Source organism: Xylocopa sonorina, chromosome 8 (genome assembly GCF_050948175.1).
Source record: "Xylocopa sonorina isolate GNS202 chromosome 8, iyXylSono1_principal, whole genome shotgun sequence".
Taxonomy (NCBI): domain Eukaryota; kingdom Metazoa; phylum Arthropoda; class Insecta; order Hymenoptera; family Apidae; genus Xylocopa; species Xylocopa sonorina.
Window position 1 is genome coordinate 9,772,606 of NC_135200.1, and position 978,330 is coordinate 10,750,935.

The 978,330-nt window shown below is 45.7% G+C and overlaps 49 protein-coding genes and 2 long non-coding RNA genes across 93 annotated transcripts; 27 read left to right on the forward strand and 24 right to left on the reverse strand.

Moving 5' to 3' along the window:
- Positions 1-421: 421 nt before the first annotated feature.
- Positions 422-159,743, reverse strand: Nmo (serine/threonine-protein kinase nemo). Of its 3 annotated transcripts, none has more exons than XM_076900013.1 (10): positions 159,178-159,743; positions 62,818-62,947; positions 61,769-61,824; positions 38,498-38,604; positions 16,110-16,195; positions 15,736-15,945; positions 15,052-15,240; positions 12,256-12,457; positions 9,635-9,728; positions 422-1,758 (listed from the first exon to the last, which is right to left on the reverse strand). In XM_076900013.1, the coding sequence occupies exons 1-10, from the start codon at positions 159,453-159,455 to the stop codon at positions 1,704-1,706; spliced, it is 1,407 nt and encodes a 468-aa protein (XP_076756128.1). In that variant the 5' UTR covers positions 159,456-159,743; the 3' UTR covers positions 422-1,703. The 3 variants fall into 3 exon arrangements, with proteins under 3 accessions (XP_076756128.1, XP_076756129.1, XP_076756130.1); XM_076900014.1 differs by lacking the exon at positions 422-1,758 and adding an exon at positions 2,178-2,293; XM_076900015.1 differs by lacking the exon at positions 422-1,758 and adding an exon at positions 7,919-8,056.
- A 2,992-nt stretch (positions 159,744-162,735) lies between these two features.
- Positions 162,736-168,544, reverse strand: LOC143426490 (ubiquitin-protein ligase E3B). 3 transcript variants are annotated; one of them, XM_076899999.1, is made up of 16 exons: positions 168,020-168,544; positions 167,585-167,731; positions 167,144-167,471; positions 166,742-166,930; positions 166,476-166,667; positions 166,211-166,400; positions 165,900-166,139; positions 165,656-165,827; positions 165,453-165,571; positions 165,234-165,353; positions 164,964-165,162; positions 164,603-164,903; positions 164,134-164,526; positions 163,895-164,059; positions 163,708-163,819; positions 162,736-163,637 (listed from the first exon to the last, which is right to left on the reverse strand). In XM_076899999.1, the coding sequence occupies exons 1-16, from the start codon at positions 168,166-168,168 to the stop codon at positions 163,465-163,467; spliced, it is 3,189 nt and encodes a 1,062-aa protein (XP_076756114.1). In that variant the 5' UTR covers positions 168,169-168,544; the 3' UTR covers positions 162,736-163,464. The 3 variants fall into 3 exon arrangements, with proteins under 3 accessions (XP_076756114.1, XP_076756113.1, XP_076756112.1); XM_076899998.1 differs by having other exon boundaries at positions 165,234-165,362; XM_076899997.1 differs by having other exon boundaries at positions 165,234-165,368.
- An 80-nt stretch (positions 168,545-168,624) lies between these two features.
- Positions 168,625-171,665, reverse strand: Prp19 (pre-mRNA processing factor 19). The gene is made up of 8 exons (XM_076898933.1): positions 171,612-171,665; positions 171,250-171,399; positions 170,889-171,166; positions 170,618-170,809; positions 170,382-170,537; positions 170,073-170,303; positions 169,632-169,972; positions 168,625-169,547 (listed from the first exon to the last, which is right to left on the reverse strand). Exons 1-8 carry the CDS (start codon positions 171,628-171,630, stop codon positions 169,403-169,405), a joined length of 1,512 nt encoding a protein of 503 aa, XP_076755048.1. The 5' UTR covers positions 171,631-171,665; the 3' UTR covers positions 168,625-169,402.
- A 325-nt stretch (positions 171,666-171,990) lies between these two features.
- LOC143425879 (selenoprotein M-like) lies at positions 171,991-173,335 on the forward strand. The gene is made up of 4 exons (XM_076898934.1): positions 171,991-172,148; positions 172,255-172,325; positions 172,627-172,696; positions 172,756-173,335. The coding sequence occupies exons 1-4, from the start codon at positions 172,047-172,049 to the stop codon at positions 172,855-172,857; spliced, it is 345 nt and encodes a 114-aa protein (XP_076755049.1). The 5' UTR covers positions 171,991-172,046; the 3' UTR covers positions 172,858-173,335.
- Positions 173,336-175,337: 2,002 nt separating this feature from the next.
- LOC143426508 (E3 ubiquitin-protein ligase RNF185) lies at positions 175,338-177,447 on the reverse strand. The gene is made up of 5 exons (XM_076900028.1): positions 177,111-177,447; positions 176,314-176,473; positions 176,031-176,162; positions 175,619-175,788; positions 175,338-175,537 (listed from the first exon to the last, which is right to left on the reverse strand). Exons 2-5 carry the CDS (start codon positions 176,460-176,462, stop codon positions 175,440-175,442), a joined length of 549 nt encoding a protein of 182 aa, XP_076756143.1. The 5' UTR covers positions 176,463-176,473; positions 177,111-177,447; the 3' UTR covers positions 175,338-175,439.
- Positions 177,448-178,099: 652 nt separating this feature from the next.
- On the forward strand, positions 178,100-182,451 carry LOC143426496 (dynein axonemal intermediate chain 4). Of its 2 annotated transcripts, XR_013102157.1 has the most exons (4): positions 178,100-178,566; positions 178,770-179,163; positions 179,242-181,504; positions 182,440-182,451. XR_013102157.1 is itself a non-coding variant. In XM_076900010.1 (3 exons), exons 1-3 carry the CDS (start codon positions 178,100-178,102, stop codon positions 180,616-180,618), a joined length of 2,238 nt encoding a protein of 745 aa, XP_076756125.1. In that variant the 3' UTR covers positions 180,619-181,508. The 2 variants fall into 2 exon arrangements, 1 of the variants encoding a protein (XP_076756125.1); XM_076900010.1 differs by lacking the exon at positions 182,440-182,451 and having other exon boundaries at positions 179,242-181,508.
- On the forward strand, positions 181,945-250,568 carry LOC143426498 (uncharacterized). The gene is made up of 8 exons (XM_076900012.1): positions 181,945-182,911; positions 209,795-209,854; positions 238,075-238,205; positions 248,004-248,259; positions 248,728-248,912; positions 248,991-249,263; positions 249,548-249,821; positions 249,888-250,568. The coding sequence occupies exons 2-8, from the start codon at positions 209,821-209,823 to the stop codon at positions 250,238-250,240; spliced, it is 1,506 nt and encodes a 501-aa protein (XP_076756127.1). The 5' UTR covers positions 181,945-182,911; positions 209,795-209,820; the 3' UTR covers positions 250,241-250,568.
- On the reverse strand, positions 250,556-252,881 carry Thoc6 (THO complex subunit 6). The gene is made up of 5 exons (XM_076900022.1): positions 252,688-252,881; positions 252,243-252,470; positions 251,991-252,158; positions 251,591-251,753; positions 250,556-251,030 (listed from the first exon to the last, which is right to left on the reverse strand). The coding sequence occupies exons 1-5, from the start codon at positions 252,813-252,815 to the stop codon at positions 250,710-250,712; spliced, it is 1,008 nt and encodes a 335-aa protein (XP_076756137.1). The 5' UTR covers positions 252,816-252,881; the 3' UTR covers positions 250,556-250,709.
- A 242-nt stretch (positions 252,882-253,123) lies between these two features.
- Dnalig1 (DNA ligase 1) lies at positions 253,124-257,477 on the reverse strand. Its single transcript, XM_076900005.1, has 16 exons — positions 257,296-257,477; positions 257,132-257,185; positions 256,847-256,927; positions 256,700-256,782; positions 256,249-256,607; positions 256,008-256,176; positions 255,803-255,929; positions 255,561-255,733; positions 255,235-255,458; positions 254,986-255,114; positions 254,787-254,926; positions 254,511-254,712; positions 254,214-254,420; positions 253,938-254,154; positions 253,639-253,874; positions 253,124-253,555 (listed from the first exon to the last, which is right to left on the reverse strand). The coding sequence occupies exons 1-16, from the start codon at positions 257,313-257,315 to the stop codon at positions 253,184-253,186; spliced, it is 2,793 nt and encodes a 930-aa protein (XP_076756120.1). The 5' UTR covers positions 257,316-257,477; the 3' UTR covers positions 253,124-253,183.
- A 1,650-nt stretch (positions 257,478-259,127) lies between these two features.
- Uba1 (ubiquitin-like activating enzyme 1) lies at positions 259,128-264,014 on the reverse strand. Its single transcript, XM_076900004.1, has 2 exons — positions 263,528-264,014; positions 259,128-263,147 (listed from the first exon to the last, which is right to left on the reverse strand). The coding sequence occupies exons 1-2, from the start codon at positions 263,892-263,894 to the stop codon at positions 260,347-260,349; spliced, it is 3,168 nt and encodes a 1,055-aa protein (XP_076756119.1). The 5' UTR covers positions 263,895-264,014; the 3' UTR covers positions 259,128-260,346.
- Positions 264,015-265,586: 1,572 nt separating this feature from the next.
- On the reverse strand, positions 265,587-275,072 carry LOC143426495 (kinesin-like protein KIF12). 3 transcript variants are annotated; one of them, XM_076900006.1, is made up of 16 exons: positions 274,971-275,072; positions 273,271-273,481; positions 270,339-270,431; positions 270,079-270,157; positions 269,546-269,758; positions 268,907-269,044; positions 268,698-268,839; positions 268,421-268,515; positions 268,218-268,359; positions 267,754-267,872; positions 267,563-267,667; positions 267,255-267,384; positions 266,922-267,147; positions 266,721-266,871; positions 266,410-266,624; positions 265,587-266,094 (listed from the first exon to the last, which is right to left on the reverse strand). In XM_076900006.1, the coding sequence occupies exons 2-16, from the start codon at positions 273,471-273,473 to the stop codon at positions 265,746-265,748; spliced, it is 2,400 nt and encodes a 799-aa protein (XP_076756121.1). In that variant the 5' UTR covers positions 273,474-273,481; positions 274,971-275,072; the 3' UTR covers positions 265,587-265,745. The 3 variants fall into 3 exon arrangements, with proteins under 3 accessions (XP_076756121.1, XP_076756122.1, XP_076756124.1); XM_076900007.1 differs by having other exon boundaries at positions 265,588-266,094; positions 266,721-266,856; XM_076900009.1 differs by lacking the exon at positions 266,410-266,624 and having other exon boundaries at positions 265,932-266,094.
- Positions 275,073-275,117: 45 nt separating this feature from the next.
- Positions 275,118-278,667, reverse strand: LOC143426318 (uncharacterized). Its single transcript, XR_013102137.1, has 4 exons — positions 278,255-278,667; positions 277,603-277,782; positions 276,574-276,721; positions 275,118-276,298 (listed from the first exon to the last, which is right to left on the reverse strand). It is a non-coding gene; the product is annotated as an uncharacterized LOC143426318 (long non-coding RNA).
- Positions 278,668-279,009: 342 nt separating this feature from the next.
- Positions 279,010-300,738, forward strand: Myo61f (unconventional myosin 61F). 4 transcript variants are annotated; one of them, XM_076899649.1, is made up of 20 exons: positions 290,089-290,222; positions 292,340-292,366; positions 293,846-294,065; positions 294,596-294,711; positions 294,778-294,848; positions 295,032-295,240; positions 295,546-295,728; positions 295,817-296,023; positions 296,164-296,426; positions 296,514-296,683; positions 296,754-296,908; positions 296,981-297,109; positions 297,193-297,346; positions 297,435-297,666; positions 297,753-297,983; positions 298,974-299,133; positions 299,219-299,464; positions 299,549-299,764; positions 299,849-299,949; positions 300,036-300,738. In XM_076899649.1, exons 2-20 carry the CDS (start codon positions 292,362-292,364, stop codon positions 300,220-300,222), a joined length of 3,255 nt encoding a protein of 1,084 aa, XP_076755764.1. In that variant the 5' UTR covers positions 290,089-290,222; positions 292,340-292,361; the 3' UTR covers positions 300,223-300,738. The 4 variants fall into 4 exon arrangements, with proteins under 4 accessions (XP_076755765.1, XP_076755762.1, XP_076755764.1 ...); XM_076899650.1 differs by lacking the exons at positions 290,089-290,222; positions 292,340-292,366 and adding an exon at positions 279,010-279,145; XM_076899647.1 differs by lacking the exons at positions 290,089-290,222; positions 292,340-292,366 and adding an exon at positions 289,116-289,243.
- Positions 300,566-301,653, reverse strand: LOC143426313 (uncharacterized). The gene is made up of 3 exons (XM_076899690.1): positions 301,639-301,653; positions 301,466-301,567; positions 300,566-301,178 (listed from the first exon to the last, which is right to left on the reverse strand). The coding sequence occupies exons 2-3, from the start codon at positions 301,554-301,556 to the stop codon at positions 301,012-301,014; spliced, it is 258 nt and encodes an 85-aa protein (XP_076755805.1). The 5' UTR covers positions 301,557-301,567; positions 301,639-301,653; the 3' UTR covers positions 300,566-301,011.
- Positions 301,654-301,990: 337 nt separating this feature from the next.
- On the forward strand, positions 301,991-303,255 carry LOC143426311 (peroxisomal membrane protein 2). The gene is made up of 5 exons (XM_076899688.1): positions 301,991-302,225; positions 302,294-302,389; positions 302,481-302,628; positions 302,703-302,822; positions 302,897-303,255. The coding sequence occupies exons 1-5, from the start codon at positions 302,128-302,130 to the stop codon at positions 302,993-302,995; spliced, it is 561 nt and encodes a 186-aa protein (XP_076755803.1). The 5' UTR covers positions 301,991-302,127; the 3' UTR covers positions 302,996-303,255.
- On the reverse strand, positions 303,256-318,425 carry Srrm234 (Serine-arginine repetitive matrix 2/3/4). 5 transcript variants are annotated; one of them, XR_013102134.1, is made up of 11 exons: positions 318,273-318,425; positions 317,387-317,628; positions 316,988-317,092; positions 312,172-312,450; positions 310,085-310,210; positions 309,933-310,011; positions 309,120-309,175; positions 306,996-308,942; positions 306,756-306,926; positions 304,603-305,254; positions 303,256-304,557 (listed from the first exon to the last, which is right to left on the reverse strand). XR_013102134.1 is itself a non-coding variant. In XM_076899651.1 (10 exons), exons 2-10 carry the CDS (start codon positions 317,614-317,616, stop codon positions 305,104-305,106), a joined length of 3,144 nt encoding a protein of 1,047 aa, XP_076755766.1. In that variant the 5' UTR covers positions 317,617-317,628; positions 318,273-318,425; the 3' UTR covers positions 303,256-305,103. The 5 variants fall into 5 exon arrangements, 4 of the variants coding, with proteins under 4 accessions (XP_076755766.1, XP_076755767.1, XP_076755770.1 ...); XM_076899651.1 differs by having other exon boundaries at positions 303,256-305,254; XM_076899653.1 differs by lacking the exons at positions 303,256-304,557; positions 304,603-305,254 and adding an exon at positions 305,975-306,399 and having other exon boundaries at positions 318,273-318,424.
- On the forward strand, positions 317,995-320,800 carry Rrp40 (exosome complex component Rrp40). Of its 2 annotated transcripts, XM_076899684.1 has the most exons (3): positions 317,995-318,176; positions 318,778-319,140; positions 319,225-320,800. In XM_076899684.1, exons 2-3 carry the CDS (start codon positions 318,947-318,949, stop codon positions 319,766-319,768), a joined length of 738 nt encoding a protein of 245 aa, XP_076755799.1. In that variant the 5' UTR covers positions 317,995-318,176; positions 318,778-318,946; the 3' UTR covers positions 319,769-320,800. The 2 variants fall into 2 exon arrangements, with proteins under 2 accessions (XP_076755799.1, XP_076755798.1); XM_076899683.1 differs by lacking the exon at positions 317,995-318,176 and having other exon boundaries at positions 318,429-319,140.
- Positions 320,801-323,772: 2,972 nt separating this feature from the next.
- Positions 323,773-333,844, reverse strand: LOC143426302 (contactin-5). 4 transcript variants are annotated; one of them, XM_076899671.1, is made up of 7 exons: positions 333,722-333,844; positions 327,777-328,064; positions 326,698-326,988; positions 326,436-326,626; positions 326,237-326,366; positions 325,980-326,120; positions 323,773-324,924 (listed from the first exon to the last, which is right to left on the reverse strand). In XM_076899671.1, exons 2-7 carry the CDS (start codon positions 327,817-327,819, stop codon positions 324,761-324,763), a joined length of 960 nt encoding a protein of 319 aa, XP_076755786.1. In that variant the 5' UTR covers positions 327,820-328,064; positions 333,722-333,844; the 3' UTR covers positions 323,773-324,760. The 4 variants fall into 4 exon arrangements, with proteins under 4 accessions (XP_076755786.1, XP_076755788.1, XP_076755787.1 ...); XM_076899673.1 differs by having other exon boundaries at positions 327,777-328,031; positions 333,722-333,842; XM_076899672.1 differs by lacking the exon at positions 333,722-333,844 and adding an exon at positions 328,258-328,396.
- On the forward strand, positions 333,140-337,031 carry LOC143426300 (uncharacterized). Its single transcript, XM_076899669.1, has 5 exons — positions 333,140-334,253; positions 334,359-334,681; positions 335,278-335,820; positions 336,159-336,313; positions 336,767-337,031. Exons 2-5 carry the CDS (start codon positions 334,435-334,437, stop codon positions 336,887-336,889), a joined length of 1,068 nt encoding a protein of 355 aa, XP_076755784.1. The 5' UTR covers positions 333,140-334,253; positions 334,359-334,434; the 3' UTR covers positions 336,890-337,031.
- A 3,544-nt stretch (positions 337,032-340,575) lies between these two features.
- On the forward strand, positions 340,576-354,039 carry Rdgb (retinal degeneration B). The gene is made up of 21 exons (XM_076899692.1): positions 340,576-340,843; positions 342,353-342,537; positions 342,634-342,970; positions 343,101-343,237; positions 343,334-343,451; positions 343,788-344,169; positions 344,275-344,453; positions 344,815-344,844; positions 345,437-345,541; positions 345,625-345,810; positions 345,870-346,032; positions 346,153-346,542; positions 346,640-346,917; positions 347,004-347,156; positions 347,249-347,511; positions 347,573-347,681; positions 347,766-347,922; positions 348,602-348,751; positions 348,836-349,016; positions 349,089-349,363; positions 352,783-354,039. The coding sequence occupies exons 2-21, from the start codon at positions 342,460-342,462 to the stop codon at positions 352,925-352,927; spliced, it is 3,816 nt and encodes a 1,271-aa protein (XP_076755807.1). The 5' UTR covers positions 340,576-340,843; positions 342,353-342,459; the 3' UTR covers positions 352,928-354,039.
- A 1,863-nt stretch (positions 354,040-355,902) lies between these two features.
- LOC143426309 (RPA-interacting protein) lies at positions 355,903-356,799 on the forward strand. The gene is made up of 3 exons (XM_076899686.1): positions 355,903-356,043; positions 356,158-356,395; positions 356,465-356,799. The coding sequence occupies exons 1-3, from the start codon at positions 355,915-355,917 to the stop codon at positions 356,797-356,799; spliced, it is 702 nt and encodes a 233-aa protein (XP_076755801.1). The 5' UTR covers positions 355,903-355,914.
- Positions 356,800-357,226: 427 nt separating this feature from the next.
- Positions 357,227-379,892, reverse strand: Mondo (MLX interacting protein mondo). Of its 11 annotated transcripts, none has more exons than XR_013102136.1 (17): positions 379,528-379,890; positions 375,754-376,117; positions 367,336-367,442; positions 364,352-364,425; positions 363,493-363,618; positions 362,804-363,017; positions 362,494-362,589; positions 361,891-362,167; positions 361,190-361,715; positions 360,879-361,058; positions 360,645-360,789; positions 360,293-360,498; positions 359,626-360,089; positions 359,410-359,533; positions 359,181-359,310; positions 358,857-359,034; positions 357,227-358,751 (listed from the first exon to the last, which is right to left on the reverse strand). XR_013102136.1 is itself a non-coding variant. In XM_076899658.1 (17 exons), exons 2-16 carry the CDS (start codon positions 376,098-376,100, stop codon positions 358,913-358,915), a joined length of 3,138 nt encoding a protein of 1,045 aa, XP_076755773.1. In that variant the 5' UTR covers positions 376,101-376,117; positions 379,528-379,890; the 3' UTR covers positions 357,227-358,751; positions 358,879-358,912. The 11 variants fall into 11 exon arrangements, 9 of the variants coding, with proteins under 9 accessions (XP_076755773.1, XP_076755775.1, XP_076755772.1 ...); XR_013102135.1 differs by having other exon boundaries at positions 358,847-359,034; XM_076899658.1 differs by having other exon boundaries at positions 358,879-359,034.
- Positions 379,893-380,251: 359 nt separating this feature from the next.
- On the forward strand, positions 380,252-381,720 carry LOC143426304 (dehydrogenase/reductase SDR family protein 7-like). The gene is made up of 6 exons (XM_076899675.1): positions 380,252-380,476; positions 380,541-380,684; positions 380,752-380,971; positions 381,044-381,128; positions 381,219-381,379; positions 381,445-381,720. Exons 1-6 carry the CDS (start codon positions 380,333-380,335, stop codon positions 381,642-381,644), a joined length of 954 nt encoding a protein of 317 aa, XP_076755790.1. The 5' UTR covers positions 380,252-380,332; the 3' UTR covers positions 381,645-381,720.
- A 1,242-nt stretch (positions 381,721-382,962) lies between these two features.
- Positions 382,963-385,264, reverse strand: Pmi (Transmembrane protein Pmi). 2 transcript variants are annotated; one of them, XR_013102107.1, is made up of 4 exons: positions 385,128-385,264; positions 384,195-384,412; positions 383,779-384,115; positions 382,963-383,617 (listed from the first exon to the last, which is right to left on the reverse strand). XR_013102107.1 is itself a non-coding variant. In XM_076899128.1 (3 exons), the coding sequence occupies exons 1-3, from the start codon at positions 385,148-385,150 to the stop codon at positions 383,829-383,831; spliced, it is 528 nt and encodes a 175-aa protein (XP_076755243.1). In that variant the 5' UTR covers positions 385,151-385,264; the 3' UTR covers positions 382,963-383,828. The 2 variants fall into 2 exon arrangements, 1 of the variants encoding a protein (XP_076755243.1); XM_076899128.1 differs by having other exon boundaries at positions 382,963-384,115.
- Positions 385,265-386,915: 1,651 nt separating this feature from the next.
- Positions 386,916-559,346, forward strand: Osp (myosin phosphatase Rho interacting protein outspread). 4 transcript variants are annotated; one of them, XM_076899637.1, is made up of 17 exons: positions 386,916-387,488; positions 434,338-434,418; positions 480,810-480,875; positions 536,976-537,164; positions 541,787-541,859; positions 542,571-543,104; positions 547,217-547,389; positions 547,666-547,806; positions 547,906-548,067; positions 548,822-548,994; positions 549,099-550,057; positions 550,137-550,293; positions 550,379-553,237; positions 553,384-553,672; positions 554,382-554,802; positions 556,176-556,331; positions 556,841-559,346. In XM_076899637.1, the coding sequence occupies exons 1-17, from the start codon at positions 387,348-387,350 to the stop codon at positions 556,987-556,989; spliced, it is 6,723 nt and encodes a 2,240-aa protein (XP_076755752.1). In that variant the 5' UTR covers positions 386,916-387,347; the 3' UTR covers positions 556,990-559,346. The 4 variants fall into 4 exon arrangements, with proteins under 4 accessions (XP_076755752.1, XP_076755753.1, XP_076755754.1 ...); XM_076899638.1 differs by lacking the exon at positions 556,176-556,331; XM_076899639.1 differs by lacking the exon at positions 554,382-554,802 and having other exon boundaries at positions 556,841-556,983.
- A 212-nt stretch (positions 559,347-559,558) lies between these two features.
- LOC143426291 (uncharacterized) lies at positions 559,559-851,654 on the forward strand. Its single transcript, XM_076899644.1, has 26 exons — positions 559,559-559,651; positions 559,911-560,053; positions 560,131-560,307; positions 560,547-560,843; positions 561,128-561,245; positions 561,334-561,500; positions 562,079-562,321; positions 562,581-562,950; positions 563,024-563,174; positions 563,310-563,507; positions 563,613-563,755; positions 563,844-564,059; positions 564,897-565,238; positions 629,936-629,980; positions 766,908-767,195; positions 773,760-774,023; positions 774,286-774,339; positions 788,456-788,548; positions 802,460-802,514; positions 813,428-813,448; positions 837,014-837,167; positions 839,916-839,979; positions 840,852-840,878; positions 849,976-850,142; positions 850,813-850,876; positions 851,050-851,654. Exons 1-26 carry the CDS (start codon positions 559,559-559,561, stop codon positions 851,092-851,094), a joined length of 3,999 nt encoding a protein of 1,332 aa, XP_076755759.1. The 3' UTR covers positions 851,095-851,654.
- On the reverse strand, positions 565,383-567,480 carry LOC143425997 (uncharacterized). The gene is made up of 3 exons (XM_076899098.1): positions 567,300-567,480; positions 566,138-566,287; positions 565,383-565,915 (listed from the first exon to the last, which is right to left on the reverse strand). Exons 1-3 carry the CDS (start codon positions 567,423-567,425, stop codon positions 565,835-565,837), a joined length of 357 nt encoding a protein of 118 aa, XP_076755213.1. The 5' UTR covers positions 567,426-567,480; the 3' UTR covers positions 565,383-565,834.
- Positions 851,655-860,784: 9,130 nt separating the features above from the next.
- Sur (Sulfonylurea receptor) lies at positions 860,785-874,284 on the forward strand. Of its 2 annotated transcripts, XM_076899084.1 has the most exons (31): positions 860,786-860,940; positions 862,623-862,907; positions 865,571-865,831; positions 865,990-866,092; positions 867,300-867,527; positions 867,691-867,876; positions 867,957-868,103; positions 868,167-868,367; positions 868,448-868,585; positions 868,670-868,832; positions 868,923-869,101; positions 869,168-869,299; positions 869,361-869,598; positions 869,704-869,809; positions 869,885-870,146; positions 870,227-870,364; positions 870,445-870,687; positions 870,755-870,996; positions 871,069-871,134; positions 871,209-871,316; positions 871,388-871,482; positions 871,554-871,777; positions 871,838-872,062; positions 872,139-872,320; positions 872,479-872,650; positions 872,732-872,969; positions 873,037-873,164; positions 873,231-873,418; positions 873,496-873,599; positions 873,669-873,865; positions 873,975-874,284. In XM_076899084.1, the coding sequence occupies exons 2-31, from the start codon at positions 862,687-862,689 to the stop codon at positions 874,116-874,118; spliced, it is 5,259 nt and encodes a 1,752-aa protein (XP_076755199.1). In that variant the 5' UTR covers positions 860,786-860,940; positions 862,623-862,686; the 3' UTR covers positions 874,119-874,284. The 2 variants fall into 2 exon arrangements, with proteins under 2 accessions (XP_076755198.1, XP_076755199.1); XM_076899083.1 differs by having other exon boundaries at positions 860,785-860,940; positions 872,479-872,969.
- Positions 874,285-877,383: 3,099 nt separating this feature from the next.
- Positions 877,384-885,990, forward strand: LOC143425873 (cGMP-dependent protein kinase 1). The gene is made up of 14 exons (XM_076898926.1): positions 877,384-877,523; positions 881,872-882,029; positions 882,277-882,348; positions 882,610-882,857; positions 883,104-883,246; positions 883,318-883,455; positions 883,528-883,706; positions 883,912-884,159; positions 884,225-884,548; positions 884,636-884,867; positions 884,952-885,058; positions 885,166-885,405; positions 885,606-885,672; positions 885,754-885,990. The coding sequence occupies exons 2-14, from the start codon at positions 881,919-881,921 to the stop codon at positions 885,847-885,849; spliced, it is 2,205 nt and encodes a 734-aa protein (XP_076755041.1). The 5' UTR covers positions 877,384-877,523; positions 881,872-881,918; the 3' UTR covers positions 885,850-885,990.
- A 902-nt stretch (positions 885,991-886,892) lies between these two features.
- Positions 886,893-889,726, forward strand: LOC143426298 (cGMP-dependent protein kinase, isozyme 1). Its single transcript, XM_076899667.1, has 11 exons — positions 886,893-887,073; positions 887,158-887,300; positions 887,375-887,512; positions 887,611-887,780; positions 887,853-888,097; positions 888,166-888,477; positions 888,654-888,885; positions 888,959-889,065; positions 889,157-889,396; positions 889,473-889,539; positions 889,612-889,726. The coding sequence occupies exons 1-11, from the start codon at positions 886,898-886,900 to the stop codon at positions 889,705-889,707; spliced, it is 1,926 nt and encodes a 641-aa protein (XP_076755782.1). The 5' UTR covers positions 886,893-886,897; the 3' UTR covers positions 889,708-889,726.
- A 1,524-nt stretch (positions 889,727-891,250) lies between these two features.
- LOC143426297 (uncharacterized) lies at positions 891,251-895,156 on the forward strand. The gene has a single exon (XM_076899666.1). It carries the CDS (start codon positions 891,823-891,825, stop codon positions 894,610-894,612), a length of 2,790 nt encoding a protein of 929 aa, XP_076755781.1. The 5' UTR covers positions 891,251-891,822; the 3' UTR covers positions 894,613-895,156.
- A 145-nt stretch (positions 895,157-895,301) lies between these two features.
- Rpp25 (ribonuclease P protein subunit Rpp25) lies at positions 895,302-911,737 on the forward strand. The gene is made up of 5 exons (XM_076899687.1): positions 895,302-895,424; positions 909,682-909,792; positions 909,861-910,039; positions 910,111-910,230; positions 910,347-911,737. Exons 2-5 carry the CDS (start codon positions 909,682-909,684, stop codon positions 910,564-910,566), a joined length of 630 nt encoding a protein of 209 aa, XP_076755802.1. The 5' UTR covers positions 895,302-895,424; the 3' UTR covers positions 910,567-911,737.
- Positions 895,490-896,601, forward strand: LOC143426312 (peptidyl-prolyl cis-trans isomerase H). The gene has a single exon (XM_076899689.1). The coding sequence runs from the start codon at positions 895,960-895,962 to the stop codon at positions 896,512-896,514; it is 555 nt and encodes a 184-aa protein (XP_076755804.1). The 5' UTR covers positions 895,490-895,959; the 3' UTR covers positions 896,515-896,601.
- On the reverse strand, positions 897,044-899,892 carry LOC143426299 (tyrosine decarboxylase). Its single transcript, XM_076899668.1, has 3 exons — positions 899,678-899,892; positions 897,956-899,412; positions 897,044-897,857 (listed from the first exon to the last, which is right to left on the reverse strand). The coding sequence occupies exons 1-3, from the start codon at positions 899,876-899,878 to the stop codon at positions 897,851-897,853; spliced, it is 1,665 nt and encodes a 554-aa protein (XP_076755783.1). The 5' UTR covers positions 899,879-899,892; the 3' UTR covers positions 897,044-897,850.
- LOC143425984 (aromatic-L-amino-acid decarboxylase) lies at positions 902,740-907,074 on the reverse strand. The gene is made up of 14 exons (XM_076899085.1): positions 906,961-907,074; positions 906,254-906,475; positions 906,030-906,143; positions 905,819-905,870; positions 905,662-905,732; positions 905,336-905,578; positions 905,133-905,258; positions 904,835-905,073; positions 904,601-904,775; positions 904,359-904,524; positions 904,224-904,276; positions 903,935-904,134; positions 903,769-903,846; positions 902,740-903,335 (listed from the first exon to the last, which is right to left on the reverse strand). The coding sequence occupies exons 2-14, from the start codon at positions 906,452-906,454 to the stop codon at positions 903,197-903,199; spliced, it is 1,857 nt and encodes a 618-aa protein (XP_076755200.1). The 5' UTR covers positions 906,455-906,475; positions 906,961-907,074; the 3' UTR covers positions 902,740-903,196.
- A 346-nt stretch (positions 911,738-912,083) lies between the features above and the next one.
- Positions 912,084-913,824, reverse strand: Mob4 (MOB kinase activator 4). The gene is made up of 4 exons (XM_076898895.1): positions 913,687-913,824; positions 912,843-913,216; positions 912,626-912,760; positions 912,084-912,539 (listed from the first exon to the last, which is right to left on the reverse strand). The coding sequence occupies exons 1-4, from the start codon at positions 913,744-913,746 to the stop codon at positions 912,443-912,445; spliced, it is 666 nt and encodes a 221-aa protein (XP_076755010.1). The 5' UTR covers positions 913,747-913,824; the 3' UTR covers positions 912,084-912,442.
- A 202-nt stretch (positions 913,825-914,026) lies between these two features.
- Positions 914,027-915,528, reverse strand: Nd-acp (NADH dehydrogenase (ubiquinone) acyl carrier protein). 2 transcript variants are annotated; one of them, XM_076899210.1, is made up of 4 exons: positions 915,291-915,528; positions 914,744-914,857; positions 914,590-914,706; positions 914,027-914,345 (listed from the first exon to the last, which is right to left on the reverse strand). In XM_076899210.1, the coding sequence occupies exons 1-4, from the start codon at positions 915,447-915,449 to the stop codon at positions 914,166-914,168; spliced, it is 570 nt and encodes a 189-aa protein (XP_076755325.1). In that variant the 5' UTR covers positions 915,450-915,528; the 3' UTR covers positions 914,027-914,165. The 2 variants fall into 2 exon arrangements, with proteins under 2 accessions (XP_076755325.1, XP_076755324.1); XM_076899209.1 differs by lacking the exon at positions 914,744-914,857 and having other exon boundaries at positions 915,291-915,527.
- A 374-nt stretch (positions 915,529-915,902) lies between these two features.
- Positions 915,903-923,196, forward strand: Tbc1d8-9 (TBC1 domain family member 8/9). 2 transcript variants are annotated; one of them, XM_076899645.1, is made up of 19 exons: positions 915,903-916,101; positions 916,937-917,103; positions 917,214-917,387; positions 917,462-917,558; positions 917,695-917,884; positions 917,979-918,055; positions 918,133-918,189; positions 918,262-918,466; positions 918,533-918,738; positions 918,824-919,113; positions 919,182-919,385; positions 919,455-919,786; positions 919,947-920,102; positions 920,170-920,355; positions 920,439-920,627; positions 920,817-920,979; positions 921,080-921,415; positions 921,506-921,627; positions 921,693-923,196. In XM_076899645.1, exons 1-19 carry the CDS (start codon positions 916,058-916,060, stop codon positions 921,909-921,911), a joined length of 3,414 nt encoding a protein of 1,137 aa, XP_076755760.1. In that variant the 5' UTR covers positions 915,903-916,057; the 3' UTR covers positions 921,912-923,196. The 2 variants fall into 2 exon arrangements, with proteins under 2 accessions (XP_076755760.1, XP_076755761.1); XM_076899646.1 differs by having other exon boundaries at positions 917,465-917,558.
- Rps21 (ribosomal protein S21) lies at positions 921,629-923,940 on the reverse strand. Its single transcript, XM_076899691.1, has 5 exons — positions 923,839-923,940; positions 923,692-923,749; positions 923,454-923,589; positions 923,302-923,369; positions 921,629-921,847 (listed from the first exon to the last, which is right to left on the reverse strand). The coding sequence occupies exons 2-4, from the start codon at positions 923,739-923,741 to the stop codon at positions 923,304-923,306; spliced, it is 252 nt and encodes an 83-aa protein (XP_076755806.1). The 5' UTR covers positions 923,742-923,749; positions 923,839-923,940; the 3' UTR covers positions 921,629-921,847; positions 923,302-923,303.
- A 373-nt stretch (positions 923,941-924,313) lies between these two features.
- Positions 924,314-935,525, forward strand: LOC143426306 (uncharacterized). Of its 2 annotated transcripts, XM_076899679.1 has the most exons (8): positions 924,314-924,664; positions 926,036-926,146; positions 927,067-927,165; positions 933,284-933,382; positions 933,471-933,569; positions 933,883-934,080; positions 934,168-934,263; positions 934,425-935,525. In XM_076899679.1, exons 1-8 carry the CDS (start codon positions 924,653-924,655, stop codon positions 934,620-934,622), a joined length of 912 nt encoding a protein of 303 aa, XP_076755794.1. In that variant the 5' UTR covers positions 924,314-924,652; the 3' UTR covers positions 934,623-935,525. The 2 variants fall into 2 exon arrangements, with proteins under 2 accessions (XP_076755794.1, XP_076755795.1); XM_076899680.1 differs by lacking the exon at positions 926,036-926,146.
- A 375-nt stretch (positions 935,526-935,900) lies between these two features.
- Positions 935,901-943,612, forward strand: LOC143426307 (syntaxin). 2 transcript variants are annotated; one of them, XM_076899681.1, is made up of 11 exons: positions 935,901-936,145; positions 936,242-936,310; positions 936,593-936,688; positions 936,789-936,882; positions 936,942-937,016; positions 941,802-941,999; positions 942,072-942,145; positions 942,225-942,362; positions 942,448-942,558; positions 942,645-942,741; positions 943,487-943,612. In XM_076899681.1, exons 2-10 carry the CDS (start codon positions 936,278-936,280, stop codon positions 942,720-942,722), a joined length of 897 nt encoding a protein of 298 aa, XP_076755796.1. In that variant the 5' UTR covers positions 935,901-936,145; positions 936,242-936,277; the 3' UTR covers positions 942,723-942,741; positions 943,487-943,612. The 2 variants fall into 2 exon arrangements, with proteins under 2 accessions (XP_076755796.1, XP_076755797.1); XM_076899682.1 differs by lacking the exon at positions 936,242-936,310 and having other exon boundaries at positions 935,902-936,145.
- LOC143426290 (condensin-2 complex subunit D3) lies at positions 936,532-941,489 on the reverse strand. Of its 2 annotated transcripts, XM_076899643.1 has the most exons (3): positions 940,890-941,018; positions 937,612-940,542; positions 936,534-937,541 (listed from the first exon to the last, which is right to left on the reverse strand). In XM_076899643.1, exons 2-3 carry the CDS (start codon positions 940,530-940,532, stop codon positions 937,094-937,096), a joined length of 3,369 nt encoding a protein of 1,122 aa, XP_076755758.1. In that variant the 5' UTR covers positions 940,533-940,542; positions 940,890-941,018; the 3' UTR covers positions 936,534-937,093. The 2 variants fall into 2 exon arrangements, with proteins under 2 accessions (XP_076755757.1, XP_076755758.1); XM_076899642.1 differs by having other exon boundaries at positions 936,532-937,541; positions 937,612-941,489.
- Positions 942,421-944,300, reverse strand: LOC143426301 (lymphokine-activated killer T-cell-originated protein kinase). Its single transcript, XM_076899670.1, has 5 exons — positions 944,174-944,300; positions 943,864-944,100; positions 943,472-943,765; positions 943,088-943,306; positions 942,421-943,004 (listed from the first exon to the last, which is right to left on the reverse strand). Exons 1-5 carry the CDS (start codon positions 944,295-944,297, stop codon positions 942,847-942,849), a joined length of 1,032 nt encoding a protein of 343 aa, XP_076755785.1. The 5' UTR covers positions 944,298-944,300; the 3' UTR covers positions 942,421-942,846.
- A 2,196-nt stretch (positions 944,301-946,496) lies between these two features.
- Positions 946,497-948,729, forward strand: LOC143425783 (putative G-protein coupled receptor B0563.6). The gene is made up of 6 exons (XM_076898777.1): positions 946,497-946,909; positions 947,066-947,325; positions 947,424-947,650; positions 947,739-948,040; positions 948,164-948,398; positions 948,483-948,729. The coding sequence occupies exons 1-6, from the start codon at positions 946,887-946,889 to the stop codon at positions 948,678-948,680; spliced, it is 1,245 nt and encodes a 414-aa protein (XP_076754892.1). The 5' UTR covers positions 946,497-946,886; the 3' UTR covers positions 948,681-948,729.
- Positions 947,197-950,083, reverse strand: LOC143425785 (uncharacterized). 2 transcript variants are annotated; one of them, XR_013102075.1, is made up of 4 exons: positions 949,943-950,083; positions 948,430-948,579; positions 947,416-947,942; positions 947,224-947,319 (listed from the first exon to the last, which is right to left on the reverse strand). It is a non-coding gene; the product is annotated as an uncharacterized LOC143425785 (long non-coding RNA). The 2 variants fall into 2 exon arrangements; XR_013102074.1 differs by lacking the exon at positions 949,943-950,083 and having other exon boundaries at positions 947,197-947,319; positions 947,483-947,942; positions 948,430-948,535.
- On the forward strand, positions 949,987-955,426 carry Gry (trafficking protein particle complex subunit 11 gry). Of its 2 annotated transcripts, none has more exons than XM_076898775.1 (21): positions 949,987-950,119; positions 950,269-950,470; positions 950,636-950,805; positions 950,883-951,071; positions 951,139-951,324; positions 951,389-951,556; positions 951,632-951,836; positions 951,934-952,107; positions 952,182-952,260; positions 952,328-952,382; positions 952,539-952,746; positions 952,815-953,020; positions 953,100-953,405; positions 953,469-953,674; positions 953,743-953,883; positions 953,945-954,153; positions 954,235-954,395; positions 954,464-954,686; positions 954,752-954,860; positions 955,153-955,229; positions 955,310-955,426. In XM_076898775.1, exons 2-21 carry the CDS (start codon positions 950,282-950,284, stop codon positions 955,334-955,336), a joined length of 3,288 nt encoding a protein of 1,095 aa, XP_076754890.1. In that variant the 5' UTR covers positions 949,987-950,119; positions 950,269-950,281; the 3' UTR covers positions 955,337-955,426. The 2 variants fall into 2 exon arrangements, with proteins under 2 accessions (XP_076754890.1, XP_076754891.1); XM_076898776.1 differs by having other exon boundaries at positions 953,472-953,674.
- Positions 955,427-955,569: 143 nt separating this feature from the next.
- LOC143425784 (uncharacterized) lies at positions 955,570-956,592 on the forward strand. Its single transcript, XM_076898779.1, has 2 exons — positions 955,570-955,989; positions 956,185-956,592. The coding sequence occupies exons 1-2, from the start codon at positions 955,843-955,845 to the stop codon at positions 956,317-956,319; spliced, it is 282 nt and encodes a 93-aa protein (XP_076754894.1). The 5' UTR covers positions 955,570-955,842; the 3' UTR covers positions 956,320-956,592.
- Positions 956,593-958,072: 1,480 nt separating this feature from the next.
- Positions 958,073-961,213, reverse strand: LOC143426305 (putative serine hydrolase). 2 transcript variants are annotated; one of them, XM_076899678.1, is made up of 5 exons: positions 961,068-961,213; positions 960,943-960,987; positions 960,352-960,587; positions 958,767-959,114; positions 958,073-958,526 (listed from the first exon to the last, which is right to left on the reverse strand). In XM_076899678.1, exons 1-5 carry the CDS (start codon positions 961,126-961,128, stop codon positions 958,278-958,280), a joined length of 939 nt encoding a protein of 312 aa, XP_076755793.1. In that variant the 5' UTR covers positions 961,129-961,213; the 3' UTR covers positions 958,073-958,277. The 2 variants fall into 2 exon arrangements, with proteins under 2 accessions (XP_076755793.1, XP_076755792.1); XM_076899677.1 differs by lacking the exon at positions 960,352-960,587 and adding an exon at positions 959,681-959,916 and having other exon boundaries at positions 961,068-961,212.
- Positions 961,214-961,730: 517 nt separating this feature from the next.
- LOC143425868 (aryl-hydrocarbon-interacting protein-like 1) lies at positions 961,731-963,373 on the forward strand. Of its 2 annotated transcripts, none has more exons than XM_076898919.1 (6): positions 961,731-961,869; positions 962,052-962,231; positions 962,401-962,569; positions 962,636-962,822; positions 962,918-963,060; positions 963,147-963,373. In XM_076898919.1, exons 2-6 carry the CDS (start codon positions 962,118-962,120, stop codon positions 963,347-963,349), a joined length of 816 nt encoding a protein of 271 aa, XP_076755034.1. In that variant the 5' UTR covers positions 961,731-961,869; positions 962,052-962,117; the 3' UTR covers positions 963,350-963,373. The 2 variants fall into 2 exon arrangements, with proteins under 2 accessions (XP_076755034.1, XP_076755033.1); XM_076898918.1 differs by lacking the exon at positions 961,731-961,869 and adding an exon at positions 961,896-961,994.
- A 377-nt stretch (positions 963,374-963,750) lies between these two features.
- LOC143425811 (protein pelota-like) lies at positions 963,751-966,169 on the forward strand. Its single transcript, XM_076898840.1, has 10 exons — positions 963,751-964,000; positions 964,318-964,385; positions 964,466-964,558; positions 964,630-964,780; positions 964,847-964,960; positions 965,022-965,162; positions 965,240-965,462; positions 965,542-965,734; positions 965,851-965,957; positions 966,019-966,169. The coding sequence occupies exons 2-10, from the start codon at positions 964,345-964,347 to the stop codon at positions 966,117-966,119; spliced, it is 1,164 nt and encodes a 387-aa protein (XP_076754955.1). The 5' UTR covers positions 963,751-964,000; positions 964,318-964,344; the 3' UTR covers positions 966,120-966,169.
- Positions 966,170-966,293: 124 nt separating this feature from the next.
- On the forward strand, positions 966,294-970,110 carry LOC143425812 (pescadillo homolog). The gene is made up of 8 exons (XM_076898841.1): positions 966,294-966,436; positions 966,585-966,818; positions 966,904-967,411; positions 967,495-967,634; positions 967,705-967,964; positions 968,051-968,238; positions 968,400-968,587; positions 968,661-970,110. The coding sequence occupies exons 1-8, from the start codon at positions 966,413-966,415 to the stop codon at positions 968,916-968,918; spliced, it is 1,800 nt and encodes a 599-aa protein (XP_076754956.1). The 5' UTR covers positions 966,294-966,412; the 3' UTR covers positions 968,919-970,110.
- Positions 970,111-978,330: the final 8,220 nt, after the last annotated feature.

Consider the following 978,330-nt stretch of genomic DNA (forward strand, 5'->3'; position numbering starts at 1 on the left):
CAGCGTCCACCGCGCGGAAGAAAACGGAGGCGTGTCTCTCGTCCCTTTGCTGAAACACCGTTGCGTCCTCGTCGAGGAATCGTTGATGCGTCTGGAGATCGTAGATTGGCCTGGAGATCGTTCTCGATGGACGCGGTTGTTTCGTTGGTTCAACAGGACTGCGGTGGGTGGGTCCACAACTCGTTGGATCTGAAGTTCGTGATCGATGGTGACACCGATGGAATCGAACGTATCGAGGTCCTCCATCATGTCCACTGTTCGTAGCTTCCAGCCGTTGATGTCCTCTGCGAATTTTAAATTTCATTCGCGGTGGAGAACGATGTCCACTTCGTTGGAGGTTCGAATCCGTTTCTCCTTCGATCCTCGAAAGACCACCACGATCATTCACGATCGACGACTCTGTTTCTTCCGCGTTTGTCCTCGCGCGTGCCTCGTTCGACTCGTTTGCTCCTGTCCTCGAGGAATTAGCTCGTGAAACTCGTCGATGGGACACGCTAATTACGAACGACGCGTCCTAGGATGCGCGTTAAGCTTGCGATCGATCCTCCTTCGTACACGGTTCCCCTCATTGATCGTGGTTCACTCGAGATCCTGGGATATACTTTCTCTGGACCGAGAAGAACGGGCGCTTCTCTCTCTCTCTCTCGTTGTTCCGCTTCAGCAGGTACAAGGTAAACTGGAGTACTCGCGAAGTACTCTGAAACGCCTCCCCATCGACGGATGGAACCGCGTTTTAAGTATATTACACAACGGGCGATCCGTGCGAGCCGGTCGAAGACGCGCGTCCAACAACCTGGACCACTTTTCTCTCCCTCGATCGATCGTTTACGCGCCACAGCAGTTGTATCTTTCCTCCCTTACGCGTGTCCGTGTGTCTACGTGTCCGTGTGTATGCGTGTACGTATACATTATGCGAATAGAAGCGTATAAAATCTAAAATGAAAAGGAAATTAAAAGAAGACTGGCCCGTCTTTTCGACCCTCCCTTACGAACTACGTGTGCACGCCCTCCTCTCTCTCTCTCTCTCTCTGTTCTTCTCTCTCTTTCTCTCGTAGTGTCCCTCGATCGAATCCCTCGAAATTGTTTCACCTTCGTCCCCATCTCGGTCTTCTTCGTATACTCCACCCAGCCGTGGCTCTTCGTATCGTGCGCCGCACTTCTGCGTCAGCGTAATTTCTTCTCCCTAGGCTCCCTCTCTCTCTCTCTCTCTCTCCCACTCTCTCGTATGTATACAGCGGTATGTATAATATATATCCCTAGATATCTATATACACACACGTGGCTATGTATATATATATATCAGCTAGTCGAAAATTGAGGCTTCAGTGCTCGGCAGTCTATTGTCTCTCTTGGCTCATCTTCCCTTCTTCGTTCTTCTCCGTACTATTCCTCCGATCTCGCCCTTCTTCTTCCGTTCCATCCTACTTCTTTTATTTGAAAGTCGTGCCATTTCTTCCCATCCAGCCTGTATTCGTCCCTGTTTCTCCTTCCGCGTTCAACAACTCCCTTTGTCCCCGTACTTTTCAGTTTTTTTTGCTTCTTTTATCATCATCATCTTCTTCTTCTTCTTCTTCTTCTTCTTCCTCAACGTCCTCTTCGTCCCCATCTTCAGGCTGAAATTCTTCGATCTCTTTTCTTCGCGTGAAGCGAAGGATACTTGGCAGCACGTTCGTCATCCGTGTTCGCGATTTCGGAGGAGATTTTTATTCCCATTGGTGAGGAGAGGGTGGCAATTCCGAGGGGTGAGCCACCGTGGAGCTGCAAGTCGTACGAACAGATCATTAGTGCTTGCCATTTTAGAGAAAACGAGTCTTGTTTTTTTTTTTTTTTTTTGTTTATATACGTTTTTTTTTCGTTCGTTTCTTTTTTTTTCGTTCCTTCTCTTTTTTTTTGTCGCTTGTTCGTTTATTTATAGTTATTTATGTGTGTGTGTTTTTTTTATCGGTCGTTAACTCAAGGGTGAATGTTTTCTCGAGTGACTTGCGGGAGGTAAACAGAGGTGGTAGCTACTCTATCAAATCTCCGGTCTCTGTGCCGTGTTCCGTTCGAACACACCTGGGACTGGGGACTTGGTAAAATCACGGAAACAGCGTGTTTTTTTTTTTTTTTTGTTTTTTTTCTATCTTTAACTCTCTTTTCTCGCTTCTACTTTTTCCCTACACACGGTTCGTTATCACGGTCTTCTTCGTCCTCTTCGTCGTGTTTCTAGCAGCTTTACTAAGCCCCACAGTCGAGGGTATCTTCGAGCCAAGATCAACGAGACGACTCCACGAATTCTTTCTCTTTTCTGCAACTTTTCAACAGCACGAAAATACATTATTACACAATCCTACATGTTCTACGTACTACTTCAGTTTCTCTTTACGCGTGTGCGCGAAAAGCAGACTGGTGGCACCCATCCCCCCCGAGTTCTCGCCGCCTCATCCGCGTATCCACTCGTGGCTCGACGATACCATCCGCGCGGAGATTCGACACGCTAACGAAAACTGTACGCGCGACGAGAAACGCGAAGTGCCGCTCGACGTGGAGAAGGTTTCGCCGTCGCGAATCGTCGAAAGCATCGAACGGCACTTCGAGTCTCGTCGGCTGAACAAACGGGCAGAGGGATGATGTGCGATGATCGAAAACGTTCGGGGTTGGGTGGTCAAGGGTGGCTTCTCGTCAACGAGCGGCAACCAGCGCGTCCCCAAGGTCTCGAGACACAGTAAAAACTGACCTTCCAGAAAGCTGGGACCATAAAAATGGAATGTTTACCAGGTTCATGGGCTGTACTTTTAAATAGTTTTATCGTGTGCCTCGATTGTGCATGATTACTGAGTTATTTTCGTTAAACAAGGATTTATAAGTAGTATCAGAGGCGCTCTCTTTCTGTCTCGACCAAGGAAACGCTCTGCGTTCTCGTGACGATCGATTCGAAGAGTCGCGTGGACGATCGCGATTAGACGATCACGAAACACACTTTTACGTGTCGAAGGAAGTCTCTGCGACCGGATGAGAAACACACGCGTCTACGAGTGGTTCTTCGGACTCGACTCTTCAAATTCGACGATGCGGAGGCGCTGTTCACGATCATTTCGTTCGTAAATTCGATTTTTGTGTCATAATGTTATCGATAATATCGTCAGTGTTCGCCTTAAATTTTGTATTATAATAGCTGTGGATCGTATATCTTTATCATTTCTGCTTTTCCATTGTTGCAAAATGGCAGAAAACGCGAGGCATCAGGAACTGCCACCGCGACTTTTATCTAAACCACAAGGCATCGCGATGTCACGTTCTGTCAGGCTCTGGACTTCATCTAGACACGTATCTCAATTCTGGCATCGTCTGCCATCCGACTGCAGTTCGTTTCTCGGAATTAGCTGGCAGACCAGTAACCAGTTGCCAAGTACTCGAGATATTTTACAATAAAACTATTATTCCCTTCGCAGAGGCAATTTTTTTTAAGTTCGAACCTCCAAGCGAACGAAAATCAGATCACGCGGAGTGCAACGTTGCAGTTTACGTCGCATTCGTCACGCTCCTCTGTCATATCTTCACGATATAAACGATACATCAATAATTGTCAACAAGCTATCGATTGTTCGTCGATAATCGTTAACAACGCCTGCGCATCGCAAAAAACAAAAAAGACAAAAAAAAAAAAGGTGGGGATACGACCGACAGGTCTGGAGTTGAACAAAAGAACAAAAACGCTTCGTCTGATTTCCATGCAGCTGTCAGCATGCGTGACAGCCGGCCGTTAATCACGATTCTTTCTAAAAACGCCTTCTTTTTTCCAATTCGTTCTTTTTTCACAACCGAGCATCTTCTTTTTTACACCATTATTTCCCGACGTGTCTCTTTTTTAGCTCTCTTTCTCTCCGTTAACCTTGCCTGTTCCTATCAACGTCTCCCCATCCACGTTTCCACCGTTCTATCGCCACCCTCCGAGCCTACGATTTTCTTCTCTACCTCTCGCCTCTTGTCCCTGGTACGACCTTTGGCTTTGCCTTGCCAAGCTCGCGAAAATAACACGGACGTGGAACCAATAAAAAAAAAAAGAAGAAAAACGCGAAAGCAGGAATGTTATTTACTTTTCTTGGGCGCTAGCGGTCTTGGATTCGTAACCACCCACCCCTTTGGGTGCGCGTTCGTCGCTCCCGCGGTCCTCGGATCACCGACTGGCTTCGACCTCCCTCCAGAGTCCAAAGATTATTTTTGGACTTCGAAAAAGTGACTCTTCTCGCGTGCAGTCGCTTCTTTACCTCGTCTGCTGCGCGTTTAAAGTGGACGAGAGCGACGTCTCGCGATGAGTTGGCTAGAATTCCAAATTTCGCGGAGATGCGACCAACCCTCGTTTCTTTACCGTGGCGGAACGCGTTGTATTTAGTAGACTTCGACCGTTTTTTTGAGTATTATCGAAATTTTTTAAAACAACGATTTAATTAGATTAGATGCTAATGTAAAATTGGGGATGAATTGAGTTGTGAATCGAATTAACAGAGAATTGTCTAGGTTTTACGAAGTTTCCGGAAAGAGCAAGCGAATTAGCAAAGTTTCCTACGTTAATAGAGACCGCGGCACACGTACGGAACCCCCTCTTGGCAAAGCAAATCCGACGGTCAACAAAATTTCCAACGAAACCCGTACCGCGTCCCAGACTTGGCGGAATGACAGTAATTGCTTCGAGGAACACGTCCACGCAGTCTCGCGGTGGAAATTCCTCTTTCCATTTCGTAACGTCGTTTATTATCGCACGTACACGCACGGTACGATTTCCACAAAAAATACCATAGTGTATATACAGAAAAAAAACACAAAAACCGAAGGAAAAAATCTCTCTTACGAAAAACATCGTGGAAAAAAAAAGCGTAAAATATCTTCGTCACTTGGAACGAGAAAAAGTACGCGAGTTTGAGTAGATAAAAAATGTCTCGAAGATTACGGTCATTCTGCCAACAGCCAGATCACGTTGGTACCCAATCGAATGTTACTAAGGGTGCGCGTCCAGCTAAGAGACTTTGACTCGCTTTCCTGGGCTAATATTACCTCTGTCTACGATATGAGAAACGTATCAATATCAATTCATGTATCACGTACCAATATATGAATTCCTCGTATCGTGTACAACGATAAAATCAACCCTCGAAAGTGATTCAAGATAATTCTCGTTTCTAGTGAACACGCACCTCAATGAAGATAAAAAAAAAGCTATCAATTCGGAGAATTCAGGAGATCGAAAGGGTGTAGGATACTTCTGGAGAGGTTTGCGTTGTTCTACACCAAGGAGAAAGTATTCTGCTGGATATCTAGGACAGACTGGAGCATCCTAGTGCGGATAAAAGTGTTCGAGGGGGTTGATTCGAAGGATGGACTCGTTAGGCAAGGACCTCGCGATCTACCCAGGTACATAGACCACGAAAGAGAGTTTCGCATGGTATCGTACCGTATCTCTTCGTCTCGTTCATCTTGTTATCTCAATGAATCGCGACGCGATATGTCCAATCGCTTGATTGATTGATTTCTTTTCTCTCCTCTGGCCCGTTTCTCTCAACTGAAGGCTGCATGGTTGATCAGGCCTTCTTACACTCCTCGTGTCCAACAAAGCGCTCTTTTCAGCCGTTCTCTCTCAGCGTTATTTACAAGTACCACTTTCACAGCGACTCACGATCGGGACGTGAACGCGCCAGCGACCAGCCCTAACTGTTAACCGCTCACTGCAAACGGGGGATGCGACACGTTCCATCGAGCGATCGATCGAGAACGCTCGAGCAAACGCTACAAACTGTTACGTTGCTCATCAATAACTTCCCTTCGTAATTTAATAAATGGTAACAAAATTTTCATACAATCGTCTCCAGATTAAGGAAGTGACACGACTCGGTTGAAAGCGAGCCCAAAGACCTCGACAAAGTCAACGCCCAACCCCCTAATCCACCGTGTCATTGGTTAAATCCAAGCTCCTCGAAGATCCACCGGCTGTGCTCTGCGTCGACCGTTGAAATCTCGGCTGTTAATCGCTCGACGATCGCGCGGTACACGTGTAAGAGCCCAGGGTACGCGCGAGACGACTCTGCCCGGTTAAAGGTCGCGTTAATTGCGCGTACGCGAAACCGTCGCTAATTAGCGGCGTTCCGCGGACGAAACCGCGACGAAAGACAGCGGTTGAATAGCCTCGCGGGCATACGTCCCAGCATCCTTTATCTCTATCGCGTTCTCCACGCCGCGCGATGGCATTCAGCGGCGAAGGCGTCGAACGTCGCCACGCCGCGTGCTACCAGCCGCCTCGAGTCGGCCGCTTAAACATTCGGGGGAAAAAAGCTGACGCACGCGAGAGGACGCGAGGAATTCCTCAGGCGTGGAAGGAAAACGCGGTGCCATTTTCTCCTTCAACCGTTCGTTTTTCTTTTCCTTTCTTCTTTTACTCCCGCCTCTTTTATTAGCTCCTTTAATCCCCGTAATTCCCCTTGAACATCTCGCGCGCGGAATGTGCCAGGTGCGCCGGCACGAACGTCCGTTCCGGGAACTAGGAATGTCGCTCGCGCTCCCGGGAACGCTCGTAAATTTCGCGAATTAATAAATGTAAATTCACGCGCGCGGCGAGGTAAGAAAGTAATTGGACAGCCCCTCCACCGCGGTGGGATTCTGTTTTTAATTATCGAGCTGGCGGAACGGACGTTTCGAGGGGTGGCTGCGGTTCGTTTTCTCGAGCTGAGTCGCGAGAGGCGTCGACTGGTGGCAAATCTCGAAGGGGTGCGCGTGGAGTCTAAAATTTTATACTTAAACCTTTAACAGTGTCCGAGATATCAGTGAAAACCTGCCAATCGATCTGCTATCGTCAATACTAGTAGTCTTATGTTATAGAAAACACCCTCAAAATCTCTACAGAATTTCCAATGTGCAGTACTATACTTTGATATACAAATTTTGTTATTAATATCTCGAAAATTAGTAAATAGTCGCAGGCAAAATCGTAGATGCAAGAGCCACCCCCTCGAGTCTCGCGTGTAAACACGAGGAAAGCGGAAACGCGACGGAAGTGGCGAACGCGCGAGGGGTGTGCGGGCGTCGATCGATCGGGAAAAATTGGCAGACCTTCGAGGAGCAGACCGATGGAGAAAACGAGCAAACTCGATTATAGGAGATTTACGATTCCGAGTGTAGCCCGTGGAGGGCTTCTCGAACCGTGTCAGCCGCGGATCGGAAGTCGGTCGAGCGAGCTGGTCGCTGGCGTGCCATCCGGCAGACGTGTATCTCACGAGGACCCACCACACATATATATACACACGATCTACGTACACATCGAGCTTCTATTCAACTATACACATGTATATTCTCGTTAGCTACGCTTCGTCCAGTGTGTACATATATGTATATTTATATATATATATATATACAGTATCAATCATACTCTAAATCAGTCTCTAATGTAACTGAACCAACAAGGGAAAAAAAAGAGAAAAAAAAAACAGAAGAAGACAGGAAAAACGTAAGAAGCAAGGCTATGGAGTTGAACAGTACGACACGAAGGCGATCTATCGTAACGTAATAATAATAATAACAATAATAATAATAAAAATAATAATAACAGCAACGTGTCGATATCGAAACACGGGGGCGAAACTAAATGGCCAATGGGGTGGGCGAGAAACGTATAAAAAAAAAAGAAAGAAACGGTCGTAAGTATATATATATATATGTATGTATATATGGTAAACAAAAGACGGACAGATATATGTATGTATATAATACGAGAGAACAAGTATAAGAAACAGAAAAACGATAAAAAAGATATGGTTGGTAAAATGGTTTGTTCAAGTACCTCAGCGAGCGAGGTCGCGCCGGCTAGAGCTGGCTCTCTGTTCGTTCGGTTCGTTCAGGAGGAGGCGTAACACGATTGGTAGTAGTAGTGGTAGTAGTAGTGGTAGTAGCGGTAGTAGTAGTAGTGGTAGACGATAGCGGTAGTAGTCGATAGTAGCTGACAGTGGTAGATAGCTGATTCGGTACTGGTAGTGGTAGTAACGTGTACGTATACGCGGCGCAGGGCGCTGGGTCGGCGATCGGCTTGCTCTAACTTGACGGCAGTAAGCAACACGAGAAACAATGTTACACACTTCAAGATCACATATGAAAAGAAATAATGAATTTGTGTTTTTTTTTTTTATTCTATTTTTCTTTTTTTTTTTTTTTTAATTTTCTTAAAGGACTAGGGGGGGTTACAATTATCTATCGTAACTTCTAAATATATACGGTCTTTTCTATTCCGTCCTCGATTAAAAGCTCTCCCCTCTTTCCTCGCAGTGGAATCGTTTCACTATCGACCTTTCTCGTGGCACTGTTTTTTTTTTTTTTTTTTTATCCTCTAACATTTCGATCTTTTCTCTCGTCACGTGTATTTTTTGTACACATCGAAAAATCGCGCGCAGCGATCGGTGCACAACCGATAGCAGGGTCGACTCGTGCTATTTTCCCTTCTCCACGTTCAATTCTCTTTCCTTCTGCGTCCATTTTCGTTTCCGTGCACGTATCAGCGGGGAGACAAAAGGCGTGATCGCGTACTTCGCGGGACCACGGAGCGAACACACGTTCGCGCGTGCACCCGGGAATGAAAGACAACACGATACAGCGCGGGGGTTAAATTCTTAATCGGTTTCCTCGTCGAAAGGAACCGGGCAGAGAGTTTTCGGTTCGTTTCGAAGGGTCGAAACGGCGAAAGGACGTCGGCGGGAGGGTCGTCGAGGGACAAAAGATCGTTCTCTCCTGGCTCGTTTCGATCGTTCCGCCGCGACCCTCTCCTCGCCTCGTTCTCCGCCCCTTTCTCTATACATCGCCCATCAGCTTTCCCGCTTTATTTCTCTCTCTCTCTCTCTCTCTCTCTCTATCTCTACCTTTCTCCTCCTTTTTCTATCTGTATTTTCTCTTTCTCGTTCTCCACGGTTTTTAATTTCCGTCTACGATACGCTCTTGCCCGTTCCTCCGCCTTTTCTCCTCCCGTCTCGTTTTTACTACTCTTTTGTCCCCGTTCCTCTTTATTTCAATCCTGCTCACAGATCCTTACCGCATCGACTTTCGACGTGGAAAGAAAGGTACGCACCGTGTGCCCCTCTGCGAACCCTTTTCTCTCCCTCTTTCACGCGCACACGCCCTCCTACAACCCCCTGACCAAATACCCCCAATCCACCCCCTCCCCCACCCCGATGCATTTAATCGTTGCATCCGTAAATGTACATGTACATCCTCCCCTTTCTCTTTTTAAAATCCTCAGCACGAGATTCGAGTATATAAATTGGTTCTGGTTTCAATCTCGAAAGGTCTTTCAAGGAGAAAGGATCGGTGGACGCTGGTCATCGAGAGAGGAACGTTCAGTGAAAGGAGAGGCTCTTCGATTCTCGAGGACCCGGTCTCCCCGTTACTTTTAACTCGATTCTTTTTTTTCCTATGAACGGCCGTGGAAGCCGGTTCACTTCTCTTATCCTATCCTATATTATCAGAGAATGTATATATATATATATACACATACACTATATATATAGAACTCATTCTTCTTTACAATGTGTATATATATGTATATATATATCTATATAATCTATCTGCTTTGCAACAATCGATCGTTTCGTACATAAACCTGGATGATCCGCCACCTACGGCTTACCTTGCGAAGCTCTTGAACGCCGCGGACTGCGGATTTATGCAGAGCGGCACGCGCGACGTGTTCAGCTGTTCCGCTATAAATTTGTGCATTTCCTCTGAAACACAAAAAAAAAACGTCCGATCGTTGGATCAGTGTTTTGGCCAGCCGCGACGCCCGACCGCCGAGCGGATTTTGGGGGATGGTCGGAGACCCGCGCCTCCTCGAACTCGCGAACCCCTTCGCGGTGGTCGACGTCGATCGATCGCATCGCGTTCGACGTTTTTACGCGCGATTTAATAAATATCGACGCGAGAAATGGATTCCTTTTTAGCGTTGGAGGATGTGAAAATTTCTGATTTGGGGCGATCGATGGCTTTCACCCCTTTCTCGTCGTATTCGTGGTCCTACGTGACTGTTGACTCGATCGAAAGGATACGAGAAGATTTATGAATCGTTGAATTAATTTGTACGCGAGGCACGTGATTTATTTAGTCTGTCGTTCGCGATGAAATCTTTTGGAGGCTGCGAAATTCCCGAGTAAAATGAAAGATAAGGGACAGCGTTTTCGTTGCAGACAGGGTGATAAAAATCGACGGACTTTCCCCTGGGGAGGTCTCTTTGTTCGCGACCGCGCGAATCACGGCATTTCGTGTTACGACACCTTTCCTGGTGCACGCGCAGCCGTCCGCGGCGACGGTTCCACCCGAGACAACGTGATTACTCGTTACGAGCATCGCATACCACCGCTATGACAAACTCGAGTGCGAAATCGAACGCGTTAGACGCGATGTCTTTGATAATCGCGCGGCTCCATTATGCGTCGCGGGTCTGAATAGGCGTAATTTATGCGAATCGCGGCGTTGTAGGCCTTAATGAGTCGAGCGGAGGTTGCGTTTCGCGAAACGACTCGATCGCGATACTTTCTCGCGACAATTAAATCGAAGGAATATTTGCGAGAAGCTGGACTTCAAATGTCTTCGAACAGCTGCGAGAAAAGTCAGTCGAATGTGAATAAAGATGATTTACTAATCGATGCAACTTCTCCAGAAGAGGGTTGCAACCGCGCAACCCCTAAGACTAACGCACGGATGGCGTGCAATTTGAAAACACGATATTAGACCCAGTTTCGTGGCGATTAGCGGGGAAAGAAAGTCGACGGCGATAACTTCACGGTCTCCTGGTGATAAACGATGATTTATCGCGGCCATATTCGCGAACGCACGCGAAAGTTTATCGCATCGTTGTTCTGCGTACAGCCACGTGTCCAAGACGTTTACTATTAATAATCCGCGTGAGTCACACCGATGAATATTTTTCGCCGCCGTGAAACTCGGTGTGATTAATCTGGTGCCTTGTTTGCAACGCTGTTGGGAAATCCACCCTTTCGCTAATAATTCTCGACTCGCGCCGTGTTTGTCACCGCTCCTTAAAAACGCGCGAGAGTCTCGCGAGAAAGAACCGCCTCTATTGGACCACGAGTACGACTCGAAACGCGAGGTGAAAGCGAGATGAATCAACCCTTTCAGCGGTGCGATCAATTTCGCGCATCTGCCACGCGAAAATTTCAATCCATAGAGGAATTAAGATACGCGATAATGGCGAGTCTTCAGTCGCGATTACTCATCGCTGAGAGGGTTGAGGCTCCAGCTCGATTCGATTCGATGGACAGATGTGCGCTCTGAAAATTCACGAGCTCGATGGGGATTAGCACCCTTTAGGAAATCGAATTCAATTTGCGATACCCTGGGGTGAAAGGTGCCTTCGCTCGACGGGGTGCTTCGAGGGTTGATGAGGAGTATAAAAACGAATTTTTTTCTTTTTTCCACTCGCCAGGGTAAATCTGTTGATGGAGATGCTTAAATATCGCAAATTCATTTCAATTTCTTATTTTATTACGGAATATTTTTAGTTGTACGTTTGTGTTCTGTATTTTTGTGGTGGTCCACGCGATACGAGATGCACCCTTCCTATTTTACTTCGATAACCGCGAAGGAGGAGCTCGTCGAATCGACGAAACGAAACGTAAAACTATTCACGTCCACCTCGTCTGTTTTCTATACCAGAATCAAACAAATTCCAATTGGAGCAATTTTCCCCGCCGCGGTAGCCTTTCGACTGCATTCCCCCAGACACACCGTCGCGTAAATTCAATCCAACGAACCTCGCATCTAGGTCACCGCGTCTACTCTCTTACCTACTGAATTTCCCCCCCGCGAGCTACTTCAATTTCCCAGCAGCGCGATCCAAAATGCATCTTTTCTAAATCAATACTCCTCCAAGAGGAAACTTCACGGAAACGTTATGCTTCGAAAGGAAACACTATGTAACTTTATCAACAAATTTCAGCGTCTTTTGGTTCGTCAACTTTCCTTCGCGTTTAACAGAAATTAAACATAATCAAACGATTATACGAATTACAGTAACAGCTTATACACTTTCAATTCGTAAAGTTTTTAAAATCTGGCGCGTGAATGAGAAGCAATTAAAAGAGAAGTCGATCATCGTACCAGAAAACGTTCGCGCGGGTATCGTAAATCGCGAGGGAAAGAAAGATTCACCCCGTAGGCTGAGAGTTCCATTCGCTCCTGAAACTGGCTGAAGCTATTCGTCCGAACGCCGCGTCTCCCGCTCTCTTCCCTTACCTTTCACCTGCTGCACCGTGGTGAGCTTCCGTTCCCAGAGGTCGTCGAACGGATGTGACGTGGCTGGCTCGAAGTCCCCCGTGTACTGTCTCATGCCGCCGCTGGTCGTGTAACAGCACGTGCACATGCACGAGTGGTATCGCAGCCTCCCTTCGTCCAGGTAAGGATGCGCCAGTGCATCCACCACGGTGATCCTCTTGTCCTGCGGGAAGTTCGTCAATAGAGTCTCTACGAATCACCCCTTCTAAGATGAACGATCGACTTTTGGCGATTGGAACCAATTACAAACGCGTTTTATCGATAATCGTTACCATTTCTCTATCTAGTGACATTTTTCAGAATTATTGGGAATAATTGCAATTATTACGGGAGAAATTGGATTTGGTGGATTCATGAGGGTTTATGGGATTGATACTTTGAGAAATCATAAACGAATTATTGACTAGTTATTGCGAAATTGACGATTTTCTTCAGGTTTCCATTTGAGGTGCTTCTCATTAAGTTTTGCTAAAACATCGCCAAGCGATGGCGTATTAGAACGTCCTTCTGCCCAGAAAGAACCCCAAAGGAGAAAGAAACTTCGCAAAGAAGAAGCTGCGGAGCTTCCCAGTTTCGCGAACGATGAATCAACGCGTCTGTTCGCGGGGCAACGATTTTACGCGTCCCGACAGCCGCGATGGGACTTCATCCCGATTATTCATGCGACCGTTACGCCCCGTGTTTGTTGCCAGAAACGGCCACTCCGCTGGCCATTACTCAGCCAGTTCGGATCGTAAGCCCTCGATGTCTTAGTCGCGTTCGACGGAGCCGACGTACTCGAGAAAGTTGGCTGCGTTGGCGTGTTCTCGAGGTACACTCCATGAATCGCTAAAGCTGCGTCTCCATTGGTGCAACCACGAGCAGAACGATGGAAAAGTAAACGCTTATTGTTCGATGTTCCTTGAAATTTCTATCGTCGACAATAAATGGACCAAAGTGATCACGAAGTACTTACATTTCAGGTTTACAGTTTTATCAATTCTTTCTTGGATCATTTTGGTTATCACTCGAATGTTACTGTTTATCGCGTACCTTTATGCGAGGCATTGAAGATAAAACCACGCTAACGATCGAATCTAATTCCTATCTGTTAGAAATCTAAGACTTTACTGCTGTAACTGTAGCACCCTTCTCGACTTTCTCGTTACGGAGGCTCTCTTTCTATTTTCATTTACGTAAGCTCTCGTCCCGCGTGCATATAGTTTCGAAATCGAAACGAAACCCAACTGTTCCTCAAGCTGTGTATTATCTCGATACGAATAAAATATCGTCGATAGACGTTGTTCGTTGAGAATGCTTGGAGAAAGAATTTACTCGCGATCTGTCTGGTGGAGACGCGGCTTAAGGACAGCTCGATCGCGGTTCAAGCGAGGCCAATAACTGCCAGGACACTCCTGCGCGTCGGTTTCGCTGAAATTCTGACAAACGCGACGGGTAATAAAAAAAACGGGCCGCGAGACACGCACGCAGACACGAGTCACTCCCTTTTTGGATCGTTCCTTCTTTTTTTTTTCTTTTGACCTGGCGCACGGGACAGCGCGGGCAGTAAAGATTTTACTGCGACTTTTGTTACACGCGTGCGGTGTGCTCGCGAGAATTTTACGATGTCGCGACCATCGTCTCGAGTATTATTATTCTTTATGAACTGGCGCGTTCTTCAGTCGGTCCGTTTCGTGGTTCTCTCTTGCGGAGGGCCTTGAAATTCAGTCGAACGGACGCGGAGGACCGCGTTGGTCCCGCGAGCTATCGCGTCGCCACGGATGTCGATAAGGGTTGGTTAAAGGCTGATAGCGTCGCGCTTCCTCCGCGAGAACTCGCGCGAACTACTTCTGCGGTCCACTGTTGAAGCCAGTTAGCCATCGATGCGGGTTTTCGACGATGGGAACAGTCGGACAGCAGATAAACGCGTGGCGTTCGTTTCGTGAAATTGTATCGCGAGTCTGATTCGAAGTAACTCTCTGTAGCTGAAACGGGGGATGAAACGGAGGGAAGATTCTGCTGCGAGCGAAAGAAAAAGATCAATCGCGACGCAGTCTAAGTTTGTGCTTCCTTTTTCTGATGAGGCTCCGAGGAAATCTAAGGGGAATTACGTATTTCTTTGGGTCTACCGTCTATTTAAACTTCGTTTCTTTCGCCTCGGACATCGTTCGGATTCAAACACTGGAATACAATTTTTCATAAACCTTGAACTTCGATGTTAAACCTTTGATTTATCGTTCGCAAATTACGTCTTCAATTTTGACGCTTTCAAAAACTTTATAAATCTTTCTATTCAAATTAAAGATGAAAATTCTATTTATTCTATTTGATAATCTGAAAAATTTATTCTATTTCCATTTTCCTCTCGAATCACGAACAAACTTCTGACCCACGTCGAACAATTCGTCGACTCGAAACAACCCTATCTAGCAAAAATTGCGTTTTCGTAGCTTCCGTCTTTTTCTCGAGGCTCGCGTAGTAAAAATCACGTCTGTATTTTCTTTCAAAAGCTTTATAGATCTTTCTATTCAACTTAAAAATGAAAATTCCACTTATTCTACTTGCTAATCTGAAAAATTTATTCTATTTCCATTTTCCTCTCGAATCATCAACAAACTCCTGACCCACGTCGAACAATTCGTCGACTCGAAACAACCCTATCCAGCAAATTGCGTTTTCGTAGCTTCCATCCTTTTTTCTCGAGGCTCGCGTAGCAAAAATCACGTGCGTATTTTTGCCAGGCGTCGGTAAGGGAAAGATACGCGGGTCTAAACTTACGGGATCGAAGACTAGCATCTGGCAGAGCAAATGGACGGCCTCGTGCGTCGCCTGAGTGCTGAGGGTGTAGAGGGCCGTCAACGAGGGTGGCTTTGGCGCGCGCCTCAGCATATGGGATCTCGCACCCTCGCACGCGTACCTCATGTCCTCGAGGGTCGGCGTGCCCAGCAGTTCCGTGATCAAATCCAGCTGCAAAAGCGAAACGAGAACGTGCTCGATTTTAGAACGTGGCCCCGCCCTTCGTCGCGCTCCCCGCGGCCACGGATGCGAACGTTACGCTCGTTCTACGCGCTCGAAAACGGGAACGGATCTTGATTCACCGAGGCAGTGATATCATCCTCGATACTTTTTTTTACTCATCCGCGAAACTCTCTCTTGCAATCGTTATCGAGCGATTCGTTGATACTTTTACCTCGCGATTGGCTCCGTTCTCGTGGAATCGCTGCTTTAAAAGTACTGCTCGAAGAATTTAAAAAGAGAATCGTAATGGTATTTTACCATGCAGCTATTGTGAAATATATTTTAGAGAGACTGGAGTAGATGAAATTTGCCAAATTTCAAGATAAAGAGGAATATCAAAAATTCTTGGTACTTGTGGAGTGTAGAATTGGAATGTCCGTTCGATTTTCATGGGATTCCCACGGAAATAAATAAAATGCGCGGACGGTTAACGGCGGGACTAACCTGTTGCACAGGACTCTGCGCCTGGAAGAGGATCCGCCTGCGAAGTAGCTCGCCGAAAATGCAGCCGACGCTCCAGACGTCGACGGCTGCTGTGTAGTGTCGCGCTCCCATCAGGATTTCCGGCGCGCGATAATACTGCGTCACCACTTCCTGGGTCATGTGCTTGTTCTGGTCCGGCTCCTCCACTCGGGCCAAACCGAAGTCGCAGATCTATTCGCGGAGGAACACGTATAGTATTCTTCTTGGGAATCGCGCGCGCGCGCGTGAGGGGGAGAGACGCGATCGTTTCCCCTTCCTCTGTTTATTATGCTTCGCGGGCCATTTCGCGAATTCAGAGGTTCGTTGCGTACGTTTTCGGGGTGCGTTGCGCTTACCTTCAGCACGCAGTTGCTGTTCACCAGCAGGTTCCCCGGTTTGATGTCCCTGTGCAGGATTCTGGCGGAGTGAAGGTACTTGAGACCTGCGAACAGAGATGTAATTAGTATACAACCGTCTCAGAAGTGTCGAAGCCTTGGAAAGTTTCCACGTTGACCATTTCTGGGGCTTTCGAGTCGCGAGCGTTCCGTGCTTAATGAAACTCTGAAGCTTCGAAACGTCCGATTTCTGGAATTTTAACCACTCGAAACGCTTTCGATCCTTCCTCGAAATTCCTCGCGACTGCAACCAAGCCACGCTCCAAAACAATCAAACTTCCCGACGAGCCATTATCGCTCTAAAACCTGAAAAGGCACGGAGACGCGCGACCTCGATTTCCACAAAATTCCTGCCTCCTCTCCACGCTCGCCAAATGTGCATACGTTCACCAGAAAGAAAGGGAGTCACAGAGAGAAAGAGAAAGAGAGAGAGAGAGGGGGAAGGAGATATTATCTCGCGATTTGCCACGCGAAATATCAATCGAGGCGATTAATCTATTCGTTAGCTCGATCCCAACGCCTTGTTATCTATCGCGATATTAATCGTTACCAATCCATAATGGATTTAACGTCCACGGTTATTACCAGACGTTTTTAATCCGTCGAATAAACGACACCGATACGAATATAAATCTTCGCAGATGGCGCACGGGCGGTTATTAACATTTCATTGAACGGAACAAGTGGGACGGCGGATCGCGTCCCCTAAGTGCTCGTCATCGACGACAAATTGCATCGGATCGCGAAACGTCCTTCGCCGATGGTAATTTCACGCGGTACGCGCGCCGAAACCAGTTTTAAATTGAAACCCGGATCGAATAAGAAAACCTGTCCTTATTATTAGCTGGATGGGGGACACGGCTAAAAAAATACGAACAAACCAAGAGGAATCCTCCGCGGGTTGTTTCGTCGACCTTTTTCCATCGACTCTGCTCGTTGCCCTTTCCGGTCGCACCTCGAAACGGACGAGTTACTCTCGAACCCGATGGAATTAACACGTCCGCTGTCACGTTCAACGCGAAAAGAGCGCGCAGACTATTTCATTCATACCCCATCGCTCGACGGGACGCGAAATTCGATTAATTGATATCGATTGTCACAGATAAATTCGTCACTCTTTGCAACGTTAAGCAAGATCAAATATATCCGAGTGGAACAGAAAGAAATCGATCGTTAACGCGCGCAGCGAACGTCGCCAAGCTTCGCAGGCTGAAGCCACCCCTTCTGGAGGAGTCCGTTTCTCACCCTCGTTCACCGTTCCTGCTCACCCTCGCCGGGTGTAACCGCGAGGCGAAACGATACGCGTCCAAAGCAGCGAAGGGGCGAGATCGCTAGCAGAGGGGTGGTTGATTTGGGGCGCGAGTTGAATACAGAACGGATTACCACCCCTCGAGGCGCGATTCGGCTTAGGAAAAGGGGTGGCAGCTTGACTAACGGACGTCGCGACGCTACGGCTAAACGCTCGTGTAATCCCTTCCAACTGGACACGCGCGTCACTTCACCAAGATCCCATTTCGTGCAGGGCCTGTACAACCCCTTCGCAGCTAGCCGCGATAATTATTTCCTTTCAATTTCGCGCCATTCGTTCACGAGAGGCGCGCGGGGTTTTCGGATTTTCTAGCGGCAATAATTCTCAGTCGCTTGCCCTTGCACCTTTTCATCTTCCCGCCGGAATAATTGGCTAAAGGGATTTGTAAAACGCGTAATTACAGCTCGGACAGGCCGTAAGTGTTTCGTCCGCGGGAATTTTAATAATCGAACGTCGATCCACGGCCCCGAGGCGTAATTACGTGTAATTCTAAAATATGCACTTCGCTCGCGTCCGGTCGAAATTAATTGCTGAACCGGCGGGCAACCCAGTTATTACTATGTAACGCGGTCTTAATAAATCAGTCGTTAAATAAAACCATACAGTGTTAAACCTTCGCGCGGAATACACAATGATCCACTCGAGTCCAATTAATTAAAACGCCCTCCATTACCCTGACCGTGGCTACGAAATATCCCAAGTAAATTGCGAGAAATAAATTTCAAATTTAACTTATCCTTCCAACCGTATTAACGATACATAACATTCAACCGTAACCCTTTTTAAACACCCATATTAATGCCACACGAATCACTGCGTTACTACAAGATCACCACGAGAAAACGATTAGCATTCGAAACGGTAACGAACCTCGATCTCTTTCACCCCGTGAACGAAGGGGTGGATCGGTACCAGCGGCTTAATAATTCGCCTTCGCGGTCGTCTTCACCAGCCGCGCGCACTCTCGCGTGAAATGCGTTCCGCGTCGCGTTATCCGGCGCCGTAACAGCCGCGTCTCGACGTCGCAACCCTTTCTCAGTATAATTTATCCCGTCCCTCTTCTCGCGACGCGGACCGATCGCGCCCTTCATCGACGGCGAGCGCGCGAGAACGGGCAGAGGGTCTTTTCATTTTCGCGGTCGACGAGGAGGGACATGAGCCGCGTGGCCGACAAGGGGCTGAGAGGAACAGCGCGGAGAAACAGTGGAGGGACGACGGTGGTGAAACGAAGGAGGTCTGCGAACCGATGGCTGGGGCGAAAAGAGCGACGGTGGGGTTGCGACGCGCTGTTAGGGGTGGCGAATGAGTCGAGGTGAGAGAGAGACGGTCGCGAAGGGTAGCTACGATGAGGAGGGAAGCTGCGTGGAAAGGATGGAGAAGATCGAACGGAAAGAGAGAGGAGGAGACGAACGAGAAGGAACGAGGGTCGCGAAGAGCAGAAGGGGTGGTAAGACGAGAAAGATAGAGAAAGTACAAGAGTAGAGGATACAGAATGTGCGAGGGAAGGAAAAAGCCGATTAAAAGAATGGACAGAGACAACATAGAGGGTGGGACAGATGCAAACTGGTGGGGGTGATGAGGGAACAAGGGTAACGAAAATCGAACAGGGTGAGACGAGGCGAAAACGACGGAACAAGAGAGAAGAACGAAAAAAAAGGGGATTAAAAGGTTGAAGAGAGAGGATCCTGAGGAGGGTTCGAGCCGAAGGAAGAGGGTGGAAGTGAACGCGTGGAGGAGAAACAGGACTGACAGAGCGTGCTGGTGGAAGAGGACAGAGGGTGGTCAGGGGCTGCAATAAGAGCAGAAACATCGGTGCCAGATGAGTGTGCCGTGAGTCATGCCGCATTCAGACCTCGACTTTTCTCTCCCCGCAATAAAACTCGGTAATATTACCGGGGTAATCTGCCCCGTGGGTGCGTCCGGTTGCGAATTCACCCGCCGGTAATTAAAGTCCCGCGTCCCGTCTCTCTCTTTCCATCAGCGAGCGCCAACCCCCTTTCGAGACACGGTCACGCACTCCGTTCCTCCGACGCGTCTCCTCTCCTCTTCTCTCCTCTCTCTCTATTTTTCTCCTGGTTCGTTGGTTTACGACGCGGTATCGTGCCGCGTGAAAATGAATTTTTTCGATGACGGTCGACTGGGGGGTGTGCATCGAACGCCACGCGTCGCGAGAATTCCTGTCGCGTTTCGACGGCTTTTTTCTGAATCTTTTTTCACGTATCGCGGTGGTTTTTAGACTCTGTGGTCACTCTGTTCTGTTCTCGATTAAACGTGACTTTTTGTGGACCTTGCTCAACGAGATTTGCAGAGTTCAGTGAAGTGTGTAGTTGTTTTTTTTTTTTTTAGGAGAGTAAAATAATGAAACGATCATGAATGCGTAAGCAACGATTCGAAGGATGTAAAGTGGGACAGAAAGAGGAAATGAATAGGACTGTGTGTACATAGTAATGGGAGGAGAGGGCGTGGAAAAACGGGGCGTAAATTTGTCGACGCTGAGCGCAGGGAATCCTTGACGATCGTATAATTCAAATTGTCTTCTGCATTATGTAACGGGCAGGCTATCTTCTTCCACCGGGCGCATTCATCGCGCGTGTCTACGAAAATAAAACGTCCCAGGGTTTCTCTACGAATACACGGGGTGTCACCTGTCAGAAGCGACGTGGCCTTACCTTTGCGGCTCGAGGACGCGCTCGGCCATTGTTCGCGTGGAAGAAAAACTACCGATTCAAGGGGAGAACCCCGAGTGGCTCGATTAATTGTTCCGTAAATGCAACTGTTACGAGAAACTGCAACGCGGTTGCCTGCGTTTCTGCGGTTTTTAAATCAAATTTTTACGAGAAAGAAGGAACACGTTTGTGACTGTTTTTTTAAATTGCACGTTCCTCAGCCGCGGATCTTTTCTCCGAAACGTAGCCTTTTTAATGTTGCACTGGTTTTATGTTTGGATCGTTATGTAATCACGGTTTGTGACACTCTAGAAGACTGCATTCCTTCTATTTGCATTCTTTCCTACTATTTCACACTCTGTTTACTATCCGTTAAATTTAGAAACAAACTCCTTCAACTGTTTAATTGTAAACCGCTCGAGGGTTTCACTCGAGGAACAAAGAGTTTCAATCGTTGGTACATTCATTTGTGTCTGCAGTTTGTCGTGCCTTTAACTCGTTTCGAAACAATGCTATTGCTCTTACTAAAAATAAAGATAAACAAGTAAAACTAGAGCTTCTTTCCTTCACAAATATTATCAAATGATAAACAAAACGCTCACTTATAAAATAACTCATTAATAAGTATAAAAAAATATGAACCTCTTCGTCCCTAAATAAATCATTCGCAAATTCGTTCGCCACTTAGTCGAACATCGAGACTCAATTTACTCCAAAGTAACGCCTCCATTTAAAAAACCTAACTCCATCGTCACACTTCTTCCTCGCGAATTCACTTATTTCCCCTTCCGCGACAGCCTTCGCTTGCAACATACTCCGCTGCAAGCCCATCGAGACACCCGCAGTGCGATGCATCGCGTCGAATCGGTTACGTTTTAATTACCGATCCGCGTCGCGCTCGAAGGACGCTGGATCCCGGGCATTACGCGTGAAAGCCACGTCCTGCGAGATAAACGGCGCCGGATTAATGTAATAGAGTGATTAATCGCGCGAGCGTCGATCGAACGCGCGGGACACGTGCTCGCAGACAGGTCGAAGCGTCTCGCGCGCGGACGCGAGGCGACCGGATCTCCCGTGGAACCAGTTCTAATGGTCGCACGGAAATTCGCGACCCCTGAAGGATCGCCGCTGTGAAACGACGCTCTGCTCAGCGGCGGAGAATTAATCGACTCGCTTTGGCTCGAATTTTCGATCGAACCGTGAAGCAACGGTGGTTGCAGCGGTCTCTCTGTTGCGGATAATGGATAGAGTCTTCGTGTTTGAAACTACAAAGAACCGAAACGATAGAGATCCATTATTTTGCGAAACTCGGTCACTCTACATAACTTTACTCGAACTTCTCGAATACTTCATCTTTATTACGAGACTGCCATGTTATTTGTCAATGCGAACAAACGCCACGTAAGCCACGAACTCGCGTACTTCTTTCAAGAATTATGTACAAAATGATCTCTGCCTTTGTAATCGTTCGTTCTTTACACGAGCAAGAGAGAATCGAAGCTTTCTCGAGAGATGAGAAAAAAATATGCGAAACATCCTCCATTCTTTCGCGCGGATTTATTCCTCCCCCCAAAGCGCTATAATAAAATGTCCTCCCTGTTCGTGAGAGATCTAAATCTTCTCGATGGACGGCGCAAACTACGAGAGATCGCGTATTTTCGGAAAGGCGCAGCGCGATAAATTTTTTTCAAACGATCCCACCCGTCCCGCAGGAAAGTCCGCGCGTCGTCGTTGCGGGACGCGGTTCCGAGGAGAGGCGCGCGTTCGAAAAATTGCCCGACCCTCCGCGGGCCGCGTATTTATAGAGCGATATATCCGAACCGCGTCGAAAATAGCGCCTTATGAGAAGGTCGTCGACCTACTTGTTCCCGATCTGACGACTTTTAACGACGCCCCCGCCAAAGTGCTCTAATGAAACGGCTCCATTAAACCGCGAGGAAGACGCGAGCCGTGTCTGCGTCCCTGAAAAACAAACGCGTAACGAGCCAGCAGTCTGCTAATATTTACGCATTATTATTATCTTTCTCGAGACGAAACGGTTACCATTTCGATCTTCGAAACGTCTCGACTGGGTCTTCTTTGTGCTCGAAATCGAATGAGAAGAAAAATCGATCTGTTTGAAATTTTTCTTGTCGCAGGTGTTTAACAATTAAATTGATATATTTGATTTTTTGGGCGTCTTTTCTCGAGTCAAAGCAGCCTGAAGTTATGTCGCGAGAGTGGGAGACAGAGGTGGGACGAAAAAGAAATTCCACTCTCAGGTGGTTTCGCGAGGGTGATCGAAAATAACCGGCGAGCGGCGTTCTCTCTTTTCCGCGCGACGTAATTCTGGCGACGCGGCGAATTTGCCCGCGAGTTTCAAAATTAACCGCAAGGTCAACGGAATCGGCCATCCGAGCGACGATCCCGACGACACGGTCGAGGCCAGCCGATCTCGAACCGCGATCCTCGAGCCTTCCAACTCTCCAACGATTCTTTTCTCTCGAGCCTCGCCGCAACGCGTGTCGCCTTCGACCGTTTCGAATTCTCCAAGAATATTTGCTAAATTTTCCAGATTCTTCGCTACCTTTTTCCACGCTTTACTCGCCATTCTCTGTCGATGCGTGTCTCGATTACGATTTTCATTTATTGTATTTAAATCGCGCAAGGAAACACGATAATTAATTACATTGAAAGACGACGATACGAAGACTGAAACATCGATCAGCTGTATAGTAAATTTAAATGTTCGCCTCGTACATCGTCCGCCAAAGAAGCTCCAGTTTATTTTCCATCGACAATCGGGCTCCTCGATCGAACACACAGAAACAGAGGGTCGATCTCTTAGTCGCAGCCGGCAGGCTGCCCTAAATCAAGTTCCACGGGCCTGTTTCCCGCATCTTCGAGCAATCCGACAAAACGAAAACCTCCCCACGGGTATCGAGACGTTCCGGGCGACCGCAGTTCCAATCGGCAGGACGCGAGCCTCTTAACCCAGTCAGAGGCGCACAAAGACCGACCACCGTTCTCCGGGAACGTCCCACAAGTGTCTCGAAATAACGTCGCGGGGGCACGATCGAGCTCAATTTCGAGGACGACGCGTTCGCACGACCGTGGGATCGACGCTAGATGAAAACGCGAGGATATGGTTTTCTTCAGGGCACTTTGCTCTTCGAACGTTCGCAAGATATTAAAAATTAAACTCTCAAAATCGCTAGACGTAAAAATAATAAAATTTCTCTGACATCGCAGCAGTCACTCCTCTGTTAATCTATTAAACTCTTAGAAATAGCGCTCTAAGAGGTTAAATCGAACGGTCCACGTTCGAAAGCTCGTCGTGATGGCACGATAGAGTTCAATTTTGAGGACCACGCCTTCGAGCGACCATGGAATCGACGCTAGATGAAAACACTCGCATACGGTTTTCACCAGAGCACTTTGCTCTTCGAACATTCGCACGATATTAAAAATGAAACTCTCAGATCGTTAGAAATAAAAATAATAAAATTTCTCTGACGACGCTCTCCGAGTCACACCTCCCACAATCTATGAAACTCTTAGAAAGATCGCGCGAGGAGGTCAAAACGAACGGTTCACGCTCGAAAGCTGGTCGCAGGTAGGCGCGCCGCGGACAGGCTTAGGACACGCGTGGCCTGACCGATGGGACACGTCACGGCAGGCCGATTTCACGGGGAGAACGCGAGGCTGCGTTATCGGGTTCATCGCACCCGATGCGTGCCGCGTTCCCGCCAGCCGATTCCTCATTTCTTCTCCCCAGGGACGGAGGTCGTCGCGACTACCGCGGCGGGATATACCGCGCCGAAAGTCAAGGACGAAGGACCGTCCAGCCAGTGTATTAACGCCAAGGTCATCGCCGCCTTCGATCCTGCCTCCTCCTACTCGCGAGACCGCAACCGTCCTCCGCGTCGCACCTGTTGTCCACCGCCAGTCGAATCGATCGACATCGATTCGCCTCCGTCCCTTTTTTTCTGCTCCACGCGATCGACCAAATCGATTCTTGGGTCCTCGTGCAATCTTTCTGGGCCAGGCGGGACACGCTGATCTTCGATCTCTCTTTTTCTTTCATATTTGTGTGCGAAACGATCTTGCCAAGTTCGAGCGAGATATCAGAGATAGAATTTTTCGCTGATTGAGAGCAGGAGTTTGAGGAACGGTTCTTCGTTTAGGAAGTCGATGGAATTTGAACGTGATTGTCGTTTTTAACAATTGTGATTTTGAATCTTGTTAAAGTGATGTCTGCTGTAGCGTAGAAGAGTAGCGAATGGAGGTTGGTAATGTCTTTTGTTTAAGATGCTGAGTCTGGTTTGTGAATACGTATCGAATTTAAGTATTACACTGTGTGGAATAATTGTAACGCGCGCGGCAGAATTCGAATGACCAAAGCAGCAAAGTGTATTAAATTCTGCATGCTTAACCTGAATTATTGAAACGCTTCGCTGCAATTTCGCTAATGCCACTCATTAATAGGCATCTATCATCTCTATTATTCACCTACGATTCTGTGCATGCGATGAGCTCAATACCGTTACCAACCAATATTCAATACCGCCAACATAAAATACACACTCCGCCGTGCCAATTCGATTCGCGCGAAATTACTCTACCGCATAATAAAACAAACAAACTAAAAAAGAAAAACTTCATTAAGAATACAAACAGGAGAAACACAAGTATAACAATTATTCCAATTCATAGAGAAAAAAAGACCAGAGAAAAACTCAGCAAAGGTGTCGCGATAAAAAGATGATTCGTTTAGCGATCCAATTACAATAATACAAAATCGTTAAGCTCGAGACCTAAATACGGTTGACGGTAGCGGCGAGAAAGTTGACGAGCTTGCAAGCTCGTTAGCTCGACGCTGAGAGGCTTCCACGGCCGTTCGTGGCTGCTTCTTTTCCAGTTGTTAATTGCATTCTGCCACGGGAACGATATTTAATCGATCGCGGATCACCGACACGCTGCGAGGAGGAATATATAGGCCAGGAAGACCATAAATAGCGTCTGGTCGCAGCTGTCGACGCCAAGAACATAATGCGCGTCGCTGCACGCGTCCCAACCGCCCCCTCGCCTACGAGGAAAATTCAATTTTCAATCGTCCCGAACGGGGCTGCGAGAATCCACGAGGGACTCGATAACCGCAGATGCAACGCCGCGATTCTGCCACCCCGTTCGCCTTCGATTTACCCGGGGATCGGTCCCGTCGGTTAATGAGACGGGGACGCCTGTGCGGACTCCCGACGGTCGCGACTTTTATTGACATTTATCGAAGCAATTTGTATCGGGGCTCTTTGAGGAGTCGGCGCGTTTAAACATTTAAAGCTGGCGGAGATAGAAAACCAGCCGCAAAAGGTTACGTTAATTGGACGATCCTTCTTGTTCAGCAGGCATTGTTCACTGTCTAATCAATGATTCTTTCATTTTTCAAAAGGAACTTGGCGAACTTTGGGTTCAAAGGGAAGAGCGTGGAATGAAGTACTTTTTTCTTTTTCTTTCTTAAACTCAACGCATCGAATTAGAATGAAATGTTATCGTTCGTCGAAAACACTTGAGCAGACTACTCGATCGTTTCATCCCCCGTTTTCTGAAAACGCTTCGCGCACGCCTTCGCTATTTCGTTCCGTCCATTTCATCCGGCGAGGGGATTCCCGAAAACCATTGGTCGAGAATAAAAAGCTGGGAGCACGCGAGAAACGGGATTGAAAGTCGATTCGAACGCGTTATCGAGTGCACATCGAACTGTATTATTTGCGGGATACGAGTGTACACACATCAGATGATCGAGCGCGGGGCGGAATAAAGAGCAATCGCGGCGGAGAACGTGTCGAGCCTCGTAGAAGCTGCAACAGGGGGAGGGGGGCGCGAAAATAAAAAGAGAGAAAAATGAAACGGAGAGAGAGAGAGAAGAGAAAAAAGGGTAGGAAACCGGGTCGATCTATAAAAGTCGATCCGGATACGCGAACGGGGAATAATTCAATTCGAACGCGTCCACGCGCGCCACGCGTGAAAACCCGTTGCCCGTCCCATTTATAATCCTCGATATTTGTTTAATTCGACCGTTTAATTAACCGCTGGCTAATGAGAATTCGAGCCACCCTTGCTCGCGAGAAATATCTTCCCCTGGCGTTCTCCTGCGCGCGATTTAATCGTTTAAAAAGCGAACGACCGGTGGAAAAAAAAGGCGTCGTCGTTTAAAATCGCAAATGTTTGCCGATTACGCGCGCAAACGGTTCGATCGACCACGCGCTCGATTATTCCGTTTTAATCGTGTCCGTTTACGCGGTGCCGGATGATTGTAATTCGCGTGACGTTCCATGGGGCGCTCCAAGTTTTTTTGACGAGCGTAGACGCTCTGCTTTCGCTGGGTTACGAGGAAAAAATTAATTGCTCTACATTTATTAAACGCCAATACGTTCTAGAACTTTATTTTGCTCCGTCGAATCGATTAATACTCACTTTACGGTTTTAGCTGAAGGGTTCTTTGCGATTCGAGGCTCGCTCGATGTTTCACTTCATTCGGTTGATACTCAATCAGTTACGTTCACAAGCTGTTAATCGTTCAGCTAAATGCTCTATTCTTCCATTTACTTCTAACAGGTTAGGCTTTGATTAAGAGAAATGTGTTTCTCAAATTACTACGATTCATTAAAAATCACTCGAGCATCGATTAAACAATATCCAATAGAATTTAACCCTTTTCGCTCGAACGACGACTCTCACTCGCCACGATGTTTCGCGTGGCAACTCGAGCGGCTGTATTTGCGCTGATTTTCCTTATCTCCAGTTGATAGATGCGAAGTATTGGTTCGCGAATAGGTCCCTTAGGCTGTTTATGTTTTCGGTTGGAAAGCGACACTGTGACGTCAAATTCCTCTACGACTGTAGTCCTGAATACGATGTGTCTACCGTTAGTACGGTTTCGACGGTCGTAGCGAGCACATTTGTCGCGAAATTTTGCACCACTCGTTTGAAAGTTTTAAGGCGAGTTTCATTTTGAATTGATCATGATTAAATTGGTGGTAGAGCAAGTGTAAACAGTAATTACGTATCGGGTGTGGAGAAATAGAAAAATTAGTGTAACAGACAGTGACGTAAGATCCAAGCAACTCAGAATGCCCTGGTAAGTGTTTTCTATAATATCGCAAACACCACTACAGAACTTGAACTTCGATAATTATCTGTGTCAAAATGTAAACACGGATAATATATATCAAAATACAACACTTTCGTATGTTTATTCTTCTATAAATTCATTTACGCGCGAAATTGTCTCGAGTTGCAGCGTCGCGCGATCGAAAAAGTCGTCGAGCGCGAAGGGTTAAGCAACCCCACGAATTAGAAATAATGGAAATTACTCGATTCTTTGGATAAGATCGACGAAAACTCGCCCAGATTCCTCCGAGTGGGCGTCGATCGCGACCTCAACCACTGGCAAGTGGAATAGTCGCGTCGCGGATCAGACGACCAGCCGCCAGCAATTCCACGTGGGAAATCGAGCCTGGAGGCGGCGTTGAGAAATTCCTGGCAATAAAACCGCGATCAACTCTCCTTTCCTCCAGCTCGCGTCTCCTTTGCGCGTTCCGCGCGACTGAAATATTTTTTAATTAAACCAGCAGCCCGCGAACGCGAAGGGTTGGAGGGCGGGGGTTGAAGAAAGTCGCGGATCAGCGAGTACGAAAGAAAATCCGGCGCATTATTTCGCGGCTCTCTCGCTGGCGTCCGTTGAAAAGCTCGCGTTACTATTGCGAAACGCTCGTCGCGGTCCTTTTTCCCTCCCTCGCGACCCGTGGAGGGGGTGGAAAAAGAGGGTAGCGGCTGGCGAGCGTCGCGACGACGTGGCGGCGGTCTCAAAGGTTAACGCGGCGAGCGTTAATCCCGTTTTCTTGGCCGCTTTCGCGTGCACCAGGCGTGGGGACCGAGGGACAGATATCGCGATCCCGTTTCAAGGAGGAATATTCTGGGCCTTAATTAAAACGCGCGAGGGTGGCGCGAGCAGAGGACAACGGCTGGGATATCGCGGTTGAACGTTCGAGAAAACGGAATTGTTAAACGCTACGCTGATTCCAGAGGCTTTTCTGGTTCCTCTCCTCGATGGAAACGCTTTGACGAATGGCGGTTCCTTTAAGAACGAGCGATGAGCGATGGTGTTTGGGCATCGTCGGGCTCGAAACGAGCGAGAGCGGACGATGAATGGATAAGGGTGAGATATGGATAATTTGCTTGACCTCTGCCGCGCGATTAAAAAGATTGATGACCGTTGGAAGCTCTATCGGAATTGAATTATTCATAGAAAGATGTAATTATTAACGCATAGACTCTCTTTCCAATTAATCACTACTACGCCACTCGAAGCACCCTAGAAAAAAAGAAACCCGTGATCCTGCATCCTGTAACCGCGAACAGAGCTCGGTTGAACAGAAACACGCGAGGCCACATCCTCGAAAGAGGCCACGCACCAGACAATAGACTTCCGGTTCCCAAAAGGAAAGAAGACGAGGAAACGCGAGAGGGAAGGTGCTGAAAGGGGTGGTCGGTAGAAAAGGGAGCGCGACAGTCGCATCGAAGGCGAGTAGTGTAGTCGTCATAAAAATGGCGTGGAAAAAAATAAAACACGACAGAGGCGGATAGCGAGGAAGCGTGGAATCGCGTCTCTCGCAGGATAGGAAAGAGAGAGGTGGTTAAGAGGGAAGATGGAGAGAGAGAGAAGCCGCGGCGGGCAACCGACCGGATGACGGGGTCTGGGGTCACGGATGGGCGGTGGCAGGACTGGTTTCGGACCAGTCAAGAGGAGAAGAGCAGCTCCGCTCTATCTGTCCGGGGCTTTACGTGCCACCTTCTACCGGGTGGGAACGTTCGAACGCGCCGAAACGCGATCCCGTGCCCGTGAGAACCGCCGATTTCGCGGTGCGATCCTCCTCGAACAGAGATCAAAAGGATTATCATCCTCGATTCCCTCTCGCACCTCTCACTTCCATTTTCCGCTTTATGGTCTACGTGTTGTCCGGCTGGACGATCGCGATGGGCACCGCGTGTGGGAAGGTGTTAAGCCTTTCTTGTTCGCCACGAGAAAAATTCGGACGCTTATCCTGTTAGAGACGAGGTTGCTCTCGCGTTTCGGTATTCCGATTTGACACGGAGTTTTCTTGCAACATTGTGGATTTAAATTGCTTCAAAAGATATTTCTATGATTGTACCTCTTTAAATAGTAGATAGTTACAGGAAATTCGAAGAAATTTTGCTATAAAAAGATGTTATCGTGAAAGAACATTGACTTATTAAATAAATGGAAGTTTCTTAAGGATCGTCAAGAGATTGAATCAAAGAAACAATATCTGTTTTACTCGATAATACAGCATATATAGCATTTGAAAAATGTTGCGTATCGCAACGAAACCCTAATCAAACGAAACTATCCCAACTGCAGCGAAGTTTATTTCTCGTCGCACCTCATCTAAATTTAACAGCAGGGCACTCGGGACGGTTTTTAAACCCCGCGGGGTGTTTCCCGTTTCAAAAGTCGCTAATTCTCCTTGCAACCGCGTTGGGTAGAAATTCCCGCGAGATAAGGGAGGGAACCGTTGGCCGCGTCCTCTCCAAATTGGACGCGTTTCCCCGAATCTGGCCGATCTCATAACTCACCCTCACCACGCCGCGAACCCCCTCGCCAGCGGCCCGAGGGAAAACAAGAATCACGGAAGATGCTCGTCGCGAAAGAATGCCCGGGATCTTCCCTTATTTCCGACGCGACAGCTGCTCGATTCCGCGGAACTTTTACTCGAGGGTGACTGAAGGCATCCGTCAGACCATCCCCCCGTCGACTGGCCCCGTTTTCTCTAGACGAGCGTCGATGAAGCTGCGAAACGATCCGTGGATGTTGGATCGTCACGCGTTCACGTTCGACTTCTCTGAGAAATTTAAATAGTTTTAAACTGGATAGTTTGAATCTCGAGGAATTGATTGGTGATGGACGGTGGAAGGTATGAAAGGGATGAATGGGATAAGCGAGTTAAGCTTGATTAAAATTTCATCGAATTTTTATGGTCGACGTTGACTTTGATCGAACGATCGGCGATCGTTATTTGTTTCTTCGTAAGTGACAGATGATTGGCAATAAAATAATTATTATTTTTTAATGAAATACTCGCTTAACTTCAATTTAGTTTCGATGAAAGGTTCTTTGAGTGAGATTTAAGCGAAAATTGCTAAGCTTCCAGAACGTTATTTTATTCTAAACCTGCTGTGTATATGAATTATTACTGTTCTATTTCTTCGAAGCAGATTTATATAATGAAAAACTGTACGCAAGAGAAACTTACTCGATCAAACCTGAAGTTACGTTCGTAATTAGGAAATTATTCAAGCTGGAAGATAACAATTTAAAAGAACAACTACGATCCATCAGGGCGAAAGAACCGAGGACTTTTTAAGGAGCTCAAGGAATGGGTAACGCGGACTCGCAGTTTTCCGCGAGTAAACAGCTCCCACGGAACGGGAAGCTTAGAACTTACAGCGCGGAGGATCGCATTATAAGTGAAAATTAATGCAAATCTCCTAAGAGCACAGTTAGCACGTCGAGATCCGTCCCGTTCGCGATGTTCCCGTGTTCCAGCTTTATTATCTCCGCGATCTGCTCCCAAGTCTCGTCTCCTTCATCGCTGCGACTTTTCCGCGTGTCTCCTTTCAACCCGTCCGTCTCCAGCGCGTCCCAGATCCATCCAGTAGCCGCCACCTGCTTCTTCCATCGTCGTTGCCAACTCTCTGTCAAGCTCGACGAAATCTCGCTCGCTTTCCTCCTTCGTTTCGCTTCTCCTCGCCTTTTTCTTCAACCCAGCAGCCTCGCCAGTCACTGCTGATCGTTGGTAACGCGTTGAACGATACTTCGGACAGCTACCAAAGATTTTAGCGACCCAGCTGTTTACTCAGCTGTGGCTAAGCTTCTGACAGCTCGTTTGGGGTTGGGTTAAATTACCACTCTCGATGTTTGTGTATACAGTAATAATTGCATCTAGCTTGGACGCTGTGCTATCCTCAAAATGAAGAACGATGAAATTACTATTCGAAGAAGCATCGTCGATAATCATCCCCTGTGGCTCCTTCCAGTGTGGTTGGCACCCTCGGAGCTTCTTCGCATCCTGTCGCGACACGCGAACAACAGCCGCAGCAGTGACAAATTACCCTCGAAAACTAACGGTCGAAAGAGGAACCGCGAAACTATAGACACGCGCAGTGTCTGATGATGTATTAACGCGTCGACTTCCATACTTTCGAGCGTAACAACGGGGCGAGCTGAGGCGGTTTTATTACACGACCACGCTTCTGATCCGTTGTTCGACGAATTAATTTCCACGACGTCGTCGACGAGACGCCATCCAACGTTAACGACCCCTGCTGGTGGTTTTTTTTTCGGGAAGCGTCGCGGGTTTCGGGGCTGGGATCGCTGCAGATTCGACGGTGCTTGAAAACGACGAGGGCTTCTTGCGTGCCTTCCGCGGGAATTCGAGAGCCTCCCTTTGTTTTACTGCGGCCAGGCTCGTGAAAGGGATCGGGGCACGTGATTTTGTAGCCGCGCAGCTCGCGAGTCGAGCCTCTCCTTAAGCGTTCTTAATATTTTTATTTTTCGCGACGTTGCGCCGCTGTCTATTGTTCCACGTATTAATACTGTGGACGATATTCACGTTCGATTTAGAATTCGCTACTTTTTTCTTTCTATTCAAAGAAAAGTGTAATTGTAAATAGAAATTTGTATCGACTTTATAGGAGAAAAATATTGAACAATTGGAACGCCATCGCCTGTCAATTTTCTGGACGATGGTCGATCCTTTCTCATGGCGAGGACGCGCGATCGGTCGATGGAAACGGAAGGGTGACGAATTAACGCGGCTATCTCGCGTCCCACGTTCTGCTCCCTTCTCTCCCTCTCGCAACCCTTCCGTTGCTCGACGACGATTCCGTTTCATCCGCGTGCCACGGACAGCGCTCGTAAAGAGGATCGATCGCGCAAAACCCAGCCGCCCCCTTTTCGGTGTTTCCACCCTCCCGCGAAATGCTCGATCGATGCGCGGATAGTCGAGCATCGTCGATTCTCATCGACAGCCCAGCTGGATGTTTTGAATATTCCAAGGATTCGTCATCTGTTTCATTTTGTGTCGAAGGGTGGTTTTTTATTTTCGATGAAAAATTACGATCGTTCGTCGAACAGTTCAGCTTCGAACTGGAAGATTCTCAGTTACTTATTCGATGCTCGAAGTGGCTCGCGTTTCATTCGAAAAATATACAAAGCGCTGTTTGAATTTTCTGCGAAAAACGAGCCAGGCAACAGCGTCCAGAGAATTATCGGGTAATCTAAATTTTGCAATATAGTCGTAGGGGATCCTCGCCTCTTCGTTCTTCGTTGCGTTCTTCCTCGTTGAACGCCGCGTTAAATCTGCACGACCCACTTTCCAGCTCTTTGTTCAGAAAGCGTAACTACGTTCCCGAAAATGAGACCGTGAATCAGCTCGTGATGACACACGAAAAATCGTGAAGCGAGAACCGTGGCGCCAAAGTGCTCGACGAAGATATGGCAAGATTAACATTGTGGCCATATCGAGCGCTGGACGATATTAGTAGTACGAGTCAATAAATACACCCTCAATCAAAACCATCTGTCAATAATCTACATAACCCAAACGATCGCTATTAATCGTGACAATAAATCACTAACGAGTCGATAGAATTCACTCGCGCCATCTGCTTCCACAGACTCCATTATCATCCCCCAATTGCGAGTCTTCGAAAAAAAAAATTTCTCAACGCGTGCACCCCGTTATTTGCATATCCACGCGTGGATGAGAGCGCAGGCGAGATGAACAGAGGAGTAGAGGAAGAGATAGAGAGAAAAGCTCGATAAAGGGGTGGTGGAGAACGCGTCGCGACTCGACTCGCTGAAGAACAGCGCCGCGGGGGTGGAGAAAGAATCGCGACCGCTTTTAAAGTAAGATTCGCTTCGCAGCGATGCTTTCGAGCGGCCGCTTTCGAAAAAGCGACGGTCGGCGGTTTAATTAACTCCGGATTCTTCAACCACCGCGGCTGAACAATGTCGGGGTGGCTCGCACAGGGGGTGGCAGAGTTTTCCGAAATAATTACGCGCGACGATTCCGCTCGAGGAGACGAAGGGACGATGCGTCTGGTCTGTTTCGTGGACCAGATCGATTTTAGGAACTGCGAGACTGTTGCGAAGGGTGGGCCAGGGTTTCTGCGAACGTTGGGGTGGAAAATACAAGATATTTCAAGGATTTATTTCAAATATATTTGCTATTCATAAATAAATATTCTATATTGTAGAATTTCGTGTGTGAATTGAGTACGCGTTAATTTCAAGAGTAATATTAAAATCGTTATATTCGATCGAAGAATTCAGGGTGCAGGAGTGGAGATAAATTTGATGAGAATCACACGCGACGGAACATCGCGAGTAATTTTAACGGAGAGAAGATGGAATGGTTAAGGGATGGCGAAAGAGACACCGGCGCAAACAAATACCGGAGGGGTTGAGGGAAGAAAATATCTCGGCTCTGATCCACGCTGAGACGCGACTTTGATTCACTCCCCCACGAATAAAAGGGTTCTCCTCGAAGGACCGACACGAGTGGTGTCGTTACGCGTTCTACGCGACAGATTCCACCATCGTCCCCCCGTAGAATTTCGTTTAAAAGGGGTTGCGATCGGCGCTTCCTCGTCCCGTCTAGTGGAAGTTCTTCACGAAAATTTATTCACCGATCCACGTTTAATTGTCTATCGATCGGGACCGTCGTCTTTGTGCTCGTTCTCATCTTTTTCTTCGCGTTAATCGACTTGATTGCTGAGACAGAGAGGACTCTTCATCTCGTCGCGTTGTGTATTAAATGTTTAACTTCTTAGTGTCGACTGTTGATGGCCATTCTATTTATTATTCATCGCGCGAGCAAAAGATTTAACGATCACGAGTGTGATTTTCGAGAAATAAAACTGACTGCTTCGTGTTTAAAAATTATTTTCGATGGCGAAAGTAAAGTCTTTCTGGGTGTAAATTAAAAAAAATAGCATATGTGCTATAAAAAGGAGATAACGATAATTTGCAGCAAGCGTTCGGTGATAAATGGCTGCAGTCAATCTGTTGCGTCATCGAGTGGCGATCGCCAGGCGGAAAAGAAGCTCACGCTTGACTTGCAGATCGTTCCGACGATTTTCCAGCTCGATAGGGAACTGTGCCGCGCAAAGTTCACTTCGATGCTCAGCGAACAGATCGCGGATGGCGAAAACACATGACATACTTCTCGAATCATTTTATTTAAAAAAATCTAATTTAAAATCTAAAGTCGTTAAGAAATCAACCAAAACATTGACTCAGAGAAACTGATGACTCCAGCTAAGAGCTGAGTAACAATTGCTTGAAAAAAATAATTGTTCAACCAAAAAAAGCATCGATCTGCTCAACGAGCACGCTAATATATTATCACAGAAGCTAAAATCTTGATGAAACGCAACAGAATGGACGAAAAATGAACGCCTTGTTACGAAGAACACGCTGAGATCGAGGCGAAGAAAGAGAAAGAAGAAAGAGGCCGTTACGACGCGTCGAGGCAGCCTCATGAAAGATGACCGAGTAATTCGACGAGTCAGACGTAGCGAGACGCCACGTAAAGCCAGAGATGATCCCTGGGGATGAATAGAAACGATCCTGTTTACCCCTTTCCTGGTACCAGGCTCCAGGCAATACGGTATATAGATTTCTCCGGACCGCCAGAAGAACCTTCAACCATCGCGTTTATTCTTATTTCTCGCTTTTTCACCCCCGTTCCGTGATTCATTCGAATCACTCGGATTTACGCGCGCTCCCACCCCTTCCTTTCCACCCTCTCCTTCGACGAGCCGCTTCAGTTTCTTTCGCGCGGCTCTTACAAGAGAAAATCCACGCCTTTCCAGGTTTCGCGAGATCGATATCGCTCCAGGAAGTTCTCCGCTCTCGTCCTTTGTATCAACGCGGTAGAAAAGTTCGCCTTCTCCGCGAGCGCGGGGCTTAATTAACCCTCAGGATGCTCGATATCGCGCTAATCTCCTGGCAAGTTTCGAAACCAGCGGGGTCCATCGCATTTCGGGGATTTTCGACGGAAGGGTTCGTACTCGACTTCGTAATCTGGGGTTAGTCGATCGTTCGCGAGAGTTTCGCGACCTCTTACTGGGATTTTGGAAATTATTCGCATCTTTTCCTTCGAACTTCTTTTCGATGAGCGTCAGTAGAGTGTCGAGGGGTCTGTGAAAATTAATTGCAGATAAACACTAGTCGAAATTGACCGAGTTATTCTCCACGTACGAGTAATTCTCTCGATTACTCGTCACACGTTTCATTAATATCCCGTTATAGTAGCGAGCGAAAGCTGTGCTCGCGATTCGATTAAAACTTGACAATCTCTGTTCTTTACCGTGACACGTTCACCGCTAGAATTGCGATATAACGCGTAAATTAAGCCTCTGTGTAACTTGGATTCGGTTTGCTTAGGAGGAAAGAGGATTCCAACTGATTACAATTTCTGAGCCTTGGGTAGAAACTAGGAACTAATAATTAATACTGACAGCTCTGCGCCGATGCTATCGTAATGGCACAGCAATGAAGTGATTATACACGGTGAGAATCGAATTTTAATATACACATCCAAACTACAATATTTACTTTCATAACAGATACTCTCCATTTAAACTCTCGCCAGATAAAAAAAAACATAAAACAACTGAAAATTTCCATCAGCTCAGCTCTGCATGTAATCAATTCGAATAATCGTTGGTTGCGAAAAATTCAACAGCCCTTTCTCCTTAAATATAATTTCCGACATAGTCGCGGTGGCGCGATTAAATTTCGCTGCTGCAAACGTCGTTTGATCGCGCCCTTCCCTCGACAGGGCGGCTTTCAGAGCTGGGTAGCGATAATTGTTATCAAGAGGCCAGTGAGCGGCAGTCGTGAACCCCTTTGGAGCGCAGGGTGCGCACCCTGCGCTCGCCCAGCCGCGATACGTACCCTCGTTTGTTTCTGCTTCTTTGTTAACGGTAAACCCCTTCTCTCATTTGAAAGTCTAACCACCATCGGCACTCCTCGAGCTTCGCAAGGCGTTTCTTGCCCGCCACGCTGGGCAAAGCGATCCATCTCACTTTCCGTCCGCCCTGCCCCCACCCACTCGCTTGCTTTTTTACTTTCCACCTTGTCTGAATTATGATTTTCGCTCGTTCTTGCTGGCTCGTGCCTCGCCCTTCTACCCCTTTTCTTGCACACCCTTTGTCGATCGTTTCGCCCGATTCGCGAGCCAACGAACGAGTTTGGTGGTAGCGCGTGGTTTCTGACGGCGAGTCGCTCAAGGGTGGCTTTCGTGTCCTCGAGGCAACGTCGAGGCACTTTTCGCGAAGCTTCGCGGTTGGAAAATTTTTTAATCGATCAATTTAACGAACGAGGACAATATTTACGAGAATAGAAAGGAAGCTTTGATCTTTGCCTTCTGCTTCTCTGCGTTGCAAATAATATATTCGCGTCGGATAGTCGAGGTTCTGAAAGTTTCAGAATCGGCAGGCGCATCGCCGCGGAGGAATTTTAATAATTCAACTAGCGCGAATTACGAAACGATCGTTGAATAATTCATTACGAAAGCGATTCAATCTCTGGCCCTGTCCATCTTTAATTAACTCGGCTTAATTACCAGCGAAGACGATTAATCAAAACAAGCGTGAATTATATCCTCGTTCGTTCAGGATTTTCATCCACCAACGAGAGACTGTTATTCCCCGGGTTCATTTAGCGCACGTCGGTAGAAAACGAGCCGCGCCGCGATTTCCTCCCGAACCGGCGCTGTTTTCCGGGTTCCGCGCGGTCTAACGAACGAATCGCGTGGCTTGGGCTTTCTGTTCCTCTTTGTTCCCTCGACGGAGTCGCCGCTTTTGTAACAAGCCTCTCGAACCTGGCGACGGAAGGAGTCGAGACGCAAAAAAGAGACGAGACGCGGCGAATTAATACGTTTGTTCGATCTGAGGCGATCCTGCGCGCCACGATGCTTCGATCGTTCGATTTAATCTAAACGGAAACGCGCTACCATCGCGAAAACGAATCACAACGTGTCGCTTTCGATGCGAGTGGTTTCAGAAAGCGTTTTGTCTGTTCTAAATTTTGGTCAGTCGATAAAATGGTTGCCACGATGAATAAGAGGAATGAAACTATAATAGAAAGGGTTATATTGTATTTTCGTGCTTCGAATATAAAAAATGGCGGTAGCAGAGCAGGGATGAAAAGAAGTTTCAGCAGCGCGAGTGGTTAAATTGATGGCAGACGTCGTTCTTCTAAACGACGGTCGTCTGAACCGTCAGAGACACGTGGCATCGACATTAGAATAGGAACCGAAGAATAACAGCGGCCATTCGAACCGCCAAACCGCCCACGCCCCCTAATTTCGCGGCGTCCTGTGCAGAATCCAGCGCGAACTTCCAACTACGATTCTCAGCGTCCAGCCTGATCCGCCACTTCAAAGAGGGGCTCTCTCTGTTTCATTGGACCGAGCGATGTAATTGGATCGCCGGAAGTTCTACGGGACCGAGCCGCGCGTTGTTAACACCTCCTGCTAACTGGGAACCGGTACGAATCGAGAAGCTTGCGAACACCAAACGCGGGCCCGGCGAAACTGTTAGAAACCGATTTGTCCACTTTGCGACGGCCCAGCTCGTCCGCCAGCTTTGCTCTCGATTAATTAAGACGCCCTATCGTTATCCTATCGAATACCACCGCTGAAATATACGAGAGTGTGCTCAATGCTCGTCAAATATGGCTTCGAGTGACTCTTTCTTCTGTCTTCAAAAGTAAAGGGAACTTTGATGCGTTTAGATATTGCAATTTTCTGTGTTTCTTTTTTTTACAATTGAGTATTAATTTATGACTTGTTCAGCGATCGAAGTGACAGAATTTTCACGCAATCTTACCACGCTTCTAAGCGCACGTTTGACCACCACTCAGGATGCGAAAGACCGCGTCGATCCATTCGAAACGCGAATCCACACGGATTGAGACAAAATGCCTCCCTTAAGGTCTGGCCTGTCGATTAAGAACCTTCGAACCGTCTGGTTAAAGCCGCGACACTAACATCTCCTCGTAAGAGGTTTCGCTTCGAAATATACCGTGCAAGACTACTGAAACAGTCGACGATCTTCTCGAGACTCCTCAGAATTTAAATCGAACGAATAAAAAAAATCTGCGAAGCGATACAGAGACCGATCAGACGGCTGACTCGTAAACCGCAATTAATTTGAGAGCCTGACCAGCCGCCATAACAATTAGGAATCGATCGCGCGGAAACTAGAGGGGGGGAAAAAATGATACGTTTTGCACTTACCTCGTAGGATCTGGTACAGGAAGACCTTGATGTGGTCGGGGCTGAGATGCTGGGGGCTGACGATGATCTTGTGCAGGTCGCTCTGCAGCAGCTCTGTGATCACGTATCTGCACGGACGCTCGTTAAGGAATTTATTTAGCAATCAACGGACGTTAACTGAAAATTAAACCGTCCGCAGGAACGGCCGATCCGATTGCGCGGCCGCTGATTCTTTCACGGCGCCGTTTACACGTTTCTCGATGGCTCGCGATAAATCGAATCGGCGAATATTAAATTCTTACGCCCGATAAAACCAGCTCGAGTCATCGAGCTAATCGCCGGAACACACGCGCGCGAATCGAAGCTGACTGGCTCGCGACCGGTCCTCCCCTTTTTTACCCCTTCTGTTCCCTTTGCCGGTTTAATTCGAGTTTTATTAGAAACTCGCGCTCGAACAGCGCGCGTTAACGTGCTTTAATTGGTGCCCTCGGTTAATTTCGCGTTACAATCTCTTCGTTCTTCACAGCGCAGTCCAGCTATCTGCAGATTCGCCACTGCTGAGGAACGCAAACCCCTCTCACTTTCCATGCAATCCGTTCATTCAATGCAAAATCTGGTATCGACGAATATAGTAACAGACGCGTGAAAAAAAACAGATGTCGACGAATAAAAACACAATTTCCACCGCTGTCGCGGTAATCCATTACGACCTTGACACGATAATCCATTTCACGAGGAATCAAATTTTCCATGTCGAATTCCCATCCCCTGAAACGATCATCCTCGCGCTCAAAAAAAAAAAAATAAAATAAATAAAAACGGAAGCTAATCGTCCGCTGAGGGAAACAAAAATCACGGCGACGTCGACGAGGTATCGAAGCAGGGACGAGAGCCTTGGTAATCAGGTGGCTCTCGTTCCTGATCTGTCGGCTTAATGGATTCCTTCGCCGGCCTCGAACAAGTTAATCCGTCGAAATGAAGGGTGGTGAAAAAGGAAGGAAAGGGAGCGGAGGATCGAGAACTCGATGACGTCGACCCGTGACGAAAGTAGCTGGCCTTAATAAACCCGGCGGGGTAATTTACAACGCTTGGCCCGGCGCTAGACGGGGTGAAACTTCTTCAGAGAGTTAAGCCGCCGCGGACAATGGCGGACGGAAGCTCGCGTTACCGGCTGTGCACATCCACTTTTGTTAATGGAACCGTGGATAAAACTGGGTGACGGCGAACGCGCTCGTTTTGTTGCCCCGTTCGGTTCGATTAATCGTGTTCTGTGGGCTACTTCTCGCTTCGAGATCGAAAGGGTGAACCGTGTTGGGAGAGATGAGATCCGATCGACTCCGCCCAGTAGAAATTCGATACTTTAAACAGATTTTTCCTCGTCATTCTTCAGATCGATACGAACGTACGCGCAGTAAAAGTTAAACGTTGTTAGAGGACGCGTGGAAATACGTTTTCATTTAACGGAGAATACGTTGGCTTTCGCATGGGTGGGAATTTCGCGAAATTTTTTTTTTAATCCGTTCAATTTGCCGCTCTGATCAATTTTGCACGAGCGAATGAATTGAACGATACGATTGGCGAGACTAGAATGCCAGTGGAAATAAATAACTCGATTCGTTGGGAAATTGACGATAGAAATGTTGGAGCACCGCTGCTCGAAGCTGGTCGCGATTCTCACCCCTGGAATCGTCGCAGAAACCAACGAAAATCCAAACGATCGCGTCAATCAGTCGTGAGGTGATAATAAAATCGAGATCTCGATCGAGAACACGGGTCGCGAAGTTGGGCAATTACCATGGGCCGCGGTAATCGCGTGCGGCTTGGTTCTCGCAAGAAGTCCATCGACCCCCTTGTCTCTGGCGGTAATTTCGCGAGAGTACGGGAAAGAAAGGGCCGTTCGATCGACGTGCCCGCGCCACGAAGAAAAGGTGGGGCCGTCAGCGTGGCAAGTTTCGCGATAAAAAGCACTCGAGAAGTTTCCGAGCGACCTGAACGCCGGTCGAGCGTTCGACGACGCTGGAATTAGGGGTGGCGGAGGAGGGTGGCCGCGTCGAAACGCTCTGCTTCCCTCGGACGAGGGGATGGAAATGTTGGATTTCACCTTTTCGATGCGGATACCGCCTTTTGTCTCGTGCTACGTATTGTTCCTGCGTTCTGGCCAAGAAGGGGGTGAGTTTCGCGTCGCGAGGTTAGGTTCTCGCTTCAATTTAGCTGCCACGAAGCAGGGGGATCGGATGGAACGTAAACAGCGAGAAACGATTACAGTTTCGCGCGTTGGCGAGGGAAATTTTTGGGGCGCAGAAATTTTGGAAAATTCATAAGGCAGCATGATTTCTTAATTCGTGGAGAAGTAGGTCAGATTCGTACATAGGACACAGTGGCACTTGAACGTGCTCGTTTAAACATCCCGCTGTCTGCACGGGAAGCTTCAAAGGCATAAATAAGTATAATGAACGGGCACAGAGAATAAGAAATGTATGAATATAAGATACAGCGAGCTGGATGTTGAAAGAGCGCCAAAGGGGGACGAAGTTTGCGAGGATCCTACTGCGATTCTTCGTCTAAATGTCTGTCATACATTTCTGCGATACGAATGATAATAAATGATCGTGTAACAAGAATTTAGATTATTCCTTCCTTTGCGATCGATCGATCGATCCTGCCTACGAATACTAAAAATCTCTCTCGCGTATAAATCCATAGATATCCGCGGAGTCGTCTTACCACTCCAACGTCCAATTTAAATAGCCAATTATCGTAACGCTACTCGTACATTCCCGTTCGAACGATTTTCGAAACACTCAGAGCACTCCTGTAGCAACCCTCTGATACAAAAAACATCCTGCTCGAAGTGTATCCCGTTGATCATCGCCTGTAATCAGTCTCCTTTAATTCGCTGTACCATCGTCGCGTGTCGTTCGAGATATCGTTTTTTATTCTCACGATGACGAGGAACGAAGAGGGACGCGAAAAGGGACGCGAGGGGTGAAAGAGAGACAGAGAGGGTTAGAGGAGATAGAGAGAGAGAGGGGCAGATAGAGGCGAACGGAGGGAAAGAGAGAAGGCCAGAGGAGAATGAAATAGTATAATGGCGGAATGAGGTCGACTGGTAGGTTGGAATGCAGGTAGAGGCTGGCTGCGAACCTGGCTTGGTATGCAAGTCGACTGGTTCGGCTGGCTTCGGACTGGAAACACCTAAGCGCGGCCTTTGCCGCGACGTTCCACGCTTTCGAGAGCTGTCTCTCTTTTTCGAACACGATCGATGGCCCGTTTCGCGAGCCGCGACGCTTCCAACGAGCGTCGAAGACGATGTGGTCGCGCGGCTGACTATTTTCGCGGGAAACGAACCGCGTCCAGCCGATTCCCGACCCGTTTCCGGATTATCGGAGATGGAGATCGATGGTTCTTGTTCGTTACGCCCGCGACGGAGATGTTTGGACAGACGATGCTCTTCTCGTTTGTAATTAAAGGCTCGACAGCCTGTAAAACAGGATACATATGCTTGTCGATATTATTCGTGACGCTTCCAATGGATATTTAAATCTCAACGCGGAAGAAGTTTGTCTTTTAGAAACAGCATACGAATGTCTGCGATTTCATTTTACTTAACTTCGCTATTCTTTGGTTCATCTTAGTCCTGGCTGTCTATTAATTAAACGTGACGTTTAAAAATTAACGTAATCTTTGACAAATATTTTGAACAGTTGATAATTTCGTTAAGCAGCGATGGAGAAAAATTTCGAAGCTCGAGTCGATCGTAAAAGAGACACATATTCCTCTTCGTACTCGACACGCGATACTTAGGATTCGACACCAGCGTCAAACGCGATCGACCAATTGAATCAGCCTCTCTTTCTCTCCCTCCGTGTACTCTGCGTCGAAAAAAAAAAAGGTAAAGCGAAAATAAACCACGCAACCCTCCGCGCTCGACGCTTTTCACTCGGTTCCGTCGAAGAGAAAAGCGATCGAACGCGTCCACCGCGGCTAATCGCTCGTCAGCCGTATCTCCGGCCAATCACCGACCGTCCATTTCTCCTTTCCCAAACAATCCGCGCAGTTTTAACTACTCCCGCCTTTCCCTCTCGTCGATGTTATTTCGAAATAAAATGTTTTTTCAAAGCGATCCGTTACCAGATTTGTTTCGCGTTCGTTACCATGCAGATTCCATTTTTCTACTTCGAACTTGAGGAATTTCATTTCGTTCGCTCGTGCAAACTCGAGATCGCTTTATTTTCGATCGATATTTTTCGAGAGAACGCTGGCTATTTTTGTTGCCACTTGCACGACGAAAGTCGATCGTCGACACGTTGGAGAACCGCGAGAAAAGGTCGGGAAGAAGAATTTTAGACAGCTTTCATCGACCGCGAAGAGTCAGAGAAGCTTTCGACGCGTTATTTAGGAATCGTAGCGGAGAGTCGAGGATTTAATCGCGTTTGCGGGTCCATCGCGATTTCCCGGCTCGCTTTTCACCTGGCCGCGACGATCGAGTGCCATCGAAACACTTTTCACCGCGTCGATATCAGAGGCAAAATCGACAGGAAGAAACGAAAAATCCACAACGATCGTAGCTTTTCTCTCGACGGCTGTGTCTCGATAAGCGCGATCGTTTGTCCGATGAACGACGATTAGCTAGCGATGAGCCAGACGTGCGAAGTGGTCTTTTGAATACGACCAATCGACACTATTGCAACGCTCCGTCGAAATTCCTACTATTCTGACCGCGATTCTAACTATTTTCTTGTTTCGAAAATTTGGTACACGTGTTGTTAACGAGATGAATCTCTTTACTGAAAATTTGGCATTCTGAAAATTAATTCTTACTTTCCAGATAGCAATTAACTAAATCAAAGTGGACAAAAATGAACCTGAAGGTTTGAAGAACTAAAACATAAAAACTTATCGAAATTTCCAATAATTTATAATAAAACGTTAAAGTTTCCAATGTTATCAAACTCCGCAAACAACGCAACGTCTCAAGTGGTATCCAATCTTTTGTCTCGTGGCAAACGTTTAAATCCGTACGAACCAGCGCGATCGTTTAACAGCGCGGCCAATTATCGCGTTCGATCGCCGCCTTTGAGATCACCGTGTCATTATCGATGGTAAAAGGGCGTGCTTATCGATGCTGATGATCGAGTTTGCTTAACGTGGGTTAATAAAGCGATTCGCGGCCAATCATCCCCTGGATGGTAACGCCCACGCAACAAATCGTCGTAGTAATGGTAACGAGCGAGAGGCAGTAACGATGATCGATCGATCCGATCGACGAAACCGCGAACGCTTTCGATCCTTTCGCGAAAGGTTACGTTTTCCCCCCCTCTCTCTCTCTCTCTCTCTCTTTTTCCTCTGTCGTTGGTCCTCGAGGAAAGTTCGGTTAATGGTTTGTCCAACGATTTTATCTCTCGCCGCAAAAGATCCCATTGTTCCACTCGATGTAACGAATGGCACTTTCGGCTGGATCGCGTTTGCGATAGACAGTGTTTAATGGACGACACGTGTCGCGCGATACGAGGAATTCTTCGGCTGGTTGACGAAGCGGTTCGCCAGCGAGATTGGGCGAGTCTGTTTCAATCGAGGGACTTGACATTAAGGCGTCGTAGGCTGTCGATGAAATACTTCGCTCGAGCGTCGAGGGTAACTCTGGGCGAAAGTTTATCGCGATGCATTTTATTCAGAATAGTTTCGAAGCAATAAAAACAGACGTATCTTGTGATTAAAAAGAGAACTAGAATTTAGTATCCATTCGCAGCTCGTCGATAGAGACTCCGCGCGATTAATTAGCTACGCGTTCAGTTTCGCGATTTTAATTCGCAAAAGACGCGCTGGAATTCCTTGGTCGTAAACAGCTCGCGACAGGAGGACGCATTAAAGCTGGATATTAAATGAAACATCGAGGAGGCGCAAGGATACGTCCCCGCGTTACTCTTAATAACAGCGTGGCCGGGTAGTTAATCGATTAAGTACGAACAGCCGCGGGTACCAACGCTCTCCAATTAGCATAGATTATCAATATTAACAGACTGGACAAATATTTGCGTTATCCAGAGATCGCGCCGCGAAATAGCGCAATTATCTGGAGCAATAACACGACCACCCTCTTCCAGTGTCCCTGTTCCAATTTTCCATCGCTCCACCCCCAACGATTCTTTGGACTCTGTCGATTTCGACGCGCGAAACTGTCGATCGAAACTCTCTGAGTTTAATAAGGGAACTGTGCGTAGAAAACGTGCGAGTTTCGCGAAATTTCCCGAATATTCGCCAACATCAAGAAGCAGAGAGGAAGTTTTTAGTTTCGTCGTGTATAAGGTGTGTTGCAAAGTTTTTAGTTTCGTAGTATGCGAGGCGCTGCGAAAAGTTCTCAGCTCGGACAGCAGGTTTCAGTTTGCTTTTATATCGTCTCGCGATAGCTTCTGATAAAATTGTTTCGACAGAGGTTTCTTTGAAAATCCACCCAATGTTCCTTTATCGATCCGATGCGAAACCTCATTTATCTCATCGGATGATAGTATCAGGATTAAAAAAAATTAATAGCATTCGCAGCGGCTTCGACAAAGCGCACAGTCGCGAATTAAAGCCCAGTTGCTCTTTCAACCCCACCCGACCCTTTCACTGATTTCACTCGAAACGAACGTATACCCTGCAGTCCCAATTCTGTTCGCAGGCCTTTGATTCCGTAACCTTCAATCGCCATTCACCCCTTCGTTGCTGTTTTTTTTCTTTCTTTCAGCCGCTGGTCTCTATCCAGCTGCTCCAGCCGTGTTTCGATTTTCACCCTAACTGAGAGCACCTCGACAGATAAAACCCGACAGAACCGCAATATTTTTGCGCTCTCGCCATATTTCGCCTCCGTTTTTTCCTTTTTCTTTCGTTCTTTTTCTCTCTAAATTCTTTTTATCCTTGCCCGCTCGCGAAAGGGTCGATTCGACCCTCGAACCATTCTCAGCCACCGCGGCTCGCGCGTTTCCCGCTATTAATTTCCATCCGGTTATCGCGCGAAATGATCGGCAGGCCTTTTGATCAACGATTTCCCACGGTCCCTGCTACGAAAGATGGCTGATTCCACCGCGTAACTTCTGGCTCGTTACCTTTGATCTTACGTTAAAAAGACACGGCGGTTTACACGGCACGCCTTCAAACGCGAAACACACCGCGGATACTTTTCTTCCGCGCTTTTCGTCCCGCGTCTTTGACAAGAGTAAATTTAAATAGTCGCAGCTCGCGTCGGTGTTTCGCGTTCCCTCGTTTCAGTTCTTCTTGTCATACGATTTTGAACTACACTCTCGCGCTTTTTTATCGTTTTTCGACACGTAGAACGAAAATTCTTTAGATATTAGCTCGTTAGAGTGTGCGACTTCTTCTTAACCCTTGCGCTCGACTTTTTTCAGCGGATGACGCTGCAACTCGAGACGATTTCGCTAGTAAATGAATTTATAGAAAAATTAGCATACGGAAGTGTTATATTTTGATATATCATCTATGTTTATAACTTGAAAAACATAATTACCGGAGTTTAAGTTCTGTAGTTGCTTTTTGACACTTACCAAAGTACTCTGAATTGTCAGAATCTTCTGGGTCATCGCTACTTCCGGATTCACTCGTGTCTATTACTCGAATTCTTCTATACTTCGTACGCGATACTACATCACGCGAATATGCGTACAATTGAAAACCAAACACGCGTTAGAACTTTCGAAACGAGTAGTGGAACACTTGGCGATGCGTGTGCTTGCTACGATCGTCGAAACTGTACTGAAGCTAGACACATCGTATTCAAGACTAATCGTAGAGAAATTTCACGTCACAATGTCACTTTCCAACGAAAAACATAAACAGCCTAAGGGACCTATTCCCAGAACCAATACATCGCTTCTATCAACTGGAGATAACGAAATTCAGCGTAAATACAGTCGCTCGAGTCATCGCACGCGAAGCATCGTAGCGAGTGAGAGTCGCCATTCGACCACAAAGGTTAATAATCCACCAATTTACTTAATCACCACGTATCACAATTCATTATCCGCGTAATGGAATAAACTAACGTTTTCACAAAATAGCTTCAGTGAAACTCGAGCCACCGTATCCTGGCCAAAGATCGCCAAGAGTGAGAAAGCTCGAACCCTCTGAAAGATGCAGCAGAAAACCGCCCTCCTGTTCGAAGGTTCCACGCGTACATTCGAAACTTCTTCTCAACGTCTGAACTGTCGTTACATCCGAGCCTGCCTTTGACGCAACTTCGCGCAACTTTAAACGAACTCCTTAAAAACGGGGGTTGAGCGAGGCTTCGCCCTTTCTCTCGAGGAGTCAGAAGGAGTTAGAAGAGGGGGCTGGTGGAGTTCGAAGCGTGATCGATTCGAGAAAGGGCAACGTTTCGCGTATTAATCGGAAACGAGGCGAGGTCGAAGGTTTTTCGAGCACGGGATTAACGAGACGTCCGAGCTGGAGTGGGCGCTTTGAGCGGTGCTCCGCGTGCTCGAACGCGACCCCTTTGACGCGCTGACCTTTTCAACGGCGACGTGCCCCCGCGGGGGCGGATCCTTTAACTGGGAACCGCCGCTGAATTGCTACCGTTTCGCGCGATTTCCTTTTACCCGCTCGCAGCTCTCTCTCTCTCTGTCTCTCTAGAAATTTGCCACACGCTGAACCAAAACGGAAGTCTGCGTTTCCATTAGCCCGATCCTAAGAGCTCGAAGGGTCGCTCGCGAATTACCACCATCGGGAATTATTACACCCTTTGCGCGGGAAAGTTGTCTCTAAAATATCAACGCTGTAACTGCTAACACTCCTACTCTAAAATAATAGAATTTAATTAATTATACTACGATCCTTGCGCAAGTATTCGTGCGAGAATTGAAAATTTCTTCGAGGAAGAAAACTTGTAACTCGGCTAGAGAGAATGAGGTAGAATAAAAATCAGTTGGAACAATTGGAAACTCGCGAGAGTTACGCGAAAGAGAACCAGTCAGAGTCTAATTTACATTCGCGAGGAGGGAAAGAGAACCGCTAACCACTTCCCGGACCGTAGCCTCGTCAATCAGCCGGTACCGCGGATTTCCACTTCCGCGTCGCGTGCGTGCGATTTCCTTTCCACGGAGGGAAGCGTTTCGTGGAAGAGTTCGGCGCTGGATCGCCGGATCGATGCGTGTCCGCCTCCTGGTAGGCACGTCGACCGGTTCTCTCGGACAAAGCAACTTGCCCCTAGCGTCCTCCGCCGCGAAGGGAGCCGAGCATCCTGCCGTTTCGCCTGTCCTCCTCTCGCTGCGTCTTCTACGCGCGGCCATACCGGTCCGGGGAGGAAGAAGAACCTCGGAACAGTTCGGATTCTTCGTCCAACGCAGCCGTGAACATTTTTTCGAGCCCTATTCGGGACGATTTCGATTTCTCTCAGTCGATTTTTAATTTTAACCCTCTCATCATCCACGTTAAACTTCTTCTGCAAACTTTTTGTTACATCAGAGTTGCCATTTTTGTGTTTAATTGAAAGACAACAAAGTGATGCTCGCACGATTGAAGTAATAATTTATATATCCTTAAAAATGGAGTTTGCTCTGTTCGCGAAACGAGGATCCATGCGACAGGGATGAGTCTGGTCTCCGCTCTGGCCGCGAGCGCAGGGTAACAAAGAAGAAGAGAAAGAAGCAGAGGAAGGAGGAGGCAAGTTAAGGACGATGATGAAAACCGTGAACATTTTTCGTGCCCTGTTCAGGACGATTTCGATTTCTCTCAGTCGATTTTTAATTTTAACCCTCTCCTCATCCATATCAAAGTTCTTCAGCAAACATTTTGTTAGATAACAGTTGCTGTTCTGGGTTATAATCGAAGAACAACTAAAGTAATAATTTATACATCCTTAAAAATGGAGTTTGCTCTGTTCGCGAAACGAGGATCCATGCGACGGGGATGAGTCTGGTCTCAGCTCTGGCCGCGAGCGCAGGGTAACAAAGAAGAGGAGAAAGAAGCAGAAGAAGAAGGAGGAGACGGCGGAGGAGGAGGCAAGTTAAGGACGATGATGAAGGCTTAGAGCGCGAGGTGTTCGAGCAAGGCCAATCCGGCCCGTCCGACCGGTCAACCGAGTTCGAACTCGGCTGGCAAACAACCACGAGAACCCGACGAGTCCCGGGATTCTTCTGCGCCCGCCGATTCCTGTTGTCCCGTCCGAGGAGGAAAAAATACCGATCTGCACGAGGCACGCAAATTCTGCGTCCCGCGGCTCCTTCGTTCGAGGGACCATCGATCCTGCGTCAGGACCAGGATCGAGGATTCCGCTGTTTGCAGTAGTTTCGTTGGTCGAGAGCTGCTGGCGCGAGTCTTTGAACGATTCTAGAAAGATGGATGATCTTGCTTTCGTTCTTGTTACGTCTTTCTAAGAATGTGATTCTCTTTAGTTTCTTCTTCTGGCAATTTTTGAGTTTTCAGAAGTTTTTCTGACAAATGATTGTTCTATTGAACTCCAGCATTGGTTCAGAAGTACAGAAACGCGTGTGGATACAGTAGCTTTATGCTTGTATGAAAACAAGAGATACGAAATGAACGTATTGTTAGACGCACAGTGGTCTACTATAAGAACAAGATATCACTGTTCATTGAAATAGAAAAGCGATTGGAATAACGTGTGATTCATCAAACAGGCTACACGATAAAATCTGAAAACTAGAACGATCGAGAATCAAGCCATGTCTTTACCAAATCAACGATTAAAAAGGTCAAGTCTTATTAATAAAGTCGAACTAAAAAATGTATGAACTACGATCTATTCGTACACGTGCGACAAAATCTCGAGGGAATATTAAAATAGAAAACAAAAAAATGGCAGCTCCATCAGTCGCAGTGGAAAGACCTAAAGCGTTCGTTGAAAGATGCGCCACCAATCGAGGTACGCAAATAGAACGTGTGCAAGAGTCGTAGTCGGAATAAAACTAAAAAAAAAAGAGAAAAACGGAACGTCGAATCGCGTGGTCGGAACAGCGGGTGGGCCAGCGGTTTTTTAAATAACAGCAGAGAAATCTAGGCGGGAGGAACAAGCGACGGCGAAGCAAGCGAGGGGGTGTCTGCAGGGGTGAAACAAAGGACCGGCCTCTCGGCCCCGAAAACCGCGCGCGAGCGATCGATACGCGCCGCGATACTCGATATATTGCGGAGAAGCTGCCTGGAGAGGAAGTTGCAATCGATGCTTCCGGTTCGTGCCGCGTAAACGTCGCGAGCGCCGTTCTTCCTGTTGGATCGAACCCTGGCGAACGTCGACGCGCTCTCGTCTCGTTTCCACGATTAATTTCACTGCCCCAAAAGGCGAGCTGAATTTTATTTCATCGCCAGACACGGTTCTTCGATTCGATTTTGTAACTGCGAATTAAATAGTCTAACGAGAGTCCAGATAATTAATTATTTTTGTAACATCGAACAGAAATTTTGTTACAGTCTACTACGTTTTCATTTCCGTCTGAAAGCCACGGTTCTCGAAGCGCACCCTCTTCCCACCCCTCTCAGCAGCGTCGTTAGCAGCCGCGAAATTTATTCAGAGTCCCCGTATTTTCTTTTCTCATTTCCTCGTTCGACGTCGCGGCGGTGCGGTTGTTGCGAGATCCACCCTCTCGCCACCCCGTGGCAACCGCGGAGCAGAGAAATCTCAACGACGACGACGACGGGACTTTAACGAGGATTTTAATCGACGAACGACACCAGCCACGATTCGCGACCCTTAAAAATTTCGAGCCTACGTTCCTCGATTATCGCCACCACCATGTGGATTCTTAATACGCATCCGCTGAAACCCTGCATTCTCGTTGCGATCCGATCGTGCGGACGCTTTGGGAGGAAATAAAGGGGTGTCGCGAGTGAGACTTCGATTGTGCGAGGGAACGGAGATACGAAGGCGCTTTGAAGGCACTTGTGTAGAAACTACCTTTGCACACGATTGAAGAATTCTAATAGAACCCAGTGTATGTTAAATATAAAGATGCAGGGACGTTTTATTAGAATTACAATTTCAAGAAACACGATGCAAACGAAAATACGAATAACTCATCTAATTTCAATAAATCTGGAAGGTGTACGTAAACGTTATTTTTAACGAAGAGGAGAGTTAACGATCGTCGATTGGGTCTCCCAAATTCGGCCGCAGAATCGATCCAGCCTGACGGTATTTATACACGCTCGTCGCGCAGCAAAGTTCAAGGGATCGAGGAGAAGCCGGGGACACGTTCGACGCGCGCCTTATTAAGCCAGAATTCCCAATCGACTTTCTTCTCGGACGGGCGTCGCGTGACGTCATTCGAGGCTTTATTAAGAAACGCCGTCTCCCACGGGATTCGCCGGCGGATCCTTAAAACGTGATCCGGGTGTCGTCGACTGGCCATGAATAATCGATACAGAGAGATAGAGAGAGAGAGAGAGAGAGCCCTTTCGCCCCCTCGTCGCGATCTCCTTTCGCGTCCCAACCCCTCTGAACGCGCTCTGGAAAACGCGGGGATACGAATTTCCGCGGATGGAATAAATTGACCCAGACATCGACGAATCGCAGAGCCTCGTGGCTGACCACTGTTGCGTTATTCATTTCAGCTAGGGAATAATAGATAAGACGTGCTTCTGTGGGAGACTGCAGCGCGAGATCCTCGCGGATGCTGTTTAATCATTGCGGAGAGAAATTTTAGAGGATGAATCTATGGAACGAAGCAACAAATTTGCGTTTCGATACGAAAAGTGGCTTTGAAAACACGCGAGAGGGTCGATAATAAATCCTATCGGCGACGAGAAGACGGTCGTCGTCTCGCCGACTCACGTCAGGGATTTTCGAAGTAGTTTTTCTCAAAAGCACACTCCCAACCTTCGACCTTCGTCTGTCTCCGTGAAAACAGACGAAACAGATGGAAACAGATTCTTTTGCGCAGATTCGTAACATTGCGCAAAAGTAACAACGGAGTATCGATAAAGATAGCGAGAAACGAGGCAACGAGCAAAAGCGATTCATCACAGATTACATTGGAAAGCAGAGAGCACCGAGGTGGGCATCCGGTCGTTTCATTCGCGCATAATACGCTCCTCTGCTCTGCTCGTTTTACCTTTCGAGCTGATTCACTCGCGATGAAAAAGAGAGACGGATCACCGGGGCAATTTCGACGGGACGTGTCGATCGGCGAAAAATGACCCGGACTGGCGACAGGGGTGGATCGAAATTTCGCGAATAAAATTTCGCGGTTTCAGAGCGACAGGACATCGCGCGTGACGATTAAATCGTTGTATAGCTGATCAAATCTGATCGATCCCTTTTATTTTCTCTCGAGACGCATCAAAAAACATAACTTTCCAACCCTGTGTCTCACATAGTTCTCAATCATTCCTCTCCACATTTTACACATCAATTTTCATACCTTTCTATTCAATCTTTCCGATGCTAAACCTAACTACGCGACATAAGAACGACTAATACTTCTCAGCGATACGAAATCTACTCAAGAGAGAAGCAAAGGCGAGTAAAACCTTTCTATTCAATCTTCTCGATACTAAACTTAACTACGCGATATAAGAACGACTAACGCTTCCCAGCGATACGAAATCTACTCAAGAGAGAAGCAAAGGCGAGCAAAACCCAAAGATTTAGTAGTAGCGCGTAAGCGGCGCAAAAAAGAGTGAGAATCGGCGGTCACGATGGTCGACGAGGGCGGAAGGAGACGCGGTCCGGAAGGCTCGAGGGTGCAGTCGCTCGTTACTGGAGCTAAGCACGCGAGCACGCGTATCGGTCTGCGTGCGCGACTATCGACGATCGCGTAATAAGCCGACGAGAACTGGGCCCTGGTACACGGACACAACGGCCCTTCGCCGCTTAATGAGTGCTTTAATGAACGCGCACCACGTATTGCCGATGTCCGCGATCAATTAATAGACTGCTAACGGTTATCGCGAATTCACCAACCGATCCGAATATTCACGTTCGCGGCAGCAGGGTTGCGGATCGTCTTCTGCTGGTGTAATCGGGGTTGCTCACGCGATTCGCACCTACCCTTTTCGATGGGTTTGCAGGGAATTTTGGTGACTCAGTTTTTCTGCCAACGATCGTTGGAAGATCGTAGAATTTTCTTACAGCAAAGAATCGCTCTTTGCGCACTGTGTTTTTATTTTTTGTTTATTTTGTGTGGCTGAAGCACGAAATGGAGAAAGAAAAATGGCTTCTTGAATAGTGGGTGCTGAAGAGGCAGAAAGAATTACAAGATTTACATTAAAGAATCTCTGCGGTGCATGAAGTTTAAATTAAAGAACGAAAAATAAAGAAACGTTGAAGCAGTACCTTCTTCAAAGTAAAAAGCGAAGTTGTACGAAAAATGCTACCCCTAAGGCGACGTTTTACGTTGCCAAGAAATTAGCAACTTCCCTTAACTTTTAAATCTAACTCCATACTATAAAGCTAGGACAATGTAATAGGAAGATGCATCGATTAAACGAATTTCGTTACCCTCCAGAACTGTTCCTCGATAGTAAACGAACGAACCATCCCTAAGAAACCGTGCAACCACGAAGAAGCAAGCGTTACGTGGCAAATACGAGCAAAAGTAAACGGTGACAAGCAGAGAGGAGTATTTAACAAACACACGATCGTCTTGACGCAATAATTAACCGTAGAACCGGCGCACGCGCGCGAGAGCCTCGTACCTTACCGCGGCCAGGTAAGAGGAAGACAAAAAGCCTGATTCCGTGGAAATGGAAACCGGTTCGAGGTATCCCATGGGGGATACGCGTTGCTCGGATGAGAAAAAGGGGGAGAAACGAGAGGGGCGCGTGAAAATAATAGCAGCGAGGGTGGCGTCGGATACGCGCGACGCGTGGGCCCCGCCAGGGCGAAATCGAAGCGCGGGGAACCGTGAAACGCGGATGGTTGCGCGGTTCCGAGCGGAAACAGGCCTTTCGACGGCCACCTGCGCGCGCACTTACGCGCAGCTCGCTAATCCGCGATCAGAAGTGCGCGACGAGGCGTCTCGTCTTTCGCAATCGTCGGTTCTGCTCGATTCCGCCGCGTGGGAACCAGCGGGGCCACCCACGCGAGCCGCCCTCACCTTTTTTCACCTTCTTCGCGCTCAGACGATTTTTTCCACTTTTCATTTCACGATTCGGTAGATTCGTTGAGAATTGGTTCAGAGTCAGCGTGCGAGTAGCGCGAGAGAAGCGCTGAAAGTTAATTCAGTGGAACTATATCGACGCAGGTGAATTACTGGTTACAGAAATACGAGCGTCGAGTCGAATTATTAATGGTCTCTCGGCTAAGCGAATCAAAAGATCGATCGCGATAAAACATCGAACGTAGCTAATTGTCAGACCGCTGGCGGTGAATTAATAATAATCGGGGGAAAAATTGTCCGCGGTAGCGAATGAAATTTTGCAAGTATTCTTCGGGAACCCGCGAGCGCGGAATAACGCGATAATTAATAGCTTAGCCGGGATGAAAATTGCTGAAAATCGCAATCGGGGATGTTCGAACGGGGACACAATGCGACGCGTCTCTATGAAATTGCGTGAAAATCGATATCAATTAAAATTGCACGCGGTCGAAACTGCCGCGGTGTGTTTAATGCAACGCCTCAGACGCAACGTTACTAATTAATTACCGTTATTGATTAACCAAATTCCATGAACCGTTCCCCTGGTCGAATTCTATTAAAGTTGAACGCGAAACAGGCCATTCACGAATGCGAACGCTCGTCGAATGCTCGTCGCGAGATCGCGAAACAACACGATCGTTCTGTCGAGGCAACCCTTCTCCGACTTTCCCTTCTTCTTACCGCCGTAGATCATTCGAAAATCAAGCGACATCGAGGCACTCGTCGCGCGATATCGCGTAATCGATCAATCGTCTGAATCACGGCGACATTTAGACGTCGAGAAACAGAAACGTGAGCGGTCGTGGGCGCGCGGCGGAAACTCTTTTTTCCGCGCCGTAACGTTTCTAGGTCGAAACGGCGCTTTTTCTTCTGCCCACCGACCATCGTTCCCTCGATGTTCGATCTTCTCTTTTTTTCTCTTTCCCTCTCTCACTCTCTCGCTTTTTCCACCCGCGGATACCTTCGATCTTCGCGACACGTGTGGGTGGCCAACCGATGACGCGACGTGATGCAACCGCGACGTAACGTAATTCCTTGGATCAGCACGGAGATGGGTGGAGAGAAAAAGCTTGAGAAAGGGGAAAGGAATTCCGTGCGAATGGCGACAGTTGACCAACATTCTAATTTAATTTTTTGCACTGTGGACGAAAAACATATATTAATGTTGGTATTTAATCGAACTTTCCATCGTCACCATAATCCTGCACATCGTTCGTTTTTAAAATCAACCTCGCAGGGTAAAACTAATCGTAACAGCTTCATCTCAGCGAGGTCGCAAGACAAATCGCGAGTATCCATAAAGTAACGGCGCGTCGGAAGAATCCACGGGCGCCATTTGCAACGCGCTGGTTCCCTCCGTGCAAATCCTTCGTGACTAATCGAACAGCATCGCGGAAAGGTGTCTGGTCCGGCTGGTTCCCACCGAATCGAACCGGTGGAGCGGTTACGAACGACTCCGGGCGGCGTCGAGGCATCTCACCCGGATGCCTGCCCCGGGGCGAGACGCGACACGGAACGGAGTGAAACGAAACTGGAAAGTCAAAGTTCCAGCGGAGCCTCGAGGCGGCCGCTCGAATCGGCTCCAGAGAGGCCAGACGCGGAACTCGTTCTCGTGGGCGTGCGATACGCGCGCTAATACGCCAGACGCGCGCGATTTCCGTGTTCCAATTATAATATGTCTGCAGCCGCGAGGAGATCGCGCGCGTTTTCACTGGGTACTTCGCTCTCCTGCCTTTGGAAAATCGCCGCCTCTGACTTTGCTCAGCCTGGCGCGGGTTCGATACCGGGTCCGCGCTCGGCTATCGCACGGATTAGCCGACCGTTCGTCTTTTCCCTCTGTCATCATCGATCCCGGATTTATTTATAGAGAGAGGCTGTTTCGCGACGCGACGAGTTTCCGCGTGCGCTGGATTCTGGCTGAATTCACCCGAGGGAACTATTTTCGCCGCGAACGTCGTTCCTCGTCGCGGGTGCCACGGGGATTTCTAGACGAGTTCTCGAGATGGATTGTTATTGTCGGAGCAGTTTTTCAAGCTACGATGCTCTTGCTGGCTGATACTCGCGAGGATGATGTAATTGGTAGAAATCTACTTGAAATTTTATCTGAACTCACTTGCAGAGGCTATTTTGGTGGGTAATATTCCTCTCGATGATAGCAGGTTAATTGTTGCCTGTCAGAACCGTCAAAGACGATTTCACTCGTCTTCCAAATGTTCACTTTGAGGAATATGACAATTTTTAAGAATAGTTGGAGGTATTTAAAAATTCCAGTTGAGAATAAAGGAATTTTTTGAAGTTCTCTTGTATTGGCGAACGTAAAAATACCACCCGTACAGGGTGTTTGTTTTACCACCGTGTAGTTCCTAAACAATAACAAAAGACGAGCGAGACAAAGAGTGTATATACTAGCATCCCCGTAATCGATACCATTTCCCCCAATAATACGGGCAGACGCAGTGAAACCTCCCCATGCGGGTTCTTCAAGAAGCTATCCTGTATCACCATCGACCCAAGAGTCTCCCATATCATCGGACCCCAGCCATAGGTGCACAAAACATTAAACCACCTTTTCAAGCCCTCCACGACCTAACAACCCCCAGCCGCATGAATAGACACTCGAAACTTTCCAAACACGATTCAGACCCTCGATATTGCCCTGGCCAAACCCTTGCCACATCTTCTGCTACGATCATACAGAATATCAAACTGAACTACTCTGCTACGATCTCCGAAATCTAATCCGCGACAGTGTCAAATAGTATTCTTTGGTCTCTCGCGATACAACGAATCGTCCGTTCTCGACACTTCTTCGTGAGCAATTTGTAGTTTTCAATGTTGTTGAAGAATAAATCCTCAGATACAATTATACTTGAAACAGAATGAAATTGTACAGGAACGATGCGACAGAATAGACTTGTAGAAACAGTAGCGCGGAAAAATTTGAGAAGAAGAATCTAAGAATCTTTATCCACGATTCATCCTCTAAAACCACCCTCATTTCCACCCAACCAAGCCACCATTCCCAATCTGACCTCCGCAGAACCGAATCCTCCCTCAACGAGAATCGATCCACCTATCGATCGCCTCTCTCTCTCTCTCTCGAGGAAGCTACATTATCAGTCGCGCGACAGTGTAAACGTAGTCGAGCAAGCACCAGAGGCAGGGCGATGCGTGGCGTTAGTTGGCCGTAGGGTGGTAATGGCGCGATATCGAGCTATCAATAGCCGATGCGGTGTGCGCATTAATAATCCACGATTGCCATCGAGCAACTCGAATTGCGGGGTCCGCTGCGCGTCCTCTCGGACCAAAGGGTCCGCGTCTGGACTGAAAACGGGGGTGGTCGCGGACTCACCCCCGCGCGGCTCGCCCGGTGAAAGTGAACTAATCGAGCGGGGTGCTTAATTAGGAATTAGGCGGCGGCTTCCAGGGGAATCGCGACACCCCAACTGCACTCGCGAGACAGAACCGTTGGAGCGAGGTTGCTGGGCGGTTTCGTTCGAGGGGGTGGTGGTTGGGACGATGGGTGTTCCGGGGTGGAATTGCTATTTCGATTAACAGAGGACAACCTTGCGGTTGGAGATGGATTCGCGGTGGAATAAATCAATGATTTCTGAAGGATTTTAGGAAGCTTTTAGTTGGTACGACGAGTGATTATTATTGTTGGAGAAGTGGTTTCGTTGGTTTCTGGAAGAAGAGGGTTTCGACTGGCCAGATGTTTTCAGAAGACGATGAATTCCTGGATATATCGCTTCTGCAAAATCAGAGAAATTTTGAACGCTGAAGAATATTGGAATTATTATTGTCGAAGATACTGAGAATGTTGCAAAAGGCAAAAGAAGGCTGAACGAAAACGATTCGACAGGCATCGCCTTCGAGACGAGCAGAGTTGCGCAAACATCGTTAAATCTTCTGCAGGCTAGCGTGAAATCATTAATTCATATTTGTCTTTCGCAAACGACGGTCTTCCCCGGTATGTATTCATCCAATCAAGCCCGTCCTTAATCAGAAATTAGACGACGTCTTCGTGGCGCTGCCTCCCGCCAGGGACGCGCCATCGAGTTTTCGATTTATGCAGATGAGATCGAGCCCGTCCTAGGCTCGCGATAGGCCGATTTAGGCCATGGCTCCTCGGCTACAGCAAATCGTTCGCCTAATATACCCTGCTCGCTACGAACGATTCTCAGACGTTCTCAGACTTTGCGCTTGCCATTTAGCTTATTCATTCGCTTCGATGCATCGCAGTACAATTTCTACACGGTTAGAGAGTAAAGCAAGCAATTATAATTCCATGCAAATTTATTCGCAATCCACTGCACTATCTCGCACTCTTTTATAAACTTCTGAGGAACCTCTGAAAGACTCAGAACCGCTGTGAATACTGAAAATCGAATTCGAATCACCATTATGTCTCCGCATTTCTTCGAATCGACAACGCGATCTATATATACACGCAGACGTAAATCATGAAACGATAGATTAAAAAGCTCCTCGCATCGAACTCGCTAGATAATCGAACGTAACCCCGGATTCGCGTGGTTCCTCAGCGTCTGCTGATCGATGCAACCGCAGGAAGTCGATAGCGCGCACACGGGCCACTACATTAAACGGTAATCCCGTTAGCGTATCGTCTGCGAGACGGCGGTTAGTCCAGGCTCTTTAATTAGAAATTAGGTAGTCGCTCTCGGGCGAAGTTCGACTACGAAGTTTACCTGGGCCCCGGAGTCGATAGCGCGGGCCTGAATTTTCCATGCGCGCGGAATTAGAATCGACTCAGGCGGCTGATGGGGGGTTAATCGTGCCCCCGTCTTTCTTTCGCGACGTATGAATTAGTCGAACCGCATTTCGAGGAAATTGGATAACCTCTCGCGAGGCGCGCCGAAGTTGCGAGTAATTTCTACCGTTTCGATGGCTGAGGCGATTCCACGGGTTTCTGGCACTCTTCGAGTTATCGATCCGAGCCTTCGTCGTTACGCCAGGACGTATTTGTCTTTCGAAGGGTGGTTTTCCAGCGTCCTGAGTCGTGGCGAATCTTAAACCGGGTTTGTTGTCGAGAAAATCATAATTTAAGCAACGATAATTGCTATTTAAAAAAAAAGACATTGAAACCAGAATAAGGATAGAAGAAACTGATTTATCGAGTTGCCTTCGAGATTAAATCTCTTACTTCGTCCTCTTAAAGAGGTCACAGCGACTATCGATCGCGCGTCCATCGATCTACCATTTTGGAGAACGCCTGACTATTCCCCCCAACGATCCACTGCTTTCTCTGGTCAAATCGTAATTAAAAGATCTATCTGGTATCACGCATAAGACACACGTTCGCCGCGTAAACGGACCTTTTGTCACGCGTGGTCAGTCCACGGTCTCAGACTCGATCGTGAGTCACATTTGGCGCGCGGCTGCAAACGCGAGCGTCGGATTCCCACCGATACGATCGGCTGGCTCCGTCTCTAAAAGCGGCTGCGTCCGAGTGCGGACGGTCTCCCTGGACGCTCGTGTCAGCGAGGCTACAATGTTGCAAGAACGTAAGAATTGGAACTATGTTAAACGCTTTAAGAGAGTTGCACCGCGTCGCGAGCAAGAAACGGAGGTATCTTCGGAATTTTGCGGGAGAAAAACCGCTCGAGCACTCGCCGCGGACCGCCGGCTTTACCTTTCTCGAACGACGCTGCCGGTGAACTATTTACTCCATTAGAAGAGCCGCGCGTTTTTTTCCCACCGGAATTAACAACCGATCAATTGCAACTGTTGCACCGGGAATTGAAGAAATTCTACGAGCATCTCGCGAACACCCAACGTACATGCATCTCCCAGTAAAACTAAACTTCGAGCCTACCCTATTTCTCAATTAAACCCAAATAAATAACAATCGAAGCAAAAAAACCAAAAATATTTTTCACGTAAAACCACAGAATCAGAGAAAAATTATTTCTTAAACCATATATTTTTCACGCAAGACCAGAGAATCGATAGAAGAGATTTTCTATTCGATCATTCGAGAAATCTTTGGAATTTACAACGAAGAGGAGAGAAGTATCTCGTAGCGTCCCTTCTGGCGAGATCTAGATTGTTTCGAAGCATAAATTCGGTGTAAAGATAGCGTTAAACGACGCGAGAGATTGTCTCTCAGGTTGGTCAAACGGTATCGCGAGCGAATGGCAACGGTTCCCGCCAGATCTGTGGCACGTTCGTCCGGAAACCCCTTCCGGAGAACGCTGGAGAGTCTTCCTCCGCTGACAGCTATTCTTACGCAACCAGCCAGGCGGTTACGTGCAGGTTGCTGGCTGGTTACGGTGAAGCCAGCCGTTTGTTCTCGGTTCTGTGGGCCTCGGTTCTCGTTACGAGATCGTTACGAAACCGTGGAGGTCACGATCGTGGCGACGCGTCCACTGTTCGCTCGATTACGTCGAAAGAAATTTTTGGTTTCCGTATATAATATCGTTGGTAAAACTCTGATAGCTACATTGTTTAATTCTCTAAAGAATTAGATGCTTTTTAGAGTAGAAAAATTGTCGTTGATGGAATTGGAATTTTCACGACGCGTTGATTTATACATTGCGACAACTCTTTCATTGTTTCTCCTGTGTCATTGTTTCTGTTACCAATAAAAAGAAATGAACTATCTAATTAGTACAGGAAATGAACGACGCTTCGAATTGGATCGTGCACGCGATCCGCACACGTGCGAGCTAATTCTGGGTTGGTTTCTTTTCCTGGGGACTTAGACGGGGTCTGCTTGGAGTTTCGGAAAATGGGTGGAGCCAGCGGGTTCACCTTGAAATTATGCTTTTTCATCGACGCGAGCCGGGGCACGGCACCAGCCCCGTTATTGATCTTCCGGCGTTCGTAACGCGAGAACGGAGCCTCGAGATTTATTGGGTTACCTCCTCTTCTACACGTGTCCGTCCCTTCGTCTCGTATACGCCAAGTTTCGGCTTAATTTCGTTCCGAGGAGGGACGCGGAGCTCCTCGTCGAAGGGAAAATCGAGGGCTGTCGGAAAACGGACCGGTTCCCTCGTCGATCGATCGCGTTCTCTCTCGAAGCGATCGGTTTCGATCAAACGAGCGAAGCTGGCTAAATTTCTCTAATTTTCGTTGGACTTTTACGATAATAATTAAAAGTACCTAACTTTCGAATGAAACTGTCGATAATCAAAATTCAAATTCAACCTTAAAATCGAGCTTTCCAGTTTCTCCATAAAATTTAGAATATTTAAATCTACTCCGCCCAGGATGTGTCCAAACAAAGCCATCCATCGTATCTCCCAGCAAAATCGCAACGAAAGGCCGTCCATCTTCCGCCATCGTTACCAGACACCCCGTAATATCGCCACCCCTCGACCACCCCTCTGTTATTCCTCTCGTTTGTCCTCGTGGTTATCATCGTCCCCCCCGTTTCGCTCATCGCGAGCAAAACGAAGGAACAATTGAGGCGCTGCGAGGTTCCATCTCGCGAAATCAAAGGAAATAAACGAAACGAAGGATTTCGAGAAACTGTGAATAGAAGAAAGAGAGAGGGAGAGAGAGAGAGGAACGCTGATACGTTCGGAGCGATCAACCGGTTGGGATCAACGAGGATCACGGCGCACTCTCTCCGTCTCTCTTCCTACGCTTTAATTGCTGGTTGTCGAGGAGCTGGCTCGATTAAAAGTTTCCGCGTCGCTCCAGGCGAGCGTTGCGTGTGCCACGGTTCCGTCACGATTGAAAAATCGACGGGGAAAGGGGTTAAACGGCCAGAGATATTCTACCTGGTGGGCTAGCGCGGTCGAGCTCGCGTGATTCGATCGACGTCGATCTCTCGCGATCTCTGCGTCTTATCGATGGCGATTTTTGGGGTTGCGGTTTCTTTTCGCGTCGAAGCGAGAAGTGCCACGTGAACGATGCATCGTACGGTGTTTATATATTTCTTTTCTTCGTGCACGCTGTTTCAAATCCTTTTTTGCGCACTTTAAGTTGAAGAGAACTCGTAAATCGTGGTCTGATTCCATCTGACCAGGACGAGGCGCTTGAAATCGCGATGCTTCGGCGAAAAACCGTGAAGCTCGACAAAACTGCGAAGCGTGGCGGCGCGAGTAGGTTTGTCCGCTTTGGGGAAAGCTTTGGCGAGGCCCCGGAAATACGGCTGGGCTGTGTGAAAGAATCAGCGTTTTCGGGTTTCTCCGAAAGACAAACCTGTTCGAACGGCGTCGCCGACGGGTATAGAAAAGGATACATTTCTTGGAAGAAGTCCAGGTGCGGTGGCTGAAGGATGTCCAGGGCCGAGAGGACCTGAAAAATGAAGATTGTAGCGAATTCAGAACCGTCCGGCTCTTCAATTTAAAGGCGATTATGTAGACGAACTTTTAAAGGTAATTACTTAATGGCACGAAAAGGGGGACGAATTTTCGAGCCCCGAGTATCTATATCGATTTAAGCTTCTCGCTTTTTAGATCTAATTGGCCACTTATCATTGGCCAACCCAGGGCCGTTAAAAATTCTAGATAACACGTTACGAGAGTTTTAATCTACTCTTCCGCGTCTGCATTTTACTCTCTCGCGTTACAAATATGTCCAGCTTTGGTTCTCGAGCTGGTTCTTAATTCTAAAAAATGTACAGCTTTCAGAAATCGACGAATTTTCGTTCTGAAAGAAACAAGCGAGAATCGACACCTTCGAGGGTGAAAATACGACTGATTTCTAGCGGAGCGTGTCGAAAACGAGGAAAACTTCGACGCTCTTCCATCTTCCTGTTCTTTCCGTACACTTTTCATTCAACTTTGATGGGAGTTCGTGAATTTTAATAAGATCTTATTACCTCGGTTATTAAACGCGAAGAGTGTACTATATCTAGTAGAATACGGAAAATAAGGTGTAATAGAGCAAGGCGTGGGTGAAGCTTTTTACCAGCTAACGATTTCGTGGCTCATTAATTTTTGCGTTCCTTGTTTAATCGAATGTTTCATATTTAACAATCGCAAAGCTTCTCGATGGCATTCCAATGACAAAAAGCTTCTCTAAATTTATAGTGCAATCGCAAAATATTTTATAATTAGGCGCTCTTTAATTAAGCTTTGCATTTTATATCCGTAGTACTAAATTTTAGCAAACTAGCTAGCATGAAAGTATCTACAGTCGAATAACACGAAGCTTAAAACGTACGCGAAGCTGAATAGCCAAAAATCAGGAGAACGTAGCATCGATACTGCGATTTACAACCCCTAAAAGTTCGATCCCCTCTCTTCGACGGTTCTCCGACGATCTCTACGGAAACAAATACGTTACGTTCTCGTGTTTGAAGAAGCAGAGCATCTTCAGCTCCCTGAAGACCCGTTTGCTGCTCACGAGGCTCTGAAAGACGTTCGGCAGTTTCTTCAAGGCCACTCTTCTGCCGTCCCTCGGATCCGTCACCGCCCTGTGAATAATAAAACGAGACCGCTATCAATAATTACGATCCATGGACGTAGCTCGCAAGATTAAATCGAAACCGGCGAGCCGCGTGTTGCTTTAAAGTAGAGAGAGAAAAAAAAAAAAAAAGAAAATTTATTTCCACGCTCGTTGCTCGTTCGACCGTACATAATTCGCTTCCTCCTCGTGCTTTTCACAATTTTTAGCGCAACATAATGGCGTCGTTAAAAACGAACACCTTATAACGCGATACGATCGCTGGGTAAAATTTCCAACGCGATACTTTCAATCTGTCGAAAGAATTATCAGCGCAGGTATCCTCGTCTGGTTCGAAGTACTTCGACGAGCTTTCTCGTTACACTTTCGATTGCTCCAAGACAGATCCAACGTCTGTGAGAATTATTCGAAGTTCACGATCGTCCAGAATTGGCGGTCTTTGAGTTTTATACAAGATGTGATCAAAAGGCGTTGATTAAAAGTCTGAAAACATCAGCAACCCCCGAAAGCGCACCGGAAGCTTCGTCGAAGGACTCATTCGGTTCCCACGGAACACTTCCATTATCGATCAGCTTTGATATCCGATAATCAGTGTTTAAAACCGATTAATTATCGAAAACGAGTCGCGACTCTGCAACGGATACTCGTATTAATTCACGTATCGGTTGTTTCAAATAAAGCGCGAATGTTATGGACGAGGATGCGAACGCTATCTTTCTCTTTCTTCAATTAAATCGATTAAAGTCTGCGTCGAGGAAGAAAGAGGATAGCTGATGGTATTATTCAGTGTGCCACGGTAAATAAATTTTCATTCGATAGTGCGATTAATCTGTGTTTATATCCGTATTCAGAGAAGATCAAATCTGCGACGAGAAAGGAATTTTGAAAAATATTATTTTAGAAAAAGTTTCGTAAATTCAATGCCTTCTCAATCATTAGCAACTCAGAAATTTCTCAGACGTGAAATAATCACGCTCTTAACAGAGATGAAAATTAGAAAATTCTTAATTTTCTTAAACTTCACAAATCGCCCAGAGCAATGTTAAAAAAAAACACGAAAGAGTGAAAACTTTGATTTCTTGAATTTCACAACTCACGCGTAGAAAATCTCGCAGAGCAACGTTGAAATGCGAAGAAATCGCAAACAATCGTAGCGAAAACTTTGAGAATCTCTGAACAACCCCAACGCGCTGCACAGTCGAGCGAGAAAATCCTGGCAACGATCGATCCGCCGCGCTCGAAATCCCAGAAGAGTCAATATCCAGACGGAGGATCGCGCGGGGCTGGACGATAAATTTCGACGCTGTCCGTCGATCCGCGAACACGAGTACCAGCGAGAAGAGTAACGGCGGGGGTTGGCGCTGGGAGGGTTAATAAACGGCGGCCGCGATCGATTCGTAATCCGCGTGGGAGGGGCGGACGAGACGGGGACGCGGAATAATTATTGTGCCTGCAATTAGTTCGTTTACGGTGGCTCGATTTCATTGTCAGCCGGACGGCACCGCAAACCGACGATGCCAATCCCTCGTTTCCATTCGCCGGTCAATCTCGTTCCGCGACCACCCGCCCTTCGACGACGATGCTCGCGATTTTCAAATCTCGCTCGTTAAATCTAATCGCGAACGGAGATCGCGTTTCTTTGCGCAGCTTTGCGAGCATTCTTTTCAGCATCTGAACTATAGTTACTCTTTTTATATGGTGTCGTTGTGTCTTTTTCATCGATCGAAGGTGTTCAGTCGATCGGTAGTCGATTACAATCGTTCAGTTCAGTTTTACAGACAAATGGAATTTTGTACTCGTTGAAGTTAACGTGGGTTTATTAATGCAACCTCGGGTGGTGTTTGGATGATTTAGCAGTAAACGATGGGTTTTAGCACAAAGTACGCGTTTACGAGTTTCAGTGCTTGTATCCTCAATTGCAGGGAACGACAGTTGGACGGCGGCCAAGTCGATTGTTTCTTCTTGGGAAGTGAATCAGTAACGCGGCGATCTGCGGATCTTCTTTTGATACACGTTTATCGCTCGCCAGTAACATTCGTATGCTTCGATCCAACGGATCTATTATTGTATCCACGGAGTTTTATATCGTTCGATGAAATCGTAATATTTTTAAATATCGAGGAGAAGCGCGACGTTGACATCGAGAATAGGTGGAGGTGGTAGAGTTTGAAAAATCGAAAGAATAATAAGAAAATATGCGGAGAGAGGCGAGTTAGTCGAGGCAAGTGCGCGATGCGAGTCGCACGCGCGCTTTCAGGGTCGTTCTACTCGAAATCCGTGGCCTCACTTCCGTTATGCTTGGCAGGCCGAGTGCGTTGACCCTTTTCGAAGGTCGTCGTACCTTTCTTCGTTCGTGACTCGCTTCTGTGAATCGAGCTTAATCTCCGTACGAAACGATGGACCCTCCTGCGGCGACGGGCAGCGGAACGGCGGGGGCTGATAAGATAATTAACGCCTCCGAATTCGAGCGCGATAACCGGCCGAAAGTTCGGCTCCCGTTCGATTCGACCGTAAATTTCGAGCAACGACCTTCTCCTATCCTCTCTTTTCCTCGTCGAAACGCGCGCCGTTGGGTCTGACTGAATTTTTTATATCGCCAACGGAGGTTTCGAAATACGGAAAATTAGGAAAGTTGTAAATTTGAAATTTTAATAAAACGTACAATTCAAATACCTTCTGGTCTGGTATTTTAGAAATTTCAAAACGTGAAAATTGGAAGCGTAAGGTATTTAAAGGATAGTTCTATAAAATTACGAAAACGACGTTAAAGAAAAATTCTGAAATACGCAATGGAAGCTCAAGAAATCGAAGCACGCAAAAATCACGGTACCATTCGAGTCCATCCTAAGCTTTGAGGACGCCCAAAGGCACGAACCACCCTATCGTCGATCTCTTCTCATCCCTTCCGCAAACATCCATAAATCAAATCGCCGAAAACGCTTGGCACATAAACAAGCTAAGACGAAGTATTCCTCCCGAAGCAACAAGTAAGTCAGCCACCTTGTCCGCGGTCCCTTATTTCCAGCCGGTTAATTCGATCGGACGGTAATTAGCGGCCCGGCCGGAGGGTAATTTAATCGAGCTGAATTCGCGTCGGATCGATGCAGTAGTCGAGTCTCTCAGGCCATGCGTGCGATCCGCTCCAACTGGTTACTCTCTCCTCTCCTCTCGAGCCACGTGACACGTTTCCCTTCGCGTATTATACCGCAACATTGTTATCAACCGCGGTGGCGTGCATAAATTCGAGCGCGGGACGCGGAAAAAGGAAGAGCGAAGGGAGCAATGGTAGGGAGAGGAAAAACGGTGCTCGGGAAATAAAGCGAATAAGAGACGCGCGATTTAGCTAGCCAGTCGCGATTTTCCGCTAAAGTTACGACCTCTTCCACCCCCTACTCTTCTCATTCGACTTTTTTTTTTCCACTCTTTTTCCTGCTATGGCTTTTCGTTCCTGATAAAGCCACGGAGTCCACCTCGCTGCTGGGGATTTGTTTCGAAACGAGATTGCGAACGGTGATTTTGGAGTTGCGGTTTCTGTGTAATTGAAGTTTTTCGAGTGGCAGTCAGTGTGCTGTGCTAAGCGCGATCGTGTCGCAATATCCGAGCGTATACGATCATTGAACAATTTAAATTGTTCAACTGTACTACTCCACATTGTTGAAGGAAAGAATTGAACGATTACAATACACATGGCACAACAATTATCCTAATTTTTCCATTATCGACAACGACACGTTCTCCCTATAAATCGTACCCTCGATCAACGCCTACTTTCCATAAATAAGACTACCTCAAATAAAAAAACAGGCCACAAACGACCCCGTGGTATTCCGTAAGCGCAGAATCGCCTCGCGTCCATTCACAGGCGACGTCATTCGTCTGCAAATAGAACGAGAACTGTCATTGAAACACCCGATAGAATACCAGCCGCTGCAGCAACAGCAACGTGCCTCTATTTATTCCTAAACAATCCCAGCATTGATCGCACCCCCGTTCAGCCACCGCCGAACCAGCCACTTATTTCGATTCATCCCACGCTCCAATAACGTCCGGAACAGGTGGCGTTCGTTTGAAAAAAATATAACCAATTCCAGCAGGAAAACCACCCCCTGTCAAGGTGCGCGCCAGACAGAGAAAAGGAGAGAGAAAGAGAGCGCCCAGAGAAATTACCGTCGGTTATTAAATATTGTTAACGATACGAGCGCGAGTTTGAAAACCGAATCTGCCGGATATTTATAGGGGGGATCGTTTAGCCGGCCGTTTAACGGCGAACAATGCCCATTACCGTCCCTGCGGCGGGCAACGCCGGGGGTGAGCTTTTTGCGCCGCTTGTTTACCGCTCGCCCATTCAAAGTAGAATCCCATCAAATCCCCGTTCGCGTGGCCTCGCTTTAATTCCGGCCCACTCGGATGTAAAATTAAATCGAACCGACGGGGCACGCCCCGGCAATGCCGTCGTGATAAGCCGTTCCCAGCCGTTCCCTGGAAATCTGCGAAATCTTACGCGGATGTAGAGTTTCAACCCCCTTCGCGCGCTTACACGCGAGGATCCTCGCGGATATGCTAGATTTCGAATTATCCACTGAACTATTGGGTTTCGATGGAAAGATGAAGAGAGATAAATCTTGCAAATTCAATACGCAAATTTAAAAAATAAATTGTTATAGAAAAGGAGTCAATAAATTGGATAAATCTTCGATGAAACCGATGAAGGTTTCAATCAAATTTCTCTCATTTTCGCGCGATAGAATGTTTCTCAGAAACAGACGAGAACGTTGAGAAGCTAATAAATTCGAGATTGAAATTGAATTCTAAGTTTTTGTAGTATGGAGAGTTTCAACCCCCTTCGCGAGCTTACACGCGAGGATCCTCGCGGACATGCTAGATTTTGAATTATCCAGTGAACGATTGGGTTTCGATGGAAAGATAAAGAGAGATAAATCTTGCAAATTCAATATGCAAATTTAAAAAATAAATTGTTATAGAAAAGGAGCCAATAAATTGGATAAATCTTCCATGAAACCTTCATCGATTTCAATCAAATTTCTGTCATTTTCGCGCGATAGAATTTTTCTCAGAAACAGACGAGAACGTTGAGAAGCTAATAAATTCGAGATTGAAATTGAATTCGAAGTTTTTGTAGTATGGAGAGATCGTAAACATCTGGGAGGTATGTGGGGTGGTCGTATAGAACGGAACGAACGCGCGATACACGTTGGATTTCCCTGGCTGAGAGAAGTTGAGCGCAATTTCAACGGAGAGGAATCACTGCCTCCCAGAGAGCATCATCAGGCGTCGTTCAACGTTTCAGTTGGCCACACCGACGGTATAGTTGCTCGACGAACTATTTAACGCTCGTCAGACTTTCGACGCGGCAGAATCGTGGCCCCTAAACTCCTTTCGCCTACGCGGACGGCTAAAACGGCGACACGCAAAAACGAAGAGGAAGAAGAACCCTCGCGGACCGAGGAACGAGTTTTCGTAGGCTGCATTAATGTTATTATTATTTTTGTCCCGTGGCACGACAGCGTTTTAATAAAACGAACAAATATTGCGGTTCGCCGTGTACATTTTCAATTCTATTCTTGACTGAAAATTAATTAAAGTTCTGAAACAATCGATAAGGGTGCTTTTGTAAAGATTAACGAGTAAACCGTGTATTTATGGGTTTAAAAATTAAATTGATTAAACGTTACGCGTAATGGTGGTAGAAAAGATATTGATTCGTTATTGTATTTATTTGGGGATTTTCATATTCATTAATTATCGTATTAACCCTTTGCGCTCGATGACTTTTTCGGTCGGATGGTGTTGCGACTCGAGATGATTCCGCGCGTAAATGAATTTATATAAAAATTAATATACAAAAGAGTTACATTTTTCTATATTATCTGTGTTCACATTTTAAAACATAATTATCGCAGTTCAAGTTCTGTAGTTTGATGTGATATTTTACACAAACACTTAACCAAGTGTTTTATAATTCAATCGGTAGTCGCACGTGGCCGCAAGAGTTGAATGTTATAAAAATAAAATGTATCGCTGGAAATGCCAGCGAGATATTGCGTGTTGTTTGAAAACCTTGATCCTCTGTATTCGATTAATTAATTGAGGACGATCCTCGGGAATGTTTACGTTAAATTAGGCTGCGTGGAAAAGGTGGCGCGTGCAGTTCGATATTTAATTAAACGTCGAACGCGGGTTATTAATTCGAAAGCCGTTCTGTAAAAGAGAAAAAAATCGATGACCGGATAACAAAATAAAGGCGGGACCAGCGGCAGCAGCGTCCATTAGCGTCGCAGGTTCGATTTGATTAGCGTTTTTATCGAATAATTCGCTGCGTCGGTGTTAGAGAACGATGAATTGAAAATGGAAGAAAAAAAGGGACGACGAGATGATGATACGCGAGGAGGGGGTTGGTCGCGCTTGCAAGGGGGTTCGTTGTAACAATTACCGTTTAATTGGATATTCCACGCGATAATGACTCTAACTCCGCGCGAAAATCAACTGCACGATAACAAAATATGGAGATGAAACGATTTCCACGCGCGACATTATGCATCCGCGGGGGTTGATCGATGAACGTTATTAAACCCCGTTCGACGCAATTAGCGCGCGATGAAGTACTCCGGACGATAATGGCGCCGCTCTAATCGCGTCGAAAAATCGATGTGACGATAGAAAGATCAGAATTTAAATAATTCCCGTGAATTAATCGATCTCGCTCTTAATTCTCATCCTTGCAGACGTTTGATTAAACAAAACTAAAACCAGTGGCACAGAGTTAAATAATCGTAGCGACGATTCGTACTGAATTCATGCGAATTCATATTTACACGAACAGAACCACGGAAATGGAATCTGAAAATAAGTTCGTTTCACCCGTTTATCCGCATTCCGTATTTTTAATACAATTTCCGCAGAATTCACAAAACACGTCCCGCCAGTCGACGGACAAAACCCGCGAGGAGGCTCGCGGCGTGCGAGTGAGTTCAATTCAATTAATCCGACCCTCCGATTGCAAAAATGATCGCGCGCCCAGCACTTACGCGAAAAACGGACGCAACAATAAAATAATGTAATTAAACATCGACCAGCCCGGATTCAATTAATCCCCGCATCCCATCGAACGAGTATAATCCGCTCGCAATTACACGCGCGGGGGGAGAAACCTGTAACGCAACAAAAGGGGAAACGCGAACGAAGACTGCGCGGCGTCGCAGCGGAATAGAAATAGACGGACGTTCATAAACGTGATCGCGCACGGTTCCATTTAATTACCGTGCAATTAAACATTGTACGGATAAGAGCACCGTACGGGTTTCGATCGACACGCGGAGAAAAATGAACGAGAGAGAGAGAGAGAGCAGCGACCGCGAGCGGAGTCGAACGCCATCGACGCTCCTCCGCAACCCTCGCGCGGTTCTGCTGTGAAAACAGGGGTGGCAGGCGGGAGACCAGCGTTATCGCGGCTCGCTCTGGCTTAATCAGCGTTTAATTAAACGCAACGCGCGATGGTATTCGGTTGAACGCGGTGACTTGCGGTTTTATCTATTTATCGAGAAGTTGCCGCGGCATAATCTCGCGAACAAACGCGAGCCCGCGTTGTCGCTGCGCTTCGATCCCCGATGGTGAATGATTGATTCGATTGGAAACGATACAACCTCGCGGGATGATGCTCGTGCATTTTTAATTGGTCGATCCACTGGTGCCAGTTCCAATGAAATCTCGTTAATAATGGACGCGTCAATGCGAGGGATCGAATTGTGTAGGAGACTTATGGCGGTTTTGTTCTTAATTCTTAAGTCTCTCATCTATTATTTCCTTGGATATTGAGTAAGGAATGGAGGGTAAGATTGCTTTCTGGCAGTGCAATTTAAATCTCTGTCGCTGTTTTCTCTCTTAGCCATCTTCGATGGTTATTGCACGACTACACGATCGCTATCTACGATGTTTCAAGAGTCCACGAGTTATAGATGTCGTAATGCCCGACTACGACAAATATGAGACACAAATTGAACCGATGCTAGTTCGATAAAGTGAAAAAATAAAAAGTAAGAACGTTGAATGCGAAGACCAAGCGACACGTTCTCGACGAACGTTATCTGAACCGATTAGATAGCCTCGAACCGGTGTAACAGACGACCGATTCAGCTCTGAAACGCTCCATTCATCCGGCGGGAGTCCCTACCTGCGGCCAGGAGTCGCGATTTCGTGGAACGCGAGATGGTAAACGTTGCCAGGGCACATATGGGTGGGTAACGCGGTCGTCTTTATATCACGTCAAACAGAAACGACCGCGAGCGTTATCGTTGGTCCAAGGGGCGAGACACTATCGACGCTGCCACGTGGACGAGCATTGGTGCACGGCCCCAAAGTCCGAGAGCGCATAAATTTCGTACAGCTCGATGAATTGTTAACGCGTCGAGGCCTGGCATCGCGATCGTTTACCATCCAGACGGTTTAGGGGCTCTGCACTATGAAAACGCTGGGAATTAGTAAGTCTCGAATTGCTGATCGGGACTTTCCTGATTTATGGCAGACGCGTTCGTTGATTTCGCGTGTTGAAGGTCGGAAAGAGTGAAATGGTTCACCTGCTGATGGTGATCTCGTCAATTTTTGTATCGAAAATTAGATATCGAACTTTAAGGTGACTCCAATCACCAATGTAATGCAATTTATTTTTCATAGTTTTTTCTAATTGATAATATTCTTACAGTTACTCAGAGAAGCAATCGTTTTTTGTCTCTACGCTAACTATTTAACCGCAATTCGCTGGCGATACGCTACGTGATCGTTGGAGGCAGGAAATCGCCTGGCGTTTAAGGTAGCGAGAATAGCGGAAGGCGGAGAAAAAGTTATCGATCTCTCGCACGCATGTGCTTACACGCGAGCAGCCCTCGAGAGGAGCTTGGACGTGCGAAATTTATCGAAAAGAAAAAAACGAGGAGACTCAGTCTGAAGTCGCGACAATGGTGGAAGCGAGAGGAGGAAAGAAGGGTTGGGACGAGGAAGGGTTGAGGGTTGGCTGTGTTACGGAGGCTGTGCCGCAGCGCGGATATTGGCAAGGATCAAGACGAATTGGCGCACGAGCAAAAAGCTCCCTGACCTTGAGGTGCACCAGTGACCTTGGTGCTGACGGCACACGGCTTCCGCATTGCTGCGGATTGGTGGGAGGCCGTCGCAGGGCTTTCGACCGGTCCTCCGCCAATCCCGTTCGCGAACCAGCCTCTCGAATCGAACGAAATCTCAACGAACCGAAAGGAAAGACAACTGGCTTCGAATTAGCCAAAATTAAGATAGAATTTTCGAGTAACTAATCAAGGTAAGAATCGAGAAACAGATAATAAATTGAGAAAAATGGTAAAATCGGTAGAAACGAGGAAAAGAGAAGGAGGAAACTAACAAGAGCGATAGGGAAAGCATAAAGAATGGTAACAGCTGGTAAGAGGAGTAAGGAAATTGCAGTTCGCGGTTTTTGTTGGGGACGATGCACGCAGGGACACGATGAGGGGGTTCCCGGATAAAATTGCGATGCTCGATGGTACCAGCGGATGATTGTAGGAAGTAAGAAGGAGTCGGGTCCTGGGAATAAGAAGCTGGCTGGATTCGTGTTTGCGTTAGGCGTTTCTTGCTGCGCCTGTGGCGGTGGAACGGTTTTACGAGGACGAGCTGACCTGTTATCTGGCAATCAGCGGTGCCGCGTCGAAAGAATCGCCATCGCCGCGGTCGTCGCAGCTTTTTCGCGTCGCGTTCGTGATTTGAATGCGTCGGATCGTCTCCTCGCCTTCGTTCTCTTTCTCTCCACGAACGAATCGCGTTCAGAGAGAAAAATTAGCGTTCAAAGGTCGCCTCGAACGAACCATCCGACGTCAAAAGCCACGGCGTGACGTTCGCCATTCTGATTTGATTAATTTTTTTCCCCTCCTTCGCACACTTCCGTGGTGACTCGCGCGTTCTCGGATTTCTTACGGCAAAACAGAGCCGTGTCTGGCCCCGTCACGATGATCACTCGAAATTCACTTCTTCGAGCACTTTTTCCACTCGCGGAGTCAACAAAGCGCCGGGAAAAATGATTACTTTCACCTTGAGACCGTGTATCGTATCGTTAGTTCCCCTGGCAAAAAAGGAGAGAAAGGTTCGCGGGATGTGCGAGAGGGCTGGGACGAACCAAATTAAAACGCGATTTTCTGTCATCATAACGCGTTCGAGGAGCGCTAAAGCGTTTCACCAATTTTTCATACGCGTCGATCTAACGCAACGAGGACGACAAATCTTGCGCTGTTTCCACGACGTTTCTTTTATCGAATGAAATCAATCGAAAGTGGGAATATTTGAGAAACATGGATGCTTAAAAGTAAACCAGTTCGATTAATTTTCTTCGTCAACCATTGTCAACCTCTTCGACGGGTAAAAAATGCAAAAGAAAAGGCGCAACGAAGCACGAGTCACCGTGGCTTTGACAAATTTCTGGGAAAAACTAGAGTCCACTTGTCGTTCGTGGCGAAAAAGCGCTACCAGCCGTTCTCCACTGCCGGTGGCGTCGCGTCCCAGCGTTCTCCGCGACATTATTACCGCGATAGGATCAACGACGCGCTCTCAATTTAATTACCGAGGCGGAGGCGGCGGCGGGGGCGGCGCAAAAATGCTCTGATTAATTATGACCGCAATTAGAGCCGGCGATAACGGGCCGGTGTAATAAAGTCCAGAAATCGATCCGGTTTGCGCGGCGCGGCCGCGAGAAGTCCCGTACGAGGACGAGCCGATAATTTATTCGCGATCGGATTAAGCCGTTCGCCAGCCACGGTAATCGATAGAGAACGGAGTCTTCTGGTTTTCGCGATCGGCGCCCGTGCCCGCGACACGTCGATTACGAGCCTCCCCGCCATTAATAATCGATGTCGATCAGCCGCAGCGGTCCTCCGCCGCTGTTGAATATTAATTAGGGACGTGTTTCTCGAGAGAGGATCAGGGTTTGTCGAAGAGAGTCATCGATGAAGATGATTTTTCGTTTCTTAAGATGCTTCTCTTTTTTTGTGCGAGAAATTTTTTATTGTATTGCTCGATTGTATCTAAAATCAAGACACTTTTTCTGAACCCTCTAAGTTGTCAAGGGTATCGAAAAGAAGTAACGAATCGACACGTCGAACGCGGTTAACTGGTCAACGAGCGCAAACAACGAGAGTACCACCAACGACGAGGATTCATAAATCCGATGGGACGGAAGAAGGCAGGGGCGCGAAGACACGCGGTGATCGCGTAATTAACACGCGTCGATTACGCGTGCCAGGCGATAATTTCTAATTGGCAGGGAACGCGGTCGAAAGTTGCACGCCGGAGGAACGCGACGCGATCGATTACGGCTCGTTAGGTTGATTTACGCAACGGGAGCCACCGCTGTCGACTAGCTCGCTCCTTCAAGGATTCCTCGCCTCGCGAGCGCCCACGAGACCCCCCTTCTCGCGCTCTAAGACTCAACTCGAGAGCATCTGCCTCGAGAAAGTTATACTACAAATATTGTGTATATAGATCAGTTTAAATTTAATTAATCACTCTTCTACAATCGCAATTTTTATTTAAAAATTCTCCCATCTGTTGACGGTTGTTTCATACGAGAACGTGTCGAACGCGAGGCTCGAAAGATAGAAAGCGTGAAGAAAGAGGCGAACGAGAACGGAAGGAACACGTTCTCTTCCGTTCGAGCGTCGTTTCCCGGGGCGCTCGGGTAAGAGGAAGCCATTGTACGCGAGAAAGGGAAAGGACGCGCGACGGAAGATGGCCAGCCTGGTCCCAGCGTCGCGCATCGATCGCTCGAATTAGCCGCGGTGTAAGTGGCGGGTGTATTTACACGACTAAGCCGCGGCTTAACTTTCCTCTAACTAGTTTTGAACTTAACGCGCGGAGAAACTGCGGTTTCGGCCGGGAATGGCCGCAGCCAGCGACTGTTACCCGGGCGCGGAGCCGAGCTTCTTGAAACGGTCGCGCGATAATAGAGCGGTAAGCCGCCGGGAGAAAGTGAGACGTCAGTTGGCCGGTTCGCGCGGAAAAATTTCTCGACGACGATTAGCAACGCGGTTCGTTAGTCTCGGCTGGAATTTCTTTAAAAACTGCCGCTGCAATTGGTCCGCCTTGACTCGCGCTATTCTCGAGTTTTCCCATTAAACTCCATTTCTTTTTAGAATCAAGCGTTGCGTTGACATTTTGATCGCTCCTACCTCGAATTCTTTCAGATTGAGATTCCAAATTAGAAGTCAAATTGAATGTTGCGCTATTTTTCCATCATTGACCAACTCTTCCCTAATATGAAGAATTGTAAATACAAATATTTTCTAATGGTCTTCATTTTCTAAGTACATCGCGATACTTGAAAAAGCTTTCTCCCTCATCGGATACTTGGCTCACATCCTTTAAAGGAAATGTCGGTTCCCACGTGAAAGCTCCAAAAATACCATCCTAATGATCCCTAAGAATAATACTGGACACCCTCTCCGACAAGTCTGCGTGGCAAACTGGTCGTCTCGAGGTGTGCGAGGTCTTCCAAAGAGGGTGGTCAACGTCCCGTTTCACCCTCGGACAATCGCCAGTCGCGAGTCCACCCACGCGCGGTGCGTGACGCGTCGAAAAAGAAGGACGCCTGTTGCTGGCTGCTTGGGCCACCGCGGCGAGGAGGACGTTTTAAAGCGAGCCAATCGATACGATTCGAGGTCGACCCGATAACCTTTGCTAATAGAGCCACCCCTCCTTCTCCCTTTCGCGGCCGCCCTCGTCTGTCGCGAACTGGCTACGTCGAGGGGGGTCAACGACTCGCGACTACGAAATCCATATTTCAACGAGCGATTCTGACGTGTCGCGTGCGCGACTGCATTTTTTATTTCTCTATAAACAGTGGAAATTCTTTCATTAATGGTTCACTTGCTTCGTCTATGTTCGAGCGACGCTTGGTCCAATTTTAAGGGTTTAGAGAAGTGTCTAAAGTATAAATCTTGTATTTTATGGAGACGATCGTTCGATTTCAAGCTCCTCTCGATGGTTCGCAACGAAAAACCGCGGATAATGAAAATCCGGGAATAGATCGAAACGATGGAACAAAATGTTAATCGTACGCGCGCGCGTTGCGTTGCAGAAAAGTAATTAGCGTTTTCGCGCGGCCGTTTAATCATCATAAATCACGCGATAAAGAATACTTTGTGGAAAATGAACGCCGCGCGGGAGGGTGGCCACGTAAATACGTAAATCAAAATGGGTGCCGCGGAATAAATTGAAGTTGCGTGCGGCGTAGCGCGCATTTTAATGCCGCGCGTTCCAGCCCGCTCGGAAGACATAATCGGCCGGCTGGAACCGGCGCACAATGGCATCGACAGCCTCTCTCGCGGTAGGCATCGCGCCGCGGAAACTTATTAACTTCGCGCCGCGATGTTTCTATTTGCGAGATAAGGATCGATAAACGCCGGTGCGCGAGGAAGGCGCGACGCCTTCCCCTGGCGCGCGCTCGTTTAAACGGCACGCGAGAATCCGCCTGATAAGTTCTGGTCGCGAGCCTCCGCGCCATCGTCGAATCGCGCGTGGCACCAACGATACGTCTGCGTTTTTTCTCTATTTTTTTTTCTTTCTTTTTTCTTTTACATTCCCACCGTCGACAATTTCGTTTCTCGTAATTGGTCCACCATTTACGCTCGAGGTAAATACCTTGAGGTTCGAAGATTACAACTTTGTGTTTCGATGGAGAACGATCGGTGCGTTCTCGAGGATTTATCGATCCTCTTTTCACTTGGTCGATTAAACCTCAGGGACAATGGTTGAAGATAACTAATGGCTGCGACGAAGGTGTGCAGCGAAGAAATTATTCACAATTTACTGGTACTCTCGATCCTTTGATATAAAAAATGGAGGGGCGTATATCCTCATGAAAATTAATGCTTCCAAGCGCGAAAGTTACGCAATTTCAACGGCTAATGCATAACCCAATGAAAGTCACAATTATATTTCACACGATACAATTCGAAGTGCGAAACTCGCGACACAGCGAACGTCGCAAATAATCTGGTAATTAATGCGACAGAGAATGAAAAAGGAATCTTTTTTATGAAAGCAAGGTCAGTGGCGTCGGGTCCACGACACAGTTTGCAGTACCCGCGTCTTGTTTTCGGCGCAAAAGAGGCAAAGAAAGAAGAAGTGCGAGCCAGAGGCTCTGCTTTAATTCCAACAGCTCGTCTAGACGCTTTTGTCCGCGCAAGAACCGCGTCTTCCCTTTTGTCGTTTCGCGTACGCGTTCAATGCGCGAAGGTGCCGCGCGTCACGCGCCATTTTGGTTCCCAGTGCGCGAACTACGACCACCAGAGCAGAATTTTCCCACTCGAGGAGCACACATACCTATCACTGCGCGATTCACTCGCGTTCGAACAACGAACGTGAGGATAAAAACCATTAAACCTTAGGATACACTTTAAACAGCGCGTCGATCGTTCTCCAGCTCGCTGGCTGTTCGTTTCACTTTCTAATCCGCGAGGAAACAAGCGACTCGACCAATTAAAGCCCACTGTCTTTGGCTCTTCCACTGTCTCGTCATTCTTATTAACAATCGTCGAGTTTAGCGACTCTAAAAAGTTCGAGCAAGGTCCATAAGCTCAGATTCAAGGTGAAACGGAAACTGTGCCATTTAACCCTTGCAACATCGAATGAAGGGTGGTACATAAACACAGAATACATAGTGAGCAGCAAACCAGCTCGAAAGCTTTTAAACACTGCGCTCTTTCGACGAAGTACGTCCACTAAAAACGAATTTCTCCGGAATCTCGTTGCTCTTGGTGTTTTCGGGTCTTTCTGGGCGCGTCTCGACGCGACGGCTCCGCGATACCAAGGGGCGTGCGTGCCGGACGCCGCGTTTATTGTGCGTACGACGTGCGTCGCGTTGCGTGCCGTCGCGGCACCGGACGTGCCCGCATATGTTTTATGCGAGATACGACGACGAACACGCGAACCACAACGGCGATAAAGAGGAAGAGGAAAAACCGGACGCCACGAGTAGGGGACGCTCCTCGCTGGTTCGATCGTGGCCTGGCTGGTATCTGCGACGGATTCGTGGGCAAATTTAAACTCGACTTTCGAATCGTCTTCCGTCATTCAGTCTTCTGGTCTCATCGTTGATCGTGGAATCGTATCGAGAACTATTTCTATCCTCAATTTCGCACGTGCGAGTCAGCTTATGCTAAAATTTAAGGAAACGTAAGCCTCTGGACTGGCAGCAGCGCTATCTAAATTTTCGCGGCACGAAATCCTAACGTGGCGTAAAACTAAACCACGCTGAACCTTATCTACGTCCCGCAGCCGTGCGCGCCAGGCTAGGATTCCATCTAAACTTGTCCAAACCCAGCCTTAAACAACGTTATCACCGCTTAATCCCGATTTCGCGCGACAGTTAATATTCTGTTAATTCTGATGGATTTTAAATCGCGCCAGACCCTCTCGATTCAAGCGTACACTGGAGCCACGAGTCTTCGTCCGTCTAAAATTAAACGCAAATTGAGATAGCGCCAAACAACACTATCATAACTTGATCCAGGTTATACGCGAGATTTAATAAGGCTATCGGTTATAATCCCCGTAAAATCATCCGGCTATTATTCAATCGAACGCTAAATCTTCGCGCCACGTGTCCGGATATCTCACGCGAACACGCGATCGAACCAAGCGTTCGTTACGTGCTCTACATAAATATGAAAATCGTTATAAATAATCGGTTAAGTGTTTCAATATTCGTTTCTTCCCGCCAGATCCGTCAGCCTGGTTGTAATTCGAGAACAGACCGAAAGAGACGAGTCGACGCGAACTCTTCCACCCCCTAATTCGATTCCACGGAAACTCCGTCGGTTTGGAATCGAATTATATTCGCGGTAAAGTTTCCTCGCGCGATTCGATTATCCTGGTTTTCAGTTCGATGCAGAGGCATTTTTAATTGAACGATCGTGGCCAGGGGTGGGACAGAGAGGGTTGCGCAGCGTCGAAAAAGCTGGGGTGGTTCGATGGCCAGCGACCACCATCGTTTCTATCTATCCCGATTGCTCGCGACTGGTTCGAGTAACGGTTTCGTGATTTCGTAGTGAAAAAAATCGTGACGCGTTTCGAAAACGATCGCTCGAACGATTTCAGAGCGAAATGTTTATCCTGCGCCCCGTTAAGCGGTTCGGTGCTCCTTTGTGGCGCGAAATTATGGGAGAGAGTCGGAGATTAAAAAAATATTTGGCCAGGGTCAACAAAAAAGGAACGAGAAGGCGAGAGGGTATTTTCTATAATTAATTTCAGGGCAAATGTTTGCCCCGCCCCCGGTTAAGCAATTTTCATATTTGTTTGTAGTATAAAATTTCCGAGGACCGAGTTCGAGCTTAGAGAAATATTTGTAGAGCGTGGTACGCCATAGGCTGAGGTGAAAGTTTCGAATCGCTCACGAATCGAACGATTCCGTTGTTCCACTAATTTCAGAACAAATGTTTATTCAGCGATCCGTTGAGTAATTTGGGATTACCTTCACTGTGGACGATTGCGCGATGAAGTTCGAGGGTGAAAAAAAGGTACTTCGCATCGAACGTGAAAATTCGAAAGTAGAGAAAAAAGAGTGTGTAAGATCGCGTTCCTAATAAGCGCAATTAACGTTACCTTCGAATTGGCAAGAAGATGTAATAGCAGACAGAACAGTTAGAACTCTCGAAGTGCCAGCAAACTTAGAACCGCTGATGCACATCGAGTTTCAAAGTTCGCCAACTCATCCAGAAGCGCGTCACTTCGCGCGCCGCGATCTCCAGACAGGATCGCTCTTAATGTTGCACGCTGACTTCCATAAATAAGTAATAGGCAATTAGAAGCAGCAACCGCGGACGCAATCCCGTGTTTCCTTTCAAGAGTCGTACACGATCCTCTCTCCGCGAGTTTCAATCAAGAGTTTCGCGAAAGGACACGCGATGGGTAACCCGCACACGCGCGTGCCCAAAGGGAACGAACAGACGAATCCGCGCGCGCGCGTCCCACGCTTTCTGCTCTCAATTAATTCCCCCTCGAACGCGACGACAGTCGCGAGTCCATCCGCGGGGCCGTTTACAACGCGGCGAACTCGAGCCGCGCAAAAAGTGCGGGGCGGTTTCAGCGTTCAAACGAGCCTAAAAACCGCGGCGTATCGCGTCGAAAGAAGAAACACGCCATGGGCGTTGTTGCTCGACAGAATCAGAAGGTAACGCTCGCGGTTGCGAACCGCGCGCACAGACGAAGAAGGGAAGAAAGGGGTTGCGAGGGGGCAGAAAAACAGAGGTGGAACAATAGCGATGCACGCGCGTCCGAGGACGACGGGTGCGCGTGCACGGCGGATGGATTCCTTTGAAAGTGGACGAGGCGTCCCCCACGCGAGGCCACTTAAACGCGGTTGCAACGTGGTCGCGATGGGGCTGGTGCATCCTGGACATCTGCGCGGGAACAGCTGCATTCGGCGCCGGATACAACGCGTTTCTCCTGGCTGATCCACTTTCGACCTGGTTCTTTTTTCACCGCCTTTTTTTCGGTTACTCGCCCCCCTTTCTGCCTCGAGGGGTTGTGGATCGTGTGTTTCGACGGATGGGTCTGCTGCGTTCCACGAGGGAAAGATAAGAGCGGATGAATGGGTGGGACACACCCTCTTTGAAAGTTGACAAGACGGATCGAGCTATGTGAAATTATGAATTGTTCGTGGTGAACAATTGTTACTGAAGTTATTATCTACGTTTTTCATGGGGTAAAAAATAAAGAGAAAATTGTTAAGATCGTTGTTCGACATTCGAAGTTAAGTAATGATGGATGACTGGAGAAGAGAATGATTTTCAGTCATTCTATGTCCCTCGTTTGATCCTCAGCTTAAATTTCAACCGCGTTTATCACGCTCTTCTCGAGACCATCGAACAGTCTCCAGAGAACGAGAAAAAAAAAAGTGAAAGAGGGAAACAGAGAGAAAACGGGGGCGGAAAACGCTCGAAAGGAGTCCCGAAAGTAGCCGGGGGCTCGAAAGCGAGAATTAACGAGCGATCTCGAATCGACGAGGGTTGTCTTAATTAGATCGCGACTCCGTCTTCGTACGGTCGGCGTTCTTTTTCAAACTCGAGGGCGCGCGGCGTTCGAAATCGTTGGAACGACGCGGGTATAACGAGAACCGGACGGGGAGGGCGGCAGAGGAAGAGCGCGCGAGGGAGAGGAGAGAACTTTGAAGTGCAGACGCGAGGACCTTCGTCGATCAAAGTAGATTCGAAGACTTGTCTCGAAGAACAAGGAACACCGAGTGGCCCTCCTCGTCGAATGTATCAACGATCAAAGGGTTCGCGCCACGTGTTGAGAATTCGTTCCCCTCCTCTTCTCTTTTTTTTCCAGTAATTAAACTTTACCCTTTCCGCCGCCTGCACGGTTAAAGCCGTCCTCGACTCTCCGCCTCGTCGACGGAGGATTCGTTTCTTGCCACGATCGTACAAAGTAGCGAACGAACGACGACGCTTCTGAACAGCGTCGATGGCTGAAGGAGATTCAATCGAACGAATGGGATTCTAATAAGCGGGAGGATTGAATTTACGAGTGTTTTCATTGGATTATAGAAGGAACTCGTTGGAAACGTGGTACACGTGCAGCGAAATAAGCGGAGAAAATGATACGAGAGAAAGATACAGGTTTCTAACGAGACGAAGAAAAATGGCTCGTTTTCTTTACCCGTGCCATTGTGTACGAACGTTTTGAAAAAGCACACAGATTTCTTCTATCATTTAGAGCGTAACTACGCTCGCGGAGTTTTTCGAAACGAAACGTCTCATTGTTCGAGCTCTTCAACCAGCGCGAAGACAGAAATCGTGGCACTTCGAGAGAGTCGATTCAGCGAGAGACCACCCGTTCCAATTCCCCTGTCCAAAACACGGTAAAACCTGCGCACACTTGCGTGCGTAACTGGAATAAAGGGTAGCGGAAGATTCAGGGAGAAATAAGCAGCGCGAGAGACCATTTCCTACGTTTCCCTCAAACGGAATCCGCGAATACGTTCTCGTTTGCCCCAGTTCGCGGAATCCTCGCCTCGTCGCCGATCCGAGGGAACAAACAAGCGAATAAAAACCGGGAAACGATAATAACGCGTACCGCCTTCCATCGTTCTCCGCGAGGAACGCATTAGGCTTCATTGAAACCTTCTGCTTCCTCCACAGAAGATTTCCTACGAAAATCAGATTTATAGCAAAAAATATATCCCAGAAAATAAACAGATCTCATTTTAAATTTCTTGCAAAAAATTCAAAAGAGTCACGAACAATTAACTGTATTTAAATTAATGTAAAGAGTTAAGGGGGTTGCAATTTTGACGGTCGATTACGCGTTAATCCATAGGAACGAGCTTCCTCGAACGTTTCACACGCCAAGTTCATTAGTCGCAGTCGAAAACATCCCTCTGCACCCCTTACGCGGAGTTACGATCGCCATGGCGGCGGTATCGGTGCCGCGGCCTTAAACTCTCTTTATGGTACCGAGCGAGATTCCTACGGTGCGCTCCAACTTTTTAGTGGCTCGGTTTTACGGCTCGCCACGACTCCCGTAGCCCCCTCGCCAATTTTCCACCGTCGTTACACCGTCGACCCTGCGCGTCTTCTCGAAAACGAACGCCCCGGCGATAAACGCGCTCTGAACTCGATGCCAGAAGGTGGTGCGAGTTAACGATATATAGAGAGAGAGAGAGAAAGCTTTGGAAAATGGTCGAAACGAGGAAAAGGAGACGAAACTCAGCGTGCACTGTGCGAAAATATATTTTCTCTCCTCTCTTTTAATCGTGAAATCTTTCATATTCGCTTAGATAGAATTTTGTCGACACCCTGATGTCCCTCGCGAAGAAATCTCCTTCGTCGTCAACTCGATGCTTCGCTGTCGCATAGTTTTGGTGTTTGCGATGAAAACAAGTAGAAGAGAATAACTTGTTTATTAAATAGAAGCAAGTGATACAGTGGTATAAGAAAGTTTAGAGAAGCCAGTTCGATGCGCGAGTCCGCTTACTTCGAAAGGGGGATGAAGAAGACTGAAGACAGCGGAAGAACGCGGGCCAGAGGCCACTGGTGCCTGAGGCGCGCCTCGAAACCGCTAAAAAATCCACGCAACAGGTCGTTCTGTTTAGCGGAGGACCGCGGCTACGCATGTGTGTCTTCGCGTGCGTCCTCCCACGCCAGGAAGTAACCCGTTTCCTTCGTCGAGAAGTAACTAACAGCGACAGAAAAAGGCACTGCTGTTCGTACGTTTCCTGTTTCTCGTTGGATCGAGTGTCTTCTCAACGACTCGACTAATTAATTTATACATCATTTCGAACATTCCAGCTGAAATAATTTCTCTGAAAAGCAGTAGGATAATCAGAGATTGCGTGAAAATATTAAAAATATGAATATCGTTTCATGGAGATTTAGGAAGAATTAAAAGGATAGCGAGAGAATGAATGTAAAGGAAGGGGACGAAGGATCTGCCCAAAGAATAGGGGATGAAAATTGATTACCGTGCAGGAACAATAGAATGGTAATTATAATATGTAATACGTTGACGTAATTAGCTTGGAGCCGCACCTGCAGCGCATCAGACGCGCGAGATCAATTTAGCGTATGACGTAGCGATGATCGCAGTCCTGCGTAACAGTAGTTGATAGCAATCTGGGCTTCGTAACCGTGGACCGTGCGTCCCTTTGGATACGATGCTCCCTATGGTCTGCCGGTGTTTCGATCAGCTTTGTTAGAGATCCGATGACAAAGTGACGGTGTATCGGCGCTGCGTGGGACAAAAGCATCGGCGAAAGCTGCGGATGATGTATCAAGGACTGGCCAGTGTGCGAAGGGTAAAACCTGTCGCTTTCAGTTTCGCGTTTCCATAATTAAAATCACTGTTAAACGTTGCGATCACGGAACCAAGTTTCCTCGAACGAAAAAGTAACCCCAACGAAACTTTACTTGCCACGAAAACCACAAAATCCATTTAATTTCGCAACACTTCCTCTTACTCGATCACTCAGCTATCGACTCTTCAAGAAGTGTACATAAAAATGATCCGCCTACGAGAGAGATGAAAAGATTGGAGCAGTGACGAGTTTAATCGAAGTATGGAGAAGTACAAAGATATCTGAAGCTGATACGCTGGTTCTGGTCGGTTCCGGACGGGTCCAGCAGCCTGGAAGAGGCGAAGCTTCGCTGGTTCCAAACACCTGAACGTTGTCTCGCGGAGGATTCGCCAAGGTGTTCGAAAGGGACCATTATTCGAACCGTGCCCGTTTCGTTCACCGTCAGCCAGGCTGACGGAAGTGGAGCACGCCGCCAGGAGAAGTGGAACGCGTTCTCTCGGCTCTCTTACGTCAGGGAGTAAGATTGGAGCTCGGGGTGTGTAAATATTTAGCCGGCAGAGCGCGTTCGATGCCGGGCCTCGTGAAATTTCGATGCTTCTCACATCGTGGCTGCAATTTCGCTTTTTTATTTCTCTCATTTCGCACCGCGTTATGCAATCCCTTGCGTAACGCGTTTATACCTAGTTGCCCCGGCGTTACGCAAAAGTAATTTGCATGCGCTAGTTTCGTGGCCCACGTGAAATTCGACTGAGCGTCCGAGATTTTATGGATCCCCAGAAATTATCATACTTCCTATCTCCTCTGTCTGAGCCTCTTTTTATTTCAGATTAGTCAATCTTGTAAAACACTCGACGATCTTCAACTCTCTAAAATTTCAAAAAACTGCGCAAACAATTCTCCACGTCTCGAACGTTCATCGTTTCACCCTTGCCTCGAACGCGAAGCACCCACCAATCGAACGACGCCAACGGAAATCTTACAAACTCTCAAGCTCGTAACACAAACAGCGTTAACTAGGACAGACTTCACTGGACTTCCGCTTTGGCTCGCGTTACTTCAACACCCCTAACCTTAATCCACCTCAAGACCCATGCACCGACCAAAACCACTGCTCTACCCCTCTCCACCCTCGCCAAGACCCAAGAAGATCCAAACGCTACGAGGAACAACCCTTTTCCAAATCCCGTTCGCCCCCAAAATGAAAATCGAAATCAACGCGCGAGGGAGGTTCACCCTCGGTTATCCAATTACACGAACGGAAGCAGAGAGACGGTAATCGGCGGATCATAAGCGCCAGCGGGCAGAACGCGACAAAGGGGTCGCGGGAGGGTGGTTTCGCCGCGGCGATCGCGTATCACTGGCCTCCATAAAGGTTCCAATTAACGGTTACACGCGCGATACGCGTAGCCGGTGCCGCGACAACGGGGACAGGCGTCGTCGTCATTAGGCAGCGTAACGACGACGGAGCCAGAGGGTTGCGGGCTCGCGCGTTGAATGCGTCCAGGTCCCTGGCAAAGGGGGCGAGTTTGCCCAGGGCATACACAGACGATAAACAACCGGGCCACGGCCGCGTATAAGGCCTGTACAAACTTGTCAGCCCTGCTCCGGTACCTGACGATGATTTATGAGCGGACTTTCGAAAGAAAGAGGCGAGCCACCCCGCGTGCAACAGTCTCGCGTCGTTTCTGGTGGTCGCGCCGCGAGTGGCGATCGTTTCGAGAAAGAATTGCAAAGTCTCTGGGAGAAATCGTGTCGAACGATTGGTTTCGAGGGTTGACGAGAGTGTCTTTCGTCGACGTGGGGACGTGGCGACAAGGTTGACAGGTGGGAGACTGTAGGGCACGTAACGATCGACCGCGGCGTCCCTTCGAGCTGTCGATAACATTCGACTACGGAACGCTTAAGGGAGGGACAGTCGTGACAAGATGCTCGAGCCGTCCTGGACGTGTCCCGATGTATTTGATCGCTAAAATCCTATTACCGTCGACAGAACCGGAGACAATTGCCTTTGACCGCGCCCTGTCAACGTTTCCACTCGACTGTCTTTCTGTCTCTCTCTCTCTGTTTCTCTTTTGTGATGCGTTTTCGACACGCAACCTTCACCCCTTTCGATGTGACGAAAGAAATCGACGAGATCACGCGAACAGCTTCGAATTTATTAGTTTCCAAGCGGATGTAGCTCGCGATACGACGGTGATTTCTATGGAATATTCTTCGTAGTCGAAGGGAGAACGATCGCGATAGCAGAGGCGATGGCTGGGGTGGCTTAACTACGAAGCACTTCGTGATGGACTTAATTTAATTGGCGAGAGTACCGGTGGCTAACTCTCGAGGAAAGTTTTTCAATAAAGAACTCAGTTCGAAGAATAGACCAATCTTTCGGGATTCTTAGTTTCAAGGTTTTTATTTTCTCAGACGTTGTTGGTTTCTGTTTAAATCGGTGCCATCGTTTCATTCTCCAAGCTTCTTCTAACCTTAGACATTCTTTTCTTTTTATTTCAATAACTAGTAAAACAAGTAAGACTGTAAATTGCAAGCTAACAAATTCCAACGATACTACGATTTCACATGTCTATATTTTAGTTTCTCTCAACACGTCCCGTTCCATTTGAACCCCAGAACTGTTGTTACAACCGCGACGAACTTCAATTCCATTCTCGCGAGCGCGCGGAATTTAGAATCACGCGAAACGAGAGGAGCTTCTCTGAGTAACGCGTGAAAGAGCTTCTGAAAATGCGGAACACAGGGGCCAAACGAAACAAGGTTCGTTCACCCATGCTCGTTCAGCCCATTTGTCGCAAAAACACGTAAGTTCCCCGTGGGTAGGGGAGGAAAAAGGTAGGGGTGGAGCTGCAGCTTGGCAGCGTCTCGGACGAAATCGATAACGCGATGATAAGCCGCTTTGCGGCCGTTCTCGCGGCCGTGTTTTTTTGCCAAGCGGTTTCCACCGTCGACTCACCGCGTTGCGCTTTTCCTCGCGGCATTGTCCGCTTTGTCTCGCGCCCATCTGGGGAAGGGACCGTCCCCAGAAGCGCGTGCCTCGACTCGCGAAAGAAGCGCACGCGGATTAGACGCGAGCTTCATCGATTAGCCGGAAAAGACCTTCGTTCGAGCGTTACGAGGCGTCCTTTCAAGCTACGAGATCGATAATCTGTCACTCTAAGCTAAATTAACACGTTAAATAAATAACGTCGAGGACAAGATTTCTGGTACGATTAAAGTAATTCCAAAACTCAACAAACGACGCTTCGAAAATTAGCGACTGAATAAACCAGAGTGCCTCAAAGCTGGCAAAACCGTCTGCTACAAACCGATTCAACCCTCTCGACTAAACGCGCCAGCCACCATCAACAAGAAGCGGCCAATTAATTATTCACCGACGTCCAACGTCGCCCGCAAGAAATTCACGAAGAAAAACAGCTGGCTCGAGGTAGCTTCCCCGCTGCTCGCTCCTCGTGGCGAATTAAAAGGTAAACGGACCGCAAGAATTAACTGGAGGAAGCCTTTTCGAACGATCGATCGACCCTCCGCCCTTGCCGCACGCAACAATTTATTACGTCGCCCGCGACGGAGGATCGACGGACGCTCTGCCAGTGGCTGCTCCTTTGTTCGCCACCCCCGTCGTCCTTCAATCGATATCGAGCGGCTCCCTTTTTCCCAGGACCCGCTTGACCACGTAAACGCACCACTGATGTAATCGCGACACTCGAGGACGACGCGTCCGCGGGGGTGGTTCCTCCTACGAGGTTCAACGCGGATTCAGCGAGGAGGGACGTTTAATCGAACGTAGCTGACACGTGGACGGGTGGATGCTGGGTTTCAAGGTGATTTCAAGATCGTCTGCGTTCATTTCGAGCAGTTACACGAACGAGAGACTAAAAAGAGTGTTTTAAAGAAATGTCGAACGATCTTGGTGGTTATTGACCAATGGATCGCAGAGTTTTCATAAAAGTTGAGGTACAGTGCGGTACAGCTGTCGTGAAACCGACGATCGTTCTCAAAAATGAAATTCCCGTCGGATGGGCGAGCAAAAAATGCCGAGTCTCATCGAGGATCGTCCATCAAGCGCGCGCAACCGAGAACGGTCGACTCGCGGGATCGTCGAGGGGTGGTTTTCGATCAGCCACGCGGGCATTATCGCCAGGGCGTGCTAGCCGCGTATGGCGAACGCTGCGGCGTTGTAATCGTCGATGGATGGCCAGTCTCGAACGATATTTTCCTATTAATAACTTCGCCTCTCCGCGCCAGGCGCTCGACGATTTCCCGAAAAACCACGGGAAACGATTCGACGAATCGGAAATAAATCGACGCGCGGTTCGTTCGAAAATTTTTTAATTCCGTTATCGGTGCGCGCCTCTTCGTCTCTCTTTTTCTCTGGTATCGAGCAGAGGGTTCGTGGATCGACGAGGGGGAATTGAAAAACCGTAGAGGGCGAAGAGTGAAACGTATTGGTCGATAAGGCAGCTGGTGATCCACCCTTTGACCCTGTTTCGTTTTATTTAATCATTTATATTTCATTCCTCTCTTTTTTTTTCGTCTTTTTTTTCTCGTTTTCATTCATTCGACGATCAGTCGCGCACGGTCGAGAGGGTGAAATCAAATGGATACAAAGAGGAAATTAACCGGATTTCCGAATTTCGCGACGAGTGCTCGGACAGGGGTTTTGTAAAAAAATTCGATCCGCTCCGGACGGTCCGTCGATGGACGTTTGGTCTTTTGTTGCCGGAATTGTTATTCGCTGTCCATTTTCCGACCGAGTGTCGAGAATAAATGGATTATTCCGAGGCTTGATTTTACTGTTTATTATCGTAGAAGAGTTTGCAGTATTCACGATGCTTGCGATTCTACTCGCCGGTATTGAAACATCAATCACTCTGTTTGCTGTTTCTACTTGCCACGCGTCCGCGCGCGAATATTTGTAGGCCCGCTATTTACTGCGTTCCAAATGTCGAATAGAGCGAGAGAGAAATATGTACAAAGCTCTGAATATTTAATCTTCAAACGCTTTTCAAACTCTGAACGTTAAGATACATAAAATATTGCAACTTATCAAAATTCCCAATGATCGAGATTGAACACGAATTGCGCAAGAATTTCGCAAGAACGAGCGTATTAAACATTCATCTCTCCTCTACTGAGAAGCACGCGTAATACGTTCCGCCGCATCGTGCTCTGAAACAAAACGAGAATAAATCAGCTCGTAACCCGCTCGCAAATTCGCGGCGGACCATCCGTCTTCCCTCGCAGCTTCATCGAATCTTCGTTTCCCCGCGCGAGCTTCCCCCTCGAATAAATATTCGATCTCGAGACCGTCTCGAGACGAGCGAGGAAGATCGAGGGAGGCCCTGGGAACGCGCGTGGGCGAGGCTCGCGATCGAGAGATCCAGCTCGCGCAGGAATCCGAGGGGCGAAGCGATACACGCGAGGGTCGTTCGATACAGATTCGATCGATCGCGGCGTCTGACGTAAATTGCCGCAGACGCGCGGACGCTGCGACGCAAAAACCAATTAACCCATATACCGGGGGAATTCCGTTTCGAAACGCCCACGCGGCTGCTTCCGCCTCGCGAGGTCCCAGGAAAACCTTCGTCCGACCCTTGCGTCATGTAGACCGCGCGCACGTGGAGCTCAACGGGGTGGAACTACTTGGAAATGGCGCGAGCGACGGGGAAAGGGTTGACGTAGACTCTGGTTGGAACTTGAAATTCGACGTGACGCTGAAAGATACTAAACCGCTGGCCTTCGCTGGAAATATAAAGAGTGGCTTCTTGTAATTGAATTTTCACCCCTTCACGCAGGAATTAAAATACATGTTCAATATCGTACACATGTATCGATAGATTAATAAAGAAAATTTCTTTTCCTCTCTTCCTTCTCGAAAATGGAATTAAATTACAGTGCAAAATGTGACCATCGACCACACCCTTCCATCGATTCCCCCTCGTTTCTCAGAAATTCGAATTTCTTCGAAGGAAACGACGCGAGATGAAAATGGCGACGTGGAACGCGTAGCTTTGGCTCGATCGAGGTCAGCCGGTAGCAGAGTCTCGATCCTCGCGAGGCGATTGAAAAATCGAATCGCTAAATCGTCGCGTTAAACGAAACACCGAAGGGACGCGCGATTCGACGCAGTTCTTGTGCCCTAGAAAACAGAGCGCGTCTATCTGGGCCGCCATAAATAATTGCAACATTCTGCCCGCGCGTCGCTCGCATCGCGTATCACCCTTAATTAGTCCGTTCCGTTTTAACGAGCCATAATCTGTCGACGCGCGATTATTATTTTTCCTTCTCCTCGAGCTTTTTTCCCTGCCTCCCCTCCTACTTTTCGCCGCTTCGACGTTCGCGAGAAACTTATCGAGCCCGCGCAGCCATAAATAATAGGTTCGCGCGCGAAAGAGGGCGGACAATGAGAGTCTTTTTGCTCAGCCGCGCTCGAAGCGTCCAGCGGCGCGAGCGTTTTCGTTACCGAGTCACAAAGGGCGCGAGGAGAGGTTAATTATCGTCATGGAATTCTAATTTCAGCTGGCTTTTCGAGTTCCCAAAGAAACTCCCCCGTCGCGGCTTGCAATTTTTTTTGAAGCTTAACGAGTTGCGCGGTTTATAAAGCCGCGTTGCTCTTTGTATCGCAGATCGCTTGGGTATTGTGCGCGCTGATAAAGTTCAAAAATGGCAACTATTTGATTTCTGCTTACTTGGTGAAGATTTTCGTGATTTTCTACGCGACGATTATCTACTCGATTATTAACGCAGAGCGCACCCTTCAGATTGGTACCATTTCGATTATGTGTTCTTCAATAAATATTAGAGCGTTCAAAACTCTGGTTCTTTTTAGCGTTCTCGTTTCTGAACGACACCATATATCCGCGGAGATCGAATCGCGGCGATGAAAGCCCGCAGGAAACGTCGACTTCGAACTTCCTGCGAGGAGAAACCGGAGGATCCGTTTTCCTCGCTGGGAGACCGACTTTATGGCCACGCTGTCACGCTCGCTGGACGTAACCGGAGCATCGACGGTGACGCAAACGCAAATCCGAAGCCTGATGGGAACCAGCGGATTAATGTGGTTATACTACTATCCAGGTACACCGCGAGTCCCACTTTTCTCTTCCCGTGCCCTTCGATTCTCGATAAATTCGACACACGTCAACCCCTCTAATTGGAATCATCCTCGCTTACGTGTAATAAAATCTCCAAAAATAAAACAATAAATAATTATCGCGAATCGCGAACGAGAAATTGGTGTAAAACATTTTGTATCTTCGATAATGGTGAGTGGAGAAGTGAAACGAAGAAACCACCCCCAATGGCAGGTTGCGCGCGACGATCGTGGCGAGAAGGAGCGCGAAACGGCACAGGGGCGTCGCTGGAAAACTCGTTCGCCACGGAAAATATGGGGAAACGGGGGAACGATATTGTTAACGAAGTACAAACGCGAACCGCGCGCAGCAACAACGGCCGCTAAACCAACAAGATCGCCCCGGCCGTTCCGTTCCAGCACCGCTAAAAGTGAATAAAACGCGCGATACCGCCGGAAAACCGTGTTACATCGTATAAATCAGTTACGGTACGTCGACCGGTGGCGGGCCCAGTCCGACGCTGGAAAACGTCCACTTTTCGCTGTGCGCGCAGTCGAATTACGGGCCTTCCTTTTTTCTCTCTTCGTCTTCGATGCGTGCATCGTTCGCTTTGGTCGCGTCAACCGTGAAACATAAAATAAAAGGACGGACAGTGGACGAAATTTCGCGATAACTCTTCGAGCGCATCACGCGAGGGTGGATTAAAGATACGAAAAGGACGATGAGAATTCATTTCAGTGCGCAATCGAAGAATAATTTGAAAACCATTAAAACGACCAACGATTCGTCGCTGAAGGGCCTCGTAAAAACGCGACGATCCAAAAAGTTCGATCGAGCGGTTAGGAATTAATGAAATTCAACCCCTTCGCGCGGGAGTCTGGAAAAAAATCAACAATCCCCTCGGCGATTGAACAGGGTCGCGCACGCGTCGATGCGTCGAGGACTCCCGCGGTGCGTGGAAACGCGTGGTTACGCGCGCATCCGCGGCGTGCCATTAACCAGCGTGCAATTAGCATATCCTGGGAGCGTGCACGGTACATGAGCGCGTCGCTCGATCGAATCGACGAGGGGAGAGCGCGGCTGTACTGACGACGCCAGATGCCACGGTGTTTTGTTGGAAAAACCGGATGGATTTGCCTGTCGGTCGAAATTTCGCGTGAAACCGAGGGAAACGTAGACTGGACGAACTCTGAAAACTCTGGACAGAGAGAAGAAGGAAACGGGGCCCTCGCTGAAGGGTTCGCTGAAATCTGGGGTCGCAGAGGAATTTCGAAAGAAGGGATGAACCAGTTGAAAGAAACGTTCTCGAGGAAAAGTGAGGGAATTTCGAAAATGAAATTTTCCAAGAAGAGGTTTGACGCGCGAGAGATCGAGGGGGGCGCGTGTGAATCTTTCAAGGGTACGGAATGAAATTTTCCAAGGAAGTTCGAGGAGAGCGGGCTTTTTTGGCGGTTGGCTCGCTGCTTTACGCGGGACTGGAGATTGCCGGTTGGGCAAAAAAATTGAAACTCCGACTGCCAGAGGGAAGCAACTTTTTGCGGGGACTTCCTCCGCCGACAAGATTAAAAGAGTTAGCGGACTACCAGTTTAACTTGAAATCTCCGGGATTAACAAACAAGTACGGGAGAGGAGCGTCGTATCCCGTGTAAATAAATATCTGGCTGGTCTCGCGGAGACCCGATCGAGTTATATAACGCCAATCTCAAAGGAGAAAGAGAAAATATTTCCAGCAGCTCTCCTCGACGAAACGGCGCGCAGCTTGGGCTACGATCGCCGCGAGAGCTAGGCGAATTAGCCACTTTCACTGCCGAAACGGCAATTTCAAAAGGGAAAGAAAAACTATTTTCACCGATTTTCTTCGACGAAACGTTATAATCGCTCCAATTGCTAGGAGAGCCGAGCGAATTAACTACTTTCGCTCCTGGAGTTGAAACAGTGGCTGGATTCAAAGCGCGAATGGAAACAGCAATTCGAACAGAGAGGAAAATATATTTCCGACAATTTTCTTCGATTAAATCATACGATCGCTCCAATTGTTTTGGAGGCCGCACGAATTAATTACTTTCATTATCAAACTCAAACTAAACTACTTAAAATTAATATTTCTCTTTATTTCCATTTCGAGTTCCAGATAAATCTAAACCAGACAAATACGCGATAGAAACAAATTCACCAGAAATTAGAGCAACGATTTAGAAAAAAAAGGAGAGGAAGAAACACGTCCATCAATTTCCCACAACAAAACGCAATAATTCCTCCAATTCCCCAGGAAGCCGAACGAAACGGTCGCTCTCACCCCCGACGGCCGCAAACTCGCCCCCTTTTCCAATCGGCGGACAACGCGGATGGAAGAGACGAGCGCAAACCCGTCAGGTTCTTTCCTGGAAGGAACCAGTAAAAGGAAGAGCCGGGGAATCGCTCTTGGGATGAACGGCTCTCTCTTCCTTTCTCATCCGTCCCCCTTCCGTTTTCTGCGTTTCGCCGCCCTTGCTCGATCCTCGCCGCGTAATTAGTCGACCCACTTTGCAGCGCGGAATCGCCGCCACTTTTCTCTGCCACAGTTGCGTTCGCTTTCCACCGCGTCCCTCCATTCTTCGATCTATTCCGCGCCTTTTTCTTTCTTCGATTCGTCAACGAGAACCGTTGACTCTCCGCGGCGCTCCGCTCGCTCGCGAAAGGGGTTGTTCGCGGAGGAAGCGACTAATGGAATCGAGTTGGAGTGGTTGCTCGTGAATTAAGACCGTTTTCGGGCGAACCCAGCGATTGTTTTCAATTAACCACTGTTTTCAGAGAATGCGATGGTTCCATTCAGATCGCGCTGATTATATTCGCCTCGATGCGATCGTAAGTACAGTAGTCAGGTTTACAAAGTGAGATAAAAAAATTATTTCTTCGTGTTGTTCAAGATTCCAACGAAACGAAAGCACAGAGTAGACCAAGATCCTCCAAAATACAATCGCCGTGAATTAAGACCGTTTTTGGGCGAACCGAGCGATTGTTTTCAATTAACCACTGTTTTCAGAGAATGCGATGGTTCCATTTAGATCGCGCTGATTATATTCGCCTCGATGCGATTGTAAGTACAGTAGTCAGGTTTACAAAGTGAGATAAAAAAATTATTTCTTCGTGTTGTTCAAGATTCCAATGAAACCAAAGCACAGAGTAGACCAAGATCCTCCAAAATACAATCGTCGATCCTCTGAAAACAACCCCAGGAGACGTTCAACCCGATCGGAAGTTCGTTCTCCAGCGGAAAGTTTGCGGTGGTTGGATCAAGGACAGAGAGGGGTGGCGAAATCGTCGCCTGGTAGTCGCTAGATAGAATCGATTCTGCTAGCGTGTTGGCGACGACGTTGCGAAACCGTCCGTGAACGCTTGCGAAGCTGTCGAAGCATCCGCGAGAGAGTCGATACGCCAAAGGAACGCCGCGGCAGCTAATTATCGGTGGAAGATTAACGCCCCGCGTTCGGTTATCGATTGTCCGCGCTTCCAAGTGTCGGCCAGACGGATTCGAGATATCTCGACGGCTGCTCCCCGTCCGCGGATCGATATCCGGGAGATATCGCCGTCGCGATGGTCGCGCGTACGCGCGTTGGCGACGAGGTCGAGGCTGATTTATGGGGGCGACGAGGACACGGGGCCCCGTTTGCGAGTTTCGCACGCGTGACGCCCTCCCGTGGGAGACGGGGCGCTCGCGAGGGTCGATACGAATGGGTGTTTATTTTTTTCTCGCCTTGCAGATGGCTGGGGATGAAGGAGGACTTGGTTTTGTATTGATTCGTGGGGATTTCACTCGCCAAGGGTACAAAATTCGAACGCTGAATCAAAGCTAGGAGCGAGTTAGGAATAATATTTTTTTAGGGTGAGATTTTTGTTGAAATCGAGAAGAATTCTCGAACTGCGAAGTAAACCTCAGAACTAGTGCGAGAGAAAACAACGAACACGTTTTAACCGTCTCTCGATGTGTGTCAAAATAGCGAGCGCGCATTGATCGAATTTTTACACCTGTTGCGATTGATCGTCCGCGCGGAAGGTTCAAAACGAAACCAACGGGGTGGTGTTTTCGCGCGAACGAAGGCGCGAGTTCGGCTGGCGCACCCTCTTCCTCTCCCGCGATCCGGTCGCACAAAAGCGTCGGGGAGACAAAAGGAGCGGAGCGGAAAAGGGTGGCCGCGGAGGGGGAGAAAAAAGCCGGGCACGTGGAAAATGTCAGCAAGGCATTTGCTCCGAATTCCCCGCGAGTTTCGACTGCGTTTCCCTCCATTGACGAGCCGCCGAGCGGAAATGAAAACTTTGTTTACCGCGAGGCTCGCTAATTACTCGGTCGATCGTCGCGTCGGGCCTGCTGGAACCGCGATGGCCGTTCGCGTATTTATTTCGAGCCTCGACGTCCTTCCGGATGAAAGAGCGTCGACAATTTTTTCGCGCATTTCCTTGGAAACACAATTCCCATACGAACGAGCAAAAAAAAAAAAAAAAAAAAACGCGGTCCCAACTCGACACTGTCCATTAACCGACCCGTCACTCGCGACATTATCCAATAAACGAACAGAACAAACCGAGAAGAACATCTCCCTTAGCCCATCGAGCGTTAAAAACCAGCAGGAGCGCGTCGAATCTCTCGACGCGACCAAATCAGCCACCTAACGAGACTATCAACCTTTCCGTCTCTCTCCACTTCGACTCCTTACGCGGGTCCTCCAATCGTGGCCGTCGAAAATTTCCTCTGCCAGCGCAGGGGAACGAATCGCGCTCTCCAGGATACGCAGACGGTCGTCGCGACTAACAAGGAGCGCGAGGACGCGAGAGAAGCGAGAGAAGAGGAGAAGCCGCGCGCAAAAACCGCGGGAAGGAGTGATAGAACGGAGGAAAAAGCTGGACTTTGGCGGAGCGATTCGAAGGTTCGAGGGTACCAGCGATGAGAAACGCGTCGAGCCAGACCAAATTCGACTGCTCCCAACCATGATGACAAATGATGATGAGGACAACAGGGACGATGCTCCATCCGGCGCGCGTCCCTCCTCGACTCTCCCTGGGCTGCTCGCACACGGACTCGCCCTCGCGAAGGTTACCATGACGACAAGGACACCCCGTTTAGGCAGAGACGACATGCGCGGGGTGAAAGAACCGGCGGGTTCGATCGCGCCACCCTTCTCGATTCGTCCTCGATCCTTTTTTCCCGCCTCGTTTGCCCAAGCGCCGATCGACTCGCCTAGAAGGAAATTGCGCGATACGGGATTAGGAGATAACGGGGCCAGAGTCCCCTCTCTAGGTTTTTCGTTTCTTTCCGTCGCTCGTCTCTCCTCCTCCTGGCTGGTTGAACGCGGAAAATAGGGGGGAAGGTTAAAGGGGCTGGGCTCGTAACTACCTGTGTCGGTTGGAATTTCGCGCGCTCCTGAATCAGATACTTTTATGGGGCTGTCAACCCTGTTTCCTTCGAGATAAGGATTCTAGACTCTCGTTGATCCTATTAAATTATGGTGGATACATCAGCTGCAGTGGAATTGTTTCGAAATTCACTTCAGTCTCGTCGTAAAACATTCCCTTCTGCGAAGCGATGTATTTAGACGGCGAGTTCCAATTCTTTCCACGCGGCGTCCTCATTTTGTCGTCGCACCGTTAGAAACGAAACTGTTACGATTAAAAATTATAGGAGACACGTGGAATTACATAAATGCGACACACGTTGGCCCACTTCCACGAGAACCGCTGCGTTTAATTGATTTCCCTCGTACCGCCCCGTCCAGGTCGAAGTCGAACTGCACATGCATCTTGCTCACCGCGACAGACTTTCCACTCGTCCCTGGTACGTAACGCGAGCGTTTTCCTCGAGGCGGCCACGGAACGGCTGTAAATCTCCGGTGGGAACGCCGGGATTAATGAAATCGCAGCCTGTTTCTACGGGTCACGAGAGCTCCTCCGCCGCGATCCGCGCTGCGAACTATCTGGGGCTGGTCGACGGGGAAAATCGATCCCGCGGACGCACCAGCCGGCGCGATTCGAGAGGAAGATCCTCCACGATGATAAAAAATATATAACAGACGAGCGATCACATCGCGCGGGTTAAACGCCGTGCCATCGAGCGATCGATCGGTCCACGCGACCAACCCTTCCGCGTCTTTAAGAGGGCGCGATGGAATACTCGCGCGAGCGGAAATCGACGTCACTCGACGAGGAAATTTGTAACGCGTGTACGCTAAAGATCGTGACGGAAATATGCAGAAAATTGAAATAGAAATTGAAAGGGTTGGGAATATTCAAGGTTTTTATGTGGCGCTTCGAGTGCGAAGGGTTGCACGTTGCAGGGATATCTTGAATCGGAGAAATACGAAATGAAAAGGAAATATTTTGCATATAAAGAAGATTCTCTTAGCTGGAGTTAAAAATGCATGAAAACATAATGGAAGAAGCGAGTGGGGGGGATCTCTCTTTTTCTCTCTTGGAGTGTGTCTCGTTCCCAGCAAACACTCGAAATAGTTAATGCCGGGGTATCGATTATTTTCGCGTGCACGCGCTGCGCTGGGATAATATCGCGAGGGCAGACGCGGGGCATTCAATTGCGGTCGATTTAAAATCGAAACGCAACCCCTGCCCCGCCAGCGCAAACTCGCGTCGATCTCTGACGCGCTGATAATTATTCTAATTAATTATCGAAGCCCAGGGACGCGGCTGGTTAACTCGACAGGACTGAACGCGATAAATCTGTCTTATCCGCGAGTGTCGAATGGAAATTTAAATGTCCACCGGCTGACTCGAAACACGTGCGTTTCTAGAAATTCATGCTCTGCGCTCGCGTTTACACGCTCGCTGAAATAACGAACGCGTCGCTGGGATTTTGTTATTTATAATTGCTTTTCACGATACCTATGTTTCTCCTTTCGACGATGGATTTTGTGCCCGTGGAAAATGTTAGAAACTCGCTACATTTAATTTACTAAACGTAACTGGTAACGTTACCAATTTGGTGACTCAGAATTCATTTCTTAAAAATGGAATGGAGATCCTGACGCTTACCTGAAACAGAAAATAAAATTCCGTTAATTAAATATCTCCATCGATTCATATAGAAATTTTTCTAAAATCAAAACAATCATTAACAGAACTGAACCGTACGATAATATGGAAAAAACATATTATCATAAAACACGAATACGTGCCTCAAATTTCGACAGTCACTGTGCATTCAAATGAGACGTGTTCAAGAATGGCTAGATTTTTACCCAAGCGAATGACTCGTCGATTAAATAGCTGGACAATCGAACGAGTATTGCGCTGTTCTAAGCACTGTTGACTTGGGGAGCCAGTAATTAAACGCCTAAAGTAAGCAGCTAACAATGATCGTGATAAGGTAACGACGAAGGTGCGAAAAAGCTGGGAAATCGATTGAGAGAGACAGTTAAAGGGTTTTTCAAAGACGAATTGACAAATTTACTGTAAAGTGGCGATGATTAAGATTTAGGAAATGTGAAGTTGGAACACTGTGAGGGATGTTAAAGGAGCCAAGATTGTGTTTCTTGCTGGTTTCTAGCGGAAATCGCTTGTTCGAGAGGTAAAGACGTCTCGAGAACAGAGTGGAATGCGTGTTCGCGTTGAAAGTTTAAACAATGGCGCGAGCTAACGAACGCGATAAATCTCTTGAATTAGATATAGCGTAGGAATCAATCAAAGCGAAGCGTTTCGTGGAACTTTCGCACGATCTATCACTGTTGAACTTTCAACCATCGTGATACATGGAGTTCCTTCCTCGGAACGGGTCGCATTGTTCGTTTTCCTTGCCCAATTTCCACTGCGCTTCCGTGACGAGGCAGCTTCGGATCCATTTTGCAACAAACATCGCGCGAATCGCTCGGAAATATTATATTACCTGTGGAGTGCTCGCGTTGTGGGATTTCGCGTTGTGGAATCTCGCGTTATGGGATCCTGCGTTGTGGGAACTCGCGTTATGGAAACTCGCGTTGTGGAAACTCGCATTGCAAAAGCTCGCGTTGTGAGTACTCGCGTTGTGAAAATTGTAGGAACTCGCGTTGTGGAATCTCGCGTTGTGGGAGAACTCGCGTTATGGAAACTCGCGTTGTGAAAATTCGCATTGCAAAAGCTCGCGTTGTGAAAATAATAGGAACTCGCATCGTAGAAGCTCGCGTTGTGCGAACTCGCATTGTAGAAACTCGTATTATGGAAACTCACATTGTAGCAACTCGCGTTATGGAAACTCGTATCGCAGAAACTCACGTTGCAGTAATTTGCGTGGCAGAAACTCACGTTCTACCAATTCGCGTTACAGAAACTCACGTTAAAGCACAAATCTACTCTATTCAAATCTCTCACAACATTTGTTCCAACCTGATCAATTCACCGTCATCCAACAACCACCGCCAACCTACCAACTCGTACGAACAACCAACAGCCGTCACTTCCGTCAGAATCTCCAAGAACCAACAATCGAAAAATTGGGTTACGCCAGGCTAACAGGAATTCAGCGCGCGCGTAAACGCAGATACGCGATATGGATGCCGTTAACGGTTGAAGATGCTCGAGGATAACGGACTGGTTAGAAATTCCAGAGAGAAAGCCTGCCAGGGAAATTTGCATAAATCTCGCGGGGCACGGCGAATTCAGACGGTGCCCGACGAAATCTCTGCGATTCTCGCGCTGTTGAAATTTTCGCGACTTTCGAAACGCGATTCGTTTTGCCATTCTACAAGCGAAACGATTCCTCTCCCGTCGTTCTCCAGCTCGTTCTTGCGAGCCTCCACGTTCGTTTCGCGCGTCTCCTTTCCTGGTGAAAATTCAGCCATTGAATCTGCGATCTCGAGATAGATTTTCGAATCGGATCGCTGTGCTTCAACTCTCGCAGAACGGATGGCAGCGCGGGAAATCTACTACTTCATGAATTTCATCGCACGACTTGCTACTTATACTGCCACGAGATATCGAAATTAGCGGAACAAAAGGCGTAAAGGAGTCTATTATGTAAAAAAAAGCATGCGCTTATGATAATGAGAATGATACGTGCGCGTTCCATTGCCAGTCTCTTGGTTAAGAAACACGGCGGTACTAACTTACATAAGTCAAATTACGTAACTCTATCGTTGTGACACGTGTAACAATTACGAGAAATGAAAAGAATATTAACTTATTTTTTAATGTGTTATATTACGATCGATTTGCTTTTCAAATGACCGCATAGACACGTGCACGAGAATTGGATACTATTGAACGAGGAACGAAGCAAGGTTACACGCGATTTCTGAATGGTACAAACAAGAGTGTTGCCGAAAACGCATCGCAAACCCCCAGCAAAGATTTCCCAAGCTCGCACAAAGCAGCGCGCGACCCTTTCCCGGGGCTGAAAATTTGATTACTTCCGGCGCGAGAGCAGAAGCAACGCTAAATTTATCCGGGTTTCTTTCTAAAAGCGTGCGCGCTCACTTCGCCGGGGCTAATACCATTAATATTGCAGGCTGTTTGATGGCCCGGAGAGCAGACGAGGGCAGACAATTTCCCGCGATGCATCGCGCTGGCGAACACTTCGAACACCACTGGCGGAAGTTCGACGAGCGAGCAGCTACGGTTCGACGTCCGCTGCGGTCGATTCTTTCGCCCAGCGTCCACGAGCGATTTGTCCAGCCGCCCTCTCGAGCATTCGTACGTCGCGAACCTCCTTCGAAGCGAAGAGAAAACGCGCGCGAGCGACCGCAGAGCGGTCGAGAGGTTCCGCGCGAACCCTACCCCATTCCAGCAGGGGTTGCTCTATTAATTTCCAAGTCGAGGTGGAATTCTACGCACGCTCTTCAGGCATTCGTCAAACGTTCCTCGTTTTTAATTAATCTCCACGCTCAAGCGCTCCCTTTCGTGCCTTCTTCGAGGTTTCTCGGAGAAATTAGAAGCTTCGTGCCGATTTAATTTTGGTAAAGTGAAACGATTGTGGTTTTTATGAGACGAAATGAAAGAGGAGCGAGAAAGCTTGAGAGAAACGCAATTGTTCGAAAGGGGTAGATTATCCTAGACTTCTGTTGGCTATCTTTGTGAAGGAGGAGAAGAGGAGGATCCCCTGTTAATGTTTGCGAATGATTTTGGCCAAGTACGACACGGTTAATAAACGAATAAATGAATAAATTTGCTGGCAAGGTAACGGCTCGATTTTAGCCTGTTTGCATAAGGAACGACGGCGACGCGGCGCGGGGCGCCGTTATGCAACGAAGCTGAAATATTTCGCTGTCCATTAACCTTTATCACTGCAACGTCACCGGGCGCGCACGCGACGCGTTCAGCTATTAAAGTTGCATTCCTTCGCGACCGCAATGCGACCGAATTTTTCGCCGGCGAAAAATTATAAGCCGTTAAAATTCCTTCCTTACATTCCGCCCTCCCTCGTTCCCACCCCCGCGCGGTCGAGACTCGCATGAATTCGCGTATCAACGAAAATTAGCGACGATTCCGAGCGCACCAAAGTTTTCGCGGAATTTTTCCTATTTTTTTTTTCGATGCGCTTCTATCGCGAGGGGAAGACATTTTCGAACGCTCGTATTTTAGATTCACAGGGAGATAATTCGTGAACCGTGAATTTCTCCATCGCACAATTTTTCGCGAAACGTACGCGACGTTAACGTTCTCTTTTAATTGACAAACTTCACGTGGCAAACGCACGCGAAACGCGGCAGAGGGAATAAATGCAGAAGCGATGTACACGCGTTCTGTTTAAAAAGAGCGTGGAAATTAAAAGAGATAACACCGCGCGGAATAATACCTGTTCCAACTTACGAGAACTAATTACACTTGCATTACTCGTTAACACGTAATGGTACGCGCAACGCTGTCCCCTACCGCGAACCGCATTACAACTTCCCAACTTCGATGTAACAACGGCTAACCAACCGGAATAACAAACAAACATCCGCGAAATTTTCATCCCGCCAGAGTCCGTCTTGCAATTAATCCTCCAATTCCAGCGTCCCTCTGGCATGGCGACGAGGCAACATTCGGAACGAACGAGGAGAATAATCGCTGGCGATCGAAGTTGTACGCATTGAAAACAGACGCGAGCGCGTACGAACGAACGAAAACAGCCCCTCGAAGCGAGCAACGGGAGTGCGCAACAATCGCACCCCCGACGCGCCCCTGGCGGAGAGGGTAACGATGAACGAAAGGCCGGCTGTAGTCCAGACGGGTCGATGGGGCGGCGTCCTCTCGAAATGAAACTGAAACTCGCCAGCTTCTCGGCCATTTTGCCGGCGAAAGGGTCCCTGTCTCCCACGTTTCCTTCTCGTCCCGCCTCCTCCACGCTCGCGACCCACCCTCGTCTAAACGATATCTGCACCCCTTCGACGGCTGTCTTATCGTCATCGATCGTCGCGTACACGCGTGCACGCGGCCAATCTGAAGTGAATCTCGTATGGCAATGCGTATCGCTTATAGCAGTGACGAGTCTTCGATACTTGACGGTGGTATCGAGCAGGGATGATCGAAATTGAGGGTGATGGAGGGTTAAGGGTTGGTAGGTAAATAGAAATCGCGTTAGCGGACCATTTGGTTGAGGTTTGTTTGGAAGGTGTTGAAGAGGTAGATTAATCGATTCGAAGGCAAATTTGATAAGCAGAGTGGTATAGATGGTTAATTAAGGGAGAGCAGCATTGCATGGACTAACGTGACGTTTTGGATTTCACAAGCTAAGCTATAACTTGAACACTTTGATTTTGACTGAAATGTTGAAATATCACATTTTTCAAAGTCCAAGTTGACTATTGAAATTTCGAAATTCTTCAAAATTTGGGTGGATTCGCACGATTTACTATGTTCACCTACATCGTGGACTTCCACGCGGCAAGAGAAGCGAGCAACAGCGGTGTGCCAGATTTCTTCGAGCAGTCGTAGGATCTGGATCATCGAGCGGAGGCGATCGATCCCGCGGCGGACGCGTATCGCGGCCGGCCACGCGACGCTTGTCCGTTTCGTCGCCCGTATTTCGAAGTTTGTTCGCGCCAACTGGGGCGGAAATTCCGATAAGAGCGGGATTCCCGGGCTAATGCGTTTTCAATTTTTCCCCAGCCTCGTTGCTCGCGCGTTTCAACCTCGCCGCGCCTCCCTGATCGATGGCTCGCGTGTCGCCTCCTCCAGCCGCCGTGTAATATCTTCACCCTCCACGAAACGCTCTGCGAGACACGTACTTCTACGTGACCATCGTGGTTATTACTATCCTTCGATTATACCGCCTTTGCTATCTCTTCTCGATATACAAATTGCAATTGCGAATCGATATCGAGCAACGAGACTGTTCTTCCACCCCCAGAACAACCCTTAATCAGTTGTATAGCGAAAGTATGGTACAATTTGGTATTTTTTATATTTGAGAGAGCCAAGTGTTCGATGTATTAACCTTTGCTCTCTCCTCTCGATATACAAATTGCAATTGCGAATCGATATCGAGCAACGAAACTGTTCTTCCACCCCCAGAACAACCCTTAATCAGTTGTATAGCGAAAGTATGGTACAATTTGGTATTTTTTATATTTGAGAGAGCCAAGTGTTCGACGTATTAACCTTTGCTATCTTCTCTCGATATACAAATTGCAATTGCGAATCGATATCGAGCAACGAAACTGTTTTTCCACCCCCAAAACAATCCTTAATCGGTTGTATAGTGAAAGTATGGTACAATCTGGTATTTTTTATATTTGAGAGGCAAAAGTGTTCGACGTCTTATTGTTATCGTTGCTGTTGATGCCTCGGATGTTGCGAGGAAGAAAGAATTATAACTTCGTTTCGCAAGCATCGCAGCTAACGTCGTCAGAGGAGTCCAATGACACGCTGATAATGGTACGTGCCTTCGAGTGACTCATTTATACACAGTGATACCCGCTCGTGTTCCGGTTCATCGCTTGGCGATCAGAAGACTCGCTCTCGTACGAATTGCTCAACAATCGGCGGATTTAATTAGCCAGTTGGACGATTGAAAAATGTCTGCCTTTTTTCTCGCTGTCCCTGGTATTGTATTTATTTAATCGCGTTCAGTTGCTGCTTCATTGAAGTCGAGTTCACTGAATTTCTTACTATTTAAATTAGCTGAAATGCTAGAAATTTACATAAACAGCAAACAAATTCTACTTTTAACTTATATTGTACACTATCGTAGTGCTGCAGCGAACAACTCTCAGTCTAACCCCTTTCGAAGTCCTTCTAATTAATATTCTTCTAAATACAAACACACGCGTGCAAATAACTAAATAGAGCCGCGAGCAATTAATCGCCAAGACTCTTCTTCTCCTCGTTTCCCAGGTTCGCGTCATGGAATTCGAGTTTCCTTCGCCGGACCATTAACATCGCCGTATCGAGGCCATCCTTCCGGTTCTCGCGGGCTCTTTTCCACCGCTGCGTTCCCGTCTCCGTCTCCTGTGCACAGCCATAAATATTCATCCCAACAACCGTTGACAAACTTCTCGAGTCGCCGTCTAAAAATCGATATCGACTCGAACCCGCGAACTCGCCTTCAACCGTCTCTCGATTAGCCGCGCTACCGCGACTCTCGCCGCGTTCCCATCTTCCGTCGCGGATACCCGCGCGTCTTTTCCCTCGCTCGATCCCCTTTTTGCTCTTATTTTCGCTGGCTCCGTTCTGCTTTCAGCGATCGGTCGAGAAATCGGGACGACGACCTCGAATGATTCTGCGCGACGTCGCGCGTTGCTTTTAAGGAATTTCATTAAAACCCCGCGGTTCCGGAAGCGGGCCTCGCGTGCACGCGTTGCTCTTGGGACACGATCGAACCGCTTCAACTTCGAAATCGTTGTCCTTTCGCCAACTTTTTCGATCCCTTCGCGAGCTTCGACAAAAAATTCCAAGATCTCCTTTGAGATTTTGATAATCGACGTTCAAGATTGAAAATTAAAGATTGTATAATCGCGAGATTAATTGAGACACCTGAGAGTTAGTTGAGAAGCATCGATTTGATGCATAATGTCTTTTTTTGAATATTTCCAAGGAAAAGTGAATAACCCTGTAACCAGATTGATCATCCCCGACGAGCCAATGCGTTTTCCACTCCATTAAACGCGATTATCCAATTTTTCGAGCCTATTTAACACTCCGCGACCCCTATTCATCAAAACTGCCCCATCGATTCAACGTCGCCGCGGGAAAAAAAGTGGGGAAAAAAAGGAATAACATTCGAACTCGCGCGTGGAAGCGTCAGGAAGATCGAATCGCCGTTCCGTCATTCCCACGTCCTTCATCAATATTCCCGGGACTATCGACAGATTCCCCTTTTTGCTTTTTCCGTGCGCCGCCGTGTTTGAATTCCCGCGGCTTTTCAAACGCTGCGAAAGGATCGCGCGCGAATTCGAGTGCAACAGCTAAGATCGATGGAAAAAATGATCGCGAATTCTGTACAGTCAGGTTTGGAAAGCGATCCTCGTGGCAAATAAAATCGAACGTAACGAGCTGACTTCGTCGCGATATACTCACGTCGAAAAATCGACCAGACGCGGCAAGATTCGTTGGTTATCGCGCGTTTTGCGAAAACAACGCAGCTGACTCGAAAAATCGCCGATCGTCTGACGCGAATCCGTGCGTCCTCGAAGCGATCGACGCGAGCGAGTCGAAGCTGGAACCGTGAGAGTCTCGCGGGAAAATTTGTCGGGACGAACGTGCAGGCATTCGAGAAACGATTCCACGGAAACGGTGTGACGATCGTTCAGAACGAATCGATCGAGTCGATTTCGATGAATCCTTCAACGCAAATATCCTCGAACGTTCTGATTTATGACTCGCGATTCGTTCTCAGAAGTATTTTTGCGCGATGCTGAATTATATATTCGATTAAAAACGTATAATAGTCGAATGTTTCGATTTGAAAGATTTATGAACCGAAATTCTCAGTGTTTAAATTTGTATCTTATTTATTTCTGAATTCTTAAACGGAATATGCGGTTCATCGGTTACTTTTTTTGTGAAGATTCGTAAATTAAAACAGCTAAAATTAAACGGATATTTTATTTATCGAAACTGTTGAACACGTGGCAATCTTCATCCGAGAATAGAATTTTAATTCCCGGCGAGATCGTTCCTTAACGTAGTTGGAACGGAAGCCCAAGGACTCCCAGGTCAGTAGGGCAGTTTTACGACACTCCGGGTAGTCTGATTTATTAAGAACCTCCCCGGGGAATTCAAGGATTCCAGCTTCGCCAGGAAGACCGTTCGATCGAATTCAAACCAGTCGATCCGTCTCGATTCATTAAATCCAACGTCCATCAACGATTTACAAGATACCCTTGAAACTTCATTCTCTCCATCGAAAATCCCATCGAAGACCTTAATCCTTTCTCTGAAAATTTCAATCGAAACGAAGCTTCTAAACTTGTACTGCTACCAATAATGTTTGACTTCGACCAATTAATATTTAAAAGAAATAAAGTTGGAGAGGGATGAAACGAGGGGATGAAAGAAACACGAGAATTAACAACCCCTTTCCACGCAGCTGATTCAAGATACGCGAGGGCACGCTACGCAAGCGTTGGCGTCGCGACACGTATCAAATCGCCACTTACGATTAACATAAGTTACGCTGGGTATAACCCAGAGCTCAGCCAGGAGCTGGAGATTAGCGAGATGTATCGTTCATCGCAAGGGTTGCGCTTAAAGTGATCCGCAGTCGGCTTAATCTACGCTTAACGTGACCTGCTTTTTAAATAACCTGCTAGCAATGCGAGAGACTCGCGCACCCTTCGCAAGGGTGGCTCCACTCGCTCCAGTCGTCCATCAGGAATCGCAAAAAATATAAAACCCGTCAGCGATACAAGTCTCGTCGTTGGCAGACTCTTTGGCGCTCGCAGCGTGCGCGTCTCGAGAATAAATTCAGCTCGTCGAGAAACCTTCTGGCGTTGTTTGCAATAGCTTGAATATAACGAGATAACTTTCACAAGCAGAGCCCAGGATAATCAGCAGAGGGTGGTTGAACGACGAGTTGCGTCTGAGGTGTCTTGCTTTCGAGTGAACCCACGATTAACAGTGTTGTTTAGGTAAACCGTGCCAGACAGATTCCGCGCTCGTTACAATGCAATCTGCATCGGCGAAACCGTGGATGGTGTAGCGCGTTGTAACTACTAAAGCGAATGGTTCTATCCACGCTTGCAACGCTGAACTGTGCAACAACCAAAGCTAAGTGATAATAGCAACGTGGCTTCCAGACAGAGGAAAGAGGAGGCATCGTATAACCGTGCGCGAAGTCGACGCATTTTTCTCTGCACACTACAAACGGGATTTTTTCATTGAGAACGTCAAGCAAGATGCACCAGAGCGCAACCTTGTAACCGGATATCGAGACGCTCGGTTTTCTCCGCGAACACGAGAGACGGGATTACGCGATCTTCGAATCGACGACGTCCAGGGAAAACCAGGAACCGACTGGGACGATCAAACGATGGAATTCCACGGGTTTCAGTTACAATGTTGCGTTTAATATTTTCTTTTTTTTTTTCTCTACGGAATGAAACTCAAATCGAGAGAGTCGATGGTCATCGATTTCGCTGAATCACGCCCCTCGCGAATGAGAGTCGCAATCTACCATAATTCCGCGTGGGTTCAATTAAAACCTGGGATTATCGCTCGCGACTCGTGGTAAATACGCTCGCGTCGACGCGATATCGCGTCTTGCAGAAAGAGAACGCAGCAGTTAGACGCGGCCATGCTGGAAACGCGCTCGTCGAGCGCTGGGGTCATTCAGCGCGATTTCCATCGAGCCCCTTATCGCCGCTTCCGGTGCGTGCGGGGTCGCGCAATAAAGCGAGAAATATCGCGTCGACGATTCTCAAGTCACGGAGGGAACTTTTCTATCCGCAACGCGTCTGCGAAATTGTCGGAGGAATTATTGTGTCCCACAAAATTTTCAATCGATAACCAACAGTTGCAATGCTGTACTCTAGTAATTAATAATTGAAACCCTTGCTCGATCATCCCCAAACGAAATAACCAGGATGTAAACACCAAAAACGAAGATGAACCTAGGCTGAATCAAACTTCCTTTCGTCAGCAAAGCAATAATTTCGAGAACGCAACTTCGATCGAGGTGATCGCGAGTGATCCACGCATTTTGGTGCCATTAACACCGCGACCAGGCTGAATGAAACTTCCGCGAAGCAATAATCTCGAAAACGCAACTTCGATCGAGGTGATCGCGAGTGATCCACGCATTTTGGTGCCATTAACTTCGCGACCAGGCTGAATGAAACTTCCTTTCGTTCGCGATGGAATGATCTCGAGAACGCAACTTCGATCGAGGTGATCGCGAGTGATCCACGCATTTTGGTGCCATTAACACCGCGACCAGGCTGAATGAAACTTCCGCGAAGCAATAATCTCGAGAACGCAACTTCGATCGAGGTAATCGCGAGTGATCCACGCATTTTGGTGCCATTAACTTCGCGACCAGGCTGAATGAAACTTCCTTTCGTTCGCGATGGAATGATCTCGAGAACGCAACTTCGATCGAGGTAATCGCGAGTGATCCACGCATTTTAGTGTCATTAACACCGCGACCAGTCGCTACAGCGATCGTCGAGGATAGTGGCGAGGCACGGACGTCGAGGAGCACCCGGCGAGCCCCACCCATGGGTGATATCCGGCGCGCCGCGGCGAACGAGCCCCCATCCCGCAGACGTTCTCCAGGCGGCGTGATTCCGCGTCTCGGTGAGCGTAGCTCACGCGAACATTGTCCAGTAATTGACCCTGAACCTCGTACCGTTACGATCAGCTGCCAGCCGCGCACCTGCTCCGCTCGTGATTAGCTACGGATTCGAATCGATCCGCTCGATTCTACGCCGCGGATTCCCACGTGGACTAATCTGCACGCTCGACGGGACGCGTCGTGAAGGCTGTCAGATCGGTCGATTTCACGATTTCATCGATTGTGGCGATCGTGCAGCGACGACTGTTCGCAGTTCTGTCTGTGTTCGAAATGATTTTTCTTTAAACGATTGACTTTGTTCTTTGATCGCGATTCGACGCTATCTTGGTATCTTTTATCTTGCAGAGCAATGATCCTGGTCCCATTAACCCGAAACGCAGACGCGTGACAGAAGCGGTCCAGCGAGTCACGATAGCGGTAGATACAACCGCCTACAATTGGACAGCCGCGCAGCAGATAGAGCCAATTCCAATCGGTCGCGTCAGACGTAGCGAAACGTGCTGGACCAGGATCGTTACACGAGTTTCTCTGGCCATATCAACCGTTCCCGACCATCCACATCACTAGACGAGGTATGAACAGTTTCATTCGAACGAGAGGAAGATGAAGCAAAGTGGTGCAAGAAACTCGTCACTGCTGTCGATGAGCGACATCGAATTAAGGGTAAAAGGGACGTAAAACCGGACGCAGCGGATCGTTGCGCGATGCTAATCGATTTCATAGCGGTGTTCTCGCACAGACGAGGCGTTCACAGGCGACGTACAAGGGTGGTTAACTGATTCTCGTGTGTTTCTAATGCGACTCGCGTGCACGAGTTACAAGTGGCACAGCCGGAGCTGAGCCACGCTCCAGCAGCGGACTCCGGACGCGGAGGGAATCCTACGGCTGGGATAATTTATGGCTAGTATAATCTATGCATAGGGAATTCCGCGGCTAAAATAACTCACGCCCAGCAGATGCCGGTATAGGCCGCGTTCAGTAGTATACCAGCCTATGCAAAACGGGTCCTATGCGTAATGCATGGATGGAACTCGCGTTTACCAGATCCTCGGATAATTAATGTCCCTGGTAAACTCATCGATGGTAAATCCTGTCCAGTTTACGGGCTGCGCGTCCCATTCTTGATACCTGTTACCCTCTTTCATCGAGCAGAGAAACCGATCGCCAGTCTTTTTCCCTTGACAATCGAACGATGATGAATCGTGCGTGTGACACGTCTCTCGAAATCGAAGGATGCGCGTTTAATCTTTGAAATTTGGAATCTCAGAGTCGCTAAAGCTCCATTGTGAGATTCAAAGTGGATTGAAAATCGTGCAACATCGTTGGAGGTTCCATGGAGCAACGAGAAGATCCAAAGGTCCAAGGAGAGGAACACGCGTCCTCGAGGGTGAAGATAGAGCGTCTGACTCACAGATACACGTGGCGAGAAAGGTTCGTATCGTCGATAAACCTCGAAACACACGGCCCTTCGATGCTCCCTGTGTCCTGGATCCGCGAGATAACAGCGGGAATTCCTTTCGAAACGCCATCGAACCGGTAAAATGAGAACTCTCCTCGAACGATCGTTTCCGTGGCTCGAGGCTGGATCGCATCGCGAGGCACGGACCGTGGCGAGTGAAGTCTGACGCGAGCATTGCCACGAAGCGGAATTAAGTACCATCGCCTGGTCTAACGGATATCTAGGCTCGTCGCGGGGACACTGGTCGTATTGGCTAATCTAGCGGAACTTGGCGAGTCTGGCTTGGCACGTCGCGAGATCCAGATGCATCGTGGGCGGCTGCGATCAAGGAAATTCGGGTTTCGCCAGAGAAATTATAGATTTCTTCGTAAACGTTGGGTTCCTCGCGAAAATTTCAGTCGTCCGTCCGCTTAGATTCTGGTACAGGACTGATATAAGCTGATCCGGTGTAAACTGGCGAGTATGACTTAGCGTATCACGAGATTAGGGATGCGCTTCGGGTAGATCGTGTCTAGTGTGATCCATGTTCAGCAAATTTGGGATTTACGAGGGGATCGAATGGAGTATTAGCTGGTGATTTGCGTGTCAATTCAGAGCTGGATTCCCTTCTACCACCCTGCGAGCTAACTTTCTTGTCAAGCGCGTTATCCGTCTCTTCCAACAACCCCAAAGAGAAGTACTATTTGCTTAACTTTAAACTACAATTCTCGCCTAACTCTCGTCGATCTAAATGAAAGAAACAGACACAGAAACTTGACGCTCCAACTACTCAACGATATACCAAGGACACAATTTTTCCTGTTCACGGTGAAACGGAACGATCGCGTCTTCAAGAAGACTCGACACGCGCCGATAACTAATTTCAACCGTGGCTGTCTCCGCACGAGGAGGGTGCAGGGAGGCGAAAGAAGGGTGCAGGGAGTTTCCAGGGGGTTGCCAGCGCACGGGGTTCATTTCCATACCGTAATGTACGGCGCATCGTGGACCGTGGCGAGGGGTGGCACCCAGCAGGGGTTCTGAATGCACGCTAGGCGCGGCCTAACTAACGCCAGGGGAGCCAACGTCCTGAAACCTCTCTCTGTACTTTTCGCTGCGCTAACGAGTCAGATTAATCCTATCTCGACGCAACTTCGAGACCCTAACCTCTGTTCGATCGTAACTACCGCCAGTTCCCTGTGTTCCTCTTCCTTTCTTCCTCCTCCTTCGAAATCCGCTTCGCGCGATCCGCGATTCCATGGCGCCAGGACACTACTCGCATTGGCACTAGTTTGATTCTCATTCCTTTGTTTTTCTCTTTGTGGAGTCGACTACGAGTTCGAAGATCGCGAAACTCTGGTTGGCAAAGAATTTTGTACAGAGACGAGATTTTCTGATAGGCCAGAATATAACGAGCGATTAATCGCGCGCTGGAAAAGATGGGGATCGTGTTCTCCGAGGCGAATTTAATTATTCTCGACTGCAAAGGTCCGAGACACCAGGGACTGACCCGGACTGGTTCGCGGAGGCAACTTTTTAATTGCACGCGACAAGATTGATGGCCGCCTGTAGCGGGATTAAACACCTAACACGGTTCATTTAAAAAAAGCGATCGCAAAGTATCGATGAATTAAAAAATGGGGATGGAAATCGCCCAAATCCGACGTATCCGCTTTACATCTTGCGACATGAAAGATCAACCAGGTGCAAGTCGCTAACCCAGAAAGTTAAATCGACAAATTAACCTGAAGACTATGACAGAGTTGAACACACTCAACGCGTACTTAATTCACGAAACGCTTGTCGATCGCGAGACTCGACAAAGAGCAGAAAAAAAAAAGTAGACGACGCACAATGGCCTGGAAAATGTGATCCAGAGCAGCAGCGCACCGCTGTCCAAAGGATTTCCTTTCGCGGATGCGGGGTCGTCGTTTCGCGTGGACAATGACGGTGCACGGGGCGCCAGCAGAGGGATGCGCTTAGCAGCTGGCCATCGAAGGTTCTGTTTCCACCAGCTGTTCATCCTGCTGCGTGGCACAAAAGGGGCGATCGGTTCGAAAGGAAGAGGTTTTCGTGGTCGAACGTGGGAGGGCGAGGACTCGACAAAAGGGCCAGCTTGCTACCTGTGCACGGCTGCCAGGTGCTCCTCTCGCTCTCTGTGTCTCTCTTTCCACCCTCTCCCGCCTCTCTTCCGCTGTTTTCTCCGCTTACACAGCGGGGCCAGTTTCGTACGGTGAACCCTGCGCGCCAGGTGAAACGGGGACCCAACGCGTGTAACCTGCGCTGATACGACCCTGGAAATTCGACCCTCCGTGATTCCCGTCTCGACCTCCTTCGTTTTCGTATTTATTAAATTTCAAGTGTTCTCATTACCGACTAGTCGCGTAGAACGTGGATGACCATGTAAAGGCATAATTTTCTGAATTTTACTCGGGCCACGAACTTAATTGTTCGACGAAATAGCGAGCATTTCAGGAATAATGAGCATGGAGATGGGTAATAGGGGTGGATGCGTAGTTATAGAGTATTTAAATACGCAAAAAGTGTAGGGCGCACGTGGCGCGCAAAGATACACAGGGTATACCGGATAAAGTGCGCGTTATAATATTCAGAGGGTGGAACAAGCGTTCGTTTATGTTTCATTTCTTTAATTGTGTATACAGAGACGCGAATTTGCATAATCGTCTGCAGTTTAACTGCAACGTGTTTGGAGAGTGGCTGTACATTTCTGTTCGTAACCTCCGAAAGATACATATTTGAACGTCTGAAATAAGAATAAAGCACGTCGCGCGGGTGTCTATTAAAGTGGTATTACAAACGAGATTATATTCTCTCGCGAATATTTTTTTAATTTGCATAAAAGAAGTCGCGTGTGCGTTATTACTAAAGTACACGATATCGATAAGTACATTTTACTATCTCCAATTATCAAGCTGGACGTCGAAAGGAATATATTATCGAATCTTCGAACTAATTTGTCGAGCGATCGTAAAATTCGAAATGTAATGAGAAAGAAATGGAAATGTAAAAGAAGGCGAGCCGCTAACAATCTAAGAGCTAGAGACGCGAGGCTCGAAAGGTTGCATAATGGAGAACGGAGGAATAGTAAATAAAAGAGGACCGGATAGGATACCGCGGGGTTGTTCTCCACCTTTTCCCGAGCTTTCTCCTTTTCCTGACAGCCACTCGACCGGACTGCTAATAGGGAGCCCCTTAATAAGCGAGAGTACCCGCTCGCGCGACCCGATGTAATTTCTAATGAAGTCTGCCGGTTTTCGAGCGGGCGGGAACGGCCGTGGAAAAGAAACGCGGACGGGTTCGCTGAAAAGAGGGCCCGAAGAAAAGGGGATAGGGTGCGAATGCCGGTAAATAATAATCCCGTCCCCTCTAATTGCCACTCGAAACCGGCCGGATCGGCACCTACGCCCGAAAATCCGCCCTCCATCGCGCACCCCCGCGTTGCGAGCGCAAGGAGGAGCCTCATTAGCGGCGGACAAGCATAAAGGAGCAACTGGACTCGAAGCTTTTTCATCATTTCCGTCGAGCGACTATTTTTCGCTCCCCGATTCGCTTTGGCTCGCTTTGACTCGCCAGGTGGAAGGGACCGCCGTGAAACACGCGGCGGAATCGAACTCCCGATTACGTAACACTCGGAGAGCGTACGTTTAATTAATTTGCCCACTGATCGCCACGTTTTTAAATACGAAGATTATTCAGGTGTAAACATTTCGAGTTCGAGAATGTTTTCGCGCGAGAAGAGAGTCTGTATCGAAGGGGATGGAGTCTGGCGAACGAGCGGGGGAATAATGGAAATTAAAGGGTCGATGGACGGGACCGGTAGGGAAAGGGAGTTTGTAAATCCTTTAATGCCACCGGTGAATGTCAGGATAACGCGGTGAAAGTCCCGATCGGGAAGAACTCGGTGATATTTCATGGATTATTGAAATGAATCGACAAGGGATTCTACACCACTTTCCCCCAATGGACTCGGTTCGCGTTGAACGCGCGCAGGATGACCGTAAAATCGATCTAACCGCTGCCGTCAAACACACTGACTGATTCAAACTATATTATAATTTCAATTGAACATGCGAAATCATTTATCAGTACCAATTCTTTCAGGATTAATTAAAGTTAAAGTCGATACTGCAAGCTACTCAGAGTCCCTTGCAAATACTAAAATGCGCCAAAACTAAAACCTGCTGAGAATGCATCAAACCAGGGACTACCAAAAAAAGAGAAAAGGGATCTTGCCTCGCGAAACTGGCTCGAACGAGCGCGCGCAAAAAGCAAGAACTGCATTCACCCGACTGGCGTACAATCTCGGGAAGAATCAACACTCGATTAGCGGTGCGCCATTCACCGAAGACCGATATCTGCGGCCAGGCCTGGTCTCGCGGTCGCTTTTAAATAATTCCAGTGGAAAAACCAGATTCAGGAGCGCCTCTGGCGGGGGAGGCTGCGCCAAGGACACGTTTCGCCCTAAAACGGGCGAATTTCCGCTCAGCCAGCGGGATGAATGTTGCAGGCTCTTCCATAATGCAGCTCTGCTCGCCCCTACCCTCGAGTTTCGCTCGGTACGCGCGCGCCCACGGCGGAGCCGTGCCGCGATCTTCTGCCCGCGAGCTTTCACGAAACTACCCCCGCCGCTGGCTGAAACGAACGGCTGAGATTTCGACGCTGAAATCGAGCCGTCCGTCTCGTCGCGTGCAGTCATATCGGTAAGCATTTTAGAGGACGACGCCAGCCAACAGAGTTCGCGGAGAGCTTTTTATTTCGCGCTGTTTGCTTTTCGACGACGCGAGCTGACACTGCCGCTTTTCAACGCGGCTGCCTTCGAGAGCGATCGAAAATGGGGTAGAATATGGATGGTGGGTTTAATAGATCGCGAGATTTTCGCGTATGTATGGTTTATGCGGTATATAAATTTGCTTCGAGAGTTGTTCTTTAACTCTTCCCTTTCCACAGAAATTAATGCGCAACTGTTGCTTAAATTTTACATCCATTCAAACTCGAACGCAACTTCGCGAGAGAAAAAGCACCGTGCAAAAATCGATGCAACAAAGTCTTTCGTCATGACCAAGCCTCTCGCTGAGGTCCTGAAAAAGAAACCCCTTTCGAAACTCGGCTGCGAAGGGGTCGACGAACCGTGGTTGGCGATTCCTCGCGCGGAACGGCGTCGCTGTAGAAAAAAATGGCTGCTGGTACCGCGCGGACCAAGCTGGCTGCGTACACCACAGCTGCGGAGCAGGAAATTCAATGTAATATCTCAGTAAGGAATTGCGCGTGCCAGATATAAATAGCATCGCACGGTGGGCTTGCAAAGCATCGGGTGCTCGCTGTCAGAACGAGTGATACCGCGAAACGTGAACAAGCGAAAAGCTTCGAGGGACCACATCTCTCTCTATCTCTCTCTCTCTCTCTCTCTCTCTCTCTCTCTCTCTCTCTCTCTCTATCTCTCCCTTTGGCCTCTGACTTGGCCAATAAAGTCGGATCGCGGCGTTTTTCGGCGAGCTCGCGTAAGCCATCGCCACAGCTGTAATCCGTGTTCTTTGTTCGACGATAAATTAATACCGGGTGAAGGAGATTAAAACGCTGTCGCGAGATTGAGCCGGTTTTCGGCTCGCGTTTGTTTACGAGGAAATAACAGCCGGAGACCGCGGGCACTGCGTTTAATCCTCGCGCGTATCTCGCGCAATAAACATCAGGATTTTTAATAAACAGAAGAAGCGATGTACCTCGAATTTGAAAAGAAACCAGGGACTAGATTCGCAAGGAAATAGAGATGTTCGTGTTTATCGATCGCGCTGCAGTATTTCTAATGAGAAGTGTCCTTTCAACCCTTCCAGCCACGCTGGTTTCATCCGCTTTAAATCGTGTTACAACTCCAGGCATAATCCCTAGATAAGATCGCAAAAATAATTCATTCTAATAATTACAATTCCAAATATGTAACAAGAATGTACTGTTCGTATTTCAATTAAAAAATTGACGATAATGGTAACAAAAAATATATAGAATCTCTATCGAAAAGATTGCAGAAATCGACGAAAAAAGGAACCCAGAGAATTCAACTTTCCAACTCTCGCCTACGATAGATCCGCTTGAGCAGCCCGTGTGATCGTCCGGAATAAATGTAGCGCGCAAAGTCAGCTGGGTGATCCATCGGAATGGCACGGAAAGTCGGTGTAAAAGACACTCGGAGCCGGCTCGAGGAACGCGCGCGACACCTCGGCTACATTGTAACTCGGTCGCTCGTCGGATGGGAACCCGCGTCACCTCGCTAGATTTCCACTATTGAAAGGTGTTCACGGGACCGTGAGATAAGTATCGTCGCAGGGGGTTGCGCCGTTTCGCACCCAGGACTTTCCCACGAGCCGTTAGATTTATCGTCTCTGGATAAAGAGCCGCGATCGTCGTACGACAGAGACGCCAGGGGCGAGAGGGTGGTTCAGAGGGGATGATCGCGTCGAGTCAGGGTGAACGCGTCGCGTGGAAACGTTTTCATCGAATGTCGCTCAGGAAAAGCGCACGCACGCGTCGACGCCGTTAAACAGCTCTCGCTGTTTTCTCGATAATCGAGAGGAATCTTCGCGGGGGTTGTATCCGTGTCTGCGCGCTTTGATCTCGCTGCGCCGCTTGAAAAAGCGAACACTTTCGCCGTCGATTGGACACTTTCCATGGGATTCTTCTCCTCTTCCGTTCCTTTCTGAACGATTTCTTATTACAAACTTTACTATTCCACGATGTCGAAGAAAAATAAAATAATGCCACCTGTAACACCAATTAACCAAAGAGGGTAGTTTTCTACTTGGCGACAAAAATCGTAGCTCTATATAGCAAATGAAAAATTCCATGGAAACCCATCGCGTCGGATCGAACGTTCGTCCCACGAGAGCCTCGCTGACCCCTCGACGAGGCTCCGCACGCACCCCTGGACCTTCTGCCGCCGCCATAATTCACCAGAGCGGCCGTTTCTCTCCCTTACCGCCCCGCATGTAAATACGCGTGTACGCGCAGACAGGACCCCCGTCTCCCTGTACAATGAGTTTCTCGCTGGTAAGATCGGATGTTCGAAGGCGCAGCGCAGGGTCCCCGGAGGCTTTTGTCCGCGGTCCAGAGCCGAGGGGGTAATTTCGAGAGGCACCCAACGACGTCCCAGCGGCGGGACCACTGGCGTTCTCCTTCTCGAGCAACGGACCGCTATAAGGTTTCACGATCGCGCGTACGTACACTCGCGTGTACTCTTCTCTACCCTCGTCTCTTCTTTCCCTGCTTCTTTTTTCGTTGTCGAGCGCGCACGGTACACGCGTGTCCCGTTCGACCGGATATAAATTATATTTGGAAGGGAGGAGGACGAAAGGCTACGTGTCTGGGTACACGGGGCCGCTTTTGAGGCCACTTTGTAACGCTCGCTGGCCGAAAATAATTTCGCGACGGTTAAGTTGTTCCGCGAGTGGACAGGGGTGAGTGGACGTATTATTCGCGGAGGGTTGATTTGTTGCCGCGCGAGGGATGTTTTTCGTTCGCCGTTCGTTAGTGGACAACTTTTTAACGGTTAACATCCGTGGAAATCTTATCGCCCTAATTTTTACCCCTGCGAAACCGTCCACTCGAATGTGGAACGCATCTGCCGGCGACTTTATCTAGCGTTCGGTAAAACAGTAATGTAGCTGAGTGGTGCTCCGGGGTAATTGCTGCTGGATAACCAGCCTTCTGTTCTTGGTGAGTCACTAAAGTGTCCGCTCGATAAATCCACCATGGCAGTTGTTGCCCTTAATACCTTCCGCGGGCTTGCTCCTTTGACAATTAACCCTCGAACACCAGACCCAGCTAGGCTAACCCAATCTGTACGAGCAATTTGCCAAACCTTTGAACAATTATTTTTCATTATTTTCGTCTTCCCCAAACACGTCGTTCTCTGCACACCTAAAATCTCCACTGTGCAAATACCAATGAAAAATATTCGAAAGTTAAAAACCGGTTCGACTTCTAACTCGAATTTAAAATTAACTCGTTCGAACGTTCTTTGTTAAGCGATCGCAGCTCTCTCGCAAACTGGGCCGGGAATTATCATTTTCGAACGCAGATAATTGCCAAAATCTTCAAAGTTTTTCATGCGATCGATCTCGTTCGAGCAATTATCCGGACGAGAAAGGTCTCGACGGTTGGGAACCGGAAAGTTCGATTTCCCAACGATGGCGGAACCATTCTAAGCGGCGAGGGCTTATCCCAGGCCCTGGTGACCCGAAATATTTTATTAAAATCGTCGAATAAATTTCCATCGAAGAGGCGACGTTGGCCAGGTCGTAATCTGGCCGGATCTCAGCGAATCGATTCGAGTCCCGACCGATAAACATCCACGGCAAACGCGCCCTTACAAGTTACGGGCCTCGTTGCCGAAAATGACGGCCCCCTCGCGTGAATTTCGGCTGAAAATCGCGAACGGCGGCGCGCGAGACTCGGTGAAACAGCCTGGCGGCAGGGAAATTACGACCGCCACCGTTTTCGAGGGGAATCGGTGATTATTAATGCGGTACTGGGGCAGCGCGAGAATTTTCCCTCCATAATTTCAGACATTACTTCGAATCGCCTCAGAATCAGGAAAGAATTTATACGAAATTTTCATTGAAATCTAAATTTCAATCTGACGCGCGGTAAAGTACAAAATACAATGGAATTATTTGTCTGAACGGAGCGAGGTATCGAGGCAATAACTTTATCTAAAGTAACGATACCCACTTACAGAACTTGTTCTAGAGTAAATATTTTAGCTTTATCTAAATTGAAAGGGATTAGTAGTAATCGAGATAAAACAACTCGATGCGATTAGAAACTCTGCAATTTTATTCCACTGCATAACTCCATTTACAAAAAAGTTCCACAGACATTTTTTCACCTACTCTAAAAAAGCACCCTTAAAAAACACTTCCTAACTCAAACATCAAACAAAGTACAACTCACATCTGTCTCCTCGAACTCTGGAGGCTAAAAAAATTACAATACATCGTTCACGCACGAAAGGAAGCATTATCGAACAATGAGGATCGAAGAGGAGAGGAACGCGATTACCTCCGACAGCCCCCAAAGACAAGTCCCCATTCGCGTGGTTTCCGGAGCAGCGACCGCAGGCGGCCAAAGTCGAGAAGAGACGAACGTCGGATGCGTCCGCGCGAGGATCGCGCAGGATGCAAATAATAATAAGGCGGGAGATAAAAGGCGCTGAAAGAGCGGTGGCCGATCCTGAAGAGGCGGAGAACCGGGTCAACAACCGGAAGTGGAACCGCGACGGCCGTCTGTGCTCGAAGAAAGCGCGCGAGCGCCTCTTTATTTCCCTTCCTCCGCGTACTCACTCCTCTTCCTGTCCTCTCGCCCTCCCTCAAACCTCGCTCTTGCTTGCTCGACGCCAATTCTGGCCCCTGGTTGCACGCGCGATCTTACCTGCCGCCTCGTTTTTTACGGAACAACGTTACAGACGGGACGAGACACCGATTTTCTGGCTTGTCCTCCCGTGGCACCAGCCACCCCATCCGGCAGTGATTTATCGCCCCGCTTTCCGATTGGTTTCATTGATTCTTCTTCGCGACGATAATTGATCGTCGACGGGGAAATTGGATCGCTGAGGGAGCTCTGAGATATTGTTGCGCGGGAGATTTACTGTGTTGCGATTGTAAAAAATGTTAATATCTCGAGTAATCTACAAATGGGCTCGTAAAAAGCGGCCACGCGATCCAGCGAGGCTAAAAAGGGCAACGCGCGGAAGGGTTCTAAATCTTTAGGAATCTCGAGGAATAAAAAGGATCGAAAACGTAAAGGGGGAAATTGCAGACGGTGAAGGATGATATTAAGTCATCCCATAAGTCTGTTGCCTTTTACTGCGGTATTCAGAGGAATATTTCAAACGTATCTGTAAATACTGCGATATAAAAACACGTACTCCCACCGTCAAGTTTTATAACACGCTCGTCAAACTGGCGCAGTGCCTTTCATCCCTTATCGCAGTCTTAAAACGCACTTACAGGACGACTTAATACGCCGTAAACACTAGCTGCGAAAAAATGAATGAAAAAAAACTAGAAACACCTGGAAGAGAAAATGAAGAACATCCACGAAAAATGTAAGAAAAAAATAAAAAAGTGTCAGCAGAGTGGGGTAGCAAAAAACGCCGCTTCGAGCTGCACACCTTGGCGAGCCGCGAACCGTCGTGCACAGTGACAAGCAACGAACCGTCATAAATCTCTCGAGGAGACAGTTTCTGAAACGAGAAGAAATCGCCGGAAGCCACTGAAAAGGAAGAGATACGCGTCCTCCGCGAAGAAGAACGCGACGCGCGCAATTTGCCCTCTCTGGCCACGGATCCTTCCGTCGCGCGCCGCGGGCAGCTTCGTGCGGTCCCGATCGTCGATTAAATTAATTAGCGCGGGCCCATTTGTTTGGCATGAACGGCGAGCGGAACGACGAGCCTGCTAGGGGCGAGGAGGACCCGCGGCGCTTTGGTTACGCGCGACTTCGCCCCTCAATGGAATCGATCCCAATAACGTATCCTTAGGACGAATTAGCGTAAAACCTGTTCCGGCGCAACGTGCGTTTATGCAAATACGAGGGAGGCACTAATAACGCGACACGTACATCGCCTGGTCCCACGCTGCTCCCCCTTCTCCACCCTCGACCGTCTAATTCCACGCCCGCGGCTGGCGTCGCACGCAAATTTTACCCGCTCCCCGCTTTTGGGGGATTTCGCGGACGGTGAAGAGGGTTGTTTATTGTTGCTGCTACGGGGGATATTGGAATTCTTGAGTGCCTGCCGTGGCTCAAGTTTCAAGTGCGAGTTCCGTTCCAGGGGGAAGTCAGAGTGGAGAACGCGTTTCAGAAGTATCGAGAATGTGGGGTGGCTTTTTGGGATCATCGACGAAGGGTTGACGATAATCTCAGAGGAATAAAACAGGCAAAATTGCCAAGCAACCCCTTCCAACTTAGAATTGTCTTCGAATCGTTAAATAAAGTTTCGTTCCATCACTCGCGGTGGCTTGACGCGAGCAATTCGAACGGCATGACTTGCCAACCCCCCCAGAAGAAACGGTAATATAAACCAACCCTGCCAAAACATCTGTCGACCGCCCACTCGGAGTCTCGCGTTTCAAAAGAAAAACCGATTCAATAAGCTTGGCGAAAACTTGGCGGGGCGCGGGATTTAATATCGCGAGACAACATCGGCCGCGTAACAACCGGTCGCGTCCAGAACTGGGCCAGCAGAGGAAACTTCACGGTTGGGATCGGATCGTAAAAAGTCGCCAGGGACAGCGGACGATGCTTCGCATCGACTCTCTATCGACTGTTACGCCTGTTCGAGACTCGCGATTTCCATTAAGCCGGCGGGACGGCCGGGAAAAATCGGAAGGAGTATGATTTACGATAATCGCGGCCATCCGGCAGCGCGCGCGTGTTCTACGAACGCAAAAACGGCACCCCGATTGCGATCTCGTGATTGATAGCGGGTATACAGGGGAGAGGGATGTGCATGCTCCACAGGTGTGTCGGCGATCGTTAAGGCGCGTCTAATTGAATGTACGCTTCAATTAGGGCTCGACAATGGTCGCTGGTCAGGCAGCCCCCCTCGACTTTGTCGAACGCTGCTTGGGATTATCGACGATCAGAATTCGGGGAATCCCCTATTGTTGGATCCTGAGTTTCGAACGATTACTCGCTCGATCGCGAATGGAACTTCCCCTTCCGCGAGAATTGAACAGTGTTTTATGGAAATTTTTATAACTAGACGGATTTGCTCTGGTGAAAGAGCTGTGAAAAAAATAATGCGTGTGGATGCGATTCTAAAGATCGACGCTGGGATTGACGTAATTTTCGAAGAATATCCCCCAGAAGCAGAGAAGCATTTTTGCAATTTGTTCTGCTACGATCTGCAGATGTTGAGTCACTCGCTAAACGGCTGATGTATCGCGTGATTCACTTGCTGGATCATGAACCTCGAGTACGTTCAGAACTGAGGGAGTTATGTAACCGAGAATTCTAAAAGAAAATGGTATCCCAAATATCTGACAAAAAAATTCGACGAAACTATAGATTTCCACGATCGTAGTATTTGCGAATTATTTTCCGTGAAAATTCCGCGGCGTAAACCGAGTGATTCGAGGAAACGAGCGCACCGTGGATTACGAAACGCTGGAAATGTTCGCGCAAAGGTGGAGGAACGTTTCCCGGAACGCTCGAAAAGGTCTCGGGGAGCGTCACCGATGCCCGAAAAGTCAGTTTCTCAGGAACGTTTGGGAACAGCCATCAACGTCCGCGTGCACACGCGGCACTCGCGTTCCAACTGCGTTCGTGACCTCGTGCTTACGTCACGTGGATATCGCGCGTATTGCGCTTTCGCGATGGAAACAGCCCGCGTTCCGCGAAACGCTTTCGACTGCGCGTCGTCGTTTCCGCGGATTCTTCAAGCCTTCGAACGAAACTTTGACAGCCCCTCATTCGCGATATAACTCGTTTGCCATCGTTTTCAAATAATTCGAAGAAAGATCGAACACGACAGAGAACTATAGCAAGCTTAAAAACATTCGATCCACAGCTAAAAACAAATTAACCAGAAAAGAAAGAAGATGAAAACATCACTCTACAAAGAGCGTCCCAAAGCGTTCTAAGACTTGTTCGAAGACAGGTAGCTGAACATCCAACCGCGCGAGGGTCCCCAGGAACGCGCCGCAGGATACACAAGACGACGGGGCGCGTTAAAAATTCAGGTTTACAATCTGTCGACAAGGCGATGGTGGCAACGGGTCTACGGTCGTTAAGACGGGTCTAATTGAACGTAGGTTTCAATTAAGGTAGAAACCGCCGGCACGCGGTGGTCGAAGAGTCTCCCAGAGACCGATGCTTGACCAACCAGGGGGGCGCCCACGGGTTTCCCTCGCACGGACGACCATAAACAGCCGCGGCGGCGGCGGCGGGTGTACGCGCGCAACCCCTGCCCCAGCCCTCGACGGCCGATGCCCGCCATGGGTGCAATGCATCTCGGGTTGGCGCACGTGAAACAAGCCACCGCTCTGATATCGCTCTGATTTATACACGCATTAACATCCAGACTGGACTGGCGCATCCGTGACCCGCGTAGTTATTACATGCCAGCAGCGTGCTGCGTCGCATACGGGGTGCGTGAAAAACGTCAACGTTCGTGGAACGGGTCGATGAACGCGCCTAAACGGTAAGAGAGAAGGGAGGAGGAGAAAAAAGGTTCGATCGAGGTTGTGTTCTTTCTCTGGGACACACACAATGCGCCGCTGATTGAATTTTAATCAGACATAGAGAGAACAGAACATTTGGTGAGGCTCGTGCGTGGAAACCGTGGAAAAATGGCGGGACCACACCACTCTCTACTGGGAATCGAACCAGGGACCTTTCAGAGACAAAGGCTAGACTGTGCGATCGTGGCTGCACTGTCCCTACAGATTGCTTCGTTCTTATGGCTCCTTTCCCGGTGCACGCGAACGCTTCGACCTTTCGCTACGCGTGTATAAGGAAAGTTTTCGAGTTTAGGTCATTGGAAATCCACGGGCGCGTTTTTAGCGACGTGAATAGAGGTACAGTCGTTGGAATGACAATGGAGTGTCCGGAGGGTCTGGGCTTAATTGTCAGGGGCCATTTATGGGCCCTGGAGCTAGCGACGAACTGCAGACTTCTTCTTAAAATACTCGATACTCCTTGAAAGTAATATATATCCCAATATTTAGACGTTGCTCGAGAGTGGACGTTTCTAGTGTTTCTAATTTCCGATATAAACCACTTCATCTTTTAACACGTAACCCCTGATCTACATCTAGCACTTATCGTTGGTCCACACATAAATTTCTACAGAAACAACAGCTGCTCATTGAGCTTTTATACTGGAAACAGAAAAGTCTTTCGTCTGAACATCAATTAAAAATCTCTCGATCCACGGAAAGGATGCCATCGAGAAGCATTCGAATAACCGAGCTCGACTTTCTTCGGCGCAGAAAAAGGAGGATCATCGCCAATATCCTCGCGATCTTGCCCCGCCGCATACCGACGCGCGCGCTCGAAAAAGACGCTCGCGGAAAGGGAGCTCTGTTTATTCGCGCGCACGTACATGCAAATGAACGCTCATTCGATGTCTTTCATTTCGTAGGGATAGAAGAACGTAGCCGCGGGCAGGAGCAGAGGCGGATGGCTCGAGTCCTGACGCTTTAATGGCTGAATTTCTGCTCTCTCGACTGCTGCTTTTTTAATAACCCCGCGGTGGATTACCTTCGTGGAAACGATATTAAAGCGGCTGGCGGTCGGCTGAATTAACGGGCGTCCGTGTAAATAACGAATTAACAGGGTTGCGCGCAGCGACAGGGAACAAAAGTGGCACGAAATTAGGGGAACGGAAAACGGGGACGCGCGAACGGAAGACGCCCATCCGGGGCCAACGATCATCGCTCTTCGACCGTTTTCACGTCTTTCGACCGATCCGCGGAGAAGCGGAGGAGGGCTTCCCGTCGGGGCGAAAAAAAAGGGAAACGTCACTTTCCGGCTAATAAAAGATTAACCCTTCCGTGGCGGGCTGGAAAACCATTATACGCCGCGGCTGCTGCACGGATTAAACCCGACTAAACGGTCTTAATTAAGTTCCGCTTTTTCGAGGAAACAACCCCCGGACGCCGCTTTTGAAGTTTGCCCTATCCTGTATTGTTCGCGCCGCTTGTTTTGCGTCTGTTAAACGCGTTCGACTAATACGAGCTCCTCACAGTGGCTATCATTAATTTTTCCTCGATGAACCATTCGTTTGTAAACTATTTATCGATTACTTATTTATATCAAATATCGTTGCGAACACCAAGTGTAGAGAAACGCGAACCTTTGGAAATATACGTAACGCTGTTACCAGTTGTAATAAAATATAGGAAACCGCGTGGATTTCAGTGGAGATGCGATTTTTAACCGTTCACCCCGATCCAATTTGCCGGTTTGCACAGCGAAACGGAAAATCAAGCCAGGGGGATAATCACGGCAGTGAATAGACTAGCACTTCCGCACCGCGGCGTTCATCGCGGTAATAGCACGGACAATATTCGATACAGTCGATGGTTCGAGCGGGAATTAACCAGGAGGCTGTCCAAACAGCGTGAACCGAGGTTGGCCGAGGCCTAGGCAAACGGGCCTGGGAATTTACGCCGGTCCCAACGAGCCAATGACACCTCTGCTACCACCTAGGCCTCGGGAGTTGCTTACCGCGCGTGTATCGCCGATTTTTGGACCGCTGCCAGTCACATCGCGCTCGTACACCACCGTCCTGGGTTTCCACGTTCGCAGCGAACGTCGCGCGATTGACATTGGACGGAGGGGCTGCTGCTGGGAAACAAGCTCGATTCACGCGGTCAACTTCTCAACGCGCCTCTATAATTACCCGGTTCCTATGATTTATGCGCCGCGAATCGCACCAAGATGGAACGCGGTGGTATTCTCGGGCTCTCGTTGCGATCGAGCGGTCAGGACAAGCGGAAACGAACGGCCAAACGTTGCTGACCGAGCGTTTAACGCGTCTGTTTGAAACCTCGTTAGTAATCCAGCTGTCCGGATCGTTATTTTCAATAAATAACGCGTCCAAAAGTATATCCACGGTTCTCGAGAAACAGGTTTTCGCGGTAAAGTGTTGCTTGAAGATTAATGTTTCCGACGAATGATAATAGTTTTGGTGAACACGGAGATGAGAAGATTCATTGTAGACTAACAAAGATTCTGAAAAGCTGAGGTTTGATGGAAAGGATCGCAACGTCCCTAGAAATCGCTGCAACCCTCGATTCTATAACAAAATCGCACAATTTTCTCTACGAACTGCGATAAGATTTCCAAACGATCGATACCAACAAAAAGGCCTTCTCAATTGACACGTCGTTATATTCACAGGCTAATTACAGATTGCCAATGAAGCGGACGGCAGTCCCAGTCAGCGCAGCGATCTAATTGCCGTTCGTCACTGCTCTCCGAACTGGCGAACAATCGATCGAAAAGGGGTCTGAATCGGGCCCGACAGACACGACGTACGTACGTGTAATACCGTCGATATTGGGTTTGCATGGCGCTTCATGATCTCCCCCAAAGGTAGCGAGAACGGGGCGTGTTGGGGGATGCAGCGAGACGCAAACGGTGTGTACGCTACTGGCGAGACCTTTAATTACCAATTAGGCGCATTATGCACCTGCGATTATCGAGCCACGGGATCTGAGGCTCTGTCTATAGCCGTCGGAAGGAAATTGTCTTGTAATATAGCAACAAACATTGAATGGTGGCCGCGAGTCGATAACATTAACCCTCTGATTCGCTGACAATCGACTGACCGATTGCTGTTTTGCCGTTGCCCATTCAGCTTTGTTCCCTGCAGCAGATGGTGTCTTAATGGGCACTGCGATTCTGGTGCACGTCGATTAACGCGTATATCTGGAGGAATCGAAGATCGACGATAACGGGGTTGCGAAGAGAAATCATTTTCTCAGTCTCGACATAAGGGTTGATTTTAATAAGGCGCGATAGTAGTGCCTGTAAAGACATTTTTGTTAAACTCCTTCCGCGGTTTGTATCGGGACTGAAAACAGTGGATTTATTTTTCCAAACGTTCCTCCTCCTTTTTCAAACCGGTGGATGCGGCAACAAGAGGTGCTGCTACTAATTAAATTAGCGTCAGACTTCCAGAGCGGTCCTTGGCGGTCCACCGAGCCTCCCATGGCTGCAAACGAAGGTACAAGCACCGCAGACGACTGGAATCGTTGGACCAACGATTATCCAGCCGTGGAAAACCTTCGAATCGCCCAGCGATCTTTAATTTCCCTTTATCGCGCTTCAACGCGATTTTATCGCGAAGACAGTACACACCATCGATCGCTGGTTAACGATCGACGCTGTTAATGAATCCGAAAAACCACCCTCCTTTCACCCCCTTCCAAACCTTCCACAAAAGCAGAACTTTTCACTCGCAATTTCAGTTATTATCTAATTAAAAGTTCGCAACGATTTTCAATTTGCCGACAATTCATTCCTCCGTTTAAATAGGGAACGCGTACTCTCCAATTACAAGTAAGCACGTATTCACGCTGCGGAACGTGTCTCGAGCAATTTTCAGAAGCTGCGCGTAAAAAACATAATCAAATCTCGTCGACTCGATTAATTAACCTCTCGCAACGTCAAGTAAAAACAAAAAAGACACCCTTGTTTCCGCGAGGAGGAGAAGAAAAAAAGGGAAGAAGACCGCACACACGCGTCAAAGGGAGAATCAGAATTTGCCAGGCGACGAGTCGACGAACGCGGCCATCGAGCAGAGGTGCAAATCGAATTCCGGCGTTTCGAAGCGCCTACGGGGTCGCCTCGCGTACCTCGCCGCGCGTTTCCGCCCGCGACGACGCGGATCCGCGCCTGAAAATACACCCGTCGACGTCGACGTCGGGAGCGGCGGCTCGTTACACTCGTCGTCGACGTCGCCGCCCCCGGCGTCGCGACGCTCATCGATTCGAGGGGCCCCGCCCCTTCCGCGAACGTCCCAGTGACGTCACTGGAGCCACGGCACCCCCGGCTCGTTCCCCTGCTCGACGCTGTACTCTCGTTTTTCTCGTCCGCTCGCTGCGACAGCGTCTTTAACTCTTTTTCATCGTTAACGCTTAGTTGGATCTGACGTTCTTTTTGGATGTAGTCTTCGAATGTTGGAGAAGCTTGATTCGATAGAAGTACGCGAGAATGAACCGTGACAACCGAACACTTCACTCGTTTCTCGCGCGAAAACACACCCTCGTCGTCTTGAGACTCACGTGCGCGGTTCGCGGCCACGTTTCTTAATTTCTAGAAACGCGAGCACCCGTGTTGCTGTTAATTAACAACGTTCGTAGCTGCGGCAGGGACGGCTCAAGGTCTTCTCACCCTGAAAGCGTGGCGAGGAAGAATATTTACGCCGCGGCCGTCCGAATCGAGCTGCGGAAGCGCCTCGAACGACCCCAGTATCAGGCTGGGGGATGAAAACGAGGCCGTTGCGTCGTATATCAACGGATGAGTATAAACGATAGTTTAGAGGCTCGTAATTTTTCGTCCAACGATCCGTTAAAACGATTCCCTTGCTCTCGAGGGCTCTGCCTCATCTTATACGCCTCCGCGAAAGGTTCGTAAAGTACGTATCTTACGTTCACCGATTAACTCCTTCAGCCCCGAATGGCTTCCGTTGCGAAGATAGCGGGGCGAGCTGCGCCCGTTTCCTCGCGATATTCCTAATACCCAATTTACACTGAATTACTTCGAGATGTTTGCCTTGTATTATTTTTAATTAATCGATACGCGAACGTGGTAAGGCTAAAAGTCGATTTACACAGGCGGCGAGCACAACGGTTCGCGTTACTTTCGACGCGATTTAACTCGAAGCAGCCAGAATTCGTATCGCAGCCAGCTTACGCTAACCGTTGTACACGAAAGCGACGTAATGCCGTCTGAGGACTACTGGAACTCGAATAAGATAAGATATGTTAAGGCTAGGCAACATTAGGAGTCAGGAATTTCCGAGCCAGGCTAGTCTCTCTTTCTCTCTCTCTCTCTCTCTCTCTCTCTCTCTCTCTCTCTCTCTCTCTCTGTCTCTCTCTCTGGCCCCGGTGGCTGTATACGAAACACATTAGACCGGTCTTACGGCTAGGCTGGGCCACGCTGCGCCCCGAGTATATTAAGCCTGGGCCACGCTCGATCTAAACCGGGGTCGCAATATAGCTGCGCGACTTCGTGCGGCAAGAAAATTGGGACTCCAGGCACCAATCACGAAGGAAACGTGCCCCTGATTACGGTATATGAATCGCCCCTTCGATCAGTAATTCTCAACGAATTCATTCGTGAGAGACGCAACGAGCGTTCATCCATTAACAGTACTGGGGTTGAAAATTGAACTCTTAAGAAGATGTACCATTGCGTTTCACAGTTTCTGTCAAAATCCAAAAATCGATTAGAAGAGAACGCACAAATTCGAGGAACTTCACGGGGACATCGCCAGTGCTACACATCGAGAACGAGAGCTATACCAAAAGGCAGAGATCCATCCGACAATCCTCGACCCGTGGAACGGCATAAATCCAGCGCACAAGAGCGTCCAGTGACCGGACGTGTCACGAATTCAGCCACGCACCGTGGGATCCCGTTTTTCGCCGGGTTGCTGCAATCCTGACAATGCATCGCGTATGTGCATAATGCCGCCCAGCACGGTTGATGGACAGGGCGATGGTAGAGGCCCGGCTAATGGACAATGCTTACGCTTAATAATCTGTCGGTCGGTAAAGCAGGTTCAAAGTAGACGCGCGTGTGTCTGTGCGTGTAGTCGACGAGCTTGGAAGGACGGAGAACGTTTGGAGTGGCCCATGGGCACAGTTACGTGGCTTAACAGCTTGATTTAAGTCCAGCTTCATCTCGAGCAGGATCGACCCATTTTATTTCCTGCCCAGACTATTCGGTAGTCTCGAAGTTGGTTGTTCTAGCGAACTCGCGAGCAACTAGCGCGACGATCCATCGCGTTCTAAGGTCAAACACGCTCATCCCTCGCAACTTGGCAACGCTTCACCGTGAACCATCGCGGATAATCGCCCCGCCAGCGAGTCTACATTAAAAACACTCTCGCCCCATCCCTTGCCCTTAATCACCGCCAGATGGTGGATCCAACGGACCCCCAGACCGACTGCTCCGACTCCAGTCTCCTATCCCACGGAACGCTCCAAACTCCCAAACTGCTCTCAACGTATCCGTCCACGTTCTATATACAACCAGTTTCGTGCCAGTGAATTTCGCCATGGATGTATCCACGCTGTATCCCCGTGAAAAAGGGAAAACAGCCCTCGCGCACGTATATCTGTACGCACCTAAAAGGGGTAGAAAGGGGTAGTAGCAGAATCGCGGTCGATCGTGCGCGCGTCGGCATCGCGCAAGAAGAGGCGACCGGACGCGGATCGTGGATCGACTGAAAAGGCGTCGAGCGACGCTTACGCGTTCCCGCTCGGCACGCGGTCGCATTGTTGTACCCGCGGCGAGTGGCCGTTCGATGAATTGCAAATTGGAGCTGCCGGTGTAACAGTATTGCGTTACACTGTTACTCGCATCATAATGCGTATCCCAGAAGCTGGATTACCGTAACAATCGGTGCGTCCTCTACCGGTTCGAGCTCCGCTTGATTTAACTCGCTTCCTACCCCCCGCTGGTACCGCCACGGAGGCTCGCACCCCTCTCGTTGCGCGATCCCAATTCAAACCTCGCTCTTTCTCTATTAGAACGTCCTTTAGAGAACATCGAACGTTCCCTTCTTCTTCCCTCGCTCGTAGCTTCGCTTGCTTCGAAGCTTCGAGCGACGCCCGTGCGATCCTCCTCAGCGTCTGTTCTCTGTTCAGCCGCGGACGAGGCGGTTGCCGCGTTCGGGTGGAACGCGTTGCACGTGTGCGCGTGTACGACACGCCGTTTATCGATAGCAATCTCCACGGGGAAATAAAATATCGGCGACGCACAGTTGCAGCGTATCGATCGGTAATAAATTAACGGCGATAATCGCCGTTGCGATAAACGTCATTGTTACGGCCAGTGGCGGTGCTTTATCGGCTCGTTAACCGGCGCTGCGCGGTGCTAATAAACGAAAATCGCGGAAGAGTGTCAAGTGGCCGATGGCGGCGCGTTTATTGCAAGACGATGCAGGGGGTGGGTTGTTCGGATGTCCGTTGTTATTCGCACAAACGCGGGAAACGCTTTAAAAGTGGCGATAGATTACTCTCACAAAGGAATAGTAGTAGTTTGTAACAATTACTTTCAATTTAGTAATTGAACTCGTGCACCCTCGCCTCTTCGATCTTGTATCGCGCGTTCAATGAATTTTGAGCGAATCCTGCGTTTTTATCGATTTCTATGGAGAGCACTGGCTCGAGCGCCGCTCCGAAAATGGCGTTTTCAATGGAAATAATTCCGAATCATCGCGCATCTACCTTCAGAGCTATCCGCGTACCACTAACTCGCAAACTCCGTTTTGCTTGTCGCACAGCACGCATACATCAAGTCTACCACACCATAAGCTTGCTCATTACGTTATTCAATCACGATACAATTACCAATCTATTCATAGCAATTGCTCACTGCTATATCTCGGATCGAAGCTGAACCAACGATCGAACGTACCCATTTTTTCACTCCTAAAAGGACCGCATGCCGCGTTACAGAAAAGTTGATGTTCCAAACGAAGAACGTCCGCTGTTCGCTTCCACAATTATCCATTACTTTACATAGAGAGATCCTTTTTTTACGTCTTTATAGGAAGGTTGATCGCTGTGTACAGCATCTCGATTTTGTTTCGTGTTCGCGGAAAGTGGAAGCTTCCGTTTCCACGGAAAGTTGTATCCGTATCGATCGAGCACCGTCGAGTTTACGCGTCCAGTTAGCCGAATAATATTCGTAATATCGATGGTAGCTACTTGGCAGGTTACGCAGCTAATTAATGCGTCCACGGAGACACCTTATTGCGACCGTCGAGCTGTCCACGATGACAAGTCCGTCTGATTGGCGTGCGAATTAAGTGCGTTTGCAAGGACGAGCCACTGGTTGCCGACGAAAATAGTCGACACTGTTCGAAACCACTTTAGTGGTTCTTCGATTCGCCTCGATTTTAGAGATCAAAGTCCAAACATCAGCGTAGATTAATGATAAATACAAAAACCTAACCATTCCACCAAACAGAGAATTCGATTATCCATTCAAAGAAAGGAAGAGCACAGATTGATTCGAGCGATCCCGTGGTCGAGCATCGAAAACGGGATCGATTGGCATCAACGCGCGCGTAGTTACGGATTAATCTATCCGGCTCATTACGGATGGCTCGCGCGTGTAAGTTTTAATGCGAATTAGCATTGGGCGTATCTAGGAATCGGTAATTTCGCGGACGCGCGAGACCGGTATCATCTTCGACAGTGGGTATCGAAAACGGGAGCAAACAGCGCGCAATTAACCAGGCATTAACATAAATTGAGTTACGGCCAGCCGATAACGGGGGGGTTTCGTGGATGCCTTTCGCGCGAACCGATTAATTCGCGGCCCGCGAATTCATTCGTTGTTGCTCGGACCTGCGAGGGATTCGCCATTTCGATTCACGCGTCATCGCGATTAAACGTCCGTTGCGAGCCACCCTTGTTATGGAACCGAAAGCTTCGAACGTCAGTTGATTCGTAGACGATAATATTGAAATTGATCGATTTTAGCGATTTCTTTCTACATTGCATCGACTTTCACTTGGCACGACCAACTACGAACGACAGTGTACGCCATAACCAGACGAACAATAGCGTTTGCGTCGGGACAGAAGAATGCAGAGGCCAAAGAGTATTTCCTAGACAGCGGGGGAGAGAAAAAAAAGGAAAAGAAACTGGAGACTCTCGTCCGCGGTCTGTTCTTGCGACACGAAAGACCCGAAAGCGGCGGATCCTCCGGCGAGGCAAACGAAAACCGCGTCGACGAGTCACGGTTACAGGTAACAGCGACTGTAACCGAGAGCTAAGTACCCGCGCAGGCACTTCGTAATCAGGGTCATTGACTTCTGAAAAGTGCTTGGTGCACGGTTCTCTCGTCACGAGTCCCGCGATAGCTACCTCTCGTGCCACCGACTCTCTTTCCTCCCCTTCACTCGCCCCTTTATGTGCACCACCGCACGCGTCTCTTCTTCTACGCCAACGAATCGCGATCATCGAATGATAATCGACGCGAAACTCGCGCCACGATTCTATTCAGACAGATTTCAAGAAAAATCGAATTTCTCCAGTTAACAACGCGCAGCATCTCGTCATCCACTTGGAGTTTCAGTATTCAGAATGGAATTGCTCGTAGACAAAGACGCATTAAACTGGGGTGTTTCGTATCGAAGAACGCTTTGCGACAAATTCAGTCGCGATTTATTCATTTTCAAAGAAACAACGCGTTAGTTCTTCTGTTAAGAGCGTCGATTATCCAAGCGTTTCGCAAGTGTTACAACGAGCCTCGTCGGAGGGTCGAACGCCACGCTATACAGCGCAAAGTATCGACCCTTTGGCGATACGCAACCCCCTGCAATGCTTGCGAAACGTGGGACAATTTTTCTACGAGGGCACGAAATTCTAAGCGGTCCAAACGATCGTCTGAATTTCGTCACCACGGGACTCGATACTTATACAGCGAACAAAGGCGGCAGACACTCGGGGGTGTCGTAAATTAGACCCTCCTCGAGGCTGCGACTCGAAGGTCAGAAGAGTCGACCATTTTGCAACTCCAGCAGAAGCGAACAGAATTTTGATCAGCGCAATCGGAAAAGAAAATTGTTCCAGCTTGGTTCTGCCTTTGACCAGCAATCGTAATAGAGTTAATCGAGGTCGCACGATGCTTTGCGCAACCCTAATCGATTTTAATCTGATAATCTGTTAACATGTTTCTCGTTCCTCGTTACACCATACGAGACGTAAGACACATTCCTGCGACGAGCCTCCGAATGATGTTAATTTCCAGCACGCAACGAGCGTGCGCGGAGAGATCGCACGTTTCGAACGGCGTGATCTCTGGTCGTGAAAGTTTCGACTCCGCGGAATTTAAACGTGAAACGCTCGACGACCGGGACTATCCTTTGGAATTCTCCGGAGAGCCGTTCGGGAGAGGAAGCGAATGGAAAAGCGAACGGCGATGCAAATACGGCGAATTTTGCGTTATCCGTGACACGGATGCTAGGATAAATGGCGGCGGCCGGGCGTCCCGTTGGAAGAAAAAAAAACCGGGCGTCACGGATAGGAGAGTTTCGATCGCTGCACGGTCCTCGAACCGGTAAATCGGGATTTCGCAATGACGTTACTTACGGTTATTTTTAATTCGCTCGTGATCGATGACGTGGAATCTTGTCTCTCGATCTACCGAACCTGGCGGAGGATGTTGACACTTCTCGCGTACAAACTAAATTTACACATTTTTCTTTTATTAAGATCTCTCTTTTAATTTGCACGTACTTTTGTACTTCGTATTTCTGCTGTTGATTGCAGTTTAGAAATTTGAGAGGTGGAGGGTGAGATTAAGGGGTGGTTTCGATTGAAATCTAGAGAATCGGTTTACGAATACAGTTCCATTTATATAACGTATCTACCGTTTATATAATTGTTTATTTCTTTGAACAAGCGAGTAGGGAAAGAGAAGGAATACCTTTAGCGTTCTACCCTATGAGAAATTCACTGTACACGCGTTTAAGCTCGAGGAGCTCTCCAGTATAGAACGCTACAGGCTCGCGAGACTATAAATAAAGAAACTTAGCGCGTCAACGGCTGGCAACGTGAAAAGTTTTACAATTTTATGGACCAGGTATACACACCAGTCGAAAGATACACGCCGGCGAGTTGCACGACGCTAACGACTCAAATTTTTCGAATAAACAGCTGATGCGTCAAACTTTTGCACGGCATTAATATCCCCTCGAACGCCACGAACCAAACAATTGCGTAACACCGTATCAAAAAGTCACATAAAACTGACGTACGACGTTTTAATACAAATCGACGGATGTACGAGCGCCAATGCATCGATAATAAAAACTCAGATAAGGATGAGAGAGAGAGACAGGTGCTTGTGCGTCGCGTTCTAAGTACACATATGCAAATTGCTTCCTCGCGTAGCAAAGAAAAACGCCAAGTACTCGTTACGAGGTATCTCGAGAGAACGATCACCGCGTGGACGATTCTAACGCAAATTAAACAACGTATCGCGCTATTTTCCGTTCCCTCAATTAGTAAAACGACGAAAACCCAACTTGGAACTAGCGCGTCCTCCGGATCCGCGAACTTATCTCGCAGAGCCACGGATTAAGGCCAGAGCAGATAGATAATGCAGATAGCAAACCGTGGAATTCATTGTTTTATTGGTTTAATAATAAGCGACCTCCTCGCGGGGCTGCGTGCGTACAAATACTCGTGTGCTCTGCGCGAAAGCATTTGGTAGACTCGCAACACCAATATTTCCCGATATTTACAAACCGACGTACACGGTCGAACATCACGCTCGAGCCTGTCGACTGGAACCTATACCAACGCTCCTCGACTTCTCCAAATAAAGAGACCTAAAGCTCAACTTTTACGTCAAAGCCTCGCAACGGCCGGTGGCTTTCGATTTCATCGAGAGAACGTGCAACCGTTTCGACGTTGCAAAACCCGTCGTCGAGCATACCATCGAAAGAAGGTCCTCGTCGCGATGAAAAACGGCAGCTCGCGCGGCCAGGAGGATGGAACCGTTCGATATCCGGTACCGCGTTGCGCTTAAGCGCCAGTTACGCTTTTCGCTCTGCTTGCGAACAATTTTGTGAATTTGTCAGAAAATCTCTGTTCGCTTTACTCTCGCGTTGTTCAGCCACAGCGTACCGCGTTAATTTGCCTTTACCCTCGTTTCTCACGGTTTTCGAGGTTGAAAGCGGTGCGCGCGTGTGGAATAGAGAAACTGCAGGGAGTACGCGATGTGAACGCGACTGAAATGAACGAAACTATAGGCGAGAGACGAGGAAAAGAAAGAGAACTCGGGCAACGCAACGATCTTCCCTCTCGTTCGTCAAAATGAAGCCCACGCGCGCAAGGGATGGAAAAAGCAGAGTGCGAATTACGCTCGCGCTCTCCTGCAGCTTCTATCGGCATCTCCTTAATCCGGTTAGTCGATTCTCCCCGCGAGGAAACCGTGCCCTCCTTCCTTCGAGCGTTTTTCGCGGGACTTGGAATTGGGAGAATCGACGAGGCGCGAGGTATTGAATGGATTTAGCAAATTCGAAATAATGGAAATTCTAATCCAATAGAAACGGCGCGGTTCTTGCGCGAGCCAATGCTTCTAAGCTCGTTTCTCGATGCGAAATAAATTTCGCTTCTATTCGTTTCATTCCTTCGATTGGATTCGATCGGAGCTGAAAGGAATAATGGCTGAAATACTAATAGCTATTCTTTTTTCTTTAATATTCGAGATGTGCGAAGCGTAATAATTCTAGAATTCTTTACTATCGACAGAAAAGTCGACGATAGTTTTATGCGATACGAAAAGATAAAACAGAAACGCTACGAAATACGAAGTTGACAAAAAAAAAAAAAAAGAAAAACGTTCGCTTTTGAAAACTCGAAATTACACATTCGAGGTGCGCGTTCGAGGAAAGCGCGGGAATTACAAATTTCGTTTACGAACTCGCGGCGGGAGACCCGGAGGAGCCCCTTCCCGTTCGGCTGTTGCGAAATGCGCGGTTGAATAGGAAACAAGAGCCGGCGTTAATTCGTAGAAATAAATACACGTAGAAACGTAATTACGTCTGTTTCAGCGAGCGTGAAAATTGCGAAACGGATTACAATTCGCGCTGAATTGCGTACAATTGAATCGTGTCGAGGTTACAATATTTTCAACCCGTGGAACACGATCCTAGCGCGTGCGCTTGGAGAGAAAAAAAGGAGGAGACGGAAAAAAGGTACGAAAGTAAGAGCGAGCGGGGGGAGAGCAAAAAAAGGACGCAGAAAAGAGCGAAGAGCGAAACGTCTGGCGCGCGCGAAAAATTCCCCGTTTTCTCTCTTTCCACACCTTTGACTGGTCGGAAAGTTGCGCGGCAGCTTTTATCAGCCGGGCCGCGATCCGCGTTTTCACCTTCGTACGTCGGGTAATCGCTTATCTCGGGACACGGTTCCGTGTAATTAAACAGTCTATCGATAGCAATTTATCGGTACGACGGGCAGCTACGAAACGGGAAGAGTGGAAGAAAGGAAACGGCGCGCGCGTTCAACGCCTTCGATATCGAGACATAAAACGTTTCATCTGTGAACACCCGATCCCATTTACAGCTGGTACCGATCTCGAGCGTAAAATATGAGCCTCCGACGAGGATACCACCGAGACGCTGCTTCGAGTGGATTTATATGCCTATCGTTCCTGAGGAGAGATCACGAGAGGGAGAGGCGTCCGACAAAGTGGCGCTCGATCCGTTTAATAAAGCTCCACGTGGAACGAGCCACGGCCACCAGCCCTTCGCACCCTGGGGAAATAAAATACAAGTCCGCGGACGTGAGATCCTGGCGATGGCCAACGATAAACAGCCGCGAGGAGTAACTGACCCACGGAACCCTTCGACGTTTAGAACAGAAGGAAAAACTAGAAGCACCACGAGCGAGAGGAAGAACGCTCGTAGAGGGGGTTGAACGAGGGAGCCATCGAGGAAGCACAAAGAAGAAGGCCAGTGCCCGTCACGGTATCGTTCTTCGAATGCAACTCAGTTCACTGCTACTTTGTACGGCTGTTTCGCAATGCCAGAGCTATGGATTTGAAGCAGGTATCGGAGTTGGGTTAGGCTAGACCCATTCGAATTGGGGTCATCCCACGTGGAATGGATTAGTTTGCAGAAGGTAGCTGATATTTTCGATGTATTGGTAAGATTTATGCGGGTACAGTGGAAATATTCGTCGAATCTGGAAAGGTTGAAACGAGATCTCCGAAGCGTCGAGTAGCAAAATGCGACTCCGAAAACGGAATGTCTCTTCGACGACGCGAACGCACATTCTGGCAAGAATATTCGAAATATTTGCACATCGTGGCGAAGAAAAATAACCGAGGGACTCGAGACGGAGAAGAGACCTCGAAATCGAAGGATCTCTCGAGGGATGCGGAGTTACGGAGCGGTCGACTCTTCCCCCGTTTAGGTTGTTTGCCGCGAGAGGCGAAGCCCGGTGTCCTATGCGATTTTAATTACTTTCGCGAGCCGGCTGCGCCCTCCGGAGATTGCCCAACACTCGGAGCTCTCGCGTGCACCGCTAACTACCAACGCTGTCCGAAACTTCCCCTCGAACCCCAGGACACGCGTCCCCGGCGACGGTGAAAGCGTGAACCGGTCGAAATTCCGACTTCTTCGATAAAAACAGAGGAAAAAATAGATTTCTATATTCCGTACTTCGCGTTTAATGTTTCGCGTGTCGCGATATTTTGTTTCGTACGGAAAAATGGAATCTAGCGGTAGCGCCGTAGATCGTTCGACGATAGCGCAATGGTAGAACACGATGGCACCCGATAACAGAAGAAAGTAACGATTTATGAAACATCGATACACCGTTATCGCGACGCGCCTATATTTTCCAATGACCAGATTCCACATTGTATATCCACGTAATACCATTGAGTATTACGTATAATTTAAACACCTAAACCAACTGCTAACTCGTCAACTCTTTATTTCACTTCTACTTAAATTCGCGGCATCATTACGAATTCTAAATCGAATGGTAAAAGCCATTCTGCCATGCGATTTCGATTCGTCTCTAGAAGCTTTACTTCGCCAACAGTCTCGTCCAACAGTTTCCACGGTGAGAAAAAATGGGAGAAAAAGGAAGCGGGGAAAAATAGAAGCCGATGAGCGGTGTGATCGAGTGCGACCCTCTGCCAGGAGCAAGAAGCCGATTTCAGGGTAGGGGAAAATTGCATTCGACGACCGGTCGAACGCGGCGCATCTGCGCGGCGCGGTTCGTTGCAGTTGCACCTGCGGTCGCGGCGCGATGCGGGTGAACCGGGCGAAACCAAGAGCGAACGAACGACGAGGAGGAGACGACGCGCACCTGCCAGAGACGCGGACGAGTCGACGTGTCGCCGCGGACAGACTTGACACCATTGCTTTGTCCCTTTTACGGTCGAGATTATACGGAGGTACGTCGCGAGCATTATCGCAGAAACTGGTTGCGACGCGGTCTCCCGGCTTGCCCATTGAAACGCGTCAAGGTTGTCCGACCGGCAGGTAGGTCGCGACGAGAGTTAACAGCCGATCGGCTGTCGAACGTGAAACTAGGCGTTAGAAGGCCTGCGACAAGAGGCGCTCGTCGATCCAGTTTCCCTTGGTCGCCTCGATCTTCGAGCTTACCAATAAACGCACCACGGAGGGTGGTTTTGTTGGTAGGGTAGATTCAAAAAGCGAACGATTCTCCTAGCGATGGATCAGTGAAAAGTTTAGCAGCAAGTGGCAAGAGACTTGTTAAGATAGTACAACATAGACAGATCATCTGAGATCACCAAAATACTGAGCATAAATATATGGAAAATGCCTCAAAGACCCATAAACGAAATTAGCATAGACTCCCGCAAGACTGAGATCTCAGAGCAGCTCTGTGAACGCTGGTTTTTCTACGAATCGCAACAGGCTCGCCCGCGGCACCTTTTCACTTTCTTTCGACGGTGGCGATTTTCATTCCTCGTCGACTGGCCGGTCGAGACAGGTTGCCGCGGTGTCGCGGAAAGGACGATAATGGAACAACAGCGGGACGCGGCGTTTTCACCAGCGTTCGGGGCCGCTGATTTTCTTGGAAACGGAACCGGTCGGTGGTACCGGTCCGCGGGTAGATCCGTCCGCGGATAACGAGTGATTTAAGAAGGAGCCACCGCGAGGAGGGATGCAAATTTCGGAGCGGGTCGGAGACACGCGGGTCGCCGCCTCGTCTGAAATAGAATGCCGTTCGAATAATCGCCTCAAGGGCATCGTGATAGCGGGGATTCCAACGGCCGGTGGAAAATAATGGTCCAATTATGCGGGGGAGATACCAACGTCTGATTTCGTCGAGCAACGGACGGTCTCGAGGTTCGATTATAAAAGTTCGTCGAAACAGTTGCGAAGGGAACGACAGGGGCGAAGTAGTCGCGAGTCTGAGGATCATTCTACCCGGTCAAGTTCGCTGGGTTTATTATAATACACAGTTCGAGGGGTTCGTTTCGTTCACCAGTTATCGATTAAAAACGTGGTTTTAACTTGAAAACCTAATATCCATGCTCGTCAACGATTCGCGAACAAGTTAATCTAGTCCACTCCGCGTAAAAGCGAAAAAAAACAACGCGACAATTCGGATCGTCGGTTGATCTCGACGCGGCCGCGAATCCTATCACGGTACGCGGAGCGCGAAACGAAAAAGGCGAGGAGGAAAAACTGATAAGCGCGGCAGCGAAACGTATTTTCCGGGGCGTTACGTTTTTCGATACAGGACCGTGCATCGAATATTCCCCGCGGCGCAGCTTCGACTTTCGATCGTCGGATATCGAGCGTGGCCGTGGAAATTTATTCGAACGTGCTCCACGTTCGATGCGCGCGCCCGCTTTCTCTCCGTTCGACCCCTGGTTCTCTTAACCCCGATGGGGCGGAATTGTGTGCGCAGGGATGCAGTCTGTAACCCATGCAAACACTACACGCGCCGTCTCTAAAGCCGATTTCAGCCCCCTTCGAGTAAACCTCCGAATTCACCCTCCTCTCTCACTCTCTCTCTTTTGTCCTGGCGAACCGTGGCGGTCCTCCAGGACGAGGTATTTCCGCTGGTCCACGGCTGCTGTTGCTGCAGTTTCGCGTGCTACAGTCTGTATCTCGATAATCGTTGGCTGGCAATGAGTTTAAGCCTTCCACCCTCGACACAATTCTTTCTACGTGGATCGAAATTAAGGGGGTTGTTTAATACCAGTCGCTGAATTCTTAGAGAATTCTCGCGACAAGGATGGGGAAGTAGTAATAAATTCGTGGTGGTTATTGAAGATCGCAATTGTACGAAAAACGAAGCTGCAACTTCAATATTTGAGACTCGTTTTTTATCTCGTTTACGCAGGGAACATTGAAACAAATCGAAGTGTACATACATTCGGGTAAAATCAAATATCAGGGATCGAACGAAATATCAAATATCAGCGGATAATATTCACAGACGTGCCGGAGCAGGTGTAATTCGCATCGATCAACACGCATCGCTCGACTAATTGGAATTAAAGCGCGAATAAATTAAACCTGAACGCGAAGCGGAGATGGGCGACACCCAGTGTCGCTCGTGGCCTCGTCGGGACGAAAGAAGGGAGAACGAACGTAATAATTTAACCGATAAATATTTGGAGAGTCGTCGGTATTAGATATCGCCACGGTTCGGTTATCGATGTAAAAGCTAAACATTGCTCTTCGCACTTTTTCATCCCTAGCAGCCGTATTGGAAACGAAAACTGCCCCGTTTTTCGTCGGAATACGATCCCAACGAATTTCCCTCCGTGCAGCGCGGTGAAAAAGTGAAAAACTGTCGCGCGCCCTTATGAACGCCTCTATTAAAACCGTTTCAGCGCCAGGGGTTTTTATCTTTCGCCTAAAAAGGCTCGTGTGATTTTCTTAAACCGACGATTTAACCGTGTTCGATGAGAGGGGCGAAAAAAAGAGGAAAAAAAAATCGACGACCGTGAAATTGCATTTTTCCGATCATGAGAGATTAAAACACCGCGGTCACATTCGTCGCGTTATCCCGGTTGACGAATGAGAGAGACTAAAATCGAGCAGTGATTTTCGAACATCCCTCGCAGCCGCGTTGCACCCCTGTTCGATGCCGCTTTGTTTTCCTTTCGTTCGAAAAACCTTCGTACCGATTCGCGATCGGATAATCGAATTAAAGACTTGGTCGAATGTCAAGTTGAAATTATTCAAGGTGGAACAATTCGAACAGGATTTTTTTTTCGAAATGAACGAGCAATAAGCTTGCTCGAGCGAGAACAGTTGCGCGTTCTTAGTGGTACACAATCTTTGAGGAAACTATTCATTTGAAATCTACTATTCCAGAATTAGCAATTTAAATGTGGAATCTTAAGGTCAAGGATTTACCGCACGAAACAATGGATATTATGAGGAAAACCGTAGCTCCTCTGAATATAAGAAACTTTTTCCTCAACGAAAACACGTGCAACTTTTCCTCTTACATGGATCACGAATATTTTGCTTCTGCTATACAAGCACTGTGCTCGTCGCGGTCTCGTTCCAGTTAAAAAAAAAATTCCACATTAAAATTACAACAAGCCTCCACGGAAGCAAGTTCGTTCGATCGATCGAACCTCGAGGCGCGCGCGAACCACCCCTTTCTCTCCTTCCGCTTTCCACGATTGGAGCAACTTAAAGGCAGAAAGGAAGGAGCAAAGAAACGCGAAAAGTGGAGAACATCGAGGGATGATAACGCGTCGACAGTCGCGGGATGTATTTCCCTATGTACAAGGGCAATTACTCTCTTTCTCTCTTTCGAGGGGTGGTATGGGGAGGGAAAAAGAGAGCGCGAGGGCTAGGCAACATTTTTCTTCGTAGCAGCTGCAGCTGCGCGCGAACAAACGCGGCGAGTGAAAAGTCAGGAGGGGTGGGACGGGCGCAGGGGAGACGTCGCACCGGAAATACCCGCAACACATGCTCTGCCGGCTTCCTGTCATGTAGGTGGTTTAACTCCGGCCCCGGGGTGACGATAAAATATAATTTCCAGGCTGCACGCAGGAAACTCTCTCGCCGACACGAGCTTCGATTCGTTTTTTCTTCTTTCTCTTTTTTCTGCACGCGTGCAAGGACAAACAGACTTCTAACTTGAGATTGACGATTATTAGAGGAGTTAAGGAAAATGGTACGAAGAAGTTTTGTCTTTTTCTAATCTGCAAGGTAATTAATTTGATAGGATTATTTATTAATTGAATTCTAGTCTCTGACAAGACGCGTTCGATCTGGCGTGCATCAACTTTCTATGATTTCTATTATTGTAATAAAGCGCATTCAATGTAAATCTGTCGAGTAGACGTTGCGTGCGTTTATTAGGAGCGTAAGTTTCTATGTTAACCATTGCTCCATAAAACGGAGAAAAATGTTGTTAAACGAAGAAACGCTGACAAAAATTCGAACGCTCCTCCGTCCAGTTTGTCAAAGACGTTCGAGCGTTAGACTTTCAAGTTCTATTTACACCATTTTCGAGTAGCGAGGACGCGTTAGAAATGACTAATGAACCAAATGCACAGCGCACAGAGAATCCGATAGCAGCCTCTGTTCCGTTCCTTTTTTTCTGGCTCGAAGGAAATTTTCGAGAGGTCCCGCTGGGCCAGAACGGAGCAGGCGAATCCGCCACGCGAGATCAACGTTTCCCAACGACGTTCTGCATCTACGATGATAGCATCGATCCCTTTTGAAGTTTCCTTTGGTACATCTAACAAGAATCCTCTCAGACACCATACTGCTCTGCCATTTAAAGTCGCTGACGAAATGCGCAAGAATATTCAAGAATATCTACTTCCTCCTAGCACACAAACGAGATTTCTACAGGATTTTTACAAATTTACATTCCCCTCTTTCTCGTAGTGAAAACTGCCAGTTTGCGAAGTTTTTTCGAAGAAAATTGCGATCTTCGGATCGCGAAATAAATTTGTACGAGCGAAGTTTAATCGCCGTTCGTTCGCTTACTCCACTGAAAACGGGGGAAGGTAAAAATGCCCGCGAAAATATCCCGCGACGCAACGAATTTCCAGCGTCTCCAGTTTCGACCGAGGAGCAGCGCCGCGATATTGCTTTCATACACTCGGACTATCCAGTTTAGTAGGATGAAGGCGCGCGCGTATCTGGAGCGTGACAAGTTTCCAGAATGTGTGTATGCAAAAAGGTGGCTGGCTGTTCTACGCACTCGTCGAGCCGCCTCCGTAAACTAAATGGACTCGCGCAAAAGGATCGACGCCAGACGAGAGGAGGAAAAAAAAGAAAGGAAAAAAGGAAAGAGGAGAAAGAGACGGAAGGAGGGTGGACGGAGGCCGCAGACATTTTTCGTAACGATACCACGGGGCGATAACGAGTCGCGTGCCCCGCCGCGAACAGCTGCGATATCACCTGCCCATCTGGCGACTTTCTCGTAAATCCAAAGTTACGTCCGCGGCACGTAGACGCGAACGAATCGGGATCCTCGCTTCCACCAGCGGCTGTTCTCATTTCCCGCGGCCCGTTTCCACGGGAAATCGATTCGCTCGGGGGTGGAACGCGAGACGGGGCGCGCTTGGTACCCGGTGGACAATGGCGATCCCTGAGGCTGATTCGTCGAATAAACGGGAACGAAGAGGAGGCGTTCGACGATAAGAATTCGACTCTGTTAATAAATTCGATCGCAGGAGGGGAGGCGGAGTGTTGTGTTTATTGTTTGTACAGTTCGCCTGGAGAAGAGCTGACTAACAGTTTTGACGGAGCGGCTCGCGATATCGTGTAACACGCACGAGGGCTGCGCGTGCATTCCGATCCGATGAATATTGAGCCACCGCGTGTCAAGATGCACGTATGCCTTCGATGCACGGTGAATGCACGCTTTCGACCATTCGATCCGAAGTCAGACGTGTAAGGATGCGTTCACGACTTTACCAAACTATCAAAGCGACGTTACGTGTAACCTTCCAACATCTAAGAAGCTTGTAGAACTCGTTAAAAGAATATTCTTCGAACACGATTGAAATTCTTGTGCTAGAACGAGGAGTCTCGTCGAGAAGGGCAGCGAGTCGCGGCGTTTTCGTTCCTCGCAGCAGGAACCAGCGACGTCTGGGCTGAAATTCGTCCGCAGAGCCAGCCAAAGCACCAGCTGCCGGGCAGGTGATGGTGCAGCTGCCTTCGAGAGAGGCGCGTCCTCCTCTCGGTAGCCATCTCTCATCGGCGAATTCCCCCCTCGATCCTGGACCAGTCGTCGACGGGATCGATGCTGTTCACCGTCGTTCGCCCTCCCGAAAACGCGAGGAGAAACGCCTTTTCGCGGAGAACAGGAACCGTGGATCGGCCGTGTTCGACCCGTTCCCAGGGAGAACAGTTGGCGAGCAATGCCACACTCCCGTCAGCCAACCACTTCTTCTACTTCCTCGCTGTGGGAATTAGGCAGGCTTTTTCGTTCACTGTGCGCATGCAGATTCATTGGTTCAACCTGTCGTCGAGTGGTCCTCGAGTGGACTTGCTCGAAGAGGAGAAAGCGACGAACGCGAGTCTACGCGTATTCTAAGTTTTCACTCGTGAAAACTATTGCTCGATCAATCGTAGTAAAATCGATTATGAGACTACATCGAGGAACCTCAAGAAATTTACTGTATAATTAAGTAAAACAATCCTTTATCACATTTTACGATCGGATTTCAACCCCTACCAACCCCTATAGAATTGCTAATATTAAAGAGGTCCAAACCAGAGGAAGGAAGTAATAAAAATTCGCATTAGATAACCTCGTAAAGAGAAAAGAAGCTCGCTGCCCCAACAAGTTCACTTTTAAGTTCACCAGCAGATGAGGCCAGCCCTATTTATCGGTCCCGTCGTCTCGAAGGGCGTCAGGGAAGCCCGCGTCGCGGTTTTTTGCTCGAATCGTGTAGGCGCGTGGCTTGGTCCCCGAACAGCTGGTTTATTTATGCGCGAGGGACAGCCGGTTGGAATGGTCGTTTCATGGAAACGACGATTCCCGCGAACCTGCGGATACACCGACCGCGAGGCGAGCATCTGTCGCTTTGGGGGCGGAGGGGCATCGATTCTGGTGCAGTTTGAACCTTGCTCTTAGGCGATTCCGATCGCCTCGTTGACCCTCGTTCGATGCTATCGTCAACTATTTTAGGAACGATAACTACATTTTTCATTTTCCAATTTTATACGACAAAAGAAGAGGCAATTTGATAAATTGTTTTCGATGGTCGCGTTACTCGTTCGATTTTAAGTAATGACCGTTATTAAGAAAACACGGAGGTCCTGTAATCGTGGCTGCCGACCTCACAATGCAAGGCTTCATTTCTCAACCGGACACCTTTTAAATCACCGAAGCTTTCGGGCGATTTAATAAATTATACGTCGCGCGGCGCGAGCGCAGTTTGGAAACGCTACAAACGTGTCTCACCGTTACGCAACATCAGCCGCGATCTAATTAGCAGCTAATTTCCCTTTTAGATCAGCGACGCGATAACAATTTTATAAACTTGAACGGGTTCCACGTCTCTCCCGACCGAACGATCTCCGCGGCAGTTCAATATCAACTTAATTTACAAGTACGTCATTAATCATTGGAAAGCGCACGCAAGGTGTACGAATAAGAACGAAAAAAAAGGGGGAAAAAAATCGAACGGAGGAAAAGAAAAGGAAAAAGAAACGATAATCGTTGCTGTTTCCAAGTGACAACGAGTCGCACGGAGGAACAGGTTCGCGGGTCCGTTATTATCGATTATAAATTATTCGAAACTACTTTGTTATTCTTAAGTTCGGCCTTTTGCCGTGTAATGAGGAATAATAAATCATACCAGCCGTTGATAAAGTACACGGCTATCTCTATCGAGGGTGCTTCTTCCGAGAAAAGGCTACTTTTCTCAGGGGCCGACGTTAACATTACCTTAAAAACTCCGCGTATAATGCGCGACCGGCTGAATAATAATTACACAAATCACGCCGCTCTTTATCTCGATACGATCGTCCGACCAAAAAAAGAAGGAACGTTTCGGAGCACACGGCGCAGCGGCAAGCCTTTACACGAAAACGATGCGGAGAACGTTGAATAGGTGTTTATACGTAAGTATATTTATCGTAGGCACCGACGATAGTCGAATTTACGAGGAACCGACGACGCGCGGCGAGCCAGCGGAATTGCAGCCGCATTCGAAGCGAAATGATTCATCCGTCCATTTATTAACGGTAGCTGGGAACGTCGGCTCACGGAGGTATCGAGCAGACTATCGACATTGAGTCGAGAGTATCGCCGTTTAATGCGTCGCGTGATCGCGAAAGAGAGGCGACTCGTCTCGAATACGCGAGACCCTCGGGTGTCTGCTTTATTAATTAACCTGTGGATCTCTGACTGGCTCGTTTCGCGGGATTACGCTTCAGGAACGATTCCTTTGACACGTGCCGTTCTCCGTTTCTCGCTGCTTCTCTCCAACGAGTCCATCGCTTTTCACGTGCGCGCGCGGCTCTTCGATTCGAAAAATCTCTTTTCCTACGTTCTGAAACATTACCTCCTTTTTTCGCGTCCTCGCGAATAGGAAGTTCAACGATCCGTCAGGCTTCGGATAAAAATAAACGCGGCGAGGTATCGACGCTCAACTAAGTCTCGACGCGGGAACCGCAAAGGGTTAATAATACTCGACACTTCGAGTACAAAGAAACGTCTATTTTTGCCAACGTTTGCTCATTTTTTCGCGCCCGGAATAAATCGACGCAGGGACGCGGCCTCTGGAGTATCTCGAGGCGCGCGACAACCATCGCAACCCTTCGAGAACTTGTTACTATCCACCGGAAACTAGTGGCAGGGAATAACCAGTTGGACATCGTGGCGGTCTGTCTGAACGACGAGATGTCTGAACCCTTTGAAACGCGCGAGTACACCGTGAGATCATCCCTTTCATCCCCTATTTCAACTGCGAGTCTCTCACAGGAAATCTCTCCGCAACGAAAGCGTGAACGATCGAAATTCGAAAAGTCTGCGCGCGAAATACCCTGCGTTTAACGCAGACAGCGGAAGCTGGATAAATTCCGCGTCGTCGAAGATACACGTCTGCAAAGTAGCGGAAAGTTGCTAGAAGTAGCGCGCGATCGATATCGCGGATTCTGCGGCTCTCAGTGCGATCGACGCGTGGGCTATTCGTCGTCGAAACGCGAACGGATGAACGGCGGGCAGAAACGGAGTCGGTGAACGAGAGTGCCGGTTGTGCAATTCGCTTGGCGTGTCCGGAGTCAATGTTAGGACCTTGCACTCGGCGTGCACGCTTACGATATCGCGGGCTCGCGCGTGGCTGCGCGGAGCGGAAGTAGACGGAACGGAAGAGGCGACCTTAGCGAAGGGAGGACGCGTAGGAAAGGGGCGGATCGGGTTCCGAGCGTGAGCCGCGATTATTGCAGTGAAACGATCGAGCTGCGGTTGCAACGAAATAGAAGATGCACGCTTCCTCTTCACGCGCCAGCGATAGACATGCAAATCTGCCTTTTTACAGTAGGAAACGGGAATATTCTGTTTCTATTTTAATAATAAAGAGATACAAGCGTGGAGTAACGTTCTATCTTGCGCGTTTCGATGCGCGAACGTCTGTAATTTATCGAATAGCGAATAACTCGAAGATATCGACGAAACCACCCCTAAAACGATGAGACGCCCCTCGCGTTCAGAGGAAGCTCAGGACGATTTCAGATTAGGTTAACGAGGGCGTTATACGTGGACTTTATTTTCTCGCGTCTTGTACGCGGCGACGCGAGACAAGATCGAGACGTTCGATCGCATTCGCGATGTTATCGTCGGCGTCGTTGTCGGATGTTCCTGTCCACGCATGCTCGCTCGCGGAACAGCTGTCGTCGGACTGTTTGAGTTCGCGGTTAGCGTGCCACGCCGCGCGATTGACGTCTGTCAGATACGAATCTTCGTTCGGGTCTAGCGGAATGTTTGCTGTTACCTCGCTACTAAGCGACCTTAATTCGCCGTTTGAGTTAAGTATTAACTGGTAATTAACGGCCCTCGAAATGCCAGCCTAATGGGGACTCGCATTAGCGTGATAATAGATCGAAAAAGCGATTGAGAAATCCGCCAGACATCGAGCAAGACAAGCGGAGAGTAAGCGAAGGATGCGCGAGTAGGTGCAGACGAAAACAATGAATTTTGACTAATTAGACTGGTGACGAAAATTCGATCGATTCTCATCGATGCATCTGATACACGTGAAATACACTGTTCGCTTTTATTGGTGTTACGTAAAAGACGAGACCTCGAGGTTGCCTATTCGAACGATAAAAAATTTCCCAAGTTTTTCATTCCTCTTGATTTAATTTTCAATTTGCGTTTCTTCAGATACCGAGCGCGCATAGATCAAGCTATTCAAGGATCGCTGATACACGTGCACGTTGAAAGTCATCCGTATTATACACCTCAAAAGATCCCAAAAATATCCTACTCTAATTTAAATCCCCAACACAAAGAACCTAAAGATATCCAAGTTCTAAAATATTGAAAAGCCACGTCGCTCACGTTCTGCCATGTATTTATACGAGCGCACGCGCACGTAAGTACGCAGGCCACAAAATCGCGATTCATTCGAATGAATCGATGGTACAGAGAGAGAGAGAGAGAGAGGGAGAGGGAGAGCACGCCACGAAACAGGATCCACACGTGGCGCGTTTCGCAGTGATACGCGGAAACGTTCGGTCACGGTACACGTGCGAAGAAATGTGCATGCGTCATCAGCAACGAGACGCCTCGTTTTGGCATCAATTCGATCGAACGATCCACGTGGCAATTTTTCAGCGAGCAAACTCGAGGAACACCGCTGGAAGGCCATCCTTCCTCGCCAACCACCGCGCCGCCCCTTCTTCGTTCGCCAGGGGAGAAGAAAATTTTCGCGGAGCCACTTGGACCAACCACGGTTCGCAATTAAAACGTTACACTTCGTCGAGCGGCGAGGGATCTTTTCTTTTTTCTTTTTTTTTTGGCGATTAAGTCGGAGGGTTGGTCGAGCGGGCCAACTTTGGACGAAAGTCCCGCGAAGGGGAGGAAAGTTCGCGAGCAGTCGTCGACTGCTTAACGATCCTGCCCTCTACTCGAATGACCACTCGCGAAAAATTCTCCGTTTGAATGGCAAGAAAGTCGAGATGGAGGTGTTTCGATCATACGTAACGACTCTGTCGAAGTTGTACTGTAATTCGTGACCGATTTGGGGTGAACTTAAAACATCGATGAGAAGGATCAGCAACGACTCCGTTAAGTTTCCGATCGATATTCTAATGTGGATACATTGTGCAACATTTGATGTAGCATATCAATTGAATAGCCGATGTTACACAACAGAGATTAAGGAGAGGAAATCAGTATTACAAGCGTTTCGTCCGTTGAGCATAGATGCTAATCAGCGTTGCACAACGACGCTAATATAATAATCAATTGCTTTCGTCGTGATCTAAGGAGAAGCCACTCCTTCCCAGCTAGCAACGATTCTACACTTTTCCGTGAAACGTTACAGTATCCAATTAGTGATCAAATTTACATATAATTCTATCAATTTGCAGCACAATTTTTCTCGCGCAGACACACCGAGAGAATATTAATTAAAATGATCAAGTTAAGGGAAAAAGTGCCGACACGCACGGGAATTTTAATGAAAATATTAATTCACGAAGCTCGTTCAGAAAAAAAAAATATCTTCACCTGGCAACGTTTCCACGTTTCAAGCATCGCTCCCCGCGACATACGCTAATTATCGCAACGGTGCTTTAATGAAAGCATTACCGCCGAAATTCCCTCAGAAAACGAACGCATCGAGCATCAGGCGAGTAAAAATCCATCGCGAGAACCACCCCCGGGTAAAACGAAAGGCCATTTACCATCAGAGCTCGGTGAACCATCCATCTACAAGGTCCTTCACCCACCCCTCGGTCGCTCGTCATCCCCAGCGTCCCCGCCCACGTGAAAATTCCCAAGAACTCTGGCGGATCCCTCTCGCAAGAGCAAAATACAGCCTCGCGTCCGCTCGAAATCGCTCTCCTATGGAGTCCATCGGTGAAATTGAACGGGCGGAGCTCGCCACCCCGCGAAGATCTCGTTTCTATTAGCGATTCAACGAGACTGAAAAGGAGGAAGAAAGAGAACCAGTGGGCAGAGAGAGAGAGAGAGAGAGAGAGAGAGAGAGAGAGAGAGAGAAAGAGAAGGAGAGAGGGTGGCGGAGGGGTGCGTAAGGGGACCCCCTCGGTGTTCTCTGGTATAAGTTATTCCTTTTGTGCGAGCGACGTCCGACGCGACGCGCAGATGCCTTTCCCTTAGCGAAGGGTGCCAGAGAGAGGTTATGCACGCGCACGCGTGCACGTGCGCCGCGTGAATACGGGACCGGAGCAGACGGCGAAGCGGCGAGCTCTTTGTTCAGGGCCGTATCGCGGCGTCCAGAGGCTCTTTCAGCTGGAAAGCGAACCGATTCCAGACGACAATGCCAGTCTCGATCCTGCGTACTGCCCCGCATTTATCGATCGAGATACGCGTCCTCGTCGAGTTGGCCAGACGATTCCGTGGTACCCCTAAACTCTCGCCACCTGATAATTATCGTTGGTCCCCTGGTTAAAAAGTCTTCGTTTTGCTATTGGTGAGAGAGAAGAGTGTTGGGGAAGGTGTAGATCGGTATCAGTGGTAACAGTGGAAGTATTAGACTAAGTACTCGATATTGAATTCTCCTGCAGGAGTGCAACAGTCGTTTGTCGAGTATAATAATGAAAAACGATTCGAAAATGGCTTGAATTCTGTTTTTGTGCCAACGTTCGAACTCGATCGATTTTCGACCACCAAGAAAACACCATAACCGATCGAAAGCGCACGCGGATATCAGTCAACGTACACACGAGATTCCCGGGTCAACGAACTTCCTCGATATTGAGGTGGATAACGCGTTAATTGAGGGCAGCGATAGAGCTCGATGCGCTTCCTCGTTCGCATATCAAGAAACATTCCTTTTCCCCCCGAACCGCCGCGTGTTTCCACGATAAATGCAGTCACGGTTAGACGAACGAATAACCAAGCAGAAATCGTGATCAAAACCCTGTTCAAATTGAATTCAACGGTAAGGACAATGCACGACTGGGATGAAGAACGAAGCGCGACGCGTTCATTTTCTTGAAAGCCAGCCCGAAAAGATCGTCGACTGAAAAACAAGAGACAGCAACGATCTTGTTGCTCGAAGGGGACACGACGAGAAAGTCCGTCGATAAGGTCTTCTTCGCTCAGAAACGCGCAAGCCTCGCGTGGTTTCACGCCCAGTGATACTCGACGCCACCCTCTGCGAGGACAGTCAACCCCTTTCCTAAAAACCTTTGCCAGTCGCCAGAAATTATGAACGTACAACTAGTAGTTTCCATTTTGAGATTGTACGTGTACTTAACATACCATTTGAGAGAGGATTATCGAAATTCGACAATGAACACCTCGATAATGAAGAATCGATTCAGCTGCTTCGAAACAAAGCGCGAAAGCCTCGTCTAAAAGGTTGTAAAAGTCCAACGATTAAAGAGAACTCGATTTCGAGGGGAATAAATGAACGGAGAGCAAACTCCTACAGGTTGATCCAACCTTGCATTTGGATGTAGGAAACGCTGAACCGTGCGGCCTTGTTAACACCAGGGCACACCGTGAAAGATTGCCAATAGTACGCGAATTCAATTTACCGGTCGCTGGCAATCCAAACTTTTTGGACTTGTACCAAAGTTGAACGACACGCCGCGGATAGACGCTTGGCCGAAGTTCCCGCTGCGATTACTATTTCGCAAGAGCGGCGCGAAGTCGGTCCCCCAGGTTCCTCGACTGCTACGGAATCGACGACTAAGTCGGTCCAATTACGAGGCTCGCTCTTAAAACGCTCCTCGCTTCGTCCTTTCTTTTTCCCTTCTTTCGTTTCCCCGCTCGTTTCCTCGACTACACGACGAATCTCAACGGAGAAATCAAATTGGCGAGCAACTTATTACACGGTGACGTGTCAAGAGTTAGGCGCGTGGAAAAGTAGCTGGCAAACAGCTCTATTCGAAATGCACCGTCGTCTAATCGTCGATGTATCTGTCGACATGCGTGGCGAATAGATTGACGGTCGTTGAGTTTGATTAATTCGTAGACAGGTTTCACGAAATCGATCGTGGCTTCTCTGCACCCCCTGGTACCCCTTTTCTCTTTCCACGTGGAGAACGCTCGAGCCCTGACTGTTGGACCTGCCACGAATAATTACAGTCGAGTATATGGTAAAGAGTCGTATTTTTTACCACTTACTATTTAATTCGTACCTGCGATCCCTGAATACGAACGAGCAAAGAGAGAAGTAGCTCGTTCCGATTTAATCGGGAGTTCCACACGCGGAGTGGAGCGCCTTGAATCGACGACTTCGTCGATAAAGAGACGAAAAGATCGCCAAAGATCGTCGTGCCTTAAAGAGGCCTCCTATCAGGGAACGTCGAGCGCGAACATCGTTGAACCCCAATGGGCAACGTCGTGAGAAGAGCAACAATGCGATAGTACAATTTCCTCTCGAATCTTTCATGCCGTGCAACCCGCAATGTACGCGGCGGCGTTCCACGCCGTTCTAAAATAATAACAACGATAATAATGGTTCACGCACGACCATGAAAAGTCCATGCGAGGCACACCGTTGCAACGCGGCAGGAATAAAATCGGTATAATGCTCGTGGCCGTACACGCGATGTTTAAAAGGCGGTCGCGCGACAATAGGTGAAAATGTGCCTTTCACATTTTTCCCCGCGGATCGACCCTCTACCGCCCCGCCCCCCTCCACGCCGCCTTTCTGCCCTCTCTGTGTCGACATTAATAGCCCGTTTTCCGAATAAACACCGTCTTTGTCATTTAAATGCGGTTACTCGCCGTTTCCGGTCCCAGGCCATTGTCGCCGATTACACTTGCACCATTGTGGACGTCGAACGTTCAAATTGAAAGAGAAACGTGTAGTTTCTTTTGTTTCCCTTTTCCTTTCGTTCCTTTTCCTTCTTTTATTTTTTTTTTTTGTTTCCTTTTTTTTTGCATGCGAGGTACGCGACTGCGGGGGCAGAACAATCGAGAAATTCAGAGGATCGAAAGCGTGCAAAATTGGCGATATTCTTGGAAGTACTCGCGTACGTGTAAATGGGTTCTCGAATGAGAACGAGTACGAATGGCGCGGAAAATGGAAATATGGGTACCGACACCGACGAGAGGTATTGAAGCAATTCAAAGAACACAGTTTCACAACTAATGCCACTGTTGATAGAACTGGAATTGAAAAAAGGTTGCACTCGAACAACGCCTCGTTTTCGATTTCTCTTTTGATTCGTGTTATCGAATTAAACTCGCTGTCGAGAAGAACCACGAGCGAAATCTTTGTTGCGTTGATACGATGTTTGACTGTAATGAATCAAGAGGAGTAAACGAACTGAGACTGCAGAAGAAAAATCGAAATTTGTAACGTTCTAACAAACGGATACGCGAGTTAGACAAGAGCGTGGAGAATAATACGGCGGAGAGATGCGCGTATAGATTAAAATAATTACAAGTGGGTGTGTGTTAGAGGGAATAAATGAAACGCACGAAGATACAATTTTTCCCGGGTCATAAATTTTAATCGCGACAGCGGTCTTCGAATTAATCCTGCATCCATGAATGTTCGCTTATGAGATATCCCCCTGGTCGTGTCCTGCTCCCGTTTGTCATTGTCCCACCCTTTGAATTTTTAATCCCTACTTTCCCCCAGCTCGCTTGGTATCTCTCCCAAAAATCAAAAACCGACGCGTCACCGTTCCACCCGATGCATTGTCGCCTGGAAACAGTTTTAGAAATCTCGTTACGGGATCGAATAAATTCTTATCGAACGAACTTTCGAGCACGCGTTCACGAACGACTTACACCATTGCTAGCCTGGATCCTGATTAAATATCTGTGATTGTCAAAGGAAATGAGCACTTTCGAAAGCACCGTATCGCTCCTTATCAATCGCCACTTTTTCTTACTTTCTCACGATGAAAAAAATAAAAGATAATCGTGTACGCGGTTCAACCTGATTGTGAAAACAAATTTATCCTAAGTGTACCGTGCAAGTACGGTGATATAAAGTACATAGCAATGTACAAGTGCAACGTAACACACGATAACGTGTAATAACGTCTGAAGATACCAGTCGATAATTTGAGTATCGAAAATTGATCGCTGCTCGAAAGCTTTCCAGAAATTTACGACGCTGCGAATCCACCAACGGATTCCCCGCGAGTTCGAATAAAAATGAAATGATTGAAGTAGTCGGTCGCGAGGAGATCTCAGCTGGTGATACGTCGTGACGCGGCGTGTCATTTAAAAACCGAATATATTATGCAACGTGCACCACCGTACGCATCCTTCATTTAAACACGAAAGCTCGTATACGCAATCCGGTCACGATTCCTCCTTATCTCGAGATGCAGGAACGCTTTCAACCCTCTGAAAACCGCTGACGCGATGCGCGCACTTCCCGCGCTTTTCCACCGCGAAATTGCTTCTTTTACGATTACCAAATTTTTTTACACTAGAGGGCTTCAAAGAACGCTAATCTCGTTATTCCGCGACAAAGTTTGCAATCAGATTTTACATCGTTGTAATAATTTTTTTATTCCCTTGGATTACACTGATTCCCTCGATTCGTCGTCGAAGCACGTCGGAACCGGAAAACTGGTAAAATTTCAATCTCCGCGAATGCGTTCGTTGGATCCCAGACGATCGAATCCAGAGATACCAACTGCATTTAAGTAATTAAGTATTTAATCGCGCGATTACGTTGTTGACAATATTACTATCGGCGTATCGACGATTTCTATCGCATTACAAATCGTAGATAACAACGTAAATAAAGTATGATCGATACGATTCGATTTCGCGAGCAACGCTGGATTCGTTTCGAAGAGAAAAGCGCATTCGCGTAAATCCATTAAATAAAATGAACGAAACCAATTTAAGGAGATTACAGGGGCGACCGTAATCGTTCGAAAATCGAAACGAGGAGAGACACGCAACAAAAGTTACGCAGCACACTATCGGCTTATCGCGGTTGCCATCGCGATCCGTAGCGACCGAGCAGCAGGCATTCCACGGACTTTAGGCGGACCTTAAACCGAACTCGTTATTTCACCGTGTGTACAGTTACTCCACTGACACGGATGTTAAGAACGAACTCTGCGGCGCAGCGGTCGTCGATGCCCCTAAACGAGGATCATAAAACACCGCGAGCACCGCGGCGACTTTATGACCCCGGCCAGGTATCGGGAAATCGGCAATGAACCGAGCCGCGACTACGAAAATCCATCGCGAGCAACCAACAGCACATCCGGCTCAGCCGAACTAACGGTAATTATACCCAGCAACGGCAGGTGCCGCTCGAAATTATCGTCCCGTTTTTAAATTACCGTCGTTTTCCTTTCCGCGTCCCACATCGGTCCGAAAATCGCGTCTGGTCGTCGCGAGCCAGGTAGACGCGACGAAAAGGGAAGACAAAAGGGAACGAAGAGCTGCTTGCGCGCCAGCTAATCCCCCTTGTTCATTTTCCACCCTGACAAAGGCGGCGCTGGGGTAACCCAGGGAAAATATTTCCCGGTCGGGCACGTTTCTAAACGAATATACGATCCCTCCCCACGAAGGATTTTTTAGAACAATTCCGTGACGCACGTGTAGGTAGCCAGGAACGATTTTGGCGTACCTTGTGTCACTTTAAATCCCTGTATGTAAATGACGCGATGAAACGCCCGACCGTCGACGATATATCTCTCTCCCCGTGTAATCCTGGTTTTATCTTACGACTCCGCTGTAACTTTATTTTGTTTACGTACACGTTGGTAATTTATGGCCCGTTTCGGCACTGGCACGTAATTTCTCCCGGTTCCTCTGTTTCGCTGGTCGATCGATCGAGGCGCGTCGATGTCGACGGGAATCAGCCGTTTTTGGGACGAGCTGCGATCGGTAGAGACACGTTTATCGCGTTTGCGAGATTTCTATCGCGACGTAGGAAAAGGAAAGTGGGTGTTCAGAGTTTTCTGTCTATATTTTACTGTTTTGAGGGGCTTACAGTAATTTTTGAAGCTGATTTTAATTCTACCATGATCGTGAAAATTTGTTAGATGTTAATTAGTTGGAAATTGGCTCAATTTAAGTAACGATAGCAACTCTGTTATAGTGGGAAGTTTCCACGTGTACGTAGATCTTGATGTTCTTTTATAGTACTTTCTGGTGTTTCCTCGTTACACCATATCTATGAACGTGCACTTCAATAAATCACGAAGCTGCACACATACAGTGAACGTATAAGTTATCGTATAAACTTCAAGATACATATTTTTGAAATACCAATATTTACTTTGGACTTCTACGGAATACCCTTCACGTGGCTGTTCAGCGTTGTTCTATCGTTGCGGCAAAAGTGAATTTACACGTTTATGACTCGAAGCACGAAGAGGAGGGAGAAACGTTAATATAGTGAAAAATTAAACAGTCGAACAACCTTCTACGAACAGTCTACTCCACTTTATCTAGCTATTTAACAAACGGTTCTATCGATTTCTGTTAAACGTACCAATTAGGACGATAATTAAGCTGACAAGTGTCGCATACTGATATCGGGACAGCCAGATATGCATATGCACGGTGAAATTCGGCTGGATACACGTCTCACGTATCGCGATACCCATCTCACCCGTGTACGTGGCTCTTAACATTTGCACGCGAGACACGCGAACCCTCGAAACGTCGACGCGTTTCCTGTTTGCTTCGCCTCTTATCGGTAAACAAAGAAATCAAGCGCCACGCGACGCGTTGTTACCGGACATCGTTTATTTTCAAGCTTTTCCCCCATGTTAAATAAACGGGGGACGCGAGAGGACCCAGTCAAATGAATAACAAACGTCCGTCTACATGCGCTCTACGTGTACACGTACATACACGATTTTTCCAAGTGCCACCGCGTATCTTCGACGAAACAGGCGTTTGTTATTTCTCGTTGAAAACAAAAATAGTTGTATCCATTCGTTCGAACTGCCTTTACATGCCCTGGAGAGAGCTTTCTCTCGCTGGTACACACGTACGTGTACGCTGACCCTTATTTCTCCGAATCACACTGATTTCGATATTTATTTTGCTTCGCTTCTCGCTACGTGCTAGAAATTTCGTAGCGCTACGTTAAGACAAATTAATACAAATGCTCGACAGAAGTACGCGTCGATTTACCCTTTATCCGGAGCGAAGCGAAATTCGCTCGGTACTCGCAGTTGTAACCGCCAGTGGCTGGTTACCAAGTTCACTTATTTAGAAATAAACCCATTCGCGATTCAAGGCGAGCAACGTGCAAACTCCGACTGGGAACGTGTGGCAACTGAATTCAAACTCCCTTGGAGTAACTTGCCGTTTCAGCGACGACAAGACAGTACGGTCGCGTGATTTAACGGACGTTCGCTTAAGACGAATCGAAATGATCCGATAATTGCACGCCCGTTAAAACGTTCGGGGCATCGCGCGTCAGAGCGGAGGGTGCCCTCCACCGGCGAAGAGCAAACTCTTCGCGCGTAAACAGAGACTCTCCGCTATCGACATTATTTGCCGACGAATTAGCCGCTCCGAAACGCACGTTGACCGTTCGCCAGTCGATCGAAAGGAGACGACGAGTCCAACAGGCGCCTCGTTTCACGCCACGCATTAAACATTAGAACCATCCACGCTTAATCCCTTGCCTTATAATTAGACGCGCACTGCTCGTGTACTCGTGCCGCGAATTATGTATCGTGGTCTAGATACATAAAATTCGATCGAAACTCCAAGCACGAGACAAACAATTTCCAAAATGAATAAATAATCGTGACCCAGTCGTTTATAAATTATTTCGATAGCTTCACTGTTCCAAACATCATCTCTCGCAACACTGTTCGAAGTGTCAAGCGGACAACCAGTCGAAGATTAACGATCCAGCACGCGCGTCGACAGCCTCGCGCAGCGACATCGTACGACAGTACGAAATCGAATTCCAAACCGATTAGTCGGACGAGAAGGAAAACACGGCGAGGACGAAATACTCGATAAAGTTTCGCGAGCCGAGCGTTGGCCGCGGAAACGCGGAAAAGCGTCGGCAGGCGATACGAACGATAGACGTGTCCAGAAATAAAATTTAACGGGGCGCCACGTGCCGCTTAAAGGGAGATAAATCAAGCGAACAAGTTCGCGCGTCAATGCGTCGTTCTATTCGCGGCACGTTTGCGAGGGAACTGCCGCGTGCGGATGCACGGGGAAAGAATTTCAGAAAGGTAGGCGGCGGAGTGGAGATTTATATACGGCCGGTTATCGAAACTCGCAAATTACGCGCCGGCTAGCCGGGGAGAATGCAACGATTTATGCTCACGCTAAGATGAAAAGTGCGTTTACTCTCGAGCGGGACCGCGGAGTTCGCGTTCACCCGCCTAGCGGGCGTCGAAAGTCCCACTAATTAGTCGAACGCTCGTTCCGTGGGATTAAAATGTTTAGACAATTTGCGGGGGCCTCGGAACCTCGAGCTTAATTACACATTGCTGGGACATGGTGCGCGGCCAATTGATGCGCACAAGAATCCCCCTACGATATTCGATTAATCGTTGACGTAACCGAAGATTGTCGTATCTAAAGCATCGTTTCTTTCGTGTCTCGTAATCTCCAACGAACGAGTCGCTCAGCGAGTATTTACAAAACACTCGCGGTAAATAAATCGAACGCGGTACATTGCTAGGAGAAAGTTTTAAGAGTCATATTCCGCGTTCCATGTACGTAAAATTCTGCAGAAATTTCATCGTTTCAACGATAGTAGGAGCGAACGACCGAAGAACAATTCTGGAACGATTCTTCTTCTGAAACGTATGGAAATTAGCAGCGATTCCAGACGTTCGAACAGTGGTGAATAAAAGTGAAAAAGTGAATTACGTGGATCGACTCACCAAACAACGCCGAAGGCACCATATCCGATGGGTCTGTCGGGCTGAACGGGATCCTGGGCTGGCGGCGGTGGCGGGGGCGCAGGAGCGGCGGGGTGGTAGTAAGTGGGGGGTGCCTGGGCCGCAGCCGCGGCCGCGGCGGCCGCCGCGAGGACCGCTTGTCCCGGGTGGGCCCCCGTTGTCCCGCCGCCGCCTGTCGCCCCCGCCCCACCCCCCTGCATTAGCGACATGGACACGCTCATGGACACCCGCGAGTGCCGGCTGGGCCCAACTACTGCCATCAAAAAACTTCTCCTCTCTCCCTAGGGGCCACCCTCCTCAACCCTATCCCGGTTCACCGCCACCGCCACCGCCAAGGCCCCTGCCGCTTCAGGGAACCCGGGACACGCCTTTGCTCCTCTCGATCCTTCCGACCGTCTCTACTTTTCCCGATCACTTTTCTTTCACCTTCCCGGGGCGACACTGCTCTTCGTTCCTCGGATCTGGCGAATGCCCCGTCTCGCGGGACACGCACGTGACACTGACACACACCTCGTCGAGGTCGGTTTATTCTTTTATCTATTTCTCTCGATCGTTCCACGGCGATATCGATGCGAGCATTCGTCTCTGGATCGACAGGCACCGTTCTCTCGGACAGACGAGAGAGAGAGACTCGGACGATAAACGCGTCGTTCGAGGTGGAAGTGTGGTTATCGTTTTTTACATAGAAGTCAATGGGTCTCGGGTATTGGTGTTGGCTCCATGGCGGTGTTTCGATGCGCGTCTCTTGTTGACACGGGCGATTTAAAGGGGAGGTGGGAATTCGTTGGGACGTGCGATCGTGGACGAGGGATTTTAACGAGTTTCGTGAAAAGAAACGGATCGATCCTGCGCGGCGAAAGGTTCGAGGGCGTGATTTGCCTTTCGAACGCCGCGCGCTTTCAAAGTACGGCGGGAAGGGCTAAAAGTGGTGCGGGACACGAGGGGGCGGAGAATGCCCGTGACTCCACGCACGACGCACAACGGTCGTGGTCGCGTCCTTTTATCGCGACTACAACAGGAACGACGACGACGACAACACGCGAAGGGTAACGTTCAAAGAGAAGACAGAGTCGATGTCCTCGTGTACGTTTCGTTGGCAGCAGCTCCGTGGTAAACGGGGCGTTGCGTGTCGGACGTTTCTATTTAGAAGCGTCGCGAACGGAGTCGTACACTTTCGTGGTCCCACGGATTGTTTGACGTTCGATGCTCTCCTGCTGGAAGGGAAGTCCTCTTGCGTGCATGAATGTCACGAACGAACGGTGCGTAGAAAACTGAACGCGGCACGTTCTTTCCTCGGGCAGGGACTGCTCTCTCTCTCTCTCTCTCGCTACATCCACGGTAACGATTGTTAGGTTATGTTTGACACACGCACGCAAGCCGTTTCTCCCTCTTCACCGTCAGTTACGCTCAGCTGGCCTCATAACGTTGCGTTCGTAGAGTCGGAGGTGGAAAGGGGGCGGTGCTTGCCCGTAAAGAAACAGGGTAGCGCGAAACAGAGAAAGGAACGAGGGAACACTGAAAGGCTCGGTCGAGTCCTCGATGGCCACTGCGATTCCGGCTACGAGGGCCGAATTTGTTTCGCGGTTCGCGTTAAAGACCGTTCGATTCCTCACTGTCCGGGTCCTACGGCCGAGCCAGAAACACTGCCACTTCTCGTACAGATCAAGCACGCACACACAAACACGAGAACACGCGCGCGCGCACACATAACCGAGAGAGGGAGAGAAAGAGAAAAAGGAGTCTCTCGCGTAGCCGCGATAGAGGGATCGTCGCGGTACGAACGAAACGCACGTCTTCTCGCAGCCAAGGCTTGCTGGCCACTAACCGAAGGGGAGCTACGCCGCGCACAGCGCCAGCTGCTCACAAAGACGGTCACGTGACCCTGCGTACTGAATCGACGCGCAGCCCTCCCGACGACCTTTGCGGCCTCTTCGCAAATACGAACGCAAGATCGCACGTATCCGATTATACTTTTTCCCGTTCTATGCTTTTTCATTAATCAATCCTTATTTGGATTGCAACGTTACAATCGGAATTTGTATTAATTTGGACTTCGTACTCGTTTATTGGAATTATTGCCTCGCGTTGCGCGTCGATGCGTTGCATTGGAAAATGATTTAAAATGTAAGTGAACAAAGTCCAGATGATTTTACGACTTACAATATTTTTATAGGAACATCGGATATAGATTTTTATAGGGTAATAAAATAGGTGTTAAAAGGAACCGTATAATTGAGTGTGTATATTTACATGATTTTCGTGAATCATTATCGAATGTATTAAATTAACAAATCCATCCTTCTTCTCTCGATCGCGTCGTAACATGTACACACTTTTATAAAAAATGTTACAGAAGTACGAGTAACTTCAGCAAGCCATGTACAAAGCGCGCTCTCTGTCGCTGATACGATTGTAAGAAAAACTCGATTGTATTGCATTTTATACTATCGTTTTTTCTGTTCAATTTCAGTCACGTTTATAAAGTAGAAAATGGATCCGTTAACGTGAACAGACGTTAAAAAACTCGTCGATCTTATCTTACAACCGTAACAGTTTTACTTGACATTTTACTCCACGTGTATCTCATACTTGTATCGATATCCACATTTATCATGTACATGTATCGCAACGATAAATATACCCATAAAGGAGAGTATTATCTTTCACTTTGTTCAATTGTACATGTATTTGCGAGGCATGTATTCACAATTAACATCACGAGAGGATAGCAAGCCGTTGTATCAGTTCTAATGGAAAGAAACGAAAAGACCAAAATAATTCTCTATCGTTCATCTTTTCTCTGCATCGATAATCAAAATAATTTCTTCGCTAGTATTCGCGTGGTGCGTGTTAGTAAACTAGTTGGTACACAATTAAATCTAATTCATTCATAAACTTATAGTTCTAAACAATCGCCTGTTTTGTATCGCTCTTCTAGAGCGTAGGTACAATCTGTGAATACAGGCCTGAAATAACTTACATACGATCGTATAGGAAAATATGAAAAGATTACATCTCGAATTATTCTCTTCACGCTAAATAGGCTTCTATCTTTGGTCTGACCGAATTTCCATCGACAATATCGCGAGTTAATATCGCCGAAGTTGCGCGTATACCGCGAGAAAAATAAATTTCGCTCTAACATCGTATTCCTCGCTATATCGCGGATAACACAGTCCTCGTGCTCCCTCTTTTCCCCTCCTTTTCGCCCAGCATTCGCTCGTATAAAGACCACAGTCAAACATTAGTTGCAGGAAATTCAGCTCGAAACACTCAAACAAATATCTCAACTTCGTTCGATTAAGAAACTGATCTTAAACTCTCGAACGACTGTGGTTTCTCAACCCATAAGTACCCGTGCGGACACAATTATGTACACGTATATATTTCCAAACAGATCGTATGAATATTTTTATACATTTTGTCAAAAAATTTGTACAAAATCTTGCGAAAATAGTTTTCTCCAAAATGGATTCTCAACTTTCAAATGACTTGACATTTTTAGAAATTTATGGATTTTTTTTGTTCTTTTTTCCCATTTTTCTTTTTCACCGGGCACCGATGGGCTCGGACTCAACATTCACCTAGAGCGTTTCACCGATTTTAATAGCCTAACATTAATTCACGATACTATAAACTAACAAGCGCACAGTATTAGCAATATTAAGCTCATGAGGTACAGTGTGCTTTACACCATAAGTAATCTACCATTTGGCGACAGTTTGTATAGAATGAGACTTGAAAGCCCGCAATAAGTGCTACGGAAACCAACATGAAATGTACGGATCTAAATTAATCCAATACAGGGTTTCGTTCTATGAAAAAAAAAAGACGAATCACGTACAGATTTCCGGAACTGCGTAAAACTAGTTTATCCTTCGCTAGAACTAAAAATTAATATTGCGTAAAACTAATCGATTAGAATGTTAACGATCATTTCACATTGAAACAGAACAACAAAATGATAGCGAAAGTAATAACTTTGCCACTTTGTATAATGTCTCGTAAAATTTGTGCGACACTTCGATTTAGTTTCAACAGTTTTTTTCTTCCGAGTTTCTTTTACAGATAATATGTATATGTATATATATATATATTTATTTATTTATTTATTCGATTTAAGGTCCACGATATATAATTACTAAAAACATCTCGCCTCAGACAACTTGGATCGCGGCGGTCAGGCACCACTCAATCACTTTGTAGAAATTTTCGTTAGATATTTTTGAGCGACGTTGTACATCATGTTTACCGTAAATCAGTAGTAAATTACGAAAGTTCGAAGCCCGTGTTACTAGTGACAGCGTAACGCAGCTTCTCCCGTAAGGTACTTTTCTTTTGGTAATTTGGTAATTTAAGAAGATTAAAACATGTAGACGATGTAGGTAAGCGATTCTGCGGATCTTTCTTACGAATCGTAAAAAATCCCCTTATCACGCTACCTAATTCATAAAGAATTAATAGGGTAAATAGAAAATACATCAAATGTACATGGTATCTATAATTTCGTACCGATTGTATCACCCGTATCCTCGTCATCGCCAACCTCAACGCAACGAATCGAAAATGGTGGCTCTAAGTGTGCGAAACCCAACAGAGGCGATTTTGAGCAGCTTGTGACGAACTATGAGGCAAACGGAAGCATCAAAACAAAAATAACGATCGTTTGCGATTTTACAATGAACACCATGCAGTATACCTTCAAAAATAAACCTCTTTCTTCTTCAGAAAAATCTTTCTCCAAAATATCCCACAACCAACATACTACGCGATGACTATCATGGAAACCGCCATAGTATTGCGTGTGCCTTCGCAGGTCTCGTAAATCTAATGGAACATTATCACCCGAAATTAACCTTTGTAACTGAAAAAATAAAAGCATTCTACAAAACGATTTGCGAAGAAATATAAGAGAAATAAAATAAATGTTTATCTTACTTCTGGAGTTGAGAACAATGCCAACCATTCGGGATTAATTATAGAACGGAATCCTTTGATAAAAGCAGCCGTCTGATCTTTTATTTGCATGTGCATTCTGAAATGAGCCATTAAGTGTATGTAATTGATTTTATTTTCGTTGGTGACCGGCACCGCTCGTCCGCCAGGAATCAATTCGTGCGTAACTAATTTGCCTAAAACGTCTTCATCAAGAGAGAAAGTTAATTCTAATTGTCTAACATCACCTTTATAATGCTTTACGAGAGTAAGACTTCGATATAAGTCTCTATCTAAAGAAGCCAACTCGTCCAACCAACTATACAATGCACCTCCAGTTTGCCCAGAAAATTGGGAAACAAAGAACGATGCGAAAGGTACATCTACAACAATGCCCTGTAAAAAAATATTATTTAAATGATTCATTTTCTACCATAGCCTCGCATTTATAATTTACTTCCTCTTCACGTACTTCATATACCGCTTTACCCAACATGCGACCAACAAATTCAAAAAGTTGCAAGTGATTGTCTTGCATAGAAGATGTTGGAGATGGATAAAGTCGATTTTCGCTAGTGACTTTAAACAAATTTAACGATGGATCGAAAACTTTTTTTATTGTCTCCTCTAAAAATTCTTTAAATACTCCATCTTGGTCAATACCAGCTTCCGCTAGTCCTTGCTCGTTCACGAAACGAACTCTAATCACGCCTTTAAGCGCTTGAGAAGGCAACATCGCCAATTGCCGATATCCATCCTCCACTATACGTGTTCTGCAAAATATTTACATTATATAATATGTAATGTCTGTGGCATGGCAAACATCCGAATACCTGTGAACAACGATAAGCGTCGTCGGGGTACTATTGCAAGCGCTTTCCGTTAAACCCAAAACTGCTTTTTCGTTTGCGACATGTTTGCGAAATAGTACCACGCGTTCCGAATGTGGAATAACATGAGGCATTTTAGAAAGGAGAAGAGCTGCGCCTCGCCTGCCTTTCTCCAAATCTGCCAGAAACCCAGACACTCGAACTTCCTGTTTTAAAAGCTTTTTCATTTTGAAATCATTTTCTGTGACGCGAAAATAATTTAATTAGAAATACTTAACTTTGCCAACCAGTGCCTATCCGGACAGAAGGTCCGCCTACAGTCCCGTCGGTAGATTGCCATTAAAAGTGTATGGAGGGAGGTAAACAGAGGATTATTAGGAACCGATTTCACGTCTGGAACATCTAAAACTTCAGTATATAGCTAAACCTCTAATCTTTAATAAATATATAGAGAGAAAATGAATAATACTATGCAAAGGTTATAATACACACCAAACAAGTTATTAAGCACTGCTTTGTATAAAAATTGGTTTAAAAAATACGATATTGTTACAAAGTCGCTAAGTTTGAATGGATCTTGTTGTTCGTACATTTCCATATCATCTAAAATTCTGTATAAAAATACAGATAACAATGTTTATAGACTGCAAGCAGTTCATGTGTATTTAATTTTATGTATCATAACATACACTTACGTGACGTAGTGCGTCATACAATCAGAGAATAATATCAACATTTGAAATTCAGGTGCTGTACATTTTGTATTAGCAGCTAAATGGTCCAAAAATGCTTTCAAGCCACAATGTGGACCCAGTGTTCCCAGAAATAGATACATATGGTACAAAATTTTATCTTGATAACACAGACCTGTCAGATGATGAATATATAATTAGCAATATATCACCGAAATTAATTCTGTGCATATTCATCAATAATTACCAGTCAATATTTCCATCTTCATCTGTGTAAGCGTATGTAAAGCAATCTGATAAAGTGAACAAATTAAAGCTATCCTAGTAGTTTCTGGACTTCCCAATTTTCGATAAGTTTTGGTGCTATTATTTTTATTTGTACGGGCTTCCAAAAATGCTCTTCTAAAAATGTTTGTTCCAACAGATGTACTCTGTTGTTCTACTGGTGGTGGTATCTCCTTTTCAATAAGTTCTGTTAAAGGTTGACCTAATAAAAAATTATACTGCAGTATTTAATGCTGACTGATAATTAAATGCATTAATACAACATTTTGTTACCGATCAATTGTGAAACTATCCTTCCTGTCCACAGACAGGCTAACTGTGTTTTTACATATGGAATAGGTTCTTGTAAAGATGTATCAACCTTTTGTGCAAGCCATCCAAGAATGGGGTGCCAGTGTGTTAAATTACTTTGTTTGGCTACTACATATTGCTGACATGCTTCTAACATTTTGGTAACAACAAACTGGAAATATTTTACAATATAAAACCTGGTTTTTTATACATAGAAATTTTTATAAATTATAGGATAAATTTGTACCGTGAAGGATGGAAAATATAGCTCTTTTAAGACTTCATCTCTCTCAATATTAGCCAACTGTATTAAATTGGCTAACAAACACAATGCATAACTACCTTCCAGAGCATTAAAAACTATTCTTAAATTTTGTTCAGAGTTTAATAATTCCAGACTTCTTGCAAATAAATTGTTTGCAATAAATGATGAAATACACTGAAAATATAATATAAAAAATGTTGTATAGTGTAAACTAATATTTAGAACTAAATATATCAATGTTTACATACTACTGATGATATATTGTTCAGATGATAAACCAATGCAGGTACACTGAAAATATTAATTAAAAACAATGACACCAATTTATCCGACATCTGAGAGGAGATTAAAGGTCTTAGTGCTAATGTAACCGCAGCTGAAAGTGCGATTGGTTTTAAAGCAATGTCCACTCTACCCAATCCCTTCACTAGAAAAGTCTAAAAATAAAAGAGAGCAGATATAATGAAAATATTAACCAATTCTTAAAGGGGCATTTACTCAAATTGTCTGATCTCAAGTCAATATACAAAATAATTAAATAGACTTTTTAATAAAAATCGTTTAGTTTTCAGACTTCTGAGTGAATACCTGTTAAAAACATTGAAAACATAACGAATGATACAAGAATCAGTATTAATTAGGATAATCACTTTCATAATGGGATAGAACCCTTTGTTGACTAGGTGGCCCATTATATTGGCACAAAGCTGATTCATACCAGCTTTGAGCTTCTCCATTCCTTCCACTTTTTGAATCGCCCATGTTCCTGGTGATGTGAAACTAACTAACGTATGTAATCTTAAATGGATGGATTTGTGGTCAGTTACTCTTTCTGGTTTCAGATTTTCCAAACCAGTCAGACAATTCAATAATATCTTTTTCATCTGCGATATCCATGATATGTAGCGATCTTTGTTCAATACGAGTCCTACATAAGAAATTTCTGGGGACTCTGAATCTAAAGTCAATACTAAATACCTGTAACATTCATTCTTATCAACACATTTACAAACATTTCAAACGATCTTGTATCCTTGTTTTTTTTACAAATTATTCATTGAAACTTAGCTACACATTTTCAATATACATACCTACACAATTTTTCTATTCTTTCTTGAACTTTGTCTTTTTTATATACATACAAAAATTTAAAAATAATCTTGTATACATCCAGAGCAGGTTTTAACTTTATATTTGTATCATCACCATCATTGAGAAAATTCGTATCAAATTCTTCTCTGAAAATCGTATTTCTCGCTTAACTTGTTTGCATCTAATTTATCACCGCGAAGCAAACAATTTAAAGCAAGTAGTCGCCGCGTGTACATTAACATAAATATGCGATCCGACAGAGTAAAGACGAATGGAAGATTACCCGAGTGTGTACATAAATAATTATCGGCAATTAATTGACGCGGTACATAAATACTTTATTTCTAGTACGCGAAAAAAAAAAGTCGCATAACTTTCAGCAAGCAGTCAGTCACGTAGGCGATTCAAAGGCGATTCGATAAGAGGAAACTCACAATATTCTTTTACGGGTCAACCATCCCCTAACGTAAGCCTGTATTAGGATGACAGCAGCCTCTCTGTCTTTCTCGTGGGCCCTTTCTTCCCTAGCGGCCTTCATTTGCTGAAGGAAGCTGTCTTTGGACGGCTCCTCAGCTTTGAACATTCTCGATTTACCGCGAGCGCCCGCTAAACACTAAATTATGCTAATGAGAAAACATTGTCAGCTGGTCATCCGTGGTCACTCTAGTTGACACCGCGATTCAACCACCCACTAGAAAATCATCCTTAACAACAGTGATGCACAGGTGACGTAGATTTCATACGCGGCACGATCACTCCGACCGATCGGCAATGATTGCCACTCGCCACGCGTTTTTCACCATCACATAACCCGTGTACGGCTCGGAATGACAGCCAACTGCGACGGCCATTGTTATTAATTTGATTCGAGGCTGAATATTGAGGACAAAGGATATTAGGTTAGGTTACAAAGCACGTGACCAGTGGCGCCATGAGATCGTCCGAGTAAATTATCGAACTGTATACAAATCCGACCGCTTCTAAACGCGGTTTAGAGGCGGGACGAAATTAAGAAGACAGAAACCACTTATAATTCGTCTACTCGGAACAAATTGTATTTCATCGGTTTAAACGATACTCTGAGCGGTTCGATACATCGGACGAAAAATGTTGGCGTTGTACACGGTTTTCTTAATAAAAATAACGTTGATTTTACAATACCACGTACTACTATTCGATATTTTGTACTTTGTTTCAAAAAGTATTGAGAACAGGTTCGGTAATAATTCACAATATACACACGTCCCTTTTCCAAGTACAGAATAAATGCCATTGGCATTCGATAGAATTTCGAGCAAGATTTTTAACAAGACAAAGTTTCTAAAACATTATCACCTCACGCTATGGTTGATAGTATAATTATTATAATGTTTATATTAATTGTAGAACTTAGGTCAAGATTACAGTTTCTTAAAAATGAATATCAATTTTCATTTGTCAACGGTTCTCGGTTACAACTTAGGATTTAAGAATTAAGTGGTTTAAACGTATACAATTTTGAACAGCATACCGTTTAGATACTTTAATACCATTTAATTCTTCAACCAAAATAATAAATGTAAAAATATTAGCAATTACGAGTGCGTCAATCAAATGATAATTTAAAAAAATATCTACAATAGTCGCACTCCAATTCATTCAATGGAAAGTTTATCCTGTTCTTATAAACGTCCTTTCAAATAATTTGAAAGCGAACGTTAAATTAAAATCAAACGATGTTATGATTAAAATATCTTGTCACTGTCATACGTAATCAACTTATGCTACAAACTCTAATTTAAATTGTCCTTAATTAATGTATTTTTGTTACTAAATGTTTAAGGTAATCCATAAAGTTTTAACGTTCTGTCCATACTGGTCGACGCTATATACTGTGCATGTTTTCCGAAACGAACACCAGTCGCAGCTGCTGTATGGTCGTTAAGCACTTTCAGTTCTTGCCACTGTTTACATAAATACACTCTGAAAATAGAAAAAATATTAATAAACAATAAAATTGGGTTTAGCGTAATTTAAGTTGAACGCATTAAGCAGAATAGTCCTTACCTCACGTCCGTTCCAGCTACTGCCAAATAGGTTCCACTTTGATCGAAACAAATATCTTTAACTTCGTATGATTCTTCTAACTGAAGAGTTTTAAAGTTCTTTAGTTTACGCAAATCCCAGAGTTTCACGCAAGAATCTTCAGCAGCGGTAGCTAAGTAGTAACCATTCTCGGAGAAGCTAATCGCCGTAATTGGACCCGAGTGACCCGGGAAATTAGCTACATTCGATTGTTCCTTCAAGTCCCAAATTTTCACTTGGGAATCCTGAGTACCGGTGCCAAAGATTAACCCATCAGGATGGAATTGTGCCGTGGTCAAAGGTTGGCTCATTTCTCCAGCAACCTACGCCAAAGAAAAATGGGCAAATAAGTAACACCGAGATACTATTATTTCTACTGAGAATAACTATGTTAGTATCTGATATTCTTAAAATCTGGTATACCTTAGTTAACGATCTACCAGTGCGTATATCAGAGAATGCCCAATGTTGATCCAAGGACGAACTTAATAAATAATCGCCTGTTGGATGTAAGGACAATCCAGTCACGGGAGCATCGTGAACTTTCAATAATAAAGTTGTTTGACTAGTCCCAACATTCCATACACGTATCGTAGTATCAGGCGATGCAGTCATTACTATATCCTCCTCTGGATGATAAATTACTCTAGTAACCTAAGTAACAGTGTAATAGAAGTATATATCAAGCATATGAAGACGTTAGAAATAATGAAAAATATAAATTATTTATACCTTCTTTGTATGTCCTTTTAATATCGCAACAACTTGTTCTGTATCTTTATTAAATACTGTAGCATTTTTATCAGCACCACCAGTTAAGATTTTACTAGTATCTGCACTGTGTATATCAAGTGCGAGAATACCGGGTACACTGGCTGAATGGAGACCCTTGAAAAAAATAAATAAACGGTTGTAGCAATAAAAAACCATGGAAAAATATCCATACAAATAAAGGAATGCAGTATTACAGGATGTGATGCAAGTGTTTGAAATGCACGAATACTGTCTTGTGGAAGCAAGTCTTCAGGAACTGAACGTCCACGACGCTTCCTTTCTTGAGTGAGTACCGTTGCCCTTTCCTGCAGTTTCTGGATTACATCCTCAGTAATACCAGCTTCCATAGGCTGAGCTGCTGTACCACCGGCTTCCACTGCAAGTGCCTGCAATGATACATAATGTGATAATACATACATTCTTGATATATAAATATCAATGCAATCAGTATATTCATTCCCATACAGGTTGTGGAATGGTAGTAGCTTGAACAATTCCAGCTTGAGGCTTCAAGGTAGCCAACGCCTCTCTAGCTGCTGTTACTTCTTTAGTCAATCTAGCAATCACACGACATGCTGCGTCATGCTGATATAAAGCATGAGACAGTTCCTGCCTAGCTGTCTGAAGTTGTTGCCTAAGTGTAAATGAATGTAACATAACAGCATCCCATTCATCTTGTAATATTTTCAATATAGCTGGAATTGACGTAGCGCTGGGTGGCTTAGGTTTAACTATTGCTGTAGCTGTAAAAAGATGATATTCCTAATAATGTTGTATGCAATGATACATTTGGTAATGAGAGGTATAGATAACAAAAATAACGTACTTTTAATGTCGATAAGCTGATCTGCAGTTAATTCCTTTCCAGTTATGGGATCAACTCCATTTTCTGCTAAATATTTCTCGATTAATCGTTTCTCAAATATAGAGCCAGACACTGGCGATACAACCGGATGCTCCGGAACTTCGTTAGAAACTGAAAACAAATATTTATTTGTCTAATAGGATTGGCGGCAATAATTGATATTCTAGGTTATGTTTAAATCTCGCTGATACGAATCACAATGTTTATATTCAGAAACATTCAACTTCTTCGTTATTATTGTTATATTAAGTAAACTACATGATTTTCGTGTGAAACTTTTTATTTTCAAGTAAAGATAGCGGTATAAAGAAGAAAAAACTTACTCGCACAAGAAAGCGCCATTTTCACACACGCGAAACGTGTTTACTGCGCCCGCGTATGACATTTAAGTCGATTTTTATATTAACTACTTTAAAAAAAATTTTAATACAATACTCCTCTATTTACGAACCTTATACACTTATAATAAATAGAACATAAATTACAATGTATGTATTGGAAGATATTTAAATTATAATAGTTACTATTATTTATAAAATATCAGATATAAGGGATGAAATGGTAAAAATATGTATTTCGAAATAAGATATAGACATAAAAAATACATAATTTTATTAAATTATATACACATTTTTTGTACATATATGTACACGACGTTGCTTATTTTCAAGAATTTTCCACCAAAGTTCCGCAAGGGTATGTCACGTTGAAAAGATCCTGCGATGCACCAGTACGATTTCCGTTTTAGTTAAGTAAACATGGCCCCTATGATAGTTGTCATCTTTTTTGTTGCAGTCGCTCTTGCGACTTCTCGTGCTGATTCAACAACCACTAATCATTATTCATCCGCAAGGGTTGAGGTATTTTAAATATATTTAGTTTTGCTTGAAAAAGTTTGATTATACGAGTGCATTATCGTTTTAATTCAAAGCGGAATAGATCAATGCTCAATAAAACTTGTTTCAGAGCTGCAGTGGTTGCCGTTTAACCCAGCTGCCTGATGTTAAACAATTTATCTTCGAAGATTTACCCAACTAGTATCCTAAACATTTTTAAACCATCGTGTTTTCGTAAATTACACAATCGCGATCGAAATACCTTTCATTAACCAACAATTTTACCGTTCTCAGTTCTACACAAAAGTCTTTACTTTTTAATAAGGATAAGTAACTAAACTTACATATGATTTTGATCATAAGGTACATGATTTGTTCAAGCTTTTATTTTATTATCATGCATAAAGTTATAATTAACAATCTATATGAATTATCATACAATGTTATAACTATTTTTTGAAAGATAAGAATCATTTATATAAATCCTTATAAGGTATTCTAGCAATAATGTGGAATTCAAGCATATTCCAGGTGCAGTTCCGAAACTTCTTCTCTTCAATGAGAATGAAGAGGTACGATTTCTTTGATACAAACATAATGTGTAAGGTAATTGGATATTCTTAATTTACAGGAAGTGGAAAGATTACCTTTGTCAAGTTTAACTCGGGAAGAGTGCAATAATTTATTGATCTCCAAAGGGTTTACAAAAAAGACAGCTAAGGATGAAATATAAGAATGAACTAAGTGTATCTAAATATCTGTAAATTTGAAATATCGCTTTACGATATTTATTACAGTATAAGTTATTCCGATAAGCGTGTGTCTATTGTGAACCGAACTATTTATGTTCATTGTAGTATGTTTTTATGTTTTTTATTTGTAAATAGAAATAGGTACTACTCTTCTAAATCAAATTGAATGTTCTTTAATAAATACTAATTACAGTAAGTAATAAACCATACTCCAGGCCCAAAGTTGATGCATATGTGGCATAAAAAAGGGAGCATTATATATATACATGTATATATATTGCACTCTGTTAGATAGCTCATAGTTAAAATGTAATTGAAGCACAAGATAGTAAACAATGTAGGATCCTTTTGATGCACAAGTTGCTGTATTTGAGTACCTCATTTTCACATAGATGAGGGAGCATTATATTATCTCCCTGTGGAGCTGCAATCTGTGATACAACTACTAGATCCATAATGTGACAAAATTGATCATTATGGAATGCTTGGGCTCCCTTACTCAAAAGTTTTAGTTGATACACCTTGTTTAGCTTAAACCTTTCTAAGCTTTAAAGAGATGTATTCTAAGAGAAAACAAGAGAATTGTAGACAGATATGTGTGAGATCATCAATTTAAATGGTTTTTCTTGTATTTATAATCAATATTTGATTTAGTTTTATTATAAGAAACTAATTTATGTCATTAATCAATTTTTTCAGAAGTAAGGCTTTTGGTTAGTGGTTAACACATCTATATAAAACAGACAAAATAATAATAATAATAATTTTCTTTGCAATAATTTCTGATACAACTAAAACTTATGCAGTAGGGTACCCTGCGCATATTCATTTTATTCACATTCTGCACAATGTTGTTCTTTTTTATTGTAACAGGGATTCATTTGTGTAAGCACATTTGACATAAAAAGAGGGCAAACAAAACTTCAAAACGTGTAAAAGTGGAAAGACTGCAAAAACATTTAGAAACAATAACATCGCATTACAACAAAGTTATCAAACGTATATATATATAATAGGCAACTTAAATAGAATATTTTAAAAATTAAGTCCTTGACATGTATTTATCTCGTATGTTCAAAGTGCTATCACTCCAGTGCACTACAATTAAATTGTTTGTGTTACTGAATGTGTATACTTATGATCTCCAATAAATTATTCAAATCCATATTGAACAATATTATCTTTTTTAGTTATTGCTCTTTTGGGAATATAGATGGCAAAAATGATAGGAATATCATTAAAAGTATGTTATTTATACTTCTACTTTATTCTACCAACGATATATTAAATAAACGTGTAAGACAATTTACAATACTTGATCTTCAAAAAAATTACAAATCTTTTTTAATGAGTAACATCGATAATATATCTTTTTAATATGAAATATGTTCAGTTATAAACATTTCATTTGTAAAAGTCAATAACGCCCTAATATTCGATAGTACTATATATGGAATGTTAATTTTCAATCAGTATAACTGATAAAGTATTGAAGTACCATACTAGCAACGACACAACTTACTTTGTTTCAATTGTATAATCATAATTTGCTGGTTTGCAATTGTCTTTCCTTCTCTTATTTCCTCAACCACAATGCAAATAAAAACAAAAAATAAATAAGCTATACTTATGTCCTCAAATTTTCGTTTATAATAGCAATATATTACAGTAGTGTGTATCATATAATTATATATATTGCTTTCTATCTTGTTTCAATTGCATCTGGTATCAATTTGACTTAACAACTAGGTTATATACACTGTTTATATAAAAAATTAGTGAAGACCGCACAGGATCCAAGTTAATATAATAACACTACATTTTGTAGGTTTTTCTTTAAAACCAAACGTGTATACTTCGGATAGAGTAGATATCTTACGTGTCTAAAAATAATATATTTATATTTATATACATAAATATCATAGAATAGGCTTCAGAAATTCTGGAACCAAAAAAATGACCTGCTTGAATATACGTGTTCAGATAAAAGTGTAAATATTAGAAAAAATATACAATTATGTTCACAATATCAAACTTGACATCAGTGATGTGTTTAGATACAAAATTCATTATTTTTTTGTCTTTTCTTTATTATAATCAGAAAAGATTGAAAATAAAACGTATGTACATGTAGAAATATATGTATAACTATACCTACAAATGAAACTCGTGTTTGCACCACCAATATTTCAATCCAAAATGATATTGGTAAGCGCTTGATTATTAAGACACACTGTGCCTCTTCAATCTCTCCTCAATCGACCAACTGACCCTTACATAGTTCTAGCTTCTTACTTCCTTTGTTTCCTTTTCCCCACCTCGACGAGGTGGAGAAAGGCAAAGGGATTGTTGACATCTATCTATGAAGTCCATACCAAGTGGTGTTATACTTTTTTTCCGAACAACCCGTTTGTTTATTCAAGCAGGTATAGTTACTGCAGCGAGTAACAACGATTACACAAACGGGAAAAGATCGATATATTAATAAAAATGTAATAAATCAATCCAAGCAAGTGGTATAGGATTACAAGATACGAAGCAAGTAATATGGGTTAACAAAATGTTACGCCATCAGAAGCCAACAAACAAATATAAAAGCCACCCATAGAAATACCCTTGAAAGGAATTGTTCTTCTTCATTCTGCGGTGTTCCTCTGGCAGCTGTACAAAATCATACGAATTTCATTGTATTACATTTCATTTGACTCAGAAAGTGAAATTAATTTTTGCAGAATATTTTACCTGCACTTGGCCGTGTTTCACCAAAGTTAAAAGTCGATGTGAAAAATGCAAACGGAAATGTTCCAATACCAAATGACATGTAAGAACCATCACCAAATCCAAAACTGGAAAATCCCATATTATTTTCAGGTTCTGTCCTTTGTCCAGCAGGACGCGGTGGAACGTTATTCCTAGAAAAAGAAAATATTATTGTTTAGTATATTATATATATTCTTAGTTTCTTTTGCAAGATCCCTCTTGTTATTTTGTTCTTTTGCATTGTTCGAATACTCTCAACATAAATTTATTATGCACCTGTGTACTAAACAAGAATACATAACAGATTTGTGCATGACCATTAGCACTTTCCCTTTAATTTTAATCCTACTACAGTTTATATTAATATAATAGCAGAAATAGGAATGTGACCTACCTTGGATCTTCCTGCCTTGTATCTCCACGTCCATACAATGGAATGACTTTATCTTTGCTGATGGCAGCTTTACAGACTGGACACATTTGCCTTGTTGGGCGGGTCTCTAACCATTGGTGCAAGCAAGGCCAACTAAATACATAAATCAATATAAATATAAATGCCCAATTTTAAATTTACTTTCTAAAGATGATAAACATGTATTAGTTAATATTATATTACTTTAATGATAGTAAATGAACTTTTCATATGTTGCAGTATAATTTACAGAAAGGAATCTTACCAAAATAAATGACCACACATGCTAATAACTGCATTTTTTGCAGTATCAAGGCAAATGTTGCATTCAAATGTTCGATTATCTTTTTCTTTTTCATCTGCAGTAGAATCCCATGGCTTCGACGGCCCTGCTTGTTCCTTTGTCGTGCTCATCTTGACAAACTCTTTAAAGAACAATAATCAATCGTACTAAAAATTTATGAAATATTAAATACAGAAACTCGTTAATCGGTTCATTTGAAGAAACAGCAGAATTCTTAGGATGTGGTTTGCAAACTAAAAGCAGAAATCGTTCGTATTTCGTATTATCGTATGGCAACGCTAAGAAAAATGATATTGTAATAGTGTATGGTTCTATTATCACTTGACACCGATGACATTATCGTAACAATTCGCGTAAGTTGTTTTTCAAAATCATGTAAAACGCTACACGCTAATCGCGTATTTGTTTAGCGTAAGTGTGCAATTTTAAATTCACAGGCATTTTAACACGATTTCCTCTAAATTTATTGGCACTGCCTGACATACTATGTATCCATGAACAAAATCGGAAGTCATATGTCCGCGACAAAAACGCAGAAGTTGTTGAAATTACAAATAGCATTAATGTGCTCGGTGCATTTCTTGCTGAGAACAACGAACTGTCACATACGAAATGATGTTCGATGGAAATAACAGTAAAATATTGGTACGTCGAACGGAACTTTATCGGGTGATTCTGACAAGCAATGATCGCAGGGCTCGATCAAAATGCGAACAGAGCAGTATCTCTGCGTTGCTGACATAATTCACGTCACTTACTTTTGCCCTTTTAACTGCGAGGCCTTACTCAGCGATATATCCTTCCACAAAAATTAACGCTGGCTCTGAAATGATCCGATCTATCACGTACACCGACGTCGCAATTGCGCAAGTGCCATCAGATGATTTTCATGATTTTTCGTGAAACGGATGTTCGAAACAACACGTAAGGAACTCGTCGACGATGGTTACGCGGTTATTCACGGTAATGATATCGATGACGATCGGTCACACGAACTAGTCGCATTTTATTTTTACTCGACCTATCTTCAGCTATCGCTACAATTCCCGCGTTGGAATTTTAATACGGCTACTTAAATCTAACACTTGATCAACGCCGTATCTAAGTCGTACAATTGCCTTTTATCGACCGTGGTTGCGGTACGATTCGATCAAGTTCCACAGCACATCAACAGAGTACGTAGCCAGTGCTATTTGAAAATGGAGAGTCGTTGCGAAGACCTTATTTTATCCGTTTTCCGTTAAACAGACGTAACGCGTAGATACAGAAACTAATACTTTATTATCTATCTAATTTTCCATAGTATTACATAACAAAATAAAGAGGTAGAGCGAAACCAACAAACATCTAATCATCTATGATAATCGGTATGCAAATGTAAATGTTATTAGCATTTTCTGTCGCGACTACGATGAACAACGTATAAAGAAATGAATGAAAACAGGAAACTGTATGTTTGTATTATCGTGCATCTATAATACAATCATTTTTTTTAATGTTCTAAGGTTTCCATGAATTGGTGATTACCTTAAAATTGATTGATGCATCACCATGGAGTTGGAGACAACTGTGTTGTTTAATGTGTCTACCTTTGGAACGTTGCGACTCAGTTAGAAGGAAAGGAAAATAAATCAACGTGTACCATTCTTCCGCAGGTATTCGATTACACAGGTATTGATAAAACAATTTATTTCATTGAGCATATGGCAAAGGTATATGACATGAGAAAATTTGTCTTCTCGTTAGAATGAAGACAGACGAGATAGAGCCATCGAGGGCTCAAAGCTCTAGGTTCGAGAGTCCAGCCTCGTCGACGTTCAAGCTCAGCTTTGAACGAAAGACGCGCAAGATCGCGGGCAAAAACCTAACCTCAGCTATCTTGCAACAACGTCAAACACTTCGTATTATAAAAGACGACGTCGACGTCACGCCGAAGTTACTGACCCATCCAACCTACAGCTCGATCGACGAGAAGCAAATAACAGCGTTCGAAACGATTGGGATATCCCAGACGGGCAGCGTCGGCCAATTGTCCGTCATTTCCGGTTTGAGCAGTATAAAAAGAAGCTCGTCCATTGTTGTCAGAACATCCTCGCTTCCTATCACATCGGACGACGCGTTGTTCGAAAGCTTATTGTCCACACAAATAGACGATCCTATGGTTGCTCCGCTCGATGATGAGGATAAAGCACCTTCTCAATTTTATCTGCCTAGGTAACTTTGAGACTGGGCTTTAGAATTAGATGTCGTCAGTGTGAGTATATCAATTCTTTGCGAACGTGTTCGTGACTCTGAAACATTAGTTGAACGTTGTTTAAACATAGATGTACGCATTGCGTCCGTAAAGGATTGATACTAACAATATATTATAATTTTATATGATATTGGTACGTTAAAAACTGTTATCGCTCGTACAGTATCGATCCAAATATTTTTCCCACTCGCCCGGAAACCGTGACGATCATTTTGAAGGAGACGGAAACATTCTTCATTTTCGAGATGCAACCGCGAACGGGTGATTTGCGAACACCAGAAGGCATAGCAGTTAAAGAACAGAATGAGAGGTACGAATACAAAACGATCGGACCTGGCTCGAACAGGAAATTATTGGAAGCCGAAACTCAAACCATGCAAGTGCTCACGAGATCTCGAGGGACGTATCTCGGTAGAACTAAACGTAGAAATACAGGCGTGCTCGTGAATAATTGGGTTATGCACGATATTTACGCTGCGCCTGAATTAATGATCGAAAGAAACGGTTTGCTCGTAGTGCGCAGAAAAGAATCTATAGAGGAAATGTTGCAGGCGGAGGTTTGAATAATTTTTACTATTATAAACATCACATTCTTATCAGTAACGGTTTCTAAGTCAAAACTTTTTTCATCGTAGATTTTAAGATCCAGGTTGCCAAAGTCAGAGGCTCACAAGGAGAAAACACTCGAGGAGGAGCAGATATACATATTCAATCACACCAATTTCCGCAATGCCATGCGAATAATGGAGCGTATAATATCGAACAACATTTTCATCCATGCGCAGAAACGTTTCACCGGGTTAATCAAGCAGGATCCCTGTAGTCTTGATTTGGAGTTCACGTACAGCCTGGACATACTCTGGACCCACGAATCTGAAGAGACCTCCGGAAGAGCGGTGTCTTCCTTTCGTTGCAATTACGTTAATAGAAGCATCTTAGCTGTTGGATATGGAGCGCGGCCGAATTCGGAGATAAAAAATGGCCTAGTATTGCTTTGGTCTGCGAAGAATCCTGGTACACCGGCTCGATGGTATACTTTCGATAGTCCAGTAGCAGATCTCGATTGGAGCCGCGAGAAACCAAATCTACTCGCTATCGGTTTCTACGACGGTGATATCCAGGTGATCGACGTGAGCAGTATTGACATCAACGTAGTACGTCGCAGTCAGAAGATCACTTCCTGTTCTCCGCAATGGCAAGTTCAGTGGTGGGTGGGCGACGAGCAGTACGAGTACCAAGAGCAAATTTACACATGCAACCAGGACGGTTACGTGTTCTGCTATCGATACGTCGAGGACTTCACTTCGTCGACGATTATGAGAATTTTTAGGATAGAGGGAACGTTGCCAGGCGTCGATAGGACTGTCCAATGCAACCTTTACGATATATTTATCAATCGAAGTCCTGGAGCGCTGGTGCTTCGTAATCATCCTACTCTGAGCACAATTTACTACATCGGTTCGGACGAGGGCTGTCTCTACAAATGCTCCACGAATTATCTATATCAGCACATAGACAGCTTTCTGGCGCACGATGGACCAATTTATTCGATGATGTTCTCTCCATTTTGTTCGAAAATCTTCCTGACGTGCGGCGCCGATTGGTGCATACGAATATGGGTGGAAGGACTGACGGAACCATTGATCACGTTGTCAACAGTAATGGCTTGCGTTCGATACGCGGCTTGGTCTCCTGTACATTCAACGATCATCGTCAGTATCGTCAATAATGAGATTTGCATATGGGATATCAGACGGAAAACGCATAAACCCGCGTCGGTAACAGCGTCACCAAATAACGCCAGGTTCGTTATGGTCGATTTCACGGCGAATGGAAATCAGCTCGTGGTCGCGGATGTTGAAGGCGCAGTATACGTGTATAATCTCGAGGGAATGCCGTTTCCACCGTACAATAAGGAACAGGTGCTGGTCGAGTCGATCGAGAGAGCTTTAGTCACGAAACCGATACTTCTGAAGAACCTGAAGAAGCTCGGGCCGCCGTTTGCACGATAAAAAGTAACAAGGATCAAATTACGCTATCTTAAGCTAATCATAATCTCGTATTCTCGCCAGACTGTCGTGTATACATTGCCGCGTGGCATTCTATCGTAAAACGGGCATTCGAATTGCCCCCCGTCCCCCTGATTTTCAATAAGCCGCCGCGACGCGACGCTGCGAATCCTGCAGTTATCCCCGGCGGACCTTGACTCTCATTGTCAGCCACGTCGTTACGGTGGACAGATATGACATTTAAAACTTCTTTATCGACCGTGCAGCCGCGGGCGAAATCCAGCACGTGGGGACCCCTTACGGGCCCCTAAAGCGAAGCGTGCCCGTAGGGGCCTCGCGTGATTCGCGCGAAGCACGGAAAGCAAAGCAACCATTTCGATTCAGGATGGAACTCCGGTGCCGGGGCCCACTCTGAGGCCTGGTAGGCAGGCAAGTCGGCACGGATGGCTGGCTGGCTTGCTTGGAGGAGTTGCAGGAGAGTGCCATGGTAGAGGGGCTTCCCTGGCTGCTGCCGCTTGCGGGCACGAACCGCGCTACCGCCATCAGCAGGCAGTCTTATTACGCCCGCACTCAACTACGCGAACTAAGTACTCTTCTTAGGCCGGGCAAACATCGAACGGCTAATCGCGGCAGCTAGCTAAACGCGTGAATCCGGCCCGTATACATAACACGGTGTTCCTTTTCCGGTGGAGAGAACCACGAATCTCGTACATATCCCGAGGGTTACTACGCTTTTGCTTGCATGTTCGGTCCAACGTTCGGTACCAGCGACGACTCGCTTTTTCGAATCGACGAAATCGATCTCGAAATCAGTTAGCGAATCGAACCGGGAGGCGGTGAGGAGCCCTCGAGTTCGATTGGTCGGCGAGGACCTGCTGCCCGGTCAGAGGTAATTTTAGAACGTTTCTTTATTCGATTCCGTTGTATCGATAAAGCGTGTTTCTGCATGGAGGTACTACCCGAGTAGAATCTTTTTTTCTTTTATTCATCCTGTCGAAAGTGTAATATTTTTTTTCTTCACATTTCATCGATATACCGCACACTCGTGTAATCGTATAATTCAGTCGATGCTCGTAAAGTTCAAAACTCTTGATCGATATATTTTAGATCGTTTTAAACAGAGAAACGAATGAATTCGTTGGTAAATCAAACTTAACTGTTCTGCGGAATTTAAAGTAAAATTACGAGAAGAATTTCGGCGCGATTTTCGAAATTCGAATGTACTGTTCGAACGAGTGACATTGTCTCCCCCCCGCGTCAATTTGACGAATCAAAATTCGACAGGCACGCTTGACCTGGAATGCCAGTTTTACGCGTAACGTGTGAAGGAACGCGTGTGTCTCAAGTTCGGTGTGAAAAATGGAGAAGGACGGACGTCCTGTCGGCCGCGGCGGCGATTAGTTTTGTTTTCTCGGCCGTAGAGGCACGTCGCGTTAACATCGACGGTCATTACGTTGTTTGTCGCGCGCCAAGAATTCGCGTACGCGCATACCGAACTGTCACGATTACCACGCGTCACGGATTCATCGGTGTATTTTGATCGTCCGGAATGATCGCGCTTGGCTTCGCCGAACTCGCGTATAAATAATCGACTGTGCCACATCGTGGAACGTGATCGAAGCGCACGAAGAAGACGAAAACGTTGGATTCGTGAAAAAAAAAAAAAAAAAGAAAAGAAAGATGGATTTCGGGTCCCCATGCAAACACGCTTAAATGACCACTTTCGCTGGAAATCAGTCTCAGCTTGAAAAGGTCACTGCCAGCAAATCAGTGTTGATCGTGTTCGTCGTACGTGTCTCACTATTTGTCAACTGTTTGTCGAAGGTTACCGCGTCGTATCGAGTCGTGCATTACTTTGGTTCTACCGCTCTCTCGATCGTTGATGTGCACGGAGATGTGGTCAGTGTGAAGACTGCTTAATAGCGAGGAACATGTGCAACCAGGGAATAGTGGCGAAGCCGATGTTGCCGGGGCACGAGCTACACTGTGACCACTCTGTTCTCGACGAACCCTGACCGATTCCACCGGTTCGTTTCACCAGCTGACTGTCGATCAGGACGAGGTTGAAAACGCGTCGCGGTGAATGCTCCCGTCGGCCGCAAAATACGCAGCACAGTATACGTGGATCGCGCGCGGTACGGTGAAATTGATAAAAGTGTTGTCTCGAGTTAACGCGTACGGTGTATAGACCGAGTTTCATCGTGAAGAAGCGATGTGTTCGCGAAATTACACGTTTTCACGTACATTCGGTACGCTATGAACATCAACGTTCTTGGATGTAACGGGTGGTTCGCAAGTAAGTGCCCAAATATTTTCCCATACTACACTTCTAACATTTTATCGCCATTTTCGTTTCGATTGGAAAGCAGCGCGTTTTTTAAATGCGCGCGATTACGAAATTACGAAACACGAATCTGAACTTCTAACGCAGCTGCTTTCCAAACGAAACCTCGCAAGGTGTTTGTTAATTTCGATTAGCATTTTGGAATGTTCAGTGTTGCTTCATAAAAAGTAGCGTGGACGCAATTGTTTTGAAACTTCGTCCACTCGTATTTGATTTTCACGATTCTCGCTTCGAGCTCATTTTTTTCCTCGTAACCCAGCAGAGGTTACGGGTAAGAATCACGAAGGAACTCGACTAAAAATCGTCGCTGCTATTTAATCAACACAAAAGAATCTCGCTACATCCCCTTGTACTTAGGTATATAGGAAGGTTTGCATTGTTCACCGACCGTGGTCAACCCGCGCGTTTAATTAAAATTTTTCTCCCCTGGTAACGGGTCATTGTCACGTTGATACATGCAACAAAGAGCCTTATCTCGACCAGACGGTGGTGCGCGCTCGTGTAACCCAATTAACGTTTCCAATTATACGTTTTAGGGAAGATTAACGAGGCAGGGAAGTGTAACGAACTGTTCCCCCGATATTCGAGGGTCGCCGCGGCACGTTCCACAGCGTGAGATGTTCTCGTGGGCCTAATTGCGATCGCGGATCAATCTCGAATCGAGCTTCACGAATCGGCCATGGTGCATATAATGCACTTGTTATCTGCTCGATGTACGGATCCTCCCTACCCCTTATCCACCATTGCTCGTTCTTACCCTCGTAAAGGTTTATCTGTAATGGGCCCCCGCCTATTCGACTAATCGTGACCATGCATCACGTTCCTCTATCTTCATCTAATTCCTCGCCGCTCGATGCAACGGTGCAACCTGCACGCCGCGTAACCGCATTCTTTCCTCGCCGTTTCTGGATATCACGGGCCACGTGGATTTCCAACCTTATCTCGTTTTTCCCCTCACCGCCTCGTTGGGATACAAATTTCAGATGGTGGACGGGATGGCACCGATCCGAGCAAAGTTTCGGCGACTTTGTGTCGCACCTTCTCGATCACTCGATCAGTAGTATCGCTTATGGATGGAATATTGATACTCAAAGTAAATCGTACGCCATTGCGAACGTAATTTTCGATATTTGTTATACTTTTTGTTCGTCTCGAACGTCGTGTGTAACTTTAGTATACAGAGAGTAGTCGAGTCGAATGAAAAATGGTGAAGAACAAATTTTAGATAACGTAACTTTTTATCGAGGTCTCTGGTACATTAGGATTTTTACGTATTATTGAAAGTGTCGGCGTTAAGTGATTCATGCCGACGGCCGGGTAAGTTCTTCGTGGTCCTCTTGGCCGATACCCGTTCCTACGAAGGTCTTTATATCGAGCGCGTTGATAACGATTAATAACGATGTTCTCCTCGGCTTCATGGAATTGGAACTCCACGGAATTATTCATGAGTATAATTCAGCTCGTTATCAGTATTCTTTTTAGCTGGGCTGGAAGTGTGAAGAGACACTTTCCGGCGGGTTTATTCAGCCGTTCGAGGCAACGGCGTGTCGGCTACATGACATTGAACAGCCGAAGAAAAACAAGATCCGAAGAAAATGCGTGGGTTTCGTTATCATCGTTGGTAATATATGCACGCGCGACTAGAAGATTCTTGTTCTTAACGGGCCACCGCTAAGGGTCATATATCATCGAATGTACGCGATCGAGACTGAATAATCAATTAATAAGGAGAATAAATGATTGCTCCATCAGCGGTACACGTGCATAAATCTTGTCTGTCGAATGTCGCGTACGAGATTACCATTCTTAAAAGTTCGACGTCATCTTACTCCGTTAAACTGTCCCGCGACATTTCCTTTTAATGTTGCTGCAGGTACTCGAGAAATAAAATTACCATCTGGTTTGACTGGCAACCAATTACACGATCTCCTTCCCGTATTTGCTATCAAATAATTGGCAACTAAAATTGAGGAGGAAACAATTTTCCTCTATAATAGTAACATCATAGTATAATGATACAGGATATTCGCGGTCGTACAGTGCAAACATAGAAGACAGCTATAATATAGATACATTGTACGCTTAAATATCCATGAAAGAAGAGGGTGAGAAAAAAGCCAGGCACCAGCCAGGAAAAGGTCTAATTTACATTAATAACGCATGCATCAGGGATCTAAAAAGTGGATGCAGTTTTTGCCCCAATTTGTTTACCGTGGCCGACTACGGGGCAACAAAGTGATTTCGAAAGTGCCTACCGCAACACGGGCTCAAATATTAAATCCGTTTAATTTCCCGGTGAGCGCCCTGAGCGACAGCCCGGGTCTTAACAACCGGCGAAATTAACGAGCGAAGTCGAACCCGATCAAAGGCCACGATCATTTACATGCCATTTGACGCGTCTGAATAAAGGAGAACGAACGGGGCGGCGTAGAAAGGACCACGTAGAACGTAATATAGAAGCGATAATGCGCAGTCACGTCGCGGACTAAAGACGCGCGAGCTTCGAACCGTTGATCCGCGCGCGTGGGTGTAACGAGAGGAGGGTATAATGCGCGGAAAATTACCGCCAGCCCCTGGTGCCCACCTTCGAAATCACCACCTTCGTATACGTACCGGCGGCCCATTAACTGGAACACGGCGAAAAATAATATTCTATATTATTGCCGGATATGTCTGGAAATATTTCGCACTCGGATCTTATCGGGCGTAATGATAGATATTACGTGTCGGGTGTATTGAAAAGGTCGGTTAAAAATTCCCGCACGACCTCCGACGTGCGCCGTTTCTCGCTTTTCGCCGTTGCCCACCGAAAGGTGGAACGGAATAATTGTTTTAAATTATCCCCGCTCGTTTCATTATGCGACGTTCATACAGCGATATTTTGCGCTACAGATAAGATCTTGAACGTTTTCCTCGCGTTTCTTTCGATTGAATTGAATTATCTTTATAGGCAGCGTTCGTACGTCCCTACTGGATTTTCTTATTAATTTTCGAGTGCTCCAGAAGTTTCAATTACGTTTCAAATAACTTTTCTCTCTCCTTCTATCTCGTACAAGTCCAACTTTGACTCGAGACTCTGATCTAATCACTGAAATACATTTAATACGCCTGTACGAAACACAGTTCACCATCGGATAAGTTGGACAAAGTCCTTTAAGGCCAGGTTTGAGATCCGGCAGACGAAGATCCGGCTGACTGCAGCCGGAGTCGGAGATAACATTTTTTCCTCGGGACGAGTTACACGGATTGATATTGAAATCAGCCGTGTAACGGAGCGCGAAGTTAAGGGGCGTCTGTAAAACACGGCCGATAATAAAGGTACTTGTTTAAAGCCAACGTGTACCGTAATAGACGAGATTAAGGCGGGAAAAGAAGAAAAGGAAGGCGGTGTACGCGTTACGTGAAAGCCGCAACGTTGGTATAAATAAGATGATAAGACAGGGCCTCTCTTTCGCTCTTCCGTTACGTGCTAAAGATGTACTGGATCGACGACCCGCGAACAACCCATGGGCGTTCGTGTAGCTTCGATAATGTTACCAACTGCTCGCCTATTGTCTCGTACAGGCATTTGGGAGTGTCTGTCGCGGGGTCTGAAAAATCCCGCCGATAGATCCACATTTTTCTCGACCTTCGTGAGAGAAATCGCGATTAGCCTCGACTGGTACACTTGTTGCTAGAGAGATTAAATCTCGAGTTGGATGTCTGAATTCGTTCACATTTAGGATAACGGTATCTTAATTCTCTCTGTGTGGGACAGTGAAATCCGGTTATCAGATGTTCGAGTGTCTGTTATGAATTACACAGAATCTTCGATTCACACGAGCGGATAGAAGCGATCGTTACGTTTCCTCGAGCTTGCAAAGAAGTTGCCGACGTTGAAAACGTAGGTGAAATAAGTATCTCGAACGCGTCTCGAGCGACGTAGGTGGCACGGTGGAAGCAACAAGACGAGGAATCGCGAGAGAAACGGTTTAGGAGAGGCAAGAAGTCGGCCAGCGCAAGAAAGGAGTCGCGCGATAACACTGCATACATCTTTGCGTCGTGTCAGGACGAGATGAACCGCGCGATTAAAGATAAATGAACACGCGGCCCTTGCCACTTATTCGATCTCTCTATACGAACGTTTAACAACGCGATGCCTCTATGCCAATAAAACGCCTCGATTAACATTTGTTCAACATTTCGCGAACATCGATCGCGCGAATCTCATTCGAGGTGAAACGAAGGGAAAATTGGGGAGGTATCGCGGGACACGGATTATACGCAGTCACGCGTGTTGGATCGTTGATCACTTTCAACTGACCTTTTCCACGAACGAGCACAGTCATCGATTTCTCGTTAGATCCCCTCGAGATTAACCGAAGGTACGAATACTTTATACTACAGCACTGAGCGCAAGAAAGTTCACGATCCTGCAAGATCATCCTCTGCCATCACCACGGGGGACAACTTTTTCGTACGCTTGTACCTTTTCCTCGTAAATTGGCTTGGGAAAAAACGAATACAGAATTACAAATTTCTCGTTCGCCGGATTAAAAGAAAAGGAAAGAGACAGAGGCGGGGAAAAACGAGCGAAGATTAAAGCCCGTGCACTCCCCTAGCTCACGCGTAAATTAATTAAAGAGAGACGCGTACAAAACGTATAAAACGTAGGAAATTCCTCGTTCGTTAAATTACGAAAGAAAATGTAGATAGCGTAGAGTTTATGGCGCTACCGGTGTTCCCAGGGTTGAACGAAATCCATCGTGCGGTGTGGAACGGGGAGTAAGACATTTTTAAGAGGCCGGCCAGCGAGCTCCGCTTTACATACCCCTAAATTCCGGCGGTGCGTGTACGTACAAGCGGGCATTTACGCGGAACAAGGTGCGCACTTGAAGTGAGATATTGTTTAAAACTCGGCTGCCGAGTGTGGGTGGATGGTCGCCAGATAAAGGCGGTAAGTCATCAGCTGAGCCAGAATTTACGGGCGAGGTACCACCGAGGTGTTCGCAGATCCACCCGATACCAACCGCGAACTTTCACCGTGTAAGACGAGTTCAGAGTTCGCGATAGGACGACGTCGACGACGTACAGCAATAGAACGGAATCTCTCCCCTAGTCCCTCTGGTTTTCTCCTCGCAGTTGGGATACGTGGAACCGTCCCTGGAAGCGTAAACCGTAATTTCCTCGCGACTGCTTACGTCCAAAGAGATGGTATCTGATTTTTAAACGCGACAACCGAGTAAGACGTTGTTAATGTAATAGGCGGCCGTTCCGTTCTGCCTAGGCGACGGGAATCTGGGACGTGGCGTAGCAGAATTCCGAGGATCAGATTGGAAACCCGTTTTAAGGATTCAGAAGCGAGTCGTGACCGAGGCATTAGCGAAATTAACCGGCCTTCCCCTGGGTTCGATTCCGGCTGTTGCCGTTATCGAGATAGCATTTCCGAGGGAAACCGAACGGCTGTCGCGCCTCTTAATTTCGCGGTTGCTGTTACGAGGCCACTCGAGATCCAGGGTTGAGAGGTGACGAATGAAAAGGGCTGCGGTGATCGCGTACCCCGATGGTACCCGCGCGAGGGCACCCACGCCGGAACCAACGAACGTTATTCCAAGCGCACGGGACTTTTCTGCGTAAGAATTTTTTTCTGCGAGTTAAAATTCTTGTAGCACATGACGTGGAATTAGATTCATGGATTTTAAATTGGACGTGGAATGAGCGAGGACACGGAACGCTTGAAGGACCGCTTGACAAGCGGTTTGAATAAGATTTCGTGACGCGACTGGCATAATAAGACGGCTGATGCGCGAACACCGAACGTTCCACGAGAACGAGAACGTAGTTCCGATTTTCTGTATGAATCCTGCGTTTATCTGCGGACTTTTCGCAGCGCGACTTTTACGGCCCGTTACGAACGGGTCTGGCTATATTATAAACTAGCATCTGGTTGCGACGCTGATTCGAATGCAAAGCGTTCATCTAAGAATCGTTAGAATCGCCGCGACCGGAATGATCGTTCGGTGATCACGCGCAGGAGTTTAAAGGGAGCCTAATCCCCGATGTAGAACGAGCGATGCAAGTCCACGCGTCGTCCTGCTGCTCGTCCGCTATCTCGTACGGCGTGCCTCGTGCCTGCGTACTCGGCATTATTTCTTTGCTCACCCGGCTCGCACCTTCTTATCGTGCCGGTCGACTACTGGACTTCGAATCTGTAATACCAGACGTACGAGAGGAAAAAAAGAGAACGAAACCCGGGAGATGGTGGAATACGTCGATCCCGCTCGCGAGTTCACCGCGAAGGAATTGCGCCCCTGCGTTTCGATGTCTAGAAGGTTTTTAAACGATCGAAGGAATGCCTGCCCCGAGATATTTGGGGGAAATTAAATCTCCCGGCGAAGCTAATAAACGCTGATCAGCGAGATTCGAACGATCTACCGGGTGATCCGGTCGTTGCGAACTTTTAAATCGTTTCAGAAGCTAGAAAAACGTGGAATTGATATAGCTTAGAAAAGGGTGCTATTGAAACGCTAGAAATGGATTCAGGATAGGATAGGCTACTGATTATATGATCGATATTGAGTACGTTTTGCAAAGCTTATGAGATCGACTCTCTCTCTCTCGCGGTAATAAATAACTGGTATCTAGTAATGAATAAATACAAATTTAGAATCATCGCAATGATTCACAAGAATATATATTTGTACGTTACTTAAAAAATAAATCTCGAAATTAACAAGTCCAGAAAAAAAAAAATTGACCACCTAAAGGGTTAAATTGTGCTCGCACGTGGTGGAGTTTGAATCGAGAAATTTTTTGACAAGCAAGCTTGCTTAATGAACGACGATTTAGGCGGTTTGTTTCGCGCGATACGGTTCAGCAATTAGTATTCAGTCTGCTCGGGACACCCAGTGTAAGCGGGTATATATAAGACACCGGCTTCTCCAAGTAAACTTGTTTATCAAGTTATACACGCGGCACCGCGGCTGGCGAACCAGAGAATCTCGCGGACGACCGGTGTAGGATGAGAGGAAGGCGATTCTATGGCGTCCGTTTCCCTCTCCCTCGTTCTCGCGTCAGTACGAATTAGGATCGATGAAATTTGTAATAAATTTCGGTGCCAGCGGACGAGGGTGGATACAAATCGTTAAAAATGTAGGCGAGACCCGAAATAGACGATCGCGCACTTGAACGGGCATCGATTTTCGAACGTTTACAGTTAGTAGGTTTCTTTCTGACGGCCTGCTTTCACCTTGACGTTCCTCCTGGCCCATCGGTCTCTGAGTCACTCACGAAATTCTTGTCAGAGGCTCAATTTACGTTACGATCTCTTACCGAGAAGTTATCAACATAATCGTAAGATAAACGTCCCTCGTAAAATTAAAAAACTCGCACCCCGTGCACGGCCTCCCGCCGCCTCTCTCCTTTTTGCCCCGGTTCCACGGTGCCTTTCAAATCCTCGCGGATCCCGTCGAACGTGGTGCTTCTCACCGGTGTAAACGTGACCGCTGTGTGTATACATACGTGCAAATTAAGCTTCATTTGGACGGTGAAATAATAAAGAAGCCAATCTACGTCCACGGATTACCGTCTCTCGCGGATGTAACTATCGGTTCGAAGGTATCCGCGTGCGGATGGATCGTTGCTCTTCAAGAGCGAAGAAGAAGAAGAAGATCGAGGTAAATGGTAGCGATACACCGCTGCGATGACAAATATATACATGAAAATCGATCCTCCCGAAGAAGGCAAAATAACGAAAAAGATAATCGTGGATCGTCGTCGTTGGGACGAATCGTTGCACTTGGAGGAGGAGGAAGAAGAAGAAGGGAATCGAGGCAAATGATAGCGAGACACCGCTGCGAGGACAACTATATACATGAAAATCGACCCTCCTGGGGAAGGTAAAATGACGAAAAAGATAATCGTCGTCTGCTGGGATAAATCGTTGCTCTTCAAGAGCGAGGAGGAAGAAAATCGAAGCGAATGACAGCAACTCGAAGCCAAGAAGACGACCGTACGTGTAGGTTCGTAAATATCGAGGCACTTTGGTCGATTTTGGAGCAACAGTGGTACACGTGAATAGTACCAAAGTATGTAAATTAGTAATGTATTAGCGATTAAATCACAGTACTTGTCGCCCTCGTACAGAATCGACAGATTAAAAGATTAAATGGGTTGATCGGCAAGATCGCCAGTTGTATTTCTAAATTAAATGCACTAGATACCCGTTAGATTTACATGCTTATCACTAGTTGAATCACTTAAATAAGAAGTAACCAACCGGTAACTTGAAAATCAAACCCTGAGATGATAAACAGAGTGGACTGTAGACGTTAAATTTATTACCGCGTATTAACTCTTAACATTTGTAACATTCTATTAATATATAATTATGGCAGAGAACATTTATAACTTTCTAATGAAATTACATGTTGGAAATAAATAAATATCCGGATATTTATGAGGTAACGTGACAAAGAAGATAATCTTCATCCGTGGCTCGGCGTTTTTCGCGGATGAAACCATCAAAGGGAACGATTCGCGTCGAGGATAGACGAACGCTGCCGTTGGAGAACAGGGAGGAAGAAAATCAAAGGAAATGGTAGCGACACGCCGCGTTAACGTCCTCCTGACCCCCGTGCCCCGTCGTGCGTCGTCGTTACGGCGTCTAGAAGCGGAGAACACCGGGGTTACATCGGAATTACCGAAGAACTACTCTCTGGTGGCTCTTTGGTCTCGCGCCATTCTTCGTTTCTTGCTTCCATCCGGCTGTGGCGCGTGGAAAAAAGTCGGGTCGAAGCGTGGAGAAGCAGAAGAAGAAGGCAGCAGCTGAGAGAAAGAGCCGCAGAGAATGAGAGAGAGAGAGAGGGGGGAAGAAGAGAGAGGGAGAAAGAGAAAGAGAGAGGGAAGAGGAGCAGAGGGCTACTAAAAGTCGACCGGTTGGCGAAATAAGAAGAAGAGGAGCCGGGCCAGAGCAGAGGCGAAGGAGAATAACTCTCTCTTTCTTTCTCTTTCGCGGTGATCTCGGATATACCGACTGGGACGACCTTACGGAGTAGGACGGCCGCGACAACGACAGAGACAAAGAGTCGAATGTTAATGAGGGAGATCGACCGGAGCTAAGGCCCCGTGGAGGAACCTACGAGGAATCATCCGCGGGGATCCGCTTCGTTTCGTCGCGCGCGCGCCTCGACGCCACGGCCGTGGTTGCCAGATCTTGACTGGCGCCTCCTCTTCTTCTTTTCTATCGTTCATTTCGGGACGCGATCCCATTGCCTGACTCATGCCTGCCTCCTGGCGACTGCCCCCTAGCCTGGATGATACTACAGTCGATGGAACGAATCTGGCGAGCTTCGAGATTGAAACATGTTAAGCCGCTACGTATAAGCGGTACGTCATCCGATGCGCTGAGGTTCTACGGTCCCCACTACCAAGATAAAAATGAATATCACCGATTCCGCAAGAACATGATTATTAAAGCGGTCCTCTCCAGAAGAAGCAAGCGATGGTAATTAATGAAAGTATAATTAAAACCGATGCAGAGCGCCGGCAAAAAGGAAAAGAGATGCAGGAATTTAAAGACCGACAGATTTTGCGTGGGCGCGGCGGTCGTTACATCTATCGGAAGAAACGCTTCGGTCGTCGAGGATGAAGTAAGTCCGCGTTACACGCATACAGAAACAGTCGATGATCTATCTGAAATCGATTGACCACCTAAGGCTATCAAGAACCGTGTATGCGTTGCATTATTTATGACACAAACTCCGGAATATAAATCTACGCCTCGTGATTAATCGTTACAAACTATTCGCCATTGACCCACCGAAACGAAACATTTTACGCTTCGTTCGATGCACCTTGCGAACAATTGGAAACTTTTCTCTCGTGTACTCCAAAAATAGCGAAGAATGATCGTCTTGCATAAGAACGAAGCGAGTCACACTTTATCCAGTGGTTCGATCACAAACGAGCAATTGATTTCCACACGGCGCATCGTACGGTCCAAGCAGAATAAGACAACAGGGGTTAGACATCGGAGCCGTGCAGGATCTCGGTTTTTCAGCGTGCTTCCGAGTTCCCCCTGACATTGGTCGGTGGTGCACGGCGTCGTCTCTGAAACTTGAACGTAGCCGAGGGAACGTTTTGTGTTCTTGCTTCGTGGTTGGTCCGCGTTTAGCACGTGTACACTCTGGCGAGGAGCCCGCGGAGTTCGGCGGGCAGAGGCAAAAGGAGGAAGGCGAGTTGGATGCAACAATGTCGCGGTTAGACGAAGCGGGGGCTTGGACGAAGGGCGAGGTGACGGGGGTCGTGAATGCCGGCAGCATTCGTGATGACGTGAGCGTGACTCGCTTCCTCCTTCTCTCTTTCTCGTTTCTTTTACAGAGAAGAAAAGCACGAGCGTACGCACCGCGCCTACGGTCCATTGACACGTTCTGCCCACTCCTCCCATTTCGGATCCTTTGCACGCGATTCCATTCGAACGGACCCGGCCATTTTAGATCGGTTGAATCATTCGTTGAATCACGCGTCCGCGAGGGGTTCTCTCCTCGTCGAATTTGCATCATCTTCGTTCTTAATTTTCCTTCAAGTCGATTGGTATACGAATCTCTCGATTATTCCGATCCTGGCGGCTAATTCCAGACTTTCCTGAACAGCGTTTGCTGGCAATCTTACGCGCCTCAGGAAACTTAAGCTATCTCGATCTCGAGTTCGTCAATGTACAAATTCCCGCGAACTTTGAAGCATAAATTTCTCGACTAAAGACAGCCCAGGCAATAGCTGAAGTAACAAGAACCCAGCAAGTCTTCTTACCAGCGAATCAGTCGTCCGCAGCGATGCTTTTTCGCATGCAAATGCGGCTGTGCTGCGGGGGAGGAAAGAGGGAGAGTACTCTTCCTTTTCTTCGGCGCTCGAATCCGGTTCTTTGTTACGCGGACGAGGGCAGACCTCTCTCTTTCTCTCCGATTCTCACCCTCTCTCCCTCCTATCTCTCTCTCTCCCTTTCCCTCTTCCCTTCTCCCTTTCTTTCGCTGCTCCTCTCGAATTGATTGACTCGGTGTCTCCTGGCTGGTGGTCCTAATGAGATGCGACGCTCGAACTTGAAAATCCCGCCGACAATTAGCGGGATTGTTGTCCCCTACCACGGTGCCCTAAAGCGGACGTTCCGGCCAACGCGATCCTCCCGTGTAACTCGCCTTAATACCATATGCACACACGTGCCACGCGACCGTGCATTGACTCCGAAACGGTCTCCGATTCTAGAATATAATGCCTGCCTTCTCGTCGCCCCGGCGTTGTTCCGCGGACGTGCCCTCGTGGCGGCCACGTATCGCGGACGGGCGAAACGCCCGATAGAATCTTCATCGTTCCTCGTCTCCTCGAACTTTCCACTTGGATATTTATTTTCTCCGTTCTACGAACCGTGTCTATATGGATAGGATGCCTCTTCAAAGAACCAGAGGGGTCCGGTTTGCGGTTGAATTTCTAATTGTTATTAGTATTGTTCCCTCGTTATTATGCACAGCTCGTTTGGTAACGGTATACAAGAACGGTGGCGAGAAGAGAAGGGAATAAAATACAAAGGTTAATCGGGGGGGGCTGTGATAAAGAATCGATAAGCCGCGATGGAACGAAACGTCTAATGGCGGATGTTGGCTTGCTTTTGAATATTTATCAACGGAAAAGTGTAAGGTTCGCCGTTGAAAATGTGAGGAATACGTGAGAAGAAACGTGGAACAGCGAACTGGAGAACAAAAGGGACTCCTCTCGTAGCGACGCGAACGGCGACGCTCGGTTGGTTTACTCGCGGCGCATCCGAGCTTCAGCTCCGTTAACGTAACAGAGATGCCCCTTGAAAAGTATGGTAAACCGACGCCGCGTCGCTAACAGCTGAACTGTAAAATCATTGGCTGTTAGCCAGCGGAAAACCGTTGCGGGGCTAGCGAGATGACCGATATGTTGAATAGGTTTCTATTCCTAGCCTAACGGAGGAGGAACGGCTTAGTGTCACAGTCGGACGTGTTTATCGATTGGCCGGGCGAGCTTTTTGCTCGGATCAAGAAACGATAGCGCGCCACGTAGAGGAGACAACTCGATAAAAGAGGAACACCGAGTTAAAAGCTATCGAACGACGACGTGCCCCGAGACGCGGAGGAAGTATCGTTTCTCGCTACCTATCGCGATGCTCGATAATTTATACGCTCGCCAGGTTCGTTTTTTACCCGCGCGATTATTCGCCCCGATATCATTGCATAAATCGTTGATCAGCCGGGTGGAAATGTTGCCGCGCGTCTCTCGAAATCGAGCAGCTTTCGACGCGGATAAATTGATCGTGCTCGCGCGACGTCGATGAGAAAAGGGAAACGTAGAAACCGTAGGAGGAGTTTTACGCCTGCCGCCGTTCTCTTGCTCGTTTTAGTACCCGTCGACTAGGCCGTAAATTCCTTCGCCCCGGGTCGGAGATAATATTTGCACGAATCGACGGGCTATCTGACGGCGTCGATCTCGGATGGATGTAGCGCGCGAGATGGTCTAAAATCGTCCCTCGAACGCGGGATCGCCGCGCATCGTGAAACGGAGCTGGCCACCGACCGCTTTAATCTCGCTGATTCCACCTGTTGATTATAGCGCAGCCGAGTTTTCTCCCTGCTAAGCTTCCTGCCTCCGTCTTCGTCCTTTCTGCCCGTACGGTGCACGTATTTTTATGGAAATGTCATGATCGTGGATTGCCGTTGCGCGCGTAAGTGCCGTTCTTTTCATGCATACATTTTGCTGGGCCGACTCGCGCTCGCGTGGCCGGCCTGATGTGGGCCATTCCGAAGTGGTCCGACCTGTACGTAATCACCGGCGAATTAACGTCCTGAAAAATCAAGGCCAGCGTTGACACAACCGTCTCGTGGCACGCTCACCGGGTGTCCCCGATCGAACGGATCCGACAGGCTGATCCGCGGGGTTTCGAATCGTTCCCTTCCTTTTTTTCCTCCCTACGGGTAACTGTAGCCATCCGTCATCGTATGCTTCTTGTACTTCGCTCGAACGTATTCAGAGCAATGTCCATTAAATTCCTTCACTGAATTCTTCTCCTTTTTTTAATTTATTAGTCGACTAGTTGGGGAAAAGATTGAGTTGAAGTTTATTTAAATGATAGCCCACGATAGTTAGGCGTAGAGTATGATGTTAAGGTTGAAAATATTGTAGATCTATTTGTAATCGGGACCCTTAGTCCTTCGCTCAGATTTTCGTAGACGCGAAGGTATTCGTTCGAATTAATTCTCGTCGTTATTACGTCTAAACGATCTCGAGTTCAATATTTGCTTTAAATAATCACTTCTTAAACAGGTCTGTCCAACGTGGAAGTGGAAGTAACCGTGGGTAATTGCACTCCGCAGATATTGGCCGGGGTTAATTACAGCTCGGATATGTTTTCTGCTATCTTAATAATAACCCTTAAGTACACTCGCGGGGGGAGAAAGAGAGAGAGAGAGGCAGAAAGAGGCGAGATTCACGACGAGCGGAGCGTACAAACACATATACGTAATCGAGGGACGCGTACGCCCGAGCGGTCGATGGAATCGTAACGATTTCCTGTAATACCGCCGCTGATGAGATAACGATATACCGTTGGTCAGTGATAAGCCAACGAGGACTAGCCTTGATTACGGGCTCCTCCACTTTTCCGCCGCTATCTTTCCTACAATGGCAGCGCATAATCATACCTCTCCGGCTGGCATCGACACACGCGTCCCCGTCGCGTGTCCTCTCTTTCCTTCCTCGCGAAATCAAACGAAATTGCAGTTTTCTAACGGTGCCGGCGTGTCGTTCGACGACGCTCCCGGTATGCACGACGATCATGCATGCTGGTGCATGCGTGCACGTAACAAACGAGCCGGACTAGGACCGTTTTTGCTCAGGCCTGCCTCTCCTCTCTGTTTATTTTCACCGCCGCACGATAATGATGATTTCCGTGGAGTAATTGCGATATAATCGCGAGGTGACGTTCGCCGGACAAGGGAAACTCGTGGTTAAACTCCCCGCTATTAGACACGTCGTTCCATTGATTGCACCCTATAGAAGGTTACACGCGTCCTACTAGCGTAACCAACGGCAGGATTAATGGCCACTGATTCCGATTCCCGCGTTTCCTTGCTACGCGTTACGCAAATAATCGGGTAGAACGTCCCGAGCATCGGCACGGGGGAATCGTCCCGGGATATTCACGTGCTTCCGAGCATTCGCCGTTACAATGTTGCCATTAAGGGCGATGACAAGACGGCTTCGTTCCGTCCGCGAGAGGGAACGCTGTGGCGAATGAAAGACCTAAACGCTGGCCATGACCGGCAGAAATAACGGAGATGGGGGCCATTCCATTTTTTAACGACCGGGACCGCTTAATAAGGCGCTCTCGCTCTCTCCCTCGCCCCGTGAACGGGGGTACGTGCAAATTTCGCTACAACTAAAAGCCAATTAACGACAAGAAAAAGCGGCGCGTACAATGCTCCGGTCTGTTCACTTGTACACTCATCATCGACGTTAATCTGTAATAACGATCTCGCGATCGGCTCGCCGATGCTGTGATTGATGGTGATGCTGATCGACGCCGTCTACAATGCCTCCATCCGACTTAGGCGTTGAGTAATGAACGGGAACGATACCCTACTCGTCCTACATCCCTCTGCCTGCGTGGAGCTACCTTGTATAACCCTGTCCGGTAATGACGCGCGGGGGGGAAAATTGTTGCGTTAATCGCGGGATTACGAACGATCGGTGTACTTAACCGTCCGGTGAATTTTCCGCGTGACCTCGGACGAACGAACGATCGACGGAGGCCTCTCAACCCGGTCTTAACTCCCATTAACAGGCCGATTTATGCCTCATAGAAATTCATCCTCTGAAATAGGAAGCGGTAGACGCAACAACGGACGGGGCGAGCGGACAACCGTTAGACAGAGTCATTAAAGATTATCAGTCTGGCAGTGGTAGAGAGAAGCCAGCCGGTTCGACGACTACCTCGTTAATCCCTTTCACCAAAAACGAGCACCACGGCGAAGTTCGTCCAGCGGTGGTAGAACGGAAACAGAGGAAAGTACAGGTGGTTCGTTAACGCCGGCGGACTGGCTCCCGGTCGATCGAGAAACCCGAAGAACAATAGGGGACGTAGGAACGAGCGCGCCGCGATGGCGGATGCAATTAGACCGGGCGCTGGGCGATTTATAATCCTCGAACGGAGACACGGAGGACTGGGGGGCTGCGTTGCACCGTTCCACGACGGATAGGACCCGATCATATAACACCGGCTGGCTCACTTAGAGATATACCCCGTCCACGCGTCGCGGAATGAAAACGCGACGGAATAAAAGCCGGCACAATGGCAAGGATACGCAACAACGTCCCGTGGACCATGGCCGTGGCTCGCCGCGTTATTATACCGGCGTGCTGCTACGACCGGCTGAAAAAGCCTCTTGAATGTAATCAGCCGCATTCATCCTGCCACTCACTTCTTGCTAGCTTAGAGGGGGCCCACGGTGAACGCGTTCCGTGTTTACAAGGTGTACTGACCCGCCGCAATATCGCTATTGCCGGCGGATTCAATGGACAGAACACGGCAGCGATACTCTACCCACCACCGCCTTGGCCTTCGCCAAGGGCGTTAATGAGTTGATCGCGGTTACCGTTTCCTGGACCCGGCTAATAGGAGAAATCGGGAAAACGCCCCCATCTGCCGCGAAATTGTTCGTATTGAACGTATATATAGGGTGGTGGTTGTTCGCGCGAACGACCAGCGCGAAACCAGTGCAATTAAAGAAATCACTTATCGACGAGGAGGATCATAAATTACATTTTAATTACCGCTCGAATGCATTGCAATAACGGCTTATTGTTTTTCGAGTCATGCGGCGTAATACAAACCCCACGAACAAAGGGTTAACGATATAAGACGTTCATTATGAATGATTACTATAATGATCGTATACGATGCTGCTCCCGTGCAGCGTATACGAGGCACTCATCAACGCGTTATCGGAAGCGTTCAGTCGATACGCTCTCGTATCGAAATAGCGCGAACGATACAGGTGATCAGCACAGTCTGCACTTATTCGTTCGATTTAAATCGAATTGAACTCGTGGCCGATAAAAAAAAGTACGAAACGATTCGGAAACAGTTGGCTTGATTGGCTCCCACAGTAAAATCCAGCTCGCATCGACGTTGCTAATTGTAAGGACGGAAATATCGGGTCGAACATAAAGATTGGTAGCGATAGGAGGGAGAGGGCGAGCCGCGGTCCGCGACACACTACACGCTCGCAATTTATACTTGTACGGTATCGCGTTGAACATAAAGGTTGATCGTTAAACCGAGTAACGCGTGTCCGTGGCCTGCGTAGCTACGTTTTCGCGTCGCGTGAATACGTTCGCATGCTCGTAAATCCAGCCGCAGGTAACCCGGGCTGTGAGTTAGTACTCGGGGTCTGCTCGCGCCGGCCACGAAGACGGGCAGCGGAGGGTTGGCGAACGGGACGGGGAGTTCTCCTGCGGATCGAGTGAAATTCGACGTCCCCGAATCGTTCGCGAACGAAACGAATCGAAACGATCATCCGCGGACAGTATCCACTCGCAACCAAGCGATTCGTCGTGGTTCCCGCGGCGAGAAAAATGCGATGACACCAGCCCGTTAGGTGGTTATTAATGAGGGGGCATCATCGTTGGGGAGGCCAACACGGCGAGCGGAAATTTATTCGATGTCCTCCGATGTCGACGATAACGATATCCACCGTCCTGTCGGACGACTGGCTGGCTTATTCCTGTTTGATTAGAAATATCTCAATGGTTCGTACGGTAGGGGTGATGGGGGGAAGATTACAGATCATCGTACTCTCATCAAAGTTAACTGCCTGTCAAGAGGGAACTATAGACGCGGAAGAGAAGGTGGCCTGAACACGGACGAGTAGACGCCGCGTGCTCTTAAGAGACTAATGGTGATTTATAAGGGGGACATCGACGGCTTGTTTGTTTGTTTCCCACCCTGCACGACGCGTGATCATTGCGACATCACAATTAAACGATGCTATCGGGCCGATCGTGTCGACGCTACATACTCCTCCTTGGCTCTCGCGTCCCTTAATCGTCCGATACCGCATCTGTTTCAGCGAAGAGAGACGAGCGAGAAGCTCACAGCCTCGATGCGCTTCGATCGATGTCTTAAAAATGCTTTTCGAGCGATACTTTTCGAAAGTAGGTTACGCCGATTGCGCGTAACTCGCGCGTTCAACTGCTTGGAACAGCGAGGATCGATCGTGCCCGCGGTTCTCGTTCCGTAATCATTCGACGGTATGTCTCGTGGAACGGAAAAAGGAGAGACGAACGCGAAACTCAGTCTCGAAGCATCTTCGATCCGCCGATCGGAAAAATGAAAGTTCGCTGCCACTTTTCGAAAGTATGCCGATTGCGTGCGACCCGGCGCGATGAAGGACAGGGAGCGAAAGAGAAGGTAGCACCCGCTAGCGGTCTATTATTACCACCGCGTATATTGCAAAAGTGTGTACAATCATCGAGTTACTCTTGCCTCCGCGATGTAACGTACAGGCTGCGTTCCTCTCTTCCCCGTTCAATCGCCGATCGAGAGTGCCGACAAACGGAGGGAAATAACGTTCTCCCGGCGGCCTCTAACAGCCATTTAAAGTTCGTCGTCGGAAAAGGGGAAAGCAACAGACTTTCAGCGCGTGTAATGAAAGTTGTCGAAGCTGATTGAGGATTCTCGTAATCCTGCGCGGACGAGGAATGGGTCAGGCGACCTTTCGTTTATCGAAGGATCGGTCCGCCGCGGAAGGTGGCCAGAGCGATCGACTCGCAGAGATTCGCACGGGATGGCGTGTTGCCCTTCGCGGGCCGATCGGCAACCAGGATCTTTTTCGAGCACGTGTCTTCTCGCCCGTGGTGACGTGCGAGTGACGTGCAACGGATTGGAAACGGTCAACGGGTCGAGCACCACCGGTTAACAAGCACGCGCGGGCACACCGTCAGACCGGCTGACTGTTATCGACCGTTCCCATCCGATACGGTTGACAGTCCTAAGTACACCCATACTCGGCTACGTTTCTCCCTCACGGCGTCTACTGTACGCGCATTTGAATCGGGCCTACGGAATCGGGGTAACAAACGAGCCGGGTGAAACGAGCAAAGTGAAAGAAAGTTAATCGAGGCGAGGAGACGCGGAGGACCTGCCGCGGATTCCGCTGGTACCGTTTGTCAGGACGAGCGACGTTTCCTCTTTGGTGTCCCATCGAACACCTCCGCTCTTCCCACGTCCCTGTTGGCCGATCGTAAATTGGCCAGCGTCGTTTTCCTCCCGAAAGGCGTCAACCGCGAGATTTACGACGTCCACCGACCGTACAGATTCTGTCCCGACAACCTCACGCTTTTTTTTTTCTTCTCCGCTTTATTTAGTTTTATGTGTGTACATATGTGTTCTTGTTCTTTTTTATCGATTTATTTCGCGCACGGTTTTTTTTTTTTGCCATAACGCAGATATTCGCGAAGTTCGACGAGACAGAGAGCGCGCCTTTGACATCTCGGATGTCACACTCCTTAATTAGGACATCTAGTATCAAGATGGAGATACCGATCGGGCTATCGCGGTTAATTAACATATCTCCAAGATGTACGCGTGTTCTTTTTAATGTCCGCCGAAAACTCGTCCCGTTACTTGTTCGTTCAGCGTTCGCGCGTTCTTTTCCCGAGCCAGGCGAAATTTCTGCTTTAATTAAACCGGCCAATTCGTGCTTTCACCGGGATCTCCGCGGATTCTCATTATTGAATTCTTTCTGGCAAAAATTACACGAAAAATAGTAACTTTCTTATACTACTTTATACGCGAACAAGCCTCCGTCGGACTTAAGAGGCCAGGAAATGAATTTACGTTAAATAAATTCAACCCTTTACTCGGGAGAGATCCCTTTATGGAGCAATTAAATGTTGCATCCATGTCGCTAACGTCACTTTAAGGGGGCATCCCCGTTTATACGTATTAATTAGTTACGTACGTCACTTCCAGCTGATTCGAGTCCTGACGGATTAATTAAATAACGTAATTCGAATAAATATCCTCCTCGATTGGACACAATAGCGCACCCCGTTGCTTCGATACGGATCGAAGCTTCCGATAAAGTAGTCAACGTTTCATATTATTTCTCAATCGCGATTGCGCGAGGAATGTAAACGTAATTGATGGACGACTTCGAACGCGCTTTGTGATTTATGAAACGTGAGAAATGTCCGCACGTCGCATACCGAAACTAGTTTCTTCTAACGTTACATACGTAAACAGGGCGGCGGAGTCCCCAGAGGAGCATCGAGCGAGCGAGAAAAAGTTGGATGGCGAAACACAAATGGCCATCCGAGGGAGCCGTTCGTCCGTCGACGATCATTAACGGTGCCAGGCGGCGGAAAGTTCGCGGAGCACGTTTACCCCGGGAGCAAAGAACGATTTCCGGTTCGCGAGACGCGCGGCTAACAAACCGCGATATCCGGTGTCAGACATGCCCGTATCCGTTTACCAGGCCGAACACGGAGGGTGGCCGGTTGTTGCGCCTCCTCCGCTGTCGTGTAACACGTTCTCCTGCCCCAATCCTGCGTGTACGTACGCTCGAGGTATCGCTTTCTGGCAGGAGAACGATTCTCTTTGGACACGGTCCAGGAAACAAACTCGCGGACGCCTCGACGCCAGCTCGAGGACTGCTCGGTTCGAATCTCCTTGAAATCCTTGCATCGAACGAATACTTCGAGTTTGAAATCAGTCGAGTCGTATAATTCGCTTGTCAAGGGAGTCGCTGACGCGTAAGTGGAACGAGCTGGTGGATTTCCAGATAGGGAGAATCGTAGTTGGAGCATTACCGAGTTTCTTTCGAAGTTATCGATGTAATAAGTCATTGATAAAGCGATTCTATCGAGCATCCACGTTCGTATCGATTTCAGACGGTGTAGATCTCGACGTGGTCCGGATCGCGTCTTGTAACCATCCCCGCCGCGCAGATAGAGCCCCGATATTGGGTAGGCGCTGCATGGCGCGCGGTCGCATCGCGATCATCGTTCGATAAAACGTGACTCTACGCACGAAATGATTATGTTATCTACATCGCTGTGTATCGCATGCATTACCTTAATGACGCAATAAATTCTGCCATTGAGTTATACGCGCAGGCTGACCGTAAGTATCGCGGTGTAATGAACGAAGACGACGTTGCCCAATAAATTATAACGCGGGCCTATTAATTATCATTATCTACGCGGAAGTTCACGCGCGGACGGTCGCGTTTCTAATTTTTCACCTGTCCGCCGCGGGTTCGATTTAATTGAAAGAACCGCGACGCGAATATCGTTCGATTAGAACGATTTAGTCAGCCGAACAAGATTACACGCCATGTTCTCCCCGTGTCACGCGACGCATTCTAAGCGCATACGCGCATTCATCCTCGTCAGAGGGGACATTAAACGCGTTCGAAGGCGAAAGAAATTTTATTCTTTCTGCTCGTCCCGCCGGTTCGGTTCGTTTTCGATTCCCTTTTCGGACATTTAGATTTCAATCTGGTGCCATCAAGAACGACGTGGGACATCTCCGACTGACCGCTTCTTCTGTTTACCCGGGGGTATACCGTTAGAAGAACAGTTTTAATGCCTCGTAATAAATTCTCACTATCCGTTGTACACTCGTTTCCCGCGGTCGACAATTGCATCGCCTCTCTTTTTTTTTTTGTCCCTCGTATCTAGTTACCCAGATTTATTGTAGTCCGAACGACGATGCCTCCACTAACAAATGGCTTCGTCGAAGTTTGGGACAACCGCTGGCTCGTACCGACGGTATTGGCAATGAACGATGGAGACGTCGAGAACGTTTCCACCTAGACACTCTCGAATGCACTTTCACCTAAACGGGGCATTGTGTTCTGCTAGCCGGTTAAGCTACCGCTGGCTGGTATATCCTATTGTAGGTTTACCGATCCATTACGCAAGACCGTTGAAACTCACAATAGCTCATTGAAACACTTTCGAACTCGAACGTCAAAGCTGTGGTATCTCGAATGAAAAATGACCGTGTAAACATTTTTTTAAGATCGTTTACAACGAGTCGGAGGATTCCAATTCGGAAACCAGTACAATGGACGTGTAATTATATTCGATACGATGATCTTCCGTTGATCCAGAAATATTTCTCGAAAACGATCCTGAGAATTTCTAAAACGATCGACCTGTAAAAATCCCACTCCTTTGTACCCACGCCACAAGGGCAACGTGTCACGGTATTCTTTTCTTTTTTTCATCCCGCTTGAACACCGATTCCCGGATAACACGGCGGAACGGGCGTTGGTTAATTAAAACGATTTATCCGCGTTAAAATTTATTTCCGCCGCATCGGATGGACATCAGGCGCCAAGATGCATGACCGACGCATTCGCGATGCTGCCGCGGAGATTGCAACAGGAAAAGATAGACACGCAACGGGGGCCGCGCTCTTTCCTGTCCTACCGAGTAACAACGCCGACGGACGATTTAACGTGAAACAATCAGAAACCACGCAGTCGACCGCATTATGACCGCCATTATTCCACGGCCAAGCACCGTGGATCCGGATCCACACCACATCCTTGTTCCCTTGATCGATTCGACCCTCCGTACGTTTCGTTCGTTGCTCGACCGACCGTGCAAGTCCTTTCAAATTGCTTGCCGATGTTCCTCGAACGTTTCGCGTTTCTCATACTTCGAACAGCGGGTAGCGACTTTTGGAAAATGTTTTCGCTCTCCAGTGGGAATTTCTAACGTTCGTAGGAAAAGGTGGAACAACACCAATTGAAGTAATCGTGTGAAATCATAAAATAGCTACGTTTTTGTTGGCACAGTGTTTGCTGGCCGATCAATGTTTCTTGTTAGATATTTAAAGGTTAAATGATTGACGCACAACCCGAATCCATTTAAAACGCATTAGCGGGCAGGCAACGTTTATTTGGCAATGGGATAGCCGCGCTTAGGTCCCCATCGCGGAAGCTCCTTAACTGCAGTTAACAGGTTTACTCAGCTTGTTTTATTATCTTGCTAGCTTGTTGGATTATCGATCCTTGCATCGCATAATTTCATTACAGCCGATCAATCATAATTATTCAGAAATGCCAATGGATGTGCATTGCAATTAACAATCTTGAATTATCATCGAACTGAAACTCTTTTTTTACCCTGTCGTCACCTTTCCTTTAAAATCTTCATGCGCACTCAAGTTTCTTCTTGAGAAATGCAAAATTCACGTTCTTCATCCAATTACGTCCGCTATCCCTAGCTCTGTCTAACGATACGCACTTGTTCGTACAATAGACGAGAGATCCCTTATAAAACCCACTTTTTAACATCGATCGAAGCAGCGAAGAGTCGAGTCCCAGAGCGTCTCCCTAACAGATTCATCAAAAAGATTTCTGTCCCGTCGAAGCGAGGCAACGGATCGAATTTTTCTCGGCGCGGCCGCGGAAAGTTCCCCGAACGATTTCGCGGGCAAAAAGGGCCCACGGTGGGATCGTTCGAACCCCGCATGTATGTATCGTAAACGGTTGTTTTCTCATTGAGGCGAACTCGACGGACTCGACTGGCGAACAACAATCAACCGCAGGGACCCTGTTACGCTACGGATCCAGTTTTTCGTGGGGCTTACCTCCATCACGGTTTAACGATCGGGCACCAAGAGCGGCCGTGTAGACGAGAGCGATCTTCCGCGCGTGCGTATGCTGCGTACGGGCGCGCGCATCGTCCCGCGGAAAAACGCGGCTGCCACGGCGGAGATGCGTTTTCCTTCCCGCTCGGGACGAGGCGGCCCAGCAGGGTGATCGCTCAGGTAGATCTGACAGCCCGCAAAAAGGCACGCCTCTAAAGGGTTTCCAGCGCGCCTTATTGGCTTTATTTTAATTTCGTTCGGAATAATTGGTGGAGATCCGATCGAGGGGGTCTGTAAAAATCGTACGCGCAGCGGCCGACCTCTATCCCGCTCCTCCCTTCGTTACTTAATGTTCTGGAAAATTGAACATCCTCGTCCGTTGCGTGGCCGCCGACTTTTGCCCGCCGCGGCTCCGCTTTTTCCGTCCGCGGCGTCGTCCCGGGCAAAACTGGCCGAGATTTTCAATTCACCGCGTTCGCGTCTGATTGATCGCCGCAAAAATCCCCGGATCGCTTGGTATTCTATGATTTAATCGAGGAATTCGTTTTTCCGATTAGAAAATAGATCCTCGTCCAGTTTCTAGGAATTCCATCGCGGACTTTCTTAGACCTAACACCATCAATTGTACGTTGGATATCATTTCGCGTACGTGCCCGTCTCGAACGTTGCAAACGGTTCGCCACATCGGACGCGCCACGGAGTGATCGCGATAGCCGCAAGAAAACAGATCTAACAATAAGATTCCCAGGAACCAGTCACCCTGTCATACTGCCGTGTTTACAGCGTCGACAAGTACTAAACTGGCTCTGAACTACCCTCGTCACCTTGTACGTTTAATTACCTCCGTAACGCTCGACCCATAGTCATCCACGAAATCGGACTTCCATCTCGTTCCGCCGTTCCTCGACTCTCCTCCTCGCTCCGCAGTCCCAGACCTGGGAGGAAGATGCTCGATTTCTGAGTGGCATCGATCGATGGTGATGCATTGCGGTGGTCAGGAACGGCCGATTGTGTCCCAGGGGAGCGAGAGAGTGAGATATCAACGCAGGAGGACGACGGGACGAGAGCAAGAGAGAGGGAGAGAGGCAAGCGCGGCGTCCTTGCCCGCAGCTCCGAACTGGTTATGTCAAACAGCCGGTCGGTGTGTTGGCCTAACCTGCTTTCAGCCCTCCCATATCCACGGTGGACGAGGAGTTGGCAGGGTGCCCAGAGCTCGCCTCTAAATGCCAGTTTTTTAGCTACCCACTTCCGGCTTCTCGATCGAGCCGTCCATCAAGGCGTCGCATTACGTCTCCGGTGTCCCAGGCCTCCTGCTTTTTTGCCCCGTTAGAACCCCGCTCGATCGCTCGACGGAATCGTTCGCCAGGTCCCCGTGTACCCTTGGCCGCGGATTTGCTTACGAGTGTTACAACGTGTCGTTGATTTTAAGCGGATCAATGCGCTACGACGCACGCAGCGCGGATCCGGGGGCTGTTGAAACTCTATCGCGAAGGCGAACCAAGGGAAAGTTTAATACACGCGTTGCAGCCGCGAGTAATCCGCCGTCTATGCAAATTGTTTATTCAAGTCGAGTGAACAATGCAATTTTTTTCAAATATCTCCCAACGAAAAAGTTTGCCGATCGTTGCAACAAAGTTAATCGCTCCACCGTGTACCCGGTCGAAGTAAATCTCCGACCTGTGGATCGTATTCAATCCACTGATCGCGAGGCATTGACGATTAATTCTGAATTGAAAGCAGCACCTAATGGGAACTGTATTGTACAGCGAGTTGGTAATTACGCCGGGCAGTACGGTTATGAAACAGAGGGAAAACCGATCGATCGTGGTCAGAAGGCCTCTCTCTCTCTCTCTTTGATCGCGGACGTCGAGTTAGGCTCGATGGCCAACTGGCCTCGAGTCCGATGAATGGCGAAACGGGGACCACGCGCGCTCGCGCGCGCGCTTATTGCTCGACCGTACTGAATAATTTATTACACCTTGACCGTCGTGCTGGCAATACCTTACGATACGTTATTACGGCATCGCGTACAAAAGCTCGATGTAATTGGCGCACTGGCTGAGTCGTAGCCGTGGACGCGCAGGATTCCAGCCGAAATCGCTTTCGGGGGTCCCGCGTTTGGGTCGATTTAGAACGCGGGAAACCGGTCGCCAGCTGGGTTTATTAAGTCCGTGCCCGCTAATATGGTTAATTAAATGCTATAAACTTTGAACTCGCATTTGCATAAGCTACCCATATCTTTGCATTAATCTGTTATTTATGCGCGACAAATAGGATAAACCGAGCCGCCTCTCTTCGCGGACCGCTCCGTTCTTCCCGGTCTGTATTTGCTGCCGCTGTTCCACATAATTAGCGATACTAATTAATGGCTGTATCCCCGGGTAATTATGCTGAACAAAACACGGCTGGCCCGGTACGCGATCCTCGGTACCGTGTGCGCGTGGGTTGAACACCGTGGCGTTCGTCCTGTCTGTGTTTTCAATAGCACGGGCGTGAATTTCTCTCGCCGCGAAAAAGGAGCACCAGGTACTTCCGGAAGAGGATCTGATCGAAATCGAAGCCGGCGGTCTCTGCCTCGAGGCTTAAATAAACTGCGCGAAACTTTTCGAAATTTCGCATTTCCTCGACAGCTAAATTAATCGAGATTGCCTGTATTTTCCTATTCAACTTATCGCCGCGATATTCGATCCTCGAACGAAGATCGCAGCAGACTTTCAGCGAACTTCGAGACAGGTTCGCGTCGACAGCGACAGCGAAGATAAATCGGCGTCATCTTTTCCGCGTTTTCCCTCGAATACACTTGTTGCGAGCGTTCCGGTTTTCGCGTTACCTTTGGGGAATCAATCTTCCGAATGGTAAATTAACGATTGGTTAATCACAGCGGCGATCTTGCGTCAGGGATCGAAGAAGTTAACGAGCGATGCTGGCAGACTCGAATCGTTCCACTCGATGAAAGCATCGGGGGATTATTATCCACGGGCACGGGCAACGATGTAAATCATTTTTGCGCATTTATGCGCAACAACACGGGAACAAATGGTACACAGCGCAGCCCGTGTTTCCCCGTTCGGCCCGCGCGCGCGCACACGTGTCCGTGTGCGTTGCGCAATTATGTTGAGGCTCGACGACTTTCTCATCTTTCTCCTCCCTCGTCGCTTGTCGTATGGTAATAATCATTGTAAATGATAATTCCGCGGTGTCCACCGACATCGAGTCATCTGGCTCTTTCCACTTTTTGCGTGTACCACTGCTGTCGATATTCCATGGACACCTATTGGCCCCTTTGGTTAGCTTCGAGAGAACCATAGTCATCGATAAAATTATACAGCTATATAATAAGTATAAGATCAATGTAAGTCATGCTTAAATCTGTCTGTCGTATGTGTATAGTTAAATATCCTTAGTATGATGATCGCACGTGGTCTCTCTCGAAACAGTCTTCTAAACGATGGGCAACATCAGACTTTTTGTACACCATAACGAGCTCCTGCGAGCACTGATCGCGCCACGTAATAAGAATGGGCTAAAAATCTCCTTCGAGTAAGATATATCGAGCAAAAAGCGCCGAATGGTGGACTGTAAAAAAGCGATGAATTCAACGCATTTCAACGCGTGGATCACGGATCGTTTGTTTAGCGCTTTGGACAAACGACCTAGCGGGTGGAAGTGAGTCGTTTCGAATTGGAAGTTACGATTTCGTGCACCTCGGGTATGATTTAGAATCTGTGACCGGCGAGCCCCGAGGGCGGCTGCGTAAAATCAGTGGGAGATGGCTTGGTACGCGCCGGGAGGATCACCTGTCGTTGCCTATTAGTCAAGGAGAGCTCGTAATTATTAGCGAGCGACCGGTAGCCATTAGCGTTAAGGGAATATCCTGTTTGACGTGCGATGCCCCGAGCGTGCCGCGTTACGCTTCGCGCTGTTCAATCGCCTCGTGGGTCGCTATGAATTTTGATATTCGCTCCGCAGCCATTATCTCCTCGTTAGAGATTGCTCCTCTGTCGCGTCGGGGAAGCGCGAACCCGCGAAAATCTTCATTTATTTCGTAATCACCTGCCGGTAGATTAGTCCCACCGAGCGGTAGTGGAGTAGTCCTGCCAAGATTTATGTGGCGGAGATTAATTTCCCTCGAATGGGAAACGGATTGCTAATTCCCAGTGGATTCTTGTTCGCAGGTAGACGTTCAGCGACGAATTAGAAGATGTTCGCCAGGCTCTGCAGGCAGGCTCCGAATGGTGAGTGAACATTTCTACATAGCAGTTACATAAAGTGGATATAAAAAGAAATGTAACGTTGGTAGTCTCGCGACGATCCGACTGGCTGGATAACCCGATAAAGAGAAGTAGATACCCGTTGCTTTCGCTCTCGGGCATTGTAATTAATACGAGGAAGAGTCTCGTTCCTCGGTGGCCAGTCGCCTTGAACTTAGTCAGAGACAATGGCGGTAGTCGTACGATATATCACTGCCGCCTTCGCATCCCTCTTATAGGTTACGTATACCAGTCCTTAACGTAAAGGCGCGCGGTGAGACGCGATCCCTCGTGATTTACGGTCGTCTCCGGCTACCGATTGTTGACTTTACCCCGGCTTATAATAAATAGAAACACGCCGGTCGCTTGTCCCCTTACGGAAGAGCCTGGACGATGACGATTGCCCTCCCTTGGAACGATCCTCGTCCCCACCCTAAATGGTAGCCAGTTTCCTCGAGCGTCGAACGATAGTCCACTTTTTCCTCCGTGAGCCCATCCGCCAGTTTCAATATCTTCTTTCCTGGGCTGGCGGGACGGGCAGGATTTACATTTACCTGGATTCAAGCTGCCGCGGCTAAGGACGAGGATGAGGGATCAACGATACCGAAGTTAGACCGCGGCACTCTGAAACTAGCCACGGACGGATCTTGAGTTACAACGCACCGGTTGTACTTCCGGGTGGAGTGGCTGAGCCCTTTAGGTAGTAGTAGCCATGAACAGCTTGTTGAACACGCCTTAACCCCGGCGACCTTCGCTTTGCGGCCCGGCCTAGCCAGCCTCTCCGGTTATTAATACGAATGAAGCGGAATCTGCATAAGGCATCCTCGTTGCAGCGCCAAACAGCTTGCATCCTCATGAATCTCAACGACCGGCTGAACCTTCCGCGCCATCGATTTGACGTGTACGCATACTTTATACTTGGCCATCCGGCCGCTATCGTTGGATTGCCGTTTCCTTGTTCCACGTCCGCCTCTCGCTCTCGATGGAATTCGTAGATTCAGCCACCGGAAACGATTTTATCAGAGCGAAGTTCGGTATTTTAGCCGATTTTATGTACTCGCGCGGCGAATAGAATGCTTACCGTTAATAGGCACCTGAGGCCTCTGTCAGGTGTCCTCGTGAGGAATCCTCACAATTACGCCTCGAATTTCTGCTCGTTAATTTCGCCACCGTCCACCATCCATTGCGGTTCCGCGTAACAGCTTCGCTCCGTTCGGCCTCGAAACGCTGTTAACCCTCATCCGCGAGGAGCTCGGTTGGCCGCTCGCGGTATCTTCCCACCGGCTCGCGGAGAGTGGACCCGGATTTTAACGCCAGGGACACGTAACACACCCGGGGTTCCGTGAAGCGATTATACGGGAGGCCGATAAGCGGCGACACTTTCGTGGCCAGCGATACTCTGGACACATGGGTCCATGGAACGGTAGCCGGGACGGTCGCGCCATGAGGATGGAAATGAGACATTAAAACCACAGAAGGCTCGACCGGTCGTAATGGAGTTATTACGCCGATAGATGAGCAGGGAGAGAGAGAGAGAGAGAGAGAGAGAGAGAGAGAGAGAGAGGGTGAGTGGAGAGACCTCGCGACAAAAAGAAAAGGTAGCGAAAGAGAGAACAGGGGGCTGAAGCGGGGGGAAGGAGGAAGACTGGCATTCCTATGAAACACCGAAGCCTCGATAGTCGGAACCATGAACATTAATAGCTGGCCGTCGTATACCAAGTGAAACGACTTCGTTAATGGATCCAGGATCGGCTAGGAAGATGCCTTGTCCGTTTCCTCGGCTATTAGTATATACGAACGTACGGAGAGGTACTGAAACACCATTTTCCATTCCGACGCCGTGTCAGGGATCTGTTTGCCCTCCTAAATCGTATTAGAAACGGCGCCGTAGGCTCGCGGCTCTGTATGCACGTTGGGAGCGAATCGTTTATGCGATTCGCGCGGTGCATTAAACATTTTCGCGAGTGAGAGCCAACGTTGTAATCGTTCGTTATCCCTTGCTCTCGAATTCACGGTTCTTGGAAGGGAACGAGCCGAGTCCGAGCGATCGATGCTCGAATTTCGTCGTGAAAACGCGGAAACGCGAGGATAGAAAAGGTAGAAAGCTCTCTCTGCGTACGTGGAGAAGGCTAAGCAGATGAAGACTGCGACAATGAGAACGCGACAAGTAAGACATTCCGCGTGGAAGGATTTTAAAACTGTTCTTAGCGGTACGCTTTGATGAATGTTCCCATGGGTGCGAATCGGACACGTTCGAGGGAAGCAATCGCCGGGAATCTTGTCGACGCAAGAAGAGATTCACGGGCTGTTAAGAAGGTGGTCGCGCGGCCGCTTGTAGGTTGGCAGTTCTTCTATTAAGGCAGGTCGCGGTGCCGCTGTAAATCAAGGGTCCCCGCGTAAAAGTCCGCCGAGTTATTGCGCCACCTCGAGCAGCTGTAATACGGGTACCCCGTGTAACGCTCGCGCTGTTTTATTTCATAACTAGACGTCCCTACCGAAGATCGCGGCGGAATATAAAGAAGTGAAAGGTAGGTGCCTGCGTTCACGGTCTCGCGTGTGCCGTTTCCCCGCGTTTCTTCGCCGTGCATCCACCTGTATAATGTTTCCGTCGTTGTCCTCGCGTCGATCTCGCTAATTTACACGTCAGGGAGGATAAACGAGTCTGCGACCGGTGAAATCGATAATGCGGGTAATTAGGGCCGCCGCTTCCGCGGTGAATATTTCATAGGTTACCAATAGATCGAAGGAGGAAATTATTTGAAACGACCACGCTCGATTACCCTCTTTGCATTCGTTGTCGTGCATCGTCGCATAATTTCGACACGATAATAATTGCTATCCTGTAATAAATTTGAACTGTCTCTCAACTAGAAGCTGAGAAATTTAGCATAAAAGCTAAAGAAATGATCGAACAGCAACTCGAACAGCCTTTAGACGAGCGTGTACACCGTCGATGGGAATTGATAAGAGTCAGAGGCGTGCTCCATCGGTTCCGGTCCGGATATCTCGACATCGTACCGGTAATCGGCAAATTACAATGGCCGATCGGGTCGTCCGTGGGTTTCCGTCGATGCACGCCGCGATATGAGGAAGCGATTATGATTTTGAGGCGGTGGGCTCGCGTGCCGAGGTCGTGGTCCGGGAGGCGTGGGAACGGGAACGTCCCCGAGGTTTTAAAGCCACGAATTAACTCCTTTTTGTTTCTCGCCCGTGGAAAGAATTTCGACGCACAAATTGGCGTTGCCGGTCCGAACCCCTGAGAGCCGTTCTCCGGTTACGGCTGTGCGTAACGAGACCTTTTCGGTCACCCGTTAGCTGCCTCTTCCTCTCCTCCTTCTCCTCCCTCTTCTTCTTCTTGTTCTTCTTCCTCCTCGGCCCCCTTTCGACCCGTTCCTTCGAATCACGTGTGAAAGCGCTGCTTCGAGCTTTCGCCTCGCGTGCTCCTATCGAGCTTCGGGTTACTGCCCGAAAATGCGCGTGTATGCGAGCGGGGAATGTTCGAAAGGTACCAGAGGAACCATCGATCGAGGGGGTAATAAAGGATTGTGTGGGATTCGAGGGTTTTCGACGTCGATTCATTGCGCGCCGTTATTGTCGTGGAATGTTCCCTCGGGCAGGGACCCGGACGTTTACTCACTCGAAATACTACCGCGGGTATCTTATCGAGCTACGTTAGAAGTAACATTCTAGGTGAAAAGGACGCGGATAAATCCGTCCAAACGTCCGAATGACAAACTCAGTCTAATCTAATCTGGCGTAATAACTTTTCCGAGCGAATTTCTCGTTGTTCACTCTCTCCCGTGGAACGTTAACCTCGCATATCACGCTGGAACAATGTCCGATACCACTTAGGCAAATAATTTCCACGATTTTTCGCTGTCCGCTGCTTAAAATTCTCTTAGAAGAGAAAGTTCTAGGACGTTGGTCGCGCCCCGTAAACCTATCAACAACCCCGTTTCACGCGCGATCTATTCGCGAGCGTTCGACGAACAACGAGGAGAAAAATCATCGAACGTGAACGAACGTGAAAAGAGGGAACGCGAGTCGCGAAGCCACGGCATTCGAATGGCGTTGGAACGGAAGAAAAAGGGAGTCGAGGGAGTTTGATGCGGACAAATTGCGCGAGGGTAGTCGAGGGAAGCGCGCGATTCCTCCGAGCGGGGACGAACCTCCGCGCATTTAATTAATGAGCTTCGTTAAGGGAGGCATTGTCCCCTTAATCGCGAGGGATGCTCAGGAAGGAACCTACCGACGGTTAATCCCGTCCGCGGCGGCGTTCCGCGGTTCATGAATTAATGTACCAATTAATGGCTTCATCGTGTGGGCAGCCGGCGACCGGAAATTATGACGTTGTTACCCGGTCTCTTCCACGCGCGTTGCAAAGCAGCCTAAGCGAGTCGCCGCGCGGACGTTTATGGAGAAAGTCGCGGGATCGTGGCCGCGCGTGGAAAAATAAATTTCGTCCCTTGGGCCGAGGGCGAGTAACGTTAGCGCTAGAACTACCGGCGATTAAAACTCTTGTATTTACTGTTATCGGAGAAATTCAGGGGAAGGATATGTACAGAAGTATGCAAATGAAAGGGAAGGATACCTTTATTTACGCTTATTATAGACAATTATGTGGTGTTCTTTAAAAATTCGTATGAGAAATTGCCAATTAGTACCACTTTGGGAGTTCGCGAGGATTTACCGAGGAATCGAGGATTGTTCGTCTCGAACATCTCGAAGTTATCGCGTCCGTTCCGCGGCGGGAAAAAATCCGATGGTATACAAGGATGACGTTGCTGAAATCGTGACTGGCTTCGGTGTCAAGAGTCAATAAAGGGAGGAAAGCGTCCGAGGGAACGAGTGAACAGCTATGCAAATGTAGGATGTCATCTTCTGCTTTGATTTGATGGAGAGCTTAATGTATTTGCATTTTTATCAATTCTGTTGCCGTTGTTGCTGGCTGCTTCTTTCATTAACAATTTGTAGGATACCGAGAAGAGTCGAGTCCCAAAGAATTGTGAATAGTTGCGGGTATAAGACGCGCGCGACTTAAAACAAAGTGCTTGGGACGAAGAATCGCGATAAAGTGAGTCGAACGAAAGTGTCTTTCTCACGAAGTCGCGGAGTAAGGCGGAACGAGGATTTCAATGACTGGAGGGATTATTTTTATCCCAGAGCGAGAGGGAATCGTGTGTCGAGGAGCCACGAAGACAGTGGGAAGCTGACCTCCGAGCGTGCAGAGGGAGAGCGAGAAACTCCGTCCGACCCTTAAAAACGTCGGCGCCGCTTAATTATCATGCTAATTAGTCGCTGCGAGCCCCGCGGCGTGAACGACGAAAAACACCGAGTCACCTTTGCGCGAATGTTCCGTGATCGATTCGCAAAACCTCACAGCGTGATCCTCGTTAATTATTTTATTGTCGGTGCTCCGGGCTAGGACGTGATGGACTATCCTACGGGCTCGATTCGTTCCGTGAGGGGTGTGTTCACCCTTTGACGCCAACGGTGCACTCGATTGAATCGTAATTAACTTCGTTCGCCTCGCAATATCGCGGATGGAGCCTCGTTCAATTCGACTACCTCGAGTCGACGTTAATTTAGCTCAGCAGTGAGAAATATTTTTCAATTCTCTATCCGATTTGTTCTTTTTCAATGCACGCATTAAGAAGCACCCAGCGCGATGATAAAAATGGCGTTGACACGTGTACAATTAGCAGGTAAAACTTTCATCCTGAATTTAAATGAAACGGCGCATCCATGCACCTGGATTCCCGAAAGAATTAAGATAACCATCAGCACAGTGCATCACGGGGAACGCGTAAAGGAGAATTTCAAGCTGGGAGATTAATTCCCGCGTGGCATTCATACAAAAATTCCCCAGATGTTGCCCGCGTAAAAGGAGCTTTCCCGTGGAACGGGCGCAAACAGTCGCATAAGTTTCGCGAGCGGCGCAAAGGGAGACTCTCGTCCCGAAGAAAGGGGGCTGGGTCCTCGTAAAGAAGGAAAGTCACGGCGTGTCCTTGCGCACGCACGATCATTAAGGCCATTAAGCCTTATCTCGGCGAGGGAGACGCCACTTAAATACAGGCTTTAACGCCGCGTGGCGCGAGAACTAAGCGGAAACGGAGGGCCGTGTACGCGCGTGGCCTCGACAAGAAGCGTAACGTCACCGACGCGGCGAACGGTCCCGGGAAAAACCTGCCACGTCGAGTGTACTAAATTCTTATTAACCTACCCGTTAATTGCGACCGCTCTATCCTCGACGGTCCACAAACGGCGAACGATCCAGGCAGAAAAGTCGTTGCGAAATCGCGGCAACGAGTTTTCAGCGATGTTTCTCGACGATCGCCACCTCTCTCCTTTGAATTAACGCAGAATCTGTTATCCGATGACGTTCAGAATCGAGCGTCCCGCGGCGATTACGCGACGATAGCACGTCAGACGGCCAGCAGCGGACTTCTAATCTGGAGTCGACAAGGAACGAAACGATTGAAACGATGCAAAGCGGCGAGCCCGCGAGGCACGATCTAGGTGTTGGCTCATTAACTAACCCGTGGACGGCTCATTAATGAACTTTATACCGCTTAACCGAGTACCGTTGCGTGGCAAGTCGGGCTCTCTAATGCGCGGCAAAACGCGACGCTGCTTACCTACGGACCGACGAACCGGTCACTTCGGACAAGAGGAGGTGCTTTACGATCGATGCGTCGCTTCTATCTCCCCGCCGTGATTATTCCGCCGTGGAAAGTGGCGTTGATTGGCTCCAGGAATGTTTCGGGCTAATGAAATTTAATTGACGACGATTAAGCGCCGCGTCTCCTCTCTTCCTCGTCTATACCGGTCGACCCGTAAACTTCTGCTCGTCCGCTCGATTACGTGGGACGTTTAATTGCTTTCGGATACGCGTTGTAGCCGCGCTCCCATCCGCGCTCCCTCCGTGTTATCGTAATTAAATGCGGCGTCTACATCCGTGGACAGTGTTCGACTATTTTCGGTCGTATCTGGCTTGTTACTATGATTCTATCAGATCTCTGGATACTTTCGCTTCTCATCTGCTCTTGTAGGATCACAGAGATTTCAGGGTTCTGGTCTCAACGTTATCTACTATTATTCCTGTTAAGAATGCAATTTAAACGCTCCTCAGGGGTATAACGTTTAGAGTTGTGCGACAAAAACTTTTCTCGAAGAATGGAACATCCGTTTATTAGAGTGAACGTTTCCCAAGCGTGGTCCCAAGCAGCTAGGAAGAAAGGAACGACGCGGATAAAGGAGCAGAGACGTCTCGCACGGTCGTACCGTGCCACCGGATTGTCGCGTGGCTTCGCGACAAAGACCGGGGTCACGGAGGGCCGGTTCACGGCAGCGGGGTAAAGGAAATCCGTGGCCGCGGCGTCCGCTTCTGGCGCCGCGGGTCGCCTTGCACCGGGCGAGACAAAACATTGTCCGCCCAGCGGGACACGATGTTTCCAGGGGCGGCGGGACCAAGGTGTGCTTCAAATTGATTTGTTGTAAGTGATACGCCACCCTCGGTGAACGAATGGTACAATAATTGGGTACATAAACAATGACCGATGAAACAATTTCTCATGTCGGTACCCGAGCGTTGCGTGCCTCGGTTACTTGTGTGTCTGTGCCCGGCCACGGCCGTAATCTGTACGCCTTATCCGCTATAATTGAACCGCCTTGCTGGAAGATCGCCGTTCGATGAGATTCGACGTGCACGCGTTCGCGGACCCGTTCGTTCTTTGCACGGTTACGGAACGCGCTCGCGATTATATTTTCACTGCGACCAGTTCGACTCTCCACCCTGTATCTCGTCTATATTACAAAACGAAAATCGACGGAATCGACCCGAGTAGAAGCTGAACCCATGCGCGTAAGGGAAAAAAGTGAAATTTTACCATTTCTCCGCGTAATTGCTCCCGTACACGCGATCGAACGTTAAGCGTGCTCGTGGTGTACGTACGTACATAGAGAGAACGTACACGATTTCAATTGCAACGTAGCCCAGATCTACCGATAGTCAACAACCGTTTGATGACCCTCGAGCCATCACGAGAACAGATAGGATTAGAGCGGCATTGAATTTTCCTTTGGCTAACGAACGCTACAGTAGGCGCATGCAAGCTGACGTTTACGAGCGCTCGAACGGCACGTTACGACCGGAGACACGATCGAGTTTATGCAGGAAACATTAGCAGTGATACGCTCGGACATTTCTGCGACTGGTACTACGCTGATTGACCCTGTACAGTGACCAGACGGTACACGGTATTAGCGGCTCGCGTGGAATTATGATCGTCGAGAGACGGCGCGGGCCCACTCGTCGGATCTGTGTTTCTGTAACGAGGTCCACGACCCGGTGATTAGCGATCGCGGGCACACAAGAGCCGGAATAGATGGTATCGTGACGGTATCGGCGGTTGTCGGAGCCGCTATATATGGCTCGCACGATTCTCTCGCCGTCTTTGCCACCCACCAGGCCGAACGAGATACGTAGACACGTACATATATACAGGAGGACCAGGCATTAAACTCGTAATTTGACGTGCACGTCCGTTTTCGAGCATCCCGTTGGATCACCGTTCGACGGCCAGGGCAGCGCAACGCGACCGGACGTGTAAAGCATGATAAATAAATCGGCCGGGCCTCTCGTTTGTATAACAACGCTCGATTTGTATCGTAATAACCGCGGGGTTCGTTGGTGTTTGTGCTCGCGATCAAAGGAACCGTGTTACTTGTATCCTGACGGAGAAATATCGTGCGCGCACGTGAAGTATGGATCACACGGGCGTCCCTCCCTTTCCGGGCGTACGCTCGCGCGCTCCCTATCAGCTGGTCTTTCTCTCCACTCTGTTCTTTATAAGTAAGCACAGAGGCCCGCTACCCATATACCCAGAAAAGGTATGGCGGCGGGGCCGATTGATAAATTAACGGCGCGTCGAAGATTTCTGAATGTGGAGCAACGCACGGTGGAGGAACCTGTACCGGAGTTATCTGCGATCGATTAATTTGCGCTCCGCCGCTGGAAGACATTCCCTTACAGGGTGAAATTTACGAGCGGCCCGCGATCCAAGGTCAGCTCTCTAAGGATTTATTCGCGAATTCCATCAACCACGGGGCGAGGGAGTCGGAACCAGAGGTAGGGAAGGTACGAACAGTTATCGTTCGTGCGGTAGGGAACGATTTGCAAGTGCCGGGGGAGAACGCCCCGTCCGTGATCTATTGCATAATTGGACACCTCACCGCGGGGCCCTGCGACTGTGTGCGAGACGAAGATTACGGGGAAAGTCCCCCGTTCGTACACGCTGACCACCGCACTGTGATCCGACGATCACGTAAAGCCAACAAACTCTACTCGGCCCCTTCTGCCGGCAACATCAATTTTAATCGTTGCTCTCATTCGCTAATATCGGGTTTGCAACCACCGGAAAGAGCCGCAGCGTCGTTCACGTTGACGCATTCCGTTTCATTTCATTCCGTTCCATTGCGTTCCGTCTACGCGCGTACGTAGAATCGCGCAGGATCCGCCAATGAACGCGATTCAACTCTTTCCACGGCCAGGACCTCGCTCCCTCCTCTACTTCCTCCTCTTCTCCTTCGCTTTATTTATCCTCGTTCTTACCCCGTCGCAAGCCTGCGTACAGCCGAGTCTGCTTATTATCCCTGACAAATTAACCAGGGGATAGAATGTCGGATACTAGGAATATTTCTTTCGCGTCCTCCACGGATTCGTTTTGGAGCGAGCAAGCTGATAGATTAATTTGTGACCGGCTGGAGGGAACCTGTTAGCGGAGCCACGGTATTGAAGATACCAGCGTAGATTTGTCGGGACAGACTGGTGCGTTTAATGGAGGAGCCTGCGATGATAGTGGAACGCGAACGTTACGCGTGATTTGTTGGAGGAGGAAGCTGTAATTAGCTGGACTTTACTGTCGGTGGAGCAGACATATCGATGCTGGGGAATTGCTAGCATTTTTTATGATCAGAGGGAGCTTTTCTTTAGAGTGGAAGTATCCACCTAGACACGAACGCAGACAAGATTACCCTCTCTATGTACGGCGAACAGATACGCGAATGAATACGAATTCTCTACGAAGGTATTCAAATTATAATTAAAGCTTGCTATCTGAAATCCACGTTAACCAAGAAATCTGTTCCTTTGGGGACCGAGTGTCTCTTCGAACAGCTTTATTAAGAACTCGTCGACTCTCCGCGAGAATGGCGCTCGTAAAACGACGCAACTCTACATCCGAGCAACCCCGGAGGGTTCGCGAGTGTAGCGTTACCGGTAAGCCGATCGAATGGCGTTTAAGGGGCACGAAACACGACCGAATCACCTGTACACATGCACGCTAGGTTTTCCAACCGCGTAGACACGTTTACGCGAATTATACGCGAGCCAGTTTCGTTCGTTACGATTTAATTGGCACGCGAACAGCCGCGCTTAATCTCGACAACGATGTAAACAATATAATTTTTTCCGAGGGCGGAAGAGCGGCCTCCCCGCTCGTAGAACGGGCCCCGTTGCGCGCGACGACTCGTGGAGCCCGGGACCGAGGCAACGAGGCCAGGTGTAGAGGCAAATTGCGTGGCAGCCGTGCCTGTGGTATCTCGGATCTCGCAATTACTTTTCAGGCACGAAGCCAATCTGACCCGTTCCCTCGAAAATATGCGATGTACAGAGACGCGCGCGCGCTCACGCGGGCCCACGGGGGTAGGGAATGATGTTTCGGGGGGGGGGGGGGGGCCCTCGCTAAGACCGCGCGCGGTCTTCACTCGCGAGAGAGAACGAACGAGGCCCCGCGCCTCTGCCCTTCATTCAGCCGAGGCCCTCGATGTATCAGCCACTTCGTATCACGGTTTTTTAAGAATGAGAAGACGGAACACGTTCAGCTCGACCCGCGTAATTTGACTCCGATGAACGCTTTACGCCTTAAACGCTTGTCAGCAACGATATACGGGACGCGTCCTTATCGATGGCACCCGCTTTCGGGATGCCGGGGTTCAACGCATCGCGATCACGATGATGATGGTTTCCCCTGTTCCCCTTTGATAGACCGATACCAATCTGATCGCAACGTGTACCGCTCGTTAATTAAAACCGCCGGTGAAAACGTAACATTAATTTCGGATGTTTTATACTCGACCCCTTTGCCAGCGTTGCGAGAGTCGATCTCGGGGCTCGATATTTGATTCGCGATCCTGGTATCGATAATGTTGAGCAAATAGGGGTTCGAGCACACTGTAACAAGACGTCGACGTGTAACGTCCACAGTGCTGTCTTTTGATATTAGTTCGATACATATTTATATTACAATTTGTAAGAAATCTTTACTTTTGTTGACGTAAAAGGAAGAATTCCGTGTTTCTTCATTTTCCTCTCGACTTGACCAATAACGCGACGGAAAGTGGTTGTTTTGGTAATTATCGTTTATGCCCGCGTACGGCTGCGTCATATCGGGGAAGAATGTGTAAAAAAAATTGCTCGTTCGCGCGAGGATCGGCCGAAAACTGATATCCGGTAACGTGTAATTACAGGATAATTGATTCGCTCGCGAATATGGAATTTTCCAGGCGAGGGGATTAGCCGTGAAAGTAATCGGGACGATAGTGGGAACCGGTTTTCCCCGGCGACATCGAAACGATTCGGGATGCCTGCGGTTTTCGCGGATGGAAAGCCAAGCCAGCACGCGGGCCACCGATCGCGAGGAGTACCCCGGCCTGTTCAGCGACCCAGCCACCACAATGAACATGTATCAAATTTATGGTGCACGGTTGTGGTACCGTGCGGTTCCGCCCACTCACACTCACGCGCACGGCCGTGATTTATGCCGCTCGTAAAGCAGCCTCTCGAGGCAGCGGGGCCCCGCAGAAAAAATGATTTCGCATTTCCACCACGCGAAATCCACCTCGCGGTGCACCAAGCGCGCGCGACGTCTCCGTTGTCCTGCTTACGCGATCCTGACACGGCCTAATTTCTCCTCTCGCCTATGGCTAACCCGTTCAACATTTCGAACCAGCCAAGTCGAAGAAGAGAAGCGCGCACTCGCGATCGTCGAGAACGCGAGCGTTCCAACATTCTGCAACGAAGTGAAAGCCATCGTTTCGATAATTAATGCGCATTGTGGCTTCGCATCGATCTATCATCTCGCGGGACGTCTGGCTCCCTTAATCTCATACTATCGACGGTGCAGCCGGGTCCAGATCGGCCCCGAAAAGGCCCTGGGGGTTGGTTATGGGAACACTCCGCGAGCTCCCATGGCGAAACGCGTTTTCGTTCGGCGAGCACTCGGCCCGCGGCAACTCTCTCACGCGATCCTGATGCACCGAGCAACGCAACGACGGCCAGCCGGCCTCTTAACGTCGAAAGTATGATTTACCGTCGTCCCTAGCCACGATCTAGGTAATTTGTTTAACATGCCAGTTTGTCAAAGAACGCTCCCCGCGTTCGTAATGAATTATCCTGCCATCAGACAGCGAGGCATTATTGGTTTTGCATCAGAATAGCTCGGAGGCTTCTGCGACCGCTCTTCTAGTACCCACTCTAGTGAAGTCCTCACTGCTGTCGCGTTTGCCAATTCCGTACACGTAATTTCCCTTTCAGTTATCTCTCGAATTATCCAGGCAGAATTTTCTTGCGAAATATATTATGTAACGCGGGGATGCACGCATGCGTGTGCTGCAATTTTCTGCTTTTCATATGAACAGCTATAGAACAAATAGCTGTAGTGGTTCGTACATTGTTGTAGTGGGATAAGCGTCGTCTGTACGTTTCTATCATCAATTATTTGTTTGGTCTATTCGACCGTTCGATCGTTTGACCAATCGTTTCAGAAATACCTCCGAAAGGGGTGGTTCCATGTAGCTCGTCTCGTCGTTCGGCGGATCCGTCGGTCCTCGAACGACCTACAAACACGAACAACCTCGACAAATAGTTATTTGCTACTTAGTATTCCGCAGTCAGTCCGCGGTAAATCACACCGGCAGGTAGCTTTTATTCGAAACCGTGCTCGCTGTTCCGTGTGAGTTACGAATGAAGGGCCGTGCATTGGCGTGAAACAGCCGCGGAACAGCCGTTCATTACGGTAATTTTGCAACTAATGTAAAAATCGGGGGAACCGGCCGCGTTCGAGGCGCAGTTCGAGCGATCACGATTTACCAAGAATTTCTCCGGCCCGCCGATCCAGCCCACTGGGAAAACCGCGAACTTCGTCTCGAGACCAGGGAAAGAGTGAAAAAAATTGATCGCAGTCGCGATTGATTTATAGCAGGCGCGTTCCTGGTTGTCGGATGCTTGAAAGAAACTATCCAGCCATTTGCCTCGCGCTCGACGCTTGAAAAGTGCTAGAAAACACGGTCAACTTTCAATTATGTTCATCTGGACTATGCGAAACAGGTCGAAACGAGAGACAGTCGGTTCTAAGGCCCCTCGACGATCGGTTCGCTTCGCTTGACCTCGTACGCTGGCTAAATTGAAAGCAAATAAAGCGCACGATAACGAACAGTAATAAGAGGCTTCGCTCTTATCGTTTCATCCGCGATTTCGTCTACTTTCTCTGCCCCGAACGGAACTCATTGTTCGGCGAACGGCTTGGAAGATCGTACCGAAGCCTCGTCGCGTTCCATTTGTTCCGCTACGATCATTTTTCCGCTCCGTGACTGACAATGGAAGGTCGCGATCTAGATAGTCCAACGGAATTTAATTTCACGTTATTAATTTATGAACGAGAGATACGATCTATGCAAACGTACGAGGGGAGCATCAAGATCGAAACCTCCATCGCAACTGTCCCTCCCCCTCCGTTTCGCGCGCACGCATAAATTTGAAAATAATCGAGCGAGAATACGCGTCTAGAATTCGAAAGCGAGCGAGCCGTGCAACTCTCGACGTTAGACGTTACGTCGCGGTACCAATTTCACTCCCACGGGAAACAAAAGCGGGGAACGGGACCGTTCGCATTACACCAGGCAATAAACCCTTCGCCGTATGGTACCGCTCGCAAGCTTGTTTGCTCGTGTTCGCAATCAACGTCCGCTTATTGAAGTCGACAGAGATATCGAAACGATTTGCGAAATTCGTACGGTCGCCTATACGTTCTCGTTCCACGGGGATATCCCGCGAACCGTGGATTATACCACGGGGGACGATTTAAGATACGAGTGCCAGCGGGGACTCGCGATCTCTTCCTTCCTACGAGCCGTGGAAATTGCGGATCCAATTTTTGGACGCGAAGAAGCGACGGTGTTCGCCGCGAATTTATCGCAGGCGTCCTACGCGTGTCCGACAAGTGTTTCGAGAGATCGTCCGATCACGAGAGCGGTTCTTATGCAAATGCCGCCGATTTGCACCGGATGCGTCGTCTCGCTGTCCCGGTTTACCGATCCTGGCCCCATTGACGAAGCGTGTTTCCTGTCTTTGACCGACGCGGCTGCCTCGCGACACGTGTAAGAAGTTGAAACGACGCGATCCGCTCGATCCGAGCGCAATTAAAGACAGCGGATTTATCATGACGCGTCGATTCGCAGCTAACTCCATTAGCAGTGCCAGACGATCCGTAAAAGAACACGGTTTCTCGATCTATTAGCACGATCCGCTGATCCCAGGCTTGTTCGAGTAGTCCGAGTAATTACCAAGCAACCGATCTCTCTATTTATTTATCTCTACCTACACTAACCCATTTGTATACAGAGACAACACACGGACGAGCGATAAAAAAATTGATAGATCTCCTCTGCTAATAAACTGGTTAACAACGTCCTCCTTTGTGCGCGAAAGGTAGCTCGCCGGATGACTAAGTGAACACTTTGGAATAAAAAATGCGACTAAACAAATTCACGACGCGCGGAGTCGCCGGGCAATTTAATGGAGGCTGAAGCGGAGGCCGTCGCGGGATCAAGCTGTTCGCGTGCACACGCGTGGGGCGTCGTAAAATTAGCTGGCGCGAAAGAACGGCTCGAATTCGTGCCGTTTCTCTCCGCGCATAAACCGTGTCGCGATAATGCTTCTTTTGGACCGCGCCAGGATGATGCCTCATCCGGATACGAGGATTTACATCCGGCTGAACGACTCGAGGACGCTCCTTCCTGCCGCTTGAATTTTTCCGCGGCGAGATACGGAGCCCGTTTGAGCCGCGATGGTCCTTCGTGGCTACGGTGGTTACCACTTTCGAGCAATCTGCTTTATTGGCCGCGTGTAATGGCACCAGCTGCTCCCTCGACCACCGTGTCGATAGTCAGCGTCGACTACGAATTCGAGGAGGCGGGAAAAATTCGAGTCACAGGGGATTAAACGCGAGAATAGAACGGACCTTCGCCGATCCGCTGTCAGAGTCGGAGATCGGCGATGGACACGGGGCGAACGCGCGCAGAATAGTTAAATTAGCTCGGAATTTATGATACGCGTTCTTTGAGCCCGTGACAGGCTCATTACGCTGAGAAATTGCGGCGGCGAACAGGGGTACCGGACGATTGTGAGCTAATTGAAGTATGCGCCTCGTCGATAGGTTTCTTCTCGGGCGAGCTTGCTTGTTCAGCCGGATCGGGGGTAATTTTATCCGCAGAAAAGTGCGACTCTTGGGTAACGGTTCGCGAGAGCCTCGAATCAGTCGCGTGATCAATCATTCGTGGAAATTTCACGCGAAGCCGACTGACCCCGTGATCCTGAGAGGTTTAATTCGACGCCGAATTCCATCCTCGATCTTTTCGACACGGTTCCGAGTCCTCGAGCGATACGTCTTTATGGACGAGGCGGGAACCTCGACTCGGATGGATCCTACAATGGATCGTGCCGGGCATCGATGACGGGCCACGGTGTCGGGACGGTCAGAAATCGATACGGACGAAGAAATGACAGTAACGTTGACGGGACGCTGCAAATTCCTCATGAATAATTCATGGTGCCGCGGTGCGTCGACGCGAGCCGCTCTGCCACGTGGGTACCCTCGTGAAACCTAGTAACAATTTCTTGCGCCGAGCAAAATATCGCCGGCGGACAGGGTCGCTTATCAAGATCACCGGGCATGAGTGACATTTGTCGGGGTAATTGAAACATTTCTTCGATTCATTAGTCGTTGAAGATCGAGGACGCTGAAAGCACTGCTACTTTTACAGCGGTCGAAAATCTTTCTTCCGCGTCGCAGAGGGAACCTAACATTTATCAATGTTACAAATGTTTCTCGGTCGTTCAATCACTCGTTGGCATTCTATACTTTTAGAATTCGAACATTTTCAGTATCCCATCTGGAATTGAAATTTTAAAAAACCGCGGAAAATATTTCTTAAAGTTCAAATACGCAATTATATGGCTTGCGGGCCATTTGTCATTTGCAAATAACACTTATTTATTTCAAGGACCATCGAAATGCAGTACCGCGGTTAAAATCCTTTAAGTAGTTTCGGTACTGGCCGTGGACCATCGCGTTCGCTTAATCCCGAAAACAGAGTCGGAAAGACTCGAAGAGATCGGGTCCAGTAATTCAGGCTAAGAGGATACGGTCGTGCGTCGGTCACGGTATCAGCCGGGGCGAAGCGAAAAAGCCTCGAGCAGGCTGCCTACGTAGATTCCATATCAATGAACCCCTCTATCGCGACGCAAGGGCGTACCCTAATCCAGCCTCCGTAACGGAATCGGAATCGCGTGCACGTGGACTAGGAAACGGATCGCCGGACGGCAAAAAGTTGCTCCTTCATTAGGGCCATAAATATCAACGCGGAAAATTCTGGTCCCCGGACGCGAGCGCATTCAGGACATTAATCTGGATTCCGCTGACCGGTTTACGATCCCGGTGTTCTTGAATATCCTGGTCCCCGAGATGTTAGGATATCGGTCGATCATTCTTAGCGATACTACAGTGTCGTGCAAAAGTTAAGATCTCGTATTTTCTAAATGAAATTATATCAGACGACACGAGGCATTAAATCTTGCGCTCTGCCATTGGCGTTGATAAGGTTCTACTTAATTCCGTTAACGTCGAGTTGTTTCATTTGAACCGAAGTTAGTCGAATTCACCCCCTGAATGCAGTTTCATCTGTTCTTTGGTCAAAATTGTGCATCATCTTGGATCAATCTTCGAATAAGACCTTGTTTTCGAACAAATTTTGTTACACTCGCGCTTTGGCCGAATAACAACTTGTACAGCTTCGAGCTGTAAAACCGGACGACGGTAAACCGATTCGGCGTAAGCTTCCGTATCCGCGCGAGCACGATCGGCTTACATCCTCTTACAAGCGGACACGCGGTCGTCCGAGGGAATCGGGACACGGCGGAGGGCTCGAATCGCGCACATGCACGAGCGCGTGGATGTACGCCATATTAATTACAATGATTTCCTGCCACTTACGGCCGAGCGAGATTTAAATTATAGATATCCAGGCATGGCGTGCACGGGCGGGGGCCACGGACTCGCCACTCCTGATTACAGGGTGTGCGCGAGCATTTCAGGAATCAGACTACGCGTCATAACTCCGGGGTCGTGGGTCAATCTTTAGCCCCCATCCCCTCAACGTCTTCCACCCCTTCTCTCACCCTCCTGCGCGACCACGGCTGCGTTATCCTCGAAAATCTACCGACGAATCGATCCACGGCGATTCGTTTCCCTTCTTCGTCCTTTTGGACATCCCCATCGCCGTCGCGGACCATCGTGGAATTGGTCGTTTCGCGATTCCTTGCCTGTCGAACGTCGCTGAGGATCTGTTCGGGTATCGAATCGCTGATGCGTTGATTTCCACTTTCAGAGCGTAAAAGCTTTCGATTTCCCTGACTCAGTACCCACGTATTAAGTAGACATTTATCGACAAGTTATAGGAACGTAAGTGGCCATCTATAATGTTACTCGCTTAACACGATTAATGATCCGCGTTCCCCGCGAGAAGAGTCAATACCCAAGCGGGTACTATTGAATAACGTAATCGTATTAAGGAACATAATACAAATTATGTTGTATACCGGCGTTGTGGCGTGCACGGTTCGCGGCTGTTTTTACACGGGCCCCTCGAGCCAAAGAGATAGCGTTGCGATAGGATGAGTTAGCGAGATTCGCGCGTTTAGCCCCGGCCGGTTAGCTTAACGATCGGCCGCGACTGCCTTAGTTCCGTTTGAGTTTCTTCACCACCGTACTTAATCGATCGGCTTACACCCGTCATCGTTCTTGCCGCCTGTCTGAGGGCTTCTTCGGCCGACGGAAAATCTCCCGCGGTGTTCGTCGTTACACGGAAATTTGTCGACGCCTCTGGGAACGCCGCGGATAATCGCTCACCGGTGCTTTCCATCGGTAACGAGGCAGCTGTTCCCTTTCGCGTCGATCGACCGATCATCCGTAAAGTTCATTCAGGGAACCATCTAGTTGCGCGATCGCGGGTAACAGTTCAATCATTCCCATTCGCGGACTCGTAGGGGTAGTAGCCGGATCTGATTGATCAATCGCGGGGATAGTCGTCGACGTGATTAATCCAACTATTTACGCTAATAGCGATCCGGTTACCTTGACGGATGCTGGACGAACCGTGCGATAAGGACACGACCGTGATACGATATAGAATTTTAATAAAAAACGTGTAACAACAGTTCGAGACGGTCTGGTAATTGAACAACGGTTTAAGAGGAATAAATCGGCGCGCCGTGAGCGGACGTCGAGGCGTTAAAGAAGGGATCCTTGTCAAAGCGGACGTGGTTCGAGCGAGAAATAATTATGCCGCTCGCGAATCGCATAATTGTATGCAGTCGCGGGCGCACCGGGTTCTCGCGTGGGTGGATTCGCTAAATTTCAATCTGCCTCGGCCGGTGCGATGCACGTCAGCCGAATCGTCATGGGACGACGGGCCGCGTGACGTCGCGACGCGTGTGGTCCTTTTCGGTTTATTAAGTCCACCCTCGACGAGGCGGCCCCGCGGGCGCCACCGAGCCGCGCCTCTACAAAGAACAACACGGAGAAGGGTGAAACGGGATTAATGTATTAATAAAATTACCGTTCCACCTTCTCCCCTTCGTCCCTGGATAAATCACGCCGCGTTCTCTGCTTCGGGAATAGAGTATAAAAATTTCAACGTACGACCGTGAATCATTTGGCCACGAAAATTGAGGATTACATCGGGAAGGGTTCGAAAGGGGGATTAATATTACGATTCTTTACCGTGGCGATTTAAATAAAAAGAACAGGTTCCAGCAAAAAGGAAGGGGAGATTGGCTCCGTTTCCCTTTTCGTCGCTCTCTGCGCGCGGTGCACCACTAATTGCGCAAGAATATCTCCAGGGGTTGGGGGAAAGGGAGTCGTGAAGCGCGGACGGAATAGCCTCGGAGCGGTTAATCGGCTCGTAAAACGTCCTTTTTCGCGGGCGAGCCACATTCAATTACCATTTTTTCCCATTGCATCGGAATTTACGACGGCCCCCAATTAATACGACGATTATTCGTAAATTTTCTCGCGCTTACGCTATTCTTTATCCAACAGCGCCGGCCGTGCCGCGTACGTCGGCCGAGTTTATTATCTACGCACACCGAGGCACGCCGCTAATTTCGAAGCCACGCCGTGTCTAATTATTATTAATGCCCGGCGAGGGGTTTATCGACTACAATTTAATCGCGCTTCGACTATGCCCGTTTATCCCTCCGCTGCGCCGGTTCCCCGTTACGTCCTTCCTTCCTTTCGACCTTCCTTCCTACCTTCCATCGTCCCCTTTCTCCCATTCGTTACCTCGTGTCCGCGTCCTTCTTCGCCGGGGTGGAGAACCGTTTCGTCTGGCGAGCTTTGATTTATGGCGTCACGCTGCTTAGAACAATTTGTCATGGCGGTGTCGTCGAAGGAAGCCTTGTCGCCCTGCGCCCCGACAAGCCTCGCGACTCAAAAGCCCGGCTGTTCGTATCCTACGCTCGACCGCGCTCACAATCAGATCGTGCGCGAAAACCGATGGCAAATTGCCGGATTCTGACGTCTTCCTTGTACCGGCTGCGACCGAGCCGACTATTTCGAGCACGGGACTGCATCCTCGGGTACTTTGAATACGTGGGTGGGCACACGAGAGATATTACACCCGCCAGTTGCCTCTAATTGAGTTTAAACGCCCAGTATTTTTCATCGAAAGCCGCGAGACGTCCTCGCTTCTCCCTCGATATTATACACTGGATTAGGATTAGCTGGACAAATTGACTTGCTCGTTTTGCGACGCCAACACAGTCCAACCACGACACTTTGAAGAGCAACCCTCCTCGCGTTCGCCGGTAGAGATGGTAACATTTAAGAAAAGGTTTGCCCGCGCGTTATTAATTACTCCGTGCACCGTGGTAGGCGAAATAATTAGGTACGTAAATTCGCACCTCCGTTCCGAAAAGTATTAAAATAACCCGATCCACGATCGATCGACGAGATCATACGGAAAAATTATAGTTCCTGCCATTGAACGGGGCAATTTCATCGGTACCGAACGGTCGAACTCCGGGTATCGATGGTAGAAATTATCAAGGGGGGGTAAATTGTATCAGCAACCGTAAAGGTTCCTGGTCGCGGCTCTCTCCGTGGAAGGGCTCGTTTGTGGGGCTTTCGGAGTTTATGCGCGGCTGTTTACCACCCGGTAAATGTTATGCCCGAGTCATAACGTATATCTCGGAGGGCCCTGAGTCCCGTACGGGACGACCATTAGCCGCATTCAATCACCATTACACGCTCGCGCGCTTTCTGCGCCTGCTTGCCCCTTAAATTCTGGCCTCCGCCGACAAAAATATCGCCGAGGACGAGCCACGAGGACGACAAAAGAGGATGGCGCGGCTCGACTAACCACGTGCTTGCCTTTTACGCCTCGGAATCGAATGCTGTGAATCATCTGCCTCGAGCCTGCGCCTTTTTCCCACCCTCGTGTCGAGAAACGATGAAATCGCGTGATTCCTGTATTCCGTCTGCCTACGAGTATACAGGATAGAGAGTAAACCCACCCCTTCTACTCGAGGACCTTAGTCACGACTCGCAGCGCGACAGTGCTCGCCACCATACCTCACGCCATCTCCTCGAAGCAGCAATCGGAATTTAAGACCCGTTCAGCGGACAGTTTCCCGAAAAATGGCAACGAACACGACGCACCCCGCATCCGAGGGCCGCGCGAAAGCGAGGCACGCCGGAATCCAACGGCGCGTTTACACGCGCGCTTCTTCGCAGGAATTACGACGCGGAAGAGGGGGCCCGCGTGATCCCGCCTAAATGATGGTTCGGCTGGGATGTTTCACGGGTAAGGAGGATTTATCCGTCGGTCGAGTGGTTTACGCGTTGTCGCCGCGGCCGTGGGACGCGCTCGCACCCCCCGTGCATCCGGCTCGAGCCTTCGAGGACTCACCCCGCGGCGTTATCGAAAAGTTTCTCTTTGTGGCCCTCAGCCGGGCCCATTAGGCCGCCCCCTTCCGCCTTCTTGCTCGCACGACCGCCGATCCTGGCTTTCGTGGAATATCGACCTGGTAAAAAGACGAGACACTTTAACCGCGAGACGAACAGCCGTATACCGTTACTACATCAATCTTCCGTAATGATGCAAAGCAGGGGCCCCGGGTACCCATCCCGCGATCGTTAACGGCTGCGTTTCCATTCGCATCAGCCCCGGACTTGTTTACATCCGCGCTCGATTAGCTTGATTAGCTGGGTATCAACCCAGGGTCCCACTCGGTGTAGTATGATTGTTCTCGGTCGGTTGTTTCGTTTTGCGAATCGGTTCGGAGATTGTTGAACTTTACGCTGTGGTTCTTTTGCGACCTCGGTACGGTGATTGATGCGTGGAAGAAAGGGGACTCGTTTTATGCAGTCCTTCGCGGCCGTGAACTCTCCTTTCGCGAGTAATTACGTTTATCCCGGGGTTACTCTGTATTCTACCGGATCGCAATTAACCAATTCGACGATAAAGTTGGTTTCAATGGATTTCCAGTGACGATCGTTACGATTTCTTCGCCAGTCTTGGGACTTTGTTCGATTGTACCTGCGATTTTCAGACTGTCTCCTCGAAACACCCCATCGTACAGAGATTCTAGCATCGCGCAAAGCATTCCGCGGCAAGTTCAGAAAAAGTTCAACCTCGCCGAGGGGCAGACCGTGGAAGCTCGAATCTGTTTAATTTCCCCTATCGGCGAACGGCGAGGGCAGCGAAAAATCTCGTTAAGACGAAACGCGTGAACAAATAAATAACATTTGGAGAGAAAGAAAGAAAGGAAGAAAGAAAGAGAGGAAGAAGGGAAGAGACCTCGGAGTCGGACTGGGCGGACGTTCACGAGCGGCCTGGTGGCGGTGGTTCGAGGGCGTTCGTTCGGGTAGGGGGCGAGAAGGAATAAGGCGGAGGAGGGCCCAGCGACCTCTGACCTCCCTGGGAACCGCCAGGCCCTCGAGAAAGAAGCCCGGGAATCCGGCGCGGACCCACCCGGCCGAAATATTTCCACGAGAGCCGATTCGACGCGACGTCGACCCGGAATCGGCTCGAAATCGGACGCTCCTATAACCGTGGCGTCGTTCGCGAATTAATTTGTCCCGAGCCTGCGCCGCGATACCGTCTCTCCCTTGACTCGATTGATACCCGATTGGACCACGAGGAACAGAGGCGGCGGCGGATGTGGCGGGCGATCGCGTTCGTTAAACGTTTCGTGACTGCCCGGGATAACTTTTCGACTCGCACCGCCGTGCGGTTCCGTTTCGTTCGCCCCTTTGTTTCTTTTCTTTTTTCTCTTTTTTCTTTTGTTCTTTGCTTTTGTTTTCATCGTCTCTTTTCTGGATAGCTCGCAAACGATCACGTAGCGCACGGCGATTTTATTGAGCAGAAAGTGCGGCTGGAATAATCGATTCGTGCGAGAAGCCGCGAGTCGGTGTTAATGAGTATTTCGGAGATTGAATCTCGCGAAATAAATCGCTGGGGTGTTTGAGATTAGTTCCGTTTGAGACAACGAAGATTTGTTCTGTTTTTCAAAGTCTGCCTTCCCTTTTAGAAAAAAAGAAATCGTAACTGTGCTTTGGAGGAATTTTTACTTTCGAACAGGAACGTGCAATCATCGAATTATTGAATCGAAGTTAATTAAAAAGCAACGACTCGCGTTTCTATCTCTTATTCAGAGGCCAATTATGTCCGCGCCACTCGGAGGGTTAATTATAACGTATCTAGCTCGTAGAGGACTCGCAGCGAGAAACGGACGAGGGGGACCTTTCATCGAACGCATTAATAATGATACACCATCGAAATTTCCCTCGCGCGATAGGACACTATCGACGCAGACTTCGAAAATCGACCGTGGGACAAAGTGAGCCGACCAGCGTACCAAAGAAAAAAAAAGATGGGGTGGGGGGAGGTAGAGAGTGGAAAAAAAAAGAGGAAAGGAGGGAACCTCACCTCGGGGAATTTCGAAAGGGTATCCCTCCCCCGTTTTTGTGAATCGTGATACCCGGCAATTACGTGGCGCAGTCACGGTGATTGGCTGGGTCGTTTTCGCGGGAAGCATGGACCAATCGAAGCACCGGTATGCCTCCTCTTTCTCTCTCTTTCTCTGTTCTCCTAGAGTACTTGCCGGCAACGAGCACGCTCCCGCCTTTAGTCTAGTCAGAGAGCTGCACCTGTGAGCGAACCTGTAGCGTGCACCTGCGACCCCGAAATCTAGCCAGCCGCGCGGTGCCCGCCGCGACCGTCTACCGGAATCGAGCGATCGCGATCCCGCGGATCGGCCGTGGATCTCGAGCGAATCGCGTTTCGAGCCGGCTGGCCCGCGGTCGAGGGAAGAACAACGGAGAAAACATCCTGGCTACGTCCGGGGTAATAACATCGGCGGACGTACGTACACAGTCGTCGGTGATCTCGCACGTGTCAGTGAACGCGAAGAGGAGCACCGTGCCGGAGAACGCTTTGTCGGCCTGAGAGGATGATCGAGTGCGCGATACGAACCTTCGATGAACAATAACAGGGTCACGTACAGTGCTCTTTCCGGTGTGGACGAACGATACCCAGGTGTGCCCAGCTATACACCCTATTTAATATCATCGACGAGGGAATTTCGTCTGGACCTGGTGCGTCGATTATCATCTACGAGCGAAGATACACTGGACGCCTTGGGTGCGACTCGAACCTGTGCCGGATAACGCGGTAACGGAGATATCGGGCGACAAGGAGGACGCGTCGAGCCGAGTTAACGACGTTAATAGAGAAAATCGTGGATGACTGTGCGGGCTTGGGCCCCGGTTACGCTGGTTACGCTCGATAATCAGAAATAAGATGGAAATGTAAAGAAGCCGGATGCTCGCCGCTTGAGGAGGCAAGAAAACGATGACACGGATCGAGCGGCATGGATCACCGTCACTGGCTCGTGACGATCCGCATTCGTGGATCCCAGCTGGCTGTTAACGACTTCGGATCGTGAGATCGCCCGATGATAAGATCGTACGATTCCGTGTTCTGTTATCGGGCCACCGCGCGGCCGGTGCCTCGTTAATCACCCGGCTCTGATTACCGGTTAAATGTTAATGAGTTTCCGCGGCGATCGTCGCGGACGGACTGTCGTCTAGGATCGAACGAAAGAACTAGAACAGGTAACGTACTTTTTTTCGTGCGCCGTCATGTCGATTGAGACGTCGCACGTCAGACAGGACGCGGGGGGAGGTGTAAGAAATCGGAGCGATCGCCGCGTTGCGTATATTTCGCCCCGCGAGCTATGCGGATCGGAGTCCTGCTGCGCGGCTCGCAAGAAACGATTTTCCATCCGATCTCCAACGTTCCACGTTCGTCCCTCGAGATCCGTTTCTTTCGAATTAGGACTCCTCGCGATCGATTCCAGAAACGCGAAAGTCGATCGTTCGATTCCGAGAAAATCGAGCGCTCGTTAAATTTCAGAGACTTTACGGAAAGTTGATCGGTGACCGGAACACCGAGCGTCTGCTCTCTCCAATCGGTGGATTAATCTTGAATCCTAGTTTATTAACTCTGTAGTTAACTCTGTGCATCCGGAAAGAATGCGCTTCCTCGTTTTGGTATAAGCGCGGAGTAATTGACTTTAAAATAGCGGGAAATCCTAGTGTATCCCTCCTTGGAGGATTCTTTGTCGAAGCAGTAATTGGTAAATAAAGTAGTCAGAGTGAAGCACGAGTTGCCACGATTAGGAACGAATGTTACTCAATTAAAATATAAGAAAGCAATTATCTCTGAATGGAAGAACTCTGAGGGAATAATTGGAAATCTTCGGGAGCGAGAACAACTAGCGAAGCGGTATAGAAATAAAGTAGTCCCATTAGATTAAACATTTATTCGAGTGGAATGCGGCATAACTATCCGGTGACAATCTCCGGCTCACTAACTCGCTGTCCAACGATTAGCCTGGTCCATTTAAATTTCTTCCCCTCTCTGGCGGGCTCGTAACTTCGATTTCTTAGCGGCGCGCGGCCACGGCCGGCTAATTGCATCGCGTGTCGGTTCTCCTTTTCCGGTATCCGCGGCGTGTCCCCCGAGCGGGGAACGCGAGCGAAGTGTACAAAGCGCAATGATCATAGATCGTCGCGGGCAAGCAAAAGCAAGCGCGGTGAGATTACGCGCGCTCCCGGAAGCCACGTGCACGCGCGCCGCGGTGCACGTGCTTGTAAATTCACGGCCGTTGGCTGGCCGTTGGCTGGCCGTTGGCTGGCCGCGGCGTTTCGCCCCGTATCGTTCGTACGGCCCGCGAAACGGCAGGAAGTTTGAGCAGTTCGCGCTCGTAACTCTCCCGCGGAGCCCCTGTCAAATTGCCACCCATTACGTTTTATGGCGGCGCGAAACGAGGGCTGCGCCTCTTCGTCGGACGCGTTACGCGCGCTAGGAATGTCCTGCGTCGCTCGAGATGGCGGTGGGACGAGGAAGGGATCCGAAACGGAGAGGAATAATTTTCTGCTTCTTATTATTTACTCGCTTTCAATTGCCTTTACCTTTGCTGTAACTGACGGTAATGCTACCTTCTTGGTTTAACTACTTTAACCGATGCTTTTTTAAGATCGAAGTGAAATGGGTCTGAAAGACTGGGACGCGTGGAAAAAGATGTTCTGATATATATTTCGTTGGTAACCTCCTTTGTATTCAGTCGCGAGACAGCTGCGCGCGTTCAAATTGGCCGCGAAACCCGTGAGATACGGCCGGCGGGAAATAAGTGGGTAGGAATGAGCGCGGCGGCGGCCCCGGTGCACAAATGCGATGAAGCTTTAGGGAATATTTTATTGCCTCTCGCGCGGGAATCGACGTAATTCACACTTTGACCATCGAACCGATAAATTTCCCGGCCGTGATCGATTCTGCTCTCGCCTCTGCGCGCCGGCCCGATCCCGTGGGAGCCTTTGGCATTCCACGAAGCGAGTAAACGAGTAAATTTGTAGGTAGAATCCGCGCCTCCTCGGCCCGCGATCGAATCCCATAAGTCACGTCTCGAATACAGTGTTTAACCTGCGAGCTTATCGTCGATCGTTATCCCCGCTTCAGGTTCCCAGTGTGTATAGGTGTGCTCGCGCGTCCGCATCGGGCTTAAATGTTTCGCGAGCCCCAATGAAAACCCGTAAAAGCGTTTCAATGATCCACCGTGAACGGTACTTACGTTTCCCTTCGGTTACGTTAATCATTTTATTTCTCTTGATAGATTCAGCGTGATTCTAATCGGGCGGTTCATTTAGGGTAGTCGTGGGGATGAAACTGTTGCGCTGGATGCTTGCAGCGCGCGTTAATATGGCTTTCAAATTGAAAGTTCGTATAGTTGTCGAGTTCTGGTAATTAGATGAATATTACGTGTAGACGATAAAAAATTCAAAGTACCTTAAGAGCCTGGAAATGCTTGATATGGAGTGAGAAAAGATGATGGTGGGTTAATGAAACCTATTCAATTATGCCATACATTACACCAGTTTTTTTCCACGGCCAGCTCCTTGAAATCCATTTGCGGGTTAAATTGGATAACCTGCACTTTGGGCCTCTGACAAACTGTTTCAATTACGAGACACACAACAATGTCCGTGGGTAATATCAGCCTAAACCTTCATGCTCCTCACGCACGGTCACCATTACAGGGGAGACTTCCGGCAATTATAAGATACACCCGAACATTGTACAAGAACTCAACTTGTCTCTATCACATTTTTGCCCTTTTAAAATTTCCTGATACGCGTGACGTTCCCATCCAATCTCATTCAATCTTCTTGTACAAAATTGGAAAAAATTCTTCCGCAAGGTTCCGTCGAAATTAAAAGAAAATTCCAAAATGAACCGAAGGTTCGTCAAAAATCTTTAAACAGCCATTTAAAATTCAGATATAAAAGAATCACTCTGTAATCTATTTCTTCGTCGAATTTGTTCAAAAGCGAGCACTGTCTAAAATTTGACACCAATTTCTCGTGGACGTTTAAATGGCGATCCGAGTACGCATCGCTCTAGTTGTTCTAGTTATCCTTGGAACGCTGGAAAACGGTACCGAGTAGCGGAGCCGCGACACGCCGGGCGATTTTCTAGCTCGTCGGATCGAGTTGTTTCCGATCGTCGGTTCGTTAAAACTGTTGAAAAGGATCGTCGCCATAACTGGTCGCCGGTTTGTAACGTGATTTCGCGTCCGACTGGCCGCGCGTTTCAGGCCGTAGCCTGGAAAATTAATAACCGCCTGCTCGAAACAGGATTCCGCCGGTGATCCACGGCTCCTAGACGGGAAATCCGAAGTCCGTAAGAGGAGACGGGGATCGCGATCGTTGGGAACACGCCTGTTGGATTATACGCCGCGTCGAACGGCCGCGGTTGCAAAAAGTGGTAGCGGCCAGTTTTGTCAGCCACGCTTCGATTGGCAAGTTGACGTTAAACAGCCGCCGCCGAGATGAACGATAGTGACAATTCTAATTAACCGGCCGGCCGATTCACTCGGCCCGTATTAATTACCGGCGCGTGCCACCGCCTCTGTATCGAACCTTCGATTCCACCTCGACAGCCATTTTCACGCGATAAACGTTTCATTGTCCAGCGTTAATAGCGATCGACAGTTCAAAACACTGTTGACAACGTGGAATCTTCGAAGACTTTGCCACGAAGCTTGAAAATCCTGCGGTTCAAGCGTGAAATTTCTGACTTGTGTAGATTCAAAGTTCGCGAATTGCATATTTGTTCGTTTTCCAGGATCCTCAAGCTTTCAGTTGGCAAGTTCTCAAACATTTCTTCTTTCCGTGATAGGAAAGTAATGAAAAGTGAGAGCAGAAGTGAGAGTAGAACTAACATCTCGTTCGGTGTGATTTAAGGAGACCTGAAGAGGCGGCACTCTTGGAGCAGCGAGGTCGACTACCAGCCGGCGGAAACGGAAGCGGTAGCGACGCCGGGCGAAGATCCCGCCGCCCCATCCTCGGACGAGGAGGACAGAATCTCGTACAAGGTACGGCACACGAACGTTCTAATCGTCCCGGTGAAAATCGGCTCGCGGAACACGTGCACTCGTCCACCCATCCGGGGTCCAATCGGTACCTCGCGCGGCTGGAAACCACAATGCGCCCCTTTGTTCCGCGAAATCACGACTACCCGGTCCCGTTCCGCGGAGTAATTAAGTGGCTCGGGGCGTGTACTCGCTTCAAATGGAATTACCCACCGCCGAAGTGAAACTTCTTCGTGGCATTTTTGCGAACGATCCGCGGGAATCGTTGCCGATCGGAACCGGAGCACCGATAATTGGCTTTTATGCGGTTCGAAACGTGGATCGAATTAGCGATCCTTAAGCAGAGCACGATTTTTTTATTTCACGCACGATCGGGCACCGTGCGTAATTGATACGCGCTCGCGTACACGGAATAGCGATTTGACTGGCCAACTCGTTCCTCTTTTTTTTATTTTTCCTCTTTTTATCTTGCAATCGTAGAAATCGTTTCGCTCGGACATACAGAGCCGAGCCGTTTGAAATATACTTCATTTACTTGGTGGATCCGACGAGAAGAGTTGCAGGATGGCATGCGCTGACCACGTACAACCGTTTCAGCTAATACTTTGCTAGATCCGAAAATCTCTTCCAATCAAACCCGCATTCCTCCCGCGGGGCTCCTTATCGAACACGCACAGCACTCGTGCTCGCGGCCTCCAATATATTTCCAGCCTTTAAAATTGAACGTTAAGGAAAAGCACTAAATTCCAGAGATTTTAGAATTCGTTTCTTATCTCGTTATTGGATCTGCTAGCGAACCTACCACGGGTTTCTTGTTTTTTACTCGGCATCGGCAACCTATAATTAACATTTTTGCCTCTTCTTTGAAGTTATCATCGCTACGCTAATTAAACGTGGTCGTCGAATCGCGGGTATTTATAAATTTATTTTCGAAAAATTTCGCAGAATGCGCGTACGCGGCACATAGGAAGGGAAAATGTTTATTTGAGCCGCGTTTGCAAAGGTACGAATTTACATGAACGTCCGTAGTGCCGCGGTCGTAAATTTTCGTCGCGTCTGAAAAAAGAAGTTGCGAAGAATCGTCGCGTTTACTCGCGAGTAGCATCGCCCTTGGGACTCGGATGATGCACGAGGGATGCATTGTCTCTGGGTAAGTTCACCACGCGACTACCACGGCTGGTTCCTGCAGTTGCAGTTGTCGTTAAAGCGAGCCGCTCAGGTTTTACGGTGCGCGTTGTCTGGCCGCAGTAGTAAAAGGAAATGCACCGTTGCGCCGCGGCCGTTACGCATGGACCGTCTCGCGAGCAATGATCCGCTCGTATATATAAAACGTAATTTTGGTTAAACGCCCGGAGCTTGTTCCGTGAACCCTTCGTCGTTCCCACCATTTTCATGGGAAAAGTGCTCCGGCTGGCCAGCTTCTTGTCCCGCTGAATCCTCGTAAAAAGTCCACCCCTCGCTCTCATTTTGTACTCGAAAGTTAAATACAATAATCGAAGTTCGCGTTGATTTTTTTATGGTACAGCTATCATTAAACATTAGAGATAAAGAACAGTAGAATTACGTTTGAGGCTTACGAATTCTCAAGCCTCGAACGCAATTTCATCCTCCACAATCAGTGCCCTCCACGATCATACGTATTCATCTCCAGCAAGAAGCTTCAGCGGGTAAAATGGTGACGGACTCCGTCGATCACTTTCATCCCTCCTAACGCCAATTAGAATACTTGCGCAGGGTGGCCCGGTTTTTCAGCCGCGTCCTCCGGCCAGCTCGGCTCGTAACGGCGAGGGAAGGCGCGGAATGGCGCGCGACCAAGAAAACCCGAAGGGAAGACGTACGGTCGACATAAACGGCGAACGCCTCGCGCTCGTTACACCAGGCTCTGCTAAAAATATCGCCGCGGAACGGCTCCGTGTTTCTGAACCCGCTTGCGATTTCCTCCGGCGGCCGCGACTTCTCCTCTTCTTCTGCCCGTTCTTCCGGCGGGTGCTGGCTACCGCCACCGCTCTTCGCGGAGGAGCGACCGCTTCCGAGAAAACCGGCGGATTTCTCGCCGCGCGAAATACGACTAGACGCACGAAGGTTTATGTAGATGCTTTGTCGGTGCGCCGGTCGTTCTTGGAACCACGCGAGGCCCCACTGTGGGAGGATCGATCCGCGATTGATCGATTGTTTCGCGGTGTCTCGTTTTAAGGGTGCAGCGATCGCGGCGTCGATCGGAGTCTGCTTCTGCCGTTACGCTCCTCGGAGAACTTTTCCGTTTAATGCGAAACATTTTTGCGAGATTGAAGGGATTTCGGTCTGACCCTTCGATTCCCACGGTTGTCATTTATCAACGAAGACAAATTCGAGGAAATAAGCAGCGCTATCGATATTTAACGAGATTTTAATCGAGGTTTAGCCAAGCGGTTGTAAGATTTTATGGATATGAGTAATAGACGTGGGATCTCTGTTACATCCAAATAATGATACTTGAACCAAGCCTAAATCTTTAGCTTAGAGTTCCTCGTCGATAATTTATCAATTGACGCAAGGCAGCGAATCTTATGCGTCTAATGTCGACTGGAAGAAGTCGAGCTCCTCTTCGAGTGTTTCTGATGAAAAATAGAAACCCCGCGAGTCATCGTAGTCGAAGCTCCTCGAAGGCCCATCTTTATTGATAGCACATCAGAGCGGGACACGCGGAACAGGGAACGGTCCCGTGTCTTTCATTAACCATCCTGTCCTTTGAAAAGCGAAAGAGGAGGACGACGACACCGTCGTCGCTCGTGGAATATGACGTAATAAATGCGTCGCTGTTTGAATCCAGTCCCCGGGTTTCCCAGCTAGCCCCGGAATTACACGACAGATCGGTTGACAGCCGTTTTAAATCAACGCGGGCTTACGCGCGTTAATTGCTAGGCCACGCAGCGGCGTCGCCTGGAAAGGGACTTTATTGCACCGGAAAATCAAACACGGTACCGTTACCGGGCGTATTTACGCGACGCAGCCGTCTACGTGGCCACAGCAAAGAGCATAAACGTGTAAATGGCTGATAATAATCCGGACGGAGGAGCGCTGAAAGGGATAACCGGCGCGCGTTCCACCGGGAATAGTCGCGTGAACGCCAGTTTTACGAGCCCCGTGGACCACCTTTCTCCTGGCCACCTTCGTTCTGCCGGGTGAATAAAAGGAATTTCGCGGTTTTGTCGCCTGGATAAAAATAGAACTCGACGCTAAGGGGAATGGGTGCTCTTGGGTGGTTCGAGAGACGTTCCTCTGCGAATCGATACCCACAGGGGTTGTTCGTTTCTGTTAAATTTCAGATGAATATTTTCAGTATTTTAGTTTGGGACTTACAATTCCCGTCAGTAATATATTTCGTTGATAATTTGTCATTAAGTATACGGTAATTGTTAGTGCGAAAAGAAGAACGCATGGTTATGTCAGTGATTTAAACGACACCTGTAGAATATTTTACAAAGGTATTTAAGATAACTTCTTATAAAAAAAATTCGTTCAATGAGACGGTAAAATAGTGTCGTTTCTTATCTTTATTACATTCCTTATCATAGCAATAAAACACGAAAGGGTGTAAAAATTTGGAGAGCTGTACATATATAATCCTGACATAACACCTCCGATATCGTTCTATTCTATAGTCAACTCTAGATTTATTCCCTATAAATTCATCAAGACGGCCATAAATGACTAGAAACTACTCCCAGCCATCCTAATTAGTGTTCTCCATAATGGTCTCAATGGCGGACATTAACTACCTCCACGCTGTCGTTTAAAAATCAACGTTTCGTGCTGAACGTTCTGCGGTGAGTGCGAACAGTTCGGAAAAACTCGAAGTAGGAAATTAGAAAGTCGTTGAAAGCGTCTTGATCGACAAATTACGAAGATTGCAGAAACCGAGGAGAAAATGGAAAGACTGTTGTCCGTGCGACTCGAGCTACAGCTATTAATTGCCGCCTGCTGCCTCGAGGCAGCCCTCCCAAGCACGTGGTGAGTCTAAACGGATTATAATATTATTACTGTGAACAGCATCGTGGGATTCTGCGGGGAAATTACAGGGCTGGCGCATTGAAACAGCGCGCGGTTTTATAGACATCGAAATCGTGGTGCTCGCGAGTCTCGCGGACGGGGGAGGACAGAGCCCTCCGTCGTAATGTCGTAGACTCGCGTTCCTCGAGTAAACGAAGGTATAAAACGGCTTAACAGCCGCTCGTAGGAGCGCCTGGGGATCAAACTAGACGTTGTAATTATGTTTTACGAGAGTACCGAGGGATCCTTCAGCGTGAACGGGGTTGGACGCCATCGTTGGTCAAAGCAAACAACGTCGATGCGGCAAAGGGGTGGTAAAAAGTGGACTATCGACTCTAAACGTACTTGCGACTGAAATTGTTCGTTCGAAAAAGTTGATTTCAAATTCAATGTAACGTTAGTATTCGAGAGATCGTTGCCTCCATTGCTGATACATAATGCATACCCTTTTTAGCGTAGGAAGAGGGTAGTTTCATGCCATGCTCGAAATATGCGCGAGACGCGTTCAGAAAGAAATTGCTTAGGAAATTAGGAACAAGGTTCGAGTTGTTCGCATACCATTCCAAGGTTGCACAAAGGTCGAGTCATAGTCGTTGGAAGATCGTACAAGGTCAAGCCAAAGTTATGCAACGTCCGATCGAGATAGCCCGAAGGTCGCGAAAAGTGAATGCAAACCATCGTCGAGTTACGTCGCCCTTTGGTATCCCCTTGTTTGGCATACTTACGAATATATCTGCCTCCCGTGTATCCCCTAGATATCGTGGATTCCCTATTTCCGCTTTTATTGCCGCGAGGATAGGGAATACTGATTCAGCGAAAGGAATGAGAATGGATCGGGTAAACTACGGGGGATTCCTTTCCGTATCGATTACAGCGTTTCTCGATTGCGCGGAAGGAACCAAACGGTGTTCCCGACATTTCTCGCCGATGTTACCCCGTAACAGTCTTCCTGGATAACGCGACAAAGAGATTCTATTCGCCGTTGCCGGAAGCATCGTATCCAAGTTACAAATATCAATTCCACTTTACAACTCGAGCTGCGAGCGCAATTCCTTTGCCCTCGTACAGATTCGCGCTTGCGAGAGTTGGATCAACGCGAGTCCGATTTAATAGAATCCATAAAATGGAATCGAGAGCTTTTTTTTTCTGGTTGCAAAGGACCCGAGCGTCAGTGGAGCGAACGCGAATCCATCCTTCTGCAAAATGTATAATTATATATACATCATCCCGTGAAATAAAAAGAGACCGGCAAGACGTTCCCAGTTCGGCTTCCTGTACAGTTATGCTCTTATATAAATATATATTCTTACATTGTGCTAGAATAAGAAGAAACGCTGGGAGCTTCGTTATTATACACAAATTGAACCACTCCCTCTCATAATAAAAAACTGATACCCGGTAATTAAGGGGTCGCAACAAAGTTTCGCGTACCCGGCCGATCGCAACGAGGTTTCATAATTATCCGCGAAAATAGCAGGGGTGTCACTTACACCGTTGACAGGGACAAAGTTGCGCGATTACCAGGAACGGAGCGCGGCATCGGCGCGAGGGATCGTGGGGCAGAAACGAGCCACGCGAAAACGCTCGTGGTTCGAGCGCGGGACGGATGGCGAGAGTGGTGGCGTGCACGGTAATTCGAGCTAAGAGGTTGTAATTAACATCGCGCCAGTCGACGGAGAAAGGCGGACGGGAAACGGAAAGGGAGAACCCGGGGAGAGGGCCCGTGGGCCCACCTCGCCGGACGAACCAGGGTACGGGTGAAACTTCTGCCCCCGGAGGGGTCAACGGGGTTAAACATTCCGGCAGGCAAGAGCACCGCGACGGCCGGCGAACACGCGAGTAAAAACGTGGAAACGCGTGACCTTTGAATCAATCACCGGTTCGAGAACGAGCGGAGGATAACGCTCCATTCTCACGCTCCCGCGAAAGTTCTATTTCTTTGCTGTTCACCGCGCGTGATCCCCTTCGTACGCGCGGAGAAAGACACACCGGGGTTGCGCCGTGCGCAACTTGTAATTTGCCGGGTCGAGCTTCGATTCCCTCGTGAACCGCGTCAGCGTCTGACCTTTGCGTCGATCGAGGTCCCTCTCGAAGGAGAAGTTACCATTCTCTTAATGATCGATCGCATTAATCGAAGGGGTTGCAGAGTTTCGAGGTACTCTGCTTATGAAATGCAAATCGATTCCTTGCGATCGAATGGATGTTTTCCCGGGAGATTAAACTCGAAACGAGGGGAAACGCGGTGGTAATTAAAAGTTAATGGACGGTGTGAAACGATTCGGCGGCATCAAAGGATCTGAATGGCACGGGAAGTGCATAAGTCAGTGGCAACGTCTTCATGTTCATCTCTGTACCGTGACTCGTCGATTCCATTTTCTGCATCTTCAGCTTCGTTATTGTGGGAATACCGCGGCGCGTTCATTCAAAGATCATCGGCTGAGGCGCGGTGATAAATGGCCGTACGCGTTCTTTTTCTAGGAGAGGACGATTGATGCGACTCGCGATCGTAGATTAGGAAAGATACCGAATGTATCGTGGCACATCTATCTTTTATCGACTTTTTTCCCGCACATCTATCTTTAAAGTTGCGTAACATACATTTGATTTCACAGGTAGAATCTCGTCGACCTCAGGCCTCCTCGGTTTTTTAATTTAACACTATTTTGCGATACCGTACCAACCAAGTTCCAAGCGACACCAACGAGGTACGACGTCCAATGGGTCGAGGGTAGCTGACGCGAATCAGGTGACGAACCTCGTGGCCCGTACGTTTCACGTTCCACGGAAATTGATACCACGCGTCCGAAGGCGGACAGATAAGATCGTGGTGGCCGCGAGCAGGACGCTAAACTAATGCCCCGTGCACAGTGGCGCGCGAGATAGATATCTTGAGAATTTCATTAGCATGATCCGCGGAGAGCCGTGGCTCGGCTGGCTCGCGCCGCCGCCACCTCTGTGCCACCCTTTTTAACTTGTCACCCGAGGCTACCTTCGCGCGCGCGTTCTCCGCGCCGCCAACCTTTTCTGTCACTTGAACCGGGGGGACCATCCTTCCCCCCTTTCCACCCGGCAAATTTATTTCTTTCCTCGGCCACAGCCACGAGGAGTCCACGACCGCCTCGATTAATCGAACCTCTGGTAGATTCCTAATCACCACCGATGGGACCGTCCCGTCTGTCGCGTTTCGTTCACGATCGCGTTTATCGAAGTCGAAGTTAACGAGAACACGCCGCGGCGCTGATCCGGAGGTTCCACGCGCAGGATTTATGGGGTGCGTTCAGGCTCCGGTACATACACGGCTATTGTATCTGCCGAGTTATCTCCTGTCGCTCGGATAAGATCTGATGTTGGTATGTGTGTTCTGTTTGATTTGGGGTTGTTCCGATTCGCTCGAGATAAGCGGGGATTTAGTGCAATTATTTGAAACACGGCTTTTCAAATAAATTACTGCTTGGCCAGTTAGTCGGATTATATTCCCTCTAAGATAGTTCTTCAAAGAGGAGTTTAACGGAATTCGAAAGAATGTATCGAGAGAGAGAGAGGTATCGTTCGCGGGCGAGGATTCTTTAAAAACGCTGGCCCCGAAAGTTTCGTGGCAATCGGGCCCGGTGATCACCAAGGAGGAACCGTCACGCCGCGTAACACAAAAGGGGGCGACGTATAAATTATAGCAGCGTTCAAGCCATCAGAATGGCTACTTAGCCGGTTCATTCAGCGCGTAAAATCGAAAGCGGCCGGGTGAAACGTCTTCATTTTTCACGGCCACGAGTCGTGGCGGGGTTGCTCGCGCTGTTTTTTCCCCGGAGGGCTAGCCCGCTTCATTACCCCGTTCGCAAAAGAGAGAATATAAAATCCCCGACGTATTCGATCAGCCGTGAACAAATTACTATATAATTTTCCCGCCGGCGCGATTACTCACGTTAATGGTGCAATAATTCATAGGAACGCGTTTTGCACCCTGGGCCCGCGCCGCCGCGGAATGTCTCGGCGGAGGATCGGTCCCGCCGCGAAAGGTATACGAAACGCTGTTGAAAGATTGCACGGATAGTCGCGAGCCTCGAATCGTTTAATGGAAACCTGCTCGAGCTTCGACCCTGCCTGTAACGCGTACGAGAAAATAATTTCGCGTCCGTTTCCTTTACTCCACCGTTACTTTTTCTCTCGAACGTGTTCGTAAATAGAATTAGACTCGTTTCAGTTAACGCCGTCCTGTTGGAAATGGTTATGCTCGTAATCAAATTTAGATACGTCTTTCAACTGGTTTCAATTGAAACGTTACTTCAATTCAACCTACTATAATTCAATGTACTAGCCATACTAAATTTCTTCGCCTAGATTCATTGTGCCAACTATTTGGATGTTTAAAAAAAGTATCTAAACGCTTGGAAATCTTATGAAAAATTATCATTTCAGTTTCTTTAATTGCATATACAATCTTCAAACGTTTCACAGACATCCGTCAACGTTACCGCACCCATAATATCAAATAGTAAAATAAAATCAATTTCCTACGAACCGCAAATAACACATGCTTCTAAAACTACCCCTAACGGGAGCATTTTTCGCGCGACAGGCCATCCGTTCCGCGGGTGTCGACGAAAACGGACGGCGGCAAACCGGAAAAAGGAGGAGGCGATTCGCAGGCGTGGAAATTTTACGAGACGGCCGCGGGTACGTTCGTAAATTTCTCAGCGGCCGGGTCTCCGCTATTTATGCGAGGCGAGGGCCGTAAATATCCACGGCGCGGTAAAGCACACCGTGGCGGGAAACGGGCGCGCGTTCATCGACGAATAATTCATTTCCGCGAGCGGCTAATTGAACGCCTATGAGACGAATTAATAATCCACTTTGCAGAAGAAGCTACGCGCGCGGTGATTTACGCGCGGTCCGTCGCGACGCGCGCGTATTTCATTCGACGAGGCAGCGATTTTCCAAACAAGTGAATCGGAAGATGCGGGCGACGAGGGTGAAGTGTCGCGTCGTGGACGGTTTGATGTATGATTTAGACATGGTTTGATGAGAACGAGACTTCTAATTGTTGCTTCAAATGTATTTTCTTCATATTATATTTTTAAAGCTTTAAGAGCTTCGAAGTTTAACTTGAACAATTATAAAGCTAGACTTTCCATCAAACCGTAGAATCCAGGGCAAAAAAGGCTGGCAAGTAGAAAAAGAGGAAAGGGACGACTAGACTCGGAACTTGTTCTCGTAAAAACGAACCGACTTCGCTCATCCGCTTAATTAATACCCGATGCTCCATATAATGACATCGATGTAGCTCATAAATGTTTTATCTGGGAGCGTATAAAAGATTTCGCTGAACGTAGCCACTCCAAATTGCCTGGGTCGAGTTAACAATTCATCCACTTTACAAATCATCCAAATTACACCGGCAGTAACTCTTAACGAGCTCCCTATTTCAATTTCTGAATCGCTGCTCGCGTCCACCGCGCCGCGAAGAGCATCCTCTGATTATTCACGAGCCCCTTTCAGCCCGTGGTCATTCTATTTATCTCTTGTAAAAGGAAGTGCACTTGTGGAACGCAAACTAGTCACCTGAATAGCGCTCATTTCCCGTACCAGAGCCTCGTCTATTTACACTCGCGTTAAAAGTACTGCGGGGCCCTCGTCTTGGACTGCTTTATACTCCTCGCGTTTAACGCGACGCGCTTGCTCGTTATTCGAATTAAGAAACGTCCACTATTCGGTCGACAAGAGTGCACGTCTTCTCTAAATCGTCGAGAATGATCTTTATTCCTCTTTCCATCGCAGGAACATGGCTGTTCGGTGCAGACGGTGGACCTGGTGGCGGACTGTCCCTTGCAGGTGGTGACACCATCGTCGAGGTCGCCGTCACCGCCCAGAACGCCGACGCCCGCGACGCCCTCGACGCCCTTCGCGCCTCCAAGGAGCATGGGGCAACGGCCAAGCACCCTTTTGCGACCCAAGATCTCTCTGACCTGGGTCCTCCGCGGGCAACAGCAACCTGCCTCCAACAACAGCCACTCAGCCGCCAATGGGAACGCAGGTCCGTGGATACATGGGTGAAAAGATATTTCCAAATGTAGAAAGTAAAGGGGACGTAGTGCTCCCAATATGGAGAATCTAGGTCAAGTATAGATTGATTATAGAAAACTTGAATCGAATAATAGCTTATATGTAGAGAGAGAGAGAGAGAGAGAGCTAGGATCGAGTAATAGCGCGAATATCGAAAACTAAATCACAAGTATACCAGCACGTGGAGTCGTCTAGTAATCGAGGTACATATAAGAAAGTAGGTGTTAACCAATGGTTAAACCGTGGAAAGCTTGAATCTAACGATAGCCGAGAAGCAGAGATCTAAGGTCAAGCACTGACACCAAGTGTTTCTACGCCTGTGTACAGGCGTTGCGAAAGAACAGTTATTTATGAAAGTCCTCGACGAGCGAATATCGTAGATTGCACGTAATTTCGTTGCTTCGCGAGAGACTTAAGGAACAATGTTATCTGTGCGAAGGTGGGAACGGCGATCGAGAGGGTTTGTCGCGTGACAGCAAGGAAAGGTCCTCGAAGAGGAGCGTGAAAAGCGTGAAGGAGAAAGATGGCGGTAAGGAGAACGTCGAGGCGGAGAAGCGGGAAAAGAAGGCCCTGCACAGACTGGAGAAGATCGAGAGGACGGAAAAGGTGGAAGTTCAAGAAAAGGTTCGTCCGCTAATAACACCTTCGGCCGTAGGAACGTAACGCGTTAACATTTGCGTGAACAATTATCGTTTCTTTCAGCCTGTCGGCAAGGAGACGCTGGCCAACGAAAGATCATTGGAGAGCCCCATGGAGAAACAGTCTGAAAAGGAATTCTCAGGGCTGAAGGAGGCGAAGGAGAAGGAGAAAGTTAAAAGGGCAGTGTCCGAACCGTCCCTCGTGTCCCGCGAGTCAACGTCCACGCCTAGCGGCCGGGAAAAGCACAGACACCGGCGAACGAAACGGTCCCACAAGCCCAGACCACCCAGTAGATTTGGCTACGAAATCGCGGACCTCGACGCGTTCCTTACCAAGGTACACCCTTTCCGAAGCCTCGCGATAATTCGCTCCCATTGTAACCCGACACGTTGCGCTGTTTGAGGATCGTCCGTGTCCTTCGGCTTCAATTAGCTCTGTTGCGTTAAGTTTCTATTCTTCTAACTTTTTCTAAGAGCCTTGCGAGGTTCGAAGAACCGAAAATATGTAACTCGGCAAATGAAACAGGGAATTTATCCGGTAAAGGGTCTCTTAAGGGTCTACAAGAAACAATAAACGTGTTGGATAACGAATTACTTACTTAAAATGTTCAATATTTTCAGGCCTCGATAGAGAAGCCAGCGAATATCCCAGTGGTCCTCTCCTTTCCGTCCGTCCTCTACCAGACCCAAGGTGGTACTCAAGACGAGATGGCCCTACCACTTGGAACAGTCGTGAACGCCGTGTTCAAGAATCAGACCTGGTTGTACGTTCAAACGCCGCACGGTCAGGAAGGGTACGTCGGGTATGCAGCTTGTCTACCACTGGGAATATTACCACAACCAACGAGAGGACCCTGCTGGGAGGATTCTACGGACGTATTCCCTCGTCCCCTAGGTACCTTAAGAAATTCATTTTTTTCGTTATAATTAAATTATCTTCTAATTTGGGTAACTCTTTCAGGGAATATGACCGACACGGAGAAATTAAGGGATACCAGGTCGGAATGCGGAGCTCGAGGCAGAAATCCAAGGGTAAGACGAGGTTCTAGGGACGCGGTCTCAGCCTGTGGTGAACGCAGCGTCGACAGGCTCTACCTTAGGGCTGCAGCGAATGCTAGAACCAAAGGATCCCGGCACACGTTGCTCGTAATACGTAGCGACTACGAGGCCCAGGGTGGAAACGCTTTGAGCGTCTCCAAAGGGGACGTTGTCGCTTTACTCAGCGATCATATCAGCGATTGGTTCTGGGTTCGTTCGCGGGATGGCAGGGAGGGCTTCATACCCGCGGTGATCGCTGGTCATGGTTTCCTGTGACTATTGCGTTGCTACGGCTCGAGCAAAATTAATTGGCCACTCAAAACTATCGAGGAATAGATCATCGATGTATTATCGTTATCGCGTCTTTTATTTCCTTTGTTCCGTGCCATTTCTTTTGGCGTTTGTTTGAAGTAAGAAAACGCAAGGTGCTACGCTTGATACTGAATACGGTAATACGACCTCGAGCAGCCAATTGATTTTCGATAGACTTTAATTGTGTTTCATTATACTTTATGAGTGCACTGCTAGACGTGTCTACTGAAAACGGAGAACTATCGCCCTGAAGAGGAATCACGACTAACAAATAGATGCTTGTATATTTGTAAAAAGTTTTATATCATGTTTCATAAAATACACATTGTAATAATATATTTATTAAAAATATATGTATACTTAATGAGATCGTTTTCTCTTACAGATCATCGCTCGACAGGTGTTTCTAGTTTTTAATACATATGCTGCTTCTTTATGCAAACTTGAGCATCATCTCGCGGTAATTAAAGTTCGTACAGATGTCGAGATTGTTCGATGAACCGGCTATACTCAACACTTTCTGAGGTACCTCCTGATACACAATACTGTACACGGTGTTACTAGACGTTGGTACTTTAGCTAATGTTTCTCCTTGATAAGTTAAATGGTAGATATGGGGCGCTGCTCCGGCAGCTATCACCCGTTCTTCGTAGATGTTTGCCACGTGGATACCTTCGTCTGGAAGATCGAACACAGTGGCTGGTTCCATCGTACGCATATGCCACAAAGATAAGCTTGGACCACCGCCGCATAACTAAACAATTGGTTTTCCTTTCGTTATTATTTTAAACTGAATTACACGGAATGATCTATGAACGATTTGGCATGATATTTAACGTTTCAGGTACCGCTGAGTACCACCCACAATCATATTTTATCTACATTTTCTTAATATAATCTTCATAATAACCAGTGGCGGCTCGCGTATAAACAACTGCAGTATCCAGTTAAACTTAGTGTCAGTAGCCATCCTCCAATTTAAAAAAAGATTAAAAAATGTTTGTATAGAACTGTGCGCTTCACAGTTCCAGTAGTATGGTGTTTGGCTGTTGTGCGCATGCGCGTGTAAGAAGCTGTGCGGAACGCTGCGAGGGGGGGAGAATACTGTCGCTCCCGCAGTACCGATCTTGGCGTGCTTGTGGAAGGTCGTTTTTATTTTACTCCGCGTGTGTTGTGTATTATCAAGTTTCTAAATAAATTCGCTGGAGCAACACCACCACTAACTTTAGTTGCGAACCGCCACTGATAATAACACTTCAATTCAGAGACCATTTCCAATAAACTTTGTAGAAGACAAACGAAAAAAATAGGTACCAGCCAATCATCGGTGAAGTCTATAGCGCCAATCCACTTTCCCAGCATTGGCCTGGCAACTTTGTCTACTAAATGAGGCGTTAATATGTTGGTGTTTTCTTTTTTTCGTAAATCCCACAACCTTACTGTCCCATCTTCACTAGATGAAGCCAATTGATTGCCCCTAAGGAATATGAAAACATTTTATATAAAACTAACACAGTTTATTGTTAGGACATCTTGAAAACTTTCATAATTTTGAATAGTTAATTAGAAACTCTATCTTTACAATTAATAAGTCTTTACTAATGGGATGCAAATAAATTTAACTCTGTTGCATAGAAGTTGAAATCCTTTAAATCTAAGAAAAATAGTAATATAAGTAAGCTTATTCTAGATTAGGAAAATAGATAATACGTACATTAAGGAAAGACAATGAATGTAGTCTGTGTGTCCTTCTAAACTCCTTAATATCCTACCATCTTCTAGAGTGATTACATAAATATTGTTATCGCCACAACCGGCATAAAGAAGATTGTTCGACTTGGAATACACTAAATAATTTATGTCCGGCTTTTCATAGCTGTCCCTGGAAGTGTATGGACATAAATATTACCAAATATCATAAACGATTTAAATGCTATTTATGTAAAAGTTTACAGAGGGGCCTTACTTATTAACTGGGAGTTGTATGGTCCATGAAACTTTACTTTTTGGCGCTTTGCTTGAAGTAACTATTTTCCAATCCCATCCACATATTTCACCCGATACTCCTGTTATTAAAAAATTGTTTGTTGAAACCATACTTTCCACATGCTGATTGGGGTGAGCTGCAAAATGGTAGTTAGGGCCTTGCAACTCATTTTCTTCCACTTTATGAGGGCCCAAAGCTTTCGATAACCTATATATGAAAACAGTTGTATTAAACAAAATTCTGAATATTATATTTTAATTCGGACATTTTACTAAGAATTTAGGAATCCTACGATAAAATATCACCAAATTTTGCGTACCCTTTATCATACAAAAAATTATTTAGTTTTCCGTTTTACTCGTTGTCAACATAACCTGTATTTGAATGTTATTGAGTATCACGAAACGAACATGCATTTACTTACTCGAAAACTGACACGTCTCCGTAGATATTCCCAGCTAATAAATAATTCCCGTCCGGAGAAAACGTTTGTGATAACACAGTATTATAAAATAACTTTTGATTAATCGTTTCCGACATCATTTGTCGCATCTATTTTCATTGCAGTCGAAAAGGAACTTGTAGGTTAGAAACTCAATGCAGCGAAAGAGGTAAGCACATGCATTTCAATAGAAAAATAAACGGTATTGATTAAATTTTACAATTTCGTATGCACTTAAATATTTTTTTATCGAAAGGGAAAGAAAGAAAATTGGTATGTTAAATATTTTTCTTATCAAATATTGTATTTCTAAATGTCAAACGTCTTGTACACTTGTAAATAATTTCATTTCTATAACGAGAGTAGACGGAGATAATTATATACACATACAATGTGAATTATGACAAAAGTCGATAAAAACAATAGGCTAGTTCCATCTATTTAAAATTATGAAATAATTTCAATGAGACGATTAGTGTTAGTAAAAGTCTTCTTCAGTTGTTTTTGTTGATGTCGATTGATTTTTTATCTGCTCTTGGCTATTGTACATACTGGCCACTTGTTGTGCAGACGTAGCGTCCTCGCTGTTTTTATCGTCACGTATTCGCACAAACCGTGGGAATCGTAAAGATATACCTTTCTCTGGGTCGACAATACCAAGGGCTGCCTTATGAACAGGCGATAAAGACAGATCCGCGCATTTAATCTCCCACACTTGGACGGGTTCAAACCAATGATCAGGTTCAAGAGACGAATCATAACGATAGTACGATTTCGTTTGTGGTATTATATGTTCCTTAAAGAACTCACTGTGCTTTTGAAGATCTTCTTCGCTAAATCCAGTTCCAATCTAAATATGAAGAATGTGTCAATTATTTTCTGTGTAACTCCCATAATGAGCAGAAAGTTTATGAAATTATTAGTGATAGTTACCTTACAAATACTTTGATATTCTTCATTCTCTTGGTCATAACAAGCCAGAAGAAATCCTCCGTAAGTTCCAGTTCTTTTGCCTTTACCTATGTAGCCACCTATGACAACAACATCTAAAGTATCACCCACGCCATCCAAGTAATCTTTCTTCAACTTTAACCAGTTTCGAGAACGTTTAGCAATCTCATATGTTGCTTCTTGCTCTAAAGTCTTCACCATAAGACCCTCGCAGTTACCTGTTGAACATTATAGTATTATTTTAAGAAAGAAACAAATGGATGAAAAAGAAATAGGCCAACCTTTGACCGATTCATCCAAGAAATCTTGTACTTGTTCCATTGTCGTAGTATCTAAGCTAGTAGCGAATTTCCATTCCCCATCCACTTCTTTAAAATTTTCTCTCAGCAATTCTCGACGTTTTATGAACGGTTGTTGCACCAGCGGTTCTCCATTTAAATATAATAAATCAAAGATGAACACGCATACCTGGACTTTAATGTCTGCCTCGTTCGCATCCTGTGAAAACATGAATTATATAAAACTTTTAAAGCAACTTTTATAACATTTCGCATTACCTTACGCTTCCTGGTACTGAGTATTTGAAACGGTAAAATCTGTTTCTTGTCGTTATCCCACGCGACTGCTTCGCAATCGAGGATACAACTTTTAACTTCTTCACCTTGTGTATTTTTAAATCTTCCTATAATATCAGGATATTTGCTGGTATTATTTTCTTGATTTCTACTATAAATGCTTATTTCCCCTTTCTCAGAAAGGTGAATCTATAACATATTTGCAGGATATTTAGTGTACCTTCTCAAACAGAATCTCATTTTATTTTTCACTTTGTCCTTCTTTCATAAAAAACAAACCTGAGCTCTTTCTCCATCATATTTCCATTCACATGTAAACTTCAATCCCTCGAAACGTGTCAGCACTTCTTGCACGCCTTTAGTAGGATGTGCCAGCATGGGTTTCATAGGTATTCCAGGTGTAATTTTGCATTTCTTCGGTAACTCTTTAACTCCCTCTTTTAATAAAATAGGAATTATTTTGTCATAATTTGGACACTCGCTGAAATAAATATTACGTATAATAGTACAAATTAGAAAGCAGTTTGAATATTAAAGAAACAAATAAATCCATACCAATATGTCGTTTTGATAATAAGTGCGATCTCATCGTACTTCTGCTTAAAAGTGTCGCTTGATACTTTTTTACTGGCATCTAGAACTTTTGGTGGAAAACTCTGCTCCGGTGGAGTCATGGCACATGCTAATGCTAAAGCCTGTGGATATATGCTTTTTATCATATGATTGTGCCATTATGTAGCATAAGTATACTTACTTGTAACACAGATTGTTCTGCTAGACCAATGCGAAGTTTTCCGGCTAAAGATCGAATCAGATATCTGGCTTCGGTAAAACGGCATGCTACAAAAAGCGATTGAATTTTATCCAATTTCTTGCCTAAAGACTGTAAAAAAAATTACATGGTCGTAAAAGATTGTTTCGAGAAAGTAGAAATAATATTAATAAAAACAAAATAGTAGAACTTGGCTTGGACAGCACAAAATTTGATTAATAAATGTCGTACCGCAGAGCCAGTCATTTGCGCGATCTCTTTTAGTCTAGTATATACATTCGATACTGTTAAAGGAGCCGGTTGAAACATTGTTCTTTGATTGGATCGACTTCCTTCCGCCACAATGCCCAGGTCTCCAACTTGTTGAACGTCTGCTTTAATCTGTGCTAAAGTTCTGCCGGTACATTGCGCTATTGCTTTCATGAGATTCGTTTCTGCTACGCCCAATTCAATTCCTAGGACAGAATTGTGCATGATATATCTTTTTAAAGAAAAAAGTTATACTAGGACTGTGCTAAGGTCACGCATCATGCTAGAATCATTACATTAGTACTTACCTTCATAAGCAGGTGCTAATTGATTCAGACACAAGTACACGCTTGGAAGTAAATCATTTGGACTTAAAACAATAGCAGATCGAAAATAATTTGATAAAATCTCTACTATCTTTAACCGAGCACTAGTGTCCTCGATCAGTTCCAGTGTACGCGTTAATGCAATGTACGGAATTCTGCAAAAATTTGAAATTTTTTGTAACTAATAAGTAGTCGATAAAAGAAAGAGAAAACATAATCCATACTTTTCACCCTGTTTCCAACATGCATCATTAATTGGATCATAATTCGAAAGGCTAGGATTATAAGAATGGCTGACAGGTTTTTTCGTATCTCCATTAACATCCTTTGTACCTTCTTTCTGCTTTGGAGCTAAAAGATAACAATGCTTATCTATGTATTCCTTAACATATACATCTAGTAATTATATAGATGTCATAGATTAAGTACCAAAAAAATTATGGATCTTTTTAGCAGGTTTTTCTACATTTGTTTCCATTTCATTTTCTTTCTCAACAACTTTTGCATTTTCTGAAACTTCTTCATCAAACTTCTTTTTCCCATTAAGTGAACTTTCTTCTTTCTCATTGTTATCAGTTTCTTTTGGACTATCTGGCAACTATTAATTAATGCATATTAACAATAATATGGACATATAAATGAAGGACAATATGTACAAAGTTATACGTACAGGAATACATTCTTCTTCATCACTGGAATCATCAACAGGAGCAATTATTCTTGACCTCTTTTTAACAACTTTTTTCTTAGTTTTTATATTTGTTTTATTATTAGATTCATCCGAGGAAGACTTTTGAGATTTTACTTCAGGGCTGGATTCTTTTTTACTTTTTGTATTTAACTTGATATCCTCCTCTTCATTCTCATTTGACTTCCCTTTTTTCAGTTTCTTTTTTGCACTGCCCTTTTCAGAACCATCTTTTACTTCATCAAGTTTGTTCTTCTTAGAAGCATTACGTGGGGTCTTAGCTTTTTTCTTTTCATTTTCTTTGGATGTTTCAACAGGTGATAACTTAATTTTTGGTGTTCCTTAAATACAAGTGTTATAGAGGATATAAAGTTCCAAAAATAAAAAGCTATAATGATTACAGTACATGCAATTAATCATATATTCATTTTACCATTTGCCTTCTTCAATGACGATGGAGATTTTAATGTTGATTTCCGTTTTGAGGCATTTTCTTTTTTGTCAGTGGATGGAGAGCTAAAGAAATCATTTGGAGGTACATCTTAGTAATTATTATTATTATTAAACTTCATTTATTTACCTGGCAGTTTCACTGTCCCCGCTGTCATCCCTTTTACGTTTTGCATTTCCTGGACTGTCCTTATCTTCATTAACAACTTTGCTAGTATTGTATATCCAATTAATATTATTTACAGTTGGAAAGAAAATATTACTCATCAGTTGTAGTTGTTTAGTTACAAATACCACACGTGCATAATTGTTATTAGCCAAGTTTAATTTTGCACAAAATGTAATAGAATTGCGCAATACAAACATAATTCAAATCTGATTAAATATTTGAAAAAAACATAATACCACAACATACCTCACATTGTTAACATCAGCTTTATCTTTCAGAGCCGCTTTTGTAAAGAACGACCTGTTATTAGACAACGAAAAAACAAATTACAAACACAATGCAAAACACTGCATATCAGAATTATATTTAATTAAAAATTTCATTCTTAATATCTGATAATTTACACATACGTTATACTACGCTGCGCCATTTCAAGGTATTGCCACTAACCTTGTCATTCGTTTCCCTCCGAAATTCGTTACATAGTGCATCGATGCACCACATACATCAAGTTATATACTATATACAATAAAACGCATCGCAGGTCACTTAACGTAATATAAACTTGCTGTTTTATTTTCGTAAAATTTATAATCTTCAATTCTTTTACAGACATCCAAATCAATTTTTATTCCACTCGAGTTATAACCAAGTGTAGAACAGCTATATATCTCCTCTCCAGATTTCGATGATTTTAAAATATGTCATACATGCATTAGTTTCCAGGCTATTTGCAAAAGATTTACAGATCATTACAGTGAATTTAGTCTATATGTGAATCTGCGACAGCCTATATATATACCAACATTGGTTGCCGGCCGCTACACAATTTATATTTTATTTATAGTTGATACAAAAACAGAGTTACAGGCGAGCTTCGATTGGAAAACTACGCGCGTATCTGCGCCTGTTGACTGTAATATTTAGTTCGCGCTGCTATATAAATTTTTACAGCTAATAGTACATCTCAAAGGCAACAAAAAAGTTCAATAAAGAAATTCCTTAATTTTCATTGAATAGAAAGAGTCAGGTAAACTATATCTCCCTTTTTAAAGGCAAGAGAGAGAAAGATATATAAGAAAGCTATAAGAAAGAGTGAGATAGATACTACAGACTCTTCTTCAGGACCCGTGGCGCCATCTCTGTGAAAAGTGCTCAAACTGGTCGCACAGCGTTATCAACAGCGAAGTGAACTACTCAAACACTAGCGCCATCTCTTGGAGAAGCGCTCAAACTGGTCGATCATTAGTTTCACTAGCTTCCAAAAAGATGGCGCTAGTAGTTTTCAGTGTTCACTTCGCTATCGATAACGATGTGCGACCAGTTTGAGCACTTTTCACAGAGATGGCGCCATGGGTTCTCGAGTAGGGTCAGTAGCAGCTGTCTCACTCTTTCTTATAGCTTTCTTATATATCTTTCTCTCTCTTACCTCTAAAGCGGGAGATATAATTTATCCGACTCTTTCTATTCAATGAAAATTAAGGTACTTCTTTATTTAACTTTTTTGTTGCTTTTGAGGTGCAGTATCAGCTGTAAAAATTTGTCACACGAGTAGTTAATCACCCTGTATTTGCTGATTGTGCGAATCCACGAGCTGTATACTACTTTCTGCACGAGCACATTGATATCTGTTTCCGCGAATGATTTTGCCCAAGATGGACCCGATTTATTCAGATAACAAAGTTGGCACGATGTCGGCAGCGTACTGTCGCTGTTCCGTGAACGTCGGAAATACATCGACAGCAATCTATCATCGTATCTGAAAGCGGAAGTATTGATATTGGCACCACGATGCGATACGTCAATGCCAGCAGTGCAGCATACGTGTCGCAAATTATAATGAAACTTTTTAATCCATTTCCTCTTCTGTCCTTTCCCTTTGAATTTTGTATCGATCGACCGCTAGTTTCTTTCGGAAGAACATTCTAAAACTTGATCTATTTCATTTAAATAGAAACGAATGTCCAATTGGGTAGAACTGTAGCAAAGGGTTTATGCAAACGCAATTGTTTTTACAAAGTTTTATATTTCACAGTTTAATCTTTTTTTCCATTAAGAACCTAAAAATGAAGAAATGTATAGTTTTAGATTATTACTCATTTGAAAGAAAGTAAAGTTTAGTCAAAATGAAATCCATACCAATCGCAGGCTTTACGTTTGTTTCCATTTTATTTTGTTTTAACTTAGCCACTGAAAATATAGTAACAGAAAATGTAGGAATAGAAAAAACACAATTTCAAAATTTTATTTTCGTTACCATATTTCTCATGTTTCTGAAATCCAAACACATCTATTTATTATCTATTGATAAAATAATACAATAAATATCCGCATTATCCTAAAATTAACAAAATATCTTCCTTTTTTTTTCTTCTGGTATCCCTTGGTCTAAAGTGTGCAATTCTTTTTGAAGCTTCTTCCCAAATGTTTGTTTCTTACAAATTTAAATGCAGTTTCCCTTATAACAATAAACAGCCTTAGCCAATAATGTGTTCACGGTGTTCGAGAAGTAAAGCGGACAAATAAAAATCATCAATAACGTGTAGATATATAAAGTCTTAAAATATCGAGTTCAATAGTAAGAGCGTACTGAGGCAAACACGAAGGTCGAGGAAATTTTTTGTGATTTTTTTCATTACTTTCGCGTACCTCTGACCGTACAAACAGTAACAGTAAATAGAAAATGAAAAAGAAAGTAATACGACAAAGGCAAGATACATTTGCGTCCAGTTTTTAATTATTCACGTTTAATCTATGGTCTATATTAAATGTGCTAGCGTTATTCGTCTAAGGACCATTGAGTTATCATTCAGTAATTTACATTTCGATTCTCTATACATAAAGTTGTGAAGTGTGTGAGCCCTAAGAAAATTCTTACCATGACAATTCCCTTTATGACACAGTGCAGATTAAACTCTTTTGCAATTTTCTCAATCATATTTTTTTTTCCTTTTTTCTAGTAATTTTATAAACAGCAAAGACTGTAAATTCTCTTGTACAAATACTTCCGCGCTTATACCTCTTTTTTCATCAACGGTTCGAATTATTTTAGAGTCAGTTCATTTTTCTCCCTCTGATAATGTAGCTGCACGACAAAGGCAAAAGAAACATACGTAACGAATTTTATTACGATTACCATTTAAACGAATTGAGACAAAGATCACAGGAGGTGATAATGTAAAAGAAAACAAATTATCATTCGAGCCCTAAAGTTCAGCAAAAAGGGAGATCACAGTAAGACGAACTCAGTGGATCCCGCGATCGCTTGCTATTATAAATGCTACAAAGCATTGGGCGATAAAAATGAATCATTTTTTTTTTTTCCTTTACTTTGAGAGCCTTACTTAGATAAAGATTAATATTCTCCTGTATCGTATTGTAAAATAGAAATTTGTGGAAATTACTACGGCTAAGTCAGTTTAAGTAGACATCTCTCGTTATCCCAGTGACGTCAGTGTGTTTCACGGCAAGGTGTAACGAACGTATGGTACTACAACATCCATGCCATCCGCGGGATCGTTACAGCACAAATCGAAAACCAATGCCCGTACATGGCTTTCCAGCTTCTTCTTCGTCACCTTTCTCACTACTTCCGACATTAACAGGCCCATACGCTCCTGGATTTTAGGCTTCGCCATGAAGAATGAGTAAAGCATGCAAACATCGTAGGTCAGCATCGCCACTTCCAGATTGTAGTTATTTTTGAAGTAATCCAAGAACTCTTTCAGCGTCAATTCTCCCTTCACTTCGAACCGATCCCACAGCGTCCACTCTGTGTCGTAGAATTTATTTACCGGCGCTGCGATAGGCTCAGAGAAACCGAAGAATGGTAGGGCCAAGTTGACGAAACCGTTCTTGTAAACGGCCAGTTCCTTCACGCCGCGCGTAAGCTTAATCAATTCAAGACACACCAGACCGGCGACCACCGATGTAGTGGTTGCGATCGCTGGGATTATTTTACCGGCGATCAGTTTGCTCTTGTGTCTATCAGCAGGTGGAATTTTGTAATTTGTAGCGCGTAAGTTCGAGGCAGCCACGATAAAGTCTATGTGGAAATTGGTATCGTCGTCCTTCTCGAATTCCTGCGGGCAAATTACTAAACCATTAAGATCTTCGATTCTTGGTAGTTCTTCTTGCAATTGACTGAGCCTCTCGTTATCAGTGTCCCCGGGACTAATGGACTGTCCTGAACTGGACCAACGGATTCGAACCGGTGGATCAGTCTCCGCGATCTTCACACCAGATTTTGGTGTGAACTCCGGTACTTGCACGGTACTGACGATCCTAGCAATCTCTTCCCGGTTTCTGTTTGTGGTAATACCGTAGACTTTTGCCCTCAGGTTAGCAGCAGCCACAATGTAGTCTAAATGCAGCGGATCGTTTACGTCGAACGTAAGTGGCTCGGGACATCGTTTTGGGCCAGACCAAAATGGTTGACCACTGGATGTCACCTGATCCGGCGGGAAATTAAACAGAAGCTGCCTAATCTGGTTGTTGTATTGTTCCTGCCAGTGGCAACGGGCCCAAGCTATACAATCAGCAAAGTTCCTCGGTCTCTCGACCAAGGCTGTCCTAACGGATTCCAGTACCTCCTGCGGCTGAGCACCAGGCAGTTTTAGCGTTCTCTCCAAAAACTGTGAATCAGATATATATTGAGCTGCATTCTCCGCTGCCTGACGGAATAAGCCTTCGAAATTATCTCTGGCCCATTGCAAAGTGTGTTCTATAGCATTAGGGAAATTCTTCAACGTGCAGATCGGTATACTCTTCTCTGGTGGATCTTGCGAGGAGCTGTACGATTCGGTTAAGTATGGGACAACAACTTGAGTATTTCCCTTGGTACCAAGGGTACCGGATTCCAATAAAGGTTTCCTATAGTATATACAACGACGATCCATATAAATACGGGCGTCAACGTTATCCAACGCATTCGCAACACCGTCTAGGACCTCGAAGAAGTCGTCGTTATATATCTTCTCTGTTTCCGGGCATACTCTATTCTCATGAGCAATCACTTTCATATCCGGGTTCATACTTTTTATAACTCTAGCCGCCGTTGACGATTTAGACTGTTGAACATCGGAAGGTCTGAACAAGAATTGCCTGTTCAAATTTGACTTTTCTATCAAATCCATGTCAGTGACTGTCACGCTACCATTCTCAGCGCCAACTCCTAACATTGCGAAATTCTTGAGTAATTCGCAACCAATAGCTCCCGCGCCTACAACAAAGTATTTTAGGCTACCGATCTTTGCCTGGAACTTACGTCCAAAAACTGCTATCTGTGAATCGTAACGCGATCCAATGGGGCTGCAATCTTCCTCTGTGAGCTCAGTGCGATCAGCGGGTAAACATTCAATAGCGTCAAAGTACAACCATTGGAATATGGGATGGAACTTTCCAGAGCAAGCCTTCATTACTTCTTGGGCTACAATACCTCCAATGGTTGCGTTCATTGGATTTAAACTTCCGGCAGATATCTTTGCAAATATCTCGAATAGCTCTGTATTAATTTCAATGTCACTACCTAGTTGTTCTTTCATAGCTTTGGCTAGATCTACAAATTTGTTTGCGTCTTCTTGATTCCATGGCCTGGGCAATGCATCGTTATCCTCTACGTAATGCAATACCATGAAAGCCAAGTGCAGCTGTTCTGGATAATCAAATTTCCCAAAATCGGTAATCAGAAACTCTGGTTTCTTCAAAGCATCTTTCAACGGAGTAAAGTTTAGGATCTTTGGCATCTTTACTTGCGTCACTATACCACCCCGAATATATTCGGTGTACTTAGATGTATCGCCGATACTAAATGTATATGGACCAAGAACTTTTATCTTTATTGGTTCGCAACCATTCAGTTCTGTCATTCCTTGTACCTCAGAAAAGGTGACGTAATCACCATCCTCCATTCCATGACGTGTATCGTCCAAACAAGTTACAACACCTTCTGTATCCTTTGAGATACTGGCAACCATCGCAGTCGCAGGTGGTTCACCATTGGTATCGACCACTGTGAACTTTTCACCGAAGTCACAAAAAACTTGAGAAAATAGGCCTCTGGTATCGGCTATGATGAGTGCTATATCGTTCGCGTGAGTGATCTCAGAAATACGTAATTGTTCTTTCAATTGAGTTTCAGTCAAAACGACAACCTTGAAGTTCTTGATATAAGAATCTGTTAGGGGACCAGAGTGATGACGCGTGGGGACATAATTGTTCAACTCGGACAAACGCTGGCAACAGGCAGCTGCACGATTTTTACCTGAAATCAAACCGCAACAATTTAATCTTACCATTCGTATATACCTGTATTGCGTGTAATTGCACAACACTTAAAACGATTGTTATTAACAATCCCCTTGTAATCATTACGGTATCATCAACCGGTACACGATACACGTATAAATACGTCGAGCACAATAAGCTGTACCGTTCCCATTGGAAATCTGTACGAAACAATACGCGTCTATTTAAGGAGAATTTTTTTACAAGAATATCGATGAACAGATCGATACGTTATATCATCGTCCCTTAAAATCACAGGGCCGTGAACGATTACGAATTGATAGGTTAATTCCGGCGTAGAAATGATCGGTGCTAGGGTGATCATCACGTGTTTCGCGTTCGGATCAGGTCGCTCACCTATATCCGCCTCGGTAAGATAGAACTGCGAGCCGAGGTCCGACATCTTGCAGAGCTCGTTATCGTGCAAGGTAACGGACTTGACGCCGCCGAGGATGACGTTCTTGGCAATTTCCACGCCAAGTCCACCAAGACCACATATCAGGACATCGGAGGATGCCATGCGACGCATGGCGTCGTGACCGAGGACATAGAGCTGCCTGGAGTAGAGACCCTCGTCGATATCGGCGGTAGCCTGGGACGTCGAGCCATTTTTTGCCATGTCTGCGATCGTTGTCGTGTCGTCGGCTCCTCCCGTGGTGGTAGCAACGCGTCGCTTCTTGGCTGGGGGGTCAACGGAGCTCTCCACCACCTCAGCACTAGACATCGGACTTCACGGGGCGCCGTCGTATTATGTCCGTCGATTGTTTTTCAACCCGGCCGACTGCACTTTAATAAAGCACCGTAACTTCACCACACGCACCAACCTTGCCACACGCGCCCGCTCTCTCTCCTCTCTCTCTCTCTCTCTCACTCTCTTTCGCCCTCTCTTTCTCGCCGCGCCTCTCTTCCGTTCGCCCGTATTTCGTCGCTTCCAGTTTACACGCTTGAAACTGTGCCTGCACTTTACCGCGATACCACTGTCCATCCAACAATGATTCCCGTTCTTTCATCCGCTCTGTTGCTGCTCTCTCGCAGTGGCACCAGCAGCAATCGGAATGACGATGCTTCCCTGATAAAGTGGGGATAGGGACTAGTGCGATCGGTAAAACAGCGACACCGCCTTCACCTTCCCAGGACAAAGGCGTATCTCTTTTTCTCCTGTATTCTTGTCTGCGAATTGTTGGGACGACACTCGACGGAAATGGGAGAGCAAGCCGCGAATCGATCATGTCTGGAACGAGATTTTCCGCGGTATCGCTTCTCGCTTTTCTTGTTGCGACATCGTTGGTTAACGTTACATCATGAATTTCCCATTCGAATGTGACTTTCTGATTGGAGCGTGAAACAAGCGAATGGTAGCTCGGGTTTTGGCAAACAAACAAATACGATTCGTTGCTCGTGTTTTCTACCAGACAATTGCGGTTAGAACAACCCCGACCAACAGGTAATATTCCTCTCGAAAGTTCTCTATTCGATGCATTTGAACGAACGCCCTCTGCGCGCGTACGCGTTGTCGTCAGCGACAGTCGTGTCTAACCTAGCAATTTTCTCTTTCTGCATTTCTGACGTGGCAAGATGCTTATCTAATAAATTATGTATTCGTCATTGGCAAATTATGTACTGGCGTGCAATTGCACGATGTGCTTTGTTTCGTGTCGGTAACAAACATATCGGATCACGTGTCTTTCACTGGACGCTTTTTTAGCGGAAATAATAGCAATATTTTCTCTCTCAAGTTTATTTCCTCGAGATGCTTTCTCTTCCATCGAATATGGCACGATGTTACTATTTTTAACGGTACGCGATAACTGACTTGTAAATTCTAGAACAATTCTATGTGGGAGGAAAGATAGAGTAATCGAATCATTCGCATATGTGTATGGTTTTCCTAAAAATGTTTAGGTATAAAGTGATCATTACTCGTAAAACAGTCAAATACTTTATTCATTGCATATAACATGGTCCACACTTTTTACTATTACCGAATATCTGCTTTTACATTATTCAGAGGTAGAATTATTGATAACCTGAGTTACCTTTTTTGAAACTCAGAAAAATAATTATTGTTACTCACGCCTAAGTTTCACACACAATTATATATTTCTACACGGAAATAATACTCTCGACTAGAGATACTAAGTTTTTTGTTATTACTTCGAAACCACGACGTTACTGTATCTCTACCATTCAAAAAATCGATACATATCCGCCACCGTTAAGCCGTACATTGACCAAGAAATTTCACACGATTATCCTTTTAAAATGAGGTTCTCCTTCGATTGAAAAAGCAGCTAATTCCCGTGTATACCCTTTCAATCTATTTTACCACTACTACCAAGGCTCTTGGCCAATGCCCTTGTTCTGATCCAGATCATCACTGGATTAAGATCCGTTCGAGTACTCGCGATCTTTTCAAAATAATCCTTTCATGAAATTATTGACTAATTTCCACGCGTATTCCTTCAGTTTATTCGTATATCTTCTACAACCGATCCCGACTCTTTTGACTCGGTCCCCAGTGTCGTCACTGGGTTAAAATACAAAATCGACTATCGCATTGCATTGCTCCGAGCATTCAAAGTGGTTTATCTTCATCGACAGGAATAGGACTCCCGAACGCTCTTTGAGTGGTTTCGTCTTCTTTCTCCCCGTATTTTCTCGGCGTTCTCGCCGCGTGGTCCTCGAGTTCCGGTGTGCCAAAGGGCGACGAAGTGTGCGACGGCGCGAGCGGAAACTCGGCCTCTGACTCAGCCGTGCCCGGTGTCGAGTTCACCATCTCCAGAGGGCCACTTAGGATCGAGTCCGGGGATTCGTTGAACGAATGGTCGGTCGGATGAACCGGTTCGCCCAGGAGATCGTTGGTCTCCGAAGGTCTTCGCTCTTCATGGACGGTCGAGGTGCGGCGTATGCTAGTTTTCTTGTACCTGTTGCCACGCGTTCCTCCAATTAGTAGATAGAATGGTAGTGGTTATATCTTACACGATAGCACATTGTAGATAGAAGTTAGGTCAATGTCTTGGTAAACTTGACCAACGTTTGATTGAAATTTATTTCACGTTGATAATTGACGAGTTTAAAGGTCCAGTTTAATAGTTTGACAAAGCTTCTAATCTACAATGTGGATGATAATTGTTTGGGTAGGATGTGGAATTCCGTTTAAAGTCTGCCTTGTTGAAAAATATTCCGAGTCATCATTGTATTGGATGGAATGGTAGGATGGCTTTTTGGGTGCTACTTACTGATTTACGTCTATCGGTGACACTGCCTGATCCGGACTCATTCTCGTCGTGCCGTTTCCGTCGTCCCACGATTTGTGTCGACGATGCTGGCTTTTGTCTTTATATGCCTCTACAATACTAGTATAACTCCCTACGATTCTACGTTTGTCTAATTCCTTTTGTATCTTTTCTGGCATGCTACTTGCTGATCTGTATAATCCATGCCTGATCATATCCTGTAATTTTTTAGCGGAACCTTAGTTTCTTTTTCTTTGGCAAATACTTTATTATGGAAGTGAAATTCTATTTTTGTCGCAAGAGTTTCTACATACACTCGAAAGAGGAATAGGCTCTATGTTGGGATTGGTCCAAACGTTAGTCGCACCAGGTGCATCATCGTTATTGTCGTTCATCATTTCCGCCGAGTACGTAGGTCGAGCAGGTATAATCGGCGACCGACAGCAGACTCTGTGGTAACGAAACCTACTGGATTAATTGGATATCGAGGTCGTCTCAAATCCTAGTGTACTTACGAGTTAACATCCTCGAGCTTTTTCAGTAACCTCTCGTTCTCTCTGCAAACGAGTTCCTGATCTCGTATCACTTGCTCCCTGGTAGCGTACAACTCTGCATTTTCGCGACGAAGAGCTTCATTTTCGGTGATGTACGCATGAATTAGTTGGCTTAACTCTGGTCGCTCCATTTCGGACAATTTGTCCAAATCTACCACTGGAGGCGTTGCTATCATCTTCCTCTCGGCTTTGAAAATTTATTTGAAATAAATAAATCACCTAACTCTCATAGAATATCATTTCTCTCTGTTGTAATTATCATTAAATTCTAATTAATTAATATTTCTAAGCTACCTTTAGATTCACTACGAACTACGTTCGAGACATCGTCATTTAAATGAAGAGCCGCTCTCAGATGTTCGTTTTCTGTCTGTAGGGCGCCTACTTCTCGTTTCAAACTGAGAATCAGAGCCTCTCGAGGATCCTATAATGTCGAGCTTTACGTCTTTTATTTCCTCAGTGATTAAAGCTAGGGATACAAGTTTAGGCCGTTCGAGGCCACTCTCCATCTCATGTATGTAACGAATCAATTCGAGGGAAGTTGGCCTTGAGCAGCCCAAACTCGAGCCCCTTACCATAGCAATTAGTTTCTCTCCACTCACCATTACCACGATTGGTTTCGTCCGAATCTTCTTCACCCTTGCCGCGTACCTCAATGTATTCAACGTCTCACTCGCATTCGATCTAACTGGCGAAACACAGGCAATCTAGAATTCAACAAAATTATTCAGTTAGCCATATCTATCGAATGCATAGAACATTGGGTCGTTGTAATTAACATAACTCGATTTACCATTAATGTAACACCGTTTCCTGCTAAACTGTCAGCCAGAAGTTTGGTCAGCTTGCTATCTCGATATGGAATGTGACCACCTTTGCGCTTTCCGTCGCTCAAAGAGGATATGCAGTAGCCTGCGCAGAAAAAGTTGGAAAAACTTCTTTTAAGTAAAATCGATTACTTCACGGACACTAATGTTACGATCACAGTTTACACCCGTTCGTTCGTCGAAATTGGTTCTCACGATACAGCCACGCAATTAGTGTTATAATGTTGCTGCGAGATGTAATATCAAGCGTAATTCGATTTGCATAGCATCAATTTGGTATCATGTTCTCAGGAGGAAATTCTTGCTTCGAATAGAGCTGTAAAGTGTATAGTACGCTCGATGGCGATGGAGCATCTAAATTTCTCGTCCCCTCGGTATCTTTACTCGCGATGGAGCAAGAAAATTACTGTGATAGTGTTTTTGATTATACCTAAGACCATGAGACTTTTGTTGATATTATTTGCTTCCTCCAGAGTTTTCCCTTCGCTCTGGGTCTTTTTGGTCATCTCGCTTCCGGCCAGATCAACGAAATTAATCTTCCCCTGCCTGGAGATGAATACGCTGTTGTCCATCTACCAATATTAACGTTTGTGTAACTTTGAACTATTGTTTAACCACAATTGGGTTGCTCACCTGTTGCTCAGAGGTGATGCTGACGGTGAGGATAGTGTGACTTCTGCTGGAATGGTCGTTCATGTTATGCGAGCCAACTGCTCTATTCCTCATACCTGAAGAAAATTTTTTTCAATTTTTTATTTTCAAAGAATTTGCCTATCTCTTCTAAGGAAGTATCAGCTAAATTAGAGTTTTGTAAAATAGTAGTCGTAACGCGTATTGCATGCTGGGGTTTGGCTAAAAGGGGTTAAAGACCATCCCTCAGGGTGCAAAGGTGAAGATCGATAACAGCTACCTTCTTCGAGAACCGCCAGAAGGTCATCAAGCTCCTCGCACTCGACGGTAAAAAGGTTCTCGACGAAGAAACCTCGCGTCTTTTTGCTCCACCGGACCATTAAGGGTTTTCTCGACGTACCAGGATTTAACAGATCCATTACCTGTGTATTTTAAAGTTAAACTATGCGATCTGAGATTCTTCTTTAATTCCACGGGAGGCATACTGACCTTCTCGTTGTAGATCTCTAGAAAAGAGGCTCTCAACACGAAGTTACACTCTTGCTTCTCGTGCAGTAGTTTAAATAGGTAGACGAAAGACCGGAAGACCAGGCCGTGCTGCTCCGAGTAAGGGTTCAGCCTCTCAAACTAATACCAACAATTGTCTGTCAATAATTGATTCCACTTTATTAATATCATTTTATTGACTATGATATTGCTATTCGATTTTTATTTCTAGTATTGTACAAAAATGTTAAAATTTAAAGGAAGGTGTAAGTATTATAGGCGCATCGAAGCGCCATAGTTAATTGCTCAGACGCTTCCATTGACAATTTTGTTTGTTTTTCGTGGTCGCGTGGAATATTGTGCAAGCAGTAAACGAGACAAGCATCGTCTACTCCACCATTATCTTATCTACGCACGTCGATCAGCATTAACCTTTGTGTTACGTTTATACGTGGCCTTCAACTCGACCAGCTCCTTTATAATACATTGTTCTGTGATGTTCTTCGTTGTTGCTACATTTCTCGGTGAAAGTTACGAATAGTTTCTTCAATTCCACAAAGAGATCCGTGAAATCGACGAAGATAGCAAATTCCCGTCAGATAAGGTTCTCGGAGTTCACAAAAAAAAACCTTGTCCACTAACCAATCCCGGAGGTCCCGTGAGGGTGTGAGTTTTCCCGCTTCCGGTTTGCCCGTAGCAGAATGCGGTGCAGCTGAACCCCTCAACGGCCATCTCTATGAGTTTCTTCACGCCAGAGAATTGGAGAATATCCTCCTGAGTGGCCGTGGGCTCGAACACCACGTTGTACGAAAATAATTTGCCTTTCTTGTCCCCGCTGGTGGGAGATCCCTCGCACTGCACAGGGACAGGCGATAAAAGTCAGCGTGATTTATGCTAATTTCGTTCGTTTTTAATTAAACGCGAGAACAGAAAGACCATATCGGACGATCAACAAATTGTCCGCGCATGTAATTAGTAATTTAATCCTTTCAGCGTGGAAAGTAATCTGGAGAAATCAGAGCGATTAGTGATTTATTTTATGTATTATTTTCGTATGCCTTCTCGAATATACTCGAGACATACCGAGTATACGCCGAAAGGATTCTACTGAAGGACTTTACCGAAAGGATTCAAGTGATTCGCGTTACTGAAGGTAGATAAGGAAATGAACTTACGTATATCTGTCCGTCCCCGGGAAATTGCACGGCCATATCTTCACCAGCTTTAATTTCCTTGCTACTAAGTGGACGTACTCTGTAAAGTAAGCAATTCACCATAAAGATTGATATCATTGAGTCATTTTATATAAAATCTTTTATCGTTTCGATTCGAATAATTTTCTTTTTTTGGTTTTTTTAGTACATTTTTATTCTACGATCTAATGCTATTTTGGGGTAATAAATTTTGTGGCTGAGCTGCTTACTGCTCAAATTACCTGATGACTACATTTATGTTGTTCTCTGGAAGCAAATGCTTGGTTGCGATCACCCTTTTATCGCCATCCACCAATCTCTCGATGCTACCGGTCCTGGAATCGAAACGTACGGACGAGCTGATAAAAATTGCATAGCATTAAACAGATTAGAAGCTAAGAGTTTGGTATACGGAATTGTAGCATCGCTCTCTATCACGATCGGACGTTTCAACGGGAATGAGCCCCGTCTAGCAGGTTCATGATTGACCTCCTATCATGGCGGCTAAATAATTGAGGAGATTCAATCAAGCCGGCTAACTGAAACTGTCGAAGAAAAATCGCGTGATTGACCAGGCTCGTTTATGATTTCGTGTTTTTTTTTACGATTCCTGCGCCACGGGGCTTATCATTTATTGAAAAATCATTGCAACCTCGGTCAATGATTCACGAAGGCTTGATTACTAAACGGACAGTTCTCGATTGATTGCGCGGATGCACAATTCGTAAACTTCTTTTCGACTGCTGCTGATCGTGTGAGAGGCAACATATTGCTTTTTGTTAAATATTTTTCGATGATACCATGGGAAATGCAAAGCAGCACGCACTTCTTGTCAATTTTAACGACCGTATAGTTATTAGATATAGGCACCTTGCATAGAACGGTTCGAAGTGTGCTTCGACTTCTCCTAATATCCGCGTTCGAGAACTGCAATTACGTTAAAAGCATGATAAAAATTGTGGCTCGCGTAATCGAACGTTTATGTGTAGGTCAATCGATAAGCTTCTGTCTATTGCAATTGGAGCGATAAGTGCAGAAACGTGATTATAAGAGAACAATATTAAACGAGTGGATCGTATTGTTTCTTATTGTTAGAAATTGTAATAATTTCGAGTGGTTTCGTTTGTTAACTCGTTCCCTCATATTATCTAGATGACCTAAATAGCGTAGGTTACTTTTCCAATCACGCAACCGTAGCACGATCATGTTTGTTGATTCAAACCGTGTTAAACTGATCGACTTTCTGAATGAAGGGAGATCCGTTTAATTGTCCGGGTCCAAGGTTAGAATTTTTTGTTTGTTAACTCATCGCGAGAGTCTTGTTCACCTTGCTGATGGTCGTTGATGATTCCTCGATGGCCTAAAGAGATATTTATGATTCGACTCGCGATCTGAGTTGCATCGGTCGCTGATAAATTTGCCCGACAGTATTATATGATAATAGATCGTGTGTCGGTACACCCTTCATTGTCATTCTTCCTGTCGTTTCATTCGATAATGAGTTCCATTTTCGTGTACGTCATTTCTACAGAAAGTTCGTAAGTAATGTCTTAAAGCTATAAATCATTATCATAGGTGTTACATCATTACACAGAAACCTCTAATATAACACTTTACTGAAATGTACAATTTTCCCAAAAATAGAATAATTTGCATTACTCCATTTCATTTCCTAATATTTCAGTTACTGAACAAAGAATTTGGTACTTAAATGGGTAAAATACCTAGTAGATAAAATAGTTTGGAATATAGAAATAAATTATAAATTAGATTATTTGTCTAGTACATTAGGAAATAATACGTTCTCAAATGGCAATGTTGTGCATTTAATAGTTATTTTTAATCACAATCAATCCTCGACGTACCCTTCATAAAAAAAAAGAAAAAAAAATATGAATAATTGTTCTCTTCATTTCATATCAGTTTCTGTTCCCCCTTCCATGATATTAGTTATTTTCTGTCATAAAACTGCCAAGCCGAATACCCTCTCCCATGTAAAATACGCGTTTCACGTGTCTGAACGCGAAGATCTCTTTCCACTGTCCACGATCGCCGCGATATTGACCAACAGAAATGGACAGCCAGCCGAGGCCTTTGCAATCGATGCATGACATCGAAATGTGTCGCAACTACGACGTACGTGTCTATCAATGTCGTACGTATAGTTACGTGAAACGATTAGGGTGAGTTTACACAAGCCAGCCATCCCCATCGGAGAATTAAATCGAATGACTATTTCGAAGCTACTTCGCCGCTTGACGTCGAGCTATCAGCGGCCTGAATCTTTGGGGACAATTTCTAGAAAACAAATCGATCCGCTAATTACTCCGTCCGAGTCCTCTTTACGAATTATTTAAAGATTTTTCCTTGGCAGCCGTCTGACACGTCACTGAATCGGCTCGAATGGAAATAACTTTCCACTGGACGATATTCCGTTGTCTTCTGACATCGTCAAGATCGTCTAGTATCATTCGCGATAATTTCTTGCGGTAGTTTTCCACCGGTCAATACTCTTCCTCGCTGTCTTTCTTTCTATTCATAAGTGACTCGTGCTCTCCTCGTGATTTTTTTCTTCGTCACGTTGTTCCTTTCTTTTCAATTTCTTTGTTTAGTTTATTGTTTTGCAGCTCGAAAGACTCAAGTAAGCTGAAGGACTGACGTATTACTGCGTAAAGATCGAGAACGCGATAACTGATGGTTGTACAATTGTATCATATTGATTATTATCTGTTACGGTTACGTTATTGCATTTATACGTCGATGGTGAAGAAAAATATTGCTTTTGTTGATCGGTATGTTGACGATAATGTTAAAGGAATCAATGTATTTACGATTTGTGCAATATTCATGAATTAATCGATGATAAGACGTCACCGTCGAGAAATACCGATGTGCAATCTATTTCAGTAAAAAAAAGGAAAAGAAAATGCAGACATCGATTGTTTGGTAGAACGCGTCAGCGTCTCGCAGAAACGTCCAGTCAGATCGATAATTTCTATATAAACGTTTGCTTACACTGTCCACTTGCTCGAAATTGCTACGGAACCGTCCATGCGCCGTTAAACGTTACTCGAGAAAAGTTCCTCGTGCTCACCGAAGGTACGGAAATTATTCGGCTATTTTGTTTGCCACAAAAATTATTTCTAAACATAAAAAATGTGGACCAATACTCACTCACTGCCACGAGACCGTAGCAAATTATTTTTCCCAATTACTTTGACAACAGGATTGTTCTTTCCCGGGCTATTTCCTCTGGAAGTAATCGTATCCGCCGGACTGTTACCGCGGGATGCGCGACTCTTCCTCTTGTTATCCTTGTTCGTATCATTTTGGACACTCCCGCCTCGGGAAGGCGACGGATTTTTCAGAAGCACCATTCGTCAACCTTCGAACACGTATATACGAACGTATACATAATTCCTGGCTAGAATTCACATCGGACGTTCAATAAATTAGAATGAAGAAGAGTTTGTCCTAGTTACGAACTCTAACTACCATTTACTAATTATTTCACGTTTTGCAGAACGTTAAATCATGCTATCTAAATACGTAATCCAATGTGTATCTTAGTCAAACTTTATAAGTGGCAGATGATTTATGAACGAAAGCGCGCCTTCAATAATATCGTGAATCACCGATATTCATTGATGGATGTGATTATAACTCGGAGAAAGAGAAATTGTTTGACGTAAATGCGGACCAACCAGAATTCAATCCCGTTGATTATCAATCGTGCGATCCGCGGCGTTCCCACGGGGCACGTTTCGAGTCATTGCGAACAATCGGGGCCCATTCGAGGCTGGATCGCGGATCGTGAAGTGAAATGGCTCATTTTCCGGTATTCACAATAGTGAAAGCCTTTTTATCCGACTAAAATTTATACAACGACGGACCGGTTAATTGTACGTGTTTGCTTACATATGGGATGATAATTACACGCGTTGCCGCAATTGAAGCGAAAGTTTCGCCGCTAATTGTTAATTCCATTAGAAATTCCGCGGTTTGTCATCGATAAGCGAATCAAGGCTGCGAGTGAACCGTAAATGAAGGTAAACATTTATAAAATACCCGTTTTTACGGGCGTTCGAATAAATGAAAGCGCAATGAGACGAAAGTATAAACGTTTCAGCTGTATATTGTATTAATCAACGCTCATTTCTTGCCTTCGACGTATAAGGACCGGAGAAGACTGGAAAGACGACGTAAATCATGGGACTCGGTCGTTTCGCGACATCGTTCCGCTTGGGTCACTTTGCACCTTTCATTTTGCGCCTTTCCTTTTTGTAACAATTAACGTAAACGCGACGGTTTGCCGTGATTTTGAAAGTGAAAGCCAATAAGATCGACAGCAAAATAAATTCGTTCCGGCTCAGTCCACACGATCGGAACATTTCGAACAGGCTCCAATTTTTCTGCATAGACGAAACGGATTAATCGATAAGTAAAGTGGATCAAAATTCTTCGCGATTCTAATCATATCAGATAACGTTCACCAATTAGCGCACCCTTTCCTTTCAAATATTATATTTTTACAAATAATTAAAAAAATTAACACACAATTAAAAGAAAAAGTTATTCTTAATTCGAAGAACAAGATTTACTGCTACGACTTAATTGCAATTACTTTTTTGCATCGTTTAATAAGAGTTACAAACTTCTATGAAAGTGAACTGCGAGTGAAACCTTAAATTATTTGTATTTTCTAAAACTTATAGTAAAAAGTTTTACGTATCATAAATTTTAAGTAAAAGTCATGAAGTTTCAAAAGTGAAATTTGTTAATATCTACGAAAAATCGCAAACTCTTCGTCCAAAATTCATTCTATGTGTTCAACTGCTCCAAAGCAAACATCAATCAAATATAACGTCACTTACATTCGAAATTTCATGGATTGCTTAAAATTGTTGTTCCATTACTCGAACTTCATGATCGGTTCCTTCCTCTGGCCAATTTCCTATTATCACTTTTTGCTGTTCCCCTAATAATCTTGCGACCTTATGTACAGGAACGTGCCGTTAATTAATATGGACGTCCAACGAAGAACGGAAACTCGTGCAATAGCAACAACAGACAGCACGCTACTGACACTTGGCAGGGGTGGTTTCGCGGCTGGGTGGTGGTTTTTCCTATAGTCGATGTGCCTCCCGGGTGTCGATCGAAAGCCTCTGTCTATCTTGTCGTGCGTTCAGACGCATCGTTCCTACTTTCGTCCACGGTAGCGGTCATCGTCCACGTGGGTCGTGCCCATGCTACGTCGGAATGAACTTGACACGTTGCGTCGCGGTGCACGTCGTGGTGATCAATGAGCCAGGAGGGTTGCCTTAGACTTCCGATGTAAATGGCACGATGGAAATAAACTGACTGTCGAACGCTGATGGGCAGGCTTGAACACAGAACGACATAAGAGGATGAAATATTTAAGTAACTTCGATTACTGAAAGATTCATGTTTACAGGCGACCTTGACGGGAACGAAGGAACCATGAAATATAAAGAGGAAGAATATTGCGAGATTTTCGCTACCATAACCATGCCCAATTGTATTGCGCTTAGCTCGTCTTTAGTACTAAATGGATTGTAGACTTCCAAACCCTTCTATAACCCTTTCGAGCGAAGGTTATAGTGGGCGTCTTTTACCGTAGGCTGACTTATTTAGAGCACATCAGAGCTTCAGAAATAGCGATGTTGGAACGAGAGCGTCGTCCAGACTTTGCATGGTGCAAGAAAATAGAAATGATCGAGCTCATAAAAAATAGTCTGTTGGGGGTTGTCATTCCAGACTCATGACAAGAATATTTTATTAGAGCTCGAACTTTAAAGGCCCTGGTGCATCAAAGGATGATCCGTAAGGACAAGCTTCACACGGAGCGAAGGCGAGGAAGAAGCAAATGGGGAATCGTCGACGTGCAGAGTCGTTCGACTCGAAAATTACGGGAGGAACCCCGTGGAAATGGTCGGCTATAAATACACGGGAGTCAGCGGGGCCGCACTGTAAACTTTATTGCGGCTCGTTTTCCGTCGCGGGCTACTCGCGAAGAAGAAAACAGTCGCGTTCGAAAAATTCTCGCGGCTGCAGGCAACCCTCGTTCCCCGTCGCTGATATTTTTGCACTGGCCAATTTCATCCTTGGCTCTCAAGTTTCTTCGCACAGCAACGTCGTCTTTGAAACGTTGCTCGCCTTCTCGGTTCGTTGTTTTGCAAATCTTAAATCAAAAAACAGAGTACTTTTTTCGTTCCTCTTATGGGCAGTATGATTAATATCTAGACTGGGGACGTTTATGCATTTATCGCGTGACATTTAATTGTATAAAAATGCAAAAACATGCAACACGTCTAACGTGAAGTGAGTACTCATTACAATGTTTATGATATGGTAGGAAATTCTTAGTTACGTCCCACTTTTTACCTGACTTTATAAAAATACAAATTATCATAAACACGTCTACAATCTATTAATAACTATGTCAATTATAGTTACGTCTCAAACGTTGGCTAACGGCTACAAAACTATCGTAGCGGTATTTATCGTAAGACCATGATGGAACGTACGTGGAATGATAATCGTGTACCATATTCCTTACATTCAACCACGTTAGAACAGGAATGATGATGTTACCCGAGGTGGTCTGTAGACAAGTATGAATCATGTGTATAATACTTTCGAATTTTCAAGAGGCTACAAGGTCTGGTTAAAATTTTTCTACAAATATTACCTACAAATTGTGACTAACCTGAGGAGGAAGACAGAGAAACGCGGATATTGAGTTATTTTGTCTTATTACAGGATTCCTGCTGACCATGCTTGTCACTAGATTAATGATGGAAAGCCGAGTATCTGGGAAGTACTTTTTTTCCATTCCTTAAGAATTGCTAAGAATGTCAGGAAAACAGGAAATGGATTATTCAGTTAATATAAATAAGCATCTCTTCCTCGGTAAGTGATTTATAGAATAGGAAAAGAGTTTGCCGTTTATAGGATTTAATATTCGGCGGTGCGAATTATCATTGCAAACTAGGGGATACCCGAGAGCTATAGGTTATTCCAGGGCGAAAGTGGCATTTATCGTATTTCGTGCCAACTCGCGTGGCTGACATTAAGCCGAGTGCAGACGATGCCTGCACGCGTGCAGCCTTAATACCGGTTTAGCGCGAGGGGTCGCGTCTCGTGAGTTGCATGCTTTTCATAAATAAATAATTATTTGAAAATTAATCGCGACGTAACGTAGACTCGATTAGGCATTGCACGTTCATCGATGTCTTCCGAATATAAACGTCCGAATAAATTCGTTGCAATACTTATGCTGCACTTCAAGATTAAAACAAAATTTACTAACTTAACCATATTTAAGTGAGTACCTTTTATACGTAGCATGAAAGAAACTTAACGCGATGTACAGTAATGCTCTGCTAACCGTAAAATAGTGAATATAGATGTACACCGTAAGCAGTAGAATTGACTGTAAGTAAATTATAGCATGAGAGGGCGATGCACATTTTGGCTTCCTACTTCAAAGTTGCAGTTTTCCGGCCGATTATCATAGCCCTGCCATTGTTCAAACGGGGGAGAGCTTCTCGCACCTTCCTCGTCACGCTCGATCTCGTTTAATTGTAATTAGACACCAACTGTGCAGACACGTGTGTCTTAAAATAGATCTCTGTAATTGCTTCGAACACGCGTCTTCATCGTCTGCAATAATAGCACCTTGTTACTCCTCGTACAGATAGAAAATAGTTCATTTACTAATAATTTTCATTTTCCGTCCATCTTACCGAATATCTGCAATCAATTTCAATTTAGATTGCAATCCATCAACCGCTGAATCGGTTGGGTTCAACGGATTCGCGGAAGCGTAACAAAGTTAAGTGCACTCAATTATACAGGAAGTGCACTTAGGTCGTTAGGGAGTAACGTTTTATTCGAGACGAAAGGAAATACACGCGCCTTTCCATTCATCCAGATTACTCCGTGAAACGCTTCCTTTATGTATTATACGACGTTTAGATATTTTCCTAGGCCCATTCCAATAGATATCGATCAGTAATTTAAACAAAGTCACGGAAACCGCCGAATCTATCAATTCTTGTAACATTCACAATTTTATAATTCATCAAATTGTCTTACTAACCATAAAATGACGTACTCGAAACGAGGACATTACCATAATCACGATAAAATCTCGTACAAATAACGCCCAGCTCCGTTCAACTCGCTGGATGTTTCGAAACTCCTTTGTCGTCCTCCGTTTAAGAGGTCCAGCGATCATGATCGCCTATACACCTAACCTCGAACGCGCGTGACATATAAACAATCCCATAGGCTCTTTCGAGACATTTCTAATTCCGCCATCCATTCGAAACAGGCCGAAAAGTTCGCCCACTGTCGCCCTCTAGTCTAACGCGGGAACGGAGCCAGTTCGATCTCCTTTAAATTTCGAAATTTTTCGAAAAAAGAAAAGTAAAAAGATTATTCTCCCATGCATTGGCACTCGTGTATCGGCCGGTCACGCGCTTAAACGTGCACACGTATACATACAGAACGCATCGCTACGTACACAGAGAAAGACGACCACGCGGAACACACGGAGGGAATGGGCCGTTTCTCCGTCTCTGTTGTACCCTCGAACGCCTTCCTCGCTTCCTCCACCACCTTCTTTCTACGGCACAGAGAGTTCCTTTAAGCCGGCAGTTTCGTGTGTTACACCGTGGCGTGTGCACACAAGACCACATAAGTTTCACGCTCGTGGCGGGCACAAAAGGGGGCCTGAGAGATCGGCAGCGGCTTCCTGCGAGGAAACTAGTTTCCCAGGTGTCATCCAGGTGTACGAAAACGATCGTCAGTGGCTCGCGCACGGGCTCGCCTATGCGATAAAGAAAAGTAAAAGTCCCGTGGAATCGTTTCAAACACCGTTCGAACCGCCGCGGAGTTGCACGTTTCAAAAGAGCACGTCTTTGTTCGGACGTTGGCCGCTCGTGATCGCGACTCTCTGTGATGTGACAAGTTTCGCGGGTGAACGCTGAATGACGTTTACGACAAGCTGATCAGCTGAAACGTAAGTTCAACTCTACATTTCTTCCATCTTTTCGTAACGTATTTTAAATTTGTTGGTCACGTGATTACGAACAGGTGCAAAGTATACGCGCGTAAGGTATGCGATCAAATTTCTGGCCTTTTCGCCAAAGTTATGGTAATATTTTATAAGGAAAAGTGATAAACGCAGCGGCAACAAGGGATGAAGCAACGTAAAATTGCAATTAATGCATAGCTCTTATTCAGCCCCCTTTCTTATTTGGAGTAAGTGAAAAGTTGAGGGCACGCAAGCTGTGCTTTGTGTCATTGACATCTGGAATGTGAATCAGTGAAATGAAATTGCAAACATCTCGTGCTTTTATTAGATGATGCACGGATTGCTACAGATGCACCACGAGGTGGTCTGTAATATCGTTGCGAGGGTACGTTTTTTATCATGACCTAACCACACGGCGTTGTTTCGTGTGCATAATTTTACTTGTGACTAGTGCTTGCAACATTCGTAAGATTATTCTGTTGGAAAGCACGATGATTTCAATCGTGAACTATTGACATTTCAGAATAACTTTTTCTAGATGCTGGCTATAAAACGTGTTTGATGTTACGTTAGTCTTCACGAAAAATTTTGATATTTACTTTTCAACACGTTTATTGCAATACGTCCTGTACTTCTATGTTTTCCAAGTCGAGTTGATTTTAAATTGATCCGTATATTTAGCGATTTGGATTTGTAGCGAACTATAATTGACCACGTGCAAGTAGAAGTTCGGTAAAAGGGTCAAACGAATTTATTAAGGCGACGTTCTGAGAACCCGCTCAATCGTTGTCTGGATCGACGTATGGTTAACGGTTTAACTGCTTTGATAAAGATGTCATTGGTCAGTCAAGGTTGCTTCTAAACTGTCCTCGTATTGTATGTTGACGCATGTGAAAAAAATGATATTTTTTATCAAGGAAATCGTTCGTTTTATCGCACCATTTTGATTATCTGTTTTCGCAATTTCAACAGAAATCGCCTTAAAAGCAGTATTGATTTACAACATTCTCTTTATGAGTCAACTTTTTCCAAATAATCGTTTTAGCTGGTGATGTTATTGGAAAGTATTGTAGAAAATTCATGTCAGATGTGATCTGTTCTGTTACTACTTTTTGAGACAAGTAAAAAAATAACGTCTACGATCTGATGGTAAAGTTCTGTTGTTTTCTTGGGCCATTCATGTTTGAAATTTTGCGCGGGCGTCTTGTAAAAAGATTTCGAGATATCCTTGCGATTCCACGAACGTACCATCGAGCATCTTTCTAGGAAACATCGGAGAGAGAGAGAGAGAGACCAGAGGAAAAAACGGCGCATTGTTCCTCTGTCGATGTCAGGTTCATTCTACAATGTGGAATCTGTCTTCCACGTTTTTTCAGCTTCGTTTAAGGGGTTTCGTTCAAGAGGGAGGATGGAGATTGTAGGTCACTGTTTAACAAAGATTGTCGACCTTAAAACATTGAAACAGGTATAAGTAGCAGAGAAGGTCGAAGCCTTGCCTTTGTTGCTTCTTAATCCTCCAGCTAGCAAGGTGAAATCCTTGACTCGCTAATTGATCTAACTAGATATGCCACTTCTGTCATTGTAGCCGAGTAAAATACCGTATAGTATCTTAACGTCGTGGCGTAATTTCAGGGTCCCGAATATAAGTCATAATTCTAGTTTTGTCCTCTGTAAGAGGGGTTAAGTTACAAATACAGTGATCATTATTGGGATTCAGATAAGATATGAAGAGACGATCAAATAGGACCTGCCATGAAGCACAATGTGAGTTACGTTGACCGTGTGCTACCGTTCTAAAAAAAGAACAAGTGATTAAAATACGAACATTTGATTTAGTCGATTTGTTCTTCAAATGTGCGCACATAGTCTGGCCGCAGGTCAACGAAGGCAAGATAAAACAATTAAACGCGATGAGTCACGATAGAGGTTACATTGCTTCATTTTTATGGGGGCAACATTTACGGCCAGGTCTATTAGTCATGTCTGAAAAGATGTTTTCCCGTCAAACAACTTGTTCGATGCGTACAATATCTTCGATAGTCGTTACGCAACTCTCATTTTATTTTGCATAGCGGAACAATGAAAAGCTATTAGTATGGATCCCCCTAAGAAGATTGCAGAGATTTTTCACGTCATTTTTACAAGGAGGATTTAGATGTCTCCGAAGTAAAACTCATTGGTGATGTGTTCGTCGTATGGACGGGTAAAAGATGCGTGGCGGATTTTAGAATTTCTTCAGGCACAGAATAAAATCCACCTTGACGTGACGAGAAGTTGCAGCGACACTTTGGTATAGGAATTCCGACCGGTACCACGATAATACGCGCATCGAATGTCTCCCGCTTTATGGAAACCCGACGACCATACACTGTCGATGGCGCTGAAGAATCATTTTAGCACATTCCAATTTTGCATTCAGCTGACTCAGAAGTCATCGGATATTTTCTCTATAAGCCTCTAGGAATAGCTTGCATTTGTAATATTGTCGCATTAGTAAGAAATACCTGCGTAATTTACGATTTTCTTGAACCCATACTTGTCATCGTTCGTAGACACAGAAATTCAATTAATTTTTTTTCATTTATACGTTCGTGCGTAATTGATGAAACAGGTCATCGCGCGAGAATATTATAAATGTGACAGTTATCAGCGCGTAAATAACATTCACCTTTCATTGTGAAGTTGGACAACGAACTTTTCCGACCGGCTGTGATATTTTGCGGCTCGCGAATATCCGGTCCCCGATCGTAAGCTCTCGGGAACCTTTCGCGATAGTAAAGTTACATAACGACAAAGTTCTTTAAAACGATTTTTATCGCGGACGCCACGTAACCGGTGTAACCGAGCGTTTTGCATTTTTCAAACCACTTTTCGTTATCTATCGGCTTCCCTTTACCTCTTTTTTTCATTTACCCGCGACGTATAACCAGTTCCACGAACCGCGCGCTAAAACTTGATGACGTCAGTGGTGAATAGCGATTGAAATTGCTAAGGGGCTGTTCAATGTTAATCAGGACGTAGATTGATACCGATGCGTGCGTGTGTATTCGTGGATACGAAGTACTATAATTAAAACTTCACGCTTCTCTGTTTTCCGAGTTTGTTTGTTATACGAGCTGTTCATGGGTCAAACTGGCTAACTCCACTTGTTTAACTTTTTTAAACTACAGTTGGCGCCTTGGTACTCCAGTTTGTAGCTTCATCAGCTCTCTGTACTTTTTGCTTTGTGGAACAAATCATTTTGGTAAACGAACGGTTCACGTGTCCCGAAAAGTTTTGTTCAAAACGTTTTTCGAATTTCCACGGGTATGAAGGATAATTAGGGTGCAACGAATCCGCGTTTCCGGCGCACTTTCTAAATTCCACGTAAATCAGTGCTATGCAAATGTTAGATCGTAAAGCATTTTTTTTCCTTGGCCCATAAATTATGCGAGCATTCTTCAGCGTGGAGTTATTGTTGCGAACTTGATGCATTTGTTCCCGGAGGAACGAGGTAGAGCAACGGAAATGAAACTCGAGGTAAATTGGATAAAAATAGAATGCACGTTTCCGGTGGCTATAAAAAATATCAGTGCTCCAATTGTGGTTAGCTATAAAAGTTCAGTGTGGTGTCTGCCACGCGTCAGACACAACAAACTCTCAGGCTGGTTGCGCACTGGCCACTTTTGTCGGCCGACAAAAGTGGCGGATGGTGCCCAGACCTCTGGAACGTGAGAGTGGTAAGCGCGTCAAAGGTGAAATTGAAAATCGCCAATGTATACTTGCAAGAAACATACAAAGTCGAAGTTTCATCTAAACACAACCGTCTTTCAGATTATAATCTAAACTACCAGCATCTACCAAAACGTTTCAAGCATTTCGAAACATCTTCGTGAGACAACGAATACCGGAAACACAGACGGGGACTGTTTCCTCGCGAGGTGGCCATTTAATTAACAACGTTTGTAACGTAGAGAGTAATCGCGTCTGGCGAGGCGGATTTAAAGCTCTGCACAAGCGTAGCCCGTGGAGGCGTAATCGTACGTTTCTTCTCCGAATCTTCTCCGAAAAACCGGTTGGCCGGTTCTGATTCAGGCCGACCTTGAGTCAGTCAGCATCGGGCCTGAAGTTCAGGGCTTTCAAGGTGCACTCTCTGTCGCGCGAGCCTTTAATAAGCACCGCGAGGACGCGTAGTGAGAAGCGTATTAAACGGAGAGAAATGGGGAGAGAGAGAATGGGAAAGAGAACGTGTACGACGTTCGAGGTACATGAGAATACCATGTGTAATAATAAACCAAACTCTGGGTTGGGCGCGACGCTCGGAAGCGGTGCGGCCGGTGAAACGGCGGACGGCCAACGAAGACAATAAAAAAAAAGGCGGGAAAAAGGACGATTCGAGAGGCGGCGAGCGGCTCGTCCACCGAAAATAAGCGTCGATCTATTTTCGAGCCGGCTCTCGTACGCGAAGCGCCTGCAGGAAAAACACTGGCGAACGATCGATCAAATCGGTGGATCTCTCCGAGTTGCCATCGGATCGACATCTTCAGCGACGAATTTTTTAAAGCAGAAAGAGTATTTCGAAATTATCGATACTGCGGATAAATGATGTTATCTTCCAAGGAATGGTATAATAAGAATACCTGCTACGATGAATAGCACGTGGTCACTGAACGCGACCACTCTAAGAGTTATTAAAACGAAAGAATAATTGAATAAACTTCGTTCACGGTAGGAATATCGAAGGGGAGAGCTTGGTTGAATCACTGACGAGTTACACTACTCGGTACCGTGTAATTATATGCACTGAGTTGAATGGCTGGAAGTTTGGGTAGCAAGAGGTTGAGTAGCTGGGAGCTATGGGCTAATGAGGTTCACATGTTTTAACTCCTATCGAGCGAAGATAAGTTTCTCTGGTGCATCGAGGAGAAACTGCTTGCTTTCTTTTTTCTCGCAAGGGTACTCTTGAAACATCGAGTATTCATCCGGGGTTAATTATTACACGCAACAAAGTCCTTTCATCGTACGTCAAGTGTCATGTTTCTTTGTGCCTGATGAATGTAAGGTAAAATTAATGTTCTTAATGGACACCCAGTGTGTATCGTGTGACGCGTGGTCGTCTTGGCACTTTGTAACTTAAGTCCGTTGACTTCTTAGCGTTCGACATGTTTAAAGAGTACAAAATCGGGGTCCTCGCTTACTCACGGCCACATTGAGTAACACGATGCCTCATCGTCGTGTGTACTTAATTATTCCCGGCTGCTTTCGAGAGTTGTTTAACTTGTGACTCGTGTAACAAAAAAATTGACCTGCGGACAGCTAGAGTTGCAAATTGCCACGCCAAACAATGGCGAGCTGTACCTTTGTAGTCTCGTGAAAGCCGAAGTTGCTTGGGTCATTCTCGAAATGCACTTTCCCGAGGCGAACAAAACGATCCTGTCGAATAAACCGTAAATATCGACTTAATTCACCTTTTCACGAGCGGTTATTCGCGCCTGCGCTCGGAGAGGCGCCAAATCATCAATTTGCCCGAGGCGGCTGTATGCTTGGATCGAACCTAAGTCTTTCGCGAAACCCAGTTATTCATTCGTATAATAAATTGTCATATTCATGCGTCTCCAATGACGTAATAACAACGAGGAACAAGTTTCAGCTGATGCATGCATAGGACTTAAGAAGGGAGTACTCCAATGATTCGTGCCATCCAAATTGTACGATACGCTTTCCCACTGTGTTTTCCTCTCTTCTGAAAATAATGTAAATTAATATAGAAGTTCGAAATTATAATAGTCCAATAGAATATATATTCTTTATAGAAACAGTATCCGATCGCTTGAAACTCAGTACGTATATTACACTGAATTTCGCGCGGACTGGTCAGAACTTAACGCGACGACCAGCTCGGCAGCATCTCGAGAAAGTTGCAGCTGAATCGAACGTCCTATAATCGCGAAGAAACTAATTTCCAAAGAATCTGCATACAATAAAGCGTAGAAGAGCGCGGTGGTTCGAGAGCGTAAAAGTCTGCATTGCGCCTCAGGATCGATCACCAGGCGATTGTCCCGGCGAAGGGTTCGAACGCTAATTAAATCCTCTAATTGGCGATCTTCTCGCGTGCAATTAAACGACTCGCGCGACCACGACCCGGGAACTTTTACCGTTTCTGATCCCGGCGATTGTTCCTCGAGCGTGAAAGTCGTAAAACGATTCCGTTTCGTACGCGCATGCGTTCGCCGGGGCCGCGTGAAACTTCTCAGGTGCGGTTTAGCAGTAACCGACGAGGAGGAAAGGAAAAGGAACAGGGACCGGAAGTGTCGCGCGTAGCCCATGATGCGGGACTCGTGCCTTCCTTTTATCGCGAGATAAGGGGAACACCCGTTTTACCATGCGTCGCGAGTGCGCTAATGGACACGACCGGAAGTCCGTATGGGCACGATCGAATACGTGCCACGCGCCATCGCGAATGCGAAATGGTGTTTGAATTTAAACAAGTTCGTTATATTTGAATGGCAAGCAGCGCCATTTATACGACTCGAAGGAAGTCTATTTATTGTCGTCGATGATGGACCTATATTTGGTGTACGTCATAAGAGTGGAGCAGATCTGTGAATGACTGTCGGCTAAAAAGGACGAAACGGTTATTTAAGTGGATATCGGGAAGATGAGACGACTCGATAACCCCCGATACCTCGAGGATCTGTTCGTAAAGGAAGATTCTAGGATCGAATTTTCAAGCACGGTAAATTGCACGGTTCACGGTTATAACAGGCTAAAAGTAAAAGCTGTTCGAGCAAATTTTCAATTTAGAACCACTCGAGGGCATATGGGAACTTTCTATCGGCGTTTGCGCTTCTATTTACGGCTGGTACTTTTTAGTTCGAATGAAAACGTCGAGACACAAGGTCGAGACGCTCGTTCTTACATCGAGACAAGGGCAGGAGGGTAGTAAGATTATTATTAGAGAGATGTACATTTACGAGTACCGTACAGCAATTGCAGGATAGCCGTAGAAACTGAAAAGAAACCGAGCCGATGATTTCGCTTGTCCCAGTGAAACCACGTCTCTCTTCCGCGCCAAATCGGGCAGCCGACAAAAGGCTAACCGGTTTCCGGAAATGGGTAATTTCTTTATTATACCCATCAGTGCCCGCGATCTTTTTTGTGCCGCTACGGGTCTTCGCGTGACCTCGTAGCGCGTAAATATCGTCCTGGAATAAAAGAAAAAGAGCCAAGTTCAACCATTCTACTGCCCTTCCTCGTTGTTTTATCAATGTCCTCGCTGAGCAATTACAAAAAATCGTTGCAACCAGACGACGGATTTGTATGTTATTATTAACCCTTGATGATCGCAAAGGCTACAAATGAAATTTGCATGCTTCGCGTGCATTTTTCCTCTACCTTCTTGGTCAGCACAAAGAAACATTTGTCGTGGCGTAGATTAACATAGCTCGATCAAATCAACGTTCGGTTCTATTTATACGCAATTACATATCGTCGACCAATCACGTCCAGTACCATTTTAATGAATGCAATCGAACCGATGCCCAATCCCATATTAGTCGTCGGTTACGAACGATTAAACGTCGCGGCGAATATTTTCGGTGAGTGCGTCAGAGAACGTTACACGGCCTCTCTCGTTAAATCGACGTGGAATTTTTCAGAGCGAAGGTGATCGTAAACGAACGACAGAGGCCTCGAAGACCCTTTTTCCTTTGACTCATCGAGAGATGACGCGGTGAACGAACGCGACCCCGTTTCTCGCGATAAAAAACGCGGCAATAAACTGCTCGTTTAGACCGCTGAGACCGCTGTTCGATCGAATCGCGTGTCGAAGACAGTGCGAAATTGCCACCATCATGCCCTGAGATCAGCTTTTGCTTTCGATCCGCCACGCGAATGGAACGCTCGGCTCGAAACTGAGAGTAAATCGGGAAAAGGGGAACAGGGACATCGCGTTCAACTATGAATTGGAAAAAGTAAGGCAGTGGACTCCTCGTGTTCGAAATAATGGTCCGAAGGAATTAGTAAATTCCTGTGTCGCGGTTTTGCTGGCCATTTTCTATTAACAGATCAATTTTTCAATCGGTACTCCTTAATACGGCGTTTTCAGCTACAAAAGAAGCCAAAGTAGGTAGCTGAAGTTTAGTGTAATTGGTTACAGAATTACGTCAGTCCCCTTTCAACTGATAAATTTAGATGTTTCACAACTACTATGCAAAAAGAGTGAAGTAACACGCGAGAGAGACTGATAGTTGTTTGCCACGTATTGGGCTACCCACAGGTGGTGTTGCATTATTTTTATTCTTTATCACCATGCAGGTGTTTGCGTAATGTAACAGCGATCGAGCAATCACTGGTTGATCTGTCAGTAGAAAGTCCTTGCAGCAGTTACTTTCCTGCATTCGTGTTTTGACAGAAATTAAAATAAACTCTAAAATACAGCTATCGTCACTTTTAGTAAAAGCATTATGATAAATGGTTGAAGAAGAATTTACTCAGAAATAGCATCGCAAGAAAACAAGTCGTTCACAACAAGAAAGCTTCTTTCATATTGCTCCGTGTGTACACGTCAGTCAAATGTTTAATCGAACGAATCCTCGAGGAAGAAACAAATATTTTTCCTAGAACACTTAGAAGAGGATAGTCGAAGGTGTTCCTTCGTGTTCCTTTTTCACGACCACTTTGACGATGATGACGGCATCGTGCATGACTAGACGGAACAATGAAAACCGCCTTCGCAACGCGATTGTTCGTACCCCGAAGAGAATCTGGCCGCGCGTATCTGCGGTGGTTTAGCATAAGATCAGCCGAGAAATTAGTCATCGAGCGAAAGGTCGCGACCGAGACAGTGACTCAGATCGATTCCCCCTTCGTGGAGAAGAAACTCTGTTCGATAGACAGCTGCCACGATGGTCGAGGGGAATTTTAATATTTTAAAATTCATTCATGCGAATGTATCGCTCTAAAGTTCGGCTCGTTAAAGAACCGCCACACGTACATAATTCAAAATAAACCAAGGGGTCGGAAGGCGCTGTTCTCTCAGCACTTAGCTCGGTGACCTAAATCTTCGTATTACACATTTTTCAAGGGTATTCTCCTTCGAAATATCATAAAACGTGTCGACGAAGCCGGAGATTTGTTCAAATTATTCTCCCTGTATAAAGTATAGAACGATAATGAAGAAGAATATTGAAGTATTCGAGGAATTCGTTTTACGTGCAGACGTATGCGCGTTACGTGTATGCCATTTATCTTGTTCCTCTCTGACCTATTTCGTGCATTCTATTCTTATCCCCTGAACGAAATATTCCACGAAAAAAAAGAAAAAGAAGCGAACACCTTTTCAACGGAAGAGGGATGGGAAGCTTCATCCAGATGTAAATCAGCTCGTTTCCGCGGTGGCGAAAGAAAGCTCACGGACAATCTTGTATACAACGTTTCATCGAAAGTGGTAGCGACAGCATTATGACTTCCGATTCGCGGAAAGTGTCCCGAGATTTATAGGGTTATTGTGAGAGCGCTTAGCTCGAGTCGTTGACCCAGCAAAAAGGATTGATTAGATGCGAAGAACGAATCAGCCTCTGAATTGGCTATGCATCAACTTCCCTCTCTATTTACGAGTACATAAAAAGAATGATCCTCTAATTTAATCGCAAAATCGACCATCCGTCACGATTAAATTTAAAAGATCCACAAATGCATAATAGTTGCACACGTGATACTCAATTGAATATTTGAAAATAGAATTATATTAATAATATAATGTTTCTCTTCTTTTTCTTTTTAGTGAAATATACTCGTTATTTCGGGACGTGATTTGCGACTTAAATGAAAGTCTGTTTACGCGAAGGAAAGAAATAAAATTTGCATACTACCGTCGGAACGAGCGGTCATCGATTGACTCCCCGTATCGATAAGAACGAGGTCACGAAACGCGTTTGCCAGAACCTCTGTGTGTATTAGCATCTGTATTTTCTCGCCGCGGATTCGTTCCAGTATTCATGCGGCGTTCGTTACGATTCTGCTTAAATAGCCATTGTTATTTCCTCGCCGGAGTCCTCCGAAGTTATCCGTACCGCGTGACGATTTGGAAGCGATGAGACCAAGGTAAAGATCCGCGTAAAAATACTAAATCTGTTTATAAATACGAAACCAACGTCTTCAGAGGGTAATCTTTAAATTTTTTTGTCGAATCAACGCTGTCGCTCGAAATTATTTATTTTAGACGCGACCAGAGTGTATTTGGCGTTACCGATTGTCGTCCAGAATATTCGTTATCGCGATATCGAGGCTCTTTAAACTAATACAATCACGGATTACGAAGCGTTAAATAGAATGATAACACGTGGATGGGAACCGATAAAGTATGTGTACCGGTAGAAATACTGTTGTTACGCGTTTACAATTGCACGGGTCGTCTGCGAAAAATCTCGATGATTAGATTAGATTGCACGTATACAATTTTCCCGTTGCCTAATTAAATTCCTCTCCCGATTAGGGCCTTTTGTTCTTCCCTTCGTTGTACGAAACGTGCGTATCTCTGTCTTCTGTTTGATCCTGTAATTCGTGCAGATCCATATACTTAACAAGCAATCAGCAATAAATGATAAAAATGATTTTTAAAAACAGCGTTAACATACCAATAATCTCCTCTACTAACTACATTTCCAGTCAACTTCAGTTTTCGCATAAAACCGAGTACCAATTCGAGTGTCTTGACGCCAGAGATTTGGAGTCTTTTGAAATTCAAAATGTGGAGTAAACGGTTCGATTAACTCTTCGAAAGTGACGCAAAATCCCGGTGGAATCCAAAGAAAAGGGAAAACATCGGCTCGAAAAAATACAGAACAATCGACTCGAGTGTCGTATGTATTTTTCATTGAACATCGGCTGGATTTATTGGCGTATCGATGGCGTACGATGGAGCAGCGGTGGCGGAGGTAGGAGAAGAAGTTACGTACAGCCGATGATAAACCGAAGGTGGACACTGTCAAGTCGTTGTCGAGTAGCGGCCGTAGGTGAACCGATCCTCCGGCGTGTCTCGATCATCCCGGGTGTCAATCGCGGCCAGATCGGTGTGCAAACAGTACCGGATCCGCTGGGACTAAAATACGTAAAGGAATTAGAAGTGACGGTGGATCGGTCCAGCATCTGGTGGCTCGTTCATCTTCCAGTGACAATCGCCTTGTGACGTTCGCCAATTTATCAATCGACTCGATTAAACGGAACATTATCGATCGTTCCAGGAAGAGATCTTTAATCGTGACGATTATCTCGCTACTTCTTCTTTAGACGCGGCGAAGAACTGGACATACAAAATAGAAAAGAAATTAGTTTAACGTTCGACCAATCGTGGATTACGCGAATCTTACCGTTCTGACGAGGTTTTTTTTGTGAGTCATGCGAGTATTTTAAGTACGAGCATTCTTGCGGTTTTGTAACGTGTTTTCTAAGGTACCTGCAAAAGTCGACAATGCTTGACGTCTGATTAACTATTCATGTTTCGATAAGAAACAAGGCACCATTGCGAGGCGTTTCATATTCGCAACGACACGGTTGTTTTGCGTATCGTTCGCGATTATTTTCCGTTGGAAAACTCATAAGGGAATTACGAACGATCGCGAGCCAACGGGAGAGAACGATCGAAAATCGTTAAGCGAGGCAATGATTTCGAGTCGTTTCGAGTGCAATAAAGTGCGAAATTGTACGGCACTAAGACACGCACGGGAATGTAGAATAAACGGAATCGCGAGTATCATCTTTTTTTTAATTTTGTCTCATGATACTTCGATAACAAATAATCTTGCATCGATAACGAAGCAGCTTGCGAAACGGTTTTCACTAACAGATACGTAAACGTCCTATAAAATCAATATTGTCCCCTGAAATGTCTATTTTTCGAGATAACAAGACAAAAAATATATGAATTGTTTTAATATAGAATGATTTAAATTGTACCCTAGTAATCTTCTAGTTTTGATAAGAAAACCAATTTCTTATCAAATAATATCGTGGATAACTTTCGGATGTACAAAAGCTTCTTCCAATGCCACCAGATCTTTTTTAAATACACAGAACAGATTACGGTCTGAAATTCTTCAGCAAGAACGTACAAGGCATAGCGTCTTTGAGGAAAATTAGCTGCGAATAAAATAGTTCTCGATGCAAAACTTTTCCTTTCAACGACTACATCAGAACGTCCCGATTAATTGGCTAATTATTCCACGGTCACTTCGAAGTGACTACTTTCTCGATAATCGGTTTCCAAACGCTTCTTCGCTCGAACGCTCTGTGACGAAAGAATCTGTATTCCGAGAAGGCGTCGCAGAAACGGCAGTGACCGCGATTTGTAGCTTACATTTACGGAATGGTAACGAACCGGCGATTTAATCGGTGCAGTTTTCGAGCGGGTCACGTATGTTCGTCCTTGCCGCTTCCTTCGAAACGCATCGATCGGTCGTCTCGTTTCGCGCGAGCACGATCGCCGGGACTCTTTTTTAGGAACCAGCCGATAGAAATATGAAACGCGAATTACGAAAGAATGCAGCGCGGGAACGTGTCACGGGAGAATTCAAGGCAATTAGCCGCTCCTTTACCGTCGCGGTTTAATTGATTCGAAGGGTTGATCGTGACAGAAATCGGCGCGACGCTTGTGTAATCTATCGTTTCGCCAGCCGATAGTTATACTTGCCAGAGAAGAATCGCCGTGCAAACAGTAACATTAATCGGAGCGATACGTAAAAGTGTCACGGAGCATTGTTGACGATACTGGCGTTTCTTTTAATCAACGATTATACAACTCTTTTGTCTTTACTCTTTGAGCCAGAGTATACCAACAAAAAAAAGACCAACCAAGTCGTACAGAAATTTTTAATTGAATCTAGTTTCGACCCGTTTCGCAATCGGTCGAGATCGTCGGATCGTTCGTTACCGAATGCGGGTTTATTCCATCTTATTGGTAAGCAATTGAAAATAAAATGGAGACCTATCGATCCCTCGCGATCGATCGCGGATTATTATCGGGCGGAATCGAGATCGGCTTTCCACGTAGGCAGCGTATCTTATCGCGCGATCTAATGCTAGATTTCATAGGGAAGCAGAACGAGCATCAGTTGCGAGAGCACCACCGCCGGTTCCGCGCTCACGCGATCACGTTGACCCGCGATTGCTTAATCGTCTAATCTGTTTTTTGGTGTTGTGCAGGATTAGAGGATACCAGTGAGCCATGGGGTGAGTTGATCGAAATTCCATCACTAAAAGATATACATATCGCAAATCCAGAATTACTATTTTTAGTCTCTTTAATAACACATTCTCATTTTTTGTTGTTTCATGTGTTTGTCAATATGTATTCAGAAGAGTGTTTACTATAAGCTTTGTCTAAATGAAATTGTTAAAGAATTACTACAATTCTCCTTTCCCTACATTCTATCTCTTTTATCCCGTACGATCATTTATTTCGCGTTAACGATTTATATTGCCTACGTAAATTTGGAGCAAAAGGTAGACCTCGAGCATACGAATAAATGCAGGCAAAATTCGTAAGGAACGGAAAGGTATACGAGTTATTGTGGTGAATCTAAAGAAGGGTGGAAGACACCCTTCCTTGCACAATGCGAAGCAGCTAGTTTGATTTAACCCTGGGTCGGCAGGGAGGGGCAGAGGTGGCCTATGTTGTACCAGATTCGTCTACCTGAAACTTTCTGCAGCCTTTTAGTCTGTTGGTCGAAGTGTAGAAGTGACGTGCAGAGAGTTCGGTTATTCGTTGGCAGTTTATCGATTTTATAATACAGAATAAAACGTCTACTGGAAGTACGATTGTAACAATCCGTGAGAGTGCGTCAAAATTGGGAGCTCTGCTCGAACGTAATCTCTTCGATACATTTTTAATTCCCAGAAATATTCCTGTTTAATGGCATCCACTGTATTTCTCATCGAATCGAGACCGAACCTCTTCTACGGTCCGATTGAAGTAGCAAAATTACATTGTGCCTCCAACGTTACAACTCTTTATCGATTTCTTACCGTTTATCAACACTACTCAGTATCTAATCAGTAATTTTATCTTCGGTATTCTACTAATGACTATCTTGCTGCGCGGATTCGCGAATAACCTGTATACAAAAGAAACAGCACACTCCGTTACTCATTAAAAACGTAAACAACATCGGTTAATTGTATCGCAAAAGAAATTACGTACTCAGCGAGGACGTGGATGGGAATTGAAAGATTTGAGAGGAGGAAGAAATGGTAGAAACGCGGCAGCTTTTCCCAGTTTACCGATTTTTCCTTACCGCGTATCCGTGTCGATGGTCGATGCGACCACACGCCGGAAAATCGACACCGATCGCGTGAAGAGCCGTCGAAGTTCAGGGTGTTGATTTCGTTTCCGGCGGTCGAACGATACGAACGAGTCCGCACTTTCTCGCGATCGGTATCGCGTGACATCCACGAGAACTCGCTACTCAGTTTTAACCAGTTTCACGAATTTCCTCGTCGATCAATGATAATGTTCAACGTACAACTAATTATACCAAATTTCTACTTGAAGACTCGAACGCTTTGCTGATATTAAAGTTGTATTCTTAACAGTAGATTATCTCCTACTTGTCCAAGCGCATTGTCATGCCTTTTAAGTCCCATTCGAACCGAGGATACCTTTAAAAGGACAGCTGACACGAACGTAACGTGTTCCTTTGCCTGTTGCAGCGAGAGCAGCGCAGTATCCGACACTGGAGGTGGTGTGAGCGGTTCCGGTAACGCGCCGGAAGTCTCCAAGACAGGCCACGAGGTACGCAGGAACATGGAACGTGGTCTGCACGAGCGTGACCGCGTCGGTGTCCAAGACTTCGTTCTCCTCGAGAACTTCGAGAGCGAGGCGGCGTTCATCGATAATCTGCGAAAGCGTTTCAACGAGAACCTGATCTACGTGAGTATGAAAGATGTTCCTTATCGAGGTGCTGCTTCGCCGCGTTTACCCGGAAGTCGAGGTGTGTCCGTGTGCGTTTCCTGTACCAACAGCACGGTATATTTATCAGCCTGGGAAAGGCTCTCCGAGAAACATGATAATAAATGATAATTTAGTACAAATAAAATTGGCTGTTACATCTTTTGGTTTATTTTTGGAAGTTTTACTCTCAGTTAATCTGAGAAGCAAATTAAAGGATTTTTTTATTTTAAATGGACGCTAATGTGTTCTTGGAACATCGTTAAATTTTTGAAACATCGAAAATCCTTAAATATATATTGATCTCGAATAATTTTTTGGCCAGTTACGTGTATATGTATATAACTGGCGTACCATTTACTAATCCAATTAGCTGTACTCCAGACGCGCGTTCCAGGACACCACGATAATTCCATTAACAAATTACCTGACCTGTTTCTTACTTCTGAACAATCTTACGTCGTGTTAACGAACTGCCAATCGTTATCTTTCCCTTCAACTCCTTTTTATAGACGTACATCGGTCAAGTGCTGGTGTCTGTGAACCCGTACAAGAAATTACCAATCTACAACCCGGAAACCATCCAGTACTATCACGGAAGGAACTTTTTCGAGGCCCCACCTCACATGTAAGAATTAAACGCGAAGCGCGGTCGTCGTATGATTGCTAATTCAGAATCTTATTTTTTTTTCAGTTTCGCCCTTGCGGATACCGCTTATCAATCCCTGTTGAAAGAGAACCTGGATCAATGCATTCTTATCTCTGGTACGGAGAAAATTAAAGCGAATATTTCGATCTTATTAAAAATCTGATAATAAATTAGCATAAATTAGCTTCTTTTTCTCAATTTCTCAAAACGTAGAAGCATTCGAAGCTCTATTTCTGCAATAATTCAACATACCGACGCTGGAGATATAGAACTTAACTTTTCTGGAACTGATTGCGTAGGCGAATCCGGTTCAGGGAAAACGGAGGCCTCGAAGAAGGTGCTAGAGTTTATCGCGGCTGCCACGGGGCACAAAAAGCAAGTGGAGGAGGTGAATGATAAATTGATCGGTAGCAATCCGGTGCTTGAAGCTTTCGGGAATGCAAAAACTAATCGCAATGATAACTCGTCCCGTTTCGGCAAGTACATGGACATCCAATTTAACTTCCAGGTACTTACAAATGAAAGACCATCTCCATTATCTTTGTTTATAATATTAATCGGGTGTCTTCCGTTTAAATCGAATCGAATATTTAATTTTTTTCTCGAATATCTTTGAAATTCTCGACTATATAATCGACGAAAATTTTCATTTTTAGTCATTCTTCCTGTTAACCATTCAATTTTTACCTGAAACACTTCTCGGAATCGTTAACTTTCTCCTCAGTGTTCGATTTAAATGATTCACCTTGTACATATGTATAAAAATCTGAGAAACGCTTGCCATCAATTAAAACGTATCGACACCTGTTCCAGGGAGATCCAATCGGTGGAAACATCTTGAACTACCTGCTTGAGAAATCGCGCGTGGTGCATCAATTTTCAGGAGAGCGTAACTTCCACATTTTCTATCAATTACTAGCTGGGGCCAGCGAGGAGACATTGCGGAAGTTGTACTTAAAGAGAAATTTAGACACATACTATTACCTCACCAACGGGGTACGCTATTATTTTTGCTTTCTAACTGATTGATTTGTTGCACAACACGCGTACATTAGAAAGCATCGCTCGTATGATTAACTTTTAGACGAAAGGCACCGTGGATAGTATCGACGATGAATCCCACTACAAAGAAGTGATGAGAGCGATGAAAACCATGGAAATGACCGAACAGGAACAGGACGACCTGTTCGCGATAGTCGCGTCGGTATTGCACATGGGAAACGTTGGTTTCACAGAAGAGGACGGTGTGGCGCAAATTTTAAAGCCCGCTTCTGTCGAGGCTGTTGCCAATGTAAGTATATTGGATTCAGAAGATACGCGTACATGGATCAGAACTTAGCTGATGGGTCATTCGAGCTCTTTCTTTTTATTTGCCTCTCTGATGAACGAAACTTTGCTTCAAACGGTTCATCTAGTCGAATTCATTTGCAGTTACTGGGTTGCGACTTGAAGCAATTGGCGGAAGCTTTTACGAATCGCACGATAGACGCCCACGGCGATGTGGTTGTTTCCCCGTTGAACAGGGAATTCGCGATTTATGCGCGGGATGCGTTGGCGAAAGCCGTGTATGACAGACTGTTCACGTGGCTCGTGACCAGGTTGAATAAATCTTTGCAACCGGTTAACAGACCGACACGCAAGATGGTCATAGGAATTCTGGATATTTATGGTTTCGAAATCTTTCAGAAGAACAGGTACCGCGACCTTTAAAATTAAAGGTGTATGTTCTTAAGTGTCATTTGTCATTGACGATATTTCATTGGAGATATTATATTCAACAGCTTCGAACAGTTCTGTATAAATTACTGCAACGAGAAACTGCAACAACTGTTCATTCAGCTGACATTAAAGTCTGAGCAAGAGGAGTATTTGAGAGAGGGTATCGAATGGGAAAATGTTCAATACTTTAATAACAAAGTAATATGCGACTTAATTGAAGAAAAGTATAAAGGTATTATTTAGTATAAGTTGGTAGAAAATTGTAGACACGTACAAGCTTGTTACTCCACGTATATTCACAGGCATAATATCCTTAATGGATGAAGAATGTCTTCGTCCCGGGGAACCAACGGACTTGAGCTTCCTGGAAAAGTTAAACGTAAACTTAAACAACCATCCTCATTACATAAGCCACATGAAAGCAGATATAAAAACGCAAAAAGTTATGGGACGTGACGTAAGTGTTAACTCTTGATTTCTCGTGTATTTTTCTAACATAGTTTTCTTCAATCTAACCGTGCAATTCCAGGAGTTCAGATTAATACATTACGCTGGGGACGTGACGTACAATGTGCGTGGTTTTCTTGAAAAAAACAATGACTTGTTATACAGGGATTTACGTGAAGTAATGTCACATACGAAGAATTCAATTATTAAGGTACTTTCGCTAACTGACATGCAGGCATCTACATGCAGGCATTGTTTCCTCGGTTCGTTATATTAAAATTTATGATTTCGCAGACGGTGTTCGATGTGAAAGATTTGACCAGCAAGAAACGGCCAGATACCGCCATTACGCAGTTTAAAAACAGCTTGAATAATCTGGTGGAGATTCTTATGGGCAAAGAACCATCTTATATTCGTTGCATCAAACCCAACGACTACAAATTGCCTCGTTAGTTTCAGAACTACTTGTTCAAAGATTGCAGTGAGATTAAGAAAATGTCTCGTCTATTTGATAAGTAATTTTAATACTCTTTCAGACAAGTTCAACGATGAAATTATACTGCATCAAGTAAAGTACTTAGGTCTCATGGAAAATCTACGAGTAAGACGAGCTGGATTTGCCTATAGAAGACCGTATCAACAATTCTTGCAGCGTTACAAATCCTTATGCCCGCAAACGTGGCCCAATTATCATGGACCTGCTAAGGAAGGTGTACAAGTACTCGTCTGTCATCTTGGCTTCGAACAAGATGAATACAGGATGGGCAAGTAAGAACCATTAAGAGATGAAACAGTTTCCCAATTTTATGAATTAAAGACAGGCTTTTCTCATTCATATAACTTCTTTTATATAGCACAAAATTATTCATTCGATTCCCTAAGACATTGTTCGACACAGAAGATGCTTTCCAGTTGAAGAAACACGAAATAGCTGCTATTATTCAAAGCAGATGGAAATGTATATTGATACGACGAAGATATTTAAGATTGAGACAAGCAGCGATAGTTTTCCAAAAATACATTCGACGGTGGTTGGCAAAGCGTGAAGCCGACAGAAGACGAAAAGCTGTTATTACTATTCGCAGGTATGACGTATTTTTCAAGTACTTTAAAGATACCTCGACAACACAGCTTTGTCATAGTAACAGCACTGTGACGTTACTTGCACCGCGTGACATCACTTCCATAGTCAGCTATGTCCACACTTGTCGATTGTTGTGATGGCACGCGGTAACAGCATAACATTTGTTAACGGGGAAACTGCGTCTCTGTACAAATTAAAACCGTCAGATTTCAACAAATCGCCGTTTAAGCCAACAATTATAGTTACTGAAAGCCATATATATATTTTTATAAATCGTCATAAAAATGATATATAATATGATGATATACAATAGAGGTTTAAAAGCTCTTTTCATTATAAATATATAATGTCATATGGCGCAAGTGACATCACAGTGCTTTTACTGTGATAAAGTTGTATTCTCAGGATGTATATCTCAATAGTTTTATTGTAATTTATTTGATATTTCCCGCTTTAGAGGTAAGAGAGAGAAAGATATATAAGAAAGCTATAAGAAAGAGTGAGACAGATGCTACCGACTCTACTGGAGAACCCGTGGCGCCATCTCTGTGAAAAGTGCTCAAACTGGTCGCACAAAGTTATCGACAGCGAAGTGAACTACTCAAACACTAGCGCCATCTCTGATGAAGGTATTGAAACTAATTCCCGACTAGTTTCGACGCTTCTCCAAGAGATGGCGCTAGTAGTTTTTCAATGTTCCCTTCGCTGCCGATAACGATGTGCGACCAGTTTGAGCACTTTTCACAGAGATGGCGCCACGGGTTCTCAAGTAGAGTCGGTAGCATCTGTCTCACTCTTTCTTATAGCTTTCTTATATATCTTTCTCTCTCTTACCTCTAAAGCGGGAAATATCAAATAAATTACATTAATACTACTGAAATATACAATAAATTACAATAAAACTATTAAAATATACATTGTAGTATATATACTACAAATTTTGTTATTCAAGTTCAAACATATTACTACAAATTTAAATGATTTTGGGCAGATTTATCGAAGGATTCATCACACGAAATGGGCCGCCAACTGAGATTAATATCGCCTTTATCGAATTAGCAAAATCCCAATGGTTAATTAAGCTCTCTAAATCACTTCCAGTTGGTATATTGAACAATAGTTGGCCACCATGTCCATATTCTTGTCGAGAAGTAAGACAATATTCCCTATCATGTTTCTTTAAAGACTCAAATGGGTTTTTGTGCTTAATAAAAAAATAATTGTGGTTTGACTTAGGCCTCCGAACATCTGCGTATCTTACACAAAAGATGGAAGGCGCGCCAATATAGATTGGCTTTATCGAGAGAGGACAAGCGACAATTTGAATTAAAGATTTTAGCTGAATCTCTGTTCAGAGATAAAAAGAAATCATACGCGAAAAGTTTGGGGCCGAGATTCCAAAATGATCGACTTGGCGACGAATATAAAGCACTGAGACAGACCTTCATCAATAACAACCTTCCTAGAGATGAAACTATAAAAGTAACATGCTTTTTTATGTTAGAAATTTATATTTTTCTATATATAAAAAAATATGTTTTAATATGTAATTTATTTTCTTTTCAGTATGCTACCCCTGTTATTAAATATGACCGACACGGTTACAAACCGCGCGAGAGGGTACTAATTTTAACAGAAAATGCAGTATACATTTTAGATACCATAAAAACCTTCAAACTGAAGCACCGGCTACCTTATAAATCTATTGATGAATTAGTTGTTACCGGAGAATCAGATAATATATTGATTGTTAGGATACCACCTGAATTGAAGAAGGATAAGGTTTGCTATTATTATTGCATTCAAACAAATCAAATCAACATACTATGCAGTATCTATTGTTACACTTTTGTACTTTTCATTTAGGGTGACTTAATTTTGGAAGTACCACATATAATAGAGGCAGTAACAAAAGCAATTGATATTACTAATAACCCGAATATTCTTAAAATCGTCCACGCCGAATCGTAAGTATTTAAAAAAAGTAACTCGTTCTAATAATAAAAAGTATGCTTAAACTAATCACGAGTGGTTAACTTATATTATTTTCCAGGGTCTCACACAAACTAGTCAGTGGTAAAGAAGGTGTAATTGAATTCAGAACTGGCACAACACCAGCCATTAGTAAAAACAGACAGAGTGGACATTTACTAGTGGTAAATGCAACATTTGATAGTATATATGTGAATTATTTAGTACAAGATACAATTTTTAACTTATTTTTGCATTTGATATTATAGGTGGCTTCTCCGTAATGCCCCCTGCAACGTTTTAAGTGATTTTGTACTTAGAAGTGTTCAGCATGCAAACTACGATATGTAACGCAGCCTTATTCGATGTGATCTAGAGCGTGGAAGACTATTAAGAAGAGATAATATATATTAAAATTTAGTACATTTATCGAATGACACTCACAGTTTTGTACCTTGTTATATGAGTTGTGTAAAATATCTTGTGAAATAATGTTTATTTTTGTAATTAGCGCATTATCAACGAAGTGTTAAAAACTTTCACCACAACGATACTGGGCCGATTAAAAAGAAAAAGTGGAACCTTTGTGCCTTCCAAAAAATTGTTATTGAATATCGCACAAGATAGTAATTTATTGCGAGATGTGTTACAGGTGCACTGAAAGGAAATATTTTCTTTTTCTATATTTATATTATATAAGTCACTGTGCCATTGATTTCATGTTCAGAATTATTCTGTGGAATAACGATATAATGTTAAATTAAATTAACGATCCTTAATCTTAACAGATGAATGATTTTGTATTAACTCTCTCTGCTACTTGCATCCCTACTCTTTACCCATCTGTAAAACGATTAACTGAATATCTTCCTTTTTATTCTCATTGCGTACAAAAAGAGTGATCAAGCATCTACTAGTTTGTATTATATGTAACACTTAACGTAACATGATTAATTATATAATACAAAACATTACCTACATGATACACTAAATATTTGAGCATAAATAAAAAGAAACATTTTGTTTTTATGGTATCAATTTTCAAACAACATTATGTGCTATTTCTTTTGCGAAGTAGACGGTTCCTTTTTTGTAAGAGACTTTTTCCCATCTAAAGCCTTTTCTCTTAGTTCATTTTCCATTGCTCTATTAACGGTTCTTGTAATCATTTGTTTTAACTTATGTGTCTCTTCAAACTTCTTCTTTTTCGGTTGAATCGGTGCGTCTACGAATGAAACAATTTAAACGTATTATGCATAGAGAAAAATATAATTTCATGTCACGTTGTACTAACATTTGTACGTATTATACACATAGTAACTTAACCTATCTGAATTTAATACACTGTTCATAATTTCTACATAAATTATTTGTAACTTTTCATTAAAACATTACTCATCGTTTAGTCGATTTCATTAGAAAGTATCCTGTAATTATTTCCAAGTAAATATTCTTGGCAATTATTTTGTAAACATAACCTATTACTTAAATCATTAAGTAATTGTCGCTTACTATTTCGCCGCTGAATAGCCGGGCCCTTTTTATTGTTCTTTCCTTTTAAAGGTGGCACTTTAGCTTTCACTTTTAATTTCCCTTGAGCCATTGTTCAAACTTCTACCGAGAAATTATTTAATATTAAATAAAACTTGTTCAACACGTGCGTTTACAAGCATCCAAAGACTAACCTCGATTTTATAAAAGGTACATAATGTATGTGTACAGTTTAACATAGTATAGATAGATGTTATTCGATATAAAACATGATGTTATTCAATATAAATTATCGCTAGTATAAACACTAATTACAAATTTTTTATATTTTCCATTTGCATATTAAATATTCATATTACATGATTTTCAACTTATCAACTGTATTTATCATGTAATAGTTTCTAAATAAGTTAATTAATCATCAAACTATGTATGAAATATTTTATTTACTAGACTTTTCCTAATGGACTTAATTCATTGTAATTTTATTTTGTATTTAATTATCTGAAGATGATTATTAATGATTTTCAATAACGAATTCATACGCGTAACATGCAACCACTTTGTTACGTTCCGCATAATTGATGTTATCAAATTATTCAGTCTATACTTTACGAAATATCACGTTTAAGTCTCATTTTACATTTATCAGTTATTTAACGTAGAGTCATAGCACGATCAGGATGGCTCTCTCAAAACCCATGAATTTACTTCTTCACCTTACCAGTGCTTATTTCGAGCGTTTGTATACCAGTCCACTGAAAACCAAAGCAATCACTAGGTAATGTTACGTTAAACTGTTGCACACAATTTGTAAATTGTTTTTGTAAAAATCGTATTTCTTTTCAGTTGCATACTCGCCACCCTCGGAAATCTAATCTCGCAAAAAATTTCTGGTGCAAAGCACTTAAATGAAGACAGTTTAATTGCATTTGCTCTATTTGGGTAAATTTCAATAAATTATCGATTAGATTCTTTCTTATGGTAATTTCTCTTATTGTTATTACAAATATTGCCATTTAAATATTTTTTACAGGCTCTTCTTCGGAGGTCCAGTTCCACACTATTTTTATACGTATATAAGACCATTCGTAACTAATCCTCTCATTATTTTGTTAATAGAAAGATGTTTATATACACCATGTTATCAAGCATTAGCATTGTACATGTTGTCTCTGTTCGAGGTAGGATTTTTATACATTGAATTATCTTTTCTACTAGTGCACAGTTAGTTGAATGGAAGTTCATTTCATTGCAGGGTAATACGCATAAAGAGGCTGGCAAACAGCTGAAAAAATTGTATTGGCCTATACTTACAGCAAACTTGAAATACTTAACATTGCTTCAGTTCATTAATATAAAATATGTGCCGCCAATGGTAAGTCTGACCATATAAGTTAGTTATAGAAGAATCTGTAAAAGATTAACATTCATTTTATAATTAATTTTCAGTTACGAGTTCTTATGGTAAACTTTATCAGTTTCTTTTGGGCTATATACCTTGCACAACAGAGAGCTAAACAATCGAAGGCTGCTGGAGGAAAAATCTAATACATTCGCATGATATAAATATAAATTTTATATTGCTAGATGTAAGATTCGGGTAGTTTATGGGGTCTATATTTGTTAAAAATTGTATATTTTAGATACACATTATGTAATAGTTTCATTCCAGTGTTATTTTCTTTGCCTTGTATATTTTTACTAGTACATATTATGTATAATCTCAAACTAAAAACATTGGATTAATATTTAAACTATGGTATAAGGATGTATTTAAATAAATTTTGTAAGTATTTTGGAAGGAGAAATGGTTTTTAAGCTTTTTAATTTAATCACACAACAACAATACAGAGTATATTACAGATATAATCAGAATTTCTTCCATTTCAACGATGGTAACATTCGATGACTGTAAATTATGAATAATAAATAGTAAAGTCAAAAGCCATGGTGGGCAGAGTTCAACAAGTTTTTTGCATGTTTGCATAAACGATTTCGTCTGTATACTTCGTTATAGCTTTATAATATTGTGAAACGAACTAATCAAATGATAGAATGTTTTTTCAAATTTTATATACCAATTCCATAAAACACAAATATTTCATGATAAGTATATATATTTATGTTTCAGCTTGGTTTCGTAGATATGCATCAAGATAGAATCAATATTGCAACACCATAGCAATTGACAACTTTTTTTCTTTCCTTTCCTTTCAAATAAAACTGAATTAGTATCATTACGCAAGAACTAACTCTACGTAGTTTCCGCTCCTAGTTACAAACAATGTAGACTTTCCAAATATGACTTCTTTTAACCCTATACATACATTTTTTTTTTTCAAGACTTAACTTCGAATAATCGAGACTAGACTAATTATGTCTTTTGGTACGCTGCCTGGCTGTAGAGCCAAGAAAAAAACTTTCTAACTAGTATTCAGATAAATTGAGTATTGCGAGTGAACGAAAGTTCAAAGATTAACATCACTTTTATACATGCTTCTTATCTTGAACTTTGATAAATAAACGACTAGATGGACGTGATGTAAATAAATAAACAAAATGAATAAATATATATATATATATATATAAATAATAAAATAGACAAGTGTATAAATAAATATACCATTCTTCGAATGTTAAGTAAATCGAATAAAAGGCGAATGAGCAAAGTGCTAAATTTATGCACAATAATATCTATATACAAAAGGAACAGGTGTAGAACATTGCACTAAAATATCAATTATTAATTGCTCGAGAAATTAATAGATCGATCGAAGGATGTTCTAGTATCAATTTCTTAACCATTAATGGAATGTCTAAAATTTGACTAGCTTGTGTTTGTATAACAAACAATTACATGATTAAACAATCACGCGGACGTAGAACTACCATAGAGTAGTTTCAAATGAATCATTAAATAATAGAATACACCTATGGAATGATAATGCGAGATCTTAAGAAGCTGCAATCAACACAGTTCGTAATACTTATAATCATCATTGCCTTCTTATTGCTTAAATACTTAGACGTAAGTAAATCTGCGAGAGACATCATTTTACGAAGACTTAAAATTTTCAAAATTATGACGCAACATAATCCACGATGGCTATCTTCTTAAAAACGATCAGATCGTGAAACTTTTTTAACGTGCCGACGTTTCTTATTAAAATATCTTATCCAGTTACTCTTGCATCTTCATTGTTCGCAAACCTCATTCAAAAAAGTTGAATAATCAAGATCGTTCAGTACTCAATCGATCTAAGAAAGAAGCAATTGAACATTTCTTACTGCTATCCGATAAAGTGAAAGAAACGATACAAGTACTGACGCTGAAACTGGATGGTATTATGGAGAATCACCTTCGATGAGTATTATTAAGTCGTGAGATCAAACGTGTGAATGGCGTATTATGAATTTACAAAGACTTAAAGATCATGCACCAAACTTAGAATGGTGTACTCTCGTTGCATCTTTTGGACAGGAGAAAATATATACGAAATTCCTCGCCCTCCGTGACTACGTCGATATCCAACATTATAAACATCAGTCCGTATGCTGTGAAAAGCATCGATGGACCTTCATGATCCGCGTACCATTCCAAATCTGACGCACAAGAGGAACGACGTCGAATCTTTTTAGGGATCCGGTTGATCGCTTCAACGCGTGTACGACGGGCTCCGACTTGGGGAACAACTTGATCGATGACTTGGACTTGACCAATTACTATGTCTGCTGCTATCTGAACTACTCGGTGATGAAGGTGGTGTTGGAGTAGGTCGGTGATATGGAATTGGTCGTTTCCTGGCGCTAAAATTAACGTCTATCAATATTCTGTGATAATCATAGTACTTGCAAAAATGAAATTAGCATAGTTTGTTAAAGTTTCAATAAATGTATATCATGTATTGTATTATAGTCTGTTAACACTGTTATGGATTGCTTCTATTTTTTCAATTATTGGTGATACAGTGACTATAAGAAAGTATTAACAAATTTCTAATAAAGCACTCCTTGATATTTATATTCCACATTTTACTTAAAATGATAGGAAATAAATGAATATGTAAATGTTGAAACAAGTACAAAGGTGTGCCTGTATGGCTTTCTGTAGTCTCTGTATGCGCTAACAAAAAAAGAAAAAAAAGAATAACATGCAAAATAAATCAAGCAACGCAACAAAAGTACCATGCAAAAATAAAGATGTGTCACTTACCTCGTTGTAAAATTGTAGGAAGGCAGTGGATTTAAAATGATTCACAAAACACAACGAAGAAAAATTATATCCAGAACTAAAAGAAAAAGGCTTGCTTTTATAGCGGTAAATACATTTTATTTGTGACTCACATAAAATAAAAGAGAATCTCTACTGTAAATGTTTAATTTACAATAATTTATAAGGAGGATACACGCATGCTACATCTACGCGATATTTGTAGACCATTTCATAAGCGATTACAGATACAAATAAAAAGATTGGACAGGGGGGAGAAAAAAGAAAAAATCATACAAATGTAAGTGTACTTCAACTGATTTTTGAAATGAATTCGTATACCGGTCGGTGCGATAAAGTATATCGTTTACTCAATATAAAACGAGGCAAATGGAGTTCGCTGCTCGAACGCATTGCTTATACTATAGAAGTGTACGTAAGTGTCTAAAGTAGTTCCTTAGAAAATTATTTAAATTATACTGATAAAGTTATAGTGTATCGTAATATCCCACAGCTAATTATAATAAAACGACACGATTCATTAGCCATAATTGATCGTTAAACTAATTTCCACAGTATCATTTAAATCTGTTTCAACTGATTCATTTTCATTAACTTATTACGAAACTGAAATTCGATATGCATCGTATGTTTACTACTACATTGATAATTGTAGGAAAGTAATAGAAACGTCTGTGCGAAGCCGTAACTTTATCTTCTATGCCTGTCCATCGATCTGTCCCTGTAGGACACAATACAAAATGGAATTAGATTAATTAAAAAAAAAAAAAAAAAAAAGAAATCATTCGAGTGAATTTATCGGAAACTTATCGATATCGTCGCTTTGCAAATTGATTGTTCTAATTGGAACTTCTTGTATAACCGAGGCGTTTCATACGTGAGAAGAATACATTTCAACGATGAGAAAGTGAAATAAAAATGAAAACTTAAAATGAAAAAAAAAGAAGAAAAAAATAGACGTCAAAAGAAACATTTCTACGATCGATGCAACGTTGTGGGCTTACAAAATTTGGCATGGTGCGCTGTAAAAAAACCTGCTGCTACGATATCGAAACTACCGCGCTTCGCAATACCTACCTTGTAATACGACGTCTATCTAGAAAGCTAGGAGAACCGTGACGTCGAGGTATCGAGGGCGAACGAGACCTACTAGAAGCTGAACTGCTGGACGTTGAACGGGAGGACCTACTGAAGACGCTGCTTGATGACTGTGACGAGCTAGAGAAACTGCTGCGACTGTGCTTTGAACTGTACATAAAACAAATGCATATAGTTACAAATTTTCTTGTATAAAAAAGAAACACATTGTCCGTTTACCTTAAAGAAGAACGCGAGCTGCTCCTGCTGCAACTTCTCTTTTCCTTGTCCCGCGATATCCTTGATAGCGACCGCGTACGGCTCCTCGATTTCTTCGACAACGATCGACTTCTAGATTTTTTCGACAAAGACCGACTACGCGACTTCTTTGACAAAGACCTGCTCCTGGACTTTTTCGACAAGGACCGACTCCTGGACCGTTTCGACAACGATCTGGTCCTACTCCTAGACCTCGACTTCTCCGGTGAATGTGAGTGCTTCGATCTCGATGAAGATCTCGATCTGCTCAACCTCTTGGACCTCGCGGGCGACTTGGGTGACTTTTTGGACCTCGACGATGGCGATGCCGAAGGCCTGTGCCTGGGGGAGGCTGACTTCTTGCTTCTCGACGCGGAACGCGACTTCTTTTCTCTGGAGATGGATCTTGAACGACGCCTGGGCGATCTGGAAGATCTCTTTTCCACTGACACGGACCTCGTATACGATCTGGATCGCGATCTGGAGTAAGACTTTCCTCTTGGCGAATGCTTCCTAGAGACAGGTGAATTCTTCTTCGAGGTAGCTGGCGACGTAGACCTTTGCTTTGATTTGGTGGTAGGTATGGGTGGCGGGGATTCGCTTGGTGAGCGTATTTTTATGGTTGTATCTTTCTGAGAGATTAATACGGGCGGAGAGTGCGAACACGATTTGCTCTGTGACGAATGCTTTCTCAAAATGATCGGTGAATTCTTCTTAGAGGTACTCGGAGAGTTTGAAAGATGATTCGCTTTCGCTGCTACACTGGGTGACCAAGAATCTACTGCCACCACTTTATTCAAGACTTGTGGCAAAGGAGGTGGCGACTCACTGGGAGATCTTATCTTTATAGCTGCTTCTTCTCGAGTCAACGGTAACGCCGGTGAGGGTGATCTGCTGGACACTGGAGACTGAATTGCAGGCAGGTGAGGTATTGGTGATTTTGACTTAGACTTCTCCTGCATCGGACCAATAGTATTTTGTACCATCTTGGGCGGGTCATTTGGTAAAGCTATATCCAGCACGTTCTCCTCCTTCTTCTCAATTTTAATTTTCGTAGGACTAATCACCTTTTTCCCCAGGGATTCTCTAGCCTTTGCGGCTAATCCGCTTTGTAAACGTTTCAGAGTGTGCAATTCTTTCATCTTCTCCTCGTCTTCTTTCGGCTCGTCATCCGCCATATCAGTCTCGTCCTCGCTAGACGATCTTAGCCTAACTCTCGGGGTGATCGTACGAATTTTCCTAGCTCTAGAGGTTGATCGGGATTTTCGTTTATTATCCTGAGTCTTCTTCTGATCCCGTTTCTTCTTATCTTCTAATATGTGCTTGTACCGTTCCGGATTTTTCCTCACCGGTGAGTAGCTCAAGGTGGATCGCCTGGATCTACTTCTTGTCCTGCTGCGGCTTCTGTGACGATCTCTAGACCTTTCTCTTCTATCCCTTTGCCGTCTAGGTGACCTCGATCTCCGACCTCTGGAATCGGATCTCCTGCGTCTTGGTAGCGGCGATAATCTGCGCCGTGATCCATAACGATCGTACCTCGATCGACTTCTGCTCCTTGATACAGAGTATCTGTTGTATCTTCTTGGAGACCTCGAGATCCTTCTTCTTCTTGGCGAAGGACTGACCCGTCGAGATCTTGAGTATCTCCTGGGAGACCTCCCTCTCTCAACTCTACTTCTCGATGGTGATCTGTGCCTTCTTGGCGGAGGGCTTTTGTGCACGACCGGTGACTTGTCTCTTTTCTCTGGTACAACCTTTTTGACGGGGGATTCTTTCTTTTTAATGGGTGGAGTTTCGTTTCGACTCTTTTCTTGTTTTTTTGGAGAGCGATTCGATCGAGGTTCTTTCGTCGTGTTCTCGGCTTCATCGTTCTTAGATTTCTCCACGACTTTGTCATGTTTTATAGACTTCTTCGGCCTCTCCGGGGAACTAAGTATTCGATAAATTTATACATTATTCATAAAATTATTTTTTGTTAAAATAACTAACTTCAATGAGTTAACTACCGATAGAACTTTACTGTACTGGTACTAGTTTAAGTACTGTTCAAAATGAAAGTAGTTATTTTTAATTCTAATGATTATCTGTTGGTAATTTAAGACTTACCTATCTGACGAACTCTCGGATGACTGATGCTTCCTCTTGACAGCTACCTTTTTCTTCTAAAAGAAAAACAACACGAATTACTAAGTTAGACAGTGTTATCTACCGTACACCAATCATGCATATGTACTTGTCAGTAGTAGGATTAAAAAAAAGAGTTCGCAATTGTTCAAAGATTTTGGAGCCTGCTCATTCGTTCTAGTATAAATTTAATAGATTAAAACGTACAAGTGTTTCACGAATACTTTAATTATCGCGTTGTATCGTACTCAGGGCGAAGAACGAGCAGTATCCCATTTGTTATTTTCTCGTAAAATGTGATGGTGCTTGACACAAAACGAGTGAAAAGGCAACAACAATCGCAAAAGTTCGTACGTAATAGAAAAATCACAAAATTATTATTACATTGAGTAGCGGCATATCTGGTACTCACTCAGGGAATATATCCTGTCAAATGGCGCTGATAATTACAAACAATACTGAGATTTACACTTTTGAAATAATGACTGTTTAACTTGAAATCAGATAAAAATCTTTACAGAAACAAAAAGCAATGAATCATGCTTATTCAAAGTTAGGCGGCAACACAAAATCCCTTATAAAGTCCAATGTTTCAATTAACAACTAATGAGGGGAAATGAACGAAAAGTAGATGTCGCATGCTCCTGCTTCACGTGCTAGGGTATATATATATATGTGTGACTATTTATATATATATATATATACACACATTTATAAAGATGTATATGTATAGAAAGAGAGAGGAATATAGAATTTTTTCTTTGTATCTTGTTTCCGTCGCATTATTTGTCCTACCTCATGTTTTTCTTTTGCCTCTGCCTTAGACTTCTTCTTCTTCTTTTTCTTTTTCTTCTTTGATTCAGTTTCAGAAGAACTGTATATACAAACGCACGATTATGTTAGTAAACAGGAATTAAAAAAGCTACAAGTATTAGAAAATGAATTACCTGCTATCGTCTGAAGCCTCGCTAGAATCGCTATCAGAGGAACTAGCCTCAGTTTTCTTGTGTTTCTTTTCCTTTTTCTTCTTCTTTGATTTTTCTTTTTTCTTGCTAGCCTTTGGAGATTCCGACCTAGGAAATTCGTTTGTGGTTATTCTCAATTGTTTCGCTGGGAGCAAGTTTAATTTGTTTTTGTTCTCTTTTTTTGTTTTCTTTAATAATATTTAGTTCTTTATTTTTAAATTCTTGCAGTGGACGTCTTCCTGTCGACAAGTGCATACCTTGTGCTGACAATAAAGAAAGCTGTAGTACAATGTATCCGTGTGTGAAACAAATACTTTATTCTAATGATACAAGCTACCTGCCGCTCTCAACGAGTATTCGATCAGAAAGTAACGAGAACAAATTCGAGAAAAGTAACAGTTGAGAACGCGCGATACCGACGGAATCTTTGGTATTGATCTATCTCTCAGCATCTGGATAAGGTATTCAATTCAAAAAAGTGGAAACTAACTTATACAAATATATAATATGTATATGTATAGGAAATGCAGTGTGTGAACATTTTTATACGCAAATTACACTTACATTTATTATCACATTTATCATGTACAATGTACTATATATCAATGTTCATCGTATATCTTATTCTGATACACACTTTGATATCGATATAGAAAAGAAGCGAAAGTGTTATATGTATATATACATATATATATATTTTTGTTTCTCAGTCTTTCACTGCAATCCCAAGTGAATTAAGTAATAAAAAATATAAGTACAACGATACATATACAGGTGAAAGTCACAATATTGGGCTATAGCTAACAAACCGACTACATAATCACTCAATTTGAAAGATTTGGTTTATTCATAGGTTCCACCTGATTCTTTTCCTTCGCGTCCCTTGGACCAGTCACGATTCCGCCGCGCGACGTGCCAAACCAAATCTTTCAAAAGTTACAAAAGACAAGTATACAAAATATGAGGAGTATTGATATAATATGGGATTAGCATTACCTTGATAACCATCGATAGGGACGGACTTGTCAGAAAAAAATAGAGAGATGACATTAACAACAAGCTTTATCGATAACAACAACAAAGATAGAAATGCATGATTTACGCGTCAGATTACGTATTACGTTAAAATTTGTTAGAAAAAAATCCGAGTATATTTTGTATATATATCAAAGTAAATGTTTGCCCGACTGCTTTTCTTTTTTCTCTCACGTTAGGATTAACATTAATTATTTAGAGACACAGTATTGTTGCTGATTTACGATTCTTTCGTCGACGTTACGCACAAGTTCCAGCGACATAGCAAACATTTACCCTCTAAAATTGCGCCTATAAGAAAAACACCTAATAAATAAGGCAACGTATAGACTCGAGATCGTTTCTTTTCAGTTTTCTCAATACGAAGATCTTACATATCATTCTTTATTTTTTTGAGCGTTCTTATCTTTTTTTTCTTTTCTTTTGAAAGTAGACGCGACGACCACACTTACCTACTGAGCCTACTGGGTAGGCACTTAGTCCTCCTCAGTTCTGTTTGAAACAGAGAAAGGTGTATGGGACATGAAATAGTAGGTGAGTCATGAGTCAGTATCTGACAAGAGGTGTGTAGTAAGCAAATGAACGAGTGTGGAACTTGCGGTAAATGAATAATTAACCGGGGGGTTTTGGGGTGGGGAGGATAGGAGCAACTACAGGGGGATGTCCGTTCGGTCTTGAAGTCTGGATTCGTGTACGTTCCCTTTTTCTCTCGTACGACGCGACGACGAGAAATTTCTGTTTAACAATCAAGCTACGTATAGTACATATATAATTACATTGCACTATAATATAACAAATAATATCAGGCGCTATCTTATTACTACTATACTATAGTATATGCTGTAGTATACCGTTAATAGTACTACTGCTACGCTATAGTATACAGTGTGTCCGATTGTTCAATATACCATAGTACAATGCAGTGATATAAGTACTATAATTCTCATCTGTACATGATCAAGTGTCCTCCATTCTCTAGTTTATACATCGAATCCAGCCTTCACTGACCCGTGCACCATTACGTTGTCTTTTACCTTTCCTTCTTGTGCTTCTTCCCCTTTTTCTTTTTGATCGCGCTACTGGATCGTTTCCGTTTCTTCTTCTCCGGTGCGGATGTCGTGTCCGGGGCCGGGCTCGGTGTACGCACCAGCTCGTACACTTTGCTAGCGGCGGCTCTCGCCTCCGCCTCGCGAGCGTGCCTCTCGGGATCTAGGCTACTTCCTTCCACGAAGAACTCTGATATGCCAAACGCTTCGCGCAGCTTGGCATTTTTCTCTTGCTGCGCCTCAGCGATCTGGTGTGTCTCCCGTACACTGCAATTAAAGTGTTCACGTCAGAATTCGTTTAACATACCACAAAATTGTGGAAAGTTTCTTATTTAGAGTCACACTGATACTAGATAGTAGAAATGAATGGAAGATCTCAACTCATTCTAAGGAGAATGGATCTACCCATCGTGGCAAGTCGATTGTACAAGTTAACTGAATCGTGAAATTCGGTAATATGTAAATATTATCCATAGAACAGTAAAGTAAATATTATCCAACATGTACCACTAAAATGTATAATACGATCCCCCACCTAGCGTGCAGCCTGCGAATACTCTTTCTCCGTTTAAGCGCTAAACCGTATGCGAAACCAATGACCCCGTGCACAGACGTGTGCCGAGCATTCGCACAATCGTGGAAACACGTGCCACCACCGGAAGCGTTCCACGAGAACCATACGCGTACATCCCCCAATTAAAGCCGCTCTCTGACGAGCACACCTTTTTACATTCACAGGGGGCGAGAAGAAATTCAATAGACGTAACCGAGCTGCGCTTAAAAATAAACACACACCGCCGAGAGGGTGAACAGAGAGCACTGTTGACCTATTTCGATATTTCTGTCCCTTATTTTTACCGGGATCCGGTCGAAGCGGGTCGGAGGAACGAGAAATTCGTACCGCGTCGTGATTTTCACCGTCATCGTCGCACGGAACCGGTTGACGGCCGCCGTTTAATGCACGCTCAGCTCCGTCGAGTTCCGCAAGGATCTATAGACCGATGGCGAAGCGGCGGTTGCGACGGACGGCGTGTTCCTCGTTGTAGCCGCGGCGTGCGACGCTGGGACCGTCCGGGCGATGCGGCAAACTGGTGACATAACACCCGGGCCAGAGGAGCGGAGACTATAACACCGTGGCGAAATCGAGGCGGCCCCTCTTCAACCCCGCGAGTGAAAACCAGCGGCGGCAAACGAGAGAGGCCGGGGTCGGAGCTGAGCCACCCCTACGCCAACACTCGAGCGCGGATCAATACAATCCAGCTGTTCTCTTTTCTGCTGTCCCTTTCGCGCCACTATTCGCCCGCGCTGCACGCACGAAAATTCATCCACCCGTAGTGGCAACCCCCGTACCGGGGTCAAACGGCGGAGCAATTTTTATATACCGTTATTATTTCCATCGTCATTTAAATTCATTCTGATTTCGTCCGATTATCAGCGTGAGTCGCAAATATAAATTATGGATTATAATCAATAACCAGTTTTTTTCTTGCATGCAAATTAAAGTCTGGGCGGACTTTCTCTTGTAATTGAGAGAAATTGAAGAATGCTGAATTCAAGATTTCAATAAGACAAGATTTCTATGTATAAAGTAGCTAATTTTGATGTTTACGACGTGTTAAAGAGTAACAGTTGTTTACAGGGAAAGGTTCCCCTTTAGCGAGGGATTGGAGAGTCAACAATATGAGTCATCCCCAAACGCCACGCGGAGAATATTTGCCTTTTTAATCTTCTCCAACCCTGCAGTATTTGTCCAAGTTTTAGCTACAAGAGTACGTTAATAATAATGGTAAACTAAAGAGTGGAATAATAGAGAGACACGAAATGGTATTTCCTTACATTCTATCGAACTGGACGCCGTTCGAGGAATAGAATATCTACGATAACAAAAAGTGTGTTATACTAAAAAAAAGAACCAAGAACTAGTTGTAAAAGATTCACCTGACGACGGAGCGCATGTTGCTTCGCCGTCCGGCGAGGAGGTGGAGTTGTATGCGTTGACAACAGCAACAATGCTGCCGCATCTGCAACTGTCCACGCTTCTTTCCGTTCGCCGCTTGTAATTTTCGTTTCCGCGATCGTTTCATTACTTTCTGTCGGTCCAGAAAGAAGTTCCCTCTCCAGAGCGTCTCGAAGAAGGCGCGTCCATCGGCTGGGCCGCGTCCACGAGCCGGTTTCAAAGGAGTTACCGTCACGGACATAGTCATTCCTCGAATTTCAAATTTCGATGGGAATAAAATCCTCCTCTCCTTTATTCTCTTCTTAAAGTGATTGAAAATTTAATCTCCCTGTAAATTCTCTCCTCTATTTAATAAGCACATTTGTTGATCCCTTTATTCAAAATGTATTTCAAATGGTTCTTATAAATTTCCTTTAGACCTTTCGTTAAATAATCGTAAGTATACTCCTATTTACTTATCCCTTTTCATTAGATCGTTTAGTACCAGTAAATTTTCCCACGGATTTCTCTTAAACATTATCAAATCTGACAATTTAGCGTTTCCAATTACAATTCATATATTACGTAATTTTTCGATATTGTCGCGAGCAAATCGTTTTATCTCGTTCAGCATCCAATTTTCTTTGCCTCGAAGACACAGCTACAGGGTTGAATAATTAACGGTCGGGTAATTAGACGAGCATTAAGCACGATCGGCCGCTAATTTACGCTAAGGAGCTCTGCCAGTGGGCTGACGGGCGTGGGAGTAGTTCCGATGCAGCTTAATCCCCTTCTCGAGGCAGGCTTTGATAGTTTAGGCGGCCGGATGGGGGTGAGGGCTCGAGGCGAAGGTAATGGCTTCCTCCCCCGATTACACCAGCACCGTATTCAGAGATTCTGCTATCCTACCGAGAACAATCATCCGGCGGCGATGATGAAAACGTCACTCTCTGTCTCTGGATCCTTTTCTTCCCTTTTCTCTCTCTCTTTCTGCCTCTCCTCGTTCACAGATGAAAGTCTCTTGTCGTTTGATCGATTGTTTCTCCCAAAAGTAATCAGCGTCGAAACCAACTTTATCTCAAATATTCCTTGCCCCTTCTCCTTTAGAATCATTTAATTAGTAGTAATTGGATTTTTCCATCGACTTTTTCAGATTTCTTTGAATTTGTGTAATCAGCGGTACGCGTATATATCTTGGCGTCTCGTGTAAGAATATAGGAATATATCGTAATTTTTATTTTAGCTTAAACACTAAGGAAGACTTCGTATCAGGCACACTATATTCGCCAGACTTCGACCCGTACACTGGGTGCACCGAGCTCAAAGTAAGGACATCTTAATGTAATTATCGTCGATTCAACGACTTGGAGACACATGGATTTTATAGTAGAAAAATGTAGAAGATCCTCGAATTCTGTTCATCTCTATCTTGCGGTAATTGATTCGAGACACGTGGGGATTATTTTCTTCTTAAATCGTCGCGTGTATTTCCCTTTCTTTGGAGTATCTCGTACTTTTTCGATCTTCTCTACGGAGCTTCTTGATTTTTCCAAAATTAACAGATGCATGTACTCATACGAAATATACTCGTGAATTACAATTAGTATCGAGATTTCGATTTAGCTGTTACACGATCACGCGAAATTCTTCTTATTTCGAATCGAATCTACATACCTTGAACGTACACTTGACGCGACGACTTATCACTTACGATTATTTAAAACATTCTATAATATATCTGTATATAATCATCTACACGCTAATGGAAGACTTTTGTGATTTGTTCGCTTGCGAGCGTATCACTAAACTGTTACATGTTCCCCCCTTTTTTTTATTTTTTTTAGAATTTTTTCTGATTATTGGCCGACGATTCGTGTACTCGACGAGAGTCGTCGACGCGTAGCGTCGCAACGCCGGTCCATCCTCGCACTGAGACGGAAATAGTCGAGTACGAGAGATGCTGGAACAGAGAATTCTCCCTCTCTCCGCTCGTTCATTCGCGTATCTCTGTTTCTCTTTCTGTGCACCCCCGCCGTATCTCTCCCATTTCGTGGGTGGCGCCGGCGCTATGGGGTACGTCGATATCGGCCGCGTAATACCCCTGAAAAGCCGGCCCGAAAGAGTGAACGGCGGCTATGTCTCCGCCCTCCAATAATATTGGGTTTAGCGGGAATCCGAGCTACTGATCAGAAACCGTCGCTACTCCAACATTACGTTTGCTCGAGAGCCGGTCGCGTTTGCTATTAGGATCATTCCTCGGGCCTCTCTCGCAACTTCAAATCTTTCGATTTCCGGATAGGACGCAAACGAACATGTTTTTGAGTCGAACAGCTACATGGAAGTTTGTTATTTCGAACCTTGATTTGCGGTAGTACATTATTAGAAAGCTATTTGATTCATGACAGTACTGGCAATAATAGTATTACTAGCATACTACCAATCTAAAGAGAACTTAAGATTTTTGCAATTTATTATATGAGTCCTGAATTCATTTTAAAATGTAGAATACCCTAATAGTATTACAATTGTCATAGCTTATGTGATTTAAATGCCATGACAGTGCTACTATCATTAAACTCAAAATATGAATTTTGACGAAGACTTTGAAAAAATAGAAAAGAGATACTTTGGATGAATATCGTTTTTTAAGATTATATTGAAATTTTTTTACAGGGGAGACCAGTGATATTTCATCTCCTCCTCTGTATATATTATTTAGACGCTATTTAAACTGCAAGTATCCTCATACTTGCATCATATTAAAAATATAGTTGATTTTATTCATTTATAATTTTAGTCATATCATTTTAAACATAACACAGAGAGAAAAAAGTAATAGAAGACAATTAAGGAAAAAAAAGTACTCACTTTACACGGCCAAATTCATCTCTAGGTATTGCTGGCTTGGAGTCAGTTCCCATTAACATAGACCTATATGATTCTACTTTTTTTGTTATCTCTTCAGATGTAAATCTATAAAATACGATAAAAAACTAAATAAGAAACAATTCTAACATTAGATGTATCATAGTTAGCAAGCTAGCAAAGAAATACACTGTGCGTAAAGAATGGAAGCCAAAGGGAAGCTAAATCCAATTGAAGTTCAGAATCTCATTTAGTATTGGATTCAAGGAATCAATGAAGCTTTGCATCTCTTTTATATACACATACACTGTCCAAACATATTGCTAGGAAATATGTTCACTTTAGAAGCAATTATACCAGTATACGAGATGGATTATGTTACATTATCAAAATTGCGCTTACCCTTGTTCTTCCAGAATATCTGCTAGTTCCGCGCATTTCACTTCCACCTTTCTTTTCCTAACATGATCAAGAATTTCTTTATTAGGTTGCTTATTAAGTTGCTCTAATTTCCCTTCATCAGTTTTGTAGGCGACTTTGTCCTTTGTCTTGCGCACAATTGCCCAATTTCTTTGGACATGTCCGTTAGTTCCAGAACCACGTGGTGTTTGTAATCCAATTCCATTGTACATCTTGTATCACGCCTGCGGACATAAAGTATATAGAGAGCCGTTAAACTATAATTCATTAATTGTCAACGTATGCATAAAAATTTAGAAACGATATATAACAGTTCACTGTCTTGGTGATAAGGAATGTACATCAATGAAATTGTATGAGTATTTAAATAACATTCTAACTAAATTCGTGTAATTAAATAAGTTGAACTATACATGTTATCTGAAGATAAATTTCCAAAAATTAAATTGAACTGTGCAAAAAATGAATAAAATAAGGGACAGTATTATATCTGTTTGCTTATGTCGGATATATATCAACAAGAATCAAAGGAGTGTTTCTGTATATAACACATATGTATATTAATAAGTATCTTAACCATGAATGTGACAGTAAGTGCACAATAGTGATAATGGTTACGTTCGAAAATCTGACTAAAGATCATTTCCCATGCAACTGTAAACTGTACCCGTTAAGTTGTCTCGATCGTTCAACATCGAATCTTAGCTAAATAGCAACAAATCGATCGAGAATGTGACATAATTAAACTAATAACTAAAAAGGGAGCGGGAAGGTAGGTTAGAATAGAATACACGCAAATCAATTATCGATCCGGTGAATGCTGCGCAAATTTCACAATTATACACTGTACGTTGCCGGAGATAATTACCTTTTCATTAGTAACAACAGTGACGATCTTGCTGCGCCATCCACGGAAATGTCGATTTTCTAACTCGTCTAAGAACGAAACAGATTAATGAAAAACACAACGAGCACCGCGATTTTCGTCGCGTTACCGTTTCACGCGACAGCTTCGCGACACACCGCGTCGCGGCGCCACTGTTTTAATAAGCGTAGAACTGGGAAAAACGCATTGTGCCCTGTACAATTGGTTCAAACAAGGTTATTTTAAATATTCAACTATTCCGCATTAATTTCGATAGTTCGATATCAAGGATGAAATAACATTTATTTCCTCTTTTATTATATTCACAATGTGATAAGTATTGCATAATTGATTGCGTTCATTTATGTAAATTGCATTGCGCAGTAACACCTTGTACGAGTAAGCCCGCGAAACTAAATAGCGGAAAACGCGATGCTTATAATTTAACGCACGTGGTGTAATAAAATATAATCAAAGTTATATAATCTGTAAATTTGTATGTTTATAGTGCTTTCATTCAGAGGCAGCATATTTGTTTTCGAATCCTGTCATTGATAATCGTGTTGTAAAACAGCTGTAAAAATGTTAATAAATACCGTGTGTTTATAACCTCAAAAAACGAATTTATATTATTTATATTGCAAGAAAGCAAGGGGGATTATTTGTACTTAATAAATATGATGGAAGTTAGCGTGAAAGATGTTGTAATGCCTGGCGATATTTTAAAAGATATAACGACGATTAATAAAAAAGAGACAATTATTTTGGGACCTGGACTTCGTCGTGAAGCTGATACGGTATTTGCGTATAAAGCAGGTGTATTAAAGAAAACAGAGCCAGCCGTATACTATGTGGACAGTTATCAGAAGCGGTAATTACATTCCACTTGTTACTGAAATTTTTATCAAATTTTCGTACTATATTTCTACAAAGCTTCAATAATTGTTTCTTACAGCTACATACCAAACCGCGGTGAAAATGTAGTTGGCATAGTAACTCAAAAGGGCAGTGACATTTTTAAGGTAGATATTGGAGCTAATGAACAAGCATCGCTTTCGTATCTTGCATTCGAAGGTGCTACTAAGAAGAATCGTCCAGATATTCAAGTCGGAGATTTAGTGTTTGCTAAGCTTGTAGTTGCAAGTAAAGATATGGAACCAGAACTTGTGTGTGTGGATTCCCATGGCAAAGAAAAGAAACTGGGTCCCTTGAGTTCAGATGGCATGCTCTTCACTTGTTCTTTGAATCTAATTAGGAAAATATTGAATCGCAGTTCTTTATTGTTTAACATGCTTGCACGTAGTCAAGCATTCGAAGTCGCAGCTGGTATGAACGGTAGAGTTTGGGTTAAAGCAAGGACTATTCAAGAAACAATAGCAGTAGCAAATGCTATTTTAGCAGCAGAGTATGCTGCACCCAATGATATAAAGAAATTATGTTCAGATATTGATAAGACCTTACTCTTATATCAGCCTGACAATGTGAATGAGACGCAATAGAAGAAGCAACTAATGTTATGAATGATTATTTATTGTATGAATATTTTTAATGCATTTTATAAATAAATCTGTATGATTTCTTATGAAATATGATAATTATGACAACCATTGTGACAACCATTGTGATAAAAATGTAGAGTTAGAACTATGTGTAGTACATACATTATTAAGTATGCTGGTCGTTTATACTGCTATATTAATACAATGAAATTACGAATACAATAAACATTGTTAAAATAGAGTCTTTATACTACTATTTTTCATTCAATTGCAATTTAATAATGTACATTTGTTCGATGACTAAATTATGTCTTGATAAAACAATAGGATGAGTAAATAGAAATACCTTCATGAAATTAATGTTACCAAGCAGTCTCAACTAACTTTCTAACTACATCAAAAACTCTTTAAAAAATCATAATATACCAATCGGTACAGTTTTTGCTTAATAATCATAATCAGTATCTAGGTGGAAAAGTGAATTTTCTGATATGTAACCAATGTTTGTTTTGTTTTCACTATAGTATGAAAGCTAAACACTAACTAATGATAGTATTAGATATTCAAGCACAACCTTGACTTTCTTTATTTTTTTTTCCACAAAAATACTTAAACAATTTTAGAACCAAGCATGTTACATTTTTCATATCTTTTTCCTTTTAATACAGGATTTTTGTACGTAGTGGAATGTGCATTGTTCGTGGTTTAACATAAACCGTGAACTCGTCGATATTAGGAAATCCTTTCTCTAGACATTATAATCGCGCGAATAATAAGAACAGAATGCATTCGTACAATAGTTTAAAACTAGGATAACGCTGATTTGTAACGCGAACGCTTATACGTGCACATAAAATATAATGTGCGACATAATATATTTAGCATAAAGTAAATTAATATAATTAAAAGCGTGCATATTTAACAATTTATACAAAATATGGAAACAAAACAATAATATATATATGTGTGTATACTATGTACAAATTTCAATTGCATACATGTTCCTTCTCTTTTCTCCTCTCCTTTTTTTTTTATAAAACAAAGAATTGTAAAAATAAATCACCAAAAACGCTTTGGCTAATGCATAACACAATCAAATAATTTATCGCAGAATTATCAAGATTAATACTTATTTGCTATAACATTATTTATGGAGATATCATTATAAATTTCTTTCGCCATCACTTAATGTAAGGATGTTAAACTAATATTAGTAATCTAATAGATAATGACACGACAGATGTGTAGTTTTTACAAAAAGTAAAGAATTTAGAGGAACATTTGGTATTTACATTATAAGTAAATACATATGTTACATAAAATTCTATATATGGAAACTGAGCTTTTTGTAAAGCAAAAGCACAATTAACTTGAAGCTTTTTGTAAAAACCACATTGTATTTTCATTTTCGTTCTGGTATGTCATAGGCAAGCAATATGTATGTTAGGGACGATTTATGGTGCCACCAGCAACCATTATACTATTCTATGGTATTGTGCTTTACTTAATACGTATTTCATATGAGCATGTTATGTGCATGTAATCATATTAATGCGATACATTTAACTACAAAGGTAATAATGATCAATGCTATGCACATGCTGTGCTTCACAATTTTTGTATTTCAAAGATGTATGATTATCAATGCAAAAGAGCCAAATGCGGGAAACGTTTTGATAAGTAATCTATGTAATCTATAGTATGAACATAAAGTATCTGCCATTATCACTGGAGTCATAGATTTAATTTTATAACGCTGTGATCTACCTCATAAAAATATATCTATTTTACAGTGTTATAGAATCTGATAATTTTTTATTATAGGAAGATAAAAACATTATCTTGCACGATGAATTTTTAACATTAGTGATGTAATTAATGTTCAAAATATTTGATAAAAGAACGAAAGATATTTTGTGTATGATATCAAAAAAAATACTAGTTACCTTCTTATGAAAAAAAGAATATGATTATATTACTATTTATTCTCGATTTTAATGATATTTTATTCATTGTATCTCTAATATAATAAAAGTCATTTTTTACGAACATCCTATATTGCATAGGTAGATATGCAGGTCTTCTATAGTATGCAAATGGCAGAATTCTAAACCAAGAGGACTAAGCTTTATCGTTAGTTTTCACATAGCAGCTGGTAGTTACAATTATATAAGAATAATTTCTCATTTTTATATACCAAATAACATTTATACTTCTTTTTTTTCCATCAGGCTCCACTGTGTCATTAATGCCACTAAATGCAAAATCTATGATTTCGTCAGACAGCATTGATAGAGATAGTTAAATGTTAAAATTACAGTACACCTATTGTTATATATCATCAGCAGAAACAAGTGATTATAGTTCTATTTGAATGTGCATGACATGTGAAGAGTCATGTTTTAATGTATCTAGTAGGATATATTATTGCTGAATTAATTTTTAACTGGAAAGAACTATTTTTATAGGAAAAGGAAGCAGGTTATTAGTTATAAAGAGTGCATTCATTACAATTTGTAAAAACTGATGAAAACACGACTCTTCTAAAAGGAAAGCGAAACATGATACTCTACATGAAATATTCTTTATGAACCGACCTACTAGATCACTCTTGAAGCTCGATATCATAGCACAAAACTACCTATATGAATATGTAGATAAATATTCATCATTGCATATTTTTCAGCATTATTATTATTTATATAAAAAATTGTCTTTGCTTATAGCTAAAATATTATGATGCCTCGGCTATATAAATATATATATACTTTATATATATATTTATATCGTTATCATTATTGTTATTATCATATTATTTTTTTCATTAGCATGTATATATAATATATATACCATTCACAACACAGAGTGCATAGTACGAAGCCGAATTGAATCTGTTCACCCCTATAATATTATACTTGCTGCAGGGAGGAACAGATCATAAAGCTTCAATGTAACAACGCACAACCAATATTTATACAACCTGCGTGCACCGTAATTGCTTTTTGTCAGTATCTTACATTGACAAAAGCAATATATTTAACTTATATAATCGTATTAAGTAGAATCATTAAGGTATTATGTTTCTCACATTATGAGCTTCACTATTTAGTAACACATGAAAGACTAACACAGACGAGATTCAATTTCCACAACCATTTCCGTATTCATTGCTTTTAAGGTGCTCTAATGGAAAAATTAATAAAAAGAAAACGACAGGAATAAATGAATAGCATGTCTTGGTTTTTTTCCTGAGAAAAATTTCATTAAAAACATTCAAAAATTTAACATAAAAATAAATTTGTTTTTCTTTTCTTTCTTCTTTTTTTTACTAAGAAAAGCTTCAACATTAAGCATTCATTATTACAATTTTAATAAGAATGTATTTTACAAAACGATAAATTCTGATATGGTACTATGTGTAAATTGTGGAAAATAACTATGTATCTGTTTGTACAGGAAGAACATTTATCAAAATCATCAACCTTCATTGATTGACTATGTTGAATTTTGTATGCAATTTGAACAAGACGATAATATTTGTCATACAAAAAATGAATATTCCGGAAAAGATCTGTTTCAACGATCGATTATCAAACTTGATCCTATCAAAGGTGATATCCAAAATATTTTAACTTATTCCTACTTTTGCTCTATATTTATCGCTAGTTTCAATGGAATGAATTTAACCGAATTTATGGTGTCCGCGAATGATTCTTATTAGATGAATATCGTGGTGATCATTTTATGGATCTTCTTCTTTTTTTGACTTTCCTAAAAAGTTTACGGGCACTGAAACTTACTATTCATGGAATTGTGTCATTTCGTATTTGTTAAGTTTTCGGTTTTGGTGAAATTTGATTTTACAGCTTTGTATAATTCAGTAGCAGTGGACATTGCATTTGTTATTAAGGTGGTGCAAAAGCATGTTGAAGCATTAGACTTATTTGAATGATCACATGCAAAAGTTAAAACTATAAGATATAGAATGTTTACTAGAAACAACATTAACGTAGTAGAATCATTTTTATAATTAGAGTATTATAAGTTTTTTACACACTGTACACTCCCTGATTCACAGGATTTTTCCCGAAAGAGCATATGGTGCATTGAGATTCATAATATTAATTTCTTTGGAAGAAATGTTATCAAAATATCTTCTTAAAAAAAAAAAAGAAAAAAAAGAAAGAAAAAAGCAAGTGCATTCTTATGTAACAATAAATTAAAAAACAATAACTTTTACAAATACACAAAAAAGGAACTTTCTTACCAACGACTTCTGCACACCTTAAAACGGCAGTAAGCAAGCCTTTATCATACCTCGCGTCTGACAAACTTTGTTTTAAACGGATGATGTGTATTATTGGCAAAAGTCTTACATTCTGCACGATATTGTCCATTAAAATCTCATTTCCGTTTAGTGATAATGGTTAAAAATAATTGCGTAAAAAAGATGTGCTCGTGCAAGATGTAAGACAAAGATTTGCCTCTTAATATTAATTGTCATGTGACTTCAGAAATTTTGTCTTTTGTGTTCTTAGAATTACAGTCTTACTAAGAATATTCTTTTTTGGCTTACAGGAGTTCTCTTCTTTAAGCTCGATTACTGAGCAATAACATATTGAATTTTAATATTAGAACATCCTGGTAAACATTCTTCAAAAAATTGCTACTCCATTTTCGCAAAACCTAGCAGAGTCTTACATATGCATTTGAACACTTTACATTGTTTGTAAGTGAAAAACTTTACTTGCTTAGATTACTCGAAGTGTATGGATGCATCCTCTTAAATTTTCTGACTATAAACATAAAATTCTCGTTTCCGCGATGATCAATAACAAATTTCATCGCTTACCTGACTCTATTCAATTGTGACACTTGGCGGATTCGAGGCCTCTTGTTTACTCCAAGTTACTTACGTTTAAGGTGACACATAAATTGTGCTCAAGCCACTTTTTAAAAAAATTAGCCGACAGAAATCTAAATATTTAATCGCTAAAGTCGCATAGGTTGCACAACGCTGTTATTATTCAAGCGTGTTGTGGTTTGGTTGTTGAAATTTTCATCTTGCGGTATGTGTTCTGTTCTTTCGTCGAAAAATCCTGGATTCAGAATGATATTGGGTACAAGCTCAATCACTTCCTGCTCCTCCAGCTGCGCTGCAATTCGGGAACGGAGATTAATTTTCATTGGTCTGGGCCACGAGTTATATTAGCTTCTACCCTCTCCCTTTACCAGTGTTTGCTGGGCCATGAATATTTATAAAACATTTAATATTATCCTAAGCACAAACTGACATTTACTTTACACAAAGTATAAAGGCAACTGCTATAAAATATATATCGAAAAGTATCTTATTTGTATAAATACTTTTTGCTTACCCAGCAAAATATACATATGTGCTATCTTTGATCTAAATTTTTTTCAGTCAAAGATGTATCAATGTTCGCGCACATAATGTTATCTAGGCCATAATGCTCTATATTACTATCATAATACTTTCTATTCATGACACTAATCATTCTGCATAACAAATTTTATACAAACCACCAAAGCTTATTAATAGTAACAAAGTGGGGCAAAAAGTTCTTTGTATGGACAGAGTAAGTTTGGTGGTTGATAGAGTCCATTCATTATAAATTATAGGTTTCATTTCTATAAGGAGTATAAAAGGTGCTACTGACAGGCAAATTGTATATGGAAAGATAAAGATATGTTACAGATTAATTTTAGTGCCTTATGTTGTTTAGTGTTTATAGTGCAAAAGTTATATAAAAGTGTTATTGTTAAATTGTTATCGGTAAGAAGAATTGAATTAAATGCTAGTAAACTTTAAATGTTAAACACTAGAAAATCCGTTAAATGCTAATAAATTTGCAGAGGCGCTTGCAGTAGGGAAATATTAGTGAAAGATAATTGGCACTGTATTAGAATAGCACTAAATTGATTGGAAGGAGAATAGCTGATGTAAAGAAAGCTAGAGATCAGGGCCATAGATAAGTTAAGTGGTTAGTGATGCTATCGTTTCTGCTGCAGATCTCGTCCTCTAGATAATTGTGTTTCTATATTATTTTCAAAATCAAGTGATCTAGCATATTCTACTTTAAATTTATTTGCGTGGAAGGAAGGAAGTTTCATCAGCAGAAATAAATAGCATTGAAAGAGAAAGAGTAGAAGCGAAAGCTTTTAGATAAAGTTACCAGGAAATGCTTACAGGGTACTTTGCACTCACGATAGAGGAGGTAACAAGTACCTATACCAAGAATCATAAGTGTACCCATAACTATGCCTACTGCTGCCACCCAGACACGAGTGTCAAAATTTTCTACACCTGCTAAGAGATGTCTTGCAAGTTCTGAAATAATTGTCAATTATAATTAACAAGCATTATGGTATTTATTTTATATAAATATATTAATTTTTGTTTGCAGAATCACGTCCTGTTCAAATTACTTAGCTTAACTTATATACCTAATTCTTCGATACTATGGTGAGTATGACCTTCGACTTCAACAATTTCTCCTCTTCCCAGCTGATTTGTTGCCCACACTCGAAAAGAATACGTTGTGTTTGGCACCAAGTGATACACATCAATTTGCCTCTGAAAAATGATCAAGTTTAGACAACAATTATTGGCAAATGAAATTTTATTGAAAGAAACAGTATTTACAGAATTTGGAGGAATGTGCGTTGGAACAATAGGCTTCCAGTCTTCTGGCTCTTCACCCACATTCGGTTTAAGACGATATTCGGCAGTGAAGTCTATGATAGGGTAACCACCAGTGCCAGCTACTTCCCAAAGAATATTTGCCAATATTGTTGATGGTTTTACCCATACATTATGTAAAGCTGGAGGAGGAGCTAACCAAAGTAAAAAGGTGCGGTATTAATAGATGTAAATATTTTTAAATTGCTTAACTTATTTGACTTACTTCTAACTTGTACATTGATTCTAGTTTTGACAGCATCATGATCATCGTCTAAGGTGCACGAATAGTTTCCAGCATCGTCTGTACTAATGTTAATAAATTCCAAAGCTCCGTTAGGCTCAACTTTTATTCTTTCAATTTGTCCATCTTCCCGTCCCTCCCTTATCCACATCACTCCGACAGATTCTCCCGACTGTGGCAGAGCATCCTCTTCTGCGCATGCTAAGGTCAAGTTCTGACCTATGTCTACAGCCACAGACCTCATTGGCACTAGAGTAGCTACTCTGTGCCATGCTAAACATTATAAAAAATCATTTATTTAAATATATTCATATATAATATAATTTTATATACTTAACTATAATTACACTGTAATTCTGTACATTAAAATTCTAAATTGCATATTGTATATTATTTCAAAGATATACCTAATCAAAAATAGTATTTTAATGTAACTATTACAAACAATTCGTTATGTATATACGTATATAACGATATGTATATACAAGAACACACTTGAACAAAAACACGTGTATTAGTAAGTTTTATAGAATATTGAAATTATATAGAAATTTATGCCCGCGACAATCAAAGTTTCTCTTTTTTATGTATATATATATATGCTTGTAAAAAAAAAAAAGAGGCAAACAAAGGAACATCGAAAGTACGAATTCTGTATACTTAATTACGTTCAATGAATGTGTCCGAAACATGATATAATTCTATCGAGATAGAGGAAATCTTTTATGAAGAATTGTACATACTTTCTGAATGTTCACGTTAGCATATAATGTAAGTTTGAAAAGTGAACTAGAAAATTAGAAATTGTTGCGCCGTTCTGTTTGTTCGGTTTCGATCGGATCCCTGAAAGATGCAGGATTAAGAGTGGCATGAAACGCGGGCCCGACGGTCGGGAAATCGAGATTACTCGCTAAAATTTGCATAACTCGACCCTGAAACGTAACGATCGTGCACTTAGCCCGATTTATAACGGTACACGTATACAACCGCATAAAGACCGAACGTGTGGTATCACATTGATCCGCAGGTGCACTTACGGCTGAACGAATTTTACGTCTTACCTGCCAGAAAGAGTATCAGCGTGATGATTCTATGAACAACCATTCTCCCATATTAGACAGCCTCGCGTGGATGCATACGGAAACGTGTTAAGGATCTTTTCTCAACCGCATCTCTCGATCGATTTTTTACTTTTAAACAACGTTCAGTACGCGGGAGCTGTCAAACTCATCACGCTTCGCGAAACACCGCCCGTCCGGCGCTCTTTGGATTTTATTGAGTTGCTGTTGGCGCGCTCTTGCGGTGACGCCGCAAACCTCATTAAAAACAGGGTTGCAACTGCATCAAAACTGAAAGTATCAGCTAGCCGCCTGTACAAACCCGATTTAAGAATCGAAACGTACAAAATTAGATGTATCGATGAAGTAATTCGTATACGAAAATTCGATGGCCGTTAGTCAACAGCTGTTTTACATCATGCGCCGTTACGTTTCAAACTGCGTCACTCGAGGCGATCGGAAATGTCTAGAAATGACTAGTTACCTCGTTAAATTGGATCACTGCACGCGGGAACAAGTGCATCGATACCCGTATCAGAACTGGTTGAATCTGCTTTACTGATTGAGGAAGAGCTGTTCCATATTTTCCTCTATCTTTGTCGGGATTAACCAGACAAAAACGATAGACACCTCGCAATGGGATAATCACGGTAGTTGCCTGTGATTGCTCGCGTTCGTATGTGTGCGTACGTGAACACCGCTGTGCAACTGAGTCGAGGAAACAAGAGGACTGGATGAAATATCTCGCTGAATTGGTATGTACGTACATGCATGCCTCACGCGGCACAACGTAACCACGATCGATTAGTTTTTCAAAGAGTTTTACTGCCAGATCTATTGCCAACTACGTATTTTCGTTAATACGGAAACGTTTATTAGCGACGATATACCATTTATCTATTTTCATCCATTCAACATCCTGATTCTACGTGTACAATAACGTTAAGTAGATAGCTTTTCGTTGGTACCAGAATAAACGTTGCTTTGTAATTATATGATATTGTATCATAAATTTGGAGGTGGACAGTCTTTGTGAACGTGTTACTTGATTTGGTGCTGTTCTAGGCTACGCTCTTCTTGCTTCGAGAGATCATTTATTGACTGTAGCAAACGTGGGTTTTTGCGTATATTTGAATATCTTTTTATCTTGTTTACCTGTTCGGTATAATTTCGAAAGAACGCAATTAAAATCAGTCCGTGAAGTTTACTTTCATAAGCGCGCCTTGCAACCTGTTTACAAATTACATAGAAGAAATAAAGTTCTCAGAATATTATCATAATGGTAGCATAATCTAATTCCATGATAAAATTTACGCGCGTAGATCCTTTCCTAATTTGATGCAACTCGGTGAAATGTAAGTTCCAATCTTTCTCTTATTTAAGAATGTACTATGTAAAGAAATGTGCAAAAAAGTAATGGTGACAATTTGTGGTAATAGATAACACCAATTTGTATAGGCTCAGTTATTTATGCCTGCTATATCGCATCGATATTTAAAGGGTTAGAAAGTCCCGCTACGTCGTTGTATCTATATCGAACATTCTCCATCTTCGTTTATATGACGTAACTTGTGACGTCAACAAATTGGGAGATCGATTAAATTTAAACTTGTATTTCTACAGATTTTTAAAATGTAATCACCACTCATCTTCCACTTGTACTTTGATCCTATTGATTAAATTAACGACGCGGAATATTTTTACTATAATTCATTAGATTAAAATTAAAAATTGCGAAAACGTTGAATTTTGTTGAATATTTGAGACTTTTTCGAAAAATACATTCAAATTTTTTTTTCGTCTGTTCCAATAGGTATGTTCCACTTTTCATTCAAGATTCACTCTTGAACGGTACGCGTTGCGCACATTCTTGATTTAGAGTGACACGTAACTCCTAATTACCACAGATTGTAATTAGCAACGTGGACACGTGGTCTGTGGTCTATTCATTTGGACGGAAGTGCGAGATTAATTACGTCAGTCAACACAAATTACCTAGAGGTATCAGGATCATACTATTCGCGCGTGTTATTATTGTTCCATATAAAATCCTTTATCTAGTTGTTACTTGCTCAAACAATTTCTAACTAATTATCGATATAGTAATTAATGACGTGCATAATGGAATGCGGGAATCAATTCCAACGATTTCCGCTATTATTTTCATTTTGCATCTCGCATTTAATCACGTTCTCATAAAATATTAACGTGTGATTAATTTGCGGTAATTCGATTCGCTTTCACCGGTACAACAGTCATTAACTTTATATAAGACCCACTGTGCAAGAATGGTCTGTAAATGCGCCTCAATGCCAGCATAATGCACTTCGTTGTTAATAAACCACGAAGGGAGCTAATATAAACCAGTCGCACGGTACGCAACTCGTAACAAGAATAATGTAATCCTCTTATGAAATTTCTATTTAGGAGTCATCACGTTGAGAAGGTACAACGAACTCTTATGGCGGTTTTAATTAAGTGAAGAGGTGTGGACGAAAATAATTCTTCCATGTATCTTCCACGTGTCTCGATTCGGAAGGCTGGAACGTGTTAATTAATGGATCCATCGATCCTTAATTGAAGAAATCAGAGATTCAATTAAACCTCTGTGAACTATGACCTCTCGTGCCGTTATACCTGTTCTTACATCGAAATTGAATCGTTCCAATACCGAGGCATCGAATTACTCTTTCGCTCTGCTCGTTAATTGTAGGGTTCACCTCGTGGATGACATTTTGGTACGTATAGTTTGATGTTTTCACGCTGTGCGAATGCAATTTGCGCAGCCGTTGAAGCCACTGCGTTAATTAAGTCCTTCGAGTCTTGGCCTTTTGTACGCGTCGCCAGGATTAGACCGTTATTTTCGTATATCACGCTGAGAATAATTGAACGATCGAAGAATCTTAATGGTTTCTCGTCTCTCTCTGTACATATTTGCCTTCGCTGTACTTTTTATGGTTTCAGGTGTTTTACTAGACCTCATTTTCTGGGAAGCATTTCATAAAGTCCGCTTTAACTTTCGCATTCACGTTTTCTTGATATTAAGAATTTTTATGAACTTCCGTGGAATACTAGACTAGGTGAAACGAATTCCGAGGTAATTCGTTTGCGAGATTTGTTCAGAAATTAAAAGTAAACCATGCTAGATGCAGTATCGGTTTCCAAATTGAATAACCCGCAGAAAAAAAAACCAATTTTCCTTTACTCAACTATCGTTACGTATAGCAGAACATGCAACACGGTCATTACTTCCAGAAAAGAAGGAAAAAAGAATAAGGTCAGAGGTGATATTTCTTTCCTCTAGCATTCCGAGACACGGAAGCCGCATGCATCGCAATCCTGCAATTACCAGCGTATCAAGATCCGAACCGATCTCAGTTACAATCCACGTAAAGTTCGCAGCGTATCCTTTGGAATTAAAAACAAGACGGCGTATCGATGACATTTCAAGCAACTCTCGACTCCGCGTTTATCACGCAATTACGTGTTATAAAGAATCGTCGACAGGAAGAGCTTTTTCGTCGACCTAGTTTCGCTTTCCTCCCGAGTTACCTTCGCTACGTCCTTCGCTGCGAACTGAAAGGATTTTCGACTAACTTTCCCATCACGATTTATCCAACCGAACGATAAACGTTCGACCATTCGTAGATACACTTCCAATAATTTGTTCTATCTTTGCTTTTTTTTTTAGAGAAACATTTCACCTTAACAGGCTTCACCTTTTGCTCGCAATCTACATGCCTGCATATATAGAGATTCATGCGGCCGGATATGGTGCTGGTGGAAAACGGGCTGGCTCGTAGTTACCTACGGGCACCTAGGCCAGGAGGATGAAAACACTTCGACCCGTCCTCTCGAAATGTCAAAGGTTGCCGCGCAAGGCGCATCGATGTATCCCCGTTTTCCAGGAGCCACCAGACGAACGCGCTCCCATTGTTCCTGTTCTATCGTCGGGCAATAATTATCATCATTTCCATTCTGCGCCATTTCATGACTGAGCCCCCTCCTGTACACGGAGAACGAGAAATTCTTCTGTTTCAAAGATTGGACGCACACATATCATTTATTCGAAGAGGACATTCATTTAACACGCCCGTAAAATGTTGTTACGGACGTGAGGTAGCGATGGAGTAAATTTTTAAGTTGCTTCCATTTCCGTGGAAGAAGTTCATGTCGTAAACATCGATCTTAATTTGAATTTTCAGCTGGATTGATCGTTCGCCGCGGAACCTCATCGTTCATCATCAGTCGCCATTTTTCTTTTCACATGTTGAAGGAAATGTAACGAGGTAATGATACATGGTCTCATTCGCAGTCAACAAGTTTGCTATTTAAAGTGGATGGAAATGTTTTTAAGGAAAAATCATTAGTTCTGGAATACTTGGTAACAACCCTTTTATTTTATGTTGGAAGATTTACTTTGTTCAAGTTCGTAATTGATTTTATTGACGCTACTCTGGTTAAGATTCTGTACTAATTAATTTAAGAGGAATCCATTGAAGAGTTCTTTTAATTTGCTTCGTTTTACTTTTCCTGAACTCCATTTCCTGTTTAAATTTTCTTCTAAATTTCAATTTTTACATTTTTTATCTTCCTCATTGTTAATGTATTACTTTTTCCACGATAAAATTTGCTTCTGATTTGTTTGTTTATACGAGCACATGCCATATAATTAATCCAATAATTTCCCAAATATTTAGGATCCGTGATAATTGGAATTCGATTAATTGCGTCAAACAACGTCCGCCAAAAGTAATGTTTGCTTATAAGGAACGATTTGAGACGGTCGATTCGAAGGCGAGTTGTAAATTCCAGTTGCGTCATCGCGCAAAATCGATGCCACCAACGAAGTCCCCGTTGGGAGATTAATTATTTCGTTTTCATTCAACGTCGCGACGAGCAATTGAATTTTCCCGAGGCAGACCTTTTACCGGCCGGAAAATTACCAACGACACTGCCTTTCCAGGATCCAGATAATGAAAACACGAAATTATCTTGCCTCTTTCAGTTTTTTTCATTAACAGAATAATTATGCCGATCCACTTTGCATTCCACGAACTTTGGATGTACAATCTGAAATCGTAAAAATTATCTAGAGACTCCCCTGAAGATTGCTTGGGTAATGTCAAAGGTTTCAGGTTCCATTGAGAACTTGGAACGTTACGGGCTGTCTACAGGAATTTATTGAAAGAAATGAACCTCTCGAGGCCTTCTTGAGCCCTCAGCATTAAATTACCGTTATCTGTTCTTCTGTGTCATCCATCATTTGCATTCTATTTCGAACTTACCAAATTCAATGCAGCAGTGATGAAATGTTCAATCAAAGGTATTCGTATCGCCAAGTTAAAAATATTAAAACCTATTAGTGGAACATTCTGCGAGATCTTGATACTTTTCTTCCTCGTTAGAAGAATGGTGAAAATTTATCGTTCGCAGAAACCTTCAGATCGTTTCTCCTCGACATGCAGAGGAGGATAGTAAAAACTAATGACAAAATGATTTTTCCGATATTGCAGCGTTAGCAGGGGTTGTGATATATGAGGTCACTGTGTGTTTACTACTTTCTACTGACCCCAGACACTCTGGCGCTACGACAGACTGCATTTTGAGTGCTATTCCATTTATCTCATCGTGTGTTTCTCCGTGCGAGGTGTCCTCTGCTGTTATTAATCCAATGGCGCAAATTTATTTTAAAAACCACGCGTGTCCACGAGAACAACAGGAAATTGCCACAAGAATGGAACGCCCCAACAAATACTCCTATATATGTGCACAAAATATCGGACGAAGATATTTAAATATGGAAAACAAATTGAAGTTTGTTTACTCGATGTGGTATCACGCAGTTTGAAACGGCACGTTCGTCAACGGAAGTAAAGCAGATTTCAATGATGTGTTATTTGCGATGCAACGTGATACATAAAATTGTTTGTAAATGTTGCACGTACCTGGGTGATCGAATCGTGTCGTGTCGACCGCCTACCGCGAAATATTCCACGGAATAGAGATTGAAACTTCGCTGTGAGTTGTACAAACAGATGAGCGGAAGGACTGCTATAAATACGGTTGATTCGCAAACGTCATAGAAGCTGCACACTCGTCTGCCGGAAACGCGATGCTTGTCATGAAACGGAGATAAGCGCGGAGGAAATGCGTGTTCTCTTCTGTTCTGAAAACTCGTACGGTAAATCGGTTACGGGCACGAGAAACTTTCGCGAACTATCGAATTTACAGGTCAAATAGATGCGACGCGGGACGATGAAAAATCGTGTCGACGATAACATTTTAGCCATTCCTTATCGAATGCACGCGAAGGCATCTTCGATCGGTATTATAGAGAGCAGAATGTGGGACGAAAAGCAAATTCGAGGTCTTTATCGAGTTTCTCGGCAACTGCAGGAATTCGCCGCGGGAATGTCAAATGCACGGAATTCCTTAAACATGCATACACGTGAAAATATCCTCGAAGGAACAAAGGAGGTAAGTTCACGTGTATAAAAGACAAAAGACTCCGTGTGCGCGATCGAGACGCAAAATACACGTCTACGATACGCATGGCGGCGCGTGTACGCGTTTCTTTTTCAGGAAAATGTATCAAACCGGAGCCTGACCTTGCTCACGAGAATCACGAATAAACCATAGAACAATAAAACATGCGACAATGGCGCTTTCTTTTGTGTGCAGGTTGAAAATTTCATCGTTAGTCTCTGTGAATGGAGCAACGCGTTCTCCGTTGATCAAACCAAATATCGAGGTGTCTTTTCCAACGAGCGAGAGTATAATCACCCTTTTGGATGAGAAAAATAGAAATACGAACGTTGACTATCGCTGTAGAAGTCTAAACAATTGGCCAAAAAATATTTCGACATACGAATTGTCGAGGACAAGATTGCCCACTGTAAACGGAGGTATAAAATAGCTTTTTTGCTCATTTTCTCTTCTAGAAATATTGGAAACTCGTTATTAGACTAGAATCACAATGGAACGATCGAAATATCGACAGGGCAATGATACGTGATGTTTAATTTCCACTTAAAGCAGTCCAATATACAAAGGTCTCTGTATTTCGTTTAAAGGGAAAAGCTTTGTCGTTATTGGGCTGTAACATGCGATATGTTCGCTGGCAAATGGTTGAGTAGTAAAGATGTACTGCGTTTTCTACGGCAACTTTTGTCTATGCTCTATCCAGCAAATCGAATATTCTGCATGACAAAAGTGAACTACTCCAACTATGAAACTGTGCCATCTTCACCGTGTGCATTGTTGAAACGCACTTCCTTCTTTATTTTATTTAAGTAGACCTTCTGTAGTAGGAACTACATTCTTTAACGATGACGTTTTTGAAATGATTTGTTTAAAATTCACAAGTAAGAGGATTGTAAGAAGTTCACAACTTCTGAATTGCATGATCTTGCGTGACTCAGCGTAAATGACGAAGTTTCCATTTCGACGTACATAACAGAAATTGACGTCTCCATCGTTCTCCAGTTGAAGTTCTTTTCAGAAAAGAGCATATATTGTTGGACTGCCTCGAATAAGCGCATCGGGCAAAGGATTTTTTTGTTCGATTGTGGATCGTCGATCCTTTCCCAGTTTTTGGCGCCGATCGACCGTTCTTGGAAGTTCTCCAAGCGACTCTGTCCTTCGACTGGATACCACAGTTCGTCTACGAAGAAATTGTCGAATTGGTTGCTTAAATTTTATTCTTCCACAGACAATCCATCTTGCTGCAAGTTCTCGTGTGAAAAATTACAGTGGACAACAGATTTATACCAGAAAAAATTTGGCCTCAACATCATTCGTAATTATTCTTCGTATAAGGGGTCTCCTAACGATAAAACATCGAAATCAGGTGAATGCATCGAGGAGACGTTAAAAACGACAACCGTAAAACAAGAAGTTCCCAAGGACTGTTGTTCAAAGTTTGACGAAAAGGAAGAAGTATGTTCCGCGTCTGAAAGAACATGTCCGCCAGTTTTTCAGGAAGTTCCACCCGTGTGTAGACCAGCTCCTTGTCCGGACGTAGAAGATTATTGTCCCAGCAAAAGTAATATTTTAAGTTTCTGACACTCATTCTTCATATATTTTTAGGAATGTTCCACAATCGTAAAAAAATAGATAAGTAGATATCAGAAAATTTGATGTTGAAATATTTCCGCATTGCTCGATTACTTTGTATAGCTCAGAACGATAAAAGCATCTATATAGGGAAGACGCGTTATCATTAATGATCAATAATTGAACCGCGTTGTCATTTTTTAAGACAGCTTTTCTCTTTATCTATTATACGACCGTAACGCAATGTATAAAATAACATGTTGTTTCGAAAATAGCGTATGCTATTAATTATAGAGTAACTAAAAGCTGCTGATTTTGTGAATGCAGGCACCTATGAAGAAAAATTTTGGCGGCTGTTGTCTTTCCTTTCCATTCCCGTGATAATACTTATGTCGGGATACGTTTATTCAAGACAATTAGAAAAGCAGAACGAACCAAGACCTGAGTTCGTAGATGTCCCTTATTTACGGCGAATAGTAAAGGTATCCATTTTCCATCGAATCTCTCTAAACATATCAATAATTTAATATTATTCTCCGAGAATCTTAACTTTTTTCAATAAAATAGTTTTTGTATGCGTGTACACGATGGTGATTGTATCTGCTCTTCGTGTCTTAATTATTCGATTAAATACACTTAGTTTTACGTAACGCATAAGAGTTATACTGATTCGCTAACCAAACGAAGCTCTCCGCATCGTGCATTTCTGGAAGGTAATCCATTTGTGCGGTATTCTCCATAATTGATTAATGAAGTCTTACGAATCGTTTACCTTCGCCACAGAAATTTGATACTTTCTTATCTATCTTTTATTCTCCGCGGCCTTTCATGCCCCGAGTACGCTTTCACGTTTGATCATTTTCCATCGTCACAAACTTTATTACGAGACCCTTCCTATCCCTGGGAAATAATTTATAAATATTTCCTATCTACAGCCTTTCCCATGGGGCGATGGCAGGCATACCTTGTTCCACAACCCGAAGAAAAATCCGATATCTCCGCATGGCTACGAAGTAGAAGATCGAAATGCCACGAACAAAGGCGAGCGAAAGGATTGAAGATAAATATAAAAGGAGGAAAAAATAGGAGCGAGGAAACTTTGCGCTTACCTTCCGCAATGGTTTCTAGCTTAACGCTACTCATCTATAGATTTGGCTTCAGAAAGAGCGCACACCCAGAAATGTTAAACCTAAAATTAGAAAACAGACGTATCATAAAATTGTGTCGAGGGTGTTTAAAACGTTTTGTGAAACACAGTGTGGATCACGGATTAAAGAGACCACGGAGTCACGCTGAAATACATCAAACGAGTCGTAAAATTACGTTTTCTATACATTTCCTCCCGAAAGTTGGTTAAGGCATATTATTCCTGACCGCAGGCATATTGTTCAAAGGCCGGATGCGCCGCATCCGCCAAACGAATGAAAATAACACCGCTATTACTGCCTAACTGGATTTGATCCTCGTAGTTTCGTTTGCCACTTTAACGTCACGTTTTTCTGCCACTCTATAAACTTTAATTGCAACTAAACCGTAGCGTGCGTTACGCTCTCAAAACCATCTTGTGGAATATTTATAGCAGCCATCACACACACCTCTCCATTTGGAGCGGGCAAAATAAAATCCAAGACACGATTGGACCACTTCAGTAGGTAAGAGCATAACAACGCCACACACTTGCTGCTCGTTTTCTAACACCGCTACTTTCCTCTGTCTCTAATCACGTCTCTACAAGAGTTCTAGATGTTTGCGCTGCATACATAAAACAGTCGTAAAATCGCGTTGGAACACGTGGACGCTCAAGCGGAAGGTCGGCGTTGGATAAGTCTCTCTTGAATCACATTCTTGCCCCCTTTCCTCCCGGTGCCTGGAGATATCTTCTGCTTACGTCACTGTACATGTGCATATCGTCTCGGCTGTTCCTTCCAGTCTGTTTTGACGTCACTCGCGTGTACCCTGACCATTCGTGACTGGAACATACTGCCGTGACTCTGTGTATCGCCGCCAACTGACTCCAATCAGTAGAATAATATATCTTCGTCGGATTGGCAAGCTTCGAAAAGACTTCGATACAGTTCGCATAATAGATAGGATCGAATGTTCAACACGCTCCCGTTGAATTAACTGGGAAATTTAAATGGGTATATCTTTCGAGGAAAGTTTCAAATTTGTCAAGCACATATTCTAAACGAGAAAACAAAGTGTTTCTCTTCTAATTTCTGCGTAAACATGTTTTAGAAAGTTGTGATCATCAAAATTTCGTGGAAAGAACCGGAGGCTAGGACACTGATGATACTACTTTTCAAGGCCAGCCATTTTTCTACTTCTCAAACTCTTGTAACAAAGGTTGTGCGATTAAATGAAACTATTTCATCACTGTATCCAAGTTCTTCAGGCAAGTTCCGAGGAAAATTGAAGAGAGCATCCTCTTTATCCGTGGAAGACTGATCTCTGAAACCATCCAAAGGAAATCCAAAGGTCGTACGTTCATAATGAAATTATTTCTCCATTGTATCAAACTTCTTCAGTTGACTTTCAAGGGAGACTAAAGAGCATCTCTTTTATCCTCGGAAGATTGATCATTGAAACGATCCAAAGGTTACAATGAACATCAATCCGAGCGGCCTTTTCTCTCCCTTCCCGACATTTAAAGCTTCCACAAGAATTAAATCGTGCATGCCTATTCATAAAATATCTTTTATATATCACATCGTTCGTTGCACAAAAGAGGAACGATTTTTATCGTCCATCGAGCGTTCTGCCTTGCTTTTGTGCCAACTTGCACGGTGAAGGAGTCGTGCGCGTCGCAAACCATTTGCAATTTCTATTCCGTTGATAGACGAATATTTTATTTTCCCCCTTTCGTAAATAGGCCGTCTCATCTGCCGGTATACGCGAGTTTGCCCGGTAACATTGTTGATTTATAGTAAGGGACATTGGGAGAACGTTTCACCCCGCGGGCTCGTTCATGGCTAATGTCAAAGGTCAGTTCTCTTCATTGGACGCGCATAGAGAACGTCCGACGAACAAAGTATCAACTCGTTAGCTCTATAAATTTTAATGCAATCGTATGTACACTACCGGAACGTTCTGCTCTAACCGAATGCCTCTCTAATTACATTATATTCATACAGCCTTCTATTCATTTGCCTTTTGCCATTTGCCTATCCTATTCTATCTAATTATCTTGTCCAATCTTATTCTATTATTCAATAGTATCGTTTTAGTCCCTCTTTATCTACTACTTTTTGTATTCCTCATTGGTTTTTGCTATTCAGAGTTCAATGAGAAGATACTCATCTGTTTCGCAGCGTAACCATGACTTTAACTATCTATATGCTCCACTTATATACGTTGCGATAACAACATCTGATTGCAATTATCAGCAATGTTTTTAAGCCAGCGTGCATCAAACCATTATTTTTAATTTCCCTTTGCCAACTGTTGACAATTCCCAGCGTTTCTTAACGATCACCTGTTCTTTGTTCTATGGAGCAGGTAATTCCCTGAAACAGCCGCTTGAAAGAGGTGTCGCATCCAGAGTAAGCAAGCCTCGTCTCGTTCATCGCCCACCGTGAATAGAGAGAACGGCTTTCGGCTTTAACTATTCAGAGCGGGGCGAAAAAAAGGAGATCTCTGTCTCGACAAGTGACACGCTCCCGCTACCACGTTTTATGCCGTTTTTTAATAACAGCAAGCGCTCGGCAGGGGGTCGACATGGTGTCCAAATGATACGACCCCCGACGAAACGCGTACTACCCTACTGGCGAACGTGTCAGTCCGTCGTCTTCACGGGAGCCTACTTGGTGTTATGGCGCATCTGGTCTCGCGTTTTCTTGCCCGCTCGGGGGTCGATCAATAGGCCAGGGAGGCGGCGGAGGCGGCTAACGGCGGCTAACGGCGGCTATCCAGTCAGTGACGGATCCAGAGATTTGCATTTTAAATCGGTCATTAATGAATCTATAAGATACCGTTTGAAACAATACTTTCCTTTAATCGAACCGCCTTCTCGACTCTCTCTATCATTAGCCGTGAATTGCAATTACGTTCCTCTCTGTTACCTATTCAAATGCAAGGATACATTTAGTATTTTGAAATATTCTCCAACAATCATTGTATAAAATTCTATAAGTACCAATATGTAGTATAAGTTAAGCGTTAGAGTGTGTATTACTGGAGAATTTACTTCATCAAGGTTTTCATAGAAGTTTATACGAGTCGTAAGACCGTGCGCCTTTATTCTACAGCACTGCGTCCGGATGACCGGGTCGTGGTGGTAGCAGGGGGCGCTCCGATTGGTCCAGCTCGATTTCGCGGGTTTGAGAAGTCGCGCGTGTCAACGGGCCCGCCAATCGGAGCGATCTCCGCTCCGTCAGTCAGTGGCCGCGCGTTGCCTACGTAACATTGTGACGTTACTATCTCGCGATTATCTTCCACGATCTTGTGATAAATTCCTGATTGCCTCGTCTCCTCGTGTACACGCTTGGCGATTTTAGATGAAACGAGTACAGGTCGCTCCTCGCTCATCCAAGTCATCCGAATCGTCCAATACCGGACGAGTTTGCTTGCCGATTCATTAGTGGAAACAAGTGTCTTTCCGCACGCGTGTACCATGCCCATTGAACGAGGCCCGTGTGGTATTTAAACTGTGCGACAGTGGGTTTTACGTGTAAGAATGAATTTGTAGAGATACATGCCTATCTAAGAGAGACGAGTGGCACGTTCCGAAAAATTTTTCGCGTCAAACAGTATCGTACGTGACGCGTACGTCGTGTACGTTTCGATGGTCGTCGATTAGCGTTTTCATTGACACCGCTGATTACCGGTTTCACGAGAATCGCGCTCTGTCGTGGTGGATTCCTGCGATTCACTTGGCCGTGCAAAAGGTGTGGCGCGAAAACCACGGTGCACACCTCCCGATAAGTGGGAGCAGGACGTTGAGCATATCGTTCCGTTTCACTCACCATCTGCCCTATTTCTACGATGCTCAAGGTTAAGGAAACCCTTTATCTGTAAGTACGTCGATGCCGCGTCGAATGCGCGTTTACGTGTTTCCCTGTGTGCGACGATATCGCCCCGCGATGTAGAAGACGTGACCGATGTCAACCGTTTAGAGACCTGTCAGCTGAGCCCGTCGAAAACTATTGGACGGAACTGACAAGTTACGGCCCAATCGCGGCCGCTCGCAGCACACTGTCGGAAGTGATATCGTTTTCAAACCGTGCATGGGTAATTAAGCGAAATATTTCGGATAGCACAAGTTCAAACGAAGCAAACCTTCTGGTTGTTAAATTAGAGATAAGTGTTTATAATCTTCTGGTTAGCACTGTCTACAATTGCTTCCGAGTATAGAAATTCTCGCTGTACATTGCTCTTCTCACGAGCAACGAATTTCACTGCAAGTTAGTGCCGTGATTAATTTATGATTTTTAGTATCTAAATCTTCGTGATAACTATAGATTAGGTATATACGAAGGATATCTCCATTGACTAATGCTCGCTTTTTACATGATCGTCAAAGGAATGTATAATTCTTTCGTCCGCTGAAAGTAGTAATTTAGTACGCGTTTTGAATAACCGAGTACAGGTGGGTATAAATAAGTGTGTTACGCAATATTTTGTTTATTACTCTTCCGCGCTCCGGAAGTATTTGTAATTACCTCGAATATCAGCGTATGAAATATGCAAACCGGTTACAGTTGCGCGTGATGGCAATGTTTAAATAATGATTAGTTATTAACGTCGATGTTACGGAAAAGTCACTCATAAATAGATAAATCGATACGATCAAAACCACTCTTCTAATCGCGTTATTATTATACTTTATTCCTCGCATAAGTATTTCGAACAAAACATATGCGTACACTGTTTTTTCCTTTATCAATAATTAAAACAGTTGCGTACCGTAACTTCAGAGAATGATCAATCATTCAAACTTTACTTCAATCTTAAATTAACTGCAAAGGAGGAGAAGGACAAAAAGAGCGTGTACGTAACTTAAAAGAAGACAAAACCCATTGATATCGATGATGGTTATAGCGTCCACTGATTATTATTAATCCCCGCAAAACACCGTCGAACCCAGAATAGGTTTACGTGCAAACATAACGATTCGGCATTTGATGTGCTTCAATTACGGACTGAGGATGAACCGCCAGTCGATGCTGGCAGTGATCTTTACTGTTAACACACGGAAATAGATGAATAAACTTACGTGTTTATTCAGTTTCCCAATATATTTCCACATAACCAGATCGAAACGATAGGTAGATGGAAGGTTACGCCGTGAAGTACAGAAGCTACACGCGCGATAGTTGATAAAAAACAGCTTGAGCTCAGAACTGATCGGATCTGTTAGAAAGCAGGTCTCGAGAAGCATCGATCGATGGCATATACTCAGAGAAAAAAATCTCGATTGCAATGAGCGTCTTTTTTTGTAGTGTTCGAGCGGAAAATAGAACGGCTTTAAAGGGTTCGATACGGTTTAACATTTCCCTTGGTATTTTTATCTCCTTTTTAAGGTTCATCTTGATGTTATCATGAGGTTGAATGATAAAGAGGAAGCGACAGCCTTCGAGGGATCAGTGTCTATTGCGAGAGTGGACAGAGGGTAAACAACAGCGTTAAAATGTTGATAAAAGAGTATCGAATACCGCTGCCTCTCACCGTGGAGGAATATAGGATCGCTCAGCTTTATATGATAGCGGTAATTACCTTTCTCCCTCTCGTACAGGGATAGGCAAGTACATAATTAGGTGGTTTTAATTAAGCCTTTGTGTTCCTGTGTATCTGCTTGTTGTAGAAAAAATCTCGAGACGAAAGTCAAGGAGCAGGCAGCGGTGTGGAGATCATAGTGAACGAGCCTTACAGCAATGGCCCAGGTGGTAACGGACAATACACTCATAAAATTTATCACGTGGGAAGTCATCTGCCGGAATGGTTCAAGAGTCTATTGCCCAGATCGGCGTTAATCGCCAAGGAGGAAGCATGGAACGCTTATCCGTACACAAAAACGCGTTACACCTGTCCCTTCGTCGAGAAGTTCTCCATCGAAATAGAAACGTATTACTTTCCTGACAATGGTTACCAAGAAAATGTCTTCAAGCTGAGCGGTAGCGATTTAAGAAATAGGGTCGTAGGTGCGTATTTATAATTGCCACCTAACATGTCGCTGAAGGTAGAGATTTCCTTAAGCCTCGTCGTTTTCTATTACAACAGATCGGCATTGAGATCTATCGGCATAATTCGTCTCGCATAATCGAATTTCAGATTTAATTGACATAGTGAAGGATCAATACCCGGGCGACTATGTGAAAGAGGAGGACCCTAAACTGTACACGTCCCAGAAAACTGGTCGGGGACCGCTGACGGATTCATGGCTGGAGGAATACTGGACGGACGTAAAAGTATGAATTCAATGGTTCTACATATGTTTCTTTTGCTCGATGTAGTGTATAATACATACTTGGATCGATACTTTGGATCATTGTTTTGCCGTTTAGGGAAAGCAACAGCCGACGCCATCCGGGAAGTCGTTGATGTGCGCGTACAAATTATGCCGCGTAGAGTTCCGTTATTGGGGCGTGCAAACGAAATTAGAAAAGTTTATACACGACATAGGTCAGTACTGCGCGTAGCTATATTTGTCTGCTTCTCGTTTTTCAAAGAGTGTACACACTTTTACAGATATTGTCTGCAGATAGCCCACGGTATTCTGTAAATCGGGTATTCCGTGTCTTCCGTTGAAATGAAACAGATAGGACGCTGTATGCTTGAACAAAGTTCATTATTCGCGGCGTATACACCGCGAATAATGTACACAGACGGTTTGCAGACAATGTTTGTAAATGTATACGGGTTCAAGAGGTCAATGTCAAGCGTACAACACACATTTGTTCTCTTTGTAAGATGTCTAATATGAGACATTGAGATCTGACGGTGAAATTGAATTTTCAGCGTTGCGAAAAACCATGGTCAGAGCCCACAGGCAAGCATGGGCCTGGCAGGACGAATGGACTGGGTTGACTATGGAGGATATTCGAGAAATCGAACGACAAACGCAGCTAGCGCTACAGAAGAGGATGGCTAATACGGAGGGCAGCGAGGAATCTACGAATGACAATCAGGAAAATGCTACTTCTAACGCGACGATGACTCCTCAGGAGTCCGACGTTGCTATGACATTGGCTGCAACGTTGGGAAGTATCGAGAAGAACGAAGAACTTCAAAGTCCACCGAGTGTTAGAAAGTCAACCGACATGGCGATGACAAACACAGCCGTGAGTTCTGAAGGTGAAGTTAGCCCCGAAGATTCACCGACTGAAGTACCCGAGCTTAGGTAAAAATAGATGTAAAATCAGGATCCGATTTATTTATATTTTTAACCATAGAGTAACAAGTGCGATACGGTTCAGTTTATTTACCGTGATCGAACATGTTCCAGAAGCGCTCCGACTGATGAGAAGGAAGATACAAAGAGCAAGGTTTGGAAGAAGAACAAGCAGGCTATGAATTCACCGTGTTCGAATAAAAGTTTCGATATGCAGATAGCGAATTGGCGCATGGAAAGTATCGTGAGGGAATCGGAGTCGGGTAGCGAAGACGAATTCTTTGATTGTCAAGGTAAAACATCGAATTTTTTTTGTGCAAAGCATGTAAACAATATTTCCAAGAATTTACACGCGTAATACTAACAATTGGCTAACGTAACTCGATCGTAAGGCAGATGCTTCGCCGGATTTCCTAGACACTGTGTGTATTCTTGTTTCAATCCGAATTGGACGTCAAACAAACACGAGGAGAAGGAACCGAAATGGTTATTCGATACTGTCATCTTTGTCTAAAGATAAACGGAAACCGTGTCTAGTAGAAATTCGTAGATTGCAAAGTAGAAAATACAGCATGACGATTGGTAATTATTATGTTTTCCGTTTTTTTCATGTGTGTACCCTCTCTGTTTTTTCTGTCGCATTCCACACTGCAGCTGGGTTCGTTATACCTATTATACGCGAAGGTAGGACACGTAGATTGTGATGAAATTCTTAGAACTTACACACATTTTAATGTGTTTTGTCCGAAGACGTAGTTGAAGGATAAAACGATCAACATTGACACTAGTGTGTTAGTATTCTTTACATATAAGTTAAGGAACATTGTACAATTGCAGTCATGCCTTTGTAGACCGAAAACAAGACAAATTTGCTCACAGAATTTTACACTTACATGAAGACCTGATTATATTATGTACGGATCTTCGTGCAGAAACATCGAGCATGGAAGTTCAATCAGGAAACAATCTATAACAGCATGAAACAGCATGGCTACGTAGATTAAAGACGTAACGGCTTCTTTCTTCCTCTCATACATTAAAACTGTTACTAAAAGCAAATGTTAAAACGTGAGGTATTTTTATCAAATAAAATTACTACTATCGATCTTATATTTCTTTAACTTATATCTTTTAATATTCTCTACTTTCTGTGATGTCCAATCAAAAGGGGAAACTCCTTCAATTTATATTATTTCATTTTCCTGTCTTAATACGAGTCACGGATGTTCAGAAAAGGCACGATGCATAAGCAATGTTAAAATTTCTGATTATACAGAGGACTTTGGCGATAACTCTTCATTATCTAAATGGAGTTCTTTGGATCTTCTAGCTGAAGAGGACGACAATACGTTCACTTCGCCTACAACAGCAACCAGAGAAGGTAAATTGCGATTAGCGACTAAAATGTTCGTATTCTTTTTGTCTGTTATTACGACTTACTTTATTTAAAACGTATACTTGCAGACGACACGATATTTTCACCGTCGTATCTCCAACGAATGGCTAGTGAACGTAGCAGTAAAAGGTTGCAAATTTCCACTTCAGCCAGTATGGACGCATCGTGTCCAGGTTCACCTCAACATTCGCCAACCCATCAAATCTGTAAAACTACTGTTCTTCTCATCGTAATGCACGCTGGAAGTGTACTAGGTAATTATAAAAAAAATTTGCATCTTAAATAGCACATAATATAAAAAAAAATATTTCAGACGCCAATGTTGATCTAACGGCGAAGAAATCGGATATCACAACTTTTAAAGGAGCCTTCGAGTCAGTTATGCGACAACACTATCCTAGCATGGTCGGTCACGTTGCTATTAAGTTCGTTTCTTGTCCATCCATTTGTACCGAAGGTCTTGGTATTTTATCGAGGTAAAAGTGAAACGAGCAAATTGATTATATCTCTGTAATTAATCGTATTCGTATAAGTTATATTTTATCCTCGTGTAAAATATTGATCTACAAGCAAGTTTAAGATGTATTTTCCTTTAGTCTAAGTCCGTACAGTTTCGACGTGTCGCCTTCCTCTATGAATGCTCCTCAAGTGACGCACGATACCATCCCAATTGGTGCCATACCTCTGCTCGCTAGCTCTACTCCTGAATATCAGGACGCAGTTTCACGAGTTATAGCTGGAGCGAATCAAGTTTACCACGACTTCATCAAAAGCGAGGAGGGTCGTGGATTTATGGGGCAAATTTGTTTCGTTGGAGATTCAGTAGGAGCAATTTTAACGTACGATGCTTTATGTAAAACATCTTACTCTAGACATAACAGCGAGAGTAATATTTTGGATAATCAATGTATCGAGAACAACACAAACGCCGAGGACGGCAAACATTTGACTGCACCTTCGCCCAGAAGAAAGTCTTCTAGTTTAAGGTAAACAATTGTAATTCAATATATATTTACATATGTATAAATATGATGTGAAAGCAAAAGGTTGCATTATATAAAAAATACATTATTTTTCTTTCAGCGATAGCTCGCATTGTAAATTGGATTTCGAAGTGGGAGATTTTTTTATGTTCGGTAGTCCACTTGCTCTAGTATTAGCGTACAGAAAAATTTCCTCGGAAAAATCTAGTAATATAAGGAGGCCGTTGGTGAACCAGGTGTACAACTTATTCCATCCTACTGATCCTGTAGCTGCTAGATTAGAGCCACTGATCTCTGCAAAGTTTTCTCTTCTTGCGCCCGTCAACGTGGCTCGATACCAAAAATATCCACTTGGAAACGGTCAGCCTTATCACTTACGTATGTACCATCCTGAATTATACGTATAACAAGACTCAATTTCTATTATGGAGTAATTAACATTATGAATAATAAAATATTTTTAGTGGAAGCAATTCAGACGAATCCGCAATTATTTACTGATGGATTAAACATTCCAAATATGTCGATATCTCATTTGAGACGATTATCAGATATATCGATTCATAGTACAGTGTCTGGTATGGTTGAAAATGTTCCTTTACAAGTAGTATCTAATTGTGAGTAAGAAAGAGTAGAATTAATGATAAATTAGCATTAACAATACGAAGAACGTCGATGTATCGTTTTCATTTCGGATAATATATTGTAGTAACGCAAAAATGGTGGGGCACCAAGAGATTAGATTATGCTCTCTACTGTCCAGAGGGTTTAGCAAATTTCCCCACGAACGCTTTACCTCACGTTTTCCACGCTAGCTATTGGGAATCTTCTGACGTTATCGCATTTATTCTACGGCAGTTAGGCAGATTCGATTTGCCGTTACTCACGAACGAGGAGAAAGAGTTAACTTGTTTCCGTCCAGGTCAACCTAGAGAGAAATGGAATAAGAAACGTACTTCCGTTAAGCTTAAGGCAAGTTTACCAACAAATTACAGCGACGCCAATGATATTGACTTCTAATTTACTATTTCAGAATGTTGCTGCCAATCATAGAGCAAATGACGTTATCGTTCGGGAAGGAGCACCGCAAGTGTTGGTTGCTAGATTTATGTACAGTCCAATTGATGTTATTGCATTAACAGGTATGTTTGACATAGCATGTGAACTATATGTATCGTGTACATTATATACAGTGATTCTAACAAGTGCAACTATAATTTTCCCAGGTGAGAAAGTAGACATTCATATAATGAAAGATACTCCAGCAGGAGAATGGACGTATTTGTCAACCGAAATAACTGATAAAAATGGTAGAATAACGTACAAAATACCTGACGATAAAGCATTGGAATACGGACTATACCCGGTTAAGATGGTTGTTAGGTAATATTATTCCCCAATAACACAACTCTGTCACAGTAAGAGCACTGCGATGATACTTGAGCCGCGTGACATTACTTCCATAGTTATCTAGAGAAAGATACATAAGAAAGCTATAGGAAAGAGTGAGACAGATGCTACCGACCTTACTCTAGAACCCGTGGCGCCATCTCTGTGAAAAGTGCTCAAACTGGTCGCACATCGTTATCGATAGCGAAGTGAACACTGAAAACTACTAGCGCCATCTCTCGAAGAAGCGCTGAAACTGGCCGGACATTAGTTCCAGTACTTTTCACAGAGATGGCGCTAGTAGTTTTCAGTGTTCACTTTGCTATCGATAACGATGTGCGACCAGTTTGAGCACTTTTCACAGAGATGGCGCCACGGGTTCTAGAGTAAGGTCGGTAGCATCTGTCTCACTCTTTCCTATAGCTTTCTTATATATCTTTCTCTCTCTTATATCTAAAGCGGGACATATAAAATAAATTAGAATAAAACTAATGAGATATACATCCCGACAATACAAGTTTCTTACAGTAAAAGCACTATAATGTCACTTGCGCCGCGTAACACTATATATTTATAACGAAAAGAGTTTTTAAACCTCTATTGTATATCATCATATTATATATCATTATAATGGTAAATTATAATACGTCTAAAATGATATATCGATTTCCAGAGGTGATCATACTTCTGTAGACTTTTACTTGGCTGTGATTCCACCAAAGACAGAATGCGTGGTATTTAGTATAGATGGCTCGTTTACCGCGAGTATGTCTGTTAGCGGGAAAGATCCAAAAGTTAGAGCTGGAGCTGTTGACGTTGTCAGGTATGTACTTTGCCTACATTTTGCCTACATGCTGCTGGTGCATCTATTTCTTGTTACAATTCACGAATATGTGATTGCAATCAGGCACTGGCAAGAATTGGGATATTTAATTATTTATATTACTGCGAGGCCTGACATGCAGCAGCAAAAGGTTGTCTCCTGGTTGTCTCAACATAATTTCCCTCACGGTCTTCTGTCCTTTGCTGACGGTCTTTCGACAGATCCGCTTGGTCATAAAGCAGCGTACTTGAATAAACTTGTACAGGTGAACGTTTGACTGTATGCAGCTCATCTTGATCCCTATTTGCAATTGATATTCGAATGGTAATCTTTCCAGGAGCACGGCGTGATAATTCATCACGCGTACGGCAGTAGCAAAGATATTAGCGTTTATACTGCGATTGATCTTAAGCCAAATCAAATCTTCATCATTGGAAAAGTATCAAAGAAGCATCACTCTTTGGCAACGATCCTTCAGGATGGTTACGCTGCTCATTTAAGCACGCTACAGGCGCACGGTGGCTCGAGACCTGCTCAGGGTAATGCGCGTATGGTGATACCGAGAGGTCAGTTCGGTTTACCCGGACAAAATGCTTCTCTACGGCGAAGAAGGTGAGATATCTATTCCGTTACTGGAAATAATTTCATGTGGATATCATACTGTGTTCGATCGCTTACATCTCGACGTGATGTGGGAATTTTTAAGGTAATAATCCCTTCGATCCTTGTTGCTATCCTCGACGTTCAGATCTATTTTGGTTGCTGCAGAATGGTGGAAATGTGCATATGCGATAAATGTTGTCTCCCCTAGAGAGAAGATATGCTGAATGGGCGTAAGGCATAGTTCGGAGAGTAATAAAGAGCTCCTTCTACCTTGTACATAGATAATGCTGTATTTTTATAGCTCCGCATACTGTGACGATCAGTATGAGGTTCCAAGCAAAAAGTAGTTGTTTCAGAGACGATCGATGACGCGTGCGATCTTCGTTATTCGAGTCGCAACCATCAGTGTTTACTAAAACCCCCAATTGTTATGTTGAGAGATTTCTCTGTAAAACAATCGTAACTACGAAAACAAGGTACATAAAAACTGAATAATCTAAGTAGTCTTGGCACAGTGTAATCTATAAGAATCTCAACAAACGATATAGACCAATTGGCAACATTAAAAGTTCCACTTTTGTCTACCACTTTAGTCTATATCGTATGTTTGTATATAGGAATCGTAATTGAACCCCTTTTTCCTATATGCATATACGTGAGTAAAGGTGAGCTTTGGCTCTGTTTCAGCAGAAAATTCTCCTCTATTATTCATATTCATGAGTTGACCATAGTCGCACTTTGCGTACAATTGCGTGCACTACTTCCTCGCACATCAAGCTGTATTTATTTAGTTTCTTGTTTCAAATTGGTGTTGGTTTTGTAAATTGGAAGATTATCTCATTTTTCAGTTTCGAAACCAAATTAAACGTATTCTGATATCAATTGAAGCAACAAAAGTTCTTGTAATGGAGCGAAAGGCAACTTGTCTCTGTAACGATTAATGTATTCGCGAGGCTTCCTTTTCTAGCTGCTAACTGAAAGGTTTCAACGGTTGTGTAAGGCTTATCAGTTTCTTAATTACAGGTACCTGTTATGAAGATGCGTTACGCGGCATAGTCGATATCTCGTGCTCTCGTGCAAGAGCCGCCACCATTCTACGCTCAAACTTAATGTTTTATCTATCAGCCATACACATGTCCAGAAATTGTGGTTAATCAACTATGAGTGTCTAGATGTACAGAGAACTAAAAAAAAATGTTTTTTCGTTACCTCCTGAAAAACGGTCTGATCTCACTTTAGCGACCAAGGTAAACTAGAGCCCCTTACCGCTTGAAATCTGTTAGGTGAATGTTTGTGTCATTTGATGAATATTAAAGCTAGATCGACCATAAATGGCGCACGAGTTACATTGATTATAAAAATATTCGCAGTAATTTGTATTTAATTTGAATTGCCCGGAAAAATGTGTCAAGTATTCTTTCACATCATGGATACGTCTCTTGCGCATAGCATAACTTTTGCAAAATTGGTTTCCAGTTGGATCACTTGTTCAACTTGATTAATTATACTTAATGATTCTTACCATTTAAGTTTATAGTATATTATATTTGCTAACACTTAGATACATTTTTGAAATCGAATCGTGTGTCCATAGTGCTTCTCCATTTGATGGTAGATCAGGCTAATTCTTGCTTGTACAAGAGATGAACAGCACGATCGAACATGTGATAGAACAAGAGCTCTAACACAATGCACGATTATATATGTGAATGCAATTTGGGAAAAAAAGATACCACAACTCACGGACATACGGTGTATTATCAAGTATAGAGAATCATGCGTTTCACGAAGGTTGTTTAAATATGCTTTATGAAATACGATGTATTCTATTATCATTTCTAGCTGTGAAGCAGATTCTGCAACGTTTAAAAACCACTTCTTACGTGCTCGAAGTCGATCAGTTTTAATCCTGCTAATCCTTTTCGATCAGAGGATTGAACTGAACCGACTTTTTTTTTAATCTCATAATTTGTTCTACCATTTTTATATTAAAATAATTATCCCACTGTGTGCGTGTGCGTGAAACATCTATGTCGAAAGAATATCTGTAATAACTTGCAAGTATTATAGTTTTTACTTTCTTTGTACGAATGAAAGAATGGTGTCCACGATGGAAAATATGATTAGACACGTGTATTTGTCTGTTCATTTAAGGAATGAGCGATTAATCCACTCTCTGCATCGCTGTCATTACAGACGGGACAGCCGTTCCTCTTCATCGTCATTCGATCACTCACTGATGCTTCTTTGTTCATGGAAATGTTACATTTATATATCACGCTTTCAGTATGAATATCTAAACACACCGCTAGTTCTACTATGCTGCTAATCCATGTCCTCATCTGCTTCCACGACCAGCGATCTTGATCGATCGGTGCAGTATGTTTCTTACAATTGTGCTACGGTTCAAGAGATTCTTTTCACCATGACACCTATATGTGTATAGGGTATCTCATCTAAAACACTTTACATCCAATTTATTTTATTTATAATAAAAAAGCATGCGCGGATGTAACTTTGAAAATATTAAGAAAAAAGAGGAATGTATGAATATTTCTTGCATCGTATCGAAGAAAGTTGTATGATATGTTTTAGATGAGAGATTCTGTATGTTTTAGTTCTAGTTTCTTTATTGTTAGACGGTAGCGAAACCGTATATTTAATAATACGATTAGCACTGTTTTATAAGAAGAAATAGATAAGATAAGAGAATATAATTAATGGAACATAGAGTCAGTAAGAAGAGAGTTAATTAGAGAAATTATATTATAGATTGTTGACTAATTTTGTCCAACTTAACATTTAGAACGCGATTCCTTTGAGAAACTTTTCTCAATTGAAATTGGCCGTGTTGGCTCTTCAGGCATGATTCATTAACCCTGCAATTAACAGCGAGTTGAACTCGTTTTACGCTTATCATGTTTCTCACTTTTTGAACAATGTTTTTTTATATCGTTTTAAATTGTCGAGAGGTATCGGAGATGTTACACTGATCAAAACGTAGTTTTGATCGATGTACCAAATGAATGCCTCGGATTAATTATAATAGCGGGGATGTACTGCCTGATTGTTGAAAATCAAACTGTTGTAGGAATCACTGTTTTATTTAAATGCTTTATTTGTTTTCCTTCAACTTTATATGAACACCTTTTATTCACGATATCAATTGAAACATCGGTAATGTCCATTGCAAATAATTTCAGACAAACATCAATTTAATTTACTTTACTTTTATGTTGTAGATATATCCATGATAAACTCTGGAAGAGAATTGACGCATCTCTCTTAAACTGTTTTTTCTTCTCGTGGAAAAAAAACTGGTTTAGTGAATTTCACAACAATTTGCTTTTCAATTATCCTAATTATAAACCCCGTATTAGAAAGGGGCCCCTCCTGTTGTCCCTGTACTAATCAAGAATTAATTGCAGCTCATTTAGGATGGCGAAACGTGCGATATCGCAACCAGCCCCAGGGAAGGTGGTATGCCTTCTGGAGCGATCAACGAGCGTCGGGCCTCCGATCTCGTCGCAGGCCACGTCGCACGCCAGATCCACGGCACCAGAGAAACTCTGACGATTCGCACGCTGCCGGTCGTTCTTCGAGTCTCGGCAGTAGTTGCACGATCAACGCGAGGATAGCTTAGGAGCAGAAGAGGGGAACGGAGAGGAGGCAGCGTATCGAGGAAAGTCCTCGTATATTTCGACCGACACGTGCTCAACAATCTAAAGAAGATAATTCTACTTTATTACTCCGCCTTTTTATATCCCACTCTGTATACCTATATTGTAAATTTAAAGGGGAAAAGAACAAAAAAAAAAACGCTACTCGTGACGTCGAATCCATGTTATATTGTATAAAGCGCGAAAAAACTGTATAGACTTCCTTATCCGGGTATAATGAAGAAGAAGAATTCTAACTTAGAAGAACTATGGTGTGAACGTACGAGGACTTTATCTTCTGTCTCTTTTAATCTATATAGTTACCTACATACTGCGTCGATTACTATTTTAAACGAATGCGATTGGTTTCTGTTTCTTCTTCTTTTTTACTGTTCAAAGAAGCAGAGCTTTTCTTCCAGCGGTCCCTTCGCGTGAACGCGATGGAGGATCTTTTACGGTACGCGGTCGAGCACGATCAAAATTTTTGATAACGTAGTTCGAGACACGAAACGAGTCTAGTTCCTAAATGTAAATCGTCAGCTTGAACGAAAGGTTTTGCAGAAACAAAAAGAAAAACGCTGTCTGTTCTTTTACAACATTGGTTTCCACCGTCTGGTTTCAATCGGAGACCGTGCTCGCGAACTGTGTGTATGTACAATCATCTTTTACCTAGTCGAACTATGTTATTGCTCTGTTCGTAGTATTTAAGGTGTATAAACGAAGGGAAATAAGGGGAGGATAGATCGGTTAAAATTGTTACCTGAATCTCTTCGTTATTATCGAGAGAAAACTGATATTAACCGTGACAGTAATCGCTAGGGATGATTTAGCCTTAAGCGCCCTGTTATTATAGTGATTCTAATCATTGCCAAGAGCTGTCAGAGATATGATAATACACGCGTAATGTTGCGCCCAAGTTCCTTCGGTGCTAAGTATGTTATTTTCAACTGTTATTCATATCGATTTGTAACACACGAGAAGGGAAGGATGTGCGATCGACGCGAAGTAGAAAATAGAAGAAAAGAACAAAATGAAAAATACTAAGAAACACAAACATACGTTTTGTACGTTGTCTATCGCGAAGTATCGAGAGTACGATAGGATGTTTTCTGATAAACGTTGGTACAAAGACACTTCCCTCTTAATTGCTATAGTTCCATGTCGTGTAGGTCGACAGTAAATGTAAATACGACAAAATGTACATAAACTAAGTATCGCTGCAAAGCTGTTCATGGATAAAACTTTTAGATTGTGACGCAGATATTGAACGATTAAAACCTAGTTGGCTCCGCGAACTTCGTCGGCGAAGGTACTGTCCAGATAATAATTAAAGTAGCTCCTCCGACGCGGTAGACGTAAACTCGGTGACGAAGGGCGCCAACGTTAGCTGTCGAATTGCGTTCTCGACGATTGTGCGCTTAAATATTTGTGATTAGACGATTAATTATCGTGTCCGGTTCCGATCGTGGAAATATACACATCTAATTTTGTAATATGTAACAAGTCGAATTATTACGTCGCTTGATATATTGTTACAATCGATTATTATGATAGTTACCAGCGTAATAGAAGAAAACTGGTGGGTCGATCGTTGAGTCGAGGAAATGATGTCTAAAACGAATTGTAAATTGGGAGCGATGCGACTAGATTCCTCGAGACTTGTTTGATGATAAGCGATGGATCATTCTTTCTGTTCGTTTTCCTGCAAAAGAATGGTTTGATGTCAGGTGACAGTGGAAACTTAGATTAGCGGAAGAATAATTAACATTCATTGTTGTGCCATCATTGTTCCTTGACTATCTCAGTAACGCTAGTAGTCGGTCGAAGATCTGCCATTGATCTAGTCCTGACATTAACAAAAAGAATTCATGTATATTATTCAGTGCTGTCTTCGCCGTCACGTGAAGAGAAACGATTAATACTAAACTGAAATACTGACTGTTTGTATTATTGTAAAGGAGTACGAATGTAGTTCTGGTATACAATTATACGTCTTTAGTAACGTGGTCGTGTATACGTATACGTACGTATGTATATAATTGTGTATACGTACGTATAGGGTATTTCAGAGGCGAATAACTTTGTCGGGTCGTCGACGGATCGTTAGAGTAGCAGTTGTATCAGAGACCTTATAAAAATCTTTACCCTAGACTCATGAATACTGATAGTTTTCTGTATCGTTAGCTCAATACGGAAAAGTGTTTTAGAGATTATATGTTACGAATGTCGAGAATGTTAATTGTTTCTGCAGACGGAATTTATGTCATGTCCGACCGACTGATAAAGTTATTCGCTAAATGCCCCTTATATGTACGTATACGATAACGTAAATGTTTAAGATATACATATATGTATATTTATTCATAGACAAAATAAGTGACTGCAAAATGATATTTTACTTATATGGATGAATTATTATCGCTGGTAATAAGAGTTATATTTTTTTTAGCATAACTTAAATGACACGTTGTAATAACTAATCGAGACTCATTGTTTTATATTATGCGACTTTGCTCCAATTGTAATGATTGTTTCATATACCGTTGGCTCACGATTTTTTTTCTTTGTCAGCCTCAGCGAAAAACGATCTCAATTCTAGATAGAGTATGCCTGGCCGATAAAATTGTATTCTACTTTCGTCATTGGATATTACAATAACAAATAAATCATTGTCGTTTAAATAGCCGCCTCTTTCATTTATGATAACATCAATTTATTTTAATTGTTTCAAGAAACGCAAATCAACAGGTAGTACTGCGTAAAAGAAGTATGTATGGTGTCGCTACCGCGTTGGTTTCAAATTTAAATATCCGCGTGCGCAGTAACATGAGATGTGGGCTTTGGAGTTAACCGCTCTTATTTACCGCATTCATTATTTTTTGTTTTTGTAGAGTATTCTAAATGTGGAAGTGCACAAAAGACATGGAAAATGTATCTTTAAGCCCAACGATGACCTCAAAATTAAAAACTAGGAATAGTGTCAATAAAATTAGACACGGATCCCCGAAGTTGCAAGAGGTTTTAAGAGAGGTTAATCATTCGATGACACTTTTCAAAGAAATCGCATTCAGAAACGGCGAATTGACGCCAATTGCATTGCGTTTAACAAAATTTCGATGTCAACATTTTAAAATTCAATTTCAGAGGTGTCGAACAAGAATGCGGGAGAGACGAGAACAATTGTTCAACAGAGGTAGATTTGGTTTGAAAGTTAATACTTTAGGCGTTCAAGGCGCGTTATCTGATATCGTTCGTGAAGAACTATTGGAGTTCGTGAATACAAATAAAGATCCAGCTGTGAATCCTTTCTATTCTATCACAAATGAACCTCTTGAACTGGAAGAAGCACTTGAACTCGAGGCAGAGATAGTAAATGAAGAAGGTGAGCTAAAACATTCTTCATTGTACACCTGTAAAACAACGTGTAGTAAAATTAATCTTTCATTTAAAGAACAATGGATATTACGAGAATACGAAAGAATATCAGAAGAAGAAATTGAAATGCTAACATCGATTGCTGATCACCAAGACGACCAAGTTATCTGCCCCGTATGTAAGATATCTAATTTAATAGACGAAGAAGGAACAATAGGTTGTAAGTCTTGCAAGTTTAAAATCAAGGCTGATATTTCTTTACTGGAGTTGGGTTGCCTTATCAATAACTCTGTAGATCTTCATTCTGCAGAGTGCAAAGAAACACCTGCTTTTTTACCACTTGTCGAGGACGGTCGTTTATTCTTGTTCATAGTTTGTAGAAGCTGTTCTACTCTGAATCCTGTAATATAAAATCAGAATGAGAATATTGTATATTCCTCTGTTAAATTAAATTACACAACAGAGATTTGTGCACTTTGACAACTTGTCATTGCACATTTGTTATTACTAAGGCTTTTGGATGTAAATTACGTCTTTCTGAACAATTATCTTAACATTTAAAAAAAGTAGCAGTCAGCTTTGTTGGGGAAGATTGATACACTTATTAATATATTATTTAATTTTTTATGAAACTAACTGTAATGTTTTCAAAATGTTGAAATAATTCTTTTAAAACAGAAACACTCTACTTACACTTAAAAGCCTTATCAGTAATACCTGTGTGTTGTAACAATGAAAAATACTGATAAGAATATTAATTAAAATTTCTAATATTAAGGTACATAGACAGGAGAAATGTGAAGTTCAATTTTGTTTTTTATAAAAATAAACATCTGAGTAACAGTACATGAGTGTTTATGTGATTATATGATACATATTGTACAAAAAAACATCCCTTCGTTGATTTGTTTATATTATTTATCACTTGTACATACATAATGTAGAAGTTAAATAAAAGACGACTGTATATTGTAAAAATCAATTGAATAGATATCCAAGAATCACATAATTTATATTTTAGCGATCAGTGAAATAGCTTAAAAAAGTTCTTATGGATTGTTCATCGCTTAAAACATTGTTATGTACAATCGACATTTTTAAAGGCAACATTATTACAATATGCAGAAGTCTTTTGCAGCTTAAGCTCTAATATTTGAGTCCGTTTATAAATGATTTGTACATTATCACATGAAATTTCGTATTAAAAACTTCATATTTCATAACATTATTAGTATTCAATAAGTTTGTAACTCTTGTGAGCAACCCATTTTCTTTCGCCTCGTATGAAGCTCGATTATCAGCAGTATAAATCTTTCGTTTTTTCAAAATTATTACTATGCAAGTATCAACAGTTATATATTCTTCATATAGTGCAAACTCTAAATTGAAAATATTCTAAAGTATTCAATTATAAGTTGCATTTTTCGTATCAAAGGACACATTTAATGACACATGTCAAATATTTCTAACAATTTATGTTTCTGTCTCCAGTCTCCTGTTTGTAATTTCATGGCACTAGTTCTATCTAGATATAATTATTTTTACATAACATAACAAAAATTTAATTTAATCATTCGGCATGAACAATTTTTTACTCATTAATTTTAGCAAGAGAATTTCCAAAATTAAACGACTTCTCGAAGAAAATCTACATATATTTCAACTATTATAAAAATATACCGACAACGTAACATATAAGTGGATTTGCAATAAATTTCTTTACAAATATATTTGTCTTAAAAGTAAAATGAAACAAAATCGCTTCAAGAAACACTTGCAATTTCTTTCTTTATCATTGCCACCAAAACGTCGTACTTAAGTCAAAAACAAGCATAGTAAAAGTATAATGGAATGGTTTGCTCTACATATTCCTTTCTTCCTTTTTTTCAGTTTTACATATAAATGTAGGCAAGTAATACAACAAATGAGTCAAAAAAAAAAAAATATCGTGAACATTTGTTATCGCAATTCGTGAACAGAAAATTGAACATAATTTTCCTTAATGCTGAGTGAACTTAGACACGTGATGCGCATAATTATGTAATAAATATAAGTGTACTTCCTTTTTATTAATATTCAATGCGAACAATTGCGATAACCGCTATAAAAAAAGGATGTTCGAATCTCAGTGTGTTCCGAATTTGTAACAATCTATATATTACAATATATATATTCTTTTATTCAAACTTTACGAGTAAATTCATGCACATTTTTACGTACTCTTTTTTTTTTTTTTTAACGGTCCGTTACTATTAAAAATTTTATAATTATAATTTTTCGAGAAGGGTATAGGAGAAAATTGCACGTTTAAGTTCTTTCCATCCTCAATCGCGATCGTTGTGAAAGAAAACTTGAAGATCAACCTGCACAAAAAGGACCGTCTTATAGAATTTTCATGTAAGTTTCTCTCCTAAATTAGGCTTACGGCTACGGTAACTGCTTTTTTTTTTGCTCGTACGCGTCTAAACCTTAGCTTATAATGCGAATCACGTTTCAGGATGAATCCGCATAGTATTGTAATTGGTCACTGAGTTGATCGTCGTCGTTCCGTACGATTTACTGCCGCGAGCGCTTCTTCGGGTAGGCGACCAGGATCTGCTAGAATATCAGTGGCAGTGCACAGATATCGCAGGGAATTCAGAACAGCTGTAATTCAAAGGAAGATATAATTAATAATTCTACAGATTATATATATAATCTGAGGTTGGAAGTAAACTTCGAGTATAGGGACTGTTGCAAGAAATCGGAAATACTTTTCGGCCAGTCCACATCTTTTACTAAAAAACACGAACCTGGTCTGAGATCGACGAGCGAGCAATGCTTCTCAACCCACAATGTTGTACTTCTGTATAGATCTTCGATACTCGCGGTTGACACCGAGGAATTGAAGGAAATCATCAACGGCTCGAGTAATATACTGAACTAATTATCGTATAAAGAAATATAAAAAAATGTCAGCACGTCACGTGTGCAAAAGGTTCGTAGACGTCGACAAGATTCTGTTTAAAAAGAAAAGGATACAATCCAAAATTTCCAATTCTCCCGTGTACGCGTACGTACGTATTCGTCGAACATCTCCTTCATTTTGCTCGTTCTGTGTCTAGAAATTGGAGCACCCGTTGCAGGAAGCATAGATTGACAATTACTACAACAGAGAACATCCGATACGTGAACTCGATATAATGCTCTTAAAATAGAATTGATTTTTCGTTTCACTCCCTCGGCTATCCCCGTTACCTAATCGACATATTAAGGCACTCGATTTGATGTCTTAAAGTATCCATCTCCTCCTTCAATTGATTTCGCTCCGCCCTTAACTGTCTGATATAGTCCGCGCCTTTTTGCAGCATAGCTGCTTTACTCAGCTTCGTGTTCGGATTTTGACTCAGCTGCGGTATCAAGCTGTGCAGCATGTCAAATCCGTTCTTAATGTTATATCTACGCTTTTGTTCCGCGTGAATGTGTCCGACCCTCCTCTGTTCCTTGTATTGGCCCCGTTCCGTTTCACCCTTTATGTAGCCACGTGACGGTGACAACGGGCTTCCAATACTCATCGGACTGTGCAAAGGACTGAGGCTCAATCCTTGAGGACTGTGCGCGTTCGAACTATCCTTCGGTGACCCGGGACTATTTTGTGGCTGATGCACTTGAGTGTTTGTATTTAATAACATTTGTTGGCTGCAAGTAGACTGTTGCATTGCCTAATATGTAACACACAGAGTTGACAACACACTAGTTATATATTGCAGACGGTAATGGTTTATTATTATCGGTATTAATGTTATGCAATTTATGTCATGTATAAACTATGAATAACTAATAATTAGATAATAATTTTCTTTCTACATTTTAGTAGACCGTATTTAGTAGATGTACGGGAATAGAATGGAACATAAGAGAATACCTGCTGCTGCGGTTGCACTTGCACCGTAGAGGTTTGCATAGTTTGAACAGTGACCGGCGTTGTAATATGGTGGGTGGTCGTCACCTGCGTAGGCGAAGCTGAAGGTGGAAACATTGGTAAGGTGTGTTTCATAGTAGTGGTTGTTTGGTTCACTATCGGCATTATATTATCAGCCGGCATATTCATTGTGTATACACCAGATGTGTCTATGTAATGATATTGAAGCTCTCATAATATTCGTTATCGAGAAAAATCTCTCAATAATTCGCGCGCGCGCATCGTGCCGCCGTAAAAACGACTTATAGTAGAATATAGAGAAATGTTAGTTAACCGTTTCGTATATAATACATACTATTCGTGAGTAACTGTGCGAGCAAAACATTGTTATTTAGATTTAGAGCGGGATCGCTCGCCGCTGATACTAATGGTGGCGGGTGCATTCTTGGTGTGGTTAACGATGAACTACTTCGAGATCTATTCCTCGTTTTCATCTGATACTGAAACGTAAAAAGATACATTTCGTTAACATTCCCAAATAAAAATGGAACAAAGGTACAAGTTCGTCGCAATTACTATATATATCAACCTTGGGCACGGCAAAAATTTCCTCCTTTTCTGAATTCGAGGCCGGAGGTTGTGGTAACAATTTTGCGGGTTGCACAGCCGGCGTGGTAAGATCCAAACCGGAGGGTCTGCACTGTAACAGTATCGGCGATTGCGACGGTTGTTCCGAGGAAATCGATACGACCTGTTGCGTTGGGTGTGCCTGAAATGTATCAGACGATAATCTGACTCTCTTGTTAATCAATCTTTTTTGCCGCGTTTATGCATTATTCAAACAGAAGAAAAAAACCAGCACGTGTAACACAGGTTATCTACATTCGTATCTGTGAATACCTTGAAATTATTATTGTTGAATTTACATTGCTGCGCATTAAAGTTTTGCGGAAGAGCGGGGAATTTATAGCACTGTTGCGGTTGAACGACTTTGTACGGCTTCGTCGAGATCGGTGCAACTGGCGGTAAAGGCCTGATACTCCTGTGCTGACTCGACGACACCAAGGAGTTTGTTTGCCCGAAATTCTGTTGTACGCTCACCAGATTCTGAACGTGTTCGGCGATAGAAGACATTTGACTGGCGTGAACCGACTGGTCGTTCAACGTTGTCATCTGCACTTGGTTTTGAATCGCTGTCAACTGCACCGTTTGAATCCCCATCGCGTAAGACGACTGGGGAGATTGTTGAAACGCTGAATTTTGCTGCTGCGTTGTACGCTGATACGTGCTCTGTTGTTGTTGTTGTTGAATCACTCGATTACTCCTCGAAGAAATCCTGCTTGGCCGGCCCTTTTCCCTGACTGGCTGACTCGTTGGAGCGGGTTCGAATGTTTGTTGCATACCACTATAATTCTCACCCAGAGCTCTGTAAGGTACATGCAGTTATAGTTTAACTTAGTTATCAGTGCTCTGTGTTTTGGAGGAATTAATCTGCGAATACCTGACGCTTGAAGCTAATGTTAGTGTTAATGATTTTATAAAGGTTATGGTAAAATTGAATTGGGAAAAATGCGAAACGATCAGAACGATCCGAGGCTTACATGTTATTCCTGAACGTATTCGTTGGCTCCGGTTGAGGTTGGGTATATATTTTAGCGGTGTACTGAAGGTTCTGTATAGTACCGCTTTGCTCGTCCTGTGTTAACGTTGGCTGCTGTTGCGAAGTTTGTTCATTCTTCACAGCCGATTCTTGGCTCAGCTCGTTGATCTCAGTCATAGGAGTCATCAGGTCGAGATCGGGATAGTTTGCGTTTAGAGTGGTGTTTCGAAACATGTCGTCCTCCTCGGGGACGGGAGGCAACTTCGAATTTAAAAATTCTAAAATACGACCATTTTGCGTGTCTATAATTGTTACCGTTTATTGATTCATTGTTATCTATATTTACCACGATCAATAGTATGCGGATGCTTATGCAAATTCATACTTTTACAACCAGTGCCGAAGGATCTTTGCAAATGTGAGGAATAGAGTTGAAATAGAGATTTGTTCTAACCTGTTAATATTATAAGCGGTACTTCGCTTTAAATATTTTGAAGATTTTTTAGTATACAATAGCATTTCTTATACTGATTCGTACACTTGGATTCCTCATGAATGTATAAACATCCGCGGTCCAATAATAGATTTAATATCGATCTTGTACCTTGTAATGGTTCAAGAGTATCCATAAAATCATCTAAATTCGGTTGGAGCGGTCCCAGGCTGGGTTGTATAAAATCCGCTAGGCTAGCTCCACGCGCTGCAATGATAAGCAACTAATAAAGACCAGGCAACGCAAACATTTATCATATTTGTGCGTTACTGCGTATTCGCTAAGTCGTTTGTCACAACTTCTGTCGTCCTTGTTACTAGTCGTTACAGTACAGTAATCGTCGATACATTTATTCTACCATTATCAGTCGCGACGTTATCTTTCTTTCATTTTATGCAGCTACTTTGAATGAAAGAGTTACCAATTTCTCTCGGATCAGGAAAGTATATCGGTTGATTCGAACTGATTGTTGAAAATAACGTATCAGTCATAAGATCCATGTAATCTTCGTCAACCATCATACTCTCTCCTTCTGGAGTCCCACTGATCCCTCCGTGTGCGTTGCCTGTACCTGATCCGAAATTGCCCGAGGTTCCTAATCCGTTGCTCCAACCCAACGCGTCCATCGTATCCATCTGAAACGACGCGGTTTTCTGCTGATGATCAATGCGGTGGAGCAGTCCTCGTACACTCTATACAATTTTCTGAATTCTAAATAGAGTGTTACGAATATTATCAACTAAGTTAAGTTACAGTCTCCTTCTCTTTATATTCGGCTATATTTAAATTTATTAAAATAAATAAATTATAAAAATTAAAAAAAGAAAGAACCGAAACTTCGTCCTGTCTTTACAATGTTATAAAATGCTTATAAGGAACATATGATCAGAATTTATTTTGAATATTTCCTGTTAATAGTTTTTTTAAGGAAATAGATACGTGAAGTTGGCAAAATGATTGTTTTTTATCTCCTCCTAAGCAAAAGCGATATCATAGGAGCTCTATACATAGGAGCTCCGACCGGAATAATTTAGCTAATTTAATTTAACCGGATCGATCTTGAAAATAGATGCGACTCGAAATTGTAAAGTATAGATAGAGAGAGAGTACCATCTCGGTGCCATCCTTGTTCGTCCAGCCAAGGATCCTGTTCCGGTAGAACATGCGCCATTTCTTGTACTCCGCAGTAACGGCAGCAAGTTTTCGCTTCCAGTATTTACCCTCTAAGACCACCGCCTGATAAGAGGTACGACGTTGATTTGCGCTCAAATGTCGTTTTTATTTCTTTTCAATTTATTTATCGTTATCGAACCGTGCAAGCTTCGAGATTGAAATTGATCGACTTCTGTATTCAACACTGGAACCACCAGTTCCAGTGTTGAAACAAATTTTAATAATTGTGATCGGTAGTTCTAATGTTGAAGACGATATACAGGGTGTTTCAGAGATAGTATCGTATTGAATAAGAAATTCAAAAATCTTCTATATCTTATATTCGTATAAATTTCGCAATGTCATCTAGCTTTTCTTAACTCCAATGTCGTTCGTGTAATCAGCAGTAAAGTAAGACAAATCTAACTAACAGATGTGATTCAAACAATCTGTTACACCGTGTTTACAAAGCTACTTTAAAGTGCATATGTTACCGGCTTCTGCACTCAATTGTAGTCTATTTTAAGTGTGGATTGTTTGACAATTGCTATCCAAACAGACAAGAGCCACTTGGTTCACAGGCCACACGCAAGCTTCGTTCGCGTGGTGAGCTTTGTACAGCTTTTTACAATAACCAGAATATAATGATCTCATTTACGAACTTGAAGCTACAGAGGATGTCAATTGCTTTTATTTGCTTTTTTGTTAAAAAAAAATTAGCAGTTCTCATGTCGAAACACTCTGTATCCGTACACCGCAGCAAGGAAGCTCCTCGAGTAGCATCGAACACTTATCATTCGATGACGAGCAAACATACCTCGGGTTTATTATGAGTATCAACATCCAACGGGGACGCAAACTGGCACACCAGCGTGTTCTGCTTCAGTATAACTGAAATTATACAAAATTCATCTTATTTTACACGCTTCGCACACGGCGACCAACCGATGCGAAAAAAAAAAATATCGAATCTCCTTACGCCCTCGCGTTTCGTACTAATTTTAATAAATATAAATTCCAATCGCGATCGTGGTGTCGTTGACACACCAGTCAGTACGCATGCACCGGTTCAAACGAACCACAACGAGCTGCCTCTAAAAGCAGCAGCGACGCGATTTTTAGCTAACAAAAGCTTCTCGCGTCGCGTCGAAATTGTTGGCCGTCCTTTCCATTTTTAACATTAAATACTCGTTTCAGATGCGATCAAGAAATAGGCCCGTTCGAACATTCGTTTAAATGCATGTCATCTGCACTGAAACTTAATCAGGCTTACGTAGAACCTTTGTTAGCTGAAAATGAGGTATTTCGGATTAAATGAGAAACTGAACTGTGAATACGAACCACGATGCGTGCTTCTTCGACGAATTTATATTATTACGTGTAATCGTCGACGTTTGAACGCGGACGTTCCAAACGATTAGTTAGCTGCCCTCCGACCTAAGACCATGCTCGATATGCTCGGTGCAGCTAGGCAGAGACGCGAGCGTCCCGATACCAACTTTGCGGCGACGCATTTTGTGACGCGCTCGCGAAATATTCGTCGTAACCGCAGTCGAGAGGCACGAAGTCCTGCGACACGCTGTTCGTACACTCGGCTAAAATATTCGATCGTCGACTTCCCTCCGCACGCGACGCCTCTTACTTCGCCGTGCTCCCTCCGCAACGTTCTCTTCGCTACGTTGCAGCACTTGGTTTGGTCAAGAAAATCGAGGGGTGAGTTTCGATCGCAGTTATTGGTGAAACGTGCGCTGTCTGTGTTATGCGAGACGTTTGTGACCACAAATTGTTCTTGTTAAAGAGTGTTACGAGTTAGGGATGGAATTATAAGAATTTGGATTATCAGAAGGAAAAGATCAATGATTCATCGTTTCTCGAGTCGTGTAAAGTCGTAAACAAACGGTTATCGATCGAAACTGCGCGTTAAATCAATGAAAACGCACAAGATTTCTGCGACCACGTTCGCCAACACAAGGAACGATTCATGAAACCCTGCTGACGTGACTATTCATAGTGGCTAAAGTGTTAACGAATTAGAAATCGACAGATTGACAGATTGACTCGCAATGCTATTTTCAAGATGGACAAGTGGCGGGTTCAAGAATAGCGTTCTAATCAGGATCGAAACGTCAATGAACGAGGGACGATTTCAACTACACTTTTAAATGATACTTTTGAAGCTACAGAACTGTGTTTATTTACTTGTGTAAAGAAGGTACCATTGATTGGAGTCTCCCGCTTCAAATTGACTGATTGGATAATAAATGCTACAAGTAGATTAACTGATACTGCGATAAGCGGATAAAATAGAGATGTCTGTTCGTATGCTACTACGGAGAGTCAATTTACTTTCTCTATATATTAATCACAAGACTATCTCTCTTCCAAAGTATCACATTTTTAATAAATGATATTCTTTAAATATAACTCTCACATATGCTAAAATATCACGATAATCAACGCGAATGACCATTAATCAAGTTCGTAATTTTATTACGCTGATGAATATAAAAAATCTGTTGAAGTGAAAAAAAAAAGAAAGCGGTGGATTAAGAATTGTTCCCTGTTCGCATGATAACCGTTTCAAGTCACCGAATTCCAAAACCTTGACCGCGATTTGTCAAATCGCCTACTTGGGACGGCGTTACCTCGATTATCCCGTAGCGCACCGGTTTGAAACGAGACCTGAAACCCCGTACCGATTCGAGTTCGATCAGAACATGGAACGGAGGGACGAGTCGACGGGGTTTCGCGCGCGAGATTTTTTCGAAGTGCGGAACGACGATGGTGTACGCGAAACTGAGACCAGGACGGCAGTCTTCGCAGAAAATCGCAAGGAAACCGCCACGGTGGCCGATTGGCGGGGATTCTTTGTCACCGGCGCGTCACGTGCAAGATATTTCTTTATCTTCTTCAACACCGTGGCGTCTATCTACCGTATCAGCCTTATTTTCGCGCGTCAGAATATCTTGAATCAATTTAATTTGGCTTTAGATTACGCTTTATCTCGGCACCTTTGCGTTTTGTTCGTGGCCAGCGACGAGAAACGTAGCCGCGAAAAATTCGGCTGAAAAATGTTCGACTATTTCCTCGCGAGTTGTCCAACGACAACTCGATGGACAAACTTTTTACTGAATTGCCTTTACTGAATTGAACGTAAAAAACGAGATTAGAGTAAGATGGCACGATCGATCTTTCGAAAGATTTTCTGTATTACGACAAGAAGTTGTGCGGCATGAAGCCTTTCGTAATCCCGGATTTATCGTACTCTGAATAACACGCGAAAGAGTGTACGAACAAAGAATTACTACTTTTAAATCAAAAGTTTTAACAGTTAATCAAGATTTGCCAGATATTTCTGAAAGGGCGAAGAAATGAAATCGTATCGGTTTCTTTTGCAAGAGCGCCTTCTTTTCCGATCTGTGCGGTGCAGTTAATGTCGAGCATGACGAGTCACACGAACGGCTGAAGGAAACGGTCGCTGGCAGAAAAATAAAACGAACACGCCACCGTTATCACCGTGGCTACGGGTTATCATGCAAAACGATTCTTAAAGGTCAGCAAAATTAACCAGCCGACGTGCCTCAAGCTACATGTATTTCCGGTTACTTCACGCGCCCGTGGTGGCTTCTGCTCGCGCCGTTCCAAACGCGTTGCGTTCTTCCCTTTTGCTCTCATTTCTCTGCGATCTATAGCAATTTATTAACGTATTCGTAAATAACTGTTGCGATCTTTTAACTGCTTCGAAGCAACGCGTTTCGTGCCTAGCACGTCTCCACAGTGGTCGTCCCGCGTTTTTCTTACATTGCATATGCCAGCACCTCCATATCACGTTGTTCAGTCTGATCTTGTCCTTCCATCTCAGCCTGATCCCTTTGAACCGATTCCACTTGGGCGACGTCAATTTCTGTCTGGAACAAATTCAAGTGCCCATACGTCATACCCACTGTAAACGTCTACCAAAGCCTTAATCGTAAATTTTGGTGAAAGTTTCGTGAATAACAAGCATGAATAATGAGTAACGGCAATTTCGATATTTAAGTGTCTGCTTTAATCGCCGTGCATCGTCCAGGGAATCGTGCAAATTCTCTGCAAACAGCTTGAACCTAAATAACATGAGGAAATTCGAGAGTATTTAAATAGATTGGAATAATTCTGTCAACTTACTATTTACAACACGGCATAGTTCGCTCTGATCACGATGCATCATTCAGAAAAACATCGAATACACGCGAATACAAATTCTTAGCAAACAGACGGGGCTGAAGGCAGCCGTGCAGGAGGCAAACAAAGTTTTATCTGTCGCACGAAGTGGTTCGAGGAAGTTGTCGAACGTACGTTCGCGTAATTATAAAAGAGTCCGAGAGCTAATCAACAGAGCCCTGAAGCGTCCCGATAAACGTTCTAGACTCAACGAGAGCTAATCCATCATTATCGCGCCGTTTTCTCGAGTCTTAGCATTCCTTTTTTTTAACTGTCAACGATGCTCATCTAACGAGCCAATTAGCTCGATGCGTTTTACGCTAAACCCAGCGTGGATCATGTTATTTGTTCGACACTTCCCGAGCGTTCTGTTTACGCAAAACGTGAACGGATCTATTGTCGAAGGAGCCATGTTTGTTACGAGCACGGCAAACACTTTGCCGTGTTTATTCGGACCGGGGCGAACGGTTTCTAAATATAAGCCGGGTGCCGGGAGATTCGAGAACGGAGTAAGCCGAAATACTATGACTTTCCACGGATTCGTTTGGTGAACTGAGAAACAACGATGATTCATCCGTCGCAAAATTGACTAAACTCTCATATAAATAAAATTATTCAATTATAATTAATATCATTATTTGAAATGTAATCATTGCTACCGAAAAGTATTAAAATGGATATCCTCTGAGTTAAGCACGTATAGTCGAGTTGTAAAGCTATGAGAGTTATCTGTATTTCAACTAGACATTAATTAATTGCGAGTCGTCGGCGCAACGATGTAAAAACATTACTGGCAGCAGAACTATGCTGGAAAGAACTGAGAGATACGAATGATGAATTAACTTACTGACCCGTTTTCTTTGGGCAATTTATATGTTAAAGGTTTCTTGTTTTTTAATTGTACAACCAGATCGAATGGTCTATTAATTCTATCTGACTTTCTGCAAATGTAAAGTTACTGAAAATAAGTTTGAATTAGGAAATGGTCCGGTGAACGAACAGCTCTTCAGTATTTTACAAACATGTGTCTTAATTTCTACACGTATCTCCGAGATATTGCGCAACTTTATACAAAAGCAAAAACAAGACGATGACTCGGCTCTTTCATTAACATTTTCCATTAATACTTGTTTTTTGTATTCATTTATCACGTACTGCAAAAATCTGATGCGAAGAAAAATAAGAAATTTAGTTCATCTTCTAATAAAAGATTCAAAAATCTCGTTCAATGAACAAAAAGTCAATTAACGCGAGTCGTCGTTTCACTGAAAAAACGTTCGCAAACACGATCATGCCGTGATAATTAAGGTGTAAGGTTGATGCCAGATGATCAACGGCAGCATAGATCATCGTTTTTCATGCACACGGATTTACTAGAGGAAATGTCTCGTTATCTACGCCCGTACCAATGTAATATCATCGAAAAGTCAACAGTTAGGACCGATAAGAAGATTTCCACCAGTGAGCGTTCACGCTGCGACGAACGCCACGGTTCTACTCTCCTTGGCATTAGACCCTAGCCAGTGAATTCTCGATATTTTCATTTTTCTGAACGATTAGATAAGAGATCGAGGGGAACTATGGTAAAAATGCGAGGCCAGTTATGAATAATTCGTGATGGTTGCGTTTCGTTAAAAGATGGTAGCTCTTTCCCTCTCTGTCTTTGGAATTTATAGGACATTGTAGATGGATGACTGAAAGATCATTAGAAAGTTACCTTCTTTTTCACTTTTTATTTCTTTGCACTCTTCAAAGTCATACAATATATTGAAGTGCCGTTTTTCTTGGAAAAAAGTGTTTGCGTAACGAATCGTTTGACAATTTGTTATAAATTTCCAGCGGAGCTACGCTCGCGGCACGAAGATTTCGTTTAATCACGTACTAACCATACTTTTGGAGCAAATAAAAAGAATCGTTATCGATAATTTCGTGTTTCGAAGAACAATTTCACGGATCCTTATCGTTTTCGCTTTGACTCTTCGTCGAGAATAAAAGAAGACGATTCGAAGGCGAGACTTGGATCCGCGGAACGGATCGCTTGTTTATCGAACAGAGATCTCCGGGCTGGAATTATCAAAAGCCACAAGGACTCGTTCTCCCTCGACTCTTATAAATTCATCCTAAAAATATTCGTGAAATACAGAAAAAATTCAATCGAATATTAGAATTGTAGCACATATTGCGATGTCAACGGGCTATAAATTCCTGCTCTAACCAATCCGTCCCTACAGCTTCGTTATCCCTCATTAATAAACTAATAAAATCGTTATCGTGCACACGGTAAATTAATAGAGCGTTCCTATGAAAGTAAGGATGTTACGAAGAGAACAAAGGTACTTTCAAAAGAAAACCCGCTTATGTTTACGTCTAAGCTCGATGAATACTTTCGCGATTAATTAGCCTGCGTGTCTCGTTATCAGATAACGAGTTATTTGCTCGTCGCACACCCAAACAGCTCGATCTATCCGACTGAGAGGAGCGAAGACGATTATCATCGTCGTTTGTCGAGGAATTTGTTGTACGTTTCCCTCCTCGATCGTCTCGCTTCTTCTTTCTCAACTTTACGCCGTCGGTTGTTCCAATTGCACGCTTTCGAGCGTGGGATTACGCAAATGATCGCGATCGACGCAAGTAAGAAGCACGTCAAACAGCATCGATTAATAGAATTGTTTACGCCCGGCGCAGGTAAAAATGCCGCGGGTAACGAGTTCGACGCGAGAATAAAATTCGAATAAGCTGTAGAACGTTGGAAGAGGAGATCGGCTCTGGTAGGTGAGATGGTATTATCTTCCTCATAAATAATCACGTGTTTGCAACCACGCTCTGTTTGATTACGTACGCTTTAGCGAGGATTTGAAACTGCGAAACGCTTTCACCAACAAATTTATACTCCTCAACTTGCGTCATTATCGCTGTTATCGTGCGTGGAATACACGGCTGATTATCGATAATACAGAAACACGGGAACAAATATTTTCCAAGAATGCGTTAATAATTTTTTGCAGGCTTTTGCTCGCGCACAAGCTAAGTGAGCGAAAAGGCCAGGAGGGTTCTTCAAATGTTTGTGCATCGAATTGCACGAGTCATCGGTCGCGCTCACGTGACTTGTCAGAGGGACGCACAGCTGCGTTTCATTCAAAGGTACATATGCAACGACAACCAAGAACCGATATGAATTCCGACCGAAAAATGACCCTGTACTGGAGGACCGATAAGACGCGATACGTAAATACGAATAGAAATAGGCGATAATAGGAGGAAAATTGATAAAAAAAACTTCAGAATAAGTATACTACCTTGTAAACCGTAATTAGAAATAAAATAAAATGTCGTCGTGCGAAGAGCAACGATATAAGAGAGGAAAGGAAACATCAGTTGTGCGTGAATACCGCGCGTTTGCATACGGACGTATGTACGTACACTCACGAGAAACGCACGGTGCGTCTATGCTCGATGACGCAGTGGCCTTGCCTGATAAAAGACACGTCGTGACATACACACACGCGCGAGCCTTTGCGGCAATTTAGCTCGATTCACTTTTTCGAGTTACGCGTGTCGCGAGAGGATGGCTATCGTGCAACAGTTCGCGCGATCCCGTGCACGAGACCGTTTAGAAGCTCCTCCATTCTCTCTCTGCATTGCGGAAGTTCCTACTACCGCGTGAAACGCGGCAAATGACACTGCGAGTGTCTTTCGCTAGTCCTCGAATGTTTCAAAATGTGCGAGATGGTAAAGAAGCTGAACAATTTGGGAATTTAAAATGTTCGTTAATTTGGTAATACTATTTATAGAACAAGATTATCAGAAATCATTTATTCAACGCCTACCTCATAGATTGGTGCGACAAGTTGCGACAATGCCTGAGGAACACAATCTGCGAGTGTTCATTCAAGTGTCGAATCGAACAATCGCGACACTGGGAGCCCCTTCGTTGGTTTACTATCGACCTGAGCAACGGATCGAAGGATATCAAAGAGGAACATCGACGATCGTGTCGCATAACTCTTATCACCGACTCTTTCGCGGCGAATGAATTAAGGTTTGCGAGAACACGGAGTCGCAACATGAAACTATTGCTTTGACGTGTAAAGGAAATCGAACACGAGAATAGAGTCATTGAGCGCCTACCGAAGGCTAAAAAATAATTAGCAATACATTAAGAACACAGTCATTTCTGATGTCAATTGCGATTTACGTGGAATAAATTTCATTCGAACCTAGTCACGACTACGAGCGCTCGTCTATGATAATACGATCAATTAAATTACATGTTCAATTAATGAGGCTAAAAGCTCACGCTTGATTACTGTTTCCGTCTTTTTCGACGAATAAAAAGTTCTCCAAAGAAACAGCGTTTGAATGCTGAAACTACACGTTCAGATGTTATAAAACAAACAATGAGGACAGTAGAAAGAGGAGGGGCGGTGGTGGGAAAAAGAAGAGGGAGTAATTTGGCGCAACGATAACAAGGTCGTTAAACACAAAATTCTCTCAGATTAATATCGCTCGAGGAATGCAGCGACAACAATGACGTCATCGTGGGCAGGAGCGTGGACGTAACACGATGGACAAAAGCCACGAGCTTAATGAGATAAATATTTCTACTCGTCATCGTTTACTACAGACCGTTCGACTTCTGTTTTCTTCGTCGCTTGCATGCGCAGCGATGCATCATCACCGATGGATCGTGTTTCATTCTTTACTCTGTACGGTGGTAAAAAGGGAAAAAGGAGACACATCTGACATCTGTTTACGTGAGATGTTAAATCACCGAATCGTGAATGCTCTTCGTTGCCACGGTGAACAAAACTCGACTCTTCTGGACATTTCAATGAATTTGTGGGACGAGTATCGAGACGAATTATTAATCGAGTACACCGATAAGATACGCGTTTATCAGTCATCGTAGGCGCTCGCACAGCGAAAGAGTAGAGAGGCGTGTCTGAATTATTCCATCGATATGGCAGAAACACGCGTCATGTGAAACAGTATATTCGCCATCCATCATTCAACCAACAGGAATTTCCAGAAATCGCATTCTTATTTTTGTTCCCTTTTAATCTTTCACATAAGAAATACGTCACGGTAATCTACGATTTCTGCTGTGCATAATGGGCGTTCACGTTGCGTCATTATAATACAAATACATCTGTACTAGGCCAGATAAAAATATACATGCTTTTTCATTTCGCTTGTCCAATTGCAGTTCCGACATAAATCATCATCAATCGATTAACCCTTTCAACGGGAAGTCGGAACATTAATAGAAGAACGCTATCTGCGGAATTACGATATCAGGTTCATTTATTATCCAATCTCTAAAACGAGCTAAAACAACGATCCACCACCCGAATAAACTAACGCATTTACTCCGTTCGCCACTCAGCTACTTTACATTGTTAATCGCACAAAGTTCACTGTTCCCTGCGACAGACATCACTCTGTAATTGAATTTATCAACGATCTAAGGACTACTTCTCATTGTCGTTTCCAGTTAAGAATATTTCATAATTTTCGATAATCTTCAGAACGGTGGTGCTTAAAAAATTTCCATTATACGGATTTGTGGGAGTTAATAAATGGATTCTGATGAGTCAAGAAACGAGCTCTATTATGTAAACGATACCAATTTGCATGACAACTAAACCTGTGATTTGTACATATCAGTAATTGGACAAATAATATTAAACGCGATAACAAGGTAGCAAAATGCGGTTAATAGTTTTTCGTGGTGGTGTAAATAATTTGTACGCTCGTACTAATCGATTATGTCTATTTCGTTTGATTGTTTATCGTGCTTGTGATATTATTTACCAGTACGCTTATTATCTTGATCATGCTTATTTCGCGAGTAGGCGCGCTCCGTTTCTTAAAGTTCTCGCGAGTTGATCAAGTTTCGATGATCGCCACTTCCTAGTCAGTACACGAAAAGTATAAAAACCAATTTTTTCAACAGCCTCGCAGTGATCTGGAATTTGTTCACACGTGTCTTACTCGGGGGCAAAGGTAGTCACTCGATCGGCTAGATCGTTGCTAAACACTCAATATGAAATCTGATAAACAGCGCGGCACGCGATAAGATCGGTCTACCAGTTGTTGATCAGACGAAATTAATTTCAATATCGTCGCGAGTTCGTATCACCGTGAGAGTCTCGTGTTGATCATAAAAATATGAACGCCTCAAACAAATGTTTACCTTCTTCCCTATCTCTAACTAAAGCAGAAGTTAGGTTCCATGAATATCTGCAATTCTGACCGTATCCGCAAATGATTGATTCAATTGTAATGAAACTGGAAATGAAAATTCATGTTATAAATGTAGCGTATGATTGTTACATTTGTATGATAATTCGCATATGCCTACGTACATGTATGCCCCGTGGCCATAAACCAAAGTTCATGTAGTTTTAACATGAATCGTAGATACATGCACAATGCTCCGTGCTTTTTCCTTTTTCAAGCAGCACGATACCCGAAGATTGGGAATAAAAATTTAATTACGGACAAAGAGTCGACGAAATATTTATTTATATCCGTGGGGCAGCGGCATCCACCGTCCGGCCGATTCGATGTTAAAAATACTCGTACATCAAGAGCTGAGCCCCTGTTTCTGATTAACGCTATCGATACCGATTGTTCTCATCGTGGATGACGGTTTTAAGGCGATGTTCCTGGTAAATGTTAAAAAACCGAAAGACAAAGAAGCGCTTAGATAGGCGTTTCTTTTCTTGTCCTCGATAAGAAATTTAGCTGATTCGTGCGGTCGAAACGATTAAAAATATGTAACTTCAACTAATAATTGATCGATAACTTATGGCACTGTGAAATCATTTTTTAGAGGTTGAGGCGTTCGATCAACTTGTTAACGAGACACGTTCCACGATTAGAATTGGCAAGATATTATTTCATTATCGATGATGAATGAAGACAAATTACAATCCTCTACGGCTGAAGTTTTGTTTCTTTTTTTTGTATCAGACAAAATATTAATAATTATTAGCGTCGAACAATGTAGAAAGAAATGGGAACGTAGAATGAGCTTAAAAAATATAGATACAAGGTTTTATAGTCCCCAGAGCCCGCGTTAACAGGTATTAATAGAGGATTACTAATCTCTCAAATGCAAGTATAAAGATAAAAACAAAACGAGGGAAGTTTATCGAAATGGACGGATAAACAGTATACTTAGAAATGCATAACAAGAAAAACTTTGCTGTAAAGCAATTATATAACAATAGAAGAATAACTACAGAAGAATTTTTTAACAAAAGTACGTTTATACCTGTAACACGAAATTGATCATGAGGGCTCAAGAATAAAAATGATATACGATGTCCAGACATTTCTGTTACCGATTTCGCATGCATAGCTTTTGCCCTTAGAAGGGTTCGAAGTTCTGTCGGAACTCTACGACGGGGTAGAAGGGTCCCGTAAAAGGGAGAACGGAAATAGCAAAACATAGGCAACCCGCCGACTTCGCCGAGGCCGAGTTTAATTGCGATGTTGTCGTTTGGTTCTACGGCCTCTTGTTCATTAATTAAATTGTCCGTTATCAGCCGGAATGCCGGGGCGGCACGGCATTTGTCCGGTTGCCGTGGCTAGAAATACAACTCCACGATGGGATCCACGCTGGCCTACTGATCTTCCACGGGAGCCGATTGCGATATACTGGACCACGCGTCGACGCGCGGGTTCTTGCAAAACGGCTCCGGCACATTGTAATCGCGACACGCTGTTACGAGACGAGCGAGAGATTGTACCTCTTCCATTTCTGTTCACTGACATCACGGGATAAAGTTCGATCGCTGTCCGAGGAGTACACGACTTCTATAACGACTCTGATCGTTCCTTCTAATCGCCAGAGAGAAGTGGTCATGCACGTTGTATATAACGAGTTAGGAACTGAACGATATTGAAAAAGAGTCGAAGAGACGCGAAGATAACGTTGCTAATACTCGCATCGATGACTTTTACTCAAATCGCAGTACATTTTAAAACCGAGAGAAAAGAGAAACTCACCTGTAGGCAAGAGACATACACCGGAACAGCTTGTTCAAGGACGTTTCAATGCTGAGCTGCTGAGGAGTCTTGTCGTTCGAGAGGTTGTTGGCGAATTTCTCGTGCCATAGCCCGGGCGAGGCGATGATCGCCAGCTTGGCAGCTTCCTCGTCCGGTACAGGAACAGCGAGTTCGTCCTCATCGTCCTGGGCCTCCGCCTCGAAGTCCGACACCATGAAGTGACCGGAGTGGATGGTCTCGCGGGAGTCCCTGCCGCTGCTCTCCTTTCTACCTGCACCAGGACGATGAAAACTCTGGCTAGGCGTCGTCATCGTCAACGGCTTTCTGTACATCAGTTCGGCCTGCATCCCTCTTTGGCGCCACTCTACGGATTCGCACACGCATTTCTTTCTTTCCTATTTTTCCCTTTTCGATCGTCGTTCTTTTTTTTTCTTTTAGTAAAACAGTAAACATTCAATCGTAGTTTCAATTCAGATTCTCGATCGTCCGTGAAACTTATAAGAGCAGAGAAGTAGTTAATCAATTGATAATTATTAAGATGCGGCGTTTATACGTGCTTGCATAATTTGCAATTTATAAACAAGTAATAGTAGTAGTATCATCCTAATCTAAATCGTGTTATATTACTTTATATTATCAAGTTATACTAACATATAAATAGCATGTTTTGCGTAATGTTGTTACATGATATACCTTAACAAACAAAACACTGAATCTATTTGAAGAATAAAGAAACAACAATTCAACAATTGCGCTTTAATAGTTTCTTGGAAAGTTTTGTAGATGACAAGAAATAGACGTAAAACGAGGCTACACGGTTTTGCAAAATTGTTTGGCTGCAAAGACTGCGCGTTTAACTGTGATAGGAGTCCTTCCTACCAGACGCAACAATTGTTATTATCAAAGAGCGATAAACTATAATACTCTGTTCGAGGCTTGCCTATCTTTTTGTTTATTAACGTGAACTTTGTTTTCCCCAGTCTTTCCTCGTTTTTCCAAAACTCTGCACAGTACTTTGTTTCGCACACTGCTTTTTGTATCTAAAAATGTTCAGATATTAAATTTTCAGAGTTCCAGCTTTCTTTTAAATTTGTAAATCTTCAAATTTTAAAAATTGTATATTTTTCAAAGTATCTTATTTTTTTTAACAACTTTTGCGTTCGCGTGTATGCAATAGAGGCGCTTCCCACGAAACACTTTCTTCGCATGAATTAAGAGCATGTAAACAACCTTTGTGCTCGGTTGAACGACCGAGGGAGGCGTTAAAATTGCACTTTCGGCTGGTTCGTTTCCATGAAAATATGATTGCGTACAAAGATTCTTAGTGGTCAGCGTCTTCCTGTGAGAAAACCGTGGACATCCTATGTCTAAAATTAAATACAACACGGATTCCTCTCAATGGATTTTTATGACTTCTCTCGATACTCCTGCTATAGTTCAGAAAAACGCGGGAAAGCAAGGATTTGTAATTCGAACTCGTGAAAAAGTCACGCTCAATTTCTAATATAACTGCGTAAAGGCAAGTTAATTTTCGAGCATTTCATTCTACGTAACTGTAAGTTTTCTCTGCAGCCAAGATCCAATGAATATTAGAAAGTTCTTGACGTTGGTCTCCAATGACAGAATTAATTAACACGCAGAGTGATAACGCGAAATATGGACATACGTGTAAGTTACGGAGAAACGTGGTAAGTTTATACATACATCAGAACAACTGTACTTTCTCAATGTATGCCTTTCCTTTTGTGTATTAATGCATTGGGGATTTTTCTAAAAGTAGATTTGTCCAGATAATTTATCTAAAAAATTATGTGATTCGTAAAAGGTAAAGTTGAAGGTGTGCTCCATAGTTTGATCGAGTTTAATATGCAACGCGTGTTTAGATACTTCTAATAAAAGTACGTGGAAACCTTCACCGATAGGTACGTGTTACGAAAACGTCTAACGGAAATCGAAGTCTACTCTAATAAGCATCGAACAGTCGGTGTTCGGTATCGTAAATTATAGGTTAATCCGTTATAACCGGTTTTGAGAATCAAGGTTTTTTTTCACTTATTGCCCAAGTATTAACAGTTGATGGTGTATCTTTGTAAGTGCATTGGAATTTACCAACACTATTCATGATAACAAATTCAATTTACGCAATTGTAATTCCAGTTACATGATTATGAAATGTACATGTGTTACCAGGTTTCGTGGAAGAGAATGAAATATTCAGAACTGTTAATAATACGTTTTCAATCTAACCGAAACAGTGATCGTGATGTTATTAGAAATATTCATTGTGCCATATTTTTTTATATTACGCAAGCGTTCTTATCGAAGCGAACGGATCTTCTTTAAAACAATCCTATTTAATAAATAGTCTTGACATTTCACGACATTGTTATCTTAAAAGTGTTAATGCCCTTTCACCCCAGAGTCACTTCGTATCGGTAAGGTTAACCGTCTTATCCGTTCATGCATATATACGCGAAGGTTTTTTCCTTTCTTCGTAGTTTTAACAATTCTGTTGTGTTTGTATGAAACGAAATGCTACATTCGTTAATGCAGCTTGCGTTTTGTGTTCAATTGTTCGTTATATCGAGAATATACGTACGTTCTAAGAGCAACGACTCTATCGATAATCTAACTCTATCGATAAATTAGATGAGCAGGAAATACACGATCGTGTACAAGAATACACGCATCATATTGTGACGTAATCGTATAATACCATGCTAACTTCATCAGATGTTCCTGGTAATGTTATTATGTTTAAACACTTGTCTCTTGTGTTCTTTAAACGTGAGATCTTTCATTGAAAATGCAGCTCCGACCTAACTACGCATTTTTTCCTTTATAATCTATTTGTGCCAGTTATAGGCTGACAGTACCAAAGGCAGAAACGCGGTTAGGGTTTTTACGGCACTAAAACTCTTTTCAGATAGACACACCTCGATCTCTTGTGCAATCGTCGGTTGTATTTAGGAACTTGTCGCGGCACAAACAAAAACATTCTGTTTCGCCCACACGTGCGCGCGGCCACGAGAAACGTGTTTTTTAGTTGGGGAAAAAAACATGGCCGCCCTGATTACGCGATAACAACAGCATTCAAATAGCCTTTCGGAAAGCAACGGTATTAAAAAAATTTCCATAAAAGGTGATAAGAAGGTCTTTTAATCGTTGCAATTGATAATAAAAATGTATTCCCGCTTGTCGATACACGTATCTATTTAAATGTAACGAAACAATACACCGCGTACAAGCCTCTCGGAATTACGTCCAAAGAATAGGAATTTTTAATAGTTCGCGTCCATGAAAATATACACAGAACGATATAGGATTTTAAAGCGTAACGATAGATTTGGCAATGATACACGCATGGCACCTGTCACTGCGGGGTATACCTCGAGCCTAACGAGGAAACTCCTATGCGTACGTTTCACTCGTTCTACCTATTCTGCTCTGAATGTTGCTTAGAGATCGGCCCTGAAGTGTTGTCTCTATCTTATTACCACGGAGATCGTATCGCGCGCATCATATATTTTGGTAGCAGCTTGGAAAATGTTGGAGCGCGTTAAAAGCATCGCAAAGACCGAGGGACCGCAGAATATATAGATTGACCGTTCGTCGGGGAAAATATTTACGGACGATCGAGAATGTGAGTCTAAAGCGTACGCTGTATGGCCAGACGGATTTATTTCGCGATCTCTAATCACGTATGCGCAACGCGACACTTCTCGTAAGGGTAACAGTCCTCCTCGGCTGTTTTTCTATCTGGCACTCACCTACCTCTCTTTCTCACTGCGTGTCACCACTCGTCGTTGATATGTACACACTGTTGCGAACTGAATGGTGAAATTGAACGATTCCTTTGTATGAATTTCCCTTCGATCTCGATCAGTATCGTTGCACTCACGCTCGCCGTCAGGCTGGGCCGCGCGGCGCCGCGCCCGGACGAGGCCCGTACGCGTTATTAGACAGCATACGCTCGGTCATACTGGCAGTGACGCCATTTGCACGGATCCGCGTCTACGACGGACGACTGGTGGCTCTGTACCACACAGCTGACATGGGCGCGCTTACTTTAACCAATCGCGGACCAGCGCCGAAAGTAGCGCCGCTTCCCGGTATTCGAACGAACGTTCTAGCGATCTTCCTTCAACACTTCCACTTGTTTTGAAATTTCACGCCACTTTCACGCGATAACACCACTACTACATCCGGCAAAACGACGCGCGAGACTTTTGATTATGCGTACGATTACTAAATTATTCTTCCCATTGTGTGACGAGTACGGTACGAAGGGGAACGTCGGTATATCACTTGTCAAATTATCGGTACGAAAACAACGACGTAACGTCTCGACGCGCACTTACATACTGTTGAGCAACTAGTGTCGGTGTGACGTTTTCGCGTGGTTCTGCGCATGCGCGACACTGCCTTCAGTGGTACACGTTTGGTTGGAATGATTGTATGCTCTTGTTTGTATTTCCTGTATGATAATAATTTTGACTTTGTACATTTCACAGTCACTTCTATTGAATATTGATAGCTGCCAGTCTTTTAGAAAAATTATTAGTAAATATTTGAAAGTATGAAGGAAGAATCATTACCTGGTTGGCGCTTTATATGGTGGTTATTCCAATTATTTGGCTTTCCCATTACTATTCCATGGTTAATATATCATTTTGTTGATATCATGCAACAAAAACGAAGGAAACGTATGCTTAATGATAAGGTAATGATTTTTCTGTTTCGTAAATCTGAAGAATGTTTTTTCTATATTTCAATTTTAACTCTAGGTTGTGATAATAACTGGGGCCAGTTCTGGATTGGGAGAAGCATTGGCACACACTTTCTATGCTTGCGGTTGTAAAGTGATTTTAATTTCCAGAAGAAAAGAGGAACTGAAGAGAGTGAAAAATGACTTATTGAATATCCATGCTGTACGTTAGAATTCATTAACAACCATTTCTTTCAGATTTGTTACTGACTATCAAGTTTAATTTTTAGACAGTACCAACTCATCTTCCTGTAATTTTGCCATTGGATTTAACTGATATTAATTCCTTACAATCTGAGGTTGCAAAAATAATTGATATTCATGGAAAAATTGATATCTTGATTAATAATGCTGGTATTTCCTATAGAGGAGAAGTAATTAATACCAATGTAGATGTAGATATAAAAGTAATGCTCACAAATTATTTTGCTCAAATTGCTTTGGCAAAAGGTAATCTTTTATCGAAGAATGATATGTGAAATATCAAGTCAATTTTCCTTAAAAAAATTTCTGATTCTACAGCCGTTCTTCCACACATGATAAAGCAGCAGTCAGGTCATATAGTTTGTGTCAGTAGTATACAAGGCAGAATTTCAATTCCATATAGGTTAGAATATTTTATATCTAAATGGAGAGCTTTTTGTATTATTGTAGAATCAAAAAGAAAGGAAGAAACATTTTCCAATTGATGTTTCAGATCTGCATACGCAGCTTCTAAACATGCGTTGCAAGCCTGGTATGATAGTTGTAGAGCAGAATTAGCTGATCAGAATATAAAAGTTACAGTTATTAGTCCTGGCTATATAAAAACTTCTCTTTCTCTCAATGCGTTAACTGGCAATGGACAAGTTTATGGAGGTTGGTAAACAAGAGATTTACTTTTAGTAAAAAATAATTACTAATACAAAATAAATGTATTACAGTAATGGATAAAACAACAGAAGAGGGATATTCTCCAGAATATGTTGCAAATCGCATTTTAAAGGCAGTATTAAAACAAGAGAAAGATGTAATAATAACTCCACTTAGTCCAAAACTTGCGTTATATTTGCGAACATTATGTCCTTTATTATATTTTTGGGTAATGCAAAGACGAGCCAGAAAGACAGCAAAAGAAGAATAACATCTAGTGCATGATTACAGCAAATAACATACTACAATATATATGTAACTATTTTGCACTTGTTATATAGTATGAAAAGCACATCGGTTTTCACGTTTGTATATTGTTATTTATTGTTACTTACGTGTGGTGCTAGGGTATTATAAATAAACTAACATGTACATTTTATTAAATTGAGCCTCACAACAAAAATTAATAGTATTTTTTTTAAAGGTAAATATGTTTAAAGAATACAATATAAACGAAGTTATATTCAAACTATACTTTATTATTATGCCACTCAGTAGTGGAATATGTTTACATTATATACATTTTAATACTACAAACGTTTTAATGGAATTGAGACTGAAGCACATTCGAATACATGTGTCACTTAAAACTTAAAAAGTTATACAATAATAAGTAATTACTTTGAAATTTTGTTTCACAAATGCACAAAAACTGGAACTTTAAAATATATAAAAATGTATAAAATGAATGTAATAGAGTAAAAAATAAATGCTTGAAAATGCGGAGGAGGAAAGACCTTTTTAAGTTGTAAATGACACAGAACAATAAATTCATCTAACACACCATTCGTTAAAATGATATCTTTATCCATATGATACTTTATTGCATATCTTCTTATATACCTGTATAATCATTGTAGCATGAGAAATATTTGGCTGATCATTGAGACATTTAAAATATTAATGTACAGAAATTGATACGAAATTTGCTGTCATGGCAGGATTATTAACATTTATATTTGAACTTTCGTTATTTATCTCAGTAATATTTAGTATTTCTTTTTTTTTTAATTCAATTTGTTATATTATTAATATTTAAAAAATTAACTGATGTTAATGCAACTAAAAGGAAATGTACAAGCGCATACGTACTCATGTGAATATAACAAAGTATGTGTTTGTATTGTGCATAAGATATGAACAATATATAATAATGATATAGATAAATTTGATCTTGAATTTATTTAATAAAAGGTATTATGTAAAGACATCTTATGTGAAACATATCAAGCTGCTAATTTTATTTTCTTTCATTTCTTCTTTGTTATCTAGACTTTCTTAATATCAGAACTAAGTAGATGAATGTTAGAAAACACATTGGTTTAAATAAGTTGTATATTTTTGTATGTTAAAAAAAAGAAGATATACAGTACTTAATGTTTTTAAAGTAGTAGGATTACTTACTTATGTGTGTACATAACAATGTTTGTATGCCTGCTGTATAATTATACTGTAGTAAACCATGGGAGATGTTGCTTAGTTTTCACATTTCTATCTGTATATACAAGTAGATACAAGAATTTTTTGAGAAAAAAAAGAGAGATACGTTACGTAACTTAAAACAATAAATTTTTTACGTTACATTACATACTGTTTACCATTATTTACTTGTAGGAATGTTGATGTCAGAAATTTTTGACATCCCACGTGCTCGTATATTATGTGACAAGAGTTTTATATAATGAACAAAAGTTACATATATATATTTATATTTATTATAATAAAAATTTTGCCAAATAATAATAAAATTAAAATGAAGTATTCTTAATAGTGTGTTTTACGGGTTTGGTATCTTTTTTGAAAGATATCAATGGGTGAGAAAATCTAGGCAACATTCTCATTAATGTATCATATGCAGTGTATTCTATCTACTTTATTTACAATCTAAAAATATAGTTCTAAATCCAACTTTCCAGGTGTAAGATTGCAATTTTGCATAACTCTAAGAACACTTATATCAGTAGTTATATCACTTAAGACTTAAGCGATGACTGTGTGAATACGACTGTGTCTTTTTTTGCGTTAATATTAACTGTGACATAATCAACAAGATGGAGATCAAAGAGTAATAATATGGAGTCATAAGAAACATTGTGTTTTAGATCGAAAATGTTCTTAGAACAAGCTTCCTTTAGTCTGTCTTGTTATATGTATTTCCCCTTTTATTGTAAAATCAGCATCCACCTACGAGGTAGCGTCAAAACATAAAAGAAAGATAAACATCAAACAAAAAGAGATTCTCGCGACTCAACAATCCCCACGAATTATACATGAAAATTATAATTCATAGACTTCTATATGCTAGGCCTTATTACGATCACGTACAATACATCGTATTGGCCTACCTTACTGTGTTTTTTACAACTCAGATTCTTTCTTTCTGATAGTGAACATTTCATTTGAATGCCTGATAAACTCTCCAGGCACTGATGCTGAGTGCTACTAATGTAATGGTCGTGTGAAGAATTCTTCTTCTCGTATCATCTTTTCTGACGAGAAAGGTTGGCGACGATGGTCCTAACACAGCTAACAGTTCTACGTGCGGTAGCTTACTTGTATCTGTTTCAACTTGATATTGGCAACATGGATCAAACTGCCAAGAAACAGTATAAAGTCCACAGGATATTATAGATATAAAACCTAGTGGACCACAAATGTAGGGTCGGTCACCCCAAATCAGACCTGTAAAACAAATAGCACGATATTTTTAATAAATAATAACACTTAAATGTATGGAACATAAAATATAAGTTCTAGAAACCTGTGGTTATGGCAGCGAGGCCTGACAAAGCTGCAGTCTTATGAAGACAGTTTCCTACTGCTATCCATCTGGAGGTTTCATCACCTAGTTTGGATGGTTCGATGACGATTAAGCTGCATTCAGACTCTAAAGCTCTTTCTAATTCATACTCAAATGTTTCATGTGCATTTTCATTGTCATACACCTCTCTGATAATGGCAACATTTGAGGAATCATCCCTGTAAAAATTTGTATTTAATGTTTAACTTAATATTTTTCACTCGAAGCATCAATACATCAATTGTAGACAAACACGATTAACATGATCCCTATTAAAACAATATTATCATTTCAATCACTCGAATATATCCAAATTGTACACTTTTTTGAAAGGCTCGAATCTATTTTTACAGATCATTCGAACAATATAAATTGAACAGTATGATCTTTATCGCAAGTTAACTCTTTTATGTGTTATATAAGATCTTGATTAGAATTAATCTGTGTCTGGTTTGTTTGAATACAAACACAATTCTTACAGAGACAACAATTTTATTTTTAATGTTATATGCTCAAATAACATTTTATTAGATTGTTGCAGAATTTATCAAATATACATTTTTTAATTATTGAAAAGCATCACTGAAACTGACTGGAGATGCAAGAAATTTATAGTAATAATGAACGCAATGTATAAAAATAGTGAATCTTTATTATAAAAATCGCTTCCAGTTTCTTCTTAAAACGGAAATTTGCGGGTTAGTAAAATATTCATGGACATCTAGCAGAGATTATGAAAGATTAATCTCTTGAATTCCAGGGAATGGATGAGAGGTTAATCTTATTTCAAGGGAAATATTATCCCATTGTATATCGGTTCGTGTTAAGCTTATTGACGACAGTTAGATATATTTGATTTCGTGTAAAAAGCCGAAAATAATTTCGCCTACGAACCTGTCACCAGCTTCATCTACCATCTTTACAGTCAGTCTTCCAAACACTAGAACACTGGACTGGATGAACCGGAAAAGAAATCTCGAACATCGAACCGGATGCAAAAATCAGCTGATTCTATTTAAGCAGTTGCACGACTTAAGCCGTAGTTTGCATTTTGAGTTTGTTCAAACGTGCTTCTTCATAAAGTGGAATATCTGTTCTATACGTTTCCCTCGATATTTTATTAAATTCAGACATACAATCGCGAAGTGCCATACTTGTGTCCCGTAGGAGTAAGGTATTTAGCAAGCAATACTGAATAACAACCGAATTACCAATTTCTGCGATAAGTCATATCAAGGGAACATTATTTCAGGTACATCTCCAGAAATTTCTTTATCTCTACCCGTAGTCACGAATTTGACAGAATTTTAACCACGACTTCACGCTCGAACGTTCGTTACATTAATCGATACAAATTATCGTTCATGACACAACAATTTCTTAGAATTTATACTGTTTGCCAAAAGGCAATTGAAGTTTGTCAATCGATCGTGTTTAGCCCCGATGTTTTATTGCGAAATATTTATCCGATACATACACGCGATTCCTTAGAAAGAGCTCAAACAATTGTTTATCGTTTACTTCAAATATGTATCGAGTATTCGGTAAAGTTCGAACCCGAACAAATATGCTTATCGATACTTTTTCTTTAAAAGATTGTCGTGCGCCGTTTCGTGCATATCTAAACTACCGAAAAATCTGTATAGTAAAAGCGACAGAATAAACGATAACGAGCGTGTAAAAGAAAAACAGGCAGATAAAAGACAAACGCGAAATCGTTCGTTGAAATTATTACGCCGGCGCTATGCGCGTTCCAGCGGGCGAAGGAGGGTCCAGTTTCGCGCCGGCGTAGTAGAGGGCCGGACGAGGCGTGCTGCGGTCGATCGAGCGAGAGTGAGCGCTGCGGTCGGCATACGGGCCGAGTTAAACGGGCCAGATCGCAGATGGACGTCCGCGAGAGCGTTCTGTCATGGAGAGCACAACGGGACGTGTCGTAAGTGTGCTCGAGTGTCGTCGTCGCCGTGTCCGTTGTTACCGTAGTGGTCGCGTGTGCAGTATTTCGGGTCGTGTCGCGGTATCGTCGCAGTGACACTCGGCAAAGGTACGTAAGCGTACGTAAGGATCGTGGTGCCCACGGTGCTACCATCGGTAGATCGCGAACCGTGCCAGCCAAATAATTACATCGCGGCCACGTTTCAATATATCCGAGGCGAGCTCTCTCAGTGGTCGTAAGAAGTGGTCGTCCCCCGATCGACCAATCGGAGCACGCACGTGCGTTTTTAACGTTCGATTCACCTCGGATAAATCGAACAGGATCGGTGAACGGTGCTGTGACATGTTAACTTACGGTGCATGCCAGTGTGTCTATTAATAGATTCGTGTGATTCCGGAGTGCCGCGTATAATCCACGTGCTCGCGACGAACAGAGTACCGTGTTTAAAGGAACAATTGTCAACAACCCCGTTCGACCGTCAGAGTAAACGCCAATCGGGGAACAGTCACCTCGCCGTGTACCGTTCGGACGGATGTTTCATCGATTCGAGTCAATGTCGACGGCGGTATACGTGCGCACGTGTTATCGTGTGACATAAACGCACTGTAAACACAGAAGAGCGCGACGCACCCGTTTCTTCTGCGTTACGAAATTCGAGAGCCGTCGAGCACGTACAATTCCCCGCGGGGCGTAAACGTAAACAACGAGCAGGGAACCGTATCGGAGTTTTCTTCCGGTTACGAGCGACCGTCGCGAGAGTAACTTCGTTCGTACGTGGACGCGGATTCGCGCGCTACGCCCTGCGCAACCTGCGAGAGGTGAACGTTTTGACAGACGCTCGATTCCCGGTCGTGTCACGAACTTGGGCTCGCGGTGCAGATCGAAATCGGGGATATATCTTTTCTCCTGCGAAAACGAGAATACGAGGTTCTGTCAACTCCGACCCGTTAACGTAGCGGAGTGATCGGTGCGCGGGTGGTTCGCGCGGACCGAAAATCGCGCGTGAAGAAAACTGTTCCGCGTTCGGACCGCGAGGGAATACGGTGCGTTCTCGTGTGCCGCGGTGAACGGTGACGAGGAAAGCAAGAGGTGAAAAAAACAGAAGAAAAGAAAAGAAGGGGAGCAAGAGGACGAACGAGATGCTGCTGTCCGGTCGTCGCGGCTAATTCGCACGTGTCGCGATGTCGGGCGGCACGGCGGGCGTCCGTGGCACCGGCGCCGAGTGCAGGAAGTTCGCGCCGAACATATTCAACAAGAGCAAGTGCAGCAGCTGCTTCAAGCAGAAGGAGGAGCACAGCGCGGAGGCTCTGGAATGCAACAGGGTGAGTTTTGCTTGATGGACTCTCTTTCTCTCTTTCTCTCTGGTTACGCGCGTCTTGCTTGTTCACGCGTCCTCCCTCTTTCTCTTCGTCTCGTTCGTCCTTCCTCCTCTTCTCGTTCGTCTCTGTCCCTCGTCTGCCGCGTATCCGTCTCCGTCTCTGTCGGTCCCAAGCGTGCGTATATACGCTCGGCCCATCGCGAGCCGGCATATTTTCTCTTTCTTGCTCGCCCTCGAATTCCTTGCCCGTGATCGGGACCGGGCAGAAGGACGAAGGTCCTGCCGTGAGACGTCGATGTTATGTAAGATGAGCGTGCACGGTGAACGCGATTAGTCCGCGGAACGAACGGTTTTCAGCCGGCGGCCACCGTGCCGTAGCCTCCCTTTTCAACTTTCGTCGCGTCGATAGCGGCTCGCCCGTCGTGATTCAGTGTACGCGATTAATTATCCCGCGATTCGAGCCTTCGAGTCGAGCCGGCATTATGATCGGCCGGCTCGGCCGTGCGCGGCGTATTGAATTTTAAATTCCTCGATAAACCTCCGTAAACGAAATACTTAACGGTACGTTTAAGTTTCGCATCGGAGAGATAAATTGCCGACGAACTTATCGTCCGAGTAAATCTCGATGAATCACGAGGTCCATAGTTTTCGATCGACAGTTGGAAGCTTCCCCCTCGGTCGAGGGGTTAGTTAAATGAAGAACAGTTCTTCGGTTTATCCTTACCCTTGTTTCGTATCGCTCGACGAGCCTCCAGTTTCGATTGAATCGTAATAGTAATTTACAAAGGAACGCGCGCGAAATATAAGTAGGTATACATGTATAAATACGTGGCACGCGGTGCGAGATAGGGGACGCTAAAAGAAGAGGAACAAGAATCTTTATAGTACGGTTTTCTTCCTTCTGCCGTGGTTTTTATTTACAACGGGGCCCCGGCGTACTCGTCGATGAGCAAAATTGCCTCGTAAAAGCCTGGGCAAAACTCTCGGGGTTAGGGGTGGGGGTCTGCAAAATAAAAGCGTTAAAAATCAATTCACGCTGCAGATCGTACGGTACCGTCGAGATGGCAGCGCCAGAACACGTATGTAATATATATATATATATACATATATGTATTATGCTTGTATGTTAATATCGCGAAACGGTTCTCCGCTAAAGTTCGCCAGATAAGAGGACATTATTTTCCTCTTTGTTTCGTCTGGCTCTCGGGTTTTCGTTTTTACCTCGTTCTCCTTTTTTCCTTTTTTTTTGCATTCCTCCGCGCGATTATTCGTTTTCTATACCGTGGTTCGCGTATTTTTGTCCGCTTTTATCGATTCGGCGCAAAAAGGGGGGTTTCGAATAGGTAGACGCATTTTGCGGTTACGAGAAACGTATAGCCGGCGCGATGAATAACGAGCGGCGTTTCTGGTTTCCATTAATGACGCCGGGAAAATTGCACACCGCGTGAAACCCGGTGGATATTGATTTTCCTTCTCGATGTTTTCCGTTCGAAAACATTCGCTAATCCTTGTGTCTGCGTCGATCGAATAATTTATCCTATTTATTCTAATACACCAGTGACTTTTATCGTTACAAAGCGGTACACGATTTAAACTAATTTGCACCGTAAAAATTACAGCGTACTATGATATATTTAATTATTTCAAACCAATCATTATGTTATACCATCTAATTGCTTACAAGCAACGATCAGCCGACGGAAGTATCTAAATTTTCTCCCAGACAACATTAATATCCGTATCGCAGAAGAGAAGAGAAATATTGGACAATTCGTACGGCACGTACCACGTTTAATTTGGATAATCGAGGCTCTACCGTATCGTAAACTCCAATTTAGCCAACCGAGCTGTACAGGAGCCACCATTACGTAATTCCAATTTGTAGTAGCTCCTTCATTCCTTTAGAGTCGCGCCACACCGGGTCATTCATTGTGAGCACACACGGAAAGGTCTTGAAAATAAAATAGAAGGAGGGGGTGGTCACGAAGAAGTTGGCGTGAACCCTTGGTATATACGGGTTTCGTCGGAAGGGTGGGCAGAACGTATTCCCTGGTTCTCCCCTTCCTTTCCCCCGGTTTTCGGACAGAGACCAGGGCAATTTCGTACCGCGTACAATGGGACACGTTCCTCGGTTCGAGGCTGTTGCAAATTTCGGAATGTCGGCAGCCTTGCGACCTGTTCTCGGTGCATTCCAGCCATCTCTTCCACCGGCACCCCAACAACACAGGCCCTTTCGAGAGTCGTTGGCTCGTCGGCTTTCGCCTGGACCACGGGTATCTCTTCGTATCGGTTTATTCTCTGGCTCTCTTCCTCTTTCTGGCTGGCTGCCTTCCCCGTTGCGCCTTCCTCGCCGCCTCTCTCCCTTTCTCTTCCAGCCTCTGCGTCGTAATGTCCTCCGTATAACCGCAAATAACGAATGCATATACGCAATCCGGTCGCACGGTTCTTCGTCTCGCAGCTCTCGTAATTTGACGAGGAGAGCCTCGAATCGAAGGAATTTGACCTTTTACAGCGTTTCTCGCGGCCGCTCTCGCGAGATCGTTCCTACGAGCACCGAGTATCGCGGAAGTGCAGGTGAAATGCGTGGTTACACGCGAAACGCGTGTCCCAGGGCAATTCCATCGTTCTTAAAGGTTATCCCACCGGATTCAGGTTCGGGTATCGCGGAGGACGTTTTCAAATTGGTTTTCCAGATGGATCTCTGTCCCGCTCGAGCATGAAATTTGTACGTTTAACGGTTTCAGTTTTTACCCGAGACGCGTACGTATACGTCGATAAATTTGAGGTGAACACGTTCCTGAGTTACGTTACATAAAGCTAACATCGTGTCCGTTTATATACATTGTTCTGGTTAATTGGATCTTTGATAACGTTCCGATCGTTAATTATAATTCATAGCGTTTCAGCGTGTTGTCTTCACCGTGACGCGGTAGTTTGTCGAAGCTGGACAGTCATGCTTTCGACAAGGAAACGTTGCGACTCTGTTATCGATTCCCTTTCACGTTTAATTACGTTGTAACGAGGGAAACGCGCAATAAAGTGTCCCTCGAGTAACTCTCGAAAAATAAATTGCTTCCACTACCGAGCTCCGTTAGCTATTAAAGTTTAAGTGCAAGAATATCCTCTCAATCGAATGGTTAATTATACGTGTTTCAATCGCTGCTTAAACTTGTCGAGGGTTGGCTGTAATTTCCCAAAAACATAGCCGAATAAATTGCGGAGAATTCTCGGATCGTTGAATCGAGTAACGGACGCTTAATTATCATTTCCTCGCGCGATTCGGGCTTAGATCCGAGTAAGAACGCACACAAATTATCGCTTAAGCACCCGGTAAAAGAACACTGCGTGAAAATCGCCGAGCATTATCGATAATTTCCCAAAACACAGTCGAATGATCATAAGGAGAGCCCGCGTGAAATTCCATCGAATCGCGTGTAACGCGCGTTCGATTATCTTAGATTCGAGCTCCTCCACCCTAAATGCAAAAAAAAGGAATATCGCAGAATGCCACGAATTCTTTGGAACGCCGTATGGAAATGATGCCAAGCAATTCGGGTAATTTCCCCGAAACGCAGTCGAACGGATCGTGAAGCGATCCCCGGCGTTCGACTCCGTCGAATCGCGCGTAACGGGGTCCGAGCGCGGTTTAAAGCGCGTTTAATTATCATTTGCCTCGCGCGGTCCGAGGTTCGATTCGCGCTTTAATTCCTGTAATCAGCGGCTTCCCGTTCGGCTGGCATTCCGCCGGCCCCAACGTGAGAAAGTGATGAAAAGTAGCCGGGATCGAACGAGAGACGATCGATAGAGGTATTCGGAGCGGCGTGCACCCCGCGTTATTGTTTCTGGGGGCTCGACGGAGCCCGGCGTTGTACCCGACCGGCCATTATCGGTCCCGCGGCTCCGTATTTTCTCTTCGATTACTTCTTCGTGAGCGCCCCGGTAAGTGGTCTCTTCGAGAAATAATTTTCTCTCGTGCCCGCTCTCGGGGCCCCCTCCCCTCCTCAAATTTTGATCCGGTGAAACGATTTTGAGATGCCTTACGGTACCGTCCATCTCTTCCTCTTCCCTTCGAGATTCCTGTCTCTTCTTCGCTCTCGATGCGCCTGATTCGCGTCTACTCTAGTTTGCATTGGTTTTTAAACGCGTCTAAGTAGATGTTGCTATGTATGAACGTATCACTGTAACTCTCCTATTTTTTGAAATTCCTTCGCTGAAAGAGAAAAGTTTTTCGGGTCTCGTGGTGTTTCAATGGGAATTCTACGGATACGTTCGATCTTTGATACGTGTGCGAAAGTCGTGGTTCAATGTGGAAACGGTTCGTGAGAGATAGTGGTAAACTTGCCCCGTAGCATTGTTAATAGGGAAATAATCTGGAAGACTCCGCGAAGCACAATCGTGAGATAGTTGTTCGGGCAATGAAAGCACGTTATTATCGTAAGTTTATCGGTGCATTGATGCATTGTATTCTTATTGATTCAAAGCGGAGCCAGACAAGTCTGGGAACGTAAACTTCCTGTACAGAAGAGAAGTGTAACGATACTGTCCTGTCGCGGCTGTGCCCGATATGTTGTTTCCAATACGCACGCATCAACCCGTATCCAATTAATTAACGGTGCTCGCGATCAACCAGCGATTCATGATTCCTCCGTTCCTTGATAATTAACGTTTGCGTTATTGCACAACCGTATGTAATGATAGTCCTTTTTTTCGTCTCGCGATTAAATCTCTTTGCTGCGTCTGATAACGAGATTACGCAGTTTGAGGGAACTTGCGCGGTGAGAATTATTACGCTTCGAATTTTCGCTACAGACAATTCACTGGAATGATTATTTCTAGAAATACCGACTCTCTCGCGATTCGTTTCGAGAATTCACCATCCTCGGAATGTTCGCTAGAATTCGCGATTCCCTTAAAAAAAGTTAGCCACATAAGCTCCTGAAAGGTTAGGTTATCCGCGATCGAGCCGAAATCAAAGAAGGATCTAAACGCCTCATTAGAAGGAGTCCATCGCCGGGCAACTTCTCTCCGCTCCATTGTACCTTCTCGCGAGACAATTTATAATTCGATGATTATCTGTGAACCGAGCGCAGGAACGTACCAGGCATGGAACCGTGCGACGTCGATAACGCTGGCGATCTCTGCGTGCCAATCGGGCATAAATATAGCCGGTTTTAAAGATGGTCCGCCGTTTTCGCCGGAGTCACGACAAATTATTGATGATCTTATGGACAAGGCAATAGAGATCGTTATCGAGAGCGCTCGCCTCGCGGAAAAGGTCGTGTCGTGCAACACGACATCGCAAAAAAGCTTCGAGTACCTGTCCGCGTTGCGCACGCCGGGAAGAAACGGCCACGGTTTTCAAGCGGACACGGTGTCCCTCGCGGGGAAGATGGAACGGGGTGCTTTCTTGCGCGTCTCGCCGTTTCTCGAACGCACTACCCCCTTCGTTGCGTTTCGAGCCTGAATTCTATATCGATACCCGTTTCAGCACCGGTGTAACGTTTCGTTCACCGGACGAGAAGAAGTAGGCAAACAATTACCGTTCCCGCGATGGTTATACCTCTCTTGCGTGAGCTGTCGCGGGACTTTCTATTAGATTCTCCCCGCTCGACGTTGATTCCTCGGTGTTGATCATTTGTACGGGTATAATGGGAGGTTAACGTGATCGCGAGCTTTCCTTCGGTTCTTCAATTTCTCTTTGCAGATCAACGTAGCAAAGTTCATTCGTTGCGCATCCAATTCTATACGTACATGGAATTTTCTGATTACGTCGATTAATCGAAACCGATTCGATTCGTGGATAAACCAACCCCTTGAAATTAGAAACGTCGAAGGTGCGCCTCGATCTTGGAAGTTGAATCGCGGGGCTGCGAAACACTCGCGCGACGATCGCCGCGGTACACTGCGTCGCTTTAAAGGGCATCAGTATGCAGAAGGTCGCCGCGGGAAGAATTTTAGGCTCGCCTCTGTGTCCCGTCCACCGAGCAACTTTTGTCCCGTCCACCTTGCGCCCGTGTCCCCGGCTACGTGGACAACATTTCCGCGGACCGTTCGAGCGTAACCTGTCCATTGTTAGCCGCATATATTTACGTCGCTTACGAGAAGGCCTGGCTACGAGCGAAGTACTGTTACGTCCGGTGGTGCTCGTATGACGTATCGGCAATACCGATCTTGATGCTTCTTTCTCGCCTCGCGGAAACGAGGGCCCCGCTCGGTTTTCGGCGAACGGTCGTCCGTTTCGTTAAATCGCCGGTCGTAGCGGGCGCGCGCGCGCGCGCGCGCGAACGTTTCCATCCGCGATCACCTCGCCATTACACGCTCGCGAAATACCGTTGCTACCGGGTTGCAAGCACGAACCGGCTAACCACGGGTCAAGGAACAACAGCGTGGCAAGTTTCTGGTTACAGTTACGTAGCGAACGTTCGCTAAAGGGGTTTTTATCGCGTACAGCTGGATTGTCCGACGGGGTAAAAATCGCTACTCCGTGGGTGAGCCTGCTCGCCGGCCAACTTGGTTGCAGTTTACATTCGTCTGCAACCGGATAGTATAGCCTTGCTATTCGACCAAGGTAGCGCTTTCCTGCTTTCGTTTAATCATTTCGATTCTCAATCTTTCATGAGAACAAGGAATACGGTTACGTGTAGCTGCGTGTTATGTAAAACGGCAACGATTCTACAGAAGAAATTGTCAATTCGCGTGTGAAAAGTACACTGTCTCCTGCGGACGTCTTCCCGGATCTTAACAACGACTTTCAACTTCATTCACACGTACGAGTCGCAACTTTTATCGGTTACTTCTGCATACTTCTGAATTCGAAGACAACTCTCCTCGCGCTCTGATACTTCCTGTCCCCGTGATCATCATTATTATTATCATCATCACCATCATCGCCGTCGTCGTCGTCGTCTTCGTCATCATCATCATCATCATCATCATCATCATCATTACCATCATCATCATCATCATCATCATCATCATCATCAACGTCGCGAACTTGCACAGTTTCTCGATCGACTCGCTGGCTAAACAGACGCGGACAACAGTGGTCTACCCGTGCCACGATTAGAGTTAACGCGAACTCGTCCAGTTTTTCCGGGGACCACGGACGGGGCCCGACGGTCGTTATGAATCGAGCGTGTCGCGATCGTTGATCTCGATCCGCGGTTCTGCGCGGCAAAAAGGCCGGCGCAGAAAATCGTAAAGACATCCAGTTGTAACGGTATTACCGTACGCAGAGGGCCAGGGCCCCGACGGAAAGAGACGGGGAGAGAAAAAGAGAGAAGGAGGAGTACGATGGCCCCGCGCAGACGCGGCGACGACGCTGGAAACGCGAAAGCGTCCACCTTTTCCGCAGGCGGGTCGCGCCTAGTGAATGGAAGCCACCGTCGGTGGCCTCCCTTGCGGTGCATTCATCCCGGATCGATCGCCCCCAGGCGATTAATCGAATCTGGGAAGCCGCTGAGGCCACTCTCCTCCTTTCCTTCGAAACGTCGCGGTTTTTCCACGCTTCAACCTCCGCCGTGGTGCCTCGCCATAGAAGCCGCGTCGCACGCACACGCTCCTTTGCCTTTATAAGGACTTCATTGAAAACGCGCCTGTCGCTCGCCTCGAGGCTGCCCAGTCTTCGGCTACCGGGTTCTATCGCGTGTCCGTACCCTGTCTTTTCTCGATGAGCAGATTTGGTTATTCGGTTGCCGCGGTGTCAAGGGCGCTAATTTATTTCGGGTGGTTTCGGTTTGGGGTTGTGGATTACATGATATAAGGGATGTTTGCGGGTATGGGATTTCACATTGACAAATAGAAAGATAATAATTCGATTTGCAACAGAGGATTGATTAAGTTCTTCCATTTCTCGATCTATACTTTTTGCATACGGCGAAACGGTCGATTCTTAATGGAAAATAAAACTCTTGAATGGAGGACCGTTCGAAGCTGTACGCGTTGTTCCCAGGAAAATCCAGCTAGATCCACGTCAATGAGCGATCGGTACCGGGCGGCTTTACATTTACGGAGTTCCTTCTTAACGAGAAGTTCTCGTTCCTGGTAACGCGGTTTCCGCGTAGTTACGAAGCGGAGCAGCTTACCTGCCCTGCCCTGCAACTCGATTTCTTCTTGCTCAGCCCGGCGAACCTCCAGTTTATGATTTCTCCTCGAGCTCCCTTCGAACCGACCACTCGTCTGTAATTTATCATTTTTACTCGAGCCGATGGTCCATTGATATCGAGCGTGATTTGTAGTGTTTTCAAAACTCTTTTCCGTAATTTATCTAAACTTTTGCTAGTGTAACATTTCTATTTTGAATTTTAATAAGACGTTAATTCGCTCCGCGAAGTCGTCCCTGGATTGTCGAAGCTTCCTAGATCACTTGAGAAAAAAATCCACCCCGCCATGGGGCTGGCCGAGAGGAGGGACCATAGTTAAAAACTCGACGCAGCCGAGCCATCTATCTTTCCCATCCACGAGGCTTATAAGCGTGGCTTTCGACGTCCCTTTCGGAGGACCGGCGATGATGGATGGTGAAACGGGCGTGGAAAATAAAGCAAACTCCAGCGACCGTTCTTGGCGACATCCGCTCTCCCTCCAGCTCCGGGATCAACGCGATATTTTCGTCTTCCACCCGTGCGTCGCGTCACCGCCATCGTCGCTATTTATCCTCCGCCAGGCAGAGCTTTCGTCCTCCCGTTGACCACCGGCAATTAGCCTCACGGTCACGACAAGGACATCCAGTTCGTGATAGGCTAAACACAGGTCGGCTGCTCTATGAGATATTGCCGGACGATCGAAGGGGGCCCGCTCCTGCCGCAGGGCGGATAATTTCTGATCGTTGGGATCGCGCCCCACATCCGCGCACCCTTTCCGCTCTCGTCCCCCAGAAACTCCATTACCAGCCCCGTTGATTGAGTTCTACTTATTGATTAATGTTCACGGTGAATCCATCGGAGCGACGTCGATTCGTTACGTTCCTCTTCTACGCTTGCTTCCCGATGTTCGCGGGGCGTTGGAACATCGGCGCCACATGGAGGCTGGTGTCTCGTTAGGGTCTACGTGTAGGTACGTTACGCGTGGATTGCATGTTTGGTTGGATTCGAAACGCGAGAAAAGGAAGGGGGAACACTCGTGGGTGACGATGTCAAGAATAACCCTGCTCCAGATGTGGCTGCAGACGACCGGGGGAATGTAAACCGAGCTTTGGATACCAAACTTTGCCGTGGGTATCAAGAATTTTCTCGAGGAACGTAGAAGTCGAAGAATGTATTGTAGAATTCTGTCCATTACAACTGTTGGACATTTAATTGTGGTTACCATATGGTATCACCGCGATTTTTACGTCGCACGCACTTCCTACGCTCGCATGGCGAACGTAGGAACGTCTCGCGACGCGTCGACCGCGTGGCTCGTTTCAATTTAGAGCGCATTCTCGAGCACCGTTCGTTCGATCCGACTTCTCTCCCTTTTTCGGTGCACGCCACGAGTTCCGGGAACTACCAGACGCTCAACAGGGACAGGAAGCTTTGCTTTCTTTGAGGTTTCGCTGTCTGTTATACCTACACCGCCCCGAACGTTTCGGGTCCGGATTGTTCGGCTTCTCGATGACCTCGCGGAGGTCTGGCAGTCCTGAGATGTTTGGAGCACGATCATGGGATTTCTTTGTGGATTTTGGGAATTTTCTTTTGGCGTGTAACATTTTCTCTGGGAATATCTGGTCGTAAAGTAAATGTCCTTTGAAGCTTTCCGTTAATCCAACGCTAACTTTTATAAGGAACGAGAAATGTGATAAAAAATTCGAGGAATTTTCTATAAAAAGAGATCTATTTATAGCAGCATAGGTGCAACAATGAGTTTCTGACCTTGTTTCCCAGATATCGCGTTCAGCCGCTCGTCGTCGACAGGTCAGCGGTGGTATCACAAGGCGCGGCGGATCTGTATTTCTGTTTTCCGCGGGTCTTAGATCTTGTCCGGCCTTACGATCGGTGCATAAGCGATTTATAAATAATGTATAGGCGTTTATTTATACGCGCGAGCGCGCGCGTACGGCCTCGTAGTCCTGCGCGAAGTGGGCCGTGCGAGGAGCCTCGAACGGGCAAAAAGAAGGCGCACCGAAGGAACACGGGACCTGAAGAGGGGAAGGGGATGTACACGCGATTGCCCGTATTCGTTTTGGTTGGACGTGATTCATTCAGATGTTATTTACGTCCGTGCTCCCTTTAAACCGGTCAACCGATACCAGAACGGTCCCGAAGCCCGTGTAGTTCCTCGCGACAGGAAGCTGCGCGGTGTTCCAGCGTCTGCGTTTCAAGGGACCCCTTAATGGGGGACACTTGCAACGTTGTACCTCTAATTTTCCGTCTTGCTTTCGAGTTCGACTCTCAATGTTCGAGATGTGAGAGTCGTTGGAAAATTCTACCACCGTCTCAAATGTCAGACTTGAATTTGTTCGAGGCAATGTTACTTTTGAGAGTTTAGTGGGCGTAGAATGTACGACACGGATATTGTTGCGATTGGAAAATATTTCGAGGATAGAAAGTGTACCGGTGGAGGAGAATTCCTGTCGAAGTTTTCCGTTTCATTTTTGCCCCGGGGTAGTGGTACGAGACACGGTGCATAAACGAACGTAGTAGGCTTTCGGTGGCTAGACGGGAAGTAAAAGGAAAACTTGTCTTGCCAATCGGGTTGCACGCTTTCCAGTCGAAGAAACGATCTTGTCATAACACGTCGAACGTGCAACACTCGAGGAAATTTGTCGCCTTTACCCGGAATAACCATAGAACTACTCGGAACTGCGTAGAAGAAGCGAAGTTCACCGGTTACCGCGTAAAAATCGACGGATACAAGGAAAGGGAGGGATGTTGCTCGCGATTACGTACAGGGCGCAGAGATCGCGGCTCGATCGTATTCGAATTTCCGATGGTCAATCGTCCACGACGGAGGCAATTTTTACGGGCAAAAACGTTCACGGTCCGGCGCACCGGAGCAAGACGTCTTCCCTGGTTCGTCGGCGGTTTTTCGCGTCATTTGCGGTTCGATGTAAGCTACGCTACCCCGGCGTAATGACTCATCCGACCGGCGAAACGGCGATCCCCGTCTGCGTGGCACGGACGACAATCCGGCCGCCACGGTACCGTAATGCACGCAAGAAAGGGGACAGCCACGATTTTGCCTGGTCCCCGCCGGTTTACGACGGCCAAACCCGACCGAAATCATCAATGAGCCGCCTCTGGGATCGCGACGAGTCCCTTCGCGGCGACGACGAGGCCTGGAGACGCCGCGGAGCCGTGTTTTCGTCGGCTGGATATGGTCTGGCCGAGGTTCCAATATAGGATGATGAGTAATCGTACCGAGCAGATCGTTGACTCTGCTCGCGGGGTATCGGTGGTGGATTTTATTGATCAAGGGGACGTGATAGAATGGATAAACCGTGTTGGGGCTGGTTTTTGTTTTATTCAGACCGGCGGTGAACGGAGTCGTTCGAGGAACTCATTTCAATCTGCTGGTATGAGGAATTTTTGCTCTGGGTACACGGTGAATTTATGAAACGATTTTTAAGAAACTCTGTACACTTGAACGTAACAGTGATGTGTTACCAGTACGAGTTTGAGTACCAGTTGTATCATTAGAATTGACTCGTGCCTTGATTGTCTTCAATAACGATTGACAAATCTGTCTTTCTCCGCGTAACATAGCGTTCAATAAGTATACTTAGACGATGAAGAAAATGTTGCGAGTGTATTAACCGACTCGATATCCTTCTTTGTTCACGGTCCGCGAGCAGCCAATGAGATCACCGAATAGAAATCCGTGGCGACCTTCGCGGAGTCTAATGACGGTCATTAGGTCCCCGGGCGACGAAAGAATCAAACCTCGATCGATCATCCGGCTAAGCGACATGATTGATAATCCAATTAAACTCCGGGCATCGGTAAAGCACGGCGAACAATTCGCGAGCGAACGCGCCCGAACGAGACACGTAGGCGACGGATAAAAACGCTGATTGCATTCTTCATCGGCGTGGAACGGTGTAAAGACCGGCGGTTCTCCTTTTTTTTTCTCTCTCTCTCTCTCTCTCTCTCTCTCTCGTTTCCACGCCACCAGCGGTTGCGTGAAGCGAAAGCAAGAAGATAATGCCGTAACTGGTTCCCCTCGCCGGTTATTTCGTGCGCGCACCCCGGGTGGGTTCTCGATACTCCTTCGACATCGGCTCGACCCAGTTTCACCGCCGCCACGCTCGATCATTCTCACGTCCTTGTTCCCTCGACGCGTTCGAATAGCCGCGGGTATCACGGGTCGAGCGTGGTCGGACTCCGAATCCTAATCCCCGGGATGCTCGGTCCACGGGGCTGTCTCGAGCGCGTCGGTCAAACGCGGAGTCGCGTGGGAGCCGGGAACTTTCCACCTGTCCTCGATCTTATCTACGCGAAGTCTGCGCGGGCCTCGCGGTGCACGTGCATCGCTATGAATGGCGAGACGCGTGGCTGAAGGTACGCCGACTACGCGCTCGTTCTCGATCCGTTGATAAAAGGCACGGGGAAACTGGGACGAATCGGTGGGAGTCCGTTATTTGGGAGATGGAAGTTTCAATGAGAACACGAATTGCCTGTGATCGTCGAATTTCCTTGGATTCGTTCGGAAAGAGTTCGCTCTAATATCGTAAAATGATTCCAAGTACTTGTTACGGTAACGAGTGTAGCGACTGTATCGATCGTATGAAACAACCGAGCGAATCGGAGCCCCCGTCCATAAACCTCGAGGCGAAAATACGGATCCACTTGGATCGTGAGATTGCGGTCGACTGGACAAAATTGAATACAAAGTGAGCAGTGTAAATTACCATTGAAATTGTTCGATCGGTTGGTAATTTGCCTCGTCCACTTTGTCTCCGGTCCGATCGAATCAATCACATTGTTCGATCGAGCCGGCCCCCGTGTATTTCCAGGTTTAATCCGGCAGAACAGTAGACGGGACATCGAATGCATATGTATCCACGGCCGGTGCAATCAGCGCGATCGATGCCAGAAAAGGAGCAACGCGAGCGCCGCGGTCGCAAATTGTTGTCACCCGTGGCTGTCCTTCGGCGCAGGGTTAAAATTGCGCGGTTCAACAGGTTCGGACGGGTCCAGGGACGGCTAGAGGGACCGCGGCTGGGCACTCCACCTGCTCCGGATCTTATCGCGAAACGAGATGAAACGCGAGAGCGGTGCGTTGGTGCACGCGCGTGCACTCGCGGTACCTCGCGGGTGCATCCCGCGGCGTGAATGGAGGACGCGAACGTTTGCGCGCGCGCCACCTCGGAAGATTAATTAATATCGCAATATCGCCGTCTCCGTACGCGCGAATGACAAATTGGAGAAAGTGAGCGGGGGCCCTCGCTCGCGGTGGCCGTGGCTCCTCCGGCTAGGCACGTCATCGTGATAAAGGAACCATAAAGGGATTATGCTCCGTGGAAACCTTGGCTCGTACCTCTCGCAGCGGGTCCTCCGCGTCTCGCCTTCGATCTGAGGAGGCCGCCACGGACGACAGGGGACGGGACGGGTTGGAAAAGCCGCGCGCGAGCCGCGCGCAGGGAGGTCGTTCCCTTCGACCTTCCTCGACCGGCATTTTCTTAGGTAGTTTGTTACAGGCATGCGGTTAACTTGAAGTGTTTATTGAAAGCCAGAGGCGATGCTCCTCCCAAGGGTCACGTCGCCGCAAATTTATTCAAATTTCCTGTTCAAGCATCCGGTTTTTATAGAATCCCTATGAAACAGACGCGGCGCGAGATCTCTCGTTGAAGAAATTTGTATAGCACGAGGATTCTTCTTGAAAGGGAAAGAATTTTAACGGCACTTCCTATGGACCTCGCATACTGGGATATGCTGCAGGTACCGTCTAATCCTCGAGTGAGAACACCAGGGGAATCTTTATCGAGTAAAGCGTGTATTGTACGGATTATCTACTCTACCTGCGGATATATAAAAACAGGCTCATTGAACATCGCGTAGCCGTATAAAACTCGAGACGAAGTAACGCGTAACGCTCGCAATATTCCCCGATCGAATCACCGGTACTCGCAAGGCCGTCTCAATCCTCGCATGAGCTACGCAGCTAGCCTACCATCGCGTTCTCGGGGTCCAGCTTCAACAGGAAGCAATTGTGTTCCTGCCGCGCGCTCGTACAGCTCCAGAGGCCATTAGGTGGCGTCGTAAACGCGACAACGCGCGTTTACATATACGCCCAGTCATCGTTCCCTATTACGGAATTTCGTAGTACGAGTACGATATCGTAATTGAAGCGCTCGCGAGAGGAGTAGCGCGCGACAGGAACCGGGTCGCGATCTCTTCAGACGAGTTTCCCGATCTCCTTCTTTTGCAACGCCGATCCTCGCCTACGGCCGCGCGTTCCCACGTTAGATTCGACGCACACGCAGCTTGCGTAACGCGGACCTGAACACCAGCTCGATTGTTCGCGGTGCACCGCTGCTGGGCGTAGGAAGACGGGTACACGATGTTCATGGGGGATATCGAGGTTTTCATTCGTGTTAAACGTTTCGAGTGTTCTTCTGTATAACAGTAGGTCGCGATGCGTTCGATGATGGTTCGTATTTACCATTTTTTCTTCTTTTTTTGTGTAAAAATTGTACCGTTGCGGATAGGGAAGATACTTGGATGGCCTGGTTGACGAGGAACAATTCTGCGTATCGTTTGATTCGAGGCATATTTACCAACAAATTCCAATTTCTACAACCTAGTTCACACAGCGCATAATGCTTCTGAATTTCATGAAATCTAGATAACATTCAACGTTTTCTATTGCTCCTTGGTTTCGAAATATTTTGTTCTTTAAAATACAGTGGAACCTCGATTAGTCGAGCCAATTATAGTACGCACCGTTCGAGTAATTAAACATTTCTGATAATTGAATGGCTCTGTTATGCACGGAGGACGGTCGAATGTTAATCAGGATGCGAATCCAAAGAGCAACATTTCGACGTGATCCAGGTCATACTTCCTGCAACATTTTCGACATCGGGAGTATCGATAAAGGAACGAGAGGAATTCTTTAATACGCATTAGCTGATTTCTATGATACTCTATTTTTACGATCCCGGTGATTGGCATTATTTAATGCACGGCGATGTTTTAATAGCAGCGTGTCGCAGCCGTGAGTAATTAGTGTAGATTAGATACCGTTAGGCGTCAAAGTTCGATAACAAGATTGGTGCAACGACGAGTTATTTCGTATGAGGTGTTCGATGATCGCGGTGTAGGTACTGTTAGCCGTTAAATCGCGATACAATAAAGCATATGAGTCACCGGACGTGTAATCTTTAGCATCTGCCTGGACGTTGCCGGCTATTGAACCGCGAGATCGACTGGTTTGGCTATTAAACCGGGCAGATGATGTTTCTCAGAGGCGATTAGCTGAATACCATAACTAATATTCGATAATGGAGACTGGCTTTGTACCGTAACACAATCACGGTATGCAATGCGAATTTCCGACGAAGACGCCTGCGTAAAAACCCTAACGAGTCGAGACTGTTTCATCTCCTACGAAACCAATTATTCCGCTACCTTTTCTTTTCTCGTTGAATTATAGATTCCGCTGTATTTCTTATCTAACGTTGCGGAGTGGATACGCGGAAGTAGGCGAGTCCATTTTTATCTTTTTCTTTCGCTCTTTTTTTTTTTTTTGAAACCGAAAGAAATTTAGATCTGATATTCGCAACATCTGTTAGGTTGTCGAGTCATTGTGAAATTTGTTTCTTCGGAAAGCGATAAGAATCGCGGGCTCACCGGGACTCACCGCGGCGCGGAGAAAATTATTCGCAGTCCCAGGCAGGAAACTGTTGGGCAAAACGGTTCTCAGGCGGTCCGCGGCGGCACTTCCTGCTCCACTTCATCGGTCGGCACGACGCTCTCTTAAACGGAGAAACAAGAGAAAGGCGTGAGGATTTCTTTGGAAATTATTAGGACCGAGGTACTCGAGGGGAGCGAATCCGACGTGTACTTACTTAGCTGCTCGTTCTCGATCGCGGATAACAGCCGAGCGGTCGAAGATAACGTTACGAGTTGCTTTTTCAACAAACACTATCGTAGTCCATTCATTTCTCACTGTCTTTCACCTCATCTTTCTTTCCTGTTTCTTATAGCTTGCTGGTAATATAACAAAAAAACGAACAAAATTATTCTAGTTTATTTAGAAACAATAGAAACGTAAAATTTCGCCTGCGTCGTATAAGATCCTACCGTTAGTTCTGAGCAGACGCCGTTATATTTTTCCAAAATTCCCTTACCTGGACCACGGTTCCTAAGACAAAGGTTTTACTGTATCACAAGCTAATCGCACAGTATTCCAAGCTAATTCCCGTGGATCGCTTCGAGTTCTGAAGATTCCCAGACACCCTGGTACCTGACTCAGTCGGAGCCACTTAAAGGATCTCCGATTCCCTGCAGCGTACACGCTGTATCCATCAACTTTTACCGATCTCCGAACCACCTCTCGCAGGTAAACTCCCGTAACGACCTGTTCGATGATTGTCGTCGGTTCTGTTCGTTAGAGGGTTTGTCGAAAACACCGTTGGCGCGCACCGCCGCGGGGTAAGGTCTCTTTTTCCCTACCGTTTCGCCGGCCCTCGTTTACGAGTGAGTTTACGAGGCAGCACGCCTACGTCGGCTTCCTCGTCGCGGTGCAGTCGCGAGCAGGGGTTGCGCAACGCCGCTGTTTCGAGAGCAGGCGAATTAGCCTTGCCAGTCGGAACGACCGCGTAAATTAGCGACTCGGTGACTTTTATTGGACACCGTTCACCGTTGTCGCCGTCGTACTCGGAATGGATTAGGGATTAAGACGTTCGCCAAAGAATTGCCCCCGGTTCGGTCTCGAACGTAACGAACGCGACGCGACTGGCTAAGGGTGGTTTTAACGATCCAGCGGCTCGGTTTCAACGCATTAACGGGCAAAACTGTACAGGCATAAAAGAGGCAGGTACAAGGATTCGCGAGACCTTTCGAAGATTAACACGGCCGTCAGTTCTGCAGGGGGTTGCGTTAACCGTACCAACCGTTGCAAAAATCCTCTAACACGACTGGAATTGGCTCTCCGTTTAAAGGGAATTTGGCTACACTCTCGTTGAAGCTGTTTTCGTTACACTCCCAGTTTCCCCTCTCGTTCATCGCTAATTACAGTTTACCGCAATTTTCGATCAAGAAACGCGTGTCAGCGCTTCCGTTCGACGACGATTCGCTCAGAGCCGATCACGAAATGGAGCAGAGCTGTACGAGACCACGGCTAACCGGCCGTCTCGTTGTCGATTTTCAGAGCGGTGGAAGTCGCGAGATTGCCCGTCGTTTTTATTGCAGTCATTACCGAGAGCGGCGGTCGCTATCATCAGCGTCTGGCATTATTATCGAGCGAGCGATGCGCGTTGCGCTCTCTCTCGTTCCGGGCCCCTCTCGCGTATGTCGCCGCTGGTGGAAATTAATGATCATTTTCTGGCGCTCACCTCCGCGGCGGCGGTTCGGCACGCGTTTGATCCTGGTCTCGCTCGTCTGGATCGCGCCCTTCCCTCGTTCGCCCGTCCACGGTCATATTTCCTCGGAGACCTCGCGATGACAGCCGGACGATCGTTGTACGCGCGCGGTGACGTATATAGAGACCTCGATCAATTCACGTAGCTCCCTCGAACCACTCTCGTTGTTCCACAGACCTCGATCGCCGTGTTCTTCAGCGCACGGTCGATCCTCGAGACGTGCTTCTTGGGACTGGCGCGAGCAGGTTGTTTATGGAGGACGCGGTACCGGAGGGGTTACGAAGAAAGTGACGCACTCGGGATTTTTGCCAGTTGATGATCGAAAGAATATTCTTGGACGGAACGTAACCTGGATTTAAATTAGTTGATGTTGTTTCAGTAATGTTTTTTTTTTTTGTTGCAAAGGTAGCATTATTGGTATTCGTGTAAAAAAGTTCTTTTGTGAAAAACTACGTTTGATAGAAATATGTCAATAGTGGATACGTTATTGGGGTTAAAAGAACTTTGCGCAATTAATATGGGCGTTTGAGGATAGGATATTAACCACGAACTGTTCTAAACGGAATAAAATATCGAACATCTAATTTAGATCGTTACGTTACAAATTTCCATCTGGGGGAAAGTGGCTCGTAAAGAACGCTCTTCGGCCAGTAAGACGTCATTAAAACCGCGAATGCAAAGCGTTATGCAATTCCATTCGCGTAGAGCCGAGGTAATGGCGCGATTTTCAAACGGTGTCCAAGTGGACGCTAATGGTATCGCGGATTTCACCAGTTACAGGCAATGTTCGCCGCGATATCCCCGATCCTAAGCCAACCGGTCGTTTAAGAATCTCCTCGGTACTCGTTCCCCTTTTTTTTTTCCTTTTTCCTCTCCTTCCTCCTCCTTTTTTTCCCCTCCGCAGGGGGACTTTTCGTTCTTACTTTCTCGTCGTATCGGCGATGGTAGATATCAACCGCGCCGGTTTTATGGACAGAGCAGTCGGAATAGTAATAGTGCTTAAGCGAGTCCCGTAAATGCGGTTTCCCCGGCAAAAACGAGCCGCGCGTCGAATGTGAAACGAGAAGCCGGGAACGTTTATTTACGTTTCGGTGCGTTGCACCGTGTCGCTGGCAAGGATTATGAAAGAAATGGAAATAGTCGCGGTGGAACGGTTCTCCGCGCGGAAAAATCCGATTTAAATGCCAGCGCGCGAGGGGGCGGCCGGAGGGTTAGCGCGAGCCCTGCAAAAATTCTTAATCCCTCTTGATAGGGGATCGTTCACCTCGCGTACTTTTTATCGCTCTCTAACCGTACGGATGGCTCGTTTTATTGAAAACTCGAGGTAAATGAAAAAAGTACAAACTATTTCTCTCCTACACTGTGATTCACCTGCAAAAGTATAACACGCGAAAGATGTGGAAATCGTTTAGCAACACACGCATTTGCTATCGATGAGTCCCACATAAGTTTGCGTTGTAACTCTGTAAATAATCGCTTGGAAGCAAAAACAAAAAAGTAAAAAATTCGCTAGATCATTGGTCGTGCGAAATGATCGACAGATAGGAAGATTCTTGGCGAACGACGTCACGCTTTATCTATTTATCGGTACCGTGTTCCGAGAAAGACGGTCACCGTACCGAATTTCCCTCGCGATCGATTTCCACGCGCTATTTGAGGTGGCCATTTCTGGAGCGGCCTCTATTCGCCGGCCAGTGGGCCAAACGCGAGCCGGTTATTTTCGCTCGGTTTTTTCCCAGAACCGATTGTCACCGGGCAATAATGCCCCGTTCCACGGTGGAAGCGGCCGGATCGAGTATTTATCGGATGATTCAGACCCCGCCTCGGGGATCGGAATGTTCGGGGTAGAATTTTCGAGTCGTGACTTGAGAGCGTATCGTCGGCAATCGGCGTCGACGGAATACGGAATCTTTCGCGCGCTATAAATACGTTTTCCGCTGGCAACGCGCGCTAGGTCGAGAGACCTTAAAACGAACGTGGCACGGGCATTCGTAACGAAGGGATTCCTCGTATCGTTCGTGTCATTTGTAGAACGTTATTACGCGGTACGCTCCGCGAACGTAGAACCGCTGATTCGCCTCTTCCATTGAACGACCGGTCTCTCTACCAACGCTGCTGCCAGAGACTCCAATTTCGTTCCTACTCGACAGCGTCTCTAAATAATCGCCAACAGAGTGGACATAGAATTAATGCAACCCTTTGGTTGCTTTCTGTTTACCACTTCAGTTTGTATTATCAGCTACTAAGCAAGATAATGAGGAAATCGATAAGATTCGCGCTAAAGTAATATTGCAACAGGTGAGAGACGGTGTTTACGTACTCGAGGGCTTAGTAAAACGCAAATGGCGATCTTTGAGTTACATCTGGTATTCGTGGAGTCCATTTTAAACGAGATATCGAATAGAGGTTCGAACGATCGGTGCACATATGTACGATCTTAAATCGATTAACGTTGCCCACGTGTTTCGCAAGTGGTACAGCATTAATCCCTCGGCGTAATCGCGTTCGATTCGTTTTAGCGCGTCTACCGGCGATCGCGTTCCATCGGTTCTCCGTAAAGGAAAATGGTGGCACGATCGATCGTTTCTCTCGGCTCCGTCGAGGCATCGTCCATCTTTGCGCGCGACGACGCAACGTCTGAATCGATTAGCGAACGCGGGGATGCGATCACGAGTGCCGCGGCAACCAGTTGTAAGCAACGTGTTCTTTATGAGTTAATCCCCGCGCGATCCTGTCCCCGTGCCGGTAATACAATATTGGCATAGATACGGGATCTGATCGGTAATCGATAGGTCTGGCCCCGAGTCTGTCTACTGGTGACTGCATTTTAGTCGAACACGATTGCGTTTCTCGGCTATTTAAACGCCGCTAAGATTCGCACCACCTTCCGCGCCGTTTCGTCGACTGTTCTTCTTCTTCCTCTTTTCCGCAATAACTGTTATTATATTCTGAATCTTGTTGTTCTTCTCGGAGAACACGATCAAGACGTTTGTTCGCGCAATGTAGTCACTCTTACGTAACATTATGAAATCTAACTAAGCAGATAGTGTTACTTGCCATTTGATAATAGCTTTTTTCCATAACGCCTACCGAAAGGCAACGCAAAAGCTGAGATTGCGCTCGAAATGAGAAAGAAAATTTTTGTTTCCAGCATTCGTGAGTGATTCACAAGAGATACAGATCGAGTAGATTGCAAAACACAAGAAGAATCCCCTGTTAGTTTCGCCACAAAGGATTAGTTGACGTTCAGATAAGGTTCAGTTGACTAATTTCTTCTGGCTATTGTACCATAGAACAGACGGTGTTTCTATTTGCAATAACGAAGCGCACGAATGACTAGCTCGCGAAACGATCCGACAGCCTTAGTCACTCCTTGTACATCCCAACAGTTTAGAGGGAACTAGTCAACTTACTTAGTCAGAATCTGCGCGTCGGCCTCGAAATGCTCGTCCCGATCGTCGCGAGCAATTTTCACGGCGAAAAGAGCGGGGAGAGAAATTTCGCAAACATCGCCGACCGCTCACCTTCGATCCAGCCGCCGCGGAAGGATCAGGTGGTTCGTGATCTCGAGACATTCTTCCCTGCCGGCAGTTCCTTGCTCCCTCGGTGAATCGATGGGAATGAAGGAAGAGGGGCAGCGGTCGGGAGAAATAACCTTTGAGTAACACGAGGTAGCTGGCTGCCGCGACGTGTCTGCGCGGCCCGCACGGTGGGACGCGGCCGAGGAGAGCGAAGAAGGTGGATCACGGGAGGCTGAGGTGGAGCCAGTGAGATAGAAGGCGTCCTTGATAGACAGGATGCCCCTGCCCGCCGCCTTCGTACCGTGTAATCTTCTCTCTCATCTCATTCGGCCCCCTTGTACGGGGTGTCGGGGAACGATTTGCACCCATGCGCCGGGTTGGGGGCAGCGTTGCTCGAGACTCGCGCGCAGGGACACGCAGCGCCGATTCGCGGCCCCGTTTCGTCGTTCGTCTACCAAAACCCAATGATTCCGAGTAGGTTAACCCTTTCGTTCCGATATCCAACATCTAACGTTACAAAAGACACCTTTAAATGGTAATTCGTGTGATTATCGTAACAATATGGGATAGGGAAGTGCATAAATAAACGAATTTTGGGGGCTGTATAAAAAAATTGACGATAATCGGTGCTAGGACTGCTTAAGTAGTAGGTACACGTCTGAAACAATCGTCCGCAACAATCGCAAATCAGAGACGCAAGGATTAGAGCAATTACCCTGGTGCGAGTCCTACTGGAAGGCGCGGTCGGGGGATTAATTGACTGGTCCTATTTATGTACTGGCACGGTTGTTCAATGTGAACCGATCTCTCTTGTCGGGACTGGTCGCCGCGGCGCACTAATTCAGAGAAGCAGTTTTCGCATATAGGGAGGCGTTAAATAGGAAGCGCAACTAGTCTTCGACACTTTCGTTTGAATTAAGAGGCACTCGCGGCCGGGGTCCTCGTCGTCGGGGCACTAGTCACCGGGACGTATCTCTCCGCTCCCCCGGCGCAGCCTGTTTTTGCGAGGAAACAGGAATCGGTTACGACGTTGTTACCGTTATTAATGTTACCGACAGGAGACGCATTACGAGAAATCCCACTCGTACATCGCGATCGAAACCTGCTCTCGGCTCGTATCGCGGAATAATGAACCTTTATCAGCCACGCCCACGACTTCGATCGATCGGCTCTCCCGATATTTGAATTCCGCGTCGATGTGTTTACCCCGCGTTTTTTGCCCGGGGACGAGTTTCGCGTTTGTTAGATCACGCTCCGGTGATATTCAGCAACGGCGTCGAAGACGCCTGGAACATTAGAAAGCGCATTGTTGCCCGTCGATCCGGTCGAATCGATGGATAATCGATCGGTAGACGTCGCGTCGGGTCGCGTTCGAGGGCTCTCTCGGTTTTCTCCGCCTCCCGTGGAAACGCGCTCGCCGGCGGTAACGCGATCGGAGCGGCGAGTGCGCGAACACGGAAACGAGTTTCCTACATCGCTTCCTTCTTGTTAGCTGTTTCCGACTCAGCCGCACTCCGGTTATCCGCCAGATATCGTGGCGAGCAATTAAAAAAAAGAGGGCGAGACCGCAACGCGGCGCACAGTTAGGCGTTAATTACCGGTACAGTAAAGCTGTTCCCTTCCTCTTTTTTTCCTCATTCCACGTTACGGACCAGGAAATATGTAACGAATACGCGAGCTTCGGTTATAATCGCCGATCTCTTTTTTTATCATCGATAATTACGCGGAGGCAATTCTCAAAAGGCATGGAACCTCGAGCGTGTCCAATTCGTAAGTTAATATCGCGGCTGTAATCACGTTTGCCGCGATCATTTGGAATGCCGTTAAGAGTCGGATGGCGGATGTTGTCAGGTTGCCATTTACCTTTCTAAACACCTACTAAGTGCCTATTAATTTTCGCCCTTTAATATCGGAGGGATCGGATGACGTAGCATCTCGAATGATTAGTACCCGCGCGCACGCGGACGACGCGCAACGAAGAACACCGGAACCAGAAAAAGGACTGGGAATACCGCGGTACCGAGAAAAGGGAACCCTGGTCATCGCTGGTAAAAATGCCTCGTTTACACAGCAGTTTTCTACACCGCGCTCGTCGATTCTAAATCCCTAGGTAGTTCGCGCGCGAGCCACGACGAATTCCCAAAGTTCCCTCGTCCATTATCGACGTTACTGATCGATGACACTCGAGAAATATCCCCGTGGTCGGCGGGCTTCCACGCATACTTGCGCGACGAGCCCAGAACTCTATCTGGGAGCGCGGGGCCGGTTGATTATAATCTCTCGGGGCCGCTGCGCCGGCGTGCAATCTGAAACTTGGCGGAGGGAAGCATGTCACTCCGCTGTTCGCAGCTGCCAAGGCCTATGGTTATCCCGTCGGTTGGACATCCTGCTCGTTTTGCCGGGCCGCGGAATACCGATCCCCGTGGATCGTCAGCCACCCCGGCTCTAGCTGATCGCGACGATCGATAGATCCGAGCGGTGCCGCGTATCCCCTGTCGAGCGTCGCTCACCGGTAGCGCGGATCACTGTAATATCGTCTAGCGAGGGGTGGCTACGGAACTACGTGCCCGCGGGGTGCGTCGAATACGATCCCCTCTGATCGCTCGATGGATCGTTCGGTTCGAGCATCCGGATGTGCTATTCCGATATTTTCCGTGGATATTGTCCAGCTTTCTTTGGTGGATGAATTGAAAACGTTGCGTATGCTAATTAACTGGGTGTGCAGGGAATATGTATCGTATTACTCTCATTATGAAAAATTGAGGTACGTCCAGTTTTTAGTAAGTTCTATTTTCTGTAGGATCGTTTTAAAGATTTTGGAATATGGTTTTAGTAGGCGCAAATGTTAGTTTGTTTAATATTCCATCGATACCAAATATTTGTCGACTACACTCGTTCTATTTTAGTAGCTTCATCGAGTTTAAGCAGATTCTGAGCGACTCTGGACGAAGATAGACCAAGAGAGATCGTATCTCGCGCGCCATCGCCGTCGATCTTGTTTACAGAAGGCATAAAGCTCGAGTCTATTATCGTGCGAATGGTTTTCGGCGATGTTTCGCGTTTAATACCTGACCTATAAAGCGGTCCGTTTCGAGATGTTTACACTCGGTGATTTTCGCATGAGCAGCACGGGTCTGGTTGCGTTTTTGCGTGACTGAATTGGCAATAAACGGTGGCAAGGAGCCAGAAGCAATAGCTGTCGAGGGAAGAACAAAGGGGCCACGAGTGTGTATCGGTTCCTCGGCTCGAGGGGTGGCATTGTCGCGAGCATTTTTATGCGCGTGTCGTCCGGTTCCCGCGGCTCGTTGCATCGATCGTAACGATGTCTCCAGTAAGCAAAGTCCTTTTTAACTTTTTGCGATTAATGGAGCTTTGGTTTCTGTCTCGATGTTTTTTTTCTATTTTATTAGAGGGAAGAAATTACCTTTTGGTATTAATCGTGCAAACTAGTTTGGTTTAGTATCGAGATGCTCCATTTTTCGAAATTGAAGAAACTTTCGTAGAGCGTTTGCCATCGTCGAACCCAGCGGCAATTATTATTCAACGTTTCGCAGAGGGCAGAAAATTGGTAGGTTTCTATCGGGCACTCGTGCATTTCAAGATCGTTTCCCTAATCGAACCCGGCTGCGAAATACGGGGGCGAGCCGTGTTTGCGGTCGCCCGGTTTTCACGTGAAGACGGTTTTGTGCAATCGAAAAAGCGGCGGTCACGGAGCCGACGTACAGTGGTCCGCGGTCGTGCAAAAACAGCCGGGCCCCTCGGTTGGAACGCGTAACAGAGCCGTTGCAGAACGTTTCGCGAGGATTTCCAATCGCGGCCGTAGTCGCGTTCCACGGTGCTTTTAATCTCGCCATCAATCGCAATCAGTCGAGCCCACCGGGCGAAAGCAAAAGTATCGCCAGGCCCTTTCTCTGGATTCCCTTTCACGGATCGGTCTGCTCGTCGATTTTTATTCCACGTGCTCGAACAGGCCTCCGCCGGAACCTCGTAATGACTCGTGGGTTCGCGATGATCAAATGACTGGCTTGCGATGGAATTATCCGCTGATGGTGCGTTATTATTGCTCTGATTAGTATTTCGATGAAACGTGTATCTGCTATCATAATAGCGTATTATCTTCTAATTTGTTATTTTAATCTTCGGTAATTGCGGTCTTTAGTTGCCAGAGGAAAACTATCGATTGGTTGAGTTGCAGTCTTTTCATCTCGATAGAGATCCAGTTCGACTTAACATTTCATTTCGAGTAAATGTAACCGACGATAAACAGTTGTCGATAGAATAAAGAGTTAACGACTAAATTTTCCAAGTTTCTTAAGGAAAACAAAGGCGATGGAAGGATAACCGTAAAACTTGTGATAAGTCAGCGGAACAGCTGAGAACGGTCCAACGATGGTATAAACTACCGAATCGATAATCAGAGAAGATAAGACACCGAAAGCATACGTGTACAGCGTAGCAACTTTCAACTCTCGTAGCGCCAGGAGGCTTACCCTGTCCTCTACGTACATAGAGCTATCCAAGCCCGATTTTTTCCCCCGCAATAAAGAGATATCGTTAACAAATCACGATCATACTCGGGGCGCACGTGTTCGCCGTGTACCGACGACCAAGCCAGCGCCGCGAGAACCTACTTAGATCTATCCGATCGATGTAAAATCTCCTATTATAGCAGCAATAATGCCTGAGCCGGGTAAAAATGCTGGTAGAATCGCGGGCATGTACGCCGATAAAAGTAGATCTCTCCGCGTGACCCCGACATTGTCTTTGCTCGTACAGCGCCGATATGAATGCAGTTATTCTCTCGTCCGCGATACAGTTTTAATAGCCAACTCGACGTCGTCCTCGCTCGTGTAATAAAAGACCCTCTCTCTCTCTCTCTCTCTCTCTCTCTCTCTTTTAGCTATTCCATAATGCACGTTGCAAGGAACGCGAAGCCCGCGCGCTGCTGGTACTTACTTAGTGTGTCGCGCTCCGGCAGAGCAACACGTTAGCGCGGCGAGACGTTTACACTGGTATTAGAGGCGGATAAGATAGGCGCGGCGAGGAGGAACGTTCGCGTGCAATACGGTGCACGACGATTTTCATGCCAGTTGATCGTTACCGTCGATATCTAATCTCGGTTGGTACGCAGCGTCAGCCTGACGGGTACGAATACCTACGTAGAGCCAAGCTGCGCGCGATCGTCGTCGGTTGTCCTTCGCGGCTGTCAAGTGTCGTTCGATCATACACGCCCCGCCCGCGACTGGGTCCCAAGTACAGATACGCAGGATAGAGAGAGAGCTAGGCGAAATCGAATGGAAGGAATCGGAAGGTTGTGGCGGCGTGTACGCGAACCGTATCATCCGGGTATATCGTTATCGAGCGTTCGGTTTTTGCCCGCGACCACGCTAACGAGCTCCGCTCCGCGGATCGTCCCGTTCGCCTCTCTATCGTCGTTCCCTTCTACCCATTTTCCGTCCACCTCCCGGCGTCTGCGCGTGGATATTTGCACGCGCGTATATATTTTGATGCTCCGGCTCGTCTTATCGGGCCGATTTAATAGATCGTAAATGTTTATCGCCGGTCTAATCTCTTTGCCCGGGCGGAATCTCGTAAATACGCGGCGCGGCGGGAGATATCGCTGGACGAGATCAGAAGGGGGAGGAATTTCTCAGGCGAGGCCGTTTTTTCCCACGGATCCACCGGATAGAGGCGGCGGTCAGGGTGGGAGCGCTCGAGAGAAGGGTTGGCCGCGATAAGACACGGTTGATTTGTTAGTTTGGCCGTGGCGAGCATCGCGGGGACACGCAACCGCGAGACAACGTTACGGTTAAGCAGAGAGAGGGAGAGAGAGAGAGAAAGAGAGAGAGAGAGAGACGGGAGGCGTTGTTCGCGCGCGCGGATGCAACGACGACGAAGCGGTCCGCAACGTCTAAGCCGATGGCCAAGCCTGCTATTCCTGTACCTTCTATACTAGACGGCGTAGCACAGGGCAATGACACTCGCCCCGTCCCTAGCCCGACTGGCTTCTTCTTCTTCGCGCGCTCGCAGGTGCGCCTCCGCGCCGCGTCTCGCGTGCATAGGGCGACGCTAATTTAATCAATCCCCGAACGAATCTGTTGCGAGCCACGGGGGATACGCGAGCTGACCGAAGGGACGCGTGGACGCGCGGAACAACGCGCTGACCATCGGTTACCCATCTTCGAGTCTCCTCTCTACGGTTTCTCTCTTCGTCTTCGTATTCGCGAGTTACATTTTTCTCTTCTTCGAGCACTGTTATTCGTTTCAGTTCACATCTTTTATGGTGTGTATCACCCCTTCGCATTTGACGGTGGGGCTGAAAGAATTGGGGCAAGAAAGAATTATTACAGAGCAAACATACGACTCACGCGTCCCAAATAGTTGGAGAATTATTCACATCGAGAATCGGTAGGAGAAACGAGAGCCGAGCCGGCGTTTCAGCATCTTTGGCATCGTGCACCGAAGAAAGTTCGTTAACCGGAATAACGCGAAACAGAGGCCAATTAAAGGCAATTAACGCGGTACGGGAGCCGATAAAAACGCGGCTAACGATCGCCGCGATCACGCGCACGCAACGTTTACTTGCTGTTTCTAATTTCACGCGTTTGCCCGCGGCCGGATACTTTTCAAGCGGAGCCACGCATCGATTTCTGCGACGCCTCGATGCATGCACGCGTTCTGTCAACGCGACGAATCTTTAATTAAATGCCGTTGACCGGCTGCGCGTTATTAAATTTCCGCTCGTGCGCTGTTTTCGACTCGAAAGCGATGCTCGTTCTCGTCTCGTCGACAGCTGGGGAAACACCGCTTGGAGCGAGTCCAATTCCTCGGACTCTTTCCTGGCTGCTCGACTCGACTCGACTCGTCGATGAATCTCTTCGATCTTTCGAGCGCCGATCCACCGGCCGATTCCACGAACTCACTTTCGATCGGAGAAGTTCCGAAAGCATTTCCACGTTCGGATCAGAGATCTCGTACGCGATTTTGATTGCCGTGACGCGAGGAGTCGTCACGATTCTCGTCTTGGAAATTAGAAATCGCGACTGTCGCGACTTTTACGGTCGCATCGACGAATCCCTTCCCTCGTTTATGTTCGATCCATGAATGATCGATTCTCGCGACGGTTTAACTCGAGCAACGAAACGAAGTTGAGGCAAGCTACGATTTCGCGTAACTCTCAGTTGCCGAGTACAAGCTATTTTAACAAGATGCTAGATTGCTCGCTGTAATTTGAAGCTTACGATCAGAACCGAGGAGAAAAAAGGAGTGAAAAAAGTGCTGAGTTTTCTGCTAAAGATTAAATCAACGGAGTCAGACGCGCGCGAGCCGTTCACGTGGCTAAGAGATTACCTCTGAATAAACTTAAACGCGTATCAAGAATGCCACGGGTAAGTTTAACCGAAATCGAAAAGCGATTAAAAAGGGTGGAGTTAGTCACTTTAGTCAGAAACCGTTCTCGTATATCGGTACGATTCTCGAGCCCGTTAAGCGCCCGTCAGTATCTTCCAAGAGCTCGCAGAAAAAAAAAAGAAAAAATACCACCGAACAGCATCTTCCGACAATCTCGCGCGTGCAACATCTGCCGTGCAAAGTTGTTCGCGGAATCGGGACGGATTTCTTTTTACGAGGGTCCAAGAATACGTACGTCACGGGGAGGCCGCTCATCGGGGAAAACCGACGCGTCAGCCTCCCTTCTGGCCGTGCGCGCGGCCGTTTCTTTGCGTTTATACTTAGTTTCGTAATTTGGGTCGCGCGGAATCGCAACGGTGGCGGCGCGCGACCGTCGGGTGCAATAAACTTTGCATTCTTACGTCACCAGAACGCGGCCACCGCTCGTAATCGTTGCCAGTTTACCCCCTCGACGTACCGTCTGGTTCGACCATCGGCTGGACGCCGTTAACACGTTTTCGCTGCACGTACCACTCGATTATCGCGACGTCGACCTCCGCGCGTCGTTTAACAGCCGCGGATAAGATGTTGCGGAATGGCCAGGTGCGTCTGGTAACTTTGTGAGTGGAAGGCAATTAAAGGGAGGCGTGTGTTGCTTAACCCGTTCGCCAGACGCGAGTTATTAGAAATTGCGTCGGCGTTTGGTAATTGTACTGTTGGGCGCGAGGAGGGCCTTGGAACAGTTGGAGGTTTCGATTTATTGTTCGCCAGACGCGGGGAGAATTGGATTCTTCGTCAACTTCTTCTTCTTTGTTAGTCTGGTTTCATTAGAAAATTCTATTGAAATTCAATGTTTCGTAGTCCACTCGAAATCGATGCTAATTGTCAAACCTCTGATAGGATTAACTACTTCCAGATCATTAATTTTGCAGCCACTTTAGAACAGGGTGAATAAGAATCATCTGTAACGCGAAATTCACCGTGACATCGTTCGATTCACGTTTGAGAAGCATGTCCCGCAATAACCTCCTCGGCTACCGGAAATTAGTTTTTCATCGACGACAAGAGTAGCTGCATGCATTATCGGAGCCATCGTGCGAAACTGGTAGCAAATTGAGGGGTGGCCGAGAGCTCGCGTTCGGCGATGCATCGAGCCAGCCTGCCATTTAATCGTCACGCCGCTTGATCATCGATCTCTTTTGTCCCTCTCATTGTGAAACGTTTTCGTTCGCTGGATGTATCAACGTTATCATTCGCGATCTCTCTCTCTTGGCGCATTCGCGGATATTCTCGATTTTGGCCCGTTGCCAAGGATCGGTCTTGATATCAACATTTACGTTCGAGATGGTCTCTGGAAATAGCGGGATGGACGTTTAACTGGCAATTTCAGGAACTGCCGTTCCATCGGAGGTTCAAAGAGTCATCCAAGCTACCGGTTTCGTGTCTCTCGGTATAAATACTCGTTACATCTGCTCGAACGTGCGGGAATATTGTACACTCGTACCACTTGCTCTCCGTTCAATTCCATTACGCCAACTGCTATTTTTCATTGCTCGAGAGAAACGGCTAAAATTAATATAAAACCATCCGTGGAACAATTGAGCAATCCAACGGATCGTACTCTAACGAGTGTACGAATACCTCGGGATGGTACCGTGGAATGAAAAAATTGATCAAATTGGATTTTAGCTATATAAGATTACACGTGTTACCACACCAAGATAAATGGAAACAGTTATTAGCACACTCGCGCGTACAATAGAGAATCACTTTACATTTGCTAACCACCGAGGTCTTGTGTATATCAGCGAGCGAACATCGCGCGCATATATCCACGACGTACAACCTGTCATCAAACATCTTTCTCTCAGCCACCTCCGAACAAGTTATCTACGATCGTTCCTCCGCGTTACGCTTCCAACAGGAATCTAAAATAGATTTTATCCACGCAGCTACAAGCGTTTCGTAACAAAGCCCATCTCGGCCGAGATACAACCTCCCATGGAACGAGCCTCGAGCCGAAAGAGAAATAAGGGGGATCCAGTCAGGGAATTAGACAATCGCTTAATAAGACAGCGGCATGGATAATAAGGTTTCTCTCGGTGGATTTCGAGAATCTAATTCCGTGTTAAGAAAGCTTGGCTTGCGTAACCTCCCGGTTCGGCCCATGGGGAAGCCTCGCCGATGGGGTCGTCCTCCTCGCCTTCCCTGGAACGTCTCACGAGCGTCCCAACAATTGCGCCGCGTTGCTCAATACGAGATTTGTCGCAGAAACCAGCCGTCGTTTCGTCATCGTTCGCCATTTACGTTCCCGCGTGCCGGTTCGACGCTCGCGAGCATCGAGTACGTTGACACGGACCGGTCCGCGAAAAACAAGACACCTTTCTTTCTTTCTTTCTTTCTTTCTTTCGTTGGTTCCCCGTGCAATTACCATTTCGCGAGGTGTCATTACGCGGGCCGGTCGTCCGGTTTGGTGTAACTCGCGCGCGGCGCGACACGACGCGACCGAGGCGTGGTACCAGGCGCCCTCCGGCGAACGCGAGAGCCGCACAGGTGCTTTCGAGACTAGCGAGCCAGAGAGGTCGACTTAAGCGTGCCACTGTGTCAGTAACAGTACTCCTCGTAAAAGAGGCACGGCCGCGGAGGTCGCGACCCACGACCCGTCTACGTGATACCCCTTAACACGTAACGAGCCTCGAACAGCTCTCGAAACCACCTGCCAACCCGCCGCGGACCTTGTTAAGGCGAGCCTAATAAGCAGCGAGGATCAATCGGGGTGGCGTTAGAGATCGCGTCCCTTTTACAGCTGATCGGTTAAACTCGCGTTCGTTAAAGTATGAGTATAATGAGGTGGTCCGGTAACCGGCACAAATTATCTTCTTAAACTCGTAGCTCATCCCAAAACCCGTCGAGTGTGCGATCGAATTTATTTCCCTGAGATTCTTGCGACGATACAGGCAAATGACATTTATGACACGAAACGAGAGAAACTCCACTGTACGTAATATCTCCAGTTGAAACCAATCTCGGACATTAGTGTAATATCGTTGGTACGAAACAAGTTCCACGTGTTCCGACCGTGTTCCACATTTCTTTCGCCCGGTTATTGCTATTGGCTGGTCCCTGTTCATTCGATTCTTCGATAGCTGCCATTAAGAATCGATCGATGGAAAGCAAACGAAATCACGATGCGTCGTAATGCAACTCGAATCGATCTTTACCGTCGACACGCAATCGATCGCGCAAAAACGACTGCCACGGGAGCGCAAATTGCTTTCGACATTTTGGGTCAACCGAGGTATCCGATACCCATCGATCCTCCGATAGCACGCGGATTTTCATCGCTTCGATATGCGTCAATTTCCACGATCCGAGCGTGTCTCTCGCGAGCAACCACCGCGGGCCGTTGGATTTTTCCTTTCGCCCCTCCTCCGCTCGGGAGAGCCATTGATTTCCATCGCAGTTCCGAGCTTTAGCCTCGGCATCTCGGGTACGTTCAATGACGAAACCTGGATACCGTATTAGACAGGAATCCGTGCACAGGCCGTTTCGAGGTCCGCGTCTTTCGAGTGAAAGGCCGACGAGAGGAACACGGGACAAGACGGACGGCGGAGAGATTCGACGATCGACAGGAACGTTGCCCAACGGCGACGTTGGCTACGAACCGATACCGGGAATTGAAATTCGAGTGAGAACCCCGTGAGAAATTGGTCGGGGCGATAGTTGGATCGCTCGTCGACCGGATTAAAATCGATACGGGTAACGAGCCTCCGGCTCTTGTAACCCTTCTGGCCTAAGTCGCGGCGCAGTTGGCGAGCGCGCGAAATTGAATTCGACCCGATTCATTGACCCGACCGAACCGTCACGACCCGTCGCGACATTGTTAACCGGTTAACGGTCGACGCTAACTAGAATCAAAGCTTTAAACGATTCTATTCCCGTCGGCCGCGAGTATGCGATGGGTATTCGCGCGATGCCTTCGCCGCTCAGTGGGTCGACGAGACGTTGGCGTCGATGAGGCCAACCGTGCCAGGGCTGTCGGACGGCCGATTGTGGGAACGTCTATCCTCTTTTCGTTTCTACGAAGAACGCGCGAAAATTGCTAGCGTTTTATTATCTTGGACGTATCGCGATACTTTTGTAACACGCGTTCCTCGTAGTCGAAGGAAAATTGCCCCCATAACTGGGCGAACAGTCATCGCGCGACGATTCGATCCACTTTCGAGGGCCATTTTCGGCGTTGAAGTTTCGCGCGGCGTCTCCTTTCAAGGTTAACCTAATTTGATCCGTCTAATTACTATTTCTGTCCCGGTGACTCGTCGACCGGCGGGCCTCTCTCCTTTGGTTGCTCGTCGGAAACCGCCCACGTATGGGCGCGAACGTGACTGCATGCACGGGGCTGACGCGTTCGATCGAGCCGGGGATCGATATTAATTTCAGGTAACGGGATGGGACGTTCCATTGTGCTCGATACAAAAGCGTCCAAATATTTTTACGACGCGTGTCGTCCACGGTGAACACGTCGGCACGTCTGACGAGATCGTGTCCAATAAAATCGGACAAGATATTAAAGAGACGCCTGAAACCGTGGCTAACCTTATTATAACGGGGAATGAAGGTTACGGGTTAAAAGAGAGGTGTACTTTGGGAACATTTACTCGCGAAATGGTGCTGTAAAAGATTCTCATACCAAGCACAAAAATCGGGACATTTCCGTTGCAAATTATAAAAAAACATCACAGATAATTCCGCGTTTAAATTCTATACACGTTCAAAACAACGTATTAGAATTCTCGAATTCCTGCTCCTCTGTCGCTCGCAGCTACGTTTCTCTTTCCTCTTCTCTCAGAACCGGAAACCACGCGCGCGCTCGTTAAGGGAAGAACGCGGTGATCACTGATAAATCAGCTCGATAACTCGGCTCCTCCGTGGCACGTGGAAAAGACGCGTGCTTTGACAATTACTTATAATTGAAAGTATGAAACGCCCCTCGGTTCCGCGTCCGAGCGAGTTCAGGAAGACGGTGCTTAACGATCGGGCCGGTAAAGGGAAACCGAGGTAGCCGGTGCTCCCGGTTCAGCCGCGGAATCGCTCGCCGGCAGCTTCCGTGCGCGCGCTCCTTCCCGCCGTTTTCTAAAAGGGGAATATTCCGGCGTCGCATTACTCGTAATCCGGCCCGCTAACGAATTCAACTGTCGAGTTAAGGTGAAACGGGCATGTAACGCCGGTAACGGTACCGTTGGTTCACGCATATCGTACAGCGCCGCGATCTCCAGCCACCGGCCGCTCGATTGTTTCCGTATCGATTTCCATTCCTCTCTTATGGCGAACCCTTAGGCTAATGACAATGAAACGTATCGCCAGGTCCCGCTCGTACACCAGGCGGGGATTATATTGCGACATTTTAGGGCTCGTTACGCGGCCGTTGCACGATCCTGCCGATACCAACACGATAAACGAGGGGGTGTGATCGAAATCGGCAAATAAACGTCGTTGCGTTCGCGAACGTGTTCCATCGGACAATTTAGCTTTTTATTACTTTATCGTGCACGTCATGCGTCGAAGACTGTGTTTTTGCGCATCGATTCTGTGTAAAACTATGCAAAATCCTAACCACTGATTAGATATTACTTCGTTATATCTCATCGAAGAGTACCAAAGGAGTTAACTCTCTCTGCAACGCTGTTTCATTCGCGTGAACGTTTCATCGAACGTTCATCGAGCTACGGTCGAAAGTCGCGACTGTATCGTTGGTGCGAAGAACGCGGCGTAACCGGAAGCGTTCAGGAGCCGGAGGAAAGTGATACGCGGCCGGTGCGGCTTGCCGCGGATCGATGGAAAGTCCGCGAGAGAGCTCGCCCGGTTACGGATGGAACCGGTGTCGTTTCGTCGATTAAATTCTTCGTAGAATTCCAGCGACCGGGTGACCGTGAAATCGAAGTTGGTTCGCTGGCCGGGAGTCAAGGAAAGCGCGCACGCACACCGAGCGCCGATCGAACGTTCAATGAGGATTTGTTTTCACCCGATCGAGCGCCGCCGCCGCCGCCGCGGGAACGATATTGATATTCGCGGTTCGTACGACGAAAGCAAGAAAACGAGACGTTCTTTTGCATGTGCGCTGGTATATCCTCGGTTTTCTTCTTTTGCCCGGGGATCGAAGTCGGGACACGTTCTTCTCGGCGCCTCTTTTGTCCGTTTTGAAGTTTCTCAGGGAACTCGTTCCGTTCCACGCGGCTTGTACCCGGTTCGGGCGGAGTTTTGAAGTTCGCATCAAACGCTGTCGACTCTGTGTATGATCGTACGACAGGTTTACACTCGCGCCTTCGCTCGGGTGCTTTTTGCTCGCGAGGCAGCAGTCTTGTACTACGTGGTCGGAAAATGATCGTTCCAGTTGTGTTTAGCGATGTTCTTTTGCAACACTTCGTGCTCCCTCGACGAGGATAGTAATTTCGTATTAATCTTTCAATCATTTTTAAGTCAATTATTCTGTTCTCGATTCTTCGAAAAAAGAAGAATACCCCTCTTCTTCGAGACGAATACAGAAAAGTCAATGTCCGTAAATAAAATTCTTCTACGTTCTTCTGAACGCGAGGAATTTTTCCGATCTACAGTTCTCATTAGCATTCTTAGCCGCTAAATAAGAAAGAACCGCGTGGAATCATTAAGTCGGCGATGAAACGTGATTACCGCTAGCCACGGTTCGGTACCTACAATTAAAAATTTCAAGTCCACCACGCAAAGACGCGCCTACGTGCACAGAAATTTCCTCAAGTTCATCAGGGTTTAACAGCCGAATAAAAGAAACCGCTGGTACTGTTAGCGATTCCTAACGATCGTAACGTTGATAGTACGAGGGGTTGACCCGTGTCAGGATGGCAAGAAACAAAGAGAAAGAGAGAGAGAGAGAGAGAGAGAGAGAGAGAGAGAGAGGGAGCGCACACGGGACTCTACAGTTGCACGTTATACCTGCGCGATTGCCCGGGGCGACCACGAGCGGGAGGCTCGACCAGTCATTCTCGACAAGTGCGCATCACGACATCGGTCTACCTTATATCCACCTACGTTTACATCTACCCACGTTTTCCACCTTATTCACCTCGAGCCGCGTCTTGCTTTCGGGGTCTCTATCTTTCTCTCTCTCGCGCGACGACGCTATCGTTCGAGGTCAGTTAGCCGGGCGGTGCTTTGGGTCAGGTCAGGAAACCGACTGCCAGGCGATCGTTCGATAATACGCCATCGATCGTCGCGGCCTTGACACGATTTCGTTTCTACCTTGTTTGCTGATTTTTTCCCCTTTTTTTAACCTCTTGCTTCACGCATCTCATTATTATTATTATTGTGTTGCGTGTTTCAGAAAAGAGCGTACGGAATAAAAAATTTAAGAGAAGTAGGACGCGATATGTAGTTCTTGTCTTTGGTAATCTGTAACGTCCGAACGATTCGATACGAATGTTTAGAAGAGCGTGGAAATGGAATGGCGACTAGAAATTTGGTTATACGCGATTGATAATCGCGAAGGTTACGCTAATGGCATTCGGTGGTTGGTTAAAAATCTCGGGCGGAGAAATGAAAGTGTACGAGGAAAGGCAAGAGTTAGCCTCGATACGAGATCGTAGAAGGTTAATTCCAGCTCGTGGGAGCAGCTCGCTGGAAGGACGTTAATTTGTAGGCAAGGTGGTTCTCGATGAATAACAAGCCGTTCGAACACCTTCGACTGATACAGATCGTTTAAATTCACCTATCCGATCGTCGCATTCGTCTTCGATCCTGAACGATCATCGATGAAACGTAACCGCAATGGTTACGCGTCGAAATTCCCCAACACCTGTCGCGCACCGGACGAAAATCGAGAAACAAGACCGTGGCGATGGAATGTTCACGGTACGAACTGTTCACGTAACGTCGCCACGCAGCGGAGGCCCGTAATATCCGTGAAATGTCAATAACCGACACAGCCGCAGCGTTTTACATAACGATCCGCGTAGACGGCACCGCGAACGGTTCGTTCTCCACCGATGTCTTCCATTCTTGCCCTCTCCTTCCTGTTTTTTCTGCCGCCATTACTCCGCGTCGTCTCTGAAAAGTAGCATGATCTGGCTGAATCGTCTAGTAGAACAAGGTTAATCCCTTGACACACAAATCGAACGAATAATAAAAATCTCTTCGTCCAAATTAACAAGATAGAAAATTTCAGGTGAAAAGGGCGGAGTTGTACCCTCGATGGTGTTATCGAGCGTTCTCACCTCTCTTGGAACGGTGGCTGGTTAATGATTCCCGTGGTAACAATGGTCGACGGGAGTCTGCGGATAATTATTCCGTATACACAGGCGAACACGTATCTCCCCATCTGGTCTGCGTTACCATCGCGTTACCATCGCGTTACCACCGCGTTACCACCGTGTCTGGTCTCCGCTCGTCCTCCTCTCGCTCCGGGGACCACGAAGTACCACCATCGCGCGTCCGATCCCACGTCTACGACCTCCAACGCGTCTCTCTGTCTCTTGGGCAACTCTTTCGGGGGCCCGGTTCAGCCGGCCGGGTTATTTGTATGCATTTGTATGCACAGCTGTATTGTTGTTGCAAAACATGCGAGCCGGTAATCGACGTAACACGCCGCGCCGCGCGAAGAGGGACCGTGAATAGAGGCGGGTTAATCTTGCGTAACGTAATGATTCTCTCTCCGTACGAGAGCTGCTGCTGCCGCTGCTGCTTCCATCGAGGCTACCGAGAGTTGCCGCCGCTTTTCGATTTCTTGTCGTCCCGCGGTATGATCGATGATGGTAAATCGTACGAATGCCTTGCGCTGATAATGATACGTTACGATTCCTACGCTCTCTCGCATACGCTGCTTACAGTATAGCCTGCCCGGCTCCGCTCCAGCCCTCTGATTTCTCTGTTTCGACGGGGACACCGTGGAATAATCACCGCTCCGCCGATGGGCTACCCGCCATTCGATCTCCTCCTCGTACCCCTTTTTTGCCGCCGGAAATTCTTTCGCCCCTTTTTGCACGCTGGCTGCGTTTCTAGCGCAAAAACGCGCGGTATCGTTGTTGGACATTGTTGTACGCCGTTCATGTCGGGCTCGCGAGGAGAGGTTCCAGGGAGGGACTCGCGTGGTATGCATAGAGGCGACGGGTTAATGCGGTGCTAGCGATCCCGCTGGAATGGAATCGAACGGGGTTGCGAATTGCTATCCACCGATATTGTTGTACTTACGCGTCTATATAACAGGATGTTTATTGGTAATTTATTCGTCGAAGATACGGGCTAATTTAAGCGGAATGCGGTTACAGATTGAACGCTCCGTGTATATTGCCGATGGAAGGAAACTCGGTTCGATCTTGATGTAATTTCAGGCCTCCGTAACGAGCTGCGCTTCCTTACTACTTTGTGACAATCGTTAGCCTCCACGTTTACGGATTAAAGTACGAAACTCCGCGCGATTAAATGTAATTCGAATTTTTTGTGTTCGCGTGCGATACGATCGAAATGATATTTAATCGCGAGTAACTCGGTTACCGTACGAAGTTGAAACGAAATACGTAACATCCAGCAGTGGAAAGCGCCGAATCGTCGACCCGGTTAATAAATATCGTAGCACGTCGGCGATGTTTATGAATCGATTAGCCCCGCTTTCACTTTCCCGGGACCTCTTCGATCCGTTCCACGTAATCGTCGTTTAAAAACGAGACACGCAAGGTGGTCCCCGCGATCTTTTCACAACCTATGCTCGCCCGAGCAGGTGAACGATCATTAACAACTGGAAGTCGTTTCGTCGAACGACGTCGAACCTGTACTGTTTTTCGCTCTTTCCCCGTTTCTTGCCCGGGTACGCCGCCTCGGCACCCGACCGGCCCGTTCTTCCTCCGGCACTTTCGACACGTACGCGGGTTAACCGCTCGCGATGCCTCCTCTCTCGCCTGTTTAGTCAAGACGGCGCACCGGGTTCACTTTTCCCGGGGCGGAGGTTTAACGACCACTTAATTGTAGGACTCGCGTTACGAACGCTTCGTTAATTGCGCGGTTCGCGTGGAAACGAAGCGATACGGTGCCGCGGCTCGCGTTCGTGGGAATGAGACGCGTGTACCGGCTGTGTTGCTTCCGAGAACGATAGAACGGCTCGCGAATTAGGCGAGGCGCGTTTTTGCCGAATCGAACCTCGACGATTCCGATCGGCCGAGCGTTCGGCTCGTTCTTTTGTCGTACGGTTCGACTCGGTTGCTTTTTCTGTTGGCTCGCGCGGTCACTTCGACGCGGAGCCTCGTACCAAGGTAATGGCGGACGAATACGAGAGCGTAGTCGCGACGAGGTCGTGGCCCGTCGAGACGAAACGCCAGGCGACCAAACGTTCCTCGAGCTTTTCCACGGTTGTTACGCGCTCGCCCAGCTAATCGAGTAGAAAGCCATCTGAAACTGGAAATCGTTGCCGTTTAAATGTCTCCGGACACAGTGGCACCTGTAGTGGGAGCTAGTCGAGGAGTTTAGTCGACGAGGTTGCTCGGTGGAAACGAGGCTGTCGAGTTTTCGCGTCTCGCCCGGTCGCGGAAGAGAAAGGTTCGTATCTACGACTGTGACGTTCGTTTGCTGAATCGTCGAATCGAATTTGATAAAAACATAGAACTGGAAAAGGTTCTCGTCGAAGTTAAAACGACGCTGACATTACTATGTAGCGAGACTCCAAAATCGATCACAATATTTTGCGGCACAAGCTTAGCAACAAGTACCGATTACAAGGGCGACAAGTTAATCCCGAACCCAGACGACTGCTCGACTTGTTCCGCGGCGGTTGGCTAACGCAAATGGAAACGTTGAACCGCGCCATCAGCGGTCTCCGGGTGGCCAGAAAAATGTCACGGCTCGTCCGAACGCGTACGCGTATCTCTCTCGCGTCTTTAATCCTTTCGTCGATCGATTTCTCGACGCGATACCATCTTCCCGCGACGGCCAGGCCCCTGGTACAGGTTTCTCCCATCGGACGACCGATGGACGGGGGTGGTCGGCGGAGGTGGCTAGAGTGGACACCGGATGTGGGATATGCAGACGACGAGACGCGTGGGATTCCTCGTGCGATGCACGCGAGCGAGAACCCTCGTCGTGCGAGACGAGGGCAGCCTTCGACGAGAGCGGACTTCTCGGTGTACGGTTGCTCGGCGTAGAAATCTCCGCGGTGGCCGGACAAATCGTCGATCGTACCGCAAACACCGCTACGCTGGGTGAAGGGACCGGGGTGTGCGCGGATCGACGGGCGAAGGTAACCGTGGCAGACGTTGTCAGAACTGGACAGATTTAAGAGCTCTCGCGAACTTGGAGACGGCCCCTCGCGTTTCACTTTTACGCTCGATTACGTATCGCGCGCAAAAAGGGAATTCGTGCGCGATGGTTAATGGCCCGCGCGTTCTGGTACCGCCTCTCGATTCCATCCGATTGCGTAGGGACACGGTGTCCCGGTGAAACAGCCTCCTCGTTATTGAAGCTAAACGCTCATCCATCATGACTCTCTACGCTCTGACAGAGCGCGCATGTCGAACACGACGCGTATACGCGCACTTTGCTCTGTACGCGATTCAGTCCGATACTTAATCAATTATTCAGATTTAACACAGTTTTTGTTACAAGCATCTCTTGTACGCGATGCACGACTACAGAGTAAGACTTTATTTCCGAGAGGAGCGATTTCGAACGTTCCCTTTGCGTAGGTCTAATAGAATACCTGCTGAGAGTTCGTAAACCAACGTGGGTGCCATAGGATGCAGTTACCACATACGATTTCATCACACCTCTCGCTATCTCATTCATACCGCCGATACCTGTACACGCAATGGACTTTGACAGCCTGTTAGTTAATCGTACCATTTATTTCTTCGCACGCGCAACCCTTGAGAATCTCTCCCACGGGTGAGACACCCTCTGTACACGTACACACGCGAGACAGGGGATCGACGCGAACTCCAACGGGATCGTTGCGTCTTCGTATCGGACAGGCGTCGCCTACGACACGCTCTGATTGGCTAACGAGGTGGCGAACGAGGCATATCTTTAATTGCCTCCGTAAAGCGCGACTCGCCTCGTCGCAGCTCGTTATACAGCGTTCGCAGGTCGCCTTTTAGGCGTACCAGAGGCGGCCAGGCGCACCTACACCTCTCCATGATCGACCTTATTAGAGATTAGCTGCCGGTCGACGAGAGTGGGACCGCATCTGGGTCGCGTTTAGAGCTTAAGGACTTGGCAAGGACTCGGTCGAACCGTGTCAAGGACGGCCGCGAGGAAGCTGCCCAGGGAACGGCTGGGACCTCCCTTGTTACCACCGATCAACCTGTCGTCCAATTATTGCCAATTGCCCTCTCTCTTTCTCGCTCTCTCTCTCTCTCGCTGGCGATCGCGCGATCGACGTCTCAGCGGGTCGCTCGATCTTTCGGCGTTGAATTAGTCAATCGGAGTGGATCGATCGTTACTACGGCATTGGAGGTTCGAACGTTTAGCACCACGTGTCGTGGAAACATTTCTCACAGTGGCTGTCGTTCGGATGATTTATGGAGGCATCGATCGGGATCGCGATATTAATTAGTATCGGAGCCTCTTGTGGGAGTCGAGGATGGCGTTGGGTTGGACTAGGTGAACGTTGCTCTAGCTCTGTCGGGATCGTGTAGGTGATGAACGTGATGGATAACCCGCTGTGGCTACAATTTTCTACGCTTGTTAGAGGATTAATTATTAGATCGTGGGCGTTTATGGAAATTTTCCTATCTTTACCAGTCGAACGTTGCTTTGAATGTTTCGCAGTTTTTCGTGTAACCCGAAACCTTGGGATTAACAGTCGCATGCTCTTTCAACGAACATTTGTAATTCCTTTGTTTCTCCGGATATTTACGTGCGTACATATGTATAGTGGAGGTACGCTCGGTGCCTTTAAAATCAACAGCGATCAAACAAAGGCGACAGACATAGGAAACGATTAAAACTCCGCTAAAAAGGCAGCATCCCCATATACGACCGCCGGGTGGAAGAAAAAAACGAAAAAATATAGAAGAATTAAACGCACGTCCGTATTCTCGAGAAGGTTAACGAAGTGCTTCTCGATTCACGGTAGCGCAGAAGCATTTCCTGCGAGGCGTTTTTGTCCCCGCCATAAAATCGAACCCCAAGTCACGTCCCACATTCAATAACACGTTTTATGGCCCACTTAATCGTAACCGCGGGGAGACTCGCGATTCCGTCGCGGATTCCGCTGCCATTCCGCTCGGCTAAGGCGCGCAGCAAGGCTCGAAGAGGCTCGCGCGCGCGATGCCCGGTAGTTTTCCAGCTCGCTTTTGTCCGCCGGGATATTAGCGGCGCGGGGATGGCCGCCGGGGCCGGAAGTCAATTGTGAACGCGCGCCAGGCGACAGGAAATCAGCGGACCGCCGGACGGAAAGCGGTTAAACAGAGCGTAGATTCGATCGATTCGACCGGACAAAAAGCCGCGCGTCCACGCTGGCGAAAGATAGAAAGGCTTGGATTATCTCTGCGAGCAGATGGGCACAGCTGCGAGGCACGCTCGAAATAGGACAAAGGGAGTAGCGGAGATTGAATAATTCCATCGGTAGATACACCATTCGGAGATATGATTTTCTTTCAACGGCTCCTGTTAACGGTCCGTTAACCGCGCACGGGATCCGGTGGAAGTGAAATGTTTGCTTTACGTAAAACGATTTTTATTTCACGTCCCTGCTTCCTGTGCGGGTGTTATTTATAATAGCTCTCCTTTCACCCGTTTGCCTGGTTCACGCGTTCTCGGTTTGTTTTAGATTGAGAATGCTACTGTCTCGATAATAATATTCTATCGAGATACGCGCGCAACGCTCTTACACGTCTGAAAGCGGTATTTTAATAAGTGCTCCAAAGGGTGCTCGTTTATTTCACTGTGCAAACATCTCTGTCCGCTCGAGACGTCCGTTTGCCTCGGTTAAGCGGATCGGACGGAAGTATTATCGCGGTCGAGCCGCGGAGGAATCCGCGATTTTATTGACTCTCGTTCTCCGCTCGAATCGCGAGCTTAATCGTTGTTCCCTCGATAAACCAACTGGACTGTGAATCCGGAGTGGCGTGTTTCCGGGACACCGATGCGCGATTATGCATACTTTTCGCCCGTCGTTGCGAAAGCACGGACGGCGCGGCGCGGCGCGCGCGTAAAATAAACGTTCGACTGCGTTTTCGTAACAGCGCGCCGGTTTCCAACGACGGTTGCACGCGATAGCTTTCGATTAATCGAACCCGCCGTGTTCTCGATCAACCTTCGATCGGTAAGGCGAAATCCTTGATACGTAATTGGTTAAACGGGCTCCGTTTCAGGTCAATCGTATCCGATCGTGGATCGAGCCTTCCTAGCTCCGCTCCGCGCTCTAATTTCCAGTAGAACTTCATTTCGGTTCTCCGTCGTTCGCCGTATCAATCGCGTTTCACCGCGCGGCGAACGAACGTCCAATTTCTGGCTTAAACGTTACGCTTAATCTTATCTTGACGATATAATTATGTTCTACACGTCAGACATATGTAGGTAATGACACCAGTCGTCAGCTTAGCGTTTCTTAATATAATTGGACGGGTGGATACTTGGCGACAAGTGGATATCGCGGTCGAACACGGATTCGATTTTAAATTTATCTGCTGGACGGAACATTCGATAATCCACTTTTGCTTTCAAACGAAATCATCCACTCAATGAATAGAACGTTTATTCAAACGATCATCAATTCATCGCATTAGATATTTTAATGAAGGTATCGTAAGAGTACTCTCGCGGCCGTCCATCCACGCGTGGAAACAACGAAACGAGAAGCTATTATCACGCTGTCCGTTCGCGGAAGAACCGGGAGTCGCATCGACTCGAGCAAACCACAGGGGTGGATTCGACGCGTTTCGCGACTCGCAGCGCGCGCGTCCCTTCATTTATCTTTCGCGTAATTGCGCTCGCGGGCAGAGATCTCGCGGCGTAAATTAGTTTATCGCGTACGAGGTATCTGTTAAGGCTCCGCTCGCGATGGATCGAGCGCGCGTTTAGGCGTCGACCCTGCTGGCCGTTGCTGCCGGGACGCCGTAGAAGGGCGCGGCGTAATTTCCTTCGAAGAGAGACGCGCGCCGCCTGTACCTTTCTCGGGGGAAAACCGACGAGGAACGACCGAGCCGAGTGAATTCTCGTTCTTGCGCGAGCCAGCCGGACGATCGCCTCGTTTCGCGATTGCCACGCACTGGAAAATGATCACCAGGCCGCGGGAACGAAGACGTATCGCCTCTTCTTCTTGCTGGCCGGCCCACCGTTCTTTTTCGACCGCGTTCCCCGCGCGAAAGCTACCTGCTGTTCAAGTCTCGCTCGAGCCTTTTCCGTCACTCGCGTCTCGCGCGCTTACGCATTCGCTGGGTAAAAAGTTTCGCGCAAATGAAGCGTTCCCTGCGCAGATGAATTTTAGAATTTGAATCGTATTTTCATCGACGCGACACAGTTTCGTTCGCATCGACGATCTACTCGAGTTCAGCGCGCGCGATCGAACGCCTCAGCTCCGAAGTAGACTAATTGCCGCGGACAATTCCTATTATGAACTGGAACGGAATCACCATTATTATATACCGATCGCGTATCGATGCACGCGTGCACACACAGGAGCCCAGCTATTCGCGTCGTTCGAGGCATTCCAATTATCTCCGACGCGATGCACGCTCGCGGTATTAATCACGGGAAATCTGGGTCGCCGCGCGTCATTGCGGGTGAAATTTCCTCGACGGTCGAACCTGGTCGTCGTCGTCGCGCGGGAAGAAAAACTGCCCGCGTAGCTCGTTGCCCTTCTCGCAGCCAGCTTTCGTAACGAGCGAAAGTGACGCGTGTACAACGTCTCTCGCGGGAACGGCCTCCTGCTCTTCCCTTGTCCGCGTCCTCTTCTCGTTTTCACCGAGATATTTGGAAAGCGCGCGGAATGAATCCGCCAACGCCAGCCAGGCTGCCCCGACCCGTCGACGGAAGCGGTTTCCGTGGAATAATGCATCGTGAAACAGCCGGCGCGGGGTTCATTAACATATTTCCAAGGAAAACGATCTGTCGAAGGCGTTTCCTTCGTGGAAACACCGGGGAAATATGCTCGCGCGTCGAGCATGCCTCGAATCGTTGCTGTTTTTCAGATCGAACGGAATGTCGGACCGCTCGAACGCATTGCTGCCACGGGTTGATAAAATGCTCCGTGATTCGATGAAAACGAAGGTTAATCGTGTAACTGTGTTTTCTGAAATTTGGAAAAAGTTTTGCAAAGTTTCTACGTATCGAAAGTTTATTTACACGGTCGAGAGGCTTCGCGCGGCAGATTGGTGTATAGAAAGGTTTCGTTGTAAATGGAGCACGCGTGAGCGATCGATATGTACGCGGACGAAAGTCGAAACTTTCATCCCATATTAGGGCGGGCTTATTAATTTTAATACGGAGCCTGGCTCGGTTTCGTGCGTCAATGCCCAGACGGAGAACCGCGATTCTAATTAGCGGCGTAAGCGCGGACGAGAGTCATAGACGCGTTCGTTCCTATCCAGTCGTTCCGATCTTCTTTTCCCCTGAAAAAAACGCCAGATAACGTTGAATTCCCCAGATAACAGTTTCCAACCGAACACGGAGAAACGTTCCACGGCATCTATTCATTAAATCATAATCGTAAAATCGAATATTCCTTAATTGCTGTTCTTTCGCCAATCGTTTCAATTTTTAATCACCTCGGAAGTGGTGCTTCTGTTATTACACAATTTTTCGAAGGGAGTCATTACACTTTTTTGCACTCCTTAGCCGTCTGCAAGGGAGGTAATCATCGGGAATAGAATCGCTAGCGGATTTGCGGTATTCTCAAACCCTTTATGATACGATACCGAGGAAACGTGGTTTCGGTATGAAACGGTGAAAAAAATGTAATAGCTTAATAAGATTTTCGTACGTACAACAGGATATAATAAATTTGTACGAGTTGTACAAAAGCATTGGTTCCATTTCCTGTCTTATAGTTTTCACGAAAAAAGTACGCGATAAAATACAAGAAAAAAAAAAAAAAATAAAAGATACGTAGAACGCAATGCTCTCGATGATCGACCGATTTAAGATTCCTCGATGATAATGTACCCGCTCACGTGACTTTCCTTTCCACCTGAATGGCCGCCGCTTCAGTTTCCCTTTCTCTTTCCCGAGCGGAGCCCTTCGACTCGTTCCTCCCTTCCATCTTCTCCCCCCTTTTCGTCGTTTTTCTTATCCCCTAGACGGTAGCCCCTAAATCTTCCTCTAAACATAATAATAGAGTTTGAAGAGGATCTGGCGTGCAACGGCGGCGTTGTTGGGAAGTTTGATTAGCTCGTGCTCGACGCGGAGTCGCGATGGGAGATTGCTTCTCGTGGTTGATATCCTGGCTATGGTTTTCTCTGGAATGTCGACGTCGATGCGCGCCGCTTCCAACTTTTTTAATAATTACTCGTTGTTTTTTTTCTTTTTTTTTTTTTGGTCGCCTCCGTTTGAGAGGATCGACGCGTACGAACTTTCAATGGAGGGTTGTATATAGACGATAAGCTGTTTGGCTGAGGTATATCGAGCGCGAGAGAAGCAATTATTTTTATTTCTCGTGGTTTAAGCTGTAGATATTTATATTTGTCTCATTATATGGCCATATTTCTTTGGCCCTGATCTACGGTCACGAGATACTGAGTTAATAACAGTACCGAGTTAACGATACCGATATGAACAGAAAGAGAACGCATTTCGTTGGTGATTTTTTCCTCGATGTTTAATCTCTGTGGGTATTCGTAGCTCCTTTTGGTGTACGGTAACGAGTTAACGATGCTGGTATAAAATGGCAACGAATAAATTGTTCTTTACCGTCCCCTTTCTGGATCTGTTTCTACATTCGTCGCGGATCGCGGGCCGGGCTGCGCCGTCGATATTCATATTTCTCTGGTTGTCAGCGTGCACATATTTCCGAGGTGTCCGCCTACTGCAGTTGTACGCGACGTGAAACTACGTAGAAAGTCCTTGTACCCGATAGAAATAATAACGACGTCAGAAGTTCAATGCAACGTGACGAAACGCATAATGCACTCCGTGAAGTGTGACTCCTTCGAATTCATTCTGATTTCTCCAAACCGACTGGCTACCTTTTAGTAACCCCCCCCCCCCTCTCTCTCTCTCTCTCTCTCTGTTTCTCTATACGTGTGTACAATATTTACTAACGAAGAAAAGCTTACGAATGCATAACCGCAACGAGTCGTTCATAATTGATCCGCTGGAGTCCATATTCGATACCAGCCGATTTTTAAACAAACACTCATGTTTCTTCCAATCGATTTTCAGTTTCATTTAACACCAGCAGCCTCGTATTTGACGCTCAGCTGTTATTTACCCACCAGTCACCCGGAATCAAACGGTTAAAGTAACCGCGACGATCGTTTCTGTTGCAGGCAACGAGGAAGATTTCAAAATGCGGATACCTGTTCGTCGCCCCGGGCTGGGACTTCTCGAATCCGCTGAACCGGACGAAGGTAAGAGCGAAGAGGAGGCTTAATTGAAAATGGTTTACCTCCCCCCTCTCGTTTCCACGGCTCTGTTCGTGATCGAGCCGCGGAAGCTAGGTGAAACGATCCCCGGTGGAGATCGGAAATGCCCCGTCTGGCCCATCGATCACTTCCGTTCCGATGCCCCGCGAGGTACGTGCCGCGTTATCGACCGCCTATGATCGCGAGATCGTGTTACAAGATCGATCGAGCCGCGCAATTTTCTCATTATCGAGAAAGCAAGGATAACCGCGCGCAACACCTAGATGCGCTGAAACGATCGGTACCATTTTCTCCCCTATGCCCCACGATCTCGATCGTGGATACAGTTGGTGCTCCGTTTATGGGAAATTTTAGTTAACGCTCGATTTGCCCGCCGCACTTTCCCTCGGGCTTTATTATTCGAATCGTCGCGCTACGACGATCGGCTACGATCGTTCGTAGATCGATGCCAAAAGTCGGTCGACGTTTCTTCTGCTATTTTTTTTTTTTTTTCAAGTGCGATTAAAAGGCAGTAGGTTTTGTGTCAGTCGAATCAAGGGTGCGAGCAAATGGACGCTTTGATCTAGATATTCGAATCCGATTTGTTCGAGTGAAAAACAGAGCTGCGGAGAAACTCGTGCATCAGCGAGCTATTTAGGCTAACCCAAGTTCGCTTTCCTTCCTTTTCAGCGGAGCAAAAAATAACAGCGATTATACTCTCCTCGTAAAATTCCATTTACTGTCTTTTTGAAGAACAGTAGTTCACCTGAATTAAAATTTACTTATTCGCGAAGAAAAGAAGTCAGTTCGTCTAGCTTTCCACTAGAGAATCATCTTGTAAATTAAACGAGAGGCCAGTAAAACGATGTATGTTTGTAACGCAACGAACTCGCAGCTGAGGCGATTATAAAAACGATCCAGTTACCCGAATAAATCGACTTTTCGAGCTGGTCGTCTCCTCGAACACGTCCCGCCTCTCCCGTTTTACGGGAACTCGCCGGCGCCGGTACGTGACTGCGAAATGTAAACGTTTGCCGATCGTCCGGTTTTTTCCTCGTTTCGTATTTACGACCGCGAACCACGGATCAGACGTCCCTTTCTAAACTTTCACCCGCGAACGGCGACGCACGGATCCTTTAACGCTTCGTATCGGGCAATTTTTCCCGCGAGCTGATCGATAAGAGCACCGCGCGACCGATTTCGATCCTGGAGCCGCTGATCGAGATCGCCGTGACTCGTGCGGATCGCGAGCTGTCGTTCGACATGGATCACGATGGTATATTAATTTCCATCCTGTTCTCGACGCGATCCCTATTTTCCGCACCGCGAGAGAAATCTGTTCTCGCGTCGTCGAACAGGTGAAACAAGTAAATAGAAGATACGTGTGGGGTGAAATTGAAAATTGTGGGTCTTCGAGGCGTGCGATTGGAAAATCAGAAACTCTTTCTTCTCGTTTTTATCTATATAAAGTTGTACTACAACTCGAAAGCAGGGTTCGTATAATATGTGGCTGTCGATTTACATTGCAAACGTCGTAGTTACGGGTACAAATTATTTTAACGTGGCTTTTACGTTTTTTTTTTTTAGTGTAAATGGAATGTCTAGTGGCTATTAGCACGGACGATTACTATTCGCGCGACTATCCAGGCGAAATTTGCAATTTCTCTGGCTACCGCTGTTCGTTACGTGAAGCAGAATTTTTTTTCGAGCTTCGTTTCGCACGTTAGACTAGCCTTTTATCGGGACTAGTGGATATCTGCGGCAATTGTGAGCTTCCGTTTAGCAGCAAGTACAGGATGTATTAATTTCCACTCCGTTATCTGTACGACTTCTCTTTTCCACGGTATTATCGCTGGCTTGGCACTAGGAGAGAAATCTACAGGATTAATAGACGTCCTGGGAACACGTCGTGTAATAGTAAAAAGCTAAATGCTACAGAGTTGCAACGTTCTAAGTTTCAGGAAATAAGATCGTTTAAAATTCCATCGACATTTCATCCCACGCGACGATACGATGCAACGCGAGGGGTTGATTCCGCGCGAGGAAAGCTCGATTCGACTTTTATCGCGTACGCGCCCTTTAAATCGAGCAGCACTCCGCGAAACAATCGTTAGATCGAACGATCGTTTCACTCGAGAGAGTTATCGAGGGGCTCGAATCAATTTGGGCCGCGTGTGTCGTTATTATAGTGCACGGTCTGTGATTCGGTCGGCATCGAGCCGATGCGTGAAGAGCGAGTTTGAACGATCGATTATCGAATCGCGCGGCGTTCCACGGGGCCTGGTTGTCGAGAAACGCGGTGAGTAGAAAGCGGTTTAATGGACGGCCGTGTTTGGCCTCGATCAACGGACTCTCCCTTCATTTTCTATGACAGCTGCGACCGGTCTTCCGCCAGTTTTTCGCTCTTCCGCGGAGAACGGGCATTCCTCTTCCGGTTTCGAGTCCGTTCCTCCTTCCGTTCACCTTGAAAATCGCTTCGAAACGGAACGTATCTGACTGCGTCGTTCTCGTTCGAATGCATTTCGCGAAATGGAAACCTGAAATCTGTCGATCGATCGGATGGACAGGTTTCCCCGTTTCAGCGAAATCACGTGAGTGTAAACAAGAACGGAGAACGCGCGATGGTTAAATAAACCGGAGACGTGTACCAGCGTCATAAAGAGATAAGAAGAAACGTTACATAATTAAGAGAAGGAAAAAAGCCCTCGAGCCGTCGAATTATCTCGACGTCATAAACGTCCATATATCATTCGGAAAGGCAGACATCAGATTCCAACAGTTCGCGGCCCCGCTCTGCTACGTAAATCACCCTCATTAGATACCCCTATCGGGGCCCCTATAACGACCGCTCGAGTTAACGGTCCCAGCCAATTTTTAATGAATTCAATGTCGATCCTAATTTTAAATCCTAACTGTACACTCCTCTTACGAGTGCTTCTATATTTTCGACGCGAAACGAAGAATAACGTACAACTCAACGCTTTCGAGTTTCGCTATAATAATTCATCGATGTCAACTGAAATATTTGAGACTCTCAGCTTTCCGATTTACCTCGAATTTTTGGTGGTCGAACGTTGAGATTCTCCTCGAAGCGAATTGGAAAGAGCGACGGAGGCAGCGATCGAAGGAAAGGGTTTCGAAATCGGACGCGGGACGAGGACGGACAAGAAACGCCGGCGGGATCGATAAACGAGCGTCCCTCGTCGAGTTAACCAGGAAGCGTGGGGCGAATCGACGACAAGGGGCATTGTCGTTCCCGGCTGTTGGTACTATCGTCGAAATTACATCGAGCGGTACCGCGAGCCTGTAAATCGCGCTCGTTTCACCGCGAGACGTCGGAGAAAGTGAATAATTAGAAGGCGCCTCGAGGTCTTAAAGGCCTTTAAAGACTATGAGCGACGAGCGGTGCGTAACAGCCGACTTCTCTCCGCGCGTCACCGCCGCGAGACTCCTTTAATTAAAGCGGGCCTTGTTAATTCATGCGTTACCGTCACGGGGCCATTTTCACCGCGTTCGCCCTCCTCCTCCCTTCTAAATCGCCCGTTCTGTTCCTCTCAACGATTCTATTCACCCTGGATCTCCGACGACTGTCCATGGTATTCCAATTAGAAAGATCTTTCCTTGCAACTTATCACCTGTTACGAACGTACAGGTTAATTTGCATAATTACGATCAACAATAGCAATTTTCCACTATCCGTCTTGAAATTGTAGCGTCATTTGAGTAAACGAGGATACAATTAACCGGAGAACGAGCCGAAGGATTATCTACCGGTGTATCAACCTTGAACGCAACGTAGCAAGTCTTCGTAAAAGAACGTGTCTACTCGAACGTGTAACAGCGTAGCGTAAACCGCAGAAACGAATTCGTGGAGTCATCGAGTACATAGTGCCGCGCGTACACGCATTTTAATAAAGTAAACGAGCATTGTGCTCGAAGGTGGCCTCGACGATCGTCGTAACGTTCGTTCTTGGCTCTCGATAAGAGCCGACGCGGCCGATAACACGCGGCGAACGCGCGTTCTCCAATCGTGGGTCCGAGCACAATCGCGAGGAGAAACAATCGCGCGCGAGCAGGCTCGATCCTTCTTCGCGAACGTAATATACCTTCGTGGCGGGCATTTTTGCTCGTCACGAAACGCTCGTTCATGAAACCGTGCAACAAAGGACGCGTTCAGACCGATCGCCGGCCCGATTCTACCTGTCGTTTATCGACGTTTAGTTGCATAACAATAATGACACAGCGTATACGCGCCTCGAAACGGAGTACGTACCTGCTAAATCAGCGTGTCGACGCGTTGCCTGGCGTATCGATACCTGACGTCGCACACCACCAGAACCATCGACACGTGTCGATGTTTGTCAACCGATTTTCACTCGACTCCCACGGCTAGCGATGGGATCGAGCGCGCTTTACGCTCTCGAGTAATCCGATAAGACGATCTGATACTTGCAGAGGGCAAAACCGTGGCTGACTTCGCACGGAGCTCGTTCCCATCCCTGGCGATCGCGTCAGTTTCGACGAACTTTTAAACAATAACCGCAATCAGGATACGCAGAGGAACGAGGGCCGTGTTTCTTTTGAGAACGTTGCGTTACCAGGTAAATACGTACACGGTCGCTCGATTGCACAATCGACGTGTGCGGCCCACACGGACGCGTGTCTCATTGCGTAACCGACATACCTCATTGTTAGCCCAGGACTGTTCGTAGCCGAGAAAACGGTCTTATCAGGTGAAGAAAGAACGAGCGCTTTCCTTCTGTCGGGCTGACCTCATCCCACGCCAACGCCACCGACAGACGTCGCTGAATTCGTGTTTCATTAACTGAGAATCGCCAAACTGACGCTCGCGAGAACGGTAGAGCAACGATAACGCAAGATTCTTCGCGGACGATGTCGAGCACGAAGTGGAGAACACTTTACGCCGCGCTGGCCAGAGAAGATTATGAACGTGGGTTGCGCTAGATTGGGTAGGTCTAACGTCGCTGGACTTTGCTCTAATTGAACGATATTTAGGTCACGTTAAACGCGACTTGGATGGAGTTTAATTAGTTTAAGTCTCCGTTAAATTCGAGTGTCCTTATTCGCGGATTTATGGCTCGAGTTTTACTTCGCGCGTCAACCGTGCACGATCGTGATTAGAAATGCAGTTTCCTTCGTATCTTGGCTCGATTTATTTAATCGATTAAACTTTCGACAACACTCTTCTCTCCTTCGAATATATTGTCCTCGGATAGGGTAGATTTCGTTATCCCCGTTTCGATGTCAGCCAAACTCCACGAAGCGGTCCCAAAGCGGAGCCAAAGATTCATTAGGCCGTGGCGACGGTGGACGAGGCAAAGTCGAATCTAAATCAAGCGTAGGCCATTTCGGTTTAGGGCTATTTCCGATCTGGGTTACGACTCGCCTCGGTTCGTATTTAATCCACTCGGCGAGTCATCGTTTTCACCCCGTGTCTCATCGTGGAACGACATCGACGAGGCGGCCGATCGAACGCGAATCGAACGCGAACGAGACGCGAGACGGTCCCCGCGTTACGCCACGGCACCGTTTAATTAGCCAATTAACGCGTGCACGCCGCTCGACTCGTTCTCGCGGCTTGGCCTCGATAGGGGGGTACATATTCGCGGCCGGACGATATTTTCCCAGACGCAGAACCGCGATCAAATTGGCACACGCTCTAACGAACCTGCGACGCGCGGGAAAAAAATCGAGGACGACCGCGAAATTCCGCTGGTTACGTTCATTTGCATCATAATGGGCGCGCCTTCTTTCCGTCCCCTCGCGAGAACGTACACGACTTGCGTCTCTTCTTCCTTTCTACTCGTTTCGTCCTCGTTTCAACCGATTCCGCCGCTCTTTTTTTCCCTTCGATCGTCGTGGAAAACCAAGCGACGCGGTCTCTAATGGTATGCTTTCACTGACTGACTGCAATAGGGAGCATTTTAAAGGACGAAGGCAGGCACGCGCGCGGCTGATCATATTAATTTGTAGAAAATCCAGAGCGTCCTGCAAAGGTTTCCTTTTTTTTTCTTTCTTCTTGTTTCTTTTTTCCGAGCCACCGATTCGAGGACGTCGCTGTTCGACGCCTCGATAAACAGGCGCGTTCTGGACGGTGGTAAGAAAAACGTTCGCGGTGAACGGTCGAAATTTCGCAAGAAATGGGCTCAAGTCCAACGTACGCGTGCACGGTGACTGGGAAAGGTACCTGCGCGTTGCGAACTCTTTATTTCCGTTCTAAACAATCTTCCCTCGAACAACTACTTACAACGAGTCAGCGTTTTCTATCTGTCATACAAATATCGAATGGTTTTTTTTAACTCTCCGCGTGCATTTATAAACGATGTAGCTAGTCGAACGAGGTACGAAAGGAGGCATGAACCCCCGTCGAAGTCTTCCTTTATCATTTTTTCCCAAGACGCCGAAATTGCTGTATAATCCTCTCGAGAGGCATCCCCTTTCGGGTGGCGTCGTTCCAGCTGAAATTGCTCGCATCAGGTGAAATCGTCCCGTAATTCCACGGGAGATTATCCGGAGCACAAGGGCGGATCCACGGATCCTCAGGCCCGAATCGAGCGTACGCGCACGATATCAAACAGCTTTACGAGTTTTTAATTGAACAATATTGAATGAGGCCTCTCGCGAATTCTCGTTAACCCGTGCACACTGGAAACGATTACCCAACTCGTCACACGAGCTTGCCGATGTTTTCAACGCAACGTCTTATTATTTGTTATTTTCATTCGCTTCGGATCGAAACCGATTAACCTTCGCCCGCCGTTTCGCTTATAAATAATTATATTAATCAATCATTTCCGAAGAACTTTCAGAGTACTTTTAGTGGTCGCTCGACGCGAGTAGACGGGGATACACGTGTAATTCTCTGCTGTAAAGTTTCATGCGAGCTTTTAGCGAATGATTACTTAATTTCCCGATGGCGTGTACGATAGGGGTGAATTCGTAATTTCGTGGCTGAAAGTAGCTTTCCGTAAACGTGTCGGTTAACAGGTTAAACGTCCTCGCGCGTACGATGGTGTAACGAGCGTATTTCCACGGAGTAACGACGAGCAGGACGAGCAGGACGAACGGAGAGGAACACGGGCCACGTCGCGCATGGGCCATGCGAGGGCGACTTAAGGCCCGCTGCTGCAAAATGCATTTGCTTACGGCTCGCTCACGTACGCCCGTATAAAACGGCGCATTATTCGCGAGTTATGCCCCGTACGCACGTCGCTGCTCATTTTTTTTTCTCTCTCTCTCTCTTCCCTCCTCCCTTTGTGAGCAGCCTCTTAAAGCCTGAACGCGGCCCTTCCTGCACGCGTCGTTCCTTTCTGCCATCTCTTCTTTCCCTCCTCCTTCCTTTCTTCCTTTCGTCCTTTTTTTAGCATTTTTTTCTCGCTTTTTCTTCCTCCTCCTCCTCCTCCTCTTCTTCTTCTTCTTCTTCTTTTCTTTCTCCAACAGCTCTTTCTTCTTTTTAACTCTCTCTTTCTCTCTCCGTATTTTTATCTCCGCGCTCCTCGTCGTCGCCTCGGCGCCCAGGGAACGTGCGACACGTGCAAATGCGAGAGCCAACGACGGGTACACCTACGCACCGCCTAATCGATGCGTTCATTGTTTGCTGGGCGGCACTGCGGTGGGTTTTGTTTGCTTTGACGAATGATTGATTAGAGGAAGCAGTGGGAACGGGGTCTCGGAGAGATTATAGGAATTACACGGATGCTTGTCATGGGAAAAATCGCTGCGATCGATTCGAGATCTATGCCTTCGATGCCTTGGAGATCCACTTTTGAAAGTTTCGATTCGAGACGCGACAGGATTCCACCGGATCCAGATCGTTCTCCACGTTTTCGTGGACGCAGAGAAAATCGACTGGCGGCGGGCGTTCGTTTTCACCTGCGACCGTTTTCACTTGGCCAGCAGCCGTTCTCCATTTGGCAGCGGCGCGTTTCTCTCTCCATCGACGGAAGACGCGGTGAACCAGCCGCTGCGCAGGCAACTGGTAACTTCACCGGATCGTTGATAAATGGCGACGCCTCGTCTGAGGCACCGAAATCGCCAGGTGGCCAGGCTTACCAGAGCGAAATCCGCGGGAACGTTCGAAAAAACAATGGTTCGGAGTTCTCGCCTCGCCGTAGGAATTCCTATTCCTGGCGGTGGTCTTGGTTGAGGCGTGTTGCAGGGTCAGACGGCGAAACAAAGGTCCACGTTGGACGGTGCTCGTGCCAGGCTAATTATCGATAAGGCAATCAATCTCTGGAACCGGGGTACGGGCTGGTAATGCCAACCTCCGGGCCACGAGAGAAAGCAGTTTTGATTGGGACTACGTGTACAGTGGTACGCGATACGTTTCGCTTGTGTTGCCATTACCCTCGAGAACGTTTTCGACTGGTTTTTTTAGTCACGTTCGAGGAAAGCACTGTGCATCGTTACCTAATTTGGTACGTGCCACTGTTCGCGTACGTCGCGTGGTAACTCTTGTCAGTTTTCTGAAAGCATTCGGGAGGGACTCGAGTTCATTGTCTCACGAGTAACTCGATATTTCGCGTTCGATATTCGCGAGGTAGGTAATAGAGTGCGCAGGGTTTCAGGTAAACGATTGCCGTGACCATTCCGTGACGTTGCCTCATCCAGTCGCGAAAGGGTTAAGAGAGCTCACCGCCAGCGCGCTGGTACAAACGTACAAGTGTTATCGGGACCAGTATTGGCGTTATAATTCATCGTACATGTAACAATCTGCATTTCAAGCCGCGCAAAACAGTCTTCCATGATATATTTCAAAATCTATGGACAGGAACATTAAGTACTCGCGTTCGACGTGCGAAAAAATCAGACCGATCTCTCTCTCTCCTTTTCTCTGGCAAAGTACTAAAATCGCGACGATAATAGGTTCGTAATTGTCGGTGGTATGGATACATAAATCGGGTTGATTTACGAGCCGTGCAACGGAGAAACGATCGCGTTCCATTGTCTTGGAAAGCGGGAGGAAAAGCGCGAAAGAAATTCAGCCGCAATAAGCCGGGTAATAACCGCGGCCCGTTCAACGTCGATCGATAATTGGGAAATATTTCGAATAACTCGTAACGCGTTTTACTAGGTCGTCGAGTTCATTTTACGAGCGCGCGATTTTATGGCCAGCCAGGAACTATCGATCGTAGGTAAGATGTACACGTGTAGCAGGAATTAATACAATTAACGAGCACCATTTAATTCAGAAGGCGCAGCGGCGGTGGTCTACTTCTCTCTAGTCGACCCACCTGCCCCTTCGACGGACAGGTAACCGAGCCTCCGCGACGCCGTTCAGCTCGATTTTTGTCGGTTCCCCCCGTGTCACGAGTTATTGTACCTATTAACATAATTTTATGCGACATTAATCGCCTCTCGTTTAAAGGTGCCGGGTTTAATACCAGAATTACCGATGCTCGACCTGCACTTACATATATCTAACGAAGTCGTTAAAACGACGGGTTTTGCGCTACTCCGCGTTATTTATGAAAGGAAATGGTAACGCGTCGTTGCTTGAGAATGTAAGAAAAGCGATCTTTTCGCATTCCTTTCGAGCAATTTCTAAATAATCTAACTGAAAATGTTTTCATACTTTCGACTGAATTTTCTATCAGACTTTTCAGAGATTTCTCAGAGAGAGAGATTTATCAGAGAGATTTCTCAGTCTCTTTAATAAATTATGGAGAATCTGAGAAACGAATTGCTGCGAATCTACAGAATCTCAATAAAATAAAATTTCACCGCCGCTGGTTCGACGACGCGGATAAATTTCATTCGCAAAACACTCTCGTTCGCTTCTGCCAAGTCATAGTTCACCAGCTGTCAGCGAGGATGGCGATTAGCGGGGCAACGATCCCCGGAAAGCGAAAATGCCGGGTTCGGGCCGCGTTTCAGCCAATTACGCGGACTTTGCTCGTCCGGCACCTGCGCGGCTTCATCGTGGCACTGTTCGCGTACAATGGGATTACTCGAATCACCGATCCATCGACTACGATCGATTCTCTTCATACATTAACCATCGCAATCCCTGGATCTGGACTCCGTTTCCATTGAGATCCATTTAGCGACGAATTCGCCACAGGGGTGCACGTTTCATTCGCTGAGCTGGGGAGGGTTCGTTGCTCGAAAGTCGTGGATCAAGGGTATTCTGCTGTTCAAGTGCTTCTCGAGAAATCCCTCCGACTGGATCTGCTCAGTTTCGTAGTCCCCTTAAAAGATAAATTACTTCGTCAATCGAATGATTATCAACGCACACCCATAGAGGATCGCGCTACTATTTTGGAATTCGAAGCGGAAAAGAATCAAAGAGAACCTCTACGCTGGCGATCTCGACAAATTTCACAGAAATCACGTTGATTTCCGCGCACGCCACTCTCTCCAGCATTGTCCACGGCTATTCTTCTCGCGTCGAACGCGGGGAACGAGCAAGAGCACGCGAAGGTTCGTGTCGCGACGTTATTGGGACACGGTCCGTTTCCATACGTTTCCCAGGCCGTGTTCGGCCGATCCGCGACGCTTGTAACCCCGCCGGATGCCGGGGTGCACCGCGACGCCCCGTTTAAAACCGCCGCGGCGAAATGCCCAGAACGTTGGAACACGAGCGTGTCGTGACTTCATCGTCTGGTACCTCGATGCCGCCTCTATTGTTCTATGAATAGAGCTCGCCTATCTCTTCCCTTTTGGCTCCCTCGCCTCCTCTCCGTTCGCCGTTGTTCCACCTTTCACCGGGAACCGGGAAACGTATCCGAATTGGAGGGCTTGTTCTGGGGATTAGCCGTGGCGATCGCCACGGTCGTTTATCATCCGGACCTTTCTAAGCAACGTTGTCCTATTAGAGATAGATATCGAGGAATCTAATGGGAGTTTTCCTTCTTTCCTTCCTACCAAGTGTCACTGATCTTATCTTTTCTTACGATTGTTACGCATGCGTTCTGTAGTTTCGTGTGTCGAGATTTTTAGATGAAATTAACAATAATTGTATAGTGAAAAACTGGCGATTTTCGTTATTGAAGTTGAGCAAGGAGTAGGTAGGCTTGAAATTTTTCCACGAGGAGGATTCTCTCGGGTGTAGGACGAACTGGAGTGCACGCTCTCGAGTGTACGCGTATGAAATATCGTGACACGCGAGCTCTGACACCTACCGTGAGGAAAGAAGATCGAATCTGATCCGTGGTAATTCGATCGTGAAAAGAAGGAGGCAGAGGTCCGCGATGTTTTGTCTCTGCGTCGATATGCAAATTCTAATTTCGATATTGCAAAATCGAGCGAGAGCTACCTGTTTCGATACCATTTCGTAACGATTGCAGCTGGCGTGTGCTTTTAGAGCGAGAAGAATAAAAATTGTTGAATACGTATGACAATTTCTAGCCACTGCGACGCAGGGTAATTAAGCGGGGAAAGTCGAGACGACTCGACTTCGAACGCGAACGTCTTCTGTCACTCGAGTCGCGTAAACGGTCCGTTTCTAACTTCTTACTTCCCCGTTTCCCTTGGCAGAGACGATTCTCATGCCAGTCTTTGTCTGAAATGACCCGTGACCCTTCGCTCGAACCGGAAACGCGGAGTAGGAAGAACTGGAAGTTGCGTAAGTCCTCTGTGAACAGATGAGTCGCGGACGGAGTTCGTAGAAACGCGTTCTCAGACTCGTTGGTTCTTCTCTGGCTCGCCGCTCCTCTGCTTCTTCTTCAAGATTTTAGATTACGAATTTATATTATTTTATATGTATCAAAAGGCAAGTTCGCTGCAAGTAATCTACTCGGTGAATCTCGTAAAAATCGCGAAAAACGCAAGAAAAGCGAGTACGTGTCGCACTTCGAAGAAATCGGAATTCCAAACGCTTCTCGCGATAGATTCCGCGGGACTCGAATCGTTAGAGGCGTTGCTGGTCGTCTCGGAGCTCGCGTTTAACCGGTTAATCGAAGTACGAAACCATCGATAACCATCGACGGTGTTGGCTATCGATATTTCTCCACCTCCTCCGATCGGCGAGGCGCATAATCGTGCGGCGAAGGTGGCATTAAATCGAGAGGTAGAAATTTCGTTGCACAATCGAACGCTCGTCGGATTTCTCCGCGGGCAGGAGCCTCTCTTCGTTAATACGACACGATGCCGTCGGTCGCCGGTACCCGGTGACTAGTTCGATCGGTAATTCGACCCGGGAGAAGTGGCAAGAAGACCCGGAAGAGCGGACCGCGAGAAGAAAACCTTCGTGTAACAGGGCAACGAGGATCGGCCCCGCGGTGAACGGCGATCCTATCTCTTTGTTGCATCGCCGACTCCAGCTTCGGTTCTGCTTCGAAGCGTTTCCAGAAAATCTGATTCCTCCCTCCAGCTCCCGGTTTCTTGCGTCCAACGATCGGAAAAATCTCTCCCTAGCTACTCGTTGCTTCAACTTGCGTCTCAGAAATCTGCAATTCCATTTTTTCTGTGTGGAAATCTCTGTGGAATTAGAAAATTCCGCATCGATCGAGAAGATCTCTTTCTCTCTTTTGGCGTCCATTTGCTGCTCCAATTATGAAATTTGCCGGCGATTATATATCGGGTGGAATTCTGTGCTTTCGAATTGAAATTGGAAACTTCACGGAGTAATTAGAGTGGAGTAATTACGGTGACGTTGATCAGTGGCGATCGCGGTGCATTTTCTGTCTTATCCTCTAACAAGTGAAATTCCCCGAGCCCTCTTACTTCGCAATCAGAGTGTGACAATTGTATATTTGTATCAATGGTAATCGCGGCGAGTTTTGCGCTAGAATTTCGGTCCGGCATTTCGACTGCGATTTAGAGGCTTCTCACTTGGCAAGTAGAGTGCATCAACTGCGTCTGTATACGTCTATCGGTAATAATTGCAAAAAGTTTACAGTCTGATTGGAATTCGAAATGGCCTCGCGCGTATTATGCGTCGACTCGTAGTACGGTGCATTTGGAGCGAGCGAGCGAGCGAACGGATTTGCTTTTACATTTAGCCTATTATTTCGCATAATTGAAAGAAGAAGTGGACAGGGTGGATAGAACGAGTTGATACGAGGATAACTCCTTAATGGCTGTTGGACGTAAATCGATTTCCGCGGGAATATAACGTAACGGCGTTCGCGCAGCTCGCATGTCGATACTCGAAATCCCATCGACGAATCCCAAGTATTATTAGCCGGAACATACCGCATACCGGTATGCACTACTGTCGTTTGCTTATTATAGACAGGAAATAGACCCGTATGGGCCCCAATTAGAAGGCTATTGACCTGGGAAACTTCTCAATTCATATTCTATTTAAGAGGCCTGTTCGTGCTCCGAAATTTATGACGATGGTGTACAAATTAACTTCTCGTCAATTTCAAATATACTTAAAAAAAATATATAGCAATTTTCTTGATCGTTATAGATTTATATATCTCTATATTATTCTCTCTCTTCCATTCGTCACGTTTCGTAAACCAGAAGCCCAAAAAGTCGCGTGGTTCAAGGTACCACTCGTGCACCAATTTCACCACGAACCCGTCAATTGAAACGTCGCATGAAACGACTAAGTACACTCTCGCGGGCAATCTACGGAACGAAGCCTTAACGAGTGCTTAGTTCGAGGGCGAAGAAATCGCGCGGCCGCCGAAACGTTTCGCGAGCGTGCACTTGGCACACATTCGGCTGGCAAAAAAGCCTCGGCGTCCGGAGAAAGGGAGCGTGCGAAACCGTGGAAAACGATCGCGACGAGCCCCTGACTCCGCTCGTGGAGTTTACGCGTCGCTGAACGATCGCACGAAAACGATGCACGTCGATTGTAATTGTCCGTTTCTCCTTAAGTATCGACTCGATTCGATCTATGGCGAGAGAGAGAAAGAGAAAGAGAGAAGGAAAGGTTCTGATAACGCGAGACATCGCCGCGTAGCAGGACGATCCTCCGGTACCAAGCGTCTCCGTCGTCGATTTACGAAGCTGGTAGATGCAAACCGCAAGGATAAACCGTTCGAAAGCCTTTCCCGTGAGAGTGGTCCGAGTGGTGCACGCGGTGCACGTGCTATGGGAGCTGGGCTCGATGGAGATTCGCGCTCGCTGGGTGGTGCCTCTGTGGGAAATGAGTTTTAAGGCCGCGGAAAGGGAACACGAGATGTTTTATTGTGCGAGATCCGTCGTGGAGATTGCTACGGGTTTCCTTGCGTTTCGAGCATCGATAAACGTTCATCAGGAGGCCGTGCGGTTCATTCGTACCCGGAAAGTTCGCCAGAAATTTGTTTTACAGAGGAGGCATCGGAAGAGGCAACCTCCGTTCTCGATGGAAAACGTCGAATATCAAACGTGGCAGTGATGGCTCGACGAAATTTTTCCCCCGAGCCGCGCGATTACCCACGGGTTCGCCGATTTTTCCGCGGCTGCTAATGAGACGGTGAACTCGCGGTTAATGCCGATTTTTCTCGCGCGCGGGCAATCAATCACGCTTTGAACCGGGTATGGAAATTACATCTGTGATGTGATTAATGAAGCCCCAGCGATGAGAGTACAGGGTCCTCGAGTTCCACGCTCGAACATTCGTATAATATATTATGCGGCTAGAAAATGGTAGCCGGATAATTGAAACCCGCGTTTTCCATCGTCCTCGAGACGATTAACTGTCTTTTTTCTCCCCCTCACGAGCCTTATCAACGACGACGCGACCATTTGTAGTAATAATAATGGTTCGCGTTTATCGCGTCTTTATCGTCGTATCGCGAATGAACCATCGCGCGTCGCAGTTGCGTTTTTTTTTCCTTTTCCTTTACCTTTCGATCGCCAAGAATTCGCGAGCAAAGCTCCGCGATATTTGATTCGATTCGCTTCGTATCCAACACGAAGCACGTGTACGCTTCTACTGTTTTTTCGAGCACAATTACAAGAGCTTTCTAGCATTTAATTCGGTTCGCCTCTGCGCAGCGCGCTCGTGTATCGTGGACGCGTACGTGCGCTTTCTTGGTCATGGGACAGTGGCCGTATCCACGGACCGATCTCAGGGAGCAAACGGCATGCTAATTAGATTTCCACCTGCCCGAGGTTTAACGCGGGCAAAAGCCAGCCACGGAAAACCACCGCCCGGAACTGGCTGCTCGACTTCAGTCGTGCTCCAAATAGAACGAACGTTCGACGAGCCTCCCGCGGCCATTTTGGGGACGAAAGTGTCGCCGTCGCGTGCATATTAAATACGGAACACCTTGCCATCGCCGTTTGGTAATTAGTCGCACGCGAAAGTGGGTCGTGCGAAAGAGACTCGTAAGCGCGAGTAGTTTTTATCGAATCGTTTATGTGGACGATGCGGAGAGTTCGATATAAATTTAGCAACTCGAAGGCTTGACGCTTGGAGTTAATTTTAAAAGAAATTGGCGACTCCAAGGGAAGAAACGAGGCGGTGGGACAACGGAGCGCGGTTACGAGGTGGCAAAGCGAGTAAAGGTACGATCGGTGTTAGATCGAGCACCGTTGATAAGAGAGGATCGAGCCGTAACCTATTGCGCGCCACTCGTTGCTCTGTTCCTCCGTGGATCATAATTCGCGCTCGGCCATCGGCGGCACTTGAGAAACCGCGCGCGATATGCCGTGAGAACGCGAAAAAAGAACGTTTTGCCATTTCTAATGGAAGAAGGTAGGCAGACAACAATCGCGTCGTTAGCGGCGAGAATTAAGGCCGACGTCCTCCGCGGCACGGGCCCGGAGACCCTGATTTTAAAATTCACTTTCGTCACGAGCCGCCCCCGTTCGGTGGAGCGGTTGGCATAGTTCTGGGCCGTTGCCTTCCACGTAATTCATTTCGCCGGCTGCAAGTGCCTCAGCCATCGGGACAACTTCGAGCCACGCCAGACATGAATTATTTCCTCCAGGTATTGCTTCCCGTTTGCGAATTCTCATCAACCGTTCGATTAGAAACTCGCGCGTTGACATTCGACCAAGCCGGTCTGTAATTAATAAGATAATTATTATTTAATTCGATTAGCCTTAGTACAAGGTAAACTGCGAGACCGTCGATCGATCGTCAACTCTGAAAGCGAAATTATACGGTTCTCCGATCGAATGGTAATTCCCACTATTCACCGCGTTTTCAATTCTGCTTAATCAATGCCGCCATTCAACCGTGGTAACTATCTTTATCTCCCAGCGAAAAAACGACACACCGTCGTTCAATATTTTCCATCGCACAACAAACCAAGGAAAAATACCAATATTCCTACAATACCGCACCTGGACGCTCAATTATTCAATCAACAACTCCGTTCAACTCCTCGTCCCGCCAAAACGCTCGACCGCAACCGATCTATCGACGGAATATCGCAAATCGATGACCAAATGCCCCGGCAAAAACGTCTTCCGGCAACACTGAACGAGAGCAGTGGCAACGACTCGCTAATATTTCGATCGGCTCGACAAGTGTTTGCTTGCACAGTTGGCTCCAATGAACCGTGCGACGCAGAAATTAGATCGTCGAAGGCTCAATATTCCGATCGAAGCTCGAACGCGCGGGCTCGTTCTAAGCCCGTTTCAGCCATTGAACCGTCCGTTTCGCGGCTCGCAATTCATCGCGAGGTGGTCCCAAGGTGAACAGATTTTCGAGCCGTTCGATTTCCTGCCGGTTTCGTCCAGTCACCGTGGTCGTTCCGCCGCGGTAACGGGGCCTCTCGCTAATGACGAACACGCGGAGTTACGTACGCGGGGACTATCTGATCGAACGTCCTTATCGAGCCGTGTCGTTTGACGAGCGGACAGGTGGCCGCCGCGATGGCCACGCGTGTAGTAAGCGGAAATGGAACGTAATCGACGCGAGGCTCGCTCGCTGGAAGGCCTGAGAATGGCACGCGGAGTTTTTGCCTCGTCGAGTTAGAACGCGGATGATGGGGAAGATCGTTGGGCCACGGGTGGCTGTGCCGACCGGAATTTTTATGGTCCACGAAGAGGAGGTGATCGTTCGAGGGTAGTCGAGTCTGGGGTGACTTTGGTCGACAAACGCGACCAAGTGTGCTCCATTACTTTGTTGGGAGGATTGGCAAGTGGGGATCGAGTGAATGTCAAGCTGCGCTATGCCACTGTTTTTCTGCGCTTTACGGATCGTAATTAAGCAGCGCTGAGTTGGCAGTTTGATGTGGTTTTTTCCGTACGCAAGGCCTTTGTACATTTGGATTTTTAAATCGCAGTCTCGTGGACTGTAGCAACGTGCAATGATCGTAACTTTCTACTGCCTTGAGAAAAATAGTCTCGACAGGAGTTAAGAGTTCGCGATACATGGAGATACGTAGACTGGGAGTCTCGAGAATTTAGAATTCAACGACGAAATTAATTCTAAGCTTGCCTGAAAACTCTAACTAACCGTATCGCGCGTTCAATTAGAATCGAAATCCAGTTATAATTAATTCACGAAGCCTCCATAAAACTTGGAGGGAAGCTAATCTCGGACACATCTCCGATTAAAAACTTGTCTAAGCCTATAAAATACATCTGGTTCGGAAATAGACGAAAACGAATAGCATCGATTACCCATTGGGAAGCGAGTAAATAACCGCGCGAGCAAATAAGAAGTAAAATATCGAACGATCGTTATTGGGTCGAGGTTGACGTCCAATTAAATCGGCGAAGACGGGGACGCGAGAAAGAAAAAGGAGCAGGAGGCGGTAGCGCGGCGGAAGCCGATGGAAGGCGGCGGCGGTGGAGGACCGCAGGGTACGAATAATTGAAATATCGAAGGCTAATTGAGCCAGCGGCAGCTGGAACGGTCGGAATTAATTCGGATCGAGTAACGGTAGCGAGGAGGAGGAGGAGGAGGAGGAGGAGGAGGAGAAGCAGCAGCAGCAGACGGCTCGAAAGCGGCTAGCCGGTTAACGAAACGTTAACGAGTTTTAATTAATTCATATCGGCTCGCGAATGACATTTATTTGGGCCACTAACGGATTACGTCCGAGGGAAGCTACTTAAAAAGGAGGCGACACGGCCAAGTGATAACCGTTACATCTCGGTTTATGAAGCTCGAGTGTCTCGCGGGGATACGCGCGGCTTTTCGAACGCTTCGTTGCACGATCCCCGCGCATCTCGAGAGGAGGAGGATGCAACGAGATACTCGATACTAATCTTGTTATTAAAAGTGTTCTCAAGCGCGTGCTCGTTCCTGTTTCGTCGCACCTGATCCCTGCTGACGTACCTTTATAAATCGATGGAAGCTCGCGAGTATCAAAATCGAACTTGTCCAAAAGACAAACGCGGAAAACTCGCGATCGTATTCGACGACATCTATCGACAGATACAAATCACGGTGTGCTCGGTTATCGCGCAGCTGACTTCCTCGAGAAACCATTGCAAACCATAACTCGAGAGAGGGCGCACGAAAAGTTTCCCTCGATTTCGAATGAAATCGTGTACGCGGCAGCTTTATAGACTGGATAAATCGAGGCGTGCACACAGCCGGTCGTCTTGCACGTAGACGAGCCTCAGCCTGGTCGTGGTAGCTGGGATAGTCCATACCTAGAATGAGTTATATCGCATTGAATATCAACCGATAGGATCTTACTCGCGGCTGGCTCCTCTTCCTGGCTGGCTCTCAAAGCGGCCGCGTGCCGAGCCGTACCCTTTTACAATATTACACCGTTCCACCAGCCCGCTCCAATTCGTGCTTCCGAGGAGTGATCGCGCCACTTTGTTTCCGCCGCGTACCCTTCGTACGAGACTTGGTAACGTCGATCACGTCCTCCCCTGGACTCGTCCCTCGAAAAGGGAGAACGCTGAGAACATCGCGTCGCCTGGTGTAGGAAGTGCTCGTTGAAAGTTTGAAGGGCCCTATAGGACAGGACGTTATCCTGGCCGTCGTCGAAGAAATAACTAGGCGTAATTTCTGCGCGATGTAGGCGTGGAAAGTAGGAAGAGTGGAGTTCTGCAAAGTCCTATAGAATGGGACATTAGAAGGTGCCGCGGATGCGACTGGGAGTCGCGCGCGAGGGACAGATGGAATTCTTGCGCGCGTTGCCAATGCGAAAAGTGGGACGCGTGGAATTTTGAAAAGTCCTATACAATAGGATATCAGAGAAGCGACTAAAATTTATATTCGAGACTCGTGTGCGCGTGGCGTAGGCGTGGAGGGAGCGGGTAAACGTGGAATTTTGAAAAGTCCTGGAGAACGGAAGGCGCGCGCAAGAAATGGCGCGACGAAGCGCGCTGGGAGCAGACTGCAGTTGTCTCCGATCGAATATTACTTTTTCCATAGGGAAACCCCTCGTGTCACGGCAGCGTGGCTCGACTAATTCGTATAACGAGCCAGGCCCGTTTTTACGGACCGCGTCGCGGTCTTAACCTGGAATGCGAAGGATCTCGCGCGAATCCCCGCCGTTCTCGAATCGCTTTCGTCAAGGTGATTCGGATGACAGGCTGAGTCACGGCCCGATCCAGGGGGACTACATTCCGCGCTGCGCAGATACCACGATTTTCGCGGGAAAAATACAGATGAAAAGAGACTACCACAGCCGCGAGTCAGCCTCGCGCGAATTCTTTACGCGCCTGTTTGATTTTATTTCAATATCGAGGCTCGATCCGTAACCGAACATTACGCTCCCTCCCGACGATCGTTAATTTTAGTTTAACGATCGTTAGTTTCGCCAACTTCATTTTATCTCGACGCTGTTTTCCGTCATTTTATTCTTCTCTGCGTGTCCTTTTACTTTCGTTACGAATATTAACGAGCGAAACAAGTAGTACACGAATCTCGTCGAGGGGAAGATTTTCGATCGTCGAGCGTCATCGCGCGGCTTATCTACACGATACTACACTGCGTTCGACGAAAATACGTGTAAGATTTATTTTTACGACTCGTCGACTGTAATCCTGGCGTCAATATTTGGCCAGTTTATCGATCGTACGTAAAAGACGAGGAGTGGGAGGAGATAAGGTGTCGGTGATTAGAATAGTATCGTCGAGGTTTAGAAATGAACCGAGGCTCGATCGAGGAGTACCATAAGAGAACCAGCGGCTCGAGAGGAAGCTATGAAAAGGAGCGCGATGGTGTTGCACCGTCTCCACACGGACGTACACGAACTTTTCATGAATGACTCAACCCGAACCACGTAACCGCTCCACGCTGCTCTATGGTATTCCACTGCTGTTGTTACATCACAAAGAATCGAGCAGGAAGGTCGGTGTCTACGTCGTCTCCTCGAACGACTACGCGGTGAACAAGAAATTCGAGTGCTCGAACGACTCGGAAGGTGCGACGCGGGACCAAAGATCGTCGGCTGTAACTGCGCGCGCGCGCGCGCGCGTGGCGTTACGTGCGATCGTGGCCCATTCAAATGGTAAATGATGCCGGTGGTCGAGAAAAAATTCGCTCTAACAAGCGAACAATAACGGAGTTACGCAACGGAACGGTAGCGATGTAACCGTTGTTATCAGAAATGTTAACAAGCTCGATATCTGGGATCTCTATTACAGGCACTGGTTTATCTCGAATAGTTGGACGTATCGATACGCTTTTCAAGTTGCACCTAGTAACATCGTACACTTCTACCTTCTAGCTCGGTTAGCCTTGAAATCACGACTTTAGTAAACGTCGTTGAATACTAAAAAAAATTTCTTTAAATCGATGCACCGTAACGCAGAACGTAACCAGAGAATCGATCTTTCGAAAAAGCAATAGGAGCTCCGCGGTTGCGCGCCTCGTAACGCTAATGTACCCCCTCCGGTTTACGGTAATTACCTTTTGTCGCGGCCGCCGGCGTCCCTTCCTGAAACGTAAACGAGAGAGAAGTATGCGCCAAGCGTTCGCCTTGGAAAGGTCACGAGGAGGTGGCGCGGAAAGGTCGTGTCGGTTTCACCGGTCGACGCGGACGAGGGAGTAGAAGAAGAAGAAGAAGAAGACGACGACGACGACGACGAGGAGGTGGTGGAACACGGTAACTAAGAACACGCGACGAAGAGGACAGAGGCGGTCGGTTGCGAGAGCGGATGAAAGCGAATCTCCATTAATGTTTCTCTGGCCGGTGGAACGGTGCGACGCGTCGTCGCGCGGCGTGTGTACGCGCATATTTAAGCGCGGTGCCCCGGGAGACTTCCGGTCGGAGGTGGAGAAGACGCCCGGAGGAGCGTTTCAAGAAGCCAGTGATGGACTTTTGCTCTCCGTGGCGCGGTCGTTAAGGCGTATCGTGACCCCTGCACTTTCGAGCACGCCTCCTCGATCTCCGCAATTAGGCACGCGGGATTCCCGCGAAAATTTCCCGTCGTTGGAAAAATCGCTGGCCTCTCTGGTCGCTCGTGAGTTAGGATCAAAGGTATTTAACGTTCTACGACGCCGCGCAACTTGGAAACTATCCACCGGCAATGGCTGGAACAAATGTTCGCGCGTCCGCAAACTCTCGACCCTTGGCGAGGATACGCTTTTCAGATCTAACCGCCAAATTCAAATGTACTTCGAGGAGTCAGCTGAATTCTGTTTGCATCGACGTTCGAATAAATTACTCGACCATTTACTTGACCATTTTCTTCGGTCTAAATAAGAAATTACAATCGCTCGTAAATTTCTCCGCGCGCAAATAAAAGCATCCAATTATGGATGCTTAATGAAATCCGTAAAGGTACGCAGAGGTCACTCTTTATGCGAACAACGGTACGTACAATGAATGATTGTATGCAGATTTAGAAAGTATATAATTTCGTTTCTTCTATCATGAATATTCATCGACATCGATTATCGATCCATAAATAATTGAACCAAAAGTCCGAAGAATCCGACTACCTTGAAAAACCGAGTGACCAAGACAGTCAGTCACACAAGTGGGTAACCATCACCGTCGAAGGCCGTTCGAGACGCCACGCGGATGACCCGTTGGTCCCCGACCCTAACCCACAAAATTCACTTTTGAAGCGGCCATTACGCAACGTTGGATCCGTAATCACGGCCAGTTTGTAAACAGGATCCGGGATTAGGTGAAACGGTGTAACCGGGATACGTGGGATCCTGTTGAGCGATGGTATTCGCAATCGCGATCCTTCCAGGTGGCTCTTATCTCCTCTAACTGTACCACGTCCGCGAGGCTGTTATCAAACGAAATTCTACGGGCGTTCGTTCGAGCGAACTGTGCGCGACGAACGGCGCTAGTTTTCGGCGCGAATCGCTTGGCCACGTTATGCAAAACCAGCGGCGAAATTGATTATGCATTCAGTGAAACTGTTGCGCGCGAAGAAAGTGGTGGCGGAATCCCGGCTTCTGGTCTATTTGCTCGCTCGCGCTGGAATGCTGTTGCGCTTTGTTCGCGATCGCATGTCGGTTTCTTTTTAATCGGCCCATTTGTATCATTATTTTTACAGCCGCGTTGAAAGATTGGTAACGAATGGACGTGGTTTCCTATGGAATTATGCGAGGTGTTAAATTGAATTAAACCGGGAGAAGATGTAGATGGAAAGATTTTCTGGATCGTAAATTAGAACGAGTGGGTGTTGGGAAATATGTGGAGGCCGTTCCGAGGCGGCCGTAAAGAAAATAATTATCTCGCGCTCTGGTGGTAGTAAAAAACAGGAAGTGATCACGTAGTCGCTGAAAAAGGTAGCAATGAATAGTGGAATGATTATCTTGCTTGCTTTCAGAGATGCTCTATCTCGGTTTCGTACGTGGAAGCGCGACGAAGAGGAAACGCAGAGGTGAACAAAGTCGATTTGCAATTTTTCCATTTCAATGAACAATCGCGTGTAGATAATTCACGAGTAGCAAACAGCGCTGGGTTTAATAGAAATTTTCCGCAAAATTCTGGAACAACAGCGTTCGCGATGGCCAGGCTAATCGAGCATTAATCGTTGCGATCCCGTGGCGCCTGGCACGTATTTATCCTAACGGGAGAATCACTAATAGTCGTTGCGGTGAGCAATCGCGGACTGCCGTGGACAGGTACAGTTATACAGATAAGACCACCTCGAAGCATCGACTGCCGTGGCTCGTCTCGCGTATTGCGGAATTTCCGTAATTCGATTGGACGTTTTTTTTCCCTTTCGTTCTGCGAGGACCGTTGCCACGGAACGGCGAGGCCTGCGCGATTTAATGGAAGACGCGTACGCTTACGATCGTAGACAGAATCGTCAGTCTATTTCCAGTAGAACGGAAGAAATGTTCCATTAGATCGATAGTTAGCTCACGATTATGTAACTCGAGTTTTATCGTGCCAGAGATCGCGCGATTTAATATGCTTCTGATTAAAATTAAGTATCGATACGTGGATCGATTCGCGTGGCTATGAATAAGACGATGGCAGGTTTGCAACGATCCACAGATTGAAACAGAGTTAACATTGACGAAAATGGGAGAATAAAAATGAAATGGTCCCAAACGCCTACGAACCCTGGCGGTCAGCTCATAGAGCCCTTGGAAAGGACTTCGTCACGGTCTCGAAACGTGTCTCGAGCCGGAGATCATCCAGCGAACGAACAGTCGAGGACACGTTGCGCCGGAATGAGTCATCCGCGGTGGGCGAAGAAGAAGGACGGTGTTTATCGAGGGGGATCGAGAGAAGGGTTGGTTCGCAGGTGGTTCCCTCCTCGCGTGGACCGGTGGACGCGTCTGTGCCGTTGGTGGTGATACTGGTGGTGGTGTTACGGTAGGTTATGCCTCGCATTCCACCCGAGGTCGACGAACCGAGACGAACGCCTGTATGCACGCCGCGGCCACGTTGCCCGCTCCTGGCCACTGTCCGCCTGCCTTGCCCTTTCCTTTCCTTTCCTTTCCTTTCCTTTCCTTTCCTTTCCTTGCCTCGCCTTTCCCTTCCTGCGCCTCTCTTTTCCCTTTCTTTTCGTCCTTTCCTCGAGAGCCCTCTCCTCTCGAGAACCCCAGCCGCGCGTCCCTGCCAAGAGAAGTGTCCGCGACACTTCCTCGACCTTCCGCTTCTTTCTCGGCCACTTCTGCGTCGGAGGACTCCGTCCGTCCTTCTCCTCTCCCTCTGTTCTCCTCGTTCGGCGAAAGGAAGTTTAGCAACGGGCGTGGCGGTTTTTACCGCTGACTTTTTTCCCTCGAAAGGTGTGTATCGAGCGAATGATTGTGAGAAATGGGTTCTGAATGGGTTCTATGAAGATTTATTGCGATGTGGTATTAATGGTATCGTGCCCGCGGGCATTTCGAACGCGGTAGGTACTTAACCCGCGTTGGATATCGTTCGCCGTCTTCCGTCTCGCGATCTTTCGGAGCAGGTTCTCATTTTCAAGGCTAGCTCTTATCTTTGGAATCAGGGATGATTCAACGCGCAGACGATACCAGCTGGTTTCGGGTACGAATAGTTCGATATCAGGAAGTCTAGGTCCTTTCAGACTCGACCAAGTCTCCTTGGAATCTATGGAGTTCTCACTTTCCTTCCCAGAACTTTTTTCAGACCCAAGAAAGTGGATCGAAACGAAGGAAATCCGCGACAAGGTGCAACCTCGAAATCCTCAAAGGAATCTAGATCGCTGCTTCTGATTGCCACCTATATTTCACGGTCTAACCGCGACGCCTACGTCCTGTTCCTCGAATCGAAGGGAAAAGAACAAGATTCCCAACGAGCTAAGAAAGCCACACGACGCTTTCCCGTTTTTTTGCCACCGGGAAATTCTCGATACATCCGGTCGAGCCAGTTTTTTTCCCTCTTGCCACGCAGCCGTCATTACCGCGAATTAATGGCGCGGCCTTTCACCGTCAAACTTTTCCCTCTTCTTATTCACGTCCCATTGACGCCTGTCCGCGAACGACAGCCAGAGAAAGTCCTCGCCGCTTCCTTCTATCAATTATCGTAACTGTATACAATTGACAATGACGAGAAGTGTCGTAGATCCGACGATTCGTACGACTGTCCTCGCGATTTCTGCCCTCGTGTCCCCAGGACAAATCTCAGTCGACACGCGACACCTCGCGGCGCTTGATCCTTCGCTAGTCATCGTCCTTCATCGCATCTACGAGTTCTGTCGATCAATTTTCACGGAGAAAGCGTCGCGTTTTGACGATTTCGACGTCTCCACCGTGTTTTCGATAATTGGTTGACTCAATAATCGTAATTAGCTAGGAAAATCGGTGCAATTTGCGTGGATAGTACGTAAGTTGTTGGTTCGGTTTGGTTCGAGGGTCGCGCTGTACACGCGGAAGACCTTCGTGCTGGCTAAAACTAATATGATCGGGTCTATATATAACGGGTAATTGGCAGTGACGCGAGGGAGAGATTGATGACTCCTTCGAGCGCGGATGGAGAGGCTGTTACCTGCGCGATATCGACGCGACGAAGAAATTTTGTTAAATCGGAGTGGCGGGTCAGGGGTTAACCGTCAGGGACGCTGCTTGGCGTTTTGACGCTCGTGTCAGCTGTTTTACGTTCTCTTGTTAGTCGCGCGATGAAAACGACGCTGGTTTTTACGCGTGTAAAATTTGTACTTGAGCTAAGCGCACGGTACGACTCGATATTTTTACTGTCGCTAGAAAAATGATTGGAACGAGCTTGGATCGATCTCGCGCGAAGAAACGAATGACTAATGGATAATTTCACGGGACGTATCGGAAGATAAAGACGAACAGGTGGATTGGATCTTCGTAAAAAGCGCGCGAGCAGATATACGAGTACTTAATAATCTCGCGCGAGAGGTTAAGCCGGAGGACGGATGAACAGGTGGTTAATCCTGTTAAAAACAGGCCTGGGGGGCCTCCGATCGCGGGAGCTGGCGAACACTTTCGCCGACACGCGGCGAACGCGCCGCGACGATTGTCGATAATCTGTGAAAACGAGCAGCGAGAGAGGCGACCGGTCTCCGCGAGAATTGCGCAGCGATGGAAAAATGGGGAGAGTTCGCGGGGAATAATAAAAGCATTTCGAAGAGAAATTTCACGAAACGCGATTGAAAGTTTCTACGATTCCCCGCGCGGTAAGAGCGGTAATCGTTTCTAGAAAGTAATCGCGCTGGCTGACGCATGAAATTTTAATAAATCGTTCCAATTATGATTCGCCAACCCGATAGGCTACGTAGCGGCGGTCATCGGTTTTTAGAACGTGTATAATTCCATGCAATCACGATCTGCGCATATATCGTTAATTATCGGTTGAAATTGATTGGAAAAAAAGTAGGTAAACCGAGTCGTGTAATTGTTATCGGCGGTGCTGGCCTAGATTCGAAGTAGACGCCGTCGAAAACAGTTTCTAGATGTCCGATTCGCGGTTCGACCTAGCTCGCGCGCGGACCCGTAATTATCGCTTGGCTATTATTGCTCTTAATTAGCTTAATTGCCGGTGGATCCGAGGGCCCGGCGGCTGGAACCGTTCTGAGGCCGCGCGGTTCTGCCTGTGGCTTTCGACTGGCTACTTTCACGATTCCACCCTTTTGTCGGTGTCTGCCGCACGGTGCAATTAATTGGGTAGCCGTACGAACGATAAAACGAAATGCCATTCCCTTTCCAGGCGGTCAACGAAGTTTTATCTAATGGAGAGCCGGTCTGAATCGTGCTCGAGATAAATAATTCATTCCACCGCGATCTCCGCGTTTCATTCCCCCCTTCGCGGCGATCCAATTGAGGCGTTGCGGCTCGTAAGGGTGGATCGAACGCGATCCAGATATTTTGGGGGAAAACACGATCTAAACGATCTCTACAAGTGTGTCAAAACAATTAAACGACTCAGAGCACCCCAAAATAGGGGTTGCAAACCACCTGTCGTCGATCAGTTCAATAAAACACAAAATATGGAATTCTCTCTTATCTCGCGTCTTCTGAACGCAGAGGATACGCAAGCGGAAGTCGACTCGCGACTCGATCCGCTTCCGTCTCCGTTTCGCGGATGGTGCGCGCGATGTCGAATTACGGGTCGATTACGATCGGCAGACCGTTGCTTCCAACCACGCGGCGCATTTCACGCGCCGCTGCTTGTAATGAGCCTTTTATTTATTGGCGAACAATTTACTAGACGATAAATAAGCGGGCGAGCGGCCCCCAGGGGAAGCTGGGTTTCTTCGACGCGACGGGAAAAGGGTGCCCCCAGGCCCTCGCCCTCTCCGCAGCGTCAAATAATTTATCGATGAATAAATAATCGACGCGCGTAACACGGCCCAACGAGATGCCCGGCAGACGAGTACGGATGACTGCTCTTCTCTGTCGCTGATTATTAATCCCAGCGAATTGATTGGTCCGCGCTCGAATAGCGATCCGCGATAGACTTTCTGAAATTTATAGAAGTTGGTAGAAAACTGCTAAGCGGGAGCGTCGGATGTATAATGGCAATATTTTGTACAAATGGCGCAATTATTAGTATGGAAGATTCTGCGGTATGTACCAGAAATGAAGAAGCAAATATGGTTCGTGTGTACCGTGTACTTAGCTACTAGACTCGAACTATTTGTATCTAATTACGATTGCGTTCGATCCTTTGATCCACGAGTTAAATTCACGCAAGATAAACATGTAACCATAGGTTGAATATTCCAAATAATCCTATCGATCTATCAGTCGATTTCTGTCATAAATTAACAAATCGCAAAACGCTAAACACGCAACCCTCAGAAAATCACGAGCCTCGCCACGAAAGGGTCGAAACAAGATCGCGACGGAATTCCAGATATTGTCGTCACACAAAAGAGTCCGTGAAACGAGAGGACGGTCTCGTATCTGCCGCATTCGGAACAACGAGCACGTCTCGACGCGGTCCCCGTGCACGTGCTCGTTTTCGATCAATGGCACCCTCGCGTAAGAGAGCACTCGACATTCTCCTCGCACGTGCCGATGGCAGTAACCTCGGAGACAATGACATGCCGACGACGAGCGCGTCGCCGCATGTAAATGTAACCTTTCGCGAGGGCCCGCGGATGAGACGGGGCCCCGCTACGAGCGCCAGAGGGAGAACCGCGGCGAGTGAAAGGCGCGCGACGACGCGTCTCGGGACCGCCGCTCGCTTCTTCTTCTCGAGATTAGGAAATGTCAGCTGATGCCAGCCGAACCGGCGAGCATTCCGCCGTTCCTCGCTTCTGCATCGGGTATCGTCGATGGGGAACACTTTACCGAATGAGACCAGCTTTCTTTTTTGTTTTTTTTGGGGGGGGGATAGACCAGTGCAATCGTGGCCAGGGTGAACCTCGTGATCGAACGGAAAAATGTCGAGCCATCAGCCGCGGGAATTGATAGTCCTGCTCTTTTCTGGAAGAGTTCCAGAGTCGAGCTTTCGTCGTTTCGTTGTACTCCATTTTGGAGAGGTTTTCGATCGTTGAATGTTAGTCATTTCGTGAGATTGTATGGAAGCGTAGAATTGCTCGCGATTCTTGTCAACGTACTAGCATTCAGTTGTACGCGTAAAAATCAACGTATATTCATCTGGATTTCCATCAAATTCCTTTCGAACGTCTCGCATTTAACACGCCACTAATTGCACGGAAAGAAAACAGGTTGCGCTGTTCTCCACAATTAAGAAGATTCCTGAGGCCCACCTGAATCCACGGCCATTAAGCTCGCGCGTTCTCAGCAACGAGGTACAGATTCACGGCACGGATTCGGGAAGACGTTGCTCGGCTCGTTAACCCGGAAGTATTAATCGACTTAACGGCCAATAACCGCGTCGAGCATTAATTCAACGGGATTCGCGCGAGCCAGGGGAGCGTTCGCGGATTAAACGCCAAGGTGGACGAGGGAGCGCCGCTACGCTTCGACGCCACGCGCCGTAATTGGGATTAATTAAGTGGAAAGCGCGAATTAAATTAACGGTCCGTCGAATGGGATCGCGTTCCGCGACGAGTGGACCAGTCGTGGTGGAAAAGAGGATCGAAGGATGCGGGAGGATCGCCTTGTGAACAGTGACAGTAACGTGATGCACCTTTTGTTGCGACGTCTCGCGATTTCCTGCAAGATAATGCGCGGTGCGTGGGCGCTGAGATACGCGTTGGATAATGGTGGTTTGGTACCTTTGGTAACCCGTGTTTCGATGGATTCCAAGTGTTTCGCGTGAAAGTATGTTGCGCGTGCCTTGCGAGTGCGACTTGGATGACGTCGAGTGCTGTGGCGGGTTAACCTTTCAAGTGGGAAGTTGGTTAACTCGTTGGGCAAAAGTCTGATGGTTTGGAGAAATTGGTTGTTCGTTTTTATACACGGCTTATAGATGTATGAAAAAGAAATACTTATTGGGATAGGGATGGATTTAGAGTATTTTGGCGAGAAAGAATGGACGCAAGGTAAACGACGACAATTCACGCGGAGATTTTACACGAGCTTCGAGCAGTTCGTTTAAAAGTCAGCCGCGTCTGGTTTCCGCGCGAAACACGCTGCAATCGTAATTTCCACCTGCAACCGCGCGCTCGATTTGCATTCGCGTGCAACGGAGACTGGCGATCCTCTGCCGGGACAATTAATCGGCTCGTCCGTGAGCTTAAAGGACTGTTATTTCGCGGCGTGTAACGCATTTAAATGAGGTTACGCGTCAGAGCAGCGATGCTCCTTTTGCGTCGTTTCACACGATATGCCTGTCTCTCTGGTCAATTTTTCTCTTCCGTTCGAGGCTATTTTCTTTAAAACCGTCGCGTGTCCGTCTGTCCATCCGTCTCTTCAGACCATAAACCTAACCGTGCAATGGCATAACCGTTGAAACTCGCCTCAAGTTCATCAACGCGCAAGAATTTTAATTACGAACATCTTCCCCTCGAGAAATTTACAAATATATGGAGACTCGTCAGAGTTCGAAGTTACAAATACCATGTTACTCATAAAATATAACTTTGTTAGCACCCACGAACGTGTTAATTCAGTTCCATAAATGTAACATGACCATCGTGTCTAGACGTACTAATAATCGTACTAACAAGTATGCCCTTGCATGTTGCAACACGGGATGCAACAATCTTCCTAGCGGACTCCCAATAACGTTTTAAACGCAGCTCGTAATCGTGCCACGTGTTAATCGACGCGAACCAATTACCACTGGCGGAATCCGGCGTAATGTAATTTCCTACCGTCTCGTTTCCGACACGACTGGTTCGATTGTTGAAAATGCTCGCGGAAAGCCGCGTTAAACGAGGAGTCGAGTTCCCTTTGAAAGAAGGGCCGTAGAATTCGGTAAAAATCGCGCGAAATCCCGTTGCTGGAAAATTCCTGGACAATTTCCAACGATCTGAGTCGCGGCAGGGTGCAACCAGTAGAACGCGACCTTATTTAGCGCGGCAGGAATTCCAGCTACCTTTCGGCTGTGTTCTCGGCACGGCGATCAAGAATTCGCCCGCGAATTCCACGGGAATTCATTTGGCTTGAGTCGCGTTCGCACGCGGCACGCTTCCAGGGAAGTTGCACGGCGATTCGAGGGGTGCGTTTTTCCCAATTCGCGATCCATACATGGTGGCCTGTGACGTTCTTCTTGCTACTTCGCTCGTGGGAAGTTCGCGAAGCGCAGACTCGAGCCGGTTAATTCGTTTTTGCCAGCTGCCTCGGTTGGGTTAATTAAATTAGTCGAGCCGGTTCGGTCGATTTAGTAGGCTGTGTTAATTGAATCCGTTGAGTCGGCTGAATCAATTAAATCGGCCGCGGTGGTCGAGTTAATTGAGTTAGTCGGGGTTAACGGAGCCCACTGGAATCGATTAAATCGATGGGTTAAGTTAGTCGAGTCGACTGACTCGGCTCGAGTTGGCCAAGTCCGTCGAATCAGCTGGCGAATTCTCTTTCCACATACCGCTTGCGTTACGATTGCCGCTGGAACTTTCTCCAGTTGTTACCACACGCTTAGGAATGTCCAATTTTGATTGATTCCGCGCGGTACTTCGCGGTGATTCCCTGCGAAAGGTCGTCTCGTTAGGACTCCGTGGAGTAACTGCCCGGCTGTGCAACGTAATTCGTTGCGTAACCCCGGGCTGAAGGCGGTACCGCGTCGCTCGTGTGTCGCGGTCCCCGCATCCGGGATCTTCGCCAGTGTCCTTTGACCTCGCCAGCTTTACGTAACCACCCGAGGAGTCTTCTTCGCGATCGGCTACACCGTTCGTCACCTGATCGAACAACCTGCTCGCTCGGTCAACCGAGCTGATTTAAATCGAGCTCCTCGTGCACCCTGCTGCCACCGTCCAGCTTCCGTAATGTAAAATTATCGTTATCGCGACCAGGTGATCTCTCGAGGTTTCAGATCCTCGATGATCGTTCGACGATTTCCTCAGCGAGACGATAAACGCTCGAAGAACCATCCGTAAAGTAGCGGCTGGAAACCTCCCTTGCGACGAGCGAAAGGGGGAGCAGTCTACGGTCGTGGAATGTCCTCTCGTCGAAGTAGAAGAACGCGTTCCTTTAATCTGAATCGTTAAGTAGCGTTTTCCCCTGTATCCTCAATTAACGGTAGTACCGCGATATCGGCGGGCATTTTTCCGTTAGTTGTCCTTTTATCGTCGACCGTCCACCGGTTACGCGTATCGACCTTCCGTTGTCGACGATACGTCGGCCAATCGATAGTTCGACACGCCTTACACACTTTGCTACTTAGATCGCGTCCTCCCGCAGGACATCCCGCACGATAACGAGCCGTGCTCTCCGCGCTGTCTATGCGGACAGATAAGGGGCCACTTTTCACCGGGTCTGCCGGCGCGGCCGGTTCGAAACCCTCGCGTCGACACCGCAGCGCCGGCAATTCCGTCCCCGGATTTTTACCCCGTCCGCGTTCGATTTGCGAGCCACCACCGCGAGTCACTCTCTCGGATCCACCGCGTCCTTTAGAGAATACGTCGATTGTCCTCGATCGTCTCCTTTCTCTTCTGCACCTCGTTTCGAGTCTTCCACTGTGAATTTTGTGATTTCTTTTCTCTCTTCTTTTTCTGTTGAAATAGAGCTCGAAACGGTACTCGTCGAAACGGAATGTCGAGGACGGATTTAGAGGAAAATCGTTTCCAGGAACTGTTTACTCGAGACTCGGCTCAGGTGAAATCGACGTAGCTCGAACCCACTGCGAGCGGTTTCCGGGAAATCGACGAGTTCGCGGAGAGTGCCTTTTGGAATTCGTTCATGACGCTTTCTATTGGTATTTCGTGGTATATCCTGCTCGCGGCTATCTAGTTTCAATCTAGCCAATTGTTGCGTAGAATACTCAGAACCGTGCTCAATACCGATATCGAGTTTCCACGAGTGCGCCCATTTTTCTCCGTACTTATCCTCCATTACGTTTACACCCTTCTATATCTAGCCTCTCGTAAACGTTCGATCTCCACCACAGTCATATCTTCTAATCAACGATTCCAAGCAAGAAATGATAAAAATTGCAACCAGAAAATCCCAGAACTTTCGATTACTTTTCCATCGCGCATCCAGTCGATCAACGACGCACCCCTAACGACTCGCTCGTTCGCAGCGGCAACTCGTGCGCCTCGCGAGCGATTTCATTCACGTTCCACGCAGAACGAGCAGAGGAGGCTTAGCCGGGACGCGGTCGTTCCGTTTTCGTAATATTCCGTTGCGTAACGCCTCGTTTCGAGCAATGTTAGCCGAGTTACAGAGCAACAGCGAACAGCAGCCAGCCGAGTAATCCGACCGGTGGCATTTTATTAAAGCCCCGCGCGAGCGCGTATATACCTGCTCGCTTTGGAACGTGTCTTACGGCTAGCCTCGCCGGGACGTTGTGTTTACAGTTCTCTCGAAACGCGGCTTACGAGCAGGCGGTATCTGCATAAACCCGTGGCTGGATTTTATTCAATTAACGGTACACACGGTTTTTCAAACAGCGAACCCCTCCGCGTCGGGGTTTATTTCGCGGCGTTTCGAGGTTTACGCCGCGTTTTACGGCGAGTAACAGATGTTCTTGGTAATCTCGCCGGTTTTTATCGTAACGGCGCTCGCCGGAGTGTTTCTTACCTCCTGACGACCGGCCATGATAATTACCGTGATTGATTCATTAGGGATTTTTCTGTAACCGATGATCATTACCTTATTACCACGACCCGACGCGTTTCGTTGATTACAACTCGACTCTTCCTTGAAATCCAATACAGACGCGGTCGTAATCTACCTGTTAAACGGCAGATGTTAAACGATTAATCATCGCTCGAGCCTCCTAACAGCGCTAATTACCGATGTACCAAATTCGAGATTGAAATCCTTGCAAAAGTGTAACTACGATTACTCGATACCAGTCGATAATTAGTAAAGAACACGCGATACGTGTACGAGAAATAAAAAAATCGTATCGATGTCACGTATTACAACCCAAAGGTTACCAATAAGTCGATAAGGATCCGTCTCCTTCTTCCACCCCCGCGATTTCTTCTCCTAGCACCCGAGTCTATTTAATTAATTAATTCGCCTGCTAAATACGGTCATCCGAGGCGGGTTGCGATTTCAATTTCAAATCGACTGCCCGCCGTTGGCCGTGGAAAAGCGAGGTTACGCCACGACCAGCGTTACCACCCCCGCCCCCGCGCCCTGTTTGATGTATCGTCTCGATTTCTAATCTTCCTGGAGCAGCTTCCGGCCCCATAAAGTATCATCGACCGTACGTCACGGACGGACCGTGTCCGTTCGCCACGGTAATTGGTATTGGGATCGCGCTGCGGCTTCCTCCGTCGACGTCATCGGTCCACCAGCGAGCACGGAGGCGCGGAGCGGATCTGCATCGGTGATTATGCGAAAATGCCGGCTCAGCTTAGCCGGTGCCAGGGCAATACGGCCAGGATAAATGTGTCGCCGACTCGTGTTTTCTGTACGTCTGGCCTGGACGAAGGAATTATTGGTTCCGCGCGTGCTCTCGTGACGTCGCGGAACACGGCACGGATTAGCCGTGGCGAGGGTTTCTTGCTCAGGCTCGAAATGAATCGAGAACCGATGCCACGGCGGCTGTTCGCCAATTCATATTGCGCTCGAGTGGTGGTTCTCGCTGGTTTTTCAGTTGTGGCTCCTCGCGGAGACTACGAACTTTTTTCATTAACTCTTTGTCTCGCGAGCAATATCGAGGTGTACTTTGCGGTGTCTGCCTATTCGAGTCTCATCATTGTCCACGATTTTCTAGCGTTAATTTTCAGTGCGATTTACGATATCGAGCAGGGTCGAGGGTCGAGGCGCGCGTTATGAAAATCGTAATCCGCGATGGAGTTAAGGTCGACACATGGAATGCCAGTTACGACAGAGCGATCGAGAAATATCGTGGCGGAAGTGGTTCAACGACCTTCGCAGAGGCTAACATATTCTAACGTATTCAGCTACAGTTTCGTTTCATGCTCAATCACCGCGGAACATCGCGTATTAAAAATCATCCACCGTGGAGGATGGTAATTTCAAATCGAGCATCTAAATTATTTCCGCCGCCATTAATCGCGTGCGAGTGGTAACGAGGAAACAAATTCTACGAAGGCCACTCCGCCGTTGAAGCTTCTCAAGATCGCTGCATATCTTCGATATTAAAATCCATTTTTTGTAACCCCTACGATATCGAATTTGCATCGAGATTAGCTCAAAGATCCAAATGCCACAGCCTTGAAGCGACCTCGAGGACGAAGAACGAAGCCTGGTTGCGTGAGTGATCGCGTTCTCGCATAAATATTCTCGAACAGCCGGAAACGTCGAGATCGAGGTGGTTCAAGTTAGAATAAAAATAGCTGGTGCACGGATGATACCTTGAGAAAGTCGGTGGCCCCCGCCCCCAGGAGAGGAGCCAAGGAAAAAGCGTTTAAAGGCCCTTGTCTTGGTTCGTCCGGCGCGTTCTCCGTGCCCCGTGGCCGCTCACGGCTCGCTTCGTCGTCTTGTTTCTATTCCGCTGCTGGCATTGTCCTCCCGGCGCGAGGAGTAATGTAATGGGGCCCCGTACGAACCGGCTACGCCATTGTGTCGGGATTTATTGGACGCGGGCCGGGACAAAGGTTTGTCACTGCAAATTATGATTCGTGCACCGGTACACCCTCTCGCGCCGCGAGAAACTCACCGACCAATTACCGCCTCTCCACTTTACGACCGCCGGATTTCACCTCGCGATCGATCCAGCCAGTCGATCGAATTTTTCGCGCGCCCTCGATCTCGCGGATTAATAAAAAGAATCTAATTTCGAGCACGTTCTTCTCGCGAGAAGAACGTCTCAATTCGATGAGAACGCGAGCACTCTCGGAATCGAGCCGACGACGCATCGAAAATCGTCGACTCAACGAAGGAAACTGCGTGGCGCGTGTTTATGGGACCCTAAGGTGTCAGACTTTCTTATATTCCCGCGTGAGAAGTTTTAATTACCGTGACGTAACAAGTTCGTAAATCCACGGGTAGTTGTCCTGGGCGCGAGACCTTTAGATTTCTCCGCGGAGGAACGAGCCGCGGTGTTGATAGAAATTGTTATTTCACTTTACGACCCGAGGCGGAGTAAGCGAAAGTTTCATCTCCCGTAGATACGTATTACCCGTGTTCGTCCTTAAGTTATCGCCGTTAAGATTCGTTGGATTTCCGCGGAAGATCGCGACAGGTTCGGGGAACGTTATTACCACCGCCGCCTCTCGTCGATCAAGATCGATAATTCAGCCGAGCGGCGGCTGTTATTGTTGGAATTTCAGAGTATCAATGCTCGGCGGATTCAGCTGAAGATACGAGCGATGTCAAGTGTGTTCCAGCGTTCTCTCTTGTTCTACGATAACGGTACAACGTGTATTCGCTTATGGGGAACGTGGCGGGGCAGAAAATTACGAGGCCTTCCGCGTCACCTTCGTTCCGACTGCGTAAATCGCGCGGCGTATCCCAGCCGCGGATAAATTACACGGTGGCCTAGCGGAGGTTAGGCCCGCGTGGGCGTACCGGCGGCGGCGAAATTCGAATTTGCATCCGCGAGCGGGAACTCAAAAGCGGCCGGAAAAGGAAATCGGGGTGAAAGGTCACTGGCGTTCCTCACCGGCCGTATTAAACGGAACAACGCGGTGCGTTCGTTCGGTGTTTCAACGTGTACCCGTGTACTCGAGGCGCATCCGGTCCCTGCGCTTTCTACGGTTCAAAATATGAAAATGTTTTACCGTCTGACAGTTTCACTTTTTATGTGCTCTCTCTCTCTCTCTGCCTCTCTCTGTCTTTCTTGTAGACTTAAAAATCGAAGTCGACGAGCATCGTGCGTTCGTTCTTTTCGCGCGCGCTCATTGGGGAACAAGTGTTCGAGGTGTCGCATTTGCTTCACGACAGATACGAATATTTAATGCAGTGAAATATTCGATTGAACGAAGAACAACGTCGTGGTTTGAATATTAACGATCGAGTTCTCGTTGCTCGTAGAATTCATCATCCTCGACGAGAGCAAGTATAGAAACTTCATCCTCGACCCTGTCCTCAAAATCGCCTCGATCTCCGTTTACTCTTATTTCTAGCAAACGTTGCGTATTCGGCCGGCAACTAGAAAGTTCCCTGAAAGAAAACGGGAACGCGAGTGGCTCGAAAATGACGCGCGCTCTTGTACCTGCATACGTTACTTTGTATCCGACATTCCGCGCGGGCTGATTAACGAGCGGGCAGTACCGTTACATCAATTCCACTTTTATCATCCGGCTCGGTTTCTTGCTGTTCCCTCGTTTCGCGGCGCGAGCCGAGGGTATGCTCGCGAGCGAGAGGAACCAGCGGAAGACGACGACGACGACGACGACGACGACGAGTTATACACGGCTGGTCGCGAATCGACGCACTTGACCTTTCGCGCAGGTGTGGCCGGTGGAATAATCGGCGAAACGAGGAACGACCGCGGCGCACGCGGTACCAGCCGGTGCGTGAAGGGAAAAATCGAGCGGGATGTCGACGCGTTGATCATCGTCCCGCCTGCGGTGGATTCGCGCGGGAACGAGCGAGCTGCGCCAAGGAACGCGGTGACCCGCGACACGGCTGCCGGTTTCTGGCCAGCCAGATCCGTATCGTTTCGCAGCGTTTCGCGAGGCTCGTTCGCAACCCGCCTCAGAATTCCACCGGCGATTACCCGCCGGTCTGGAAACCGTTCGCGGATAACGAACAATGATTGACGGCCGTTGTTGTTACTTCGTTCACAAAAGGCCCTTTTATCGTCCCGGATGCCATTCTCGGGCTCGTTCGGTTTACGATCCGCGCGTAATTATCCCGTGCCTCGAGTTTTGCCATTGTTCTCTTTGGTCCCGCGATCATCGATTTCTGATGATCGACGAGGGATTTAGAAACAGTGGAATTTCAGACTCTCCTCTTTCCTTTTAGCTGTTTAAGTATCGCGATACGCGTGTGCACGCTTCGTATTCGAAACGCGATCTTTATTTTCTGGTTTGTCTTGGTGTTCAAGTTATAATTCCCTCGTTTAGATCCTCCAGGTTCAAGTTGAAACTTCAGACTGCACATAAATCGGTTGGATCATCTCCGTCCAGTCTACTGTTGCAGCCTCGTTTATCTTGGCTATCTGCTTCAACTTTTCCAATGTTTCCTCGGGTCTTATCTTTATCTTTAATCGCATGCTCGTACGTATACCCGAGCCTGGACGTTCATCTTCACGTAGATTCGCTTAAACCCGGCTCTCGTAACGATCATCTTTACATAAACTCTTTAACCCACATCATCCACTGTTTTCCTCATTTAGATCCTTCAGATTTGACTCGAAACTTCAGCCCTGAGACCTATCCGATCATCTCCGTCCACTCCTACTTTCCGCCTGCTATTTACTTACTGCAAGTTTTCCAATATTTCCACCGCGAGGGTCTCTAAAACTTTCCTACGTAATGGAAGTCTTATCTTCGTATTTAATCGCATCCTCGTACAGCCTATAAATCCGACCGTTCATTTTCACGTGGATTCACTTCAGTTTGTATCCCGCGACGCGTCTTCCGTGCATCTCAACGGACACTTGAATCTTCATTAACCAACAAGTTTATGTTTTCCGCGTTTCGATTCTTCGATACTCACTTCGAACGTCAGATTATAGATCCGCGCGAGCCAATTATCCTCACCTGTTCTATTTTTAATGCTTCACTCATCGCCGCCACTTCCTTAAACATTCTCCAACTTCGACGCAGATTCGCTTCAAGTGGAATTCGCGCGTTTGCGTTCCTCGTTTCCACATTTTCCGCAATGCCTCTCTTCAAATCGATCCTCATCTTCGATCACGCGCCTCGACCCTCGTCCATCCGCGTTCGCTCGAATTCCGCGATCGTGTTCGCTCGAGGACTCCCTGAGGACTCCGCCAGGACGCAGCACAGCCCTCGAATGTTCATCATCGACGCACGAACGACCAACGCGACCTTCTCTACGATGATTTATCGCGTCGCTTTAATTGGCTCTCGGCGCCGCGGCGGCCACCGATGCGTTCCGTTTAACAAACGGTTTAATTAGAACCGGGACCGGTGATTTTCCCCGCGGTGAGAAACCGCGACGCCGCCCCACCCGCCCTTCGCTCGTACCCAGCCAGACATTTTGTAACCAGTTGGTCACGCCGCTTTCATCAAGGTCGAGGATTTCTCTCTTCGACTCTCGGACGCTGATAACGTCGGACCAAGCTCCCAACCGTGCTTCCAGATTCCCATGTTTTTTCTTTTCCTTTTTTTGTTCGACCAACCTCGGAGGATTTCTCCCCTCCGGGGACTCGCGTTTCTCTTCTCCTCGACCCGTCGAAATGGGAACCGAGCGGTCTCTCGCGTCCTTCGATACGTTGTCGATGAATTTATGGTTGAGTGCGAAGTGCGAGTCGATCGTGTTGCGTATAAGGAACCTTCGAGGAAGCTTCTTCCTTGGTTCTTTAATAATGTTTTAGTTGAGGGTTGATTGTAGGTTGCAGAGTGAAGAATATACAATTTTCTTGTTTGAGAAGACTTCGTTTCGGATGGAAATGTTTATTCGTAAGAGGAATAGTGGGTGTGCTCTAGTTGTCGATGTGAAAATCTTTCTGTTTATATAAGCAGGTTTTAGAAATGGAAAAAGATAAAAATGTTCGACGGTGGGACATGGTTCTGGTTTCACGAATAAAAGCAATGGAAATTATTTACGATCAGGAAAAGTCGAGTATCTGGTTCAGAGGATGAAAGAATTGCCATCTGGGTTGATGAAAAAGATCGAGCGAAATTCTTTGCTAGTAGAAACGGTTAAGAGGAAGTTGTAATTTACTGTTTAAGAAATCGACGGATACTAATGCTCCATTCTTCTTTTATTCTTCTTTTATATCCCTCAGGGTTATGTTCGCAGGTGAGAGGCACCAACGATGCTAATTATAGGTTTCACAATACTGGAGCGATCTTTAGTGCACTTTGTATCGGTTTGTTGTTATAAGCCAGGCAATTAAACACCTATGAATCTAATTTTGCATCGAATATAAACTCTCGCGATGCAAGGATCATTTTCAAAAACATTTGTTATTCCTACTCTAAAAGACTCGAGCGAGTAATTCGCTCGCTAAACCACCCCGCCATTTTCTAAGCAAAGATCAGCAAGCTGAACCGCACGTATCTATAACTCTCAGCTACATCGTGTAAACGATCGGCACGATTAAATCCAACGGATGCCCACCGATTAGCCGGACACCGGCTAAACAACCGAGCATTACCATTCGCAGCGTTCCGCGCGTTCGTCGCCGGCTGCTTAACGCGACTTTCACTCGGCTCTCCTCGGGTGCTTTCTCCGGTGCACCTGTCCAGCTTTAATTAAAAGCGGCTGGACGACGTCCACTCGATTGGCTCTTTGGTTTTCGGATCGATCGCGCTCCGATCGTGACCGCTCGCACCTGTGCGCCGCGCATCGACGTAGATCGAGATCGATCCCGCGTCGAACACGAGTGTAACGGTAGCTGTCCGCTCGTACGCGCGTTGGATACGCTCCGCGTCGACGAGGACGAATGGCGAACAGCTGCCTTCGACGTCGTGTTTTATTCTCATAGATTTGCAAGTTCATTCTTTTCACTCTAAAATATTCTTCAGGCGAGGGACATTTTTAAATGCACTTTTCTTCAGAGATGAAAGTATCGTACGAAATCATAGGTGTCTATAGTTTCTGTCGATTTAATAGATTGCAAGTTTGTCTTGAGATTAATACACATTCGACTTGTATCTTCTCTCCTTTCGAGTCATCACTGTCAAAGCGTTCGAGCGCGGTCCTGAAAGAATGGCCCCATAACTGTAGGAAGCTTCTTCAACGCTTTCGATAACCGCTTAGGCAAAGTCGTAAAACCCCGGTGTACCTGGGATTTCAGTGTGCGAGGAACCGAAAGCAATGTTTCGCGCGCTGGATAATCGCCTATCTGGTTACACTATCTATCCCGGGACACCGTGTGTCCATCGTTAGCGCGACTACTTTGTATTCCCGCGGAGGCATCGCTCCACCCCGGGACCATTTCACGGCGGGGCTAATCAACCGGCTGGAACGATTTATTATCACCGTATAGCCGCTGTTATACGGTATCATCGCGTCGATGGCCAATAAACGGACGGTCGATCGTTCGATCTCTGGTCGCGCGATCGCTGTTACCCCGGTGGAAACCATCATCGCTGCCTCTGCTGTCGTGTTGCGAACGATTCGCGATATCGGCCCGTATCATGACTGGAAGCAGCCTCGATCTAAGGGAGAATAGGGGCCACGAGAGAGAGAGAGAGAGAGAGAGAGAGAGAGAGAGAGAGAGAGAGAGAGAGAGAGAGAGAGAGAGAGAGAGAGAGAGAGAGAGAGAGCGATCAGCCACCAGGAAGTCTCGCAGCGGCCGTAAAGATCGATCCCGTCGTAGATTATCCCATCAAGGGGTACCAGGAGACGCGCGCGGATGGGAAAACCTGGTAATGATTAATTAATGGATCGTCGCTACTCTCGCGATGGATCCTTGGCCAGATAGACGCGTGCTACGAGGAGAGGATAGACGATGGAACAGTAGGAAGGTGTTCGAGGGGTAGGGGGTAGGTGTTTCTCGCGGATCGATCGATTTCCGACGCGCACGATGACGGTGGGTGTTTCCAGGCACCAACGATGGGCCGGGTAGATCGAGCCGCGTGATACATACGGTAAATTGATATATTCGCGCAACAGGAAAAGCAAGCCGGTAGCCTACATTCTTGATAAGGCACCGTGACTAAACGTTGGCCTCGGTGCGCGTACGACGCGAGTCGTTACGGACGGTTAAGTGGTCGAAGATAATCGATAACCAGGAAGCGCGCGGTGAAATTGGAACGTTTCCAGTCGACCACCGTGGATGATGGCAGATTTGGCTGGCAAGGTCGACGGGTAAGCTCGTTTCGGTCGCGGGTCAAGTCCCCCTGCAAGCGGCGATATCTCTTCCCACCAGACAAAAAAGGAACTGTGGAGGTTAATTAAAATTGCCATCGATAGTTTCGAATCCTGCAACCTTGCTTAAACGAAATAGCTGACGCTGCGTTTGTAGAGATGTAAAGAAAAACACAGCCCCCAGCAATGGAACCGTTAACGTTGAAATTTTCGCGTCCGATGAATCTTACGAGCCGCGCGCGTCGTAAAGAGCGTAAACCGCGTGCCTGCGGTTTGGGGCGGTTAGACTCGCGTGTAAGAGGCTCCCTCGGAATTCCCGCGGCGCGACTGTCCCCGTGGAACGCCGGGAAATAGGATGGGCTTGAATCGTGGCCGGTCGATCGGCGGGAATCGCCGGCAGAATCGCCGGGTCACGTTACCGTTGAGGTCAGATTGGTCCCTTCAGCAACCTCGCCCATTCTATACGCCGTTGGACACGGGCTGCAGGAGCGGGGGGGAGGCTTAAGTGATAGCGGCGGCCTGTGCATGGTAGCACGCCACGGTATGACCACGCCACGCGAGAATCGTGAGGTAAACACGGACCACGGACCCGAAGAAGATACAAGCTGATCGGTGACCAGGAAGTCGCACGGGAAGTCGGGACGTTCGAGTGCCGAGTTACCATGTCACGAACACCTTCGATCCCTATTCGTAAAGATTTACTCTCTACGTTCGATGTAACGTCGGGTATTAATAACTCGATGCTGGTTTTAGAGGTGTAGAAGGATGTCTGGTGATTCAATGGAAATTGAAAAAGATATTTAGAAATTTTGTTGGGAGTTGGGCTAGCCAAAGTTGAGGTTCGTAGGTTTGATTGAAGAAAGCTCAGTAGTTCATTCGATAAAATAAGGCAAGAGAGCAATAAGACGTATGTAACTGAATTAGAAAAGCAGAAAATAGATTTGGATTAGTCAGACGGTCGAGTATAAATTTCCATGCAGATCCATGTTATGCTTATAAAGATAGACTTAAACGCGGACTTGCTCTGGAAACGACATTTCCAATCAAAGTCCAGAGCGTAAGAGTGGACACTATTTTTAGTCCCCGTATAATCCATATTGCACGGAGATAATTATATATAAAGCAACGCTCATCGACATTCTGCAGCGGAGGGGAGGCAGCCAGCAGCGAATTGCAAATTGCCACGATCACACGCAAGACCGCATTAATTACCGTCCCTCTTTACGTAACCGTAGATGTTGCGATTACACCGTGACATTTCCACATTCCAACAGGAACAGTTTTTCCGCGCCTAAGAATTGTTGCGCAACGATTCACCAATTAACGCTATCATTAGCGAGCCCGCCAGGACAGCGGTCGTCGAATTCGTTAACGACGTTACTTTTGCGCTAGCCCGACTTTCGCCGCTCTTCCCCCCTCAGAATTTATTCCCCAGAGTACGCACGTTTTAACAGGCTTATCCACGGGGATCGGCTCGGTTGCACGCGGCTCGGTTTTCGCGCGAGCCGTCGTTGCTCTAAATCGCGATGGTATCGCGGCGCGTTACGTGCATCACCGCGGCGAACATCACGGCGTATCAACGCGTGCTACGGCGATAATAAATTCGTCCGTGTTTCATTCTTACCGCGGCTGGTCCCCGGCTGACTGGACCGCTTTCTAACTTCCGTAATCGATGGATCTGCGGAGGGAACGATCGCGGCGCGATAACCGCGCGGCGAACGGACGGGAACCGGTGATTTCAACGCTCGCACAGGAAACGTTCCCCGTGAATAGTAAGCGAGCGAGCGAGGCGTCGATCAGTTTATGGTCACCGCTCTGTATCGCCGTTCGATAACGATGTAATCGATGCTTCTTTCTAATTCGTTCCACGCTCTTTTCTCATTTTTCTTCGAAATTTTAAGAAAGGGTTTCCATGCTTTAACACGGTTGCACGTATTTCGTGTACCAGCGGAGGTAACCGCACGGTCGACGTAGAAACGGCGTCACGTCGTGCTCGTGGTACTTTATGCGAAATTGTTCTGCAGAGATAAACGCAGTTTAAACGCCGCTATAATTGGCTCGTCTTATTTGTGGCCCCAGCAGAGGTGGTTTCCGATTTATGGTTTCGAGTGTTGTATGCAAAGTATACAATGCGTGAGGTTTCTCAAGAAAATGGTGTCTTCGGTTTTGTCTTAGTCATACTATTTGCATGCGGGAACGTAACGAGATACATGAATCATACCGAACGCTCTATTGTCTTTCCCCTCTGTTGTTTTTACCTCACCATATTTCTCTTATCTGTGCATCGTTGGTACACGCCGCGCAGTGTCCGCCAAGTCGAAGCTTCGATCCTAATTGCGCCACGTTTAAACCCTCGTTTTATCATCTCGGCTAATTCGTTCACGAGCTAAATTACTCCCTCTTTCTTTATCCAAATCTGCTTAAACTATCCACCCCAAATTCATCTAGTTAGATATCAATAGCAACTGCTTTCATATGGGAGTCATATGGGATAGAGTCGCGATCGTGAGGAATAGAGAGACGACAGGAATTAGAGAAGTATCTGAAAGGGTGTCTCTGCGTCGTGGCGACGCGAAATTCCCCGCGTCACCGGTGACAAAGTGGTATGCTCACCTTTTTGCCTACCTTCCTGTCGAGGAAGCATCCCGTCCCGGATGATCGACGCGACGCTCGTGCGCCGACGAAACCAGAAGTCCTTGATCCGTGGGCGATGCAAAACGATCGTCCCTATACCCGGAAGAAGGTGCGGTAGGTCAGCGTTCCGATCTTGCCTCTGTTCGTCTCTTGTTCACGGTCAACTCGGTGCGGACCCTCAGAAATTTTGTCTCACCGATTCCCTTTCTCTAGCTTCGACCAACTAGAAATGAAAAAAAAAACTATTTTATACAAATTCATTTAATTTAGCGCGCTCGCAAAGAAAATACGAATAGCGATTTAGTATCTGGTTTCTTAGTGTCTCAGGCATCTGGTTCTGCAAAGTTACGCAGCGTACCGTAGCAGAACTGGAGGATCGGCTACGATCGAGGAATCCAAAGAACCGATGATTGTTTCCCGTCGTTCTTTATCGCGTTACGCCCATAGGAAAGCGCGGTAGGCTAGGTACAAGTGTTGAAAGAATGGGTCAGGTCGTTATCGCGGTCGTAACCGTTGGAACCTCGGTGATTTTACTCATCGATGATCGGAACGGGTTGAACCAGAAACAGCCCGGCTTGGTGGGCGGTGTTAACGACCGGCTGTTCGAACCAGGAAGATGTGGTAGGTCGGGAGCACGCGGGTCCCTCGATGCACGAAATCACGGCACCTATTTCTCGACGAATGTTGGCCAATTTCAATTAGTACGCGCTCTCTTGCTTTCTCGAACTTTTCCTCCCACAAATCGGACCAACCGCTCTTTAATCTGCTCGCTGTTTAGCGTATCTTATCTTAATTTACGTTATTAGAGCTGAACCGTGCATTTCATTGGTTCGCGATAATTCACGAAATTTCTCCACTTTCTCCTGAACGCAATCAGCTATCTCCAAGGAGTGCTAATTCTACTGAAGCTTTCGTCTCGCAAATAGCCATCGTTCTCCTGGCTTTTGTTCACGCCGCGACATGTGAAAACGCAAAACAATTCTTAATATCCCTTTGGACGACAAAAATGTCATCGTACACCAGGCGTCGTGCCTTGGAAGCCTCGAAGGGGCAGCATCGATCGTAAGAATCCAGCTCCACGGTAGCCGCGGAGAGTAACCACTCTCGAGTGGTGGATCGCGAGAGGGCCTCGGGATTTTCGCACGTTCCCCGCGCGTTCTATTCAGGCGGGGAGCTCGCTAGCCGGCCGGCGCGGCACGAGGAAGAGATTACGGGCCCGTTCCGTGCTTTCTCTCGCGCCGTCTCAATCCCGCGGCATTGTTCGCGTCCGCTTCTTCTTCTTCCTCTTCCTCCGCGAGCAGATCTTCCCACGCACGTGCCGCGGCTCTCTCGCGCGAGGCCCGCTGAATAATTACCAGATGAAGATACCGCCGCCTCGCGTAGGCTGAAATCCTCCGCCGCCTCTCCATCTAGCCGCGCGAAGCGGCCTCCTCCTTCGCCCGGTGCGCCCGCAGAGGAGGATTTCGCAACGGTACCACGGAGGTACCACGACGTTGCGTCCTCCTCAGCGGACGATCGAGGGGTTCGTTCGACCACTCGCGAACTGTGACCACGCTTCTTCATGGTCCACCATGGATTCTTTCGTTGCGTTACTCTGCGAATGATCGACAGCTTCGAATAAGACATTTTTTGTTTGGCGTTCATTTGTCAGGGTAAGAGAGAAGGATTAGAGTAAGTATTTGTGGTTTGGCTCGTTGAAGTGGATCGCGGTTTGCTCATCAACGATGTAGAGGCAAACGCGAGGGGCAGATGCCAGAGCGGATGGAAAGATATGGGTGATCGGTGGGTAATTGGAGTGGGTCGTTAGGGTGCGATATCGATAGGGAGATAGTAGTGAATTATGGAGTGGGTGCATTGTTCGACGCGGGGATTTTCGCGTAAGTCGGTGAAGTGCAGTTTAGATTTAATGAAGCGAGATTGGTTTGCTTTCGATGTGCTCGGTAGTCGCGTTACGGGTATCGTTAACGAATCTAAGAGATGGGCGTAGAAATAATTGAATAAATATCGAGGATCAATGGCGCGTTTGAATAATGAATAAAGGGCTTTCTATTTGCGATTTTTATCGTTTCCGCGAATGTCGTGGTAGCGGATGCGTATAAAAATTGGCGGACGACTCGAGAAGACAACTTGATCCGTTGTCAGCAGGTAATGAAAGAGAAATCGCGACAGACTAGCGCTACGGCTTCTTCTTTCCTTAAGTCTCGTTTCTAATTAACGACAGCCACCGTGCTAATTGTCCAGCTGCCGCGTCGCGTCGGGAGGCCTTAGAGATTCCTGCATGTGGGTTGGACAGGTTCAGCCTCGGGTTCACCGGAATTCTTTTCGCTTAATGCAATAAGTGCTTCCACGAATACAAACTGGTGTCATCGAAAGTGGATTCTTTGCGTTCTCTAACCCCCCCCCCCCCCCCCTGTTCTTCTGGACTAATCTCGCTTTTTAAAATCCTTTCAAGCTTCCAGAACTATTCGAGCATTATCTGCGTGGAACGATCTTCCACGTTAGAAAGTTGCAACAAGTTATCGCGAGTCTTTTAAACGAACATCAACATTTTCATTTTTTATTATTATTCGCGATCCCTGCTTTCTTTCTCCGAGTTAATCGTCTATTCAATAGATTTTCAAGTTTCTAAAACCATTAAAGATATCTCCGCACGCGAAGTAACTCGCGAAAGATTTCGCACGATTAAAAATTGTATTTTTCTATTTTCCAGAGGTGGCAGAGAAGATGGTTCGTCCTGTACGACGACGGGGAGCTGACATACTCGGTGGACGAGCACGTGAGTCTCATTTCAAATACCGTTCGACTTCCTGTTCGATCCGTTGGTTGCGCGCGAGCAAAATCGAATCCTCTTAGCTTGTCTTCCCCGGCGGAACGGAACGCGTTGTCGAAATCCACTTTGCCGTTGACAAATCCGTTTACCGGTCGCGATACGGTTTCGCTCGGCAAAAACGCGCTGGTACGACGCGTAGACCGTTCGTTTTTTTCTTTTTCCTCTTTTTTTTAATAAACGCTCGAGCCATTATTACCAGAGTCAACGGTGTTTAAGTTGCTTTACGACCGCCACGATGGCTCTTTGTGCTCGATACTCGAAGGACATCGAGGTACGTGTCATTCGAAAAGGAAATCTATATTGCGGAGGCAGATCGAGAGTGAAAGGCCGCTGATTTATCCTCTTTGAATATTCTTTACTGCGCATTAAACCAGCCGGTTGAAACTTTTATCGCCGTGATAATTTTCATAAATCGCTTCGAGTAGCGAAAATTGATTGCCGTTGAGAAATTTCCCATTGGGAGTGTCGTCGCCGTCTCTGTCGCAGAATTCGAACCAGGTGTTGCGATATCAACCCCCTCTAAAATTGAAAACAGAACGCGGATCTCGAAGTGCAATTAAAAATGAAAAAACCGCAATAAAACTGAAATATACGGTACGAAATTAAATTAGATAAAATCGCGAAGATGAAGGTGGAGTTCGAGGAACCGATTAAGCAATATCGTCGCGGGCTGAAAAGCGTGCGAGGAGGCAGCGCGAACGTCCGACGCGGTTATCACCGTCGAGGAATCGTGAACTGTCAGCCGGGGAACGTTATGGCAGGCAGTGAATCAAAAGATGCCCCTCGAAGCGGCTCCCTCGGAGTCTAGAAGCGGCAGAGGTCGGAGTCAATTGTAGTTAGCGGCCGGGCACGGGCATCGTCAGCACCATCAATACCATCGACGGTCGTCTAGGCAGAACCGCGGCTGGTGGAAGTCGCTCTGACGTCGATGGCCGCGCTTACGCCGGAAACCGTCAGAATTGATTTAAACCCGGAGTGATGGCCGGGTAAAAGCCGTAAACCGCGTCTTCCGCGGTCTTCTTTAAGCGGCCGCAGCTGGCTCGGTTCGACAATAGCGAAAATCGTGGTGGTTGTCGTCCCTCGAATCGAACGTCGTTTATGGTGCACCAGATGATCGGAATTTGAATCGCGAGACGGAGATTTGCTTGCCGTTACGAGACTCGAGAACGGTATTCGAGCAGATCGTCCTTAAATCGAACTTCCTCGCTGTGCAAGTTGACGAACAATTTCGCTCGGAAACGGCGATTTCGATTCACAAGTAACGCTCGACAAAAGCAGAATGGTCCCCGGAGGATGATCGTTCGATCGGTCGATCAAAGGCTTGCACGCAAGTTCTACATACAGAAAGTGACTCCGTCTCGATCTAAATGAAACGATCGCGTCTCGCGCGTACCGTGTACCACCCGCGTATCATCGATCTCGAGAGGGGAAGATTTCCCAAACGACTGGCATCAAGTATCGGTTATATTCATACGGCGAGGCTCGTCCACGTTCCATCGTATCGTGAATAACGTCCAGCCGTGCGAGGATTGTCACTCCGCGGCGTCCGTGGCGCGAGGGGGCGCGACTCGAACCGGATACGGGCCCGACGTCTATTATCGGCGGCGGACACGCGAAAACGAAATTAAAATAATGACGTTCGATGGGGCTCGCGATACGGCGCTAAAGGATTCGCGGCGGACGACGGTCCATTTGTGCTCGCGCTCCGACGACTCCGGCCATCTTCGAACCCAGATTAATGATCCGGTCGCGAGGCTTAAGAGGGCCATTCGTTTCGAGAATAATCTCGGCCGAAAGAAACGCGAAAAGATGAGGAATAAGCCGATGTAACGGGCGGACGCGACGCGACTCTCTGTCCCTCTTTCGCGTGTACCACGGCGAGCTGGTCCATGGCGGGCGTCCTTGGGACGCGGGATGAGAAATTGGGCTAACGGGTCGGGATCGGTCCAGTCGCGGATCGCTGCTCTGCTACATTGTTCGCGACACGCCGGCCAGGCCAGCTCTTTGTTCGTACGCGATTGTGCGTCCCTCGGAGGGAAAGTTGTTGCGTTTTCTACAGGATGCACTCGCAACGACCTATCATCAGACGCTGCTACGCTGCTGTTTATTTTCCTCCAGAATCTCTCTCTCTCTCTGGAGTTGCGCGTAATCTAGTGCGCGATTTGTTATATTATCATAGCACGGGTAGATCCTTTGAAAATTCGCATCGTGCCGAGAGTGACTCGCAGAGAAAACCGCGTCTCGTTCAAAGCATCCTGCAGGTCGTCGTTGAAGTCTCGTTTACAGAACGCGCGTCCCCCCGAGGGCTTTGGTACCAAAAAGGCGAGGCGAAGCGAAACGAAGCGTCCCGCCGCGTGCATTTATCACGGTCCCCCGAACGGGACAGGCGTAATCGTTCGATAGGGCCCGCCGCGAGCCCAATAATCGATAGTTAATTGGAAATGGCATTTCTCAGGGGAGCCACCGCTCTCGCTACCGCGCGTCTACGCGAAACGGCGAACGGTGGCCAATTATGCAAATCCTCTTACGGGGAAAAGGTGGGGCCCCGAAGGCGCCGTGGGATTAATCGTTCGAATTGGAAACGATTAACCGGGCTTTCGCCCCGGCCGACTCTTTTTCAATTATCGCCCGGGCATTTTCTACGCCCGCCGACGATCCGCCGCGAATTGGATCGCGCCGATCCCCCCCATTAATTACGCGCGCCGCGTAGACGCTCGCGATAAAACCGCGAACGGTTTCGCTCGATTTCTTTCGCCGCGATGAGGATGGCTTACGCCGTGCCGATCACTCGCGGCGATTACCAACGGCCGAACGCGCCACGGACCAGTTGATTTACGCGCGCCTAATTAAATGAATTAGCCGCTCGACACTCGGTGTAAATTACCAGCGGATCGCGGCTCGGTGTGTTTTACGCGTTTCGATGGGACCCGCGATTTATCGTTAAGTTCGAGAAGGGAAGAAACCGCGACGAACGCTCTCGTATCCCGCGCGCGATTTTCACGGAAGTTGACCAGCGTCGTTTACGGTTACCCGCAATTAAACTGTACTCTAATTGGCGCTTGGGCACCGTTACGATATTAACGCGACCTATGGAAGAATAATCGAGGGTATTCGTAGGTGGAACAAAAGGCCGGTTTAATGGCCGCGCGTTTCACCCCGGTTATTATTACCCGCGCTATTACGTGCACGGTTCATTAACATTTATATCGGCGACGCAACCGTTCCGTCTCGCCTCGCCTGGCCGATGGCTATCGTTTAATTGGGGTCAGCTGATTAACTCGCGTTTAGGCGAACGATGCACGCGGACAGCCTTACGAGGAAGTGGCCGAAGGAGGAGAAGAAGAAGAGGAACAAGAAGAAGAAGAAGAAGGCTCGTTCGCATTGTTTGTCGACGTCCCTATCGGCCTCGTCATCTAGACGTCGTCGGCGTTCTGCAACGTTACTTCGCCGATTGACGACACGTTTCCTATTAGTCTCGCGACCCCGCCGGCTCGATCACGTTAACGACACCGTGAAAACGATCCGCTCGATGGGACTCTTGCTGGTTGCCTATTTGCTGAACCCCTCCATGTTGCGCGAACCTAGTTTTCTTCTTCTATTCAATCAGTTTCATTATCGCGATCACGAGAAGATTTTTTAAAAGTTTCAAACATAATTACGTATCTTGGAATTTCTATTTCATGTTCCTCGAGAAGAGGAATATCTTTGCTGACTCTGAACATTTGTATGAAATGGCAGAAATTGTTTGGTTAACTTTGCAAATCTTGAAACATTCGCTCAGCAGCTAGTAAAACGGACTCATTAGCCGCTAGCAAGGCTTCCGAGCGTGCCACGCCTCGCCCTCGAACCTGCTACCACCTTTGCACTCGCGGTCGATGAGGAGCAAGGTCGCGGCGGCCACGTGCTCGACGGACAGACGCGGAGGACGCGTCTCCACGAGCGTACCCGCGATGAAGATAGCTCCGTATGGAGGCTCTTCAGCGTCCCCCAAGTCCGAGTGTAACGTCGATCCACGGTCTCGGAGCGGCCAGGTGTAAACGGCACCGGATCGTTAATTCCCCGATACTGTCGCCCGAGCGCGTCGACCCGTCGATTCCCCGTGCTCGTTTCGGAGCAGATAAAGCGCCGCCACGGCGATCGTATTTTTAGTACACGCGTTATCGCGTTGGAATGCAGTGGTAACGTGGTATTTTTCGGGAAACAGTACCGTTACCACGATCTTAGAAGGTCGGGGAAGGTTGAGGAGTGGACGCGAATGGACAGGTGTAAGCGTTGTCTCCGATTCTCTCGATTCGATCGTCAATCCCTCTTTATCGCGTAAAAATTCATGATTTGAAAAATCAAGATTTGAATCATCACCTTGCACTCCTGTCAACTTCTCCCAATTTTTACATTGCCAACTCTCAGCAAGATTAGTTCATCGCACACATTTGACTGTGAAACAATGGCAACTTCCTCATCGCGAAGTATCTCACCCTCGAGCGAGCGAGCCGCACCCTCAACCGCTTCCTCAGCGCGCTCGTTACCGTTCTCCAGCTCGGTTGACACCGGACGAGCATTACGCAAGGGCCAGGCGGCGGTTCAAACGCGGATGTACGAGCGTGAAACGCGCGAGGAGTCAGCGTACGCGAATGCAAATCCGTATCGGTATTAATATCGACGCGGTAGCAGCCAACGGGCGAACAAAAGGAGAAGCCGAGCGGATAAACGGGACGGGCGTACAGATCGTTGCGATATCTGCTGATTGGAGCCTCTGGGGTGCAGCAGGAGCGGTGCTGGACTATCCTGGAAAAATTCTGGGGATTAGGGTGGAAGATCGAGCGCGTTGTTCGGTGAAATCGACGACAAGATTGATAAAGCTTTGGAGGATCCCTTTTTACATCGATACGTTACAGAATCCCCATCTTTCAAGCACGGTTGGAGGAATTTGGAAATGCGTGTTCTGCGAGCAAGCGATTTCGGTCGATGAGTCATCCTAGGAAGCCTGACAGAGGCGATCCGAGATACGAAGCTTTGTTAAATCCAATTGATTCGCGATACGAATCTGTAATCGAAGTCTCTGGCTTGCCTATATAGAGGAACATCAATTTCTCAGTCCAACGGATTACTCTTGGTAATACTCGGAGTATCGATCCTCCATTCCGTTGGAACAAAACTCTTCTCCGGATACAAAATGCTATAATCCATCGAATAAAATATATCTGTACGTTCTTAAACAAAAAAGTATAATTTCAAAGGTACCCTTATTCGTACCAAATTAAAACAAGAGGAATAAAGAATATAATGTTCGTTTAAATCAAACCGCTCCACCGTAGACGCTCAAGCTACGCTCGAGCTACGCTCGCCCCGCTGTTCCAGCGGACGACGAGAAAAGAACGAATTCCCAGAACAGGGATCACGGTCGCTCCCGATAACGTCCAGCATACCCCGCAGCCGACGGATACCCAATTTCGGTGGTCCAGCGGCCCCTAATCGTCCCCGTTCCACGAACCCGGCTATCGACCAGCGGAAACTGCCCGCTCGAGCGTCGACTCGAGGCGGCGGCGCAGATAACAGAAGCTGGTACCGCTAGCGGATAGACGTGGGCGCCTCCATTACCCAACTACGTTCAACCTGTTCGAGAGCGGCAATCAGGATCACGCGAGGCCCGACGACGGCTTTAAACTAGACCGGACCACGAACGCGGGGCCTGTAGTTTAATGGCCGGACAACGTTGCCGTGGCTCTGTCGGCCAGCTCGAGCGCGCGCTCCGCGGCGTCGTCCTTCTGGCGACTGCGCGAGAGCGGTCCTCGCCGGTGGAACAGTTAGCCGGAACACGGAAGCTGGCTTTTACGGTTCAATGGAACGCGATCCGAGCCGATCCGATCGGCTATGGTGATTCGATGAAATCGGCGTGTCGTCGAGCAGCGACGCGACGATGCCTTTGATGCCTCATTAGGTGGCCGTTCTTCTTTCCTCCTCGTTTTTTTTTCAGGGTGCCCTGGGTTTTTCGGCTGATCCTTGGTTTCTTCCTTGTAGCTGGGTGTTGCAGTGCGGCGAAATTTTCGCGTTGCTAAGGATCTTCAGTGTTCGATACTATAATAGTTGTAAGTTGACCATTTGTTTTCTTGGTCCGAGGGTGGGTTCTTGGGTTAGAAGTGGATATGATGTTCTTGATTATCTTTTACATGTAGGTTTAATTGAAATAGCTAGGTTAATATGATATTTCTTGTTAGAGTAGTTTGCTGTCGATAAACGGTTGTCTTGGTCCTTTATAATCGACGTTGGAACGTTCCTCTGGCGACTCGGGGAACCATGGCCGTTCACGTTCCATCACGGTTTAGGTAATCGATTTCGTATTGATTTCAGGTTAATAGGACATTCAGTTTGATAACGTAAGGCTTAAAGCCGCGTTCGAATGTCTCAATAGATGTTAGACGGGCGATCAGCGTCCCATCGGATCGATGTCAATCGGCCATAAAATTAACTACTTAAATACCGACCATAAAATACTTATAAAAGTATAAGGGGCCTCATCTTCGCCTCATTAAATATTCCAGTACAAACACAGCGTGCAACCTTCGCGGCATAATTGTCCTGCCGATTAAAATCTCCTCTAAGCGTGGTCGTCCGTGAACACGAGCCAGCAACACAGAGAAAACCGACGCGAGAGAGATTGGAATTCAACTACCCTCGTCCCCCGTTTAATGCGCCCTCGACGCGCAGAGGCTGGCTGATCGAATTTTCACGTGGAGCAAGATTTCCACCGGGAGAGGAAAATTTATCGGCGTCGGTGCCGTCGAGAGGACGAGGTCCGCCGCGCGCGCAGAGGGGCTGAAACTCATTTGAAAAATTCCACCGGGAGAAGTATGTAATTATCCAGGAATAATGGACACCCTAGGCGGGCGACGGGTATCTTTCGTCCACCTGGCTGTTACACCGCGGAGGTGCTCAGGCGCCAGCGGATTTATTGTCCACGTTGACGGCACGGCGACGTATAATTTATGATTTCTTTTTACGCGTACGCTCGTCTCGCTCGCTGTCCCACTCCCGATTCGAATATTTTCGTACGCCTCGTTCGACCCGGGAATAGCATCTGCCACCGCGGGCGAGATTTTCGGAATTTCGTTCGATTATTCGGGACGCGGAGTCGTAAAGAATCCTCGACGAGCGTCGAGAGACGTCCGCTGCGTGGAAGAAAGAGTATAATTTAATAAGATACCTTGGCAACGCGAGGAACTGCTTTTTTCTCTCTCACCTCGAGCGTGGAATCTGAAGAAAAGAATCGGAGGATTCGAGAGTATATTTAGTCGCGCGAGGCAAATCTACGGTCCTACGACTCGGAAGCTCGCATTTTTCCCATCTATATAGCTCACGGATTCCTCAAGCGGGAAGAAAAAAAGGGAGAAATAATAATCGCGGTGAGGAGGAGGTCGAGAAAGCAGCAGGATCTTTATCGCTCGTAGTACCCGTCGAGGGTTTTACTCGGCGAGGCTTTTGTCGAATTTTCTGTAGACCAGCCGGCCGGGACTGGTCGACCTCTGGTTCGCGGGTTTTTGTTCTTCCTTTTCCCGCAGACATCCTGTTGTCGTATTGCTCCCGTCCATTTGTGGCTCGATCCGCCGCGGCGGAGGAACAAGAAACGCGGCTCGGCCCCGTGGATAAGGGGGGTTCCTCGGGTGTGGGACGAGGTGTTAGCCAACCGCAATTATCGGTAATGATAGCTCCGCGTGGCCCGTTCTAGCGATGGACAGTTATATTCGCCGCCATACTGATGACCGGTCGCGCATGAACGAATGTATGTACGTGACCCCGACGGGATCATTGAATCATACCAGGATCGTTGCTTTTCCGTTAACTCTACTGGAATGCAGAATCACGCGCGTGCTGCAGGTTCTGTTTTCTGCTTTTCACCGTTCCTATGAGTTTCCCCGCGATATTCAGAAGCCGTCCGCTATTCTTTAACCCTTCGCTGTCGTTACAGGACCGTTCTGTTGTATATGAAATTTTCTTTCATTAATTTCATCGTGAAATTTTTATTTTCGTTACAGAGGAGTGCAAAGTATTGTTTGCATATTGAATTGAAGACTGTAACGAGTGATTCGGAATACTTTTAGATTTTCGCAAAGCCTGAAGCCTGTCTAAATCTCCGCACCCTTAAAAATCCGATCCTCCAAAGAAAGTCTCTCAGAACCCCATGTACATCTTCCAACCGTAATCGCAGCTTCTCAACATCTCACAAATCTGCTCTCCCTCTCCCCACAGCATACCTACCCCAGATTTACCAAGTTTCACCCGTCACTCTATACAACTCGAAATATCCTACCCTCGGTTCGCGCGTCTCCAAATACCAGCTTCGATCCCGCCCACCCTACAATCGCAAACAATCTCTATCCCGTGACTCTCGATCCATCGACCGTCTCCTCGACTTCCTCGCGATTCCGTAACTCTTCCGGAATAATTCTCGCGGTCGTTGCCAGGAACTCGACGGGGGCATCGAAGCGACGCGGCCTCGCATCGATGATAATAATTATCGTGTTACGATGGATGACTTTCTCGTGCGTCCGTCGGGTACCACCGCGGAACTCTCCCCCTGTTGGGGTGCGCAACGCGCGTGTACCGCTCGCTACGTGGATATCGGATCGTTTGTCTCGGAACTGTCCGCCGCTTCCGTCAACTGGTTTGCGAGGAGGCCCGCTGGATCACCGCGGCTGCCACGGCTCGCCAATTGCGCGTACAACGCAGCTATATATACACGTACACGTCGTTACTCGGGCTGATTCCTATCAGTGACACGCAAATCGATCTCCCGGCTCCCTCGACCTTTGCTACGAAACAGACGTATCTCTGGTAGGCGGTGGTGTATCTACCGGGCACGTGCATATTTACGGGGCGCTATCGTTCCGTACGATCTATACCCCTCGGTGGAACGCTATTCCACCCCGTTCGAATATCGCGTTCCGCCCGCCGTCGTCCTCCGGCTTCTACCAGTTACTCCACGGTTTCCGTTTCTCTTCGTTCGACTCTGGCTCTGACTTCACTCGCGGCCTTGACGGGATCTCATTGGTGGGATATCGAAAGTGCACGAGTCCGCTGGAGGTTTCGCGAGGGATTTCGTGTATTAGAGGTATCGTGAAATATCGCCTCGTAGCGATTTATTTATCATTTATTCGTCTGGCAATCCGAGAGACAGAGAAGGGGAACATACTACTCTTAGCTGATCGATTTATTTCGAGAACCCATCGAATGGCTGTATTAATTGCAATCTACTTACACCCATGCGTCCGTGGATACGATGACTATGTTTTCTGCGAAACAAGAAAACGTTTTCTAGTAACCTATAAAAATATCATCCGCGTCCGACCACGCGGTTCTCGAAGAAAATTTATAATTTACTCGCTGATAATCGCGAACAGGGAATAGAGAGCTCTCGTGTAACCCGTGGAACTCGAGACCGCGTAATCTTTAGCGTTCCGAACCGCCGACTAAGACAACCGAATACGAACGCCTCCTCGAGTACTAAACTGCGAGTTTCCAGCGGCCATAAAAGCGCACGGGGCCTTAAAGCGTTTCCGAGGCAGCGAATCCTTTCTTCCCTTTCTTTGATCGGTCAGGACGGGATCGCTGGGAGTTCACGAATCGCCGGTTTCGTCCAGGTGAAAGAGGACCGTTCTCTAGGACAATGAGGGACGTTGCATCTTTCCCGTACGCGGCTGGCTCGTCTTCCTTTTGAGAACCGGCCCACGGCCACTCCCGGGGCTTTATTTGCCCGGTGGTCCCGCTCTTTTCACGTCCTCGTCGTCTTCTTCTTCTTCTTTTCTGGTCCAGATGCTGCACGAAATCAGCCAAGTGTTCGCGTCGGCGAGGGGCCGGCCCCGGCGTGGCGCCCAAACGAGTTTTAAATTGCGCCGGGCCCGGGCATTTGAATGCGAAAACACGCGAGGACGCCTAAACGCACCCGATCGTCCGCTAAGGCCTCTAAGTCTCCTCCGCATCCCTCGTCCGCGACGCCCATTTTTACTCGGTTCTTATACGCGTCGGTCCACGACGTACGCGACGATGTCGCGTGACGTTTAACAGCCGGCGACTGGTTCTCGATTAGGGTAAAGGCCTCTTCGAGTAACGCGGTTAGCTCGTCCCTGAGTTTATGCTAAGTTCGAACCAAACAACGCTCCACTGGTGTAATATATTTCCAGTCGTAGACGGTTGATAGAATTCCGTTCTGTGTATTTGGAAGAGTTTTATGTTTGAGATGATAACGATCACTGTTCTTGGGAATTAGTTATGCTCGAACTGTGTATCATCGAGCTGTAAAAATAATTAAATTGCAAAGACTTGCAACTTTCTCAAACTACCCTTAAAATTATTCAGAGCATCGACGATCCTCCGCAATCTCGTCGACAGAGTGTGAATCGCAAGCGAATTTCATCGATCGCGGTCACAGAGGGAGCAATACCCGTCCACGTAACCCCGTAAATAAAAAATCACGCAATAGTAACTCAAGGTACGCGGCTGGCGCAACAATTCTTACGGAATCGCTCGGTAAGGTAGCCGCGGTTTACGCCCCGGCAAGGCGGAACGGAGGAGCCGCTCGTAAAAAATTCGTCAATGAGGCCCACCGTGCGTGGAAGCAGTTCGGCTTTACGCAACATCGTAATTCAGATTAAAGCCGACAACGGGGTGCGTGCACGCGCTGCTCGCGACCACCTGTCGCATAATTTCCGATCTAAAACCCTTCCAGGCCGTGGCTGAGCCCCTCGTTCCCGCCGCGGGTTCTACGACGAGGGGGACCAGAGGGGACCAGTGGGGACCAGAGGGTACCAGAGGGGACCAGGTGAAAATTCGCGGAATCGGTTGATTTACGACGAGCGAAACGCGCGCCGGGAGCAGGCGACGAGTTACGAGCGGGGACGGGGCCGTTCAAAACAGTCGTAGATCCGCGGCATGATAAATTCGAGGCGACGCTTTTATCCCCGTGGCCTCCGGTGGTTTTTCGATAGTGCCCGCCCCGCTCCGTCGTGGACCTTGAGCGCGTGGACTCGTTTTTGTGCCCGACCGTGTCGAGGTAAGTTCGACGCGTTGTTAATTCGAGATCGACTTTTTACTCGTAGACGGGGCGAGAATGCGGTCGGCGACTCGCTCTTTTCGGTCGCCGCGGCGAACCGCGCGTCAAGCTACACGGGTAGCTCTTGTTGGATCAAAGGTTTATCTTCGGATTACGCTATTTTTGGATCCCTGGGATCCTGCTTTTTGCGTCGCTGGTATCGTAAGCTATCGATCCGGCTGATTATTTTGACATTTTAGCTCGTGGTTCTTGGAACACGTGAAAATAGAGGAGTCGGTATCGAAGGATAACACTAATATACTTATTCGTTTTGGAGACTCAGAAATAACCAACCGCAACAGTTTACGCATAAAATGAAGAAAAAAGTTATATGAAAAACATTCTCAAAACTAAAATAGCGAGTAAGGAACAGAGGAGAGAATAAAGCTGAGAGAGGTTCTAAAAGAATCGGACAACTAACGCACGAAAAAGCCCAAAGAGAGCAAAGGGAGCGCAGGGGAGCAAAGAAGGTAAGAGGCAGGATCACTCGAAGCGTGCACGCAACGTTATCCGTCGATCTTCTATCGTGGTGGCGGTTGATTCGTCTGTGCACCGGTGGTTTCGAGATCTCCGCACCGCTCCGTTTTCTGCTCGCATCGTCTCGATCGCGCGGCTGAAAAAAAATTCAATTTACCGGCTGTCGAGATTGACGAGGATGAGCCGGAGATTTCGCCGGGTGTTTCGCGTGAATTCGCCACTACGCTCCGGGCGAACGGGCCTTCAGATCATCCTAGATAAAGGTGGAGCACTGCTCAGGATAATTTCGGGGCCCTGGACGCTTCTCCGCTCGCGTGTACACCAGCGGACGCGCCTCTCGTTTCGGGCACGAAGAATGGTCGACGAGTCGGCAGATGAGAGGAGAGATCCTCCTCTTCGTTCTATTTGGCCTGTGCTTTTTTCTCTTCTTTCTCGATGAAAGCGATCCTCGGGATCTTGTCTCGCGACGAAACACCTGCGCGATGCTTAGCGAATGATCGATGAGTCGCGGAGAACGAGGATGAAGGAGATTGTGTACGCGGGCTCTTGATGCGATCCAAAGGGGGTTGGTCTGCGGTTGAATTGATTCTTCCGGGGCGGGGAATTAATTTGCGCATAGTTTTCGTGGTTACGACTTGGTATAGTGTTTGTGGTTTGTAAATTAGAGGTACATTGGTATTGTGAGATCGGTGATGATAGGTGCTGTGTATAAATTGCTTTGGGATCAGCTGTTTTGTTAAGTAGCGTTACGCTGTGGAGGATACGTCGGGTAGGAAGTGTTGAATTGGAGAGCGTTCTTTTAATATCGAGTTCCATTTCATCTTTATCTGGTAGAAGCTTAAATTTCTACAATTTTTTGCTTCAGTTACACTTGATGTAAAATTTAACGAACTGGAGTAAAGTGTAATTACTGTTCTAAGATCGAAAATCCAAAACTCTGTAGCTTAACAAACCCCAAGCAATGGTTTCGAGCCCTTTCCCAAACAACCCTTCTCCCTTTGCTCTTCACTCGAACAATTTCCCGCACAGTAGAGCGATCGTCTCGATTGTCCGTTCAGTGAACCCGAACGAGAGCAGAGGGGCGGATTGCGCGATCCTGGCGCGTGAAAACAAGCCGGAAAGGGGTGGCCGCGTTTTCTCGAGCCCGGTTTGACAGCGGTTTATCATCGCGTCCGCACGAAAATAACCGTCCTTCTTCAGCCCTCCTTTCCCAGCCCTGTCCTTTGATGTGACCGGAACTGAAAAGAGCTCCGCGTGTGTTCCACGCTGCCGAAGCGGCCCGGCAAATTAGCAGCCCTTTTGTGCTGCCACTCGCTCGCTGGCAGCCGGTGAATTCGGTTTTAAAACCGCGCCGCCGCCGCCGCCTTCTGGCCGTGCGTGAGCTGCTCAATCGAAATACGCCGTTTGTTCTTCCGGGAAGATGTCCATGCTGGGACAGAAGGGGACGCGGCGAACGGACGGCCGTGAATCGGACGGCTCCGCTCGATATTTCTGTCAGAATGTTTTATCGTCGACCGTCCTCGCGATTCTCGCTCGGCTGGCGATACTTTTCGTACGTCCTCGGAGGGTGCCTAGCGGTCCCTGATCGAGGATCGGTTTTTAATCGATCCTTGAATCGTTGGAACCGCACGATGTATTCTTCTTAAGAAGAGATGGAATGTTCTGTCGCTTTAATGTCTTCTATAAAATAATTCTTGATTACACTAGAGCTTTGAATCATTATCGCATTTATGCAGGAACAGGGCCAATTAAAATTTCTATCCTCTGCGCTCAGAATTAGAATACCTTACGCATCGAAGCTGAGAAAAAATTAATTCTTCCCAATTTTCCACTCGTAGCTTTCCCCGCTATTCGGGAGTCTTAAATAATTATCACAGTCGTGCAGAGAACAGGGCCAACCAATTACTACCCTCTCCACGGCAAATTAGAGTAGCCATCAGAGCCCCCGCTCGTTTAATCCCCCGCTAAACCTCTCGTGAAAGAATTCCTCGTTAGTTTGAAGCCTCGCGTCATCATCGCGGTCAGGCAGAAAACGAGACCAAACAATCATCACGCTCCGCGCACGAAATTACAGTGCCCGGGAGAACTTCCTCTCATCCAGTCGGTCCTCAACCGTAACCACCCTGTCCCACCTTCTCTCGCCCGCAATAACCAAGCGAACAATTAAGAAACCGTCCCGTTCCGTTCGTACCACGCCGACCTCGACGCGAGCGCGATTACCAGGCCCGCAAATTAAACCAGAGCGGTGAACGAATTCAACGAATCGACTTCGTTAACTTCAGGCCCATTGTCCCGGGAGTTAACCGTGTCGTGAGTCGACCGCGAACGAGGGCGCGTCGAAAACTATCGCGTAGAACGACACTTTCTCGAAGAGATCGTTACCGTTTTACGCAACCAAAGTCGAATTAAACGTGTACCATGGCCAATCATCGAACCAGTGTCGCGTAGCTAGTCTCTTCTAATTACATTTCAGACGCGTTGCTTCAGAGTTACCGCGAATGTGGTCGTCGTGGGCTCGTTAGTAGGCTTATCCGTAAGGGTGGCTAGCAGACTCTGCCTTAGACGCGATGCGTAGCAACAGGTTGGAAATTCTATTATGGTAGGAATGGAGAAGGGTATGAGTGCTCGAGGGAAATCGTGAAGACACATTTAATTAGGTTGGAGGTCGGTGGTTGTTCGCCAGTGTCGATAGGGGTTGCAGATGGATTCTGATCTTTGTCTCGAGATTGCCATTGCTGGTGTTTAATCGACGGGATAGAGCAAACACGGACACGGTGTAGATAAGTCCGTTGGAAAGCTGGCGTTAATTGAAAGCTCGGGTGTTCGCGAGCGTGTGCAGGATCTTTCTTGCTTGCTCGCCGCTGGGGACGCGGTTAGGCTCGTACGTAACGGATGGTCACGGTTCGGTAATGACCAGTTGATCGCCGCCCCCTTTTCGTACCGACGATGGGGTGGTCGATTAGAGACTCTCTTGTGTTTGCTTTCCACGAAGCTCGCGGTGTTTGTCGATGATGAGGGTGTACGAAATTGGGATAATTAATTTCTCTCTTCGTTATTACATTCTTCGATGCTAAGTTGTTATTTATATTCCGTTTCGAACCAGCGAGAGACTGATAATCGAAAGGGACTACTACGTTCCTTGTTAATTACAGACCAGTGAAATTCATTGTTTCAGAGAGTAGAATAGTCGTGTGTGAGAAATTAGCATTTCGTGTTCTTCTTCGGTTGGTTTCACCCCGACGGAATGTCCGGTTCACGCGTCGCAACGGGATGGTGGAAGAAGAATGAACCCCTCGTCCTGGAAGGTTAGAGTGTAACTTCTTTTGTCTCGGCGTTTAATCCTTCAAAGAGATTGATGCACGCGGTGGGCCGTACATCTTAATGTTTCCATGTCTCGATGGCGGACGAAGTGATTAATTGTACGCGGTGGGTAACGGTACGGGGATTGTAGCATTTCGACGGGAACCCTCTGTGGGAAAGCCATTTTTCCACCCGCGGACGCGTACCCTTCATAACTCAGCTAGGGATAAAAATGGCCCCGCTTCGCTCGGAATAAATTACTAAAACACGTATCAGAACCGATTTCGAAAGCGTGCGTACACCTCGCTCAGTAATTCACCCTCAGAGCCGTGGCGCAGTCAGCGATATTTACCAGAATTTGTCCCGGCGGACGTCAAGGGTTTAAAAATGATCTGATTTATCGAGCCTTGATTCCGAGCGTTTCCGAGCACCGCTGGCGGCTGACAAAAATTCTTGTACCACGCGTTTTTGCGCGACACGCGATGGCCTACTCGCGTTGCACATCGGATAGCAGCCACGGCGTTCCTGATCGCGGCGCGCCTTACAATCGCTGCAACGAGCACCGCGCCATGCTTCACCCGTTGCTCGCGACCGCTCTGGCTATCTGTCCGGCTTCATTAAGAGGGTCGTATAGCATCCGCGGGCAGAAGAAGGTCGCCGGAGCTTTCCTGATTGTGCGCGGACCGCGGAGGACCAGGCAGATACGTATGGTCGCGCTTTTTGACCCCGTGCTCCTGTTCGTTCCGCAGACTGTCGCGCGATTTATCGCGCTCGTCTCTCCCTCTGTCAACCCTCCAATCCGATGGGGTGCTTCGATGGTCTTCTATGAATTCTATGTCGACTTGGAGCGAGATAGAATAGGAAATTCTGTGCTAGAGATAGAAAAGAAAAATTCAGCTAAATTTTGATGATTTTGCATCTTTCTTAATTTTAGAAGCTCTTCGAAGACATTCTCAGAATTCCGTCTGACGCGTCCAATGTTGATCGCAGTTTTCGCAATCAAAATTCCCCTCGACGAGCAGAAAGCTACACAGCGAAGCCCGTTTCACCTCAGCAACCTCTTGGAGCTCGAGCTCCCTCCTCCCAGTGTTAATTACCTCACGGCTCGCGTAAATCGTGCGTTTGCTCGGAGCGATCGTTCGCAGCCAACCAGAGGCCCGTGTAAATCGTACATTAACGAGAGGGCGCCGTCGATGGTTGGAAATCGATATTTTATCGCATCGCCCGGTATCCGTATCGTCGCTGTCCGTCGTCGTCGTCGTCGTCGTCGTCGTCTTCGTCGTCCTCGTCGTCGACGTCGACGCTCTCGTCGTTCGTTTCTGGGTGGTCAGAAATTCTTGGCGAGCGAAAAATTTCTGGGCGAGCAGCGCGTTCGGTGGGGCCCCTCCTGGAGAACGGACGGCGAGGACGGCGACGAGGACGAGCCACGAGGACGAGCACGCCGAGGACGGGGTTGAAGTATTTACGGTCTCGTCGAGACAATGCTCACGCAGCGCGTACGCGCGCGCGAACGAGCGTGATCCTCCTCCGATCTTTCGATCCCTTCGATACCTTGTCGAGCCGTACCGACACGCGGACAGAAAAATACCCCGGCTGCCGGCGTGTCTTCCGGTTCGCCGTTTAAGGCGAATATCCGAAGGGACGCATGCTCACCTTTGTTCGAGCTCCGCTGTGTTTGTCACCGTTTCAGAGTGGAGTGCCGCGATTTGTACGACGCCGACTGGTTTATGGAAATTGCACTTTTCTCAGGATTCCGTGGAATCGTTCGAGGATAATGACAAATGTCGAGTAATCGTGAGTGCAGTTCGAGTGACGTTCCAGCATAAAAAGACTGTAGAAACTGGATCGAATTGTTTGATCAACTATTTGTAAGAATTCAAACAGGACAATTATGATCGGTTCGATCTACGGACGGCTCGACGAGAGTAGAATTTGAGCGAGAAATAATGAGAAAAGTCGTAGGTTACGAGACGGTTGGGTAGCAGAAAATGGAGGAAGCTCGAATGGAAGAAGAGGCGGTCGTCGTTCGATTTCCGCGGTGGGACGTGGAAGCGCGACGGCTGGCAAAGTCAGAGGAGGAATCAAGGAGACCATTATCCGACGTAGCGAGCGTTCAGCCGCGCGCTGGGCCCATTACCATTTATCCTGGCCGGCCGTGTGCCGGAATCGGAATTCGTACTTTTCCCGGGAACGAACCGGGCGAATTTATAATAACAAGCAGCCTCCGTGTTCCGCGGCTGGTAATCTCCATCGCTGGATTGTCAAGCATGCGCCGCGGATCCCGGAAGTAAGTTCCGGCTACGTGTCCATTACGGTACAGGTTTATCGTCCTGTGCCTCCACGCGAATTCGCATTCGTCTGATCGCTGCCTCAGGAATTGATCCTGAAGATAATTCTGCACGCGCGTGCGCGCAGAATGTAATCAGGGACCAGGAAGAGGAACAACACGAGTTTCAACAGCCTTTAAAATATCTTCATCCATCAAAGCTTTTTTCGTCGATAAACGTGAATCTGATCTTTTCATTTTTTCTCAACCGTCGAATGGTGTTATTTCAATAAGAAACGCGATATTTTTGACACGCTTGGGTGATCAACGTGGGTTGTGTATTCTCTGTATTTATGATACTTGGATATTTCGAGGCTCTCGAAGTTATTGCACGCAAGGGACCCATAGACCATCGATATATGCTACCAATATTTCAGAGTACTGAACATTATCGTACATAAGGGATCCTCAGACAATCGATACGTATCTAGAATAACACAGCTAACCCTCCACTACAATTTTTCTTCGCGTTTCTAAACAAAGATATAACACGAGCAGAGGGTTCCCACATATTACTCGACAATTTCCGTATTTCCTCGATCTGTCTAACGAACACGTTGAAGGCTTCACAGTCGACGGAATAGAAAAGCGCACGCAACCAAAGCGATAAGAAATGCAAAGCGAGGAGAAGGCGAAAAATGGTGGATCGCGGCGAGGCTCGTGAACGAGGAAACCGTTCCCATACAATTAACGATGAGATCCGCCAACGACGCTTCTTGCCACGTTCTCCTTCCCCGGTAGCGAGATCGGCCGCTCGAAACGGATAATCGCGAGCGTTCGTTCGGTGGAATATTGCCCGCGGACACGCCATCGCGAGGATAAAAAAAAAAAGAAAAAGAGGAAAGAAGCTGAAAAGAGCCAGAGGAAGAGGAGGAAGGTCGAACGAGGGTCGGGACCGAGCTGCGCGCGTCCCTGATTAGTTCTGGATGGACCGCGAGACCGTTGCCGGCTGTCGTCGATGGATAGAACGCTTTCTCACAATCAGTGGCAGACAGACCGTCTCGGCCGCTAACGAGAAACGCGTTTAATGACTCGAGGCTCGTTGTAATGACAACGGGACTTTGGTATTCGATTTCTGTCCTGGAACGAGGACGGGAATGGAGGATTGTCGCTTCGTAGGCGCGTCGATCGAACGAGCTTTCGCGATTTCGAATACTATCGCGCGATCCAGGTTACATTTTCGTATTCCCGAATTTTCAATCGAATTCTGGGATTCCTCGGTTCGAACGAATTGAAGCGAGTTCGGGAGAGAGATTTATGCCTCCCGATGTAGCGGCAGGCGAAGTTTACGAAAGAACACCCCGATAGTTTAGACGTTCAGCTAGCACGAAACCAGAGTAGATTATAAAGCGTCAGGTTGATTTGTGGCTGAATCATCTCTGTTTGTTCGCGATCGTTAAATCTCTCTGTAGTAGGTGATTTAATGAATTATATTCCTCGAATTTCTCCAAGCACACCCCATCGTCGGAATGATCATTATAATTTCCGAGATTGATAGACGAGATAGATGAGCAAGATAGATGGAACGCGGTGAAAGTGAGCCTCGGAAACAAGTACTCTTTAACTGGTAAATAGATCTAGTCCCAGCGGAGCTGAACTACGCCGGGACTTAAGTTACACCTAGCCGGCGAGATCCCAGGCCTATTAACTCGGGGCTAGGTACATTAGATTAAACCCAGGTTGTAGCAGCCCGAAATTAACTTCCATTCAGACAACATTTGTCTCGGCTCGAATTAGAAAATTAAATTACACGCAACTCGTACCCGCTGATCTCGAGCTAAATCGCGCACGGTTACGCTCCATCTTAATTGCAACCGAGCCGAGCGAATCTATTTTCAGGCACAAAATTGTTACGCGATCCGACGACACTGTATTCATTCCCGGTAATTGCGAACGTGAACGCTCCAACCGAGACGAGTTAATTTTCAATCGAATCGGACGTGCTCCTCACTCGAATCGCGAATTAAGAAATTAAGTAACACGCGTGTCACGCGCGAGACAAATGACTCGCGATGCAATCAGAATCAAAAGCAACTTATTCGCCTCGCGTTTTTCCAAATTCTCATATAAACGAACATTCTTCCATCGAGATCGCTATGGAAGTCGCAGTCGCGCAGATCGCGTCACCGTGGGTCGTCGATGGACGTACCCAGCCCGCTATCCTTCCCTCGTACGAACACGGACTCCATCGAGGCGGAGAACGGATACCCGCCGCGATGATCCGTCGTCGTCATCCGTCAGAGCGGAACGCGGCTAGTTGGGCCGCGGCGGAGGGCAAGAAACCCGCGTCTCGTTCCTGGTAATCGGCCAGCGTGTAAGTTGGAAAACGCCCCGCGCGTTCCGCGCAAGAAATCGCCGCTACCCGCCTCCACCCCTCGGCGCGGCGAGTTACTTATTACCGGGCGAAAGCGAGGATCGATATGAATTAGCATCGAGCAGAAATACGCCGGATCGGCGCTGGAGATTGCTCTCGCGGGACGGACGCTGCCGATCCTGAGATGGAAAGTCTGATAAGCCCGCGGCTCTGGTCTATCTTGATCGAATCGTATCTGTTTAGGATTGATCTCCGCGATGTTAACCGTAACAAACTCTGAACTGAATTAAATTGAATCGACGAGGCAGGTCGAGGCAGATCTGCGCGGGACGAGGCGACGCGGGCGGTAGACGGGAGCTGGTATCGATATTGTTGGGGCTTGTAATTAGGTAACCGGTCGGGTTTAAGAAACGACGAAACTTTGTTACCGGGTGGATTCGTGGTATTCGTCGAGGCGATGTGGTGGTGGTCGAATCGAGAATGGAGATTGCGATTCGAAGATAATTGTCTTGAATCAAAGATGGGATCTACCTAATGTCATACGCGAGCAAAGGATGATGGAAGTATTTACTCGTACGAATGCGCTTGTTTGCAATACAGCGTCCGCCATTTCGAATTATCTGAAATTATCTTGCGTAGTTGCACGCTGGCAATTTCTCCTGGTATCTCCGGTTCGTTTCGAGATGCTGGATTCGTATATACGGATGGTGTTCTCTAAACGTATACGATCCAAGTCCGCGATACGTTCGTTTAACTATAATTATGCTAAGTATACGGTGGTGATACAATGAGTCGTTGATGTTTGGTCTCATTTCGAATGCGAGCCGAGTATCAGCTACAATCGAAGCTAATAGCAAGGTTAGGCTGATTCTATGTTGCATTAAAATAAACCCGCGATGTGCAAATGATAAGTAATTAACGCTTCGCGGTCTCGTACGACTCACTTAAAAGTCGCGTATCAGTCAAGCCACGCGGTACCATTGTATCTCATCGTTACCATCGCATCCACCAGCAATTATAATCCTTCCAACTTCCAGTTTAAACTCGAAAAAAAACGCTTAGAAGGTTCGAGGCAGCTAAATCAATCCGAATCAGCGTAATCGAAAGATGAAATAATAGCGAAGCCACGCGATCCCGCCCGCGGCAGGATCGCGAGTCGTCCTCGAATTAACCTCTCCACTAAATAACTCAAAAGTGAGCATGGCCGTTGGAACCGCGCGATAGCGTCGACTAACAAATTGCCGGGGCGTAGCGCTGGGACTTACGCGAGGCGACCACGCGAGCGGCATCCACCCCCTGCCACGGCCCTCGATATCGAGGCGAATTCAATATCGAGGATCGACCTAATGGCTGGCCGTGGCTATGAGGAATGATACCCCCGGTACGACTCCATTACAGGAATTAATCGTCCGCCCGGCGGACGGTGCAAATCGCTTTGGTAATCAGTAATCACGGGGACGCTGGAAATCGACGCTGGCACCCTTCGCGTCCTCCTCCAACTCCTCCTTCCCGTGTTTTCGTCCCCCTCACTTTCCCCTTTTTCCACCTCGTTCCGCGCGTCTCACCTAGGAAATCAACGCTCGGCTCGAGCGATCGCTTCGCGGGCCATTTCCGATTGTCGCGTGGGTGGTCGTCGAAATGAACGCGCGGTTGTTTCCCGCCGGTCCCCACGGCGAGGCCCATGAAATCGATCCGGGTCATTGCAGGCCTACGCTCGGCTCTGGACGTGGTGTATGCTCGCGTGGATTCGAAATGGATCGTCGAGGATGCTCTCTCTCTCTTTCTCTCTGTCTTTATCGTTTCGATCGAGGGCTAAGAAAGGGAAAGGGAACGCGAGGCGGTGTTGCGTTTCTGAGTGTCTAAGCTAGACTCTCGGGTGCTGTGGGTCCCCTTGGAGTTTGGATCTGGAGTGGTTTAGGATTCAGGGGGTGGGGCGATGCAGGATAAGTGTTAGCCGGGGAATGGAAGCGTGCTAGAATTTATTTAGCTTTAATGTGACCGGGGATTAGTGGAAGTTAGATATTACGGAATTTATCGCGCGGGGGAGCTAGGATTCGGTGCGTGTCTCGGGCAGAGTGGGATTTAAGCCGCGGATGACGGTCTGCGGTAGGTCCGGCGGGATGCGAGATAAGTGTTAATTATGTAGTTTAAATATAGTGGAAATTACGTGGATTTAAAGGGGCCTCGGGATTAGATCGTGGAAGTTGTATATCGTAGAATTTGAACGCAGGGTGGTCCCGAATTAGTGTGACCCGGGACGAAGTAGAATTCACTCTTAAATAGAGGACAGTCTCGCCAGGTGACCCTAGACGAACGTAATTTAGCCGCGACTCAGGCGGAATTCCCATTCTCAGGTAGCCTTAAAATAAACATAATCCACGCCCAAAATAACTTTGGTACCCGCGTGGTAATCTATGCCCATCGTAAACCACACGCGAGGCAACCCAGGGGTGTTCTATCCTATATAGACTCTAGCCTAGTCCCGCTGCATAATCTGTATCTACCGCGATATAAATACCAGGCTTGGACAACCAATTAGAAATTGTTCGAGGGGATTACAGGTTCCCACCCCGCGAGACCTTTGGGGGACGCTGGTCTTAGATCGAAGGCGCGCGGCGATTCGCGTGCTGGCATTAATCGACGGCGATACTTTAATGACACTTTAACGACGCTTTAACGCGGCGTGGTTCCAACCGCGGCGTTTCACGGTGAAAAGGGGGTGGAAGAGGGGAGACGGGCAGGTATTTATTGCCCCGCCGACTCTTTCTCCCGGTTCTCTAAATCTCGGCTCCTCGAGGCGCCCAGCCCGGCCGCCTCGAATCGTTTGAATAGCGCTTTATGGTGGCGCGCACGGTGAATCGAGTGTGACTCCGTTGGCATGCCAAAGAGACCAGACAGAAACGCGAAGGATACGCGGATCTTGTTTGTTAACGGCAAAAAGCCGCGAGATCTTGACGCACGGAGGTCAAGCGAGTGGTTAATCGTAGATTGCCTTTGCCGAGAGCTCGATTGAGAGATCAGACCGCGCTAAAATGCCGTAATGTTCCCTTAACGCGTGGCTGGGACGCCTCGATCCACGTGGACTTGGATCGTTTCGAAGTGCCGCGGTTGATTCGAGCATGAATCAAGTCGGTAACCAGTCGAACTGTAATTAGAAGAGATAAATGAATATTCTAATACGCTGCGAAGTCACGGATAAAAATGATAACCTGTCGCAGCGATCGTCTGACCGTAGCAATCAAGATCTACTTACAACTGGGCCGCCCACAGTCCCTCGTAAATCACACACTGGTCGTCGTCATAGCTCAGGATACTTCTGTTCACCCGGTGCTTCTCGTATTTTTCGCCTCCGCGAAAGTTATCGTCGCGATATACCACGGAATAAACCCAAATGCTACTTTCCATTCCCTTCACGCGCAGTGGTAGCATGAAAAAAAAAGTCCTCGATGCTACCGCTGGACGCAGCCCAATTGGCACTCCGCGCCGCGATATCTCACCGTCCGCCATTTAGCATCTCTCGTTCGCCACGCGGAGACTCGGACAAGGGTCGCGTATTAAAGGAGACGGCGATACCAACCGCGGCGTTCGAGCCTCCCTCTCGCGCGCGCTCGTCGTCCCTTCGATTGATCATCCGCCTCGGTTATTTCGCCTGCCGGTAGCCGCGGGAACAGGTGATCGCGTGTAATACACTTTTGATTGTGTTTAGATGCGATTTTAAACGCGAGCCCCGCCGCACGCGTTCATCAATTCCCGCGCCGGGTACTCGTTAATTCGACGTCCCTCCGCTACCGGTTCTCGGTCTTCGTCGATTTTTAATAGCCGTGCGCTACGCCGCGTTCGCCATCCAGGCCGACCGCTGAGCACCGGCTAGTTTGCACGTTGGTGGTATCGGGAACAGGTGTTTTCCGTGGCTCTGACGCGGGGTAGTTCCGATGAATGATGAGCTTTCAATGATCTGCATGCTGGAGATCCTGCTGCTGTTTCACCGTACCTTTCGCGCCACGCCTTTTTATTCTCTCTGTTCGATGTTCTTTTCTCTTCTTTTCGTTTGAGAGGAAACGATAGATGCGTTCCTACGATTTTATTGCGAAGAGATGTCTAGGAACGTAACATTCGACGATGTTGCTTTTCGTTAAGACGGAAGGAATGAGTAACGTCGAATTTCCTGGTTTCTAATCGCGAGCTTAATTTATTACGAATGGAAATCAGCACGGTACACGCGGTGCAACCGTGCAGCAGGTTGGCATGCACGAATCGCAGCGACAGAGTTTGCAAGCTTCGTCGAATTGCTCGATGGTTGTTAATTACTCACGAGCCGTATACAAGGGACTGGAAACAAGTCTTAGCAGTTGCGTTAATTGATATCGACGGGAGAGAGCATCGATGAAAGAGCATCGAAGTTAACATTCAATAGACAGACAACGAATGGAGATACGTTTACTCGTTTTCCAATGGGTGCTCTTCGAGGAACGTCTCTCGAGCGAAGCTGGCAAGAAGAGGTTTCCAGTTGAGCGCAACAAAGTAACGTCTCCTCTCGAATGGGAAGGCAAAAAGGTTGCAACGAGAGGGAGAGGGCTCGCTGGGTTGGAAAATTCGTCAGCAACTAAGCACGACGACACATATACCGGGCGGCGATTTGCCGCCACGTCGACCTTGCGCTGTACAACCATGTCGGTTCGCCTCCGTGTTTTGCCCCGATAATTTATAGAAACAGTTTACGCGAACTACCTGCGCATCCGACCCGGTGGGTCCGTGTAAATCACTTGTCGCGTGGTTCCGCGGGATGTCCAGACGTCATGTCGAGGAAGCACCGGCAGTTTACTTCGACGGGATAAAAATAGGGTAACCGAAGGATCGATCGAGCGATTTCACGACAGCTCGAGCAGGCGAGTCGAAAGCGATCAGCGCGTGCTCGCGACAAAAACGAAACTGTGTAAAAATGAGAAGCAGTTCGAAGAGCAGCCAAGAAAGACGAAATTAACGGATCGCTAAAAACAGACGGATATTCCCCCTTTCCGTACCTTCTCGGTCCACACTTTTTCTCGCGATCAGAAAGACAATAGAATCCCAAGATACTCCTCGCGATACACCCTTAACGTCGATCCATCAAACCACTATGTAAATACACTAGGTCTCTCGAAGGGAGAAAAAATAAAGTACCATCCCAGCCAGTACTCTGCTCGGAAAGCATGAAACCCTAAAATTCTACTCCACTTGGCAAGACGTTAAACCTGCTCCGTAAGAAACGTAGGAACTGCAACCGCTGCCCATACTAAACCAGAATACCCGGCATACTTGCTGGAGAGCGGTCTAACCTGAGAGACCGTTCGCCGTACGCTGGCGTACAATTCGCCAGGACGAGAGGAATCACTCTTCATCTCGTTGAACGAAGCCTCCGGTTCGGTTTTCACCGTTTTCGATGCCCCATCTCTGCACGACCTCGCCAGGAGTACGAAGGGGGGCTCTGACGCGCAAGGGTAACTACGTCTCAATAGGCCGGCGTGCAACTCGGTAGAGAGCGAGCAGCAGGACTCCTAATATGGGATTGCACGCAACAACCACCGTGGAACCCGGTGGAGGAGCACGGTGACGGGGTTAGGGGAGTGTTGGTAAGAGGGCAGCCAGAGGGAGAGCGAGGAAAGGGGGGCGACGGGCGGGTAAGAGCGTACTGTAAATTATTATTGCCGCTGGTTTCTTGCCCGGGAGAGCCGGTGCTCGAGAGTCTCTCTGCCTACTACTGGCAACGCGGTTCGCGCTACTTATCTCCCGTGCCTATCCCATCCTCCGCTCTTCTTCTGCTTTTCTTTGCCAGCCCTTCAGGTTCCTTCTTCCGTGGCTCTCCGCCGCTCCCGGCTCGAGGAAGAGCGGTTCTTCCAGGAAAGACGACCGGGTTCGATCGCGGAACATCCGCGTGGCTTGCAAAAAAGGTCTACACGCGTGCTGGAAAATCATTTCCATGCGGTCTAAGGGTGCGCGTACACACTTGAGCACCAGAACCATTTAAAAGATTCGCTTTTTCGCGAAGAAAAGTGTATGCTTGAGTCAAGTGCACCAATTGTTCGCACACGTTCTTCATATTCTCCAAGTATATTGATAAATACTGATCAGATATCGTTCGATTGAGGCGCAATCGGCGTCTCAGCTCGGGTGAACGCGCAGCCTAACGCCAGAGCGGGACGCGATCGCCTTTCTGGCGAAACAGTCCGGGCGTAGCAGGAAGTCCGCGCGCCTCCTAGAAAGGCTGCCCGTGGAATTCTCGGTTTTCTTGCCGGCCCGCCGGGAATGCCACGGGCCGCTCGTTTTCCGCGTCGCGTCGAAGACGTCGCGGCAGGCATTGTCTTCTGCGATGGCCACGGAACAGGGCCAGAGGGGTGGACGAGGTTTTTGCGAGCCAGTGGACGATCGTGCGGGACAGAGGCTGCGCTAACGGCGGGGACGCGGTTACGACACCTCCGCGACCGCGATCCCTATCTTTACGAGCGGACAGGTGTCATTGGCCAGAACGCTCGTCCGAGCACGCTTTTGCCTGCGACCTATGCGACTTCGTGTCGCGAGTGTATCCGCGCGCGATGCGATCTCGCGGCACCAGGGGTGTCCGTGATTTTAAACGACCGTGATTCCTTTTTTTTTTACAAAAATACACGGGTAGCTATAAAAATGGGACTTCGTAAATGTCTCCAACGTTCGAGGGGGGGAATTCGAACTCGAAATTCGCATTTCGAGAGAGATATATATTCGTGAATTGGTCAACGGGGACCCATCGGACGCGCGATGTATAACGATCGAAAATGTAGCTCGAAGCGTGCAGTAAACATCGTGGAATTATAAACGAGGGATAAGTGAACGGTCGTCCGCAACGCGCAAATTCCATCGCCGGCAGCGACGCGCCTCGCCAAGCAACGCTGCGAGTCACAATTCCCCATACAAATACCGCAGCACCCAGTTCTCACCATTGACGAGGGCGTTACGCAACTGGCCCGCGGAATTCTCGTGGAATTCGTCTCATTAGACGCGATAGATCCGCGGCTCGCGATCTATCGCTCGACACGTTTCACTGATGATGATTCATCCGGGCCCTCGATCCAAAGGGGGTGCGCACCTGTTCGCGAGGACCGTTTCACCGTGGGTCGTGACACAGGCCCCCTATTTTCACCGTTACGCAATCTCGCGATGGCGGTGGAATCCTCTCTCGCCACGGCGTCTCTTCCTGACTTTCGGGCAAATGTCGTGCGAATCGCGCCGCTCGTTTTCATCCTCTTTTATGTGTGTGTGTGTGTATACGCGCTGGTTGCGTCAGCCTTATTTATCCAACGGCTACGCGGTTGGAGAGACGGGAGAATCCGAGGCTGCGTGGAAAGTAAATTGGCTTTTGTTCGAGGATTTTTGCGGGAGCGTTTCGATCGGGCCGCTGATCGAAGCGCAACATTGTGCCGGCGGTCGCTTCGAGCGACTGCGAGATTACGTTCGAGGATTGTCGAGAGTAATGGGGCCGATTGGGGTGGCGGGGGACCTGTTTCTTTCGTTTTTCCGATGGCGAGGTGCCAAGCGAAGGATAGAGAGCGAGGGAAGAGCACGGCGGTTCGGTGTTGTGTGATTTGTTGGGTGGTAGGCGTGTTAATGGGGAACGGCTGGAAAGGTCTGGGTTTCTTTTCTGGTTTCCGAGTGATATGTTGCAGCAGTGTTATGTAGATCTTCGGTGATAAGTAGGCTGCGGGTGTAAATGCGCAGGAAAGCCGCGGAGTGCCCGCGCTCGGCGCGAACACGTCCTCTACAAAATAGCGAATGGAAAGTGTGCCCGCGCGGGAGCGTCTCTCGCGAGGCAACAAATAATCGCAACTTTGTATCAGCTTAATATATTTCAAACGGACGGCAGGCTGTAAATACATTTTTGCCCATTGACACACGTTGGACGCTGTTTCGCTTTCAAGGATGCATTTGTTATCAGCAAACAGGTACAGACCGCGGCAACATTTATTTCTGCCCGCCACGTGTTCTGTTTCCTGTTTCTCGTCGATCCTCGCGAATCCTGCCGGGTACCAGCGAACGCCACGGATTTCGATGAGACACCGGGCAACGAGTAGCAACTTTCACGAGTCGCGTTCAACGGAGAAAATCCACGATAAATTGTTCACCAATTTGAAGATAACTTGGCGATGTCGAGACGAAACTTTTTCGAACGCACAGGAAGGTATTCGACGAGACTAGAATCGATGAAAACTATCTGAAGTTTGAATTCCCCGGCATCCGCGTAATCTCATCGCAACGGTCATTAGGTGAGCGACGTCTGAATAGCGGCTATCAATTAAAACGTTTCTTCGGCGAGCTCGCTCGCTCTTCCTGTTCGCCGACCATCGGATCGACGATCCCGTCGAATCCTCGACGCGCAATTACACCAAGGCGTCGCGGTTGCGCAAGGCCCCGCGAGGCCGCCGCGTGGAATACATATTCAACTCTCTTATGTTTCTTCTAGTAGTAAATATTGTTATGCTAAGCGGAGCCGTTGTCACGCCTTCTCTCCGTCACTTCTTTAGACCCGGAGTCGTTCTCCGCTCCGACCACCTACTGACTTTTCCCTCTCGTCGTTTTCTTCCCTTCCTTCGTTTGCTTCTCGTTCGTCGCTGCGGGGGCAAAGCTTTTCGTTTTTCTCCGCTCGACGATATTTCGAGCGATGCTGCGACGAGGCTTGCCATTTCGTGCGATAACGTTCGCGAAATATACTTTTCGTTAACCTCTCGCGGTGGAAATTAATTGATCGAAGCCAATTGATGGCTAACTTATTCAAAGCGATACTATTATCGTGCTCGCTTGGTTGGAATTTATTACATAGCGAATGAACGCAATTCTGTGCAGAACCGCGGTACCGATTTCATGTTAGAATACGAGGTTGCTCGTACTATTTGCTCATTTTGAACAGTAAATTCAGTAGACGCGCATGGCACGTCATTCCCACTTTGGAGGCAGATAACAAGCGACGTGCGTGGCATATCTTTCCAGTCCGAGATGTGGTTAATGGCAGTTTCCTTCGTCAAGCATACCTTTATGTCTGCGGAGGAAGCTCCGTTCGACGCGTAGCGAGCGTTCAATCAAAGTCGTTCAAACCTTCGCCCGTCGAACGCTTAGAATTCATATCGCCCGCGGCGGACAGTCTCACCTTAAAACCTCGTATTTGCAATTACGATCATGCGGACACTTTACGTCGCGTTCTACGGTTATTTGGAATTTTTCCAGACGCAGGAACCTCGAGGTTTCCCCGTTGAAAATCCCGCGATGACTATAATCCGGCTGTTCTCCCGGGCATCGGCCGGAATGAGAATTCCTGGCACAGTAGTTGGAACGAAATTAGTATTCCGCCGCGTGGTCGTCGTAAATTCGATTAACCGGACGGATCGCGTGCCTGTCGACGCGAACACTGTTATTTCGGTGCGCGGTGGACGCCAAAATCGACGCGCGTCGCTCCCAGATCCCGATTACAATTAACGAACGCCGGGAAATGGTAGCCTGCCCGTGGCTACCTTATCGATCGAACGAAATCGTCCGGATCGCTTGGAAATTCTCCGCTGGAACTCCGTTTATCGAGAAAACCGAGTATCACCGTCGATCGGTCTCCTCGATCATCCGACGATCTCTTCTTTTCTCTTTTTTTCCTTTTTTCCCTTCTGTCCTCGCGGTGATTGCGCTCGATAGAACGCGATCGCGAAAAAGGATGAAAGAGAGGAGTCTCGAGCGGTCGAGACTTTCGATCATTTCGTCGTTTACATTCCCGACGTGCAATTATCGATAACAAAGTCGCGTGTAATAACTGTAATTATTCCCGGAATCGAGTCACTTTCACGGCGCGCTGACAACCGCTCGAGGGAAATCAATCGAGGCGATTTTTCATCCCTCCGCGTGGATCGTTCGTAAGAGTCCTCGGACGCTTTGCTCCGTTTGTAATCATTCTGCGGGAGTGTTAGTGCCAGTCGTTTGCCTCGTTCAAAGTACAAATTGCGTCGCTACTCTTAATTACGAAACCTTAATCCATACAAACAGACGACAATATCAACGCTCTATTTATTTGTAACAGCAAAATATGAGTATTTTCTCGATTCGCGAGAGAGCAACGAAGCTTTCAGATTCCGACGAAGTAACTTTCCAACCATTACCCGAAACGATTGCCATCGATATCACCTGTCGTCTCCGTAACATCACCGATCGCAGTACGCGGCGTTCGCAGGACGTCGCGGATCCGCGGACGGTCTCGCAATTAGAAAGTACGCGCGTGTTCGCGCGTAATCGTCGCCGTAAGATAATATCGCGGCTGTTTCGCAACCGACGCCGCGTACGCGCATACTCGCGTACCCACATACGCGCGTCCCACCACCCCTCGACGGTGGTAACAGCGCGAGAGGATCACAATGGGCCCGTGGAACGGCGACGATTAATCGATAAGCCCTGGTCCACCTTCCCCAGGTTCGCCTGCTTATTATTAGACCCGCGTGAACGTGCGCGTGTACACGTGGACGTCGCGAATGGTAGGTGAAACGAGCCGATACCCTGCAATTGAATTGTTCGCGGCACCGCGGAGGTTGACGGGTGGACAGTGAAAAACAAATCGACGCCCACGAATTTGAATTGCGCGCGCCGGATAGGCAACGGCTATCGATCCGGTCGAGAGCAGCTGTGCTCGAGTGCCCGTGTCGTTTCCCGTGGTCTGTTTCGTCCTCGTAGCTACCGTTCGTCGATATCAATTATCCTTATCGCCCCTCAACATCGAACCGTTTATATCGCCAACTCTTTCTTTTCACCGGTCTCCGTCCTCCTTAAATTCTCGCCTCGATTTACTTAACGTCGTTAAATATGTTTCCAACGTTAATAGCGCGCGTTCACTCCGGGTACGTGATCAAACAGAAAGGGAGGTAAAATAGTGGCAGCGATTCATAAATCGATTTCATCGCGCGTTAACGAGCCTCTGCCAATATTTAAAGCTCCGCGAGCTATGTACCCCGAACACCTTTCTCGGAACGTAAAGGAGAATTACTTCACGGTACATTACCACTGCAAACACTCCGCGAGCGTGTTAATTACACATTACGACCTCTAAACCCCTCGTCGGGTTTCGTATCGCTCTGAACGTAACCGATTTTTTCCAGCCACCCGGTCAGAGGCCCACGACTCACAGCCGTTCCGTTCGACGGACAAATGACTCGGCTTATCAGCCAGTTAGAATTCAGTTCAATCGTGAGATACGCGGCCAGCGTCGCTCGTAAATCGCCACGTCAGTGGTGTTTTACGTACGTGGTTTCGAGTCGTCGATCGGCTCGCGTGGTCCTCGCGGAAAGCGAGCTCTCTCGAGAGAGTCGAGCAACAGGGCACAAATCGTTGCGCGTTTCGAGGCTTACGCGTCTCGAGTGAAAGTCACGCGTTACGTCGGGCCCGAAAAACCTGGGACGGAAAAACCACCGCTGGCAACGGCGCTGGGACCCACGTGGACACCTGGTTTTGCGTAACTCTGGCCCCGCGCGGCGACAAGTAGGAACAGGTACCTCCTGAGCGGGACCCCTCTCGTCGTTTTGTCTGCGATAGTTATTGAACCGCGAGTTATTGAAGTCCGGCTGGACGGCGCGTTTCTTGTGTTCACGAGCTTCTTGTTGCTGCCCCGTTCTGGTTTATTGTGCAACGGTTTGCTTCGTTTGCCGCGATCTCGTTCGAGGCGCTCGTGTTCTCCGTTTGGGGACCGATTAATGCGCGTTTGGTCCCGGTTTTTCTCTCGCTCGACCTGACGCAACGTGCATCGAGAGATTTCCGTTACGAGGGCTCGCGAAATGAGTAACGAAACGCGTCTCGTGCGTATAACACAGCGGCTGAAGAGATAAATTACTGTAGTTTAGAAATCATCTACGTCGATTGCTATTCCGCATCGCGAGGATTCCGTTGCTTATCGTGTGGCATCTAATTAGCCTTAAGTATATAATTATCGAGCAGATACGTTCGTTGGATGAAAAACGAACCGCCGTTTCGAAGTGTCGAGCGCGAGACGACGGAAGTGAGGTTTGGTACCGCCGATGCTCTGAGCGTGGCAGACGCAATAATGGCCGATCAATCGACGGGAGCCCGTTATCTATCTCGATTTCATTTAAGCGTCCACGGCGGAACAGCATCGCGGGCTCGCGATTAATTTTAATTTCCCGGCTGCTGGAACGGGAATCGAACGACGGGAACGATAATTAAACGAGCGTCAATCGGCCGCGATAATTCCCGATCCATCGATCGTAAAACTCTTGGCTGGCGATAACGTCACGCCCGTGGATCGGATCTTTTAATTGCGTTCGATCCATCGAGCCTGGCACACTGTTACAAATCACGGATTATCGTCCGCGACGCCGGTCGATCGCTTTTGAATCGCGTCCCGGATCCGATTTTCGATATTATCGAGCGGCGCGATCTATCGATCGAGCATTGCTAACGGGTCGAGGCACGCTAGACTCCGTGGACCGCGTGTTCGCGCGGCGTTAATCGCCATCCTGTTCGAGAATGGATTATAGCCTTCCGCGGACGTTCCGTTAAATCGTCGCGCTGCGCAACATCTGTTTCGCGCCATTTATTCGAGCGCCGTTTGAATCTTGCTTTTTGATCGTTTCCTTTTTTTCCTTTTGTTTGTTTGTTTGTTTATTGTCTCTTTGAGAATCGAATCGAAACGATTCTCGCTTATCGAAACATTAATTACGCATTGGAGGATCGTAGAAACGGCGCGGAGAGCGTAGAACGATTATGGATCGCGGAGGGTAGTTAGCATACAATACCGAGTTGCGTATAAGACCGAAAGGAAAAGGCAACGCCTTCGATCGTAATATCGATTTCTAGCAAAGTCTCTCTTTGAGACAGTTGAATCGATCGCTGACAAACATGAAACCCCTCGGTTATTCGTTTTTTAGTGGCATTTAATACCCTCTTCGCGAACGAAATATCTATTATAATACCCGTTCCTGTTTCTCAGCCGCTACTTCGATTTCATTTTCAATATTCATAAACTCGAGAAGACTTCTAACAACGTATTGTACCTAAATTGTCGAAGCGTGCTATTAATAATGAGTCTAGTCGCTCGATTCGAACTTTCATCGATCGTTCGATCGTACAACCACCTCGAGAGAACGAAACAGTAATTTCTCTGACCCCCAGGGAAATCAGTAGACCCTGAGGCGACTCCCGTATTCATGGGATCTTCGATCGAGTTCCCGCGACGAAGCAAATTGTAGTTTCAGCGAAATTTAATTACAGCGATGGATCGAAAAATGACGAAACAGATTTAGGAAAACGGAGGGAGAAGCATTGCGGATGAAAGGAAATTTGAAAGGAAAGGGAGGCGGTCGCTTTCTCCTTTTATAAACAGACGAGACGCTAGTCCCACGCGGCGGTTTATTATCGTTCATTATCGGTGCACAAATTATAATCCGCAAATAGCGTTTGGCGTTTATGGTGGCAACCGCCATGAAAACGAACCGGTACTCTTTAGCTAGCCGGCGTGCATCGTCGGAGACTTCGACGCCGGGGCGAACAATGCGCCGTCCCACGCTGCGCCACCTCGCTGCCACGCCATTCGACCGCGATCCCCGACGCTTTTCTACTCCCGTGCCCGCGCGAGTAACACGTGTGCGCACCGCTGAAAAACGGACCCTGTGGCGAACGAACGTCCACGCGGAATTTCATTTACCGCCGCGACGAAGGCTCGCGAGAACGGACCGAACCGCTTAGACGATCGACGTGGAATTAAGATTAAACGACCGCCGCGGCGCTCGTGGGCGTAATTGCCGCGATGCGCGCCGCTGAGGAACCGCGCGAACGCGCGGTTCGCGATCTGACGATCGTTGGAAGCGGTCGTTGAAGGATGCGTCTGATGTTAAACTTCGAGACGAGTCTCTGGAGTGTTTTAGACGCGAGGATATTGACGTGTTAGCGATTCTAAATGATTCGAAGTATTGTTTAGGATCGTGGAATTTTGGAGTCACTAGATGAAAATGTTGAGGAACTGAACACTGAAAAAGATGGAGGATGTAAGGAACATTGAACCGTCGAAAATAGAATGTCAACGTAACCACTTTTTCAGTTTGAGATATCGATACATTGCAACATTGAGGTATCAATTCACTAGAATTTTGGTGCATTATCGTACGGATAGATTGGATCATTAAGACATGGACTTCAGATCCACTCAATAGCATAATCTAGGTATGAACGTTTCGAGGCAGTCGAGTATTGATCTGCGAGAACATTGGAGCGCTATCTTCCTGGAGCATCGGGCTATTGAAACGTTAATGCATCGAGACATTGGATCGCAGGAATATAATTGTATCGGAGCGATGCAACATGGGAATAGCTATTAACATAGACTAAGACACTGGCACAGTCGAGGAACTTGAGTGTAGGTGTAAATTGATGTCTGATATTTGCTCTACAACCTCCGCTTCGGATCTAGCTTATAGTTCCACTTATAATTTCTCATATTCTCATAGCGCAACCGTGCAGTTTAGTTTTAAATTTGCTGAAGAAGGGCGAAGGTTTCGCGTGCATAATTTTCCGTTGGTCGACAAGGATATGGACGAAAACCGTTGCGGTAGCGGGTGCAGAGGCTGCGCCACATCCTCTGAGGAGACTTCGAAACGCGTCTCAGGTTTCAGAGTTTCGAAAGCGGCCGGTCTTGTTCGGGGATTCTGCGGTTTCCGCGACACGGAAATTGATACAACGCGTCTGAAAGGAAGAAAGCCCTGCGATGCGTCTATCCTCGCGTCCATCGGGAAGCGTTAGATCCTTGGCGATTGGGTTTCGTCGAGAACAGTCGAGAAACTCCCAATATCTTGCTGCCAATTTTTCGATTCTTTCTTATTTTCAACTCTTACCACGTGGAAGAAACTACGATTACGTTGACAACCATTCTTAGGTCACTCAAAAAGCCCACGATTACCCAAAAGCAATTTAACCGAGCAAACTTCGGTTACTTCTTAACAATCAGACCGTGACTACAGCAGCGTGGTCATTCAGAAACGCCGCGTCCACGCGAGCCCGCTATAATTACCGAAAAAAACCCTCGAGTACCCTTAACGATCAAACTGCGAGTGCACACGAGCGGTCATTTGGTAACTCTCGAATCACGCGAGCGTGCTCGCGCTCGCCACGGCCGCTCGAATGATCGAAGATCGGTCCGTTCGGATGAAGCCGCGGCTCGCGCGATCTCAAAGCGCGCCGGCTAAACGACAGTCGTACATCATCGAGCCAGGAAGCGGAGACAATCGTCGTCCGAATCTCGATAAGTGCTGAATGAGAACGACGACCACGTCCGCGGCCCACGAGGCCCAGACCTGTCGTTCAACCGCGGCTCTCCGCGCGTGCCATTGTGCGAACGGTGAACGGAACACGCGTCGACGCGTTTCTATGAGGGAAAGAGGGGCTCCGCGATCAGCGTGGGCCGGCCATTGTTCCCTCAGCGCCGTTTTCCCAGAGAGACGAACCCCTCGGAGACTGCGAAATCGCGTTTGCGAAACGCGACTCGCCCGCGGCCAGGCGACGACGACGCACCAGATCGTGGCACCGATCGTCGACGATCAGCTTTCCCCGTTTTTACCACCGTGGAAACCGCGCGTCAACCGGCTGCTGGCACCGCTTCGCTTTCGAGACGTCGACGCGCGTGCCGTTTCTTCGCGGTTTTCAGCGGGCTGACCCGGTATGCGAGCGTATGGGCTTGTTCGTGATTCATGGTTTCGGTGATTGGATGTCTGTGGACGGTGGTCGGTCGGTTTGATGAATTTACGAGGGAAGAGAGAAAGTCCCGGAGTGGTGAACGCGGTGGCAGTTTCAGTTGTTTTAAAGGGTGATCGCGCGCCTTTAATGGCGCACGGTAGCCGCGCGGCTATGAACGTGTTAATTTACGAGAGGCACATTCATAAATCATCGTCTTCTTGTGATACATTTGATTCGACGCGTTTCAGAGCGTCTGTGTTGGTGGAAAAATTGTACAGTGTTGGTAGCCTTCGCGAGCGTGTCCCTCGAGAGCGTTGCGCTGAGGACTTCGTACCAACTCGGTTCGCTTTAATCACGAACAACTGAATTACCCAATGGTTTCGTTACACACTCGAAGTCGTGGGATTGCGACGGTGTCGTCGAAACGAATTTTCTAAATCGCTTCAAGGTCCCGATACTTGCGCAACGAGAACGATCGTTTCGTCGAGAGAGTCAGCCTTTACGTAAGCTCGCTCGAGGAAACGCACACGGACGTAATTAGCAGGTAAGCAGAGCGTAATTGACGCGACTGTCATTAGGCGAGGCATCGTCGCCGGGTCGAGAGACGTTTCTCCTCAAATATGGAATTCCAAGTACGAATTTCATTTGCGACGCGAAAATTGTTCGCGCGCGTAGCCCAGAGAGCCGTCGATCCTCGATGGAACGAGTCGCGGTTATTACACGGTGTATCGATAGAAGAAAAAAAGAAGAGAAAAGAGGTTTGCACGGCTGTAGATAATCCCATGCAGCGTGGCCCATTAATATTAATTACTCCTCCGTCCAGCGGTGACGGGGTGCTAGTTGGAAAGGAGAAAGGTGTACGTATAATAGGAGCACGTCCATCGCGTGTGTGTTGCGTACGATATTTACATTGTAACGGGGCGGCCGCGTGTCGACGACCCCGTATCTTCGGATATACATTCCTGCTCGTCGAACTGCTAACTGCGATACACCTAATTAGTGGGAACGACCGCGATCGTCTGGTGCCTTATTGCGCCCAGCCATCGAAGTCGTTGCTACCCTGGCTGCGAACGATTTTCGACTTGAAACGTGTCTTATATTTTATTGGCGAACCGTACACTTAGGTGGGAACAGTTTGCCCTTCGCGATCGACGTTCAAAATTACTCTTACGCTATTGTAAAGCCAGCAATCGTACTATTGGCTTGCGATGTTAAGAAGAAACGTTGCGAGGAACGGTAGAAAAATGGGGTAGATTGCTCGAAGGAAGTTTCCTCGTCAAAGCAACGAGTGCAACGATCCCGCGACGGTCAGAAATGGCACTTGGAACAGCCACGACCGCGTGCACCTGCGCGACTTAGCCAGGCAAATGCGCTGGGGCATCTAGCGAGTCGCGAACCGACGTAGCTACTCGTTAAAATACACCTGATTACCGAACATTACCGTGCCGAGGGGGTAACGATCGCAACGTTTGCGCGTAATAGAAACTGTCCAGGATAGGAGCGCGGGACACCGCTTGTTTAACGCTCGCGGCTCTCGTATCTCGAGGCTTCCTACATTTTATCGCGACGTATCGGTTCTCCGATTGCTCGCGCGGTGCTCTTCCTAGTTCAGGCGAAGAAATCGTAGAAACGCGAGGATTCGAGCCTGGCGCGAGTCGATTTGATTAAGATTGATTCGAGGAGATTAGCAGTTGCAATTTCAATTTCACCGGTTTTTAGAGCGGGCTCGGTGATTTACATAGAGTCGGAAGGAATGGAGCCAGGTAAATTTATATTAATGCGTTCGCCTCGCGTAAAGAAGCCAACGCGGCGGACTGTAATTGAGCATCGCGCCTGGCAAGGGTTAACGATCTCTTTGCGGCAGCGTGCGATAGAAACGGCTTAAACGGTGCTACGAACACGGGAGGCGCGCTCGCGTGTCAAAGATTGCCGCGAGTTCGCCGCAGACTCGTCGAGGAATCGTCTTCTCCTAAAATTACGCTAGACATTCGGTTGTTCGTCGAGATAAAACTCTAAGACTTGGATTCCGCGATGTAAATCGACATCGGAAAAATTGAAATCGTTCGTTTCTACAAATAAGATTTCGAAGAAGGAGTCTGTAACTTTGGATATTGGAGTTTGGACGAAAGAACGTACGTTCCAGATCTTAAGATCGAGGTTCACGAAATCCCAGCGTCTCCTCGAAAGCTCCAGGGAGCAATGAACCGTTAATATTCTTACTTAATGAAGTCATCCGCCAAATAATTTGCCAGCGAGCCGGAACGTCGCCCGCTGCTTAGTAAATTGGGTGCCCCACCAGAAGTTCCGATAATCTACCTCACTTAGCCGGCAAAACAGCTGCGTTCCATCGTTTTTCCCGCAATTACCCGGTCTTTAGCGGCAAAAGGCACAATTTCCGTTTAATTGCCGCGTACGCTCCTAACTTAATTCCACCGCCATTACGGCTCGCATTTTTCCGCCGCTCCCCGCGATTTTAGCCGCCTGCAATTTCGCGTGGCAGAAATAAATCGTCGCTCGGAGCCGCGTCTCATTTGCATGACGGTTCGCGCGCGCGTCGTCCCGCTTCGTCTCCGTTCCGCGCGCGAAAAACCAGTCGACGAAAGCAAACACGATCCACCATTGGGAACGAGAAAGTGCGTGCCTCCTCGCGACGCTGACCCTGATGGACCCCGCGATGCGCTGTTTGAAATTTAATCGAAACGTTCCTCGCGTCGTTGCGTCTCGTTCGTCGACGATTTTTGCGCTCGATTGAACCCGCGAACCCTGGCGCGCGGACAGCGGCCATTTTTCGCGTCCCACGACCCTCGCGATTCCCAGACGCACGCAAATTACAGAACTAAACGCGAATTACTTTCTCGATCGCGAAACTAAATGGGAGAAAGCAATCTCGATTCCACTTGAATTCGCCTGGCATCGAGTTCGCGTCTCGAGCTCGACGGAGGTTAATATCGAGGGAACGCTCGATCGGTTCCTGTCGCGTTCGATAGAGATTCGATTTCACTCGTGATTTTCGCTCCCGGGATGACCTCCGATCTTCCTCCGTCTCGACTCGCGAAGGCGTTTAAAGCGCTTTTTTCCGTCCCTCTGAACACAGCTCGTACGTCGCGGAGATTACGAGGTTCGTCTGGTATTACTCGAACGACGCGTGACAGGTCAATTTCACGACTTCCTCGTCGCGATAATTCTCGCTCGAAGAGAACGTCGACACCTGTTTCATAGCCCCGAGTGTATCCTTGAAAGAGAGGAATTCTTGTGGAGTGTTTGGAGCGGCAACGCGTCCGTCTGTATACTCACTTTTACTACTTCCTCCTAGAACGACGCTAGCAGATTTCGACTGTGCCAAACGGACGCGCCGCGTCACAGTGTTCCCAATATGGGATCGCGTTATTGCAAGTTAAACAGCGACTCGTACGAACTGTCTGTTTCGTTTGCCTCAAGGATAGATAAAGTTGGCGAGATAATAGGCTTAAATAAGTTCCCCGCGATATACTCGTGGAATCGCGACGGATCGCCTTGGAGATTCACCATTATGTTGGTTTTAACTTAGTCATACCAAAAGGTTACGATATCTCTTTGACTCTCGTCTGGTGTTAACGAATAATCCAAATCTATAATAAACGATCAATAAAAAAAATAGAACAGCAAACAGTGGAGAAGCATACGTCCTCCGTTTTGAACTCAATGTTTCAAGATTTCTCGACAACGTTTTTCCCACGACCAGAAAACGCGAGGGCAGTTTCTGGCACCCCTCGAAGCGAGCGCTGCGGCGAATTCGCGGAATGATTCGAGGGTGCGCGGTCGTTCGTTCGCGTTTCGAGGTGGCCGCGATCGCGGAGGGACGTCTTGTTGGCTGGCCGTGAACAGCGTCGTTACAGCAAAGTAAACGATCGGCGGGACGATGAATAACGGTGCGCCGCGTGAAACAGAACCGCGTAATAGCGTTCGAAACTGGCGGCGAATAAGGTTACGCCGGTGAACATTATTGCCGGTTACCTTGCCCGTAACAATGTAATGGCGAAATTGGTGCCAGGGAGGCGAACGCCACGCCGCGCCACCACCGCGACCAAGTTTCCTTGCAATCGAGTGGCATTAGTCTTGAATAATGCATATCGGGACGAGCCACGTACTTAGCTCCGCTAACAAGGACGCCTCGTGATTTGCGACTATTTTTAACGAGCCAACAGCCGAACCGCGAACGCCCAGCAAATGTAAATGAACTGCAAAATACTAACTCTAAGCGGTTAACCATTTTCTTCAGAATCCAAGTTAAGAATTGCACAGTTGTTACGACAAATTGTACTACCATGCGCAATACAAAAGGGTAAACGTTGCAACGGACTTTTTTATCCGCGACTAGGGGTGCCATAACGAACGTTACGCTGGGACTAACGAATGACACGTTCGAAACACATGTCGCGTGGATCCATATGACAATAATTGGCTCGAAATCGAGGGTCGGATCGCGTCGCGTGCACGTATCCAGGCTGGATCGCGACACGCCCAAGCCGCGGACGAGAGACCAGGAAACGTAGACACGCGTGCGTGTGCACCGCGTATTCGTGCGACCACGTAGTACGCGTACGCCATCGATACCAACCAGTCTCGGGTACCATGCGATATCGCGCATTGGACATCACTCGCGTTCCATTCGCCTGCTTATGAATACGCGTACCTGAATAATGGATCCGTGGACTGGATCTTCTCCTCCCCTGGATTTCGTGGATGGACCGCATCGTCGTGCAATGCTGTTATTGCCAATCTCGCGGGAATCGTCGGAATTCCTCGGCTCTGGTAGACTGTAATTAGCGGAGAGTGGAATTGGTTGATTAACAGAGAGAGTTTGGTTCTCTGCACTTCTGGGATTCGTCGAATATGATTGAAATTTAATGAATACGGTGAAGCGAGGGTAGTTTTTTAAGTTCATGAGGTTGGAAATTTTGTATGTTATAATTGGAGAAATTTAGATTCGTATTTGGAAGGATAGAAATCCGAGAGGAAGATCGATCCTCGGGGTTCTTTCGTCGGAGGGAAGTGGTGAACGCACGGGGAGCACGTCTCGCTCGCATCCAGGATAAGGACTCCCGTCGACGTCGGTGCTCCTCTTGAAATATGGCCGCTTGTTTGCGACAGGGATTTGCAAGGACACCGGACAAGCTTATGCATTAGCAGAAGACGTTCCATTAGAGACGCGCCGTCACTGGATTAGACGCGGGGAACCGGCTGCGTGACTTGCAGCGCTCTTCAGATTTAAATCCCCCCCCCCTTGGATTCTTTTCATTATCTAAATACTCCAGGAATCTCATCTGTTTAAGTCATAGCCCCTCGTTACCATAGACATCCCGTGTTCCCGATTGAAAAAGATTCGTAAATTCACCTATAACTTCACCCTGATCTCGGCCTTCTCGATCCCCTGGCATTTATCGTCGCTCCTCTGCAATAAAAGATATAATACTGTCATCTCTGTTAACGATCTCCGTTATGCACGATGAATATTATAGAAACCATCGAATCGAGAGAATAGTAGTCACTATAAATAAGTAACAGTTCTACGTGACGATTATCAGAGCTGCTCGAAATCTAACCTAAGCGATGGAACGGTATCGTTATCAACACTTCGCATCGCGTATGCAACTACCAACGATTCAAGGGCAGATAAATTGCAATTAAAGCACCGCAAGCGTCGCATAGAGAAGTTCAAGCGGAGAAGGACAGAGAGAGGGGGTGCCATAAAACTAGCGCACCCGTATAAATAACCGTGACACGGGGAACGGTATCTTATCGCGGTGGCAGGGTTATCAGAGGTGCTCGTTGAGGCATCGAGCGCAATTGCCCCGGCTATAAACGGGAACTGGATGGTCCTGGGATAGGAGATCCAGGCCATTCAATTTCCACCGGCTAATCGCTCGAAAGTCCTGCAAGGTACCTCACTCTCGATCGATCGGACGTCGTGGACGGAGGCAGCCGCCCGTTTGCTGCTGGCTCGTTGTTGCCCGCGTAATGCACGCTCTTTATTCTCCTCGGTCGACCCGAAGATTATCATTAAGACGTTCCAGCGAGCGGGCGAGTGATGCCTCGGCTGGCTCGACGAGCCGAGCGAGAGGATACAAGATGGATGATGCGGCGGCGGTGGCCGGAAGAACGAGGAAGAAGAAGCCAAAGACGCCTCGCCCCGTTCTTGACCCGCAAACAGCTAATGACGGGATTAAATGAAACTCACTTAACCCGCGCCGCGCCGCAAAGCCGAGGGACGCGCTCGTCGGTGCCTCTGGCGGAAGGGAACACAATGCTTTTCAATAACTTCCGCGTTAATTACGACGATCGACGATGGGGGTCACGCGAGACTTTACCAGACGACCCTTCGATATTGCGCTATTAATGGGAATTAGCTCTGCTCGCGAACGGTTTTTATTGCCAGGGATTAAGACTGGGATATTGGAATTCCTCGAATTTGCACGTTTAAGAAGTCTCACACTGCCGCGGGAGTTTAATCTCGAGGAGACGAGATATTACGCGGACTAATAACAGCATCAGCGCGGTCGAGGATCATAATCAACACGGGTCTTCCGTGGAAGAAGTCAGTCTCGTCGAGCGCGATAAAAAACGCAGAGGCATCGCGCGATCCGTAGATCACCGTTCAGAGACAGAAGCGGAACTCGGGAATTTCCCGCGGCGGGAAGATGATCCTCTCGCTACGCGACTATAATTGCGAGCAGGTGGCACCATTAATCTTGCGGCCACGGTAACCCATTTTCCCGGTTCTCTGCCAGCAGGCCACCGCTGTCGCGGATAATGAAATAACGAAGCGGGCGTCCGGCCACGGGGGAACGTCCGACAGCGGCGGACCCCTGGCCTATGGGCACCGTGAACGAAATTAATTTTCCACGGATTTCAATGATTTATCCTTGAACCGTGGCAGCCTAGGCGCGTATCCGCCGACCGTGGAGCGGTTGTTCGGTTGTCAGCCTGTTTGGACGTCCGCGGTCTCGGTTTAATTTGTGCCTCCTCGCGGGACGCTGAGATATTGCTGCGATCGTCGGCCATAACCGATTCCACGACTCTAGCGAATTATCGGAACGTTGGGAGACCAGAAGAAAGTTCGAGGTTATTAAGAAAGAAATTTGACAATTTTAATATGTAGAGATTGAAGGATTGGGAATTTTTGAGCTTCGATTGTTTCGAGGGTGGCTAATTGATTCGCAATGGTAGTCGATAGCTTCGAATTCGATTGATCTTTAGTTACGTCTTCGTTACCTAACCAACGACCGCGAGCACTCGCAGCGTTACTCTCGGTAAATTCATTATCGTCTCGCAATCGTTGACGCGACGGAGGATCGAGGCGCGGGATACGACTGTCCCAGATTTTCCATCACTTATTCATAGCGAAGGGTACAGGTGTCGGTCGTTACGTGGACGGGTGATGCAAGAACGGCGTCGAGGCCCCGAAGACGAATGTTTACTTTTCATCCTGCCGGTGCTGGCCGTTTTGTGCGTTCCAGTAAGTAATTGGTTACTTTTAAGGGAAGCGGCCTGGACGAGAGCGTCGAGGCTTAATATACAGTTGAACGCGGCCCATAAATTACCGGACGGGCTCGAAAACCCCGGGTATATTCTTCCTGGACCTTCGACTGAATTCCCACGTAACGAGTATCGTAACGCGTTCGCGAAATAATCCTTCATCCCGCAGGCATCCGTCACGAAATCATTTCAGCCGCATTTTCGAGCCACGACAAGGCATCGCGACCCCACAATGCTCCATCAGCCTCCCCCTCCTTCGAAATAATAGCCTGATCTAAGGTCCTCGAGGTCCACGGTTAACTCGCATCCGCCATACTGCAAAGCGTAAACTGACTTTGAAGTTGGGATACTTCTCGTGTAAATTAGATACCATCAGCGTCGATTAGTTGGAGGGTGGTAAAGGGGAATTTCGGAGATCCCAGACGAGACGTTATCCCAAACTAATTTCAAAGTTGGGCTGTACATTTCGTATATTACAGCGTCGAATTAGTCAAAGTTTTCAAGCTCAATTACTTAGTCTGGAGAACTTCATCGTATACTAAATTAATTCAGAGTAAACTACCCCTTATGGTCTTAGCGCAGACCAGTCGTATAACTCTTAATACGACCTTTCTTCACTTTTACGATTACTTCACAATCTTTTGACTTATCGCCAGTTATTAGAATATACTCAGCGAGTATACACCTTGGAAGCATAAGTTTAATTGAAAAACGAGTCGCGAATCGATCAGGAAGATCCACAGTATACTTGAAACGCTACATACTACTAAATTACTACCCCGATAGTGATTGTCGGTAAGATGTAACATAAATATCGAATGAACTTCATTTTTCCGCGACGTACGCTTACTTTCTCGTGAAGAGCATTAAATTACCGTATCTCCTCGAGAGATCTCGCGAAAAGGCTAGCTGAATGACCGTCTCTTTCAAAACTGACAGCTACCCACTGACTCATACGCGAGAGCTGTGCATAAATATCATCGATGACATCGCGGGTCCCTCGTGCACAGTTCTCGTAGAAACGATTAGCCGGTTCGATAGGTCCACTGAAACGGAGACGCGTCGTTTCCACGTTTCCCTGACGACGAAACTTTCCCCAACTCAGAACCAGCGTCAGTCGAGGGTTCGAGCGTATCGAGGCGGGTCGTTTCTCCGGTTTCGAAACTTGTGGAGCCTCGCGGTCTCGCCGGTTTTCCGTCCATCGATCTCCCAGAGCCGGATCGATAACTCACGAACGGTATACTCCTTTCGCCTGGCGACCTTCGCCATTCCACGATCGAATCGAATCTCCCTGGGGACCTTCGATCTCCGCGGCGATCGATCCCCTCGGTCCCGTTACTCGTCGTCCACGAAGCGAGTGGAAGGTGCCATCCCTTCACCCCTTTCGCGGTCCTCGCGCGGGAATGCATCGCGCGAAACACGCACGCGTGCGTCGCGCGGATGATCTCAAAGGTTAACGATGTTCCACGGCGATGGATCTACGCTCCCGCTTGTAAATGTGAGAGGGGGAGAGAGAGAGAGAGAAGCCTCTTCTCGCGGCGCGGATCGTTCGTGAAATCGAGAAAAAGCCGGGAGGATCAAGGACACCGATCGAGGATACGCTGTTGCCCGCGCGCGCTGTGCACGACCGATCGAAGGTGGAACGCTCGTTTTACGACGGCTTGCGCAATCCCATCGACATTTTCTCTCCGCTGCGAGGTGCGCACCTCGATGCTCCTGATCTTATGTAACGTTTTGTTGATCGAACCGCGGTGAGGACGCGGGGAAAGTAGCGCGTGGAATGGCTGCCGCAGTCGTTCGAGTCGCGACTGCTCGCAGCAGGTTGAAACGAGCAGCGGAATTCTTTGGACGAGCGTTGCGTGCGCTCTGTGCTAGGTATCGTTTCGCGATGCTCCATGCTCGAGCAAAATGGCGCCCTTTTGCCGCCGCGAAGCGTCTTCTGTCGATCTTCGAATCTGGAAAATTATATTCGCGTGCTCGAAATTTTGTGAGATTGAACAGATTCTAAGGCTTCGTTTCATTTCTTAACGTAAGCGGTTGAAGAAGTAACAAGGATCGAAGGTAGAACGTTTCCTAGCAACAGTCGCACTCCAGTTTCAGATGATATTTCGACACGGCGCTTCCGTGCGCGGAGGCACCATCAGTCGAGGGCAATTTTTCCGTAACGGATAGTGGCACCATTATTGCGAGCAATGTTTATTAACCGCTGGTACACGCGCCGGTCGGCGCGCGCATTAATCTTCCCGCGAGATAAGCAAACGCTCGCGTCACTTCAACCGACTGTCTGCATATTATTTACGTCATCGATAAATCTTCGTACCGTAACATTAACACGGCATACGTGATAGAATCATCGGCAACGATTAATCGATTTCCGTGCGCCGGACAAGCCTTGGCACCGTAAAAACCTCGCGGAGAGGGTTGAACGAGCCACGCGCGGAAATCGTTTCGGTGCTGATCGCTCTGCGAGTGAACGTCCCTCGTTGGCTCGATCCCTCGGACATTTTTAGAGCGGATATTAGTTCTCGAAGAGTCCCATTGAATCGTCGGTTTCACAAGTGTTACAGACAATCATCCACACTTCGACATCGAATATTTCTCTGTAACAAATGTCTCTGCTTGTCAGAGATTAGTCCAATTGCTCCTAGAGTGTGTCTCGCCTCAATTTTTTCTTTCGTACAATCGCGAAATAATAATCTCTAAAGAGCCACTTGTCCAGAGTCATCGAGATAGGATTGCCTCTTCTAATTACAACCAATACCGCGAATAGACTCCGCGAGCGGAGTACTTCCTTCGCGAATAAAATATTATTCCATTAACCGTTCGATACGTCTCGCGTTCTAAATGGCCCCGCGTCAGTTTTTACACGATTAAACTGCGCGTGCGTCCTCGATCGATCTGTTACGCGGTTTAAGATCTAGCAGGCGTTATCCGTGGGCCGGCCGTTAATGAAAGTGGCCAGTGGCGCGGCGCGATAGCGGACGCAATTTGTAACGGGGGCAACGTCGATTAATAAGGACACCGGGCCATTAATTAAATTGTAGCCACGGCGATAAATATCAGGCCCGGGTCGGATTCGCGGCTACGCGATGGCGCCTGGTGATTTATCGATCGCGAAATTTCCGGCTCGCGCGACGGGCCACGCGATCGTCAAAGGTTCCAGGGAGGTCGCGTTCCCCGCAGGAACGATCGCCGCTGATTAAATTATCGGCCCATCTCGTCCCGTTGCTCTTCCTCGTCGATGTCCTCCTGAAATGTTGCAAGACCGCTGATTTCTCGCGGATCCTGCGGATCGGGGAGATACCAGTCGAAGGGGGCACGCGTTCCTTCTTAACCTTTCGAGCTTAACCTTTCGTAAATTACCTCGCTACGATCCCCCCCTCATCATTTTTTCGCGGCGATCGATGCGCGGCTTTAAGCGCTTGATTGATCGTAAAGATCGCAAATTGTTTGTAAGCGGATCCACTGGCGATCGATACGCGGCTCGGACCGTTGTATTTGGCCAGCGTTCGCCGAACGATGCCACGGGAGGAATATGAATGGCCGCGACGTTCTACGATCGCACCGTTGTCGTTAGAAATGTTCAATCTCTTCGCGAACACAATAATATATTTGTCATCTTGCATCGTTAATATCTCCAAGAGTTGCCGTGTTCCATCACGTCTCGCAGCATAGATACTTCAGTACAAGTCGTTCCAAGATTTGATCGAGATTTTTATGGCTTCTTCGCCAGACTTTTTCTAAATGTCTCCATTGAAATATCCGTCATCTTACGTCATTAACGTTAAAAAGAGGTCGCAACGAATCTTTTACTGCGTCCTCTGAACGTCTTCACGCGACTTTACGAATTCCTCGCGATATCTGTAAACCACGTTCACAATCTCGCGTCAGAGATGCCTGCGAAGGCTCTCTCACCCTCCACCCCTTGACGCGAGCTTAACAAATCTCTGGCGCGCGTCTGGCGAGGGGTCCCGCGAGTCTCGAAGCGAAGCGATCGCGCGGAAAAGCGATCTCATTTCGAGACGGCCAGCCTCGTTAGCAGAGAGACTGATAGGAATTCCATCGAAGGTGCCGCGGAACGGAGGAGCGCGGCGCAAGCTCATCTCGGCGTAAGGAGGCGCGGAACGCGTTAGGCACGGCTCGGACGTTGCATTCCGTCACGTCGCAGGGGAGGAGCCCGTTCGCGCCGCGAGGAAATCCCTGGTATTCTAATCAGTTTCTAGCCCCTATCTCCGCTCGCACGGCCGACAAAGCCGATTCGAAGAAATCCGAGAATCGGCCCCCGCACTCCTCGCCAATAATCATTAAAAGAATATTAAAGCTCGCCAACGGATTGGGTCGTCGAGCCGGCGATCGATCGTACGATCGATTCTCATCGACGTTTTACTGAAACGACCGATGGAATTCGATGGTTTATTAGGTATTCCTCTGGGGAACAATGATCATGATTTACGATAATGGAGGCTCGGTCGAGGGTGTGTGCTTTGGGCGCCGTGGCACGTCGCGGTTTTACGCTGGCTCAGATTGCGTTTCTAGTATTCGAGCGGATATGAGTTATAAGTGCCCGTACGCTCTGCGTATGCCTGACTAATTTATGGTATCTACTCGTGCCCCTTTGATATTCGCGGCGAACAGTTTTCTATGCGCAGCCCTGTTTAAAAGAATCGAGGCGCTCGCTTAATTGTGACAAATGATCTACACATTTTTTACTCCCGCGATCAGTCAGTCGAGAGTCTCATTGAATTTTACGTGGTCCATTTCTCAGTTATTAGAGAACGTGTCTGACCAGTAATTCAGTAAGAATTTCATCAACAGCGATGATAAAAAGTAATTACTAGCGCCTCGCGGAAAGTGGAAATACGTGTTTAATCGAAAAACAAAAGCAAAATCTATTGCTGTATTACATAAAATTATACATAATAAAGGCTCGCGGAAAAATGCCAAATGTCTTAATAAATATACCGAACGGACAGCCGGCGGCGGTGAAAAATTTATTCGCAAAACCGGCGAACGAGAGATTAATTCCGTTTAATTACAATTGCGAGAGGGAACTCGGCAGATCTAACGCAGCTGCGAGTAGGCTTAGAACTCGTCGCGAGTGTGACCATCGGGACCAGTGTAATTACAGCCTAACGCAATCCGTATCGACCGAGGGGGTTCAGTCGCCCCGTATAACCGTGTGACTTAGGATTATCCGAGCGCACGTATAATTTAGATCGCCAGAGTGGAAGTTCCCGTGGAGGCAGCCGCGTAATTTAGATCACGCACGGTAGATAGGACTCGCGTCTTAAGGGGGTCCAATGCGCAGCCCTGTTCGACCACGATTTAGACGAAATTACACCGCGTGCAGGGCTCGCATAGGTTGCTTGATCGCTCGCGAGTCGCAACTCACGGCCAGCCAGGCTTAATCCAATTATAATTCAGATCGTCCCAGCGTATTAAACGGGACGCAACATCTTGGCCCCGACCGCACTCGTGTCCCAGGAGCCCTAGCGATCGTAAACCGGCAATAAATCGAGCCGATTCCGGAATTGGATCGCTCGCAGAAGCGACAGAGCAGCCTCCTCGCCCCTCCGCGATTTCGAGTCGTTTCTAATTTAACCAACGATTTGTCCGGCTGTTTGCTCGCGATCGAGAGTGCGTCGGTGGCCGCGTACTGTTGCCCGTCCGTGTCTCCCGATGGGTTCCGGTTTTATCGATCGTTTTTCGTCGCGAGCTCCTCCGCGGTGGACACACCGGTGGGACCTGTTTTCACCGATGAAAAGTTACCAGATCGTTAGCCGGGCGACGACGATACGATACGCCCGACAGACCCCCGTTGCTTTTCCAGATGGAACTGGTCGCGCTCTCTCGGCCGTGCGAAAACCAAGCCGCCTCGCGAACACGCGCTCGATCGAGTTTCTACGGAGCGGAGAAAAATCGTTTGCCTCTGCGCTGGCGAATCGTCGAGCGGTCGCGGTACGTTGCACCCTTCGATTGCGAGGTTACGTAGACGAACACCCTCTCTTGGTAGACCTAGATTGGAATTAGGACGACTGCGAGACTTGGCTCTTGAGAGACGAATGCCGTTCGTTCATCGTCGAACGTGCATTGGTGTTTGGCAAAAACGCTGTTGATAGGCGAGGATCTAGAGCAGGCGTGTCATGGCCACTTCGCGTCGCGTGGTTTCGCTGCGAAAGCAGAGTGCCAAGAAGAAACGAGCTGGATGAGAGACGCAGGCGCTCGAGGAGCCCTACATTGGCCAGCGTTTAATTAAACGATCGCATTATGCGTGTATATATGCGCGTTTAAGTGGTTTCATACGGGCGATGGTATTGCGACGCGATTGTCGTGGATACCGTTGGATGGTTGCAAGGTGGTAGCGCAGGTTCGAGGGACGAGAGGAGGACAGCTTTTTTACAAGACACATGCACGAGCGGACTAAACATATGTGACGATTAGAATTCAATATGATAAACGCGTTTTTACGGGTCCCTTAACACAGCTAATTACACAGGCGATTAGTGATTTACGAGCTCGCAGTAAATGCGCGTATCTCTCGTCGCTGGTTTTCACGCGAGAAGAAATCAGTCGACAGAATCCTCGGAATTGCTCGCCTCTGCGCACTCGATCCGCGGAATCATCAAGGATCGCCTCGCCTTCGACGGATTTTTCCGTGGATCCCGTAACGTCTGCTGAGAATTCGTCCCGTAAATAACACGGGCGACGAGAATTGCCGTTTATCCGACAGCCAGATCGGACACAGTTGCCGAGGGGTGCGCGCGGACGACGCGACGACCGAGGGTTGAACGAGAGGCGAGGACGCGATAAGCGTCGCTAATTTCCGTAAATTCGCCGCCGACTCGAGCAGGGCGTTACGTTTTAATTGCGGCAATTAATTAGACCGGCTGGTGGATCGCGGAGGCAGAGAGACTCGGATACCGCCGACAGCCTTGGGAGGCTTGGCTCGTTTCCTGGCCGACCTTGCCTCCAAGAAAAGGTTAACAGTTGCCACGTAGAGACGAGGCTGAAGGATCCGTCGCTCCTCTGCCGACGAGACCAACTTCTCGCTTCAGAGCTCGAGATTTCTCGTGGTAACGTCCGGCCAGATCGATGATTTACTTACGAAAAGAAACTGGACGATGGAGAGCCGGCTGGATCGAGAGGCAGGGATGGTAGACGCGGAGGAAGACGAAGAGACCGCCACGGGGCGCGACAACTCGTGTTTTACATAAGTAGCGCGGATCTTATCGCCGTTCTGGTACACTCTGGACACCGCAACCGGGTCACGAAGACGGGTACCAGATCTCGCGCATCCTCCGAGGCCCGGACCAACCCGATCGTTTTATTTCTGACATTCCGCCTGGTCGCACCTTTCGGTCGCTCGTTCCCCTTTTTTTTTCCACGCACGCCTGTCTCGTCGCGCGCCACCTTGCGAGCCCGTGTGCTTTTCCCGCTTCTTTCGTTACGGTAACCCAGCAGCGCGTTTTTCTCTCCTCTTTTTTCGTTTCACCGGGTTCGTTCTTTTTTTTTTTTAGTCTTCCTCTGCTGTTAATTTTTGTGCTACTTGCATCAAGCGCCGCTTTCTGTTTTACTTGCCTCGTTTCCTCTGCCATTTAAGCGATCGTTCGTCCGCTCCTTTTTATCTTTCTCTTTCTAGCCCTTTTTTTGTAGGATTGGTATCACTTCTTTTACTGGAATTCGATCTTTCGTTGATACTAAAAATTTTCAAAGATGCAAGGACACATTAAAATTAAACTCTTCTCGTAGATACCATTTTGAACAATTCTCCAACCCGCTCGCTCGCCTCTTTCCCATTAGTCGCACAAAGTCAACGAAACTCTAAATATACCAAGACACGCGAACGTCAACAAAATTCCTCTCGTTAAAACGCTGAACATCCTTTGCGAGCTAATGACGTTCCGTTAAGAGCGTCCGTTCCAGATAAATCAAGAAGCGTGCGCCCCGAAAGAGGGCGACCACGGGGTCTCCCCTCGCTAATAAATACGTCGCGCGAACAAAAACGTTCAGCAGGGCGGTCCCTGTGGTATAACAGAACGGCTCGGACACCGAGCATGATGTATCACCGCGTTGGACGCTCTTGGGACTTTATGCGGAGCAGATCGAAGCTCTGAAGCGGTTTAATAGAGGCTCGTGTCGCTCCATGCTCTCAGATTTTATCCCAAAACGTGCATATAGACAACATTTTTCGAATTCTGTCCACGAAAAGAATCAGTGAAACCCTTAGCATTCCACGCGCGAAACCACACCCTCTCCAAGAATCAGAGTCGCAGCACGCGACTCGAAAAGCGTCGAGAGATCCCGCAACGCACCCCGCAGGTGCGAGCATTGCTGGCTCGCCTTAACCCTTCCCACGTGCGCGTTTACGAGCGGCCGGTGCCGCGTTATATAAACAAATAACAAATTGTAGCCGCCGTGCAACAAAGCGGGCGCGTTCGACGTCAAGTGTACTTAATTGCACGGTCTCCATTCAGCCGTGGCATGGAACGCGGATAATAGAAAGTAAGACGACCAGGCGTTTCTACGCTGGTGCGTGCGTACGACCGGCCCACGGTGCGCCCGTGGAGGCCGCCGCTGGAATTTCGCCGGGCATTTCTGTGCCGCGGATTTTATTCGCCGCGAACGATCGTAGATTCTCGTGTCGCCGTTTAGGGCCCTGCCGATTTCCCGACGTGGTCTAACGGTACGCGGTTTCAATCAAACAGCGTCGCTCCGCCGTGTTACTCGCGCGAGGAGATTTAGTGCCGGCCATTCGAGACACTCGGTTAACCGGATCAGCGGGTTCCAGCCGCGGATTCCTTTTCCGCGGGTCGACGCGAACAAATTTCCGCGTTTTTACCGTGCGGACACCCGGCTGAAATTTAGTTGGACAGCCTCGTGGAGGATGCAAAGTTGATTTAAGGGTCGAAGGGGTTGCGAAGCGCTGGTGTCGTATTGCTGAGTAGTCGCGCGAGGGGTGAGTTAGATTGACCCCCGTTGCTTTCGAGAAATGCTCCTGATTTCTGAATTAAAATTGATCGCAATACAAAGGATAGCTAAACTCGTACCTCTGATCAGAAATTTAAGTTTCATTTGAAACGAGACTCTGATACAGTCCGCAGAAATCCACTGTCACCTGACTGTACGTGATCGCTGGCTCTCGCCAAAGCGTTTCAGAAAAAGACGCAGCACACGAGCCATAAAAAAAAAGAGGCGAGTAAAGGGAGAAAGAAAAAGAAGGCACATCGAGCCGAAGTACCGGGGAACGACTGTCCGTTAAGAGCGAAGAAACATCGCGAGGGTTCCGGCTTAAATTATCCCGTCCGCTCGTTTATTCCCGGTGCGTCGCGTCGCGGCCGCGCGGAAATTTGTTAAATGTAGATTTTTGCGCGATGGAAGCGGTTCATTAGCCTGCCCGCGCAATAAAAGTGGCTGGTAACGGTAAAGGTTCGTCAGCGGCCGCCTTATACCGCTTAATCGAGGAACGCGCGAATGAACGTGGCGCGTCGCGCTGCACGGCGAGGCGAGCGACGAGGCGCTGCAACCGAGTTGCGCGGCTGGTTAAAAAAAGGAGAAGAGAAAAAAGAAGAAAAGAAAACTGCCAGCGCACGCTTCGTTGGGCGCGTTTCGCGAGGATATAAATTTTTCGTCCGCACGCGAATTGAAACCGGACGGCGGTGGACGAATGGCCGCGGAAAAGGTTGCACGAAACGCGAGCCGAACGCTCCGCCGTGCGGCAACATTGCTGCCTTTTAAGTAACCAGAAAGATTGCGGAGGAGTCCGCGCCTCTTCGTGCACGCTTCGAGTGATGTACATGCGCGACTCGCTTTTGAGAAAGTGTAATTTCCGATCGCGCGGGTTCTCGCCTTTATCGCTCGTTGGTAATGCGTTAATGGCGCGAGTTTGCATTGCAGATTTTATGGCTCCGAGTGGCTTCTATCTGCTGCATCTTTCACTGTATTTCGGGCCCGGAAATTATTGACCGTACTTCTTAAATACGATTCGGTAAGACGCGATTTAAGGATCTCGCCGATGTTAAACCCCCATCGCGAATCAAACGAGACGATTAAAAAATTCGCTTCTATATTCGTCCCGAGAAAAGGAGAAAGAAAAAACGACACACGGGGGAACAGGATCGGAACAACAATGTTACGATCCAACGTGCACGCGGCTGGAAACGTTTCCAGGGCATGGGAAAAGTACAGGCCTCCGTGTTCCGTTGAAAGTACTGAAATCGCGGAAACGCCACATCCTCCTGGGATCTCTCAATAACGAGGCTAACCCGTGTTCCCCGGTGTCAATCAAACGTTCGATCTCAATTCGCCGTGAAACGTGTACCTCTACCGTCCGCCAGCCGGAGAACCCTTTTCAGCCGGTCTTTAACGTCTCTGGCATCGACGATTCACGTTTGCCGGTCACGTCGACTCGCGTACCAAGGAGATAATCGTCGTCCCTGGATGATACTTTGTTGCAGTTACAGGCGGCGATGTTGCTGGTAGCAGGACGCATTTTCCTGTTAGTCGCCGCGGTCCTTTTTCCACGGTGGCTTCCGGCCGTGTCGATCGCCCACGGCCGATTGCACGTTCCACGGGCCGGCGAATCGCGGTCGCGGCTGGATTTCACGGCGACCGTTTTCACGGATCTTTCTACCACGCCACCGACTTTCTACGACCAATAAGGGAGCTCCGTCTCTGTCTTCTCCCCTTTTTTTTTCCTCTCCCATGTTGGTCCCCTCGCCGCTGCGCCGCGACGGCAACCGGTAGTCGGACGCGGCGCGCAATCGATTGGAAACACCGGGCAACGCCATGTTTTCCCCCGCGCCGCGATGTTGCACTTTCGTTCCGAGCCGTTGTTGCTCATGAATATTAATTACGTTGCCCGTGCCGCGTTATCGAACGCGAGGTGTACACCGACCGTGGGCCTCGAACGGTCCTCGGCTATCCGTTCTGGAAATATAGCGATTCTAACGATATTATAATCTACGACAAGTCGAAACACCTTTAATATACAATAACTACTCCATAAATTTGATAATTAGTTAGAGAGAGAGAAAGAACCGTGAAACCTCCCCCTTTGATACCCAACGTATGATAATCGAAGATGAGCGGATAAGGTATGAATTGAGTCGCGATAAAGTTGAATTAAATGGTTCCGCCTGCGGGTAGGGTAATGGTATTTAAATAAATATTACGACATCTCCGTTTGCTTCTGTAACGCGGCCACAAAAAAGAGAGGCGAGTCGTAATTAGCAGAGAATTAAGCACACGCGCAGGAAGATCCTACAGAGTTTTACGCCGCGCGAGCCATTCCTGTTCGCATTATCGATATCACGGAGACGTGTAATTATTCCGAGACTTATCGCGACCGGCATCCGTCTCGATTTTAGCGATCGAGGAACGGCCAGTCGCTCGATAACCTAAATAACTCGATCGATCGAGCCAATCGGACACCGGCGACTACCAATCACGTCCATCAACCGAAGACGTCTAATAAAAGAATCGCGCATCCTACCCAGTCGAAAGCATCCGAATTTCCGTAGCAATCACGAACTTTTCCACCTGGATCAAGTTCAGGTAACAGCGTCTGGCCGTGTGGAAAAAGCATGGAAAAATCGAGGAGCCTCGATTCAGTCGATTCCAATTCCTCTTTCCTGTCCTCGCCGGTTAAAGTGGTCGACCGTTACCAAGCTGCTGCTCGTCGACCACGTCCAACCAGAAATCGATTCGATCTCGTTTTACGGACCGAGAATGTAAGGCGACAATTTATCGATAGACTTTATGGGATGCTCGCGCGACTCGAACGCGTAAAAACGTACGAAGTACCTAAACTACACCCTATAACCATTCGCGAACTAGTATCCGAGGTTAACTGAACGCTTAAACGTCAGACGATCTTGTCCGTAAAGAGACAACGTTCCAACCCACGAAAAATACCTGTGTGAGTTATATTTTTCAAGTCGTCGTTGGGAATAACGAAAATTTCTACGAACCAGACGCGATGCGTTAAACCAGTTGACCAGCGAACTTTTCACCTCGCGAGAGAAGAGAAAGTAGTAAAGCGTGGAATTACGCGAACGAACCGATCTCGATCGTTGCGGGAAGGGCAGATGAGAATGGCGGACGATCGCGGGTAGCTCTTTCCGTGTCCGCGAGGCGATCGACTCGATTCCAAGGAGTGAGTCGTTTTACGAGGCGAGAAGTGCCGGTAATCGTAGCGTTATCCCGCGGAAAGCGGGCGTTTACGAGTGTCGGAATGGTCTAGCGCGAGGAAAACCGTGGTTTCCGCTCGACGGCGCAGGCGGACGATCAGCCGAAATCGGCGACAAAGTAACAGAGCGGACGGGTCCTCACGGTTCTCCACCTTGCCGCGTTGCTACGCGGTTTTTACTGTCGCCTGTATACGGCGTGCTAAATTATCCTGGTGCTATAAAACGCGTGGCGGGACGCGCGTACGCCACGCTGTACAAATAAACGGGAAATTACGGCGGAACCTGCCGCCCTCCCCGCTCTGGACGTCCGTCTTTCTCGATCGTTTCGCCTTTGTATCGGTTTACCGGTTCGCGGGAACCGTCGAAAACGGACGATAAAAAGTTTGACTGTTTTACACGCGCGTTTCCTGGTACGAGCAGCGGATCAGATGTTCGTTGTTTAATTGGACGCTGGTCGTTGCGTGCTGTTTTCTTTTGCATTCAGTTGAGGGCGTTTTAACCCCGCATTCTTTCGAGTACAGTCAACCCTTCTACGATACAATCTCGATCTTACAAGGTGCAACAATCGTATCCGACGCTATCGTTAGAAGCTGCAGAATAGAAATGTCTATCGTTCGATTCCTAGCAAAGACGGATCGTGCGGAGAGATAGCATCGACTGTCTGACCTTTAAACGTCGGTGTTAATAGTGGAAAATTGGGCCAGTCGATTCGAGACCGCTCGGGACGCTCAATGGGGAGGCCTAATTGAGACGTTCGCGCCATGAACAGCGGCTCGTTGCATCGGCACGCGCATTTACATACGATCAATGGTCGATCGACGGGGACGTTTTAATTGCCGCGAGTCGATCGTGGACGATGTTGCTCTAGATAAAGATTTAATCGCATCTCGATCGACCTGGTACGGGATTTCTGTGTTTCTAGGTCTCCCCTGGCGCATCCACCGCGCACGAGGGGCGTCCCTGGTATTACGCTCGAGCGTTAACTAGGGTCGTCTTATAAGACGATTATAGTATCGTTAAATCGAACCGGCAATTGCTGGAACGATCTCGAGGCTAAATTGCTGAGTAGCCGCGGATGACGTCGAACGATGAGATTTATCGATGATTAATGGGTTGCTTGATGGTTTCGTTGCAGCCGGAGACGGTTCCTCAAGCGAGGATCGACATGACCCGCGTGCTGGAGGTGGCTGCCGCCGAGGACGTCACCGGACATCCGTACAGCCTCGCCATCACCTCGCCGGAAGGAGTTACCTTCGTGAAGGGCACGTGCCGCGAGGAGAGCAGGTGGTGGGCTGACGTGCTTCAGGTCTACTCCAGGAACAAGGTTCGTTTTACAGAAATACTATACACACGTGGTCGCTGAGAAAAATCTGCGCTGGCACGTACTCATTAGATACTGCTACGAGGTGGTTTTTTATTTATTCGACACCATATTACGTTTCCGTGGTAGCGGATTTTTTGCGATTACTCGAAAGTGTTATTAAGTGACGGGAAAATTGACATATCGGATTCTGTCGTGGTGAAATAAATCCCAAAAATCGACAAGGGAAAGGCTGAAAAGCCATTTTTAATTTGCATTGTACGAAAAGCAGGCGAATTCCAAGCAACAAAAAGGGAGCAGAAACGCGGGGTTCGCCCCCTCGAGAACCACTCGCGGAATTCATCCGAGCGGGATTTCATTTCCGTCGAATCGCAAATAAGCCGGGGCGCGTTCCGAACGGCGGCGAATTACACGTTTCGCGGTGCCCCCGACGCGAAAAAGAAGTCACGCTGACGGGGCCGCTGTCATTCGTTGATTACGGTGCTCGCATAATCATTACTGCATCCTTCTGCGTCATGCTTGTTATGCGTGCGGTAATACCAGCCGCGTCGACCTGTCTCACCGGCGGAAATAGCTTTAATAAGCGCGCGCTCTTGGGACCGTTCGTTCGCGTTCTTAGCGGGACGACGAATCGCAGCCCTCCCGCGGATTTTCCGCGCGTCTGCCTCTGTTCCGTCTGTTTTCAACCGTGGAAACAAACTGTTCCGTGTACAATGCAGTGGATGGTCGTGGTTAAACCGCTCAGCGTTCGACGATTAGCTTTTGCGAGAATTTTTGTTCGAGGATCTTGCTGGTGGTTTCAACCCCCTTCAACGTTTCAGTTTCATATTAGTAGATTGTAATGTTGACGAGAGTCGCTAAATATAATTCAATAGAATGATTGAATAAATTAAGCTTCGCAGAGTGTGGAACGAGTTCGAGAGAGGCGCGAGGGACACGCGACTCTTCCAGCGAACGGGTTAATTATTAATTTCGTAGCGTCAGAAATAGCGTTCTCAATTCGAATTATTTCACTTTTACGCACTGCCGTGCTGGCGTTTAAATTGAAGTTACGCGAGACATTTTGACTTTAAATGCCCGCGCGTTGAGCATAAAGTAGCGATTTAACGAAGACGGTCTACTACGTTTATCCGACTCGGGAGTATAAACTTGGCTGCCACTCGTATAGATTGTTAGATAGAAGTAACACGATAGTCGGGCATCAGCCTAATTGTATAGGTCGTTTAAAACAGCACTTGTCCAGTGACACCGCGCACTGCCCACCAGTGGAACCACGCCAGCGGACTTAAACCCGGTGCTTCGATTACCGACCTCGACTTATTAGTAATTTGTAATATAGCTAGCGACCCTGCAATCACCATCGATCCACAGTGTCGACAATAAAACCCTGCACTTACGGAGCATAAAATTCGCCCTCTCATATTCTCCGTTCACCCTTCGAGACTCCGCGACAAAGCTTCTCCACGACCAGTTCTTCTCGTATCACGTAAACTGCTTCTAATTGTCGCAAATAACGCGTTCGCTTAGAAATTAATTAAAAAAAAACCAAGAATAACCCACTGCTATTTTCGCAGTTGCGCTATTCTCGGAGCTCTAGAACCGAACGACACGTTTTCAAACGAGACACGAACAAACTAACGCGACTGCGATTCCAAGCCTATGGAAGACCCATAACCGTAGCCCTTTGCTCGGAGTCGCAGAAACGAACGAACGGACACGCTCGATGAAATTCCGCGGCCATCCAATTCCCGATTATCTTGCCGGTAATCGCGAATCAGGCTCGTACAGTTAAATCTCGACGCTGGGAACGGGGTGGCGGCGGAGGACGAGCGCCCCGTAGAAACGGGTTGAAGAAGAAACGAACCGGGTGCAAAAGCGCGATAATGCTCGATCATTAGAGCAGGCGATGTCGCGGCGTCACGCTCGTTACCGCGCGAAATAATGCCGGGCAGGGGTTTTCTGCGATTCCCTCGATCGTCCGCCGCGCCTACCGGCGCTTCTTCACCAGTTTCTTATCGGCGCTCGCGAGGTCGGAGCCGATTATAAGATCGATTCGAAGGAGAGGGGCGACGCGACAATGCCTCGCGCGATCTGGTTGCTTGTTTGTCCGTGGACACGAGGACGATTCAATTTCGTTTCTGGGCTGAGTTAAATAGAGCTGCATTGGTATCGATAGGCATTGCAAGGATCGAGGATTCATTTGACGATGAGTCTGATGAAAAATTCATCTTTTTTATCTCTTTTTACATAAAGAAGAGCAATTGCTATTTGCAGAAGGAATAAGAGAAATGTTTCTTCGTATTGCAACTCTGTTCTCTCTTAGCCGCAAGAACACGTACAATTAGCCCAAAGCAATTAATATCCGATCGGAAAGATACGACATATAATACTTCGTAGAATCATTGCGGCGATGATCAATCTCTCGTCTCATTCTTCCTGCTCGCGCGAAGTTAATCCATCAATTACCATCTTATCTCGAAATAACATAATTTATATCAATTTAATTGCAGAGACTAATTGCCTGGGGCCTGGCCGAGTCGTCCTTCGTCCATCGAGGCGCGCGCGCGCGAACGCCCTCGGGACGCGCGCATCGACGAATTAACGCCCGCGTGGAAACAATAAAAGAGCCCGCTCGGCGTTTATCCGACGCGTGATCTACGCGCGCCGCGAGATCGCGCGATAAATCGCGGCGCCCCCCCGTTCGTGGATCAGCGCGCGTTTCAGCTAGGTCGCGCGACAACTCGAAGCGTTGCGCAACGGATGATCGATGGGGTAGCGGCGCGCGACGCTTCTCCTCTCCTCCTCCGTTCGAGATAAAAATCGAACGGCCCTCTTAAATCGACGAATTATTGCCGCGTCGCCAGCGGTTATCTGCGCGGGCGAATCTCGACGAGCGTCGCGGCGAGAGTTCCGCGTTGATTTAGAGCCGGAGGCGGTATGGGAATACTTTCAATTGGAACGGAACTGATTGAGAAACGGATAGGGGATGATTGTGTTCGACCTTGTTGCTGACAGTTTCAGTCATACGATTTTTGGAATTTTGTATATATTTTTTAAGAAAATATCATAGGATTGAAACTTAAATTACTGCGCGATTAAAAATTAGCATCGTCGCAATCCAATCCATCTGAATTCGCATTCCTATCCGGAACAGATCGATCAGAACCCTCTCGAAAGGTATTCCAAAGTCGAGTCCACGTCGATTTCGCATTCCTCCGACGCGAACCCTCGTAGCAGCTGACTCGAAAAGACGTCGAAGTAACCCACGCGGGCGTTGGAAATTCTGGCGGATCAACGCGGAGCTGTCGTCAGCGATTTCAGAGGGGCGGTTTCCCGATCGATCGCTCGCTCGCTCGTCCCTGGCTAACGCGCGCGGCGCATTGTTCGCCGCCGTTCGTGTCGTATCCGTTACGCAAGGAACGATCGATCGGCAAATGGAAACGGCGGACCTGCCGCGCGCGCGGTGCGAACGTACGATTACGTTAGGAGGCCAAGGCGAGACGCGTAGTTACGCGATGGAAACGGGTCACCCGTGCCTTTTATATTTTCCCCTCGCCGGCGGCTGGCCGCCGCGAAACCGACTTCGGAGCCTGAACGACCAGAAACGAAACGAGATCTGTCTCCGTTTGGAGCGGCGAACACCTGCCGGATCGCTCGGTTCGACCGTCTCCGTTTTAAGCCCGTTGCGAGAGCAACCCGGTTGATCGAAAGGGAGAGGGATTGTGAAAGGGTTGGAGATGGATAGGGTCGTTGGAATCTTTGCTTCTCTTTTTCATACAAAAATTCAGCACGTATGACAGTAAATCAAATACAATGTCCCGTGTCGATTTCTGAGAAATACGTTATGGTAAATCGTGTACGCGCACAATAAGAGCGCATTCGAAGGCACGTTAGCCATGATCGAGAGATCGTCGAGCATGCCTCGCGTTTCGAGTATGCATAACCGAATCGAAAAGCACCGCGGCTATCGAAAGATCGACGCCGCTAAGAAGATCCCGCGCCGGTAGAATCGATTGAATCGTTCGCGTTCGCATTTGTCCGGCATCACCGGGTACACGGGGCCGCGGTCTTATGAATTATGCACGCCGCGAAGAGCGCTGCGCCGCGGAATATTATCAGCGCCGCTGTTATCTGCCGTTACCGCGCGCTGCCTGTCCTCGTCTACCATCGTCGCCCACGCGCGAATTCTACGGCATTCCGCCGCGGTGCCGCGACGTCCGCGTTTCCTCGTCAAACGATAATGACGCCGATTTTTAATCGATGCCGACTCTGTGTCCTCCATTCTCCGCGCGAGACCTCGATACGCTTGGGAAAATTAGCTCGTCGCGCGTGCCCGTTCTTTCGTCTCCGTTCAGGCGATCGCGAGAACGAGAGTTCTCGTTCGTTCGCGGACATTATCGATCGATGGGATAACGGAGAGGCTGTGGAGGAGCCGTGAATTTATTAATTTCGATTTTTTAATTTATCCCTCGCTGAAAGTCGTAACTTTGTCAACCGGATAACGGGCGCTGTTAACCCGATCGGTCCTGGCTAGTGTTAATATCGGTGTTGATCGAGTGGTTTTAATAGTCGGTTGCCGAAGAGCGCAAGGGCGAATGGTTAATTGAGATTGAAATGGTTTTCAGGGCCGACACAAGAGGAACGCGACGTTCCCCGGTGGACAGACCACTATTCTCCAGGTCACTCCAGCGATCAGGAGTAAGTAATTGATAACATCTCGGCATTTCCATTTTTCCAATTCGAATCCTTATTATTAATAACGATGTAGAGGTACTGTGTATTTATAATGCGTACTTAAAATGCATTTTTCGTTTTTTCCCCCTTTTCGTTTTCCCCTCCCCTCGCTCTGTTATTAAGTACCAGAGCTCGAAATCAACGTTTCAGCCATTAAGATACCGAATGTATATTTTATACGAGCACCACTTAAGCATAAATCATGCGCAAATTGCCTTCTCCAAAGGATAGTGTAAAATTAAACGACTCTCATCGATCACGAACTTAATTATTATTAACTTAACTCTCTATACCGTCACCCAATTTAAAACTCGCCTTAACCATGAATCTACATTTTTCCCGCTCCCCTGAATAATACGCGGCTATCACTGCGCCAGTGCGCTTTGTAATTAAGTGTATCAAACGCCAAGATACCGCGGCCCATTCAATTATTAATCCCTTATTACAACCACCCTTCTGGCGAACAAAAGAATTCTATTTATCAACGATTAAACGCAACGAAGCTTACCGCCGCTAAATCCACTCGCTCAGAGTTTCATCCCTAAATCACCTCACGTCGCGACCTCTCAACATCCACCCTAAGCGCTCCGTCTCTCCCCTATCCCACGATCCCCATCTACAACCGGTCCAAAACACAAGGGACGCCACTTAACGCCGAAACCACTTTGCTCGCAGGCAACACACCGAACCCTCCTCGACCGCGGTTCAACAGCTGTCGCTCGGAGCCGCGCAGCAACACGTGGATCCCAGAGACGAGCGTCTCGACGGACCTGTGCGCGTCCGTGTTCTCCTCCAGCTCGTCTCTGGTGACGAACAGCGCGGTGACGGCCACCAGCAACGCGACGATGAGCAACGGGAACGCGGAGAGCAGCAACGAGCGTCGTACCAGCAACGTCTCGCCCCTCAGGACCAGCGTACCGCTGGAGAACGGCGGTACCAACTATTTGTCACCAGTCTCGACCACCTCCTCGATGAACGGAGGCGTATCCAACGCAGTCTACTCGACCACGTCGACGTCGACCACCGTGTCGAGCGGCGTCTCGCTGACGGAGAAGCCGCCCATCGCGCCCAACGAGGGTAGGTCCAGCTACAGGGACCAGCCAGCCAGCAGCGCGTCACCACCGACCAGGGACAAGCTCCGCGCGGAGGACAAGGCCAGACGAAGGATGAATCAGCACGAGGAACGAGCGGGAACCAGCGAGAAACTAGGTCGGTACACACGAATCTCTTTGGTGGGCTTGGATAAGCGTTCGTCATGGGTGGCGCGGTTCAGGGTGTGTCCTGCTCCCCTAATGGGGTTTCCGTGGGATTAGCTGGCTTTTTCAGCCGCGATGGATGACTTGGCGAAGAACACTGTTTTTCTAGCCACATTTTTGGGGATTCTATTATTCAAGTAATTCTTTTTCTTTTGTCAAAGTTGGAGGTTATACGAAGGGTACCGTTTTTGTTGGATTTAAAGATTGGTCGATGAAGATTGCTTTTGATAGTTTCATTATTTTTTTTTTTTTTTTTGTGGTTTCGCGATGGACACTGTTTCTTGCTGCCTCAGAAACTAGTTGATTAAGACCTTCGCTAGTGCAAGGTTAATAAAAGTTCATGGAAGGTATTAGATTTGCGCGAGGTCTGAAGGCTATCCATTGAGCGTCTCGAGGATTATATCACGCGTCGAATAGAATTTACTTGTCCGTTCAACCCGAAATTAAAATCGATCTCACACTTCTGCTTAGTTAACCCCAGAGTCAATTACATCAATGTACGTGTAGTTAGATCGCCATTTACAATCGTTTGTTCATCGAAATTGTTTCAAATAGACAGAACGACATCTCGATTCGTTCTTCCATCCGTTCACGTCCATCGATTCCATATCCATCCCCTCAGCGACCAGTATAATCCCCTCGCTAAAAATCAATCAGTCACTCTGTACGTTAATTACACGTCGAATCACGCAACGTGGCTCACTTTTACCCTCGTTTTTTCATTCCTTCCCATCGCTCGGATATTCAAACGGAAAACCGGTAAATCGGCTTTACGTCAACTTTAATCGCACGCGTCCGCCGCGAGTGAAATTTTGTTGCGCGTACCGATCCGGGAACGGAGATCTGGTAACGCGATTCGGCTGTTGGCGAACAATGCGACGTTCTCATTGAATCGCCGCTCGTGGAAACTGGGTCGACGTCGTTTATTCTCCTCCGCGGCGATGATTCGCGCGGCCGCGTTAAATCGTACCTGACCCATTTCCACGCGTGACAATTGACGGCATAAACAGAACAGTTAGTGGCACGTACACGCAACGGAGCAGGGCGCCCGTGTGAAAATCCAGCCGATTTTATCCGCCCGGATTTATTCGTCCTCGGGTTAACGATTGTCTGCTCTATCGTGGAATCCGGATGGGAAACCTCGACGTCGATTCTGCTTTGGTATCGTAACGATGGTATTGTTCGCGAGGAGCTTGGTGTCGAACGTTTGTAAATTCGAAGCAACCGCTTTGGAATATCTTTCGAATGCAAAGAGTTGAAATCGTAAGGGTTAAGCGATAGATTAGAGAATGATATTAGCAAATTTAGTAAAGAACTAACTTGGTAGCGAAGGTATCAATCTTTTCGAGCACCAGAGTTGGAAGCTCACCAACACTCGAGCAAAGGCTGCCTCCGTTCGAAGGCTCCATAGGAGGCGGAAATTGTAAATGAAATTAATCAGCGATTGGTACAGACGCCTCGAACGTGATAGGGGTTTCCAATTAAACGATCGAGGGGTTTTCCTTCTCGTCGTTCCCACCGCTATCTTATGCTACGTGCTTTCCAATCAGCGATAAGTTACCCTGTCGTTTTCTCTGAGCTACGAGCGTTTAATCGCGATATGATTCCCCCTGGCGCTCACGTGGCCACGTTTCGAGCTGGCTCGTTGCGTTCCAAAAAATTTTTCCAGCTGTTTCAGACGAAAGAGAAAGCGACGGGTAAGTGGGTATATTGATTCGTATACCGCTGACAATTAATTACACCGCGAATCGTGGCAATTCAGTTACGTGACTTTAAACGGGAAATGGTTTATCGAGAAATATAGTCGGCAGGATATGAAGTTTTATTTCATAACGATCTTAAAGTACCATTTATTAAAGGTATAATTGGAGAACGTGCTCTGAAATCTGTAGAATTATAATTAGAAAATTGGCTCGACCATTGGTGGGAAGAAGACTCGAGAAAAATTGTTCAAAGAACCTGAACGAACGGCGGCGGCTGGTGAACCGTGAAAGGGTGGTATCTCGCAACAAATCCGATTGCTCTCATTCATCTATACATTTATTACTCACCGCTAACGAGTAGAATGTAAATCTGCGACAGGAATAAGGAAAAAGAAAGGACTAATCTCGCGGATCTCCCACACAAGTCGCAACGTACGGACAAATAGAGGCCATCAATCGCCGGTGAATTTATTAACCGCATTTATCGATCGGATCGATTCGAGTCGTTCCAATTACGGTTTTACCCTGGGTCCGGGGCGAAGGCAAGAAACGCGAGCGTAAACGCCACGCTCAGCGTCGAACGTTTTAATCGAGCCGCGAGGCGAAAAACGCGGCAGGGCTTTTCGCCCGCGCGTTTCGCCGCCGATTCGATCGAGAAAACCGGTCCCGCGCTCGCTTTTTAAAAGTTCCCGCGCTTCGCACCGTTACGTACCACCCCGTGCAATTTGTTCGCGCGTCATTATCGAATTAGCTTCTTGCGGCACCGCCCGATCGAACGCGTCCTCGCGACGGTGCCACCGTTCAGGGTTCAGTTTACTTAACGGTTCGAGACGGTCGTGTCGGACGGTTTCGAGCACCCGATGGAAGACGTAGATCCTTCGCGTTGACGTTTCCATGGAATCCCGGGGATAATTGAGGTTTTCGAAGATCGTAGACAGGTTCTGGGAATTGGGGTGGTTCAGGTGATCGCGGAGAGCCGAAGTCCTCGAGTGTTTTATGGCCACTCTAGGACTAAGTTCTTTCTGAACGGATTTAATGGTGTTTCGCTACTTAGGATCCCGTCTTCTAGTTCATTTTAGTTGGTTCTTGGAATCGGGGTTGCCTCGAGGATTGTCAGGGGTTTAATGGTGTATCTCGCTTGCAGTGGACTTTAGCGATTCGATGGAAACGAGACGATTTTTGATTGTTCAACCGAGAACACTGAAGGCACACACGGTCGAGAGATGAACACATCGATCAACGTCGCGCTCTGCAAATATAATTATTCGTGACAAATTTAATTGAACTGTCTCCGGGACGGAAGTCCAGAGCGTAAAATAATAAATCAACAATTGGCGCGGCTACGTCGAGGGAACGAGAACGGGGCGCGTAGAGGGGCCTGCGGTTCGAGATTTATAAGGGTCTAACTAACACAGTTAGCTTCGATTCCAAAGGATTCCTCGAGCCGCGATTACGCTTCCCGTTCGTTGCGTAATTGCGTGCGCGCAATCTTGGAGAAAATCTACCGGTTCTCCTCTCGTCGTGTGCTCGGTGATCTCTGCTCTCCCGTCTGATCCGTAGATTTCATTTAGATTGGCGTCAAGCGAACGTCCCGGGGAACCCGTTCCCCGAGTGTTCCGCGGGTGATCCCGAGATTTATGTCGAACGTCGATTTGCCGAAAGATACTCGACCGCCTCGTAACTAACGATGCCTCCCCCTCCCTCCGTTTATTTCTGCTTTCGCCAGCAGCGATTTTTCTAACGTTCCCAGAAGAAATATCGATCGTGAAAGCTGACATCGTAGACCGCTAACTATGTGGACTACCTATTTTCTCTGCGAGAGTGGTTGCTTTGAATGAGAAAAAGAATGTAGAATAATCTGTGCTCATTTTTCTCGAAAGCAACGGTTCTCGGTAGACGCAGGGCATCCATCTTGGCGAAAATGGCGACGAAACGGCGGGGCTCGCATGAAACTGTTATTAGCATAGTAATGGCGGTTAGATTTCGATGGAAGGTCGATAGAGACGCGGATAAACGAGAGAGATAAGCGTACGCGGCAGCTCGTCCACGCGCGAAGGGGGGGCCCGGTTATTAATTAGCCGGCAGTCAATTAACCGAGCCGTCGTCTGCCCGTGGCGGGATCGCCGCGTTAGGGTTCCACTCGGACGCGAAAGAAGTTAATTGGTCGAGCTTCGAGACGGCGAGCGTTTTTGATAACGTTGCCCAGCCAGGAAACGCGTATCTCAGCGTCACGCCGCTTCTTTTGCCGCTCGATCGGGACCATTAGACGCCGGGTCCGGTATTATCGTCGCCTCGTAACGGTGGACGACGCGGGGATGACTCTATCGAACCGGTCAGAACGTTTTCCGAACCTGTGCTTCAGACGATGACGCCTGTCGGAGGATCCTGCTGGAGCACGAGAGGGAGAGGGAGGGCAAGCTGCGGGACATCGCGGCCTCGTTGACGCAGCCACGCGTCAGGAGGATCAAACCAAGGACCTCGGAACCGACCAGGGACGTCGTGGACGCCGCGAACGTGGCTTATCAGGAGAAATTCGTGAGTATCTCTGTCCAAAGGGATTCTATTTCAGATACAGGATGGAGACTGTGATTTATCTCATTCGAGAGAGTCACTTTTCATTTGCGAAACGATGTACTCTTCTCTTTTTTCACTTTTTTGACAGTTTCATAATTCGTCAAGGTATATAGACGAAATTTGTATCGTTAAACTAGTGGTGAATAATTATTACAATACTCTGCACCCTTAATTTTACGTTTTTCGCTCGCAACGGCGACGATAGTAATAAAAGTTTGATTCGACGATGGCGCACAGATCAGAGGCGACCCGGACGGCTGCGGCCTCGACATCTCCGGCATCCGGTACTCGCCTACGTCCGAGCTGAGGGTCGATCTGCCCGCTGAGGATTTGCTGAACATCAAGAAAGGCTGGCTGATGAAACAGGGCCTGAACAAGGTTCGTGCTACGTCTATTGACAGTACCCCGTGTCCCCTCCGTTCTATCGATAGCCTTAATGAAAGTCGATATACGCAACGCGCGGATGTGTTCTACCAGGAATGGAACAAGCACTGGTTCGTGCTCCGCGGCTGCGGCCTCATGTACTACCGAGATCCCTGCGCGGAAGATAAGGGTATCATGGACGGCGTCATAGATCTGAATACCGTTACCGCCGTCACGCCCCTTCAAGTCGCAAGAAATTATGGATTCCAGACTGTGGTGAGTGTGACCGGTGGGATTTGCGCACCGGTGATTTACGGTAATTAACATTCCGCGCGAACGAACGAACGAACGAACGAACGAACGGAAATCCAGTTAGACGTTACGGGAGCCGCAATTTTCTCCTCTCTCCTATCTGCACCCCTCTGCTCGAATAATTGCGATGCGAAATGAGGCCCGTTTACATTGTCCACCGATTCGACCGGCTGTTTCTCTCACGAAAACGGAAAACTACGATGGTGAAGAAATGTGAATTAATTTGCTTCCTTATATTTCAATATTTCTGCTTCGTTACGCAGACTGTACTCTGATCAGATTGTCAGCGAAAAACGCGAACTGAACTTCTAAATGGCGAAAGCACGTCGGACAGCGGTCGGACAGCCACGGGCGCCGAATGCGCGGACACACGACACGAACCGTAACGAGTTAAAGAGGAAACGCTAGCGTCGTGGAATCGTCGGCTAGAACTATAGTTAGCCGTGAATCTCCCGGGGGGCTTGCTGGTCAATTGCATTGCCGGAATTAACTTCCGCGCTCAGGGCTGGGAGTGGCTGGAAAAAGTCGGTAACTCAATTTCACGGTAGAACAGATCCCGGTGCTCCTCGTTTATTCGTGTCACTGATCTCTGTCACCCGGTGTATCCCGCTGCTTGGCCCACATAGAGACGATAGGCGATGCCTGTTTCCCCTGCATTTTTCCACTCGAACGATTTATATCACGTTTTTCTCTCCCTACGCGCGTTACCACCGCCAAGGCCTGGGACGATCGAGGATCAACGGTGCTGTCCGCGGTGACCGCCGGGATACGGGCCAGCTGGATGTCGGCTATTCGGAGGGCCGCCAATTTGCCGGACCCGGATAGCAGTAATGACTCTCTGACCGTTTGTCAGGATGGACAGCAGGATAACACCCCGCAATCGCCTACCGCGTAAGTGAACCGGATCGATCTTGCTTAATTAAACCTCGAAGAGGTACTAGAGAGGAGACTGTGCTACTACATCAGTTTATCTAACACTCCTCTTTTTTCTCCAGATCCATCACAGACCGCGAAAGAGACTCAGTGGTCCCCTCGACCTCGGTCACACCGCGATCAGTCCTCTTTTCTTCGGACGAGGAGTATCGAACGGCGTCGGAGGGTGGCAGAAGGGAGTCTGGCGATTGGTCAGAGGTGCCCGTGTCTCCACCGCTCGTACGAAACGGTGACTGGTCCAGCGGGCTGAAAGGTTCCAGCTGGTCCGACTCAGCGAACCACGAATGGTCAGAGCTACCCCCGTCGCCGCCGTTGACCAGAACAGCGCTGTCCCGCGTGAAAGCCCGGTCCAGGTCGAGCTCCAGGTCGAGGGTGTACAAGAGGAGCCGCAGCTCGCCGCCAAGCTCGAGGAGGAGCACCTTGGACAGCGTGAGGTCCGAGGATCTGATGATGGCCTGCTACGAGCTCGGCGAGGACGAGGAGCAGACGAACGGGCATATGCAGAGCAACAGTTGCCTCTCGAGCGCGAACGAGAGTCCGTTGATCGTGGAACTGTTGGAGAATCAGGTGTCGTCCCTGCTGCGCGAGCAGCTCGACCAGAATCAGACCCACCCGAGCACGCTACTAGTCATTATCGAGCGTCAGGAGAACGAGATCGAGAGCCTGAAGTCGCAGCTGAGCACGGCGAGGGCGGATCTGGCTAGCGCTGAGAAGGAGCTGTCCAGGCTCAGGCAGCAGAAGGCCGAGGCTTCCATCAGAGAGAAACAGGTGGAGGAGTTGCTGAGCACTATTCAGAGAACCGAGCAGCAGAGGAGCAAAGACTTGGAGGATTTGGAGAAAATGAAGAAGATGTACAACAGGGACAAGGAGGTGCTCGAGTGCAAGGTGTTGGAGACAGAGGCTATACTTAGAGAGACCAGCGAGAGGTGCGAGATGCTTACCAAGGAGCTGGCCTCGAGTCACAGAACTGTCGAGCATCTGCAGTCGGAGATAGCTTCTTTGAGTAACCGACTGTCTCAAGGTACGTAAGACTCGTGTAAGAACAATGCGTTGATATTGACTGATTTATTTATATTTAATTGTATCATTGATATATATAGGAATAGACGAAAACGAGCGTTTGTATAGCAAGGTTAGAGAGCTGGAAGAGAAAGGAGGATTGTCTTCTTCAAGGGAGCGTAGAAGGAGTTTCGACTCCCTCAGCGATTTGACGAACATCGAATTGGATCTAGACTTTAATTCGCTCGACAAGGAGAGGTAACGATGGAATACATTACGCAGTAAATATTCCGCTAATTTATGAACGGGCTTCGAATACATTTCGTTTGCGTATCGTTCGCAGAGTCGTGGAAGAGTACGACGAACTACGGAACCGGTTCGAGAAGGCTATACTGGAGATACGCGCGATGCGCAAGGAGCTTCGCGAGGCGCACGCGATACAGGACGCCCTGGAACTAGAAATCTTTGCTCACAAACAGGACGCGGCCAGCATTAGTGAGACGAATCAGGCTCAGATTCAGTTGATGGCAGCTAGAATCCAGGACCTGACGAACAAGCTTGCCGCCAGCGAGAAGCAAGTAAGAACCCTGAAGCAGAAGCTGACGAAGGCTGAAACGAGGGACAAGAGGAGGTCGCTGTCGCTAAAGGGTCGCGAGTCCTTTCAGATCTCCCAGGAGATGGAGGACAAGCTCTTGGACCTGGAAACGAAGATCTGCGCGATAGAGCGCGGCAAGGGCATCGGGACGCCGGTGTCGACCGGAAACAGCTCGAAGGAGTCGAGTCCGAACTCGAAGAAAGAGAAGAGGCGTGAAGGGAAGAGCCTGGACCGCAGCAGACTGAGAAGAAAGTCGCTGGACAGCGCGACGAGCTCGGAGCCGATGAAGGTGTTGATAAGATTGAGCACGCTGGAGACGAAGGTGGCGAACGTGACGGAGAACATGGCCAGCGACGCGGAGAAGGACTCGAGCGAGTGCAGCGAGGTCAGCGCGTCCTCCACCAGCGAGGTCTCGCTGGAGATAATCGCGAGGCTGAGGAAATTGGAGAGGGTGGTGTCCAAGTCGAAGAGGAGGCTGGAGAAGTGTTTAGGTTCGACGCAGGCGGAGGACAAAGCGGAGAAGTGTTTGCGCGAGGTGAACGACATCCTGGACTCGTGTTTAGAATGTAAGAAAAACCAAGCCAGCGCTCAAGTGACCGAGTCAGTAGGCGTAGTGGTATCTAGACTAGAGACTATACTTAAAGATAAACTGAGCGAACTCACGAAGAGACGGCAGACGCTCGAGCAGAACGGCCAGCTGGACGAGCGGGAGAAGATGAGGCTGATCGCGGAGAGAGTAGCGTTCGAGTTCGTCGTCCTTAGGCAGATTAAACGGACGATCGGCCGTACGTTCGACCGTACTGCCGTTCTGAGTGAATTGGTCGAAACTAGTCAGCTTGCCTCAAGCTTAACGCGTAAGATTCATGGAACTAAGCCCAAAACGTACCAAAACACCAGTTACATTCAGTATCTCACTAGAGTGTTAGCGAATAAGTTAGTACTAGTAGGTGGCGCCGCCGCGACGGAAACGGCCACCGGTAGGGAGGTGTCCGCGGCTCGTAGCGAGAGCCTGAGCTTCCTGCTGCAGAAGCAGCGCGAGGTGAACGAGGTCGTGCGTAGATACAAGGAGACAAAGTTGAGACAGCTCGCGGAGGCTCTGGCCGCGGAGACTCTGAGCATGTCCGAGCACGAGGACGGTAACAAGCAGCACGCGGTCCACTCGAGCAAAAAGTTGCTGGAGGATCGACGGATCCGCGAGGCGTGGGCGTTGGCGCAGGAGACGGTCAGCAAGGAGCTGGTGCAGGCGGAGGTGTCTCACGTGATCATGCGTTGCGGCCAGATGTACGAGCAGAACGTCACGAGCATCACGGATTTCTGCTTGAACTACGACAACTCGGAGAGCGTGACGTTGGAATCGTGGACCGACGCGGCGCAGGCCAGACTGCGCCAGGAGACGGAGCTGTCCACGCGCGAGCTGTCCGACGTCTACGAGGAGTGTCTTCGCCAGCTGAAGAAGAACAAGTCGGCGATAGTCGAGCCGAAGTACGAGTCACGGCAGCTATTGACGGACTACGCGGACGTGATCGCGCACAAAGCTTTAATAGACGCCAGAATCGGGCTTCTACAGGAGAACACGAAACCGTTGACGAGCTTCCCTGGGGAGACTTTCGTATCTAGTCTAATCCGGAACGATGACGTTCTATCGTGTCTGTTGGCGGCAGACGACCACGAGTTCCAAAGCAATTCGATTCTCGACGCGGAGTACAGTTACCTTTATCAGCAGTTTAGTAAGGAGTGCGAGGACAGTATATTCGGCTCGAGCCGCGCCTCCAAGGACCAGATGAAGAACGTTGGTCAGAGCTTGGCCTACCTGGAGGAGGACTTGACCGAGCTAGGCAAACGCGTTCGAGCGAGATCCTGCGAGAGCAACGAGAGTCACGCTTGGCCATCGAAGTCGACCACGATCACCGTCACGGACTGGTCGAGCGTGTGCGAGAAGTGCTCGCAGCTCCGCGAGCAGATCAGGAAGCTGAGCGACTATATGAACAACGTCGCTTGCAAACAGTGCGAACAGTTGCAGGATACTATCCAGAGGATCCAAGCTAAGCACAACGAGGAATTGGAGACGTTGAAGAGAAATCAAGAGCGAGACTTGATGGACATTAAGGGGGAGCTGGACAATCAGAGGCAGTCGTTGACGTCTCAGTACGAGCAGGAAGCAGCCAGCTTGCGGGAGAAGGCGAGAAAATTGGAGCACAGACTGAACGCGATGGATTCCGAGCACTCTGCTCACGTGAACGAGCTTAGAGCCGCTTACCAACGATCCATGAGCGCGGAATTGGACACGGACGCGGAGACGCGGAAGAGATACAAGGAAGAGATCAAGCAGCTGCGAGCGCTGTGCGAGAAGGGGCTGTTGGCTATGGAGAATTCTCACAGACGTATCATTTCCGAGATGGAGGAGAAGCACCGACAGGAATTGGAGAACCTGAGGGTGGAGAAGGAACAAGCGTTGTCGGAGGAGACTCAGGCCACCCTGGCCGCCCTCGACGCTATGAGGAAGGCGCACGAGCACGAGGTGCAGAAGGAGATCGCTAAATTTAAGCAAGAGTTTCTCAAACAAATGCAAGCGCGCGAGGACATTGGCGTGCTTCACAAAGAACACGAGTAAGTAATCGATTTTTGTGTCGATTATCGCTTTTGTAGTTGAAAGAAAATTTCTCGCGTACAGATGTAATTGTGAATTTATATTGAAATCTTTGAGACGATCTTGTTACGTAGAGGGTTATAAAGTATCGCGTAAAAATTTGTAGGGAAGAAATGGAGGAGATCAAACAGGAAATTCTTTCCTTGTCCGCGAAGTATTCCTCGAAATGCGTGGAATCCGCCGCGTTGGAGGAAAAAGTGGGATCCCTGAGCAAGCAGCTCGCACAAGCGCAACAGCACATTATGCAACTGGACGCGAGAAACAAACAGCTAAGGGCGCATCTGGTGTTGGAAACGAATGACGGAGCCATGATCGACTCCATGCAGATGTTGAGGGGCAGGGACAACGAGATTGCCGAGCCGAGAGAGGAGATCCATCGACTGCAACAGTTGAAGGTAACCCACGTCGCTCCCTCCCGCTGTAAATTAGCCCCGTTTACAGCGTAGATGTGGTTAACAAATGTACGATACTAAATGATTAACTCCGCCGCAATTACATGTTATGGCGCCACCCCTTACGAGCTTCTTACCGGTACTCCACGTCGTTCAGCCGACCGAACGTCTCGATAACGAAAGTTCAGACTGAGATACGTTGTAAATAAACCGTAGTTTAAAGCTAGCGACGATACTAGGTACAGCAAGGCTTCTGTGTTCGCAAGCTTTATTCGTTCATGAATATTTTAACCCCCAGCTGGTAGGAAGGGAGCAATAATTATTACCCTAAAGTACAAATTTCTAACGACAATAATAGCATCGAGAATCGCAGATGGAACGATTTCACAACGTCGACTCGCTCCCATCCTACCAGCCCCGCAATCAAACTACATCACTGACCCCTTTACCAAGGGTTAACATTTAACAACGCGTAACAGTAGCGACAGCCAGAGGAGAAGAGAATCGTCCCCCCTTCCCCCCCTCAGTTAGCTCGACGTACACGGTCGTTTTACTGTACCTAACGAGCCTCGTAAGTAGCCCATAAGGTGTAATCGATCCCACGCCGATCGCCCCGACCGCGCACCGATCTCGAACGATCGTGTTAACCAAGAACCACGCCCACGAGCAGCAAGCACTGGCGCTGATTATATTTTCGATTATTCACTAACAGCATGGGGAGGCCCCTCGTGATACGTCCGGTGTGCCATCGAAATCTCCGTCGCTAACAAGCTACTCGCCGCCTTACTCGCCGCAGCGTGCCCGGGGCGGCAACGAGCCGCCGGCTTCGAGGGCTGCGGGCAGCGACGAGCAGAGAACGAGCGTCGAACGGCCGCGTGGCTCCCTGTCCACGTCGCAAAAGAGCGCGCAGGACAAGCAGCAGCAGGCCACGTTCTCGTACAGGCTCGAACGCGTTAAGTCGGTCTCGTTGCCTTACTCGAGTAACTTGGTTAGGCCGGGCAGTAGTTCTGGCGTGCCGTCGCACGACAGGAAAGAGGTGAGCTTAGGGCAAAAGGGCCAGGAGCGTAACGGCCTGGTGTCGCCGCTTTGGGACAGCCTGAGACCGAGGAGCGGACTGCCCCATCAGTATCAAGGTACAGAGGAAAGGTGAAATGGAAACGGGTGGAAAAAGAGCTGAATAACGGGGAGAAACGAACGGAGGAAGCTTCCGGTGGATCGCCGCCAGTTTCTCGATCCTCCGCCTCCGCCTCTTCCTTCTCCACCATCTCTTCCTCCTCCTTCACGTTCTCTTGTATCTATTTTTCCGTGTACGTACTCGTAGAAACCGTGAACGGGTACGGCGTTTGCATTCGTCTCGTCACGCTGGACGGACGTCGATTCGCCACGACGTCGTTTGTCTCTCGTTGCTTTTTCTCAACTTTTTTCGCACCACCGTCTCATGTCCCGCGAGGATCGAGGCCTCTGTTTGTTCTTTCTTTCTGCCGCAGCGAGTGACCGAGGCGAGGAAGGCTTCTGGAATTGTGTTAAGAGGCGTGCTGGGGGAACGTAAAAGACTAACCGGGTGCTTTCTCGTAGAAATTAACCGCTTCGAAATTAATCGCTCTGTGTAGTCGCCATTAGCGTTCGTCGAGAATCAAACTGACATTATATCAAACAATTGTTGTGCAATAATCGTTTTGTTGTTATTTACATGTGTAACGCGACGTTTCGAGCGTACGCGCGGACCATTTTTGTCCGGCTTTCCTCGACGACAGCATTGAAAATGCGTCTGAAACGTCGATCTCTGTTCGTCGAGTATAATGCAAGGCGTAGTAATCACACTCGATGGTTGTCTAACCGTAATACTTGCTAACTGGTGACTTTTAACTGTGCTACGCATAAGTAACCAAATCCCGCCTTCTCGTGAATGTGATTTTGTACTCCTTGGATGTCTTAATCTGTGCGCATAATCATCTTCAATGTGTACCATTAACAGATTCGGAGGCGCGTAGAATGTTTACACAGGGTACCACGATTTTTGCGAACGGAACGTTTTCTATTTTCTGACACGAGCCTACTCCCTATTCTTACACGATCCACGGTATACAAAAAACAGAACGCAAAATTTTCACGTTGATTTCTGCGTGCTTCCGAACGACAGCATCGAACTGTGCGATTATAACCGTAGGAGTAACATCGCTTAAATCGTTGGGAACATACTAGGTGTGTAAGGAAAATCAATTCAGTCCTCTAATGTGATCGTCGTTCGTCTGCGAGTGATTCAGGGACGCCGTTGGAAACGTAAGACTGATGAAAAACAGTATAGACGGTTTTAAATTTGGCATGATTTTTGATACGCATTTTTTTTGGACGCACCTTTGTACTTGGTTGTTCGTCGACGGGAGTAAAAATGATCCACAATCGCATTCGAGAGGAAAGTAAATAAAAAGGGAGGACCGTAGTAGACGCGAAAGCGGATTACACAAACGAGATAATCGTATTTCGACAATTGTATTTGACACGAAAGGTGGCACAGCAGAGGCGCGAGTCGACGGCGCCGGCGGCAGCTGGCAGGGCGGCAACAAAAGCGAAAACCAGCAACACCCGGAGGCATACGGCCTCCGCGGCGACAATCCTCGCGCGTCCCGCCTCACCCCGGAACCCCCAGCTCTCTCCGTTGCAGGTCCGTTCTCTACTTTGCCAATTAAGGCGAATCTTTCACCGAACTTGCCGCCGACACGCTCCGCCAGTCTCTTTTCTTTCGTGACACGCTTTGCATTTCGCAATTAGTTTCACGTTTTCTTTTTTTACTTTCCGTTCTTTACTTCTTGTCAGATCTGCGCTTTTTAATTTGGTTCCCTCTACTTTAGCGGCGTTAGTTGCTTGGGGTAAATTAGAACTTTTCCGTTCCAGATTCATCTGTGTCTAGTTTCATTTTGCACGATTGCACAGTGACATGTTCTCTCATAATTAAAGGCCAGCGAGAAATCCTAATTGAAAAGACGCTACCGTCGATAAACATATATGAGTCTGGACAAATTGTATGTACGTGTATATGTTCTTTATTTACTTTGTCCGGTACCAGTTTTGACTTCCGTTTCCATGTGTGCTTAAAGTGATGGGTGGTAGCACCAGCAGAAGGTGAAGAGCAACCCACGAGAGGCGATCAATAAAGTAGAATTATTTTTGCAGAGCTGATGAGGTCTCCAGCAATGAGGTGGTCCAGCAGAAGTTGTCGTAGCTTACCTCCAACGCCCACGCCGAATTACCATCACCCGCTCCACCCCCCACTGCCAGCGGTGGGCATGGTCGCCGAGAGGAAGAAACGTTTCGAGCTCTGAATTGCTACTCACCCCTTACCCTTTTATATATTATCGACTTTTCCGCAAAAAGTTCGATGTCGCGCGTCGAGGATACCATTGACAATAAAGGTCTGTTTGCACGTGCCAGCGATGCATTCGTTCGGTTCTCCAAAATGGCGTCAGCTTTAAATTGACGAGAAAGTATCGCTTAATTGAGTCATGGGAACGTCGCTGACCGGATGCGTCGGTGTAACACGTGCGAATAAACCTCGTCTCGTTAAGAACCATCGATTAATTCACCGCGTATGATTGTTTTCGAATGGTGCTACTGGTTCAAAGTCTACCCTGTCGAGGACCCGCAGATTTTGCCTTTTGCACCGTCGCCTTTGAATAGTGCAGCACATTCATATCAGCAGTTTCTTTCGTCGTTTTCATTATTGCTCGTGTGAACCGTTTATTATCATTTTCACGGTGTAATAGCTCACAAACATCCCGTCACTGCCATAGCGAGTAGAGCTTCGACTGCGTAGAATTGAGCAACGTTCGTGTCAATTAATACAGTCGCCCGGGATCGTGCTCGTCGTAACGTAACGATATTGAGCATGTTTATCAAGTAAACATGATTCAATAGCCGAAACGAGGCTCGGGTCCCGCGCTTCACGATTTGGACGCCTATCGCGAACGATAGGTCGTTTTCGAAGGGACTTTCTTTTTTTCTTTTTTCTCGTTTCCGATCAAATCGGTGGAACAGTGTTTTGTTTTTTATTAGGTACCATTTACAGGTCCGCCGTTTTATCAACGGCGGCTGGTTTTGATACGCATTTAGACTTTGATACGTGAACTTTTTCCCCGTAGGACCGAGTAGTGGTCGTTTCGATCGACTTTCGCGAGCGACGTGCGTTTCTGGGGCATTATTCTTTCGCCTGCCCGCCATTTCTCGTCCCTCGATCGTTAATTATATTAATGGCGCAATTAAGGTATCTGTAGCTACTAATTGGTGTCTAACTTTGCCGATCCTTTCTTGTTTTTTGCGAGAGATTCTCTGGTGCTCGACGCTTCAATCTGAATTATAGTATAAGAGTACATAGTTTCAATTTTATGTATTTACGCTTTTGGAAAGGATGATGTGAATTCGATCACTGGGAAACGGTTCGAAACTTTCCGAGGATGAGGTGAAATGGCGAAGGAGGCAGACGCGAAGAAAATATAGTAGAGTATCGATTATTCGGACAAATTGTCAGCAATGAAATTGGCTGGACATTACTCATGTCGAGGTCTCGTGTCACTGAACGGAAACCGAAGCAACGAGACCAGGACTCCGGATAATTAATGGTCTACCGTATCGTGAGTCATGTGTACAAGTGTCGTGATAGTTAAAGCAAATGTAACGCATAGATGTGTCGGTGTGAAAGTGTACAGACGAATAATCCGTAAAAGGTCGTTGCGTTTGCCGATTTCACCGTTTGCGTTTGAATAGAAAGTAGACGAAAAATAAAAAAAAGAAACGATTTTGTACAATCGTGAGATCCGTTGTTCGTTATCTTGTAACTCTGCAAGGGGGCTAATTTTAATCGACGATCGGCTCAAAGTTCGTCTTCTAGGGAGGCTTCGATTACTTTTTTCCTTTTTTTTTTCTGTTTTAAATTGTTGACACGCGTGGTTCGCGACTATTATTATTATTTTTTTTTTACTTGTTTTGTAAAGTCAGTTAGCGTGTTGAAGCGAAGGACGACGAAGTTTCATCGCGACAAGAGAAGGCTAGGGCTTCAACATTTATTGTTTTCCTTCTCTCCTCAACTCTTTCTCGTCTCTTTCTCAGTCTAAACTGTCTCTCGTTAATTATTCGCGGTCGAAAATATTTGTACGCTTGTTTCGCTCTTGTTATGTATAGATTCTGCACATAATTGAATATAATACGGCGTTGTCACGTTGCACTGTGTATTACCGCATTCTCTCATTGTGTAAATGTTTTTACGTCGGATCGCGCGATATTATCATTTTTCGATGTTAATACTGTATAGTTTATGGTGTTTTCAATTTAAGGAGCAAGAAAGTATATAAATAGCCTAGAATTAACCCCTTCCATATCAAATGGATTGTTTATATTATATGTTATTATTATTGTATTCTATATTATATATTGTCGCGGTTCGTTCGAGCGAAGATGTCACTTGGGATCATGGTCAAATGTCGTGGGATGCGATTTACAGCAAAAGGAAAAGAAAAAAAACGAAAGAAGAAGAGGATTATCGATAACAATACGATTCATTATCTCTTATGTAGGGTAATTACTCAGGATTGTTTAACATTTATAATATATTACGATTATACTTATTGTATTTGTATTATAATTTATAATAACGTTTGAAATAAAATATAGTAACCATTGACGTGAACATGGTAATCGCCTGATTCAACTGAATATATCGCGACTTGATTCGAAACAAAATTCCAGTATGTCAACTTCGCCACGTTCGTATTAGACCCGCGTTCGTTGCGCGTGCGCAGACTCGCTGTCCTCAGTTTCAAACGACGGCTCCTCGTGGCTGGACGTTTCGTCGCGCGCGTTTACATAAAGCGGTGTGAAAGCATTAGTTACTCGCGAAAAATGAAACCTCTGTTCGAATTAAACGTCGACGACATCGATATTTGGTTGCCAAGTGCGAAAGAGAAGCTGATGCTGCACGATGAACACTCCCAGGTATGTATATACACGTAGCTTGTTTACGGTTCGTTTAGGACAAAAACAGGACGACCAACGCCAGGCACCGATCGCTTCGCAAAGCATTTTTTCTCGTAGTTTTTCTATCGCGAGTCTCTCAAGTGCCACAGTTTTCTTAGCGTCTTTACTACGGAATGAATATTGAGTCTATATTTGAAATTAGATTATTTTTAGCAAGTTTAACGTAGAATGGATCATTATTCAGTTGATAGGATAGGAAAAATGTGTGATTTCGTAGGTGAAGTGCATCAAGCGAATATCAAGCTTGTTCGAAACGAGTGGCGCTGCTGGCAGGGAGGCGCTACTTTCGAAACTGATCAACTTCGATATACTCTCGACTGTGTTCGAACTTGTACAAATTCCTCGTGATCATTTACTCCCGTACGTTTCGTGGAAAGTAATAAACTTTGGAAATTCGTCGCCTTTCGCAATATGTCACTTTTATTTGTGCTTAATAGATGCATTCTCGATTTTCTGAGCTTGGTAATCGTATATCCGAAGTTCTACAAAAATCACATAGCCAGGGATGCCATGGATTCCATTTTGAAAGTTACCGTGTGCCTTATCAAGTCTCGATGTAAAGATACAACGTTGCTAGAGAAGCTTATTTCGACTGTTAACGATATAATTTACAGGTGTGTGAAAATTGTTTTCGTAAAATAATGATTGAATAACTTATAATCACCAATATACAATTAGTGAGCTCTCGTGAAAGTTTACACTCGCAAAGTTGCAAATATAACTTGTCCACGTGTATTTTTATGATGGAGATAAAAATTGCTATCTTTTTCATAGCTTGTAGAATTTTAAATCATTTCGAAGGCTCACGCACGTCGAGGGCGAATCATTATTTTACGAATCAAACGATTTTTAGAGCCATTAAGTATAACGTGGATTTCGAGGCAGTCTGTGTTCCTCGACAAATACTGATCCTCCTGAAATCTTTGATCTGCGAGAATCCTTTGGATCAGAAGATGAAATTCTCCGGCGTCGCGCTATTGAGCCTCGTTCTTGAAAACATCGACGCGGAGGACGAATGGGACGAAGGCGTGTTCGAGCTTTGCCACAAAGCTCTCAATTTAATGAAAGAGATCGTCGAGTATAGCGACGACGACGCCTCGATTTTCCGCGCTGCAGACGCATTGTGCGCCGTTTGCGCTTCTGCTACTCGGTGAGACTACGTGCATATACATATATATCGAACACACGATTTCGATTTTGAACAGCTAGAGAGACTTAGGAGATTGCTAATTTGAACTTCATTAATTTCACGCGAATACGATCGCAAGAGTCTGAACAGGACTAGAATTTCTGATTAATCATAGCTGGTATACTGTTGAAATTTTGCTCTTTAAAATGATATGCGCTTATATAGCGCTACAAATATTAATCGCATCGTGCGGATATCAAACATATTGTCAATCGTACGAAAGTGCAGAAACTAGTTTCCTTCAGGTTATGCGCGGCAGAGGACGATAGCCAAACGGTGCTTGGTAAAGTTTCGAAATTTAAAGCGACGCTACCAAAGGCGATCCGCAGTGCGACGATGAGCACGCTGGTGTCTTACGTTAAAGTAAGTTCGATATTCCCGATCAATTGCGTCGATACGACGCGTGTTTAATTAGGCTTGCGTCAAAGGCCCTTTTATTCCCGTCCAGGAGACCGCGGAGTCAAGCGAAACGGACAGGGTCAAATTCCATAGAAACCTTGTGACTTGTCTGAACAACCTTTACAAGTTGAGCAGCAGTCGCGGTCGCGACGACTTGTCAAACCACTTGACCGCTAACGGATGTCTCAAGTACTTCTTACACTTAACCACCAGGCTTCCGTAAGTCACACGGATAATCCAGGATTCATTCGACGCCACGATGAAAGTCGGGAAAAAAATGATTTGCGAAATCATTTCTATATTTAGCCAATTAATTATCGCGGTAGTGGTTAGAAAACGGCGTTCAGTCTCAATTGCAAGATCATAAAGCGTGACGAAACGTAGTTTAAATACCTGCTTATGAAAGAGAAACATGGAAATTCGCTCGTACTTTCGGCTCGTTCCTTTCCGTATTGCATTTATTTGAAACGAAAAGTTTCCCGTATCACCGTGAAAAAAATGGTACAACCATTTATCACGAGAATCCACTTTAACGTCCATAGATAAAAGTTTTAGATTCTGAAAAATGAAATTGGGACGATAGAACAAAGTTTCTTTCCACCAACTTCCGTTATCAAGGAGAGTGATCTGGCCCTGCAATATTCAACGTGTTTTCGGAATTGGCTTCCATAAAAACGAAGCGACGTGTGTCGCGAGGGATTTGCCCTGTCCATGGAATGATTCAATACCACTATCGCTATTGCCACCTCCCCGGAGATCGTTACTTGCCAATTCAGGTTCTATCGTGTATATTCCAGAGAAATCTTGCGACGCAGCACTTGCATGCTGCTGTCGCGGATCATAACCACCCTGGCCGATAAATCTATGCCAATCAGCCAATCCGCCTGCCAGGGAATCGGCTTCGAAGACTCGATGCATCGCGGATTATTGGATCTCCCGAAAGACCCTGAACAATGGGGGCATATCATCGCTCGTCACAAAGGGAATTGCGCGATCGCTTTGATGACCCTGATTTACTACCATTACCATGGAACACAAGAGTGCGGATCGTAATTATACCAAGCTCTGCTATGGTCCTCGAAATCTCTTTAATTACAACGCGCTCTTTTCTACTTTACTTTCAAAATTTCTACAATTATGGATAACGATAAAACGCGAATGTTCGAAACTGAAAAGTTCTTCGATGTTGAAGAGTAGTTGAGAGAATGGTCGAAAGACTTGATCGTAGCAGGGAGCAATTGCAAATTTTAGCTTCTCTTTTATAACACCAAGACTATGCATGCAATGGAATTATTTTAGGACCGATATGATACGCCTGGAATCGCTGATCCCGAGGATTGTCAATCTCCCCAAATCCGGACAGACGCCAGCGCGAGTTTTGAAAGTTTTATGGTTCCTGTTTGCCGTCGCGTCCGTATCGCATCCGTCACCGTGCAGGGAACAGAATTACGCGAGGGCCGTGAAACGATTGGCAGCCGCGCTGCAATATTCCAGCCTGAACGACTGTTACACTCACCATATAGACCTGCTGCATTATTGCTTGAAGTGCGTCGAATTCCCGAAGGAACTGCGAAAAATAGCTATGAACCTGTGGCTGGTGGAGTCTGCCGGTGACATTAAACCGCTGCTGGCTCTGGATTGCGGTGAAGTCGTGCGACATTACCTATTGGTACGCTCTCGTTCGCCTCCGATAGTCTGCGGACGGTCGTCAAATGCAATGCAGCTTCTTTTTTTGAAAACAGATGGTCGTTCAAACGGGACATTCGAAGGATATGATCGATCTAGCGATGAAAGGAGTTAGAGAGATGATGCGTACGGATAATACCAAGGAAATCGCAGAGATTGCATGGCACATGTTGCCTAATCTTCTTTCGTCCTATGAACCATCGAAAGGTATTCTTGTTGGAAGACTCGTGTTTCGAGTGCTTAACCAAGGAAATATACGTATCCATGATATACGAAAATGAATAATAAATTATATAGTATACGTTACCACGAGTGATTTAAAGAATGAAAAATCTCTGACAGACGAGCAAATGAAAGCCGTACTGGAATTAACCAACGTGTCCATCCCGGACACTCTGTCATCGAGCATCAGGTATCGATGCGCAAACAGTCTCATAGCAATCATCGTACGGCAGGATGTGGACGCGAAGCTGAAGACGCTGGCAGTGATGCAGTCGTACGCGTTGCTGGCCACATCCACTGCTATCAAACTGTTTACGAGTATGTATTTCAGCGAGATGCTCGCTCGATAAGTAAAGAGAAGAGGCTCGAAAGCGCAGAAAATAGTTTCAAGCTCCTTTCTTTTCGTTCCTGCCATCGATACAGTTGTCGAGAAGTATTGCACGACGTCCAATCTGTTGGAGGAACTGCTCGGCCGTGGTTTCTCCGCGGAGACGCCGGAATTGTCCGCTGTCTGCTTGAAGCTACTCGCTTTCATCGTACGCTGTCAGGAAAAATCGTCGATTCAGGTGCGCGAGGATACGTCCGTTCGTAAATAAAAAATAGTTGGTCGAGCGTCAGCCGTCCGTGGGAACGATCTGTGTGCGCGTGTTTCAGCGTGTTAAGCCGGTGACGATTGACGTGCAGAGCTTAGCCGATTTGCTGTTAAATACGAGGAGGTCCGTACACGCGTCGATCAACGCGATGCAACTAGCGCTGGAACTTTTAACTCAAAATATTGACGGATCGTCTGTCAGGCTGGACGGGTTCGCTGGAGACCGGATGGAGGGTGTGATGAACCTTTACGAGACCCTTCATATCGTTCATGAAATAGTTAGTACCGATGCTTTTTTTTTAACGAACGTTGTCCCCGTTGACGATTTGTAACACAACGTGTATAAAAAGAAATTGAAAGATATTTTAACCCTTTGCGCTCGATGACTTTTTCGATTGGGTGGCGCTGCAACACGAAACAATTTCGCGCGTAAATGAATGTATAGAAGAATTAAATGTGTTTGCATTTTCAAAAAGATAATTATCGGAGTTCAAGTTCTGTAGTGGCGTTTGGTGTGATGTTTATACAAAACACTTACCAGAACATTCTGAGTTGCCATCGCTGCTACTTCCGGATTCACTGTCTATTACACTAATTTTTCTATTTCTCACACCCGATACGTCATTACTGTTTACACTTGCTCCAATTAAAAACGAGTGGTGGAAAATTTCGCGATACGTGTGCTCGCTACGACTGTCGAAACTGTACTAACGCTAGACACATCGTATTCAGGACTACAGTCGTAGAGGAATTTTACGTCACAATGTCACTTTCCAACCGAAGACATAAACAGCCCAAGGGGCTTATTCACGAACCAATACTTCGCATCTATCAACTGGAGATAACGAAATTCAGCGTAAATACAGCCGCTCGAGTTGCCACGCGAAACGTTGTGGCGAGTGAGAGTCGCCATTCGAGCGCAAAGGGTTAACAGTAACAGCTGTGTGTTCTTAAATCTTGTTCCGTTTTCAGTCATGCTATTTATGGGTTTATACCACTTGACATTATAAAAAGCATAGTATTTCTGTTCGTTCACTAGGAATACGCAATTGAACCATCTAGAGGAATGAAAATTTCTTGCATTATCTATTTTTCAATGACTTCTCTTTTTGCAGAGCGACCCAACACGAAGGGACGCGGCGTACAAGTGCCTCGAGGGTGTTTTAAAATTCTGCCACGTGCACGCGGAGTCCCTGATGTACCACATATGTTCCTCGATGAGCACCTACGATATCGTATCTAGCGTCTTGAACACGCGTTATGTACCCTGCTGCTTCCTCGAGTACATTTCAACCTGGCTTCGTTATCGCAAACGATACTGCACCGACGAGGGCCCGTGGAACGCAAGATCGCTTTGCAAAACGCCGTTCGAAGAGACTTTAGACCAGCTTAGAAGCTACGTGGACACGGTGAAAGATGCAAGAACGGATACCGCGTACCACAATCTTCTCTACGCGGTGAGTGATTCAATGACCACTTACTAAACGTTAAATCGTCATTTTTACTACCGCGCGTATACCGTGTCACTTTTAGCTGTCGCAACACGAGGAGTGATCAGGGTGGCTCTGAATAATAGAATCGTTCCGAGGAAGCTTTGCTTTAACAGTTTATTCGATCCGTGCAACATTTGCTCGATAACATTGTAACATGTTAATACGTGCGTACAAAAAGTAGAAAAAGATCAACCGTGGACGAATTTAATCCGTCCGGGTGTTAACGCGTGCGCTTCAGCGTGATCCTGAAATATATAGTGTTTCCTGTTTCTGTCTGTCTGTCTGTTGTCATTTGTGCCTGCTAAGTAGCTTGATTGCTCTCCTCGCGCTAAATGCTTGGGCCGGATGGTGGTGTGTATATTAAAAATTGTCGCTTTGCAGTGGTGGTTGTTTTTTTCGTTTTTTTTTTTCTTTTTTTTCTGTCTCTCTGTGAACTGGTCGGACGCGGTTCGTGCGGTGCGTCTGTCGCTTAGAATTCGCGTATTCGCCGCGTTTCGTAGTCGCACGCGGCCGTGCTCAGCGCTCGTTTCAGCCTCTCCTCTCGCCGGCAGCGTTTTTTGTTACTTTCGCGGTCGTATGTTGCGCTGCATGAAGCAACCCTTGAACGAGTTTAATCTCACGTCGATCTCACCTTCTTCTAGCTGTAACCAGACGCTCGCTGTTAAATTCCCGCGGGCCTCCGTTTCGTCCGGGACGTTCGAGAGGAATGTTAATTAAACGTCCGGGATCAGTTTTGTTTATTCGATACTTTGCCAATCGGATAATCGCGTTTACTTCACGAAGTGCCGGAGAATTGAACAACTCTATTTTCAAATCTACCAAAAGTGATCCCAGATGGAAGTTTGTATAGATTGTAGAAATACCTGGTCGAACATGTAGATCTCCTTGTAACAGGACGGCGACACGCATTCTCGAATGCATCTGATTTTGGCGATGTCGTTCCTTTCGGGTGGTATAATCTTGCATGCTCCGCTCTCTTCGCAAGTCTGCTCGAATTGTCTGAAGAGAAGTTCCTGCGAGGTGAACGTAATATAACATTACCAGAAATATTCTCGGGCCACGGTAAAATTCGAATAAATCGTCCCGTGTAAACAGGCTCGAGAGCATTAATCGTTACGAAGGCTGAAGAGATTCTTGGCACGCGGTGGAGAGCCCACTCGATCGTGCTTCTCGCGCACAATAACCGGATAAAATTGAGCGTAACAATTGGTTCGAGCCTGTCCAAAGATTAACCCCAATTAGTGCTATGTATGTATTCTATTATTAGCGCCGCTTGGCTCGTTCAATTTCCTCTGCGGATAATTTCCTTTCTTTCTCTGCGAGTCATCCGACGACATTAAAACCCGCGTCTCTTTTATTCGCTTTTCACCAGAAACAATAACGAAGATGATGAATTGTGAAGAGACTATGTACGGTTATCCTGAGTGGTCTTTGGGGTGATCTGGGGTGAATTTTCATGAATCTCGGTTTCCGCGAAACGGAACTGATGCAAACGCATCAGCATTTGACAGCATCGAATCGCGCCCTCGAGCACCTTGACTGTCTTCGAGTTAATGCCAAATCGATTCTACCCTCTTGGCGAAATCGCGGAATCACCCGTCTGGTTACGTCCCCCATGGGGACGCTGGGTCTGCGTCTGGGTACAACGCGTCGCTGTTGAAATATCGCGGAGATCTCTTCAAGATTTCAACCGATGAAATCTAAACAGACGCAGAATCTCCTCCTCCGTCGTACCATCGTACGCAACGATCACGGTTATCGTAAAGCGAAGCAAATTAATTCCAATGTCGATAAGACAAGAGAACAAAGTAACTACGCGTCGTCTCGAGGATACTCAGTCGCGATGAATAAACCGATCTTCCAACGTAGAATTTAATATACTGTCGTGGCTGGACCAGCCAGGCCGGTGTCACAAAAAGCGCCGCCCCCAAAACAAGCCCCCAGCATCGACCATAACCTGTACCAGCGTACGAAATTCGTGACACGCGCGAGATAGCCTTGCCGGATAGCCTGAGAACAACTTACATTCTTGGTAGTCTCCTTGTACGGATATTCGGGGAAGGTGAAGGTCTTCGCGAGGGTGCCTGGCCCTTCCTTCAGCTGTCCGACGACGAGGATCAGGCCGATCGCGAACGCCACCCCCGGCGCCATGTTGAGCAGCCGGCTGGGATCAATATGAAGGGGTGGCGCTCGCTTACGCTCCTTTCCTTCGACGCGGCTCGCACCTACACACACGCACGCTCGTTTTCCCTCCACGCCTGTAAAAATGCCACGACGGAACGGAGGGAGGATCCGCGCGATCAACCTGTCGATCCCCCTTTGGTCGTTCGCCCCGTGAGATTGACTTTTTAAGAACCGAAGCCCATCGACGGAGGGTGGGCGGCCGCAGCCTTTGGCGCCGGATTTTCGTTCGTTGCCACTGTTCAATTCTTCCGTTCGGTTTTGTTCGCGGGTTTCGAGCCTAGGCTCGGCCACGTTGACGCTGGTTAGGGAATTTTCGCTGTTTTATAGGGATCTTACGGAGACGTTTCGTTTCAATTTCAGTTTGATGGGTTTAATATAGTTGTCGGGGATGTGGTATATTTCCTTGGAACAGCGATTTCGTTTTTATCTTGGATTATGTATATTAGTTGATCGAGAGGTTGCTTAAAGTTCTGAATATTGGCTCTAGATTATGATAGCCCGGGGTTGTTGCCGGTAATGGAGCTTAAGTCTGTAGTGGAGTTCAGACTGAAAGGGTTGATTAATTATTTGGATAATAATAATCTCTTCTAGCTTCTACAGCTGTTACCTTTGAAAGAAAAACCGCAAGAGAAAAGCTAAATCTCCAGGATAATTTCATGTCATTTTTACATTCCTAATACAGAGGAAGGATACGCAACACGATTTTTACAAAACCATCCGAGCTCGTCATGCAGAAGAACATTCAAATTCAAATCTCTTCGCGCACAATGTAAAAATACGAGCTGGTCCCCACGAAAAAAAACCCCTTTATCGAAGATTCTTTCAACGCGAAGATATGCTCGAGCCGGTAGAGGAGCCGCGGATAGGGGAAGGCGGATCAGGGGTGCGCTCGCGCGAATTCGCAGCGAAATCCGCGGGCGGGCGTCGCGGCTCGGATATTTTGCATAAAACGTAACGGAGTGTGGATGCAACGAGGCGCGATGGCATTTATCGTTGGGACGCATGCGAGCGGACCAGACGACGCGGTTTTTGTTCGGCTAGGCGTTGCGCACCACCAGCTCTCTCCACGTGCACCGGCCATCCCCTCGTCGGCCATTAAATCGAGATTTCGCCGGTGATTAGCGGCAGTTTGCTTCGCCTCGCTGCGCCCACCAGTCGATAGATTTTCCCAATAATTTTCCGTCAGTCCGAGGAATATCGCCGAGCCGAGAGATACGGCTCGCGATCCTCGATATTCCGCACCCTTCTTCCGGCTCTGGATCGACGGAAGTTGAAATGGCTTCGTTATTCCGTTTCTCCTTTTTTGTTCCTGTTTGGCGGTTTATAACGTGCGAGATTTTGTTCGTTTTCTTAGAATCGAAGGGGAGAACGATCGGAGGCTGAAAATTATTGCTTCTCTTCGCGAATGGAAGATGGGAATTCTCTTTTGCCTGGGTGTCGAATGGTAGGGATATAAATAAAGGTAACTTCGAAGTGTCCAGGTATAACGGCAACACACGCGCGAGTCGTGTTTCTTGATTAATTTACACTCCTTTCGAACAACCTGTTACACGAGCTGTTCAATTAGAATTAATTACCCGAGGCGTTCCATTAATCACGGTGGTACGATTTCTGGCAAACGACAGGGGAAAAACGGGGACGCCGCTTGGCAGGGTTCTAGAATTGCCGAAATCGTGTGTCTTCTCGAAACTACTTTAGATTAAACAGCCGTTACCAATTAACCAGTTTACGCGGCGATAATTGAATCTCCCTCCTGTTGATAATCCGTCGCAAAGACACCACGATTAATGAAACGTGGCGCGGCAAACGAGCGAGTATCAAGCTTGAAACTGTCCATTTCGATTCGAATTAAAAATTTTAACCGCGCTCGTACGCGTAATCGGACGCTCGAGATAATTAAAAGGCAGTGATCCTGGATCAGGCGAATCGCGTGCGTTACGGTTGCGATTTCCGCGAACCAGAACGTTTACGTGTTAGAAAGAGAGAGAGAGAGGAAGGGAGGAAGGGGAGGCTGGGGAAAAAATCGAAATCACGACGACTTTTTTAATTACATGCCCGCCACTCCTCGTTTGAACGCGCACGGCAAACCGATGCATGATGTACGATGCACGCACGCATCGTTTCCGATTAAATCGCGGTTCTGCCTACGAAATCCCCCTGATTTATCGCCGGCTGATCTGCGGACGAACGCAACCAAGCTGCGCTTTGATAGTAGTATTTCGTTTGGTCTCGAATCGACTCCTCTATCTTGGTCCACCAAAATTTTCTAACGCGATAGAATTAATAACGAGAGGAGCAAATATAAGAGCAAACGTAGTATTGAATTTTCAAGCGGTTCAGTAAATGTTTCCCACACGGTACAACGCGGCCAGCTTTGAGGGCGACTTAAAGCCAATACATATTAATGAAAGCCGATGGTTTCGGTGGTGCCGCGAAGCATCGCGCGCGCTTCGACCCCTTCGAATCAAAGTTGAAACTCCTCGCCCCCGGCGTTTTTAATCGAGGTGTACACGCATACTCGAAGGGATCGCGGCGATAAACTGCGCGCTAACATCGCCACCGTGGGCGTTTGTTATTGCGTTCCCAGTTTCGACAAATAGTTAACCGCTCAAAGCTGACGGTTTAACGGCGAGCGTTGAATTTACAGCTAACGAATTGCGTAATTTCGCTTTCGACGTTTAAAACCGGCGATGTCGAAGCGTACGGACGCCGAACGGACACGCATACCCGCCCTCGCGTGACAACTATGCCTGACGTTTCCCCGTTCGACCGTGAAATAATTTCCGCGCCGGGCAAACGGCCGCAATTACCCCCGCGCGCTGGCTAGGGCCTCCCGTAAAAATCATTCAACATCGATCTTCCCTCCATCGCCCTGTCGAAAGGATCGACCGTCCAATCTTTCGTCGATCAAAACACAAAACGAACCGTACGCTCGAATTTCCGCGGCTATTCGATTCAATCGTTTAACACTTTATCGCCCCGTGTTGCGTTTTTTTTTTATCTACGCGAAGTCGATCACGTATATTGGGCACGTAGTAACCTTTTTGTTCCATTCATTTTTTTATCGTTTCTCACTCGTACTACTTCTCGCTCCTCGCAATGTACCTGTGTTTTGCTGAAAATTCTTGAGAAGGATGTTCTCGAACAAACGAAGAAGGAAAGGAAGGCGCGGTTCAACAGAATTGTCATTTACGATCGCGTCGGTGCAGCCGCGTATCTACGCGTCACACAGGTCAGAGACGATTTAAAGTTATTATCGTTCGATCGTGTACGTCGATAGCGATAACATCGACGCATGAATTATTCACCACTTTTCGTTCGGGCCACTATTTCCCGATCGTTTCGCAAACAACGACGCCCCGCGAGCGTATGGAAATGCGCGCTGTAATTCAGTGCCACGGGAAACGGGGTTCATACCGTGCCACGATATGATAAGTGTTGCGCAGTTTTTGAGGACCGCAGTGCAAATTCAAGGTCCTCGGGTAACGCGTTGTACGTCTTCGGTGCTGGCAGAGTGATCGAGCTCCTATTTACGATCGACAGACACGATAGATTTGCCTTTCATGCTGTTGATTGATACCTAGTTGCGTTCGCGTATTGTTGCCACTGTTTCTCGAATCAAAATCTCATTCACAATTTACATTCTTATAATATACACTTTCTATGTATGTACCTCTCTATCTATAGATTGCTATTTAACTCTAAAATAAAGTTCTGCAACTTAATCGTCCACATATCTTACAGTAAGATTAATCCAGTTCATTTCTTCCAAATTAAACGATACGTACCAGTTTACCAAATTTATCAATTTTCGCGAGACACATACACGAAAGAAATAACAGCTCTCGATCTCATAGCGTCCCTGGTCACCATTTTTTTCGAGCGAAAATCGCGGCAAACCGGACCGCGAAGCCGAAGCGTATCCCAGGGTTGGCACGGGGGCACATATCATGGCCCCTCGGTCTCTCAGACCGCAGTTTCGCGTGGCCAGTTGAAACGTCCGCGCCGGAACCCCGGTCTCCTTTCGCAGGTATCGAAAAAGCGGATCGGTCGACGCGATATTCGCGATATAAATCACCGCGTCTCGTGACGCGGCGTGATAAATAGTAAAATAATAGCGAGAGGCCGCGGGCCGCGCGTCGAAAAAGGGAACCCGTGTATCGGAGAGGCCGTGGAGGACGGCGACGTTCCGGTGTACTCCCCCCGTTGATTTACTATCCGAGCCAGCGTCGAGGGAGTAAGAACGGGCTCTCCTCGACGCGCAACCTGTCCTCGCGAGATACGCCCCGCGCCGCGCGCCGCCCTCGTTATTGACAGAGCAAACAAGGATCGGCAATAATGGGAATCGTTGACACGCCGTCAAGCAAATCCTTCGAGAGGTTCGCCGCGGTCGTAGCTGGATTCTACGCCCGCGATTTCCGTCGAATACCGAGGAACGTCGCAGGAGAGATCCGGCGAGCGTTTCTATTGCCAACCTCGGATACATGGCTGGAGAAATATTTGATCTTTTCGATCGTTGACGCGTATGATAATAAATTAAGCGGACTGTATTGCGAGAGAGGTATTAAAAAGGAAGAAATGGATTTTGATAAGTGGATTTTTTATGTTTCGCGAGATAGGAAATAGAAAGTAGGTATAAAGAATTATGGAGGCTTGTACGTGTAATGAAAAACGTGATCGGTGGGGAAAAAATATCGCAAGAGAAATAGAAGAGATAGAGGGGAACGTTCTCGCGGATAGAAACCATCGAGAGACTTTCATTTCCAGAGGACTGTATCGAGCAGCCAGCAATCTGATAATCGAATATATCGAAAAGCTTCGGGTGTATTCGATTATAACGTATGTAAATCTATCGCGGTCGTAGATCGGATCGTATCACTTTTTTCTCTGTTATTTATTTTAGCTGGCGATTTTTTATTATCGAACGGAGCTAATCGATGAAGAGATATCGGCCGGCGCCGTGGCGAAATCGGCGAGTTTAATGGAATGTTTTATCGCCGCATCGGGGCCCGCGTATTGTCGTTTTTCGATCGGGTCACGATTGTCGCCGGGAAAATATTTTCGCTCTCGCGATCCTATCTCCGTTTTGCGATCTGCATAAAATATTGTTTTCACCCTCTGCTCGTAACAGGATCGCCCGATTTTCGTTCCGTTCGTTCTCTTCTTTCCTCTCAATATTTCTACCAATTTTCGTTCTACCTCGATCTTCGTCTCCCATATAAAAAATTTATATTTTCTCTTAAACTGTTGTTCAGGTCATAAACTATAACTCGCAGCGACTGTCGTGAGCCTCCAAGGGTTGATATTGTCTGCAGCGCGTAGCGTATGAATACGTAACAAGTGATAAACGATCGAGAAAGCCCTTCGAACCGTTTCGCTAGCCGAAAATAACGGGATAAATGATAATGAAAGAGTAAGAGCGGCTCTGGCGTAATCGAGCCAGTGGCTTCGTCATAATAATGCGTAATGACCGGAATGCAAACTGGCCTTTACATAAACTCGCCAAAGCCGTCGCAATTTGTGGGGACACGCGGCGAATTCTGCTCGGTCGATCATTAACACGGCCTTTAATTAAACTCGCTGACTGGTTGACGCTCCATAACGATACGTATTTCTGCCACAAAGGCATCTCTCGTTGCATCGCACGGTCTCACGCCTAAGCGCGGCCCTCGAGTGCCGCGAGCGCTATCACGAGGCAGACATTTCGCGACGATATCGGAAGATTCCTTGTCACGCGTGAATTAATCCTACTCTACGTCGAGATCGTTAGCATCTTCGATGCTTTACGACGTATCGCGCTCTTTAGGGTGTTTCGCGAGTTTGTTCTCATCCATTTTTGCTCATTTTGCCAAGGATACCAAAGGGGTGGTTCGATCAGGGTGAAGAGACGGGGTAGAAAGTGGAGATTGAGTCGCTACATTCGTATTCCCAAGATTAGATAATCGTAAATGGTACGTAACACGCGAGACGAGAGGTGTAATTTCCTGGAATTGCAATTATGCTTCCTGTTGCGGACTAAGTATTTCCGAGAGGGATTCCGTTAATAATAACGCTGGGAGCATTTCATCTCTATGGTAATCCTTTTTCGTATGCGTGATCATTCGAAAAAAATTTGATAAATCGCGCAATATCTTTCATCGATCTTTCTAAATTGAATTCCTGAAAATACCTTATGATTTTCAGCTTTGAATAAAGCTCACATTCGCAAAATTCCGTTCTGTATTATTATGCGCATTTAAGATAACAAGAGAATGCGTAGAATTACAACTATTTCAGGGCAACCCCAATTTATTCGCATTCCTCTAAAAATGAAATCGTCTCTTCCATAAACGGTAGAGGAGCGAAGAAAAAAATTCGCAAAGTAACCTGTGAATAGAATAGAATACACGCGAATTCCCCTGGAATTTTCTGGTATCGATGAAGCGTGCGATCCGCGATGGCGAAGGAAGAGAGCGAGAGAGAGAGAGAGAGAGCTGTGGGCGCGATAGGAAATGCCTGTTTTAGATGCGGGAAACGGGCGACGTGCCGCGTGCTAGGGCGCCGTTTGTCAAATATTTGGCACGCTGCCGAATCCAGGCCCGTGTGCACCTGACCCCAAGTGCAACAAGTACAATTAGGGAAAGCAGAACTTACGTGAACTGACCTGCGCACCCGTCCGACCCGGTGCGATCGATCTAGAACGGACGTGGCGGTGAAATTCTGCTGACCGGAATCCGAAGGAACCGCTACCGCCTCCGATGGGCCCATCCGTCGGCTCGGATGTTCCAGATCTAATTGCTCCATGTTCAATGAGAACGTACCTGCGATCTATGATTGCTCGAGTTCAATTACGCCGTCGATTCCACAGCGGAACGGGCATCGCGGTGATTTATTTCGTGCGCGGTACACTCTTTATTGAATCGCACTTTTTCAGATTGCCCCCTCTATTTTTCTGTAATATAATAGAACCAGCCGTGACGCGTTGTTTGAGTAATCGAGCATTTCCGATAATAAAATGCCTCCGGTTTTGCGGGAAAAGGGATCGTTCATTTTCCAATAAATTATAAGCGTCGATATCGAACGAAAATGAAAAATTTCGAATAAAAATTTCCCGTTCTTCTCGTTTCTTTCTTTAAAATTATCGCGAGGATTTGACGCTACATTTTGTTAGACCACGCTCAAGATCCTCTTTTCCAATTATTCTAAATATTTTAGGGAGAAAGCAGTTCCTAAAGATGTTAACTTACGCCGGGGCGCATAGGCGCTGACTTGCACTTATCATCTGCACAAAAGTTTAATCGCCCGAGGAACTATCAAAGTTTATGCGGCACCGTATACACATGTAACAACAAGTATGCATGCAACCACCAGCTACCATTAGTAGTCACTCAGCCGACTAAACTGCCGCGCAACTGATAACTTCAAGTCAGCCTCTAACCTTATTCTACTACCTTCCTAAATTAAACAAAGGTACGATATGAAGACACGCGATTCTACCCTCAGCAAGATTTTATTTCGAAGCATTCTACTCTCTTCTTTCCCTGCTAGGAATCAATTACCGCTATCTTTGGCTTCCAGCAAATTTTCCGTCTCCATTCGATCGATACACGAGAAAACCACCCCTATACATGTTGGATTGGGACTGGAAGTTTTATAGGATAATATTAAACTGCAGATGGGATTAAAGTTAATTATTATACAAACTATAATTAAGCTAACCTATACGTGTCACTGAACGACGCCATAAACCACCCTGTTAGCGACCAAGAGCTTCGAACCCCACATGCGTGGCCATCGTGGCCACTCTGCTGGTGTTTCTCTCGACGATATGACCGAACACTTTGCATTTGGTTTACTATTTTAATACCAGAGTCGCGTAAACAGGGTTGCTCGCGTGAATTACGAGGGTCAAGCGCAATTTCGCAGCGTCGCGAAACGGGTGGATCTCTCGCGGGCCCCGTTACCTCGATGCCTCATTTCCGTCCCTTAAATCCTTTCCGACCGCGCGTTATTCATTTCCCGGCAAATATTTTACGCGAATAAATTTCGGCCCCGGCCGCGAATTAAGTCTTGTGGGACGGGACAACGGCTGGGAAGTTTACGCGCGTACACGTCACTTTTACCTAGACGTTCGTTCTCTGATGAAACTTTTAGTGAAATTCATGCGAGTATTCTCGAATACGATTCAAACTCTCTTTTTCCCTCTTCTTTACAATTCGAAAGCTCTACTTTGTATATGTTCAATTAAATTATTGGCGACGAGTAAAGTATTAATATTGAACAACACATATACTCAGAACTTCGTCCAACCCCAGCGACACACTTTTATAAATCTTTCTGCATTCCGCGTAAACAAGCAGTAGCTCCAGAAAAGCAATTTGGATCACTTAGACTTTGAGATTATTGTACAGGGGATGCGATTACTTTCGCAGGGTTACACTTCGCTTACGCGAATCCGTGGTCTTCGCTACAAATCAGAGAGAGTGAGAGCGCGAGGGGGATGAATGCTGAGAACACGTTCCGCAGATCGAAGCCCCGTCGCATTTCCTCAGTTAGCGAATCTCATTACCGAAACGCATCGGCCGTTAGTCGCGCGGGCGTCATATAAATTTACAACACAATATCGCTTTATCATCGGCCGACGTCCGCGGGCTGAATTATGGAACGGCGAGAGGCCCGCGTCAGTGCTTGCCGCGCACGAAAGTGATATCCACGGAATCGTCGCCGAGCATCCCCCGCCGCTGAATTGCGATTCGTCGCGCGTCCAACGAGACGTCTGACATTTTATTATTCCGCCAGTAGCTCGATGACATTTTCTTGAATATCGTCGACCGTGGAGCCGCGGTTCGTTCGAAAGTGAACCCCGGGATCACGGAGAATGGCCCACTTTTCGGCTCTGCCCGCCTAGCGCAACTGTTCCCCAAACATGTCTACCGTGGCCCTCTGGAAGGGGATGAAACGATGAAACGCGTCGATTAACTAAGTTGCTCTAACTGCCGTGTTGTGTAGTTCCTGTTGGCTGTTTACTATTTTCCTGCTGGCTGACGGATACGTAATTATAGTTTTCGACAGCCTGGGAACCCGTGCTACCCTCTTTGGTTTAATTGCTCGCGCGGCAACGTTCGGAACGTTAGAATGTCATAATTTTGCTGGAAAAAGTCTGAGACACGTATATCTTGGTACACAAGAAATGTATCGTAAGATTTGCAATAATCTTCCATCGACAGAGCAATCTTTCTTACAACTTTTTCGCTATTCCTGTTAAAGGGTTTAGCTCGAAGATCTTTAGAGACAATTTAGTGGCAATTCTAGGATTTCGTATCCGTTTACGGACGCAAAAAGTGGTGTAGAGCACCGTCCTGCTGGACCCAGGTTAATTTTAGTCGAGCCCCCGATGCACCTTCGAGTCTCATCGGTGGCTAAGTATCGCTCGAGTGGTCGAGCTGGTCGATCTGTAGGCAGCTGCCGTCCCGAGCGCTACGTTTGGAAAAGAGACCCTACCTGGACACTGGAACTGGTTATGGCGGTGGTCTCGCGGATCAAAGATGTAAATTCGAGTTCTTGTAGGTTCTCGTTCGAAAGTGGAATTCTATCTCGTCCCGGTCGCCGCTATTAGCGACTCTTTGCCTGACATACTTTTACCTGACTTTTCAAACCATTACGAGCACGCTACGCATTTTCCGCCGCGCATTTCCCAAGACGTCGCGGACATCCATCAATTTTATCTCGTAACACCAATTTCCATTACAATCTCCGCGTATGATACGCGCGGGTAATCAAGTTTTCCCCGCGCAAAGATCTTGGTGACTGGAAAAATTCGCGGCGGGACTCGCCGTTTCAACGTGACGGGCATTATATCGGGTCGCAATTTACTTAGAGAGACGAGCGTTTCAAAATAGAGTGTCACGGTGTGGAAAAAAAAGGCTAAAACGCGGCTGTAGAATGTGAAAGGGATACGATGTGCAACGGGGACTTTAGCGGAGTTATAAAGTACGTGACGGAAAATCGTGTCAGCCGTATATACTCGCGGGCTGTTCGACTTTCTCGCACGGTTACAGCAGCTTTTTTTCGCGTCTCCCGCGAAACGGGGGGAGACTTTCACCGGGGACCGATGACGTTCGTTTCTATCGATCGACGACGTGATTCGATGAGGCGACGGTTTCGAGTCCCCTTCCTGCGGGATCTCCTCCTTTTATCAAGCTTCTCGGCTGCTGGATACACTTTGTGTCCAGGCGAGCATAGAGCGCGAAGGACCGGGAAATCGACGAGGAAAATCCAATCGGTCTGTACATAGATACACCTAAGAACGTGGAACGATGGCTTCTTCGAAATTGCTCGTCTGAAATTTATTCGAATCGATACGGTTAAAGTCAAGTTGGATCTTCCTCGATTTTTTAATTAATAGACGGTTTCTAAAAAAAAGTGAGTATTATAGATTCACGAGAGAATAGCTTTTTTTCTATCTTCGATATGTCGTAGGAAATATGAAGAGAAGGGTTGCCAGTGGTAAAAGTAGAGACTGTACAAGTTCGCGTAAGGCACGTTTAATGGGGCGTGAAATTCCCAATTGCAAGCATATCCAAAGAATTACGTATTCATAGTATGTCCCATGGGTTGCGCACGAGCGACCTAAACATTTTTACAAAATTTTTCCACGTGCCTGGAGGGTGCTAGAGGCGCCACAAAGGCAGAAGGCTGAAAATATTGGCCAAGTAGGCGCGCCTGGAAAGCCTTGTTTTTTGCTGGAACTTTCAGGGCTCCTCAAAAGGAACGAGTCGTGCTTTTATTTCATTCTTAAACTTCTCAGCCCCCAGCTCCAATGCGAACGGGCTCGTGAAAATTCTACAGCCATCGTGATTAACTTTTCGCGTATAGAATAGTTGTAGAATTGTTCGATCGAAAATGATCTCTGTATTATACGAATCTTTCATCTCGTTCGGTAAATTGTTTCACGCAAACCATGGAGCGATCGTTTTCCACCTCTGCAAAGGATTGTCTCGATGTCTTTTATAATCTTGACTATAAACGCACGCGTCATTCTCGAAGCGATGATCGCAATTAAAAAAAAGAAAAAAAAGGCGGTGCAATCGTACGAAAAGGGAGAAGAAAATCAATAATGCGGAGGCTGGATTTTTTCCATGTTACCGCGATGGTGGCTTTTGTTCGAGAACTTTTCCATTCGACGGCGGCTCGCGTTGGAAACGAATCGTGTTTGCGTCGGAAATGAATAATCCAACTTTCGAACGCGCTCCTATTACGTAGTCAGTTTTCACTTTGAAATTTTTATGGTCGCGCGCCTCATCTCGCGCCTCGTTCCGCCATTACGCCGTATTAATCCGCCGCGAAATTTGCTTCGACGCCGCGAAACACGCGATCGTTCATCGTCGATGCATGGTCGGTGTCAATTCGTAAAAATCCGGCTGGCAATTTTTACGAATCGTCCGGGACGTTCGTTTCTGCGACGCGTCGCGATGCGTGCGCCTCGTCTCGATGGAATATTCGAACGTCGAAAGCGTTCATCGTTCCGCGATTACGTTTCGCGATGGGGGGATGAAAATGATGAACATCTTCCGCGGTGGTTCCCAAGCGAATTTATTTCGAACGTCCCAGAACGCGAGGGGCGTAAAGGGACGATGAAACGCTGGCGGATATGTAAATACCGTCCAGCACGTGCGTGCACCTAGGAAATAAATTAAAAATGAAGTAATAAAATAAACGCCGGCTGAAATATCTCTCCCGTAGCTGTACACAACACCGCGGCTTGTGTGTTTTAATTATTTCAATCCTCCTCTCTTTCTCCATCCATCCATCTTGGAAAATTGCTACCGTACTCGTCTCTCTCGAACAGATTTCAAGTGGACCCGAATTGCGGATCAGAACTCTTTTGAACGTCCGTTTCATTAACCCTGCCAACGATACGAAAGCAATTATTAAAATAAGCAAATGCTCGCGAACGTTCCCTGAAATGTACACGGTACCCAGAGATGTAATTTTGCCATTCTTTATTAACCTGACTGGCAACAACGCGAATGCAATTACAAAAACTAAACAAACGCGTCTACGTATCCCTCGAAGAGCAGACATTATTCGTCGCGTATATATCCGGCGCCATTATTTTCCAGCTACGGACAATGCTCCATAAAAGGCACATCCATTATACAATCGAAATAGCCACGGGGGCGCAAAGCATCGTACGGAACGGATCGGCACCGATAGCTCGCAGTAACGACGGACACGCGAAATTCCTTTTCACGATAGCCGATCGGATCCGTGTCGATGTCGCTCCGTTATAGATTCGAACGCGCGCGTCCACCAAACCAGGCTAATTCCATTTGCGTGGCAGCGCGCGTCCTCGCGCTGGCAACCAAATTATGCGCGCCGAGTTTTCATTACGGACGTCGTTGAAGACAATATCGGTCGGTATAACAGAGTTTCCCTAACAATACGGGTAAACGAATGCGGCCGGCCAACTAAAACGACCGGCTGGCGAATTTTCCTCGATCGACAGCCCCGTTGTTCACTCGCCACGGCGAAATAACGTCGCGAGCGCCCAAACCTTTCGCCCACGATGAAAAACATAAATAAATAAAACAGCCGGAGATGAAACGGCGATTTATACGGCTGCTGAATTTTTATTTCAAACGCCACGAATTTTTCCAACCCCGAATTCTTTTCTTCGACTTCTCGCTTTATTTTTTTCCGATCTAACGGACCGTTAAAGTTGATTGTTAAATGCCGGGGTGGCACAGATGAGATTATTTTCGAGCTCCATTTCGGGGCAGCGGTCGATAAAAAGTTTAACCGCTCCGGGAATTTCGAAAGTTTGCTCGTGAAAGATTGTAAAAGCAACTAAAGACAGACTATACGGAACTCGGACGGTTTCTTGTAAAAGTCCGGGTAACAGTCGCGCAATCTCCAATTTGAGCGAACTAAAAGGACTTTTTAAATCTTCGCTAACTCGTTCTGAAAATCGTACACGCGCATAATGTCCCAGCCATTGCCACAATCGCTGTACAGGGAAACTAAATGTATCGAAGCTATTTAAACGTAAAACATTTTAAGGGTAGCACGAAAATCGCTCGTTAAAATTGCGATTTTAACCCAAAGGAACATTTCCATAAATGAACCTCTACATGGATCCCTTTCATTCTTCGATTTAAACAAAAATAATTAAAACTCAAAGCTCTTCTTCGAAACTATAAAAACCAGACGCAAAAGACCTCAAACGAATCTTTCAAACACCACTGCAAAACCAATTAAAACCACACAGACCACGCGCATTTAAACCAATCAGGAGATTCGAATTCCAATCCAGCCCACCGAAAGAACCTTCCAAACCCTTCAATACCAAACCTCCGTTGTGGCCCATTCACAAAACGCGGGCTCGCGATCCGTGGACACACGCGTGCAAACGAACGACATCGTTCACGACCGCGAGATCACCTGAGAGGAAAGCGAAGAGAAAAGCGAAAAGAAAAGGGAGAAGAAACGAGAACTCGACTTACACCGTGCGCGATTCAAATTCCCGTCCCTTGGAGGGCGACAAAAGCGCGGCATCAAAACAAGCCGTGGCGCAGCAGCGGTAAAGGGCGGATGGCGGCGGTCGAGGGTGGAAAAAGGGCAGGTGGAAAAGGGTCGGAGAAGCAACGGGTATGTATGTTTGGGCAGCGATAAGGGGGCATACGGTGTGTACAGGAGTGAGCGGGAGCGGCGTTGCGCGCGACGCGGCGCTTGCGGACGGCCTTTAAGGTCGGCTCGAGCCAGCGACGGCAGAATCGCGCGAGCCACTGTGCCATTCGGACACGCAGTTACTCCGTCTCCGCGTGCAACGACCGGCCGCGTCGTGTACCCTCGCAGCTCGTCCTCGAGGGGGACCGTGTTTCACGTCGATCGACCGCGTTCGCCAGCCAACCCCCGCCCCCGTCCATCGCCCGGATACCACCGTCGTGGTTTCCGGTTCTTCTATCTTTCGACGACCGCGCGAGTGCGTTACCAGCCATCGAGATCTCGTGTCGCGTCGCACGCTTCAAGACTCCGACGCGCTTCCTTCTGGACCATTGTCGCGGCGTTACTCTCGTGGCGTTGTTGTTGTTTGTTTGTTTGTTATCGACACTCGGTTCACCGTTCACCGTCCCTCGCCTGTTGTTAATGTACCATTGATCTCTTTGCCCAGTTGTGTGGATTTAAACGTGAGCGTCGAGGGTACCAGGTGTGACCAGTGATCGCAGGAGATTGACCTGAGGGGGACCAAGCTCGGAGCTGGACTCTGGATCCTGGGGCACCTTGAGCGGAGGAGAGCTTCTTCGGTGAGTTGTACTTTTTTTCAGTGTATACGTATATTTGTATGATACGTTTCTACGATCGAATGGCGATTTTCAGCGGTTAAGCGCACGTAGTGCACAGATCCGTGTCACGTTCGGACAGTTTTTAAATATCAACGAAACTTATGCGAGACAGAGAGTAGATTTATGTCACGATACACTTGTACGCGCGTCGAGCACAAAGGAATTTATTTCCACTGCGCTCGCCGCGTCGATGCGGCTCGACAAATTAGCGTTAAAGTTCAGGAACGAATTGCAGTCCATTAGATTCAATCTCCCCGGGGCGTAGTATTCGTGACACGAAGGGAAACATTATAGAACGTCGCGAAGTCGTGTGTCGGTGCAGCTGCCGGCGTCCGTCGACCGACAATTGCGTCTAATCACTGGTCGACACGCAGAAAACAATGAAACTGCGGCTACCTCGACTGGTCCCACGGGAATATTGTTTGCTAACATCCGATCGGTGTTGCGCTTCTTTCGTCTCGGACGAGAACGCAGAAAGTGTCTCGGGGAATGACATAGGGACCGCGCGAGGTTCATTTGTATTCGAGCGCAGCGTCGCGAGTGTGTAGGCGCATGAATAAACAGCCACTCCGCCGGCTCGTCTTTTTGTTTTTCCTTCTTTTTTCTCTTCTTTTCTTCTCGTATTTTCTCGCGGAGCTCGTCGTCCCTGGCACGGTGATCCCTCGATTTGGAGGAATGGTCCCTCGACCGTTGCCCTCGTGACTGGGTTCGCGGGCACGTTTCCATGGTCCTCGATCTTGGCGCGACACTTGCATAACGTTCCTGGAAACCTGTGGCGCCTCGTGGAAACCTAGTCGGCTTTAATAAACTCCGGACGGACAGAGCTGGTTACCAGTGATGGCATCGAGCGTGTTGCGCGAGGAATCGCATTTCGATCGACTTCGTCTCGAAGTTTCTGGATACTTCGAACGCGACAGGCGATGCTTTCGAACGCAGGCTTTTAAATTTAGATTTGGTTAGGTTTGGTATCTTTTCTACGGTGGCGGGGAACATTATTTATTGATTTCGAGTTGTGTGATTCGCGTTGAAAGCACGTAGACAGGTTTGAATGAAACATCGTAATCGACTCGAATTCGTGAGTACACACGAACTTGCTCCGATCTCGTTCAGCTACCGGTTCCGTTCCACACCGCCAGCAGGCGACGATGTTCCTTTGTTCGACAAATCGAACGCCTTCACCTTGTGTTTACGAACGTGTCGCGTCGAGAATTAAACGCGAGACGTCGATATTTGCAAGCCTCCAGGCGTATCGGTCGTTCGTGCTCCATTCTTTTCCTCCTCTCTCGACTTCGCGATAGAGAAACATTTCGCAAACGAGTTCCCAGCGTCACGAGGTCCACTTTTTTTTTCTCCATCAGCCACTCGAGCGCTCATTTTCTCGTTAGCGATCGGCAAAGTTCGAAATTTAGTGTGCCCCGTCGTTTCTTTCTCGCTTCTGCGGTTCTCAATGGACCATCGACCACGATAATCGCGATACTCCGACGTGTACCGTCGTTCCACGAACGATTGATACCGCCGACCGCTCCGTCTCTCTCCCTCTGACGACCTTTCGATCGGAAAATGCACGCTCGCGTGTATTTACCGCGTATAACACCATTTCCTCCACGCGAAATCGATCGTACGTATCAGATTTGAACGACGTCGAATAACAGAAGGACGCTATTCATCGATACAAGTGGCGCCAGTAAACGTGTCCACCGCTCGGTTTAACGCCCGCGATCAACGAGCGAGTACGTATCTACGCAGGAGTCTCGTTCGAGCTGATCGCGGGGAGAAATAAACATATACGGATGCCTGTTTGCTGCATTGATTAGCAACACCGCGACGGCGGCCATTATCTCTGTCGTTTTATCGCGAGATTAACGCGTCGCTGGTCATCAACGGTGGCGCGTAAAAACGCATAGAACGCGGAGACGTTCGTCAGTCCGTAACGTTGATAAGTTAATGTCGCAGTGGGCAAAAAACGAGGAAAAAATGGTTAATGAACGCTGAAAAGAGGAACGCCAGGGCGTTCACCTGTGGAGCGCCCCGTTTGTTTCGTCTGTGTAATAGGGTTGGAGCGGGGGGACGCGAAATTCCACTTGTCGCTCGCGAGGAAGGGTTGCGCTGGTGTTCACGGATCCTCACTTTGGATTATGCGGACAATTTCTAAATAACCTGTATGTGGCGCGCAGCAATAGTTAACGAGTTAAAAATGTGTAATTTTAGGTAATTGTCGCGACATTCTATGAGTAGCATGCGACGATAATAGAATTGAATGAAAATAAGGGTGTGAAAGAGAACGTATAATCGTGGAATAGCGAGAATTAAAGTAGTCGCTGTTATAGTTCTAGTCGCTGGTATTTGCGATTGTAATTCGAGACCTGCATCGCATAAATACTCGCGTAATTCCGCGCTAATGAATTTTAATTAAATTTCATAAAAAATGATCGGGCTACATCAAAGCAGTTGGACTTCATAATGTAACATCAAAGCGTTTCGACTTCACCATCGACGCCGTCAAAGAATTCCAATTATTCCGTAGGAAAAGCTCGGGCTTTATTTTCGATCTCGAAGCACTCGGAACTTTGGTAATCAAACGATACGCCTAACGCGTTCTCCATTAATAAACGCGGCCTCGTTATCGGTTATCCGAACCGGTCGCTTCGTCTATGCTCGCCAACGGATGGAACTACGATCGGGAAATATTTGCATACATTTGCAATCAATTTCACGAGTTCGCGTGTTCGTACGATTGCTTCGCGTCGAAAAATTCCCTGAAATTATGTAACGCGTCCAAGATTTCCAATAAATCTTCTATCGGACAATGAAAACACCCGCATAAAGTATCCTCGGACTAAGCATTAATCAAATCGAGTAAGAAGATGAACGCAGCGCGATTGCGAACAATGCAGAAGATCGAGAATACCAAACTTTCTCCCCAATGGTCTTCATTGGCCGCGAGGTTCGAGGCGAGTAAAAAATTCGTTTTTTGTTTCTTCCCCCGGCGAAGAGGAGAGCGGTTTTGGTGATCGCGAAGGGAACCGGTATTCCGAGAAGGTCTGCCACGATCGCGCGAACTCGATGGTACGTTGGTGGACGACGCTCGATCGCAGCCGTGCAAGAAGTCCCGAGCGACCACCGCTCCTCTTTCGTCGACATCCCGGATCACGTCCGACCGGATTTCTGAAGGATTGCCACGGCAACGTCGAAGGCTCGGCCTCATCCGCGCGCGTCTGTCCGCCGATTCGATCGTTCCTATCGCCTGCAGACCTTATCGCGCCCCGTACGCGACGTATCGTTCGTCTCACGGCTACGTGGAAGGGTTGCACTCGCTGGCTCGTCCCATCGCGATAGGTAACCTTAGAACGCTAATGCCCGAGAAATTTGCGACGATACGCCCACGAGACAACGCGTATCTCTCGGACGGGCGTTCGTTCGATATCGTTTCGGAGCCCGCCAGGCGTTCTCTCGAATTAATGCATGTACAAGCGTGTACGTGGAAATTATAAGCGTTGACGCACATGGTTTTTAGATTCTCTTTCTCGCGTGTCTAGTTCGAGCGATTAATTTTATTTATCTGCGGAATATTTTGTTTTATACTTTTGCATACATTTTCATCTACACTTGGAGAATAAGCCTTCTCTAAACTGGAAAAAATGATTTGTTCAAACAATGTATAATGGTTCGTAGTTAGGACAGTTAAAAATTGATAAAACATTAACGCTATTTCGAATATTTATTCCAGCAACATGGAATGTCGGCAATTCTCTGGGGAACAGTTATAAAATTGATAAATGAGTAAATTGATACAGAACTGATCGAACGTAGAAAAAAAATGTACCGTACATTTCTCGTAGCAGATTCCCTGTTTAATTATTGACTCGATGGAGACCAATATATAGAACGCTTTATCAAGCGAAAAGGGGTGAAAAGCGTGGGCATAAAGATAACATCTACGCGCAGAAAAAAAAAACTGCAAAATCCATCCGAGCACAGCGAGCATCGCTCTTCGAAGGGGTTAAGAGAGAACGTTTCACCTCCTCCTGTCCAATTTCCATAAATTCAAGATTCCCAACAAGTGTCTCGCAATCTCTGCGGACGGGCAGGAAAAAACCGACACGGTCGAATCTCGAATCGATTCGCGACTCCTCGCTGGCGACTGCCCGCGTTCCGCGTCCTCGCATACGAAGCCAAGGATCGTCGACAATTTACCTCTCTCGTTTGCCGATGCTGCGAATAATAACAGTAATGCTGGTCACGGTGCGCGCAGCGTCGCGAGTCTGCAATCAAACTAACCGCCGTCCCTTTCTTCTCTCTTTTTCATTTCCAACGGAAACAACGACGGGCACTCTGCAAGGGTGGACGAGCTGGATTGTTTCCCCGCGGTGTCCGCGGTCTCTGTCAACCCGTAATCAGGCCAACCAGTGTCTCTCTCTCTCTCTCTCCCTCTCTCTCATCGGGAAATGAAATTACCCGAAATTACGGCGCACCAACGTACGTAGAGCGTAATCGCGAGACGCATCCTCCGGCGTGGCTTTGCTAGCTGGCCCAAAGGCGAGGTAACGACGTTAAAACAGGACCAGGGCGTGTGGCGGAAGATTTCGTACAAAGAGTCGCGGTGTCTATGCAAATCGAGGAACGTGGCGTCGTCGTCGACGTCGTCTGGCCGGCATCGACGCACCCCCTCGTCGCTGGATCTCGGTCAGAGAGGCTGGCGAACGACTCGCGAATGGGTTACGCGTCCTGACGCATTCAGACACCGAGGAACCGTCCTTCGTACGCGTTTTATCGCTCGACCATCTTTGACGCTCGCTCGCGGTACGTGTTTATGCAAATCGTAGCTCGTATTTCACGCGACGATGGCGTCTAGCGCGCAAACGGTAATCAAAGTAACCCGCGCCACGAGCCTGAAGGGGAGCCGCTAAGTCGACTGGGGGATAGACGAAATCCTGGAACGCTCTTAGATCCAGTTCGTTTCGCGTCCGTTTCAGCTGCGAGGGGCGCGGATGGGTTTCACCCCCGTTGGCTCCAGTTCGGTTAGGGTGTCGCGCTTCGACCCTGGAAAATAGTCTCGCGGAAGAATCCGGTAAACGTAAATTCATCTTTCGCGTTGGAAACTTCGTTTGGCGGTATAGAAGCGGGTGGAGAGCTGGCTTAAGCGGCGCGGAGCAGTCGCTCTGGCGAGAAACGCCTCTCGCGTTTGCCCCCTTGTTCCTGGGCGGCGCGTCGAGGGTGCAGCCGTCGCGGCGGATGCTTTTTGCGCGCGAAGCCGCTCCTCGACTCGGGGATTGTCGCGGGCTTAGCGTTTTCCTTTATTATTCTTTGAGAGGATCCGCCAGCGTTTCCGTGACGAGGATTTTCCGGCAGAGGGGCTCGATGAGATTTGAATCCGCGAGATTAGAAGGCTCGCTTTCGGCGGGTTAATCGTTCGAGGGTCGCGGGAAATAAAATGGCGAGGAGGAGGATCCTTTCGAGCGATTAGATCGCTGCTCTGACTAACGAGGCTGTCTGACGGCAATTAGCTGCCCATTTAGCTCGGTTCGTTCCTTGGAATCGCGGCCACTCGTTCCCCATTTAGCCTACATGTTTTAGTCGAACAATTAAAACTCTAGTCGTATGAATTTCAACGAGCTACTCGCGCTACTCGCAGTTCGTTGCTGCTCTTGTCGTTAATATCACATTTTCATCAAATAATGGCTGCGTTGCGTTGCGGTGTCTACGAGCACTTGGTACGCGCGCAATTAGCTGCTCTGTCAGGGATTATAACCGCATTTGTGTACGATAATAATATCATTCGAACACGTACCGCGTTGTAATTAAGTAACTGTGCGTAGTTTCGTTCTATAGCGGGCGAATACTTTCCATGCAATATGTATTCCTATTTGGAGAAACTTTGCCTGTTCAGATTCATGACATGCCTCGAACTTTTCAGCACCAGCGTACGTAACACTGTCCCCGTAAGCGCGAAGACGTCTAATTATTTAAAGCATTTGAATATTTCCATCGTACAATCGGTATACCATCGGAATACATTAAAAATCGTTAATAAACCCTAGCCAGAAACGAGCATTTCCATACACCGTACAACAGAAATTAATTAAAAATGCATATACGAGCATACATCTCTTCAGAGGCGCGCAATTCGTTTACACAATATCCACGTAAAGCTTCGCCAGCCCATCCAACTATAAAACGCGATAAATCCATTATACCTACACGCGCAACGTCCGAATGCAACGTTTAAAACGTCTCGTATAAATGGGAATGAAAAATCCTTAAAAATACACGGCCGTATAAAACTCGAAGCTTCTGTTTTCGCGGGAGGGGGCTCGTCGTACGGATATTAAAATTCTCGATCGTAAAAGAACGAACTCGGGTGGAGGCGAGAGAGTCAGAGGCGACGGGAACGTGACCGATGACACGGGCACGGTTTCGTCTCGACGCGGTGCAAAAGCACAAGTGGTATCGATTAGACGACCGCGTGGCCAATAGGCGCGACACGACGATGCGACGGCTGTGCAAGCTGTTGCATCCTGGCTGTCTCTCGCGGCCCTGCACTCGCGGGACCGTGAAAAGTGCAGCGAGCGACGCGGAGTCAACGACAGCGAACCCCCTCCCCGCGGGTAATCGATTCATAATTTACGCCTGGCCACCGTGTATCGGCGCCCGGATAAAATTAGCGGTTTTCCGGCTGGTCGACCCGAGCGGTGCAATCAGAGCCCAGCCTGTTATTCCTCGACTCGAACGATCGAGCTCGCCTGCAGAAAATCGTCCGGCGTTTAATTCGCGACGATCCCTTCTGCCAATTACGGACAATGTTACTGGTTCGAACGAGTTTCTGTTTAACGCACCGAGTGGGACGAGAGCGGGCCGATCGTAAGTTCGAGGGCGTCTCATTTTTCAAGGAGCAACCGTTATTGGGCTAATGGGAAGGAATTTCAGCGGGGTAATCGCGAGCGATCGCGAGTTGACTGCGATGTGGTTAGTTGCGTGCGATGCGACGGGTTTGTCGTGAGAATTTTTTGAAAATTATTTTATTAAGAATCGTAGAATTTTGGTAGCTGCGTGGGAACCAGCGATTCGTTGAGAGTTAATCAATGATTCATCAGAATCGAGACATTTTTAGATATCGAATGGAATTATTAAGAGGCTCTTTCATAGTCGTATCAAAAATCGTCGTTGAAAAAGCGATACGCGATATCTAATGTACTGTCAGCGTGTATTTCTGCTCGATCGTCGGTGCACAAATACAGCGGAGATGCAGTCGTGCTCCGTGGTGGTGGGTATCGATCAGAAATTTTACAAAGCGCGCGCGCGTGGCAGAATCGATAGCTGATAGTATTCGTGGCCCTGATCCGTTTGATTGTCGACTGTTCGCGCCTCGCTGCCTCGGCACTTTGCAACTACGCCCTTACCAGCTAGCACTCGTTACTATTTTTTGCTTTCCTTTCAGTTGCTGGAAATAGCGTACACTCGCAGCACCGCGGTGCACGTTTATGCGAGGACGCGAAGACGAGGCGGTTGGGACGCGATCGAAAACGCTCGCTCCGGGAAACGAAGCGCCGATCGAGCGGCCATTCTATCCGCTATTCGTTAAAATAATGAAAATCCCCGAGAAACCGCCTCGCTCCCTGGAAATTACGCGTTGGAAAAGGGAAATTGTATCGATGATTAATCGCTTTCCCTTTATGGAAACTCGCCTTTGGTACGCGAGAGCCTTTCGCTCCGACTTGGTGCTTCATTAAAACTATAGCCTTCCAGACTATGGATTCATTTTGTCTGTTAAATTCAATCATCGCTTGTAAAATATATCACGATCAGGATTATAATTAGCGACATCGTTCGTGAATCTAGTTACCGATTTTTCTTTCATTCAGAAATGAACTTCGACTCGTTCTTTTTCTCGTCAACGCCACCCTTTCTCTTCCATCAGTTTCTTAAGAAGCAAATTCGTAGAACGGGAATAACAAGGAGCAAGAATTCAGACTCGTTGAATTTAATTATCTCCCGTAAAAATACATCGCGTCTCAGCTTGCAATTATTACATTTACCAGTTCCACTTCCGTTCAGAAACGAAGAAATCCTTCTACTCCTTCCTTATCGATAACGCTACTCTTCTGCTCGCGTCGTTTCCTCGAAGAGCAGGTTCGTAAAACGAGAACACCGCGAAACAGGAATCAGAAACAAGGCTCTCTCTCTCTCTTCCTCGCGAACTCTCACGCGGCGAACGCGTGCACCGACGCGGACCATGGCGGATGGATGACGGCGTGGCGTTTCGAAACTCCTTGGAACTAGTCCGGCGGCGGAAGTGGCAGTCTCTGGTGATCGGTAGCCGCGGTGACACTTGACTTTGCCCGGCAACTTCGCGCAGCATTAACGATCGCGTTTACACGGTCGCTCTCGTCGAACGAGGGGGGTTTCGCCTCCGCGTCTCGCCACCGTGTTTCGTCGCGATCGACGTTTACTCGATTCCCCACCTCCCGCTCGCTTCTTCGTCCCGTTTATTAAGTTTAATTGCCCGCGAGCAACGACACCGCAATGGCCGCTGCGCTTCACTCGCGGTGGAACGTGTGTACACGCGCCTGATTGAACGGCTCGATAATGCCTTGTACGACGCGGGAAGTTGCGGACGCGGTTTTTGAACCGAAGATTTATAGCCACTCCTGCCACGAAAGGCTGAATTATTGATGAGTTGCTTGCGCCGTCGTTGCGAGGGATAATAGTTTGTCGAGGAGGCGAGAGGGGAATAATTTTCCAATTTAGGAATTATAGCGCCCGATATTGGTAACCGGACTCGTTCTAACCGAGTATTTATCAGAAATTTCAAGGGGGACGCTGCTGTAAATGGCCACGGCGAACGGGATTCGAGAATACCGCGATCCTTGTACAAGTTTACTTAATCGATAACTTTGCACGTGCAGTTAATCATCGCGGTGCTCACTTTGTACCTGAAGGGTTGAATTCGAGCGGGTTAGTCCTTATCCAATAACTAATAGCTACGATCATCTTGGTTCTATTACCGCGACGAAACGAGCCTGGGTCTATCTTACCGGTAGGTTGCTACTTTACGAGCAATTAATTTACATCGGAATTCTCTGTTTCTGCCAAAGAAATCGTTTAGAACACGCCACTTCAATTCTCTAACGAGACAGACGTAATTGCTTAATCGTTATTTAATTCGAATGTTATTTTTCTTACGACGGTTCTCACTGATTCTGAGATATTTTCTTCATTTACACACCGTCGAAGTTCATTATCTCTGATCAGAACGATCTTGTCGATATCAGGAAGAAGTGTGTTTCAGTAATCAGAAGAACGCGGAAAGGCAATGATTAAAGATATATATCTGCCTCCTCTAAAATTGCCCATTTCCCGCGGTAGATGGGAAAATATTTGCGCGAGCGAAAGGGTCCAAACATATCTCGCATTCCCGTTCCGGCACAATTTCGACCCATAAATAAATCGCAAGAAAGAAACCCAAACAGGCCAATATCCACGTTATGAACCAGAAATTAATCACGTCTTCCTCCGTTCGTATCCGCCTCTCCCCGTTCTCCATCGGGGATGGAGAAAGCCGGAGGGTGGGTTTTTTCTTCCCCGTTTTTCCCTTTCCTTCTTCTATTTTTTTTTCTTTTCTTTTTTTTTCCCTTTCGTTGCCGCCACGCCGCGAACGCGTTCATTTCGCGGTAGGAAAGAGACGAGAATTTCGTGGCGCACGTGAAAAGGCTAATATCGGTCGGATTTCGATTCGAGCGGCGCTCTCTCCTATAAAACCTATATACTTGGTTCGACGAGCGTCGTGCATCAACACGTGGGTGCTTATCGGCATCCAGCTGGCCTGGTATCGGCCCAGTCTTCGAATACCGAAATGAAGTCGCACCCTCGTACCACTGGCCAAGTGTAATTCTCGTTATTGCCGGATCCCAACGGAGTTCCTGAGGCTTTTCCGGGCGACGACGCCAGCAACTTCCTGTCGATACTCGTCGTTAAGCACGTCCGCGCGTTTTCGCGGTTCCTTGTTACTTTGGACCACGAGGAAATTTTGCTGCGTTATGAGACACCTTCAGCTGCTGTTTGGTGGTTGTAGGACGTACTGTGATTATTCTAATCCTGCTGTTTGTGATGTTTTGAGATGCAAATGTATCTTGAAGATTGTGTAAGACAGATACATAGTAGCTTCGAGCGTTTGAGTGCCTTCTACGAATATTCTTATCTAATTGCTTCGCATGTTAGATGAAGCAGATACTTTATTTTAGTTGGAACAGTTATTTACAACTCTAGTTCTCTCGTGGTGGTAGAAATTTGCTTCAGAAACTAAGTGTATCGGACATTTACAGGGGGCATTATTCAGCGTCAATGGAGGCCAACATTATCCACTTGGAGTTCCATTCAATGAGACCTTATTCCATCGAACATTGCCTCGCTTCCCGCTAGTAGAAGTTCGATCGAATCGCTAACGGTAAACTCGCAACGCAGTGTTAACTGAGAGAAAGTTTCGCGCGTTAACGAAAGTTCAGATGTTAGAGTTGAAGAGGTTCTTCTTTCCTGTCCTAACAATTAATGTTCTCCGCTGCGTTCTCATACGTACCTTCGAGAAAGGAATCTCTTTCAAGCGTCCGTTCAGAAAACTCCACTCTGAACGTCCGCGTGTTTTCATACGCGTCGACGGGAAACCGATCGTCCCGATACAGGGACAACAGCGATCGAAGATCGAAAAAGCGCAGCAGTGAAAACAAAGAGCTGAACGCGGTGCATATCCGTGCTATTTCCAGCGGCAGACGGTTCGAGGAGGAATGTGGAACAAAGCGGCAAAATGAATCATCCAGCGGTGGAAGACTGATAAAGCAGTCGAAAGAGAGGGCCTCGGGAAAGATTGGCGATATATTATCGCGCGTTTCACGGCGCCTTCCGCGCGTACACCTGTCGATTTTGCCCGCCGCGCTCGGGGCTGGGGTTAACCGGACGGAAAATCCACAGACGAGGAGGACTTTTCACGGAGCGGAGCGCAAAGACTGACAGAAACACGATGGTCAGGAGATAATTCCATGGATTCTCGTTGGCTGCTCCAATTTTACATGGTGTCAAGGTTGCGCGGCGGGCTCCTCTTCGTCGGAAGAAGCGCAGAGGACTCGCCGTGCTCCAGTTGCATTCACTCGAAAATCGATACGCGGCCGTTTCGGATGCTGCGTCCTAAAAAGCTCCACGAAATTCTGCTTCTACGTTTCGATGATTCACTTCTAGTCGGTGGTATGCGTTATTTTACATCGCGGTCGCTCTGATTTGCATCGTTCGTTTTAAGAGACGAACACTTTGTTTAGGTTATGGTTTAACCATTTTAATGACGAGTACGCTTGTATATTAACCATAAATTCCTCGTACCTTTTCGCATTTTCATGTTTCATCTTTTCAGTTTCGTCTTTCTGAAACTTTTTCTCGCGACTTTCACGTGGACGTCAAAAAATGTGACGCAGAGGAACCTTGGTGTGTTCCCGTCGCGCTACCTCTCTATCGATTACCGCCGCTATTCGCTCGTGCGCCCAGCAATAACTTAATTTGCGGTTCCCGAGAGTGCATCGTGCCACTTGACGCGAACACGACCCTTCGCTCTTGATGCACTTCCTTCGACGCCGCAGCGTGCGCGGGTGCGACGTCGTCGGTCCCTTCGGCGACGTGGTGCCTTAAAAGTGACACACTCTCGGGTCAAAATGGAAATTGCGAGCTACATCGATCCGTGCATACGTTCGACTAGTTCTTTTCATCGACTACCTTGGGAATTTTTACATCTCTCGACCTTAGTAATTTAAAGAAAAATATGTAGCTACAATTTGCATTGCACGAGTAGAAGCTTGCACATTGTTACAAACTTCTATCATCGCTGCTCTATCGCCCATCGAAAACTTTTTATTCGCCCTGAAAGAAACGTTAGGCCAACATCATCGTCAGCGTGGCACGACGAAAGAAACGTGATCGATCTAGAGAATAATCGACGCGCACGGTTATGCATCGATCTCGACCAGCAGCGCAGCTCCCGTCGATCAAACAGTCGGGTTGCGTCTACGATCGGGGAGGGACTCGAGATTACGTTCGCACACGAGCGAGCCCACCAGCGGTCCGACGCGCGGTGGCTCTTATCAGCGTCATGCACACACGTGTCTACACGTGCTGGTCGAGTGATAAGCGCGACAAAACGTCACTGTTCGTCCGTGAAGCGTGAGCGAGGGCCCCGTTCGTCTGATCATCGGGTACACCGAGCACCCACCGCGCCGCGCCTGTTCTTGACGCGTGGGTGCTCGTCCTGGGTGTAACACGGAAGTTCGTGCGACGGAGACCAGCGTGTCGTTCGATTCGATTTATGGTGAATCATAGGAGAATTCGATAGAAATTATTTTTCGAGTAAGAAAGAAAAGAAAATTGTTGGTTCAGGGAAAGAGGGATGAGTTAAGGGCCAATTCTGTCCTGTAAGAAACATAAAAAATATTGGCACGTTACTTGTACATCCATGTCTATTCACTGCACGTCGTTTCGTTTAATATTACTTTCGTGTAACTCTACAAAAAAGAACTGGCACCGTGGGACACAGACGTGGAACAAGATCGTAGAATTCCATTGAAAAATGTGGCTGGTTGCCAATATTTTTTGTAGACACGTGTATCGTTTATATAACGACTGTAGAATATACATATGGAAAAAACTCGACGCGAGTGCGAACCAGCTTGTCGCAAAGGAGGCACGAGGACACGTCTCGCTCAGGTTTACACGTCTCCATGATTTTTAACATTCGACAGAGCTGCGTTACTTCACGTGTTTATTAGTAATCAACAGGCGACAAATATTAGACCAGTCTACACTGGTCGTAGAAGTATTTAATGAGCCTCGGATACTAACCGAACGAACAGTCTCGCTGTTTCTTAGCATACGTAACGATGAAATTTGCAAGCAAAGGACCAGTGATCCTCGAAGCGAGCCAGTGAGACGAGTCGCTCGAGTCGACAACACTTAAGCTGTCCCTCTGGCGATAAAGCTATTCGCGGCCACGATTTTAATGCTTGTAAACGTAGACGCTAGAAACAACGACGAAGTTGAGCAATTTCATTACCATGAATTTCCATTAATTAATAGCCACGAGTGCGAATAGCACACATTCAACGCCACCGTTCGACTCGCCACACACATTAGCTATATCGTGCACGCGAAACGCGCACACTTGCCACGGTCAGACACGATACCAATAGACGCCAAGGAAGATGTCCGTAACATTTGAGAAAAGGTCGGATCGTGGCTGGAATCGGGGCCAGAAAAATACCAGCGCCTCGTCTGAAAGGTCCTCCGAACAGACGGTCACCCTGTTTGGTAAAACACTTCTGTCGCGGTTGTTCCGCGCGAACGAACAACTTCTCTCTCGGTTGGCTCAAGATACGAGACGAACATCGAGTCACTTTCGATACGGATGGTTTGGTTATCGATCGACGGGACCGTTCCCTCGTTTTAACGCTCTCCAGCATCGATCCACGGCCTCCTCGGCTAGACGGGTATTCTTCGCGATCGGGTGGGCGCGGAGGGACGCGAGTTATCGGGCCACTAAAACTTTCATTTGCCGATCCGCCAGCGAATTCCGCCGTATCGATGCCGCTCCACGGCCACACGGTGATCAACGTCCCTCGGAACTTTTTCGTTTCCATTATCGGGGGACTCCTTCGAGATACGCCCTCGTCTTCCGGCGACTTCGATCAACGGGGGTGGCGAACGGGTGGACGGCTGTGAATGGGTGCGCTCGGTGTGCTTTAAAACATCGAGAACTCGATGGAGGGTTGGTCGATGCTTGAAATTGTTTCATCGAGTTGAAAGTTTATTTATTTAAACACGTCGAGCAGAGGTGTTCGTTAAGTTGGCGTGGGTATCGTGAAAGGGTTGATTGATACCAAGAAAACTAGAGTTACGGTAAATCATTCGACGTATGCTATAAATCTTGTTAGGTTACAGCAACAATCGACTCCTGCTTCATCGATAGAGCTGAAACTCGCACGACTCCCACATAATCTCCTCTGACATTCATTGAAACGTCGAGGAAACGGTTGAATTTCGAAATTGTAGCTTAGACGAGCCTGCAACTCGGACGAACGCAATTTGTTGTTTCCCAAAGGCCGTAGAATGCTAATAAATCACTCGAGGCACGCTACGAACGCAACGCGTAGCCGTAGGAATTACACCGTTCGTAAGAATGAAATTCAAATCCATATTACACCCACGCGAGTGCGTTCCTCGAATGCCAGCGCTGTTTCTCGCGCGTACCCAGACGATACAACGATTCGCGTAGGCACGCGCGACTATTCAACTGGCATTTCGGTACACTAATCACCTTTCGTCGCCTACTCGATGTTTCTCTTTCTAAGCCGCCACCTTGCGATATCCAGAATGCCGCCACGCGAGCGACGAGCTCGAATCGCCGCTGGCCAGATCGTTCGCGGCCAGCATCCGTCGTAGGCGCGATCGCTTTCCATCGCTGGGCGCGTTTCGTCGTTCGTGGCCGTTCACTTCGAGACGTTTCCTTTCTTCCAGCTCATTCACGTGTACCAAATGAATGGGCGTAGCCGCGCGCGTGCCTGTTTTTGCAGGAACGCGTTCGTTGCTTACGCCAACGCTCGCGGTTGCTGGTAATTCCCGCGGTGATCGGCGCGCTTTTGATCGATCGGCTTCCGTTCTGAATGATAAATTACGGCTGATTGCGAGGCAACGTTTCGTAACGGTTTAGAATCAATTTTAATTTTATTAGAACCGAGTACCAACCAGATGAATTATACAATATAATCTGCCATTCCATGTTTCCTCTATCCCTGTTAAGCTACTTATAAGTTATACATATTTATGATTAATTCATGCAACAGAAACATTTCCTCATCACATCAAGTACGGCTTTCTGTTCTCCTTTTTTAATAAAATTGCTAGGGTTTGGCAATTTCGTATTAGAAACGAGTGAAAGAGCGAGATGGAGTGTATGATTAATGCCATAAACAAATCGATTTCAAATTGGCTAAAATAGCATTAGGCATCTTTGCCAGATCTTTGTCTGAACTTAACCTTAATCGCAAAACCGTACACCTCTTCTCTGTTTCCAAAAATTGGCGCGTTCAGCCGCGCAGGGCAAGTCGAGAACGAGACGAAAGCGAAAGAGACTCGTCTCTGGCGAATTTGTTTAAACATCCAGACTGTTGTATCGCGCGAGGCGTCCTCTGGAGGTTGTCCACGGCGCGTAATAAAACTTTCGGTCGGTCCCACTCTCCGTGGACGAGCGTTCGCCACGGACGAACCGGAAACTTCCCTTTCCGGCGCGGCGACGTCGCGAGAACTTTTGAGGTCGCGTCACCGCGCGGCGCGCTCTGCACCCTCTTTCGCCTTCTGTCTGCGCCCTGCGCTTCCTCGTCGCCTCTAATCTCGCAAATGGACGGCGCTGGGTCCAGGAATTTTACGCGAACCGTTTAACCGTCATCGCGCGAAAAATCGATGGTACCGCTGCGTGTGCCTCTCGCGTTTTGCGCGAACTGTGCGACCTGCGTGCGTTCGCGAGAGACGTACTTCTCGAGTGATTGTAGGATTAGTGAAATATTGTTCGTTCACTTTGACGAGTGTGGATAGTAATGTTTGTTTGGTAATTGTATTTTACTTATTATTCCCAACGGGGGTCGAAAGTGAGTACAGATCTCGAGAACACGAAATCTATTCGCAACCTCGACACATACATCGCGCGAATAGAAGATTAATTAGAATGCTAGAAATACGCTATACGTAGCATTATATTCCTACCTCGATCTCATTATCGATACCGTTATCAGATGAACTTGATTTTTCCAAGGCGCAGATATACAGTCATCTTGACCCTCGCTGCATACTGCTCGCTTCATCATTTATTCATGGCGAGTATAGAATAAAATCCCTGCCCCTTATCTCTGCGAGCGAACAATATCGACGTAATAATCCAACCGTGGCCACTGTTCACGAAAATCCTGGCACAGTTCACGCCCGCAAGATGATTCATCGCGACGATGAATGCATGTATCGGAGCTGGCGCGAGATCGACGCCGCGAAACGTGCAATCAGGCTGTATCGAGGCTCTTAGAATTACAAATTTCCAGGCCCGAAAGGATGCCAGAAGGTCGATCAATCGAGGAGAGCTGGAGGTGGAGCAGGCGGTGGCGCGACCGGAGCGTGTTTCGAACGAATCAGGCCAGTTCGAAGCGTGACGCGAAGTTCGGCAATTTTGTCGCGAGCAAGTTTCGAGGGATAATCGTTTTCGAGGGCTGCACGGGTGCGAACGGGAAAGATACGCGGCTGCAGGTGTTGGTTTTTGTTTAACGATCGTTCACAGTCGTAAATAGGGGCGTTAGTTTCGGCACGGAATTTTCTTGTTAAAGGCAGGTGCGGTAATCGTGTCGTCCCGTTCAGGCAATTTACAGTGGCAACGTGAAACCAACGAGGGTCGAAAATTGCTAGCGTTTGCCACCCGTAGGGACCGGAATTTTAGACCAGCTTTCAGCCGTTCCTAATTCAAACTTACAACGCTTCGATCTTGCAAAATTTCCTCCTGTAACCTCATCGATAAGGCAACGAATAATACCAGCGGAATTAAAATCAATGGCTCGATGGAAGAATTCTTAGAGATTAACATGTCGCTCGCAAAATCACGATTCGACGTCCGTTTCCAATCGAGGACTCTCCAAATATCGCAACGTCCACCGAGTCCAGCCCGTCCAGATTACGTCCTCGAAATTGATTGGAACCAAACAACCAAGCGCAATTCCGCGCCTCCCGCGCGTAGTAACAATTTTTCGGCGAAACCCAATTTGCCGGCGTATTCACGCTCCGGACGGATATTAACAAGCGGCCGTTCGCTCGCGGAGAACGTTTCGACTCGGTTCGCCAGGCCGTCGAAACGTTCGACGAACGCCAATGAGTGGCGAGGAGGAACGCCTCGCGATCGCTGGTATCGGCTCTGAATACCAGTCGATTTTTTCGAATTCTCGCGCAAAAAGGACGCGAAGCACTCTATGCGCACGCTCGAAAGAAGCCCTCGCCTCGCCTCCTGCTAAGAGAGTTCTCCGCCGCGGTCGCTGGGGGATCGCGTGCCGATGATTTCATCCGTTTTACGTGAGTTTGCATACTTTCAAGGCCGACGAGAATATCCGCGAGCCTCGACTCGCTTCTGCGGACGCTGCCCGCCCGTGCGAACCCTCTCGCCGGTAATAATACGTCTCTGTTTGACGTTCGTATTAAACGGGATAATGTACGAGCTGTTTTTGTCCGTGGCGGTATTGATTCTGGGATAAGACGTACGCGTTAAGTCGAGGCGTTCGAGCGAGGACCCGCTCGGGACGAGCGGTCTTCGAGATCGTTAATACGTTTATTCGACGACGCGGAGGGCCGTCCACGCCAGCGTTCGTAAACCGCTCGAAATGGCAATCGAGTTTCCGTGGAATCGTTCCTTCGTTTACTGTTCGCGAACAGCTCGCGAAATTTTGATCATCGCCACTCGAGACTCGAGTACTGATTCGTACCGAGCGTACGAGCAGCCGATTTCCACGGGATCTCGTTTTTATTTTATACTCGCGAACAATTTGCGAACGCTGTGTAATTTGTGGTCGAGCAGTGATTGTAGAGCCGGAAGGCTCGCGAACATTGTTTGCGAAACAGTTGGCTAGTGTGTACACAAGTTGGAATATGATTTCGCGTGTACTCTGAAAATATTCTTATCTCGCGAACAGCGTGCAGCTAATATCTTTCGTTTTCCTTAACGAAGGAAATTATTCAAGGATCTTGACTCTTTGATCGGACGTTCGTAGGAGAATTGTCTGAAATCCGAAGTAGAGGAGAAAACGACGGAAAGTAGCGATCCCAATCGTCGTTCAAATACCGAACAAGAGGATAGTCATGCGACAGAGCGCATTACACAACGAGCGACCAGCCACGGGACGATTTAATAAATTTCAGCCAAGGGTCGGTAGTTGCGTGCCGCTAAATTACCCGGTCTTCAGGAAAGTCCGTCCATTGAAACGTTCACCTTCCCACAGTTACTTCCTCCGTTCTTCCATAATAAACCCCGACAAAAGGAATGATCCACGGGGATCAAAAGAAACGGCTGCCCTCGGAAAGAAATTCCTACGGCGAACCCGACGGAAATCCCTTAGGTTTCTTGGACGCCTAACAATAAGAACCTGGCTCGTTACCGCCACGGATCGATATCGTACACACATTGTGCAGCGCGTGTGTGTAAAACATGCGAAGGTCGAACGATCCTGAGCCTCGCGAGCACCACTTTTCCACGCGTCGACTAAATTAATCCGATTTTCCCGTTCGTCGAAGTTGAAACGATCGAGGAAGACGAACCGTCGTTGGAGCTTGCGCCACTGCGAATCGAGCATCGCTCGACCTCGTCTGAGATACGAAACTGACCTCGAAAAAAGTATTTTTCTGCCTCAATTTTTGCAGAGGAACGCGGCAATGAAATATGAGAAGAGAAATCGATAAAAGATTCTGCTTTCGATGGATGGAAAAATGAGTTAAGTTCGCGTTACGATCAATCATCCGTGGATCGCCGAAGGTATCCTTTCGAAATTGCTGAGAAAGGAACGAAGTGGGAAGCAACGCGTTTCGAGTCTCATCCGCGAGCTCGCGACGATAAGAATAATGCAAATGGCGTTATTCGTACTTTAGACGCTTCTCATTGAAGCCAGTCCGAATAATCAGGCGTTGGATAGTCAGGATAAAATGAATTCTTACCAGTCGTTAATCAGACGCGAAAAGATGAAACCCACGAACTCGCAGGAACGAGGATCTGGTAATGCGATTTTGAGAGGGAAAGGTAGGAAGTCGCGGAAAGAGCGGGCAGGAAGCGAGTGTCGAAAGAAACTGGTTAACACTGGGAGTCCTTGACGAGATTGCTAATTCGCGCAGAGGCGGTTCGTAGAAAGTGAATATACAACATCTTGAAAAGGTCTACGTTATTTTTGCCAGTGCATCGCGCAAAGGACAAATGTATCCTTACAAGAGAAGGATAATCGCTATTGTTCATGCGTTCTATCAAAAGAGCAATCGTATTCAATATAAAACGACGTGATCGATGCGCTGTGCAAACAAATTCGAACCAAATCTGTGAGTAACAAGCTGCACGTTCCCCTGGGAATTCGACCACCCTTTTAATCGCACTCGTGACGCGCGTCCCCTCGCGTGTACCCTCTCTGATCCTCTCCTCCGTTCGAACCCCGCACGAGCTTCTTTCACCCCGTAATTCAGCCACGATCGAGCGATCGTTTCCCTCGATCGTCGTTGTTATATCGCACCCCCATTGTCCGACGGAATTCAACGAAAACACGGGATCGTTGGGGCGGGACGATGATCGCGCGATCGCGTCGCTGGTTATCGGCTCGCATCGAGCGTGACCAGTTCCTTCCTGGACGGTCGACGACCAGTTCCTTCCTCCCGTTTCCCCGCCTGGTAATCCATCATCGACCGATAACGAAGTGGGTTAATAACGGTCTAACCGCGGCGTTGCGTAAACGCGCGAACCGATCGCCGCCCAGGTATCGCGAGCCATTAGCAAATTGAACGAACCGCCGATCCCGATCTCCACTTTTCGCTGTTCGCATCCTCGAATTCGAACGCGGAAGTTTCGCGCGTCTCCGTCGTTTGCATAATCTCTAATCTCCGCTCGTTCGAATTCGATGGATTTATTATACTCGATCTGATTGGTCAGAGATGGAAAACCCTCGCGTTCTACGAGCGGAAGTTGTATGAACTTTTCGAAAATTGTTTCACAGATTCGCGTATCGCGTTGAACGAGTAATATCGAGTTATAGCGAAACTGTATCCGAGCATCGAAGCTATAGGATTTTCGTGGACGTTGTCTGGTAAAATCGTTGCCTCGCTTCTGTCGATCGAAGTCGATGGCGTATTAAATTAATTTAGCGGGTTGGTTAGAAGCGGGGCGGATGATAACGATGAAAGGAAGATGAATTTCTTTGATGTTGCCGGGGTCGATTGATGCTATCTGAGAGGTTCCAGCTGGGGAATATTGATACACGCCCGCTGATACGTGTTCCTCGCGTGTAATGCGTCGGTCAAACCCCTCCCTATGGTAATGGCGTACGGAGCCAGCTCACGGTTCCAAAGCTCTGTAGCTTAGATTGGACAGCGGCGATCTGAACTCAAAGGAGATGGATTATTGTGCTACTTGTTGGCGTTACCGGACTTTAACCGCGTTTCTAATTCAATTCTGGGGCAGAAATCTTGTTTGTCCTGAGCGTTCCGCTTGAAAGTCTCGAATAAAACTATCGAGACTCGAGGACAGTGAACACTTTTACATAGATTAGCATGGCTGAATACAGCTGAATCTATAGCAAACAGAGATAACAAACTAGAGATTAATAGCAAACAATCTATAGATAACAAATTTTATTAAAAAAAAAAATAACAATGTTGTTCGATGCGTGCACCTCGAGCGTTAAGTAGTCACGAACGTTCATTGTCCGATCTCAAGCGGAAGAAAACGAATCCAATGAACCCTCCAGCATCGGTAGATTATCCTCGAGGCTCGAAGTGGTTAAGGACGACCGTAGTCAGACCCCGCATGGAATATTCATAGGAGCTACCGATCGATCTCTATCGTTTCGGAATATCTTCGGGAAACGCTTGTAATTCGAACGAAATTTGCATGCTTCTCGTCCCTTTTTCATGCCCCCACCCGCAGCCACGGTTTCGAGCAGTAAATCGCGGCCGTGTTTTCGTCAGAATTATTTAGACGCGAGGAGAACGCTCGACGGGAGCCGAACGAGGTCGCTCGACCACCGATTTCATCCTGCAAAGTGCGGCATCAATTCGTTAAACAAGCGGCGGATCATTTTTCATTCGCCCCGGTCTATCCTCGATGGAAAGCAACGGCTGCCACTCCTTCGCGAATCGATTTGACGGGGTTGAATATTCCCCGTCGTATTAAACCGGTACCCGTTGATCGCGTATGCCGTTTGACAATGTTATTCGCGCCATTAGCCGCGACACGCAGCTGGAGATTCGCGCGCGATCCTATCAATGACAAATTAGTTCTGACGGGGGAACGGAAAAAGAACAACGCCGTGAAAAATGAACGGGCGAATTACGCGCGATTATCTTCACCCCGCCGTGCCGATCTCGAGGCACGACGAATCGTATCGCAGTCGGTTGTTCAATGGCAACGCGTCGGATTGCGAGAACGAATTCGACGCGTTTCAGAAAAGTCGCGGCAAGAAACGTCAGGTTTTTCAGTCGTTCCTGAGGAGTAATGGATATTTTTTAATGGAGTCATACGTTACCTCGCGAGCGAAGAAATTTAATAATCGATGTCCTTCGAGCGCTCTTGGTCATGAAGAATATTCTTACGTGGTTTTTTGCCGTCTCGTGATTAATGCGATTTCTATGAATAACCGCTGGTGTAAAAGTCACCGCGCCACCCTTTCTTCATCCCTATCCCGTTACCCGCGAACACGAGATTAATTATTCTTCCTTAATCTGATTCGAATATTAACAACCACTTCGATGATTCAATAACTGCATCGTATCCGATACAAATCTGTGTCTCACATTGCAAGTTGACAAAAAAAGTCTCAAAATAGCATTGAAAACCGCGCGCTAATGAGTTTCGAGTATGCGGCACGATAGTATTTCGTTTTTAGCACGAACGGCGCCCGATGCAACGATAATCGTAACAGGCGTGCGAATTCTCGGAATAGTCCTGAAACCGGGAGCCCGAAAATGACCGCTATAAAAATTCTAATTACATCGTTAGCATAATAATTCGTTTGCGAGACAAACGTCACGCGATTTGACGATGATTATAACAGGGGCGAAGGGATGGAAAGGAACACAGACGGGGAGCGTTGTCACCCGGAAACTCGTCGCGCGACCCCCGCGGAACCCGGTTGAATTTCGCAGCGATGCCCGCGGGGCGGACTCCGTGTTAATGCACGACTCTGCAGGGAAACGCGGAGGAACGGCGGGTGGAAGAGGGACGGTTTGGTACGTTTCGCATACGAGTTGCAGTATTACCCGCGGCATATTGCCCACAATGCAGTTAGAATCCATACGTAGACCGCGTTGACCACAATGGGCCAGTGGCGGCGAACAAGCGGCACCGTGCCCCGGGTCTCGCCAGGGAAACGAGCAATTACCGCGTCCGCGAACGGGGGTTGCGTGAATTTATGGCTCGATCCCTTGAGCAACCCTTCGAACGTTATCCATCTCGCTGGAATTGCCTCGCAAAGTAAACGCGCCCCGCCACGGTCTCGTTTCTTATGATATATCGACGCAGCCCTTCCGCTTTTTCCGCTTCCCATCATTAATTCACGCGGATCACTTCACCCTGCGAGAATTTCTATTATTCTCGTCCTCGCGCCAAAAGAAACGGCGCCAGCCTTTCTCTTGGCGCGCGCTGGCGTTCATCACGGGGACGTGACTCGAGGTTTGATTGTTGCTAATTCGGAGGGTTATTAAGGAGGAATGGAGGGTTTCGAGCGGGCTGGTTTACGATAAGGGAACTGGAGTACCGGAATCGTTCCCCGGGGAAATGCGTGTGATTTGTGTGAATATTTTCGCCGGTTATCAAGATCGTCTTTGATCCTGCACCGCGCTATTATTACTGGCACGATACGAATTACGTAAATAAGTTGGAATAATTTATCGCGCGACGCATGCGAGTTCACGATCCGCGATCCAGAAATCGATCGCTGCTTGGACTATTTATAATCTGTCCGCGTGCGTTCGCGTACGCGTTTCAAGCAGCGCAAAAAAAAAAAAAAAAAAAAAACAGAAAAATCGAATCCCCGTGGAACGCGAAGGAAGAACGTCAGACGAACAATCGGCGTCGGTTCTCATGAAAATTAGACGCGTGGATCTCGCGGGATTCGGGGGATGTCGCGGAAATCCAGCGGATGGAGAACAGTTTTTTCCTGTCCAAGTGACAGATTTTTCTTTTTTTTTTTTTCACCGTTTCCCCTTTCGATGCACAGTTCGATGGCGCGCATTGTGTCGATGCCGCGAATCAAACGGAAGGAGAGGAAAAAAAAAAAAAAAATACGCAACGATGGACGGAGGCGCGACGACGATAGATATTTCGACGCGCGGATTGGCGCCACCGATGGCTTTGTTGCTCGACAGTTTTGTTAAACTCCGGCCACGGTTGCGTTCCTCTGCGTTTGTTGTAAGCGTATGCGCGCGTGCTCGTGAAAATCGCAGAGTTTTGAAGCTATCGACGGCTCTTGCCCGGTTGCGTGCGACGGTGATTGGGAAATGAGCTTGATTGTACGTCGCGATGACAACGCGGAAAATACGGAGCCACCGGGATATTGGGAACGCTGGAATTTTGTTGAAAACAGTTTCTGCTGCAGAGACGGTTAATTTGTCGCCGCTTTCGCGTGTTAATTAATGGTTGAGCGAATGGGTATGGGATCGAGCTGGCTGGATATTGTTTAGAATTTTAATTGGAACACAGTCGACTATTTTATTGTATATTTCCTCTTTCTGCTCTTGCTTTTTTCACTCTTCTATGATAGAATATATTTCCAGTGTATTTTACGCGTGAAAATTATTAATCACGCGGCTCTACGTTTTTTTACGATCTCTCGTTCGATTGCCCCGTCGCGAATCACCGTATATCGCACAAATATATATATATATATATATATATATCGATTATTAATTGCAACGCGCAGATTGCCATTAGCGAACAGAGAAATGCTGAATGAAACGGGAAACCTAAGTCGGACGGTTTATTTCGCGGGACCTGTTCGAATTCTCATCGGCAATAATCGGATCGACGAGAGGTGGAAACAGCAGCCGTGGCGATCCGCGAACGACCGCCTCCACCCACCGTCACGGCGGTGGTTGATGAAGAGGAAGTGCCATTTATTAGACTTGCCGTGCTTTTCTCCTAATTGGCAGGCCGGCTCGTTAGTCGTTTTGCTCGTCCCGCGCTCGTTATTAGCCGCCTTCGTTTCGAAATATGATTTATCGACACCATCGTCTGGTGGAGAAGAAACGAACTTCGTTACCCCGCTTTTAGCCGGAGTGCTTTGTAATTCAATCCATTCGCCCGATTCCCAGCCCCTCGACTTTTTCCGATATCTAAACGCCGGTGTAAACAGCTGAAATTTTTCCGCGTTACTCCAACCCCACACGCTATTGGTTGATCGACGACGACTAATTACGCGCGTTGATTTGAACGTCCATGGAAAAGGGCAATTCTGAGACATTATCCGTTCTAATTATCCACAGTTCTCAATGTAACTCCATGTAACAGGCTTCAGAAACACAGTGCTAAAATATTTAAGACGATACCACTTATTTAACGTGGTCGCAGAAAATTTGGAAACAAGGACACCATCCAATCTGGTCTCATACCTTTAACGCTACAAAGTTCCATCATTTTGCAGTCTCTTCCACGGTAACGCGTCCTCGAAACCATTTTCTAAGACTTCCAGCTTCCTGAAGATCGCAGTTTCGCGTACAAGTAAGAAACCCTTGCACGTATTAACCTTTCGCCGTTTCAGTCGCGATATTCAGCGTCCCACATTCGTCCCTCTGAAGGCGGGCCGCGTTAGCGTCGAAATGGCAAACACGTCGTCGAGCAATTATCCGATCGATACAAAAGAACCTCGCGCGCTCCTCCGTTTGACACTCGAGGCGAAATCGTTCCTCTCCTTTCGAAATTCCTCGCCTCTGTTACCCGTCCCGGGTATCGCGCAGGACAAACGGGTATCGCGTCGCGAAAGTTGGGACCCGGTTCGACGTGCCTCACCCGTATCGAACGGCACACGCAATTTCTGTCCCGCAGTGTGCTTCTGACCCAGATCAATTTACGACGCAGCGGCGTTGGCCGCGGAACCGTTCGATTTAGCGGCACGGAAGTTACGAGGCACTCGCGGCCCCTGTTTTCGACGATGAATTTCGGTTTACGATACGAGAACCACCGCCCACTCTACTGGCCTATTGACAAATACACGGGTTGGAGAACGAGCGCGCGTACTCGCTCGTTAACCAAGCCGTTTGTTCGTCGCGAATCGTCCATTGTTGAATTGAAACGCGCGCGCGGCCGCGTACGAGTTTCGCAGAAATGGAATTGCAGAAACGGGTTAGGTATGCATGCCCGCGTTTCTTCCTCTCTCTCTCTCTCTCTCTTTATGCGTACGAATGAACTGGAAATGTAATAACAAGAGGAACGTAATTTGAACGCGTGTACTTTTTTCCCGCGGTGCTCGCCTCGATTTCCTCGCGTGCCCGCCGCTCTGGATGTTTGACTGACTCTTTATGAAACGATCGAGCCTCGGTTGTACGGTTGTATAATTATATTTAATGGAACAAATGAGAGTTTCTCGGTTGGGCAACGGGAACGGTCGCTGGATAGCCGAGTGTACGTTTCGCTTTCGAAGAACGTAATGGGCGCATTGTAGAGATGAAATTAATTTTTGCCGGTGCGAATTAAAACTATTTGAGGGACGATGTGTTTGAGATCGTTCGTTTAGAGTAATAGTCTCTCTCTCTCTCTCTGACTGTGATTTTAAAATAATACTCTGAACGGTGGTATAAAATTGATAACAGCGAAATGAAACTTGAAATTTATTTTCTCTATTATTGGAAGAGTATCGGGTGATTCTACGATAAATTGATTATAAAAACCGATTGAGTTTATTATGATAGCAGAGTATAATTTAACGCTACACGAAACTATCGACGATTAAACCGTCGCAATTTGCTATTGAATCGAAACGCCGTTAAATATAAACTAAACTTCACCTGTCCCGCCATACTTCAACTAGTCGAGTGTTTTATTCGAGGCGCAGGATAATCCTGAATGAAAATATCGTTGGGAAAGCGATATTCAAAGGACAGTGCACGGTCAGCGCGATACAGTTACCCTGTAAAGTAAACCTGTCAGGGTCCAGATCCGATATCTAAGGCTGGCGAACGTCTTGGCCGTTGCGAATCACGAGGATCAATCCGATCGGCCATGTTGGATACGAGTCACCGATGCCGCTGCTGTCTCGCGTTTGACCTCCGCACGAACCTCGAGATTGGCTTCGTTAAGAGCAGGCAACGACGCTCGCCTCGATGCCTCTGCGAGCAAAAATCACCAATATTCGTGCATCGTGCACGGACACGATACACTTAATTTAAAGTCGCCACTGTGCGCTGGCTCGCCAGCGATGCATTAATCCGTGGCTGTGGCATCCGCGATGGAGATACGCTGTCTGGTCAACGAGATAATTCTAAGAAGCTGACGAAAAAAGATGCTCTTAAAATTCAGACTGCGCGATGGTTCTCTTGTAAAAGTCGTCGGTCACGGTGAGACGACGCGAGCTGGTATACAAATAGAGAGTCACGAGGATGACATAAATGCGGATGATTGAAAAGTCCGTCAAGAATGAGGTCACATGCTAAGCGAGACGACGCAAGTAAGAAATCGAGAAAGCATTTGAGGTAATTGGCCAGTTATCCTGCGTTTCTCCGAGTTTCTGCCGGATTTCCATATAATTTGAGATCGCGGAATCGTGTGCTCTCGCGGACGATTGGTAAAAATTGTACGAAACGAGGCAGTTTCGGGTTTACGCGTAATTCCGAATAAGTTCCCACGGAAGGCAGATCGTAGATCGCTCGCGAGGGGAGTGCGTCTCGAATTCGGATCTTTAGAATTTACTGCGACCTTAAGCGAACAGCCCACCGCTGTTCCACTTCCTGTCTAGTACACTGTCTCCATCAGACCAGATTTACGACGAGCCGTGCAATAACATAAAGTTTCTCCATATTCCGGCGTGTCTTGGTTCATAAATCTCGACGACTGCGCGCAGTTCTAACAACGACATCTTACCTAACCAATAACGGTGCTATAATCAGAGAGATACAGAGTTCAAGAACGCAGACACTCGGGCTATTCAAATGTCATTGACTCAACGGGGGGAACTAATGCAGGCGTTTCGAAAGATGCGAAAAACAACGTTGCAACAGAGTATTCTACAAATTTCCAGTGTCACTCGCACGGTGAATAGCGTTACGTTTACACGATATCGCTGAGAAATTATGCAAATCGCCAATTAACTCAATTCGAAGATATCGTGTTTACAAAATTCTAAATATTATATAGAAATTGGTATCATAAATTGCTCCGTGTGTCCACGATGGTAATTGTTGTCTAACGTTCAAGCAGAATTCATGAATCGTCTGTCTGCATTTCCATCAGGCAGGATTTTCACAAACGCGGCGCAGCGTGTCGAACAACTCTCGCAAAGGGAGCACACCGACAATTATTATTATAGCATCGCTTTGAAACACGCCACGTTCTCTGTTATCAATCTATTGGTTTCTGGCCACGACTAGCCGCCGACTTGTCACGGTTCGCATTTTAATATAACGGAACATCCGTCCAGATTGAAATCTATAAACTTCCATGACTGTTCGATAGCGTTTCCAAGAGACCTCGGTATTCTGGCGCGGGTCCAGCCCTTTTGGATTTGTGGCTCGCTTTATGAACTCATCGCAAAAGCGGCAGAGTAGCGTTTCGAAACCTTTGCGAAATTCTCCAGACTTATTGTTCGCTATCGAGTGATTTTATATTACCAAATTTAATGATATATTTGGAGGATCTTAAGAGTATCAAGTACAATGAAAATCACTCTACGAGAGGGTCCAAAAATGCAATTAATATGGAAACCAAGACCACGAGAGGGAACTTGTTAACGATTTCTACTCAATTTCCATTAACCCGAGAACAAAGTCCGTTACAAGAACACTTACCACGACCAACCACCAGAAAATTACCCTCTCAAAGTGTTTCACCATCCCTCTCAGTGAAAACCATGTCACCAACATTCCAATGATAGACAATAGAAAAGTTGAATCATTTTTCCACAACCCAAACTATCTTATAATATATTCCTCCAAGCTCTATTCGTATGTTGCCGTGTCTTCTTGTTCGACGGATCGATGATAATACAACGATGCAGTTCAGCAACAGAAATCACGCTTAGGTATTCCACGATGGCCCAGATCCGCGTTCGCCGCGAAAGGGCATCGAGACGGATCTCGTGGAAAGTAAGAGAGCCCCGCTCGAGCTGCAGTTGCGCGCTCGAATTATGAATAGCCGGCACCCGATCGAATCGAATTACGTTTCATTAATTAAATGGCTGTTTGCCCGGGGACGTGCTCGGAGACGATCTCCGCGGGGAATCGTAATTTCGAGTCGCGGCACGAACTTTCCTTGGTGCAATTAATTCCGACGAAGTTTACACCGGGTCGCAGCGCGACTGGCTTGTACAACGTTTTGCTTTTACCTTCGCGCGGCTACGGCGAACTTTTCCGGGTTTTCTTGTCGGGAGAGCCCCGGATCCGTGGATTTACGCTCACGCTGGTCATCGACGGGTCGCGCGCGATGTTACACGGCGGATGGACGGGAGGAGATACGCGCGCGTAGTTTTCAAAGGTCCATTTGCATCCGGACAGGTTGAATTTGTTGCATGGTCTTCTGTCATTATTTCGAAGCGCAAAACATCGTTCAGAGCGGAAGTTATTCGAGCTCGCGTCGCTTGAATTTGAATAATTTCAGAGCACTTTGCAGCTTGTGGGGTTATCTGACATGAAATGTCGCTTCGAATTTCCACCCTCGTCTTCACTCGTCGAAATTGGTATCTTTGGAAAGCGTTAAGGAAGAGTTCTTGACGTTCGTTTAAAAATGTGATTCTGCCATTTCGTGTAATTTGTTCATCTCTTAATTTACTCGCAACGAAACAATGAAATTTAGATTTGAAAAATCCGTCGAACTGGGTCAACCCCACGAGCTTCCGTTTACAACCCCAGCGCGATCCTTTGTGCCCATCGGAGGCAACGTCCCCCTCGTCCTCGATTCGCAGTCCGCGTGCACAGTTACAAATGGACCGCAACACGTCGAGCTGGCTCGATTTTCGAGGCGCCTTCCACCGGCGTCAAAGCTCGCAGCCAAGAAGAGGCGAGTAGTGCTTTCGAGCGTTGTGTTACGTCGACTCTCAGGCCAGCCGGCCACTCGAACGGTCCCATCTACCCTCGCCCGGTCTTTTTCGATCTTCCGTGATTACAAACTTCGGTTCCAGGCGGTCGCAGTACCCGCGAGCACCCCCCGTTTCCAACTGAGACGCTCGATAATAAGTGGAGATCGAGCGGCCTTTATCCGAGAGAGCTTCCCAGCGTCGGTCGAGAAGCAGCGTTGGCCCTCGAGATCGCCTTAATTCGTTAGCTTTTTTCCACCCCGTATCTTCCAACTACCCTGCGCGGGGCAAGAACACTCGAGGCTGACGCTGCTTCTGCTCTCGCGTTTCTTATTTACAAAAAGATATCCGATCCCTTGGTTGTCGTCGTGCCCTTTCGACCCTCTCTTCTTGCTCCGCGCTCTTGTTAGTTAATGCGTTCCCTCCGGGACGCTTAATTAATCGGCGAGTTATAAAAAAATCGGACGTTCGGTTGAGTTTGTTTAACCCGACGCAAGTAAACGAAGGGAACTGTAAAACTTCGTTTATCCGGGATGTCCTGAATCGTCGTGCAGCTAGGATCGCGTTTTGTCGCGCAGGGAGGAACTGGCGCAGCGAGATAAGAAATAGAGTGGAATGGCTTTATCGTTTTTAATTGCTTTAATTAGTTTTGCGGCGTTCTACAACGAATAGAAACGGTGTCCTTATATTCGTTGCAGTCTTGCTATTATTTTACAGGGACTAGCGAAAAGTAATTTATTTCCCAACGTTCGTTAACTTTAATTAAAAATGCTGAGACCACCGGTCCCTTTCTGTATAACTGTCCAATTAAGCTAAGGAAACCGGTGCCCTCTGATGTTTTATAGTAACGTTTCCCTCGTCCAAGTTTTTCTACAGAGACGATGCAAGCTCCATGGACCGTGCGCGATGTCTCGAACATCTCCCTTCGTCGATATCTCGTACACATTTTTCGTACGCGGCTCGGTTCGCGTACCAGGGCATTCAATCTCCCAGAATTTCCCGGTGCGCCGTGTCACTCATTGTCAGCGGAAGTTCGCCTCGTTACAAAATGCGAGACTCGCGCGAAAGTTTGGCGAACGTGTTGCACTTGGAGCCGGCTTGCTCGACGCAGCCCGCTCGCTTACCACCGACACACTTCCTTAATTTAAGTTTATTCGTTCAGCCGCCGTTCCGCCGAAATATGTAGAGACAGTACGAAAGTGGAAAGAACTCTACCATTCGTCTACTCTAGAGCTGTCACGTCCCGCTTAATACAACCCCCTCCCGCGCCAGGATCACCGCGAGCCCGCTCGGTCCACCCACGAGGAATTTACTACCACCGGTTGAAATTTATCACGACCACCGCTCTTGATTCCCAGACGTACCGTGTCACAGAAAATCCCCTCGCTGACGTACGTTCGTTCCTTCTCCGCCGTCGAATTTCCTTCCCGCCCTCATCGACTCGATGCGCCATCGATTTTTGCCACGACCCAACCCCCTCGAACCTAAAAACCCTGAGAGCCTTCCTCGTCCAAGCTTCTTCCAGCCGCGCGCACCGCGACCAGCCGACGTCTTCTCTCAGGCGACGTGGCAACGGGAATCAGATAGAATTTTTCATAACTCCGCCCGTTTCATCCCGTAGCTAAGAATTATCCCTTTCAACTTAAGACGCTGTCGACTTTCCCTCCTCGCGTAAGGGCTTCCTCAGCCGTTACGTTTTAAGAGGATCGAGCCGTACCTGGTCCCGTATTCGCTGGACAAATTAATACTTAATTAGTTGCTCGAGACTTGCCGAGACCTACTTACACCGGCGCGGATACAGTTTCCGCCCACTTACCCCTTGACTTTCCGCCCCGCGAACGCTTCGACTCGATGCATTCCGTCTGAATTTCGACGAGCGACCCTTATCCGCGATCTCGAGCGGTTCGTGCGGGTTACGACTCGAGGGTCGAGAAAAATTCCGACTGCGTCGCATATGGAATCAGCTTGCTATCTTAATTTGGTATCGCTGAAGGAACGGTCGACGGAACACGGTTATAAGTAATCCCTAGTTTTCTCTCGCGTTCGAAACGCGGTAAAAAATTGACGTTCCTCGCTTATCCTCTCGCCGTTTCCCTCGTGATACCGTCGATGGACTCGAAACGACTGAATCGCTTCGAATCTAGCTTTTAATTGAACCGATTCGACGGAGCGTCGGAAAGGATCGATAACGAAAGAGGAGGAATAAAAACGATACGAGGGAACGGATTGGAAATTAATGACACTGGTTACCTGAACGCAATCCCGCGATCCTTGTTTCAGGATTAGAGAGCTGTTAAACGTACGGTTAGATCGCCTCGGTCCCCTCGCGGAGGGAAAGCAGCGGTAAACGTTGCGGGCACGCGAGATTTTTCTGGTAACAGCACGGGACACGTGTTCTTGATCGTTGGAGATGAAATTCCTCCGATCGACTGGAAGGGCTCGTAATCGAGCGTTAACGCGAACGATAAGGTGTACAGGACCGTGCGTACAGGAAATGACTGATCAAATCGCCCTCGACGGCACGCTTTCGGGCCAGTAATCTCCTCGATTAATTTCGACCGGCTCGTTATTGGTCGATCGATGCGAGCCGTGCGTTCGTCGCGCCTTCGATGGAATTTTTGCAGACTTTTCCTGCAGGCTATTACATCCCTTACATCGTTGGTACATTCGTATTGACATTTTCATCCCATTATATCTGAAACTCTTGAAAAACGTTCCGTTCCCTTGTAATTTTAACATTTCTCCAAACGTGGGTCGCTCTGATATGTTGAACCCACGTTTTATTCAGGTTAATTAGTGTTTGATTCTGAAATTAAACAACGATGGTGCTCTCGAATTAATCTCAGGAAGTAATTTTAGTGGATGAAGTGAACGATGGACACAGTGACGGTATTTTTATCGACGTCGTTGCAGCAGGTTGCTTTATCGGCGACGGTTTCTTGGCCGCGGTCGACGGTCCAAAGAGGAGGAGGCGCGGTTTAATGATCATGGCTGGCCGTTAACGGGTAGATCCCGGGGACGCGTGGTGGAATCTTCGATTTCCGCGTGCTCGTCGCGATAAATCTCCTTTCCGTTGGGATTTATGTTCCGGAAAGTGGGAAGTTGCAGTCGAGCCGTGTAGAAAAAAAAAAACTTACCGGAACCGCCGCTGCTCGGGAATTAATGCGACTCCGTTGAACTCATCCTCTTTCTTATCCCTCTCGCGAGAGGCGAAAACGAATGAAAAAAATTGCAACCTGGTGCAGACTAAAGGTGTAAGGAAGATGTTGAAAGAAACGCGGATTATTAGCGGAGCAGAGGGCACGGCGTTCAAGGAAGGCGGAACCGATTTGATTTTCCTCGTCTCTAGTCCTCGAAGGATCCTTCTATTCGCGAGCGCAGGCTTGCTGGTCCTTTTTAAAAGGCGGCGTCTTTTGCCGGGGCTGTTGAACCCGGCTGCGGATGCTCCTTGCAAATTTTTCTCCCGAGTGAATTTAGAATACCGGAACCGACTGGAAGACGGACGGAAAGGAAGTGGCGGAGGACGGAGAAGCGAAGGAGGGCGAAGGTGGGTAAGGAGGCAGCGACCAGAGATCGCGCAACCACGATTCGTACGGCCCTGGCCAGTCTATACGCATCGCGTGCACCGCGCATAATGCAGCTTGACGATGTCTGAGAGCACAGAGCGTGCCTCTATTCCCTCTCGACAGAAATGGCTTTGTGCACTCCCTTAACAACCCCTCCCACCCCTCGCAGACCGCGGACGCCCTCCGCGTCCCCGTTTTCCGCTCCTCGACCCTTTGGCTCGGCCATCGTCTGAGCTGAAACTTGTGTCAGCGCCCGCTGAAACAGTCGTTCCGTCTCCTCGAGCCGCCTGTTAATCCACTCGAGGCTAATATTGAATAGAGCGGAGTGCGTTTCGGTGTCGGGACGCGGGGGCCGGGCCAGGCGCGGGCCGCTCGCCTTTTTGCCCTCGTTTCAACGATTTTCGACGACCTTTGACGCGTCGAACGACGACGGATAAGGGATTGCGAGCGCCGCTCGGGAAATGGTTATCGAATGGCCCTGTAGAATCGAGAGAGTCGATTTACGGGGGTAAGGAAATTTCTGTTTTATTGCGGATGGGGAATGTTGGTTACTAAAATTCGGGGGAGTATTGGGGGATCGCTTTGCGTCTGATGGAATTTTAAATCGATCACGAGTAAATTTGTTTTATGTATTATAGCGTGGTTCGAAATGACAATGGTAGTTTTATTATGTTATCTACGCGCTCGAATCAATTAATAAGAGAGACAGAAATGAAACGTTTTTCTTCCAGAAAATTCCTAAATGTTTCTGTTATTAATTTTTTTAGATCTTCCCCGGTAATTACGATGTAATTTTTCCACGCTGAAAACGTTCAAGCGGTGTCGTTTTAAAAATTAACTCGCACGCGACTTCACGGGCGGCATTTAACTTTGATTAACCCTGTAGGGCAAGCAGGCTTGTAAAAGCGGAAACGGTACAACTGTTACGTTTCAGTTTCTCTAATTATTCCAACATGGAAATTAATGCAAAAGGAAAATGGGAAAAAACGGGAGGAAAAAGCGGTGAAAAAGTTTGGTTTACGTGTCCGTGGATGGACGGGCATCTTTTCTGGTCGCGCTGGTCCAGCGAGGCTCCACCGCCGCAAAAACGAGACGTTAATGGGGAAAACTTTCGTCCCGTCTAGTTGCCGCGCAGCGTCCCGGAATTTCGTGATTATTTTTCATCGGCCACCCACCCCGAAAAGCAAAGTTCGTCTTTTTAGTCGGAGTCGAATCCGCGCGCGTCGAATAACGCCTCGCGAGCTAACCAGGATTAACTGCACCGTGTTTTTTCCGAAAATTTCTGTCCTACCTAATGTTCCTACTGTTGGAATAATAATAATCGTTTTAAATCTTTAAAATAGCTCTTCGTCTCGAGCTCTCCGTCCACGATTTTATTATCCCATATTTTTGCATACCTCGATCACGTCGAAATTTAGTTTCGAAGTTCGCGAAGCTTGAAACTCCATCGAATTTTTCCGAACATTTTCAAGCCTTCTCTAGTACCACGGAATTTTACCAACAATTCCAGGGTAGCTCACTGTGTAGCTCCCTGCTGTTTTTATCGCAGAAAAAAAAGGAAGAACGCGGCAATGTTCATAGTGTTACTTGCAAAAAGCGATACAGAGGAGCGTAGGAACATTTTCGCTAAAGGAAACGATAGACAAAATTCGAATAAAATAAGTAAACGGAAAACCATTCGAGAGATCGAGAAATATACGCTGGCGATTGGTCTCTCTGAGAGCGAGCTGCAGAAAACAGTTAAGCTTGTCAGAACTTGCGACGAATGGGACAACGGCCAGTCAGTTGTGAACTAGCCATCGCGATAGCTCTGGCTGGGCAACTTCTGAAACGCAGTTATCGAGCAGGGTAGAGGCGCGCATCGTTTCTGTTCGGTGTGTCTCTTTGAGCGAGCCGACCGCTTGTGATCGATATAATCGCATCAACGTCTAAGTAGTCCATTACGGGCGCCACAATTTGCGTCACTGGGGCGGCGTTCAAGATTTTACGTTCCGCACCGAAACGATCCTGCTGACCTAATTACTCGCGACTAGATGCCTGGATCTGTCGCCGCTGAAATCTTGCTGAATGAACCGTCGATCGAGTGGACAACGCATCCTCGTGCTCGATTCCCTCTGCGTTTGCGGCCACTGAAAATCCTGGTGCTCAGTCAGGACCGATACGTTCGATCAAACTTGGTCGACCATTCTTGCGACAATCGAGGGTTTTATTCTGTCGTTTGAAGCAGATAGCAGTTTTTGTTTTTTTCACAGAGAATATATCGAGGGTGAAATGTTGTTGGATTATAGAAAAGACAATATGAAACATGATTTGTCAATCGATCGTTCGCGTGTGGAACAACCTGTAGCGATTACGATGGAAATTGGCAGCGGAGGCGGCTGGAGAACGCTTGGTCGATGCGTCGAATCGGGCCCCAGCGTCGATTCAACGATTGATCCCCGTGTATCGCGAGCGCAATTGCATTTAAACGCCACGCGACGCACGCGTCACGCCTCGCGTCACGACCCTGATCGCCAGTGAACATTTAATGACCTGAATTGCCAGCTGCCGTCGCCGGAACCCGGCGAGGATTTCCACGGAAGCGCACCATCTTGTTCCTTAATCCCCATGAAATTGTAATTTGCTCTCGGAGGGTTCAATCTTTTAGTATGATTAGCTCTGGTTATGTTTTGCAGTCTGGCCTTGTTCGCACTCGCTGAATCGTCCAACGGTTCGAGCTTATATCCTCGAGAGCTCTTACCAGGATCTTTTTTTCATTTTATACGCGATACAGTAGCACCTCGCTTGTCACGTGTTCGCGTTAACTCTTTGTAAATGAGAACGCTTTCGCGTTTCGTTTGATTTCACCAGCTAGGAAGAGAAAGTCTCGCGTTTGATATGGATAATATTTTATACGAGACACTGAATTTTCTCAGGTGCGCGCGTGTTAATTTATTAAAGCAATTTCGAAATGTCGCTCGTTTCCGTCGATGCGACGAGGACAAATTTCCTCGAGCGATATTTAAACTCGCGGATACAACGGCGCCGTTACTTTGTCGCGTATACGATCTTCCGGTATCGCGCGGGCGATCTTTCACGTTAATTCCCGCCTGTACTTTTATCGGTATCAGGTGCGTCGTAAAGCTTACCGGGGCGTAGTTTCGTTGTAAATTAGCGAGCCCAGCCTGTTTCCCTGGCGCGGAATCTGCGAATTTTTACCGGATCCGTGCGCGTGTATGCGCGCCCCGTCGCGTAATCGGATTTCTTCGCATTAGACGCCACTCCGCCAGCCACCCCTTGCACTCTGGAAGGTAAAATGTCTGCCTACGAGTGGACACGAGCTCGGTTGACTAATTACCCCGACTAATTAGACTGGTGCAACGCGGTCAAGTGCGATGATCGCGTCTTCTCTTTCCCCCTTCTCACCCTCGAAGCACGGGGTGGCGTTTGCTCGATCGAGGCGAACATGTTTCTCGTAGCGTTTGTATTTTTCGTTTTAATTGTACACGGGATTTGAGGAGGATCGACGATGAAATGACGTTACAGGCTTAGGTTGATCAGATTGGAGAACGTTCGATTGAAGCACCGTTTGTTTCCGTAGCCAGCTGTTGCGTTGCTCTTGATAATCCTCTTAGTGGGATTTATAGTCTTTCATGGCGTTGTATTCGTTTCAGAGATTAGACTGAGCGTTGTCAATCATCGTGTCGGTTGGATCGTTCCTCGAGAAGTACGTATCGCAGGTGTAATATTTGCAGGCGGGAGTATCAGAATTATTTTATCGACAGAAGAATTCTTTTTACTTTCAAGGCGTTCCGTTGCAATATAAATTCTCTTTGAAGCGCACCCTTTACCATTTCTCGCGGAGACACGTTCAAATCGATCTTAACACTCGAACTTTTGTACCCCGTCGAATCGAGACCCGTCCCAATTACCTTTGAACTCGTCGTCGAGCGATCTCGCCCAGTGTCGCTGCAGAAGATTCTCTCCAGAGCAAATTATCTCCCCGTGGATCGAAGATGCATCGCTCGTGCTTGTCCCCTTTCGTGTTTTTAGTTTGCCCCGCGCCAAAGCGAATCGTAGCCACTCTCCGTCGCCTTTATTCGATCGGACCGACGCGAACAATGCCGAATCGAATGGCCCAGGAAGAAACGAATCTCGAGGCGAGAGGCAGGGGCGTCGTTAACCCGTGCCACGTCGACCTCGATTCACTCGAGCAACCCCTCGAGGTCCCATCGCGCCGCGGGAATCGAACGCGCGATCGATCCACCCCAACTGGCGTCCTTAATCGTCGCGCTGACAAATTCGCGGACCGCACAGGCTACAGAAAACTCGCGCGATGATCCATTAGCCACGGGGAAAGTTTGCCTCGCAATTTTGTTAACGATCCGAACGACGCGACAACGGCTGCTCACGCGTCGGATGATGCATCGCGTCGTTTCGCCTGGCAATTCCGTGGACGTCTGCAATTCCACGTAATTGGACGCGACGTGCGTTACACGGGAAGTAACTGGTTTCATTTCGCCACTTATACCAGTTGCTGTGTCTTATGGTTTCTCTTTCCCGCGAATAACTGTGCGTTTCGTTTTTGACTCGCCACTGATTATACCGCGTCTGCGACGATCCGCTCCTTCTTCCGTTTCTCTTACAGAAAAACTTCCTTTTTTATGCTCGATGTACGCCATCGGTTTCCACTCAGCCGCAGATTTCATCGAGCTAAAGATGAACGAACTCGCAAGAAAAGTAGCCTGGCGAGCCGTCCTCGCTCGACCCGCGAAACTTTTTCCGAACTCCATCAATAAAAACTCTCACCGTCGAACTCGATCTTTCCTCCGTTAGCAACTTCCCTTAAAAACACTTGCCGCGGCAATCACCGTCGGATGCACCGCAGAGCCTCGGTAGTTTCTCCTGTGGAGCAACTTAAACATAATCACGGAGTTCGAATCTTGCTGAGGCGGGCGTGTACCGTTCCGCCTTTGATCTTCCTCGTAGCCGTGACGCTTGCCGCGAGGCGGCACGCTCGGGGACGATTCGCAGCTGGCGGAGGGAAAAATCCGCGCAGCGGTTCGCGCGTACCGAAAGACAGCCCCGAGGGTCCATTAACCTTCCGTGGATGGGCTGAACGGGACGCTGGGGCCAAGGTAAACAGACGCGGAATAGGTTTTAAAGGGGAAACGAGAGCGACGGCGGGCCGATGATAGAAATGGAGAGGAGGAGGAGGAGAAGCGGGACGAGGGTAGTTGTCGAGGCTCGCGATGGCGTGTCTGGATATCGATCCTGGCTTCCGGGATGGTACCGTCGTGGCCTGGCTTTCTGCCTCCAAAGCTCGCTGCGTGCGTGCCTCCGCTGGCGCGGGGGTTGTACGCGTGTGCCGGAAGGGTGCTCAGGTGAACGAAAGGGGTGCTGTTTGTATCGCGCGCTGGTTTCTATCGCGTGCACAGGCTCGCGTCGAGGTTTCGATGCACGGAATGTGTTGTACGTGTGCGCGCCAGAGCAAAGGAAGTCGAGGAAACAGCGATTTCGTGCCGCGCTCGGATAATGCGGGATTAACAGGTGGAACTGGCGGTATTTTTTTAGCGAAACCGATGTGACAGCCTTGTCGCTGCGAATCGTATATTTCCGTTGCTACCTGTTAAGTAAAGTATCGCGACAGCTTTGTTTGAAATTATGTTTTCGTGATTGAGCTTGGGGTTATGGTATTACGATGCGCGTTGGACGGTTCGATCTTGAAATGTGATTTATGCACGGCAGGAAAGCCGTCGAGTTTCATTCTGTTATCAAAATTAGAATATCTCGATGTATAAAAGGAGAGATTAATTGAGCCTGAAAAATACTCCATAAACTGTGACAAAATTAACGACAGAAATAAGGAGATAGTAAACTTTTCAACAAGAGTCATATACTGCGAGGGAAAATACACCTCAAGGCTACCACCCTGAACTCCAACCCCATTCTCTCGCTCTTGAAAAAAGGCACGAAAGTTTTAGAGTCCACTAAAATCGCAATCTCGACGAGAGACTGTTTCGTACGATCGAAGGTCAGGTTGGAATTAACCGCGGCGGAAGATTCGATTCCCTCGCGGGGCGACGGCTGAATTCCGGTACCGGAAGGGGGTCGCGTGGCACGCGTAATTAAGAGGAAACTGGAATCAGCTCTGGGGTGGAAAAAAAAAAGCGGAGATTCTAAATAGAATTTCTAGTCCGGCCAGGGTGGCCGCTGGTGTCCAGGCAGTTGGAACGCGAACGCGCGCTTGCACGCTCGCGAATATACACTGATTGCATTCCCTTGGACGCGTTCTCACAGGAACAATGTGCACGCGCGCGAAATGCGACCAGCTAGGAATGCGGGCCGCACGGAATCGTGCATTGTTATCCTGATAAGCGTTCGTGACTATTCGCGAAATGACCGTTTTTGTTGTCCGAGGATATCCTGTGCTATTTAATTATTCGTCAAATTACAGACCTCTGATATATTTCTAGTACCTTCTGTCGTGGATAATTTGGAAATTCATTCAACAAATATTACAACCAAGATCATTAAGTTTATTGCATCGCGTCGTTGGATATATAAAGATACGAGGCTAATTAATAATGCTTCGCGTACATAAAACGCGAGAAGAGAAGAGGGGGCTCGGAATTTGACCGACGATCGATGCGAGGATCCATGAAACACGAACACGGATCGCACTCAAAGAAGCCTCATCGAACTAGAAGTTAAATGGAGGCTCGGAAATTCATGACGATGATGGGCGATAAAATCCAGACCCGCGATCCTCGTGTCGTCGCGATGCCCTCGAGAAAGAAATCGGCCGTCGCAGAGACGATAACCTCGGTTTTCATCGACTTGGCCGTCCGCCAAAGGAATCTGCTTTAATATCGCGTGACACGTACCGCGCGCCTCGCGTCCTCGCGGCGGTCTGCACTGTGTGTGCATGCACACGCCGCTGTCCCAGGGAAACCTGGGAAAGGGGGACAGGTTAAGCTCTCGTTTTGACAGGGGCCTGAAATATTACGTAGTTTCTGCGTTGCAATCTGTCGTCACTTATCTCCATCGCCCGTCCGATAACCGGCTCCCCCGCGAACCTCTTTCGATAATATCCCCTGTATCGAATGGCCAGATCTGAAGCGTATTCGATAATGCCGCGTCGATGGCGTTAATATATTGTCATTGTTGAATCGATGGACGCGGACAGGTGGCATATAAATAGTCTTCGTCGAGTATGTAAATTATGATTACTTTAGCGTCCAGTTTTTTACATTAATCGAAGCTGACTGTTACTTCTCGTCATTTGATTTACACGTGGTTCGAGAAGTTTTTCAAACACAAGTTTCATATGCGTAATGCACGAACGTGTTGAGACTCTGAAATAGGTCGATTTCTATGAGAGCATAATCGCTTGAGTAGCTCTTGATCTCATCTCGAATCGTTCACGCGCCACATCTTACACATAGAACACACTGTTCTCTTATTCTCTCGAAATGTTATCGATACGTGAACAAACGCGTGCAAAATCATGACCAGTGTAACGATCGAATTTTCTGTTCACCACGAAAGCAGAGTAATTTGAACGATTGAATCGAAAATTGCCTAAAGCAGCAGGATTAACGCGAACCCTCGATCTCTTGCTTTCCACCCTCGTCACGTCCGCGCTACGTTCGCTCGCCCCTTCGTACGACCCGGATCACACTCCCCGCAATTACAGACATCGAGTCGCACGACGTAGTTATTTTTTCAATCGCCACAAACGATTTAACAACTTTGAATTACATCTCGCCCAAGCGAAACTTGTCCAACACATCGTTTAAAGCGCGCGTTACGCAAATATGGCGCCCCTGGTCGTCTGTAGAAGTTAATGAAACATTAACGAGTGGATAACGGAAGCATCGAAAACAGCGGGGCGTTGTTTAATCGTTTTTTACGGTCGTTAATCGTCGAGGCGGAAGTATACGCGAATAATAAAGCGGTCTATGGGACGCGTTTGTTCAGTGCACCGTGTATTCGACGCGCTCGTCGCAACGGGAACACCTTTCAATCATTGAAACGCCGAATCAGTTTAATGAACCAGTAAAAAATCGTGGCGAGAAAAATGTTTGCGCCGGTCCGCCTTGAATAATTTCGCGCGGCGTGGAATTGTTTGGCGGCGGGATTTTTTTTTTTTTCGACGCGAACCGGCGGGGGTGGAACGCGGCTCGGTTCGATGATTGCGTTTTAAAATTCGTTTCGTCTCGCAACGCCCAGCAACACCTTGCGGAACAGTCGTCGGCTACGAATTTCCCATGAATATTTCATCGCATCGCATTGCCGTTCCAGGTATTGCAAATTAACGATTTAACGACCGGCCAGCTCTGCGCCCTGTTTATTTAACGATTATTATATCGTTCCGACGATGGATTTGATCGATCGCCACGGATTTGCGGGCTCCGCGAATATTCCGCGGTTCTCCGCTACGATATTTTATCACTTTTTTCGCGGACACCAACGCCACGCCGATGCGCGTAAATTTAATAGTTCAATATAAATAAAATCTAATATAAAATAATCTAATTTCTTTTTTAATAGGTTTCTTTTATCACGTATTTCAGTTATATCGTCGCGCGTTTAGTTATACCGCGAGTTTCGTTCTATTTTCGTCAAAAGATTGTGGAACAAGGTACTAATGTAGAATCACAGTAATCGTAACGATAAATTGAAGCAAAAATATCAGAAAATAGCCGTCGTAAAATGTTAACAAGACGCGTTTGAAAGATAAAACGAATCCCCCGCTTGGAGTCTCTAAAAATCAAAGGAATAAACAAACTTGAAACACGAAGCATCTCTCTTGAACAGCAAACTATGCTTCATCTGCCTTTAACCCCTCCTCTTGTTCGCGTTTATCCGCGAAATATTATAGAACGTTGAAAGAAATAACTCGCTAACTCGCTTCTATCTCCAGCAAAGCGTCGAAATAGTTTCTCCGTTCTCGAGACACGGTAAAGTTTAATCGTTGTTTAACCAGCAACGGATACTCGAGTAGCGCCAATGAGCGCGTCGAAGGAGCGCTGGATGGCGAATATTATAAACGGCTCGAAATTAATTCCCTTATTTCCCCAATAACCCGGCCAACGATAAGCCGAGGCTCGAAATCTGGACCATTAATAGCAATTAATTGAAAAATAAACGGCGCGATATCGCGCGCGATTTAATCCTTGCGCGCAACAACGTCGCCCGCTGGTTTATTATCGAGCTCAGCTGGATTCGTATAATATCGTTCTACTTGAGCCACTTCTGGTAATTAAAAGATTTACCCGGTTGTTGCGCACGGCGAATTCATTTCCAGCTTGCCTGCTGATCCGTCGCGATCTGTTACAATCTCCATTCGCGGAGAAAACGGATTTCCTCGATCTCACGAGCGACAATCGAATTATTATCGCAAAGATACGAATCGACGCTGTCAGTTTACGATCGGAGTTTGGAACTAGAATTTTAATTGCACAGAAATTATTACTGCGGTACGTGCGTTATACGTGGCATTTTTTTCACCTTTCACCAGTGCTCGTATAATTTCTTTCTGTCACACAGCATTCCGTTTACGGTTCTCTATACCGATCGGTTTCTCAGATATCCTTTACTGCCGTATTAAAGCGAGCATAACCTCGAACTACGTACAGGCAACGAAACAGAGGTTCGTGATCGTAAAAATACTAATTTCTATTTGTCGCTGGGTTTCGTCGAAGTCGAACGGCGAAACAGAAGAACGAGGGTACAGAACGAAAGCGGAGCACCCTAGGAATTCTAAGATCACGTTCTCTCGCAGAGTTCCTCGGCCTTTAATCCAGCCTGCACTCGACCAACCGAATGCTTTTCAATTTTCCTCCCAGCAGCCCGTTTCCCTCTTCAGTCAACCGAACCGATTAATCGAAAGGACCCAAATAAACCAGCCCTGCCGGCGGAAACAGAGGCTGGCTCCACTCCAACTACCTTCCGCCGTCCCGTCTACCACCCCCTGCCATCCAACGATTTCAAACTTTTCGCGATCCTCCTGGAATTTTCAACCCTTTAACTTATCGAGAATTTTGCGTTCTCCCCTGGCGAGCGTCGTGTAGATACTAAGATAAAGGATTCGATCCTCGATCGGTGTCGTCTGCAGGAAATTATAGCCGTGTTCGACAGCGTTCAACGTTCGAGATGCGAGTGTCTCGCGGGCGTTTCCACGCGAAATACGTGGCGCTAATCACTTTGACGTATGAGACGGAGGATCGAGTCGACGGTGCGCGACGCTGGATGCCTTTAATTTCGTTAAGAGCAGTAATTTCGCAACGTAGGAAATTGCGCGCGTCTTGTCGCCAGAATTCGGTAGGCGCGCGAAATTAACGCGTCTGCTTCCATCTTCTCGTTTCTTTTGTGCCTCCCTCGTGCGCGACGAGTTTATTAGCCTTCCGTTGGCTGCGACTTTCTTACCGAAATTACTTGGAACGTCGCCGGTGGTAAATAAACGTGACAGAGTAGAAACTGTGGCGACTGTGGTACCTCTCTGGTTGATGTTTGGTCAAGTTTTTTACGTCATTTATTTTAATAGTTATTTGATGGATTTCGTGTGGACATTTGTGGCCACTGCGTAGAAAGAACAGGTAATTGATGGCCAATCGCTGACGGAAGACGCACAGTGGTTATTTCGATTTACGCCACTGTATGATGGCATCGTATCTTAATAACGCTGCAGAAGTGGTGATGAAAATTGAAAATTGATTCGAGAAGTTTGCGTAATTGACTGACGATACTCTTTGTTTGCTCTTGAGAAAAGGCGAAGCAGAGATTTTGGATTGATGCCTGGTGAAAATTTTCCTCTCGCGTAGAAGATATCAATCTCGCGTCTGCGACTTGTCACCAGGATTCAATAAACGAAAGTCCAGTGAAAGTTCATTTTTCCAGCCTGAAATATCAACAAGTAAGAGCCACGCAACCGTAATCGAGATTTCTCCGGAAGGAAAATGAATTTCACTCGTTAATTAAATAAAGCGGGACAGTTTGGAGTATCTCGTTCGATCTGTCACCGTGAGCAAGAACGATGAAACGTTTCATCGCTAGTGATTAGTACAAAGTGAAACAAGACGCGGCGAAGTGATGAATTAATAAAATCTGCATGCCAGCGCGTCCACCCCCCGCTCCCTCCGCGGCAGGAAGGAATGCCTCATCTCGACAGGAATTTTTCGACGGCTCGTTTGAATTATAGAGACAAGCTTCTCCGTAGCTCGAGCCATTCGTCAAACTAATTGCGCCTCCCACGGAGGCCGCTGGAGGATTTCTAAGAAGCGAATTAATCGTCTACCGCGACGGAAGTTCCATCGCGATTCGATTAATTCGACTTTATAAATAGCCGAGCATCCGCTTTAATCGCGTTTCGAGTTTACTCTGGTTCTCTCGCGAGATTCTATAATATCGAATTCTCGTAATTGCAGACAAGGGAAATCGTGGTTTGATATTGGGCGATATTCAATTTCTACGATAAAAGTGCCATTCGATTTTGGTCGATGATTGTTAACGGGGAGAGGGTTGGGGGGAGCTAATTAGATTCTCGTTTATCAGAAGGAACGGGATACTACCCGTGCGATTTTTCAGAGATCAGCGGAAAACATGGCGGACACGTGCGTGCGGACGCTCGTGTGAATGACTGCCGTTACATCGCGGACCGTGTTCGTTGGAAATTAAACGGGGGATTAAATTACATTCGAGTCCGGTGCGTTCATCATTTGACGGACATAATGACGGTAATTTAACGGCGTGGCTGGCAAACGCGAAAATTTGAAGAGTCAACGTTTTCAATTCGAGGATTTGACCGTACCGTCAAAATGAATTTCTATTGCACGCTTGTATTGCCCTCGATTGAACTTTTAGAACGTAACAACCGCATGGATTGGTAAGAATAAGCCCATATAAAAACAAGAATCCCAAGAGAAATTCACAAACAGACCGAATCATTCATTTCTACAGTTCCAAACACCTTTTTTCACCCCAGAAACCCTTGGTACCCTCGTTCACCCCCTGATACAGTCCGCCATCAAAAAGCGTCCACTGGTAACCGTAGTCGATCCAATCAAACACCCCTCAACGAGCCATCAGCCGTTCTCATCCGACCCACGCGGAATACCTCGGCACCCCAGCGTCTCGTCTTAATTTTTGCCAGTCGATTAGACGTGGCCGTTGCTCGCGATGTCTGAGGGGGTTAATTTCACGGCGTGGCGAACCGTGCGACGCGGCGAAACGACGCGTGACCCAGTTAACCCGGTCTCGTTCCAAGGTGCATCGACCCTGGCGCGCGTTTATTAACGGTGGCGAAAGGGCGCGAGCCGCGAGTCGAAGGGAGATTGGCCCAGTGTCGCAGGGTAAACGTCCCTTAATTAAGTTGTCTACCCAGGCAGACCCATCCATCGACGTTCTTTATCGAGAGGGTTGGTCCCTGATGCGAAATCGATGACGCGCCGCCTATCCTTTCTATTCTTTTCCCACTCTCTTCCCGTGCACCGTGGAGGGAGATGTTCAATAAAAATTCCTGGAGAGCCTCGACTGGCAGGAAATGTCATCGGCGATGCGCGTACGCGTACTGAGTCTTCCGGTGGAATCGAACCGGAATTCGCAGGGTGCTCCGAGCGAAGACGAGGCGAGCACCTTTTTAAATTCCCCGCATAGCGGACACGGGTGATCCCTGCGGAGGTTCTCCCGAGGCGAGGCCACCGTGAATCGAGCGAGACACCCCAGGCGATTGTTCCGGTTGCAGCAACAATATTTGCCTGCGTAAATATTATTTATCGAATCGTAACTGCAGTCAGCGAATAACCGAGTCGGCACTGGCCGATCCGCGTCGACATTTGGAGTTATATCGTTCAGAACTTCGTTGCATTTCCAGAGAGCTACGAATTTACTTGAAAATCTGACCTTCCAGAAATTCATGCGCCTCAGAAATTACGTAAAAGATCGAGGATCTTTTATTGGCAAGTTTTAGAAAACAGACGAGACAGGGAGAAGAGGATAAAGCTTGGAGCATTCGTCGATGACAGAGGAGGAGCATATTTATTTTTTCGAAGCGGATCGGTGGATGATCTGCCACCTGTTAGGCTTAAAAATATCGGGCGCGTCGTTAGAGGCAGAACAGCCGGAAAAATGGCCAACTATAAACAGCGTCCGACGATATATACGCGAGTGAAACCGGCGCCGTAAATAACGGCGTCGAAACGAGTCGCGAGGATTTATGGTGCCGATTTTTCGACGGAATGAAAGGCCCGGTTTATTTCCGCGGTAATGGCGATGAGAGATTTCTCGGACACCGACACAGAAGTCGGAACGTCCTGACGAAATGCCTGATAAACTGCCTTTACTTCGTCGGTTAACCTTTTCAGCCGCGACAATATTATCGAACAGCGAACATACATATTTCGTATCGATCACCCGATACATTAACTCTGTCATTTAGTTAAAAAGTCTGAAAAAGATATTCCACGATGCGGCTTCGATAAATTGCAATATCGCTGCGTTCGCGATATTTACGAATATACTAATTAATTACATTCGAATAGTAGAGGATGTCAAATTTCCTTGTCATTTAATGGTAGTTTGATTAAACCATCAAAATTCGATATCGCGAAAGCGTGGCGCAGAGTTTAATTGAAACTGAGAAGTATTGATTTAATTTTTGAAATCGCTCTGTCAGTTCGTCGACGGTAAAAGGGTTAATCAACGTGTTATAAAAGTGGCAAGAAAATTGCTTGAAAATTGTATCACGAGCTCTCTATCGGGTAACTGTCGGACGTATAATTTTGTCGGGAATCAGTAGTGAAAAGGAACGCAGTCATGCACAGATCCAGGGTGTAATTGAAAAAAGGGGAAACAAGGGTGAGCCGGCACTACGGTCCATTATACCCCCATCAACGACGACCTCCTCCGTTTCTCTGGAATTAGAAGTGCCACGACGGGGCCGAACGATTCGCGTCCTTTCTTAAACGCAATCGATCGCGACGGACGCATACCACCGCGTCGAGGAACGGAACAGCGTTCGACGCCGGCGCCCGTGGAATTTCCATCGGGAGGACTTGCGAGGTGTCGCGAATTACTTTCATCGCGGAATTCTCATCTGGCTGCGTCGGGTCAGCTGCCTGGCCCCGCATAATTTCCATTCCGTCGTTTGTTTAATCGTACCGTGGAGCCAGTGATATCTCGTTATCGACCAGCGCGCGCCCCTCTCGCCGATTATTCTTGAACGCCGCTAGGCGGGGAAAAAACTTCCCGCCCAAGAGTTTCGCCAGACCTTCCGGACGCAACTTGAGCAACTCCGCGAGGCGAAGTTTCAGGGCAGACCGGAAGTAGAATTGAAACTTCGCCGGGGCTTTGCGGCGGACCAATTACAATTTCAATTGATTCAAGCATCTGCATCTTGAATGTAGAGCTTCCGGAAACGAATGGGGATTGGTACGCCTTGCGACGTTATTAACGAATATTTGCGACGATATTGACAAGGCAGATGTCGATGTATTCTCTGAATATTACAACCATACGATCAAGAAAGCAATAATAATTAGATTAATGGCAACACTAATATTTGTGAAAAGGCAATTATCTTGCGATTTTTCGAGCGAGAACAAAGAGAAGAAAAGAGAAGAAATGGAGAGGCAACCCAGACGAAGGACAAGGATCCGTGTATCTCGCGAGGAGGTCCGCGGAAAAGGGTAACAGATTGTCTGTAGCCGGTTTAAGCCGGTTTTCATGACAGAGAACGCGCATTAGCGGTGCCGCGAGAGTGCTAATGTTCCGACCGGTGGAGGCGGGTGGCGGAGCCCGATGTATCGCCCGGGGGTGGAAACGGTCCGCGGGCCGGCTTTAAAACTAAACGCGGTTAAATCGAGTGTGTTATACGCCGGAAGAGCGTCGCGTGCAGCCGTGGCATTAACGCGACGCTGGTAATGTATTCGAGGTTCCTATTCCGCGCGTTCCTCGCCATCTCCGTCGCGGCGTCGTTGCCACCCCTTTGCTCGCGAGCCGTCCGACTTTCGACGACGAAAAACCGTGGCCGCCATCCGGTCTAATTAAACCTACCCACCCGGAGTATCTGTAATTTATTATACAACTTGTACTGGATCCTAACATTTTTCCCATTCAGAGGGTTCTGGTGAGATCGATAAGAGAAGTTGTTAATATTTGCTGCGTCAAGGGTAGTTAGAAGGATATGTAAATTTCATTAAAATTACTCGAGCTGTGCTGTATGTATTACTTGATGAACCCTCGGAAAAATGAATTACCAACCGACGCAACCGATCTCGTTCGTTACTCGTTCAACAATGTCCACGTGTAATTACAACAAATGTTTACAGTCCCCGTCTCATTCCGGCAAAACGATTCCTATCATCCGACGGGTTAGGTCCTTTACTCTGCAACTTTCCCGCGAACTTCAACTCGATTAAATTCATCCCCACGTCCGACCTTTCCCCGGATCTTTCCCACGAATTTCGAGCGCGCCGGTTTCCGGGGAAATTACACGCGTCGGGGTCTAAGCGTGACTGAATCATTACTCAGCCCGGTGATTAAAGCCAGATGGCGAAGTTCCCTGTAATATAACTCCGGATCCTCTTGCGTTGTTTCAGATTTCTGCCAGCCTCGTCCCGTCCGGCTTCTCTTCCCGCTGTCAGGTGAGTTACGACGGAAACACGCCGTTTTGCCTCGTAAAGGATCGCCTTTGCCTCAACTGGGTTAAGTTATAAATTTTTACGAGCCTATTTACTCCGGAGGAAATTCCCGTCGAAAATTCCCGCTGCACGGAAATAAAATCCGCTCTGTTTTATATTCATGGCCAATCTATCTGTTTAACCCTCTGTAACGTCGCGTGACTTACACGGCCGACCATTCTTTTGGATCTCGCCTTATTTACTTGACACCCAATATCGAGCTTGTAGCTACTGATCTCGAGTGAAATTTGCTCGTAGCAATCGTTGATCCCTTTCGAATTATAATCAGAAGTGAAGAGCGTCGTAGGTTTTCGTTGATTAAATCAGTTGATCAAAGTGGAGGGAGTTGCTAAAAGATTGATTAGAGGTCACTCGTTGGACGGAGGGTTGAACGTAATTAGACAGCTGTCAAACACGAGCAGGGATTTCTGCGCGAGTGGCAGCAGTTCATGCTGGAAGTTTGCGTAAACTCCGAATATTATTTACTCGGCAAACTGCTTTGGGTAGCTGCGTCCCTTATGCACGCGTAGTCCTACGCAAACAGAGCTTCTTAATGCCGTGTTTGTCTTTAGCCCGTGGGCGGTACGCTGAAACTTCGCTCTCGACGGTTTTTACCTTGTAAGTCGTGCGATTCCGCGCTGCGATCGCTTCAGGGCGAATTACTTTTTCTTGCAGCCGGTACGAAAAATAATTGCCACTGCGCGTATCCGCTTCTCGTATAATATCGCGCGTACGTTTGTAAGCGGGACAGAGTCAATGCAGCACTCGATCCAACGCCCATGGCATCGAAAAGTAATTACACACGACGGTGGGACCGAGAGGACGGAACAACACTCGCGATCGTTTTTTTAAAGGAACCAAAACTAATCTATCCGGTCGCGAGGGAAACATCGTCAAAGAGAAGAATTGCACGCGCCTCTGTCGCGTTTGATCGAGAAGGTATGTGACACGGGTGCCGTGTCAGATAAAACGGACGGGGAATACGAGGGAATGACGAAGGATGGCCGACGATGATTGCAACCGAACTCGATGGGCACGTCGACGAGCAGACAGTTAGAGAAATGTCGTCTCTGGGCAAAACAGTTTTTAACGACGAGTCTCCCTTTTCAGTGCCCCGCTCGAAAGCGACCCTTATCTCGATAATTCCGTACTGATGGGGTGGTTTCGTGCGTGCGTATCTTTGTCGTTGCGGTGGATTTAAGAATCCTACGATCATTTTTTCTTCGAGACGACACTTTTGATCTCAGAGTTCTCATTCTATTTTACTTGCATACGTAAAATAAAATGAAACTACATTTTAAATTAATTTCTATCTCTCTCTCTCTCTCTCTTCGATACATCTCTGAACACAGACGAAAGGAATTCTGGAACGGAGCAATTTCCGCGAAATTTTCACCGCCCTCGCTTTCAGGAAATCCAAAATCAAATAGAAGTTGGCTTCGTTTCGTCGATCGTTCAACCGCGACCCACGGTTCGCCACCTATTTACCCCGCGTTCCGCCCTCGAAGCAGCACAAGTTGCAGCTGGAAAGAGTTCCTTTCAGGCGATCGGTCGCCGCGATCCAACTGCTCGATCGACGCGCCCCTAGCCAGCGCGAAATAACACAGGGAATAATGGCGGACGAGGGAACAACTGTTCGCTTGTCGCAATAAGAGGGGACGTGACAAGCGTTATCGAGGGGGCGCGTTCCGGGGAAGAAATCGCGGGCCAAGAAGTGCACGATCGCTCTTTTCAACCGTGGACGCGGCGAACGAAGCGCACGAATGGAGGAGAGAACGGACGGCCAGGGCACGAATGAAGGATACTCTTCGATCCAGGATCGAACGGTGCAGTTGGCATGGTAAAGAGGAGAGAGAGAGAGAGCGAAGAAATAAGAGCGCTGGATGGATCGGATCAAGAATTGTTTTTCTTTGGCCAGACAGAAGGAGGAACTGAGAGTTAGCGAGGGAAATGGGTACAATTGTCGAGGGGATTTGATAGATACAGCGAGCACGCGGCTTGAAGCTAAAGAATTCATTCGGGAACTCTTGCACGGATACCGCGTAAATTATTTCTGCAACTTCTGCCGCTCCCTTTTGATTTTTTGCTACGCTTGGTAATCAGGATAGAAGAGAGGGTTAAAGAAATAGAAGAGAGAGAAAAAATTGGAATAATTGACCGAAAATCGAGAAAAGTGAGCGTATCCAGATTGGTAGATTTAAATGCGAAACAGGATAAAAGCGGGAAGCTGAAAGGCAAAACTAGGCAAAGTAACGAGAACAGGAAGAAACAAAACCTCGACGGATCAAAATGAATGCGGCATGGAAAAAGAGCGAGCAGAAGGAATATTGAAAATCGTTTCCCCTTGAAACTACGGAAGATATCAGAACGCACGAATCGATGTTAATTTAAAAACGGATTGGAACAGTAACGGAGAGAGAAAGAAACCAATCGCGGAGACCGCGTACCTAAACAATGGAATAACAAACCAGCTTTTCCAACGTCGGTTCGTATCAAGTGCGTTCGAAAGGGAGCAGGGAAACGTACTAACAGGGAAGGAAAACAAGGGGCATGGAAAAGCCAGTGGCATCGCTAGACGGGGGAGAATGGACTGGAAGAACGGCGGGCAATGAAAGAAACCGAAAGAGGCGTAGGTGAAAGGGTGGGCGGCCAGCGAAGGGTTGGCGGCGGAGGGTGCGAGCAAGCAAAAGCAAGAAGAGTCTACATCACCTTGCGTTCCACTTGACGGCACTTCTGCGTCGTCGCCTGCTACTTCTTTCTGCATCCGTTGGCGCGCGATGCCCTCAGCCTCCCACGCGACGCTGGCATCCTCCTTTCGTTCCGGCGTCGCGACGACGAATCCCCAACGGGACGGATGGAAGGGAAGTTTTCGAACGTCGACTCGGTTTAAGCAGCCTACCACGCATCGGCGATCACGAAAAGGTGACTGCGCGACGAGCCCCTCTCGTTCCAACGCCTCTGCCAGGGTGCCTACCCTCTGATGCGCTTTTTCCGCGAGCATGATCGAGCGGCCTCTCGATGGAGCTCAGCGAACGAGCCTGATTTTGGGATTCAATTTTCACGGGGCAGTTGCTGTCGACTGTTCTTCCTTTTCTCTCGAATACTTTAAAAAATATCGACAACTATCGCTTCGCTTAATTTTTATTTTCTACACACTATCGCCCTTAACTATACCCATCTCAGCATCGTATCCATCGTCGACCCAGTGAATAATTGACCCAACAATAACGCGATCCCTAACTGGCCATAAAAATCGTTATCGTGTATACACCACGCCTCGCAGTACCGCTCGTAAAAGCGGGGGACGTCGCTGATAATCGTCGCGCAGGACACGTGATCGGGCGTCGATCGAGCGTCGATCCCCGCAGGAGCAGTAAAAGCGCGTGAAACCGTCACGGAAGCCGTCCGCTCGGCATTGACCCGTTCCCGATGCATGAAATTAAGACGCTCCGGGCGCTATCAACGCCCGCAGCCTCGGTTTATCGGCCGTGCGAGCGGGAAATCTGCATTGCGGACGCGGGACCGCGGCCGGGGCAAAAATTACGACTCGCCCGGGAAACGACGGAACTTCCTTCGGGCCCGGAAACCAACTCCGCGACCGACGCGGCTCTATTTCTGCCGGTTGAAATGTAAATCCCGAGGTGAATGGACTGGCTGTCTGGCTTTCGGTCGAGTCCCGCGAACGACTGGCTGCGATCCGTTCGACTGATTGTATTTCACTCTTCGCGGACGATATTTTTTTACACTTTTGGGAAACCTACGTGTGCGAGGTTGAATAATGTTCGGAAGTATGTAACAAATAATTTATTGCAACAAGAACAAGAGCAAAGATTGACGCTATGTGTGCTTGGTACGCAACTCCTAGCTAACTAACCCTGAGGGTTTCTTTCCCTTACATTTTATCTGTTCTTCGCCCCCTCATTTCGGCGTCGAAAAGAAGGGGGCACGATCGCAGAAATCGTCCTTAACCCTCGAAGACGAAGAGGAAGTTTGGAGTCAAACATATATTTAATGTCTCCAGTCTCTTAGCTTCGAGGGTTGAGTGTTCTCTTCCGCCCTGCGCCACGGGGTGCAAAGGCGACTATGATGGTCGCCACGCACTAGATACCATTTTTCTTTTGTCAATTACTGCGTTAATATTGCAAGCTTAATCTGCTGTCTTAAGGATATCTCTTCGAAAAACAATTAGAAACATTGAAAAAAGGCTTGTGGTGTACCTGTAAATTAGAAACGATACCTATGTACGGTTTTATCGATATGGTAATACACTCAGGCCACTTGTAGCGAGGTAAATTATGGCGCGCTTAGAACGTCGAGCGTTAAAAGGTTAATTAAAGTGAAAATGGTTTCGCTATACGGTTGGCAGAAAAAATTGCTGATAAAAATAAGGAGCCCGTATGTTGTGGGTAATGTTAAGTAAATCTGATCCGTGCCGCTCTGCGAAAGGCGTTATACGCGGTGTAGATTAGGCAGATGATAGCGCGAAGTTTAATCTTAGGTTGAAATATAGGAGCCAGTGTAAATATCTTGGCGCGAATTTATATGTTGAACGTGGGAAGTATTAGAATTAAAACGCTTCAGATTAGGGGGTCGAGATTAAAGATTCCTAAAGGTCATGGTGTAAGATCTCCGGGAAATTTGTGGCCGGGAAAGAAAGTGCCGGTGCGGAGAAGTCAAGGTGAAAAAGTTCCCTTCTCGGAAGATCAAGATGGTGCGTAGGAGTTTCAGACTGGCGAAACTTTAATCTCGAGGTAACGTTAAATTACAATGGCCCCAGAACTCAAATATTTAAACGAACATTCTGACAGGTTGACTGTCCAAAACACAAACTCGTTCGTTGCGAAATGTAAATGAGAGGAAGTTCTGTTTCCGGATAATGTTTTCGATCTCGAGATCGTTCGTCCAAAGCATTAAAGTGGAATAAAGTTTCTACATATGCGATTTCTTCGTTCGAGAGCATCGTCTGCCAAACTACCAAGTCCAGAAAACCTCTGATCCCAGAATAAAATATACAAACCTGGAAAGAAAGAATCAGGGGAATGTGAGTGTTTGAAGTCAGACATTCTTCGATCTTTCAATCCCACTGTAATACGTAGACCATGGAATCCGACAAATTTGAGCAATTCGACAAAATGTTATATGAATATCAATCGTATCCTCCCTTTTTATTTCTTGGAAACACGAGAAGGAGCAATGTGGAGAATTATAAAAAATTTATTGTTACCAGTCCTTTCGACAAAACTTGCAGTTGCTTCGGAATTGCTTTCAGCATCCCAAACGTTTGTAGCCCTTTTTACAAGCGATCGCACTCGCACATGTGCAACGGTTGATAAAGCTTTACGCTCGCACCCCCGACGAGGATCGCTGTTGCGCGCTGTATCGTATCAGGCGCATCCCTGTTCTCGGGGTAAACAGTTTGCATAATAATTTGAAGCGCGCGAGGTCGAGCCCAGTCGGAAGGAACGAACGACGCCGTTCGAGGCGTCTTGAAGGGCCGTTCCGCACCGCGAGGGAAACTTTACGAGCGAACTCGTTCGAGAGTTTTTCATCTCGCGGTCGAACAGATAGTAACCCTCTTTCCGCGTTTGTTGCACTGGAAAACTCCGGGAAATTTGTCGGAAAATAGTGGCGCGTTGCGCGTCTAGTTCTTGAAATTAAATTTCATCAGAGTACAATAGGATCTTCTGTATCCTCCTGCTTTTCTCGAATTGAATAGTCCGTATTTTGGAAGCACTCTCTTTTGTCTGAAGCATGCTTCTTTCTACCAGGTCTTATTATTAATCAATTTGGAACATAATTATACTTCCAATTTCACTTTTTTTTTTCACACAATTACTTGAAAGATGCACAAACGCTAAAAAAGCGTCGCAATTAAATTCGCCCATAGCCTACAGTAATTATATAATCGTTCACCCCGCAGCGACTCGTTCGAAACTAAGGCTGCACCCCCAGTTAGTCCACGCATTAGCGTAATAAGATTCGTCGTCGAACTGCCGCCGCGTTCTTCCGGCGAGAACTCTCCGCGGAGGATTCGCGGGCAGTGCCAGGCTCGTAATGATCCACCCTACCCGGCCGACTACTGTACAACTTTTAAAAGTCGATAACAAGTTCGCCGCGGCTGCAAGAGTGTTCGCGATAGATCGCCTCTCTCGCCAGCATCCCCCTTTGGGGGAGTTCGAAAGTTAATCGTCTTTTCCGGGATGCGACGTGGCGCGGTTCTGCTGGAAGTGGCAGCGGGGGTGGATAATCTCGCGCGAGGCGGTAAGACGGGGCCGATTAACCGTCTAATTGGTACACACGGGATAAAGCACGCGTGGGATCTTCTAAACATAGGAAATTCGTTGCGTGGGCTGCTCCACTGTGTGGGATAAGCTGGGGACGAGGGAGATTCCAAGTATAGAAGATTGTAAAAAGATCCCAGCGCAGGGTGCTTATAGCGTGGGGGGTGCTCGAAGCGTGGGGTGTCGCGTTTAGGCGATTCCAAGCGGGGGATACGTTAAGCGTAAAATATTCCGCGCGTGAGGTGTCTCAAATATAGGGTATCTTAAGTATAGAATATTCTATGCGCGGTGTATTCATAGCGCAGAGTAGTACAAGCGTGGAATATCCGAAACGTAACGCGGTTCTAAGCGGACGGAATTTCAAGCATGAAAAGTTGAAAACGCAGGAATTGCGGCAAGTGGAGTGCTCGAAGCATGAAACATTCTATAGCTGATACTCATCGAATATAGGGTAGCATAAAGATAAAATATTCGACGCGTAGGATATTCAGAGCGTACAGTATTACGTATAAACGTAAGGCATTCAGGATGCACAATATTCCGAGCACAGAAAATTCGAAACTCGAAGTATTCCCCGTATAGGATATCACAAACACGGTGTATCCAGATGCAAGGCTACGGTGAAACTAGAGCGCTCGTACCGTACGAAATTCCAAACACCTGTACAAACTGCCGGCGTACAAGCGTAAAGTACTTTAGGCATAGACCATTCGAAGCGTAATGTACTCTAAACACACGCTCCAACCTAAGGCTACAATGAATATCAATGAACCAGTTGTGCCGCAGCGAACTCTAAAACCGTACCCGCCTGAATCCATCCAAATAACACACGGAGCCCGTCATTTCTCCCAACTCGTCTCATCTCTCATTCAACGCGCGCCCCCCGCTGAGAGAGATATCCTTGCGCGCAGCCCCGTCCTCCTCAGAATTCTTCGTACGCGCGAGCACGCCACGACATTCTAGTGAAAAATACTTGGAGGACAGTCAGCGGGTCCGCGATTCGAATGCATAAAAGCTACGACGCGAGTCTGGTCGCGTTCGACTGCGTCCATCAAGGTTACCACCCGAAATTCTGCGAGCCTATTAGGAACCTGGTCATTTCGCGAAGCGTTATCGAGGAATTCTCAATGGCCCCCGTAACTTCGTGGACTCTTCGCTAGGATTTCGCCATGGATATCAATTAATTAACCAGAAACTCGATCGTTTTATCGAGGAACCTTTCCACTCGCGATCCACCCTCTTTCGTCTCCGTCGAATTTCCGAGAAATTTCGCCGCCCACGCCATCAGCTGCACCCACGGCGCTCGCTCGAACGCCCACGCCCAGCCGTGGGCGACACGGCCGAGCATAATTTTCGGCGGGTCTCCGTGACAATTACGCGCTATCATATTAACGAGCGAGCGCCGCGGGTAATCAGCGAGCGCTGCGCTTGTTTACGCGGCCGGAACCGGTTCCGCAAACTGCAATTATAATTTTCGCCCCGTATCAGCACCGCGAATTAAATCGCGCGTCGTCGTTAGGGGTGAGACTGCAACGCTGCCCTTCGCGATCGACCTCGACGATAGGAACACGAGCAGCGAGCATCGTGGACAGTGTGAATATCTCACCCCCTTCGACGATGCCAGAAGGGGCTTAGGTGTAATGGAAACGTGGCTGGATGCTCCGTGGTATAAACGGATGGTTTACTCCGTTCTTAGGACGGGAACGCTCTCCAGGTTCTGAGCTTTTCCGTGAAAATGTTGTAATATCTTGGAAGACGCTCCAGGGACGAGGCAAAGTGGCGGTGTACGTAATCTCCAGGGTTTTTTCGGAAATATTTTTGGGTGTTTGCGCGGCTTCGTGAAAGATTTAGCGCGGAGATCTCGCGACTTAGGAGAGTGATTCTTTTTCGTTGGATTTTTCTCGCTGGATGGGACTGTTATGTACGGATACACTTTCCGAGCGGAATAACGAAAGGTAACTGGTAATTTGGTGAATGGAGCTGTTAAATAATGCGAGCGAAGTGCGAAAGGGAATTGAATACTTTGCTTAATTATATAGGAATTTTTTTAAGTGCCTGGGTGATTGCACATTGTACGGGAGGGCGAAACGGAAAAGTTAAAGTAGTATCTTTGAATTTGAGATCGAGCAGCGCGCAGAATGGCCGGAGATATTCTCGAGATCTCCATTTCTTTGATTCATTAGCAATTCATGACGTTCGTAATGAAAGAGGATAGAGAGGGAGCACGCAATATCGTCTTGAAATTCGAGAATGAATCACGAATGGGAACTTGGAAGAATCTTTCTACGTCGTGTCTAATTTCATACAATTTTTGAAACGCTTCTCTTCACTTCCCATCAAGCGGGTCATGGAACAAGCTTCTTAAAAACTGAAAATGCGTAGCGAAAGGATATCCAAGAGGAAACCTCTGAGAATCTTCCTGCTTTATTCCATTCGCCGATCGCCGTGTTTTCCTCGAAACAAATTAATGCAAAGTAGCTTGCGGAATAATCCTCTACGAGTATGAATTGAAAGTGACTCATGATTTACAAACAATTCTTAGATATTTTTTACCTTTCCTGCTGTCTCGCTTATAAAGAAACAAGGCAGAAAGTCAATATCTTTTATGTCGTAGAAAATCTCGAAAGTAATCAGCGCTCGAAATAAGAAAAAAACTAATTGAAAAAAATATCGTTGACTGAACAAGAGCGATTTGAAATAGCTCGTATCGCGAGCCATCTCGTTTCCAAGGGATGTACAAGTCTCAGTGATGGAATATCGAGGTCTGAGAACAGTGGAAATCGGATGGACCAGCAGTGAATTTCCCATAGAGAGAGAGAGAGAGAGAGAGAGAGAGAGAGAGAGAGAGGTCTCGCATCGGCAGATATCATTAAGAGGTAACCAGAGTAGCTGACAGTGGGCTGGGGAACTCCACCGTGGACCGGAAATTGGCTGGGCGCAATTATCCGTGAATATTAGTTAAAACGAAGCCCCGTCCTCGATTTCGTTTCCGTCGAGCACGCGCCGGCGATTATTTATCCGGCGTTTACCCCTCGGCTGGATATTAAAGGGCCGTATCGTGCAATTTTTATTGGCCCCGGCTCTCTTTCCGATCCGCGCTGCCGAGTTTCAATATTAATATTCGTTGCGCGTGCCTGGTAAACAGAGATATTCTCGAGACGTGGATCTCAGTTTGATAGACAGGGCGTGCGTCGAGGCCGAGTTTCGAGTCGACTTCGCTGGTATCGATCCTGGTATTAAGTTCCGCGTAGACATCGAACCGTTTTCTCTGGCGAATGGAAATGCAAGTTTTCGGATAACGTGACGGTAAATAGTTTCGTTTGATCCATGAAGCGATCGTATTGGTCGCTGGTGCCACTGTACGATACCAGATTTTATGGAAATATATGTTTTTAATTGAGTATTCAGATCGAATACATTAAAGATACACGTGTTTGAGTAGATGAAATAACAGTATCTGAAATATTAGCGTAATATTTCGTCGGAGAAGCAACTAAGGGGCCATTTGTAGGCTGAAAGGGGTTAAGTTAGAGGGTAGAGACGACTGCTAATCCTTTAAGCTAAGCTCTGACGCGCAAGAAACGACGCGCGTCCGTCGAAAGGGGATAATGAGGGACAATAAGGGTGAAATAAGGGCGGCAGGCGAAGTATTTGACGAAGAAGCTTGCACAAGATCGCGATGGCTACGGGAACCAGCGAGCAGTCCCATTTTTCATTCGAGAATTTGTTTGCACGGTGACTGCTGTTCATATTTACCCTCGTGCCGCTCCCGAACAGAGGTCCATTTGGTATTTGTTTTCTCGTTCCAATTGAACATAGCAAGACTACGCATCTCCCGTTGTCGTAATATTAGAAAGCGAGGTAAAATTGAATTACAGGGCCAGCTCCGTGTTCAATGTCTTCCGCTCCATTCGTCAGTCCGTTCAAGCACTAAAAGTTTCAGTACACCGCAAAGACGGTCTTGAATTACGTTAGTTTCGCTATTCTTCTTCTCCAATTCTGACATCCAATAGCTAAAAAGTTGGCGCTACGAGTGCTGTTATCCGTTCAATGAAGAGAAAAACTGACGATCACAACGAGAACGACGATCAAATTTTGAACCGATCAGAATTGAGTCGCGAAAATCCCGCACCATTAAATCCTCTGGCCTCGTCGCGAAACAGCCCTATTACGCGGCCAAACATTTCCCAACGAGCCTCATCACCAGTGCGCCGAGGGCAGACAGTATTATACCCGTCTGATAAAGCGGACCATCCAGTAAGAAGCTTTGCATACGGCTGCATAAATAATCATCATCGCGATCCGCATTGAAAAGCGGACAGGGAGGCGCGCAGCCGTTCCACCACGGATTCCGGTTCAGAGCGACCCCCGCCGCGGTTTCGCCTCCCGCGTACACGAATGTAAGCCCTGGCCGCAGCCCTCCTCCTTTGATCCGGGGTCATTATGTGCGCGAGCTTTCCGCCCATCGCGGCGCGCGTCCTCTCCAACTGCGCGACCGTAAACCCGCAGAAAGCAATTTCGACTGATAAGTTCTTCGATTAGGCGAGACACGCGGTTCGCTCGGCTTCTCGCGGCGCTGTTCAAGGGATGGAGACGTTTCGCGGTGTTCAACTGGGTTGCAACGGCTGTTGGAAGATCGAGTTCTGCGTGTGCGTCTGACGTTCATGAAAGCTTACGAGGGGGTTGGCAATTGTTTCGCAATGGCGATGGACGATCGTTGTATTCTTTAGTTTCAGTGAATATATCTATTTGATTCGAATCGGGAATAGAAATTAATTTGGGGCATGTCAAATAGCATCTGCGTATGTTAATTTCGGAGATATCCAGCGGAATTTGCGGATATTAATATAGAGAATATCGAGCCTCTGTTAATTTGCCTCTGTTAACTTGGACGTGGTTTACTAATTCGCGACGATTTGTGAATTTTATGGAGATTTCCAAATTCCTACTCCTGACAGGATAATATTACCAACTTTTCCAGAAATTGCTTGCAATTTTTCGTTTCTCTGCACATACGTTTAGAGAAACGCATATTTCTCGGATTTGCCGGAACACGTCGTCGAGCAGTTTCATCGATCAATCGCGTGGGCGAAATCCTTGCCCCGATGTCGCGTAGGCGTCGCTACGCCAGACTCGTACCTCGATCGGGGTTGAACGATAGCTCGGATTCGGATCGCATCACGCCAGAGGAGACGCAGTCTGAGGAAGCTTTGACTAAGGCAGAAGGTGATTCAATTAGCGAACAGCGGCAAACCGTGTGTTCAGCAAGAACACAGACCTGCCATTAACTTAATCAAACATCCGACTACAAGGTAGCCTGTTAACGCGGACGAGAAATCGGATATTCTTCGCCATACCCGTCGTCATTATCCCGAAATTCCAGTTCCCCGTCGACATTCTTCCACTGTCCCTTCAGTTTCGAGCGCAGTCGCTCACTAATTATCACGAACTTTTCTATACGAAAACGTATATATTTAACGCTGTCAAAAATAAAATTTATTATAATTGTACAATTGGGAATTTTCCGTTCAAATATCCAGTTCGTGCAGACAATCGCAGCGAGTCGAGTTAACGATTTTAAAGAGGGATTAAAATATCCCACTGGTTCCGGACAATCCTTTAACGCCGTTGGTTCTCTAATTGTCAACAATTAGCCTGACGCGTATCCCCGGAAATTGCGAGGCGACGTTGCGCGATGCAATCGGGGCCGCGAGGTACCCCGCGTCGCGCGGCTCAGCTGAAAACTCGATCGAATTAGCCGGCGCCGCTAAAGCAACGATTCGCTAATAACGTTACGCCGAACGGTAATGCAATCAAAGACGGAGATATTTCTGCGATATTACCAAGCAATTATACCGAGGAGAGTCTCCTCCGCCACCCCCCTGACCCACCCCTTTCGTTACCCTCTGAATTGCACGCCATTCTGATCCGCACGTATGCGATACCATCGATTGATTCGGTAGGATCCAAGGCTCTCGCTCGCGATGCCTTAGTGAAAGGAGAACAATGCAATTCTGCCATTGCTGAACGCACGATTGCTGTTATTAACGTCGACTGAGAAATTATGCGACAAATTGCAGAATTTTTTTTTAATATATAATATATAATAACGTATGAGCGATTGAAAATGTAATGAAAAGAATGGAAGACAGAAGTTTGCTCGTCCATCGATCTCACGTTCGACACGATATTCTCGGCTCGCATTATCGCTCGATGCTGTTTCCCAGGAAGCTTGCGTCAACCGTGAGTCATCTCGCACTGCTCGTCTGTCAATTTACAGCCAATTCCATCGATCGACGCGGCAATTATTAAACGCGAGACCGATTGCGCAAGGCGAGGAACGTTCGATCTCGCGGCGATCGTTTCCGAACGAGAACGTTCTCCAACTTCTCGATTCCTTCGTTTCGCCCCTGTTAACCGGAAGTGGAAGAATTTTCACGGGAACAGCCGGCGTTTAGCTCGTAGCGTCCGTATATTTTCCTCGCGCGGAGAAGCTCGTTCCGCGACTCCGTGGAGCGAGAAACGAAAGTCGAGTCTCGAAGAAAAGTACGGCGTGTCGTTTCCCAAGCGTGCCAGAGGGATCGTCGTCATTCGCGCGCGCTTCGATCCTGGCAGTCGCCTCGAATCGAACCGGCGAACGAGTTCCGTGAAACTTTCATGCCCGGTGCCGCGGGACCGCGTTATTCTTGCATCTCCAGCCATCGCCGCGACAACGCTGCACGCCTTGGAAATAATTTCCTTCGAGAATTCCAGCTGCCATAAATTGTTCTTCCGTCGACTCGCGCCGCTGTCGTTACCGGATGGACTCCTCTATTGGCTGGCATTCGCCTTTCTCTGAGAGTGCGCACAACACGAATCAGGATTGAAGTAACGATATCACTTGGTGTAAATATTCTTTTTGCATGTAATCATTTGTATTTAAGGAAATAAAGCATCTTTTTCTACTATGCATTGGTATTTTTGATTGATTTCCTACTTTGAATGGTACAACGCAACGAAAGGAGCATACAAATTTGGCGAATTCCTTGAAGCATTCTCGTAGAACTGTTCAATAGTAGCTCGCGTCGATTTGAAAGTTTCATTACCCGTAGCGATTACAGACGGTTAATGGAAGATCGTAATATTTCGTTGGAGCGTAGCGAAGAGGGTGCAGCCTTCCAGGCAACCTCCTCTCTTCCGGTGGTTGTCCAGGCTGCTAACGCGATTGCTCGAGCGTTTTCCGGGCAACTGTTGGGAAACAGGACGGGGGCCATTATACCGGTCGCTCGCTTCTATCTGTCGCTCTCCTGTCAGCTTTGTTCCGTCCTTTTTCTCGGCCCCTGGCCCAAGCGCGACTATTCACGGTGTCACGTCGCTTCTGCTCGCGACAGTAGCTCGCTTTCGATGCGACCCGTGCCCGTGCAAAGTCGCCTCGCGATGCCCACAGTTTTTAACAACCCTTCATCGAATCACTCGAACTAATTCCTTCGTTTATTACTTTGTCTCAAAACGAGTCGCGATAAAAATAAAATTTGAAATCTCGATAACAGAAATATCAGAGGAGGACGAGATATTCTGGAGAAACAGAGAGCCTCCAAAAGAAACGCTCTTCGAGCAGTACCCTCTAAAAATACTCGAGACGCGGTCGAAGAATGGAGAACCGATTCTCGAAGGCGCGCGACGCCTAGTCCAAGGCCCCGAATAAATTGCGACTGACTGGAGTCTGGGCAAGTAGGAGAGAGAGAGAGATCGAGCAGGAAAGTGCTAAAATTAAACGTTAACGCATGCACGGTACCGCGAGCGATTCCGCCTCGTCCAGCGGCGGTTAACATCGTCTAAATATAGGAAAGCCCGCAACGGAAACCGAGCCTCGGTGTTATTATTGTAAAAAGCAACGGCGCGCGTTACAGGTAGCTGTAATTTCTGGTACACTTGTCATCACCCCAGCGTACAATTCTCGGCTTGGTTTACTCGACCGCCGAGAATAACCGCTCGATCCGCTCGATCGACTGGCTTTTATTTAAAAAAGAGAAGGACATCAACTTGCGCAGGGCGACGTCGACGTCCATCGGACAAAAAAGATTGCTAACACCTAAAACTGCGAACTTTCGATCGAATCTCGCGAAACACTGGAGGTCGAACCTCCATCGATAGAGCCTCGATTTTAAATAACCCAGTTTCCATAGAACGGTATAATAGAATTTCGTTGAAACATGGAACGGTCGAATTTTCATTTGCCGTCTGTCAACCTCGCTATTGACTGCCAGTGGAATTCTGTTTGCGTTGCTTCTGCCTATCGAACTCAATAATATCGGAATATAAAGTTGGCGATATTCTCGTGGAAACAGTTTCGAGCCGAGGGAGGTGAACAAGCGGAGGAAGTTCGCAGAGAGAAAGCTCGAAGGCTTCCCGCGGAGAGTGCGCTTTGAAAAATGTTATTCCAAGGGATTCGCCTCTGTTTGAGCGTAACGGGAAGAGAAACAGCGAGGAAGAGGCGGCTACTAATGGGAGAAAACGTTCCTTTGATAAAAAAGCCCGGCTTTCTCCCTCTCGATATTTATCGTTCGAGTTAGCTCCCGGTCCTCTACCAGCTACTTTCGTAAACACTGCGAAACGTTGTTCTTTTCTCTCCGCGCTTATCGCGCTTCCCTCCATCTGGCCTTATTAACCCTCGTTAGCGTTTCGACTTTTGCTAAAAGCTTCCCCGCCGCTAGCGGCGGTCGAGCGATCTTTAACATCGGGAAATCGGTCGAAATAATTTGGTGCTTCAGTTTCTGCGCGTATAAAACCCTGTTGGATCGTTCGTAACGGGAGCGTTCTGATACGGAGAAGATAGGAACGTAACGATCTTGGTCCGAGTCGTTCGTTAAAAACTTCCCTTCTCTGAGCATAGTTTTCCCCTGACTTTTCCTCACTAACCGTTTCACGTTCACGTCTGAGACACCTCGCGAGCAAATTCCCATTCGCTCCACTTTCAGGCGCGTCCCTTTTGCTCCACGTCACTCGAAGGGTTGAATTAAAAACCACTTGGTTGCGATACGAGTAAGAACGAGTTGAAGATTCTCTCTCGTCTTCTTTTCTTCTAACGCCGTTTCGTCGCGAAACATCTTCAGCTGGCCGAAGCAATTTAAATCGACGACACCTCGAGAGCCGCGACGCGGAGGGCCATTCATTAATCGCCGCGAGTAACGAGCGTAAGGACGCCAGGCGTCGTCGAGGATCCGTTCCAGGAGGCCGGTCGAATTCACGGGCGCGTCGCCAATTATATCTGGCTCGCGAATCCCTAACGACGTCTACGTCGTCGGTTAATATCGTCTGGCTGGTGAGAAACTCGCGAGCAACGCCGGCTCGCATTGTCGCCGCGACTAATTGGACGCGGAAGACCGAGTCACGGATGCGTCCACGACCCGTCGAGGGGTGTCCGATGATAACGAACCGCGGCTGCTGAGAAAAGCCGATCGCTGGGGCGAACGAACCGTCCCCTCGTTGGATTGCGAACGAATTTGGGGTGAACGGTGTGCTTATTTGTTCACTGGTGTTCTTTCGTTAAGGATATCGAGAGGGGAAGACAGTCTTTGCGTCGTTTTGGGCCCAATTGTGTTGTCGTTTCTTTGAGAATCTGCGATTTGAAAGAAATAGGAGCAGCCGAGGATGGTTTCTTCTGCGATCGTGTTCTGAACCTTCTGAACTATGTAATATAATGCGTGGCATTAATTTGATAATCCTAGAAATACTAATTTCATTCGCTATGTATTAGGAAAATATGAACGTTTATTTGCATAAATCTAATTTGCGCAAATCTGGCGCGATTCTAATTCCTGAATTCGGTCGCGGAAACAGGGTTAATTATAATTACATCGTAGAATTGTGAATAAATGAACTGTCCATTCGTTGAACTAATCCCGGCGTTAAAATTAATTACTTGCTCCTGTTCGGAACATCAATCGAACCTCGTCCCAATTTTCTTAGCGAACGGCACAAAAAGGGAAGCCTCGTTACACAACTTCCCCAAACCACCTTACGAATTCGCAAACGAGGGTACGTAGCTGATGGCGAGCAATTAGGAGCAATTAGCAAACGTGGACCGCGATTGAATACACCCTCCTCTCTTCCACTCTCTCTCTCTTTCTCTCTCTCTCTGCCAAAAGAAGAGCCAGTATAATCGAACCAGTTGCAAGAATACCAACGATTTCCAACAGAGATCACGCAGAAGAACTCGACGCTCGCGAGGTCGAAAGAGGCCGCTTCGCCTGGAAATTTCACTCGCGGCAGATTTGATGAAAGTGACGCGAATCGAAGAAAATAGCCAGGTGACGCGGAAACGCGATTTCCCAGCCACCTCCCAACAGCCTAGAGATTGAACAGATGCATTATGACAGGACGAACCGCGCGACCTGCGCGTGGCGTCCGCGATTTAACGCGCGCCACGATGTGAGAAATGATAGTAGCGTTCCGTGTACGGTTTAGCGGCGTTTATTTAACGGATAAACAGATGATCGGTTTAATTTCAACGCGTTCCGTTTATTGCCGCGGGATTATCGTCCGGTAATTATTCATTTTTCGATGTATTTATTTGGTTGCCCGGTTTTCGCACGTTTGTTCGCTGTTGCGAGTCTACGACAATATAAACGAACGAATTCCCTAAAATTCTCAAAAGTACAGACTCTCCAAATAATGTCTCGCCATCGTGTGTCCCCAAAAATTCCAGGATCATTTCGAAACGTCTTAATATATTCGTTGCGGAGGATCGCATGGCGAAACCACCTCGAAACGAAGTAATACGTGACACTGGTAGCAAGCGTACGTTACGATCTACTCTGGCGACCCAGAAACAATGAGAAAGAAACCGCGATGGGAGCAAGGACGCGCGTACAAGCGAATAAAAAATTCAACGACGCCGGGGGAGGATCGAGTTCGATTTTCTGCTGGAGGACGTGGCCGAAAAAGCGTGCTCGCGTTGAGTAGAGCCGCGTAAAAGGTCGACGAGGAGGGCCCCTCTCGAGCATTCGAAGGAAATGAAAGACCGCGCTCCGGGCAGCGCGAACATTCGAGTCGATAAGACCGTCCACGTTCGCGTCTCGGCGATTGCCTCGCTGAAACTAACGTGTACCTCTCGTTCCTACCTATTTTCTTTCCTGCGAACAGCTCGACGAGCATCGAGACGCACCTGCTGTCACTCGTCGCGTGTCGTCGAAACGAAGAAACAGACGACGAGGGAAAATAAGAGTCGTTCGGGCGGAAAGTGCAGGTTGTCGCGGGGAAATAGGTTGCGAGCGTTTTACGAAGTGGAGAAGAAAGTTTTTCTTAAAACTACGCTGCGCTGCAATTTGTTGCGAGCGAAGATCCTTTTGTGTCCTTTGAATCCTGCGCGTTTCGTAGCTTCGATCGGCAGTCACTTCGAATTAAAATTCCTATCCTGTTTCGCGTCTAGTCGAAGTCGAATGTCGGGACGATTGTTCAAGCTCGATGCTGTTAATTAACGCGACAACCCTGAGATTCACTTCGCGAACTAATACTTGACAATCCAGTTGATCCCACGAGGAAAGCTTCGAATCACAAGCATAAGACTGTAATTAAATGCGTAGCGTTCGTTCGTTTAAACTGTGAGATCAGGGATTAATACGGCGACAACGAACGGGGTCAGAATTTAAGAGCGCAACGGTAGGATCTCTTTTCCCATGGCCGGTTTTCCACCGTTTCGACGTCACTGGCGATCGATAGCAGACGAGGTGGCCTCACGTTCGGCAAATATTGTTCGTGAGTCTCATCGCAGACGGAAGTCTCTTTCTCCCCGGAGAAAATAAATCCGATCGTGTTTCTTCGCGATATACTTTTCCTCGGGAGGACGATCGTTCTGTTAAGAGTACCTTAAAAGGGGGTAATCGTACCTTAAGCAGCGAGCTCCAGCGGAAATTCATTTTGTTATAAATAAACGAACCGAAGTGGCCCTTTTATCCTTCGCAACCTGTCTACAGATGTATTTGCAGACATCGAAGAGGTCTCCCGTTTCGTTTATTTCTTTAATAATATCTTTAGACTACGTATTCGTAGTCAATCGTCGATCTCAAACTTTCAGACTAAGAACTAAGAAACTGTAATCGATTACAATTTCCTTTTCTCGATATCGCTATATTCCAGTTATGAAAAGTCGAGGAGGGAAACTGTTGAAAAGGGTTTAGTTAGCGACGAAAGTTTTCGCGGCGATTGCTTATCTTAAAAAATGTTAACGACCAACCAGCCGATATCTCTTAACCCAGTTCCCTTGTGTACGCCGATATCACGGACGAGCAGTTCCGATTGGAGACACGAAGGGAGTTTGAAAATTACGCCCGATTAAAACGACGGGCGCGGAGATATTAAATCGAGCGCCGGCGAACTTTTCGTTCGAGATATAATAAAACGAATTACCACCGCGCTCTTGTTCCCCCTTCAACCTTAAACACCGTGAACGGTCCGCGGGAAGTTTTTTAAAAGTAAAGAAGATCAAATTTAAAACAGCTACTCCGCGCGCACCGCGTAGATCTTTCAGCCTCCCCGCCATTTCGCGCGCGCCTCTCGAAAAATCTTTCATTAATTCGGCCGTTTCAAAGAGGCCCGCGAGAGAAGGTAAATTTAATAAACCGCGAGGAGGGACTCGAAGTTTGGACGGGGCTGAAAATTCCCTCGCTTATTACACGCTGTTTTCAAGGAGCTGCGCGAGAGGAGCGACAGAATTTTCGCGAGCAGGAGGAGGAGGAGGAGGACGGTTCGAATTAAACCCTTTTTAATCCTGTTTCCCGATTGCGACAATCTCCTGCCGGAGACGGGAGAGTGAAAAAGTACGGGAATAGGGGTGTACGGAAACTGAGAGGGTGAGGAAAAGGGGGACTCTATTTACGAGCACCGTTCCAGGCGACGGGGCTGGTTTTAATGCGTTTCAATAAACCTATCCGGAACAAGAATGCGCCGTTTACTCGATTTACCTGGGAAACTGCCACGAGTACTCTCTCTCTATCTTTCCCTCTCTTTCTCTCTCTCTAGTACTATACAGTTTATGTCACTCTATTTCATCGCCAGCGAAGCGAATGTTCCTGTAGGGAATAACCGATGGAGAGAAATGATTAATCAACTTAGCGATTTCCACGATTTTCCGTTCAGCTTCGCGGCGCGCCACATCTGACTCTCGCCATTTATACGAGTGCCGCGGGTTAGAAGAACTGTTCGAGCGTCTATCAGTATGATTGATGAAGAAGGATATTAGTTTAGCGCAGAGACTGGTGATTTTTGTGTTATCGGTACCTGGTAATTATGAATAGCAAATTAAACGTTCTCGCGTATTTACCCTCGGTTTTCTATTCGTACGCTGCTCGATTACTTTTTTAATTTGCTTTAGAATAGTACCAGATTCGTCGATATAAATCGTAGCGTGGAAAGAGTTAGCCAATTTCGCGTTCTATATTTACAATTCCCTTTGATCCCGGTTCTCGCAAACGGAATAGTCGGGAGGCATTATTGCGCGCGTTTGAGCTGTTCCGTTTTTTAAATTCCTGCTAAACCGATGCGTAGATTCAGGGGAAATGGGACGGTACACAGGGCGGTGGTATCCGATCAGCGAAAAAGTGCGGAACGTTTAATTAATCGGCGGGTCCGCGGGTTCACGCGGGTTCCTCTCGAGGAACCGGCGCAATTAGCGATGTATCTGCCGCGCGGCAAACAGAATTTTCGATTTCTTTGTTTGACTTCCCGATAATCGCTTCGCGGCGAACAAACAGCGGCGCCGATTTTTCAATTAGCAGCCCTTAATAGACCGGTTGTTTGAACAGAGTCCACCATCGCGCTACCCGCTCCGGGTAATTAACGGGAAATCGCGATTTGCATCTACGCGCGACCGCGAATCCGGGCGAATTTTAAGCGCAACGCGCGCTCGACTGTTGGCGTAGGCGTTTCGCAATGTTTGGAACCGGAATGAATAGCGCTGCTTTCGGACGCGAGATCGTTCGTAGATTTCAAAGGGTTATGCTTCGTTAATTACTAACGGACGAATCGCACGATTTTGATCGTTTCCTGATTTCTATTTCGATTCATTCTACTTTTAATAACGATCTGTTACGTGTAATCGATCGTCGAGGGGTTCTCGATTCACTTCTGAAGTATATTTTCGGCGAGAATTCGCGATTTCTTTCGCTGAAAGCGTTTCCAGTCTGTTTGCAAGCAGCCCGCCGAGACAGAAACTGTTTCGAGATAAGAATAAGGTATCGAGGATCTCGAGGGACTACCTGTTCATAGTTGCGCAGACAATTCGTCGTAAGTCTTGTAGTCGGGCAGATATTCCTCAAATATACTCTCAACGTAGATATTGGTCTTTTGCAGAGATAACTCGTGTCTCTCCCTCGTTCCGTGCCGTCTTTTGTACCTTTTTCCAGGTATATACCAGTCGTCTGGCAGGTACTTTCGAAACTTGACAAACGGTATATACGATAACAGGCTAACACAAAAACGTCTCGCTGTAAAAACTTTGCAAATTTCCCAAAACTACCAACGCCAAAACTATTCGATCGAAGATTTAATCGAAAGGATTAACAGAAAAGAAACTTCGTAACAAACGCGAGAGCACCGCTTCAATTCCATTCAAGCCTCTTCCCATTCTACAGAATGGCAACCACGAACCGCAAGAAAGTTATCGACAGAAACCAGAGGTCCCTCGCCGTCAACCTAAACCCAAACTGGATTACCAAATCTCACCCTTTCATCTTCGCTCGAGTACATCCCTCCTCATCCTATAATCCACCAAAAAAAAAAAAAAAAAAAAAACAAAAAACATATCCAAACTCCGTAAGCACAAAATCGAAATCTCACCCCTCGACGTCGTCACCCAATAACACGTTCGCCATAAACAGGGCGGCGCGCACGCCACGAGAGAAAAAGCCACAGCACGGTGGGCCCGACAACAAGCTAACAACGAGCAGCAGGCGACCGCGGGCGTCGGGACGCCGAGGCCAGAGCGGAAAACGTTTCCGCGCTATTGGCCACGGCACTTATGGCCGTCGCTCGACCGGCCAGCGCTATCGACGGCAATCCATTTATCGGTCGGCCACTATTAATGGCCCGTGCGTACACGGATTAACGTCCACGAGGAGTATTGGCCCGGGCTGGTGCCCGTCCGGCGCGTACACAGCCGCGCACGACCAGGCCACGACATTGCGGAGTTTTTGCCCGTGGCCACGTAATGTCCTCGGTCAGGCCAGTGGGTAAACTGGTTTTGGGGTTGCGCGTCCACCATACCGAATCGCGCCGTCCGGACGTTGCATTAAATCTGATGGCCAACCCTCTCTGTCTCTCTCTCTCTCTCTCTCTCTATCGTTCCTCCGCGTGCCAGCCACGTTTCGTCCTGGTTAACAATACGCGTTGGCTCCAGATTTTCCGCGGAGGCGGCTGATTGTTTAGCCGCGCGATCCGCAACGGTGGTTGGTCGCGCGGGCCCGGCGAAATTGCGCCCTGCCGCGTCCGCCCGGGTGTTTGCGATCGATATTTGGACGATCGCGGCCGGTATTGGCTTTCGATTCTTGTCAAAAGTCCCGTTTCAATGGCTCCTCCGACGCGGACGTGGATATTGTTGTAATTGGTATCGGCTCCACGGGTTCAATGGTAATATCGCCGGTTGCCGATGACAATTTTCTGCTCCCGATGGTAATTGCAACGCCTCCGTTCGAAGGGCGTTTTGCGTTGCAAATATTTAGCTCGCGTTAAACACGGCTTTCGAGGATTTCGAGTTTCGGTTCTACGTGAGAATCTGATGCGTGTCCGCATTATATCGTTACTCGTGAAACGTGTATCGATGACAAGCGATAGTAATAACGAGTGCGAGAAGGAACGCGATGATAAATTGGGAATTTTGAGGTACTCGTTTATCAACCGTTGCGGTAATTTTAGTGTCTGCAAGATGTTCTAATTTTCGTAAATAATGTCGCGTAAGCTGTTCGGCTCCCAGTGCTCAGGATTCCACAAGCAGATTCAATGAAATTTGATCAGTGTATTCATGACGGAAAAGTGCTCGACAAGCGGATTGGAAGGTTTTCGAGATGAAATTTCATCTCTCATTTAATAACGAGCTTTCCGTTACCGTGGGTAAATGGAATTTCGTGAAATTCCGCAGCTGCCACGGCGTAGCTGGTTCCTTTCCTTTGATGCGTCACAGTTAGACAAAGGAAGCGTCGGGACGATCGAAGATGAGTTATTATTGAGGACGGCGGAGCTCGACCAATTTCGTAAAGCCCGGTAAATCGCCTTTGCTCTCGATATAATCGCGGGATCCGCCTATTTCCGTTCACGCAAATTCGCCGCATTGTTTGATTCCTCTTTGGAGTCCGCCAAGTATTGGAGCGGTTTTCAGTGAAATAATACGGTCCTAGTCTTGCATCGCTAAGGATCTTAAGGATCGGTGAACAAGCGTAAACGAATTTCGAAACGATATTCGCAGATATCGTAAATCATTCGAATGAGACAGCAATAAAAGAAATCTTACTAAAACAGTCCAAAGCTCATTTATCAAAAAATTCATTGTTTAGAAACACCGCAGGAAGCGCGATCCTCGCCTCGTTAAATCATCCCCAACAGCGATCGCGCGCAAGTAGTAAAGTCGCGCTTATATCAGCCACCGGTTCTCTCTTTCTCTCTCTCTCTCTCTCTCTCCCTCTGTCTCAAATATTTACCGACCCCTATCCATTCGCTTCAGCAACGAATTAACCTTTTTCCGCGTTCCGTGTCCAATTTATAACAGCATCGAGAAAGGATCCGGCCAACGTTCGCCCGCTGCGTCCATCGATACTTAACAGAGTGGGCAGAGTGCGAAAAGGTGGGGAAGAAAAAAATGGAGCTCTCTAGCTCGCGAATGGAAATTGGGGAGGAGAAAAAGGAGGACAAACCGCTGGTGGACGTAGATAAAACGGCTCGCTCGCGAGGTGAAATAGAGACACAGGGTGGGGCCCGAAAAACAAGGACGCGGAAGAAGGTCGAATAAGAGAAAGGGCGGTGGGCGGAGGGTTAGGGGAGAGGAGGAGGGTCGAGGCAAAGCTTTGTCCACAGGCGTACTGTTCATTTGCCTCTGACAGAACGGATTAAAGGGATTCGTTCGTTTCGCGGACTGAACTCGTCTCTCCTGTTCTATCGCGGGTCCTTCGGCAGCGCCCTTTCTTTTTCCCGCTGCCCGCTGCGTTCCGGGGCGGAGGGTTGGGATTGTTTGCGGGCATCGAGTACATCGAATGGAGTTCTACGTGACGAAACGCGAGCAGAGAGGCGGACGGATAAATGGAACGAGCTTTTATGCCGCGATACGTGCCGTAGCCTCGCGCGCCCTCCTCCCCAACCCTGCAGCACCCCTTTTCGTTCGAGCCTCTCCACCTCGACAATTTCACTCTTCCTTCCGCGCTCTCGCCGCGAACGCGCCCTCGCGATGCCTGTCGAACCTTGCCACCGAGAATTAACCTCGTTATTGGAAAATCGACTGGGATTCTTCGCGATGAACTTGGTACCTTTTCCAATGAGTTTGTTACCGTAGGAGTAGTAGGTTAACTCACGGAAATGATAGTTGGCCGCGCATTCTGTCGAACGTGTATAGGAAATGTGAATCGATAGTCTTTCAATTCACTTTGCTCGCGTTTAGTAGGAACTTTCTAAGCGTAAAATCAAACGGTGGAGCCCTTAAACGTAGAGTTCGAACGAACGACAGCAAATGTAAAGCTAGAGCTCTAACGCTATCGCAACTAATTATTATCTTCCCTTCCCCGCCGTCGAATGCGAACTCTAAAACCAACGAAAGACAGCAGAATCTCAATTCCAGCTCTCGTTCAACCCCAAAAGTCCCTCGCGCGTCAAGAACTATAAGAAAATCCCAAGATCCACATTCCAGCTCGCCGCAATCGCGGAGCCAGTGATGGGCTTGGGATCCGCCGCAGAAGACAGTAGAACAAACTCATTTCCATACCGTTGAGTCTGTTCCCTGGTTCGAACCGATCCCAGCGGGTCGCCCCCAGGTCCGATTCGGCTCGGTCAAGATAATTTCGCGTCAGGAAAAAGAAGCTAGTTAACGTTGCCCGGATATTATCACGGTCGGTTCCTGACACTTCCATTTCCCGTTTCCACGCTCGTCCCACGCTTACCTAATCCCCCTTCAGCCTGGGATAAACGACCGCGAGAGGGAGAGGGAGAGAACGAAAGGGCGAGGAGCTGATGGCGTGCAGCTTCGAAAAAGGGCCTCCGTAAAAGGGCTGGGATTGGATCCCGAAGATTTGGCCAACGAGCAGAACAAATGGCCTCGAACGCGGCATCACCGGAAGATATATCGGCTCCGTGAAAGACGCTGGCTCTCTGACTCTCTCTCTCTCCCCCTTGCCTCCCTTTCTTCGTTTCGTTTCGCCGCTTAATAGAAGTTGCTCGATAGATCCGCCACGAATTTCATCGTTGCGCCTCGCCTTTGTTTTCGAGGAACTATGGGTTCTACTGGTGATCGTTGTTTGAGTCAATAGTAAACAATTTTCTGTTACCTTCTTTCTGGGATTGATTCGCGATATCAGAGATATCGGTTTCGCAGAATGCAAGGAACAACGAATTCCGTTTCGCGGGAGACGAATTCATCCGGCGTGGTTACACGGTTTGCGTGAAACCTTGTACCGCGAGCCACGCTTGGCAGTCTTGCGACGCCAGAGGAACGCGGCTCGTTACGATAGTCGACGAACTTTGGTAACTACTTCGGGGACGCTGGGATTTCCTGCGATACGCCGCAGCTTCGATTAATTGCTTCCCTATTTTCTTATCCGAGCACCGTGTTTCGTATAATAACAGCCACCGTCGAACAAGTAATCGAGTAAAACAGAGTTCCATTTGTATAGTAAACCCAGCTCTTTCAACTACCAACATCTCACGCATCTGTTATATATTTCGCTCGTAATTCGTTCAACCTAAATACGTACTTCTCGCGTGTAACACGTGCAGTTAATAAGAATTCGAACTCAACGGATAAAAAGATCTATCGGAGTCTGGCAATACATCTTAACTCGAATAGCAAACGTTTCGATCGTTCACGATACAACACCCTCGCTAATTGATCCCACGTTTAAGTCGAACAATACTCGAGGAAGGGACGAAAACGAACGTCTCGCTCGAAGCGTTCGCTCGTACCCTCGTCCAGGGGTGGGCACGTCTCGAGCGTTTTTCCCTCGTCGCCCCGAACATGCACGAGACATTTTTCTATCGCGAGGAACGGTGAAGGACCCGTGGGAGAAAGAGGCGCAGCGCAGGACAAAGGCAAAGACGTGGCTCGAGGAGGCTGGCGCGGGGGATGAAAACACCCCTCGCCCCATCTCTGATATCTTCTCGACCGCGCGAGACTTTCACGGGACAATGAATCGAGCTTCCTACGCGCTCGTTCCTTCCCTGGAAATAAAATGCCTTCGAAGACGCTCCTCCCCTCCTGGGATTCCTGTGGCGCTTAATTAACGAGCCGTCTGCGATTTACAGAGCGGCGGATTCTCGTCGAGAAGTTTCGCTGATTGGTCAATCCTGTTGCTGGGTAAATGTTCCGCGAAAAGTTCTGAGAGAAATCCATCCTTGTTCTCGTTCGAAGTTTGCCGTTCTCGTTGCGTGTCCTGAAAGAGGACCATTCGTGCAAATATCGAAATTTTTTAAACGAAAATTAGGCAAGAAATACCCAATGTTAATACGATAATGTTACAATTGTCGTCAAAGTTATTTTCGCGTGAAGGCAACTTTAGTAAAGGCATAAAACCGCGATACACACAGGCGACCATTACGAGCGCAAAGCGAAGAATAACCCTTTCGTGGGAACGTTTAGATAAGCGCTCCAGTCAACTGTAATGATAAACGCGACACAGACAATTCTACGGAGACATGTAATTCGCATCGGCGTGCTCGCTCGCTCCGCCGTAATTTATCCGAATAGATTAGAACAAGTCGGTTAAGTAGAATCAGCCTGTCGGAGTCAGCCGCTGGGCAGAGCCCATTGGGAACGGGCCGATGTTATTCAAACGCGCGATGTTGCGCTCGATACGCCGCTCGAACAAGACCGCAGACACGGCTCGAGTACGCGCACATGCTCGACAACCAGTTACAACGATTACGCGCCCTGGATATTGCCTCGAAAAAGCCACGGAACCCGATTCGAACTGTCGCGAACGTCTGCTCTCGCGAATCCGTCGAGGGTACCGCGTTTCGTTTCAGAGGAACCAAAGCGAGCGAGTGACCGATTAACGAGAAGTCAATCATATCTCATCGATTCCACGTTCAATGATACCGGTACCATCAATCTTCCCCTTCGAATGCCACCAAACGACCCTCCACCCTCAACCACCCCTCGTTTCACGATCCTCCATAGACTTAGGCCATCCACAAAGAACATGGACTTTCTCAAAGCTCTAAATGGAACCAAAACGAGCTCACCCCCGTCGATCCGTTCGTTGCGAGAAGAGAAACGATCGATCGTGGAGCTGGAAAAGGGGTGAGGAGAGATCGTAGCTGCAACGGGGCGCTGTCTTCGGTCGTTCGCGTGTAAAGCGAGGTCGTTCCCGTGAACGTCATTCGTCCCTTCCTTTTTTTTTCACCCGCTCTTCTAGTTCTTTTTTTTTGTTTTTTAACGACGCGAATAAGCGACGACCACGCGAACGACAGGGACCGTGAGAAAAATTGGATCTTCCGGTCGGTCGGCCGCGTTACAACCGTTCGCGGCGGAACGACGTCGGTATATTTGCGCGGCTATGAATAATCAATAAACTGGCCGCGCAGGAAGCGGTAAACAGATGTATCTCCGTTGACCCGAGAAGCGAAACAAAAGGGAACAGCGAGCGGAACAGCCGGGAAAAGCGGGGAAAAATCGAGGGAGAGAACGAGTCGGAGAACACACGGCTGGCCATTTCCAGATTAGATCGCCTCGATTTTCCCTGCCCGTTCATGGGTGTCCCGCGACAAACAGCGGCACATTGTTTTATCGGCCATTCGACTCGACCACAGCTCGGTAGAGATACACTGCTACTTAAAATTATACGAGACTCGCGTTTAAGAAGATCGAGTTTTATCGCGCTAAAATCACTAACGAAAGTGTCGACTTTTTTTGAGGTACTGATTGCAGTCGACAAAGTTCTGTATAACAATTTCTTTCGATTATATACGAAATTGTTGAATAAATGAGATGTTGAAACAGTTAATTTTATCGTGTTTTACTATTTGCGCAACATCTGCGAGGAACGTTGTAGATACAAATCCTTGAAGACGCTGGGCGAATGGTTTTACGTGATCGAAATTTGTAACTAAACAAGCTACTCTATGTCGCTCTCTCGAAAGGAAGTTTCGATGGAATAATCGACCTCGAGATAGAGACGAGAGGTACCCACCTTCATGCGAAAGTTCCGTAGATCCAGGCCCATGTTTCTTTCACGATGTTCCGTTTCCCTCTTCCTCTTGACCCTTTTGCAAGGAACCGCCTCGTTTTCGAGCAACTCGAAGCAATTACTCCGGTCGTTCTACAGGAAGGAACAAAGTTATACCTCCTTTCCTGTGGATGTAGGTCAGGAAGAAGAACGGTCGGGGGTAGTTCGGCCATTACCGCGTCGAACGTAAAACCGTTTATCACTCGTACCCCGTTTGCATGCCTAACGACGCCTGACTTCGATCTCCCCCTCTTTTCTTCCTTTGTCTACGACGCATTTTTCATCGAAGCGCCTTTTCCCTGCGAGAATTTTTTCAGAACGGTCCCTTCGCACGTCCCGTACAGCTCTGAACGCGACTGTTTGCTTTTTGTTAGACTTTTGTAATTTACAAAGAATGCGAGGAAAATAATATTTTATTTCTGATAACGAAAAGGACGCGAGAAGGTGAGAGGACAAAAAATTGTAAGCTGTACTGGTAGCGATTTTTATTTGGTTGATTTTTCCTCGAGGATTTAACAACGGAACTTCGTGAAGCTAGGTTCGATGAAAGCTAGATGCAGAAATGTCAGAAGAAGATTTATCGTCCGCGGGAAATCGAACCGAGGGGTCCCGTAATTGTGGACAAGCACGCTACCATTGCCAACGAGACCTTTTGTTCCACCACGCTCATAATCCTATCCTAATGTCCCTCTGGTATCCCCACGGATTTATTACTTATCTGTACGGTAACCTTTATTTATAGAAACCGAGAAGATTTATCTAACAGCTGCTCGTCGACATTGTATCGAGAGTACCAAGAAACAACCCTTCGCAACGAAACGTGTAACCGATAATAAAAATTGAACAAACGTCATAGTTCGCACCGAAACGCGCGCACATCCACGCGATTTGTTCCTCTCACTTCGTTCAACTTTTCCATCGAACTCGAATTACATCCAAACGTCCGCAAACTGTTTCGTCGCGTCGCTATCGAGTTAACGCACGGCAAAACGAATCCGACGCAGTATTAGGTTATTGGGCACGGAAAATTCGAAACCCCCGAGGCGCGTACTCGAAACACGATCGAATGCAACGTTCAACCGTGACCAAATATGGAATTTTGAAAAATGCAAAAATTCATCATGTGCGAAAAGGGGAGAGGAAGAGAGAGAGAGAGAGAGGGAGGAAAAAATTTGGGGGTGAAAAGGGGAGCAACGAGACGCGTTTTATTCACGTTTCGCGCGATTTCGCAGCGAGTTTCGCAATAGAATCCACCAGCGAGCATTCCTTGGCACGTTTCGAAAACGGGTGCAGATTTTAACGAGCGAATTTCGAATTACGACGCAGGATCGGAATTCTTGGTAGGATGCAGCGCCCGGGTTTTATGGGTGCCCGTTAGGTGCCGGAATCTATCGATTCTCACGCTCGAAGCTCTCTGGAAAATTGCAGCGGTGCCGTGGCACGGAATTGGTGGACACAGAGATAGATATTGGCGAGGAACTTTTATGTTCTCGAGCTGTTTACCTGTTTACCTGAGAAAATGTTCCAGCTGCGAATGTAAAACTCTTATCTATACACTTAATTATTTGTTAACTACGATTGTACAGATAGTAATAAACATTTGACAGAACCACCACTCGTTGACTCAATCTTTCTAACATTCCTCGCAATCAATCCAGTATTTCAAAACTTTCGAACAGTAAGCAGTACGCGTCAACAATTTTCCAAGCACGAAACAGCCAACGAAACCGCCATTTTTACGCCTTCGCCGCAATTTACAAAGCTTTCCACTTGTCTCAGCCGACAGAAGTGTTGAAGCCTCCCCGTCCGTTTCCTCAGTGGCTCGTTAGACCCTCGAAACGAGCCAGTTTCTTGCGACCAAGCTGTCCGACGCGAAACACTTTTCCACGGACGTCGAACGGGCCCGATGGCCCGGCCCAGCCGCATAATTTTCGCGGTCCATGAATCGCGCGGGCGGTTTTAATTTGCTCTCACAGCGGTGGCGACTAAATGCAAGCTTAAAAGGCGCCGGTGGAAACGAATTATTCTTTCGCTTAAATGGAATCTCGGGCTTTGTCCCGCGGAAAGGCTCGCGTGCTGCTCTATACACGCTCCTTGTTTCCCCCCCCCCCCCTGTTCAAAGAAAGAAAAGGTTCTGAAACAACGAGTTTCTTTGTGACTTTTTTTTGTGTCTTCTTACGAGTGTTTTCTTATTCCTTTTTCTGTCCATTGAGAGAGGAAGCTTTGTCGTTGGGCGGTTCAAAGGGTGGGTAGTTACGAGGGTGGAAGGGTGGATGATGCGCTCGCGAGTTGGCGAACAGAGCTACTTAACCGAGCTACGTCTAAACACGGAAGTTCGTTTCGACCTGTTTAGAGAGAATCGAGGGGAAAACGCGCGGAGCGTCCACGTAATTGTTCCAGAGCTGGTAACGCGGCGTTGAAGGTGCCGTGTTCGCCTTCTGACACAATTCCCGGACCCGTTCACGTGAATTATAAATTGCGCGGGCTTGGCAAGAATTTGTTGGTACGTCCGCGGAACGCGCGTAGAAAAAGTGGAAGCGTGTCTCCTTCCAGCGTTGGATCGAAACAAGCGTGTCATCAATTATTAATGCCCGTAAATTCCTGTCGTCCTGTGCCTTTCCCTCCGATCTTCTTTTTACGCAGTCGCCGGGCTCTTGAGTAATCGCCTTCGAGAAAATAAATTATAATATAATGCAATCCCGTCCGGGTTTTTGTCGCAATTATCCTCAACGGCGGTTTATTTTACCGGACAACTTTTCCACCGGGAGGCGGAAAAAGTATTCGCAATTATTTCGAAATTAAGAGCTTGTACGTAATGAAAATCCACTTTGCCCGTGTACAGGATCAACCAAAAGATTAGGATCGCTGTCCCTCTTGGGTTTTACATATCATAGATTGCTCCCTATTTTTCTTATCAATTTGAAACCCACGCTATAAATATTAGTAACATTTTACTTGGACGATTTTTGCGTTTCTCAAAATTTACAGAACGAAAATCGTCGATTCAGAACATCGTTCGCGTCGAGTCCACGGATTTTCGATCCCTGGTGGACACGCGAAGCGCAGATCGCCTTCGAATAGAACGAATAGCCTCGATACTTGTCGACCAACTCCTCGTATCGATTGTCACGAAAACGCGAAGCAGCTCGCGTGGAACCGCGACGACTATGCGTCTGATTACTTTTGATTAACGAAGCCTCCTAATTGAGACCGGCTGAAATTGCCGTCACTAATTACACCGTGGCGCTCCGTTTGCTAGACGTTTCGCGGCGGTCGCTATCCGATCCCCGTTTATATACCCACGCTCGAGCTCGTTACGATGACGTGATCGATGAACGCTCGCGAGGAACGATCTTCTTTTATCTGGCGTGGTGAAACGTAGACGCGATGCGGGTTTGCGGTGCCCTGGCCGCGTTTAATCGTCGGACGATGGGCTCGGAACGGTTCCCGATTCTCTGCTGGTACCGATGTAACGACCTCGGATGTGGTAGCGATCCCTCTGCGGCTGCACCGTCGCTCGTACTCGGCAGCCTGGCATTACAGTCTAATTGCTAGAATTGAAGGGTTGCGTAGATTGCTTCATCGCGTACGGAAAGAAAGCCTTAACCGTGCTGCTTTGTTGGAAGACAGTGGGGGATGACTGCGGATATTTGCGCATTCATGGAGAATTCAAATGCATAAATGCATACGGCGCGAAGAGGGTATGAAATATTCAAAGTCAGCGTTTGGTCAGCGTCTCGTTTTATTCTTCCAGCTAATTTTTTCTTACCATTTATTTCCCCTAACTGCTGTACGTTCATTCGTAACGAACGAATCGTAAACGTGTCTGGCACGATTCGACTAGCGCCATCAGTCTCTCTTTCTCGTTACGATCCATCGAAAACGGCCGATGGAAGGGGCCAACGCCCCGTGGCGTCGTTTCCCATCGCGGCCGCTTTTATTGCCCCCGATAAATGTGTTTCCACGGTCGAATCGTCGCCGCCTTTGTCCCGCGTTCTGCCAGGACTCCAGCTGGCCGGAGCGGATCCGGAAATCGCGGTGGAATCGAAACCGGAATCCACGGAGGAGAATAAACGCCGGGCAGAGATAGAGCCGCGTTCCTTCCACGGCTCTTATTTTTCGACGGATATCGACGAGAGCTTTGTGAACGGCGACACGAATCGGTTGGATCGGAGGAATCAGGGGTGAAACGGTGGAAACGACGGGACGCGTCGTAGATATGGAAAATGCTGGTCTTCCATAGTTTGAATATCGTGAAAAATTTACCAATGCGTCGTTTAATTATACTATTATTTCACTCTACTTTAAGCACGGAGATTCAAGAATGAACGCTGAAATTGAATTCTTCCACGCGAAGCGATCGTTTTAAGGGGAATCGAGTTTATAATATACCCGCGCGTATCAAAATTCCTCGTTCTTCAGAAAAACGAATGGAACGGTGAAAAGCGCAGCATCAAAGACTTTGCCGTTATTCTTACATCGTCGTTTTCCCGTACGTGCTTCTGAAAGTGGAAAAAAACACGGTTCCCGGTGGAAAGGAGTCGCTGAAAAGAAGACGACCAAGCGAAAACCCCGCCACCAGTTTCGAGCCAGTTTTCCAGCAGAAAACAGTTCTTTCGATCTCGCAGCGGGTACCCGCGCGACTTCAAAGCCAACGCCGCGAATCCGCGTGCACCGCATTTCCGCGAGCCATCAGGCGAGCGGCTGCGGCAACATTTCGAGCGTTGCGTAAATTGAAATCGTCTCGCGGCAAACTCCCGCAACGGCGCGGCGCTTGAAAGCTGGGAAACAACCGAGGCATATCTTCTCCGGGCCATAAACGGTCCAATTTCCAAGCGAGGCTCCCATTATTTCACGCGTTTTAACGCCGTCGCTGAATCCTGGACGACGACGTGACAAATATTTAATTAAAGCGATTACAGGCGAGATGGACAGGCTTTGTAATCCAGACGGGGATCCTCGAGCTGACCCAGAAACACCGGATATTCTTTCAACCCCTTCGCTGCTGCTCTTGCTCTACACTTTCCTTCCGGTTGCAACGGCTGTTTCCCAACGGAAACGACGCCAGCTCTCATCGTCGAGCCCCTCCCTCTGCGCGGCTCATGCATTTATTCAGCCTAATTACGGCCACTGTGCGGCCGCGATCAGAGATTCTTCAACCCCCTCGCGCGAACCAGGGCGAAGAATTTCGTTATTCGCTCGTTTGCCGCTCGTCCAAACGTTGGATCCGTCTTTCGAACTTCTGAGAGGATCGACGACGCATCGAACGGGTGTGCAGCCCAGGAAAAAGGTAACCAACCGACCGTTCGCGCAAAGGGCGCGTTCGACGCTCGCTCGATTCCCACCGCCAACGCCTTTTGTCTCTCTTTTGTTTTTGCAATTGTCACTGGCTGGCCCCCTTTGTCAAAGGTTTTCACGTCGCTGGGAAACAGTCGACGGGTGGATTTTACAGCACGTCCGCTCTGATAAAGGAAGAAATTCCAGCGTGATTTAAACGTCTCCCCCACTTTCTGGGAGGCTTGCCGCGGCTGTAACATTATAATTTAACGCGCGACGCTCCTGTTTATCTCGCTGCAATAAAGAGGAACGACCTGTGCTCCGCTTCCTTTTTTTCGTTCCCCAGTTTTTTTTTTGTTCATTTTTTTATTAGTTCCTCTTTTTTTCGTTCCCCTTTCGCAACTCCCCTCTCGCCCTGGTAAATAAAAGATAACGTAACGACGATGTTGGTGCATTATATCTCCGTTAAAACGAGATAAACCGGCGCATATTGCCGGGGCGTGCATTAAGCCATGGTTTTACAACAACGGCTCATTGAAAAATGGTCCGCGACGCGGGCTCCGGTTTACCTTTTCATTAGCCGCGCCACCGTCACGATGGAAACTGGGTTAAAATATCAGTCTGCGTCGGTTGTTAATGTATCGCGGTGGTGGTAACAATGATCATAATGCCTGTACACGTGGAAGTTGGTCAGAGTGAAAGAGATTTGTGCAATTAATGCGTTAAACACGCCTGCAACGTTCCAGCTGAAAATGGTAAAAATGAGTCGTAAAAAGGAGAGAGAGAGGGTGGCCTCGTAATACTGTACAATAGCTACCGGGTTGTTACGTTCTCATGTTGATGTAACGATAGCAACAATATCCACAATGATGCTTGTGTTCGTATAGATTTCTCAGCACGCGATACAACTGTCCAATTAATTCACTGAAAGTAAGCTTGTGTAACATTGAAAAAAAAAAAAAATGGTAAAAGGTGGACGCGAAACGGGAAAATGATGTTCATGTAAAATTATAGTGTAGCAATCTCGTTGTTACGTTTTTTGTTCCATGCTAATATATACTAGAGACAGTGAGAATAATAATTACATGTGCGGTAATTAATTAATTTCACAACGCATTCGATTAGAAATTGATTTCGTCTTCAAAGGACATTAACCGCATCCACGGCGAAGAAACCATGATTTATAAACGCCAATCCATTAAGCCATCCAAGACAAACGGCTTTATATCGTACCCGCACTTATTTTTCTTCCTCTCACTGAGAAACCGGAGCGTCGACACTATTTCTTACGTCGCGAACCTCGTGCATCGAACGCTAGTCGGATAACTGAAATTTTTCCGCGTCTGCCGCCATTAATCGACCTCCCAAAGGATCACGTGCTTCCGCAAAAACGGCGGACGAAGCAACCGTTGAAAATACGGCGTTCATCCACCATCGAGTCCCCCGATGTTAATTATGCCCCGCCGCCATTAGCGATTATTTATTCGCGAACTCGGAGGTATCCAAGTAACTGGGTAACAAGAATCCTGAAGCAGCAACACGCTCGTTTAATACCGTTGCAGCATAGAAAATTCTCGCGAGGAAACTCGCGAAATTCTGGAACATTTTTGGAAGCTTCGTAACATTGTTGCAAAGATTTTCAGTGGTTCTGAAATGTTTTAGAGGATTCGCGGTTAGCTCGAAGCTTTCTGCAAAAACTGAAGGGTACCGTGAAACGATTTTCAGCGTTATTGGATACTGACAGAACTCTCTTAGTGGCGGTAGGAAATACTTTAAAATATTTCCAATAAAATGTTCGATATTATTAAAAAGTTTCGACGTTCCTTAATAATATTTTCATAACTCTTGGATGTGTCTGCCGGGCTTGCTGTTATGAATCCGTAGAATCTAGTGGTATTTGAAAACATGGTTGGAGAGTTTCAGTATCCCATAGCGCAATTCGCAACATCTGTCATAGCGTTCAACCAGTTTCATCCCCCTGGACTCATTTTCACGTCATCCAGAACTTTCACTAGTAAAGTTTCTTTATTCTGAAAGCTTGCGTCGTTTAAATTGCAATAACATCGTTAAGTGACGCGCAATCGCGAAGAATAATTCTCCGTTAAATTGAAAATCAGTTTCGATCGATGAGAACAGTCGATCCAATTTAGATCTTTAAGAGAAAATGAAACGTCTACACTTACAACCAACGATAGAAATCTCACGATAAAACTGTCAACGTATCCGCGTGAAAATCTGTGCCAAAGATCGATCGAAGTTTCTAACCGATTCAGTTAATTACCAAAGAGAGAGAGAGAGCTGCGAACAGGAAGACTGTCCGCGTGGAACCAGAGAATACGACTGTATAAAGCCAGGGTGCTAAACAAGTTCCGTGGAATTCGCAACAAGGCGAAAGAAAGTTCGCAACGCGGGAAACTTTCTAGAATATGTATCGCTGATTGCTAACGAGCAAGCCAGCGAGCAGAAACTAACTACGCGAAGAACGAGGGGTAGGTTTCACACTTATTAAGTCATTAAACGAGCCGGAATAAGCTTCTCTCGTCCTCAGTCGGTAATATCACTTTGTCGGTCAATCGAAATATCGTTCTAGCTCGAGAAGGATCCCCCTCGATTCCACTTGTCGCACCCCAAGGGTTTCTATATCAAAGTTTCGCGTTACCAGCCGCGCGCAATTTGCCTTGCGACCTCTGCGTGTGTTCGCATCTACACGCGCACTTGTATCGATCGATTCCAATTTGGATTCGAGTCTTTTTCACGGTGAATTATTACGTAACGCGTATGAAAACCGAAGCAACCCGGGCGTACGCGCAACTGCGCGTTCACGTCCGTCCGGAATTATTAAATCCTACTAAATGCATCATTCAGGAGCATTACGATAAATTCAACACGATATTACATTCTACCGCGACAATAAAACAGAATCTATTTATGGCGGGCACCGCGCAGCTGCGCGAATATCCCGCCTTACTTTTCCCCCGCAGATTTATTAAAATCCCGGTAGATTTACATCCGGGAAAATACCGCGCGACATTTCCACCTGAACATCCTCCGATATTACGAAGCACGATTTATTCCCACAGCAATTTTCGGGGCTCTCGCGCCAGAAGGAACCGCGCAAACTGCGAGGAAAGGGGTTGATTATCGGTGATCGCGTCGGATATCTTCGACAGAGAACAACACTGCGCTGTATCCAAAGCAAATCTCAAAATATCCTTTCAAACGACGAACAACGCTACATTCTCCCTGTAATTTAAAATATTTATTCGATCGACGAGTAAACCTTGTCAAGAGATGAAGCTAGTGAAGGAGACTAAGACCACTTGGAGAAGAGGGTGAAGATTGCAGAGGGTGAATCTCTGAACCGTCTCTCAGCGACGCGAGAATAACCCCCCCAGCTCTCACGTCCTGCTGGCGGTTAATTCGGGACGAAATTCACCCGGGACAATACCTGGTATCCTTCGTTGCGTTATAACCGCGCGAGGATCGCGAGGACACGCGTGTCTCCCCTCGTAAATTCAACGGGCGACCCACATTCGGGAATAACTGTCGGCTGGATAACCCAGTTGCGCGACAGGTACCACGTTTCTCCGCGATCCTTCCTTCAGCGCGGGACAACTTTCCACCGGATGATTGCGAAACCTGTTCACGTAGGCGAAGTGGCGCCGCGAGCCGGGTACATTGATTAAGAACCGCCGGTACACCCGGTGGAATTCCATGGCCGGGTGTATTTGACGACGCGAGGGGGATGCACGACGACGCGGAGCGTGCTCGAGCGATATTTTTGTTGCACGTGGAAATGAGAGGGTGAAAAGATTCTGAACTAATATTGGGGGAAGAAGGCTTTTGCGTTTCGATTCCAAGATTTCCCCGTCGTACATTTGCAAATAAGATTAGAAGTTAAGTCTGTTATTAGCGAAGCAAAAAGACTCCTACAAGTAACCTACCATAGGTTTTCATTACAACTCGTCTTTCTCGAATGCGAAAAGACTTTAAAAAACCCCGAAACGTTTATGTAGAATTTAATAATAGCGGAGCTGCGTTACGAGAAACATTTATTGCAGCGCATTCTAATTTAAATAGTCTGCACATTTTTGTAATTACGCGTGCAGTGTTTTCGCGATCCTAAAATTACTTGCTCGACGAGAAACAAAACCATCCTCTATATTATATTTTATATATATTAAAAAAAAAATTCGATGAAAATGGTTGGTGAGCACCGCTTCTCTAAAACATCTCTAAGAACGCTTTTAAAAGGAAAAAGAGCACGGATTCACGGGGGATCGTGGCGATGAAACTGATCGTTGAAATCCATTCTCGACGCTCTAATGAATAGGAACGACGGAACGGGGTAAGCCCCGTCCGAATCGGCAGTTTCCACCGCGGTGCAAGGTCGAGCGAAGCTCCCTTAACGAGGGACAACGCAGATACGGGGTTGGCAGATACGATAGGACGGGTAAAAGACACGCGAGTGCTCTGGGACAAGGAAGTGGGATCACGATGGAACGAGGAGTTTGCATGTTGCCTTAAAACAAAAAAAAAAAAAAGAGAAAGAGAAAAAGAGAAAAAGAGGAAAGGGGCCGGCGAATCTGATCGGTCGTGACGATACCGCGCTATAGCGATTCCGCATCACGATCTCGCGTTCTACCGACGGTAGCTGGAATGTGGGTCAGCGTGTGCTCTTTCGAACGACTTTCATCGCGAGGCGGAACGTGGACGAGCTTCGAAATGGAGGTTTAACGATTCGACAGAATCGTGAAACACGGTGTTCCCGTAATAGTGTACGAAGATGCGACGGATGGGATGTTTTATTGCGACGACCACTAAAAACTGTGAAGGCTCGGAGGGTTGGAATAGCGGTTGGAAATGGAGATAACGCCAGAGGGGCTCTCCTTTAGTGATATTCGTTTCCAAATTGATCGATAACGTTTTATAGCTGTATCGCGGTGGGTCTTTCACGAAATTAATTCTCGCACCCCTAAACTACTCAGAATTATGCGATACTTTCCGTGGATTCATTATTTCAGAGATTCCGCGTTTAAGTATTGAAATTGTGAAATAATCAAGCCGAGTCGACGAATCAAACAGCCTTGGGCAGGGTGGATTACGTTGCTGGCTGGTGTTACGCGGCTGCTGCACTATTTACCATCCCCGTCTTCGTCACGCGAGTATTCGACGCGTCTCCGTTTATTATTCCCTTTGGCGCGCACCAATCAGCGCGAAATTCCACGCGACAGAAATTCCATTTGGAAATCCCAGCGCAGAGACGCGCGGATACCCATCTCTGTGAATAACGGAGGCGTCCCCGAGCGTCGATATACTCGAAATCCAGTTAGCCAAATAATCGGACAGGGGTACGCGCGCGCGAAAATCCTCGCCCCCCGTCGCGTGAACCCGAAAGAAATCGACCGGCCGATAATTGGACGACCGATTCGATTAATCTCCTCGTATTGGGTAATTTTAACGGCTCGAGATCGCGAGATACCGAACGCGGCGCGCGCGAATCGAATCACGGCGATTCTCTGACTAAGCAGATCGAAGATTTAATGGAGGAATTGAAACGATCGCCGCGGATTTCTTCATTCCGTAGGAAATTGCATTTCGAGCCGATTCGAATTCAGCCACGCCAACCGAATCGGCATAATTTGTATGCTTATCTAAGTTTCACATGAAATCGCGTTTAAAAGTATCGATTTCCAAGCGATTTAAGTTCGACGAGCGATAGTCGATTCCTCTAGTCGAACGAATTAAAATTGAAAGCGTAGATCCGCGAAGCGATACAAACTCGCGAGAACAGAGATCCCAAGGAGATGACCAATTTCCAAGCGAGCGAGTAGCTATCCAAAGCGATCGAGGCGTTTGAAAAATTGCCACTGTGTCCGCCCTCGCCTCGATCCCCTTTTCACGAGGATCCGCCTCCCCGCTCAGACCGGCTTTCAATCATTAATCGACGTCCACGCGACAACAGACTCCGGCACAAAGCGTCCTAGGTCTTATCCGTCCCGATGCTTCCACTTTATTTCAGGCTCGATCAGCGATCGCGGTATCCCGATAGCGTACGCGATCAGCCGGAAGTGATAACAGGCTGCACCCCTGCGCGCTCGTAATCGTTCGAGGGGCTGCATTGTCGTTGCGTCTGCGCCACCCTCCCAGCGTCCTCTTTTCTTCCTCGTTTTCAAAGATATCGAGATTAACCTCGACGTATTCCCGCGTTTATCTGAACAGTCGCAAGTGGAATGCACCTTGTGCACGTTGAAATCGGCCAGGATGCGATTCCCTGCATCGCTTTCTTTCTTTGACGTTGCATGCCGATCGGCTTTCACGCGACAACGAGGAATCGACGCTGTTTCGAGACGAACTGTAAAAACTGACGTGAACTGTTCGCGTCAGAAAGAGTCTCAATTTTTTACGCCAATATTTTTTATATTATTTCAGTTCGATAACCGGTAAAAACGTGAACGCTACAGCATCGTTAATTAAACTGTAGCTACACGATGGCGTATAAAGATGCATTTACTGCAGCGGCGGCTAGTTTCGATGGGATTTCGAGAGAGTATCGAGCGAATGCTCGCATTCGACGCACAGATAGTCTCGTATTGGTAAATAAAATTGATACGCAGTCAGCCATCGCTCTCACTCTCTCTCTCTCTCTCGATCGCACACCTTTGGAATAAGCTTCGCTGACATCAACCTGTCCAATGAGCCGCGACATATCGCGACATACCTGTCGCATTTCCGAAGTTGCGTCACTCGCGCCGGAATAGACTCGCAACGCGTTAAGCCCGATTGATTAACCGTTGAATTAATCTCTGAAAGCTGTAATGGCGTAAACGGGAATTTAATTGGAAATAATGTACCTACAAAATGGAATGTCATTATCCGAAGCCTTTTAATTTACTCGCTGACGATGTTTGAACGTACATTTTTCGATATTGAAATATGTAACGCTTTCAATTTTTTAACCAGATAGAAGAGGATGATATTATCTACTAGTTACTGAAAAATTTTTTCGTTAAATGCAGAAACGATGTGATCGTTCGACGAGACACAAATTAGGGTCTTTTAATAAAGCCACCCTCATTCACGTACTATATAATATAGCCGCAGATTAACAGAATCACGTTATCCTAACTAATTACCTATCCTCCAGCAGACCATATCTCCGCCACGGACTCAAATGTCCCCCAAGGGACCGCGCATCTATCCTAAACCTGATCTACCAGAATTCAAACTCCTCGATCTTCATTCAAACCACCCCTACGCTCCCGTTTGATTTATAGATCTCCTTCGCGTTCCCATCGAGAGAATGGATGAACTCTTGGAACTCTTCAAGACCACCGACACCTGAAACACCGAAATTATCGCGAACTAATCAAATCGAACTTGAAATTGAAGTTTCCTACATTCTTCGCGAAGTTCGAGCTCCTCCGTTCACGACGCGGCACAGTGACCGAACGATGCATTAAAACAACGAATGAAGAGACTTGGAACATTAGAAAATTGAGTTTCCCGTTCTATTAGCGAAATTGGGGTTCCTCTGCTCCGCGTGGCGAGTAAATCGAGCAGCTAATGCACCGAAAAATAAAATATCCCAATTATCGTGAAACGAGGAACGAAGAAATTTCGAGCGCAACTGGAGTTTCCCATTTTCTTAGGAAAATTGGGACTACTTTACCCGCGTATAGTAACCGTTCCACCAGGATAATCCACTTGGCCATTAAACGGAACATTCGCGGCAAACGGACCCATTACCACGTACACAGGCGTCCACGCGGAGATAACAATGGACTTGGAACTTGTACCAGTTGGCGGAGGGATAAACAGGACCGCTCGAATGCCGGTTTATGGCGGACGGTTTGAGGGAAGGGGGGTGGTGAAAATATTTTTTCGCGACGTGGCATCGGATCGTCAATATTTGAATCGAGAGCAAATATTTGACTTGGCGAGCGGAGAGTCGAGGGGGATGGGAGTGCTGAAACAATTCGGTTGATTGTTGCGTGATGGGAACGTGACGCGGGCCTGTAGTTTGTTCTATGAAAAATTGCTCTGTTGTTTGTAAAAATTAGTGATCGATGGCGCGGAATATCGAATAGTTGGAATATCGATCACGTTGCTCGGGATAATTCCGACAACCCCGCGTACACACTATTCTGGTAAAGAAAAAAAATATTGTAACGCGTATCGTAACTTTTTGATGAACCGTTACTACATAGTGGATTTCGATGGTTGTCGGATGCTTTAGAACATTGTACTAAACTATACGAAAGTACGAACTGCTGTAGCGCTGGTTAGAATATTGTTGCGAACTTTGGAGCCTCGTTGGACGTTGAAGGAAGGCATTTCATAAATTCCTGCTGTGCTTGACATTGCTGCAAGGCTCTGAAATACCGTCGAGTATCTTGCGATGCTGTCCGACGTTCTCTTACGGGTGTAAAATACGTAGAAGACGCGTTGCAAAGCTTTCTTCCCCTCAAAACCGCGTACTAGTCATTACTACGCGTACACGAGTATTCTCGAAATAATTTTTAATAACTACTATATAAATCCTCGCTCGTTTTCCAAAGGACGAAGCTTCAGGAGGAGGAAAACACGAATTCCTCGCCTGGCGCTGCCATTTCGTCGCGTCGCTCGCGATGAATTATTCCCGCGGTCGTTCGTGGAAACCTTCCCGATTCCGCGAGTGAATTTTTCACTCCACCAACCGCAGACTTTATCCTCGGCGTATCGCCAGGCTCATATACGCGACGCCATTATCCGGGACAACTGTAGTTCGTGTATCCATTACCGCGTACACGGCCATCCGTACGATTCAACGATGTAATTACAGACGCAGCAGGTTGCATCGTGGCCCGTTGCACACGCTTCGCAGGATACCGTTCCCATCTAGCCGAACAAGCCACTTTCGAATTGGCTCTCGCTCGATTTCGCGGCTAAGGTCGCTCGAGGACCGCTTAAAATTGCTCGAGATTTTATCGATGTTAATCAGCGGCGTCGATGTCGTTTAAGATCGCTCGAGGGTCGATTAGGATCGTTTCGAGGTCATTGAACTCACCTGAAACGATGGAACTCAATTTTCTTCGGTACCATTGAAATGAAAATGGTTAACAGGCAACCAGTTACACCAGGAAACGCGATAGTAATTCCATTTGGCGTTCCTTCGCCCTAAGTAACGCGTACCTTTCAATCGAAAACTGTCCGTACACGAACAGCTTCGAAGAGACCTCGTTCGTGATCCTCGTGAAGTTGTTGGACGCGGGTCGGACGTTGTCGTTTCGCGAAGTTTCGACCAGACGCCATTACACGCAACAAGCGCGGTTTACAGATCCATTACCACGCACGAGATTGCCTGCGTATCTCCGCGAAACAGCTTCAATCTTTCCCGATAATTACCCCAAAACTGCGAATACACCCGCGACGCGGATACCAACCCCTATTTTTCCGCTGGAAACCTCGTCAGCGCGCCTCCTTCCGAGAGCGTTTACCGTAATTCGTTTTAAATCGATGGTTTTTAGGTAGCATATAGGAGGCATTAACGGCGAGACATAATAGTCTTCCTCTTATTTAGCAATTACAGTCCATCTTAGAGGTTCATGGCTTCCAGAGAAATTATTCCATGAGGGGTGCATTAAGCCAGCAGTGCGAGGATGAAGGATAATTCGAATCGCACGAGAGAAATTGAAAGGGGATGAAGAATTTTCAAAAATCTCTGCTGTCGAACGAGGAAGCTTCAGACGCGATTTCGCTTTCCCTTCTGGTCATATCTTGGCTCCAGCATTCACCCCTTGCAATATCTCCCAAGGATAACAGAGCACTCCGTATCAAGAATCATCCCCCAATAAAAATACCGCAATAAAAGAGGAAATGTGAGAAAAGGAAAATTCCTCGATCATCGCAATCACAAGTAACATCGAAACGAGTATAAAGAAGAGGCTGTAAAAAGTACCTTTCCCTAAGCCAAGCGTTTGCTTCTCAATTATACCTAATGCACCCACAATCTAATACATTTCTGCACCCAACGAAACTGCAGTCTTGGTCTTATAAAAAAATAAATTTCTCACCTAACGAACCCTGCCCCTCATTTTATAAAAAAATAAATTTCTCAGCGCGTGGTGGAACAACAGAAGAGTGGAACCGTGCACGGTCACGCGCGCGGTGCACCGATGCACCCCTCGAGGGACGTTGGCCGCAGCCCTCGCGGATATTAGTTCCGGATTTTATTATCGGCCGGAAGTGGCCGGCTCAGGTCGCGCTGGGAATTCGATAAGACGGAAGGCGGCTCGTAAACGATACAGAAATACGATGGGGACGTGAGACAGCGTTGGCGAACGACCCGACGCCGTTCGAAATGTGCGCGTGAAACTATACAGGTCACGTAATAGCCGCTAGCTAAGCAATCGATTACGGAAGGGAGCGTAAAAGTAATCGCTTTATAGTTCTTGTCCTTAGATACGCGAGCAGCAACCGTGTTTCCACCCTGGCTGGAATTGTCTTGGATGGAACGAGCGATGCGCGGAATTGTGTCTCGATGTACGTCGCGGTTGCTCGATAGGGGTGGCTTTGGCTGCTTTAGCGAGGATGGATGCGCGCTGAGAACGCGAATGCGAGTGAATGATTTGTTGATTCGAGTGTTTAATACGAGTTAAAGTAAAGGAAGATGTATTGCAGATATGAAAGGAAGCTGGAAATTGTCTTTAAAGGAATAGCGTGAAATTGTTATCAGTCTGAAAGAGAGGGTTGTACAAGTTTTCTCCTGTTTCAGAGGAAAACTATTTTCGATGGATCCTTTGTCGTCGAATAGGAAAGTCGAAAGGATTTTTCAGTTCGAGCTTATAGCAGAAAAATTTTGTTTCGTTGGCCGCGCAAAAAGTGTGTGCCTTACAGTCCCGGTTCAAATACAACACGGAGTACAAATAGAAATGCCATTCGAACTCTCTGATAAAATTCCTCTCTGCTCAGCGATCCATCATTCGATCTACACCGTCTGCGCCGTCAAAAGAAAAACAGCCTTTCACGAGCGACTCCATCAAAGGAACGGAAACCGAAACAAGAACGGCAAGTACGCCGGACGACCGATTGCGAATCAGATTCATCGACCAGTCGAGTAATTCGAGCCATGTTCGCGGTAACGTGCATTCTTTTTTCACCGCTTTCCTAAAAGAGTCGCGCACGCATTCGCCTCGCTCTCGCCCCAAAATGGACACGGCCCGCGTGCGATTTATTATTCGACTGTCCTCGATTTCGATCGTCGCTACTTCTCTGAAGACCAATGTCTCCGTTTTCTACGCGACGCCGTGCGATTTCTCGTAAAAAATATTATCTTGCGTGTTATTTTTAACAAATAAAAACGAACAAAGGAAGCGTACAAATGCCTGTGTGTATACGGCGTAGCGATAATGGACAGGAAAATTACGCGTATAGATACGCTAACGATGCAAATGGGTTAAGAGAGGTTTCACCTTAGCGGTTTCCAAGCGATAGAATTGCGACACGGTTATCATAGCTTCCGTGCAGTTAAGTATCCTTTTGACGAGCGAGCGTATCTCTCTTTCTCTCTCTCTCTTTCGCCTTTTCATTCGAGGAAAACCAATTAAAAAGCGTCGAGATGACATTTAACTGCAAATGAAACCTGTACGAGTATCTATGACGATAGTGTCTAAAAAAATATCGCCTAGAAATTACTGGTGCGAAACTGTTCTAGCTTTCCCAACGCTTCATCTTTTTGTCGTTCCACCAAACGTATCACTTCGCAGAAACAAAGTGATTCACTGGTTGGAAAGTAAATTCCACCCGTTTAACGATCACGCAATCTCGCGAGCGATCCACAATCGCCTCTCGTGGGCGTTGGAAATTTTCGTGAGGGATTCGAGTCGACAGCGGCCGAACCGCTCGTGGCACGGTCATTGGATTAGTTGGTAGGTGTCGATGCGTTTAATTTAAACGGCGTAAACGACGCCAGTCTTTTCGATCTCGATCGAAAGCCCCGTCTTCCGTTTCGCGAGTCTCTTTCAATCACGCTGCAACCAATTTCGAAGCCACGACGACTTCATTTAGCGTGGATCGATTGAATTTTAGTGAAATTCCTCGATGCGTTTCCCGACTCGCTCTATGTTTTATCGCCGTTCTAATTATTTGATTTCGAGCGAGTAATGCGTTTGTTTGGAGTTTCAAGTCTGAAGTTTGCTGTAGGGATTACAGCGCGCTGAATGGAGTCCGTGCAAGTTTGTACGGGGAACTGCGAAGACAATCTTGGCAAGATTAGCCACCTTGTCTTACGAGGAACGAAAAGGTTCGGCAGCTGAATTCAATTTCCCTTCCAGCCCTTGAAACAATATCCCGTTTAATTAACGCAACAAGATTCCAATCCCTCCAATTAGTAGTATAAATCGAATAACCGAAGAATTTATTCAACAGTTTCGAAATAATGTACTTGCTTCAAAACTTAACAAGTCTCTTGAACCTCTGAACAGCCCCGAATTTAAAGTATCGTTCGAAGAAACAACCTTTCGATACCCTCAGAAGCGATTATAAAATTCTAAAAAATTTGTCAAGAGTCGAAGTCAGAGTCTCCCTTCGAATCGTGACGCGAATCAGAGAAATCAGCTTTCGACAAGCATAGTAGGAAAACCCGAAGCGAAAACGAGATCGCGGCCGCGGCAATCAATCGAAAGCACGGCGGCGCGCTCGATAACCCCGTTTAAATATCGATCAGCGGCGAAACAACGTTTTCGCCGGGCGATTCCCGAAATTTCCGGCCGTCCCTGGCCGTGGACGCGTAATTCACGGCCTGTCGACGTTTATTTTCCACCCTGGCCGGTCGGCGGCCGCCCCCCCCGGCTCGATTTCCATTTTAAATCGAGCCGCCCTTCCGCTGGCGCGGCCGAAATTTCGCGAGCAAACCGCCACGCGCCGAGTTCCATGGAAATTTTCGTCAGGGTTCCGAGCTACGCGACCGGAATGAAAACGATCGGAAATGCGCTCGCGAGACTTCTATTCGAGGTGGATCGCGTCTACCATTGAATACAGAGAACCCGGATGTTGATGCATCGAGGAGTTTCTAGTTCTTCGAAACAATAAATGAACGGCAAAACCACTTCGCGAGAGCAGAATAGATAAAGATGCAGTCGTTGATCAAGCTGACGGTGATTCTAAGAGAAATCTTGCCAATATAGATTACTAAGGAGACGGTCACAGGAATATTGAGGAATAAATAAATATTTCTTTTAATAAATTGGAATTCAATAAAGTACAATCGTATTGCAAAGGTTTGAACGCTAGAGCTACTCGAGAGAAAATTAAAATACTCTAATTTCATTCAAGGGAAATATCATGTAAGATATTTAAATGAGGAATTACAGGAAACTCACAAAAGTAACGAAGACAGTCATTTTGACTATAATTTAATAGCTCTAGCGTTCAGCCCACTTAAATTTAATACGTAGTCCTTAGCTTGATATCGTCTTCGAGAGCGCAATCTCTCGAAAACGTTACCAAGGGCCCAGGTCCACCCCGTGGAGGTGACTACGCAGGGACCCATCCCTAATTTCCCTAATCCCATCCACCCTCCATTACATCTATGCGTTCTCGGTACAGAAGGTACCGAGGACTGACTCTACTTGTGAATTTTAATCCGGAATCCATAATACATGTTCCAAAATTTAACATGGATTTTAGAAATTGCAGTATGGATTTTATTTTACGAAAGGGATAACAAGGAATGCCATTTTCTTACTCAAAGTGAAAGTTCTAAAGTGACTCTACTAACACTTTAGGGGAAATTAAAGTGTTTCGCAAAAGGTTCAACGGAACGATATTCTAAACTCTAACTTTAATATCGAAAAGAAATTGATACTAAGGAAATTAAACATAAATTGAGAACTGAAACTAAGTTGAAGATAAAGTAGATAAAGAAGATAAAATTCGCGACGCGACCGGAACGAACAAGTACCAATAAACCTGCGTCACATTCTCGCGAGAGCATTCTATCCCGATGGTTCGACGCTATCCATTAGGTGAACCATACCCGACGCGAATCGCGAACAAGTTATGCCACGTCTTACATTGAAACAATCGGAACCACGCTCTCCCCAATGGTGAATGCGGGTACCATCAAGAATTCAGCGAGGCTTAGCATTAGGACGCATTGCCCATCGACGAGAACGAACTTCGCAGACCGCCCCAAGTCGTCTTACAGCAGGTCCGAAGACCCCAGCGACACGGGGTAGGAGCTACTCGGAACGAACCGCGATGAGCGCGTCCACTGTGCTAAGCCTATACCCAAGTCGAGTACCCAACGGGCGTACCAATCGACAAGGGCTGCGAAATCTCAATGGGCTCCGAAAACCACATCAGTTTGATTGAGTCCCGTCTGTTTCACTGCGTGACGATGGAAGACGAAATTTCGAGCGAATAAAAAGAAAAAGAAACGATCGTGAAGCGATCTTAAGAAGTAGAAAATTAGAATGCTCGAGGGAGTACGTAACGCATTTTCATTGGTATAGACTAAACGCGAACCGACTTAAGCGAGAACAATATGTTCTATTTTAATAGATGAGCGGTAACGGATGGGGGAAGTGGCTGTTTCTCACTTCGTGCAAGAAAATGGATTCCTTTACAGTTTTATTACAAAGGCGAAGAAAGGAATAGGGGAATTACATACATGTACAATAAGTAAAACAAGTAAAACAAGTAAAAAAATCAATAATTAAAATCCCTCGGCGATCCAGCGGCGATCCAACGGCGATCCAACGGCGCTCCATCGGCGATCCAACGGCGAAAACCTAAACTTAACTTAACAAACTCTAGCTTAACTAACTACACAATTTACAATCCAATATAAAGTTTTCAACTAACTCAACATTAGAACTACCAGCAATAAAAGTGTTTTGATTTCATGCGAACAAAGTACAGTGATAGTTGTACGAAAAAGTAAAAATATTCGAAAGGGAAAGCAAAGAATAGAGAATAAAAAGTGAGAAATAAATTTAAGTTAATGCAATATTATAGAAAATTCTAAAAATTAATGTATAATGTCTATATAAAACAATCAGTTTAAATGCTTTGGTGGTTCTAATATTGAATTTACATCAGTACTTAAGTCTACGTGCGTAGTCCTTAGCTTGATATCGTTTTCGAGAGCGCAATCTCTCGAAAACGTTACCAAGGGCCCAGGTCCACCCCGTGGAGGTGACTACGCAGGGACCCATCCCTAATTTCCCTAGTCCCATCCACCCTCCATTACATCTGTGTGTTCTTGGTACAGAAGGTACCAAGGACAGACTCTACTTGTAAATCTCAAAGAACCGGATTCCATAATACATTCTCTTTACATAGATTCTAGAGATTGCAGTATGGACTTTATTTTACGAAATGGATAACAAGGAATGCCATTTTCTTACTCAAAGTGAAAGTTCTAAAGTGACTCTATTAACACTTTGGAGAAATTAAAGTGTTTTGCAAAGGGGAATACGATACCAGATTCTAAATTCTATTACTCTATTATAAGAAAAATTGATAATGATTTTAATAAAAGTGGAAACAAAATTTAGTTAAACTAAAATTAAGAATTAAAACTAAGTTGAAGCAAAAATAGAGAAAATTCGCGACGCGACCGAAACGAACAAGTACCAATGAACCTGCGTTACAATCTCGCGAGAGCATTCTAACACAATGGTTCAGCCTCTAAGTGAACCATACCCGACGCGAATCGCGAACAAGTTATGCCACGTCTTACGTTGAAACAATCTGAACCACGCTCTCCCCAATGGTGAATGCGGGTACCATCGAAATCTCAGCGAGGCTTAGCAGTAGGACGCATTGCCCACCGACGAGAACGAACTTCGCAGACCGCCCCAAACCGTCTTACAGCAGGTCCGAAGACCCCAGCGGCACGGGGTAGGAGCTACTCGGAACGAACCGCGATGAGCGCGTCCAATGTGCTAAGCCTATACCCAGATCGAGTACCCAACGGGCGTACCAATCGAAAAGGGCTGCGAAATAACGATGGGCACCGAAAACCACATCAGTTTGATTGAGTCCCGTCTGTTTCACTGCGTGGCGATGGAAGACGGAATCTCGAGCGAATAAAAAGAAAAAAAAAGCGATCGTGAAGCGATCGTGAGGTGATCGTGAAGCGATCTTAGGAAGTAGAAAATCAGAATGCTCAAGGGAGTGTGTAACGCATTTTCATTGGTATAGACTATACGCGAACCGATTTATGAGAGAACAATTTGTTCTATTTTAATAGATTTGCGGTAACGGATTGGGGAAGTGGCTGTTTCTCACTTCGGGTAAGAAAATGGATTCCTTTACAATTTTATTGTGAAGGTGAAGAAAGGAATAGGGGAATTACATACATGTACAATATATAAAATTATATAAAATTATTAAAAATTATTTAAAACTAAGAAAACGCATCCCACGGCGATCCAGCGGCGATCCAACGGCGATCCAACGGCGCTCCATCGGCGATCCAACGGCGAAAACCTAAACTTAACTTAACAAACTCTAGCTTAACTAACTACACAATTTACAATCCAATATAAAGTTTTCAACTAACTCAACATTAGAACTACCAGCAATAAAAGTATTTTGATTTCATGCGAACAAAGTAAAGTGATAGTTGTACGAAAAAGTAAAAATATTCGAAAGGGAAAGCAAAGAATAGAGAATAAAAAGTGAGAAGTAAATTTAAGTTAATGCAATATTATATAAAATTCTAAAAATTAATGTATAATGTCTATATAAGACAATCAATTTAAATGCTTTGGTGGTTCTAATATTGATTTTACATCAGTCTACGTGCGTAGTCCTTAGCTTGATATCGTTTTCGAGAGCGCAATCTCTCGAAAACGTTACCAAGGGCCCAGGTCCACCCCGTGGAGGTGACTACGCAGGGACCCATCCCTAATTTCCCTAGTCCCATCCACCCTCCATTACATCTGTGTGTTCTTGGTACAGAAGGTACCAAGGACTGACTCTACTTGTAAATCTCAAAGAACCGGATTCCATAATACATTCTCTTTACATAGATTCTAGAGATTGCAGTATGGACTTTATACGATAGGGATATGAGAGAAAGGATATAAGGAAATTACATACACATACAATATTATATAGAAAAATAATTAAAATCAGTAATTAAAATCCCTCGGCGATCCAGCGGCGATCCCTCGGCGATCCATCGGCGTTCCAACGGCGATCCAACGGCGAAAACCTAAACTTAACTTATCTTAAACTCTAACTTAACTAACTACACAATTTACAATCCAGTACAAAGTTTATAATTAACTCAACGTTAGAACTACCAGCAATGAAAGTATTTTAATCTCGTGCGAACAAAATAGAATGATATTTATGCGAAGAAGTAAAAATACTCGAAAAAGAAAGCAAAGAATAGAAAATAAAAAGTGAGAAGTAAATTTAAGTTGATACAATATTATGGAAAATTCTAAAAATTAATGTATAATGTCTATATGAGACAATCAGTTTAAATGCTTTGGTAGTTCTAGCGTCAAGTTCACATCTGTACTTAAATCTAGCACGTAGTCCTTAGCTTGATACCGTTTTCGAGAGACCGGTCTCTCGAAGACGGTACCAAGGGCCCAGGCCCACCCCGTGGAGGTGACTACGCAGGGACCCACTAACGCATTTCTGAATAGTTAATCTTTAATTTGTTCACTTACCAATCAGCAGGCAACAGTTGTCATCACAGTCCACTATCGTCCACAATGTCCACTACAGTCCACTACTATCGATAAGTGTCCACAAGTGACCACTAGTGACCACTGCCCTTGGTACCTCCATCGCTGTCCACCACCGTCCACAAGTTTCCACAAATGTTCACAAGTATCCACAAGTGTCCACAAGTGTCCACAAGTGTCCACAAATGTCCACAAGTGTCCTCAAATGTCCACAAGTATCCACTAGTATCCACAGTGTCCACTAGTATCCACAAGTGTCCACAAGTGTCCACAAATGTCCACAAATGTCCACAAATGTCCACAAGTGTCCTCAAATGTCCACAAGTGTCCACTAGTATCCACAAGTGTCCACAAGTGTCCACAAGTGTCCACAACCCTTAGCACTTCCACCACTGTCCACAGTTGTCCACCACCGTTCACAATCATCCACTAGTGTCCACTACCCCTAGCTCATCCACAGCTAGCCACCAATAGTGGTCACTCTCGTCTTCACCCTAACCCTCTCGCTACGGTAGCCAAACAGCCAAAAGACCCCATATTGCGCTCGCACTGCTTTTATACACACGTTCCCACTATCATCGATCTCCCACTATCATCGACCTCCCACTATCATCGACCTCCCACTCTCCTAAATGTCGCGAGTTAACAAAATCAATTTTTACACTATAACAGCCTATAATTCATTAATTTTTGTATTTTTATTATAAATATATGCTCTTTGCAACTTATTGCAATGGTGTGCACCATTTTTTATATATTTTTTACATATTTTTTTACATAAAATCGCGCTCAATCACCTTAAATGCATTATGATAAATTTTTATGCATACAAAGAACCTTATATTACTAATTGAAATCGTTAAAAGAATGTTTTACTTTTTATTTCAGGTTGACGTACCACGCCAAGACGCCACACCGCATACCCCACATTGTGAGTACCTCGTTAAATCGCAACGTTTAATTAACTCTGACTCCGGTTGCGCAGCCGGTCCGCGGGAATAGTTTTCGCGGGAATTCGTCGGCGAAGGTGGAGGGAAACGAGAGATATGAAAGAAGTTTCCATCCCCCAAAGGGTAGAAGGGAGTATAACCTACCCCACTTCCGTAATTTTTAATCTTTATCCGTTTAATCCACACCGCTTCGTCTACGGACAAGCTCAAAGTACCACCCCCTCTTCATCGCAGGGTTAAATATCGAGCTCCCATGAGCAGGCGATATTAATCTAATCCCTTTTGACTAACGGGGAACAAAAGGAGCCCGTCTTTGACACAGGGGACCGCGGGTGACGTTGTGACCAAGATTTAACGCCGGATCCGGAGCCGGGCGCGCTTTTAATTTCGATTCCAGGCGATGATGGACGCTCTGAACGAGGATCAGCGCCTTTCCAGTTGGCTTTCGAAATTAATCGCAGGAAAAGTTTTGTAATTCAGTTCGAATGTAGCTCTCGCGTTGGTAATAACAGCGAACTACGAGGCGGACCGATGTTATTTTCGTTCCTGGAAACTCTTTCCCGTTGCGAGCCGCTGGTATTTGTTCCCTTGTTCGCCGCTACCCTCTCTATAGGCACGAGTAATTGCGTAACTGGTTTATGTAGAACTCTGAATGGACGTTTCAATCACCAGGATTATATTCCAAATCAGAATTAACAAGCATTCTTTATTCGCTATTTTTATTTCGAATTAACATGTTTTACCCTGAACTTCGATAACAAGCGAAAATCGTTTGAAAATCGTTGGTAAAAGGTTCGAAGATAAGTCGGAAGAGCGACCGTCGGGTGACCAATCCGTGATTAATCGCAACCGGGGGTAGAAGATGCGTCGGATGAACCGAAGATGGACCAAAAATGGTGGACAGAAGCATCTGTGCCACGCTGAAAATCCTCTGGGAGAGAACTGGCTTAATCCTCTTACGTCCGTTGCGTTGCCACGGAAAAATGGCGTTCCACGGTTGACCTTAAACCCGACAGAAACGCGGGGGATGTCCTCCGCGTCCTCCACGTGGGGAAATCACGCCTGGTGGAAGCGCATGGCACGGTGCCTGGCGGCTCTACGCCAGCGAATCATCGTTAAGGAGATTTTTCTGTCCTTCGGGGAAATGAAACGAAATTGAAGTCCATTCATTCGGTCTACTTCCTCTTGGCTCTTCGCTCTTTGAATTAAACGCCGATGGCGCGGGTGGGAGGATCCCAATTATCTTTCTCTCTTTGTAATTTTGTTGATTCGAGCGTGGAGACGATACTGGAATTAGCTCTCTTATACTTTTCCTTCCATTCCCATCTCAGCTTTCATTTCTATTTCCATTTCTTTACTTCCACATTTCCATTCCTTTTATATTAACACTCAGTGTCCTTATCTTGGAAATATTTCCGCAAAATTCGCAAACCTCGCCCATCCTCGCCAGTTTTACAGAATTCAGTGAACGCGGTGTTATTTAATCGCCGTCGCGTATCTGGTAACTCAAACAGTTTAAAAAGGATCGAGCGACAGCGCGGAGTGACCTAATTAAAAGTACAAAGCGAAATCCAATCGCGCAGTAGGTACCACTGCAGAATGCTTAACGTCAGAACGCCGCTCCAATTACTCTCTGATCCTGATACCGGTAACCAGCCGATCGGAACGTAGCTTTCGAGATCAGAAGACGTGCCGTGAAACGCAACGAGAGACGATCGTTTCACGCTCCGCGACGATTCGACTCGTTCACTCGACGCGTGAAGATTCGCGTCGGAGTAGTCCCGCGTGCACGTTCCATCGACCAATTACGGAAGTCTCGATGGCCTCTAATTAAGATCCATGCTTTCTCGTTTCTTTTTTTTTTTTTCGCGAGTGGCGACCTGGCAAGAAAATAATTGCCGTCAGCGCGTCGATCCTTTCGCGTGGCAGCGTCTATTTAAGACTGAAATTCGCCGCCGCTTCTTCGCCGGGGGATGAAAGTCACCGAGGCTGCCGATGATACGTTCGACGGGGTTGGGGTAAATTAGCGCGAGACACCGTTCCGTCTTGAGGGGGGCCAAGCTCGTTCCTCGAGGCTGAGACGCAATTTCGACGTGATACTCGTTAATTAGGCTTTCGACGCCCGCGAGATTCAGCCCAGCAGTTTTCCGTCGCCGATCCCTGCTTTTGAAGTTCCGCCACTTGCGCTTCATTAGCTCTCGCGTTCTTGTTCACCGATGACGGACGAGCTTGGCGGGTTATCGAGTGACGTTGCTATAAGCAAAGAAAATTTCTGGGAGGATGGAAATATTTATCGCGTCCATCGAAAATTTTTAAGCGTTTACAAAATTATCGTTTCATGTTCCTCTGAACGTTTTTACATCAATATTAATTTCAGTTAGACGAGCCAATCTTGCAAACGTTCCTATTCCCCCCCCCCCCCAAAAAAAAACCACTTGCAGAATAAATCTTTCAGCTCATGCAAATACATCGAGCTACATGGTAAGAAGTTTCGCGAAACTTCCGCGCATCATGTTAAACAGTCGTTGCTCTTATTCCTTCGCCTGGTCCGTAAAGTTTAAAGAACAACAAGTAACATCAATTGTGCGTTTTTCCGCGAGAAATAAACTGGTTGAACATCCACCGGCTACACTCGCTAACAGCAGCTACTTAAGAAGTAAATACCCGCGTTACGAGCGTGGAACGGGCCGCGGTTCTTTCGCGCCCTCGAACAGATAAATTTCATCCCTCGACTCGGAAGGGATTTCTTGGAGAATATTTTCCCCTCGCAAGAATACCGTTCTCATTCCGAATATCCTCCGCCCACCGCGGTTTTCCCACATTCATTATGGAATCCGGAAAACGCGCCGCGCTACCCTCGCCCCGTCCGCAAATTTTACGAAAACATTCTCCGGCAGCAATTCCAGAGGCGGGCAAAAAAATTTCATCCCGTAACCGTCTCCGGTGATCTCTCGAATACGCCGGTATTCCATGAAACCTGCGCTTTACAGCCCCTTGTCTCTAACCCCCTGGCACGCAACTCTTTCTGCATCCTAACCGTAAAGTTCTCCCCAAGAAAACACAAATATCCAGCCCCTGGAATAAGGGTTTATCACCGCGGTACCAAAGGAGCGTGAAGTTAGATCTCTCGACTCCATTTCGCGGTCCCTGGACACTGTAAATACTCGACTAAAGTAAAATAATAACACCCTTCTCCTTCGTAAAATGCTTGAACTCTATTTTTTTTAACGTTCCTTACTCCTCTAATCAGTTTTTCACACTCACGCTTCTACTGAGTTTATCGGATCGTTCTCAGAAATTGCCCCCCGTTCGCCGTAATAATAAATCGGTAGCAATTCTTCTCGATAATGGTTCGAGAAGTAAGCTTGGTATCGAAAAGGGATTTCCACGAATTTCCATGGGTCTTCCAGTGTAATATTCGGCGAGGAAGCGGCAGGGATCTGCGCGAGGGAACTGCGTGGTTGAATTATTTAGAATCGAAGGTGGCTATATATCTGGCAGGCATCGCGGATCGTGGCCGATTAAGGGGTGGAAAAATGGGGAAACCGAAGGGAAATGCGGGCAGAGTACGGTTCGAGAATCTCGTGCGACGACGTGGATTAATAACGAGGATGTTTTAATAATCTCGACGGACGCGTACCGAGCCGGAAACCGCGGAGAGCAATCTAATCTGCGGATTGGATAAATTCCAGCGCACCTGCTCGCGCGTGGCTCGTAGAAAAATTCAATCAGTCGTGTTATATTCCGCGAGGATGTACATTTCGTTTGAAGACGCGGCGTAGTTCTCTGTTCATGGAAATTAGAGAAACGAAACGAAGTAGGTATAAACCTGGAATTTAATTAGGAGATAATGCTGATTGGACTTGGAGATCCGATATGGAGCTAATCCCGATCTAATTGGAGGAGTTAGCCTCCCTATTGTAGAATTACCCTCATTGTCAATGTGATTGAACTTTAGACTGATATAGCCTAATCTAGATTAGTTTAGCTCTTGTCTGAATCGGATCCGTAGCCATTTCGTCCAATTTAATGTGAAATGCTCCTAAATGGGATCGCGTTTTAGAATATACAGAAAACGGGCGCCACTATAAATGAAATATTAACTTTTCATAAAGTTGTCATTTAAAGTTTCATTTCATTCCCTCTCGTTATCACAATGTTACATTTTATTCGTGTAACGAAACGAAATAATCTATATTTTTACCAACCACGACCGATTATAATCGTACACCCATTATAATCAATCATAATTACTTCTGTCACTGAGCGCGGTAAAAATTCTGATCGTAAAAGGTTCGCATTCAAGCCATCGCTGGCCGTGCAAGTGAAAAGCAAAAGCGACGAATCTCAGCGAACCACATCCACCGGCTGGTCCACCAAAACGGACCGCGCGAACGGGCAAAAAGGCCGAACCGCACGAGGAGGAAAATCAAAAAGCCAACGTGTACAGGGCGCAAATTAATCCAGCCCGATTAAAAGGAATCCAAGGGGTGAGGGCGCCTCTGGTGGAAGGGCCTCCTTTACGCGTCGGTTAATTAAATCCGGGAAATTAGCGCTGTCTTGAAGGGAGATGGAACGTCAGCGGCAGGAAACGCATAATAGCGTGGCTGTTTCCGGCATGTCACGCAGCCTCTTTCCAGACGGACAAAGCGAGAAGGCAAATAAGAGACCAGACGGAACGAGGACGAAGGGAAGGAATTTTAAATCTCTTCTACATAGCAGAAGTCTAACCGAGAAGAGTCCTCCGTTACCCTTTTCCTCTTCCACCCTCTCACTCTCTCGTTCCTTCCTTTTTTCCAGCACCGACTGGAGAGATTTTCCATAGCGAAAAATAACGCTGCGATCGTTTGAATACAAATTTCACGGTCTTTAAAGTCGACGGGACTGGTCGGTCGACGGGCAAAGCTCGCGAACGCGGATCCTCGACGAGGCAGCAGCATTTCGCGATAATGGCGGTGGGCTCGCGGTCCTCGAAATCATTTTCGAGCGTTCTCGCGCGACTTTCCAGACGCGGCCGATAGGAAACGACCGCTGGAGGGTGAGAGAGAGAAGAAGGGAGGGAAAGAGAGAGAGAGGGCGAGTATTTCGTCGGTGAAAAGGGATCAACGAGACCGCGGCAAGAGCCTTTTATTCCACCGGCTTCCATTATGCCGGTCCAGAAGGCATCGGGATTATGAATAATTCGGAAGTATTTGCTTTTCCGCCTCGCCGTCTGAATTAATAAGAAGTCCTCCGGAAGTCGCGCGCGATCGTCAAGTGGACTTTATTACGGGGCGACTACTCCCGCAAACGGACAGCCTATTTCCAGCTGGAATAAAGGACTTTCCCAAGTTACGGATATGAATTTTAATTCCGCCTGAGATTTTTTTTTTAACGCAACGTTCTCCTGGATGCATATTTAGCGCGATCCCCTTTTTCTGGGATATTCGATTCGTTTTATCATCGACGGTACTTTAAAAAGATAGAATGGTCTTCGAAGTGATAGAATCGTCGCGATCGTTTGTGCTTACCGCGTTTGATGATGATGGCGCAATTTGTTTGATGGATAGTCCGACGCGTCGAAGAAATAACGTAATGGGTTTCTGTGGCTTTGAAGAGAACACATCCGTGGTGCTCGAAGAAAAAGCGGTTGTGCGTACAGAAAAATCCACGAAGTGAATTCGATATGCGCGTCAGATGTATAAACTGCGAAGATTAAACAAGAAATAGAAAAATCGTGGATGGCACAGGAAGACGCAATCTTGTGAAAGCAATGTTTTAATAATACTCTGAAGTACTCTAATATCCGGAAGAATTTTTTAAGCAATAATTATTGTTATTGTTCCTGTTATAGTTGGAATTGTTTTAGATATAGCGATAGTCTCGTAGAATATTTATATATTAATATTCTGTTAGGTTTCCAAAATGACGAATTTCTGAATTTTCGCGCGCCAGCTTTCTGTTTTATCGACCACCGCTCGTCTAACGCGAAACACGAACGCGAGGTGGCGATATCGAACGCATCGAGAAAGGCGCGCAAATAATTTTTGAACAGTTTTGTAACATTGTTCGTCGCCATGCGAGCACCGCGGAGATTTTTGTTGCGTTCTAACGAAAGATCGGCGCTGGAAAGGATCAGAAACACTCGACTGCGGAACTTTCAGATGACCGTGTCGCTGAACCACGAATGGGAGCAGTTGGACAACGAGATTTGGGTATGTTAACGCAAAAATGCCAATTATGTAGATCCGACATGTTTGATGGTCTTCGACAACGAGATTCTACGTGGTTACTTGAGATTTTCTAGTAGATTGAAATATCGTTTGGCACTATTTACACGATCTATTTCGTTCAAAAGCGCTATTCGTACGAATAAAGTGAAACGAATAAACTATTTACAGATTAATACACAATTTTTACTGATTACGGTTGAAGTACCAAGATCGCTCATTCTCATGCGTACGTTTCTCTCTCGCTGAGCAAGTACGCTAGTTATCATTTGTTCGTTAGAAGCCTATCAATAGTAAGAAACAATCGAATACGAGTATTTCTTCGAACCTGAACATTTCTTCGACTTCGATTCTTATTTGCGATAGTTTTTAAAATCGCAACAGAGAATCGATTAGGAATTCTGGCACCAGGTGGCGCAAGATGGGAAGACATGTGTCGCCACCACGACACGAGTGAACAGCACACTCTACGATCGTCCTCCTTCGCGAGGAGTGCTGTTACTCTTGTCCTTAATTGATAAAGCAGTTTCCTAACTTTGCATCGCGTGCATCTCATTTTCATACATAATCAGATCGTTAACAATATGCAATCGATATTCGAATATAATAATCAACGATGTCCCGTGATATAAATTGAAATAATCTCGAATAATATTGGAAGCTCAATAGGAAACTTCTTTATCGACTACACGTCTATATTATCACCGCTAATTATTTCTGGTGTGATAAATTATGCAAGTCCTTACATAATCCATAGTTATAAAACCACTTTACGTATATTATTAGAGATTAACCAAAATTTTCAGCACCCATTTATCAGAGCCAACTGATTTTCATACACGTATACATGCAATTACCGCGATGGTATCGATTACCATGAAGTAAACCAAGATATTTTCCATAAATTGCGCTCGCCAACAAATTTTTATCGATCAGTATCGGTATCTCAACGAGATTAATGTCTTTTATGTAATGCCTTTATGTAACAACTTATTCATTGCACGATACGATATTCACTTGGATTAAATCGAAGGAGATCGCAACAGGCAGAGCGCTATATAAAAATGGTTTATAGACCCCAAGAGTGTCTTCGATATAACGTATACCTCGCTCCGTCGCTCTTAGCGTTTCCACTTTGAACAGCGCCGCCCTTGCGCTCTCTTTTTCACGAAATAACGAAACATTTCTAACAACTAATTCTCTGAAAATATCTCTACTCGACTCTGCTGGTTCGTTTCTAATTTCTCCCGCTCGGAACCGTTCCCAATCGAGATCCGGCGGTGTTTTCTTAATACTTCGTCGAGCAACGCTATACAAGTCCGAAACAAGCAATTCGCCAAATATACATCGGCTGGTAAATTTAGCTGGAAAATTGGATCGTTGCCAGGATGCGTCCCTGTAATTCGATCCAGCCGGCCAGGGGGATGTTTTCGGGTGCAACCAGTCCCGCAGGATCGCGGTCCCGAAATAATCCGCGTCCCGCGCGGCGGAAAGAATTCCATCTGGTTGCCATTTCGAACGGCGAACGGCCCCCTTTTCGCGTCCCCGCGGCGGCCCCGTACGCGGTGCTCGCGTGTCGCGATATGCTCCCGCCGCGGCGCACGTTAACGGAAAGCGGAGAGGATTATAGATTTCCTGCTCCACTTTAGCCAGTTTCGTTTTCCCTCTATTCGAAATCGATAGATGCGATACGTTACGACTTCTTGGCTCCATACTTTACCGCGCAGTGTACACTCGGGATTAAGGTATCCGTTATGTTCTGACGTAATCTCTCGTGCATCGAACTGTTTCATGCAGAGTAGCTGGGGTGCGTTTATATCCGAGCGAAACGATATCGTTACTCGTAACGTGGATTCTAGGACGTTCAGATTCTGTAATAGGTGTTTTTACGGCGAATTTGCATGGAACTGGTGCGTGTGTATGCATTAAATAAGATAGGATCGGTTTCCTTAATAAGTGGCGCGATGATTTCAGAGAATATCGAGTCGAATTTTAAGTATGCACCGAAATACCTCTGTATCGAGTACCAAGTTCCATCAACCACGTCCCAATACGCGAACTTAATCATTCGAAGTTTCCATACCGCACCCTTTCGTCGCTCCCCGCATCCGCGTCTCCGCCGTCACCAAGCAAATATAATTCCAAGAGCCTCAACTTCTCCCAATCTCCCCCGTCATCAAATCCACTCAACGAACCACCCCGACATAATCCCGCGTCGCCCCAGAAGCATAACAAATAACCCCTCGTCCGCTCGAAGCCTGATGCCCGCCCGGAGGGTAGCCGACTCGAGCCAGGTTCAACCCTCCTCCACCCAGCTCGCTTGTTTCCCGAAATCGAGCGCGGGTGAGGCTCGAAACGGGGGGACTGCCGCGTGCAGGCCGTTCCGGGAACCGGCGTTTAAGATCCCTTTGACGTGGAAACGGAAGGAAGAGCCCGATATGGCCGCCGTTTGAGCGCGCACCTCGTGTTTACACGGCCTCGCGGATGGTCCGCCCGTGGGCTACCGGGCTGTGTATCCGCACGGGAAGAGAAACATACAGCGCGGACGTCGCTGGCGACGGGAAGCAGATACACGCGGCGTCGCGTAATATTTATGCACGGTAGGCCAGGCCCGGCTGGAATCGATTCGTACACGAGCATCGTTAAAAAAGGAACGCTCCGCTCCGCGGAGCATCGCGTGAGCGCTCGCGAGCTTACGTGATCCGCTGTTGATGAGGATGAGATATTTCTGGAAGGACGAGCCGGGGGAGAGAACGCTGGGTTTCGCAGGTTTGCTAGTTGATTTAGGAGATTCGGTGAACGAGCAGGTTCTGAATTCGGTTTTTAGTGGTTTTTGGTTCTCAGACGTTGAGGATGTTGGGGTTCCTTGAGAAATTACTAGAAAATAGTACTGGATAGGTTTTTTTTGTAAGTATTAAATAATTTAGGAGTTTGATCGCAGTCTGAGATGTTCCGTAAGTGATACTGACGCGCTATGATTGGCAAATGATTTCATTAGGTAAATTGGACGAATTCTAGCTACGCGTGTAGCATGGTCGTGGTTCCTTCATTAGGGTGAGTGGATCGAATTTTGGATAAGGTTGCTGTGGGTTTTGGATCCGATAATGGAGGCTGCTTGGAAACGTGGACGAACATGGCTGTGCTACTTAAGGTTTCCGACGAGATTTGAAACCGAAAGTTTTAGTTATGAACCACTCGAAGCGACGATATCCAATCGCGATTCGAACGCAAGAGCAAAGCTTTCGTCAGAGGAATCGAGAATACTATTTCTACTCTGTTTTTCATTTACAACGAATTTAACAACCGCTTTCTTCGTCCGCACGGTGACAAACTCCTTTCTGCGATCCCATTGGTAAAGAAGCACAAGTCGGAACGGTAAAAGGAGAAAGGGGGAGGCGCGGACGGGATTAGTGACCGGGTAATTTTAGTCGAGGCTTCTTATTTTCGTATCAGCGCGCGCGGTGCAGACCGCCGGGAATTCGCCGCGGCTCTTTTTATCCCCGCTGCTGGATTTTATTTCGAACGGGGTCGAAACGCAGCCCCTGACCTTAGCGGGAGCCGATCCGCCGCGGCGTTCATTCACTTTTCGAATAAAGACAATTCCTACGGGTCCTACCCCCAGCCGTTTCTATTCTCCTCGTCGATTCGACGCTGTCTCCGCGCTGCGCGACTCTGCTTCCACCCTTGCACACCCCCTCACGACTTTCAAGCGCAGCCAGCGTCTGTTGGACGCTCCAACGAGACTGCTTTCTCAAGAAACACGTTAACTTATTTCAGTTTTCAACGAAGATATCATTGAAATTTTTAGAATTAGAGTTCCCGTTGAAAGACCAGATCGAACTAGAAACAACTTAGCTCCCACTCAAGTTTCAAATCTTATCAATTTTCCGTACCTTTCGCTTCGCGGAGTTAATCGCGTTGGCAAGCGAACAACTCAATTAGCAGTCTATATTCGCTCGAGTGTCCTCTCTCGAGCGAGCTTCAATACCGCTGAGAATCCAGCAGGATGTTTGCCACGGAGTTTGACAAAAACCATTGCAACGAGACAAGGGCGGACGGTGGTTCATAAGGGAGGAGGTTTATCGGCGGCTGTCCCCGCGGCGGATAAAATATTTACCGCGTTTATTGACAATTTCCTGGCTACTTAGAAGGTTCGCGAAAAGCACGCGCTTAAAATTAAGACGATAAATTCGCGGCTATATATAAAGCGTAAACCCGGCGGCGATACGCGGCGATCGTAATGCCAGGCCGCCTGTTAAAGCGACGTTCATTAAGGCGGGCCCGTTGCATTTTCGACGAATTTGCCTAAGTGCACTCCGGTCGAACCACGAAAATTTCCACTTGCCGCACGCGGGATGGTACAATTATTTTTGGCCGTAAGTCAGAGACGCCATTAAGGCCGTGGGCCGGACCTTTCGCAACTTCTCCAGCCCGTTCGAGGAGGCGGGGGTGCGCGCGAGGGCGAAACTTTCATCGTTTTAAATATCCGTTGATTGATGCGCTCCGCTCTGTTTAGAGATCAACCTCGACTTTTGATAAAGAAGGCATTCTTGGCGCGTTGAAAATACTTTTGCAACTTTCCCAGTTAAAACAGAGATAAGTCACGCGACTTCTATTTCGCAGTCACGACGAGAAAATTACGCTGATCGCTCGGACGATTCCGGGGTAGGTAGAATTTTCGCGGTTTGAATATTTCACGGTCTTTATTGGAGGACGAGCACGCAGCGGGTGTGCGTGAACATTTCGAGGCGGAGAGGCTCCGCTGGCCCGGCTATCGGCACAATTCTCTCTTGTAGTCGTCATGGAAACCCCTCTTCAGGGTGCTCCCTTGTCGAGAGTAGGCAGTTTCCAGAGGTTTAGAGTGTAACCTCGGGCTCACGGGGGGCGGACAACGTCGATCAAGGCTAGCCTATTCCAACGAAGATAAATCTAAACGCTTCGTCTTGTCCCTTCGCTGTAATATCTCACAGACGAAAATTGGATGACTTCGGGCAATTTCATTCGCTGTTTATCGCGTCAGAAAAGGGGGTAGTTTAACAAAATTCGTGAACGTAAAAAGGGGCTTAATTTTCAATTTTTCTTACTTCTAGGAGATAATTCGACAAGTTAACGCGCAACGTTCGATCTTATGAATTCAGACACTGATAGAAATGAAAAAGTAACGCGATTGTCGAAAGCACGAACGATCCGCACCCTCCTTTACTTTTATCGCGGTATGATACTCATCATTTTTTTTCCTTCTGAAAATATTTTACGAGTTGCTGCACCGTCCAGTCTCATATGTCACGACAAGCTGGCAGCGTCGAATAAATCCGGAGGATCGACCCGATCCTTCGATGGTCCCCCGTTTTATCAGACCCGCCCCAACGCCCGCGCTCGATCGCCCTCCTTCTGATCTACCACGGAGATTCGCCCTGCGATCTGCGCGGACTCGTCTCGTAAAAAAGCGTAAAGACCTGGACGATCTATAAACCCGGACGTCATCGGTGAATTTTGATGACCAGCTCGCTTATTCGTCCAGCTCGCCGACCTCTTTCCACAGGAAAATATTGTCGTGGAAATCGAATAGCAAGTATTCGCCAGGAACCTCCCCCAGGGATTATGTAAAGGGTTGAATTTCAAGCCGTATCGGCAAGTCTGATTTATTATCGTTAAAAATTTCTAGAAAGCTATTTGATACAGTTACTTTCAAGCAGAATACTATTGATACCCCCTTCTTTTCGTTAGAGAAGCCATATTTTAATTCTCCCTTTGTTTTCGCTGCATTCAATTCTATTGATGTTCGATTTCGAGTGACTCGAAAGTTACTATCATCTATTATACGATCGTCCCTTCGTTCCATCTCCAACTGAAGTCCACTGACACACCCTACACGGTACCAAAAAGTAGTGACGTGAAACTTTTCGTAATCACTATCGCAAGTTTACCCTAGCAACAGCCCCCTGCGAAACGCTTTACCATTCCTTAAGAAAACGCCTGACATCCACCCCTCGCGTTCATTTTCCTCCGTGTCTAAATATGTAAATGGTCGCGCGTCGACCCTCGCGACTGCGGACCGCGTCGAGGCGCGGTCCAACGTTCCTGGGGTCCGATAAATTTGTCCCCGCGCCGCCGCTTCTTTCTCGGCCCGCGGGTGAGGTCAACCGTGAAACATTTATAGTGTCAGGAGGATGTGTCCACGGAGGGCTGACGACGAGAAGAGGCATCGGCACGCTGGGTCCGCTCGCGTTGTCGAGCGGAGAACGAGCGGCGGCGCATGTGCGCTCCAGCTGCAACGCGAGTGCACACACGGCCGTCTAAAAATACGTGGCCACCCCGAGTGCACTTGAAACCGAGCCGAGGAAAGAGAGAGCTCGTCGATAGACGATCTCACGAAGACGTCGTGACGAGGAACGCTCGAGCGTCATCCCTTGCCGAGCTGAACTAATCTGCGATCCTTGAGTGCGTGGAATTATGAGTCGAAAATGTCTGGAGCTTCTGTGCTTCCTTTTCATTCTGTTAGAGCTGAGAAAAAAGAGAAAAAAGGTATTAAACAGGTCGAAAATCTACGTAACATTTAACTTTGTTATTGCACTAGTCGCTTGACAAATTTTTATTTTCGATCAGCCTGTATCTGTACGTCTAATCGAAAGAAAAGCGCCTCACGTTCGTCCTTTATGCAAACGACGGGTATCGTGGAACAGTCGATGCTTGCTTGGTCCTCGTGGTGGAAGTATTAGGGGATGATTGGGGATCGAAGGGGGTTGCTGGTCTTTTGTGGCGTATACATTGAAAATGTTGACACGGGGGATTTTTCGGACGGTCTATAGCGCTGTAGTTTGACGAGGGATTTCAGGGGGTAACGTCGAGGCAGACATGCCGTTCGAATGGCTTGTATTTTCCTTTCTCCCCTTTTGTTTCCTCTTTTTTTTTTATTTGCTTGACCGTATAAGAGGTTTGGAAAGATTGCGGAAAGTTTCGTACGAAGAACGGCGCGATTGTGCTGCGGTCCGATACGGTCTCGGAACTTCGTTACCGTTTAAATCTTTTTATCTACGGGTAGAAAGAGATATGAACTCTCCCAGTTGTGCAATTTAACTGGCATCGTGTGGATATTACGTGGGCGTTGGTTCGAACTGACTTCCGAACGCTTACTTGCCCGGCTCCGTTTGTTTTCTAGTTAAGACGCTTTTTGCTCTACGGTTCATACTCTATCCGCCTTGCAATTGCGGCAAAAACTTTCTACCTTGATTTATAGGATTGTTGCTTAACTCTTTGAGCCGCGGAACCTTTACAATCTACACTGTAATAAAGTATACTCGTTACGTGTCTGGAATGACATTCCGCGTGATTATTCTATTCGAAACGAACAGTAGTATCTCTTCTGCCTTCCACCTTTGAACTTGCAACCCACTTCAAATAAACGATAGCAATAGTTAAACCACGGTGCCCCGAAAAATAGGTTAGATTCCATTAAAAATGACGGTGCTATAAACTTATCTACTAGATACCGCGCAATAAACCAGACCAGCGACGGTCCACATTTTTCCACGTCTTTTCGAAAAATGCGTAACATATTTCTTCCACGGTTTCCGGCGTTTCTCTGGAAAAATCGCGCCGTGCGCGTACCCATTCGCAGAAAATGAAAATGCGCCGATAAAGAAAGAGGTTCGATTTAAACGCGGCAACAATAGCGAGCGCGGGCTCGTGTCGTGAATTTGTCCCGATCGTTATTACGGGTAGAGGCTACGATCGACGTCGTTACGTCTCGCATCCCCGCTTGTTACCACCCGGCAATACCGTGGAGATCCATTCCCATGTAGAACGTGTCGAGCCGCGTTATTCTAAGCACCGTGGCTTTTTGCACCCTCTCTCCGGCCCGGTCCCTTCGTTTCTATGGTGATCCAAAGAGGGGTAGTATCCCCTGTAGATCGAGCGAGCCTCGCAGGTTGATTGTAGGTATACGCGTGCACGTATCCCGTGCTGTCCTCCAGGCGAACGCGCAGGATCATCCAGCGCGACGGAGGGTTGTTCCTCCTGCGAACGAGACAACAATTTCGATGATGATCATTGATGTAATGTCGCTGCGATGCGCCTGATGCGTCTCCACATTTTTTCCGAGAACGTCGGCGCACGGTCCCTCGCACGAGGGAAATGTAAGGGTGGTGAAATGTACCATGGAATTATCGCTTTGGGGTCTCGTGCTTTAGTTATACCTACGTACGCGTATATCACGACTGCTTGAGAAATCGTAGAAGTAAGAGTTTCGCACGGAGGAATAATACTGTAGATTTATTTTAGCGCCCCCTTTCTAATGTCCAAGCGAGTGTCCCGACGGCCATTTGAGGAAATTATGATTGCAAAATTAATTCTGCTCTAGAAAGAACCGCGATGTTACGGTTTATCTTTTTATTCCATCTATACTTTCACGATGAACGCTATTGCGCCGGACTCTACGTTTTATCTAGCATCTTTGAATTACAAATAAGAAACGCGTTGCGAGACTGTTGATCAAAAATTCTCCGTTTCGAAACTCGGTACTGCAACTTGCCTCGAACTTGTTGGTAAATTAATTCCGCGGGAAACGGTCAAGATTTTCAACAACCCCCTAGCGCGTACTCCGTTTCCACGAGGATCGTTTCGGTTCACCTTGACACACGCGAGGAAAGAGAGGTCAGCGCGGCTTAGCTGCAAATTTACCTACGTCTCCTCGCCATTTCCTCTCCGGCTCGTATTTGCACGGTTTCTAAACGTTTGCCCCACTTGTTTAGTGAGATCACATTCGCGCTGCACCGAAAATACAGCTGCACCTTCGTTCCTACGGCGAAGCCAGGCGTGATTCTCGGAGGTGGCGTCAATTTCTCGCTCTCTTTCGCCGGTGATGCGACTTTAATCGCCCCGGAACACGGTTGTTTATGCGTCCAGTCACCGTTTCCAGTAGAACGTACAAAGACGAGCATTATGGATCCACCAGGCGTGTTCCGCGAAACCTCGTTACCCTGTCGCAACGTGGATCGAGCTCCCCCGTTGTTCCCCCCGTGTTCAAACCTCAAAGAAACGATTTTCAAGGTTTCGAACGTGTCCCACGGACGTGGTTTCCTTTTTCGCCGTCTGGTCTTGGAGCGGAGCCGCCCTTTGAACCACCCACCGCTCTAAATACCGGCGATGATCAAAGAAAGGGAAAACCTTGCCTGGTTTGGCCGTAAAGCTATTTGCGGAACGATTTTCATAGCTCTCCCTCAAAGTTCTTCAAGTGTTTCTTCCCTTTTAATAGTTACGTTCGTTTTACGCCACTTTTAATTACGTCAAGTGTAGGCGCGTTGTTTTATTCCTCGATCCGTGCGCGTTTCGTTTACGCGACGTAGAAATTGCAGGAATTTTTCACGTAAACGTGGATTGTTAGAAAACGTAGTTTATTATCGTACGTTGGATATTCAAATAAATGTTCAGTCGTTGATGCTCGTTTCGTTTACACTGATTTATCGTCCCGATACGTTTCGCGCTACTAATTTTAAGTTTTCGTCGTTTATTTCATTGCTTTTACCTCAATTACCCTACTGGAAGGTGAATCTCCAACACTCTGTTACCGGAAATGCTAATTGAATTCTCTGCAATCAGAATTCGGTTCACTCGTGATAAAAAGAGAAATTAATTAATTAAACAGAGCCTGCTTTGTACATGTAAAATTCATTGACTTGATGCTAATACAATAATATGATATAGATAAAAAAATACGAATTCAACCGCTTCACATGAAGGATAAATTAATAAGAGCTACATTGTCCCACGCGTAAAGACACTTGCCAGCGTAAGACCGCCGATCCAAATGCTCCAATATGCTCTGTACCTCCACGTTCGCTCCATTTCATTATCCGCGGCGATATTATCAGAATGATTACCGCAACAACGGAGCAACATCCCTCTGAACCAGACAAGAACGAATTGCCGCGATATTCACCTGCAGCGTAGAATCTCGCGGTCCCTCGTTTGACATTTTTCGTTGCTCCCGGTGCGGCGGACAGACGGGGATCCTGGCTGGATTCCAGAGTTATAAATTGTCGGGATCTCGTCTCCGATACTTTGCTCCAGAACTTTCCTGCGCCCATCAGCTTGCGCGCGGCTGCGGGGCTGGCGCGGTGGATGGAGGAGGGCCACGAAGGAGGACCGATTTCGCAAACGATTCATCTTCGATCGCGGCTGCGTCCCGATCGTCCTCCGCGGCCACGTGTTCCCTTTCAGCCGTTCCGTATTGCGCAACGACGGGGAAAGGCGACTAGGCGTGATGGAAGTCGTGAAAGTTTCGTCCGATGCGTCGTCCCCATCGGTGCATCGACTGTTCCGCCGCGAGAATCAAAGGTTAGAGGTGGGAAAATGTGATTCACGCGACGAATCCGCGGGCATGCCCTGCGTATGCACGCGCGTTGTGAAAGTGTTCGCGGATGGGGAAACTGAGAGGGATAAGCGTTTGAGCCGTCGTTGTTATTCGAGTGGGACTGATCGAGCTGGTTTCCTAAGCGTTTCCTAAGAGGATATCCCTCGCGCTCTAGCGTAAGGCACGAATGGTGGAATAATAATAATTTCGATATTAGCGTTTGAGTTTTGTAATGATCGACCGCGCAGTTGATTATCGAAGATTTTAATTCGGAGGATTGAAAAGTTATATCGAGGGAATACAATAACGCTGCGCTCTAAATGGAGTTGCGACGATAATTTTCGCAAAGGGCCAACCGTGTAATCTCGTTTGGCGCGAGCTTTCCTCGTAATCGGAATCCGTTCAGTACTCTTCGATAATGGTTTCATTTCTTTGTATCTCACCGCTGCGTGTTCATATATGCGTAATAACAGCGCGCCGCGGGCGTAATAACGAACCGCCGGATATTATACGTGTTGCGCGAGGACTCGATTGGATAGTGGACCGCTGGTCAATTCTCGCAACCGACTGTTCAGAAATTTCTGTATAACGCGAAGCAGGAAAGAAGATGAAACTGAAACTTCCCCCCTATTATACGCGCTTGTTAGCGTACTTGGAAAACTTCGCACGTGATACGGTGTATTTAAATTTATTCGATGTTTCAAACGATGAGAGGAATTTGTTTGAGATTGAAACGCTCGACGTTACCGCGCCAATTAAGGAGCAGAGGAACAAATGATTCATTTCTATATGAAAGCAGAGAGAGAGAGATACGTAGCTTGAAACATCTGCAGTCTGGGCGTAAGACTGTTTCGCAAGAAGAGCCGCCAGAAAAGGCGGCGAAACGGCAATTGCGATACGAATAGCCTAGTCACGTGCAATTAATAAAACTGGCAAATATTCACAACGGATATCGAATGATCGCAAGCTTGCGACCCTGCGCACGTTAAGTCTCGCGTATGAAAGCTACACAAACGAGACTGGAATAATAAAAGCGAAGCAGGAATATAAAATCTAAGTTCTAAACGGTTCTACATAAATTGAACTTAATTTCCATTGAACGACCGCGTTTTTCACTGGTTCCACGGGCGATCGTAGGGTAATCTCGTATGCGAGTAAAAAAAGAGGGGGAGAAAGCGAATCGACGGTATAAATCTTACGTCATATCGTAACGATCGGGAAGTAACGGCGGCGTGGCATCGGTGGTAATGTAACGAACGCGTAGCGGCGAATGAAACGTTTTACGTTTCCATAAATTTCGCGTACGACGCGTAGAGAGGTAGCTGGGCCGATCGGAGTGTAGGCATTTTGTGCGCCTCGATAGAATTTGATTCGCGTGGTGCGGAAGATGGCCGATGCGCGGCGCTGGATGCGTAGTGACGCTGCGCGCCGATGGCGCCGGCTGGGAGCGGGACCGTCAGTCGCAGAGGGACCACGCACGGTGGCGGTCGTGAGTTGTCGCAAGAGAAAGAGAGCGTGCGATAGGACGAGAAGTAGCTGAAGAAAGACGGTAGAGAGAGAGAGAGAGAGAGAGAGACGTTGTGAGAGAGGTTTCGAGGGGAAAAAGGAAAGAAGAGAGAAGACAGTTAAAAGACAAACGTTAGCGCGTTCGCGGGCGTTTCGTGTTCGCCAAGTACGTAAAGCGGGTCCCGCTCTGTCGTGTGCGCGTGAATAAAGAGTTTTTAACCTCCGTCGTTCGATTCTCGTGCGTCGTCTCGGTTCGTTCTAGTGCGTGTGGGTAGGCGCGCGAGCGCGCCTGTGTCCGTGTGTGCGTGACAAAAACACCGCGCTGTCTCTCGTTACGACGCGTTTGTGTGTTCCGTACATCGTCAGTATATATATATATATATATATCTGCACGTATATATACGCGCGAGTATACGTACACGTCGGATAGAGAAGTAGCCGCCGGGTCGCGTACAGTGTGCACGAAACCAAGAGAGAAGGAGCGAGCGAGAAGGGACAACTGGGGAAGAGAGGAGGAGGAGGAGTGGCGGGCGAGGAGGAGGAGAGGAGGTACGGAGTGTTGGATTTGTTCTCTCGCACAACGGTGGAGCAAAACGGCCTCAAACTGTGGGGCTCTGGGGCGTTTTTTCTTCCTCCGCAAGGGATGTACTACCCCGTAAGTGACCTTTTCATATTTTATGAGCACACCGTGCGTTCACCGGGATCGCTAGAGCGAGGGAGGCGTCTCTCTCCGTTTCGCTCGCTCTCCTACCCTCTCTTTGCTGGAAACGTTCGGAGAGGCGTCGGTTCGATATGAAGCGCCAAGCCGTGGGATTGTGCCTTAGTTTCTATTTTTGACCTCTGTAAACGATTCAATATCATGCCGGACTCGATCGGATTATTCGTGTTCCGACCCTTGCTCGCGGCGAGAGACGCATAAGAAACAGTCGGATACACGCGCACAGTGTCTAGCCTCGTTAATGGATTGTTTTTATTCTCATCGTCCCTCGAGATTGCTCGATTTTCACGAATTGCGCCCCGTCGCACGAGCGCACGTCGCTCGTTCTTGCCTGGCTGTAACTAGAACGACAAAATCCGTAGTCGTCGTTTCACGCGGATATTTAACTCCGCGCGACCGAATTGGAGGTTATGTTCGCCTCCGCCGGGAGAGAACATCGCAGCAGGGAAAAAGTCAATAGAGCGATAGGTGTTTTTGGTCATCTGTATCAACGAGAATTACCTTGACCGTGACGCTGCTAGTGAAATATGCGGTTCGTGGAATTTACGCCCGCTTATTTACAACGTTAACAGTGGCTTCCCCGAAAGAGAGGTTAGAACGCTCGGCGAGAGGGACACAGGGGGCACTCCGAAGTGAAAGTAAATACGTTGCTAGCTATCTTCGTTTCTATGTGCCATTAGCTTCTCAAATACGCTGTTCGAATTTCTATAATGAAACGATTTCGAACTGAAAACATTTGATAATTGCCAGCGATACGACACGTACGTCGAATAAGAAATCTTTACTTTCACACAAGCGCATACACGGTACGTGCAATTAATTTTCAACTAAAATTATCTTTTAGTTGTGCGATAGAAATAATTACAGCAGTATTAAAGTATTCAGCTAATAGCTCATTTTTCTCCTCGTGTTAGTTTCTGAAAATCGGAGCAGGTATCGTTTCCACGCGCAGTAAACCCAGCCAGGTATGCTCCGAAAGGCAGGGATAGGACTTTCCCGTATTGAATCGCGTCCCAAACTTCCTTTCTTCGTAGGTAGCCTCCGGATTGAATTTCGCATACAATAAACTTGACCGTTTCCTTCTCTCCTATACAACCTTACATTCCTTGTACTCGACGGAACAGAACTCGCTCTCGCACGTATACCACGACTTACAAAATCGAACCAGTTCCCCGGAGATTTATAGTACCCTTTCGTGCTGTATCCATCAGCTGTGTGCCAGTCGGACATCAACGTTGAAGGTTTCGATCGGTACGTCGAATTACGTTCCACGAACTCGAGGCGCGGGTGTGCGTTTCGCAGGCGACGCACGTGCGTCGCCGCGCGAAACGTCCGCTTCTTGAACTTTTCTGGCTCGTCACGGCCAACGGAGGACGTGCCGGTTTTTTTCTTTTCTCTGCTCCGTTCAAAGCATTCGTTGCTGCCGTCCGATTCGCCGCCTCGTGTAATTAACGTTGATATGCGTATCGCGTTACTCGCCATTTGCGTTGCGCGGTTTTTTTCGCCTTTCGTTTAGCTGGCCGGATGTCATCTTGAATATGTTCTGCCCGACGCTGATGTGGAAATATGAAAGCGCTGGATGCTTTCCTTTTCTCGCGGTTTCAATGTTTACGTCGGTTACACGTCCCGTGAATTTTTGGAGTTATGGAACGATGCTCGTGAAAATGATCGAATATATTTCGCTGTATCTGCTATACCAGACAGTTCCATTAAACTGATTATCATTTACATGCTTTTTTGAGTTTCTATTACTAGAATTTTCTCATTGCAATTGTGGGTACCTTACTATATCGACTGAAACAATTTGCATGCCAATTATTTTATCAAGTACGTTTCGGTATGCGAATAACAGGTTAGCACAACCATTATTTTCAGTATTGCGATATAACGGTAATTGTGTTAGCAAATTGTTTACAATTAGTTGGCTGTTTACGGTTAACTTGTGGCACTACATGTTGATTATTTAATGCGACGTAAATGATACCTCTAATTCGTATACAGCAAGACATGTTTGTTCCATAACATTTGAACAGTACCATAACGCAAGCAGAACGGTCTTTACATTGATTTGGAGTGCCTCTGTTACATAGTAACAGTACTAGGAATAACCAGACAGCTTCTATCGCAATTCGAATTTTTATGATCCATTGAACCTTACCGTCCCCGGAAGCATCCATATTCATGTTCGCAAAAACAACCGCCAAAGAACTAAATAGTGATAGAAACTGACAGCAACTACTATTTGTACCGATGAATCCCTCTTTTATCCCATCACCAAATCCCAGTATCAAAGCGAAACAGCGGGATGATAAAAAGAAGCGATAAAAAAGATCAGAAATATTCACATCTTGGCTTGTCTGCTATTAATAGCTTGTATAATGTATTGCTTTTCAAGTTCAAACTTCGTTGCAGTGATTCGTAAGAAAATATTTTAGCAAGCACGGCTGCTCCATCGGCGAAAAATTATTTTACGATTTTTCCATGTGTAGCAGATAAAAAAAAAAGTGGAAAAGAGGATCAAAGTGCGCAGTGAACGCAAGGAAAAGCGATTTGCCATGACACAGGCAGGTTCGAACAGTTCGATAGCGGCGCTCGATCACACTCATCCCCAATTCTCCTGAAAATCTCTTCGATCGAGCGTTGGTTAATTTGCACGCGCGAATTTTCCTGCAGCCCAACGTGTTCCAGCAATTTTTTCGTTTCGTTTTTTTTTTTTGTTCGTCCGCTAGGAAAGGTCGGAGTTTGTTCGCAAAGCTAGCTGGACGAAAAATTTCGATGCAGATTACAGCTGTGCAAGCTCGCAGCATTATCCGTCGACGTTAATCCACCGGCATTACCGCTGCCAATTCCGTGGGAATAAATAAAAGGGGGAGCGGAAAAAGGCACGTGAAAATACAGCGCGATGGGAGAGAGGGAAGAAAAACACGTCGGTGGCTTTGCCGAAGAAGGGTCAAGCCTCGACCAACCCTTTTTCCCGTTTTAACCCTCTTACCGCGTCCTGAGAACTTGTACGACGTCAATACACCTTTGTTTCTTGAAAAATTCGCGGCACTTCAACGAAGGACGTACTATTAACGCTAAAACGACCTGTGATTAAAGTACGTTCGTTTGTATCAAAGAGAAATCGCGATGAGAGGCATGTGAGAAAATACAGGGTGGAAGGTAAATAAATTTCGCCCATATTTTTCGCTGATAACCGCCACGATGAAGCAGATCACAAGGAAGACTAGCGAAATTTATATACAGAATTATAAATCGGTTATTTTTACCATCTCAGTAGCTCTAGTATCGACGCATAGGTTACTTTATAATTATAGACCAGAAGGGGAACTCCTCTATATTTTTACTTCGAAACTAGGAAGTTTCCCGAAGAAAGGAGGGCACAATTGGGTGGAAAATGAGCCGAAGACCCGGTTTAATATTATTTCCCGAGGAGGCAGCGGCCAATGAGGCTTGAACGGGTCGAAGTGGACGAGGCAACGTCACCCACGAGGCACTCGTGCCCGACGTTGATCCTTCTGCTCGCTCCAATTTTTCTTTTTTCTTCTCTATCCTCTCTTTTTTTTCGCCGTCCCTCCCTCGACGACCTGTCCGTGGCTCTTCTGTTTCCGTCATCCCCTCGACGGAGCTTCTCCGCCGCGACGCGGACGTGTATTTTGAAATATAGGGCAGGGTGGGATATTTCCAGCCCCCGGTGTATCGGGTGCTTTATTTCGAGGCGAGCGGAGATCGATCATTCTTCCCATCGGTTGACCCTTAGGCTAACAGGAGGACCGACGTCTCATGCGCGATGCTAATTTCCTCGATTCCCCTGGGCTTCCGCCGCGATCGCGGTTGTTTGCGGCTCCTTTTTTTGCGGGCAACGACGACGAGGCGGCTGATCGAGCGATGAAATACGTACCGCGAAGGGTTGCGGGTGTCACGCATTAATACCTCGAGGTTTAATCAGCGTTTAATCGCACGCGAAAATTACAGTTTGTCGGTAATTAAACGACCATTTGCTCGTTATCGAAATAGAATACACATTCAGTTACGGGTACAGGGTTCGTGATGCGTGTTCTTCTGATGCTTTTTGTGCAGCTTAGCACGGGATGTTGGATTAAATTTATATTTTATACGTATGCGAAAGGGTTGAACCTGATTGGTGATGATCAGATATTTTCGAAAGAATGATAAATTTTATTTAGGTCGCTTCTAGCATTATAAAAGCGAAGATAAGCACCTAAAGTAGTTTCTTAAATGTTGCCTTGTCTTAAGAATTCCTACATTGATATCAGTAGACGGGGTGAACAACAGTGACACCTACAAAATCGCTAACAGACGTTTCTTTCTCACGGAACAGGCACTCGTAGCGGCGCCCCATTTCGCCTGTTCGGTCGCCGGGAAGATGGCAGATATTCCAAATGGCAATTCATTAAGTAGCTCCATAAATTCTTAACTTTATTGCGCATAATTTAACTTCTGCCGGGAAGCGGGAGCATCGTCGAGAAAAGGGCAACAAAAAAACGGCACGGATGAACGAGGAGGCGCGCAATATAAGTTGGCGTCGAGTAAGAAGAAAAATAAAAAAGGGGGCTCTTTCTGAATTCAAGGTATCCCCATTGCTCTCCTCCAACGTTCGCCGTCTTATTTCATAACGATAATTGGCCCCGAGCTTTCATACCCCCGTTGTTCTTCTCGCGACTCCACGTGGCTCTCGCCCGCGAATCTCTCCATCGGTTCGCTCTTCGAATCGAGCTGCCCTCGCCGCTTGTGTCACCTTGCTATCGATATTCTGCTCACGTGCACGTTTAATCGCTCCATTTTTCTACGGCTAACCGCATCTTCGCGGTGTCGTTGTTGGCTGGCCAACGTTATTTCACGTTTGCTTCCTGATCCTCTTGTGTTTCCCATGCTATCCGGTTTCGTTCAACGTGGAAAATTGTAACTAGTGAAATAGAGATTACTTGGATGGTTCTTCCTTTATGAGCTCTCTTAATCCCTCTCCTCTTACTTTGTAATATTCTCGCGAATAGAAAGTGTTTGAAGCTGAACTTAATTTCGAGAATAAAATTACTTCGCACGATGATGGCTTGTATTTTTGTAAATTGCGATTGTCACGCGTTATTGCGATGTGATGCGTGTTTGTATGTTCGAGAAACGAAGGGAAATGAATGTCTCAGACTAAGTTGGAGGTTATTTTTCGAGAAAGCTCGGGAGCAATCGGTTGGACTAATTAAAATATCGGAGCGCGCGCGGCCATCGAATCGATATCCGTTTCGAAAGGCTCGCGATCCGAGGAACGGCGAGCGTTTCTTGGCAGCCGGCAATCAGGCCGATAGGTGATTGCGCGAGTCGAAGTTCGCGTCGGGCGGAGCGGTCGTTGTTGTTCGTCGAAAGTTCCCTGATAACCGACGGCGAGGTTGAAGTTCGATTGTTGCGCGTCTGCGTGCGATCGAGGCCGTCGTTCCTTCGAAACAAACCGGCTTTTGTCGTTCCTATATTGGCGCCGGGGCATTCTGCTCGCCGAAACTCGAGAATCGTTTCAAAATATCAGCCATTCTGCAAATTGCATCAGACGATTCCGCGATCCGATCAGAATGCTTTCAGCTTTTAATAACATTCGAGCTTTCCTCCTCCAAACGCTTCGTGAAAACGCCATTGTCTCGCGGTTTAACTGTTCATCCTCGATTCTCTCTCAGTGTTCACCGCCGCAGTTACCATTAAATATCATTTATTATTAAATACACATTTCGATTCCGAATCCGTCCATTATTCGTCGAGAAGGTTCGCTTATCGCCGTGATCGCGCGCAAGTACAATCTCGTCTGTAAACACTGTTGGCGATTTCTGAATGATCCCCAAACCCCTCGTTACACTCGAATAATAAACTATCCTCGGTGACGATTAAAAGCAAGAAACACGCCGGGGTCAGGCTCCGCGGAAGCACGCGAAATAGGTCGCGGCACGATCGCGTGCTAATGCGAGCTTTGAAAGATCACGCGCGCCCGCCGGTCGAGCTTTCACGGCGTTCTCCACGTTTCCTTGCACGTGAAACGAAATTGCGCGTAACGCGATTTTCCGTCACCCGAGCAGGGTTCTCGCGATCGAGACGAGGCCGTTCCAGGTAGGTGCACGCAGCCTCCGCGTCTCCCATCGATCGTCGCGCGCCAGAGAGGGTGGAAAGTGCCCTCGCCGGCCGGTACAGTTTCGTTTACCCACCCCGCGCAGCCATCGCGACCGATCAAAGTAACGCGATCGACTCGTTTTTCCGCGAGCTGGTTAAATTTAGCCACGCCTAGAGGAGAGGACTCGATCGAATTACCGGGAACCGAACGATTTTAGAAACAGAGAAAGGTGAATAAATGTAAATTGTTTACGTTACGACGCACGCGAAATCGAGTACACCGCGAGAGAAACGAATTTATTCGCAGACAGACGCGACTATCGAAGTCTAATCGAATCGTTTTCTTTTTTTTATGCTCGATGTCGTAGTTCAACTCGTTCACTGCGAAACGCATACACGCGTCCCGTGCAAGGGCGCGTCGTGGACGAAGAATTTTACGACGAAACGGATTTCGATTTAAATTTGCACCACTGTTTATATGGTAAAGCAGATGATCATCTGCTGGATATAAATATTCCGTTGTACCACTTGAAGTTGGAAATATTTAGAAACATCCCGATACTATTTCAAGGTAAACCGTGCGCGAAATAGAAAGTGCGATGGATTGCCATTTAATTACTCGTAAATTTTGCTGGAAATAAACGGATACGCTGAAAAGCAGTAACGATGTAACGTTCAGAAGCGAGCGAGGACGACTCGGGTTTCGAAGAATCGAGCAATTTTTCATACGGGAAGCGGTACGCGGAGTCGGAGTGAAAAATTTCCGGATTAAATTTAGAAGTTGCTCGAGACGACGAGGGGAGGGAAAAGTGGTGGGAATAAAAATTCTAGGCTCCCGCTAGCTCTAAGATTAAACGCAACAACTCGTCGTCGGCGAGGGTTGGATTCTGCACAGCGCGAACAAATTGCATCCACTCTGGCAGCCTCTGAGAAAGAAATATCCTTGGCATTCCGTCGACGCTGGGACGCGCGAGCCCCGTGAATTAATTAGGCGACCGCGTTCGGATATATATTATATTAAGAAATACGAACGCAACGCGTTTGGAAAGTGGAAGTAAGCTGGAGGGATCGTCGGTGGACGCGTGGTTAATCCTCGAGTACGTGTCAAGGCCTCCTCGCCTCTGTCCATTGTATTCTTCCCCCGTTTCCTGGTGTTCTTGACAAGAAATTATCACTTCTGAACGCACTTAGCGCGAGAAGATCGCGTAGTTTGAGATTTCCCTCTGGCTCGTTTCTCGAGAAGAAGGTCTCGCGAGTTGCCTCGTTTCGCAGCGAGCGCCTCCGCGCCGTGTCTCGCGTCGAGAGCCGTGTAACAGGGTGAATTTATGTTAAGGATGCATTGATGACCGGCTCTCGAGATGGGGAGCGTTATCGAGGCCAGGGGGGGTCGGAGGATTTGCGTTCAATTAGAGAAATATGCTCGTCGTGCTCGTTTTCGCCGATGCGGGCCCGACGAATATGAGTTAGCAGACTGTGCAAATGTTTGAGGGATTCGCTTCTCAAATAGACGACGGGGCTCGCTTTATTATTCCAGAGAGGAAGTCGATATCTTCGTTTGCGAAGACATTGTTAAAAACAGCCTTGTGTAACCAGCGAGATTTTCAACAAGAGCTCGCGTTCAAACATTATCATTGGCATGGATCTCGCAAAATTGCCATTTAGTCTAATCCGTTCAACATTCACGAAGACGAAGGTTCGAACGTCGCTTTGAAGTCGCCTCGCGAGCTTTCCCTCACAGCTAAATCCAAAATAGCTTTCAGTTTTACCCGCACCAGTCGCCTCGTCTCCTCGCATTACTTAGTCACGTGTAACTTGGAACTTCGAAAACGTCTCGATTTAAAAATTGAAGACTTCCAACTATCCATGTCCTGTCGTCGCGTTCAATCTGAAACTTTCGCGTTTTCTTAATTACCAATTGCGTACCTGAAATCAGCTAGCATCCATCGAGACTGGACAGAAAAATGTCTGGGGAGCGCAATTAGCAACAGTGGACGAGGGTGCGTCTTAACGCGGCTGTTAATAACCCACGTCGCGTCGTCCCGTTTCGCAAGCAGTTTCGCGGCGCGAAATCGCGTCGCAGAGGGACGGCGTCCGGTGGCTCGTGTCCGCATACTGATATGGGAATTAACTTCTAACGCTTGCACGCCGCCGGCCGGATTACGATTGATGATTAAATAGCGCAACGCCTGGCCATTGTCTCGCCGCGAATACGAGGGACGACACCGTTCTATCCATTATTCACGAGGAACGCGCCTCGAAGACGACACGAGGCGACGCCCGACGTTCCCTTTCGATTGGCGTCATACATCCTGACATTTGACATGCAGCCGCGCGGTTAATTCCGGACGGGTCAATGCGTGGTTATTCGCGGAGGAAATCGACGGAAGGAGGATCGACGAAGATCGAGTCGGCCACTTTATTTAGACCGCTCGAATTGGGCCGCCTCGAGTCGAACTTTATTAAGGCCCTCCCTTGTTTCTCGACCTACCTGCGACGCGTTCACCTAATCTCTCTGATTCTTTCATTTCCTTCAATCCTTAGCCAAGTTTCGACGATCTTCGCGTGATTACAATTGCCTTATTTAAGAAAAGAATTCCTTTATTTTTTGTGTATAACTGATATGAACTCCTCGTAGCAAATATTTGTCCACCCCGTCGCGCGAAGATTCGTGTATTCGAATTTTCGAAATTTTCCGAACTGTCGAGTTCCGATGAATTCGACGAGAGATTCCGGCCGATTTACATACATATGGAAATTCGCGTGTGTCCGCGAGAGTGGTATTAGTTTTGTTAGAAAAATATATACTCCGCGGAATGCAGTTTTCGCAATTCCGCGTCCAGTTAGCATGAAACGTGAAAAGATCCATTATTTTCGCGGAACGCTATTTAAATATGAATCGTGAAATGCTAGTCGCGAGGATACAAGTAGAACAAAACAGCTAGGGATTATCATAGATCTCCCGGTGAACATACATTCAGCTCGTGCGGCACGAATAACTCACTTTTATAGCCTCGTTGTTCCGAACGGTTTAATAAAGGAGATTAAAAACATCCTCGATAACAACTCCTCGGTACAGAATATAGATTACGCGCTTCACCGTCGTGTAAATAAAACTAACGTCGAAATTCATTGAAAGAAATCCGTCTGCCTAATCGTCATCGATTACAAATATTGCATTCTTTCGATTACTCGAATTGGCATCGAAAGATGAACGCAATGTTGACTCTCCAAATGCTCCTCTCGAGTGTACCTGATTTACAAAATTTCGCAACCTTAGACAAACACTTTTAAGCGAACAATGAATTCGTAGCGAATGGCACCACGTCAAAGAACGTCTCTCGCGTTTCGAATAAATGGAACCGCTCGCGCGTGATTCCCATCGGCGAGGAGGGGCACGGAACGAAGGAGGGAAAAAAGACGCGCGGATGAAAAGTCACGATTCGCGGTTTAAAACCGTAAAACACACCAGGCTGGGGTCTAATGGCTCTAATTTCGGGGCGCGCGCGGGACCCCGGATGATTAAGTTAACAAACTCGAGCGGGACTGGACGCGGGCCATTTGCAATCGGCCGGCCCTTCATTTATCCGCCGGACGGTTTCGCCTTCGCTTTTGCCCGCGGAAACGAATAAATACCACCGGATGTATTTATCACGCGACGCGTACTCCGCCCTTTGATACGCGCTGACGACGATTCTTCATTTTCGGTGTTAATCCGCGCCGTTCCGTTCGCTCGAAAATTACTGCGCCCCGCGCTTGGACGTTGCAACCCCCTCGCACAGACGCGTGACGTTCGCGTTCGAATTAAATGGTAAATAACCGAGAGTGCGAAACACGCGACGCCGTTACAATGGCAACAGAGAGATTTTTTTCTGTCAGAAAGGATCAACCAACCCCCACCTCCTTACTCGAACAATTAAACATAAATATACGTCACTTTGAACGCGCATAATCCAGCCTCTACCGCATCCATTAAAATATCCCGGATGCAAACAGAGAATCCACTAAAACCCCGCAAACATCGCGCAGTGTATCTCGTTTCACCGTGCAAGAATAGCAGCTCGCAATTGCAATTAATGATTATCGTATAATCGAAGTATAACCGGTGTTAAAAATAGAATCAACATCGAGGACTGTTTGCGCAAGTGTAAAAACTCGCGAAAAAGCGAGGTAAACATCGTGGCTGAGAATTAGCGGCAATTACCTGGAGTTTTCAGTGCGAACGTAAGAAAATGGTGGTCGCGCGGCAGCTGTCGGTGTTGAACAAATAGCCCGTTCGACGGCTAGAGTTCAAAACCCCTCGACGCGGGAGACAAAGGCTCGTAAACGTGTCGCTAATAGCCGTGAACACGTCGATGAAAGCGGACGCGTCTGGTGGAAGTTGGCATTCGTTGCATCCGTAACTCGCGGCGAGGAAACGCGAGCGTGTTCCGTCGCCGCGGATCTCGAGACAGGGTCGAGGCCGCCCCGCGAGGAAACGCAGGGGTTGTTGACTCGCCTGGTACCAGCCGTTGCGGTTGTTAACGTTAATAATAATAACAACAACAGCGATATTAGCGGGTTGGTAACGGTAGGGGTAATAGCAATAATAATAGCAATAAATTCTGTCTTTATTGCAGTGTTATAAGATAACTATGAAATGGGCGGGGGAAAGCATAAACCCTATTCCGCTACTTAGTTATACGAGCTGTATAATCAACGGTTGGAACGTAGTTATTAAATGAACTTTGACGAAAATTGATGGAACCAGAAATGTTATATTATGTGGATGTTATGAAGTATAAGAACTTTATTTATATTGTTCGTCTGTACGTTGATTATCGCCAGTCAGCAGATTTTTCCTGCATTTTCGCATTTCCCCTCTCTCTCTCTTGGTTCGATGATTAATTACACATTCGCCAGGGAATTGGAAGCTTCCCCTTCTTAACAATCGAGCGCGAACCTCTCGTTATCGGGACGAGTCGGGTAAACTTCGATCGACGAGTGTTTTTCAGCGAACAAGAGCGCGAGGAAAACGGAAAAGGCGAGACTCCCCGTCGCGGTGCAGTTTATTCCGCACGAGTAACTCGTATCGCGAGATGTTATTGTCGCGTATGGCTGCGAGCGAGCGTCGTTCGTCTCGTTTCGGAAGATCGAGCTGATTTCTGTCAACGGTGGAGGAAATTCCGAACAGACGCTATCTCGAGAGTCGCTTTTAACGTCGGGGTGCGTTTGTCGGAGTTCGTTTGCTCTCGCGATACGGAGCTAATGAGTTTTGTTATCGTAAATAAATTGACAATGGGTGTGCATGTGCATTCGACTGTTATTGTATCTTTATCTATTGCACAGATGGAACAGCGTCTAGGTTTGCAACAAGGAAGTTAGCATACGAGCGTCGAATCGACGAGAATTTTGTTAGCTCACCGTGTACTCACTTTTTTTTCTATTCTGAAGCTCTTTGCTCGATATAATATAAATAATTTAGGCAAATATGTGTCTCTTAGCTTTTACGACATCATACGAGCACCAAGATTTGAGGATACCCTAATTTTTCTCCTCCAAACCGTCGACTTCTTCACGAGGTATACGTTATAGCTAGAATATACGAGGATACGGGCGTGATTGATCCAACTGACGCTTCGCAACTTTGGAAAATCCGCTGCGGGTACCAGTATACAGACGAAATACTTAAGACGAAAGGGGGGGAATTAAATTTCGACGCGGACCATGAAAAACCGGTCGTCAAACGAGGTTAATGAAATTTTATCAACTACACCAGCAGCTCGCCGGGCAATTCAACGTCGAATATCTTATTAGATCGACGAACGGAAAGTTTGGATAAACGGGTGTTGGAGATTCAGTGGGATTGCTTCAAAGGTTTACCCTTTTACCACGTGTGCTTTACTGGCTAAAAGAATTCTGCGATTTTAGCGGTTTAGTTCGAACAGACGAGCCGGATGAGAAACGGAACGAGGCTACTTTTTTCATCCCCTTTACTGCCGTATGAAATTTTTTCCTCCATTTTTATTTTTTTTTTTTCTTCCTTTTTTGCAGAACACGTAGATTCAATCTCTGCCTCCCTCTCTTTTTTTTAATATTCGTGGAAACATGTTGCAACGACTTTCAGTTTGAACTACCAGCGGCGGTGCAATTAAAATCTCGCAGTATTTCGGATCTTCGTGATCGTGTCACTTTTTTTTCAGTTTTTAATTACTGGAAAAGTCCTGCTACGAATGTAATAATAACAAGCGTGCGGATATCGTTCCCCGGTATGATACATGCGTTCAGTTTTTAATATTTATCAAAATGAAACAATTTATTTCCACAATTATGACTGGTTCGTACAGTTTTCACTTATTTTCCGTGATATTTTAATCCCCCTTGCAATGGACATTTCTATTTGACACGCAGTCAAAAATAAAACTTCTGCACGAGTAGTTAGACATTTCAAACATAACGCAGGACGTTCGATCGAAAGCCTTTAAAGTCCTGAAATTGTTCCCAAGTTCACGGACGACGCAGTCCTCAACCAACCCCTTCGTCGCTCTTCGTTCTCCACTCTGAAATCGTCGCATTAACCAACAAAAAAAGAAAAGGAAAAAACGCACGCACGCGTAATGCGCGTGCCTCTCGTCTCCCCTGCGTCAGGAAATCCCGACGATCCTCTCCGGATACTTAAACCGGCGAGATCCGCAGCGATTGGCGGCGTTCCAGCGAAATTTCGCATCGGCTGCACCAAAAGCCACACCTCTCCCCGTCCAGTATCCCCGCGGAATTTTGAAAAACCTCCCCCGAAAATACCATCCCCGGCTCGCAGAGCCGCCGCGAAACGATCGCGCTCGTTAATCGAGGGAGAACCGCGCGCGGATTCTTCGCGAACCTCGCGTGTTCGCGGAACGTATCCCCACGAGTTACATGCTCGTTAGCGCGCGCCAACGGCCGTCAGGAATTTGGAGACGCGTGATCTTTTCAGTGTATTCGAATTTTTATTCCGCAGCAATCGTCGTCTTCCATTTCGCCGCCGCGACGCGTCTCGCGCGTTCTCGTCCGTTCAGTCGCTACTCGCGCGCATCGAGCGCCAAGCAACGAACCGGCCAGGACGCACTCGTAACAAAGTAAATTTTGCCCAGCATCTGTTTCAACCTCGCAACCGCGCGTTCATATATATAACCGTTCGTCATCGGGTCGCGATGATTCACGCCCGAACGCGAGGACTGTTTTTAGATCGGGGATCCTTGCTGGCGGCACGCGAACATCTGGGGAAACGCAGCCGCGAGAAAATTAACCCTGAATCGGTGGCAGAGGAGAGGGAAAATGATTGGAACGGAGGATAATGGCGCCTCTTCCTGGAGGCAGGCTATTGAAAATGGGGTATAATGTAGGGGAATCGTATGGAGATGGGTATATAATGCAGTGTCTACTGAGAATAATCTAGCCACGAAAATCATTTAGAAACGGTGTAATGGTAGTCTATAGATATGCACAGAAATAGTATATCTAATAAAGTGTCGTCAAGTTTAACTCTAATTTTTATGTATGTGCAACAATAATTATAATTAAGATCTCTTAAGAAATTGCGAACAAAATTGAAGATCTTGGAAACTATTAAAAGGATTTTGACCAAACACGGCTATCAATTTATCCAGTAATATACAGTTTAGAACAAGAAACCGCAATCATATCGAATCATTCGTGACTGAACTGCAGCACCAAACAGACAAATCTAGTCGTCAAATTTATAACAGTCGAAAAAATAATAAGCACAGAGAAATATAGAATCGAGGTAAAAATGTCTTAAATCACGTTTCTGATACGTGGATAACGCAGGAGAAGAGTAATCGATACAGATGGAACGATAAAAACGAACTTAACCGCTAATTTCCCGCGGAGATATCGCGGACGGTTGTCTGCGGTAATTAAAGCAACGATTAAAGCCACGCACTCGCGGTTCCTCCAGTAATCCGAAGAATTTACGACTGGGGGACTCGTTTCGAAAAATGGTTTCACGGGAACGGCCGCAACGTCCGGCGTATCGCGAGGTTTCCGCGTTTCCGATTGATCGAGGACCAGGCGCCGCCGGAGGTAGTTTTCCGGATGACCTTATCGTCCTTTCGATTATGCCGATTAATTAATTTTAATTACCTCGCGCGGCGACTGTGCGAAATGGAATTAATCGCGTTTTATCGGTGGAAGTTGGCCGGTAATCGAACCGATTCGCGGGGAAACGCGAGCAATATCCAATCGGTGCCGGATTAATCAGCGTCGATAGTCGATCGTTCCTCGCGACCGGTCGATGTCGAGCTTTTATCCGATGTCTGTCAGCCGTTTCATTTTATACGCGTACACCTTTCTCTCTCTCTCTCTTCCTCTCTGCAGTCGACGAAGACTTCGTTTGAAGGATGAAGTTCGATCGAAACGAACTTTCGAGGGAACCCTGGTTCGCTAGAATTGAATATCAGCGTGGACAGGTGCTTCCATTTTCCAAGGAGAAAAATTGAACCGTGCAATAAATAGTTCAATTAATGAATGTCGATCGTTTTATGCATCCGATTGATGTTCAACTTTTATCCGACGTGCGTTCGTGTATCGCTCGCAGCGCAAACTTTCTCGACGCTGCGAAATTCCCGTTTCAAAGGTAATCGTTTTGATCGAGTCAAAAAAAAAAAGAAAAAAAAAAATGAAAAATATATTTACATAGAGTTGTCATCTAAAAATATCACCGACAAAAGCGTTTTCGAGCTCGTTTGCGCCCGTAGTTTTCCCGTGCGTGATTTAGGTGGCGCCAGGGAAAAAAAAACGCTAAATCCCCGCAAGCCGTTTATTGATCATAAACGAATGTTCGCGAATAAACGTGTTTTATACTGTTGCTTTGTCAACAACGTCGTTCAAAGCGTACGTGGAAAAAATCGTGAGGGTTTCAAAGAAAAAGGAATTCAAACGTTCGCATGAAGTGACTCGACGATAAATAGTAGATAATATTCTCTGACAAATATGGCAACGATAATTTTTTGGTAACGTCGTATTAATATCATCTCGCATTTACAAATGGATTCATCGAGAAGAGGAACGGTGAAAATTGAACGAAGTAAACCCGTCTAATCGTGTGCATTGTCACGAAGAGGAGGCGCACGAAGTACGCGCGAGAGTTCCTCGCCGCGTTCGTGCCAGTTTAACTTGAACCCTGGCTCGCAGACCAGCGTAACTTCATCGACGTGCCACGACGAGCTGCAGCCGATGAACTCGTCGTCCCGTCTGCGGAAAAGTTCACTCTTCGACCGTCCATTTTGCGCTCTTAAGCGACTCCGAATTCTCCCCCGACGTACCACCCTCGCCTCTTGTTCGATTCAGGGCTCTTCCCACCGTCAAAGATTTACGAGGTTCCCGTGTCTCGAGTTAATGCAGGCACGCGTCGCCCTACATCCCTGCCCCCGGAACAATTACCCTGGGTTAACAGTGATTAGTATCTTCCGCGGAAATATATGTCCTCGTGGAAAGAGTCGCAGAATCCTCGCTCGCGGCCCATTTCTCGGGAGAATTATCCCGAATAAATTTCAGATGTGTAATCCACGAGAAACCGGTGACCTCAAAGTATCAGCCATAATTAAAGGGGACGAACAAAAGCGCAGACGTTGGGCTTGAAAAACTTCAACCCCCCGTTCGCAACTCCCTTCGTGGATCGATCTCGCGTACGCTCCTGCAGTCTCGCTCGGACGTTCTCACGAGTGGCGTCGAGGATTCGTAAAATTTCCTTCGCCCACCAGCGAACAGTCTACGAAACGAGCAAGAAAAAGGAGGAGAGGGAAGAAAGGACGGATAAAAAAGGAAAGTAGTCGCGGTCGACTTAATATAACCAGGCACAAGGAATTCTTTGTTGGAGCTCGTCGAGCTGACTTAATCTCCGGCGCGTATATCGCGCGAGAGGAGACGCGGAGGAAGAAACGAAATAAAAGGAACACGGGGTCTATCGCGGGAGGAAGAATCATACGTCGTCGTTCCCACGGGGCGACGCGGCGTATCCATTCGTTCGATGTTCCGCGGCTGGAATTCCAGACGGAAAAGCCCCGCGACGTGTCGTCGCGGTGGCAATGTCGGTGCAGATATCGATCGGTCCGGGCTAGTCGCAGCTTCTCTTTAAGTCATCCGGGGCCCAGGACCACCCACGCGTCCGTCCCTGGTACGCGAGTTCCCTCGCCCCTCGTTCCACCCTCGCAGCCTGCAGTTCCCATCCACCGAGAGAGCCACCCTCTTCCCTTCTCTCTCTCTTTTCCTCTCCTTCTTCCTCTGCTCTGGGGTACCAGCCCTCTTTTCTCGCTTCGTTTCGCGCCGTCTTTACATTTTCGCTGTCGCTGGCTCTCCTCAAGGTTCCCTCCTATCGACGAGGGCAACCCTGCCAGGCCTTCCGCCCGCGAACCGCTTTCCATCTTACGTTGCAGCATCTTGCATCGTCGGGATCATCCCTCTCGATAACGCCTTTTTCTCGCTGCTCCACCAACGGGGTGATCAATGGCACCTTCCTTTTTGGACGCGTTCAGTTTGAAAATTAGCGATATATCGCGTCGCTTCTGCGTGGATGGGAATATTTTTTACCCTACTGACACGCACCCTTTGTAAGTTTCTAGAGGGTGCTATATAATCGAGTAGAATCTTCTTTCTCACAGTCAAGCATTTATTCTCCAGGTACATCGATCATTCTAGTCAGCAATTCCATGCACGACTCAAAGACTTTCTTCGAATTCACGAAACGACGTCCAAGGCTCGATCGACGAACCCGCACCTATCCACGTCGACCCATGCACCTCGTCATCGTCACACTTCCCGATCGATCGTCGAATAATAGAGTCTGGCCACCTTCGAATCTCTTTTGTTAATCTCTCGGACAACGTCCCCAGACGCGATCTGTTATTCATATCGGCTCCCTTCTTCCCTCGACGAGCCGCCCACGCGAACCAGCCGCGACAGGCTGGCTGTTTTTGTTACCAACGAAGTTGAATCATCGCGCTAGCCTTCCCGCAGCCCGTTTCCCAGTTCCTCTGGAACCGCGTCCGCGTCTACCCCAGCTGGCTTTGTCCTTTGCTCGCGCGCACGAGACGAGTGCCACTCGCCGACGAGTATTTTCGATGTTCAACCAGGAACTTGACACCGTTTCCCCGTCCACGCGTGGCCTCGCGAATTTTCCACGGCCCTTTGTTCCCTTTGCGCTCGCGTATAACGTAAGACACGACCGCCCGTTTGTCTTTGGGACCTCGCGTCCCACCAGCATCGCAGGAACGTGATATTTCCCGAGCTGAATAGAGGAGACTCCGACACGGGACGGTCCCGATGTTGTAATTGAAAAGAATCGAGGGATCTTCGGTGGGATCTTTTGTTTGCCTGGAACGTTGAGCTGTTTTCGTCCGATGCAGTATTTCCTTTGGTTACGTAATTGCTTTTCAAGGATCGAAGTTGTACACGGAGTGGCGAAGAAAAGATTCCATCGTTTTCCATCCCCAGTTCATCGTCTGAAGTGCCGTGACTTATCCGTCATCGTAGGAGCCGCGCGGCGTCCAATTTGATCTCGACTGCGAATAGAAAATTCGCTGACAAAGGACACGGATCCGCGAATGACTGCGATTGTTCTCTGACGATGGTCTCAAGGTTCCCTCGGCGAGTTCTTTCTTCGCGACGTGTTGCGAGTCTTGGAGCCTACCTAACCCAGATTCGCGTCCTCTCTTCCCCTGTGCCCGCCTGTTCACGGACCGTCTGAAACACAAACGTTTCGATATACAAATACTTTCCGCCTGGAACCACCGCGCGATCTTCCGAACGCCACCCTCCAGCGACCACGAGCGATTGCGGGGTTGCTACCAGGCGTCTTAATTTTTCACGTTTCACTGACATCGGCTATTACTTATTCGCGTTCGAAAACCTCTCAAATATTTCTCGAAGAATAGTTTCGATCACAGCACATTTCGATATTCGTGCCCCTCGAACAAATACAGAAACAAGAAATCTGTAGAATCTAAGAGTCTCTACCCCCTTTTACATCATCGTTTGTACGCTTACAGAGAAGCACATAATCTGAAAGGCCAATCTACGATCTTTCGAGCACTTTCCTGAAAGTTTATTGACAATTTCGGATATATTAAATAGAGCCTCGTTTGTACTTGCGGAATATAATGAAATAAGGAATATAACGAAGCGTCTGCAGCCTCTTCTACCGTCTCAGTCAGCGTTTTCGCATTTCCAGAAGGTTTCCCGCACACCGCGTGCCTCGTAGGAAGCCACGAGTATCGATCTCGCAGCCTCGTATACGAAATCTCCCTCGCCCCTCCGCGTCGGTGTGCCTCGTTCATTATATTTGTTCCGCGGCGGCGAGGGACGGGCGAGGCTCTGGTATATCAGGGCTGGAGAAGAAAGGGTGAAAGAGAGTCGAGAGAACGGGAACGGAGGGACCGAGTTCGCCGGCGAACAAGCTCCAAGATAATGACAGAGGTCATCCGCGAGGCTATCTGACCGCCTCCAACTAAGATGTCTTTTCCAGCTGCGGAAAGTTTATTCGGTTGGCTCGTCTTGGGACGTGGCTCGCTCTTAACGACCAGCTGAGATGAATCGCTTAAACAGATACGAAACGCGACTAATCGAGAGGACTGTGCAAGTCGTTTAATTTCTATCGGAAATCTTGCTGCTTCCTGGTTTTTTCCAGCTGACGAATTTTTCATCGAGACTGGTACCAGTAGTCCAGTTTATGGTAATTAAAAATGACGCGGATAATTATCATGTCTGTGTCGCCGCGTTCCATTAACGTTCTCGAGTTAATTTGTACGACTTATCTCGCAAATGGATTATTTGATTTGCAAGATATTGGTGATTCATCGAAGTTCAGGGTAAACTTGATAAATTCCATCGTATTAACGTCAACGTCCCAGCGAAAGATCGATCTCGCACACAATCGTGAAACTACGCGAAACAGGCGTCGTAAAAATTACACGATAAGACCTAACCCATTACTCAAGAGCTCCCAGGGTATTAAGCCCTCTCTCAGATAGCTCACTCAGAAGTCAGATTTCATTTCCTCCCTCTTCGATCCAACCTCCACTAAAATTCTACGTTCACGAAGGTACGCGAAGAAAAGAAGAAAAAGAAGAATTATGCAGTTTAATTCAACCAACAAGGTTAATCCCTTTGCCGATCTCCACGTTGTTCCCATGAAAAGCGCAAAACCGTACCACGTAAACATCATCCAAGACGCGAAAGGTCCACCCTGTCACAACGACAACGTTCCACCCACGCTGCACACGAACGCGACGGTTCTTAACACACTGTCCCGACGTTCCACGAGTTTCCACTCAGAACTTCGCTTTAATTTCCTGCGCGGAAATGGCGCGAAAAGGAGATCACGCGAGAGAGAGAGAGAAAAAATGGAAGAAGTTCATCGAGCCCTTTAAACTCGGTCGATGCACGCGGGATTCGGGGGCGCTTGCCGCGAAGGGTGCAGATACGCGCCACCCTCGAGCTTCGCCGCTGTTCGCGGCCGCCGTTGGAAGGATTTACGGCTGCCGCTGATATTAAAACGCAAATGTAATTTACGAGCGGAACCGCGCGGCAGCTGCCGGCGACGCGGAGGCGCGAGCCACCGGTATCAATCGTTTCCGCGCGAGCTGAGAGAGAATAAAGGGCCGGAACGAACGCGTGGATTCCCACGTGGACGGTCGAAACGAAAATCCGAACGGCTGCTAACCCGGTTACACCCGTGCCAGTAACGAGCTTTCGCCTCCGCGCATTTCCTTCGTTTTCGTTCCTGCCGAAATCGATAACCTCACTTTCCTCCCTTTTCTCTCTGTCTCTCTTCGTCCCCTTCATCCTCCCATTTTTTTCTCTTTTTCTCTTCCTCTGTCGGAGAGAGCAGTTCTCTAAGAATTTCACGTTCAAGCTAGATCTCGCCCACCCCCGTGGATTTCCTCTTGCGCCGTTCTCGCTCGCGAAATCGATTGCGCTCTTTTTCCCTTTTTATTTTCACCGGTCTAGTCGAGTTGGGTTAATCTCGTAGCCAGCAGATTTACGAGGGATCGTTTAGACGGTTAAAATATGGATTTTGCGTGGAATTAACGAGCTCGTTGTGCTCTGTATCTTTATGCTTCTTGTTATGCTTTCACAGAAATTGCGTACGTATAATTTCGGATGAAATTCGAACGTTATATATCTCGTTGCAAATCTCGAACAGCTCTATTCCCGTTTCTGATCGTTTCGTTTGGAGTAGCTCCATCGCGAGCTCGCGTTTTACGAACGAAGCTCGCGAACTCTGTTTCAAGAATAGCCCCCTAATCGGTCCATCGATTTCAAAGGGCGAAAACGGTTGCGAAACTTACGGAAACAAAACTGCAGTCTATTAAAGCACGAGCGGAGCAGTTTAATGAAACGTTATATCGCGGCAAAACAGTTCAACATTCCCGTGGAATAACCGTGGAATGGACGGATGAAGTGGCGAACAAGCGAGCGGAGGAACTAAATTTTTATTAGTCCGCCAGATATTGTTGCAGTTCCACTGCTTTGTTTTTAATACGACTCGATGGGGTTTATTATCGCGAGGGAGAGGACGTGGTCGCAAGATGTCGAGTCGGTGAAATTTTTCAACGAACGCCAGGAGAATAACCGTGACGGTGGTGAAATTTTTATTTCAATCAACGATATTAACGTATCGCTGCTATTGTTGGAGCTTATTTCACGTGAAGCACCGTCGAATACGTGTTCGATGGTTTTCCCTGGGCAAATGTTAACCCGCGTCGACGACGCGTTTATTATTCATTTCTATTCTAGTACACGAAACGATAATATTTTGTAATCGCGCTCGATTTCTTCGTTTAATATCATTAATAACAATGGTGCCTTTCGAGATGTTCCTCGTAGAGGAAGCCAGTGAGCATCGTTGCACGCGTTGTTCGTCAACGTTTTACCAGCGTGTCTCGTTACAACGTTTAACACGGACAATTCTCTACCTTCTATCATTCCCTCCGCGCTAGTTATTAACGCTTATTGTGTCTGCTGCTCGTTAATATTTTATGGCAGTGTTCGGTTTCATCGTTTAACAAGGCCAATTCCACCTTTTATAGTTTACTCTGTCAAAGTTATTAAACGTCGCTGCGCGTACTGTTGGCGCGAGTTATATAATTCAAGCAGCGGTAACTAAATCGTGAATGGCATGGATAATTGCATCGCTAATAGCGTTCTAATCGTTTCAAAATTTATCGATCATTGTCGACCTCTCAAATATTTAATCGCGCTCGCGAGCCTGATGACATAATTTCCATTGAATCTACACTCGGCGATCTACTATAAAATTTAGCGTTATCGCGATTGCATTGCATATTCAGTTGCACGCGCGTGTTCAGCGAAAAGAATGACAAATGACGTAATTAAAATTGAACCGACGCAACGAGCTACTAGACGCGCTTCTCAGCCGACGTAAGTACACTTTACTCGCGGATATCATTTTTTTCCCAACAACTTATCGTTCGCGACGCTATTAAACGCAACATTCGAAACCCTAACGAACGCGTTAGACGCGTTGGAGCGAACGCTGTTAGAACGAAGGAGAAAAAAATCTTTTGCAAGTCTGATTACTCTCAATGAATCGCGATTAGACGTAATTAGAAAATCAACGTATCTCAGCCCGGCTAAGCTACAATTTACAAACCGAGCGACGAGGTTGTATAAAAAAAAGAAAAACAAAACACGAGAGCCAAGAAATATCCTTCTCGCGTCGACGATATCTCGATCCGCGATTGACGTCAATCGATGGAACGGCCGCGATTTTCAAGGCGGTTGACGCAATTTCACGGGGTTGAACCGTGCGCGATCGTGGCCGGAATTTCGCGAGCGCACGTATATCCGGGCAAGCGTGTGTGTGCGACGACGTATACGCGCGCGTATCTGCGAGAGGAGAAGGGCAAGGGAGGGAGAGAGAGAGAGAGAGAGAGAGCGATGGGTCGATATCGATTTTCCGCGAGCGGACGGAAGGGTTGCAGGGGGTGGTCGCGTGCGCGAACGAATCTAATTTCCATCGGACGGGCCCAGGCACCGCTCTGTTTGTCCTATTATGTTTGCGAATTATCTGCACAGATAGCGTCGCGATTTTCGGGCCACCGTGGAAGACCACGGCGTATCGAGCCTTCCCAGGGTTATCTCTATTTGTCCCGACGAGCGCGACCGTTTATCTCCACGGCTATGCACGGACGGCTACTTCGTCTGCAGCTTCGTTCTTTTTCCCACCCGCCAATTAACCTGCGAGATCTCACCCTCGCGCATTTAACTAACCGCACCCTCTTTTTTCTCTGTTTCAGGTAAGTGTCCGAATGGTGCCTGTTAGAGTAGATACCATTGCCCCCTGACGCGGCACGTGAGTCACGCTACCCCCGTCCAGGCTGATTTAGTCGCGATTATTTTTCACGCCTAACAGAGTTTGGATCGCGAGGTTCTTCGTCGATTTTTATTCATCGAGAAGCTCTGGTTTTTTCTTGCTTCGTTTCGAGTTTGATCTTGGATGCGATTTAAATGTTTTTTTAAGTCATATTGGGTAGTTGGTAACGCGAAATGTTTTACTGGTTCCTGCGCGACTCCTAAAGTGACGCTGGTACCAACCCCCAGAACGTCGTTGCGAGTACTTATCCACGAAACAACCGATCGACTACGCATTCGTCATCGATATCGATCCACGATCGAATCTGGAGTCGAGCAACCCGCGAGCATCCACGACAAGAAATTGGTGCTCCCTTTGTTCGAGATTCGATCAATTTCACGATAACGGGTTGGACAGAGATACCGAATCTATCGTCGGAACGATCGCCCATCGGCTGACAAACTCAGTCCACCTCTTTTCAAAGAGTCGCTCTGAAATATGCACGACAGATAAGAGGCACACGTATAATAACTTGTTTGTCGCTCGAGCGTAATCTCTCGCGTACAATGGATGCGTTTATCGGTATCGATACTCTCGAGGTTCCCTTTAACAGGAGAACCGTTTCGCGAACCGAACTCGGAGGCCTCGTACTCCGATCGTTCGTAAAAGTTCGTTACAGGACGACGAACTCGACTTTCCTCTGCCAATTGAACCGATTAAAAGTAAATTCGTTAGCGCGCGCGCGATATTTTCTTCCATTCTTGGTCGATCTTTGATATTTTTCGCGGGAGCAAATCGCAGCTTTTTCATTCGACGCACTCGAAGTTCGCTGATTCGAGTCGCGACCCGGTTGAATAATTCAGCAGTGGACAAACGGCGCGGAAGAAAGTTAACAAGCATAAGCAAATTACGCGAACCCGCGATAAATCGGCGGTGGAGGCACGGGCTCTCCTGTTGGCTCGGACGCTCGTCGCGTTTTCTTCGGAATTAATTTGAAATTGAAATTTTTACCGGCCGATTAAAAGTTCCACGCGAGCGTAATTGGGTTTTGAATAGAGTTTTACGCGGCGCAACTATAAGCGGAGCCATAAATCTTCTTCCGGTTCTCTAAATGAAATTTGAAAATGTGCATCGACGTTTGCTACTTCCCGCGACGGTGTAGTCATCAATCACGGTCGATAATTACGGGGCAGAGAAAGATGCTTATTAACATGCTGTTTGTCATGGTAATTATCGTTCAACTTGCTAATGGCGCCATGGTGATCGGTGGTTACTGGCGACGTTAATGGTAACGACACCATTTACACAAAGTGGACAGTCATAGTTCTCCATCTACCGTTCGCGCGCAAGATGCTGCTACATAAATGCGCCTTGAAATGTTCCAATAATCTTATTTACTAACAAGCAACTTTATCAACGACCATGTTTACTGAATAATTTATTAAAAATATCCTACAAGTATCAGAACGCTAACGCATTTGAACCACGAAGAAATCAAGAATACAACAGCCCACGCATAAGTATGGAAATATGGAAACGTACAGGAAATAACCGCAGAGTAAGCAAAATTACATCGAAAATTCACCAGCGAGCAAACACGATAACGATATTCCGATCGGGGATCCCGCAACGACCAACCACGGCGGTCCGTTTAATCGTTCGCGGTTAATCACGATCGCGTGTCGCGCGAAGGGACGCGCCGACGCGACCAGCCTACGAAAAATCGTAATAACCGTGTCGTCGTATTGCTCGATCGACGGACGCGTCCGCGGTAATTACGTCTCTGCGATTAATTATTACAGGGGCGCGCGTCGATATTAGATCGCGCGAGCTGAAAGACGCGGGGTTGCGCAACGCTCGCGCGCCCAACGCTCGCGCCACCCTCGAATCGCGAGCACTTAGCGCGCGAGCACACAAAGCGGCCCGCGATCCACCGCCGTCGCCACGCCTTGATCTAGTAGGAATGTCAATTACTCGCGAATGGAATTTCCGCCCTCGACGGATGGCGCCCGTTGATTGCTCGCATACTTGCCTGGCGAAAGATCCGCGGGAATCGTGCACCCTTGTCCTCCTTTCTTTGCGATCTTCTCGCTTCTCCTTTTCCTCGTGGCTCTTGAAATTATTAACAGTCGATTTCGGGATTTCTCTTCCGCTCTCGTGGATTTATATTAATCGAGAAGCGAGAGAGTCTGTAATACCGCAAGAATTCATGACGTCGAACCTCATATTTCGAAGCCATCTTATTATAGACACTTGACCTGAAAAAACGTGTCGCAATAATCTGATCCGAAGCGTTTCGTAATTTAAATAACGTTCCGCGGAGGCAGCTCTAGGCAGGCGAGCCTCTGCAGCCTCGTTAATCCGTTCCACTGGACGATATTAAAGCGCGCGACATCACTGTCCAACTTAATACCATCGACCGCTTATTAACGCTGCACTGGCGCGTAAGTTTAATTGACCCGGCCGCGGGTAGGCGCGCGGCTCGCGAACGAAACGATCGACCGATCGATTTTAATTAGCCCCCTCGTAATTACCTCGCGCTCCACTCCTGCGAAGCGCACCGCGCCTCTCTTCGACTAGGAAGAACAGCGACTAACTTTTAACCAGGAAAAACGATCCGACCATTGGCGACGTTTCCAGAGAACGTTAACAATCGTGATGATCATCCATGGTACTTACCCTTTGACCCTAAATCGTGACGATTCAACGAAGCAACGACAAAGTTGCGCGGTTCAAAGCTGCGTCACGCAGCTTCGCCAGTAACATCGAGAATAAGATTCGTAATCTTCCACCGTAAAAGATAATTCGCGAACGATTCTCTCTCACATGAGTGCTGAGCGTTCTACGAAAGCGAGATACTTATTTCAAACCATACTCGACGTCCGTCTTAATATAAGGAGAATCAAATAAGGCGAATGAAAAATGGATCTCGTAGTTAGAATATTAAGAGCAGAGCTCGAAACGCTCGGAGCAGAAACAGGGTGGCATTAATCAAACGAGGAGAAGAAATTCTCGGAGCAGAAAATTCCCAGCAAGATTAACAGTCGCGATGTGGCGCGAGGGTGGTATTCAAATTCATCGTATCCCAGAAGGAATATCGAAGAATTATAGGTCACGACTCGGTTTGCCTCCGCGCGCTTTCTTTAATATCACCCACCCCTTTCTCCGTTAAAACTTTTCTACCCACTTACGAAGCTTCCTCGCGTGTCGGACTTCGCAGCCGCGTCACGAAACCGTGCGGATAATTAAGGGTGGACGATCGTCGGGGAATCGTCGTTGAAATGGCGACGATGAGACAATCGCGCGCGTTCCTCGCGAATTACCCCCCCGCTGGAGGCGGCCGCTCGTCGCCGTTCCTGCCGGTGCCAGCTCGCGATCCCACGTGAGATTCATTATCCAATCTGCCGCGAATGCCTCCGTGACATAGTTCCCGGCGTTTCTCGAAAGTTTAGAGGCGGCTGTCCGCGCGCGTTTCGAATCGCCGCTTAGCGGCTTGACCGCGTAACGACGCTTCCGGCACGGGTCGTTGGTCCCAGGGAATCGTAAAACCTCGAATAAACGTCGGGGAAATTTAGAAGGGGGACGCGTGCCTCTCGATGGTTGGATCAAAGGAATAGACAGATTCTGGTCGCACTGAGATCAGCTGGGTGATGATTCTTCCTGCGTTCCGCGAGGGGTGATTATTCTTAGGGGTTGTTAGGAGTGTGGTAGGATTTCTGTGCGGAATTTTCATAACAGACGAGATTTTGGAATTTTTCTGTATATTGGTGCGTGAAAAAGTAGGTTGGGTAATTATTCGAAGGGAATACCTGATGTTTTGTATAATAAAAGGTACTTGTAATTGATGAGACGCAACGAATGATGATTTAGTAGTTCTCGATGAATGGTAATTTTCATTAGTTTTCATTTCCCATGTTTCATATCGTCCAGAATCGTGCCTTTTGGTAGCCGCAGGAAGATATTCCTCGGTTCGCAGTCTGGCGAGCATTGTTCCGCGCGAAATCTGACCTGAGCTCCCTGCAGGGGCTCCAGGTATCGGCGTGACCCTGGAATTAAGCGGTTCCACGCGAAGAAACCCGTTCATCAGGGCGTCCCTTTGGGCTGGGCTTCTCCTCTGTGAGAAAACGCGGTCGACCGATGTTCGGTCGGCCCTCGAAATTCTTCGACCGCGAAACCGCTGCTTGTATAAACCGGCTAACAACTACACGCCACGATACCGCCGAGAATTACTCGATTTTTCGTCGATCCGCCGTAGAACAAAGACGATCGAGCTTGAAATCTGAATTAATAATCAACGAGAGAAATGAAACGCGCTAAATTATTTCGTACAAAACTTTCTCGACATTCTCGACTGTTTCAAAAGAATGTTCGAACTTCTAAAAAACTCCATCGCATCGTAGAAGAGCACAGTAAATCCACGAGAAACTTTTCTCCTGCTTAATTCACAATAAATCCAGGACCTAACTTGTCCCGAAATTTTCATGCGAACTCTGGAAACCAACCATCAGCCACTGCTAGGAATCGAGACTTTCCTCTTGGAGTGGGTCCTTCAGCGTGGTCTTGGAGGGAAATCGAAGGACGGAACGAGGTCGCAAGCCAACCAGCGCTACTCCACGACGTTCCGATACAATAAAAAAAAAACCAAAGTTACCAACGAGCGGCGCGCAAATTCGTAAAAAAATCTCGATCGAACGCTCTGCGAAACCTTTAGCGGTCCCGGTTTTTTTCTGCCTCGAGGCAGGAACGAGTTAAGGTGGACAAAGGACGACGCTGGTCGGCGCCAGGAGAAGAACGCGGCGTCCATTGTGGCGCAGGCTCCAGCCGATGCCTTCTCGTTCCTCCTTCCTCGACCTACTATTATCCAGAGCTCGCGACGACGGGCTACAGGCCCCGAAATAGCCTAGTCGAGCCTCTCTAATGAATGGTATTCGTCGAGACGCGACTCGACGTCCGCTCCGCTCTGAAAATAATACGTCGCCGCCGCCGCGTTCCGGCCCGAGGAACCGCGTTGGGACCGTTACCTGTTACGGTGGTATTGCTCGCCAGTTCCCGCTGATTCTATGGTAATTAACCGTAATTGAACGTCCCAGGTTCGCGTGCGATCGCATCGTTCTCAAGATCAAGAAGTACTGCGGATATTCGTTGATGGGACATTGTTACTGGGATTCTGCGGTTTCTTCAGTGTGAACGTTGGAAATGGTAGATCTCTTAGGGTTTCCTTTAGTATAGGTCACTAGATGGACAGAAACTTTAGCCTCAGTTTTCGTGTAATGGGACTTTCGATCTGCTCGTAACACCTCCGCGTCTGATCGTGAAAATAGATCTTTTTCGCGCGAAGAACTCGCCTCGTATGCTCGTCAGTAAATCATTAGGGACGGAGTTCGAGGAGTTGGTTCGATTGATCGTTTATATATAGAACACTCGGTTTTGTGTATCTGCGTACGGATACATAGATGCGCAGTGTACTATTTGGTTGAAGATCGCGTTAGGAACAGTGGATCACTTGGGACGAGAATAGGTGATCGATTGAAAATTCGGTTGACTCGACGAAACTGCAACCGAGTCGAACAATAACGTATTATCGTTCAATCGGTGTGTTCAGTCGAATCGTGCTCTCCTCCTCAGCGAACATTGTAAATATTCAATTCGATCGAATAATTGATCGTATGCACTATTCATTTTGGTTTCAATTTTGCCGAGTAAATCGCGACGATCGATCAAACCGAGCAAGTACAAATATCCAATTTAGAGTTGAACACTTTGATTGAATAATATGTACTGTATGTAGCCTAGCTACTGTTAACCCGAATTGATCGTTTACATTGTTCACTTTGCTTTCAATTCTGCAGAGTTTAATCGCGTCGATCGATCAAACCGAACAAGAGTAAATTTGGTTAAACGCTGCCATTAAATTATCGCTAATACGTATCAACCACTTCGTCTTCGGTTTAAATTAACACCGAGTCGTACGTATATTTTCGTCTGAAAAGAACCACCCTTCACAATTCGATGAGAGACGAATCGTATTAGCGATCCATCGAAGACCGTTCGAATGGGAAACGGTCGAGTTAAGGGGGGTTGTTACCCCCGAACAAACACGGGTGGTCCATTTTCGCGATAATCGATACGATTTCCCCTAACCCCTCACTGATCACTCGGAAACCCGGTCGATTCTGCGTTTCTTTGAGCGGTCGCATCTGCCAGTGGGAACCAGTCGACCAGGATATCACGCTAGACAGGCTGCGGGCCAGAAAAGGGGGAAGAAACCGAACTGGACCCCATGAGAGCGTCCGCACAGCGAGTTCCCTGCGTTTCGAGCACCATCGCCATCAACCGTGGAATGGAACATCCTCGTTCGTGGTTCAGAGACGTTGCTGGTCGCTTCGACTCGCTTTTGCCCGGATAGTACTTAAGGAAGTGATTCTCGATGATGGACTTTTTCTAATAGAGGAAGACTATACCAGTGGCTGTTGATGGAAATGGGTTTTATTTCTAGAAGAAGGCATTGTTTTATCCTGTGGCACGATAATTCCGTTAGCGCGATAATCCCCTTTCATTTTGAGATAACATCAAAACCAATTTCCCGGAATTACTATTCCTGTTATACACCGAGGGGCTTTATTTCCAGTAAATCCAGTACGCGACTGGCAATCGAATCACAGGTCGTCTATAATAGCTCTCTGTAATCGCTGCTATAAATGTTCGTAATCGCTGGGCAAGAATAACCGTCTTGTTGATTAAACATTCCACCTGTCTGCCATTTATTATTCATTTTGCAGGATCGATCTCGCGAAGTACGAGCCGAGCGTGCAACCTTTCGAGACTCCAGCGAGAGTCTATTGTTCGAATCGTTCGATAATAATTACGGGCAATTACGAGCTCCGTTTTGGCTACTCTTTCGCGAGCAGAGTACCGCGCGATTCCGGTTGTTAGCAGACCCCGCGACGGGACGCGATTTCGTCGTGGCCCTCGCGAAAATATCGCGCACGTGTAGACGCCGAGGGCGGAACGGTGCCATGGCGGAGGTTACTCAACGCCGCTTAATTACGGGAGCATTTTGCCAGACGGTGTTTCGCGAAACGGTAGAGAGAGGGGCCTGGCAGATTCGTGGCTTCGTAATTTGCGATAATTACGCGGCAATTTAGAGTAATTGCGGGACTCGCTCGCGCGACGGTCATGGGAGTAAGGAGAACGTCGAAGTGGAAAATCCAGTGGATCCAGGGGGGGGGGGGGGGTGGTTGGAGCGACTGAAATTTAATGGCTATCGAAGCTGTGAGAAAAAGGGTGCGACTTGAAAATCGAGATAGATGGTATATTCTTCGCGATTTGAAGAAACCTTCCAGCTTGTACTTCTCCAGTTAACAAACGACGAGTTTGGAGGATTAGAAGATTAGATTAGAAGAGGAAAGACTACGCTGCTCCCTGTTTTCGTAATCGTCGCGCGAGCGTAAACACTAACGCGCGAAGATCCGTATACACAGTGGGCGAGTGCGATTAGCCAAGACCCCTCACCCGACTCAAAGGTTCATTGATAAAGGCTCGTTTCGTGCAACCGGCGTTCCCTCTTATCTCTGCCCGCGTAGACGCCACGAGTCGCAAAGACGGGGGTGGGTTTGGATAGAGCGGCGCAGACACGGTCACGGACGAACAGGAACGTGGAATTGAAAATCGCGAGCCCACTCTGATAAGGACACCATGGTCCCGTGCCAAATACGATACCCCTATCTCCTACGAAACACCGCGATCGAACTGCTTGGATAAAGGGTGTCTGCAAATGAGTCTCGCTTTTTCTTTTCCTTTAGGGTCGTGCTTGAACGTGGATACGTGTGTACGACGCCTTTCGTGTGCCTTTCTTACGATAAATATTCCATTTTCTGGTTTAATTGCTTGGCATACCATTTAACTCCGTTGGGATTTATCAATTGATAAGTGTTTTGTAATGTTTTATGAAGGGCAGGATTATCTACGGTTAAATTATCGTTGCAGTGTTAGAGAATCCTTGAAATTGGAGATGTACGAAGGTTCTAAATATCTCAGGTCTAAATGAAGAAATCGGTCGTTTCAACGCTGGATATTTCCGAAGTATTTTACGCGCCGTCGCGGGTGGTAGTCAAGTGTGCAGTTCTTAAACTATCAGCGTTAAGTTGGAACCGTTTCGCGGAGTTCGCTTTACGATCTACACTTTAAAAGCTATCGCTCGGCGAATTTACCGCCCTCGCAAACACCACGGGCATACAAACACTTTGGACGCTGCCAATTCGTTGCTGCGGGCATACGCGCTCTTGGAATCTTCATTTTTCGCATTCGCCATGGTTTACAGTCTCTTTGAATTCGAAGAAACGATAAAAAATCACGCGAGTACACACACGAACCCTGACACGAAGAAATTTCAACCCGTAAAGTTCAAGTCTCGTTCGAAAAACATGCAATTCATTTTCAGGTCTCGCACTCTCTGCATCGAACGCGAGCTAAATCCATCAGCGCCTCGTAACTCGGACGATTCGCCTAATCCCGTAATCCGGACCGCCTCGTTAAATTAGGTTTAAGGATATCCCACGAGGGGAATCCAACCGCGATGTTAACCGAACTCCAGCACGGTGAGTCTCGCGCGAACGATCGAGCCACTTTTCGCCTCTAATAAATGCGACGCTCGACCGCCGTAAAATTCGGCTCGCACGATTGCAGCCGTTTTCCCGCGCGTACCGATACGTCCGCTTGGCGAGGCGCCAGCCGGAACGACTGCGGAACACCATCACCGGCACGAGTCCGCGGTTTTTCGCTCGGAAATTTTCGTTTCCGACCGACTGATTTGTCGACCGAAGATCCACTTTTTCGGCCAACTGTCGAACGAATTTATTAAAGCCACACGGTTTCCTGCGTTCACGATAGTTTCATACATTTTAGCAAAGTGCAATTTAAAGCTGCAGACTGCACTGGCATTCGAGGTGCAATTTCAGGTTGTTAAGTCTGGGAGAATATGCAAACGCACCATTGAAGCGCTTTCAGATACATCGTGCGATGCATCTCTAACTTGTTCCCAGTCGAAAAAATTCGTGCACACTCTTCGCAACAAGGGTACTTATTTATCGTATCGCTAAAATATCAAACGTGTTATCGCTCCGTATAATCCTACTATTAGTGCTACGAAAATAATGTTTTTAATCGTACGTTTATCTCGATCGTTCGTCAGTGGATGCTGAATATAAATAGCGTTATGCATCGCTGCATCGTCTAACGGCGACTTTGGGCTTAGTTAAAATCGAGCACGATGATCAACCGAGGAGAATTATCTGAAATCGTATTGCGTCTTTGTTCGCGACGCGCTCGAGCAGCTGCGCAGAGACGAATTCGAGTGCAACTGTGCGCAGAGGACTCGATAAATCTTTGGGAATCTCGTTAGATCTCGAGAAAATCCCTGCTGATCGGACCGCGGGGCTCGATAATTCTCTGCGGATCGTTCAACATTCTTTATTCCTCCTCCATCGCCTTCTCGACGTTTAACATAGCGGCTCGAACACTCGAATCCGACCAGCAGCTCGTAATAACGCGGCAACAATCGAATACATTGCGCCGCGAGACGATCGTTCGTTCGTAGTTTCCGCTCGTGCTCCTCGCTCGATCGATTTATCGAATCAGCCACGCTTGTTTACGGCTCGCAACTCGGTGGAAATACGTTTCCTCCGGCTGTCGCGGCTTTTTGCCGGTGGATGATAACGTCCACGGTTCCGGCACCGCGATACACCGAGGTGCGATCGAAGGGTTCGCGCGATTGTTGCATTTTCTTGCGCGTCGCAAGGAGAACGTAGTCGATCGACTCCTCCGTGCGATTGTTATGTCAGAGAGCGGCTAGAATAGAAAATGATAAGCAGCTCGTTATCTAATGCGTTGTATATTTACTCCGATCGTAAATATCATCTTTATTCTGCAAGAGTCAGAGGGAACTAGTCGGCTGACCTCGTTCGTCGATTAATCTCGATTCCATCGTACCAATACCACGGCTACTCGACGAGGTTCCATTCTCGAAGCATCGCAGTTAAACGAATCGAAACGTGCCACACGAAGTTTCGTTGCGAATGGAAAGACTGTCTAAAATTTTCGATAATAAACGCACGGGAATCATCGACGACGCGCGTCGAACTAGCCGAAGGGAATGGCGAGAAAAATGCGCTCCCCGCTCGAGCGATCGTCTCGAAAGACTTTCGCGGCCGGTGAAACCGCAGAAATAGCTCGGCTATTCCCGTTCCTGGGAAGCTGGTCGCGCGAGTAGCGTTCGTTTGGTCCCGCGAGTCGTTGGACTCGCGCCAAATTGAGTTTTCCAGCGGTCGAGGGAACGAGCGAGCCCCTAGCGAGGACGTGGGACACGTTCGCGCGAGCTACGCTCTCGCACGTACCATCGCTGCGGGTCATTAAGATCGCGATAATTAAGGTTATCGGCTGCGACGGGTTATTCACTCTCGCGTTACGTCTTCGACTACGTAATACCGCCGCGGTTACTTACTTGACGCGTGCATTTTTCGCGAGAGCGACGATTAAGTAACGCTCCCGTCGAGAGGAATTTGTTGGGGGTGGAATTCACTGACGATGGCGCAGAGTCGAAGCCAGAGGGGTAGTCGAGGGGTGCGCTCGATTCTGCGAGCTGGATGGCAACCGAGAGATAGTTCGGTGTTATTTGGAGCAGTCGTTCGGGAGTTCCGTGTGGGAAATTCGCGAGGGTCCGTCGAATCGATAAAACGTTGAGTGGTACGGGGGTGGAGTATTCTGTGGTCGCGCGTTAAGTCCTAAAATGGTGGCTCCGCTTAGGGGCTGGTGCACGCTGCGTCTTTCTACGATCGGTCTGTGAATTTTAAATACCCTTCGTGGAATATTTAACTTCTTGGACAGCGCCTCCTGATAAATTATGCTATCCAGTCATTCGCCAAGAGGTTCATTCGAGACTTAGAGACTCTTATTCTCTTTTAACGAAGCGCACGCGCGAGTATACTTAGCGTCGAATAGCGTTGCAAAATTAATTATTCATCAAGCTAAGAAAGTGAGAAACGAATGGATCCTCGTATTCACGTAGCCATATTTCTGTCGAATCCCTTGTCGAGACTCTGCCAGGACATCCTCGGCTTCGAAATACGACCCATGTTCTACCGGGTGTTCTAAATCCGAGAACATTCGAGTGCGATAAATAGCCGAAAGCATGTTCGTCAGGAACGCTCGAGTCGAAATCGTTTATCACCAAGCGCAATATGGTTCGAAAATGGATGAAAGATGACGGTAGGCAGGGAAAGGGTTGAGAAAGTTGTCGTGAAGCGTGGAGGAAGATCGGTGTTCACGGGAGGGCTTGGGTCCCCGTCAGAAGGAAAACAATTGTGGGAACATGTGGCAGACAGTTTAAGTTTTCGGGCAGCTGTGCACGGCCGCCTCTCTGGCCGTTGTCCCACGAAGGGACGCGTTAGCTTTTTATCTTCCCTCCGTTCGATGCAGCTCTACGTAACATCTGGCACGGACGTGTACCAATTCCGAAAGTTTCCCGCCGGAACGGCGTCTCCTTTCGAGCTGGGATATTGTTTTCCAGTCTGGACCGAGCCCTCTACATTTTTATTCAGACTCTTCTCAGAGCGCTTCTCCGTTCTCGTTCCAATAAATGAAGATGTCCAGAGAGATTCGAGCGGGTTACGTAAACATTTTTACGAGTATTATGGATTTCTCTCGCGAACGAACCAGTGGTGCAAAATATGGCTGTAACTATCGGTTTCTCACGCGACTGGCATTAAATTTCTCACGATCGAACGAACACTCGTACTCTAATGATTATTCAATCGAAATGGTAAACAACAGGCGTCTCTCAATCTCGTCTACAAACGGTTCGACAATCTTCACGCATTTATCTTCCAGATGATAACGATGATAACCATCGATAACGATTGATATGCAGCTACATTGAAATTATTTGTAGGGCCACCCGATAAAAGTGGAACGAGGCGAGCAAACACCGATTGTGTCGTACGAGCAAGCTAACACACGTTACATCCTAACGATATCCGCTATTCTAATCATCCCACGTATCCTTTATTCCCTTCGCCTCATCTCTTAATGAATAAAACCTCAGAGACGTTTCTTTGTAAAATATAAAGGAACTCGAGGAATTCGAAGCCAAACTAGAAAGCAGTTATCTTTTGGATCGCGTTAAAAATGAAAACGGACGGACAGGCGGCGCATAAAAAATTCCGAAGGCACGGTAAAAGGGACGGGACGGAATACGAAAGCCTCTCTGTGAATTCGTGTAGCCGTGAATCCCACGGGAGAAGAAACGTATCCGTTCATCTTAAACAGCGGACAAAGCTGCAATCACCTACGCAGACGAAGGTCCATTTAAACTCGCCGTTCGAACGCCACGTCCGGGGACGTAATTCGGGCCCACGGTGGAGATCGGTTCGCGGCGACGAGGATGATGGCCCGGAGAATTTTGATCGGTGGTCCGAACCGACGATTTGTACACTGGTAGCGTTCCCTCGTCGACTGGCAACACGCCCTTTTTGTCTCTCGTGCAGGCTCGTTCCGTCACGCCACGTGCACGCCATAAGCGTACCTTATTAGCCTGCCCTCCAGCACGCATGCGCGATGAGCCTGCAGGCCGTGGCACAGCCAATCGGAAGCCTTCGCGTCCGCGGATGAATTATTCAAACTCGCGGGGCTCGTTCGTCGAATAAAACCGACAGGAAAAAGCGAGAAACTTGCGAGGGAGACGTCGAACCGGCTGTTTAGAACAGTGTACAGTCTCGACTCTTCTTTTTTTTTAACGAACGCGGATATTTGGGATGGACGAATGTTATTTGGTAATAGGTTAGGCTCTGAGAGTACGTCGAGAGGTTGATGTGACGTGTTGGCGTAGATTCGAGAGTAGATTGCCTTGGATTTCCCCGGGAAATCGATCCTGTCGACGTCGATTAGGGGAAAATGGGCGGTTGAGAACGCGCGGAATGGAACACAGCGTATACCGCGTTTCACTTTGAGGATTTCGAAAATGTAGTCAGGACGTTATCGCGACGCAGGAGGATTTAGAGCCGAGGAGGGCTAACAATTACGAAAGTTGAGGAATAAATATTTGGTTGCGTTCAGAGGCCGAGTAACTTGGGAAGCTTCGAAGTTTTCCGGTAGCTCGCTCGATTCTCAGCTACTCGAGGCGTCTAATGGCTCGCGAAGTAGCAAGAAACTGGGTACGATGAAATTGCGAGGCGGGGGAGGATCTGGGTCGCTGAATTTTAAATTCGGCACGGCGGGTTGCAAGGTAGACGGAATTTTTGAATTTTCCGATGCAAGTTTTATGGGCTCAACTTCGCCAGCGGCTTCGCGAACAAGAGTGTTCCTCTGTACACCGCGATGAGAATGCACTTTTCAACCCTCCTGCGATCCGCCAGTCATTTTATACCGGTGCGTGTTCCGGTCTCTTCGAGGAACTTTCTAGCGCTGAAACAAACATACGAAATCTGCCACCATTATCTAGAATCATGCAAACTAATCCAAATTTCACTATTAAACTGTTGAAAATTTATAATTCAGACTCGATCGATGGATATGCAAATCTTAAGCTAAACACGCTCCATTCGAGGATCGAAACCTGATCGAACGCATGGAAGACAGGGTTCCGCGTGAAATCGAGACACGCGAGCACGGATTCACGGAACGATCCCTGCAGCAGCTCTCTCGGAGCTTCTCCCTCGGGTTCCTTTTTAGCTGCTCGCCCGCCCAGTTTTCCGAGAAACAAATGGGTTTAATTCATGCGTGGCTGGCCGGGTTCGAACGAGATTGCTTCGATACTGGTTTCCCTTCCTTCCGTAGAACTCGCCCGGAGCTTATTTCGTTTAGACTGGAAGTTGTTTCTGGCGCGAAACGTTCCGCGTCGAAAGATAGAAATTTACTCGAGAGAAAACTTGGGCTCCGAATGATGTTACTTTCGTAATCTACGAGAATTTTTTCTTCTTCAAGAATGTTCATTCCACCTCGTTGCTCGTAACGATAATTACGTCTGTCCACTTAGCTGTACGTCTGTTTTTGCGCGAGCATAGGCGATTTTCCGTCGAGCACGAAACTGCACGGGTTCTACCGATAATTAAGACCGATCCATCGATCAGAACCCTAACGAATCGCCGTAAACGACTGCGAAGTAGATAACGTACGGGTCCTCCGTTTCTGGCGTAACGAACGGAAGGCTTAATTACCCGTTCGTGCAGCATCGCGTTACCTTGACCAATCCTAATCGCTCGATCCTCGCAATTAAGCCTACCAAGCAATTATTCGAGGCTGTCGTCCGATCGGATTCGCTGGCTGTTTCGTGGCCGCGCGTACACTCGCCCGGCGTCGATGGAGGGCGTCGATTCTTCCGCCGTTCCGTGCGGGCGTCGCTCGCGCGCCAGCCTCTCAAGGCCGTTAATGAAGTTAATTGGGTGTAACGACATTCTGTCGTAAGCCCCGTCAGCCGGAGACCGCGTTCCCCTCCCACGCGAACCATTTTCCCTCCTCTGTCAAGTTGAATCGCGCCTCGTCCGCGAGAATTCTCAAAGATTAAACCACCCTCCTGGTCTTTTCTCTCCTACTTCCATTCTCACGCGGAAGAGCTCTTATATAATCTGAAATTAATTCGACGCATCCATACTGAACGCATCGAACAAATTGTGCGTACGATCTGTCAATCCTCGTCGAAAGAAATTTGGTAGGAAAATTGAAACTATCGCTGTCTATTATTAATTGGTATTCCGTAATCGCATTCGATTGTTATTCGCTTAGAGTGGTCTTGGTAGATAATACTAATACGATGCTTGACGCGAGAGACGCGGTCGATCCATCGACCGGAAGCCCGCTCGTTATGCCCCGGTGCCCATTTCGGTAGTCTGGGAGTCATAATTTGCTGGTGTTCCGTGCCGCCCTGGGGAAAACCGGATATACACCGCCTTTTGTTACGCGACTTTGGGTCTTGGCAACAGAGAAATCCCATGGATTCGCTCCAAAACTAACGGGGTATGTCTCCACCCTGTCGTCCATCGAATTCACCACCCTTCGATCCATCCATCGCGCTCCTATTCACCCTCCTCTGAAGATCGATCGAAAAATCGCCAAGCATCAGGGATCGTAGCAGCGTGAAACGAAGTTCCATGGATTTTACCGTTTTAATATCAGCCTCGATTTATCACTCGTAAACTTTCACATAAACATTATTGAATTCTTCCCTCTAATATCAGGCTGCGCTCCCGCGCTTTTACGGCGCGAGCGGAACAGTCGGTGGCCCGCGTTTACGAGCGGTCTACTGGCGAACTGGAAACTTTATAAAACCGTATCCACGGCTATCTGAATCTCTTCCACTTGTCGAGGACGTTCGATTCAAATTTCTTCTTTCGTCGCTCTCTCTCGTTCTCTTCAGCGAGGAAATCGTTCGATCGAGTTAAACCGTGTTGAATCGAACTCCCTATAAAACCGTCGTCATTTCACACACTTTGCGCACGAAACGAGAACAATATTTCCTTCCGTAGGAACGTATTCTTGCAATCTTTCTTTCGCAACAGTGCGACAGAATGCCCTTCGCCAGCTGCTCATTACGCGTCCTCGCGCTCATCAACCTTTCCACTAGCATTTTACCATTATTTCATGCGAATCGTAAATCCTTCGTACAGCGTTCGTCGATCCAGTTCTCGACGATGACATAATCGCGCTTATAGTCAGGATAACGATCGACGCAGCCTCCATTTGCGGTGACGAACAGCCCCGTTTCTTCAATTACGCCTGGCGAAGAGGAGAGAGCGTGGCGCGTGTGAACGCCGCTTAACGTGCCCGGGCACGATGGCTGATGGTAGCGTTGATGGTTTTTGATTGGCCGGAAGTGACGTCACGACACGCATCGCGAACCCGCCGCATTTAATCCGCCACTGTATCTCCGTTCGAGCATCGTGTGCTGCTTGCGCGCGTGTTTACTTTCGCCCTCTCTTTCTCTCTCTCTCTCTCTCTCTCTCTCTCACACACACACACACACACTCTCTCTCTCTATCTTGCTCTTGGTTCGACGATGGCTGTGGACGCGAGGATTCCGCTCGCGGAGAACCGTCGCACGACGTTCCTTTTGATCGCCACCAATTGCGCTTAATCTCGCGCACCGATGCGCCGCGAGCTGCGAGGATCATCGTACCTACAGAGGTATTCCGCAATCCGCTGCTCGATGGCTATTGGTATTCCGGCGGCGATTAGGCGAATCGAGGCTGCTCGATCTTGATAGAAACGTCGACTGTCTCTGGGATAAACTTTGGATTAATCGATTCGTCGATAGACGCTGAGGTTTCGGTTAATGCGTGATTCGACGGGTATTCGTATAAACAAAGTAGAGGCGTGTACGCGTAAAAGTTTCACTGGGTTTCCATCTTTTTTCTTGGCGACAAAATTCCAATCGCAATGGCCGCTCCCTGTGGATATCGCGTTCAGCTTAGAAATCTGTGCGCTCGCGTTTTACGTTCGTATACAAGTATACCGATACACCAGCACGGTGTCAAGTGATGCTAATACCGCGGCAAGTGGCGATACTTGCTAGCACCGCATAGTATCGCAGTTACTCACGTCTCACGGCTGCGACAACGGTAATTGCCGTCACTGGGTATACCATTCTTAGCGCTGATACCGCTATTATACAGTATATTAGACCGTTGCCATCAATAACACCATTCTATTACCGAAACCAAGATCGTCCAAGGCTGAAATTATATTATCTCCTCGTGTTTCGATCGAGTACCCCAGCCGAAACACGGGGAACGGACTTGGTTCGATTCCACGACCAGTTTTACGACCGCTAGACGTTTTGGCTCGTGCCACGGTGGAGGCTCGATAATAATTGCAACCTTGATAACTCGCACGCGAACCTTGTTTATTGCATTCCGTCAACACGTATCGTACACGCTGTTACTTAGCAGTAAGTAAACAGAACGAGGGGCAAGAATAGATGGAAGGCTCTATAGGGGAAGCATCGATCTCGAAGATCTGCGTGTCCACTGCTCTCAGTTTCGTACAGAAGACTTCGTTCGATCGTGAACGTCCGTGGCTGGTTTTACGACGCGCGAGAAACTAATACAAGTCCGAAGCTGAAGCTGAGTAACGCGTGGCAGCTCGTAACGAGCGTTCCGCGCGAGCTGCGGCGCAAAACGCGCGGGCGGAAGGGGCATAAAATCAGCGAGCGCTCGCTGCGCTTCCTGTCGCAATTTATAAGCCGCCGTCGACCCCCGCGGCCTTCGATTCGATTTTCCCCTCGATCTTTCCACGCTCGACCATACCCGCGCACGTGGGCTGTAAATGGCAATTTTACAGGGCAAAAAGTCACGCGTTTTTACACACAGCGCTCGAGCCGAATCGGCCGTTCGAGATTAGCGCGAGTAAATTCGAAGTGCTCGCGGGAAATCTTGATCGACCCCCGCGTGCAATGTTTTATCATCGCTGCGCGGTTAAGATCGATCTGACACGCTTCACCCCGTAATACTAGTCCTGGTTCTACGCGCGGTTCGAAATATCGCGCGACCAGTAAATATTTCGAAAAAATATTCGTACACCACGGATTAAGATCGCTCGTTAAGATGTGGCAATTTAAATCTGTTAAGTTAGAAGCAATCGAACTCGATTCGCCTGCGACAGGCTCTTGGGGGTAACCTACCCCAATTTTCGCGTCGAGAAGCACCAGTCGCTCTCAGCCCAGTGACCAACATTTACGAACCGTTGAATGCTCAAAACCTATGAGGCATTCTTCCTATTGAAACTCGTCACAATCGCGAGTGGCATTCAGAAATTTCTTTACGCCCATTCATCCATACATTTTAATCCCTGCGTGGGCCCAAAACTCTCGTCCGCCCCTCGCCAGCGGTTCCTCCGCGTCTCCGCGGAGTTGTTGCCGTCGAAAGCGGCGGACAATGACATCGAGTCCCGTCGTTGTGTCTGGTCATTCTCGAAACTCTGAAGCGGACCCGTATATACCCGAGGAAAGTGGAATTCCGGGGGAATTCTAAAGGAGTTGTCGAGCACGGCGACAAAGGTCGTCCCGGATTAGGGCTGTTTAAGACTTGTACGCGAGCTCGTAAAACTGCCACCGCCGCATCGTGACGCGGGTACGCGCAGATTTACGTCCGCCGGGGTTTTCTTCTTTTTTTTTTTCTTTTCGCTCGACGGATTTAATTACCGCTCTGGCTATTTTAAGTGGCCGCGCGGGATTCGATCTGTTGTTCGCGATCGTGAACGTACCCTGTTTTACTCGTTTTATGGCCTGCCTGTAAACACGAAACCCTTGCAAAACTGGACAACGCCTCGCGTGTGCAGCTTTGCTTCGGTTTTTAATCAATTTCTGGTCCGACGATCGTACGAGGTACTAGATCTGCTCCATATTCTCGATTCTATCTCTTTTTTTGTTTACTACATCATCGGATACAGTGAATTTACTGGTAATTAACCACCCCTCCTGTTGGTACGTTGCTTTTCATCGGAAGCTTAATCACAATTAATTGTCATTTCATCAATAGCCAGAGCGCATTAACATTTCTCGGCCTCTGCTGTATTCTTTGCAGCATCGGTTCGTTAAAACCGAACGATGTTCTCGTGGAAATGGCGATCGATAGCCCCCGTTTGGCACGTTGCTTCGCTCTCAACGAGAAACCAATTTTAATTAATTCCCATTTAATTAGCGATCGAATAAACGAGTGCACAGACGTTCCTCCAGCCTTTCCACCCCTCCATCTCCTCTCGTATTTTATCATTTCGTTACAATTAATTTCAGTAAGATGGATCGTTCGAATTTCCATGGCTACCTACTTGCCAGGCGCAACCAGACACTTTCCCCGGTATTGGCTTGGCTTCCTCGCGGGCTACAAATCGTAGGATCCAAACAGCCACGTATCCTAATTTTCGCCAGACGAAGACGTTTCGCGAATTCGAACGTCGAAACTTTAACGAATCGCTCGTTTAGACTCGAAGAAACGACGCCCTCAACTTCGTCCGCTTCTCTGTCTTCTCTCGACAGAGGATGGAACTTCTCGAGTGGAAGTTATAATTCGTCGAAGCAGGACTTTTACGCTGGTCATAAGCAACCACTTTGCTCGAAGGGTTAACGAGGGGTTGTTCGATCGATGTTGGCGGGCTTGAAGAGCTGGAGGCGCGCGATTGTTATCCGCGCATATCCGTCAAAGGATCGAGAGAGCTGTCCGCGATTTCGACAGCAGGTAATGGACCCAGGCGCAGTGGACGAGCCTCGTAAATCTGTCGCACTTTCGCGTAAGAGGTCGTCCGACGACGCTGCTGTACGCAGGCCCCGTTAATTGGCCGAACAATAATCTGATGCGATGCTAATTCAATTCCGTGGAACGCGTAACGCTGTTAAGTGGCGGGAATTTGTTGCACGCTCGACGAGGCTCGTTTCCGATTCCTCTAGGAAATGATTATTACCAAAGAGTCGCGAGAGCTTGCGAATGCAGATTGCTTCTATCTATTTTTGACGTCATTAATTTTGCAGACTCGTTACTTCCTTATCAATCACTGAAATCGTGCAACTTCTAACTTCGCCGCATATTCTCTCGCCTCTCTCTCTGAACCATTCATATCGTCTTCTCCATTCACCTATCAAATAGACTCCGCAATGTAGCTTAAAAAATTGAACTGCAATCGCGCAGTTTACCCAAAACGTGGTGCGCGTATTACGAGAGTACCACTTAATTTGGCAAACTCTGCCAAAAGAGGAACTCCTCGCGCAATAACAGTCGTTCATTCGGCATCCTTGAACCGCAGCTTCCGCCTGAACTGGCGGGTGTTCCGGGCCACGTTCTCGCCCGCAAGGCAGGGGGTCGGAGAATCGCATTGCCGTGTCGAAAAATCGGGTGCACGCACGCGCTAGACATGGCCAGCCAGCGACGCTGATGCAACCAGCCGGAGGTTTCTGCCACGAGCAGAGGGGAGTACGCGTCCAGATCCGAGCGATTCGGAGGTTAGGGTCGACCGACGGGGTCGGTCGTAGTCGAAGGGAGGTTGGGGAGCGGTCCCTCGGCCTTTGGAGCCGCTCTGGAACACACGGTAGCTTCGACGCTCGAGAGAGCAGGCCTTTGTAGCGAACCTGGCACCCTGCCAAAATCTCTCTCTCTCTCTCTCTCTCTTTCTTTCTGTCTTCTCGTTCTCCACACATACACACGATCTTCGCCCTTCCTCCTCACCGACGATGTCCCCCTCGCTGAGGAACGGCTCCTTACTAGCGGACCTGCGAAAACCAGCCCCGAACGCCACGTTCCATTTAGTGTCCGCGTAGAAAACGTACGTCGCGGACCACCGCCGAAATAATCGAAGGACGAGCCGCGCGGAAAGGTCACGGATGCCTCCTCTTGCTCGGGGCCAAGAGGCCGCCCATGCTCCTTTTTACCCTATTTTTTCGGATCCTTTCGAGACGCGGTGGTCCTTGGAGAGTGCACTGCGGATGCTGGCTGTTTGCGTAGTCATGGAAGGTTTTAACGTGGAAACAGGTACTGGGAATATATGGGTGAAATGTTTGATGGTTTCGTGTGATTTTAGTCGGAGTGAGTTTGATAGGGAGGTAACATAAATAATTGATTTTTTAAGGCTGGAAAAGGGAACGAGTATTTTCTTCTCACAAGAGGAACGGCAAAAATGCGGATGGAATTTGGCCGCGTTTGATCGCACAATAAATTTATCCATTCCGATAAGAATGTCGAAGATAAATGCGTCCGGAAGTAGGTCAAAAGAAATCTTGCTCAGCCATAAATATCCGAATCGGATATGAAATTCGCGCAATGTTTCCAATATAACAGAAGAGACTTCTAATTAAAGAAGAACTTGTTCAACGCGATCATTCTGTCTGTAGTTCTTCAACTAATAAACACGTTAAGCAATTAATTGCATTCAGACTAGGAAGTGGGTTATCTTCTTCGAAGTGGTAATCTTTTGGAAGAAATTCTCCAATTCGCCTTCTAGACAAGCGTGAAACGAGAACGAAGAAGAAGGTGTACTAACGCGCGAAGCTGTCGATGTCTGCCACGAACCGAGCCGTTCCCACTGGAGAAGAAGCGAGCCTCCGATATTGAATCGCGTGCGATGAATATCGTAGCAGTCGCAGAAAATCCCTTTATTATATCGTGATTTGTAGCCGGCTGCACGGAGAATATTAACGCGGCATTAACGCTTCCGCCTTTTGCGGACCGGGCCATTGTTTTCGAGCTGATAAACCCGTTTCTCCTGCGGATCGTGCAAACGAATTTTAATTGCCTTGTATCGCGCGAAGAATATCAAGCTGAATTATGGAAATTCGCCTCGACTCTTTACCGCTATGGCAACGAGTCTATCCGAGTAATTGGTACACCGTATAGAGCACGATCGTACGGAAAAATGGAGTTATTTCGCGTACGATAGCCACGATTATTCGTGGCGATATCTGTTTAATAGGGGAATTAGTACGACGCGCGATTAACGTATATTATATCAACATTCTATTAGTCTAATTATCGTTCGAGAATACTTTTATTTGATCGATCGTTCTACCATTTGGTATCGAGCTTTACGAGGTTAATACAACGATGATCGATAAGAAGTAAGAAGTAAGAAGTTCGTTCCTTCTACATCGATTAACATTTCGATATATTCCATGCTTCATACTCGAAACGGTCGTCGTTGACTTCGGTTCTGATTCCACGTCCGCCTTCGTTACGCCGCACAATGGCCGCATACATTAACGATAAAAGCCACTGGATCGAATAAGAGGAAAATAAAAGGAGCGCGATTAACCATTGTCGGGGTTGAATTTGCAATGCCTGGCAGCTCGATCCGGCGGGCAGAAGGTGAGGGCACGATCTCGATATTACTTTGCAAACGTCGTTATCGTCCAGGAACAGAGAGCGTATTTTCATCCGCGAGAGATACGATATCGATACAGACCTGGAACGCTCCGAGTGGATATTAAAAAAACGGCGGAAAGGTCACGGTTATTGAATGCTCGCGTCGACCGACTCAATTGACCGCGCTGTGCTTTCCATGGAACAAGAAAACTCGTTGTTCCTCTGTGTGTATTGTTCGAACGGCGGCAAATATGTAATTTGCAATTCTCACGCGAGTTTCGAGCAACGCTTGCACAGGTTATTACCACGCCGCTCTTAATTCCCTTGAACGCGTTTCCTCGATCTCTGTCTCGCTTCGCGACACCGTCCTGGTACGCGTGTGCAGGCTCTGTACACCTGCTGACACACATCTGTTCTTCTCTTCCTCGTCTCGCCTTTCTTTGCTCGCGTTCTACCGGTCCAACTGGTCCATCGGTACAGGTTTCTTTTCCCTCTGATTTCGCGCCGATTTCTTCTCGCGTCTGCAACCAACTTCGATTCCGAGAGATTTATTAATTATTCTTTATTGTCTCTTCGAATTTCTCGAATACAGTTCCGTGCAATTTCTTTTCGAATATTTACTTCTGATGTACGGCACGATAATACGTTTTCTTAATTAATCGAGCACCCGCGTCGCGTTAACGCGACACGATCCATCGTGTTCCAAATGAATTCGCGTTATTAAACCTGCTTCGCGACCCCTTCTTTTAATGCCTGCTCGCATTATTCCCTCCTCCTGCCCTTAATGCCCTAGCCCCAGATAAATCACGCTAATTACGCATTATCCTAACGGAACTTCTCGTCCTCGAACCCAACAGCAACGTTGGCCACCAATAACTCTCGCAACAAAGTTCAATAGCACTCCCTACTAAATATACACCGCGTCTAACAATATGCCTCATTTGAAACCTATTTCTTGGCACCGCGATCGCCCAACGCCTCGCTCTCTCGCACACTCCACGATTAACCCGGGATAAATCACTCCACTTATCGCGAGCAATCCGAAATCTTCCGGCCAGTTTCCGTTCAGCCCCGACGCGAGCTACCAAACCACCGTGACACCCTTCGACACTCCCGCGAAGGTTGCCTCGAGCGTCCTCGTTCTCCTGAGCAACGTGAACCAAAATGTCTGCCGCCTGAATCCGGTTAACCAAACCGAGTCACGGCCAATTGGACGATCGAACAAGTCCTCGAAACTCATCGATCCTACGCGGTGTCGTTCGAAAGTCGATCGTCAAATTGATCCTGATTTTCATCTCGAAACGGAATTACCAAGCATGGGGTAAGATCCTGCGTTCGAATCCGCTGCTTTTGGCGAACGGTCGCGATCGTTGTTCCATTGTTCCCTTTGTGAATGGAGATGGGATATCAGGGTGATGGAACGGTGCTCGAGGTCTTCTTTTGATTCCACATCGAGAATGATCTTCAGCTCATTTCGCGCTCCGCGTTCGATAACATCCGTGTTTGGGATAATAGTGATTTCAGGGTGAGAAAGGATCGCGATAGCGGACTCTTTGTTATGCACTGGCTAATGGAAAATGATATCTCTCGCCAGTGTAGTTTGCGAGATCAGTATTATTGTTATCGTTCTTTATGTTAATGGAAGAAAGTCTGTGGAGTTTCGTCCTGAGCTCGAACGATCGTCCGAGCTGTACGATTATCATTCACGACGACGAGTCGAGGATTATTCGCACAGTGAAATTGGTTGTTAACGAGCATTGAAATGTATTCACGAGCTAATTTAATGATTATCGTTCGACGTCGCGGCGAAGAATTTAGGAGACTCCCAAGTAAACATCTCTAAAAATGGACTTTTGTACTTTCCCGCTCTCCGTGAACTTCGCTTCTCTAAAGTAAATATTTTCAACTCGAACAGACTGGATGAATGGCCATTCATTCACGGTGAATCATTAAGCTCGCGTTGTTAATCGTTTCGAAATACAACCACGGATCAGTTGGTTCACTTTCGGTTTCGAAATCGAACTTCGTCGAAACCGGAGGTTATCTGATAGACCTGGGTCGAGGTTATCGTCCTTCCACGAATTCTTCGAATCGTCGTAAAAATCAAGTTCCTCGAACGTTTCGATACAAGCAACGTGCCGTTTAATTAACAGCAGAAATTCGCCTGGTTGATTTATCACGTTCTCGAAGAATCCCTTGGCGCCCTATCACCGTTTACTTTCTACCAGTGGACTTTCTTAAAGCCACCCCTCGAGCTTTTTCAAACAGGCAAATCGAATTGCTCGCGCGCGCGTAAAAGAAATGGCGCGCGTCTCATCGACGAAATTAGATCAGGATCATCAACGGGAACGAGGTTCTTCTCGCGAGCAATTTTCTCGCCACGACCTCAGGATCTTGTTCGCGAGGAGGAAAATTGCAGGTATAACCGATATCCCGTTCCTGGATGGCGTATCCGTGGACTCCTCATTTTTCCAGAAGAGACGCGGTAACGGTCCCAGGCTGGCATTCGCGAATTTTCAAGCAACAGGATACCCTCTTTATCCGTATAGATTTCCTTCCCCCCTCGTTTTCTCCCGTCAAGTAATTTCAAAGTTTAGCGTTACACTTCATCCCCCTGGCTTGCAGGATCATATTTTTCAATACGAAAAAGAACGAAGACAGTATTTAGAGCTTTAGAAGACTTCGAAACACGAGACTCGTTCTAATTCTACTGAGAATTTGGTAAATACAAAGAACAACGGTGGAAAATAAGAGTTCTCAAGAATATTCTTTTTCTACGTAAGTTTTCTTCGAAGGTCACGGGAAGTTAGTTAGATATAACTGGTTTCTGCAATCCCAAAGAAGTTTTCGCGTTCTCCGTTGTAACCACGATTGTAAAAACGGAATAATAAAAATAGAAGTTAAATCCACGATCGAGGAAAGTAGCCATAAGGGAGTGAGAAGTTAAAAGCGTGTAAGAAATTGAGGAGGGTAAGACACCTGGTCCCTGGTTACTTCCGGAGCGCGGCTCTGCAGCCAATTTTTTCTCGCGTCGTCGTCTCGCAGGCGAAATCGGAAATCGTTGGCCCGTCCTACGGAATAGGATGTAACGATGAATTATAGGTGGGAAGTTCCCCAGAGTGTTTCACCGGTCGGAGATTTTCTGGCTCGCCGGGGGCGACCTGAATCTGTACCGTTCCAGTCTTCAATTTTGCATTCGACGCGAGACGCCATCCGATTCGAGGCTCGTGAATGGAACTCAGCGCGCACGAGCTCTCTCGACGGTGATTTAGAATTCGTCAAGTGTCGAGAGCGAACCGTTTCGGTTTTGAGAGAATCGTAGACTTTGATTAACTGCGATACGACGCAACCAGAGTCTGAAACGAATCGATCGAACGCGTTTGGTTGTCATTTCTTTTTTTTTTTAAGAATTATTTGGCGTTTCGAAAAGTGTTGCGACGCCACGCGTAGCTTTTTATTCGGTTTTCACTTTCGACGCGATGATTCTTTGCCAGCGCACTGCATCCATACGCGGCTGCAACAAAACACAGCGTACCCCTTGGCAGACCATAGCGAGGGGAGGATTCGAAAAGGGTCCATTTCCAGGGGGCCAGGCGTCTTTACACGCGAACGATAATGTATTCAACCGCGTTCAGTGGCTCTCATTCTACTCGATATTCTCTTCAAGTCTCTTTTTACACTCGTTCTTCCAACACTCTGTCTATTAACCCCCTTTTTCACATCCACTTCGAACATTACGCTAGACAATTCTTTCAAACCGAACTCCCTCTATCTGGGCAAAAAATATTCCTCTCAGATACCAGCTAACAACTAAAGCAATTAAAGTCGTCTATCAGATTAAGGATAAAGTATAATTAAAGAGAAGCTCATAAAGTCGTTAGAGTCACCGTATCGACTATACAAGAGGAGAACTCGCTAACGACCCGGCTTTATCTTCGCTCATTTATTACTGCACCATGAAAATGCAAACTGCACCGGTCCCCACAATTAATAATACCCACTTTCTCCCGACGCATTCACTTTCACAAGTCCGCGGACCATGCAGCGAGCGTCGAGAGGTATCCCCTCGCCCGTGAAACCAGCGCACAATCATTCCTCCGGTTCCCAATACCGTTTACACTCTGAAATCCTCGCCAACGTCCTCAGCCACGTCCAAGCGAACGCTTCGTCCCTCGAATCGAAGCCGCGGTTCGTGTAAATCTTGCTTTTTAAATGGAACGCAACCAGCGCAGGGGGTAGCACGCGCGAGAAGCAAGGTGGGAAGCAGAGGAGGGCTCGAACCCCTCTGGCTCGTTAGCTAAGCCTCTTGTTATGGTAAGAGGGTCGCGCGCGCGTTCGCCGGCTGTCACGGGGGTTGTATTGTCCCTTCGAGCAAGCATTTTTATTTTACGCTCCGCGTAAGTGAAAGCGCGACACGAGTCGCGCGCGCGAGAGAACCTTTCTCTTCTCGAGGGACGCGAATGAAAAAAGAAAAAAAGAAGCGTGGCGAGCCGGAGGAGAGCTAACGAGCCGGTCTGAAAATCGTTTGGAAGGAAACGGGGGATCAGGGCCCCCTCGAACGACCCTGTAATTAAGCGTTCTTCTCGCTTCTTACGCGAAGTCTCTCTGCACTTTGGTTAAACGACGCTCCGCTCGGTCGTTGGATGTCTGCTCTTTCTATATACGCGATCAAACGCTTTGTAGCCGCCAATTCGTGTTACGAAAGATCACTCGATGGATCTGTTTCTGGGTCTTTTTTTTTTCGTAGCTTTTATTTTTGGAAAACCGTTTCGTCCCACTGAACGTTTAAACGCGTGCAACGCGAAGATTATTTTTACATTGACGTGCAATAACTTTGTACTTTGTACGCGTTTACATGGGTGTTATATTAGGAAATGATAGGCTGTGCCAAGTGGCAACATACTCTACTGTACATTTAAGGATCGAGTTTTCGAGTGATCGTACGAGGAACAGTTCTAATGCTGGGTTAGAATTGTTAGCAGTTGGAGGAGAGTGAAATTGTCGTGTTAATCTTTAGTTTAAATAGATTGTACGATTGCGAGGAAAATTTCCAACCTAGCCAACCTGTAGCGACAAGATAATAGATCTTCTGGCAAGGCAGCAAGACCCGTCGTGCTGGCGATGCGGTCATACATATTTATAAATGATCTTTACACTTTCATCCAAAGTTACGGCAAAATATTCTAACATTATCGAATGTCGTAATCGTAACAAAATTCACTTGACCGTAAGACATTCTCCGCTTCGCGGAACAATGGTCCGTAACGAAAACGTGCCGCAATTTTTAATCCACGGATACAATCGCTGCAATTTACGTGAAAAATTTGGTTTTATATAAGAAAACACCCGACGAAGTAATTAAAATGAATCATCCGCCCTCTCGAGCGAGTGGAAGAACTCGTTAATTGCGTGAAACGAAACACGGGCCTCCGTCTTTGTGAAAGGGGCAAGTTTTCAAGACGTCGTATTGCGTTTGCTAGCGTGAATGGGCGGTTTGATTGAAAAAGTTGGTAATTGCAGTCTCGCGAGCGCCACCCCTTCGAGATTTCGTTTCCCGTGACAAAAACGATTTCACGGCCGACTAACAGGGGCAATTAACTCGCGTCGTTGACAATTACCCCTTCGATTTCCCTTAATTTCATACCTGTTTCGTCACTCGATAAATTACCGCTTATGAGCGGCAGGAAAGGCAGAAACGCGCGACGATTTGCGTTAAATGAATTTTCATCGCCACATTTGATAGATTGCCTGCAGTTTTCTTCTCGACGACGTTTCAAAGAGAGCAAGACGAAGTCCGTGTGAAGTTTGGCAAAATTCGAACGACGCTCGTGTACTTTTATATGGGGCAACACACGGCCTTGCTGACTCATCGGAGGATGCAAAGTTTCGCCATCACCTTTTTACAACCGAAACTTATCTCTTGGTAACTACCGCTCGTCTTCGCGAAAATGATTACGACGACCTCGCAACAGCAGTTGCTTCAGTTTCCGCGAGGTAAAGTTCAAGATACCACCGACAGGAAAACTGGTGATTCACGATTATCCGTTCGAATAAGTTCGAGTCACTCGAACCTTTTCCTCTACCCAATAAAAAGTCCTTTAAAATCAAAATCACACGGATGAGAGTTAGTTAAGTAAAAGAAAGTAATTGTAGGAGTAAATCTCGAGGTGATAGAACGAAACGAAATTGAGAAGCATGACTCAGAGAAAGTTTTCCCGCGCGAGACCGATCCGCAGACGCGGCGGCGCGTTCCTTCCTCCTCGGATCGCGTGTCCGCCGCGAATTAACGCGCGCAGCACCCTACGAGGCTCCCCTCGAGGGCTGCCCTATGTATATACCGGGTGTCGTGCGGCACGCGATGCGTCGTTTAGCGATCCGAATCGAACCGAACGTTTCTCGCGGGATATCGCGCTGCTACTTGCCATTCTCCTCGAATCGGACGATGCAACACGGCCCTCGGTTTCCGTTCCCCCGAGATTCTTTCCCAGTTATCAAACTCATGTGAAATGTCGTAGGTACGATTATATGGATCGTGTATCTGTGCCTGGAAATCGGACCGCTGCCCACGCCGTCGAGAAAGTATATTTTTTCTAACACCAGCTGGTACGAAACGTAGGATAAAGTTCAAGGTGGTCCTTTAGAGCTTAGATATTTGTTAACGATTAAATTCTTGTATAAATGTGCACAGGTAGCAGTTACGCGTACAAAGTTACTCGTTTGGTAACGAGATTGAGCTACGCGTTGACTATAAAACAATGTTACACCAGCCACAGGTTGAATCTCACCCCCTGATGCAATTTCCATCGATTCTATCGCATTCTTCCTTCCGTTTACGTATTACTCTCTTATATCACGCGACAGAGTCGACGATCTATCTAATAACAGGCTAAATAAAATTCTAAAAACGATAGTAATTTGTATCTGCTGTCATCAAGTTGTAAGAGCTTGAAGTGGAAGATTGTATAGAGTCGTGACGCTGGTTCGAGGGGTTGTTGGACGTTCGAGAACAGTCTGAGAAACCCACGGCGCGATTCGAACTGGGACGTTCGTTATTATCATTCCTGACGAGGTCCGCGGTTTCCCAGCGATCAGGTTTTCTCCCGTTATCGGTGCCCAGGTTTTTTCCCAAGCGCCTACGCGGATCAGACTCGCGAATCAACGCCTAGTTTCTCCGCTGGTATCATTAATCGCGTCGACCGCGCGTAAAACGAGAGACGCGAGACCGTCTTCGCGGCGATCTCGCGTCTCGAGCGCGAGTCGCGATCGATCCGCGTGTATTTATCCGCAGGAAGATCGATAACCGCGTAAAACGAACGAGTCGCCGCGCGGTTTTCCTCGAGCGGCGAGCGAGTCATCCGTGAAATCGAGTCGCTCGATGGTTGTTCGGCTTGTTGCCGACCGTTTGTTGCCCCGTGGGCAGTCTTTCTGGTAGCCCCGGTTCTAGCTGTAAAACTGAAAGTCACGGGCTGAGCATGTTTCGAGGCAGGAAACATTAAGGCTCGTAAAAGTTACTTAACGGCCCGGTGATAAACGAGGGAGTCTAAAGTGTTTTTAATAAGTGGATCGCCTGTGGGAACGGTTTCGCCGTTTGGTCGTTAGCGCTCGCCGAGGAAATCGTGAATCTCGTTCCTGGTTCTACGCTGAAAATCGTAAATTACCACGTATTTCGAAAGTATCCTCCCGGGTATATGGGAAACTCGAGCTATTTCGTTCTGCATTTCATTTCCTTTTAATTACCAAAAGCTACGGCGTCAAAACGGAGATGGACGAGAATTTTCATCGGTTAAACCACGAACGGATTTATTCGAACCTCGCACGTTTCAGGAAGTATTCGAGTAATCTCGATTTACTTTAGCCGACGATTACTATTAACGGCACGAGTCATGGGTAATCGTGTGAAGTTCGACCAAGGTTATGCAGAGCTTTGCGTAAGCACTGGTATTAAAATAACTTCGCTTCATATTTTAGTCGCCAAACTTTAGCTAAGAAAATAATCGAGAAAACTTGCAGTGGGTGCACATTTAACTCTGTTTCTCGCGCAATTCACATCTTTTACTTCAAACTTGTGCCATCTCAAAGCACTGTTCAGAAAACTGTTCTCTCTTTGGTTGCCCACGACGCATCGATCGTTTCTTGGAACGTTCCATTTTCGAAAAGGCGCGACGTCGCAGCGTCCTCGCGGCCGGATGGGACCGCGAAGCGGATTTACGAGGCGGCAGAGGGGCCGCGGTTACCCGGTTCGCGCCGAGCTAAAAGTGCAATAATTTTTCCGATGGAATACGGGGCAGAGGTTGGAAATCGCGCGATCGGCCAGCTTGCCCGGTCGTTAACCCGCGCCGTGAGAATTATTATCGGCGATTCCCGAGCTTAAGCCCCGACTACCGTCGATTATTACTTTTCCCGACGCTGCTCTCCCGTGATTTCGTACGCCGGCACCGCGTTCAATTATTCCGTGAACTCGCGTTCCGTAATCCCGTTCCCGCGCGGCTTTTGTTTGAACCCACGTTAGGGTTTTGTTGGCAAACTTGGAACGCCGTACGTGGGAACAAAGGGTATTTTTTTCTCTTTTTAATCGAACCACGGAACAAGAGGATTCGACGGTGAATCTCTCGCAAGCTCCTTTAAGCCACTGTTTCGCGAGTTTATGCACAGTTCGGTTTTCGATCGGCACGCGAGCCATTTGTATCTCGAATCCTGGTAATTTATTACGACGGGACGCGTGGATTTCGAAGTCTGCAAATGTGTTTCCGCGTTCAAGCTGGATCTTCCAGGTATCACGAACCGCTCTCCGCCCGCTGGCGATCCATTTTCCAGCGCGAGCAAACTCTGTAACTCATTTGCTAATCGTCCCGTTCCATTAACTTCGAAATTATTCAACGCCGTTGAAAATTCTGCAACCGCGCTCCGGCAATCTGAGCCGTCTGCGAGATTTAAGGGTCTAACGATCCCTGTGGCGGACCGTTGGAGCGACGTCGAGGATCTCGATGGAGTAATTCGGGGAGTTTGCCAAGAATTATCTCTCTGCGTTGCGCGAGCACATCTGAATTCATCGAGGACCAGAGAATCCGCTCATCGTCATTAACGATAACTATAAATTTCATCCTCCTCTCGAAGAATTCGACGATCTCCCAAATGATCTCACTACGCGAGGAACCCTCGTAGCCGCGATCGATAAGATCGAAGTTTTATCTGCGGCTGAGGAACAATGCAAAGCCTGGTGGATATCGAACTCGAGATAAGTTGGTACGAACGAACGTCCTCGTATTTATTATTCGCGGTCCGACGCTGGCACTGGCGAAGTTTTCTCGTTAACCAACCGACGGAGTGGAGTAAGTAAAGAAGGTCAAGATTGTAATGGGACGAAAGATGGCTGGGACGGGAAGTAGAAATTAGTCCAGCTGGACGGTGGTTGTTCGTCGCGACGCGCTTCGAGGCCGGGTAACGCAAACAAGTAATTAAAACTTCTGGCTGGACGATCGTTTTAATCGAAACGGAGGCCGTGCATCGTTGATCGAATTCGTTTTCTCGACGAAAATCGACGATGTACGAATGAAACGAAGGATCGAACGTCGCTGAAAGTGTTTTCCGATGTAATTCCTTTTTTCGAATAAATATTTAAATATATTCGAACACACGACGATGGACGTCAGAATGACGTCAATCAAGCGTGGAGGATGGAATCGAAGTATCTCGATCGAGGTGTAGCTGCAGTCCAGCGAACGGCAAGTCGCGACTTAAATAGTTCCTCGCGAGTAATCCTCGCGGACGACCCTCTCCGAAAATACTGGGAATCTTCCCGCTACATTTATCACGCGAAACGAGGGAACGGGTGTCTCTGAACTGCGAGATTAAACCCATCCAGGTCAACGAATGCCTCGCATAAAGAGCAAGACGCTCGAAAGTTATCTCTGATTCATCAGGACTGACTCACGGAAAAGCACAGGGCGAAACCGGCGGCAAACAAGAGAGGCGCCGCGAATGATGCCTGATTAAATTCACGCGACGTCTCTCGCGAAATCTCCTTCTCGGTTCTCGCCAACTTGGGAATAGTTTCGATCTCGCACAACCGCCACGGGTCTACGAACGCTTTATCCGGGAAATATGGAAATATTTTCTATTTGACATTCGTTAATGAATTATTAATCCTGTAGCCGTTGCATTCAGTGCAATTTTGTTATCGTACGTACAAATTTTCGTGCTGTACTAAGACTGTTTTAATGAATGAATAAACATCGCTACCTCGAGCATCTTTCGAGCAACGGAGATAAGATAAAACTCTGTCAAAGTGATCGCAATTTTACAAGAAAATTGTTAGAATGATATACTTAATAATTTGCGACACTTCTCACTTTCTCGAGTGGAAGAGAAAATTCTGAACGTTCAGAAACCATCCCCTTTGTATCGATAACTATCAGAAGAAAAAGGGAGGCCTCGCCAAATGGATCGAGTCGAAGGATAGAGATCGCAGGCGAAGATAAAGTGGCGCGTCTTCGAAGTCGCTCGAAATTTTTCAATTTCCTGCGGGCGCATCGGAGATACAGGCTCATTTCCGGTCGCGCCCTCCCCCGATGAAAGCGCGCGTCGATTTCGCGGCGGGTCGCTCGCGAATCGATACGGGCCGCCCACGACGGAGCGGGTACGGTTTTAGGAGCGCGTGCGACGGCCAAGATATGCTAATGATCGTGGGAAGAAACCCCCCCTCGAGGGAAAGGTTGGCGAAAGAATGGCGAGCGAGAAAGAGGAAACTCGCGGCGGTGGGTGGAGAGCCACCCTGAGGGGTAGTTAATGAACAAAGTAGGCGTGGAACGAGAGCGAGCGGAATACGATGGGAAAGGGAGAGTGGAAAGAGAGTCAGGATCGCGTATAAATCTATTCGACTGATTTTTCTCAATTTATACGCCGTGTCGCGCGACGCTGCGAGAATGCAATCGAGTAGCAAATTCCTCGAATCAAACGTGCGCTCAGTAATGCGTCACATCGACTCATCCCTCCATTTCCGTGATGGTGAATAATTAAAATCGAAATAAAACTTTTTACTTTAAAGAGTTTCATGCGATGGAACAACGTATACCTTTCGATGAATACAGCGGATGAGTTAATCAGCTTCGTTGAAGCTTGAAATCGTCACGAGACATGTATCGAGATAAATCTGCGCGTATATCCGACTGTGTTGGTATCATAAACAGTTTTACTGCCTCCTCGTGAAATGGTAATCGTTGGAACCGATACCGACACCGAGATAGAGTTAAACGTATGGGACGTGTGTCTCCGCGCATCCCTTAAGTCTGCCATACGTAACGATACACGTCGTGACTAACAGATCCCTGTGTAATTCGCGACACGCGACTAGATAAATGGTGCAACTTGTTAAAATTCGAATCTAACCAGTGCCATAAATTGCAATAATTGCTCTTCGAGAAGTGTATTTGAAATCCTCTCCATTGGCTACCATATCAATCTGTATCCTCTTAGGAGCTGCCCTCCGCGCTCGAAGCGCTCCTTTTATCTTCTGTATACCCTCGTAAAACAACATTCTCTCGCGCGGTGTGTTCATAAATATTCTCGAACCAGTGTACACCGTCTCTATTTTGGTGCGAGTCAGTAGCCGCAAAAATAAGACGAATCCACCCTGGCTCGTTTCTCACGGGAGGGCGTAACATAAATAGGAGGGTGGCCAACGCCGCGTCGCGGCGGGACCAGGGTCCTCCGTGGAAACCACGTGAGAATGATTAATACTCGGTTATTTCGGGCGTTGTCGCGCGGGAACAGAACGCGCCTCGGCCACGGAGATGGATATGTGGCCTCATAAATATACGATACGCGTTTCATTGACGGATATGCAACCTCGCTACCGTGGAACGCTCGCGAGTCCCATTGGCGATGCCCTGCCTCGAGCAGTTAGCCAGACGCCCGAGTCTGACGAATACCGGATGACTCGCGCGAAGTCGTCGATGCGATTCGAGGTAGAAAGGACCAGATATCGTTCTTCTAATTATTAACAAATTCTGTAAGGGATAATTATTATCGTTGAGGAAACCAATCGAGTGAAATTCATCGAAGAAATTCTGCGCGAGACAGAATTTTAACCAGTTAACTAATGAATAAAGATACTTGAATAATCTTCATTCAATTATCGAAATAACCATGGGTCATGGTATAAGGTTAACCGAGGTTACGCAAAGCATCGCGTTACGTATAGAGTTAAAGTAACTTTATTCGATACTTTCCCCTCCCACTTTTCTCGATCGGTTACCACCCAACTGCGAGTACTTAGAAGAATAAATAAACTTCCAAGCCCACGTAAATCACGAAACCTGCGTCGACTGGAAAGCACCCAGGTTCCCCGAATCGACTTACGAAAGCGCAGTGCAGCGCGTGCACGGTATCCATAACCGTCTATCGACGAAACCGCGCGCGTTAGAACAATTCTTCAAATAGTTCCCCGACGCGTTCTTCGATTCGAAATGACGATCACGGCTCGGCGCTGGCCAGGGCGGCGAAGAGGAGGGCGTGTCAGCGCGACGGAAATAAAGTCACGTTCCAGAGGAGAAATACGAACGACCCATGCTGAATTCTCACCGCTCGGTCAGACCCGCCACGTATTTGCCCACGCGTGGACGACGGTTCTACCGCGTTCCGCGTGTTCCGGTTCGCGCTGGCGAACGATGGGAAAAGGGGGTGTTGCCGTAGCGATCGCTAATGGAGAGAAAATTGCGAAATTGCCCCCCGGCCAATTGGCCACCGTTTCGCGAAACGTCCTTTCAATAATACCCTCGTCTCGATTCGTTTGAATTCGTCGAGCCTCGCACTCGGAGGATCTCGCGGGACCCGCTCGCTTCCGGTTGAGGGTTGATCGCCTCTACTCGAGGATACGTCGTCTCTGCGGTGCTCGATTCGCGCGTTTCGGCTTCGCGAACCTAGGAAGAGTTTCCGCGAGATGTTTTAATTGGCTCCAGCCGTGTTTGTATGTCTGCGTGTGTTTCTGGTGATCGAGGAATATCGGACGAGTGGTTTGAGTTCTGCTCGTGTTTGACTTGCATGTTTGAACCGCGTGTTCCGATCTGAGGAAGATCGGAGAGATTGGCGAAGTTGGCTATCGAACGGGTTAATTGGAACCGGGATCTGTTGCTGCAAATACCGTGCTTGCGGTCTTCGTTCGCTTTTTGTTTGATTCGTAGAAGCGTAGAGTAGACGTTGGTACCTAAGTGGAACGCTAGTAAATATAGTGAACGTACCAAAGGAAAGAAAGTTCCAAATAACACGTTTCACGCACAAAGTAACCCGTACCACGCTATCCGCATTGTCCATCATCCACCCCAGCCCTCTATTCTCAAATTCAAACCCCCGCATATGCAGTTACAATAGCCTCTCAGCCTCTCGAGGGATATCGATCACTATCCCGGCTCTCCGGCGTTAAATACAATTTTCTCAAGTCCCCGGAGATATCCAGGGAGCTGAAACGGTACACGGGGATGGAAAGGGGCTGGCGTTAAATCGAGGATATCTCCCTGATGGCGGCGCGGAGGCGAAACACCACGCGCGTACCGCACCACGGTGCGCTGGCTACAACGTTCGACGGTTAAAGTCTGCTCGATTGGTGTGAACGTACTCTGCGAACGCGTCCATTCTGGCTTGGCAGCTTGGGAAGAGCCCCTTTAGATACGTTCCACTGGCAACGGGCCATCCATTAATACGAATTAGAGTATTTAACTTGGTACGTGGGCAGAGGGGTGAAAGAAGAGACGACGGCGAAGAGGGAGCGGAGGGCCGTGGAAAGGGGACGAGAATGGTAACGCTTGGAATCGTTGCGCCCTGCGGAAACAAATTGGCCGAATTGCGGTGCCACGATGGAGTCCCGATTCCGTCTCGTTTTCCCATTTTCCCTCCTCTTCTCTTTTTTCCTACCCCCGCTGTTGCGCCGGCTCGCGCGTGATTCTCCACTTTTTACGATTCCTGATGTTGCCAGGCTGGAATCGAGTTTATTTGCGTGAGATTTTCATTCGCGGAGTCTGAAACGTCTATCGACTGTTATTCCTTTCGCGATCAACGCTTTAAGAGCGTAAAGAATATTCGTTTGATTCCCTGCATGAATTCGAACCGAGGCGATGATGGCTCGAGTTCCAATGGCTTTCCAGCGTTCAACTTTTTTGGCCATTAAGCGATAAAAAATTCACCACGTTTGAGCGTGATTATCTAAATATTTCGAGCGCTCCCCGTAGCCACTGGAGTCGCCTTTAATCCAGCAAATAAATATACTCGAACCCAATTACACGAGGACTCCTCTCGCTTTTCCTCGAATCGAATATTCTCCCAAACGGAAAGCTCTGGTAACGACCAACGAAGAAAGAGGATATCAAAGCGCACTCGTACGTAACAGCAACGTCAACCCGTTCCCACAATCGCGAGGCGGAAAACGTCGAAGCGTGTTCGAGTCCGCGAGCCGCTGTGTCGTATTGGGTAATACGAGGGAATTGCGGCTCGTTGGAATCATTAAGCCGGCCCCGCCGGCGGCTGTAATTTATTTCGCTGTCTAATAAAAGTCGAAGGAATCCCCTATAGCTCGGACGAGGCCGATTGCCGGGCACCAGAAAGAATTACGACTATTTCCCACCGGACGGACACGTACAGACCGGCCTATCCCCTTCCTGCCTACGTAGCCGCGGCTGAAATCATCTTTCCTCCCGACGAAATAACTCTGCTCGATGCCTTAATGCCTTAATGCTCGCTTGAGCAACGGCCTTTCCGCTGCTCCATTTGATATCTCGCGTAGCCAGCTCGTTAGACCGGATTGGAGGTTAAAATTGATCGAGTAGACTGGAGGTTTCGACGGTACTCCCGTTGGCTGCGGTTAGAGTTAGGTCAACGCGGGGACACACCGGTGGTAGCGCGTGTGTAGGTGCATCCACACACGGTGGACCCTGGCGTGTAGGTGGATAGTGCGTGGCTGAATGCTCGAATACTACTCGACGCGTACACAGCATTCTAATCAGGACGGCGCATGGATGGATAGATGGTGGTTGGGTAGCCAACGACCTGGACGTCTCACGATGGGTCGCGTCCACCTGTCTCCAGTCGCGACTGGATACCGCTGAGATCTGTCTCGAGCGCACGACGGGCCCTGTACAGGCTCGGATTTCTCTCACGTTTCAGAGCGTCGTGGGCGGAGTCGCGGGGAACAAGTGGTGTCCCCGCTCGTCCGTGTGTTCCTCGACTGGTCATCGCCTTAGCCTTATTGCGCGTCCGACTATGACGTCCCGTGTAGGTAGACGCTGGCATTCGTGTACGTGCACGTGGTTGGCTAGATAGGTACCCGCGATAGGTACCCAGAGACGTCGAAATACATTGGCATTCAGGTATTCCGATAGGCGCGTATCCTGGAATCCACGGGCAGGGGGATATTGCCAGATGCCGTGGAGTGTCCTTTGAAATTTCCAGGTGTTCGAGAATTCAGATGTTGCTGGATCAGTGGATCTACAGGTAGTCCGCCTGGACACCTGGATTGCTCGAATTCTCTTCAGCCTTGCAGGAGTCGAGGATTTTTGGTACCTTACGATTTCTACAGTTGACGATTCTTTTTGTAGCAATTTTTTTAATTAACATCAAAAGGAGTAAAGCAGAACTTTTAATATAGCAACGTTCAAACACACAGCGACTCGTTGCTCGCATCGCGAGCAGAAACGGCTATCAAAATTCCCTTTGAGATCCACTGAGACGTACCCTCTCGCAGGAGACGCTCGAAGCCTCGACGCGCGGATAGGGGTCGCGTCCGTTGCTCTGCTTATCGTGCACTTTCCGCCCTCCGTATTGCGCTTATAATTGTCCGCTGATTTTCGTCCGCGGATTACGCGGCTCAGACAATAAGCGGTTTAGGTATCTTGCTACGATGCGCGGCTCTATCCGTCGATCCTCGAACCCTCCTTGTCCCTGTCCCGTTCCAGCTCCTCCACCCTCCGCGTCGGCTCGTCCGCTATTGATTCCAGGTTTATTCTTGGCGGCCCTGCTCGCTTTGCTGGCGTCAAAACATCGGAAGCAAGAGTACCGTGGCTAGACGCGGGGACGATTAAGGCTTTCGCCTCTTCCAGGGGACGTTTTGGGGTTGCTCGATCAGGTTTTTTAAGCGAGAGCTCGTGGTTCGAGTGCCACGCGAGAAAGAGACATTTTAGTTCGAAGAAGAGTACTCTTTAGAGGATGGGATGGAAGAGGATGTTGATGTCTGATTACTGTCTGATGAAATTTGATTGATAACCGGATTAAGTAGAAGTTGGAGGGAATCAATGGCTTTAGCGATTGGATTTAATCTGAAGATCGAGGAATCGAGAGTCGGAAGTCTCCTTCATCCCTTAAAGTGAAATTATTAATCAGAAATAGAAAGCATGGATCTGAGAGTGTTCAGGAATTTCTTTCGTCTTCCTGGTTCAACTTTCTTAATCGCGAACTGAAAATACGCGTCCTTTCCTACTTCAATTTAAGAGACAAGAATTGAACTCGGTGGTAGGAATAACTTGCGAGAAATGGAAAGTTCAGAGCGTGAAATCGGGATCTATTTCAGCCTATCCGTTTTCGCGTTTACGCCTCGCATTCGCGCGAAGAATAAACATCAGAAGAAAATGGCGGCTGGGTTCAGAGGTGAAATCTCTGCACCGCGAAATATGAATATGTATCGCGCGAGAGGGATCGATCGGTTCGAATTAAACAGAATTACGATCCTCTGCGAACGTGGCATCGGTCGCAGTGTTATCGGCTATGATCGAGCCTCGTCCCTTCGGTTGTCTCTGCGCCTGGCTTTCGCGGTGCGCGCGGGTCGCGAGCGTCGAATTTGCATGCGCCGTTAGCTGGACGATAGCCGGACGTGGCGAAGGTCCCCGGCAGCTGAATAAATTTCCCCTTTCCGCGTAACCCGCCCGGTTCCGCGGTACCCGCGGCATTAATAAATTAGCATTACAAGCACGCGTTCAATTTACATCTAACGAGCCGTTTAATGGTGCCTCGCGACTCGCGGGTTACACGACGTTTCACCAATTAAAGCCCAGCCGCGATAAAAGCCCGATCCGCGCGTTCAACTCGCGTCGTACGTCCTCGAACGCGTCCTCTCGTTCCCCGGAAACGCGGCCGCTCGTCTCTTCGTTGGTTCTCGTCGAACGGCCACTTTTAGCTGACCGATAACGCGCGACTAATGCTTCCTTTTCGCTGATGGAACCTCGACGAGAACTGGCGAATTACAAGAACGATTGCTTGTCGCTCTATTACCGTTATCTATGCCAGACGATAATTGAGCCATCGTAGGAGCATGTAAAACGCGACTAATCGTAGCATGGATAAGAAAGGGTAAGTGGATTCGTTGCTGGAGAACGGAAACCGGCCCAAATGTATTTCTTCTGTGAAAACCGCTGAACGTAGGCGTCGTTTTACCAGTTCTGTCTTTTATAACTCTTTTAACGTTCCGTTGCTATTGGAAGATTTCAGACACTTTACGAATTTCCACGATAGTGGGCCTTTTTCGTCCTCGTTCGACAGAGCACGGCGTTGTACGGTTGTGGTCAGATTTCCCAGGCGGCTTCAGAGGACAGGAACGATTCTGTTTTCGAATATTCGTTGAATTCGTTCGGGTGGTACGACAATGGCCGATTGTTTTCCGTGGCGGTCGTCCAGCAACGGGCTGTTATTCGATTCGCGTAAGTGTCCGGCGAGCAGTGGCTGCGGATGCGGAACGGTTTCATTATCCCGTGGACGAGCCTCGCGAAGGGAATGCTAAAGGCCAGGTTGTGTTTCAAACGTCGAGATAGACAGGACACGAGGCGATAACCAAAACTAGAATATTTGCAGTTTCGAGGGAGTTGACGATTAACAGTTTGGGCATTATTGCGGCGATGGGTGTTGGGGAGACGTTGGATGCTGCCACGTTTAGTCTTTCGAGCGACGAAACTCTGTGAAAGTCGCAACGTTTGCTAACTATTTCTATCGTTCTTGCTTGTTAGTAAAGGAAGAATACTATGGTGGAGTGATCTAGGGTAGAATTTCTGCAGAAGATGATCGCGTTGTAGAAACGACCTTTCTTTGGAGCTTTTGCTCTGGCACGGAAGGATCGTGTAGTGTTGGTAGACGTTACGTCATTGGTTTCCGGTATCGTGGGCCTTGTTACGTAATTACAGAGTGAACGGTACGTCAATACCGTGGCCATGTGTGTTTTTTCTCGTTTTCCATGGCGATGCGTGAACTGCGAGTCGCCTTAACGCGAGGCAGTCCCATCTGCGTCGGTCGCCTCTACTGCCAGGCCCGTTGCACTCGATCGGTCAATGGCTTTCCTGCTTTATCCGTTCCCCGGCCGATAATGCATCCCCGAATGCACCAAGAAAAATCAATTGCTCTTTTTGAGAGTCATGCGAGGTACGGAAAAGCGGGGCGTTAAGGTTCTACAACTTGATTGTTTGCTATTCTAGCACTCTGGTAATGTAGAACGTTGGATATTATGGGATTTGATAACATAGAAAGTCAGGATTCTGTTAAGTTAGAAAACTTGAGAACTAAATTCTGAGATCTAAGCACTCTCTGTAATCTTCAAATCCAAGTCTTCAACTCTGGGAACCTGAAACTACAGAAAATGGAAACTCCTCTAACCTGATGCTTTGGAACTTCGAAAAATCCACACATTCAGAATTCCAAAATTCAAGTATTCCACAACTGCGGAATCTCGCGACCCTGGAGTCCTGCGCGCGTATCCCAGCGATCCCCAAAACAACGATGCCACTCTGGCGAGCTTCGAAAAGTTCGAATCACCCGTTCTCACCAACTCGACGTTTCCACGCGAGAAACTTTCACTGCCCGCCCCGACTTCGTACCTAATTACACCGTCCAGAAATCGCGATCGCAGTGTCGATCCCTGAACCCCAATCACCCCGGTTCCCACCGCGCTCTTTCCATTTCACGGGCAATAATCGTAAGACCCAGCGATCCAACGCCACGGTCTGCTGCCCCCCAAAGGGGAAGGCGCGCTCTGAATGGTCCCTTGTACGCCGTGGCTAGTTTCGATCCGCGACCCCCGCGCAAAAAAACGGACAACGGAGAGAACAGTAAAGAGGCTTGTGCTGAGAACAACACTGATTTTTCTTCATAAGCCAAGAATTCCAAGCCAAGAAACGAGACTGGCCACACGCTGTGCCTCTTGAAAAGAAAAGGAAGGAGAGACAAAAAAAATGATAACAAGAGTAAGCGAGTCGCGCCTCGCTTGATAACACGTTCGATGAATCTTCTTCTGCGGTATAAAAAATCGCTCCACTTCCGGTGTGCTCCTCTGGCTCGGTTACGCGGAGCGAAGGGGCGATAAAAAAAAGTGGTCGTTAGTGGCCGTTGCAGAGACGATGCTCCCGATAAAAAAGTTCCTCCTTTATCGTCGCTGCAGATGCTGTAATTAAATTCAAGGACGGTCGCTTATGAAAATCGAGCATGGCCGCCGTTACGAGTATTGGGCCTGGGCTCGCGTGAGATCCCCGGGAGACTCCATTATGCTAACAATAGGGAGGCTAATAAGAACTGATCTAACTCAATAATATACTATACGGCGAGAGGAGAGCCGTAAGTGAAATTAGGTCGAAGGCTCGTCCGTTTCGCCGCGTCTTCTTTGTTCATTAACCGAGTCCTTTCGCCGGGGTAAGATAGGAGGGAAGAATTACGCTGATTCTCCGAGGTTACTCGATCCTCTCGAGCGGCTCGCCTCGCTCTTTTCATACGGCAGATTCATCTCGAGCCACCATTCTCCTCGCGTCTTACTGCCTCGCTCTGGGAGCTTCCTTTTCCCTTATTGTTCGCTTTCCTTTTCCCAAGTGTCCCTCTTTTCGGCTCCTGCTTTCTTGGTTAGGTTCGTTAGCGCTCGACGAGGCGAGGCGATGCTTTTTACCGTCCACGTGTCAGCTGCCGCGACAGAAAAGTGGCTGAGATGATTGACAGTTCTCTTGATCTACGATCTCCATTCGATTTGCTCATTCATTGAACTCTGCGAAAGTGTCGCGTTACGATAATCGCAGGTATTCTACGAGTCCCTCAGCTTACCATTTTTCAACCCTTCAACCCAATTCCTCGACTTTGACATAGACTACTCTTACGAGTACTTGTAGTAAAATGTGCGTATCGACGGGCTGTTTATCGATGCCAGAAGAAGTAAATCGACTGGCGAAGTTCGAGGAGAAATTTCACGGAAGAGAAGCGCGCACCCCACCCGAGGGTGGGCTAGATTTAATTGGTTCGCGCAGCTGCGAGACGGAGTTCGCGGGAACTTTGCGAACCGCATGGCGTCCGGGCGATTATTAAGTACCTACTTTTCGTCGGGTTCTTGGGATCCCCTTAATTTATCCGACTTCGTCAACTCGCGAGATCCCTTTGATATTAATAAGATCGAGGGTGAATGAAAAAGTTGCTCACGGCTTTCATGGAATATTCTTTCTGGTGGTTCTGTGGGGTTATTTTCGATTTGTCGAAGTTGTGAAATATCATCAGCCCTCAATCGTTCCGTGGAAACTCTCACGAAACCTCGTTAAAACCAATCTCGAACATCTGTTCTTAAATAAAACGAGCGTTTCACCAGAGACGTGAACGCCCCAATACGCATCACTGTGAAAAGCATTCGGAGGGTTGCTAACAAACGACGATAGCGAAACAGTTTGGTAATAACCTCGAAAGACGAGGACCCTGGTGCAGACGTCCATGAACAATCTCTCGAGAGTTATACTCGCGACGCTCGTTTCCATAGCGTCCGCTCGTAGAAATCGGCTGCGCGTCGCTCGCGGGGGTTGCAACTATGGACACAGGTCCACATTTCGCAAAACTGCTCCCCTCGCTCGGGGACGTTGTTCCTCGACGAGACGACGATCGCATGCAAATGCGACAGGATTGTATAATTGCTCGCGAGCCGAAAAGAGGGTGCTCGTAGAGGGAGGATTCGCATGGTGGGATTTGAACGAGGGACCAGAAACTGGGCGGAGGTGGTGGCTGGATCCATTGGGGATTTTCGTCGTTCTTCTTCGATGGATTTTAAGTTAATGATGAGTGAAAGATTTTGGATCGAATCGTGACAACTTCTGGCGTTAGGACCATGAAATGAATCCATTGTTATAATCTCTATATTATTGAAAAGTAATTAAGCGTCTGCATGCGATCGTCCACGATAAAAATTTCAAATCCACTTCTACTTCTTTCATTTCACCGGGAGCAAATTGAGAGTAAAACGAACGATTTAGTAGATCGCATTAACCGAATCGCAAATTGCATCGTTCACCTTGCTCTCAATTTCGCGGAGCGAGCCGTGTCGTTCGTTCGAACTGCACCGTATAATTTCGCTCTTAATGAAACCAAACGAGAGAACAACAAGTAGCGATCGTTTCCTTGGTACGTCCCGCGAGGTTTCCATTGAACCGAGGCCCAGAAGAAATGGAAATAGAGGGTCGTAAGGAGGAGGAGGAGGAGGAGGGGTCGTCGTAATAGCATGTCGGTAATCGGAACGCGTGCGACACGCGAAATGATTTGCCGCTCGGTCGCGGTGTCTCCGCTTTTAATGGCCGCTATCGAGCCTCTATTTATCCTCGCGGGGACGTTGAAAATTCATACGTGGCGCACAAATCATAGCCTCGTTCGCGCCACGTCACATTTAAAATGCAAAACTGTAAACGACGACCGGCTGCTCGCGAGGGATGGTGCGGGTGTTCGCGTTCCTCCGCGAGTCTCGCGTAAAGACGCGTTTCAAACGATCCCGCAACGCCCGCTCGAGCCTCGCGGAATGCTTGCCACGATGTTGGTTGAGCGCGCAAAGGAGCACTCTGCCTTGCCCCTCGATGGGAGGCGCCCTTTGTGCGCTGGATGGTATTACCTAAGCGATCGCGGTTCACCGCGACGCTCCGCTGGGATCCTGCCAAAATATCGCGCTATTTATACCAGCTGTGGAACGAACACCTAGCATACGAAGAATCCTCATTAGTAGTAATTTCTAAAGACGTGTACCAATATGTTACTCGAGCGTTGCCGGTGGCTTAGTATGCGGATGGCTGGGCAAGCTGCTACGCTTTTTCAGAGTTCTTGGCGCTCGCGGGTCGAAATAACTCGGTGCTTGCGTACTCTGCTAATTTATCACTCGAGTGTTAATTATTCTCGCATCTAGACGCTTGGATAGTAAAAAAATATACTTCTTAATCCTTTTCAAAACTATAGAATAATCGAAATGACTAATATCGTTTTGTTTGGTTTACAGCACATGGTGCAGACAGGCATGGCTGCGCCCTACGGTGGGGGTGTCTTCCCCCCGCCGGTGAACGGCGTAGCGGGCGTCGTCGGGGCAGCCGGCGCGGCTGGCGAGGTGAAACCACCGCCCCCGGTTCCGGTTAAAGAAGACAACAGCGGTCAGCCGCAGCAGCCGCCACCCAGTGGGCCCCAGGTACCACCGCCTGCTGGTGCCCCACATCCAACCGCCCCTGGTGCCCCGACCGCGACCAGTTTCAGTCCGCCACCGCCTCCAAATGGCGTCGATCAACAGGCGATCGTGAGTAACCACCCTCTTCTTAAATCCTCGCAAGGATCGCTCGAGTTGCTTGAATAATTCCAGCTACGAATCTGGATTCAATCGAGATTTTTCCAGCAACTCGAACGATCTAAACGAATCTCTACCACTTTAACAGCGAACAATTTCAATTGAGATCGATCGATGAGAAATTTTAACAAGAAAACGAAAGAGAATTCGTTTGACAAGTCTACAACTAGTGCACTGTGTGCGTTGGAACGATTCTCGTGTCTTCCATCCTCATTAAAACCGAACGTAAAACAATCTCATCATAGCGTGACATAATGTCCTGCGTAAAAAGCGTCGGAACCGCTTCACGTGCCGCTCGTTGCGATTCTCGCCACACTTCACAAGCAGCAGGGGGACAGCCCGCTTCCGGCGGATGCAGCGGCGGAACGCGACCCGTAAAACCGAGGTCACGCCGCTTCTATTGGTCACTCGAATCGTCAGCCCACCGCGCTCGTCAACTCGCAGCCACGCGTCCCCATCTTTTATCCTTTCCAATTTGCGACTCGTTTCCAAACTAGATTCATTCTCTATATAAACCTTCCCAATGTTGCTGCCTCTAAACGTACACGCGTTTCGTCGATAAATACTGAAACAGATTCTGATAGCGCCACGTTCCTCTCCCTCGACTCGTCATCGTATCAAACGTACCTTCTCGTCTCGTTCTCGAACGATGAAACAGTGGAAACTCGCTGAAGCGCGCGATAACTCGTCGCGTCGGACCAAGCGCGAGCGCGTATCCGCGCGGTAATTAGCGCGACTCATAAAGCGACCTAATTAGCCACGGTAATTAAAGTAATTCCGTCGGTTAATTCGATTTAGTAGACGGCTGGCTGGATTCCGGACGGTTCGGGAGGCACGGCACCCTTGGCCCTGGTAATTCCCTGCCACCGCGTTAGCCGACGCGCTCGACGACTGCTTTTAATTAAGGGCCACCGTGGAACCGCGCGGTACTCGTCGATGTCCCTTCCTGCTCCTCGAAATCTCCTTGTCGGCTGAATTTCGAACCGGGTTCAGGAGCGATGAGGAGTTGGGGGGTGGCGACACGCGATTAAAGCGGGCGAAGTATCGTCTGGCGAAGTGTCCACGCTCAGGGTGTTTCTCGATCGAAACGATAAACAGTTTAGCGGAATGTCGCTTTCGTTAAATTGCCATCGCTGATCGCAGATACAAGCATTGATACGCGGAATGTAATTGCGTCGAGTCAAACAGCGTGCCAGTGTCTCGAATTAAACGGTCAGTTAACCTTTACCGAATTAGAGGACTGCCCTCTGAAAGTTGTTTCAGCGGTTTATCGCGTAACGCCAAACAGAATTTACCGTGGTTCCAGCCTCGAAATTATAAATAAATATATTCGTTTCATTGGAACTCGTTGCGCGAGCGTGGAATAAGTTCTTCGTCGCGACGATCGTCGATATCGAACTTCCAAACCGGAATGAAAAGCTGCAATCGGTACAGCTCTCAAACAGGCTGTATGTCTGGTTCTCAGAACTGTGGCACTCAATTTTTCCGTAGCTTCGAATTCCTCTTACGTACGCAGCGTCTGCTTCATATCGATTGCCAATTAAATTCTGCAGCTTCATCCGCATCCCTCAGCCCCGAAGTAGCGGCGATCAAACGAACCTAACCAACCCCACCCGCGCGCGAGCCGTCGAGAACGGACAGGCAACGGCGGAAGTTGACGCTGGCGAACGAAACCAACCGCGAGTTATCGCGATTCAGAGGAGATCCAGAGCGTACGATTCCGGGCGACGGTTTGTCGGACGATCGTGTCTAATTAACCCAAGCCACGCGGAGAACACGCGGGACATTTCGGACACGGTTGAGCCGAGCGTGAAGAGCTTCGAACAATGTCGCGGTTCCAGACGACGCGGTCGCTTTGTCCCCGGCTCGTCTGGTCAATTATCCGGTCCTGGTTAGTCACCGGCTCGTAAAGCTCCCGGTTCGTTCCCGCTGCTCCCCGTCCACGCGAATTCTCCTCCCTTTCCTTGAATAATACTCGTGGAAATTGGACAAATTTTTGTTGAATCGCACAGAGGCGAGGATGAAACTCGTTTGCGCTGTGCTTTCTGTCTGGCACGAGTTATCTTTTTTTTTTTTGTATGTGCGCGTGATTCGTTAGTCTATCGTATAGACACGCGAGAGAATGTTAGATCTCGTTACTCTGGTTGGAAATTATTTATTATTGGGCTAACGAAAGAGACGTTCGCGTCTTCGAAACTGGGGTTTGAGGAACTTGGGAACCCTGACAACTGGTCTAGACCAGTTAACGCTATCGAAGACCCAATGGAGATTCGGTGATCTGCTTTGATATTAGAAGAGCTTTAAAGGACCAACAATTAATTGTACGCACAGGGGAACCCCTAGGAATCTAGTTTGGGACGTTGAACGTGTACTTTGGATCTTGTTTGGCTTTTGAAAATTTACTCTGGTACCTTCGGGTGCTGGCTCGGGGATTAAGTGGCTCGGAGAGTCGCTTTTGAACGCTCAGATTCGCCGGAAGTCTACCGTCAAGCGGGTAGACGCTGCTTTACTCTCCTAGGAAATACATGCGCTGGATACGAGAGTGGAGCAGCTCGCAAAATATTTCATGTAGAATTCAGAGAGAACGCTTGGGAATTGCGAGATTTGTCTCTGAGAATCTTAATAAAACTTCAGTATCCCATTTTTGATCTCCAGGGAACCCATTACGCAAACTCACCCCTATCATCGATAGCCAAATTTCGAGCTCATCGAGCAGACGAGCTATCTTCTCGAGGCAACCTCGAGATCGTTTCGAAAACCATTATCGCGAGGGCGCACGAGCCAGGGTGAACTGACGTGGAGACGCGGAGGCAAGTATCGGGGAGTTTCGCGGCACAATGGCGCAGTCGAAAGTCGAACGGTGCCTATTGAATCGGTCGCGTGGCACGACGGAGCAAATTAAAAGTTCCCTTTCACCGAACAGGCTGAATGGCCGCGTGGACGTCGCGTTCTTTGACGACGGGGGAGCCTCGCGGACAATCCGGTTCCATCGACGCGCCTCGACCCGTCAGGGGGATGAAAAGTTGGCGAGCCAGACCTGAAACGATCGTCTCGTAAAATTCTCCCATTCGCGCTTCTTCGTGGACCCTCGTTAGCCGATACACCGAGTCCTGTCTCGAGAGGAGTTCGAGTGCTTCGCGGATTTTCCGCGGAACTCGTCGCCCACCACCAACCCCGCCTCGCTCCAGGGTGCGCGACTCCCACGGAAATCTGACGCTCCAGCGAAAGTTCGCTGCAGCGCCTGGAAACTGTTTTCAGCCTGGCGGTTCCGAGGGAAGACGGTTTTTTAAAGGGACGGTGGATGGGGTGGATACGGTGCGTTGAACTCCATTTGTTCGAACCCTTTGAGGGACAAGTAATGTTCGTATAACTGGATTCGCGGAGGTAAACCTTTCGACGAGCGTTCGCAATGCTGCGATGACTCGAGATAGTAGTTTGGGGTGCGAGTTCTGTAGGGGTTGAATGGGTTCTGATTAAAATTTTTTAGTCGTCCGTTCGTGGAAGTTTGGAACGTTAACGGATCGATGTTGCATGCTGAATTATGATATTATTTTGTCGCAAAGGGTATTTTCTGAGAAGATTGAAAGGTCTGGGGTGAAAAGGGCGGTGGAGTTTGGCAATCTCGGGTTCAGTGACGACAATGGACTTCGTTAGTCCGCGTTCTAGAACTTTTTAATTAAACCAGTTCTATAGAGAGACTGTCTATGTTTAACGTGCGATAATTACATCAGATCCAAAAACGGGAGAATACGAAACGAAAGAGTATCTTACAGTTTCATATCTCCGACTATGAATAGAGAAATGATTTTAGACGAAACGAGAGATTGATGAACGCAAAATATTCAACAAATCTTCCCATCGCAAATTCGCGAATTTAATACGAAGCTGGGAAGACGGATGACGTTCGTTTTTATCCCGTGGTCTCCAAGATCGTTTTAAAAGGACGTCTTTTTACGTAGCCCTTTAAGGAAATTGAAGAAGAAACAAACGACCAAGAATTTAGGGGGACCATAAATTCCTGCCAGGAAAGAGAGAAATCTCTATTACTCACTCGATCCAACCGTGGAATTTCCACGGAAAATCTACAGATATTTGGTCAGAATAAATCAGAAATTTGTAGTTCCAAATCTCTTGAGATTCTAGAGCTTATCTTCTGACACAGGAAATCCAAGTAAGTCTACTTGGAATCCCATCGAGAGGATGAAAGCCAAGTGTCGCAAAAAAGGATGAAACATTTCGAAAATGTTCGATGAAATATTCGCAGGAAACAATAAATTTGTAGTGGGACACAGATGGTGTCCACCGATCAGCGACACTGTTCGAGTATCACTCGACGAATCGGAATAATTTCGCCTGATTGGAAGCAATGTCCGACGCTCGTAAAATTGTCCAGTGGCCACTGGAACGCGGAAACAATAATAAAAGCCGGGATGGCGCAATTTCGCCCGATTAAACGAGCCGCGATCGGCCTGGTTCTCGCGAGCTACTTCGACAACCAACGAGGGTAGAAAAGTGTCGAAATTGCGGAGGATTTCGCGCGCAACCCTTCCTTCTCCGCCTCCGCCATACCCTTTTGTCATTCTGTCCTCGCAATTCTTTTTAATTACGCCTCTGCCGTTCGGTACTTTCGTTTGTTCACAAATCTTCCTTTCCTCCCCGTGGAAATAATTACATTTCGCTTGTGTAACCATTACACTTGCTCGCGTTAGACAATTGCTTCTGTCGTTACAGTCTGAGAGAAGCCCTTGTTAATTCCGAAAATGTTTATTTTTAACCTCCACCGTTCTAAGTACAATAAAGAGATCTCAATAAAACCACCACCACGATAGTCTCCAGAAAGAAGAACCCGCGAAACAATTCGTAGTTCTGAAAAAGCTTGGCAAAAGTTTTAATCACGCCATTGCGCGTTACAAAAAAAAAACTCCAGAAGAAAAGAATTATTGTCAAGGGCACCCTGGAGGGGTACCTTGAAAGAACGGTCGTCAGACTTGAGTTCTTGGTCCAAAAAAAATTCTGTAGCCCTCGTAGCCCGAGGGCAGAAGCGGAGAAAGTTTTAATCCTCCGCGAAACAAGCTTTCCGCGTCGCAGAATGCGTCTGGAGGAGTATCGTGGTCTCTGCGACCCCTAATCTCAACTGGTATCGGTCGGCTGTGGGCAGCTCGAATGCTCGATGAATAATTCCTAAGTCTCCCACGGAGCGAGAGAGAAAAGCGAGCCGTATCCAGAGCCTCTAGGCTCTCGAGCCTATCTAAATTTCATCGCGTCTACCGAGCGTTATTCGTCGGGGGAATTAATTACGATTCTGATGAGTCGTCTCGTCGAGCCCTCCTCTCGACGTTCGACTCGCTATTCGCGCTCGAGATTAATCGCCGAAAAACGAGGAGATTTTAATTTGTCGCGATGAAAACGGAATTTCGAGGAACGTACAAAATTGACGAGGATGCAATTAGAGATTAGTCGCATCCGCTCGACTTTGGCAACTGTGGGGCCATCCCTTCTTACACGCTAAAGCAAATTCTATTTCGATTCGTTACAACGAGAATTAAACTCCGATTAAGACGCAGCATCAACGAAGACCCAATTAGAAGTTGAACGCGCTCTGTTCCGACTGCTCGACGAATGGCTCTCGGTTCAAAGTTAAAACGGTACCGAATAATTGATAAATAGCGTTCAGAATTTCATTGCGATTAAAACGTTCCTGCCGCCGGTCCAAGTTCAGCTGGAAATTAATCGTACTTCGCTAAACTTGTCGGACCACGGGCGGGTCAAAATATGTCGTTCGAGCAGCGTAAGTGTTTATTAATAGCCGGTGCCGCGGGTTGAAATTGCTTTAGTTCCAGTAGCAGGGCAGTTCCGGCGGTGGCCTAAGCACCGACAGGCGTGATAAAGTCGAAGGTAGAACCGGTATTCAGTAGCGTGGCCAGGAATTCCACGCAGCAGCTGCTGCGTCCGACTATACGCGACGTACGTTCACTTAGCCTCGTTAGTGGTACGAGCGAGATAAGGTCAGGCCGCGCGCGGCTGACCACTTACCGCCTCTACTCGCGACTACTCCACTTCCTGTACCCGTTCTCGGGACCGGAATTCTAACGATCGCGTCTTTGACATTCGCGTCGAATGTTTTTTCGCGAGTATCGTTCGACACAGCTGGGCAAAAATTCAATTGCAGGGGAGGAGTTTGCCACCCGGCGAGAGATTCAGAGATTAATCCAGCGGGAAGGGAAACGGAAAAGTACTCGCGTTCGTTACGTCGCCAGTGTACGACCGCACACGTAATTTTGCAATTTAACATCGAACACGATGGCTACGCAAGATATGCTTGAACGTTCTAAAAATATTTAATAGCTCGTTAGCGCATTGATCGATGCTAAAAAAAATTGCTAGACTTTCAGCCTTTCGCCAAGGTGACGGATTCTCTTTCTGTTTCGATCGTTCTATTCTGACCCATCTCGAGAATTGACGAGGTGGCCACGAAGCAGAGGATGATTAACAGGATCGTTGGATCTCTGACGACAGTCGGAGGTGTTTCAGGCAGCAGTGGCGGCAGCGGCAGCCGCAGCTGCAGGCGGCGGCGGGCAGCAACCGGCACCGACGTCCGCCGGCAACGAGACCAACCCTGAGAGCGCAGTCGAGGGCAGCACCCTGGTACCTGTCACTTCAGGTGCGACCACACCTGCGACCGCGACACAAGGCAGCGACCTCAAGGGTCAGCCTAAACGCCTTCACGTCAGCAATATACCTTTCCGCTTCCGTGACCCTGATCTCAGGGCAATGTTCGGGGTGAGTATCCTTCTTCTTATTTTTAAACCCCTCGTTTCGCTTCATCGAGATATATTACTCGCGAATTTTTATTAATAATCGTAGTGTGTTCGTACTCTGAGTGATAAATTGCATTCGTAACTCGATTAATCTTACGAGATTTTAACTGTTGCACGACAATGTTCCAGTTGTAACGATAACTTCTCCACGGTGTTCACCCCCCATTTTATTAAAACGCAAATGGTGACCCGTTCACGAGACAACGTTGCTTTCTGTTTTCCAGCAATTCGGGCCGATCCTCGACGTGGAAATCATATTTAACGAAAGGGGAAGCAAGGTAAGCCCACGTCGCCCTTAGGCTGCGAGCCACCCCTGTCAACCCACCCCTGAGAATACAGTTAGACTTAAGCCACACACAGCCGCGTCCCGCGGCCCGAAATCCTCGTCGCCAGGATGGATTCGCGCTCGAAATCTCACCGACCCTCGTTCCTTTCCTCCGCTCGACGTTAATCCAACCCACCCTTTCTCTCCAACCCCTACGCAACGACTCTCTCGCTCGATACAACGTCGCGGCGAGTTCCCCTCTCGAAAAACGGAGCCTCCGCGTTCCTTTTCGACGACAACGTTCGAGAACACAAAACCCAATCCACGAGTTTCTCGATCGATCAAACGACTTCCCGCTCTCCAGCCGCGCGTAACTTTCGCAATCTTTTCCAGCCTTCGCCACCCTCTTCGCCCTCGTTCCTTCTCCTCCTCTTTCTACCTCGTCCCCTGACAGCCCGCGATCATCGCGAGGTCGCGCGTGACCCGACCTTTTTTTACCCGAGGAGCGAAACTTCTCGGAAAACTCGACGCGAAGACAACCTAGCTACGAGGACGCCGTAGGGACCGTAACCGTGCGCCGCGCCGGACGCAGCGTCACGAGGGTTGTTACACACCCCTGAAAGTTTACATCGTACGACGAGGAAGAACGATCGCTGGTCGAGCGACCGCGAGATGTCGAAGGAAAGTGAGAACCAAGTAACGACGCTGCGTCCACGCGGCGTGCACCGTTTTCTTTTGCAGCGCGGTGGCAGCGAGGACGTCTCGCGCACCCTCGCGGCGGTATCCATCGCTCCCAAGTGTCGTACGAATGTTGCTGGTGCCATTGTCGAGCGTGCTGCCGTTGTCGAAACTCGCGAGCGACGCTCGTGCGATCTCTGCGACCCCCTGGAAGTTATCGCGCCTCCTTTATTTCGTCCTGCTTCCGCCTTGTCGCGCGTCCCCTCGACATCGTTGGCCGGATTACAGGTTTGGTTCGCCGGGGCGACAGAAAGGGGAAACCGTTCGACTATCGCGATAGCGAGCAGAGTGAAATATCTGGGGAATCTTGGCGGAAACGGAGGCGCTGAGATCGGTTTTTTTTTTCTTCTTTGAAGGGAATCGAGGCCGGACGCTCGTTAGTCAGAGCTGACAGGAAACGTTTCTTTGGATGGGAGATTCTTGTGGGCCCCCTCCGCGACGCAGAGGGGCAGTTAGGAGTTCGATATTCGAACCGAAGAGAGTCTATCTTTCATCGCGCGAGATGCTTCTAGGAATCCTTTGATTTATACCAGCATTTTTCATATGTAATTTCCCGTGCAAGATACGATGCAGAATTCGCGGGATGGTAGAATCGATATCCTTTTACGTCATTTAATTTATCGTTGAAAGGCTATTGGATCGGTTTCAGCCGGATCTTCGTTTCGCGTTGCTACTTGAACGGTAGAATTTAATAATTGTGACTTCGCTGGAATTCAATTATTCCGATTTGGTTTATTATTCAATAATTCCAAGAGACCAATCGATTTCATTTCCTCGGATTCGCTGTGTACATTCTCTTGCGAATCGACCCTCGAGCAGATCCTCAATTATTCAGCCGCTTTTCCGAAAGCCAGTTCCAGCAGTCGTCACTTCCTCGATATTCAACAATTTCACTTGCAGCTTCTTAATCAAACTTAAGGAACCGCGAATAGTTGTCGTTTCTCCACAGATCAAGAGACAATCCCATGGTTTCTAAATCGATATATTTCGAAAACGAGCTACGCTGCTTAGTCGTTCGTATTTAAGGGGTTGACTCGAAAGCTCGGATCGATCAATCGCGAGCAACGCACCCCCGCGAATGGAATCGCGCGGTGAAAATAATTAACAGGAAGGTGTAGCGTTAATTGCAGGGGAAAATGGTCGCGTCCGAATGGAGGAAAAAAAGAAGAGAGGGGCGGAAGGGGCAGGGAGTTTGAAATGCAAATAGGTTTCAATATGGATGACAGCGGTCTGGATAAGATCCGCAGTAATACATCGTGCCGACAGCCGGCATCCGGTGAGCTTGCATATTCAGCGTCTTTGCGTCAAGTACACCCAAGTGCACTTCATCAAGCTCCCGCGGTACCACTAACCCAATAGCATCGGCTGCTGACGACGTCACGCTCTCCCCGTCCATTGTCCACCAGATGATCGAGCCCCTCGATCCTCTCGTCGAGATGGATTCGCATGGCTCTCGTCACGATCTTCGAGCCACGAACATTTTTGTTCGGAATTCTGTTCATCTGTTGAATTATTCCTCTATTTCTATTAGATTATATCTCGAATAGAGATTTAGTAGCTTTCTTCGCGGTTGTTTGGATAATCCAGGTTCTTCTGTAATATCATAATGATAGAAATTTATCTTTGGTTCATCCGCGTGTATCGATTCCATCTAAAACATATTGAAAAATTTCAGAGCACTTCTAAAACAACTATGCTCGCCGTTTGAATTTTCATCACCTGGAATTCTTCGTTGGCGTGGAATCGCTCAGATGGAAATCAATCCGCTGAAACGATATAACTGCGCCTAGTATGGCGAGCACTTTCGATTCATTTTACAAGAGAAGCGGACCCATGGTCGGTTCGTTCGACGCGTAAATCAAAATATTCGCAATATCCAACGTCCGCGATCGATAGCCGAGTTCCACGCGGGTGGAGACCTTAAGAAGAAATATCGCGGGCAATATGCGTTCGACTGACTGGGCTCGACGGTACCCAAAGGGTTAATTGGAGTTGGCCGGACCTTCGTCGGGCGTAAAACTTGCTCGAAGTTCACGGGAATTATGAAATCGCGCGGAAAGTTTCGCGCGGACAATAACGGAAGGCGAAAGGTGTCGAGGATGGTAAAGAAGCCGCCTGGGCCCCACCGCCGGTCTAATTAGATCAGAAATCCATTATTTCGAGCGGCGCCTCGCTCGAATAACGATTTTCTGGGACACGTTGCGCAGTTCGACGTCTCTCGGTCGAGTTTCCACCACTCGAGGACGGGCTGGGCGCTCGAGGACGCTGGTCGAGGAACTTGTCAGGATAGAAGCTTCCGGGGCTTGCATATTCAAGTGATTTTCCTCGTGTTACCACCCTCGTAGCGAACGATCGCGCGATTCGAACTCTCGGGTCTAGTCAGGGGCCGATCTCCAAGTTTTCGCGCTCGACTCGAGGCTTCCGGTTGGTAGACTGGGTTAAGAACGGCTTCGAGCATGTTTCGTGGAAGAAGATACAGGATTTGATCATCGAATGACGAGTAGGTTTTTCAAATACTTTCTGCGTTTATTGTAGACGATGATATTTATTTCTTTAAAAAATTGAAACCAAAAGATAACCCAAGGAATCTCGCTCTTTCGGAATTATCAGAGGTACCATTTCGAAATGGTCGATCAGCGTAGAAATCTTCGTGAAGCTAATAATCGGTTCCGTCGAACGAGCAACGAATCAACAATCACTTAGCGGGCCCCTAATCGAATGAAAGACGACGACAATTACGAACGGTCGCCTATTGGGTCACGGACCGTGGAGGTCCATTTCGATCGTTAGGCGAAATTCCGACAGGAAGCGTGGCACGAGTGACATCCGTCGTTGCAACAGCCAATTCCATACGGAATACAGCTGTTCCAGTTACAGCGCCGCTGAAAGGGGATTAATTAAACTCGTTGACGACGGTTATCCAGCCTCGTCCACCGTCCCGCGGCCCCTCGAACGTGCACTCCCCCTCGTCCAGGTCCCGGCGAACGCGACGCGCGATCGGCTCCGATCGGTCGTGCCAACTTCCACGCTGTTCTCGAAAAAACGCTGCCGCGATAAGCGACCACGCTCCAATTCGTGGACGAGTGCTCCAAGCGTTTCGTAACTCGAGGCTATCGCCATTTCGGGAGACTATTTCGCGTACTTCCTGCGTTACAACCGGTTGGGAGCTTCCAGTTTTTATTATCACTCGCGATTCTAATTGATCACCAGCATACAACTCCGTTCGAGGAACTCCCGCCAAAGCGGTTTCTTTTTCAAATTCTAAAGGAAATTATTACTCGAAGGAGAAACTAAATTACTATTCTCATGGCTTGTTGTTGTATTTTCAAGGATATCGAGCGCAGCTAGATTTAAAGTCGGGCAACATCGCGGGGGGGTCTATTAAAAAACAATTATTACAATTATCCTAAGTGTTCCAATGAAGTTGTAAAAGTGAAAATTACACGGTGAGAATGGAAATTAGAGGGAGCTGGTGGTTGGAAAACGACAGCCTCGCGCAGGCGACGATACTCGACCCTCGGAAAACTCGTTGGCTCGTGTCGAAAGCACGGATAGAGCCGCTCGATGGAGAAACGCGATAAATCGGCGGGAAAGCGGACGGCGTCAACCAGATCGAGTCTCGACAATGGCAGCAGCGACGCACCTTTTTGCATTGCAAATACGCGCGAGGATCGCGATACAGGGACGCGTTGCCATCGCTTTTTAGCATTTAAGCGACCGCGAGAACGTGACGGGATCCCTCGCGGCGCGCTATCCGCGCGTAATTAACGGAATAGGGAAAGGTGAAACGGAGAACAAGAGGAAGCTCGATTCGATCGATGAAATTCTACTTAACGCGACGCCAAGATCCCGTCACGGAGCCGGATTACTCGTATTCTCCGTGCTACCCGGACGAAATCCTTCGACACGGACTCCATTTCCTCGCGAACCGTTCGTTGATGGACGATCCTCGCTCGTTTCGACGGGAGTACCGTCCGTAGCGGTGAGATCTCGCCCGGGTGTCACGGAATTATTTAGGTTTAAGGCGAACCAGAGAGTGTGTGATATGATCGCGAGAGTCTGTGAGAGAGACCTTTTCTCGAAAGCTTCGTCAATGTAAATGGAATGTGGCATCCCTAATGAAGTGCAGCATTTTGGAGAAGAGATACTTTGAGACCGGCGCGGAGGAGCGCGCCGATCGAGTCGCCCACGTATTCGATTCCTTTATTTTCGTTTTATTTCTTCGAGTCATTCGAGCGTTCGTCTTCTTTCATTCCTCTCTTCGATAGTTACGTGGAACGAGACACGAGAGAGGAACGATTTTGGGTTTATAGAAAAATGGCACTCGGTGGGCGCGCTTGTCCAGCGCTGAGTATGTGCCAGTGACACGTACATACATACCATAATATAATCAATGGTGTTAGTTCTCGTAGTTGTTAGACGAGCTATTGCATTTTTACTAGCTAGCATTCCGCATTTTATCATTATTTAGCTCCCATTGGTTATATAAGGCAGCTCGGTGCACCTTGCGTAACTGTGTTCGCAGCTGCTTTTGAAGAACTGTGGTATTACCCTACTAAAAAAAAAGAAAAGGAAATCCGAAAAGAAACCACGATCCGCCTTAGCATCCTTCCTCGTGGAAACACGCGACACCTTCCCCAGTATTCTATCCACTTGATCAATCCTCTCGACCATACTCTCCATCGTCGTCACTTGTACAGTTCAATGGTAGTTGCAAGCATCTCGAAAGAAATCATTCGACGACAAGAATTTCGAGTAACCTAGACGATCTTCTCTTGCTTTAGTATGGAATACACGTGTAATAGAAATCACGATAATCTTAGAAAATCCTAAGTCGATATTAGATTTTCAGAAACCACAATCCTTTGGCTCTTTTGGCAGAACACAGCAGTAATTATTAAATTTTTCTGAACTGAGGTAACTAAAGTTATTAATACGAATCGCACGGTTACACTATTGCAGTTAACCGAATAATCTGAATGATGAAAAGTATTCCAAGTTAGGGCAACAGACCTCGATGAAAAATTGAACGTAAACTCGAGATAATCGATCGTAGAGAAAAGAGAGGAACAGTGGATCGTTTCGAGATGGACGCAGCAGCGGACACACGGTGCACCCGGTGAGCCGACTGCCGCCACTTCCGGTCGCGGAGGAGACCCTCGGGAGATGCTGCCCATTTGATTTGATGAAACTTTGTCACACCTCGTTTTTTCCGATGCTACAATCTAACCAAACCTCCACTCTTGTCCTTTCTCTTTCTCTCTCTCTCTCTTTCTCTAATGAGTTTCCCAAGGCATTTCAAGGCCGGTTAACGTACACTTACACGCACACCCACACACAGCGGCACGTACACCCACGGAGAGACAAGTTTTCGCGTTAGATCGCGATCAGAGACGAGGCTGAGAGACGCAGGATGCGATAACACAGTAGTGAGAACTAACCCAACGACTGACAGCGAGTCTTTCGAAGCTCAGACCCGCGTTCGAACTTCCCTCGGGAGAGACACACACCTTTTGTTAATTAGTCTCGCTGTGTGCCGTATCGCGGCACGCTGACAGCGCCGCGAGTCTTTACTAATCCACCTGCAACGCGTTGGATTGCGATAAGAACCGTGAAGTAACGCCAAGTTCATTTGAAAGTATTAATTATAAAATGTAGCTGAACGTCAACAGTATCAAACGGAGGAAAAATTGTTGGTTTAATGAAACTGAACAGAACGAAGGAGTCGTTCGAGTATTTAGCGTGTCACAATCCAACGCAAACAGCATGATACCGTACATATTTATATTACCATTGCATCCTCCGAAGTTTCTTAAGTATCTCTATATATATATACATAATGAATATATACGTATATGTATATTAACACACGATTACACGGAGACACGACACGTACACAGGCATACACACCTGTACATGTACGTACGTACCTCTATCTGATTGTTATATCATTATTATATATGTAAATAGTAGTCGCACGCTTTTGTCTAGGCGAAGTCGAAGGTATTAATGAAACGGCCCATGCTTCTACCTCTTTTATTACTCACGTATGTGTCTTAGGATAGAGAAATGCTGCTTTCGATCTCACCAACCGTTTTGTCCGGCGTGTTCCAGTCTCACGTGCCGTTCGACTCTCACCTTATTCTCGTCGCAATCTCTTCTCACTCACTTTCGCCGCCGCCCTTCTCTTTCTCTCTTTCAATTCGAACCCCTGCTCTCCTGGACATTCTCCAAAGGAATTGTTTCAAAGTCGACTTCTCCCCTCATTCGCGCAACCTCGAACGCGCGGTCTGACTTTGTGGGAACGACGATTTTTTGGACGTTAACGAGGTTTTTTTGATACTTCATTGTCGGGAGGCAACGCGAACAAATTTGCGGAGAAAAATCGGCGCGAAATTTCGAAACAATTTCGATCGCAGACTCGGAAGCCTTGAAATCCCTTGGACCTCCTCTCTTCCTAGTCAGAGATCGCTGATTATCGCGAGGAAAGAGAGAAAGAAGAAGCGACAGAGCGATTGAGAGAACGCTGGATTGGAGAACGAGAGAGGCGGAGAAAAACGTAGGAAGCGAACTAGCCACGCGTAGACGAGCGAAGAAAAAGATCTCTCGTGCCACTTTGATCGCTAAAGAAGAAACACACACGCCACTCACTCACACACGTTGTACGAAAACGAGGAGACACTTGAAACCACACGCCCACGCACATGCTCCTTCTCTCTTAACTCACCCTCTATTTCTCTATACGTACGTATACACGCATATACGTACCTATATTATACATATTAAATCTTGAATCTCGTATTGTTTTGTGCGCTTTTATATCGCTGTTTGCCAGCTTCGGTCACGACTTCAAGTATTCTTCAAGTCCCTCTCTCTTTCTCTCTCTCTCTCTCTCTCTCTCTCTCTCTCTCTCTCTCTCTCTCTCTCTCTCTCTCTCTCTCTCTACTTCTCTCTCGAACCTTTCAACCATCAAACGACCACCCTGATTACCATCCTCCAACACACTTGTACACGCGCGTCTGCTCACACGTACACACCGATTATCTGCTTAATTATCGTGTTATCGGTTCACGTGGCTCGAACGGAAGTGAATTGCACAATTTTACCCCTGTGACCATGCTAATCGTTTGTTTCTGGTACACGGCACAATTAGGCTCGCAGCGATGATCGCCTTTTTCATTTTCTCAATAGGAAGTAAGAACATTTCTTTCCTCGCGTTTATCTGCGTGGTATAATTCACTCGAGGAATTAAGAAAAGAAATCCTTGAAACTGCGGAGCAATAATTCTTGTCGCGCTGAAAAGAAAGGTTGAGAGGTGCTAAAAAAAGTATCACGAAATTACCTTCGATCGCGCGGAGCTATTCTACTTTTTCTCATCCTGCTCGCAGAGCGTCGTTCGACGTCTCTCGACAGCCTCCTCGAGTTCGAGGGCACACGCTCGCACCTGAGAATTAACGTTAATTACTCCGCGTCTTGCGTACGGTCGTTAACTAATCGGTTCGCGTCCAGAGATCTTGGAAGGCTCCTCTAGACGGCTCGAACCGAGGGCTCTAACTAGATTCCCGATCTTTGACGGTCGAAGAAGTCGCGGAGCGAGTAATCAAAGTTCCTCGCTCGCGATTTCTTAGCGCGACAGGTGCGGCAATTAATCACCGCGCGCGGCCAATTACTCATTCTCGAGATCGCATCTATTCTCGAGTGTGTACGTCTTATTTAAGCTACCGCGACGGAGTTTCGTACCAATTCGTTCTATTCGATGTTACGAGCATCTTCTGGTCGCGATCGTGCGAATAGAATCTTATTATCCCATCGAATCGATGAAATTCTGCCAGTAGACAATCGTCAACAGTCGAGATCACTCGAAAATACAGGTTCCATCCATTTCACCGGTTGACGAGGGAAGGTTTCAGCCGCGCTGCTCGCCCCGTTAATCCCCGCGGAACACGTCGCGGGGGTTAATTAACGGCTGGCAGCCCAAGGTGCGGAGAATATCATTATTCCCCCATCTACGTCGCTGCTCGCAACCTTGGAGGTCGAGATTTCATCGCTCGACAAGGGAAAGGACCGCGATACTCGACACGAGAACGCTTTCAACGCCGTTCCTCGCACCCCCTAGTTTCGCGCGTCGATTCTTCGCGGAATACGCGCTCGCCCTTGTTGCGTCTTCTTCCAGCACACCCTCTCCTCGCGTCTCGTCGCTCGATGGCGTTCGAAGGCGGTCGCATCCTCGTTACGTGGCCAGATACGACGGTTCGTGTCCGGAGAAAGCTCGATTTTCAATTGCACCCGAGAAGATGAACGGCTCGATAAAGCTGGCACGATTTAGTTCGTGACAGAGCTTATCGTGGAACGTGCTGGTTGTTTTTCTAATACTCCCTTCCTGTTCAGATTCATTGCGTTCGATGAGCGGAGGAGGTGCTCGCCTCGCGGAATGATCGAGACAGAGATTAATGGAGCAATTAGACTTTTTCAGTGCCCCTCGGAACGGGTATTAAGGATTCGTACAATCGTCCAATATTTATTGCTTCCTCGAGATATCAATGCTCGATGTGGCTATCAGAAAACAGTGATCTAACCGCGACAGCTATAACTGCTCGGATATGAATTTCAAACGCAATGTGAATTCTAAAATAAAATCTGCTATCTCGTCGATCTCGAGCTTCGCCCGCAAAGATCGTCGAGCAGTTAGCAGAACGAACGTGGGAGGAAAATTTCGCGGTGGCTCGTAGCCGATTTCACTGGAACACGGCGGTGGTTACCGTTGGGAGCGTGTAATGGCACGGAGGGGCGTGACGGCGATTCCGTTTTAACAGGATTAACGGGGGGGGCCTCGCGCCGCCGCGACGGGTATTCGAAAAGATTTGTAAGAGTCCGCGGCGTGGATTAATTTCCTGAGAGGAGAGAAAGCGGGCAGCCGCGGCGGCTTCGTGGCCGGTTCTCGCGGCCTGCACGCCAACCTCAATTTTCCGAAACCCGATAAGGCTTTAAGGTTTTCGCTGAGATCGCGATCTCCCGTCACGAGAGCCCGCCTCGACGAGGGAACCGAGGAACGCCTCCTCTTCGACCATCCTCGGGGAAAGAAGCGTCTCGCGGTTGCGCTTCAATTCGTTTCACTGTGGCTTCGACTCGTGTTTCGTTGCTTTTAGCAATTTCTTTTTTTCTTTTTAGGATATTTTAATTTTAGTATTCACGAGAGTCGAGGATGTAGGTAATATTGAATATCGAGAACGTGACAGAATCGAAAATAATCGAAGACGTAAAGTTTCAGTTATGTCGGTTACGAGCATTAGAGAAACGGAAATGCCTGTCTACGTTTGCAGTATTGAAAATATCGAACTGCTTAGCCGCGTCCAGTGATATTTTAGCGTTGGACACGTGAGAAAACCGGAAATCGCAGCTGTTCCTAACGTGCATATTTTATTGAAACCGGAAAATCGAAAATAGTCGGGTTCGTTTTCTTCCGCTTCAGAATTCGTTTCCAGCCCGTGATGTTTTATCGCTGACGGGGACGAAGCGCAGCTTCGACGCAACGACGCGTCGCGAGCCGATTCGACGATCATTCGATTCCCTTTACGTTTTCGGGGCCAGCCATATTGTCGCCAGACTCGCGACTTATCGACATTATGCTGATTTCCCAAGTGAAAACGCGTCGCGGCCGCGAATCGCTGGGAAAACTCGGTGAAAAACGATCCGCGACAAACAACGCTCTGGAAATCTTTCCGCCATCGAACCGCGTCGCTCCACTTTCGATGCAGCTTTGATCCCGTTTTTTATGTATTTTCTGCCACCAACCCGGCTCGCTATTTTTTCTGCACGGTGGATAAATTGTTTTTTGTCGAAGAGGAAGTCACGGAGACAGATCGATAAATAACGAATGAAACGGTCGAGCGAAGATATAGTTGTTTGCGAGTAAACTTTCGCGAGGATGTAGATGCAGTCCGTGGAAAAGTTAATCCATTAGGGTGTTTTGTAAATAACGCCGTTTTAGAAACCCAGTTTTGGTAGGAAAATAATATCACTCACTCTTGTCTGCCAGCTTTATCTCCTATTCGATCACGTATAGATAGTCTTTATTTAAACAGCCCTTTGAATAGTTTCTTCCCTTTTGTACTAAAATAAACCATTGCGGACGACTGAACTTCGCCTCAGGGGCAACTCAAAAATAGTGCTTCGAAAGTTTCGACCTACCTTTCACACTTCCTCGCATTCAGAATTTATTCACTCCAGAAATATTTTTCGCGACATCCACAATGCACGGTATCCTCTTTTTTTAATTGGTTTCCGGGTTATGAACATTTCAGAGAAAGGCGACGTTATTCGCACGCGAGATCGTTTAACGTATGATTCAATTTTTCTAACCGAGAAGCGAGGTTCTGCTTAACATCTGTTTTAAACAATCGGCCGTCATTTTCAGCGGCAGACGCGTTCGCGTCGGCTGAATGCAAAGCGAGGACTGGGAACGGGAATGCTTTGTGTCGATCGAACAAGTCGTGCGGTTAATTATCCGCGTGGAAATATTGTTTAACAAGGTACAATCGTGCGGTTGATTGTTTGTCACAGAGCGTGGCGCGCGCTCGATAACTCGCCGCGCGTTTATCGCTTTCTCTCCTTTTCTACGCCGCCTGTGAAACGCGCGGGACATTTGGAAAAAGGAGAAGAGAGACGAGAACGGGACGTGGGTCTGATAGCGGGGCGGTGGGTAAACAACGTGGGACGGGAAATCATTTTTCTATCGCTTCGGGGGGTAAAAATATTTCAACTTCTAACGCGGAAGGGGATGCTCGCTGAGGGGTGAGAGGGGGTAAAAAATTCAGTACGCAAGAGAGGGTAAGTCGGGAAGCTCGAGAGAGGATTGAAATATTCAAAAGTGCAAAATGGACGTTGAAAAGTTTGGCCTGCAACGGAGAAGTTCCGAAAGCTTCGACTATAAATCTTTCAGCGAGGTAACCGTGTCGCGGGAACAGAGCAGCGACAACAGATTCGCGTTTTTTTTTTTGTAACGGATAACCGATGAAGCGTACTGTATTGAGAAATAGCAGTGTTCTTGTCAGCGTATAAATTTAGTATCGATAATTTAGGACACGCTGTCTGACAGACTTTAAATATATTAAAAGCTGCTGGAAATTCTTGAACCCTTTGACGAACAGTGTAACAGAAGACGAACGGAATTCCCTATCATTTTCATGGTTTTAAAAATTGCACAACCCAAGATCGAGCCACGACCGATGTAACTCGATTAAATTAATTTCATGGATACCGCAAACCGCTCTGAAATAATCAAAATAAGGCGAGCACCGCGTCTGAAACTCGAGAGCTACCCCCGGCAAATCGTCCTCGATTAACCGAACAGCTTTCTCTCTCCCGCCTCGGGCCGATTAATTAACGAAACGTAAGAGAAATCGTGGCCCTCGATTATTCCCGGGGAATTCTCCACGGAGCAATTCAATTCTCCCCTCTCCGCATCGATTCGATTATGGCCTCCCGGCGAGACGAGTTACGATGTTCCTTGGCGGAAAGAGGGCTGCAGCGAAGCAGCCGCCGCAACGTTTACTTCTGTCGTGCATTACGTCAATAACACGATAACTTTGCGCTCTCCTTTTTCGATTCTTCGGGCGCAGGAGGCCCTATTTGATTTGGCTTTAATACAATTTCCCAGCCATGGCGACGCTCTCGATATATGCGCGTAACCGTTCTCGACAGCACCAGGCGAACATTACTCCGTACTCTGTCTTTGTCTCCCCTAAGCGAGTGAAATTTATCGATTCTGGCAAATACAGGCTCCCCTTTTAAATTGAAAATGTATGTGATACAGTTCTGCTTTAGGGTTGATCGTTTCATTTCACGCACTGTAAGGGTGAGTTTCTGTATCATTTTTAGTAGTGATCGACGTTCGATCGTTAATTAGGGGAATAAAAGGTGTGAGCGTGTCGAGTCGAATTTTACAGGGCAGATACAAGAAGGAAAAGTCACTGGGAGCTTCGATTTTTTTCAATTTAACCGAGCACCCACTCGTCTTTGCGTATGAGACTTGTTCGAAGAGATCGCACACACGAATGGCACCACACAAGAGCACACAGAGGCACACACGCGACCAATTCGATCCCACCGTTCCCACCGATCCTGACTTCCCCGTTTCTAACCCGCTCCTCGGATTTTTAATTTTTCTTTTTTCTCGTACACGCACCTCTCGGTACAAGCAAGAGTCTTTAATGATATGACGATGACCATGATGACATGACACGATATGATATGATATGATAATGAGATGATTAATGTGACCATGACCATGATTTCTTACCATGATTTTATATTTACTTATTTGTTGCACGTTGTTTGGTGCGTCTCCGTAAGCAGTATGACGCGCTCGCAGACCTTCCGGCGAACCGACATTTCGGCGAACAATAATCGTGCTTTTAATGGAACCGCGGGATTTAATCTGCGTTTAATCAACGGGAACGCTGCTCTCGGTCACTTCCTGTCCTTCTTACGCAATTTTCCGTTCGATGAAACGTTTTTGAACGTCCGTGACATAAACAAATATCTGGAGAACCGTTTCTGTTTTCGAACGTTTCCAAAATTCATCGGGAACATCCAGTTTTGGTAAAAGCTGGCAATTTTTAAAACGTCCGCGAGGCAAATTGCAGTGAAAAATTGAAATTTGTTTCCGCTGTTGATCGAATAAATATTATATCCTCCATTTTTTTATGAATTCTGTAAATTCCACGAATTTCACTGGGCATTGTACGATCCGTAAAGCCGTCGCGAACGAGCGCCAGAAGAAATTCCGCGAAGCTTTAGTGCCCCTTGGCCGCGTCTCGAGAGAGAGGGGATCTCGAGAATTAATTAGCGCTGCAGACGACCATTGTGCGTCCAAGAAATAAACGGAGGAATAGGTTTCGGAGTAAAAGGACGAGGCAACAGACCAGGGGAACGGAAAGGAGCGTACGAAGGACAAGGAGCCGAGAGCAAAAAGAAACCCTTAGACTACTCGAGAGGGTCGAACCAGACCGTGCGCGACGACTCGATTCGCTCGCGAATTCTTCAATGAAAAGTCGATCGAATCGACGCGATCTCGATCGTGGCACGCGCGGGAAGGTTCCACGCGTGCAACGCACGCGAACCACCCCTACGAAAGACGCGTTCGTCGCCCTCTGGGCTGACCAGAAGTGCGGCGTTGCGCGTCGACCTTTCTTTCGCGTCTCTCTTACAATTCTCCGCGCGAGTCTCTCATATTTTCTCGCGTCTCGAGATTTTCTCTCAACGAAACGACACGATTGAAGTCCGTAGAAGAGGAGCACGAAATGTCGGGCCCGCCAGTCGGCTGTTTGCCGAGCGCTGGCAGTCTGTAAGTTGAGTTTAATGCATGTTGTTTTGTCTGTCCTTGCATGCAGGGATTCGGTTTTGTAACATTCGCAAATAGTGCTGACGCGGACCGGGCACGTGAGAGGCTACACGGCACCGTGGTTGAGGGCAGAAAGATTGAGGTGTGCATGAACATTCTTATACTTATATATATATATACATACATATATATATGTATACATCGCCATTAATTCATTTATATACACGTGTTGTAATTCTTTGCAGGTGCACGCGGGAAGCGGGCGCGACTGACTCTCGCGCGCGCTTCCCCGTTTTATTCATTAATATCAACAGGCGACCAGCGATCGCTTCTATCGATCTTTTTTTTATTTTTTTCCCCCTTTTGTATCTAACAATACTACAATGGCAAACGCTGCTTCTAATTGAATTTCTAAAACGTTGGTCGCCTACTTGAGACTGATCTTAGATGTTAAGGAACGCGATGATCGTGCTAGTAAACATTCGTCCTCTTCGATTACGATTGGAATAGAAATTTCAAGAAATTTTTGTGCGAAGGTACTGAAAGATTTGTTACGTTCGCTGGCACGAATCATGCGTCTAGTTTTAAGCGGACACCGGTTCTAAGTAAGAGGCTTGCGCCTCCCCAGAACGAATCCTCCGAGTTCGTAATCGCGAGGCGTCGAAACTTTTCACGGAGCCACGGTCCTTCTTCAACGTCACGGAGTGTTCCAGCATGAGACTAATTGAGAGATAATTACGAGATGGAGGGACGACAGCGAGGCAGGGTCAACGCGGTCGAAACTCTCGAAACGCCGAGGACCATCGATCGATTGGTACTTGGCGATCGCTCGAGAGCATCGAGAGATTCGCGATCCTGTCTCCTGGGGTTACCTCGACGCTCTCATCGATTATAATAGCGCAAAAAGAAATTTCAAAATCGCGTCGCATCGAAAATAGAAAACTCGCGCAACGTACGAATATTTTTCTGGTCGTTAGAAATTTTTGATCGTAGATTCAATGGACCCACGGCTCCGTCGGAAGCGAACCGCGACGACGCAGCGGATCGCGGCAATGGCGTTAACCGAGAGACGCGCGTTATTCCATCAGGGGAAAGATGGGGTTGAGTGTCTTTGTTATCGCGGTACGGTCTCCAGTTTATGGTCCTGCGAACGTGACGTCTGGCACAATGTCGATATCCATTAATAGCGACTTAATCTGATTGCATAAGGGCGCGCGTGCACGTCGAGGGTGCCTCGCCGCGCTTGGTCGCGGTTTACGTCGCGGTTGATGGCTCCTCTCGTCACCTACGCGTCTTTCATTGATGCCTCGCTTCTGACTCTCGAATTTACCATCTACGGATTGTCCATTATCATCTGAAACGATAAACCTAGAGAAATCAAACATTACAAACGTTATTAATATACATAGATAGAGAAGAAAAGCGGATTATTAATAGAATAATAGATAATCCTATCACTAAGATATCATGAATTAGCAGTGAGGCATTGTTGAACGATGCGACAGTAAAATGGCACTAACGGTGACATGAATCGCGAGCGTGAAACAGCGAGGTATCTTAAGGCGTACGCGCACCCTAACGCGATTAATCGAGCGGCTACCAGGTCGCTCTGAAGCTTACGAACCCGTTGGCACGGTAGTGTAGCTAGTATTGTTGCATCACTGTTCCTTCAACGCTTTTTAAGTCAGTCCACGTGTCACGAATTAATTACAGTCTCTAATCCCGTGGAGTTTTATATACGATTCGTTTCAACTAATTTCTCTGTACCACAAACTAAAGGTAGATCTACAACGTATCTTAGAGCTTCTTTGAGCGTCTCCTCACTAATCTCGTTACGCACTTAACATTAGATCGTAACGTATGAAACGTACGTTCGAACGCTTTCTGTATATTCTCTAGTGCATCGTTCGCCCATATAGTACTCTCTGTTAGCGATTCTTTGGTACATTTTTCGTGAACGAGAGCGATGCACTTTACGTGAACGAAATTTCCAATTAAAAGATACGATGAAAGTATTACGATTCCTTGATACGCGTGCAGAGCGTAGGTGTATTCCACTCGTGCCAAATAGCAGACGTTTCACGCGTTACGATCGAATATCTCGATTAATACTCTGAAATTCACCGGTGATCGACTAAAGCTAGCTCTCGCTCGCAAGTTCGAAACTGGAGGCCACAGCATCCCCGCGTTAAATCTTTCCCGTCGACCCGTCGTGTCGGTTTCACGCGGGAGCCGACACAACGCGCGAGGCTCATTCGTCTAACCATTCGTTCCGTTCGCGTTCGCCATTGCCAAGCGTCGCGTCGCGTCGCGGCGCCTCCCGCGAAGGCGCAAGCACAGAGGAACCAGGAGAGTGGGCGTGTGTCGTGCCACCGACGCGGTCGCGTTCCATTAATTTCGTCGAACGCCACGAAAGAGTTGCTCGCTCGCGCCAAGCGTACACGTACCTCGCGGTGCACGGCACCACGAATCGCGGCGCGTATCCGCGCGGGTGGCGCGAGTCACGCGTGCAAGCGACGATGTTGAAGGGGTGGACGCGCTCGGGACAGCTTCGAAACACTGATATCTACGACGATATTCAAATGGAAAGAAAGAAACGAGGCAGAGAACACGCGTACTTATATAGAAAGATTTAAGAGAAAAAAGAAAAAAAAACAAAAAATACAAATGGCAGAAAGAGAGTGAAACGTTGGCCAGCGAAATGACTCGAGGAAGCTGGCTACCAGCGACCAGTAACGAAACGGAAACAAGTGTCTGACACGGGTGTCTCTTTGTTGTCCCCATTATAGAGTCGTTCCACGTAGAGATCGGATAGGGACGTATAGACGAGAGCTAAAGAGACACGAGATCGAAACGTTAAAGATGAAAATAGACTTGAGAGAGCGAGCAAAAAAAAAAAGTGATATGACGAAAGAAAGAGAAATGAGAGATGAGAATTAGTGAGATTTTGATGGGCAAACGCTGGCCAAGGGGGACACTGAGGAGGCCAGCTCTGATACGATCCCCGAACTGCCCGAAAAGGTAAGGAAACCAGACGTCGATGGGACTCGATAAGCAAAACTGTTGACGAGCGACGAGAGATTTGCCGCCTCGCACTGCCCGCTCTCTCTCTATCTCTCTATCTCTCTCTCTCTCTCTCTCTCTCTCTCTCACCCCTTTCAAATACACACAGGAGTCGCACCCACGATTTTTTTCACCGAACGCGTCGAAATTTCGCTGCTCCGCGGTAATCCCGTTCCGTTCGTTTATCCGCTCGTCCGTAGCGTGGATCCGGTAATTGGCGTGGACGTGGCCGGAGGGGGATCATTCGAGAGCTCCTCTCCACGATTTTCGCGAACGAACGCGGCGAAAGTCTCGCCTCGAGATGGATTCGACCTTTTATCGTCCGATCGATACGAGATTTATTTCTAAGTCCGATTTTGTTCCCCTATTTTTCAGTAATTATTCAAAATAGCCGGATTTAAATCCGATTCGATCGCACGATATATTCCGCTCTGTCCCTCCAGGATTTTTTTTCTTTTTTTTTTCTATACGCGACGCATAATCTTATGCGGCTTTTTGCGCGGTACGTTCGACCGGTGAATAAATGAGGGCGAAAAGCTAAATAATTCAAGGCGAGAGAACGGAAGGGTAAAAGGGGGGGGATCGGACGGATCCTGAATCCAAGATCGGGTAGATTTAATTTTTCAGCCGTTCCTTTCCACTTCGCAGGGTTCGATTGAATATCTGGTTGTTACGAACGTGCCCCGGGCTATTCTCTCGTTTTTTAACCGCGGCTCAGCGAATCTCCATGGGAAATGGACTCGTGAAACTGGACGATAAAAGGGATTACGCTCGGACGTGGAAATTCGTCATTAAATTTACCTGTCAGGAAGCAAACCGGAATCTGGCGCAAGGAAAAACTCCGAACGACTATTTAATCGCGGTCCTCGATTTTCTCGACGACTCTCTCTTCCCTTTCGCTCTCCGTCTGTCTCTGCAAGAGAGAGAGAAAAAAAGAGAGAGGGAGAACTAAGAGAAAAAAACGAGTTTCCACGGAACGTTTGAACGGTCGTCTGATAAATCGCTCGAATGGTACAAAAAGAAGGAAAAATTCTGCAACGTTCGTAAAACTGGCGAAATCCGAGCGCGACAAATATTTGCTTGAATTTTTTTCGAATTTTTAACGTAACCATCGCCCGTTCCACGCCAGTGCCGTCAATTCTCGGTACGGTTCGTTTTCGAGAGAGAAGATTGTCACCTTTTGCCAATTTGCTTTCCGATCGCAACGTTCCGCGAGCGTTCTACGCGACACTGTTAATTTCTAATCGTTAAGCTAGATAAGTAAGCAACAGACGTTCGCGCGAGTACTTTCGTGCCTGGTGAATCGAAACGAGGAATCGTTTCTCTTGGAATAATCTGTGTTTTTTAGTATATCCATCGTTTAACGCTAATCATTTTTCTATATTCAGATGGCAAAATGTGATGCTTCGGGTTTTTTGAAACATTCAAACACGAACCTTGCGTTAAACAATTTTTGGAAAAGAATAATTGTCTCGTCGCTAGAAAGATTTCAAAATGAAAAAAAATACGTTCTGCCAGCTGAAACTTGTATTTTACCGTTTTCAGGGAATTCTATGACAAGCTTTTAATGGATTTGTCAAGGGAAAAGGCGGGTGTAGAGAGAATCATAGAAAGCCGCGATAGCTGACGCGTTTACGAGCGCGTCGAACGAAAATGGCGATGAGAATGAAAATGTCGACGGTGGGGTGGCGCGCGTCGAGTTAAAGTTAACAAGTTTTAATGCCCAATTACGGCGTTACACCTGCACGGCCGGCTCTTATTTCTGTCGGCGTAATAAGCCACGGTAATTGAAATTTACGAGCGCGTTTTACGCGGGCCGCGTGCTTCGTAAACAGAGGGAAGCGCCCCGCGTTCGAACCGCGTAATACGACCAAGTGAGACGAATGAAGTTTAAAACACGAGATAATACACGGATATTCCTGCCACCTGTGCGTCCGACTTGAAAATGTTTACTAAAATCCTCAGCGTTCGAGCTGATTCTTTTATGAAGTGTTATTCACAGCTTTTCTTACTTCAAAAGCTGTTCAGAGAAATTGTTACCATTAAATAACCAAATTGAAACTTATAAAATCTTGCAGAAAGATAAAGCGATAGGAATTGGAACGTTTAAAACATCCACGTCCCCTCTCGGTGTAACATCCGAGCGGAACCAGTAATTACAACCGTTTCCGGCAAATTAGAAAACATCATTAACAAAATCACGAACATCCGCGTTACGCTCGTTCCGCAGATTCTGGCAGAGCTTCAACTCGAATCCTAACAAGAAGTTAAAAACCGAGCCGGTTCGGGGTTGAAGGGTGGCGCGCTCGACGTCGTTGAAAAGGCGAGAGCCAGCCGATGATCCCCTTTCCGTTGGCCCAGCTTTTTAATTACTGGAAGGATCTCGGGAGATCTCGCAAATTAGTGGCGGCGTTTTCTCGTGCCGCCTCGAAAAGGGTGGAGAAAGAAAAAAGAACGGGAAAAATCGTGCGAGAGGGAGAGACGCGGAAACGTCGATCCGTTGCGCGGCGTCGACGCGTGTCGCTTGAGAATCGCACGAATTCGCAGGATTCCCCGACTCGGTTTATCGTCCAACTGAAACCGTGATACGGTTCCGCGGTTTTGCTTTGCGAGAAGTACACGCGTCCCGAAGGGGGAGCGCTCGTAATTACGTCGCGAAAACGCGAGCTCGGAAAACACGAGATACCGTCGGGGGTAGTCCGCGCGCACCCCGTTAGACGATGCTTCACGAATATCCTCGTTTTATTGCCGGCCTGTTCGCCGAGCGCGCGCGATTGTATCAGCTTCGAGCTGTACGCCAGGGATTAAAGATGAATTTTTAGTGCCATCAAATCGGTGGCTCAATTTATTTATTTACTCGTCTATATTTCACTCTGAATTCGTAAAACGGGTACAAATTGAAGGAATTGAATGAAAATTGGTTTTCGAGATCGATGAGAAAATTCGTTCGTATCACGGACAAACGAGAAACGTAATTTCCAGTTAAAATACAACTGAAACGCAACGAGAACTTTCGCTTGAAATTATACACGGGAATACACCGTACGGAAATTTATCGAAGCAACCCGTAGATACACACGAGCGAGAGCTTCGTTCACATTAAAATAACCAGGATAGAGAAACAAGAAAACAACTTGGCTCGCATTTCACCGCAGCGATGTAACGGCGACCATCGAGCCGTCCGACGAAACCAACCCCCTCGAATCTCTCTCCCTCTCCAACAACAATGTTCCCAACATTGTATCGCCCAAACATTATCTCCTGGTGTTTACCCTGCGATCCAAGCGACGCTCCTCGAGTCCATCCCCGTCCGTTCGACGAGCGAGAAATCGTACGCGGCGAGCGTACACCGGATAATAACGCCGCTTTAATTACCCTCTAATTTCCACCGCGATGGAAGCGAAAAGGGGATCCGGGGAATTTCTTACCAGAGAGATATACACGGCACTCGAGGTTTCTCGCGTCTCGCCTGAACCAGGATCCTAATCGAAGGATCCTAATCCTGAATCGATCACTTTATATCGAGCTCTCGTGCGGAGGGAAATACCGGGGATCCGATGACTGCGCACGGAGAGCCACCCCTTGGAGAAGGAGCAGTCGTTGGAGGATATATCGCGGACGATAGGAGCAGAGCAGGAGCTCGACGTCGGAGGTTTCCTCCGGGCTTGGCAACCGGCGAACACAATGCTTCGGGCGACTACAAAGGGCGTTCGTTAAGATAATGGGCCGGTGAATGGGGTGGCTGGTGGCGGTGTCGCGAGAGACCGTGGCTCGCGCGCTTTCGAACCGTTTTCGTTCAAAGGCCCCCGAAGAGAACGGCGTGGGACGGGAGTTTAAACTGGTTTAAGCGCCGGCAGTAGTTAGCGAGCTGCTCCCGATACTCTTCGATTATCGAAGGTCTTTCGGCCTCGTTAGCGCGCGCTTGAATTTTGCACGCCCCCGCTGAAAGCATTGTTGACCGCTCTACCCTCTCGATACCCTCTCGACATCGCGCGGCGGGAGCCGGTCTGTTTGCGGAGATCGGTGCCCGCGCGCCGGTAACGAGTCTCCTTTATCCGGCACCTTTTTTTCACCTTGCTCAAGAGCGGTTTCGAGCGGCTACGAGGAGGGTTAATTTCGAGAGGGTCACCATCGCGATCGAGTTTTTCGAAAATTCTATTTCCTTATCGATAGTTAGATGAATCTCTGTTAGAAGAACGAGATATTAATTTCTGCTGACGAGAATTACGTCGAAAGCTGATTTCAATGAAATCGAGGAAAGAAAACCGATGAGAAACAGAGGCCACGTTCTAACGAGACGAATAAACAAGCTTCGAACGAGACGTGAAAAAAAAACGTCTCGAAGCTCGTAGCTCGGCGCCGCGCTGTGACAAACGACAACGACAAGGAGGACCTGGAATTACGTCGATCGGCGCGGGTATGCAGATTAACGAGCAAGAAGTAACAGAGACACGTGAGCGTAAGAAGTCGCCGTACCAGAATTCCAGGTCACCAACGAATGAGAGTAATATCGATGAAACGACGAATACTAGGGAAAATGGAGAATTATGCACGGATAAATGAATGTTCGCTGTCGGTATTACCGTGCTCCTGGGCTAATCGATGCGAATGAATCACTCGAAGAAAATTGAGAGCAAAAAATCTGGGATTTAACAAATTACATTTCTGAAGAAAAAGAGTTACAAAAGTAGAATCGCACTTTACGAAACAGAAAAATTCAGTTCAAAAGTGACAGTAGAAATTGATTTAAAAATTAAACGATTCGCAATCACGAGTAAGAATAGCTGTTTAGAGCAAAGCTTGTAACGATCTAAAACGCAGCATCCCTTAAACACGAAAGCAAAGATAAGGCACGTGGCGCGGTCGAAGACTCGAGACTCGAATAAGATATGCCCCCTTACGTTCAACGTGCAAGTAATCGAGATAAAGAATTTATTACAACGACAGAATTTTGGGACAAATAAAACAGTCTGACGTTGCGGTCGATCTTCAGCAATCGTCTCGACGGTGCAGTTAACTAGTTTCGCAACGTGCTACTTGGTTGAGCTAATATTTTCGCGCTACCTTCACGTTCCATCTGTTATCCTTCCATCGCTTCACCCATTGTCGTCCAACGTAGTCACACGTCTATTAAAGTTCAATATCAGTGAAGTTTCTCGGAGGTTGTTCGCAATAAGTAGGGAACATAGAACGCAGCGCCTCGATATCGTTGCTGCGACGCGATCGTAAAATGACGTTGTCAATAAGTCATAGGTCGCAGGGTCTCTCGATTACGTCGCTGCGGAGAGATCGTAAATGGACATTGTGAATAGAGATCGGAACACAGCGTCTTGATTGCATCGTTTTATGACAGTCGTAAATCAACCGTGTTAATAATTATTAATTCCGTTCCTTAATTAATCCGCGCATATTTCGACAATATTTCATACACTTCGACCCATCACCTTGACCCGTTGCCCTTCGAGGTCCTCCATCCTGAATATAATTGCAACAAATCAAACTCTCCGCTGCATCCATCAAACAGTAACAACCAAGAGCCTACATCGCCCACGCCCCTTACGTAGAAATCATCAACAACCACCCTCCTCCCCTCGATCGATAGTCCAACGGCAGTAATCCTTGAGAAAACCATGCGAGAAGGCTAGGAAAGCGACGAAGGTCGAAGGTGACCGAGGAGGACGAGCAAAAAGCTGGCCGGCTCGTGGCCACGTTCGCAACCGTGGCATTCCAGGGGAACGGAAGTCCTCGTCGACCTAGTGGCGTCGCCGGCTACTCGTAGCTCGTGTAACCCGCTCGCTGCCGCCATGACAGGTGGCGGTGGTTGGAGTTTTCGGGCTTAGCAAGTCAAATTTATGCAGATACAGGTCGCGCGAGCAAGGTCTGCGCGGGATGCTCGAATCCGCGTGCGATGGTTCGTCTCGTGGCCCCGTCGAGCCTCGAAGGGGTCGATTTTCGAAGGGTGGATCGAAGGACCCGTGGGAGAGAGCCGCGTCGATTATTAATTCGGTCAAGTGGAGACCGCGTACCTCTTTGAACGTGCCGCCTTCTTTATGACGCACCCTTTGATCACCGGTTGGGACTCGATGAGACTCTTCTTTGAGGGGTCTCTTTCCATTGGGAACGCGCAACCCTTCGTAGCGTCACCTTTGGTGAACCCTGCGCTGTGTTCGGAGTTATGCGATTCGAAATAAACCCTTGGAGGCTGAACTGAGAGGGCGAATCAATTTTTCACGTTCTCGTGGAATACCATGACGTCAACTTTATCCCAGTTTCCGCTGGAATTGTCCAGTGACGATGAATTATTAAGAATCGAGATGCGAACGAAGAAACCGACGCGTGTCATTTCGTCGCGAGAACAAACAGCGCGCGTACCTCGAGAAATCGATGGCCAAGTTGCGTTCCAGCCGTCCTAACGAGCCACGATTTACCGCGGCCCGGTTAAATTTATGCTCGCTTCCTGCATTTCAATTCAGATCGCGGCGATACCGCGGCGGATCGTCGCCCGGAAATCGTGGATCGTTCGTGTCAGTCCGCGTCACGAAACTCTCTCTCTCTCTCACACAATTTAGACTCACCGTCTCTCATCGCAGAGGGGTTCGAACACGTTTTTGCAATTAACCTATCCACGTAGCCATGAATGAAATCGCGTCCTCCCCACGGCGCTGAGAGATCGTCGAGGTCCGACAATTGCGATGATCCTGGCTACAATGCCCAGGCCCTTTAATCGGATCGACGTCTATCGTCGAGCGAAGTTCGCTCCGCTGTCTACGAAATTGAATCGGGAGCAGCGATCTGCTCGAGTTGATAACGGATAAAGGCACCGATCCGCTATTATGGACCCGGTGATAGCCAGGATGGCCCCTGCGGTGCAACCCCGGTTCGAACGTCTGCGTCGATCCCCGATGGACGTCGTTTTATCTTCGCTGGAAACGAAACGCTGACGGATTCGCGGTCGTGCGCGCGCGAGCAGAGCCGCAGCTCTCGTGTAATCGCGTCGACCGATTACGGAGATGATAATATTGTAACGACACGGAGGCAGGTTGGATCTGACGCGGTAAGCCGTCTCTTCGACGGTGTAGTCTGGACCGAGCAGCGGCTCTGCTGCTCGCGATGTCGCGATTTCACCAGCGAGCCTCGGTTGTTAGGCGAATTGAAGTAATCTACCGTGAGGGAAGTGGATACACTGTTTCCGCGGAAAGATCGATCGCGGTAGATAGAGCGTGTGTAGCTGGATATTATGGCCGAAGAAAGATCGCAATTTCAGAGATAACCGCCGACGTTGCGAGCGGCCATACTTATCGCTATCCACGGGCAAGTCGAAGTTGCACGGGGAATCGAGGCAGGCTTTAATAAGCCGCGAAACAGCTGAATCATATCGTCCTTGGTCGTACCTTCTTCTGCACCGAATCTGGGCCACAATAAATCACGTTAGATTAAAGTCTGCTGCCACCAGGGACTCTGCAGCGTGGTCTACTCCAAGTTATGGTAGATCAGGCAAGTTGCCTCGCAGGAAACTAGATTCTACGTTAATCGAATTAAACTGTGGATGCTGGGGAAACGCATCGCGAAAAATCACCTCTTCGAGAGTCGACGAGATGCGAGTTGAGGGCTGAAATGGTAGCTGGTCGACAGATTTCTAATTTATTCTCAGCTAGAAGCTAGACAACTCGCCACAGACGAAACCAATTCGCGGACGGTCGATCGGGGGTGACACGCGTGGACGAGCTAATTTGCAAAACAATCGGTAGGTAGATTTATAGAGCGCGGTCGCGCGAATGTTCGACACGATACACACGTATGGCAAACAGAGATTTCGAGGTTCATACGTGCTGGCATTGTTTGCCGTCCGGCGATGCGAACAAGGCAGCGGCGACAATCGATGCTGGGCCAACGACAGGACCCCCGTCTGTTCCTGTTTGCTCGTTCGTTGCGTATCGTACCGATTCTAGCCGTCAAGTCTACCCCGTCCAACAATAAGATCCGTCCCGTTTATGTTTACTTTTCATTTGCCCGCGCGTTCCACGATTGATATCTGCCGGTTGCTCTTTCGCTTCGCCGCGGTCCCGCTGGAATCTGTCTTTGTCCCTTGTTAAATAGAATTTTCTGCTTCGTTGCAACCGTCCGGAGCAGCTTTTGAATTAAGCTCGAACTACGAATTTCTTTCTTTCTCTGTTGTTTTTTTTTTGTTTTCTTCTTCCCTTGCCGTTGAACCTGTCAGAATTTTCGAAGAGAATCTCCGCTTTGAACTTGCTCGACAATGAAACGTGTGGATCAGGAAGCATTAATAATTGAATGTTTCGTCGGCGTTTAATATTTCAGACTTATCCGCGTTCCATTCGCGAATATTAAATGTCCACCCATTAAACGCAAGACCCTTTATGTTCCACGCGAAAGTTTCGCTGCTCGCATCAGAATCTTTTATTCGCTGGCGAATATTAAATATCACCGGGAGACCGTGCCTCCCGCGTCAAACTTTTCGAGTTTCGAAAATACTTCGGATACGAGGTTGTTAAAGAATCTTTCATACGTGGATTCTTGCTCGAAAGCTTGCGATCCTATCGCTCTTAAGATCGCGTCGCAGTTAGGAATTTGCTCGACTCGACAAAGACTCGAGCTCGCATAATTCGATTTGCGAGGTGAAAAATCGAAGCAACTCGAAACGGGAGTGGTCGTCGCCAAGTCCAATTAGGCGATCCATCGTGGACACCTGAGGTAGCTAATTTCTTGCCGGGGAATTAAGCACGATTGCCTTCGATACCGGCGAAACGACGTTCGTTTTAATCCGGTCGTAACTATAACGCGAGGAACAAACCGCACCGGTCGTTGGGTACACGATCGTAAAATGCAAATCGGCGGACGCAACGGCGCTATTGGCCGGCAGTTCTCACGGTGTGGAAGACGGGACAAACAAATACCGGATAGGCGGAGATAACCTGGTAGTTCGAGATACGGAACCGCCACCGGAATATAACGCGGGCGTCCGTGCTGGCAAAAATCGCGGGAGATACGACCGTGTCGTATGGACCCGTTTCACGGAAATTCGAACGTAAACTCCGTGACATTTGCATATTTTGGTAAACTGGAAATTATGGGCGAATGGTAATTCGCCGCGTTGACGAAGGTGTTATGGAATTATGGCTCGCGGTAGACCGGTAAATCAGAAATTGTGACGCTAGAAGGAAAGTAAAGTGGGAAACTATGTAAGAATTGAAACTAGGTATATATTATAGTAGAAATAAATCGAGAATTACGAAGTTACTGCTAATTGAGTAAATTGCAAGGTTAACTTTTTAACCAGTTGAAAGTAACGCAAACACAGGTGGCAGAAATATACGAAAATTAGAAAATAAAAAGGGGAAATGGTCTGAATTTCGTTTTCCGTAAAAGTAGACGAGAAATTAGAGGAAAAAAGAATATATGTGAAGAACGTCGAAAGGAGAATGGGAAGAAGAAAGAAGTGGAAGAACGAAGCGTACGGTAAGAGGGATCCTGTCGATGAAGAGAAGCGTCGAACCGTCGAGATTTTCATCCCTTTTCTCTATTTTTTTCGCTTTTTAATTTATTCACCAGCGACGAAAGTACTTGTGCGACGTTGAGATAATCGAAAATCGACGGCAACAGTCTCTTCATTTCTTTTTCCATGTTTCTTTTTTCGATTGTCCGGGAAAGTGGAGCGCTCGGCGGAAACCAAACGCAGGACGCGTTTCCTTCCGTCTCGTACGATCGTCCGCTTTGTTCAATCACGATGGAAGGGCTTCGAGTGCTTTTTCTAATTGTTTATCTCCACTTTGCCGGATTTTCGTCTCGAAAATCGCCGATCGATCGCTCTCAATGCTCCGTTCGTTCGATTCGAAAATTTACTGTAAGCTAAAAGTTTAAATTCACCTCGAGCGAAAAATTCGACAGTTAATTGATAGAGTCAGCGACGAAAAATCGCGAACATCGAGACGATCGATCAGATATTTTCGTATTCTTGGCCCGAAAAGAAATTATTACCTTTTTACTCAGTGCGCGCATATTTTTAACATGATTTCTCAGCGACACTTTTCTGAATTTCGTACTATCGTGTTCGTGAATTGCTTTCGGGACCAAGAATATTTTATTCGGCAGAGTTTCCAACAGATTTTCCTGGAAACTCTCTTGGAAAGTCTGCTAAATATTTTCGACGAATAACGCCCGACAGGTTTCTTAAATTTAGACGATGTTTTCAAACAGCAAGAGGGTTCGCTCAATTCCAGATCTGACAAAAAACGGAAGGATACTCGTGTTATTAAAGGCTTAAATATTAAATTCCCCGTTGTCAAATTCATGAGATTGAGCAGCTCTCGATGGAAACAGGACAGAGTGCAACTGCATAGTTGCAGAGGTGCGTCGCTGGAACCGGAGGCAAAAACACGTGAAATATTCAAACGTGAATTAACTATTTGATTCGGATATTCTATTTTGTCCACGAGGTGCATCCGTCCGAAATTTCGAGTGAAGAAGGCCGGACAGCGACGCGCAGCTGCAGTCGTTTTCACATTTGCCCGTTGATTGATGCGCAGTCCCGATTTATCCAGGCCTGGACGCTTCCCCGCAACGAATTTCAACGAAATGAAAATTGAGAGGCCAATACGCAGAGAAATTGCGCATCAATCGACGCGTCCTCGATCGCGAGGTTCGTGCGTGGCCCGTGAAATTACCTTCGCTTCGCCCTTGAACCATATGGAACGCCACCCATTTTACCCTTCTTTTTTTTATCAAATGAAGAAAGAAATTTTCTATCCAAATTAGAAATCTCGCGAATATTTTCTGCATTTTTTTTTTATTAATTTCTAATTTTTTTTTAATTTTTGCCGTTGCTTTGTGAATTGATCTTTTCTCTTTTGGTTAAATTTTTATTCAACCGAGAATGGCCAAACGCGAACCTCCAGATCGATTAATAGATGTAATATTAATACAGTAAGGTGTGTAAGAAGTTTTTAATATCATCGTGCTATTCGTTCCACAGGTGAACAACGCGACAGCGAGGGTGCAGACGAAAAAACCACCGACGGTACCCAACGGTAGGTCCAACTTCATTTTTCATACCCGCGAACAATAGTCCCGCGTGATCGCGTAAAAAACTTGGCGGACACGTTTCACTTTTCACAGAACGGCGTAATTAACTGCGATATTTTGCTTCGTTAGTGGTATATAATTAACGTTAGACAATATTATGGCATTTTCGTTGTACAACCGCTCTTTACCACTGCTCCCGCCGTCCAAAGTAAATACTCGCCAAGCGTTTCACTGAATTGAACGTTTATTCTAACCGAATTAATTAACTCGAGGATCGAGCTCCGCGAGACGCGTGAAATTTTCATGTCAAACCGCGCCAAGCCGCTCGACTGCTTTTCAGTTCGTTCCACTCGTCGAAATTCCATCGAAGCTAGGAAAATATCTTCCGTGTTCGATCGAACGGTCGTCGATAAACGTCTGCTCGCTTTTTTAATCGAATGAAACTCCGATACCAAAACATATTCGATTCGACTGTGAGAAATATGCCTGGAAAGATCGCAGGATATTCGAGAGACTTTGACTTTTTGTCCATCGTATTTCACGTTGTGAAAATCGCTTCCTCGAAGGAAAATTAAACGATCTTTTGCTCGAGAACGAGGCAGAGAGTTCGTAGAATGCGATCCGTTCAAGGAAGTCTGCTCAGTGGTACCTTTAATCCGCTCGACAGGCCTCTAATCGTTCGAACGATTGGCTTTAATCTAAATCTAATCGCGATTTCATCCGGATTACCAGCGGGACCAGTTGCGAGCGAGGACTGATGCGAGGCAGCTGGTCATATTTGGTCGAAATTAATGGAGGCAAGTTTCCTCTTATGGAACGGATTCCTTCGTTCGATTTAGTTTCACGTCGAACAACACAAATTTCGATGCTAATTCCGCGGAAGAAGGATCTCTCGATTACGAAGGATTTTCTTTACTTGTCTCCATTTGTAAGTCATCCCGATTAATGGGATAATTGATTACATTCGAAGGAAAGAATTCTAATCGATCGGAGAGTGTACGAGATTGAATTAATCTTCGACAGATTCCCGTGTTACTCGTCAGAGTAATTATATGTATTGTGGAATAGAGATGCTTTAAGTAGCGAGTAATTAATGGAATATCGTTCGAGAAATATACGCGAAGTTCTGAATGCGATGCAGATTATGACACGTCCTCGAGCTTCTTCGTTCAACTTGGGAATCCATTAAAGTTAATTAAGACCGATGCGTAGTTGAACTTCGGTTTTAGAGGGGAATTTAGTCGCTTTAATGGGCGAATGTGATTGACGAAAGATGCTCGCTGGCAGACAATGAACGTGTTTCGTTTAATGATACCATTAGAAAGGGGCACGATGACGAAGTGCAAAATAAAAATCTATTCAAATCGCGTTACTACGGTATATTAATATTCCGTGGGGATAAAGGGGGAATGAATGAAACAGGATATACCAGGCACACGTGACGAACGTGTGGAATTTAATAAAAATATTCGGCTATAAATCAGTGGGAGAAATAAATTTGATTCTGCGGTGAAATGATGCCGGAGGAAATGTTCATTTGCTATACTTCGATACCGACGATAGGGGGGGAATAAAACTGAGAGTCGATCGTGCACGATACGATCGAGCGAAAATGCACGGCGATAAATCAGCGTAAAAATAGACAAATGTCGCGTTGCACAATTGATTAGCGCCATCGATCCATCACGACGCTCGTGCCGTCTATAATTCACGGCGCGGTTATAAATAATCGACACTCGAGCAACAATAACCGTCCTCCTCTGCCAAGTGTTTCCCAACGCGAGAAACCGGTTCGGATAACCCGGATCGAGCGCCTCTAATTATAGTCGAACTCCGTTAAAGTCGTAATGGACGAATCGATCGGCGGGACGGGTTCTACGACTCGTTGGTTCACGCGCGACGCCCGCGTGATTCGTTTCGAAACGTCACCGGCGACGTCTTTTGTTGGAAAGATCTTGCGGTTGCGACAGTCGCGTCGAGACGCGTTACTTGGAATCGACGTCGCGATGAAATTTTCAAACGTAGGACGAAGATGAGATGCGAGATGTCTCGACTGAATAGAAGAAAAGAAATAAGTTAAGGGTTGTTCGAAAAACAAGATAAATGATGTCGTACATCGCATTTTATATTTACCGCTCATAAATTCTTGAGTATAAATTATACAAACATAGGACCTCGTATATTTCCAACGAAAGACAAGAATACATTTTTCTCACCCTTCTGCCTATACACGCGAAGAGAAACCCCGAAGAGGCAAAAAATCAACGAGAATCAGCAATATGCCAAAGCAACCATCAATCGACATCCGCCATTACCAGAAGCACGAGCTTCCTGCTCCCCATTAATTAATCCGCGACTACAGACAGAACACGTGGTCAAACAATCGAATAATATCCATTATATCGAGCAGACGTCCGACTCCAACCCCGACCGCGCGCACCCTGTCGCCCGCTATCCGATCGAACCAATTCCTTGCTCGACCGCATCCCGCAGCGAAATTTACCCTAGTATCCAGATCGCGCGATTAGCCGCGACCTGAAGCCACGCGTCGAGCTTAATCTCGACGCGGGTGGTTTCACGCGTCCCAGGTATGCGTCCGCGACGAGGACGCCTCTTAAACACCGTCCCTGCAGGTTCGCGGTTCGATCCGATCGCGCGGTTTGGAAAAGTCGAAGATTACATTGGACAATCTGGACGCGTGGTCGATTAACGATCCGTTGGTAACCGATAGAGAGGAATCGCGGATCCGCGGTGGATGGCGTGTTTGGGGTGGCTACGCTTTGTTGCGTGCGACGCGACCAGAAACGGGGTGACCGCTTTGCAAATCGTGGGGAAGTTTCGCGTACCAACCCAGTACACTCGCTTGTCTTCGTTTTTTATGTAGCGATCGGTCGATAATTTTGAGAAGAGTAGAACGCGGCACGTTCGCGTTCAAACACTCTAATTGGCTCGAGCGAATTTTAAACCGTTATATCGCCGGCGATGATACCTGTCCAGTTTTTTTTCGGAATTAAAATGTTGAGCGTCCCTCCAGAAATCCGGTTAGCCGGCAAAACGCAAACGTTCGCGTGGTTGCGTGGTTCAGAAAAACGGGGATGTGACAGTTCGCGGTGCGTCATATTTTTGGCTGTTTTCCCCCTTTTTTCCTTTCACAGGCGAACTAACTTCGAAATTGCTGTACCGCGAAATTTGGGGAACCGCACGTGTCACGTTTTGCTATACGACCGCGGATATTATGAACAGAAATGCTGCCGCGCCATGCGTGGCTATTGTTTATAAGCACAGCACCGCGTATTGTTTCAACCGCACACGGCACTCGCGGATTGGTTTCTCTTATGCAAAACGCTTCGCATTTAATGCGAAACGAATTTACGTGAAATTTTTTCCCGTGCCCACCGTTGTTTGTAGGTACAGTCTCGATTATTCAATGGCGGTTCTCTTCTAAGTATAACAGCAAAAAATGCTCGACGATTTTACTCCCGTAGCGTCTGCGATTTTAATATCGCGAGCAAAGCGAGAGGGGTACGATAAAAGCGATGGCAAGGTGCATAATTCCGTGCGTTTGACGACTAATCCCTGTCGAATCGCGTAATTGTCTCTGGCTGTAGGTACTCGCTCCGCCCCCGTCACCTTTCCTTTTGTCCCTTCGCTGGAGAACGCGTTCAAAGCGACGAGAGGGTGAGAGAGAGAGGCGGCGAAGCGAATATTCGAGCGTGTTTCGTCGTCCAGCGGGAGTGCCTCTTTTCCGCTCGAGCGAGTCTTGGGAAATTTCATGTTCCGCTCAGCTAGCTGCTTTTTTCCCGCCTGCTCTCGCAACGCGCGTCGTTTCGTCGCGTAATCTACGAAGGGGGGGACACGACGCTTGTTCCTGTTCGAGGCACTGGCTGTACGCCGCGACGCGCCGGCGAAAATTTCGTTTCGAAACGCGAAAGCTCTCTCACGGGCCGCGCGTAAAATAGACGATGATTCGTCGACGTAACGCGTATTATACAAAGTGGCCCTGAAGGAGCAACGTTTATGGAAATTTCTCGCTGATGGATCTCGCCCGGTGAATTTTCGCGTTTCCAGGTTACACGCACGCACACCCCTTCCACCCCCAAGCGCCATCGCCGACTCCTGAATATAAAACGTAATCCGTTGATATGGAAATTGCCGTTGCGGGATAATGCCGATGAGATTGCGGCCGTGCCCGTTATCTGTTATTGCGGAGAAATTAGATGACGCCCGAATTAATTAAATTCTCTTTCCGCCACCCCCCTGCCGCGCGCAATCGCCGGGAGATTTATGTTTCGTGCCGTGCGAAATGTCGACGGGGTCCAGCAGCGATTTAATATCGTCCCTTTAATCTGATTGGTATTTTTAAGCGCCTCTCACGCTTTTTTCCTTTCCCTTTTAAAGCCCCGCTAATTTTGCATATCTCAGACGCGACTCTAGAAGTTCGCGAATCGCTGTTCCTTATCTTTTTCATTAAGGCGAGCGCTCCGTTTTGCTAGCCGCGAGATACCGGGGAAAATGTTTTATGCATCCTTCCGCTCTTTTTCGGTGGAATGTTTTATCTCACGGTTTTTCACCCTGTTAAGGTGTTTTTGTATACTTCAAGTCTCTTCGTATCTTTTTTTCTCTTTTTGCAAAGAAGAAAATAGTATAAAGTGTACTGTAAAACTTTGGTTCGCCTGAATATCAGGAAGCATCAATTATAAGTGAAATTTCCCTTCTGCTTCCCTCTCTCTGTTGAGCTGATAAATTGGCAATTTCAAAATATTCCATCGTTGCCAGAAAAATTATGTATGGAAGGGCTAACATGCGAATAACTCGCACTTGCTCTCCACCCCCGCGGAGAATCTCATTCCGTTAGCACCTCGTAGCGGTGCCAGACCGAAGTAACGACTTTTTCCGAGGCTTCAATCCCCGATAACTTTTAATTTTCCTCCGGCGATGGGTTACCAGCGCGAGAGGACCGTCACGCCCGCCGTCATTTTATGGAACAGTTCCCCAGGGGTGTCGGTGATTCACCCAGTTTCCTCGCGCGCCACCAACGCTCGCAAACCGTTTCTAACCGACGAACGTAGCGTTTCGCGTCGAGGGCGTTTCTTAAATCTCAATTCGACGAAACGAACGGAACACCTCGAGAGGAAGACGTTCCACCCCCGGAAACTATTCGCGAGCGGCGACCCGGGTGGGTCACTCTGTTCGCCAAGGAAGTTTCCGTTCGCCGAGGACGGACATTTAAACGGACAATTCCGAGCGGTACCAACTGGAAATTGAGTCTGAAATGACGGATCTGTTTGGGGAACGATTTTCTGCTCCGCGAAAGTTCTGATTGCGTTGTTTTCGTCCGTAGGGAAAGATATCGCGCGAGATAAACTGGCCCTACTCTGTTGGAACGACTCCTCGATAGAGATCGACGATCGCTCCGTCGCGGGGACGGTGGTCCAGAAATCCAGTTTCGCTTTTGTGCCTTCTAACAATCGACTTTTCTGCTTTTGCAACCATTCAGTAAATTGTATTACGCATTGTGCTCCTTCGCTCGTTTATTTGTGACGCGAGTCTCGAAGAGATCTTCGGTGATTTTTGGTGAATGAAAAAGGGAATTTATGAGTGTAGTGGAATTTCCATACGCGTTAACCAAAGAGTATTTTTCGTTCATTCAATGGTATCGATTCTTTTCGCGACTCTATGTTTAACGTATGAAATTACGATACGTAAAACTTGAATATTTGAAAGCACAATCCTTCTATTATGCGAAAAATTCGTTTATCCCAACACCTTTGTCCACTTATTATTTAGAATGACAAAGGTTCTACTGTACTTTGTTGCAAAGCACGTTTCAATGCCACAATGAACTGTCACTGACTCGCTTCTTCATCGATAGCCATTGTTTTTTCAGTCTGCTTCCACAATGTCCAACTAAAGACTGATTAATCGTTGTATTTGCACACCAAATAAGTGGACAATCTTTTTATATTTCTTAACGCTATTTATGTACTTCATCAATCATTACAGTGTGATTAATCACTGTCTAACGTTACTTCTACTATAATCTGTTTGTATCGTTTCTGACTTGATCGCGTCCTCGAAAGCTTGAAGATTGTTGAAGGAGTAAGCGCAGTGCGTATAACAAAATTAAAACAAATATCGATAAAATAAAAATTCGCGAAGAACAGCTTCGTCGCGCTTTCCCCTGTTCGTCTGGAACCCACGTTCAACGGCTCGAGAAGATAGAAATAGACGCGGAGTAAAGACAATTTCGTAAATGGAGGCCGAAAGATCTGACGGCGGCTTCGACAGCCATTCGCGAATCACCGCGGAGGGAAGGGTCGCGAGAAATCGACTCCTGGAATGCATATTCCCCAGGCTCGTCCCGTTCGCGCAGAAGATTTTTCCGTCGCATCGGTCCCCACGAACGGACTCCTTTCAGGCTCCTCCCGTGTCGCTGCACCCTCCTCCGCGTCGCATTGTTCTCCGCGTTGACTGGCGTTGGGAATTCTTGGAATCCTTTTGCTCGAGCAGAGTGACTCGTATGCGATTCGAAATATTCTCGTTCCGCGTCTGGTGGTCGCGACGTGCCACCGAAATGCTTCGACGCGTATTATGTAAACGTGAAACGCGTATGTGTACGGGTCGACTGAAAAAATTCTGCATACTCTGGCGATACGTTCGAGAGAAAAAGTTGTGGAAAGTTATGCGTACGGATAGTTCGTTCCTTTATACTGTCTGGGGAAACTGTGTTGAAGGGATGAGAGTAACGGCTCCAGGGAGTTGACAAATTTAATTTATACTATATTCAACGCGGGTTTCGACAACGCGTCGATGGAAAGCTTTATCCGCAGGCGTCCATCGACGCTGTTGGACGCACCTGAAAAATTTCAAAAAGTACACGGTATCTTTTACAAAGAATTGTACATTCCATAATTAATGTCCACTGGCGAATCTCAGTTTGTCCACGCCAAGGGATACTATTATCCACCGTGGCGCGGCGCGATACTTTATCGTCGCGAGAAATTCACGAGGAGTCACCGCGGGGTTCCTTCGTCGACAATAAAAAACCGCGCTGCCCACGTTTTATCCTCTGCGCGGCGTTTTTCCCGTGTGCACCGTCGACGGGCGTAACGTATCGTTGCGGGCAGGTGAAATTTACGGCCGGGACGGAACAGAGGGTGCGCGCAGCCTCGTGAAAACGAACCACGTAACGATACTTTCTCCGCCGCGCGACGCTTGTCGTCCCCGTAATGTCCGCGCGGCGTTGTTCGCCGTGTAATTTCAAAGGAGCGGCCGTTTCGCGAGAGGAACGAGGCTGCGTCCGTCGACGGACATCGCGCTCGAAACGGATGGCTGTCCTCGAATGAAGCCGCGAGAGGGTGTCTGGGGTGGAATCAGAACCGCGACAGAAGATACGCCGCGCGACCGTCGCAACTTCCCGTTGCGGTGAATTTGATTTTCTCGCCGGGTGTTTCAGATCCGATTTTGGTGTCTGGGTTGGAAATGGAAATCGAGATACGCGCTGTTGGTGTAGGAAATTCATGGACGTCAACTTTGAAGTGGATCGATGTTAAATAAACGCATTTAGGGGATAAGTTTGTGCTTCTTGCCTTCGGTTTTTAAGCTTCCTGATCGAGTCACGTTATTCTAATCTCGTTCGATAATTGGATAACGTTGTTGAAAAATCCTGAACGAGGTATAATTTTAACTGGCGCATACGTTGATTAATAATACGCGTATAATTGGAATCGGAAATCTATAAAAGTATTGTGTATACCGCAGGCCCCCTCGTAGCCCGTGTAATTATCGAAGAGGTTTATTGTACGCGGAACGGTTTGAGAAACCCGAAGAGCGTGCATTCCGGCGATTATACAAGGCCGAAAATAATTCTGGCTGAAAATTCTTTTGAATGGAGCCAGGCGGCAAAGTAGTTTCGAAGCGGAACGTTCGCTCGAGGACGTTCTTCGTCGGATCGAAGCGGAGCCAGCTCGTTTCAGACCGGGTATATTTTCTTAGCCCCGGCGGAACGAGTTCGAAAGCAAAAACCGAAAAGCAAACTACGCCAGGAGCCCAATACCGCCTCGAGAACGCGAGTTTAACTGCGAATACTTTGCTTTACCGCTTCTGTAAGAGCGTGCAAGCTCGGAAACAATATTCCAAGTTCGATACTCTATGCGTATATAAAATTCACGGTCGATTAAATCGGATGAAAGAGAATCGTGTCAGTTTTAATAAACGATATTCCTCTCAACTATTCCATATATTGAACAACGCGTAAGAACGTTCGCGTCTGCTCGAAGGAAGACGCGGTTTTTTCTGAGAAATCTGTAAAGCTTGACTCATTCGACGGACGTCCCCCGGAAATGGTAACCCTCGACATTCACGATGGGTCGCACGCGACCCGCGGAACAACACGTCCACGGGAAACACGGCATAACGGTTGTTTATCAGGCAGAAGAATTGAGATTTAAATTAGACCGAGATATGCAGGCGGCTGGTGGGAGATAGCGTGATACGGTAACGAAGCCGCTCGCGGGCCATCCACGGCCGATACCCACCTCTTAGCCCAAGCCACAGGTTAAGGTTGGACGAATAATTCGCCACCTTCCGCTTCGTTTCGCCGGAGATACAGCGAGCGGACACGCGAACCCGCGATCCATCCTTCCAACGAAATTTCCTCGCCAATGATGACCATCCTCAGCTCGAATCGCGACCCATTACTTCCACGTAAATCACCCTGCACCGATCACGAGCTCGCTGTACCCAATTCCGAGCTCTCTGGCTCTTCTTTCGATTCCCGCGGGACGATTTCAATGAAATTTAGGAAAGATTGATTGATTGCGAGTTAAGGGGCTCTGAATTTTCAACCCTTCGTAATCAGATTGTTGTTCGTTTGTGATAGAAATTTTTTTTTATTTTTGAAATCGTGATGTCAGCTACGTAGTGCAGTGACAAGTAAATGAATAAAAAATAAGAGAGGGATCAGTGTCTGTTAAGACACACAACGCTGTGAATAGCTAAACCGTGACCCTTTGCTAATTTTAGTCGTAAATTACTGTGTAGATAAGTTTTGCAGGAAGGTAATTTACGTGGAGAGTAAAATGCTATATAATCGAGATCTCACTGGTACAGTTTTACATTGCTAATTTGATATTATCATCTCCTGCACTTCAGGCGGTTTTGCTTCTCTTTTTCGAATCTGCAAGATTGCTCGTCAGGACGTATTAAAAGTATCAGAGGATTATTGCGTAGAAACCAGTAATCATTTTTACAGCACCGCTTGATCTACGGTACTGAGTCATCGCTCTAAATGTACGAGATGTTGCAATGATTCATATATCAGATCGTCTGGATTTTGTTAACTTCGCTACAATGTTCGAAATTTATTTCAATTAAATATACTGTCGTGTTTTCAAAAAAAATTTCACTTATTTTTACGTAGCTGTTCTATATTTGTTTCAATGCTATCGCGTTCGTTGAAGAAGAAAGAATGCAACGCCCTGGAGAACGTTCGATCGAAAGACGTAGCAATCTTAAGTAGAATATTCTTTCAATGTCAGACACGAAACAGGAGCTCGAGCAGCCATTGACCATGCGAATTCGCGTCATCGCATTAATTTCAATCTATTTCTGCGAATCATTACGACCCGGCGAAAAGTAACGAAGGCAACGCGGAACCGTTCATTTTTATTTGATATTCCATTATCGCAGAGTGACGTGGAATCGAAACCCATACGAATTACAAATTCTAATCGAAATTGTCAGCTAAAATATGGAGTTTCGTGTGATTCATCGTAGCCCTCTGTTTCCGCGTTGCGATAAATCCACGCCTGTATCCACGAAAAACGACGCGGAGATCCTCTATGCGATATCTACTCCCGTTTTGCGAACCATCGCTGGACAAACTCGAGAAACCTTTCGTTTCGCGTGAGAAAACAGACGCGAATTAATTCGATTAGAGTTCCAGCGCGATGTGTGCTCGATCGGGGGTTCGTAATTATTTCGTTCGATTAACTGAAACGTCCTAGACGAAAGAGACGAAATAAATTTCATTTTTCTAAGCTAACTTTCGCTGCGCGTTAGATAAATCACTGCGCGTAACAAATTCCGTTTCCACCAGCGCTAATTTATAACCACCCGGAGAAAAGTCACCGGAAGCGCTCGAGTGGAAGAGGGAGAAGCATCTTCGCGCCCTTGGGCGGAGAACGATAGCGTGTCCCTTCGTAGAAACGGAAAGAAAAGAAATCCTCGCGGTTAGGGTGGGGCAAAAAAAATCGTTTGGTGGTAAGACGAATGTCTCGAGCAGCAGCAGCCGCGATCTATCCGAACGCTGGCACTGATATCGACATGCGGATAATTTATCGCACGTGGCGGTCTTCCTCTCGTGAAGTATTCTCGACGGAAGATCTACTTTCGTGAGAAAACGCACATGGCCGCCGCTTACTGGTATCCCTTGCCAGTCCCGTTGAAATAAAGGCCGATCGATCAGCGAAAGAATTACCTTCCCCTTCGTGAATTGTTCTTCATCCGTTGACCATGCTGGAAAATGGGTCGAGTCGCAGAGCGAGTAGGAAGATCTATAATTTTAAACTTATACTATTCGCTTGATAGCGTCACTTTGTCAAGTGGTGTCACTTACGAATGATTCATACAGCGCGGCTAATTTTTCGTTAGCCAAGTGGAATTGCACCACTTGCGCAATTATTTCAGACCACGCGCTCCAGAATCCAGGGGGAGTGAATCATCTGGTGCTGGGAACCAGCATGATATGTTATAGATATTATCTATGTTCGTTTTTAATTTTTTTTTTTTTTTTTATTTGCGAAATAATTCCACTCTCCCCGACGATTTATCCTCGAACGTTTGAAAAATAGATAGAAAACCTCTGTTGCCTCAAACGAGCTAACGTGAACACGTCTGTGTGTGCTTTGTGTTTCAGTATGCGTACAGTGGCCAGAGGGTAGGTGCTTCCACGACGTGCCGGAATCGGCACTGCTGAATCTCTACTTCGAGATCCGTGAGAATTGCCACGGGTTCTCCTGAAGGCGATGCCCGGGGAAAAGGTGGCGACAATGAGACGACGCGGGCGAAAAGAGACGATCAACGCAAAACGCGACGAGCGACAGGGTCGCTCGGAGTATCGCGAGACAGTGAAAGCCAAAGCAACAAAAAAAAAACCAAGTTTCACATTTTCGTTTGTTTCTTCCCAACAGCCGCCAACACACCACGACCAAGCCAACATAAAAAAAAAACAAAAGAAAGCAAAAGAAAGAAAGAAAAGACAGCCACGAGAGTATTTAAAAAGAGCGAGACTCGTCCCTCTCTTAACAAAGAGGACGGTCTATATCTCGACGATTCATGATTGCTCTTACGCTACTATACTATTATTATTTTTTTTTTCTTATTTTTTTTCGATCGCTTTTTCCTCCCATCGACTTCGCTGGCTACGATCAGCGAGCGTCGTTTCTCTGAGAGAACGATCCCCACATGCCACGGAGTCGAGTCAGAAGCGACGGCGAGACTTTCTTCTCTGATTTCACGAATGAACGACTATCACGATCGAAGCTTTACGAACGTTTGTATTTTTCTAATGGTTCGTTCGATTGACTCGACTGTGGTTCGGGACTTTTCACGAGCAAATGAGAATGGAGCCGGGAACGCGTCGTTTTCACGCGTTGCCACAGGTCTAGCACTGACCCTTAGATGGTCCTCGCGTTTTTTAACCCCCCAGCCCCAGACTACCCCCCAGACTGCCCCCACACACCCCTGTTCTTGCTCTTTTTTTAGGGTTCTCGATGATTCCAGCAGAACCAAGGTGGGTGTACAGACTTTATTTACCTACAACTAATTGCTCGTCGTTCAACCAGCTCGCGTACTACTGTCTTATACTCTACTCTTGAGAAATGTTTTTTTTTCCTCGTATATATATATCTTTTTTTTTTTTAATCTCTTTCTTCTCACTCGTCTTCTCCCGCCCTTGTGTACGAGGGAGAGCTCGTGCTCACACACCAGGCCCTGATCCCTCGTCTTTCTCTCTCACACACACACACACACACACACATACGGATGTATATGTAGACACGTGTAGCAAGCACGGAAGTGTTTGTTCCGACGTGAAAGGAGCAGTTCGTGGTCTCTCCATTAGGAAAGAGGCGGAAATCGTTGGTATGAAGGAAAATTGCGCTCTGTGCGAAGAACACTTTTAATCGCAGGTCCCTCGATTCTTTTTACATTCGAACTCTTTGCTCGAAGTGCTTTAAACTTTTCAAATTTCCTATCGTTGCGATCTCTAATCCCTAACTTATAGATTGTCAGCTTGAAATCTTTCAAGCCTCCCGCCATCGTGATTTCGACCGGCCACAAATCGCAATTTTTTCCGAATCGAGACGAGATCCACGCACACTCGCGACGAGTAAGCCAGAAAGAAGTAGAAGTAGCCACACGCGGGTAGCGTCTATCGGTCAGTGGTAGGTCAGCCCGAGACAGAGCGAGCCTCTGCCCTTCCTCCATCGACGAATCGATGATCCCTAATCGCAAGAGAACGATTTCTCGTCGCCAAACCGGGAAACCTCGCCGTGAACGAGCACACCCTTGAATTGCGATTCCGCCAGAGAGCGACCACGCTCGCGACCGAGGAAAAACCGTCGATTCTGCTTCCTCTTGAGGCGCGTTTAGAGAAGAAATTGATCGATAGCTGGGAGCACGCTCCCGATGGCTCGTTTTTCTTGTTCCCGGCGACGTTTCGCGGATCGCGTTAGCTCGTAAGGTTTAGCGTTAGTCAACGGAACTACAGGGTAATCGATAGTATTTTTTACAACATTCCACGACGCGGGACTAGGCCGTAAGCTTTTGTACTTTTTAACACGATGTTTCAGCCGATTTACCTAGAAGCAAGTCGTGAATCGATACAGGGTATTGTTTTCTAGTGATCGTAAGAGAGTTACCTTTTATAGCTTTGTAGACGCGGTTTTTCCGGCACGTGTGCCCGTTTATGGGCAACCAGTTATTTTAATTGTAAACGATGCATTCCATAGGGTGACCATAATCACCGTCGACTTCTCGTCCGATGTACGCACCGAGACTTTGTAACGAGTTTTGCGGAAAAAGAATTCGTCGACGATCTGTAAATGGCCTTAACGAATATTTCTAGATAGTCTAGCGACTCTGACAGTATTAATTAACTTTCGCGTGAAACTGTTATCGTACAGGTTGTCTTCAATATTGTGAGAAATATCGCGGAGGCTGATTCAGTTAGCTAAAATAAGAAATATAGTTTCTACAAAGATATATCTATGGTATGATCACTGTTGCTTACGAATCTTTCGAGAAATTCAGGAGACTCAGAAGGCCATATTTAACTTCGAACAGGTTCGCGTTCGCATGAATATTTCTACTTATTTTAGTGCACCGAATGAATCAGCTCTATTCGTGCTTTCCACATATTCTGAAACACCCTGTACGCGCTACAGAGAGAGTGATAAAGTTCGACGAAAGAAAGCAGGGCTACGAAATAAGCTTCGATGCGCCTGAGCAGTATTTTTCCAAAGAAAGCTCATCATACAAGCTACCAGCCAAAGTTACCACGATATATAACAGCTTCGAAACGAAAAGATTCGCCTTTGCAGCTGCAAAGTGAACTCGATTCTCGCGATCCAGCAGTCAGATCGACCGATCCTCTTTCCACGGAACGGACGCGTTCGCAATCGCGTCCATTTCCGGGTCGAACGCGGAAACGCTAAGTGGCGCGTCGCGTCTTTCCTCCGTTTTGACTGTTCGCGTTACGAAACGCGGGCTGCGTTTCGCCGGCGTCGACGTTCGACGGAAACGATGGTGACAAAGTGGCGACAATCGGAGTGTAAAAACAGTCGGGAGTGAACGCGAAGATGGAAGAAGACGTCGAGACGGCGGAGACGAGGAGAACTGTGAACGATAAAGCGCACGCAACGGAGAGAGAAGTGCGGACGAAGCGAGGAGAGACGCGATATGATGTGAGACAGTGTTCCTGGAGAAAACAGGGAATCGAACGGATCGATTGAGTTCCACTTACTTAGATAGCTCGTCTAGATAGACTCTTCACTGTTTTCGGTTAACTGACGCAGGGCTGGAATTTAGTTTTACGCGAGAGGAATTTCGAGATCCTGACAATGCAAAAAGAGAAATCAAACTTTTTACGAGATTACTCTCTCTCTCTCTCTCTCTCTCTCTCTCTCTGAAAAATATACGACAATTTTGTATTCAATTTTGATACCAAACATGTCTTTTATGATTCTTTTTGCGGTCAAGATTTCAACGTATGATTTACACGCGCGTTTAAGAAGAAATCAGCGCATTGTTCTTCGAAGAATCCCAAGAGATTCGATGTGTTTTCTGGCCAGGCAATAAAGAAGAATTTTTCTACTTTACGAAAAAAAAATGAAACACGAGGAATTGTCATTGTCCATTCTCGCGGTTCAATTGCGTGGCATGCATCGCTCGTTTCACTTCCAATCTCTTCGTCCACTTTTTTTTGTTCTCATCCCCTTAGATCGGTCGTTCCCTTCGTTCGTTTGTCGCTCTTGAATTAATCTCGTTATCGGAGCTCCGATTTCCTCTTTACTTGTCTTTCTTCAACACAAATACTCCTCTTCTACCCTCGTGAAACTTTCTGATAGGGCGATGTCTGGCATCGATCTTATTCAAATAAGGTAGACCAGTCGCGATTGTTAATCGCGTCGCGCCACATTCACTCTGACCTTTTTTATTCGGAAGATCCTGGAAATCCTTGTTCCTTGAGAGTTCGTCGTGTCGAACGACGAATCGTTCTATCGTGACGACGAATCGATAGTGCTCGCGAGGGATTCCCGTCGTTTAGGTCGCGAAAGAGCGTGACAGAGTTCGGAGGAATGCATGCAGTAGGCTTTTTTTGGTCTTGATTAGTGGCGTCTAGCTTTCAGTGAGTAACACTGCGATCAGAAGCTCGGAATCGATTGTAACCCGGTAGATATCGGGACCTATCGAGCGATGGACCAATTTCAGACTAATCTGCTCACGAGACAAGACTATCCGAGTTCGCGCAATTTTTGTACTCGCGAGAAATTATAAAATTTGTTCATTTTTAAACATTTAAAAGAGATTGTATTGATATAGGATAGAGTGTAATGGTAGAGGAGTAACGATAAAGTTTGAATTGTTCTATCGCTCAACAGGGATCCCTTAAAGCTTGTCCGACACGCTCGAGAACCGTATCCAGAAGCCCCGTCACACCGTTTGCATGCCACGTGTATACCACCTATCTTCACACGTAACGCATTTCCAAGGTCGTTGCAAAACCGTGTCTCTCTGCCGTGCTCTCACGTTCTCTGTGTGTTCGTTTCCTGCTCTCTGTCGGCTGATGCGATTCACTGCTGCTACCGCGCCCACGATCGTTGTTGCTGTACATCGTCGATGTGCACGTTTGCCACCAGCAAGAGAGACGGACAAGCAACACCGTAGAAGGAACCAGCGACACGACGCTGTCCCGCTTCGAAGCGATAGCTTTCCGCGTTCGTAGAAACCACCGTTTCCCGTGACATCGTCCATTGAACATTCAAATCGCGCGAGACATCGAAATACCGCGCGATGTTAATCTAAATCGAGCGTCCATCATCGACGCGACGATAGAAGTTCCAAAGTGGAGGAACTAGAAAAAGCAGAATTTTTAAATCGCGACGGAGCGCAATCGTTTTCCAACAATTTTATCGATCGCTCGCGATATTTAAGTAGCGGTATATAAATATTTCCGCTGACCTTCGACCGTAACAAAACACGGAAGCTTGGTATTTCGACGCCTCGAGCGAGCTGAACCACCCCTTCGAACGCGCGAAGCTATCCTCGAGGAGGGATATGGTCCCTCCGCTGAGCAGCCAAGGAAAAGGTCAAGAACGACGGAGAGGGTGGCGCGAGCTCGGAGGAAGACAGCGACGGCTGAAGAGTAAGGAGGATCGTTATCGAATGGCGAGAGAATTCCTAAGAAGAGTGGCCGGAAGTTGTTGGACGAACTTCTCTGCCACATCTCAGACGCAAGAAACGATCGAACGCGAACGGTACTGTTCGCTGAGAGCAAACACAGCCCACGAAAGACGTCTGAATAACGAACAAGAGGAGGCCAAAGGGAATCCTTGGATTCGGAGGAAAAAGTTGTCGATAGAAAAATATTTAAAAAAAAGAAGCAGTATAGACGATAGAACGCAAACTATGAAATCGTGGAAGGAGATAGAGAACGGATAGAACAGAAGCGGAAGAAGAGAAGAGAGCAGTTGGTAGACGATCGACCCCCGTTCTCTTGGACGCTGGCATCATGTGTGTTCCGTGTCCACCCCCTGGCCGGAAGTGGAGAACGGATACGGGGGCATAGTCGAAGGGCAGCGGACGCCAATACGCGACGATATGGAAGGAGAAAGGTCGGGATTATTTCTTAGTGTCGAATGCAAACCAAACATATATATAATATTTTTTAAACAGAAACAATATATATATATACGAGTCTCGCCTATGCTAGCTTTTAGTCTCTAGGGTTTCCTCTGTCCGGTGGTAAAAGCATGAGGTATTCTCGTACGTAATAATTCGTATGATTTGATTAATTTTTAGCGTAACGATTACTACATTAACCCATCGCTCTGTGCCTACCTTATATAGTCCTCGTACTATTTCGTTACCCTCTCACGAACGATCTCTCCTGTCTCTCCCGCCTCAACCCCCGTCCAGACCTTTTCTCAACCTCTGGCTGTCTGATTCCACCATTTTTTTTTCTCTTTTTTTTTTGTACTCGATTAATCGATTAATCTGGCCGGATCGCGGCGCACACTGCTCGCAAACACCACCAGTCTCTAAAAAGAAAAGCACTCTCTCTCGTTCTACTATATATTTTTTTTTTTCTCGTTTCACACGTATCATTCTTGTTTAATGAATAACTGGCTGCAAGCAAGTCTCGAGTTCATTCTGTGACACTCGCGACGACGCACGTATGGCGCATCAGTGCTGGGCTTTTGTGCGGTAACTGTGGATGATTTGGACACTCTAGTTTGTTCGAGATGGTATTGTAGATTGTGCAAGTAGAGAGATCTCCGGGGCCGTTTCGCAACGGGGTTGAACAACGGGGAGAATGGGGGAAACTTTTTAGTAATCAGATGGTTGATGCATAGAGCACTTCATAATACATATATGTTTTGAATGTTTTTGTTGATTAACGTGTACTTTCATATATACATATATATATATATGGTAATGTATATAAACGAGTAGAATAATCTTACAATTAGTAGCTTCTCATATTTAACGTAGCATGTGAATAAATTAACCCTGTTATGTGGAGTATTGAACGTACGAAAAATTCCTGAAATCACAATTCCATCAATTCTGAAATATCACTTCAATGTCTTGCAAATAAAAAAAAAAAAAAAAAAAAGAAAATTAGAATACGTATCGAGTGTCTAATATTTGGTCATCGAGTCAAAAAATAGTACGATTTTCGATTAAAAAAAAAAAAGATTAAAAATACATATACAATTCCTATAGCCAGCACCGTTCCGCCATTACGTTCGTCGAATCGAGATCGAACTACTCGTCGATTCGTTTAACCGATTGCTACGAATTAATAATACCGACCACTGTGGTTAAACAATAGTCGTATTAACGATCACCCTTCGACGGTGCTCGTCACTGGCTCCTCTCTACACGTATTATTAATTTATCCTTAATTATCCTAATCTTCTCTTTAGCCCTCCGCCTACAGCCTCTATGAATTCCTCTTCTCGTTCGAATCTATCCACGATACCATTTTAATTAACCCATCTTTCGTACTTCATACGTATATATATATACATACATTACATATATATATATATATATATAGATTTTTCAAATTGTTACTATTACATATATATAATAATCACGGTAATGCGCCACATATTCACTGGTTGATGACTGTCTCGTTGACAAAGGCCCGTACCTTGCCTGTGGTTGTGCTTGGTTGTGGTTGGAAAGCGGTTTTGGGAGAGAATTTTTTACTTGCTTCTTTTTTTAATAATTATTACCTTTTTTAATTTGCACGTCTCATGTCGTGGCCTTGGCTTGCCTTCATATGAGATTCACCTGTGAATACATTATATATATATATATTATTATATATATACCGTACATATCTATATTTAATATACGTAACGATAACGCGTATGTATTCGTATGCATGTCATCGTTCGAAATTCAAACGGAACACAAACGAAAAAGTAACGAACATTCGACAAACGACAAAAAAGATAATTCGTTTTCGTTTCCGATCGTTGGAACTTTTCATTTCTCTTTTTCACTTCTTACTCCTCTTGTTTTTTTTTTTTTTTTTCTTTCTTACTCCGAATGAGAATAACATCGACGCCCGTACGGATACATATGTGACTATACCTTATTATTATATTATAATTTCACGTGTTATGGTACGTCCGTCCTGGCAGTCGTACAAATTACTATACATATATATATATTTTGCACCTACGTACACGTATATACGAGAGCTGAGTAGTATGGATTGCGGAAACGATCTTGCGTTTCCTAGTGTATCTTACACGTACGTTTTCTTTTTTTCTCTCTTCATCTCTATTTATTTTCCTTCGTTTTATTTATTTATCTTTTTTTTTCTTTTAATTCTTCACACTTTTTATTTTTCATTTAATTTGTTCTCACTCTCTGACTCTCTCTCTCTCTCTCTCTCTCTCACTCTTAGTTTTTGGTCTTGTTTATTCTCTTCGTTGTTCCTCGCCTTTCTCTCTTTTTCTTCGAGCCAGCCGGCCTCTGTCGATCGCATCTCGAGTCCATTTAACCATCACTCTAGTTTCTGAATACGGAGAAAACCGAAGGCCAGAAAAACGAAAGAAAAAGAGAAAGAGAAAAAGAGAGAGAGAGAGAGAGAGAGAGGCGGAGTGTCGGTAATGCAAGTTGTACTGGCTAATTGCTCGCGTTTTTTGAAAGGCATTCGCGAGCAGGAATGTAACGAGGGGGAAGAGAAAAGCATGCCGTCTACCAGAGAACGCTTCCTTTTATTCGTTCTTGTTAATACTTTCGTTGATATTATTTTTTCTTTCCGTTCAACTCTCTTCTCTCGTTGAAGAACGTAACGTTATCTTCTTTTCAATTAGCGTCTCTCTCGCTGTGTTCTCACCCGTTCCTCCTTGTAACAGTAATGTCCTCTCGAATTCTGACGCTGATTTTGTTCTCCTTTTGTTTTTTCCGGTACGAGCTGCCATGGCGGCACAATCTAATGTCTTTTTCATTTCTTTTCGTTAACTTCTTTTTTTTTCCATATTTTTATATCTCATTTCAGTCTCTTATTTTATTTTCACATTCTTATCGTTACTTCCACTCTCCTTTTTTTTCTTGTATTATTTTCTTTACACTCTTTGTGTTCACGTTGATTGTCTTTATCCATCTCGTTGATTATTTTTCTTGTTTTTTTTTTTTTTTTTCTTTGGAATTCTTGTCATTGATTAATGTTATTGGATCGTGGCACGGTGTGTTAGTTGGCGAGAGACATGACAGTAATTTTTTGGCCGGGCGAAGGTTGCTGCATGCTCGACAAGTGCCGCCTTTGATTTAGTGGTAACTAATTAATTCTCGTATCGCATCGTTCGGACGCCGATTGCCCCGGTAACGTAGCTCGCTGTTCGTATTTCGACACGATCCAAATTTTTCTCACCCCATTTCGTACGATATTTCGATAAATCTTTCGTAAATTGCACAAATTATTCTTGCTGCTCAAGAAACTTGGACCGTGTTAAAAATTTCCTTTCGCCACGTACGATACTTTTGAAACTCAGACTCATTATAGTTCTCTTTAAAATTCACAAACGACAAGGGGCGAAGTAGAGGGAAACGCGAGCTCCGTCACCGTCGATAGCGTCACCCGTATTCAACAGACACGAGTACATCCATACGTTCACCTTTCTTACTGATTGTTTAGCCTGGCATTCACTAATTAGTCTCAGTGCGTAGCGTTAATTAGTTACCGCTGAGCGTGCAAACACCGCCAGCAATTAGTAGTCACCTCTCGAAGGGGTGCGCTTTTTTGAAAGCTCGACAGATAATCCTCCCCTCCTTGGAACAGACAGAAAAGGGGAAGAATATGACTTTGTATTTTCTTCTATCACCATTCTACTTTATCGTCTCTTCTCTTCTTTCCCTCTCTCTTTTTTTCTCTCTCTCTCTCTTCTCGTTTCCGTTTTTCTTTAACGAGGGGCGTTCTCGTACACGCTCTCGACGTGCAACCGATTAAAACAGACGAGGTGAACGTCGTTTCCTCTTTTCACGGTTTCATTGCGCAGAATAGCGAGACACCGAACAATCGCATAGTTCGTGTAAACGCGTCGGATAAACGGGTCCAAGGGGATGGGGAACGTATTATTAGTTGCGATGGCGGTTACCTGGAAATGGTGTTTTCCTTTCTCGATCGATTCGGCTGGTTATGTTTAGTCTGCGAGCCTGGGGTATCTATTAAACTCGACACGAGTTTACCTCGAGATAAACACACGTAACGATCGTAGGATGAAAAATGGGAACTGCGAACGTATCGAAATTTTTCAAAAATTTTCCAACGCTTCCCTTGTGTTAGAAGAAAATTTAAGGTCCGAAGTAGCTGTTGGCTACCTTCCTGACGGTTCCTCTGTCGAGAAAAACGACAAACAGATATCGCAAACCGTTCGATGATCAACGAACCGACGTGACTCGACGAAAAACAGTGGCGCACGCAAGAAACGCGTGTACACAGGGGGGGTAAAACACGGTAGATACGGAATAAAACGCGATCGATCGGATTAAACGTGTTGGCACAACTCGAGGCAACGGGGCTTTTTTTTTATCCCCGTTGGATAATCGGCTGATAGGTAGCTCGTTTCGTTTTTAATCGTTCCTTCTCCTCGTTTTAGACACGTCGAACATCAGTAGAAGCTCTCACGTATTTTCTACTAATCTCTGCATCTACCCTTTTTTCAGTTTATTTATCTTCCTTTGCGTAATTACTCACATTGCTCGGAAGTACAGTACCTGTTGTCTATATTTTTACGTTTTATTTTCGTTTACCTTCTGTTGAATGGCTTTACGTATACGAGATCATTACATACGATACGTACTATTATTATTATTATTATTATTACCATTATTATCGTTATTACAATTATGATTGTCACACTTCTGGAACGATTCGTTTCTTAGTGCATGGATTATGATCGATGAACAGCTGTGACGAGGCTCAGACCACGTTTTTTCCTTTCGTTCGTTTTTTCTGTTCCCTTTTCTTTCTCTCTCTCTCTCTCTCTCTCTCTCTCTCTCTCTCTCTCTCTCTCTCTCTCTCTCTCTCTATCTCTATCTATCTATCTATCTATCTCTTTTTCTTTCGTTTCCTTTTTGAGAGTTGCGAGTTTTCGATTTATCTGTGTAGCGAGATCGTTGTTACTAATTGTTATCCAGCCGAGAATGCATTTTGTTACCGCTTCAGGAACACGTTGGTTGCTCGTCCAGGCAACGAACTTCCGGCTCTCGCACCTTCGGACAATAAAGTCTCATCCCTCCTGTCGTGGACTTCCGAACGATCGATACAATTGCGAAAGATTCCGTCGCTTCGATTTACCGTGTCGCTGAGAGGCGTTTTAAACGGTTTCGCGCACCGTGAAAATTACCATTACGCGAAACCCCTCAGACGGTGGAAATTTCGCAGAAGCAAGTTTCGCTTGTTACCAGAGCGAACCGCGGCAGTTGTTCCCAGTAAAAGTTCGCCGAATCCCTCTCGCGTGCAGTTCACTTTCTTTGACGCAAACTTGATCCACTCGTCGAAGCGCGAGCACTTCGCTGGCGAACTTTTACTCGTTATCAGGACTGGCTTTACTCGGTGAACTCGGATTTTCTAATTCGAACAAAGGAAGTAATTATAGCTGCGCGAGTGAAAATCGCGTCAAACGTTTCGCGTCTTCGCGCCAATTAATTCTCATTCGAGATTTTCAATTAAGATAGCGCGCGGCGCGAAACGATCTCGATGATACTCTTTCGAGACGGCCTCGACGGGGGAGAAAGAATCGCGGGACAACTCGCGTGTTTCGCTTCGCAAAGAAGTGACACTTTTCAGACGTGACGCGCGATTTACTTCGGCCGCGAGCAATTTTTAAAATGTCACTCGCACTTCGCCGCGCCCGGGAAAATATTTTTAAAGTATCACCTGCGCCACTTTTTGCTCCGGATGAATTTTTAAAGTATTACGCGTACTTGAGTCGCGCGGGGAAATATCTCCGCGATATCGCGCGTACTTTACTTCGCGCTGGAATATATCCCTGAAATATCGCGCGCGCTTTACGCTCTACGGAACAACGATTTCGTTCACTGTCACACGCAAACATGCTCTACTTCAATTACCAAGAAATTCTTTCAAATAAAACATCTATTTCGCTCTCAGATATCTCAAATATTTCTGAAGCATCGCGCGTGTTCTTACTTCCGTCGAAAGAATTTTGCGAACGTCTTAACTGCTTTGCTCTGTTCGAAAGAAAAGACTTCTCGAGATAGCAGGCGTGTTTTTTAAATGAAAATTTAGAGGAGAGAAAAGAATCTTTCGCAAAAGTGAGTCGTTCCTCCTCTCCTGACGCGCCACCCTGTACATCCCGGATTGAATCCCAAATCGAAAAGGGTCGATCCAGCGGTTTCCCGCTCTCCCTGCCCGGGAGAGGTCAAAATTGCCAGACCCGTCCGACGATTACCATTAGCCGGCCCCCCCAAGAACGTTCACGTTACCACGCGTAATTGGCAAAGAGGAGTAGCGAGTAACCTCCACACACGTACACCTAATCACTGTTGCTTTACTCGTGGCTCATGCGACTGTGGTTACCCTAATGCATTTGACTTTTCGCCCACGGGGCTGTGTACCCCGTCTGTCTCGATGTGTGTGCTCTGTTCCAGCTCTACTTCTCTTGCCACCCACGTATCTACCCCCTTGCACACTTGTCCCGAATCGTCGACGCGGATCGATGCGATTTCGCGTCTGTTATTCGACCATCGGATCTGATCGATCTCCAATATTTTCAACCATTTTTTATCTTTCTCTTACCGAACGATTTCGCTTAAACCAGTGATTCTCGAATTCTTTGAGACGAACACTCAGAATCGTGGTTGGTTCAGCGAAAAATTGCACTCGTCGAGCGAAGAATTAGTTGGTCTCTCTAAATGCGATTCTCGTTTAATCCCAGCGTGGCTAAGTCGCCGATTGGACCCTTGCGAATGCCGCCCGCTGCCGATCGCTACGAGTTCGCGTTCGACGATTCTCCTCCTTGATTCGATCCTCTCGCGGCTCTCTCCTCCTGCTCATCCTCCGTAAATCACACCGACATCCCGTATCTACAATTTGTCGATAGAAAGGCATAAATCAGAGGGGCGGTGAAATTACATCGGACGTTAGGCGGAAACGTAATGGGTAGGAGACCCTCCGAGCGTTCCTCAAAGAGCATCCGTATCCAGTTCGCGTTTAAAGGTACTCCAGATCGAAGGCACTCGCCGGATGGAAACCCTTTATACGATTTCACGGTGGAAGCGTCGAAGAAATCGGTCCCTTTCACCGCGGAGGATTCTTCGGTGGTTACGTGCGCGGGGAATACCGCGGGAAAGGAATCGCCACGGTAGACGAGAGAAATTCGAGAGCTGTTTCGCCCAGCAGTCGTCTTGTTACGACTTATTGCGCTCTTCCAGGGGAGGCTGGGACGCGTAGACGGGACGAGGAAGAGATCGGGGGGTGGGTTAACGAAAGGGAGAGGCAACGGGGTGAATCGCGTGAAAGAAAAGGGAAAGTGGTTCGAGGGCAAATAGGGGTGGGAAGGAATAATATTTAGCGACGGTGGGGAATCGTGGAATATTAAAGGATTACAGATGGTAATATATTATAGCGGGGAGAACAGGGGAAAAGTGGGCAACCATTGCACAGAGTTTTCAGTATTTTCAGTCGTAAAGTGGAAGGACGAGTATATGTAACGAAGTGAAGGTTCGTGTGCTTCGAAATTGAATGGACTCCAGTGCAAACGTTTCGGGTGTGGAAAGTGAAAGTGCATCCAGGAACGCGAAGAACGAGATAACCTTAGGGAGTGAAAATCGAGACGTCCCTGGAAGAAACGACGACAAAAATCGAGAGTGAAATCCGACGTGGCTTAACCGACAAAGAGGTACGACCGCTAGGCGAGGAGTCGATTCGACGGAAGAGCGTATCCAGAGAGGGACGCGCGCGATATCGATCGGGAGCAGAGCGTAAAATAAAATTTAGTCTCGAGTCAAACACAGACGGAGACGGGGGACCTCTTAAGACTGTCCACCCAGCCGCAGGGGGAGGAAAAAACAGCACCGTAGATAACGCGGACGATAGAGACGGCGCGCTTTCTCGAGAGGAGACGCGCATGGTGGAAAAAGATCGCTGGGGTGTGGAAGGAAGAAGAGACGGTGCTGGAGGGAGGAAAGAAACGGAATGCGAGATAGACAACGAACGAGAAGAGAATCAACGAAAAAGAGACAAAGAGGAGAACGGAAAATAGAGGACGGATGTGCAAAAACAGGAAGCAGAAACATAGAGAAAGGAATGAAGAGGAGCTTCGCGAGGGAGAGAGAGAGACGTACAGAGGAATATAGAGAAACAGGAAGGGAAGCTTAACAAGTCAGAGAAGGGGAGATACGAGGAAAAATAGAAGAGGACCAAAGGGAGTAATACAGATCACAAGGTAGAGAGAAAGAGAGAGAGAGAGAGAGAGAGAGAGAGAGAGAGAAGGAAAGATATAGAGAAAGCAGGCTTTTAGAGGGACAGAGAAAAAGGAAGAACGAAAGAGACAGATAGAGAGAGCACACGGGAGGGTGAGATAGAGGGAAAAGGAAGAGTAACAGAGAGGACGGAGACGCGAATCCAGGGGTGGATGCTGGCAGCGGCAGTTTATTGATCGCTCGCAGCAACCCTGCCAGCAAGCAGACCCACCCCCTGCGCCCTCCCGGCGACCCTATCGTCGGGCCAGCCTCTTTCACCCTTCCCCGTGCTGGTTCCGCAGCCTCCGCTCTCGCGCGAAAGCCTCAAAGCTGCGCCAGCCAGCAGAATAGAATTCAATCGTATTAATTACTCACAGCCTCGCGAACCGACGATGACTCTCGACGTACGCAAACCCCGATGCGCCAACCCCCATTGATTCGCGAGTCCGCCAGCCGGTGCTCCATGGCTTTTCATCGATTCAAGGTTACGCCAGCTCTCGCCTGCATCCACCTCCATCCATCTCTATCTCTCTCTCTCTCTCTCTCTCTCTCTCTCTTCCTCTCTCGCGTTCTGATGGGGTGTTTAATGATTTCCCGCGATACACTCGAGAGGAGTCAACTCTCGCGAGGGACTGGGTTGCAGAATCTGCTGCGCTTCGATACCAAATGTTTCAAGATGGATTATATATGGGAGGCGTTGGATCCTCGATTGTCGCGACAGCGAAGTTTCGATGATTGGATGGGTGGAATTTTTGTTTGCCCAACGAGTTGGCAAGCGGCAGGTTTATGCATCGATGGAAGTTGGCTACGGCTTGGATCCTCTGTTTGTCTAAAAAGTGTGCTCAATGGATTGATTCACCGTGGAATATTTAAGCGTCTTCCGAAGCTGGATTCGATGCATTTTTTAAACTGATTCTTCGAGAAAGCGACGCGATACAGAATAGATGGAATATCCGCCAATCGAACTGGACGCGTTTCAGTGAACGACGAAACGAGAGAAGCTGATCGCTAAGAATAAATCACAGATTGCATCACCTTGCGACAGCAAACTTCGCAGCATTTTAGTAGATTTTCCGCGAGAGTTCTCCTTGTAACTCATTGGGGTGACCGCAAGGGGGCGGACGCGACGGGAATTCGTTGTCGCATGCCTCGTTAATCGCCGCCGGGACCGAACGAATCTAATAACAAATTGAACGCGCCAGCTATTTGCATAATTAATTACGACTCAATTCGTTGGGCTGTTAATTATTCAATGTAATCGCGAATGACTGTCGGCGAGCGAGTATGCGCGCGCGTACGCCAACCGCCATCCGGCGATAGAAATTTCATTGATTCCCGTCTGGCCGCGTTTCATTTGTCCGTTTAATTATTCAAAGGAGACAGGCTTCTGGTCCCGCGTCGCGTTCGTGGCCTGGCGAATATCGCGGAAAAAACGCTGGGAGAACGTTTTAAAGGGGAGGGCGTCGTCTGGTTTCGCTCGAGTTCCGGTCCAGCTTCGGATATTTTCCGTGCAGATTTCACGAGGATTTAACGGAGTTAAAGTGCTTACAATTAGTGCCACGAGTGGATACTGTTATGTGACAAAATGTTCGTCACGGGTGAATCTGATTCGAAAACATTTAATTGGAGCTTTCTCGCGCGCGTTTCCTTCCTTTTTCCACGTCTAATGGACTGCTCGTGAATAATTGCTGGAATTAAACGCGGAAGAACGTCGCGATTAAATTGTGGCTTTATAAATCTGTTTTATTTAGAACAAATATTCTGTTACGCCACAATCGCGGATGCTGTGATCGTGGCCAATTAGAATTGAAGGTTCATGGTCGTTACGCTTCCCAATTTTGATCGACTCGCAAGTTGTACGAAAGATTTGGAAAATGGGAACGACAACAAAGTTGCGCTGTGACGTTACCCACGGTTATGAGAAGAAATACCGGAAATATACGGATTCGAACAGACGAGGGCAACGATTCGATCCTATTAATTACCGATGCGGCACTCGAGGCGTGGCTGCAGGAAGCCCACTTGACGAGCTCGCAGCCGGTGCCCCTTGGAATTTATGGGAAGGAACGTTCGGCGGGGAAACGAGAATTGGAAATTTCATTGAGGATCCTACGACGCGAATGAACCTCGTTACAATGGGTGAAACAGCCTCGCGAACTCTCTCATCGAATTCTACGGCTCCTTTAAAGATCGACGATCGAAGAATTAGGTAGCTATATCGAGAGAAGAAACGTAAAGTTATATTTTAGTTTAACCAACTTTCGCGCGAGAGTAACAAATATCAGATTTCTATTATTTCATCGTTCAAGCAAGTTTTATTTACCGTTCGACGGATTACGCGGGTGTCGACGGTGCGCGCGCGGGAAAAAACAATAATCGCATTTCATCGCTGGTCGCGCGTCAATCGTATCGACGAGGAGTCGGTAAATAAATGCAGTCGTAATTAGTAGTTGGGTCATATTCACGGCTAAATAGGGGCCGTATTGTCGCGCGAATAAATCAACGTCGACAAGGGGCACAGTTAATTAATAATACATTGTCTCGGTTCGTCGAACGACGATCGTTACGTGAACGCGGAATTTTAATTAAAAAACTCACCGAGGTCGCGCAACTTCGACCCGTCCGCGAAGGAAATAAAAAAACTAAAAAATGAAAAACGCGGACAAATATGTTTCCAGTAAAAATGATCGTAGATCTCGCGCGTTATCGATGATCGAGATCGCGGAAGTGAGTATCGGATACGCTGGGGATTCGATTAATTTCAACGGTCGACGGACATTACGTAAATAGAAGTTTCGACTAGTCGTAAAGTAAAAAACCGTGGTAAAACGCGGAGGAGGATCGATCTGTTCGACGTAAAAATTCAACGCCCGTCCCAGTTGCCATTTCTGACGACATTCCTTAATTTTACACCGTCCTTCGGCGAAATAAAATTCTCGAGAGTGGATAAATCTAACAGGAATCTATCGATACCGTTCCATTCTTCTCTATCCGATCCTGCGCTCCTTAACCTTTATTCCGACTGTTCTGGAGTCTTCGTTCTTTGTCAAGCTAGAGGGAATTTGAAATTGCACTCGAAAGTGGAAAAAATCGGAGGGAAAGGGACGACAACGGGTGGGCAGGAAATTAGCAACTAAACGAGAATACGAGGAATTTAATAAATCCATATCGGAACGTTGCTCCTAACGAACCGGAACTCCGGTTACGGAACGCGGACGGGCAGAGATCTGCATGAAATTTGAATACGTGATTCCGTGGTGGCGTTAATCTGTTTCGATATTCGGTTACTCTGGTTTTGCGTTTCTCTGGTTACCTACACCCCGTTGTAATTCGCTTCGCCGAATCGTCCGGACGATATCGAATTCCTTTTACATCCGGGGGGTCATTTCTCGCGACAATTCGCGAACCAACGATATTGAGTTTGGCGACGACCGACCATTCGCGGACAAGCCAATTAACGAACTTGTAACTCGCCGATAAGGACTTGGGTTAAATTCGATCGATCGTTATGACTCGCCGCTCGGAAGCGTCGATTGCGCGAGTTTCGTTTGCAACTGATATCGCGACTAGTGAATCTCAATTCGGAGAACAGATAGAAGCAGCGTTTCGATATTTCTCTGGAAACATTTTGCTTAGGAAAGAAATACGAGTGGTTAAAAAGGGGTAGAAAGGTAGGATCGCAGACTTTCCGATCGATCTGATCGTTCCAATGTGAAAGGAGGATAGCGACGCGACGAAAAGAACCAATGTGTTCGAATGGTTAATTGTGTAGTAAGAAAAAGAAAACTCGCTAACTGACACCGAGAATGCCATAACAAGAACCGCAATTTTCTATATACAAAACGGCGATCGTGCGGCATTTTTGTTCGTGACAAGGTAATAGCCGGGTGCTTATCGAAAGCTATCGATCGCTCGGCAAAACTTTTCCAAAATGGTATTTCCGTGTCACGAACAACAACGCCACGGATCACGGAAACAAATACTTTAACGACACGCTGCCATTCCCAACGCTTAATCGATACCATGGATCGAGTGACTTTTAATTGGTGAAGCGAAACGAAACACGACCCGCCTGAAATATTAATCCGAATCCCCGAATATCTAATCGGAGATGTTCCATACCAGAGGTATGAATATAATCCCGTCCGATAACCAATCAGACGTACTAAATTGTCCCGGAAACGTTCTACCAATCAATAGGTACTATCCTCCGCATCCAATTATCATTTTCCTCCGCCCTTCGCAAACAACGAATCACGCGCGATAATCAACTCCAAATATGATCGCGAGCATCAATCCTGCCGCTCTCTAAACAGTCGTACGCGCGCGTTCAAGCGAGTGTTCGCGTTTGCCAAATCAAATTCCGAGGAAGCAGAGATCCATGGTGTCCGATAGAGGGGTTGCTAGGACGCGACGTACGACCGTGTGTCCATTCGAACGGTTCCTAAACGGCCGTACACACGCTGACAAACGTCGAGCGTGTCTTAATTAACGCGGGCGTATCATAAATCACGTATGCCAGCGGGTACGTGAATGAAGCTGCGCTCGAATGAATACACACACCTCTATAGGTATACCGCACGGTGTGAACGACTCTGTCTTAACGACGAGACAGCTGACGGATGCTTTTGTCTTTGACGCGCGACGCTCCGCAGGGAAACGAGTCAACGACTGGTCGGCCTGGCTCGTCCGACTCTAAGCAGTGTCGCGTCTCCTACGGTACCTACACCTTTATACGTGTTCACGGCCCTTGCTTCTACGTTAGGATCATTAACTTTAAACGTAGCTAAATGAAAATAGCGCTCTCCATGGGAGTTGAGAGTTGGAGGAGTGTAGAGAATGGCACGTATAAACGGTAGCAGTGATTCTGCATCTTGTACCATTACAATTTTTTTCGTGAGAAGTCCACTGGACCATTTTGAAAGCTTGAGGACCCAGAGGAATTCTTATTGAAAAATCTTTTTATTTTATAGTTCCATGAAACGATAGACAAAAGCATCTCGATACAGCGCGGGGTGTGTCCACCATGCGGTATCCGTTATTGTTAGCCCGTACGATGATCGCGAGCAAAATCACCGTGCGACACAACCGTACTAACAGTTTCTGACAAAAACAGGATACAGGTTGCCGGCCATGCCGTGGAGCTGGCTGGGGGCGGCAGCGCCATCGGCAGCCGCAGCTGCAGCGGTCGCCGCAGCCGCGGTGACCCCATCCCCTGCGGCTGCACCGCTCGTCCTTGCACCCAGGGCGGCGGCGAGACGAAGGTACAGAGAGAGACTTCTAATAATCCAGCCCGGAAGTGACGCGAGATTGAACGTAACCACACTGGCACGTCACCATTCCCACCGAGCCCCCCCGCCCCGTACGAAATCTCGTTCCTTTCCACCGAGTAACCCCGTTTCCCGTCCCACGCTACTTACGAACCCGCGGCCCCGTCGAGGGGAACGAGTGTCTCTTCTGCACCGTCTGATCGATGACGGTGATGCACCTCGAACGTTATTGTTGTCCGGAAGGAGATGGATTCTCCAGTATGATCGAAGGGTTGAGGAATTGCATTTTCCTCGATTGATGTCTATTTACGAGTTAGGTTGTTTTTCTTTTTATCTTCTTATAATTCTCAAGTCGCGATTTTAATGGAATTTGTTTGATTAATGATTGGATACACGTAACTTTCGAGGTAGCTGGAATTACGAGACACCATTTTCCTGGACGAACCACAAGTGAGAGATTGCCTCCCTCGAAAAATATAAGTAACAGCTGTGATCCTTCGCTTTCCGGTGATTTCTCAAAGATCGAGTCCACGGGATCGGCCCGTCAGGCGTTCGAGCACAGATTAGTCAGCTCTTCCGCCCCATCGACCGACTTAATTAACGACGATCACTTAATAGCCGCGAAATTGCTGGAGCAACGTGACAGATTAGCTACGCGCGATTAAAACGAATTAATTAAAAGGGTAACTCCGTTTTAATCACGATATCCACCGCGTGTTTCTGGATAATAGAACGATCTTTCCGCTGGTCTCCAGTTGCAAGTCCGTTTTCTTTCCACCTTGTGTTTCATACTGGAGGCGTTTGGCCGCGATTCATGTGACTGTCAAGAATATCTGGCAACGGACCAACGTTCTCCACGCCGAATTAAGAGGCAATCTCTCTTAACGCATAAGGTCTCTCTTAACAGTGTTAGATTTTGCAAATGTTACCAAGAAATATTTTTTACCAGTTTTGAAAGAAAGGCGCGAGAATTTGGAAAATTTAACACTGGTAACACAGACCTTTCCGTCTCCCCTGAACGCGATCCATCGGACGTTCCCCACGCTTCCTCCTGCTGTTCTCCAAACGTCTTTCTTCTTCAATGCGCCACCCTTTACTCCCTCTCACCGTCGTTAAAGCACACAGCCAATGGCAGTTGCGTTTCCACCCGGTGAAAACGCGAGACACGCGATATATATATAGCGTCGAGGGGATCTTCGAAGAATGAAACAACGAAACACGTCGAACCGGGCAGAATACACCGGAAGTGGCGATGGTGCTGTCGCACCGTCGAGCACCGCCGTTTCTTCTCCCCTGTTTTTCTTCTTTTTTTTTCTCCGTTCTACACCGTACCCTCTCTACAGCACCCTTGCTCTCTCTGGGGCACGCATTATCGATGTTCCTCTCACGTAATTAGCGAACCTAACGCGCCATTTAGGGCGTCGTTACACACGCGCGGCGATTATCGATCTGCGGTCGAACGTCGATTGTTCTCCATTTTTCACGACCCTCGTTTCTCTTATCTTGTCGTTTCGAATTATTTAACGTCTCGTGCTTTGAACATTTATTCGATGAACGTACACCTGCGGAGTCTTTTAGTTTTTTTTACATATTTCTTCTTCCGCGCCTTTTTGCAATTTACGGATTTTCACGGAATGAAATTTTTCAAATTTTTTAATGCTTCGAGTCCCTTTATTGAATATCCGGCTTGTCACGATCCGTATATTCATCGGCTCGAATTCCGGCCAGTATTCGATCGTTGATTAATTAATTATCGGAAATTCATGAAAAATAGACTAACGAGTTTCGCATTTTCGTCGGAATTCCTTTTCGTTGCAAGAATATTCGACTGCGAAATCCAATGAAAAATCGGCGCTCTTTGTGAAATTTTGCTAGACAGAGGACAGAAAGGGGAGAAAAGAACTTCGACCTCGGATCAAGTCGTCGCTTTGACCTGATTTTGTTGTTATTTAACTATCACAACCACCTTACCAATGTTTTTTGGAATGTGCCTGCTGTAAAATGCATCACGCTCTAGTCTTGTTCCCCGGTGCACCCAAGTTTCTATACTAAACTAGCGCCGGATCCTCGCTACGGCATCGGTGTAACCATCCAGAGTCGGGAAGCTGTCTCGTTAACTTCCACTTTGTACCACCGCGCCTAACCACACGTGCGACACTTGCACGGTAGTTGACTTGTTTTTAATAATTATTCCATTGTTGTTGTTGATTGTTGTTGTTTACTGTTGCTCGTTGTATACAGTTTTCTAGCCTGTAACCAGCTGCTCGAGTATTATCTCTTCGTGCCGGTGACCGCGCCAGCCTCCGTCTCTTGAAGTGATTGCGGAGCGTTTGCGAATGACAATTTTTCAGAAAAGAAAAAGAACACTCGCCATCATTTTGCTAAGTTTCAAATTTCAAATCGTTTGTCGTCACATTTCTACTAATATTTAACGAAGGAAGTAACACTAATCGAGCGCCGCTAACTAAAAGCATTCGCTTCAAGTCGCTTGTTCTTCTTCCAAAGGAAAAGAAAGCTTACGTTCGAAAGAAGAGAGAGAAAAAAAAGGGAAAAGAAAATGAAACAAAAGACGCGAGTCGTAACGGGCGCTCCCTGATCTCTTCGGGGGCGGAAGCTCGCCGTGGAGCCACGCGGAAGCGTGAAAGGCACGAGTTTAGTTGAGGCACATGCACACACGGCGACGCCGCGGACAAAAGGTAGGCAGAAACATCTGTTTTTATTGCTCCACCGTCCGGATCAAAGGACGGGAGTCTGTCCGCGATCAATCGGGGCCGGATGCGGCGGCCATTTCCGGGCACCGAAAGTGGCGTCGCCTCCGCAGCGTTCCGTCGCCGGTATAAGCGAGTCGAGCGGCCGATTTCTTTCTAATTTCTTCCCTCGATCGGTCGACGAAATTTCTTTTCCGCGGTCGTTCAACGTTGAAAGCTCGTTCCCTTTTCACGAGGCGATCGCCAGCACTATTTCACGGAGCTCCTTTCCACCGGAAACCTCGACCAACCGGCCACGGTTACACTTTACGCTGTTCGCTCCAAGTACCGTATTTTCATCCAGACACAGAAATCGAAGCTAAAAAATCGTTCTTCCTCGATGCTTCTGAGTGAAATTCTTCTGTACTCTTCCAACCATATTTACAATTCGATAACAGTAACGATCGCCTTTAAAATGCATCTTCTCCCGACTTTCTCCGACGATTTCTTAAAAATTCGACTAACGAAATCTCGTTTTCTTGAAAGGATGTTCACCGATCCACAGCTTGTCGGGTACAAATTATAGAGGAGGGTTCGCAAGTACCGGTGGATGTTGCAAATATCTTTCGCCAGTGGCGGGAAGGCACTTATATTCAGCGGAGCGTGACGAGACCATCTAGCCAGTGTCTCTCTCGACGCTGATGACGCCAGAGGCAATTTTTTTGAAATATTCGCATCGTTCCTGGATATCGTTTACCTTCGCGCAAACTGCGTTCTCTCTGACGTCGCAGAATTCGTTTCGCAGATCCACCATTGAATTCATCTTGAACTTCGCGCCTTCCTCGACGTCCAATGAATCCATAATCTGCGATCGCGATCGCCCTCTAATTTGGAGGATTTATCGATCGTCAAGTGAATGATCTCCTCTTGTGGATAGGCTCCAGCTTCGCCTTCAGCTTGCTCAGAAAGAATATGGCCACGTAAATCAAAGAGCAAGGCAGTACGATGTAGAAAACGATGGCCTTAATGACTTTGCACACTGGTTTGCTCCAGAATATACGCCACTTCACCAGACAGGTTGGCTTCTCGTCCCGCTCTTCCGGTTCTTCTAACACGTGAGGTATCTCTAAGAATCTGACCGCGTGACGATACTTCCGTTGTTTGCTAGTTTTCATGATGGACTTTGGTTGACTCTCCGCTCCTGCGGATCCTGCACTGGTATCCTGTTGTTCTTCCTCGTACGAAACTAGCTCATCATACTTGGACGTGGTTGATTCTTCTATGTTCATTTTATCTAATCAATTAAGACGCTGTTAGATCATTAAATATTTCGGATAATCGAAGTTCTACCGTAATCCAGTTCCTCCTTAGTAGTCGAATTCAAGGTAGACCTGTTTTCTGGTGAACCGTCGGGTTTACGAGCCTCCACGAACTTCTCCAATTTCGCACCCATCTCTGATCTTTCCTCTAGCCACCTGATCGCTGTTACACGCGTATTTCAAAAGGGAACCATCTTCCTTCGCGTACGTAAAGGTCGCTGACATCAACGGGAACATTCCAAACTCCTCCAAGCGTGGTTAAAAAATCCTCTTAAAAAGTGGCTACGGTCTCCTACGGAAATTCGTACGTAACGCGGTGAATCTCGTCTCGTCGTCGGCCAGGTTTAACAGGAGCCACCCCCAGTGCGAGAAGCCAGAAGCAGCGAAGCGGTGATGGCCGGCAGATAGGAACACGTCGTGGCTGTAAAAGCGGTGCCACTGATACGAGAAGGTAGGAAAGCATTCGCATGTGCCTCTGTGTGTGTTGTTGCAGCCGCCGCGCTGAGAGGAGTCGCCATCCAACGCGGAAGAGTAGGCGCCGCGAGGGCGGCCTTCCCCACGAGCGCAGCAGCGTTGGCCCTTGCCAGGAACCCGGGGCCGCTCGCTGCCGCCGCTGCAGCCACGGCCCTGCACCCCTTTGCGCCCACGTAAGTACACGTCCACGCGTCGCCACGACACGTTGGACACGTTTCGAGAACCTCGATGGTACTAATTTCGATTCGAGCTCGAACAGTCGCAGCGGCTGATTCGAACGTTGCGCGATCGCTGGGCTTCGATTTGTCGCGCTAATCGTCGCGCGAAGAAAAAAGACTGTAACGAGTGACGTTGTTAATCGGTTGGTCCAAGAAGTTGATAGTTTCCGAGTTATACGTTTACTCTGTCGATCATTGAATATGAAGAGATCGCGCTAAACGGGCAGACGAAGTTGTAGAACGTGAATAGTTCTGTTGCAGACTAGCAAAGTTCACTGGGTTCGATGGGTGTCTACCGGGAGGTTTAATTGGCGCGAGAGAGTTTGGAAGTTTAAACAGTTATCTGGCGAAGTTTAAGAGATTCACAGTTTAAGTCCATGAAAGGAGGTGAGGCAAAGTTCACGCGGTGTACAGAGCGTAGAGAAGAAGTTGTTCGAGCGCTTGTTCCAGCGCTAAGGCTAGGATATCGTTATGCAACCCTCTAAAGAAATACGATTCCACTTGTACACATTATAAACTTAAACAGAACAGCAGAAAATTCCTGATTTCGTAATAAAATTACAACGCGTACTTGGGACAAAATAAAATTCTCTCTTGCATAAGCACATAAATATCCAGTCTCTATCCAAAGAGTAACAGCGACACGGGCTACTTTGCAACAGACCTGTTCCACCGTCTACCATCGCACCTGTGCCCGACAATTTTTCTTTTTTAACGAGGCTCTCCACGATACGCGGTCGTATCCGAACCACTGACCCAAATTACTCTATACATCGCGCGGAAATTCACACTTGGTCCAACAGCCGTTTCAGTCTCGCGTTTCGCCGAGTCGATCACCAACGCGGGGTGAAATCCCGCCAATTTGCCAGCGTAGGTCATCGAGTGTCATCGAGAGCCCAGCACGCGCCCCGGAACCACCCGCTGCGACCAGCTGCACGCGTCTCGCTCGTTGCACCGTGCACCACCCAGCATGCGCCGTTCTAACCTTCCACACGGGGACGAAGCACGTTCACTTGCCTCCCTTTTTATTTCATTCTCTTCTGCTTCTTTCCAGAGAGAACACCCTCGACAGGGCACTCTCGGTCTCCCGTTCGACGAGAGCGCCTATTTGCCGCGATAACGACGCCCTTCTTCTCGCAAACGCGATCGAACGATCGGTGCTCGGACGGGGGATGATGTTTGAAACTTGTTGGAAAAATCTAACCGGAGAAGAGGTTACGGAAGCACTGGCACGCGTAGTTTCGATCGTTTCGACGGTGTTCAGGTTGATCGACGGGCCTTGAGATCGTTGATGCGTTCGGGGTATAACGGTGGCACGCGATATGTAATTTTGACGTAAAAAGAGGAACGAATTTGAAAAAATTGGACATTTTTCAGATTTGATTTTTAGAGCTAAAAGAATTTCGCGCAGAATTTTAGGGGAGAGGATAATAAAATCGATAGTAAAAATTATTCTACCTTAATTTTTGGGTAATGGAGGAATTTTTACTGATTTCCCTCGAGGGCGAGGACGAACGTGAACGCGTTCACGCGTCGATAAATAGCCCCGTTCGTTAATTAAACAATTCCGCATGACGCGAGTCGGATAAAAGGGGTGGCGGAAAATTGCAGGGCCGTCGATATTTCCGCGGCGAAACCATAGTTTCCCGTCGATCAATCGCCGGTTTTATTAGTCATAAATAAGGCCAGCCGTCGCGGGCGCATCGAAATCGTTCGTCACGCGTCTGGATTCCGCCGATCCACCGATCATGATGATGGCGACGCGTTGAGAGAGGAAGGGCGTGCGAGCCGTGATTTATGAATTTTCGTTGACTTCAACTGAAAAGCCCGGCTAACCAATGACGAATAAATTCGACTGGGCTGGAAACGCGATAAACCAAATACTTTTATCTCGCCGTTTGACGTTGTTTCGCAACGTTCTCGTTCGATTTAATCCTTAAACTATCGAAATCATGCCGCGTCTAAATAAAAGTTGCAAACACGCAACTGTGCAAAAGCGTTTCGGTTATAAAAACCGTAAAACCGTAGAGATATCGTTTCGAGCAAAAATCGAGAGCTCGATGGCCCCTCGATTCGAACGTGGAATTAGAAAATTGGGACTCGACGGGTAAACACATCGGCGATAAAAGACATTTCCGAGGATGGGGGTTGATTGAACGCGATCCTTTCATCGCGAAGCGGGTGAAATTCATCGAGTCACGAGTGCGGCCCTCGGTGAAATGGAAAAGTTAAATCGGATCCTTCGATACAGTATTGTCGGTCTGGCAACTTGAAACGAGTTCGAAGCATCGAGCGTCGACAAGGCGAGGGCCCTCGACGCGCGAATCTCGTTCCAAATACCAACGGGATGAATTTTCCACCCTGTTTTCACGGATGTTACGTTCGGGTGGAGACGACAGCGACCAGTATCTTTTCTGGCGCGGATTGAAATAGAGTTGTTTCGTGATTGACTCGAGGCAATTAGAAGGCGTGGAGAGACGCGCCTTGCAGGCATCGAAGTCTCCAAAGAAGAAGTCTTCTATTTCTCGAAACAATTCGAATAACCATATTAAAAACTAAATTGCGAATGATAGGGGTATCATATGGTAATGAAAATTGCGAAGAGTGAAAAGAATTTTAATAGAAAATTGGAGGAGATACTGGTTGCAAAAATAATTGAAGTGAAAAGGCACGATATTAACGAGGACGATTTTTATTTTCCAGCGTTTATTACGACCCGTTCCTAGCAGCACACGCGGCAACGCAGGATCCCAACTACAGGCTACAGGTGAGACACGACATTCCCCTGATTTTCCGCCGGAAATTTGTCGCCGGCGCTCTGTTTCCGTTCCGCGAGCGTCGACGAATGAGTTTTTAATTAAATCGAGCAACGCCTCCGGGCAGATTGAAACGTTAGCGCGCTTAATCGATCACCCTTCAGACGCTGCCGATAGATTATCGTGGATTAATTGGTAAACGAACCCGGTTGATCGTTGCTTGTTTATCGATTTCCTCCGCCCGATCAGTTTAGCCGACGGGAAGAAAATTGAACGTGATTGAACCAGCGACACGAAAAATCAAGATTAATAAGTGCCACCAATCTTCCGCGTAGAATACGTCAGGTATTAATTGAAGCATCGCGATCATCGAGCGTTTAAAGCTAGAGTTTTTTAACTAAATCCGACTCGTTGCTTCTTATTTTATGATCAGAAAAATTCGAAGTTTACAGTTGAAGAATTTCATGCGAAATTATTGAAAGAAAAAAGTGTTACCATTCTGGGACATAGTAACCTTTGCGCTTTAACGATCGGATGAGGAACATCGTATCTAACAACGACAAACTGTTACACGCTTTTACTTTGCGCGACTAAGAATTTATTGTTGCTACTAAAAAAAAAAAAGCTACCGTGCTTCAGTTCAATCGATACGGTGCTCGATTCGAAGCGTCGTCCATCGTGTCGCCGAAACAGAGCGCCGAACGGTCAAAGGAAAAGAGAGGCAAAAATGAAAAAGAAAAAAAGAGAAACGAAACGTACCGAAAATAAAATAGAAAACGAAGGGAACAAATAACGATTGAAAAGAAAAAGACAGAATAGAGCAGAGAGAAAAGAAGGCACAGGAATATTGACTAAAGTCTGCAACTGTTCCGGACCCGTTTAGCTGGAATGGCCTCAAGCAACAGCTGACGTTAGTTGACACGTTTTGCCAGGCTTGCACACACGTGAAACGCAGAGAGCCCGATAACAATTACGCCATTCCTATCTCGTTTCTGCGTTCTTTCATCTATCGTCACACTCGCCCGTTTTATTTATTTTTTTTTTCGCCCGCCTGTTCGTCTATTTTCTTTCCCTCTCTTCTTTTTTTCTATCTCCGCCACCCTTCTACAAGCGTCTCCCATTTCGAGCATCCCACTGTCCGCGAACAACCCATGGCGAATCTCGTTTTTATACGAGGGAGAGAGAGAGAGAGAGAGAGAGAGGGAGAGGGTGCAAAAGAACAGACGTAGAAAACGGATAACGACAGCTATCGCTTTTCGAGCTACCCCTCGACCAACCCTTTTCCCGGTTCATCACTGCGCCTGAGCGGGGATGAAAATTAATTTTGAATGGATTCTCGCGTTCCGCGATCCGTACTCTTGTTTCGACGTCATACGCTCGAAAAAATCTGACGATAATGGGAGGACGAGATACGCGTGAAATGTTGGACTCGCAAATGGATTTCGACTGCTTTTTTCGTACGGTTCGCGAGGGAGATACGGTTGACTTTTAACTATCGATGGGGTAGCAAGATTGATGCTCTTTTGCTATTTCAATAAAATCTCTCTCTCACTCTCTCTCTCTCTCTTTCGAATTCGTTGATACCTTGTTCGACACGTTCAGACCGTTCCGTGCAAAAGTAACAAGTTTCTGAATTCGCTGCATTAATCGTAAAATCGTATTTCTAATAAAGTTTCGCGAACGAAGTTGAAAACGTCGAAACGCATTGAACGTGTCACTGCTCTTGAGGTTTCACGTACTAAAGTCTAAATCTGTTTCTCTGAAAACTACTTCTATTTCGCGCAAAAGACGTTTCCTAAGTTTGCAGTGAGAAACATGTTTCAAAAATTGAAAGAACCTTGGAAAAAGTACTTGTCTTTATACACACCCCGTCTCCTCTTTAAGTTTCAACCCTCTTCATTGTGAAATTAGAATTCAACCAAATCGATTTTCAGGAAACGTCTCTTGAGAACAAACATCGCGCGGCATCTTGTTGCATTTTGTCGCCTAATTTCTCGCGTCCCCTTTCACCCCTTTCACCCCTTTCTTCACTCATTTCGTCGGAAACATATGTACGCGGGACACCTTCGACGAGATCGATTTAATCGCTCGCGAAGAGTAGAAAATGAATGAAAAACGAAAAGAAAGCCGCGTTCGTAGGCTTCGTAATAAGAACAGTAGCGTAGTCAACGACTACACCAACGACAACGATCCCCCGATAAATGCGACGCCACATAAAAACCGTCCGCCCCGATCTGGGCCGAAATTTCTTTTCAGGTATGCCGTTTGTGTTTCAGGCTAAAGCACCCGCCCTGGAGGTAGGAATTTTAAGGGTCCGCCCTGAGTGAACTTTCTTCTTCGCCCGTTGTTTGTTTGTTTTCATTTACTATTTTGCCCTCCAACCCTCTCTCTTCTTTTTTTTTCTACTTTTTTTGTCCGATCTTCTTGCTGGTTTCTCCCGTTTGGACTTGGCCGATACAGGAGTGCTCACCGATTGTCGTGCCACCGTCTCGCACCCGTATCACCGCCACTTTACCTTCTGTTCGATATGAAGCAACAAATGATACTGTTTCTTTGTCTCTTTTATCACCTGCGCCCTTTGATGCCCAAAATAATCAAGTCCACCACTTGTCTTCGCGGTTCTTTTCGCTTCTCCCTCTCTTCTATACTTCTTCCTGAATGCGTGACACTTTTATTTTCATTCTTACATATATATAAATACAATATATACATTTTTTTCTCCCCCCCTTTTTGTTTTTCAATCAGTGTAACGCATGCGATTGGTAGATATTGTTTTTTATTTCCACCTTCTCTATTATCGTTGTTGGAAAGTGATCTTTATAATTCCGTCTCGTTTTCTTTTGGGTTTGAAGCTTTCACGTAGAGATACGCGAGATACTATATTTTGAGAGAGCCAGTAGAGTATTGTGTAAGAAGTAATGTCTGTGTGTGTGTGTGCGTGTAATTATTTCCACCGGAGAAAACAGTCTCCCGGCGACGACTGCAATCCCTCGAGTTATCGTGCAATCGTGAAATCACTTTCCGAATGGTTTCGTAAGAATTTCCTCTCGAGTAGTGCGCGGAAACATCGCGAAACGCAATACCGATCCCTTTCATCCCCTTCACTCTGTTTCCTCGTGGGGGAGGTTCTGGCTCGCGCGACCAAAAGTCTCGACAAATCCTCTTTAGACAAACACGAAGAACAGAAAAAGGAGCAGAACCTCCCTTTAACACATACGAACGCGAATCAAACGAAAGCAAAAGAAGAAGTTATCCGGGAACACGGAATTCCCCTCGTTTCCGAACAGCATCCCTCCATTAACGCGAAGATCCAACGCGTCTAGCTGCGAGCAACGGCTGCAATTGGTGAGCACTCCGCAGAGCCGGCGAGTATCTTAGAAAGAGTTGTTTAGCTAGTTTAGAGTTGTCCCGAGTTCACCCTTCCGGTCCCGAGTCACACCCCCCGGCGACGGATTCGCCCCGTTCAAATTAGTTCTCCGCCGACGACTTAATCGAGGGTGGAAGCCCCCTCTTACGCCCCCGCCACCGAGCTTTTGATGAAAACCAGCGCGAATGTAGTGACTGCTGGAATCCCAGATGCTCGAAGACACCCTCGAGCGTCTCGAGGAGCGAACCTCGCCTGTGGACTCGATCCTTGAACCGTCGAGCCGATCGTTCACCCTCCGACTCAAGATCCGGGGTGTCGCTTGGAACTTGACGGGGGGTTTGGTAACGTTTGCGATTTAACGAGAAACAGAAGTTGAAAATTTTATCGCCGCTTAGCGCGGTTTCGGTGTTTATTCCGGGATTAGTTGAGTCGCGATTTCATTATAAAGCGTGGAATAGTTGCTTCCGGATGTATCGATCTCCACAGCGAGAGGAACTTTCCACTTTAGAAACATTCCATCCCAGTATAGTTCGCCTCGCGCGTCGTGTACATAATGTATATGTATATATATATAGGTATGGCTTGTTCGGATCGCTGGTCGAGTTTCGAGGTGATTCAGACGATCTCGCGGCAGTATCTGGCCTGTTTCTGTGTAGAGCTGTCTCGTGAACGTTTTTACGTGTACATAGGAGGCATGCCTCTTCTCCTTAGGAACGCTAGACGTGGTTATTGACGAATCTCTAGTGAATATGGAATGACACGGTACTTTTGGAAGTTGCTGCCAGATATTTCAGAGGATCTTTAGCAGGAACCTAGAGCTTCTAGCTGTACCTCAGTTGTATTCCTTTGGAAACGTCTGTCAATTGTTAGAAGTATTTATTATAAAGCTAGCTTTACCTATCAGAGTTTTCACTAGTTGATCTAAACACTGGTCTCGTTTAGGAGTATGTACTAATTAGTTTCAGCCATTTAATTGCTTCTTTATCGATACCAATATCCGCATCATCAAAATTCAAGAAACTAATTTAACTTCTTGACATACGCAAACGTCTCTCACAATTGAACTTCATTCGATTCGTACGTCAAGGGATTAAAATCAGAACTGCATACACCTCCCTTCTCAATCTACCCACGCGCGATAGGTAAATTTTAAACAGATCGCTCGTCACCGTCGTAAATCAGACAATTTTCACGCTCCAGCGAGGAGCGAAAGCGGCAACGGTAAAAAAAAAATGAGAAAAATAGCAGACCGGTTAATGACGGAGGGGGATGAAATGTAAAGAAGGCACGAACGTTCGAGACGCAGCCAGTAAATACCTGGCGGTGGAAAAATGCGGCCTCGTAAATTTCTGGGCGTCGCACGTGCGTCGAATCGCGACCACAGAATTTCCCGTGGCTAATTTCCTGGCGGGGGCGCCGCGCCAACGGCTCCGATTCCCTTCCGGTTGCCACGGGGGTATGCGTTTGCCCCGTCTGAACTAACCGCCGCGGAGAATCCCGTGTGCTCGCCAGAATTTACGATCTTCCTCGGAGGCGAGCGAGCTCTCCATAAATCAACGTCGCGTCATTTCGCGTGTCCGACAGCTTCATTCCGGGTTATTTCGCGGATACTTCCGTCTTCGACCGCGCTCGTCAAGTGCTGCGGTTATTATTGAAAGCAGAACGAGATTTTTCTGATCGCGCGCGATCCTATCTCTTCCTCGAATGTGAAGCTAAAATCTATTCTCTCGAAAAACGACAAGATTTCATGATCACCATTTGCAATTTCTAAAATATTCGACGTCCACTTAAAAATTCTGGGTCGTCGTGCGAAATCTTCCGAGCAATTACGAGCCATCGGCTTCAATTTCCTAGCCAGGTCGCGGAAAGTTGTGGTCGCGCCCAAAGAGTGTCGCGGGTCGAAAGCGAGCAATTATCGAGGCGGATACGTCGAGAGAGAAAAGAGATCGTTAACGTAATATCTGACCCGTGAATCGGGCCTGCGTAAACGAGAGATCGCCGCTGCGGTTTCGCCGTTTCACGAGGCAGAGCTTTCCGCCTGGGAAGTGGAAGCGGAAAGGGTCGCGGGAAAAAAGGTAAACGATCATCTGGAAGCCGCCTGGCGAGCGTTGTAACGGTGGTTTCCGTCCACCCTCGAAAATAACCGGGAGTTAATTGACCCTGCGGGATGCACCTTTTAACCGCGCCGTAATTCTAGTCCATCGAACGCGAACATCTTTACGCGTTTCCTTTTTTTTCCTTTTTTAGGGAAATTGCGATTCCATTTGGAGCACTTTGGGCTGCTTTAGCTAAAGTATCGGAATTTTGCAATCGTTGCGGAGCACTATGCAGGAATTTGATATTTCTTCCGTGAATCGCTGCGAAAGAATCATTTTTTTATCCGAAATTTTCACCCTTTCATTTCGTGGACGTACAATAATTGTGACAATCCCTGTTTTTTCTAGTGCGATACATTTAGAAAAAAAATGAGAACGTACAATACAGATATATATTATTGGCCATTTTCCGAGAGCAAATGTACATTTCCCCTGAAAGGGAAACATAACAGAATATAATACACGTATTGCTACATTTTCGAATGTTATACTTTTGCAAAGCAAATATGTATTTCCCGGTGAAAAATAAACACCTATTTTCTCTCGCTCCTAATGTATCTTGTACGCCCACGATTCGTATGAAAACGCAGCTACCTGTTTCCTTGAAATTCGGTATTCACATCGGCAGAAGCGTAAAGTAGATTATCCTCGTATAAGTCAGACATTAACTCCCTTCCCAACAAAACATTACCGTAATCCCACTAGCACCTACTCGCGGAACATTTTCATCAAGTCCATCTCCCGCAACGATATTAAACAAATCTTCAACTCGCTAAACCAGAAGCACGAGATTTCACTTCAGCACATGTTCGTGTATCCAGCGAAAAGATTAAGTAGAACAGCTTTGCATTAGTCAAACGTCAGCTCCAGACTTTCGTATTCGATTCAACGTCGTCTCCAAGAAGTACAACATCATAACGCAATAAAATTTTCAACGAAAGAAGGGACTATTGCAATCCTATGGCAACGTCATCGAAACGTCCTCGTCGAATCCACCCCTAAAAACAACATCAAACAAACGACACGGAATCTCTTTTCCACGTCGCTGCCAACCATTTTCCAATCTCAGTTACCGGCTCGAAACGCAGCTGGATAATAAGTAGCAGGATTCCCAAGGAACGTTAAATAATTTCTCCATTCGAGGGCTTTGGTTGGCTAAACAGCGCGGAGAACAGGCAGCCGCGTCGAGAGCCACTCGACCCGAATTCCGCGGAATATTCCACCCCGAAATCGTTCCGCGCGAAACGTGTCCCGCGTTTGGATATCAACCGCGACCTAGAAACATTTTTCCTCGTCGCGTATTTCGCTCTTTTCTTCTTCTCTCTCCACCTCCGCTCCGTGGAAATTTCTTTCCGCGTTCGCGCCCCGGCCTGTTCGGTCCTCCGCGACAATACGGCTTGACGCGTCCGCGTCGAAGTTTCCGGCGCCGTCGAAACTCGTGTTTTGGTTTGCCAACCTGTCGCCGTTCCCCCCGACCAGGAGAATTATTAACGAAAGTTTCGCGACAGCCGAAGCGACGAGGCGTGGAGCTTTGCTTCCGGCGTCTCGAACGACACCGATGGGACCGCTAACGCGTTCTTATTGATATTTACTACACATTCGAAGACATTTCCCTCGTTTCCGCTTTTGGTAATTCGTGAGATGGCCCCGCGTAAAATCGCAGGATTCGATTTATATATGACATTTCCGATAATCCGATTTTTCTCGGCATTTTCGTCCCTTTCGTATGCCATTCGCGACTCGTTATTTATAAAAATTGTTCAGGCAATTTGGAATGTTCCGTGTAAAAATAAATTGTTCGTTGCTTTCATGGCATTTTCATTGGTATTTATATTCGACGACAATGCGTTCATTTTAGTTGGCGATGTGCGATATTTCCAAAATTAATCCAATATTTGAAAGCCATAATTTTGATGCGTTCGTGGAAAACGAATGACACAGGGGACGGGAAACTCTCCAGCGGTTTTTTTTATCGATATTTTTCTCGTTTCTGTAGAATTTGTAGTTTAAACAAAAATTACTGCGACAGTTTGTTGGCAACATTTTTTAAGATACCCGAAAGGATTTAATTGGATAGTGAATGGGGTGGTCTTTTTTTGTAATACACTCGATCGAAGATATCGAAAGACCTTGGCTTCCCATCGAAATTACTCGAGTCACTCGCAGGAGGAAAAATTAACCGCAATTATTGCGCAAAAGCTCGTGATTTATGAGAAGCTCGCTCGATACACGCCACGCGAAAGAAAACGAGTCTCCCCGAGAACAATCATTAATCACCACGCCTTGAAAAACGTTCACCGGTTCCGGAAGAAACCGTTCCTTCGCTAAAGAAACGCTTAGCTAGATGCACTCTAAGAGTCCTTTATACGATATAATCCTCGCAACCTTCGTTATATACCAACGAAAAGGATTAATTCGTTGCCGTAGCGATGCGAAACCTTTTTTAATTGAAGTGACCTTTCGCAAAGTCGCCGTTTCCCTCCTTTCGTTTTAACGAATTAAGTAAAAAAAAATGGGAAACCTAATTATGCCCAGAGAAATTTAAACATCAGTTTGCTTCTCATCCGTATTTAGCGAAAGTATATAATGAACTATAGGATTTTCAACCTTCGAAATGATTCACGTTTCATTAGCAAGAGAACCGATCTCGAATTCTTCATCCTCGAATGATGGATCGACGCCTAGAGTTTCGTTCGAGAAAGAATATAAGTCTTTTCTTCGCCTGGTAATATGATTTCGAAATTACAACTGAGGAGAGGGGGAGTAGGTTTAATAAAACGGAACAGAAGTAATGGCAGGATTTAATTCTGATGCACTTAAGCGCTGCTCTGAAGAACGGTAACGGAATAAGCTCAGCTTCAATCCGTCGAATGGTAATTCTGTGAGAGAACGAGGAACCTTGCACTGACGTCAAGTGTAATTACCAACGTAAAAGAGAATTCGCATGATCCATCCTACCCAAAGTCTGATACCATTCGCTAGGATCGACCTCTATATTTCTTTCACCGATAAATTGAAACGTTTGAAGCTCATAGCCCATTCTAAAATCTCAAGAATGTCGAGGTATTTCGTTTACCAGAAGATTATTCGAGCGTTGGGTGTAAATTAGGAATTTTGCTTCGTTTTTTTTCTTTGGAAATCCCTTTGGAAATTGAAAAACGTGGTATCTATTATACGGCGCGTTGAAGAGGGATCCTTTTATCCTCGTATGTCACGATTCAATGAGATACGAACCGAAACTAGCGTAAGAGCGTTTTGACAGGTAAAATCCCGTGATGGAAAGATATCTTTAGAAGAGGCACACTTTGCACTCTAGATAGATGCATGCGCGTAGATTCCTCGTTTCCCCAATAACGAATGGCACGTTGCGCGAACACGCCTCGATCTCCTCGTGAACATCGATACTCGCCGCGTTCGAGAGTCATCCGGAACGGTTATCGTTAAATCCCTCCTGGCGTTTAATTTCCCCTTTTTATAATACGAGGGTTCACTTCCGATATCCGCGTCTATTATTTCTGTAAATATCTGTCCATCTAACTTGGAGCAAACGAATTGCGATCGTGAATTATTTTTTTTAGAGGGTTGTTTTGGGGTATTGGGGACAGGAATTTTCACGGACGAGAAAGGAAAGGGTAATCGTTGTATGTAATCGCCGCAGAAATCGATTTCAACGAGCAAATAACGTACGATCATTCTCGCATCATTCTTTGTACATAAGTCATGCCTCCTGTTTAAGCTTTTGATCGACGAAAAGCAGTAGCTTCGAGAACCACATTTAGCTGAGTGCTCGAAACTTTTTACTATCTGCACCGTAGCGTATGGATGGGACGGCACGCGTTGTTTGAAGAACGCGTCGAAATATAAAAGTTTTCAGGCTGAGTAAACAACGCCGTGGAAAATATCGTGGACCAGCGACGCTTGTCCGTTCCATCCGTGCACTTTGACTACGCGCTCGTCAAATTCCCTGCACGTTGCAAAGTAGAAAACTATTTGAATTATAAGAGTCGAGGAAAAAAAAATGTACCTCTTCGTACAAACCCCCTTAAAGGGGATAGGTACCGTGAAAGAACCTAATCAATTTCCCTCACCCCTTCCAACGAATTTCAAAACCGTCTGGAATTCAAGGAATCTAAAAACCACCCTCTCTTACAGCCGCTTGTACAGAAATACACAAAAGATCCTAACCAATTCCCCTCGAAAAGGTATAAACTCCGAGAATGCTGGGAATTTAAAAACCACCCTCTTTCCACAACCCTTGTACAGAAAACCGTGAAAAATTCTCGCCAATTCCCCTTCAGAAATTCCTCGGAATTACCCTTGTCCCGTTTCGCCTGTAGAGGGCACCCCGGAATGCCTGCACCTCCGACACCCCTCCGGCTCTCGAGCCGCGTCCCTCGTTAAGGGGATATTTGCAAAGCGTGCAGGGGGTTTCACGAGCCGCGGTAAGAGGACGCGTTAGTACCGTTTCTCCGCTAGGACACCCTGTCTGGTCTGTCTTGGAGCTTGCTTGAGCCTTGCATGGCGGGTCATGGTTCCTGTTTCAGGCCGCGGCAGCAGCAGCTGCAGCGTCACCGTTGCTGAAGACGCCCCTCTCGACGGCGCAGCAGGCCACCTACGCAGCTGCAGCGACCTACACGGCAGTGGCTGCGCGCGCATACAGCGCAGCTGCAGCTGCGGCACAACCGGTCGCAGGATATGCCGCAGTCGCGGGGTAAGCGCACCACTACTCCCTTCGACGCCCTCCTTAGCCCTATCCCTCGGGCTCCGCTCGGCAACCTGGCCAAAGTGGATATGGAAAAGTGTTCGAGAGACGACGCATACTCCGCGGGCATTCGACGCGCGATTCATTACCGAGATTACGAATTCGTCGTTCGAATACTTTTTTAAATACACTTTGCTCAACGCTGATTTAGTTATTGCATTTTGTTTCGTTCCATTCATCTCTTATGGTACGTACGTGCGCGGCATCTGCGATCAACCCTTCTCTAACGCGATCAATTCGTGCAGCGTTACATGGAAACGTGTACACTGAAACCATAAGGGATGACGATAATGTATGTCGATAGTAATCAATGCTCGCGATGTTGAATAATGAATTCGAAATTGAAATTATCGAAAGAGGTGTATGTACATGAGAAGCCCGTTCCTTGCAGACACCATCGTGGTCGAGCTCTTAGAAGTCGCAGATACACCGAGCGCCAACAATCTGATGTTTGCCCTACCGAAAGACCTGATAGTCCTATCGAAAATCCATAGACAAATCCTAAGTTTGTATCTCCTCTGTCTGTCTATCCATCATTGTACAACATTTGTCCATTCCAGCAGCGAGCGATTGGAGACGAACGATGAATTTTAACATGCTTAACGTGATGATGTTACAGTTACGGACGTGAGTACGCCGACCCCTACCTTGGACATGGTATTGGACCAGTAGCCGGCTATGGGGTAAATATAATCATTTCTGAAATTTTTCTGCGAGACTTATTGCTATTTGTACAACAATTAAAAATCTTGCCGAGTTGATCAAAGCTTACGACAGTCCCTCACAAATGTCTCCCTCACAAATTCTGAATTTAATTTTGATTCCAACTGATCGAGCAAACGATTTCCATTCGCAGGCGACAGTATACAGGGGCGGCTACAACAGGTTCACGCCGTATTAAAGATCGTTGGATATCAAAGCGCGAGCCTTCCAAAAGTACACCGTTATACTCAGCCGAACATGACCAGAACAAAAGAGAGAAAAGAAAAAAAAACAAAATATTCGACACAATCAATCATCGTCATCCGTCATAGATCACGAGTCCACCCCACGAAGCGATGCCTGGGATCCTTCACGCATGCTGACGCTAGCCTTCTTCGTAGCACCGATACGAGGTCATCGACTTTAGCTGTCGTCGACGCGGGACAAGAGCGTGGCTTTTGTCGGGAACGATTGTGGACGTCGTTCGCAGCGGAGTCCAAACCACCGAGTCGACCACGGAGGTGCCACCGTGCGGAAATACGAGGTCCTAGATCTTGGAGAAGAAAATTCTGAATGAAACAATTGGCCAATTGTCAAAGTCTGCGGTAAAATTTAGAATTAGCTACCAAGAGAACTGGTAGAACGCTTCGCTTCCAAATTATAATAGATCCGAAACCTAGTTGAAATTTGAACCAGCTGCAAAGAAAATTTTAGACCCTCGCGTCGATTAGAGTATTTAGTCTACAATAGACAGTACACGAATATAGAGGTAAAAAATTCAGAATCTTTTCAAAATGGACAGTAAATGAAGAAAGCAACTGGCCAATTGTCGCGACCAGAAGATAACTCGAACGCGTTGGACTGTACCAGCAGAGGAAGAGGTCGAAGGTTATAGATCGGGAAAGTTGGTAGGACGCTTTGAATTGAAATTAGATTCGAGGCGTGCTTCAAGTTCGAGATGGTTCTCGATTGGGGTTGCGAGCGGTTGGGCAGACGCGGTGGTCCGCCGTAGCGTCGTCGAACTTTCGAACCCTGATCGATAATCGACCGAAGAGGGTTGAGAGAGGCTTGACGGAGAGGAATTGGTAAACTGAATTAGCAGAGAAAGAGGACCGGTTAAATTGAGTCAAGCATTGGCAACACAACACGCGGGAGATTCGAACGGGCTAAACGTATTGCTTCAAGGGTGGAAATGAAAGATACGTGGCAGGATTACAGTTCATAGGATTACGGTAGAGATTAGAGAGGTCCGTTCGAAGCGTTCTAAAGCTATTTAGTCGAAATTCGTGGCAAGGGAGCGTGGCATCGCGTCGTTAGATCTGTCCGTTTCGTCTCGGGTTCGAGTTCGGACCCGGCAGCCATTCCGACTCTACGACGTTGAAAAACTGATAGAGGGGGAGGGGGCGGTTAACGTATCGAATATGTAGCCGGTGTACGTGTATATATACGTGTGTATATACATATAAATATATATAGGTAGATAGATATAGATATAATTGATCTCTCTAGAAATCAATTGTAATTATGCAATTCGTTGCTCGTGCACGTTTCTATCGTTGGGGGCAAACTTTTAAAATAAAACTTGCGTCTACAGTAGCGGGAAGTTTTATCGGGTATGAAACCGGGGGATATTTTAATTGCATACGCGTGTTACGTTAATTATACATCATTGTATGTTTATTTCGCCGGGGATTTTCCCTGGCAAGGGATTTCAGATATAAGGGATGAATACACACGAGGAATTTTGTACATAATTCATTGATTTCGTGGCTGAGAAGCGGACGAGCGCAAACGTATCGTTAACGGAGGGGATTCTAAGACGGAAGCCAGCAGAATTAACGCGGAACTTTTCATTTTCTCTTCGACGTATCGACGAGTTCCTTTTTCTTTTTATTTCAATGTTTTAACTGTCGTAGAATGTCACTCGATCGAATTAGATTAACTCACTAACCGCGGCGACGCGTGCGGCTCGACGAACAACAAAATGGCGGGAGCTCCCGCAAATGGCTGCCGGAAAGGAACTCTTCCTTCGTGTCGACGAGGTACACGCGACTTCCGGTGACAAACGCCGGTCGACACATTCGGTGATCCGCGAGAAAGAAGAATGGATACACGTGACGTTTTCGGGTAGCTAGCCAAGAGATAGAGAAAGGGACGACGAGGCAGTTGCGCGCGACCGGTAGAGTTTCTATGCCAAATATATGTGTGTGTCTATGTTGCGCGCGTGTGTGTGCGTAGATTCGCGAACTGAAAAACACGGCTGTAGAAAATAGTGTAGAAATAAGACGGGAAACAGAGAAGGACCATTAGACAAACTCCGATGGACATTCTGGGAGACCAGGATCCAGTCGAATTAGTCTCTACCGGTTCCTAATCGAAATTAGAGCAACGTAACGCAGCTTTTCTGAATACTCACAACCTCGTTCGCGCTCCAATCAATTTCATGCCACATTGTGGCAGCCATTCTTTTTTAGAGACGATAGTTTTATTTTTTGGGAGGTTCATGGAGCTTGTCGATCGAGGTATCTACGCTCTCTTATCTTTTTTTTCTTTTTTTACACCTTTCGGTGGAGGAATTGAAACATTAACAATTTAGGAATTTTCGTTCAGAGCTCGAAACTCTTTGATAGGAGTGAGTCAGTCGCAAGCAGGTCTTTCATCGATTCCAGTGATATAGAATTATCATTCTGCGCGTGTACACATGAAACAGTTTTACCAGAACACCGATCGAATTACTGATCGAGCACAGCCAGTAATATTAATATTTTACTCGGTAAAATGAGTCACTTCAATTCCTTGATCGAACTAAGGTCGCCCGCGCGTTAGTAATCGTTTTCACCGACAACTATGATAGAATTGAAGTAAATCCTTAAAATAATGAAACACGATTCTGTTCGAGTCGAGTGACGATGAAATTAATACGTTGAAATTAATAGACTGATCCTTTATTTTACAAAAAGATTTCTAGAACAGCCTCTCAAAACGTGCTTTCAAGTTCCTTGAACGACACGCGATTCAATAATCGACCCTGTCCACCTAAGATACGCGTAACTTTTCATTTCGTTCTTTCTTCATTTTTATTTCTCATCTCATACGATGAATACATCGTACACGTTCGTTCAAGTTCCTCGATTTCCAGTCGCATTCTCGATCAGATTCCCTCTCGGTATCCGCTTCTCGATCGATCGAGCGATCAATCGGAGAGATCCGCCGCGCGATTTTGTTCTTTCGTTATTTAAAGAAACGCAATCATGAAAGCAATCGAGAGAAACGGGAGAAAAAAGGAAAAAGATGACACGCCAGAGAGAGAGAGAGAGACTCGCACACATAAACACAGACACACATAAACACAGAGTACTCGAATAGATCAGGGGGTGTGAAACGCATACGAGACAGAGAGGAAGAAACGAGGAAAAAATATGCGAAAGGGAAATGGTACGCACATTGAGCCGAGTGAGTGATAATCCCTGTTAGAGGAGAAAACAAGAAGTTCTAGTTAAGTGAAGATTTATCGTAATAAATATATGCATATATATATATATATATATATAAATAAATATATAAGTAAGTCGTTGCGTGACTCAACGGTGGAGTAAGTGAAGAGGAATGCGAGTGACGACGAGTGAATGGAGACTCGAGGATGAAAGAGAGAAATAGACAGAGGCGGGCGAAACGCAAGAAACAAAAAACTCTGACCGAGGGGAAAAAAAATGTCGCGATTAAATGAAACACGGGGAAAGGGGGAAAAGATGACACAAAGAGTCGTGTGAAATAGCCAAATATGACAAAGATGTTCTTTTCTTTTTTTATTTTTCTTCTACTTCTTCTGTCTTCTTTTATTCGTTTTTTCGTCGTAGATAGCGCGACAGATGGTTAGTTTAACTGTCGACGGATTACGTTTTAAACTCTAAAATCTATCGTTAGGATAGGTTCACTAGGCTAGGAAGTAAGTGGCGTAGGCGCCCATCGGTTCACCGATGAATGAACCGGGACGGGCCAGCGAGGTGGTCGAGAAGAAATCATATTCTCATTTTTCGTTTGCGTGTGCGAGAGCGCCAGTACATGTAAATAAATATACTATTAATTAGGGGATCGACTACGTAATCGATTTCGTCGAGCACAAATATGGATTGATCCACGGGGCAGCCGTTACCCGTTGTTCTCTTCTCTTCTACTTCTTATCTTTACTTTTTTTTTTAGGGGCTAAATCGAACAACTCAGAACATACTCATTGATTCTTGTAACGTTAAATTAACGAGCGTAGATTTTAAACAAAAAAAATTGTGAAACTAATAGAGAACCAGAGAAAGAGGCGATAAGGGGAACGCAAGATGCTATATAGTGATATAGGAGAATGTTCGTATCCCGCAGAAGGGAGAAAGGTCGTTCGAAGAGAGGACGAAAGAAAAATCCTTGAAAATGAACGTTCCCTTTTCTTCGACCCTCGACACACGTCGATGCAACGACAGTGTTTCTCCGTGAACGAACACAGTTTTATTACCACGCAAGACTCTCGAGAGGTCTACGTGTACGTACTCGAAGATGATATATTGATATTAGAGAATGGATACGCTCGCGATAGCGTTCGTTCACGCGTGTAACGCCCTCGTTCAGACGGAGGGGCACCAGGCGAGAAAGATCTATCCCTGTATATTGTACACTGTGTGCGTGTGCGCGTGCGTGCTGCGTGTGCGTGTAATTACAATTTATACTTACTCGTAATCGATACCTTTATCGGTAGGCTATTACAACTAGTGGCTAGCGTAAGTCAAGCTCAAATCTAGGCGAGGCCCATCGTCTTCGCGTCTTATTCTTCGTCACGAGTGCACAACTCCCCTCATATCCCTACCATCCCACCAGATAATCCATCCCCCCCGCCCCCCTTATTCCAGACCGTAATCGTTCTTTCGAGCGTGGTCTCCGATTGCGTACGCAGGCCTATCGTACACGATTCCCGATGGATTCACGGCGACAAACGCCACTGTTGGCTTTCTGTTTATTTTATTCCAATTTCTTGTGTTTTTCTTTTTAATTTACTTCGATTCCTTTCTTAGGGTTGCTCTTGTGTTGCTTTCTTTGATGGAGGACTGTTAACCCTTTCCGAGACGCATCATTAACTATTGGGCTACGTTGGCGAACGATATGTTTTATTGATAGAAATACAAAGAAGAAGATATGTGATATGGTAACGCAAATCATTTTTTATCGGACATTATTAATTTTATATCGCGTAATTGATAGCTCGTTGAATTTTTGCTCGTTTGCTCGAATATCAAATCTCGGAAAGGATTGGCAGTGGTAGTTGTTGATCTCGCGGTGTCGGTAACGCGTCCAGATAATCGACGGATCGCAGCCTCGAATTGTATAATATTCGATTGCAAACTTGATTCGAATATTTAGTTGTAATAGTTGATTTGTTCGCGAGTCCATTTCGGGGTGGTCCGCGGAGCACGGGCGTCGCGGCGGGCTCAGAATGCGGAAGCGGCGCAAAAATCTCGATTTCCTAGAATAAATACTCGATATGATCGGTTTAAGCTTGAACGCGAGCTTCTGAAGACGAACTGATTCGACTGTGCAAACTGTAAATAATTAAGTGGAGACTCACTTCCGCGCGCTGAACTCGACGGCGAAGCACTTGGCCCACGTCCCACGGAGAACAGCCCGTAACAATTATCTAAATGTAAAGGAGTAAGTAGAGTCGAGTATACTGAAACGAGTTGCTGTACAAAGGAGGGTGTAACGAAATTAGAGGTAGCCAGAAACGGATAGACTAGAGTAGTATCTGTTTCTGAGTCTTAGAAGAACCGAGAACTCGTCTCGAGGATAGAAACGCAGATACTAGTCTCCTTCGTACTCCTAGGACTAATTTATCTATGCGTAAAAGTGCTTCGCTCGTAACAAAAGCACACAATGTAGCATCTCCTCTTTGCGAATTGTACAAAAGCGATCTACGTAATAATTATAATGCGCTCGATTCGATCGTCGATCACCTTTGGACGCGTCCACGAGCCGGGAGGTCACTCGAAACGCGAGGCAGAAAGAAAAAATTCGTCGAATTCGAACCTTAAAAGCTGATGAAAAAATACGTCATCGACAACCCGCACCCCATCGCATCCACGCTACGTGTCATTTATGTTTTCCGTTGGAACCGCGTACGTTCTCGTGTGCTAGCGGTTAAATCGCATTGTAAAATAATCCAGTACGATCGATACGCACCGTATATATAACGTTATACATATATAAATAATATGATTCTAATCTAATTATTATTAAAGGCAGTACCGTAAACCGGGATTTTTAAAGTGAATTATAGATGACTACATGACTTACGTAAACGACACATCTTTACGAGCAACATATCCTAGCGTAACTAGGCGGCGTTCGCGAACACGTTCACCGCCCTCGTGATCCTCGCGAGGAACCCGCCGCCGAAGCTGACGCGAGCCCCCGGTTCGAGCGCGCCGCGACGCACATTTCCACTTGCCCGCGACGGGGCTGAACGCGCGCTGGAACCACCGGATGGAACGTATCGGCACGCCGAGCGAACGCGTCGAGATTAGAAGGAAACGCGCGCACACGGGAGTGGTGAAACGGAGCTTAGCCGATTTTATACGAGCGGATTGCGGATATTTATGCTCTCACGGGAGACTATCCGAACGCGTACAAAAATGAAGACTACGTTTAATATGTAAAGGTATGCGAGGCGAAGTGTCAGAGATTATAATATCCAGAGAGCGAGGCAGACCTCTACCTAGAGTTAGAGATACCGATTTTTCTTTCAAGAAATTCGTTTACAAAAATTCCCTTCTATATACAAGAACATACTTAAGATTGTATTTTAATAATAGATGAAAAATAATAGTACCGATTTTTTATTCGTTCGCATCCCAGATCCATTCGTAGCCTCTCGTTTCGAGAAATTGATTCCCCGGACGCGAAGAAGAGATGAAAATCGGTATCCCTATCTACGATCCACTTGTCAAGCTACGTTTACTTGGACAGATATAAACTTGCTTAAACATCCGCTTTCTACGCAAGAGCGTCGCTTCGTCAGCGTCGATACGGTCCGTCGAGCTCGATCATTGACGCGCGTTCAGCCTTGCTTCCGGAGCCTGGGAACACTCAACGGGCGCGCGGAACGAAATCGCGGCCACCTCCGGCACCGTGGGAGGATCGCAGGGCGCGGGGCACGTTGGCCGTCTCTTTTTTCCCGCGTGTGGAACACGGAGGGACGAAAGCGAGAAAGAATGAGAGAGAGAGAGAGAGAGAGAGAGAGAGAGGAAGTGAAAAGGAGCACACGTTAACGAGTGAGGGATGTTCCATGACATTAGGGCGTTATTACGATAATAAGTCTAACTTCTTTAGAGTGTGATGAGTGCGTGGCTGATCTATAGTATAGGGAGAGACGACATGTGTCCGTGTATCGTGTGCTGAACGAGCGTGGCGATGCATTTCGACCGTCGTAGAGTCGCAATCGCGTGGAGAGGACCCCGTGGCACTCCGGTGATTTTCTCGGCATGGTGAGAGGGGTGGGAAACGTTCGGGGGTGAAGACGCGTGCGATTCGACGGTCGGGTGCGAACGGATCGGAATAGAACGGCGGTAACGACGATCCGACAAACGGGGATACGAGGGAAAGGTGGGTGAGAGGAGTAAGGAGATGGATGAATGCAAACTAGAGAACATCGTAAACAGCTAAATGCCACCTGTTTTTCGCTTCTCTCGCAATGTAAAACGGATTCGCAACGGGAGACGCGCGCGAGTCCGCCCGTCCGGTTTCCGGCTGCGAATCCCCCCTCAGAATAAAATAAAATGAAAACAAAAAAAACAAAAAATATGCTGAAGCGGGCGTGAGCATTCTTCGCGCCGAGGAGAGACGCAGGAGTGTCGAGCGTTTTACGTACACGCGCTTAGACGCGACGGAAATTCGACGACGAGAGATATCGATGAATCCGCGAGGAGAGAAAGCAGAAAAGTAAAAAATGAAAAAAAAAATTAATTAAAAGTATAAGAATTGAATATAACAAGATTAAAAGAAAAAAAAAACTTTAATCGAGAGAACAAGAATACGATCAACTCGAGACTTTAGTTGCAAAATACTGATAGGAGTACATACACGGGGTGTCGTACGGAACACCTTTATCATTGTCTGATTTGATGATATTTTGTAAGTCTGGACCAGTTGTTAGGTTCTTATTACTCCCATAGCGACTTCTTATGGCGTATTTTCTCTGTATATTGTCAATGTTTATTATTAAATATTTTTCAAATAAACCACCGTCTTTCAGTCTACCATTCCCTTCCACGCCGCAGCCGCGCCTCCGAGTCTCGTCTGCTCGAGAGAGAACGGAAAAGAGCCAAGAATCCACGATACTTTATTGCTTTATCTGGCCCAAAATAAAGAAGGGAATTTCATCAGAAACTTATCTCCTCTTCGCTTAAATAAACAAAAGGTGAAGATAACAGTTTTTTGCCTTCAAATATAGAACTCATCCGACGGCTCGCAGAATCTCCTCGTAGTCGATCGGTAATTTAATTATACCGGGGCCAAATACCTTTGATTGTGAAATCGGGAAAGAGTTCTGGGAGCCAAGAGCGCGGCCCGGAGGAATCCGCTTTTCTAGGACGGGGCTCGCGTTTCCGGTGAGAGAAGAGTCTGCTGCCAGAACGGAGCACCGAGATCTTGTTTTTCTTTTTCTTCGCCGGTGACTCATCGCGCACATGGAATTACCATTCGCTTCTCTGTGCGTTCGACATTCGACTCTCGGATCTGTCAGTAAGCCGCGGACCGTCAACCAGAAAGCACGCGTGCTACTCTTCAGCCGCGATTCACGCGCACGTGCGTGACCAGGAATACCGATTCGAAGCCGACAAGTGGTTCCTTCGCCGTTTCGGAACTCGAGCATCGGATGAACGCGAGCGTTGGGCAAGAGGGTACACCCTTCAGTCCCGTGCACGCTTTATACTCTTCAACACGCTATTTCTCAATCTTTTCTGTATTTTTTTTCTTTTTTTATTGCAAATCACCCACGCGAAATTTTGTGCTTTTTGAAGAAAATGATCTATTTGGAAATCGTATGGTATGGATTTACTTGAAAGCGTAGTAACGCATTTGCAATGTTTGAATAAGTTCTTAGCATTCATTATGAATTACTAAAGTATTATAGTTGCTGTAGAAATCTCGCATTATCTGTTCACGTACCGCTTCAATATAATCTTGTTGTTTCAAGTTTCAAATTAAATATGCGGTGACGTACCGCCAAAATCTAAAAAACTGCAGATTGCTATTTTAATCGAAAGTTCATGAATGAAACTCGCGTCGGTTATGAAAGGAATTTCATTTATTCGACGCAATAGTACTTTTACCAACAATTTACGTAACGCGAACAACTTTCAGTGCCTATTATATTTTATAATCGACGCGCCAAATCGAATCGTACGGAAACTTGAACCCAGCCTGAACGAACCACTTACAAGTATCCACTCGAAATCAGAAGCTGGTTAAGGAAAACTAGAGTTACGAAAAGGTATCGTTTCTAAGAAGAGAACGGGTCGAAAAATTCTACGAACACGTGATCATAAGACTATCCATTCGCGCGTGGATCCCAATTCTTACATCACAATAAGAACATTTCATGAAACGATGACGTACAAACTTGTCCAACGGAATATTGATCGTCCACACGCGCGTGGATCATCACGCGGTATCTAAAAAAAACCACTGCGCAAAAATTTCACACAACCGCAAAGAACGACGTTTCGAATTCAAGCAACTTGTCGAACAAAGTCGTTCTCGTGTTATCATTCATAACAGTGTTATCGATGAAATAACTTATAGCAAAAATACATAGTAAATTTGTTGAGAAGAAACGCGAGGGCGGAGGAGACACGTGCCCGGAAGCGGTTCCATCGGCCGAAGAAACGGAACTCGCTTGTAAATCATCGTTGGGACATTGTGACATAACAGAAACGCGGGGCGATGGAGTAGCCGTATTAATTATGGTAACGAGCCGCGTCGGAGAGATTCCGGCTGGGGACACGTAAGTGTTGTTACTTTACTTTGGAGCTTAGCATATCGCTTACTCGCGGCCGTGAATTTCAATTAAATCGTTTGCCCTGCCGCGATCGCGCCTCGATAAGAATGTTTCCGTGTCGACGCCTGCATTTCTCTCATCTCTTTTGCATTTCTGTACGATCAACCACGGCGAACTGAGGCGAACGCCGACAAATTAGTTTCACGACTATTGCAACCGTTCTCTAGATTCACGAGCATTATTCGTTCCGTGCTGTTCCTACCTACGCGGAAGGAAACTGAGTGTAAATAGAGCCTTCCTGTATGCTGGCAAAAATGTTAGTATAAATTATACAAGTATTCACTGTCCGCATACCTCCGCCAAAAAAATAGAAGAATACAATAAGGAAACTTTAGAGAAGGTAAATAAATTTTTCTCGTTATTGATATCCGCATAAAAGAGGAGAGATCAGAATGATGTAATTGGTATAGTTAAACAAGAATTTGTGGAGGAAAGAATGAGTAAATATTAGATACAGGAAAATATATTCTCCGACCGTGTATAAAACGTTCGTGTAAATGGAGTGTTTATTTTGTCGAGTATAAAAAGAAACGTGGTCGAGATCAAGATGAATGTAATATAGATATACATACATACTTTTTTCTGTTTCATCTAATGCGTAGGCGAACTTTAGCCGCGCGTCGCCTTGAGACTAATGAATTCTTTTAATGGGCTTCTCCTTGCACGAAACGCGCGCAGAAAGCTTAAAACGATCATTTAAACCATTGAGAGAATTGCTGGACGCAATTCCATTCAGCGTCCCTTATAGACCGACCGAAGTAACAGAATATTTATTCAACCGGCATATTAAATGAGAATTTGCATGAAAAGATTGCTTCATTAAATACCACTGATATGGACTCTGTTCTTATCACGTCGTTAACAAATTTATTTTTGGTATTTCCAACTATCTCCTTGCCAATTTCAATAAAGAGTGAGCAGATTGTTTGTCGAAAGATTGCTTTACCGAGTATCTTCTTTTATTGCGCTTTTTAGGAAATAGCGTCACGATATTTTTAATAATGATTTCACCAATCTTATCGTGATACGTAGAAGAATGAACAAAATATTGCAAAATCTTACTCGAATCTCGAATTTCATTTGCCAACGTTAAAGAATCTATTTTTGATGTTTCCAACGATAATTTTATTTCCGCGAATAGCGAACACGTGATATGAAAATGAACAGCTTTAACGACCTCACGCGAGAACGCACTTGATTCGAGCGGATTTTCGGATCGAACGCATCGAGAGCTGTTCGAGCTTAAGATATTTTCGACCGACGCAATGTCTGCCGGCGAAAAACGAGCTTCTGTGTTTTGGCGCTCGTCAGACTGAAGGTTGAAACCGCTTCTTGCCAGCGAATCTATCGTTACGTCACAGTGCGAACCGTGATAACAAACGAGCTATTCCCAGCTCCGTGATCCTTGCAAAATGCATTCGCCTCGGATTAAATAAAGCGCCCGACTTCCCGTGTAAAGTGAGCACTCGAAGACAATATAAGCGGATTATGTAAAAGCTGAGTTAAACAGATTCTCTGAGAAAACTTTCAAACGAGAAGTCTATGAAAATAGCAAATATTTGTGGAACGGTTCTTATTACTTTTCTTGCAAGAAGAAGAAGAAGCTTCAGATCTTAAAGAATAAACAATTTTAGGTGATTACCAAAGGAATGCTTCGAGGCAAATCTCTCAAAGTCCTTCCTCACAAATGTGAGCAGAATGGAGTTCTGCAAAAGCCAGAGATTTCTCCGTATTCTTCCAAGATCCATGAGCCGCGTGGTGTGGACCTGGCGAACGCAGAACGGCACGAGCATCCGGTTCACCGAGGACGACCCCACCGAGGAGTGCCTCGTCGAGCTCGTCGACATCTGCGTTCCCGTGTTCGCGATCCTCGTTTCGTCCATCGTCATTCTCAAGTACAAGTGCAGCGAGCAACCGAAGTAAGCCCGCCGTATAAACGACGGAACTCGACTGAGATTTCAATTTCGCGTTGGATGCTCGATCTTTGACCTATCAGGAGATTTACCTTGATCGATGGAAATAATTATCGACGCGCGAGCAGGAAGGAATACTCGGAGCTTGAAAGTAACTTTCTACGCAATGAGTATCACGGAACTCGATGACTTTTAGCATCGTTTAATGGGAGTCTAATAAAAGTAGTCGTGATTTATTCGTTTACGCGCATTATTTTGCGGTCGCAGGGATTTAGCTTGATTATAGTGATCGTAGAACTGATATCAGGCTCCGTAAACGGTACGATTCGGTTATTCGAGAAGGTTTGGTGCAACTCCACTTATCTGAACTCGGGAAACAGGTAGTTTATGTTGTAAGAGTTTATTCCTCGTTATTTATGGCTTGTTTGCTGTAATAATGGCGCAGTTCCTGAGTTGTACGGGCAAAAAGAACGACAAAACTATTCTGCGAACGAAACGAAACTTTTCCTACAAAACTGTTAAGTTGACAGTTATATTCACCATTGTAACCTCATCTTCTAATCATACTTACTTTAATTGAAAATTCTTATTTGCTCAATTTCAAGTAGATAGCTCTCAATAAAAAATATCTGAAGCTCTATCGAAGAAAATGGCGCTCGACAGTAGATCAAACGGTAGTAGTCAGACGCTAGCCCCAGTTAACCGAGCGGTCACTGAAATTTCGCTCCAATGAATGAAATTCAGCCCCAATGACGTGTGCTGTTGGTTTGAGGAAAACGTGCACCAAATATTTAATTGCATTTAAGTAGCTAGGCTTGGCCATCGTCAATTGAAGCGTCTTTCAATTAAACGAAGTGTTTCACGTTTGGGATGGCCCATGATTCAGAAAGGTCCGCGCTCTATTTGTACAATTTGTTTCAATTAATGCGGTAAAACTTCATCGCTACGCTTGACCTTCCCTACGAAGAATTCTACATAGTCCATTGCTTTTTAACCGTAAAGATCGTTCGCTATGCTCGGGGATCTTTTCCAGAACGTCAAGCTGAATGAAAGACCGTCGATTTTTAATGGATCGATCTCCGTCTTGGGAGTTCCGTCGATTATTTACCCATGTTAAACAGATGTAACCTTATCCTGTTCGTAGAAGCAACGCTGGAGCCATAAAACTTTCACGTGGTTCCCAGACTACACGTATTCGTCACTTCCATTGTCCCTCGCTCGTTCTACAAGTCGAAAACGTACCGACGAGACTTAGTAACTTTTAGAATTTTTCTTGGTACCACACGTATCGCGTTGCTAATGGTTTACTTTCCAAAGGAGTGACTTTAAGTAGTTATATCTCGATGCAAAGTAAATTAGCTTTGGATAATGGCAGCGTGAATCGTTCAAGGATGAGACAGAGTTAGCAATTCCGCTAAAGAATCAAGTAGTACGCGAGGACTCCTACTCTCCCACTTTTGAGCAGGAAATATATATAGAAAAATTATTATTTCCGTCAGCACGATACCCACTGGTTCTCATCCGCTAATAAAATTGTCACCAGTTCTAAATTCATTAACATACACGCGCATATATATAAACACGTCTACCTCAACGTCGCATACATTAACGAATACGATTCTCGACTGCAATTCACTATAGCTTCATTCTCAGAAAAACACAGCCGCTTATTCTTAACTATCATTACGTCTTCATTCCACGCGTTAATATGAAACGCGAAATAAACGTGTGCACATTTATGCGCGTACGAAGTAAGATTAAGCAACCTGTAATTACGCAGTCGTTAAACGCGAGCATACGAAATAACTTGCAAAAAGATCATTTCGCGCAAGAACGCATACGCGATACTTGTGGGGACAAAAACTAAGAAATGAGACATGTGTACGAGCCATAATCTTAAATGGAAACATCAACACCCCTGTTGGCCGCGCGAGGCGAGGATTAAACGGACAGTAGGAAGGCTCGGATTAATTGCTGGAATAATTTATTACACGTACTCCCGTCAGGGTGCTGGCACACCTACGTGTACAACGTTTCATGGCTCACGTCACGTCGCCTGTTCAAGGAATCCCAATTAACTCGAAAAGACGCGCGTTCACGGTTTATCTTCGTTCGTACGCTGATAAATCAGTACCGATTCTCATCGCTCGAACTGGATCAAACTTTCCCGATGGAACGATTAATCCGCGGATTAAGCCGTGGAAAATGCCAAGGGGCGGCGAGTCGATTGGACAGGGTTGAACGAGTCCGTGAAAGTAAATTATTTATAGGGTATTCGAAGAAAAAATGGCTCGATCTTTGGCAAAAATTGGTATTTCTACTTGGCCAAGGTGGTGATTATAGAGCACCTAATTTGTTGGACGGTTGACTTTATTACCGTTTAGACGGACTTTGATCGATTTCGTTCGGAAACTGAATCAGTACGGGATCTTGCTCGATTATTTGCAATTTATTTATTGGAACCGTGGTTCGTTTTCTTATAATTGAAGGTTTATCGAAGATCGGTCGATCGCGCGAGTAAATGGGATCGAGGATCGTAAATAAGCTTGGTACTTCCACCTGGACACGTTGAATCTTGAAATTTCTCTCCGTCTTATTGCGGTTTATAATTGAAATCTCGGTTGATAGAGAGCAGAAATTACACTTGTTTAACGTTCCGTTTCGTTTAGAGATCGCAGAAAGCTGCTTCCATTTCACACAACCAGATCGGTGCTGTGCATGGCAGTGTTGATGGTGCTTTTCCTCGAATCATGCGAATCCTTCCTCACGTCCATTTCGTATTCCTCGATCCTCGCCATCCTGGCCGTTCTCTGTTGCTGGATCCTCCACCGTGGAACTGAAATTAGAGACGGGCTCGGAACCGCCGTTTCCGTTGGTATTTTCGCCACGATGGCCTTGTCGCGGACATGGAAATTTATGCACTTCTCCAGGTTCGTTTTCTCCAGATTAATTACTAATTTCCTCTTCTTTCAGAATATTCACGAGAGAAGAATTATAAGAAAATTCTTCAAAAATATATTTTTTAACTATTTTTATATCGCATGAATTTCCGAGTGCTCGCAATAATTATCGAATGTAATTAATTTAGATATGGCCTGAGCATCGAACACGTTCGATACACGACCGCAGCCACTGTCGCCGTTCTCTGCAGTCTTCTCGCTGTTTTGGATTCTTATCCACTCTATCTCATGGTAAATTGCTTGTTACTTTAATTAAATACAATAAGAGCGTGAGAACGAGAAACTGGTTGCGAGAAAATGGTGTTCGCAGGATATGGAAGGTAAAATTATCGAAACGTTTTAAATCACGTTTTAAATCACAGGTAAATACCACTTCCATACAGAGGGGCATTGAACGCTTTAGTCGTTTCGGGTAGAAAATCACACTGTTAATGCTTGTCCAGTTATTATATCAAGTGTAACGGGAACGAGAACGTAATTTATAATAGATTCACCTCGGCTATAATCTTATAATCCTATCTGGTTAATCCATCAGACACGTTAGCTTATGAGCCGGGTGTTTCTTACGAGCGAGCGTAGAGCCGCGAATTAGCGACACAGCGTTACAACCTTATCGAGTACCAGCCAGCTAGTGCCGGAACCCGAGTGCAAACATTTGTTTTACATTTACTCAGCTTGTTTGCATAATATTGCTTATTATCGTAGCATGTAGCGTCACTCAGGCTTATCGAGTGCCACCACGAACACTTATCCACCTCGATGCTCCGAGCTGGCATCGCGAAAACGGCTACCGCCGCGGTACTCGCCTCATTTTTCCTCGCGGCCATGAAAGCCAAATAAATCGCCCGCCACGCGGTGAATGTTTCCGTACCCGCTACGATCCAAATGAAATAATCAAACTCCGAAACAATCGACACGTCACGATGTCTAAATCAATTTCAAATTCGGACGCATTGTCCAAACATCGAGGCTCGTACTACGTGGAAAGAAAATCAGAAACGTGCGTCAGAAGTTATATTTTAACGTTCTTTCGGCACATTTCTGTGAATTGCCGTGAACTTTTATTTTTTTTATCAATCACTGATAATAAAAGGCAGAGTAAATCCGTCGAATTGTGCAAAATTTCTGAATATGGAATTTGGAAAAAATTCTACAGCCACGGTGATCCGTTTTATTTTTTCGATTGGCTTCATTTCGATGAATTAAAGTACACATCGCGCGTAAAAGGGTTACGAGCGATCCCAGTTTAAGCCTGTAAGTGGTCTTCCGATATCAGGCGAGACTGGACTCCATAACTGCGCTCAGCTCGAAATATATTTCGCGCGTGCATGCTGGCTCCTTGACCCAGTGAAAACAAGTGGGCTGATGCATGCAAATAGACCGCGTCTGGACGCGCCGCCTCGAATAATAAGTCCCCTACGATTTTCGCCCTGTTTAGACGCGAATGAGGAGGAGGTACTTGGTCAAACGAGGGGCACAACGTAAAACGGTGTACAGACACACGGAGGCGCCGTTTCTCGACAGAATCACCTTCCATTGGGTGATCGACCTGCTGTCCAAGGGATACGGCACGCCCCTGGACAAGCAGGACCTTGGCCAACTTCCCGAGGAAGAGACCACTGGGAGGCAGTTTGAGAAGTTTCGAAAGATTTACGAGGAACATAGGGTAATTCTACTTAAACGAGGATTAAATGAATTAAGAAGCGGTCTTCCAAGTTCCTTCGATCTCAATATTCTCTTATTTTTAATGGAAATGTGTCGAAAGCGAGCCAAGGGTTGTGACAGGGTTGATGCAAAAGAAATTCAGAGTGTATCTCTGACCTTTATAGGCGAGAACGAACAAGTTGCATCTTTGGCGATGCTTCTGGAAAAGGATATGGCGTCCCTTCGCTATAGGAGGGTTGCTCAAGCTACTAGGGGATGCTGCAACTCTTGTGGGTCCAATGGCAATTTCGAAAATTCTCGACTACGTCTCTGCCTCCCAAAATGGAACGGCAAATCATCAAACTTCCATGGTGTCTAATCATTTCTAGTAATTTGTCAGTAAGAAACAAAATACTGATATATCATACGAAAGTATTATGGAACGTTTCAGGGAGCTATGAAATTTTCTGAAATCATACAAAATGGCTACTTCCTCGGTCTATTGATGTTCTTCGTCGCGTTATTGCAAAGCACTCTGAGCCAGGCCTCCACTCACATCCTCTGCGTCGAAGGAATCCGCTTGAAGACTGCTCTTCAGGTACACTTGAAACCTCCGAAATAGGAGCCATCGGTAACCACCGCGATCAATTTAAAATTGCAGGCGCTGTTGTACGGTAAAGCTCTGCGTTTGTGCTCGTGGAGCATCGACGAGGAAGAGAAGCCACCGGACAAGGAAAAGGAACAAAGCAGGCACCAGCAATCGTCCGATATCGGAACGCTGGCCAACCTGATATCGGAAGACGTTTATAATGTGATGAGCTTCTTTTGGATTGGACATTACACTTGGGCAATTCCATTGAAGGTAGACAAATATGTATGAATAAAATAATTCCGGGTTCTATCGATCTCTACAATTGCTAACATTGTAGACGTTCATTCCAGATCGCTGCGATCATTTTTCTGCTCTACACGAAATTAGGTGTAAGCGCAATTATTGGTGCACTCTGTTGCATACTGACGGTAACGCCGTTGCAATTGGTGCTTGGGAAGAAAATGTCGGAGAACTCTAAATCAGTCGCTGTAGGTTAATATTCTTTCATTTATTCGCTGTTTAACAAGTGTAAAGGGTTTCTAATGGGAGTAGAACTTTTATTCCTTATGTAGAAAAGCAGCGACGCTAGATTGCGTTTGGTCAACGAAATTTTTCAAGGAACGAGGCTGGTGAAACTCAGAGCTTGGGAACATATTTTTGAGGAGAAGATACGGAAAATTAGAGGCGATGAGTTGAAAATGCTGGATAAAGATTCCTTCTATTGGACACTTATCAGTCAGTTCGACTTTTGAATCAATTCGAATAAAATAGTGAATCACATAATCATTAAAAATACTAATTGAGGAACCGCTTCTTCATTATCAGACTTTCTCACCCACGCCTCCTCGGTGTTAACAACACTTTTCACATTCGGCGCTTACTTTTATCTCGAGGCCAGAAGTCTCGACGCTGGGAACGTTTTTGCGAGTTTGGCTCTATTCTCCCAGCTCACAGTACCACTTCTCATCTTTCCCGTGATGATACCGATCATCATCAATGCTATGGTAACTAAAATCGTCTAATTGCCATCATAATCTCCTTTGTACGCCTCTCAAACGAATACCTTTCAGATTTCCACGAACAGAATAGAAGAATTCCTTCAACTTCCGGAAATCCACAACGTTTTACCAGATTCTGTTGACGGAGATCAAGATGACGCCGGAAGCGGACGGTCGCGAACCAATTCCATCGACGAGACCACTGTAAGTACTTCGAAGCGCGTTAAAATTGTTTGAAAATCGTTTGAATTAAATATTCTACAAGATGGACGCGATGGACACACACGATACGCCCACTTTTGGATCTTTGGATAATATCAGGGAAGACGAAGAGGATGGACAATCCTGTGGCTTGAGAGGCTATAAATTGGACATGGACTCCTCCATGGATACAGTGTTCGAAAAGGACTCGGAAGTTCCGGTGCTCAAGATGAAATCCTGTGGTTTTTCTTGGGGCACGGATGAGAGTCTGTTATCTATATCTAATTTGAGTATTCAACGTGGTAATTTCGATTTTCATTACGACGATAAACCATATCAGTTTTCAAATAATCATCTCTTTAATTTATATGAAACTCGAGAAATAAGCGGAGATCGACAACTTTCAGGTCAGCTGACTTTAATCGTTGGAAAAACAGGAAGTGGAAAAACGTCTTTGCTGTTAGGGATGTTAGGAGAGATTCAGAGGATAACAGGATCGATCGAATGGGCTAAGTGAGTTAAAAGTTCCATTGAGATTTTGACTATCTTCTCATGTTAGTAATTAACAAATGAATCCCTTTGGAACAGAGGTTCTAAGATCGCATACGTAGCCCAGAAACCCTGGCTCTTAAATACCACTTTGAGAGACAACATCCTTTTCGGATCACCGTACAAATTAAGAAGGTACAGAAGCGTATTGAAAGCCTGCGCTCTGCAGCCAGACGTAGACATACTTCCGGGTCGTGACTTCACGAGGATAGGAGAGAAGGGTATAAATTTAAGTGGTGGCCAGAAACAGAGGGTGACCATAGCCAGGGCGTTCTACAGCGACGCGGATGTCGTAATAATGGTTTGTTGAATCTATTATTAATTAAACAATCGCCAAATATATTCAAATAATAAATATTAATATCATATTAATATTTTCAGGATGATCCATTGTCCGCTCTGGATCATCAAGTTGGCCAACAGATTTTCGATCAAGGAATCCGGAAATTGCTACTCAGAAGCGGGCGCACAGTGATTATGGTTACTCATCGTCTGGAGTTACTTTCTACTGCCCATCAAGTATAACAATTGATACAATGCAGTTAGCTATAATTTATAATGACTTTAAATTCCAAATTTTACACAAATATGATTCGAAGGTTATCGTTATGGACGGATGTCGAATACGAGCAATGGGTACAAAATCAGCAATCGAGGATTCTGATCCAGAACTGGCGATAGAATGGAGAAAATCAACGACAAGGCAAGAAAAGGGACAGTATGTCCATAGAACTGCTAAAGACAGATGGTCCTTGATCAGACTGGTGTCTAGAATTGGCACTAATGTGAAGAAGAAGCTACCCGAGGATGGATCGTGGATCACTGATCAAGATGCTCACGTGGTAAATCACTATTTAATTCTGTACATCTTTTCAGCCGACTTTCGACGTACTAAGTGTTCTTTAATAGAATCCTCCAGGCTTTGTGCCGTTGAGAAGGCGTAGAGCTACTCTTTACGGATCGAGATACTTGGCCCACGATTTAACGGATCTTCCAGTGCTCACAGAAGAGTGGAACGTTGCGAAGAAACCATTAAAATTGCATCGAAATACGACCAGATCGACCAGTCTTCAGCCTCAGAGGCAACCACCGCCTGTTCTTCGGCAGAGTAGCACACCAACTATCCTTGAGAGTCAATACGTTGCTCCCAGGTGTGTAAATATCAAAATTTTACAAATTACTTCTTTTATGGACAATTTTAAAAATTGTATACTCCTTTTTAGGAAAAGAAACAATACCTTCGACAGTGGACAAAGGGCCAGTGTTTTTAGACAGATATTCTCTGGCGGGTTGGTTAAACATTTTAATTTTATTTCTTGTCTACATAAAAGAAGTAATTTCTATTTTTTATTCGTTGTCGTAGAATTATTAGTTCACATCCTGATGAAATCTCACTAAACGGAGATAAAGGAGTTCTTCGAAAACTAATACCGCCGAACACCAGCAGGCAAATGCACTACAGTATCAAGAAGTATGAACAAATCACTACTCTTTATGGATAATATGGTACCTTCCTTTACTTAGATAGTTTCGTGTATTTAGGACTAATCAAGATCAAGAGAATGATTCCTTTCCTGTTAAACGACTGTTATCGATAGAATCCAGAGGAACCGCGGAATCAGATGAAATCGAAGGAAGTTCGTATTCATTCCAGAGAGAAACGTGGTTTAAAAAAAGAAAGCGAATAAAAAAACTATTCTTTTTTTAGAAGACTGTGAGACAGAGGAACCAGAGGAATCGCAATACGAGGATAAGAGTGGAATAGTAACCAGAATGGTTCTTTGCGATTACATCAAAGCTGGAGGCTGGATACCAGGGCTAATTTACACAACAGTGGCAGTGTTCTGTCAAGTCCTTCGCGTTTACATCGATCTGTGGTTAAGTCGATGGACAGATGAAGGCGCCGTAAATTTCACTCAGGGAACCCAAAATGTAATTATATATATTTTTTCGCCAACTGTCCAAACTAGTAATAACTTTTTTCTCCTATAGCAAACCATGTACTACTTCAGCGTGTACATCACTCTTTCGCTGATCTTTATACTCTTGTCCTTCGTATGCAATATGAGTGGTCAGTGGACAGGCGCGAGAGCAAGAAGAAAACTGCACGAAGAAGCTGTGTCTAGACTTCTTCGAGTGCCAATGACGTTCTGCGATTGCAATCCTGTTGGAAAAATTTTGAACAGGTTCAGCGCCGATATTGGTGTCATCGACAAGGTTGATATTCAATTAAAAAATCAATCGATCGATGGAGGGTATAAAATTTTACAGTTGTTTCTCAATTTGTTTGAAGAAAATATCCATGTCGATCCAAAGACTGACGTTTTTCGTTCTGCTCTGCGGCTCCGCGATGATAGTGAACGTTATCATCTCGCCGTGGTTCCTCATCGCTGCTGCACCCACGTGTGCAGCTTATTATCTCGTTCAAAGGTTTTACAGACGCAGTGCTAAACACTTGCAGAGATTAGATGGAAGGTATGATACCATTTGTAACTCAAATGTTATTTTTTTTTATAGAACGAAGGTACACTTGAATAAAAGACGATTCAAAGACCTTAAGCTGAACTAAATCATTTTTATGCAAATTTTTCTAAAAATTTTCATTCTTAGAAACATTAATTTATCATTTTTAGCACTCGATGGCCGATCACAACTCACTTCTCCGAGACACTCTGCGGACTAGCGACAGTAAGAGCTTTCAAGCACGAGAATCGTTTCATGGACCAAACCATGGAGTACCTAGACTCCAACACGAACGCGTTTCTCCTCCTAAACTCCAGCAGCCGGTGGCTAGGCATCGCTCTAGTAGGAAACCTAGCCCAGCTAAAACTAAAACTAATTTTCCACCCGACTGTTTCGCTGGCTCTAACCGTAAACACTTTTCAGGACTACCTGGGCGCTGTGATAGTGGGTTCTGCGACTTTCACCGCCTTAATCTCCGCGGAACTGTATCCAAATCGCGTGACGCCTGCTCTGGTTGGCCTGGCGATCAATTACACCCTCCTCGTACCAATTTACTTAAACTGGGTGGTGAAATTCACTGCGGAGACAGAGATGTACTTAGGCAGCGTGGCTAGAATCTCAGCGTACAGATACGCCCCTGCTGAGCATTTCCAACAAAATGGTATCTCAATCTTTCCTCTTAATTCCCGTTCTTTTTTTCACGAGGATTGTTCGATAAATTTTTCTAGGATCCCAAGTACCTGACAATTGGCCCAACAAGGGTGGAATTATTTTCGACAACGTTTCCCTGAGGTACGATTCCCAAAGAGAATCAGTGATCTCGAATCTAACCCTGAAGATTCCAGCGGGCCAAAAGGTGAGGTTTTTAGAGAAATGTAAAAAATGAAGGAGACTTCTGGTTTTACAAAATTATGGTACACAGATTGGAATTTGCGGAAGAACCGGAAGCGGCAAATCTTCCACAGTAATGGCGCTCTTTCGACTACTTGACATCACGCAGGGTAGTATATCGATCGATGGATTAGACGTTCGACAAATTCCTTTGGAAGTCCTTCGCTCGAGACTTTCAGCCATTCCTCAGGACGTGATTATGTTCAGCGGTACTATTAGGTACTCTCTGCTTCTCTCTTATCTTTTGAAAATGTCTCTTGAAAGTAGCGATAAGATATAAACGTGATCTATTACAGAGAAAATTTGGATCCTCTGTCGGAGCACGAAGACCAAGAATTGTGGAACGCCTTGGAGGTGGCGCAAATTAAGGATGTCGTGGCTTCGCATCCTGAAGGACTCAGTAAGAGAATTCTTCTAATTTTAACTTTATTATCAGTTCCAAGTAAATGTCATCTTTTTATTGGAACAGATTTCGAAGTGAAAGAAGGGGGCGAAAACTTCTCTTCCGGTCAGCTACAGCTGCTCTGCATGGCGCGCGCGATTCTCCGGAAGTCATCGATCGTCGTTCTCGACGAGGCTACCAGTGCGCTCGACTCAACCACAGAGAAGAACCTCTTGAGAGCGGTTTCAACCGCTTTTAAGAACAGAACCGTGATCGCTATCGCGGTAACATGACTTTTTCATTTAACATTCTCGAAATATATATCTCTTGCTGCAATAGGCGTATCAATTTTGTCCCTTTTCATTGGACACGTTCGCTGGTTTCGTTTTTCAGCATCGAGTGTCGGCACTGTTGGACTGTGATCGAATAATCGTTTTCCATGAGGGTAAAATCGTCGAGGATGGATCGCCAAGAGATCTAATGCAACGACAAGGTGGATTCTTCGCGAATATGCTTAAATCCAACGAGGAAAATTAAGGGAACGATAGTAAGATCAATGGAGTTGAAAGACTGGAATAGAAGAACATATCCGATATGTTTGTCCGCGCAAAGTATTTATTTTTTATGTAACGACGATGAAATATTTTTGTAAATATTTCAAATATGTATTATATATTCGATGATCGTTGATCGATCCAAGATACGTTTCGCTTGTTCTTTGTTCGTGCTAATTAACAATATGTGTACATTATTAAGAAAAGTTTACTTTTTATATATCCACCCTATTATAAGAAAAAAATAATTTCTACTTTTGATAACTCCATTTTCATTCTTATAGATAAGAATAGAAATTATCTACATATTTAATTTCAGAAAATAAACAACCTCTCTTCTATATCCTCCGTTATTGACACACAAATATACTTTCACCATTCAATTTTGATATCCATTTTTATCTGTACCACTACACATGTGTACTTCTCTCTTGACTCGATCTTCGCGTGCTTTTATCGTTAACGATACGCGCGCTACATGCACGTATATTGACAAATCATTAATTTCAGAGAGCAAGAAAAACATTCAACCGAAGATTAATTATAAATTCACTTGTTTTAGTTCACGTTAACATTTATATCGCGTTACGTAAAACATGAAATGTCGTTCACTATTTCAGTATCAATATCACTGATCCTGTGTATTCAAAAGTATCTTAACGTTTCCTTTCAATAATTTTAGATTTCATCAGTTTCACATCAATTTATTAGTGGAAAAAAGATTGAAGTGCAAGTACAACCAACAAAGATTGTACTGTACCAATGCTACTAAACGTAAAGGATTAAGAGTATCTCTCCGGAGATTAAGACTAATACTTTAATACCTACAGGATACAGTCAAACAAAAATTGAAATATCTCAGATTCATCACTTATACATATAGAATTCGATTAATCGATCCTTAAGAAAGGTAACTTTCTTAAAAAAAAATACTCTACTCTCGTTACACAATCGAAAGCGAGGAAGCACAAACGAACGAGCCGTCCATGGCAATTAAAACTCGCTTCCAGTCCACGTACCTATCAACGAAACGTATCTCTTAATCAGATCGATGAAATCGAATGGAAATGTACTTTCCCGGGACATTTTGGCGGCGCTATCGATCCCAGCCAGTCCACGTGGAGCCTAATACGTAACAGACGCCGCTGACGGCTTCTATCGCCGCTCGGATAAGGTACAAAACGTTAATAATTACCGATGCCCCCACTGTCTTATACGCGACAGAAAAGTAGCGCGTGTTTTTCAGCTAGTGGCATTGAGACCGGCCTGTCGATAACACCGCGAGCCCGCGAGCGAAAGTCAATCGAATTCGCGCTACGCACGGCTTCCATCGATTGCTCTCGATCGTCGCTCCTCTCGTTCGAATCCAGTCCTCGTCCCCTCTGGCCGTCATGTCGACGAACGATCGAAACCCCTTCGAGTACCACGTTTTCCGCGTTCAATGACGGACAGCGGATTCGCCGATTTTCCCTGGTACCGATTCGCGAAAGTCGACTCGCGCCCGTCCAACGAGCAAGTGCGCGTGAAAAATGAAAGCGCGAGCTACCGCGTATCGCGTTTAGAGGCGAAGGCTTTCTAATTAACCGTGATTAATCGAACCGTCCGAGATCGTCCCTGTCAACGAACAATGAATCTCGAAAGTGGTTTGTTCTCCGCGAACAACTGGTGTCCAGCTGTCCTCTGAAATTTGCCAAACGTGAAGCGATCCCAGGTATACGTGTCCCGCAGAAGAGCGTCGGAAGGAGCTTTCAGACGTGAGTACTCGCCCCTCCTCGTTCGATCGCGGCACGTTGTTTACCTGTTTGCCGATCGTGCAGTCGAAATCGTCGGCGGGACCAGCCGCGATCTCGACTCGCGATTAGATCGAGGCGATTCGGAGCATTCCTCGTTCACGTGTCTCGCGGATATTTCGTGTGCCACGTTTTGGATCCATTCGATAACGAGTGGTATCGTCGCCCAGTATACGCCGATGAAATGGATCGCGAATTGCTTTACCTGCACGATGATTCATCCTGGACGGTTTATCGTAAGTTTTATACGCAAGCTGCCCGGTTACTTGGACGAGCTCTCGTGATTTACGAGCACACAGTCGTCGTGGAAATATTGCCGAGCTCTCTCTCCCGTCCGATGATTAGTCAAAAGAGTCGACAGTTTTTCTCGGAACAGCTGTTTCATCGCTGTCGGAAATGTCTGTCGAGCTCGAAAGAAAGCGAACGTAGGAAAAAAAGGAACACACGATAGACGATAAAACCAAGTGGGCCGATAACAGACACCGGTTCCGTGATAAGGAAATAGAAAATAAGAAAATGGCTAGATAGCGTTCGCCCTAAACGCACGGTGGTTGATAATTGCATAAAGATTTATAGTCAAATTATATACTTTAAATGACAACTGTTGCTCGTAATATGTAATTACGTTCTATTTGTTCGCCAACTCGAGTACGTCAATTTCTTGCGATAGCCGATTGACGTAATTTTGAGCAATTAATAAATTTGCGTTCGATTGCTCACTTAATGGTATCGATAGAAACGTCAACTGAGTCGAGTCGTACAGTAAACGTTATTGAAATCATTTTTTATCGCTGTTATTGCTAAACGAGCGTATCGCAACAAGATACAGTAATTAAGGTACGGTGATAAATGAAAATAAAATATGAAAATGCCTCTCGGTTATGGATATTAACATATGTTAGAATTATTACTTGATAATATGTGATAATCGTACAAATTCGGTCTCAGCGAGCCAGGTTATCGCAAGAAAAATTATCTGCACAATAAATGGGACAACAATGGAAGGAAATCGCGCGATGCCATTATTACAAGGCCATCTTTTTGCATAAGCCTCGAGTAAAGGACGAACGAAAACCCGAACATATTGTTATGTTACAGTAATCTAGCTTCGGACTAGAATCGCGGCTGCCACGTAACGCGATGCAACAAATGAAATTGCATAAGGGAGCCGCTCGAACGATTGCGCAAGGGTGTACACGAAAGTGCCGTTTATTCTTTTCCATCGTTCGGTTGGAATTTCAGGAAGAGCGCGACGGTTACCAAACCAACCGAAAAGGAAACAGGCCGCGCGCCGACCTTATTAATGAGAGGAGAATAGAACGCATTAGATAAGGCACAGTCGTGCGTGTACCTGCCTGTTGACACTGCGTCTCTTTGTTATCGGCTAGATAAGATTTCTGCGTCTTTGTCGAACTTGAGACATCAGTTTTATGCGCGAATTCAACGAGTGCAGCTGATCGTTCCACCGAAAACCGTGCCCCGAGAGCCCGACACACCCCTTTTAACCGGTGACAGAGCTAATTTCATTGGATTACCCGCCGGCCCGTGGTCAAGTTCCTACGTTCCTTCGATCACGTTCCCCGCGTTAAATCTGAAAGGTGAGTCACGAAAATCGAACGGCAGCCTGCGAGATGGGCCTGCGTCGAGCCGCGTCGTCGTGATCGCACGCGGCGAACGTCGATCGAAACTATTTTCGCTAAACCGGCGAAACTCTATCCTAGACAGGTAACCGGCTTTATCTCGATGATCCAATCGATCACCTAGGGAAAAGACATTGATCGGCAGATAAAATCGCGAGCCGATAGTGGTCGCGCGAAGTCTGATTGCAGCCGGGTGAGATCGTAGACGTGCGCAGATAAGGACTACCACGGTCCTACCTTGCATAGTGTCACGAGAAACAAATATCGCGTTGGGTTAGGTAATTCCACTGTGCAATTAAACGTTTACGGGAGCAGAATGTTTTCGCGAACAGCAGCCGAGAAGAAGGAGCACGGCGAATCGTCTCCCGCTTAATACCAATTCGAGAGCACAGTAGAAAAGATACGCTTAGCCGGGGGTGTTTTCCTGCGAAACACGTCGGTTTGCCTACGGTCGTTTCGCACCGCGATAACGCGGTCAGGCGATAAAAAGTAAACGGGGTAATTAAATTAAAGGAAAATCAAACACGATAACGGGACGAAAATATTGGCGGAGCGTAAAAATAGCCGCCGAGTGTTTAATAAGCGAGAGGTCGAGCCGTGAGTGACGTCTCGAGAGTGAGAATGAGCATATAGAAGCACGTGTAAAACGATTCCAATTAAGGAACGCTCGTTTCAAACCATCTTTTATTGACGCAGATCGCCTTAATTTCGCGATCGCCACGGAAACTTGTAAACGAGAGTGAAACACCAGCAGACATTTTATGCAGCGATTCTACTCCTAGCAACGATGCTTTTACAGATGTCCAATTAAAGATATCTACATGCGTCTTTCGATAGAGGAAATAATGTCATCTTCCATGGGTTAAGTTCTAAATATTCGTACGAAGACGTCGTTAATGGTATCATCGATGCTGCGAATGGAATATTTAAGAGATCGTTTCGGTCAATATAAAATATTTATCGTCGATACACAAGGCTACGGCTAATTTAAACGTACTCGTGACACATCAGTTTCAGAGAAACGGTGTAAAGGTTCGGTGGAAAGAACACATTCGGTTCCCGAATTTGGTCGACGGTGTCTCACGTGGAACAGTTGTCAAACAGAACGTATGTCGTTGCAATTATCTACTACTCGAACGAAATACAAATTCCTTGCCCTAAAGGCATAACAATTTCACAAATTCTTCATGTTTAAAATATTTCCAAAATACCCGAATATCAATGTTAGCATTACTTATTTCATTGTCGTTGACTCATTTCTACCAATATTATCATCAGCCGCTACGATATACTAATGCGAACAGTCAAGCCTTCGGTCATTAGAACGTGCAACTTGCGAATTTAAATCAACTACCTCACAAACACCCTTACTAGTAAAAGTAGACTATCGTCGTGTGCAAATAAATTTATCAATAGTATTTACCATTGCTCGCAGACCTTCGCTTTCTATTAAAACCACTGCTGTAACTAATTTGTGCTACTTGTCAGCATCTATTCTGCAATTATTTCCGCTTTTTCACATACATATATGTGGCGTCACATGTTTAGGAGCATATCACGTAATGAAATAAAATACAATGTGATCAGTATTTTAATTTCGAATAATTCTTGTGGATCGATAAAGGAGGTCTTTGAAAAGGACTTTCTAGGACGTCTGCAATTCCAATTAGAATTCCGCGTTTCGAGCGACGTCGAACATGGAAGATCCTAATCCCCCATAATCGAAGCAATCATCGCGAAATAATAGCCCCATTGTGGGAAAATAAGGAATTGTTTGAATCGCTTCTTCGTCTCTACTTGCAATTAAATCGCGATCAACGATCGCATGCCTCTCATTCCGCGCGTTTAACGAGCTACATTTGTTCGAGCATTGTGCAAGGAAAATTACGAAACGCGGACGCGCGTCCTCGCGGAGGAACGTCCTCGTGATTACGTAAAAAAAGAAGAAAAAAAGAAAAAAACCGCGCACGCAGACACGTGTACAGGAGACCGGTGAAACCCGGAAACAATCGCCAGAAAAGAGAATAAAAAACAAAAGGGAAGAAACAAACGGCTTCGACGTTTTTTCCTTCGTGTCGACCCTTTCGTAGTTTAATACGAGAAAGACTCGAATATACTAGCAAGGTACGGTAATCGAACGCTTCATACCTTGAATTATGTTATATAACAAGATATTTTTTTTAGTGAAAATGTTTAATTAAAGTATTTTGGGTTCAATGTTCATAGAACATTTAGAATGATTTAATTATCTCTTATCGAGTCTTTGATTGTAAAAAATTGTATTATAATGCAATTATCGATTTGAACCCGTGTACGACTGCAGCAGAATACAAATTGATAGATTTTTCGCCTTTTTTATTAATACGTACCGTGAAGGGGTCAATTACACGGGGATCAAACTACACAGGAAGCATTCCGCGAAACGAACGCAACGTAGTTAGATGGGATCGCGTCGGAAAGGAACGATTTTCCATTTTCTCGCTGGTTTACCGCTCGTTTCGAAGCGTCACAGGTACTCACGTGAGCTCTCCCGAACAACTTTCGATGGTAATCTCTTTCGTTTCGCGTTGTTTACCGCGTTCCTCTGCCGATCTCTTCGAGTCATCAACTGGACGGAACTGTTCCGTGATAATCTCTTTTGATATATGACAGGAAAGTCGTGGCAACGCGAATAATGTCTCTATAATGGCCGAGCACGTGACTCTTACAAAACTTGATGTTTACAGAGATCCATATTTTGAATTATAGATTGATTTTTTAGATAATCATGATCACCGAAGGGTACTTTCAAAAATACTTAGCCAGTGCCTCAGTTGTACCGGGCAAACACGCTACGAACACCATTCAGACTGATCCTCCTCGCACGATCTAATCAAACATCCTTATCATTCTCTTAACATTGCATAAACTGACTTCATCTCTGCAACAAGGCCATCATTTCAACGTAGTCCTCCCTCGTATTCACATAGTCGTATTCGCGAATCAATTAATTTCGATAAAACCTAACATGTTTGTCTTATCGAACAAATTCTTGTTTTTCGAAGAATCGATCTGGACTCGCTTCTGATTGATTCGTTCATTCCCTTGCTCATTCGTCGCTCACTCTATCATATTTAGACATAATACATTTTCATTCTATTCGATTTCATCCTAAATCCTACGGAATTAATCGACTGCTATTACAAAGCCTGGATTATCGAGTAAACACTTGACTTCCAGAGAGCGCGAATTAATTTGCCTCCGTTCGTTGCACTGTAACCACGCGACAAAACTGGAGAACGGTGTCGTTATATCTGCACGCTCCGCAGGAGGAGCCGTCTAATATTTCGCAAGGGTGCAACTTTTTCGCTTGCCATGCGCAACCATGGCGAACGAAGATGAGAAAGGTGATCGCGATATCGTTGCAAGCTACGATATCACCGATTTAAGCCTTATTAAGCCCAGCCTATGAGTCGACGGTTCTTGATACGACTCGAAAATAAGCAAGTTCGATTACGTAAAGGAATTTTGCTCGAATATCTCTGAACAGTTTGTCCAAGTATTCGCAAGTAATACGACCACGCACAGTTGGACGCACTCGTCAACTTCTTTTCTCTTTTGTACCAGAGACTCGACGATAGACGACGGTTGATGGTAAAGCATTCGCGATGTTCGTTCTCGAGACAACAATGAAATCGGATCGGCATTCATACGGAAATTTTTCAGCAACCATACCAGCGTACGAATAGCGAGCTATCGCGTTGCGGAACGAGAATATATTCATCGTGAGAACGTGCTAATGTATTGTGACGTCAGCGCGTAATATATCGAGCATTATTAGCATAAGCATGTGACCAAGAGCTGGGGCCACGTGCTCGCGATCACCTCACGTAGGAACGTTTGTCTGGCGGTGTTTTCCTCGCGCATCGACCACCTCGACGACAGATCTCGCGGACGAGACGAGGAAAGGAGGTCGCGCGACTGTCGGGAATGAACTTTTAATTGAAATTCGTTACGCTTCGCGAGTAATCTACGAAATAAGGAAAACAGCTGGTAGGATCGTCAGCAGAAATATTGTGGACGCTCGAATCCGTCCGCGATGTTGACGATTTTCGCAACAAAGGACGTGGTAGAGAAACGCTCGCGAGTATTACCAGCGGAAACGATAAGCGGTCTTATCTCGATTAGCAGCGAGGAATTCGACCGGATTAAACGGCCATCTTGATTTGACGCGACGATCGCAGAGATAATATTTACATTCGAATTGCACGTGTACAAGTTTCGCGAAAAGTTGGAAGGAAATTTGTTTTCTGCGCCTGTGTTTCAGGAGTCAAGAGAGTGTGCTTCCGACATGCGCTGGACGAAGAAAGTGTGATGAGATTCTCGTGCTTCCCGAAGCCAAGTATCCTCGGACAGAGGGGGAGCATTAATCTCACCCCTCTGCCGGGGAGCGACGAGTCGAATGGTGTGGCGGGTGTAACCGCGGTGAGCAACGAATTTCACGAAACCATCGTCCATGTTCAGTCACGGACAGTTCACGAACAATAAATCATTTTTTTCTTTTTTTTCTAATTATCTGTATCGCTTTAAGAACAATTGAACTGAAAGTATAATCTTAGTTATTATTGATTGAACATGAACGATAAAACTCAATAAAAATGTCCACTTTGAATAAAGGGAAAATTTTGATAGAGCCCTATAAAAATACCCCATATTTTTTCATATTTTATAGAACGGAAATACGAAGAGTCCAGTAGTAACGAGCTATAAAGAATCTGGTGAACCAGATCTGTCTCATGGTGTGGTGAGTATCTAATAATATTGTTCCAATTAAGTGAAGTAGGTCAGTTTGCAAGTTAACAAACGTTAACTTATGCCGGACATAAATAATTCGATGTGTCGATTCAATCATAGCTACACAAAATTAATACACCATCAAATTTCTTCAACTTCTTCAAACTTCTTCTTTAAATAAATTAATTTCAATAAAAAATAGCACGTTAAAAAAAGGCACTAAGAAATCATTAAACTAGAAAAAATTATTTGCTTATTTGCTCTGTTCTAGATACGTCCTCTACCCAGTGGTATAGTTTCAAATGGAACCGGGCCACCCGTGCACACCAGCGGAAAGGGGAAGGCGCCACCGCCACCTCAACCGAATTGCAATCACCTTCCGACACATCACGAGGACGAACAGGAACATGCCAGGACGTCGGATGGTTCCGACCAGCCCGCGAATCCCAGAGGCGGTGTTCTGGGCAGGGCCCCGACGCCACCCACCGCGCCAACCCCTGTTTACGAAAAAGACGCAAAGTAATACCTGGGAAACAAACAGAACCAATTTCGAAGAATAAATTAAGAGTTCAATCTAAAAACCGTCTAGTTTTATTATTAAAAATTTGACAATGTCGTCAACGATAACAGCCTTGCAAAGTGAATTATGCAAAACTGTTAGGAAGTTCTTAATCTCCGATTGAGACGTACATCTTAAAAATCAATGGTGCTGGTAGATTTTTGAACGGTATTGTATTAACAGACACACATTTTTCGTCCTTATAGAAGCAAACGACAGATTATGAGAGCTATTTTGGAGAACGAATTCCTCGGTAACCTTGAAGAGTATCAGGTGGAAGCGCTAGTTTCCGCCATGTACCCCAAACAGATACCTCCGAGTACCTTAGTGATTCGCGAAGGCGACATGGGTAACTGTCTATTTTTCATCGTAGATATACCAATATCGCTTTGTGTCTTATTTTAAAAATTAATATTTCAGGATCGCATCTGTACGTGTCTGCGGAAGGAGAGTTCGATATCTACCAGGGTAATACGTTTCAAAGAAGTTTCGGACCCGGTGTCGCGTTTGGGGAAATTGCTTTGTTGTACAACACCAAGAGACTTCGATCCATCAGTGGTGAATAATAATTACATTGTTGAATAATTAATAATTTTATCTACGTTTAAACGTGCAACATTTAATTTTCAGTGAAAAAGGGTGGAAAGGTATGGGTGCTCGACAGATCCGTGTTTCTCACTGTGATGATGAGAACTGCCCAAGAAAGACTGGATGGAAACATTCGATTCCTTCGACAAGTGTCCGTTCTCCAAAAGCTACCCGAGCCCAAGGACCACGTCCTCGCTAAGATTTCTGACCTTCTTCGCGTAGTAAGTCCACTTTATATTTTTAACAATCGTCCATAGTAACGAAAATATTGATTGCATCAATTAACATGGCACGCGTAATTTTTATTGTAAACATAGAAAGTGTGTTAAATTCACTAAACAAAAAATTATACAATAATATTTTCCAACACCTCATGTGCACATTGAGTATTATTATGAAAGGAAGAAACATGTGCTTTCTTGATAGGAATTCTACCCTGCCGGAGCGAAGATCCTTCGCCAAGGTGAGAAGGGCGAAAAATTTTTCATAATCAGCGGTGGAAACGTTAGAATTACCAAAGACACCGAGAATGGTGGCGAGGAGGAGTTGGTCGTTCTTGGGAAAGGACAATATTTCGGGGAAAAAGCCCTGTACGATGATTCCGGTGAAAACCGACGACACGCAAATGCAATTGCGCTTACGCCTGGTGTCGAATGCTTGACATTAGATCGAAAGTGAGTACACATCTTTGAAATAGTCCAACAGAGAAAGAGGAAATATTTATTGACTTAATTTACAGTTCTTTCTTAAATTACTTGGGTGGGCTTGACGAAATACGTAACAAGGACTGGCTAGCAGAGTACGAGAAACAAAAACGATCCCTGACGCTAAAGAAATGGACCCACGAGTACTCGAGCGTCACTTTGGCTGATTTGGAAACCAGAGGCACGCTCGGAGTTGGTGGATTTGGTCGCGTGGATTTGGTCACCCTAAAGTCGGACTCTGAGAAGAGTTTCGCGTTGAAGAAACTGAAGAAAAAAGTGATGGTCGAGCAACAGCAACAGGAACACGTATTGAATGAAAAATACATCATGCAAGCCTGCGATTCTCCATTCATATGCAAGTCAGTATACAAACGAAGTTCATATTTAAACGATATTAATCACATAATATAAATTTTTTTACAATAATCTTGATTTTTTAAATTTAGACTGTATCAAACTTATAAGGACAGTAAATACGTATACTTCCTGATGGAAGTCTGTCTTGGTGGGGACGTATGGACGACCCTCCAAAAAAGACGATTCTTTGATGACGCGACCGCGCAATTCATGGTCGGCTGTGTGGTGGAGGCCCTCGACCATCTTCATTCGATGACTATCGTCTATCGTGATTTAAAGCCCGAAAATCTTATGTTGGATTCGCGTGGATACTTAAAACTAGTCAGTTCGACACCTTTTAGCAAGAACAATTTGAAGAATCTACCTTTCCTCTGAGATAAAGACAATAATGTGGATTTCTTTTAGGTTGACTTCGGTTTCAGTAAAAAAATCGGACCTCACAAAACGTGGACATTTGCTGGTACGCCCGAGTACGTGGCACCAGAGATTATTCTGAATAAGGGACACGACAGGTAGTTAATTAAAAATATCGACCTTCTGCTTTGTTAGTGGGGCGGTTGCGCTTTTCCAATGTTATTTAAAAATATAAAATTGTAAGATACGTTTAATTCATTTAAAGGGCGGTGGATTACTGGGCTCTCGGAATTCTAACTCACGAGTTGCTTTTCGGTAAGCCACCCTTCCGAGGCTCCGATCACATGTCTATTTACAATAAAATTCTGAAGGGTATCGAGGTAGTCGGAGTACCTAGTTCCATCAGCAGGCACGCGGGCAGTCTCATAAAAAAACTTCTTCGTCTGAATCCGTCGGAACGTCTTGGATACCAAAGAAATGGCATTCAGGATATCCGAGACCATAAGTGAGTTATTTATACCTACTAATCGGTGAATATTTATACGCGAAATGGACATTTATAGAAAGTAAACAACAAATTATGATGTCTAATCAAAGTTGGCTGTATCCTAATGTCTACATGAACATCCACAATTCAATTATGAGTATCGAAATGTGTTTAACAAATAAACACAAGTTTTTAACAAGGTAATTCTATTTATGCAGATGGTTTCACGGATTCAATTGGCAAGGATTACAAAAGCTAACTTTGCCAGCACCAATCGTTCCAATGGTAAGATTAATATTTGTATATACTATTCGCAAAAATATCTTAATATCCCTAATAAACCATCAAATTTTTCCGAAATTTTAGGTACAAAACGAGGTCGACACGAGGAATTTCGAAAGATACCCCCCTGATCGTAACGTACCACCAGACGAGTTCTCCGGATGGGACGCGAATTTCTAAGTGGAAATGTCAACCAGTAATCAGCCACGCGTGGATTGCCTATTAAACCAACACGATGCTAGATGGTCATCGATAACAATCTGTGGCGGCACAATTTTGTCGTTCATACAAAAAATCTCAAAATACACATTTTACACGAAAGTATAATTATTGTACATCGCAACTGATACTAACTACCAATTTATTTTCCTCCTTGCTAGCCTTAATGAACAGTACCCTTTTGCTAAGTATGCGCACGTCGTATCACACCACAAATTGTCACTAATACGCGCGTAGCTTAAGACTTACGGAAGCATAGGGAGATAAAAAGAGAAATACTTTCAACAACCGTCGTATGATACAAATGTATCGATAGTAGAGAGATTACTTGTTATCTCTAATCCATTTGGATATCAACGATGAATAGTTTCCTATTTTTGTTTCCTACTAACTGACCTACTTTTTAACGATTAGACTGTAATTAAGTAGCGATTTGTATGAAATATTCCGAACACGTAGAACGATTCGAAAGTGAACCAAAAGATACTCTACGACCACAATAAATCTAATGTTACCAATTAATAATAAATTTATACACAAGTTGCTAATACGTTGTAACTTTATTACTCTCCATTTCTCTCCATTTCTCTCCATTTCTCTCCATTTCTCTCTGATCAAATTCCATTAAAAATAAAATACATTACAACCACAAATGGCATCTCAGATAACTACCCTCTCGCAAAAAATCGCACAGTGTAGACCTTCGATATCGTCATATCAAATACATCCATTCAGTGACGAATCAGTAGTGCGGTCATGCAAGATAAGATCAATACAGTTTATCGTTGCAACTAATACGCCAGTCGATTGTTAATGTCCTCTCTGACAATTACTCGAACATCGATCTGCGAATTTCCCCCGTTCTTCTCAATTCTGTGCGAACGTTCTTGTCCAAAAATTAATATACACTCAAAAAAAGAAAAGTATACATAACTTGTATTCGAACAACACTCGAAAGTCAATCGATCGATCAACCCCGTTTGTGAATGAAAGAAAGTGGAAGTTCACGATGCATTCTTTGTGCTTAAAAAAGTGTTTTCGACGCCGCATCAATTTCGTCTGGAGCAATCATCAAAACACCGATGCGTACTACCGGCAGCTGTCTAATCAGAGAAAACACAAACTGATCGGTGATGTGAACGTGTCCTCCGACGCGGCGATCAACGTTCACGAGAAGGATGAAAAGTGAACTGACACATTCTAAGAGTATTCTATCGTAACTTGTATATAATCGTGATAAACTCACAAGATTATCGATGTAACTTGTAGAACGCAGAGCTTGATCAAGAACGCGCTTTCGAGCAACAAATTCCTCGGTGATCTCGACGAGGAACGGATAAAGAAACTCATCGCGGTGATGTATCCGAAACGCGTGAAAGCCAACACGCGTCTCATCACCGAAGGTGAAGTTGGTGAGTACGCAACTGCCTACCGAGATGTCCGAAAGTATAAGTGATCGTGAAATTATCGCACTTGGATGTGACAGGCTCCCATATGTACGTTTCGGAAGAAGGAACCTTCCAAATTTACGTGGGGACCACGCACCAGGGAAGCTTTGGTCCTGGTGTTGCATTCGGGGAGCTAGCTTTACTGTACAATACCAAGAGACTGTGTTCCATCGATGGTAAAACAATCCTTGATATCTTTTACGTCAGATAATTACTTAAGATAATACAGGAATATGTTAAAATTAACAAAGCACTCGTTCTCGCTATTCCTCAGTGGAAACAAATGCAAAAGTCTGGGTGTTGGAAAGACCAGCCTTCCAAACGATAATGACGAAGAGCAACGAAGAATCCATGGAGTACAATTTACAATTGCTCCGTCAAAACGATATATTCAAGGATCTACCGGAGGAGGCGCTTCTGAAAATATGCGATCTAATAATGGTGGTATGTATCGAAGTAGTCCAATCGTTAAACGATCGTTACAACAACTGCATAATATTTCTATGTTGCTCGAAGGAATTTTATCCAGCGAATACGTACGTGATACGCGAGGGAGAGGAAGGTGACAAGTTTTATATCATAAACGGTGGTTGCGCGAAGGTCACGAAGAATACATTTAGCGGCACAGAATACGAGCTGAACATGCTTGAAAGGGGTGACTACTTCGGTGAGAAAGCGCTGTATAGCTCTGAGGAATCTTATCGTCAGGCGAACGTGGTCGCGTTGCCACCTGGACTGGAGTGTTATACCATCGAGAAAACGTAAATTTTACACGATATTTGTGCTTGTCTGTTTCAATTCAACATTTAACGTCATCTTTAAATGTTAGAGCGTTCCTGGATTACTTCGGTGCGATGGAAACGATCAAAAACAGGAATTGGAACGTGTACCAGAGATTAAACGAGACGGACAAATGGGAGGACAAATTCGAAAAGCTGCATCGAACCAATTTCGAAATCGAGGGAACGATTGGAGTCGGTGCTTACGGCAGAGTGGAACTGGTCACCGTGGAGTCTATGCCTAATGTTAGTTTCGCTAGGAAAAAAATAAAAAAGAGTATGGTCACGCAAGGTGGTTTTCAAAAATTGATTTACAACGAGAAGAGCAATTTGAAGCTATGCAACTCACCGTTCATCTGCAAGTAAGTCAAAAAGTCTCTCTCTCTCTCTCTCTCTCTCTCTCTCTCTCTCTCTCTCTCTCCCAATTTCCACTTACTAAAAAGGTAACATTTCTTTTCAATCTCTTTTTCAATAAAATTCCACAGCATGTTTTAGAAAAGAAGTTTTAATAGACAACTGTATTCTGTATTCTTTGTAGATTACACAGAACCTTCAAAGACGATAGATATCTTTACTTCTTAATGGAAGCGTGTCTAGGCGGCGATTTAAGAACATACTTGCACAGAAACGGTCGATTCGACAATATAAAAGCGCGATTCATCATTGCCTGTATGGTGGAAGCCTTGCACCACATCCATTCACTGGGTATTGTTTACAGAGACTTAAAACCAGAAAACGTTGTGATCGATAGACAAGGCTACGCTAAGCTTGCAAGTGTCTATTCTAATTAAAGACAATCGAGAATTACACTCATATTCACTTATTCGCCAATTTTATTTGTAGACCGATTTTGGATCAAGCAAACAAATTGGCGCTTATAAGACGAAAACGTTCATGGGTACACCAGAATATCTGGCTCCAGAAATCATTCAATGTAAACACTATAATCAGTACGCATTTCTAACTTCAATTATACATTTGTTAAACATTATATCGATTCGAATGATTAATTGTTTCTTCTTTTTACTTTTTTTCCTTAAGGGCTGTCGATTATTGGGCACTTGGAATTCTTACATACGAACTACTGTTGAATCGAACACCTTTTCAGGACGTAAACGATATGGCGATATATGAAAATATTCTTGAAGGTTTTAAAGATAAACATATGCCACCTATCATAAAAAACTCGGCTAAAAATTTCATCACATCCCTACTGCAAGATAATCCAGCCAATAGACTCGGTTATTTACGGCGTGGCATTACCGACATTCGTAGTCATAGGTACTTCTTAATGGATTTACAAAACATTTGTTAGGCGTATTTATTCATATTCACTCGATCTCGCTTAAAATTTCAGGTGGTTCAATTCCTTCGATTGGCAAGAGTTACAAGATCAAGAAATGGTTTCCCCTATTGTACCAATGGTAAGCGAAAGCTTGACAAAGTTTCAACTTTAAAATAAAAAGGAACTAATGTAATAAGTGAATTGCTTCCAGGTGAAGAGTCATCGCGACTTAAGCAATTTCGATAAATATCCTCCCGATTACACCGCAGTACCAAAGGATTTTGCCGACTGGGATACGAATTTCTAACTCTTTTGTTTTGCAATTCACTTTGTCTATTTACACAAGATATTAAATATCGACTTAAACTCTTTTATGTATTCGTATAGGAGAATTATTCACCGCGCAAGTCAAGAGTTTACAGTATATATAATTGTTTTACCTATTATTCGTTGTTAAATACATTCTTCGTTAATTCTTACTTGTCACGTCTATAGTCATAATTAAAAGCCACTTAGTCTTCCCAGTATAAAAAATTAATTTAAACATGATTAAAACCTATGGCAGCCATTTGCTCGAATTATTTGCTACATAATTGTTAATTACATCATACCACCGTATGATGCAATTAACAATTATATATCAAATACACGGTACCCGGGTCTCACCACGTGGAGGTTGCTGCGAATGGAGACCCACCCTCGAAAGGGCGTACTAAGGACAACCGTGAACACTGAAACGCGCAATAACAGAAAAGCAAAAAGAAGATTCAAAGATATATTCATATTTATAATGATAATGTTCAATAAATAATCAAGTATGCAATGATTAAAGAAAGTTAGTAACAAAACAAAAGTATAATAGAAGAGTAATCGAGAATACTACAGTCGATAAACAAGCGTATGAACGTACCTTGAAAGCAGAAATGTGTCTCGAACAGTTTTATCGACAGCAGAGGACGACACGTCTTACTACTAATAGAGGACGACACGAACTGACTGCCGGTGCCACTCTCCGCAGACTGATTGACGCACTGACCAATCAGAGCGCTCGTTTGAAAAGCGTTAACCAATTAGAGTGTAAGCGATCTGATTGGTTAATTGTTGGTACTATGTTTGGGTATATAAAGACTAGGTTTTTGCACTAATTTTAATATCAAACTTGGCCTGCTAGCGGGAGGAACGTCAGCGCTTGTAGATGATAGAGATGATAAAGCTGGTTGGTAGAAAGAACAATGAATTACACTAATAAATATTTTAGATCTACGAATACCATGTATCGAATAATATATGTTGAAAATGATAAAATCACATTTATTTCGCACTTGTGTGCCTTTTTTAGCATTTGGACTTCAGGACATTCGACTTAATACCACGTAGAATATAAATAATATAACGTAACAGAAGTCAACGGAAATCTGTCCGCGCAGAGTAAGTGTTTAGTAGAACTATTGGAGGGAAAATGTTACCAACTTCCCCTAAACAAAATATAATAATACTTATGTTTGTCAACAAACCTGAATGAGTCGATAACAGATGAAATGCTTCGGTCGTAAGACGCTGTTGTCTAAAACGTGCTGGTAACGCGTCCCGGCATTTTAGCTAACGAATCCGATCGTACATGGCTACGGATCTGCTGACACTCTTCGCAAATGACAATACATTGCCGGTATCGTGTCGATACCATTTTGCCGTGTGTTGTCTGGATATATGTTCAAAGTGCAGGATTTGATCTAAACAAATACAAAACAGCACGTTGATAAGATTGATATTTACTTCTATACGTATATATTATTCGTCAAGAGAGGCTATACTTGTTATAACCAAGAATAACAATATGCACAATCACAAAAATGCACGTTTACAACGATACAACGTACTGTCACAACAAACACTTGAATAATCGCAAGTCAGACATCGTCGATTTTAAAATATCGAAATTTCAACTTGTTGGATATTGCGCAAAGAACGCCGACAACTTCAGGTGGCGCACGATTTGCTGCACTTCTGTGCAAATAACCTTGTTATACCACCGTTCGAAAATGGTGAATTTATAAATTTACATAACAAACAAATCGCGTCTAGTAAAATATATTATACATATATAATGTTACACGGTTAACTTGCAGGCTGTAAAACCACAGTATACATAACTACGTTTGTAATCAATAAAGTTAGGATACGACGGTACTCCGTATTAAATTATAGTGCGAAAGAGAAAAAGACGCATTATATTTTCTTAACGACAATGCCTATGTAAAGCCATAACAGTGAATAGTGAACAACTTTCTAACTTGTAATGCGTTTACGTACATTAATAAATACCGCTCGATTATCAGTAGTGATAGGACCTAACTTAACATGAGGTGAAACTAGGTCCATACAAGTTTTACTTAATATTAACTATTTAAAAAAGTGCTATACAATGGAAGCCCATGAAAATGAGCAGTATGTTACGTTTCCCCTCTCAGGGGTACATGATGGCATGCAAGATAACATTATATCACATGAAGAGATATGCGAGCCTGTTGATGAATGTGTTCTTCAAGAGGGACTCGCGGAAGTATCTGTTACGGATGTTAACTCCGGTATCACTGAAGCACAGGTTGCTGTTGAGATTTTAACAGAACATTCTGATGATGAAGATGAAAACCGCGTGGTATATCCAATATACATTAAACAAGAGGAACAACAGCAATACACGTCTGGAGACGATGAATCAATGGCTGTAGAAGCCCTCCGACAACTTGGGGGGATGTATCCTTGTTTCGAGGATAAAAAAGTGTCCTGTCCAGATTGCGCGAACCTTTTTACACAAACTGAAATGGCTAAACATCATAGCACTTGTGCTGCCAATAAATTATCATGCGTTACTTGTGGAGAGAGGTTCGAAAGAAAAATAGACTTAAATAATCATATAGTTTGTCATCAAGTAGATCGTCCGCATGCTTGCAGAACATGTGGCAACTTGTTCCGTTCAAAAAACAATCTGAGATGTCATATGCTACAGGTACATCAAGTAGAAAGACCTCACAAGTGCAACATATGCAGAGCAGACTTTCAAAGGCCTTCTAGTTTATCTAATCATATGAAAATTCACACATACGTTGCTGGACGTGCCATTATGCAATCACAGAGTAGTAATGTAACACAGTCGGAGGAAACATTCAGAAAGTGGCCTGAAAACATAACAGAATCCCAAAATGAGCAAGTGCCATCCTCGTCTGTACAAACTGTACAGAGTTATGAAACAGTTCAGTGGATACCATCTTATAACTTTCAAAATGAACAATCAACAGTTAATACAATATCTAATTCAGATGAAAAAATGTCCACCCTGCATGAATTTACTGTAATGCCGAATGGAGAAATGACCCAATTTGAATATTCGCAGCAAAATAGTATAAACAATCAACAATACACTCTTTCTTTAAACTCGTTCAATAATGCTGATACAATGGTCAAAGTTGAAACTTTATCATATAATAATGAAGATAGAAAGAATTATGTAGAAGTCGAAACAAATGGTACAAAGCAGCATACTTGTAGACATTGTGGCATTACTTTCTCTCGTGCAATGGCATTGGTATCTCACGAAAAGATTCATACATCTAAAAATTGGAATATGCCAATTGAATGCGAGTATTGTGATAAACAATTTCAAGATGGCAATCATTTGGTAACACATCAAACAACTTGCGCGAAAAAGCTAATGCAGAATAACATAGAACAAGGTACACCTAACAATAAATGGGGCAAACATGCATGTTCAGAATGCGGTAAAAAGTTTACTACCAAACAAAAAATGTTCAGGCACCAGTGGATTCATAGAAAAAAAACGCATTCCTGTGAGGTATGTGGATCTCAATTTGAAAAGCAAAATCAACTGGATGAACACAGATTATCAGCACATCCTGGGGATTCTCCGTTTACTTGTTCAGAATGTGGTAAAAGCTTTGTATCGCGCCAAGGTCTTTGGGAACATGGTAGAACTCATGCCGGAAGTCCTGCACATTTTCATTGTGATACATGTTCCAAAACATTTTCATCCAGACAAGGGTATTTGATACATCATAGAACCCATACAGGGGAAAGACCATATGGTTGCAAATTTTGCTGGAAAGCATTTAGAGATGGTGGAACTTTAAGAAAACATGAACGTATACATACTGGAGAAAGACCTCACGTTTGTCCTCTATGTTCAAGGGCATTTAATCAAAAAGTTGTTCTCAGAGAACACGTTCGGTGGGTTCATGCGGCAGGGAAGAATGAAACTGAAGTAACTGGACCTCCTTTTCCGTGTTCTATATGCGGTGCTTTAAATCAAGATCGGGACGAATTATGTGCACATATTGTTAAACATTCAGATCAGATGATAGCAGAAGCAAAAGCTAAAACGAACAACAATGCACCAAAAACCAAGGCAGTTAAGAGGAAATCAAAAGCGAGTGCAAGTGTACAAGGAAAACAAGTATCTGAAAATATAATTCCTAAATCAGAAGAAAACGAAGCTCTGTTATCTATTACAGAAACAGATAAATCGGATGACCAACAAATTCTTGATGATAAGCAGAATAATACTTTTCTTGTAGTTACTACAGAAAAACAGAATGAAAATTATATTGCGATATCAGAACTTAAAACTGAAGATGTACATCTATTAGTTGATGAGAAGCAAGATGAAAATATACATATTTCACAACCTAATCATTGTCATAGCGAGTCTTTGAACATGATCACTATGAATAAGCAAAACAATACAGCTCATATAGTCTCTACAAAACAAGAAAGAAGTGCACTTCACGCTACAAGCGATCATAATGAAATAACTACGATGCATTTAATACAAACTTCAAAACAAACTAATACTTTACATTTAATATCAAAACAGAATAACTCATTGCCTGTTATAACATTACCAAATCCTCAGAGTCATGAAAATTATTCCAGTCAAATTGCACAAATCAGCAACAATGATTTACCTATGGATATGGTGACTCACCATACAACTAGGCAAGACCAAGATATGAAGGATCATAATGAAGTCGGACAGGAATCATTAATACAAGAGGAAGCATCTCAAACAGCAGTAATACAGGTTGTGCAATATCATCAGCCAGAAAGTGATGATGGAGAGGAATTAGTTTGTGGTATTTGTGGAGAAGATTTTAATGATAAAAATGTGTTGATGGAACACGTTAAAATTCACATATAATTGTTACTTTATTACTATCCAAGTTTGTGATATTCTTATACTATTAATGTGACTACGTAGAAAATAACATTTCTTATGTTATTAAAAGAAGGAAAAACTAAAAATAGCTATTTGTTTCCAATAGTAGTAATAAAGCATCAATTTTCTATGTGTCTTACAAATGCACTGATAGTTAAAAACAGCAGATTTTTCAATCATATTTATACATTTTTAATTAATTTGTTTTTCCCCCTGAAATGCTTTTACATATTAGATCATGCACTATACATGTGGTAAAATAAAATGTGTACATCTATTAAAATAAAATATAGGTGAAAATTTATATAATACATAAAGCACATTACTAGTTATCTTAAAGATAGAAAAACATATCGTAAAAATAATCTCAAGATTATATAGTTTTAGTTCAATGCAATTTTGCCAATTATTTGGCTTTTTCAATTTGCGTCTCATTCTACGATACGTGAATTATAAATAAACCACATAACACTTAAAATGTAGAATGTGCGGTGCAATAAGAAAATAAAGTGCATTTTATTTTCTATATTTTATCTCATATTAAAGTACTTCTTTTTTTAGTATTGAATAATTTAATATTTGCTTCATCCTCCGTATTTGTATTTCGGCGCACTTTACTATGTATATATAGTTACAGAGTAACCTTGTCACGTGTTGTTGCCGGGATGAAGTATAAGTGCGCGTTTTTGTGAAATACACAATCACAGTTTGCAATTATATTTTGTAATTTCCATGTATTGTATTATGTAATTTCAATAATCGTTAATTAAATCTCAAGAAACACCTGCTGAAAAGTAAGTACCAATGTTAAAAAAAAGCAAACTAAAAATACATTTAATATACACATGATTTTGCTTGTTGCAAAATATGATAATATTATTTATATAAGGACGTTATTTTAAACATGTTAAAAATTTTATTTTATTTTAAAACGTACATGAATTAATAGGTCGTACTTTCTTCAAATCGCATTTGATATAAAATGTTAACCTATACTTGTCACTAACAACTCTCCCGCGTTTCCAATCATCTTAACCAAGCGTAGAAGTAGTGTTTACATGCTTATTGTAAATTGTAATATAAAACAGTACGTAACAACAGTGCATTGTAGTTATTAGAAAACGAGTGTACTTAATCTTGATTACATATTCGTTAAAAGAAACAATTTTGGAAACAAATTATTAACCTCTAGCATTAAGGTGTAAATATTTGCGAGTTGAAGAGGTTATGTCGCCGTTGTATCATTTTAATAGCCAAATAAGTAAGAGATAAACGATATTTGAATAAAACAGGGAAAGTTTTGAAAGTTTTTAATCGAAACCTACAAATATGCCCACTTGGAATCAAATTCAAGCTCAGCTTCGAAATCCAAATAACCCAGTGGTGTTTTTCGACGTGTCTGTCGGTACTACAGAAATCGGGCGGATGATTTTTGAACTCTTTGAGGATGTTTGTCCAAAAACATCAGAAAATTTTCGACAATTCTGCACTGGAGAATATAGAAAGGATGGTGTACCTTTGGGTTTCAAAGGTGCTATATTCCACAGAGTTATTAAGGACTTCATGATCCAGGGTGGTGATTTTGTAAACGGCGATGGTACTGGAGTTATAAGTATCTATGGCGGTGGAACATTTCCCGATGAAAATTTTACATTAAAACACGACTCACCTGGATTGCTATCGATGGCCAACAGTGGCAAAGATACTAATGGTTGTCAGTTTTTCATCACATGCGCCAAATGTAATTTCTTGGATGGTAAACATGTTGTTTTTGGAAGAGTTATCGATGGACTTCTAGTTATGAGGAAGGTGGAGAATGTTCCCACAGGGCCAAACAATAAACCAAAAATTCCTGTGACAATATCTCAGTGCGGACAAATGTAATAACCAAATAATTATATAATTTATATTTTTGTATGTAAATTAGATGTAAAATGTGCTATACAGATCATGCTGTATTTCTCAGAAGTACTTATCGATCTTTTAGTAAAATACCTATTCCCTCTCCAATATTTAAGTGTATTTTAAATGATTTGTAATTACAATTTAAATTGACAATTATGATCGTAATTACTTAATCACCTCAGGGCTATCTGCATATCCGACATTGCCTCTAGATGTCTTATAATTTCTTATTAAATATGGATTGGCTATTAAAACTTACTTATTAGCATTTAAAAATTAATAAATAGTAACTAGATCAATAAGCAGATGACTTTCACCAAAAGAAGATATGATTGAAAAATTTTCATGCTATAAAATTGAAATGAAAAAAATATTATCGTTTTACGAACTTCAATTTTATTATGTTAAATTTACATACGAAATAAATAGTCACTGTACAATCTACATTGTATTGTGCTGGATAAAAATCCAAACGCGTTTGAAATATTAATGAGTCTCAAAACTCGGATCGATTCTTTCTGAAGTAAACACGTATGTGCGCGATCTAACGCTATGATCAGTACCCGACTGACAAAATTCCAACCGTAAACGTTAGGTCTTCATTTCATATCTAATTTATAAGTAATCTAATCAGCACAATTAGCGTAGTTTTCGTATATAATTCGTTCGTGAAACAACTTAGTATTATATCTATTGATAGCCTAAGAGACAATCGATGTACTTAACAATGAGTCGTATTTCTGTCTAGCTATATACTAATCTTTTAATATCTTCTGAATTGTCACACGAATCGATAAAGTGCTTATACTACGTACAATTATGTTTTCTCTAATCATCTTATGCGTTTATAAAATTAGTACAGTTCCTACATATATTGTACGAACGATCATTTTCGTCAGCATATAATCTCTTACTTTGGTTGCTTGCGGAATAAATACGAAAATAAATTCCAATTGCACTTACGTTGCATAAAAACGTGCGTGGAAAGGCAAATTCCCAAACGATTTGCCAACTTCTCGAAGAAATCTACCACCGCCTCAAACGATAGCCAATGCAGTGTTCTACCTTGAAAACGCTATATATCGGGTATCCATCGTTAATCACTCTCAATACTAAATCCATGCGATCGGACAAAATTCGTATTTCCTCCGTAACTTCGTCGAAAGTTACACATCTCTGTATTTAGCGTTGGTCGTTCCCTAAAAAACAACAATAGATTCACGGAACTGTGATATTCCAAAAAAGAACGGCCGGTTTCGAGAGGCTTCCCTATCACATAAATCACGAATCATCTGGGTATTCATCATCGGGATCGTCATGACCTGAAACAACATTACACCGATCATCATCGTCAGCAGCTCACGGCAACGATAGCAGCTGGTCCCTCCTCTTGGGCACCGTGAGCTGAGGTGCGGTCTACCTGCTGTTGCAGAAAACGTCTTCTTCAATAGTATCGACCTGCGAGTTGTCGTCGACGACCATAATGGGCGTAGCGCCATCGTGGAGGCTCGACTTCGAGATGGATCTTTTGTATACGTCCCTTGTGACGCTCCTGGTGAAGCTGAACTTTCGCACGAGCTTCTTGTCCAATGCGGCAGGGCTCTTCGGCCCTTTCGCCCTGAACTCGTCCTCTGTGCCCTCGTAGTGAGCGAGCATCACCTCTGTGGCGTGTTCTTCGATAACGTCCACAGCGTAATCGATGTCGTCATCGGTAGCGTTCTCCTTAATCACGCAGAATCTCAATATATACTTGCCCATCACTCTGGCTGGTATCATGTGAAGTCTGCCAGATGCGTTGATATTCGCCAATAGTTCCTGATTTATTTCATCGCTTTCCTTCAGTCTGAAGCAAACGAGACCTACTCTCACATCGTTTGTGATCTCGAATCTTTTGTCCCTCTTCATCAGCGTCTCGAATCGCCTCGCCAATCTGATATGATTCCTTATATACTTCTGCAAACCTGTGATCCCATACGATCTCATCACGAACCACAGTTTCAACGCTCTGAATCGTCTGCTCAACGGAATCCCCCAATGACGATAATCGATCGACTCCCCCGATCTAGCGTGCTGAAGGTACAATGGATCGACGACGAGTGCTGATGTGAGTTTTACTCGGTCCCGCACCCAGAGGCAGGAACAATCGAAGTTGACTAACAACCACTTATTGGGGTTCGTGTTAAACGAATCCGCATGCTGAATGCCTGTCATCAGAGGCCTCATTTCCGGGCAAATGAACGCATTACCAGCATAAGCGCCGTCCACGTGGAGCCAAATGTTCGGATAAAGTTTGCACACTGGACCAATTTCGACTAGATTATCGAACGCGCAGGAACCAGTGGTGCCAAGCGTAGCCGAGACGAAAAACGGTACCAAACCGCTCGCCACGTCTTCCCGAATCGCGGATTCCAGCCGCTTACCACGCAAGCAACCCTTCTCGTCTGGCTCCAGAATGCGAAGCTTCACCAGACTGATCATCGCTGCCTTTTCCACGCAAGAATGCGCCTCCGTGGAACAATAAGCCACCAATCGTGGTAGGAAGGCCGAGTCCTCGGTGTTCGGGTCCTGTTCCTTGAGGGTTCGAATCGCCTGAGTGCGCGCCGCCAGCATCGTGACGAGGATACACTCGGAAGCTGACCCTTGTATCACCCCGCCGCCTTTCGAGCTCTTGTGCTCGGCCAGGAACTCTGGCGGAAGGTCTATCGCTTTTGCGTACCAATCGAGAACGATCGTTTCCAGTTCCGTGCAAGCCGGGCTGGCTGCCCAAGAGAAGCCTATGCAGCCGATTGCGTCGGACAGCATATCCCCGAGGATCGAGGGGAACGAGTTGCCCGCTGGGAAGTACGCGTGAAAACGTGGATGCTGCCAGTGTGTGATCTGTAAAGCGTCAGTATCCCTTAAGTGCGACCGAAGTTAATCTTATTAGTCTTTTCTTTTTTTTTTAACAGCATCGCACGAATTTTTTACGTCGACAAAGGGATGATACGCGAATTAAAATAGTATCATGGATGGATGGATGGAACGTGTCAGTTTACGGTCGACTGATTTTTCCTATTCTCTCGTATTCGCGAATATTATTAATATCGAAAGAGAGGAATCGATGAGGAAGGGTCGATAATCAACCCTGCAGCCGAGAACTCACCCCGGGCATTATTTTGCAGTCGACGTCCCTCATTATGGCATCCCATGGCTCCCCTTTGGCTGGCGCTTCCTTCGGAAGAAGGGGCCTTAGGTAGCCTGGATCCACGTTTGCTGTCACCCTCTTGCCCTCCAGGGTGCGAAGGTACTCGCAAATGTACTCGATCATTTCCTTGCCTCGTACTTGAAACTCATCGATGTTCATGATAATTGCCGGCTGGAATGCAATTCGAAGCAGAGACGGGCTAGTGCGTGCCAATGAAACTCATGTCTGATTAAGCACGTTCTCGGCTAAAGTGTACGTGTACGTGATCGTGATATTTTTCACTGCCATTTATCGGGATTACGGACGAAATAAACGTCATTCACGGGCAAAGAAATACCTGGTATGGGGAGTACCTTTTTTTTGCGTTTCTCTTTTCTTCGCCACGATACTATGTTTGGTTTCTTCCCAAGCTACTACTATACGATCCCAATTTTGCTTCACTCACTTTTTCGTTCAATTACCGAACAAGAGATCGGTCCACTTTGGCGACGTATCCACCGACCGATCGTGTACGTCTTGTATATCGGTTTGAATATCGTCGTTTAAATCCTCTCGCAGAGCGCGAATCCGCTTCGCAAGGAACGCGTAACAGGTCCGTCCCGCGTTGAAACTCAGACTGATGGCACCTGCCAAAGCGCCGGTCAGTTTTATGCGCGCCTCCTCTTCGCACATCCCTGCCTCACGCAGATAAAATTAAGGCGGAGCTTCCTTGGGCGATCGTGAAAATTTTTAATTTACCTGCCCCATTCTGGATTACGAAAGTGGCACCTACCGTGACGCTTGTTACGCAAATGCCCGCGCGAAAATGGATCGGCACCCCTTTGGAACTTTTCGCCAACCCTTCAAATTCGTCGCGCTTCCGTCAAGCTGAGCAAATTTAGCATCGCTTTTTTTTCTCCCACGCGTGACGTAACGCATTCATTTTTCTTCTGAAACGATATTTTTTTACCAGAATCTCCGTTAAAATTTTTTCCCCGAGGAGGCGAAGAATAAAATCGCCAATTAAAAATGGCCAAGGTTAGTTAATGCACTGCGTATCAACAAGGTCCAGAGAAAATGCATCAATTTGGTTCACGCGACGATATTATGCGAAAACAACTCTATTGAGAAAAGTGAAGCACATAAATAATTGAGCAAACAAGGTTATCTTACCTTAAAATAACGCAATGCGAAGTCAAAACAGTTCAGGGTATAAATTTTCATACAATGTTTCCTTGAGGAATCAACAGGAATGCTCAATATTCACCATGGGAAATTTGTACAATTACATAATTTCCGCTAATGCATACATTTGCATAAAAGCTTGAGCAACCACCTTCTCATGTCTCGTTTCGATTGGGCTACCTATACTCAGTGCCGTAAAAATATCCCTCCATCAAACGCTTACCCCCTTCTTTTTTCTTTAAATAATTACATATTTTTTAAACAGCATTTCCATAAGCATAAAATTCTATCGCGATCGGGAAACGTATATTTTATGAAAAGTTACCATTTTAAACATTTTTCAGAAAAGAAATAAATACTTTATAATTTCTTCGCGCTACTCGTTCGTGTGAAAGATGCTACTTTCTAATAATAAAAAAAAAATCAATTTTCTAATCTGTTAAGAATTCCGGATGATGCCGATGTCGAAAATCTGAACGAAAATTCATAAGAAGGGTGATCGACATCAATGGTATTGTATCGAGGGGGTCGCTGCTTCAATAAGCCGGCGTGTTGTCGATGTTGCACGGAGAGTAAACTCACCCTCTCCTCCCCCGTTTATAAATAGACGTTTACTCTTCACCTACATTTACAACACCCCGTAGAAGCGGTGACAGGTCACCGCTCAATCTTTGTAACCACACACACATGCGGACACATGCCGATCACCATTTTCTCTCTCTCACTGCCACCTTCATGCATGATCTACTCGCGTCCGACGTTTTCGAATTGGATTCTCGATCGAGGGTGTCCGAACGATTGCCGCCCATCCCGAATTAATTAATCCCACCGCCGATCTTCCTTTTTCCCGTCGAGCATTGTGCATTTCTTCGTTTGACTTGTATAATCACTGGCAGAGGCTGGTGTTGCCAACTAGGAATCGGATGTGCGCGAAACAATTGAGAAATTCTGTTTCTGGATAATTTTATTCTCAACTGCCCTAGTTCATTTTATTATTCTGTTCCATTACTTGAACGACATGCCGACTACTTTAGTTAACTGAAGATTGTAGAGTCAATTTTTTACGGAGAAATAAAAATCAAACTATTTTTCAAAGAGCAATCAAGGCAATAATACGAAAGCGTATATTTACAATTTGTTTTTATTAGATGCACTCGTTAATTTTTATATTTTCCACGATCTCCGTTAATTTGATCCATCCTACCCCTAAGGGGGTGGCATTTGTCGCAACCACAGTCGATTACCAACATTCTAGCAATTGATCGACATTATCTTCTTGTTCCCCTTTCCACACGACCCTGGCACGCTCACGCGTTTTCGCTTGACGTAGCATCATTCGGCGAGAAAACCGTCGATCACGTATTCCGTTCGAGCCACGTGTGACGTTTCCGTTTTCGCCGCGGGAAGTCTTCCGCGCAAACGACTATCGCATTAATGGAATTGAAATGGGATTGAATAAATGTCAACGGGATGCTTAGATTACGCGAAACGTGGATGAAAGAGAGGGAGGAGGGAGGGGAAGAGGGGGAGGAAAAGAAAGAACTATGTGGCCAAGTAATAGTGGACGATCCAGGTGCATCGCTCACCCTCATGACCCCAACCTTTTCGATCGTGCAACGAACAGCTCTTTATGACCTTTTTTCGATATGCCTGTGACACGAGTTTCCGTTTCATGTTTTTTTATTCCACTTCCACCCCCTCGGCTAGTCCCAATTGACAAACAATTCGAACGACAGAAAACGATTACCCCAGCTAGATGATGGTGAATAATTGGAACGCGGTTCTCCACTTCTGAAATCGTTTTACTATATCGACGTATGCACGCTTTTATATATTGTATTATATGTATATACGTATATTGCATAGAGTAATATGTTACAACATGTAGCGTGTTCCGCGTGGCGCACGATTCCGTCGCGATTCAAAGAGAGAGAGCAAACTTATATAAACAGATCGATAAGCAAGTAAAGAAGATGTACTTATATTTATCGAGCGCTTCCTTCAGAACCGCGTAACAGTTGATTAGGGTCGGGTCTGGAACGCGAAACTTTATTTTCCAACTACTACACATAGTCCTCGGGGTATTTAACGAGAAATGATATCGCAATTTAACAATGAAGGTCGTCGATCGATTTCGACGACGCTCCTCGTTCGTTGCTGAGCAATTTTAGGGGATCCTCCTTCGCTTCCTCGACAATAGTTTCACTCCTTCCCGTCGATTACGTCGGCAGTATCCGTTTGGGTTCCGTTTCCGTCGATACACCTGTGTGTGAATAGATCTTAGAAAATGGCAATGGACTAAGGGTAGGCGTCTTACGCCCTGCCGTTTGGCGATCTTCCGCGTAACGGCGAGGCGGATGGTGATGGCTCTGGACTGCAGCCGTTGCTGCTGCCGCGACGACTTCCGGTACCGCTCGCCTTCAGCCGGACCATGGTGTCCAGGTGACGAAATCTGAAAATATCCCGTTTATTTCACGTTTCGTCTTAGAATTTGCCCTTTCCTTTAAACCCTGTTACTTCTCGTTAATAGTTGTAGACGATTTGATCTGTATTTTGTCAATTAACGAACATTACTCGAAACGAAGTATAGATGTTCGGCAAATATCGTTGATAATGATAATTGGTTATAAATATCATTACGTTAGTTGGAAAAAAAGTCACGTTATATTTTATCTCTTATTGAAACGTAATTACTTAGTAATGCGCATTAATGAAAACTTCCGCTCTCCGTGGCGTCGATCGTGCTTAAACACTTGCCGCCTGCTACGCCCCAGGGAAAGGGTTAATTGTAAAGCATTACTTCGTAACAAGTTATTACACTATTTCCGTGGTATTGAAACTAGAACGATAGCGACGCTAAAAGTTTAAAAATACTTTTTAAATACCTCAACGACAATTCGCTAGTGTCTGCAGCGTCCTTTGCTTGCATCAAGTACGCCAATGGCCATGATATCCACGAGCGTCTAACATAGAAGGAAATAATAATAGATTAAGAATTTTATTAGATTTCCGATACCCTTCTAGTTCAACGATATGTATTTTGAGTCTCACGTCGCAGCTTGAGAATTAGAACCGATGCCACCGATCGTCGCTTGAGTGTCTAATTTCGCCCCTGTCCTGTTCGGAGTTTTCGTAAATCCTGGTTGAATCGCTGGATCAGACACCATACGGACGAAGAACGATCTCCTCTGTTCCAATGTAGCTTTCCTCTTTTTCTCGCGAATGACATCCTGCAGTTCGTCCATAACATCCTGTGGTTTAACCAAACGTGTGACAGTACATATAAATAATATCGAACGTCAAAGTACGAAGAGAAATAATTGTAGAAGAATCTGCTTACTTTGGATTCCAATAATTCGGCCAAATAATCCGTTATGATACTCCATGCTATGTCTAAGATGTAAAAAATCAAGGAAAAAATGCGGAATGAAGACGTACAGGATTAACATTATCAATGAAGGGAGATATTGCTCACCAACGTCAGAGGCGGTGGCATTCGGCGCAGCAAGTGCGAAACGAATCGTAAAGCGTTGATTCACTCTTGCTGGTACCATATGCAACTTTCCTGAGTCATTGATGGCGCTCAGAAGCTTCTGATTCAGCTTATCGGTACCCTTCGCGCGGAAACACACCAGACCCAACTGAAACGCATCAGAACACGATCAGACACTGAACTCTATCAGCGCCTTTACTTCCGTGTCAATGCGCGTCGCTCACCACAACTTCGTTACAAACTTCGAATCTGGCATCCTTCCTAACTAACGCCTCGAATCTTTTCGCCAGTTGAATATGATTCCGAATGTAGGCCTGCAAACCAGATATCCCGTAGCTTCTCATCACGAACCAGAGTTTCAGGGATCGAAATCGTCGACTCAATGGTATGCTCCAATGTCTGCGAAAATGAACAATGACAGACGAGCGTTCGACGGTGTTTGCAATATCGATTTCTACCTGTAATCGATGGCTGTGTCCGCGTGCGTGTGTTGGAGGTACAGAGGATCTACGACGAGCGCGCTGGTCAGCTTGAATCTGTCCCGAACCCAGAGACAGGAGCAATCGAAGTTCGTCAATAAGAATTTATTCGTGTTGGTGTTGAAGGAATCCGCGTACTCGATACCAGCCATCAGATACTTCAGCTCGGGACAGATGAAGGAGTTTCCTGCGTAAGCTGCGTCTACGTGCAACCACACCTGCAAGAGGATCTCTTAACTTTTAAGCAACGATTACGAAAAGTCATCAACGATCTTACGCCTGGGTATTTTCTACAAAGCGGACCAATTTCTTTGAGATTGTCGAAGGAGCAACAAGCAGTGGTGCCAAGAGTGGTGGAAACGAAGAATGGAATGTATCCCTCGGCCGTATCAGCCTCTATCGCCTAATAAAAGTGGCTGATTACGAAGAAAGAATTCTTTTATTCGAGTCTACGTGGAATGTATGCAAGGATAATTGTACTTGACGCAAAGTTTCGCCACGAAGGACACTCTTCTCGTCGGGCTCGAGGATCCTGAGCTTCACGAAACAAATCATCGCATCCTTCTCGACGCAGCTGTGACTTTCGCGGCTACAGTAAGCCATCAGCTTCCCCAAAAGAGCTGTCTCGTCCAAGTGTGCATGAGCGGGCGATTCTTTCAGCCTGGCGATCGCCTGCGCCCTCGCTGCCAGCATGCACACTAAAACACACTCCGAAGCTGAACCCTAAAATTGATTTATTTAATTACGCGATTAGTTATTTATGTAGAATCAGACGTTCGATTCTACTCGAAAAATTGAAACGTTACTTGTATTACACCTCCCCCTTTGCTGCTCTGATTAAAATAGAGGAAGTCGGTTGGCAGACCGATAGCTTTGCCTAAAATTTAACGTAAGCGGTTGATTCTCTGACCTTAATATTTAATATAAATTTGATGGATGTTTATTGAGATAATATTGAATTACCGAACCAGTCACAGACTATCGTCTCGAGTTCCGTGCAAGCTGGACTGGCCGCCTAAAACAAATATGACGCCGAAATGTAGGGATGATCGAGCAAACAGTGACCCATCCGTCAAGCCACCCCATTTTTCAGATGAAAATTGAGCTCGTACATCGATGCGATTTCAAGGCTTCACAACCATTTGGAACGATGCGCGAAAAATGAAAAGCTTACCCATGAGAAACCAATGCAACCGATCGCATCCGACAGCATATCGCCAAGAATGGACGGGAAAGAATTTCCGGCCGGAAAGTACGCGTGAAACCGTGGATGTTGCCAATGAGTGATCTGTAAAACAGTCTCCGTTTGATCCTCTAAATTCGATTCGTTTTTCCGTTCAATTTCTTTCTCAAATTTTCAGTTTCGATACGAGTAAATGGCTTTTCCTTATCGCTTACTCCTGGCATGATCTTCGACTCTACGTCCCTCATAATGTCCTCCCAAGGCTCAGATTGATGCGGTGCTTCCGAGGGTAGAAGAGGTCTCAAGTATCCGGGACCAACATCTGGCGTTACTCTCCGGTTGTGGATATTGCTCATAAACTCGCAAATGTACTCCACCATTTCCTTTCCGCGCACACGAAACTCTTGGATGTCCATGGTGATGCCTCCCTCGAAAACCTTTGGACGAAACGTGATTTCGTTTAATACAATCCCACAGCTACCACCAGTCTCGATCTTCTACTTCTACAGCCTCTTCTAGTCAATGAATCTTCTTTTAACTGCGATACATGAGCGATATATCATCTTCACTTTATACGCTTTTTTCACCAAACGCAGCACCGCGAACAGCCAGTTAATTAATTTGTCAATGAAACTGAATGAAATGTTGCATTAAAAATTGTCGTCGATCTAATTTCCACGATGACACTAAAATTTCATTCTAGAAATTCAAAACTATATCGATCCTCCTACGTGGTAGAAACTAACGTCAAGGGGCTCTTTCAGTTTCACTGTTTTTTCTCACAACTGTGGGAACTTGGTCGAAATTTCATGGTCCCCACGCGGAAGACCGTCCTACCTGTTGCTACTGACGATAGAAACGGAATGGTCCAACCGGTGTACGTTGGATGAGCTACGACTGAACAATCTCGAGTCTCCCTTACCAGCACGGATATATCGTGGATCCAGGCGGCAAGGATTCTTCGACTCCTGCGCAAACGCGTCCTTCCGCGGGATCTTCGCCGCGGACCCTCGAAAGGACGAGCAGCAGATATGGGTGGATCTATGATACGACTCGGGACGCAATTTCCGTCAAGGGGACGATTGAAATAGACGCGCTAGGTGATCGTCTCCGCTCCGTCCAAGTAGTAAGCTCATGTTTGCTGTTCGCCACTTCAGTAGTCGCTTTCAAGCAGTACGATAATCAATTTTTTTTTTAAGTTTGTACCCTTATCGACGAGCTTCGCATTCGTCATTGAATTAGGCGGAATTTGTATGAAGATTCCTACGTATTTCCAATGAAGCGTGATAACCGAGAGAAAATCAAAATATTTTACACAGGTGTCCTCTGCTAAGAATAGAATTGACGATCTTCTGTAGACGATTCTCTGAAGTGACGCAACTGTTGGCTTCGCAATTCACTGGCACATTGTTACATTTATCAATCACGTACAACAATTTAAAATCATATATGTTACCTACACAAGTAATACGGTATTTTGGTAAAATAATAAGTTCCAGTGAACGAAAGCGTTGTTGAATGACGCATCGTTGGAAGGTTCTTCGAATTCGTAACAGGTCAAAAGGCAAGTGAAGGGATGAAGCTCTCCGTGACGGGAAATCTCATTCCGGGGTCTGATCGACTCGGAAATATTCATACAATCGTTCGAAAGAACGCTGGGAACCGAGCTCCGGTTCTCGGCGCGAAGCGACCGCAGAAAAACTTCTCGAAACGGTTCTTTCCTTCGTTCGTTCGTGGCGAGATCGTCGAGCGTCTTCGCCATAGAAGGGTTGGCCACTCGAATAAATTGGAACCACGGCTTCTAGCTGCACACGATGGTTTATTACGGTAAAGAGCGCGTAGACATCATTAAGAAGGTGTCAAACGCAGAACGTCCCCTGGTTCTTCTTATACTCGCTTTCTCCGAAAGACGATGGTGCACCTTGACTTTACCCCACAGTTTTTTTTTTTTTTTTTACAGAATCCACCAGAACATTAAGGATCACCGCGATCTCGAGTTGGCTCAGAATTAAATTCTTTTATTGCCCGGACAAAACTCTGGATCGAATCGCAAAGAAACTGACCGGTTAGAAATAATTGGTTCACACAGCGTCGATGAATACACCATCTTTATATCGTAAAATAATTTTACGTTTCTGATCGTACAACTTTGCTCTTATCATATACTACTGGCTTATTCCTGTACGTTTTATTTGTGAAAGACTTGCGTAAAGCTAAACGTCCACGACTGCTTGTCTACGACCACAGACGCAATCGAGTCGCAGCTCATGACGGATATAGGGCGAATAATGATTTCCGACGTAACACGGGCTGAACTGGAGGTACTTTCAAGGAACTCGACTAAATGATTAATCGAGTTCGATCGTAAGGAGGTGTCACTGTCTGGCTAACTAAATTCCTCCGGTGCATACGTGTACCGGGATAATTTCCATACGAGGGGCAGGGAGGGGTGGGCGTGAAACACGTGGCAAACAAGAAACCGGAAGGGTCCTTCCAGCCCTACGAAAGTGGTGCAACGCACCGTCGTGTAACCAGAGGTCAAACGGTTCGTATCGTTTCGAATTGGTAATACGACGCCCTTTAGGGATAAAAACGTTCATAATGCTGGAATGCAGGGGCGAGAGACTGGCTGGGGTGCTTAATAATGCAATATGGCGTCGTGGCGTCGCGGCGCTATGCCGGCTATGCCGCATACCACCACCATATACGCCTACGCTGCGACCCCCTTACACCCTCCGTGACTGCCCCCGAGTACGAACAACCGAAGAGGGGTAGGGATGTACCGTGCAATCGAATGCTGATTGGAAAATATTGATGGGGCTTTCCATACGGGGATCGCCTAGACCGGCGATGCTTTTTCCAACCTCGCCTCAGAATTCCAGAAATTATATCGAGCACGAACTTCTCGTGCGGTCGTCCTACTTCCTCGGGGAAGGATTGATATTAATTGTCTCGATCGTCGAATTATCGTGGTCACCGGATCGATGGAAGTTTTGTCACCGGGACAGCGACCACTTAAACGAATTACAATACAAAAAGGCAATATCGAGAGCATTTCATTTTCAGCTGGACGTTCTCTTCCGCTATATGATTTATTTTATAGGCAGTTCTTCATTTATTCATTTTCTGAAGTCAAATTGAAATTCTTCGCGAGAGATCGAAATTGGTCACGGTATATTTAGACGGCTGGGAAGTGTCGTGTCTGACTAGTGATGGTCATCTTTCCACTTTAAAACGTGATGGACCGTACGGAATGATATCGAGCAATAAGAAATGGGGATTGGTATGTTCGCGTATTTTATAAATACAGTTCAAGTTTAACGCGTTCAATGAATTGTAGACACGTAGATCGAGAAATGTTTATGCGCGAGACTGTACTCGGGCGGTCCTAAGTTCCATGAATGATTCCAAGAGTGGCACACCGAAGAAACGATGCTCGCGAACTCATGACCTACTGACAGAGGAACGTGGTCCCTTCGTGGTCTTTCATGGTTCTACTTTCATAATGTTTTTCTTCAAGATCACAAAAATTATTTATAAAAATATTAAATATAAAATATCTGCCTACTATTAATAATAGGAAGAATATGTAAATGATACGTAAAGTGATGCGATAATTTGTTAACGAACGACTCTCTTCCAGATGGGGAGATCAAGGTCTAAGAAGAAAAAATGGATAAGAAATTTAGAGTCTGAATCTACGGATCCTGGAATTCCCATACCGAATCTGCCAGAGAAGTTTCTTTTAATGCGTGTAAGTCTTGAGTACATTAATTGACAGTTTCGAAATGTATCGCGCGTTATTTAATTGCAGCTTTTCAGGTGAAAAGCGGGACGAAAATTAGGAACGTCCTCGGCTATGCGTTGAAAGAATTCTCGAATTACGAGACGGTCGTTTGGACTGCAGCAGGTCACGGCATCGGTAAAGCCATATCCTGCGCGGAACTTTTTAAAAAGAAACACGAAGGTCTTCATCAGATCACCAAATTACGCTACGTAGAGTGAGTTTCATGATGCGGAGTAAGTAGAATTTATTTCATCGATTCGTTAATTGAGATATGTTGAATTAAAGATCGGAGAAATCGAAGAAGAATAAAAACGAAGCGAGTCTTGAAGAGAGTACAGAAGCTCGTCATGTACCAGAAATACACATCTTACTCGCGAAAGAAGTAAAAGACACATCGGAACCTGGGTAGTAAACATTTGTTTTCAGTAGAATTGTATCATTGTAATTATTATTCCCATCGATAAACGATACACGTGAACATTATGGTGTGTAAAAAGATAGTTTCTGATATTCGTGTACAGTTATCAGGCACCCGGTGATATCGGAGAATTTCTGAATAGCCAAGGAATGAAAAATGAGAAAAAAGATAGAAGACAGGAAGCCGGTAGCAGTGCGAGCTGCATCGATACGGAGGAATTCGCAGCTATGGGACTAAGGACTGGTCAAAAGAGGCCAAAAAAAGAACAGCAGGCAGAAGCGCCATCGAAAAAAAATAAAAAAGGTAGAAACGATGATCGATAATAAAAGGAAGAGAGATTAAATTGTATTGTAAGTAAAATTAAATTGAACTTTCCTTTTAAAACCTTTAACATTTACGCAAAACTAGACCCGTATTTTTCTGAGGAGTGAAGAGAGTAGTACAGATATTTTTATTAAGTAGAAAGTTTATTTCTCGTCAGTACATGCATGTTACAGAAATGATCATGATGTGTTTTTTTGTTATCTCGAACTCTATTAATTGATCATATCGTCTTTGACTTTTTTATTTACAAAATTATATATATCATATGTACAATGTTACAATGGATATATATGCACATTGCAGACTTGTAACATACATTATGAAAATTACAGTGCCTTCTACGGAAGTTCGATTGCAAGATGTTTCCTTTTAGAAAAAGTTATTCGCAATAGACGACTAGCAAGTACCAAGTTTCACCATCAGTGAAACTGGAAGAGAGAGAACACTTTACAATTCTATTAACAACACATTGCTTCTTAGTATAATATATCTTGTTGGTATCAAATATTCATATAAGCAAAGATTCACAAAAATATGAAAGATTATCAATCTTTCGCGTCAAAGATTCACAAAAATCTTTGAACTGATTACGACCAATACATTGATAAAACGAAAGACAATAGATTCGAAATTTAACACTGGTTTTCTTTCTTTTAATTTTACGTCAATTATTGATATAAACCACTTATTGGAGCTTATGTACTCGGCAGTAGTATGAATAATCTTCCGGCATTGATATTGCTTTTCTCAATAAGAAATCCAGAGAATACGTTCAACATCGTCATTCGTGGAAATGTTAATCACTAAAAAGTGAACGTTGAATCGAAAATAGATAAATAATTTAAATGTAGTATAAAAATAACGTTTACTTGTATTCTCTAGTCTTATTATTAAAGATGTGAGTACCATGACAATATAATAGGTTTATACCATTTGTCTTACATTTAACATCTTATAGACAGTAAAAATGCAACGTCTTTTAATTGGACTGTATCGTATTGGGAATTATATTGATAACAGGAGAGACAAAAGCTCAACATCTCAAATTCAATATCACGTAAGATGAAAATAGCGTAAATAAGAGCACTACAATATTTATTACCATCACTAATAATGCGTATAAGTGTTTACTTAATTTTGTTAATTGCGCGACGATTATAAATATATTGATAATTCTTATTATGGTAAACATATTCAATCAAATATATTATAATGAATTTGTGTACTTATAAATTAAATTGCAAAGAAGCATCTTGAAAATTAAATATCTTTTTATACAAATTTATAATACTAAAGAAGAAAAACATAAAATACTGTATAATATAAAGTATTATCTAAGAAATTGAATATTTTTACTTCAAAATTGAACTCTGAATTTCTTGTTATATTATAACTTTTTATTAACATTGATTTCTCTCTCTGGAATTAATTTATAACATCCAAAATATAAACGCAAGAAATTGTCAATAATGCCGACTTACTTTTATGTAATGTATCAGAAAATGTACATCTGTTAAAACAAATTCACTTTTATAGAATTAGTTAATAATGGCTAGTTCACAATTCTAATTATACCTGCCAATCTCACATGTTTAATAACGAGTAAATACTGTAAACATGGTTTTTTAAGCATGAAAAGTTGCTTTTTACAATGAATTTCCATTAGCAAAAGTTGTATTAAAATGACTTTTATTCTTAATTCAATTGATAACAAGAAATTCTAGTGATATATATTTAAATGGATTACCAAAAGGTTTTCAGTACTCTTGTAACTAGTGAAACTACAAGAGACATATCAGCAGCATATCAATATTACCAATGATTTCATTAAATCTGACAAATCGATTTTGGGCAATATAAATAAACATTTAAGTCCTAGGCTTCACTTTCAGTTGTCCCATCTTCTTCCATAATTGGTACTATCAGACTTTCCTTTGACATCAAACTATATTTTGTTACAAATGCAGTAAACCTGGAAAAGGTAGAACAATGATCAAGATAAATTAATTAATATGATCATAAATTAAACTTGTATCTCTGCTTCCACAATTACTTTACCTGCGACATAAGAAAGTCTCATTCTCAAATTCATCAAATATTGTTCTGTGATGATAGTATGCATGAGAAAAGATTCTGTACACTCTCCGACTAACAGATCCCAGTTTTGCTACCGATGTTTCTTTGATACACACTCTAGAATAAAAAACCAAAGAATTAAATAAAAAAAATACTTACTCATTCCATAACTTAATGTAACCATGGTCTGATAACATACCTGCTAGGAAAGTATTTGTTACTATTAAGTAAACAAGCTGCCCCATCAAGCGTATGTCGTGTATAATCGATAGCTGGACATTCTTTAGGTGTTTTATGTGCAGCGCATAAAAATATCCATTGTTCGGTAGCTGTCATTTGAGTACAGGCTTCTGGATGACACTCTGCTTGTAGTCTTACCGTCAAACCATTTAGTTCCATACAAAATTGTCTTAAGTGCTCATACTTCCATGCTGCCTCGTCTTGTGCCTCTGGCATTTTCAATATTAAATCAACATTAGATGGATCCTTTCTAATCATCTGTTGTATATATTGTTGCACAGCCAGTGTGCCATCCATCTCTTCCAAAGGTTCATCAGGCCACCTACAAAAGTCCTAAACAACACACGCACAGATTCTTAAATAAAACATTTATTCTTATAAAGAACAGGATATCAGACTCATCTATACAACCTGCTTCTAATGCGAATATTTTATAGTTCTACTTTAATTATCATTAAAAAGCAATGAATGTTGCATTGTGTCACTATCTGTCAAAATTGGTATCTTTCACATTAAAATTGTAATGTAAAACGTATTCGTCTGCACGAGTAAACTGATAAAATAGTAAGAACTACGAATGGGAGGTATGTTAATAAATATGCAAAAGAATGTAAACAAAAATAGCATGAATTATTAGCGTGTAAACAATCGCTTGTAGTGGGTTCATTGATTTTCAAGAGACGTGTCAAAGACACATTCCGACATTTCTGCAAGTATACTGTACATAACCAGATCATTGTTGAACGATAACATGAAAGGCATGGAAACGACAAATCCGTAAAAAAATTAACAGTTTTATCAACCTTTGCCGCAGTCCCGGGCCTGTTTCTTCTGAGAATCGTAGGTCCGTCCGCCATCTTCATTTTTCCAGTTGTTGCACTGGATTAACACGCACGTTCGATTGCGGGGGGATCCAATAATATCTGATACGTAACATCGGCGTGGAAAGCAGCGACACCATGTCACCGACATAATATGGTACTTTGTTTTCTTTCGTTTAAAAATAATATAAACCTTTATAAATGGTGTAATACGTACATACGCATGCATAATATACGAATATTTTTTCTTCTTTTAAAACAGACTCTTTCTTTCTCGTCTGAGTATTATAAATATAAATAAAGGGTAATAATATTCGTGATATTTATAATTTAATCTAATGATACACTTTATTTTTACAAATTATATTATATACAGAGGAAATAAAATTCGATTTCTTTTCTTACATGTTTTAAAAATAAAAAAGGTTTCACTAATCATGTGATCTATGCTATATGAAAAGTTACTCGTAAATGTCTTCTCTATCGGCAACATAACGAACTATATCCGCTGGCCGCATAAGCTTCTCCGCGTCCATATCTGGTATTTCGAAGAAAAATTCATCTTCCATTGCCATTATAATTTCTATGTGATCCAAGGAATCCAGGCCCAAATCATTAATGAAATGAGAGTTTAGACTTAACTGTGGAGGAATATTGACAATTAAAACAAATAACTTAAGACAGTAAATTCAATTTATATATCAATCTATTGCAGGCATTACGATTCAAGCGAGGTGTCTAAATATTTTTTTGGGGAACTTCCAAAAATTTCTGAAGTTCCAAACATATAAGTCATGTAATAAACAAATATCGAAAAGTTCATGTCAGCTTTCTAAAACACCTTTACAAGTATCAATAATATTGTATCATGTTGTGAATAGGTACCTTATTTGGATCAACTTTATCATAGAGATTGAGTACTAAAAGTACACGCTGTTCAATAAGCTCAACCGTTAAAGGTGGTTTTTCACTATATTGACGCACTTGCTTGACTCGTGTGTCCTGTAAAATAAGTTTAGAAAAAATATATAATTGTCACAACCTTATCAGCAGTTATTTTATCATATGCTTTGACCACTTTTAATACACGTTCTTCAATTTCCTTAACATCAGGCTTTGTACTATATGTACGTATATTTCTTGCATTTACCACCTATATTTACAATGTTATTATATACAATATATTATTTAGCCATTATGACAAATATGTTTAATATAGTTCTAATAATTATTGAATTGAATAACATGCAATTAAATCTTAATTGACTTAACACAAAAGAAAAGACGATTACTTTTTAATATAAATAAATAACACGTACATTCTTTAATACATTAATATTAATAAAATGAGATCTAAACGTGATGTAAAAGGGGATTTCGTCTCCATTAACTACATATGTATTCAATGTAAGTAAAACGTAATACAGTAAATCAATAAAATCTATCGAATCTTATGCTTTAGACGCGCTTGGACCTTTTCTTTCACTAAAACGTGAATTATTTTTATTACATAATACATCATTTCAAATACGACAGAACGAACTATTGGACACGATTCATGGAAACTATGGGAAATCAGTGTTTACCTGTGGTATAAGTTTGGTAGCAGTTTGTCTTTTACAGTGGAAAGATCGGTCATTTAATTGGAGATTCGTAACGGCACCTCGTAAATACGATCGGCTAATTGAATTTCTAAAAGTACCAGTATTTCTGACCAAAAGACGAACTCCCGCAAGGGACGCCATTTTCTTTGCAATAAAAATTCTCCCAAGAAGATTTAACCAAACTTGTGCGCAAGCTTTGTCCGTATTGCAATCAGGCACTCGCATGCAAGAGTTTACATGAAATAGAGATTGCAGCGACACCTACTTCTGATGATATACCTATTGCAAAATAAATATGACTATTTAAATATTTTACATATATATTAAACGTGTGTTACAGTTACAGCAGTAACAAATAATATTATCTCTGCAATGTTACAACAATTTTATTCATCATACGTTGTGATAAAATGATTTAAGCATCTGTTTAATATTTACAATTAACTAAATTTCAAGTCAATTTGTTTGATATACCATACAAAACGAAGTGTTAGATTCGTTCTCAAAGAATATAAAAGATAAAAAAAAGGTATCGAATCTTTAGTAACATTTTATGTTAGAAGCATGGCGTCATTGTTGAAATCGTCGCAGCTGACAACGGGGGATTCGTAGTGGAGTTCGTGTTGGTGTTTATCTTTGGCAAGTATTTTTTTCTATTCGACAGAGAGCGAATTTTGCGAGTGGCTTGGATAAAGTGTGTTTGAATTGGTATCGTTAGTGCCATATGTGCTGGAACAACAGTGATCAATATGTGGGTGAAGCCACAAGAGGTTCTACTAGCAAATGCTTTCTGGTAAATTTACATGTGTATACAACGTTCAATGTACTGTTATAATTACTGTTTACATCGTGTGTCAAACACAGCTGACAGAGCTGCATAAGAAATTTATGCAATTTTCCAAGCATTTATTATGGTTGAACTTGCGCTAATCCGTGCATACGCCAACATCAGCTGAAAAATAATTATTTCTTGATTAATTTGTGAGTTTTCTAGCGATGTTATTTGTTTACGTTTCGTAACTGTGCTTAGCGAAATCAAATGTTACGCATACGTTAGAAGATTTTACGAACTGAAATTCTTATGTATTTCTAAAGTTTTAAATTACTGCTTTACCTTTCAACGTTACCATGCAATAGAAGGATATAAACTATAATATATTGCGTACGTATGTGAAATCCGGTTTATTGCCGATAAGGAACGTTTGCGGTATTGGCAACTGAATCACTTTCCCAATTATCTACGAGATTAATTCATTCCCCTTCAATGATATTTATGAATAAAATATACATAAGCATGTATAGAATTATATGTAAAGTTATTGTTTCCTTGCTTGTACAAGTGATTGTGTAAATAAAAATTGTACTCTTAACTTTTAAAACTAGCTTATTGTTCATATCTACTTGTATTTTTTTATGACTTGTTTATCATTCATCTTCTTTATCATACAATTATGCTTAGTATGCCTTGCTTTTAAATCGTTATGATATACATTATCTAAAAACATTTTGTTAATGGATTTATATAATATAGTTACAGTTGTTATTCTATTGTTTTATATCGAAATAAGCCTTATACTATTTTTATAAAAGAAGAATGATACTATTTTCTTATTATTATTATTACATAGGATAACAGAACAAGTGACTGTATACTTTGTTTTACAACGTCGTAAGGGACATGGAAGGACAAAAGGTCTTACTTCTATATTGGTTGGAACCTTGGACAGTGTTTTTGACACAAAACCTGCACCGTTTAGAATATTACATCAGACACCATCGTCAGAAGTTTATTGGGGTAAAGTAGTTCAGTTATATATATATATAATCATTTGTTATAACAATTATTAACAATTTATTATTATAAATAAGAACCTATTTTGAAAGAATTCTTTCTATCTTGTATAGAAATTGCATGCTCCTTGACACACGAAGAAATTTTGCAAGATTGGGAATGGCTTCACTCCAATTTGATGGACACTTTAACTTCTTTTGATACAGAGGAAGAGATAACAGAATTTGTTTGTTGTAAAATACAATCCATCATTGCAAACAATGTACCGGACTGTCAGTTTGCAGATGGTAAATTATTAATTATGAAATTAATTGGGAAACAAAATTCCCACATAATTACTAAATTTTAATGTTCTCCATAGAAGAAGATCCAGAATCATTTAAAACTGTGTCCTTTAAATTCCATCAACTTTTTAATGTACCAAAGGAGGATAAATTGGTCAATTATTATTCCTGCAGGTACTTACACAATTAACTTGAGAATAAAATATTGAAAATATTTATTACATCACAGAAACATTAAACATATTACTGTGTACATTTTTTCAATATTGCTAGTATTATATACAATAATGTTAATATATTGTTTCTTTAGCTATTGGAAATCTCGCTTACCTAGACAAGGATGGTTATATTTATCCATACATCATATGTGTTTCTATGCCTATATTTTGGCAAGAGAAACGAAATTAACTATAAGATGGACAGACATTACTGAATTAAGTAAAACTAATTCCATCCTATTTCCAGATAGTATACGTGTTACGACAAGAGACAATAAAGAGGTGAACAAAAAAAGTTTTGTTCATTATTTATATATATATATGCATTATTTATATATATACTTTTGTTGATAAGCATTTGTTTTTTTCATGACAGCATTATTTTTCAATGTTTCTTCATAAATCAGAGACATATTCATTAATGGAACAACTTACAAATATTGCTATGAAAAGGTAATACTATTTACACTATGCAGTACGAAACATTGAATAGTACATTTGACAAGTTAATGTTATATTAATTCTTTTAGGCTTATAGATGAAAAAAGTGGCTTTAATGAAGATAGAGAACTATTGAATAAATTAAGGTATTTGACAGTATCTTGAAATTTTTAAATAAATTTTTTGTACATTGATTTTAATGGTAATTTTACTTTTAGTAAAAATGTACCTAAAAAACCATCTTTCTTAAAAAGAGACCTTGATGCTCGAGCACATTCAGAAGCTTATAGATTACAGTTCAGATTACCAGGCATTGAAAAGTTGGATGGTAGCATTGATGCAACACTATGGACACCATACAATAAGAGATATGTGTGGGGAAAAATATTTCTCTCCCAAAATTATCTCTGTTTTGAAAGCAGGGTAAGTAATATGAATAAATGTAAATATGCTTGGAAGAAATTTGATGATTTAATACTCGTGTCATAGGTAAAAGGATTAGTAAGTGTAGTTATACCTTTGAGAGAAGTAAGGCTTATAGAGCCTGCTGGAAATCAATTAGGCAGTACAGGAATGGATAAATCCATTCTCGTGACAACTGCTCGATCATCGTTTCTATTTGCTCAGATTCATGATCGTGATTTTGTCGTACAAAAGATATCTGAGTTACTCGCAAAATCGAAACTATCAAATTTGTAAGTTTTCAGTATTGCTACTTTGGATGATGCAATGTAATAATATGTGTGCGTATCGTAATTATCAGATTCTATCCCAAAATAGGAGCCTAGATCATGCACTTTCTCAAAACAGTTTGCAACAGAATGACAAAAATAGCGAAGAGACTAAATCTACTAATGATTGGAAACCTCAACCGCCATTAATGACTCTATTCAAAGCACCCTTGAGTAGTGAAGCAACGTTAAAGCAAGAAGCTAAAGAAAAACAATGGGAGCTTCATTTCGCAGAATATGGTAGAGGTATCACAATGTACAGAACAACAGAAACAGCAAAACTTATAATTCAAGGTGTACCACAGACTCTTAGAGGAGAAGTCTGGCTCACTTTCTCTGGTAATATAGTGAATACAATATTATTACATTTTAAAGGAACCAACACGATACAATCTGTTTATTTTTAGGTGCTTTAAATGAAATGGTAATGAATCCTGGACTTTATAAATCACTAGTTGATCAATCATTGGGAAAGACCTGTCAATCAAATGAGGAAATAGAACGCGATTTACATCGATCATTACCCGAACATCCAGCATTTCAGTCTGAGACTGGCATCAGTGCATTAAGGAGAGTTCTTTCCGCGTACGCATGGAAAAATCCACAAATTGGTAAAATTTTGATTTGTTATAATAAAACTGTGTTGTAATAGAAAGTTTTTATGAATTATTTTTGGACAGGTTATTGCCAGGCGATGAATATAGTAGCTTCGGTTCTATTGATCTATTGTTCAGAAGAATCTGCATTCTGGCAGTTATGCAATGTATGTGAATCGTTGTTACCTGACTATTATGACAGAAGAGTAGTAGGTGCTCTCGTTGATCAAGGTCTATTAGAAGAGTTGGCCGCTGAACATTTACCGACGTTACATGCTAGACTGCAAGAACTTGGTCTCATCAAAGTTATATCACTTTCGTGGTTCTTAACCATATTTTTAAGCGTTATGCCAACTAGTAGTGCAGTGAATATAATGGATTGCTTTTTCTATGACGGAGCAAAAGTAATTTTCCAGGTACAACATATATTTCACGTGCATTCATTTTCTTTTTAGCTCCTTAATTATTGTTCGCTAGTTAAAAGTATTGAATTTTATTGACACCTTTTCTAATGAATACAGAATAAAATACATACAGAAGAAATTTGAAGTAAACAGGTATTTCTTCCTGTGTCAGATAGCATTGACAGTACTGGAATGGAACCAAGATAAATTGTTAAATTGCCGCGACGACGGTGAAGCGATGCAGTTATTGACAGATTATCTTGGAGGTGTATACAATGATGAGGGACTTATACTTCCTAGACCAGTTGACACTGCTACTCCTAATAGAGTAAGCACATATTCCTGATCGTTTTATATACCAAGCAATAATTGTACATACACTCTCATTATTTTAGAGTATATCCGTTCAAACTTTAATATATGAAGCATATGCACGATACGGATCTTTGACTATCGGTGGAATAGAAAGGCTTCGTTTAAAACACAGACTTCGAGTAGTTCAAAGTTTAGAAGATGGAATTGAAAAGAACGTAATCAGGAGCGTTGTTCTTGACAAATATATGACAATGGAAGAACTGCAGGTATTCTAAATGGATTTGTAGTTATATAGGTATATGAATGTAGCAATTTCGAATGTTTAAGAACCAGTGATACTGATGTTTAGGATCTGTTGAGTTTGGTGAGAGAAGAATTAATGAGTCAACGGAAATCCGAACCTGATCGTTATGATCCCACTCAACCCCCTTACGAAGCGTATAAAGTAGATTTCGAATTGTTTCGAATATTATTCGGTGGTTTATCTCCATGGGGAAAATGTAGTCAAGCTGAATCCCTTGCTGCTCGGTTATTCTGTGTAAGTTAATGGAGGTTTAAAAGATAATGTTTTACCTTTTTAATTATAGTTATTTACTCTAACGAAAAAATTACAAATGATAACAAGCAATAGAAAATGTTAGAGAATTAACATCTATGTGTATCTTAATTTTATTGAATAAGATCAAGAAAATACAGAAAATGTTCATAAGTGGTATTGTACTATCAGTTAATGGATCGTAATCGTGATGGTCTACTGAACTTTCGGGAATTAGTACAATCAATCGGAATGACAGCAACCGCTGATTTGACCCAAAGATTGAAACTTTTATACACTTTGCACTTACCACCGCTGCTTACACCTGTTGATTTCGAATCGCCCACGCATTCTGGTAAATACTTAATACTTAATTACATTTGAATAAAAAGAAAAAGTATTTACAGCTATTTAATGTTACTTTAAATAATTTAAACGCATATTATTAATATCAGATGGTGCTGAGGTAGCAGCAGAAGCTACAGATTTCTTTGATAGTATGGAACAAAGTGCTGCTTCCTTAGAATTGCCAATCAGTTTAGCGGAGGAACCGTCTGTTGGTACATTATCTCGTTCGACAAGTTTGACCAGTCAACAGGGTGATCAATCGTGGGAAGTACAAAGCATGGGTAGTTTACGTTCTATGATAGCGTCTAAGGATAGTCCATTAGATCTAAAAACTGTACCAAAAATGTCACAGAGACACTTTATAGCGTTATGGAAGACGCTTTATGACATGTTTCCTGCACAACCAGAAGAACAAGAAACTTATCACTGTATAGCATCGATAGGTAAATTATATATACGCATGTACATCAAAACACCATATACCGTTTACTTATACCAGATTAGAAAATATTCATTTCATGTAACATACATAGGTACTCTTTTACTCCAACTGGGTGATGTTGGTAAAAAATTTTATGTCGATCGCGATGAATCCGAGGACAGTTTACTTTTAGCTGCTACCGATGCTCAACAGACATCCTCAGTTGCAGAACGGGTGTGTATCATAGAGTTGATTATTTTGCAGTACACTATAAATTTCACATAAACAATTATTTTTAGTCGCACGATCGCAATGGCAATCCTTCGAATGCAGTTGCGTCAACTGGTCCAGATTGGTCGATAAGTGTCGAACAGTTCCTGGCATCTGCCTTAACAGGTCAAGCCATAGTAGATTTTTTTAGTAAAAGAGCAGATCTTGTAGAAGCGATTGCAGCTTTGAAAAATCGGAGGTTTAATCGAGTTCATTCCTTATCCGATACTCCTGTGTTAAATGTTTGATACACAGATTCAGCTGTGTATAAAAGTAGTATAAGATACATATGAAATTTATAAAGTCATAGATTTTCTTGAATGATTGATCAGCACTTTTATTTCCTAAGGAAATTTTTTCATATATTGCAATTAGACACACAAATAAATCTTAGTTGGAAATAATAGACTTGTAGCAAAAAGGAACATTTTTGTAACAGAATAAGTAATTAAAATGAATTAAAACCACAATGTTAAATGTAAAAAATCAAATGCAATGATTTAAGTGATATTTTTACATTTAGAAATAATTTGAAAAAAGTATTTATCACAAATTTTAATTAAATTCATGGAAGTTATATTTTGTTTCTCAGTGGCTATACCTGCTTTTACTTTATTGTATAGGTAAAACTTGATCGCACACGTGGTTAAAAATTGATTACCCTTTAAAAAATATCAACTATAAAATATATATTGGCCTACTGTAGCAATTATATAGGCAGATAAAAAAAAAAATATGGCATCAATAGCATATACTCAGGGTAATGTTTTAAAGGCAGTTCCATCATTTTTTAACAATAATTATGCATGAAAATCAGGTTCCCGGTAAATGATACTCTAATATATAACAAATATTTTTTAAAACTAATCTGTTTTAAATATTTACGAGTTTCCGTATTTTCCCAAATATAATATGACGCGAGTGACGTATGCACAAAATTATATAAAATATTTCTACTGCTTAATCTTTCTCTCTCTCTCTTGACATAAGTTATTCCTAAAAATTCGAACATACTTAAAAAGTGAAAAGAATCATTAAAATAAATTTGAGTTAATAGTAGTTACAATAACTGTATATGATAAATTTAGTTTATAAATAATATGGTAATCAGTCATCGAGACTGCATTTATACCATGCGTCCTTGGTAAAGATTAGATTATTCTAAATATTTAACAATTTCTACTGATCCTTATTATTCAAGGTGTTATATGTATAATAGAAAATATCTACAATGAATACATATTTTAACATGTTTGTAAATGTTTTTGTTGAAAGCAGTTAAATATTAATATTGGAGATCATACTTTCTTGACTATATGCAACACTATATTTTTTAAAATGATTTTTATTTTTATATAATCAATACATAAATCATTTCTGAAATGGTATTAGCAAAACAAATTGTTGCAGTGAAACAAGCATGGAATATTCAAGAATTTATCTTCCCGTATTATAAATATATGTATGTATATAATGATCTATTTCATATACAAAATTATGTACAAATCCTATAATAAATGGTACATGCAACGAAGTTCTTATAACCAATTCAATTTATAATTTCAGGTGAAAATAGAAAAATGAACTACTTGAGTCTTTTTTTATATTTTTTATTGAAAGAATAAAATAATTATCTTACATTAAAAATTTTTTGGTAGTATACCATCATTTTTTGCAAGACGTACCAAACAATCATCAGATTCGCCCTGAAAAATATATTCAAAGATTAATCGAATGGACCACAAATTTATATACTTATTTGGACATAATATTGATAAAAAGAAATGTACCATACGACGAATAGCTCCGCAGATTGCATACATTTTTTGCGAATCAGTCATGCGCCCAGTTTCGGGATCAACATCAGCAATACTCAACTGAATAGACGCATGATCCTTTGCGTGGATGATACGGTTACTCGATGAGCTGCAAAATTAACAGGTACTATTTATAAACAAATTTAACTTTAATTCGTAGTAGAAAGTAAGTCATGTAGCAAGTAGAGCTCAATCCACGTGCGTCGCTTACCATTTTCTTGGGATGTACAAGTCAACAAGTATTCCATTATCGTTTTCCATTTTTGTGTCTGCAATAGAATTTATGATGTAAAATCTATATACTATGCTGAAGAAAAATTTCGCACAAGGAAACTGTTTAATTAATATACCTTCTTACTTCTATTTACTAGATGTACACCGTAAAATGGCTACGCACAGAAAAGAGACTTCAGAGCACACTGTAGCTACATATGTCACAGATAAATCAGGGTAACCAACATTACTAATAAATTTCTACGTATCCCTATAAATTTAAATATATTTTTATGCCTTCGCATCAGGTACATACATTTTTCAACTTTTACAAATGGAAACTTAATGTTTAGAATTGATAAATGTTTAATCAATTATATAAAATTAGTGTGACGAAGTAATGTATTAAAAAACGAATTGAATTCATTTTTCTAAGACAAACATAAGAACAAAATATTAATATATAATCGTGTAACATATGTATAGATAGCATTAAGTAATCGTTATAATGAAATATGAAAAAATCTTGATTTAAAAATGAAAATGAGATCAAATAAATTGTATGTGGCAGGTAACGCTACCAAGCGGGCAACGAGGGAAACAACCGTTGTCTATACCACTGTCGTACAGTACTATCGGGCATTCGGTGACTTGAAGTCATCCGGTAAATAATGAAGCTGTTATGCTGTGCCTTCGCGTTTCGTAAATACAAAGGTGCGTGTTAGTGGTCTCTCGCGCGTTTAAACGGGCTGTGATACGAGAGTGCGTCCGATCTTAAGACATGTACCGTATACTATCGACAATATTGGAATTGAAATTGACACGCGACATGTAACCGAAAGCATGCTCGATGCACGACGATGCAATTGCAACATTAACGTTAAGTGCATTTGTTCGTTTTCTTGTAATTACAACGAGACGTTGATCGCGCGAGGTCCTGCTACACGTGCTCACCGAACATGTCTATGAAGGTAAAGCTTCTCTTTATTAAAATTCCATCGTACGGGGTAACATATGTAATTTTCTGTGTTAACACATTTTGAATGAAACATCGCGTGTCACACGACGCAATGCAATTAAACGAAAACAGCGAATACGGTTTTACCGTAATTCCCAAGATATATCTTGTGACAAAACTTTTTTTACGCTTGAAGTAGTAACTTTAGGTAAACAATTTTTTGATCGATTTTTTTAATTACATCACCTATGTCCCTTGAATGAATACATTCACAACCGGGAGTAATTTTTTTGTCCTCGGAAAGATAATTTAATGAGCGATAATATATTTTTTGTTATGATTGCATTTACGTGTTCACGTATCGTTAAAATATTCGTATATGATGAGTAACAAAAAACGAGCTCGATCGCGATCGTTTACGTGACACGTATACACTTGGAAACATAAAACTAGATGAGATCAGAAGAAATTTGCGGAGATCTGATGTCACTTCTCGGCTGTATAATAAGTAATGAACACCTTGTCCTGTTGATCGTACGCATGGTTGCACAACGATCCTGTATCGCTTTTATTTATTAATATGTTAATTCTAACGTGTCTGTGGCCAAACAATTTCTATCGTTCATGGCCGCGAATCGTAACAATCGATTGAGATCGCTTAAGATCTTACGCGATGCATTGATAGTTGTTCTTAACGCGGGATGACCTAGAAACAGGCTGTTGGAATAAAACGCAGCGGAACATTGCACTTTGACAAGCGTTGCACGCTTTGTGCGCCGGGTAAAAAAAACATATTTAAGTGGAAGTGCAGCTTCTATTTTTTTCGTGTCACGTATACACATGTCTAGGTGAAACGTGTATGCACCGTCTACTGGCTTTTATAGTAGACGAGTTTTATGGTGCGATATTTACATGTACAACATACCCGGTTCGCATTTTAATCAAGATTTCATGTATTCCGTGATTTCGAGGCGCACGCGGCAGATAAGCATTTAAATAGTTTCAATTAGTCCCGTTAATAAGTGCTTTCGCTGAGCGGTCGACGCTCGAAAATCTCTGTACGCGTTCTAAAAATGTTGAAAAGTTCATGTCTCGCGTGAAAAGCCAAGAGAAATTGTGAAACACCGCATAATTTGTTTAAGGCGCGATTTCGGTTACGGTCCAACGAGTCTAGTCCATCCACGTTTCACGATTATGATTGCTTAATCGATACATGGTTGACGGAGGGTGATGAACTCGTTCTCGCGATCGGTAAAAGTGCATAGGGGAGGAAAGTGTGACGAAATCAGCAGCGAAATGAAACAGAGAGAGGGCGAGACAACGCATCGAGGAAAATCTCGATTAATTTTAATGCATTTTCTGTTCTTCTGTTCCTTTATTTTAGAAAGAATCCCCTTGGGACGTGGAATTGCATTTGGCAGCGGCACGTGGCGATGCGAAACGTCTACGAGTTCTCTTAGATTCTGGACGCGTCCACGTCGACTGCAAAGATAAGGTAGATCGTGAAAAAAATAGTCCATTCTCACCGACGTGTCGCGCGAACATCACTTCCCTACACGGGGAATTAGTTTTACAAGGCGACGAACCATCCGTTGGGTCAGCTAGTTCATTATGCAAACGATACAACGTCGTAAAACCAAGTACAAGTTCGTATAACGTTATTCATTGTCTCGAAAGTGGTTTATTAGATCACGCGCGTATATTCGTTCCACTTTGGCACGCGGTCAAACTTGATCGGTGTATTTGGAGGAATTTGGAATTTGGTCAAGGCACGATGGGTAGTTAACGTTAACCTTCTTTTAAATGTCAAGACGAGTCGTTCTGCCGTTTTTCGGGTATACCTCGAGTCTTCTTCCTTTGCTAATTTACGGACGATCGGTTTGGATTAATGACATTGTTAAGGATCGGTCCTCTTGATTGGTTGTTACGTCAATTGAGGGAACCTTACCGACAGTCCCCTCATTATTGTCGCAAATTATCGATGCAGCGATGACGCGTGATTCGATAATATCGGGAAATTCGCGTGAAAAACGAAGCTCTCTAATTTAAAATCGGTTTCGAACGGCGAGCGCAAGCAAATTGAGGGAGTTTACACGACAGATTTACGACGCTTAATTGGCTGTTCAACGATTCCGGTCTACGCGAGTAATCGCGAAACTAGCCCCGTTTAAATCAATTAGAAAGCAACGCGGAGGATTTCTCATTAGACATATCGCATCGAGCGTACGTACGCGCGTGCATCCATGAATATATAACCACTTAAATTAAGTCCAGTTGAATGTTTTACCATCGGGTTAGTAACGGAAGTTGAATGGGGAAAAAAGGAAGTGGAGGATGAATATTTTGAATGTTTGGTCGATGACTTACTGTTTACAACATTACCGGCAGGTCGTTGACCCCGTCCACCTGTTTCAGGATGGAACGACTCCTTTAATATTGGCCGCTGCCGGAGGGCACATCGAGGCGGTCACCGAATTGCTGCAACAAGGGGCGGATCCTAATGCCAGAAGGCTGGTAAGTCTTGAGCATAACGTATAGCCGGTCCATGAATGAACTCCTAAGAATGAATGAAGCCCGTTGAACGTGCGCGTCCCCGCAACCCCGTTACCCACTCAGTGGAAATCTTCACGACGTCCAAAAGTTACAGTTTCGACTCATTTACTTCTTTCTGCTGGCATCTCGAGTATACACCGCTTTTCCTTTTCCTTTTTTTCTTTCCTGTATCTTTAACTTCCTTCATCTCTCTCCGTCAGAGCCAATGGAGACTTGTAGAGCTAGAGTTATGCACTTTGAAACTATTTGTTGCATAACATGCTTCACGTAACGTAGTATTTTTAACCATTAACTGGCTTGGTGAAATAACAGATACTTCAGCACCTTATCGGAGCAATTAATTGCAATAATCAGAAGTAAAGCTATAGCTAATTATCTTCTGTCCTCTCTAAACATGAATCGCTACGATATTTACTACAAAAAAATTCGCGTATGACATTTCCACGTTTATCTCGACAATAGTGTGCGGCAATACCGTAATCGTCATTCACGTTCGATAATGAGTCTCGCAAATTGCTGTGTATTCTTGTCAATTATGATCTCTCGTCGTACGTACAAAGAAAAACACTTTACAATCTTCCTGTGTCTTTTAGTTCCTTGAAAATAGGAACAGAGGAACAGTACCCCTCGTGATCTACTAACAAAGGGAGTGGAGTGTCTGCGGGACATAAAAACCCTGTCGCCTGATACACGAGGCACCAGGAAACGGCCGAGTGGCCCTTTTTAAGTGGCTCGCGACGATTTATCGCTGAGCCCACGTATATACCACACGTATTACCTACTCTCTCGGTGATATCGGGAATACAGGTATTGTATGCAAATCTGTTGCAACACGGGGTCCACTCGCAATTTTCGGCCACGAAAATGTGGCCGTTTAGCTTTCGATTAAGGAACCTCCTGGCGTATGATTCATTAATTAAATCATGGATGATTGTTAAGCAACGCATCGCTACCCAGAGACTATTTTACTTATTTTTTTGGCGCATTCATGGACGTTCTGCAATTGAAATTAATTTTGACTGAGTACATCTATTTATAAAAGTGTCCACGCATAAGTTAAATTCCAAGATTCGCCGAGATAGCCAAGATTGTACCGACTACTGACGTATATTTACTACTATTGTACGCTTCTTTTTTCCTATACTCTCTGCTGTTTCAATTTTTTGTTTTTGTTTTTACCAAAAACATAATATAAAAGCACAGCAGAGAAACAAGATTAATTTAATTGACAATCCGTCCGCTATCCTATCTCTTTTAGATGTGAGATACCGGTATGCAAATGAGTCGAAATCTAGCGGACTCGGAAAAACAGGAAAAAGGAATGTAATAACGTTCTTTCTGGTATTCGAGACCGAGGAACGATGGTACAGGGGAACAGATTACGCAAACACGCGTTAAAACAGCTAAACGCGAGCCGGCCCGTTACTCAATCACCGCAACTCGGGTACCAGAATTATTTTTATTTACCGCGGCTAAGAGAGAGAAGGAGCAATCTGTTCAGCAGCCACGCTCGAATCCGATGCTGGCGCGATTGGTACCGAAACGGAACCACTTCCAACTGTTTACAAGCGATCTAGATGAATTCCTGATCGATCCCAATTATCGAGGATGGAGAGAGTCAACGGGGGAAAAGTAGGATGGCCGAATGTAAACGCGACAGAGCCGCAATTAGCAGCGAGCAGAGTTTCTGCTTCTTTCTGACCAGCCAACGATCGCGACTTGCTCGATTATTCGGTCGATAGAGGAGTTTCTAATCTGTATTCCGAGATTGGAAGACAGCTATCCTCGAGGTCGGACAAGGAACGTGACTGTTTCGTTTTTCGTCGTAGAAAATAGGGTTGCTTACGATATTTTTTTTTAATTAAGCCCGATGATTCGTCAAGAACGTTCTTCTTACTCATGCTGACGCGTCGCGACCCATGAATCGGTATCCGTAGTAGATTCTAAAACAAATGGATTGTTTATTCGAAATGCAATTTTCGATTGAATTATATTGCACAGTCGTGCGTGCAATTTTTTAAATCGCCTGCCTTACGATCGCACGCATCACATATGGAAATGTAACTTGTAGTGGTATCTAGCGCAAATATGCAGCGAAAAAAATAAGACCGTATTATATCTGCAGCAATGTTTAATTTTAACTCTAACTATAGTTTCGATTCATAAAATTAAAGGTCAGCGAATATGAATTATGCAAATAGAATATTGCAGTACTTTGAACATGACCTGTTAACTAGGTCATTTCTCGGTAAAAAAAATTTCTTCCTACGCATTAATCCCACATAAATCGATTCCTATTAACCATTTACAATGATCGATATCACGTAACGTATTCCTAACACTAACCCAATGATAAGCGTTAGAGAACAAAAACAATTTGAGAAAATACGCTGAACCCTCGCGTAACACGGTTTCCATCTAATACCGAAGAGATCGTAAGGCAGAGGGTTAAGTTAAACAAATAATGTTAAGAATGTCTAATTAATGCACGGAGAAACGTAGCGAAGTAAGAATCAGGAAAAGTAAACGGCGGAATCTGTAACAAGGGAAGTCGAAAGCTCGAACGCGAATGGATTAACGTCGGTCAATTAGTCACGCTCGTTCTACGGTTTCTAAAAACCGCGACCTGGATAAAACGAACGAGCATATTTCGCCTCGTAAATACCCCCGGTGTCGGCGCATAAAATACCCGTTGTCCGGGCCCCGTATGTATTCAAGGTTGCTGAAGCGAATCACGCTAGGTTCCACCGCGTTGTGTACGCGGCCCTCGCGTGTTTCTAATGCATTTTCAGCGGCAGACGGCGACGGTGGCGGCGTCTGCAGCAAGGGTAATAACGCGATCAGCCGCGTAGAACGACTCACGTGGAGCGCGCGCTCGGCTTCTCTTTTGCATAAATTGCTGGGTATCAGCTTGAAAATTGTGCGTGGGCGTTCGTGACACACTGATCCCTTAAGTTTGGCCTCGTTCGAGGAACAGACTTTCGACCGGTTCGAACGAATCGGTATTCAGTGGCCACCGGTACTCCGGGGCGTATCTCGTTACTCAAGCGTCGAGTTTCGCAGATTCCTCCTCGGGGTTTTTTACGGATGTTATTCTCGAACCGGGTGGACCAGTTTGGTTCATTAATTTTTAACCTGGGCTCTGAATTGTGCTTTAACTTCGTTGTGCAAATTGTTTCTCCTCTTAGTTATTTTACTATGTATATACCGTATAAGTCCCCTGTTGGAACATTTTTAAGTGCACCAGTCAGAAACTGAAAACCATTCTCTTATCGCGTTTCATTGACTTATCAAAGTCTTATCTTCCTCATACATTTGTCCAAATATTTTTAGCTTGAGTCACGAATTCGACGAAAGCAACCGTATACAGGCGTTACACTTTATTTTTATCGTTCACGAAAGTCGTAAATTTCTACGAAAAAGAAAGATCGAAAGTTTCGAATTCTTGGATATCCATTTTTACGCAAAACTACGGTAGAACTGATGGTAAGAGGTATGTTTAATTGCGTGGAAAAGCGTTGGCTTGGCGTAAATTTCCCAAAACTCCTGCCGGCGCGCCTTCATAAGAATTTCAAATAATGCAGCGTCGTTCGTAAAACGCGAAAGCGCATTGTATCGCGCAAACACAGCGAGCAAGTTAAAATAGCGTGCGTTGGAAAGCAGATTACACGCAGGAAGTAACGAGTTCATTATAAATCGACGGTGCCCAACGTCCATACATCCAAGCATCCGCGCATTAATTGATACGATCGTGCACTACGAGCAAAGGGCCAGGGTGCAACGTACGTCGCGTGTACCTCGCGTCATTTGCTTCTAATTACCCCGTGTTGTTCGTATTCCAACAAATTAATTAAATTCCTAAAATAAAGGGGTCCCCTTAACTGGTATCAAAAATAACTTTGACCTTTTATAACGCGTCTCACTTGTGCTCGTGACCATGCATCGTTAAATTTACATTTGAGTCAGATGTGAATCCACATGCCAAGATGGCTAACTGTAATTTTCGAAATTTTTAAAATTTTGGTGTCGAAGTACTTGACTGATGTTTGAAATTTTTCAACGGACTTAGTCGTTACGACACATGAACGAGCGATTTGATTTTCGCGGGTATCTATGCGCGTTTATGCTTGGTGATATCACCGCTAGGTGGCCTTGAGCTTTGGCTGATTCTCGCAACTTTTTAGATGATCATCTGGCTTATATACATCGACATTTTAACAAAAAAGTAAAGAAAAATGTGCTTGAAGGGAGAATGCAAAATGTTACTCTTTTATTCACTATTTATTTTACTACTACTACATATAATGGTTTATAAGTTATACAAAATATTTATTAGCTGCAGTAACAGACAATTCTGCAGCATGTAAAAGCAAAAGCGACCGATTTTTGTTGCTTTTTTTAAATTATATTTATACAAAATGTTTGATCTATGACCAAGAACGGTGTATGACCGTTGCCATCTGTGAGTAGATGGACAGGTTGATCAACGTTATAGAATTTCTGCGGTTTGTAATGGATAGGTATTATGTCGTTCGCATGGATTGATATGGTTCAGAGAACACTGGGACTCCATAGAACGCGTACACACGGAAGAACGCTCCAGCGATTTGCCGTATGCGAGACTCAATAGAAAATATAATTAAATACAAACGGCAAATCGATCGAGATATACAGTTTTTTAACACAGTAATCACTGATGCTCCGAGGTAAAAGAACAGTGAAAGTGCATGTATACATATAGCTGGCACTCGAACAGGTTCGGCTTGCATTGGTCTGGCGCACGTTGTTTCTTTCGTGGATATTCGAGACACACACCAGCACTTTCCCTCCTTTACCGATGGATAGATATTCGATTCGAAACCGCTCTCTTTTTATTCAGTTATTCGGAACTCGCCTCTTGTTGCAGCTTTCGGTGAATCTGACCCCGAAATACGTAAATATGGGACACTGATGTCTCTGCACAGCTCGATATCTCTACAGCTACCTTTTTTTTTTTCATTCATTCTGCGTTCATCCACACGCTTTATTAAAATCGTAACATTTCATCCATGATATTTTTCATTCATAATTCAAGCCTTTGTTCCATTTATCCACTAACTGTTTCCTTTGTAAACCACCAGCGGATATATGAACTTTACATCATAATGGTAGGAACATTCTGCCGCGACGAGAATAGAAGGCAACCGATGATACATCAGTTCTTCCTTGGACATTTAAGTAAACGATAAAGCGTCGGTTCTTCCAAGACGTAGGAAGGACACCTCTGGCGCATTATAATTGGTACCTTGCTACGGCGAAGGCGACAGGATGTCGTTCTTACTGTCAATTATCCCGTCGGACATTACCATCACAGAGGAAACTCTACCTCGCGATCGTGGTAATACGGAACAAATTCAGTTTGCGTTTAATACGAGTGGAAAGGTGCGTCTGGTATATCGTAGACGATAAAATAAAAAATTCACGACCTATTCAAGCAGAGTCGTACGCAAGTGAACGTGACATTTAAATGGCGAATGTGTGTCATTAATTATTTGGCACCAAACGGCACGTCTAAAGTAAGGACAGCAGATATTAAAAGATAGTAGTATTACAAGCGTTTTACTATTTTTTTTCTTTTAGACTGGTTCTATTTTCAGCTTTCTTTTCGTTCCCCGATAATCAATATCGATATACTTTTTGAGAATCTACTTCTTTTCCAACCGATATCTCTCAAGTATTCCAGGGACGATAAAGAAAGAATGCTGCTGTCGCTCAACGTTCACGTTCTCCTATAGATGAGACTAAATATTTAATGCGTCTTACTTTTACGGATTCTAAACCCGTTCCTCTCATTTCGAGTTACAGCGAAACAAAGTTCCATGCGATATTGATTACGCTACGTAACATTGTACCAACGCTTCTTCCGTACGTTACTTATCCACGCGTGTTTAGAGAAGCAATAAAACACCATCCTGTTTTACGATAGAGTCACTCGTCCCTTCTTCGCGTCATAAAATCCCCAAAACCTCCCCGGCGCATTATACAATGCCTTCAAGGTTTCACTAAAAATCTTGGAAAATTTATTGTTCGTTATTTTTAGACCGGCACCACGGCGTTGTTCTTCGCCGCTCAAGGTGGCTACATGAACATTGCCAGCCTTCTGTTGGAGCACGGTGCCATCGTCGATTCTTGCAGCATAGTAAGTTGGAACGAAAAAAAAAGAAGTAAAGATTATTTTGTAGTCGAGTGAAATGGAAACGGTCAACAATTTCTGGTTGCAATTGCAGGACGGCGGCACCCCACTATTTGTCGCGTGCCAGTGCGGTCACCTAGATGTTGTGGAAGGGCTGATCGAAAGAGGCGCCAATCCAAACGCTTACATGAAGGTGAGCTGGTCTTATTCGAGTTTTATGGTAAAAAATGTGGATTCTATCTAGTCGGGATTAGTTTGTAAGAAGTCTGCGCTCGTTACCATTTATCGTAAGGCTAGCGATGGACTCAAGACCAAATAACATTGCGCATACATCGCGAGTTTCGAAATAATTCGAGTCGATCGAGGGTCGTACGATAAATTGTCAGTTTGGACTGCCATAGTAACCGCTATTGCAATGACTTTCAAACGTTTAAAAGTCACATGTTTAAAGGTTGATAATTATTGAATAAGAAATGTGTGCATAATTGGTTGTTTCGTCGGCATAGGACGGAGCAACAGCACTGTTCATAGCCGCGCAGAATGGCCATGTGCGTATCCTGGAGGTTCTGCTAGAACATGGGACAAAAACGGACGCAGCAAGAACCGATGGTGCCACGCCTTTATGGATAGGAGCGCAAATGGGACACGATCATGTCGTGAGGAGGCTTTTGAAAGCTGGCGCGAAGGTCGACGCCACCAGACATGTAAGTCGAGTGCGATCGGACAAAGAGAGGAAGCTAGAAATCATCTTTTCGAAAAGAATAGCCGGTCTGGAGTGTTTTCTTTTGTAGGACGGCGCGACCCCGCTATTCAAGGCGGCGCACAAGGGCCACACCGCTGTTGTAGGCGAGCTACTCAAGTACCGTCCATCTCTTGGTATTCTTCCGGTACGTGAAAGTGTCGGTTGCGCTGGTGCTTAGAAAGATACTCGTTGAAGCACTAGTGCACACAGTTGGAAACAGTTTATGATACACCATAGAACTCTGATCAAATGAAATTAATGATTAGCCTTTATATACACGATCTCTTCTTTTCGTCGTCGTTTCAGAATGGTGAAAGTGCGCTGCACGCGGCAGCTTTAACAGGACAGATGACTGTTGCGAGGCAACTGGTAGGCGCAGGAGCGGATCCTTTACTCGTGAACCAAGAAGGCGTCACGCCCCTTCAATTAGCTATTAGACACTCGCAGACGCAGGTTGCCAATTATTTGAAGGATAAAGTTAGAGCACGAACGGGGACATCCTAGCAAAGCTTCAGTTTTTAATCTGCCGTGATAAAATGAATAAGAGAGTAAGAAAAGGAGAGGAATATAGACCAGAGGGAGAGAGATCAGTATTTCTAAAAAGAATGTAATATATGCATACATATGTTACAAAAATTGAATGTATTATATCATCAGATACAATTTACAAATGAAACGATCATCTTATCGCATTTTGCGTACTACTACAAAAGATTGAAAGATAAAGGGGATATTGATCTTTGTTGAAATCGCAAGACTGTGGTCTAAAACTCCGTCACTTTCTTAAAAAATTGTTTGTTATTTTTCGGTGTATATATATTTAGAGATATATACATATATGAAGCACATCCTATAGTATTTAAATATAGGTAAAATATATTTTAGTGCATTCTCTTGTTGTAAATATTTTACAACGTCGAAACTTTTAAGAACACTCTTCGGGTGTAAACGATATACATCGCACAGAGTTGTTTTTACAGTAGAGCTACATCTATATATGTATACCTTGTTAACACCGAACTCGTGATTACATAAACCGGTAATACTTTATGTATGTACCTTCGAATAATGCAATCGTTTTGTTCTAATTGAAGGTTCTATAAGACTGATTGATTTGCCTTTGAAAAGAGAATGAAATTTAATAATTTTTTAGCACTATATATATTACATACATCTATTTCTTCCTGTTGGTTTATACGTGTGTTGCATTAATGTTGTTGAATGGTACGCACAGGAAAAAAGGTATTATTTATATGAAAGAGAAAATATATTTTATGTTCTTAGACTATTCTCTGTGGTGATATTAAAATGTTTTATTTAGATATAAAACTAATGAATATATATATTTATAATTGCTTGTTTGAAGTTACTTCATAACATAATAAATACATTTACTGTTTTCCCAAAGTGTTATGCGTTTTCTAACAACAGGATTATTCTTGTGTATATCTTATCTCTCATTTACAATTTCATGTTGATACATATAAATATTGAACACTTTTTCCTTTGTTTAATATCACAGAATAGATTAAATATTCCTTAGGTTTTATAGTTCAACAAATATAAAACATTCGATAGAGATATATACTTTCTTTAAACGATAAATCATAATTGGCTTTTGTTAAAATTGTCAAAGAAAACAATTTTTTCCAACTAAAATATAAATTGCTTGTTTTTCATTGAATTTTAATAATTAGTATTACAATTCTACATCAATCCTTTAAGCAAAAACATGATTTTATTAAATTTATTGATTACGTACAAAAAAAAAGAAAGTACGCAGATTTGAAATAGAAAGAATATCGTCGCAACAAAAAAAATAGAATAGATGAAAGAACAAGATGATACATAATTCATGCTAAAGTTGTCCTTGTAACCAAGCTGCTAAGTGACTACTTCCTATTTCATTTTAGATGCAAAACATCTTTTAAGTAAAGTGATTCAGTTCAGCTGTGAGTGCACAGGAGAGAAGACTGCTCGCAAATATATTTAACTGATCCTCGCAAATTGAACATGGTCAATTATAAGTAAGAATGCCAACGTCACAACGACTTTTATCAATTATCTCAACCGCATTGATAAAGTAGATAACAAAAAGTACACTTTATGTCTTGGATTCACAGAATTATCAGTTATACACTGATTCTCAAGCAATAACCATGGTCCGCGATCGAATGCCAGAGTTACGTGCCGTTAGTATTTTATCATTCGGCAGTCTGAACTTTGAAAACAATCACTTACATTACGACGTTAGACTGAATAAAATTACACGTGACGTGTTACGCTAATAGCACAAGCGATAAAATCCTACCATAGTAAAAATTTAACGACAATTGGCTACTTTATTTTTTATTGAAGTTAGCGCATTCTCTTTCCTCTAGTTTTTTTAAATACTTTTTTTCGTCGTTAACTTTCTCTCTCTGTCCAAAAATAGATAGTTCGGTGTAATCTTTGTTTTTTACCTCTCTCTTTAGTGTCTGAATGCTAGCACTACATTTGGTAAAGGATTTTTGCAAGATGTTCACATACAAATGTCCCAAAATAAAAAATTAACAGAAGTGTTGAACGAAGTACGTATATACATATGTATATGTAAATACATAAGTCATTGTACAAATATCACAGACGATTAGATTGACGATAGATACAGAGTGACAATTATCCGTGCAGGTTGAAGAAATTCGCAACTTGATACAACTCGTCGCTGAGAATATCGCTATCGTAAGGGATATACACAACAATGTTTTGTCGTACACTAATAAAGGTAAGAACGGAGTACCAAATGTTGTGCCTGCCCTCTAATTAACGATTTATGTATTTCAGGTTTACAAAAAGAAATGGACAGCCGGACGTATTCTATTTCCCGAACATCGTTTCGTATTCAACAAAAGTTAAGAGGTAGGCAATTCTTTTTGCGTTTCTGCGTAGTGCACCATAAATAAAAATAATTAAATAAAAATAACGTCTTACCTATCCTAATCAGACTCGCTATCGTCTTGAACCTGGAAACTGTTTCTCTCTCTCGTGTTATGTTGATAACCGGTAAGTTCATTTTCACTCGGGTAAAAACTAGAAAGTCTTCGAACTTTCGTTGCGCGACCATTAAAATCAAAATCCAAGTACCTCGGCAACACGGGTGTGCTTGTACTAGGACCAGGTTGAGATGGTGAATACAAAATTGGCGTTGAACACATTATAGGACTCCAACCGTCTGAAACGCTCGTTGGCGAGAAACAATTTATCGGCGTACTCCTTGAATTTGACAATTGCGAGACCGAAAGACGTTTCAACACAACTTTTGGGTTCACGTTACACGCCGTTGCGTCGAAATTTTTACTCGGCACGCTCTGATTATTCATCGTGGGCGAAGAAGTTTCTTCTTCGATAGAATTCTCATCGTTCAATCTGATATCTCCCACTTGCCTGAAATAATTAATTGCAATTAGCGAATAAACGGTGGCGAACAACAGAGTTAAATCAAATTTTTACTAACTTTTTAAATTGCTCCACTTCTTTCTCCAAGCTGGGATACTCGCTTAATAGATTTGATAACTGGTCCTTGCTGTACTCGTAGTACGTTTTAACTAGCATTCTTTTCACGTCGTTTTCTAACTGTACCCTCAAAGTTGATAACTTTACTCTGAGTTTGATCAGCGTGGGCAACAAAACTTCTAAACCATGTTTCTTTATCCCTTCTATAATAATGTTAATGGCATTAGAAGCTGGTATAGTTGATTGAACTGCACAATCTTCGCCCTCTTGTTGATCCTCGTCACCGTGTTTGGTAAAAGACGACGGACGTAAACGATCGTTACTAATTATATACAACGCATCCTTCAATACACACGCCCCTTCCTCTTTTTTAACGTCAATCATATCGACGCAACTTCCACCGAGTATCTGACTAGTCAATTTTACAAGTAATTTTATCTTTCCTGGAGGATCCAAGTGATCCAACATGAAATCGTATATTGCTCTCCGCTTATTCTCGTTCTCCTTTCCGGGAAGCGTTAAAATCTGCTTTTCCTTCTCACGCATGCTGTAATGACAAACTTTGTGCTGAAATTGATAATTGTTGTAATGATATACGCTTTGCAGAAATTGCTGTGATACCAAAGATTTATTCTTGGTCAAAAGCCGTTCCTCTATCAGAAAAGTAGTCAATTCGCGTATCATATTGTCCGAGTCTGATAGCATCGTTAATATATGAAAAAAGAAGGGGCCCTTAATTTTAATATAATCTTCCAAAAGTAGTTGAATGAATATCACCATGATGGCCTCTCGTACCTGCGGACTTGAGTCCTTCATACTCACGCACATATCTGACAAATACGGTTCCACTAACGCGGTGAATCTAATGCAAATATCAGCCAAAGCTTTCGCAACGTTTATTTTCACGGCGATTTGAATATGCGAGTTTATATTCGTCTCCTGCCGCATTAATTTTCCAAATATTGGGACTACTTCCTTCGCAATTTCACGATCTCTCATTGCTTGCTGCCCAAGAACAACAACTGCCGACGCCTGCAGTTCCTTTATCTCCTTCATTACTTCCGGTAGCGCCTCCCACTCTAACAACACTCCTTGCAAGATTCGCAATGTTAAGGGTTGAATTTTGCAAGTACATAAAACTGTCGCATGTCCGAGCGTAAAAATAGCTTTTAAATAATTAGGTGCCATTTCCGTAGCTTTGTCTTCGTTCTTAAAAATTTTCGCTATTTCGGTCTCCGATGTCTTGATCAGATTCAACATATACGACTCGAGTAAATTGTTATTTTTATCGGGATGCAAATAGTGAATTATATTGTGTATAATGTCTAAACAAATGCTGACTAATCCGAAATTGATTTTGAATTCTTGCAGACATTTGTGCAAATAACTGTGAAGGTGTTCTAGAACTGCGTGGTCTAACGACCTCCACGAGCATCTCAATACTTGCAGAACTAAACTCGTGTAAAAATTATTCTCTGAAAAGATTTCCTTGTATTTCAAGAAATATTTGTTCATGTTCGGTAAGTCGGTATTTTCCGCCAATGCAACTAAAAGGACCCACGCCTCTATGTTATTATCCGTCTCAATATGAGACTGTATACGTTCTATCACAGAATCAGTAATAACACCATGTTTAACCCACAGACTACAAGCTTTTGACAAATGTTTACGCATTTTCATGTTAGTCAGAGTGTTCAGAATTTTCCACGGCAAATTATTCGCATTATTAACAATGCACGTCGAGACATTTTGTATCCTATTTAATAATAACTCTCGCATATAGTCTAGCACCTTTTCTTGTACTTTAATTTCAACGTCAAATATTTGCGGCACAACAGTTTGTACCCACTTGTCCAATAGTTCAGAATTATCGGAGAACTGTTCTAAAAGCTGAGACAAAATTTGTACAGCGAATCGGCGCACTAATAGCGCCGGGTCTCTACACCTACGGCTGATCATAGGTGCAAGTTCATGTATCAAAAATGGAAACATAACAATCAAATTTTTCAAGATTTGCAACGTGCTTCGTCGCACCATTGCTCTTTCGTCCTCTGTTCTATCTGTCAGCATGGTTATTAAAACATTGGAGCCCGGTAACAAATCCGTGTCATCAAATAAAGCATTTTTTATATCATGAAATGTAGGAAACTTCTTGTTCGCATCAGATTCTTTAAATATAGCTTGAAATATCTTTTTATCAATTTCATTATTGCATTCTGAAAATTCAGCAATAATCGCCATAGCCTTTCCTCTTACCATACTTGAACAATCCATGCATCTATTCAATACAATTGCAAAGAATATTTTCCTTACTTTAATCTTCAAGCAATCAGTTATGTTGCAGTTCATTAAAAACGACTCGAGTAAAAGTCTACCAATTATTTCTTGAGCAAATAATCTGAAAGGTATCTTTGAATGGTGGGACAATAGCAGTAAATCCTTGAGACCTTCTAACAAAATATTTTGGGTACATATTACCAAAAGCTTTACCAACACATTGGCTTGTTTTTGTCTACCTTCAAGTTTATCTGGACATATTAACATCATACGTTGTATTAATGTTAAAATCGCAGTTTTAGCTTCCTTCTCATACGTGTGTAATAAGTTTTTTAAAAAATTTATAGTATGCTCACGTATATTGGTGATAACTTTCATTTGTGCATCCACGTGACTACATAACATACGAGGTAACACATATTTTGCTATGATCGTTATAGTTACTTTTACAGGTCCATGCTTGTAATCACATAGTTCTTTTAAAGCTGCATAAGCATTTTGCGGTAACGAAACATTCAAAGTACCAGTATCTTTAAAAGATTGAGAAACTGTACAATCATCCTCTATTTTTGTAATTTCAACTAATCCTTCAATAGTAATGTTTAACGATTGCACATGGTCTTTAAACCAAAATGATTTTGTCATTGTAATAAAGCTGCAAACGATAATATTTAAGTTTTTTATAAGAATTCTCTTTTCGTTGGATGAAAGAATAATAACTTCGTTTGCTAATTCATCGGTGATATTTAAATCATCTAAATTCATTGCTTTGTTACGTTTCTTAACAGGAGGCTGTAATTGTTCGGAGCTTATTTTAAGGATCCCTATGGCTCGTTGATATAAATTGGGGTGAAATATATTAAATGCGCTAGTACCAGGAATGGTCAGAAGCACAAAGTATAAGTTAGTCGCATATAAACATGACTCTTTAGACTCTTCGTCAGCTTCTTTACTTTGACCGTTCTTTATTATATAACCCAATACAGCTAATAAAGCACGTACCTTTATATCCATAGTGATCAGCGTATTCCATGATATCTCAGAACGATAATTTCCAGGGTTATTCTGGTCTCTACCATTTTCTAGCCAAGCATTTACGATGATACAAGTTTCATGTAAAAGTAGTCTCATATCTTCACTCTCCAAAAACATGAGATACTCCTCAGGTGGTTCATTGTAAATCATAAATTCTCCATGCCAAATAGACTGAATCCAGTCTTCGTTTAAATCACCAAATTTAAAATTATCGAATATTCTCAATGACCTCATGGTGACGATTTCGTTTTCAGTTTAAATAAATTTTTAAACGACGCCTACTACAATTATTATCACATTTCTTGAATTATCTTACAAACGTAAACATAACCTTAACTTATCATTTGATTAAGTAAAATTATGGCCTCAGGTTATCATTTTCTGGCCGCGTATGGATAACGACTTTATTAGTTCATTATGGCATGCACCAACAGAAAACTTTGTCGACGATCTATCACGAAACATTTCGTATAATCTGTAAGGAATTGTAAAAGAAATTTTGGCGTCCATTCGAGAGCGGGAAACTGGTTGACCAATTAGATTCGTTGCGAACTGCAACGCAAAACATTGCGGAGTTCCGCGCGCTTTTACGTCCTATAATTTTACATAAATATGAATAAAAATTTCATTTTACATTTCCTTGATTTAACACAGTATAATTATGATATACGTTAATCAGAAAGTATTTTTATCATAAACATCTATAGTTTACGCGTTCAAAGTAAATTTATAAAAACATGTAGAATCACGTACACGTGATATCACGTGATATAAAAATTGAATTATAAAAATTTAAATCAAATATTATGTAAAAACGATTAATTGGTCAACTTGTGTCCTACTGTTTATAAATTACTGATGTTTCTGCACATTTTATAGAAATGGGGAAAGATATTGCACCGATTGATGATTTAACTTTAACTAGTGTGAGAGAAGGGCCTATTCATATGCGGATTAAGGCACTACAGTATGCAACAATGATAAATCTGTTTACCGAAATTATGGAAGAATACAATGTAACTATGTTTAGGTATCGTGAAAAATGCCGTTTACTGTTACATCAACAAAAATTGCTAAGTATGGTTTTGCTTAATAATAATTTTAAATATGAAAATATATCGTTATGCTATATCTTTATTAACTTTTTAGTTAGAAAACATATTACAAGCGAAGAATTGGAGAAGTTACTTGATGCTCCAGAAAACAATTTGTTTGTCGATAATGTAAGAATTGACTTTAGTCTTTGATATTGTCAATATTTTTAAGGGTCACGTATAGAAATATAAATTGTTTTATGAACAGATTCTAGAAGAAAGTAGAATTGCAAAGCAACAATTGATGGACATTCAAAGCAGGCACAATGATATATTGAAACTAGAAAAATCTATCGAAGAAATTAGAGATATGTTTAATGAAATGGCGTTCCTTATTGAGAAACAAGTAAATATACTTAATTATGTAGTTACAAATAATATTAGTTTTAAATAAATGCGTAATTAGTATTGTGTCTCTTTTTTTTTAATAGGGAGAGCGAGTAAATAGTGTGGAATATTTTGCTGGGAAGACTGCTGATAATGTTGATTATGGTCGTACTGATCTCGAGAAAGCAGAACGAAAAAATCGTAGATGGAGAAAGGTATTCATATCAGTAGTAATTGTTTGTGTCTGTATGCTGTATGTGTAAAAATATAACGGTGTTATCGACAAAAAAATATTTTTCAGAGAAAAATTAAATTTGCCATCATAATTAGTATAATAATTACTTTTCTTCTGATGGTTATCATCTTTTTATACGAATAACTTTAACAATACTTATTATGTAAGTAGTAAAATACTTAATATATCATTACAAATAAAAAAATAATCGTTATATGTTATTAGTCTTTATATGTGTTACTGGTACTTGCATTAATGTCAATATGTATCACTTTTTTGTATTATGTACATAGTTTTTAAAATAATTGACAAGACCTTTTGCACTGGGCCTAACCTTGTAATCTGCCGTAGTGCATACAAAGAATACTTCAAATACCCTCTCATATTCTTTTCCTAGATTAATGGCTGGTAATGGAGGACGTGTACCTATGATTATTAAGCTACTGTATTTGATGTATTAGTTACTAGAAATTGCTTTATCTCTCAAACATTATTATTAAATTACTTACCATACTTGGTATTAATCATCTCATTAAGAAAGCCAATACTATCATCCATATTAATGTCATGTTCATCTATTGTCTTATTTTGTATTCCATACATTGAATCATCCGAATAAGATTCGTCCATTTCTGAGGTTTCTACATGTGGTGGTGATAAAGCTATCATTTCCCAAACAACAAGACCACATGCCCAAATGTCTGCCTTATTTGTAACAGGACCTTCCTCTGAAAACATCAATTGAGGTCATACTTAATCATATTATTTTTTTCATGTTATACTAATTACAATATGCAAAAATATTTGAAGTATTCTTCAGTATTTACATGTATTTACATAAACATCCATGTAATCTGCTAATTATTATTCATAGATACGAGAAATTAACAAACCAGATATTATCTCAGGGGCACTCCAACACTCTGTTCCAATATATGTAAAGTTTCCTTTCGAACTATCCAATTCCAAAGATTCTGTTAATGGCAGAGATACTCCAAAATCACATAGCTTAACGATTTTATAATCTTCAGAAATCAGCACATTATAACTTTTTATATCACCATGTAAAATACGTGCAGTATAATGCAAATATTCTAATCCCTTTGCAATTTCATATGTTATATTCAAAATATCTTTAGCAGCGAATGGATCATCACCGGCATCAAGTTTCTCTTCTATCTTATCGCCTAATAAAATCAAACGAAAGCAGAAGGTATACAAACTTTTTATTTTACATATGAAAGTTATTAAAAATTATTTATGACTAAGCACTTTTTTTACATACCTAAAGAAGCATCCAATTTTTCCATTGCCAAGCATGGTTCACCGTTCAAAACTTCGGTGAAGCCTCGAAAACCGACAATATTCGGATGATCCAATTTACGAAGTACCTCTGCTTCGAAACGAATACGGTCAGTGTACTTTTTATTTTCTACAATTTTGGAATTTCGTTTTTTTATCGCCCACGGTGATCGAGTGAATCCGACTTTTGGTGATCGTTCCAGACTGAATACAGTAACTCCTAGTAATATGTTTACATGTTAAAACAATATACAATACTAAACAGTGTCAAGTGCATATTCTTGTTCCATTACCACATCCATAACCTATTTGTTTTAGAAACGGTGACGCTGGAATTTTAATGGGCGTTCGTAACTCTGGATCATCTTGCTGTCTACTTTTATATCTTGTCGTCGTAGGTGTCTTAAATTCGCTCATTTTTTTAATATCATGTAAAAAAGTCGAATGTGTACGTCGAATGCTTACATTCTCCCGTTAGTCGTTGATTTTTAAATTTTCTTCAAACTGACGCTCAACTGTTACCAACCGTATGAATTAGCAATAACAAATTAACGGGTTTATAACTGTCATTATAAAATATAATTCTTTCCGTAATTCAATACCTCTTTAATGTATTTCAAATTACTTTTAATATTCATGAACAATATAGGAAAAAAATTTACTTTAGGAGACCAAAAATTATTTCCCTCTAGTTAGCAGTATTAAGTGCCTAGTTTTAACCTATATATTGTCAAAGTAATCCATAAAATTCCCTAGAAATACTAGCGCACAACTTTTAATTCCATGGATAAAATTGTCGATCTCCTATAGTACAATTCAATTAAAAATTGGTAAAAAGTAATAATAATATATTTCATATTCATATACATCTAAATCATTCATATTTATATAGATCTAAATATCTGCTATGTTGCTGAGCTCAGCAATAAGTATACTTAATAAAATATATTAATTAGCTTTCGGTTGAGATTATTAATGGGAACATTTTTGTAATTTATTACATTTTCAACGGAGATGATAAATAAGTTAACAAGTTAAACAAAATTCTAACGAATTTGGTTCATCGTTAAACTTGGCGAATACGTAATTTCAAAGTATCTATTTAATATTCTGAGCACCTTCCGGGTATGATAAATTTCTAATCGACGTAACGTCATTATATAGTCTACCGAGTTTGCTCCGTGGCTTAACATTTTCGCTGGTCGCTCGAATGGATACTCTATCGAGTGTGAAAAGTGTCACTGATCACGTTTTCTGCTTGAAGTAATTGCTGATTTTTTTCAGACACACTTTTGGATACCGATAGAAACCTGATTCTTCGAGGAAATAAAAGTTTATATCTCCCAGGAACACTTTTCCTCTTCCTCTCTTTAAACTTAGACGCAACTAGTCCTACTTGATACGATGCTGCCGATATTTTAGTACTTTCGAAGCTCATTACTTGATCGATTAAATCCTGTTCTTGCGCATTCAACAAGACTACCAATGTTTCTTTCTTCTCCAGCTGCTGATGCTCTGAATATGGAAAGCGAATAGTTGATGCTTGACTAGGCAAATTCTTGTTTAGTATTCTGCCCTGTGTCGATTGCGGTCGTAGAACTTGTTTCAAGCTTGAGTATAGACGTTCTTGCCGTTCTGGAGGAACGTGTTGCTCCTCGCCAGCATCCATGGGAGTCGTAGTATTTTCAGTAGTTGTAGGCTCATCAGTTTTATCTCCTAGGTCATTCGTATCCATAGTATTAATGCCTGTAGGAACTTCAGTAGTTAATGGAAGCACAGTTACATCGGACGTCGATTCTTCTGTTGGGAACTCTGTTGGTAGCCACTTGACCGTTGAATATTCTTCTGTACTTTTATCAGACATCTCGCTTTCCGTGATTTGCGTTGTTGCTTCAGTCGAATATTCGGTAGTTTCTCTTTCTGTCACGAATGCTTCTTTTTGATTGGCATTGTATACAAATTCATCACTGTCTGCGGATTCTATCGGTTTCGGAATTAAAGAGCAACATCTTATTAAATGGTCACTTTCGCAGGGCAAAATCAACACTTGACTGCTCTCGTGGAGGAGTTGAGAGTCATCCGGGCATTCGTTGGAAAGGCTACAGGGGCAGGAATTGTCTGACGTCAGAATCTTCGGTGTACCCGTACAGAAACCGGTAAATAACATTGCCCTAAACAAGAGATAATCGATTAATTTGGTACGTGCTCCGGAGCTAAGAATAAATCGTCGTTTATCGTCGTATAAAACGTTATTCGTTACCAGAAAAACCGTCGCGTTCCATTCTGGTTCATGGTGCTTGAATTTTGTTTGAAAATTAAGAAATACGATCGGGGATAAGCGTTTTCACTTTTTGTCTCAATTTATACCGGTTTACCCCACTTGGTTCTTGTTATTTGGTAATTTATAGTCTATCTGTTATAGGCAAGCACTCGTTCCCAGAAAATAGCACGGAGAAAGTGATGATTTTAACAGTAATGTAAAGGTTTCCTTTAACTCCGAAATGTAAAGTCTACAGAACGCTTCAACATCACTGATAATAGAAAAAATATATATACGTTTCTGCATTTTACATATTCTGATTCATGTTAATGGTACAAAGTGCGTTACCATTTTCTTTTTTTTTCCGGAAGTAGAAAAGGCATTAATTCAGCACGAGGCATTTTATAGCACCTTCAACTGGATTAACGCGACGAAGGACGCTGGAATATAATTATAATGTGCAAGTAAATATACTTTGCGTACAACAATAAATCAGCTTTTGCGAGAGCATGCGCAATATTGGCTTTTAACGAGAAACGGTGGTGAGTTCATCGGGGATGGATCTCGCAGAACTTGTTATGCACCCGTTGCGTCGGTTTCATTCAAGTGATCATCAATGCGCGCGATAAAATAAGCAAGATTATTCTTCGAAGTAAACAGTAGATCTTGATACTAATTGACCAATGTGATTTTTAAACTGCATTACTTTTTTAAATCGATAAAATAGTTTTAAATCAGTTTCTACTATGTTAACGGGAATTCTTAAAGGGTACGTTTTGAAAACGAATAAATGTTGCATCCTAAAATAATCGATGGAACACTCAAGATCCTCGTACAAGTTGATTTTTGTTAACTTCACATTACATTAAGAGTTATCGTGCTGAATGCTGAACTACATTACTAAGATATTCAAATTTTCTTTTAGAACTCTTTTATGCTGTGAAGGTGATAATTCTACCTGGAACAATATAGTTAACACGAACAGGAATGTCCTTAACGATACCACGTCTTCATTGCGAACCGCTTATAGAATAGTAACTCCCACGATCGTAATCAGCGGTATTTTTGGTAATTTCTTAATACTTTTGGTGTTGTCCACTCCGATGTTTCGAGGGATCGCATACATGTATCTACGAGGATTAACGTTGGCTCACGTTGGCGTTCTTGTATCTTGGATACCTGTGTGTATGTATCGTAACATATAAACGAGTAAAAAAATATATTAATTAATGTAGTAATATAGACATTTTAAGTTAATCGAATTAAAAATGATACCATTGCAGTTGTTAGATTGGGATACGGAATAAAAAATAATTACCCGTCCGCATTTTATCACGCTTACTTAGAGCTGGCCGCTGTGAACACCTTTGCTATAGCCAGCATTTTAATTATGACCTGCTTAATCACCGATCGATACATTTTCATTTTCTTCCCGGCTCGTATTCGTAACAGAAACGCACGCAAGAACGTTCGCTCTTTTATCCTGTGCTCCTTCATTCTAGGATTCACGGTACTAAAACAATTCTTTTATTTCCTCTCGTATCAGTGAACGATTGTTGCGTATGGAAGCTTAAATGTTACCAACGATCGGGTTACAGGTGAGTGCGCCGTTGACAGGAATGAGAACAGTGTATGAGCAACAAACGGATGCCGGAACTCTCTTCACATTGCGCGAAAATGTTTCCGTCACGCGAAGCGCGTTGTGGAACGCGTATATTTGGACCATGGAAATAGCGCTGCGACTTTGTCCAAGTATAATCCTTCTTCTACTGAACAGCTTCGTGGTAAAGAGATTTCTGCACCTAAACGCCAAGAAAAGGGAATTTCAATCTGTTTCGGAAAAGTATCGTACCCCAAATGTTCCGGATACGTCTCTATTGACCCGCAATCGGGGATACAGGTAGAGTAATGATAAAAGCTGACAGGCGAATAAGTTTTTCTGCATTCAGATTTTTTAAGCGTTAGCGTATACTTTTTAATGATTTCTAAACGATTTTGGAGTATTATACAAATTATTTTTTAGAGAAGAACAGCATTTAGCTACATTGATGTCAGTGATGGCGGTATGTTTTCTAATGACAATGATCCCATCCATACTGGTCCAGTTCATATATCATGATCACGAAACTGTGGACAATGGTTATCTTTTGTTTCGAACGTGTGCTGCTGTAACCGAACTTTGTAATTTCGCTATCCACATTATCATATACTTTTCGTGCAGTAAAGAATTCCGAAAAGAATTCCTCAAACTTCTACAGGTAAGTATACAAAAGTAGGAAAAATACTTACACGAGAGAGGAGCAAGAAATTTGTTAATGAAAGTTTCTACTTTCAATATACAGAATAGATGCAGGAAAAATATCGTTGAAGAAGACGTTGAACGACCAATAGGAGAGATCGAAGATTACAGTCGACACGGTACGACTGTTCGATTGACACCTGAACAAACAAAATTAAACTCTCCAGCTTCTGCGAGTAGATTGAATCCTATGGAGGAGGATAAAGAGTCGGAAGTACTAAATGCTTCCGATATCCTCTGAAGATAACGTTGTTCCAAATAAAACACTTCAAACAAAATGTGTCAGTTCAATACATTTGTACTAAAAATATAATGAAATACCACTTTATTTTATCGTCTAAACATTATACGTAACAGAAATTTTAATTTTTGTATATATATATGCATATATATAATTTAATTTATACAGTAAAAATGTTTTTAAAGATATAAGCTCCAAATGAACCTGAAATCGACCCACCCTGAAACTCGAAAACAGCTAGAGTAATAAAAGTTTAAACTTATCTCAGGAGGAAAAATTTGTGAATTACGAAAACTTTTATCTCCTATTTAAGTAATTATTTTTGGACTTGGAGGACAGCAAATTTCACAAAAACTCCTTTATTCGTTTCTGCTTCTCTTTCCTTCTCTCGTCTTAATTACAGAATTTTAGAGTATTGCTGATTAAATAATGAAATTCCTCAATTTTCATTGAATAAAAAGAGTCAGATAAATTATATCTCTCGCTTTAGAAGTAAGAGAGAGAAAGATATATAAGAAAGCTATAAGGAAGAATGAGATAGATGCTACCGACCCTATTCGAGAACCCGTGGCGCCATCTCTGTGAAAAGTGCTCAAACTGGTCGCACAGCGTTATCGACAGCGAAGTGAACTACTGAAACACTAGCGCCATCTCTGTGGAAGCTAGTGAAACTAATGACCGACCAGTTTTAGCATTTTTCCAAGAGATGGCGCCAGTGTTTCAGTAGTTCACTTCGCTGTCGATAACGCTGTGCGACCAGTTTGAGCACTTTTCACAGAGATGGCGCTACGGGTCCTGAAGTAGAGTCGGTAGCATCTGTCTCACTCTTTCTTATAGTTTTTTTTATATATCTTTCTCTCTCTTACCTCTAAAGCGGGAGATATAATTTGCCTGACTCTTTCTATTCAATGAAAATTGAGGAATTTCATTATTTAATCAGCAATACTCTAAGGTTCTGTAATCAAAATGAAAAAAGGAAAGAGAAGCGGAAACGAATAAAGAAGTTTTTGTGAAATTTGCTTCCCTCCACGTCTAAAAATTACTACTTAAACAGTGAAAACAATTTATTATTCCAGCTATCTTCGAGTTTCAGGGTAAAATGGGAACTATCATAATAGAAAATTTATTGCTTTTTTCAATATTTTTCTCTGCCATTTTTGCAAATCGGACCTAGGTTTATATGAACTTTGTTGTTGCTTTCGAGGTGTAGTATCAGCTGTAAAAATTTGTCACACGAGTAGTGAATCATCCTGTATATCTACCTACATGAGCGATGCTAGGTGACACTAGTAGTTCGAAGCACTCGCATCACTAAGGAGCAGCACATAACCTAAACTGTCAAACTGTACATAATTTGAGCTAGCACTATTTTTGGTTATACACAAAGTTTCAGTTGAACAGTTTTGTTCTTCGATGTAGCTCATTGACTAAATAATTGGGTATGCTCAAAATTACATAAGTAATCGTTCAGAAAAATGTTCATATAAACTTAATATTTCGCAAATTTATACGTACTGTACAAAGTACATGCTTATGTACTTTGTACTAAGTTTCTAATTATTAAAGACATTTTTTTATTCCTTTACAGTCAAATTTTAAGTATGTGCGAGTTACCACCAGAATTAGTGACTAAACCATTAGCTCTCATTGGTTTAACCGGGTTGGACATTGCAAATCCTGTACACCGTTCAATTTGGGATGCATTTAGTGTTAATCGCAGATTGGACAGTTCTGCTGTACAGTTTAAATTACTCAGTGTTAATCATGAATTTCCCACAGTAAAACCTAAGGTAAATCTTGTTCTATGTGTAATTGTAAAGCATTACTTGCTTGTATAGTGTTTATAAATGGTATTTTTATGTATCAATATCTTTTTGCTACTTGGTTCTTTGTCAGGTTTTACCTTTCATTTTCATTAGTTATTTAATTACTGAAATAGTATTGACATATTTTAGAGAAACTCGTATGAATGGTACAGACCTAAAGGAATTTTAAAACGCAACTGGATGAATAAATATCTTAATGAAATTCCAGCAGTTGTTGTTGTATTTTATGATTTAGACTGGAATGATCTACAATGGAACGAGAAAAAAATGGAATGTGCTTCTAGGGTACAATCACTTAGGTAGAAAATATAATCAGATATTATTAATATTTTATTAAATAGTACTGTATTATTAATCCGATTGTTTATCCCTTTAGGAATGCTTTGGACGGAAGAACTACAAAAATAGCTGTAGTCCTTATACAACATTGCGCACAGCCACCACCAGGTTCTGAAGATGCTATGGCTACTGAACGTGCTACAGCTGTGTGTGGAGCTTGTGAACTATCTCCAAAGTTATTATACATTTTGCCACATGGAAATCATTTACTAGGATATATATCTAGGTAATTAATAAAGTAGTTATAAATTTTATTTTTGGAGTATATTTTGGTTTGATGATATATATTATAGACTAGAAAGTGCATTATATGATCTGGCACAAAGTTTTTATCATCATGAATACCGCATTGTCAAAGGACACAAAGATCAGCTCAATAAACCAGTGCAAAAAAATGCCCACAAACATCTTCTTGTACGTCATCAATTTAAAATGGCATTTTTAAATGAACTTAAGCAAGATCAAAATTTAGCACAGAAGTAAGTGTGACAAACATTAAAGAAGACTTTGTCCATGATTAAGAGATATGAAATTATTTTTTAGACATTATGCAACAGCATATAATAGCTTGCTGGAAATTCAAATAACAGACACAAATGTAATGGAAATTAAAACTGTTGCTTGTTTCCTAAATTACAAGCTGTGTAAAATAATGTTTAGTTTAAATGTTCCTAAAGATGCTATATCACAATTTAGACTTCACACGGACAGGTCAGATCAATGAATAAATTAAAATAGAGAGTATATAATGAATATTATTACAGTAACATTAAATTGGTAGCGCAGATTCAAATTATGGACAGGTCCGAAGGAACTTATATTTGAACATCATGCTTGGATGTGCAGTCAGTTTTCTACATTTGCAGAATTATTTGATGATGCTATTAGGCAAGGACTTCCTCCTGTTCAAACTCAGCACCCTGGTTATTATTTCCAGTCAGCAGCTCATCATGCAAGCTTAAGACAAGCAGCTTGTAAAGAACTTTGCCAGGTATAAGAGAACCACTATATACCCAAGAAAAATAATACTTTTATATGAAACTTTTTAATATCACAACATGTATATTATATCATATACATTGTTTTAGAATATTAATAGTTATCCAGAACCAGATCCATTAGCAGGAGAAGAGAAACTTGAATTCTATGGGCAACGGCCGTGGCGTCCTGTAAAATTAAGCGCAGAACCTGCAGATCCTATGAAAGAAACACTTGCCATACAGGCTTTGCAGTATAAAGAAAAATATACAGTTAACCATTCCGTACGGAACACGTTTAATATTTCTTTGTCCAAAATGAAAGGTTACTGTAATATATAGCTATATTATGCTTTCAGAATATAATCATTGGATTGCTAGGAAATGCAATTTCACAATTTAAATTGTATAGATGCCCAAGAATGAGGAGAGTATTAGGTATGATATATTTAATTAATAATTATGTAAATTGTTGCTTAATAATATAAAATTAATTATATTGCAGTTGTGCAAATGGCTGAGGAATATTATAATTCTAAGGATTACGGAAAAGTCTTAACGTAAGTCGGAATTTAATTACTATATTAGAACAAAAACTCATCGAAGTTACTAAAAAGAATTGTTACTGTCCATTAGTCAAAACATTGACTCTAACATTATTTCCTCTAGACATATTTCATAACTTAACATCAAAATCATAAAATTTGATTGGCCAGATTATTGATGCACATGTTGTGGGAATATCACGGTGAACGGTGGCCCGTCTTAATCACAAATATCTTAAAGAATGCCCTGCGTGCGGCGTATCTATCCACAAGTATTCAAGACTACATCACACTAGCATTTGAAGCTTTGGGGCCTTCCACCACATTTTCGGAAGATTACAAAATGGCTGTTTACACTAACATCATTAATATTCTTCATGTGGGTAATTCTTAATCTTAATTTTATTATGATATTCGATTATAATTGAAGAAGATATGAAATTATAGAAAAAACCACCAAATCCGGAACCTGACTTACCCGATGATGTGAGATATCCCGCAATAGAAAAGTGGGTAATGGAACTTAATCAGTCAGAACCAATTGTTTTCACAATTGATGATAATAACATGAGTTCGTTTATAGAAGTTAAAGCAAGATTCTTGCAACCAAAGTATGCAGTTAATTCTACAGTTAACGCGGAAATTATTGTTAGGTAATCTTATTAAGTATATATTATTTTTATAGAAAAATAGGGCAAACTTATAATAGAATAATTCATATATTCTGTTCAGAAATTCCTACAGCAATAGCGTTGAATTTTCTAAGATATTAATAACAGTTAGCACTCCAGGATACAATTCAGAGTTCACTGTTGCCGATGCAGAGCATAACGATCTCAATTTTCATGGGAAAGAAATGAAAAAATTTCTTTATCAGTTCCAAGCTCCGCAACAAAATGACAATAGCGAAATACGTATCACTACCATTTCATTGTTCATGGGTAACGAGGCAACTTGCTGCATTATTCTAAGATTCTCCGCTGTAGGGAGAGAAACAAATTTTTTAAGTCGATTGTATCCTGAAATACAACAACTTCGGTATGTTAAAACAAGAACGCGTGCATCTGTTTAGAAAATTGATTCATTTTATACTTATTATAGTAGAGAAGAATTTGAAACGATACAATCACTAGTCAATGCCGAAATAAAACAGGAAGAATCTAGTCTGAGTATAAGCGCTGAATCCAATAATCCAGCACTTCTAGGTGAATGGCTTCCAATTAAAATATCTATTACTCCTAATGAAGAAATATTATCAGGATTTTTAAATGTATTACTCGTATCTGATGGAACAAACGAACAATCAAGTACGTACGGAACTATTGTAAAAGTACGTGTATACTTTTGTTAATTACTAGATTTCATTGTTTTGCAGCGGAATTAAGTTTAACGATGAATAACAAACAATCGGCTATATCCATATTAATTGATCATTTGAAAAAAGATTGTACAACTTATCAAACTGTATACTTAAGAGCCCACAAAATTGGTGATCGGAATATTCATATTAAGGCAAGTATTAGTTTTGATTTATAATCTTTAAAAATGATTTATAATCTTTTTATTCTAACAGGTAGAATACACGAGGTCTGAACAAATTAAAGGTTCGAAAGAATTAACGTATTCACTATCAGTTACAAAGCCATTCGAAATATCAACATTATTCTATACAACACTTTTCGAACCATTAACGAAAGGTTTTATTAGCGAACCATTTTTAATAATGCCTCACATTTCTTGTATCTCTCCGTGGCCTATAAGTATCATAAGTACTTCCATAGAATTGGTAAATTCTAAATTTTCGTTAGTTATTAGTTTTAGCTTTTATTGTAAATTGTAACAGAGCGTCTCTTATGTAATTATACAGGGAGATTCGATAGAGAGAGAAAACGGAGATCAGTCAGTGTCTGTTTTAGCTGGTGTTACACTTTCCGAAGGTGAAACTGGTACGGATATATATTGTTTGATACCAAAAGTAGGTAGCGAGCAACCTGTTAGTACAGGAGTATACACCATTAAATGGAAACGGTAAAGAGAGTTGCAAATTGTAAAATTGTCAAGTGATTTGATAGTAATTTTTTCTTATATTTGATCAGTGCAAATGATGATAATGCCTTGGAGACTAGCAGTAGCGTTACTTTAGCTCCTTTATGGGTCGAAGATGCAATAATAGGCTTAGAAGCTAAATTACCAGCACACGGATGGGTTCGTACACCCTTACTTATATCATATTTCATAAAAAATCATTCCGATTATATGATTACGTTGCGATTGACTATGGAAGCCAGTGACGCCTTTATGTTTGCTGGACAAAAACAGGTAGACCTACTCTCTAAAAGTTGTAAAAGCTTGTAGTAAGTATCATAACTGTTTATCTTCTTTAGGTTGATATTTATATACTTCCGAAAAATGAAAGGAAAGTTGAATGGATTTTACGACCATTAGTGGCGGGTTTTGTTCAACTTCCGACATTATCTTTAGCAGTTCCCACTGGTAATTATTTTATTAATTAACGAGTTATATATATTACAATGTGGAGCTGAGAATTATCGTGATATACGATAGAATACATTTTACGAAGCTTATACTTTTAAACTGTTATGTAGGAGAAAGCTTGAACACCTTGTACCTCTTTATTTCCTCCACTTTTGAACATCAAATTGTACTTAGTATTTTGAAGTAATTTGAAATTATATTGTAGCTCAATATTTTATTTTTTTGGCTCGCACCATGATTTTCAGCTCTTGAATCTCAGATTTTAATTATATTCATGTATTACATATAGATGAAGAACATAAATTAAGTAAAGCGCGACTTTCGGAAGTAGTAGAGCGGTCGATACCAAGTCATATATATATTCTTGTAAGTATCGTCATTTTATTCAATATTGAAGACTCAAATCCTAAAATTTACATTACAGTTAACAAATTTTCTTTATATAGCCAACGTCACAAATTTTTGAAGAATGAATGAAATGACAGCTATAGAGAGAAGAAGGTACTGAAAAGATTAAAAAACTCTGTTCTCTTCTATCAAAATATATTGTCGAGTCATAGGTACATTTTTCACGCATTCTTAATCATAGAAATAAGATTATGAATATCGATTTGTTAAATATAATTTATTTAAATTACCTGAGAGAGAGAGAAAGAGAGAGAGAGAGAGAGAGAAAGAGAGTGAGAGAGAGAGAGAGAGAGGGGGGGGGGAGAGAGCGTGTGTATAATAAATAAAACTCCCTGAGTCCTCTAATGTGCATTCGATTCCGTTAATAATAAGTTCAAAGATGTGGGCGTCAATATTGATTACGTTACCATACGCACGGTATTTCTATAGAAACCACGTATGGTACATATTAAAGTATACATTACGGGGCATGCGTACGACTAAAACACGTCATTTACATTGTTCGTTTAAAGTTATAAATTATACACAAGTTAAACAAAGCAGTGAATTGCAAATATAAGGTTCATGAATAATGACAACAGCGTTGACTGATAACAATCATACTCAAAATGTTTCTTTAGAAGAGAAACGAAGCGAAAAAGAATTGCAAAATTTTTTGACGCCCATCTTCCGTATAAACTCGGAAAAATCTTTGGTTCGCAATCGGAAATTTTTGAAGGTATGACATACTTAAATTTAACTCTAGCATACATATATAATAAATGTTAAGAATTCAAATATATAATTAACATTTTCGAATAAACCTAAATGCTTTACTTCTTTATGTTATTTATTTCATGTAATTAATATTTAACATCACGACAGGATCTTATTAAATATGAACTAAATTTAAAAAATGATCATTTACAAATAGGATTTGGAACTTGCGAAAGCACGCTTACGAACTTACGCTGCGTATACCCCAACCGATCGAGAATTACAGCAACGTGTAATGGAATATCGAAAACACTTCCAAAAGTATGTCCAAAATTTCACTTCTTCGTTATAAGGTCGATTTCGTGTATCCAATACGAAGTATATTCACTCAATCTGATAACTCGAGCCGAACGAACAAACTTTCAAGTGAAAAGTTTGTTGATCGTTGGGATCGATGCATCGGACTGATTACTGAAACGATGACGTTAAACTGGCGATATAAAAAAAAAATTAAACGTTATTGTAAGAACCTACATTATACCTAGTAACAACTTAGGATATAATATTTTATCGCCGTAATTACGTAATTTTATACAATAAAAAGAATATATACTTACGCTGTGGCGATGATCTACCATGGATTTCTATAATATGGAACAATAGTTCTTGAAAGAAATACGGAAAGAGAATACGAAGATATGTACGAACGGTATTCACCTGTACGAATGGAATATTCACGTTCATTTTCAACGTGTGACGGCATTATCATCGCTCGTAATTACTGACACGCAGAACGTGTATGTACGATAGGATAAGTCCGTTTCAGAAGTTACCTGATAACGACCTAAACCAATAATTCGACAGAAAGCTATGTAATAGTTCCACGTTAAATTCCATCCATAAGTAGGAATTTAGGTTTCGGCATTTACAAAAATATTTAAATACGTTACTTATTATCTAGAATATTTCACTGTAGATTTAAGTATTTGCGGTGGCTATGATTTTGTAGAAAAAAGAAAAAAAAAGCATTAAGATATTTTTACTGCCGCTTTAAGGCATCAATTATTACTTCAATAAACTTTAGCTCACCAGTTCGTCGATAGATATAAATAATTTTTTCAAATTCTCTCCTTTAATTGCTCCGTACATACTGGTCGAAAACTTCAAAAGAACTGACACGAAACAGTTGAAACGGAAATATCTCAATATACAATTTTATATTTCTACCTGCTACAGTCTCAGCTGAGTAAATAAATTGACATTGATACTATTCAGTCTGACCATTGTGGATAGCTTGAAAACATTTGTATCAATATAACGCGTCCTTTATTTTCTTTATATCATTCTTTTTATAATTTGGTCCGGATGGTAACGCATTTCCCTACAACTTCAGAGAATTTTCGGAGAAAATTAGATTTTATTTTCCAAGGGGATTAATATTAAAGCAATCGTTTTTTTTTTATCATAAATTAAATTTATTACAATAAATTATAAAGATTAATGCCTTACTGCATTTTTTATTATATTGTATGTAGTATAAAGCGTAGTTTTTTAATCTTAAGAAAGAAAATTATATAGCAAAAAGAAGGAAAAGCGAAAAGATAGTATGTATCGCTTTGAGGTCATTTATCGCTGACTTATGCGTAGAGACATAAAACGGTATAACTTCACCGGTCTACGTTACTATGTAAAATATTATCGTCTTAAGCTACCGAACGGTAATATCCATTAAAATAATTTACCACTAAATACTATAAAAACGTTAATATAAATAGAAATGTTTATTATTTTCAAGGTATTTGTGACTTATCACCGCGTGCAATCAAATTGAAGAAAAGTTTAATATGGGCACGAAAATATTTTGGAATGATGTTCTCTCTTTTAAAAGTGACAAGTAGTCACTTTGTAATTTATTATTTTCTAAGAGAAAATTTTTTTATCAAAGGTGCATTGAAAAAATACATTTTTCATTATTGTTTATTACTTTTTAAATAAATAATATGATTTTTAACGAATAATGCTTTTTGTATAAATATTAAATATGTTATTAAAAGCCATTGCTTTTTTTTTTTTTAAATTAAATCCATTAATGCCAAGCTCAAATGTCAACTACATAAGAAAGTGTATTATTCAGTACATTTTCACTAAACATATGTATAGATCGATAAATATATTAAAATAATTACAGGTTATCAATTAAATATACGAAGGTCTACATGCAGCTAATGTAGCTTGCATTAGAACAATTTTAACTAAATTAACAATTGCTATTTTACTTTTCGTTACATATACATCTAAGATGTTTTATCATTAAGTACTTATGAAATTGTTAATTATAGGCGCAATTCTTTCTGGATTATTCAAATGTACATGATGAGTCCCCTCCACTTCACGATATTCAAATCGCGTGGCTCCTACTTTTATTTTATCTAAAGTTTGGGCGTAAGATTCGGATTGAAATTTCATTCCGGGCACAGCACGGATATTGAGATAAGCGCACTTTATGCGAGTTGCATATGCAAGTACCAAATCCAAAGATAACATATCTAAACCAGAGACCTAAATAATATATATATATAATACATTTTTAAATTATATATATAAATAATTTACGTTTCTATTATATACATAAAAGACATCAGTTAGGGCTGTTCAAGGTCGTATGTACACATATTATTTGTATCTAATATTTAAATACAATATGTCAGAGTTATGAACGCTCTTTTTTATGAATAAAAGAAAACGGTCTTGAACAATCTGTATTTGTGTCTTTTCCTGCAGTAGTAAATAAAAAATTACCTTTAATCGTAGATCGCGTGAAAAATAAAATCGTTCAGGATCAGGGGAGGATCGTAAACCACGTTTCATTAACGTTTTTACACTTTCTTTCGTTAGGGAACCATTATATGCATCGTATACAATAGCAAGCACTTCCTCATAAGTGTAGGATGGACTACTATTAGGCTGTAGTGACTCGTAACTTAAAAATTTATCAATAATATCACCTGTCATTGCAGGAGTTTTTGTAACATCTTTTACGTTTGGGCTTACAATATCTAAGCTTATCAAAAAATCCACTTCATCAGGGTACGATGCAGCATATAAAAATGATATTGCTCCACCCAAAGAATGTCCAAGTAATTTCACCTACAACAGTAACATTTAACTATGTAGTACGATACACCAAATCTACAAGCAGAAGGGAGATTAAAAGTAAAAGAGTACTTTGCACTTATTGAATATTAATGATATGCATATTGGATGTGAATGATATCATACTCATAATAGTATGAATATTTAATGATTTACATACATATGTGCTATGTGTTTTAAAAATATACTAACATCTTCGCTATCATGTATTAGATGTATATCCATATATATGAAAGAAAAGTTAATTGCTTTCCAACTTTTTATGATTTATGTCTGTGAATTATTGTTGATAGTGAATATTTTTTAGTTATTATAGTGCAAAACCAAGTACTGTTTTGTATAAAACTTCTGAAATTAATAAACGGATTGTAATTGTACTTCTCCTTAAGCAGTGACAGCGAATATGTTAAACATATTTTTCTCTTTGCTTGGTGGTAAAACTTTTCAAGGCTGACTGTTGCATTTATAGTACAATAATAATAAGATAAAATTTCTACATCAATTTTCTACAAGATCTATCTACAATTGGAGTGGTGTGAATTATTAATCCACTCTCTAACCTTATGCCATTTGTAATACTTGACAATTCTACGCAGTAGAATAATACCATCCCAATAAACATGATAGTACTGGCTTTTTGGATAATGGGAAGATAAACCATGACCAGGCATATCCAAACAAAGTACAGAAATGTCATTGGATAATAAGGGAATCAAAGTGTCAAAACTGCCAGCATTATCTTGACGTCCATGCAGTGCCACTATTGGTTGGATCCCTCTGGGACCCCACCATTTGCCTGCAGGTAAGCAATTACTATGTCATAATGAAGTTATTAGTTTGAATTAATAATTTAATTATTTTAAACATATAAATGTGATAAGGTCCATGTTTCCTAGAAAAAATCTTTAAAATATGAATTTTAATATGTAACAAAATTACAGCCAAGGTACAGAAAATTATTGCCATCTGAAATTTCGTACCTCATCTGCAGTTATACAACGATGCTATGTAATGTACAATATATAACTTGAACTATGTTTAAACCATAAGAAAACTTAATAAAGTTTACAACAGTCAACCTTAAAATAGTGCAACTTCTTCTTAGTTGCAAATAAAAGCAAAGTGATATTCAAGTACAAGTTTGACATGTATATGTTGCGATGCTGTTGCAATTAAAAGGATGTTAGCAACAATTGACAGATCGTTGTATAACTTTTATTGGCTAGCTAACCTTGGTCCAATTGTAATATTTAACGACTCTACGAAGAGCGATAAGCCCATCCCAAAATATATAACAAAATTGTCCAGTGGGAAGGTGAGAAGATAAACCATGACTAGGCAAATCTATAGCTAGAACAGCTATATTTGAAGGTAATAATGGAATTAATGTATCAAACGTCCCAGCATTATCTTGCCAGCCATGTAGTGCCACTATTGGTTGTTGATCCTTTGATCCCCACCATTTGCCTAAGTTTATTATCAATATTCATATTATTTATATTATATTATTATATCTTAAAGATATATACACACATATATGTGTATATATATATATATACATACACATATAAAAACATACACAAGATGGAACATTTAAAACAGGCCATTTGAATAACTTGCCTTCTTTCGATAGAAAAAAATTATACTTATAAATATAATATATATATATACTAATAAAATATTTTAAGATGAATATAAATTACCTATGAGGATCATTCAGGATCATATTTTGTATATGTATATATATATATATATATAATTTATATGTCAATGTATGATTGTACAGTTAAAATCAAAAGAATGAATTACAATCCTTACTGACCACTTATATGTCCCCATGGTACGGGTATCTGAATTTCTTCCACCTCTAAAAAGTGATAATTCATTGAATTGACACAAATAAATTTATTACATAAACATATATTAATATAACAAATATCAACTTACTATGTAGTTTGTGTCCATTCATATTTTCCATAGAAGTATTGATTTTATCAATTGTACTCATTTGGATGACAGCAAACTACTGATAGTTACCAAAAATTTCCGTTCAACTTATCTGACTGTATATATTTACTGAATTATAAATTCTCGATAATCGTGCTCATCCATAGATTTCGTAAGCTATACGAAAATAGTACTGTCGCCTGTACACTATGCAAATTACACACCATTTACTATACTTTTAAATATAATGATAAGATGTAAAATCAGCTTACCGTGCTTCTATCCTAGTGTATCATATCACCTACGACTGTAGGCAATATGTTTATAGGTGTTGTCCACATAAATCTTCTGTTTGCTTCTTATAAAATTAGTTTCAAATAAATGTTCTAATGTCAGAGAAAAAACTGCGACTTTTGTAGCACGGTTCAAAGATAAATGATTATTGCACCATCTTTTGCTTACAGTATCGATCTGCGATTCGCGACTATCGATAATTTCTTACTTTTATGTCAATAAATGGATTTCCTGAAAGATTACGAAACGACGGTTTTTCAGTTACAATGATTCGTATATTATACGATGGTTCGACTAAAAATAAATTTTCAGCTGCAACGAGTAACCTTAAATAACACTACATCAAACTAAAGCAAATATATATCACAAACAATATGAAGAAAAATGTTTTGCAACTAATAAAATTTACAGACTGATTCATCTGTAAAATCATACACGTTGTAAGACTTTCATAACCGTAATATAATTCATGATGATAACGAAATTTTAATTGTCGAAATTGTTTTAGGTTGTGGTTTTTTAAATTTTGTATATTACAATATATGTTTAATTAAAATGGAAAATCAAGAATACATAGTAAAAACTATTATTCATGCAGGAACTGAAATAATTAATTTTGTACCTGGAACTAAAGTATGTATGTTTTATTATATCTTTATCAACCACATTAATATCACCTTTAATTTTCAGGTAGTATTTCATTTTAAGACAACAAAATGTGATCCAGAGAAAACATTAATAGATGATAGCAAAGTTATGGGAAATCCAATGGAACTTGTTTTAGGAAAAAAGTTCAAGCTTGAAGTATGGGAAGTTATTATACAAAAAATGGCATTACATGAAGTGGCTCTTTTCAGAGTCGATAAAAGCGTACGTATAATTTACTTAGTAATGTAAAGAGCCCATTTCCATTCTGTTTAAAAAACATAGAATACATTGTTAGTTTTTCATGAAAATCATGTTAATTACTTTTTAGCATTAGCATTTTTATATTTATAATTTAGTAAAATGTATAGTTTAATGGTATTTATTGTTTTAGCTAGTCACAACATATCCTTTTGTATCTAAAACCTTGAGAGAAGTTGGAAAGCCTCAGTCAGAAAAGCGTAGTCATCATTGTTGCGGTGTAACCTTACAAAATGAAGGGATTGGATATGATGATTTAAATGAACTCATCAAATATCCGCAGGATTTAGAATTTACAATTGGTAGTCAATTTGATGTAAAGTAATGGTAATTGCTTTTTCATCTTCTAATCTGTTAATACTTTTTAGAACTTGTTAAAGTCATTTTACCGCATGAATATGAAAAGGAATCATGGCAAATGACAGAAGATGAGAAGTTGAAAAGTATTCCAGATATAAAAGAGAAAGGAAATGCATTGTTTAAGGATAAAAATTATGAAAGTGCATCTAATATGTATGCAAAAGGCATTGGAATATTAGAACAACTTATGCTTGCGTTAGTATATTGTATAATATATTGCATTAGTACACATTGTTATATTTGTTATTTACTATGAACATTTTCCTTTCTGGTACAATTGTTGTCTACAGGGAAAAACCAAACGAAGAAGAATGGCTAGCTTTAAACAGGTTAAAAATACCATTGCTTTTAAATTATGCACAATGCAAATTAATTCAGAAAGAATATTATGCAGTTATAGAACATTGTACAACAGTTCTCAAGCATGATGCAAGTTTGTACATGTTATCTATTTTGCATTACAAAGGGATAAGTGGTATACATATCATTGAATATTACTAATCGACGTGTAATTTTCAGACAATGTAAAGGCATTATATAGAAGAGGTAAAGCATACATGGGTGCTTGGGATGAACAAAGAGCTGTTAAAGATTTAACAAGAGCTGCTGAATTAGATCCTACATTACAAACTATAGTTGAAAAGGAGTTGCAAGTATTTTCTGTATCTATTAAAGAAAAAAATCAAATCGAAAAAAAGAAATTATCAAAGTTATTTCAGTAAGTGCATGTTAAGTTGTATAAAAAATAAAAATTGTTTCTGTTTTACAAGTTATTCAAATACTATTACATGTAGTGTTTAAGAGATGGTTTAATGGTCTGGACACCATTTTTTATTGAGAAAAATTCTTATAATTCTCATTATAACACACAAAGCATTTTCTACAACTGTTGCTACAATAATTAATGTATCGTTTTTAAATATATTATGAGAAATACCAATAATGAGTGTATTATGAAGAAAAACCAATAAATTACAATTAGGAAACATCATTATTAAATCTCAATTGGAATGTAAAATTGTTCTACGCATAGACCTATTTAATGATATGAATCATTTTTTTGATTTTACCGGCGTCTGAATATTTCCATTTTAAATTATAGAGGGCAGAAGGAAAGTTGTGGTTTTTGCGCGTTCGGTATTTCAGAGTTATGAGAGACATCTCGTTAAATTTCATAAGATGAGCAGTCTATCGTGTACCTCGTCGGTGTTGGCATATATTTAGTTAGTGATCGAACCATGAATTTGATTTCCGAGCGAACGAAAAGTATCATGTTTGACATATGGTACAGCTTATCTTACGTCATTCTAATCAAGCATGAAATATGGAATGTATGATTTTCTTAAATACGAATCTGTGTAATTATTCTTAAGGTAATTACATAATAACATAGTTACACGTGAAACCTTTACCTGGGCACGATTCGAACCTAACCTATTTTACTAATTCTAAACTGTAAAAATGTTTTATGGAAATGATTTGTAAATAAATTTTTCTTTCGTTTCGCATTCCTTTTTATTCTCAATTGCATAATAAATTAAAAAGACGTCGAAACACTCCTTACGCGATAAGGTGCAATGATCATATGAGCTGCATCAAATCATTCAAAGTGTATTTTCAAATTTGTCGTAATTAGTTATTTATGACTATTAACAACGATACGATATTGAATAGTATGAACTTTTTATAGGTGTAATTCATAAAAAAATTATATAAGATGAAGCTTGTATCAAAAAATGTTGACAAAGATGGAGAAGGGTGAGGAAAATTTTTTTTTAATAAATTATAATATTAAGGCTCGATAATGGAGAATTAAAAGTAAAAAAAATAATTGGTAGGAGTGTCTCCCTTGTCCCAGAAAATACAGAAGATATGTGGCATGCATATAATCTTATTACCGAAGGAGATTTTGTTAGTTGTTCTACTATTAGGTAAAAATCAACTAGTTATACATCAAGTAGAAACATTATTGTACTAGGTCTTAATATTACTATGCTTGTAGAAAGGTGCAAATGGAATCAGCAACCGGTAGTTCTAACAATTTTCGAGTTAGAACTACCTTAACTATATGCGTAGAGGGTATTGATTTTGATACGCAGGCATGTGTTTTAAGACTGAAAGGTAGAAATGTAGAAGAAAACAAGTATGTTAAGGTAATTCAACTTGGAGTTATTCAAATTTATTTATTGCCAATATATTTAGTGAATAATTATTTGTAGATGGGAGCATATCATACATTGGATGTGGAGCAGAACAGAAAATTTAAAATTACTAAAGCTAAATGGGATTCTATTTGCTTGGAACGAGTTGAAAGTGCATGCGACCCTACGCAGGTACATACTTTATAATAAGAATAATGGTAAAAATAAATAAAATGGGATATTTTTTTTTTAGAATGCAGATGTTGCTGCTGTGGTAATGCAAGAAGGTATAGCACACATTTGTTTAATAACTTCCAATATGACAATAGTTCGTGCAAAAATAGACCAAGTTATACCTAGGAAGAGAAAAGGAAATGTTTCTCAACATGAAAAGGTTCCACTTGAAAATTATTTTTATAGATCATTGCTGTATTTATTAAGTTTTGTACTTATACATGATAAATTTTTTAGGGTTTAACAAGATTTTATGATAATATAATGCAAGGAATTTTGAGACACATCAATTTTGATATTGTAAAGTGCATTATTCTTGCTAGCCCTGGTTTTGTTAAAGATCAATTTATGGATTACATGATACAACAGGCAATTAAATTAGATAACAAGATAATATTAGAGAATAAAAGCAAATTTATACTTGTGCATTCTAGTTCTGGCTTCAAACATTCATTGAAAGGTTTATTAAATTTTTTAAACAACTAAAGAGAGAAAGTAAATGCATATGCATATATAATATTTCTTTCTTTTTATTATAGAGGTATTAACTGAGGCTGCAGTCATCTCAAGAATTTCAGAAACAAAAGCAGCAGGTGAAGTGAAAATTTTGGAGACATTTTATACGATATTACAGACTGATCCTTCTAGAGCTTTTTACGGGAAAAAACACATTAAGAAAGCCAATGAATCTCAAGCTGTTGAAACATTACTCATTTCGGATAAGTTATTTAGGTAAATAATTGCAAGTGTCGTGGCCAGATTCTTCTTGGTAGAATTAGTGTTAGCGATAACTGTATTAGGAATTCAACTTTTCCGTACAATTTGACTACTGTAATAATTGTATACAGATGTCAAGATATTAACGAGAGGAAAGAATACGTCGAATTAGTGGAAAACGTGAGAGATTCTGGCGGAGACGTAAAGATATTTTCTAGCCTGCACGTATCGGGTGAACGTAAGTTGCTGTATCGATATTAACGTCATTAGAATGTGATTGATTTTTATATTCCATGCAGAATTGGAACAACTTACTGGGATAGCGGCTATACTACGTTTTCCTATGCCAGAATTAGAGGACGAAAGTGACGGTGAAAGCGATTCAGACGAAGACGAATAATTAAAAACGCTAGGTTAATGTACTAACATACAGTTTGTATATATTTGTGCTGTGCGCAATGAAAAATACCGTATAATAAAATTTATTAATAACAAAGATCGTTAAAATTAGTTTCTTATTTTCATTCTTTAATAATGACGATTTAAGAACAATTTATTAAACTACTCACATGGTGGCGCTGTTATACATTTCTCTCATAACTTTTGCTTCTTCTATCGAGGAACACGTGAATTTATTTTCAAATTCATTTTTTATACATTCATGTACTTTAAAACGTATTTAATTGCATAAAAATGGTGGTAATAGGAAAGAAGAAGGTATTTATATTAAGATTGTACATAATTTCTTGAGAATTATTTTTAAATGTAATATATAGGTTATATTATAGTAAAGGTATCACTTAAACAAAGTTTTATATCCTTTAAACATTGTTGTCATTGTCTAATTTTACTTTTAACCTTATAGTACAAGTCCGGTGAGGGAGCTCAGTTTATGTCTAGGAAAGCTGCTTTGAAGAAATTGCAGCTTTCCTTGAATGACTTCCGTAGACTATGTATATTAAAAGGGATATATCCAAGAGAGCCACGTAATCGTAAAAGGGCGCAACAAGGACAAACTGATATTAAAACATTATATCACAAGAAGGACATTCAATTTTTGATGCATGAACCAATAATATGGAAACTAAGAGAGTTCAAAGCAAGTCAATGGATCTGCGACTATAGTTTTTAAACAATGCACGATATTAAAATACATTTAAGCATTAAATAAAATATTTTTTTAGGTATTTAACAGGAAAGTAGGGAGAGCTAGAGCTATGAGAGAATTTTCGGATATGAAAAGATATTTGAGAAATCATCCTACTTTGAAATTGGATCACATTGTCAAAGAACGTTATCCTACCTTTATAGATGCACTCAGAGATCTGGACGATTGTTTAACCTTGTGCTTCTTGTTCAGCACATTTCCATCCCTTCATCACATACCAAGAGACCAGTCTTTGTTATGTAGAAGATTGACAGTTGAATTTTTACATGCTGTAATCGCTGCTAAAGCTTTGCGCAAAGTATTTGTGTCTATTAAAGGATATTACTATCAAGCTGAAATTAAAGGACAAACGATAACTTGGATTGTACCTCATCATTTCAGTTTTGAGCCTCAAACAAAGAATGATGTGGACTTCAAAATTATGTCTATCTTCGTCGAATTTTATATTATAATGTTGGGCTTTGTTAATTACAGGCTTTATAACACTCTTAATTTATATTATCCTCCAAAACTGACTACTAGTGGTAAGATCATTCTTTTACGTACATTTCTATTGAGCGTGGATGACATATTTTACTTTGATATAAACTAAATATTTGATTTACAGATAATAGTGAAAAGGTACTTGTGGACGAAGAATCATATGTATCAGAGAGGATAGCTGCATTAAATGTACCATTAGTAAATCTGGACTTCTCTGTGCAAAATGTAGAGGATGAAGAATTGGAGATGGACCAATTTGCAAGTGTATGTAAGAATTAAATTAACATTTTATGTTTTTTCGTATAGACACCAAATATTTAATTTATTGCCTTAGGATGGTGATGCGATAAAATTGGAAGAACTTAGGATGGAAGCAGAAAAAGTTAAGAAATTGAAAACTCTTTTTAAAGGATTAAAAGTCTTTTTAAACAGAGAGGTGCCAAGGGAGCCGTTAGTTTTTATTTTACGTTGCTTCGGGGCTGAAGTATCATGGGACAAATTGCTCTTTGTTGGAGCAACATTTGACGAAAATGACGAAACGATAACGCATCATATAGTGGATAGACCTAGTATGTCCAAACAATATATTTCTAGGTAATAGTTATGAATATTTCTTATTCTTAACTAATAGAAAAAGCGATTTCAGAAGAGTTAGAATCAGCTCGTTTGGATTTTTATAGGTATTACGTACAACCGCAATGGGTTTTTGATTCAGTGAACGCCAGGGAATTATTACCCGTGGAAAAATATCTAATGGGTTGTATACTTCCGCCGCATCTTTCGCCATTCACGGAGAATCAGCACGATCAGATATACATACCACCAGAAGAACGTGCTCGAACAGACCCTGAATTTAAACTCAATGACGGTACGTATTCATGTTTTATCGTTTGGAGCACACTGTTTTTGTTACAAGATCATTTGATAGAATCATAAAATCTTGTAACGAAAATATTGTATTTCAATAAGATGGCTGAATAATGAATAATGGGTAATAAGTTATAAAAATCACTTTCCTTTATTTATTAGAAGAAGAAGAGTCTGAAGAAGAGTCGGAAAATGAGGACGAAGTGGAAGCAAATGAAGATGAGAAAGCGGAGGAAGGTGCAGAGAAAGAGTCAGATAACGAAGTTGAGGTGAAAAAAGAAGAGGAGGAGGAAAGCGATGCAGAAATGACAACGGTGGACAAAGACAAAAAACGAGATCGATTGAAAAAGGTAGACTATTTTCAAAACATTCACGCATTGTTAGATCTTTTTTTTTTTACTTTCTGTACATTCATAATTACAGAAAATGAAAGTAAAAACTGGGGAAGTTACGAGGGAAGATCCACAGGAGAAAAGACGACAGGAAAGACAAGAGTATCGGCTACGCGAACGAATGATCAAGAAGAAACACCGCAACTTGTATAAGAGTATGATGGAAGGTCGTAAGGAAAGAGCCAAGGAAATATGGCTCCTTCGTAAGAAGAGGCGACTGCATGACGCCGCTACGAAACAAAAACGCAAGGAAGAACGTAAACAGAGTAAATCTAAAATTGCCGCGTAAAAGTGAACGAGAGACAACAATTGTTACGAAGCAAATAGGCGGAGGAGTAAAAAAAAGGAAGACCATCTCATACCACGCAAACGCAAAATAAAGTTATCGAATTAATAAAGTTAATAAAACGAAAATCAACAGTTAATATCAGTATATGATGGGATCCATTCTTGTACATAAACCACGACTGTAACTCAATCGTATTAGAGATAAAACTTCATCATATTTTTAATACTATCTCGGTATAACGTTTGTACATTCTTTTCTTGTGCATTCGAATGACTTCGATCATAAATCAGCGAAGATTTGACAGCGAAGCACGATGACTTTCTCGCTAATCGTAGGTACAGTTACGCGTAATGGAGAGATGCCTTTAATCCAGTCCTCCCACCTACCGGAAACCCACGCATGCGACGATCCTGGTCCCTACTTTTCCACCGAAGGACTTTGAAGGCCAGGCTACCCACACACACGCTAGCCTACGCAAGCGTCGTGAGCGTCGTACACGCGTCTACGTGTGTACGTGTTTGCATGCCTTCACGAAAGTTATTCATCCCGATGGTCCTTTCGACTGGACATCGAAGCGTAAAAAAATTCTGCACGTTCAATACCGCTACGCTAATAATAAGTCCGCAAGGGAAGGTCGTGCGTTGATCTCGAACAGGTCGATCGTAGAGCGGGCTTACGTTTGGGGCTTGCCTCCGCCGTCCGATCGCTAATGCGTCTTTGATCACTCCTGTGACTTTCGCTAGACGAATTAGCATCGAAGGACGAATCCATTTTGCAGAGGATAAATTACCGTCGATGCATCCGGTCGCTCTGCGTACCGTATGTTCGTGTGTCACCTTGAATCGGACATCGGAATCGGACGCGAGAGCAGGATACTCGTGTGCGGGCTTTATTCCGTTCCGTATTCGCCGTCATACTGGTTACTTCTGCAATTTTTACGGCTTCGTGATTTTTCCTTTTTATCCTGGATACCATAGCGCGGAAGAAACTCGGGGAATCCGTGGGCGATATAATAGGAACTCGACCTGAAGATTTTTGTTTAACGATTGCACGAGCGCAGTCGTAAAAGTAAATTTATTCGGTTGGTAAGAGTCTTTCCGGTTTACTTTTTTTGCAACATCGAGTTTACGTAACAATATATAAGTAAATATACAAATAAATTTGCGAATGTACGTACAATTTGAAGGTAGACGTTTTAATGAACCATTGGATAGTAAAAATGCGAAGATTGAAGCGCAAGGAAGATTGCAAGGAAGTACTGCAAATGAAGAGACATGCATATATTACATCGTAATATAACCGATAGAATGTGCTAAGTTTAATTCGTAAAAGTTTCTGCTGGAAACTATGCTGAAGGAACCTCGATGAGCCGCAGGCTTGTAGGATTCATCTGAACGAGTTTTTTGCTCGTAAAAATGAGAAGCTCTTCGAGAACGAAACAATGGAGATGTCTGACCGATGCAAGAAATTTATCGACTAAAAGATGTGAAATTCGTCTTGAAATTTCCCTGAGGAACACGAACAAACTTTTTGGCCACGTAATACATAACGGATTTATTGTACAGAGAGAAAGAGAGAGTAAGCGCCCGTAATGTTACTCGTTGGATTTCTACTGCGGTCATTGTCGCGATTTTCACCATGTAACCATTGGGACGATTTTAATTCCTATTCGAGGCACGAAATCTCCGTTTGCAATACCATACTATCGACGCTCGGATCCCAACATATTAAGTCATACGTAGAGCCATACGTAACGCAATATTTCGTTCAGTAAGAATGAAACGAAAGTAATTTATTTCGTAACCAGGAACGATAAAAATACTTGCCTTTTTCCCGTTTAACAATTTTTTATTCTAAAGAAAAATTGTTTACTGCGCACATAAATAAGACGTAAACGAAGAACAACTCGGGCTCTAATAGTAGTGGTGCTGAATCGGCCGCAGAGAACGAAACAGTGTTAAAGCCGATTGCTTTCAAAGGCTCTAGAAAATGATCGAAAAATTAAGTAATGGGGAATAAACGAAGGTAACTGTTTCCGTGTAACCCAGCATGATCTTGAGCAACCTGTTTCCTTTCGGCAAATCATTTCCCGTTTAAACGATCGACAAATCGCCACGTCTTACGTAAAAAAAAACCACTTTGGTTTCCTCGCAAGGTCGACGATTGACTAACGTTTATTTCTGAAAATCGACTTCCAGCATTTCTCTATCCTCCGCATTTACATGAACGAACGAACGTTTCCTTTTCTTTTTTCGCGGTATATCCTCCGGTTCTGGAACAGCTCCGCCATCGATTTCTTCGGCTATTTGCAGTGGTGACTGAACGAATGTGTCGCGACACCGGCGATGTCGATGTGGCCGCCAACACGGAGCTTCATCGAGGTGTGCGGCGCCGCGTGCGGATTGGGTGCTTACGTCACCCTTGCTATTCCTGTTCCAGCCCATCTCCGTCCTGGGTATCCTTTAATACGGGCGCCCCTAGAACCTGCACAGCGATCTAACAACATCCTAATCTCGTCGGTCTCGACTACCTGCGATCGTAAAGATCCCGCTCTGGTTCGTTAGACCAGCGGGTTCCGCGCCGTTCCTCAAATTGACGACGGTCGTTTGCGCTCGTTCGATCCGCGGAAACTCGTGGAGATTTAATTAGCTAGAATCGGCGAACGCGATTCCATCGCCAGCCGTATCTCTGTGAATATTTCCGTTAACGAAGACGCTCCTCGTCGGCGGGATTTTCGATCGGGCGTAGACATTCCTCGACCGCGTCCGTTCGACCGCGATCGAGCGTTCCGTTTGCACGATGCGTTAACGGCGTCTGTTCAATTTATTATCGCTCCTCCCAGCTTTCGGGATATATAAAATAACGTTAGATGATCATGATTATTGTTACGACATGTTCATAAACGTCGCGAATATTCATGAATGTTCGCTTCCAGTCTCTCTGGCAGAAATTACAGGTTTAACGACTCGATTAGATGGACTTGGATAATGAATTCGAGAAGACGTAGAATTATTGGTTATAGGTAATATAATACATTGTATAACGAACGTAAGTACTCAAAAGGCGGTAGGAAAGAAATAAGTGGTTAAATAAATTTGTCTAAATGTTCTTGATAATTTCGGACACATCTAACATAGTTTTCTTTTTTCAGGACGGAAGAGTGTACAACGAAAAAATACGAGACAGGACCGAAGGTGATCCTCGCGGACGGAATTTTACGCTGGTTCCTGTTCCTCTCTTCTTTTTTCCCCGGAGACATCGATGCTGAATTTGGTGCGAAGCGCGGCGCTGAGCGCGTAGGCCGTTCACGCGAGAACATTGGGACTACCCACATGGCGAGTGGTAATGCATCCGACTGTGAGACATCAAGGCTTTCGAAAACTCTTTCGAATACCTTCGATTTCGTCGTTCTTACGTTCTTAACAACGTTCATCTGTAAATCAACGATAATTAACGACGGAGTAGTTTAATTGCCAGGATGGTTCGCCGCATCGCCGTAAATCGAAGAACCGAACGAACCATTAAAACCGATAAAGACGTGTTACCTTGCTCGAAACCTTCCGAGGCAGACGCATAGACCGAGCAATTAATCGCGGCGGCTAAGTGAATAACAGTTGCAAAACGATCTGGCTGCATTGACACGTGGGCTCGATTCAGGAAGAGCGGCCTTGAATTTCATCGGCGCCCCGCGTAATTGCGGTGTATCGTTTCTCTCAGAAGGGATCATCAGCGGCGAAGAAGAGGCGGGTTTCGTTTTCGCGGGGCGAACAGAGTGGATCGTTACGGGACGGGGAGAAAAGAAGTGTAATAAACGACGTAGGATACCTCTCTCGTACCAGCGAGCGAATAATTATATAATCAAGGTTATTACGGTATTAGATAATCGAGGCATCGCAGCGATAAGAACGCCGTTACGTTCGGCTGAAATATTAAAGAATGACCTTCGAGGGTTCCTCGAACGTCTTATTTAACCCTTCCAAGCACGATACTTAATTAAACCTCGCCGCGAAATCGCCGCTTAATACGCGCAGAGCGAGGCGCGTATTAATTTCGAACGGTCGAAACGATCGGTTACGTTGTCATTCTGAACACGTCGTCGGGACGTTCGATTAGAATACCACGGTGGAATCATTGCACGGCGAAGGGTTCAGAGTTCGTCGTGCGTACACGGACGAAAGCTATGCAAAGCATGTTCCGGCTGAACGCATTTTTATCCGTTTAATTGCTCCACGGCCGGTCGTTCGCCTCCAGCGAATGATTAACTCCGGCGACTTCAATGCCGGCAAGGGCGATGCGTTTGCTCTCGGCGGTCGAGCGCGCGCACCCGCTTCTCATCACAGCGATGTTGGCGAGAAGAAAACTTCGATCACGTTTATTAAGCTCGGAAACGGATGAAAAAGTCTCCTTAATAATGTTTAAGATCGCGTGACGCCGCGTTCTGGCGAGACGTTCGGTCGTGCTCCTCACCTGACAGCGTCGTTGAAAGGACGCCGGGTAACGAGAAGATTGTTCGCAGAAACAATAATTTTGTATAAACGGACGTTGTCAGTGGAAATCCAAGTGGGTATTATATATTGACAAAGTAATTGAAACAGACCTGGAAGGGATCTTGTTCCGGGAAAAACCAGCGTCGAACAAGGACGTTTAACCAAAAGTCAATATCGGATAATAATCTTAAGGTAGCTACGTGGCGTTTAAAATAAAAATTTCCTAAGAAACCGCCAGGCATTGCTAATCGTAACCACATAAGTCGCGCGATCGGACGTTGTCTCGCGAGCGCTTATGCAAATTTGAGATTTTTCGAGACATCAAGTACAGATTCGTTCCACTCCGTACGCGAATGTAACGCGTGTACTAATTTAGACGTTTTGTTCGTTTTTCCGCGTCACGCGCGTTCCATGCTCCTTACCGCATTCAAATTACCCACGGGCGCGCGCGAACCACCGCGGTCCGTTCATCCCTTTCAATGAAATCGACGTGGAAAAGAGAATTTACCCGCGTGGCTACCGGTGATTACGCTTTTCATTAAGAAATGAATCAGCCGTGCCGTTTTAATTCGTCGCGGCGCGTACAGCCGCGTCGTAAATCAGCTGGGACGGTTTTACGCGACGCTCGTACCCGCGGGAGCGGGAAACGCGTCGATAATCGCGTCCGCTCGTGACCTTCGGCCAATCTAGGAATTCCTGTTGCGCGACGGAAAAGCGTGCGTTATCCGAGCGTCGCCGGCGAACCGTGAGGCGGTTGTTGCATTGTGACGTAATGCACTCACGATGAATCAACGGAACGGCGATCATTCACGTCGCCAAGCGACACGTGCCTGGCGCGTTTGCAAATTGGTCAATTACCCGCGGCCAGCGACGATATTCGCCGGTATTTTAATCGAGCGCCGTTCTCCGGCTTGCTCCACCACGGGTTCGATCGACCCACCGTGCTTAGGCTACGCGGAAGGATGGACGCGGGACCAGTTGGTAGGCGTATTCCTTCTTTTCCCGTGAAATCGAGATATGTACTTTGGTTCAGATCGATTTTTGCGTGCACGATCATTGCTGTACATTAAATGCTCGTTTCGCTGGGGGCAATCGATAATCGTGCGTTAAATCGAGGAAATGCACGGCGGATGAAAATGTTACTTAGTACAAGCTCCGATCTGACACGGTTGAAGAGCGATTTCACTGAACGGGAAGGTGCTATCTCGTGGAATAAAAAAGGGAAAAAGAACGTTCGATCGCTACCGTCAGCAGTCTCGGTTGGGGTAGTTCTGCTGTTTAAACCGGAGCGAGTAGAGGAAGATCTTAAAGGGACAGGTATTTATTACGGAAGGGTCCTGGGTCTCGGGAGGGTGTCAGCGTTCGTTCTCGTCAACGTGGGGTGCCGTGAGCGTGACCGAAAAAGTGTACAAGATGTCCAACCTGGGGACTAATTACAAGGTGGTTTGCGTGGCCGACGGCAGAGCTTTTGAAACTTGATCGAGCAACCGATCAGCTCTCCTGGGTCTGGCGTTCGGAGTTGTCCGCAGTTGGCCAGGCGGATGACGCATCGTCGAAAAGAATACGAAATGAACGCGTGCCCTCACGAACCCGTTACCTACACTACGCCCCGAAGAACCTGAGCTGTCCGAGGTACAAGGTGTGCTCTCAAGGTATACCAGAGATATCGAGGCATACATACAGAGACGATCGTGTTCACCTTCGTGTGTTACGGCTTTGAAGTTTTTTCATTTTCTTAACTCGCAAGGCGTGTGCTAAAAATCGCGCGACCTTTATCGAATGCTGAATGCGCTGGCGAGTTTACGCCTTTGTATCGCCATTTCGATTCGTAGAATTTTCTCGTTTCTATGGCTGGAACTTTTCGAAATCGTTGGAGTACGATAGTCGCGTCGTACGTGCCTGGAACACCGCAACGGACAGCCAGTTTCAGTGGCCTGCAGAGGGAAGGGAGCGACAAACCGTCACTCTAACAGTCCAAGAGGAACACGATAACAGAGCGCATCACGCGCGTAAAGTTTTTTACTTTCTATTTCTTGAATGAACTTACTAGTGATGTTCGATGCTACAGGAATTCGAACGGGAATAATGTTGGAGCGCGCAGCAATCGATGATCACTGGCATCGAGGATGCTAGTGGCAATGGCGAACGCGAAGTAGATTCAGACACGCTAGTCCACATTGGATCACGACATCGCCAGACGACAGGTTATTGAGCAAAGAATGAAAAAAATACGTGGACACCTTCTCTCTTTCGACAGAATTCGCATCGATTATTGTAAATGCTATATCATTTGCCTTAATCCTTAACATCGAGGGGTAAACTCGAGCGGTTACACTCGTTGAATGTTACTGCATCGTTATTGAGTTACTTGACGCTTCGATTCAAGTGCATTAGAGGTACTTCAATTCGAATAGATTACGGGCTATAAAATACTTGAAAGTAAGAGAGCTGTTGCGAGCAACAAACAACTCGTTCCAGTTACATTATTCACCCGATGGACCAAACGCAGCCTTCGTTAAAACGAGAGCAAACGGTCCACTTTCTCGGAGGTCCGCGGCCAGTTAACGCAATCGTTCTCGTTACGTAATACCGTTTCTTCGAGCAAGGCGACCATAAACAATGCGATCTCCCGCGAAAGCGAAGCCTTACCCTTTTTAATCAGGCAACGATCGTTCCGTATCGCGGGGAGGATCGTTGACTGGAGTCACGGAAGCCGCAGAGATCTCCCCCGAGCAGGTCTCATGGATCGTTGCCCGATGCTTTAAAAGATTGCATCGTGCCTCACGGATCGTTGCTCCGATCCGCGGAAGGAAAAATTCATGGGATCCGGGGATCTCGCCGGGAATCGTTGTGCGTCCGCCAGCTCGCGGGGCAACTGTTAATACAGCCTCTATTTTATACAGACACTTCGTACGTGCATATGTATATACTTATATAGGCAGGTAGAGCCGGACGCGGCAGGAAGGGATGAAAAAACTGGCCGCTGAATCGTTCCAAGGATATCGATAAAAAAAAGATCATCTGGTATCTCTCGTCGGTGAAACGTGTGCAAATATTTGCGGTGTAATTATTCGACGGATAGATCCGTCCGTGTGAAGCTGTGCCTTTACACTTTCGTTCTTCTCCGTGGACGTCTCGTATGATCGCTAAATGCCAGGTGTGAAAAATTTGTGGTTAGAAACGAGGACGCGAACCTTGATACGCGTTACGTACATAGAAGCCTGGAACGATTTCGTTCCGCTGTGAAATCGATTCGTCATTACGCGTTTGTATCGATCTTCGAATATTCCCTCTGAGAACGTCTGAGAGATTCATTTTTTCAAATCATTTTAATTAGAATAGTCGACGGTAACTTTTGCCTCAATTATAGCACTTTCCTTGTACATGTAGCCAAAACATAATTAATTATGGATCGTATGTATCCAGCGGACTAATCTCGCTCTCACGGGTAGGTGTTACCCGCAACATCCTCGTAAGAATGTTACTAGTTGAAGGTTGAAATTCATACTAAACGTCTTACGCGGATATCAATTAATTCTGACTCATCCTACGTAGACGTTAGATTCCAAAGATTCTATACATAGATACTATTCATCCTTTTTCACTCTGAAGGAAAAGAGCGAATTAAAGTTCGCGACTACCTCATAAGTTATTTTGATCGTTGTCTTAAAAAAAAGGGTAGAGGACAGGAAAGGATTTTTCCCGCATAATTTCCGTGCAGGCGACAGCGCGGAATCACGCGCAGTGTCGTTGAACGAGGCGACGAAGCTGGGTTACACGCGTTTCGCGCGGCTCTAATGACACCGTGTAGCCCGGCTTAGAGCACATCGGTGTCGCTGAACCCCGGCGCCTCGAGGCACTTTACAGGCGGAGGCCACGGAGAAGAATCCACGGACGATGGTGGTGCAGGCCTCTATATTTTGCGCCATTACGCTTTAATCTACGGCCTGTCGCGGCCGCGTGTCGATTCATAGAGGCACGTCGCCGTAGGGACCAGGCCTCGTGTCGGCTGGACCGCGATTCATTCGCGTTCTCGCGACCGGAAGAAAAACCTGCGAGCGCTAGAGCGCGCGTGTCGTCGCGTTGTTGAGGAATATTTCAGCGCTGGCGAACCCCCAGATCTTATGTAAATCCGGAAAATCGCGCGCTCGTCACATCGCTTTCACGCCTTTCCTCGTGAATTATGCATTCGGTGGGCGGCTCCATTCACGCACTCACAATGGCAGCCATCGAGAACCGACGAAAGTCCTCGCGCATTGTCTGACCACGAACGTTTTTCGGTTATAACAGATAGAATCGAAGGAGGCTTTTTTTTTTGTTTTGGAGATATGTATTTTGTACGCGGCATGCATACTGATTCTTCCGTATCTCGTGGTCGTTAAACACGGCCGCTGAGTTATGTAGAGAGGCTCCATCCATCGTGGATACCACTCGAGGAGATATTATTGACCATTAAATGGTAAGGTTTCACGAGTTCATTCGACTGACCTTTTGGAGTGAAAAATATATTGACACGTAATCATGTTCTCCAACGAGGCGGTTTTTAATCAGCTACATTTCTCACAGTTATACGTATGAAGATATTATTAAACGGTGAGAAAATTAACCTTTAGGAAACTCAAAGAGCAATACGAAAGCTTCGATTAGAAAGTCGATGTTCCAGATAATTTTCCAACGTTCAATCAAAATATACTTGCACACGGAAAGGTGTACCGATACTGTTCGTAGCGTACAGTGTATTAGTACGAGCGAAACTCGATCAACCTTGAGGAGCTGAACCAAAACCTCCTCCCAGAGTCACCGTGAAATTCCTAGGGGCTCTGGCAGCACGGCTAGTCCCGATTGACCTCTGGCAACAGGATCATCTGTCCTCCGAGATGCTTAACCCAGAGCCTAGCTCTCGCCAGGGCTCCGGTGTATACACA

Coding starts and splice junctions, on each gene's coding strand:
- Mob4 (XM_076898895.1), bottom strand. CDS start 913,746: ATGAAGATGGCGGACGGACCTACGATTCTCAGAAGAAACAGGCCCGGG. Junction 913,217..913,686: donor GGCCCGGGACTGCGGCAAAG/GTTGATAAAACT, acceptor TGTGTTGTTTAG/GACTTTTGTAGGTGGCCTGA. Junction 912,761..912,842: donor AACAAATACTTTCCTAGCAG/GTATGTTATCAG, acceptor TTTTTATTCTAG/AGTGTGTATCAAAGAAACAT.
- Dnalig1 (XM_076900005.1), bottom strand. CDS start 257,315: ATGGCGCAGCGTAGTATAAC. Junction 255,930..256,007: donor AAAGATCCATAATTTTTTTG/GTACTTAATCTA, acceptor GTTATCTTTTAG/CTCCAAAGCAGAAAGAAGGT. Junction 253,875..253,937: donor CTTGGATGAATCGGTCAAAG/GTTGGCCTATTT, acceptor AATGTTCAACAG/GTAACTGCGAGGGTCTTATG.
- LOC143425984 (XM_076899085.1), bottom strand. CDS start 906,454: ATGGACATCCAAGAGTTTCGTGTGCGCGGAAAGGAAATGGTGGAGTAC. Junction 906,144..906,253: donor AGTCGAAGATCATGCCAGGA/GTAAGCGATAAG, acceptor ACTGTTTTACAG/ATCACTCATTGGCAACATCC. Junction 903,847..903,934: donor TCTAATTCTCAAGCTGCGAC/GTGAGACTCAAA, acceptor CTTCTATGTTAG/ACGCTCGTGGATATCATGGC.
- LOC143426305 (XM_076899678.1), bottom strand. CDS start 961,128: ATGAGTACAATTGATAAAATCAATACTTCTATGGAAAATATGAATGGA. Junction 960,588..960,942: donor ACCATGGGGACATATAAGTG/GTCAGTAAGGAT, acceptor TAATAAACTTAG/GCAAATGGTGGGGATCAAAG. Junction 959,115..960,351: donor AATATTACAATTGGACCAAG/GTTAGCTAGCCA, acceptor TTACTGTTGTAG/GTGAAATTACTTGGACATTC.
- LOC143426304 (XM_076899675.1), top strand. CDS start 380,333: ATGAAGGAAGAATCATTACCTGGTTGGCGCTTTATATGGTGGTTATTC. Junction 380,477..380,540: donor AACGTATGCTTAATGATAAG/GTAATGATTTTT, acceptor TTTTAACTCTAG/GTTGTGATAATAACTGGGGC. Junction 380,972..381,043: donor TCAAATTGCTTTGGCAAAAG/GTAATCTTTTAT, acceptor CTGATTCTACAG/CCGTTCTTCCACACATGATA.
- LOC143426306 (XM_076899679.1), top strand. Junction 933,570..933,882: donor ATCCAAACGCTTACATGAAG/GTGAGCTGGTCT, acceptor TCGTCGGCATAG/GACGGAGCAACAGCACTGTT. Junction 934,264..934,424: donor CATCTCTTGGTATTCTTCCG/GTACGTGAAAGT, acceptor TCGTCGTTTCAG/AATGGTGAAAGTGCGCTGCA.
- Rps21 (XM_076899691.1), bottom strand. CDS start 923,741: ATGGAAAACGATAATGGAATACTTGTTGACTTGTACATCCCAAGAAAA. Junction 923,590..923,691: donor TTGTACATCCCAAGAAAATG/GTAAGCGACGCA, acceptor TTAATTTTGCAG/CTCATCGAGTAACCGTATCA. Junction 923,370..923,453: donor GCGGAGCTATTCGTCGTATG/GTACATTTCTTT, acceptor TATATTTTTCAG/GGCGAATCTGATGATTGTTT.
- LOC143426313 (XM_076899690.1), bottom strand. CDS start 301,556: ATGGCTCAAGGGAAATTAAAAGTGAAAGCTAAAGTGCCACCTTTAAAA. Junction 301,179..301,465: donor GGCTATTCAGCGGCGAAATA/GTAAGCGACAAT, acceptor TTTCATTCGTAG/ACGCACCGATTCAACCGAAA.
- LOC143426495 (XM_076900006.1), bottom strand. CDS start 273,473: ATGGTGCTTCTGAAAAATCCGTCGCCTTCCCGAGGCGGGAGTGTCCAA. Junction 268,840..268,906: donor TAGAGATCTACAACGAGAAG/GTCAGTATGCCT, acceptor TAAAATACACAG/GTAATGGATCTGTTAAATCC. Junction 268,360..268,420: donor GCATCACCTCTGAGCAACAG/GTGAGCAACCCA, acceptor TAATATTGGTAG/ATGGACAACAGCGTATTCAT.
- LOC143426311 (XM_076899688.1), top strand. CDS start 302,128: ATGGCTCTCTCAAAACCCATGAATTTACTTCTTCACCTTACCAGTGCT. Junction 302,226..302,293: donor AAAACCAAAGCAATCACTAG/GTAATGTTACGT, acceptor ATTTCTTTTCAG/TTGCATACTCGCCACCCTCG. Junction 302,390..302,480: donor ATTGCATTTGCTCTATTTGG/GTAAATTTCAAT, acceptor TATTTTTTACAG/GCTCTTCTTCGGAGGTCCAG.
- LOC143426508 (XM_076900028.1), bottom strand. CDS start 176,462: ATGAGCACGACAAAGGAACAAGCAGGGCCGTCGAAGCCATGGGATTCT. Junction 176,163..176,313: donor ATGTGTGGTCATTTATTTTG/GTAAGATTCCTT, acceptor TTATGTATTTAG/TTGGCCTTGCTTGCACCAAT. Junction 175,789..176,030: donor ACAAGGCAGGAAGATCCAAG/GTAGGTCACATT, acceptor TTCTTTTTCTAG/GAATAACGTTCCACCGCGTC.
- LOC143425997 (XM_076899098.1), bottom strand. CDS start 567,425: ATGGCGCCGGGGGTGGCGTTCGCGATCGGCCTGATCCTCGTCGTCGGA. Junction 566,288..567,299: donor ACAAGGAGACTACCAAGAAT/GTAAGTTGTTCT, acceptor TTCACCTCGCAG/GAACTTCTCTTCAGACAATT. Junction 565,916..566,137: donor AGATCTACATGTTCGACCAG/GTATTTCTACAA, acceptor GTCTGGTTACAG/CTAGAAGAAGGTGAGATCGA.
- Rdgb (XM_076899692.1), top strand. CDS start 342,460: ATGTTGATAAAAGAGTATCGAATACCGCTGCCTCTCACCGTGGAGGAA. Junction 342,538..342,633: donor CTCAGCTTTATATGATAGCG/GTAATTACCTTT, acceptor TGCTTGTTGTAG/AAAAAATCTCGAGACGAAAG. Junction 347,512..347,572: donor GTACTTCCGTTAAGCTTAAG/GCAAGTTTACCA, acceptor TTACTATTTCAG/AATGTTGCTGCCAATCATAG.
- Thoc6 (XM_076900022.1), bottom strand. CDS start 252,815: ATGCGACAAATGATGTCGGAAACGATTAATCAAAAGTTATTTTATAAT. Junction 252,159..252,242: donor ATACAACTCCCAGTTAATAA/GTAAGGCCCCTC, acceptor ATACACTTCCAG/GGACAGCTATGAAAAGCCGG. Junction 251,031..251,590: donor ACTTCACCGATGATTGGCTG/GTACCTATTTTT, acceptor CCAATTGTTTAG/TTATGCGGCGGTGGTCCAAG.
- LOC143426291 (XM_076899644.1), top strand. CDS start 559,559: ATGAAACCTCTGTTCGAATTAAACGTCGACGACATCGATATTTGGTTG. Junction 560,054..560,130: donor CCTCGTGATCATTTACTCCC/GTACGTTTCGTG, acceptor TGTGCTTAATAG/ATGCATTCTCGATTTTCTGA. Junction 840,879..849,975: donor GGCCTCAAGCAACAGCTGAC/GTTAGTTGACAC, acceptor TTCCTGTTTCAG/GCCGCGGCAGCAGCAGCTGC.
- Pmi (XM_076899128.1), bottom strand. CDS start 385,150: ATGGTAGATGAAGCTGGTGACAG. Junction 384,413..385,127: donor GTAGATGAAGCTGGTGACAG/GTTCGTAGGCGA, acceptor AAATTTTTACAG/GGATGATTCCTCAAATGTTG. Junction 384,116..384,194: donor CCTCGCTGCCATAACCACAG/GTTTCTAGAACT, acceptor TTTGTTTTACAG/GTCTGATTTGGGGTGACCGA.
- Uba1 (XM_076900004.1), bottom strand. CDS start 263,894: ATGTCTAGTGCTGAGGTGGTGGAGAGCTCCGTTGACCCCCCAGCCAAG. Junction 263,148..263,527: donor TCTTACCGAGGCGGATATAG/GTGAGCGACCTG, acceptor GTTTGATTTCAG/GTAAAAATCGTGCAGCTGCC.
- LOC143426290 (XM_076899642.1), bottom strand. CDS start 941,156: ATGAGGTCATTGAGAATATTCGATAATTTTAAATTTGGTGATTTAAAC. Junction 937,542..937,611: donor GAAGTGGAGCAATTTAAAAA/GTTAGTAAAAAT, acceptor TAATTATTTCAG/GCAAGTGGGAGATATCAGAT.
- LOC143426300 (XM_076899669.1), top strand. CDS start 334,435: ATGGCGCTTTCTTTTGTGTGCAGGTTGAAAATTTCATCGTTAGTCTCT. Junction 335,821..336,158: donor AGATTATTGTCCCAGCAAAA/GTAATATTTTAA, acceptor TTGTGAATGCAG/GCACCTATGAAGAAAAATTT. Junction 336,314..336,766: donor ATTTACGGCGAATAGTAAAG/GTATCCATTTTC, acceptor TCCTATCTACAG/CCTTTCCCATGGGGCGATGG.
- LOC143425784 (XM_076898779.1), top strand. CDS start 955,843: ATGACAACAGCGTTGACTGATAACAATCATACTCAAAATGTTTCTTTA. Junction 955,990..956,184: donor GCAATCGGAAATTTTTGAAG/GTATGACATACT, acceptor ATTTACAAATAG/GATTTGGAACTTGCGAAAGC.
- LOC143426312 (XM_076899689.1), top strand. CDS start 895,960: ATGCCCACTTGGAATCAAATTCAAGCTCAGCTTCGAAATCCAAATAAC.
- Tbc1d8-9 (XM_076899645.1), top strand. CDS start 916,058: ATGTGGGTGAAGCCACAAGAGGTTCTACTAGCAAATGCTTTCTG. Junction 919,787..919,946: donor GAGCAAAAGTAATTTTCCAG/GTACAACATATA, acceptor TTCCTGTGTCAG/ATAGCATTGACAGTACTGGA. Junction 920,103..920,169: donor ACACTGCTACTCCTAATAGA/GTAAGCACATAT, acceptor TCATTATTTTAG/AGTATATCCGTTCAAACTTT.
- LOC143426309 (XM_076899686.1), top strand. CDS start 355,915: ATGTGGAAGTGCACAAAAGACATGGAAAATGTATCTTTAAGCCCAACG. Junction 356,044..356,157: donor TGCAAGAGGTTTTAAGAGAG/GTTAATCATTCG, acceptor ATTCAATTTCAG/AGGTGTCGAACAAGAATGCG. Junction 356,396..356,464: donor AGAGATAGTAAATGAAGAAG/GTGAGCTAAAAC, acceptor TTTCATTTAAAG/AACAATGGATATTACGAGAA.
- LOC143425868 (XM_076898918.1), top strand. CDS start 961,917: ATGGAAAATCAAGAATACATAGTAAAAACTATTATTCATGCAGGAACT. Junction 962,570..962,635: donor GGATTTAGAATTTACAATTG/GTAGTCAATTTG, acceptor AATACTTTTTAG/AACTTGTTAAAGTCATTTTA. Junction 963,061..963,146: donor AGTTCTCAAGCATGATGCAA/GTTTGTACATGT, acceptor TGTAATTTTCAG/ACAATGTAAAGGCATTATAT.
- Nd-acp (XM_076899210.1), bottom strand. CDS start 915,449: ATGGCGTCCCTTGCGGGAGTTCGTCTTTTGGTCAGAAATACTGGTACT. Junction 914,707..914,743: donor AAATAACTGCTGATAAGGTT/GTGACAATTATA, acceptor CTTATTTTACAG/GACACACGAGTCAAGCAAGT. Junction 914,346..914,589: donor ATAAAGTTGATCCAAATAAG/GTACCTATTCAC, acceptor ATTCCTCCACAG/TTAAGTCTAAACTCTCATTT.
- Rpp25 (XM_076899687.1), top strand. CDS start 909,682: ATGGGGAGATCAAGGTCTAAGAAGAAAAAATGGATAAGAAATTTAGAG. Junction 909,793..909,860: donor AGAAGTTTCTTTTAATGCGT/GTAAGTCTTGAG, acceptor GCAGCTTTTCAG/GTGAAAAGCGGGACGAAAAT. Junction 910,040..910,110: donor ACCAAATTACGCTACGTAGA/GTGAGTTTCATG, acceptor GTTGAATTAAAG/ATCGGAGAAATCGAAGAAGA.
- LOC143425873 (XM_076898926.1), top strand. CDS start 881,919: ATGAGATTCTCGTGCTTCCCGAAGCCAAGTATCCTCGGACAGAGGGGG. Junction 883,247..883,317: donor GATTCGCGAAGGCGACATGG/GTAACTGTCTAT, acceptor TTAATATTTCAG/GATCGCATCTGTACGTGTCT. Junction 883,707..883,911: donor TTTCTGACCTTCTTCGCGTA/GTAAGTCCACTT, acceptor CTTTCTTGATAG/GAATTCTACCCTGCCGGAGC.
- Nmo (XM_076900013.1), bottom strand. CDS start 159,455: ATGGCAGTAGTTGGGCCCAGCCGGCACTCGCGGGTGTCCATGAGCGTG. Junction 62,948..159,177: donor GGTGCCTTCGGCGTTGTTTG/GTGAGTCGATCC, acceptor TATTATTCACAG/GGCGGTGACGGATCCGAGGG. Junction 61,825..62,817: donor GCTTCTTCAAACACGAGAAC/GTAACGTATTTG, acceptor TTCATTTTTCAG/GTCCTCTCGGCCCTGGACAT.
- Prp19 (XM_076898933.1), bottom strand. Junction 170,810..170,888: donor CTACTACCATTCCACAACCT/GTATGGGAATGA, acceptor GTATCATTGCAG/GCACTTGCAGTGGAAGCCGG. Junction 170,304..170,381: donor TAAAAGGACATACAAAGAAG/GTATAAATAATT, acceptor ACTGTTACTTAG/GTTACTAGAGTAATTTATCA.
- Osp (XM_076899637.1), top strand. CDS start 387,348: ATGTCGGGCGGCACGGCGGGCGTCCGTGGCACCGGCGCCGAGTGCAGG. Junction 550,294..550,378: donor AATTCGCTCGACAAGGAGAG/GTAACGATGGAA, acceptor TATCGTTCGCAG/AGTCGTGGAAGAGTACGACG. Junction 554,803..556,175: donor ACTGCCCCATCAGTATCAAG/GTACAGAGGAAA, acceptor TTGACACGAAAG/GTGGCACAGCAGAGGCGCGA.
- LOC143426490 (XM_076899997.1), bottom strand. CDS start 168,168: ATGTTCAAAGCTGAGGAGCCGTCCAAAGACAGCTTCCTTCAGCAAATG. Junction 166,401..166,475: donor TATATTTTCCATCCTTCACG/GTACAAATTTAT, acceptor AAATATTTCCAG/TTTGTTGTTACCAAAATGTT. Junction 164,060..164,133: donor CATTGTTCTCAACTCCAGAA/GTAAGATAAACA, acceptor TTATTTTTTCAG/TTACAAAGGTTAATTTCGGG.
- LOC143425783 (XM_076898777.1), top strand. CDS start 946,887: ATGTTAACGGGAATTCTTAAAGG. Junction 946,910..947,065: donor TTAACGGGAATTCTTAAAGG/GTACGTTTTGAA, acceptor ATTTTCTTTTAG/AACTCTTTTATGCTGTGAAG. Junction 948,399..948,482: donor AATTCCTCAAACTTCTACAG/GTAAGTATACAA, acceptor TTCAATATACAG/AATAGATGCAGGAAAAATAT.
- Srrm234 (XM_076899651.1), bottom strand. CDS start 317,616: ATGTACAATGGAATTGGATTACAAACACCACGTGGTTCTGGAACTAAC. Junction 310,012..310,084: donor GAGGCTTCAGACGATAGCAG/GTAATTCATTTT, acceptor TTGTATATACAG/TTCTTCTGAAACTGAATCAA. Junction 309,176..309,932: donor AGGCAAAAGAAAAACATGAG/GTAGGACAAATA, acceptor TTTTTCTTTTAG/AAGAAAAAGGTAGCTGTCAA.
- Myo61f (XM_076899647.1), top strand. Junction 294,849..295,031: donor TCAATGCATTCTTATCTCTG/GTACGGAGAAAA, acceptor CTGATTGCGTAG/GCGAATCCGGTTCAGGGAAA. Junction 299,465..299,548: donor CTAGAGATGAAACTATAAAA/GTAACATGCTTT, acceptor TTTTCTTTTCAG/TATGCTACCCCTGTTATTAA.
- LOC143426498 (XM_076900012.1), top strand. CDS start 209,821: ATGTTCGCCAGGCTCTGCAGGCAGGCTCCGAATG. Junction 248,260..248,727: donor AGCCGCCAATGGGAACGCAG/GTCCGTGGATAC, acceptor ATCTGTGCGAAG/GTGGGAACGGCGATCGAGAG. Junction 249,822..249,887: donor CGTATTCCCTCGTCCCCTAG/GTACCTTAAGAA, acceptor TAACTCTTTCAG/GGAATATGACCGACACGGAG.
- Gry (XM_076898775.1), top strand. CDS start 950,282: ATGTGCGAGTTACCACCAGAATTAGTGACTAAACCATTAGCTCTCATT. Junction 951,557..951,631: donor TTTAGACTTCACACGGACAG/GTCAGATCAATG, acceptor TTGGTAGCGCAG/ATTCAAATTATGGACAGGTC. Junction 954,154..954,234: donor TAAGTACTTCCATAGAATTG/GTAAATTCTAAA, acceptor GTAATTATACAG/GGAGATTCGATAGAGAGAGA.
- LOC143426299 (XM_076899668.1), bottom strand. CDS start 899,878: ATGAACATCGATGAGTTTCAAGTACGAGGCAAGGAAATGATCGAGTAC. Junction 899,413..899,677: donor ACTGCAAAATAATGCCCGGG/GTGAGTTCTCGG, acceptor GACGCTTTACAG/ATCACACACTGGCAGCATCC.
- LOC143425879 (XM_076898934.1), top strand. CDS start 172,047: ATGGCCCCTATGATAGTTGTCATCTTTTTTGTTGCAGTCGCTCTTGCG. Junction 172,326..172,626: donor TTCGAAGATTTACCCAACTA/GTATCCTAAACA, acceptor AAGGTATTCTAG/CAATAATGTGGAATTCAAGC. Junction 172,697..172,755: donor TCTTCAATGAGAATGAAGAG/GTACGATTTCTT, acceptor CTTAATTTACAG/GAAGTGGAAAGATTACCTTT.
- Mondo (XM_076899658.1), bottom strand. CDS start 376,100: ATGCAGGCCGAACTGATGTACAGAAAGCCGTTGACGATGACGACGCCT. Junction 367,443..375,753: donor TGTATGTCTCTTGCCTACAG/GTGAGTTTCTCT, acceptor AATTTGTTCCAG/ACAGAAATTGACGTCGCCCA. Junction 360,499..360,644: donor CGCACAGTTACTCACGAATA/GTATGTATTATA, acceptor ATCATTACATAG/ACACATCTGGTGTATACACA.
- LOC143425811 (XM_076898840.1), top strand. CDS start 964,345: ATGAAGCTTGTATCAAAAAATGTTGACAAAGATGGAGAAGG. Junction 964,386..964,465: donor GTTGACAAAGATGGAGAAGG/GTGAGGAAAATT, acceptor AATAATTGGTAG/GAGTGTCTCCCTTGTCCCAG. Junction 964,559..964,629: donor GTTAGTTGTTCTACTATTAG/GTAAAAATCAAC, acceptor CTATGCTTGTAG/AAAGGTGCAAATGGAATCAG.
- LOC143426297 (XM_076899666.1), top strand. CDS start 891,823: ATGGAAGCCCATGAAAATGAGCAGTATGTTACGTTTCCCCTCTCAGGG.
- LOC143426301 (XM_076899670.1), bottom strand. CDS start 944,297: ATGAGCGAATTTAAGACACCTACGACGACAAGATATAAAAGTAGACAG. Junction 944,101..944,173: donor ACAAATAGGTTATGGATGTG/GTAATGGAACAA, acceptor ACATATTACTAG/GAGTTACTGTATTCAGTCTG. Junction 943,307..943,471: donor TGCCCCTGAGATAATATCTG/GTTTGTTAATTT, acceptor TGATGTTTTCAG/AGGAAGGTCCTGTTACAAAT.
- LOC143426302 (XM_076899671.1), bottom strand. CDS start 327,819: ATGGTTGTTCATAGAATCATCACGCTGATACTCTTTCTGGCAG. Junction 326,367..326,435: donor CGCACATTCCTCCAAATTCT/GTAAATACTGTT, acceptor ATCATTTTTCAG/AGGCAAATTGATGTGTATCA. Junction 324,925..325,979: donor TCGTGAGTGCAAAGTACCCT/GTAAGCATTTCC, acceptor CCCGAATTGCAG/CGCAGCTGGAGGAGCAGGAA.
- LOC143425812 (XM_076898841.1), top strand. CDS start 966,413: ATGGTGGTAATAGGAAAGAAGAAG. Junction 966,437..966,584: donor TGGTAATAGGAAAGAAGAAG/GTATTTATATTA, acceptor TTAACCTTATAG/TACAAGTCCGGTGAGGGAGC. Junction 968,588..968,660: donor AACGAGATCGATTGAAAAAG/GTAGACTATTTT, acceptor TCATAATTACAG/AAAATGAAAGTAAAAACTGG.
- LOC143426298 (XM_076899667.1), top strand. CDS start 886,898: ATGCATTCTTTGTGCTTAAAAAAGTGTTTTCGACGCCGCATCAATTTC. Junction 887,301..887,374: donor CATCACCGAAGGTGAAGTTG/GTGAGTACGCAA, acceptor TGGATGTGACAG/GCTCCCATATGTACGTTTCG. Junction 888,098..888,165: donor TGTTATACCATCGAGAAAAC/GTAAATTTTACA, acceptor TTTAAATGTTAG/AGCGTTCCTGGATTACTTCG.
- Sur (XM_076899083.1), top strand. CDS start 862,687: ATGGAGTTCTGCAAAAGCCAGAGATTTCTCCGTATTCTTCCAAGATCC. Junction 870,997..871,068: donor AGTCAATACGTTGCTCCCAG/GTGTGTAAATAT, acceptor ACTCCTTTTTAG/GAAAAGAAACAATACCTTCG. Junction 871,778..871,837: donor TCACTCAGGGAACCCAAAAT/GTAATTATATAT, acceptor TTTCTCCTATAG/CAAACCATGTACTACTTCAG.
- LOC143426496 (XM_076900010.1), top strand. CDS start 178,100: ATGAAGACAGACGAGATAGAGCCATCGAGGGCTCAAAGCTCTAGGTTC. Junction 178,567..178,769: donor TCTCAATTTTATCTGCCTAG/GTAACTTTGAGA, acceptor TCGCTCGTACAG/TATCGATCCAAATATTTTTC. Junction 179,164..179,241: donor AGGAAATGTTGCAGGCGGAG/GTTTGAATAATT, acceptor TTTTCATCGTAG/ATTTTAAGATCCAGGTTGCC.
- Rrp40 (XM_076899684.1), top strand. CDS start 318,947: ATGATGGAAGTTAGCGTGAAAGATGTTGTAATGCCTGGCGATATTTTA. Junction 319,141..319,224: donor GTGGACAGTTATCAGAAGCG/GTAATTACATTC, acceptor TGTTTCTTACAG/CTACATACCAAACCGCGGTG.
- LOC143426307 (XM_076899681.1), top strand. CDS start 936,278: ATGGTCCGCGATCGAATGCCAGAGTTACGTGCC. Junction 936,689..936,788: donor TAACAGAAGTGTTGAACGAA/GTACGTATATAC, acceptor TTATCCGTGCAG/GTTGAAGAAATTCGCAACTT. Junction 942,363..942,447: donor CGTTCCTTATTGAGAAACAA/GTAAATATACTT, acceptor TTTTTTTAATAG/GGAGAGCGAGTAAATAGTGT.